This window comes from Scyliorhinus canicula, chromosome 4 (genome assembly GCF_902713615.1).
Source record: "Scyliorhinus canicula chromosome 4, sScyCan1.1, whole genome shotgun sequence".
NCBI classification, from domain to species: domain Eukaryota; kingdom Metazoa; phylum Chordata; class Chondrichthyes; order Carcharhiniformes; family Scyliorhinidae; genus Scyliorhinus; species Scyliorhinus canicula.
Window position 1 is genome coordinate 86,930,572 of NC_052149.1, and position 1,153,433 is coordinate 88,084,004.

Here is a 1,153,433-nt window from a genome sequence, read left to right on the forward strand (position 1 = left end):
TTCCAACTTACTTTCCTGAATAGCTACCCAGAAAATGGTAGACAGAAAAACCCTATTCTAACTCCAGGGTAACTCCTGGGTGACCTTCTAATCACTGAAGGTAATCCCCAGACTCCATTCAACCCCATCTGACTAGTCTCTACCACCTGATTGGCCCCTTCCCTCCATTGTCCCCCAACTCCATCCCAACCCGACTAGCTTCCACCACCCTACCATCTTGAGTGTAAACTCCCCCAACCTGACCAGCCCCCACTACCCGACTCCTCCCTGGCCTGACTAGAGCCCACCACCCAACTACCCACGCCCCCACCTCAACCACCTTACCCATTTACCTTACTGAATCTACCCCATTACCCTGCCCACCATACCCCCTTACCTAACTACCTGTACCTCACCCACTTTGTCCAGTTACCTTACTCAGCCTGCCACTGTACCCAACCCACCCTACCCTATCCCCTGACCCATTTACTTAACTCAACCTACTATCTTTTACTGTACCCACCCTACCCCCTTACCCAGTTATTTTAACCACTCTACCCCATATCCATTTACCTTTCTCAACCTACACCTTTACCCATTTTATTAGAACAGTACAGCACAGAACAGGCCCTCCGGCCCTCGATGTTGTGCCGAGCAATGATCACCCTACTCAAACCCACGTATCCACCCGATATCCGTAACCAAACAATCCCCCCCTTAACCTTACTTTTTAGGACACTACGGGCAATTTAGCATGGCCAATCCACCTAACCCGCACATCTTTGGACTGTGGGAGGAAACCGGAGCACCCGGAGGAAACCCACGCACACACAGGGAGGACGTGCAGACTCCACACAGACAGTGACCCAGCCGGGAATCGAACCTGGGACCCTGGAGCTGTGAAGCATTTATGCTAACCACCATGCTACCGTGCTAGCCACTCTACCCCCCTTACCCATTTAACTTACTCAACCTGCCCCATTACCCATTTACCTTTTTCAACTTACCCCTTAACTTACCCATCCTGTCCCTTACCCATTTACCTTTCCCAACCTACCCCTTATCTTACCCATCCTGTCCCTTACCCATTTACCTTTCCCAACCTACCCCTTAACTTACCCATCCTGTCCCTTACCCATTTACCTTTCCCAACCTACCCCTTATCTTACCCATCCTGTCCCTTACCCATTTACCTTACTCAACCTACCCCTTTGCCTTCTCTCTTAAACTCTTCTTACAGAATACCAGCCGGTGCCAGAAAAAGCGGTGTGGCTTCTGTGTGGATTCCCTTCACTGATGTCTCCAAGGTTTCCTGCGTTGAGTCAGGTTGGAAGGATGCTCCACGTTGCCCAGCAAAATCAGAGGAAGTTTAAAGTGTGTATTTTCTATCTGATCAGGGTGAGAAATAGGGATTCTAACCCTGAAGGGAAGATTTGGGCCTTGCATTCAGATCCCACAATGTTAGCTGGGGAATATAAAATCAATTAACTCTGGAATAAAAAAACTGGTATCAGTACTGGTTACCACAAAGCTACAACGTTGTTAAAAAAAATCCATCTGGTTCACGAAGGTCTTTAGGGAAGGAAACCTGCCAGTTTTACCCAGTCTGGCCTCTATGTGACTCTTTATCCACCCAGAAATGGCTAAGCAAGGCACTTGGTTGTGTTCAGGAATGGCGGGTTACTGCCTCCTTCTAAAGGGAAATAGGAATGCGCAGTCAATGATGCCCACATCGTGTAAATTAATAATTGGTCGATGGGGATGTACCAAACCAGTACAAAGGTAATCTTAGTCAAACTAAAAGGCAAACTGCAAAATGAAAAGGTGGAATGCAGTAGAATTAGAGACAGCAACAGAAAACGGTCATGATCTGACATTGGCGCTGTCATTGTTGAAGATCCTAAGGAGAAGACTTTCTGGGCGGGATTTGCTGATCCTGAGGCTAAGTGTTGACGCCATCATAAACGCCGTCGCGTTTCTCGACAGTGTCAACATGCCCTCAGGAGTAGCGATTCTGACCCCCTACAGGGGGCCAGCACGGCACTGGAGCGACCCACGGCGCTCCAGCTGCCGATCCCGGCATCAGATGAGCGCTGCGGGTCTGCGCATGCGCAGTGGTACCGGCGCCAATGTGCGCATGCGCAATGGGACCGGCGCGGTTGCGTGCATGCGCGGTGGCTCCCTTTTCCGTGCTGGCCCCGACGCAAGATGGTGTAGGGCTACAGGGGCTGGCGCGGAACAAAAGAGGCCCCAGCCCGAGAGACCGGTCCGCCGATCGGTACGCCTCGATCGCGGGCCAGGCCACAGCGGTGACCCCCGGAGTCGGACCCCCCCCCTCCCCTCCCTTCCCACCAGGCTGCCCCCAGATAGATGCATGCCGAGGTCCCGCCAGGTAAGGCCACATGTGAACGGCGCAGGCGGGACTCGGATTTTTTGCACGGCTGCTCGGCCCATCCCGGGCGGAGAATCGCTATGCGCCATGCTGATCGCGCCGGCGCCAATGGTGCTGATTCTCCGCTCTCCGGGAATCGGCGGGGCGGCGTCGCGCTATTCACGCCCATGCTGGCGATTCTCCAGCCCGGCCTGGGCTGACAGAATGCCGCCCACTGTTCATGAATTTAGAACTGGCTTGGTTGGAACATTATAGGAGGAGAACTGATAGAAAAATAAGAATGGAGCATTTGAAGTAGCAAGCAGATGTGAGGAGAACTACGCTAGTAGATAAAAGTAGAAAATTAACAGTGCATTCTGTACTGGTAGCCTTATACAACTATCTTATACAACTGTCATGCACAGGCATCTACAGTCGCAGCTGTTAATTTACTCCAAAGCCATATGGTGAATTGGAAGCCAGACACCAATCTTTTTACTTCATACTATTTATTTACAGAATTTAGCATTACATCTGTCTCTTTCCTAACCAACACCAGTGTTCCAGCAGTCTTTCATAGAATTATCATAGAATTTACAGTGCAGAAGGAGGCCATTCGGCCCATCGAGTCTGCACCGGCTCTTGGAAAGAGCACCCTACCCAAGGTCAACACCTCCACCCTATCCCCATAACCCAGTAACCCCACCCAACATTAAGGGCAATTTATCATGGCCAATCCACCTAACCCGCACATCTTTGGACTGTGGGAGGAAACCGGAGCACCCAGGGGAAACCCACGCACACACGGGGAGGATGTGCAGACTCCGCACAGACAGTGACCCAAGCCGGAATCGAACCTGGGACCCTGGAGCTGTGAAGCGATTGTGCTACCACAATGCTACCGTGCTACCCATTCTAAAATAAAATAATAATCAATAACATATTTAAAAATTACAGGGGTGACAGCCCCAGGTGGGGCAATGTAACTAAAATAGGACGTCAAAAGGAAACATAACTAATTCAAATTAAAATGTCATTCCCCGGAGTGAAGATGCGCCCCAGACCCCACGGTGCCCAGTGGTTGCGGAAGGCCTGAAGCATGCCGGTGGACACCGTGTGTGCCCTCTCCAAGGGCACCCGACCATGGTAAAATGGCAGAGAGTTGGGTCAGATGACCCCCGCTGCCTGGATCAATTAATGGCCAACTTGGCCAGGCCCAGTAGCAGGCTTACAAAACAGGTCCTCCTGCCTTCTCACCCCCTCCGCACTGAGTGAGTCTTTCCTTCTATGTGATTAGGGTATTTAATCAATTAATGCCCTTCACTTGTGTTTTCTTAACCTCTTAAATTAACAAATTCTCCTCTTTAAAATTAAATTTTATCACACAATTTCCAAACAAATCAAAGGAAAAAGAAAAAAAACATTTTCTGTATGTTATATATCACATAAAACTAGATGTCCTTTTTCTAGATCTCCAATAATTTGCAATGAAATCTGACAATGATGACTTGTGTTGACCCATTTTATCTTGGAAACTTCTTTCGAGTATCTCTTACATGCTAGCAAGATCAATCTTTAACCTATTCTCCATCACACTCCTTGTCAAGTGTACTTTATCCCACAGGGAACAGTTATCTACATAGTATTCAATGGGCAAACTATTCTCAGAATGTCCCTTGTACAGGATTTCCATTTAAATATTTAAGATATTTGATACTATCACATGTTTCCACAGCTAACATACTTTTACCCACCCTTCTCATTTTTTTTAGCTTTCCAGGCCAAAGGTCAGCGGGCTTGATTCTCCGCAGCCTCGCGTTCGGCGCAGGGGTGGAGAATGGCCGCTTACGAGGAAATCGGGACCGGCGGTGCTGAAACGATTCTCAGCACCGCTGAGCGATTCACCGGTCCCCTGATATGGCATTGCGGGATGTGGTGTTGCTGGTGAGGCCAGCATTTAGTGCCCATCCCTAGTTGCCATTCAGAAGGTGGTGGTGAGTTGCCTTCTTGAACCGCTGCAGTACTTGAGGTGTAGATTAGGGTTCCAGGATGTTGCCCCAGCAACAGTGAAGGAGCGGCGATATATTTCCAGGTCAAGGTAGTGAGTGACTTGGAGGAAAACCTCCAGGTGGTGGGGTTCCCATGCATCTGCTGCTCTTGTCCTTCTGGATAATACTGTAGTAGTTGTGGGTTTGAAAGGTGCTGTCTAAGGAACTTTGATGAGGTACTGCAGTGCATCTTGCAGATGGTGCACACGGCTAGCACTGTCCATCGGTCGTGGAGGGTTTGAATGTTTGTGGAAGGGGGAGCAATCAAGCGGGCTGCTTTGTCCTGGATGTTAATAATAATAATCTTTATTGTCACAAGTAGGCTTGCATTAACACTGCAATGAAGTTACTGTGAAAAGACCCTAGTCGCCACATTCCGGCGCCTTTTCAGGTACACAGAGGGAGAATTTAGAATGTCCAATTCACCTAACAAGCACGTCTTTCGGGACTTGTGGGAGGAAACTGAACACCTGGAGGAAACCCATCCAGACACAGGGAGAATGTGCAGATTGCGCAAAGACAGTGACCCAAGCCAGGAATCAAAACTGGGACCCTGGAGCTGTGAAGCAACTGTGCGAACCACTGTGATACCATGCTGCCATTAATTGTCAAGCTTCTTGAATGTTGTTGGAGCTGCATTCATTCAGACAAGTGGAGAGTATTCCATTACACTCCTGACTTGTGCCTTGTAGATGGGAACAGCAGGTCTGGCCCATGGGATGGAGAATGATGACAACCCGCTGAACAAATATATACAGATATGTGCCCTATCCCCTAATGCTATACTATGCCCTGCACCTGTGCCAACTTAACTGGTGTCTACTTTTCTGGCCATTCTGGCCATACTGGCCCTAACGCCACATCTCAGGAGTGGAGGTGGCCTGCTGCGATTCCTGCAATGTGACCTGGGTCCCCATTGACGGCCGTCTTCTGGGGCGACTGGTCCTGGATAGGCCTGGCTGCTGCTCGGGTGTTCTAGGTGGCGTGATTCTGCCCACTGCCCATGTGATGCGCCAGGGACAGGAGGGGGAAGCCCGAGGCACTGCAGTGTTTCAGTTCCTCCCCAATGGGGGCCAACAGCACAAGACCCATTGCCTCCTCCTCCCTCAGAGTGTCCGATGGCCTTGGGCTACTCCATGGGATGGGCTTGCGAGCGAGCTAACTCTTGAGGCTGCCCCGCCACCTGGCGCTGCCAGTTCTGGAGGCCTGCTGTAGGCTTGACCAGGGTCTGCATTCTCGCAGGCATGGAGCACAGGGAGTGGACCACTTCTGACTGGGACTGTGCCACATCACGCTGCGACAGTGCCATGAACATTTGGGTCTGTGCCACATCAGCCAGTGACTGCGTCATGTCCCTCTGGGACTGGGCCACCTTCCTCTGTGGCTTTGCAAAGTTGGCCAGTGCCTAGGCATTGCTACCAACACTGTCAGCCATGGCCTGCTGTAACTCTCAGCCATGCTTTGGAGCGCCGCTGCAATGTCCAGGTGGCTCGAGCACATGGCTGCCTGTGATAGGGCAGCCCTGACCTGGGTCTCAGCCACCGCCTGCACAGGTTGTCCCACACCTTGGACATGTTCACCCATGGCCGAAAACTTTGCCCCATTGCCTCCTCCGCGAATGCCACCTGTGGTGGAGAGGTGATGTGTTGATGCGGTGGTGTGGGGTGGGGAGGGATGAGTAGAGGGGTGGGGGTGGGGTGACACATGTGCCATGGGAATCACAACCTAATAATAATAATCTTTTATTAGTGTCAAAAGTAGCTTACATTAACAATGCAATGAAGTTACTGTGAAAAGCCCCCAGTTGCCACAGTGCGGTGCCTGTTCGGGTTCACTGAGGGAGAATTCAGAATGTCCAATTCACCTAACAAGCACATATTTCGGGACTTGTGGGAGGAAACTGGAGCATCCGGAGGAAGCCCACGCAGACACGGAAGAACGTGCAAACTCCGCAGAGATAGTCACCCAAGCTGGGAATTGAATCCGGGTCCCTGGCACTGTGAAGCAACAGTGCCAGCCATTGTGCTACTGTGTCTGGGTCTCACTTCCTCACCCAATGATGACCTTTGCCCCAGCGACTGCCTTTTCCTCGGGCCCTCCTACCACATTCAGTGCCCTCTGTTATGCCGCAGGTCCAGCGGTTCCCCTTCCAGTCTTCTCTCTGCGGCTGTACACGGCCTTCTCCTGGGAGCGGGGGGAACAGAAAACACACAGTGTTAGACACTCCTACGCATGCAGCCCAGGGGATGATTAGCTGATGGCTTCAGTGGCCAGGGCACCCAGCTATGGCAGCCAATATGAGGGCCAGCTTGTGGTGGAGGGTGGGGATTCGGCTGTCCTCTGATTGTGGGGGTGGGGTTATGGGTGTGTGGGACGGGGGCTAGTACCAGGGATATTGTGCTGCCTACTCACCCTGGCCGCCCTGAGGTGATTGTGCAGTTTCTTCGGCACTGCTGCCCGTCCTGGGCTGTGTTTCCTACAGCGCTGTTTCCTCCAGGCACGATGAATGGCAGCAGCTTCCAACTCCAGGGTACAGGGTTGCCTGCCTCTCCTTCACGCCGTTCAGCATGTCTTGCTGCCATCTTGTTGGCTGGGATGGTGTGAGTGGGGAGGGCAGTGTGTATGTGCGGCTGCAGCTTGTCAGCCTCCTGAGTCTCAATCATGAAATCGGCAAATCCGGCACTGCTTCGCATTGAAATCGATTGTGTTCCACGTGGCGCAAGTGTTAGCCTCTTAACGGTCGCTGAGTCGGTCCAGGTGCGGCGCCAATTTTACGATCGTAGAACTCCGCGAATCCTGCCCCAGAGTCAACACTTCGTCTCAGGATTGGAGAATCTGGCTGATGATTTCTATTTTGCCTTCTGTGTCTTTGCCACTGCTGCAGAATCTCTCCCTCCCGTGATCAGTGGCTTCACTGCCAGTGTGTGAACATTTCTGAATGCAAGAGTCACTCCAGATCCACTCTCAGAACTTGCACTGCGTTTTCTTGTTTTCCACTGTTTCACCCATTTTGCCAGTCCAAAGATCTTGGGCAAGAATCCCTTCCAACGCCCAAATCGGGGGCGGTGTCGGTTTGACGCCGGGCAGCCATGCTCTGCCCCCTCCGAAATGGCATCATCGCACGGCACATGCCATTGGAATGCCATTGGAGTGTCATCAGAAGGCCTTCCCCGATGCTCCGCCCCCGATGGGCAGAGTTCCCAATCGCACGGTTGGCATTTGGTCTGAGTGGTCAGGAACCCGATGTGGCGGCCGAGAGGCTAGGGGGACTAGTGGGAGGTGGCCAGGGGGTGGCCAGGGGTTGTTCTGTGAGGCCGTATTTGGTAGGTCGGGTCCCCACACAGCCGGCGCCATGTTGTACTTCGCCATGCGCGGCCACGGACCTGGCCATTCTCCAGCCGTTTTTTGGTGCGGGAGCTGGGAGTTTTGCCCGGCGCCGCTGCTAGCCCCTCACTGGTCCCGGAATCAGTGAGGGTGCACCACCAATTTTGGCATCATAAAAGTTTCCATGCCAGCGTCAGCACTTAGCCGCAGAAACACAGAATCCAGCCCCTTACATCTTGCCATCATCTTGGGCAGCACGGTAGCACAAGTGGCTAGCACTGTGTCTTCACAACGCCAGGGTCTACGGTTTGATTCTCCGCTGTGTCACTGTCTGTGCGGAGTCTGCACGTTCTCCCCGTGTCTGCGTGGGTTTCCTCCGGGTGCTCCAGTTTCCTCCCACAGTCCAAAGACATGCAGGTTAGGTGGATTGGCCATGATAAATTGCCCTTAGTATCCAAAAAGGTTAGGAGGGGTTATTGAGTTACGGTAATAGGGTAGAAGTGAGGGCTTAAATTCAGACTCGATGGGCCGAATGGCCTCCTTCTGCACTGTATGTTCTGTGTTACTGATCTTGGACATTTGGCCAATGTCAGAACTTGCTGGTAACTTTTCTTACTCTCCCTACAGTACTTGCATCCCACCATTCACTGGATCCATCTGGTATGTATGTCTGCCTCGTACCAACTCCAGGCAGTTGTCCATTGAATAATGTAGCCATGTTTTGTATGTTGGTATCATTCTTCTTATTGTCATTGGGTCCCTTATCTACTCCTTATCTGTTCCTCAAAACTGCCAAACATATGAATATGTTAATTACAGGGTGCCTCATCACCCATTAATCTTCAGATTCTGAAAGTTTGTAATCAATTGCAATTAATTGACATGAATGGACCTTAATAGTTTGACTACATGTTGGAGAACCACTGTCTTTTCATCACACCCTATCACCTTACCGGGGCCTTTCTACTCTTTCTGACCCTCTCTTTTATGATATACTAAATACCCAGAATTAAAGTGAATCTTATGCAATGCCGTAGAGTGCTTTGAATTTTTGCCGAGGTTTCTGCCTTGATGAATGCCCATCTCCCTGCATGAAAAGTATTCAACTGCTCAGAAAAAAATTCAACTAACTATTGTCTCTTATAGGGCCGAGGGACTATCACACAGCACAAAAGGTATCTTTGGATTCCTCCTATAGATCAATTTATGACAAATAGCTCCCAAACATTTGAAGAAAATTATTTGCATGGTCTGCCCATGCCAGGGCAATTGTTAGCTTACAGTTTGAATGATTGCTAAGATCTTATGGTGATGCCCGATCGTGATTTTTCCAAAAATAATTGCTTTATCATGTTCCATGTTGTTGCACGTTTTACTTGAGTGTATTACGCGTTTATTGGAGTGTATTAACACGCCTCCGTTTAAAGGCCGTGTGCTTAACACTGCTACAGCTCTGTGTGTGTATTTTCAGCTCGGAGTCGCCAGGTGCCGTATATAGACACCTCACAAGTATTTCAAGGTCAGGTTCAAAATAATAAAACTATACACCGATTAGTAAGTTCCAACGATCAATATTTATTATACAAATATAATAAATACGCATGCACACGCTAAAGACTAATACCTATTTCTACTATTAAACGACTAAATACTTATCTAAGTGGGAACCAGCAAGGTCAGGGGACAAGGCCTTTGTTCCTTTCTGGGCTGCACCTTCTGTTCGTTACTAGTTGATTAATGTATAGGCAAGGCTGGGTTCACGTAGCGAGCGTCGTTTTGGCACTTACTGAACGATGGCTGGTGCTCAACGGCTGGTGATGGAAGACAGGATCAACGGCTGGAGTCGGATTCAGGATACAACAGCGAATCTGGGTCGAAGTCAAACAGCAGTCCAAGCCGGAGCACAAAAACAGACCAAGCCGGAGCACAAACAGACCAAGCCGGAGCACAAAACAGACAGAACCATGTGCGGGGTCTATCTTTATAGGGCCCCCAATGTCCGTGCCTTTTCGGGGCGGGCCTTTACCTGCCATGTATCGATTGGATCATTTCCCAATCGATGTCTTACAAATCCCCCCAATCTGAGGGTCTCTTCTCGATGGGTGGGGCGGTCTCTAGGGTCTTTTGTGATGGATACTTCTGGTGCCGTTTCGTCTGGGCGTCCACTCAAAGTATCCATTCAAAACCAAATGTTGCTATTGTGTGTGCCCAGATCTGGATTGCCTCATTACTATGCAAAGCGTTTTGCTATTTACACCTTTGGTTGAGATCTTCCACCTGGCCATAAACTAGTTTTGCTACGTGCAGAATGCTAATTAGCCTTTGCAGACTGCTTGTCCTGGCTAAACTGTTTTCTCCCTACAGTCTTAGCAGTTCTCCATTTTGTTAGCCCAGTGTCCATCTTAGGTGGCTACAATGTCCAGTTCCATTTGTGCTTTTTTCATGGAAGGTTTGCTCAGAACCAAGTGTATTTCACTATATACCTGCTCCAATAAAGTGGGTTACTCGATTTTGCACAAAATAACTTCACTGTTCAGTACGTTCAATGTGTTGTCATCCCCAAACCTGAAACAAGTAGCACTTTCATACTGCTTGAGCCTATTTTGATCCTTACTACTAAGTGAATCGAAATTACATTTTAATGAATCTGTCAAGGTGCAACCACTATCCAACATGGCACACTTAAATTAATCCACCACTAGCACACTCATTTCTGGACGAAAGCTTCTTGTGACTAGTTTAATTCCCTCAGACTGATCATTATTATTATCTAAATTTTTGTGTCATACGTCATTTTGAAAACCCTGCTGATCTGCTTTGGGCAGTTTACTGCATTATGATATTTTGAGTCATATCTGAAGCACTGTTAAATGTTCCCCATGCATTCCTGGGGTTCATTTGCCTATTATTACTGCTCCAATCTTCTTGTCTGCCAGATCAGCTAAAAATGCTTTCATCCTCATTCCTTTTGTTTCTAACTCTTCTGTTGCACTGGTACCTGCACTCCATATCTGAATGATCTCAAAAGGCCTCAGTCATCGAGTCCCCATCCTTTGTGACACCACAGAATGTCCCATTTGTACCGTCAAAGCTGCTGGAAATAACTGCTTCCTCAGGATTTCATTTTAAATTAGCAGACATTTGATCCAAAAGGGTATTTTTTTCTGAGAACAGAACACCGGTTAAGACCAGGAGCTTATCCACATGTGACACTTCAGCACAATCCAGCAATTTAAATGCAAACACTGAATAAGGAAGCTCCAGATTGAATTTCTTAAATCTTTTAAAGTTCGTGATGTATTCCTCATCTGTCAAAATCTATCAACGTCTGACCATGCCTCATGGGCATTTAATAAATCAGCTTTCTTGTAAATTTCATCCATGAAGCTTAATAGAAGATCCATGCCTTCCTCAACACCCAACTGATGGGCATCCAGCCTACAAAATACATTGCTTCTGTTCTTACTTGTATTGGAAAATGACAATGCCAAGGTCACAGCTTGTTTTCCCTTTGATATGGAGGTAACCCATATGTGTCTTTCATTTTCCACCGGTCATAAGGTGCGGATTCAAAGAACTTCAGTGGGTAATCATACCCTAACTATTTACACTTGCTTTCAACCATTCTTCACAAAAGGAACACATAATCTTCTATCTGAAAAAAAAATTGTTCCAATCTTCACCATGTTAATTCATCCCAAGGCCCTAGGGCACCGAGGACCCGTGTTCAATCCTGGTCCCGGGTCAGTGTCCATGTGGAGTTTGCACATTCTCCCGGTGTCTGCGTGGGTCTTACTTCCACAACCCAAAGATGTGCAGGGAAGGTGAATTGGCCATGCTCAATTGCCCTGTAATTGGAAAGATTAGAAAATAAATCACTCCAAAGCCTGATGGTGATGTAAGAAACCAGACACAAATATTTTTATTAACATTAGATTTATTTACTTAATGCGACGTTACAGATGTCTGCCTTCTCCCTAGTCAACACCCAGTATCTTTACAAACGCTCAAGGTACTTAATCAATAAATGCTCTTCACCTGTGTATCCTTCACCTTAATAATACAATAAATATACCACTAACAACAGCTATGCACCTTATACATTACCTGCCATCCTACTTTTGACACCATATATAAACTGGGCACCAACCTTATGCTTTCCATACACCATTACACAATTTAGTGGAGTGATAACTAGATTCCACGATGATCCTGAATTTCTGCAGTTAATACAGCTCCGGGTATGCTACCACCCCATGAAGTTTAGAATTAAATTCAAATGTTGAAAAATGAATCATTATACATGAATTACACAACTCACCTTTGTTTTAGTACACAAGAATATAATTTTATTTGATTCAAAAAAAAAATCTCGCCTCATGCTTTCTAATAAATCTAAACCCCATCTTTTCTTCCTATCCCTCAGTTTTCTCCAAAAACACATCAATTTGTCCCTCATTGGTGTCACCTTTAGTGGATTTCCTTTTGGCAACATATTGTCAAATCAAATACATTTTTCTATTTTATTCTTTCAGTCTGTAATCACAAGCTGGTGATGTTGAACAGGTGTCAACCGTCCTCTAAATTTCCCCAAGTATAGCTCTAGATAATAATTTTAGTCAGTTTTGGCAATCAAGCCCCATCCTGTTCCTATGTAAAAGTCACATGCTCACACATCAGCAGGAGTCATAGGGGCAGGTAGGAGCCATTTAGTCTATTCAGCCTGGTCCACCATTCAATTAGATCATAGAAACATAGAACATAGGCTTAGAAACAGGAGTAGATCATTTGTCCCTTTGAGCCCGCTCCATCATTCTGGAAGATCACGGCTGGTGTATTAGTGGTCTCAATTCCACTCTCTTGTCTGCCACCCGACCTCCCCTCCACCCCCATCCACCCTACACAACACCTTGATCCCTGGTCTATTAAAAATCGATTCAATTCAGTCTTGAATAAATTCAATGTTCCAGCCTCCACTGCTTTCTGGGGGAGTGGATTCCACAGAATGATGACCCTCCTTAGAGAAAATATTTTTCCTCATCTCCATCTTAAAAGGGAGACGTCTTTTTCTTAAACGGTGTCCCCTAGTTCTAATTTGCCCATCATGCATGATTTGTATCTAAATACCACCTACCTGTCTTTGTTCTGTAACACTAATTAAAATCTTATCAGTGCATTTTTTGCATTTTCAATTGACTTGACCTTTTAAAAATTCTTTCATGGGACATGGGTGTTGCTGTGGAGGACAATATTTGTAGCTCAAACCTAATTGCCATTCGGAAGGTGGTGGTGAGTCATCTTCTTGAACGATTGCACGTGGTGCAGGCACATCCACGGTGCTGCTGGAAAGAGAGTTCCAGGATTTGGAACCTGTGACAGTGGAAAAAACAGCAGTATAGTTCAACGTCAGGATGGTACATGGCTTGGAAGGGAACTTGCAGGTGGTGTTCATAGAATTTACAGTGCAAAAGGAGGCCATTCGGCCCATCGAGTCTGCACCAGCCCTTGGAAAGAGCACCCTACTTAAGTCCACACCTCCACCCTATTCCTGTAACCCAGTAACCCCACCTAACCTTTTGGACACTAAGGGACAATTTAGCATGGCCAATCCACCTAACCTGCACGTCTTTGGACTGTGGGAGGAAACCTGAGCACCCAGAGGAAATCCATGCAGACACTGGAGAAAGTGCAAACTCCATATAGACAGTTAACCGAGGCCGGAATTGAACCCGGGGCCCTGGAGCTGTGAGGCAGCAGTGCTAGCCACTTTGCCGCCCCATACATCTGCAGTCTTTGTCCTTCTCAGTGGTAGAGGTTGTGGCTTTGGAAGGTGCTGTCAGAGGAGCCTTGGTAATTAGCTTTTAATGGGGAAATCTAGAAATCTTTCCCCCAAATAGCTGCTGAGGGAAGGAACAACGGAAGTCAAGGTCTTTATTCATCATTTTGAATTTCAAAAAAATGTAGGTTTTATTATTCCTGTAGCAAAAATACTAACTTGTGGCAATATATTTAAAGTGCCAGCACAAAACATTACAAAATTCTTAATCTAAGGGAAAAACTAATGCTCGATTGGATTGGATTTGTTTATTGTCACATGTACCAAGGTACAGTGAAAAGTATTGTTTGCATACAGTTCAGACAGATCATTCCATACATGAAAAGAAAATACATAGGGAAAACATAAATGCACAATGTAAATACATAGACACAGGCATCAGGTGAAGCATTCTGGAGTATAGTACTACTCAGTAGAAAAGATGTGTGAAGAGATCAGATCAGTCCATAAGTGTGTCATTTAGGAGTCTGGTAACGGGGGAAGAAGTTGTTTTTGAATCTGTTAGTGCGTGTTCTCAGGCTTTTGTACCTCCTGCCTGATGGAAAAAGTTGGAAGAGTGAATAAGCCGGGTGGGAGGGGATTTTGATTATGCTGCCCGCTTTCCCCAGGCAGCAAGTGGGAGGTGTAGACAATCAATGGATGGGAGGATGGTTTGTGTGATGGATTGGACTGTGGTCACGACTCGAGAGCGTCTTACTGTCGTGGGACGAGCAGTTGCCATACCAGGGTGTGATGCAGCCAGATAGGATGCTTTCTATGGTGCATCTGTAAAAGTTGGCAAGAGTCAATGTGAACATGAAGAATTTCCTTAGTTTCCTGGGAAAGCATAGACACTGTTGTGTTTTCTTGGTCGTAGTGTGAATGTGGGTGGACCAGGACAGATTATTAGTGATGTGCACAGCTAGGCATTTGAAGCTGTCAACCATCTCCACCTTGGCCCCGTCGATGCAGATAAGGGTGTGTATGATACTTTGCTTCCTGAAGTCAATGACCAGCTCTTCAGTTTTGCTGATATTGAGGGAGAGATTGTTATTGTTACACCACTCCACTAGTTTCTCTATCTCTCTCTTGTATTCTGACTCATCGTTGTTCAAGATCTGACCCACTACGGTCATCAGCAAACTTGTAGATGGAGTTGGAGCCAGAGCTTGCCAAGCAGTCGTGTGTGTACAGGGAGTACAGTACCGGGCTAAGTACGCCACATTGTGCGGTCCCTGTATTGAGCACTATTGTGGAGGAGGTGTTGATTATATTTATTCCCCAGTTTTAACATCCCTCACCTTCTGGCCAATAAAAAAATTTACAAAAACTTGTTGCAGCAGAATGCACAGATGTCTCCTTAATATGAGCTTTGTACACTAAAATATTATCATGAATCTAAATCAAAGTTGCACTGCTTTCAAATTTAGGGAGCTATCCAATTTAAACTTCGGAATTTCATTTTTCCAATTTGAAATAAAAACTGCATAATTCTGAGCCTAGTAAATCTAAATCCACCAAATCTGACGTGAGCAAAGTGTTACTTTCTATGTCAAACTAGTGATTAGAGATTTACTTCTGCAGAGATGAAACAAATACTTCCAATTGAAATATAAACTATTGACATGGCTGATGCAACCTGGCAAATCGCTGGTGGCGTATATCCTGTGCACATCATCCATCAGTGAATTCTCACTAACTGAGTTTGTACTGTAAGAAGTCTTACAACACCAGGTTAAAGTCCAACAGGTTTGTTTCAAACACAGGGGGCGCGATTCTTCGGACACACAACGCGTCGGAGAATAGCGGGTGGCGCAAATTTTTATGGCCACGCTGGTCCGACGCCCTCCCGCTACTCTCCCCCCCCCCCCCCCCCCCCCCCCCCCCACGGCCGCCCCCCGACACGAATCACTGCTCGCCGTTTTTTTACACCGAGCAGCGATTCTCCCCTGGCCGATGGGCCGATTTCCATGGCCTTTAAGGCCGTTTTTACGAACTAAAAACACACCTGCTCTCACCGTTCGTAAAAACGGCCGTAAAGTGCCGTTCTGGGGAACCATGGCACCGATTGGCATGGCCGCACCATGGCCGTGCCAAGGTGCCATGGGCCCGTGATCGGTGGGCACCGATCGTGGGCAGCGGGTACGTACCCCGCGCACTCTTTCTTACTCCGCCGCCCCGATGGATCCGTCCGCGGGGATTCTGAGGGGCATAACGGCCCGCGCATGCACGGGTTTCACGCATATGCGTGATGACGTCATCCACATATGCGCGGGTTGGAGTCGTCCAATCCGCGCATGCGCGGCTGACGTCATCATACGCGTCAGCCGTCGCTAACTTTGGCGCGCGGGCTTAGCAAAATTCGTTAAGCCCGCGATGCCGGAGTTCACGGCCGCGCGATGCTAGCCCCGACCGGGGAGCAGAATCGGTCCCGGGCGGGGGCTCGGAGGCTGCCGTGAAACACGGCCGTTTCCGTGGCAGCCTTCACGACCCGCTGCCTTTGGGGAGAATCGCGCCCGAGCTTTCGGAGCGCAGCTCCTTCTTCAGGTGAATGGCTCGCCATTGAAACATACCTCGCCATTCACCTGAGGAAGGAGCTGCGCTCCGAAAGCTCGTGTTTGAAACAAACCTGTTGGACTTTAAACTGGTGTTGTAAGACTTCTTACTGTGCTCACCCCAGTCCAACGCCGGCATCTCCACATCATGAATTTGTACTAACCTTGAATAGTAAATACCTGGATCGCCTAAGTAGGGTGGCGGTCGGCGGTCTGCACAATGTTAGGCTAGATTGTGGAACTGGTTTTAAAGTTGGCTCCTTAACATAATAGGCGGCATTGTGTCAAGCAAGGAACTTAAATTACTGCGGTGTTTAAAATGCATGTCAAAGCTACAAAACTGGATTTTTTTTCAGGTGAGTGAAAAGGGATAAAAACCTGACGATAAGAAAGGCTTTGTGAAACAGCGCTTTAAAGAGAACTACTGCTGAATTGTGGAGGCATTTTCACACCGCTGTCTCTTCAAACATTTTAGTGGATGAGGATCTTGGACTGCTCTTAACACAAATAAACGGTTACTTTTCTCAGCTAGTTGCCTATCCTGTCCTTCACATCTTGGACTAGATTGCAGAGGGCTGTGTCCACCACCGGGTCTCTCTGATCTATCCAGGGCAGTTGTCAATCAAGTTGATTCCCTTCGTGTCTGCTGCCCCTGAGTTTTCTTTGTAATACCCGGGGCTGGGGATTAATACACGGCTGTGGAAGAACGATTCAAATGAGCTGAGGGCCAATGGTCCATGGAACTCGCCACTCTGTTGGAATGGGAAAGTTAGGGCAAAGTATTTGCAATCTCTGCTTCACCATGCAAAGGGAGCGGTTTAACCGGCTTTCTGGGCACCTTGGCAGAATACTGCGGATTCTGGAAATGCGAACGATAAACAGCAAATGCTGGAGATTCTCAGCAAGTCTGGCAGCACCTGTGCAGAGGGAAAGAGAGTTAACATTTCAGCTCGATGACCTTTCACAAGAATTGGGAACAGTTTCCAGCTCTAACGAAGCGGTTTCGCTCTCGCCACACATGCTACCGGTCATGTTGAGTATTTTTGTTTCAGATCACCAGTATTTTGCAAGGGCTCTTTCACCTGTCCACCAGAAGATAAACGTCAAGAACTCTCAAGTATCAAATATAATACTCCCTGGACGAAATACATCACTCTGATCCCGATTACTGAGCAACCAGCTGATATAATGCAGACTGCATTTTATATTTGAAGCCAGATTCCACCGGGCCATATGAAATATTAAATAATCTGAACAGAATATTCGTCTTTATTACTGATTTTCACCCAGAGTTCAATATCCAAATTCTGATTGTGACCCGTTGTGGAAACCTTTCAGGAGAACCTGGGTTGTCCCAGAGTCCACAGAAAGATACTAGAACAAAACGACACCCTTTACAGAGGGACTCAACCAATAGACACCACATTTTAATTAATTTGCGGCCATTTATTGTCCATCCCTAGTTGCCCTTGAGAAATCAGAAGAGAAAGAACATCCATCAAATGAAATATTTCCTGTATCGACCAGTATCGGACAGTTACGACTTTTAAAACAATTGATCATTTTTATCAGAATGCTCAAGCCCCAGTCTGTGACCGCTGTGACAAACGGTGAGTAACGATTGTTATTGACAAACGATTGTTATTGACAAACGATTGTTATTAACAAACGATTGTTATTGACATTCGATTATTGTTATTGGCAGCATCTCCAGTATGCTGCCATACTGGGGCTACTGGGTTCCAAATCGACCTATTATTTTGCTCAATTTATTAAAATTAATAAGTTTATTTAGACTATGAAACCAAAGTGGAAAACCCCAAATTCCGCGCGTGAGGCACAACCGAGCGAGGTTGAAGAGAATAATTTACTAGGTTCACTAATCCCGGTCTTTAAAAAACCGGAAGATTGCTGGAGGAGTGGAACGAGGAACTCCAGTTTTCCCATTCTGAGGTGGAATAAGCAGTGTAGGGAACCTTGCTTTGGACAGTGAGGAGGGAGGGAGGGAGGAGGTAAAGGATATAGGAGGACAATGTGAGACCTTGGTAGAAACCAGGGTGCAAAGACTGAATTAAGTGGACAATGAAAGTTGCCAGGAGGATTCGAGGCTTGCAGAGAAGGGATCGCCAGTGAACAAACTCTTCCTCCCGCTTCCCCGTGTAACCAGTGCTTAATTCACTTTGATCAATAATGCTTTCAAACCTCATCCATATGGCCCAAATAGAATGAAATTTCATTTTGTTTAGATTGACTGAAATCACAGGCGATGGCTCGGTTCCCAGAGGAACACTTTCTCACGGGTTTCAGGTGTGCTCTTTCCATGAATGTGAAATCATGCGGCATAAATTCTGCCATTTCGAATCAGCGTTGTTTCCTATGTTTTAACAAATGTTGCAGAAGCTGGGGATTACAATGCAGCGTCCAGCGCATCCACTGCCCAGACAGTATTGATGTACGGTGTCGTGGATAAAACCCTGGACACTGCATACAGTCCTCAGCTCCACCTGAATATGTTGCCTATAAAGTTTTAAACCCAGATTTGCAATATGAAAGTTAAATTACTTCGCGCATAGTAGATTGAATTTACTGTTGGGCGCGCATTCATTCCTCATATCCTTAATGCCAGTTATTAGTTTTATGGATATATGAAAGTTGAAAATAGACAATGAATATAATGTATTTGAAAATTTATCGTGCTTTTAAAATGGGGCACATCCCTCCTATTGAAATTGGGCAGGGGTCTCATTGTGAAAGGGGATCTCTGTATGAAGTGATCCATTAGCTCTATTACCGAGCTTCCAGCTTTCTCCTTTTGCCTTTAATCCCTTTTGAATGGAGTGAGCCCCGCCCTTTCTCTGCACCTATATCTCCTCCTCCAACCACTCCAACTCATTGAGAATTGTTTGATTGTGGAGTTGCTTTCAACTCTTCTCCAAAGAATGAAGGGGGAGAGGTTGGGGGGGGGGGGGGGGGGTGATTTTCGATCCTTTCATACAAATCGTTTCACTTGAGTGACTTGAAATAACTGCTTCTAAACACCGAGGCAGTACAGCTGGGATATACATGAACCGCACACTGGCTCCCAGGTTTGCGTTTGCTCTCGTGTTTTACCAATTGTTTTAATCTCATCTTCCAAAAAAGGAGCTGGGGAAGTATCGAGTCTTGTGCTGCAAAAGCACAAAACTGCCAACGTTAAAGTGATTACCATGAACAGCTATGGTGCTCCGTACCTCTACGTACCCACCGCGTCTGCCCGGGGAGCATCCCAGAGAACTCCCAAGTGCGCTCGCTGCCGGAACCACGGGGTCTTGTCCTGGCTCAAAGGCCACAAACGCTACTGCCGCTTCAAAGACTGTACTTGCGACAAGTGCATCCTTATCCTGGAAAGACAGCGGGTCATGGCCGCGCAGGTGGCTCTCAGGAGGCAACAGAGCAACGAGAATCCGTGCAATCTGGTTCTTCCCGAGGATTACAGAGCCATATATTCAGGGCCGGAGAGAGCCGAGCGCTCAGTGCTCTCGGACAGAGTGCGCTCAGCAAGTGCAGGCAGCAGCAGAGCAGAGGCGGTTACACCTGCAGACTCTCCACTCTGTCAGCAAGCGGGTAAGTACACAGGTCAGAAATGTTCAAGGGGCCTCACAGCTCTGTGTGTTTGAACAGCCTGAGATTACAAAGGGAAAGAAGATCAGGAATATTTACCAGTAACATTTGACATATAAATGACTAAAGCAGGCCCAATATTAAACACTTCACATTTGTGCTTCTCGTTCGGAATTTAAATAGCTGATATTTTCTTCTTGCTTTCGTTGGCAAAGTAACTAAAACATTCTTCCACTGAAGTATTTTCAACTAACATCTCCCTCTTGAAAAGACAGCCTGCTAAACCGCGCGGCATCAGGGTCTCAGCATGTTCCAAAGGTCTCACAGCTAATGAGAAGTATTTGTGAATACAATTATTGTCACGGAGGCAAGCTTGTCAAAAAAGGAAGTACTTGATACAATTGGCATTTATATTCTTCTTGTATCTGTTCCGAGAAAGGCTCCTGCTTGTTGCATCTATTCCAGCAATTGGCAGGTTGCTGCATTCTCGTATCCCGCCACTTGGACGGATTCCAGTTACTAACGTGGGAGACGACAAAATGGGATCATGTTGTTACTGTGCAGAGGCGTTGGAAGGGAGATGCTGCCAAAACCAGGCGGCTTTCCTTTCCACTTTTCACCCACCCAATTGGTGCAAACTTGGCAGATTAACATCATGCAAACTAAACCGCTGTAATGCTGCATGCAGACATGGTGGCTTATTTATCAAATATCCTAATATTGTGTTGCCGCCAAACGTCCAACTTTATAGATGATCAATAATATTCAGAGTTTAGCAGCAACTCGTTCTGTGTCTTCACCCTCGCCAAGTGTAAGGTGATTTGACAGGAAGCTAACTTTGTTCAATGTACGAAGGTTAGTTATCACAAAAACACTTGAAAACGATTTCATGGCTACGTGAGCATGAATTACCTGTGTCCAATAAAGCGCGGCAGGAACATGCATTTTAGTTTAATGAGCGGCCCAATATGCAGCTCCTGCAACAATCTGGATGCTATTTTAACTGGACAATCGCTGGCAAAGCAAGCCACGTTTGTTATCCCCTTCTCTAACACCCAGCGTCTGATTATTCCTACTGCAAATTGGCTTCCTGCTTGTTTTTCCATGTTAATTCTTAACATAACAAATCAAAGAGGCGGCGAGTTCAAAGCCATAAGAGTGTGATTATGATAATTGTGCAGGGGTGAAAAGGGGGATTGATCTGTTTGGATGACCCGCGTTTACCGTTTCAGCCCCAGGGACGTGATTAATCACTACATAGAGCACAGGGATTAAGGGATCAAATTGCCTGGTTACAAGTGAAACAAAGAGGGACCTGCTGCTGGGATCATTTCCAGCTATTCCTTAAAAGAAAAAAAAACCGCACCTTTATGGACTTCTGTTATTCCAATTAAACCGTACATGACTACTTCAGTGACACTTTATCACAACCTGCCATTTACAGAATAAAAATATATAAGATAAATTGATCCCAGTTAGCACCCTGTTGCGATTCCCTAACGGTGACTGCTTAATTTAGTTCAAATGTTTAAAACCCCACATTCAGAACATTACTGTGCGATGTTTGGGAGTTGACTGGCGGTTTTTATTTTCTGATTTAAGAATTGAGCGTTTTGGCGAAGGAGAAGTTGCATTAAAGGTTGTCAAGTGAAGCCCTCGGAATAATTAACTGAGGAAAACGGTGTCCTTTATAATACCCCATCAAGTTGTAACTTGTTTTAGGGAATCAGTGATTGATTTATCTATTTATTCTTTCACTCACTGCTCCGGTCAATACAATTTACATTTGAATGTAACTAATTATGTGCATTTCATAAATGACAAAATATTAAACTTTGAAAACAAGTGTAAACTAATCCTAATTGGGCCGGCCAAGTTATCAGCGGAAAAACACGGTCCTGGCTCCTTCTTGTAAATATCGAATTATTATATCCTGGAGCTTCACGTAAATTAGCGGAGATATTTTGTTAAATTCTGAGCTTCCTCGGTAATTCTTTCAGTGGGATTCAGAGCCAGGTTCAGTTTCAAGTTGAAACTCAAAGTGAGGCCCATGTTAATGTCCTTGTACCTGAAACAGACGTTTCGAAAGCCTCTTATTAGGAGCGTAGATTTTCCTTAAATAAACTTCATCCTCTTTATTTCAAATATGAGACGCTATCTATACTTTAAATCTAACTTTGCATTCCAACTGTAAAAATACTCGTGGCGGACCTGCCTCCCGCAATCTTTAATTTCTTAAAGGTAGACTGTTTTGTTGGATTAGACGGGTAGATGCAATTGAATGCGGAGAAATTGGAGTTGTACAAACGCACTGAGTGAAAAAACTTTGAAAATAATATAGATGCAAAAAAGTGGAATGACAATCCGATCAGGCAGTACAAATGTCTCTGGAATCCTAGGTTTTATACGCTAGGTATCAGAGCTGGTACAGGTGGTCGAGGTCTGAATAACCTCATTGTGTGTTGGACAGTTCTGTTAGCTTGGAAATTATAGTGTGTACTGCAAGAAACGAAACGCGTGAATACTATTCAGGATATATTAGGGAGTTTATGTAGATTGGAAAGTTCAGATGGCTTCGCAAGTATGTTAAAGTAATTTTGTTTCATTAACCAGTATGAATGCGTACAACACATTCCGCATGGTTAGAAGGCACTAATTCACTGGACCTGCCTACCTGCCTCCTCCATTTCATTTGGGGAGGTGTGAATGTGACTGTTTCAGAGTCCAGTTCCCCCAATTGAAAGTTAATCGAGGTCTACACTTGGAGAAAAGTAATTCCCCCCCAAAAGTATTGTGAGAAATACATTCCTGTATGTCACTATGCACAATAATGCACTACAAAGTTCTCATTAAAATATTAAACCTATTTATTATCAGATGAATTTGAAGATGTCGGGAGAAAGGCTGATGAGAAGAACCAAATGAAGATTACCGAAAGTGAGGAAGAAGGGGCCGTGTCATCGACAGATACTCAAAATAGCGACTTACTATCCCCCATCCAAGAGTCGAGGAATGATATAGAGCGGAGGAAAGAAAACAAAGAACAGATTAAAGGTGTCACCAGAGATAATTTCAATGACATCAGGAAGTTCTTGAAGTCCGCCGATGTGGCTCCTTCAGGAAAGTCTAAAACATCCCCCATAGAGGTTCTGACCAAGGTATTCCCGAATCAGAAACAGTCTGTTCTGGAGTTGGTGCTGAAGGGTTGCAACAATGATTTGGTTTCAGCTATTGAAACCTTACTGACCAGTACCACCAGACGATCTGAAGGTTCAAAGAATTCCAGCAAAGCACATACCTCTAAGGACATAGCTGACTACAACTCTGGTCACTATCCTTTATCCTCAACAGCTTGGTCTCTGAGTTCTGCCTTTAGATCCCCATCTGATCCCTTCCAAGCATCCCCAAACAGCCATAGTGTTGTGGCAAGCTTGCCCAATGTCAATCAGACGATTACACAACCCAGTCACTACCCAGTGCCAACCCTTTTCAGACCAACTTTGTCTGGATCCCATCCCTTTGTTTCCAGTGAGTTTGCCCTGTGGAGCACCATGACCTTCCAGCACCCTAGCCTCAGGCAACAGTTTACTTCCCTGGCTCATTCTACTAGTGCCCTCTTGGGCAGCACCACAATGATCCTGCCTGCCCCAAATGATACTTCCCAAAAATCATCTAACTGTGATGGGAATCTGGCAGAAAAATCCTTGAAAGCTCTGGAAGAAAGGCAAGAAGGTAAAGATTAGCTGTATGGATTTCAAACAGATTCTCTGGGCCTGCTCTATTAAACTTGCAGAATGAATATTGGGATTGGTTCAAAAGAGTATCTGGAAGAACACATGCTCACAAAGGAAATCCTGAAATGGACTTTGTATGATTGATGTCAATCCTGAATACCTGTAATCACTTTTCCTTGTAATAGTAAATGTGACAAGTGCTCATTTTATTTAGAATTTTGTCTCATTATAAACAGAACTAGATTGTTAGCTCAGAACTTACTGACCGTAAGACAATTACACTATAATTTGTTTCAGGTTCAATCAAGTAAAAAGGAAATAAATTCCACCTTTTAAAATTAAGTTTGATATAGGCCACATAAATTCCATTCACATATTGGGTTTGAAACATAACATTAAAATATATGAGAATTTAAATGCAAGATTATTGTATAAGTGCCATTGATGCTGAGTGATACTCAAATTATTTTTTGGAGAATTATTGATCACAAGTACAGTTATAGCACGGGACATACTGAGCTGCTAGAGATTTTACTTTTGTGTCCGAGTTTTCAGCCTATTTTCAAGTGGCTCCATTCAACTCCTATCTTTTGCATATTTGGTATGTGGTAAACGTCTTGCATTGTTCTTGCACCCTTATTATATGGTGTTGCTGAATGTTTCACATTGCTTCCATCAACCCTTTTTTTGTCCTAAAATTATTTTGGGTAGTTTCTTCTCAAGTTATATTTCAAAATTAATATAACTTCTTAAATTATCTTTTGGCAACAAACTCTAGTAAAAGCAATGCTATAATTTATATATTTTCAAGTCATTAAAATATACATTGTACATTTTAGTCACATTGTATATTGTGTTGAGCATTCAACCTTCATTGCATTGGCTGCCAGTGACTAAGCAACTTATTTTAGTGGGCCATTTCCTTTGGGCTGCCAACAGATTTTCTCACCAGGCACTTCACTGTAAAAAAAAGTCAGAAAAAAGACATTAAACGTTTGATCTGGTCACTGTTCTGTGTTGCCATCAACTTTAATGTTTTGTCGACACGGACTTCCGGTGGCGGCGATGCGGAGCTAAGCTGCATGTTCAGCAGCTCCCGCTTTTTTCTCTTTTAAGAGCCTGCAACGGCACTTTTTTTGACTTTTCCCTGGGGGGAAACACAGCCAGTGTGCCCAGCGACTGGTGGATGGACTGGACTCGCAGAGGAGCAGTCCAAAAGTAGGCTTTACAGCAGAGGAAGGCGAAAGGCAGAAAAAGCAAGATGGCGGCGAGCGGGGAAGCAGCAGCAGCGTGGCAGCAGTGGGTGCGGGAGCAGCAGGAGCTGCTTCAGCGCTCCTTCAAGGAGCTCAAAGCTGAGATCTTGGAGCCGTTTAAGGCCTCGCTGGACAAGCTGGTGGCGACTCAGATGGCCCAGGCCGTGGAGATTCGGGAGCTGCAGCAAAAGGCTTCGGACAAAGAGGATGAGCTTTTGGGCCTGGCAGTGAAAGTGGAGTCGCACGAGGCGCTGCACAAGAAATGGCTGGCGAGGATGGAGGAGATGGAGAACCGCTCCCGCCGGAAGAATCTGCGGATTTTGGGCCTCTCGAAGGGGCTGGAAGGCTCGGATTTGGGGGCTTATGTGGTCCTAACGTTGAACTCGCTGATGGGCGCGGGGTCGTTTTGTGGTCCCCTGGAGCTGGAGGGCGCCCATCGAGTGCTGCAGCGGAAGCTGAGTCCGAACGAGCCGCCCAGGGCAGTACTGGTCCATTTTTACTGCTTGGTCGACCGGGAGTGCGTGTTGAGATGGGCGAAGAAGGAGAGGAGCAGCAGGTGGGAGAACATGGATGTTAGGATTTATCAGGACTGGAGCGCGAAGGTGGCGAAGAAAAGGGCTGGCTTCAATCGGGCGAAGGGAGTGCTTCATAGGAAGGGGGTGAAGTTTGGCCTTCTACAGCCGGCTCGCCTCTGGGTCACTTACAAGGACCGCCAGCTCTATTTTGACTCTCCGGAGGAGGCCTGGGCTTTTGTTCAGGCAGAGAACTTGGACTCGAACTGAGGACTGGGGGACTGGGGGAAAATGTACTTTGTTTGGAGGCTTTGCCCTCCTGGGTATCCTGTCGTTTATATTGGCTGTGTTTGCTGATTGATGTTGCCTGTTCGTTTTCGCTATTTTGGTTTTTTCGGGGTTGTTTTCTGGGCTGTTGTTTATTTACTGTGGTGTTTTTTGTTTTGTTTTGTCCACTGGTGGGTTGGGGAGTAGTTTGGGGTCCTGGTGGGTCTTGTGTCCGTCTTTTTCCCGCGTGTTGGGTTGAGGGGCGGAGCTCGGGTTGGAAGCTTTCTTCCTGCGCTGGAGGAATTGGGGGCGGGGCCGGCGCTGCTAGGGTCGGATTGGTGGCTGTGTTGCGTCGGGGGGGGGGGGGGGGGGTTGTGGTTATGGCCGGAGTAGCTGGGGTCAGCAGAAGTCAGCTGACTCATGGAAGCACAATGCTCAGCTAGGGGGGGCCTTAGCTTGGGGGGTGTGGGGAGTTTGGGGGGGAGGAAGAAGGGGGGTACCGGGTTATTGCTGCAGGGACTGTGAGGGATTGGATGGTGAAGGGGGGGGGGTTAGGAGGGGGGTCTGCCACCGTGGGGAGCGGGCTTGGGGGGTTCCCTGGTTGCGTGGCGGGTTGAGGAAGAGCTATGGCTGTCGGCGTAGGGGGAGTGGGATGGCCCCCCGGGTTCGGCTGGTCACATGGAACGTGAGGGGGCAGAATGGTCCGGTGAAGCGATCCCGGGTCTTGGCTCACTTGAGGGGGCTGGGAGCGGATGTGGCTATGCTCCAGGAGACGCACCTCAGGGTTACGGATCAGGTGAGGCTAAGAAAAAGTTGGGTGGGACAGGTGTTTCACTCGGGGCTTGATGCGAAGAACCGTGGGGTGGCAATTTTGGTGGGTAAGAGCCTGTCGTTCGTTGTGTCCAAAGTGGTGGCGGACAGTGCAGGTAGATATGTGATGGTGAGTGGGAGACTTCAGAGGGAGCGGGTGGTCTTGGTTAATGTTTATGCCCCCAACTGGGACGATGCGGGCTTCATGTGGCGAATGCTGGGCCTGATCCCGGACCTGGAGACAGGGAGATTGATCCTGGGTGGGGACTTTAACACGGTGCTGGATCCGGCTCTGGATTGCTCGAAGTCTAGGATGGGCAGGAGGCCGGCAGCAGCGGCCTCGGTGCTGAGGGGGTTCATGGATCAGATGGGAGGGGTAGACCCTTTGAGGTTTTTGGAGCCAGGGGGTAGGGAGTTCTCCTTTTTCTCCCATGTTCATAAGGCTTATTCCCGGATTGATTTGTTTGTGCTTAGCAGGTCGCTGATCCCTAGAGTGGTGGGGGAGGAGTATTCGGCGATAGCCATTTCTGATCATGCCCCACATTTAGTGGATCTGAAGCTGGGGGAGGGGAAGGATCAGCGCCCACTGTGGAGACTGGATGTGGGGCTTTTGGCAGAGGAGGAAGTGTGCGGGCGGATCCGTAGGGGCATAGAGGGGTATCTAGAAACCAATGATAACGGGGAGGTGCAAGTTGGGGTGGTTTGGGAAGCGCTGAAGGCAGTGGTTAGAGGGGAGCTGATATCTATTTGGGCGCTCAGGGAGAGGGGGGAGAGGGCCGAGAGGGAGAGGCTGGTGGAGGAAATGGTAAGGGTGGATAGGAGGTATGCAGACACCCCGGAGGAGGGGCTTTTGAGGAAGCGGCGCAATCTCCAAGCGGAATTTGATATTTTAACCACCCGGAAGGCGGAGGTGCAGTGGAGGAGGGCGCAGGGGGCGCCTTAAAATCTGGGGACAGTGGCGGCGGCACAGGGGGGAAGTGAAGGCCTCAGTTTGGGCCCCGATACGGGGTAATCACCGTTTTGCGCTGGGGAGAACGGGTGGGGGATTTGGGAGTTGGCACAGGGCAGGCATCAGACAGTTTGGGGACCTCTTCCTGGATGGGAAGTTCGCGACTCTGGAGGAGCTGGTGGGGAAGTGGAATCTCCCCCCTGGGAACGCTTTTAGGTATATGCAGGTCAGGGCATTTGTTAAGAGGCAGGTGGCGGAGTTTCCGCGGCTGCCGCCAAGGGGGGTGCAAGATAGGGTGCTTTCGGGGACGTGGATCGGTGAGGGGAAGATCTCGGCTATTTACCAGCTGATGCAGGAGGAGGAGGCCTCAGTAGAAGAGCTCAAAGCGAAGTGGGAGGACGAGCTAGGGGAAGAGATTGAAGATGGAACGTGGTCGGACTCCCTGGAGAGGGTGAATTCCTCCTCTTCTTGCGCACGGCTCAGCCTAATTCAGCTGAAGGTGCTGCATAGGGCTCACATGACAGGGGCACTGATGAGCCGGTTCTTCGAAGGGGAAGACAGGTGCGGGAGGTGTTCGGGAGGCCCGGCGAACCACACCCACATGTTCTGGGCTTGTCCGACCTTGCAGAGGTTTTGGAAGGGGGTGGCGGGGACTTTGTCGGAAGTGGTCAGGTCCAGGGTCAAGCCAGGCTGGGGGCTCACGATCTTTGGGGTCGCTTCGGAGCCGGGAGTGCAGGAGGCGAGAGAGGCCGGCCTTCTGGCCTTTGCGTCTCTAGTAGCCCAGCGCAGGATTCTGTTACAGTGGAGGGATACGCGGCCCCCGAGTTTGGAGGCCTGGATCAACGACATGGCCGGGTTCATCAAGTTGGAGAGGATGAAGTTTTCCCTGAGGGGGTCGGTACAGGGGTTCTTTCGGCGGTGGCAGCCCTTTCTCGTCTTCCTGGCGAAGAGGTAGAGAGTGGTCGGTCTCAGCAGCAACTTGGGGGGGGGGGGGGGGTGTGGTGGAGAGGGGGGGGGGGTTTGGGGATGGTTAGGGGGTTTGTTTTTGCGGCGGTGGGTTTGCTATGTTGTTATTTTCTTTCTTGTATTGTTTTGGTTTTTTGTTATTATTTATTTGGGGGGGTGAGTTCTTTTCTTGTGTTGGTGTGGAAACACGCCTTGTTTGTTTTAAATTGTGGGGAGAAAATTTGTTATTGAGAAACTTGAATAAAAATTGTTTTAAAAAAATACTTTAATGTTGTGTCTCTGAAATCAACTTTTTAGAAATTGTTTCCAAACTGGCTATGTTTAGATATGAGAGCCCTAACTACAGGAGAACTGAAAGAAGTTGGGGGCAGATGACCAAGTCAGCTCCTGCACATATGCAGTATGCAATCTTTGGGTAGGACCTCATGGGCTTCAAAATCCAGGAGATGTACACAACAGGCATCTCATCTGTCAGACCAGGTGAATGCACAGCCTGCCGATAGTTCGTCTGACACCACAAGGGTTACACTAAATAGGAGTAAGAGGAAGTGGCTGAGGCACAATAATTGCACAAGGGCTTGACTTGGGTGAGTATAGCAATGTTAATGGCATTTCACTGCTATTAATTTCAATGAATGAAACTGATTTCAATTACTGAACTTTTCATCTCTTCCCATTCTCCCGAGAGTGACTTTCATGTCAATAGAATGGCCAGCTTTTAGGAGGAGGAAAGGCTAAGAATGTGATGGTTATATTGTTGACTATTTGAGTAAATTGTGTTTAGAGTGGGGCACAGAGTATCTGAAAGCACTGTCAGATGCCCTCGCAGATTAAGTAAAGCACACTTCAGTGAGATTGTTGTGGACTTCTCCAACAGCCAGTTTTCTGATTGCAGGCACCATGGCCACAAGCTCCTCCTCCTCAGAGATGCCAATCATTCTGCACTTTCCTCTTCCTGCAACTCTGCTGTGCAGCATGACGTTGGGAAAGGCACAACAGACCACGGCCATTCTGGAGACCCTTGAAGGACGCCTTCAAATCTCTTGAGCCACCTGAAGTGCACCTTGAGCAAATAATGGTTTTATCCTGTTGGATGTCTCCTTTGGTTCACTAGTAGAATTCCTTACAGAAGTCACCCATCAAATCTTCAGAGGATAGACCTAGGGCTGGATTCTCCGATTGCTGACACAAAATTGCATTCGGTGATTGGGCGGAGAATCCATTTTGACGCCGAAATCGGGTCGACGCCTGTTTTCAGATGCTCAGCCCCTCCAAAACAGCATCATTGGTGAGTATGCTGCAGGCCGTTGGGACGGCCTCAGGACGTCACTCGAAGGCCCTCCCTGATGCTCCACCCCCGATGGGCCGACTTCCCGAAGGCGCGGAACCTGTGGTGTGAGGTTTCGTCAGCCTTGTGTGGCGGCAACAGACTGTGTCCAGCGCCTCCACAGTCAGGGGGGGTGAAGCCGTTCCGCTGGCTGGGGGGCTTCGCCGGGAGCCTGGAGGGACTGGTGGGGGGTGGTCCGGGGGTGGCAAGGAGGTTTATAGGAGGGCACTATCTGGCAGGCTGGGTCTGCATGTGGCTGGCGCCAGGTTGTACGGTGTGACCGCTGCAGGTCATCGCCGTGCTCACGCGCGGCCATAGACCCGGCAACTCTCCGTCTGTTGCTGTCAGGAATGCCGGGGGTTTTAAGTGGTGCAGCTGCTAGCCCCCCACCGGGCGGAGCATCGGTCCGGGGGCGCCGCAGACGGTTTAATCGTAAGACTAGACACATGCTCCGGACATGGCCTCAAATCGGACAATCCAACCCCTTATCTCCAAAAGCTAGCTGCTGATGCTGTGTAGAGGGGCAACAGCCTTCAAGCTTAAGGCAATTTATCCTGCTCTGTGGTACCTTTTTTTCCTGTTCTCCCTCATCCTCTAGTCTGAAGAGACTTGTATGAGGCCCAGGTCTGCAAACAGATAGTTTGTGAGGTAATAATAGCAGTGCGAGCCCAGGAAAGTTTGTGTAAGCAGAGTATTCCCAGAGTGACGCAGCGCTTCAAATCATCTTGAGAAGTAATGTAGCAGCTAAACTGAAAAACTAGCAATTAACCTGTAAACACTGAATGTTTGATGGTGAATGGGCATTGCTGCCAACTACAGCCATGTGGTGAATGAACTGCATAGAATGTGTAGGACCCTAATTTACATATATTTTTAAAAGTATCATTGAAAACAATCCTAGGGTGTGTTGAACATGGACTACTGGAAACAAGGTCTTCAGGAACAAACATTTATTATCTAATACAACTATGGGCGGCACGGTGGCACAGTGGTTAGCACTGCTGCCTCATGGCACAAAGGACTCGGGTTTGATCCCGGCCAAGTTAAATTGCTGCTTAATTGGAATTTCTTTTAAAACAACTGTATACAGGGGTAGATAAACTTTCTTTCAGAGTTACAATGACACGCGGTGATGTATATTAACTATTAGCATAATAGGTATTAACCCTTTGTGAAAGATCTTTCTCACCACTTCCCACCCCTTCCAAACTGCTGGGATATTCATCCTATTCATTAAATATTTACACATCTTATGCCTGTTGGAGAATGTCTAGTTTGAGGATCCTGGGAATGACATTATAGACTAACAGGTCGCCCTCAAGACTAAAGTGACAATGCTGTTCAAAGTACTTCTGCAACACAATTGCTACAAACATACAGAGGCCATCCAGTAACAAAGTACTCTTATCTGTGCGCACTAGGCATAAGCTTTCTGGGATAACTTAATTTTTTTCTAGTTTCTGGGTGGCCTCCAGGAGAAACTTAATGGACAAGTAGATGTAGCACTCCACGTCCTCAACAAAGTGTATATTGTCCCGTGCAGGCTTCCCCACAGGAACTCGGCACATCAGTTGTGGCATGGTGTTTATTTTTGGTATATTCTGTCGTGGCATCAAACCCCATGAGCCGTATTTGAAACCTTTGAATTCAGGGTGGCATCTTTGCTTTTTCTTTGGTGTTATGCAGGTGAGTAATGGCTTTTGATCCATAGTAAACTTGAGTTCTAGGATATAATCAGAAAATCTTTTGCAAGCCCATGTGACTACCAGGGCCTCCTTTTCAATGACAGCATACTTCCAGCATACTTCCACTATGTATCTGTCAGTGCTCTGGAGGCATTATATTCCAGTCTATGAGAACTGTCTCACTGAATCTGGAACCATACAACCCCTAGGCTAATGGATGATGCGTCAGTCGTGACTATGGTGGGTAGGTCTGGGTCGTAATGGACCTGTGTTTCCATAAACATCAGTATGTCTTTGATTGTGTCAAAACCTCCCTGTTGGTGTTCATCCAAAACCAGGCCAGGCCCTGCTTCAGGAGTTATCAAAGACCCAGAACAATACAGCTCACGAACAGGCCCTTTGGCCCTCCAATACTGCGCCAATCATTAGTCCTCTCTAGACCAACCGCCTGTATCCTTCTGTATCCCGTCTGTTCACGTGCCTATCCAGATAAGTCTTAAAAATCGCTAACGTACCTGCCTCAACTAGCTCATTTGGCAGTGCATTCCAGGCCGCCACCACCCTCTGAGTAAAAAAATTTTCCCCCACATCTCCACTGAACCCTTCCCCCCTCACCTTGAACTTATGCCTCCTTGTAATTTTCAATTCCGCCTTGGGAAAAGACCTCCAACTGTTCACCCTATCTTTACACCTAATAATTTTATAAACTTCTATCAGGTCGCCACTCAGCCTCCATCTTTCTAGGGAGAACAATCTCAGTTTATTACATCTCTCCTCAGAGCTAATACTCTCCATACCAGGCAACATCTTGGTAAACCTTTTCTGTACTCTCTCCAAAGCCTCCACGTCTTTCTGGTAGTGTGGTGACCAGGATTGGACACAGTATTCCGAATGTTGCTAACTAACCTTCTATATAACTGTAACTGCTGTAGCAGTTCATTGATGTGTGCAAGATTGGCAGGAGCTTACCCACCTGATTAACCATATCCATAAAACATTGAAGCTTTGTAACATTAAGAGGCAGTGGGAAATCCACGATGACTGCAGTTTCCTGGGGATCTGCTCGGATGCCAGATGTGTGAACAATATGGCCTAAGAAGTTGATAGTGGGTTTAGAGAACTTGCATTGATTAAGTGTAAGGCCCACAGCTTTAAGTGTTGTAATATTATTTGCACACTGGTATCATGCTCCAAAGTGGTGGATCCATGACTGAGGATATCATTCATGTATCAGATGACTGCATCCAGCCCTCCCAAAATGTCAGTCATTATATATTGAAAGACTTTGGGTGCTGAGGCAATTCCACATGGCAGGTGACTGAAAGGGTACTGGCCAAAGGGTGTGATGAATGTTGTTTGCAGTCTGGATTCCTCATCTAATGGGAACTATAAGAAACCTCTATTTGTATCCGGTTTAATGAAGATTGAGTTCTTTTCACCGAGCTTTTGTCGACAGGTCCCAAAGGGTGGACCACCCTTTCTGCTGCCTTATTAAACTGTTTGAGGCCCACCCAAATGCATAGTGTGCTGTTGGGCTTGGGTACAGGCACCATGCCTGAGCAACAAGATATGGGTTGTGTTACCAACGATATCACCTCCTGATGTATCATGGACCTAATCTCTTTTCTCATCTTTATCAAGATTTCTCGGGGTAAACAAACCCACTGGCTTGACATTTGGCTTCAAAGTAGTGTGGTGAGCTGTATGAAGCTTTCCCAGGTCTGTGAATAGTTTCATAAATTGTGTCTTGAACTTATCTAGTTTGTCCTGGTTGTTCAGTTCTTCCACCTTGTAAATAAATTGTAAACCTGATGATCACTGGCTCAATAATGAGCACTCATGATTTTGGATATCATAAAGAATTTCTGAAACTTCTCTTCTATTAAAATGAAGTGTGGCAGCCCTTGGATTTTCGGTGGAATGCCTCCTGAACAAATGATAGATGGCTGGAGAAACTCGGGGTTCAGCCACTGTACTTGTATAAAAAAAAAACTGACATTCCTGCTCCGGTGTCTAATTTAAAATTAGTTTTGTGACCATTGACTATGATATCCGATCTCCAAAAGATCTCCTTGGACTTTGCAATTTCACCCAAGAGCACTTTGTGTTCCTTCATATCTTCTAATTCCTGGGTGCTGTTTGATCTGATTGATCTCCCTTTAAAATTTGGAGTTGGAGCCTTTCTATTGCAGAATACCACTGTGAACCAGCCCCCTCTCCTGCAGGACTGACGATCTGCATTAATGGCAGGGCAATCTTCATGCTGATGAGGTTTAATTGCGCCACAACGGGAAGACCAGATAATGGCAATGACCATTTCTCACTCTGGGTCTGCTTTTTACACTGTGCATCTTTTGCTCACAAACTGGACTGAGTCAATGGTGTGACTCCAAAAAGATTCTCCAGCATCCTGGATTAAAACTCAGTCCCACTACTATAGCTCAGCCTGTCTCACTAATTGGACGACTTTGGACAATGTTAGATCTTCCCTGGACTACAGAAAATCAGATAAGGCTTCATCATGTACTTCCACCACATTGTGGACTCAGATGAGTTCATCCTTTAGAGCCCCATACTTGCAACTATCAGCTAAATTACACTGGTCATTAATGAAAAGTCAATTATTTGTCCGGATTCCTGAATGTGCCTGTGAAACCTCGCCCAGCCTATAATGATGTTCCTCCGTAGACTGAAGTGTGAATCAAAAGCCATATTAATCTTTCCAAAGCTTGATTGCTGTGCCCTCATTAACATCCAGGGATAGCACAGTGGTTAGCACAATTGCTTCACAGCTCCAGGATCGAAGGTTCATTCCCGGCTTGGGTCACTGTCTGTGCGGAGTCTGCACGTTCTCCCAGTGCCTGTGTGGGTTTCCTCTGGGTGCTCCGGTTTCCTCCCACAGTCCAAAGATGTGCAGGTTAGGTGGATTGGCCATGCTAAATTGCCCTTAGTCTCCAAAATGTTTGGGTGGGGTTACTGGGTTATGGGGATAGGGTAGATGCGTGGGTTTGAGTAGGGTGCTCTTTCCACGGGCTGGTGCAGACTCGAGGTGCCGAATGGCCTCCTTCTGCACTGTAAATTCTATGACACCCTGTCTTAATAAAATGTTGTCTGTGCTGCTGCCAGTGTAGTAGAGGAGTGTGCTGACCTGTTCTTTATCAGGCTTCTGTGCTAACCGCAAAACAGTCTTATGTTGCAGGACGATATAGATGGTTGGTCAGATGGGCAGATCGGTAACAGATGGAATTTAACCATAAAAAGTGCGAGGTAATGCACTTTGGAAGGAGCAACAAGTCAAGGGAGTACTCAATGCATGGCAGGACACTAGGAAGCTCAGAGGTGCAGGGGGATATTGGGGTGCTGGTCCACAGATCCCTGAAGGCGGCAGGACAGGCTAACAGAGTAGTTAAGAAGGAATATGGAACACTTGCCTTTATTAGTCATGGCATAGGTTTTAAGATGAGGTGGGTTATGTTGGAGCTGTACAGAACTTTAGTTAGGCTAAGGCTGGAGTACTGTGTGCAGTTTTAGTCACCTCACTATTGCACGGTTGTGATCGCATTGGCAAAGATAAGGAAGAAATTCACCAGGATGTTGTCTGGGATAGAGCATTTTAGCAATGAAGAGAGGCTGGATTGGCTTACATTGTTTTCTTTAGGCAGAGAAGGCTGAGGGGCAATAAGAGTATGAGGGATATGGACAGGGTGGATAGGAAACAGCTGTTCCCCTTAGTTGAAGGGTCAATAATGAGGGGGCATAATTTTAAGGTGAGGGGCAGGAAGTTTCGAGGGGATTTGAGGAAAAAGCTTTTCACCCAGAGGGTGGTGGGAGTCTGGCACTGCCTGAGAGGGTAGTAGAGGCGAGAGACCTCACAACCTTTAAAAAATATATGGATGAGCACTTAAAATGTCATGACATTCAGGGCTACTGGCCAAATGCTGGAAAGTCTAGGATTAGTGTTGAATTGGTATACTTCTGTCAGTGCTGTCTCGATAGACTGTATGACAGTTTTTTGAATCTGCAGTGCCAGTTTTGCTGGTGTCCTGCTTGATTGGGGCCTTTGCAATGATCAAAGGATTTGGGAGATGTAAAACGTTTAATCAACAATCTCGGCACTGTGTTGGCACTTTTCATTCTGATTCTTTGCCCCAGTCATTCCCTGGCTACTCTGTATTCTATGGCTTTCACTTTCTCACCACTGTTGGTTTCATGGGGGATCCTTGCTATTCAGTAAATTGATCACAAATTGTCCCAGAGTGTGTTTAACATAGACAACTGGAAACAAGGCCTTCAGGAACCGTCAAACATTTATTAACTATATACAACTATGTACAGCGATAGATAAGCACAAGGCTCTTCCCAGACCCATTTTTCTCAGTTCTAGTGATGCATGATCTCCCATTACTCATGATGTAAATTGGCTATTAGCATAATAACTATTATCCCTCTACACTATTTTATTCATAACTTCAAATGTTCTCAGCATGCATTCCTGCAGCAAACAGTCAGCACACTTCTGGTTAGTAATTTGTGCATACTCACTTCCACTGTACTGAGGGTTCCTCTGGCTCTTCATGTCTCTGCGGTGCTCCCTCCTATGGTTTGTATGGGGTATTCCATCCTTCTGATTATTGGCCGTTGCCAAGTCAAGATTTGCTGCAAAGGAAACGTTGCAATTCAGACTGGATTTTGGAGAAGAAATCCTGGTGCGGTTAACATAGTTCAACATTCGCCCCACTAATTTACCATCAAACTCACAGTTATAACAAAATTCTTAAACTGTATAGAATCTACATATATCATTAAAATCTATGGGGACTGAAGGGAGCTGTCGTTTCATGTCTGGATGACCCTTTGTCAAAGTGATATGCTGAGATTGTCCAGTATTTTCTGTTTTTGTTTTAGATTTCAGTATCCGCAGTAAGTTGCTTTTATCATAAAATCTATGTTTCCCCCCCCTGGGCGACATTATAGCAAGCGAGAATAAATAATAAGGTTAACAACTGTGAATCTGAAATAAAATGTGAACTGCTGGCAGCAAAAGGCAGGACAAAGAGATAAGGTAGGTTTTGGATATAACCCTTTGTCAAAGCTGTAAACTGAAAGCGTTAGTAGGATTGGGGGAAATAGGGAAAGTAACATCAAACATTGCAAACAATAGAAATGCAGGAGGCCTTTGGGTGGCATAAAATCTTATCTGAATGATGCAATAGAACACATTGGAGGAATCATCATATTACATGTGCTGCCTGAAGGCAGGTCCTCGCCTCGTTGTCTGCTGATACTTCATCCTGAGCCATTTCCTTGGTAACTATCAGCGGGTGTTTGCCATTGTCTTCCACCCTCAGAAGAAGGCAGGTCCCAAATCTACCTCAGCCAGAATGGAAATGAGCCTTGGCAGGCGCTGTCATTGTGAACCACATGCTAACCGAGCTAACTAGTTCCAAAGAAAAATTAATAAGAGTAAATAAATAAAAGAGAGACAAGGCTCGCACAAGGAAACAGCAGAAAAAAAGGGATTAAAAAAAACACTGAAGAAATCTGCACATGCATGAGGTGCAAAGTAAAAGCATGAAATGCTGGAAACACACAGAAGGCACACCAGCCCTGAATGATGATAAAAAGACCAACAACCCTAGCCAGACTGTATTCTGCAGCATTTTTCAAAAAATCATTTGAAGAATGTGGGTGTCGCTTGACTGGGCCAACATCCATTGCCCATCCCTAATTGTCCTTGAGAAGATGGTGGTGAGCTGCCACCTTGAACCGCTGCAGTCCATGTGATGTAGGTACACCCACAGTTCTGTTGGGAAGGGAGTTCCAGGAATTTGAGCCAGCGACAGTGTGGGAACGGTGATATAGTTCCTAGTCAGGATGTTGAGTGTCTTGAAGGGAAACTTCCAGGTGATGGTGTTCCATTTATCTTTTGCCCTTGACCTTCCAGGTGGTAGAGGGAGTGAATGTTTGTGGAAGGGGTGCCAATCAAGCAGACTGCGTTGTCCTGGATGGTGTCAAGCTACTTGAGTGTTGCTACAGCTGTACTCATCCAGGGAATGGGGAAATATTCAATTACATTCTTGACTTTGTTATCGGTCAGGACTTAGAAACTCCAAAATGTATTATGAAGTTCACCTGACCTATAACTTTTATGTTGCATTTGGCTAGGATGAGCTCAAGAGCCTTTACTTCAGGTATGGTTCATCAGACTTCCTAGGCGCTTTTATCAAAACAAAGTTTATTGTAAGAATGTAGTTAACATATATAAACAAGAATTTGGTATCAATTACAAAAAGGAAGAAAACACATCAGCTACAGTAATCTATGCATATAACTTTTAATGAATCCTCCTTAGTAACTGTTCCAATTCAATACAAAATCCAATAAACCAAAACACCTTTCAAGATCATTGTCCAGCACACTGTAATCTCATTTGAATGGGACTGGTCCTTTCCCTGAGAGAACAAAGAACAAAGAAAAGTACAGCACAGGAACAGACCATTCGGCCCTCCAAGCCTGTGCCGACCATGCTGCCCATCTAAACTAAAATCTTCTACACTTAAAAGAACAAAGAAAAGTGCATAAAAGAACAAAGTACAAAAGTACAAATGAAAAGTACACTGAGATTCTGATCCAGTTCCAACCAACAGATTCAAAACTCCTTCCGGAAAGCATCTTTATCTCTTAAAATTACCAAGGCAGTTTGCCACACCCAATGTGTTTTCAGTTCTCTGGAACAGATTTAAAATGAAAACATGGAAACACTACTGTTCTTCTGCAGTCCAAAGCAACCAACCGAAACTGAAACCCCAAAACCTAAAAAAACCCTCTCACCTGACACCTGACCAGCTCCACCCACAAGTGACATCACTGAAGTCATGCAACAAGTCATGTGGTAAGACCAAACCTTTCTTAAAGGGGCACTCACATGACAACTTGTGGCTTGTAGGTTGTGGACAGGCTTTGGAGAGTTAGGAGGTGAGTTACTCAAAGCAGGATTCCTAGCCTCTGACCTGCTCTTGTGGCCACATTATTTATATGGCTAACCCAATTGAGTTTCTGGTCACTGATAACCCCCAGGATGTTGATAGTGGGGCATTCACTGATGGTAATGCCATTGAATATCAAGGGGCGGCGGTTAGATTCTTTCTGGTTAGAGATGGCCATTGCCTGGCACTTGAATAGTGGAAAACACCTGGCTATTAACCAGGTCTTGTTGCATTTGGACATGGACTGCTTCAGTATCTGAGGAGCCTCAAATGGTGCAGAACACTATGCAATCATCAGCGAACATCCCCACTTCTGACCTTATGATGGATGGGAGGTTATTAATGAGGCAGTTGAGGATGGCTGAGCCTAGGACACTACCCTGAGGAGCCCCTACAGTGATGTCTTGGAGCTGCGATGACCGACCTCCAACTACCACAGCCCCCTTTCTTCGAACCAGCAGGGAGTTTACCCCCCAATTCCTATTGGCTCCATTTTTGTTTGGGCTTCTTGATGCCACACTCGAGTCAACTGCAACCTTAATATCAATGGCAGTCGTTCTCACCTTTCCTCTGGTGTTCAGCTCTTTTGTCCATGTTCAAACCAAGGCTGTAATGAGGACAGGAGATGAGTGACCCTGCCAGAATCCAAACTGAATATCAGTGAGGAGGTTTTTCATAGAATGTACAGTGCAGTAGGAGGCCATTAGGCCCATCGAGTCTGCACCGGCTCTTGGAAAGAGCACCCTAACCAAGCCCACACTTCCACCCTATCCCCATAGCCCAGTAAACCCACCCAACTCTAAGGGCAATTTTGGACACTAAGGGCAATTTAACATGGCCAATCCACCTAACCTGCACATCTTTGGACTGTGGGAGGAAACCGGAGCACCCGGAGGAAACCCACACACACACAGGGAGAACGTGCAGACTCCGCACAGACAGTGACCCAAGCCGGGAATCAAACCTGGGACCCTGGAGTTGTGAAGCAATTGTGCTAACCACTATGCTACCGTGCTGCCCAAAGTTATTGCTGAGTAACTGTTACTTGATAGCACTTATGATGATGCCTTCCATCACTTTCCTGATGATTGAGAGTAGACTGATAGGGCGGTAATTGGCCAGGTTGGATTTGTCCTCCTTTTTGTACAAGACACACCTGTACAATTTTCCACATTGCCGGGCAGATACCAGTGTTGTAGCTGTACTGGTACAGCTTGGTTAGGGATGCGGCAAGTTATGGAGCACAACTCTTCAGTACTATTGCTGAAATATTATCAGGGCCCATAGCCTTTTCAGTATTCATTTTCACATGGAAAGAATCAAATTGGCTCAAGACTGGCATTTGTGAAGCTGGGGATCTCTCTGGAGAAGGCAGAGATCGATCACCACTTGGCACTCCTGGTTGAAGATTGTTGTGAATGCTTTAGCCTTATCTTTTGCACTGAAGTGCTGGAGTACCCCATCAATGAGGTTGGGGATTTTTGTGGAGCCCCTTTCAGTGAGTTGTATAATTGTCCAACTGGATGTGGCAGGACTGTGGAGCTTAGATCTGATCCATTAGTTCCCTTGGGATCTCTTAGCTGTCTATCACCTGCTGTTTATGTTGTTTGGCGTGCAAGTAGTCCTGTGTTGTAGCTTCACCAGGTTGACACATTATTTTTTGGTATGCCTTATGATGCTGCTGGCATGCCTCCTGCACTCTTTATTGAACCAGGGTTGACCCCTGGCTTGGTGGTAATGGTAGATTGAGGAATATGCGAGGCCATGAGGTTGCAGATTGTGGTTGAATACAAGTCTGCTGCTGTTGATGGCCCACGCGCCTCATGGATGCCCAGTCTTGAGTTACTAGATCTGTTCGAAATCTATCCCATTCAGCACGTTGGTAGTGCCACACAACACGATGGAGGGTATCCTCAATGTGAAGATGGGACATAATCTCCACAAGAACCTTGCGGTGGTCACTACCAATCCTGTCATCGATAGATACATCTGTGGCAGGCAAGTTAGTGCAGATGTGGTGAAGTACTATTTTTCTCTCTGGTTGTCCCTCACCACTTGCCCTGCAGACTCATTATAGCAGCTATGTCCTTCAGGACTTGGCCAGCCCAGTCAGTAGTGATTCTGCCGAGTCATTCCTCCTGATGGACATTGAAGTCCCCTGCCCAGAGTACATTCTATGCCCTCCAAGTGGTGTTCAACATAGAGGAGTAATGATTCATTAGCTGAAGGGCATCATGGTATTGGATTTCCTTGCCCATGACCTGAAACGTCATGGGGTCCAGAGTTGATGTTGACTGTATACCACTGTGCCAGTTGGGTCTGTCCTGCCATGTATGGTGATGGTGGCTTGGGACATTGTCAGGTATGAGTATGTCAGCCTGCTGCTTGACTAGTCTGTGAGACAGCTCTCCAAATTCTAGCACCAGCCCCAGATGTTAGTAAGGGGACTTTATTGGGTCGACAGGACTAAGTTTGCTCTTGTCATTTCCAGTGCCGAGGTGGATACCAGGTGGTCCGTCCAGTTTGATACAACTGAATGGCCGGCTAGACCATTTTAGAGTCATCCACCTTGCAGGCAAGGACGGCAGATTTCTTCCCTGAAGGGCATTAGTGAACCCGATGGAGTTTTTCTGAGAATGGTTTCATGGTCAACATTGGACTTTTAAATCCAGATTTGTTATAGAACATAGAACAGTACAGCACAGAACAGGCCCTTCGGCCCTCGATGTTGTGCAAAGCAATGATCACCCTACTCAAACCCACGTATCCACCCTATACCGGTAACCCAACAATCCCCCCCCCCTTAACCTTACTTGTTAGGACACTAAGGGCAATTTAGCATGGCCAATCCACCTAACCCACACATCTTTGGACTGTGGGAGGAAACCGGAGCACCCGGAGGAAACCCACGCACACACGGGGAGGACGTGCAGACTCCGCACAGACAGTGACCCAGCCGGGAACCGAACCTGGGACCCTGGAGCTGTGAAGCATTTATGCTAACCACCATGCTACCGTGCTGCCCACCATGCTACCGTGCTGCCACAATGCTGACACATTGGGTACGATTCAATAGAACAAATAATCTGGGCAGAATTCCCCGTAGCCCGACACCGAAATCGGGAATGGCGATCCGGCGGAGAATGGCTTCCGATGCTGGAATCGGGGTAGGTGCTGTTTTGATGCCTGTTCCCGATGCTCCGCCCCCTCCAAATCAGCGTGACCAGGATGCGCATGGCGCACAGTTGCAACGCTGTTGGCATGTCATCAGCCGGCCCACCCGTGATGCTCCGCTCCGATGGACCGAGGTCCCGACGGTGGGAGCCACGTATGGTCCCAGCGGTCATGAGCCTGGAGTGCCGGCATGCGGACAGTGTCCAGCGTCGCCACATGGCCGGGATCCGTACCACTGCACACTGTCTTTAGACCATTAACTAAATTCATATCCAAGCTCCCTTTACTGCAGTGTGGCTTGATTTAGTTGAGAAGGGAAGCCTTTTCAAATGTCTTTTAAAACTAATTGGTATGATGCATTATCTAAACATTCGGCAGTAAGTCAACTCAGGACTAAAATGTAAAATATTCACCTACATATAATGATCACATTCATAATTTTGCTGCTTCCAAGATAAGCAGCCGGATTTTCTGTTCCTGAGACTAACGGCAGGATTCTCCGTCAAGTGTTGACGCTGGTGTAGGATTCATAGAGTTCCACGACAGCTCCACTCACATCCCCGTCCCATGGAATAGACTGGGAGCCCATTGCGGTGATTCCTTCAGAGGAGGTGCCGGAACACTGCAGCACCTCGGACACCCCACCCCCACCTCCTGTCCCTGGTGCATCTGGTGGGTAGCGGGTAGAACAGGGTGGCACCACCCCACCTGGGCCACTGAGCAGCAGCCGGGCCCATCAAGTCCAGGTTGCCCCAGAAGACGGCCGCCAACGGGCACCCAGGTCTCAGGGCAGGAATCACAGCAGGCTGCCTCCACTCCTGATGTACCGTCTCGGGATCCACCAAGACATAGTGTTAAGGCCAGAGGTTAGACACCAGATAGGTTGGCATGGGTGCAGGGCACAGTTTAGTTATAGGGGCTTGGGCACAAATCTACATATATGTTGTCACATTCAACACCTGTTCACACTGTTCCAACCTGCCTCGGTGCTGTGCCAGATGGCTCTGAGGGGTGATGAGCTGTTTTGCCCACAGAGGGGGTGTGGGGGGAATGGGTGGACATTGTGGGTGGCCTGGGCTGCCCACCATACTCTCCCCCCCCCCCCCCCCCGACTGTCCCCACCACTGTCACCCCAGGGATTTGCTGACACCGTGTGATGGAATGGCCAGCTTGCATGCAGGGATCACCCAGGTGGACGGTGGAAAGTGGTACCGTGGGCAGGGGTCAGACATTGTAAAATGGTGTGAAGCACCAGAGCTCATCACAGAGCGGTTTGTCATCATCCTCCATCCTGGGGCAGCCTGGTGGCCTAGTGGTTAGCACAGCTGCCTCACGGCACTGAGGTCCCAGGTTCGATCCCGGCTCTGGGTCACTGTCTGTGTGGAGTTTGCACATTCTCCCCGTGAAGCGTGGGTTTCGCCCCCACAACCCAAAGATGTGCAGGTCGGTGGATTGGCCACGTTAAATTGCCCCTTAATTGGAAAAAATGAATTGGATACTCTAAATTTTTTTAAAAATCATCCTCCATCCTATGGGCCAGACCCAATGTCATTGCCAACCCCATAGTGCAACAGGTATGTATCATGGTGGCGGTTTCAGGCAGGGTGGGGATAGGGGCCAGCGGGTGTAGGGAGGGTGGCAGGGGTGGCTGGGAGGAGGGGTGTGGGCGTGGGAAGCGGTGTCCGTGCCCCTGACCATTCCCCCCCCCCCAGTCGGTAAACTTGGGAGATGGTCAGAGCGCCCCGTATGCGTTGGCCCTGGCGTACACGTTGTGTGGCCTCCTGTGCCTGCCTGGGCCCCATGTCCTGCCAACCCTCCCCCCACCCCGCATCCTCCTCATCGGATGAGGCCTGGCGTTCATCCTCCTCCTCCAGCATGTCGCCCCTCTGCTGCGTGATGTTGTGAAGGACGCAGCAGGCCGTCATGATGCGGGCGACCTTCTCAGCACCACACTGGAGGGCCCTTCCAGAGCGGTCCAGGCACCTCACCGGTGCCCACTCAGTGCTCCTCACACCTCTTGATCCTCCGTGGTCGAGTGCTATGTCAAGATGTGTCTCCAGGATGCTCATCAGAGGTGGAGGCCTTCCATACCCTGTGGCCTTTGATGCACTTAGTGGCGGTCCTCTGGTGGGCCTGGAGGGTTCTGGATGACTTTCTGGAAACACAGATGTCGCCGTGCCACCTTGTTGTGCCCGCTGCCTTCGAGGTGCGCTGGTGTCAGGAACGGGAGGACTGGAGACCGCCTGTGTCTTTGGTGAAAGGCCCTGGGATCGGCTCCAGCACTTCCTCCTCCCTAAGGTTGCCCACATGGTCCTGGGTGACTCCCTGGGATGGAGAGGCAGCTGGAGTGAGATCCAGAAGCCGCAGAGTCATCTGGCGCTGCCAGTCCTGGAAGCCCCCCATTGTCAGCACAATCATGACAAAGCCCTCAGTGATGGTCCTCTGTGACCGGGTCATGCTCTAGAATGCCTCGGCAATGCCCACCTCTGTCTCAGACATGCCCCTCAGGTACTGGAACGTGATGTCAGCCATGGTCATCAGAGACTTGTGATTCGGCCACTTGCTCGAGGTTTTCTGCTGTGGACGCTGTGGTGATATGCATATGCATAGTAATGCATATGGTTAGATATACAACCTCCGACCAGCAACTGGAGACAGAGATACTCCATGTGACTCCACAGAACCAGCAGTCTGTAGTAAGTCGTACTGGAGGACAGTCGCATTAGAAGTAGCTCCAGGAGAATTCACTTATTTGGTACCGTTTGTATTGTAGTTTGTTAGTTATCTTTTCACGTGTTCATTTTGTTAATAAACTATCTTACTTGTCAAAGAACTAGATGTTCTGAGTGCATCTTTCCATGGCCACAACACAGAACATAACAGTCACAACCCTAATAGTGTTGGCCTGGGTGTTACGCAGTGTTAGCCTGCTGATTCCCTTGGGTGTTTCTGCCTTCATCTGATGTGCATCAGCAGCTCTGTGGTGCTCAACAGATAGTGGCCCAGAAGCTTGTCTGCTAATCTCGCCCGCTGAGGTGTGTGTTTCTGCGCTGGTGGAAGGTGCAGTCACATCGCCAGTGTTCTCGCAGCTTTCCTCTGATGTGGTCTCTTGGGTGGTGGAGGGGGGTCAGGGGATGACTCCGAATGTCCGGCCTCATCAGATTGTGATCCAGCAAGATAATGGACATGGGTTCAGTGAAAGGGAAGAGTCATTGTGTGGGGTATCAGCAACTCACTTGAGACAGGTCATCGAGATGGTGGTGCAGTGGATCCTCACCTCTCTGGCAGACCCGTTCCCCAAAGGTTGTAAGGATTCAGGTCTCTGAGATTCCTCCCCCCCACCACCGTCTTTGTCCTTTCCCTCTTGTTATGGGCTATCTTCTCCTGCAGGGACAAAGGGAGGACATTGTGAGCCTCTTGCTTGATGGGTCAGAGGGTCTAAGGGGCTGTGATGGTGAGTGCCAGGGGGCTCTGAAGAACAAACTTTGAGGTCATATTTTGGGAGGATGCCAGGTGTCAGCCAGTGAATTGGAGAAGGGGTATTGGGGGGGGGTGAGTGGTTTAGGAATTGAAGGGTGGCAAGCGGGACTGATGCCAGGAGGAGAGGTGGTAACATACACTTGCAGATCGCAGGAGGTCATTCATCTTCTTTCTACATTGGACGGTGGTCCTCCTGGTCATGCTGCCTGCACTCACTGCAGCTGCCACTGCCTCTCAGGCAGCATTTATCACCTTGCTGCTGGTTCTTCTACCTCCTCGGGGGTACAGGGTGCCCCACCTCTCCTCTACAGCATCCAGGAGCCTGGCCAGGTCAGCATCCCCAAAGCGCGGAGCAGATCCCCGTGCTGCCACCCTCCTGGCTTGACTGGGAGTGAGTGCTGAGGGAGTGTTTAAAAGCAGGTCCTTATTGCAGCTGAGACACAAGTCAAGCTCAGGCATGGTGAGTTTCATGTGGGGGCTTGTTTTTTGCACAAAGTACAAGTGAATACCGATCAGTGGGCTGAACAGCTGGTTTGTAATGCAGAGCAATGCCAGCAGCGTGGGTTCAATTCTCGTACCGGCCTCCCCAAACAGGTGCCGGAATGTGGCAACTAGGGGCTTTTCACAGTAACTTCATTGAAGCCTTCATTGTGACAATAAGCGATTATTATTATTATCTCCATCACACTAATACAGCCGGCACCAAAATGACACATAGGGCGCCATTCTCTGGCTGCGTTGCGCTCGAGCGAGAGCACAATGAGGCAGGGGAATCCTGGGAGCTGTCTTCCGCACGCCTCCTGTCAGCCTCCGCACCTCGCGGGATGCACCCAAGTCCCACAATGTGTTGGAATCGTAACTCGCCCAAAAGGGGTGTGACCAAATGGTGCTTGCTGAAGTAGGTCTTCAGCCTACTTCAGGCCTAACTACCCAGGATCAACCGGCCTCCCTCGATTCACCGGCCTCCCCAGGGAGGCTGCAGCCAGGAGCCAATCAGCACTGGTCCACAAGAACGTGGACCAGGTGGGACGGCACCCGGGTGGATGCCCCTTGGTGGTCAGGAATATTGCAGGGGTGGTCCCATTGCCCTCCCCCTGGAACGTGGGTACCTTGGTACTGCCCAGCTGACACCTTGGCCAATTTTCCCAGGTGGCTCTGCCAAGCTAGCTGGAGCACTGACTGGGTGCCAGGGTGGCACAGCCAAGGGTCAAGATCTGAGGGGGGCCATGCCCATGAAAGGAGGGTGGAGGGGTTTTGAGGAATGCGGGTGTGCAGGGCAGGCAAGTAGGTGTCTCCGGATGGGGGGTGGGTGACAAGTGGGGGTCCTAGAAGAGGGGTTGCTGTAAGGGGGCTTGGGGTGGCCTGAAGAGGGAGGACCCCCTTAGCGGGGTGTCCTCACTTGGGGGTATGGGGCAGTGCCCATTTGTGTGGGGGGGTGGCATTCATCATGAGTGGGGTTTGTAGGGGACCCACAAGTTCACTCAGAGATCGGAACACCTTTTCAAAATGGTGGCCCGATCTCTGAATTCAGCTCCCCCATCTTCCTTCACCCCCCCCCCCCCCCCCCCCCCCCCCCCCACACTGTGAACCACAAGTGTGGCTAACGATGCCCTCTCTGTGTCTCCATCAATCTCCGGGAGAGGGCCCAGATTGGTGGTGGTGTGCCGGACATAAGAATCCTCACCACCTTCGAGGAGCATGTCCTGGAGGTTACCGGGGACCGATGGGGAGGACACCCACTTCCGGTGGCCACCTCGGTGACAGTTGCCCTGTCACGGGTTCCTTCCAGGCGCCGAGTGAGGACCTGTCCGGTATCTCACAGACCTTGGTGCACAGGTACATCCACTGCATCACAGAGGCCCTATGTGGCCAGTCGGCACAATACATCCAGTCCAATGATGACCGAACCCAGCAGGATGCCTGGGCAGCGGGGTTCGCCACCATCGACGAGATGCCCCGGGTCCAGGGGGTGATTGACGGGATGCATGTCGCCCTACCAGCACCTGTAGATGACATGCCGCTCTACACAAACCAAAAGGGGTGTGTGACCATCAGATGTGCATCATGCACATCTGCGCCCGATATCCGGGCAGTGTGCACAACACCTTCATCCTGGCACACTCGATGATTCCTGCCCTCTTCGCGGCACACTCCTAGCTGAGGGGTTGGCTCCTGGGCGACAGGAGTTATCTGTTGCGGTCGTGGCTGATGACACCTATCCGGAGGCACAGACCGACGCGGAGACCCGCTACAACAAAACCCATGTGATCGAGTGGTGCTTCAGCCTCCTGAAGAGTGCCTTGACTGCTCTGGAGGGGCTCTCCCGTATTGCACTGGGAGGGTTGCCAGCATCGTGGTGGCCTGCTGCGTCCTACACAACATTGTGTAGCAGAGGGACGACGTGCTGGAGGAGGAGCATAAACGGTAGGTCTCGTCCGACGAGGAGGATGCTGGGGAGGGCGAGGATGGGCAGGGCATGGAGCCCAGGCAGGTACGGGAGGCATTACGTTGTGTGCGCCAAGGCCAACTTGCAGGGGACACTCTGATTGCCTCCAGGTTTACTGACTGGTGCGGTGGGGGTGGGGGGGGGGGGGGGGGGGGGGGTTGGAGGGGGGGCGCGGTGACTGGACAGGTGCATGTACCATTGCATCACCCCCTCCCCCATATGCCAACCCCACACACCCCCTCCCACTGCCCCATTGAAACCACGCCCCCACAACTCCATGCTAGCAACCCTCTCCGTGACACATACCAGCCGCAATGCGAGGTACGCTCCCTGGGTTGGCAGTGACAGCGGGTCTGGTCTATGGGATGGAGGATGATGACAGCCATCTCTGCGATGAGCTCTGGTGCTCCACATCATTTGACAACGTCTGACTCCTGCCCACGGTACCACTTTCCACCGTCCACCTGGGTGATCCCTGCAAGCATGCTGGCCATTCCATTACACAGTCCCTTCAAATCCCTGGGGTGGCAGAGGGGGAGACGGGTGGGGGGGGCGGGGCACCCGAGCTGTGAGCGCTGTCTGAACTGCAGCCAAGCCAAGCCCACCCACATCTGCCAAATCCCCACCCAGTCCGGACTAGCACGACCCTCACATCCTTCTGACAGAGCATCAAAGCAGATTGTCAAATTGTGCACAGGTGTTTAATCATAGAATTTACAGTGCAGGAGGAGGCCATTTGGCCCATCGAGTCTTCACCCTACCCAAGCCCACACCTCCACCCTAACCCAGTAACCCAGGAACCCCACTTAACCTTTTTGGGCACTAAGGGCAATTTAGCATGGCCAATCCACCTAACCCGCACGTCTTTGGACTGTGGGAGGAAACCAGAGCACCCGGAGGAAACCTACGCAGAAACGGGGAGAACGTGCAGACTCCGCACAGACAGTGACCCAAGCCGGGAATTGAATCTGGGGCCTTGGAGCTGTCAAGCAACTGTGCTAACCAGTGTGGAAACATATAGATACAGATATATGCCCTTGCCCCTATCACTAAATATCAGGAGTGGAGGCAGCCTGCTGTGATTCCCGCCAATCGACCTGGGTTCCCTTTGGCGGCCGGGTCTGGTTGGGTCCGACTGCTGCTCAGGTGTCCCAGCTGGCATGGTGACACCCTGTTCTGCCCGCTGCCCACCAGATGCGGCAGAGACGGGACGGGGCGAGTCCGAATAGCTGCAATGTTCCGGCACCTCTCCTGCGGGAGTCACCAACACGGGTCCCATCACCTCCTCCTCCTCCAGGGTGCCCAATGGCCCCTGGGCTCCTCCATGGGCCAGGGTGCGAGCTGAGCTAACCCCTGAAGCTCCCCTGCCATCTGCTGTTACCAGTTCTGTCGGCCCACTCTGGACCCGACCAGAGTCTGCATGCTCGCGGAGCACAGGGAGTGGACCACCTCTGTCTGGGAGTGTGCCACATCACACTGTGACTGCGCCATCTCCCTCTGGGACTGGGCCACCTCCCTCTGTGTCTGCGCCACGTCGGCCAGCACCTGAGCAATGGCGTCGATGCACTCAGCCATGCCCTGCTGTCAGTGGGCCACGCTCAAGAGCGCGACTACAATGTCCAGGTGGTTCTGGCAAATGGCTGCCTGTGAGTCTACAACCCTGTCCTGGGCCTCGGCCACCGCATGTTCGGAATGTCCCAGGCCTCGGACATGGGGATCCATAGACAAAACCCTCGCCCCCAAGGCGGATGGCACCCATGCGGATTTGGTCTGGGTGACATGCATGGTCAGCACCACCTCCTGCTCCTGCATGCGGATGCTCGGCGATAACCCTTCATGTACTCCCTGGCGCTGTGACTGCATCCCCACAATCGATGGGACTGTCCGTTCCAGATCACCGAAACCCATCTGTGTGGCAGCTAGTCCCTGGGGATTGCCCGCCCTCTGACCGTCCGACCTCCACCAGATCAGCTGGGTAGTGACCAGTGTGTGTCCCAGGAGCCTCTTCACTAAAGTGCCCGACAGAGGTGCGTGTCTCTGGGACAGTGGAGGGTGTTGGAGACAGCTGTGACAGGGAGTCAGTGTCCTCATTGGACTCGGGCTTTGGGGTTTCCTGGGTCTTGGGTACATGGCTGCCCTTCGTGACGGTGTCCTCGTCGCTGCTCGGCACCTGGGGCTCTGGCTTTGGCTGTGGCTGCGGGTGGGGACACCAGAACGACCTGTCCCATCACCAACAAGACAAAACGCATGATGAGACCTTTGGGAAGGGGGGGCAATAAGGGTAGTGGGGCAGTGGGGGTGTGTAGAGTGGGGATGGTGTGAGGGTCATGTGGGAGTGAGGGTGGTGTGGGGGTGAGTGTGGTGTTGGGGGAAGAGTGACACACATGTCACAGGAAACCGCAAATCAGCGGGGTCTCACTTCCTCGCCTCATCTTCTCCCCAGTGATTGCACTTTCCTCAGGCCTGCTGACCTCATCCAAGGCCCACTGCTCCGCTGCGGTGAGAGACCGCCGGTCCGGTGGTCCGCCTCCAGCCTTCCCCCGCTCCCTGTGGTTATGAACAGCCTTCACCTGTAACAGAAAGGGCACAGTGTTAGACAATTTGCACGTGCAACCCAGGGGGTGAGCAGCTAGTGGCCTCAGTGGTCAGGGCACTCGGCCATGGCAGCCGGGATGGGAGCTGCAATGTGATACAGGGTGGGGTTTCGGCCAACCTCTGAGTGGGGGCGGGGCGAGGTGGGGGCAGGGTTACGGGTGTGTGGGAGGGGGGTTTGTGCTAGGGGCACAGTGCTGCCTACTCACCCTGGCCACCCTGAGGAGATTGTGCAGTTTTTACGACACTGCTGTCCGGTCCAGATGGTGTTACGCATGGCGCTTACTGCCTCTGCCACCTGTGCCCAGGCACAGCGAATGGCGGTGAAGTGTGTATATGTGGTTGCAGCTTGTCAACCTCCTGAGTGTCAATCGTGAATCTGGTGAATCCGGCACCATTTCCCATTGGGATCAATTGTGTTCCACGTGGCGCCGGTGCTAGCCCCTCCACGGTCGCTAAATAGGTCCAGGTGCGGCGCCAGTTTTGTAGTCGTGGATCCCCACGAATCCTGACCCGATATCAACACTAAGGGCGCGATTCTCCGGAAAAATTTCCAAGTACTTTAATGAACAGGAATTGCTGTGAGTTTCCTGGCGTTCGGCCCAGTGAGGCCGGCAACATTATTCAATGTTAATTGGTCCACTTAATAAGGCCTCACGGGCTTCTCGCCGCAAATGCCGGCTCACCAGCTGATTCGCTGGCACCACACTCGCCAGGCCCCCGCTAACAACGTCGAGCAACACTTAAGCTGCACTTGCTCAGCCAACCCCAGCCAGCTCACAGCAATGGCGCCGAGGAAATCAGCCCCAAGATTCGGGGATGTTGACCTGGGGAGGCTCCTGGACGCGGTGGAGGCCAGGAGGGATGTCCTGTTCCCCCGAGGGTCCCGGAGGGTGAGCCACAGGGCAGCCAGTACTGCCTGGGTGAGGTGGGGGCAGCAGTCAGCTCGGGCAGTGTGACCAGACGGACTGGCCTCCAGTGTCGGAAGAAGGTAAACGATCTACACCGGGCAGCACGAGTGAGTAGAAACCAACGTCCCCCCCCCCCCCCCCCCCCCCCCCCACCACCAAGGGAGCATCCCCCCAGGCGAGCCTGAACCCTCTCTCCCTCCACCCACCCCTTCAACCCTCTCTCCACCCCAACCCTCCCTTCACAACCTCCCCCCCCCCAACACTGAACCACCCGTGTGGCTAAAGATGTCCTCTCTGTGTCTCCTCAGGAAAAGCTCTCCCAGAATCGGCGGGCAAGGGCCCAGGCTGGGGGTGGGGTGCTGGACTTGAGAATCCTCACCTCCTTCGAGGAGCGGGCCCTGGAGGTGTCCGGTGTGGCTGAGGACAGGGCGGTCACCAACGTGGAGGCTGGCGGACGCTGCAGAGGTGAGGAACAACAGGGCTTCACCTGGGGGACCTGTTAAATGTGAGTTGTTATTGCCTTACTGACTGACCCATCACTCCCACTGACCACATGTCCAATCCCCGCAGGTCCTCCAGCCGATGGCGAGGGCCCATCCCGGGCCACCCCTTCTCCTGACTCCGAGGAGAACATAGTCGCGTACCAGCTGTCATCCCCACCCTCCACCAGCGCAGATACACACACCTCGGTGGGAAATGTTAGTGGTCAGGCTTCTGGGGAATAATCTGATGTGCAACACACAGCTGCTGATGCACATCAGATGGAGGCAGGAACTCGCAGGTGAGACAGCAGTCAGAGGGCTGCTGGATCCCAGGACCCAGCTGGGTCCCAGCCTGATGCTGAGCCTGTGGTACAGAGGTACCCGGAGCTGATGGGAACGATAGGGACCAGCCTGAACTTTCAGAGGGAGATGTCAGCGTCACTCCAGCAGATCCATAGCCAATTGGAGGAGTTCCAGAGGCCGGCAATGAGTGGCACTGAGGCCAACACTGCTAGGGTGGCGACCACAGTGGGGAGCCTGGTGCATGACATTGGCACCATGAGTGAAGGTGTCCAAGGCATCGTGCAGTCGGTGATGGCCATGGCTGAGGGTCTTGGCAGTATGTCTGCCTCACTGGGGGAATGTCACCCAGTACCAGGCCGACCTTGATGGGGTTCTGCGGGACATGTCCCGCTCTCAGATGGGAATAGCCGAGGTGCTGCGGAGCTTGACCCAGTCGCAGGTGGGCATGTCTGAGGCGCTGCAGAGCATGTCCCAGTCACTGGGGAGTATCACTGAGGGTGTCGTCACAATGGTGCAGACCTGGGGATCCACCAGGGCTGGCAGAGCCAGATGATGCAGGGTAGTCGGGGCTCAAACCAGCTGCCCCTCCATCTGAAGGTGAACCCAGGGCCCTATGGCACCGACCAGGAGAATGAGGCACTAAGTGCCAATCCAGACCCGTCCCATTGGGTGGCGATGATGGCCACCAGCACTCCCGGGTGCCCTCTGATGAGGCAGCGTCTCGGGGTCAGCACACGGGACAGGGTGGCACGGCTGTGCATGTGCCATTGACAAGTGAGCCCTCCGGCCCGAGAGCCCCCAGAGGGCAGGGGCATCAAAAGGCCACGGGACGAGGTAAGGAGCTGACAGCCTCCACCTCAGATGTGCATCCAGGGCAAACACCAAGACGTAGTGGTAAAGCTGAGAGGTACCTTGGGCACCACCGAGGGCACCGGGGTAGGGGGGAGGGGTTAGGTAGGGGGTGGGGAGGGGATTGGGGGGTTTGGGGGGGGGGGGGTTGGCACCATCGGGAATGGAGTATTGTATAGCACATTAAACAACTCTTTGCACAACCATTATGATGCCTCTGTCACTTTCGTCCGCAATGCGGGCTGACCCCCGGACCCTTTACCTGTCTCTCCAGGAATCCCCCCTCTCCGTGGCCCCAACCCACCCTCCGGCCATGGTCGTGTCCCGGGAGCTGTGTCACATTCCCCTGGTTGTTCGGATACTGGCTGCTGCCTGTGTGTTGTTGACTCCTACACAGTGTCCAGGTATCAAGGTTTGATTGGAATGCTAGACAATGACTCCCACATGCTACATGGCCCGCCTACTCACGGGAATCCACTTGGTATGTGTCAAGTGCTCACTTAACCACGATTGCCAATTCTCTATCAGCGATAGCCTTCAGCCGTGCGGCCAGAGGCCTCAGCAGTCGGTGGGGTTATGGGTGATGGGTTGGGGAAGAGAGGCAGCAACAGGTGTTGCCCCGGAATGGAGTTAGGATCCAAGGGTTGGCATGGTGGTGCCACGAGCGATTGCCCCCCAGTTGCACCCACCAACACCTCCCCCCCCTCCACCTTTCCATAGCGGCCCACCCCTGCAGACAGTGCCCCACCCCCTGCTGCACACTGTGGTGGCAAGCCCAGTGCCGCAGGGCTCTTTGCCTGGAGCAAAGATGGCTACTCACCTCCTCAGCTCCCCACAGACACCCTGCCGTCAGGTTCATGTTATCAAAAGGAGTACTAATCTGCGCCAGCGTGACCACTTGCTGGGAAGGCCGGTGAATAACAGGCCGTTGTAAGACAGGTGGCTCTCGTTAATTGTATGGAAATGGGCCTTCAGTGGTGATAATTGGTTTCTCGCCACGCTACGGTGGGATTCCGATTTTGCCTACGGGAGCGGGCCGGTGACATCACAAACTGTTTGGCGCCTGGCACAGATCCTATTTTTGGCCTCTCCTGCTATTCACTGGCCTCGTTACGCTTGAGCACGACTGTAACGAGGCCGGAAGATCGCGCCCTTAGTCTCAGGAATGGAGAATCCCGCCCACTGAGTTTGAATACTGGTGTGGGTCTCATCCAAAACCCGGAGAGAAACATCCCGCCAAACAGGCCCAAAATGACACTTAGGGCACCCGCTGGCGACTGGAAATTCTCGGCTGAGGTCAATGGACCTTTACATGGTCCGTGTCCCGCCCGTGGTGACCTTGCGAAGGGCAGGGTGGACAAATCCAGTCCTTACAAAATTTTGGGTTGAATTCCGCCCATTAATTATCTTTAAACACTTGGGACAGGATTCCCGGCTAGCCCTGTTTTCTGGCACACGTGCCCCTACTGACAGTGGGATTCTCCGTTCCCACAATCGCCCAATGGGGTTTCCCATTGTGCACCACCCGCACCGTCGGGAAACGCACGGGTGTGGGTACGCTGCCAGTGGAGCAGAGGATGACACTGACGGAGAATCCCGCAATTGGTATTTGTATCATCGTTTGTGAACCGTGGGCAGTTGCGAGTGTTGGTTTTATTCTCACAGCAGATGGCGCCATGTCATTTCTTATCCAGCTTTACTGTTGTCCAGAAGCTGTTTTTATTCAACAATCTTTGTTCATTTACACCTCCTCAGTTTAAATACACAAAAATACTCAGTGAACCCATTATTTAATGACCTTCATTTGGGTCTCAACATGAATTACCTTAATTTTCAAAGGATTCTCTTAATTTCAAAGCAACTCCAAGAGAATCGAAAAAAAATTGAATTTACAAACTATCCAAATGTAACTTCTGCACCTGCAAACGGGCTTATCATTCTTCAGCGCGCAGCCCCGGATTGCTGTCCAGACTGTAAAGAACTGTTACCACTCTGGACAGGCCTGACGTTTCAGCATTGATGCATTTACCTTTGAATCAGTGTCATAAGAACATAAGAAATAGGAGCAGGAGGAGGTCATTTGATCCTTTGAACCCGCTTCTCCATTCAAAAGGTCATGGCTGATCTTCCACCACAGCTACACCTTCCTGCACTATCCTTTATCCCGTCTAGTTGATCTTAGTCCTCAATATACTCATGGACTGAACATTCACAGTTTGCTGGGGTAAGGAATTCCAAAGTTTTACAACTCATTTGAGTGATTTTTTTCCCCCCGTCTCAGTCCGAGTCGGCACGGTAGCACAGCGGTTTGCACTGTTGCTTCACAGCTCCAGGTTCCCAGGTTCAATTCCCGGCTTGGATCACTGTCTATGCGGAGTCTGCACGGTCTCCCTGTGTCTGCGTGGGTTTCCTCCGGGTGCTCCGATTTCCTCCCACAAGTCCTGAAAGACCTGATGTTAGGTAATTGGGACATTCTGAATTCTCCCTCCATGTACCCGAACAGGCGCCGGAATGTGGCGACTAGGGGATTTTCACAGTAACTTCATTGCAGTGTTAATGTAAACCTACTTGTGACAATAAAGATTATTATAATTATTGTAGTTATCCTTAAGCATAATTTGAGATTCCCTAGTCAGGAAAAACATTCTTTGAGCATCTGCCCTGTAAAACATCTTAAAAATGTTCAATACTCAAGAGCTCAATTCTTTTCCTTGTAAACTCGGGAATATGTGCTGAATTTACTCAATCCGTGCTCATAAAAAATCTGCTCAATCCGAGAATCAGTCTAGTAAGCCTATAGTGATCTGGATCCTGAGGATAAATTGGAGTTGTTGCTGCATATGAAAAGCTCCTCCTTATATGCACTTTGTACAGTAAATGCATGAACATGGACCACAGGTTATTTACAGATTGAAAGCTGGGTAGAAACTTCAGATCAGGTTTTAGAAATATTGCATTCCAATAAATACACAACTATCAAAATATTAACAAAATAGGGCAGCACGGTGACGCAGTGGTTAGCACTGCTGCCGTACGCCGCCGAGGTCCCAGGTTCAATCCCGGCCCTGGGTCACTGTCCGTGTGGAGTTTGCACACTCTCCCTGTGTTTGCATGGGTTTTGCCCCCACAACCAATGTGCACGGTAGGTGGATTGGCCACACTAAATTGCCCCTTAATTGGAAAAATGAATTGGGTACTCTAAATTAAAAAAAAATAACAGAACATCACAAAACAAAATGCCACTTGTCCAGTTCTGATATGCAAAAGTAAGTGAAATGGGACTAAATGGTAATAGTCAAAACGTCGACACTGGCACAATGGACTCTGAATGGCCTCCTATGATTCCATTCACCACCCAATCCTGATTCAGATTAAATCAGTCCTGTCTCAAAATCTGGGTTTCCACTAACAAAGAAAATGAATCATCAGTTTCTTTGTTGTACAGTAACAATGGAAAAATGTAATGTAAGGGTTGGTCTTGTAAAAAGAAATGCATCAACTGGAAGTAGTTTTTAATTAAACTCCGAATTTAGATTCATATCTTGCTCATCTCTTCAGCTGATGAGTGAAACACAACTCTGCAAAGGGATTTTAATGAAACTCAAACTGACTTGGTCGAGATATTCCTCCACGAATCATTGGAACTGTGTAATACTTAAAACATTGAAATTAATTCATCTAAAACCAACAATTCATGGTTACAGGTGTGTTAAGTCTCCACCATACATTTTGAATCAGATAAGCTCTTTTTCGACAGATATTTAGCAGGATACATTTTCCACTTCAATTTGTATTCATTGAGCATGTTCTGGTACAATCTGCATCATTTTCCATATTTTTTAAGTCACCACCTGTAACCGTCAATGTGAGTTTACCGGATACTAAATGGTTCAAGATAAAAGGAGACCAGTTAGCTTTTTCTCTCCATGTAAGCCCACCCCCTTCCTTTTCCCCATAACCCTGAGTTTTTTCTCTTCCTCTGCTTATCCAATTCCCTCTTGATAGCCAAAATTGAATCTGTGTCCATGCACTCTCAGGCTGTACAATCAAGATCTTAATGCATAAATAGGTTTGACCACATGTCCCTATTGGTTCTTTTGCCATTCACCTATATTGGCATCTTGGAGTTCTGTCACCCTTTGCCAATGGAAACAGTTTCTCTCTATCTGCTCTATCAAGGCCACTCAAGTGTTGATGCCGGCGAAACACCGGAGTGATGTACGCCAGAGTCAACGGGCCTCCTGGCCCAGCAATTCAGCGGTCTTCAGGGGGCCAGCACGGCGCCGGAGTGCTGCGCGCTGCTCCACCACCGAGCAGGGGGTTAGGAACCTGAATTGTAGCTCCAATATACAGGAGGTTGAGAGTCGTGAGGTCATGAGTAAGGTTTCAAGGTTGCAGGAGTGTACCGGCAGGCAGGAAGGTGGTTTAAAGTGTGTCTACTTCAACGCCAGAAGCATCCGGAATAAGGTGGGTGAACTTGCAGCTTGGGTTGGTACCTGGGACTTCGATGTTGTGGCCATTTCGGAGACATGGATAGAGCAGGGAGAGGAATGGTTGTTGCAGATTCCGGGGTTTAGATATTTCAGTAAGCTCAGGGAAGGTGGTAAAAGAGGGGGAGGGGTGGCATTGTTAGTCAAGGACAGTATTACGGTGGCAGAAAGGACGTTTGATGAGGACTCGTCTACTGAGGTAGTATGGGCTGAGGCTAGAAACAGGAAAGGAGAGGTCACCCTGTTGGGAGTTATCTATAGGCCTCCAAAAAGTTCCAGAGATGTAGAGGAAAGAGCAAAGATGATTCTGGATAGGAGCAAAAGTAACAGGGTAGTTGTTATGGGGGACTTTAACTTTCCAAATATTGACTGGAAACGCTATAGATTGAGTACTTTAGATAGGTCCATTTTTGTCCAATGTGTGCAGGAGGGTTTCCTGACACAGTATGTAGATAGGCCAACAAGAGGCGAGGCCACATTGGATTTGGTACTGGGTAATGAACCAGGACAGGTGCTAGATTTGGAGGTAGCTGAGCACTTTGGTGATAGTGACCACAATTCAGTTACGTTTACTTTAGCGATGGAAAGGGATAGGTATATACCGCAGGGCAAGAGATATAGCTGGGGGAAAGGAAATTATGGTGCGTTGAGGCAAGACATGCCTCATGTCTTGATGGGACATGAGAAGTCTTTGGCAGGTAGGATCAAGGATAAATAATAAAATGATAAATTAGAAAATATTAAAACATGCTGCTGTGCAGAGAGACCTGGATGTGCTAGTGCATGATTCACAAAAAGTTGGTTTACAGGTGCAGCAGGTGATTAAGAAGGCAAATGGAATTTTGTCCTTCATTGCGAGAGGGATGGAGTTTAAGACTAGGGAGGTTATGTTTCAATTGTATAAGGCGTTAGTGAGGCCACACCTGGAGTATTGTGTTCAGTTTTGGTCTCCTTACTTGAGAAAGGACATACTGGCACTGGAGGGTGTGCAGAGGAGATTCACTAGGTTAATCCCAGAGCTGAAGGGGTTGGATTACGAGGAGAGGTTGAGTAGACTGGGACTGTAATCGTTGGACTTTAGAAGGATGAGGGGGGATCTTCTAGAAACATATAAAATTATGAAGGGGATAGGATAGATGCGGGCAGGTTGTTTCCACTGGCGGGTGAAAGCAGAACTAGGGGGCATAGCCTCAAAATAAGGGGAAGTAGATTTAGGACTGAGTTTAGGAGGAACTTCTTCACCCAAAGGGTTGTGAATCTATGGAATTCCTTGCCCAGTGAAGCAGTTGAGGCTCCTTCATTAAATGTTTTTAAGATAGAGATAGATAGTTTTTTGAAGAATAAAGGGATTAAGGGTTATGGTGTTCAGGCCGGAAAGTGGAGCTGAGTCCACAAAAGATCAGCCATGATCTCATTGAACGGCGGAGCAGGCTCGAGGGGCCAGATGGCCTACTCCTGCTCCTAGTTCTTATGTTCTTATAACCCTAAAGCTTTCTATAGGTATGTCAGGAATAAAAGAATGACTAGGGTAAGAGTCGGGCCAGTCAAGGACAGTAGTGAGAAGTTGTGCGTGGAGTCCGAGGTGCTAAATGAATATTTTTTGTCAGTATTCACGCAGGAAAAAGACAATGTTGTCGAGGAGAATACTGAGATACAGGCTACTAGACTAGAAGGGCTTGAGGTTCATAAGGAGGAGGTGTTAGCAATTCTGGAAAGTGTGAAAATAGATAAGTCCCCTGGGCCGGATGGGATTTATCCTATGATTCTCTGGGAAGTTAGGGAGAAGATTGCTGAGCCTTTGGCTTTGATCTTTATGTCGTCATTGTCTACAGGAATAGTGCCAGAAGACTGGAGGATAGCAAATGTTGTCCCCTTGTTCAAGAAGGGGAGTAGAGACAACCCCGGTAACTATAGACCAGTGAGCCTTACTTCTGTTGTGGGCAAAGTCTTGGAAAGATTTATAAGAGATAGGATTTATAATCATCCAGAAAGGAATAATTTGATTAGGGATAGTCAACACGGTTTTGTGAAGGGTAGGTCGTGCCTCACAAACCTTATTGAGTTCTTTGAGAAGGTGACCAAACAAGTGGACAAGGGTAAAGCAGTTGATGTGGTGTATATGGATTTCAGTAAAGCGTTTGATAAGGTTTCCCACGGTAGGCTATTGCAGAAAATACGGAGGCACGGGATTCAGGGTGATTTAGCAGTTTGGATCAGAAATTGGCTAGCTGTAAGAAGACAGAGGGTGATGGTTGATGGGAAATGTTCAGCCTGGAGTTCAGTTACTAGTGTGTACCACAAGGATCTGTTTTGGGGCCACTGCTGTTTGTCATTTTTATGATGTGGAGATTTCCGGTGTTGGACTGGGGTGAGCACAGTAAGAAGTCTTACAACACCAGGTTAAAGTCCAACAGGTTTGTTTCAAACACTATCTTTCGGAGCACTGCTCCTTCCTCAGGTGAATCATTCAGCAATACGAAGCGACACTATCAATCCGATTGTCAAAAACAGAAAATTGAAGCCAAGGTAAGTAGACAAAGCTAGGCAAATAGTTTGTCATGTTACTTTCAAAAATTAGAAGTATTGAACAATACATAAACTGCACATTTATCTGCATCCACAAAAAGTATGGGTGAATTATCTGATGACTTAGACTTGCTGATTTCTGGAGATGCCACATCACCTGAAAATGTTGAACAAGAAGAGGACTCTGACATGGCAATGGAACTACAACATATATCCGATTCTTCTGTTGAAGTGAGGGAAGACATTGCCTTATTGCCAAAATCTATTCCACTGGGTATGATAGAATATTTTGTATGAAATAAATGCAGAAAACATAGGTAATATGGAAAATTTGAGAAAAGAGTTTGAGGTTGGAGGCTGAAAGCAGGTTCGAAGTTTAAATAAGTCTCATTTTCTGAGGGTGAAGAGAAATGGGATGACGGAAATTAGAAATTGTCTTTTCAGAAACCTCCAAGGCAGTCGACTGTTGTGTTTGCAAATTATTCTCTGACCTCAGTACAGGAAAGCAGGAATTTGTTGACAGCAACTCTAACTGGAGAAATATTGGAAGAGATATTGCTGATCATGAAACTTCCAAAGCTCATATTAAAAACATGTGTGTGTTCATTCAAAGGTGTAAATTATCTGGAAGAATTGATTTTGTTATTGGCTCAGTTTTGTCAGGGCCACGAAGAATCTAGCACGAGTTGAAGGATAGAAAGAAATAACATTTATTGACAATAACATATATATACACAACAGCAGCACCAACTTCCCTTGCTGCTCACTCTCCTCTAGCCGGTTCCAAACTGGCCAGCCTTATTTACTCAGGGAATCTGCTAATGATTTCTCCGCCCCCCTCATTGGGGAAGCTCATACTCCCAAAGGATTGTGGGATTGTCATTAGTCCCCAGCCAGTGGTAGGCAGGCAGGTTATAACATCCCTCCCCCCCAAAAGTCCAAGGAATCCACCGAAGACCCTGGCGAAGGAGGGCATCGGACTCGTTTTGCCGCAGGCTGGACACCATTTGCATGAGGCGCTGGATCAGGCGGCATGTAACGAGACGGAGATCGGCGCTTCCGTGATGAACGTCGTAACGGTTGTACATCCACGGCCCGTGGGCCCGAGGATTCCCCCTCTGAGGCGTCCTGTGTCTCCACTCGGAGTCGGAGTCTGCTATCTCATCTCACCGTCCCTATCTCCACGCTGTTCTGCAACAACCTGCGCAGGCTTTGATTGCGGCACCAGAGGAAGATTGTGAGGAATACTTTCCACTGTGTCTCATCTCTGTGGCTGTAGAAATGAGCTCCGGGAGCGGGGAAGCTCTGGAAGGGATGGTTTTCTGGACCAAACGTGGTCTATATGCTTGCGCTGGAGACGACCCTGGACTTGCACCTGGTAAGAGATAAGGCCTGTTTGGCGAAAGATTACGCCAGGGACCCACTGGGTACCACCAGCAAAATTCTGAACGAACACTGGGTCACCGGGCGTAAACTGCCGAATCGGCCGATGCCGAGAAAAACCATGTCCCTGCTGTTCTTGTGTGCGGTGTACCTTTGTGCCAATGTCGGGGAAGATCATGCTAAGGCGGGTGCGAAGTCTCCGGCCCATTAGGAGTTCTGCGGGAGCTACCCCAGTCACCACATGTGGGGTGGTCCTATATGAAAACAAAAAACGAGCTAGTCACGTGTCTATTGACCCGGAAGACTGCTTCTTTAGGCCTCGTTTGAATGTCTGCACTGCGCGCTCCGCCAACCCATTTGAAGCCGGGTGATATGGGGCGGTGCGGATATGGCGTATGCCGTTCATCTTCATGAACCTCGCAAACTCCTCACTTGTGAATGGAGTGCCATTGTCCGTGACCAGCACCTCGGGGAGGCCATGTGTACTGAAAGACAAAAGCCTGCCATCTTATCACCTCTAGCCATTTAGACTGGGTATCGATTAATAGAAGGAACATGGATCCTTGAAAAGGGCCAGCCAAATCCGCATGCAAGCGCGCCCAAGGCCGCCCTGGCCATTCACAGTGATGTTGGGATGCGGCCGGCGGAAGCTTCTGATGCTCCTGGCAAATGGAGCAGTTTTGGGCCACCTTCGCAATGTCAGTGTCGAGGCCTGGCCACCAGACACAACTCCGGGCCAACATTTCCATTTTGGTCACACCGGGATGCCCATTGTGCAAGTCCCTTAGTGTCTGCTCCTGTCCTTTTTCCGGGACAATCACACGCGTCCCCCACAAAAGGATACCGTCTTCCACGCTAAATTCTGACAGTTTGGAGGAAAATGCCCGCAACTCGCCTGGGAGCTGTCTATGCTGCTCACCATACAGGACTATGTGCCGAACCTTTGACAGGACTGGCTCCGTCTGGGTCCACTCACAGATCTGTGATACCATGACAGGCATGGTGCCCATAACGTTTAGGGTTGCAACCACCTCACCGGTCGTGGGGGTCGACATGGGGCCGGTCGATAAAGGCAATCGGCTCAGTGCGTCGTCATTCGCTATCTGGGTTCCTGGTTTGTGCTCCAGAGAATACTCGTAGGCAGCGAACAACAAAGCCCAGCGCTGGATCTGTGCGGAAGCAATGGGCGGTATTGGCTTATCGTCTCGGAAAAGTTCCAGCAGAGGCTTATGATCAGTCACGATAGTGAAGTGGCGGCCATACACATACTGGTGGAAGCGTTTCACCGCAAAGACCACTGCCAGGCACTCCTTCTCGATCTCTGCGTACTTTTTTTCCGTTGCAGTCAATGTGCGGGAGGCGAAAGCTATCGGCCGCTCAGCCCCATTCTCCATCTTGTGGGACAGGACGGCCCCGATATCATATGGGGATGCATCACACCTTTTTTTTAATAAATGTTTTTATTGGGTTTTTTTGAACAAGGTATAATTACCGTTATGTACACAGAATAAGAAACACATATATATATATATACACACATTTAGAGGAGAAGGGCACACCCCAACATAAAAAATAATACAATAACATATGTAATGGAATAACTGGTGGGGTATTGTGCACCAGCTCGACAGCGGCATCTCTGTACATCTGGCAAAATTACCCACATCACATAAGTAGGCGACTGCCTGCGGGGGGTGGGGGGGCGGGGACTGGGGGGGCAAGCACACCTTTGGGTGCCGGGGAGAAAATCACAGTGTGCGATATTTGGCTGTGCTGGGTGTTGCTGTCGCCCGCCCTTCCCGGACGGGTCTCGCTGCCGTCCCACGCTCGCCCCCACTTCTGCCGCTCCTCCCGTCCTCCATCTCCAGTTTCCTCGTTCCCCGCTCCTGGAGATGTCATGCACGTTTTGGCATCCCGTGTCCTCCCTCCGGCTCCCGCTTCCCTGCCCCCCGCCGGCCCTCCTCTCCCGTTCCCCCCCCCTCCACGGTTCACCTCCCTCTCCCCAGGTTGAGCTGTCTTCACCCCTCTCCCCCCCCCCCCCCCCCGTGGTTCGCCCCTCCCTCCTCAGGTTTAGCCGTTCCCCCCCCCCCTCCCTCCCAGTCCATCTCTCCCCTCCATGCCCCGGCTACCTTCCCCAGATTCCCGACCATTTTCCCCTGATTCTTGGCCCCCCGACTATTCTTCCTCTTGTTCATTGGCCACAAACAGGTCCCGGAACAATTGCATGAATGGCTCCCACGTTCTGTGGAAGCCGTCGTCTGACCCTTGGATGGCGAATTTGATTTTCTCCATTTGGAGAGATTCCGAGAGGTCGGACAGTCAGTCGGCAGCTCTGGGTGGTGTTGCTGACCGCCAGCCAAACAGGATTCTACGGTGGCCGATCAGGGAGGCAAAGGCAAGGGCGTCCGCCCTCCCCAGGAATAGATCTGGCTGGTCTGAAACCCCGAAGACCGCCACTATCGGGCATGGCTCCACCCTCACCCCCACCACTTTGGACATAGCCTCGAAGAAGGCTGTCCAGTACTCCACAAGTCTGGGGCAAGACCAGAACATGTGGGCGTGGTTGGCCGGGCCTCTTTGGCACCGTTCACATCTGTCCTCCACCTCCGGGAAGAACCTACTCATACGGGTTCATGTTAAGTGGGCTCTATGTACCACTTTTAGTTGCGTCAGGCTGAGCCTTGCGCACGTGGCGGTGGAGTTGACCCTATGCAGTGCCTCGCTCCAGAGTCCCCACCCTATCTCAATCCCCAGGTCCTCCTCCCATTTCTTTCTTGTTGCGTCCAGTACGGTGTCGGCCCTTTCTACCATTCGGTCATACATGTCGCTCCAGTTCCCTTTATCTAGGGTACTTGCGTCCAGTCGGTCTTCCAGTAGTGTCTGTCGTGGCGGTTGTGGGTACATCCTTGTCTCCTTTCGTAAGAAGTTTTTGAGCTGCAGATACCGTAGCTCGTTCCCCCTGGCTAGCCAATATTTCTCTGTCAGTTCGTCCAGTGTAGCGATCCTGCCGTCCGTGTATAGGTCCCTGACTGTCAGTGTCCCCCCGTCCTGCCTCCACCTTTTGAAGGTGGCGTCAGTCAGTGCTGGTGTGAACCTATTGTTATTGCAGATGGGAGCCTTGTCCGACATTTTGTACAGGCCAAATTGCTGCCGCAGTTGGTTCCAGGATTGGAGGGTGGCTGTCACCACTGGGCTGCTGGAGTGTTTTTTGGGTGGGGATGGGAGTGCTGCCGTGGCGAGAGCCCGGAGGGAGGTCCCCACGCAGGAGGCCTCTTCCGCACGCACCCACTCGGCCTCTGGCTCCTGGATCCATCCCCTTACTCGCTCGGCTGTTGCCGCCCAGTGGTAGAATTGTAGGTTTGGGAGGGCTAGAACCCCCTGGATTTAGTTTTTTGTAGGACCTTCTTTGGGATCCTAGCATTTTTACCCCCACCATACGAACGCCATGATTAGTTTGTCCAGCGCTTTGAAAAAGGCCTTGGGGATGTAGATCGAAATGGATCTAAACAGGAAAAGGAACCTGGGCAGTACGTTCATTTTGATCATCTGGACTCTCCCTGCGAGGGAGAGTGGGAGTGTGTTCCATCTTTGCAGGTCCTTTTTTACTTCCTCTGTCAGGCTGGTGAGGTTCCATTTGTGGATCCCTTTCCAGTCATGGGCTATTTGGATCCCCAGGTAGCGGAATTTCTGTTGGGCTTGTTTGAACGGCAGCCCCTTTAGTGCTCCCCCCCCCCCCCCCTTGTGGGTGTACCGGGAAGATCTCGCTTTTGCTCATGTTGAGTTTGTAGCCCGAGAAGGCTCCAAACTCGGGATGCATCACATCTGATGAGCAAAGGCTTTCCAGGATCATAGTGGGTTAGTAGCCCAGACAACGACAATTGTTGTTTTACCCGCCGGAAAGCGGTTTCTTGCACCTGACCCCAAACCCAGGTGTGATTCTTTTTTAGCAGAATGTGCAACGGGGCCAGCGTAGTTGCCAGATTGGGGAGGAACTTTCCGTAATAGTTTACGAAGCCGAGAAACAAACGAAGATGTGAAGTGTCAGTCGGAGCGAGGGCCTGTTGAATCGCGCGCACCTTCTATGCGACGGGGTGCAAACCTTCGCAGTCCACCCGATAACCCCGGTAGACTACTTCCTTTGCCTGAAAGACGCACTTTGTTCGACGTAAACGGACTCCAGCCTCCGAAAAGCGTCTAAGGACAGCCTCCAAATTTTCCAAATGTTCCTGCTCCAACGTCCCTGTAATCAAAATGTCATCTAAGTAGACAGCGACACACAGTAAACCTCTCAAAATGCCCTCCATGATGCGTTGAAATATAGCACAGGCAGAAGATACTCCAAAGGGCAACTGTGTATATTCATACAGGCTCGATGTGTATTAATCGTTACATATGGCCGGGAGGCAGGGTCCAGCTCCAACTGTAGGTAGGCGTGACTCATATCTAATTTCATGAACGAGAGTCCGTCTGCAAGCTTCGCGTCAGATCCTCTATGCGAGGCATTGGATATCGGTCGAGTCGGGAAGCCGTATTCACTGTAAGTTTATAGTCGCCGCACAAGCGAACTGTGGCATCTGGCTTCATTACAGGTACAATTGGTGCTGCCCAGTCAGCGAAACGGACCCAAAGTCTCCAAACGAGTGAGCTCCCCTTCTACTTTTGAGCAAGGCATAAGGCACCGGGCTCGCCCGCAAATAGCGCGGCGTGGCTCCTGGTTCGACTTGGATACGGGCTACGGCCCCTTTTATTTTCCCCAAACCGGGCTGGAATATATCTGGGTACCGTCCTAGCACCTCAGTCAACCCTCCAGAAACTGTTTGGAGGATGTGCTGCGACTGCAGCCGCAAATGGCGCAACCAGTCCCGACCCAACAGACTGGGCCCATGGCCGCGCACCACGATAAGTGGGAAATGCCCCTCCTGGGGTCCATACACCATAGGGGTCATTGTCGTTCCTGCAATGTCCAATGATTCCCCCGTGTATGTGGCCAACCTGGCCTGTGTGTTGGTTAATGTAAGGGTCTGTATACCCTGTTTGATGCGGTCGAATGTTCTCTGGGCGATCATGGAGACCGCTGCGCCAGTGTCCAACTCCATCTCAAGCGGGTGACCATTGACCCGTACTGTCACCTTAATGGGGGCCACACGGGGAGCTGCCACACAATGCAGCTGCAGGCAGTCGTCCTCTGTCTCCACAGGTTCAGTCGCCGCAGGTTCATCCAAATGGAAGGTACGGCCCCTCAGCTGGCCCCAGTTTCTGTTGGAACGACGGCGCCTCTGGCACCCCCAGGACCGGCTTCTGCGACGGGGTTGACGCCCACAAGTCTGACACCGACATGGCTTCTCATCCATTGGTTCTGGAGAAGGCTCCCTTTGGGGAAGATTGTCCGACGGTCACTGGCGTCGATCCGGACGTCGCCTCGTCCAAGGTACCAGGGGTGCGGGGGGGATGCTTTCGGACGGAAGGGGTTGCGCCACAAGGCATGCACCTACATTCCCTGTAGCTCCTGCACTCCTCGTTCTGCTCTCTCTCGGGACAATATAATTTGAATGGCCTGTTGAAAAGTCAATGTTGGCTCGGCTAACAACTTTTTCTGGGTGGCCGCATTGTTAATACCGCAAACCAGACGGTTGCGTAACATTTCTGACAAGGTCTCACCATAGTCACAGTACTCTGCAATCCTGCATAGCCTGGATAGAAAGTCGGCAAGGGATTCTCCTGGGGTCCTCTCAGCGGTATTAAACCGGTAACGTTGGACTATCGTGGATGGGGTTGGGTTAAAATGTTGCCCCAATAAGTTAACAAGTTCATCAATTGTTTTGGTGTCTGGCGCAGCTGGGTACGTAAGGCTCCTAATCACCCCGCAGGCGGTGAGCAATATGACCACCTGGCACTCGTTTTCAGTGATGTTGTTTGCCCGGAAATAGTAACGCATCCGTTGTGCGTACTGGTTCCAGCTTTCCAGCGCAGCATCAAAAAACATCCAAACGTCCATACAGAGGCATGGTGTAATAGAAAACAACTTCCAACCTGTATCCAACAAAAATCCAGGGAGGTGGCTTCAGCAGTGTGGACAGCTATTCACTTTAACCCTCATCGCCAGTTTTGTGAGGGCCACGAAGGATCCAGCACGAGTTGAAGGATAAAAAGAAAAAACATTTATTTACAATAACATACATACATATATATATATATATATATATACAAAGGCAGCAGCAACTTCTCTTGCTGCTCACTCTCCTCTAGCCGGTTCCAAACTGGCCAGCTTTATTTATGCAGGGAATCTGCTAATGATTTCTCCGCCCCCGTCATTGGGGAAGATCATACTCCCAAAGGATTGTGGGATTGCGATTAGTCCCCAGCCAGTGGTAAGCAGGCAGGTTATAACACTCAGTTTGAAAAGAAATGCTCTTATTGGAGGAAAATACTGTGATGTGTTGTTGCAACAGTCAAACTGTTGTCTTCTTTGGGACAATTTCTATTTTTATTTTTTAAAATAAATTTAGAGTACCCAATTGTTTTTTTCCAATTGAGGGACAATTTGGCGTGGCCAATTCATCTATCTTGCACATCTTTAGGTTGTGGGGGTGAGACCCATGCAGACACGGGGAGAATGTGCAAACTCTACATGGACAGTGACCCAGGGCCAGGATCGATCCTGGGTTCTCGGTGCCGTGAGGCAGCAGTGCTAATCACTGCACCACCATGCCGCACAAGCTCAGTAATATTGACACTGAAAGTACGTCTTTACAAGATTTTACCCATGATGATGCAGCTGATGATTTTGTGTAGAAATTATATGGAAAAGCTATTTAAATTGTCATGCCAACGAGGGAGGCAGCACAAAAATCATAAAAATCTGTCCGTCTTCCATATTTTCTTAAAATTTTGTTTTGTTTTTGGAGGGTGAATTGTGACGAGGATGCAGGAATCCTACAGCATGATCTGGACAGGTTGGGCGAGTGGACAAAACAATGCCAGATGCAGTATAATTTGGATAAGTGTGAGGTTATTCATTTTGGAAGCAAAAACAGGAAGGCAGATTACTACCTGAATGGTTGTAAATTGGGAGCGGGGAGTGTGCAGTGGGACCTGGGTGTCCTTGTGCACCAGTCACTGAAGGTAAGCATGCAGGTGCAGCAGGCGGTAAATAAGGCTAATGGTATGTTGGTCTTCATTGCAAGAGGTTTCGAGCATCGAAGCAGGGATGTGTTGCTGCAATTGTACAGTGCCTTGGTGAAGCCACACTTGAAGTATTGTGTGCAGGTTTGGTCTCCTTCTCTGAGGAAGGATGTTCTTGCTCTCGCGGGAGTGCAGCGAAGATTTACCAGACTGATTCCAGGGATGGCAGGACTGTCATATGAGGACAGATTGACTAGGTTAGGATTGTTCTCGCTGGAGTTCAGAAGAATGAGGGGAGAACTCATAGCGACTTATAAAATTCTAACAGGGCTAGACAGGGTAGATGCAGGGAAGATGTTACCAATGATAGGTGTTCCCAGAACCAGGGGTCACAGCCTGAGGATTCAGGGTAAAACATTTCGGACAGAGATAAGGAGACACTTCTTCACACAAAGAGTGGTGAGCCTGTGGAATTCATTACCACAGGAAGTAATTGATGCTAAAACTTTGAATATATTCAAGAGGCGGCTGGATGTAGCATTTGGGGAGAATGGGATCAAAGGCTATGGGGAGAAAGCAGGATTAGGCTATTGAGTGGGATTATCAGCCATGATCGTGATGAATGGTGGAGCAGGCTCGAAGGGCCAAAAGGCCTCCTCCTGCTCCTACCTTCTATATATCTATGTTTTCAAAATGGGCCATTGCTGGTCTGATATAATGGCTGCAGCTGGTCACATGCTGGTAGTTCTAATCACCATCGCTCTCAAACTGGCCTTCAGAAAGTCTCTAGGACAAAGAACAGAATCCAGCCAGACAGCGCCACTGTTACTGGACTTGGACTCTCTGGGCACTCCATTCACGTGAATTTACGGAAATAATTTATTTGATTTTGTGAGAGGAAGTAATGAAGTTAACTTTTGAACCTGAATGATACTCGAAAATATACTGAATAGCAGCAGGTGCATCTTGCTGATTGGAGTATTTTTTCCTGCACTGGACTGGCCCATTCTGCCCTGCACTGGACTGGCCCATTCTGCCCTGCACTGGATAGGCTCATTCTGTCCTGCACTGGACTGGCCCATTCTGTCCTGCACTGGACTGGCCCATTCTGTCCTGCACTGGTCTGGCCCATTCTGCCCTGCCCTGGACTGGCCCATTCTGCCCTGCACTGGACTGGCTCATTCTGCCCTGCACTGGACTGGCCCATTCTGTCCTGCACTGGACGAGCTCATTATGCCCTTCACTGGACTGGCCCATTCTGTCCTGCACTGGACGAGCTCATTATGCCCTTCACTGGACTGGCCCATTCTGTCCTGCACTGGACAGGCTCATTCTGTCCTACACTGGACTGGCCCATTCTGTCCTGCACTGGACTGGTCCATTCTGACCTGCACTGGCCCATTCTGTCCTGCACTGGACTGGCCCATTCTGTCCTGCACTGGCCCATTCTGTCCTGCACTGGACTGGCTCATTCTGTCCTACACTGGACTGGCCCATTCTGCCCTGCACTGGGCTGGCCCATTCTGTTATACACTGGACAGGCTCATTCTGTCCTGCACTGGACTGGCCCATTCTGTCCTACACTGGACTGGCCAATTCTGTCCTACACTGGACTGGCCCATTCTGCCCTGCACTGGGCTGGCCCATTCTGTTATACACTGGACAGGCCCATTCTGACCTGCACTGGACTAGCTCATTATGCCCTTCACTGGACTGGCCCATTCTGTCCTGCACTGGACTGGTCCATTCTGACCTGCACTGGACTGGCCCATTCTGTCCTACACTGGACTGGCCCATTCTGCCCTGCACTGGACTGGCCCATTCTGTCCTACACTGGACTGGCCCATTCTGCCCTGCACTGGACTGGCCCATTCTGCCCTGCACTGGACTGGCCCATTCTGTCCTACACTGGTCTGGCCCATTCTGTCCTGCACTGGACTGGCTCATTCTGTCCTACACTGGTCTGGCCCATTCTGTTATACACTGGACTGGCCCATTCTGTCCTGCACTGGACTGGCCCATTCTGTTATACACTGGACAGGCTCATTCTGTCCTGCACTGGACTGGCTCATTCTGTCCTACACTGGACAGGCTCATTCTGTCCTGCACTGGACAGGCTCATTCTGTCCTGCACTGGACTGGCTCATTCTGTCCTGCACTGGACTGGCCAATTCTGTCCTGCACTGGACAGGCTCATTCTGCCCTGCACTGGACTGGCTCATTCTGTCCTACACTGCACTGGCCCATTCTGTCCTGCACTGGCCCATTCTGTCCAACACTGCACTGGCCAATTCTGTCCTGCATTGGACGGGCCCATTCTGCCCTGCACTGGACTGGCTCATTCTGCCCTACACTGGACTGGCCCATTCTGTCCTGCACTGGACTGGCTCATTCTGTCCTACACTGGACTGGCCCATTCTGACCTGCACTGGCCCATTCTGTCCTGCACTGGACTGGCTCATTCTGTCCTGCACTGGACTGGCCCATTCTGACCTGCACTGGCCCATTCTGTCCTGCACTGGACTGGCTCATTCTGTCCTGCACTGGACTGGCCCATTCTGTCGTGCACTGGACTGGCTCATTCTGTCCTGCACTGGACTGGCCCATTCTGACCTGCACTGGCCCATTCTGCCCTGCACTGGACTGGCCCATTAGTCCTGCACTGGACCGTGGTAGGTTCTTTACTCAGAGAGTTAGGGTGTGGAATGGACTGCCTGCTGTGATAGTGGAGTCGGACACTTTAGGAACATTCAAACGGTTATTGGATAGGCACACGGAGCACACCAGAATGACAGGGAGTGGGATAGCTTGATCTTGGTTTCGGACAAGACTCGGCACAACATCGAAGGGCGAAGGGCCTGTTCTGTGCTGTACTGTTCTATGTTCTATTCTGCCCTGCACTAGATTGGCCCATTCTGTCCTGCATTGGACAGGCTCATTCTGTCCTACACTGGAGTGGCCTATTCTGTCCTGCACTGGCCTGGCCCATTCTGCCCTACACTGGACTGGTCCATTCTGTCTTGCACTGGACTGGCCCATTCTGTCTTGCACTGGACTGGCCCATTCTGCCCTGCACTGGACCATTCTATCCTGCATTGGATTGGCTCATTCTGTCCTGCACTGGACTGGCTCATTCTGTCCTGCACTGGACTGGCCCATTCTGACCTGCACTGGACTGGCCCATTCTGATCTGCACTGGACTGGCCCATTCTGCCCTGCACTGGACTGGCCCATTCTGACCTGCACTGGCCCATTCTGCCCTGCACTGGACTGGCCCATTAGCCCTGCACTGGACCGTGGTAGGTTCTTTACTCAGAGAGTTAGGGTGTGGAATGGACTGCCTGCTGTGATAGTGGAGTCGGACACTTTAGGAACATTCAAACGGTTATTGGATAGACACACGGAGCACACCAGAATGACAGGGAGTGGGATAGCTTGATCTTGGTTTCGGACAAGGCTCGGCACAACATCGAAGGCCGAAGGGCCTGTTCTGTGCTGTACTGTTCTATGTTCTATTCTGCCCTGCACTAGATTGGCCCATTCTGTCCTGCATTGGACAGGCTCATTCTGTCCTACACTGGACTGGCCTATTCTGTCCTGCACTGGACTGGCCCATTCTGCCCTACACTGGACTGGTCCATTCTGTCTTGCACTGGACTGGCCCATTCTGCCCTGCACTGGACAATTCTATCCTGCACTGGACTGGCTCATTCTGCCCTGCACTGGACTGGCCCATTAGCCCTGCACTGAACAATTCTATCCTGCATTGGATTGGCTCATTCTGCCCTGCGCTGGACTGGCCCATTCTGCCCTACACTGGACTAACTCATGATGCCCTGCACTGCACTGGCCCATTCTGCCCAGCACTGGACCATTCTATCCTGCACTGGACTGGCCCATTCTGCCCTGCACTGGACTGTCCCATTCTGACCTTCACTAGACTGGCCCATTCTGTCCTACACTGGACTAGCTCATTCTGCCCTGCACTGGACTGGCCCATTCTGTCCTGCACTGGGCTGGCCCATTCTGCCCTACAGTGGACAGGCCCATTCTGCCCTGCACTGGACTAGCTCATTCTGTCCTGCACTGGACTGGCCCATTCTGTCTTGCACTGGACTAGCTCATCATGCTCTTCACTGGACTGGCCCATTCTGTCCTTCACTGGACAGGCTCATTCTGACCTTCAATGGACTGGCCCATTCTGCCCTGCACTGGACTGGCCCATTCTGCCCTACACTGGACTGGCCCATTCTGCCCTGCTGTCCTGCATTGGACTGTCCCATTCTGCCCTGCACTGGACTGTCCCATTCTGCCCTGCACTGGACTGCCCCATTCTGCCCTGCACTGGTCTGGCCCATTCTGCCCTGCACTGGACTGTCCCATTCTGACGTTCACTGGACTGGCTCATTCTGCCCTGCACTGGCCTGGCCCATTCTGCCCTACACTGGACTGGCCCATTCTGCCCTGCACTGGACTGGCTCATTCTGCCCTGCACTGGACTGGCCCATTCTGCCCTACACTGGACTGGCCCATTCTGCCCTGCTGTCCTGCATTGGACTGTCCCATTCTGCCCTGCACTGGACTGGCCCATTCTGCCCTGCACTGGACTGCCCCATTCTGCCCTGCACTGGACTGTCCCATTCTGCCCTGCTGTCCTGCATTGGACTGTCCCATTCTGCCCTTCACTGGACTGTCCCATTCTGCCCTGCACTGGACTGGCCCATTTTGCCCTACACTGGACTGTCCCATTCTGACGTTCACTGGACTGGCCCATTCTGCCCTACACTGGACTGGCCCATTTTGCCCTACACTGGACTGTCCCATTCTGCCCTGCACTGGACTGGCCCATTCTGCCCTGCTGTCCTGCATTGGACTGTCCCATTCTGCCCTTCACTGGACTGTCCCATTCTGTCCTGCACTGGACTGGCCCATTCTGCCCTGCACTGGCCTGTGCTGCAGCGATGTCATCGCTGGTTTTCCATCTATAGCGTCATTCTAAGAGATAAACTTGGATTTCAATACATCAATTATTCACACAGGCATGTTTTACAAGGTTAGAAGCACTCAGGCAGTGACCTACGTGTGCATTTTTGTGGCTTCCCCCTGCTTTCTGTGAGGCGTGTGAACGTGTGGGGAGGGGCGTGACGTCATGGGGAGGCCTAGAAATGATGGTGAGGGCGGGGCCTCACAAAGTGTAAATCCTCCTCTGACCTAAACTGTGTAAACTTAATTTGAGAAAGTACTTCAGCAATGTCTCCGTATGCCAATGCTCCACTCTCAGAGCTTTATTCAGTATTTTCAAATGGGGAAGGGGGGCCCAAACAGCCTTAATTCGAGATGATGCTAAGACCTCAGTTGGGAAAATAATAGCTTCTAATATTAGTTTTGTTGCAAACATTAGTTTTAAGAGGCAACGTGAGCTCCAGCAGCCGAAGGGTTAAGTGTGATTATGGCAAGGTTCCTGGTGACGTTGCGAGTGGTGAAGTTGCTGAGGGTGGTAAATGCAAAGGGTCACAGAGCAGCAATAGACATTGGAGATCAGGGTGGGCAGATAGGGATACCTGCGGGCTAGGCAGCTCGCTCAGCTTTCTTCTCGCGCCGCCTTACCTCAGCAATAAAAGGTGGCGGGAGAGAAGTGTGAAGTAGATTCCCCGGCCAGTCACCGCCCCAGCTCAGCCAGCAGAGCCGGCAGTCCTCACCCCGCCGACGCCCACCCGAGAGCAGCTAACCGTGCTCTCCATGATGTCTGCTCAATCTGCCGAGGCGGACTCGCGGCTCCCACACTCTGGCGGGATGAACGAAGAGGAAATCGATGTGGAAAGTTTGGAGAACTGCCTGCCCCAGCACGATGGTCTGGGGTGTGCAGAGGAAGAGGGAGAAGGCGGGGAGGAAGAGGAGAGGGCGATCAATGCGGACAAGAAGGCAAAGAAGCCAGTCCCGGAGCAACGCAGGCTGGCCAGGAGCCCCAAGTGCGCCCGCTGCAGGAACCACGGCGTTGTCTCCTGCCTGAAAGGGCACAAGAGGTTCTGCCGCTGGAGGGACTGCCATTGCACCAACTGTCTTCTGGTGGTGGAGAGACAGAGAGTGATGGCAGCCCAGGTAGCTCTGAGGAGGCAGCAAGCCACAGAGGTAAGACTATAGGGGGAAAAAAAGAGACTGCGCTCTCTCACTCAAATTCTACTCGCATTTTAATTTCGGCCTCGAACAGTATTCAAACCAATAGGAAGATTAACTTTCTGCTCAAGATTAATTATATATTGAGGGAGTTTTGGAAAAACGAATGTATGGATTCCAAAATACCCTGAGTCAAGTAACTATAAAGGCATAAAGTCAGTGTCAGCAAGGTGAGAGTTTGGCTTTATAATAAAGTTACTGAACATTCATTTGCAGGCGAGGTTAGCAACGTTAGACTGGGTGCAATAGAATCGGAATAGGGTGTAGGAACAAACTCAGTTTTGTTGATCACGACCTGTTGATTTTATCTCAGGAAACGTTTTATTGAAATGCGCAAGAATAATTTAAACAGATTTAAATAGGATTGAAAGCTCACGTCACCGCACCGATTTAACCTGACTTTTGGTCCCGGAGCCGGTTCTGTAGAAACCCTCCAACAAGCCGGTTACTTACTAAATTACACCTGTTTTATTTAACCTGTTGTACACGTGGGTATAACCAGGCAGCATCGGCAGAATCATACATCAGACAGTCACAATGCCATTTTAGAGGGCTATTTTATATATAATGAGTATCAGCGACTTCAGGAAATAAGATGAAGTCAAAATGTTTAATGTTCTGTATTTTGGTGATAATAGATTAAAAACGCCTTTTCATTTAGTCAGTGTAAACGTCTGGCACAATTATCTCAGGACACATCGAATTATATTTACAGTATTTAGTCCCAGAAAGAGTATAGGAATCAACTTTTCCAAAACAAACAATCCACCTTGACCTGGATCTGAAGCGCTGACAAATTCAAATGTGTCAGCGCGTTGGGGAAAACAAACGTTTAAGCTTGCAATTCCCAATACAATGCGAACCACCAGATAGCTTTAGCAAACCATGAACGATTCGGTAGACCAACAGTCAGTAAAGAGAACCCTGTAGATGATGAATAGGAAGTTGTTCCTTTATTTCACAATGCAAAGTTTGTTTCAGAGGCCAAATAGATCATTAGGATGTGATTATTGCCAATGTGTTGATTTTCGGACGGTGACGCTTGCACTGTTGTTAACTGTTACATAAAAGTTTGCTAAGATGATTTCAAAGAGAAATTAATTAAATAATTCCTAATCTCAAAAGGTAAAGAAAGATTTGAGTGGCAAGGAATCTTCAGCCTCAGTCCGGAGGACATCTTACCAGCGTTACCCCAGGACTCCCAGCCTCCTGGCCAAAAGCATTCTGGAAGGTAACATTTTAGACTCAGATTCACAATTGGCAATCACCTGGACCTACCCCCCTTTTAACTCTTTCTTTAATCAGATATTTTCATGTTGAATGAATATGTAGCAGAGATATTACAATGACTGCAGCATTAAAACCCCATTAGTATCGGCACGATCGACCACAGCCTTGTGTCTCTCAAGCCAAGCACTCGTCCTTTATTTATTTTGTCTTTTTACCCTATTCTTTTAATCTTACACCATTGCCTCGATCCTCCATCAAGGGATCTCAACAATAAAAGTAATGGTCTGAGTTAATGCCTTGCTCCAAGAACAGTGTAAAATGCATTGTTAACTTTCCGCATTTCATTTTAAACCGCATATCTGCTCATTCTTAATTTCAGTGAAATGCAGAAATATGTTAAATGTGGTTGAGGTCAAAGCATCAGGAACACGGCATTAGACGACAATGATATAAAATAGCAGTCATATCCCAGATTTACACCTCAACAACCAGACATTACAACCAGATGAAGACGATTAGACAGGGTTGACCTGTTTTGCCGCTCTCCTCATTTCTTTATTATAGCTCTCTATATTCCGGTTTATAGTTAACGGAATAATTTGTGTGCTAAAGGCAGCCCGGTCCCAGAACACGGATATACTGGCTAAACATAAAACCAAGTCTGAAATGACTTTGCTTCGGGCCACATTGCTTTCTCTCTCATATAGAAAATACGTTGTGTGTGTATCACATAGAGTTCGTATAATGTTCCAGGGCGAAAGTTATTCCTCATCCGGCATTCAAAATCCTGATTTCCTTTGGTATTATTACATAGAAACTCTCTGACAAACACTGGTGGCTAACCTGACGAGGCTTTTAGCGCTTTTCCAACCGTCTTTTAATTGTTGCCAGTTTGTGGTCACTTAATGTGGAATCGTGTTACATACGGCGTTTATCCACATTTCCCGTGTGTCACACAATTACCTTTTAGAGGCCAGATCCGTGGCATTTAGACCATTGGTCCGAGCCTTTTTTTAAAGGCAACTTTTTAGTTTATCTCAATTGCATCTGTTTTGTAAGTCTGAATGCAGTTTGTGTACCTAGTTATCTATCTGTGTAGATGTTGGTCTGTGTGTGTGTGAGTGTACTTTTGCGTGTCAGAGTTGTGTGCTGTTTCTTTGATTGTATCCCAGGAGCCTGGGTCTGAGACAGCTCCCCGAGGTGATGCTGCTGACTCTGTTTTCGGTCGACTGGTAGTCTCAGTTTTAGTGCGACAGACTCGATCTGCTGTCAAGCAATGGAAGAGGGAATTAGGCAGGACTTACTGACACTTGGCTTCTGAACCAAAAGAACAGTACAGCAGCCCAAATCTAAAGTGCTATCTTATATATGTGTGCCCACGTGTGTTTATGCGCATGTTGGAATGTGTCTTAATATGTGGCAGAACTTTTTTTTTATATCTCTATGTGAAGCGCCATGGAATGCTTTCCTTTCCTGAAAGGTGCACACTGTTCCTGCAATTTAGGTGCAATTCCACTCCAGCCAGCAGCTCCCCGAAGCTGTCGATAGAGGGCGATATGCAGCCGGCAGATCCCAGTTACACTGCAAGCTGCACTTTGCGGCCGAGCTTGGCTAGTGGGCGGGAACAAGCATGCTTTGCTTTTTTGGGATGATCATAGTTAAAAGTCAGCCAGTATTCAAAATTAAAAGCATTTATCTACAACCTTCCCATGACCTAAGGATGTTTTTATACTGCACAATACAATGACTGAAACGCCGCGGCAGGAGTCGAAACCTGAATTTATTCTGACGGGAAGTAGTGTGTCAACCTTTGATGAAGATGTTGTCAAACTACTTGAGGTTGACGCTGCTTTGAATATAACTGCATTCTGTTGCCAAACTTGACTTTAAAAAGCTCAGGGGTGTCTATTAAACCTTTAGCTACTTTTCAAACCTGCCAAAAGTTAACTTAAATGCATAGTGTGAACATTACCATTCACATTCATTAAAATAATTGCGTTTTAACAAACGTGACAGAGGTTTTGGGAATGTGTGCTGACGTGCATCCACAAAGCTGTCTCTTGGGAAGAGTGGACTAAGTGAATTACTGACTACCTAGAGCTAATGTTGCAACTACTTGCTTCAGATTGCTAGCTGCAGAATAAACATCACATAATTCACTCTCCTTGACTCCAGATCTTCACAATAGCAATTCACAGAATCACATATTCACTGATAATTGTTAAGCCTGCAAATGGAGAGTGCTCTGGGAAACTATATCCGAGTTAATGGAGGATGCTTATGCACAGCAATTCCCTTTGCTTCACCCTCTTTTTTTTGATGTGGAGATGCCGGCGTTGGACTGGGGTGAGCACAGTAAGATGTACCTCGCCATTCACCTGAGGAAGGAGCTGCGCTCTGAAAGCTCGTGTTTGAATCAAACCTGTTGGACTTTAACCTGGTGTTGTAAGACTTCTTACTGTGCTCTTTTTTTAAAGTTAACCTCTATCCTTCAAGAGTTAAACAATCCTAAGTGAAATCACTTCACCTAGAATAGACTACTAATCGCTGGTGAATTAATTTCATGCTCTCAGTTTAAATTAATCAAATAATGAGTCTAGGTTAGTAAATATTCTTAATGATTATGGCCTCCCAGGTATTCCCGATGACAAACATAGTTAAATAAAACTCTGAAGTATCCAGGTAAAATTAAAAACTTTGATATAAGTGAACTTGAAGTCCTACACAACCTGGTAAAATGTAGACGTTGCCACAGTCCCAGAGGACCACAGGCTGTTCTCCCATTTGAGAGATGACTGGTGGTGTTCTAACTGGAGGGTCACCACACCTCAGATGATGAGCAAGGTTCTGAAGGCCGGGCCACCATGAATAACCTCAGCCAGTACAGGAATTGTAGGACTTTAAAAAAAATATTCTCAGGGGTAGACTGTATTCATCTTAGAATGTTGAGACTAGCAAGGAGGTTTATGTAGCATTGGCAACCATCATCAGTGAGTTCATGACATTAGGGAGGTGATAGTAGATTGCAAACTGCCTAAGGGGGAAACTACATCTGAAAACTAGTCCCACTTACATTCCATGAAAATATTGTGATTATGAGGATTTAACTAATGTATCATCAACACAGAAAGCAGTAGTCAATATGTACTTATTTCTTGCCTGACCAACCTCCTTGATTTCTTTAATTAAGTGATAACTTCACTCTAGTACTAGAGTGTGCACTTCAAATTTTCAAAGTGTTTCACAAAGCTTCATATAAAAGATTATTAATTAAGCTCAAAAAGTGGAAGTTCAGAGCAAAGCTTGGCACGGTTAATAAATTGGTTGACGACGAGAAAACAAGCTGGTTAGAGATGTAAGGGCAGAAAGGATGAAGTGGCCCAGGACTCAATGTTGGCATCATTACAGCTTCTGAAATTTAATACAAATACAATGGAATTGAAGGAGGCAGCCAGAAACTACAGAATGAGCTAACTAAAACAATGGCAGATGAAACTTAAAGCAGGCAAATATAGAAGAAAAAATGGCAAGTGAAAAATTCATGAATGGAGTAGGAATGGTTTGGGAAAAGTTGAAAGAGACCTCAAATTTCTAATGGGCTCCACACTCAACATGTCCAAACAATGTAGAACAGCAATTAAGAAGGCCAATAGAATGTTGAATGATAAAGCCCAGAATAAAAGTCAGAGGAGACTGAGACCGAACAATGCAATTTTCTGGTTAGATCATATCCACAATATCATGACCTGAGTGACGAGGTAAGCTGTAGAAGGGGATGCCTGACAGATGATCTTCTTCAGAGATACAAGAGGTAAATACATGAAAAATGGTAATCCTGAACCTTACTTTAAATGAAACAGGAAAAGGCAAGGGAACAGTAAATAGTACTTTAGGACTAATATCAAAATGCTCTTCTTCATGCAGAGTGATCAGCACTTGGAAGTGAACCCTGGAATTATTTGAGAAACAAGTAGATGCAGCAGTGGGAGGAGAAGTGGGTTGTTCTGGATGGATGTACTAAAATGAATCAGATTACACTCGTCATCCATGTAATTTGTGATCTTCTCACCTTTTAAATTAAATATGCTGATTTATTGGGCATTTCTAGAATAGTTTTTCCTTAGTTGGAGTGAAGCCCAGCTGTGAATTTGTTTAAGCTGCTCTTGAGGGGCTGTTTAGCACAGGGCTAAATCACTGGCTTTGAAAGCAGACCAAGGCAGGCCAGCAGCATGGGTCAATTCACGTACCAGCCTCCCCAAACAGGTGCTGGAATGTGGCGACTAGGGGCTTTTCACAGTAACTTCATTTGAGGCCTACTTGTGACAATAAGCGATTTTCATTTTATTTCATTATAGAATCATATACTTTACAGTGCAAAACCTCTTACATCTTTTGCTCCTAGTGTGTCCACAAGTCATGCAGAAACCAGACGACAAGTATTATGGCATATGTGTGACTATGTGCATGTCTAACCTCTGGGTGTGTATGAGTGCAACAGTAATTCCTTATCGCAACTATTCGAGATGAACAGGCCTATTTAAAATCCTTGATTGATGGCAGTTCCTGCGTTAATTAATTTCAACCTTTCCTTTAATTTTGAGTATACATCAAAGTATTTGTCATTTGGCACATTAACTCCATAGGTAATATTTTTATCGTCATTTCTGTAGAATAATTTTTCTATTACTTTCTGAATGTAGTTTTGTAACTTGTCACTGTATAGAAGAAGAGTGTCAATGTTCCTGTAGGATATTATTTCAATACCCATATACACGGTTGCATTTTCTCTGCAGGTTATCGACCTCCACAGGATGACAGTTTATCCTGTCCAAACCATTTTGTTCTACCCCCATTGAGTGACAGAATGAGGAAAAGGAGAGCATTTGCAGACAAGGAGCTGGAAAGCGTGATGCTGGAGAGAGAGTACAGAGAGAGAGAGTTACAGGAACTTACTGCAGTTCAAGCATTCGTAAGACCCTGTGTGGAAACTATCCCAGAGTACAATCTACTTAGGCTCAGCTACAACCAGTTCTGTGACCCATCACGATTTAACCCTTCAGCTTCGAGGGAATTATTGAATTTTTACATTCCTCTTGTGCAAACCAACCCTGCTTTCTGGGACTTTGGATCTCAGTGTCACCAAAGAAACATTGAACAAACCAAAGGTTCATATTCAGCAAACATGGCAGGTTGCATTTCCGAAGAAGCATCAAGCCATACTTCACGATGGGAGCAAAGGCCGACTGCAGTCAACAAATCATTCCATCCGAACAGTGTGTACAATCCGAGCAACTTACCTGAACAGTTGGATCCGACATGGACAATTCTATCACATGGAAAGTTAACCTCAAAGGAACTGTGTTCCAGTCACACAGATTACTGCACTCAGGCAAAAGTTGCAAAAAGTTTTGACTCAGTTTATGTAAATACAGCTCTCTGTCCCACTCAGAAGCAAGCTGCACAACACACAGGTCTGTCTGAAGAACTTATTTCATTGAAGAATTATTTACCTCCAGATTCACATGTAGTTCCTGAGCTGAGGAATAAATCTGCTCCAGACAGCTTCATTGCAAGAGAAACTTTAAGACAATTTACAAAGAAAACACAGGAACATTGTTCTCGCAGTCAAGCAAAAATAGCTAAACAGCTGCTACCATTTTCCGTGGAATCTCTTTTGAAAACTTAAATTTAAAGACAAGTTTCATTCGAGTTTAGGAGATTCATTCTGAATTAGATTTTCTGTTTTCCTGGGAGATCGAGTGCAGATATAAAGTGTCTGATACCCTATTCTAATTTAAGATGCAAGTTTGTAGCTTGATTTTTTACCCCTCCCCCTTTCTGTTTAATTGCTGTAAGTAAAGTGGTCTTGAGATTTTTGTCTTTTGATCATCAATTAAAGAGGTATTTTTCTTTTATATTCAACATATTTTCCTACACCTAATTAGAATGTTTTGTTCAACAGATTTAATTATATTTGAAAAAAGTGTTAATCAAAAGTTGTATGCTGGAATTCTGAAATAAAAGCAGCATGTACTGGAATTACTTAGCAGGTCAGGCAGCATATGTATAGAGAGACACAGTTAACATTTCAGCTTGAAGACCTTTCATCAGAATGGCTTATATAAAACCCGTGTATGCCTTCTAATCAAATAACAGCCATTACATGACTAAGGGAGACATTTGGTACAAATTATACCTTGGTGCCAAAGTTTCAAAGACTTCAATGGAGAGAGTAAGGAGTCACTGTCAGAGACAATAATTCTATGAGGAAGTAACTCTCACAGCACTGCTTCTCTTTCATTTTAATTTTAAAACACTTAATCAGAACAAATGGTACTGTTCAAGAAGGAATTCCAACATCCATACACCTTTTAGAAAGCAATTGCCCCACGGCTGAGCACATTGCCACTAACAGGCAGGTCCCTGGTTGAACCTTAAGTCTCTATTCTGTGTCTTGGTTGGGTGACTGTTAGCCTCAGTACCCTTAGGTGGAAAAGGCAGCCAGGATTTCCATTTCTGATGACTATTCAAGAACTCTTGCAGCATGTGCATAAACATTCAGTGCCATAAAAACAAGACTTGGCTGTGATGCTACTATTGTTGAGTAATTTTTTGATGTTTATTTTGAATGCTGAAGTGAAGTAACACACTATTCACATTAACTCATTGCTGAAATATCCAGTAGTAATGATTGTAATTTAGCCAATGATAACCCAGGTAACACTGGGTTCAGTAGAGTAATTCATTCCAAATAGCACTTAAATTATTTGATTTCCTCAACATTGTTTGTCTCAGGCATTCCTTCCAAATGACATTTAGTCATTATAACGACATTTCTACTGATATTAAGCCTTTCATAGTGTCTGCATCAGTAACGCCTCGCAGCTAACATCCTGGCCTGAATCTTGCGGCAGTTGGGTAGACCTGGATGTAGACTCGAAATGCGCTTCTGGCCACAATCAACCCCCAAATGCAATTTCATTCTGGCTGTCCGAAGATCGAGCAGCCAGTATGAAACGTTTGTGCAGAAAGGTCGGTGCTGCCAGGCTGGGGGAGGTGGGTGCACTGAAAAATGAAGGTGTGGGTGTGGGCTTCGAACCAGCTCCCTGAGGGTGGACAGCTGTGTCGGAGCTGCAGATTTAAAAAATATGCAGCAAATTGTGTTGATGCTTCATTCAAGCACCAGAACTCAAAAAACATCAATCCCCAGACATCTCTTTATTATATTTCAAACGGACATTTCATCTCGCTCTGGATTGAGGTCTAAACGAAAAAAAAACATGCCGGTCGCCTGGCTGACAAGCTTCTCCGCCAAATGTATTAAATGGACGAGCCACGTGAACTCACTTAAAGTGATTCCGTAATGGGCTTAATTGTCAGCAGGTAGGCTTCCAACACTGAGCACCGACACGTGAAATATTGCGCAAGTGAGCAATGACGTCAGAATGCTCACTGTGCCAGTTCAGGCGCTGTGGTTAAAATAAAAGCAAATTTCTGCGGATGCTGGAATCTGAAACAAAAACAGAAAATGCTGTACTGAAAATCTCAGCAGGTCTGACAGCATCTGTGGAGAAAAAAGGGAGCTAACGTTTGGAGGATGGATGACTGTCAAAGCTAGAGAGAGCTGGAAAAGGGCTCAGATTTATACTGTAATGAGGGGGGAAGGTATGGAGCAGTGGGACTAGATAGGGGGCCAGAGATAGGTGGAGATTTACAAAGATGTTGAGAACAAAATGACAAAGGAATGTAAATGGGGGTGATGAAGGCTAAGAAGGTGCTGATAGTGGCACATAAAGAGATTAGAATGTGTTAATGGCAGAACAAAGTTGAACAGCGTGTAAAAGGGCAACTAGGAACAGTTGGCCCAAGTGGAGTGGAGTGGAGTCAGGCGCTGAGGGGTCGGCCGTGCACGCACCCGCTCAAAGAAAGTAAAATTCTGGTCCCTGTGTTAATGGTCATATCAAGTACAGTTAATATGGCTCCTTGATGCTGTCAGACTTAATAACTCATTTCATCTGTGTTACTGACTAGGGCACGACCTTTTGGGTCCATTACTCGTTGGCGCAAATCCCATAATGGCCACAAAATATTGCAAGGAGCCAAAAACGGGATTTGCGCTGGTAGGATTGTTCCCAGGCCCTTCCCCTTCCCAGGAAAGGCAAGAACCTGATTTGAATGCAGTTTAATCCATTTGAACATGATTAATGAGCTTAAAGTCAGATGTTCCGGCCTCACCGAATCTTCCAGCACGATGTCACGTGGTTGCAAATTATTACTGTTCTATAAAAATGTGGACCAGGTGCCATGGACTCTGAGAGAGAGGAAGGAGGTTAGTACCATTCTACCATGTACATTGTGCAAAAGGGTGAGGTTACTGCGGGACTGCTGCTGGGGATGGTGGGGGGGGGGGGGGGGGCGTGGGGGTGGTAGTTCAAGGGTGCAGGTATTTGGGGGGTCAGTCTGGGGGTGAAGTAGGCAGGTCGCGGGTCACCTCTGTGTTGGGGGCTGCAGTTGGTTTGTGTATCTAGTAACCCTACTGTGTGTCTCTTTTAAAAAACCTTTTCACTGTCAGTAATGAATCTTCAGCCTGTGTGCTGATGAAGTGAGAATGAATTCACCAATAGCAATGGCTTGGGGATCTGGGCTGTCAGGGGGAGCGTGGCTCATGAAGTGAGGGGGAGGGAGTGATGAGACTGAAGGTCATCAGCCGAAGTGGTTGGCTAGATGGGACCCCGAGAGAGAAGGCAGGACAGTGATGAGCAGGTTGGGGATGGTTGAGGTGGGAGGGTGTTATTCAATCACTCCGAGATATTGCAGTGGCTACCTGGGAGTGTTAAGTGTTAAGTTATGACAATAATTAGAAATGGGAGGACGTAGCCTGAGTATGATCTGTGTCTACCCTGCCTCAGAGAGTAGCTGTGCCCTCTAACAGTCCAGAAAGTCTTGCTCGTCCAATTAATTAGCCATCATCATTTGACCCTCAGCAATGTCAGCTGGCCACAGTCTCACAGTTAAGATTGAAGGTTGGGTACAGGGCATTGGGGGGGGGGGGGGGGGGGATGGTGTCAAGCCTCACAGCTATGATCACCTGAATATCCTGGGGGATCCACGAGCCCTCAAGGTTCACATGAGCAATCATTTGCCCCATGTTGAGCTCACTGCTGCTGAAATTAAGGAAGGGAGCAACCAGATGCGAGCCCATAGGCGATTCTGATGGGGCAAGAACTGTGACCGTGACTGGTAAAGCGATGAAGTGTGATGGACAGCAGAGAAGTAATGTAGCGCTAGCTGTCGGAGATGGTGTAGGATAGTCAGCTTTACAGACCAGGAGGACAAGGGATGTTGGGAGGGATCGAGGGTCACAGGATAGATCACCTACTGACTGTCTTTCTCCCATTCCTTCCAGATTACTGATTTGTCTCAGTATGGAGCCAGTGGAGCTGGCGATAATTCTCACAACAGCACTGGAGCTGGATAGACAATGGCAACTCTGGGAAGCCCAACCCAGGGAGGTCACTGGAGCCCTGAACTTCTTCGCCACCAGTTCATTGCAGAGCTCATGCGAGGATTTCTGTGCGATATCACAATCATCAGCCCCAAGTGTGTCCAAGAGGTCATGGATGCTCTGTATAACCAGGCACCCGAATACATCCACTTTAACCTTGACAGACCCACCAAGACACCTGGGCTGCAGGATTTGCAAAGATGGCTCAGGTTCAGGGGGGCATAGATGGGACACATGTGGCCTTGAGGGCACCGTGGCATCAGGAAGTGCCCTTCATCAATCGTAAGGGATTCCATCCCTGAATGACCAACATGAATACCATGCACCTGTGTGCACCCTTCCCTGGAGGGTACATGACAGGTTCATACTGGGGCATTCGCAGAACCCCGGTGATTTTGAGGACCACCCCGGCTGCCGAGATGTCTCGTGGGACAAGAGCTGTCCATTGAGTTAATGGCTGATGATGCCAGTGCAGAGGCCTGGGACCAAGGTGGAGACCCAATGTAATGAGGCTCACAGTGCCACCCGGTCAGTAATCGAATGGTGCATAGTGCTGCTGAATATGTGTTACCGCTGCCTCGGCTGATCCGGCAGTGTACTACAGTGTAGCCTCCGCAGGTTGTCCAGCATTCTCGTCGCCTGTTGCACCCTCCACAACATGGCGCAGCAACGCAGCGACATGCTGGAAGGGGAGAAGGAATGTGTCCCTTCCTCTGATGAGGAGGAGGACCAGGAGGGAATGAAGGAAGAGCCTGAGGATGACCCTGAGGAAGGAGGCCAGGTGGCGGCCAGGGTGCGGCAGGCCAGAAGGACCAGGGATGCCTTTTTAGCATTCAGATTCACGCATTAGGAGGCTTGGTGACCAGCAGCTTCACAGTGACCCTACCCCCTGCAAACCTTCAAAACCTCCTCCCCAAAACCTTCCCATCTCAAAACCTTCTCCGCATCCCCCCAAAGTCTCACTGACATATCACCAGCATGATGGGCCTGGGTTGGCCATGTAAGTGAATCACTAGTCAAGGCAGGAGGGTGATGACACCTCGATGTGAGGAAAGCTGTGGTGCTTATGTGTGATTGCTGTCTGTCTGCTGACTGCGAGCGAAGGTGAAAGCCACATTCCTTTGTCCCACAGCTCCAAGTGGGGAGGTGGGGCAACGTTAAGGGTTCACTGTGCAATGAGGCAGTCTTTGCTGGATGTCTGTCACTGAGGATCTCATGGGGGTCTAACTGTTGGGATTGTTTGGAGGGCCTGCAGGAGTTTCACAGTTTAGATGGGAAATAAACCACTCCTGTGAGAGGGGATATAAGAGAGAGGCGTTACAGACTTGAGGTGCAGAATTATTAAGTATGGTGATTCGTGACAGTGCAACATTATCAACGGCCTTACTAATGGTGCCTACCTTCACCTGTACCTACAACTTCTTAATCTTATTTGGCTCACTGCCTCATCTTGGTGTTATCCCAGGATGCGCATCCGACGTGGAGGCGACATGCTGTCTTCACCTCCCTGTGACCTGAGGTGCCCTTATCAGGTGTCCTCTGGAGGGCGTGAGCCTGGAGGGACCAAACAGACTTTCAGGTGTCACTGGTGCTGCTGTGTCACCCTGTTCTGCCCATTGCCTCTGAGATGCACCGGTATCAGGAAGGTCTGGGGACTGCCAAAGTCTCCTTGGTCAAAGGTTCCAGAATGGCGCCCAGTGCTTCCTCCTAGCTCGGGGTACTCGTGGGTCCCTCGGCTACTCCATGGGATGGAGGGGCAGCTGTTTCGAGCCCCAGAAGCCTCTGCATCATCCGATGCTACCAGTTTAGGAGGCCCGACATTGTGTGCACCATGGTGTCAAGACTCTTCGCGATGGCGCTCTGTGTCTCTCACCAAGCTCTGGAACCCCTGAGCAATGGCCTTCTGTGATTGGGCTGTAGCCACCTGGGGTTGCCACGTCCTGATTACAAAATGGACACTTGCAGAGAATGAAGGGAAAATTGGACAATGCTAAGAAAACAGGCAAGTGCAGCTCCCAGACAAGACGGATACTGCAAAGCCATTAGCATACTAATGAGCTATCTCCGGGGACAAAAGAGAAACATTTAAGCAAACGATACCAAAGCAGACTCCCCGGCACCAGTGGAGACTAAAACAAAGCAGGCGAACGGTCACCTAGGGCCCGCCCAGCGATCAGGCAGCCACCCCTTTATTGGAGAAAATCAATACCAATGATTAGGATATGGTCCAATTAATTGGGGCCAAGTTCAAGGGCCGCCCAAAAGGGCGCAAAGCCTCTTTGGGTATAAGAGGAAGCCCCCAAGACAGAATCGTTCTTCTTGGCCCTGGCTGTCAGCAGCGAGAGACCTGCTTAGCAGCTGCACCAGACAAGTAAGTCCAAAGTCAACGCACGCTACGAGATAGGCGTTCCTAGCTACTATTCTATACAAGTTCGATGCCAGCAGCCTCAGAACCGGACAAAGGCCATTGTTCCTCTGACTGAATGGGCACCTGAAGCTAAGTATAGGCTTTTAGTAGTAGTGATAGTTTAGTTAGTAGAGTTTGTGCATGAGTATAATTGACGGTGTGTAAATAAATGAGTATTGATTTTGAACTTACTAACTGGTGTATCGAGTCTTTGATCAGTATTCGGTTTTGAACCTTGTGGCGGTATCGAAAAGATACCTGGCGACTCTTGAGCAAACATAATTAGAATTAAGGACGGCGACCATATTAACCGCCATAAACAAAGCCAATTAAGGAGAGAGCATAACGAGCAACAGGGCCTTCCCCAGGCTTTCCACTGCGTTTGCCACTGCAGTGTTGACCTGGCTAACAAGCAATGCCAGCTGCATTTCCTGTGACTGAAGGTTTTGGGACTCCTTCAATCAGGCTTGCAATTGCAGGAATGTTGCTGACATTCCCTCCTGGTTTCCCAGCTCTGCCTTTGCATCTCCAGCAGCTCTGGGAGGAGCCTGCCTAGACGAACGACATATGGCTGGGTGGCAGCTGTGTCCGGGGATGGTGTGGGTGATAGATGTGATGCCTCTAGGTGTCCTCCTCTGAGATCTCCTCTGAGGTGCTATTGAGCACTGCAGGGTGGGCTGTGCCTTTGGATGGCGCAGCATCATCGGATGGTGATCCCGCAAGACAAATGGCATATTTACAGTGAATGGGAAGGATAAGGGTGTGGGCAGTTAATGACTCACTTGAGACAGGTCATCTGGATGGAGGTTCAATGCATCCTCACTTCTGCGGTGCAGGCTAACCTCGCTGTCGGTGATAGCTCACACATGGTTCTAACCTGCGTGCTCCATAGCCTTTTCTTCATAGTGGGTGAGGGTCCTGAGCTCAGGCATCACTCTCCCTCCCTCCCACCCCCCCCTTCCACAATCTTCCCCCTCTCCCCTTTATTATGGACTATCTTCTGCAGGAACACAAAGAGGACATTGTGAACTAGATGGCTGGCGGGTCAGGTCCGTAGCAAGTAGCATCTGTAGGCACTGAGTCTAGACTCCAAGAAGTTGATGAGGAGTTCAATGGGGTCTGGAGGAAGATGCTGGGATGTCGGGTGTTGAGTGGCTGTGAGGTGTCATCAGGGAGATTGAGGCTAACATGCCGGGCGATGACTGATGGGAGTGATGCTAGGGAGACACAGGTGGTCACTTACCATTGCAGCATGTATGAGCATGTTCATCTTCTTCTGGGATTGGACCTATTCGGTTTTTGTCTTCCTGGTTATGCTGCTGGTACTGACTGCAGCTACCATTGCCTCCCAGGTGGAGATGGTAACGTTACTTGAGCATCTCCTTCCATCATGTGGGTAGATGGTGGACTGCCTCTTCTCCACAGTGTCCAACAGCCTTTTCAGGTCACCCTCCAAAAATCATGGAACTGCACTCCTTGCGGCCATCTTCCAGGTTTGCTTGGCAGTGAGTGCCAAGGAACTGTTTAAATTCGGCTCACCTTTGATTGCAGTACTCAGCTGAGTCCTGGGTCGGGCGAATCAGACGCCTGGCAAGTCCGGGGCGGCATGTTTCACTATCAGTGCCAGCTCAAAGCACGTCGATTTTCACACTCAAAATGACACCTATAATTTTTCCGTTAAATTCCGCCCTCAATTTCTATGAATTTTAATCCAGTTCTCTTGAACTCTCAGCATTCCTTAATTCAGATGGTTACCTCGGCTAATGAATGATCCTCTACTGTTTTTAACATAGCTATCTCACAATATCAATTGCCCAACAGCAACTTGCGTTATACTCCAATTATACTGTCCGGGTGCTCCAGTTTCCTCCCACAAGTCCCGAAAGACGTGCTGTTAGGTGAATTGGACATTCTGAATTCTCCTTCTATATACGCAAACAAGCGCCGGAATGTGGCGACTAGGGTCTTTTCACAGTAACATCATTGCAGTGTTAATGTAAGCCCACTTCTGATATTAAAGATTATTATTTTTAAAAATGACCATTTTTCAGAAATGTGAAGTTTGACAGTGAGATCACCAGAATGAGGTGCTCCTACACCATCAGAGGTCTGCAGTCTGCTTTTTAAACTTTACTTACTAAAGGTAGAAAGAATACTTCAGTTGGCTACCAGTAGCAATATTTAATTTCTAATAGTTTTATTATTGGAAATTTCACTGGCAGCCTGAGGCTGACAATGAGGGATTGGCACATGCATTTAAATATCTATTCACAGTTGTACCATCTCCTCAGTGGTGATGCAGATGGTACAAGCACAGAATTTATGGTGATGGAACATTAGCTGGTACAATATAATTAGTGTAATTAATGATTGAATTTCCATGATGTTATCTTTATTCTCTTCATTGTCAGGCTGAGTAATTCTTTATCAGCACTAAGCGTTTAATCCAACGGGAACAAGCAATTTTATCTTTCTCTTATTTATTATCCAGAGTGGTCAGCCACTTTGAATATCCATTCAAGTCAGACTTTACTCACAACCTTTCTCACTGACTAAGAAAAGTGTCTTTGAAAACCTTTATCAGCTGGTACATCGTGGATTTCTCTGAGGTAGCTCTGGACATGGGCTGTGTGTTTGAAGAGGCTGGCGTTAAATGGGGTAACTCCAGTAAAAGTGGGATACTTAAAAAAACATACAAGGTAAGACAAATGATGTGAATAGCAATTGTTTGAGAACTAAAACTACTCCTGAGATTTGAGTAGCAGAATTAGTACAATAATGGACATTTTTCATTGTGTTAGGAATTAAAAACTTTTAAACATCCAGCTGAGAGCGTATATCATACTCCTGATAGCCTATAGCAGATCCAAGGGTGACTGAATTCTCTTGAAGAGGTCACAAGGCATGATTTAGGTACACACATAGTTTCGAGTTTATATTGCCAAATTACCTAATTGCTCCAATCCTTGAGTCAATCCAAAGCAGTCAATAAGTTTTTATATTCTATTTAACTTCATTTTATATTATAGGAAATTATGTCTAATAGGTTTGCATTAAACGGAAAAGAAACATGCAAATAACAGGGGCTATGCATTGAACAGATGAGGACATGTTAAAACCTAGTGACATGCTGCTGGCTATTGAAATGACTAAACTGTCCCAATGTGTCCTGACTGTTCTAAGGGCAGCAGGGTAGCATTGTGGATAGCACAATTGCTTCACAGCTCCAGGGTCCCAGGTTCGATTCCGGCTTGGGTCACTGTCTGTGCAGAGTCTGCACATCCTCCCCGTGCGTGCGTGGGTTTCCTCCGGGTGCTCCGGTTTCCTCCCACAGTCCAAAGATGTGCAGGTTAGGTGGATTGGCCATGATAAATTGTCATTAGTGTCCAAAATTGCCCTTAGTGTTGGGTGGGGTTACTGGGTTATGGGGATAGGGTGGAGGTGTTGACCTTGGGTAGGATGCTCTTTCCAAGAGCCGGTGCAGACATGATGGGCCAAATGGCCTCCTTCTGCACTGTAAATTCTATGATTCTGTAAATTCTTACATTACTTTAAAGTCAGAGGTTATGGATTCAAAGTCCACATGAAGGACTTGAACATAATATCCAGGCTGACGCTCAGAGAAGTATGAATGGAGTGTTACAATGTCAGACATACTAGGAATTTATGGGGCATTGTAATCCCTGCCCCTTTCCTCTGGTTAAAGTATTGTTGGGAGTCTCCACGGGAAGAATGCCTGCCCTGCTGTCACTTTTGGCCATTAATAGGCTAGAGGCAGGATTTCAGGGAGGAAGTCCTGTGTCACAGATGCTAGTCAATCGAATATCCAGTGGCTCTGTAGCCCAGCAATGATCACCACTCTGCCTGGTGCTTCTGGGACTACAAGCAGTCCCCAATAGGGATTGTTACTGGAGCCAGACACCAAGGTAAGTGGAGAGGATAAAGGTAAAGGGGAAAGTGTGATCTTAGTTGGGAGCTGGGGGGTGGTAGTGGGGAGGGTTCTTTCAACAGGCACAGTGGACCTACAAAGGAGGTCTCCCCTTTTCTGACACCAGTCTATGCGGCTAATTCTTCCAGGCTACCATAGAATCCTTAGAATTCCTGTAGTGCAGAAGGAGGCTCTCAACCTAGGCTTACCCTATCCTCACGCATTGTTCATGGCCAATCCACCTAACCTGCACATCTTTGGGAGGAAACCTGAGCACCCGGAGGAAACCCATGCAGACATGGGGAGAACGTGCAAACTCCACACAGGCAGTCACCCAAAGCTAGAATTGAACCCAGGTCCATACCAAAATGGACATGTGCCTCCCTCTGCCATGGGTGGAATAGAGCAGAGTTGGAATGAGGCCCTTAAGTAGCCCTTAATTGGCCACTTAAGGGCCTCAATAGCCCAAGAGAAGGCGACCTGCCCGACGCCTTCACTGTACCCTGCAAAATGTAATCCAGGTCAAGGGTGGGCATGTGGTTAAGTGGCAGGAAGGCTATCAACTGGAAAAATGAAGCCCCTGTATTCATACTCTCTGGCGGTTGAGTGTAAAATCAGCCCAATTTCTAATAAGACATTAAACTTGGATCCCATCTATTTTCTTTGGTCGATGTAAAAGATTCTGTGGCACTATCTGAAGGAAAGCAGGGAAGTTCTCCCTTGTGTTCTGGCCAGTAATTACCCCACAGCTAACATTAAAAATGAACATTACCTGGTCATTAAAATATTGCTGTTTGTAGGACCTTGCTGTGTGAAAATTGACTGCCTGCCACTCGACCTCAAGTTACTTAATGAGCCGCTTTGTGACATTCTGAGATATTGAAAGGTGCTATATAAAATAAATTTTTCTTTTTTAAGAATAATATTATTGAGGGTTTCATAATTAACAAACACAAACTGAACTACAACACAACAACTGCGAACATTGTTCAAACATGGTACAATTGTCACGTTAACAACACACAAAATCAGAAATATAGAAAAATATACAACAAAAGCTACATCAAAACCCCCCTAACCCCATCCGTAAACTCTACATTCCCTCCCCCAACAGCTGATGGTAATTAACTCTTTGAAGTGAGAGTTAAATGGCTGCCAACTCAGGTAGAACCCTTCCACCGATCCCCTGATGGTGTACTTGACCTTTTCCAGGTATAAGAAGTCAATAAGGTCACCCAACCAGACCGAGGCACTAGGCGGAGCAGACGCTCTTGTTCCCAGCAGAACCTGGCTTCGGGCCATCAGTGAGGCGAAGGTGAGCGCATCCGCCTTCACCCTGGTCCGACCCTGAAAATGGCCATCAAGGACAAGGCTCCAGATCAATGTTAAGAACTGCTGACGTGGTGTTAAACTCCCAAAACTTCATCACCTTTGGACAAGACCAGAACATGTCTTGCACGAGAGGCAGGTGCACGAGAATACCTCTCGCACTTGTCTTCCACTTCAGCAAAGAACGCACTCATCCTACCTTTGGTTAGATGAGCTCGATGAACCACTTTGAGTTGGATGAGGCTGAGCCATGTGCAGGATGAGGTGGAATTTACTCTACAAAGGACCTCATTCCACACATCCTCATCTAAGAAGGGTCCCAACTCCTCCTCCCATTTTGCCATCACCTCTCAAACAATGTAGATTCCAAGGAGATGTTCAACTTCTAGATGTTCGCAATCCATCCCCTCAGTCCTCGCCAATCCTAAAATTTCCTCCAACATGGAAGGCTGTGGCACTAAGGGAAACGCAGGGCAAGCACTGCGGACTAAGTTGCGCAATTGAAAATACCTGAATAAATGTGACCCTGATAGTTGGAATTTCGCTGGGAACTCCTCCCAACTGGTGAATCTATAAACAGGTCTCAAAAGCACTCTAGCCCCTTGCCTTCCACAACATGACACTCAGCCTGTAATGCTGTTTGAGCAGTCTCCATATCTTCAAAGTGGAGATCACCACTGCGTTTGAGGTACATCTTGTTGGAAAGAGTGGGAGTGGTGCCATTACTAGGGTCCAGAGGCTCGATCCTTAGCACAAACTTACCTCCATCTTCCCCCACATGGTGTCCAACCCTCTGTACCACCCCAACACCTTCTCCATGTTGACCGTCATGTACGTGAGGAAATTGGGTAGAGCCAGACCCCCAACTGCCGGCCCCTCTGGCGGTACACCCTGCGAATTCTCGGCACCCTACCCGCCCATATAACAGAATTCACTAACTTGTTCACCCGAGCAAAGAACAATTCAGTGAGAAAAATAGAAAGGCATTGGAACAGAACTAGAAACCTCGGCAGAATGTTCATTTTGATGATTTGAACTGTGCCCGCTAGGGACAACGGAAGGCTACTCCATCTCTGCAAATCGAGTTTCATTTCTTATTGTTAAAGTAGATTCTGAGATTTCCTTTATTTTGTCAAACAAGTCAAAATTGAATCTGCTGCCACCACCACCTTCTCAGGCAGTGTACTGCACATTCTAACCATTTACTGCATTAGAAACCTTTTGCTCATGTCACTGTCGTGTATTTTTGCCATAATTCTTTTTGTCTTGATGTAGTTGTGGTGCAATACAAGTCCAAATCCATCCAAAACTTCAATCCTGCTACATTATAACTGAGACTCTGTTAAAACATCTCTTCAGTTCTGCCTAGCTTACAAGAAAAAGCTTGTTGTCTAATTTCCAATCTCTCTCACCTCTACCCTTCAATCTATTTATCACTCTCAGAGTGTTTCATCTCACTGATTCATTGTTGGTGTTATAGCCATTACCACTAAATATTTGTCTTGATCATTTTAAGCTCCAATCTTTCATGTTCTACCTCCTCGCCGAATCTTAACTGTGTTGAAATCGATACTCATCATATCGTTTTCTAGTTTACCTCATTCTTTCTCCGCCCTTATAAACGAAACATTGAAACCAACTCTGAAAACTGTATCCACCTCGGCTCTACATTAAAAAAAATTAAATATCCATTAAAAACACTGTCAAAAGATTTGTTTCATCAGGAGCTAAGAATTATGTTTTAAAATTGAGGTGGAATCTTTCACGCCATTCCTGTCAGCATGCCCCTTATTCTTGACATTGCCTGGCCCCAGTCAGTGTAAATACCAGTATTCTCACATTTTTACCTGACAGGGCAGAAATGTCACGCCATTTCAAGAGTATCAGATGCTGTGGAGTACACTACAGCTAAAGGAGAGCTTATGAAATGAAAAATAATCATCTTTTCAAACTGACTGAATTATTAGAGGCTGAGAATTCTTATTATTTGGGCTGAATTCTCTGTTGGGGGGATTAAGTGTGCCTGCTGGGACTGGATAGCAGTGTGATTTAAGTTTTCGCTGGAGGCGCTATTCGTTCTGCGATTCAGGACATGCAAGCGTGCCCCTGATTTTAGGAGTCTGAAGTGAACCTACTGCTCAATGCCAATGAAGAGAGGAAGGACACCTTCTTCCCCAGGGTGGGCCGTAGACTTAAGCTTGACCTCCTGACCTGCACCTGGGAGAAGGTGGCAGAGGCAATCAATGCTGTCAGCCTCAGGAGAAGACATGATCCTGAGTGGTGGGGGTATTGATGAGGCCTCTGCCGTCAGAGGGCCAGTGTGCCATGGAGGGTTCCAAAGGCCACAGTGCCGGTGTCCTTTTGTTGGGGTGAGCTCTGCTAATCCCCTGCTTCCTCTGCAGTGGGGCTGTGCAGCTGAGGAGTGCCAACACTTGGTGGGCCAGTGATTGAGCATGGCCACACCCATCCCCTTGATGATACTGCTGGGGTATCAGAGTTTCCAGAGGGGCAGCCTGGGTGGGCTCCCAAATAACCAGGGGCTCTCTGAAAATTTACAGGACACACTGATCAGTCAGCACTTTGTGCAGCCAGGAGTCTGTAAATGGCACCAGCGGCTGCACCGTGCAACATGGCGCTGACCTCATGCGGACCCGGCCTGCCAAAAACTGTCCCCCTTTGACCAGGCTTGCCACCCTCGGACCATCCCCCACCAGTGCCCCTAGCCGCCGCCAAAGCCCCCCCCCCCCCCCACCCACGGAACGGCTCACACCCAACTGCAGTGGCTCTGTACTCAGACCAAAGTCGCCACGCGGTTCCCGAAAATAAAAGGGATAAATGTTGCATGCCGTCGGGAACTTGGTCCATCGGGGGAGGAGCATCGGGGGAGGGCCTCAGGTGATGTCCTGTGGCCATCTCGAAGGTGTGCGCCGTCTTCGAAACGGGGTGCAGCATTGGAAAAACGGCACCGCCCCAGATTTTAGCGCAAACGGTGATTCTCTGGCTGATCGCTGAACACGATTTTAGTGTCGGCGACCGGAGAATCCTGCCCACTGTGTCCAACCAGCTGATGAGATTTAAATTCATGCAAATGATGGTTTTGCATGCAGCCGCCGGCAAGGGGCACAAACACCAGTCAGGGACTGGAGCATGGCGTTGGAATCGGTGCTGGGCGCAAACCGCAATTTTTCACTTGAGTGCTATTCTCCGCCTGATCGCAATTGTCACTGCCAGTGGCGGGAAACGGAGACTTCAGCCCGTTATCTCACTATATTTTCAGGACACAGTTCACATTATTTTGCCCTCCTATCCTGACAGTCAAATTTGTGTAATAAACAACAAAGAACAAAGTAAAGTACAGCACAGGAACAGGCCCTTCAGCCCTCCAAGCTTGCGCGACCATGCTGCCCTTCTAAACTAAAGTCTTCTACACTTCCGGGGTCCGTATCCCTCCATTCCCATCCTATTCATGTATTTGTCAAGATGTCCCTTAAACGTCACTATCGTCCCTGCTTCCACCACCTCCTCCGGCAGCGAGTTCCAGGCACCCACTAACCTCTGTGTAAAAAACTTGCCTCCTACATCTCCTCGAAACCATTTCTCTCGCACCTTAAACCTATGCCCCCTAATTGACCCCTCTACTGTGGGAAAAAGACTCTGACTATCCGCCCTGTCTATGCTCCTCATAATTTTGTAGACCTCTATCAGATCGCCCCTCAACCTCCGTCGTTCCAGTGAGAACAAACCAAGTTTATTCAACCTCTCCTCATAGCTAATGCCCTCCATACCAGACAACATCCTGGTAAATCTCTTCTGCGCCCTTCTAAAGCCTCCACATCCTTCTGGTAGTGTGGTGACCAGAATTGAACACTATACTCCAAGTGTGGTCTAACTAAGGTTCTATACAGCTGCAACATGACTTGCCAATTTTTATACTCAGTACCCCGGCCAATGAAGGCAAGCATGCCGTATACCTTCTTGACTACCTTCTCCACCTGTATTACCCCTTTCAGTGACCTGTGGACCTGTACACCTAGATCTCTCTGACTGTCAATATTCTTGAGGGTTCGACCATTCACTGTGTATTCCCTACCTGCATTAGACCTTCCAAAATGCATTACCTCACATTTGTCTGGATTAAACTCCATCTGCCATCTCTCTGCCCAAGTCTCCAGACAATCTAAATCCTGCTGTATCCCCTGACAGTCCTCATCGCTATCCACAATTCCGGCAACCTTTGTGTCATAGAACATAGAACATAAAACATTACAGCGCAGTACGGGCCCTTCGGCCCTCGATGTTGCGCCGACCTGTGAAACCATCTGAAGCCTATCTGACCTACACTATTCCATTTTCATCCATATGTCTATCAAGTGAGCACTTAAATGCCCTTAAAGTTGGCGAGTCTACTACTGTTGCAGGCAGGGCGTTCCACACCCCTACTACTCTCTGAGTCGTCCGCAAACTTACTAATCGGACCAGTTACATGTTCCTCCAAATCATTTTGGAGGCAGCACGGTAGCATGGTGGTTAGCATCAATGCTTCACAGCTCCAGGGTCCCAGGTTCGATTCCCGTGCTGGGGCACTGTCTGTGCGGAGTCTGCACGTCCTCCCCGTGTGTGCGTGGGTTTCCTCCGGGTGCTCCGGTTTCCTCCCACAGTCCAAAGATGTGCGGGTTAGGTGGATTGGCCAGGCTAAATTGCCCTTAGTGTCCTACAAAATAATATTAATGGGGGTTGTTGGGTTACTGGTATAGGGTGGATACGTGGGCTTGAGTAGGGTGATCATTGCTTGGCACAACATTGAGGGCCGAAGGGCCTGTTCTGTGCTGTACTGTTCTAATTCTAATTCTAATTTATATATACTATGAACAGCAAAGGTCCCAGCACTGATCCCTGCGGAACACCACTAGTCACAGCCCTGCAATCAGAAAAGCACCCTTCCATTGCTACTCTCTGCCTTCTATGACCTAGCCAGTTCTGTATCCACCTTGCCAGCTCACCTCTAATCCCGTGTGACTTCACCTTTTGTACCAGTCTCCATGAGGGACCTTGTCAAAGGCCTCACTGAAGTCCATATAGACAACATCCACCACCCTACCTGCATCAATCATTTTTGTGACCTCCTCGAAAAACTCTTATCAAGTTAGTGAGACATGACCTCCCCTTCACAACACCATGCTGCCTCTCGCTAATATGTCGACTTGTGTCCAAATGGGAGTAGATCCTGTCTCGAAGAATTCTCTTCAGTAATTTCCCTGCCACTGACGTAAGGCTCACCGTCCTGTAGTTCCCTGGATTATTCTTGCTACCCTTCTTAAACAAAGGAAAAACATTGGCTATTCTCCAGTCCTCCGGGGCATCACCTGAAGACAGTGAGGATCCAAAGATTTCTGTTAAGGCCTCAGCAATTTCCTCTCTTGCCTCCTTCAGTATCCTGGGGTAGATCCCATCAGGCTCTGGCGACTTATCTACCTTAATATTTTTCAAGACACCCAACACCTCGTCGTTTTGGATCTCAATGTGACCCAGGCTATCTACACAGACTCAACATCCACCAATTCCTTCTCTTTGGTGAATACTGATGCAAAGTATTAATTTAGTACATAGAACATAGAACAGGACAGCACAGTACAGGCCCTTCAGCTCATGATGTTGTGCCGACCATTTATCCTAATCTAAGATCAACGTAACCTACAATCCTTCAATTTACTGCTGTCCATGTGCCTGTCCAAGAGTCGCTTAAATGTCCCTAATGACTCTGACTCCACCACCTCCGCTGGCAGTGCATTCCACACACACACCACTCTCTGTGTAAAGAACCTACCTCTGACATCTTCCCTACACCTTCCTCCAACCACCTTAAAATTATGTCCCCTCGTGACAGCCATTTGCACCCTGGGGAAAAGTCTCTGGCTATCCACTCTATCCATGCCTCTTGTTATGGGCCAGTGTTTAGAGAACCCCAAAGTGTATCATGGAGTTCACTACTTTTACTAGATTGTGGTATGGGGAGCACACGGCCCATTCTACAGGTAGGGTACAGCAGAAATCGATAAGTATTTTTTAGCAAAACAATGTTTATTCTATGAACTCAAGTTAACCTTTTTAAAACATACAGTGAACATCTTAGCAACCATTAATTCAAATACAACCACAAAGAATACAACACTCAGTAATCCTGAAGCTTTCCGTTAACATCCATAAGACTAAATAAAAACCTTTAACAGAAGCACATCAGGTTTAAATTCACTACTGAGAACAGTTATTACTCTGAATTCACCAAATGATCAAGAGATAGTCATGACAGAGAGAACAACATTACACATTCTGTGGCTGACTGCAGCTCCAACACTGAAACAAAACCAAAAAAAACACAGACACACCCAAGCTTTTCTCAAAGTGAAACTAAAAACTGACAGACAGCCCAGCTCCACCCCAACTCTGACATCACTGCAGTAATAAACACCCATTTCTTAAAGGTACACCACTACAGTTAATCTATAAAAAACACCCATTTCCTAAAGGTACTCTCACATGACACCTCCCCCCAAGAAAAAAAAATAAACCATCAACTTCAAGATGGTTTCATTTTTCACCTTTTCACTATCCTTTAAGACATGCATAAAGTAAATATACTTTTTCATTTCAAAAAACAACACACGCAAACAGGTATAATAATATAGTCCATTTTTTTGTTCTTCTTCCTCCGACTGGAATCCCTCTGGATTGACAGTCTCTTTGAACAAGAAGGTCTCTACACGATCCGTCCATTTCTATACACCTCGGTATTTCTCTTTAAAGTCAGATACTTTAGTTCAATCTGATCACAGAGTCCCTTGTAATTCTCCAACACAGAAGCATTGGTTACCACAACTTTCAGTCAGTCAAATGTCTGTTGAAAGTCTGCTGACCACTGAAATCTTCAACATTTCTTCAGCAAGTCCATCAGTGGACCAACCACGCTACAAAAAGGTGGCACAAATTTCCGGTAGAATCCACTCATACCACAAAATCGCATTATTTCCCTTCGACTCGAGGGTATTGGAAACTCCTCAATAACTGTTGTTTTCATATCTCGTGTGACCATTCGACACTGTCCAATTGTATGGCCAAGGAAAGTGACTTGGGCTTTTCCAAATTCACTTTCGGCTACGTTTACCACCAAACCCGCCTCCTGAAGTCAATTGAATAACTCCATCAAATGTTTTAAATGTTCTTCCCATGTCTGGCTGAAAATTACCAGATCGTCGATGTACACCGCACAATTGGGTAATCCTGTAACAACTTTGTTAGTTAACTGTTGAAATGTGGCTGGGGAGTTTTTCATGCCAAATGGCATAACTTTGAATTGGTATATACCATCTGGAGTCACAAAAGTTGAAATCTCCTTCACCCTTTCGGATAAAGGTACCTGCCAGTAACCTTTAAGTAAATTCAGTTTGGAAATAAAAGCTGGTTGTCCCACTTTCTCAATGCAATCCTCCAAACGTGGGATAGGATAAGAGTCCATTCTTGTAACTGCATTAACCTTTCTATAGTCCACACTCAAGCGTTGGGTACCGTCTGGTTTTGGTATCATCACTATGGGTGAGCTGCATTGGCTGCAACCTACTTCAATTATGCCATTTTTAAGCATACTCTCAATCTCTTTGTTAACCTGTGCCAATTTTAAAGGGTTAAGTCTATATGGATGTTGTTTGATTGCAACAGTATTTCCCACATCTACATCATGTATATCCATTTTCGTACTTCCCAATTTATCTCTACAAACATGCCCACGTAATATCAATAACTCTTTCAGGTCAGTCTGTTTTTCCTCTGGAAGGTAACTCAACAATTTATCCCAATTTTTAAGAACATCCTCATTTTCCAATTTAATTTGAGCTGTGTCAAATTCACAGTCATCTGGATATGGTTTGTCACTTTGAGTTCGAATCATTAAAACCTCCTCCTTTTTCTCCCATTCCGTTTCAATGTACTTTTTAAGCATATTCACATGTCACACTCGGTGAGCCTTCCTTCTATCTGGTGTTTTTACCACATAATTCACCTCACTTAATTTATTTTCAATCTGATAAGGTCCACAAAACCTTGCTTTTAAAGGTTCACCTACCACTGGTAACAACACTAAAACTATATCTCCACTGGCAAAACTACGAACTTTGGATTTCTTGTCCGCAACCCGTTTCATCACATTTCGTGCAACTTTTAAATGTTGTCTAGCCAATTCACCTGCTTTACTTAATCATTCCCTAAAATTTGGCATGTAATCCAATAATGTAATTTCCGATTTTTCACTCACCAATCTTTCCTTAATCAACTTAAGTGGTCCTCTTACCTCATGACCAAAAATTAGTTCAAAAGGACTGAATTTGGTTGACTCATTAGGTGCATCCCTCATTGTAAACAGTACGAATGGAATTCCTTTATCCCAATCCTCTGGATAATCGTGACAACAAGCCTTCAATATTGTCTTGAATGTCTGATGCCACCTTTCTAATGCTCCCTGCGATTCTGGATGGTATGCAGTTGATTTAAATTGTTTTATTCCTAAACTATCCATAACTTCTTTGAATAACCTTAAGGTAAAATTTGATCCTTGATCCAATTGTATTTCTGTGGGTTGTCCATATCTAGTAAAGAATTTAGGTAACTCCTACACAATCATTTTAGCTGTAATATTACATACTGGAATGGCCTCTGGAAACCTAGTCAACACATCCATTATCGTAAAAAGACATTGATTCCCACTTTTTGTTTTAGGAAGGGGTCCTACGCAATCAATTAGGACCCTTGTAAAAGGTTCCTCAAATGCTGGAATGGGTATTAAGGACGCTGGTTTTTATCACTGCTTGAGGTTTCCCTGTCACTTGACATGTCTGACATGATTAACAAAATTTAACTACATCTTTATGTAGTCCAGGCCAATGAATATGTTTCTGGATTTTAGCTTGAGTTTTCCTTATTCCCAAATGACCTCCCACTGGTACCTCATGTGCAACTCACAACACCTCCTTTCCATACCCTACTAGCAATACTACTTGATGAACTTCTGCCCACTTTTCATCCGCCTGCATATGTAAAGGTCTCAATTTTCTCATCAAGTCATCACTTTTACAGTAATAACACTCTGGTATACACTCAGATTCCTCTTCCGTATATGCTTTCTGATATAGTCGTTTTATTTCTACATCTTTCTCTTGTAACTCCGCCAATTTTGCTGAACTAAAAATATCCGCCTCATCCTCCACCTGTTCTTGTTCTTTTTCAACCATCTGATAAAAAATTGTTTATGATTTGTTAAAGTGGTAAAGGAAAGCCCAAGTGAAGTGAAGGAAGTTCAAAAGATTGTACAGCCTGATCAAGTGGTGATCGATACTTCAACTTCATCTTCACTCTTTGATTTCTCCTCTTGTCTTCACCTGTGACTTTGCGACCTTGTTACTACACAATCCAGAAAAATCCCAGGATATTCGTCCTTCAACATTTCAGGGGTGAAATTCTCCAAACCCCAGCAGGGTCGGAGAATCGCCTAGGGCCGCCGAAAATCCCGCCCCCGCCGTGGCAGAGATTCTCCGCCACCCGGGAATTGGCGGGGGCGGGAATCACGCCACTCTGATTGGTGAGGCCCCTGCGGCGATTCTCCGGCCCGGATGGGCCGAAGACCCACCGCTGGGAGGCCTCTCACGCCGCCGAGGTTTGAACCACACCCGGTGGCGGCGGGATCGGCGGTGTGACCAGGCCCCTGGGTCCTGGGGAGGGCGCAGGGCAATCAGACCCCGGGGGGTGCCCACACGGTGGCCAGGCCCGCGATCGGGGCCCCCCCCGATCAGGGAACAAGCCAGTGCCCTGGGGGCACTCTTTCTCCTCCGCCGCCATGGCCTCCGCCATGGCGGAAGCGGAAGAGAAACCCACATCGCGCATGCGCCGACAGGCGAAAGCCTTTTGGCCAGCCCCGCTGCCGGGCGGCGGGCCTGAAAGGCCGCTGGCGCCGGTTTGTTGCGCCAGTCTTCTGGTGCCAACCGCACCGGCGGGGGGCTAGCCCCCAAGGGTGCGGAGAATTCCTCACCTTTGAGGAGGCCCGACCCCGGAGTGGTTGGTGCCACTCCCCTACGCCGGGACCCCCCGTCCCGCCGGATAGGGGAGAATCCCGCCCTAGTTGTCTGATTTTCCACTGCTTAATCAACCACAGTAGGCATCACTCCCACCTGCGATCCAGGTATATCATTACCCAAGATAAACTGTATTCCTGGACAAGATAGTTTCTCAATTACTCCGACTACCACTTCACCACTCTTCACTGGACTTTCCAACCTTACCTTATATAATTGAACACTACTCCTCTCACCCTGAATTCCACATGTAACTACCTTTTCTGGCAACATTCTTCCCAGACTACATAACTCCTCGGGTGCGATTCTCCGCAAATGCGGCGAGTCGTAAAGGCTGCCGTGAAACTGGCCGTGTTTCACGGCAGCCTCCACGCCCCCTCCCGGGACCGATTCTCCCCCCCGGGCGGGGCTAGCAGCGGGTCCCCGTGAACCACGGCATCGCGGCCTTAGCGACAGTCGCTAAGTCCGCGCACCAAGCGTCACGCCGGCTGATGCGCACAATGACATCAATCGCGCATGCGCGGATTGGACGGCTCCAACCCGCGCATGCACGGGGCCGTCATCTCCCTCGGCCGCCCCGCGGACTGATCCTGCGGGGCAGCGGAGGGAGAAAGAGTGCGTCCGTTACGGACGCACTGCCCGCGATCGGTGGGCACCGATCGCGGGCCCATGCCCCCCTTGGCACGGCCGTGGTACTGCCGTGCCAATCGGGGCCCTGGATGCCCAGAACGGGCATATTGCGGCCATTTTTACGATGTTTTTACGACGCCATAAAGGCCTGGGAACTTGGCCCATCGGCCTGGGGTGAATCGCTGTTCGCCGTAAAAAACGGCGAGCAGCGATTCGTGTCGTGGGCGGTCGTGGGGGGGGGGGGGGAGGGGGAGAATAGCGGGAGGGCGTGAAAAATGTCGGGGACGCCCTCCCGCTCTTCTCCAACCCGTCGTGGGCAGCGGAGAATCGCGCCCCTCATCTCTTACCATTAAAGATTGACTAGCTCTCGTATCTCTTAAAATTGTGACTTCTTTACCTGCCACCCCTGATACACATGAGTAAACTTTGCCCACACAAGTAAATTCTTTAAAGAGATCTGGCACCTTCTTATCAATCACCACTTGATCAGGCTGTACAATCTTTTGTACCTCCTTCGCTTCACTTGGGCTTTCCTTTCCCACTTTAACAAACCCACTGTCTTATCCTGTTTTACCACATCAGCCTTCCCAGTGCTTTTCTTCAACCATCAACACTGTGACTTTACATGGCCTAGTTTATTACAGTGAAAACATTTGAAACTTTTCATGTCTCTTCCACACTCTTGGATTTCATTTTTAACCTGAGGTACATTCTCCTTATTATCTCCCATCAGATCACTTTTAGCTTTACCACTTGAGTATTTTCTTGTCCCCAGTTTCTATCCCTCACAGGCTGAAACTGATGTCGGAAATCAAGCTTTTATTTATGAACTAATTCATAATCATCTGCCATTTCTGCTGCTAACCTTGCAGTTCTAACCCTCTGCTTTTCCACATGCGTTCTCACTACATCAGGAATTGAATTTTTAAATTCCGCCAATAGCATAATTTCTCTGAGAGCTTCATACGTTTGGTCTATTTTCAAAGCCCTTAATCACCTATCAAAATTACTCTGTTTGAGCCTTTCAAACTCCATGTATGTTTGACCAGGTTCTTTCCTTAAATTTCTAAACCTTTGTCTGTCGGCTTCAGGCACTAGTTGATATACACCTAGTTCACCTCCCCATACATCCCAGAAAGCTCCTCCGGTAGTGATGCAAACATTTCACTAGCCCGACCTACTAGCTTTGTTTGAAATACCCACATGTCCTGTTCCATTTCATTTGTTTAAACGCCTTCTCACATGAAATGAAAAAGGCTTCTACCACCTTCTCATCAAACTTTGGCAATGCTTTGACATATTTAAATAAATCCCCACCAAGCCTTCGACTATGATGCTCTTTCTCACTATCCTCATCACTGTCATCAAACTGTACGTTTCCCTTTACGTCTGCCAGTTTTAACTGACTCATGTTTTATGATCATTTTCTGACGTTCAAACTGTCTCTCTTCATCTTTTTCCCTGATCCGTATCTCCCTTTCTCTTTTTGTTCTGCTAGGGCTATTCTTTCTTTTCTCCTTTCTTCTCTCTCCTTTTCTTTGTCCTCTCAATCTCTTTCTCGCTCACTTTCTTTTTCCTCTCACTCTCTTTTTCCTCTCTCTCGCTTTCTTTTTCCACTCTCTCTCTTTCGTATTCAAGCTGCTTTAATTCTTACTCATGTTCAATTTGTTTAATTTGTGACTAAATTTTTGCCATTTCCAATGAGTCAAACTATCTCAGGTAACTTTAAATGCTTAGCCACTGCCATAATTACCTCATCTTTTCGCATTTTGTCAGATAATGTTAACTGCAGTGTTTTTGCAAAACTAACAGTCTGCTTTTAGTCTCTGTCCATAAGGTACTGTGTGTGACCGTCTGCACCCCCAAAAACATCAGAGCCTCTGAAAGCCATTGTCCACAACACACTCCCAACTTAAACTGAAATACCACACCTGAAAAGCAACTACAATATGCTCACTCCTCACTGTCTTTAAGTTCACTAAGCCAATCCAATAGATATACTTTTATCACCCTCGAGCCCCCAATTTGTTATCGGGCAGGGTTTAGAGAACCCCAAAGTGTATCCATGGAGTTCACCTGACCCACAACTTTTACTAGATTGTGGCATGGGGAGCACACGGCCCACTCTACAGGTGTGGTACAGCAGAAATCGAAAAGTGTTTTTTTAAGCAAAACAATGGTTATTCCATGAACTCAAGTTAACCTTTTAAAATCATACAATGAACATCTTAGCAACCATTAATTCAAATACAACCCCAAAGAATACAACACTCAGTAATCCTGAAGCTTTCCTTTTAACATCCAAAAGACTAAATAAAAACTTTTAACAGAAGCACATCAGGTTTAAATTCACGACTGAGAACAGTTATAACTCTGAATTCACCAAATGATCAAGAGATAGTCTTTACATGGCAGAGAGAACAACATTACACATTCTGTGGCTGACTGCAGTTCCAACACTGAAACAAAACGAAAAAGAACACTGACACACCCAAGCTTTTCTCAAAGTAAAACTAAAAGCTCAGCTCCACCCCACTCTGACATCACTGCAGTAATAAACACCCATTTCTTAAAGGTACACCACTACAGTTATTCAATAAAAAAACACCTATTTCTTAAAGGTACTCTCACATGGCACTCTCATCACCATGTGCACCTCTATCAAGTCACCTCTCTGCCTTCTTCGCTCCAGTGAGAAAAGCCCGAGCTTCCTCAACCTTTCTTCATAAGACATGCCCTTTTGTCCAGGCAGCATCCTGGTAAATCCCCTCTGTACTCTCTCCAAAGCATCCACAGCCTTCCTATAATGAGGCGACCAGAACTGGACACAATATTCCAAGTGTGGTCTAACTAGAGTTTCAGAAAGCTGCAGTAAAACCTCACAGGTCTTAAACTCAATCCCCCTGTTAATGAAAGCCAACACACCATGCACCTTCTTAACAACCCTATCAACCTGGGTGGCAATTTTGAGGGATCTATGCACGTGGACCCCAAGATCCCTCTGTTCCTGCACACTTCCAAGAATCCTGCCTTTAACCCTGTATTCAGCATTCAAATTCAACCTTCCAAAATGAATCACTTCACATTTATCAAGGTTGAACTCCATCTGCCACTTCTCAGCCCATATCTGCATCCTGTCAATGCCCTGCTGTAACCTGCAACAACCCTCAACACTATCTACAACACCAGGAGCCAGAAGCCGAGTGGGTGCGTGCGTGCCTCCTGCATGGGAACCTCCCACCGGGCCCTCGCCACGGCAGCACTCCCATCCCCACCCAAAAAACACTCCACCAGCCCAGTGGTGACAGCCACCCTCCAATCCTGGAACCAACTGCGGCAGCAATTTGGCCTGTACAAAATGTCGGACAAGGCTCCCATCTGCAACAACCATAGGTTCAAACCAGCACTGACCGACGCCACCTTCAAAAGGTGGAGGCAGGACGGGGGGACACTGACAGTCAGGGACCTATACACGGACGACAGGATCGCAACACTGGACAAACTGACAGAGAAATTTCAGCTAGCTGGGGGGAACGAGCTACGGTACCTGCAGCTCAAAAACTTCCTACGAAAGGAGACAAGGACGTACCCACAACCGCCACGACAGACACTATTGGAAGACCTACTGGACGCAAGTATCCTAGAGAAAGGGAACTGTAGTGACATGTATGACCGACTGGTAGATAGGGACGACACCGTACTGGACGCAACAAGAAGGAAATGGGAGGACGACCTGGGGATGGAGATAGGGTGGGGACTCTGGAGCGAAGCACTGCATAGGGTCAACTCCACCTCCACGTGCGCAAGGCTCAGCCTGACGCAACTAAAAGTGGTACATAGAGCCCACTTAACGAGAAACCGTATGAGTAGGTTCTTCCCGGAGGTGGAGGACAAATGTGAGCGGTGCCAGAGGGGCCCGGCCAACCACGCCCACATGTTCTGGTCTTGCCCCAGACTTGTGGAGTACTGGACAGCCTTCTTCGAGGCTATGTCCAAAATGGTGGGGGTGAGGGTGGAGCCATGCCCGATAGTGGCAGTCTTCGGGGTTTCAGACCAGCCAGATCTATTCCTGGGGAGGAGGGCGGACGCCCTTGCCTTTGCCTCCCTGATTGCCCGCCGTAGAATCCTGTTTGGCTGGCGGTCAGCAGCACCACCCAGAGCTGCAGACTGGCTGTCCGACCTCTCGGAATCTCTCCAAATGGAGAAAATCAAATTCGCCATCCGAGGGTCGGACGACGGCTTCCACAGAACGTGGGAGCCATTCATGCAACTGTTCCGGGACCTGTTTGTGGCCAACGTACATGAGGAAGAATAGTCGGGTGGCCAAGAACCAGGAGAAAATGGACGGGAATCGGGGGAAGGTAGCCGGGGGGAGGGGGGGGGGGGGGGCTACGGGCTCGGTATGGGGGTTTGATGGCAAGCCAAGGCCCAAAACCAAACTATAAATAAATGCCTATAAACATGTGCCTCGTCCATATTGGGGAATGTAAAATATGTATGCTGGCTAAAGGGGGCGGCCACAATTATTGTTATGAAGATGCTTACCTGTAAATATTCATGTTAAATTTTTGTGTTTTCCTTTTTTTTTTCTCTCTCTCTAATAACTTGTAATTTGTCATATATAAAATATGAAAACTCAATAAAAAAACATTTATAAGAAGAACACTATCTACAACTCCCCAACCTTCGTGTAATTGGCAAACTTACTAACCCACCCTTCCACTTCCTCATCCAAGTCATTTATAAAAACCACAAAGAGCAGGGGTCCCAGAACAGATCCCTGTGGGACACCACTGATCACCGACCTCCAGGCGGAATACTTTCCATCCACTACCAGTCGCTGTCTTCTTTTGGCCAGCCAATTCTGTATCCAGACAGCCAAATTTCCCTGTATCCGTGCCCCCTAACTTTCTGAATGAGCCTACCTTGGGGAATCTTATCAAATGCCTTACTGAAATCCTATATACACCACACCCACTGCCCGACCTTCATGAATGTGTCTCGTCACATCCTCAAAGAATTCAATGAGGCTTCTGAGGTATGATCTGCCCCTCACAAAGCCATGCTGACTATCTTTAATCAATCTATGTTTTTCTAAATAATCATAAATCCTATCTCTCAGAATCCTTTCCAATATTTTGCACACCACAGGCGCAAGACTCATGGGTCTGAAATTCCCAGCGATTTCCCTATTCCCTTTCTTGAACAGGGGAACAACATTCGCCTCCCTCCAATCATCCGGTACTACTCCAGGAGAGTGAGGATGCAAAGCTCATCGCCAACGGCGCAGCAATCTCCTCCCTCGCTTCCCGTAGTAACCTTGAGTATATCCCATCTGGCCCAGGGGACTTATCTATCCTGATGCTTTTCAAAATTTCCAGCACATCACCCTTCTTAATATCAACCTGTTCGAGTCTATTAACCTGGTTCACACTGTTCTCATGAGCAACTAGGTCCCTCTCTCTAGTGAATACTGAAGCAAATATTCATTTAGGGCCTCCTTCCTGGCTACCTTGTAACCCTCTAGAGCCGAGTCAGATCCTCGCTTCCTAAGCCTTACGTAAGCTTCCTTCTTCCTCTTGACTAGAAACTCCACTTCTCTTGTCATCCAATGCTCCTTCACCTTACCATTCCTTCCTTGTCTCAGTGGGACAAAACTATCCAGCACTCACAGCAAGTGCTCCTTAAACAATCCCCACATTACTGTTGTGCATTTCCCCAAGAACAATTGTTCATGCTGCTCAGCTCCGGTCTAATAGCAGTATAATTTCCCCTCCCCCAATTAAATACCTTCCCATACAGTCTGTTCCTATTCCTCTCCATGACTATGGTAAAGGTCAAGGAGTTGTGGTCACTGTCACCAAAATGCTCTCCCACCGAGACATCTGACACCTAGCCTGGCTCGTTGCCGAGCACCAAGTCCAATATGGCCTCCCCCCTAATCGGCCTGTCTACATATTGAGTCAGGAATCCTTCCTGGACACACCTGACAAAATCTGCTCCATCCAAACCATTTGCACTAAGGAGGTCCCAGTCAATATTAGGGAAGTTGAAGTCACCCATGATAACAACTCTGTTACTTCTACACCTTTCCAAGATCTGCCGACCAATCTGTTCCTCCATCTGTCTGCTGCTATTGGGGGGTCTATAGAAAACTCCCAATAAAGTGACTGCTCCTTTCTTATTTCTGACTTCCACCCCCCAATACTGACTCAGTAGACAAACCCTCCTCAACTACCTCCTTTTCTGCAGCTGTGATGCACTCCCTAATTAACAGCGCCACTCCCCCTCCTCTTTTCTCCATATTCCTCTGAAAACATCTAAACCCCGGAACATCTAACAACCATTCCTGCTCTGTGAAATCCATGTCTCCATGATGGCCCCAACATGGTATTTCCAAGTACTGATCCATGCTCTAAGTTCATCTCCCTTATTCCTGACACTCCTTGCAGTGATACAGACACACTTTTAACCATCCCACTGAGTGCAACTTTGCCCTATCAACTGTCTATCTTTCCTCACAGACTTGCTGCATACTATTTCTGCCTGTTCAACAGCTACCCTATCCTCTGATCCATAGCTCTGGGACGGGTTTCTCAGACCTCCCGCTGGGTCGGAGAATTACCGGGGGACGGCGTGAATCCCGACCCGCCACTCCGACGCCGGCTGCCGGTCCTGAATTCCTTTCAACTGACACTTGAAAGCCTCCCACATGTCAGATATTGATTTACCCTCTAACATCTGCCCCCCAATCAAGGTTCTTCAGTTCCTGCCTAATATTGTTATAATTAGCCTTCCCCCAATTTAGCACATTCACCCTAGGACTACTCTTATCCTTGCCCACTAGCACTTTAAAACTTACTGAATTGTGGTCACTGTTCCCGAAATGCTCCCCTACTGAAACTTCTGCCACCTGGCCGCGCTCATTCCCCAATACCAGGTCCAGTACAGCCCCTTCCCTAGTTGGACTGTCTACATATTGTTTTAAGAAGCCCTCCTGGATGCTCCTTACAAACTCTGCCCCGTCCAAGCCCCTAGCACTAAGTGAGTCCCAGTCAATATTGGAGAAGTTAAAGTCTCCCATCACAACAACCCTGTTGCTTCCTTTCCAAAATCTGCCTACCTATCTGCTCCTCTATCTCCCGCTGGATGTTGGTGGCCTGTAGTAAACCCCCCACATTGTGACTGCACCCTTCTTATTCCTGATCTCTACCCATATAGCCTTGCTGCCCTCTGAGGTGTCCCCCCACAGAACAGCTGTGATATTCTCCCTAACCAGTAGCGCAACTCCGCCACCCCTTTTACATCCCCCTCTATCCCAGCTGAAACATCTGAATCCTGGAACGTTTAAGTGTCAATCCTGTCCTTCCCTCAACCAGGTCTCTGTAATGGCAACAACATCATAGTTCCAAGTACTAATCCAAGTGCATCTGCCTTACTTGTTATACTTCTTGCATTAGGGGCTGGTTTAGCACACTGGGCTAAATTGCTGGCTTTTAAAGCAGACCAAGGCAGGCCAGCAGCATGGTTCAATTCCCGTACCAGCCTCCCCGAACAGGCGGAGGAATGTGGCGACTAGGGGCTTTTCACAGTAACTTAATTGAAGCCTACTCGTGACAATAAGCGATTTTCATTTTTCATTTCAAAACATAGGGGCCTCACGGTAGCATGGTGGTTAGCATCAATGCTTCACAGCTCCAGGGTCCCAGGTTCGATTCCCAGCTGGGTCACTGTCTGTGTGGAGTCTGCACGTCCTCCCCGTGTGTGCGTGGGTTTCCCCCGGGTGCTCCGGTTTCCTCCCACAGTCCAAAGATGTGCGGGTTAGGTGGATTGGCCATGATAAATTGCCCGTAGTGTAAGGTTAATGGGGGGATTGTTGGGTTACGGGTATACGGGTTACGTGGGTTTAATTAGGGTGATCATTGCTCGGCACAACATCGAGGGCCGAAGGGGCTGTTCTGTGCTGTACTGTTCTATGTTCTATGTTCTATATGCACATCAGGCCACCAGTCCCGCTGTTTTCAGCAACATCTCCCTGTCTGCTCTTCTTCAGAGCCATACAGGCCCTATTCCCTCGTTCTCCCTTAATGTTTGCATCTTCTGACCTGTTGCTTCAGTACCCACCCCCCTGCCATACTAGTTTAAACCCTTCCGTGTGACACTGGCAAACCTCGTGGCCAGGATATTTATGCGTCTTCAGTTTGGATGCAACCTGTCCTTCTTATACAGATCACACCTGTCCTAGAAAAGCTCCCAGTGGTCCAGATAATGGAAACCCTCCCTCCTACACCAGCTGTTTAGCCACGTGTTTAGCTGCTCCGTCTTCCTATTTCTAGCCTCACTGGCACGTGACACAGGGAGTAATCCCGAGATTACAACCCTAGAGGTCCTGTCTTTTAACTTTCTGCCTAGCTCCCTGAACTCCTGCTGCAGGACCTGATTCCCCATCCTGCCTATGTCATTAGTACCAATATGTACCACAACCTCTGCCTGTTTCCCTCTCCCTTCAGGATGCCTGCTACCCGTTCTGAGACATCCTGGACCAGGCCACCAGGGAGGCAACAGACCATCCTGGAGTAACTTTCACATCCACAGAAGCGCCTATCTCTGCCCCTGACTATAGAGTCCTCTATGACTATTGCTCTTCTGTGCTTTGACCCTCCCTGCTGAACATCAGAGCCAGCCATGGTGCCACTGCTCTGGCTGCTGCTGTTTTTCCCTGATAGGCTACTCCCCTCAACAGTATCCAAAGGGGTATACCTGTTCGAGAGCGGGACAACCACAGGGGAATCCTGCACTGACTGCCTGCCCCTTCTGGTGGTCACCCATCTCTCTGCCTGCACCTTGGGTGTGACCACACCTCTATAACTCCTATCTATGATGCTTTCCGCCACTTGCATGCTCCGAAGTGCATCCAACTGCTGCTCCAACCGAACCATGGGGTCTGTGAGGAGCTGCCATTGGTTACACCGCTGTGGTGTAAATATGATACAGTTCCACAGAAGCTGAACATTTTACACCTCAGCTATTCTTCATGTATGAGTCAAAACAGAGTGTTTGTCAGGTTATTATTATAATAATATAAAAGTAAAATACTGTAGTTGGTGGAAATCTGAAATAAAAACAGAAAATGCCGGATAAACTCGGCAGGTGTGACAGCACCTGTGGAGAGAGAAACAGTGTTAATGTTTCAAGTTTGTATGACTCTTCTTCAGAGTTAAAGAGAGGGAGAAATATAATTTTATACTGTTAAGTGGGAGTAGAGGAAGTGGAGGAAATTTAAAATTCAGGGTTAGATGTGAGCTAGGAGAGATTGCACAAGGATGTTTAGGGCAGAAGACAACTAAATGTTAATGGCAGTCTTAAAGACTATAGAAGGTGTTAATAGTGGTATAAAAGTAAGATAGCAGAATGTATTAATCAGAGAGTAAAGGTCAGTGCATAGTGAAAGCAAAACTTAAGAACAAGTGACAGATGACCCTGTGGGGTTGCTGGCGGGTTGCGTTGGGGGGAAAAAAGTTTGGGTTTCAAAAAAAAGGATCAAGATGGAGGAGAAAGGTCACAGTCTAAAGTTGTTGAACTCAATGTTGAGACCAGAAGCCTGAATAGTGCCCAATCAGAAGATGCTGGTGTTGATCAAGTGTTGGACAGGCTATTTGATCATGAAGAACATAATGGCAAAGCCTCTTTTTAAATCTCACCAGAGTTAGTACATGTATAATAGCATCAAAGATCAATGGATAGCACTGGGAAGTGGACATTTTTGCTAGCTTTTCATCCTGTTGTTGACTTAGAATGTTGAGACCAACTGTGTAATCCCTAAATGCCAACAAACTCGGCAAAGGTCGGAGATAGAATTTATAGCCGAGTACCACACTTTGCAGAACATTTATGGAAAGGGCTGCTCTAATTTGTTCTCAATCAATGACTTGAGTCTTATGAATACTGCAAGAATCACTATTACTTTTCCCAGAAAAAACTGAGTCACTAATTCTGAGTTATTTTGAAATTATGTTCTTTTTCTTGTTTTTCAAGCGCTCTTTCTGTTTATTCACTGTTCTTAATAACTGTGAACACAACATTCATTGTGAAGAAATGCTATTTTCAGAATGAACTGTTAACACAAATCAGTCTTTGGCCACTTGAATTCTGAATCTTGATCAACTTCTTCACCAAACCCAACAGAATTTCCTGCACAATACCTGCAACATCGGAATGTTCAAAACATTTATCCAGCCAATCCATAAAGCAAATCATTATTGGGGAAAGTAAATAATGCAGAGGCTGCATTTTGTTTGTCTGAATTAAATTAGTCAAATCAATGCATTTGTTTAAAAACAAATTAGCAGTGTTACTAATTCTGTTTGGATGCATGCTTGAAGGCTTGATCATGTGATGCTTTGACCACATGACATCTAAGTGAACCCAGATCACATGGATTTCATAAATTCATCTTAAAAATGCAGATTTTCAATTTCCCAGATCCCTTTTCTTCCTCATCTACCATCCCCGATCACGATCCCACTCTTGAGGACCCAATCCCCAGTTTCCATCTCTGTCTGAGATCTCCATTCCCTAGATTCTCTCTTTCCCCACATTCTCCATAATTTAGTCTCCATGGTAGCACAAGTGGATAGCACTGTGGCTTCACAGCGCCAGGGTCCCAAGTTTGATTCCCTGCTGGGTCACTGTCTGTGCAGAGTCTGCACATTCGCCCCATTTCTGCATGGGTTTGCTCCGGGTGCTCCGGTTTCCTCCCACAGTCCAAAGATGTGCAGGCTAGCTGGATTGGCCATGATAAATTGCCCTTAGTGACCAAAAAGGTTAGGAGGGGTTATTGGGTTACGGGGTTATAGGGATAGGGTGGAAGTGAGGGCTTAAGTGGGTTGGTGCAGACTCGATGGGCTGAATGGGCCTCCTTCTGCACTGTATGTTCTATGTTCTATGTTCTAGTCCTCTTCTCTCCTCATGATCCCACATATCCCTGCCGCCATCCCTTTCTCTGCTCTCCCATTCCCCAGTTGTCCTCTCTTCCTGTGAACCCCTATTTCGCAGTCACCCTATTTCAACCCAAGTTCAATTCCCAGTTTCCAACTCTCTCTCAGAGCCCCTAGTCCCTTAACCACAGTCCAGTCAGCTGATTTCCAAGCCCCCAAAATCCTAAAGCCGTTCCCCCGAATTCCTGAGCGCCTTCCAATTTCAGACACCCAGCCCCACCTCTTGTGGCTCATCTGTATGTACTTCTGAGTCACAAAGTCTGCGTTTAAACCTGAGTCCAAAAATCAAAGCGAACGCTCCAGTGTGGTTTGGCATGTTGCCTTTCATATGTAATGTCTTCTTACTCAATGATGATTTTCTTACTCTGTGAGTGACTTGCAGACAGTCAGTATTTAGGATTTTTAAAACATTGATCTCACAATAGGAGCACGGCTGGATGTTCACTCACTGACTGAAATGTTCTGACCTTTCCCACTGGAGGGATTTCTGGGCCCGCCGATGGTAACTGAGCGTTAAGCAGAGGGTACAACAGCAGGAAAAGCTGTAGACAGTGGCAGGACCAGAAGATCCCACCATCGGCCAATGGAGGGCTACTTCCGCTGCTACAACACACATGGGGTGGGTGGAAAGGCCCGCCCATAGTATTTATGATGCATCTTCCTAAATATATTTGCTGCTCATGACCATGGTCTCAGCATTTGAACACATTGTGCATATGCCTCCATGTGCGATCTTATTATGAGGGTGACTCAAGCCCGTTCTGCGAATGGCTGCTCTTGTTAGCCTCAGATTCATGTGATGTTTAACAGGCTTATGTTATATACTCACCCCTTGTGTAATGTCAGGGTGATCTGTCAAACTCTTTCCTGAAAGTGTCTGCACTTTGAGTATGCAACTGTTATTCCCCACAGGCGCTCCCTCTCGTGCCTTCACTTCACCGTGACCATCCCGGGTGGTAGGGTAGCATACTGGTTAATACTGTTGCTTCACAGCTACAGGGTCCCAGGTTCGATTCCTGGCTTGGGTCATTGTCTGTGCGGAGTCTGCACTTTCTCCCTGTGTCTGCGTGGGTTTCCTCTGGGTGCTCCGGTTTCCTCCCACAGTCCAAAGATATGCAGGTTAGGTGGATTGGCCATGATAAATTGCCCTTAGTGGGGTTAATGGGTTATGGAGATAGGGTGGAGGTGTGGGCTTAATTAGGGTGCTCTTTCCAAGGGCCAGTGCAGACTTGATGGGCCGAACAGCCTCATTCTGCACTGTAAATTCTATGATCTATGATCCTATCTGCAGCCCAGTACCAAGCCAGACATCCCTGTGTATGATACAATGACCATGCCTTGAACACCAAGCTGTCCCTGATCCTCATTGGGCACACAGGTCTTTCCCCTCCCTGGAGCAGGACCATTAATTCCACCCCAACCTTCCCGCGATGAACAGTTCCACAAATAAAGTCATAAACGGCCTCCAACGCACTTCAAAGCCCTCTTCTGATCCCCTTAGAGCGAACGTAATCTTCTCCAGCTGGAGAAAGTCGTCCAAGCCCCCCAGCCGGGCCGCAGCCCCGAGTGGTGAATCTGACCTCCAGTTCAAAAGGATCCTTCGTTGGGAGATCAGAGATGTGAAGGCCACGACATCAACCCCCTTGTCCCCCAGCAGCCCAGGCTCCACCGAGACACTAAGATCGCCATCATTGGGTCCGGCTTATTCTCAGCTCCCACGGTACTGGGTAATGTCCTGAACATCATCTCCCAAAAACTTTCCAGCTTTTCGCAGCCCCAAAACATGTGAGCATTATTCGCCGGTCCCAGCCCGCACATCTCACATCCATCTGTTACTCCCTGGAAGAACCCACTCATCCAAGCCTGAGTCATGTGTACCCTGTGTACTAATTTGAACTGAATAAAGCCCACTCACCGTAACACCTCACACCAGAGTCCCCATCCTATCTTCCTCCCCAACTCCTCCTCCCACTTATGCTTTATCCTTACCACCAGCGCCTTGCCCTGCTCTCCCAATCACCCGTAAATTTCCCCTATCCTGCCCACCCCAAGTCATCAGGGAGCAGCAATTGCTCCAATAACGTGTACTCCTGTAGTTGGGGGAACATCTGCAACTCCTTTCACTGGGAGGTCCCACACCTGTGTAGCCATCTAAGATGGCCACCTGCAAAGGACCATGGGAATTATGGCAAACCCAGGACTCAGATAGATACAGAGCCTATGTGTATCTGAAACACAGGTAACCAGACCTGATCGAAACCCTCGCTCGTTTGCATTTTAATGGCCCATTTTCCCAGGATAATAGAACTCCAATCAAGCAACCGGTACAGTCACAAATTGATCGGTGCCACTCCCCTTACTCAGAAAGCACAACTGCCAAGGTAAATGACCACTAAGAACCCACCCAGCCACCAAGGCACCCACTCCTTTATTGGCTGAAATCGAAGAGCGTGATCAGAGCCCTGTCGAACTATTGGATCCAAGGTTATGGACTGTCCCAAAGAGCGCAAAAATCCAGAGGGATAAAAGAGAGCACAGCCATGTGTTTTGTCTCTTGGATCCGGCCTGTGCCTAACCCAATTGCAGCAGGAACAGCCAGCCAAGTTCAAGACCAACGATCGCTACCTGATGGATGAGCCCAGCAGAGACAGAGCCACTTTCTTTGAACCAGCCAAGTGAAATCCAGATAAAGGCCTTATCCATTTGCACAGTCCCGGCTGCCCTGAAGTTAAATATAGGTTATTGTAGCTGATAGGTGTAGTTTAGCTCGTAGTAGATATTGTGTTTGCATGTCGAGATAACTCTTGTGTATGCAAATAAACCATCCTTTGAACTAACTAACTAGTTGTGTGGTCATTTGATCAATATAAGGGAAGGCTTGTGGTTCACCAACATTATTGGCAACCTTATTGGCGAACTCTGACGGGATTTGATTAGAATTGACTTTGTCACTCCGAGACAACCCTCAAACCTTGAATCCAATTGTGAGAAAGAGAAAGAACCACAAGTGCAAGTCCCATATTGACCAAATAACCAAATTTCGGAAGTGTGTACTAACCCGCATGTGTACCTAACAGGAAGAGTAAGGTAAATCCGTTAGAATTGTGTACAACTATTGAGGGATTGTGAGCCGGAAAATAGCTTCAGCCATACCCATTGTTCAAATCGCCGCCTTAGTCCCCTGTCCCAAATTAAAAGTAGAGAAAGAGATAAGAGAAGTAATGGCCACTAAAGCAATGGAAAGATTGATGAATCCACAGGAACCCGAGGTTGCAGCGACCAACAGAGAAGAGCAACGTCCCGTACGGGAGGAAGAGTTAAGGAAATACTTAAAGGGGAAAGGATGGCCCCTTTGGTCGAAGTTTTGCGCTAATGATAAGTCAGGTCCAGGAAAGATAGGACAGACTTGGTGGGGTCCACAAGAAAAATGTAGGGAAAGTCAGAAAGTCGATGGCAATAGTGTCCTGTTTGGCACAGTTGCGAGGCACAGAGGAGGTCGTGAAGACGATCCGTAGGTAGTTAATTGAGAAGGAAGAAAAGAACGAGGGCAGCAGTAACAAAAGCGAGAAGATAATTGAGCAACTCTGGATACAATTAGCAGCTAAAGATAAGGCAATGGCCGATGTAAAACGTGCACATCAATCTTGTCTAGTTCACCTTAGTAGCTTCCAGTTCCAGTATGATAAACGCCTACCAAGATACACAGCGTGCAGTCCTGGTAAGAGAGGAAACAGAACAACAGGTCACCCAGCTAACTAGAAAATGCGCAGGTTTAAAAGCAGCTTTGAGAGCGATCCACAGCTCTATTAAGGAACAGAGGCAGCACCGTTGACCATGCTAAATGCCGATAGCAGATAGAAAAGTTACAGTCACTACTCTCAGTACAGAATGGCTTCAGGGACAATTTCGGGCAGGATTTAAATGAGGAAGATGCTCCCGATTGGCAAGAGTTAAACAAAAGCGCCCAAAGATATGTAGAGGACACGGGAAATCAAAGCCCCCACGCCCCAAAAAGAAAAGCACGCGCAGCACCGACTGCACAGGCAGCACACCCCCCCACTCACAATTCGACCCACATGAATCCGGTTACCATACAACGCAAGTCATCGGATCAGAGGGAGCCTGATATCGCTTGCACCACCCCACTATCCATAACCCAATTAAGAGAAGCTTGCACGAAAATTAGTCCATTCCAGCTTCTTTGAGGAGGTGCGCCAACAAAACGTTGTGTACGACCAAGATGAGAGGGAGGAAGTAAAGCTAATAGTTATGAGCCTTAGCCAGTCCGTAAGATCAGACTTGCCAGAACCCCAAAATATAGCAGGAGGAACCCTACAGGAAATGAAAACAGCCATATTAGATGCCATTGGGTATAAAAAAGGAGATCCAGTCGAGGGTTTAAATCACTGCCGGCAAAAGGAGGAAGAGCATCCAACCACATTTGCTGGTCGCCTATGGATTCATTTCATGGCAGTCTACGGACAATTGAACCGTGCACACCTAAATGAGGAGGACACCACTAAATGGTCCCGCACCTTAGTGTCGCATGCTACAGATGCAGGTCAAAAGGCTTGTGTAAACTACGATCCCGCAGACCACACACACAATGAAGTTTGGGTATTGAAACGACTCTCTAGAGCAGGGGTTCTCAATCTTTTTTAACCCATGGACCCCTTTTCCTCTTATTTTTTTTTGTGGACCCCCATAGCCATTCCACAGAAAAAAAAGCTTCTGATATGCGTGGTAAACTAATCCTAAATTCCATCTATTTTACCGTGAGGGTTGGAAACAGATTAGCGGTATTTTCGTACGTTGCCAAACTTATTCTGATATGAAAAGTAATGAAAAAAACTTTTTACTGACTAAATTGAATTAAATTACTCTAAAAATAACCAATTCATATCAAATATACAAGTTTCTAGTGATTATTGTGTTAAATCATTCATTAAACTTGTCAAGGAGAAACGTGGCATAGCGTCAGGTCAACCGTGGGTATTTAATAAGCTGCTTCTGTCATTAAAGGTCCTCCGGGCTGTTCCTAGGGGACAATAGCCCGGGCAATCTTCAACAACAACAACTGTCATTAAAGCACAATAAGCCCATTTGTCATCAACCGGTATGGATTTTTTTTTCTCAGAATACAGTACCACAAAAATAAACACAGAAAATGCACCTTTTTGGTTCTGAGCCCCTTCAGCCCTCAAGGTAAATTAGATAGATTATAATCTCTCTTTGACCTTTGTCAGTGCGAGAGAGCGAGAAAGGTGAATATTCATCATGAAAACAAACATTTTCTTCTTCTACTTGATTCTTAGTAATAACAATTGTTCTGAAGTAGAATTGCTCTATGGACCACTAAAATATCACCGTGGACCCCCAATTCGGTATTTTTTTTCTGTGGACCCCCAGTAATGTTACATGGACCCCCAGGGTCCATGTGGACCCCGGTTGAGAACCACTGCTCTAGAGCATGGAAACAAACCCTACACCCACAGACAGATCAGGACGATATAGAAGCAAACATGTACCCAGTTAAGACTAGCCAGGACCCAGCATGGATAAACGAGGGATGACACGAGGGACAGCACCCCAGAGCACAGGCACCACGAGGTTGTTACTATTGTGGCCACATTGGACATTATGCCAGCGAATGCCGACAAAACCCCTTGAACCTACAACGATACCAACTACCAAACCCCCCACCTAGGAACAATGTTAGGCCCATGCATAATGTTAGCACCCGTTCAGACGACTTAGCATTTAACTCCACAGATCGACGGTGTTCGGACTCCCCAACTTGGGTCTGTGACACACGCTGGGACAAGTCAGGCAGATCAGTAGTTACAGGCGCAGTCCAGGGACATACAGTCGATTTTCTTTGGGACACAGGAGGATCCCGCACCACTTTGAACTCCTCCACCATGTTTCAACAGGACAAATGGCCCACCACAGGCATCATCACCCTGAGTGGATTCACAGGCCACACGCAACAAGGATATATCACAGCTCCCATACCCATCCAGATAGGGAACATTAGCACCAAACACCCCGTCGTTTTAGTTGACTTACCCCAAACCTCAGAGCACATCTTAGGCATTGATTTTATGAGTTCCCATAACCTTTCGTTTGACCCAGTAAACAAATGGCGAATGGCCAAAACAGCTCGGGCTCCCGCTACGCTCACAATAGGGGATTATGAAAACAGGATTTGCTCAGTAGGGGACTATTGGTTTAATCCGCAAACAATTAGTGCAGACCACCTGATTAGAGAGGTCCTCATAAAACGCAAAGCTTCATTCGCACAACACAAACACAACTGTGGGAAGATCCCAGGTACAGTCAAGATTTCAGGTCCCGCGACCATGCTCAAACAGGGAGTACAGGCAAAATATTTTACAGTGCTGGACATCAGCAATGGCTTTTGGTCCATCCTGTTAGACAGGGCCTCTCAGTATAAATTCGTATTTACGTTTCAAGGGCAGCAGTACATGTGGACATGCCTCCCACAAGCATTCCATAACTCCGTCTCCATTTCCCACCGACAATTGGCCAATGGACTTTCTAAATTTTCCCGACCCGAATGCCTAATACAATATGTAAATGATCTGCTCTTGCAAACGGACACCAAAGAGGATCACGTAGAGCTCTTATCTAAATTATGGAGCCTACTGCAATCCATCGGATGTAAGGTCAACCCCAAAAAGGTCCAGATTTTAAAGGAAAATGTTCTTTATTTAGGCACCATCATCACCCATGGGAAGACAGAAATTGAGCAAAAACGGATTGAGACCATCATTAAATTGCCCCTGCCCCAAAATGTCACTGCACTCCGATCATTCCTAGGTTTGGTAGGATATTGCAAAAATTATATTGATGGTTTTGCCACCAAAGCAGCCCCACTCTCAGAACTCCTTAAAAAGAATGTCCCATGGGAATGGCTTCCGCAGCACACAGACACCATTGATGATTTAAAATGCCCCATAGGCATTTACAAGTTCCAGACCCAGACTTGCCCTATGCCATCGAAGTAGCAACCACCGACCGAACCCTATCAGCAGTACTCCTGCAAGAACAACATGATCACTTAGGACCCGTAGCCTATGCCTCAAGAGTATTAGACCACATAGAGCAAGGATTCTCAGCTTGCGAACGGCACTTGTTTGCAGTCTTTTGGGCAGTACAGTACTTTGCGTACATCACAGGCCTCAATCCAGTCACAATCTTGACCGAGCACACCCCCACGCAACTATTACAAGAAGGTAGATTAAAGGACGGTTCAGTCAGCTAAATCAGAGCAGCTCGCTGCTATTACAAGGCAGGGACATTACGGTAAAACGCACCAAGACCCACACATTTCTGGCCGATAATCTCCAATATGCAGGGCCACATTAGTGCCAGATCATTGCAGCCCAACACCACAAAGGACCCTTTGTCAAAGCTGAAAGACGAAGAGTCATCCTGACTCGAAACGTTAGCTCCCTTTTCTCTCCACAAATCCTGTCAGACCTGCTGAGATTGTTCAGTGTTTTCTGTTTTTGAGTTCAACTCACTCCCTTCTTTGACTGCATTCTCGACTTCCATTTGGTTTCTAGATTTCCCATCCCTCTGCCTGCCATCCATCCCCAATCCATCCAACCAAGACCACTCTTCCCTGCACCCTTCACAGCCATATCTCTGTTATCGCATCTGTTATCTGCTAATGCATGCAGATGGGGTTCTCGACGAGAGTCAGCATGAAAGCTGGCCCACCACCATCCAACGATGAATACGGCGAGGGGAAAATTCTAACTTATTTTCCTGCCGGCAAAATATGACTTTTGGCCTTTCTCCAAATTTTCTGCTCCCACCAGCCATGAAATCCATCACTGGCGGAATTGGAAAACACTGCACACTGACCTTGATGTCATGCTTACATCATCATTAACATTGTTGTCTGATGAACCTAACCATGAACCCATTACTCTACAAAGTACCTTACTGAGAATTACTGCACGATCAGAGGTGTTAGGCGTAATTTTCCTAAATTTTGGCAAAGTGTCAGGTTTGAATGAAAATTGTTGTGTTTCTCCCGGGCGCGATTCTCCGCTCCCCACGCCGGGTGGGAGAATCGCGGAAGGGCCGGGCGACTCACGACAAGCCCTCCTGGCGCCCCCCACGATTCTCCCACCCCCCCGCTCGGAAGAATCGGCGGTCGCCATGATGGGCCGAGCGGCCTGCCATTCGCGACCGGTTCACGACGGCGGCAACCACACCTGGTCGCTGCCGTCGTGAACATGGCGCCAAAAGCTGGTTTGAAGCTTGTGGGGAGCGAGCACCACAGCCGTGCTCGGGAGGGGACTGGCCTGCGATCGGTGCCCACTGATCATCGGGCCGGCGTCTCAAAGGGACGCACTCTGTCCACCGCGCCGCCCTGCAAGATCAAGCCGCCACGTCTGGCGGGGCAGCGGAGGGGAAGACGGCAACCGCGCATGCGCGGGTTTGAGCTGTCAGCCGTTGTGACGTCAGCCGCGCATGCGCGGGTTGGAGCCGGCCAGCCTGCGCATGAGCGGCTGACGTCACTTAGGTGCACCGGCCGCGTCATTCTCGGCGCGCCGCCTTGACGCAAGCGTCAAGGCCCGGCGGCCGAGAGTTACGGTAGCCGCTCCTTGCCCCCCGGGTGGGGGTGAATAAGGTGAGAGGAGCGGCCTCCGAGGCTGTCGTGAAACTCGGCCTGGTTCACGACGGCCTTCCCGATTTTGTGCGGGAGTAGAGAATTCCGGCCATAGGGTGCGATTTTTAATGGAAATTAAACAGTCCTGTGTCGAACGCGTTTAGCTGGGGCCCAAAAAATAACGGAGTCCCGCTATATAGCGGGGTCGTTAGTACCGGGAAACAACCCGTTAAACCTGCCCACAATGGGACTCTTTTTTTCTCGTTAAATCACGCCCTTAGTCTCCCAAATGGAGAATGTTGCCCAATGTTACTGGGACCCGACATACATATGTTGTAAAGTACTTCACTGTCATTCAATCGATGTACTCACCTTCTGCATAGGAGAGCAGGTTAAAATAAAACCTATTAGTAACTGGCAACTCGAAGACGGGTCCGGTCGCACCTGTCCGGTTTCCAGCTGAGGGGTAGGATTATTTTAACCTTCTGTTCCTTTTGAATTTTCTCTCAGTTTAAGTCAGAGATAAAAACCCAATTATAAAAATGTAATAAGTGTAATCTAATTCCTGGTAGAATGTATGTACCAGCAGTCGACGGATCATTCAGACTGAAAACTACCTTGCAGAAATCAACCAATTTTTTGTTTTCATTTTAGGTTTGTGATTTTAAGTCACACGATGGATTGTTAACAGCAAATCTGTCTCTGTCTGTGTCTTAATATCTCTGTTGAAGTCTCTGTGCTTTTCTTCTTTTATCTTTACATCTTTTGCTCTTTATAACTCAGTGCCTTCCTCTGTGCGACTGTATCTCTCACACTAATGCTTTGTTTTTGAGTGTTCAGAATTACACTTATGATTTTCTGAATTAATCTTTGGTGTTCATACTCGAAAAAAGTGATCATTTAATGAAAATTAGATAGTGTTGATGCAATTTTCTCAAAAAAACACAAGCAATAATCTATTTGGCTAATTATCAAGTGTTTCTTAAAAACCCAAAGTGGTAACAAAAACACATCAACTCAAAGCACTAGAGTCAGGTCACTATTCTTACTCCTGATCATATTAAACGTACGGAGCGAGATTCTCCGTCCTGGAATGCCCAGATCGCGTTCTCCAATGGGATGGAGAATCAGGCGCGGTGCAAGATTGATATCGACACCGGGCCCTGACCTGATCGCGATGCTCCACCACCGGGAACGAAATCCATGTCACACGCCAATGGGACATGCAAGTAAATGCAAATTGATCTTAATGACCAATTTTCATGCATTTAGCGGGCCCACACACAATGCTCCATCCTTCTGTGATTCTCATGGATGCAGATCACTCATGATCTCTATCAAGGGCCACCGCGAGGTCCACCACGCCAAGGTCAAGCTGGTAGAGACCATCCGAGCCCATCTGAGAGCCACTAACCCCTCCACAACAATGCGCTGCCTGCCCACGCCTCCTCCACCAGATCCCTCCCCCTCCAACACAGGGACCCCTGTAATAGGGGGGGGGGCTCTCCAGGGATCCCTGTGATAGTGAGACCCCCCCTCAGGGATCCCTGTAACAAGGAGATCCCCCGGGACCCCTGTATTACTTGACCCCCCCCCCCAACACAGGATCCCCTGCCTCAAGGGACCCCCCCCCCCCAACCCCAGAAAAGAGACCACTGGCTGGATTCTCCGTTTTTGGGTCTATGTCCCCACACCGCCATAAAAACTGTGGCCAGTCACGCCAGAAAAACTGCCGTGAAAAGTCCACATATTCATAGCCCTGCAGGGGTCTAAGAAGGACCCATCAGGAAGCTCGCAGCTTTAGCTGCAGATATAGGCCCCCGCACCTCCGGGTCAGAGGCCACGCATGCGCATGGTGGCGGCCACCAGTGGCCATGCCGTGCTCCATGGTGGACTCAGACTGCGGAGATGGACCTACCAAATAGTGCCCCCAATCGGCCACGCACTCGACCTGGACAGCCCACCCAAAAATACTCCGGGCTCATATGAGGCCCCACTGCCTCCGATCGGCTCTTCCCCAACCACGGACTGAGTCCGCAGCCAGCATGTCAGTATCCCGAACGGGAGGACCATGAGTGGTTCACGCCGTTGGGACTTCAGCCGGTCACTGGTGTGGAATGGCGGAAGTGATCTCCAGCAATGGCCGCAAGTAGGTGATACGCAGTGCGGCGTTTGCTTTTCGGGGCCTGAAGAAGCGTGAAACTGCCGCTGGTCCTGATTCCGTGCGCGGAACTGGAATTTCTGCCCCGGCTCCGGACGCGATTTCGGCATTGGGGTGCGGAGAATCCAGCTCCACTGTCTGCAAGCTAGAGAGCAGTGCAGACAGGGGCAGTGAGAGGAAACACAGCTTTAACACTTACTTTGCAGCTCATTTACTGCAGGCCATTCATAGCTTTCTCGTAGCTTTGATTCATCTCCCTTCACGGTTGAGTGGGCTAAGTGGTGAAACCCCAATATTTGTAAACATTGACCACATCAAAGAGAGGTAAGTGCAGTGAAATCACACGCTTGAGTGGGACAGTGCCAGAGGCTAAGGGCACAGGAGATGTCGCTGGCAATGTGTGATACCGAGGCCAACACTGCTAGGGTGGCGACTGCAGTGGAGAGCCTGGTGCACAATGTCAGCACCATTAGTGGAGGTTTCCAGGCATGGTGCAGTCGATGATGGCATGGCTGAGATCTTGGGCAGAATGTGCGACTCGCTGGGGAATGTGACCCAGTACCAGGCGGACCTTGATGAGGCACAGATGGGAATAGCTGAGGCGCTGTGGAGCTTGTCCCAATTGTAGGTGGGTATTGCTGAGGCACTGCAGAGCATGTCCCACTCACTGAGGAGCATCGGCGAGGGCATCTACACCATGCTGCAGACATTGGGGTGTCACCAGAGCTGGCAAAGCCAGATGTCGCAGGGGCAGCTGCCCTCCATCCCAAGATGAACGCCAGGGCGCTCTGGGCACTGACGAGGAGGAGAGGATGCTGGATGCCAACCCAGACCCATCCCACAGAGTGGCGACGACGGCCACCAGCCTCCCCAGGTTTTTCATCTTTGACAACGGGGTGTCTTCCAGTAGACATCCAGTACAGTGCGGCTCAACAAGACATAATAATAATGATAATCTTTATTGTCACAAGTAGGCTTATATTAACACTGCAATGAAGTTACTGTGAAAAGCCCCGGGTTTCCACATCCGGCGCCTGTTCGGGTACACGGAGGGAGAATTCAGAATGTCCAAATTACCTAATAGCATGTCTTTTGGGACTTGTGGGAGGAAACCGGAGTACCCGGAGGAAACCCACACAGACACGAGGAGAACAGGCAGACTCCACACGGACAGTGACCCAAGCTGGGAATCGAACCTGGGACCCTGGAGCTGTGAAGTAACAGTGCTAATCACTGTGCTACCATGCTGCCCACATGTGCTGTCGGCAAGTGCACTGAGGCCGTCCCGTCCCAGAGCCCCAGAGGTACGCAGCAAGTTGCCTCCACCTCTGATGTCCATCTAGGGGATACACATCGGCCGCTGTATTGTCCACGGTGCAGCGGCCCAGCCCTTGGGTGTTCGGATGTTGGATGCTGCGTCCATGGTGTTGCTTCCTGAAGTGTTCAGACACAGTATCCAGGCATCACAGTCTGATTGGGATACTAGGCCATAACCCCCGCATGCCACATGGTACTTCTACCCAAGGAGAATCCACTTGGGAAATGTGAGTTGCTCACTTAACTACAATTCCCAATTATCTATTAGCAATAGCTTTCAGCCACGGGGCCAGAGATCTCTGTGGTCAGTGGGAGTTATGGGTGGTCAGTGGGGCAGACAGGGGTTACGGTTGCCCCCGAATGAATACACACATTCCAGGGGTTGGTATGGCAGACTCGAGGGAAATTAGACACCCCACCCCCAGCCGCGATCATGAGTGGCCCCCAGGGGGTTCCCTAACCCCCCCATCGAGTGCCGGGCCAGCAACCCAGTGCCCCTGGGCTCTTTGCCTGTGAGCAAAGATGGCTACTCACCTCCTCAGGTCCCCACAGCAGTCAGTTTCACGTTTTTAAAAAGGAGTATAATAGGTGCCCGCGTGACCACTTGCTGGGGAGGTTGTTAGATCACAGGAGGTTGTTAGACAGTAGTCACTCCTGTTAATTTTATGGACATTGGGCTTAAGTGGTGATTATTGGTTTCTTGCAAAGCTAAGGCGAGATCTGGATTTCGCCAAGGGGAGCGGGCTGGTTAGATCACAAACAGATCAATGTCTGGTGCGGGTCTCTCCCACGATCTAATGGCTTAATTGGCGCGCGCTTAAGCAGAACACGGCCATTAAACAGCGCCCTTAATCTTCTGGGAATTGTCAGGTTCAGGAGTCACTAGCAAGCATGTTAGTTGAGCAGCCATCTCTTTGGTTTGATGTGTGAAACACTTTGAAGATTTAGCTGGACAGATCTCTGACATGATCATACCAATCTCCTAAATCAGAGCTATCAATTCTAAAAACTGCTCTCAACAAAAAATGATGAAATAGAATAGGTTAGATTTGTCAGTTTAAAGGTAAAGTTCAGGTTAAAAAAGAAAAAGTGAAACAGGTAGAAAATGGGAAAAAGATATAGAGAAAATACAGACAGAGAATTAGAGTTAACCATTTCATTTTTAAATTAAATTGTGTTTTAAAGGATATTTTTATGTTTGTAAGGTTATCGTTACAGTGTCAATTCTCTACATGAGATTATAGGTGCATATAATGAATCAGCATTTGACATCTTAACAGAAGCATGAATGGAAATAAAGAAGAAATAAAGTATTCCAGGAAGAAATAATGAAATAAATAACTTAATTGAAAAGCAGTGTAGCTACACTGATAATTAAAAAAACATCCAGTTAATAATTTTATAAAATTGTTTTTTTGTACTTGAAAGGCAGACATAAACAAACCTGCTGCCCCAGGGTGATCAGAACATTTTTGGATGTATAAACAGTCTAAGAGGGAAATATATTTTAGGATTTTAAATCGTAAATATTTATAAATCATAAAATGTCCAGTAAATTTGTTCTCTTTAGGCTGATGCAGCAATGCAGAGCAGATTCCTAATGGTTTCTGCTGAATTCGGACCAAATATTTACATTTGATAAAATATAAATTAATGTGAAATTTGTCTTGGATAATGGCATAAAATCAGCAATTGTGCATCCAGTCTGTTTTACATTTAGGTCAGTTTTCTTTTCCATTGACTGCAATTGAAAGGAACATTCAGTAGAGTGTCAAACAGGCTGTGAATGCACAATCACCCTTTTTAACTACTATTCAAAATTCAATTCACCCTGAATAATCAGAAGTGATAGCTTTAGAATATTATTAAAACATAGCTAACGTAGAAAAAAAAAGTCTGTTGCAATGTTTCAGAGTAAGTGGCTCTGATATTTATGAGGGAAGCGGGGAGTATGTATGTGGAGAGAAACCCAAATTGCTGGAAATGTGTAGGTCCGGCCGAATCTAATGGCAGCATCACGTTATAACATTTTACACTCCGTTTCTGTATGGCAGTCAGCCAGATTGAGAGCCTATAGGTAGGAAAGCCAGCAACAGCAGACTATAGCCAGGAACCCCAGCAGTGGGGAAAACATTGTGGGTTGGTGATGGGCATTATAATTGCATTTTGGAGTTGGGGGTGGGTGTCTGGGAAACATTATAGGTGTTGGGAGGTGTTAGCCGTTTGCAGCAGAAGATCTTTGAGTGGCAGGGGAAAACATGTTCACCACCCTTGGCCCACAAATGGTGCTATAAAAAATGACCGTCTTCATCCCGCTGTTGCCACCCCCTCTAACTGCCGGATTTCCTGAACCCTGGAAATCCCATGCAAGAAGTGTTCAATTCAGATCACTTTGGAAAGATCAGGAATGGAGCCATATTTGAATATTTTAATTGTGGCCCCTGCTTTGCCAAATCAGTTTACTCCGATACTTTGGTTCATAGCAGGCTGCGGTTGGGTTTTGTGTATTTGCTGTCTTAACCTTCATTTTCGGGACTCTAGTAAATATGAATACTCTGTTTAGCATTGAAACAAAGATCAAGGGCACAGAAATAGGCTCCAGTACTCACGGTTAGTTCCCAGAAATAAGTGAAACAAAACCAGAGTTAGCTGACTCACTTGTAACATTCTTTTACCCCCTTATTGTCTCCCTTCTTCTCTTAAGGGTTCTGAATTTTGGAGGGTGTGGTTTCGTATGCCAGTGCCTAACTGCCACATTTGTACATTTAGCAGTTGGAGTGAGAGCAGTAATCAGGGCTGATTTTCCCTTTTCTTGGTCCAACGAGACCAATTGTAGGGTTTCTAGAACTTTCCAAACCATGACTGAGCAGAATAGAAATAAAACTGGAGACATGCTGATTTGCATCTCTCAGTTCCACACTGGTCAGTGCATGTAATTCTAATGCACCTCACACGTGCCAGACCACAACCATCTTTAACAAGAGAGAATTTAACAATCCCTCCATGACATTCAATGGTATTTCCATCACTGAATCCCCCACCATCAACATTCTGGAGATTACAATTGACCAGAAATTTAACGGGGCCAGTCATGTAAATAACATCACTGCAAGAACAGGTCAGAGATTGGAATTATCCAGTGGGTAACTCACCTCCTGACTCCCCAAAGCCTATCCACTATCTACAAGACATAAGCTAGGAATTAGGGAATACTCTCCACTTAGCTGGCTGACTGTGGGCCCAGCAGCACTCCAGAAGCTCTTCATTCTTTAGGGCAAAGCAACTTGCTTGAACAGTACCTGATTCAATACCTTAAATATGCAGTTTGTATCATATGCAAGATGCACTGCAACAGCAACTCACCAAGGCTCCTTCAACAGCACCTTCCAAACCTGTGAACTCTAACACCTAGAGAGACAAAGGCAGCAGTCTAATGGGAACACCGGCAAGATCTCCTCCAAGTCACACACCATCTGATCTGGTGCGACATCACCATTCCCTCATTGTCAATGTTTAAAAACCCGGAACTCCATACCTAACAGCACCGTTGAAGTACCTACAGCAGTACAAGAAGGCTGTACCCCGACACCTTCTCAAAAGCAATTAGGGATCGGCAACAAATGCAGGCCTTGTCAGCTACGCTCATATTCCATTAAATAATTAAAACTCTTCTAAGCAAGGCTGAAAAATACAGCTAAACTTTGCAACGCTTTTCAATGGAAAGTAAAATAGATCTGACTGTGAAATGGGCAGGTTGGATTGATATTGGAACAATAGTTCCTATGGTGGAATTTTCTGCTCGAAATGTGGTGGTGGGCCGGAATGTCAATGTGCTTCCTGCCAGCTGGCATGGAGGGTCTCCATGCCAGACCATCTGCTTTTCACCTCAAATTGTATGCATAAACAAGCAGCACATTGTATCTCATGGCAGATCCACCCCATCATTACCTCAGTGACTCATATTTCTAGGCACCATATTTAAATGGCACAAGCACTTAAATTCACTCTCTGCAGGCCAGGCAGGCCCCAAGAAAAGACAAGTGCTATGCCCAAAGTTCACAGACAAGGTACTGGTAGCTCTCCTTCAGGCAGTTGAGGATCATCTGAGTCCCAGGACTTCCTCATGGGGAATATCCTCTGCCCAAACATCTTCAGCTGCTTCATCAATGACCCTTCTTCCATCATAAGGTCAAAAGTGGGCATGTTTGCGGATGACTGCACGATGTCCAGTATCATTTGTAACACTTCAGATAATGAAGCAGTCCATGTCCAAATGCAGCAAGACCTGGGCAATATCCAGGCTTGGGCTGACAAGTGGCAAGTAACATTTGCGCCACTCAAGTGCCAGGCAATGACCATCACCATCAAGAGAGAATCTAACCATCATCAATGGCATTCAATGGCATTCAACATCCTGAGGGTTATCACTGACCACAAACTGAACTGGACTAGCCATATTAATACTGTGGCTACAAGAGCAGGTCAGAGGCTAGGAATCCTGCAGCGAGTAACTCACTCCCTGACTCCCTAAAGCCTGTCCACCATCTACAAGGTACAAATCAGGAGTGTAATGGAATACTCTCCAATTTCCTGGATGAGTGCAGCTCAAGAAACCAAAAACCATCCAGGACAAAGTAGTCCACTTGATTGCTCCCCCTTTCACAGACATTCACTCCCTCCACCACCGACGAACAGTAGCAACAGTGTGTCCCATTTACTAGCTGCACTGCAGGAACTCACCAAAGCTCCTTAGGCAGCACCTTCCAAACCCACAGCCGCTACCATCTGGACGGACAAGAGCAGCAGATACCTGGGAACATCACCACTTGCAAGTTCCACTCCAAGTCAATCACCGTCCTGACTTGGAAATATATCACCGTGCCTTCACTATCGCTGGATCAAAATCCTAGAACTCCCTTCATAACAACACTGTGAGTGTACCTACACCTTAGGGACTGCAGCAGTTCAAGAAGGCAGCTCACCACCACCTTCTCAAGGGTATCTAGGGATGGGTTGTGAATGCTGACCTAGCTAGTGACGTCCATATCATGTAAATGAATAAAACAAATCTGCCATCTACGGCCCCATACAAAGCCACCAACCCCCAAGACCAAGATGTGTGAAGGACTGACCACGCTCTGCACGCTATGCTGTACATGACTGACACAAGATGGACGGACGGGTTGTTCTCCCTGGACTAGGATCAGGATATGCATGCCAGGCACAGCCTTTAAGCATGGTGCGCATTGCCACAGGACTGACTCTGCTTTCTGGCTAGTACTACATGATGTGCACTGCCCCGGGACTGCCTATGCTTTGGCCCGACTATATGGTGCACAGTGCCCCATACTCCCTTACGCTTATCCCCCCTAATATGCTCATTTAACATTGCAAGCCATATGTCTCTGTCCACTCCTTCCCTGCTGTGCTCCATTAACCCCACCCTGGTCATATTTGTCCACCCATTCCTTCCAGTTCTCCTTTCACCCTCCTTTCCATTTGTCTCTGTCCAGCCCTTTCCCTCTTGTGCTTTAGCCACTGGCCCAGTCAAGTGTGCACCTTCCAGCCACTTTCCTTCCCACTGGTCTTGCCTGGGCAGCCCTCACATGAAGTCAGAACAGCCGCAAGCACAGTCCAGTGAAAGATAGGCGACTGCTGCGCCCTCAAACCTTGAAGTCACAAGTGTTCTCCGGGTGCACGAGAGTTATATCTGGTACGGCCATTAGATTTGGAGTGGGGACTTGATTCCAGTCAACTGGGTTTGTATTGAGGTTTCATGAGGTGCAAATGCAGTTCCCAAGACGGCGCGGCAGCAGCCTGACCCACCGTGAAATTCAGGAGTGGAAAATTGAGATACATTTTCATGGCATTGGGAAACTGCTTTTTGTCTGCACTCCACATGCTCGAGTCCCGCCCCCCCATGATGCCTGCCACTGGGGTAGGACTGGACAATTCCATCTTATATCTTACAGTGGAGCACATTTAACACAAGGAGAAAATTGATTTGGGTCACGTCTTGTGATTCCTACATCTTGATTATTAATAAGCCCCTTTGTTTTGAATTTATGGTGCAGAAAATGCTGCATTGCCGGTTACTTTGTGTTTATAAATTCATTTATTGTACCAGCATTCAATTTGGTGTTATCAATAAATGCGAAACAAAAAGAGCTGATCATTGTCAGCGTGATGGAGGTAAAGAGCACGTCTTAACTCAACTAAATAAATAAAAATACGTTGCTGTAGTAACACCTTCCTATCTTTGGTAACACTTTTGCAGCCCCTATAACATATAAGAACAGATTAGATACCTGTCTCAGTTCTTCATCTTTCTTTATAAACTCAGAGATATGTGGACGAGATAAGTTAGAACATCCTCGACAATATGGCGTCGACGTGAATGATAACATTCATCCGATTTCTTTGTTTGGTAATCACTTATCTGACTTCTGAGAATGATATATCATTTCACTGCCCAATTAAGAATTAAAAAAATGCATAATACTTTTACCAGCAACTTCTTTTTCCTGATGGAATCTATATCATATTTTAAGATCCAGCCAGATGAAGAAACAGTTTGCATTTCGAGACATAATTTTTTTGTTTGTTAATTTTAAAAATATATTTGTGACTTAAGTGTATGGAATAGAAATGTTTTACTGATTGACTTCCTTTCAGCAATGCTCCATATGAAACTGGATATGTGATAAATCAAAGCTATTTTGGTTTAATAACTTGCAAATAATTCTCTCCTGTTCTGAACGCATTCAGCACCATAGAGGCAGCTGCTAACATTCAAACAGTAAGGGCTTCGGCACTGAGGATCCTCTGACGGCCAAAGATAAATGTCTGGATGAGCAGAGGGCAGCTGAGCATGGCCTCTCTAATGTTCCTGGCAGAGGTCTATGGTCTGGTGACTCCTGATGTGGCCATGGTCGAGTATGCAGAGCAATGTTTCCAGCATAACTGGTAAATTGATGGCATTTTGAGAGAAAGCAGACAGTCATGGTAAGGGGGGCTTAGGAATTTGAGGGTCCCAGGATGGAAGTCCTAACTCTTTGTCGGCCTCTCTCCTTCTCCAATTCCTTCGTGATGTTTGTTGGTGTGGATCCCGCGGAGGCTGCCCTCACTATGCGTGTGGCAACTGAGGTGAGCAGACACCGTAGAAGGTTGCAACACAGCCAGCGACAGCCTAAGGTGTACAGGTGGCAATGACCATTCCATGAGCTGACAGATAGTATATGCCGCAGAAGACTGCGTCTCAACAGGGATACAGTGCGACACCTGTAGCACGCCCTCGTGGACAATGCACCCCATGGAGGAGGAGGACCGTTGCTCCCGATGGCCGTTAAGGTTAATACAGCCCTAAACGTCTCTGCCACCGGGCCATTCCAGGGCTTGAGCGGGGACCTGTGTGGAATATCGCAGTCATCAGCCCACAGGTGCATCCGGGAGGCAATGGATGCCCTGTATGCCCAGGCATAAGACTAGCTCACCTTCAACCTGGACCAGGCCCACCAAGATGCCCGGGCTGCAGCTTTCACCACCATCGCTGTGAGGCCTTAGGTCCAGGGGGCGATCGATGGCATGCATTTCGCCCTTTGAACACCAGGGCATCAAGGAGTGCCCTATATTAACAGGAAGGGGTTCCACACCCGGAATGTTCAGATCGTGTGCGACCACCGTCTCAGAATCATGCATGTTTGTGCTTGCTACTCTGGGAGCATGCAAGACAGTGACATCTTGGGGCACTCGGAGATCCCTGGTGTTTTTCACTTTAACACTGGGAGGAGTATTAATTGCTACTCTGGGAGCATGCAAGACAGTGACATCTTGGGGCACTCGGAGATCCCTGGTGTTTTTCACTTTAACACTGGGAGGAGTATTAATTGCTTTAAGGTAAGGCTACCACCGCTTTTCCGAGGAGGAAATTCCGCCATTGAGAGCTGCTGTCCAATCAGTGGCTGGTAGATCTGCAGTCCGAGCAGGAGTGTTGACCACAGCTGGGACTGTAGGCAGTACCCAATGCTGCGGAGTCCAGATAAATCTGGGGTCAGATGTCTTGGCAAGAGAGACTTAAAAGGAGCTGAGGAGCTGAGGGGCAAATGGCCAGGGTGGGAGGGTTTAAAGAGGGACAATGATCTGGAGAGTTGCCTTCGGTGCGCCCAGCGTGCCCCTCAAAGGAGGTCTTCCGACCCACACCTTGCCTAACACCAGATATACAGCTAAAACTGTCAGGCCTCTTGCATGACATGGGTCTACAAACAAAGCTGAATTATTCATTTCTGTGTATTCCCTTAGTATCTGACCTGAGAGTGTCTTAGACTGGCCTGGTGCCCCTGTGCAGTGTTATTCCAATGGCAGAGTATGGCTGGTGGAAGGCAGCTGACTTCCACTGTGGGAGATTTCAGATGGCCTTGCACGATGAGCTCATACAGTTCTATGCTTCAAGGGCTGGACTTCGAACTGCAGCCCCTGCAATAGTAGGCTGAGCTGGCCAGTTCACAGGCATCAGCAAGGGTATTGCCAGAGTAGCAGTGGTGAGAGCATGGTGAGCGCATCTCATCATCCTGAGGGAGGACAGGAGGTTCATGCTCCACAGAGCCACTGTCACTCCTTTGGGATGGTGTCTCAGCAATCCCTGTGATCAGCGAGAGCAGAGATTGCTGGACTGCTGTTTGACCTGCCTGCTCCTTTAAGCACTGGTATTTGCAGCCATGATGGTAGCATAAGAACATAGAAACAAGAGTATGACATTCAGCCCCTTGAACATACTCCGCCATTCAATGAAATCATGGCTGATCTGTGGTCTAACGTCATACACCTGCCTGTGGCCTATATCCCGCAATACCTTTGCTTACCAAAAATGCATCTACCTCGCATTTAAGGGCAGCACTGTAACAGATGTAGCTAGCACTGTGGCTTCACAGTGCCACGGTCCCAGGTTCGATTCCATGCCGGGTCACTATCTGTGCGGAATCTGCACGTTCTCCCAATGTCTTTGTGGGTTTCCTCCGGGTGCTCCGGTTTCCTCCCACAGTCCAAAGACATGCAGGTTAGGTGGATTGGTCATGTTTAATTGCCCGTAGTGTCCAAAAGGGTTAGGAGGGGTTATTGGGTTACGAGGATAGGGTGGAAGTGAGGGCATAAATGGGTCGGTGCAGACTCGATGGGCCGAATGGCCTCCTTCTGCACTCTATGTTCGAGGTTCTATTTAAAATGAACAACTGATCTAGCATCAATTGCCATTTGTGGAAGAGAGTTCCAAAACTCTACCGCCCTTTGTATGTTGAAGTGCTTCCCAACATCTCTCCTGAATGGCCTGGCCCTAATTTTCAGACTATGCCCCCCAAGTTCTAGAATTTCCAACCAGCGGAAACAGTTTGGCCGGGAACCTCCCCCAACCGGCGGGTGGGCCGTACCGGTGCCAGAGAGTGACGTGAACCACTCCGGCATCGGGCCGCCCAGAAGTTGCAAAATCCTCCACACTTCTGAGGGCTAGGCTGGTGCTGGAGTGGTTGACGCCGCACCGACCGGCGGCGAAGGGCCTCCGCCGGCTGGCGCGAGTTGGTGCAAGCACGGGAGCGCCAGCGTGTTCTGGTGCATGCGCAGAAATGCTGGCATGATTCCTGCGCAGGTGCAGGGGATTTCTTCTCCACGCCGGCCATGGCGGAGCTTTACAGCGGCCGGCGTAGAGGGAAAGAGTGCCCCCATGGCACAGGCCCGCCCGCAGATCGGTGGCCCCGATGGCGGGCCAGGCCACCGTGGGCCCCCCCTGGTTTGGATCCCTCTGCAGCCACCCCCCCCCCCTCCGCCCCACGAGGACTCTGCAGGCCGCCCTCAGAGCCAGGTCCCGCCGGTATGGACCTTGTGTATTTCACGGCGGCGGCACCGGCCAAAATCGGGCGGCCGCTCGGGCCATCGGGGCCCGGAGGATCGCCAGGGGGGCCTCTGACCGGCGCGACGTGATCCCTGCCCCCGCCAAAAAACCAGCGGCGGAGAATTCGGCAGCCGGCGTCGGAGCAGCGAGGCGGGATTCACGCCGCCCCCCAGGCGATTCTTCGACCTGGCGGGTTGTCTGAGAATCCCACCCTTTATCGTTATCTACCCTGTCATTTCTTGTTATATAGAACAGAACTTACCATAGAACTTACTTACAGAAGGAGGCCATTCAGCCAATCGAGTCTACACCGACCCTCCGAAAGAACACCCTACCTAGGCCCAGTCACCCTGCCTATCTCCATACACCTGCCTAACCTGTACATTTGTGGACACTAAGGGCAATTTAGCACGTTCAGTCTACTTAACTTCCACATCTTTGGGCTGTAGGAGGAAACGAGAACACCTGGAGGAAACACACGCAAACACGGGAGAATGTGCAAACGTCACACATTTACCCAAGGCCAGAATCGAACCGGGGTCACTGGCGGTGAGGCAGCAGTGCAAACCACTGTCACCGCTTCGTCCTTGAAGGCTGCAATCAGATCACCCCTTAACCTTCTAAATTCTAGAGGAAAAAGGCCTGAATTGTATAATCTCTCCTCATAACTTAATCGCCGAAGTCCAGGTATCATTCTTGTAATCCTACGTTGCATTCCCTCAAGGCCAAAACATCCTTCCTAAGATGTGGTGCCCAGATCTGCTCACAGTACTCCAAGTGGGGTCCAACAAAGGGTTTGCAAAGCTACAGCATAACTTCGGCATCCTCATATTCCAGTCCTCTAGACATAAAGTCCAGCATTCCATTAGCTTTCTTGATTACTTTCCGCGCCTGTTCTTGGCATTTTAACGATCTATACACTTGAACCCCTAGGTCTCTTTTAAAAAATATATTTTTATTTGTCTTTTGTAATTTTATACAAACATACAAACAACAGTAAACTAAAAAAATAAATTAATCTAGTAAACAAGCCCCCCCCACACCGCCCCCCCCCCCCCCCCCCCCCCCCCCCCCCCTTAACAGCTAACAGTGACCAATTGTTTAAATTGTGGGCTCGATTCTTCAGCAGGACCCGTTGCAAGATTGCCACGGGCAGGACGGGGACCATGTAAAGATCCGTTGACCTCGGGCGTGAATTTCTGGTCGCCAGGCGGGCACGCTCGAAGAATCCTACCCAATATAAACAATTGGCATCTACGGAACCCTTCAATTGACCCCCGCACGGTGTATTTGACCATCTCGAGGTGCAAAATTCCATTAAGTCACCAACCCACGCTGAGGCACTAGGTGGCATCGCCAGCCTCCAACTGAACAGGACTCACTTCTGGGCAACCAGCGAGGCGAAGACAAGGACATCCGCCCCGTACCCATCCGCAGCCCTGGCATGTCCGAAACTCCCAAGTATAGCCGCTAAAGGACAGGGCTTCAGCTCAATGTCCAGGATCACCGACATGGTGCTGAAAAAAGAGACCCATAAACCCACAAGCTTGGGAAAGGACCAGAACATGTGTGTGTGATTAGCGGACCACCTCAAACAACATCCACACTTATCCTCAACCCACTAAAGAAATGACTCATTCTGGCCTTAGTTTTTAAAAAAAATATTTTTATTAAAGGCACTTTCACATATATGCAAACCAAAGAGAAATGAAATGAAATGAAAATCGCTTATTGTCACAAGGCTTCAAATTACGTTACTGTGAAAAGCCCCTAGTTGCCACATTCCGGCGCCTGTTTAGGGAGGCTGGTAAGGGAATTGAACCGTGCTGCTGGCCTGCCTTGGTCTGCTTTCAAAGCCAGCTCTGTAGCCCTGTGCTAAACCAGCCCCTCTAAACCCCCCCTAAAACAGCAACAGCATCAACGCACCATCTTGCTTTAGTAAAATGTGCCCTAAGCACGAGCTTGAGTTTGATTGTGCTCAGTCTCGCACACAATGACATGGCATTCACCCTGCAGAGGGACTCATTCCACACCTACTCCTCCAATATCGGCCCCAGCTTCTCCTCCCATTTGGCCTTCACCCCCTACACCAAGACAAGGTCCTCTCCTAAAATCATCCATAGAAGCTGGACGTACTACCCACTTCCGACCCCGAACATGAAAGGATCATCTTCAGCAAAGATGATGGTGGTGCCACCGGGAATGTCGAAAACATCCGTCGGACTAAAACTTTGTACCTGGAGGTACGTAAAGGATAACGAACCCGAGAGCCCGAATTTCTCTTTCAATTCCTCCAGGCTGGTAAACTCCCCTCCAGGAATAAATCACTCTCTCTCCAGCCTCATCCCCTTCTACCCCCAAATGTGGTTCACACAAATAGGGGCCAGCATGGACACTGACCCCAGCTTGAATTGCTGAAGGAGCAGCCTCCTTATTTGTAAAGTGAGGACAACAACCAGGTTTGACGAGTACTTTGCTGGAGCAAATGGCAGATGCGCTGTCACCAGTGCCCCCCGAGCTGGACCCTCCACACGGCCCAGACTCCAAACACACCCAGGTAAGCCCTGGGTCCCTTCACCATCCTGACACCTTCGTGTTGGCAGCCCAGTAATAAAATATCAGATTTGGCAACTCAAGACCCCCCAACTGCAGGACACCTCTCTGAATCCCACCCAAATGAAGCCTGATATAAGCCGCTCAACTCCCAGAAAATGACTTGAGTAGAAATATTGGAAGCCACTGAAATAGGAACAAGAATCTCGGCAAGATGTTCATGTTGATCGATTGAACCCTGCCCGCCAAGGATAATGGAAGGCTGTCCCACCTTTGCAGGTCCACCTTGACCCTACTTGCTAGGCTGGTATAATTCGATTCATGGAGCCGCGTCAAATCCCATGTCACCTGTATCTCCAAATACCGAAAGCTAATCCCGGCCAGGTGGAAAGGCAGAACTCCCAAACCAGCTCCCCTCGCCGAAGTGTTGACCAAAAAATATTCACTCTTCCCTAAATTTAACTTGTATCCAGAGAAGGAGCTTATGCTCTTCAATGTACTCCCATAACGGCTACCTCACGTACATCAGAAGATCATCCACATACAATGATACCCTGTGTTGCACACCATCCCTAACTATCCCTCTCTAATTGTTTGAGACCCTCAGAGCAATAGCCAGTGGCTTAATTGCTAATGCGAACAGAGGGAAGACATAGGACACCCCTGCCTCATCCTCCTATGCAGCCGGAAAGACCCCAAACTCGTGGTGTTGGTACGGATGTTGGCAAAAGGAGCCTTGTACAAAAAATGTACCCTTGACACAAACCCAGGGCTAAACCCAAACTTCTCCAAAACCCAAAGAGGTACCTCCACTTGACCCTATCAAATGCTTTTTCTACATCTAATGACACAATTATTTCAGGTTCCAGCCCAGCCGCTGGGGTGAGGATCACTTTCAGCAGTCACCTCACATTCGACGACAACTTTCGACCCTTTACAAATCCCGTCTCGTCCTCCCACACTACCTCAGGGAGACATGGCTCCAATCTCAATGGTTAACTCAAAGGTTAGAACCTTGGCTAATATTTTTGCGTCTACATAAGCAATGAAATCGGGTGGGCGATACGACCCGCATTCGATGGGATCCTTATCCTTTTTCAGCAGAAGAGAGATGGGTTCCTGCCCAAGCGTCTCAAGGGAACCCGTGCCAGAGAATCATTAAACATCCCCATCAATAATGGAGCCAGCTGATCCGCAAACCTCCTGTAGAATTCACCTGGAGCCCATCTGGCCTTGGTGTCTTCCCTGTCCGCATCTGTCCCAACGCTGTTTGAACTTCCTGTAAACCCAGCTGTGCCTCCAGCTCTTCTGGCAATTATTCCCCCACCTTGGGGAACTCCAGACCCACTAAAACTCTGCAATTCCCAGCTCGTTTTCCGGTGGCTCCGCCCTTTAAAGCTTCTCATAAAACACTCAAAATGCCCCATTCACCTTGTTTGTGGCGGAAACCAGCCTACCTTCCGAAACCCTAACCTCAATGATCTCCTGGCAGTCTCTTGGTGCCTCAGCTGGTGGGCCAACAGACGCTGGCCTTCTCCCGGTGTTCATACATCACCCCCTAAAATGCCTCAACTGGGGCACCGCCCTCTCCTTGGACAGCAGGTGAAACTGCATTTGCAGCTTTTTCCTGTATGCCAAGAGTTCCGGAGTAACTCGCATACCCAGGGTCCATTCCCAGGATCTCATCACCTAACGTCTGGCATTCCTTCCTAGCCTCCCCATCCACGTGAGCCTCATACGATATAATCTCCCTGCTAATCATTGCCTTCAATGCTTCCCAAAGTAGAGAGCGAGACCATCCCATTCTCAATAAAATCCACATATTCCCTTATGGCTCTCGAAACCCTCCAGCAGAATCAAATATCCGACAAAAGCTCTACATCCACCTCCATCCCGCCTTTATCACCGCAGGGGATGGGGTGGGGTTGTCCTACCCTTGACAAAGCAATCTATCCTCGAGTGCACCTTGTGCACCGGGGTAAGAAACAAGAACTCTTTACCCCCGGGGTGCAGGCCGCCTCCCTGGGCACCCTCATACCCCAGCTGTATCATCTCCGGGCAGAGGAGTCACCAGTGACCCCCACCTCTCCGGATCACCAGCAGTCTCCCGTTGGTGAGACTGGCAGCACTGACTGCCTCTGCCACCACCTCCCAGGCACTGTTCAGGTGGGCAGACATGAGTCTCCGGTCCACGCTGGGAAAGAGGGTGTCCTTCTGCTCCTCACTGGCATGGAGCTGTGGGTCCAACTCGGAGTCCTGACTTTTGGGGGGTATCTGAGGCATCTTGGTGGCTGCAGTGTGTGTGGTAAGCAGAGCGCTTAAAAACAGCTCCAGCTGCCAGGCTCTTTGGCGCTAACTCCGGCCCCAGTGGTTAGAATGAATTGCTCAGAATTCACGCCGGTAGAGAGCTGGCCAATTTACATGTCCTGATTTGCTCCACAAATAGTGCCCCCAACAGGCACATGAACCTGATGCAAATCAGTCCCGGCGTCTCCCAAATGGAGAATTTTGTCCGGTGTGTGACAAGTTATGGTGCCTCTTCATCAGTGGTGTGATGTTGCTCTGCCCATTCCTCCTGAGGTTGCTGTGGCTAGCCAGGCACAATGACTTGAGTGTCTGAAAGCAGAACACAAGATGGGTAAAGTTGATGTGAAAGAAATGGGGCGGGGGGGGTGGTGGAAAGTGACAGGAAAGTGGAGTTCACACCTCATCAGACCGGCCAAGATGGAAGGGGCCAAATGGCCTACTCCTGCTCTCTGTTCCCATAAGAGCTCCACGACTACAGGATCTGCAGCTGGCATTTGTTTTCTAATAGAAGGATGAAGGTGAGGCCGGAGTTGAGGAGGGGGTAATCAGGAACATACCATTATCCTGAATGTTCTCAGCAATGTTGGAAGCAATGCTAATTCACAGCCACAACAGCACCATCTTCCCCAGAGGGCTCACCTGCATTAGACTGGCGAGTACTCTGCTACTCTCCAGAGTTAGTTGTCACGTTCTCCTGCAAGAGAGGAAAGAAAGTCATTGAATGTGTTACATTGGTTGAAACCTTGCTGAGGCAATGGAACTTTTGCAGGCCGGCGAGTGAACTGGTAGGATATCCACAGTGCCTCTTTATGGAAAGACCTGCCAAACCACAAGGCAATCAGGCAGTGGTGAAGGCACTACTGGACCTTCCCCAGAAATCAAGACGCCGGGCCAATCAGAAATCGCCAGCTCTTACGCTCATCAGTGTCACTGAGGAGACCGTGCAAGGACAACAGCGTGGACCGGAGACTCATGCTGAGTGTGCAGCCATTTACTAGCACTTTTGCACTGGGCTGCAAGCCGCAATGGTGTTGATGAGAAGGCAGCACCAAGTTTGACTGCTGCCCTGCCTCAACATACCTGGGGCGAAATTCTCCAACCCCACGCAGGGTCGGAGAATCGCCCGGGGGCGCCGATAATTCTGCTCCCGCCATGTTCAAAATTCTCCCACCCGCCATAAAAAGGCGTTCTTCAAATCCCGCCGCCCGCCTCGGAGAACGGCTGGCACCGGCGGGATGCCATTGTTTATTGAGGCTTAATTATTCTCCGGCCCGGATGGGCCAAAGTCCCGCCGCTGGGAGGCCTCTCCCGCTGCCGAGGTTTAAACCACCTCTGGAACGGCGGGCTCAGTGGCGCGAGCAGGACCCCGGGGTCCTGGGGGGGCGATCGAACCCCGGGGGGTGCCCCCACGGTGGCCTGGCCCGCGATCGGGGCCCCCCGCTCAGACTCCGGGCCAGTGCCCTGGCTGCACTATTTTCTTCCGCGTCTGCCACGGCCTCCGCCATGGCGGAAGCGGAAGAGAACCCCACATCGGCATGCGCCGGCAGTGACGTCAGCGGCCAGCTGCCGCTGACGTCACTGCTGGCGCATGCGCGGACCGGTGAAAGCCTTTCGGCCAGCCCCGCTGCCGGGGGCGCCGGTTTTTTGCGCCGGTCTTCTGGTTCAAACCGCTCCGGCGCGAGGCTGGCCCCCAAAGGTGGGGAGAATCCCCACCTTTGGGGAGGTGCGACCCCTGAGTGGTTGGCGCCACTCCCCTACGCCGGCACCCTCCGTCACGCCGGGTAGGGGAGAATGTCGCCCCTGGTGTGGGATAGTCGCACATCATGATGATCCCTGAGCCTGATATTGGGCCTAAACAATTTTTTTACGCAAAGTGTTTATTTTGCCTCCTTAACTTATTTATTTTACTTTGTCCATCTTAATTTTTATTAGTAGAAAGAGGGATAATGAGCTTCATGGTTGAATACGGATTGATGCTGTCATAGTAGGACATTCTTATTTGCTGGAATCAGACTGTTATAATCGTAAACGTAGGAAAACTCCAGTAATGAAACAGTATTACTTTAATGCAGCTGAGTTGTTCTTTTTATTGAGAACTAAACAAGGTGATATAGCAGTATCTTTTGGAAAATGATGAGCTGATTCATCAGCTAGAATCCATTGTTGCTGAATTGTAAGTCACAATAGTTTGCATTTTCACATGAAGGGAAACTCATAGAGGGGATAAATATGTAGTTGGCACAAGACACAGTGATACTTTTCTGCTGAATGTGTAGTGATATGCATCACTGTATATACACAAGGGGTTAATGTAAATACACTGCAACTAAGTAACCACTAGAGGGAGCACCAGAGATGTCATGACATGCAGACATACAGCCAATGGGTCATTACAACAGGACACAACCAATGGGTAATCAGGACACCCAGAGGTGGCATTACCACAAGGGGGCACTTCACAACACATATAAAAGGACAGGGCACACAGGCTCTGCCTCTTTCCACAGACAGACATCTAGAGAGTAAATCAGGGTTGATCAACAGCATTACACCCAGCACGTGGCTTAGAGTAGGCTGGTAAAGATAGACTGAGTCACTACAGTTAGATTAGGAGAGTGTCAAACTCATTTAAGAACTGTGTTAATAGTTCAATAAACACGTTAAACGAATTTCATAGTCTGGAGCTTCCTTTGTCAAAGCATGCATCAAGGAAGCAACTTATGCTACATGAAGCAGCATAGCACAACAGAAAGATCTGAGAGAAACTGCAGTTAGTGATCAGGTAGACCAAATGTGTACAAGTTGGAGAGAATGGGCTTGGAGGCTTTCTTCTGATTTCTCCTTTCATTTCCTGTTGTGAAAGCACTTTACTCTCTCTCAGGTATAGATTAACAGAATTTTGTCGCCCTCCAGTACCTCCCCTTCACATCCGTTACTCTTGCACCAGTGAGTGCACAACAGTATTTCATCATGGAGGGCATTATAGCTCAGCTCAGTCCTGTCCCTTCTCAAAATCCATGCATGTATACTTGCCAGCAGGGTCTAGATAGTGACCAAAAAATAGGAATCCTGATTTATTTTTCACTGTTTAGCCTGAAGCCACAAATACCAATTTTAGGGCTTTAAATTCACCTCAGATTTACTCAGCTAACACAACAGATTAGAGTGAACATATACAAAAGCAAAATTCTGTATCAACTGGAAATCTGAAACAAAAAACATGAAGTGAAGATATTAGTCTGACTTGTTACTACACCAGTTAGAAACTTCAGCCAATAAGTCACTTGGGAAATTTTTTTGAAGCTTCTAGTTACAGATGCATCATACAATCTGTACCATTACCTAAATGGACTGTCAGAAAAACATAATTCAGAACTAACTGTAGCCAAGTTTCCACATCGGTTATGAAGAAAATTCTGAGAATATCAGGTCAAATTTAAAATACTTGAGCCGTTCAAGATGCAATCATCAGTGTCAGTCTGATCTGGGTTACAATAACCTGATGTATTTTGCTTTCAAAAAGAGTACAGCCAGCAGACCAGGTGATAATTATGAAAGAGCACAAACAAGCATGCAATGCCTTCATAAAAAAGATTAGCCAGTCTTCCAGAATGGGCATTCTGACTTCGCTGAAACTTGGAACTTTACTGTGCCTGTACATATGAAACAGTGACTGGAATTTTACAGGGCTGCTTGGAACGGGTTCAAAGGTAGTGGTGGGAGTGGAGCAGGGTGAGAGCAGGAGCAGGGGCATAAAATCCAGTCAAAAGATGTGCAATTAGAAGTCCAATGTCTTCCCATCATTTTCATGATTTTCCAACAGTAACCGATATAGAAAGTGGACTTTTCACATCAATCCGGTGGGAGAGCAATTAAGGTACTTAAGGTATTAATTAACTGGAAATTTATAGCGCAATTCGAATTTTACTAATGGCACACTGGAACCACAAGGTTTCAGAGTCACCAGTGACTTTCATCAACAGAAAGTGCATCCACTTACTCAAAATTAAACTAGTTTACGACCACAGAAAGCAGATGCGTCAGGTATGTGCACAATTCCCGGAAAGCAACCACAACAAACGCATGTATACTAGAGCAGTCCCAGGTGCCACAGCTTTTCTGGCCCCTGATTCAACTTCTGGGATGTACACTAGAAGACAAGGGTTACCCACTAAAGACACGGGGAGTGATTCAATGGCCTCGTCACTCCCGACTCAGAGGCAGGTGGCTGACCCCTGGTCCATGCTTCAGCCTGACCCTGACCTGCGTGAGAGAACAGATTGGCCATCACACATGCAGGGGTCACCTGGACGGACAGTGAAATGCCATCATAAAGACAGGAGTCAGACTTTGTCAAATGATGAGGAGCACCAGAACTTATTTCACAGCAAGTCGTCATCATCCTTTGTCCCATGGACAAGAAGCGCTGATACTGCTAACCCAGGATCAACATCTTGTGGAGGGGGGAAGGGAGAGCTCTGTTAGTGGGAAGGAATGGAAGGCCCAGGGGAAGGTGGAGTGAAGGACTGAGGTATAGAGCAGGAGAAAGCGGTTATGGGGAAGGGGGCTCCATTTGGAAGTTGGGGAGAGGACATGGAGAGGTGGGACAGGGCAGCGGAGCTGCCAATGGCCAGGCCGAGTTGGAAAAGGTTGTCCTGTATCTGCTGACCCTGGATGACACGTTGGGCCGCCTGCCCTGTCAGCGCAGGTATCACACCTGGATCATCCTGGACAACCTCCCCATCCTCTTCATCAGATGAGGCCTGCCGTTCTTCCTCCTCCTCTAGCATGTCACCCATCTGCTGAGCGATAGTGTGCAGGAGGCAGCAGGCCAGCACCATGCTTGAGACCATCCTGGAGCTATATTGGAGAGCCCCACCAGAGTGGTCCATTCATCAGAAGCATATCACGAGGACACAGATGCATCACTCAATGATGCTCATTACTGCATGGATGTCATTATAGCAGGCCTCCATGCCCTGTTTTCAGGAATCCAACACCCACAGGCTTATGGGAGAGAGAGACTAATTTGGATATTTTTTGAAGAGTTAGCAGCAGTTTTTGGGAGAGGATTTAGCTTGATCTTTGTCCTCTACTGCCAGAACTAAAATTGAAAGTAAAATGGAACCTCGTGGCCCTGAAAAAACATTCCAGTTGGATAATATCCGATCACCACCTATTACCCAGCAGAGCACAGCCCTTTTGTCCAATTCATTGGGCACCAGCCAAATTAATCAAACCAAGTCCCACCCAATGTCTGTCATTCGTGCCAGTCCACAATTTAAAACCAGCACAAACAAGAAGGACTCTTACACAACCGTCACCTTGACCTCCACCGGAATCAGGTTTCCTGCTCCAAACCCCTCCGATGCCACCTGGCTCAGGTGGCGCATGGTCTCCCTGGTGAGCTGACGTCTTTGGCAGCACAGCTGGTCCGGCAGTTCCTTGAAGGACAGGCACTGACAGTATATATATGCACTGATGTGGTGCCTCCTTCGTATCTCCTCCTCGGCCTGTTGGACAGCTGGCACTTTAGCCTAACCAGAAGCCCCTGCTTTTCTGGGACAGGCTCGCCTTGTGCACAGTCTTCCCTGAGCTTGTTCTTCTCCTCCAGCCTCCATGCATCCATAACTGCAGCAGCGGCCAGGTAGAGAGTGAGAATTACTGCCTGTTCTCCAAAATTAATACGCTGTAGTAGGACAGGGATGGGGAAAAGAAACAGAATTGTTAACAAGATGACTATTTCCTTGTCTATCGAAAACCACTAGGTTACATGGTGCTCCTGAGTTGTGTTGCAGCGCCACCCTCAAGACGTACTCCCCACTCCCACCCCTCACGCGGCTCCCCTCAATATTTTGCCGTCCCCTATCCCCATCGGCGAGTGACACTTGGTTTATGATGTCGCGATTCTCTAACCTCACCACCCATCCCTATCAACAAGGGTACCAGTGGTAGCCGCAACCCATGTCAACGATAGGCTCTGATGCCACTGTTTCATCCAGTGGGGACCACTGTGGGTCTCCTCATGAGTGGGTCTTTGTGTTATCCAGCCAGCAGGGTGGCAACTGGTTGAGAGGTGGTGAAGATCACCATGTGGCACGAATTGTCTCCATGCTTAGAGGCTTGTGTGTGGGCAGGTCCTACAGATGGGGGTGAACGAGGGAAGTATGCACCTTCTGAGAGCTTAGTTGCAGTGTGATGTTGGTCCTGGATTTAACACAAATGTTGCGACAAAGAGCTGACCATGTTTCCTGGTTGGGGGCAGCACGGATTGGAGAAGGCAGAGCTTGGAGGCAGCTTGTCATCCTGAGGGTTGGGCTAGTTGATAGTATCACTAGTGAGGCCTCTTCCCTGAGAGGGGCAGTGTGCCACGGAGAGTGCCAAAGGCCACGGGGCATGTGTCTCTTATTTGGGGTGAACTCTGCTGTTCCTCTGCTTCTCCTACAGTGGGGCTGCGCTTCTGATGGGTGCACTGAGGAGTGGCAGTGCCTGGTGTGTCACTGATTGAGCTTGGCCATGCCTATCGCGTTGATGATGCTGCTGGGGCCTGAGGGTTTCCAAATGGGCAGTTGGTAGGCTCCCCGATGACCAGAAGCTCTCTGAACATTTACAGGACACAGTGAGCAGTCAGCAGTGTGAACAGCCAGGGGCCTGAAAGTGGCACCAAAGGGATGCGTTTAAATCCACGTACTGCAGCAATGGTGGTCTGAGCCAGGTACCCTGATCCCGAGAGGGACACTGGGAATGCACAGACCTGGCACCAGGTTGTTCCCCGCTTCTCTCCCGGCCCAGGCAGCCACCTCCCAGCAACTTGGCACTTCAGCAGAACTTGGGAACACTTCAGCAGTCAAGGGCATTCAGCCTCTGATCTTCAGGTAAGTGTTCCCCAAGGCATCCTTCGGGATGCGCGACAATGCAGAATCGCCGAGCAGAAACTTATATACGTGAGTATGGCCTCAACCGGGACCTTGGACTTATATTGCATTGCATTCACCCCCCACCATCTGGCCTGGGCTTGCGAAATCCTACAAACTGTCCTGGCGTGAGACAATTCACGCCTCTTTAACCTGTGATTATTCCTCTCTCCAGTCGCTCCATCTGGACCTGCAAAGACTTAATTGCCTGCAAAGACTCGCATTCAAAGTATCATCTTGCATCATTGACTTTGTCTATATATGTGTTTCTGGAACCCACCTCTTCATTCACCAGGGGAAGGAGCTGCGCTCTGAAAGCTAGTGATTCAAAACAAACCTGTTGGACTTTAACCCGGTGTTTAACACGGTGCTTACAGTATTAATCCCAACATGGCTAAGAAACAGATGATCTGGTTATTTGTACATTGTTGCTTGTGGGGCCTGGCTGTGTGTACATTAACTATCACGTTTCCTACATTAAACAATAAATATATTTCAAACGTACTTCATTGGGTGTAAAATGTTTCGGGACATCCTGAGGTTATGAAAGGTGCTTTGTAAATGCAAGATTTTTTAAATGGAAAAAAATGATGAGCAGGTCTTGATTGAGGTTTTTAAAACGGTGAAGAGAATTGATATTGAAAATGAAGGCAGGTTAAATTTAATTTGGCTTATGATCACAGGACTGGAGTAAATCTTTCCCCCCCCCCCCAAAATTAATGAATATGTGTGCAATAGTGTACCAGGGACAGCAGTTGAGGCAAATTTACAGTCAAATATTGTACAGCTGGGTCTAATGTTGGTAATGCGGATTTGTGTTTTTGGAAAACAGCAGGCAAACTTTGAATAGCAAGGTGTGAGGATGGTTGAATGTTCTGAAACATTACTTGATTATTTTGGGGAAATACAGAATACGTATGCAGAACATTCCCTCAGCTGAAGCAAGGTCTATGAGGTAGATTGTGTAAGATCTGTGGAAGAAGTTGGCTTGATGGGCCATATTTTAGTATGTTCTGTGCTGACTGAATATTTGGTGTTTCAGTGAATATGTGTTTTAGGGCTGGTAGAATGCATAATACCATCAGCGGTAGTAAATACCCTGACATAGTCATTACTTGGAATTTTCTTTCAGTATGCTTTTGACAAATTTTGATTTAAAACATAAGGGGGTGGGGAATTTGAAGTCAATGAAAAGTAAAATCAAATGAGATTTAAAATGGGCTTCTGCCCCTGATCCACCCCTCTCCTGATTAACAGGTTTGCTAACTGTACTTAGATGCTGTTGTTGAGATAGTGCACAATATACGTCCAGTTTTTTTTCTCTTCTATACATATATTTTTTTATTCCGTGTATATAACTGTAAATATACTTTATTCAAAAACCCAATAAAAACATTTATTTTTAAAAAATATCCACAAAGGTTCCTTTTATATTAGATCTTGTTTTTATATAATAATTAAAATGGAGGGGTTTGGATGATACATTAAGTTACAAATCTTGTAATGGTTAAGACCCAGATTTATGTTCACAAAGATTGATGGGATGAAAACCATCTCTCTGTTGGCTGTCGTCTTCTGTGACATACGTGAGTAATCCAGTTCCGATTGGGAATTACCCTTATTTAGCCATAGGAAAAGGTGGTAAATAGAAGTGCCAAATTGGTATAGTAACCCCTCAGTTTGAAGAACATAAATAATTCATACAAATATTAAATGACAGTCACAGATCATCAGTTCTAGAATTGGCAGCACACCTGTTTGTATTCTCTGAAGATCTCCCAAAGAGATAATGGAGATAATGATCTACAGCCATGAATAGATACGTCATTTATCCAGGATCTCAGAAACTTGTAGAGGGCAACAGAGAACAATCCCACATATTGTATTGAAGCCCCTGTTTAATAATGGTTCAGAAAATTAATGCTCCCACCAGTCTAGACCATCAAAAACATGTCATTCAGCACCAACAGTAACAACGCTTCTGCAATATTTCCTACCTGGAATACATTGAGAACACAAAGGCCAAATTTCTATTGCTTGGACCATTCAAGATGCAATCTTTAGTGTCAGACTGACCTGGTTACATTAACCTAGCAACAACAAATCAGGAAGAACAGAACCAGGCATGAGTATAAAATTACCAAGTTTACAACAATATTTGAAATTTAGAATATAAGTATCATAATGAAGTTACTATGCTGTATTAAAGCACGCTTGATAATTAATCATGGTGCAACAAAATAACCATTAACAACTCTGAATTCAAACATCAAGGCTGCTGTTTTTAATCTTCAGGTGAACTAATGGGGCATTGACAGGTAGACATGCATGTATTACATGATGCAGTATTTGTACATACCTCTGTGTGCAACCTGTCATAATATACATCTATGTATATAATGAAGTGCAGACAGGCAGTGATTGACACACAGGATGACCAGTAAGCACACAGAACAGAGCAGCCAATCACCAGACAGGACACTACCACTATAAAGCCAGAGGGCACTAGGTTTCCCGCTCTTTCGGGACCCAGCCACTGAGACAATCAGAGTTCGTGAGCTAGCAGTGCAAACACCATGTGGTAGCTAGTAAGGCTGGTCAGGCTAGCATCAGGTCTCCAGTCAAGTCAGCATAGTGTCAACCCACAGTTGAACATGTATAATAGTTAAGACGTTAAATAAAATCGTGTTGCATCTTATCAAGTGTTGGAGGTCTGTCTCTCGCTACACTGCATCAAGTGCAGTCCACATCGACCCATCCTGCCTAACACATCATGGTACCAGTGAGTGATGCTGAAATTTGACGGACCTACCTTGAGTGAATCAACGTTGACCAGCAAACAGCCACCCGGTGACATGGAAAATGTCCGCCCTCCTCCGCAGCTCCGCATCGCCGGCAACCTCGGTGCAAATTGGAAGATCTTCAAACAAAAGTTCCAACTCTATCTCGAAGCCACCGACCTCGAGGTCGCATCGGATGCCAGGAAGATCGCACTCTTCCTCTCCACAGCCGGGGACCAACCCACCCACAGCTACAACTCCCTCACATTTGCTGAAGGCGAAGACAAGACGAAATTTAAAACAGTCCTGCTGAAGTTCGACAGCCATTGCGACATTGAGGTGAAGGAGAGCTTTGAACGGTGTGTTTTCCAACAGAGGCTTCAGGGTAAGGATGAACTTTTTCAGTCCTTTTGACCCATCTCCGCATCCTCGTGCAGTCATGCAACTATGACTGGACAACTGATTCCATGATCCGGGATCAGAACGTTTTCGGGGTCCATTCCGATTCCCTTCGCCAGCAGCTCCTGAACGTCAAGCAGCTCACCTTCACCATCGGCATCGAAACGTGCGTTCTCCACGAACATGCTAACAATCAGTACTCCCACATCAGGGCGGCAGAAACAGCAAAGCTAGCCTCCGAAGAGGCGGAACTGGTGCAGGCTATCGCACAAATGCAGGGCCTAAGTATCAACGAAAGTGTCCATTTCACGCGCTTTTCCCGGGCTCCAGCGCACGTGCACCACGACCGAGGGGACAGCAAGACAGACAACCAGACTGCGCACATGCGTACGTCGTTCGACCGCACTGCGCATGCGCGATGGCGCACAGAACGCGCTGACGTTGGCGTCATGACGTGTCTGAATTGTGGCTCCGCCCATTTAAAGCAGCAATGTCCGGCAAAATCACGATGTCTACAGTGTGGCAAGCTTGGCCACTACGCAGCCTTTTGCAGATATGCTCCACTGTGCAACAGCCAGCGAACCCAGCCACGGCGCAGAAGCGTCCGTTCAATACAGCAGGGCATGCCAGATTCAGATCCCGACAGCCCAACAGATCCTGATGCTGAGTGCCTCAAGCCCCCATACTGGGTCGGCATCATAACTTTCTCCAAGATAGTGAAGCACCTCCCGATCCTCAGCGTGGATTCCAACGACGAGTGGTGTGCTCTCCTCACAGTCAACAAGGCTCTCATTTGGTTCAAACTGGACACCGGCGCATTGGCGAACCTCATCTCGAAATCCGATCTCGACACCATCCGCGTCAGACTAAGTATTCTTCCACCGGCCTGCCAGCTCCTTGACTACAATGGCAATGCCATAGCTGCCACTGGATCGTGCCAACTCGGAGTGTCCAAAAAGTCAATTAAAGCGACGCTGCGGTTTGAGATCGTAGGACCTGACAGAGCATCCCTGCTCGGTGCTCGGGCCTGCAAACTCCTGAACCTGGTTCAGCGAGTCCACACCATGTCATCGTCACAGGCGACGGCCTCACCTGATGAAAACTTCCAGGCTGAAATTGATGACATCATCATGCCGTACCACAGCATGTTCGACGGAATGGGCACACTTCCATACCGATACAAAATACTGCACAAACCAAACGCCACCCCTGTAATTCATGCACCACGTCGGGTGCCGGCACCCCTCAAGGATCGCCTCAAGCAGCAATTACAGGACCTCCAGGACCAGGGCATCATATCAAAGGTCACAGAACCCACAGACTGGGTTAGCTCCATGGTCTGCATCAAGAAGCCGTCAGGGGAGCTTCAGATCTGCATCGACCCCAAGGATCTAAACTGCAACATCATGCGGGAGCATTACCCGATACCAAAACGAGAAGAGTTGACCAGCGAGATGGCTCATGCCAAATTCTTTACGAAGCTGGACGCCTCCAAGGGTTTTTGGCAAATACAGCTGGACGCATCCAGTCGCAAGCTGTGCACATTCAATACCCCGTTCGGCCACTACTGCTACAACTGGATGCCTTTTGGCATCATCTCTGCCTCATAGGTATTTCACCGCATCATGGAACAGATGATGGAGGGCATCGAGGTGGTGCGAGTGTATGTTGACGATGTCATAATCTGGTCCACAACTCCCTAAGAACACATCTCTCGCCTCAAGCAGGTATTCCACAGGATCCATGAGCATGGTCTCCAGTTCAACAAGGCCAAGTGCTCGTTCGGTCAATCAGACATCAAATTCCTTGGTGACCGCATCTCGCAGCAAGGTGTGCGGCCAGATGCTGACATGGTTTCGGCGATCAACGCCATGAAGACCCCAGAGGACAAGAAGGCGGTCCTCCGCTTTCTAGGGATGGTCAACCTCCTTGGGAAGTTCATTCCCAACATGGCATCCCACACCACAGCCCTCCGCCATCTCGTCAAAAAGTCGACGGAATTCCAGTGGCTGCCCGCTCATGAAAAAGAATGGCGTGAGCTGAGGGCAAAGCTCACCACAGCCCTGGTTCTGCCGTTTTTCGATCCAACGAAGGAGACCAAGATTTCCAATGACGCGAGCCAGGACGGTATTGGGGCGGTGCTCCTCCAACGGGATGAATCCTCGTCCTGGGCCCCAGTTGCATATGCCTCCAGAGCCATGGCGCTCACTGAGCAACGGTACGCTCAGATTGAGAAGGAATGTCTGGGCCTCCTAACGGGAATCGACAAGTTTCACGACTATGTGTATGGCCTCCCCAAATTCACGGTAGAGATGGACCACAGACCACTAGTCCACATAATCCAGAAGGATTTAAATGACATGACGCCTCGGTTACAGCGAATCCTTCTCAAGCTACGCCGTTATGATTTTGAACTTGTCTGCACGCCAGGTAACGAACTCATTGTTGCAGATTCCCTTTCCAGGTCAATTACCACACTCTGTGAACAAACGGACTTCGTCTGGCAAATCGACGCATAGGTACAATTGTGTGCTTCCAACCTTCCGGCCTCTGATGAGAGGGTCATCCAAATTTGTGAGGAAATGGCCAAGGATCCTCTGCTACAGCGAGTGATGCAGCACTTTACAAATGGCTGGCAGAAGGGAGAGTGTCCCCAGTTCTACAACGTCAAAGACGACCTGACGGTGGTGGACGGCATCCTCATGAAGCTCAACAGAATCATGATTCCTCAGAGCATGCGAGCTATGGTGCTCGGCCAGCTCCATGAGGGTCACCTGGGGGGTCGCAAAATGCCGACACAGAGCTCGGGAGGCAGTCTATTGGCCGGGCATTATCCAGGACGTTGCCAACACGGTTCTCAACTGCACTACATGTCAGAAATTTCAGCCAGCTCAGCCCAAAGAAACTTTGCAGCAACATGAGATAGTGACCTCCCCATGGTCCAAAGTCAGTGTCGACCTTTTCCACGCCAACGGGCATGACTATGTCCTCCTTGTCGACTACTTCTCCAGTTACCCAGAAGTGGTGAAACTGTCCAACCTCACGTCCAAGGCAGTGATTAAAACCTGCAAAGAAATGTTCGCCAGGCATGGGATACCGCTCACGGTGATGAGTGACAATGGTCCCTGTTTTTACAGCCAGGAATGGTCTGATTTTGCACGCTTATACAACTTCCATCACGTGACCTCCAGCCCCCACTACCCGCAGTGAAACGGGAAGGCCGAAAAGGCGGTCCATATTGTTAAGAGATTGCTATGCAGGGCTGCAGACTCAGGCTCCGACTTCAACCTGGCCCTGCTGGCATACAGGGCAACCCCGCTGTCCACTGGGTTGTCTCCAGCGCAGATGCTCATGGATCGCACTCTGCGAATCATGGTTCCAGCCATCCATGTTCCAGACCTTGACCACCTCACGGTCATACAAAAGATGCAGCAGTCTCGGGCCCAACAGAAATCAGCATGCGATGCTCATGCCACGGATCTCCCCGAGCTGGTCCCAACTGATCTTGTTCGTGTACAGTTGCCTGACGGTGGCTGGTCAGCCACAGCTGTGGTGGTCAAGCAAGTGGCCCCAAGATCGTTTCTCATCGACATGGCTGATGGCTCCTTCCTACGACGCAACGGAAGGGCACTGCACAGAGTTCCACGCCCGCCACCTGACCGAGATGCCCCGCCACACACGATGCTTCCTCCGGACGTGCCCTACCATGAGGCCACCGATCTTCCAGCATTCCTGCCGACCCCTGCGACCACCGCATTGGCGGCAGTCCCGCCTATCCAAGTGCAGGCGGCCCCTGATCTACCCTTGAGGCGGTCAACCAGAATTCATCACCCGCCACAAAGACTACATTTATAGACTGAACTTTTGTACATCTTGTAACCTCATCTTTTTAACCTCTGTAAATATCGTTTTACCGTTTCATCTGCCCTATATCTGCACCAGCGACACCTTCCTTTGTGTATAAGTTCATTTTAGCACATTCTGTATATAGTCACACACATATACACATCCCCACGCACACGCACCTTAATATTTATTATCTAAAAAAAAGGGGGAGATGTCATAATATACATCTATGTATATAATGAGGTGCAGATAGGCAGTGATTGACACTTAGGATGACCAGTAAGCACACAGAACACAGCAGCCAATCACCAGACAGGACACTACCACTATAAAGCCAGAGAGCACGAAGTTTCCCGCTCTCTCGGGACCCAGCCACTGAGACAGTCAGAGTTTGTGAGCTAGACTTCCGGTTGCGGCTATGCGGAGCTAAGTCGCACATTCGGCAGCTCCGGCTAGAATTGGACTTTCGGGCTCTTTTTAGGGCCCCCAGCGGGGATTTTGTAGTTGGGTGGATTCCTATGTCTCCTTTGTCTGTCGGGCAGGCTTGTAGGGGGTTGGACAGGTAAAGCCTTTGGGCGTCGGTGGCTGGAATTGGGGATGGGGCCCCGCGGGAGGGGAGGCCCAGAGCCTGAGAAATTGGGAATTGTGCCTGGAAGGGAAACTATGCCAGAGGGGGTGGGGTCGGACGGGTAGAAAGCGCAGGCTTTTTCCCGTGCTAAGGATGGAAAGGGGCGGGGCCGGTGCTGGAAGGGCGGGCTTTCTTCCTGCACTGAGAGTGGAAGAGGTGGGGTTTGGAGCGGGGGGGGGGGGGGGGGGGGGGGGAGTGCCCGCTGATGGACAGGAGGGGGATTCCTACACTGGGGGTGTCGATGGAACGGCGGGAGTAGCCGGGGTCAGCAGGAGCCGCAGACTCACGGGAGTGTAATGGCGGGAGCAATGCAGCTAGGGGGAAACCTGGCTGGCTTGGGGGGTTGGGAACCGGGTTGCTGCTGGAATGACCATGAGGAAGCAGGTGTTTGTAGAGGAGGTTGGGGCGGGGGTCTGCCGCTGGGGGAAATGAGAAGTGCGGGGGGCGCGGACACGTGGCTGGCCAAGGAAGAGTTATGGCTAGTCGGTTGGGGAGGGGGGCTAGTAGCCCCCTGATCCGGCTGATAACCTGGAACGTAAGAGGCCTGAATGGGCTGGTCAAAAAGGCCCGTGTGTTCGCGCAACTGAAGAAGCTAAAGGCAGATGTGGTCACGCTTCAGGAAACGCATTTACGTGTGGCAGATCAGGTAAGGCTAAGAAAGGGGTAGGTAGGGCAGGTGTTCCATTCGGGGCAGGATGCAAAAAATCGGGGGGGTGGCGATTTTGGTGGGGAAGCGGGTGTCGTTTGAGGCGCTGAGCATCGTCGCAGACAACGGAGGTAAGTAAGTGATGGTGAGTGGTAAGCTGCAGGGGGTGTGGGTGGTCTTGGTAAATGTATACACCCCGAATTGGGACGATGCGGGGTTTATGTGATGCATGCTGGGCCGGATCCCGGATTTAGAGACGGGGGCTTGATACTGGGTGGGGACTTTAACACGGTGCTGGATCCGGCATTAGATCGCTCTAGGTCTAAGACGGGCAGCAGGCCGTCTGCGGCCAAGGTGCTGAGGGAGTTTATGGACCAGATTGGGGGGGGGGGGGGGGGGGGGGGTAGATCCGTGGAGGTTTGCGAGGCCGGGGCCAGGGAATTTTCATTCTTCTCCCACGTTCATAAGGCCTACTCTCAGATTGACTTTTTTGTAATGAGCCGGGCGCTGATTCCGAGGATAGAGGACACGGAGTACTCGGCGATAGCCATCTCTGACCATGCCCCACATTGGGTGGACCTCGTGCTGGGGGAGGAGAGGGACCAGCGCCCGCTGTGGCGTTTGGAGGTGGGGCTGTTGGTGGACGAAGAGGTTAGTGGGTGGTTCCGGGGGTGCATAGAGAGGTACTTGGAGACCAACGATAACGAGGAGGTGCAAGTAGAGGTGGTTTGGGAGGCATTGAAGGCGGTGGTCAGGGGAGAGCGCATCTCCATCAGAGCCCATAAAGAAGGGAAGGCAAGGAGAGAGAGGGAGAGGCTGGCGGGGGAGATGGTCAGGATAGATAGGAGGTACTCAGAGGCCCCTGAGGAGGGGCTACTCAGGGAGCGGCGCAGCCTTTAGGCCGAGTTTGACTTGCTGACCACCAGGAAGGCAGAGGTGCAATGGAGGAAGGCGCAAGGTGCGGTGTATGAATATGGCGAGGAGGCCAGCAGGATGTTGGCACACCAGCTTAGGAAGCGGGAGGCAGCGAGGGAGATTAGGGGAGTGAGGGACGGAGGGGGGAGCACGGTGCGAAGTGCGGTGGGTATCAATCGGGTCTTCAGGGATTTCTATGAGGGACTGTATCGGTCTGAGCCCCCATCGGAGGAGGGGGGATGGGTCGCTTTTTGGACCAGCTAAGGTTCCCGAGGGTAGAGGAGGAGTGGGTGGCGGGGCTGTGGGCGCCGGTTGGGTTGGAGGAACTGGTTAAGGGTCTAGGGAGCATGCAGGCGGGGAAGACACCGGGGCCAGATGGGTTCCCGGTGGAATTCTATAGGAAATACGTGGCCCTGTTGGCCCGCTGCTGGTTAGGACTTTCAACGAGGCAAGGGAGGGGGGGGGGGGGGGGGGGTCCTGCCCCGACGATGTCTAGGGCACTGATCTCCCTGATTTTGAAGCGAGACAAGGACCCTTCCACAGTGCGGGTCGTATAGGCCGATTTCACTTCTCAATGTGGATGCAAAACTGCTGACAAAGATACTGGCCATGAGGATTGAGGACTGTGTCCCGGGGGTTATACACGAGGATCAGACGGGTTTTGTGAAAGGGAGGCAGCTGAATACCAATGTACGCAGGCTCCTAAATGTAATTATGATGCCAGCGGTGGAGGGGGAGGCGGAGGTAGGGGTAGCTGTGGATGCGGAGAAGGCCTTCAATAGGGTGGAATGGGGGTACCTGTGGGAGGTGTTGAGGAGGTTTGGGTTTGGGGGGGGGGGGTTCGTCAGCTGGGTGAGGCTGCTGTATGAGGCCCCGGTGGTGTGTGTGGCTACGAACAGGAGGAAGTTGGAATATTTCCAGCTATACCGAGGAACGATAGAGCTGGCGATAGAGCCCCTGACTATGGCCTTGAAGGAGTCTAGGAATTGGAGGGGGTTAGTGTAGGGGGGGAGGAACACCGGGTATCGTTATATGCAGACGACCTGTTATTGTATTTGGCGGACCCGGTGGGGGGGAATGCCGGAGGTGTTGAGGATCCTCAGGGAGTTTGGGGATTTCTCCGGGTATAAGCTTAACATGGGGAAGAGTGAGCTGTTCATGGTGCACCCGGGAGACCAGGAGAGGGGGATTGGTGAGCTTCCGCTAAAAAGGGCAGAGAGGAGTTTTAGATACCTGGGGGTGCAGGCGGCTGGAAGCTGGGGGGCCCTGCATAAGCTTAACTTGACGAGGCTGGTGGAACAAATGGAGGAGGAGTTCGAAGGGTGGGATATGCTGCCACTCTCCCTGGCGGGTAGGGTACAGTCCATTAAAATGACGGTGCTCCCGAGGTTTCTGTTTTTGTTTCAATGCCTACCCATCCTGATCCCTAAGGCCTTTTTTAAACGGGTTAACAGGAGTATCATGGGGTTCATGTGGGCTAAGAAGACCCCGAGGGTGAGAATGGTGTTTCTGGAGCGGAGTAGGGATGGGGGGGGGGGGGGGGGTGCTGGCATTGCCTAACCTCTGCAGGTATTATTGGGCTGCCAATGTGGCGATGGTACGCAAGTGGGTAATGGAGGGGGAGAGGGCGGCTCGGAAGAGGTAGGAGATGGCGTCCTGTGTGGGCACAAGCCTGGGGGCGCTGGCGACGACGACGCTGCTGCTCCTTCCTATGAGGTACACTACGAGCCCGGTGATGGCAGTGATCCTTAAAATTTGGGGGTGACGGAACCATCAATTCACGAGACACGTGTTTTAAGATATGAACAGTGGTTTTAATCTACTTACTACAGAACCAGCCTGTTACCCATTGAACTCTCGATGAACTGTAGGCTGGCCTTGGACACGGTTATTTATACAGCAGTCAAGGGGGAGAAGTCGTGGGCGGAGTCAAGGGTGGAGCCCTGTACAAACTCCTGAGCATTCCCAGAGCTACTCCCCCTAGTGGTCGGATAACACTACTGCGCTTACAATGGTATTGGTAAATACAGTGTGAATTACTACGTTACATTCACCACAGGGGGCAATGGATACGTCAGAGGGGGGAGGTGGGGGCCTCGGTGTGGTCCCCGATATGTGAGAACCATCGGTTTGCTCCGGGGAAAATGGATGGGGGGTTCCGGAGCTGGTACAGGGCGGGTATTCGGAGGGTTGGGGACCTGTTCATTGACGGGAGGTTTGCGAGCCTTAGGGAACTAGAAGAGAAATTTGGGCTCCCCCCCGGAAACACCTTCCGATATGTGCAGGTAAGGGCGTTCGTTAGGTGTCAGGTGGTGGAGTTCCCGCTGCTGCCGGCGCCCAGGGTCCAGGATAGGGTGCTGTCGGGGGTGTGGGTAGGAAGGTAGGATTTCGTCAATTTACCAGTTGATACAGGAGGAGGAGGAGGCCTCGGTGGAGGAGTTAAAAGGTAAGTGGGAGGAGGAACTGGGGGAGGAGATCGATGAGGATACGTGGGCGGCTGCCTTGGGAAGAGTGAATTCTTCCTCCTCTTGCGCCAGGCTTAGCCTGATACAATTTAAGGTGCTGCACAGGGCGCATATGACCGGGGCAAGGCTGAGCCGGTCCTCTGGGAGTGAGGATAGATGTGTGAGGTGTTCAGGGGGTCCATCAAACCTTACCCACATGTTCTGGGCATGCCCAGCGTTAGAGGAGTTCTGGAGAGGTGTAGCGAGGACGCTATCAAAGGTGGTGAACCCCAGGGTTAAGCCAGGCTGGGGGCTTGCAATATTTGGGGTGTCGGAACAGCCGGGAGTGCAGGAGGTGAAAGAGGCCGGTACTCTGGCCTTTGCATCCCTAGTAGCTCGGCGAAGGATTCTGCTTCAGTGGAAGGATGCGCGGCCCCCGGGCGTGGAATCCTGGATTAATGACATGGCGGGGTTTATTAAATTGGAGAAGATGAAATTTGCCTTAAAGGGGATCTGTGCAAGGGTTCTTCAGGTGGTGGCAGCCGTTCCTAGACTTCCTGGCAGAACGTTAGGGGATGGTCGGTAGCAGCAGCAACCGCGGCGGGGGGAGGGGGGGGGGGGGGGGCGGGGGGTTTGTCTATGTTTGGTTGGGGATCTATTATTGGTTATTGTACATTACTTTGTTTAGTTGTTGATTTATTTTCGCTGTTCTCATTGCTCTGTTCAGGGTTGGGGGGGTTGTTTTTTCTTCTGTTTCTATTTTTCTTTTCTGTTATTTATGATGTAAAAATTTTGAATAAAAATATTTACAAAAAAAGAGCTCGTCAGCTAGCCAGTGCAAAAACCATGCGGTAGCTAGTAAGTCTGGTCAGGCTAGTACATATGTCTCCAGTTAAATCAGCATAGTGTCAACCCACAGTTGAACATGTATAATAGTTCAGACGTTAAATAAAATGGTGTTGCATCTTATCAAGTGTTGGAAGTCTGTCTCTCGCTACACTGCATCAAGTGCAGTCCACATCGACCCAGCCTGCCCAACACATCATTTCAGAAGAATCTTCTGCACCAGTCGTGGCCATCTGGTGTAAACAGGCCCGTACAAGCAAGATGCAATGAATCATGCTGAGAAGATACTCCTCGCATTAGACGCTGGGTGCAGCTTCACTGTCATTGTTGAAATTGATACTTAATAAACTGGCCATTTTTCATGTTATGGTTCAGCCAGTGTGTGTCAGCATTCCATTCCATTGTATAACATCCTAGCCAAACCTGGTCCTGTCTTCACCCAAAGGTCATTAAAAGGAGCCAGAACCTTACATGATTGTTGGTCTAGTCCTGACTGTGTTTACATGGTGGAGAGATTTGTAAGTGATATTGTGGAATTTGGAATTGACTAATTGGGATAGAGCGAACTAGTGCAGGACATGCTGAAAAGAAAAGTCAAAGTCTTGGAAGAAGATTCAAAGAGAAAATTGGTGGGTCAGGGAAAAAGCCAGAGCCCCCATGTTGGTGGCTTGGTTGAGAAATGAGGAATAATATAGTAGTTTTAGTAAGAAGGAAGAATTGACATTTGTGAGTCAGGTTTCTTTAAAACATGTACCTCAAAAAAACACACTTACATTAAATGCATTGGGCTGGATTCTCCGTAGCCTGATGCCGAAATCGCGATCGGCGATCGGACGGAAAATGGATTCCGACGACGGAATTGGGGCCAGTGCAGTTTGACGCCAGTCCGCCATGCTCTGCCCCCTCCAAATCGGCGTCATCATGACGTGCACCGCACGCCATTTCAATGCCGTTGCGTGTCTTCGGCTGGTCCACCTAGGATGCTCTGCCTCCGATGGGCCGAATTCCCGACAGCGCGGTCCATGTATGGCCGGGATCCATGGCGCTGGCTGGGGGTGGGGGGGGGGGGGGGGGGGGGGGGCTTTTGCCAGGGATGAGGGGACTGGTGGGGGGTGGCCAGTGGGTGCGCTGTGGGGTCACGGTTGGCAGGTTAAGGTGAGCGCACAACCGCGCCATGTTTTATGGTGCGACTGGTGCAGGTCGTCAGCTCTGTGCATTCGCGGCTCGGAACCCGGCCATTTTCCGCCTGTTTTCGGAGCGATCCGCAGGAGTTTCACACGCCGCCGGTGCTAGCCGGCAGGGGCTTACCGGAAATCCTGTAATACAGGTACTATCATACATCCCCTAATGCAAGCACACGCATATATACAGTGGTAGAGATCACCACAGTTGACAGCCAAGCTGATGTGATGATCAGGGACAGGTGTTGTTTAACTGATGAAGGTTTGGAAATTGTGGTGCAAAGCTGTCATGGAACTAGTGATGTGAAGCTGATAGATAGTTTAGCTGATGATCTGACACTGCAAATCATAGTCTGTGGTTGCCAAGTGATCAAGGTACACAGAATAGTATAGCCCTTCAGGAGACTATCTGATGGTCAGAAGTCTTCAGTGTGTTTGGCATATGGTTGTGTTGGGCTTGCTGTTTGGGTTATTCATGACTGCTGTGATATACATTGCCTTGATCTTGTTAAATTCTCCGCATCCCCAGCCGCGTGTTCCTCTGTGGTGCACCATCACCGGCAGCGGGATTCTCCCTTCCTGCCGCCAGCCAATGGGATTTCCCATTGTGGCCACCCCATGCCACCGAGAACCCCAGGGGTGTGGGTGCGCTGCCGGCAAATAATGCACCCCAATGTGCTCTCTTTTTATGCTGTAGCCGCAGAACTTATTCTTGATGCCATTCAGCCTCAGTTGGTGTCACAGATGTGTGCAATCAGCTTATCTCTTCCCTTCAAGCTTTAACTGCCTTCTGTGGTTGGCGTTTGAATGAATTTGAAAGAATCTAAAAGCAGCCATGCATATCTGAGAGATGTAGTTGGTGCCAAAATGCACCCAGGAGGGAAGAAGTGGGCGACAGAAGCAAGGCAGGGCTATTGATGGAGCAAGAGATTGGACAAAGTTAGCAAGAATTGTGGAGAACAAAGGTGTCTGTGGAACATTGTCAATTTGAAAAAGGTAAAGCGGCAGTGAGGAAACTTCACTGGAAACTTATGCTTTTTTTTGTTCATTCATGGGATGTGGGCATCACAGGCCAGCATTTATTGCCCTTGAACTGAATGACTTGCAAGGCAATTTCAGTGGGCATTTAAGAGTCAACCACATTGCTATGGATCTAGAGTCACATGTAGACCAGACCAGGTAAGGATGGAAGATTTCCTTCCCTGAAGGAAATATGTGAACCAGATATAGGTTTTTACAACAATCGACTATGGTCATCATTCGGCTTTTAATTGTAGACCTTTTTAAATTGGATTTAAATCTCACTATCTGCCATTGTGGGATCCAAACCTGGCCCCCAGAGCAATATCCTGGGTCTCTGGATTACTAGTCCAGTGACAATACCACAACACCATCGCCTGTCCGTTGAATGAGAAATATGGGATTGCTTTTGGATCCCAAACCAATGGGAAATTGATTAGAGTCAAGATTTGCACATGCGTGAGCTCCTAATTGACATGGAGACAGTTTCCCATGGCGGGCGGGCTCTGGAAGTTGGCGGACTAATCAGAAACCATATAGCTTCAGAGAAACACCCAACTGCAAAATCAGGTAAGTAACTGGAAAGTTCTTGAATAAGAAGATACCCTCTCAACTACTTTGAAAAAACTTTAATTATAAAACACAAGAAGCCACTAAAGCACAGCTGTGAGAGGAGGCTACGGGCTGGCCTTTAGCTGTAACCCCACCAAGACAGACAGGGAAGATCTATACATCTGTCAGGATCTTTGGCATCCCATCCTGCCACCAGGTGCCTGCCTCGACACAGTTAATCTGGCCCCAATTGTGTCAGAAACTGGGGGTCAACTGGAAAATCCCAGTTGCTTCATTAATCCCTGTTCAAAGCAGCTCTTAATGAACTAATTTTCCTGCCTACCTCAGAGGGGCTGTTGGCCCCAGATTCAAACCCACATCTGGAGTGGAGTCTGGAAGCTGGTATGGCAGCTGACCATGAAACGCACAGGCTCCATCTACTTCTGATCCAGAAGTTGACCAAGCCTGGTGTGTGGGAAATGGAAATGATGCCATGCTGGCACTGTAATAGGAGCTCTGTCAGGGGCTTAAGCATGGTGTTGGGAGTTTTGCTCTGCATCTGGTTCTGCTCTGTCTGATTTGGGAATGACTCAAGGGTCAATTAGAGTGGTTTCTGTTATAGTTGATTCAAACATTGAAGTGCTTGAATCTTCCAGTGGTTGATTGAACTGGGAAATGCAGCACTAACATCCCTTACTTTGGTGGCTAAAATTATATAATGCAAGAAGTCATCAATTACACATCTGGCAGAAGACCCTTTGACTTTATCTGAAGATCTATATATATAATATCTTTGGCAGTTGGTAACATTAGATGCACCAAGTGTCAGCCCAAAATCCCAGTCCTTCGGGAGATAATGAAATAGTCCAATAGTGCTTTGATAAAAATGGATTTCAGAAGGTAGAAAATCAATGGCCTATGACCAAGTTACCAAAGGTCTTTTACCAAGAATACTTTCATAACGTTCAGATCAAATTTCATGTTTCATCCATCCTGGATGGAATTTATGGTGACAACCTGTTAATCTGCAGATAGGATTATCTGTTTAAAAAAAACAACCAGCCAATTAGGCAAACATTATGAAAGAGGAGAAATAGGCACTATCAAAATAAAGAAAGGAATATTTTTACTGAAGAACAAGAAGTAACATCTCATTAAAAATAATCAAGTTCTTATTTTTACTGCTTTGCTTCCTAAAGTGCTGGCATCAGGAGGATAGCATTCCATAGATGCTCATCATCCTACAATACGGCACAAATGTTTATCTTGAGTTTGGGTCTAGATGGGATTGTTTAGAGTTTGCCAATTTCCTGAGAACGTTACCAGAAACTATTACTGTTGCACAGTGGTTAGTACTGTGGCTTCACAGAGCCAGGGACCCAGGTTCGATTCCCGGACTGGGTCACTGACTGCGCGGAGTCTGCACGTTCTCCCTATGTCTGTGTGGATTTCCTCCAGGTGATCCGGCTTCCTCCCACAAGTCCCGAAAGATGTGCTTGTTCGGTGAATTGGATATTCTGAATTCTCCCTCACGGTACCCGAACAATGGCCGGAATGTGGAGACTAGGGGCTTTTCACAGTAACTTCAATTGAAGTCTATTTGTGACAATAAGCGATTTTCATTTCAGTTTTCTTTGAAGGGATATTAGATGTAATTTTTGTTGTAGTGCTGGGAGTTCTGTTCACAGCCATCTTCCCACCAATAATTCTGATGATGAGAGCCTGTTTTTTTTAGCAATGATGTTCCGTAGTTAAGAAGAACTAATATCTTGTTCATTTTCATCAATTCCGTGATTGTTCAAATTCCTCTTTCAGTTTCTCCATGCGACTCAGGATATTAAGGCAAACTAGTCACAGGCATAAAACCATAGTCCTGACTATCTTTTTGAACTTGAAACAACAAGGCAGCCAAGCCTGAAGTCATTATAATGATGAGGCCTAAGAATTTTATCATAGATTTAGCAAATTCACATTTGTAGTTTAATGTCAAACCTGCTTCTTGTAGAATTTTGAGGACTGCTCTCACTCGATGGCCATGTTGTTCGTCATGTTCTTCCCTCAATGAACATCTATATGACAATGACCCTTCTATGTCTTCAAGGGTCTGAGACAGGGAATATCTCAAGTGCAAAACAATTACGAATGGTAACCTGCCAAAATAATAACTAGCAACTCGGTTAATAAAATAGTTAGCAATCTAAATTCTTTGTCCAGAGGCAACTGCCAAACATTTCTGTTAGATGAGCGTTACTTGCTTCTCATGCTTCTGCCTCTCTCATGGTCACCTGAAGTAATATTCAATGTCGTTTTTGTTGTAGTGCTGGGAGTTCTGTTCACAGCTGTCTTCCCACCAATAATTCTGATGATAAGAGCCTGTTTTTTTAACAATGAGGTTGAAGGGTGTGCTGTTTGCTAATTTGGTGAGAATTTCATCCAAATATGCCATCAGGTGGATTCTGTGCTCTACTGACTTGTGTACTGGAGACAGATCCACACAGATTCTAATTGAACTGTTAGGCTTTGGTACTGTGACCATTTCAGAGCACCACTTTCAGATGACTGCTTGTTGTAACATGTGTTCAATCTCACTCTTGACTTTGCCTAAGGGTGGTGAGGGACCTTCCTTGCCATGAAGAGACATATGGACTTAACGTCAGCCCTTAGGGTGATGTGATACTCTGCCTTCATCTTTCCTAGGCCTGAAAATGGTGCTGGAAATTATTTTCTGAACATATTACTGGACTGTTGATCAGCAATTTAATCAACCTTGCAAATCTGTTCCAACTGCAAGCATATTTTTCTGCTTAATGGTGGTGGCTCCTGGTTCTGTATAGCATACAGGGTCAACAATTTCCTTATTCTTGTAAATTAATCTTGCCAAGTATTTATTTCATTGTAGTCCCTCCTGGACTTTGCAGGGGGATGGCTATAATGTGAAATTGTTTAGCCCGTTTACTTCATCAGATAATACGGAAACATTGGCAACAGTATCCAGCTTCAATTTTGTGGGGTTACCATCAACTTCTAATTTAATGCTACAATATTGTTTTTGTTTCATTAACTTCTCCTGGGGAGTTATTAGATTTTTCTGTGGCTCTTCCAATTCTTGAATTTGATTTGGCCTTGCTACCTTCTCTTTCTTCCTGTGGGCTACGAATATTTTAGATTAGGACATATTTTCAAAGAGTCTTAACTTTCCTCAGTTTTGACACTCTGCTCCCCTTGTAGACTTATTCCCGTTTGTGCAAGGTTTTCCCACCGCACTGAGAGCACCTCAAGATGTCGGACGTTGATGCGACACCAATATGACCATTATCCAATTGCACACTCTGGCGAATACACTAACCTTGCAATAATTAACATGGCATTAAACAGAATGAAAGACCATCCATCAAACCCCACCACAGCCACACCCCCCCCCCCCCCCCCCCCCCCGTCCCATCCCCATCAACAGATCATGTGCAACTTACAGGTAGTAGGCAGAGTTATCACAGTACAGGAGGCCATTCGCCCCATTGAATCCCTGTTAGTTCCCTGTAGAGTAATCTATTCTATCCCACAGTCCTGCATGCTTATTTCCCTCAAGTGCCCATCCAATTTGCTTTTGGAATCATTTATCTCTGCTTTCACTATCTTTGTAGACAGTGAATTGCGGGTCATTACCACATGCTGTGTGAAAAAATCTATTCCTCGGATCCCTCATACTTCTCTTGCTCAAAATCTAAATCTGTGTCCCCTAGTCCTTGTACCATCAGCGAAATGGAACAGCTTTCCTTTGTCCGCCTAATCTAAATTTGCCATACAGTTGTATAAATCTATCAGATTTCCCCTCAATTTCCTTTGTTCCAAGGAGAACATCAACATCATTTCCAACCTAACCTAACAAATAAAAATGTCTTGTCACTCATTATAATTGTGCCGTTTACTTTATTTTGTTTCTCCCTCTCCCTTCTGGCAAAATGCATCAGCTCATACTTTTCTGTCTTGAATTCCATCTGCCATTTGTCTTCTCATTCTGCTAGTCTATCTATCTCCAATTGCAGTCAATTAAGTCAGTCACATCTCCAAATTTGATGTCATTGGCAAATGTGAAGATTTGAAATGAAATGAAATGAAAATCACTTATTGTCACAAGTAGGCTTCAAATGAAGTTACTGTGAAAAGCCCCTAGTCGCCACATTCTGGCGCCTGTTCGGGGAGGCTGGTACGGGAATTGACCCCGCGCTGCTGGCCTGCCTTGGTCTGCTTTCAAAGCTTTCAAAGCCAGCGATTTATTCTAATAGCCAATTGATAAAAAAGTGATTCCAACATTGAACATTGCGAAACATAGACCATTTTTCATTCTGAAAAACAACCATTTATCTACAACTTGTGGTTTCTGTCCTTAAGCCAATTTTTTATCCAACTGTCAGTGATTCTCCTATTGGACGAGCCTTAATTTTGTTAGCCAGCATCTTATGTTGTACTTTGTCAAACATTTTCTTAAAATCCATATAGTGACATCCATTGCTTTCCTTTCATCAACCTTCTTTGTTACTACAGCAAAAAATTAAATTAGATTAATCAAGCATAATCCAATTTTTACAATTCCATGCTGCTCTACTTAATTAACTCAACCCTCTCCAACTGCCTAATGTGGTGATATGATTTGCATATCTGTCTGCCATTGGGGCAGAACACCGGCTTACCATTGGCCCCGGTCGGTCATGTGCCCCTCCCCGCCCCCGGGCCCCCGCGCCTGGCCTTCTCGTCTCTCTCTCTCCTCCGGGGCCGCTCCAGCGCACCGCGCTCCTCCCAGCTCGCCGCCCCCGGGCCCCCGCGCCTGGCCTGCGCGCTTCACCGCCCCCGCTCGCAGCCGCTCCAATCGGCCCGCCGGCACCACTAGCCTGTCATGTGAGAGTACCTTTAATAACTGGGTGTTTATCAAATAGCCGCAGTGGATGTACCTTTAAGAAATGGGTGTTTATCAAATAGTTGCAGTGATGTCAGAGTGTCGGTGAAGCTGGAATGTTCTGTCTTTCAATTTTGCTTTAGAGCAGGCATTTACAGTGGATTTTAGTTTTGTTTTGAGAGCTGGATAGCTGCAGGCAAAGCAAGCAGCTGTATAATAATCTATCTCTACAAGCTACACACTGTCTTCAGCTCAATTGAGGATTTCAAAGCAATACGAGAATTTAAACCTGCTGTCTTTCTTTGAAAAGGGTTTAATATATGGCTGTTGTTAGGAAAGTTATGAAGGGTCACTTATAGAATATTGTATCTGTGGGGATTATTGGTGCTGATAGTTGTTAAGATGTTTACTGTGGGTTTATAAAATGTTAACTGGTTTCATAAATAAACATGGTTCTGTTTTAAAAGTACTTTAGCTCTCTGTTGCATCACACCTGTAGAGTGGGCCCTTGTGTTCCCCATAAGTACAATCTATTAAAGGTTGTGGGTCAGGTGAACTTCATGATACACTTTGGGGTTCTCTAAACCCTGGCCCATAACAATTCTCTAGGAGATGAACTCACTGTCCAAGCCAGCTCCTCATAGATCGGGCACTATTTTGAAAGTGGGCTTGAGGGTCCCCCATACCGATGTCAACCCCGACACACATGGGCACTACCCCCCCACAAGTGATGGCACCCAGCTATGGGGTTACTGAGGGCCCTCCCTTTTTCAGGCCTGCCCACACCTCATTTCAGCCCCCCCCCCCATTCCAGGACTCCCACCCTTCACCCCCTCACCTCTCGGAGACCCTTTCATAGCTGCCCTGGACCCCCTACCCTTCATGCCCTCTGCCACCCTCCTTTCATGGGCATGCCCCCCCCAGACTCTGATACTTGGCCATGTCACCCTGGCATCCTGGCACTGTCACCCTGGAAGTGCTCCTTCCAGCTTGGCAGTATCACCCAGGCACCTTGACAGTGTCAGGGTGGCAGTGTCAAGATGCTAACCTGGCCAAGGTTCCCATATTCCACTGTGAGGGCCAGGGGGCCAACCTTCCCTGTCCCTGAGCACCCAGAAACTTCCAATGTCCTGGGAGGACCCCTAGGTGCCATTCCACCTGGCCCACATTTGTGTGCACCTGTACTGAATCGCGCCCAGCTGGGATCTCCCTGGGGAGGTCAGTAGATGCCAGGAGCCGATAGATCCTGAGTCAGCATGCCTAAGTGGGGTTTAAATCTACTTGGGTGTGCGAGTGTTGTCCCGCCCATTGTGGGCACAATCCTGATCATGATGCCTCGCGAGACTTGGGTAGATCTTGTGAGGCGTACTGGCTGTCGGGAAGCCCGCGGGAGGCCTTCCCTGGGATCTACCGGTCGCGTTGCACTCCGTTTCTGGCGGGAGATGGCTGGTAGATCGTGGCCTCTATGTTAGATTGTTCCTTGCTTTTCGGCAGTTGCTCATTGTGTGTTCTAAACTTTATGATACTGTCAAGCCCAGTAGAGGCATACTCATAACTTTAAACATGGACTTTGTTTATACGGAAGCCTCTGGAACTGTCTTTTATTTATTTAAAATGGACACTGATTTTATGGTTGCCAAGGGAGACAGGTGCCCTGTTTTTACTCAAGACAGACTATCAAGCTTCTGGAAAATTTTAACTGAATCACCCTGGGTGATGCTAGTATTGGTCAAGTGATTGAAATGGGCTTGAGATAACGAGTCTTACCTAAAGGCTCAGAGGGACCAGAACAGTCTACAGAAAAACACTGAACAGACAGCAGAAAGGACAGTGTTATCTTTGACTTTTAAGAACAATTAATAATCAGAGACTGAGAACCAGGGCCGGGATTCTCCCCTACCCGTCGGGGCGATGGGTCCCGGCGTACCGGAGTGGCGAGAACCACTCTGGCGTCAGGCCTCCCCAAAGGTGTGGAATTCTCCGCACCTTTAGGGGCTAGGACCGCGCCAGAGTGGTTGCCGTCCCGCTGACCGACGTGAACGGCCTTTGGCACCCCGCTGACCGGCGCCACGGCTGGCCGAAAGGCCTTCACCGGCCGGCGTGAGTCCACGCATGCACCAGAGCATCAGCGGCCGCTGACGTCATCCCGGCGCATGCGCTGTGGAGGGGGTCTCTTCCGCCTCCGCCATGGTGGAGGCCGTGGCGGCAGCGGAAGAAAAAGAGTGCCCCTACGGCACAGGCCCGCCTGCCGATCGGTGGGCTCTGATTGCGGGCCAGGCCACCATGGGAGCACCCCTCGGAGTCAGATCGCCCACCCCCCCCCCCCCCCCCCCCAGGACCCCGGGGCCCACTCGCGCCGCCTGCTCCCACCGGCATCAGAGGTGGTTTAAACCACGTCGGCGGGGGAGGCCTGACAGCGGCGGGACTTCGGCCCATCGCGGGCCGGAGAATCGCCGTGGGGGGCCCGCCGACCGGCGCAGCGCGATTCTCACCCCCGCCGATTCCCAGGGGGTCGGAGAATTCCGCCCCCGACTCTGAAATGAGCTGCAATTCATCAAATAGCCAAAGTGCATGAGCTGTTCCAGTTTCAAAATTAATCTAGGAATCAACCTCCTCCATATTCTACCAAAGAAACCTCACAAACTGCTTGTGAACCCTTCACCCCACAAGTCCTCTCACTTCAACTTTAAATCATTAGATCCATTCAATGAATCTCAAGTCTGCCACCTGAATGACTGGAAATCGTAAAGCAGAGGCTGAAGTAACTGTAATTAGCAGTGGCTGACTGGGTCTAAAAATATTGGTTGCCAGGAGACAAAGGGGGCCCACCCACAACTACAATGCTATCATTTAATTTTCATAACGAATAAATAAAATTTTCAAAAAATACATATGGAAACAAGGGTACAATTAAAATTTTTGTGGAAAAGAATGTGTATTTCTTAGTAATTACAGTGTACATGTACTGTACATATTACTGGCAGTAGATACCAAATGTAAATACAGAATGTTATCATTGAATTTTTTAATTTTAAAAATTTTTTTAAGTAATTGGTTGATATTTTTAAATAGTTTACTGCACAATTTACACATTAACAGAATAGAGCATTGCATGCAGTCCACTATATTAAGAGCAATCGTTTGTGTTCGCTAGATGATTGTGCGAATCTGTCAATAATTGCTTCTGCATCCAATTCATCTAACAATTCCTTTTCAATGGATAGCAACATGTATGATTCCAAATTCTCCTCAGACAGCAAATTTCTTAACCTTGTCTTTATGATCTTTAGCTTGAAAATGTCCTCTCACATTGGACTTGAGTAACTGATAGTGTGCAGATGACTTTATAAAGTTCATGAAGGTTATCATATGCCTTGTCATGAAGTCTGTTGGATGCCAGAATTTTTAGTACACACGATGGGCAAGTGCTGCAAATTTTACAATTGTTGCAACTGGAGTCCATATTCTCGCCATCATTAAGCAATAGCTTTAATACATCAAATTTTGAAGCAAAAGAAAACAATTCCAATATTACTTGATCTTTGCTGATTTGTGGAAACAGCTTAATAATACCTTCCAATGCTTCATCTTCAAGGCCCTTCTCTGCAATAGTTTTAAACTTTGCTGGGTCCAAGCAGGACAAATCTTTATACAACTGTTTGTGTTGTACAAAGCGTGATTCTAGTGACTGGACAATGCGATCCATTATTAGGTTAAACACATTTACTCGAAAATCAGCTAGAGAATCTGAGGAATTTCTTTCATCATCAATAAGCTCATCTGCCATTCTTTTCTTCTTCCTCTGCCTCTTAACTGGCAATGCTGTTTCCAACGCATCCATTTCCAATGTTTGATTTTCATCCATATTCATCTGTGAAATCCTGTCATTACATTTATTTACAAATTCCAAAGCCTTGCTGTGAATGTTATCAAATGTTCTTGTCTGTTCCTTAAACTTTGTTGTAGTTGAATCTACCAAACTCCATGCAGTAAACATATCTAAACCACTTGTCTGTAGATAACTTGATAATGGGGTTGTAGTTTCAAATATATACAAGTAAATGCTGTCAATATGGTTTCAAACTTTAGAAGACTTTGAAGTAAAACATTTGCTTCATGTTTTGTTTTTGCATCAAACTTTTCTGAATCTTGTATCATTGATAAGCATGTCAATAGATTTACGAAAGTACTGGCAGTGGCATCATCAAAACATCCAAATATAGTTGTTGCTGCATTGGATTTTCCTGACCATCTGGTCTCACCAATTAGCTTTAATCGTTTCATTTTTTCTTGTCCTAGATGTTTTCCAACAACTTCTATCCATACAGTCATTCTCTTGTATGATGCTTTCACAAAGGTTGCTATATTCTGGAGCAAATTGAAAAAAGAAACTGCAGGCACACAACATTTTGTTGTTTCAGTTATCACCACCAAATTCAAGACATGGGCATAGCAACATATATGAACATATTGATCAGCCACATCAGCAATTTTACTTTGTAAACCATTATACTGGCCATGGTAGCTTGCAGCACCATCTGTGCTATCAGATAAACATTTTTGGTGGTCAATTTTAAGATGCTGTAATGTTTCAATCATAGATCAAAAGGTCCCTGTCCTGTACCATCATTACTTGGCACAACTGAAAGTAGTCGCTCACAGATAATACCTTTAAGCACATACCGAATAATAAAGCTAAACTGATCGATGGATGAATTATCTTGTGTTGAATCAACCTGAATAGAATAATATTTTGCTTGAGAAACTTCATGACTAATTCTTTCTTGTATCATATTCTTCATAATTTTGATTAATATGTTTATAGTTGTTTTACTCAGGTATGTAACAAGTCCACCACGTCCTTTACTTTGAGCCTTTCCTTGTTGCTCTAATCGTTTGACTCTTTGTTTAGACTTGTTTTGCACTGCAGAAACATGAGCTGCCATAATGGGGTCATATTTTGCCATCAACTGCACTGTAGATAAAAAAATTGCCGTGATTCAGAACCTCATTATCTAGAGTGTAGGCCGATTCATTTCTGTGACCTCGAAAAGGAAGTGCTTGCTTGCCTAACGTCTTTATGATGTCTATAATCCTCATGACAATACTTCTCTGCTTCAAAACGTCTTCTTTCCTTTCAATTAGTGATGCTGCCAAAAATGTATCTAAGGTGCCATCATTAACCACACTGATATATTGCTGAGCATTTCTGACATGTGTTGTTGTCGATTCATGTAAAGTCAAGCTCTGGCTAATACGCCTGTAGTCACTAAAGCCACGTACAAAGGGTGATGGATTACAAGTGTTGGGAAACTCAAAGGCTAAGCAGTATGAACAACATAAGCATCTATTTTCTTTGTTATATGTTAGCCATTTTCTTGGGACTGAGTCATTCATAATTTTCCTCTCATACAAACGAGCATCAAATGGCAGATCATCAAGTGGCTGAAGTGGATGTTCAGCAAAAAACTGTTTTAGCTTTGCTCGTGATGGATATTGGAAGATTCCAGTAATTGATCTTTCATTTTCTTGCGTAGGTTCATTTACAGGATGTGCTTCAGAAACCAAGTCATTTATGCTTGAAGGAATATCTGATTCCCTGTCAGTAGTTGAAGCTATGTGTTCAGATGTTGCAACTACAGGCAGTACAGATACCGGAACAAGGAAGCCAGAAGAAATATTGGGCCTGGGTTGATTAGTAATGGATGCACTTGTCTCTACATTCAAAGTAGCTCTTCTCTGTTCTTGTAACTCGCATGTCATTGCATCATCACCATGAGCATTGTTTCTTGCTTCTTGATTATTTGTTGCAGAACTGGATATTGATGTGGATTGTGCTTGTGGTATTATAAACTCTGTAATAGGCCTGCATCGCTTGGCTGATTCCTTCCTTTCTGCTTCTTTTTGTTCTTTGCGTTTTAGTGACCCAGATTTATGCTTTTTCTTTTCCATGCTGGTAGGGGTAATATTCCTGAAATAAAAGCTTGATTAAAAATAGCCCACATTGGGAAAAATGAATATTGATGATTGCAAGAATAACTTGAAGGAACGCCAGATAAACCCCTACTTGATAAAAAATATAAAATAACTTACTTACCCTTCAATAGGCTATGTTCATTGGTCAATACTACTGTGGCCTATGCAGCTTCAGAAGAGGAGACAATCCACTGTCCAGTGTTCACACCAGCAAGCAACTGAGAAAACTGTTGAAACTTAGTAGTTTGGTCCGACTATAGTAAGACATTAAGAATGGTCCCACGACCAAAGTTAACATGTCCAGTTTGATACCAGTGTAGTGTTACAAGTCGCAACCCTTTGAGTTTACCGATCATGGCTTATCACTTCAATATCTTTGACCTCATGATGGTCAAAGGTACCGCTTCTCCTTTTCGGTGACCTCACGACCCGATGTACTGCTTGATATCCTTTCAAGTTGCCGACCATCTCAAATCACGAACTGTAACTTTATCTTTAAATTCACACACTCTTGCTGAAAACGTGGATTTCCAACTATGTCCGACCCGGGTGAACCAGCCCCCCCCCCCCCCCCCCACTCCTTTTCACATCCGTTTAACACTGCTTCATTCCTTCATACACTGAGTGATTATTTGTTTGTTTCTTTATTGCATTTTTATTTGGTATTGCTCTTTTTAAAAACAATTATATTTTATTAAGTTAGAATACAAATCTCAGGAAAGAAGTTGGAGATTTATTTATCTAATTAATTATAATTTTTAAGGGCCCTTCAGAGATTCACAGGCCCCTTCTTGGCTCTCCGGGCCCCGGACCGATGTACCGGCTGAACCAAGACTACTGCTTGATATCCTTTGAAGTTGCTGACCATCTCAAATCACGAATTGTAACTTTATCTTTAAATTCACACACTCTTGCTGAAAACATGGAATTTCCTTAATTATGCCCGACCCGGGCCCCCCTATTCCACATCCTTCCACTATCCCCCCTGCTTCGTTCCTTTTCATGCACTGCATATTTGTGTCCTGTTCTCTTTTTTTTCTTATTCCTTTTTATTACTAAAACAGTTGTCTGTGTTTGTTTCTTTATTGCATTTTTATTTGATATAGGGGGCCCACTTCATCAGGGGCCCACTTGCCATCAGGCAAGCTGACACCCTGGCCAGTCCGCCACTGGTAATTAGTAAAAGTTCACTGTCTTTACCTGTATCCAATCTTTGTGTGTGTCTGAAAGAGTGAGATACTAATTGTGTGATGTCGAATTAACTGTGAGAATAAAGAACCTTTTTTATTTTGAATTCACAATGTGCTAAACAGGGGCACCCGTTCAATTCCTGTACCAGCCTCCCCAAACAGGTGCCAGAATGTGGCGACTAGGGTCTTTGCACAGTAACTTCATTTGACGCCTACTTGTGGTAGCAAGTCATTTTCATTTTGCATTTAAATTATTTATGCTGAATTATTTAATTGCAATACACACTCCACGGATAATAAAAGACACATCTCTTTCCACACAAAACATACTGATTATGAGCATTAAAAGAACACATACATATTGTCTGTGACAGATACAACAGTCACTCTTAATTTACTGATGATATGCACAAGCAAAAATGTATATAATGATGTAAACAACCTCCGACCAGCAGGTGGCAGTGTAAATCTACCATGTGACTCTGTACCTCAAGGAGTTGGGAGTTAGTCGTGTTAGTGGATAGTCTTACTTGCAGTAGCTCGAGGATAATTTATCAGTATTAGTAGATGCAATATATTTCTTATAGTTATCTTTACCATGCATTTATTTTATGATAAAATAACTAGTCAAGAACTAGATGTTCTACTGTGCATCATTCCCATCGAGCACCAGAACGTAACACCCCACAGACACTTAGTCCACTTGGCCCATCTCACTTCTCGTGATGACAGTTTGAGAAATGCCTGTATATTCCCTCAACTATGAAATCTCCTATAATTAGTGTATTTCTACTTTTTGCTGTTGAGCCCTGTGCAGTCCCTTGCTCATTGTTTCCATGGTCTGGACTGCATTTTTTAAAGTGTCATCGATTAACGTTTTTGGCTGCTAGTGTAATTGTATGTTTTGGAGATCTCCAACATTTGCCTAATGTTTGCATAATTTTGCTGAAGTGCATTTTTGTTCCTTTAAATGATTGTGTTAAAACTAGCTGTTTCCAGGCATGGAAGACAATGGCTTCCACTGGGAGTTGAACATGGCTGGGAGCAAGAACACTGCCAGCAGAGGGAGGAGGTGAGGAAGAGGGAAATCTGCTGAGACTTTTCAGGGAGCAATTCTCTCACCTCAAATTCAGTGAGGACCAATACTGTAGCTGCCTTCACTTCACTCCAAACGTTTTGACTGAAATCTGTAAAATGCTGGCTCAGTCTAGGTTGCAGCTGGAAAGATAAGCAACATTTCCAATTTTTAGTGGTATAATTGGCATCACTGTAGTTTTCTATGACCAGAAAAACAGGGCTGGGCTTTTAAATCTCGATGGAGGCATGGGTGCATTGAAAACCGTATTCCAGAAGGGGACACTGGATCCCAATAACTCCAAAATGTAACATGATATTGGGGGGAGGGGGGGAAGCAAGCCAGGGGCCCACTGATCTCCAACGAGGTAGTTGTTGAGTTTATTGGAGAGCTCAGTAAAAGGCTTCAAAGGAACATATATAAACTTTCAATTCGGATAAATAGAGAAAATGCGGTGCCCAGCACATGTCCGTTTACAGCCCTCATGAATATAGTGGGTGTAATGATATAGTGGTAAGTCATGATGGCTAATGGATGCACAGGTCAACATATTTAAGAAGCAAAGAGTAATCCTCAACTGCTCAACCAGTGACAGAGTTGTCACTGCTAGAACTGAGATGCTTACATTTGAGAGCTAGGACACCTGAGAGGCACAAGTGGCTGATGCATCAGTGGGTAGCAGAGATTGGCAGAGGAAGCCCTGGTGAACGAATGAGGTCCCCATGAGGGAGTTGAATAGGGAAAGCTAGTCTGACATTGGATAGAGAAGCGTGAACGAACTTCAACAGGTGCATCCTCCTACTTTGGAGGAGGACAGAGAGGCACAGTTGAAGGGTGAAAGGGGAAGAAGGCACTCCAAGCTATCAGGTGTAACGCCCAAGTTAGCCACCAGCAAATGACAGAGGAGCAGTGCCATCGGAGGCTGTATCTACTCAGACAGTTGGTCATGGATTTCTGTGCTCTAGTCAACCATGGACTGAGGCCTTGTGGTCTCCATGACAATCCCCTACCACAGCCATCAAAGTCACTATGATGTTGAATGTTTACATTTTGGGTTGTTCCAGTGATCAGCCCTGGAACTGGGTGACATCTCATAGTTGAAACCTCATTAATCCATCAGACAGGTCACAAATGCCCTATGGTGGAGGGAGGGGAAACCACATCCATTTTGGGCCAGATAGGCCTGGTGCAGGCATAGAGGATATTGGGCTTTGCTGCCATCTATGGACTCCCTTATGTTCAGTGGGTTCATCATTCGTCGAGGCACTAACAGACCAGCTCGCTAGATTCCTGAACAGGAAAGGCTTCAACTCATGAAATGTCGATCTGGTGTGTGGCACCATGAGGCACATCTTTCAGGTGTGTGTTCAGTTCTTGGGTAGTTGTCATGATTCCTTTATCCGTTAAGAATCCCAGGTGTCACACCTTTTCCAAGACAAAAATAGACCTGGTACTCATCGGGAATATGCCACACCAACATTCCATACCAAGGAACACTCTCAACATCAAATGGGCAGACTCTCACACCTGTAAATGCTTTGATTTAATTATCAGCATCAGAAGGACAAATATCTTGGTGTAGGATGTTGCTATACTGCCATCAATCAGCATTGACAGTGTGATGTTGGAGGTTCTTGACAGCTTCACTTCTCTAGGTTCCACAATTACCAAAAAGATGTCACTTGATCCTGAAATCAACACAAGCGGCACAAAAGCTGCAGCTGTTATGTCCAAGCTGAGTAAGACATCATGGAACAAAATCAACTTGACAGAGAATACCAAATTGAAAGTATACCGAGACAACATCCTCAGTGCACTCTATCACAGTGAGACCTGGAAAACAGAGGTTAGGCAGCAGAAAAGGGTGAACTGTTTCCACCTTCCTTGTCTCAGTGTATCCTAGGTATCGCTCGGCATGGAAATGTCACCAATTCAGAGATCCTGCAGTGTGCTAATTTCATCAGCAAATACTCATTAATAAGCCAATGATAATTACACTTTCTCAGTCTCCTGTGCTCTCCAGCATCACAGATACCAGTCTTCAGCCAATTCAATTCATTCAACGTGGCAAATTACTGAAGGCACTAGATAATAATAATCTTTATTAATGTTACAAGTAGGCTTACATTAACGCTGCAATGAGGTTACTGTGAAAATCCCTGAGTTGTCACACTCTGGCGCCTGCTCGAGTACACTGAGGGAGAAATCAGAATGTCCAATTCACCTAACAAGTACGTCTTTCGGGTCATGTGGGAGGAAACCGGAGCACCCGGAGGCAACCCACACAGGCACAGGGACAACATGTAGACTCCGCACAGATAGTGACCCAAGCCGGGAATCGAACCGGGTCCTTGGCCCTGTAAAGCAACAGTGCTTCACAGATTATGGGCTCTGGCAACAACCCAGTTGTAGTATTCAAAACATCTACACCAGAACTAGCCCCGCCTCTAGCCATTTTAGTCCAGTACAGCTACAACACTAGCCATGTGGAAAATTGTCCCAGTATGTCCTGTCCACAAAAATCAGGACAAATACAATCCAGCCAATCATTGCCCCATTAGTCTACTCTTGATCATCAGTGAAGTGATGAATGGTGTTATTGACAGTGCTGTCAAGTGGCACTTAGACAACAATAATCTATTCATCAATGCTCAGTTTGGGTTTTATCAGGGCCACTCAGATCTTGACCTCATTATAGACTTGGTTGAAATATGAACAAAGGAACTGAACTCAGGAGAGGAGGTGAGAGTGATTTCTCTTTACGTGAAGGCAGCATTTAACCAAGTGTTGCAACAAGAAACGTAGCAAAATTGAAGTTAATTGAAATCGGGGGAAACTTTTCACTCATTAGAATCATACCTGGCAAAAAGAAGGCCGGTTGTGGTTGTTGGAGACCAATAATTTCAGCCCCAGGGCATTGCTGCAGGAGTTCCTACAGGTAGTATGCTAGGTCTAATTAACATCAGCTGCTTCATCAATGGCCTTCTCTCCAACATTAGGTCAGAAGTGGGGATGTTGGCAGATCGATGATTGCTTATTGTTCAGTACCATTCATGACTCCTCAGATACTGAAGCTGTGCTTGTCCCTTTGCAGCAAGACCTGGACAACATTCTGACTTGGACTGATAAATGACAAGTAATTTACCTGCCAAACAATGAGATTGATATCTCAGAATCCCCCATCAATATCTTTGGAGTTATCACTGACCAAAAACCTGACTGGACCAGCCTTATAAATACTGTGGCTTCAACAGCATATCGGACGTTGAGGATTCTGTGGTGAGTAATTCATTACCTAACCCCCTGAAGCCTGTTCACCATATACAAGGCACAAGTAAGCTATGTGATGGAATATTCTCCACTTTCCTGGACAAGTACAGCTCTAACAACATTCAAGTAACTCAACACCATCCAGGATAAAGCAATGCTCCTGGTAAACATCCCATCCACCACCTTAAAGATGCATTTCCTCCATCACTGGAGCACAATGTTAGGAGAGTGTGACATCTACAAAATGCACTGCAGCAACGCGCCAAGGCTCTTTTGATAGCACCTTCTAAACCTATGACTACTACCCCCTACAAGAACAAGGGCAGCAGACAAATAGTGGCACCAGCATCAGTGAGTCCCCCCACAAGTCACACACCATCCTGACTTGCAACTATATTGCCGTTCCTTCACTGTTGCTGAATCAAAATCCTGAAACTCTCCCTCAAAGCACTGTACCTACTTCACATAGACAAGAGCAGTTCAAGAAGGTGGCTCACCAGCAGCTTCCCATGGGTAAGTAGGGTTGAATAATAAATACTGGCCTTGCCAGTGATGTTCGCACACAAGAAGACATTTTTAAAAACTGTACAGTTAGCAGAGGTGGAGAAGGAAGAGGAGGATGAGGACGAGAAAGAGAAGCTGTGTGAAGAAGTAATTTCAGTGTGATACCAGTAACTTCAAACCCAATTCCCCATTCACCAATAGTCACACACCTTACTTTCACCTTGATACTGACCAGCACAGCTTGAGTAAGACCACGGAAAACCACTACAAAATAAAATTCCATGCCAAATTTATATTTTAAATGATGCCATATTGCATGCAATTAAACAAATTGTCTTGCGGATCCCTTACTACCCATCATCCAATTATCTTTGCCTGTCTAATGCTTCCATGCAATGTTACCCAACAACTGGAATGTTGCTGACTTTCAATGGAGAAGACTGCAAATGGAGAACCTCGGTTGTCTCTGGGTCTAGAAGGCCCTACTGCATACTGCACAATCCTGACATGGGTGGCAGCAATGTGTGCTTATTGGCTGACAAGCAACATCAAGGGCACTGTGAATTTGCAGGAGTGGAGAATAAATGCTGTCTTACAGAACGAACAATAGGTTTGTGCTCCAGTGAGTTACTACCACTCAGCATCTTAGCAATCCTCATAATCTGTTGGAAGATAGCTTGCTATACTGCTCTGATACTATAAAGTGTCCTTTTCACACTGTAATCCACAGTCGATTGGAGCCTCTATCATCACTATAAGAACATAAGAACATAAGAACTAGGAGCAGGAGTAGGCCATCTGGCCCCTTGAGCCTGCTCCGCCATTCAATGAGATCATGGCTGATCTTTTGTGGACTCAGCTCCACTTTCCGGCCCGAACGCCATAACCCTTTATTCTTCAAAAAACTATTTATCTTTAGCTTAAAAACATTGAATGAAAGTCTTTCAATTGCATCACTGGGTAAGGAATTCCATAGATTCACAACCCTTTGGGTGAAGAAATTCTAAATTTAATTCCCCTTATTTTGAGGCTATGCCCCCTAGTTCTGCTTTCACCCGCCAGTGGAAACAATCTGCCCGCATCTCTCCTATCTATTCCCTTCATCGTTTTATATGTTTCTATAAGATCCCCCCGCATCCTTTTAAATTCCAACGAGTACAGTCCCAGTCTACATAACCTCTCCTCATAATCCAACCCCTTCAGCTCTGGGATTAACCTAGTGAATCTCCTCTGCACACCCTCCAGCGCCAGTACGTCCTTTCTCAGGTAAGGAGACCAAAACTGAATACAATACTCCAGGTGTGGCCTCACTAACACCTTATACAGTTGCAGCATAAACTCCCTAGTCTTAAACTCCATCCCTCTAGCAATGAAGGACAAAATTCCATTTGCCTTCTTAATCACCTGTTACACCTGTAAATCAACCAACCAACCAATCAACCACTATCCATAGCTCTAGGCCACAACATGCATTTAAAAGTGTCTGTACACGGATACCTTGGGCTGGTTGGTTTAGTTGGCTGGACGGCCAATGAGGTTTACATTGATGCCATTAGCACAGGTGCAAAACCTGATCCAGCTGGGCTGGATTCAGGACCTGCCTCCTTGTGGTGGAGATCGTGGTGCTGTGGGTGGACCTGCGATTCGGCAGAGAACGTAAAAAGGAGAAGAAATCCCCAGCCGTAACAGCAGTGTGAGCTACCACTCCAGCAGTGAGGTGTTGCTTGGCTGTTGCTTTTGCTGCAATGAAAGCTATAATGAACTCCAATTGGCTTTATTGGTTGGCCAATTGGAGTATGAGCTCCCTCAATGATAGCTCATTGAAGGGGCCCATATAATCACCTGTGTAGGCTTGTGAGCGAGTCTTAAGTTGACTGGACTGCTAGCAGCACTGTTTGTAGCTGCTCCTGTAATATCGTTATTGTAAATAAATATTGGTGTGGTGACGGAACTCCTGCCTCCTGTGGATTACTACAAAAGCTGTGACATCAGATGCTGTATCATGTTTGAGTTGACAAGTGTGCAATCAGAGTTAGCCCCCACTTACATGCTGGGAGTGGGGTCGTGCTCCAAGCTCAACCCAAAGCCTTGTGCCAAGTTGATGCTGGACTCCTCCATGTTCTTTGATATAGATTGCAGGTTTTCTGACATGTTTCCCATGTTGTTGGGCATATCCTTTAGCATTCATCTGTAGGATGCCTTATCAATGTCCTTATTGCGTCTTCTGCTCTAGAACCCCTGTGTGATCTCCCCCTCCAGTGAATTGGCACCTGCACTATGCTTGCCTTCTACCCTAACTACAGTGTCTCACCATGTGCAGATACCATCTCGACTTTATCCTCTAAGATATATAGAGTATCAAAGTATTTGAGCTGATGGTTATGAGTGCAAAATCAAGTGATGGTGCTGTTTCTTCATCTTAACTTTCTTGTTGGCATTCTTCCACAGTCTGACCAGATTGCATGTCATAGGTATCTGAAAGCAAAAAGGCACATGAGTAAGGTTATGGTGAGCACAGAAGTAGGGAAAGTAAGAGACATTCATACTTATGCCATCTTCAATTTGTAAATCAGAAGGGATAAGGTGGAAGTGGGATGAGAGAAGGAAAATTAAATTTGTGAATACTGTCATCTTTGATAGTTTCTGTCCCACCCGTGAGAGCAGCTGGATTATAGGAAAGAAGGGACTAACTGCAACCAAGAGGGGGAATAAATTGTTGGTCTGAGAGTCAAAATGTGAATGTGAATTAGATATGTGGTTAGCACTGCTGCCTCACAGTGTCAGGGACCCGGGTTCAATTCTAGCCTTGGGTGACTGTGTGGAGTTTTCACTTCCTTCCTGTGTCTGCGTGGAAACCCCCCCACAGTCCAAAGATGTGCAGGTCATGTGAATTGGCCCATGATAAATTGTCCCTTGATGTCCAGGGATATGCAAGTTAGGTTAAAGCGTTATAGGAATAGGGCGGGGAACTGGGCTTAGGTGGAGTGTTCTTTCAGAGGGCCGGTGCAGACTCAACGGGCTGATTGGCTCCTTCTGCACTGTAGGGATTCTATGATTCTATGTAGAGAATTTAGTTTACAGAGACTTGGAAGATGTTGGAAGTTAACATGTCCCTCTTCGTCCTGTTACCTTGTATTGAACATATCAAATACTTTTTTTTCCATACTTTTGGTATCTAAATGTTACAATAAAATTTTACAATATCTAATTAACCAACTGTCGGCCTACAGGTGAAACACCTCACTGGATAAACCTCACCAAACGTTAAAGCATGTCACGAAGTCTCACAAATTTAGAAGTAGTTGTTCTTTAGTCTTTGTGTGGGTTTAGTGAGTAAAGACGCTGCTCTCTCGTTGACCCTGATGATTTTCTAGGTAAAGATTGTGATCCTTGATTAGTGCTGAGTCCCAGATAGAATAACACAAGCAAATTAACTCATCATTCCTTTGTGCTTAAAGCTGTTTCATAAGCCACCATGTACCACAATAGTTTCAAAGAAACCATTACTAAGTTTTAAAAGTGTTTGAAGTTTTTAACATTTTATACAAAATTTCAAAACATACAAACAAATACTTTAATAAACACCAACCCCATACAAATCCCTGCCACAACCTATCAGAAAACAACAAAAACAAAACAGAAAAAGGCTTGATCACCCCCCCAGCTACCCATCCCCCCTCCCACCTCCCAAATCTCAACAGTGATCATACAATAGAATGCTTCAATCAACCCCCTCATGGTCTATTTGACCTTCTCGAGGTGCAAAAACTCCATCAAATTTCCTAACCTGTCTACAACTCCAGCACATCCGATACCCCAAAATTAGCCGTCGGCGGGCAGGGCTCCAGCTCAATATTCAGGGTTGCTGACATTGTATCAGAAAAGGACCTCCAGAAACCCATCAGCTTAGAACAGGATCAGAACATCTCTTGTGGTGGGCGGGCCTTCTGAACAGCGCTCGCACCTATCCTCCACCCCATGAACAAAACAGCTCACCCTTGCCTTAGTGAGGTGCGCTCGAAACACTACCTTTAACTGAATAAGGCTCAATCTCACACATGACAACATAGCATTCACCCTCTGCAGGGCCTCACTCCACACCCCTGCCTCCAGTATTGCCCCAATTCCTCCACCCATATTCGCTTTCACTGAACTCAACTCTTGTCCCGCTAGCCGTACATACATGCCGGACATCCTGCCCTCCTCTGACCCCCAACAGGGGAGAATCCGCTCCAATAACGAAGATGGTTGCACCACTGGGAAAGCCAAAAAACCTCTGAACAAAACTTCTCACCTGGAGGTACTTAAACATGTCCGAGCCTATCAACCCAAATTTCTCCTTCAGCTCCTCCAAGTTGGCAAACCGCCCCTCCAAAAATAAATCCCCTACTTTCTCCAACTCTCTCCCTTCACACGCAAAATGTGCCATCCAGTCTTGCCAATTCAAAGAGGTGGTTAACACAGATGGGAGCCAACCTTGAAGCTGCCTCCAACTTAAAATGCTGGCCGAGATAACTACATATTTTCAAAGTGGCCACCACCACTGGATTTGTTGAGTACTTTGCCGGCACCAATGACAGTGGCACTGTTACCAATGCCCCCACACTTGTCCCTCTACATGACCCCAACTCCATCTGAACCCATAGAGCCCCTTGGTCCCTGCACCGCCCAATAATAATACAGCAAATTTGGCAATGCCCCCTGCCTGTCTCTCCCTCTGAAGCTCCCCCCTCCGAATCCTCGGGGCAGCCTTAACCACCCAAATAAAACTGGAAATACGCTGCTCGATCTTTTGGAAAAACAACTTGGGCAGGAAGACCGGGAGACACTGAAGTAAAAATAGAAATCTTGGCAAGATGTTCAATTTAACTGTTTGGACCTGGCCCGTTCCCAACAACGAGAGACTATCCCACCTCTTCAAGTCTACCTTAACTCTACCTATTAGGCTTGTATAGTTCACCCTCCGAAGCTGCTCCCAATTCCCCACCACCTGGACTCCTAGGTATCGAAGACTAGTCACCGCCAACTGAAACGGCAACCCCTCAATCCAGTTCCCTGCCTTGATGCAGCAGCCACACAATATTTGCTCTTCCCTCTGCTCAGCTTGGAATCGGAGAAGGTCCCAAAGTGATGCAAAATGCTCAAATTATCCCCAATGGACAACCTAGGGTCCCTAACGTACAGCAGCAAATTATCAGCATACAACGACACCCTGTGTTCCACCCCATCTCTAACGATCCCACACAATGTATTTGAGGCCCTCAATGCAATGTCCAATGGCTCGATTGCTAACACAAAAAACAAAGGGGACACCAGGCACCCCAATACAACCAAAAGGAACCAGAGCTCGTGACATTAGTACAAACACTCACGAACGGAGCCGCATACAGCAAACACATCCATGATTCAAACCCAGGAACAAACCAAAAGTTCTCCAACACCGTGAAAAGGTACCCCCACTCCACCCGGTCAAACGCCTTCTCCGCTTGCAATGACACAATCATCTCCAGTACCGGCCTGGCCGCAGGGTATGCACCACATTCAGCAACCGACACACATCCGACGACCCTTCACAGACCCCGTCTGATATTCCCCTACTACCTCCAGGAGGCAAGGCTCCAAACTTAAAGCCAATATCCTGGCCAATACGTAGCATCCACGTTTAGACTATATGGCCCACACTCTGTGGGGTCCTTGACCTTCCTCAGGAGCAGTGAGATGGACGCCTGCCCCAGTGTCCCTGGAAGACTGCCCTGTGCAAAGGAGCCCCTGAACATACCCAACAACGGACCAAATTGGGTTGAAAACTTCTTATAGAATTCCATGGGAACCCATCCGGTCCCGGTGCCTTCTCTGCCTACATGTGCTTCAATGCTGCCTGAATCTTCTCCAGGCACAGTGGCACATCCAGCTCCTCCCACAACCCCTCCCCCACCTTGGGAAACTCCAGACCAACCTGGAGACTCTGCCACCCCTTGTTCATCCTCCTGTGGCTCTGACCTACACAACCTCTCGTACAAGGTCCTAAACACTCCATTCACCTTCTGCGGGGCAGAGTCCATCCTACCCTCCAAATCCCTCACCTGAACAATCTTCCAGCTGCCTCCTACTCCTCAATTGGTGCACCAAGCGATAACTGGTCTTCTCCCTATACTCATGCACTACCCCTTTTTCCCAGCTCAATTGCCGCACTGCCCTATCAGTGAACAGCAAATTAAACTGCATTTCAGTATTTTCCTGCATGCCAAAAGCTCCAGGGTTGGGTCCCTCGCATACCAACAATCCACCTTTAGAATCTCAGCCACCAATTCCTGTCACTCCTTCTTTGCTTCCCCATCCACATGTGCCTTAAACGCTATGATCTCTCCCCTGATCACCACCTTCAACATCTCCCACAAAATCAAGGGTGGAGCCTTCCAATTGTCATTATTTTCTACATACTCCTGTCTGGCCCTCGAAATCCTCATGCAAAACCCCAAGTCCAATAGAAACCCTATGTCTAACCGACAACCCCTACGGCCCCAGCAACAGAGTCTGACTCATAATAAAATAATCAATCCTCGAATACACCCTGTGTACCGAAGGGAAAAAAAAGAAAACTCTTTCCCCCAGGATGCATAAACTGCCACGGATCTGCCTGTCCCAACTCCTCCATAAACGCAGACAATACATACACCATCCCACCTCGGACCAATGATTGCAGCCGAGAGCGATCTACCTTCGGGTCCAATACACAGTTCATTTCACCCGTCAAAATCAAGTGGTGGTGTCCAAATCCGACACTGTAGCCAACAACCGTTTCATAAATGCTACATCGTCCCAATTCGGGACATACGCATTCACTATAACCATCTGCTTCCCTTCTAATGCCCCAGTTCCATCACATATTGACCACCCGGATCCACTTTAACCCTCTCTGTCCGGAATCAAACCATCTTATTAATTAGAATCCCCCCCCCCCCGGCCCTACTATCAAAGCCCGAATATCGAAGCCCAAAGCCTGGTTCACCCAGGCTTTCTGGAGCCTAGTCTGATTCCGTTCCCGCATGTGAGTCTCTTGTAAAAACACCACTTGGCTTCCAGGGTTTTTAAATGAGCACAAACCCTTGTCCTCTTTTCTGGTCACCCACCCATGTTCCAGGTGACTAACCTTTTCAGGTTCCCCCCCCCCCCCCCCCCCCTCCCTCTAATCAGCCATTACCACCGTGATGCATCATATCTTCACCACTGATTCCTAGGTCCCAGGCCCACCTACGATCGCGGGCTCCACCCAATGAGTGAGACAAAAAATAAATCCCTGGTCACTGCTGGCTCCCTGCCGCCACCCCCCCCCCCCCTCCCCTCCCCGCCCCTTCCTTCCCCTCCAAGCTGGCAGACTGCTTGCTGCCTTAGCTATACCTCTCCCCCACAAACAAACCCTCTCAAATCATCAAGACTCACCAAACTGGCCCAAAATATTGCATTCCTTTACCCACACCACTTGTGTTAAGTAGCCTACCACTTAGTACTAGCAAGGTGACCCCCCCCCCCCCCCCCGCCCGAGGTCCCACCCAAAAACAACCGACACCAAAGGCCTGCAACCTCATCCTCCAGGCCCCTGCACCCTATTCCCATGTCCCAATCCCAGCACACCCATCATGTTTATCTTTCCCTCCAATAACCATATCAAAACCCCCCATTCTACCATCCCCCATGACCCTAGTCTCCAGGAAAGGAATCACCCCACCATTCTCCAAGAAAAAAGAAGAGCAAAATCATAACACTCTATATTGCAATATTTACAGTCACCCCACCCCAATGTACAAATTCAGGAAAAACATCCCACCAGCCCTCGTCAAACCAGTTGCATTCCTTTGTCCTTGAAGGCCTCAGCCTGCTCCAGCATGTCGAAATAATGATCCCTCGAATCCAGCGTGACTCTCTGTCTCGCTGGATATACCATCCCGAACCGCACAGCCTTATTATACAGCACCGCCTTCACCTTATTGAAGGCCACCCGGCACTTTGCCAGTTCGGTACCAATATCCTGGCAGATGCGCACCATGTGCCCGCCCCAATTGATGTTCCAACTCTTCTTGGCCCATTCCAGGACCAGCCCCTTCCTCTGGTAACTGTGAAATCAGACGATCGCCGCCCATGGTGGCTCATTTGGCTGTGGCTTGTTGAGTAATGGGTTAAGAGACATTCCAATTAGTTGTCTCATTTATGTTAAGTATCCAATAATTGACACTGATATGTAAAGGGGCTTCAGGTGGCCTTTGTGTCAGGTGATGTGATGTTAGAGTTTTGTGCAGAGTCTGGTGAAGTAAATTAACGGTGTTTGTGGAAAAGGAGCAGAACCTTTGACTCTTTATACAACAGCAGCTAAACATATAACACGGCTTCTGCCACAAGGCTCAATGCGTCCTGTCCAATTCCGGATCTTCATCCCTACCCACCAACTGAGAGAACATTTCTGAAAAATACTCGGTTGGCCTTGGGGCCCTCGGCTCCCTCTGACAAGCCCACCACTCTGAGGTTATTGCGCTTCGACCTGTTCTCCAGATCCGCCACTTTGGCCTTCAGGCCCTTATTCCTATCCGACACGAGCAGCATTTCAGCTTCCAACGAGGCAAGCTGATCCTTGTGCCTTGACACGGCCTCCTCCATGCCCTCCAGTGCCTCCCTTCCTCCTTTACAGCTTTGGTCATCTTGCCAGCTGCTCTTGTGTTGGGCCCAATGCCTCCTTGATGGTAGCTTTAAACAACGCTCCAATCTCCTTCCTTTGTTGCTCGAATTGGCCATCCATCTGCCTGCCAACTAATGATATGCAAATGACGTTTACTGTACATGCAGAGTAGAACGCATTGATGCCGCTGTCGAGGTGCCGGAGTATTGCAATTTGGTATGCACCCAGCGCACGCCACATATTGGCTTCATATCCAATCTCCGTCCAATCGCCTTTCCCGGTAATGGCGGCAATCCTCGGTGAATCCTGCCCAAAATCTAACAGGTACGACAAGAAATACTGTGGATGATGGATATCTGAAATAAAAACAGAAAATGATGGAAATACTCAGCAGGTCTAGCACTATTTGTGCAGAGAGAGACAGAGTTTCAGGTCTGTGATCTCGCATCAGAATTGAGAAAACGAAATGGCAACAACACAGTGATCAATGTACTGAAGAAAGAGTTGACGAAGGGGGCCCGAGCAGGGCTGGAACAAGGAATGTTCCACATATCCCAGAAAAAGGCAGGCATAGCCTAGGTTCCATGTGGGTACCCATAGCAATGCCTCTTATTTGCAGGAAGTGAGTTGAATTAAAGGAGAAGTTGTTCAAAGTTGTTCAAACTAGTTCAGGCAAGCAGAGTTGAGTGGTAGTGCATGGAAAAAGGTTGTGCCTCCGTTTGAGAAAGAAGCAGAGAGCCCTTGGAGTGATGGCCTGATGGAAATGGAGGTAGAATTCTGATGAAAAGTCATAGACTTAAAAGCCAAAACCTTCGATATTCAGAGCAATGAAATCTGGACTTCAGTCTGTGTTGCAGGTTGGGACCCTGCAGAAGTCTTGGCGCAAACCCATATTCCGGAATTGCCTTGGTAGCTTAAAATTCTTATGAGCTGACCTTACTCTTGGAGACTTGGGCTAGATATGTGGGACTTACCCGAATACTTACCCTGTAAATGTTACACAGCTGGTGTAACAGAATAAGAAACCAACGTAACCGGATCAAGCACCACAACTAACTGAATCAAACCCCTGACCTTATTCCCTCCCACCACTCTAAACCGACGACCCCTTCAGACCTGTCCTGACTACCCCTCCGACCCAATCCGATGATCTTCCCAATTCACTATTTCCCGCAACTCTAGCCTAGTACGTCTCCAACTGAACTACCCGAATGAGCCAACCTGATACTCAGCCAACCTGACCCAATTCAACCAACTACCTGACTACCCATTTACCAACTCACCAGCACAACCACTCACGCACACACTCGTTCAATGAAAGACTTGAGACCTTTAAAAACTTATCTGATTATGGCAGCTACAATCGTAAAAAGGAGGCATGTCCTCTCTTCACCTGTCTTCTTTTAATCTCTCTGGACTTGCCGTGGGCAGGCTGCCTTAGCCCATTTCTGCTGTAGCCAGGATGCAATATAGAAAGGGTGCAGACAACCTAGTGAGCAGCAGCGATGCTCCCAACAGTGCCAGACAATAATATCTGGGTCAAAATGTTGGGGGGGGGGGGGGATTTTCCATCCAGCGGCACCGGGATTGCGAATGGTGATCAGGCGGAGATTCGGGTGTCAGTTGAAAGTTGAGGTCGGTGTCGGTTGCCCAACAGAGCACCATGTTCCAGTGTTCCAGTGTTCCAGTGTTCCAGTGTTCCAGTGTTCCAGTGTTCCAGTGTTCCAGTGTTCCAGTGTTCCAGTGTTCCAGTGCTTTGATAGCAGCCTGAAAGCATTCCATGCCCTGCGCTGGCATGGGGCATGCAAAACATACAGTAGCATTTGTTAACATATCATTAATGGGTCCGACCTGGTAGTCTCCAGCCTCCCGCCACGCTTCGCCTCCACCAGGTAGAGGTGACACCAGCACGGCTCACTTAAAGCAGGTGACACCGGCGCGGCTCACTTAAAGCAGGTGACACCGGCACGGCTCACTTAAAGCAGGTGACACCGGCACGGCTCACTTAAAGCAGGTGACACCGGCACGGCTCACTTAAAGCAGGTGACACCGGCACGGCTCACTTAAAGCAGGTGACACCGGCACGGCTCACTTAAAGCAGGTGACACCGGCACGGCTCACTTAAAGCAGGTGACACCGGCACGGCTCACTTAAAGCAGGTGACACCGGCACGGCTCACTTAAAGCAGGTGACACCGGCACGGCTCACTTAAAGCAGGTGACACCGGCACGGCTCACTTAAAGCAGGTGACACCGGCACGGCTCACTTAAAGCAGGTGACACCGGCGCGGCTCACTTAAAGCAGGTGACACCGGCACGGCTCACTTAAAGCAGGTGACACCGGCACGGCTCACTTAAAGCAGGTGACACCGGCGCGGCTCACTTAAAGCAGGTGACACCGGCACGGCTCACTTGTGGTATTTAAAAACAGGGACCGGATGCCGTGGCAGCTGGGGAACGAAAGTAAGAAAAGTTTCCAAAGATACATTCTCGAGCTGGGGCTGCAGTGCAAGCCAGAGCCACCGTGTAGGCCATTGGACCTGGATGGGCACAGGAGTACTCACCATGCTAACATGTCCACCCTTAACCCCCTGCAGACAATGGATTTCGGTCTCCAGCCAGGAATGGTTGACAACTGCATAGCTGCGGCAGCCCTTGCTAATGCAGTGATGCTGCAAGAACAAAAGCTGCTCAGAGAGGATGCTGCAGAACAGGAGACTGCCCCAGAGGAGCAGGGGTCAGCTGACGAGGTAGAGAGCGTGACGTCCAACTGACCAAGGAGGAGATGGGAACGAAGTGTTGCATCAGGCCTCGTGTATACCGGCAGCGCCTGTCACTCGAGGGCCTGCTGGGCTGAACGTGTCGCCGATGACTGCGGCTGAGCAGGGAGACCGTGCAATATCTCTGCTGGATTATGGCGCATCTGGAACCACAGGAGATTGGAGGAGGACACCCGCTCTGGGTGGCCACCTTGGTGGCCATCAAGGTAACGATCACCCTGAACTTTTACACCATGGGATCCTTCCAGGTGGTGAGTGGGGACTTGTCTGAGGTTTCGCAGGCATCCGTGCACAGGTGCATCCATGCTGTCATGGATTCCCATATGCCCTATATGCACCATATAAACTGCAATGTGGACTGAGCCCACCAGGTTGCCCAGGCAGAGGGATTCACCGTCATTGCCGGAATGTCCCAGGTCCAGGGAGTGATCGATGGGACACATGTCCGCCTATGAGCACCAGCTCTTGAGGGGGTGCCACTCATCAACCGGAAGGGCTTCCACTCCATGAAAATGCAGTTGTTGTGTAACCACCAGCTGCACATGTGCACCCAATACCCAGGCAGCCTGCACAATGCATTTGTCCTGGCACACTAGTCAGTGCCTGACACCTTCAAGGCACTCTCTTGGGTGAGGGGTTGGGCTTTTGGGCGACAGGGGTTATCCACTGTCGTTGTAGCTAATGATGCCTGTCCGGAGCCCCCGGATCAATGCAGAAAACCACTATAATGGCACCTATGCTGCAACCAGGAGTGTCATCGAGCGGTGAATCGGCGTCCTGAAGGTACGGTGCAGGTGCCTGCTGCATCATCCACAGCATCGCGTAGCAGAGAGGAGACATGCTGGAGGTAGAGGAGGATGAAGGCCAGCCCTCATCCGTAGAGGAGGATGCGGAGGAGGGACCGGATGAGCAGGGCATAGAGCCCGTGCAGGCACAGGAGACCACATAAAATGTGCACAAGGGGCGCTGTGCACGGGCCAATCTAATCACCTCCAGGTTCGCCAACTAGCCTGGCCACCGGCAGCCCAACCTCCCTATTCACCCCCACATACCTGCCCCCCCCCCCCATAAGCAACCACACGCTCCCCTGTACACCCTACCTACACTCCATCCCCCCACCCCAGCACCTCCAGCTCCCCCTGAGCTTCCCATCAGCTTCACCAAAGCATGTTGACCCTGGGTTGGCAGTATCAGCAGGTTTGGTCCATGGGAAAGAGGATGACGATGGCCCACAGTGTGATGAGCTCTGGGGCTCCACATCATTTGACAGAGTTTGCCTCCTGCCTGGGTGTCACATTCCACTGTCTGCTCGAGTGCTCCCTGCATGCGTGCTTCCCATTCCATCACATGGGCCCACAGACCTTCGGAAGAGGCTGGGGTGGGGATGGGAATGGGGTCCAGGGTGAGGGGATGGTGCGGTCTGGGGTGGTGTTCCTGGGGGTGGTGAGCAGTGATGGGCCACTCATCGGGGTAGGCCCTACCACATGGCACCCCAATATCTCTTGCCCAGACTCCTGCTGCCTAGGAAGGTGGCCCTGGGAGGTACCACCAATTGTCCTGGGGGCCTGTGCCATCCTCCAACACCCACACCCAACATCACCGGCCTCCCACAACGCCCTCCCCCCCCAGCACAACCTCTGCATCCAAGCCAGTCCATCCCATCACTCACACCCTTCGGATAGAGGACTGGGACAGTTAGGAATGTTGGTGAATGGGTATTTATTTGTGGCAGTGCTATGTACAATAAATTTGCCCCGGGGAATAGGATATCCCGCATGTCCTCCACGGCATCCAGCAATATCTTGAGCTCTGGGTCCACGAACCACGGGGCTGCTCTCCGTGGTGCCATCGTCTTGGCTGGAAGGCGTGTGTGTTGGCAGTGGAGTTTATATGTAGCTCCAGTTTGTCGGGCTCTCTCGTGCCAATCCAGACCCGGCGAATCTGACATTGGTGTTGGTTGGAATTGCACGAGTTCCACATGGCGTGATTGCTGGCCCATTAGCATGTCCTGAATGACTCCGGCACTGGCACCCCCATCGAGACCAGGGAACATCCCCCATTCAGTCTCGATGTCAACATGTAGTCTCTCAAACGGAGAATCCCGTCCGTTAACTCTGTGTCTCTCTCCACACACTCTGCCAGACCTGCTTAGTGTTTCCTTTATTTTCTCTTTTTATTTCATCTAACAACCAATTCCTGATTCATCTCATCCTCTTTCCTGGTGATGACCTGTACAACCGGGCTTTTCAATTAACAAATACGTCATCTTAATTCTTCGGCACCTCTCAGCTCTAATCTGCAACGGTTTGGTTGAACTCACCTGACTATAAGGCTCGCCACTGGGAAGTTAGTGGGTGGTGCTGCGTACAATATGGGATAATTATGTAATAGTTCTCTAATATTATAGCACATCTCTCCTCTATGCATTGGTTTGTACTTTGAAATCAGTTCTAGCATTTAGAAATTAAAATTAGGGGCGGGATTCTCCGACCCCCCCCCCCCCCCCCCCCCCCCCCCCCCCCCCCCGGTCAGAGAAAAATATTGCCCCAGCATGAGTCATGCCGCCCGCCTCAGAGAATGGCGGGGTCCGACGCGACTCATTGGGCACCGGGGCTGCCCGAATTCTCCGGCCCACAATGGGCCGAAGTCCCACCCGTTCTTTGCCAGTCCTGCCGGTGTAAATTAGAGTAGGTCCCTTACTGGCGGGACCTGGCGGCGCGGGCGGGCTCCGGGGTTCCTGGTGGGTCGCGGGGGGAATCTGGCCCCGGGAGGTGCCCCCACGGTGGCCTGGCCCACGGTCGGGGCCCACCAATCTGCGGGCGGGACTGTGCCGTGGGGGCACTCTATTGTTCCGCACCAGAGGCCGTGGTCCTCCGCCATTCCCGGTGCAGAAGCAATTCCCTCTGCGCATACGTGGGGATGATGCCAGAACGCGCTGGTGCTTCCACGCATGCGTCAACCCGCGCCGGCCGGTGAAGGCCCTTCGGCGCCAGTTGGCGTGGCGTCAAGCCCCTTTCCCGCCGGCCGGCAGGGCGCCAACCACTCTGGGCGGGCCTAGCACCTGAAGGTGCGGAGGATTCCGCACCTTTGGGGCGGCCCGTCGCCAGAGTGGTTCATGCCACTCCGTCCCGCCGGGTACGGGAGAATCCCGCCCGAGATATTTGTATTATTTTAAAAGAGTGACTTAATGCATTTCTACATGGATAATGAATTCTGTGAATGTTTTAGATGTATAGCAGAAATAGTAATGTATTTTGCTGATGATTGTCACCAATCACTTTCAGGTAAAATTCTGTTGAAAAGTTCCTAATATAAAGTACAACAAAGTTGGCAAATAAAAATACTATGAATCAGCAAAGACAAAGATCAAATTTGTTGAACAAATTTCACATTTTGATTTAACAAAGATTACAATGCCTCAATCATTGAAGCTTCAGTACACCTTGAATCAATCTGATAGAGCATTTTGTTTTCACTGCAAGCACCTCACAGGTGACTTAGAAAGAATGTTTCAAAACTGAAATGAATAGTGGGATTCAAGTCGCCAAGTAAAACATTCACTTTGGCCCACACATTCGCTGATAAATTGTCTTACTGAAAGAAAGGGTTTGAAAAAAGAAATGCAGAGTGGTGCTGATTATGGTAGATTTTAATCAGAAGATTTTGTAAATACCCGATTAAGACGATAGCATGTTGTTCACCTGATGATCCACCAGGTAAAATGCCTGGAGCATTGAGAAATTGAAATGGGAAGGTCACGGGTTTAATACTTGGGTCAATGTTGAGTTAGCTCATTTGAACTAAGGCATCACTAGAAATTTTTAAGTTGATCTCAATGTGCCTTGTTTAGAAACGGTCAAATATTTGGTTGCGTTTGGTGCTGAGTGACCTATTTTTGAATGTGTACTATATGTGTGTTTATGATGTGTGTAGAAATAAAGATTAGGTTCAGCTGCAATGCCCCCTTAACAGTCAAATATCTCCAGGGTCAAAATGATAATTAACTTCTTGAGAGAAACAATGGAAGACTGAGGAATTAATAGAGTTGTAATCGAAGAAGAATCAATGCCTTTGAAAGAGGAGGAATACAAAGAATTATAGATTTAAAACGTTGCAAATTGATAAGCTGAATGTTACCTGTTAAAGTATTAAACCTGCTTTAAAAGCAATTGAATCGGCTTTTTTCATGTCAAGTAACATTCTATTTTTGTCAGTAAATTAAACCATGAGATTTTCTGCAGTACCCTGAGTTAGAAGTGACAAGAGGCAACAGCTGTTTGGCCTGGTTGTAACGTTTCAGAGTAAAGGTCATGAAGCAGGCAGAAGTGCCACCACTAATGTGGGAGGCGAGTCCACTTCAGCTGCCAGTGGCGGGATCCTGGAGCAGCACATTGCCAGCATTGGCTAGGTAAGTGGGTACCACTGGTGATGTTGTCCAATTCAGGGCAGCAGCATGCCCCAAAAACCTGTCAACCCAATCAGGTGCCTGCAACTCAACAGCTTCAGCAGCACCACCATTAGCAGTGGCTAGTGCTGAGGCAGCAGCTGTGAGAAGAGGGCATCATGATGGCTGAGGTGCCCTTGAGGAGGGCTAATTGAGCCTCGTAATTGGTCACTTCAGCATCTCAATTGGGTTCTTGGTAGGTAGCTGACCTGTCACCTTTCCTATCACTGACAAAATAGCATGGCAGTTGGAAGACATTGGGCAGCACCACCCGCCCCCCCTCGACTTCCCCCTCCCCACCAACATCTTTGCATCCCGCCAGACGTCCCGCCTCCCAGCCCTTTACCAAGCGGTTGGTAAATTTAATCCTACTGGGTGTGCATTTATCCCTCATACAGTAGTTGAAAACAGGGCTTCCGGTGAAAGGTTTTAACTGAGGAACATCCTCTGTGCATCAAAGTAGAGTGGTTCAGATTTAAGAATTGAACGATAATGCTGCTGATGGTTGAGAAGTGGCATACTTGCTTGCAATGTGGTCGTGAATGTTATCTTCAAATTTATTAGCAACTTTTTTAAGGAAGGTTTATTGCTATAGAGTGAATTTTTCCAAAAGTAAATGTCTAATTGACCTGATTTCCTTAATTAAGATTGCAGAATGGACGGTATATGAAAGAAAAATCAACTGAAAAGCTGAAAGGGACTTGTTTTGATGCCCAGATCCAATGGAATAATTATTAGTTTTCACAACAATTGGGAAACTTTCACCAGCCAAGAAAAACAACGTAAGAAATACAGCTTGTTCTGGATAAATTATGTTTGCGGCACCCAATGTACAGTAATTATGTCATCTGCAAAGTCAAGAGGTGTTTTTCTGCATCGTTGTGCAGATGAGATACCATTATCTACATTTAAGGTCCATTAAGTTTAAGTTTGCAATGCAGTAAATCTGGGCGCAATTCAACTAAAAGGGAACAAAGTCCCAAAGCGAGCGTGTTAGCCGTGTGTTTGCAGCAGCGCTTGCAGCACCAACAAACACATGGCTATAAAATGCCACCCGTGTTAGATAAGGGGTCTAAGCAGGGAACGTGCGGCCAAGGCCACAAATAGCCCCATTTTGTACACTGAGGAGATCGGCTTGCCGGAACTCCTCAGTGTGGTGAGAGATCGGGACGCCTTTTAAAAATGGCATCCCAATCGGTGAGGCCCTCAACGCAAACCCAACCACCCCCCAAGCCCCAACTCACTGTGGGAGGGTCCCCAGCTCCTCCCAATATGTGCACAGGGAACCTCCAGCCCAATTGCCAGCACACAAAAAGTGCCAGCTTGGCACATTGGCAGCCCCAATCTGGTAATGCCCTGGACAGCTGGCAATACCAGGCTAGCATTCAGGTGGCAGTGCCAGGGTAGCACCAATCGCATGGGAGGCCCTCACGAGTGCATTCTATCTGGTCCCTGTTTGTGTAGACCAAAACTGAACAGCACTCACCCAATGCGCAGGATATTGATGCCACATCTCGGGCAACTCCGGAATCTGCACATTAAAGTGTGGCTAGCTGTCTCGCACTAATATACAAATTTGCTAAAAAGTGTGGGTGGGATCCACATCGCAACATCTCACTAGATCGTGTTAGATCCTGCGAGGCTTTGCGAGCTGGTTAGATCCTGGGAGTGGGGTCTCCCGGCTTTTATTGACCGCGGCAAACTACTTTTCAGGTGCAGAGTGGCCGTTGGACGCGCCCTCCATCTACGTTACACTGAGTAAATGCATCAAAATAAATGCTGCCAAGCCATGAGCTGGATTCTCCATCGGTGGGATCCTCCGGTGCACTGGCAGCACACACACGCCGGGGATTTCACGATGTAGTGGGGGTTATCACAATGGGAAACCCCATTGGCCGGCTGGTAGGAGGAAGGATCCCACTGCCGGCGGGAGTGCGCTGCACCAGGAAACAGGTGTGGCGGGATGAAGAATCCTGCTCCATACATATCAAGAATAGTCCATGTTTGATCCCTGGTACATTTTAGATTTAGCCTGGCAGGTGCAGGGTCACCAGAACTGGCCTCCATGTCCCTACTTACGCTTGCTTTCTTTTCCCAAAGGCAGGTCTGACCCACAGCACTATGACCTCCACCATGCTTAGGGCAAGGAGGCAGATCCCAAACCTATCCTAGCTAGAACATGGCTGGAATCCCATGCCAAATCAGACTGTTCCACACTGACCATCCAGCCAACTGAGCCGGCTGGCTCCCCGAAGGAGTCTGAGGCACGATCTAATGGAAAATTTTCTAAATTAGGCAGCGAGAGGGAAATGCCGGGTGTTTCCCAACAGCCGACCTGGCGAGGCAGTCACTGGTATCTAATATTTTTTTTAATTTTGGAATACCCAATTATTCTCTTTCCAATTAAGGGGCAATTTAGCATGGCCAATCCACCTACCCTGCACATCTTTGGGTTGTGAGGGTGAAACCCACGCAGACACGGGGAAAATGTGCAAACTGCACACGGACAGTAACCCAGCGCCGGGATTCGAACCCGGGTCCTCAGCGCCGCAGTCCCAGTGCTAACCACTGCGCCACATGCCGCCCTTGGTACCTAATGTTAATTAGGGCACTTAATGATGCCCCACGGGCTTCAGACCGGAAATGACTGTCCCGCCGGCTGATTCTCCAGGACCACACCCGGCTGCTCCCCACTAACAATTTGGAGCAGCAATTAAACTGATCCCGCAGAGCAAACCCCAGAAAGCATGCAGCCATGCCACCGTGCAGACCAGTTCCTCGATTCGGGGATGCCGACCTAGCCAGGCTCATAGACGCGGTGGAATCCAGACGGGATACCCTGTTTCACTGCAGGGCTCAGAGGGTCAGCCACAGTGCAGCCAGTGTCGCCTGGGAGGAAGCAGCCGTCAGTGCGAGAATGTGTCACAAGGAGGACCGCCACCCAGTGCCACAAGAAGCTCAACGATCTACACCGGGCCACACGGGTGAGTTGACATTGACCCCGTGGCACGGTCCCGGAGCCTGCCGCCCCCCACCTCCCGCCGATGACCCTGCACCTCGCACTCTCCCAGCACAACATGGTGACGTCTCCAAAACACGCTGGCATCCGCCAGCACACTCCACCCATGTCCCCTGCCATGCCCCACCCCTATGCCGATGCATGAAGCATCTCACTATGCCCCCTCTGTATTCCCACAGGAGATGTTAGCCCACAATAGACGGTAAAGGGCCCAAGCAGGCGACGGGGTGCTGGACACCAGGGTCCTCACCCCCTATGGCCCTGGAGGTCATGGGGTGGCTGAGGCCAGAATGGTCACTGACGTCGACATTGGCCTAATGCAGGTGGACCTTTCTGAGGTGGTGCACAACATGCCGCAGTCTCGGTAGGCCATGCCGAAGCACTGCGGAGCATGTCTTGGTCACTGGGGGTTGTGTCCCAGACTCAGGTGGAATGGGGCAAAATGGGCAGTGTTGGATCAGGTGCCCAGTATTCCTGTACAATATTCATTTCCATTTACTCTGAAAAGGAAAATTGGACGAGGGTGTATAAAGGGTGGGTAATTCGCTACTATCTGTTTGACATACTTGTTGAAGTTGTGTATCTCGGTGCGCAACTATAATACATCCCAGGGTGAACATTCTGATCACAGTTGCCATTTAGGGCCATGTGTTTAGTAAGAGCACTTAGGTAAACTACCGGAGGTCTGTCAGCAGATTTGTATTGTGAAAAGATTAGGCTTGTTCTACAATAGTTTTATTATTGGGGAAATTCTATAGAACTTACAACCACGGGAGCTTTTAGTTTCCCTATGGCAGGCAGAAATGCAGAGAGAAAATCACTGGTGATTCGATCATTATACTGGTCTGTGGCAGGCTGTAATACATTTGCATTCAATGAAACAGTCTTCAATAAAGTCCTACCCTCGGGGTAAAGTTAATTGAGCAAGATAATCTTGTGTCAAGTTCATTATCGTTTAAATGTGGCATGTACCAATTGGCTTTGTGCAATTATGATTAAGCTAAGCGTTGAGAGGTTGGTGTTTGGATGCAGTGAGGTCTGATGGAGGGAAAGGAGATTGGACAGATGTTGATATTCAGGTGCAGGGAATTTCAGTGGAAAGAAGAACTTCTCCGTGGTGTAAGTGGTTGGGAATGGGAGGTTCAAGGCAGGGATTGAAAGATCGATGAAGGACTTAAAGGACGGGGTCGGTGCTATATTGGTGGGTATCCTGAGGGCCAAATTGAGGATTCTGAGCAGCGGAGGCAATAGTCACAGGGGGGAGTTGTATTCGGTACGGGGACAGGTCCAGAATCAGGGTCAGTTATTGGAAGGTCTCATGTGGTTGGCCATGGAGTGAACAAAAGCATTGAGGAAGATAATAGGAGGGCTCAGGGCCAGAGGGGAGGCATTAGGATGGTCATGGGTGTATACATTGGGGAAGAGATACCATGTGCAGGGAAATGGTAATAGGGTCTAAGATAACAGAGGAGGTGAAAGGGCAGCAGTGGGGAGAGGAAAGGATACGTTGGCTGGGTCAAAAGTGATGGAGGCAACCGTTTTGGGGGGACAGTAGAAGGTGCTCATCTGTGCGATGCAGCAGGTTTCCTTGCCTTTGTTTGAAATGATGCCCTGAGACTTCATAGGGTCCAGAATCAATATTGAGTGCTCCCAAAGCACTCATTCTTTTGGGCAGGATTTGCACAGGGATGATGATGCCTTGAACATTCTGTAAGGTATGAATCCATGAGTATAATTGTTGTTTGACTAGAGTGTGGGGCAGTTCTCCCAATTTTGGCACAGCCCCCCCCAGTGAGGCATCCCTGAGTATAATCAAACTCCTGAGTCCACCACGCTGACATTGAGCACACAATATGGCTTCTTAAAATCTGCTTCAACTGCCTTGACTGGTCTGGAGGTGCTCTGCAATATACACCCCGGGGGTGGCATGATTTTTCCACCGTGTTGCTCATCAGCAAATTCCATGTTTGCTCACCTCAAGACACACATCGCATTATTGACCACATTTACCGCCATTGTGACGAGAGGTATGCCAGGATTTCAATTCGGCAATTATTCACCCAGGCTTTTTACAAATTAGTAAGCATTACAGATCAATTTGTGTATTTTTGTGGTTTGTACCTTTGGGTTCTGTGGGACGAGGGTAAGGGTGTCAGCAGGCGCATGACGTCATGGGGGAGGGCCAGAAATGAAGGTGAGCGCGGGGCCCCATAAAGTGTAAATCCGCCTCTGACTGTGCTTTTTTCAACTGAACAAAATGGATGGCAGCCGTTCCCGGGTTCATTCCCCAGGGCAATGCCTTGACTAATCAGAGTCAACCTGTGTGGTTTGAATTTAAACAAAGCTTGGCAGTTAACTGTCAGTTATCAGTCAACTAGTGCATTCCCAATGGCAATGCCTCTACTAATCAGATCCACTTACCACCCAATTAGTACTCTCTTCTCATCCTGTATAAATTGTTGTTTACTGTTTACATTTGGCATTCTTAAGAATTGTCCTGATGAGTGCAAGATTAAAAGCTTCTGACAATCTTATAGCTTTTCTTTACCAGTTTCCCACTTTGCTATTGTCATCATCAATTAATCCAAGAAAGTTATAGTCATGTATAAAGTAAAGCTGTCTATACTCATCTACAACTTGGATGATTTTCCCTTTGCTTACTTGGGAACATTGAAACTAATTGGAGTACCCTGGTTGACACTGGCTATCTGTGGGCCCACCTCATCACAGGGACTACAGCAGTTCCAGGACAGGCTCACCACCATTTCCAGTTAACTATAGATGGATAATGAATACCAACATCACCACAGCCTGCAAACACATTAAGAATAACGTTCAGACCAAGGATGAACTTCAAACATCCAGTTTGCATGATTCAGCATCACAGCAAGTGGCATATTTCGCCACTGGACCATCAGGGAATTTGTTTATTAATTAGTTCTTGCTGTGCATTTTAGAACTTTTGGTGGGCTGTATAAACGCATGCAGCGGTTTTTGAGGGTTTTTTTTGGTAGTTGGTAGAATTCACTAGAGAAGAAAAGAATGCAGCTACTCAGCAATGATAAAATCTAGTGAACAGAAAGCAGACAGACCAAGTTATAAAATCAACAACATAAAGAAACATGAAAAAATGAAAATCAGATTTTTGATAATATCTTATATTTAGAAATGAACAATTGTCCCAAAGTAAATAATTTAATCTCTGAACATGGTACCATGTGAACAATTTTATATATCAGCAAATCACCTTAAAAATTATTGTGGATTGAACTTCTGATTTCTTACAGGGCCCAATAAATGACACTGGTTTATTTTTGCAGAAGTCTAATGTGATAGCTATATACACTTTCCCATTCCCTCCACTTTCAGCATTCTGCAGGGGGCGTTCCCTCCATGACATCCTGGTCCACTCCTCAATCAATCCCAATACCCCCTCCCCATTATGGGGCTGTTTAGCTCACTGGGCTAATCGCTGGCTTTGAATGCAGACCAAGGCAAGCTGGCAGCATGGTTTGATTCCTGTAACAGCCTCCCTGAACAGGCACCGGAATGTGGCGACTAGGGACTTTTCACAGTAACTTCATTTGAAGCCTACTCGTGACAATAAGCGATTTTCATTTCATCCCAAAACACTTTCCCATGCAAACACAGGAGATACAACACCTGCAATTTTACCTTGCCCATCAACTACTCAAGTGGCAACACCGCTTCCAAGTGAAACAATTATTTTCTTGTCTTATTTCAATTTAAAATTCTGCATTCGCTTCTCAAAATGTGGTCTACTCTCCAGTGGGGAGACAATGCAGATTGGATCACTGTGCTGCGGACTATTTCTGTTCAGTCAGCAGGAGTGACTCTGAGCTTCCGACTACTTGTTATTTTAAGTCTGCACCCAATTACTGATCTGGCCTCTCTGTTCCCCCAGGTCCGCGAACAGCCCACATCCAAACTCCACAGTAGCCATCAAGCCGGCCCCCTCTCCAAAATCACATCTACCAGGGGCGAAGCCTGATTGAAAATTACAATCGCAGAGTACTCCGCTTTCCTTACACCCGACAGCAGAGCCCTCCCCATTATAAAATAGTTGATCCGTGAATAGACTTTATGCACCAGTGAGAAGAACGAAAATTCCCCCCGCCCGGATGTAACAATCTCCATTGGTTCTCCCCCCCCCCCCCCCCCCATCTCTGTCATAAATGGTGTCAATACCTTCGCCACCCCCCATGAAGGGGTTAGCAACTTTGGCCTGGAGCGTTCCTGTTTCTGGTTCACGACCGTATTCAGGTCCCCCCCAGAATCAACTGGTATGTCCATGCCCGGGATCACTGCCACCATCCTCTTCATAAAGCCTACATCGTCCCACTTCAGTGTGTAAACCGTCATCAAAACCACCAATTTATCCTCCAGGACTCCCACATACCATCACATGCCTCCTCCCTGATCTTCCAACACCTTCTCCATCTGGAACCGGATTCATTTATTTATCAGAACTGCCACCCCCTGCACCCTACTATCAAAGCCCAAATGGAACATCTGACCTACCCATGCTTTGCGGAGCCTAAGTCCTTCACTCGCAAGTGGGTCTCCTGAAACAGCACCACATTGGCTTTCAAACTCTTCAAGTGCGCGAAAACCCTCGCCTGTTTCACTGGGCACCCTAACCCTCGGACATTCCATATCACCAACAGGATTGGGGGCTCTCACACACCCTCCCTCTCGCACTCAGCCATTAGCCATTATACTTCTGGGAGATGTTTCCACGCCCGTAACAAGATAGCACCTTACTCCACCCACAACTCCAGGTTCCAGGTTAGATTCCCGGCCCGGGCCACTGTCTGTGGAGTCTGTACGTTCTCCCAGTGTCTGCGTCGGTTTCCTCCGGGTGCTCCAGTTTCCTCCCACAAGTCCCGAAAGACGTGCAGTTAGGTAATTTGGACATTCTGAATTTTCCCTCAGTGTACACAAACAGGCGCCGGAATGTGGCGACGAGGGGATTTTCACAGTAACTTCATAGCAGTGTTAATGTAAGCCGACTTGTGACAATAAAGATTAGTATAATGGGTGGTCCAGCCATTCCTGCCCCCGAGCCACTGTCAGCAAACTAACCCATCCCACCTTCCTCTTCCGAGAAACACCCCCACCACTTCCTCATGCAACCTCCTCATTCCCACTCTACTCATCATCCGACCACTCACACTTCCTAAGTTCACCGAAACCTGCCTGAACCAGTTTGGCAGGTCGCAGCCCTCTCCCCACTCCCCTCCTGTTCATTAGCTAACCAAAGCTTCCTGGCCTGGGCGCTCCTCCACCAGAGACCCCCCCCCCCCACCCCCCCCCTCCCCCCCCCACCCCCCCCACACCCCCCCCCCCCACCCCCCCCACCCCAGACAAAGGAATCAAAACCTCTCCACTCCACCCATCAATCCTGCCACCCGAAGAAACCAAAACCCCCACCAAAGGCCCAGCCCATGAACTCTTAACCTCTTCCCCAGCTGCCCTGAAAGACAATATGGGCAATAGAACAGCTAGGCAAACAAAAACCTACACATTTATCAGAACACTAGTCGCCCACCAGCCCCAACCCACCGCCAACACCAATGTCTCTCATCTGCTATGATCAGCCAAGTCCCAGTCCTTCTGCTTGAACAAACACCTCTGCCTCCTCCGCCTTTACGAAATAATGGTCTCTCCTATTGCGCGCATTCCTCAACTTCGCTGGGTAGACCACCCCGAAGCGCACTCCACTCTTATACAGTGCCACCTATGCTTAATAATAATACTCTTTATTAGTGTCACAAGTAGACTTAAATTAACACTGCAATTAAATTACTGTGGAAGTCCCCTACTCACTCCGCCACCTGCTCAGGTACACTGAGGGAGAATTCAGAATGTCCAATTCACCTAACATGGACGTCTTTCGGGACTTGTGGCAGGAAACTGGAGCACCCGTAGGAAACCCACGTAGACACGGGGAGAATGTGCAGACTCTTCACGGACAGTGACCCAGCTGGGAATTGAACCTGGGTCCCTGGCGCTGTGAAGCAACAATGCTGACCACTGTGTTACCGTGCATTGAAGGCAGCTCTCCTTTTTGGCAAATCCACCATGAGATCATGGTGAATTCAAATCACAGTGTCTTTGCACTTTGTCTCCTGCATCTGCTTGACACACCTTAACACCTTCTCCTTAGCCTGGTAGCTATGAATGCACATGATTACCGCCCTCGACGGCTCATTCACCTGCAGCTTCAGCTGCAGCGATCGGTGGACCCTATCCAATTTCACTGGGGAACATTTTCCTACTCCCCCATCAGCTTCCTCAGCATCTCTGCTGTAAACGCCAGCTCCAGACCTACCTGCACTCTGGCTGCCTCACAATCCACAAGTTCTACCACCGAGATCAGTTCTCAAGGTCCTCCACCTTTGCTCTCAGGCCCCTTTTCTGATCTTCCATCTTGGCCATTTCAGCTTCAAACAAGGCAAGTTGATCATTGTGCCTCAAGTGTCACCTCCACCCCTTTCAAAACCTCACCCTGTCCTCTTCCTGTCTCCGACATTTTTCCAAGCGTGTCCCTCATCGGAGCCAGGTAGTCCTCCACCGAATACTTGAGGGACTCCAGCATCACCCTCCATTGCCTCTCAAAGTGTTTATTGAACTACCGTTCAAACTCTGCCATCACCTCTGTCAATGTATCCACTGTTATATAGGCAGCCCCTTCCGGCCCACCCGCCTCCGCCATCTTCCCTGCTCACGCACCCTTCATTGTGCTATAATCTCCTGGCAGACTAGCGTTGAATACTTCCTCCCTTGATTTTTCCACAGGTTCTTGACCATCTTTCACCAACCACTCTCAACGGGGACAACTTTGTCTGCAATTTCCTGCCCAAAAAACGTGTGGAAAAGGCCTAAAACTCTGGATTCTGACAGGAGCAATCCAATGTGCGACCTCCTCTTACATGTTGTCACTGGAGGACCCTTTCCATTTTTAAAAGAAGAACCCATTACCTAGTGCAATATATAAATCAGAAAAAACAAGCAGCAACCGTAATATGAACTCCAACAACAATAATCCAACCCAGAATAATCAACCCCCGACTAACCTCCCCCTCTCTCCTACCCCTTCACTATCAGCTAACAGTGACCAGTTCTTTAAAGTTCAAAATGAACATCCACCATCTACAATAGAACCTGTAAATCGACCCTCTCATCATAAACTTGACTTTCTCGCCGTACAAGAATTCCATTAGATCACTCAGCCATGCAGCGGCACTGGGTGACGTCATTGTTATATAACTTTTTTAAAAAATTTAGAGTACCCAATTAATTTTTTCCAATTAAGGGGCAATTTAGCGTGGCCAATCCACCTACCCTGCACATCTTTGGGTTGTGGGGGCGAAACCCACGCAAACACTGTTATATTACTTGCAGTAATATATGTTACTCATTTGCTTATACCAAGATGCTCTTAAACGTGATGTTGATAAACAGTCATAGTCGTTCAATGAAAGCAAATAATTTATTGAGTAACTGAACAATTAACCTGTGAGTATGATTCTTTAATACTTTTACTAGCTATTAAAGTAAGCAAGATAAAATAAGAATAAACTATTTTTTTTGAAAAGTAATTTTTATTGAAATATTTTGTATTTATAAAACAACAACGAACAGCAATAAAATACCAAAAATAACAATAACAATAACTGTCATAAACATTCGCCCAACTTCAATGAACAACAAAACATATTAACAACAAATCAAATTAACACAATATTAAGTTAAATAACCATAGAATAAATAAAGAACACCCCCCCCCCCCACCCCCAGCCCACCGGGTTGCTGCTGTTATTGACCAAGATACCTATCTTTGAGTCAGAAAGTCCAGAAAAGGCTGCCACCATTTATAGAACCCTTGTACTGATCCTCTCAGAGCAAATTTGACCCTCTCCAATTTTATAAATTCCGCCATGTCACTGATCCAGGTCTCCACACTTGGGGGCCTCGCATCCTTCCACTGTAGCAAGATCCTTCGTCGGGCTACTAGGGACGCAAAGGCCAGAACACCGGCCTCTTTCGCCTCCTGCATTCCCGGCTCTATCGCAACTCCAAAAATCGCGAGTCCCCAACCTGGTTTGACCCTGGATCCAACCACCCTCGACACCGTCCCCGCCACCCCCTTCCAGAATTCTTCTAGTGCCGGGCATGCCCAGAACATATGGGAGTGATTTACTGGACTCCCCGAACATCTGGTGCACCTGTCCTCACCCCCAAAGAACCTACTCATCCGAGTCACAGACATATGGGCCCGATGCAGCACTTTAAATTGGATGAGACTAAGCCTCGCACATGAAGAGGAAGAGTTAACCCTCTCCAAGGCATCCGCCCAAGTCCCATCCTCTATCTACTCCTCTAGTTCCCCCTCCCATTTAGCCATCAGCTCCTCCACTGACGACTCCTCCACCGCCTGCATAACCTTTTAAATGTCAGACACCTTCCCCTCTCTGACCCACACCCCCGAAAGCACTCTGTCCATCGTCCCCCGCGAGGGCAGCAAAGGAAATTCCTCCACCTATCGCCTAGCAAACGCCTTTACCTGCAAGTATCTGAACATGTTCCCGTGGGGAAGGCCAAATTTATCTTCCAGTTCCCCCAGGCCCGCAAACCTCCCGCCAATAAACGGGTCCCTCAATTTACTGATGCTCACCCTTTGCCACCCCCTAAATCCCCCGTCAGTGTTCCCCGGGATGAACCGATGGTTGCCACCCAGTGGAGCCTCCATCGAGCCCCCTGTTTCCCCCCCGATGCCGTCTCCACTGTCCCCAGATTCTTAGGGTCGCCGCCACCACCGGGCTTGTGGTATACCTCTTAGGCGAGAGCGGCAACGGCGCCGTTACCAAGACACCCAGGCTCGTACCTCTACAAGACGCCATCTCCATTCTTTTCCACGCCGCTCCCCCCTCCATCACCCATTTACGCACCATTGACACATTGGCCACCCAATAGTACCCCAAAAGGTTGGGCAGCGCCAGCCCGTCTCTATCCCTCCCTCGCTCCAGGAAAACCCTCTTCACTCTCGGAGTTCCATGCGTCCACACAAAGCTCAAAATACTGCTAGTCACCCTCCTAAAGAAGGCCCTGGGGACGAAGATGGGCAGGCACTGAAAGAGGAACAAGAACCTCGGAAGCACCGTCATTTTGACGGACTGCACCCTCCCCGCCAACGACAGTGGCAACATGCCCCACCTTTTGAACTCCTCCTCCATCTGATTCACAAGCCTGGTGAAATTATGCTTGTGAAGAGTCCCCCAGTCCCTGGCCACCTGCACCCCCAGGTACCTAAAACTCTCCCCTGCCCTCTTAAGCGGGAGCCTACCAATTCCCTCCTCCTGGTCCCCAGGGTGCACCACAAACACCTCACTCTTGCCTAGATTTAGTTCATAGCCTGAAAAGGTCCCAAACTCAGCTAACAGCTCCATCACCCCCGGCATCCCTCCCACTGGGTTCGCCACATACAGTAACAGGTCATCGGCATACAACACCCTATGTTCCTCCCCACCCCGCACCAAACCCCTCCACCTCCCTGAATCCCTCAACGTCATCGGCAACGGTTCGATTGCCAATGCAAACAACAAGGGGGACAGGGGGCAACCCTGCCTGGTCCCTCGGTAAAGCCGGAAATACTCCGACCTCCTCCCGTTCGTGGCCACGCACGCCATCGGGGCTTCATATAGCAGCCTCACCCATCTAATAAACCCTTCACCAAATCCAAACCTCCCCAACACCTCCCATAAGTACCCCCACTCCACTCTATCGAAGGCCTTCTCCGCATCCAGCACAACCGCTATCTCAGCCGGCATCATGATGACATTCAATCGCCGGCATCATGATGACATTCAACAACCTCCGCACATTCGTGTTCAGCTGCCTTCCCTTCACAAACCCTGTCTGGTCCTAGTGTACAACCCCTGGCACACAGTCCTCTATCCTGGTGGCCAGGATCTTTGCCAGCACCTTGGCATCCACATTAAGGAGAGATATGGGCCTGTACAAACCACACTGCTGGGGGTCCTTGTTCCTCTTTAAGATTAAAGAAATCAGCGCCCGCGACATCGTCGGGGGCAAAGTCCCCTCTTCCCACGCCTCATTAAGTGTCCGCACCAACAGGGGGCCCACTAGGTCCACAAACTTTTTATAAAACTCCACCGGGAACCCATCCGGCCCCGGCGCCTTCCCTGACTGCATCTGCCCGATCCCCTTAACTAGCTCCTCCAGCTCAATCGGCGCCCCCAACCCCTCCACCTGCTCCTCCTGCACCTTCGGGAAAGATAGCCAGTCGAGAAAACTCTCCATCCCCCTCCTCTCCACCGTTGGCTCCGACCGGTACAGTTCCCCGTAAAAGTCCTTGAAGACCTCATTCACCTCTACCCCCTTCCGCACCACATTCCCACTCTTGTCTCTCACTCCAGCAATTTCCCTAGCCGCATCCCGCTTGCGGAGCTGATGAGCCAGCATCCTACTCGCCTTTTCACCATGTTCATATATTGCCCCTTGTGCCTTCCTCCACTGTGCCTCCGCCTTTCTAGTGGTCAACAAATCAAATTTAGCCTGTAGGCTGCATCTCTCCCCCAACAATCCCTCCTCTGGTGCCTCCACGTACCTCCTATCTACCTCTAGCATCTTCCCCACCAGTCTATCCCTCTCGCTCCTCTCCCTGTGTGCCCGGATGGATATCAGCTCCCCACGAATCACTGCCTTCAGGGCTTCCCAGACCACCCCCCACCTGAACCTCCCCCGATCGCTGAACCGGTGGAACCTCACCAGCACACATGCGGGGGTTCATTCTCCTTAGGCCTCCTGGCCAGTACTCTGTTGGCTCCCTCCAGCTCCAGGGGCAGACTGAAAGACTCTGCCCCCACCAATGTGTTCAGCATCCTGGCCACGCAGGTTGTCAGATGCAACCCCTCCAGACCCTCCGCAAGGCCCAAGATCCCCAGATTCTTCCACCTCATGCGGAGATCAAGCTCCTTGAAGCGGTCTTGCCACTTCTTATGGAGTGCCTCGTGCCCCTCCACCTTACTCACGAGGACCTCCTCCTCTCATTCAGCGGCCTGCGTCTGCAACGCCTGGATGGCAGCACCCTGGGTCGTCTGGATCTCCAAAAGCTTTTTATTTGTTTCCTGCAGAGAGCTCAGCAGCTCAGCCTTAAAATCTGCAAAACAGCGCAGGAGAGCAGTTTGCCCACAGCCTCCACTCCTCTGGTGCTCCGCCGGCCGCCATTTTGAAATCCTTCCCCTGTTTTTTCTGGGGAGCTGCTGCCGTTTTTTTCCGCGTTCCACTCCGAGTTCGATGCATTAAATGTGGAGAAAGTTGATCACCACACCTTCTCCCACCCGGAGATGTCGAAGAAACTCAATTTTGGGCTCTAAAAAGAGCTGAAAAGTCCGTTTAAATCAGGAGCTCCCAAATGCACGGCTTACTACGTCATCGCCGCCACCGGAAGTTTCAGGATAAGAATAAACTATGATAAACTACACTTGCACTCTGAGCTAACTCAGTACACCTCTGGTCTCTCTGTAGAAGTCAATATTTTTCCTGCTTCTTGGCTGTCGTAGAAAACTTAACAAAGTTCATTATGACAAAATAACTAGTCTTTATTTACAAAAAGACTGCATGCAGTAATGGCTGTAACTTGAGTTTAGAGAGCAGTTGTTATCAACTGCTGATTCCTCCTCAAGTCCGCGCTTACACAGAAAATTAGTTCAGTATTTATACATTATCATTTTCAAGATTGTGTGACTACAGCTTAGCTAGGATTTCGATCAGAGGTAGAAACATAAGCAATGTCATAAAACAGGCGCAACCTGCTGACCTTCTAGGACTCTTTGTCTCATCACTCATACCATTATCTTGTCCTTTGATAGAACATTAAAAGGTCGGTGACTCCTTCATCCCTGACCTTATCTTGTCTTACTCATACAGCCCTGAGTCATGATGAGTTAACCTTATCAGAATTTACAGAGGTCAGGCATTTTGTAATAGCCTGACCTTCTCTGATCTTATTCATTCTTTAAGTTATGCCGAATTAGTCTTATCAGGTCTTACAGGGGTCTGGCATATTGGAATGGCTAAGTCAGCTTTTCTTGCAAAAGGGTCTGGCATATTGGAATGGCTAGAAATCAAAATGAAAATCGCTTATTGTCACAAGTAGGCTTCAAATGAAGATACTGTGAAAAGCCCCTAGTCGCCACTTTACAGCGCCTGTTTGGGGAGGCTGGTACGGGAATTGAACCATGCTGCTGGCCTGCCTTCAAAGCCAGTGATTTAGCCTTGTGCTAAACCAGCCCCTAGGTCAGCTTTTCTTACATTGCACCAAGTAGTTGACCAGTTTTCCCATCATGCCATTATTTAATTCATACAACATCACATCTCGTCACAATACACATGAAGAGAGAGGAGGGAAAGCAGATTGAGTCTGTTTTTATACACCTTGTTAGTGCTGCCCTCTAGTGATAATTTAACTGTAATGACTATACATTAACCCCTTATATATATACAGATACATAGATCACTACAATCATCTGCCAGAGCATCCACCACCGTCCTCAGTTATGATTGATCTGGCATTCCAAAAATAGCAACTAATGGGTTTTAAGTCAATCTTCAGGAGTGCTGATATGTTGCAGAAAAAGACCTCCAATATCTCACCAATTTTGGGCAGGACCAGAACACGTGAGTATGGTGAGTAAGCCCCAATGAGCACGGCTCACATTTACCCTCAACCCTTGGAGAATCTACTCCTCCTGGCCTTTGTGAAGTGTGTCCTAAACCAACCTTAAGTTGTAACAAGCTTAGCCTCATGCAGGGTGATGTAGCATTTACCCTACGGAGGGATTCATTCTATACCTCTTCCTCTAAAATTGGCCCTAGCTCCTCCTCCCGCCTCGTCTATAACCCGCCTATAAATCCAAGACGTGTTGCCCTCTACTGACCCTGCACGTGAGAGGATCCTTTCCAGCAGGATGGATAGTGGTGCCTCCGGAAAAGTCAGAAGCACTCGCTTGACAAAGTCTCGAATCTGAAAATATCTAAACCTATCTGGTCTCCCAAGCTCTGCCTTTTCCATCAGTTCCCTCCCAACTCACAAACCGTCCCTCCAAGGACAAATTCTTCACCCTCTCTAGTCCCTTATCCTTCCAACTCCTGAATGTAGCATCCAATTTCACCGGCTCCAATAAACGATTCCTACAGATTGGGGCCCACTTTGACATGGCTCTCAGCTTGAAATGCTGATGAAATTGCCGCCATATTTTTAACATGGATATTTCCACCAAATTCCCAGAATATTGTCCCGGTGAAAAAGGAAAGGATACTGTTACCAGAGCCTCCAAACCTGTTCCTCTGCCTGACCCAGACTCCACTTGTAGCCAACTAGCTTCCTGATCCCAAAACCACCCTAGTACTTACTTTGGCAGTACCAACGTTCCCACCTATCTCTCCCTCTGTTAGATTTGAGAGTCCTATGTTAAGTAGGTTTTGAGAATTTCAATCCAGTTCATAGTGAGCATAGGCCTATATTCACACCTACTGTTAAATTGGTACTAAATTGGTAATTCTCATTCAGCATGTCTGGTGTGAGAAATGGTAAAATGTCACACTAATGTAATATGAAATCATCTGTTGATGTTTTGGCTGAGACATAAAGGTCCAGAACATAAATTGGAAATTTATATTGTATGACATCTGTGATACACCTTTCTTGGGAGCATTTGAGGCTGAATGCATGAAATTGAAAAGTGTTTCAGAACTTAGTACTGAGAAAAAAAGTTAATAAAGGTAATGAAGATTTGAAAAAATAACACACCTGCTAGCAGGCTGTGTAAGGATCTTTCGTCCAGTTCCGTACGTAGATTCCGACAAAAAAAATTGGTGTTTCCCCAAAGGCAAGTTTATCACAAATCACTCCAGCGAATATTTCAGACTTAACACTGAGGCAATTTAAAGGAAAACATGGCTGAGGAGCATTGAGCCCAGATGTCAATATTTCTTTTCCTTTAAGTGCAAGGAACGAGTTTATTTTCCTAAACACTTTCAGTTTTTTGTCGATCAAATCCTAAAGGCATTCAATTTTCAGGAAGCTGCCCAAAAACAGCCTGATCGCATTTGTTATGTCTGCTGGAAAGATGATAGATTTTCCCCAAAATATTTAGCCAGTAACCAAACCTTGCAAGTCTGTTGTTTTTATTTCAAACCAGAGCAATTAATCACACTAAGTTGACTTCATTGAACCAGTATAACGCAGAGCAAAAAGGACAATCGAATCCTGCTTCACAGTTCAAATAATACAACCCTTCAAATAGGCTTTTAGTAATTTTGTGTGGCCTTCGTAAAATGTGTGATGTTATGGAGATGGGGGATGCATAGTCATTGCTGCCACTGATAAATACATTAAAAATGTTTGAATCATTAGTTTTTTTTAACTTGATATCCTCCTTGTGCTACAGTTTCTCAGGAAAAGTTTAGATTTCAGTACTATGTGATGTGTGAACTGAGAAAGCAAATTTGTTATTCTTCTATAAGGAAGTATCATGTGAAGACCACATTTTCCAGGATAGGCCACTCGACTGTAATGTAAAAATGGAATTGGTAATGTCCTTTTTTTGGGGTGCTAAGAGAGCTCCACAATCGCAACCATGGCACATGTGAAGTGAAATGCCATATGAGTGAGGCCATTGTGCAGTGAATGTTAATCAGTGCACAAAGTATGATTTGATGCCAGCAATGCCATTTTGGAGCTCAACTCTCCAACTAACATTTTCCCTTAATCTTGCACAGCTAAACACATATTCAGCAGCAGGAAGGAGACCTCACCAGACATCTGGCTGGTGCTACAATTCTACAAGTATTTGGTGCTTACTAAAGCCAGGACTTTTGCTACAGAGAGCCTCGCCATATTCCCGAAAGACGTGCTTGTTAGGTGAATTGGACATTTTGAATTCTCCCGCTGTGTACGCGAACAGGCGCCGGAGTGTGGCGACTTGGGGATTTTCACAGTAACTTCATTGCATTGTTAATGTAAGCCTACCGGTGACAATAATAAAGATTATTATTATTATTGTAATGTTGGACGCACCCAGGAATCAGAAGTCAAACCGCCACCATGGCACCGACTAATTTTGTGGGAGTGGAAATGGACCTGGGTCAGGGTTTGTGCAATGTAATAAAAAATCATTCAATTTTGGGATTTGGGTGTCACTAGCTAGACCAGCATTTTTGTCCACCCCGATTTGCCCTTGAGAAGGTGGTAGTGAGCTGCCTTCTTCAACGGCTGCGGTCCATGGGCTGGATTCTCCGCCTCACAATGACGGAATGGTAAATTGAGATCGGCGGAGAATCAGGCGCCTGGCCAAAACTGGCACTGATTCGGGTGCCATGCTCCAGTCCCTCCCTGGTGGCGAAAATTAGGTGGCGAAAATTAGGTTTGTGCCATGCGCCAGCAGGGCATGCAAAACCGGTATTTGCATTCAGTTACATAGTACTTACTGGGTTGGACCCAGCGTTCTCCCCGCGATGCTCTGCCCCTCACAGGCGGAAGTCAGGCTGGCGTGATTTACAGCAGGTATTTACAAATGGGGTATGGGCACCTTGGCTACTGAGGGGGAGAGAAGGTAAGCAAAGCTTTAAAATTGTAGCGCTTGCTGTGGGTGGCTGTCAGGGCCAGGAGGAGTAGCGAGGAGCGACTTGCTGACAGCTCCGTGGTTCCGAGTGGCCCCCTCAGGATCGGGGTGGCCTGGCTCAGGCTAACATTGCTGCAATAATTGTTTTAAACGCACTCTTTGGTCCAAGTTACAGACCCCTGACTGCTCACTCTGCTGACTGCTCACTGCGTCCTGTAAATGGTCAGAGAGCGTCTGGTCATCAGGGAGCCCACCCAGGCCGGCCCACTGGAAACCAGCAGACCCCAGCTGACCCATCAATGGGATGGGCGTGACCAAACTCAATCAGTGGCACACCAGGTGCTGCCACTCCTCAGTGACCTCATCAGAAGTGCAGCCCCACTGCAGGGGAAGCAGAGGAATAGTAGAGCTCATCCCAAACAAAGGACACAGGGACTGTGATCTTCGGCACCCACCCTGGTACACTGCCCCACTCAGGACAGAGGCCTCACCAGTGACAGTTTCAGCTAGCCCAACCCTCAGGATCACCAGCTGTCTCCAAGCTCTGCCCACTACGCCCTTGCTCCCATCCATCCTGCCCCTGGTCAGGTTGTCACAACTTGTGTGTCACATCCAGGCCCACATCACACTGCAGCTAAGCATGCTTCCCTTGCTCACGGCCATCTGTAGAACCTTCCCAAACACAAGCCTCGTGTACACCGTCAGCGCCTGTCCTTCGAGAAGCTGCCAGAAGGCATGTGCTGCTGAAGACCAGAGATACCATGCACCACCTGTGCCATGTGGTGGTGCATCTGGCACCGCAGGGATTATGGAGGAGGATACCCGCTCTAGTTGTCAGTTAAGTTCACAATTGCCCTGACCTTTTATACCTCTTCGTCTTCCCAGGGGTCGAGTGGGGACCTGTCTGGGAACTCTCAGACATTGGCACACATGTGCATCCGTGTTGTATGGATGTCCTATGCGCCCGGGCAGCAGACTATATAAACTTCGGTCTGGACCCAGGCACACCAGGAAGCCTGGGAGGCAAGGTGTGCCACCATCGCTGGCATTCCCCTATCTAGGGGGTGATTGAGAGCACGCATGTCCCCCTACGAGCACCAGCTTATCAATTGGAAGGGCTTCCACTCCCTGAATGTGCAGTTGGTGTATGACCACCAGCTGCACATCATGCACGTCAATGGCCGATACCCAGACAGCGCACACGATGCATACATTCTGGTGAACTCATTGGTCCCGGCACCTTTGAGGAGCTCCCTGGGGTGAGAGGTTGGCTCTTGGATGGCAAGGGTTACCTGCTGAGGTCTTGGCTAATGACTGGAGATCCCACACCGATGTGGAGACCCGTTATAATGATGCTCATGCAGCAACCAGGAGTGTCAGCATCCTCAAGATGTGCTTCTGATGCCTGGACTGCTCCGGTGGGGTGCTCCAGTATAACTCCAGGAGGATCTCTAACATTGTGCCATCCTGCTACATCCTGCACAACATCGCGCAGCAGAGGAGGGATATGCATGAGGAGGAGGAAGAATGGCAGGTCTCATCTGATGAGGAGAGAGGCCAGGAAGAAGTGGGCATGAAGCTCAAGCTGGCATGGCACGCCACCCACATGGGACAACCTCATCACCTCTCGATATGCTAACTAGGAGGCCTGGCCATCCACAGCTCCGCTGCTCTACCCCACTTATCCATACCATCCCTTCCCCGCCCTTTCAAGTGGTGCTCCCTTCCCCATAGCCGCTCACATCCTCCCCGTCCTTCTTCCCTTCACTGCATCACCTCTGTCCCTCCTCCCTTCATGCTCCACTCCTGTCCCTTCTCCTTCACTGCACCTCCCATGTCCCTCCTCCCTTCACTCCATCCCACCACCCCAGCTCCCCCTCCCCCCTCTGAGTGTCCTATCACAGGGTGGTGGCAGGCAGTATCAGCAGGATAATGATGACTCGCTGTGAGATGAGCTCTAGTGCTCCTCATTGTTTGACGAACTCTGACGCCTTCAGGAACACATTCCACTGTCCGCCCGGGTGATCCCTGCATGTACGCTGGCCATTCATCTCATGGGTCCATGTATCCTTTTGGGGGAGTGGGGTGAGGGCGGTGCGGTTACGGATATGCTGAGCAGTGATGGGTCACTCACTGGGTAAGCTGTCCTACAGATGGTGAAATTTGAATTCAATAAAATATCTGGATTAAAAGTTTAATGATGACAACCGTAAAACCATTGTCGATTAACGTAAAAGCCCACTTGGGAAGGAAATTTGCCATCCTTACCTGGTCTGGCCTTCATGTGACTCCAGACCCACAGCAATGTGGATGACTCTTAAGTGACCCCTCAAGGGCAATTAGGGATGGGCAATAAATGCTGGCCCAGCCTGTGATCCCCATTTCCCATGAACAAATTGTTTTTTTTAATTTTTTAATTTTTTTAATTTTTATAAATTTAGATTACCCAATTATTTTTTCCAATTAAGGGGCAATTTAGCGTGGCCAATCCACCTATCTGCACATTTTTTGGGTTGTGGGGGCGAAACCCATGCAGACACGGGGAGAATGTGCAAACTCCACACGGACAGTGACCCAGAGCCGAGATCGAACCTAGGACCTCAGCGCCGTGAGGCAGCTGTGCTAACCACTAGGCCACCGTGCTGCCCTCCCATGAACAAATAAAAAACAATAGAATGTTCAATTGTCCTGCCCCGTGCCATCTCCAAGACCCACACCCGCCAACACCAACCTCCTACACCCCCCAACCAGCACACCCAGCCGAGCCTATCCCTCACATACTTCAGAGGATTGAGGCAGGTCAGAATGTTGGTGAAAAGGTGTTTAACCATGGCTATACACATTGATGTGCCCTGACTCCTACCTCAAACTAACTGGTGTCAAACTTTCTTATCTTATGTGGCCTACCGCTCCTTTGAGGTGTGACCCCAGACAGCACAGCAGACATGGAGGTGGCCTGCTGTGTATCTCGTCCTCTGACCTTAGATGCCTTCAATGGTGTCATAGGTGATGAAGTGCCAGTCTCTTCTGCCCACTGCCCATGAGGTGCGCCAGTGAGAGGCCCTCAACCATGGAGCACCGAGACTGGGCCACATCCCTCAGCGAGTGAGTCATGTCCCTGTGGCACTGTGCAATGTCCCTCTGGGACAGTGCCACATCGTTCTCTGACTGGCCCAGGTGAGTCAGGGTCCAGCCAATGCTCTTAATTCCCTCAGCCATGACCCTTTGTGACTGGGCAACGTTCTGGAGCATTGCAGCAATGTCCATGTGAGCCTGATACATGTCTGTCTGTGACTAGGTCCCCTGTCCTGAGCCTCAGCCATCGACCGCACAATGTGCTCAAGCCTTGGACGTTTTGACCTATAGCTTTGGCGTCTTGTTCCAGGCCTTCCACCCATTCAGGATTGGCTTGGGTATTTTGCATTGTCGGCACAACCTCCTGAGTCTGAAAGCAGTTGAACTCCTCCAGCTGCACTTACAGGCGCTGGATAGTTGCTGGCACCCCCTCCTGTAAATCCTGCCTCTGCGCCTACATTGCCACCAGTGATGGGATCGTACTTTCCAGAAGCGCAGTACCTGTCTGGACTGCAGCTGCTTCCTGGGAACAAGCAGCCCTCCGACTGTCTGTTCCCTCGGGTGTCCCTACATCCTCCTGATGTGTTGCAGCATGTGTGACGTATGTATCAGAAGGTCGTAGTGATCTCTGTATATCAATATACATGATCAATATATGTAATGCTAGTACAGGCAATTGATGTCTCACTGTCAGGACCTACATTAATAACGTTCCTGCTCTTTCTGAAGGAGTGTGTATCAGGAGTGCAGAGAGAATAGACATAGGAAAGCTCGAGAGAGAAGTTATTAGTTATCAAAGCATTGTATTGTATATTTTAATTAGTTATCTCTACAATGTTCTGTGCTGTACTGTTCTATGGTCTAATTGTTTCTTTGTTTTACTAGTTATGTATTGAGTAAAAATAACTCACAATATTTATTTATATTACTTAATAAATTAGTTATCTTTAGATGAAGACTACTGCTCATTTCAACAACTCGCCTGGTTAAAAAGAGTAATATATATATATTACACAAAGTAATATAACAAAGGTGACCCAGGAGCCTCACCATATCCAGACATGTCCTTGTGCAAAATCAGTTGACATAAAGTCCTCCTATCTCATAAGCCAGTCTCTGGTGAGCACCTTCCAAGTAAAGAAACTTTCACATTGACGCCATAATTACTCAGGTGAAAGCCCAACCCCCACAAGGGGGAGAATCAACACTAATGAGTTTAACTCAGTTGTATTAAAATGGCTGAAACACTAACCATATTAACTATAGACCTTAACATATTACAAATACACACACAGAACCTGGCTCCCTCACATAACAGGCAGTCTGTTAATGAGGCGCCAAAGTCTCCACCATGTCCATAATTAATCATGCCCACAATGCTGAGAGGGACTTGACTTAAGACTTTACACTGCATACATATTGATAGAACTGTATGTGCCAGCAAACAAACAGATAAGGCAAATTACACAGTATGAGACTACACTTGTGCAAAACAGCCCTTTAAGAAACTATGTACCATCCTATTCGGCCTGTAGTTCCGTTACTGAGGTGAGTGACGTCTGCTAAATTTCAGGCTTCCATAAACCTCTGCTTCCTTCACAAAGCTCTGTCATCTAGATTTCAAATGTTGCCAAAATAACAGGGACAGCAGGCAAGCAATATTCCCTGGAATGCAGATCATGTTGCATATGGTGCTTATACCTCGGCCAATGCGTGACAGTGCTGTGTAGTGGAGTGCCTTGCACACCACACTCATGCTTGGAATGCACCTGCTGCACAACATTTGCACATTGTGTCTGATCATTGAGTTTCCCATAAAGTCAAGTTTGGATGAACAACGAATGTTGCAAGGAGCATCTCAGTGCTTGAACTTTTGAACAATGGATTCCTATGTGATAGACCAGAGAAGGAAAAACAGTCCCGTGCCTCACATATATGGCCACACCTTTACTCCCAAAGACTTCATTAGGAGATGGACCTCAGCATGCTGCCTTCATTATTGCTGGCAAGAACATCCTTCATAATTATTATTATTCTTTTGGAGTTGTTTGGACCAGGTTCTCTGTGAGTGTATGTAAATATAATCAAAAAGTGCTCACGTGATCTGTATGATTTGAAACATGTAACCATGGTAAACCCATTAATTAGTGCTCTAGGTGAGACATGATCTTGTACTTATACACACTCCTACAAAGTGCCCCGCACTGTGTTGCCTCAGAGGAGGTGGAGTCAGGCTGCTCATTTTTCAATCTATATGGTAGTGAGGAGCATGGTTCCCACCACATCATGCAGGCACCCACTGGGAATATCCTTCAGACTGTGGCCTTTGCATTGCTGCATGGGCAGCCATGGCCACTGGCATATGCACAGCAGACAAGGGATCTGATGGAGAGGCCAGGATTTTGGATGAAGATGGAAGTGCTGAGAAGGTCACGGTATCTTCACCTTCCTCAGTTACTTCCACAGCCCTGTTAAGGCAACACAGCTCCTCATGTATTCCATGGATGTCAGTGCTCATACTCTGCGCAGACTGATACAGGCTACTGAGGGAGTGCTGATGGTCTGCTGCTGCATTCACTGCAGCTGCAATTTGAATCTAAGCCTTCTGAAATGGTTTACACCAGGCAACAGGATACAGGACTGGTCTCCTCTTCTCGACCTCTTCCACCTGGATTTGGTCCTGAAATGCCTGGTTCAACTCGGCCCATCCCTTCCCCCAAGCCTCATCTGTGTGACATTCTATCAATGAAAATGGAAGGCGAAAAGAGTTGTGAGACATTCAGATTGCAATGCTCTCATTCACTTCTGTGTACTTATATGTACTAACCATTTTCACCATATCATCAAGGTGTGGTGGAGAAAGTGGCTCTCCACAAATGCTTGGTGCCATCTATGTTGTGGCTGGGACTCCAAGTAGCGATCACGGAGAGCCCTACTAGGTTACAGCCTCTTGTTAGACTATGTGCAGATGTCACAGAATCACAGGGAGGGATATAAAAACTTAAAATGGTGGAAAAACTCAGCAGGTCTGGCAGCATCTTTGGGGAGAGTCAGAGTTGACATTTCAAGTTTATATGACTTCTGAAGAACCTGGTCAACTGTATGGGTGCATCCTGATAGATGGATGGCAAGAGGTTAGGATAATGACCATGGTACTGTTCATCGTTCATCCTCTGTGTCTTGGCAGCTAACTGCATGACTGCAGAATATCTGCAGCAGGTAGTAATGACAAGCCAATGCCAGCTACATTGTTGTGTCTTGTGAATCCAGCCCATGCTTCCAATGCCTCAGTACTCAATACACTGTGAATAGGCAGCAACAATGACAATCTTTTCCAAGAGAAACCCCATGATAGGCCATCCATTCCAGGCACAGCAAACAGTTGGACAACATTTAAAGAGTTCCCACTCAATTGACAAGTCAATGTCATCTCCTCCGGAGCACTGGAACTTCACCACGGAGGATCAACTTCGCAAGTGGGCCTTTCTGAAAGTCCACTTTTTATCTGCATCCGAGTAGCCCGATCCATGATGGGTCCACCTCCAATCCCTCACTATTTCTGGGGTCATCAGCACCCACGGACTGAAAATCTGAGTTTGGTCAGACATTTTTAGAGGTTAGGTTCGCAAAGCCGGGAATTCTCCTGAGTCTGCTCACCCGACGAGCAGATGAAAATTTAGGCCGAAGTTGCCAAAACCTATAGGGAGTGGTGTGGCATGTGCTGAAGGACTTTGTTTTACTGATTTCAAGGCTGCTGCATCAACCAGTTGCTCCCAGACATGGGTGCAAAAATAGAAAATCCCCTTGGAATACAGCGTGACTGAGCAGGGAGTAAGCAGAGTAGGACAAACTGATGGAAAAAAGAGGGCGAAGAAGTTTTCTCAGCAAGAGACTATATCCATCCAGGCTGGTCAGAGAGCAACTCTCCTACCAAAACCACAGTGAGAAACAATGCATGAAACATCTGAACGTCAGTGAGAATATCTCAACTGACATGTGCCATCCCCTGCAGTCACAGCTACAACCTCAGAACAGCACATGGATTACGTTGCCCATGGCTGTGAAGCTAACTGTTGTACTGAGCTGGTTCCTTCTCGGCTGACTTGGGAATATTTGCAACAGTTTGAATTTGCCATCCACTGTTGTGTAAATGAGGTCACTGATTCTCTCGAGTCAAAGAGATTCATTTGGCAGGGTTCTCTGTTTCAGAAATATAGTGCGGGAGTCTCCGATTGCCGACACCGAAATAACGTTCGCCGATTGGCTGGAAAACCCGTTTTTAATGCCAAAATTGGGGTTGGCGCCGCTTTTTGGACACTCTGCCCCCTCAAAAACAGTGTCATCGCTGAGTACACCGCACGCCATTGGGATGGCCTCAGGATATCACCTGAGGCCCTCCCCCAATTCACCGCCCCTGATGGACTGACTTTTCTCTCACTTTTCGGGGACCTCGCTGTGGACTGTGTCCAGTGCCGCCACTGTCAGCGGGGGGGGGGGGGGGGGAGCCGGTCCACTGGCAGGGGCGCTTTGGCGGGTGCTGGGGGGACTGGTGGGGGATGATCCGGGGGGGGGGGGGCGAGGTGTGTTACAGGGGGGCACAAACTGGCAGGCCGTGTCCACGCCCAGCTGGCGCCATGTTGTGCGGTGTGGCCATGGACCCGACCATTCTCCGTCCGTATCTGCAGGTAAAACCGGAGCTTAATGTGGCGCAGCTGCTAGCCCCCCACCGGGTGGAGCATTGGTGCGGGAATGGCGCCGACTTATTGGTCATAAAACCAGACGCTTCCTCCGGACATAGGAGGAAAATTGGTTCTGTTCCCAGAGCAATTCATAACCGTTAATGGGCTCGCACTGCCGCCATGTGGAGCAAGATCGATTCCAATAAGAAATGGTGTCTGATTCACTGGAGTCGGACACTTGAGAGGCTGACAAGCTGCAGCCGCATGTAAGCACTCCACTCCCCACACACACTCATCCAGCCAACAAGCTGGCAGCAAAAAAAGGGGCACCCTGTTTCACTGCCATGGAGGAGAGGGAGGCCACCCTGTACCCTAGGGTGGGAAGGTGGTTGCCACCCACCCCTCTGCTGCGCGATGTTGTGGAGGGTGCTGCAGGCCACCACAATGTGGGAAACTTTCCTAGCACTATACTGGAGGGCCCCTTCAGAGCGGTCCGGACACCTGAACACCATATATAGGGTCTCTGTGACAACCGTGGATGCACCTGTGCACCGAGGTCTGTGAACTCTGGACAGGTCCCCTTTGGCGTAAAACTTCAGGGTGCCATCACCTTGACGGCAGCTGGGAGCGGATGTCCTCCCCCATACCCACAGTGCCAGATGCTCCATGATCTGGCAGATATGTGACACTGTCTGCCTACTCAACCAGAGTCTTCAACGGCATGCCCGGTCCGGCAGGCCCTCGTATGGCAGCCGCTGCCCATACACACAATGTCTCATGCAGCACCTCCTGCCCACCTCCTCCTCCTCGGCCTGTTGGGCAGCCGACACTCCATCCTCACTGGCTGGCTCCTGTTCCTCTGGGTCAGGCTCCACTACTGCAGGGTTCCCCTCGAGCAGCTCCAGCTCCGACAGCCTCAGTACATCCCCCAGTGGGTGCAGCGACTAGGATGAAGGTCATTATTCCTGTTATTCCTGGTTGAGTTCCAAACTCCATTGTCTGCAGGGGTGACAGTCAGACATGTTAGCGTGGTGCATACCCCCGTGTCCAACGAGGTCTACCAGGCTACATGGTGGCCCCGGTCTGCACTGCAAACCATGCTCCGCATGACCCCCCTCCCCCCTCCCCCATCCCCACCCCCACCCCCGGCCGTTCCACCTAGCACTCTGTCCACCGCTCCCTTGGCCCCATTGTTGCCCAACACTGTGAGGGCCTCTGACCCTGGTGCCCCTGTCTGCTTCCAGGGGTACTGTTGACTGTACGTTCCATGCCCCCCGTCCTGCAGCGGCTATTGTGGACATTGCCCTTGGGTGGGCCATCAGCTGCCTAGCCGGTGGGTGGTGGTCAGTCACGGGGGGGGGGGGGGGAGAGTTGGTGGGGTGGAGGGTGTGGGATGGGGTGATAGAGTGGAGGGTGGGAGCTGTGGGAGGAGGGGTGGTGCACCCATACAGTCGGTGTCAATGCATACCCATGGGTCATGGTTGGCGGTCAATGGGGTGTGCAACAAGATGGCTGCCTTGCAGGCCACAGCAATGGCGATCTGTGTCATGAGACCCCACAGTCCATTCCCTGGTCAGCCCCCATTGCCCCACCTGGGCCTGGCGGGTCCCCCCAACCAGCCCTTCCAGTGGCAGGGCCAGCAGCCCAGAGCCGCGCCTCTGCATGTCCTACCTCCTCTCCCTCCCTCAGCAGCCTGTTTCCCAATTTTTAAAACCACAAGTGGAGCTCATCATTGACAATTCCCCCGGCAAACTTAGAATCATTACTCCTGGGTTCTTTGTCCAAGTCATTAATATAGATTGTAGAGAGCTGAGGCGAGAGTCCTGGTGCTTGTGGCACTCCACTAGTTACTGCCAGCCAACTTGAAAATACCCATTTCACCCCGACACTCTGCTTCCTGCCTGTTAGACAATCCTCATCCATGTTGTTATGGGCCACGGTTTAGAGAACCCCAAAGTGTATCATGGGGTTCACCTGACCCACAACTTTTAATAGATTGTGGTATGGGGAGCACAGGGCCCACTCTACAGGTGTGATACAGCAGAAATGGAAAAGTATTTTTTAAAGCAAAACAATGTTTATTCTATGAAATCAAGTTAACCTTTTTAAAACATACAGTAAACATCTTAGCAACCATCAATTCAATTATAACCCCCAATGAATACAACACTAAGTAATCCTTTAAGCTGTCCGTTTAACATCCATAAGACTTAATAAACAAAACCTTTAACAGAAACACATCAGGTTAAAGTCACTACTGAGAGCAGTTATTAATTTTAAATCACCAAAGGATCGATTTACAGTTTTTAGATTACAGAGAGAGAGACTAATACCCCTTCTGGCTGTGACTGTAGCTATCCAGCTCTGAAAACAAAACTAAAACACACTCTGCCGCAAACAGCCTAAAATGAAACTAAAAAGCTGACAGACAGCCCAGCTCCACCCACACTCTGACATAACTGCGAAACACCCATTTCATGAAGGTACATTTCTTAAACACCCATTTCTTAAAGGTACTCTCACATGACACCTCCCCCCAAGAAGAAAAATAAACCATCAACTTCAAGATGGTTTCATTTTTCACCTTTTCACTTTCCTTTAAGAAATGCACACAGTAAATATATTTTATCGTTCAAAACAGAACACATGCAAACAGGTATAATAATATAGTCCATTTTTCTTTTCTTCTTCCTCCAACTGGAATCCCTCTTGATTGACAGTATCTTTGAACAAGAAGGTCTCTGCACGATTCATCCATTTCTCTACGCCATTGCATTTCTCTTTAAAGTTAGATACTTTAGCTCAATCTGATCATAGAGTCCCTTGTAATTCTCCAACACAGGAGCATTGGTTATCACAGATTCCAGGCTGTCAAATGCCTGTTGAAAGTCCGCTGTCCACTGAAATTTTCGACGTTTCTTCAGCAGGTCCATCAGTGGAGCAATCACGCTACTAAACTTTTGCACAAATGTTTGATCAAATCCACTCATGCTTAGAAATCACATTATTTCCCTTCGTCTTGAGGGTGTCGGAAACTCCTAAATAACTTTTGTTTTCACATCCCGTGTGACCATTCGACCCTGTCTGATTGTATGGCCAAGGAAAGTGACTTGGGCTTTTCCAAATTCACTTTTGGCTCGGTTTATCACCAAACCTCCTGAAGTCGATCAAATAACTCCATCAGATGTTTTAAATGTTCTTTCCATGTCTGGCTGAAAATTACCAGATTGTCGATGTATACCGTACAATTGGGTATTCCTAAAACAACTTTGTTAGCTAACCGCTGAAATGTGACTGGGGCATTTTTCATGCCAAATGGCATAACTTTGAATTGGTATATACCATCTGGAGTCACAAAAGCTGAAATCTCCTTTGCCCTTTCGGATAAAGGTATCTGCCAGTAACCTTTAAGTAAATCCAGTTCGGAAATAAAAGCTGATTGTCCCACTTTCTCAATGCAATCCTCCAAATGTGGGATAGGATAAGAGTCCATTCTTGTAACTGCATTAACCTTTCTATAGTCCACACACAACCGTTGGGTACCATCTGGTTTAGGTACCATCATTATGGGTGAGCTCCATTGGCTGCAACCCACTTTAATTATGCAATTTTTAAGCATACTCTCAATCTCTTTGTTAACCTGTGCCAATTTTAACGGGTTAAGTTCTGTATGGATGTTGTTTAATTGGAACAGCATTTCCCACATCTACATCATGTATAGCCATTTTAGTACTTCCCAATTTATCTCCACAAACTTGCCCATGTGATATCAATAACTCTTTAAGGTCAGTTCGTTTTTCCTCTGGAAGGTAACTCAACAATATATCTCAATTTTTAAGAACATCCTCATTTTCCAATTTAATTTGAGGTATGTCAAATTCACAGTCATCTGCATTTGGTCTGTCACTTTGAGTTAGAATCATTAAAACCTTTTTCTCTCCTTCCCTTTCAAAGTACCTTTTAAGCATATTCACATGACACACTCAGTGAATTTTCTTCTATCTGGTGTTTTTACCACATAATTCACCTCACTTAATTTCCTTTCCATTTGATACGGTCCACAAAACCTTGCTTTTAAAGGCTCACCCACCACTGGTAATAATACTAAAACTTTATCTCCACTGGCAAAACTACGAACTTTGGATTTCGTATCCGTGATCCGTTTCATCACATTTTGTGCAACTTTCAAATGTTGTCCAGCCAATTCACCTGCTCTATTTAATCGTTCCCTAAAATTTGACACGTAATCCAATAGTGTAATTTCCGATTTCTCACTCACTCATTTTTCCTTAATCAATTTAAGTGGTCCTCTTACCTCATGACCAAAAATTAGTTCAAAAGGACCAAATTTGGTTGACACATTAGGTGCATCCCTAATTGCAAACAGTATGAATGGAATTCCTTTATCCCAATCCTCTGGATACTCTTGACAATACACCCTCAACATTGTCTTTAATGTCTGATGCCACCTTTCTAACGTTCCCTGCGATTCTGGATGGTACGCAGTTGATTTAAATTGTGTTATTCCTAAGGTATCCATAACTTCTTTGAATAACCTTGAGGTAAAATTTGATCCTTGATCCGATTGTATTTCTGTGGGTAGTCCATATGTGGGTAGTAAAGAATTTAAGTAACTCCTCCACAATCTTTTTAGCTGTATTATTACGTATTGGAAAGGCCTCTGGAAACCTAGTAGACACATCCATTATCGTCAAAAGATATCGATTCCCATTTTTTGTTTTAGGAAGCGGTCCTATGCAATCAATTAGTACCCATGTAAAAGGTTCCTCAAATGCTGGAATGGGTATTAAGGGTGCTGGTTTTATCACTGCTTGAGGTTTCCCTATCACTTGACATGTGTGACATGATTGACAAAATTTAACTACATCTTTATGTAGTCCAGGCCAATAAAAATGTTTCTGGATTTTAGCTTGAGTTTTCCTTATTCCCAAATTACCTCCCACTGGTATCTCATGTGCAACTCGCAACACCTCCTTTCTATACCCTTCCGGCAATACTACTTGATGAACTTCTGCCCACTTTTCATCCGCCTGCATATGTAAAAGTCTCCATTTTCTCATCACGACATTACTTTTACGGTAATAACACTCTGGTATACACTCAGATTCCTCTTCCGTGTATGTTTTCTGATACATCCGTTTTATTTCTACATCTTTCTGTTGTAACTCCACCAATTTTCCTGAACTAACAATATCTGCCTGATCCTCCACCTGTTCTTGTTATTTTTCAACCATCTGATCAAAAATCGTTTCTGATAATTGCACTTCAACTTCATCTTCACTCTTTGATTTCTCCTCTTGTCTTAACCTGTGACTTTGCGACCTTGTTACTACACAATCCGTTAAAATCCCAGGATATTCGTCCTTCAACACTTCAGTTGTCTGATTTTCCACTGGCTCATCAACCATAGTAGGGATCTCTCCCACCTGCGATCCAGCTATATCATTACCCAAGATAAACTGTATTCCTGGACAAGATAGTTTCTCAATTCAATTCTTTAAAGAGATCTGCCACTTGCTTATCAATCACCTCTTGATCAGGCTGTACAATCTTTTGCTCCTCCTTCGCTTCACTTGGGCTTTTCTTTACCACTTTAACAAAGCCCACTGTCTTATCGTGTTTTACCACATCAGCCTTCCCAGTGTTTTCTTCAACCACCAACACTGTGACTTTACATTGCCTAGTTTATTACAATGAAAACATATGAAACTTTTCATTTCTTTTCCACCCTCCTGGATTCTTTTTTAATCTGAGGTACATTCTCCTTATTATCTCCCATCAGATCTCCCTTCCCTCTACCACTTGAGTATTTCTCTTTTCCCCAGTTTCTAACCCTCACAGGCTGAAACTGATGTCGGAAACCAAACTTTGATTTATGAACTAATTGATAGTCATCTGCCATTCCTGATGCTAATCTCGCAGTTTTAACCCTCTGCTATTCCACATGAGTTCTCACTACATCAGGAATTGAACTTTCAAACTCCAAAAGTATAATTTCTCTGAGAGCTTCATACGTTTGGTCTATTTTCAAAGCCCTTATCCACTTATCAAAATGACTCTGTTTGATCCTTTCAAACTCCATGGGCGCGATTCTCCGATGCCGCGCGGCATCGGGAAAGCCTTCGTGGCCTCGGCCGAGTTTCACTAATGGCGTTGGAGGCCGCTCCTCGCACCCTATTCACCCCCCCCCCTCCAGGGGGGTAGGAGCGGCGTTGTGAGAAACTCGGCCGCCGGGCCTTGACGCTTGAGTCAAAGCGGCGCGCCGAGAATGACGCGACGGCGGCACCTAAGTGACGTCAGCCGCGCATGCGCAGGTTAGCCGGCTCCAACCCGCGTCTGCGCGGTTGCCGTCTTCCCCTCCGCTGCCCCGCAAGACATGGCGGCTTGATCTGGCGGGGCGGTGGAGGGGAAAGAGTGCGTCTCTTAGAGACGCCGGCCCGATGATCGGTGGGCACCGATCGCGGGCCAGTCACCTCCCGAGCACGCCCGTGGTTCTCGTTCTTCTCTCTGCGCCCCACAGGCCCCAAACTTACCTTTTGCGCTATGTTCACGCCGGCAGTGACCAGGTGTGGTTGGAGCTGGCGTGAACAGGTCGGGAACGGCAGGCCACTCGGCCCATCCGGGCCGGAGAATCGCCGGTCGCCGTGAAAAACGGCGAGCGGCGATTCTGCAACATGCCATTTTGGGGGGGGTGGGGGTGGGAGAATCGCGGGGGCTGCCAGGGCAGCGTGTCGTGATTCGCCCGGCCCTCCCATGATTCTCCCACCCGGCGCGGGGAGCGGAGAATCGCGCCCCATGTATGTTTGACCAGGTTATTTCCTTAAGTTTCTAAACCTTTGTCTGTAGGCTTCAGGCACTACTTCATATGCACCTAAGATGGATTTTTTCACATTCTCATACGTCTCAGATACCTCCTCTGGTCATGATGCAAACACTTCACTAGCCCTACCTATCAGCTTTGTTTGAATCAATAATAGACACATGTCCTGTGCCCATTTCATTTGTTTAGCTACCTTCTCAAATGAAATGAAACAGACTTCTACCTCCTTCTCATCAAACCTTGGCAATGCTTGGACATATTTAAATAGATCCCCACCAAGCCTTCGACTATGATGCTCTTTCTCACTATCCTCATCACTATCATCCAACTGTACGTTTCCTTTTACGTCCGCCAATTCTAACTGACTGTCATGTTTCATGGCCATTTTCCGAAGTTCAAACTCTCTCTCTTTATCTTTTTCCCTGATCTGTATCTCCTTCTCTTTCTTTTTCCTCTCTATCTCTTTCGTATTCAAGCTGCTTTAATTCTTTCTCATGCTCCATTTGTTTAATTTGTAACTGAATTTTTGTCATTTTCAATGAGTCAAACTGTATCTCAGGCAACTTTAAATGCTTAGCCACCGCCATAATTACCTCACCTTTTCACATTTTGTCAGGTAATGTTAACTGCAATGTTTTTGCCAAATCTAACTGTCTGCTTTTAGTCTCTGACCGTCTCCGCCCCCAAACCTTCAGAGCCTCTGAAAGAGCCATTGTCCACAACACATTCCCTACTTAAACTAAAATACCACATCTGAAAAGCAACCACAATGTGCTCACCCCTCACTGTCTTTAAGTTCACTAAGCCAATCCAATAGATAGACTTTTATCTACAGGTGTAGTACAGCAGAAATGGAAAAGTATTTTTTAAAGCAAAACAATATTTATTCTATGATCTCAAGTTAACCTTTTTAAAACATACAGTGAACATCTTAGCAACCATTAATTCAAATACAACCCCCAAAGAATACAACACTAAGTAATCTTTAAGCTATCTTTTTATTATCCTGCAGCAAACAGCCTAAAACGAAAGTAAAAAGCTGACAGACAGCTCAGCTACACCCACACTCTGACATCACTGATAAACACCCATTTCTTAAAGGTACATTTCTTAAACACCCATTTCTTAAAGGTACTCCACATGACAATGTGAATATTTTACCTCCAACTCCCTAAGCACTTGCCTTGCTATTTAACCTTTTCCGTATAAGTGCTATGTGACACCACCATCAATGACGACTTCAATCACTTTTCTGATATTTGATTATAGTCTAATGGGAGATAATATGTTGAATTGGATTTGCCCAGTTGTTTGTGGACAGGTAATGCCTGGGCAATATTCCCTACCTCATGGGAGCATTAAATAGATAGAGGTCAAGAGGAGATGAATGCCAGGAACTTAGCTCTGTGGACATGACTGCACTGTCAAACATAAGCTAAATAATCTCATCAGAGATGCCAAGGTAAGAATACTTATCTCATCTTACACTTCCACCTTCAATTTCACTAATTTTGTGATTCTTTCCTCAAACCAACTTGTCAAAGTTTGGTGTAGAACATGGAGAGGATTCTGCCAACACTGATCAAATGACCAGTGCATTGACACAACAGTGATGTGTAATGTCATTGAACCTTTCCTGAAATCTCTCACAGGTACATGGAAGCTCAGACAGTCTTTAGGAGCCACTGTTGATAGGAGCTTCCAGAACATGTTACACCTGGAATCATAGAATGGCTACAGCACAGAAGGAGGCCATCAGCTTTTTGAGTCCGTTCTCTATAAGGGCAGCTTCAACTCCCTAGTCTTTTTCCCATAGACCTGCAAGATTTTTCTCCTCAGATAATTATCCAATTCCCCTTTGGAAGCCATGATTGAATCTGCTCCCTACATACTCTCAGGCAATGCATTCAGATCCTAACCCGCCGCTGCATAAAAGCATTTTCCTCATGTCAATGATGCTTTTTTTGCCAATCACCTTAAATCCTCTGGTTCTCAATCCTTCTGCCAATGGGAATAGTTTCTCACTGTCTACTCTGTCCAGACCCCTCATGACTTTGAACACCTATTTCAACCTTCGTCTCAACCTTCTGTTTTTTAATGGGAACAACTCTGGCATTGCCAATTTATCCTTATAACTAAAGTCTCTCATCCCTGGAACATTCTCATAAATCCTTTCTACACCCTCTCCAATACCGTCAGATCCTTCCTAAAGTATAGTGCCCAGAATTGGAGACAATACTCCAGCTGAAGCTGAACCATTGCTTTTGAAGGTTCTCCATAACTTCCTTGCTTTTGATTTCCATGATGTAATTAATAAAATCCGGGGTCCCTTATCCCTTATTAGTCGCTTTCTCAACCTGCCCTGCCGTCATCAACAAATTGTGCATGTATACTCCCAGGTCCTTCTGCTCTTGCACCGCTATAGAATCTTTACCTTCTTCTTTTCAAAACTTCACACTTCTCCACATTAAATTTCATCTACCACGTGTCCGCTCATTCCAACATCCAGTTCATGTCCGCTTGAAGACCATCACTATCTTCCCCAGAATTCACCATATATCCAAGTTTCGTGACATCTACAAACTGAAATTGAACATTGCACACTAAAATCTAAGTCATTAATTTAGATCATGAAAAGCAATGGTCCTAATACCAATCCCTAGTGAACTCCACTATATACCACCCTCCAGCCTGGTAAATAACTCTTCACCACAATTCTTTGAATGCCGATCTGGCAGCCTTGCTTGGGCATGCCTATGATCACAAGTGAAGTAACTTTGTAATTACTCTCCATAGTCCTCCATGGAGGTTTTCCACCAGTTTCGGGTGTTTCGTGGCCATCGCCCGCTCCTTGGGCACGATTCTCCACTCCCCAGGCCGGGTGGGAGAATCGCGGGAGGGCCACTCTGGCACCCACCGCGATTCTCCCACCCCCCCCCCAAAATGGCGTGTCGTGTTTTGCGGCCCGGATTCTCCGGCCCGGATGGGCTGAGCGGCCTGACGTTCCCGACCTGTTCACGCCGGCGGCAACCACACCTGGTCGCTGCCGGCGTGAACAGTGCGCGACAGGTAAGTGTGGGGCCTGTGGGGGGGGGGCGGAGAGAAGAACGAGCACCACGGACGTGCTCGCGAGGGGACTGGCCCGCGATCGGTGCCCACCAATCGTCAGGCCGGCGTCTCTAAGAGACGCACTCTTTCCTCTCCGCCGCCCCGCAAGATCAAGCCGCCACGTCTTGCGGGGCAGCGGAGGGGAAGACGGCAACCTGCGCATGCGCGGCTGACGTCACTTAGGCGCCGCCGGCCGCGTCATTCCCGGCGCGCCACCTTGACACAAGCGTCAAGGCCCGGCGGCCGAGTTTCCCGCAACGCCGCTCCTAGCCCCCCCGGGGGGGGGGTGGAGAATAGGGGGCGAGGAGTGGCCTCCGACGCCGGCTTGAAACACTCCGGGTTTCATGCTGGCGTTAGCCGTTGCGGAGAATTTTGCCCCTTACCTCTCATGTCTGATTGTTGACTTGGCAACGGTGGGCCCCATGAGCACTGTCCATGGGGAAACCTTTTTGGGTCATCTGATACTGAGGACGCTGTAATCCGTGGAATCCTGGAGTTCCTGAGCCCCTTTCTCAGCATTCCCGCAGGCTTCAATGCCAATTCTATGGCTCTTTTGAGGTCTAGGGTAGGTTCTGCCAGCAGTTTCCTCTGGGTTTGCGACATGATTTATCCCATGTACTAATCGGGAAGGACGGTCCAAAATTCAGAGTGTTCCGTCAGTTTCCCAAGTCTGGTCAGGAATCCCGTTATTGATTCTCCAGGGGTTTTCTTGTTATATTACTTTGGGTAATATATATATTACTCTTTTGAACCAGCCGAGTTGTTGAAATGAGCAGTAGGCTTCTTGTAAAGGTAAACGCATTTATTGAGTAATATAAATAAATATTGTGAGTTCTTTTTACTTCATACTCAACTAGTAAAACAAAGAAACAGTTGTAGAGATAACTAATTAAATTATGCAATGCAATGCTTTGAAACTAATAACTTCTTCTCTCTCTAGCTTTCCTATGTCTGTTCTCTCTGCACTCCTGATACACACTCCTTCAGAAAGAGCGGGGAAACTATTAATATAGATCCTGATCGTGAGACATCTAGTGTTCAATTGCCTGTACTAGCATTACATATATTGATCATGTATATTGATATACAGAGATCACTGCACTTCTGGCTGTATTGAATCTGTAACATTGCAATATCACAGGTGGTTTAGGGTCATGGTGGTTCGCTATTAGGTCTATCAGTTCATTAAAGGATTTGGAACCGGGGCTGCCTAGTAGGTCAGGCTTTTAATGATACCGAATGTTAGAGCTCTGCAAGTGGTCAAGAGAATCAGCCTCTGTTGGTCTTCACCTTCTGTGCTGTTTTCCTGAAAGAAATATTACATTCTTTTGGCATGTTGGGGGCAATCTTCCATGCCCGCATCAAATGGCTCCAATTTGCTAAATTTTTTTATTCATTCATGAGATGGGGGAAATGCTGGCTCGGCTGCCATTTACTGTCCATCCCTAATTGCTCTTGAGAAGGTAGTGGTGAGCTGCCTTCTTCAACCACTGTAGTCCCTGTTGTGTAGGTACACCCACAGTGCTTTCGGAAGGGAGTTCCTGGATTTTGACCCAGTGACTGTGAAAGAGCAGCAATATGTTTGCTAATTTGGATGGTGAGTTGGGCAGCACGGTGGCTCAGTGGTTAGCACTGCTGCCTCACGGTGCTGAGCTCCCAGGTTCGATCCTGGCTCTGGGTCACTGCCCATGTGGAGTTTGCACATTCTCCCCGTGTTTGTGTGGGTTTCACCCCCACAAGCCAAAGATGTGCAGGGTAGGTGGATTGGCCACGCTAAATTGCCCGTTCAATGGAACAAAATGAATTGGGTACTCTAAATTAGGATTTTTCCATTTCGATATCTATTTTGCCAGCAATGGCTCATTCAGAACTTTTGCCAGAGAGGAAAGAACATCTGAGGACACCCGTCCCATTTCCCTTCTTAATAATAAGAGTTTTCACAAAATAATTGAATAGTTACAGTGCAGAAGGAGGTCAACCATGTCTGCACTAGCTCTCTGAAAGAGAGCTTAGTGCCACTCTCCCACCTTCTCCTCATAACTCTGCACATACTTCCTTTTCATACAATGGTCTAATATACTTCTGAATACTTCAATTGAAACAGCCTCCTCCACCCTCAGGCAACGCATTCCAGACCATAACCACTTGCTTGCTTCTTCTGAAAAATACTCAAATTCTTTCACTCTATTTGGTCCCTCCACAGAGGAGGAAAGTCAACTTGTGCAGTTTGAAGCATTGTCGCATCCTCAGCTGCAATCTGCAATAACAAATGGAGGTAGGGCAAATGAAGGGGCCCAGACCAAGGACAGTCCGATGGGTTCAACGATGACTCCTTGCGAGACCTCCTCCAGCTGTGAATGATTGACAGGGGGTCCTCATACCAAACGATAGAAAGAGATGACTTCCCTAGCAGACTGAAGCAGCCTGGATGGAAGTTGCAGATGAGGACAGTAGCCGTCCGGTTGTCAAAAGGACTTGGTTGCAGTGACTAAGAGGTTGAATGACCTCTTACAATTAGCCAAGCTGAATGTGCAACCATTTTGCAGATGGATCTATATGAAAGAGTGTGGTGTCTGTCAAGATTGGGATTGGCAGTATTGGGCCCAAGTGCAGAAGGTGGCAGGAAATTGATATGTCACTCTTCATGGCACCATGGGATTTTTTTGGGGGCAATGGGGGAGACAGTTCTGAAACTCAAGACCTGTTAGTTACTTTTCGATGATCATTGGGAATTGCTGGCCACAGACAATGGACATGTTATGCATGCAGTAGAAGATACATTACAATGTCCCTTTTTCTTTGCAAAAGAGGATACATATTGCCCATGAGAAGGCAAGGAATGGTGAAGGAACATCAAAACCTTGCGATTTGATCTCTTGTGGAGGAGAAAGTGTGGGATCTGGCAGGCAATCATTGCTGTCAGATCACTGGCAATGCAGGAGTTGGAGGATGGCCTGGGATGGTGAGATTACCTGGGCCCGCTGCTCTCTCTTATAAAGAGTGCACTGAAGAGTGGCGAGAGTAAATTGGGGAAGGGAGTGGAGAGGGAGCATTGATGCTTGTCAATTTGGCACCTTTCAGCATTTGGGGAGGAATACGTGTCTTAATATTGAAGGGATTAAGGTTTAAAACCTGGTAACCATTTTCCAATTGTGTGTGTATGTGAGTAGTGTGTTTCTGTGAAGTCAGCTCAAATGATGGTGGCGGCCTTCATAATCCATACTTGGCTCTACCATAAGTAAAATCTCAGCAGTTCGGAATGATCATTATTAACCTCTGAGGAGGAGGAGCAAGCCTCAAATCCTTCTCACAACCTTGCGCAGTGCTTAGCACCAGTGCAGATACATGCACCTCAGTGGGTATGCCAGGAAAGATCCAGTCGCAAAAACAATTTTGGCCACTGTAACCTTCAAAGTGACAGGCCATCAACACAACTGCAACCTATTCAAAATAGATGAAGGGGTTGTGACTAAGAACTGTCTGAATGCTTTCCACATTTTATATTTTGCAATGTTTCATGATGTTACATGACATCAAACCCTGAAAATGCTTTGCGAGATAATTGTGGTTGTTTCTCTAATTGCTGGGATTATTATTTAGTAATTAATCTGTTACAGATTCTGGCATTCCAGTGGTGACTATGAGATTAATTTCTTGTTTGACACTCTTATTCACACTTTAATTCATGTTTGAAGAGATGAAGAACATGGAATTAATTCTCAGCCCACAGAAACAGCAAGTGATGTGTTCCTATTCTGTTTCTTACTGGCAGATTGTTATAACTACTTTTCAAAGCAGGAAGTATACTCAACAAGATATTTTAAAATGCTCAAAGTTTGGCTACAGTTTGATTGTGAGAAGAAACAGCTAACTTTAATCCTCTTCTAATTACTCTTTATTATTCCTGGAGATTAAAAGATTCCTATTTTGGCACTCTGCTTGGGAAAATAACGAAATAAGTAGTTTAGCTTTTCTCTGGTAGCTGAACACCTGAGCACACCTTCTAATGGTGGAAACTGGGGTTTAAAGAAAAAGCAAACAGAAAAAGATTGAAAACTTAAAGGTTTCTGCCACTGGGATAATAAGAGGGCAAACAGAGGATTGTGGTTTTGATTTCAAGCTTGTGCTTTCCTGTAGCTCACTCCATGCTCAGTTACACTGTTTGTTTAAAGAGAACCATCTGATAAACCTCTGAAGACAAACATGCACAACCAACCTCAACTCTGGCCACTTCTGCTTAAATTTGTTATTATTTTAAAACATTCCAAGGAGCCGAGAGAGTGAGTGCCATCAGGCTATTTGTACATGGGGCCATCATAGTCAAACCCAATCTTACTCTTGAGATCTCTAAGCTTGCATGGATACATATATCTACAGAAACAATACTGATACTATCAAATTCTGGATGCACGTGATATTTCTCTGCATAACCTCTCAAAATATTTCTAACTTCGCCCTGCCAAAGTCATTATTATATTGGCGATCTGTGTTTTTCCTCCAATTTCTCTCCTCCATTTGTGAAGGCACTGACTCTGGAGTTTTCTTCAATGGATATGGCTGTTTTTTTTGTACCTGAGAGGTTATTTTCCATTTAGGAGACCTAACAATGGGTGAGATTCTCCGGTCTCGTCTGTTGGGGGACCCGTTGTCAGCGAGAACAGAAAATTTGGCGTTCCAACCAAACTCCATTGGGCAGGATTTTCCGTTGCCCGGCGCTGATATTGTAATCGTCGATTGGGCGGAGAATACCTGTTTACAACTGAATTGGGGGCGGCGCTTGTTTTTGCATGCACTGCCCCCTCCAAAACGGCATCATCCAGGAGCATGCCACCCTCCGTTGCGACGGCGTCAGTGCGTTACTTGGAGGCCCCCAATGTGCCAGGTTCCTGATGGCACAGGGCTCTCAGTTTCCGTGAACCCGGTGTGGCGGCTGCGGACTGTGTCCAGCGCTGCCACAGTCGGTCGGGAGCCGTGCTGCTGGCTGGGGAGGCTTTGTCAAGGAGCGGGGTGACTGGTGGAGGGTGGCCAGGGGGTGGCGAGGGGGTGGCGAGGGGGTGTCCGGGGGGACACTATCTGGGGTCTGCGCATGGCCGGTGACATGTTGTACGGCGCAAGCGCTGCAGGTCGTTGCCTTGGGCATACACGGCCACAGACCCGGCAATTCTCTGGCCGTTTATATCGGGGAGACCGGCCGTTTTACGTGGCGTGGCAGCTAGCCTCTCAGCGGTCGGAGCTTCAGTGCGGGGGTGGGGCCGACTTTTTCATCGTAAAATCAGACACATCCTCCGGACACAGCCGCAAAATCGGAGAATCCAGCCCCATTAACTTTCAGCGGCACCGGAATATCCCAGCCGCGAACGCGGATGGAAAATTTCTTTACCCAGTGAGTGTGAGCAGGTTGTTTGTGCATGGGGTCATCACCGACAAGCTCATCTTACTCTTAATTGAAATCTCTGAGCTTGCATGGATGTGTATAGGTACAAACACACTCAACCATGCACACAATTATTTTCATCAGGGGTCTCCAGACAGCCTGTCTGTTTTTTTTCCCCTCCCTATCCCAAGGATGTAGAGATCAGTTAACTCAGAATAGATTAAGAATTGAAGATGAGATAAAACATAAAAAAATTGAAAATTCTGGAAATCTAAAAGATTATCAAAAAATGCTGCAGCTTTTCAATGTTTTCTACTTCTGTGATTTTCCTGTTCTGTTTGGCTCAGCACCACACCAATCATTACATGTACCTACCAAGGCATGAAAGGAGCTTGGCAAACCTTGCTCCAAACATAAATTAGGACAGGTCCATGTATGAAAAGAATCAAAGTTACTGAGGTTGAGTCCTGGACTTTGTATTGCTATATATAATTTAAGATTGTAGAAAAGTTGCTTAGAATGTTGTTTTATCTATGGGAAATAGGTTGTCCGTATTGTGAAAGACTGGTTGTAAGCTATTTTTATATCTGTTTTGATTTATTTTGTGTAGAAATGTATTTCATTTTTTAAATCATTAATTTTAAATCAGAACGATTCAATTGGGCTTTCCCAATGGCTCATTTAGTAAGTACATTGCATGATATACAGCCAGGAAGATTTAAAAATGAGTCCAAATGAATTAATGTCCCCTACAACGAGTCATGCAATACAATTGTTCTCAGTGGGCGAGAGAGAAGTGAAATCTGCCTGGATTCCTGCCTCTGAGTTCTGTCCAGTGACTCTTGCATAATCATCAGTTCATATCAATACCAAATGAGGAAAGAATTGGGATTCATGCGCAATTCTCCGATGCCGCGCGGCATTGGGAAAGCCGTCGTGAACTCGGCCAAATTCCACGACGGTGCGAAACGGCCCCGTTCACGAGCGATTCTGGCCGCGGAAATAGGCTAGGAGCGGGGCCGCGGGAAACACGGGGGGGCGCGACGCCCGAATGACGCCCGATTGAAGCCCGAATGACGTCGTAAAAGGGCACGAGCGACGACAACAAGGGAGGGGGTGAAAATGACGGAGCCACGGAGGGCCGCCCCGAGGTTCGGTGAGACTGACCTCGAGACCCTCCTCAATGAGGTGGAGCAGCGCATGGGCATCATCTGCCCAAGACGAGGGCATCGCCACCCTTCCAGCGTTGTGCGACGGGCCTGGCATGAGGTGGGCACGGCAATCAGTGCTGTGGGGCACACCCCTCGGTCTGGGGAGCAGTGCCACAAGAAGCTCCACGACCTCACCAGGGCTGTCAGGGTAAGTGCCACGAGGGTGCCCCCGGGACACAACCACCCCCCCCCCCCATGTCCCTCATCACCCACCTCCCCCCCGGGCACGAGGGGGAGGAGGAGGGGGAGGGGGGGCGAGAGTGAGTGTAGGGTGGTTAACAAAGTTGTCACAGACCCACATGAGCGCTGCGACCCCCTGGAGAGATGCCATGGTTTAGCTGCAACTTTCCCCTCAACCTGTGCAATATCTGAACGCCCTGATGATACCTGCCAAATTGTGATGATCTATCTATGCCCCCCCCCCCCCCCCCCCCAACAGGACAAGACTCCTCACAACAGCCGGGAGCGCAACAGGACCGGAGGGGGTTCACCCATCATGCACTCCCTGACAGTGTTCGAGCAGAGGGCACTGGACCTTGCTGGGGGATCTGCCACCCGGGCGGTCGCGCAATGCGAGGTTGGAGGTGCAGAACCAAGTGAGACAACCCTGCATGACAAACCCCCCCCCCCCACAGCCCATCTTCTGTGCTCTCACACTCTACCCACTGGACCATCCAACGCCCGGCCGAGCGTGTCTAACTAACCCTGTATTATTCTGTTCCCCAGGACGTGCTGACGAACATCCAGGGCCGTCTGCTGCCACACACAGGCGCCCATCCACCACGACCACCGCACCCAGGGCCGCACGCCAGAGGGTGGCAGGAGGTCAGCCAGGAGTGCCATCCTCCAAATCCAGGACGCACACAGGACGGCGACACAGTCAACAGACTCACCTGATGGAGAACCAGATTTGGGCCACGTGCAGCCTGCGCTCGAATATGACTGGGACGAGGACACTGCTGGTTTTATGACGGACGAGGACCTAGAGCTTGCGGCACTGCTGTCTCCCACACCATCCGCCATCCCAGAGACACTCACCTCGGTTGGGCAATTAAGTGATGAGGCTCCTGGGTCACGGTCTGGTGTGCACCACACAGCTGAGCCGGTACAGCAGGTGGAGGTCGGAGCAGCCGAGGGGCTGGACGGTCAGAGGGCCGCCCAGGCCCAGCATCCAGCTGGCGGCCAGACGTTTCCCGGGTTCCTGGATTTACTCGACCCACCTGGACAGCCGATGCATTTGGAAACCCAGGGACACAATGACGGGATGAGGACCATCTTCCAGCAGCTGCAGACGCAGTTAGAGGAGTCAAACCGCGTCCAGGAGCAGGGAGTGGTGCCGCTCATGGCAGCCACCCAGGCCGACACCGCACGGGTGGCGTCCGCGGTCGAGGCAATGGGTGAAATGGGTGAAACGGTTTCGGCCATGGGTCAGGTTATGCAAGGCGTTGGGCTTAATGTGCACGCGTCATCCATGGCCCTGGAGAGGGTTGCCCTCTCACAGGCAGCAATGCGCCAGAGCCAACATGACATTGCCGGCGCGCTACGGACCCTGGCCGAGTCTCAGCAGGTCATGGCACAGTCCCAGCAGTCAGTCGCGGAGAGCATCGACCGCCTGACGCACGTGCTGATTGGCGTCGCACACTCACAGGTTGAGGTCGCACAGTCCCTGGTAGGAATGTCTCACTCCCTGGACTTCGTCTCAGCAAACCTTCGGACCCTGGTCAATACCGTTGCAGGCCTCCAGGACTGGCTGCGCCAGATGTCGGTGGGGCGACGGGGCACCTCCTTCCCACAGTGAGGCCCAGGGGCCACCGGGCTCCCCGAGGGAGGAGGAGGTTTCGGGTCTGTCCCATTAACTCCATCACGGGACGTCCCTGAACGCTCAGCCTCCCTCCGTCCCATCCCTGGTGCATCGGGTGGGCAGCGGGCAGAGCAGGGTGGCACCACGTCATCCGAAACGCCCGCGGAGCAGCCTGGCCCATCAAGGCCGGGTCGCCCCAGGAAACGAGTGCCGAAGGGGAGACATGTCGCGGGGTATGATTCTCAGCAGTCTGCCTCCACTCCTGCTGTACCATCTGGGGATTCACTTAGACATAGTGGTAGGGCCCGTAAGGCAATGAAGAGGGACACTTTGTAAGTTGGCATGGGTGAAGGGCACAGTTTAGTTGTAGGGGCTAGGGCATCTGTACTTAATATTCACCATTAAACTCACTGTTGCACCTAACTTGTTGCATCTAACTTGTAAGATTTTTCCGTTGCCACGGGGGGGGTGGGTTGGTGGTGGGAGTTGTGTGCTGTCCATCTGCACGACTGGCGATGCAGATGGTAGTGGTAGTGTTCAGCAATGCCGTCGCACACGACGCATGAATCTTGCAGTCACCAACGCGCCGCGTGCCCGCTGTCCTCGCCGGAGCCGTCGTGCAGCCTCCTGGGTATCACCAGCACCCGGGTCGTGTCTGCGTGCTGCGCTCGCCACTCCGCCAGCGTCCTCCTCCTCCTCCTCCTCCTCCTCCTCCTCCTCCTCCTCCTCCTCCGCCTCCGTGTTGGCACCACTGCCAGTGGCTTCTCCCTCCGACTCCTCCACCAGGGCATCTCCCCTCTGCATCGCGATGTTGTGCAGCGCACAGCAGACTACAACAATGCGAGCGACCCTCTCGGGCTGGTACTGCAGGGCCCCTCCGGAGCGGTCCAGGCACCTGAATCGCATCTTCAGGAGGCCAAGGCAGCGCTCCACCACACCCCTGGTTGCTGCATGGGCCTCATTGTAAAGGGTCTCCCCGTTGGTCCGAGGCCTCCGTATGGGCGTCATCAGCCAAGACCTCAGTGGATAACCCCTGTCACCCAGCAACCAGCCCCTCAGCCGGGGGGGGGGCCGTCCCTCAAACATCGCAGGGATGAATGACTGCGCAAGAATGTAGGCGTCATGCACACTCCCAGGGAACCTTGCGCACACGTGCATGATCTTCATGTGGGGGGCGCATACCACCTGGATATTCATGGAGTATGTCCCCCTCCTGCTTGTGAACATGTCCCTGTCCCCTGCAGGCGGGCACATGGGGACGTGAACACAATCAATCACTCCCTGGACCATCGGTATCCCGGCCACGTTGGCAAATGCACGAGCTCGTGCTTCTTGATTTGCTCTCTCCTCGGGAAAGGTGATGTAGCGGTCGGCAATGGCATACAGGGCGTCGGTCACATCCCGGATGCACCTGTGCACCGATGCCTGGGAGATCCCGGAGAGGTTCCCGCTCGGAGACTGGAAGGAGCCGGTAGCATAAAAGTTAAGTGTTCCGGTTGCCTTGACGGCAACCGGGATCGCATGTCCTCCTCCCGTTCCACGTGGGGCGAGGTGCGCCACGAGGTGACTGATATGTGCGACCGTCTCTCTGCTCAACCGGAGTCTCCTCCTACAGGTGATGTCCGGCAGTGTCTCGAAAGAGATCCGGGCACAGTACACCCTAGGCCTCAATCGTCGCCTCTGGCGCCCTGGCTCCACCCTCAATGTCTCCTCCTCCTCACCCCCATGCTGCTCAACGACGGGCCACTCCGCGGCCATTCCGTCTGCTGCTGCAGCTGCCCCTGCATCCACTGTGGGATGTACTGTGGACACTGCTGGATGTCCAACAGCAGTGCAGCGGCCCCAACCACTGCGCTGAACATAGCCGTTCAGTTCAAATACATTATGGTCACCTACAGAAGGATGGTGGGGGCAGAGAAACGACATGTTAGACGGAGGTATTTTGACACCTCGGCAGCCGCCTGCCACGGGATACCTGTGTGTCCCGGTGGCCTGATCGCGCTGCTAACACGCGGTCAGCCTAACCCCTGGTCACTTTCTGCGTCCAACGGGCAGTTAACAATGCATCCTCCTCACCGGTGCGTCAGTGGCCTGTGCCCATCAGGCACAGGGCAACCAGCGGCCGTGTCCTCGTCACCATCCCGCCACGGCAGGACGGCTGAGATGTTGCGGCCGGGGGTGGACGACCCACTCCACTCACTCACTCTCCCCCCCTCCCACTTGTCCCTCTCCCCCCCACTTCGCCCTCTCCCCCCTGCCACTTCTCCCTCTCCCCCTCCCACTTCTCCCTCTCCCCCCTCCCACTTCTCCCTCTCCCCCTCCCACTTCTCCCTCTCCCCCCTCCCACTTCTCCCTCTCTCCCCCCTCCCACTTCGCCCTCTCTCCCCCCTCCCACTTCGCCCACTCCCCCCTCCCACTTCACCCACTCCCCCTCCCACTTCTCCCTCTCCCCCCTCCCACTTCTCCCTCTCCCCCCCCACTTCTCCCTCTCCCCCCTCCCACTTCTCCCTCTCCCCCCCACTTCTCCCTCTCCCCCCTGCCACTTCTCCCTCTCCCCCTCCCACTTCTCCCTCTCCCCCCTCCCACTTCTCCCTCTCCCCCCTCCCACTTCTCCCTCTCCCCCCTCACCACTTCTCCCTCTCCCCCTCCCACTTCTCCCTCTCCCCCCCACTTCTCCCTCTCCCCTCCACTTCTCCCTCTCCCCCTCCCACTTCTCCCTCTCCCCCCTCCCACTTCTCCCCCTCCCCCCCCTCCCACTTCTCCCTCTCCCCCCCTCCCACTTCTCCCTCTCCCCCCCTCCCACTTCTCCCTCTCCCCCCTCCCACTTCTCCCTCTCCCCCTCCCACTTCTCCCTCTCCCCCCTCCCACTTCTCCCTCTCCCCCCTCCCACTTCTCCCTCTCCCCCCTCCCACTTCTCCCTCTCCCCTCCACTTCTCCCTCTCCCCCCCTCCCACTTCTCCCTCTCCCCCCCCCCCCACTTCTCCCTCTCGCCCCCCCTCCCACTACTCGCTCTCCCCCCCTCCCCCCCCACTGGCCGCTGCGTTCTTGGGGATGCCTTCCCCAGTTTGCGGAGACTCCGGGACGGTCCGCTCACCTCCTCACTGCCCATTAGCCAGCACGACTGGTTGACGACTTTAAAAAACAGGTGTGGACGGCGAATGCGTGACCTGGCGTCACGACGTCGGGACTTCGGCCCATCCGGGCCGGAGAATAGCGGGGGGGGGGGGGGGGGTCCGGAGAATCGCCATTTTGGGTGCATCGGGAGATTCTCCGTGGTTTTGCGCACGAAACACGATGGAACTTATTTGGCCGTTTGGGAGAATAGCGTGAGAGCGTCGGACCGGCGTCGCGTGAAAAACTGGCGCGGCCCGCTATTCTCCCAAACGGCGTGACATCGGAGAATCGCGCCCATGAATTTCCCCCGCCTTTTTAAAGAAATTGCCAGTCATTCCATTGGCTAAAATGGTTGTGAGGGAGGTCCTAGGGGTAGAATTTTGCAGCGAAGGGGTGGGCACGCGCCCGACCCGGAGGTCTGTGAAATGGCGTGGAATGATGTCAGCCGCACATCTCAACGTCATCACGCACTCATTGGCGATATTCCCCTTGGCGGGAGCAGGCATGGATCGGCCACGCACTCACCGACAATAAGGTGTAACTAAGCGGACTAAAACCCCAGCAGATCCCAGGTGATTTTAGGATTGTTGCGCAGGCAACATGGCCAAGCGGACCAACCAGAATTCAAGTGCGGAGTAAAAGGTCCCTGCTGCTAATGCTGGGCTAAGGGTAAAAGGTCCCTGCAGCTAATGCTGGGCTAAGGGTTAAAGGTCCCTGCTGCTAATGCTGGGCTAAGGGTAAAAGGTCCCTGCTGCTAATGCTGGGCTAAGGGTAAAAGGTCCCTGCTGCTAATGCTGGGCTAAGGGTTAAAGGTCCCTGCTGCTAATGCTGGGCTAAGGGTAAAAGGTCCCTGCTGCTAATGCTGGGCTAAGGGTAAAAGGTCCCTGCTGCTAATGCTGGGCTAAGGGTTAAAGGTCCCTGCTGCTAATGCTGGGCTAAGGGTTAAAGGTCCCTGCTGCTAATACTGGGCTAAGGGTAAAAGGTCCCTGCTGCTAATGCTGGGCTAAGGGTAAAAGGTCCCTGCTGCTAATGCTGGGCTAAGGGTAAAAGGTCCCTGCTGCTAATGCTGGGCTAAGGGTAAAAGGTCCCTGCTGCTAATGCTGGGCTAAGGGTTAAAGGTCCCTGCTGCTAATGCTGGGCTAAGGGTAAAAGGTCCCTGCTGCTAATGCTGGGCTAAGGGTAAAAGGTCCCTGCTGCTAATGCTGGGCTAAGGGTAAAAGGTCCCTGCTGCTAATGCTGGGCTAAGGGTTAAAGGTCCCTGCTGCTAATGCTGGGCTAAGGGTAAAAGGTCCCTGCTGCTAATGCTGGGCTAAGGGTTAAAGGTCCCTGCTGCTAATGCTGGGCTAAGGGTAAAAGGTCCCTGCTGCTAATGCTGGGCTAAGGGTTAAAGGTCCCTGCTGCTAATGCTGGGCTAAGGGTTAAAGGTCCCTGCTGCTAATACTGGGCTAAGGGTAAAAGGTCCCTGCTGCTAATGCTGGGCTAAGGGTAAAAGGTCCCTGCTGCTAATGCTGGGCTAAGGGTAAAAGGTCCCTGCTGCTAATGCTGGGCTAAGGGTAAAAGGTCCCTGCTGCTAATGCTGGGCTAAGGGTTAAAGGTCCCTGCTGCTAATGCTGGGCTAAGGGTAAAAGGTCCCTGCTGCTAATGCTGGGCTAAGGGTAAAAGGTCCCTGCTGCTAATACTGGGCTAAGGTGTTCGGCCTTTGTAGGTGTGAGGTGAGCTGGTGTTTTGGAGTGTTGATAGAGTGTTTTATGTTGGGTGTGGAGCTCAAACAAAGATTTTTGTTAGCTGGCACCAGAGGTCTGGGATCCTCTGTCCCCTTTGTGCATGGCTGAGCCCCATTAGCCAACCTGTTGATTAGTATTGTAAGCTCAGCATGGAGCACCTCCTCTGAGGAGGAGAGGGAACAAAAATTGTTGAGGCCTGGTGGTCGCCGGCATCTCCCCTTGGGTCCAGGTACAGGATGATATGGTCCATCAGAGAGGGCAAGGTGACGGCCCCCAGAGAAGATGCCACTGCCCAGCTGTCAGGGAGTGCAGGCAGTGGTCAAAATTACCTTGACATGACCGAGGTCCAGTGCCACAGGGAAGCCATGAATGGTATCTGCCAGATGGCGAGGCCTGAGAAAGCCTGAAATCGTGTGGGAGGAAACCAAATGTCTGTGGCTCTGAAGGTCACAGTGGCACTAAACATTTATATCTCCAGTTCCTTCCAGATTGCTGTCAGATCTCGATGGCACAGTCAGCTGCACACAGTAATGTTTAGCTGGTCACTGATGCATTGTTCAGTCGCGCGAGTACATTAATTCATTTCAAGACAGATCAGGTCTGCCAGCCTGAGCAGGGGAGAGGTTTTGCAGCCATTACAGGGTTCCCCGCATCCAGGGTGCCACTGACTGTATGCATGTGGCCTTCAAGGTACCAGGTGACCTTGCAAAGTGCAGGAAAGCGATAGTTATAGGGGACTCTATAGTACGTGGCACAGATAGGCACTTCTGTGGAAGTGAAATAGACCCCAGGATGGTGTGTTGCCTCCCTGGTGCCAGTGTACAGGATGTCCCTGAACAAACACGGGAGATCCGACAGGGGGAGGGTAAACAGCTGGAGGTCGTAGTACACATAGGTACTAACGACACAGGCAGGAAGAGCGACAAGGTCCAAAGAAGGAGTTCAGGGAGTTAAGCAGTCAGCTAAAAAGCAGGATCTCTGTGGTTGTATTCTCAGGATTACGCCTTGTGCCACGTGCCTGTGAGGCTAGAAATAGAAGGATAGTACAGCTAAACATGTGTTAAACCAGTGGTGTAGGAGAGGGGTTTCAGATTTCTGGACCATTGGGATCTCTTCCGGGACAGGTGGGACCTCTACAGGAAGGATGGTTTGCATCTAAACTGGAGGGGCAACAATATCCTGGCTGGGAAGTTTGTTAGTGTCACTTGGGAGGATTTAAACTAGTATGGCGGGGGGGGGGGGGGGGGGGGGGGGGGACCAGAGAGTTATCTGAGAAGGTGTCATAACTGAAGATGAAACAGACAACCAAAATAAGAGAACAACAACCTGATGAGACCATCAATTCACGCGACACGTGGTTAGAAGCAAACAGTGGTTTTAATTGTCTTACAACAGAGCCTGCCTGTGACAAGATGAACTCTTGATGAACTGGCAGGCCGGCTCACAACAGCAACCTTTATACTTCTGGTTAGGGGGAGGAGCCATGGATGGAGCCATGGGCGGAGCCAAGGGTGGAGCCCAGTACAAGCTCCTCATCTCCCCCTATGGGTAGAGCCGCGCAACTAAACATGATCTGATACAAGTTACAGGCTTAACTCATGTTGTACAATACAGTGTGGATTATTAGTGTTTATAATTCACCACACATCCCCCTCAGGCAGAGCAAAAAAGGTAACAAATGTGAGAAGGGAGGTGGTCAATACAGAACTGAGGGTGTTGTACCTAAACAGTATACGGAACAAGGTAAATGAGCTTCTTGCGCACATTGAAATTGACCGGTATGATGAGGGCATCACAGAGACGTGGCTGCAAGGGGATCAGGGCTGGGATCTAAACATATAAGGATATGTGTCCTATTAAAAGGACAGGAAGGTGGGCAAAGGGGTCGGAGTTGCATTGTTAGTAAGGAATGAAGTTAAATCGATAGCAAGGAGCGATATAGGATCAGAAGGCAGAGAGGGGGCGATTCTCTGATACGGAGCTCAAGTGTCCGCGCATCATGAGCGCCTTCGCGTTTCACGATGGCACGAACCGGGCCCTGGTACGACCGATGCTCGCCGCCGGGGGCCAGCATGGCGCTTCACGCTGCCAGCCTCCATTCGCAGGCGCCAAATGGGCGCCGCGCCAACCTGCACATGCGCAGTTGGGCCCCGCCAACCTGAGCATGCGCGGGGGACTTGTTTAGTGCGCAGGCTCCGACTCAACATGGAGTCGGTGTTCAGGGGCTGGCGCCCAGAAAGTAGGCCCGGGAAGGGGGGGGAGAGGCTGGCCCGCCGATCAGTGGGCCCCAATCACGGGCCAGATCCCATCGAAGGCTCCCCCCCCCCCCGGTGAAGGAGACCCCCTACCCCTCTCCCCCCCCCCCCCCCCCCCCCCCCACAGGCCGCCTCCCGGCCGTTCCCGCAGAGTTCCCGCCGGCAGCGACCAGAGGTGAACTGTGCCGGCGGGACTCTGTTGTATCGGCGTGGCCCCTCAGCCCATCTGGGCCAGAGAATCGGCGATTTCAGCGGCCCGCGGCCCGTGCCACGCCAAACACGCCGGCACAAATGGTGCCGATTCTCTGCACCTCGGAGAATGGCGCGCCGGTGCAAATGGTACCGATTCTCCGCACCTCGGAGAATGGCGCGCCGGCGTCAGGGGGTCGTGGCGTGGTTGCGGCGATTATCCGGCCCGGCGCGGGGCTCAGACAATCGCCCCCAGAATCTCTGTGGGTAGAGTTGAGGAATCGCAAAGGCCCTGATGGGAGTTATGTACAGGCCCCCTCGCAGTAGTCAGGATGTGGGGCAGAAAATAAATCAGGAGATAGAGAAAGCTGTTAAAAAGACAATATTATAATAATCATGGGGGACTTCAATATGCAGGTGGACTGGGAAAATCAGGTTGGTATTGGATCCCAAGAAAAGGAATTTGTGGAATGTTTAAGAGATGGTTTTTTGGAGCAGTTTATGATACAGCCGACTAGCGAACAGGCAATTCTGGATTTGGTGATGTGTAATGAGGCAGACTTGAGTAGGGATCTTAAGGTGAAGGAACCCTTAGGGAGCAGTGACCACAATATGATAGAATTTACCCTGCAGTTTGAGAGGGAGAAGCTGCAATCAGATGTAATGGTATTACAATTAAATAAGGGTAACTACAAACACATGAGGGAGGAGCTGGCCAGAGTTGATTGGAAAGGGAGCCTAGCAGGGAAGACAGTGGAACAGCAATGGCAGGAGTTTTTGGAGGTTATTCGGGAGGAACAGCAGAAATTCATCCCAATGAGGAGGAGACATGCAAATGGGAGGACGAGGCATCCATGGTTGATGAGGGAAGTCAAGTTCAGTATAAAAGCAAAAGAAAAAGCAAACAAAGTGGCGAGGATAAGTGGGAAACCAGGGGATTGGGAAGCCTTTAAAAGCGAGCAGAGGACAACTGAAAAAGCAATAAGGGGGAGAAGATGAAATATGAGTGAAAGCTAGCTAGTAACATATAAGCAGACAAGAAGAGTTTTTTCAATATATAAAAGGTAAGGGAGAGACAAAAATAGACATTGGCCCACTGGAAAGTGTGGCTGGAGAAGTAATAATCGGAAACAAAGAAATGGCAGATGAACTGAATAGTTACTTTGCATCAGTCTTCAGAGTGGACAACATCAGTGGGATGCTGGAGCTCCAGGAGAATCAGGGGGCAGAGGTATGTGTAGTGGCCATCACTAAGGAGAAGGTTCTGGGGAACCTGAAAGGTCTGAAGGTGGATAAGTCACCTGGACCGGGTGGACTACACCCAGAGTTCTAAAAGGGATAGCGGAGGAGATTGTGGAGGCATTGGTGGTGATCTTTCTGGAATCACTGGAGGCAGGAAGAGTCCCAGAGGACTGGAAAGTGGCAAATGTAACACCACTGTTTAAGAAGGGAGGGAGGCAGAAGGCGGGAAATTATAGGCTGGTTAGCCTGACCAGATTGGTAAGATTTTAGAGTCCATTATTAAAATGAGATCGCGGAGTACTTGGAAGTGCATGGTAAAATAGGACTGAGTCAGCACGGCTTTGTCAAGGGGAGGTCATGTCTGACAAACCTGTTAGAGTTCTTTGAGGAGGTAACAAGGAGGTTAGACAATGGAGAACCAGTGTACGTGATTTATTTAGATTTCCAGAAGGCCTTTGACAAGGTGCCGTATAGGAGATTGTTGAATAAGTTAAGAGCCCATGGTGTTAAGGGTAAGATCCTGGCATGGATAGAGGATTGGCTGACTGGCAGAAGGCAGAGAGTGGGGATAAAGGGGTCTTTTTCAGGATGAGTGGTGTGCCTCAAGGGTCTGTGCTGGGACCACAACTTTTTACGATATACATTAATGATCTGGAAGAAGGAACTGAAGGCACTGTTGCTACGTTTGTAGATGATACAAAGATCTGTAGAGGGACAGGTAGCATTGAGGAAGCAAGAGGGCTGTAGAAGGACTTGGACAGGCTAGGAGAGTGGGCAATGAAGTGGCAGATGAAATACAATGTGGAAAAGTGTGAGGTTATGCACTTTGGAAGGAAGATTATTTTCTAAATGGGGAAATGCTTAGAAAATCAGAAACACAAATGGACTTAGGCTTTCTTGTTCATGATTCTCTTAAGGTTAACGTGCAGGTTCAGTCGGTAGCTAGGAAGGCAAATGCAATGTTAGCATTCATGTCAAGAGGGCTAAAATACAAGACCAGGGATGTAGTCCTGAGGCTGTATAAGGCTCTGGTCAGACTCCATTTGGAGTATTGTGAGCAGTTTTGGGCCCCGTAGCTAAGGAAGGATGTGCTGGCCTTGGAAAGGGTCCAGAGGAGGTTCACAAGAATGATTCCTGGAATGAACAGCTTGTTGTATGAGGAACAGTTGAGGAACTCTGGGTCTGTACTTGTTGGAGTTTAGAAGGATGAGGGGGGATCTTATTGAAACTTACAATGTACTGCGAGGCCTGGATAGAGTGGATGTAGACAGGATGTTGCCACTTGTAGGAAAAACTAGAACCAGAGAACACAATCTCAGTCCTTTAAAACAGAGATGAGGAGGAATTTCATCAGCCAGAGGGTGGTGAATCTGTGGAACTCTTTGCCACAGAAGGTTGTGAAGGCCAAATCACTGAGTGTCTTTAAGACAGAGATAGATATGTTCTTGATTAATACTGGGATCAGGGGTTATGGGGAGAAGGCAGGAGAATGGGACGATAAAAATATCAGCCACGATTGAATGGCGGAGTAGACTCGATGGGCTGAGTGGCCTAATTCTGCTTCTATGTCTTATGGTCTTATGAACCTGCCGGGAGCCTTTGTGAATAGCAAGGGGTTTCACTTGATGAACGTTCAGATTGTATGTGACCAGAGAACGCAGATTCCGTAGGTGTGGGAAAGGTAAACGAGCAGCTCCCACGATGCACATATGCTTCAGCATTCACAGGTACCCAGGCTCTTCACCATTCACCTTGTTTAGATTGGTGGCTGATTGGTGACAAGGGTTACCCATTGAAAAGATGGATGATGATGTCTTTCAGGTGACCAAGGACAGATGCAGCGAAAAGCTACAACCATGGCCATGTATCCACAGTGATTGGTGGAGAGGTCCATTGGGTTGCTGAAGATAAGGTTCAGATGTCTCAACCAATGCGGCGGCCCCCTGCAGTAACCACCCATGTGCATGTCACTCATTGTAGTCATCTGCTGCATTCGTCATAATCTCTCTGGGGCAATCCTCTTGAGTAGGACAATGACGAAGCAGCAGCACCTACCTCAGACATGGACACTAGATGCTGATGCCAGGCAGCCAGAGGGCGAGGATGACGAGGATGCAAATGGGACCTTCAGGGGGGCATGGACGCCTGGAACACACTGATTCAGTGATTCTTTAGGATGGCTGGCAAGACCAGCCTTCCCGCATTGTCAGTAGAAACGAGCATTATCACAAACATAACGCTCATCAATTCCATGAGGCCACTCCTTATCAAATAAAGTTTGATACCCTGGACATCTCTGATCAGACAATGATTATACAATGCAGCACACAGAACACATCTGGTTTGGGTGTAGAAAGATATTTAATGTGCTAAATTCAAAAAGGCACAAAAAGGTATATCAACCCTGATTGTAAAGAGAATTTTTTGATCTCAAATAATCAGCAGCACATCAGGAGCTCTGCTTGTGCCCAGTATGTTTTTATCTTACATTTTCAGGTTCTACGTCTAAATGCCTCCCTTTGCAGTGGTACTGGAGGCAGGTTGTTGGTCTTGTCACCCTGTTAGCACAGATGACTTTGGCAGTCATCCTCTGGTCAGCACAGCCTGAGCAGGCATTGCCTGGGAGGGTTCACTCAACAACATTGCTGAACAACCCTCAGTCGCCGTGGACTCCTGAGATGAATCAGAGACTGGCAAAGGGACTGAAGATATGGTGCCCTCATCTGGGTCTCCATGAGAGAAGTCCACACAGATAATGGCCACCTCCTCCACCATTCTGAGGTGAATCCTCATCTCCCTGTTCACCAATGAAAGATGGGTAACCATAGGTGTGACTGGTTGGCACCTCCATTTAAAAAATTTGTTCATGGTACTTTGGCCTCGCTGGCTGCAACAGCATTTATTGCCCATCCCTAATTGCGTTTGATGGGGTAATTAAGAGTCGACCACATTCCCATGGGGGTCTGGGTTCACATGTAGGCCAGACCAGGTAAGGACTGCAAATTGCCTTCCCTAATTGATGTTACTGAACCAGATGGGGTTTTACGACATCGACAATGTTTACATGGTCATTATTAGAATTTTAATTCAATATTTTCAATTCAAATTCACTATCTGCCATTTTGGGATTTGAACCTGAGTCCCCAGGGTTTACGCTGGGTCTCTTGATTACTAGTCCAGTGACAATGCCACTAGGCCACTGCCTCCCACATAAGCATTGATCTCCTGAGGTCTGTGCCTATGAGAGGGTTACAGGTCTAAGTGTAACCACAGTTAAGCATCATTGTGCTCTTGCAGCTACCTCTCCATAAGAGTTGCTAATTTCTCAATGGCTGAGGCTGTGTGTTCAGAGTAACTGCAGTGTTCATGTTGTGCAAGGACTCCTCTATGACAGATAACATGGCAAACAGACCCTCAGGGATCTCCGTGAGATCTCCCCACGCATCCCGCTGAAAACGTTCTACCTTATAGATTACTCTAAAGGCTTGTCCTCTCCCTTGGACTCAGCATGGCCCTTGTCCCGCACAGTCCTCTGATTACTAGTGCACACTCCCCCCTCCGCAATCTGCCTCTGTGACAGTGCCCGCACTGCTATGCCCTAGGAACCCTCCCACCACGGCCACGGCGCCAGTTTGCATGTATCTGTGCTGGTGCTGGGTTCTGAGAAATGGTGTGCTGTGTATGTATCCATTTATATCACAGGTGTTGCGGGGGAGAGAGGGGGGAGGGGGAGGACCTGGTGGGTGTCAGGGAGGGGTTGTTTGCATCTTCACTGGCTCTGACAGATGGCTCATCTGAGGGATGGAAACAAAGGGTAAGAATCATTAGTCATATAACACAGGTTGACGTCTCACAATATGCTTGCTTTCAAAGAACAAAGAAAAGTACAGCACAGGAACAGGCCCTTCGGCCCTCCAAGCCTGCGCCGACCATGCTGCCCATCGATACTAAAATCTTCTCCACTTCCGGGGTCCGTATCCCTCTATTCCCATCCTATTCATGTATTTGTCAAGATTCCCCTCAAATGTCACTATCATCCCTGCTTCCACCACCTCCTCCGGCAGCGAGTTCCAGGCACCTACTATCCTCTGTGTGAAAAACTTGCCTCGTACATCTCCTCTAAACCTTGTCCCTCGCACCTTAAACCTATGCCCCCTAGTAATTGACCCCTCTACCCCTCTTTCGCAATGGTCCTTTGTCGCATTGGGATTTCTCAATGCCTAGCGCTGAGATAAAGTTGTTCTGATGGGACAGATCCTCCATCATCAGCTTCACCCAAAATTTCACACTTTTAGCCCAATGGGCTCCTTCCTCAGAGATGTCAGCCTCTCCGCAGCCTGACAACCTACCCCCTCGCTCGCCCTCAGGCAGCAGGGCTCCCAGCTCATGGTAGTGTGGAGCTCCAATGAATACTGAAACCTTCACTTGAACATTGTAACATGCTGCCACCACCCCACCCTCCCTCAACTCAAAACAGAACCTCCATTATCAGCTTCACCCAAAATTTCACAGGGATGGAGATGAATATCGTAGGACACTTCCCAATTCAGATGATCGGTGTCTCCTAGGCGCAGGTCCTCTGTGACCCTATCCTGGCTCGAACTCTGTCAGTACCAGAGATGGCTACTGCAACCAGGTGTGACATCTCCCCAGAACTACTGGAGGAAGATTCACAGAGGTATGACAATGACCTCAGGTGATTACGGACAGCAGTCCAACAGGTTGCCCGTGATAATAGTACGGGATTCCAGTCTGTGACTGCTGTGCTGTGATTGGCTACATAAGTTCCATTTGGATTGGCAGTGGATTTTCAGGATGAGCACTGGGGATTATACAAAGTCCACGGGAAGTATCCAGAGGTTTTCCAGGAGGGCCTAGGTAAAATCAAAGGTGCCATAGCCAAGATACCCCCTGAGGCCCAACCAAAGTACTTCAGGCCTGCCCAGTTCCCTATGCAGTGGTGGCAAAGATAGAGGATGAATTCAACTGCTTGGAACCCTAGGTATCATCCGGGTGGTACAATTTGCAGATTGGGCACTGCCTGTAGACCCGGTACTCAAACCAGATAAAACCATCTGAAGTACGTGGATTACAAGCCAAAAGTGAACAAGGCCTCTTGTTCGGACAGATATCCAATGCAGTGAATAAAGGGCCTCTGCACAAAGTTGGCTGGAGGACAAACTTTTTGTAAACTCAATATGAGCCATGCACACCTCCAATTGGAGCTAGAAGTAGGTTCCAGAAAAGTTGCAACCTTTAGGTCTGGCAGCATCTGTAGGGAGAGAAAAGAGCTCACGTTTTGAGTCCGATGGCTCTGTTAAAGCTAAAAGACAGAGAAAGTGGGAAATATTTATACTGTGGAGTGAGAGAATGAAAGATGAGTCATAGCCACAGAAATCAAGGAAATAGGGTATTAATAGCCACAGAAACCAAGGGAAAGAGTGCTAATGGCAGTCCCCAGAGAGAACAAAAGGTGTGCAAGGCCAGACAGCATAGAAGCTAACATCAGAGGGTAAACTGTGACAGATGTAGATGTAGGGGGAGGGGAAGCAAAGGGGAGAAAAGTTAAGGAAAGGGGGCTAAGATAGGGGGGGTTAAATATATATAAAGAAAGACAAGAAAGAAAGAAATGGTAAAAGACAGTTAAAAGTAAATGGGATGAAAATAAAGGGGTCGAGGTGGGGGTCGAGCAAATCATCTGAAGTTGTTGAATTTGATGCTGAGACTGGAAGCTAACCGGAAGATGAGATGTTGAGCAACAGGATGTTGGAGGTTTCCTCAAGATGCGCACAACACCGATGCTGGTGGAATCCTGTTGGTCAATGATGGGGACACACCAATGCCTCCTCCGTTAGGTTGCTCTTTCAGACCGGTGCCTCTCGCTGAGATGCAGCCATGCACCTGACATGATGTGCTGCTTCCTGATTCCCTTGTCACTTACTTTCCCCACCAAGCGAACTGATTTGTCACAAGGCAGCCTCAAAGGGAAAAGTGTCACGAAGAACTGCAGAGCAGAGAAGGTCATTTGTGCATTTGTGACATTACACCCACATCTGGAGCAGTGTCCTCATGGCCTCCTCTGCAATCGCCATCCAAGCTTGCTGGATAAGGCGGGCGGGTCTTTTTTTCTCTTCCCCGGTGAAGAAGACTTCCTGCATTCCCTTTCCAGCTTGGAAGAGAACCTGCAAGTCAGCTTCGCTAAACCGCAGGGCAACTGGAGATCTTCCTTCTGCCGCAATCGTTGCAGGCTTCTGTTCAGCTACTTGGGTGAAAGCTGTAGAAACAAGCAAAGGGGTCTTGAGGCCAGTCAGGGAAGCACTCCTTCAAATGAGACAACAGTGAGTGCATAGCCGTCATTGCATGAAATATGGCAGCAAAATCTGTCATGGTGTCAGTGGTGCCTTGTTACTTGCCTCTGATCTTTAATTGGACAGGCCCTGTGCCTCCTCTCAGTTAACTGCCTGGCCACTGCATGGTCATGTTCAGCTGGCCACCTTAGCTTCTAGTGCCACCAGTGGGACCTGTGTTCCTATAATAAAAGTCATCCCATTAATTTTATTTCCTTCTTCACATATGCTTCCTTGTCTCCTGAGTATTCTGGCATTTTCTGTTTTTATTTCAGATTTCCAGTATCTACCACATTTTGCTTTAGTGGAGTGCTGTGTTGGACTTTGGCACCACACCTCAGGAAGGATATCAGCTTTGGAGGGGATATCGCACAGATTCGCCAGAATGATACCAGGATTAAAGGGTTTAAATTAAGTTTCATAGGTATGTATTCCCTGATGACGGGAGTTTAAGAGGTGATCTAATTGTGCGCTTAAGATAATTAAATGATTTGACAGGATAAATAAAGAAAAACTATTTATTCTGATGAAGGAGTCCAGGATGAGGGGGCAAAGCATTAAAATTCGAGACACATGCCTTTACATATAGAACTTGAGTCCAAGTTGTTGAGGCGGGGGCAATTGTCAAAACTGTAATTGCTAGATTTTTTGTTAGGTAAGGTATTAAGGCTCTTGCTTTCTCTGGGTGTGATCTAACAGAAACGTTTCTCAGTGTTATTTGTGGTGGGTTTTGCTGAGAATTTCCCACCAGCTGTCGGTGTGATCCTCACTTTTTGGGGCCCTGGGAAGTTTCCTCCCAGGCAATCCCAAACTTAGAATTATTATCATAATTGGGAAGATGAACTCGTCGGCTAGACCTACTCCTCCGAGGTCGGGCCACCATTTTGAAAGCGTGCCCTGATCTCTAAGAAGGCCTGTGGGTTCGCACTCCCACCCACCCATGGACATTACCCGCCACCCCTCCAAGTGCTGACACCCTGTTATGGGGACGCTGATGGGCCCCCTTTTTAGGTGTTCCCATGCCCCCTTTTGGACCCTCCTCTTCCAGAACCCCCACACTTCACCCCCCCCAACCTTCTCTCGGCCCTTTCAAACCCACCCTGCACACCACCACCCCTCATACAGATTTGCAGTGCCACTGGGCATCTTGATAGTGCCAATAATCTGGGAACCCCCCCCCCGGTGCTGTTCCACCTGGTTCACGCTCGTGTGGACCAGTACTGAACGGCACTCAGCTGGGGACTCCCTTGGGTGCTGTTAGGTGTCAGGAGCCTGGTGGATCCTGGGTGAGCATGCCTAAGCAGGTTTAAAACCTATTTAGGTGGGTGAGGCTTGGTCATGCCCATTGTGGGTGAGATCCTGATCGCGATACCTCACAAGGTCTGGGTAGATCTTGCGAGGCGTACTGGCTGCCAGGACGCCCATGGGAGGCTTCTTTCAGCATCACTTGGCTGCATCATACTTAAATCCAAGAATCATTGTAGTACCTACTCAATCTTTCCTGGGAACTTAAAACTGAAAATCTTTTATTTTCTTCAGTCTTCCCTTCTCACAATTGACAGTCTTATAAGAATTAAACTTGGCATCACCTAATCAATGTTTTTCATTCCCTGCTCCTGTCAGCCTCGGACATATGCTGCACTATGGACCTTAGCCCTCTCACCTGGGTTTCTAAAGACTTATTAAAATATCTTGGAGGTTAACAATAATACATCAAACAATGCGGTGCGCTAAAGTCCTTGCTAATTACATCCGTCAATCTAAGTCTACTGCAGACAAAGTTTTAGTATTTAGCAATGAGGAAGAATGCAAGTAGCTAATCTAATCTTGGTGGCTTTGCATAGTTTCATGTTACTTTCACTTCAACTTTAATTTAGCCCACTAGCTCCTGTGATGATTTCAGTGAAACCTGATATCAGTGAGTTAAACAAACATTGCTCCCCAACTTAGTATACCTAGTGTTGAGTTAGAGATGTACATTATTGATGATGTATTCTATTAATTATTGTTTGCCTGCCACCTTCTATCTAACCTGATTTTTCAGTAGAAGTAAAGGGCCGTCAATGAACATTCACCGTTTTTGAGAAGCATGTTAGAAAGCCATCTTTTGTGGAGTTTGCACATGTGCATTTAAAAGAAGAAAGCAGGAAATTGCTGTCCAAAATGCACAGCTCCTTCAGAAGCTTTGCTACACCGGTATCTCACTGAGAGACTCAGCATTCAACATACATGGAAGCATCTGATGTTGTGGTATTTGCATGATAGAAAACCGCATAAGCGTGCCAGAAAAAGTTAAAGCTCATTCATTCAAGAGTAAATGAATATTTAATACCAGTTCAGTCTTAATTATTACCAAATTCACTTTTAAAAGTGTAGAGTTTTATTCCTTCAGATTTTAATTATTGCTTGAAATTTAGAAGTGATATTTTCCAGAAAGCCAGTTAGCGAAGGATAAAACTGGAGCTATCCTTCACATACTTGTATAAGCACTTATGTAAGGAGTGTAAGGGAGGGATAGCTAGCACCCCTCACAAACAGGTCTGGCATACTGTTTGGAATGTCTCAACGGCTGTTTTGGTCCTTTCCTTCAAACAGCTCTCACCCGTGGCTCCAAGTAACTTTTAGCATGTCGTGGCAACCATACTCCATTAAACCACTTCTACCAGCAAATCAAACCAGGTGAGGGTTGCAGTTGGGTCTTCTACCTTGGAAACACAGATATTTGTCTACCCTGGAATGTGAAGGCTGATTCAGGTAGATTGGCAGATGAGACCAATCCAAGCTCCAACAGTCTTGAAGATGGGTCAGTATCATATTCTGGAATAAGTAGAGCTCCACAGGACAGAGAAGACATCCTGGTCCCCTGCTGCATCTGGATCTATCTCCAGCCATCTAGACACGTCTTACCACTGGACCAAGATAGATCAGGACAAGAGAGTGAGGCTGATTATATGCAACTCGCCCTTGCTATAATCCAATTCAAGTGCAAGTCATGTTCATCATCTTTCTATCAGCTGTCATTCATCATCTATCAGTCACAAGTCCTGTGGCAATGAGTAATCAACGTATTAGAAGGTGTAAATCCACTGGGAGATGTAGCTGCAAACCTGCGCATGGGGCTCAGACCAGAGAGTTGTTTTCCACTGGAAGGAAGCAGAAGTGGAATTCGGCATCCCTTTGAGGAACTGAGCAGCCTTTTTCAGGACCACATTTCTCATCTCCCTATTACAAGGGAGGGGCTAGAAATGATATCCTAAACATTGTCTGATTCACCTCTAGCCAGCAGACCATAGCTGGCAAGAATCCCATCAACTTGAACATAAGTCAATCTCAAAAAATAAAGTAACGGTACACTGGCCACATTAGTGCATGGAACATGTGCACATCATGGTCAACCCAACCCAAGAACCAACAGACCAAGAGAAGGATAGCTCTTGTTGGTGGACAGCTGGCTCAGTACAGCGTCCAGATTGCCAACATGAGTTTGTCAACCTGAGGAGGGTCAACTCAAGGAAATTGATGCAGGTTACACATTCTATGTAGCTGAAAAGCTGAATAGTTTTGCTGTCATGAACCATTTAGTCAAGTTATCCTGCCTTCCCAAGGGAATTACTGACTGAATGATGGTGCTTAACCCCCCCCCCCCCCTCCCCACCTTGCATGGCAACAAGTAAGCACATTTTATCATTGTAAACACCCTTTTCATGAGCAACCTTGAAGAAGTCAAGGATAAATTTGACGATGACCTCCACTTCTTGATTGCTACTGTGCCAACGTAAGATAAGCTAATCTCCTTAGTGACTTCAATACAAGTGCTGTTACAGATCAACAGGCTTGGGAAGGATCGTCGGATCAAAACAGGATTGGCTGTTGTAGCAGTAATAGTCTCCTCTTTCCGAAAGCGTATGCTAAGCAAGAATTCTTAAAGACCAACACAGTTTTCCATGTGCTTAACCACAAAGGGAGAGCGGAGCCAGAGAGTTAAAAGAGCGCGGGAAGGAAGGAGGCCGAGAGTGAAGCCAGGGAGTTAAACAAGCATGAGAAGGAACAAATCTGTCCACATTCTGCCTGCTATAATGACATGTTATACAAACACATCAAAGTCTCCATTGGTAAGGTGATGACTGCCTCGGAGACTGGGTCCAGCGCTTTCTGTTGAATTTGAGCTCAGATATCACATCGTCACTCTAGCCATGGATGCATTTCAGCTGTATCTAGGTGTGAGTTGGATGGGGTACCTTGATCTTTCTCGAGGTGCTGCTTCTCTTCAAGGAGTCGTGAGGGGCAATTGGGAGGAGGGGAGCCAGCACATCTTATCATTGTAAACACCCTCTGCCATTTTACCCAACAACTCTAGCAGGTTGGGTCGAGGAGGTGCACTTGCACCTGGGCAGGAGAAACGTAGGAGGCCGGGGACCTCAAGCACTCAGGCCATCAAAGGATGCCTGGCAAAGTACTCTCAGTCAACATTGCATAGCAGTCAGCAGGCTGCCTCCATCTCAGCTATGGATGTTGGGGCTGCACCTAGATGTAGCCGTAGGTTAGGTTAGAAAGATTAAGAAGTCACGGGGTGGCATGTGTGTTCAATAATTGTATTTTTACTTTTATGTTTTACTTTTATAACGGTAGATACATTGATGGTGGTGATGGCAGTGGAGTTCGAATAGCAATTCAATAAACACTTTGAGAGGCAATTGAGGGAGATGCTGGAGTCCCTCAAGCATTAGGTGGAGGACTCGCTGGCCCCGATAAGGGAGATGCTCGGAAGAACGCGGAGATGGCGAGATATTGAAAGGGGTGGAGCAGGCACTGTTGAGGCACAGTGACCAGCTCACCTTGTTTGAAGCTGAAATGGCCAAGATGGCCGATCGGAATAGGGGCCTGAGAGCAAAGGTGGAGGACCTTGAGAACCGGTTTCGGAGGCCGAACCTGTGGATTATGGGGCTGCCGGAGAGCAGGAGAATCCAGGGCGACAGAGTTTATAGCAGAGATGCTGTAGAAGCTGATGGGAGGGGCTTTGGCCTGTGATGAACCATCAATTGAACGCGAGGCGAGTTGCTGTACAAAAGTTAGGCTCTAATAAGCTAGAAGTTAGCCCTGCGGTCGACTACAGTAAATGGACGACCGCTGGGCGTTCTGGGTATTTATACCTAGCTCTCGAGGCGGGGTTAACTCAGCCTCTCGACCAATCGGAGAGTTGTCACATGACTGGTCTCAACCAATCGGTCGAGAGGCACATGACCGACCAGGGCCAATGGTAAGCCAGTGTTCTGCACCAATGGCAGGCAGCTATGCAAATCATACCACCACATTCTGCCAAACCTGTTCAGTCAGATTTTGGTGAGTTTAGAAGTTGTGAATAGTAGGGGGATAGATAGAGTGGGAATGAGATGGTTTTGGGAGGAAGTGGTAGAGAGGTTTCTGGGTAGGGGAAGAGGGGATGGGTTAGTTTGCTGGCGGTGGCTTGGGGGTGGGGGGGGGGGAGTGGCTGGACTACCCATAAGGTACGGGCCATGGAACGTGGAAGTTGAGGGAGCGCTGGGAACATCTCCCAGAGGGATTGCAGGGGAGTGGGATGGGGGTGGGGGTGGTGGCGGAGGGGGGGGGGGGGGGGGTGAGAGTCCCCGATCCAGCTGCTGACAAGAAATTTCCTGGGATTAGGAGGCCCGGTGAAATGGGTAAGGGTTTTCGCACACTTGAGCAGTTTGAAAGCCAATGTGGTGCTGCTGCAGGAGACCCACATGCGAGTGGAGGACCAGGTAAGTTTCCGCAAAGGGTGGGTAGGTCAGATGTTCCATTCAGGCTTTGCTAGTAGGGTGCAGGGGGTGGCAGTTCTGATAAATAAAAGAATCCGGTTCCAGGTGGAGAAGGTGTTAGAAGATCAGGAGGTGTGCGGTGGTGTTGGGAGTCCTGGAGGATAAATCGGTGGTTTTGGTGAGTGTTTACGCACCGAGTTAGGATGATGTAGGTTTTATGAAGAGGTTGGGGGCGGCGGTACCGGGCATGGACACACACCAGTTGATTCTGGGAGGGCCCTGAATAGGGTCTTGGATTCTAAAGAGGACCACTCCAGGCCAAAGTTGCTTACCCCTTCTAGGGTGGGTGAAGATATTGGTGGTGTTTATGTCAGAGATAGGGGGAGGGCAGGCTCATGGCGATTCTCACATCGGGAGCTGGAGGGAATTTTCCTTCTTCTCACTGGTGCAAAATGGGAAGCTCTGCTGCCGGGGGTAAGGAAAGCGGATTACTCCGCGATTGTACTTTTCAATCATGCTCCGCACATGGTAAATGCAGATTTGGAGAGGGGATTGGCTCGATGGCTGGCATGGAGTTTGGATGAGGTACTGTTAGCGGACCTGGGTGTTTTTTTAATAAAGATAACCAAGGTGTTGGATGATTACATAGAATGTAACAGGATTGGGGAGGTTTTGCTCTCGGTGTATTGGGAAGCCCTGAAGGTGTTTGTGAGTGGGGAGGCGGTTGAATATAAGTCGCAGGTGGATAGGAAGCGAGGGAGGAACACCAGCGGTTGGTGGATGCGGTGGATGGGAAGTATTTGGAGGACCCTACCCCAGTGTTTTGGCTAATAGGAAGCTGTTGCAGGCGCAGTTTAACCTGGTGTCCAAGGAAACGATGGCGCGGCAGTTGAGACAGGCGAGGACAGTAGTCTACGAGTATGGGGAGAAGGCCAGCAGGCTGCTGGCATGACAGCTGAAGCGGCATCCAGGAAATCAGTCAGATACGGGAGAGTGGGGGGTGAGTCAGTTTTGGCCCCGGAGAAGGTGAATGGAGTGTTTGAGGCGTTTTACAACTCGGAGCCTCCGGAAGACAATTTGGACATGGTCGAGTTTTTTGAGTCGTTGGAGTGTTCAAGGGTGGAGGAGGAGGACCGGGAGGGATTGGAGGAGCTACTGTGGGCAGAGGAAATTAGGAAGGCCATTGGGAATATGCAGATGGGGAAGGCACTGGGGCCAGATGGGTTCCCGATGGAGTTTTATGAAATGTTCGCGGACAGGTTCGTCCCGCTGCCGGTGATTCGATTTTTTGATTTGATTTGATTTATCGTCACATGTACCGAAGCACAGTGAAAAGCATTTTTCTGTGGCCGAGGGAACGTACACAGTACGTACATAGTAGACAAAAAGAATAATCAACAGAGTACATTGGCAAATGGTACATTGACAAATAGTGATTGGTTACAGTGTGGAACAAGGGGCCAAACACAGCAAATACATGAGGAAGAGCAACATATGGTGTTGAATAGTGTTCTTACAGGGAACAGATAGTCCAAAGGAGAGTCATTGAGGAGTCTTGGAGTTGTGGGCAAGAAGCTGTTCCTATGTCTGGATGTGGGGGTCTTCAGACTTCTGTATCATCTGCCTGATGGAAGGGTCTGGAAGAAGGCAATGCCTGGGTGGGAGGCGTCTCTGATAATGCTGTCTGCCTTCCTGAGGCAGCGGGAGGTGTGTACAGAATCAGTGGGGGTGGCAAGCTTGTGTGATGCGTTGGGATGAGTTCACCACAGTCAGGAGTTTCTGGCGATCTTAGGCCGAGCAGTTGCCATGCCAAGCTGTGATGCAGCCGGATAGGATGCTCTCTATGGCACATCTGTAGAGGTTTGTGAGAGTCAATGCAGACATGCCGAATTTCTTCAGCTTCCATAGGATGTAGTGACATTGTTGGGCTTTCTTGACTGTTGCATCATTCTGAGTGGACCAGGACAGACTGTTGGTGATAGTGACCCCCAGGAACTTAAAGCTATCGACCATCTCCACTTCGGAGCCATTGATGCAGACGGGGGTGAGTGTCGTGTGACGCTTTCTGAAGTCGACGATCGGTTCCTTGGTCCTTCCAACATTTAGTGAGAGGTTGTTTTCAGGACACCATGTAATCAAATGATTTATATCCATTCTGTAGTCTGATTCGTGGTTGTTTGAGATACGACCCACCACAGTCGTATCATCCGCAAACGTATAGATTGAGTTGGAGTTAAATCTTGCCACACAGTCATGTGTATATAGGGAGTACAGTAGGGGATTGAGCACACATCCTTGCGGGGCCCGGTGTTGAGGGCTATTGTGGATGCTGTTGCCTATCCTGACAGATTGCAGTCTGTTGGTGAAGTCAAGGATCCAGCTGCACTGGGAGGGGTCAAGTCCAAGGTTGCAGAGGTTGGTTATTAGTCTTGTTAGGATAATGGTGTTGAAGGCGGAGCTGTAGTCTATTAACAGCAGTCTTACGTAGGTGTCCTTGTTGTCGAGTGTTCGAGTGTTGATTGTAGAGCCAGGGAAATAGCCGTCTGTGAGGCTGGCGTTGATCCGTCTCATGATTAGTCGCTCGAAGTATTTCATGATAACAGACGTCAGGGCTACTGGTCAGTAGTCGTTGAGGCAGGCTACCTTGTTCTTCATTTGAAGATGCAGTGGCTCAGGGAATGCTCCCAGAAACGATGAGTCAGGCCTGCATTTCACTTCTTTTGAAGAACATGGTGTGGAGATGTCGGCGTTGGACTGGGGTGAGCACAGTAAGAAGTCTTACAACACCAGGTTAAAGTCCAACATATTTGTTTCAAACATTAGCTTTCGGAGCACTGTTCCTTCTTCAGTTGAATGTGTTGTCTCAGGCAGAAGGAAATGAACAGGAAGTGATTGTGGTGCTGGATGCCAGAGAAGGCCTTTGATAAGGTGGAGTGGAGGTATCTTTCGCAGTGCTGGAGCGATTCGGGATAGGGCCTAAGTTTATGTTGAGGGTTAAGTCGGTGTTCCAGGAGCCAAAGGCTAGTGTCCAGACAAATAATATAAGCTCGGGCTACTTCTGACTGTATAGGGAACAGGGCAGGGATGCCCTATGTCCCCTCTCATATTCGCATTGGCAATTGAACCTTTGGCCATCGCCTTGAGGAGCTCAGATAAGTGGAGGATGATAATGAGGGAGGGGGATATGATGTCTCTTTCTGCCGATGACCTGTTACTGTACGTCACAGATCCGGTCCCAACGATGGGGGATAATAATGGGCATACTAAAGTGGTTCAGTGCTTTTTGCAGGTATAAACTGAACTGGGACAAAAGTGAATGTTTTCCAGTCACCCCGACGGGGAAGGGAACTAATTTGGGGATGTTGCCATTCAGTTTGATGAACTCACATTTCAGGTACTTAGGGGTAACAAGGGATTGGGCGCAGCCTCGGAAGCTAAATTTTACGAGCTTGGTGAGCAGTGTGAAGGCAGATATACAGAGATGAGATAGTCTCCCACTGTCATTAACTGGGCGAATGCAATAGGTGAAGGTGAAAATCTTGCTGCAGTTCTTTTTCCTGTTTCAATGTCTGCCTGTGTTTCTACAAAGGAGTTCTTCATAGGGGTGGAAAGCATGATTTTGTCGTTTGTATGGGCAGGGATGGTGGCGAGGATCTGAAGAGTGGTCCTGCAGAGGGATCGGCAGTCAGGGGTGTCGGGTCTTCTTTCCCACTATTGGGCGGCGAATGCGGAGGTGTTGAGGGAATCAGGAGTCGGTTTTGGTAAAGATGGAGGCCAGGTCGTGTGAGGGGACTTGATTGCGGGCGCTGGTGACGACGGCCCGCTCCCGCTCTCCCCACTTTCGGGAACCTAATGGTGACGCTAAAAATACAGAACAAAGAATAAATAACAGTACAGTACAAGCCTGAGTCGATCATGATGCCTGTCTAAACTAAAATCTTCTGCACTTCCAGGATTCGTATCTCTCTTATTCCCATCCTATTCATGTATTTGTCAAGATGCCTCTTAAGTTTGCTATTGTACCTGCTTCCATCAACTCCCCCAGCAGCAAGTTCCAGGCACTCAACACCCTCTGTGTAAAAATATGGAGGGAATTATGGCAACACTTTAAAGCGAGGAGAGGGTAGAGGATGATACAGATCAGGGACAACCGTATGTTTGAGCCGGTTAGGGTGGACGCCAGATTGAGGGGATGGGAGGATAAGGAGGTGGCAGTACTGGGGGATTTGTTCCTGGAGGAGTGATTTGCAAGTTTGCGGGAGTTAGTGTAGAAGTAGGACTTGTGCAGTTGGAGGCGATCACGAAGTCCGAATATTTGCAAGTAAGGTTTATTAACATTTTCTGGATGCGCTGCCGGTGTTGTTGTGGAAGAGGGTACTATTGCTGGCCGGTTTGGAAGAGGGTAAAACTTCAGGTATCTATGGGAGGCTGCTGGCAGAGGACAGGGCCTTGCTGGAGGGGATTAAAGCAAAATGGGAGGAGAGGCTTGGGGTGAAGTGGAGGAGGAGAGCGGTGTGAGTCCTTACAGAGGGTGAATGCCATGTTGTCATGTGCGAGGCTCGGGCTCATACAATTGAAGGTGGTCAATTGGGCACACTTAATGAGGGCAAGGATGAGTCAGTTGTTTGAGGGGGTAGAAGATAAGCCTGAGCGGTGTGGAAGGGACCCAGCAAATCACGTACATATGTTCTGGGCATTTCCTAAACTAGTGAATGTTTGGGGCTGTTTCTTCAGCATCATGTCGGTGATCTTAGGCAGGGAGCTGAAGCCGGGACCTCTCGAGGCCATGTTCGGAGTGCCAGAGCTGCCAAAGTTGCAGGCTTGCTTGGGGGTAGATGTTAGCCTTTGCCTCGCTGATTGCTCGCAGGCAGGTTCTGCTGGGGTGGAGGTCAGCTTCTCCACCCAGTGCCTCAGTGTGGCTGGGGGACCTCCTGGAATCTTTGTATTTGGAGAAAGTTAAATACATGTTGAGGGGATCGATTGGGAGGTTCTATATAAGATGGTAACAATGTGTTATAAGAACATAAGAACATAAGAACTAGGAGCAGGAGTAGGCCATCTGGCCCCTCAAGCCTGCTCCGCCATTCAATTAGATCATGGCTGATCTTTTGTGGACTCAGCTCCACTTTCCAGCCCGAACACCATAACCCTTAATCCCTTTATTCTTCAAAAAACTATCTATCTTTACCTTAAAAACATGTAATGAAGGAGCCTCAACTGCTTCACTGGGCAAGGAATTCCATAGATTCACAACCCTTTGGGTGAAGAAGTTCCTCCTAAACTCAGTCCTAAATCTACTTCCCCTTATTTTGAGGCTATGTCCCCTAGTTCTTCTGTCACCCGCCAGTGGAAACAACCTGCCCGCATCTATCCTATCTATTCCCTTCATAATTTTAAATGTTTCTATAAGATCCCCCCTCATCCTTCTAAATTCCAATGAGTACAGTCCCAGTCTACTCAACCTCTCCTCATAATCCAACCCCTTCAGCTCTGGAATTAACCTAGTGAATCTCCTCTGCACACCCTCCAACGCCAGTACGTCCTTTCTCAAGTAAGGAGACCAAAACTGAACACAATACTCCAGGTGTGACCTCACTAACACCTTATACAATTGCAACATAACCTCCCTAGTCTTAAACTCCATCCCTCTAGCAATGAAGGACAAAATTCCATTTGCCTTCTTAATCACCTGTTGCACTTGTAAACCAACCTTCTGTGACTCATGCACTAGCACACCGAAGTCTCTCTGAACAGCGGCATGCTTTAATATTTTATCGTTTAAATAATAATCCCGTTTGCTGTTATTCCTACCAAAATGGATAACCTCACATTTGTCAACATTGTATTCCATCTGCCAGACCCTAGCCCATTCACTTAACCTATCCAAATCCCTCTGCAGACTTCCAGTATCCTCTGCACTTTTTGCTTTACCACTCATCTTAGTGTCATCTGCAAACTTGGACACATTGCCCTTGGTCCCCAACTCCAAATCATCTATGTAAATTGTGAACAATTGTGGGCCCAACACGGATCCCTGAGGGACACCACTAGCTACTGATTGCCAACCAGAGAAACACCCATTAATCCCAACTCTTTGCTTTCTATTAATTAACCAATCCTCTATCCATGCTACTACTTTACCCTTAATGCCATGCATCTTTATCTTATGCAGCAACCTTTTGTGTGGCACCTTGTCAAAGGCTTTCTGGAAATCCAGACATACCACATCCATCGGCTCCCCGTTATCTACTGCACTGGTAATGTCCTCAAAAAATTCCACTAAATTAGTTAGGCATGACCTGCCCTTTACGAACCCATGCTGCGTCTGCCCAATGGGACAATTTCTATCCAGATGCCTTGCAATTTCTTCCTTGATGATAGATTCCAGCATCTTCCCTACTACCGAAGTTAAGCACACCGACCTATAATTTCTTGCTTTCTGCCTACCTCCTTTTTTAAACAGTGGCGTCACGTTTGCTAATTTCCAATCCACCGGGACCACCCCAGAGTCTAGTGAATTTCGGTAAATTATCACTAGTGCATCTGCAATTTCCCTAGCCATGTCTTTTAGCACTCTGGGATGCATTCCATCAGGGCCAGGAGACTTGTCTACCTTTAGCCCCATTAGCTTGCCCATCACTACCTCCTTAGTGATAACAATCCTCTCAAGGTCCTCACCTGTCATAGCTTCATTTCTATCAGTCGCTAGCATGTTATTTGTGTCTTCCACTGTGAAGACCAACCCAAAAAACCTGTTCAGTTCCTCAGCCATTTCTTCATTTCCCATTATTAAAACTCCCTTCTCATCCTCTAAAGGACCAATATTTACCTTAGCCACTCTTTTTTGTTTTATATATTTGTAAAAACTTTTACTGTCTGTTTTTATATTCTGAGCAAGTTTACTCTCATACTCTACCTTACTCTTCTTTATAGCTTTTTTAGTAGCTTTCTGTTGCCCCCTAAAGATTTCCCAGTCCTCTAATCTCCCAGCAATCTTTGCCACTTTATATGCTTTTTCCTTCAATTTGATACTCTCCCTTATTTCCTTAGATATCCACGGTCGATTTTCCCTCTTTCTACCGTCCTTCCTTTTTGTTGGTATAAACCTTTGCTGAGCACTGTGAAAAATCGCTTGGAAGGTTCTCCACTGTTCATCAACTGTTCCACCATAAAGTCTTAGCTCCCAGTCTACCTTAGCTAGTTCTTCTCTCATCCCCTTGTACTCTCCTTTGTTTAAACACAAAACACTAGTATTTGATTTTACTTTCTCACCCTCCATCTGTATTTTAAATTCCACCATATTGTGATCGCTCCTTCCGAGAGGATCCCTAACTATGAGATCATGAATCAATCCTGTCTCATTACACAGGACAAGATCTAGGACCGCTTGTTCCCTCGTAGGTTCCATTACATACTGTTCTAGGAAACTATCGCGGATACATTCTATAAACTCCTCCTCAAGGCTGCCTTGACCGACCTGGTTAAACCAATCGACATGTAGATTTAAATCCCCATGATAACTGCTGTACCATTTCTACATGCATCAGTTATTTCTTTGTTTATTGCCTGCCCCACCATAATGTTACTATTTGGTGGCCGATAGACTACTCCTATCAGTGACTTTTTCGCCTTACTATTCCTGATTTCCACCCAAATGGATTCAACCTTATCCTCCATAGCACCGATGTCATCCCTTACTATTGCCCGGATGTCATCCTTAAATAACAGAGCAACACCACCTCCCTTACCATCCACTCTGTCCTTCCGAATAGTTTGATACCCTCGGATATTTAACTCCCAGTCGTGACCATCCTTTAACCATGTTTCAGTAATGGCCACTAAATCATAGTCATTTACGATGATTTGTGCCATCAACTCATTTACTTTATTCCGAATACTACGAGCATTCAGGTATAGTACACATATGTTGGTTTTTTTACCTCTGTTTTGAATCTTAACATCTCCAGTTTTATTCCTTTTGTTATTACTGGGCCTATTCACTGAGCTCCCCTCAGTCACTGTACCTTGTACTGTCGCCCTTTTAGATTTTTGACTATGTCTTCTCTGCCTTGCACTTTTCCCCTTACTTCCTTTTGCTTCTGTCCCTGTTTTACTACCTTCCAACTTCCTGCATCGGTTTCCATCCCCCTGCCACATTAGTTTAAACCCTCCCCAACAGCTCTAGAAAACACCCCCCCAGGACATCGGTTCCAGTCCTGCCCAGGTGCAGACCGTCCGGTTTGTACTGGTCCCACCTCCCCCAGAACCGGTCCCAATGCCCCAGGAATTTGAATCCCTCCCTCTTGCACCATCTCTCGAGCCACGCATTCATCCTATCTATCCTGACATTCCTACTCTGACTAGCTCGTGGCACTGGTAGCAATCCTGAGATTACTACCTTTGAGGTCCTACTTTTTAGTTTAACTCCTAACTCCCTGAATTCCGCTTGTAGGACCTCATCCCGTTTTTTACCTATATTGTTGGTGCCTATGTGCACCACGACAGCTGGCTGTTCCCCCCCCCCCCCCCCCCCCACCCCCCCCAGAATGTCCTGCAGCTGCTCCGAGACATCCTTGACGCTTGCACCAGGGAGGCAACATACCATCCTGGAGTCTCGATTGCGTCCACAGAACCGCCTGTCTATTCCCCTTACGATCGAGTCCCCTATCACTATAGCCCTGCCATTTTTCTTCCTGCCCTGCTGTGCAGCAGAGCCAGCCACGGTGCCATGAACCTGGCTGCTGCTGCCTTCCCCTGGTGAGCCATCTCCCTCAACAGTATCCAAAGCGGTATATCTGTTTTGCAGGGAGATGACCGCAGGGGACACCTGCACTGCCTTCCTACTCTTGCTCTTTCCTTTGGTCACCCATTTTCTATCTCCCTCATTAATTTTCACCTGCGGTGTGACCAACTCGCTAAACGTGCTATCCACGACCTCCTCAGAATCGCAGATGCTCCAATGTGAGTCCATCCGCAGCTCCAGAGCCGTCAAGCCGTCTAACAAGAGCTGCAACTGAACACACTTCTTGCACGTGAAGGAGCCAGGGACAGTGGAGGTGTCCCTGAGCTCCCACATCGCACACGAGGAGCATGACACGGGTCTGGGATCTCCTGCCATGTCTTAAACCCTAGGTAAACTTAAACAACTAGAATTTCAAAGTAAAAATAAATAAATTAGACAATGAAAAGAAAAAGAGAAACTACTTACCAGTCACTTACCAGGGTTAAAAAGCACCTCCTCACACTCTGCACCAAATTACCTCACTGCACCAAATTACCAAGTTGCAATCCCCACTCTGGATGAGTCTCACTCCGGGTGTGTCACCTGGAAAAGCGCTAGCTTCACCATGTATTTTAAAGAGCTGGTCACTGTAAGTTGTTGGGGTGAGGGGAGGGGGAAGGGAGTTTGGTCATCTGTTCTTGTTTTTTTATTATGTTTTTGAATTTGTGTATGCATTTTTAAATGTTCAATAAAGATATTTACAAAAAATATCCCTGCATCTAAGTCATTAATATAGATTGTAAATTGTTGGGGCCGAGGACCAAACCCTGTCTCATTACCCAGTAGTTACAGCTTGCCAACCAGAAAAAGGCCCATTTATCCCAACTCTCTGCTTTCTGTTGGTTAGCCAATCCTCTATCCAAACTAATATATTACCCCCAAACCTGTGGGATCGTACCTTGTGTATTAACCTTTTGAGCGGCACCATATCAAATCCCTTCTGGAAGTTGAGGTATGCTACATCTACAAGACCACCATTATTCACTTCACTTGTTACAGCTTTGAAGAACTCAAGCTAATTAGTCAAACGTGATTTACCCTTCATCAAACCATGCTGACTCCGATGGATTGTGTTTTGACTTTCCAAATGTCATGTACTCCTTCCTCAATAATGGATTCCAACAATTTCCCAAAGACAAACGTTAAACTAACTGGTCTGTAGTTTCCTACTTGCTACCTTTCTCCCTTTTTGATCATAGGCGTTACATTAGCCTTTTTCCAATCCACTGGAACTTTTCCAGAATCCAGGGAATTTTGGAATATTAAAGGTGTAAGAGTCGTGAGAGTACCCTGGGTACCCTGCAAAAACATACAGGATCTGCTTCTGTGATCTCAAATTAGCTGGATTTTCAGAGAGCAAAATCATTTTTCATTTGTGAATCTCACTGGCTCCTGCCAAGAAGCTCTCAAGGCCACATGCGTGTTGTGAATGGCACCTTGCCCTTGTGGGAAACCTGAGAGTACTGTGAAACCAACAGCTCTGGCAGCCTGGCTTGCATAATCCATGTGGAACTGGACATAATACTGAGCTTGATTTAAAAGGGCACCTCCCTTATGCATTTGTGTGCACCGATTGTGATATTGCACAAAGGTGGAACCTCGGAAGGATTCAGTAGGGTGGCACGGTGATTAGCACTGCTGCCTCACAATGCCAGGGACCCAGGTTTGATTCAAATATGTGCAGGCTTGGCAGGTTGGCTATTCTAAATTTGCACTTTAATGTCTAAAGATGTGCAGGTTAGGTGGATTGGTCATGATAAATTGCCCTTAGTGTCCAAAAAGGTGGGGTGATGGTTGCTGGGTTAAGGGGATGGGTTGAGGTGTGGCCTTGGCTGTGGGTGTGGTGCTCCTTCCAAGAGCCAGTGCAGACTCGATGGGCCGAATGGCCTCTTTTGCAATGTGGATTCTATGTTTCGATGATTAGTATCCACAACGTCTTCCGATTGCAGCCACTCGAATCTTAAAGGCTCATCACATTGGGTAATGTTTAACAATTGAGTTGGATGATCTGACCTGAAATGGCAGCAGAACTGCTACAATTAGCATGTATCTATGTGGATGTAAATTAAGATCAGGATTGGTTTTGTCCTCACAGCCAAATATTCTGCTGACTTGCCTTTTTAGGTTCACACATGAAAAGTGACACTAGGGTAAGACAGCGGATGGTGCTCAGTACCCATCCCTGAATAAGTCACCACTACAAGAGAGGTAAGATTACAATTAAAAACCTATGGGGGGGGGGGGGGGGGGGGTGGGGGGGGGGTGGGGGGTGGGGGGGATTTACAGTAAACTATAACATCTTTAAACCAATGTTTCTATTTAAACATTCATTCAAGGAACAGTGAAAGTGAAATGAAAAAGTAATGTTTCTTCCATCCATTCTCCCAAAGCATTAATTACGTGAAAGAAGTTCATATTTAATGTGGACAGATGCAGTGGAATGTTATCTCTATCTTATCAAATGTACCTTTTTTTTTATATATTCACAGTAGACAAGGTCACTTGAGCATGACAGTGTAGACACTTATGTTTATCTTTGTTGGATGGTAAGGATGCATAACTACTGACGCCTCAGATTCTAGTGGTTTGAGCAGGGCCGAGATATCATAGCCCAATTCAGTTGAAAATTACAACTGTACAGATGCACCAAACCCTGCAGTTTGATGTTATCTGTGCATCTGGCACATAACTTTCACAAAGACATTCCAGCAAGAGAGTTCAGACTCCAGTGTGTGATCCTTTATGTTTATCTTTCAAGGAAGAAAAAGAAATATTGCCAAAAGCAGGTTGGAGAACCTGTCCAATTGTAGCAGTCATTTCCATTAAATTACTTATGTAGGCAGACCTGAGAACAAGAAGCCACTGAGTCAGCACAATAGGAGCCTTATTCTCAGACTTGCTCATTAGCTTCATTCCCTCCACTGGACAGGAGCTGTACAGGAGAGTAGCAATTAAAATGAAACAAATTACCTCCAGTTTGTACTGTACCAGGGACCTACAGCTGGGAAGAAAGCAGCACAGGATGTGGAGATTGACACATGCATGAAGCTCAGCCAATTCCTGCTGCCAGGTCAAAAAAACACTAACAGAAAACCTAGGTGCCAAAGGTTTTCTGCCCAGAGTGAAAAGGTTTCAGGAATTGTTAAACTTGACCAGGGAATGAATCAATTGCCTACCTCCTGATGTAGTTCAAATCAAAACCAATATAATTATTTTGTTAATTATCTAAACAAGAAAAATAGTTCCCAGAATGATTAAGCTCTTCTTTAAAAACTCCTGCAGACTTCACATATCTCTTTTTTTTAATGTAGCCACAGGAAGAACAGACTGGAAAAACTAAACTGATTGGAAAATGTGATACTGCAATACAGTTTTCAGTATTTCTACTGGCAGCAGAAGTTTTGCAGTTGAAATATTCCAAATATTAAATAATATATTTATTCTGGCAGCACTATTAGTTTCTGTAATTGTATGTCGTCAGACTGCCCATATTGGCTTTTTACCTCTGGAACCTTGATCTTCTAAATCTGATTCTTCCTTAGACATCACAAATTGTATAGCTTAACTGGAGTTTTATACCCTCGTCAACTGAGCTGAATATTGCCTCAATTGCATATAAACCATATAAACAGAAGGTCTCCAGATAAATCTGAGCCTTGCCTGACAATTTTGGACACGACTGTATTATGTTTTGTGATATCTACAGAAATACAGAGGAATGTTCTTTAGATCTAATGGCCACAATTCAGCGGACTCAAGTTAACATCCACTGAATGGTGCATTTAGCCGGGTGTTTCTCGGCGGCTGCAGCACCTGATGAAGGAGCTGCTCTCCGAAAGCTAGTGATTCGAAACAAACATGTTGGACTTTAACCTGGTGTTGTAGGACTTCTTACTGTGCCCACCCCAGTCCAACGCCGGCATCTCCACATCAAATTCTAGTGGCATACGTATGTCACTGTACTGGCACCGTGAGGCAGCAGGGACTTTTGTTGCCATTGTAGTCTTTTAATCTGCAATTGGCTTTTTTAAGTTTTGGAAGCCTGCCTACTTTCTTCAAATCTGTTTCCATTATTAAATTTGCATGTGCGCCTGTATCCAACTTGAATTGCACACCAGACCCATTTACATTTAGCCTGACAGGCCAATCTTCAATTAAATCAGAGAGCTGCCATATTGTTTTATCATCAATGTCCAGTGCATTAACTCTCGTTATCGCTTTTACCATAAAGATATTATATAGAGTAGTCAAAGGAATCATTATTGGAAGTCAATTTTCTTTCTTAATTTCCTTCTTTTTGTATGCTCTGAACCTTTCAAAATCTTTGGAACAACTGTTTTGAGTTATTTGCCAGTATCGCTGAAGTAAAACGGCATTGTGAGGCAAAATGATTAAGATTTTTGCATTGCGAACACTTTTTTCCTTTCGGCGGACAATTTTTTCTATTGTGGGTGTGACCACACCGTGTGCACGCCATGACATTACTGATGTCACACTCAAAATGGCCACCACCTGTGGCCCGCTGTTTTCTGAACTGCACCACAGAGTCAATGGCGTGACCATGTTACTCGAGTTTGCACCTTTTCCTTTTGCTCTGAACTGTGCATACTCATTAGTGACTTGCATATAGCGCTTGTATATCTCATTGACTTGCGGTTTGCAATGATTAGTCCATGACCCGTTCATACTTTTTAAAATCCTCATTGTCTGTGAATTCAAACAAATTAAATAATTCAAATGTTTGCGGACCTGCCAAATTGAGGAGGAGCGCAATTTTCCATTCATCAGGAGCTGATTCTAACGCGGAGGCAGATAAAAAATTCAAATTGCTGTTTGAAATTATTCCAGTTTAAGCTTAATTTACCGGTCGTCCTGAAGTGTTCTGGTTTTTTCAGACCTTCCATCTTACGCTCAGTAACATCTTGCTGGTTCTGAGATCTGTGTAGCGGTGTGATGATTTTTCATTCTTCTTAACATTTGAACTTACTTTCTAAACTCACTGCTTACTAGTGGCATGTGGTGTTCTATGTGATGTTTTTTTTCAGGATGGATGTCGTAGTATTCACAAAAACCACAGAAGCTAAGATCATTAACAAAGCTAACATTTGTTTACACTACTTAAACTAAGCTCGACCACTTACTCCTATAGTAAACAATCTACACTCTACCAACATTAGTCTCTACACTTCAACTCTAACTGTACACTAACTTCTTTAGGTCTGTCCTTGCATTCTACTCCAGCCTTCACTCTCTCTCCCAGAAGTATGAGAGTCAGAGCTTTATATAGTTACTGCATCTAACTCCATCTAGTGGTTAATTGTGACATGACATTAACTCTTTTTATTTGGAACATTCCAAAATGTCACAAGTGGATCACTATCAAGAGCAGGGGGTATGATGAGGGTAATGATAACCCGCAGAGAGCTGAATGCCAATGCTCCTCAATCTATGCCATAGTCTGAGCCCTGTCTGTCTGCTGAGTGCTCTCTCACAACCATCACCTGCACGTGGTGTGCCCAGGGAGAGAGGATGCCTGGGGAAATGAGGCAAGGGTTTAGAGGTCGGCCCGCATTGCAGAAGAAAGTGACAGAAGCATCATACTGCTCATGGCCCTCATACTGCTTGTGGTCAAGGGTTTTTAATGCCCCACTCTCCTGCACATGCCACCCCACTCTCCCCATCACCCCCTCACTTGCATCTGTGCTGGTGGAGGGTGGGGATGACAGCTGTGATGTGTCGATCATGGCACCCATGGACGTCTCCCCTGAGGTGTTCTCATGGGAGGCAGGGGAGGGGGCCACCCCAGATGGGCCGGCGCTGTTGGCTGGAGGGCCTGCGGGAGAATGGGCATGTGGTCAGTGGGAGGGATGGGTCAGTCAGTATGGCAATAATAATTCACGTTTGACAGGCCCTCCAGGTGGGGCCCGGTGGATCCTGTCCTCTGCAGTGTGCGGCAACCTCCGAATTGGTGACCGCTCTGTCCTTGGCCACCCCGTCACCTTGAGGCCGTCAATGCGGATACCCCCATGAAGGGACACAATGGACATGTTCTTCACTACGCAGCAACTACATGCAGGGAACAACACCAAACTTTGTACATGGCCTTCTTTGACCCCACAAAGGCCTTCTGCACTGTCAACTGAAGGATTATAGAACGTCTTCCTCCATTTCGGCTGGCCCCAGAAGTTTGTCGCCATCTTCTGCCTGCTCCATGATGTCATGCAAGCCATGATCCTGACCAATGGATTTACCACAGACCCAATTCAAGTTCAGACTATAGTCAAGCAAGACTGATGTTCTTCTCAATCTTCTTTGCTGCAATGCTCCATCTCACCCTCTGCAAACTCCCTGCTGGAGTGGACCTAAACTACAGAACAAAAGGAAATCTGTTCAACCTCTGCCACCTGCAGGCCACATCCAAGGTTGTCCCATCCTCTATCATTGAACTACAGAATGCAGACAATGCTTCCGTCTGCGCACACTTAGAGGCAAACTCCAAGCCATCGTCAACACCTTCATCAAGGCATACGAGAGCATGCGCCTCACACTAAACAGCTGTAAGACAAAAGTCTTCTCATAAAAGGTTAATTGCCTGCGTACTGAAAGGAATTTGTTTCATAAGTTTCAAATGAGCCAACTTTCCAATCAAGAGAGCATCAGAGAGTAAACATTTGTCCCTATCATGCTGAATTCTAGGTGAACAATAGAAATTTGAGGAATCAATTTCCAGACACAAAGGTTCTGCCTGAGAAGTGTGCCAGTTGACAACTGGCACTTCCAAATACTGGAGGCAACTGCTTAAAACAGTCATTAGTCTCCCTGAATATGCCCATCGAGGGCCTAAGACCTGTTTTAGGACCCAAATATTAAATTTGATTGAAACTGAGTAAAGCATACTTGTGCTGAGTTTGCCAGCTCTGCAGAACCTACCCAGCAGTTGGAAGCTAATGAAGAGTAGGTAAGATTTTGCATTTTTTTTTTTAAATTACCCTAATGTTGAGCCAGGTGCATCAGCACTTCTCCTATGTACCCATCACGTCCCTGTCAGCCCAAGATTGCACTCATAGCTGCTGACATCCACAGTTCGCCAATATTACATGGGTGACAACTAAGGCACAGTTTTGAGTGAGATTTGGCAAATGGCTTATTTTATAGGATATCCACCTTTTGTACAATGTGACATCCCACTCAACCAGAAACAGTCAGAATAGAGTCAAGGCAGTAGGTGGTGGGTCTCATAAACAAGATGAGTTGGGAGAGTGCATGAGGGAAGATAGGAAAGCAACCAGAGAAAGATGTATTCAGGGCCAAGGTTGGGAGGGTTGAGGTGGGGTGGGGGGTGGTGTTTGAGAAAAGTAGAAGGAGTGAGGCAGCAGAGGCAAATGAACGGATGTTCACATTTTATCGCAGCTGCTGGTGGAGAAGGCAAGTTTGTACTGGAAAAGAGAATCTTGCACAACTTGTAAATGAGATTCTGTCCAACCAGCACAGTAGAAATTATTCGCCTATGTAAACGCAATCAAGACCCTGCTTTATTTTATCAACCTCCATCAGACCAACCGTGGCGACACTGCTCTAAAGTATAAAGTTATTTTAGCTGCTCTGTGTAACTAAAGTATTTTAAAGTCAGAATCAATCTCTGTACATTTCTCAAAGTATCCCCCACTAGGAGGATCTTCTATAAGAGGCCTGGTTTTGTACAAGGATATAATAACAAAATGCAGACGCAAACTCCTTGTTTTCAACATGTCTTCACAGCAACAGTGCAAACCTTTTATGAGTGATGCATTGTAACAGTTTGATGCCTTTCTCTTGCCACGACTGTCTGCTGCCTGTACGATATACACAGATATTAGCAATAGACCTGCCCAAGTGCACATTTTTTAAAGTTAAACATCATTTAACAAGCACGTGTCCACCCCCAACACATCAAGATCTGCTTGCAGTAGTTTAGGATAATCACAGTGTTAACACTCCCACTGATTTGCGTCATCTGTAAGCTTTCAAATCACTCCTCCCAACACCTATAGGCCAGTAACAAAGATAATAAAAAGAAAACTCCTCATTTCAATCTTATGGGACACCACAACTGGAATTTTACCAGTCACACGAAATGCAAGTTCAGAGATGGCTGCTGTGGGATTGGTGGGGGGCAGTTGCATAAAATTGGAACGGACTGTGCTTGGCCAGGAGTTTCCAAAAATGCATAAAGATGGCTTGGGATATCCTGGAGCAGAATGCTTTCCTGTAACCCTTTGTGTCCTCTCAGAAAGATTTGAATATAGCCTTACTTGCTGTCATGTGGCACTCCATCACCATCACTCAGAAGTGCTCCTACAAGGTGCCAACACTGTGCTTGCAGCTGAGGTGGAGTCAGGTTACTGATGGTGCTTCCCTGTGGCTTGAGAGTGACCCTGATGGTCATCGGGCCTCCACCATGCTGATAAGCTCCTGCACAATTGCAGGACCATCTTCTGTCATTGTGGCTTTTTGTGGCAGTGGAGTCACTGACAGTGGACCTGAGGAGTCACTGCCTAGACTCGGAGTACCCTAGGAGAAGCCCCAGATGCAGAAGGCAGCCACCCTACCTCTCTTGCAAGGCATACTTGTACCTTCCTGCTGGTTTGAGAGGTTGAAGAGCTGGTGGAGAATCTAGGCACCGCCTTGTCACTGTTGCATTGCAGTCATGGCAAACTCAATAACATATCGGTCTACGCACATCTCTGGCATCCACTGATTGGTCAGCTGGAACTGGCTTTCCATGAGGGTCACCAATCTTTCACTGGAAAAAGACGAACGCACACCTATCACAGACATGGCAGCACTAACAGCCTGGAGAAACTCCTACATTATTCACACGTAGATGTGCATATCTTCTGGAAGCTCCTCCAGATTTTCCATTAACTCCTGCTGCAGCTGCAGCAATCTACTTGTCGCAGCCGACTCCAGACCCTGGAGTCAATATAGTCCTGTCCTACAGAAGTCCTCTGACCTTTTTTTCATTACTCTCCAGTGATGTAACTAGGTTCCTGCCCGGGAAGGTCAGGAACCTCACTTCCATACAATTAAATATAATTAGCGGGCCTCCCTGCTGTATCGTTCCCATCACTTTGGGAATTCCCCCCTCGCAAAATGTGAACCAGGCGAAGGGAACCTGCTGTGGCGCGCAGCTAAGTGTAGCTTTTCTTTGGATGGAGTGCCACACACTGTGCTGAGAAAAGTTGGCTGTGCATGCCGGTTTTCTCGCCTCAGCCAGCACTCTGTGCAAAGAAGGGAAAGTTCCACCCGATGGGTGGGATTCTCAGTTGCCCAATGCCGAAATTGTGTTCGGCCATTGGGCGGAGAATGGACTCAGATGCCGAAATCAGGGCCGGCACTGGTTTGACGCCGGTCAACCATGCTCCACCCTCTCCAAACTGGCGTCATCGTGACACACGCCGCGTACCGTTGCAACAGCATTGGTGCGTCATCTGCTGGCCCACCCCGCGATGCTCTACCCCCGATGAGCCAAGTTTCCGATGCGCGGGACACGGGTGGTCTCAGCCGTGCAGCAACCTACGTGGCAGCTGCGGACTGTGTCCAGCGCCACCACACCCGGCTGGGATAAGTACCGCTGGCTGGAGGCTTCTGAGAGGGCTGGGGGAACTGGTGAGGGGTTGCCAGGGGGTGGGCTGTGGGGTCGCAGGTGGCGGTCTGGGTCCACGCACTGCGGATGCCATGTTGTACGGCCCGACCGCTGCAGGTCATCAGCCATGCGCATGCGCGGCCCGGGACCTGGCCATTCACTGGCCATTTTTGCAATGGGAGGCAGGGGTTTCGTTCGGCTATGGTGAGGGTTTCATGCCGATTTTTTGGTCGTAAAAGACCACACATGGCCCGCTGGCTCCGGCTCTTAGGCGCTGAAACGAAGAATCTAGCCCAATCTGCAGGTCCAGCAGTCCATATTTCAACCTGTATACAGTTATTCTCTACGGACTTTGTGGAAGTAAGAAAACTCAACAGGCGCTGCTCACTGACAGGTAGCCATGCCTTTGACAGGATATGCTGCTGCCTGACCTACTTGCCACTAGTGGGGGGTGGTCACTCCTTTGGCACTAAGCCAATGCTCCTGCATTACCATATGCATTGCTTAAATGTAAGTGAGGTATTGAGTACTCACCTGAACGGAGTGAATGAGGTCCATTGAGACCTGAATTCAGGTCCTGGCATGACTGCAAGCTTGCTGACCTCCTCTGCAATTTCCACCAGGAGATGGTCAGGTGAGATCCTCACCTCCACACGTCCCTTGAAAAGAGGATCTTCTGCTTGCCTATGCAGCCAGGAGCGGAACACGTAGGGAGGAGTTGTTGAATTGTGGGGCCAGTTGAAGTCTTCCTTCTGCCGTGATGTTTATTCTCTTCCAATGAACTCCTTGCTTTCTTTGAGTCTTCAATGTTCTGGTGAGGGCAGTGAGGGGGAGGGGCGAGCAGCTAGATGGTTGACAGTAGCAGTGGCAGAGTGGCGCAGAGCAGCAATGGCTGCACAACCTAAGGCAGCAGAGGCCAAGTGTCTCAAGGCAGTGGGAGCAGGTCAACCCAAAGCAACAGCAACAGGAAGGACTGCTTTGTTCATACAGGAACAAATGGAGGGTTGGCTGCCCTTTTAATTACAGTGTCAGCAAGCTGCCATGGCGTCAGTTGCTGTGAACAATGTGATTCGGTTCTCACCTTGGTCAATAAATTGGATGGCCGCATGCTATGCACCCCTTAATTTTCTGGTTCCCGTGAGATCATGCTGCCAGCGCCTAACTGCTGTTTCCAGTTCTTCCACCATGACTTGTGTCATTGGAGTAAAATCCACCCCCATTAAGAACCAGTCTCCAAGAATATCCAAATCCATTGACAACAGCTTTCTGCCATTTTGCCAATTCTTAACCACTGATATATCACAAACAGCACAGGATTCTAACCTGAGAGTAGCCTCTTGAGAGACACCTATCACAAGTTTTCTGAAAGTCTGTCATCCAAGAATTAGCAACGTTTAACTCAACATTTAAGTTGTCTGATGTGACTGCTCTTCATTTATTAAAATGTTCACTCTTTCACCAGATTTCTAGAAACCTTCAAACTTGGTCTTACCTACAATGATCTTCAACATAGTACGTTGAATTGTTACCTAAGGTCTCAGGTTTATTTTGCAGGCAAGTTCAATTTCATAGTGTTCCTTAATAATTATTGGTCATGGAAATGTGTGGAAAAGGGATTACTACTTTAAAACTAAGACCAGGTGGCATCCTACAGCAGTGAACTCACCTTCAAGAGATAAATGGGAGAATGTTGGTTGAAAAACAGAACGGTACAGAAATCTCAAAAATGTTTAACTGCTTATTAGCTATAGTAAAAAAAATCTATTGTATTTGTATCGGGTTTTGTTTTTTTAAATGAAAGGTTACTTCAGTTTACCATGAGAAGCAAAGTGGGACTGAAAGCAAAAACATGAGCTTCTCCAATCTGTACCATTGTATATTTTACACAGAGTGCTACAATAAACAATCTCAGAATATGTGGAATATGACCCCTGTTTAAAGGACAAAAGAATGAGTCATTTGATTCTTATCTATTACCATGGGCTTAATCACAGCCTCAGTCTCGGTTAACGCTTGTACAAACTTCACCTGAGAGGTCATCCCGTCCTCAACCTACACTTTCATTTATATTTTCTCATTACGACCACTCTTCATTTTTTATCCCTCAATCAGATCCTCTTACTGGTTCAACTAAGCAGCACCATGTCGAGACCTCAAAGACAAATTGTGTAATTTGATCACACCCACACTTTTCTCCTTGGTGGAATCCTATGCATTACAGCAACAGTCAACCTGCACTGCCATAAATGTGATCTTTTTAAAATTAAGATATGCTTTGAATAGTGTTATCATCTTTGACTAATTCCACAATCAGATAATAGGTTAGATGAGAGTAGGGCAGGGAGTAGAATCATGCAATTTGATGAAAGATTACTGGAAAACTTCACAATGGCCAGAATTTTCTAGCTGTTCACGCTGACAGTGCACCCCTACCGCAGGTTTCCCCATTGTCAATGGAGAAATTCTGTTAACAACCACAGGACCAGAAGATCCCACCGTGGGCCAATAGCGGGCTGCTTATGCTGCTGTGAAACACTCAACGGGAGGCACGGAAAATTCTTTCCCGTTTTCACTGATACATAAATAATTAGGAAGAGGACTCCTACCATAAAATTCTGACTTTGGACATCCACTGGGTTACAACTGCTGGGCATCCCTTCCTTTGCTCCACGGACTTCTGCGAGCAAGATATAAAGATTGCAAACATTGTTGACATTGAGAAGTGAGAGACAGTCGCTGACGGCCATGACCTGTGGGAGCTGACTGTTTGGAAGAGCATTGGAAGAGAAGGGCAGAAACAAAAAGCTCAGCTGACTGAGAAGACAACCCACAGTAAACAGAGACTACAGAATCTTGCAGCTTCTCAGCCCATCGTCTCCAGTGCAGCAGATTACAATGCCAGAGCAGGACTCCTGAGTCATACCAGATGATGCTTAGCAGAGTAGACCACCAGGCACAAACCAACATTTTACGTGATTGAAAAATGCCATTGGAAGACAACAATAAATTTAGCATTGCTTTAAGTTGCAAATAATTTTATAGCTCGACTTGATGTCTGCTCTGATGCTCTCAAATTGTGCTTCAGAGCCTAACCTTAATATTTGTACAGCTACTCAGTTTATATAAACATAAATGGACATGATAGTCTGCTCCTTTAGAACTACATCAAACCATATAACTTCGAGCAGGTGAAAATAGAAGCTTTGTGCATAATGGCGCTTTTAAAAAGATGAGATTTGATATTCTTTTATTTTTTGCTCTCTAATTCCAGTTTTCTAGGGCGCGATCCAAGGAAAAATGCCTGTCTGTATGTGGCAGCAAAAATTGCCTGGTGCTTCCCGATGGCTGACCCAGCGGGTCCGCCAATGGTATCTAACGCCATTTGGGGTTGATAATGATGCCCATGGGCTTCACGCCGGAAATGACTGTCCTGCCAGCTGATTCACCTGGACTGCGCCTGGCTGCTCCCCGCTAACAACTGAGACCAGCTTTTAAACTGATCCCGCAGAGCAAAGCCCAGACAGCACACTGCCATACCACTGCACATTCGTACTCCTCCATTTGGAGATCCTGACCTGGCCAGACTGCGAGGCGCAGTGAAGTCCAGATGGGACAACCTGTTCCCACAAGGAAGTCGGAGGGTCAGCCACAGGTCAGCCATTGCTGCCTGGGAGGTAGTGACGGTGGCAGATAGCACGGGGAGAACAATCAGAAGAACTGCCATCCAGTGCCGCAAGAAGCTCAAAGATCTCCAGCAGGCCACACAGGTGAGTTGGCAGTGGTCCCCTGGCACTGGTTCCCCTGTCACCCACTGCATGCCCGCTCTATTCCCCCCCAGCCCCGATGATCCGGTGGTTGACACCCCAATCCCCCCAAGCGCGATACCGCCTGTACCCCAGCACAACTTGGCAATCGCCAGCGCACCCCAGCCATTCCCAGCAGTGGTACCCATGGCTGTCCCCCACCATAGACCCCCCCTCCCACCACCCTACCACAATGCATGGAGTATGCGGCTCACGATGCACTCTCGTTGTCCCACAGGAGAGGTTGGCCCACAACAAACCGGACATTAGTGTCCCTATGAGGAAAAGGCCCTGAAGGTCAAAGGGGTGACCGAGGACAGAGCAGTCACCGACATCGAGCTTGGCCTGCGCCACAGAGGTGAGTATCCATCGGCCCCCACCCAGATGACCTGTCACACACGCAGCGTTTGTGCCAGTCATAATAATCCCTCTCTTTCACTGACCACATGTCCATTCTCTCACAGGATCTCCATCTGATGGTGACGGCCCACTATCCGGGGGGGTGGCATGTTGGACCCATGAGTGCTGAGCCCATGACCCCACATCCCCGACCGGACCTGTCCCCCCCAGGGGCTCCCCCACTCACCCCGACTAATGGGGCAGCAGACCCAGTGCCCCCAAGCTGACTGCCTGGTTTTAAAGACGTCTACTCACCTCCCTTAATCCCCACAGCAGCCATTGCGCAAGCTTCACGTTTTTAAATAGATGTGTTAAAGGGCACTCGCGTGACTGCTCGCTGAGGAGCCGGTTAAATCACAGGAGACCGTTAGATAGGAGGATGTCCTGTTAACAATATGGACATTGGTCTTAATTGGTAATTATTGGTTTCTCGCCACGTCCAGGCGAGATCCGGATCTCGCCAATGGGAGCGGGCTGGTTAGATCGGAAACTGATTGGCACCCAGCGTGATCCCGATTTCGTTCTCTCCCGTGATCTAACCGGCTCGCTCAGAATCGCACTGAGCGCAACACGGCCATTAGATTGCACCCCTAATGTTTTTACAAGAATTTTCAGTGAAACTGTCATGGCAAAATCTGGCTCCAACTCCATCTCCACATTTGCTGACGACATGACCGTAGTGGGTCGAATCGTGAACAATGATGAGTCAGAATGCAGGAAGCAGATAGAGAAAACCTAGTGGAGTGGTGTAACGACAACAATCTCTCCCTCAACGTCACTAAAACTAAAGAGCTGGTGATTGACTTCAGGAAGCAAAGTATCATACACACCCCTGACTGAGTCAACAGGGCCGAGGCGGAGATAGTTGACAGCTTCAAATTCCTAGGTGTGCACATCACCAAAAATCTGTCCTGGTCCACCCTACGCTACGACCAAGAAAGCACAACAGTGCCTATATTTTCTCAGGAAACGAAGGAAATTCAGCATGTCCATATTGACCTTTACCAACCGTTACACCATAGAAAGCATCCTATCTGGCTGCATCACAGCCTGGTATGGCAACTGCTTGGCCCAAGTCTGTAAGAAACTACAGAGAGTTATAAACACCGCCCAGTCCATCACACGAACCTGCCTCCCCATCCATTGACTCTGTCTACGCCTCCCATTACCTTGGGAAAGCGTGTAGCATAATCAAAGACCCTCCCACCCGGCTTACTCACTCTTCCAACTTCTTCCATCAGGCAGAAGATACAGAAGTCTGAGAACACACATTAACAGATTCAAAAGCAGCTTCTTCCCTGCTTTTACCAGACTCCTAAACGACCCTCTAATGGACTGAGCTCATCACTTTATAAACCTCTAGTGTGTAGTATGTTGCATTGGAGGTACCTATATGCTTCACCCGATGCCTGTGTATATGTATCTACATTGTGTGTTTTATGTTTGCCCTATGTAATGTATTTTCATGAATGGAATGATCTGTCTGAGCTGCACGTAGAACAATACTGTGCCTCGGTACACGTGACAATAACTAAATCCAATCCAATTGAAATCAGTGAAGTGTAAGAGGCTAGAATTAGAGGAATGCAAAGAACTCAGAGAATGGGGTGGCACGGTGGCACAGCGGTTAGCACTGCTGCCTCACAACGCCAGGGACGTGGGTTCAATTCCAACCTCGGGTGACTACCTGTGTGGAGTTTGGACATTCTCCCCGTGTCCGCGTGGGTCTCCTCTGGGTGCTCTGGCTTCTTCCCAAAGTCCAAAGATGTGCTGGTTAGATGGATTGGCCATGCTAAATTGCTCCTCAGGGTGGGGTTGCAAAAATAGGATGGGGGATTGGGCCAACTCGAAAGGTTGGTGCAGACTCGATGGGCCGAATGGCCTCCTTCTGCACTATAGGGATTCTAATGATTCTATAAATTGGAGGGCTGCTGTAAATTACAGAAAGGAGAAGAACATGAACGTAGAACGTACAGTGCAGAAGGAGGCCATTCGACCCATTGAGTCTGCACCGACCCACCTAAGCCCTCACTTCCACCCTATCCCCTAAACCCAATAACCCTTCCTAACCATTTTGGACACTGAGGGCAATTTATCATGGCCAATCCACCTAACCTGCACGTCTTTGGACTGTGGGAGGAAACCGGAGCACCGGAGGAAACCCACGTAGACATGGGGAGAAGGTGCAGACCCCTCACAGACAGTGACCCAGCGGGGAATCGAACCTGGGACCCTGGTGCTGTGAAGCCACAGTGCTAGCCACTTGTGCTAATGTGCTGCCCAAGAGCTGGCCAAGGAGGTGAAGCCGAGGAAACAAGGATGAGAATTTCAAAATAGAAAGATTACTTGATGGTTTAATCAGTAACAAACTGTGATTATCAACATATTCCCTACAACCAACGGATCCCCAGCTATTCGGTCCAGGAGGGATTGAACTAAATCCCCAGGGTAAGTTATAGGCAACACTCCAATACAAGGGACTGCAGATATTGGAAACATTGTATGTGCTACAGAAATTTCCTCTTTTAAGTAGAAGAGCTTGCATAGACCTCAAACTTATCAGGAAAGTGGACAAAGTCAATCAGCAAGAATCCAGGTGTGACTTCAGAAAAGAATTCCCAAAATTCTTTACTGGTCTGGGAAGAATTAACACCGAGTATAGCATTACTTTGTGGGAAGATGTTAAAGCTGTGTGTCTTTTCACACACCCACTAATAAAAAAGGTTCACTGTAGCTGGAAGCTATGACCAGGATGGGGGTAATCTCTCCTGTCACTCAGCCTACAGAGTACTGCTCTGCAATGGTTCCTGTTCCCAAACCTAATGGATCCCTTTGCATTTAGGTAGACAACTCAATGAGGCCATAGCGAAGGAAATTCATCCAATATCCTTGGTGGACACAAACTTGTTCAAGTGCAGGTTCAAAAACAACAGCAACTCCTGGCAGATTCTTTGCATGAGAATTCAAAATTACTGAAGACCAAAGAATTATTGTTAGCATTTTACAGGGCATCAAAATGAGAAATATGTCACATGAATGACATCATTGTTCATGATGAATCCACCAAAGAATATGACCTGAGGGTTAAAGCGGGTCTGCAGGAAGAAGGCCTGACACTTAACAAAAATTGTGAATTCTCAAAAAAGTGTATTCATTTCCCAAGGACGCACTGCCAGTAGCAATGGCATAATGACAGATATGCAAAAAACCAGAGCCATTGGTGAATACCCAATCCCTAATTCCAACTGGATCTTCGACGATTCTTTGGTATGGTTAATCAGCTGGCAGAATTGTAATAATAATCTTTATTGTCACAAGTAAGCTTACATTAAGACTGCAATGAAGTTACTGTGAAAAGTCCCTAGTTGCCACATTCCGGCACCTGTTCGAGTACACAGAGGGAGAATTCAGAATGTCCAATCCACCTGACCTGCACATCATTCGTGACTTGTTGGAGGAAACCGGAGCACAGACAGACACAGGGAGAACGTGCAGACTCCACACAGACAGTGACCCAAGTTGGGAATCGAACCTGGGACCCTGGAGCTGTGAATTAGCAATGCTGCCCACTGTGCTAATTCCTGCCTGATCCAGGAGAAGTTACTGAATCCTTAACAAAGCACAAGCATGGTGTTGGGATGCATATCAAGAGCAGGTCTTTCAAAAAATTATGGAATTGCTGCTTTCACTAGACTGCTTTCATTAGACATCTTACCTCGTTATGACCTGTGCCTTTGGACCACAATTGCAGCCAAACCTTGTCTGCAGTGTTCGGGGTAGTCATTTTTCAAGAACAACCAGATGGTTTTCGTAGACTGGTTTACTATATGTCTTGGGCATTGTCTGACACTGAGAGGTGTATGTGGTCAGAAAAAGAGGCTCTCACAGTCACATGGGCTTGCGAGAGGTTTTCAGATTACATCATCAGTTTAAGTCATCCTAGAGACAGATCACAAACCCCTAGTTTGCTTACTTGATGAAAAAGGACTTGTCAGAACGTCCTCCAAGTATCTAGAGAGTCCAGCTGAAGTTAACGTGCTTCAGCCATGAACCGGTATGTGTCCAGGTCATGCTGAAAATGATAACAGACACATTGTCCAGAGCCTCCACTGACAATCCTACACAACAGGAATGCATTCACATTTGCCAAAACTACCGATGGTTGGCCACAGCAGCATCCCAGTGGTACTGTGATGAAAACCTACTTTGAACAAAAACATTTTTCTATGGTGGATGAATTTCTGGGATAGGTCAAGAGGCTGGTGATTCCAGTCTCAAACTGGCCAGAGAACTTTAAAAGAATACACCAGGCCACATGTGTGATGATATGCATAACCAATCATGTAAATATTAGCAGATACTATCTCCAACCATCAGGTGGCAATAAAGAACAACCACGTGACACTATTATCTCAGGAAGTCTGAAGGTAGTCGTCGTAGTAGATAGTCGCATTTGTAGTAGCTCTTAGATAATTTGTAATAGTAAATTAATAGGTAGTAGATTTTAGTAGTTTTCATATTGTTATCTGACTCACGTTATTGTTTAACAATAAACATTCAACTAGTCACAAACTAGACGTTCTCTAGTGCACTAATTCCGACCGGTCAAACTCCAGAATGTAACATGGTACCAGGATTGGTCATGGAGATCTAAAAAGACAAAAGATCTAGGTAACAAAGAAAAGAAGAACATTTTCTACTAACCACAAAGAGCACTGGCAGAATTTAGCTCAATGCACTACTAGTCATTGAAGTTGATGATGGAAGGTTTGAAGACACCATACCAGTTTAGAGTAACTGGTAATGTAGATATGAATTGGCGCACTTTTAAACAGCAATTCACATTGTTCATGGCAGCTCTAGGTGTTCAGGCACAGCCTGAAGAATGGAGAATAGTGTTGCTGCTCACCGTAGCAGGTTCACAAGTGATAGAAATCTTTAATACCTTCATATTTGATAGCGAAGCTGATAAGAATAATTTTGATGAAGTCATAAAAAAATTTGGTCAACACTGTACTCCCAAAAAGAAGGAAACGTTTGAATGGTACGTTTTTCGTACATGCACACAGCAGGCAGATGAATCTTTCAACAGCTTCCTAACAGACTTGAGGTTAAAAGCTCAAACATGTAACTTTGCAACTTTGCAAGTGTCCATGATCTAAAATCAGATTGGGTTCGGTATAAGCAATGACAATGTTTGTGAAAGATTGCTCAGGGAGAATGAACTCCAGCTCGTCAATGCCATTAAAATTTGCCATGTCAGTGAGCTAGCTGCGCAGCAGATTAGCACCCTAAACATAAAGAATTTTGGCGTGAAAATTGGAGATGCAGCCTTCATCAGTAATGTTGTGACAAATCCTAAGGCAAAACGCCATCCCAAACAGCGGTGACCATTTTGAACGAATACCCGATACCTCCAAACGATGCCACAACAAGCATTTGCAAAGGCAATGTCCAGCATTCAGTAAAGTGTGTGCTAAATGCAGAGGCAAAAATCACTTTGCAAAAAATGTTTTTCGAATAAAAAAATCAGAAATACAAAAATCAATAAATGTGGTTGAAGAGATAAATCAGGAAGACACATTTTTTGTTGATGTTATGTCCCGTGAAGATAAGCATTATAATGGGATGCAAGCTGAAAAGTAATAGTAATGCAAATCCAATTGTTCATAGAGATAACTGGACAGTTCCTCTAATGGTTAATAAAACATTAGTCAATGTTGAACTCAACACGCGAGCGAGAGCTAATCTTATAAGTTTAGTGGATATGCAAGAAATGCAAGTTAAACTGCATATCCTGAATAAAACAGTACTTTTGAAGGATTATAATGTAAAAGAATCAACACTCGAAGAGTATGGAACCAGATGCCAGTGTAAAGAATAAGATGCATAAAGTGAAGTTTTCCATCGTGGAAGCTGAACGTGAATCATTACTGGGAGTGGAAGCCTGTGAAGCACTCGAATTGGTAAAAAGAGTATTCAATGCTGATTGTGCTGTAACCACGCAAAGTGCAGTAAGAAGTCTTACAACACCAGGTTAAAGTCCAACAGGTTTGTTTCAAACACTAGCTTTCGGAGTACTGCTCCTTCCTCAGGTGACTGCTCCTTCCTCAGGATTCACCTGAGTAAGAAGCAGTGCTCCGAAAGCAAGTGTTTGAAACAAACCTGTTGGACTTTAACCTGGTGTTGTAAGACTTACTGTGCTCACCACAGTCCAACGCCGGCATCTCCACAACACGCAAAGTACATCAGTGGATTCAATCATTAAAGCTTCTCCAGAAATATTTCAAAGATTTGGGATTTTGCCATTCACTTATTGGATCCAACTGAAAGAGAACGTGCAACCAGTCTTACATGCACCAAGACGAGTACCAGCACCATTAAAAGATTGACTGAAAGATGAACTGGAGAGGATGACAAATCTGAGGGTGATAAAAGGAATTGAAGAACCAACAGATTGGGTGAACTCCATGGTTTGCGTGAAGGAACAAAACAATAACTTGAGAATCGGCATGGATCCCAAAGACCTCAATGTGAATAGAAAGCGAGAACATTATCCAATTTCGAAATGAAAAGAGATTACATGTGAGATGTCAGGAGCGACGTTTTTTAGCAAACTAGATGCATCGCAGGGTTTTTGGCACTTCAAGTTGGATGAGGAAAGCACTAAGTTGTGCATCTTTAACTCTCCATTCGGGTGATACTGTTTTCTCAGAATGCCATTTGGAATTATTTCAGCTTCTGAAATTTTCCATCGGGCAATGGAACATGTTGTAGAAGGAATTACAACAGACAAAAAAGGAGTCTTCAGGATGCTAGTTATGATAATTGTCGTAGGTAAATTCATTCCTAATTCATCAGCAAAAACAATTGCTTGCGGGAAATAATCAAAAAGGATACTATTTTCCAATGGTCCGAAAGACATGAGCAAGATCGGCGAATGCTACAGGAAGCATTGACAACAGCTCCAGTGCTGACATTTTTTGACTCGACAAGGAAGACAAACATTTTGACAGATGCATTGAAAGATGGGTTAGGAGCAGTGTTATTGCAGCAAGACAATGATGAAAATTGGCTTCCAATTGCTTATGCTTCAAGATCAATGACTGACACAGAGCGTAGATACGCTCGGATCAAGGAAGAATGTTTAGGTCTGATCAATGGCTTAGACAAATTTCACAATTATGTTTATGGCCTCCCAAAATTCTTGGTTGAAACAGATCATAGACCGCTAGTAGCAATCGTAAAAAAAAACTTGAATGAGATGTCACTGAGAATACAAAGGATGATGATGAAAAAGTTGGTTTAGATGTGCAACAGGTGATTAAGAAGGCAAATGGAGTTTTGTCCTTCATTGCTAGAGGGATGGAGTTTAAGACTAGGGATGTTATGCTGCAATTGTATAAGGTGTTAGTGAGGCTACACCTGGAGTATTGTGTTCGGTTTTGGTCTCCTTACCTGAGAAAGGACTTACTGGCGCTGGAGGGTGTGCAGAGGAGATTCACTAGGTTAATCCCAGAGTTGGAGGGGTTGGATTACAAGGAGAGGTTGAGTAGACGGGGGCTGTACTCGTTGGAATTTAGAAGGATGTGGGGGGATCTTATAGAAACATATAAAATTATGAAGGGAATAGATAGGATAGATGTGGGCAGGTTGTTTCCACTGGCGGGTGAAAGCAGAACTCAGGGGGCATAGCCTCAAAATAAGGGGAAGTAGATTTAGGACTGAGCGTAGGAGGAACTTCTTCACCCAAAGGGTTATGAATCTATGGAATAGGGCGGCACGGTGGCACAGTGGTTAGCATTACTGCCTACGGCGCTGCGGACCCGGGTTCGAATCCCGGCCCTGGGTCACTGTCTGTGAGGAGTTTGCACATTCTCCCTCTGTCTGCGTGGGTTTCACCCCCACAACCCAAAAGATGTGCAGGTTAGGTGGATTGACCACGTTAAATTGCCCCTTATTGGAAAAAATGAATTGGATATTCTAAATTTATAAACAAAAAAAAAACAAAAAAATGAATCTATGGAATTCCTTGCCCAGTGAAGCATTTGAGGCTCCTTCATTAAATGTTTTTAAGATAAAGATAGATCGTTTTTTGAAGAATAAAGGGATTAAGGGTTATCGTGCTTGGGCCAGAAAGTGGAGCTGAGTCCACAAAAGATCAGCCATGATCTCATTGAATGGCGGAGCAGGCTCGAGGGGCCAGATGGCCTACTCCTGCTCTTAGTTCTTATGTTCTTATGTTACTTAGCCATAGAGCAGCACCATTGATTAACAGCTTATCACCTTCACAATTATTAATGAATCGACAACTCAGAACCACCTCACCATACATTCCACTGGAACCTACCAATAGGAAACTCGTGAAGAAGCTCACATTTCAAAAAAGGAGGCAGAAGAAATATTCCGATAGATCTACAAGATGTCTGCAACTGTCAGCGAAGAATGACACAGTCAGGGTAGACGATCCTAATGGATGTGGATGGTTGAAGTGTGCAAAGGTAATACAACCACCAAACTGCAGTCATGCATCATCGTCAAGGATGAAGGATGATGAGACCATTAATTCACGCGACACGTGGTTAGAAGTGAACAGTGGTTTTAATCGTCTTACAATAGAGCCTCCCTGTGACGGGATGAACTCGAGATGAACTGGCAGCAGGCTCACAGCACTGATCTTTATACTTCCGGCTGGGGGAGGAGCCATGGGCGGAGCCAAGGGTGGAGCCCAGTACAAACTCCTCATCTCCCCCTATGGGCAGGGCCGCGCGATTACACACAATCCGGTACAGAGTACAGGCTCAATACATGTGGTACAATACAGTGTGAATTACTGAGGTTTATAATTCACCACATTCACCCCCTGTGAAAAAAATCAAGTCCGGCGGGGGTGATGGCTTACAAATTGAGTCTGTCCGGTGGCCGAGTTGTCCGTTGTGATAGGCGGAGCACCGGAGTTGCAGCTTCTTCCGGTGGCTGGACGATAACGGTTGGCTGGGGTACGATGGCGGACTCCGGGGGTGATTCTGTCCGAGCTTCGTACCCGTCTGGTTCGACTGGTGACGGGGAGCGCTGGAAGCTTGTGGGCGCGGGTGCGTGGAACATGGGTAGTGAACCAGTAGGTGCGGGGGCATGGGGCGCGGCGAGTTGGGTGGGGTGTAGTGTGAGGGGTACCTCGGCGGTGGTAGTGGTGGGATTCGATCCTGCCGGCGCTAGGTCCCGGAGGGATACAGTGTCCTGACGGCCGTCAAGGTACTCTATGAAGGCGTATTGGGGGTTTGTGTGGAGTAGGAGCACTCTTTCTACGAGTGGGTCAGTTTTGTGTGCCCTGACGTGCTTCCGGAGGAGTACTGGGCCCGGTGTCTTCAACCATGCTGGGAGCGAAGCCCCCGTGGTAGTGCCCCTGGGAAAAACAAAGAGCCGCTCGTGAGGGGTCTGGTTGGTGGCCGTACATAGGAGGGACCTAATAGCGTGGAGCGCGTCGGGGAGGGCCTCCTGCCAATGGTAGGTCGGGAGCTTCCTGGACCGAAGGGTCAGTAGGACGGTCTTCCAGACCGTCGCATTCTCCCTCTCTACCTGCCCGTTCCCCCTGGGGTTATAGCTGGTAGTCCTGCTCGAGGCAATGCCCTTGTCGAGTAGGTACTGACGCAGCTCGTCACTCATGAAGACGAACCCCTGTCGCTGTGTACATAGCTGAGGAAACCGAACAGGGTGAAGATGCTATGCAGGGCCCTAATGACTGTGTGGGAGGTCATATCGGGGCACGGGATAGCAAAGGGGAAGCGAGAGAACTCGTCGATGACATTCAGGAAGTACACATTCCGATTAGTCGAGGGGAGTGGCCCTTTGAAATCAATAGCGAGGCGTTCAAAGGGCCGAGAAGCCTTGACCAGGTTGGCCCTGTCTGGTCTATAGAAGTGCGGTTTGCACTCAGCACAGATCGGTCAATCCCTGGTGATGGCTTTTACCTCCTCAGTGGAGAAAGGCAGATTTCGGGCTTTGATGTAGTGGGCGAACCGGGTGACCCCCGGGTGGCAGAGGTCATTGTGGATAGCTTTCAGGCGGCCATTTTGCGCGCAGTTGCACGTACCGCGGGACAGGGTATCTGGGGGCTCGTTGAGCTTCCCCGGTCGATACATAATATCGTATTTGTAGGTGGAGAGTTCGATTCTCCACCTCAGGATTTTATCATTTTTAATTTTGCCCCTTTGTGAGTTGTCAAACATGAAGGCAACCAATCTTTGGTCGGTGATGAGGGTGAACCTTCTATCTGCGAGGTAGTGCCTCCAGTGTCGTATAGCCTCCACAATGGCTTGTGCTTCCTTTTCGACCGAGGAGTGTCGAAGTTCCTAAGCGGAGAGGGTTCTGGAGAAAAAGGCGACTAGTCTCCCTGCCTGATTCAATGTGGCTGCGAGAGCGACCTCTGAGGCATCGCTCTCCACCTGAAAAGGGACGGATTCATCCACCGCCTGCATGGCCGCTTTGGCGATGTCCTCCTTGATCCGAGTGAAGGCCTGACGAGCCTCATCCGATAGAGGGAAGAGTGTGGCCTTAAATAGTGGGCAGGCTTTGTCCGCATATTGAGGGACCCACTGGGCATAATACGAGAAGAATCTCAGGCACCTTTTGAGGGCCCTGGGACAATGAGGGAGAGGGACCCAGGACTCCGTTTTCCACAACATAGCCGAGGATGGCTAGTCTGGTTGTGCGGAAAACGCATTTCTCCGTGGTATAAGTGAGGTTGAGGTTCTGGGCCGTCTGGAGAAAACGATGGAGGTTGGCATTGTGGTCCTGCTGGTCATAGCCGCAGATGGTAACATTATCAATGTATGGAAACATGGCCCGCAGCCCGTACTGGTCCATCATTCGGTCCATTGCTCGTTGGAACACCGAGACCCCATTCGTGACACCAAAGGGAACCCGGAGGAAATGGAAGAGGCGGCCATCGGCCTCAAATGCCGTGTAGTGGCGGTCCTCCGGGCGGATTGGGAGTTGGTGGTATGCAGACTTCAGATCCACCGTGGAGAAAGTAGGATACTGGGCGATTTGAGTCACCATGTCTGCAATCCTGGGGAGGGGGTACGCATCGAGGAGCGTGAACTGATTAATGGTCTTACTGTAGTCCACTACCATTCGGAAATTTTCCCCGGTCTTGACGACCACCACCTGAGCTCTCCAGGGGCTGTTACTGGCCTCTATGATCCCCTCACGTAGGAGCCTCCGGACCTCGGTTCTGATAAACCGCCTGTCCTGCAGGCTGTATTGCCTGCTGCGAGTGGCTACGGGTTTATAGTCCGGAGTGAGATTGGCAAAGACTGGAGGGGGGGAGATTCTTAGCGTCGCTAGACTGCAGATAGTGAGTGGGGGTAGTGGTCCGCCGAAGCTGAGGGTGAGACTTTTGAGATTACGCTGGAAGTCGAGTCCCAGTAAGAGTGGAGCGCAGAGTTCGGGCAGGACGTATAGCTGATAATTTGAGTAGCTAGCACCTTGGATCGTTAGAGTCACGACGGTGCGCCCTTGGAGGTGAACAGAGTGGGAGCCCGAAACGAGGGAGATAGTTTGCTGTGCAGGAAAAACAGGGAGTGAACAGCGTCTTACCAGATCTGGGTGTACGAAGCTCACGGTGCTCCCGGAGTCGAAGAGGCACGGTGTACTGTACCCATTGATTTCAACGGTCATCATCGAGCTGTGGAGGTGTTTCGGACGCGACTGGTCCAACGTGACCTCGTTGAGTTGCAGGTAGTCGGCGGCTCGATCAGCTGTGCTGGAGTGGCCCTGTGATGAATGCCCGCTGAGGTCGCAGTCTTCGATTTGAGTTTCTGAGTTTGGTGAGGATGGAGCCCAAGATGGCCGCCCCGTGGATCGCACGTGGCGGGCGGCAAGGAAGATGGCGTCCAAGATGGCGGCCCCCATGAGTCGCATGTGGCCGGCTGCGTGGTGGGGGGTTGCCAAGATGGCGGCCCCCATGGGTTGCACGTGGCGGTTGGGGGCGGAGTCGGAGTACAGGCAGCAGCGTTACGGGGCCTGCGGGCCTGCGAGTTCGAGGAGCGAGTGCTCTGGGCTGCGGGAGAGTTTGGAGAGGGGGATTTCTTTGCCAGGCAGATCCGGGCATAGTGTCCTTTGCGACCGCAGCTGCTGCAGGTCGCGTTGTGGGCCGGGCAGTGCTGCCGCGGGTGCTGGTGCTGTCCACAAAAGTGGCACGCTGGTGCAGTATAGTGGCTGGGTGGCCGCGCGGTGCAGGTCTGGGGTAGTCGCTGGTCGGGGGCCCATGACGGGGTCATGGGGTCCGCAGGGAACGAGGTGAGGTTGCGGAACGAGACCTCCATAGTAGTGGCGAGTTCTACAGTGTCTTCTAAGTTTTGGGCCCCCTTCTCAAGCAACAGCTGGTGCACGTAATTGGATCTGAGGCCTGCAACGAATACATCTCGGACAGCGAGTTCCCTATGTTCGGCAGCATTTACAGCTTGGTAATTACAGTCCCGGGATAAGGTTTTTAAATCGTGCAGGAATTCTTCTAGCGATTCTGTGGGGCGCTGGCGGCGAGTCGTAAAAACGTGGCGCGCGTAGACCTCATTGATGGGCCTCACGTACATTCTGTCGAGCAGGGCCAGGGCCTCCGTATAGGAGTTGGTACAATTAAGTTGAGTAGAGATACAATGGCTCATCCTTGCGTGCAGTAGGCTGAGTTTCTGCTCGTCCGTAGTTTCTGTAGTGCTTGGTAGGCCTTGAAACATCTGAGCCAGTGTGAAAATATTTATTTCGCCTCTGCATCCTGTGGGTCGAGTTCCAGTCGATCAGGTTTGAGGGCTGATTCCATAGTCGTTTCTTACTGTTTCTTAAGACGATTAAATTGATGAGACCATCAATTCACGCAACACGTGGTTAGAAGTGAACAGTGATTTTAATCGTCTTACAACAGAGCCTGCCTGTGACAGGATGAACTCGAGATGAACTGGCAGCAGGCTCACAGCACTGATCTTTATACCTCCGGCTGGGGAGGAGCCATGGGCGGAGCCACGGGCAGAGCCAAGGGTGGAGCCCAGTACAAACTCCTCATCTCCCCCTATGGGCAGGGCCACGCGATTACACACAATCCGGTACAGAGTACAGGCTCAATACATGTGGTACAATACAGTGTGAATTACTGAGGTTTATAATTCTCCACAAAGGGCAAGTTTTACGAACAAACAGGAGAGCCTTGTAGAAGGTTCAGCAACCCTCTGTTTCAGAACCACAGGATGATGTAGAAAGCAATCCCAGGACAGTTGAACAAACGCTACCTCAGCACACTGAAACAGAACAAGCTGAAGATGTGCAAAGCACAGAAACACAGCAAGAACCATCTGCAGAAACAGTTGAAAACCAGTCAAACTCACAAGTTCAACCAGTGCTTAGAAGGTTGACAAGGCACAGAAGAAAGGCAGACAGATTGAATTTGTGATGGACATTGAATATGTAAATAGTTGAAGTATTATGCCTATCATATGTATTGTGTATTGAATTTAAACAATGCATGTCAATATTGTTCATTTCTAAAGGAAAGGGAATGTGATGATATGCGTAAGCAGTCATGTAAATATTAACAGATATGACCTCCAACCAGCAGGTGGCAGGAAAGAACAACCACGTGACACTGTTACCTCGAGGAGTCTGGAGATAGTCGTCGTGGTGGATAGTCGCATTTATAGTAGCTCTTAGATAATTTATGATAGTAATTTTAACAGGTGGTAGATTTTAGTAGTTTTCATATTGTTATCTGACCCAGGTTATTGTTTAACAATAAACATTCAACTAGTCACAAACTAGATGTTCCCTAGTGCACTAATTCCAACCGGACAAGCACCAGAACGTAACAACATGGACATTACTAAATTCAGAGCATGGGCTCAGTATTCTGTGTGGTGACCGGGAATATTGAGGTCTATGAAAGGGCTCATTTCTCAGTGCTAGTTCTGCAGATCAAAGGAAACCATTCATCTCAACTCAATTTCCGACACAGACCATGGGAACATCTGGGGGTGAATCTGTTTTGTGTTTAATGGAAAATGTTTCCTTATTGTCTTTGATTAACCCCCCCTGGAGGATTGAAGCCACTGAGACAGTCATTCAGGCATTAAAGGAAATCTTTGCAACAGTTAAAACCGTCTTGCAGAACAACCCCTCAAAAAACCCATAGAACATAGAACATAGAACAGTACAGCACAGAACAGGCCCTTCGGCCCTCGATGTTGTGCCGAGCAATGATCACCCTACTTAAACCCACGTAACCCGTATACCCGTAACCCAACAATCCCCCAATTAACCTTACACTACGGGCAATTTAGCATGGCCAATCCACCTAACCCGCACATCTTTGGACTGTGGGAGGAAACCGGAGCACCCGGAGGAAACCCACGTACACAGGGGGAGGACGTGCAGACTCCACACAGACAGTGACCCAGCCGGGAATCGAACCTGGGACCCTGGAGCTATGAAGCATTGATGCTAACCACCATGCTACCGTGAGGGTGGCATGGTAGAATTGCTGCCTCACAGCATCAGGGACCTGGGTCCAATTCCGGCCTTGACTGTGTGGAGTTTGCATGTTCTCCCCGTGTCTGCATGGGTGCTGTAGGGCAGCACGGTACCACAGTGGATAGCACTGTTGCTTCACAGCTCCAGGGTCCCAGATTCGATTCCTGGTTTGGGTCACTGTCTGTGTGGAGTCTGCACGTTGTCCTCATGTCGGCGTGGATTTCCTCCCAGTGCTTCCTCCCACAAGTCCCGAAAGACGTGCTATTTGGTAATTTGGACATTCTGAATTCTCCCTCGGTGTACCCGAATAGGCGCCGGAATGTGGCGACTAGGGGCTTTTCACAGTAACTTCATTGCAGTGTTAATGTAAACCTACTTGTGACAGTAAAGATTATTATTATTAAAGTCCAAAGATGTGCAGGTTGGTGGATTGGCAATGCTAGAATTGCCACCAAATTCCAGGGATGTGCAGGTTAGATTACGGATTACAGAGATAGGGCGGGTGGAAGGGGGAGTGGATCTGTTTAGAGTGCTCTTTCGGGGGGTCTGTGGAGACTCGATGGGCCGAATGCCCTCCTACTGCACTGTCGGGAATCTATGGTTCCATTGTTCTCAAACACCTCTTTGAAATGAACTTCTACAAAATAAAAAAATCTCTCATGTTTTCAGCAAATGTCTTCACTTTCAATCTGAATCTGCAGGTATACATGCATATTACAAACCAGTGAGAAGTGGTAAACTGACTCCCCTCTTTTCCACCTCTTCAGTTGGTCACAACAAAGGTTAAAGTTTACTTTTCACGAGGATATGTCTTTTCCAAATCAGAATGTCTCTTACTGTGAGCAACAAGGCGGCAATCAAACAAGGTTTTCTTGAGTCAAAGAGAGAGCAAATTTATTTATTTAAAAAAATAGTTTTTCTTTTTTTTACATTTATCCAATGAAAGGGCACCTTAGCGTGGCCAATCCACCTACCCTGCACATCTTTTAGGTTGTGAGGGTGAGGCCCACACAGACACAGGGAGAAGGTACACCACTGAACCACAGTGCACCACCATGCCGCCCAAGAGCAATTTTATTAACCACTAAACCCCGTTTTTTGAAAAATAATAAAAATGTCATATAAAGCATTCAACAACATGCAGTTACAGTCCAACAAAGAAAGATAAACAGGAGGTTCACTTGATATGAGCACAGGTGTGGCTGCGTTTTGTGAGTTGCTGCTCTATTAATTTTAATCCATGTTTTCATCCTCATGTACATTTTGTATTTTTCTTTTCCTGGGTTACATGTGCTGTGTCCCAGAAAAGATTTGGTAGGTTGCTATGACACCCGGGCTAGTGCACGGTCAATTCCAGCTCCACTTGACCGACAGTTGCAACACAGTTGAAATTAACTCTTAATTTTAAACATACCCATAGACCTTGTTCGTTGGCTGCTCACTAACTATAGTCACCAGGTTTGTAAATTTAAACACAATTAACTTTCATTAATAACAATGACTATAATTAAATAGGCTGAAAATACAACTGTTTAACTATTATCTATTTTCTAATCCCGCCTCTTTAACTCACCCCACCCTCTTACACATACACAAGACAGACAAACACGGAGGGGAATGAGGGGTGTAAAAATAATACTAAAAATAAAAGGATAAAAGTTTCTGTTAAAGGTGGACATCTTCCAGTTAGATGTTTCATCAATCTAGAGGCCTCCAATTGTACGATGTCTTTGCTTTCAGTCTGTAATGGTTTTCACTGTGAACTCATCAGGGTCTTGGAATTTTTCTTCAGACTTAGAAGCAGCAGGCAGGAAACATTTGGGAGAAAGAGAGAGAGAGCAATACGCAACCTCTCCTCTCAGCATCAAGCAGCTTTCTGCCAGGCTCTCTGAAAATCCCACCTGGCTGGACTTGATCACTGCCTGTTGCTGGGCAGAAGATGGTCCCTGCCCAATCTACTGACTACTAGCCAATAAATTGAACCAAAGCCCTCCAATCTCTTGGGTGCCATGACATCTGTGTTCCTCTATTCAAAATGTAAATCTTCATAGCACAGTGTTTTATTTTGCAACTTTTAAGTTCCTCACTTCCCCTGCTTGACTTAAAGGTACATCTCCATTTAAGATCCATGGACCAAAAATGATAGTGACAAAGTAAAAGGAATAGAAAATAAGAGAATCAACAGGAAGGGTTTTTTTAAGGTGTCTTTGTGAAAAGGAGGTGAGATAAAATGCCAAAACCGTTTGTTTATGGCAACTGGAGTGGGCTGGGGTGGGGCCCTGTATGCTGTGGCATAGTTGCTGTTAAACGGGTTTTCACCTTGGCCGTGCTGTGCGCACCGGATGATGGCTACAAATAGAGAAGAGATGGCATGGCAGAAGTAATGATGTCTCATGCTTTGATCATCGGAATCCTTGAGAGATCCTGAAGTGTGCTCGTTGATCCTTAGCTTTTGCTTTCTTCATGCAACCGGGAAGATATTTTTATCCTGAGCATCGCCCTGCAGCTTATCTGTTATCTAGAACATTATTCCCTGTTGAACATGTTGTTATCTTGATGCTATCTTTTTCCTTACAAGGGAGTGTCAAATATGGGTGTAATGGCCTATACAGTTGGTTATTCTGATTTAGCAATGGGAAATCTGGGCGTGATTCTCCACACCCCACGCCGAGCGGGTGAATCGTGGGAGGGCCGGGCGAATCACGGCATGCCGCCCTGGCACCCCCCGTGATTCTCCCACCCCACCAAAATGGCGTGTCGCATTTTTCGACAGGCCGCTCGGAGAATCGCCGTTCGCCGTTTCTCACGGCGACCGGCGATTCTCCAGCCCGGATGGGCCGAGCGGCCTGCTGAACCCGACCGGTTCACGCCGGCTCCAACCACACCTGGTCGCTGCTGGCATGAACAGCGCGCGACCTCTGTGTGTGGGGCCTGTGGGGGGCGGAGGGAGGATCGAGAACCACAGGAGTGCTCAGGAGATATCTGGCCCGTGATCGGTGCCCACCGATCGTCGGGCCGGCGTCTCAAAAAGATGCACTCTTTTCCCTCCGCCGCCCCGCAAGATCAAGCCGCCATGTCTTGCGGGGCAGTGGAGGGGAAGACGGCAACCGCGCATGCACGGGTTGGCACCGGCCAACCTGCGCATGCGCGGCTGATGTCACTTAGGCACTGCCGGCCGCGTCATTCCTGGTGCGCCGCTTTGACGCAAGCGTCAAGGCCCGGCGCCCGAGATTCACGTGCCACCGCTCCTAGCCCCCGGGGGGGGGGGGGGGGGGGGGGGGTGGGAGAATAGGGGGCGAGGAGCGGCCTCCGTGCCGGAGTGAAACACTCCGGGTTTCCCTCCGACGTCAGCTGTTTGTCTCCCGATGGGAGAATTCCGCCGAGGGTTCATGCACAGTTTCACTCCTAATTGTAGGAGAGTATTCTTCTTTATCACCCCCTATCTTGTTTAAAAGGAAGACGAGTGAAGCTAAAGTGGAGAGTGTAGCAGAGGTTGGGGTTGGTAGGGTTATTCTGCCTCGCTGTGATTGAGGATAGTCACCTCAGTTTGAGCTCATTTGTTTTGGGTTTCTATTTTTGGGGGATTTGAAGTTAAGCCTGTCTGTTATTAACGTAGGATGAAGTGGGATCGGTATTCATGGCTGAGAATTGAGGATGAGAGTGGCCCTGGATATCTTTTATATGACGGTGGTTCCTGTGAGTCCCTTCCTTGGTGGTTTCTTTTTAATTCACCTGAAGAAGGAGCCGTGCTCCGAAAGCTCGTGTTTGAAACAAACCTGTTGGACTTTAACCTGGTGTTGTAAGACTTCTTACTGTCTTTTTAATTTGGGTGAGCATGGTGCTGCACCTGGTTCTGGTCTGGCTCGTGGAGTGGGTGGGGGTGGTGGCAGGGCGGGGGGGGGGGGGGGGGGGGGGCAGCCATCCCTCCCTGGATGCACTATCGATGGCTGCCTTGACAGTTTTCTTCTCACAGGCTGGGGCCCCTCCTGGCTAGAGTTAGATTGATTATCCGTTCCTCCATGTGGGAGTGGTGCTTTGCCCTGGGCGGGTTTGAATGGGCGTGGATTTTGGGGTTCTGTGGAAGGCCCTCAACACATAATTACCTGCCGTGTCTAGAATCCTGTTGTTCCCGAGGATCAGTGGTGCCCCCTTTTGAGGGGGCCTGGGCGAGGGAGCCCACAGAGGGTCAGTTTGGTCCCCTGGCACATGGAGATTTGGGAAGGGTTGAGCTCTGAACTTAGTAGACATCCTGTTTTCTTTTCCTGGGGTAGTGCGATACCCCCCTTACAGACTGGTGTCTGGCTCGCCTCCTTGTTGGTGTGCCTCGAAAAACTGCCCGAGAAGTTGGGAGGTTGTTGGTGGTTGGTGGTTACTGATTCCTTGCTCTATTTTTTTGTTTTATTTATGGTATTGTTTTGCAGCTTTGCTGTGTCAATTTCCAAAATGTAAAATCCCAATAAATATACTTTAAATAAAGGGGGTGGGGGGGGGGGGGGGGGGGGGGGGGGGGGTGGGGGGTGGGGGGGGGGGGGGGGGGGGGGGGAGGCCTGAGTCTGGGTCTTTTTTTTAGATAAATTTAGAGTACCCAAATCTTTTTTTTCCAATTAAAGGGCTATTTAGTGTGGTCAATTCACCGAGCCTGCATATCTTTGGGTTGTGGGGGTGAGACCCACGCAGACACGGGGAGAATGTGCAAACTCCACACGGGCAGTGACCTGAGGCCAGGATCGAACCCGGGCCCTCAGCACCGTGAGCAGCAGTGCTAACCAGTGTGCCACCGTGCTGCCCTGAGTTTGGGTCTTTATAATAGTTACCCATTAATCAGGAGGTTTTTTCATTCTTTTAACTTTTGTGTCAGAACAATCCAAAATTTGCTGTTTGGATGGTTCCCAGCGCAGGGCATTTGTCCAGAGGAAGTTTTTCCTTATTGACAATTTCCATTGAAACCCTTAGCTGTGAAGTTCTGAAAGGGATTCCTCAGCACATCCCACGCTTGGAACTTTGAAGTTGTGGCCCAATGTCTCTTCCTTAGACAGATATGGGTTTTGAAGCTGGTCGATTTCAGGAAATAGAACATAAGAAAATACAACACAGAACAGGCCCTTTGGCCCACAATGTTGTGCCGAACTTTTGTCCTAGATTAAGAACAAATTAATCTACACCCCATCATTCTACCGTAATCCATGTACCTATCTAATAGCTTCTTGAAGGTCCCTAATGTTTCTGACTCAACTACTTCCACAGGCAGTGCATTCCATGCCCCCACTACTCTCTGGGTAAAGAACCTACCTCTGGCATCCTCTCTATATCTTCCACCATTCACCTTAAATTTATGTCCCCTTGTAATGGTTTGTTCCACTCGGGGAAAAAGTCTCCGACTGTCTACTCTATCTATTCCCCTGATCATCTTATAAACCTCTATCAAGTCGCCCCTCATCCTTCTCCGTTCCAATGAGAAAAGGCCAAGCACCCTCAACCTTTCCTCGTAAGACCTACTCTCCATTTCAGGCAACTTCCTGGTAAATCTCCTTTGCACTGTTTCCAAAGCTTCCACATCCTTCCTAAAAAGTGGCGACCAGAACTGCACACAGTACTCCAAATGTGGCCTTACCAAGGTTTTGTACAGCTGCATCATCACCTCACAGCTCTTAAATTCACTCCCTCTTCTAATAAACGTTAGCACACCACAGGCCTTCTTCACAGCTCTATCCACTTGAGGGGCAACTTTCAACGATCTATGAACATAGACCCCAAGATCTCTCTGCTCCTCCACATTGTCAAGAACCCTACTGTTAACCCTGTATTCCGCATTTATATTTGTCCTTCCAAAATAGACAACCTGACACTTTTCAGGGTTAAACTCCATCTGCCATTTCTCAGCCCAGCTCTGCATCTTATCTATGTCTCTTGGCAGCCGACAACAGCCCTCCTCACTATCCACAACTCCACCAATCTTCGTATCGTCTGCAAATTTACTGACCCACCCTTCAACTCCCTCATCCAAGTCATTAATAAAAATCACAAACAGCAGAGGACCAAGAACTGATCCCTGCAGTACGCCACTGGTAACTGGGCTCCACGTTGAATATTTGGCATCCAACACCACTCTCTGACTTCTATTGGTTAGCCAGTTCGTATCCAACTGACAAAATTTCCCACGATCCCATGCCTCCTTACATTCTGCATAAGCTTACCATGGGGAGCCTTGTCAAATGCCTTACTAAAATCCATGTACACTACATCCATTGCTTTACCTTCATCCACATGCTTGGTCGCCTCCTCAAAGAATTCAATAAGACTTGTGAGGCAAGACCTACCCCTCACAAATCTGTGCTGACTATCCCTAATCAAGCAGTGTCTTTCCAGATGCTCAGAAATCCTGGGCGCGATTCTCCGCTCCCCAGGCCAGGTGGGAGAATCGCGGGAGGGCTGCTCTGGCACCCCCCGCGATTCTCCCACGTGACACGCCGCTCAGAGAATCGGCGGTCGCCCCTTTTGACGGCGACCAGCGATTCTCCGACCCGGATGGGCCGAGCGGCCTGACGTTCCCGACCTGTTCACGCCGGCGGCAACCACACCTGGTCGCTGCAAGCGTGAACAGCGCACGACAGGTAAGTGTGGGGCATGTGGGGGGCGGAGAGGGGATCGAGCACCATGGCCGTGATCGGGAGGGGACTGGTCCGCGATCAGTGCCCACCGATCGTCGGGCCGGCGTCTCTAAGAGACGCACTCTTTCCCCTCCGCCGCCCCGCAAGATCAAGCTGCCATGTCATGCGGGGCAGCGGAGGGGAAGACGGCAACCGCGCATACGCGGGTTGGCGTCAGCCAACCTGCGCATGTGCGGCTGACGTCACTTAGGCGCCGTCGGCCGCGTCATTCTCGGCAAACGTCAAGGCCCGGCGGCCGAGTTTCCCGCAACGCCGCTCCTAGCCCCCCCGGGGGAGAGAATAGGGGGCGAGGAGTGAAACACGCCAGCGTTGGCCGTTGCAGAGAATTTTGCCCCCTATCCCTCAGTACCCTTTCCATTACTTTGCCTACCACCGAAGTAAGACTAACTGGCCTGTAATTCCCAGGGTTATCCCTATTCCCTTTTTTGAACAAGGGCACGACATTTGCCACTCTCCAATCCCCTGGTACCACCCCTGTTGACAGTGAGGATGAAAAGATCATTGCCAACGGCTCTGCAATTTCATCTCTTTTTCCCATAGAATCCTTGGATATATCCCGTCAGGCCCGGGGGACTTGTATATCCTCAGGTTTTTCAAAATTCCCAACACATCTTCATCCCTAACAAGTAACTCCTCGAGCTTACCAGTCTGTTTCACACTGTCCTCTCCAACAATATGGCCCCTCTCATTCATAAATACTGAAGAAAAATACTTGTTCAAGACCTCTCCTATCTCTTCTGACTCAATACACAATCTCCTGCTACTGTCCTTGATCGGACCTACTCTCGCTCTAGTCATTCTCATTTTTCTCACACATGTGTAAAAGGCCTTGGTGTTTTCCTTGATTCTACCTACCCTCTCCTAGCTCTCCTAATCCCTTTCTTCAGTTCCCTCCTGGCTATCTTGTATCTCTCCAGCACCCTGTCTGAACCTTGTTTCCTCAGCCTTACATAAGTATTCTTCTTCCTCTTAACAAGACATTCAACCTCTCTTGTCAACCATGGTTCCCTCACTCGACCATCTCTTCCCTGCCTGACAGGGACATACATATCAAGGACACGTAGTATCTGTTCCTTAAACAAGTTCCACATTTCAATTGTGACCTTCCCTGACAGCCTATGTTCCCAACTTATGTACTTCAGTTCTTGTCTGACAGCATCGTATTTACCCTTCCCCCAATTGTAAACCTTGCCCTGTTGCACGCACCTATCCCTCTCCATTACTAAAGTGAAAGTCACAGAATTGTGGTCACTACCTCCAAAATGCTCCCCCACTAACAAATCTATCACTTGCCCTGGTTCATTACCAAGTACCAAATCAAATATGGCCTCCCCTCTGGTCGGACAATCTACATACTGTGTTAGAAAAGCTTCCTGGACACACTGCATAAACACCACCCCATCCAAACTATTTGATCTAAAGAGTTTCCACTCAATATTTGGGAAGTTGAAGTCACCCATGACTACTACCTTGTGACTTCTGCACCTTTCCAAAATCTGTTTCCCAATCTGTTCCTCCACATCTCTGCAGCTATTGGGGGGCCTATAGAAAACTCCCAACAAGGCTCCTTTCCTATTTCTGACTTCAACCCATACTACCTCAGTAGGCAGATCCTCCTTTTTGCCTTTCTGCAGCTGTTATACTATCTCCAATTAATAATGCACCCCCACATCGTAGTCCCAAGTACCGATCCATGCCTTAAATTCACCCACCTTATTCCTGATGCTTCTTGCATTGAACTGTACACACTTCAACCCATCTCCGTGCCTGCAAATACTCTCCTTTGTCCGTGTTACCTTCCCCACTGCCTCACTACACGCTTTGACGTCCTGAACATCGGCTACCTTAGTTGCTGGACGACAAGTCCGGTTCCCATTCCCCAGCCAAATTAGTTTAAACCCTCCTGAAGAGTACTAGAAATCCTCCCTCCCAGGATATTGGTGCCCCTCTGGTTCGGCTGCAACCTGTCCTGCTTGTACAGGTCCCACCTTCCCCAGAATGCGCTCCAATTATCCAAATACCTGAAGCCCTCCCTCCTACACCATTCCTGCAGCCACGTGTTCAACTGCACTCTCTCCCTATTCCTAGCCTCGCTTTCACGTGGCACCGGCAACAAACCAGAGATGACAACTCTGTCTGTCCTGGCTTTTAACTTCCAGCCTAACTCCCTAAACTTGTTTATTACATCCACACCCCTTTTCCTACCTACGTCATTGGTACCAATGTGCACCACGACTTCTGGCTGCTCCCCCTCCCCCTTAAGGATCCTGAAGACACGATCCGAGACATCCCTGGCCCTGGCACCCGGGAGGCAACATACCTTCCGGGAGTCTCACTCGCGACCACAGAATCTCCTATCTATTTCCCTAACCATTGAGTCTCCTATAACGATTGCTTTTCTATTCTCCCCCCTTCCCTTCTGAGCCCCAGAGCCAGACTCAGTGCCAGAGACCTGGCCGCTAGGGCCTTCCCCTGGTAGGTCATCCCCCCCCAACAGCATCCAAAATGGTATACATGTTTTGAAGGGGAACGGCCACGAGGGATCCCTGCACTGTCTGCCTGTTAGTTTTCTTTCCCCTGACTGTAACCCAGCATTTCTTGTGAGTGTGGCTGCCTCCCTGTAACTCTTCTCTATTCCCCCCTCTGCCTCCCGGATGATCCGAAGTTCATCCAGCTCCAGCTCCAATTCCCTAACACGGTCTCTGAGGAGCTGCAGTCAGGTGCACTTCCCGCAGGTATAGTCAGCGGGGACACCGGTGGTATCCCTCACCACCCACATCCTATAGGAGGAGGATGCAACTGCCCTCCCCTCCATCCCCTCTTACTTTACAGAATACAGCTGCACTGTGGACCAACTGGAACTCCACCCTCCGACTCTGCTCCCAGTCAGCTGTACTCTCGGTAAACTCCCGGCTCCCTTCACGCTCTTTGAGGAAATGTAGGAAATGAAATGAAAAGGAGCCCTTACTCCTTCCTCACCTAACTCCCTCAGTCACCAAACTCTCACTATAGCACTCAAATGCACCCAAATTCAGCACTCCTTCAGTCACCAAACTCTCACTGTAGCACTCAAATGCACCCAAATTCAGCACTCCCTCAGTCACCAAATTCTCACTATAGCACTCAAATGCACCAATTCAGCACTCCCTCAGTCACCAAACTCTCACTATAGCACTCAAATGCACCCGAATTCAGCACTCAGAGCAATTATCCAAATACCTGAAGCCCTCCCTCCTACACCATTCCTGCAGCCACGTGTTCAACTGCACTCTCTCCCTATTCCTCGCCTCGTTGAAGTATCTCTGTCTTCACACTCCCCTGAGGGTGATTTGTTTTTTTCTCAGCTTCACCTTGGTATGGCCTGACATTTTTATTAAGCGGTTTGCTCTACCTCAGTTCAAATTGTGAAATTTCCAGCCAGATGAAAGTCGAAAAATCACCGGCGGGATGAATGCTCCGTCACGCTGGTCAGTCAATGGGGTTTCCCATTGTGGGGCAGCCCCACGCCGTCGGGAAACCCCCCGGGTGCCGGCAAAACGGGGCATAACCACTAATATAACCCCTATAAATATTAAACTATTTTGAAATTATAACAATTCTAACCACCTTCTCCCCTCAAACTATGCAACCCGCAGCCTAGTATAACACCTCTGCAATGCCGTATCTGTGGCAATTCCTAGTCCTTGGCGTTAGGAGGAATATGGGAAGAAAATGCTGTTTAAACGTTCGCATCCAAAAGGTTATAGATGTGGAATACATTGCCAAGCAAAATTACTGGATAGTTTAAATCAGCTCATGGCACAATGGTGTGTATTTCTGAAGAGATGAGACAACAGTCTCATCTGGGGCCTCACGGTAGCATGGTGGTTAGCATCAATGCTTCACAGCTCCAGGGTCCCAGGTTCGATTCCCAGCTGGGTCACTGTCTGTGTGGAGTCTGCACGTCCTCCCCGTGTGTGCGTGGGTTTCCTCCGGGTGCTCCGGTTTCCTCCCACAGTCCAAAGATGTGCGGGTTAGGTGGATTGGCCATAATAAATTGCCCGTAGTGTAAGGTTAATGGGGGGGATTGTTGGGTTACGGGTATACGGGTTACGTGGGTTTGAGTAGGGTGATCATTGCTCGGCACAACATCGAGGGCCGAAGGGCCTGTTCTGTGCTGTACTGTTCTATGTTCTAAGTGATTTAATATAATAAAAAAGGAACAAACTTGATTCTGATTTACTGGTGTTTTCCTGGTCCTAATCATTAGCATAACACATAAGAATGGGCATGACTTAACAAGAGACACTTTGAATGGAAAAAAACTTTTTCAAAGTGTGTCAATCTTACAATGGCACTCTTCCAACGCAGCCCCACAAAACAAACTTCCATACACTTTTTGATAAAGACAATACCATTTAAAAAGTCTCACATTCATAACCCATTGTTATCCAAAATAGTTTGTACATTAAAGGATACAATGCAAATGAGTAATTAATCTCATCTGTGACACCAGATGATTGAATGAGCGCAATTTCCTGAAGTGAAACCACTTGCTTTTTTCTCCGGAGTATCAATGACGAGTGATAAGGCCAAAGCAAACAGGATTGCTTTTCATGAAATGGCACCTTCTCATGTCAGCCGTGGGCCTGAAAGACAGCAGACTGAGTTCCTGAAAGAAGCATTAGTACGGATAAGTGAAAGGTAGGCTTTCTCCATCTTGTCTAGACACATTTAAGACTCCTCATCTAGCTACCCATAGTTGACAGCAATATTAGGATACTTCACTCTGCCAGTGACTCAAGCAGACCTGAATTGTTTCTGAACTGGAATGGAATGTTTCTTCCTTTCACAATTGTTAGATCTCAACGTTATTGTAGTTAGAGAAACACAACAGTGGAATGTTCCTGACCCTGCGGAGGCTGCTTTGGAGTTGGGGGTGGAGGTTGGCGGGACAGGAAATTTAGAAACTTGTGAGCCAGGTTGGCTTTCAATGCGTTCTGACCTGCGTACATTTTTACTGGAGGCAGGCTCACAGTGGAAGCAGCTACCTGCCTAGTTAACAGTAGGGAGTCAATTAGGGTGATTTAAAGAGCAAATTGGCAGTTTGTTCTGAGTGCAATTTGATCTTGTGAATGGTGCATGAACCCCATGCTGTGTCAACACCTCCATAGCTCAGCTGAAGCAACTGCACAATGAGAAGCTATTGTTCTTTGAAATCATCATCCAATCAGCAGAATAAAGAGAAGCCACAGGGATAATTTCTCGCATGGTCACAGCCCTGCCACTGGCGAATCACCCATTTGATATGGCTGGCAGAACATACTGTCGAGGATACTAATTTAAGTGTCTTGCATCAGCATAATCTGCCAACTCAACTGGGCTAATTAGGTCACTACTTTGAAGGGCACAACTGGACTTAAGTCCACTTATTTAGTGGTTGGGTGGACCATGGAAGAGGAACAGCAAGGGTAGTAGCATGTCCAGCCAGTGACAGCAGGGTACTGTAGAGGGGTTGGTCAAAGAGTAGGAGGCAGAAGAATGGTGCAACCCTCAACAGGGGCATTTAGGCAATGTGTCAGTTTCTGACCTATCGAATCTGCAATGGCGCAATAGATGGTTGTGAACATACAAGCACTTTTGAATGAGGACCTCAGAGTTCAAGGAGCAGGTAGACATCCAGTGCCCATAGTGGGGAAGGTCACAGTAACACTGAATTTTCGTCTTCCATCTTCTTCCAATCATTGGCAGCAGACATTTGTAGAATTTCACTATTGCCCACCCATAATTGTGTAACGCAGATGACAGATGACTACATCACATTTACTGTGAATGAGCAAAGTCTGGCATAGATTTGTATGCTTTGTCTCAATGACATGATTCCCTCAGATACATGGGTGCTGGACTACACTTACGTGGCCATTAAGATGCTATTGGACCAGGAGGGGCATTTGTGATCAGGAAGGGTTTCCACTCTTTCAATGTATAGCTCATTTGCAATGATCACAAAAGATTCACGCAAGTCTGTGCAAGGTCCGTTGCCACGACTCTTCCATCCTGAGGCAGTCTCAGGTGGTTTGACTGTTCACGCCAACAAGTAGCCATACGTTGATCGATCCTGGGTGACTAGGAATACCTGCTGAAAGTATGGCCTATCAAGGCCATTATTATTATTGTGGAACCCAATGCCAGAGGCACAGGAATACTACAACCGCTGCCATGGTTCCACCAGGGTAACCCCCAAGTAGGCCGTTGATCTCCTGAAGATGCATTTCCAAGGCCTTGGTCTGGAGGAGATCCCCAACGCACTTCATGGATGGTGATGAGGTGTGTGCTGGATGGCATGATGATGCAGAGAGGAAAGGAACTGGAGCCAGATGATGGCATGAGCACTGTGCATCTTTGGAAGAATCATAGATTCCCTACTGTGCAGAAGGAGGCTATTAAGCCCATCGAGTCTGCACCGACTTTTCGAAAGATCCGTCGACCCAAGTCCACTCCCCCATCCAACCCTATATAAAAGCAAATTACTGCGGATGCTGGAATCTGAAACTAAAGGGAAAATGCAGGAAAATCTCAGCAGGTCCAGTATTTTCTCTTTCGCCCTCATCCACCCCTCCCTATCTTCATAACCCCCATAACCTTATCTACACATCCCTGGACACTGAGGAGCAATTTATTATGGCCAATCTACTTGACCAACACATCTTTGAACTGTGGGAGGAAACTGGAGCACACGGAGAAAACCCACGCAGACACGATGAGAGCGTACAAACTCCACACAGACCCCAAGGCTGGAATTTAACCCGGGTCCCTGTTGCTGTAAGGCCTGATTTATATTACAAGAACACTTGTAGCTAAAGCTATAAATGATTTATTAACATTAACTGTGAATAAACTATATACAAAACAACATATGAATATCAGTATGATCATGCACAAGCAACCACGCTCTCCAGTTCCCTCCAGCCAGTCTGAGGTCCCTTGACTTATATACCCGTGAGGCCCCTAGTGGTCAGTCAGTGAATTACACAACCATGATATCACTACACTGGCTTTCTGAATAATTACACGAGTTCCATTCTCCCGTCTTTTCCCCGTAACCCTGCACAGATAAAAATCTACTTCCCTTTTGAATGTTGAACCTGTCTCCACCACACTCTCAGGCAGTGCATTCCAGACCTTAGCCACTTGCTATCTGAAAAAGCTTTCCTCAGGTTGCTTTTGCTTCTTTTGCCAATTACTTTAAATTTATGCCCTCTCATTCTTCATCCTTTTACGAGTAGGAACAATTTCTCCCCATCGACTCTGTCTTGAGCCTTCATGATTTTGAATACCTCTTTCAAATCTCCTCTGAGCCTCCTCTTCCCCAAGGAAAACAGCTCAGCTTCCCCAATTATCTTCATAATTGAAGTTCCTCATCCATGGAACCATTCTCATGAATCTTTCTGCATTCCCTCCAATGCCTTCACATCTTTCCGAACATTTGATGCCCAAAATTGAACGTAATACTCAAACTGAGACCAAACTAGTGTCTTATACAATTTCAACATGATCGCCTTGTCTTTATAAACCATACCGTTATTAACAAAGCCTAAGGTACTATATGCTTTATGAACTGCTTCCTCAACCTGTCCGACCACCTTTAATGACTTAAGCACAATTACATCCAGGTCCCTCTGCTCCTACACCCCCTTTAGAGTTTATATTGTCTCTCCATCTTCTTCGTATCAAAATTAATCACTTTACATTTCTCCACATTGAACTTCATCTGCCAGTTCCAAAGAAGAGCCATATTGGACTTGAACCATTTATTCTATTTCTCTGTCAGACCTGTTGAATTTTTCTACCACTTTTATGTCTTTATTTCATCTGTCACTTGGCTGTCCATTCCACCAACCTATCTACGGTATGTCCTTTTAAAGTTATACACTACCTTTCCTTATAATTCACGGTCTCCAATGTTTCAAAAGGCAAGCAGAATCTGACATTGGGCACCCACCTGCCTTCAAGACCCTAACATTCCAGCAATTCCAGCAATAGAATTAAAAACTGGTGCTCCAGAACTATCTGCACCCCCAGACAAGCCGTTCCAGTACCGTTACAACACTGGCACCTACCTGCCACTGCAGAAAATCGGCCGCCCAATAATACCCCGAGAGATTGGGTAGCACCAGCCCCCCACCATCACTACCCCGCTCCAAGAAGACCCTCTTCACCCTCGGGGTCCCATGCGCCCAAACAAAGCTCATGATGCTGCTAGTCACCCTCCTAAAAAAGGCCCTAGGGATAAAGATGGGCAAACACTGAAAAAGGAACAAGAACCTCGGGAGCACCGTCATTTTGACGGACTGCACTCTACCCGCCAGCGATAGCGGCACCATGTCCCACCTTTTAAATTCCTCCTCCATCTGCTCCACAAGCCTGGTAAAATTAAGCTTGTGGAGAGTCCCCCAACTCCTGGCCACCTGCACCCCCAGGTACCTAAAATTCTTCACTGCCCTCTTAAACGGGAGCCTCCCAATTCCCTCCTCCTGATCACCCGGGTGCACTACAAATACCTTGCTCTTGCCCAGATTCAGCTTATAGCCCGAGAAGCTCCCAAACTCAGCCAACAGCTCCATCACCCCCGGCATTCCCCCCTCTGGGTCCGCATACAGCGATACCCGATGTTCCTCGCCACCCCGCACCAGACCCCTCCATCCCCCTGACTCCCTCAACGCCAAAGCCAGAGGTTCAATCGCCAGTGCAAAAAGCAAGGGGGACAGGGGGCACCCCTGCCTGGCCCCATGGTAGAGCCTGAAGTACTCTGATCTCCTTCCATTAGTAACTACACTCGCTATCGGGGCCTCATAAAGCAACCTCACCCATTTGATGAACCCCTCCCCAAATCCAAACCGCTCCAGCACCTCCCACAGGTACCCACACTCAACTCTATCAAAGGCCTTCTCTGCATCTAGCGCCACCACTATCTCCGCCTCCCCCTCCACCGCCGGCATCATAATAACATTTAGCAGTCTCCGCACATTCGTGTTAAGCTGTCTTCCCTTGACAAATCCTGTCTGATCCTCGTGTATCACCCCTGGCACACAATCCTCTATCCTGGTGGCCAGGATCTTCGCCAGCAACTTAGCATCCACATTGAGGAGCGAGATTGGCCTGTATGATCCACACTGCAGGGGGTCCTTATCCCGCTTCAGGATCAAAGAAATCAGCGCCCGTAACATCGTCGGGTGCAAAGCCCTCCCCCCCCCCCCCCCCCCCCCCCTCCCCTCCCATGCCTCATTGAAGGCCCGAACCAACAAGGGGCCCACCAAGTCCGCATACTTTTTATAAAATTCCACCGGGAACCCATCCGGCCCCGGCGCCTTTCCTGACTGCATTTGACCAATCCCCCTGACTAGCTCCTCCAACTCAATCGGCGCCCCCAGCCCCTCCACCAGCTCCTCCTGCACCTTTGGGAAATGTAGCCTATTCATGAAGCTCTCCATCTCTCTCCCCCCCCCCCCCCCCCTCCCCCCCCCCCCCCCCCCCCCCCCCCCCCGCGGTGGCTCCGACCGGTACAGTTACTCGTAAAAGTCCCTAAAGACCCCGTTCACCTCTGCCCCCTTCCGCACCACATTCCCACCCTTATCCATCACTCCACCAATTTCCCTAGCCGCATCTCGCCTGCGGAGCTGATGCGCCGGCATCCTGCTCGCCTTCTCCCCATACTCATAAACCGCGCCTTGCGCCTTCCTCCACTGTGTCTCCGCCTTTCTGGTGGTCAGCAAGTCGAACTTGGCCTGCAAGCTACGCCGTTCCCCCAGCAATCCCTCCTCCGGGGCCTCCGCGTACCTCCTATCCACATCCAGGAGTTCCCCCACCAGTCTCTCCCTCTCCCTCCTCTCCCTCCTTTCCCTATGGGCCCGGATGGAAATCAGCTCCCCCCGTATCACTGCCTTCAGAGCCTCCCAAACCATCCCCACCCGGACCTCCCCCGTGTCGTTGGTCTCAAGATACCCCTCAATACTTCCCCGGACCCTCCTACACACCTCCCCATCAGCCAGCAACCCCACGTCCAGACGCCACAGCGGGCGCTGGTCCCGCACCTCCCCCATCTCCAGATCGACCCAGTGCGGAGCAGGGTCTGAAATTGCTATGGCTGAATACTCGGCATCCTGCACCCTCGGGATCAATCCCCTGCTCAGGGCGAAAAAATCTATTCGGGAGTAAACCCTATGCACATGAGAGAGGAGTACTCCCGCGCCCTCGGCCTCCCAAACCTCCAGGGATCTGCCCCTCCCATCTGGTCCATAAACCCCCTCAGCACCTTGGCCGCCGCCGGCCTCCTACCCGTCCTTGAACTGGACCGGTCTACTGGGGGGTCCAGCGCCGTGTTATAGTCTCCCCCCATGATCAGGCCCCCTGCCTCCAGGTCCGGAATGCGGCCGAACACACGCCTCATAAAGCCAGCATCATCCCAATTCGGGGCATACACGTTTACCAGCACCACCTTCTCTCCCTGCAGCCTACCCTTCACCATAACAAATCTGCCCTTCTTGTCCGCCACCACCTCAGACGCCTCGAACGCCACCCTCTTCCCCACCAGAATCGCCACCCCCGGTTCTTCACATCTAATCCTGAGTGGAAAACCTGCCCCACCCACCCCTTCATCAGACGAACCTGGTCCGCCATCTTCAAGTGGGTCTCCTGGAGCATAGCCACGTTCACATTCAGCCCCTTCAAATGAGAAAATACCCGAGCCCGCTTAACCGGCCCATTCAGCCCCCTCACGTTCCAGGTGATCAGCCGGATCAGAGGGCACCCCCCCCCCCCCCCCTCCCCCACCAACTAGCCATAGCTCATCGACTGCTCGCCCCAGGCCAGCACACCCGCCCGACCCGTTCCCCATGACAATACTTTCTCTCCTCTACCCCCCCGGCCCACACCAGCTCCTTCCTGGCCATTCCAGCAGCAACCCGGTATTCACGCTTTCACACTGCCCCACCCCACCTTTCTGATGCAGCTCCCAAACTCCAGCTCCGCCCCATCCCCCAGCCTCGTACAGAAGAAAAAACAAACCCCCAACATTCCCCACATAACACAAAACCATACCCAACAGAACCCCCCGGAAACAGAGCAAGAACCAGCATAAAAAACACAGTCAAAATTACAAATACAGCAACAGCAAAAACAGCAACGACCGTAGTACACCGGACCCCGCAGCCCCCAGACCCTAGTTCGAGTCCAGCTTCGCCGCCTGTACAAAGGCCCACGCCTCCTCCGGGGACTCAAAGTAGTGGTGCCGGTCCTTATATGTCACCCACAGACGCGCAGGCTGCAGCATTCCAAATTTGACCTGCTTGGCATGCAGCACCGCCTTCGTCCGGTTAAACCCGGCCCGCCGCTTTGCCACCTCCGCACCCAGTCCTGGTAGATTCGCACTACCGAATTCTCCCATTTACTGCTCCTCTCCTTCTTGGCCCAGCGCAGCACACACTCCCGGTCACTAAACCGATGGAACCGCACCAGCACCGCCCGCGGGGGTTCATTCGCCTTGGGCCTCCTGGCCAGCACTCTGTGGGCTCCCTCAAGCTCCAGGGGCAGATGGAAGGACCCCGCCCCCATCAACGAATTCAGCATTGTGGCCACATTGGACGGAAGATCCGACCCCTCCAGCCCCTCCGCCAGGCCCAGGATCCTCAAATTCTTCCGCCTCGTGTGAAAGTCCAGCTCCTCCAAGCGGTCTTGCCACTTTTTGTGAAATGCCTCGTGCATCTCCACCTTCCCCACGAGGACCACGGCCTCCTCCTCCCGATCAGCGGCCTGCCGCTGCAACTCCGGAATGGCTGCCCCCTGGGCTGTCTGGGTCCCAAGCAGCTTGTTTGTAGTCGCATTCAGGGAGTCCAGCAACTCAGCCTTCAGCTCCGCAAAACAGCGCAGAAGAGCAGCTTGCTGCTCCTGCGCCCACTGCCTCCAATCCTCGGGTGCTCCTCCGGCTCCCATTTTGTCCTCCTTCCCCCTCTTTTTCTGGGGAGCTGCTGCAGCCTTTTCCTTTGCCCCACTCTGGGTAAGCACCATAAATTTTGGGGAATGTTCCTCCAAACACCTTCCCCCACCGGGAATCGTCGAAACAGCGCCGCTTGGGCCCTAAAACAGGCCCGAAAGTCCTTTGATAGCGGGAGCTGCCGAACGTGCGGCTTAGCTCCGCATCACCGCAACCAGAAGTCCTCTGCTCTCTTTATTGAAGTCCCTCCTCTCTCTCTCTGCGTTCTTTATTGAAGTCCCTCCTCTCTCTGAGCTCTCTTTATTGAAGTCCCGCCTCTCTCTCTCTGCGCTCTTTATTGAAGTCCCTCCTCTCTCTCTCTGCGCTCTCTATTGAAGTCCCGCCTCTCTCTCTCCACGCTCTTTATTGAAGTCCCTCCTCTCTCTCCGCTCTCTTTATTGAAGTCCTGCCTCTCTCTCTGTGCTCTCTATTGAAGTCCCTCCTCTCTCTCTCTGCGCTCTTTATTGAGGTCCCTCCTCTCTCTCTCCTCGCTCTTTATTGAAGTCCCTCCTCTCTCTTTCTGCGCTCTTTATTGAAGTCCCTCCTCTCTCTCCGCGCTCTTTATTAAAGTCCCTCCTCTCTCTCTCCGCGCTCTTTATTGAAGCCCCGCCTCTCTCTCTCTGTGCTCTCTATTGAAGTCCCGCCTCTCTCTCTCTGCGCTCTTTATTGAAGTCCCGCCTCTCTCTCCGTGCTCTTTATTGAAGTCCCTCCTCTCTTTCTCTCCGCGCTCTTTATTGAAGTCCCTCCTCTCTCTCTCCCCGCTCTTTATTGAAGTCCCTTCTCTCTCTCTCCCCGCTCTTTATTGAAATCCCGCCTCTCTCTCTCTCTGCGCTCTTTATTGAGGTCCCTCCTCTCTCTCCTCGCTCTTTATTAAAGTCCCTCCTCTCTCTCTCCCCGCTCTTTATTGAAGTCCCTCCTCTCTCTCTCCGCGCTCTTTATTGAAGTCCCGCCTCTCTCTCTCCGCGCTCTTTATTGAAGTCCCTCCTCTCTCTCTCCGCGCTCTTTATTGAAGTCCCTCCTCTCTCTCTCCCCGCTCTTTATTGAAGTCCCGCCTCTCTCTCTCTCTGCGCTCTTTATTGAGGTCCCTCCTCTCTCTCTCCTCGCTCTTTATTAAAGTCCCTCCTCTCTCTCTCCGCGCTCTTTATTGAAGTCCCTCCTCTCTCTCTCCGCGCTCTTTATTGAAGTCCCTCCTCTCTCTCTCCTCGCTCTTTATTGAAGTCCCTCCTCCCTCTCTCCGTGCTCTTTATTGAAGTCCCGCCTCTCTCTCTGCGCTCTCTATTGAAGTCCCGCCTCTCTCTCTGCGCTCTTTATTGAAGTCCCGCCTCTCCCTCCGTGCTCTTTATTGAAGTCCCGCCTCTCTCTCTGCGCTCTCTATTGAAGTCCCGCCTCTCTCTCTGCGCTCTCTATTGAAGTCCCGCCTCTCTCTCCGTGCTCTTTATTGAAGTCCCGCCTCTCTCTCTGCGCTCTCTATTGAAGTCCCGCCTCTCTCTCCGTGCTCTTTATTGAAGTCCCGCCTCTCTCTCTCTGCGCTCTCTATTGAAGTCCCTCCTCTCTCTCTGCGCTCTCTATTGAAGTCCCGCCTCTCTCTCTCTGCGCTCTCTATTGAAGTCCCGCCTCTCTCTCTCTGCGCTCTCTATTGAAGTCCCTCCTCTCTCTCCGTGCTCTTTATTGAAGTCCCTCCTCTCTCTCCGTGCTCTTTATTGAAGTCCCACCTCTCTCTCTGCGCTCTCTATCGAAGTCCCTCCTCTCTCTCTGCGCTCTCTATTGAAGTCCCGCCTCTCTCTCTCTGCGCTCTCTATTGAAGTCCCGCCTCTCTCTCTGCGCTCTCTATTGAAGTCCCGCCTCTCTCTCTGCGCTCTCTATTGAAGTCCCTCCTCTCTCTCTGCGCTCTCTATTGAAGTCCCGCCTCTCTCTCTGCGCTCTCTATTGAAGTCCCGCCTCTCTCTCTGCGCTCTCTATTGAAGTCCCGCCTCTCTCTCTGCGCTCTCTATTGAAGTCCCGCCTCTCTCTCTGCGCTCTATATTGAAGTCCCGCCTCTCTCTCTGCGCTCTCTATTGAAGTCCCGCCTCTCTCTCTGCGCTCTCTATTGAAGTCCCGCCTCTCTCTCTGCACTCTCTATTGAAGTCCCGCCTCTCTCTCTGCGCTCTCTATTGAAGTCCCGCCTCTCTCTCTGCGCTCTCTATTGAAGTCCCTCCTCTCTCTCTCTGCGCTCTCTATTGAAGTCCCGCCTCTCTCTCTGCGCTCTCTATTGAAGTCCCGCCTCTCTCTCTGCGCTCTCTATTGAAGTCCCGCCTCTCTCTCTGCGCTCTCTATTGAAGTCCCTCCTCTCTGCGCTCTCTATTGTAGTCCCGCCTCTCTCTCTGCGCTCTTTATTGAAGACTATTCTCAATTGTCAGCAAAGTGATGGTCGGCATTGCTAGCAAGTTGCACTTATACAGCAATAACTTACTCACTAAGTTACTCACTTACTCAGTTTGCATTCTGCCAAGGCCACTCAGCTCCTTACATTACTGCCCTGGTTCAAACATGATCTGGGGCACAATTCTCCTGCCTCGTTGCGCTCTCATTCGACGCCGATGAATAGTGGGAGAGGCCGGAAATGAGAACTGCGGCAGGTGCCAAACAGTTTGCGATGCAACCGGCCCGCTCCCCTAGGCAAAATCGGGGTCCCGCCGTAGTGTGGCGAGAAACTGGCCTGTGGCTTACCCTCAGGGACCCTCAGGGGAACAGGACCTCTCTCCTGGCCTCCACTGTGTCTAGGAGCCTCCCCAGGTCCAAATCCTGGTGCCAGTCTCCTCACCACCATTTTTGTGAGCTGACTGGGGTTGGCTGGCCAAGTGCAGCTTAAGTTAGCGGGGGGGGGGGGGGGGGGGGGGGGGGGGGGGGCTGGCGAGCCCGGTGCCGGCGAATTATCTGGAGAATCTTCATTTGTAGCGTGAAGCCTGTGGGGCCTCGTTAAGTGGACCAATTAATGTTGAATTGCGTAGTTAGCCTCACTGGGCCAAATGCTGGGAAGCTCGTGGCAGTTCCCGCTCACTACCACACTTAGAAATCTTTCCAGAGAATCGCGCCCATTATCTCAAGGAGTAATGTGAGAGTGACTGTCTTTGACATCAAGGAGACCTAGCAAAAGTGAAGTCCATGGGAATCAGCGGGGAAACTGGTTGGAGTCATACCTTGCACAAAGGAAGCTAGTTGTGGTTGCTGCTGATCAAGCGTCTCAGGCCCCGGACATCACTGCTGGAGTTCTTCAATATAGTGTCCTAACCCTAGCCATGTTCAGCTGCTTCATCAATAACCTTCATCTATCATAAGGTCAGAAGTGGTTATGTTCATTCACATTTGCACAAAATTCAGCACTATTCACAACTCCCCCGACCCAGTGCAGCAGTCTGTGTCCATATGCATCAAGGCTTGGGCAACATTCAGGCTTAGGCTGATAAATGGCAAGTAATATTTGCGCCACAAAAATACCAGGCATTGACCATCTCTTGGCTTTTAAAGCAGACCAAGCCAGGCCAGCAGCGCGGGTTCAATTCCCGTACCAGCCTCCCCGAACAGGCGCCGGAATGTGGCGACTGGGGACTTTTCACAGTAACTTCATTTGAAGCCTACTTGTGACAATAAGTGATTTTTGTTTCATTTCATCTCCAAGAAAATGGGCAGCACGGTAGCATTGTGGATAGCACAATGGCTTCACAGCTCCTGGGTCCCAGGTTCGATTCCGGCTTGGGTCACTGTCTGTGCGGAGTCTGCACATCCTCCCTGTGTGTGCGTGGGTTTCCTCCGGGTGCTCCGGTTTCCTCCCACAGTCCAAAGATGTGCAAGTTAGGTGGATTGGACATGATAAATTGCCCTTAGTGTTGGGTGGGGTCACTGGGTTATGGGGATAGGGTGGATGTGTTAACCTTGGGTAGGGTGCTCTTTTCAGGAGCCGGTGCAGACTCGATGGGCCGAATGGCCGCCTTCTGCACTGTAAATCCTATGAAAAGGGAAACTATCCATCTACCCTTGACATTTAATGGCATTACCATCATTGATTCCCTCACTATCAACATTCTGGGGATATCAGCAACCAGAAACTGAACTGGGCTAGCCATATAAATACTGTGGCTAAAAGAGCAGGGATTCTGGGAAAGAACTGGGAATTCTCAGAAGAGTACCTTGAACATTCACTCCTACCACCACCAAAACACAGTGTCGGCGGTTTGCGCCATCGATAAGATTCGTTGCAGCAACTCAGCAAGGATCCTTCAACATATCTTCCAAACTTGCAATGTCCACTATCTAGAGGGGCAAGGGTAACAAATGCAAGGAAAGACCACCACCTGCAAGTTCCCCTCCAAATCACACACCATCCTGACTTGGAACTATATAGCTGTTCTCTCACTGTGGATGGGAGAAAATCTTGGAAAACTCTCCATAGCAGCGCTGTGGGTGTACCTACACAACATGGTCTGCAACGATTTAAGAAGGCAGCTCACCACCACCTTCTCAAGGGCAATTAGGGATGGACAATAAATGCTGACCTAGACAGCAATATCCACATCTTGTGAACTACTAACTAGAAACAAATGGGGTGTTGAAGCAGTTAACAATGCAATTGAATTTAATTTTATGTTCCCCATTCCATTTTAAAGGGTGCGCATGGATCAAACTGGGAGGATTGATTTCCAGTAGCTAATGATGGGTGGCACAAAGATATTTGAAAAGACCTGAAAATGGAGAATTCAGAGAGGGTGTACGTAAAAGCTGAGTTTGCTGCTGAAGTTGCATGTGCTTAATGTGGTGATATGCATGTACACATAAATGTATATGGTTGTATATCAGGGCAGATAGCATTGGTAAGACCTCCGACCAGCAGGTGGCAACAAACATCAATCACATGACTGGAGATACCTGCCAGTTAGTAGTAGGATATACGAGAGGATAGTCACACTTCGAGTAGCTCCAGGAGAATTCACTTAATTCATTTAGTAACTTTTGTCTGTATTATAGTGCCTGTGTTGTCTTTCCACATGTTTGTTAATAAATCATCTTTCTAGTTAAACAACTAGATGTTCTGTGTACATCATTGCAATGGCCATATCACAGAACACAACTTGGTACCAGGAGTGCAGAACATTTAAAGTCAAAAAAGGACAAATAACAAAGAACAATACAGCATTGGAACAGGCCCTTTGGCCCTCTAAGCTTGTACCAGTCATGATATCACCTTTGCCAAAACCCTCAGCACTTCCTTGTGCCGTATCTCTCGATACCCATCCTATCCATGTGTTTGTCAAGATGCCTTTTGAACGCGATTAATGTATCTGCTTCCACAACCTCTCCTGGCAATGCGTTCCAGGCACGCAACACCCTCTGCATAAAACCGCTGCCTCACACATTTCCTCTAAACTTTGCCCCACGGACCTTAAACCTATGCCCCCTGGTGACTGACCCCTCCATCCTGTGAATGAATTCCTGCCCATCCACTCTATCCATGCCCTTCATAATCTTGTAGACCTCTATCAGGTCACCCCTCAACCTCTGTATTTCTAATGAAAACAGTCCGAGTCCATTCAGCCTCTCCACATAGCTAACACCCTCCAGACCAGGGTGTCAGAGGAAGACACTGCGTGAGCTGCATCCTCAGACAAGGAGGATGATGAGCATGAGGTGCTTTAACAAGTGTCCTCGGATAAATATGGTGCTGCGGGGGCCCAGCTGACAGGATGGTGAGATGCATAGGACTGAGTTCCATAACTCTCATCAGCAGACGTTTCCCATGAGGACAAATGAAAGGGCCAGCAAATCAAGATGTTTTTCCCATTGGTGGCCTTGCTGACCTTTCATAAGAGGTTTTTAGAATCTCTCTGTACCCGTCAGTATTCTATGCCAGAGTGTTCTGTCAACACAGACCCTCATGAGGCGCTCACTTTTACATATGATCCATCTATTTGAATACATTTAAGGCTGCAAAACAGATGTTTCATCTCTTGGGGAACCAAAGTATATGGGGAATAGGAAGGGAAGTGGTGTTGAAGTTTAAATCAGTCATGATCATATTGAATGTTGGAGCATGCCCGAAAGCCACAAGGTCTCCTCCTGCTCCTATTTCTTGTCTTCCATCACACTGGATTCAAAAAGGTAACAACTGCACAATATATCAAGAATAAGGAGAAGCAGGGTGAGGCCAACCAACCCGATGACAAGGCACTTTTCATTTGCCTGTGGGAGGCCAGTATAAAATTCCGGTAGAGACGACAATGGAAGCTTACGTGCCAGTGGACAGTTCCATGATTCTGGAAGTTGCACAACAAGTGACAAATGGTGCAATCATAGATCTTATCATAGAATTTACAGAGCAGAAGGAGGCCATTCGGCCCATCGAGTCTGCAGCGGCTCTTGGAAAGAGCACCCTATCCAAGGTCAACACATCCCCCTATCCCAATAACCCAGTAACCCCACCCAACACTAAGGGCAATTTTGGACACTAAGGGCAATTTATCATGGCCAATCCACCTAACCTGCACATCTTTGGACTGTGGGAGGAAACCGGAGCACCCGGAGGCAACCCACGCAGACACGGGGAGGATGTGCAGACTCCGCACAGACAGTGACCCAAGCCGGAATCGAACCTGGGACCCTGGAGCTGTGAAGCCATTGTGCTATCCACAATGCTACCGTGCTGTACATTCTTCAACCAAAGAGCTTGAGGAGACCAATGATCTTGAAGTGTCCCATGGATGTCCACCCGCTCACCCACCTGGCATTGCCTGCATTGTTGACATGGTGGGCTATATTTCACATGTCTGAAGACAGCGCATTAAGTAGAAAAAGATTAAGAATTTTTTCTTGAGCTAGCTCCTGATATTTTTCAATGTAAAGCCTTTTTACAAGGTTAGGCCATAGCAAGCTATAAACAAATTGATATTTTACACATTGTTTTATTGTTATTTCATTCGGCATTTGAATCTGTTGTTTTTGGTATAGACCTTGCTTGGAAGCATATTGGGTTATATAGATATTAGCAAATTACTGCAGATGCAGGAATCTGAACAAAAGCAGAAAACATTGGACAATCTCAGCAGGTTTGACAGTATCTTTGTAGAGAGAACGGAGCTGACATTTCAAGTCTGGATGACTCTTTGTTAGAGATACATTCATGTAGGAGCGGGGCCCCTCAACAATCACAAAACTCCACTTAATACACATTTGTGGATGGATTGGACTCATTGGGATTTTACTGTATCATTATTGTGGAGAGTGCATTGGAATAAAGTTATGCTGTGACTGGAGATGGTACTGTATTTTCTAACTTTCCAGTGTAGTAGGAGACCTAAATATCTATTCCTCATCTGCTGCTAGAGACATAATTAAGTGAAAAGCTACTCCTTCAACCAAACCTGGTGCCTATCCTAGGTCAGGAGCATCCTATGGCATTGAAGGCCTATACAGGTTCCACAAGCCAATTTTATTTGAATTTGGACGTTCCCTGACGACGTTTCTTCTGCAGTGTCACTCCTACCTCAAGGTCCATCTATGCTGGTTTCTCTGAGATACTGTGAAATGTGCAGCACCGTGCCATCTCAATTCATCCATCACTGACCATGGGCTTTGAGTGCGTATGAACTCGGCACCACAATATGGTTGTTCAATCCATCACATTTCACAGGTGCCTTTTTTTTCTTTTTCTTTAATTTTTTTATAAATTTAGTATACCCAATTTTTTTTTCTTCCAATCAAGAGGCAATTTAGAGTGACCAATCCACCTAACCTGCACATTTTTGAGGTTGTGGGGGCGAAACCCACCCAGACACGGGGAGAATGTGCAAACTCCACACAGACAGTGACCCGGGCCGGGATTGAACCAGGGTCCTCAGCGCCGTAGGCAGCAATGCTATCCACTGCGCCACCCTGCTGCCCACACAGATGCCTTTTAATGCTGGGCTTTCAGTTTGCAATTTTAAACACTACTCACTTGTTCAGACTGTAGCAGGTCATGGGATTTCTCCTTGCCCTGGATTCCTCACTGCTTACATGACTGCCACCTCCAAGCATTCCACTTTAACAAGGTGTGCTGGCCTCCTCTTCCCATGGGCTGGAAACAGGACATTTCTCCTGACTGCCCGTAGTAGCACCTCCAAGGTGGCATTACTGAATCTTTAAGCATCCCTTTCTGAAGCCATTCCTCCACTATCTCCAAAGTTGCAGACCCCTCTCCTTTTAGACCATGTCTTCAGCTTGCATAACTGCCTCACATATACCTTTCAAGACTGGTGCCTCCAGGTGAGCTGCCAACATTATGCCTCGTCTGCCACCATGAATTGGCCAGCTCCCCTGTCCGATAGCCCTTAAGTGGCTATTCGTGATAAAGTCACATGACAAGTCCCACCACCCACCTGTGCATGCGTACTGCTGACCAACATATCCTGCTGATGTTGGTTTAGCTGCCTGATCGGCAAAATATAGGCTGGTATTCGGTTGGTCGTTTTATCTGTTTATTATCTGCGCCTGTCGCAATAAATTTCCAAACATCTTTTAAAAAAACCATTTCCCCTCTAATTGCCCGTCCTGAAAATGTTGACTTAGAGCGGAGTTTGGTTCCCTCGACAACAGTTGCCCAATTGATATCCGAGTTAATAGCCATTTTACCTCCATGAATCTAAATAATGAATTTCTAGGGTGATTTGATTGAACCTAATTCCTGATACTTATGCATATGTGTAGAATACATTGGATAGTGATTAGGAGTATAATTTTCTAGCCTGATCGCTACAAATGTCTATACCAAGATGATCTTACCCAGCAATCTGGAGAAGTAGCCTGACAGGCTCCGGAATGTGGCGACTAGGGGCTTTTCACAGTAACTTCATTTGAAGCCTACTCGTGACAATAAGCGATTTTCATTTCATTTCATTTCATCACCACTAAACAAGCAATGAATCTATCAACTGGAAATTATTATTGTATGAGAAAAACATTATCATCAATACCTTCATTTTACTATTTTTACCATTCAATTATTTTTTTCAATTGGAGGCAGTTTACTTTCCATAATACCACATGTAAAAAATGAACAAACATTGATGCAAAGCCGACAGGATAATTCCTACACAGACAATTCAAGTCTCTCTGCTACTTCTACAAGACGATAATAAAGAAAAAGTGCAAGGTGATCCAAAAGGCTTTTGATATCCAGCAACTTTCTGTATGATTTAAACCTAGTCATGCAGAAAGCTTCCTTGTGACCCAGCTCACCACGCTTGCTTGCTTCTGCATCTTCATTGTCTCTACATTTTCTCTTTCTCAAGTACCTAGTTTCCTAGACCAAAACCTATTGCATCAATCCTTTCAAGTATCTGCTGGGAATGAAAATAACTGAGACCGTTTCTCCGGCACTAGCCTTTTGTCCATGCCAGCTTCTGCTCCCTTGTGTAACAGTAAACAAATGCTGACACAATAACATTCCCTGTTGGATTTCTAAATTCCACTTTCAAGACAATTTCAAAACAAACTATACTTCATGCAGGAATGCAGCTCATAGAAAAGAAAGTTATTCTTCATGGTCAACATTTTTTTATGTAGAAAAAACAATAAATTCGAAGTGATGAAATGTTAAAGGAAAGGGTGACCTGATTACGAGTTCCCTTTGAACAAGAACGAGAAGTCGTTGTAACCATTGTTACCATCTGAGCCTTTATTATAGTTTATAACCAAAATATAGTTTTTAGTATTAAAAGAGCCAACAGCTTTTAATTTCATAAATTACATCAGACATCTTTCACCCTTCAGTTGTTAATGACTTCTTAAAAATTCTTTCATAGGATGTGGGCAGTGCAGGCAAGAACCACCATTTGTTGCCCATCCCTAATTGTCCTTGAACCTTGTGGCTTGTTAGGCCATTACAGAGGGCAGTTAAGAGTCAACCACATTGCTGTGGGTCTGGAGTCACATGGAGGCCACAACAGATAGGGACAGCAGATTTCCTTCCCGAAAGGAAGGAAACCATCAGTGATAGTTTCTCGGCTACCACTGCTGAGAGTAGCTTTATAATCCAGGTTTATTGATTGATTTTAAATTCCACCAGTTGCAGTGATGGGATATGAACTCATATCCCCAGAGTAGATTACCAGTCTAGTGATATTACCACTAGGTCATCATCTCCCCTAAAAGATACAGTGAAAGTTTAGTACGATTTTAGGAATGAGAAAAGGGCATTAAAAGAAAGAAAAAATAGCAGGCTGAATTCTCCGCAGCCCCGTGCCGAACGCGGAGAATCCAATTTCACACTGAAATCGGGACCGGCGCCGGTCCGGCGACATTGCATGAACCGAGAACCGACGTGATCGTGGAGTACGCCGTGCGGCTGGGGGCCCATTGACAGAGGCCAGCCCATCGATCCTACGCTCCCGACCGGCCGAGGTCCCGGCAGCATGGAACTAACCTGGTATTGCCAGTCAGGCTGCTGGCGTGGGGGGGTGGGGGGATCAGACCGGGGGGGGGGGGGCCTTATAAACGGCCGGGGTTAAGATTCGCGCCGTCAGATCCTCGGGTGTGCGGCCAATCGGGGGGGGGGTCTAATTTTTTAGTCTGCCTCCAGACTCTGTCCAAGTCCGCCATGGTGCTCGCCGCTCCGCGCGGCCGCTGTCGTGCACATGCACGGACTCAAAACCAGAAGTGCGGGGGCCCATATCCACAGCTAAAACTGTGTGAATTACTCTGGGTCCCTGCTAGACCCCTGCAGAGCATTGAATTAGCTGTACTTTTTTGCAGGAGTCTCTAGAGTAGAACTCCAGCATTTTTACCGTGGCCTGGGGACAGAGTCCCATTTTGGCAGAATCCAGCCCAGCATCTTTCATGACAACAGGATAGCCAATATTGCTTTACTGCCAATTTAATACTTTTAAAGTATAGTCACAGTTATAATGTAGGAAAGCGCACAGCCACTTTGCACAAAAACAGCCACTTTGCACAAAAACAGCAGGGGAAATTGTACAATGGAAAAATAATAGAACTTAAAATAGATACATTTTCAGGAGCTGTGGTTTACACCCAAATATATTGAAAGAAGTAGAGATGGAAATTGGAGATTTGTAATAACAATTTTCCAAAGGAATTGTGTTTGTGGATTGGAAAATTGCAAATTTTACTTTAAGAAGGGAGGGAGGAACCACATGCAGAATCTTGTGGATTTGGCAAATCATATTCAGTTTCCTGATGCAGAGATGAATTTTAGAAATTCTGTTCTCGGGACTTTAAAGGCAGGTTAAAGGTGAGTCCAGCTTCCCGACAAACAATCTTTTTTTTCTTTTAATAAATTTAGAGTACCCAATTATTTTTTCCAATTAGGGGGAAATTTAGTGTGGCCAATCCACCTACCCTGCACATCTTTGGGTTGTGGGGGTGAAACCCACTCAGACACAGGGAGAATGTGAAAACTCCACGCGGCTGGGATTCGAACCCGGGTCCTCAGCGTCGTAGGCAGCAATACTAACTGCTTTGCCACCAGTCTGACAAACATTCTTGAGAAGCTCTTGAGCATACATGCTCCTTAGAAGGCCACATCGACAAAATTAAGCTCCCCTGCCAAATTAAGTTTCCTGCCACTGTATATAAATAACATGCACCTAGTGAACTTCACTTCTTCCATATTGCTGAGGGTGGTGGATGTTGCTTTTGCTTTCTTGGGGACCACTCATTACTTGATCGCCCAGGGAGAGAGCCCAGGGAAGAGGATGAGACAATTAGGGAATGTTAAGATGCAGGAACTTTCTTAAGGCTCCTGTGGTTGGCAGGGGGCAGGGTGTTGTATGGGTATTAAGACCCAGGAAGCGGAGCGATAAGGTGAATGCAGATTTATTTACAGTCACAAGATGCCTGCCCAAGGCAGCGAATATATTTATAGAGTACGGTCCGGTTGGGACAACGAACATGCCGGTCCCTGTCCCGGCCGACCGTTGTACTAAGTTCTTATGAGCCCCAGCTGGGCAGGCCTCTGCACCTTAGCAGGGATGCTCATATTCCACGGGCGCGATTCTCCGCACCCCACGCCGGGGGGGAGAATCACGGGAGGGCCAGGAAAATCACACCGCGCCGTCCTGGCACCCCCCGCGATTCTCCCACCACCCCCAAAATGGCGTGTCGCGTTTTGCGACAGGCCGCTCGGAGAATCGGCGCTTGCCGTTTCTCACGGCAACCGGCAATTCTCCGGCCCGGATGGGCTGAGCGACCTGCCAAACCCGACCGGTTCACACCGGCGCCAACCACACCTGGTCGCTGCCGGCGTGAACAGCGCACGACCGGTGAGTGTGGGGCCTGTGGGGGGCGGAGGGAGGATCTAGCACCACGGGTGTGCTCATGAGGTGACTGGCCTGTGATCGGTGCCCACCGATCGTCGGGCCGGTGTCTCTAAGAGACGCACTCTTTTCCCTCCGCTGCCTCGCAAGATCATGCCGCCATGTCTTGCGGGGCGGCGGAGGGGAAGACGGCAACCGCGCATGCACGGGTTGGCGCCGGCCAACCTGCGCATGCGCGGCTGACGTCACTTCGGCGCCGCCGGCCGCGTCATTCCCGGCGCGCCGCCTTGACGCAAGCGTCAAGGCCCAACGCGCGGAATTCACGCGCCGCCGCTCCTAGCCCCCCAGGGGAGGGAGAATAGGGGGCGAGGAGCGGCCTCCGACGCCGGAGTGAACCACTCCGGGTTTCACTCCGGCGTCGGCTGTTTGTCTCCCAATGGGAGAATTCTGCCCCACGAGTCCCATGGAGAGAGCATATCCTAGAGGGTGGGACCAGTACTGTCGACGGTGGGGTCCTACGGGTTGAACTCAGGGTACTGGGGAGAAGGAAACAGTCACTGTTGGAGGAGGGAGTGACATATGGTAGGGTGGTAAGTCCAGGGTGATAGTTTGGTAGGTGAAAGTTTCATTGGTTGTGGAGGGGGAGGGGCTCATGAGGAGGCAGATAACACAGGTGCCTCAGATAATGTAAGAGGTGGAGGTGGGCATGGGTACGGTAATGGGTGCCAGCCCTGAGGGGAGGGTGGTGGGGTGTAATAGGGTCCAGGGAAATGAGGAAAGGTTCAAAGCTACCAGAAGGGAGAGGAATGGTGATCTTGGGGGTCAAGCGTTATGGGAGGGAAGATGGTGGGTGACAGGTATTACAATCCCTTTGCAAACCAGCCTGAGTCACCTCTTCCACACCCAGGAAAATGTTTATGACTAAAGAAGCCATCTTCAGTCACTCCCTATTTAAACTTCAAAACCTGAAAGTAAGCAACCTTTCCACACATACTCACCGTCTTTAAATTCAATACTCCCAAGCCAAACAAGGAATTATATTTTAAGATCGCGGGAAAGAGCCCACAATTTTTCTGCAATTCCGGACCAGGCGACAACAGTGTCTAGGATACTGAACAGAAACCCCAATATTTAATTTAAACTTTGTAAGACTGTGAGGAAAGGATACCTCGCTCTAGGAGTGGTTTCACGCAAAATAGGGATGGTGGGCGGGAGTCTCCGTTACTGAGACTAAGTGTTGACACCAACGCAGAATCCGTGGCCTTTTACTACAGAAAAACCTGGCCAGAATCTTGGCCAACAGTTTGGCGTCTACATTAAGGAGCAAAATCGGCCTGTAAGAGCCACATTGCAACGGGTCCTTATCTCGTTTAAGGATGAGCGAAATCAAGGCCCGCAACATTGTCGGGGGAAGGGTTCCCCTTTCCTTAGCCTCGTTGAAGGTTCTCAACAATAGTGAGCTCAACAGCTCTGAGAATATCCTTTAGAATTCTACAGGATATCCGTCCGGTCCCGGGGCCTTCCCCGACTGCATACCCTCCAAACCTTTAACCAACTCCTCCAACTTAATCGGGGCCCCTAATCCCTCTACTAGCTCCTCCTCCACCTTCGGAAACCTCAGTTGGTCCAAGAATTGCTTCATCCCTTCCCTCCCCTCCGGGGGCTTCTGACTCATACAATTTACCATAGAAATCCTTGAAGATCCCATTGATCCTTTCCGAGCTCAGGACCGTGTTCCCAACAACCCCCCCCCCCCCCTCCCTAATCCCCACAATTTTCCTGGCCGCCTCTCTCTTCCGTAGTTGGTGCGCCAACATCCTACTTGCCTTCTCCCCATACTCGTAAACTGCTCCTTGTAACTTCCTCAACTGAGCCTCTGCTATCCCTGTGGTAAGCAAGTCAAACTCCGCCTGCAGGCTCCGGCGCTCCTTTCGCAGCCCCTCCTCGGGGGACTCCGCATACCTCCTGTCCACCCTGAGTATCTCCCCCACCAACCTCTCCCTCTCCATCCTATCCCTCTCCTCCCTGTGGGCCCTGATAGAAATTAGCTCCCCCCTGATAACTGCCTTCAGCGCCTCCCAGACCATATTCACTGAAACCTCCCCTGTATCATTGGTCGGCACATAGTTTTGGATACTCCTCCTAATCCACCCACAGACCTCCTCATCCGCCAATAGTCCTAGGTCCAGTCTCCATAGAGGGCGTTGGCCTCTCTCCGCCCCCAGCCTCAACTCCACCCAGTGGGGAGCATAGTCCGAGACCGCAATGGCTGAGTACTCTACCCCCTCCACTCTCGGGATTAACGCCCTACTCACCATGAAAAAAATTGATCCGCGAGTACACTTTGTGGACGTGGGAGAAGAAAGAAAACTCATTCGCCCATCTGGTCCATGAACCCTCTCAGGATCTTGGCAGCTGCCAGCCTCTTACCCAATCTAGACCTAGAGCGGTCCAGTGCCGGGTCCAGGACCGTATTAAAGTCCCCCCCTCTTACCAGACTGCATGATTCCAGGTCCGGGAAACGGTTCCCGATAGTGAGGAATGCTCCCCTTCCGAGAGGGCTAGGTCGGCGACGGAGGGGTCCCCGCAGCTCCAGCCGGTGCAGAACGGCCAGCGCGAGTTCACGCATGCGTGATAGGGCCGGCGTGATTCCTCGTATGCGCAGGGGTTCTCGTCTCTGCGCCAGACCCCGGGCAATATGGTGGAGCCCTACAGGGGCCCGGCGCGGAGGAATGTAGGCCCCCACGGAACCAGCCGGCCGGCCGATCGGTAAGCCCCGATCGCGGGCCAGGCCACCGTTGGGGCCGCCCTCCGGGGTCAGATCTCCCCCGCCCCCTTCCAGGAGGGCCTCCGCAGACACAGGTTCCAGGTACCGCCGTGTGGCACCTGAGTAAACCCACGCCGGCGGGACTCGCCCGAACTCAGCGGCCACTCGGCCCGTCGGGGCCCGGAGAATCGGCGGGGGTGGCCGCTTTCAATGGCCCCCGACCGGCGCATCGGGAATCCCGCGGGTGCCCGAGAATCGGCGGGCGATTCTCACGTCCCCCGGGATTCTCCAACCCGCATGGGGTCAGAGAATCACGGCCAGTGTGTTTGACTGCAGTTGCCAGGTTTTTTTTTTAAAAGAATCTTGGGCGGGATTCTCTGATCCTGAGGCTAAGTGTTGGCACCGTCGTAAACCCTGACGGCATCAACATGGATTCAGGAGCAGCAATTCTGGTCCCTACAAGGGGCCATCACGGCACTGGAGTGACCCACACCGCTCCAGCTGCCGATCCCGGCGTCAGGTGGGCGCCACAGGTCTGCGCATGCGCAGTGGGGCCAGCGCCAATACGCGTATGAGCAGTGGGACCGACGCGATTGCCACGCACATGCGCAGCACATACCAACACCCATAGCGCTGCCATGGCTGGTGTGGTGATATGCATCACTGTAAATACACAAGGGGTTAATGTAAGTACACGTAGACTAGATAGACACTAGAGGGAGCACCAGAGACATGACACACAGACATTAAACCAATAGGTCAGTAAGATAGGACACGACCAATGGGCAGTCACGATACACACAGAGGTGACACTACCACAGGGGGGGCATTACACCAACCCATATATAAAGGACACAGCACACATGATCTTCCTCCTTCCAGTGGAGACACTCAGTGTGTACACAGGTCATACCCACCACCTGGATTGTAACAGACTGGTTTGTCAGTCTGAGTAGCTATAGCAGGATTTAACAGGAGAGTCGAATCCAAGTAGGAGAATTGTTAACAGTTAAATAAATGTGTTAAAGCTATCTCCAAGTCTGAACCTTCCTTTTTCAGAGTGCACATCAAGGAAGTAGCTTATGCTACGTCAAGAGCATAACAAAACATGGTACACAGGAGTGACTGTTAAATCCATATAGTTACAACTCAGCAAACAGTGACAACCAGCAACGGCACCCAGGCAAGATGATGTTCTAGATTCCGGTTCCACAGCAGCTCAGGCACCAAGGCAATCTCAGTGAAAACTGGCGTTGGTTCCGGCAGAGATTCGAGATCTACCTGGTAGCGTCCAACCTAGATGGTGTGGTGGATGCAGAGAAAATAAAGCTTCTACTCACCATTTGGGTCCAGAAGCAGCTGAAATCTTCCAGACCTTCAAATACTCAAAGGGGCAAAACAAGAGCGATTTCCAGGCAGTCCTGGACAAATTCCAAGAATTCTGCGAGGAACATACAAGATAAAACGGTAAAGGAGATGCCAAAACTCACCACAAGGTAGGCTTGCAGCAGAAATCTGCAGTTTTGAATTGCAGCCATTTTGGTAAAGGTGCTGCACATGCGCAGTTGAGACAAAGGCCCCAAGTAAAGGAACAGCGATCTGCGCATGCCCAATCGCTTCCTACGACCTACGTTACACGCTTCGTGACGTCAGAGGCCCTGGACCACGTCCACTTAAAGGAGAAATGTCCCAAAACACGGAAAAAAAATGTTAAAGCCGTAAAACCCGATTCTTTCACCTGGAACGACAGCACAATGCCTGAAATTCAACCAGTAGCTGAAAGTAACCTCCACAGAACACTGCAACAAGCAGTTAGCACCGCCAGAGATGATACAGTCCTTGAAGACTGTGACTCAGACCTTGAATCCTTCTTTGGACATCGTGAGCCCAATGCCAGCTCCGACACAAAACGTGATGATATGGTCTTGGAAGACAACGACTCAGACGAAGATTTCACCTTGGGAGATGGCTACCCCATTACCGAATCCGAACTGCAACTAGACGCATTGTACATTAACGACCCCGACGACGAGTTCTTCAGATTGGGGAATCTTCAGCCCAGCATATGTGACACCCCGACTCGTGAGTGCAGGATTATGCTGCAGCCTGACACCAAGAGGCAGAGAATGACACAATCCTCCACAGCGAGCTCGTGGACAGCCTCCATGATAGAAGCAACGCAAGACTCCAGAGCGCAGTGCCTTGCATGAACAAGACCATGAAGGTCTAGCAACCTCCACTGAGCAACCAGCAGCAGACGATGCAAGTCTGCCACGCTCAAGCAAACAACAGAAAGACAATGACAGTCTGCCATGCTCAAGTGCATAGCAAGAAGACTATGACAGTCTACACGCTCCAGTGAACAAGAAGAAGACTCTGACAGTCTACCCAGCTCAAGTGAACGACAAGAAGCTACTGAGGCTCTACCCACTGTATGTGAGACAAGTGACGACGGCATCCCACTTCCCATACCAGATGTGCAATGTGACAGACCTCAGCTAGTGTGTACAGAGGCACTCGACAATCACAGTGAGGCTACTGGTGACTCCGGCGACACCACATTACTTCAAACCTCATCCACTCGAGCCTCTCCACAAGCAAATGCATTCCTGAACGTTTTGACTCCGGACGTGGAGCATCAAGAAACCTCAGAAGATGCAAATGAACCTGCAATGACTCCGGACGGGGAGCGTCAAGGAGCCAAAACTGACTCAGGTGAAACAGACCAAACTCCAGACGGGGAGCATCCACAAGCCAAAGCTGATTCAAGTAAGCCGGATATGACACCAGACCGGGAGCGCCGCAAACTCAGTGACGGCACGCTCAAGGAAACAGCAGATGCCACCAAGCACGCTGACACGAGTAACTGTATGAAGGACTCGTATAATCCACAGAGTGTGGTCCTTGAGCGCAGCAACACGACAACAAAACCAACCAACACAACAGCAACATCAAAGACGATATCAAGAAGCGTACAACGTTGGCAACAACGTTGACAACAAGCACGACAAAAACAACAACTATGGCACAACGACTGGTACGACATGGTACAATTCTGCAAATGCGGGACACTGTTACTGCTCAGCTCAGTACAATGACAGACCATGGCAGGACAACACAGATTGCATACATCGCTACCACAAGCATCGGACGAAAAAAAAGACTCCAAATCAGACAATGAAGTGATTTGACCACTTCTTGGTTCCTTATGCACAGGGACACTGATGACGTTCACAAGGACATGCCACCATCAAAATCACCAACTCACCAACCCAACAAGAAAGACACTCGACCATAATACTTAATTGCAATTTGGCATATGATTTGGACTTATTGTTTAATGATCACTGTTATCATAACTTGTACATATGTTTTTGTTCAATTTTCTTTAACGCTGTACAGAAAATATGTAACATGAAAAAACAGGGATGTGGTGATATGCATCACTGTAAATACACAAGGAGTTAATATAAATACACGTAGACTAGATAGACACTAGAGGGAGCACCAGAGACATGACACACAGACATTCAACCAATAGGCCAGTAAGATAGGACACGACCAATGGGCAGTCACGATACACACAGAGGTGACACTGCCACGAGGGGCATTACACCAACCTATATAAAAGGACACAGCACACATGCTCAGCCTCTTTCCAGTGGAGATACTCAGTGAGTACACAGAGTTGATTTGAAACACGTCATACCCACCACCTGGATTGTAGCAGACTGGTTCGTCAGTCTGAGTAGCTATAGCAGGATTAACAGGAGAGTCGAATCCAAGTAGGAGAATTGTTAACAGTTAAATAAACGTGTTGAAGCTATCTCCAAGTCTGAACCTTCATTTGTCAGAGTGCACATCAAGGAAGCAGCTTATGCTACGTCAAGAGCATAACAAAACAGCTGAGTGCCCTAGTCATGAAAGTCATCAGCTTCCCACCCCCTGAGTTGCCCACGTCTGAGTGTTTCACACTGTGCGTTGTCTTTTTAACCACCCCCCCCTAGGAGAAGGCAGCCACAAACGCCATGAGAGAGAGACAACTGGAGGGGGACCGCAGGACCTGCATCACCTAACCGCCTCGGAGCAGCGGGCACTGGACCTGGTCGGACGGCCCAGAGAGAGGGATGTCGCCGAGGCGGACGTCAACATCGGGCAAACAAGTGAGGCCCCGCTGCATTGCGGTTTTCCATGGCATGCGTGGCAAGATCCCCCAGCCCCCACACCACCTTCACTGCCACACACCAAACTAACTCACGATCCAATCATGCGTCATTTCTTGTGTCTTTCAGGATCACCTGGTCTACGAGGGAGGCCCTTCTAGTTTCCCCTCCTCCGGCCCCAACCCCAAGCAGATTCCAGCAAAGTGGAGGTGACGGACAGCATGGAGACCCCCCTAAACGCCAGCCTGAGACACCCCCCGGAATCAGTCCAGGGACTTCCCATCACAGCTGTCTCCAATGTCCTCCACCATCCCAGAGACACTCACCTCAATTGGGCATGTTAGTGAAGAGGCTCCTGGGGCACTATCTGGTGCAAACCACACTCATGCTGCGGTACATCAGGTGGAGGTAGGAACCCCCGAGGGGGCAGACAGTAGGAGGGCAGCCCGTCCCCAGGGTCTAGCTGCCGTCCAGCTGGGTCTTGGGCTTCTCGGCAGCACGTGGGCAGCACGGTAGCATTGTGGATAGCACAATCGCTTCACAGCTCCAGGGTCGCAGGTTCGATTCCGGCTTGGGTCACTGTCTGTGCGGAGTCTGCACATCCTCCCTGTGTGTGCGTGGGTTTCCTCCGGGTGCTCCAGTTTCCTCCCACAGTCCAAAGATGTGCAGGTTAGGTGGATTGGCCGTGCTAAATTGCCCTTAGTGTCCAAAATTGCCCTTAGTGTTGGGTGGGGTTACTGGGTTATGGGGAAAGGGTGGAGGTGTTGACCTTGGGTAGGATGCTCTTTCCAAGAGCCGGTGCAGACTCGATGGGCTGAATGGCCTCCTTCTGCACTGTAAATTCTATGATTCTGGACAGTGCGGTCCCATTCATCATTGAGATGTAGACACAGAGCCATGGTCTGTGCTCTCACTTAGACAGTCACTAAGTGATGTGGCACAGTCCCAGAGGGAGATGGCCCAGTACTTGTGCTCCATGACCGCGAGCATCGAGACCCATATCGAGACGAGAGCATGCCTCCAGGATTGGTGGTGCCAGGTGGTGGTGGAGTCCCAGGAGTCTGCTTTGATAGCATGCCCGAAGGACAGGCCGTGCCGCTACACACAAAGACTGATGCGGCATCTCTTCCCATCTTTTACTTGGCTTTTTGGGCAGCTTGGTCTCCTTCGAGCAGCTCCTGGTGGTACAGCCTCAGGGCATCCCCCAGGGCTGCAGCGACTAGCAGGAAGGCCACCATTGCTGGTTGTATTCCAATATCCATTGTCTTCAGGGGGAGAAAGGCAGACATGTTAGCATGGTGCGTACCCCCTGTGTCTAAGTCAAAAGGACTGCAGAGTTGCCCCGGCCTGCACTACAGCCCCTGCCCCTGCATGTCCGTCCTCCCCCTTTCCCACTCCCTCCACTGTCCATTCCAGCTGGCATGCCATTCTCTGCACCACACAGCTGGCCACCCCTCCACAGGGACCCCTGTAATAGTGGGAACCCCTCACAGGGACTCATGGAATTTGGGACCCCCCCCTCACAGGGACCCCTGTAATAGGGAAACCCCTCCACAGGGACCTTTGCGGATTCGGAGTGACACTGAATGAGTGTGCGGTGGCGATAGCTATCTCTGGAGAAAGTGCCGAACAAGGTGTCCAGGAACTCCAGGGACTAACTGCCCAGTCTGGGACACAATCACAAGCACCTTGGGTGTATACAAGCATACTTGGCTCGACCTAAGGAGGTTGGCCCCCAATAACTGGGCACCTACCGGCGGTATATGGACTACTGTAATAGAGGCCGGGTCGCCACCTGACATTCTCCCCCGACCAGGAGAAACAGGAATATGACCACCAGCCAGTGTGGGCCACAGAAACTAGAGTTGGGAGGCCCCGTGATGATGATCTATCCGCCCGCTGGCTCGCTAGGCTGCGCTAAGAGTAGTGCCCATCCGGATCTCCCTACGGATTAACGGACACCCATTCTGCATGGAACTCGACATTAGGGCAGCAGTGCCGGTAGTCAGTCGCGGTACGTTCAACTGCATTCGGTCTGGCTTTCTAGCGCTAACCCTACCGGACGCTAACAAGAGCTTGGCCACTTATACAGGGAAACCGCTGGCAATAGCAGACACTTCAATGGTTCTGGTCGAGTATGGTCTACAGTCTGGAAACCTTCCTCTGGCAGTGGTCCATGGTAGCTGTCTGAGCTTGTTGGGGCATGACTGGCTATGCTACTTGTGGTTAGATTGGCAGCGGGTGTGCCGCAGGCACCCACACGGCACTGAAGGAGTTCTATTGAGGTTTCCATCAGTACTCCAGGATGGCTTGGACGTCATAAAAGGAGCCGTGGCCCGAATAAGTGTGGGCCCCATGGCTCGACTACACTACTTCCGTGCCCAACCTGGCCCATACATCTTACGACCCAAGGTGGACGCTGAGTTGGACCAGATAGAGAACCTGGGCATCATCAGCCTGGTACAGTTCTCCAACTGGACGGTGGCTGTCGTCCCGGTCGTAACCGGATGGATCAGTATGGTTGTGTGGCGTCTATAAAATGTGTCTCAACTGGACCATTACCCGGTTCCCCAGATTGAGGACCTTTACGTAAAGCTCAGCGGAGGGCGCATGTTTACGAAATTCGGCATGCGTCACGCTTACCTCTAGTTGGTCCTGGCCCCCAGTAACACCATCTAGCCTTTTGGACACTAAGGGGCAAGTTAGCATGGCCAATCCCCCTAACCTGCACTCTTTTGGACAGTGGGAAGAAACCAGAGCACCCGGAGGAAACCCACGTAGATATGGGGAGAAAGTGCTATTTTGTACCTTTAAAACCTCTGATATTTTCAACCAGTTTACTTACTCAGAGTTTAACCCAGGTACCTTTATTTATGAGATGAACAAAGGACAAAACAGGTTCGCAGTTTAACACAATTTTATTCACAATTCTATTACTCAGGAAAATCTGACACAGACTCACAGCTGAGTTTTGGGTTTTACCCATACTTAGTAAAGGAGGCTGGCAGGCTTCGATCACTCGATGTTGATGTCTTCTCTGAGTTCAAAACCCACGGGGCGCTTTCTTCTTGCGGTGGTTGTGCCTGGCAACTCCCAGCTTCTCTCTCAAGATCTGTTCGATGCTGCTTCCTTATACCGGGAAGCTTGGATAGAGTCATATGTATACGCCCACCATTGTCATTGTCCTAGCCAGACCCCAACCTGTTAACGAGAAATACAGGATACTCCTGTTTATCGATGGTGGTTCAATCAAGACCCACTGTCCTCTGAAACTCCCTAGTCTGACCAGCCATCAGCTCGTTAAGGAGTCTGATGGCTTCTTTTGTCTGTCCTTCGTCCTGCTGCAAAGTTGATCACCTGTGTCTGGACGTTTGTTACATATTCATAGTCTTTGGAGTGGGTTAGCAAAGTCCATATCACAATAACGTGTTTATGCTTTGACTTGAGCACTTTGGCAGCCAGTATAGATTCCAGCCAGGGTTTCATGAGGCAGGTTCTGTTCCTGGTCCATGTGAAATCTCCTCAACCTGCCTTCAGTACCACAGCAAACTCCACACAGTCAGTCACCTGAGGCCAGAATTGAACCTGGGACCCTGGAGCTGTGAGACAGTAGTACTAACCACTGTGCCACCATGCCGATTATGGGGTGAGATTTTATTACGGTTCTGGATCCTGGGTTGGATCGGTTGTGCCCTCGGTCACTGAAGGTTCCGGCTACAGCTGTGGGTTTATGGAACGTATTGGGGGGGGGGGGGGGGGGGGGGGGTGCAGATCTGTGGCAGTTTGAGAGGCTGAGGGCGAAGGAGTTTTTATATTTCTTGCATGTGCACCAGGTGTACTCATGGATTGATTTTGTTTTGTTTTAGACAAGGTATTGTTGGTGGGGATGGTAGGTTTGGAGTTTTCGGCATTGTGGTCTCTGATCATGTGCCACATTGGGTGAAATTGCGGGTGGTGCAGGGGAGGCTCAGAGACCACAGTGGAGGTTAGATATGGAGTTATTGGCAGACAAAGGAGTTCGCAGGAGGGTGAGGGCGGCCATCCGAAATTATGTGGAACTGAACAATACGGGGGAGCTTTCTGCTTCCATGCTGTGGTAGGTGCTGAAGGCGGTAGTAAGGGGGGATTTATATTGATTTGGGCACACTAGGAGAGAGTGGAGCAGGTTTAGGGGCTGAGGTTGGTGGAGGACATTCTGAGGGTGGACCGGCGATATTCGGTGGCGCCTGAGGAAGTGTTATTAAAGGAGAGGCAGAGGCTTCAGATTGAGTTCAGGCTGGTGTCCACGGGAAAGGCAGTGGGGCAATTGCGTAGAGCCAGATGGGTGGTATATGAGTATGGGGAGAAAGCTAGCGGGATGCTTGCACACTAAATGAGCAAGCAGGTGGCGGCAATAGAGACCAGAGAGGTGAGAGATGAGAGGGGCATGGTGGTATCAGAGCTGGAGGGGGTGAACACGGTTTTTGAGGCCTGTTGCTCGTTTTGGTGAGTGTGCTTTACACTCAATTGGCTCTGTTTTATAACCTTGCTCTAGAGTCGCCAGATATCTTTATGATACCACCACAAGGTTCAAGTTCAAGTGCTGATCAATAACTCAATACACCAGTTAGTAAGGTTCAAATCAAAACACATTTATTATATACACAGTCAATCGCTATTCATGCATAAGTACTACAAAACTAGACTACTTCTACCACTAAAGGCCAATACTTATCTTCTGGAAAAGGAACCCACTGGGTCAGGGAACAATGGCCTCTTGTTTAATCCTGAGACTGCAGGCTTCCAGCTGGTATGGACTAAGGGTCAGGAGCGCCTGTCTCGTAGCGTGCGTTGACTGGACACTTACTTGTTGGTGCAGCTGCAAGGCAGGTCTCTGTCAAGGGTTGTTTCGAGCTGCTGGGAGACCCTGCCAAGAAGGACGAGTTGAACTTGGGGCGTCTAATTTATAGGCCCCAGGGGCTTCGTGCCATTTTGGGCGGAGCCCGTACCTGACTCCAATCGATTGGATCACGTACCAATCGATCGGTTTGAATTCCCCAATACTGGGGCTGTTTCCTGATCGCTGGGCGGTCCTTGGGTGCTCATTAGCTTCTTTTGTCTTGGACTCCTGCTGGCGCCGAGGAGTCTGGCTTTACCTTGGTCATCCTTAATTGTATCTATTGTGCCCGGGAATTGCTCATTTAATATGTATGGCTGCTGGTTTCAGTGCTGTCTGCTTTCTGCAGACCGAATACACAGAAGAACTCTGCAAACTGCTTGTTTTCTGATACTGTCCTTTTATCCCTGCGTTCTCAGCGAATCTCCATTTTAAGTCGGGAAGTGGCCAACCCAGGTGGCTACAGGCCTATAGTCGGAGGCTATATAACTCGGTGCCTCCGGTAGGGATGAAGGGATAAGGCAGTTTCTGGATGGGTTCGAGTTCCCAAAGGTTGAGGTGACGAAGGTGCAGGGACTGGAGACCCCGATTGGCCAGAGGGAGGCGATGGATTGCGTGAGGTCGATGCAGGCCGGGAAGGCCCCGGGGCTAATCGAGTTTTATAAGAAGTTTGGGTTGGAGCTGGGGCTCCTGCTAGTTGAGATTATCATAGAATTTACAGTGCAGAAGGAGGCCATTCGGCCCATCGAGTCTGCACCAGCTCTTGGAAAGAGCACCCTACCCAAGGTCAACACCTCCACCCTATCCTCATAACCCAGTAACCCCACCCAACACTAAGGGCAATTTTGGACACTAAGGGCAACTTATCATGGCCAATCCACCTAACCTGCACATCTTTGGACTGTGGGAGGAAACCGGAGCACCTGGAGGAAACCCACGCACACACGGGGAGGATGTGCAGACTCCGCACAGACAGTGACCCAAGCCGGAATCGAACCTGGGACCCTAGAGCTGTGAAGCAATTGTGCTATCCACAATGCTACTGTGCTGCCCTAATGAGTCGACGGTAAGGTGGGAGCTCCCCCCCCCCCCCACACAATGTCTCAGGCCTCGATAGCGCTCATCTTAAAGAAAGACAAAGACCCGGAGCAATGTGGATCTTACCGTCTGATCTCCCTGTTGAATGTAGCTGCAAAGTAGGAAGGTGGGGTTTTGGTATCGGGGGAGGTTGGAGATTTGTGAGTTTTTTGTTCATGTTGATGTTTTGGTCTTCTGATATTTTTGTGTCGATATGTAAGAGTCTTGAATAAAAATATTTCTAAGAAAAAAGGCATATGGGATATTTGCCTTCATTAGCCAAAGCATAAAATATAAGAGGAAAAAGGTTATGATGGAGCTGTACAAAACACTCATTAAGCCGCAGCAAGAGTACTTTGTGAAATTCTGGTCACCACACTATAGGAAGGATTTGAATGCACTAGAAAGGGAGCAGGGGAGATTAACCAGGATGTTGCCTGGGCTGGAGGTTTCAGCTAGGAAGAGAGGTTGATTAGGTTGGGGTTGTTTTCCTTGGAGCAAAGAAGGCAGAGGGAGGGACCTGATCAAGGTCTACAAAATTATGAGGGACATAGATTGGGTAGATAGGAAGAAGCTTTGTCCGTGTGTAGCGGGATCAATAATCAGGGGGCATAAATTTAAGGTAAGGAGCACTTGAAACACCGTAGCATCCAAGACTACAGACCAAGTGCTGGAAATTGGAATTAGAATACTTTGGTATCCAATGCCTAGTGCGGACACGATGGGCCAAAGGGCCTCTTTCTGTGCTGTAAAATTAGATGACTCTATGACACTATGAGTCAGTGGTGGAGGAAATGGTTGTTGAAAGCGGTGGACAGGGTGCCAATAAAGTGGGTCACTTTCTCCTGGATAGTGTTCAGCTTCTTGAGTGTTGTTGGAGCTGCATGCATCCAGGCAAGTGGAAAATATTCCATCACACCCCTGAGTTGTGCCTTGTAGAGTTATCCTCTGCAGAATTCCCAGCCTCTGGCCTGCTGATTTGGCCACAGTATTTATATGGCTTGTCCAGCTCAGTTTATAGTCAACGGTAACCCCACAGATCCTGGATGTTAATAGTGGGGGATTCTGTGATTCTTAGCAGGTGATCTGGTTGGAGGCAAAGATGTTTTTTCAAAGAAACATTTATTTACATACACAATTATGAACAGGATCACAACAGCTGATGAAGGAGCTGTGCTCTGAAAGCAATGCTTCCAAACAAACCTATTGGACTTTAACCTGGTGTTGTAAGACTTCTGTGACATAATTATTATTATTTATTTTATTTTTTTCTAAATTTAGAATACCCAATTATTTTTTTCAATTAAGGGGCAATTTAGTGTGGCCAATCCACCTAATGTGCACATCTTTAGGTTGTGGGGATGAAACCCACGCAGACACAGGGAGAATGTGAAAACTCCACATGGACAGTGACCCAGGGCCGGGATTCGAACCCGGGTCCTCAGCGCCGTAGTCCCAGTGGTAACCACTGCGCCACATGCCTCCATCTGTGACATAATCATGACATAGCTCCTTATGCACATTCTCAGTAGCTATTGTTATGGTAGTGTTAGAGTAACCCTTTACACCCACCACTGCCCTCACCTCCCAGCTGAGAGAACCACCCTACTGGATTTACCTTGCTGTCAATTGCAGTCTCTGTGGTGTCTCTGGACAATCCAATCTCCAAACTCCACTCCCAACCAGCTGTTACTATCCACCAGAAGCAGCTAGCCGACAGTGTTCAAATGAGGCTTAGATGTTAAAATCTGCCAATACTCCAATGATGACTCCAACATGGGATTGCCTTTGGCTCAACTGGGAGTTAAAATTAGCTCTTCAATCTGCCATTGATTCAAATATTTAAATTTATTGCCATAACTGATTACAGAGTAATGTACAGCTGAAATCATGAGCAATAAATTTCAGCTCTTTCCTGTTTTTATTTCAATAAATTTTAAAATGCTGAGAGCCGGTCAGGTTGTAATCTGACTTAACATTGCTTTAAAACAAAAGGCAGAAAATTGAGAATAGATGAAATTTGCACACCAGCTTTGCCCACTCACTTATTGGATAGCAAACTGATAAGTGAGCTGATTGTGGGTCCCAAATATACATGATATTCTCTTGACTTGGAAGCAGTTATTCAACATAAGTACCAAATATGCCATGATCCATGATCTTCTCTTTTGCATTTTCACTGTGATGAAACCCAGGCTCACCTATGATGTCATCTAATCAAGATTTCAAAATGATGAAACTTCCTCATACTTCCTTTCTTCCGAAAGGTTTTGGAAATCAAAACATTGTCATTATTTCCTGACTCAATGCATCTCCCTCCTCTTTTCTACCTTGATTGTGTCTTGCACAGTAGGCCTCGGTCCAGCTGGTTTTATTCCCTTTCAACTTTTCTGTAGTGGCTTGGTACAACAGAGTTGCTTGCTAGGCCATTCCAGAAGGCAGTTAAGAGTCATCCACTTTACTGTGGCCCTGAAGTTACACGTCAGCCAAACCTGTCAGGGACAGTAAATTTCCTTCCCTGTAGGACATTTCTCAACCAGATAAGTTTTTAACAATGATCTAACGGTTCCATGGTCACCATTACTAGGACTAGTTTTATGTTACAGATTTATTAATACAATTGCCATGATGGGATTTGAATTCAGGTCCCCAATGAATTATCCAAGGCCTCTGGTTTACCCATCCACAAACATTACCACATGCCACCATCCTTCAGTGCCCTTTATTGGGCTTCCCTACACTTCTTGGGGCAGCATGACAGCACAAGTGGATAGCACTGTGGCTTCACAGCGCCAGGGTCCCAGGTTCGATTTCCCTCTGGGTCACTGTCTGTGCGGAGTCTGCACATTCTCCCCGTGTCTGCGTGGGTTTCCTCCCACAGTCCAAAGACGTGCAGGTTAGGTGGACTGGCCATGCTAAATTGCCCTTAGTGACCAAAAGATTAGGAGGGGTTATTGGGTTACGGGAATAGGGTGGAAGTGAGGGCTTAAGTGGGTGGGTGCAGACTCGATGGGCGACTGGCCTCCTCCTTCACTGTATGTTTTATATTCTATGTTCTATGACAATGATACCAAATTCCCTTTAAAGAGTTACCTTAGCAATGCAGATGGTTCACTCTGGTCTCCAATGATAACCTCTTACAACCCAGTTTTAACAACCAAGCAGCTGCTTACCGTGGAAGTCCAGGTTGTTTTGGTCAGGGCATTGGCCAGTGGTAGCCAATTTAGACCTGGTCATTACATTTCTCTGCACCACTTGATAATCTATTTGTAAGGTCCCACACAAGGGTAGTAAACAACATTAGAGCACATTGGATTGGAAGGTATTGAATGAGGACTGGTTAATGGATAGAAAACAGAGTCAGAATATATGGATCATTTTCAGGTTAGCAGGCTGCGACCAATGGGGCACCACAAAGATCAGTGCTCGGGCCCCAACTATTCCCAATCTAAATCAATGATTCGGATGTGAGGATAAATTGTATTATTTCCAAGTTTGCAGATGACACAAAGCTAAGTGGAAGTGTGAGTTGAGAGTGTTATGGTACTGAACCAGGCCCCAATTGATGTTAGGAAACCAGAGAGAACCCCAACAATTTTCAATTTGTAAAACTGTGAGGAAAGGATACTTGACTCCAAGAACGATTCCACTGCCAAATAGGGATCTTTTATATCAAACCAAACTTTATTATTAACAAAGGAGTAAACATGAGACTTCCGGTGTCCGCCATGGAGTGAATGGTCACACAGCGTGGCTACTGCCTGAAGGAGGTTGTTTTGGTCCCTTTGACCTGAATTCCAGGGGATTCTGGTGGAACAGTTGTACGGAGAGTGGAGGGGAATCAGTTATCCCTAGATGGGCATGTCTACGGGGTATTAACTCAACAGAAGACAGTGTTAAAGGGTTGGAGATGACTAGTAGCACCACAGCAATTGAAAGAATGGCGGAAGGACAAGGTCATCGTTGATTGGAAAGCTGCCAATGGAGCAGGTGATGAGCTTCATTAAGGATGAATTTCAGCAGCAGCAAAAAGGAATACAGAATGACTAGTCAAAGGTGATTGAGGGGGCAGTGGTAGCTCTCCATGGGACTTCAGAATTGGTGGAGAAGCACTTGGAGTCCGGGTTGGGGGGGGGGGGGGGGGGGTGGCGATGATCCAAGAGGCGGAAAAGGTGGTGTCTGACCAGAGCGACTGGATTGCGTTGCTGGAAGTGGAGATGGCGATTCTGGGGGGCATGTGCAAGATGCTGAGAGCAAAGGTGGAGGACCAGGAGAAACAGATCTCGGTGGTAAAATCTTTGGATTGTGGACCTAATGGTGGGAGTGGAGGGAACGAGTGCAACGGGCTACATTGTGAAGATGCTGTTATTCTCTGTGTTGTGGCTGTGGTAAAAATGCACATTGAACGTCTAGTTCTTTGATTAGTAAGATATTTTATTAACTAAATGGAAAGATAACTAGCGAACTATGATACAAACGGTAATGAATAAGTGAATTCAGTAAATTCTCCTGGAGCTACTTTTACTGCAACTGACCTCTAGTACAACTTACTACCAACTACCGGATCTCTGAAGTCACATGGTGGATCTTTGTCACCACCTGCTGGTCGGAGATCGTATAGATAACTGATGTACCATCAATTGAACGCGAGACGAGTTGCTGTACAAAAGTATGGCTTTAATCAGCTAGATGATAGCCCTGCGGTCGACTACAGTAAATGGACGACCACCTGGAGGCAGGGTTAACTCAGCCTCTCGACCAATCGGGGAGCCATCACATGACTGGTCTCAACCAATCGGTCGAGAGGCACATGACCGACCAGGGCCAATGGTAAGCCAGTGTTCTGCACCAATGGCAGGCAGCTATGATAATCATACAACCACATTCACCCCTTACGGAGAAAGAAGCCGGGGGGGGGGGGTGTCAACGAGAGCTGGGGGGCGGGGGGAGAGAACTGGTAGTATGAGTAGTAGCGAGAGAAGGAAAAAAAAATGTATCCTTGGCTTCCCACTGGCCCAGACATTTAAGAACAGTACATACTGTCCATACAAGGGCCATGGTGTTGTTGAAAGTTAAATAGACTCGATCAGCCTTTTCGTTGCCCGCGACGTCCTGGCAGACTGCCGCAGTGGAGTTGGTGACGCTGGTTCGGCCGATGGTGGTGGTTCCGCTGATGTCCTGGAGTCCGGGAGCGATGGTCCTTGAACTGTCTCCGTAACCCGGGCTGGTGGTGGAGACGCCATGGATGGGGGAGGGGTGGCCTGGGTGGGGCGCTGGGGGAAAAAGAACGGGGGGGGTCTGTGGTGAAGGGGGGGAGGGCCGCACGCCGGCGGGTGCCAGGTCCCGGAGGGAGACCTTGTCCTGCCGACCGTCGGGGTACTCCACGTACGCGTACTGCGGGTTAGTGTGGAGTAACTGGACTTGTTCCACCAACGGGTCGGACTTCTGAACCCGCACATGCTTCCGGAGCAAGATGGGTCCGGGGGCGGCCAGCCACGTCGGGAGAGAGGATCCGGAGGACGACTTCCTGGGGAAAACAAGAAGACGTTCATGAGGTGTCTGATTTGTTGTGGTACAGAGGAGTGAGCGGATAGAATGTAGGGCATCGGGGATAACCTCTTGCCATCGGGAAATAGGGAGATCTCTGGACCGGAGGGCCAGTAGTATGGTCTTCCAGATGGTGCCATTCTCCCGCTCGACCTGTCCGTTACCCCGGGGGTTATAGCTGGTCGTCCTGCTAGAGGCAATGCCCCTGTTGAGCAGGAATTGATGCAGCTCGTCGCTCATAAATGAGGACCCCCGATCGCTATGTATGTATGTGGGGTAGCCGAACAGGGAGAAGATGGAGAGGAGGGCCTTAATGACGGTCGATGTGGTCATGTCGGGGTATTCGTCGATTACCGTCAGGAAGTAAATGTTGCAGTTGCTAGAGGGAAGGGGCCCCTTGAAGTCAATGCTGAGACGTTCGAAGGGGCGGGATGCTTTGATCAGATGCGCGCGCTCGGGGTGGTAGAAGTGCGGTTTGCACTCTGCGCAGATGTGGCAGTCACGGGTTACTGTCCTGACTTCCTCAATGGAGAAGGGCAGGTTGCGGGCCTTTATGAAATGGTAGAAACGGGTCACCCCTGGATGGCAGAGGTCCGCATGGAGGGAGCGGAGGCGGTCTATCTGCGCGCTGGTGCAGGTACCGCGGGACAGGGCATCAGGATGCTCATTGAGCTTCCCAGGACGATACAAGATCTCATAGTTGTACGTGGACAACTCGATCCGCCACCGCAAGATCTTGTCATTCTTAATCTTGCCCCTCTGTGCATTATCGAACATGAAAGCCACTGACCGTTGGTCTGTGAGGAGGGTAAACTTCCTGCCGGCCAAATAGTGCCTCCAATGTCGCACAGCTTCGACTATGGCCTGGGCTTCCTTTTGCACTGAGGAGTGGCGGAGTTCGGAAGCCTGGAGGGTTCTAGAGAAGAAGGCCACGGGTCTGCCCGCTTGGTTCAGGGTGGCCGCCAGAGCTACTTCTGATGCGTCGCTCTCGACCTGGAAGGGGAAGGACTCGTCGATGGCGCGCATCGTGGCCTTTGCGATGTCCGCTTTGATGTGGCTAAAGGCCTGGTAGGCCTCCGCCGACGGCGGGGAGGTCGTGGATTGAATGAGGGGACCGGCCTTGTCGGCGTAATTGGGAACCCATTGGGTGTAGTAAGCGAAGAAACCCAGGCAGCGTTTGAGGGATTTGAGGGTATTGGGGAGAGGGAGTTCCATCAGGGGGCGCATGCATTCAGGGTCGGGGCCTATCACTCCGTTACGCACTACGTAGCCGAGGATGACTAGACGGTGGGTGCTAAACACGCACTTATGCTTATTGTAAGTGAGGTTAAGGAGTTTTGCGGTTTGGAGAAATTTTTGGAGGTTGGTGTCATGGTCCTGCTGGTCGTGGCCGCAGATGGTGACGTTATCGAGATACGGCAAGGTAGCCCGTAATCCGTACTTGTCGACCAATCGGTCCATCTCCCGTTGGAAGACCGAGACCCCATTTGTGACACCGAATGGAACCCTGAGGAAGTGGTAGGGGCGCCCATCAGCCTCGAACGCGGTGTACAGTCGGTCACTCGCGCAGATGGGAAGCTGGTGGTTAGCGGACTTAAGGTCCACAGTGGAGAAGACTTTGTATTTTGCAATCTCGTTTACCATGGCGGAAATACGGGGGAGAGGATACGCGTCCAGTTGCATAAACCGGTTGATGGTCTGGCTGTAGTCGATGACCATCCGGTTTTTCTCCCCAGTCCGGACCACCAGCATTTGGGCTCGCCAGGGACTGTTGCTGGCCTCGATGACCCCTTCCTTCAGCAACCTCTGGACCTCGGACCTGATGAAGGTCCGGTCCTGGGCGCTCTACCGTCTGCTCCGTGTCGCGACGGGTTTGCAATCGGGGGTGAGATTAGCAAACAAGGAGGGGGGGGTCCACTTTGAGGGACGCGAGGCTGCAGACAGTGAGGGGGGGTATAGGGCCGCCGAATTGGAAGGTCAAGCTCTGCAGGTTGCACTGGAAATCCAGTCCTAGGAGTGCCGGTGCGCAAAGGTCAGGGAGGACAAGGAGTTTATCATTTTTAAAAACCTTCCCTTGGACCGTGAGGTCCGCGATGCAGCATCCGGTGATGCGGACGGAGTGCGGACCTGAGGCTAACCCGATTTTGTGTTTTACAGGATGGACAGGGAGCGCGCAGCGTCTTACCGTGGCAGGGTGAACGAAGCTTTCCGTGCTCCCGGTGTCCAGCAGGCAGTCCGTCTCGTGGCCGTTGAGGTGGATCAGTGTCGTTGTTTTGGCGAGCGTGACTGGTCGAGTTGAATGGCCGCGAGCCGTGGAGAAGCTCCATCGTCGTAGTCGTCGTCGGCCGAGTAGATGCTGGCAGGACCTTGTGTGCCAGTCCAGGATGGCGGTGCCCAGGATCCGCACGTAGAGTCGGGGCCCCAAGATGGCGGCGCCCAGGACCCGCACGCGGAGTCGGGGCCCCAAGATGGCGGTGCCCAGGACCCGCACGTGGAGTCGGCGCCCCAAGACGACGGCGCCCAGGACCCGCACGTGGCGTCCGGGGCCCAAGATGGCGGCGCCCGCGGGACCCTCATGGTTGCTGGGGGCGGGGTTAGCTGTGCCGGCAGGCCGATCGAAGCGGCTGAGAGCGGGGGCAGAGAGGCGCGCCGGCCGGGCGCAGGGGCCCGGAGGGGGGATCCCCGGTCGCTGCACTTAACGTTTCAGAGCTTCCTTTGTCTACGAGAAATCCAGTCCCATTCTCTTGCACTAGCTTTTCCAGGCAGATCTGACTACTTTAATTCCCCATTCACTTGGACTTTTCAGTCGGAGCACGGGTTCCACTCACAATTCCTGCGAGTGACTCCAGATCAGAAACACCTTTTATTCCTAATGGTCTCTATGCTTGTTGTTCTAACTGCTGACAGATACACTATTGCTTTTCACAGTCTTCAAGCTGACCAGTTATTTTTGAGGAAAAACATCCAGATGAACCCAAAACAAACGACTGCCTCCTTACAATCCATCTCCACAACAGTATGTCACACATGGGATGTCCCAGTTAGGGACTTAAACTAATGATCTCAGATTTCAAACCTGTCCTTTGATCTGAAAAGTATACATTTTACTATCATCAGCTACTAATGCAGAGGCTACATTACCGAAAAGGAAATTTAATGGCATTTGAAAGGAAGAATATATGAGGAGCCTAGGAAAGAGCTGGGACACGGAATTAGATTAGATTTTTTCTGGGGAAGAAGTGCCAGCACAAGAAATGTAAACCTCTTTCTATCTTGCTTTAATGTCAAAGGCCATCTGCAAAGGACATGCATCCACCTCTGAGTAGGAGGTCATATAATTCTCTTGCGGCCTTCAACAGCACATGAGTGGGTATGTATTCACACTTAGATTGGGGTCACAACCTGGTGAGAGCATTACACATGTGCCTGACCAGCTGTTGGACCCTGGTGACATCTGAGGCCACTGACACTTGGAGAAGTGTGGGGAGCAAGGCTATGCTGTGCTCCAGACTGATGGTATACCTCTGGTGTCGTCAGTAATGTGGCAGATGCTGGAAGTTCATTATCAGGTACTTAAAGATCTGGCAGAGATTCCAGAGTTTATGAGGATCCTGGCTCAGATGGTGGACAAAGGACATAGAACATACAGTGCAGAAGGAGGCCATTCGGCCCATCGAGTCTGCACCGACCCACATACGCCCTCACTTCCACCCTATCCCTGTAACCCAACAACCCCTCCCAACCTTTTTGGTCACTAAGGGCAATTTATCATGGCCAATCCACCTAACCTGCCTGTCTTTGGACTTTGGAGGAGTCTAGCCAGCTCAAAAGCATTACAATTTCCCTCTTGTGTGCATGTATAGTCCTTTCCATCAAGGGATTAGCAACTCTCATGGAGAGCTAGATCCAGTAGACCAGTCAGTCGATGCCGGTGATGCTTGCAGACCTGCATAGCATTGCCTTGTCAATGAGTTCAATAAAGCAGTGGCAAGGTGAGTTGTAAATGAGGATCCTGGAGTATCCAATGGCTCCTCATCCTTTACAGGTTAGCGGGGAGATACAAGTGTACATTACAAGAGAGGAGGAGAAGCCGTCTTCTCCATCTGGCGACTTTTCTCAGGAGCTCCAAGTGCGGACTGCGGCCCTTTAGCCTCTCTGCCTGTGACACCAAGCACTATGAGAAGAGAGAAGGGTCTTTCATCTGTGCAGAAACCCCTCAACTTTCCTGGTGTTTCAACCACTAATGTCAATCAAGGACAAGCAGTAGCAAGGCCAGCAGCATGCTTCCACTGTAGTTGGTAACAAAGTGGGGGCGGGGTACACAGAAGCACTCGACAATTACAAAAACACAGGCAATTCACTGGGACTTCACAGGTGAATCGATTGTTAGAGTTACAGTTTGTGTATGCCAATATTTGTAATGATGTTTCTAGTCATTTTGTCGATATTTGCATCGATTATTGGAGGCCCTCCAGAGGTGAAGGAGTACCATGGCTTTCCCTATGGGCAGTCTGGGAGCGGCCATAGCATTTGTGGCCAACATTTTGACTGTGCAGAAGTACCAAGTTATATTGGGTGCAGGAGCCGGTGCTTGCTACTGAGGTAAACGTGAACAGCGGATGGTGAAGGTGGGTCTTTATTTGACTGGAAGGATGATGTGTGAAGAGTTATTTAAAACATTTATGAATGAACGTCCCCGAGCCTCCCTAATGCCTATGTCACGTTGCCTTCCATGCTGCCCCTCAAATCTTTCAGGATGCGGAGGCTGTTTGTCAGCTTGCTCATTATCCTCTTTGTGTGAGGGTTCCTCACCCTTCACTATACCCTCATTGGCAGGTCCTCCCCCACCCTTTAGCAGTGCTAGGTGGTGTAAAGCATAGCAGACTGCCATGATCAAGGAGACCCTTGCAGGACCATATTGAAGTCTCCCACTGGAATTACCCAGGTGCCTGAATCTAATCTTTAAGAGGCATTGGTCTGTTTGATGGTGGGTCAGACACTGTGTTGTTTATGTTGTATTTCTGCTCTGTTTCCATCCTAAAGTCCCTCAGTAGAATCTTTAGCCATCTCCTTTGTGGGTAGCCTTTGTTACCTGGAATTCTACCTTGAAGACATGTGGAGGGGGGGGGGGGGGTGCAGAGAAAGGCTCAGGCATCTAGCAGTGCTTCAGCATGTAGGAATTGTGACTGCTTTCAAGGTACCATGCACACGCCTGCAGGATATATTAGCAGTGGTTGCAGATTTGTAGATGAGTTGGACATTTAGGGAATGGAATTCTCGCCTGTCAATAAAGGCTGCTGCTGGTCTGTGAGAGCCTTCTTGTCCACATGCATGCAATTCATCACAACCTGAACCTGGACGAATCCAGTGAAGTCCCTAAATGTTTTTTGCTGTCTCAGACCGACTGTCTGAGTACAATTATGGGTGTATTAGCTGGTCTTCATGAAGAATTCATTGGTCATCACCTTGATGCAATGATATGCTGCTGAATGGGAGATGCCACGCATCTCCAATGGGCCCTTGGAATGAACCAGAGGTGTAGAATTTAAGAGCTTTTTCTGTTGTCATGGTGCCTGGTGTCACTGGAAGAGGGGCTAAAGATCCGTTGGCCACATGTGGAGCCCCTGGGAGGAGTTCCCAGATGTGGAAGATAGCTTCTCCTCCTCTCCCCCAATCTACACTTGTATCCCCCTGCACTTTTTACTGGTACTAGCATCAGGTGACTTTAATACCTTTGGGACTCAGCTCATCCCAGGGGCTGGTTTAGCACACTGGGCTAAATAGCTGGCTTTTAAAGCAGACCAAGGCAGGCCAGCAGCACGGTTCAATTCCCCGAACAGGCGCAGGAATGTGGCGACTCGGGGCTTTTCACAGTAATTTCATTGAAACCTACTTGTGACAATAAGCTATTTTCATTTCATTTCATCTGCCATTATGGCACAAAGGTCGTGATCCTCCTTCGGCTGACGCCAGAATCGAGAAATGCGATTGGGTGGAGAATCGGTTCCGGCGCTAAAATTGTGACAGGTGCCAATTTCATGCCAAATAGCAATTCTTTGTCACCTCGACAACGGCATTAATGCATTCCAGAACGCACGTATAGTAAATGCCATTGTCAAATCATTAGTGGGCCCGACCCTGCATTCTCTGGCGCCTCCACAATTCTCCGACTCCAATGGCCTGAATTTCTGACGGCGAGGTTCATTTCTGCTTTTAAAAATCATGAAACAGGCAGCATGGCTACTGAGGGAGAGAGGGGGTATGGAAAGTGTCCAACATCGCCATAGTTTGCTGACAGTTGTGCCGGAGGGGGGGGGCTTCTTCCGGGGCCGGTAGGTGGGCTGCGGGGTCGGGGTGTACAGGTACGGGCACAGGGCACCATTGCCACAGCCGGCAAGGCAGCCATGCAGCTGCACACACCGCTAACAGCCCACTGTGAATTTAGGGCCACGGGTCATATGGGGATCCCACCAGGCCACCCCTCGGTGCCCTCTGGCCTCAGCCGACCCATCAGCCATATGGGTGCACTTGGACATCTCGTGGCCCCTGTACACTTTTCTGAAAATTAGAACTAGTCCTTAAAACAGTAGTCAATTGCCACTTTAATTGCCTTAAATGACTTTCTTTGCAATTCTAGGTGATTCCCACTGGACATCCATTCACCCTGGTAAAATTGGTATCTGGTGTGATCATAGAATCATAGAACGTACAGTGCAGAGGAGGCCATTCGGACCATCAAGTCTGCACCGGCTCTTGGAAAGAGCACCCCACTCAAGCACACGCCTCCACCCTATCCCCGTAACCCAACCTAACCTTTTTGGACACTAAGGGCAATTTATCATGTCCAATCCACCTAACCTGCACATCTTTGGACTGTGGGAGGAGAACGGAACACCGAAGGAAGCCCACGCAGACACAGGGAGAATGTGCAGACTCCGCACAGACATTGACCTTAGCCAGGAATCAAACCTGAACATGGAGCTATGAAGCAACTGTGCTAACCACTTGGGCTACCACGCTGCCTTGTGTTGATGTCAGAGCTATGTTCCGACACCATCCCATGTGATTTTATGTCACCCTTCCTACCTGCCTCAAAGGTCGACTGCATGAACCAAATAATCCTGACCTTTGTATGGTGGTATATCTGACTTTAAGAATCTTTGCTGGTGATTTTGCTATCTAGAATGAAAAGTGTTCCCTCCATTCTCCAGAAGTCTCTATGCCTCACATTGATGTGTACAAACCAAAAAAGTTTACTTCAAGATCCAATGAAAAAATAGCGCACAGGACAAAATGTTATAGGTTTTAAAAATTACAACCTAGGCGGTAATTAAAATACAAGACCAGTTTTTCCATCCAAATTAACTTATCATGTTTTGAGAGTTTTCAGCAAAATGCAAAGCAACAAATCTATTATCAAGGAATAAAAATCAGATTGCAAGGTTTGAAAAGCGTTTGTACAAGAAGTATTCTGGCAAGCTATATTACTAATCCCTCTCCTTTCAAACTCCAATTGCTCCATGCTAGATTTGTCTGTGGTAAATTGTAAAAATTATTAAATCTGCTCATGGAAAACTCAGAGTCTGTAGTCAAGTGACATAAGCTTTTCTTTTATCGTTAAAGAACATGAGTTCTTATAACTTTGTCATGTCAGCTAGTTAAGTATATCTTTTCTATTTACCTACAGTGCATCTGTCATTAGTAAATCCCCCTTGCACTAAAAGGATTACTTTTGGCCCAGGACAACGTATTAACATTACCCCAGCCTTTTAACTCACCTGTATGTACCTGATGATGGATTAACTCTCTCATCGTCTCGTGGTTAAATTTCATCTTGACAAACATACAAAGCAAAAGAAAGCACGAACCAACAAGTATCTCGAAATGTATTCAATTTGTTAAATATTTTACCCAAAATAACTTATTAGTGTTGGTTTGCTTACATAATGATACAAGACTTTTTACGAACAAGAAAAAGCTTTCGAAACAATAAATGAGTTCTTATTAAAAATATTTTTCAGCCCAATCAATCTGGTTCCTCTCGCAAGAAAAAAAGCATTTTTTTTTACCCATTTATACTATCCACTTCAGTAATCTTCCATGATAATTCAATCCACTCTGGACTAGCAATGTAAAGAAATTCAAATCACCATGCAAGTTCCAAAATTTAATTAAATATACCTGTTGTAAAGTTTCAGGTGAGCGACCACACGGAAGCGATGACTGCAAGAAAAACTCAACTTTATTTTACCTATTATTCTACACCTCCTATTCCTTGAAGGGTCTCCAGCGTGTGGGCGAGGGCTTTTATGTCCCAGAGGTGTCTGGCTTAAGGGGATGGCTCCACCACCTCATCTAGTGGGATCGTACTCAGGTGGGGCTGAGGTGCCAGACCCCGTGACTTCCAGTCGGGTTATAACAGCTCTCCATACCCCAAGTCCAATACATCTTTCATCTCGACAGCAGGAGGGGGGAGATACTTTGCCCGCTTTGCTTGGGGCTGTCTCTCGAACACTTGTTCTGGGTCCAGAGGGGTGAACCAAACTGAGGAGTGACATTTGTGGGCTGAAGGCCTGGGTGGTTCCACTACGCTCAGCCTGGCAGTTGCTATGGACCCATTAATACTTCTGTTGGCAAAGTCTCCATATCGGATTTAGGATCGGATGAATTGACCTACTGCATTTCCGAATCAAGGGGCACAACTGGCCCACTGGATATCCCAAGTAGCTGCCCCAGAGGAAGCGACACCACCAGTCATGGGGGCTTTGATTTGTCCTTGAGAACCTGTTTGAATCTTTACCCTGTACTCGTACGGTGTATGAGACCGGTCCTGGTCGCTTTACCACCATACATGGGATCCACAATGCCACAATGCCCCTAAACCAGGGGCTGGTTTAGCTCACAAGGCTAAATCGCTGGCTTTTAAAGCAGACCAAGCAGGCCAGCAGCACGGTTCGATTCCCGTACCAGCCTCCCCGGACAGGCGCCGGAATGTGGCGACTAGGGGCTTTTCACAGTAACTTCATTGAAGCCTACTCGTGACAATAAGCGATTTTCATTTCATTTCATTTCATTGTTGCCGTAATTTTGGACGTAAACTGTGTTGCCTGCCACAAATACCCTGATGGGTCTGGATCGTCGTGTTTCGGCGTGTTCTTGCCAGTCATGGAACTTTTCCCCAACATCTGGCAGGACGAGGCTCAACTTGGTATGCAGCTGATGACCCATTAACAATTCCAAGGGTGAGCGGGTGGAGGCTGTTTCGTGCAGGGGCACCAGCTTGGCAGCCCTGGTCACGGCTCCCCTGCCACTCCCGCCGGCCAGGTACTCCACCAGCCCTATAGTGGTGGCGGCTTTGCGGATTTGGGGCCAATGGAGGAAGCCTGCGGGGGAAGTGGGAGCGTCGGTCTGGTCCCCAATATGTGACAACCACCAACTTGTCCCGGGGAAGATGGATGGCGGGTTTCGAGCGTGGCGGAGGGCGGGGGTGGGAAGGATGGGCGACTTGTTCCTTGAAGGGAGCTTCGCGAACATCGAACATGAGGGCGCTGGAGGAGAAGTTCGGGCTGGCGAGGGGGAATGACTTTCGGTATTTGCAGGTACGGGATTTCGTATGTAGACAGGTCCCGTCCTTTCCACGCCTTCCACCAAGGGGGATCCAGGACAGGGTAATTTCCAGGGGTGAGGTAGGAGAGGGGAGAGTCTCAGATATTTATAAGGAGCTTATGGGAGCGGAGGACACAAGGATCGAGGAACTGAAACTTAAGTGGGAGGAGGAGCTTGGTGGGGAGTTGGAGGGAGGCGTATGGGCAGATGCTCTGAGGAGAGTAAATGCAACCGCAACATGTGCCAGGCTCGGCCTCATTCAGTTCAAGGTGGTTCACTGGGCCCACATGACGGTGGCCCGAATGAGCAAATTCTTTGGGCTGGAGGACAAGTGTGCTAGATGTGGGGGAGGACCAGCGAACCATGTCCACATGTTCTGGGCGTGTCCAAAACTCAGAGGATACTGGTAGGGATTTGCGGACGTCATATCCTGGGTACTGAAAACAAGGGTGGCGATGAGTCCTGAGGTGGCGATTTTTGGGGTGTCGGAAGACCCGGGAGTACAGGAGGGGATGGAGGCCGACGTTGTGGCCTTTGTTTCCCTGATAGCCCGGCGACGAATACTGTTGGCCTGGAGGGACTCGAAGCCCCCAAGGACCGAAGTATGCGACCACCACCTTAAGATCCAGTTTCATAACCATCCATGAAATGCTAGAAATCAGTTGTTGATTTGCAATGGAGTAGCTTGTTGTCCACCTCAGAAAGCATGAAATGCCAATCAGGTGTGTATTGGATTTATGTGCAACATTGATTGGGTAAGAATAGCATACTCGCAATCTGGATAGAGGTCTCCTGAGGCCCAGTCAAGGCGGGCCTGGTCCGGAGGAAGTGGCATCTCCTGCAGCTCCACTTTACCCTGGCCACCAGTGTAAAGTTCCAGGCGAGCGACCACATGGAAGCGATGATTATAAGAAAAACTTTATTTTACCTATTATTCTACACTTCCTACTCCCCGAAGGGTCTCCCCTGCCCAGCCCACACTTGGGCCAGGGTTTTTAGGTCCCGAAACCCTTGGCTTAAGGGGTGACTCTGTCCCCTCATCTAGGGAGTTCATACTCAGGTGAGACCACAGGGACTCTGAGATTCCAGACCCGTGGCCTCCGGTCAGATTATAACACCTGATAATTTGAGGGAAACATCATCTTGCTGTCATTGATGCGACCATCAATTCATCCAGAGAGACGAGTTGAAGTAAACTGTGGCTTTAATCGGCTTACAACTGAGACTGCCTGCGACTATGCTGAACTGAGGGCGGACTCACAGGACCGCAGCACTTATACTTCCTGCTGGGGGCAGAGCTAAGGGCGGAGCTCTGTACATGCTCCTCCTCTCCCCCGTGGGCAGAGCCGCGCAACGGCTCAGAGATGGAGCCCGCAGGGACACAGTAATGTACAGTGTGAATTTATAGTGGTTACACATTTACGACACTCCTCAGTCGAAAAGGAAGCCCAAGCCATTGTGGAAGCCATACGGCACTGGAGGCACTACCTTGCTGGAAGGAGGTTTACCCTCATCACCGACCAGAGATCGGTTGCCAACTCGCTTGTTTGACAACTCGCAGCGGGCCAAAATGAAGAATGACAAAATCTTGCGGTGGAGGATTGAACTCTCCACCTATAATTACGATATAGTATATCGTCCTGGGAAGCTCAATGAGCCCCCAGATACCCTGTCCCGCGGCACATGCGCCAGCGCAAGACGACCGACTACAGGCTATCCACAATGACCTCTGCCATCCGGGGGTCACCTGGCTTGCCCACTATATCAAGGCCCGCAACCTGCCCTTCTCCACCGAGGAGGTTAAAGCCGTCACCAGGAATTGCCCGCTCTGCGCGGAGTGTAAACTGCACTTCTATAGACCAGACAAGGCCCACCTGGTAAAGTCATCCCGGCCCTTTGAACGCCTGAGGAGTGTCGAAGTTCCGAAGCAGAGAGGGTTCGGGAAAAGAACGCAACTGGCCTGCCTGCCTGGTTCAGAGTGGCAGCGAGAGTGACTTCTGAGGCATTTCTCTCCACCTGGAATGGGACGGACTCATCTACCGCCCGCATGGCGTCATTGGTGATGTCCGCCTTAATGCAGTTGAAGGCCTGGCGAGCCTCGGCTGACAGTGGGAAGCGTGTGGCCTTAAATAGTGGGCAGGCTTTGTCCGCATACTGGGGGACCCACTGGGCATAGTATGAAAAAAATCCGAGGCACCTCTTGAGGGCCTTGGGACAGTGAGGGAGAGGGAGTTGTAAGCATACGGTCAGGGTCGGGTCCTGGGACCCCGTTTTCCCCGACGTAGCCGAGGATGGCTAGCCTGGTTGTGCGGAAAACGCATTTCTCCTTATTATATGTGATATTGAGTTTTTGGGCGCTTTGGAGAAACCGGTGGAGGTTGGCGTCGTGGTCCTGCTGGTCATGGCCGCAGATGGTGACGTTATCCAAGTACGGAAACGTTGCCCGCAGCCCGTACTGGTCTACCATTCGGTCCATTGCTCGTTGGAACACCGAAACCCCGTTTGTGATGCCAAAGGGAACCCGGAGGAAATGGAAAAGGCGGCCGTCTGCCTCGAACGCTGTGTAGTGGCGGTCCTCCGGGCGGATTGGGAGCTGGTGGTAAGCAGACTTCAGATCCACCGTGGAGAATATGCGGTACTGGGCGATCTGATTTATCATGTCTGCAATCCGGGGGAGGGGGTACGCATCAAGGTGCGTGAACCAGTTAATGGTCTGGCTGTAATCAACCACCATCCGGAACATTTCCCCGATTTTGACGACCACCACCTGAGCTCTACAGGGGCTATTACTGGCCTCTATGACTCCTTCATGCAAAAGACGCCGGACTTCGGATCTGATAAACACCCTGTCCTGCAGGCTCTACCTCCTGCTGCGAGTGGCCACTGGTTTGCAGTTGGCGGTGAGATTAGCAAAGAGTGAAGGGGGGGTCAATTTTCAGAGTTGCTAGACTACATATAGTGAGTGGGGGAAGGGGTCCGCCAAAGCTGAGTGTGAGGTTCCCGAGGTTGCACTGGAAATCCAGTCCTAGGAGGGGGGGGGGGGGGGGGGCGCAGAGGTCTGGGAGCACAATTGGAAATTGGTGTAGTCGATGCTCTGTATGGTTAGCGTCGCAGTAATGGCCCCTGTATCTGAACTGAGTGCGACCCTGAGGCGAGGGAGATTGTTTGCTGTGTCGGGAATATCGGGAGCGAGCAGCGCCTTACCAGATCTGGGTGAACAAAGCTCTCAGTGCTCCCGGAGTCGAACAGGCACGGTGTCTCGTATCTGTTGATCTGGATGGACATCATGGAGCTCTTGAGGTGCTTTGGCCGGGACGGATCCAAAGTGGCTGCACTGAGCTGCGGGTAGTCGGTGGCGTGGTCAGCGGTGCTGGAGCAGCCCCGTGATGACTGTTCACGGAGGTGGTAATATTCGAGTGGCGTATTGGGTGATGGCCAAGATGGCGGCCCCCGTTGATTGCACGTGGTGGGCGGCGAGGAAGATGGCGCGCAAGATGGCGGCCCCCATGAATCGCACATGTTGTGCGGAGGCAGAGTCAGCAGAAACGCTGCCACATTGCGGGGTCTGCGAGCCTGGGAGTCGGAGGAGCGAGTGTTCGGGTTAGGGTTCGACTTTTTAGCTTTGACCAGGCAGACCTTAGCAAAGTGCCCTTTCCGCCCGCAGCTGCTGCAGGTCGCGTTGTGGGCTGGGCAATGCTGCCGGCGTTGTTGGGGCTGGCCGCAAAAGTGGCATGGTAGCCCTCCGTGGTGGGCGAGTGGCTGCGCGGCGCAGGCCTGGGGCAGTCTCTGGTCGGGGGTCCACGATGGGGTCGTGTGATCGGCTGGGAACGCAGTTAAGCTTTGGAAAGCGACCTTTAACGAGGTCGCTAGTTTTACCATGTCCTCCAGGTCCTAGGCCCGTTTCTCGAGAAGACGCTGCCGTACATAATTGGATCGGACCCCTGCAACATACACATCTCGGACAGCGCGTTCCATGTGCTGGGAGGCTGTCACGGCCTGGAAGTTACATTCGCGTGCTAGGGCTTTAAGGTCGCACAGATAGTCTTCTAGCGACTCCCCAGGGCGCTGGCGTCGAGTTGTAAACATGTGTCGCGCGTAGACTTCATTCATGGGCCGTACGTACAGGCGGTCGAGTATCGCGAGGGCCTCAGTATAAGAGTCAGTTACATCAAGTTGAGTAGAAATACGATGGCTCACCCATGCATGGAGAAAACTGAGTTTCTGTTCTTCTGTAACAGAGGAGGTAGTCAACGCAGCCAGGTAGGCCTTGAAGCACCGAAGCCAATGCAAAAAAATTTATTTTGCTTCTGCGGCCTGTGGATCGAGTTCCAGTCGGTCAGGTTTGAGGGCTGATTCCATAGTAGTTTTTAAGTCGATTAAATTGATGAGACCATCAATTCATCCAGAGACACGAGTTGAAGTAAACTGTGGCTTTAATCGGTTTACAACTGAGCCTGCCTGCGACTATGCTGAACTGAGGGCGGACTCGCTGGACCGCAGCACTTATACTTCCTGCTGGGGGCAGAGCCAAGGGCGGAGCCCTGTACATGCTCCTCATCTCCCTCTGTGGGCAGAGCCGCGCAACGGCTCACAGATGGAGCCCACAGGGGCACAGTAATGTACAGTGTGAATTTATAGTGGTTACACATTCACCACAGTCATATTTTTGTAAAGATGCATTTGGTTCACTCTGGGAAAAGGGAACTTGCTATTCTTACCGAATCAATGTTGCACATAAATCCAATACACATCTGATTGGCATTTCATGCCTTCTGAGGTGGACAACAAGCTACTCCATTGCAAATCAACAACTGATTTCTAGCATTTCATAGATGGTTATGAAACTGGCTAGGTCATAGAAGGCATAGGGTAGCAGTGGAAGAGTGCTTTTTAAATGGAGGGCTGTGACTAGTTGTGTTCTGCAGGGACCAATACACTCTAATGTCTTTAATATAAATTGCAACAAAAATCACTGCAGCCATTACAAATGGAAATGAAACGTACTAGATGCTCATGTAAAACTCTGTGCAAAAGATCAATTCTTGTCCTTTCAAACTCCCTCTTAGCTGCCCATGCTGCTTATAAAAACCATGTTTAGCTTTTATTAAGATTACAAAACCTAAGTTATAGGCTAATAAACTTGCAGTGAGAACTACCAAAGATGAAAAGAGTAGGTGCTAGGGGTTAAGAATTTTGGATTTTAATCAAGAAAATTGTCAAAAATGTAGGTTGAAGGTGGAGGAAGTTTCAATTTCAGTGCTGCATGGGAAAAAGATGAGTTAAGGCAGTTATGGTGCAATGACTCTCAGCTATAAATCTGTGAAGTTATAAAATGAGGCCAAAGGAAGTTTTTATGCAATTTAGGATAATTTAGTGCATAATCAGATAGAGAATAAATGGTTCTTTACTTAATTCAACCATGTGGAAATCAGGTCTAATTAAACCCCTCGAAGAGAAGGCAAAGCCACAAGTAATGGCAGGTCCTTTGTTTTACACTTTATATTGTAAGTAATGTGTACAATCATGTATATCTTTTAATGAAATCAGCATGTTAAAGAGTCTCCTCACAGGAACAACTGGAATAAATTTGAATTCAAATCCTCATTAATATGCATGTATGTGCGTTTTCTTTCCACAACCAAAGAAACTTTCAAATCCATAACCAATGGCTCCCCCTTGTGTCCATTCCTAATATAGAGAAAGAAGAAAAACAGACTGAGCTGCTGGAAAAAGTGGCAAGCTTTTAAAAAAACATTTCTTTTTCCCAAACCAAAGCACAAAGAACTCGAGCTTTTCTTTTGATACTGGTCTCCTTAATTAAAACATAAAAGGCTATTTCTCCACAAGTGGACTCCCAATTTCCAATGTATGCACAGATCACTGGTATTTCTTCGTGTTTTTTCCAATCATGACATTTTATTTTGTTTTGAGGCCTTCTGTGAGCTTGTGTAAATGTAATAATATCTTAAATTGAATGGAAATGAAGCAAATGAAGTTCACCCGTTGTACACTACTAACCCATATACTTCACCCGTTGTACACTACTAACCCATATAATAGTATATGGACACTTAATAGCTCCCATGCTATTTGCAACTGAACTTCTATTTTTAAAGTTGGATCCAATTGTGCCTTTGAAAACTGGATTTTAAAAATAAATTTAGAGTGCCCATTTTATTTTTTCCAATTAAGGGGCAATTTAGCGTGGCCAACCCACCTATCCAGCACATCTTTAGATTGTGGGTGCGAAACCCACGCAAACACGGGAAGAATGTGCAAACTCCACATGGACAGTGACCCAGAGCCGGGATCGAACCTGGGACCTCAGCGCCATGTGGCAGGAGTGCTAACCACTATGCCACCGTGCTGCCCTGAAAACTGGATTATGATACCATGTGTGTTTTGCTTTATTGGATTTCTATTGTTTCTGAATTGCAATGTTTGCATTTTTAGAGAGAGGTTATATTAAGCTAATGTGGTTAATGGGGTGCAGATGGACTTCCAAAAGGTGTTTAATAAAGAGCCACATAACGGGCTTGTCGGCGAAGTTAAGCCCATGGAATAAAAGTAAAGGGCAGCATGGATATGAGGTTGGCTGAGGGACAGGAAACAGACAGCAGTGGCGAATGTTTATTTTTTGAATGGGAGGAGTGTATACAGTGGGTTTCCCAAGGGATCGGTACTAGGATAAACACTTGATCTATATTAATTACCTAGGATGAACCTTCCCCTCCAACTCTAAGTTCCAAGATGGGATCAGAAAGTCAGAGTGATTCCCACCACAGAATGGGGAGAGCTTTTACACACAATAATGCGCTCCCTGCCTCATGGTTTGGACGACACATGTGGCAGGGCGGGCAGAAAGTTGGCCACTCTACCATCATGTCCAAACATCATATTTAAAAGGCACCAGGACAGGCGGGAAAAGGATGAGCAGGAGAAGGCAATAAGCCACAACTCCCCGCTTCAGCAATGCATCCATGGATCACCTCCTGAGGCCTTGCAGGAAAGGCGGAATATTATCTGCCTTTATTAATAACTGACCTCATGACTCCCCAAAATCCAACCACCATGTGCATGGCACAAATTAAGTGTGTAATGGAACTCTCCATTTGCCTGGATGAGCACAACTCCAATGACATTCAGGAAGCTGGAGAACAACCAGGAGATTGCAGGAGGCCCACCCGACTGATCAAACTGGCCTGGTCAGCCGATATCTGAGGGGTACAGAGGACCACACTGCAATGCAGGGAACTAATGAATGATCTCATCCCTACCACTCGTGCAAGTGAATCTTTTACTCTTCCCAACTCACATCACCACTTGTTTTGTGTTTCTGTCATGGGATGTGGGTACCATTGGTCAGGCCAGTATTTCTGTCGACTATTCCTCATGCCCTTGAGGTGGTGGGTTGTTGCCTTATTGGCCTGATGCAGTCCATGTGTTCTGTTGTTCGTGAGGCAACTGCAGGATTTTCACCCAGCCACAGTGAAGGCACAGCCATGGGGTGGAGTACAGGACAACTTGCAGGTATTGCTGTTCCCATGCGTCTGTTGCTCTGTCCTTCTCACTGGTAGGGGACACTGGGTTGCAGAGAGTTGTTCAAGGAGCCTTGCAGATACTGCAGTGTATCTTGTACATTGTATACACTGCTGCAATTCTGTGTCAGAGGTGGAGGAAGTGAATGTTGAAGGTGTTGGATGGGGTATCAATCAAGCAAGTTGCTTTGCCCTGGTTGTTCTCCCGCTTTCTGAATGTTGTTGGAGCTGCGCTCATCCAGGCAAATGGAGAGTATTCCATTACACACTTAATTTGTGCTATGCACACGGTGGTTGGATTTTGGGGAGTCATGAGGTCAGTTATTAACCACAGAATCGGCAACTGGTCTTTCATCGTATTTGCTCACATAGAGTCATAGATGTTTACAGCATGGAAACAGGCCCATCGGCCCAGCTGGTCCATACTGCCTAGTTTCTATCAATAAGCTAGTCCCACTTGTCTGCATTTACATAGAACATAGAACGATACAGCGCAGTACAGGCCCTTCGGCCCTCGATGTTGCACCGACATGGAAAAAAAACTAAAGGCCATCGAACCTACACTATGCCCTTATCACCCATATGCTTATCCAATAAACTTTTAAATGCCCTCAATGTTGGCGAGTTCACTACTGTTGCAGGTAGGGCATTCCACGGCCTCACCACTCTGCGTAAAAAACCTACCTCTAACCTCTGTCCTATATCTATTACCCCTCAATTTAAGGCTATGTCCCCTCGTGCTAGCCACCTCCATCCGCGGGAGAAGGCTCTCGCTGTCCACCCTATCTAACCCTCTGATCATTTTGTATGCCTCTATTAAGTCACCTCTTAACCTTCTTCTCTCTAATGAAAACAACCTCAAGTCCATCAGCCTTTCCTCATAAGATTTTCCCTCCATACCAGTCAACATCCTGGTAAATCTCCTCTGCACCCGTTCCAAAGCTTCCACGTCCTTCCTATAATGAGGCGACCAGAACTGTACGCAATACTCCAAATGCGGCCGTACTAGAGTTTTGTACAACTGCAACATGACCTCATGGCTCCGGAACTCAATCCCTCTACCAATAAAGGCCAACACACCATAGGCCTTCTTCACAACCCTATCAACCTGGGTGGCAACTTTCAGGGATCTATGTACATGGACACCGAGATCCCTCTGCTCATCCACACTACCAAGAATTTTACCATTAGCCAAATATTCCGCATTCCTGTTATTCTTTCCAAAGTGAACCACCTCACACTTCTCCACATTAAACTCCATTTGCCACCTCTCAGCCCAGCTCTGCAGCTTATCTATGTCCCTCTGTAACCTGCAACATCCTTCCGCACTGTTTACAACTCCACCGACTTTAGTGTCGTCTGCAAATTTACTCACCCATCCTTCTGCGCCCTCCTCTAGGTCATTTATAAAAATGACAGACAGCAACGGCCCCAGAACAGATCCTTGTGGTACGCCACTCGTAACTGAACTCCATTCTGAACATTTCCCATCAACTACCACTCTCTGTCTTCTTTCAACTAGCCAATTTCTGATCCACATCTCTAAATCACCCTCAATCCCCAGCCTCCGTATTTTCTGCAATAGCCGACCGTGGGGAACCTTATCAAACGCTTTACTGAAATCCATATACACCACATTAACTGCTCTACCCTCATCTACCTGTTCAGTCACCTTCTCAAAGAACTCGATAAGGTTTGTGAGGCATGACCTACCCTTCACAAAACCATGCTGACGATCCCTAATCATATTATTCCTATCTAGACGATTATAAATCGTATCTTTTATAATCCTCTCCAAGACTTTACCCACCACAGACGTTAGGCTCACCGGCCTATAGTTACCGGGGTTATCTCTACTCCCCTTCTTGAACAAAGGGACCACATTTGCTATCCTCCAGTCCTCTGGCACTATTCCTGTAGCCAATGATGACCTAAAAATCAAAGCCAAAGGCTCAGCAATCTCTTCCCTGGCTTCCCAGAGAATCCTAGGATAAATCCCATCAGGCCCCGGGGACTTATCTATTTTCACCTTGTCCAGAATTGCCAACACTTCTTCCCTACGCACCTCAATGCCATCTATTCTAATAGCCTGGGTCTCAGCATTCTCCTCCACAATATTATCTTTTTCCTGAGTGAATACTGACGAAAAGTATTCATTTAGTATCTCGCTTATCTCCTCAGCCTCCACACACAACTTCCCACCACTGTCCTTGACTGGCCCTACTCTTACCCTAGTCATTCTTTTATTCCTGACATACCTATAGAAAACTTTTGGGTTTTCCTTGATCCTACCTGCCAAAGGCTTCTCATGTCCCCTCCTTGCTCGTCTTAGCTCTCTCTTTAGATCCTTCCTCGCTTCCTTGTAACTATCAAGCGCCCCAACTGAAACTTCACGCTTCATCTTCACATAGGCCTCCTTCTTCCTCTTAACAAGAGATTCCACTTGTTTGGTAAACCACGGTTCCCTCGCTCAACCCCTTCCTCCCTGCCTGACTGGTACGTACTTATCAAGGACATGCAATAGCTGTTCCTTGAACAAGCTCCACATATCCAGTGTGCCCAACCCTTGCAGGCTACTTCTCCAACCTACACATCCTAAGTCATGTCTAATGGCATCATAATTGCCCTTCCCCCAGCTATAACTCTTGCCCTGCGGGGTATACTTATCCCTTTCCATCACTAACGTAAAGGTCACCGAATTGTGGTCACTGTTTCCAAAGTGCTCACCTACCTCCAGATCTAACACCTGGCCTGGTTCATTACCCAAAACCAAATCCAATGTGGCCTCGCCTCTTGTTGGCCTGTCAACATATTGTGTTAGGAAACCCTCCTGCACACATTGTACAAAGAACGACCCATCTAATGTACTCAAACTATATCTTTTCCAGTCAATATTTGGAAAGTTAAAGCCTCCCATAACAACTACCCTGTTACTTTCGCTCTTTTCCAGAATCATCTTCGCCATCCTTTCCTCTACATCCCTAGAACTATTAGGTGGCCTATAGAAAACTCCCAACAGGGTGACCTCTCCTTTCCTGTTTCTAACCTCAGCCCATACTACCTCGGAAGAAGAGTCCCCATCTAGCATCCTTTCCGCCACCGTAATACTGTCCTTGACTAGCAGCGCCACACCTCCCCCTCTTTTGCCCCCTTCTCTGAGCTTACTAAAACACCTAAACCTCGGAACCTGCAACAACCATTCCTGTCCCTGCTCTATCCATGTCTCTGAAATGGCCACAACGTCGAAGTCCCAGGTACCAACCCATGCTGCCAGTTCCCCTACCTTATTTCGTATACTCCTGGCATTGAAGTAGACACACTTCAAACCACCTACCTGAACACTGGCACCCTCCTGCGAAGTCAAATCTGTGCTCCTGACCTCTATACTCTTAATCTCCCGTACCCCAAAACTACAATCCAGGTTCCCATGCCCCTGCTGAATTAGTTTAAACCCCCCCCAAAGAGCACTAACAAATCTCCCCCCCAGGATATTGGTGCCCCTCAGGTTCAGATATAGACCATCCTGTCTATAGAGGTCCCACCTTCCCCAGAAAGAGCCCCAGTTATCCAGAAATCTGAATCCCCTCCGCCTGCACCATCCCTGTAGCCACGTGTTTAATTGCTCTCTCTCCCTATTCCTCATCTCACTATCACGTGGCACGGGCAACAACCCAGAGATAACAACTCTGTTTGTTCTCGCTCTGAGCTTCCATCCTAGCTCCCTAAAGGCCTGCCTGACATCCTTGTCCCCTTTCCTACCTATGTCGTTAGTGCCAATGTGGACTACGACTTGGGGCTGCTCCCCCTCCCCCTTAAGGACCCGGAAAACACGATCTGAGACATCACGTACCCTTGCACCTGGGAGGCAACATACCAAACGTGAGTCTCTCTCGCTCTCCACAAAATCTCCTATCTGTGCCCCTGACTATTGAGTCCCCAATTACTAATGTTCTACTCCTTTGCCCCCTTCCCTTCTGAGCAACAGGGACAGACTCCGTGCCAGAGGCCCGTACCCCATGGCTTACCCCTGGTAAGTCGTCCCCCCCACAAGTATCCAAAACGGTATACTTGTTACTCAGGGGAACGACCGCAGGGGGTCCCTGCACTGACTGCTTCTTCCCAGTCCCTCTTACAGTTACCCATCTATCTCCAGTCTTTGGTGTAACTACTTCCCTGAAGCTCCTATCTATGACCCCCTCTGCCTCCCGAATGATCCGAAGTTCATCCAGCTCAAGCTCCAGGTCCCTAACACGGTTTTTGAGGCGCTGGAGTTGGGTGCACTTCCCACAGATGAAATCAGCAGGGACACTGACGGCGTCCCTCACCTCAAACATTCTGCAGGAGGAGCATTGTACTGCCTTCCCTGACATCACCTCTAGATTTAAAAAAAAACAAGAAAAAGAAAAAGAAAGGAAGAGCTTACCTGATATTCCCTCAAACCCTGCTGCCGCTGAAAGGTAAGCAAATTTAAAGGCACTCATTCACCTTCACGACAGGCCCCTGCTCCCGCTCCCAACAACCGTGGTTTTTTTTTTGGTTAGAGGAGGAGGTAGGGTGGGAAACACTGACAAAGTGTTTCGAGTTTAACTGTCACTTGACAACAGCCCCTCCACAAACCACCTTCAAATTAGGCTGACCGCACTGCACGTATGCAAATTTCCCCAGAACAGCTGATCAGTAGCCCTGCTCTGCTGCCCTCTGCTGGATGCTTGCCTTCACTCAAACTCCTTGGGTCTCCTTCGCAGGTTCACCTTCAAATTAGGCTGACCGCACTGCACGTATGCAAATTTCCCCAGAACAGCTGATCAGTAGCTCTGCTCTGCTGCCCTCTGCCCATATCCCTCTGTACCCACCCTGTCTATGTAACTGTCTAACTGCTTTTTAAAGGACAAAATTGGAGCCGCCTCTACCACACTGTCCGTGTGTCTTAATGCAGCAAAAGACAGCCCCCAACAGGAGAGAGAGAATACAGGATGGAGCGGGGGGGGGGGGGGGGGGGACTCACACAATTTGAACAGCAGGCTGCTGAGCTGATGGGGTCGGGGGGAATTGTGTCTGTACTTGGGTCAACAACGAGGTCGGCCTCCCCCAAGCATCTCGTGAAGAAGCATGCATAATCCAGGGAACCTCAGAAAATCAAGGTGATTGATGAGTGTCACATCTTAGCCAGCTTAGGCAGTCACGCATTTTCTCTTGTCTCTATTCTAGGTGCCAGCAGGAAGATGGTGAGGCCAGCCCCCACACCAGAAGTAAGCCCCAGCCCCGAGAACACATTGGAGGAGGTCGAGGTACAGCCTTCAAAACGTTCTCCCTACACCAACCAAGAGACATATATCTTGGTGGATCATATATCCAGGCTCAGCCTCACACTCTAGTAGTCACCTCACTGACATGTATCCACAGCAGAAGGAAGCAGTAAAAGCCTTTGGCACTCAGAACACTCCTGAAGAAGAGGCCTCTGTTAAGTCAGAGTCAGATGACATGCCATGGAGAGGATGTTGGAGAATCAAAGAGAATCAGGCAGAGGTATCAGTGGCCCTCAACAAAGTGGCATGAGAGGCAGGGAAGTCCGTCCCCGTTCCCTCTGATGTCATGTCTTCAACATGCAACCACATAGAAATCTCCATGAGGTTGGCAGGTACCATGGAAACCCTGGTCCAGCAGAACGTCCGGAGATGCGCTCAGATCTGTACTCGAACCCTCTAGCCATGACTGAGCTTCTGCAATGGCTACATGAGAAGGGGACAGATTACCTTGACCTCACTCTGGGTGCCCTTTCTCCTCAAGGAGTCAGCAAGGAGCTCTACGGCACCCAAAAGAAGGAGACATTCACCCTGGATGTCCAGGAATTCCCCCTTTGCCTGAGGCCTCATCAGCTCCAGCTGCTCATGGCACGAAGGATGCACGTGTCTATAAGCAGGAGAACCAAGCATAGGTCCACCAGGTCTTGGACCTCCAGAGGATTCACGCTGAAATCTTCACAGACAAGATGGTATAGAAGTCAGCAGGCTGTCTCCACCTCTGTTGCGGATGTCGGGGCTGCACCTAGGTGTAGCAATAGGGTGAGGAAAATTAAGAATTTTTGAATTGTACTAATGGCAGAGGTGTGCAATCATTGTATAAAGTTTGGGCACTTCTAAATATATGTTAGCTTGCACTGATTGGAAGTTTCCTGGGTTAATTTTTGTTGCGAGGTGTTTTAATGGTCACATGCACTTCACTCTTTCCGGGTTGGGACCTAGGATGTGATGTGTTGGGTAAGCTGGGTCTATGTAGACTGTGTTTGATGCAGTGTAGAGAGAGACAGGCTTCCAACACTTAATGAGATGCAACACAATTTTATTTAACATCTAACTATTTTACATGCTTGACTGTGGGTTGACACTATGCTGACTTGACTGGAGACCTGAGGCTAGCCTGACCAGACTATCGTACTACCTCATGGTGTTTGCACTGGCTGCTGCTCACGAGCTCTGACTGTCTCAGAGGCTGGATCCCGAGAGAGCGGGAAAACTGGTGCCCTCTGGCTTTATAGTGGTCGTGTCCTGCGTGGTGATTGGCTGCTGTGTTCTGTGTGCTCACTGGTCATCCTGTGTGTCAATCACTGCCTGTCTGTACTCCATCATATACCTGGATGTATATTATGACATCTCCCCCCCCCCTTTTTTTTAAAAGTATGTGTTCAGGTAATAAATATTGAGGTCCATGCACGTGAAGATGTGTATAGGTACTTGACTATATATAGAATATGCTATGTTATATACATGGGAAGGTGTCACTAGTGCAAATATAGGGCAGATAAAGCATTAAGAAATGATATGTACAGATGTCAAAATGGTGAGATAACAAGGTTATGCAACATTCAGTCTATAAATTTAGTATCTGTGGCGGGTGACAAATTCTGGTTGACCGCCTCAAGGGTGGATCAGTGGCCGCCTGCACCTGGACGGGCGGGACTGCCTCCAATGCGGTGGTCGCAGAGGTCGGCCGGATAGCTGGTAGATCGGTGGCCTCGTGGCAGGGCGCGTCCGGAGGAAGCAGTGTGCGAGGTGGGACGTCGCAGTCGGGTGGCGGGCGTGGAAGTCTGCTCAGTGCCCGCCTGTTGCGTCGTAGGAAAGAGCCATCAGGCATGCGGACGAGGAACGATCTCGGGGCCACTTGCTTCACCACCACCAGCCACCGTCAGGCAGCTGTACACGAACTCGATCAGCTGGGACCAGCTCGGCGAGATCTGTGGCATGGGCGTCGTATGATGATTTATATTGGGCCCGAGACTGCTGAGGTGTTGGCTAGTGTAGACTTGAGAGATGAACAGACACTTCCAACACTGATGAAGGTTCAACTCAATTTTATTAACTACTTCTAATTAACTAACACACAATGACTGTGGGTGTAAATGGTGCTAACTTAAACTAGAGACCTAAGCCTTGTCCGAACCAGTTGATTCTCTCGTGTTGTAAGTCTGTGCTGGGCTGGATGAGTTCCTGTTACACTCAGAGGCAGCACCCAGAATGAGCAGGAACCGTAGTGCCCTCTGCCTTATAGTGTGTGTATTCTAACTGGTGATTGGCTGCGGTGTTTGTACACATTAATTGGTCCCTGTGTGTGTCCATCAGTGTGTGTCTGCACCATGATATACTGGTGTATATTATGACAACTGCTGCATCTTCTGTATGACCGGGAAGTTGTCAAGGTCTGGAATGTGGATGGCTGTAACCGTCGTTCGCAGTGTGCGGTTCATGAGAAGCTGAGCTGGAGACAGTGGGGTCGCTCTGTATGCCAACAGCGCCAGGTTGAAATCGGAGCCTGAGTCTGCAGCCTTACATAATAATCTTTTGACGATGTGAACCCCTTTTTCGGCCTTCCCATTTGACTGTGGATAGTGGGGGCTAGATGTGACGTGCCGAAAGTTGCATAGCCGGGCAAAATCTGACCACTCCTGGCTGAAGAAACAGGGGCCGTTGTCACTCATCACCATGAGTGGTATCCCATGTCTGGCAAAGGTTTCCTTGCATGCCTTGATCACCGCCGCCGACATGAGGTCAGACAGTCTGACCACTTCGGGGTAATTGGAAAAGTAGTCTACCAGGAGGACATCATCACGCCCCTTGGCATGGAACAGGCCAACACCGACTTTGGACCATGGGGAGGTCACCATCTCATGTTGCTATAGAGTTTCTTTAGGCTGAGCCGGCTGAAATTTTTGACACGTAGAGCAATTGAGGACCATGTTGGCGACGTCCTGGCTGATACTCGGCCAGTAGACTGCCTCCCGGGCTCGACATCGACATTTCACAACCCCCAGGTGACCTTCATGGATTTGGCCGAGCAACATATCTCGCATGCTCTGCGGGATAACAATTCTATCAAGCTTCATGAGGATGCCGTCAATCACCGTCAGATCGTCCTTGACATTGTAAAACTGGGGACACTGTCCCTTCTGCCAGCCATTCGTGAGGTGCTGCATCACCCGCTGGAGCAGAGGATTCCTGGCCGTTTCCTCACGAATTTGAATGACCCTCTCATCAGAGGCCGGGAGGTTGGAGGCACAGAATTGCACCTGCGTGTCTATTTGACAGACTATCTCAGTCTGCTCACACGGTGTGGTGATAGACCTGGAAAGTGCATCTGCAACAATGAGCTCTTTGCCCGGGGTGTAAATCAGGTCAAAATCGTAGCTGCGTAGCTTGAGAAGGATGCGTTGTAGCCGTGGCATCAGGTCATTGAGGTCTTTTTGGATGATGTGAACCAATGGCCTGTGGTCCGTCTCAACCGTGAATTTAGGGAGGCCAAACACATAGTCGTGGAACTTGTCAATTCCCATAAGGAGGCCCAGGCATTCCTTCTCAATCTGAGCATACCGTTGCTCAGTGGGCATCATGGCTCTACAGGCATATGCAACTGGGGCCCAGGGGGAGGAGTCATCCCGTTGGAGGAGCACTGCCCCAATACCATCCTGGCTCACGTCAATGGATATTTTTGTCTCCTTGGAGGGGTCGAAAAACGCCAGCACCGGGGCCTTTGGTGAGTTTTGCCCTCAGCTCACGCCATTCTTTCTCATGAGTGGGTAGCTACTGGAAATCCGTTGATTTTCTGATGAGATGGCGGAGGGCTGTGGTGTGTGACGCCATATTGGGGATGAACTTCCCAAGGAAGTTGACCATCCCTAGAAAGCGGAGGACCGCCTTCTTGTCCTCTGGGGTCTTCATGGCGTTGATCACCGAAACCTTGTCAGCATCTTGGGGTCTATGTTCATAGATCTTTGAAAGTTGCCACTCAAGTGGATAGAGCTGTGACGAAGGCCTATGGTGTGCTAGCGTTCATTAGCAGAGGGATTGAATTTAAGAGGTGATGATGCAGCTGGACAAAACCTTGGTCAGGCCACATTTGGAGTACTGTGTGCAGTTCTGGTCACCTCATTTTAGGAAGGATGTGGAAGCTTTGGAAAAGGTGCAAAGGAGATTTACCAGGATGTTGCCTGGAATGGAGAGTAGGTCATACGAGGAAAGGTTGAGGGTGCTAGGCCTTTTCTCATTAGAACGGAGAAGGATGAGGGGCGACTTGATAGAGGTTTATAAGATGATTAGGGGAATAGATAGAGTAGACAGTCAGAGACTTTTTCCCCGGGTGGAACACACCATTACAAGGGGACATAAATTTAAGATAAATGGTGGAAGATATAGAGGGAATGTCAGAGGTAGGTTCTTTACCCAGAGAGTAGTGGGGGCATGGAATGCACTGCCTGTGGAAGTAGTTGAGTCGGAAAAGTTAGGGACCTTCAAGCGGCTATTGGATAGGTACATGGATTAGGGTAGAATAATGGAGTGTAGGTTAACTTCTTAAGGGCAGCACGGTAGCATTGTGGATAGCACAATTGCTTCACAGCTCCAGGGTCCCAAGTTCGATTTCGACTTGGGTCGCTGTCTGTGTGGAGTCTGCACATCCTCCCCGTGACTGCGTGGGTTTCCTCCGTGTCCTCCGGTTTCCTCCCACAGTCCAAAGATGTGCAGGTTGGGTGGATTGGCCATGAAAAATTGTCCAAAATTCTATGATTAACCTAGGACAAAAGTTCGGCGCAACATCGTGGGCCGAAGGGCCTGTTCTGTGCTGTATTTCTCTATCTATCTATCCGGCTGCACACTTTGCTGCGAGATGTGGCCGCCATTGAATTTGATTTCTGATTGACCGAATGAGCATTTGGCTCTGTTGAGCCAGAGGCCATGCTCGTGGATCCTGTGGAATACCCGCTTGAGGCGATCGATGTGTCCTTGAGGAGTTGTGGACCAGATTATGACATCGTCGACGTACACTCGCAACCCCTCGATGCCCTCCATCATTTGTTCCATTATGCAATGGAATACTTCTGAGGCAGAGATGGTACCAAAGGGCATTCGGTTGTAACAGTAGCGACCAAACGGGGTATTGAATGTGCACAGCTTGCGACGACGCGTCCAGCTGTATTTGCCAGAACTCCTTGGAGGCGTCCAGCTTCGTGAAGAATTTGGCATGAGCCATCTCGCTGGTTAGCTCTTCTCATTTTGGTATTGGGTAATGTTCCCTCTTGATGTTGCGGTTTAAATCTTTGGGGTCGATACAGATTTGAAGCTCCCCTGACGGCTTCTTGACGCAAACCAGGAGCTAACCCAGTCCGTGGGTTCTGTGACCTTTGATATGACGCCATGGTCCTGGAGGTCTTGCAACTGCTGCTTGAGGCGGTCCTTAAGGGGTGCCGGCACCCAACGTGGTGCGTAGACCAGAGGGGTGGCATTTGGTTTCAACAGGATTTTGTATCGGTATGGGAGTGTGCCCATATCTTCGAACACGCTATGGTATTGCGCTAGGATGTCATCAATTTGAGCCTGGAAGTTTTCATCAGGTAAGGCCGTCGCCTGTGAGGATGACATGGTGTGGACTCGCTGAACCAGGTTCAGGAGTTTGCAGGCCCGAGCACCGAGCAGGGAAGCTCTGTTGGTTCCGACAATTTCAAAATGCAGCGATGCTTTTGATTAACGGTGGGACACCGCAAGCTGGCATGAGCCACTGGCAGCAATGGCATTGCCATTGTAGTTGAGGAGCTGGCAGGCCGGTGGAAGAATGCTTAGTCTGACGCGGATGGTGTCGAGGTCAGAGTTTGAAATGAGGTTCGCTGAAGCGCCGGTGTCCAGTTTGAAACGGATGCGAGCCTTGTTCACTGTAAGGATAGCACAGCACTCGTCGTCCGGATCAACACTCAGGATTGGGAGGTGTTTCACCGTCTTTGAGAGAGGCAGTGCATGCTTAGTAATGATGCCCACCCGGAATGGGGATTTGAGGCACTCGGCGTCAGGATCTGGTGGGCTGTCGGGGTCAGAGTCGTCATGGCCTGCTGTATCGAACGGACGCTTCTGCACCGTGGCTGGGATCGCTGGATTCTGGACAGTGGAGCAGATCTGCAAAGGGCTCCGTAGTGGCCAAGCTTGCCACACTGTAGACACCGTCGTGATTTTGCCGGACATTGCCGCTTTAAATGGGCGGAGCCACAATTCGGACACGTCATGACGCCGACGTCAGTGCATTCCGTACGCTAACGCGCATGCGCAGTGCGGTCGAATGACGTATGTACCTGCGCAGGCTGGTCGTCGGTCTCGCCGTCCCCTCGGTCGTGGCGCGCATGCACTGGAGCCCGGGAAAAGCGCGCAAAATGGCCACTGTCATCAAGACTCAGGCCCTGCATTTGTGTGATGGCCTGCCCCTGTTCTGCCTCATGGGGGTTTAGCTTTGCCGTTACTGCCGCCCTGATGTGGGAGTACCGGTTGTTAGCATGCTCGTGGAGAACGCACGTTTCGATGCCGATGGTGAAGGTGAGCTGCTTGACTTTCAGGAGCTGCTGGTGAAGGGAATCGGAGTGGACCCCGAAAACGATCTGATCCCGGATCATAGAATCAGTTGTAGAGTCATAGTTACATGACTGCGCGAGGATGCGGAGATGGGTCAAAACGGACTGAAAAGGTTCATCCTTATCCTGAAGCCTCTGATGGAAAACGTACCGTTCAAAGCTCTCATTCACCTCAATGTCGCAATGGCTGCCGAACTTCAGCAGGACTGTTTTAAACTTTGTCTTGTCTTCGACTTCAGCGAATGTAAGGGAGTTGTAGATGTGGATGGTGTGGTCCCCGGCTGTAGAAAGGAATAGTGTGATCTTCCTGACATCTGATGCGGCCTCGAGGTCGGTGGCTTCAAGATAGAGTTGGCACTTCTGTTTGAAAATCTTCCAGTTTGCATCGAGGTTGCCGGCGATGCGGAGCTGCGGAGGAGCGCGGACGCTGTCCATGTTACTGGATGGCTGATTGCTGGTCAATGCAAATTACCTCAAGGTGAGTCTGTCAATTCTCAACATCCAGACCTGGTACCATGATGTGTTGGGTAGGCTGGGTCCATGTGGACTGCGTTTGATGCAGTGTAGAGAGAGACAGGCTTCCAACACTTGATGAGATGCAACACAATTTTATTTAACTATATTACATGCTTAACTGTGAGTTGACACTATGCTGACTTGACTGGAGACCTGAGGCTAACCTGCCCAGACTATCTGACTACCACATGGTGTGTGTTCTAGCTGCTGCTCACGAGCTCTGACTGTCTCAGAGACTGGATCCCGAGAGAGCGGGAAAACTGGTGCCCTCTGGCTTTATAGTGTCGTGTCCTGTCTGGTGATTGGCTGCTGTGTTCTATGTGCTCACTGGTCATCCTGTGTGTCAATCACTGCCTATCTGCAGTCCATCATATACATGGATGTATATTATGACAGGATGCATCTTCTTCACTTAATACATGACTGTGCATGGAAACATCGCTCTTTAACCTGTGAGATAGCTCCCATGTGCGAGAGGCCTCCCACTCAGACAACTCCACTTGCTTCCACGACTCTCGAGGTTCTGGAGAGACCTCGTCACAATGGAAAGGCTAACGACATGATCTCTTGTCAGGCAGATCCATTCTCTCAGAAGGATGGAGATTTGCAGTTATGACTTGGCTGCCATCCACCTGTGTGCCCTGAGTGGGCATACTCCATCCTTCTCCCTCCCTCCATTCTTCCGTAACTCTGTTTGGAGCCAAAGGCAAATGGCTCAGTGAATGGCAGCCTATGTTCTACTGGGATCTTGTTGTGGTGAAAACAGTCTGGGACAGATCTGCTGCCAAGTGACCTTCACCAGGCAGTGAGGATTTGCAAAGGAAAAAGCTCTCATGCAGTCTCCACATGATTATCAGGGTTACTTTGCCTTTTGTTATCCAGTTGTGCTGACTTTTAGCTCCACCCACCCAAGAAGACCCTCCCACCTCAATGTTTCACTGCCGGACATTGAGGGGTGCCTTCGCCTTGAGCTGCTTCTGTCTCAGGGTGGTACATGTCATATATCAAATGTCTCCCCAGCCCCCCATCACCCACCAACTTCCCTCCTTCACCATCAACACCCCTAATGTCACCTTTATTCTCCCCTCGGTAACCTTTGAGCCTCCCCATATTACCCTGGACCCTATCACGGTCAACTTGGACATGCCCTTCCCATCCCTCCAAGCTCAAACCAGTCACCATTCCTATGCCCACCCTGATCCTCCCCTCCCCATAATCCATGCCACCCATCCTTGTCCCCTTCCAAGACCTCCCGGATGAAAACTATACCTGCCAATCCCTAAACCTACTGCATCCCACTCCCCCATCTGTTTCAGTCACTGGCCCCTCCTGTCACCAGCACCCTCAGTTCTCCACCCAGGAATTCAATGTTGACTAAACCAACCCCATCCCTACTGAAACACTCTGGCCTTAGCCTCCTTTCCCCTTTATGCCTTCCTCCCGACACCAATCCCTCTCATGTCTTTCATCCACCCCACTCTTAATGTCTTACACCCATGTCCCTCCCTTTCGTCTCCTCTTGACCTCCCTGATTTTGTCTTCGCGTGAACCATACCTGTGGTCAGCTCAGTGGTACAGTCAACTTTGAATGCAAGATAAATGCTCTAACGTTTTCTCCCCCATGTATGTTCAGTCGGGTAATAGAACTATACAAATTCCCTCGGTGGAACGGACGTGCTTGATTCCAGTCTTTTGGGCTTTTAATGAGCTTGCATGAGATACAAAAAGAGTTCCTGCTGAGCTTCAGTGGGAAACCTGACCCACCATGAGGGAAAGATGTTTTGCGTTCCGCCAGATCCTCCACTGCCGCCTGCCATGCATCCCACTGCTTAAAATAAGACAGAGATGAGGAGATTGTTTTCTCTCGGAGGATCGTTCTCTCGGAGTTGGAACACTCTTCCTCAGGAGGTGGTGGAAGCAGTCTTTGAATATTTTTAAGAGAGAGGTAGATCGATATTTTTCTTTATGTACAATTTATTGAAGAAAAAATAAGCAACAAATATCAGGATTGGTCTGACTAGGTGGGATGGTTCCCCTCTGTCGCTGGCAGGTCAGGTACAGGCAATTAAAATGAACGTGTTGCCGCGAGTCAGAGCATTAAAGGATTTGTTTCTAGGGGACCGGTTTGCGGGATTGAAGGAGCTGGGGGCGAAATATGGGTTTAGGCAGGGGGAAATGTTTAGGTATATGCAGGTCCTAGATTTTGCTTAGAAGGAGATACAGAGCTTTCCAGTGACACCGGCCTCCACACTGTTGGAGGAGGTGCTGACGACAGGGAGAATGGAGAAGGGGGTGGTGTCGGCGATTTATGTGGCAATTCTGGAATAGAAGGCATCGCTGGAGGGGATTAAGGCAAAGTGGGAGGAAGAGTTGGAATTGGGCATGGAGGAGTGGTTGTGATGTGAGGTGCTCCGGAGGGTGATTGCCTCAACTTTGTGCGCGAGGTTGAGGCTGATACAGCTGAAGGTGGTGTATAGGGCGCACCTCACAAAGGCGAGGGTGAGCTGACTCTTTGAGGGGTAGAGGATGTTTGTGAATGTTGCGGGGGTGGGGGGACCCGCAAACCACGTTGATATGTTTTGGTCCTGTCCAAAGCTGGAGGGGTATTGGAGGAGGTGTTCAGGATAATCGCGAAGGTGGTACATGTGAGGCTTGAACCTGGCCCTCTGGAGGCCATATGAATGGATTTGTTTATTGTCCACTACCGTTAAGGGGCCAGCACCAGTGCCACGTGGAAACAATCAATTCTAGTGGAAAATGGTGCTGGATTCGCCGGTTTCACGATTGACATCCAAAACGATTGACATCCAAAAGCTGACAAGCTGCAGTTGCATGCAAACAATTCTCCCCCCCCCCCCCCCCCCCCCCCCCCACACACACTATCCCAGGCAACAAGGTGGCAGAGAGGAGAGCAGCTCCGAGATTCACAGATGCCAAGCTGGAGACCCATTGGGCGTAGTGGAGGAGTGGCAGATGACTCTGTATCCTGGCCTGGGAAGGAGGCTGCCAGCTGCCGCCGTTCATCGTGCCTGGGCGCAGGTAGCAGGGCCCCTGTGCGACGGAGGCAACACCATCCGGCCGGATCAGCAGTGCCGGAAAAAACTGAATGACCTCCTCAGGGCGGCCCCCAGCACTAACTCCATCCCAAACAACCGTAACCACACCTCCCTGCAAGGGTGGCCGAACCCCACCCTGGAGAAGGCCATGCAGAACCACCGGGAGCGGAAGAAGACAGGAGGGGGACCGCCGGACCTGCGGCCCCTCACCGTGGCTGAGCAGAGGGCTCTAGACGTGGTTAGCAGCCAGGAGGAAAGGGAGGTCGCCGAGGTGGAGCTCGGCCTCGGGCGAGGAAGTGAGACCCCGCTTTGTTGTGGTTCCCTGTGACATATGTGGGCAGCACGGTAGCATAGTGGTTAGCACAGTTGCTTTGAAGCTCCAGGGCCCCAGGTTCGATTCCCAGCTTGGGTCACTGTCTGTGTGGAGTCTGCACATTCTCCCCGTGTCTGCGTGGGTTTCCTCCGGGTGCTCCGGTTTCCTCCCACAGTCCAAAGATGTGCGGGTTAGGTGGATTGGCCATGCTAAATTGCCCTTAGTGTCCAAAAAGGTAAGGTTGGGTTATGTGGATAAAGGGGATAGGGTGGATGTGTGGGGTTAAGTAGGGGGCAGGCCAGCAGCACAGTTCAATTCCCGTACCAGCCTCCCCGAACAGCTGCCAGAATGTGGCGACTAGGGGCTTTTCACAGTAACTTAATTGAAGCCTACTCGTGACAATAAGCGATTTTCATTTCATTTCATTTCATTCCAAGGGCCATTGCAGACTCGATGGGCTGAATGGCCTCCTTCTGCACTGTAAATTCCTATGATTCTATGAACTCCATCCCCCCAACACCACCCCCAGACCATCCTCAGCCCCACACCACCATCACGTCATCACCATTCTCACCCCCACACCACCCTCACCACCACCCACACCGTCACTCTACACCACCCCCACACCACCACGCACGCCAACCCCCACCCCCCCCCCCTCCCCCCCCCCGGCCAGCTGTCTAATCATGCGTCTTGCCTGTGTCTTGCTGGACCTGCTGGAGATGGGGTGAATCCATCTGGCGCCCCCCTCCCCAGCCAGTGCCACTGCCGGAGCCCCCCCCGTGAGCTGAGGAGTGATGTTAGCAGCTTGGACACCAGCCCTCCGCCCAAGACTTAGGACACCCGAGAGCTCGGGTTGGAGGATGACACTGACTTTCCATCACAGCTGTCTCCAACACCCTCCACCATCTCAGATACCCTCACCGTGGTTGACCATGTTAGTGAAGAGGCTCCTGGGACACTCTCTGGTGCGCAACACATAGTTCACCTGGTACATGAGGTGGACGTAGGAACTCCCGAGGGGACGGACAGTCGGAGGGCAGACCGACCCGAGGAATTGCTGCCGTCCAGAAGGGTCTTGAGCATCTGAAGCAGACAGGTCCATCAATTGTGGAGATGCAGCCGCAGAGCCAGGGACTACATGAGGGATTGTCAGCGAGCATCCAGCACCTGCAGGCGCAGTTGGAGGAGTCCAAACACGTGCAGCAGCAGGAGGTGGTGCCGACAATGCCGCACAGGAGGCGGCCATGGTGGAGTCATTGGAGGCGACGATTTGCGCTATCCAAGGATGTCCAAGGCCTGGGGCATTCTGTGCAGGGGCCAGCCGAGACCCAGGCCACCTGGAAATTTTAGCGATGCTCCTGAGCATGGCCCAGTCACAGCAGGCCATGGCTGGGAAAGCCGGCGCCATTGTCAATGTACTGGCCGATGTGGCGCAGACACAGAGGGGGGTGGCCCAGTCCCGGAGGGAGATGGCGTAGTCACTGGCTGATGTGACACAAACCCATAAGGTGGTGGCACAGTCGTAGCGTGATGTGGCGCAGTCCCAGATGGAGATGGTCCACTCCCTGTGCTCCGCGGTCGCGAGCAGCAGTACCTGGTCAAGACCAGAGCGGGCCTCCAAGACTGGCAGCACCAGGCATTGGGTGAGCCTCACTCCTGTCCCTGGCGCATCTGGTGGGCAGCGGGCCGTACAGGGTTTCACCACACCACTTGGGTTAGGGACTCTCGTGGTAAGACGGGAATCACAGCAGGCCACTTCCACTCCTGCTCCTGCTGTACCGACTGGGGATCCACCCTAACGTAGCGATAGGGCCCATAAGGCCAGAAAAATAGACACGGGTGCAGGGCACAGTTTAGTTATAGGGCACAAACCTGTATATATTTGTTCACAATAAACACCTGTTACCACTGTTGCAACCTGCCTCGGTGCTCTGTCCGATGTGAAGGGTGGGCTGGTCTGGGCTGGCCGGGGGGAGGGAGGGAAATGGGCAAACCCTGTGGGTGGCCCGTGCTCCCTCCCTTCTCCTCCCTGTCCCCCGACCATCTCCACTGCCGCCACCCCAGGTATTCAATGGGAATGTGCGCTGGAATGGTGAGCTCACATGCAGGAGTCAGATGCTGTCGTATGATGCGAAGCACCAGAAGTCATCGCAAAGCGGGTTGTCATCGTCCTCCATCTCATTGATAAATATCTTCGCTGGACCAGGACAAGATGTTTCCCAGGCTTGATTATCCTCCCTGTAGTACGGATTTATTTAATATAGATGTTGGTGGGAGAAATGGGGAAGTTGTAAGGCGTTCAGAGATTGTAGATATATTTGGAACAATTGGGGGACCTTCTACATAAACTGTGAATGTGTGTTTAGTGGTTCAATACATAATTGTCTTCGCATAGTATAGTCCAGTTCTCGATAACAGGGCTGCTTATTCTCACTGGAGTTTCACTTCAATCCAAAAAAAAACTATACACCCCCACAAACCGATATTCTAAGCTGGGATACCCTTGCAATGTGGTTCGTGACAGTGTGACTTGGAGGAGAACTTGTCGATGGTGGTGTTTCCATGCATCTGCTGCACTTGTCCTTCTCGGGGGTAGAGGTCACTGGTTTGGATGGTGCTGTTGAAGGAAGCATGAGGAGTTTGCTAAGTGCATTTGGTTTATGATACATTGCTCCTCAGTGGTGGAGGAAATTAATGTTTACGTTTGTGGATGGGGTGTCAATAAAACGGGTTGCTTTATCCTGGGTGATGTCAAGCTTTTTGAGTGCTATTGGAGCTGTAGTCACCCACACAAGTGGAGGATATTCCATCACATTCCTTATTTATGACTTGTTGAAGGTGAACAGGCTTTGGGGAGTCAGGAGATGAGTTACTCACCACAGAATTCCCAGCCTCCGACCTGCTCTTGTAGCATACAACCGGTCCAATTCAGTTTCTGTTCAATGGTAACTCGCAGGATGTTGGGGTGGAAAAGGCGTTTGAAATCCATTTCATAAATCTCTGAGAACATTACAGGACTTCACAATTTCCTATCTTTCACCCTATCACAGATATTCCTTTTATCTTGTCTCATCCATCCTTTGCTCAAAATCTATTGCATGCCTAATTTTTTCTAAATCTGAAGAAATATCATCCTGAAACAGTAAACGCTGTTTCTCATTTCATAGATGCTCTCTGGCTTACTGAATATTTCCAGCATTTTCTGTTATTATTTCAGATTTTCAGCATCCACAGTATTCTACTTTTTGATCAGAAATCACTTTCCCCAGGATTTAACGTGGAACATATAGGGCATGTTGAAACAGAGCTGACTGGACACAAAGGTAGAGTAAAGCTCTAACGTTGAAATGCACAGAAGTAAATGGCTTCTCCCAGAAGACCTGGAGGCTAATCTACAGCCTTGGAAGAGAGGATGATGAAGAAGAAGAAAAGCTGAAATAGATTAGACCGACGTGCAGTCTAGAAAGTTGATAAGTCAATTATGAATTGATAGAAGTTTCATTCTATTGCCTCAACTGTAGACCTGAATGGAAAATCCTATGGGTCGCAATAACAATAGGTGATTACTAATATGGCCAATTACTAATATACCTTAGATAAAAGCAAATTACTGCATATGCTGGAATCTGAAACGAAAGGGAAAATGCTGGAAAATCTCAGCAGGTCTGGCAGCAGCTGTAGGGAGAGAAAAGAGCTAACGTTTCGAGTCCGATGACTCTTTGTCAAAGCTAACAGACAGAGAAAGTAGGAAATATTTATACTGTGGAGTGAGAATGAAAGATGAGTCATAGCCAAAGAAACCACAGGTCTGTGCGCATTCAGGACCCTGACCTTCCCGTTGCTTGCCATTTTAACAAACGACCCTGCTCCCATGCCCACCTGTCTGCCCCTGGCCTGCTGCAATGTTCCAGTGAAGCTCAACGCAAACTGGAGGAACAACATCTCATCTTCCGTTAGGCACGCTACAGCCTTCCGGTCTCAACATCGAATTCAACAACTTCAGATGATTAGCTCTACCCCACCTCGGCCCATTTGTTTTCATCCCATTTCATTTTAACTGTCTTTTACCATTTCTTTCTTTTTTAATATATATTTAAACCTCCCCCCAACCATCTTATCCACCTTTCCTTAACCTTTCTCCGCTTTGCTTCCCCCACATCTACAGTTCATCCTCTGATGTTAGTTTCTCAACTGTTTGGCCACATCTTTTGTCCTCTCTGGGGACTGCCATTAACACTCTTTCCCCTTGGGTTCTGCGGCCATTAGCACCCGGTTTTCCTGGGTTTCTGTGGCTATGACTCATCTTTCATTCTCACTCCACAGTATAAATATTTCCCACTCTCTCTGTCTGTTAGCTTTGACAAAGAGTCATCCGACTCAAAGCGTTAGCTCTTTTCTCTCCCTACAGATGCTGCCAGACCTGCTGAGATTTTCCAGCATTTTCTCTTTTGTTACTAATATACCTTGCTGTCCTCCCCCATACCAGGATATGGAGGACACCCGCTCCCGGTGACCGTCAAGGTGACGGTCGCCCTGAACTTCAACGCGACGGGGTCCTTCTAGTCGCTAAGTGGGGACCTGTCCGGGATCTCACAGGCCTCAGCGCACAGGTGCATTCATGCCATCATATAGGCCTTATATACCCAGGCGGATCGTTACATCCATTTCCATGTGGACCGAACCCACCAGGATGCCCGGGCAGCGGGGTCTGCTGCCATTGCCAGGATGCCCCAGGTCCAGGGGGCGTTAGACAGGATGCATGTCCGTAAGGGCACCTGTGGATAACAGGCCGCTCTACACTAACTGAAGGGGGTACCACTCAATGAACATCCAGCTGGTCCGATACCCGAATAGTGTGCACGACTCCTTCATCCTGGCACACCTGGTGATTCATGACATGTTCGAAGGGCAACACCATCCCCGGTTGAGGGGTTGGGTCCTGGGCGACAGGAATCAGATTGAATTTGTTTATTGTCACGTGTACCGAGGTACAGTGAAAAGTATTTTTCTGCAAGCAGCTCAACAGATCATTAAGTACATGGGAAGAAAAGGGAATAAAAGAAAACACATAATAGGGCAACACAAAGTATACAATGTAACTACATAAGCACCGGCATCGGATGAAGCGTGCAGGGTGTAGTGTTAATGAGGTCAGTCCATAACAGGGTCATTTAGGAGTCAGGTAACAGCGGGAAAGACGCTGTTTTTAAGTCTGTTTGTCCATGTTCTCAGACTTCTGTATCTGCTGCCCAATGGAAGAAATTAGAAGAGCGAGTAAGCCGGGTGGGGGGGGGTCTTTGATTATGCTGATCACTTTCCCCAGGCAGCGGGAGGTGCAGATGGAGTCAATGGATGGGAGGCGGGTTCGTGTGATGGACTGGGCGGTATTCACGACTCTCTGAAGTTTCTTGCGCTCCTGGGCTGAGCAGTTGCCATACCAGGCTGTGATGCAGCCAGATAGGATGTTTTCTATGGTACATCTGTAAAAGTTGGTAAGGGTTAACGTGGACATGCTGAATTCCCTTAGTTTCCTGAGGAAGTATAGGCGCTGTTATGCTTTCTTGTTGGTAGTGTCGACGTGGGTGGACCAGGACAGATTTTTGGAGATGTGCACCTCTTGGAATTTGAAACTGCTAACCATCTCCCCCTCGGCCCCGTTGATGCTGACAGGGGTGTGTACAGTACTTTGCTTCCTGAAGTTAATGACTAGCTCTTTAGTTTTGCTGGCATTGAGGGAGAGATTGTTGTCGCTGCGCCTCTCCACTGGGTTCTCTATCTCCCTCCTGTATTCTGACTCGTCTTTATTCGAGATCCGGCCGACTATGGTCGTATCGTCAGCAAACTTCTAGATGGAGTTGGTACCAAATTTTGCCACACTGCCGTGTGTGTACAGGGAGTAGAGTAGGGAGCTAAGCACGCAGCCTCACGGGGCCCCGGTATTGAGGACTATTGTGGAGGAGGTGTTGTTTATTCTTACTGATTGTGGTCCATGGGTCAGAAAATCGAGGATCCAGTTGCAGAGTGGGGAGCCACGTCCTAGGTTTTGGAGCTTTGATATGAGCTTTGATACGGGTTACCCGCTGCGGCCTTGGCTGATGACATCTATCCGGAGGCCACAGACCGACACAAGACCCACTCCAATGACACCCATACAGCGACCAGGAGTGTGATCGAGCGGTGCTTTGACATTCTGAAGGTGCGCTTCAGGTGCCTGGACCGCTCTGGAGGGGCCCTCATGTACGAGGATGAGAGGGTTGTCCACATCGTGGTGGCCTGCTGCATCCTCTGCAACGTCGCAGAGGAGTGGGGTGAGGTGCTGGAGGAGGAGGATGAGGAGGAAAGGCAAGCCTCGTCCGACAATGAGAATGTGGGGGAGAAGGACGATGAGCAGGACATGGGGCCTGGGCAGGCAGGGGAGGCCCCACAATATTATCACCAGGGCCAACGCGCATGGGATGCTCTGATTGCCTCCTGGTTCACCGATTAAGATGGAGGGGTGGAGGGGGGGGGGGGGGAACGGACATCACATCCCAGACCCTCTCCTGTCACCTCCCGCACCGCCTGCTTGCAAACCCCTCCGAGATGGAGGATGATGAAAACCCGCTCAGCGATGAGCTCTGGTGCTCCACATTATCTGACAACGTCTGACTCATGCCCACAGTAGTACCTTCCACTAGAGTGATCCCTCCATGCGAGCTGGCCAGTGCATCGCATGGTCCCGGCGAATCCCTGGGGTGGGGGAGCTTGGGACGGTCGTGGCACCGGGGGGAGGGGGGGAGCACAGTCCCCCTCGGAGACTGCACTGGTACCCCACCCCCAAACTCCCCCCCCCCTCCCCCCTGCCCTCGGAACAGCCCAGACCAGCTCATCCCCACACCGATCCCGAGACAGAGCACTGAGGCAGGTTTCAATGGTGTTAATTGCGCAGAAATTTACACCACAGTCTGTGCCCTAGCCCCTATACCTTAACTGTGCCCCGCACCCGTGCCAACTTAACTGGCATCTAACTTTCCAGCCTTACCGGCCCTAACATTACACCTAGGTGGTTTCCCAGATGGTACTGCAGGGGTGGAGGCGGCCTGCCGTGACTCCTGGCCTGCGACAGAAGTCCCCGTTGGCACGCATCCCCTGGGGCGACCCAATCTGGATGGGCCCGGCCACTGCTCGGGTGTCCCGGGTGGCGTGTTGCCTCCATCTTCTGCCCACTGCCCACCAGGGACAGGTGCTGAGGAAATTCCGAGGTCTTTGGTGTTCCACCACCTCCCCTGCGAGAGCACCGGCATGGGCCCCAGAACATCTTCCTCCCGCGGCGTGCCTGATGGCCCCCGGGCTACTCCATTGGACGGGGGTGTGAGCGGAGCCAACCCCTGAGGCCCCCCCCCCGCCACCTGGCATGCCAGTCCTGGAGGCCCACTCTGGTCTTGACCAGGGACTTGACCAGGGACTGCACGCTCATGGCAATGGAGCAAATGGAGTGGATCATCGCCGTCTGGGATTGCACCACTTCACGCTGCGACTGTCCCACATCAGCCAGTGACTGGGCCACCTCCTTCTGGGACTGGGCCACTCCGCACAATGTTTGCGCAATGCTGGCCTGCGCCTGGGCAATGCCGCCAACGTTCCCAGCCATGGCCTGCTGTGACTGGGCTATGCTGAGGGGCGCCGCTGTTATGTCGAGGTGGCTCTGGCACATGGCTGCCTGTGAGAGGGCAGCCCTGCCCTGGGCCTCGGTCAGTACCTGCACAGAATGTCCCAGGCCTTGGACACACTAATCGATAGCCGAAACCATCGCCCCAAATGCCTTCATCGCTGATGCCAGCCGTGCGGTGTCGGTTTGGGTGGCACGCATGATGGCACCTCACCCTACTCCTGCACGCGGATGGTCTCCTCCACCTGCACCCGCTGTCATCCCCTCTTGCAGTCCCTGCGTCTCTGACTGCATCTGCACTGTGGCTGGGACTGAATGTTCCAGATGCCTATGACCCATCTGCATGACCGCTAGTTCCTGGGCCTGGCCTGCCCTCTGACCGTCCGGCCCCTTGGCTGCTCCTACCTCCACCTGCTGTACCGGATGCCATGTGTGGTGCGCACCAGATAGTGTCCCAGGAGCCTCTTCAGTAATGTGCCCAACTGAGGTGATAGTCTCTGGGATGGTGGAGGGTGTCGGAGATAGTTGTGACGGAAACTCACTGTCAACCTCCGACCTGAGCTCCGGGTGTCCTGAGTCTCGGGCGGAGGGCCGGTGTTCGTGCTGCTCTTCCCATCAGTGCTCGGCCATCTGGGGGGCACCGGCTCTGTCACTGGCTGGGACGGGGGCTCCGGATGGACCGGCCTCATCTCCGACAGGTCCTGTAAGACACAGGACGACATGTATGATTAGACAGCGGGCTGGGGGTGGTGTATCCGCACATGTCTCACGGGAATCCGCAACTAAGCAGGGTCTCGCTTCCTCACCCACCGCCGAACTCCACCTCGGTAACATCCTCCCTATCGTCTGGGTCGTTGCCGAGGTCCAGTGCCCTCTGCTCAGGCATGGTGAGGGGCCGCAGTTCTGATGGTCCCCCTCTGGTCTTCTCCTGCACCCAGCTGTTGCGCACGGCCTTCTCCTGGGCAGAGGGGGGAACACTTAGAACAACATTGTTAGACAGTCCGACACATGCAGCCCAGGGGTTGGCTAGATGGTGGCCTCAGTGGCCAGGGCACCCGGTGCTGGCGGCTGGCATGGATGCTGGTATGTGGGACAGGGTGGGGTTCTGCCGTTCCCGGGGGGGGGGGGGGGGGGGGGGGGGGGAGTCCGGGTTGCGGGTGTGGGGGGGGGCGGGGTTAGTGCCAGGGGCACGGAGCAGCCGACTCACCCTGGGAGGAGATCCTTGAGTTTCTTCCGGCACTGCATGCCAGTCCGAACGACGTTGCTCACAGCGCTGACCGCCTCTGCCGCCTCTGCCCAGGCCCCGCCAGGGGTACAGGGTCATCCTTCTCTCCTCCGTGGCATCCATGAGTATGACCAGCTCAGCGTCCCTGAACCCTGAACTACAGATTCCCAAGGGAAAAAAAGTGGGTGGGAAAATAAGATTCAGCGGAAGGAAAAGGGAATAAGAAAAAAAAGAGTACAATACCTTAGGTGCAGAGGCAGACTTAAATTTTTGGGGGTACCTCGCTCTCCCTCTTACTGGGGCCTATGCATCACGCCCTGCCCCTGGTGATGTGGCAGCCTTCCCCAATGGCGTCAAGCCATGCCCCCAACTACATCGATCCCCACACTCAATGATGTCAAGTCCCACCTGAGTGACACCAATGCCCTCCTGACCCCACCCACCCTCAGCTCACACACTGCAAGGCACACAAACCCAAAATCACTGCTTAATTGCTGTAGTGCTCTTTAACTTATGACAACAACAAGCATGTGCTGTGTGGTAGTCTGTGTAGAGGTATTACGGTACCTAGTAATGCTGGAACACCATTGGTCGACAATGTATGCTTTCCATTGGTCGAGCCTGTATGGTAGCTCCGCCCTGCAAGGCGGAGTATAAGAGCCCGTGCCGCCCCAGCAGCTTCCTTTCTGTACCTGAGCTGCTGGGGGAAACATCTAACTTATTAAAGCCTTCAGTTGTACTACAACCTCGCTTTAGTAGTCATTGATTGTGCATCAATTTAATAAGCTAGATTTAAAGAATGGAGCTCCGAATCAAGCCGGAGTGTCTGCAACTCAACACCCACGCAGTAAACTCGGCAGCGACTTTCAAGCACTGGCTAGCGTGCTTCAACGGCTACCTCGGAACAGCAGAAAACACACCCACAAGAGAACAGAAACTGCAGATCCTGCACTCGAGGGTGAGCCCAGAAGTCTACACCCTCATCAAGGACGCGGACGACTTTGATGCCGTGATGGAGTTGCTGAAAGGACATTACATTCGCCCTGTAAATCAGGTCTACACCCGGCATCTACTAGCAACGAGGCGACAAATTCCCGGTAAGTCACTGGAAGAATTCTACCGTGCGCTCCTAGAAACTGCAGCTGCTCGCAAGTTTCAGCAAACGACCACACTGAACTGTTGATTCGGGACGCTTTCGTTGCGGGTATGCTGTCCTCACAAATCCGCCAGCGTTTACTGGAGAAAGAAACTCTAGGCCTCAAGGAGGCACAGGCCCTTGCCGGCTCCCTGGATGTGGCCTCCCGAAACGCCCGCGCCTATGCACCCGACCGCGCGGCAGCCCCATGGGCAGCGTGGAATCCCTCTGCAGCCGACTCCGAGGCAATGCCCCACATTCACCCACAAGCTTGTGCTGCAAAATGGCCCAGCAACCCCGGGGGGCCCCGTGGCTATTTTTGCGGGCAAGCCAAACACCGGCGACAGCGCTGCCCAGCCCGCTCGTCCACCTGTAAAGGGTGTGGCAAAAGGGGCCATTTTGTGGTGGTATGCCAGGCCCAGGCGGTCGCTGCGGTCTCGGGAAGCGAATGCGGACCGCCACTACAACCCTCTCCAAGGGCCCCATGCGGCCAGCGAGCACCGCCATCTTCCTCCTCCAGGGCCACGTGTGGCCTCTGGGCGCCGCCATCTTGTTCCGCTGATGCCGCGTGCGATGGAGGGGCGCCGCCATTTTGTGCACCCACAGCCACGTGCAACCAGTGGGCGCCGCCATCTTGGATGGACTCACAGGACCTCAGTGCAGATGACCACACACTGCCCGACGAGAACACCCAGCTGCTGCCACAATCAGGGCCGGCTCAAGGCACCGGCAACTCGGGCAGTCGCCCGGGGCGCCATGTGCTAGGGGGCGCCAGAGACTCGGGTCCCGCGCATGCGCAGTTGGGCCGGTGCCAACCAGCGCATGCGCGGTGGCCGCACTCCCCCAGGGTGGCTGCACTCCCCAGGGCGGCCCCCCCGCCTCGGGTCCGCCCCCCCCGCCCCCCCCGGGTCCGCCCCCCCCCCCCCCCCGCTCGGTCCGCTCCCCCCCCGCCCCCCCCCCCCGGGTTCCCCCCCCCCCCGGGTCTCCCCCCCCCCGGGTCCGCCCCCCCTCTCGGCCCCGCCACCTCTCGGCCCCGCCCCCCCTCACCCCGCCCCCCTCACCCCCCTCTCGCCCCCCCTCACCCCCCTCTCTCGCCCCCCCTCACCCCCCTCTCTCGCCCCCCCCTCTCGCCCCCGCCTCTCGCCCCCCCCTCTCGCCCCCCCCTCTTGCCCCCCCCTCGGCCCCGCCCCCCCCTCTCGGCCCCGCCCCCCCCCAAGGGCGCCGAAGTTCAGCTTGCCCGGGGCGCCAGCAACCGTAGGGCCGGCGTTGGCCACAATTAGCCTCGGTGACCCTGGACCAGTCTCGGCCTCGAACACTCTCAACTGCTATTACAACGGTGCTAATCAACGGACACAAGACGTCCTGCTTAATCGACTCTGGGAGCACGGAGAGCATCCTACACCCCGACACGGTAAGGCGCTGTTCTCTCCCCGTCCACCCCTTGAATCAAAAAATCTCCCTGGCCTCCGGTTCCCACTCAGTAGGGATAAAGGGGTTCTGTGTAGCAAACCTCACGGTCCAGGGAAGGGAGTTCAAAAATTACCGGCTCTACGTCCTTCCCTACCTCTGTGCAGCCACACACCTAGGGTTAGACTTTCAGTGCAACCTCCAAAATCTAACTTTCAAATTCGGCGGCCCTATACCCTCTCGCACTGTCTATAGATCGAGACCCTCAAGGTCGACCTGCCTTCCCTGTTTGCAAACCTCACCCCGGATTGCAGCAAACCCGTCGCCACCAGGAGCAGACGGTACAGTGTCCAGGACCGGATCTTTATTAGGTTGGAGGTCCAACGGCTACTGAGGGAAGGAGTCATTGAAGCTAGCAACATTCTCTGGAGAGTTCAAGTTCTGGTGGTAAAGACCGGGGAGAGGAATAGGAAGGTCATCGACTACAGTCAGACCATCAACAGGTTTATGCAGCTGGACGCGTACCCTCTCCCCCGCATATCCGACCTAGTAAACAGGATCGCACAATACAAGGTCTTCTCCACGGTGGACCTTACGTCCGCCTACCACCAGCTCCCCATACGCACGAGTGACCGCAAGTACACTGCCTTCAAGGCAGATGGGCAGCTCTACCACTTTTTAAGGGTTCCTTTCAGTGTCACTAACGGGGTCTCGGTCTTCCAGCGAGAGATGGACTGAATGGTCGACCGATACGGTTTACGGGCAACATTCCCGTATCTCGATAATGTCACCATCTGCGGCCATGACCAGCAGGACCTCGACACCAACCTCCGAAAATTCCTCCAGACCGCGAAAATCCTTACCCTTACGTATAACAAGGATAAATGCGTGTTTAGCACCGACTGCCTAGCCATCCTCGGCTACGTAGTGCGAAATTGAGTTATAGGCCCCGACCCTGAACGCATGCTGTGGTGAATCACAGTAGCATAATTCACACTGTTATTACATATGATGTACTATGTCTGTGTAAGCTCGGCACACGAGCAGTTGCGCGGCTCCGCCCCTAGGGGGCGATGTACTGGGAGTGTATGGGAGTTTGTACTGGGCTCCACCCATGGCTCCTCCCACCAACTGGTTGTATAAAGCTTGACAGTCTGAGCCTGCCTGCCAGTTCATCTCGTCGCAGGCAGGCTCCGTTGTGAGATTGTTAAAACCACTGTTCACTTCCAACCATGTGTCTTGTGAATTGATGGTCACATCTCATGCGCCCCCTTATGGAGTTCCCCCTCCCTCACTGCTCCAAGGCCCTGAAGCGCTGCCTCGGTTTTATTTTCTTACTACGGCCAGTTAGTCCCCAACTATGCAGACAAGGTCCGTCCTCTGATCCAATCCACAGTTTTTCCCCTGTCGATAGAGGCCCGCCAGGCCTTCAGCCGCATCAAAGCAGATATCGCAAAGGCCATGATGCACGCCATCGACGAGTCCCTCCCCTTCCAGGTCGAGAGCGACGCGTCCGACGTAGCTCTGGCGGCCACCCTCAACCAAGCGGGCAGACCCGTGGCCTTCTTCTCACATACCCTCCATGCTTCCGAAATCCGCCATTCCTCGGTCGAAAAGGAGGTCCAGGCAATAGCAGAAGCGGTGCGACATTGGAGGCATTACCTGGCCGGCAGGAGATTCACTCTCCTCACTGACCAACGGTCGGTCGCCTTCATGTTCGATAATGCTCAGCGGGGCAAGATAAAGAACGATAAGATCTTGCGGTGGAGGATCGAACTCTCCACCTATAACTACGAGATCTTGTATCATCCCGGGAAGCTAACGAGCCTCCTGATGCCCTGTCCCGCGGCACATGTGCCAACGTACAAGTGGACCGCCTCCGAGCCCTCCACGAGGACCTCTGCCACCCGGGGGTCAGTCGCTTCTTCCATTTTGTCAAGACCCACAGCCTGCCTTACTCCATCGAGGATGTCAGGACAGCCACCAGGAATTGCCAAATCTGCGCGGAGTGCAAGCCGCACTTCTACCGGCCAGAGAAACGCACCTGATAAAGGCTTCCCGTCCCTTTGAACGCCTCAGCATGGACTTCAAAGGTCCCCTCCCCTCCACCGACCGCAACACGTACTTCCTGAACGTGATTGACGAGTACTCCCGATTCCCATCCGCCATCCCCTGCCCCGACATGACCGCAACCACTGTCATCAAAGCCCTCCAGAGCATCTTTACATTGTTCAGGTTCCCCGCTTACATACGTAGTGATAGGGGGTCCTCCTTTATGAGCGACGAACTGCGTCAATTCCTGCTCAGCAAGGGCATTGCCTCAAGCAGGACGACCAGTTACAACCCCCGGGGTAACGGACAGGTAGAGAGGGAGAACAGAACGGTCTGGAAGACTGTCCTACTGGCCCTACGGTCCAGAAATCTCCCAGTCTCCCTCTGGCAGGAGGTCCTCCCGGATGCCCTCCACTCCATCCGGTCCCTGCTCTGCACCACGACCAACCAAACACCTCACAAACATCTCCTTGTTTTCCCCAGGAAGTCCTCCACTGGGACCTCGCTCCCGACCTGGCTGGCAGCCCCCGGACCCATCCTGCTCCGAAAACACGTGCGGGCGCACAAGTCGGACCCGTTGGTCGAGAGGGTCTATCTTCTCCACGCTAACAATTTGTATTCATATTTCGCAGCCTCACCTCATTCCCCGTGGACCCCGCGACCCCGTCATGGGCCCCCGACCAGCGACTCCCCCAGTCCTGCGCCGCGCGGCCGCCAGCCACAATGCTGCCCCAGCCTGCCACTTTTGTGGCCAGCCTCAGCACCCGCGGCAGCACTGCCCGGCCCGCAACGTGACCTGCAGCAGCTGCGGGCGAAAAGGACACTATGCCAGAGTGTGTCTGGCGAAGAAAGCCCCAGCCTCTAACCCTCCCATGGCTCAAAGCACTCGTTCCCCGATTCACAGGCCCGCAGGCCCCGAAATGCTGCAGCCTGTATGCCGACTCCGCCCCCACCCGACATGTGCGACTCATGGGGGCGGCCATCTTGGCAATCCTCCTCCATGCGGCCGGCCATGTGCGACTCATGGGGGCAGCCATCTTGGCAATCCTCTTCCATGCGGCCGGCCATGTGCGACTCATGGGGGCGGCCATCTGGGGATCCATCCCCTTCAAACTCTGAAACTCACCTTGACGACTACGAACTTAGAGGGCAGTCATCACGGGGCCACTCCAGCACAGCTGATCGAGCCGCCAACTACCCACAACTCAGCGCAGTCACACTGGACCAATCGCGCCCAAAGCACCTCCACAACTCGATGGCGACGGTCCAAATCAACGGGTACAGCACGCCGTGCCTTTTTGACTCCGGGAGCACAGAGCTTTGTACACCCAGATCTGGTAAGATGCTGTTGGCTCCCCGTTTTCCCTGCGCGGAAAACTATCTCCCTCGCTTCGGGTTCCCACTCTGTTCAGATCCAAGGGCGCACAGCCGCAACTCTCACAATCCAAGGTGCTAGCTATTCTAACTTCCAACTCTATGACCTGCCCGAACTCTGCGCCCCACTCTTATTGGGACTCGATTTTCAATGTAATCTCAAGAGTCTCACCCTCAGTTTCGGTGGGCCCCTACCCCCACCCACTATCTGCAGCCTAGCCATGTTGCGAATCTCCCCCACTCATCTCTTTGCCAACCTCACCCCGGACTGTAAACCCGTAGCCACTCGCAGCAGGCGATACAGCCTGCAGGATAGGGTGTTCATCCGATCGGAGGTCCGAAGACTCCTCAGTGAGGGGATCATAGAGGCCAGCAACAGCCCCTGGAGAGCTCAAGACCGGGGAAAAATTTCATATGGTCGTAGACTATAGTCAGACCATTAATAGGTTTACGCTCCTCGAAGCGTACCCCCTCCCCAGGATTGCAGACATGATTAACCAGATCGCCCAGTATCGGATATTTTCCACGGTGGATCTGAAGTCTGCATACCACCAGCTCCCAATCCACCCGGAGGACCGCCACTACACGACATTCGAGGCCGATGGCCGCCTCTTCCATTTCCTCCGGGTTCCCTTCGGCGTCACAAATGGGGTTTCGGTGTTCCAACGAGCAATGGACCGAATGGTGGACCAGTACGGGCTGCGGGCCACGTTCCCGTACTTGGATAACGTTACCATCTGCGGCTATGACCAGCAGGACCACGACGCCAACCTCCACCGTTTTCACCAGAAGGCTCAGAAACTAAATCTAACATACAACAAGGAGAAATGCGTTTTCCGCACGACCAGACTAGCCATCCTCGGCTATGTCGTGGAAAACGGAGTCCTGGGCACTGACCCGGACCGTATGTGCCCCCTCTTAGAACTCCCTCTCCCTCATTGTCCCAAGGCCCTCAAACGGTGCTTGGGATTTTTTTCCTATTACGCCCAGTGGGTCCCTCAATATGCGGACAAGGCCCGCCCACTCTTTAAGGCCACACTATTTCCCCTGTCAGCTGAGGCGCGCCAGGCCTTCAACTGCATCAAGGAGGACATTGCCAAAGCGGCCATGCGGGCGGTGGATGAATCCACCCTCTTACAGGTAGAGAGCGATGCCTCAGAGGTCGCTCTTGCAGCCACATTAAATCAGGCAGAGAGACCAGTCGCATTTTTTTCCCGAACCCTCTCTGCTTCGGAACTCCGACACTCGGCAGTCGAAAAGGAAGCACAAGCCATTGTGGAGGCTATTCGTCACTGGAGGCACTACCTCACAGGTAGGAGGTTCACCCTCATCACCGACCAAAGATCAGTTCCCTTCATGTTCGACAACTCGCAAAGGGGCAAAATTAAAAACGATAAAATTCTGTGGTGGAGGATCGAACCCTCCACCTATAGTTACGATATCAAGTATCGACCGGGGAAACTCAACGAGCCCCCAGATGCCCTGTCCCGCGGGACGTGCGCCAACGCACAGAGCGACCACCTAAAAGTCATCCACAATGACGTCTGCCACCCGGGGGTCACCTGGCTCGCCCACTACATTAAAGCCCAAAATCTGCCTTTCTCCACCAAGGAGGTAAAAGCTGTCACCATGGATTGCCCGATCTGTGCGGAGTGCAAACCGCACTTCTATAGACCAGACAGGGCCCACCTGGTCAAGGCTTCTAGGACCTTTGAACGCCTCGCGATCGATTTCAAAGGGCCACTCCCCTCAACTAACAGGAACGTGTTCTTCCTGAACGTAATAGACGAGTTCTTCCGCTTCCCCTTTGCTATCCCATGCCCCGATATGACCTCCCACACAGTCATTAGGGCCCTGCATAGTATCTTCACCCTGTTTGGTTTCCCCAGCTATGTTCACAGCGACAGGGGTTCGTCCTTTATGAGCGACGAGCTGCGTCAGTACCTGCTCGACAAGGGCATCGCCTCGAGCAGGACTACCAGCTACAACCCCAGGGGGAACGGGCAGGTGGAGAGAGAGAATGCGATGGTCTGGAATACCATCCTACTGACCCTCCGGTCCAGGAATCTCCCAATCTCCCATTGGCAGGAAGTCTTCCCAGATGCACTATTAGGTCCCTCTTATGTACCGCGACCAACCAGACCCCTCACGAGAGGCTCTTTATCTTTTCCAGGGGCACTACCACGGGGGTCTCACTCCTGGCATGGCTGAAGACACCGGGCCCCGTACTCCTCAGGAAGCACGTCAAGGCGCACAAAACTGACCCCCTTGTAGAGAAGGTGCGCCTGCACGACTTTAACCCCCAGTACGCTTTCGTAGAGTTCCCTGACGGCCGTCAGGACACCGTATCCATCCGGGACCTAGCACCCACAGGATCCAGCACCCCCACTACCACTGCAGAGGTATCCCTCACTCTACACCCCACCCAACGGCCCCCCTGTGCTCCTACTCCTACTAGGTCGTTAGATTTGTTTTGCGCGCCCATGCCAGCAAGCTCCCAGCACTTCCAGTCCCCAGTCGAACCAGATGGGTACGGAATTCGGACGGAATCACCCTCGGAGTCCGCCATCGTATCCCAACCCACAACACTCATCCAGCCACCACAAGAGGCTGCAACCCCGGTGCTCCGCAGATCGCAGCGGACGACTCGACCACCGGACAGACTCAACCTGTGAACCACCACTCCCGCCGGACTTGATTTTTTTGTAGGGGGTGAATGTGGTGAATGTAATTCACACTGTAATATGTATTATACCATGTCACTGTAAGCTCGACATACGAGCAGTTGCGTTGCCCTACCACTAGGGGGAGGTGCACTGGGAATGTACAGGAGTTTGTACTTGAGCTCCACCCTTGGCTCCACCCACGGCTCCTCCCCCTAGACTGACGTATAAAGGATGATGCCAAAGAGCCAGCCACCAGTTCATCTGGAGTTCATCGTGTTACAGGCTGGCTCTGTTGTAAGTTGATTAAAACCACTGTTCACATCCTAAAGCACGAGTCTCATGAATTCATGGTCTCATCAGCCCGTAAACCGTATCGGTCGACCATTCGGTCCATCTTTCGTTGGAAGACCGAGACCCCGTTTGTGACACCGAAGGGAACCCTTAAAAAGTTGTAGAGGCGCCCGTCCGCTTTGAACGCAGGGTACTTGCGATCGCTCGCGCGGATGGGGAGCTGGTGGTAGACGGACCTGAGGTCCACCGTGGAGAAGACCTTGTACTGTGCGATCCTGTTGACCAGGTCGGATATACAGGGGAGAGGGTACGCGTCCAGCTGCGTAAACCTGTTGATGGTCTCACTGTAGTCTATGACCATCCTATTTCTCTCCCCGGTCTTTACCACCAGAACATGTGCTCGCCAGGGGCTGTTACTAGCCTCGATGATCCCTTCCTTCATAAGCCGTTGGACCTCGGACCTGATGAAGACCCAGTCCTGGGCACTGTACCGTCTGCTCCTGGTGGCGACAGGTTTGCAATCCGGAGTGAGGTTTGCAAACAAGGACGGGGGATCGACCTTGAGGGTCGCGAGGCTGCAGACAGTGAGGGGAGGTATAGGGCCGCCGAATTTAAATGTTAGGCTCTGGAGGTTACACTGGCAGTCTAACCCCAGGAGTGCAGCCGCGCAGAGGTCGGGAGGACGTAGAGTCTGTAATTTTTAAACTCCCTCCCCGGACCGTGAGGTCCGCTATACAATACCCCGTGATCTCCACTGAATGGGAGCCAGAGGCCAGGGCGATTTTTTGCTTGACAGGATAGACAGCGAGAGCGCAGCGTCTTACCGTGGAAGGGTGGACAAAACTCTCCGTGCTCCCGGAATCCAGCAGGCAGGTAGTCTCGTGCCCGTTGAGCAGGACTTTCGTTGTTGCTGTCGAGACGGTGCGGGGTCGAGACTGGTCCAGAGTGACTGAAGCGAGTCGTGGCAGAAGATCGGAGTCGTCATCAGGCGCTGCGTAGTCACCCGCGCCGGGGTCCTCGGAGCCGATCCAAGATGGCGGCGCCCATGGCAGGTGGTGGACAAAATGGCGGCGCCCGTCCCACACACGTGGCGTCGGAAGCACAAGATGGCGGCGCCCGGAGGCCGCACGTGGCGTTGGGGGATGGGGACAGAGAAGTTTGCGGGCCGCACGAGGCCCTTGGAGAGAGGGGGGGGGGGTGTGCCGCGGTCGCTACCCGGGATCGCAGCAACCGCCTTGGCCTGGCAAACGGACAAAAAGTGGCCTTTCTTCCCGCAGCCCTGGCACGTTGCCGATCGGGCTGGGCAACGCTGTCGGGGGTGTTTCGCCTGGCCGCAAAAATAACAGCGAGGCCCAGCGGGTTTTTCAGGGCGTCTTGCGGCGCAGGCCTGGGTGATTCCGAGTCTGTGGGGGAGAGGGAGGCTGAATTCCACGCTCCCCAGGGGGCCGCCGCGCGGTCGGGGGCGTGTGAGCGAGTGTTTCTGTTCGCAACATCTAGAGAGTTTGCGAGGGCCCGTGCCTCCGTGAGGCTCAAGATTTCCCTTTCTAATAGTCTCTGGCGGATCTGTGGGGACTGCATACCCCCAACAATGGCGTCTCGGATGAGGGGTTCAGTGTGCTCATTAGCAGACACTTGTGGGCAGCCGCAGTTCCTCCCCAGTACAAGGAGCGCAGGGTAAAAATCGTCCAGTGACTCACCAGGGATCTGCTGCCTCTTAGCCAGCAAGTGCCGAGTGTAAACTTGATTTACTGGCCGGATGAAGTGTCCTTTAAGCAGTTCCATGGCTGCGTCGTAGTCGGTCGTGTCCTCGATGAGCGTGTAGATGGCGGTGCCGACGCACGAGTAGAGGATGTGTAGCTTCTGCTCCTTCGTCGGTACGCTTTCCACCGTACTGAGGTAGCTGTTAAAACAAGCTAGCCAATGCTTGAATGTAGCTGCTGCGTTAGCTGCATGGGGGCTGAGTCGTAGACACTCCAGCTCGATGCGGAGATCCATCCTTTAAAACTTGTTGATTAAATTGACTACTGAATTAACTACTGAAACGAAGGAGTCGTCCGAATTGAAGGCTTTAATCTACAAGATGTTTCCTCAGCAGCTCGAGTACAGAAAGAAGGCAGGCTGCTGGGAAACACGGGTTCTTATACCCCGCCTCACTGGGCGGAGATACCTTATGTCTTGTCCAATGAGAAAGCAACACTTGGGCCAATGAGCAGCAAGCCTTCTCCACCAATGGTAGCTCACACTCCCAGGTACCATAGTAACTCTAGTCATACTACCACATGAAGGCCAGTACTAAGAATGATGGGAGATCCAACCATCCAAAAGGCATTAAATTCAACATGCATAAACAAATGAAGATGGTCCATTAAAAGATTGAACAGCCAACAGTAAACATGCTGGATCAGGAATGGTATTTCCTGACCAGTTTCAAAAGTTGAGTCCTCCAGCTCCTCTCAGGATAATTAATAATAATAATAATCTTTATTGTCACAAGTAGGTTTACATTAACAGTGCAATGAAGTTACCATGAAAATCCCCCAGTTGCCTCCTTCCGGCTCCTGTTCGGGTACACAGAGGGAGAATTCAGAATGTCCAAATTACCTAACAGCATGGACGGGATTCTCCGACCCCCCCGTCGGGTCGGTGAATCGCCGGAGGCCGGCGTGAATGCCGCCCCTGCCGTCCCCAGTGCCAGAGATTCGGTGGGGGCGGGAATCGCACTGCGCCGGTCGGCAGGCCCCCCCCCCCCCCCCCCGGCGATTCGCCAGCCCGCGATGGGCCGAAGTCCCGCTGCTGTCATGCCAGTCCTGCCGGCGAGAATCAAACCACCTACCTTACCGGCAGGACCAGGCAGCGCGGGCGGGCCCGGGTCCTGGGAGGGTCGTGGGGCGATCTGGCCCTGGGGGGTGCCCCCACGGTGGCCTGGCCCGCGATCAGGGCCCACCGATCGGCGGGCGGGCCTGTGCCGTAGGGGCACTCTTTTCCTTCTGCGTTCACCATAGTCTTCACGATGGCGGACACGGAATTGACCCCCTCCCCTGCGCATGCGTGGGGTTGACGTCTGCAGCTGCTGATGCTCCGGCGCATGCGCGGATTCCTGCCGGCCGGCGAAGTCCCTTCGGCCCCGGCTGGCGTGGCACCTTTCCCGCCGGCCGGCGGGTTGCCAACCACTCCGGCGCGGGCCTAGCCCCTCAAGGTTAGGGCTTGGCCCCTAAAGGTGCGGATTTCTCTGCACCTTTGAGGCGGCCCGACGCCGGAGTGGTTCACGCCACTCCATCCTGCCAGGACCTCCCACCCCACCGGGGAGGGGAGAATCCCGGCCCATGTCTTTCGGCACTTGTAGGAGAAAACCGGAGGAGCAGGAGGAAACCCACACAGACACGGGGAGAATGTGCAAACTCCAAGCAGGAACCCGGGTCCCTGGCGCTGTGAGGCAGCAGTGCTAACCACTGTGCCGCCATGCCTCCTGACTGCTCACAGGTGCTCCTGGCTGACTGACTGGCTGTTGCTGCTGGCTATCTGGCCTGGCCTCTGCTCTCTCACCCTCGCCGCTCAGCCCTCTCACTCTCAGCCCTTCCTCTGGATCTGGTCAAGTCACCCCACTGGCTGCCGCTTCCTGAAAAGCATGATCCCAGCACTTGCCTGTGCTTCGCACCTCCCAACTGCTCACCTCTTATTCGGGTGGAAGGGCTTTGAGCCTCGATGACCACATGTGCTCTTGGCTGGCTGCCTGGCTGCTGCTGGGTCTAGTTCCCAGCTAGCTTTATCTGGTCTAGCCTCTGTCATTTGGTTGGTTGCCCGCATGCCCTCCACATGCCCTCCTCAGCCCTGGCCTAGAGGTCGAGAGTCACTCCATTGTCCCCCTCAATGGGCATTGGCCAGCGCCTCCTCCTCACCTCACTGAAGGCTTCACAGGCTTGCACCCCGAGGTTAGGTCGACCTTTTGCCTCAGGCTGCCCACCAGGCCGAATGTCAGAAACCCGGCTGCTGCTTCACTCAATGAAAGCTCAGAAACCTCATACCAATTCAGGAGATCCATCTGAAGAGCTCGGAGTCTCCACCACCTCTCACATCTGGCAAACTGCTTTCCCACTCCCAAAGGGGAGTCTACCAATCAGAGCCCAATGTTCTGTATTGTCTGCTGATGGCTCAAGAAATTCAAATGAGGTTCAAGAAATTTGAATCAGAGCTATCAGGCGCTGATTTATGCTCCCACACCATAATTGCCTCACTATGGAAACTCCCCACCCCTTGTGTTTCAAAGTAAGTCTGCCTCTGCTTAAGTAAATATTGAAAACTATACTTATGAACAAAAAATGAGAATACAGTAGAAAATACAACAAAATTAATTATAAGATAAACTGTGATCCTTGGGAAGGAAAAAGAAATAAACCTACCAGAAATGTACTGAAATGGGAGCGCAAGATAAGGCACTCTAGACTTTTATTCTGCATGTTCAAAGTATTGATGCTGATATTAAACAATAATAGAATAAATTATCTAGTTCCCAGCACCATACTTTTAATTAGCGACTAAAATGGAACAATTTAAAAAGATACTTACAGCACAATGGTTATAAATTGAACGTTGAATGACAGTCTGACTTTGAGTAATGAAACTGACGAACAGGCAGCTCCATAATTTGTGCGTTCACATTCGGCTCCCTGAACAAAATAAAAGCATTTTGCACAGAGTGCCATTCAGAAACACCTGTTTACTTGGTGACTTCATTTATATTTTCTCCCTCCCTGCAGGTGCTGTCTCACACTGTGAAAGTAACTTATAACAACATGTGGCTGCCAGCAAATTATGAGGCAATAATTCAACCAGGCAGCTCTTGTGATATTATAAACCATAAGAGTGAAACTTGAGTAGCTTGTGCTGAGGAGACTCAAGGAACTGAATCACTGACAATCATTTGCTACTCTTCATAATTTAGAGTGCACACAAATGTAAAGAAACATAGATGTTTACAGCTCAGGAGGCCATCATGCCTGTGACTGCACTTTGCTAGAGCAATCCAATACAAATCTTACTGCCATGCTCTCTCCCCACAGCCCTGTATCTTTCGCTGCTTCAAATATATATCCAGCTTTTCCTTCCAGGATCATAGAATTTACAGTGCAGAAGGAGGCCATTCGGCCCATCGTGTCTGCACCGGCTCTTGGAAAGAGGACCCTACCCACGGTCAACACCTCCATCCCATCCCCATAACCCAGTAACCCCACCCAACACTAAGGGAAATTTATCATGGCCAATTCACCTAACCTGCACATCTTTGGACTGTGGGAAGAAACCGGAGCACCCGGAGGAAACCCACGCACACACGGGGAGGATGTGCAGACTCCGCACAGACAGTGACCCAAGCTGGAATCGAACCTGGGACCCTGGAGCTCTGAAGCATTTGTACTATCCACAATGCTACCGTTCTGCCTCAGATTCTTATGGCGCAGCATTCTGTGCTCCAACAATCTTCTGCATAAGGAAATTTCATGTTACCTCACTTGCCTATGAGTTTTAAATTGATAACCTCTTGCCAGAGACTCCATAACCAAAATAGATAAGTATTTCCTTATCCTTACTAATTAAACATTTACTAATTTAAGAAGTCTATTTAAAAAATCACCTTGGTCTCCGATACAGTGCAAATAGCTCTGGAGATCAATTTTCTCCTCCTAACTATAGTTTCTAATCCCTGGCAAAACCTTGGTGTATCGATGTCATACCCAAAGTTATGCACATTACTCCAACTGTGTTTTAATCAATATTGTGTACAAATGTATTGTCATAATATACACCATACACTAGCCAACACCATGTATTATATACGTCACCTTACACTATATGGCCCTATTTTTTAAAAGTAAATACTATTAGACTCATAATGCTGTTTTTGACTCATTCTTAAGATAGGGGCACCAGTAGAAAAGCCAAGATGTCTTGACCATCTCTAGATGCCCTCAGTGAGTTGCCTTTATGAACTGCTGCAAGACGGTACTCCAAAGCAGCTATTGGGAAGTTCCAGGATTTACATCCAGTAACAATGAAGGATTGGCAATACAGTTCAAGTCGCAATGGTGTGTGATTTGGAGTGAAACTTGTAGGTGATGGCATCTCCAGAGCCAACTGCCCTTAATCTTCTGCATAGTAGAGATCATCAGCGGAATTCTCCATCAGCAGGATCCTCCAGTCTGCCGACACCGCACGCACGCCCACGGGTTTCCCGACGGCATGAGGTTGCCACAATGGGAAACCCCATTGGCCGGCTGCGGGAACGTAGAACACCACTGCTGGCGGGGGCGCGCTGGTCCGGAAAACGCCACTGGCGGACTGGGGAAGTGATGGAAGAAGTCTCAGTGAGTTGTTGCAATGCATCCTTTAAGTAATACACTATGAAACCATGGTGTGCTAGTGATCAGAGAGGTGGATGTTTGAGGTTTTGGGTTGTTGACCAAATGAACTGCTTTGCATTGGATGGTGACGAGCCTTTTAAGTGTTGTTGGAACTGCACCCATCCAGGCATCGAGGAGTATTCCATCACACAACTGCTCTGCGTCTTGTAGCTGATTCAGACCACAGAATATCCAATGCCTGACCTGCACCAGTTGCCGTGGTCCAATTAAGTTTCTGGACAAAATTGAGGCCAGGGATGTTGCTGGTAGAGAACTTGGCAATGGTAATACCTTTGAACATCAAGGGAGATGGTCAGACTCCCTCCTGTTGGTGATGGTTATTGCATGGCACTTGCATGGCTTGAATGTTACTAATCACATCAGGTGTTGTCAAAGTCTTGCTGCATGTGAGTATGGGCTGCTTCATTAACTGAGAACTTGCAAATAGAAATGAACACTGCAATCATCAGCGAACAACAATGGGGTGATGTAATGCTGGGCTGATTCCCTCTCCATCAAAGGTGTTTAAAACTCACTGTTCCCTTGAACATCCAGTCTGACAGCAGCTAAGTCAGCTCAGACTGTGAATGGAACTGAGATCATCCGACTTGCTATGTTCATCATTTAAAATAGAAGCAAATCCTAATCTAGGAAGGTATAGTAGTCACAAGGAGTCCCAAAAGTGTTAGCCCCCAAACTTTAATTTATTGTGCAAAGTAAAACCGCACAGTGGTGGAGAGTACAACTAGACAAGCAGGAACTACCTGAAAATGCCGGTTCCCTTCTGGGCCCCGCTATTAGTCTCTGCCCCTTAGCGGAGGAGCTTGTATTACACAAGCCCCACAAGGAGATCAATCGTGCTGTCCCCATGGGTCTCATGGGGGTTATAACATCCCTCCTCCCCAAAGTCCGGAAGTCCCTCTGTCGTAGAGGGTGGAGGAGGCCTCCTTTCTTCGCTGATCATCTGGGGGTGCCGTCGCCGACCATTTCCTGGCGAGGCTGTCGTCCAAAACTATGGATGCTTGAGTTTCCATGTCGGACCCCGAGTCTTCCACCTTGTGCATCCTTCCACCTGGGCCCCTAAAGGGTGTTATCCCTTGGCCGTTGGGCATCAGGCAAGTGGGATGAAGAGCTAGTTCATCTGGCGGGGCCTGTCCTGATGATGGCTCCCTGCTTCAGAGGTGGTCCACATGCTTTCGCAGCGTCCACTCCCGTGTTTTCACCACGCAAAATACTGGTCCACTTCGTTCCACCACAGTCCCTGGAATCCACCGGGCACTGTGTCTAATGTTCCAGATGTATCCCGTGTCTCCTGGTCGAAAACATCTGTCCTCCATCTGTCTTGTCTCCATTCTACATTCCCGCTAATATCAAGGAATGTCAGGCTAAGGCAGGTCCAGCAGCAGTTCGGCTGGTGCCACTTCCATCATGTGTGGTGTGGTATGGTAGCTGAACAGAAAATGCGGCAATCTTGCCTCCATGGATCCCGTGGCCTGTTTCCTCACGCCCTTCTTGAATGTCTTTACCACCCATTCTGCCAGACTGTTTGAGGGTGGTCTGGATGTGCCTCACCCCATTCAACTTTGTGAAATACGCAAACTCCTCGCTAGTAAAGGGGTACTATTGTCTGTGACTAATAGCTCTGGGATGCCATGGGGACTAAATAAGAGGCGCAGCTTCTTGATGGTAGCCTTTTAGGTGGTGGACGGCATTCGATAGCCATCTAACCATTTGGAATGGCTGTCCACTATCAGTAGAAACATCGAGCCTTGAAAGGGTCCTTCAAAGTCCACATGTAAGCGCACCTAAGGTCAGCCCGGGCATTCCTATGGGTGGAGGGGCGCGACTGGTGGGAGCTTCTGATGTTCCTGACACATGGTGTATTGCTGTGCCAACCGCTTGATGTCACCATCCAAGTCTGGCCATCATACGTAGTTCTTGGCGAGCATTTTCATCTTCGACACACACGGGTGTCCATTGTGTGGATGCTGAAGAATAGACTTCCTGCCCTGACTCCAAATCAGGACACAAGCTCCCCTTAGGAGGATGCCATTCTCCACACAGAGCTCTTGCTGCTTGGCCTTGAAAGCCCACAGCTCCGCACACAGTTTTCCTTGTCAACCTCCGTGCAAGATGATATGCCGCACCTTCACCAACACCGGATGCTTCTGCGTCCAGTTGTGAATTTGTGTGTCTGTGACCAGCAAGGTATCCATAAAACTCCAGGCCAATATGACATTGTCAGTCACTGGCGGAGATGAAGAAGGGGCGTGTCAGCAACGAGAGTTGGCTCAAAGCGTTCTCATGTGTGATCTGCATGCCCAGGCTATACCCAAACACATGTTTGTACACCGCCAACAGGAGGGCCCGATACTGTATCCAGGCAGATGCTGTTGGCTGAATTGACCTGTCCTCTTTGAACAACCTGAGCAATGGCTTGTGGTCAGTTACAATTGTAAAATGTTGCCCATAAACGTATTGGTGGAATTTGTTCCCCGCAAAAATGACGGTCCTTCTTTCTCAATCTGAGCATAATTAGGTTAGGTGGATTGGCCATGCTAAATTGCCCGTAGTGTCCTAATAAAAGTAAGGTTAGGGGGGGGGGGGGGTTGTTGGGTTACGGGTATAGGGTGGATACGTGGGTTTGAGTAGGGTGATCATGGCTCGGCACAACATTGAGGGCCGAAGGGCATGTTCTGTGCTGTACTGTTCTACTGTTCTATGTTCTATAATTCTGCTCTGGATCGGTGAAAGTCCTCGATATGTAGGCTATTGGCCTCTTTGTTTTGTCGTCCATACGGTGGTATAATACCGCCCCAATCCCATATGGGGAGGCATCACAAGTTCCATTGTTACTAGGTCATAATTAACCTGGACGGTGACTTTGATGGGAGCAACCCTTGACGCGGTGATGCAGTTTAACTGCATGCACTTGTCCTCATTGGGCTGCGTCGGGTGGAAAGCCCTGGTTCTAGATGGGCGTAACCCTCAATCAGGGTAACGTGCTTGTTGGCTGATTTGACGTTCTTGGTCCCTGCAGTTCCTCTGATCACAGGTGCAGCACTTCTGAGAGTCCTCCTCCAGGGGAGATGTCTCGTCTGGCTGTAGTTGGCCAACGGGCCTGGCTGCAGTTGGCCAACGGGCCTGGCCATGATGTTACTCGGGCAAGGTCTGGGTCCAGAGGTTTTGTTGTTAGTGAGCACCGTTCGCCTGAATAGGGAGGGGGGGGGGGGGGGGGGGGGGGGGGGGGGGTCCAACGCTATTTACCTCCATCTCTGATCCACCCTGGAGCTCCTGGGCTCCCTTCTTCACGCTCCCACACGAGAGGAAGATCTGTATGGCCCTTTTCAGATACAAAGATGATTCAGCCTGTAATTTCCACTGGGCTGCCACGTTGTTAACTCCACACAGAAAGCAGTCCTTCAGTATTTCCAGTAGTAATGGTCCATAATCGCAGTGCTCAGTCAGTGCATAAGTGTGACAGAAACTCAGTAACGGATTCACCCGGAGTTCTCTCAGCCGTTTTGAACTGGTACCTTTGGACAATTACCGACGGTTTGGGATCATAGTCGTCCGCCACTAGTGCCACCAATTCGTTAAATGTCTTAGGAGTCTGGGGCCACGGGGTAGATTAGACTCTTTATGATGGTAAAAGTGGGGGCTCCACAACCGGACCGGAATCATCTTCTGGCAGGTCTCCCTTAAATGGTGTTTTCCCTGAAACAGTAACGCATTTGTTCTGTGTACTGGCCCTGTCTTTTATACTCACATAAAAAGCATTAAGTCTCCTGAAGAGCAGCATTTTTAAATCAGTGCTAACCTTGCTCTTCCGTAGCGGGATGCAGCCATGGTTTAGATGTCCAGCAGCGCCATTTGTAGTTCCGTCTTGTCTTCATTGGCAATATAGAAGTAACAAAGAGTCCTGAAAAGGTTAGTCCAAGAAGTTTTATTTCTGGCACAAATAAAGCTGCACAGCGGCAGAGAGCACAACTGTTCCCAGCCGGGATCATCCAAAGGTGCCGATTCCCTTCTGGGCCGGCTTTTATCGGGTGAAATTGGCAAACCCTGCTTTTGGATCTTCACCCCTCAGTGGGGGAGCGCACATTCCATGAACCCCATGGGGAGATCAATCAGGTCACCCGTGACAATAATAAAAATTACTGGGGTGGCTCAAGGATCCAAATTCATAGAATCTTTACAGTGCAGAAGGAGGCTATTTGGCCCATCGAGTCTGCACCAACCCCTGGAAAGAGTACCCGACCTAGGCCCACGCCCCAAACCTATCCTCATAACCCAGTAACCCCACTAAAGAGTAGTTTAGCATGGCCAATCCACCTAACCTGCACATCTTTGGACTGTGGGAGGAAACCGGAGCAGCAAGAGGAAACCCACGCTGACCCGGGGAGAAAGTGCAAACACCACACAGTCACCAGAGGCCTGAAATTGAACCCTGGTCCCTGGCGCTGTGCTAGCCACTGTGCCACCGTGGCGCCCTGAATTCCATATGGGGACAAATGGAGGCGGGCTCTTGTCATGGGAACTTGCTGCCTGCTGCGCTTCCTGTTTCCCAGCAAAGTTTACCTTGGGTCCGGTAGTGGTCATTGTCAGCTCCTATTTGTAGGAATCAGCTCTTTGCGCCAGCGGATTTAGACTCAAAGTTCAGGTCATGGGGGAAGGAGGGGCTAGAGAGGTTTGGTGACCTGCATGTAGAGGGTAGGTTTGCCAGTTTTGAGGGTCTGTTGGACAAATTCCAACTCCCGAGGTCTAATTTATTTAGGTATTTCGAGGTTCGCGATTTCTTGCGTTAGGAGATCTCTTCATTTCCTTTGGCACCTTCACCCTCCCTCTTGAATAGGATCTCTGGCTGAGGTGGGTGAGGGAAAGATTTTGGACATTTATGGCTACATCCTGTTTGCGGAGCAGGCTTGGTTGGATGTGGTGAAGAGGAAGTGGGAGAGTGAGTTGGGTCCAGTTTTTGATGGAGGGTGTGCAGTTAGGCTCTTCACAGGGTCAACTCAACCCCCTCTTGTGCTAGGCACAGCTTGATTCAGTTAAAGGTGGTGCGCAAGGTGCATCTGATGAAGACGAGGATGAGTGTTTTTTTCTCGGGAGTAGAGGATAGGTGCAAATGTTGTTGGCGGGGACTGACAAATCATATGCATATGTTCTGGCTGTGTCCTAAACTTGTAAGCTTCTGAGTCTCCTTCTGTAACACCATGTCAGGGATTCTTGATATCGAGCTTGGCCTTGTCCATTGGTGGCCATTTTTGGGGTTTCAGACTCGCCAGGGCTGCAGTCAGGGGTGAAGGCAGATGTTCTCGCCTTTGACTTGTTAATAGCCCAGAAGCAAGTTCTGCTGGGGTGGAAATCTCCTACTCCACCCAGTGCTTTTACCTGGTTGGGTGACCTAGTGGAGTTCCCATGTCTAGAAAAGGTCAAGTACACCATTAGAGGATCGGTATAAGGGTTCTACTTGAGATGGCAGATTTTCATTTCCTTTTTCAGAGAGTTAATCACCGTCAGCTGTTGGGGGGACTAGTCTTGTTTTTTTTAGTTATATGTTGAAGGGTTGGAGTTAGTGGGGTTGTTAATTATTGTTTGTGCTATTCATGCTTTGTACCTTTATGTGTTTGTTGTTTAGTGTGGATTTAGTTTGTTGGGGTTAGTAGGGCTGTTAATTATTGTTTGTGCTACTCATGCATTGTACCTTTATATATTTTTTGTTTAGTGTGGATTTATTTTGTTGCAATGAAAAATTTCTGCAATAAAAAGAGATTTTAAAAAAATAATCCAGGGAATGCAACATAGATTTATCATAGTTCTATCTGAACTACAAGGGTTAAAATGCAAAGAGAGATTTCACAAGCCAGGCGAAAAGCAGGAATACTATTAATGAATCATAGAATTTACAGTGCAGAAGGAGGCCATTCGGCCCATCATAGTCTGCACCGGCCCTTACAAAGAGAACCCTACACAAACCTACATATCTACCCTATGCCAGTAACCCAGTAATCCCCACTTACCGTTTTTGGTCAGTAAGGGCAATTTAGAATGGCCAATCCACCTAAACCGCACATCATTGGACTGTAGGAGAAAACAGGAGCACCCAGAGGAAACCCACACAGACACGGGGAGAACGTGCAGATTCCGCACAGACAGTGACCCAAGCTGGGAATCAAACCTGGGACCCTGGAGCTGTGAAGCAACTGTGCTAATCACTATGCTACCGTGCTGTCCCTAGATCTAAATGCTAGATCTAAAAACACAAAACGCTGCATGCACTACCAGCATCTGTGGAGAGAGAAACAAAGTTAACATTTCAGTTCAAGGACATTACATCAGAACTGAGAAATGTTAGAATTGTAATTGGTTTTTAGCAATGACTGGTTGGGACAAGGAATAAATTGTCTGTGATAGTATGTAAGGCAAGAGAAATTGAATGACAGGAGAGTTACTATTGTTGCTCGTTATGCTCTCTCCTTAATTTGCTCTGTTTTAATTATGCGAGCTCAAGAGTCGGCAGGTATCCTTTCGATACCGCCACAAGGTTCAAAACCGAATACTGATCAAAGACTCAATACACCAGTTAGTAAGTTTGAAATCAATGCACATTTATTTACACACACCGTCAATTATACTCATGCACAAACTCTACTCACTAAACTATCACTACTACTAAAAGCCTACTAAATTATCACTACTACTTAGGACCTTTTACAGTGAGGAAAGAATAGGTAAAAGAATAGTTGCTATATTCCTCACTTGCACTGAAAGATGCCTTTGGAAGGAGACAGGGGGTACTGGGAGATTGAGGAGTGGATCAGGGTGCTGAAGAGCAAGCTGTCCCTTCTGAATGCTGAAAGGGAAGGGGAAGATGTACTTGGTGGTGACATCATGCTGGAGATAGTGGAAATGGCAGAACATGATCTGTTGAATATGGAGACTGTTGGGGTAAAAGATGAGAACAAAAAAACCCTATTATGGTCCTAAGGAAGGGAAAGGGATGAGAGAAGTATAGGGAATGTGACAAACTTGGTCGAGGGCCCTGCAACCACACTAGGGACTGAGGTGGAATCTTTTGTTGAGGAAAAAGGATGACATCTCAGAAAGACTGCATAATTTAAACAGATGCGACGGAGACAGAGGAACTGGGAGAATTTTATGGAATGCTTCTAGGGTGTAAATTGCGAGGAAGTGTAGTTGAGGAAGCTGTGGGAGTCAGTGGGCATATATGAATAATAGTTGAATGCTTATCACCAGAAATTGAGATACAGAAGTCAAGGAAGGAAAAGTATGAGTTGGAGATGGGCCATATGAAACAGAGAAGTGTGGAAATTGGAAGCAAAGTTGAGTGAGTTTTCCAATTCAGGGAAGGAGCAGGACATGTCACCAATAGAGTCATCAGTCTACTGGAAGGAGAACATATCCGATAAAGTGACAGACATAGCTCGGACTAATACAGGTATCCACAGCCACACCTTTCATTTGGAAAAAAATGGGTTTTCATAGTATTTACAGTGCAGAAGGAGGCCATTCGGTCCATCGAGTCTGCACCGGCGCTTGCAAAGAGCACCCTACCCAACCCCACACCTCCAACCTATCCCCATAACCCAGTAACCCCACCGAACCCAACCTTTTTTGTTTGGACACTAAGGGCAATTTAGCATGGCCAATCCACCTAACCTGCACATCTTTGGACTGTGGGAGGAATCTGGAGCACCCGGAGGAAACCCACGCAGACACAGGGAGAAAGTGCAAACTCTACACAGACAGTGACCCAAGCCAGGAATCGAACCTGGGACCCTGGAGCTGTGAAGCTATTGTGCTAACCACTATTCTACCGTGTTGCCCCTTGAGTTAAAAGAAACTAGGATTGTGTTCCCTATTAATTAGAAAGGTAAGAGGTGACTTAATTGAAGTTTTCAAGATACGAAGGGAAACACATAGGTTTGGAGAGGGAGAAACTATATCTGTTGGGTGTTGATTTTAAAAAGGGGGAGTTCAGGAGTGAAATTAGGAAACACTTTTGGCAGAAGTTTGAAACTCTCACCTACAGAAGGTAACTGATACTAATTCAATTGATAATGTTATGAATGTTAACATTACAAGATGGTTATTGTAATAACCTGCATGGAGCACACAGGGCTGGCTTGATTGTTTTCCCCATTTGGCTCGAGGAGTATGAGCTTCCCCACTAACTACGGGGCTATTACCATGTGTATATAAGGTTGGCCATATAGGAACTAACCAACAGAGAGCGGACCCGGTGAAGTCTAACCAGGCCCCTTTGTAAATAGTATGTATTACTATTACATGGGTGGTATGGTAGCACAGTGGTTAGCACTGTCGCTTCACAGCGCCAGGGACCGGGTTCGATTGCACCAGGAATGGGTCGGATATTCTAGAATTTGGTTCATGAAAATTCAGGCCTGTGCAGAGTCTGCACGTTCTCCCTGTAACTGAGTGGGTGTCCTACGGGTGCATTGGTTTCCTTCTACAAGTCCTGAAAGTCATGCTTGTTAGGTGAATTGGACATTCTGAATTCTCCCTCAGTGTACCTGTAGTACGCAGGTGCCGTAATGTAGCGACTGGAGGATTTTCACAGTAACTTCATTGCAGTGTAAATTTTTCAATCAGAGTCATAAGACCATGTTGAGAAACATATGTCTGGTCATCTGTTTTTGATGATACATGTGACCTATGGCTTCATAATGAATGCTTGGCTGAACTCCAAGACTCTCCATAGGTATCAGCAAAAGGCATCTGTTTACATAGGGAAGTGTTTTCCTTGTCTGATTAACATTTCTATGAGGTTACAATTTATATTTTCTATCACCTGTTTTTTCAATATCTGTATGTTTAGTTGGACAGATTTAGGTATGAAGTGAGGTAAAGATTCTGTCATTGATGCAATGAATGGCTCTGTCTGATTGACACTTGAAGCTTTAAAAGGTTTACGAGCCACAGGTCTTTTCAAAGGAGATTTCTGAATGCGTGTTTTCTCATAAGCATTGCAGGAATTTCTACTGTAATTGTAGATTGGAGGGGGAAATCGAGCGGAGATAGGTAAGACTTTTTAAACTTACCTGTCAAACGGTTATCAAAACCACATTTCTCTGAGCTGTCATGAACAAAATGGGCCCAAATCCATGAAAGCAATGGGAGGGTTAAAGTGCCTACCCCTGCAATGGAGTAGGCAAGGTTGGGATTGCTAAGTGTAGACTCACTTTTATTCCGGTACCATAAATGTCCCATGCACCTGGAATGGGTCGGATATTCTAGAATTTGGTTCATGAAAATCCAGGCCTTTGCTTCTGCCTACCAAAACTGAAGCTGTCCTTTTTCTGCAAGATACTGTGGAAAAAAATTTAAAACTGGCACTAGATATTTCGATGGGTTTCAGTTTGAGTTTCTCTCTGCGTGGCAATTGGATCACATGCCATATCTCCGAGCTGAGGTGTTTATCGTGACCTCAATATCCCCCTTTTCAGAACATACCATTTTACCTTAAATTAAAGGAACATTTTTAAACATAACCTCAATAAAAGTAACGAATAACGCAAAGAAGGCCTTTATTCATAATATGTACCATTTACAAAGGGGCCGGGTTAGACTTCTCCGAGTCCTCCCTCTCTGCTTGTCGGTTCCTATCTGGCCGACCTTGTATACATGTGGTAATAGCCCTGTAATTAACGGGACAGCTCATACTCCTTGAGTCAAATGGGGAAAACAATCAAGCCAGCCCCATGTGCTCCATGCATGTTATTACACCCCTCCCCCCTAAAGTCCGAAACCCCCAAAGGGAACGATAAGGGCAATGAAGACGAGAAGCGGATGAAGAAGAAGTTAAAAACATAAAAGACAAGGAAGACTCAGAAATCAGAGGACCCCTACCAGGCAGCGGGTGACACAGGTGCTTTGGCCTTGGTACATTGTTGACTGATGGTGGTACTGGATTAGCCGGAGTATAACGAGCTAGAGAACGACACTTGCGGCTGGACCTCCTAGGCAGAGAACCCTCCAAAGGTGAACGAAAGATGCATCCAACGCCAGAGACCTGAGAGGTTTGTGTCTCCATATCGGAAACAGGCAATCTGGCAATTCTGTATCACGAGAAGAAAATTACATAGTCGGGAGTGCAGACAGTGGGACCAGAGCCCCGGCAGGACTGGTGTGGAGTTCTCCCGAGGAGCCATCCCAAGCAGCAGGTTGGGTTGGGGGCGTTTTCCGGAGTGGAAAATTGCTGAGCACAAAAATGGTTGAGGTGATGTTTCATGAGCTGACCTCGAACATGGATCTGGTATGAAATGGAACTGGTTTGGCGAACAACGACCCCTGAATGCCAACGTGAGATTTCACCAAAGTTACGGGCACTGGCCACCTCGTCAGGCACAAAACGCCAAAGAATACACCTATTTGGGCACTACCTTGAAAATCGTGTGTGCGGTGCACATTTGCACTGATGTTGGATAGTAGCAAACTCAACTGGAGGCGGCAACCCATCAACATTTCGGCTGGGTCCACCCCTGTAACAGCATGAGAAGTCATCAGATACAAGAAAAGGAAGCGTGCCAGCCTTGTATCCATTGAACCTGTAGCTTGTTTCCTCAGGCCCCACTTCACTTTTTGTATGAAATGAAAAAATGAAAATTGCTTATTGTCACAAGTAGGCTTCAAATTAAGTTACTGTGAAAAGCCCCTAGTCGCCACATTCCACCGCCTGTTCGGGGAGGTTGGTATGGCATGTTCCGCCAATCCATTTGACGACGGATGAAAGGGTGCAGTGTGAACATTTTTTTTTCTTTTTTAGCATGACCAATCCACCTACCCTGCACATCCTTTGGAGCACAGTGTGAACATGGTGGATGCCATTTACCTTAGTGAAGGTAAAAACCTCTTTGCTAGTAAATAAGGTCCCATTGTCTGTAACGAGCACCTCTACTACTCTGTGGGCAGAAAAACATGTGCGCAACTGCTCAATAGTTGCACGGGAGATGATGAATGCTATTTTGTGGACTTCAAGGCACTTTGAGTGTGCATCCACCAAAATAAGGAACATGGAGCTCAAAAACGGGCCAATGAAATCCGTGTGACTGCGGGCCCAGGCCACTCCCATGGATGCAAAAGCACCGGTGGGCGGAGAACTCCCAGCTCCTTGGACTCTTTAAAAGCTTTTGCCAGGAGCAAGCCGAGCAACCTGGAAAACCTTTTATAGAACTCAACCGGGTATCCGTCAGGTCCCGGGGCCTTACCCGATTGCATTGCCCCCAACCCGTCTATAAACTCCCCAAGCCCAAGTGCTAACCACTGTGCTACTGTGTTTTTTTTGGCTGAAGTGCTTATCCAATTCCCTTTTGAAAGACATAATTGAATGTGCCTCCACCATACTGTCCGCTGTGCACTTCAAATCTTAACCACAAGCTGCGTGAAAATGTTTTCCTCATGTCAGCATTGTTTCTTTTCCCAATCACTGTATATCAGTGTTCTCTGGTTTCTGACCCTTCCACTAATAGAAACAGTTTCGCTAATATGAATTTTGTCATAACTTCAGAATTCCCACTGCTGATATCGGAAAATGCCAGCAGGTGGTGAGGCACAGGGACGATATTTTGCCAGCAGTAGTCAGTTAACAGGCCATCATTGGCACAGGTGTCCTCTCTTGATTCCCAGACCTACCAGCTCAATCAGAGGACTGGCAGCTCAGCAGCCTCTGCACCATTAACAGTGGCTACTGCTGAGGCTCCAAGTTGAAAGAAAGGACACTGCCATGGCAAGGTTCCCCCAAAGACCAGCTAAGTTTGCTTCAGCGAGTCAGGAATTGGAATCAGACAGACAGCCTCCAGTGATTAAGGAAACAATGGGTCATATTGCACCATCCAGCTGCCATTTTTGTGGGTGTCTGCAGAAATCCGCTGGGAGACTGTCAGGGTTTACATGACAGTCTCCATACATGGCTTCAGGCATTCTCAATGGACTAAAAAATGCTTGTATAGTGTGAAGAGGCCTTTCATTGAACCGTTAAGTGGCTCTATCAAGCCACGCTGGATAGTGCCATGGCGGTGGTAAGACATTGGGTTCCCCTCCCGATGCCTACTCCACCATATTACCAGCGCTCTACCTCCCAGCCCAAAACCTAGGAACTGGAAAATTCAGCTTTCCCTCTTTACTCTGTCCAGATATTTCTTAACTTTGAACAACTCTACAAATCTTTTCTGAACCTTCTCTTTTCTAAGAGAACAACTCTAGCTTCCCCAACCAATTCACATAACTGAAGTTTCCTTATCTCAGGAAACATTTTTGTAAATTTTTTCTGCACCATCTCTAAAGCTTACTTATCTTTCCTAAATTGCGGTGCCCGAAATTATGCGCAATACGTCTGTTGAGGCCAAATTAGTGTTTGAGTTTCCTTGGTTTTGTACCCTATGCTGCAATTTATAAAGCCCTTGATTCTAGGTGTTCACTTACACAATTATGACGAGTGAACAAAGGAACACTATGTATGTAATAGAGACTTTGAAGGTGCATTCATAACACGGCCCAACAGGTTGGTTATCAATCTAGTAAGTCCTAGCAAAACGCTTATGGCAGGTGGTGAGAGTGAGAGGGAGAGTCGAGCACTTTTTCAACCTGCCCTGCCACCTTAATGATTTGTGCACATGTACCCCCAGATCTTGTTTTTTTAGTACCCCTTTACAACAGCATCGTTAATTACATTGCCATCCCCTGATTATCCCCTGCATGCAACCAAAAATGTATCACTTCACAGCTCTCAGGGTTACATTTCACCTGCCACATCTCTGTCCATTCCGTCAGCCTGTCTATGTGCTGAAGACTTGAAGTCAACAACTATCCTCCTCGGTTCACAATACTTCCAAGTTTTAATTCATCTGAAATTTTGAAATTGTGCCTTATACACCCATGTCTCGGTTCATTAGTATATATCAAGAAAGCAGTGGTCCTAGTACTGACCCCTGGGTAACCCTACTGCATACCTTCCTTCAGTATATATTGTATGTGTGTGTATATGTGTGCACGCATGCATGTGGATAAGTAAATAAGTGTTCAGTGTTTCGAGCCTGTATCACACATTTATTTGATTTACAAAATAAGTAAAATAGTGATATCACTATAAAATTAAGCAGTTTATTTTAAACCTGTCTACCAGGAGAGGGCAGAAGAGTATTTTTACTTGGAATTATTGCATCTTTTATTTTATTTTGTAATCTGGACTAATTTTAATGAGTTAATTGAATACTAATCTCTGAAAATGTCAATAAAGACAGTCATAATCTAGCATCTTAAAACTCTATCTTCTTTCCAAACTACATAGGCATTTTATTATTGATAAATTAAATTAAATTGCCTGTGCCTCATCCATTGTTTCTTACTTCGTGAATTTTGACAAGTATATGCAGAATATTTACTTTGCTGTTCAAAAACATTAAATACACATCCTTTGTGTGAAGACCAAACGCATCCTAACAAAATCTTCTTAATCACAGATTATTTCTGCTTAACTCCAGTGTAAAATATACACTCAAAATGAAGGTGGGCTCTTTCCAAATGGCTTATCAAGTGGCTTGTATTCAAAAAGTGGCAGAGCAACACAAATCAGAAAGATGCCAATTTCAGATTTGGTCTATGCTGAGTCAGTTGACATCAACATGCCGTGAAAGCAGCACAGGTAATATAATTGGCCTCAGTTCTCTTAGGATAGAAAGGACAAAATAAAATCAACCAAGTCATTACCCCGAATTGCTCTGCAGGGATTTGAACATGAAATGTCGGCATAAGGGTAGGATTAGAGTCAGTTATGATGCCTGATAAAATCAAGTAGCCTGTTGAAAGTCACCATCAAGGCTGCCACAAGAATAATGGCCACTTGAGTAAGGTACTGGATGTCAACTGGGACCATTATGCATAAAGGAATAAACATCTTCAGGAGTGGAGAATACGAAGGGATGTGAAGTCCTCTCCAAAAATCGTCCAAGCATGAATAATTTTTTTTGCAAAGAGTGCTGCATTGCTGTTGTTGTCAGGACGATGTTTTGCTCACAACCAAAATAGAGGAAGAGAACATTTATGTGTCAGATGAAATGCTAATAAGGCTCAATGATTACAATGTGAAAAGGGGCAAGTAAGCTTTTGTGCAATCTTAGATATTGTACCTTGGCCTAAAAATCAATGAGAAAGGGCTACAGCTGGTTAAATAAAAGATTGTGACTATAGTCAATGCTCTGAAACCAAAAGAAGTGCCTGCGCTTTGGATTGGATTGGATTTGTTTATTGTCACGTGTACCGAGGTACAATGAAAAGTATTTTTCCGTGAGCAGCTCAACAGATAATTAAATACATGGAAAGAAAAGGGAATAAAATACATAATAGGACAACACTAGGTATACAATGTAACTACATAAGCACCGGCATTGGATAAAGCATACAGGGGTGTAGTGTTAATGAGATCAATCCATAAGAGGGTCATTTAGGAGTCTGGTAACAGCGGGGAAGAAGTTGTTTTTGAGTCTGTTTGTGCGTGTTCTCAGGCTTCTGTATCTCCTTCCCGATGGAAGAAGTTGGAAGAGTGAGTAAGCTGGGTGGGAGGGGTCTTTGATTATGTTGCCCGTTTTCTCCAGGCAGCGGGACGTGTAGATGGACTCAATGGATAGGAGGCAGGTTCGTGTGATGGATTGGGCTGTGTTCACGACTCTGAAGTTTCTTGCGGTCCTGGGCCGAGCAGTTGCCATATCAGGCTGTGATGAAGCCAGATAAGATGTTTTTTATGGTGCATCTGTAAAAGTTGGTAAGAGTTAATGTGGACATGCCGCATTTCTTTAGTTTCCTGAGGAAGTATAGGCGCTGTTGTGCTTTCTTGGTGATAGCATCGACGTGGGTGGGCCAGGGCAGAATTTTGGAGATGTGCACCCGTAGGAATTTGAAACTGCTAACCATTTCCACCTTGGCCCCGTTGATGCTGATAGGGGTGTGTACAGTACATTGCTTCCTGAAGTCAATGACCAGCTCTTTAGTTTTGCTGGCATTGAGGGAGAGATTGTTGTCATTACACCACTCCACTAGGTTCTCTATCTCCCTCCTGTATTCTGACTCGTCGTTATTCGAGATCTAGCCCACTATGATCGTATAGTCTGCAAACTTGTAGATGGAGTTGAGGTCCTTTCAAGGAATGGTTCAATATTACTTGTGATTTCTACCTGAACTTGCAATGGTGTTAGTTCCATTACATAAATTGTGGAAGAAAGATGTGAAATGGGAATGGTTTAAAGCATAAAAAGATGCTTATGATGCAAGGTAAACTGAACTTGCTTCCTGTCACCAACTGTCTGTGAGCAGAAGGTGTTTTGAATTATTTTTATAGTATGCTGTGGTGTGTTTTGTAAAACCCTCAGTTTGTGTGATCCAATTTACTAATAATATTCAGCAAACTGTGTTATAATTAACTCAGTAGGTTAGTTTGTTCACATTCACAACTTGGGGAGGAATGTTCACAACGTCCCACTCCACCGCTTGCTCGTACACACACAAACACACACACATTAAGGGGGGACAGAAAAGATTTTATGGATAGTATCAATAAAAGAACCACACAAATGTACAATCATGTAGGAGGCCGAGATCATCTGGCTGAAGATGGGGGTTGGAGAGCTTGACATCTAAGATGAAGTTGGTACACAGAGGCGGAAATCTTCCAGGCCCATCCACCACGGGAAAAGTCACGAGCGGGACGGAGAATTTAATGGACAAGCAAAAGGTTGGTTGCCTCTGGTGGGAATCACTGGGCCAGTTCTGCAGGCAATGGTAGTAAATCTTTCAGCAGAGACAGGCTTTGTGGAGCAGGATGTTGTTCAGCTTGGAGCTCTGCTTCATGGTGGTTCCCTGGTTGGCTGTTAAACAGCAGACTGAGGATTTCTACGTTCTCAAAGGAATATAGAGATTGCAAAATGGTCACTTGAGTCACATGGCCTTCTTTCTCCACAATGATTTCAAAAGGGATGCTTATCCAGTGTCGGGAACTGGCTTTGATTTCAGGGCAGAGAATGTCTCAGCTATTAATGTTTTGAGTCACCATCGATATTGAGGCTCTTGTGTTCGGAAGACATTGTCTAGGCAGACCCTAGGACCCTGCTAGAGGTGTAAGCTTATCAAGATGTAAATTATGTCCATTGTACCCCTCAATTATCCCCTTTTTAAATGGTTCCAAGTCGTCCCAGGTGTGAGATGTGTCTGTTAACAGTTTTACTAGCATAATGAATTTTGAACGGTTGAGTCCCCTAGTTTTGTGATTATGATGGCCTTACAAGTGGGTGTGAGATTCCACAATGATGAGGGGATTCTTTTGCTCTTGTAACTTCTGTTGGGTATGTGACTTGCAGAAGCCGTCTTTTCTGGTTCAGCAGGATGTCCATTATAAAAATAGCAAAAAACAATAAACTTTTGATATAAACGGTTTCAAACTTCTTTTCATGTCTTCTTGACATAACACAATTGTGGCCAGAAATTAGCGTGTGATGCTACAAATTATGGAGTGAAGGCAGTAATCAGTTTTTTTGGAAAATATTTTTATTGCTGTTTCAAGTAACAGTTACAAAAAAGAAAAAGAGCTGGGTCACACGTAAAGTATCATACAATGACAAGGAAGAAAACTGTACATCGGTCGGAACAACTAACCTTGAGCCCCAGGCTGTCACTGAGCCATGCCTGGGGCTCTAATGCTAAATAATTTTTACATTTGTGATTTTTAAAACGGTTTATCGGGTTCCACTGGGGCCCCTGTCGGTTGACGGTAGGGGTTGTCCCCAGTTTTCCCCTTCTGAGCCTTGGTGTGGTTAGGGTTCACCTCCTCGTTCATCGGTACACTTCATTCTGCTGGTGGGGGTGGGATAGTCCCACTCTTTTCCACCACCACATCGGTCTTTAGGTCTGCGAGGGAGGGTGTTTTTTACCCTGGTTTCTCCCATGCAGGGGAGGCCTGTGTTCCTTCCAGTAGGTGGCCCTCCTCCCCATTCTTCTCGTGTTCTCCTCTCTCCGGGTGGCTATCCCTAGCCCCCACATTTCTGTTCCCTCCCCACCCTGAGCTGGCTGCTGGTTGCAAAGAGGTCTGTAAATAGGCTTGTGAATTTGCTCCATGTGGTTTGGAATCTCTGCTCGGACCCTCTTATTTCAAATTCTTTTCTAGCTTCAGAAATTCGGCCAGAACTGAGAGCCATACCGAGGCCCGTGACAGTCCTGCAGACTTCCACCCTAGCAGAGGTCTCTGCCTCGTGAACAGTGAGGTGAAGGCCAGGGCGTTTACCTCTTTTCCCGCCCAGAGCTCTTGGTGTTCTGACATCCTGAAGACTGCCACAGACGTGCACAGCTCTACATCCTTAGGGTGGCTACTACCACTGGACTCCTGGAGTACGAGAATGGGGGGGGGGGGGGGGGGGGGGGGGGGAGTGGCACAGTGGCCAGTGCTTGTCATGAGGTTCCCGTGGTGAAGGATTTGGGGAAGAAGATCGGGAGCAATCTAAATATGAAGAGGAACCTAGGCAGCACATCCATTTTGATCATCTGTACCCTTCCGGTGAGCAAAAGAGAAAGTGAGTCTCATCTTTGCAGGCCCCTCTTCACCTCGTCCACCAGGCTGGAGTGGTTCCACTTGTGGAGCCTCTTCCCAGTGTGGCTAACTTGGAACCCCAGGTACCTGAACTCGGTTTCGGTTACCTTAAACGGTAGTTCCTCCAGCTCCGTTCCTCCTTCTTGGGGGTTTACCGGGAAGACTTTGCTCTTCCCCAGGTTGCATTTGTAACCTGAGAAGGTGCTGAACTCTCTGAGGAGCCCGGTTATCTTTCCCATGCTGGCTAGCGAGTTCGACACATAGAGGAGCAGGTCATCCAGGTAGAGTGAAACTATGCTTTCTGTTCCCCCTTCGGACTCCCCTCCACAAGTCTGTCGCTCTAAGGGTGGTGGCCCGTGCCTCAATTGCAAGCGCGAACAGGAGCGGGGATACCTGTACAGCCAAATGTATTTGGAGCTGATGGCATTCGTCCATAGGAGAGCTGTACAGGAGCTTCACCCACGTCCTGCTAACTAAAATGGTCACCCCTCTCATCCTGGTGCCGAAACATGAGTGAAACGTTTGTTCCACCCAGCCCTTCCTTACCCACTGTCGGTCCCTCTCAGGTATGTTTCCGGTTTTTTTTGAAAAATATTTCATTGAGGTATTTAGATATTTACACATCAAACACACTGACAAAACAAAACAAGCCAACAGGGCTACAAATAACCAAATCAACTAAATACCTAACACCCCAGCTCCCCTACCTCCCTATTTTATCCCCCCCCCCCCCCCCCCCCCCCCACTGCTGACATCTTAACTGTTCTCAAAGAAGTCGATGAACAGCTGCCATCTCCGGGCAAACCCCTCCACGGAGCCTCGCAAGGCGAACTTTATCAGAAAGAAACTCCACCAGATCACACCCACACCTCCGGTTTCGGGCCCCTCCGGTTCCGGACAGGCCGAAATCACATGGACATGGTTCGCGGGCACACCCGCACCACGCCCACACCTATCTTTCACCCCGACAAAAACTTGCTCATCCTGGCCACCGTTATGTGTGCCCTGTGGACCACCTTAAACTGAATGATGCTAAGCCTAGCACACAACAAACATGCATTCACCCTCCTCAGAGCCTCTTCCCGCAGCCCAGCCTCCAACTCGCTAGCCAGCTCTTCCTCCCACTTGTGCGTCACTACCCCTATTGGGGCTCCCTCCCAATCCATCAGCTTCTTGTAAATTTCTGATACTTTACCCTCCCCTACCTCTGTTCTTGACACCACCTTGTCCTGCAGTCTCTGGGGTGGCCGGTGAGAAAAGGACGGTACATGCTTCCGGACAAAATCCCTCACCAGCCTCCCCGGACAGGCGCCGGAATGTGGCGACTAGGGGCTTTTCACAGTAACTTCATTGAAGCCTACTCATGACAATAAGCGATTTTCATTTCACCTGCAAATATCGAAACTCATTCCCAGTGGGCAACTCAAACTCCTCCACCAACCCCTCCAAGCTCGGAAAGCTGCCCTCAATGAACAGATTCCCAAACTGCTCAATCCCTGCCCGTTGAGACCCCCAAAACCCCCCATCCAGCCCCCTCCGGAACAAACCGGTGATTCCCATAGATCAGTTCCCAAACCGAGGCCCCTCCAGTCTCAGGTGCCGCCGCTACTGTCCCCACACCCTCAGGGCCGCTACCACTACCGGGCTTGTGGAGTACCTGGCCGGCTAAAACGCCAAAGGCACCATCAACAATGCCCCCACACTCGTGTCCTTACAAGAGGCTGTCTCCATCCACTCCCATACCGACCCCTCCCCCACTACCTCACCATTCCAATATTCGCCGCCCAGTAGTCGTTCATGAAATTCAGAAGAGCTATTAAATTTGGAAGAGTACTATCCCTTGCCAGTCCCTTGACACTCTCAGTGGCATTGCCAATGGCTCTATAGCCAAGGTAAAGAGCAATGGGGAGAGTGGACCTCCCTGCCTTGTTCCCCGATGCAGTCTGAAATACAGGCACAGTTTCACGCTCCAAAAGCTGCTTTTGCTTAAAATCACTGGTGATCCACAAATCCATCCACCAGAGGAACACACTCTTCTTCTCCCACTCCTGCACCTTTTATCTTCAACAAGTCCGCCCGGACAGACAGGAGCAGAAAAGAGACCTTTTGGCAGGCGTCGAGACAGCGGTGGAAGGAGGGAGGCAATGGAGCGGGAAAAAGATCCAAAAGCACCGCCACAAGTGGGAGCTACCAAATGTGCGCCCACTCACACCATGGCCGCCACCGGAAGTCCCCTCTCAGGTGTGTTTCCTGTAGGAAGGCTACGTCCATCTTAAGATTCTGGATCTCTTCTCCAGCCGGTGAGGTCTCTCACCTTCCATGTAACTGTATGAATGGGAGGCGGGCGGGTAGAGCATGCCAAACTGTACATTGCTCTTGTGGCAGAATTGGTGCTGTTATACTTGGCGCAACCCTTGGCCATGTCTGCCTCAAGCAGATAGAATGTCCTTCCCATTTGCACCTTTTCGCGCTTTTCACCCATCTCAGGATACCTCTTATCTGATATTTGTGGAACTTTGCGATTATCACCCATGGTAGTTCCCCGGCTCTGAGCCGCCGTTTAAGCGACCTGTGGGTGCTGTCCACCTCCAGGAGCTTGGCAAAGCCTTCTTTGCCGACCAGTTTCCCGATCATCTTTGAGACATATTCTGTGCGGTTTCTCCCCTCCCCTTCTGGCAGCCCCATGTTTCTTATGGTCTGATGGTGAGACCTTTTCTCTTGGTTATCAATTTTCTCTTATGCTCATCTAGGTCTTGATCAGGCTCACCACCTCGGTCTCCAATGCTGCAATCTGGTCCCCTATCTCTGTGGCAGCTTTCTCCAGGTCCCTGGTCTTCATTTCTTGGGCCTCCAGCCACCGTTTCATCACCTCCCTCATTCATGGCTTTCCACCGCTTTCTCAACGGCTGCCAAGAGGTCTCTTTTCTGCTCCTGTCTGTGTCTCTGGAGCTCAGTGAAAGCCCATGAACTTCTCCATCAGCGCCTGGGTCTGCGCTGAGAACTCCATGGATTCAGACCTTCCCGTTTCCATGTCACCTCATGCGGCTGCCGGCTCCAAGGTCGAGGATTCCCTCCCCTCGTCCTTGCTGGCTTTCCTAGTGGGAAGCTGGCTCTTTCTATTCTCCTTTCTTTCCCCTCAGATTTTTCTTCAATGTGGTCTGCGAGTGTTAGGAAGGCGGGGGTGGGGGGGGGGCAGGGTGTTGTGGATAATTGTGGTGCCCATTTGATGGGGTTAAGAGGTTGTTTTGCTGTTCTCATATGGGATGCACCTTGCATGTGACCGCTCAGCTCAGGGCCGCCACTGAAAGTCCATCAGTAATCACATTATTCTTCACATTCTTTAAAAATCACAAACTCCAGTAACTTGCGACATATTGAAGAAGAGTAAATCAGTGTGATGTGTGACATCCCATATTAGAAATAAGACTGCGGAAACAATCACAGAATTTTTAGAAAATGTTTTTGAACATTTCCATTTCATTTTTTGTCAGTTTACATTGAGACAAAGTAAAAGGAAACTCTCCTGACGATTGCTGGAAAAATTATTACTTCATGAATTTTTCTCAACTTTTTGCTGAGTCATACCATCCAACCTCATGCAGGGAGGTTAGGTGTTGGAACAGCCATCCCTCTCTGCCAATGAAGCTTCATCACCAACTGACAATGTTTAAGTACAGTTTGGAGTGAATCCTTCTCCCAATGATTTTCTCTGAACAGCCTCTTTACAGTCCTGCAACTCACCACCCAGCCAGGACTGACAGATTAAAGCCTGCATTTTAAACTTGGCATTGCAGTGTATGGGAAACATACCTTACCGTCCAATATACATAATTTAAGTGAACACATCTTCCACTTATTATCAACTGTTGTCATTTTTGACAAAACCAAGTTCTGCTTTCCAGGCTTTAGTACAAGTTTATAATTGTTGTATGGATGAGTACCGCGTGAACAAAGTGGTTTATACAGAAAGCACCTACTGGTGGTTGAATGAAACCAGTCTTGAGGTGGAATTTTATAGCAGTTTTAGATCATAATTAACATAAATTTCTCAACAGTGCCCAATATTCAAATTAGTCACACAAAAATGTTTCAGCAGAGAAAGAGGTCATTCCAAGTCAGCAATTCACCTTCTCTACATAACTCGGCATTCTTCCTTTCAGATACTAATTCAATTCCTTTTGGAATGCCTCGATTGAACCTGCCTCCACCACACCCTCAGGCAGCAGATTCCAGATCTTAACCACTCACTACACGAAGGAGTCCTTCGTGCCTCTAATGCTTCTTTTGCCAGTTGCCTTAAATCCGTGACCTCTCATTCTCCATCCTTCCACCAGTTGAAACTGTTTTTTCTCTGTCTATCCTGCCACGACCTCTCATAATTTTAAATACCTCTATCAAATACCATCTCAATCATCTCTGCTCGAAGGAATACAAACCCAACTTCTCCAATCTATCTATTCCCCTTCCCTGGAACCACTCCTATGAATCTTTTCTGCATTCTCTCTAATGCCTACACGTCTTTCCTAAATTGTGGCATCCAGAACTAAACACAATACTCCAGTTGAGGGAGAACTAGTGTTTTATGCAAGTTTAACATTACCTGCTGGCTCTTGTACATTATGCCCTCATTAGTAAAGCCTAGGATACTGTATGCATGAATAACTGCAATCTCAACCTGTCGTGTCACCTTCAATGACTTACATAAAATAACATAAGAACTAAGAGCATGAGATGGCAATTGAATTCATCAAGCCTGCTCTACCATTCAATACGAATCATGGCTGGTCTTGTCTCCGCCTTATCTCCCACCTTCCTGCCCGCTCCCTACAACCCTTCATCCCGTTATTAATCAAAATCCTATCTATCTCCTCCTTAAATCTGTTTAGTGTTCTAGTATCCACTGCATGCTGGGGTAGTGAATTCCACAGATTCCGACCCTTTGAGTGGAGTAATTCCTCTTCATTTCTGTTTTAAATATGTCATTCCGTAGCCTAAAACAATAGGTGGGATTCTCCGAGCCTCCGCACCGAAATCGCGCTTCGCGCGGGGCGGCGGAAAATGGGGTGTCGACACGGCGCCGATCAGGGGCCATTGAAAGAGGCCCCCGCGGCGATTCTCAGCTGGCAGCCGGCCGAGTTACCGCCGGCGTGGTTCCCTCATGGTTCCACCCGGCGGGCACTCAGAGACTGTCCGCGGCTGCCCTGGTGGGGGGCGGGGGGATCTGACACCGGGGGGAGGGGGGGTGGCATCCAGGACAGCCAGCCAGGGTTCCGATCGCGGGCCACCGATCGGCGGACGCGCACGATTTGGGATGGGAGGGGCCTATATTGTTGCGGCTGGCTTGCTGTGTGGGTCTGCCATGTTGCACGGACCTGTGGCCGGAAATGCAAGGCCCCGTTTTGGCAGCCGGAGATGCGTGGTGTACTCCAGGGACCTGCATGCCCCCTTCAAAATGGAGAATCACTCTGGACTTTCTCCAGGAAAATCCAGAGTGATTCGTGCCCATTTTCTAGCGGGCTTGGGGACAAAACCCCATTTTCAGAGAATTCCGCCCACGGTCTCTAATTTTAGAATGCCCAACAAAGGGAAACATCTGCTCTACGTTACCCTGTTGTTTCCCTTCAGCATCTTATATACTTCAATTAGACCTCCTCTCATTCTTAACTCCAACGAGTATAAGGCTAAACTTGTCTTCAGCCCTGGAATCAATCTAGTGAACCTTCTCTGAACCACCTCTAATGCATGTACATCCTTCCTTAAGTTAGGGGACCAAACTGTGCACAGTACTCCACATGCAGTCTCACCAACGTCCTATACAATTGCAACAGTACTTTCCTACTTTTACACTTTTGTCCATTAGCAATGAAAGCCAAAATTCCATTAATGCTCATGACATCCAAGTCCCTTTGCTCCTGTATCCCTTTTAGAATCATATCCTTTATTTGACATTGGCCCATACCTTCTGAGCTGCTGGTTGTCATAAGACCATAAGATATTGGAGCAGAATTGGGGTGTTGGGGGGTATCCCAAAGATGTGCTGGGGAATTCTCTTCAGAAGTTCACAGATAAGGGGCGGGATTTTCTGTTAGCCGACGGCCAAATCGAGAAAGGCGATTCGGTGGAGAATCGATTCCGACACCAAAATCAGGAGAGATGCCACTTTGACACCAAAACGCAATGCTCCAGCACCTCGACAGTAGCTCAATGCGTTCCGGAACGAATGTACAGTAAACTCCATTTCCATATCAATAGCAGGCCTGACCCAGTATTCTCCGGGGCCTCGGCGATTCTCCACCTCCAATGGTCTGAGTTCTCGATGGCACTTTTCACTTGTGCTTTTAAAAATCGGGAAACCGGCGTGGTGGCTGCTGAGGGAGAGCGAGGGGATACAGAAGATGTCCAACATCGCCATAGTGTGCGGACAGTTGTGCTGCTGGCCGGCGGGCTTCAGTTTGGGCCGGGGGGAGAAGCGGGGTGTGGTCAGGCGATGGGCTGTGGGATCAGGGTGGATGGGCATGGAACGCTATTGCCACAGCCTGAAAGGCAGCCATGCAGTTGCAGACACTGCTAACAGCCCACTTTGAACTTACTGCCATGGGTTGTATGGGTGTCCCCCCAGGGCACCCCCCCGAGGTGCCATATGGCCCCAGCCGACCATCAGCCGTATGGGTGTGCTCCAGCACAACCAGTGCCACCTTGTTCGCTGGGTAAGTGTGTGTGGGGTGTGTAATGTGTTTGTGCAGCTGCGTTTGTCAAACTCCTGGATATCAATCATAGACCCGGCGAATTTTGCACCGTTTTTCATTGGAATCGATTTGTGTTCCACGTGGCCCCGATGCTAGCCCCTGAATAGTAGCGGAATCGGTCCAGGTGTGGTGCCAGTTTTTCTATTGTGAAGGTCCACGAATTCTGCGTGAGTGTAAACACATGGTCTCGGAAACAGAAAATTCTGCCCAAGGTTTGCACAGCAGTTGCTTGGAAGTGCAAACTTTGACTGAATTAAATTGCAAACTTCAGATAATTCCAACTGGGTTGATTCAATAGTTACCCAGAAAGGGTTAGAAGAATTAAAACCACTTCTAACTTCTGAGCAACTACTGCACAGATCCACTCCGACCCCCACCATGGGACACTCCCAAAACGCCGACTACTCCACCTCTTCCCTCCACAGGTCTCCTCCTTCCTCCAGCCCCCAGGGATCTCTCCTTGGCTGGGGTGGGTCCGATAATCTTCCCACATGACTGGCTCACACCCCAGGGTTCTTCCCCCCCCCCCCCCCCACTGGCCCCGACTACTGCCGCACTGGATGCCCCTCCTCCCCCCCCCCCCCCCCCCCCCCAGGGATTACACCGTCAATGAGAATTCCCTAATTCACAGAATTCCTCCCACCCCCACACCCGGACTTCTGCCCTCCCCCCCCCCCCCCCCCCCCCCCCCAAAGTCCCAATCTGGCTTGGCCTATGCCCCCTCTAGCCCTGAGGCCCAACTCATCCACCCTTCCCAACATCTGACTATTTCCCCTCCCCCGAGGTCTAAGTCATCCATGCCTGACCACTCCCCGGCCTCCTCAAGACCTGACACCTCATTCCCCCAAATCCTACCCACTTACCTTCCTCCCGGCCTAAATCATCTAAATCCACAATCATCTAAAACACACACAGCCATATTACAAACAGTTTGCCATTTTTATATCTTTGTAACTAGTGTCATGTGAGAGTACCTGTCAAGGTTTATACCTGCTTTGTGGCATCTAGTGCTGTAGAAAAGGGGACAGTGTTTATTTCCCCATGCTTCTACAGCCCTTCAACACAAAGCCCCAAGGACACACTGCACTGCCCAGATCTTGCCCGGAAGGTTGGGCACGATAGGATCACAAATCATTTTAAGTAAAAATCTAGGAGCATAGTGGCGATTGGTCTCTGATTACCACTCCGAGGAAATTTAAACACATTGTCTCCCTATTCTTCCTACAGAAATGAATCACTTCACATTTCTCTGAACTGAATTCCATCTACTAATTGTCCACCCATTCCATCAATCTGTCTGTGCCCTTTAAACTTCCAAACAATGCTCCTCACAGTTCACAATGCTCCCAAGTTTCATAGCATCAGAAGTCATTCCATATCATTGATAATTTGCAATTAGTTCTGAAGATTGTATTTTCAGTGTGGTGGATGTAGTTGAGCATACAATTCTGTCAACGCAAGGAAAATCCTAGGGTGATATTGACCCAGATTTTGTGGTATCAAAGACAATGAAACTGAGTACATTGTCATTATTCCACTGAAATTGACCAGCACTAGCTGGGGCTGGTTTAGCACAGGGCTAAATCGCTGGCTTTGAAAACAGACCAAGGCAGGCCAGCACCATGTTTCAATTCCCGTACCAGCCTCCCCGAACAAGCGCCGAATGTGGCGACTAGGGACTTTTCACTGAAACTTCATTTGAAGCCTACTTGTGACAATAAGCGATTTTCATTTCATTTCATCTTCTGGTGTTCATAAATGAAGTTAAAGGCAGAAATCCATAAACTGCTCAGTGTTTACACACTTCTCCACAGGGTGAGCTGTTGTAGAACTGCCAAATTGCAATTGATTGGAAATCTATGAACTGACAAGAAATTCCACTCATGTGTCTTTAGTCTCACTTGAAAACTTGTTGAATAAAGTGTAACATGCTTTTTAATGGCAGACCAGACTTATAATTACAGTTAAACAGCCTCACTAACTGACACTGGAAGAGCAATGTTATTAATGTTGAATGTCAAATGTCTCAAATATAATAGGAAATTGAACATATTTTAAGTTTATGGTTTTTTAAGATATATATTTTATTCCAACAATACCTTAAAATTCCACAATCATCTAAAACACACACAGCCATATTACAAACAGTGTGTCATTTTTATATCTTTGTAACTAGTGTCATGTGAGAGTACCTTTAAGAAACAGGTGTTTAATAAATGTACCTTTAAGAAATGGGTGTTTATCAGTGATGTCAGAGTGTGGGTGAAGCTGAACTCTGGCTCTGCTTTTTAGCTTCACTTTGAGAAAAGCTTGGGTGTGGCTGTGTTTTTTTGGTTTCATATTCAGTGTTAGAGTTGAAGCCAGACAAAGCAGGTATACTGTTGATCTCTCTGCCATGAAAACACTATCTCTTGATCATTTGGTGGATTCAGAATTATAAATGTTTTCAGTAGTGAATGTAAACCTGGCTTCTGTTAAAAGGTATTTATTTTGTCTTCTAGATGTTGTTTGGGAAGTTATTAAGGATTACTTAGTGTTGTATTCTTTGGGGGTTGTATCTGATGGTTGCTGTATGTTTTAAAAAGGCTAACTTGAGTTCATAGAATAAATATTGTTTTGCTTTAAAAAATACTTTTCCATTTCTGCTCTACCAGACCTGTAGAGTGGGCCGCATGCTCCCCATACCACAATCTAGAAAAAGTTATGGGTCAGGTGAACTCCATGATACACTTTGGGGTTCTCTAAACCCTGGCCCATAACAAAGTGGGGGCTTGAGGGGGATAAATGTCTATCTATTGGATTGGCTTAGTGAACTTAAAGACAGTGAGGGGTGAGCACATTGTGGTTGCTTTTTAGGTGTGGTATTTTAGTTTCAATAGGGGGTGTGTTGTGGACAATGGCTCTTTTAGAGGCTCAGATGTTTTTGGGGGTGGAGACCGTCACACGCAGTACCTTACGGACAGAGACTAAAAGCAGACTGTTAAATTTGGCAAAAACATTGCAGTTAACGTTACCTGACAAAATGCGAAAAGATGAGGTAATTATGGCGGTGGCTAAGCATTTAAAGTTGCACGAGATACAATTTGACTTATTGCAAATGGCAAAAATTCAGTTACAAATTAAACAAATGGAACACGAGAAAGAATTAAATCAGCTTGAATACAAAAGAGAGAGAGGAAAAAGAAAAGGAGAGAGAAGAAAGGAGAAAAGAAAGAATAGCTTTGGGGTTCTCTTAAACCCTGGCCCATAACACTAGTTATGACCCCGAAGAAAACATCCAGTCGTCCCCCCACCACCTTCCCCCTTTAATTGCTGGTGACAAAGATCTTTAAATTCCAACTCAAATGGAACCCCTCCTCGGACCCCCTAAGGGCATACTTAATTTTTTCAGTTGCAGGAACTCTGACACATCCCCCAACCATGCCAAAGCCATAGGTAGCACTGTCGACCTCCATCCAAGTAGGATTCGTCACCAGGCAATCAGAGAAGCAAAGGCCACAACATCATCCCCCTTCCTCTGTAGCAGCTCTAATAAGCCAAAAATTGCCAGTAAAGGACACGGCTCCAGTCTCACCCCCACGATCACCGCCATAGTCTCAAACACCGAAGTCCAGAACTCGACCAGTACAGGGCAGGACCAAAACAAAAGAGGTTGGGTGGGGTTATGGGGTGTTTTTTCCAAGGGGCGCTGCAGACTCGATGGGCCGAATGGCCTCCTTCTGCACTGTAAATTTTGGGATTCTTTGATTCAACGTGATTCGCTGGTCCCCTTAAGCAACCTGTTCTCCACATCAGAAAAGAACCCACTCATACGCTCTCTAGTCAAGTGAACAACTTTAAATTGAATCAGGCTCATCCTGGCACAAAAGGAGCTTGTGTTCACCCAATACAATATTTCACTCCAGGCCCATCCCTCAAGTGCCATTCCCAGCTCCTCCTCCCACTTCTCCTTTATCGCTGCCAATGCTGCCTTCCCGTCTCCTGCAACCAACCATAAATTTCCAAGATCTCCCCTTCCCCTAGCTTATCCCATGATAATAATCTATCCATCAACATATGACTCGGTACCCGAGGGAACCAAGGGAACTCTTTGCAAACAAAGTCCCGCACCTGCATATACCTAAACTTCCCACAGAACTCCTACAGTGCAGAACGAGGCCATTTGGCCCATCGATTATGCTACGATCCTCTGAAAGAGCACTCTACCAAGGACCACTTCCCCGTAACCCCATCTAACTTGCTTACTAAGGGGCAATTTAGCATAGCCAATCCACCGAATCTGCACTCTTTCAATAGTGAGAGGAAACACGAGCACCTGGAGGAAACCCTCACAGACACAGGGAGAAAGTGCAAACTCTACATAGACAGTCACCCAAGGGTGGAATTGAACCCAGGTTCCTGGAACCGTGAGGCAGAAGTGCTAACCACTGTGCCACCATGCTGCCCACTGCCACCGTGCCACCCACTTATTCCTCCTCGAGAGCTGATATTTCTCCTTCAACTCCTCCAGGCCCGCGAACCTACCCCCCCCCCCCCCCCCCCCCCCCCACAAAATGATCCTTTCGACCCCCTCCCTCTTCCAGATCCTATAAGTTGCGTCTATCCCCGACGGTGCAAATCTATGGTTTCTGCATATTGGCGACAATGCCTACATGCCTTCCAATCCGAAGTGCCGCCTAAACTGATTCCAATTTTAAGGAATGCCATCATTACTTGGCTTGCTGTATACCTGGTCGGGGAAAACGGATCAGTGACCAATTGCTTTATACACCCCCCAACACAGGAAGCCTCCTCCTTTTGGCACCAACCACCCACACCATTGCCGCACCTTCTCTACATTCGTCTTCCAGTAGTAATACAATAGGTTTGGCAGTGCCACGCCGTCCCCTTTGCAGAAAGGCTCTCAGGGTCCTGGGGGTCTTGCCTGTCAAACAATGGCTGAAATTAACTTTTCCACCCTATAAGCTTTGGGGAAGAAGATCGGGAGAGACTGGAACACGAATAGGAACCTTGCGGGTATCATCTGTGCTCTACCCGCCAAGGAAAGCAGGAGAGCATCCCACCTCTTCAGGACTCCGCCACAGAATGGCCAAGTTCAATTTGTGCATCATGGCTGAAGTAAAGAACCTCACCACTATTCTTAGAATTCCCCCATACCAAAAAAGGGTCAATAAGATATTCTAAATGGTGAGCAGGGATTCTCACTCCCTGACTCCTATGCAGGCTTAGGTGGGTGCTATTCGGGTCAAACGAGTGTTTCACGTTATCCCCGGCATAACCCATATCTTCATAGAAGAATTTTATCTACTTACCACTTAGTAGCTTACACACGGGTCCGGCTTGCTGAGTAAAGTAAAACTTTCTAATAATAATAACCATTCTTGCAGATTATCAATTTAAACTTAACTTTATTTTCAAGTTAAAAAGATAAAAAATTACTTTTACAGAAAGGTAAAAATATATTTTCTTGTTTGGACCAGTTGTAAGACTTTCAAGTCTTTCTTGTCAATCGTTTTTCTTTAACTTTTGGTCTTCTGTTCGCTTCTCTGGGTTGCTCGGTCTTCAGATGCTGCTCGTCCCATCACGGAGGAAGATTCTGATTTTCTGCTGTCTTTTCAGAGTTTTTATAGCAATTTGTGCAGCGTGACCTTTACAACTGACTCCCTTCTGCTACTTGAGCCTGACAGTTGAAAGCTAGTTTCTATCGGTTAGAAGCGTGGCACCTTTGTGGCTTCATTCCACCAGCTCGCCATTACTTACTTTGAACTTTTTCACTTTGCTTGACTTGTAATAAATTTGTCTGTGTCTTCGTCAGTACCCTTTCAGATTTATGTCTTTTTTAATGATTCTTTCAGTCTCAACCCGGGTCACCTTTGGGTCAAGCTAATGTCATGTTCAGGTTACCCCCTTTGACTCTATCCTTATGTGGCTTGGCCATTTTCTAAAAGGTTTTAACGTCAAAATGGTGTACGTTATAGTGTAACCTTGTCACCTTATGGGTTTCTTTATTTGTAAATCAGTTGTCTCATTTTATTACTGGTGTCAGCAAGTTTTCACGCTTAACAGTTGTCCCTTAATTTAAACCTTAGATTCTGGGTGCTCTTCTTAATTGTTCAATCCAATAATTCATTGCTTAAAGAATTGTGAAATACTGTTCTCTTTCATATAACTTAAGAAATTAAGTCAATCAAAGAACTTTTTTAACTTGTAAATCAGAATGAATTGTTCCTAGCTGTTTTCCTTCCCGCCTGTGAAGCTGTCTGCATTTCAAACAAGCTGATTCTGTTAACCCCTTGTGGGACTTCTCCCTTTCATTAAAAGTCTCAGGCATTCTCAGTGTTACTTTCATGTTTTAAATGTCATATTTTTCTAATTTTTCATTACATGGCCCACTCATGAGCCACCTGAATACCAATATACCTGAATTTAGTTTTGGTCAGCTTGAATGGCACACCTACCCAGGGAATATACTTCGCTCTTGGACACGTCAAGTTTGTACCCTGAGAAGGCTCCAAACTTCCTTAACAACCTCATTATCTTTCCCATACATGAAAGAGAATCTGAGACGTACGGCAACAAATCGTCCGCATTAAGGGACACCCTGCGCACTCTACCCCCATTTCAATGCCTCTCCATTCCTTCGGTGACGTCAGTGCAATGACCAAGGATTCGACCGCTAATGCAAACACCAATGAGGACAAGGGGCATCCCTGTGCAGCCAGAAATATCCTGAACTCACTGCATTAGTCTGATTACTTGCCATGGAGGTAGTATATACCAATCTCACCCAAGAAATAAACCTTGGCCCAAACCCAAATCGTCCCAGGACCTCAAAAAGATATTGCCATTCTACCCGATCAAAAGCCTTCTCTGTGTCCATAGAGATAATTACTTCTGGCACCCTTCCCCTAGATGGGATCATGACCAGGTTCAAAAACCGCCTAATGTTAGTTGGCAAAGCCAGTCTGATCTTAATAATAATAATCTTTTATAGTGTCACAAGTAGGCTTGCATTAACACTGCAATAAAGTTACTGTAAAAATCCCCTAGTTGCCACACTCCAGCGCCTGTTCGAGTACATTGAGGGAGAATTCAGAATGTCCAATTCATCTAACACTTTCAGGACTTGTGGGAGGAAACCGGAGTGCCTGGAGGAAACCCACGCAGACACAGAGAGACGGTGCAGACTCTATTTGGGAGTATACCCAATGCACGTGGGAAAAGAAGGAAAACTCTCTCTCTCCCAGATGCCTAAATCTCCATTGATTCCTCCCCCCCACTACTCCCCCCCCCCCCCCCCCCCCCATCTGTACCATAAACACTGCCAATTCCTTCGCCATTCCCAAATACTAAAGACTTGGGTTCAATCTGTCCATTTTGGGTCCAAAATGCAGTTAAAATCACCCCCCATGATCAACTGATGAGAGTCTAGGTCCGGGATGGCTACCAATGCCTTCTTAATAAACTCTTTATTATCCTAATTTGGTGCATAAATGTTGACTAAGACTACCAGCTGCCCCCACCAAGACCCCACTCACAATCACATACCGACCCTCCGGGTCCAGCACCAGCACCGGGTCCAGCTACCGTAAAAGCCACCCTCTCATTGAACATGATCGCAACCCCTCTCAAATTTAAATCAAAACCCGAGTGCCTGCCTCACCCATCCCTTGCTTAACATTAACCCTCAAATGCGTTTCCTGCAAGAGGACACCTGCCTTCAATCTCATCAATTTTTTTTTTAAATTTTAGAGTACCCAAATTTTTTTTCAAATTAAGGGGTAATTTAGCATGGCCAATCCACCTGGCCTGCACATCTTTGGGGTGTGGGGGTGAGACCCACGCAGACATGGGGAGAATGTGCAAATTTCACATGGACAGTGACCCGGGGCCAAGATCGAACCGGGGTCCTCGGCGCCATGAGACAGCAGTGCTAGCCACTGCACCACTGTGTCGCCCTATCGAGCTCATCAAATGAGGAAAAACCTGGGATATTTTAAACTGGGCCATTCACATTCCATGTCACCATCCTCACAGGAGGTCTCTGAACCCCCCTTTTATTAAGGTCGGCCATCCCTAAATAGTAAGGAGATCTCGCTTGATCCAGACCACCTTGATTTCGGGCCCAACCAAAATGGCTGACGCCTCCCTCCCCACACACACACACAAAGTAAGACACCTGCATCACCAGCATATTGCTCACCGACCTGCCCCCCAGCCTCCACCCCTGCTCCTCCCCCTGGCTCCCTTCCATCTCTCCTTTTCAAACAACCAACCCAATCAACCACCACCCAAAAACACTCCTTTCCTCCTCCCCACTACCCTATCAAGAAAACCTAACCATCCCAGGCACATTGCATCCCCCTTCCAATGTGACCGCGCCCCACCTGGCTGCCCGCTGCAGCCCCCTCCCCAACACTGCTCCCGTTTACTAACACCCCTGCTAGCATGGCGACCTCGACTTGGAGGACCACACAAAGAACCCCACCCATATAACCCCAACTACCCTTCCCTCCGCTCCCCCACCCAAACTACCAAACTAGTGCAATCCGGAAAGAACAAACCCAAACCCAAATGAAGTCCCATCCCCCAATCCCGCAGCAAGAGAAAAACAGAGGACTCAGAACAAACACGACACCCACCATGGTGAAGAACCAACATTTGAAAACATAACGTCTCCAAACATTCAAATTACGAAAACATCAAAACTGTACATTCTCAACATTAATCCTCCCCAAACCATTCTTCCGGACAGACACTCGCCTCCTCCTGCGTATTGAAGCAATGTTCTTTACTCTTAATGTGATCTACAGTCTTGCAGGATGCAGCATCACAAATTGAACCTTGCTCCTAAAGGTAGCCGCCTTGTCCTTGTTGAAGTCCGCGCGGTGCTTGGCAAGGTCGGCCCCACTATCCTGGTATATATGTACAGGATGACCCTCCCAGCTACAGTCTTGTGTGGGCTTTGCCAACCTCAAAATCTGTTCCTTCTACTGGTATTTATGGAACCGGACGACTACCGCCTGCAGCGGTTCTCCAGTTTACAGTCTCTGACACAGCGACCAGTGGGCCTGATCCACTTCTGGGGCCTTCTCGAAAAGCCCTCTCCCCGACCAACTTCTCAAGCACCTTTGCCACATAATCAGTGACGCTTGTACCTTCAATCCTCTCCGGCAGTCCAACTATCTTAGGGAGCAATTCTACCAAAAACTTTCGAACTTCATTTGTGGCAGGTTTCTCATAAGAGTTTCCTGCCGGTTCTGCTGGCAAATTCCCAACCACTATTCAATTGCACTTCGGTTGGGATTCTATGGCCGTGTTCACTCGGCAACCGGAGAATCCCGCCTGTGTTCATTGGAGTTCTCCATTGTCCGCCTCTCGCCCATGGCATACTTGCGGCAGGCGGGGTGGAAGAATCCAGCCCTTTTTTGGGCCCTGAGGAGTTTCTCACCGGTTCAGCACACACTTGAAGATTTTTTTAGCACTGGGGAGCTGAACTCAAGACATCGGGATGCCATTTTGAAAGGGTGCCCTGATCTCCAAGTGAACTTGTCTCCCCACCAATGGGCAATGACACCCCACACACACACAGGACACTACTCCACACCCCCCCCCCCCCAAGTGAGGACACCTTGCGATGGGATCCTTGGGGTCTCCCCCTCTTCAGGCCCCTCCCCAAACCCCCTTACAGCACCCCCTCCCTTCAAGGACCTCTCTCACAGCCCCCAACCTCACAGAGGCCCCTACTTACCTGCCCTGCAACTCGCCCACCCTTCAAACCTCGCTCCACCCTCATTTCATGGGCATAGGCCCCTCGCCTCCTGATCCCTCGCAGTGCCACCCTGGCACTTGGGCACCCTTGCCCTGCCACTGTGGCAGTGCTCCTGCTGGGTAGCCAGTGCCATCCAGGCACCTTGGCAAGTCCAGGATAGCAGTGCCAAGGTGCCAGCTGAGCAGTGCCAAGGTGCCCACGTTCCAGGAGGATGGCCAGGGTGCCATCCTGCACTTACCTTGACCACCCAGGCATCACCGGTGGCCCAGGAGTCCCCCCCCCCCCGGGTGCTGTTCCATCTGGGCCATGTTTGTGTGGACCAGGACTGATCGGGCCAGGCTGCAGCTTCCCTGGGGAGGCCGAGGAATCGAGGGAAGCCGGTAGATCCCATGCATATATGTCGTAAGTAGGTTATACGACCTGCTTCCGCGAGTGTCATTCGATCCTGCCCATTGGGGCGATGTTCAGACTCCGACGTCTTGTGGGACTCGGGAGAATCCCACGAGGCGCAGAGCCTGTTGGGAGGCTTGCTGAAGGGCTTTACCGAGATTCTCCGGCTGCATTACGCTCGCCCTGAGCGCAGCACAGATGGAGAATCGCGCCCATAGATTTGCTGCCTGGATCGATTTTCATGGTCATCCACTCTGGCCTTCAACACTTTGTGGGCCTCTACCAGCATTGTTACCTCTGTCTCCAGAGACACGATTCGGACACTGTAATCTGAAGACCGCCTTCTCCACCTCTCAAATTGTTGCGCCCTGTGACTCCATTCGCTGCTCCACACTTTCCAAAGTCCTGCGAAGAGGAGCTACTGCTGCCTCAATCGCCCTTTACAGATCCTCCCGCATCTCCTGCCGATGCTTCTTAAATTCCCCAGCAATAAACTGCTCCATCAGCAATGGTGGGAGGGGGGGGGGTGTAGAGAACGACACGGCAAGATCCAACATACCATCCTTCGCTGCACCACGAGGATCCTCCAACTCTTGAGCAGGGGCTTTATTCGATTTAAGCCTGGTATTATAACCTGCCGGCAACCCACACCGGAGGAAAAACTAACAACCTTCAGTAGCTTTGTCCTATTTCCCACCAAAGCATCCGTTGAACGGGTAGAAAGGGCCGAAACCTAAGCCTCCAAACAGGAGCCACCTTGTGTGCAGCCGATCACTGGTCGGTGATGCTATTCTGCACATGTGGTTTGGTATAAAATATGTTTGAAAATGTTATTTTCTGCAATATTTGCAAACGTATGTTGTACTGCTGTGAGGTCTGAAACGGCTCAGGAAGTATTTTAGGAATAGACAACATGGTTTATGATATTTTAACTTCTACTTTAGAAGGTGCATATTCCAATCATTTATTTTGCGACCTATCTGTAAAATTAAAAACAAGCTGAAGTGAAGGGATTCAAAGATTTTAACTTCCTGGTTTGCTGTTGGTTAGAATACTTCAATGCAGTTGGCTGCTCACCCTGCTTGGTGACATAATTACTGCTGCATATGCGGAGGTCCTCTTGACTTGGAGTAGGAGTCAAAGTGAGATTGGAAAAGGGGGAAATCCACACCAGAGGTCTTTGTGAGCAGCTTTCTTTGTTAGTCCACAGCCACTATCGTCTTACTGTTGACATTTTAATTTTGGGGCCGGGGGAACTGCCTTGTTCAAAAATAATATTTAAAACTCATCAGCCCCTGTACAAGACAATTTCGTCATTTTCCCGTGGAGGGAACTCGCCTGCTGCCATCTTCCAGGGAACTTTCTAGCACGCGACAGGGAGCCTGCGTGCTTAACCGCGCGCGCCTGTTTTCGGGCCGTTGGTGACGGTTGCTCATCGCGTGGTGACCGGGCGAGTCCCACCACAGCCGACAGCGGCCCGCGACAAGGCTTCAGGTAACCCGCACCGAACGTCTGCACCCGCGCGCGATTGACCGTACACCGTAAAAGAGAGACAGACATCTGCGCAGCGGTTGACGAATCAGTCATGATTGATGAGAGTTTAGCATTAATCGGAAATAACTGAAGTAGAACACTGTTTTGTGTACATGCGGCTTAGTTTATAATAACAGAGTCGGCAGAATGCATGTGTGGTCCATTGGGCTTGCTGCAAGTGGGATCACTGAAACCTCAACCCACAAATAGTACCGGTGATGTTATTCTGCACATATGGTTTGATATAAAATATGTTTGAAAAATTTATTTTCTGCAGTATTTGCAAACATATGTTGTACTGCTGTGAGGTCTGAAACGGCCCAGAAATTGTTTTCGGCAAAGACAACGACAAATGCAGTTGTGTTAATAACGTGCTTTTAATAATTCCTTCGACAACAATTATATAAAAATGCAAAATGTCATATGAATACTCACACTATGTACATATTGTTGATGCAAACATTTTTGTACAAAAAGTGAATTTGTTAGCTTTAAAGAGACTGGGAACACTTGAATTTTTTTTAAGTAACACATTCTTTACAAACCTATACCCATGATATTTTACATTTAGCAAGAAAAACAAGTGATGAACAAGTTACAAAATAGAGTGCTTTCTTTGCACATCTGGTTGCCTGAAGCATTATTATCAAAAGTGCAATAGCAACAATATATTTCATACTATTGGTTACAAAAACACTGCAAATCTGAAATGAGAAAAAGTCCTAGAAATGCTCAGCAAGCCAGTCCTTCAGGTAACCTTTTCCCATGTTACATAGGGTCACCGCAATGTGAGTTTGTCACCTTCATATAATCATTTTGTTTTGATTAGGCAAGTGGTTTTACAACCAGATGCCCTTCCTGACACCAAACCTCCCTATTTAACCAGGCCGGGAACCAGCATTGATACCTGCAGTAGTGGCTGTTTTCTTTTTGTAGCCAACAAGTCGAGAAGTGGGACTTGGACCCAGAGCCTTCTGGCTCAGAGGCAAACGAGGTACCTACTGAGCCACTCCAGCTGACTTAAGCCAGTGACTGATGAAAAAGATAACAAAAACATTTGGCCTTGTACAGCATCTTTTAAGAAGCAAAAATTCCCAAGGGACTTCACAGAGGCATGAGAAATGGGAAACTAAGCCAAAGCAGATGAGATTATGAGATACAACTAATAACATAGTCAATAAGATGTGTTTTAAATGGCACCGAGTGAGAATGGGGAAAACAGATCAAGTCATGGCTGCACACGTTAAGCATTTAATTAGCTCTGAGATTCTGTTTTACCTGTACGTTTCCAACATTTTCTGATGTTATGTCTTATAACTAACGAGTTGACGAGAAATATTGGTTTAAAAAAACACTGCTCCTATCTGTTGACAAGATTGAAAATTGGTGTTGATCTCAAGCCAAAATTAATCATTGAGATCTGTGGATGGATACATATTTTGAGTTTTCTTCAACTTTCCTTCGTGATTAAATGGGTGGGCTGGAATTCATAGTTGGGTAGATTGTACACATTATTAGACCAAATAACTGTTTTGAATTCTATCTTATTTAGTGTTCTTAACATTGCTAAAGCTTCCCTGATCATTAATTCAAAACATTATAAAATATGCAGCTTTTTTTGCTTTTTAACCATTTCAATTTTGAACATATGAGGATAAAATTGACAATTGAAACATGGGTCTTATACAATGAGTCAAAAATGGTGGGTTGGCTCCAACAACTTGCTGATGAACAGAACGAGTTTTATGCTGTTGATGAGGCTTGAATTCACAATGCCAGCTGTGATAAATTATTTGATATGTACAGTGATAGGCATATGAGCTCTGTACAATAGACCTGTGCAGCAATGTGTTAACACACACCATAACATCTACCTCTTCATTTCTTTTTGGATGTTGATCATTGGAGTTGGTAAATAGTCAATGAATGTTGGAATGTAATAAGATATATTGAATAATTCAATGTAATTGTTTAATATTTGGTCTTTGTACATAACTTAAGCAGAGATGTGCCAGGCAGTTGGTAGTCCAGGAGAGGAAGACACAGCTGAAAGACATTGATTTCAGGTCTCTGTGTAAACAGAGGACATCTGGCCTAGACAACGGTCAATGGTGTTGACCTGGAAGAGTCCATTGTCTTCTAGCTCATTATGAAGTGTTTCTCCGAATGTACCTTGAGATTCCGGAACAATGTCAAAACCTGTGGATAGAATTCCACAAGTATACTATTAAGGGTGTGTAATACACAATAGCAGTAATTTTGCAAACTTTTAATGCCAGGACGGAGCCCCATTAGGTTGGAGCACAGATCTGAGACAGAGATAGGGTTGTAGGGCTGATTTACAACCCAGGCTCTCATCTAGTATTTTGTCTCACAAAGTTACCCCTTAATAAGTTAACTCTAAAAACTGAGACAAAGAGAGAAGTAAACCAAACAAATCTCAACAAAAGACTTAGAACCATTCTTTCTTTCTATGGTTACTTAATGTTCATGCTACAGAAGGTGGAGAATGTGTATACCAAGAAATGAAACAACCCAGTAATTGATTAGATGACAATTAAAATCCACATAGTAAAGCTCAAAGTGTGGGGAAGATTTTCTCTGAGCATTTTGTATGTAACATAATGCAAACCCATTTTTATAAGTACAGCATATAAAGAAAATCTTCCTCCCATTGTGCTTAAACCCCAATCAAAAGAGTGGTGCCTGATTCAGTAATTCATCATTTTATTTCCATACGTACACTATATCATATCTCTGAGTGAAATTGTATTTAGTGTCTTATGAGGTACTAAGGCCACCAAGGACCAGATTGAGACCTGCTAAAACCATTTTACGTAGATCCTTCTAGTCAACAGAGTATTTCATAAATTTGAGCCCGATTTGAACAGAGGTTTAACTGTGAAAGCACAGTTTGCTTTCGCTGAGTTCCCAAATAATTCTTTCTTTAATAATGTTGCATGATGCAGAAATTTTACCATTTTAAATAATAAATATTGGAGTTGGTAAATAGTCTATGGTTGTTGGAATATTGAATAATCCAATATAATTGTTTAATATTCAGTCTTTTTACATAACTCAAGAAGAGATGTGCCACTCACCTTTTAGCCCAATCAGGACTCACAGCTGAAAGACATTCACCTTAATTTTCGCTCCCAGGTTCACAGAATCGGGAAAATTCCTGAACCCAACACACATTAAATTTCACCAGACAGCTGTATTTTCGCTGGGGGGGGGGGGGGGGGGGGGGGGAAGAGAGGAGGGGCTGCACGATAGAGTCGAGTCCGTTGACCCCAGAATCAATAAAGATCTGGAGGTGGGCCCAGAGTGGGTTACGCAACTCGGTCAGGTTTGAAAGGAGAGCCTGTAAGGAGTTCCTGCTGTGAAACAGGGTGTGGATGCAAGTGTTGCTGTGTCTCGGAGGAGGCGTCAATCAACAGTCAGGTAGTACTAACTGTAATAGTTCTCCAACTGGTTGCTGACACTGGAAGAGATGGTCCATTATGGGCTTTCCATAGGAAAATATAGTTATTGTTGCTGCCTGTTCACATTTAATGAAGGAGAACACACTACCAAGTTAAATCTGGAAAACCTTTACAAGATGCAGCCATGGAGATGGCAGCACCTTGGCACCACAGCTGCTTGCAGTATTCTCTACTGACTCAGGTTAGTACAATGTCTCCCCATCCTTATCCCGAAGGCCTTTTTCAGACGGGTTAACGGAAGCATTACGGGGTTTGTGTGGGCACATGGGACCCCGAGGGTGAGGAGGGTGTTCTTGGAGCGGGGCAGGGATGGGGGGGTCTGGCGCTGCCCAACCTCTGTGGGTACTATTGGGCTGCCAATGCAGCGATGGTGCGTAAGTGGGTGATGGAGGGGGAGGGGGCAGCATGGAAGAGGATGGAGATGGCGTCCTGTGTGGGCACGAGCCTGGAGGCGCTGGTGACGGCGCCGCTGCCGTTCCCGCCAACGAGGTATACCATGAGCCCGGTGGTGGTGGCTACCCTCAAAATTTGGGGGCAATGGAGGCAGCACAGGGGGGAGGTGGGGGTCTCGATGGGATCCCCGATACGGGGGACCCACCGGTTTGTTCCGGGGAGAATTGATGGCGGGTTTCTGAGTTGGCACAGGGCAGGTATCAGGAGGTTGGGGGACCTGTTTATAGACGGGAAATTTGCAAGCCTGGGTGAGCTGGAGAGGAAGTTCGGGCTCCCCCCGGGGAACGCCTTTCGGTACATGCAGGTGAGGGCGTTTGTCAGGCGGCAGGTGGCGGGGTTCCCTCTGCTGCCGCTGCGTGGGGTCCAGGACAGGGTGCTCTCGGGGGTGTGGGTTGGGGAGGGGAGGATCTTGGCGGCGTACCAAGTGATGCAGGAGATGGACGAGGCCTCGGTTGAGGAGTTGAAGGGTAAATGGGAGGAGGAGCTGGGTGAGGAGATTGAGGAGGGGACGTGGGCGGACGCCCTGGGGAGGGTAAACTCCTCCTCCTTGTGCGAGGCTTGGCCTCATACAGTTTAAAGTGCTGCACAGGGCTCACATGACCGGGACAAGGATGAACCGGTTCTTTGGGAGTGCAGACAGGTGTATTAGGTGCTCTGGGAGCCCAGCAAATCATGCCCATATGTTCTGGGCATGTCCAGCACTGGGGGAATTTTGGAAGGGCGTGGCAGGGACTTTGTCGAGGGTGGTAGGATCCAGGGTCAATCCGGGCTGGGGGCTCGCAGTATTTGGGGTTGCAGAGGGACCGGGAGTGCAGGAGGCGAAAGAGGACGGTGTTCTGGCCTTTGCGTCCCTGGTAGCCCGATGGAGGATTCATCTTCAGTGGAAGGACGCGAGGCCCCAAGCGTGGAGGCCTGGGTCAACGGCATGGCAGGGTTTCTGAAGCTAGAGAAGGTGAAAAAGGGGGAGGGGGGGAGGAGGAGGGGGGGATGATTTGTTGTTTTGTACTAAAGGGACGGGCATAGTTGTTCTGTGCCAATGTCGGGCATTAATTCATTACCTCTTCTGTGTATACGCGGGGGAGAGGGGGTTTCTGTCCTGTCTATTGAAGGGACGGGCAGATGTTTTGGGGGAATGATGGGTGTTAGTTTATCTCTTCCGCTGTGTATGCGCCGGGGGGGGGGGGGGGGGGGACTGTTCTTTGTAAAAATGTTGATATTATGTAAAAATTTGAATAAAAATTATTTTAAATACAAAAAAAGGTTAGTACAATGTCTATGGGGATGACTGATGCACACCATATTTGTCATGAATCTTTGCCCTTGCATCTTCCTACCTTATTTCCACCCATCTCTTAATGCAGCCATGCATTTGAGCCTTGACCAGGATTCTCGCAGCTGCACTTTGTCATTGCAGTATAATGTGACTGAGAGAGAGCAGGACGGCAAGGGAGTTTGTGGTCTAGTGCACAACACAACACTTGGGAGTGATTGGAGTAAAGGCCAGGCTAACATGCATTCGGCATATGCCGTTCCCCCCCTTTCCCAACATTAGACATTGATGAGAGAGAGAGTGTGATTCATGTATTTAAGCAGAGTTGAAGCCTCACGTGCCATTTTTTCAATTTCTCATGTCAGAATGTGACAAAGAAGGGAAAGTGGGGAAGGTGTGGGAGAGGCTGCACCCTGTTTCAGTAAACAAAATCTTTAGATCCTGGTCAAGGAGGTCCAGAGACAGCACAGAATTATATACTCCGGTGGAACCTGCCCACAGTGACGAAGAGGATATGGCAGGAGATAGCCTCCACCGTGAGTGCAGCAGGAGATCATAGTCAAGCCTGGCTTCAATGTTGGAAGAGGTTCTACGACCTGCTGCATTCCAGCAACGTGAGTTTTTCAGCACAAATACAAGTAGGTCTAAGTGATGGTTCACATCTGAAGCTGCAATTATGGTGCGAAACCTGGAACATACCTCTCCTATAGCATGGAGGCTTACATGCCCAAACTACTCCTGTAGATGTACACAGCAGAGTTGTGTTACAGCTCACTCAGGGAGTCTACGTTTCTATGACGACATGTACTTTTATGTGCGTGTTGTAATCTGGAGCAATGGATAGTGATGGCAGAGGCTCAAACTTTCTTTCCATTACCTGGTTGACTGGAATCTTTTCCATTCTTGTCACCTGCCATTGGCATGTGTTAAAAGGATTTTCAGGTTGATACTCAACCTGTTTGGCCTACATTATGAATGCGCCTTCTTTAGCCATCAAGTCTGGCTTGGGATTACAACCAGGAGCTTCTTTGCCACAATGCACACTCTTCCCTCTTATCTAGCACACTCTCCTTCCTCCCACATGGGTGCCTGAGTTATGACGGTGAGGTGGGTAAGTGGGTAGTCAAGTGGCCTGGAGGTGTAGCTGGGTGAGCGGGGATAGTCGCGAGTAAAGGGGATAGCTGATTGGTCAGGGGGGATTGGCAGTGTGTGAATGGACGGGCAGTTGTGTAGTTAGCCAGATCTTTTAGTCTTGAGTTTTACTCTATCTAACATTTCCAGGGTAAAAATCCAGGTAAGTACCACGGAATTGTCTGTGTCTCTAACTCAGAATCTGAGACATTCGTGGAGGTTCCTGGGGATCAGATAAACTGCCTACTGCAATGAAACCTCCAGGCAATTCGCATGTAGGTCAGCGTGTCAAGACTTCCACAGGGATCCGACGCACATATCAGCGGTGCGTCTGGTCTCTGATGATTTGGAGACCCGAAGTTTTGGGCCATGGTCTTGCAATTATTACTTAGTAAAACACATGATCTAAAGAAACCAAGTTAAGCAAAATAAAACTATAAAACACCCAATGGCTACAAACATGACTTGGTCTGATTCAAACAATGATATAATAAGTTTTAAAAAGGATTACTTCATTAAACTTGGCATGGCATAAATTTACTACACTTAAAAGGTAGAGTAATTAAGTTCACTGGTCTTTTCAATTCAGAGATAATATATCTTGGCAAGGCTAAAGCTGCAAAATTACAATTTCTGTGATTAGAATCAAACTCTAAAGAAACTGCAGAACAATATCTAAATAGATTAGGTTTACTTCAAACCAGACCCAAGAGGAAAAAACAAATAAATCCTTCCATCAAGGAGGGAGAGCTTTTAAATAATAAACACTTTGTGCTATAAAATTAACCTAGCACCCAAACAGATTACACTTTAAAGATAACCAATACATATTAATGCTGTCAAAAACAGGAAAGAACACCAGCCATACAAGTTTGCCTTTGTTCTTTGTTACGATAGGAGGAACACAGCACCATGACTGTTGACAATTTTTCTGACTCGCCACCTGATTATCCCCACAGCCCAAATAGTGAAAAAGATGGAAGCTAATCTCAACTATACTGTACTAGGTTTGGGAAAGTATCCAACAAATCTCACATTGAAGTCAGGCATGATTCCGAATGTAGGACAAATTTAAATCCAAGTGTGGCACAATTACTAGTTGATTTGCATTGAGTCGCTGAGAGAACTGATTACCTGGAGTGTTTTTTAATATTCGTTCGTGAGATGGCTAGACCAGCGTTTACTGCCCATTCCAAATTGCCCAGGAGAATGTGGTGGTGAGCTGCCTTCTTGAACTACTGTAATCCATGTGGTGTAGGTACACCCAACGTACTGTTAGGGAGTGTTTTGACCCAGCAACAGTGGAGGAATGGCAATATATTTCCAAGTCAAGATGGTGAGTGGCTTGGAGAGCAACTTCCAGGTGTTGATGTTCCCTTGCATCTTCTGCCCTTGTCCTAGATGGTAATGGTCGTGGGTTTGGAAGGCACTTCCAAAGAGCCTTGGTGAGTTCCTGCAGTGCATCTTGTGGACAGTACACACTGCTGTTACTGTGCGTTCTTGGTGGAGGGAGTCAATATTTGTGGATGGGGTGTCAATCAAGCAGACTGCTTAGTCCTGGATGGTGTTGTTGGAGCTGCACTCACCCGGACAAGTGTTTGAGCCAAGACTGCCAGGAGGTCAGGAGCCGAGTGCCCTGGCGGAATGCAAACTGAGCGTCAGCGAGCAGGTTATTGCTAATACTGTTGATGACCCTTTCTTTCACTTCACTGATGATCAAGAGTAGACTGATGGGATAGTAATTGACTGGGTTGGATTTGTCCTGCTTTTTGTACAGAGGATATACATGCACAATTTGCAAAGGTCCCGTTTAAAACATATTAAGCACATTTGCTATTTTGTAAGTATTTGCTGATGTTAAGAGGCAGGGTTTCAAGCAATTTCAGCTGAATGAAGCTGCCTAAAATCTCCACTTTCTGACTATTTCCTTTATATATTAACGGTGCAAATAGATGATTGAAGCGGCATGACGTGTCCATTAACTGTTTGCCTTTTGAACAATGACGTGTAAGAGAATGCACCAAATTCCACATGCCCCACCCAATTTTGTCAGTTTCCCAGCAGTTCGAAAGGGAGACTTCATACAGCTTTGGGAATAATTTCATTGCATTATTACCGTTCACCATTGTAGCCAGCCAATCATGTTGGCATGAACAATTGGAATGCAAGAGTAAAATTTACTCTTCCTTTCCTCAGAATGTAGAAAAATAACATTCACACCTGCTGCTATCACTCAAAATAAACTAGACCTGAAACACAGCTCCTGGCCATTGCTCTACAGCTCACTACCATAAGTCTCTGCCTATATCTTCCTCTGGTGGAGTCACCCTGGGCTGATGAACCAAATTAAGATACTTATGAAAAATGAATTCCATTTGGTCCATCTTAATTCTGCACTGGAGTGTTGTATTGGGCTGCACTCGAGTGCTTAAGTTAGAATGCTGACTGAGGGAGTTCGATGAAGAGAGAAGGAGATGATCCTTTCACCTTCTACCTTTCCTCAGCTTCTAGTAGTTGGCTCTTTGCTACAGGAAAAGCCCATAAAGCAGTGGGAGTTTGGAGCGAGAGAGCCCAAAAAGCAGCAGAGTGAGAACCAGGAGTTCAAAAAACCAGAGTCCCGGACATTGATTGGTTCGTAACCTTTCTGGATTCGGCACAGAGGGGAGAGGTGATTGGTATTATACCATGCTGCAGTAAACACTTTGTATAAAGTTTAAGGTATGTCAGTGCAGCTTGCCCCACCTAACCTGCACAACTTTTGACACTAAGGAGCAATTTTAGCTTAGCCAATGCATCGAACCTGCATATGTTTGGACCGAAGAAACTGCTTCTGGGGCAGGAGGGACGTGTACAAGATGGGCAGGTTACACCTTAACAGGACTGGGACTCATATCCTCACGGAGGGGTTTTCAAGAGCTTGTTTGGGGGGGGGGGGGGGGGGCACTGTATACTAGATTGGCAGGGGGGTGGGAACCTGAGGGGAAATTCAGAATGAAGAAGAGAAAAACTGACAGTGGGAAGGACAGAAGTTTTAATGAAGGAGGATATATTAGAGAGTAGTATAACGGTAAATAGGATACTTGGAGAGTTTTATAGAATTAGAGTAGGCAATAGTAAATGGGGTAGAATAAAATGTAAAGTAAGAAAAAGTCTAAATCAAGGTTAATGTGCAGGTATGTGACTGCAGTGCATGGTTAATAAGATTAGCGAACTACAGGCACAGGTTGCCAATTTGAATTATGAAATTGTTGTTGTAACAGAGACCTGACTCAAAGAAGGGCATGACTGGGTGTTAAATATTCCTGGGTACGACACTTCCGGTGGCGGCTATGAGGGAGTAAGTCGCGCATTTGGTGGCTCTCGTCCGGTCAGACTTCAAGACCTTTTCCCCTGACTTTTTTGAACTTTTGAGCACTGGAGTGAAAAACAATAGCACTCTAGATCTGAATCTATACAGAGTTGTATGGACTTAAGGAGCAGAAGGGAGCGAAAACAGGCGAAGAAGGGGCTGAACAAAGGTGGTGTGGAAGCTCAAGTGGGAGGAAAGATGGCCGATGAACGGACCACGGAACGGACAGTCCAGACAGCACTGGACAACATGCTGAAGGTCATGAAAGAGAGCTTCGCAGCGCTGAAGCGGGATAATTTGGAACCGCTCCAGAAAGTGGTGGAGCGACTGGACCAGAGGCTGGACGCTCTGGATGAGAAGGTCCAGGCACTGGAGAAGACAGTGCAAGAGCAGGCGGATTTCCAAACGGTAGTGGACGTGGAAATTAGAAAATTGAAGGAGCAACAATCAAGACTGATGGACAGGCTGGGGGGGTTTGTGGACAAGGAGCGGGTTCTACAGTGGGCCAAGAGCACGAAGAGCTGCTCATGGAACAACAGTGTCCTGCGCATCTACCAGGATCAGAGCCAGGAGGTGGCCAGAAGAAGGGCAGCCTACAGACAAATGAAAGAGATTCTGTTTAAAAAGGTCAAGTTCGGGCTACTTTTCCCAGCGAAGCTTTGGGTCACATACTGGGAATGGCAACATTATTTTGACGACCCGGAGGAAACGATGGACTTTGCTAAGGGGCATGGACTGGTGCTGAACTGAGGACCCATGGACTCAAGTTAGAGTGTATTAAGGGACGTTTGCATTTGTTCGCAGATTGCCCTTCGTGTTAGCGATGTCGTTCGGCATGCTCTTTTACTTAAAATTGGGGGTGTTCTTGTGTTTGTGTTTGCCTGTTTGAAAGTTTTAAAGTTAAAGCCAAAGTTAAAGTTATTGGGTGCTGGGGGGCTGTTCAGGTTCTTTTTGCTATTTTTCTGGGAATGTTGGGAGGGGGGTGGGTGGTAGCGCCCACCTCATTACACAGTTTGAATTGCACTACCGTGGGTGCGAGCTTTGTTCTTTGTTTGTTTTCTCTCTCTTTCGGTCCCAGAGCGATTGCTCGAACAGGGCTGTTCTGGAGAGGTGGTGTGGATGGGCGTGGGGGAGGGGGGTGGGGGGACAATAGGTGGGAGACATGGTGGTGCCGGAGTTGAGAGCCACCAGGCTAGTTGCTTTGAGCTAGTCAACGGGAGCGGGGTGTGTATACAGCCAGTATATGGCAGAGGTTAGGTTACAAAGGGTTGTTGCTGGGGGGGGGGGGGGGGGGGGGGGCAGGGAGCCCTCCAACCAGGCTGATCACCTGGAATATTAGAGGATTAAACGGGTCAGTCAAGAGGGCACGTGTGTTCGCGCACTTACGTGCTCTGAAGGCGGATGTAATGTTGCTGCAGGAGACACATTTGAAAGTGGCGGACCAGATTAGATTACGGAAGGGTTGGGTTAGCCAGGTCTTCCATTCGGGCTTGACCAGAGGGGCCGCGATCATGATTAACAAACGGGTTAAATTTGAGGCGGACAGTTGCGGATGGGGGTGGTAGATTTCCCATGGTCCGGGGCAAGCTTGAGGGGGTGAACGTGGTCCTAGTGAATGTTTATGCTCCAAACTGGGATGATGTAGATTTCATCAAAAGGCTGCTGGGGAAAATCCCCAACTTGGATTTGCACAAGTTGATTATGGGTGGGGAATTTAATACAGTCCTCGATCCCAACCTGGACCGGTCGTGCTCCAGAACGGGCAGGGTCCCGGCAATGGCAAGGGAACTGAGTGGGTTCATGGAACAAATGGGGGGGGTAGACCCCTGGAGAATCAGCCGGCTGACGGAGAAGGAGTTCTCATTCTATTCACATGTTCACAAGGTTTATTCTCGTATTGACTTCTTTATTATGAGTAGGGACTTTTTGGAGTGGGTGAAGGAAACAGAATACTCGGCGATCACTATTTCGGACCATGCTCCACATTGGGTCGACCTGCAGGTCTGCAAAGAACGTTACCAGCGCCCACAATGGAGGTTAGAGGTGGGATTGTTGGCAGATGAGAGGGTGTGTGAGAGAGTGGGGAAATGCATGCAGGACTACCTCAGGTCAACGGGGAAGCGCCTCTGGGAGGCGCTGAAGGCAGTGGTAAGAGGGAAACTGATCTCAATCCGAGCCCAAAGGGACAGAACGGATATGGTGGAGATGGACAGACTGGTGCAGGAGATGATACGGACGGATAGGGAATATGCGGAGTCCCCGAGGGCAGAGCTACTTAGGGAACGACGGTGACTGCAGGCGGAGCTGGGGCGCTATCCACTGGGAAGGCCGTAGAGCAGCTCAGAAAGGCCAGGGGCGCGGTGTATGAGTATGGGGAGAAGGCCAGCAGAATGCTTGCACAGCAACTTAGGAAGAGGGATGCGGCCAAGGAAATGGGGACGGTAGTGGACGGGGCAGGGTATTCAGGGACTTCTACAGCAAGCTGTATACCTCGGAAACCCCCACGGGGCCAGAGGGGATGAGGTGCTTCTTAGATGGGCTGACCTTCCCAATGGTGGGTAGGGGGATGGTAGAGGGGCTGGGGGCCCCAATTAGAGCTGAAGAAGTAAGGGGGTCTGAAGGCCATGCAGTCGGGTAAAGCCCCGGGGCCGGACGGGTATCCAGTGGAGTTCTACAAAAAGTTCTCGGGGATAGTGGGGCCGGTGCTGGTTAGGGTGTTTAACGAGGCGAGGGACAATGGGGTGCTACCCCCGACGATATCGCAAGCCACCATCTCGCTGATATTAAAACGGGATAAGGATCCGGAAGCTTGTGGGTCCTATAGGCCAATCTCCCTTATTAATGTGGACGCTAAACTGCTGGCCAAGTTCCTGGTGTCCAGAATCGAAGACTGCGTACCGGACGTGATTGTGGAGGCCAAACGGGGTTTGTTAAGGGCAGGCAGCTGGTAGCCAATCTAAGAAGGCTACTCAATTTGATTATGATGCCCCTGGAGGGCAGAGAGATGGAGGTAGCGGTGGCAATGGATGCCGAAAAGGCTTTTGAACGGGTGGAGTGGGACTATTTATGGGAGGTGCTGGGACAGTTTGGGTTTGGAGAAGGCTTTGTGGACTGGGTTAGACTGCTATATCACGCCCCGGAGGCTAGTGTAAGGTCGAACAGGACGACATCTGAGTATTTTAGACTACCCCACGGGACAAGACAGGGATGCCCCCTCTCTCCACTCCTGTTTGCGTTGGCCATAGAACCGCTGACAATTGCTCTGAGAGCGGCAAGGGGATGGAAGGGAATGGTCAGGGGCGGATAGAACACAAGGTCTCGCTCTACGTGGATGACCTGCTTTTGTACGTGTCAGATGCAACGACAGGGATGGACGGGATTATGGAAATCCTTGGGGAATTTGGCCGGTTTTCGGGCTACAAGTTGAACATGGCAAAAGGCGAGATGTTTGTGGTGCAGGCGAGGGGTCAGGAGAATAGGCTGAGGGAACTATCGTTTAGGCTGGTTGGGGAAAGTTTTAGGTATTTAGGGATATAAGTAACACGTGACTGGGGCAAGATGCATAAGTTAAACTTGTCTGGGCTGGTGGAGCAAATGAAGAGTGCGTTTCGGAGGTGGGATGCGCTCTCGCTGTCACTAGCGGGGAGAGTACAGGCGGTGCAGGTGACGATCCTCCCGAGATTCCGGTTTATTTTTCAGTGTCTCCCTATTTTCATTCCGCGGTCCTTTTTTAAAAGAATCAATAAAATCATCCTGGGATTTGTTTGGGCGGAGATGTCCCCGCAGGTAAAGAGGGGGAAGCTGGAACGGAACCGTAGCGAGGGAGGACTGGCGTTGCCGAGCCTCAGCAACTGCTACTGGGCGGCTAACATAGCCATGATAAGGAAATGGATGGTGGGTACGGGGTCGGTTTGAGAGCGGGTGGAGGCTGCTTTGTGCAGGGGCACCAGCCTGGCAGCCCTGGTCACGGCTCCTCTGCCGCTCCCGCTGGCCAGGTACTCCACCAGCCCTATAGTGGTGGTGACTCTGCGGATTTGGGGCCAATGGAGGAAGCCTGCGGGGGAAGTGGGAGCGTCAGTCTGGTTCCCAATATGTGACAACCACCGATTTGTTCCGGGGAAGATGGATGGCAGGTTTCGAGCGTCATGGATGGTGGGGATGGGAAGGATGGGCAACTTGTTCCTGGAAGGGACCTTCGCAAACATGAGGGCGCTGGAGGAGAAGTTCGGGCTGGCAAGGGGGAATGACTTTCGGTACTTGCAGGTGCGGGATTTCGTACGTAGACAGGTCCCGTCCTTTCCACGCTTTCCACCAAGGGGGATCCAGGACAGGGTAGTTTCCAGGGATGAGGTAGGAGAGGGGAAAGTCTTGGATATTTATATGGAGCTTATGGGAGCGGAGGACACAGGGACCAATGAACTGAAACTCAAGTGGGAGGAGGAGCTTGGTGGGGAGTTGGAGGGAGGCGTATGGGCAGATGCTCTGAGGAGGGTAAATGCAACCGCAACATGTGCCAGGCTCGGCCTGATTCAGTTCAAGGTAGTTCACCGGGCCCACATGACGGTGGCCCGGATGAACAGATTCTTTGGGCTGGAGGACAAGTGTGTTAGATGTGGGGGAGGACCAGCGAACCATGTCCACATGTTCTGGGCGTGTCCAAAACTCAGGGGATACTGGCAGGGATTTGCGGACGTCATTTCCCGGGTACTAAAAACAAGGGTGGCGATGAGTCCAGAGGTGCCGATATTTGGGGTATCGGAGGACCCGGGAGTCCAAGAGGAGATAGAGGCCGACGTTGTGGCCTTTGCCTCCCTGATAGCTCGGCGACGAATACTGTTGGCCTGGAGGGACTCAAAGCCCCCAAAGACCGAAGTATGGCTGTCAGACATGGCAAGCTTTCTCGGCTTGGAAAAAATCAAGTTCGCCTTACGAGGATCACTATCGGGGTTCGCCCGGAGGTGGCAACCATTCATCGACTTCTTCGCGGGGAACTAATCGTCGGGGGCGGGGGGGGGGGGGGGGGGGGGGGTAGAATAGTGTAGAGTAAGGGGGAAGAATAGGCGGATCGATTTGCGAGAGAGGAACTGTTATTTGCACTATGTTTTTTGCAATTGGTATCTGCACACTAATATATATTGTTACTGTCCACAATGCCAAAAAATACCTCAATAAAATTGTCTGTTAAAAAAAATATATATTCCTGGGTACAAGTTGTTTCGGTGAGACAGGAAAGGGGGGGATGTGGGGTGGTAGTATTGACTAAAGATGGCATTATGGACACAATCATCTCTGACTTTATATGGGTGGGGAAGGTACCGAGGGTGGGGAGGACCCTGCTACAGAGGCGGGGGGGGGGGGGGGGGGGGGGGGCGCGGTTGGCGTTGCCAAACTTGCTTCATTATTATTGGGTGGCGAATGTGGACAAGGTGCAGCGGTGGTGGGTAGGAGAAGTAGAGTGGGTTAGGATGGAGGAGGAATCTTGTAAGGGGTCTAGTTTGAGGGCTATGGTGACGGCAGCATTGCCAATGGCTCAGAGTAGGTAATCAGGGAGCCCAGCGGTGCAGTCCAGGTGAAGATATGGAATCAGCTGAGGAGACATTTTAGGGTGGAAGGGATGTCGCTAATGCTGCTGTGTGAGAATCGTGGGTTTGTAGTGTATACAGGAGGTAGAGGGAAGTGGGGCTGGTCAAGGTAGGGATTTGTATTTGGAGGAAGGGTTCGCCGGTCTGGAGGAGCTAAGGGAGAGGGTAGAGCTGCCGAGGGGTAGTGAGTTCAGGTATCTACAGGTTAGGGACTTTGTACGAAAGGTCTGGAAGGGGTTCCCTAGTTTGCCGGGATACATCCTGCTGGAGCGACTGCAGCCTCCGGAAGTGGAAGGGGAGGGAAGAATTGGGGATATATACAAGTGGCTGGGGGAGCAGGGAGGCGAGCGGGTGGTGAAGATCAAGGAGAAATGGGAAACTGAGTTGGGAATGAAGATCAATTGGGGAGTATGGAGTGAGGTACTGCGAAGGGTAAACGGGACCTCCTCTTGTTAAAAGGATAAGCCTTATATAGTTCAAGTTGGTGCATAGAGTGCATATGAGTCGGGTGAGAATGAGTGGGTTCTTTCAGGGGGTAGCAGATGAGTGTGAGACGTGTGGGCGGAGGCCAGCGAATCACGTGCACATGTTTGGGGTTGTGAAAAATTGGGAAGATTCTGGGCGGGAGTGTTCGCGGTCTTAGCCAGGATACTGGAGGAGGGAGTGGACCCGGACCCTTTGGTGGCAATATTTGAGGTTTCAGAGAAGCTGGAGCTCATGGAGAGGAGGAAGGCCGATGTCATGGCCTTCGCCTCTCTGATTGCACGGTGATAAATTTTGCTGCAGTGGCAGTCGGCATCGCTACCGGGGGTAGCAGCATGGTTGGGTGACCTGTGTGACTTCCTAGATAAAGTATGAGTTAAGGGGCACAGCAGGGGAGTTCGAGAAAAGGTAGAGGATGTTTGTGACCGTGTCTGAGAAGCTGTTCGTCGCGGCTGGGGGTGATGGGGAGGGCAGAGGGTGAACAAGGAGGAAAATCTTATTGTTGGGAAGAATGTTTAATGTTTCCAGGGGTGTTTATTTGCTGTAACCTACTTAGATACAAGTTTGAATAAAATGCGTTTTTAAAAAAAAGATGGCATTATGGTATAAAAAAAGATGGTACTGGAGAGAGAGAATGTTCCAGAGGGGTCAAGAACGGAATCTCTGGCTAGAGGTAAGGAATGAAAAAGGTGCAATAATATTGATCGGTGTAGTAGATAGACCACGAGTTAGTGGAAGGGATTTGGAGAAACAAATTTTTAAATAAATTACAGAGAACTGCAAGAATTATAGAGTAATAATATTGGGAGACTTCTATTATCCAAGTTAGACTGGGATAGGAATAGTGCAAAGGGACAAGTGGGGCATGAGTTCCTGGAATGTGTTCAAGCTACTTTTCTGCAGCAATATGTTTCTGGTCCTACAAGAGGGCAGCACTATTGGAAATGGTTCCGGGGAATGGGTTGGCCCAAGTAGATCAAATATCAGTGGAGGGCATTTCGGGGGCAGTGACCATTGTATCATAGGTTTTAGGTGAGCTGTGGGAAAGTACAAAGAATAATCCAGAGCAAAGAGAATTAATCGGAGTAAAACCAACTTCAATGGGATGAGAATCTAAGTTGGGTGAGTTGGAATCAAATGTGGGCAGAAAAGAGTGAACAAAGGGCACCTTAAAAGAAAAGATATTGCAGGTAACGTCAAGGTATATTGCCTTGAAGGGGAAAGGTAGGACAAATGAATCCAATGTGCCCTGGGAGGTGACAGGGATAGAAGTGAAAGTGAAAAAGAAGTGCATATACAGCAGATATCAAGTAGTAAATACAATAAAGAATCAGGCTGAATATAGAAGGACAAGAGGAGAAGTGAAAAAGTAATAAGAAAAGCAAGGCAAGCATGTGAAAAGAGACTCACAACTAACATTAAAGGAATCCCAAGGTTTTCTATAATATAAACAATAAAATGAGGATAAAAGATAAAGTAGGACAGATTTTGGATTAAAACGGGAACTTGCATGTGGAGGCAGGAAAAATAATGGAGGTATTAAATTAATACTTTGCATATGTCTTTACAAAGGAAGAAGATGCTACTAGGCTGAGGTGAAAGAGGAAATAATTGGTGCATTCGAAGAATTTATAATTGAGAAGGGAGAGATATTTGGCGGCATGGTGGCACAGTGGTTAGCACTGTTTCCTCACAGCGCCGGTGTACCATATTCGATTCCTAGCTTGGGTCACTGTCTGTGCGGAGGCTGCACATTCTCCCTGTGTCTTCGTGGGTTTCCTCCTGGTGCTCCGGTTTCCTCCCACAAGTCCTAAAAGACATGGGGTGAGATTCTCCGCAAATGAGGAGAATCGTAAAGGCTGCCGTGGGACAGGCCGTGACCCATGGCAGTCTTCACGCCCACTTCCGGGGCCGATTCTCCCCCCCGTGCGTCACAGCGGCGCGGCCTTGACGACTGTCGTCAAGGCCGCACGTCAAGCGTCACGCCGGCTGCGCATGCGCAGTTGCCGTCTTTTCCCTCAGCCACCCCGCAAGACGTGGCGGCTTGATCTTGCGGGGTGGCGGAGGGAAAAGAGTGCGTCCGTTACGGACGCACGGCCCGCGATCGGCCTATGCCCCCCTTGGCACGGCCGTGGTACTGCCGTGCCAATCGGGCCCCCAGATGCCCCAAACGAGCATCTGGCACCCGTTTCACGACGGCAGCGAGCAGGTGTGTTTGCTGCTGTGTTGAAACGGGCGTGAAGGCCCGGCCGCTCGGCCTCGGAGAATCGCGAATCGTGGCGTAGGTCGGGGGGGGGTGGAGAGAATAGCGGGAGAGCGTGAAAAATGTCGGGAGGCCCTCCCGCTATTCTCCCACCCGGCGTAGGGGGCGGAGAATCGCGCCCATGCTGTTTGGTAATTTGGACATTCTGAATTCTCCCTTCGTTAACATGCGCCAGAATGTGGTGACTAGGGGTTTTTCACAGTAACTTCATTGCAGTAAGCCTACTTGTGACAATAAAGATAATATAAAAAAAAGAAAGGCTATCGTCACTTAAAATACAAAAGATACCAGGACAGGGTGAGATGCAACCAAGGATACTGAGGGAAGTCAGAGTGGATATTGTAGAGGCACTGGTAATAATTTTCCAATCTTAGACATAGGGAGGAGCCAGAGGACTGGCAAAGTGAATTCTACATCCTTGTTCAAGGGGTGCAAGGGTAAATCCGGCAACGATGGGCCAATCAGTTTGACTTCAGTGGTCGGGGAAATTCTGGAAACTATAGCTTGGGACAAAATCAGTAGTCACTTGGAAAAGTGGAGGTTAGCTAAGGAAAGCCAGCATGGGTTCATTGGGGAAAATCATGTTTAACTTGCTGGAGTTTTCTGAGGAGGTAACAGAGAAGGTTAATAAGGACAACGCTATTCATAGGATCATAGAATTTCCAGTGTGGAAGGAGGGCATTAGGCCCATCGAGTCTATACCGGCTCCCGAAAGAGCACCCCACCTAAGCCCACACCTCCACCCTATCCCCGTAACCCAGCAACCACACCTAGCTTCTGGACACTACAGGGCAATTTAGCGTGGCCAATCCACCTAACTAGCACATCTTTGGACTGCGGGGGAAAACCAGAGCACCCGGAGGAAACCCACGCAGACTCCGCAGTCAGTGATCCAAGCCAGGAATCAAACCAGGGTCTCTGGCGTTGTGAAGCAACAGTGCTAGCTACTGTGCTACCGTGTCATGTTGATGTGGTGCATATGGATTTTCAAAAGGCATTTCGTACAGTGCCACACAATAATTTTTTAAAAATTTAGTGTACCCAATTATTTTTTTTCCCAATTAAGGGGCAATTTAATGTGGCCAATCCACCTACTGCACATCTTTGAGTTGTGGGGGTGAGACCCAGGCAGACACGAGGAGAATGTGCAAACTTCACATGAACAGTGACTCAGGGCAGGGATCGAACCCGGTTCCTCAGCGCTGTAGGCAGCAGTGCTAACCACTGCGCCACCGTGCCGCCCCAGTGCCACACAATTCTGATCAAAAGTCTAGCTCATGGGATAAAAGGGAAAGTAGGCACGTGGATAAGATATTAGCCGAGTGAGTGACAGGAAACAGTTATTTTTTAGATTCGAGGTAGGTTTGTAGTGGAGTTCTACAGGACTCAGTGTTGAGATCTTTGCTCTTCCTATTTTTTCAGGGCATGACTTCAAAATTTGTAGTGATGCAAAGAATTGATACATTGTCAACTGTGAGACGGATAATCTTGAACTTCAAAAGGACATGGGGCTGGATTCTCTGCTGGCGGGATTCTCCATTGCGCTGACAATGCACCCACGCCCGGGGGCTGCCCACAATGGGAAACCCCATTGGCCGGCTGGCGGGATGGTGAATCCTGCTGCTGGGTGTACACCGCACCGGACGTAGAATCCAGCCCTTATACTTGCTGGTGGATTGGGCAGACAGGTGGTAGATGAAGTTCAATACAGAGAAGTGTGAGGTAATTCATTTTTGCAGGAAATCTATGGAGAGACAGAAATAAAGGGTGAAACTCCAAAGGAGATGGAGGATCAGGGAGATCTTGGTGTATATGTATAAAAAAATGAAGATGTCAGAGGCATTTTGAGAGAGCAGTTAATAAGACACATAGTCACTTAGGCTTTATTAATAGAGTGTCAAGTACAAGATCATGTTGAATTTGTACAAGACACTGGTTGGGCATAATCTGGAGTGCTGTGTCCAGTTCTGCGTGCCATACTTGAGTAAGGATGTGAAGGCACTGACGAGAGGACAGAGATTCACAAGAATGATTCCAGGGGTGAGGAACTGTAGCTTTGAGGATAGTTTTGAGGGGTCAAAACTGTTTTCCTTGGAGAAAAGAAGGCTGACATAGACTTTGTAGGGGTATTCAAAACTTTGAGGGGTATGGACAGGATAAAGAGAGAGAAAATGTTCTCGCTCAAGAGAACATCAAGAACTAGAGGGCACAGAGTCAAACTAATTGGCAAAAGGAGTATGTATATATAATGTGAGGAAAAATGTTTCCTCAGATGGTGGTTGAAGTCTGAAACACACTTCCTGAGAGGGTGGTAGAGGCAGGTTTGACCAAGGTATTCAAAAGGGAATTGGTTGCAATCTGAAAATAAAGAATATTAAAGGTTATTGGAATAAGGCAGGGGAGTGGGATTAAGTAGAGCTCTTTCAGAGAGCCAGCGCAGACTTGATGGCCCGAATGGTCTCCGCACTGGAATTCTTTGTGATTCCTCCACCCAAAACAACTCTACACTCCTTACCTTCCAAAATATAATTTATTTTGAAATGATTCCAGGTTTTCACATGCATCACTCTGCCAGAAGCCCATTCCAACGCTGATCACTCACTCCCTGAAGAACAAGCTATTAATACAGTAAGTCCTCGTTTAACATTGCCCTGTTTAATGTTTCACTTTAATATAAGTAAATCAATGGGGTGCCTGTAATTTGTTGAATGTTGCAAGAATTATAAAGGCAGCACGGTGGCACAGTGGGTTAGCAGTCTTACGGCACCAAGGTCCCAGGTTCGATCCCAGCTCTGGGTCACTGTCTGTGTGGAGTTTGCACATTCTCCCTGTGTTTGTGTGGGTTTCGCCCCCCCCCCCCCCCGCAACCCAAAAAGATGTGCAGGCTACGTGGATTGACCATGCTAAATTTCCCCTTAATTGGAAAAAATGAATTGAGTACTCTAAATTTAAAACAAAAAGTTGCAAGATTTATTTCAATGTCATTTCCCATGAAACCCTATTTTTTTTAGAAAGTATTTTATTAAGGTATTTATAATTTTAACATTTTAAACAAGAAGACCCAACAAGCACAACAAACCCACAATAACATAACCATCTCCCCCAAAGCATAAACCCTATCATGGTCCACGTAACTACTCCGTCTCACGGTTCTCCCTTCATCAGTTTTCCTATCCTTATTCGTCACTTACATGCCCGCCCCCCCCCCCCCCCCACAGTCTAATTTTCCTTGAAGAAGTCGATGACCGGCTGCAACTTCCGAGCGAACCCCTGTAACGGACCCCTTAAACGAACTTGATTCTCTCCAACCTAAGGAACTCTGCCATGTCGCTGACCCAAACTCCCGACTTTGGAGGCTCCGAGTCCTTCCATCCCAATAGAATCCGTCTCCAGGCCACCAGGGAGGCAAAGGCCGAAACGCCGGCCACCTCTGGACTCGGAGTCACCCTCCCTTCCAGGACCTCTGACATGACATCCGCAAATCCCTGCCAAAATCCCCTCGTCCTTGGACACGCCCAGAACATATGCACATGATTTGCAGGAGTTCCCCCATACCGCCCACACCTGTCCTCCACCTCCTCAAAAAACCTGCACATCCGGGCCACGGTCATATGAGCCCTGTGGACCACCTTGAATTGGATCAGGCTAAGTCTGGCACACAATGAGGATGCATTGACTCTCCTGAGGGCCTCCTCCCATAACGCGACTTCCAACTCCCCTCCCAACTCTTCCCCCCACTTCCTCTTCACCTCCCCTATTGTAACCCCTGTCATAATATACACACAAGTATATGATGGTGCACAGACAGCTGCTTCCATTGTCCCTGCACCCTCAGGGCTGCCAGTACCATCGGGCTTGTGGAGTACCAAGCCGGCCAAAACGGCAGAGGTGCCGTTAACAAAACCTTCAGACTCTTGCCCCTACTAGATTCCTCCTCTATTTGCTCCCATACCGATCCCTCCCCCACTACCCACTTGCTAACCATCGATACGTTAGGCGCCCAGTAATAGTTGATAAAATTCGGAAGGTGCAGCTCCTCCTCCCTGTGCCCCCGCCCAAGTAGGACGTTTTTCACCCACGGGGCTTTCTCGGCCCAAATAAAACCCGAGATCGCCGCATTTACCTTCCTAAAAAAACGCCTTAGGGATGAAAATTGGGAGACACTGAAAAACGAACAGCAATCTCAGGAGGACGGTCATTTTCACAGTCTGTAAACTCCCCGCCAATGACAGCGGGAGCACGTCCCACCTGTAGAAGTCCCATTTCATCTGCTCTATCAACCTGCCCAAATTTAGATTGTGAAGCTGACCCCAGTCCCGTGCCACTTGAATACCCAGCTACCTAAAACTCCCTCCCACCATCTTGAACGGCATCTCCCTCAATCTCCTCTCCTGCTCCATTGCCTGGATCGCAAAAACCTTGCTCTTGCCAATATTCAATTTATAACCTGAGAACTGTCCAAATTCCTTCAGTACCCCCATAATTCCTGCAAACCCCCCCCCCCCCCACACACACACACACACACACACAACGGGTCTGTTATATAAAGGTGCTAATCGTCCGAATAGAGCGAGGCCCTGTGTTCCACCCCCCTCTCTCACTATCCCCTGCCAAATGTATGATGCTCGCAGTGCAATTGCCAACGGCTCTATGGCCAGGGAAAACAGTAGTGGGGAGAGTGGACACCCCTGTCTCGTCCCCCGAAACAGGCTAAACTATTCCAATCGCATCCGATTCATCCTTGCATATGAAATGAAATGAAATTAAAATCACTTATTGTCACAAGTAGGCTTCAATGAAGTTACTGTGAAAAGCCCCTTGTCGCCACATTCCGGCGCCTGTCCGGGGAGGCTGGTACGGGAATTGAACCGTGCTGCTGGCCTGCTTGGTCTGCTTTAAAAGCCAGTGATTTAGCCCAGTGAGCTAAACCAGCCCCTGCCACCGATGCCTGATATAGCAAGTGGACCCAATCCACAAATCCCGACCCGAACCCAAACCTTCCCAGGACCTCCCTGAGATATTTCCACTCCACTCGATCAAAGGCCTTTTCTGCATCCATGGCCACCACCACCTCGACCTCGTGCCCCTCCACAGGCATAATTATTACGTTAAAGAGCCACCTAATGTTGGACCTTAACAAATCCCGTCTGGCCCTCTCCTATTACCCCCAGAACACAATCCTCTCTACGTGTGACCAAGATCTTTGCCTGCAATTCTGCATCCACATTTAGCAGGGAGATTGGCCTATACAACCCACAGCTTTCCGGATCTTTATCCTGTGTCAAGATAAGGGAAATCGATGCCTGTGATAACGTTGGGGGGAGCACTCCCAACTCCTTTGACTCATTGAAAGCCTTTACCAAAAGCGGCCCTAACTGGCCGGAAAACTTCTTATAGAACTCTACTGTGTAACCGTCTGGTCCCGTGCCCATGAAACCCTATTGACGCCATTTTGGAGCAGCCTGCAACCCAATCCCTGAATGCCAGGTTGAAGCACTCCCCTCCCCAACCTCTAAGTTGCAGCTTTTCCTTTCCCCAACCTTATAGTTGTTGGCTTCCCCCTATCCCACAGGGGAATTTTACAAAACGTGGGATTGTAGCTTTGGCTGCGTGGCAATTCTGCATCATCGGGATTCACACCATCGAAACTCCAGTTTCGGATCCGATCTGGCGAGGGAAATGGAGAGTAAGGCGGGGGAGGTTCAGCCAGAGGATGGGTCAGAGAAGGGAGAGGCCACAGCTAAGATTGGGTAGGGGCAAGGAGAGGCCACAACCCATAGAGTTGGGGAGGAATGGGATATATCGGGAGAGGTTTAGAAAGCAGGATCCATGATGAGCGGTAGATATTGTAAGCAGAAAGTTAAATTTTTCTAAAAGTTACGTCATTTTACAATTTAGGAATTTAGCGATGCAAAATATTTCAACTATAGAGCGCGTAATGTTTGTGACGATGGAAGACTTTAAGAATATTGGGTTCTAAGTATCGGGCAATTTAAAGGTTAAAAGCCTGAGGTTAGAGTTTGTTTGACTGCAATGGTTATGCTTTTTAAAAAATAATTCTGTTTTGCATGGCCTGGGTGTTTTAGCAGCCAGAAGGTGAAATTGGCAAGTGTCATGTGCGAGTCCCTTTAAGAAATGGATGTTTATCAAATAGTTGTAGTGGGTGTACCTTTAAGAAATGGGTGTTTATCAGATAGCTGCAGTGATGTCAGAGTGTGGGTGGAGCTGGGCTGGCTGTCTTTCACTTTCGTTTTTGAGCAGGCAGCTGCACTGTGTTTAATTTTGTTTTGCAAATTTGGAGCTGCATCCAGCAAAACCAGGTGTAATTCTGATTTCTTTCTGCATGAAAGGAATGTCTTCAAATCACTTGCGAGTTTAAAAGTAATAACTGCTCTCAGCAGAGAATTTAAACCTGATGTCTGTGTTGAAGAGGGTATTTCTCTAATGAATGTTGCAAGGAAAGATCAAGGGTTACTTCTCGAATATTGTATCTGTGGGGATTATTGGTGTTGATAGTTGTTAAGATGTTTACTGTGGGTTTATAAAGTGTTAGTTGGTTTCATAAATAACCATTGTTTTAATTTAAAAGTACTTTAGTTCTCTGTTGTGCCACACCTGTAGAGTGGGCCCTTGTGCTCCCCATAACCACAATCTATTAAAAGTTGTGGGTCAGGTGAACTCCATGATACACTTTGGGGTTCTCTAAACCCTGGCCCATAACACAAGGAATATGTTTTTCAGTCTGGGCTAATGTACTGTGGTTTGACTAAGGAAGTCCCTGGGGAGTTCATGTGATTTACAGCATGCAGAGATAATGGGCGCGATTCTCTGGTTATGTTGCGCTCGAGTGAGAACGCAACGCAGCCGGTGAATCCAGTGAGACCCTCTCACGGGCTTCCTGATAGCTCCGCGCCTTGCGGGATTCACCCAAGTCACGTGAGCCGTCGGGATTTGGAGCTCCGCCCAAAAGGGCGGGACCAAACATCACTCCTAGAAGTAGGCCTTAAACCTACTTAAGACCTACTAACCCAGGATTTATCGGTCTACCTCGATTGTCCGGCCTTCTAGGGAGGCTATACCGATCAGTGCTGATCCATAAGAGCGTGGGCAACATGGCACCCGGGGAGGATCCCTGTGTGGTCACGGTCAGTGCAGGGTGGCTCCCTAGCCCTGCCTCTGGAATGTGAGTATTTTGGCACTGCCCAGCTTGCACCTTGACATTGCCACCCTGGGGGCTTCTGGGAGGTTGTGGGGGGGGCGTGACAGGTGGGGGTACTGGAAGGGAGTGGTGCTGTAACAGAGGTTGAGAGGGTTGGGTGTCCTCACTTAGAGGGTGTGGGGTAGTGCCTATGTGTGTGGGGGTGACAGACATTGCCTGTGGATGGGGGGTTTTGGGGACCCACAACCTCACATAGAAACCGCAACACCCTTTCAAAATAGCGGCCTGATCTCGGATTTCAGCTCCCAGTGCTAAAAAAAAATTCAGTGTGGGCTAATCTGGTGAGAAACTCCCATGGCTTCAAAAAAGTGACTAAGGGTGGGATTCTCCATTGCCCGACGACAAAATCATATTCGGCGATCGGGCAGAGAATCCCTTTTGTCGCTGAAATTGGGGGTGGTGCCTGTTTTCAGTTGCTCTGCCCCTGATGGGCCGGCTTCTCAACAGCGAGGGACACGTGTGCTCTGAGTTTTTGACAACCTCGCGTGGTGGCTGCGGACTGTGTCCAGCACCGCCCAGTCACCGCCCAGTCCGGGTTGGCGAGGGGGTCACTATCTGACAGGCCGGGTCCAAACCCCCCCGGTGCCATGTTGTACGGCGCAACCACTGCAGGTCAATGGCGTGTGCATGCGCGGCCACGGACCCGGCAATTCTCCGGCCGTTTCTGTCGGGAACTCTGGGGGTTTTCCGTGGCGTGGCTAGCTCCCCACTGCGTGGAGCATCGGTGCGGGGCGTTGCTGGCATTTTCATCATAAAACATGACACTTCCTCCGGACATAGCCTCAAAATCGGAGAATCCAGCCCAAACCCCTGCCACAAATGGACTTGTTGGGAGAATCGTGGCCAATTTGTTTTCAGCTTAGGGAGATGAAGTCATTGCTGGTGGAGCCAAGAGAGGCAGAGACACATTTTTGAAAAGCAGAGTCAGCTTTTGGAAAAAGCTGTGGGGAGAGGCAGTTTTTGGAGAAAGCCTTCGTGAGAGGAATTGCATTCTGATCTGCCTAATGCTGAGTCCACAATTCTCCCACAGTAAAATAGATTGAGAGCTGTATGTTTCTTTTGATGTTGTTTAGTAGGAAATTGAGTAGTAGTGTTTAAGGTGTAAAATTGTAAGCTAGTCTTTTTGGGTGTGAAGTTAACAAAGTTTAATACTGTAGTCATTAAAAGGTTTTATTTTAAAAATAGCCAAGCCCTATTTATTCATGTAATCATCCCTGGAGCGAATCATTCTTTAAGACCAATCCTTCAAATAATCTAAAAGATTGGGGTTTCAGTCCAGTTTGGGATCATAATGTTTCAATATTTTTTTTTCTGATTCCCAAACTACAGTTTTGACATTGATATCTGTGGGAACCAATGTTTCACTTAAGGTTGTGATTTTGAGGAATGCAACCACAACTTTAAGTGAGGACTTAGTATCAGCTTTAAAGTTACCGTTCTGATGAAAGGTCATCCTAACCTGAAAAGTTACCTCTGTTTCTCTCCACATAAACTACAGCCTGCTTAGAATTTCCAGCATTGTGTTTTTCTTTCAGATTTCCATCATCCACGGTACTTTGCTTTCAATGCTGCTGAAGTTATCTTTCACTGGGTTGAACCTGTGACTCCTTATTTACTTTCACTGCTTATTTTAAAATAGTAATTCAGTATTTCCATACTATTTACCATTTTATAAGCTTCTATTAAGATAATCTCTCAGATACTTCCTTGTCAGATTAATTCTGTCCAGTTTTTCCTTAAAACTCAGAGATCTGACAATGAAATTCAATCCTGTGCTCTGTTCTGTACTGCTTTCATTGCTTGAATGTCTCTTTGTTTTTTGGACCAAAAACATAGGGTGCGGTCGAATGGACTCGTCGTGCCCGACTCAGTGACGTGACGAGGTTGTTAAATCTTGTGAGAGTCCACTTGCAAGATTTGTGATACTCGGAACGCCTTGCAAGATCTCGCGAGATCTCGCAAGATGTAGCAATCGGGATCTTGCCTTCACTGGGCAAGATCCAGATTAACATATTTAAGCCATTAGGTTCATTTAAATATGTCAGCGTCTAATTCTTTCAAGACCCGGGAATGAACTCCCCGCGTGAGAGACCATGTCATGGCGACGTTTAGCACGGATCTACACAAACGTGGACCAGGCATAACAACTCCTTGGGTGCTTTCCCAGGCCACCGGAGGCCCCTGGGAGTCGGCTCTGGGCAATGTGATATTCCGGCACTCCCACTGCTGGCTTGGCACTGGCACCTTCGCACTGTCACCTGGACACTGTTATTGGCACCCTGTCAGTGCCACCCTCTATCACCAATTATTTTAGTCCCTGATCCTCCCAATTGCAGGCTGACCCTCCAGTACCCCAACCTCAGTTGCTGGTCGACCTCCCTCTTGCCAACCATCATGGTCGCTGGCCAACCCTCCCACTCCCCGAACCTCCCAGTTTCTGACCCTGCTGGTCGCTGGCGACATCATTCCCTCTCGGTGACCCTCCCTATCCTTGACTCTCCCTCTCACCGATCCTACTGGTCCCTGGCTCCTCCAGTCTCCAGCCTTTCCGGACAGTGCCCAATCCTCAAGGTTGCCAATTATCCCTCTTTCTGGTTGACTTCCCTTTTGCCGACTCTCCAGGTCCCTAACTCTCCCAATTGTTGACCGACTCTCCCGGCACCCGGTTCTCCCTCTCACCAGCCCATCCTCCCTGATCCCCCTACCCTCCCAGTCACTAGCCAACCTCTCTCAGACCCAGTCGCTAGCCAATACTCCTGGTTCCTAATTCTTCCAGTCTTACACTCCTGTGCGTTAGCCAACCCTCCCTCTCGCGACTTACCTTCATTTATTAAAATAAATTTAGAGTACCCAATTCCTTTTTTCCCAATTAAGGGACAATTTAACGTGGCCAGTCCACCTAGCCTGCACATCTTTGGGATCTGGGGGTGAAAGCCATGCGAACATGGGGGGAATGTGCAAACTCCACACGGACAGTGACCCAGAGCCAGGATTGAACCTGGGACCTCGGCGCCGTGAGACTGCAGGGCTAACCTACTGTGCTGCCGGCGGCTTACCTTCATGACCCTGCAACTCAAAGCTGCTCTCATTCCACAGCTGCTCTTCCTGCTAAGTTGCTCTTTCTGCTTTTCCCTGCTCAATGCCTGAGTTCCGCCACACCCAGGGATCAGGAGGGGGCTGGTGGGTGAACTAACAACCAAGAGAGTCAATCAGCTGATGGGTTAGGCAATGTAGTGAGTGGAGGGTTCAACGAGTATGATCAGCAGGGAATGGGAGGGTCAAGGAGCAGAAGAGGTGAGGAGTGGGGCAGGACGGCGAGGAGAAGAAGGGTTAGCACCTGGGAGGTAAGTAGAAGATTTTCTTTTACATTTATTTTATCTTAAAAATGAATCCAATTAGAAATTCAGGAATTTATCAATAACAGTATTTCAACTTGCTATGTATATTTTTTTTTCTGAGGAATAAGGTCCAATAGAAGCTAACTACCGTTTTTACTTTGGTTGTAATGGGAAAATCTGTTTTGCTTAATGTGGTTTCACTTCAGGTTACACGTCTCAGGAATGCAACTACAATAAGTGGACACAACACTGTACAGTATGATCAATACACTGTACAATTTGCCTGAAACTTTCTCCAACTTATCATCTAATGTTTGTTAACTGTTTCAAATTCCAATTGGCTTTATTGATTGCTGGCATTGTAGCCACTGAATATGTTAAGCATTAATTTTATGAAGACCCTAAGGTTTCTTTCAACCTGATCTTTAGTTATTTACAGACCAAGTGATAGAGTAAACAATTTTCCCATTTTTTCTATGTGCACTTGTCTACATTATATGTAATCTGTTGTTTTTCAGCTCTCTCACTCTAATACAGTTGCCTAATATTGGGCCAGATTTTGCTATCAAAATACAGCTGACTCTAATGGCGCTCACAGTTAATTCTGCATAAATGTACAACAATATTAAACAATTGTGTGTGGCAAATGTGAATATCCAGAAGTTACTCTCTAGTTGCTGAGTCTACCTCACATTGACATGCATTGAATTATGTAAAGCTGCAGTATTGAATGGTAGAAACAAGCAAAACGCCCCACAGAAACTTAGAACTAGTAATTTTAAAAATTGCAAGCTTGAGTACCATTTAAACAATGTGATAAGTGTTTATAACTGCCAGTCAACTTCTCTGCCACTGCACAATAACTATTCCAAGTACAGAGTCTCATTCTTTCGAGATGTGAATTAAGAGATATTAAAAATGCAGTCTTGAAATTTTACATTTTCTTCTCACTTTTTTTCTGCATTCTCACTACTTTTGAATCCAGCCTTTCATTTCATTTCTTTATTTATGCTTCTGTGCTTGATTTGGCAGTCAATATAATTCATCTTCTCAATCCTACCACTGTTGATTCCCCAGTCGTTAAATGTAATTAATTAAGGAGCTACTCTGTTTCTATTGCTGCATTATTATCAGTTTACACTTCAAGCAATTTAGGGGGTCGACATTTTGCAAGCTGACGGTCTAGGGACAAGTTTCTTATGGCAGACCTCATTAAATGTCCTGCCCAGCAAAATCTGGTCAGTAGAGTTCAAAGACATCCTGCCCACCAAGTTGTCATCTTGAAAAGTAGCCAGGTTGAATAGAGGAGATAGCTATCACAAAAGGTTCTGTAAACAAGCAGTTTGCTTCTAGTGATGGGAATGTGCAGAGTGGACGCATGAAAGAAAGGTGACTCTCCTCCTGGAAACTTAAAATTAGGCACTTTCAGGCGAAAAATAGACCGCTAAACCCTGGACTCCCCCTGCCCTCAGCAGCACTACAACGAACTAGGCATGCTAGGCAACAATTTGAAGAGTCTGGAGCGGAAGATTGAGGCGATGGTGAACACGCGGGTGATAAAGATTCGGCCACACCCCAACAGGATGGACTGCCAGGGCATATGCCGTGTTGTCACTTGAGAAATGAATGGAGGGACCTCCTAACACAGGAGCTCCAAGTGCTCAGAGACGCCATCAAACTAGAACTGATGATGACAGGTGAAGGCAGCAGTAGCGGAGGCACTGGTCCCCCTTCAAGCGGTTCTGGAAAAGATGAAGTGGTTACTGAAGACACAGGAGGCGACAATCAGAGAGCTGGAAAAGGCCTCGACTGACCAAAACAACCTGATCACCGCGCTGGAGAAGAGATGGTAATGTTGGTGGCGACACAAGGGACATTAAGGAAGAAGGTCAAAGACCAAGAGAACCGGTCACATCGCCGAAACCTCTGCATTGTGGGCCTACCGGAGGGTACCGAGAGCAGAAACCCTACGGAGTACATGGCCCAGATGCTGGGCAAACTTGTATGAGGGGAGAGCTTCCCCAAACCCCCAGATGTGGTCAGAGCCCTCAGGCCAGTCCAGCCAAAGCCCAAAGCTGGGGAACAGCCAAGGGCCACCAACACAAAACTACACCGGTACCAAGATCGGGAAAATATCCTAACTGGGCATGGCATACAGAATCCTGTAAGTGGGAGGACACTCGATCTGTGTGTACCAGGAAGTTGGAGCAGACCTGGCCAAACGCCAGGCAAAATTTAACACAGCCAGGGTGGTCTTTTAGAAGAATAATGTGTGGCCTGGGATGCTGTACGCTGACAAATTCTGGGTGACTGTCCATACCAGCAGTGAACCCGTCTCATCGGTCTAAAACGAAGAGACTATTTACGCGGGACAGACCTGCCTCTTCGACAAGCTGAATATGAATCTCTGAAAGGAGGTGGTGAGAGCGGTTAGACACAGAAGGGGGTAAGGAGGGGGAAAGGGGGGAAGAAACAACATGTAGGGGAAGGTGAAGATCGTTCTGCGGAGGAGTGGCACCACACTAGGGGTTGAGCTAGCACAGGGAAGTACGAGCGCGGTGGCGGCCACAGCACAACGTCTGATGGGGAGAGAGTGCTTGGAAACGGCGGGGGGGGGGGGGGGAGTTCTAAATGGGGGGTGTGTGAAGAAGCTGGGCAGGGGGTAGTGGGGAGGCCCGCAGGGGCGTGGGGGGAAGGGGTGGACCGACAGGCCCAGCGGGAAAGTCGTTCGGTGGGGGGGGGGGGCATTGGAAGGCTGGCTATGACAGATCGCACGTGGAAACAAGGGCATCACAAACATCCATCTTGGAGGGCCCTGAGAGCAGGGGTGCAGCCACATGATGAGTACGGTGACCACAGCCATAATGGATGGCCCCCAAACCAATCGTGCTACAGGACGAGGGCTTTGGGGGGGGGGGGGGGGGGTGGGGGGTGGCCATACTGCTCAGTAAGCGGACAGCATTTCCAGCGACAAGGATGGGGCAGCAGGGTAGCATGGTGGTTAGCATAAATGCTTCACAGCTCCAAGGTCCCAGGTTCGATTCCCGGCTGGGTCACTGTCTGTGTGGAGTCTGCACGTCCTCCCCCTGTGTGCGTGGGTTTCCTCCGGGTGCTCCGGTTTCCTCCCACAGTCCAAAGATGCGCGGGTTAGGTGGATTGGCCATGCTAAATTGCCCGTAGTGTCCTAATAAAAGTAAGGCTAAGGGGGGGTTGTTGGGTTACGGGTATAGGGTGGATACGTGGGTTTGAGTGGGGTGATCATGGCTCGGCACAACATTGAGGGCCGAAGGGCCTGTTCTGTGCTGTACTGTTCTATTCTATAAGTTCTATTCTATTCTATAAGGATGGTCACCAACCAAGGAGGATGGTACATCATGGTTAGCAGTGTCCTGGAAGGAACACCAGTGGTCCTTGTAAATGTGTGCACTCCCATCTGGGATGATCCGGAATCCATGAAGAAAGCCATGGTGTAAATCTCCAACATAGACACACCGACGTATCATGGCCCACAGACAATCAGATAAAACCCCAACTCGAGGAAAAAGAAAAACATGGCAAAGGAATTGAATGTTTTCTCCCATAGAGGTCAACACACCCAGGGGAAAAGGGTCACTCCTTCTCCCAGGTCCACAGCATATATTCCTGGAATGACTTTTTTGTAGTGTAGGAAGGGGTGCGTCCAGGGGTAGTAAGAGCGGAGTGGTGGGCAATTGTAATCTCCAACCACGCTCAACACTCAACACTGTGTAGATGTGAGGTTGGAGGCGGGCTGGGCACAGCGCCTCTCCATTGAGGCTGGACACAGCCCTCCTGGCTGATAAGGCATTTTGTGAACGGACATCACAGGCCGTAGACAGGTACGTTATCAACAACCAGAATGGGGAGGTCGCATGCTCCACATTCTGTGGGACACTGAAGATGGTGACAAGGGGGGGGAATTAATGCGCACAAGGCGTGTGTTGGAACCAACAATTCTACGGACACGTGCTTGTAGGATTAGAATAGCGGTTTTAATATACTCACAACAGAGCCAGCCTATTAGCCATTGAACTTTCGGTGAACTGGCCGGCTGACCATGTGGCACTGATCTTTATACAGCAGCTCCAGGGGGGAGGAGTCCTGGGCGGAACCAAGGGAGAAGCCCAGTACAATTCTCGAGCATTCCCAGAGCTACTTCCTTGGTGATCAGGTAGTGCAATTGCACTAACAATATAGACACATGTATATACAGATTATAATCCGGTGTGAATCACATTCACCACAGCATGTAAAGATAGGAAGGAGAGGGCGGTTGTGGAGGAAGACGAGTCGGGGATGGAAGCACCATTAGGGAAAGTATTAACTCCACGCAGATGGGGAAGACTCCAGGGCCAGATGGATTCCCGACGGACTTCTACAAAACATTGACCCCATACCTGCAGGAGATATTTGCAAACTCACCAGTAAGTCTGCTACTAACTCTGGCACAAGCCTCAATATCGCTGATACCCCAAAAGGACAAAGACCCGACTAAATGCGGGTCCTCTAGGCCCATCGCACTACTCAACGTAGACGCAAAGATCCTGGCGAAGGCCTCGGCGAGACGGCTGGAGTGCTGCATGCCAGAGGTAGGTGCAGAAGACCAAACGAGCTTTGTCAAGGGCAGGGAGCGAACATCGAACATCAGGCACCTGCTGAACATGATAATGACTCCATCCAGGCAGAGAACATGCAGAAAAGGCCTTTGACAGAGTTGAATGGAAGAACCTCATAGAGATACTGGAATGATTTTGGTTCGGACCACAATTCACCTCCTGGCTGAAACTACTGTCAGTGCTGCCAATGTGAGAATACGGACAAACTCCATCAGCTCTAGAAACGTCCGGCTGCACAGAGGCACGAGACAGGGATGCCTGCTATCTCCGCTGGTGTTGCCCTGGCAATTGAGCCACTGGCAATCGCCCTCAGAATGGCAAAAGGGTGGAGCGATCTATAAAGGAGAGAGCAGAGTTTCACTCTATGTGGCTGACCTGCTCTTCTACATCTTGAAACTCCAGACCAGCATGCAAGGGATAATGAAACTGCGAAAGGAGTGCGGAGTCTTCTCTGATTACAACTTGACCTAAGCATGAATAAGATCTTCCCAGTGAACATGTAGGGGAGGGAGACAGAGCTGGGGGACACCGTTCAAGCAAGCACAGACCAAATTCCACTACTTAGGGATCCATATAGTCCACGACTGAACACAGATCCATAAATGGAACCTGATGAGTCTGGTGAACGAAGTCAAAAGGGACCTGCAGAGGTAGGGCCAACTCCCATTCTCCATTGCAGGGAGAATACAGACGACCAAAGGAACAAACTGCCCAGCTTCCTCTTCCTGTTTAGCTCTCTCACAATTTACATCCCCCAAGGCCTTTTCAACACAATCAACAAATTAATCATGATGTTTGTGTGTGTGTGTGTGTCTGTGTGTGTGTTTGGGTGTGTGTGTGTGTGTGTGTGTGTGTGTAAGAGCCCGAGGATCCAAAAGTAGGTCCTGCAAAGGAAAAGGAACATGGGAGGCCTGGACCCTCCCGAACCAACAATTCTGCCATTGGACGGCCACCACAGAAAGAGTACGGGAATGGATGATGGAACTGGGAGCAGTGGGTGAAGATGGAGGAAAGTTCCTGCATAGGGACGTCACTCCGAGCCTTAGCCACAGCCACTCTCCAATTCTCCCCCTCCTCTGGCCAAATACTCGGAGTCTAGTGGTAGTAGCCATGCTCCAGACATGGTATCAAATGAGGCAACACTTAGGCCTAACTGAAATGTCCACCATGGCCCCCATCTGCAACAACCACAAGTTCACTCCCGCGGGAATGGACGCCACCTTCAAAAGCTGAAGACAGCATGAGGGGATGCTGACGGTTAGGGACATGTACAAGGACAATAGAGTAGTGACCCTGGGGGAAGTCACAGAGGTTCCAGTTACCAAGAGGGAACGACCTGAGATACATTCAAGTGAAAAACTTCCTCCGAAAGAAAACAACGACATACCTCCAGATACCAGCACACTCGTTAGTAGAACACTGGATATTGGCAACCTACGGAAGAGAAACTGTGCAGACTTGTATGAATGACTGTTGGAGGAGGTATGCTCCCTCTTGAACAAGACAAGGAAAAAATGGGAGGAGGAACTTGGCATAGAGATAGGGGGAGGGCTCTGGATCGAAGCACTACACAGGGCAAACCTCGCCGCCACGTGTGCCGAGCCTAACGCAGCTATAGGTGCGTAATGAGTGGGTTCTTTCCGGAGGGGGAGGACAAAGGTGAATGGTGCCAGTGAGGCCCGGTCAACCACAGCCACATGTTCTGGGCTTGCCCCAGACTTGTCGGATAATATACGACCTTCTTATTAATAATGTCCACGGTTGTGGGAGTGAGCGTGGAGCCATGCCCAAAAGTGGCGGTCTTCGGGATTTCAGATCAGCCTCTTCACGGGAAGAGCAACGTCCAAGCCTTTGCCTCCTACATCAACCGCTGGATAATCCTGCTCAGCTGTCGATCGGCAGCGCCACCCAGAGCTGCAGACTGGTTTTCCGACCTGCCAGAATGTTTCAGGCTGGATAAAATAAAATTTGCCATCCAGTGGGCCAGAAGAAGGCTTACACAGGACATGGAAGCTATTCACCAACTTGTTCCAAGACCTGTTGGTAGCCAGCAACCAGTAGGGAGGTGTGGGGGGGGGGGGGAGTCACGAACGAACCACAGGACAAAGAGGAAAAGGAAGAGGGGGTGAGGAACTGAGGGGGGTGCGATGGCACGCAAGGAGAATGAGAGGGACAAGGAACAAAGTCACAGGGGACTGGTCCGAGGGCAAGCTAAAGCCCAACCAAACTATAAATAGACAATTGTCAATACATGCCCTGGCTGTATTGGGGACCGTAACATAATTATGCTGGCTAAAGGGGGTCACAGCCACAACGGGAAGGAAGACAATCGCCTGTAAATATGTGTTGATTTCTGCTTTTTGTTTTTGTGTTTAATTTCGCTTTTTGCATTGTAATGTGTAACTTATGAATTGTTAAATATAGGATGTGAAAATTCAAGAAAAACATTTTTAAAAAAAAGTTTCTGTGAAATAGTCTGTTACATACCAGTCCATAATATGCATGATCATTGCCCTGAAGGAGTCGCAGTAACTAAAATTTAAGGTGCTGCCAATCTGCTAAATAAGTATAGAAGTATTATTTTTATGATTGATAATATGACTAAAACATCCTATCTAGTACGAGTCACAAGTTGAATAAATATGTATTCTGAAAATTCCAAGATTATGTAAATGTATTTGCATTTTAAATTATTTTGTAACTTCCTTTCATTCGTACTTACATAACTGCTTCACAACTCCAATTCGACAATATTACAAATCTTACATTTTAACTGAATTCTAGTTCATTAGACAACTGAAGTAACAACAGAAACATTGGCTGGAATTCCTCATCCGTTCATGCCAGCGGGATTCTCTGCTCCCACTAAAGTGAATGGAGTTTTGGCCAAATTCTCCTTTCTCGTTGGCAGTGGTGACGGGGTGAACGTGGATGGGAGAATACTGGCCTATCTAAGGTAATCTCACAAAGCTTAAAACATTTTCACAATTAATTGAATCCTCTAGCAGTAGAAGGATGTTGTTATTTTATAAAGATATCTGTTTGAAGTAAATAATGCTGAAAACAACATAGCACACCAAAGTTATAACATATGTTTTTGTCAATTTCTTGCCAAGAAAAATAGGGAATTGCAACTCTGTAAAATGCCACAGAATTTCAATATTCACGATTAAAAGTAAGTATAAAAACTTCCTTGGCTGTGGGATCTTTTAAAATATTGTTTTTCCCTAATTTTATTCATATTAGTGACAGTGTAAGACTGGAGGATTGTGAGATTGCCTCCTGTCCAAATCACATTGCTTGTGTTGTTACAATTCATGAAACTTTGTCCCACATTATGACATGCATTTATGCAGAACCAAAATCACTTCATATTGAGATAAACTGTGGCCGAACAGTATTATAACAGCACAATAAATGAAACTGATCTATGTTACAAATGCAACAAAAACAGAAAATACTGGACAATATCAGCAGGTCTAACAGCATCTATGGAGAGAAAACGTTTCGAGTCTGGATGACTCTTTGTCAAAGCAACAAATGCAATGTTTTCTAACCTAGTCCCTTTATTGTCTCTTTAATTTAGGGTAAAATGGAAAAATTAAGGGATCATGTGGCCTATTCTAAATTCTGCTGACATCAAGTGGGCTGAAAGTTGTAAAAGATTAAAGGAAGGCCCAGGTTGTTTCACTGGGAAGGTGAAAAGTGTTCACGCCTGCAAGCAATCGTAAAAGCATTTCTGCTAGGCCTAGATTTCTGTGGAGTCATGCTTCTCCGTGCCTTATCCAAATTGGCATTGGTACCCCATATCTGAAAATTCTGGCCCCATTTCTGACAGATCCAATTTACACCAGTGGGGAAACTGGGGTGGGATGTGACTCACACATGGGGGAAACCCAAGCTCAGCAAAGCCACTTGAACTCAGTGCTGAGTTCAAACAGACCATTTTTCGCTGGAGCGAGGGCTGAATCCTGCAGTGTGCAATTTATGTTTTTTTACAGATGCATATGCTCATAAAAGGCATATACAGTTGTTGGAACTGTAAAGCTGTTTAGTAATTTAAATCCCTGTCCTTTAAAGTTTGAAAAAGCAATCTGTTGACATAACCCTAAGGGTCACCTTTACAGTAATATTACTGCTCGACTGGTTCCCCAGTCTCTCATTATCACAATAGTACGTGTGTGGTGGTGGTGGGGGAGGTGCTATAAATTCAGAGTTTGATTGACATCCAAAAGGTTATTGAGGAATTAGACATCTTTGATGTGGGGTTATGAATGTAGTTGTTTGTTTTTATTAGAGATGAAACACTGTTGGGGACTTAAAAGTATTGAATAGGCTTTCATCAAAGAATGTTTTTTTTCCCAAATAGAAGTGTGTAATAGATACTTAGAATTGTTTTTTTTTTGCATCTCAGCATGGCTCCTGAGATCTTCCCATGGTGGATAGTGGATGAGTTATCATGGAGGTGTAAAGGCAAAGAATGGTGGGTGGGTGGGCAAGTCACATTGGCATGAGTTAGCACTAAATTGGCAAAGGGACTAAAATAGTCAATAGGATGAGTTGGGGGGGGGTGCTTTGTGCAGGCATGCGTTGCATGGTTGGGACAGGGACTATATAGTGCTGTGGGATGAGTGGGGGACATAGGTTGGCATGTAATCTATGACGGGCTGGTGGGGTGCATGAAGGAGTATAGGTTGGCATGGATGATTGTATTTGGGTCTATTGTGGTTCGCCTCAGTGGCATTGGTTGACATGGAGGATATGGGACAATTAGGGGTGGGTGGGCAGATGAGTTGGCATGGATGAGGCATGGTGGGGACTGAAAGGTCTAATATTGAACAACAAAACTTGGACAAAGTCTCAAAGAACCAAGGCAGGCCTTTCAGCCAGACACCTTCAGCACTTTGTAGCCCCTGTGGCTGCTTCTGAACTGTTGATGGGCCCAACTTCAGCACATACCCATTCCCTCTAGAACAAAGTTATTTGAGATACTTTTTCCTGAGGCGGATGTGACTAGTCGGGAAATTATCCAACTTTGCACTCTTGCCGCAGGAGCAACAATCCAGGCCTTAAAGTCTCAGAAAATTATTAGGAATGTCAGAATTTGTAAATGGCTATACTTTAAGCTGTCTATTCAATCTCAAGATGGAATAGAGTTGGGAGTCTAAAAGATTGCTAATTTGCATGTCTACCTGGATACAAGACCTGGGTGATTCATGTTGCCCTGGAGTTGGGCTTTGAGAGGGGGAAGAGTCCATAGGAAGCCATTGTAAGATGGGCTCACAGGGATTTTTCTTTAAAAAAGTACTGAATTTCTCAGTCTCAATGAATCCAGGAGAGAGAAAGGGAGCTGAAAGCTGGGGGCAGTAGGTGCCTATGGTACATCACGCAAGAATGCAGGTAGGAGCTCATGCTTGGATTGAAGAGACCAAATTAATATGGTATTGAATTGGGCTGGAGGATTGTCCTAGCTTTGGCCAGAAGGAAGAAATCTCTAGTATAACCCTTACTGTAATAACTGAGAAGGCCAAGAAAGGAAAAGGGAAGCAAGGCCTCAGGAACCAAGAATCACTTTGCACTGGTTCTGGGAGAATGAAGTATCTACTAAAAGGACAGAGGAGGGAGATTTTGAGTTGTTTTAAATATTAAATGGGGTATCACTTTAGTTGAGAGTATAAGCTACAGACTGAAATCGTTTTTTTTAATGGTGCTTTTAGTGTATGTGTTGCAGGGAAAGTCCTTACACTTGAAATCTTGGGTGATCCTTTTATAGGCATCCACTTGAAGTTTGAATTTCTTTTTAAAAAATTATCAAGGTCTATGGAGATTGTAACAGCTAAAAATACAGGAATCTACTCTATTCTTGACTGTTTACCTGATAAACTGGCATGTGCAATGAATGAATGGTAGCCATTTTGCCGAGCTGGACTGGGGCAGTGAGAATCATCTGCTGAAAGGGAATTGTGATTGACTGTGTGCTCCATCGTTCTAAACGAATCTCCATACTGGAAGGTGTTCTGCATGGTGTGAAAGCTTCCTTGGTAACCTGGAAACAAAGAACAGTTGAACCGGGATCAGACTGCATGCTTAGTTCACAGGTCATAATTTATATCCGTAAGGAATCTAAATTGAAGTTAATGAGTGCATTAGGTTAACACCATCAAAAAAGGCGGACACCGATGAGGAAACAATATGGGCAATATACCAGTACTCCTTAGCTACAGAAGAGAAAAATCTGCTGGCTATTTGCTCTTATTCTATAGTTTCTCTTCCCTTTCCCATATCGTTAGCTCTCGAATTCCCCGTGGATCTAACCTTGGTCTCCTATTATTCCTCAACTACAAGCTGCCTCTCAGTGATATTTTAAAAAAAAATCCAATTCCAGATGCACGTTGATGATGCCCAGCTCTATCACATCAGCACCTCTCTCAGCCACTCCACTGATAAATCGCGCTGCTTGTCCAACATCCAGTATTAGGTGTACAGAAGATATTTCCAATTAAATATTAGGATGTCAATTGTTTTCAGTTTATGCCATGATTTGTTCCTTAGACCAATAGTTCCCAACAAGTGTGTTTCAGTACCCTGATGTGCTGTGAAGGCCTACAATTGTGACGTGAAAGATTATTCAAAATTAATGTAAATAAACTAAAACTAACCTTCGACTTCAGCTCCGTGGTCGATATCACCAAGTCCAGATTATCTCGTCCTCCTGCGCATGTGCCAGACAAGAAAGGGCCGCACATGCCCATGCACATGATCAGCGTGAAAAATCCAAGCGGTGTGCGGCCTGTTCCCAGCTGGCATATGTGCAAGAGGTCAGAGGTTCCTCAGGATGTGGAAATGCCAACCATTGAGCTGAGGGCAAAGGCCCCATGTGCCTGTGCAAAAGGTGAAAACTCAAAATGGGTACAAAGTCCTTGGGAGAAGGGAGGAAGATAGGGAGAGGTCAAAATAACAGGAGAGAAGACAGGAAGAAGTGAAAAAATGAATCTCCCAGCAAGGGAAGATGACAGAGGTATGAAACAGAGCCAATAAACCTAAGAAAAGAAGAAAGCACCAGTTAGAGAAAGGGCTGTGAGGAACACACCTTAAGTGAAGTGGACTTGGGGGAAGCCCTAGTCATCAAACAGATGCCTAAAGGGGACCTGAAGATCTGAGAAGGCAACCGAAGGTTAATAACTCAATGTTGTAAAGTGTTGGTGCAAAGGCACAATTTTGGAGTAATAGTGTTATGCTTAGTATGGCCAAAGAGTTGAAATTGTACTTTGAGTTGACGCTTGAGGGCATTTATTGTGTAGTGTGGCTTGTTTGACCCACAGTATGCCATGGATAAGTTCTTGAAGAGAAGTGAAGAATCCTGTTCTGATTCAGATGTAGCCGAAAGAACAGAACCTCAGGAGAAATAAGCGAGGTTCGTATGGAGACAGTACAATGACAGCTTTGGATTTTCGTGGACTGCTGATGCCTCTTGCCCTATCCCAGAATGCCTAATTTGGAGGGAGAAACTCTCAAATGCTGCAATGCTACCAAATAGGTTGAAGAGCATTTCAATATAAAACACCTTTCACTCTCCAGTAAAGGTACACTATTTCAGGCACCTGAGAGAACAAAGTGTGAAGTAAAATCAAAGATGGAAAGGTTGAAGTATTGAAAAGGAGATGAATTCCTTGGTGGCTGGACTCAGCAGAATTGAAGGACCTGCAGACCATTGCTGAAACCTTAATTCACTGGCATGCAAATGCATTGTGAGAGTAGTATTGGGATCTGATGCTGCCAAAGGAATTAACAAAGTTCCTCTTTCTGATAATACAATTAAACGGCATATTGACAATATCAGTCGATACTGAACAGGTTTATATGAGTGGAAAATTCACATGCGTATTGATGACTCCACAGATAGTTGAGAACTCTACCAGCACTTAGCCAATGTCAGGTATGTTGACAGAAATTCTATCAAAGAGAATTCTTCTTTTGCACATAATTGCCCCGTCATGCAACAGAGAAGGAATCTTTCATATCACAACGGAGGAAAACAATCTTAACTGGACAAAGTGCAATAGCACCTGCACTGACGGAGCAGCTTTCATGATGGGAAAAGTCAACGGATTAGTGAGTAAGGTGAACGAACAGGGACATGAAATCCAGGGCAGCCACTGTATCCTGCAACGTGAAGCCCTTGTTACCAAAAAAAATGTCATCCGAGTTAACTGTCGTATTAGACCAAACAGTGAAAATTGTGAATTATGTGAATCATGTCCTTTGAAATCACACTTGCTTATCTTATGTGAAGAGATGGGAGCCGAGTACCAAGGAGATGTCAGAGGTAGATTCTTTACTCGGAGAGTTGTAAGGGCGTGGGGCAGTGAGGTGGACTGCTGCAACAGTAGTGGACTCGCCAACACTAAACGCATTCAAATGGTCATTGGATAGGCATATGGACGATAAGGGAATAGTGTAGAGGGACTTTAGAAGGGTTTCACAGGACGCTGCAACATCGTGGGCCGAAGGGCCTGTACTGCGCTGTAATGTTCTATGTTCTATGTTTACTCATGCACACAGAAGTGGAATGGCTGTCTCAGGGAAAAGTCCCCTTTCAGATTTATGAGTTCCTTACTACGCTGAAAGAGTTTTCGGCTCAGCATGAATTGCCACACAAAGATTTAATTTTTTTTTAATAAATGTTTTTATTCACCATTTTCACATTTTCCTCCAAAATTTACACCTCACCCACAAACAGTAAACGGTAACAAATACAAAATCAATCCCCTCAACAATAACAATGATCCCATTCTCCCACCACCCCAAACAATGGCCCACCTGTCAAGATATGCATCCAATAAAACAAACACTCCCACGGTGGAAACAAAAAACAAAGGGAAAAAAAAGAAAAAAGGAGTCCGGGACCGCCCATGGTCACCATAGAGCCCACCCCCCCCCCCCCCCCCCCCACAACACTGTCCAACCTCTGAAAGAGTACCATACATAATACCCAAGAGTTGTAAACCGCCCCCCCCATCTCCAACTACTCCCATCCACTGCCTCATGTAAAACACCTCCCCCCAACCTCGGTTCCTTCCCCCCAACTTTCCAACCCGGCTAGACCACTCGGACCCTGTTCTGCCAGGCTCCGATGGCTGCAGCCGCTCCCCCCACCTCACTCCCGTTCACTGGCCGGCTTTAACAGGCCAGCGCGGAGGTCCCTGCCCGGGTCCCTTTCCCCTTGCCCGGCCCCAGGAAAGCCCAGAAATCCCCTTTTAGCACACACACCCCGCATATCCACCTACACCCCAAAGAGCCCTCACTTTGAGTTCAAGTCCCCCCATTTCCCTTGTCCAAATATATACAACATTGGCTCCTTTAGCCCACACACCCGCACGCAGTGAAACAAAAAAGAAGAAAATACAGTCCTGAGGTTACATCAGCACATGGCCATTTCTCAATTCTGCCACAGTCCTTCTGCCTTCGCAAACTCCTCCGCTACTTCCAAAATAAAAGTCCTTGAGCTTATAAGTTACCCTCAGCTTCGCTGGATATACAATGCCGCTCTGCACCTTGCTAATGTACAGTGCCCTCTTCACCCGGTTGAAAGCAGCCCGCCTCCTCACCAGCTCCACCGTAAAGTCCTGGTATACACGTATACCAGCTCCAGCCCACTGCACCACCCGCTTCTGCTTGGCCCAGGACAGGACCTTCTCCTTCACACTGTACCTATGGAAGCACAGAGTCACTACCCTTGGCGGCTCACTTGCCTTTGGTACAGGCCTCCACGACCGATGAGCCCATATCGGGAGGGATCCTCCCCCTCCCCCAATAGTTTCGCCAGCATAGCGGCAAAATACTCAGTCGGCCTCGGCCCTTCAACTCCTTCGGGCAGCCCCACAATCCTCAAATTCTGTCGCCTGGATCTGTTTTCCAGGTCTTCCATTTTCCCTCGCAGCTCCTTGTTAATCTCCATCACCTTCCGCATCTCCTTCCCCATTGAGGCAAGTTGATCACCGTGCTGCAACAACGTCGCCTCCATTTCCTTCAGCGCCTCCCCTTGCGCCCGCACCTCCGCCACTGCACCCGCCACCGCCGTCGTCACCGGGGAAATCGCCTCCTCCACCAGCACACTCAAAACCTCCCTCATCTCCTTCCTCATCGCCTCCAAGTGTTTTGTAAACTGCCTTTCGAATTCTGCAGCCATCACCTTGGTTATTTCTTCAGCCGTAGGCAATGCGGCCTCACCTGGTGCTCCAGCCTCCTTTTTGCTAGGTGACCTCGTGGTGACCTCTCCACTCCCCAACGGACCATCAGCTGCCTTTTTAACGGCCATCTTCTTGCTGATCCTGGACATCCTCTTCTGCTGTACATCCTGTGTGGCTTCTACGTGCCTTCTGCCTGCTTTTTCTGCGTCCATAGAGCCTGGGAGCGGTTTAAAGCCCGAATGGGAGCCCTCCGTTGCGCAGCTGCCTCCCGCCCGCCGTCACCGGAAGTCACACAAAGATTTAATATGTGATGATTCTTGTTGTGCTAAGTTTGCATCTACTCAGCCATCTGAACAAGCAGAATGTTAAAATGCAGGGGAAATACAAGAACATTCTGATTACCATAGATAAACTTCAAGGCCCTTTAGCAGGAACAATTGGCAAGTGGGTCAATTTGAGATGTTCAAGCTGGCATCAGCAAATTCTGCTGGCAGAACCATACTCAATATCATATCCACACATTTTTGATTTGATTTGATTTATTATTGTCACATTAGTATACAGTGAAAAGTATTGTTTCTTCCATGCTATGCAGACAACGCATACCGTACATAGGGAAGGAAGGAGAGACTGCAGAATGTAATGTTACAGTCATAGCTAGGGTGTAGAGAAAAGATCACCTTAATACGAGATAGGTCCAAGAGATGTTTGAATGCTGCAATCCCCTCCACGAGAATGGAAGACGTTTGGGTACATGATCCATTTAGTTCACTTTCTTTTGGATTGTCATTAAAAGAACAAGAGGAATTTACAGAGCTCCAGATGAATCATGCACTGAATCTAAAGTTTGCAAAGATGCCTCTGGACACATTTTAGTTGTTTGCGGAACAAGAATATCCATTTATTTCAGATCGCACTGTGGAAATATTTTTACTGTCTCTCACAATCTACCTTGGGATTGGCATTCTCAACACTGGCTTAGTTACAAAATCAAAAGGAGGGAGTGTCTGTCAGTGGAGCTTGTGAGTTGCCCTAGCATCAGTTCCACCCCGGATCAAGAGACTTTGCTCATAGAAGCAGGTCCCGGTATCACATTAATGCCATCAGTAAGATGCTGCTCACAGTATTTCCTTCATTTATGAACTTTCATATTGAGAAATGCAGACTTGAAAGAAACTGAAAATAATTATAGAAATATAAAATAGAGGAGGTATGCTTCAAATTATTTTATAATTTAAAGTTGTGCCATGACATATAAAAGGTTGGGAACCATTGCCTAAGACACTGACTCACCCTTCTCACTGGCCAAGTTCTGATGCTAAACCAAACCATTCCAACCCCATATACCCTCTCCATCACTAAGACCGCCTTCTTCCACCTCCATTCCATTGGCAAACGTCATTCCTGCCACAGCTCATCTACTGAAACTCTCATTTGTGCCTTTGTGATCTCGAGACTTGACAATGCCACAAGTTAAAATCCTCAGTCTAAATTTCAATTTTGTCCATGAACTCACCCATTACTAACTCTGTAATCTCTAGCAGTCCTACAATCTTTCAAGATAACTGCACTTCTCGAGTTCTGACCTCTTGTGCATCTCCAATTTTCATTCTGCCAGCATTGGTGTTCCTGGCTACCTAGGTCCACAGTTCTGGATGTCTCTCCTTACCCCTCTCCGCTTCTCTTTATTAAGAAGCTCCTTAAAACTTACATCTTCGATTAAGATTTTGATCACCTGTCTTTCTAATAATAATAATAATCGATTATTGTCACAAGTAGGTGTCAATGAAGTTACTGTGAAAAACCCTTAGTCGCCACATTCCGGCACCTGTTCAGGGAGGCCAGTACGGGAATTGAACCTGTGCTGCTGGTGTTGTTCTGCATTGCAAACCAGCTATTTAGCCCACTGCTAAACCAGCCCCAGTATCTCCTTATGTTGCCAATATTCCTGTGAAGTGCCTTGGGATGCTTTACTGTTTGATGTCTGTCAAAATGCAAGTTGTTGAATATTATCCAGCAACCTTCTCTGAAATCTCAGGTGGAAATATGATCAGGTTTTGCTGTAAGTTCTGGGTCACTCATGAAGAATAACCGTTGGGCTGTCATTAACTATGGAACCATACACCTCAGAAAAGGTCAGCATCTCTGAGACGGAAATAGAAGTATGTGTATAAATATGAGACTACACAAAGAACATGTTCCTGAATAATGCAGTTTGTATGAATTAAGTAAACTTATATTTGATAAAAATGCTTGCATAAGGGATAAAGGGAACAACATATGCAGAAACACGGACAACGTGGACCACATAAACATCCAGTATGCGCTAACAGTTGTGACCACAATCATTTGTTGCATATTACTGATAGCTAGATAATGCAATCTTTGAATAGTCACTTGTAATTTAAGATTATCATCCCACATGCCTGCATAGTTTTTGTGCCATAATTTAATCTTTTCCATGCTATTGGATTTTACTTTTAAATTAATTCTTTACACATGAGTAGTCCCATTCGCGAGACTACTGGTAGATAATTACTGGTGCATTAGCTGAAAATTCCTTCAATGTTTCAACAAGCAATGTTTGAATCTTGAATGACAAAACCATGCTTTAATGACATACAAGGAAATACCATCAGTAATTAAACTGAACATAGAAAAGTGAGCACAGAGACTCAGCCTTTCTTTCTCTCTCCCAAACATCAATAAGTCCTGTCCAATAATACCTTCCTTACTGTCTGAGAAACCACTTCTGACTATTGGTTTCCTGCTGGGTAATGGGCAACTTCACTTCCGTTGGTGGTTTATGAACATTCATTTTAATTCTCATTCATCTGACACAGATTGTTTACTAATCCTGAACTTTTAACAGTAAGAATGGGAACCGAAAGCCATTCTCCAATGTTTTACCCATTGTGGTTTGAGTTTACAGTGGAAGAATTTCATGTTAGATGCTTTGAACTGTGTGACCAAGAAAAGGCTTTTAAATTAATACTATTATACAATTAGAAGGTGAAGTAAAGTACCCAGTAATATGTTAAGACATTGTTTTGTTTTGAAGATTCTCTGCTTTCCTAAGATGCTGATTCCTGCTGGGCTTTACTTTTAGCCTCTCGCATATCATTGGTAATTTGTCCGGGTGATGGCTATTCTTCAATATGAGTCTAGATAGTGTCAAGACATTATTCGCCTTTAGGAAAGCCCAATCATGTCTCACCTTATATCTGCAAAGATGCTGTGCCAATCTGGGGCTATTGCTCATGATCAAAACTAGGCACATGCACACATTTCCCTTTCCCATCCCTGGAAACATCAAACCAATTGTGGTAACTTAATTTCAGAATCTGTTTTATTGGCTTGCTCTCATTGTGGCCGAAGTCCCATCTGCTCTTCACCTACCAGACTTTTCTCTCTCTTCTCAAGCAAATATTGGCTCATGCTGTGGTACAATTTCACAGGTACCAGCTACCTGCACATACCTCACTTAATCACCATTGATGTGTGACTGTATAGAGAGTGTTAACAGGCTATTTGATTGAGGGCAGCTTCACAGCAAGGTTATTCTATCCTGATGGGAAATTCCCCACCCAGTACACATTGATCATGAATATGATCTCTGGTTGTTTTTTTCTCTTCTCGAATGAAGTGGCTGAGATCATTTGCTGCACTCGCACTGCCAAATTGGCTGGAATCAATTCAGAAACTTCTTCATCTTTATGACTTAACACCACACCAAACTGTGCTATTCCTGCCTCGACCAACATAAAATCCTGAGAATTTTATTATACCAAAACTATATTCAATTTTTTAATTTAACATCAAATTTCTGCAAAAAATGAGAAATCATTAAAAAAGTTTGTTCTATATGATAATTCTGATTTAGTTTACTGAAGTTACATTTACTTCTCATAGCATCAATATTTAAAACCTTTCTATCAGTGCTTCCATCTTATCTGTGCTTTATATTTCTCCTGTGATCTCCCCAAAAATATTTCAAAGTACCTGCTTGAAAGGGTTGCATCAGCTGACTTTGAAAGACTGGGTAGGACTTGTGGTGCCCTCCGCTGAGTTGATTGTTGGATGGCTGAGGTGAGTGAGGACCATGCCTCTGCAACAGTGCTGGAGCTATCATTTTCCTTGGACTGACCAGAGACGAAAAAGGAAGAACAACTGGTCCAGGCCTGCAAGGAAATAAGTGTATTTTAACAATGTAGCCATACAAGAGCACTTGTTCCATGTTTCTGAAATTATAAATAATAAACTCCAGTATCCTAAGGCTCAACTGGTTATATGCAGCCTCACAGTTGGTCATTTTCCAACATTTGATTTTAGTGGGAGCTGAACAACACTGTTTGACAGACATGCTGAACGACATTTAAATTACATTTAAGGAAAGGAGGTCCTGGGCTCACTGTCACCACATTTTAAGGCTGTGTCTCTCTCACACACGAGCACACATACACATCTTGCCCCTGTAAAGTACATGCATGCCAGGGGTAACAAACATTGCCAGCTTTGGAATATCTCTTAAAGTAAATGTTATTTTCTTAAGATTTTGCCAGTGAGCATTTCTCTAGTTACACATTCAGTGATTTGGAGACTATTAATTCCCCCAACATTTTTGATTTTTTTGTTGAAACCTTTATTTTTTGGGGACTTGTCACAAACCCCTGCCACACAATTTAAAAAATGTAATGATAGAGATAGGTGGAAGGCTAAAGATGAACAAAAGATAGCCTATTCAAAAATTATTTTATTGTATAGTTTACAGAACCACATAGATGAAAATTGGAAAACAAAAGGTCCCAGTCACCAAGGTCCGACATAGCTATGCTTCATTTTCTTGTTCTTTCCACCAGCATTAGGCCTTGTTGGGATTTGGACCTTTTCGGAGGGTGACTCAGACCATATTAATGACCATAACAGTCATGGCACTGAACACAGGATACACAGTTCCTGTCACTGGGACGGAGAAGTGCAGGAAAATTTGACCTCCAAAGTTTGATAATGATGCTTCGATCTTTGGCCACTCACATATCCAACCAGATTAGTAGCATGTGTCCAGAAACTCATTCTGAGGGAGGGTACAACATTTGACGGGCACAGTAACTAGATTTATTACGATTAACCATGATGGCTCGGAATTTGCAAGAGCTAGGACATCTGTAATGTGCCTCACTGGTTGGATCCTTTTCCCCTCACCTCTCGATGTGAAAAATTTACTATATTGTTAAGTACTACTGACTTTCTGCAGCAAGTTTAATTCACATTTACAATGCAAATGCATCAATTTCTTGAAACTCACCCAAGATTGACTGCGATCTCATTTTCACTTTTCACAATTCATTTCAAGACTTACTCATGAGGTATCTTCTGCACCAAAACTTATTAGGCTATTTACATATTAATATCATCATACGCATTATATTTTCATTATTTCCCATTATGTCGAGTCCAGCTGTTATACCTTAGCCCGTGTGCTGAAAATGTGTGCAAATACTTTTTTAATGAATAAACTGACACAGAGCCAAATTGGATAGTACCCGAAAACAGTGACAGGGATCATGATGCACAATTACCCCATACCTGTTGACTGCATTGCAGCAGCATACAAACTTCATGTGTCTGCTCATTTGAACGATGTCTGAACCCAGCTAACACTAACTGCATTCATTGGCTGGATGCATCAGAACGGGACTAATGTAGTGAGTGCTTAGCACCACTTAAAGAAAGTCTGCATTGCTTAAAGATAGACAGCATCTTATCATGTGAGCATCCCTTAAAGAAAGGTTTTGTCTTACCACATGGTTTGTAGCATGGCTTCAGTGATGTCATTTGTAGGTGGAGCTAGACTGTGGCTGTCAGGTGAGAGGAGTTTTAGTGTTTGGGTTTCAGTTTCGGTTTGATGCTTTAGAAGCAGAAGTAAAAAACAGTGTTTCCTGGTTTTCTCAGTTTTATTTTCAAGCTGTTCCAGTGAACTGAAAGCACATTGGCAAACTGCCTCGGTAATGTTGAAGAAAAGTTGCTTTCCGGAAGGCGTTTTGAATCTACTGGTTGGAGGCTGGACCAGAATCTCAGGGAAAGGACCTGTCCCATTCAAGTGAGATTACAGTGTGCTGGACCACGCCCTTGAAAGGGGTTTTGGTTTTATTGGATTTTGTTATTGAATTGGAACAGCTAAGGGGGATTCATGAAGAGTTTTATACATATATTATTGTAGCTGTTGTGTGTTTTTTCATGTTTGTAATTGAGAACAACTTCTTGTTAACTTTTTTATATATGTTAACGGCATTCTTATAATTCACTTTGTTTTGATAAAAGTGTCTAGGAAGTCTGATGAATCACAATTGAAGTGAAGGCTCTTATGCTCATCCTAGCCAAATTCAACATTAAAGTTAACAATTAGGTAAGCTTCATAATACACTTTGGAGTTTCTAAGCCCTGACCCATAACAATCTCTTACAGGGGAGATACTTTGTGGCTCAAGCAGATGCTGGGAGCGACAGTGGAAGATAATCTGATCTGAAAAAGAGTGACGAATGGCACAATATATGAAAGAGTGGGCTACAAAGTTCTTCTTGCTGCACTAGAGATCTTGATAGAGGAGATGGAAAGAAAGAGAGGGAGGTGTAATGGGGAGACCTTCAAGATAAGTGGTCAAAGGTAGTAGATAGCCATGAAAATCAATGCCTGGCATCAAGCCCTAAGTGCCTGGAGGTAGTACTGCCAGAAGTTCAGTGTCTTACACAAATGGTCAGGGTAAGAACTGCACCAGTAGCCTCAGCCTCTGCTCAATTCGCCACACCCATGACTCGCCCAGCAACAATTTCAATCAATCTGGTTTCATACCTAATATTTATATACTTCGGCTCATCATCACACACTTAGCACTACTGCAATCCTCTCACCCGCATCTTACAGGTTACATATACTGCTAGTTATTCAACCACATCAGCTACACCATATACCATGACACTCTAACACAATTCCTTCTCTTTTGTAGAACAAATTGGCACACAACCGGAGGCAGCAGAAACTTACCTCTGGAGGACAGGCTTGCATGTTCTAACCCTTATGCAGGAGAAGGTTCTGGCTGTCAAAACCTGAGGCTGTTGCTAGTGGCAGGACTAAAACTACCAAAAATGACAGTAACCCCATTTTTGATCCCCATTCTCACGTTCTATTGCTAACTCATCCCAAACTCCGTTCTGATCAACAAGCTACAGATGGCACAATCATACATTTCTTATTTTCTCATGACTCACTGCACTACAGTCATACTTTTGCGAATATTTACTTTAAAATATCCAAGAAGTGCAACATGTCCAAGGAATGAAAGAACAGGAAAAGAGTGATGTTTAAAACATAGTACCCCTCACTTAATTTCACACTTACAACCACTAGCTGTGCATATAATACAGTGTATATCCTAAAGGATAGATTAGAGATAGGATCTGCACATGAGGCGGCAAGGATAGGTAAGTTCCAGCTGACTGGAGTGCAAGGTTATACATGGGTTGCACTGATGGCTATGCGCAACAAAATGTTTGGTGCATTGGGAAGCCTGGTAGAAAGCCTGCAGTCAATATCAAGGAACATGAGGAGTTGGTAAGTCGGCTGGACTCCCTGGTTCAAGGCCCTCCAGAAGATGTCCACCAAGGGTATCAAAGACCACTGGGTGCAGAACGCAGCAGGCTGCCTCTACCTCTGATGTGCATCCTAGGGAAAACCTAGACATAGCACTGGACTACGTAAGATCAAGAAGAGAGAGGATCACTTAGTGCAGACTGGGGGGCGTGGGGCAGGGGGGGTGGACCGAGGTCACCATGTGTAGCTCGAGGAAATGGAAATGTTCAATATTCACTATTAAAACATATTACATCTGATACAGATGCAGCCTCTGTCGCATTAATCGTCACAGCGGACCTGCCTGCACTCCTACCCCCTGTCGCCATCTGCTTCTCCCCATCCCCCGGGCACAATGGTCCAAGATCAAACGTCGCAGATACAAACTCCGTTCAGAGGATGGCTGTGAGCGCACTGTCAGCAGAAAGACAGTAGTCAGACTTTAGCATAAATTGAGGAGCACCAGAGCTTACCTCACTGCAAGTTATCATTACTCTCCTGCTTTGTATATTAACCGGCTGACAGTGCTGACACAGGCCCATCACCCTGGAGTGATGTTACACAGACCCTGGGAAGGTGGAACAGAGAGGCCGGGGGTGAGTTGGGGGAGGATGAGCTGACAGACAAAGCCTCGTCCTATGAAAAGCGGGCGCGGATTAGGGCCTCCTTAGTTCTCTGGGCATGCAGACTCTTGTTGCCACCTGTCCTCCATCCTCCAACTCCATCTGCGGATCATCCCCGGGCTCATCAACCATCCCCGCGGTCTACCTCCTCCTCCTCCTCCAGCATGTCGCTCCGCTGCTCTGCCAGATTGTGAAGCATAGCAGACCAAAACAAAGTGGGAAATCCTCTGGGGCTGTACTGCAGTGCACCACCAGAGTGGCAACAGTGCAACAGTGTAATAGTCAACAGAACCGCATTTTGAGCAGTCCGACGCACCGCTCAATGACAGCATGGTTGGCAACATGGGCCTTGTTATATCGGGTCTCCTCCTTGGTATCCGGCCTCCGCACTGGCGTCATCAGCCAGGACTTCAGCCGGTACCCCTTATCCCCCCCAAGAGCCAACCCGTCATCCTGGAATGGTCCTCAAAGACACCTGGGATCTCAAGAGTGTCTCAGCATGTAACTGTCATGCACGCTCCCTGGAAAGCATGCGCACATGTACATGATTCAAAGGCGGTGGTCACACACAAGTTGAACGTTCAGGGAGTGGAACCACTTCCTGTTAATGAAGGGCACTGCCTAATGTCCTGGGCGCGCAAGGTGACATGTGTGCCATCAATTACCACTTGGACCTGGGGCATGCTGGCAATGGCAGAGAATCCTGCTGTCCAGACATCATGGTGGGCATGGTCCTGCTCAAAGTTGATATGGTCTGCTGCCCAGGCTCTATGGTGCTGATGCTTCTAATGGTCAGGCAAACTGCTGAAAAATCTGGGTCATGAAATTATGAAGAAAAAGAAAATACCATTCTGAATCAGGCCAAAGTGCAAAATGAAGGGTTTCCCAGTGACCCCATGAGTAAATCTAGTACCAGAGTAGATTTCCAACATGTTACCAAGAAGAAAGGATGTTAATTGATAATGTTTTTTTTTGATAAACAATTTTAATGAGGTATTTTTGGCATTACAAACAGCAACAGCATAGAAACAATGTGCAAAGAACAATAAACATAGTGCAATCACCGACTCCCATCCTGGCTAGAGTTAACTGATAATGTTATTGGTTCTCTCTTCTCAGGTGCTGCTCCTTCAAATCTACTGTCATCAGCCCATTCGTCAAAAAAAGCCGCCCTTGACCCACTACCCCAGCAAACTACCATCCCATCTTCAACCTACCCTACCTCTCCAAAGTCCTTGAATATGCCGTCACCCAAATCGATGCCCATCTTTCCCAGAACTCCACCTTTGAATTCATCCAATTAGGTTTCACCCATCACAGGACTGAAAGTCATAAATTAAATCCAATATGATTCTGGCAAACAATCCCTCCTTGTCCTTCTCAACCTGCCTGCAGTTTCTAACATGGTTGACCATGCCATTCTTCACCAATATTTTTCCTTCAGCTGGGCGGGCCTGCACTTGCCTGGTTCTATTTTTATATATCCAGTCGTAACTAGAATTATCTGCAATGGCTTTTCTTCCTGCTCAAAAACTATTCCCTCTGGAGACCGCGAAGAAATTATGCTTGACCCCCCTCCCATTTCTTATCTATCTGCTGTCCCTTGGTGAAAACATTCAAAAACATGTCAGGATACACATGTACGCTTATGACACCAATTCCATCTTGCCACGACCTTTCTCGACCGCTCCAATTACTCTAACTTGTTACATTGCTTGGCTGATATGAGTGATATGGATGAGCAGAAATTTCTTCCAACGAAATATTGGAAAGACTGAAGCCATTTCTATTTGCCCCAATCTCTGTTCCCTAGTCACTGGCTCCATTCTTCTCTCTTTGATAACTGTCTGACGCTAAATCAGGCTATTCAAAGCCTGGTGATGTGCTAGCCCGTAGACAAGCTTCCAACCACATACCTGCTCCATCATCAAGACTGCCTTATTGCATTAACATCACCAACTTCGTCTCTGCATCTGCGCACCTGCTATTGAAACCCATATCCCTGTCTTTATTGCCTCTGCACTTTACTATTCCAATGCACTCCTGGCCAGCTACCTATCTTTCACCCTTCATAAACTTGAGCTTTTCCTAATTTTTGCTGCCTGTATCTAACTCGTGCCAAGTACAGTTACCCATCACCCCTGTGCTTACTGGCCGACATTGTCTCCCGGTTGAGGAATATCAATTTTAAGACTGCCATCCTTGTTTTCAAATCGCTTCACGGCCTCATCCTCCTATCTCTGTAATATCCTCAACGCCTCCAAGATACCTATGCTCCTCTACTTTTGACTCTTGCACGTATCTAATTTTAATCACTCTACTATTGACAGCTATGCCTTAATCTGACCACATCCAAACTCTGAAATTGCCTCACTAAGCCTGTTCTTTACCTCTTTGCTTCTCTTTCTACCATTTTTTTTAACTGTATTTTATTCCAAACATATTCAAAAGTACACAAATATAAATAATCCAGGGAACATTCTCCCCAACTCACAATTTTACAGCTTGTATAAGTTTTTCCCCCTTTTCACCCCCCCCCCCCCCCCCCCCCCCCCCCCTCTCCGCGACAGGTTACTGTGAAAATCCCCTAGTAGCCACTCCGGCGTCTGTTCAGGTACACAGAGGGAGAATTCAGAATGTCCAATTCACCAAGCAAGCACGTTTTTCAGGTCTTGTGGGAGGAAACCGGAGCACCCGAAGGAAACCCATGCAGACACAGAGAGAATGTGCAGACTCCACACAGACAGTGACCCGAGTCCCTGAGACAGGCCGCAACCACCAGCGGCGTTGTCGGCTGCCAATCCAGCAAATTCCTTCGCTGGGCAACCTGAGAGTTGAAGGCCACCACATCAGCCTTCCTCCCCTCCATCAGCTCCGGCATTTCCAATACCCCAAAAATCGCCACCATAGGGTCTGGCCCGGCCTCTACCCCCACAATCTTTGCTAGCCTCCCAAACACTGTCGACTAGTACCTACCCAACTTCTCACACCCCCAGAACATATGGTTTGCTGGTCCTTGTCCACGCTTCTCGCATTCATCTGCCACCTCCTGGAAGAACCCACTCATCTTCACCCGAGTCATGTACACCCTGTGTACCACCTTAAACTGTATCAAACTCATCCTCGCACACGAGGAAGCCAAATTCATCCTGCGCCGCGCCACACTCCCCATCCGATCTCCCCTCCCCCCAGCCTCTCCTCCCATTTCTCCTTGATCTTCACCACTTGTGCTCCTCCAGCCACTCATATATGTCCCCAATCCTACCCTCCCCTTCCACGTCCGGAAGCAGCAACCGTTCGAATAAGACATATTTTGTCAGCCTGAGCAACTCTTTCTTGCCTTCCGTGCAAAGTCCCTCACTAGTAAATACGTAAATTTGCTTCCCTTCGGGAGCTCTACCCTTTCTCGCAGATCTTCCAGACTTGCAAACCTCTCTTCCAAATATAAATCCATCACCCTCACCAACCCCACCTCTCTTCACCTCCATGTAATGCCATACATGCCATCCGTCTTCCCCGAACCAAGCCTTAAACAACCTCACCACAGTCTCCTCAGCTGGTTCCACATGCTAATTGTGGACGTACGACCGGGCTCTCAATATACTCTTTGCTGCCAGCGTCAGCGCCGCCATCACCATGGCCCTCAGGCTGGACCCCCTACAAGACTCTTCCTCATCCTAACCATTCAAACGTCTCTCCTTCCCACCACCGCCTCACATTCTCCACATTTGCTGCCCAGTAATAGTGCAGCAGATTCAGTAACGCCAACCCTCCTTTCTGCCTCTGTAGCAGGGCCATCTTTATCCTAGGCACCTTCCCCACCCCTATAAACTCCGGGATCGCTACGTCCAGCTTCTGAAAAAGGCCTTCGGAATGAAGATCGGAAGAGTCTGGAATACGAATAGGAACCTTGCCAGGACATTCATTTTCACCACTTGGTTCCTCCCTGCCAGTGTCAGGTGCAGCATATCTCATCTCCTAAAGTCCTCTTTTATCTCCACTACCAACTTTGTTAAGTTCCATTTGTGCAATGTCGCCTGCCCCCCCGTCACCTGCATCCCCAGATACCTAAACCTATCCCTGGCTACCCTAAATAGCAACACACCTAAATTAGCTCTCTGACCCGCCTCGTTCACCGGAAACACCTTGGTGGGATTCTCCATTACAGCAGCTAAGTGCCAGCAGAAACGGAGAATTGCCGGTCGTTTTATGATGCCAAAATCGGTGTCGAACCCTCATCGATTCCGGGACCATTGAGGGGCTAGCAGCTGCACCGGGTAAAACGCCCGGCTCCGGTGCCAAAAATGGCTGGAGAATGTCCAGGTTCGTGGGTGCGCATGCACACACCGGCGACCTGCAGCGGTCGCACCGTACAACATGGCGATGTCCATGCGCGGATCCGACCTGCCAAATATGGTCCCACTCCCCACCGGTCCCCCCAATCTTCACGGAAGCCCCTCCGGCCAGCAGCACTGCTCCCGGCCGACTGTGGTGGCGCTGGACACAGTCCGCGGCTGCCACACCGGGTTCCAGACCGCTCAGACCACACGTCAACCGCATGGTCGGGAACTCGGCCCATCGGGGAGGGACTTCCTTTGACGCGGCAACACCGCGCGACCTGATTTCAGAGGGGGCGGCGACTCAAAAACTGGCATCAAACCGCCGTCGCCCCTGATTTGGGTGTCGAAGGGATTCTCCGCCCAATTGCTGATTACAATTTTGACATCGGACAACGGCTTCACTTTTTCCCACGTTCAATTTATAACCCGAGAAGGCCCCGAACCTCTAATAAGCCCTTAATTCTTCCCATACTCTCCAAAGGTTTTACACGTACAACAGCAGGTCGTCACTATACAGCTACACCCGGTGCCTCCTACTCCCTTTCATAATCCCTTGCCACTCTGCCGACCCCCTCAGGACCATTGCCAAGGGCTCTATCGCTAGTGCAAACAATAGCAGCGACGGCAGACACCCGCGCCTCATTCCCCTATGTAACCTGAAGCTCTGTGAGCTCGTCTCGTTTATCCGTACACTAGCCACCGGGACCACGTACAGCAGACGCACCCATGCCACAAACCTTGGCCCAAACCCAAACCTTCCCAGAATCTCAAACAGGTACCTCCACTCCACCCGGTTGAAAACCTTCTCTGCGTCCGTATATACCACTACCTCCGGTACCTGTCACCTCAACACGGTCATGATCACATTTAATAACCGGCTAATATTACTCGAGAGTTGCCTACCCTTCACAAAAGTCTATTTGGTCCTCTGTAACCACCCGCAGAATGCATCCTTCCATCCTCCGCACCACTAACCTAGCCAACACTTTCACATCCTTATTCAACTGTGATATGGGCCTGTATGACCCACACTTCAGTGTCCGTGCCTTTCTTTGGAATTCGCGAGATTGTCGTCTGTGTCACTGTCTCCGGCAGCTCTCCCTTCGCCAGCCTCCAATAAATGTGGTGCTAACTCTGTCGCAAACTCCTTATAGAACTCCGCTGGATAGCCATCCAGCCCCGGGGTTTCCCTGACTTCATCTCTTTTATTCTTTCAATCACCTCTGTCAACCCTAAGGGCTGCTCCAGTGCCTGCCTCCTCTCCTCATCCAGCTGCGGGAATTCCAGCCCGTCCTGAAACCGCCTCATATCCCCTTCCTCATTCCCCGGATCGGCCCCATGCAATTTCTAATAATACTCCCTGAATGCCTCATTTATCCTCCCCTGCTCAGATACTACTTCCCCCTTCCCTGTATGTACTCTCAGGATTTCTCTGGACATGACATGGCTCCGTAGCTGACGGGCTAGCATGTGGCTCGCCTTCTCTCCAAATTCATACTGCACCCCCCCCCCCCCCCCCCCCCGTAGCTGCCAACAGCCCTTCCCGTCATCAGCCTGTTGAACTATCCCTGTAACTTTCTCTTTGCCAATCCCTCCACAGTGGGGTCCCTCGAATATCCCCTGTCCACCTTGACTATCTCATCCAATAATCGTCCATACTTCTCCTCCTATCTCCGTGCGCCTTGAACAAGATAATCTCCCCTTGAACCACAGCCTTCAATGTCTCCCAGAATGTGGCCTTCAATGCCTCCCAGAATGTGGCCACTGATATCTCCCCATTTTGGTTCAGCTCCATGTCGACCTTAATCTCCGCCTGCACCTTATCGTAGAATCCCCTGTCCGCTAACAGCCCTGGGTCTAGCATCCATCCCGGCCTCTGTTCCTGGCTCGAGCTAAGTCGAACCTCCGACCAGTGAGGTGCTTGGTCAGAGATCACGATTCTCGCAGACTCAACCCCCACCACCAACGCTCGACTCACCACAAAAATAAATTCTGGAGTAAACTTTGTACACGTGCGAGAAGGTGCACACCCTCTCCACCGGATTCTTAAATCTCCATGAGTCCACCATACCCATCCTTTCCATAAAACCTCCCAGCTCCTTCACCATCACAGCTTTCCCATTGGCTCGGGGCTCGACCTGTCCACCCTTGGCTCCAGCATACAATTAAAGTCCCCTCCCATAATCAACTAGTGCGTGGCCAAGTCTGGAATCGGTCCCAGCAACCGCCTCACAAACTCCACGTTGTTCCAATTCGGTGCATATACATTCACTAACACCACCGGAATACCCTCCAGCACCTGCTCACTATCACGTATCTCCCCCCTGATCCCGCACTTCCTTGGCACTTACAAACACCATCTTCTTACCACACTGGATGACCACCACCCCCCCACGACTTCAGAGTCAAACTTTGAGTGAAACACCTGACCCACCCATCCCTTTCTCAACCTAACTTGATCCCTCACCCAAAGGCGCGTCTCCAGTAGAAAGACCACCCCCACCTTCAAGCTCCTCAAGTGGGGGGGAGGGAGGGGGGGGAGGGGAGGGGAGGGGGGGGGGAGGGGGGGGAGGAGGAGAGGGGAGGAGAGGGGAGGGGAGGGGAGGGGGGGGAGGAGGAGAGGGGAGGGGAGGGGGTAGGAGGAGAGGGGAGGGGAGGGAGGAGAGGGGAGGGGAGGTGGAGGGTGGGAGGAGGAGAGGGGAGGGGAGGGGAGGGGGGAGGAGGAGGAGGGGGGAGAGGGAGGGAGGAGAGGGGGGTGCCCCCTTATAAACCTATTGCCCCCTTATAAACCTATTGCCCCCTTATAAACCTATTGCCCCCTTATAAACCTATTGCCCCCTTATAAACCTATTCCCCCCTTATAAACCTATTGCCCCCTTATAAACCTATTGCCCCCTTATAAACCTATTGCCCCTTAACAAATAATCAGCACAATGAAATCACCCCATTCGAGAAGAAACCCCCCCCACCCTCCAGCTCCCACACATACCCGCATCCTCTGAACTCGGGTTGTTCCAACTCCTCAGTCTCCCATCAAAGTTCAGTTCTCCCCCAATTTATGATCTCTAATAAAGTCATTGGCCTCCCCTGTGGTTTCGAAAAAATACTTCTGGCCTTCAAAAGTCACCCACAGGTTCGCCAGGTACAGAACCCCAAAATTGCTCTGCTGTCGATACAGTGCCCTGTTAAACTCAGCACGCCTTTTCACCAGCTTCGCTCCAATGTCCTGATATATTCGGATCTCATTTCCCTCCCATTCGCAATTCCACTTCTCGCAGGCCTACCGTAGGATTTTCTCCTCCTGCACCAGCCCCGCCAGCATCCTCGAGACGTATCTCACGGCACTCGTGCCTTCCACACCTTCCGGCAGGCCAACGATATGCAGGTTCTGCCTTCGAGATCTGTTCTGCTCCTCTACCTTTGCTCTTAGCGACTTGTAAAGATCCCTCAAGAGCCCCACCGCCACCTCCAATGCCACCACCCGATCACTGTGGTCAGACATCACCCTCTCCATCTCCCAGATCTGTGACCCCTGTGCATCCAAGCACTTCTCGACTCTGTCCATCAAGCCTTTCAAGGATGCATCTGCTCCTTCAATGGCCTTCGATCAGTCTTTCTGCATCTCCTTTTGTTGTTGGCGGAGCTCAATAAACGGCATCAAGTGCTCCATCTGGGATTTTCCAACCTGCGCTGATCCTTCCCCCTCTACCATCTTTCCAATTGTTGCTGTGCCACAGGTCTCTTCCAGTTCCTTGGCCAGGTCTTTTACTTTCTTCTGCCGGGTCTGATACCCAGCAGACATGCCACTCCCGAGGGGAACTTCTCCTCCACGCCTTCAGCTACACTTTCGCATCAAAATTCCCCCATTTTCAGGTAAAAAGAGCACAAACTCACGCCTTCGAGCTGGAGCTTCCCTATGTGTGACCACTCAATGGTTGCCACCGGAAGTCCCCTCTTTCTACCATTATGACAGTATTTAAAACCTACGATTTTGAACAAGATTTTGATCATCTGCCATAATATCTCCTTATGTAGTTTGGTGTCCAATTCAATTTTATCATGCTGTTGTGAATCATGTGGGATGTATATAAATGCAACTTGTTGTTGGCTTCTATAACAGACAGCAATACTCAATGCTGTTATAACTGGGCAGCAATTTGAAAATCCACCATTTCTTGCAGCAGTGAACTGTACAGATCAGAAACTTTTAACCTGCTCTGGTGTTAAGTTAACAATTCAATAGGAACAGAATAGAATTGGTATCAAAACCTCTGAACATGGACCAGTGGAGGAGAGGAGAGAAGTCCACCAAGGTTCTTCATCTGGAAGGTGTTTATTTTATTTTTTTTTAAATCATTTTTATTGAGAAATTTTGATTTTATACAACATTGACGCACCTTAGTAAAATACCGAAAATAACAATAATATTAACAATCATATACATTCGCCCCATCCCCATGAACAACCCAGCATTTTAACAACAACGCATATTAACACACTATAAAGTTACAGAATAAACACTACAATAATGCACCCCCCCCCCCCCCCCCCCCCCCCCGGGTTGCTGCTGCTATTGACCCAGTTACCTATCTCTGAGCCAGGAAGTCCAAAAAAGGCTGCCATCGTTTATAGAACCCTTGTATTGATCCTCTCAGGGCAAATTTGACCTTTTCCAATTTTATAAATCCCGCCATGTCACTGATCCAGGTCTCCACACTTGGGGGCCTTGCATCCTTCCATTGTAACAGAATCCTTCGACGGGCTACTAGGGACGCAAAGGCCAGGACACCGGCCTCTTTCGCCTCCTGCACTCCCGGCTCTACCGCAACTCCAAAAATCGCGAGTCCCCACCCTGGTTTGACCCTGGATCCAACCACCCTCGACACCGTCCCCGCCACCCCCTTCCAGAATTCTTCCAGTGCTGGGCATGCCCAGAACATATGGGCGTGGTTCGCAGGACTCCCCGAACATCTGGTGCACCTGTCCTCACCCCCAAAGAACCTACTCATCCTAGTCCCGGACATGTGGGCCCGGTGCAGCACCTTAAATTGGATGAGACTAAGCCTCGCACATGAGGAGGAAGAGTTGACTCTGTCCAAGGCATCCGCCCAAGTCCCGTCCTCTATCTGCTCCCCGAGTTCCTCCTCCCATTTAGCCTTCAGCTCCTCCACTGACGACTCCTCCACCTCCTGCATTACCTTATAGATGTCAGACACCTTCCCCTCTCCTACCCACACCCCCGAAAGCACTCTGTCCATCGCCCCCTGCGAGGGCAGCAAAGGGAATCCCTCTACCTGTCGCCTAGCAAACGCCTTTACCTGCAGGTATCTGAACATGTTCCCCTGGGGAAGGCCAAATTTATCTTCCAGTTCCCCCAGGCCCGCAAACCTCCCGCCAATAAACAGGTCCCTCAATTTGCTGATGCCCGCCCTTTGCCACCCCCTGAATTCCCCCATCCGTGTTCCCCGGGATGAACCGATGGTTGCCACCCAGTGGAGCCTCCATCGAGGCCCCTGTTTCCCCCCGATGCCGTCTCCATTGTTCCCAGATTCTTAGGGTCGCCGCCACCACCGGGCTCGTGGTAAACCTCTTAGGGGAGAGCGGCAACGGTGCCGTTACCATAGCACCCAGGCTCGTACCTCTACATGACGCCATCTCCATTCTTTTCCACGCCGCCCCTCCCCCCTCCATCACCCATTTACGCACCATTGACACATTGGCTGCCCAACAGTACCCCAGAAGGTTGGGCAGTGCCAGCCCACCTCCATCCCTTCCTCGCTCCAGGAACACCCTCCTCACTCTTGGAGTCCCATGTGCCCACACAAAACTCAGAATACTGCTAGTCACTCTCCTAAAGAAGGCCCTGGGGATAAATATGGGCAGGCACTGAAAAAGGAACAAGAACCTCGGAAGCACTGTCATTTTGACGGACTGCACCCTCCCCGCCAACGACAATGGCAGCATGTCCCACCTCCTGAACTCCTCCTCCATCTGATCTACCAGCCTGGTAAAGTTATGCTTGTGGATAGTCCCCCAGTCCCTGGCCACTTGCACCCCCAGGTACCTAAAGCTCTCCCCTGCCCGCCTAAGCGGGAGCCTACCAATTCCTTCCTCCTGGTCTCCAGGGTGCACCACAAACACCTCGCTCTTGCCTAAGTTTAATTTATAACCTGAGAAGGTCCCAAACTCGGCTAGTAACTCCATCACTCCCGGCATCCCTCCCACCGGGTCCGCCACATACAGTAACAGGTCGTCGGCATACAACGACACCCTATGTTCCTCTCCACCTCGCACCAAGCCTCTCCACCTCTCTGAATCTCTCAATGCCATCGCCAGCGGCTCGATTGCCAGTGCAAACAACAAGGGGGACAAGGGGCAACCCTGCCTGGTCCCTCGGTAAAGCCGGAAGTACTCCGACCTCCTCCTATTCGTAGCCACGCACGCCATCGGGGCCTCATATAACAGCCTTACCCATCTAATGAACCCTTCACCAAATCCAAACCTCCCCAACACCTCCCATAGGTACCCCCACTCCACTCTATCGAAGGCCTTCTCCGCATCCAGTGCCACCACTATCTCTGCCTCCCCCTCAATCGCCGGCATCATAATGACATTCAGCAATCTCCGCACATTCGTGTTCAGCTGCCTTCCCTTCACAAAACCTGTCTGGTCCTCGTGCACAACCCCTGGCACACAGTCCTCTATCCTGGTGGCCAGGATTTTTGCCAGCACCTTAGCGTCCACGTTGAGGTGAGATATGGGCCTGTATGAACCACACTGCTGGGGGTCCTTGTCCTTCTTTAAAATTAACGAGATCAGCGCCCGTGACATCGTCGGGGGCAAAGTCCCCCCCTCCCACGCTTCATTGAGTGTTCGCACCAGCAAGGGGCCCACTAGGTCCACAAACTTTTTATAAAATTCCACCGGGAACCCATCCGGCCCCGGTGCCTTCCCTGACTGCATCTGCCCGATCCCCTTAACTAGCTCCTCCAGCTCAATCTGCGCACCCAACCCCTCCACCTTCTCCTCCTGCACCTTCGGGAAAGAAAGCCCATCAAGGAACCTCTCCATTCCCCTCCTCTCCCCCGTTGGCTCCGACCGGTACAGTTCCCCGTAAAAATCCTTGAAGACCTCATTCACCTCTACCCCCTTCCGCACCACATTCCCCCTCTTATCTCTCACTCCAGCAATCTCCTTAGCCGCATCCCGCTTACGCAGCTGATGAGCCAGCATCCTACTCGCCTTTTCACCATGTTCGTACACTGCCCCTTGTGCCTTCCTCCACTGTGCCTCCGCCTTTCTAGTGGTCAGCAAATCAAATTTAGCCTGCAGGCTGCGCCTCTCCCCCAACAGTCCCTCCTCTGGTGCCTCTGCGTACCTCCTGTCCACCTCCAGCATCTTTCCCACCAGTCTATCCCTCTCACTCCTCTCGCTCCTCTCCCTGTGTGCCCGGATGGATATCAGCTCCCCACGAATTACTGCCTTCAGGGCTTCCCAGACCATTCCCACCTGAACCTCCCCCGTATCATTCACCTCAAGGTACCCCTCAATACTTGCCCGGACCCTCCCACACACCTCCTCCTCCGCCAACAACCCCACATCCAACCGCCACAACGGACGTTGGTCTCGCACCTCTCCCATCTCCAACTCTATCCAATGCGGAGCGTGGTCGGAGATTGCAATGGCCGAATACTCGGCCTCCTCCACTCTCGGAATCAGTCCCCTACTCACCACGAAGAAATCTATCCGAGAGTAGACCCTATGTACGTGGGAGAAGAAAGAGTACTCGCGTGCCCTCGGCCTTACAAACCTCCATGGATCCACCCCACCCATCTGGTCCATAAACCCTCTCAGTACCTTGGCCGCCGCCGGCCTCCTACCCGTCCTAGAGCTGGACCGATCCAGTGAAGGATCCAACACCGTATTAAAGTCCCCCCCCCTATGATCAGACCTCCCGCCTCCAGATCCGGGATCCGTCCCAACATACGCCTCATAAAGCCCGCATCGTCCCAATTTGGGGCATACACACTAGCCAGTACCACCTTCTCTCCTTGTAGCCTGCCCCTAACCATCACATACCTACCCCCCTTATCCGCCACCACCTCCGATGCCTCAAACAACACATTTTTCCCCACCAGAATCACCACTCCCCGGTTCCTCACATCCAACCCCGAGTGGAAAACCTGCCCCACCCATCCCTTCCTCAGGCGGACCTGGTCCGCCACCCTCAGGTGGGTCTCCTGAAGCATTGCCACATCCGCCTTTAGCCCCTTCAGGTGAGCAAGTACCCTCGACCGCTTCACCGGCCCATTCAACCCTCTCACATTCCAGGTGACCAACCGGATCAGAGGGCGTCCCGCCCCCCTCCCCCGTCGGCTAGCCATAGCCCGTTGACTGCCCGCCCCAGGCCAGCACCCCCTGCTCGACCCCGTCCCCATAGCGACAACCCCTCACCTCTGTCCCCCCAGCCCCCACCAGCTCCTTCTTGACCCTACCAGCAGCAACCCGGTATTCCCCTTTCCCCCCCTCCCTTCCCCCCCAGGCTAGGAACCCTCCCAGCCGCGAACCGTCCTCCATTGTACTTCCGTGGGTCAGCTAACTTCTGCTGACCCCGGAAACTCCCGCCAATAGCCCGACCCCTCCCGAAGTGGGATCATCCCCCAATCTATCCCTCCTCCTGGCACCGCTCCAGCGTGGGGAAGAACCAGTTAAGGCCCCGCCTCCCCCGTCACCATCTCCACCCCCCAGCCCCGCAGCACGGGAAACCAGAGGAAAGCCCGCGCTTTTGCACTGCCCCACCACACCCTTCTGACGCAGCTCCCAAATATCAGCCCCACTCCATACCCCCACTCCGGCATAGAATACAACATACCCCCCCGACCCTCCCCTCAAGATACACAGCCCAGACAATGTCCCACAGCACAAAAACAAAAACATAGCAGAACAACCCCTCCGTAAATAACCATATCAAAATTGCAAAAGTACTAAAACAAGAAGAAAACAACAGAAGAAAAAGAGAACACAGCAACAGCAGAATCCAGCACTAATATCTTACAGCCGACCTCGCAACCCCCAACCCCTAGTTCAAGTCCAGTTTCTCCGTCCGCACGAAGGCCCACGCCTCCTCCGGGGAATTGAAATAATAATGCCGGTCCGAATAAGTTACCCACAGGCGCGCGGGCGGCAACATTCCGAACTTTATCTTTTTTCTATAAAGCACGTCTTTCATCCGATTAAATCCGGACCGCCGCTTAGCCACCTCCGCACTCCAGTCCTGGTAGATCCGCACTACCCCATTCTCCCAATTGCTGCTCTTCACCTTCTTGGCCCAGCGCAGCACGCACTCCCGATCACTGAACCGGTGGAACCTCACCAGCACCGCACGCGGGGGTTCATCTTCCTTGGGCCTCCTGGCCAGCACCCTGTGCGCTCCCTCCAGCTCCAAGGGCAGATGGAGAGATCCGGCCCCCACTAGCGAATTCAGCATTACAGCCACATAGGCTGTCAGGTCCGATCCCTCCAGCCCCTCTGCAAGGCCCAAGATCCGCAGGTTTTTCCGCCTCATGCGGTGATCCAGCTCCTCAAAGCGTTCCTGCCACTTCTTGTGGAGTGCTTCGTGCCCCTCCACCTTACTCACGAGGACCACGGCCTCCTCCTCTCGTTCAATGGCCTGCGTCTGCAACTTCTTGATGGCAGCACCCTGGGTGGACTGAATCTCTGACAGCCTTCTGTTCGTTTCCTGCAGAGAGCTCAGTACTTCATCCTTGAATTCTTTAAAGCAGCGCAGGAGATCAGTTTGTTGTTCCTGGGCCCAGAGTCTCCATTCCTCTGGAGCTCTGTCGGTGGCCATCTTGGATCCCTTCCCCCGTTTTTTCTGAGGAGCTGCTGCTGTTTTTTCCCCCTTTCCACTCCGAGTTCGAGTCATGGACTGCAGGGAAAGTCGTTCAGCACACCTTCCCCCACCGGGAGACGTCGAAAAATTTCCGTTTTGGGCTCTCAAAAGAGCCGAAAAATCTCTTTAAAACGGGAGCTCCCAGATGTGTGGCTTACTGATCCATCACAGCCACCGGAAGTCTGGAAGGTGTTTATTAGTGGTTGAGCATGGGATTGATCTTGCCTTGGGTGTAACAAGAATGTATGAAGAAAACTCAAGTTTTTTTTTGTTCATCTACAAGATGTGGGCTTCGTTGGTTAGGCCAGCATCTATTGCCCATCCCTAGTTTCCCTTCAGAAAGTGGTGGTGCGTTGCCTTCTTGAACCGCTGCAGTCCATGATGTGTAGGTGCTGTTAGGAAGGGAGTTCCTGAATTTTGACCCAGCGACAGTGAAGGAACAGCGATATATTTCCAAGTCAGGGTGGTGAGTGACCTGGAGGGGAACCTCCAGGTGGTGAGGTTCCCAGGTATCTGCTGCTCTTGACTTTCTAGATGTTGGGGTTCTGAGTTTGGAAGGTGCTGTCTGAGGAACTTTGGTGAATTTCTGCAGTGCATCTTGTAGGTGGTACACATGGATGCCACTGTCGTGGCAGTGGGAGTGTTTGAATGTTTGTGGAAGGAGAAGCAATCAAATGGGCTACTTTGTCTTTGCTGGTGTTGAGCTTCTTGAGTGTTGTTGTAGCTGCACTCATCCAGGCAAGTGTAGAGTATTCCATCACACTCCTGACTTGTGCCTTGTAGATGGTGGACAGGATTTGAAGGGGGGGGGGTCAGGAGGTGGGTTACTCGCCTTAGGTTTCCTAGCCTTTGATCTGCCCTGGTAGCCACAGTATTAATATGGATAGTCCCGTTCAGTTCCTGATCAATGGCAACCCCCAGGATATTGAATACCATTGAATGTCAAGGTGCAACGATTAGATCCTCTCTTGTAGGAGCTGGTCAATGCTTGGCACCTGTGTGGCGCGAATGTAACTTGTCAGCCCAAGCCTGGATATTGTCCAGGTCTTGCTGTATTTGGACATAGACAGATTCATTATCTGAGGAATCGTGAATGGTGCTGAACATTGTTCAGTCATCTGCAAGCATCCCCACTTCTGACCTTATTATGGAAGGGAGGTCATTGATGAAATGAAATGAAAAGAAAATCGCTTATTGTCACAACTAGGCTTCAAATGAAGTTACTGTGAAAAGCCCCTAGTCGCCACATTCAAGCGCCTGGTCGGGGGGGGGGGAGGGCTGGTACGGGAATTGAACCGTGCTGCTGGCTTGCCTTGGTCTGCTTTAAAAGCAAGCTCTTTAGCCCTGTGCTAAACCAGTCCCTGTAGCTGAAGATGAAGCAGCTGAAGATGGTTGGGCCTAGGACACTATGCTGAGAACTCCTGCAGTGATGTCCTGGAGCTGAGATGATTGACCTCCAACCACCACAACCATTTTCCTTTGTGCCAGGTAGGATTCCAACCAGCAGTGGGTTTTCTCCGATTACCATTGACTCCAGTTTAGCTAGGGCTCCTTGATACCATTTCTCGGTCAAATGCTGCCTTGATGTCAAGCACAGTCATTTTCACCTCACCTCTTTCATTCAGCTCATTCATCCATGTTTGAACCAAGGCTGTAATGAGGTCAGGAGCTGAGAGACCCTGGTGGAACCCAAACTGAGTGTCTGTGAGCAGGTTATTGCTGAGTAAGTGCCATCAGATAGCATTGTTGATGACTCCTTCCATCACTTTGCTGATGATGGAGAGTAGACTGATATGGCGGTAATTGGCTGGGTTGCATTCGTCCTATTTCTTGTGCACAGGACACACCTGAGCAATTTTCCACATTGCCGGGTAGATGCCAGTGTTGTAGCTGTACTGAAACAGCTTGGCTAGGGGTGTGTCAAGTTCTGGAACACAAGTCTGCGGTACTATTGCCAGAGTATTATCAGGGCCCATAGCCTTTTCAGTATCCAGTGAAGTACCCAGAAGCTCCAACACTATACTCATCCCCATTTTGTATGCAATTTCCAAATAATTATTATCATACCACATTGTTGCTTGCAACCCTCCCCAGTAGATACTTAGATGCAAGATAGATGTGTTAGTACCCCAAGTCACATAGTCATAAATCCATAGTCAATCAGCTGCCCTTTTATAAACACATGCCTGACAATCAAGAACTAAAGATTTAGCTGCTTCCCACCATTCCCAGCAAGACAACAGTCATGAATATGATAGTTTAATTCCCATTGCCTTTAATTTGTATTTTGACTGCTGGCATTTCACCTGGGAAATCTACAGCAGGATCAAGAAAATTGTAATACACATATGGAATAACAATATAATGCATTTAAATACGTAAGTACCAAAACATAAAATAATCCAAATGTTACAAAATTAAACAGTTAACAAAATATAGATGTTGTGATGTTTCCAGCAGTTTATTTCGACCTGTCCTTTTTCTAAAAGAACACAGAATTACAACAGTGCAGAAGGAGGAGGCTATTTGGTCCATCGAGTCTGCACCGTCTCTCCAAAAGAACCCCCCCCCCCACTCTACCCCTGTAACCCCACCTGATCTGCACATCGTTGGACTGTGGGAGGAAACACAGGCACCTGGAGGAAACCCACGCAGACACGGGGAGAACGTGCAAACTCCACGCAGTCACCCAAGGCCAGAATTGAACCCGGGTCCCTGGTTTTGTGAGACAGCAGTGCTAGCCACTGTGCCTCCGTGTCGCCCCCAGACACATTCCAGCCTGTGTATTATCTTGCATGTAATATATGCATTCTTGTGTACCATCCTCTGTCTAACATACTTCAACTTCTCCGTTTTCCTCCCAGGGGACGAAAAGGCTGTTAATCTTATTTGGGATGAAATATCAAGTATATCTACAGGATTTCTTTTCATCCTTTGAACAAATCAGTATTAAGGTGATTTGTGCGTTTTCAGAAATGCGCCCTGATTATCTTTGTCACTTCTTGAATCCCATAAAAGCTACAGTTCAGTGTGTTGATGTGGTGTTAATCTGGAGTTTGGACACAGCCCAGTTTTGGGCCCCATGCTGTTTTATGAGGTCCGTCTCCAGGGAACTCACTGTCAGTACAAGCTCAAGAAACAGTTGCGCTGTTCCCTTTCAGAGAACGTTTTGAATTAGGAAGCCAAGCTCTCCTCTATTATAGTTTAAAGTGTATCATAAGCTTAATTATTGCCAGGTGATTCTTTCCTTGTATTGTGGAATGTGCAGAATATTTCAAATACGTTATAAATCTTTGTGTATAACTGAACTAGTCAACACCCCTGCCAGTTCAAAAATATCTTTCCGACAAATAAATGCAGCTAGGTCCCCAGGATGTATCTGTGATTGTTCACAAGGTCTTTGTTTCAACCTATAGGAAAAAAATCAATCAGGAATTATTTTATTCCTTTGTTTCTCTTTTCCCCTGAAGGTGATGACCAGGGTTGGAGTACAGTGTCACAGTCCGGTGGTTATTCTTCACATCAGTCAAAATAGTGACTATGCGAAGTCTATTCCTTCATGGGGACATCAAAACCAGTTGAATCTTGTCCTCAAGATTAGCTACACATGGCCAATTTCTAGCAGTGAAAGCAATCCGGAACAAGGAATCTAGGTGACTTTTACTTTTCTATCTAATAATAATAATCTTTATTGTCACAAGTAGGCTTACATTAACACTGCAATGAAGTTACTGTGAAAAGCCCCTAGTCGCCACATTACGCCGCCTGTTCGGGTAGACAGAGTGAGAATTCAGAATTTCCAAATTTCCTCGCAGCGCGTCTTTCGGGAATTGTGGGAGGAAAACGAAGCAGTCAGAGGAAACCCACGCAGACACGGGGAGAACGAGCAGACTCCTCCCAGACAGTGACCCAAGCCAGGAATCGAACCTGGGACCCTGGCGCTATGAAACAACAGTGATAACCACTGTGCTACCATGCCGCCCAGCTCATCAGGACTGATGCCAATTTATTTCCCAGTAAGAAGTCTTACAACACCAGGTTAAAGTCCAACAGGTTTGTTTCAAACACTAGCTTTCGGAGCATTCCTCCTTCCTCAGGTGAATCATTCACCTGAGGAAGGAGCAGTGCTCCGAAAGCTAGTGTTTGAAACAAACCTTTTTTTTTATAAATTTAGAATACCCAATTCATTTTTCCAATTAAGGGGCAATTTAGTGAGGCCAATCCACCTACTCTGCACATCTTTGGGTTGTGGGGGCGAAACCCACGCAGACACGGGGAGAATGTGCAAACTCCACACAGACAGTGACCCAGAGCCGGGATTCGAACCTGGGACCTCGGCGCCATGAGGCAACAGGGCTAACCCACTGCGCCACCGTGCTGCCCCGAAACAAACCTGTTGGACTTTAACCTGGTGTTGTAAGACTTCTTACTGTGCTCACCCCAGTCCAACGCCGGGCAATTTATTTCCCAACATTGGCCAGGGCTAAGATCAACTAACCTCAAACTGAGCAATGATTAAATCTGAGTTTTGGGCCTTTAAGTCTCAGTGAAACACTGTGCAGTGCATTTACACACTGAAACTCTAAGGAAGTTGCAGTAATTGTTTAGTTTTTGCTTTATAACACCCTATTTATTCACAACATCATGAACCCAGCTGCATTGAATCTAATACCAAGCAAAGTTAACTGATAAAAATCATATGGTTGTATGATTGTAAAACCCACAAGGTTTGTATCAACCCAACTTATTGTGAATGTGGCAGCTCACCTGTACTTAATTCTTTTCATTAACTGGACTGCACTTCTCTAGCCAATGTTTTTTTCTACATGCCTGTGTTTAACATTTAATGATAAAATATGATTGCCTTTTGGCAGTCTTCAGTGGAAATGTATTTTAGCTGTTAACAATATCTGTTTCTTGTTAGAGTTTATACAGCTCTAAAGAGAATGAAATTCCTTACTGATGACAATTTAAGATTTTATACATAATTTTCCTATTGGGTATTCTAATTATTCTACATAAGATTATAATGTACAGGATATACAGAAGCTATGGCAATCCCATCTAATTATTAAAATGTACTCAACATCATTGCTTGCCAGTTGTATAGATCAATAATTGGAATCGTACTGTTTCATTGTCTGACGTAACAGGCAATATTTAATACTCTCCCCCTTGGCCTGTTTGGAGGTGGGAAAAGTATCTTATCAGGCAGGATGGTGCAGATTGGGTATCCACCATCGTTCCACCTCTACCCCAATTAAGTCTGTGCCATTAAGCACCGTTGAAGGCCTGCACACCCACTGCCAATTGAGGCTCTGAAGAAGGCAATTAAGGGCTTCATCCCACCAATGCTGGTATGAAACCAGTAGCATGCAGGCATGTTGCCACGTGGGGCGCTGATGAGCAAACCTGTACTGGTTGCTAGTGGTCTCCGGGGAAGTGGGGTCCTTCATTCAAAGATACTGAGTGCCTGAAAAAGGCGCCCAGCATCAATAAGTGGGTTGGACAGGCCACTGAGAACCACACTCCTGCCATTGCTACACCATCTAAATCCCCACAATCCCCATGTTGCAAAACCCCTCCTACCATTACTCACCTGAGTCCAGGGATGCAACATAAATCCCGGCATTATTTGGGTGTCTTTCATGAATTAAGCAGTGCCTCCCCAATGGTGTTGATAAGCATGTGATTGGCTGAGAATTTTCAGCAGGACTTCCGCCCTTGGAGTCCTTTATCCCAGGAAAAGGTCTGCTAGTGACCTCTCAACTGCCTGATTGGCATGAAATACTGGCAGAGCTTCCCAGGAGGAGGAAAAGCAGTTCGCTCACCGACTCTCCATCCGGCAGCTGAGACCCCAGTCGCATCCATTAAATTGCCCCGAAGAAATCTCTAAATCATCAATAGAAATATTGCCAATGTTTTAATGAATAAGTGAGCTGCCCAATGTGGCACCACAAATACCTGTTAATGTTAAGTTAACCAATCTCTGCTGAGATGATGGTTGGGGTATTGCAATTCACCCCAGTACCACGGTGTTAGGGAGCGGAAAACTCGGGTGGAGTTGCTGCTGGAAAGAATACATCTGTGGGTATCAGATAAAGACTGAGCTGTTTCCAAAGTCAGCTCGCTTGCCAATATTCCCTGACTGGGCTTACATGGCCATGGGGCAGCACGGTAGCATAGTGGTTAGCATAATTGCTTCACAGCTCCAGGGTCCCAGGTTCTTCCACTATCTTCTCTGCTAGTCTCCCTTTCCAATCAACTCTGGCCAGCTCCTCCCTCATGTCTTTATAGTCACCCATATTTAATTGTAATAGCGTTATATCAGATTCTGTCAGAGAGATTAGGTCCTGCTTCCCTCAGTTCCAGCGAGAACCCCAGTATGCAATTTTATGGCACTGAAAACCCAATTGAGGGTAAAGCGTTTTCTAAGTGCCATTGCATGGCAAGTAGAGATCGCTCCCAGTGCCAGCGGCAATCACTCTGGTTTTCGCACTCGTAGGAGCACTTAATTGCCGATCGGGATAATCGTGCTCAATGAAGCAACATTTTCTGACAATTTTAGCCACTTCGCTGGAATATTATTTAGAGTACATTAAAAATATATTATCTAGGGGTGATTCTCCGAGACCAGCGCCGGGCCGCAGAATCGGAGCAACCGCGCCGAGGTGCAGAGAATTGGCGGCATTTGCGCTGGTGCGTTTGGTGCGGCGCTGGCTGCGGCGCCGATTCTCCGGCCCGGATGGGCCGAGCGGCCGCTCCGACACGACAGAGTCCCGCCGAGGCACCGTTCACCCCCGGTTGCTGCCAGCGGGAACTCTACGGAAACGCTCGGGGGCGGCCTGTGGGGTGGGGGTAGGGGGCTCCTTCACGGACGGACTGGGGGGGGGGGGGGGGGCTCGATAGGGTCTGGTCTGGCTCGCGATCGGGGCCCACTGATTGGCGGGCCGGCTTCCCCCCTCCCCCCTGGCCTACTTCCTGGCGCGGCCGGCCTGTGAACACCGACCCCATGTTGGGTCGGGGCCGGCGCGTCTAAGAAGTTCCCCGCGCATGCCCAGGATGGCGTGGCCCAACTGCGCATGCGCGGGTTGGTGCGGCGCCCATTTGGCGCTGCGTAAGGAGGCTGGAGCAGCATGAACCGCTCCAGCGCCACAGGGGGCCAGAATAGGTCATGCCCGGGCCCTGATCGTGCCGTCGTGAGACGCGACGGCGCGAACACTTGGCTTCAATATCGGAGAATCGCCCCCCTAGTCTCCTTCAATGAACAATTGCCTCTCTCAATCACTCTAAAGTAAACATAAGCACTTTAAAGTAGTTTTTTTCTGAATTCAGTTGAAAAAATCTGAAACTCATGCCTCAATTTGTTTTGAAATCATTCGTAAAAAACAATTGAGAATTATTGTCGTAGACTAAGGAAAAACATGGGCTGAAATTCTCCGTTTCAGCGGCTAAGTGCCAGCGCCAGCGGAGCATGCCTTGTCTTTTACAACCAAAAAATAGCTGAAACCTTCACCAATTGCGGGACCGGTGATGGGCTAGCACTGGCGCTGGGTGTAACTCCCGCCTCCCATGCCGGAAATGGCTGGGTCCCGGGCCACGCATGCGCGTGGCTGATGACCTGGAGTGGTCGCGCCATCCAACATGGCCCCGGCCGTTCGCGGACCCAACCCGCCATCCGTGACCCCACAGCCTACCTGAAATGAAAATCGCTTATTGTCACAAGTAGGCTTCAAATGAAGTTACTGTAAAAATCCCCTAGTCGCCACATTCCGGCGCCTGTTCGGGGAGGCTGGTACGGGAATTGAACCGCGCTGTTGGCCTGCCTTGGTCTGCTTTCAAAGCCAGCGATTTAGCCCTGTGCTAAACAGCCCCTAGACTACTGGCCACCCCCTCACCAATCCCCCCAGCTTTTGAAGAAGCCCCTCTGGGCAGCGGCACGGATCCCAGCCGAGTGTGGCGGTGCTGGACACAGTTCGCAGCCGCCACACCGGGTTCCTGCATGGCTGAGACCTTACGTGTCCCGCACTGTCAGGAAGTCAGTCCATTGGGGGCGGAGCATGGTGGGTGGGCCGGCCTGTTACATGCCAATGCCGTTGCAACGGTGCGCGGCACAATGGTGCCATTTCCGAGGGAGCGGAGCATGGCTGACCAGCGTCAAAACGGCACCGACCCCGATTGTGCACGATCGCCAAACACGATTTTGCCGTCGGGCAATGGAGAATCCCACCCCATATATGAGATAATTAAGCAATTTGATTCTCTCTACCATGCATATGCTTAAAATATAGTGTGCTGAAAAGTAGGGGCAGAAAGTCTGGACTTAAATTTTATGATTTTATCCATCTCTGTGCCTGTAATTCGCAGGATGGTGCAACCATGTAAAATGTGCAGAGTTTCCCAGTATAATTTTCTTTCTGGAATTGTGAGGATGAAGAGGAGCCTTTGAGGAGCCCGGTCAGGTCCAGTGTCCCCAGTGAGGTGTAGAGATCTTCCCACCAAGTTTGAGAACTGGCTGCCATGTCTTGGGGGTCTTGATCTGGAGGACGGGCAGCATTGAATTCGATGGAGCCTGTTTAATCCTGGCTCTGAGGGCAGGCAGTGAGTTGGTCTTCCAGCCCATGGTTCTATATTGTGCTGTTCCTGTTGTCAGTTGACAGTGGTTGAGGTTGCCTCAGCCGGCCGGGCCATGCCCCCCCCCCACTCCCGTTGGAGCCTAGATAGTTGACCGCCTTGCTCGGTTGAGTCGGCATGTTGGAACTAATGAGAGTTGTGCTCTGCTCATTGGAATCCTTGAAAGATTCTTAAGAATGCTCTCCATTTCAGATCCTGCTTTATCCCAGATGTCTACTTTGTGCACCAGTGGAGTGGTCTTTATTCTGACGATTGTCTCATTTTTCGGTTATTATACTGGACTTTGCTCCCTGATAATCATGTGGTTGTCTGTTAATATTGTCTATTCATTTGTTTGTAAAGAAGTAAATGTATTGGGCATGATGTCCTGCACCGTAGGTTATCCTGACTTAATAAGGCTTTATCATGTTAGGCTGATTATTCAGTTCGGTGTTTATTAACAGTTTCTTTATCCTAATATATTCTCGGGAGAAGGATGAGCAGACCGGGTTGTGGTGGATGGTAAGGTTAGATTTGTCCTTGCTATGCTCGAGGAATTTCCCCATAGTCAGAGGGTTTTGTTTTATTTTGGCCTGCGCTTTTTTCTTCTTCAGGCCCAGTGGGACCGTGTATTATCCTGTTGAGGGCTGGGGCTTGTTGACTTCCCTTTTAAAGGGGAGTTGGTTGTTTCTTACTGCTGCTAGATAGAGCTCTTGTAAATGAGGCCAATCCGAATGTTCCTTTATCTGGTGGTAGGTAGTGTTTAGTGGGATGGTCCCTCCCAAGCGAGTTTCTTTTTTCTCTTCTCTTAGTCTGTCATTTGTATGTGTATGCGATGGTTTGAGGGGGAGGAGAGATGTTGTGTCCTGTATGGGACTGAATTGGTTTGGCTATGGAGGGATGTAGGGATTGGGTTGTCAAGATAGTCCTTGGAGCCAATTCTTGGATCCTTTTTTCTTTGTGGCGGTGTTGGGCTAGGCCAGACTTGGCATCACGGTTAGTATCCTGTTGCTCCTTGGACCTTGGTTCCTCCCTTGGGGGTGTAGTGGGGGAGTCCGTGTGGGTAGGTTCACATCTGGAGAAGTGAAGGTTAGGAAAGGGTCCCAAGACGGTGTTCAGTAATTATCTTTATTCATTTGGGGAGTTGATTGGGGCCCACTCAGCGGTTGATTGGCCGGCTTTCTCCTTGTAATACTATCTTAGGAGGTGGTTTGTGGATCTAAGGTTAGTACTGACAGTTCTTGTTCTTCTTCGTCTTCACGTTTCCTCTAACTTAGAGAGTTTTTGAGGGCGTTGCTTCTACTTCTCTCTTTGTACTGTGAGGGATGGTCGTAGTGATGTTAAACATTGAGTCTTGATAGCATGGACATTCATTTACAGATTTATGTTTGCCTTTGGGTGGCCTAATCCTTTCTTCTTTTAAGTGATCCTGGTTTTGGGAGGGGGGGGGTCTCGCGGTTCCGGGAGGGGGTGGGGTTTGGCCTTCCCTCCCAGCTGACCCCGGCAGCTCCCGCCAAAACCTATCCCCTCCCGGCATGGGGTCATCCCCCTCTTGCCACACCTCCTTGGCATTGCTGCAGCGCGTGAAAGAAGACCCGTAGAGGCCCCGCCCCCACCGCAAGCTCCACCCCCTGTCCCGCAGGAAACCAGAGGAAAGCCCGCGCTTTCACACTGCCACACCCCACCCTTCTGACGCAGTTTCCCAAAATCCAGTTTCCCCTCAATCCCCAGCCCCGTACAGAAGAGAACATATAGAACACAAACCCCCAACACTCCCCACCTAACCCACAACACTCCCCACCTAACCCACAACCATGCCCAACAAACATACCCACCCGTAAACAGAGCAAACAGAAAACCAGCATACATAACACACATGTCGAAGTTTAAAAAGTTGAAACAGTTGGAACAAAACAGCCACAGCGGAAACAACGCCGGCCAAAGTATGTCCCCAGGCCCTAGTTCGAGTCCAGCTTCTCCGCCTGTACAAAGGCCCACGCCTCCTCCGGGGACTCGAAGTAATAGTGCCGGTCCTTGTATGTCACCCACAGGCGCGCAGGATGCAGCATTCCAAACCTGACCTGCTTAGCATGAAGCACCGCCTTCGTCTGGTTGAACCCGGCCCGCCGCTTAGTCACCTCCGCACTCCAGTCCTGGTAGATCCTCACTACCGAATTCTCCCATTTACTGCTCCTCTCTTTCTTGGCCCAGCGCAGCACACACTCCCGGTCACTGAATCGGTGGAACCGCACCAGCAATGCCCTCGGGGACTCACCTGCCTTGGGCCTCCTGGCCATCACTCTGTGCGCTCCCTCAAGCTCCAGGGGCAAATGGAAGGACCCCGCTCCCATCAACGAGCTCATCATCGTGGTCACATACGCTGGGAGATCCGACCCCTCCAGCCCCTCCGCCAGGCCCAGGATCCTCAGATTCTTTCGCCTCGTGCGAACGTCCAGCTCCTCCAAGTGGTCCTGCCACTTTTTATGAAGTGCCTCGTGCAACTCCACTTTCCCCACGAGGACCACGGTCTCCTCCTCTCTTTCAACGGCCTGCCGCTGCAACTCCCGAGTAGACTCCTCCTGGGCCGCCTGGGTCCCAAGCAACTTGGTCGTAGTTGCATTCATGGAGTCCAGCAGCTCAGCCTTCAGCTCAGCAAAACAACGTAGGAGCGAGGCCTGTTGCTCCTGCGCCCACTTCCACCAGTCCTCGGGTGTTGCGCCGGCCGCCATTTTGTTTTTCTTCCCCCGTTTTTTTGGGGGAGTTACTGCAGCCTTTTTCACCATATAGTGTGGGGCAAGTTCTTCCAGGCACCTTCCCCCACCGGGATGCGTAGAAACAGCGCCGTTTGGGGCCCTCGAAACGGCCCAAAAGTCCCTAAATAGCGGGAGCTGCCGAACGTGCGGCTTAGCTCGGCATAGCCGCAACCGGAAGTCCTCTAAATAGTCCCTATTAGCAGCACGGTAGCATAGCGGTTAGCACTGTGGCTTCACAGCGCAGGATCCCAGGTTTGATTCCCTGCTGGGTCACTGTCTGTGCAGAGTCTGCACGTTCTCCCCGTGTCTGCTCCGGTTTCCTCCCACAGTCGAAAGACGTGCAGGTTAGGTGGATTGGCCATGATATATTGCCCTTTGTGTCCAAAGAGGTTAGGGGGGGTTGTTGGCTTAGGGGGATAGGCTGGAAGTGAGGGCTTAAGTGGGTCGGTGCAGACTCTATGGGCCGAATGGCCTCTTTCTGCACTGTATGTTCTATGCTTTATTTCAGTCTATTTCTGAGCCAGAATGTTTGACACTCTTAGTTACGACCTTAACAATAATTTTGAAGTGAAACTTTGTCTGAAAACACTTTTTAAATTCATTCTCCAGCTTGTTTTGAAATAATTTGCAAAACCAAAAATACCTCGGGTTCTAGCGTCACGTTTTCTATGTTTCTCATCAAAGTGTATATCCTAAGAATTGACGCACTTTGAGATTAGCACTGAGAAAAATAAATAAATCTTTATGTAAGCAATGATTTTTTTCAGAATTTTCATTTTAAATAAAATAAAGCACAGGTGGTCATATCATCAACCGCTAACCTTCTTAACAAGTAAAAACAAGCATTTGAAAATATTTTTTCCCTTAAAACATTACCTCAGAAAAGGTTATAAAATTCATTGTCCAGCTAGCTTTGAAATCATTTGTAAAAACAAACACATAAATGTTGTTACAGATTGTAGAAAATCATCCTTCAAGTTTTTGCGTGAGGCAATCATCCTGTTGTCTGCTGAGAGATTTTCTATGCATAGTCTTTAAATTGGAGGTAGAGATATAGGCTGGCATTTTCCGCTCTCATTAGCATCAGGCGAATTAGGCATCGGAAGCAATAAATATCGCGAGAAGGCCAATATTGTGTTTTATGCCGGCGTGAAATCTTGCCATGATAGTCCCCTCCAGCATCAGTGGCGGGCCATGTTTTCTGCCGTTCAATGTCAGGAACATCATTATAATACATCTCATTATTTGGTCTATATGCCGTACTCATGCCGCTCACAAAAAATTAATCTACGTCGCCGTGATGTCAGAATGGCCTGAATCACAACTGGCTTCAAAAGGCATGCACCTGGTGAGCACCCCTCCGAGGGGAGTTCAGAGGTGAGCGCCACAAGGTGGCTCTGTGTATTAAGTGGGATTCCTCAGGGGCACCGCTCGACTCAGGGTGACCAGTCTTTGACTGGGGAGTGACCTGGGGCGGAATTCTCCGACCCCCGCAGGGCCGGAGAATCGCCCGGCGCCGGCGTAAATCCCGCTCCCGCCGTGGCCCGAATTCTCTGCCACCCGGGAATCGGCGGGGGCAGGAATCGCGCCCCACCGGTCCCCCTGCGCCGGTCTGCGGGGCCCCCGCAGCGATTCTCCGGCCCGCAATGGGCTGAAGTCCCGCCGCTGTCAGGCCTCTCCCGGGGATGTGGTTTAAACCACCTCTGGTGCCGGCAGGAGCAGGCGGCGCAAGCGGGCCCTGGGGTTGGGCGCGGGGCGATCTGACCCCGGGGGTGCCCCCACGGTGGCCTGGCCCGCGATCGGGGCCCACCGATCGGCGGGTGGGCCTGTGCCGTGGGGGCACTCTTTTTCTTCTGTCGCCGCCATGGCCTCCACCATGGCGGAGGCGGAAGAGACCCTCTCCACCGCGCATGCGCCAGGGTGACGTCAGCGGCTGCTGACGCTCTGGCGCATGCGTGGACTCACGCCGACCGGCGAAGACCTTTCGGCCAGCCGGGGCGCCAAAGGCTGTTCGCGTCGGTCGGAGGGGACTATCATGGCAAGATTTCACGCCGGCATAAAACACAATATTGGCCTTCTCGCGATATTTATTGCTTCCGATGCCTAATTCGCCTGATGCTAATGAGAATTCCACACCTTTGGGGAGGCCCGACGCCGGAGTGGTTCTCGCCACTCCGGTACGCCGGGTAGGAGAGAATCCCGGCCCTGGTTCTGAATACAGGTGCCCAGCCTTTGACTTGAGGGAAACCAGGTTAACACTGGTGCAAGACCGGGGTAACACTGGAAGGATACCGGAGGCCTTGTCCAGAGTGACCGAGGTACTGGGTACCTAGTTGGTGAAGACGTAAGTAACACACCAAAGTCTCCTAAGTAACACTGAAAGGGGTGAGTCCAGGGTACTGGGGAGGCTAGAGTTTGACTGCTGAGTACAGGGGCCTAGTTGGGGGAGACGAGAGAGAATGCTCGGGGGAGACTGGTGGGGAAGACTGCCTAGTGTGAATAGCACCATTCCTGTGGTTGTCTTCTGCTCCTGGGCCACAGACGGGAAGGGAAACTTGGGGAAGTTGCTCGATGGGCAGTCATCATGGACTGTTGGTTCTACGCAGGTCTCTGTGGGGGGGCTTCTGGGATGTTGACAAGGACAAAGCTAATGGAAACACATATCAGTGAACATTACCCCATTGTAGCTTAGACCATTCAGCTGTACCTCAACTGACATATTAGGGGTCCAACTAATCACGCAATTATGCCCATTCAAGCACCACTTATGTGTATGAGTGCCACCAGTTTCTGCTCAGCAGTTAATCATTGCAACACTAACTTCCAAAATTGCTGACTGACATGGTGCGCCTATACCATTGGCTGATTGGGAAGCAAATACATTCTCTGAGACAGTTGCCAATGGCACACTGCCCGAGCAGAGTGCTAATAACCCTTTGCTGTGTGCTGAGGTGTATATTTACAAGTGCCCCCCCATATACCATATTGAACTTAAGGCCTTTGCCTTAAGTTTGTGCCTGAGATGAGAGCTCAGGATGCAGTAGAGTGGCCAAAGTTATGGCCATTTGGGCAAGGATGGTGTCAAGTCTTACCCAACCAACATGCAAATGAAGGACTGGGCATCAATGTGGTGGCCAGGACATGAATCAGTAGACTTTGAGAGGCAGTTCAGAGGATGAATGGGCAAAGAGTAGTCCTTGGGAGACAAATGCTAACCATCTCGTCTCTGTCTTTGATACTGCAGTGAGGCGAATGTACGGAACATGGAGCCTGTTTTACATGCTGTCATTCTTCTCAATCATATGCAGGAGAGAAGAAGACATCAACATAGGTGCCTGGCTCGCCAAAGGCTGGAGCAAAACCATGAAGAGGAATATGGCAGGACCTGCTCTGTACGCAGAGGATGAACCCCAGAGAGGTGTCTCAACCTAGGACTTGGCTCTCCACTCTGCAACTGGATCCTTGACTTTCTGACCAACAGACCACAGTCAGTAAGAATGAACACCAACACCTCCTCCACAATAGTCCTCAACACCGGTGCCCCGCAAGGCTGCGTACTTAGCCCCCTACTCTACTCCCTGTACACACACGACTGCATGGCAAAACTTGGTTCCAACTCCATCTACAAGTTTGCTGACGATACGACCATAGTGGGCCGGATCTCGAACAACGACGAGTCTGAATACAGGAGGGAGATAGAGAACTTAGTGGAGTGGTGCAACGACAACAATCTCTCCCTTAATGCCAGCAAAACTAAAGAGCTGGTCATCGACTTCAGGAAGCATAGTACTGTACACACCCCTGTCAGCATCAACGGAGCCGAGGTAGAGATGGTGAGCAGTTTCAAATTCCTAGGGGTGCACATCACCAAAAATCTATCCTGGTCCACTCATGTCGACGCTATCACCAAGAAAGCACAACAGCGCCTTTACTTCCTCAGGAAACTAAGGAAATTTGGCATGTCCACATTAACCCTTACCAACTTTTACAGATGCACTATAGAGAGCATCCTCTCGGGCTGCATCACAGCCTGGTATGGCAACTGCTCGGCCCAGGACCGCAAGGAACTTCAGAGAGTCGTGAATACCGCCCAGTCCATCACACGAACCTGCCTCCCATCCATCACACGAACCTGCCTCCCATCCATTGATTCCATCTATACCTCCCGCTGCCGGGGGAAAGCAGGCAGCATAATCAAGGATCCCTCCCACCCGGCTTACTCACTTTTCCAACTTCTTCCATCGGGCAGGAGATTCAGAAGTCTGAGAACACGGACGAACAGACTCAAAAACAGCTTCTTCCCCACTGTCACCAGACTCCTAAATGACCCTTTTATGGACTGTCCTCATTAACACTACACCCTGTCTGCTTCATCCGATGCCAATGCTTATGTAGTTACATTGTATATATTGTGTAGCCCTATTATGTATTCTCATGTATTTTCTTGAATTCTGTTCAATTCCCTTTTCTTCCCATGTACTGAATGATCTGTTGAGCTGCTTGCAGAAAAATACTTTTCACTGTACCTCGGTACACGTGACAATAAACAAATCCAATCCAATCCAATCAAGGAAGCGTTCTGCTAAATCCAGGGTCTACAGAAAGCACCTAACATACCTGTCGATGTCCAAGAACCAGTGTCGCCGAAGACTACACATGTCCAGGCAACTAATTGCTCACATCTGCCACCTTCTGCAGGATTTGGCATCCACCGCCAGCATCACTTGAAATTATAGCCACACTCAATTGGCACACCAATGGCTCCTTTCAGGGCTCCATAGGTGACCTCTGTGGGATTTCACAACCTCCGGAAAATCCAGGAAGTGACGAACGCAATCTTTGCAAGAGCATACAACTTTGGTCATTTCAACCGTGACAAGGCAATCCAGGATGCAAGAGCGATGGGCTTTGCACTAATCTCAGGTTTTCCATAGGTGCAGCATGCCATTGACTGTACTCATGTGGGACTCAGATCTCCAGGTTATCAAGTAGTGAACTATGTGAATTGCAAGGGTTACCACTTGCTAAATGTTCAGCTGGCCTGCTACTATATCAACCGCATCCTCTAGGTGTGTGCTCAATTCCCAGGGAGAATGCACAAGTCCTACATTCTGACCCATTCTCAGATCCTTGGCAAGTTTCAGGGTCCACAGGGGCTCCTCGGGACAAGGGCTACCCTCCCCACTAAGGAGGTGGCTGATGATGCCTGGGCAGAGGCCACAGACTGCAGCTGAGACATGGTAGGATGAGGTTAATGCTGCAACTCACACTTTGGTGGAGCAGACCATAGAGATGCTGAAGATGAGGTTCCGGTGCCTGAAATGGTCTGATGGAGCCCTGCAATACAATCCACAGAGGGTGTCACGCATTGTGGTCGCTTGCTGAACTTTGCACAGCCTGGTGCTGCAACAGAGGAGGAACTGCCTGAAAGGGAGATGGAGGAGAGGGACATTTCCACTGATGAGGAGGTGGTTGAAGGGCATCAGGCTGAGGAGGTCCTCGAGGGAGAGGATGTTGGCCATAAGGCAATGGCGATATTCCTATGAGGCAGACAAGTTTGGGGCATGCACATTGGCTCTAGACTGATGAACGGTGATGAGGATGTCCAGTGAGGACATCCCATTATCTTCATGTCTTCTGTGAGCATTGCTGTCCCATCTGATTGATGACTCTGTGATAAGGCTCCTGTCATGGGGAGCTGGAACGGAACCATCACAAGAAGAGAGGATTTGGATGGGCAGGACACACAGGTAGAAGACATCATGTTTGGGTGTCTACTGCATCCAGGTGTCTCTACAGGGAGGCGACTGAAAACTTGGGGTAGATTTCCTGGCAGCCATCACTTCCCAGCAGCCATCACTTCCCAGCGATCAATGAAGTGTGGCTTGTGTGCACTTGGGGTGGGGGGGGGGGGGGGGGGGGGGGGGGGTTTAAATGTGGCGCTCTGATGATTGGAGTACTGAGGTGATGGAAGGGCAGGTGAATCAGAGCATACGGCATGAAACCTGCTGAAATTTTAGCCACTAAGTTCCACACTATACAATGGGAAAAACCTTCATTGCCATTGGCGGGCTGAATGCCGCTTTTTCCACCCAGCACTGGCTTTTGCCGGTTTCCGGGAAAATCTTGCCTATAGGTTCTCATTCCCTGGAGTTGGGAAGAATATTAATTCCATGTCTTAAGCTTTTAGAGTAGAAAATATTAATGATGTTTTGCAAAGACACAATAGTCAATTTAATACATTATAAACTTATAGGTTATTTGGGCAGCACGGTAGCACAAGTGGATAGCACTGTGGCTTCACAGCGACAGGGTCCCAGGTTCGATTCCCCACTGGGTCACTGTCTGTGTAGAGTCTGCACGTTCTCTCCGTGTCTGCGTGGGTTTCCTCCGGGTGCCCCGGTTTCCTCCCACAGTCCAAAGACGTGCAGGTTAGGTGGATTGGCCATGATAAATTGCCCTTAGTGACCAAAAAACGTTAGGATGGGTTATTGGGTTACGGGGATAGAGTGGAAGTGAGGGCTTAAGTGGGTCGGTGCAGACTCGATGGGCCAAATGGCTTCCTTCTCCACTGTATGTTCTATGTTATCACCTGAAATTTCAGCAAAACTCACTGGAAGCCAGGGGACACCCCTAGAGAAAAGGTGTAAACATAAAACGATAAGAACATAAGAATTAAAAACAGGAGAAAACCATGTAGCCCATTGAGCCCGTTCTGCCATTTAATATGACCATTGCTGATCTCCACTTTCCCTCCCTTAATTGACTCTGTTATGTTTTTTAAATGAATGCTAGAAGTCGTTCAGCAGTTGAAGGATGGTTTATTGTGCTCCACAATAAATGACTTTGTTAGCTTTTACTTACAGAATGGCACTTGTAAAGATACTGCTTTTCTATGCTCTGCAACTAGGCCTGACCACACTTGCAGCCCTGAGCTCAACTTCCGTCCCTGTCCTGCTCCTCTGTCTCTCCAGCCAAAGTGAGCGAGGGCGGGCCTTCGGCGTCACTCTTATATGTCCCCGTGCTGTCCCCTGGTGGTACTTCCATTTCCCATCAGGCGAGGATCACTACAGACTCAGAGACAAAATAATTGTCTATCTGAGCCTTAAATACATTCAACAATGGCGCATCCTAATTTTCTGGGATAGAGAATTCCAAAGATTGACAACTCTTTGAATGAAGCAACGTCTCCTCATTTTGGTCCTAAATGATCAGGCCCATATCTTGAAACTATGTCCTTTGCTCTCGATTCCCCAGCTAGGGGAAACAATGTCTCAGTATCTACCCTGTCAAGTCCCCTCATCTTGAATGTTTCAATGAAATCACCTCTCATTCTTCTAAACTCCAGAGAATATACACCTAATTTACCCAGCCTCTCATCATAGGACAATCCTCTCATCCCAGGTGTCAATTAGAATCATAGAATCTCTACCCAGTTCAGAAGGAGGCCATTCAGCCCATCGAGTCAGCACCGACCCTCTGAAGGAGCACCCGACTGAGGCCCAATCCTCACCCTATCCCTGGAACCCCACCTAACAAGATTTTTCTGAAAGTCATGTTGACTTGTTCTAATCATACTGTGCTTTCCCTAGTGCATTGTTAAGAATTCCCTAATATTAGATTCCAGCAATTTCCCTATGACTGATGTCAGGCTACCTGGCCTGTTTTCTCTCTTCCTCTTTTGACTAGTGGTAACTATTTGTTAACTTCAAACTGCTGGGACTGTTACAGGATCTAGGGAGCTTTCTAAAATCACACCCATTATTTCTGCAGCTATCTCTTTTAGAACCTCACGTAGACCAGTGTTTTTCAAACTTTTTTGCCTGGGACACGTTTTTATCAACCGGTCATCGTTTGGGACACACAACTGCCAGCCAACCTTCGCGACCCATGCTCACGAACTTTGTGACTGACTTTTTTGCTTACCTTTAATGCGACAGGTGAGCCTACTTGGTCCTCATTATCTCACTGGCTTTGTCATTCAATATTACATTGTTGCTAAGGCCATCAGCTGATTATTTAAGTTCTCTCTTGAATCCTTTGAAGAAAATCAAGAGGTTTATCCTCGAACCTACCGTGCTTCATCTTCAAATGCTTTTGAAGTTGAGGGAATAATCTTTCATTGGCACAATTAATAAAGCCATACCTCAAGAAATCATCTTTATACCGCTTTGTTTCCAATTTCTGCTTCTTAATGGGTTGTTCATCAGAGGCCCTGGAGCTCACACCAGCACTGCTTTGTCCTGCCATGGAGTCTCCTGAGAAGCTCTCTCCAGCAGATTTAGTTGCGAGATCCTGGCCTGTTTGTGTCTCTAGCCGTCTCTTCCTTATTACAAACTGATCCATCTTCAGTTCTTCACACATTCCTGTTGTTTGCTTGCTGGCAGCTACAAAATGGAGGAATCTCTCCTCCAGGATTTTGTGGCTAAAGCACTGATCATGTGATGTCAGTGTGCATGCCAGGTGAATGACCTCTCTCTCACCACATCTGGTGCTAAGACTCTATAATTTTCAAGAGGAAAATTGGATCTGGGACAACACGCTGACGTCAGGAGGAGAGGGTGCTAGGAATGCGCACTGACGTAAGGATGAGATTGTACTGGGGTAGCGCGCTAATGTCAGGATGTGGCAGTCTGCCACGCTGGGCACCGGGCCTGTGCACTGCCGAATCTGACTGAGGAGGCATGCATGAGGACTGCATTCTCTTTTTTAAAAAAACAGCACATGGCGCCCATGAGTTTTATTTACGAAGACTGATACCTTATAATATACCACCAAAGTGACACAATTGTAGAGGTTTCAAACATTCACACAGATTTTACGTGCTGGTGCTTAAATTCCACTTGCCCTGCCCCAGAGGAGAACCACACATAATTTATTTTCTGTGATTGCTGCTGGTGCTTTTTCTTGGATCTCAGTTTGAAGAACAAACGAATTGCTGCAATCCCTGTAAATGTAGCTATCACATACCTTTCCTCCCTGTGATGATGTAGGCATTGAAGTACTTGTGAAAACCAATGAACCCGTGCTAACTGCCAGCATTATGACCGGCTATTCTCACCCCTCACACAAACATCACTCGGCCGCTCTCCGTGTTCTTCACAGGCCCCGAGCTCCAACAGTTCCACTGCTGGAGGTACCACTCCCGCCTTCTCCTGTTAGACTTTGATGTAACATTAGGAAAGCTAATCACCCATTGGATAATCTGGGTGCCAATCGGATGGAACAAGGCAAAATGCTGTGGCTCCTGGCAGACGCGGGCGGCATTCTCAACCTAAAAGCTGCTTGCAACCCTAAGTTTGAAAAAGCCTGATGTAGACCATCAGGTCCTGAGGATTTGTCAGATTTTAGTCCCTCGAGTTCTCCAGTCCTCTTTCTTTGCTGATATTAATTATCTTAATTTCCACATGCCTTTTTTATCCCCTAGGTTACCCGTTATTTCTGTTATGTAACTTTTGTCTTCTACTGTGGTGACAGACACAAAATATTTGTTCAATGTCTCTGACATTTCCTCTTTCCCCATTATAATTTATTTTGTCTCTGCATCTAAGGGACAAAATTTCTTTTATATATTATTTCATTTAGATATTATTTTCTTTTTATAGACTTGCACAGAGTCTTACAATTTGTTTTCATATTTCTGGCTGGTTTACTCTCAGATCTCATCTTTTTTCTTTTTATCAACTTCCAAGTGGCCCTTTGCAGGTTTCAAAACACTCCCAATCCTCGACTTTCCAATATTCTCAGTCAGTGATAAGATAACAGTGTATCTACGATTCTTTGCAACCGTACAAACCTCTTAATTTAATCGAATACTATCCTTTACGTCCTTTGTAAACCACAGGTGGATCTTTCTCACTGAGAAATGTTTCCAATTGAATATATACTTGTTGAACATTTTGAATTAAAAGAAAATGTTCTCTGTTTATTACCGCCATACTTTTCAGTCGACAGTATTTACCCAATCAACCTTATCCAGCTCTCCTCTCATAGCTATGTAAGTTACAATGTTTAAGATTCTTGTATGTGATTGGAGTACGTTATTTTCAAAGGTAATGTGGAACTAATTGTATTATGATCAAACTTTCCCAGTGGAACTTTCACTATGACATTCCTAACTTACCCTGCCTCATTACATAATACTACATCTAAAATAGCCTTATTCATAACTTGCTAAAAATGGCAATTTATGCTGTTCACCATTGATGGAAACAATGTATTGCTGAAATTATTGAAAAAACCATAAGAAAATTCTCCTATAAATTGAATCACATAAATGAATATTGCATATTTTTAAAAAAATACTTTATAAGGGTTATAATCCTTATTTTGAAAGTTCTATTTTAAGGTTTGTGAAAAATAGCAGATAGAAGGTATTTAAAAATCCATTTTGAGTAGTTTTATTTGTTCAATTCTGATTTATCCATCAATATATTTGCTTCATTCTTCAACTCAAGAATATTCTGTGCCATAAGATTCTGGGAGTACAAGCTGATAACAGTATAGTGAGTGCTATGGAGCCCTGTGAAATCCAGGACCTCAGCCAAAGATAGGGGGCTGGATTCCCTGCACTCGGACGACGAAAACGTGGGCGGCTCCGGGGCGGAGAATCAATTTCCCCGCATGGAATCGGGACCGGCGCCGGTTCCCTGATTCTCCGGGCCCCGAAAAGCTACGCCGCGCCACATATCCCCTACCTGCGGCCATTGCTGGAGGACAGCCCCGCCATTTTCCACCCCCGACTGGCCAAAGTCCCGACAGTGCGGATCTAACATGGTCCTGCCAGTCGGGATACTAGCGTGGCAGCTGCAGACTCAGTTCGCGGCCGCCCTGGTCAGGGGCGGGCCGATCGGAGGCGGGGGGGAGGCGGGCTCATACGGGACTGGACAATTTTGGGAAGGGCAGTCCGGGTGCGTGGCCGATCGGGGACACTATGTTTAAGGTCCAGCTCCGCGGTCGGAGTCCGCCATGCCGTGCGCATGCGCGGCCTCTGACCCGGATGTGCGGGGTTCTGTATCTGCAGCAAAAGCTGCTAGTTTACGATGCTTCACTGCTAGCCCCCTGCAGGGCTATGAATATGTGGCCCTTTCATGCCAGTTTTTCTGGGGTGAGAGTCCACAGTTTTTACGACGGCTTGGGGACATAGTCCCAAAAATAGAGAATCAAGCCCAGGATCATCACTTTATTTCCTTAACGAATGATTTAAAAGATTGAGAAAGAAACAATGGAATCATTGAGAAGAAGGATGAAATAAAGTGGGTAAATTCAATGTCACATCAAATACAGAAAGGGAAATAAGGTGAGGGAAATAATTGAAAAGAAAAAAAACAAACTTGTATTTATCCACATTTCCACAAACACCGCAGACATCTCAAATAACTTTACAGCCAATGAAGTACTTTTGAAGTATGGTAAAGGTTGCAATTAGGAAACACAGCAACCAATCTGTACACAACAAACTCCCACAAACAGTAGTAATAATAACAATCTGTTTTTGTGATGTTGTTTGAGGGTAAATATTGACCGTTCAAAATTGTGCCATGCGATCTTTACATCCAACTATAACTTAGAGTCGGGTGTGCTACCAACTGAGCCAAGGTTGTCAATTAATGGATTATGAAGACAAAAAGGTACAGAAAGTGAAAGTAAGAAAAAAATTACTGTTAAAATTCAACATGGTTAAAATCGTTAAAAAGCAATTTACTACTGAAAGATTGAGACGGCATAGTTTAAGTTGTTCAATTTCTGTGACAGAGAGATTGATTGTCATTGTGTTGATCATTATTACGTCTCTAAAATATACCTTTGCTGTTAATTGTGAAACTTAATTTTCTTTGGTGAGTATAATGGGCAGTTAATTTGCAAATCCAACAAGTTCTTAAAAATAAACAAAGTTGCTAATCACAAACAGCCATCTGGACAAACAATGGTGACAAGAATTAACCAGCTAGCTCTGGGAATTCATAACTCACTACAAATCTCTTAATCCCCTGAATTCATAGCTGATTTGCACAGTAATCAGTGCGTGCCATTATTTTTTGCAGGATGATTACCTCTGATCAGAAAGTTAAAAAAACAACCTATTGGATTTTTCAAATTTTACAAAACAAAATCGCAGTAAGCAAACAAACAAAAGCAGAAAGATAGCTATAGGTGTCAGTGAAGTACAGCACAAAACAATAATCATTACATATTTAACAAGAAAATTAAGGTTGGTACAAATTATAAAGTACACATAGAATAACAGGTTCAAGAGATTAGAAGCTTTTGCATCATTCCCCATAGAAATGTGGCACAACATGTAGTCTTGCAGACATTTGGTATATTGGAATTCTAATTTTTCTCACGCAATGGATTTGGTCCTTGAATTACCTGCAGCCGTAGTTCCACTTCAGTGATCACTCAAATAGCACACTCCAGCTAGGCTCACACAATCTTGATACGGATTCCTCAGAGACTCCTTTAGCTGATTTCTTTAATAAACCTCATGAAACGGCCTGGTTGACTTTGCCAAAACTGAAGCATAGCAATGGAATTTTTAATTTCACAATCCCTGCTTTGTCTTCTGCTTTCTTTCCCTTTTAAATGTATTAGGTCCTTTTAAATGTGCCTTCTCTGTTCTTCTACTGTTGCAGCTTTTTTGACTGGGATTCTCCACCCCTGTTTTCAGCAGACACAAAACCAGTGGGGTCAGAGAATCCAAAGGGAGCCCCCAAATTGCTTTTATACTGTGGGATTTCCTGTTCTGATTGTTCCCACCCATACCATGACATAATGGAGTTTGAACCCCATTGCCATATATTTACATCTAACTAGTGGGCTTCCCCACTCTTGTCCCCTACATTAGATGATCTCAACCAGACTTACAACAGACTTATCTTGTAATAACTGAGCGGTGATACGTTTGCCGTTACTATTATAGCAAAGCCCAGCCCATTATAATGCTGTAGCGATACCTCTTTTGTGTCTTTGTAACGCTGCATTCTATTTATTTTTTCAATTATTTCATCACAATACTACTCCAGACATTGCAATTGATGTATCTTATGACTGCTAACATTACATTAAATTCTAACTAATTTCTGATTGACCAGAGTAGATTTGCTACTCATTATTAGACATTTACCAGCAGGTCATTCTGCATCTCCACTGTAATTAAAAAAAGTTTATGAAAACTGAATCTTGCTTATTAAATTCTTTAACATACTGATACAAAAACAGTCATTTTTTTGCCATAAACCTTTTGCTTCTCAGTTTTTGTCATATTTTTTCATCAGTCAAACAAACTAATATGACTATCTAAATACATTTTCTTGAAAATATGTAATCCTTTTCATTTTTAGGTTAGCATAATCTAATTGGCATGCCTGTCTCCTAATTGCTGTATTCATCGTGCATCATGAAGACCATCACTGTAAGCTTCTCCATCCAGCCAGTGTAAACAAATTTGGTAATGCAGTCAGGATCCTGGTGCTGCGTTTCCAAGCAAGCTCAACAATTTTGTAAAAATGTTTAAATTGTCCTTGTTCTAACCATTTGGGAGCAACAAGCCCTACATTCCATATTGACTTTGGCAAAGGTGCCGCACCACAGAACCTTACACTGTTAAATCAAAATTTGGAACCTCTGTCAATTATGTTCTGTACCCAGCTTAGCCCAGGGCTGATCTTTCAATGCTCTTCTATTTCTTTTAAACAGTCTTCTACCCCTTCCCCAAATTACCACTGTTGGCCTTTTTGACTGTAAATGGCAAACAATAAGTGAGTTTGAAACTTTCTTCACCGATATGCATGTTACACCACAGGTCACTGGATAGCAATTGTGAGTGGGAACCTTAATTTATTTATTTTTTCCCCCACACACCCCCCACTTAGCCCAGCAGCTTTCTAAGTGAAACACAGCACACTACTCCAAAGTCCAGAGCAGATACTTAATATCGATCAAGGACTGGACCTGTGACTTTGCTCAGTTTGAAATAGCCATTTATCTCAACAGGATTTAACCAATAATTGAAAAGCACTTTGGAATTTTGTACGGTCCCATCTGTGAAAAAACCTGCAACCACGACTTGATAGAAGTACCATAATAGTATGTATTCAATTATGCAATTATAATAATTCTTTCCTGCATGGAAATGGTTCAGTGGAGGGCCACAACAATGATTCCCTTTAAACCTTTAGCTACCTAAATAGGCTTAAGAAACTGGTCTGTATGTTTGAGAGAAGCATAGACTCAGGAAGGATTTGATTGAGGTTTTTAAAATAATGAAGTAACTAGATTAAATTACAGATTATTTCAATTAGATAAGGTTGGGGAGGATCAAAGGTCAAGCGTATAAATCAGGAAAGGGGAAATATTGGTTAGATGTTAGGCAGCTCTTCTTTACCCAAAGAACAGTTGACCCATGGAACAAAATGCCAGCTTGTAAGGTTGGTGCTGATTCACTGTGTACCTTCAAGAGAAAGATGGATAGGTTCCTGGATAAGGCTGAGATTGCATCATGTGAGAGGTTGATACTGTTAGCAGGAATAAATGGAACTTTTCCAGATTCCCACCCCCTCCCCAAACCAGATCAAGGGCTTCACTTGAATGGCACAGAAAGTTCCTTTTCACTGGTTTGATTAAAAAATAAATACTTAAGGGGTTGGTCTGGTGGGGGGAGGGGGGGGGGGGGGGGGGGGGGGAGGAAAGAGTACAGAGTCTCGCTGTATGTGGATGACCTATTGCTGTATGTCTCAGACCCAATGGAGGGGTGGAAGAAATTATGGGAATTTTCGGGGAAGTTGGCTGGTTTTCGGGGTATAAGCTCAATATGGGGAAAAGCGAGATGTTTCTGCTCCAGGTGAGAGGTCAGGAGAGGCGACTGAGGGAACTGCCCTTCAGAGTGGTCAGGGGACAGTTTCAGGTACCAAGTGGCGAGGGATTGGGACAGGCTACATAAATTGAACTTGGCCCGGTTGGTGGATCAGGCGAAGGAGGATTTCCAGAGATGGAATGCGCTCCCATTGTCTTCAGCGGGCAGAGTGCAGTCGGTAAAAATGACGGTCCTCCCGAGATTCCCATTCGTCTTCCAATGCCTCCCCATCTTCATCCCGCGGCCCCTTTTTAAGCGGATCAATAAGATTATCGTGGACTTTGTGGGGGGGGGGGGGGGGGGGGGGGGGGGGGGGGCAAGTCCCCGCGTGTGAAGACGGCAATGCTCGAGCTGTGTCGGGGGGATGGAGGGCTGGCACTGCCGAATTTCAGCAATTACTACTGGGCGGCGAACATAGCCATGGTGGGAAGATGGCTGGTAGGGTTGAGCCGGCTTGGGTGCGCATGGAGGCGGCTTATTGTAAGGGCACAAGTCCGATATTTACAGATACGGGACCTTTTGCGGAAGCAGGTACGAACCTTCCCACTCCTGCCGCTGAGGGGGATTCAGGATAGGGTGGTTTCTATAGGATGGATAGGAGAGGGGAGCGTCTCGGGCATATATAAAGAGCTTATGGATTCGGAGGAGTCGCAGACCGAGGAGCTGAAACAGAAGTGGGAGGAGGAGCTGGCGGGAGAGATAGAGGAGGGCCTGTGGGCGGGCGCGTTGGGTAGGGTCAACGCGACCGCAACGTGTGCCAGGCTCAGCCTGATCCAATCTAAGGTCATTCACTGGGCTCACATGACAGTGGCCCAGATGAGCAGATTCTTTGGGGTGGAGGATAGGTGTGCGAAGTACGCGGGGGGGGGGGGGGGGGGGGGGGGGGGCAGTGAATCATGTCCACATGTTCTGGGCATGTCCAAAACTGAGGGGATTTTGGCAGGGGTTTGCCAACACTATGTCCACAGTACTAAATACGAGGGTGGCAATGAGCCCAGAGGTGGCGATTTGTGGGGTATCGCAAGATCCGGGAATCTAGGAGGAGAAAGAGGCGGACGTTCTGGCCTTTGCTTCACTGGTAGCCCGGAGGCGGATATTACGAGCATGGAGGGACTCAAAGCCCTCGAAATCGGAGACCTGGCTTTCGGACATAGCTGGCTTCCTCTGCCTGGAGAAAATTAAGTTCGCCATGAGAGGGTCTCTGTTACGGTTCGCCCAGAGGTGGCAACCATTCGTCGACTTCCTTGCAGAGAATTAGTCGTCAGCAGAAGGGGAGGGGGGGGTGGGGGGGGCTTAGGTTAGCGTAGTTTAGGGGGGGTAAACAATGGTAGGACCTGTGGGAGAGGGAGGCGGTATTTGCTCTATGTTTATATTTTTCTTGTTATGTACATTGATGATTTTGTTGCTGTTACAATGCCAAAGAAAGACCTCAATAAAATGTGAATTTTTTTTTTTTTAAATGTTTTATTCCACACAGAGTGCCATACTATTTCACTGAGTTATTCTTGAGTGTCCTGATCAAGGAAGAGATCCATGTTTTATAATTATTGAGAAACCGCAGTGAAGAGCCAAACCCTAAAAAAAAAGCACCAAAGCCAAAAAGGCAAAGAGGAAAACAATACAAACCTACAAATAATGGTTAGAGAAGAACATAAGAAGAGAAGACACAGAGAAGGTGTAATAATGCTAGCACACTCCAGGTAGTTCTTCGCTTGTCCAATGCTTTCGCAGACAAACCTATTCTCTCTCCAATCCAAAACATGTCCTTGTGTGTGAAGTATGTAGGATAGTGAGTTGTAGGGCAAACAATGAACCATTTGACCAAAAAATAATAGGTTATTCCCATAACCTTGTCACGTTGCTGACTGACAAACAAATCACACAGATTATAGTCAGATTATATCTCAGGCTACCAAACTACAAATCAAGTCTATGGAGAGGTGAAAATTAATAGAAGAGGAACAAATCAGGCAGATTTGTGTTATATTACCTCAAATAATTATTTTCTTTGAAAACTATTAGGCCACAAAATGGAGCTCCATAGCAGCAGTACGAGTGCCATTTTGATAAAATGTGGTGTCTGCACCATTCACACTCACTTCCAGCACGACTTGCCAACTTGATGAAGACATTAACACGAATGTTGGAAGCGTGTGACAGAGTAGGCAAATGGTGACTTCAGTCACTGTGTAGTGCAGATTTGAATCCAATGCTGCAATTTTCAACCTTGCCATTCAAGCTAGTCTTCAGATAATCCAGCTGTTTTACCAGCAGCACCACCAGGGAAAGTGGCTCCAGCAGCAGACCCAGAAAGGGGAACAGTGATGGAGCCCCGGACCACAGCTAAGTAGAGCAGCCTCACTGAGGCCAGTCAGACAGACCCTGACAAGAAGTGGGGTGGGGAGAGGTTTGAGAGAAAGGTTTAAAGGATGAGGGTTTATTCCATCAACAGGTCCCCCATTGGGCACAGAATGCCTGAGCAGGAGGGTGTTTTGTTGTGTGGTTTAGATGGGCTGTTGGGGATTATCTAGCCTTCCAAAAGTCTGTAGTCTCTTTAACCATAACTGTTCATTTACAGAAAATATTTACACATTTAGACCTCCACAAGGTTGGAGCTGCTCCCTCTTCCAAATCTCTCTTACCTCTCAGTCAGGTGATTCAACATCATTTATGCTTCTGGTGTTAACCGTTACTATACAGAGAGAATCTCACCGCTCCATTGACCCTGCCAGAGTTTTAAGTGGTGCAACCTCGCAAGAACTGGGTCCCCTGTCGAGGTGCGCAACCACTCAACAGTGCATTCAGCACAAAGCTACAGACTATCATTTATTTTATCAAAATTAGCAAGCAGCAGAACATGTGCGTCCCATCTGCAATATTTCAAACAGGCACAGATTAATCGCATGTCTCCGCACCACGATTTTTAGTCTATAAAATCTAGATGCCTTTATTGGGTTTCTGGTGCACCATAAGTAATTTGCATCCTTACTGAAACATTTGAACATGACATAATAAATTGGGAAAAGGCTCCACTAATTATCTCTCTGCAGGCAAGGCTCTGAACATTGCCCTTGGCTGAAAAAGCTGATGTAACCCCCGATATAATAACAGTTCCAAACAATTAATTATATTTCCTTTTTGATGCACTATCAGTTACGCAAAGACAAGAGTAGGATATAATTGAGGCTTTATTACACAGAGATGTGAGGCCTCCTACAGCAGCTGACGAAATGGCTGCTGTAGGGGGAGCACATAGATTTATACTCTGCCTACTGGGTGGTGCCAGCAGACAGGGATCTACCCCCGTACCTGTGGTACAGGGGCCTTACCGTCAACATCCTCTATATACAATATATACATCAGTGGTGACTATCACATTCACCCCCTGTTAAAAATGAGTCCGGCGGGGGTGGTGGAGAACTATATACAGGAAATTGTGTTTTTAAAAATAATATTATAAATTGAGGTGGTCCGGTGCCTTGATCTTTCGTCGGGAGCGCCGCAGTGCTGGTGGCGATTCCGGCGGCGGTTTGGTCTTCGGTAACTCTGGGAGTGTGTCGAAATCCTCTTCATCCCTGGGTAGGAGCAAGGAGAGGACGGATTGTCCCGGAGCGGGGGCTGTGGTGGGGTGCGCTGGGGGAAGGGAGGGTGGTGCCAGGTCGGAGGGGATGTGTGCGGGGAACCAGCTGGTGCCAGGTCCCTGAGGGAGACTGTGTCTTGGTGGCCATCGGGGTACGCTGCCTAAGCGTACTGCGGGTTGGCGTGAAGTAGCTGTACCCTCTCAACCAATGGGTCCGCCTTGTGGAGACGAACGTGTCTACGGAGAATGAGTCCTGGAGCTGCCAGCCACGTTGGGAGCGAAACCCCGGAGGTGGACTTCCTGGGGAAGGCAAAGAGAAGTTCATGGGGGGTTTCGTTAGTCGCGGTGCACAGGAGCGGCTGAATGGAGTGAAGTGCTTTGGGGAGGACCTCCTGCCAGCGGGAGGCTGGGAGATTTCTGAACCAAAGGGTAAGCTGGACGGCCCTCCAGACCGTCCCATTCTCCCATTCCACATGCCCGTTTCCCCTGGGGTTGTAGCTGGCCGTCCTGCTCGAGGCAATGCCCCTGTTGAGCAGGTACTGGCGCAGCTCATCGCTCATGAATGAGGATCCCCGGTCGCTGTGGACGTAGGCGGGGAAGCCGAACAGAGCGAAGATGGTGTTGAGGGCTTTGATGACGGTGGCAGACATCATTGTCAGGGCATGGGACGGCAAAGGGGAATCGGGAATATTCATCGACCACACTGAGAAAGTACGTGTTGCGGTCGGTGGAGGGGAGGGGCTCTTTGAAGTCCACACTGAGGCGTTCAAAGGGGCGGGAGGCCTTCACCAGGCGTGCACGGTCTGGCCGGTAGAAGTGCGGTTTACACTCCGCGCAGACCTGGCAGTCTCTGGTGATCACCCTGACTTCCTCAATGGAATTGGGCAAGTTACGGACCTTGATGAAATGGTAAAAACATGTGACCCCTGGGTGACAGAGGTTGTCGTGCAGGGTCCGGAGTCGGTCCACTTGTGCACTGGCACATGAACCTCGGGATAGGGCATCGGGGGGCCCATTGAGTTTACCGGGGCAATACAAAATCTCGTAATTGTAGGTGGACAGCTCGATCCTCCGCCTCAAGATTTTATCGTTTTTGATCTTACCCCGCTGTGTGTTGTTAAACATGAAGGCAACTGACCATTGGTCAGTGAGGAGAGTGAATCTCCTGCCGACCAGGTAATGCCTCCAATGCCGCACAGCTTCAACGATGGCTTGGGCCCCTTTTTCAACGGAGGAGTGCCGAATTTCGGAGGTATGGACAGTGCGCGAAAAGAATGCCACGGGCTGCCTGCCTGGTTGAGGGTGGCGGCCAGAGCGACGTCTGATGCATCGATCTCCACTTGGAATGGTAATGTCTCGTTGACCGCGTGCATCGCGGCCTTGGCGATGTTGGCCTTGATGCGGTTGAAGGCCTGGTGAGCCTCGGCCGTCAGTGGGAAAACGGTGGACTGGATGAGTGGGCGGGCCTTGTCCACATAGTTTGGGACCCACTGGGCGTAATACGAAAAAACCCCAGGCATCGTTTGAGGGCCTTGGGGCAGTGGGGGATGGGGAGTTCCATGAGGGGGTGCATGCGATCAGGGTCGGGCCCCAGATCTCCGTTCTGGACCACATAGCTGAGGATGGCGAAGCGATTTGTGCTGAACACGCGCTTCTTGTTATACGTGAGGTTGAGGAGAGTGGCGGCGTGGAGACACTTGGCAAGGTTGGCATCATGGCCCTGTTGACCGTGGCCGCAGATGGTGACATTGTCCAGGTACGGGAAGGTGGCCCACAGTCCGTACTGGTCAACCATTCGGTCCATCTCCCGTTGGAAGACCGAGACCCCGTTGGTGACGCCGAAGGGAACCCGAAGAAAGTGGTAAAGGCGGCCGTCTGCTTCGAACGCAGTGTATGGGCGGTCCGCCTTGCAGATGGGGAGCTGGTGGTAGGCAGATTTCAGGTCCACTGTCGAGAAGAAATATCAGATATGCGTGGGAGGGGGTACGCGTCGAGCTGCGTGTACCGATTGATGGTCTGACTATAGTCAACGACCATCCTGTTTTTCTCCCCAGTTTTGACCACTACTACTTGGGCTTTCCAGGGGCTGTTGCTGGCTTTGATGATGCCTTTCCGAAGCAGCCGCTGGACTTCAGACCTGATGAAGGTCCTGTCCTGGGCGCTGTACCATCTGCTCCTAGTGGCGATGGGTTTGCAATCCGGGGTTAGGTTTGCAAAAAGATAAGGTGGGTCAACCTTAAGGGACGCAAGGCCGCACACAGTAAGGGGTGGTAGGGCCCCGCCGAATTTCAGGGTTAGACTCTGGAGGTTGCACTGGAAGTCCAGGCCGAGTAGCAAGGCAGCGCAGAGGTTGGGGAGGACGTAGAGGCGGAAGCCACTGAACTCCACGCCCTGGACAGTGAGAGTGGAGATGCAGTACCCCCGGATCGCCACGGAGTGGGACCCGGAGGCCAGGGAGATTCTCTGGTTGGCACGACGTACCGCGAAGGAGTAGCGCCTTACCGTATCGGGGTGAATGAAGATCTCAGTGCTCCCGGAGTCCAGCAGGCAGGGGATATGTCCCTTGACCTTCACTTTAGTTGGAGCAGTCGCGAGGTTGTGTGGTCGAGACTGGTCAATCGTGACCGAGGCGAGACGCGGCTGGTCGTCGGCGGTTGCAGGTGATGAGCGGCCTGATGAGGTGCCCGACAGACAGGGGTCCTGAGTCGGGCAAGATGGCGGCGCCCACGAGCCGCACGTGTCGTGTGGGAGGCAAGCTGGCGGCGCCCTGGGGCTGCACGTGTCGTGAGGAAGGCAAGTTGGCAGTGCCCGTTGGTCCTGGGAGGAACAAGATGGCGGCGCCAACAGGCCGCACGTGTTGCGAGTCGAGCAAGATGGTGGCGTCCACTGGCTACACGTGGTCCGAGGAGCGGAAGATGGCGGCGCCCACTGGCCGCACGTGGGGGGTGCCGGGACAATAGCAGCGATCGAGCGGGCCTGGCACACTGCAGCGAAAATATCCCTTCTTGCCACAGGCCTTGCAGAGGGCTCTACGCGCCAGGCAGCGCTGTTGGGGGTGTTTTGACTGCCCACAGAAGTAGCATTTGGGCCCCCGGGATTGGTCGGCTGCCGTGTGGCACAGGCGTGGGGTTGGCTGAGGGCAGTCGCTGATGGGGTCCACGATGGGGCGGCCATCTGCGGAGTCCACGATGCACAGGAGGGATGGGCCCCGTGGTCGGAGGCATAGGCCTGAATGTTGCGTGATGCGACCATAAGTGAGAGCGCTAGTTTTTTGGTCGTCGCGAGGTTGAGTGTAGCCCCTTCTAAGATGCGCTGGTGGATGTAGTCAGACCCTATGCCCGTAACAAATGCGTCACTCATCAGCAAATTCGTGTGTTCTGTGGCGGAAATGGCCTGACAGTCACAGTCTCTAACTAGGGCGAGAAGGGCCAGAAATCTTCCACTGACTCACCGGGAAGTTGGCGCCGCGTTGAGAGGAGATGTCTGGCATAGATTTTGTTAGTCCGCTGAGCGTAGTTTTCCTTCAGTAGCACCATGGCCTCTGCGTAGGTCGGCGCGTCCTGGACGAGTGGAAAGACGTTGGAGCTCAGCCGCGTGTAAAGGATCTGGAGTTTCTGTGCTTCTGCAATTGTGTCTGGTGCAGACCCAATGTATGCTTTAAAACAGGCTAGCCAATGTTCAAAGTCCTTTTTGGCGTTGTCTGCTTGAGGATGCAGCTGCAGGCGATCCTGTTGATGCGGAGGTCCATCTCTGAAAACTCAGTGTAATAAATTGATGCACCATCAATTACACAAAGACGAGAGTAGGATGTAATCGAGGCTTTATTACACTGAGATGTATGGCCTCCTACAGCAGCTGGCAAAATGGTTGCTGTTCGGAGAGCACACACATTTATACTCCGCCTACTGGGCGGAGCCAGCAGGCAGGGATCTACCCCCGTACCTGTAGTACAGGGGCCTTACAGGCTCCCCCCCCCCCCCCCCCCCCCCCCCCGATCAGCCATAACCCTCTTTAATCAGCTCTCCCAGGTCCATGCCTCGCTCACCCTCTGGGCCTCCCCAAGATGTCTGCCACCATCTCCCCTTAACCAACAGCCCCACACCAACTCTGACCACGTCAGCATCTCTCCCTCCCCTCCCATAAATAAACAAGAAACCAACCCACTGCACCACTCCCCCACTGCACTCCCATTAACTCGCCCACCTGCTGGCATTATGGGCTCCACTCGAGGCAACCGCCTATATCCCTTCCCCTCTACCACCCCTCACCTACGATTCCCCAAAAAACATTAAACACTCTTACCCAATCCACACTCACACATGGTAAATACAACAATACGCTCGGCATACACACCCACATTCCCCATACTGGCATCTCCAAAGTTCAATGTCCTCACAAGCCTCCCAGTTCATGGTGTCTCATAAAATTAATCGCCTCTTCTACAGTATTCAAGTAAAATTCCTGATTCTGGTGTGTGACCCACAGATGAGCAGGCACAACACCCCATACTTCACTCTTTTTTTGGTAGAGGTCCGTCTTGACCCTGTTGAACCCAGCTCGAGACTTGGCCAACTCCGCACCCAAGTTCTGATAGAGACATACCATGTTTCCTTCCCAGGTACATTCTCTCGTTTCCTTCACCCACCACAGAATCTTCTCTTTGTTCAGAAAAAGATGCATCTGCACCACATCAGCTTTGGCTGCTCCCCTGCCTTCGGCCTCCTCCTCAATGCCCTGTGCGCTCAATCCACCTCGGGAGAACGGTCAAAGACCCTATCCCCCACCAGCTTCTCAAATAATTCATCACAGAGTTTGTGGCCTGCCGTCCCTCAATCCCTTCAGGCAACCCCACAATCCAAAGATTCAGCCTCCTGGAGCGATTCTCCAGGTTCTCCACCTTCTCCCTCAGCTGCTTCTGGCCCTCCGCCATGAGCACCATCTCCGCCTCCAACAAGGCCAACCAGTCCTCATGATCCACCATTGACTCCTCCACCTTCTGGAATACCAAACTGTGCCTCCAGCCTTTGCTCCACTCTCTCAATAGCCTCCCTGTTTGGCTCCGCCACCTTAGCAATGTCCTCCAAGGCCTGTTGCCTCTGATGCTGGAACTTGGCATTCAAAAAATACACCAATTGCTCGGTTGGCCAACTGGGCAGTCGCCAACGCCCAGAGCCCTCTGCAATCTTTCCCTCTTTTGCACTTCGAAAGTCCTTCCGAACAGACTGCTGCCCCTTGCTCATTACACTCCTCATTCGATAAGCCATAAACCGGACACACCGGAGGAGAAATCTTGGGCTGGATTCTCCGTTCCCGAGGCTAAGTACTGATGCCAACGTACAATTCGTGATGTTTCGCGACGGGAAAGTTGGCACGCAACCCTCACCAATTCTGCTACCGGTGAGGGGCTAGCACCACCGACGGAATGTGCGGAAAACGGTCGGAAAATCGCCAGGTCCTGTGCTGCACAAGCGCACGTCTACATCCCCCCCCCCCCCCCCCACACGCACCAGTTGTGCTGTAAAAAATGGCGCAGCCATACTGGACCGCATACCCGCCCACCCCAACCCCACAGCCTAACTCCTGGCCACCTCAGATGCCAGCGGCACAAATCTTGGCCAAGTGTGGCGGCACTGGACACTCTCCGCATGCCCTCTCTCTCTCTCTCAGCAGCTGGCATGCCAGGCTCCCGATTGCTGGAACCACACATGGCTCACATTGTCGGGAACCAGGCCCATCAGAAGCAGAGCATCACCGGTGGGCCGGCTGACGACATACCAACGGTGTGGCGCATGTCCCAATGGTACCGATTTGTAAGGGGGCAGAGCATCGCGACTCAGCATCAAACCAGCGCCTGCCCCGATTCCGGCGTCGGGAGCCATTCTCCGCCCGATCGCCATTCCTGATTTTGGTGTCGGGCAATGGAGAATCAATCCCGCCCCCTAACTTTCACTGTTCATGCACTTCGTACCAGCAAACACACCCTATTTCGGGTGAAAATGACCAAACAATTCTACCTTCAGTGGAAGCCACCAAATGTGCGACCACTCACACCATGGTTACTTCGGAAGTCCTAATGTAGAGGGACTTCATATGATCAAGAAAGTTCACACCAGCTGTAATGAAAAGGCCAAATGAGGCCTGGAGCTGCATTTGCAAAGAGGTAGAGTACAAATCAAAGAGGTAGGTAGAATTGTTGTGAAAGTGATTGTTCAGATTCCAAATAAAGGAATACAAAGGATGGAATCTTACCATAGTTTTTCAAAGTGTTGGACTCAAGACTGAAAACACGCAGGTAGCTCTCCAGCTGCACAGTCCAGTTTTCCCTCCAGATCTTGAGCCTCTGTGAGTAAACCGAATGAGTGGAAGGGGTTTACGCTGTCACTCTGGCGGGCTTCTCAGTTCACTTACTTCAACATATTCCACAGAGATCAGGGCGCCATCTTTAAAGGATACCGTAATAAGCACTGAAGTGGAACTCCCCTCACGCACATCCCGCCACCACGGAGGTCTCAGGGGCTGCCCACTCTGGACAAACATCAAGTGCTCCCCCTTCACCACTGCAGAATTATCAGGGGTTCTCCCCCCCCCCTCCACCACCACTGCAGAATTATCAGGGGTTCTCTCCCCCCCCCCCCCCCCCCCCCCCCCCCCCACCACCACCGCGGAGATATCGCTGGCGCTCCCCCTCTCAATGCCCGCTACCCCCCATGCCTACAATTTCCCATCCTCACGGCCTGCTCTCTCCCCCCTCCCACCACACAATACCGGAAACACTGCTGCCTTCAATGAGGGTTCTCCCTGGCACTGCCCCGTGGCACAGGTTGGCATTGTGCCAACCTGACAGTGCCAACCTCTGCTGGGACAATGCCATGGGGCACTGCCTGAGCATAGCCCTCTAACCTCAGGGGCTATACATACCTTTGCACCCCCAGAGGGACTCTATCGATTGAATCTCATCTTTCAAAATCTGTTGTAATCCTTGCCGGCGTCATGTCAGTGAAGTTTGAATATTCAGTGAGGGGGAACAGGTAGCGGAGGAGCTGGCTAATGATATTGAAATCTAATAAAATGAGGTTCCCACCCTTGATGGGCATGGACCTCATGATGTCACCGGCAAGGGGCGCGCTTCCTGATTCTCTCCAGATTTTCTGCCTGGGTCCCCATTTTCCTGACCCGGTAAACTACTCAAAGAAATTATTATTTTGTTCCTGAGAAGATTCAGAGCTGAACATTCAAAATTATTCAAGGATCAGACATCTAAGTTATGAGAAAAGGTTGACAGGTTTTTTTGAAAGGAGTGATAGCTAATTTTTACAAAGATCCTGACCAATTGTTGACTGCAGTGAAGTATTTAAATGGCTGGGGACATAGTCACAAATTGCAGTTTTGCCATGAAACAGGACACCACAACTGAACCACCACACACTTGCAAAACACTTCTGACAATTGTCACCAGAAAACCATAAGGAACCTGTAGTGATTCTTACATGGGTATGTACAGAAGGGGCTGATGGGTAATGGAAAGACCACCAGGGAGCAGCACTGGCGTGTATAAAAGTAGGACGCAAACAGCCTTCCCCCTCTTTGGCTGATGTGACTGTGAGGAGAACAGGAACAGAAATTTAGCTCAGGGCTGCTCGTGTGGTCAGGCCTAGTTGCAGAGCATAGAAAAGTTGTAACCTTTTTACTAGTGCAGTTCTTTAAGTAAGAGCTCATGCAGTTATTCAAGTTGTGTTGCTCAATAAACCTTGTATCAAACTTCTGGATGACTTTGAGCCTTCTTCCAGAGCATCTACTGTAACTGAGTTGAGTAGCACAGATTACCATCTCTACAGGTAACAAAACAGAACTTTTACTGATTCTTTTTTGCCTCCTGGTTGTTGTCCCTTGCTGTTCCCAAGCTCATATCAACTAACATTATTGACCAGCGATGAAACCTGGTATCTTGCTTATTTGTATTGTCAGTAATAATAACCTTTATTGTCACAAGTACATTAACACTGCAATGAAGTTACCGTGAAAAGCCCCTATTCCGCCACCTGTTCAGGTTAATGGAGGGAGAATTCAGAATGTCCAAAATACCTCCCAGCACCTTCTTTCGGGGCTTGTGGAAGGAAACCGGAGCACCCGGAGGAAACCCACGCAGACACGGGGAGAAGCTGCAGACTCCACACAGACAGTGAGCCAAGTGGGAATCCATCCTGTGACCCTGGCGCTGCGAAGCCATAGTGCTAACCACCGTGCTACCATGCTGCTCTACACCACGCTGTTTGTGATATTTGTCCACAAGTGAACCCTGTTTATTTGTTTGCACATCAGACAGCTGTGGTTACACTCTAGTTCACTGTACTGCCTTGAAACTAGCAGGCATTTTGTAAACCTTACCCTTGTCTCGGATTCTCCACTGTAGGCAGTTGTGCAAGATGACCATGTGGACTACGCAAATCCCCTTCAATAGAAGGGCAATCGGAGGTTGAACTTCGGGTAAGTTGCAGAGATGACAAAACAGATGTTGCTGGTCCACTATGGCTCGTGGGAGAGCAACTATACATCCCTAAACAAACAAAGAAAAAATATCAGCGCATCGAATCAAAATAAGAAGCAATTCTGGTCGGTATTTTTTCCTTCACAAACAGTAGCACAGTGGGTAGCACTGTTGCTTCACAGCTCCAGGGTCCCAGATCGATTGCCACTTGGGTCACTGTCTGTGTGGAGTCTGCACGTTCTCTCCCTGTGTCTGCATGGGTTTCTTCCGGGTGCTCCGGTTTCCTCCCATAGTCCAAAGATGTGCAGTTTAGGTGGATTGGCCATGCTAAATTGCCCTTTGTGTCCAAAAACGTTAGGTGGGGTTACGGGGATAGGGTAGAGGTGTGGGCTTGAGTAGGGTGCTCCTTCAAAGGGCTGATGCTGACTCGTTGGGTTGAATGGCCTCCTTCTGTACTGTAAATTCTAAGATTCTACATTAGGAGTAATTTTAATTTTAACTTAATTTGCCCATCATAGAAGGTAAAATTAGGGTGTCATCCATTCTGTCGTTTTCCAGACTTTATAAAAGGGTTAAGATTACCCTTAAATGTAAATAGGCCCAATTTCATGCTATGATCTCAAGAAAAAGCCGACAGTGAGAGTATCTTTAGCTTTGATTTGTTTTGAGAGACACAGCTCAGTTGGTAGCACTCTCATCTTCGAGTCACAAGGGTCTAGGTTCAAGTCCTTCTCTAAGGCTGAGCACAAAAATCAAGGCTGATACTCCAGTGAATTTTTGACGGTGTACTGCATTGTCAGAGATTCCATCTTTCAGATAAGACATTAAATAAGGGCCTATCTGCTCTGATCTTGTGACACTATTTTCGAAGAAGAGCGAGTAATTTATCCTCTATGTGCTGGTCAATATTTATCCCTCAATCAACGTCACAAAAGCACATTATCTGGACATTACCGTGCATAAAACAAATAAAAATATAATAAATAAAGTGCTGACAAAAAGTATTTAAAAAGAAAAATAAAGCAATTAGCTTCTACTTGATTTGAAAATTTGCAGAAATTAAGACTTTTGGCTTTAACCTAAACCCAGTTCCTTCTTAAGCATGGGACAAGGCATTCCTCGTTACATGGCATAATGGTACTACCCTTAGAAACAAAATGAGTCTTTGGACTGTCAGCAACATGATAGGGGATTTGCTAGAAAATATGAATATATTTAACATCAAACTTGCACTTTTTTCATGACTGTGACCGGCCACCCCTGTATGTCACTGACAAGGCACTGGGCTTTGCATAGTGATGTTGCATAAATTTGGTGATTTTAATAAGGATCATAATTTAAGAGCTACCTGGAAGCCTTTCTAGAGCCTGGCCCGGAAATATATATACCACCAGAAAAATATACTATATACACAGGCAGCTCTTGTTTTCCTGGAGTGGCCAGTTCCAAGAGCCTCAGGCTTCACTGAAATCACAACCCAGCTGCAAAGGAGTTAGTTTTGTTGGCATCATCAGAGTGGTCATATCAGGGAGATCTCACATGAAGATTAACTTCCCCATTAAGATAATTGGTACTTTTTTTTACAATCAATTATTTATTTTTCAATAGACAATAGTGAGTACTTTGAACAAAAAATATTCTCCCTAGACATTCCTTCATCTTTAACCTTATATGCAGTTAGCTACTTTACTTTGGTAAATACCAGGATAAATTTCTGTTGTCTCATCCGAGGGTAACATATGTTACAAAGTGTTGAAACTCTTAATTTTATTGACTCTGTGTTACACAATCTTAAGAACATTTCTATATGTATTCAACATCATTGTACTGCACTTGGATCATCAATCAAGATTATAACTGGTGCACTGTTTGGCCCCATTTATGAAAGAAAAACTGGCTAACGTTATGCCTGTGATTATCACCATGGTATCTGCCAAGTTTAGAAAACAAGTAAAGTGGGGTCCAAAAAGTGCATCGGAGACATACTGGCACCACTAATGAAGCCACACTAGCTGAACAGAGGGGGGAGATCTGAGTAACCTCTTATAGTAAGCAGTTTGAAATTTTTGAGGTTTGCATTGTGCACTGTGCTGTAATCTACAAGAGATGTAAACACTAGAGTCGTGTGTTCATCTCCATCACAATTTGCTTCTTGCTTTTTCTTCCACAACACAATATTGAGACCTATTCTGATGTTTCTTACAGAATGACATTTTTGTAAACAATATTTACTTTTTTTTTCCTTTCTCTACTAGCTGCATTCCTACAAATCTCCAGGTTATTTTAAACCAATGTATAATGTCAGCTCCCTGACAGCTCAGTTGGTAAAGTGCACTGACGCAGGAGCTCAAACTCCCTATCCCCGTCTGTCTCCTATCTTCCCACAATCTACAGTCTTTAAAAACTCAAGCGTGGTATCATCTAATAAGAACTTACTGATTTATCTTGGGTTAAATTTTTCATGCACAGGACATCTCAAAGGCAAAACACCAGAGGCAGAGAGGTGAGAAATTAGACAATTCCAGAAAGTAGATATATTGTGTTCTCAGGCCACACCTCAGCCAGGTTTCTCAATTCAGACAAAAATATTGTGGTCAACTTAGTTTGCGTGTGAGGCTAATTTGTGAGATTTAGGAAGTTTTATTTTGAAATAATTAAAACACACCTGGATATATCTCATGATTGACTGCCAAAGTTCTTCCAATGCTGTTGTTTATTATATTGCGCGGTGAAGTCACTGGCTGAAGAGACTGAATAGTCAGGCAATCGTTCATCATATCTGGTTCAAGTTCAGCGCCTGAACGCAGCTTCAAATTAAAGGGAAGAAAAAGTAGAAAAGACTTCCATCAACAAATGTCTGGTGCCACTGTATCATATTATCATATAGTCTAAATATTTCCAGGAATTGTCATCAAACAATGTCTTGACTGTGGGAACATACAACTCGATTAGAATTAGTCACTCAGGTTTCCTGAAATGGTTCAGTGGGTCCACTGTATCACAAAGTAAAATAGGCAGATTCCAGTATTGATCTGGTCTTAGCTGGTTGCAATTGAGTCAGCTGGGGAGATGTAAAGTTGTTTACATTCACTATCATTTATGGATCTATCATTTCAAGTAGTAGGGTGTTGTACAGCAACAAATCATCAGAGCACTACTATTGTGTTACCAATGTCAAACATTTCCCTGATGGAGATGGGCACATAAGCGAGCAGGCACGGACATTTATCCCACCGGTTGGCATGCTGGTTCCCCAGCTCTATTCCATCCCCCGAGCCATTTTCAATGAGGCGGGAAAGGGAGAAGCAGGAGGGCAACCAGCCACAAGCAGCGGGTTCAACTAACTGAAAGTCCATTAAGGCCTATTGTCAGGGGCCAATTGGGACTTTCTGGTTGGCCTCAGAGTTCATAAAGCTATTGAGGAACAGTGCAGCGACAGACTGAGCAGCCAGCACTCCAGGCAGTTAAGGGCCCTCCCTGCCTGCCAGGCTTCAGCTGCAGCCAAATGCCACTCCGTGGAGTGACTACCCTGCCCCCACCTTCCACCCTTAGAGAAGGAAATCTGACATCCTTACCTGGTCTGGCCAACATGTGACTCCAGATCCACAGCAATGTGGTTGACTCTTAAAATGCCCTCTGAAATAGCCTAGCAAGCCATTCAGTTCAAGGCCAATTAGGGACGGCCACTAAATGCTGGCCCTGCATACAGTGGTTTGGGTTTAGCAGACAACTTTGCAAAATGAGAATTTCTATCAAGAATTCAGGCATGAATTTCAGTGCATTATAATTAATTATTTTTTTTTAAATTTAGAGTACGCAATTCATTTTTTTCCAATTAAGGGGCAATTTAGCTTGGCCAATCCACCTCGCCTGCACACCTTCTGAGTTGAGGGGGTGAAACCCACGCAAACACAGGGAAGATGTGCAAACTCCACACGGACAGTGACCCAGAGCCAGGATCGAACCTGGGACCTCGGTGGGCAGGAGTGCTAACCACTATGCCTCCGTGCTGCCCTGAAAACTGGATTATGATACCATGTGTGTCTTGCTTTATTGGATTTCTATTGTTTCTGAATTGCAATGTTTGCATTTTTAGAGAGAGGTTATATTAAGCTAATATGGTTAATGGGGTGCAGATGGACTTCCAAAAAGTGTTTAATAAAGAGCCAGAGCCATAATCGAACCTGGGACCTCGGCGCCATGAGGCAGCAGTGCTACTCACTGCTCCACCATGCTGCCAGTGCATTATAATTAAGAACATCTCATGGCATCACATGGCATCAGATCAACATGGACACGGAAACCCTGCCCCCCCCTCCCACACACATACACACACACACCATCAGCCAATGAATTAGTTGAACACCATGAGGAAGCACCAAAGGTAGCAAGTATACTCTGGGTGGGGGACTTCAAAATCCATCACCGAGTGGCTCGGAAGTACCACCACAGACTGAGTTGGAGTTGCTCGAGTCCTAAAGGAAATAGCTGCTAGACTGGTGAACCAAGAAGAGGGAAACAAATGGTGACCTCATCCTCACCAACCTGCCTGCCGCAGATGCATCTGCGCGTGACAGTATTGATAGGAGTGACCACTGCACAGGCCTTGTGGAGACAAAGATCTGTCTTCACACTGAGGATGCCCTTCATTGTGTTATGCGGTACTACCACTGTGTTATATGGGATAGATATTGAACAGATCGAGTAACTCAAGACTGGGCATCCATGAGGCACTGAGGATCAGCAGCAGCAGCAAAATTGTACTCACCTACAGCGTGATGGCATACTCTCCATTTACCTGGGTGAGTGCAGCTTCAACAACATTCAAGAAGCTCAACACCATCCAGGACAAAAGTAGCCCTCTTGAGTGGTATTCCTTGCACAAGCATTGACTTCCTCCACCACCATTGCATCACTGGCAGCAGTGTGTACCATCGAGAGAATGCTCTGCAAGAACTCACAAAGGCTGCTTAGACAGCACCTTCCAAACCCACAACCACTACCATCTAGAAGGACAAAGGCAGCAGATACATGGAAATACCACCACGTGAAATTCCCCTCCAAGCTAGGAGAAGCACCCAGAAGGGATTCATACTCCCTTGCCATGCAAGGCAGGGAGCGCAAGGGATTCTGCCATTTTGAGTAGGTGGCCCGATAGTGAGGTCTGGTGGCTGGCCCCCCTCCTCTGCACAATGCAAATCATGTCCCCATGAAAAGTACTGGAATCCTCCTCCCCCCCCCCCCTCCCCCCATATTATGGGAATTGCTGGGTCGCCATATTCCTCTGCCCACTGCATGCACGCATGATGGTGACCCAACACCCCCACCGGAGCTCCCATTAGTACCCGCAGCAGAAACCCCCATCAGACTCTCCACCAGACCACCATTAGAGCCCACTACCAGAGAAACCCCCATCAGTGATCCCCCCATCAGAGGCCCGCCCATATCAGAGGCTCCCCGTATCAGAGACCATCCCCCCACCTACCCATTAGTCACCCCTGTCTGAAAGCTAAAGAGCAGTCCAGGCAGAGACAGTGACATATCACTGCTTTTTCACTTATTTGTCTCTTACATTGCTGCCTCAGATGTGTAGAAAGAAACAGCTGTTACTTCATAGAAAGGTAAAACCACATCACAAGGCTTTACATCCCTTCAGGTCCTTTGATATGCAAGGCTTCTATTCACTTTCAAAGAGAAAAGCTTTTAGTAGGCTGCAATTGAAGGAGTAATAGCTACCAGACTGCCAGGTATCTGGATTGTATATTTTCATTTTCCTTCATGTCTGAATGCTGTTTCAAGTACCCTGCTATGAACCAAACTTCACTATTTATAAACATCTAGCTATGATTGCCAGCTCCTTACCACATAAAAAGCTGTTCAGTTCTTTCTGCTGAGAAAAAGAGGAAGTGAAAGCACTTAACCCCAAATGGATATGGGGCGGGTCTCTTATATGGGGATATGATGGGAGGTCTCTGGTGGGTGATATGATAGGAGTCTCTGATAGGGGGATCTCTGGTGGTGGGGTGTAATCGGGGACTCTGATGAGGAGATAGGGTGGGCAGATATTTGCATTGTGGGTGCGAGAGAGGCTTTCCGATGGACTTTGGGGCAGCTATATTAAATACATACTTCCTTGGTCCACCATGTGATCCACCGTGTCAGGGCCACACTGGCAAATACTTGAACTAGTCCACACTTGCATGAATCTCAGCCTATAGGGTTGGGGCATCATGGAGGCATGGAGAATCCAGTGTCCAGCCTGTTATAGGATGCAAATCGGTTCAAATGAGCTCTAACTGGCGCGGGGCACAAATCTTATTGCTGCCGCAAGGGGGGGACTGGAGCATCGCAACAGTGGCGATCCCGTTTTTGGTCAACACGAGATTCTCCACCTCACCAGGAACGCCACTAACGGCAGCAGGTAATCTCCTCCCAACTTTCATTTTTTTTCCATAAATTCAGAATAGCCAATTCATTTTTTTCAATTAAGGGGCAATTTAGTGTGGCCAATCCACCTACCCTGCACATCTTTAGGTTGTGGGGGCCAAACCCATGCAAACATGGGGAGAATGTGCAAACTCCACACGGACTGTGACCCAGGGCCGGGATCGAACCAGGGACCTCGGCGCCGTGAGGCAGCAGTGCTAACCACTGTGCCACTGTGCTGCCCCTTCTCCCAACTTTCATGTGTGTTTGGAATCGAAAGCCAAGCCTTAAGCTATTAGTCAATTGGAAAATTGGATACGATTGGAATAGCTTTTTTCTTGCTGTGTCTGACATCATGTTTGCAGATTTATGATATTCATTTTGAGTGGTTGAACACAGTTTCAAATAAAACAAAAGTACACCCCCACCTGTCAGAAGAGGTCGGCCTTCTTATATCGTTCTCAGGTAAATTAAGATGCCCGTGCTATCACGTTGTCTCCCTCCCTCACCAATACCATTCTGTCTCCCTCCCTCACCAATACCATTTCCACCAAGTGGTTAAGTTCAAAGATAAAAAAAAGCATAAGTGTGGATGTTATAAGATATATTCTCAATAACAGGAAAAAGCCGGTCGACCAACTGTGATTCCTCTTTTCAGAAATCAACTCCCATCTATCTAAGTTCTAACTCTGTCCCTTCATCTGTTCCTGTTTAGAAACACATCAGATTGTCTCTTGAGCCCATTTATACAGTGTAGCTCTTCATGTTTTACACCATAAATCCATTATCCTTTGGGTGAAAACATTCCACCTGAATTCCCTTATTTTGCACATCTTAATTTTTAACTTGTGTCTCATGGTGCTTGTCAAAGTTTGCTTGGGTTAATTTTAATAAAAATGTTGATATTCTTTGAAATTTCAATTAGATTATTCTAGAGGGGTCAAGTTTCAACTGCTGACCATTTGATACTTGTCTGAAAAATTAGCAGCCAGCAAAAGAAAATCTGGTGGAGTCTTTGGACAACTGTTTAATTTTCAGGCAGGCTTATGGGTAGCCATCCCCTTTCCGCTCCTCCAAAAAGACAGGCAGGAGGATGTTTAACATAAGCAAATTGGTGTCCTTGTCAGAATGCAGGATTCCAACTGTAATTTTCATGAAGAAATGGATATAGTAGGCGAAGTGCATGCTCATTCCTGTTTTCCAGCCATGGAGTGTCTGCCTTCGCCAGCAGTCCTGAAAAGGACTCCTGGAGGCAACTCAGAAAAGCTGCATTTTTGGTGCCATTTAAAGATTTTTCTGGGCAGGTGGAAGAATTGGGCTGACAAGTGAAAAGGAAAATTCACACCACGAAAGCACTGGCAATGACCATCCCGAACAAGGGAGAATCTAACTGTCTCCCCTTAACATTCAAATACATTACCATTGCTGAATTCCCCGTTATAAATCTACTGGAGGTTTCCATTGACCAGAAACCGAACTGGACCAACCATATAAATACTGTGGCTACAGGAGCAGGTACAGGCTGGGAATTCTGCAGAGAGTATCTCATCTCCTGACTGCGCAAAGCCTGTCCATCATCTACAAGACACAGGTCCAACATATGGAAACTCTCCACTTTCCTGAGTGAGTGCAGCTCCAACAAAACTCAAGAAGCTCAGCACCATCTGAAACAAAGCATCCACTATCTTAAACATTCATTCCCTCCACCACTGATGCACAGTAGCAGCAATGTATACCATGTACAAGATGCATTGCAACAAGTTACCAAGTTTCTTTCAGTAGCACCTTTCAAACTCGCAACCTCAACCACCGAGAAGAGCAAAGGCGGCAGATGCAAATTTCCCTCCAAGCTACTCACCATCCTGACCTTGAACTACATCGCCATTCACTGTCACTGGGCCAAAATCCTGGAACTCCCATCCTAACAGCACTGCGGTACTACCTACTCCAGATGGACTGCAGCAGTTCAAAAAGGCATCTCACTAACACCTTCTCAAGGGCAATTGGGGATGGGCAATTGAAGAATAAAAATAAAACAGATTCTATTAGCCATTTGGTTCTGAGTTGAGAGAGGTCAATCTTCAGCTGCCCCAAATTAGCAAGTTGTAACGAGTGCCCATTTGCTTCTCACAGATTGCTGGTAAAAGAATTCATTGAGGCCTCAACTTAAAAGTGGTTTGGGCATCCTATCTGCATTCTTGGGAAGGTGCCGAAGGCACACCACTGATATTACATCCAATATGTGCTCAACTTCAAGTTCTCCCCCAAAGTGACATCACCTCCATCGAAAAGAGGCCAAATTCCATAAGCTTCTGATACCCAGTTCATCTTCACTGCATTTTCAATGGAAATAACAGCCCCACCTCTACACATTTGCTTAGCCTCACTTCTGTATGAGTCAGGAGTTTGTGGATCATTGACCCACAAGTGAGTGAAAAACCTAATATGGCACTGCAGAGGGAGGACATTGTCAAAGTATTATTATTCAGATTAAAATTTCCACTAAATTCCCACCTGGCCGTTCAAGTGGTTATTAAAGATGCTGTGACACTGAAGAAGAGCACAAAGTTATCTGTGTTCCTGCCAACAAAAACATACATTAACTGGTCATTGATATTAATACTGCTTGTAGGACAGAATGACAATCACATCAACAACAATCACCACCCTCAAAAAATAATTCACTATGTGGAGCATTATGAGGAGATATTTTTATACCAAACATTGTCACGTAAGCGCAAGTATCATACTGATAAAGATGTGGGTCTGACTGAAATGTTATAATGGGGAAGAACTGGAGTATGTCTTGTGCTGTCTCGGGAGGAGGTGGGATGGGGAATTCAGGGAGAATTTTTTCTGATGTCATGAATTTAAGACCTGCGCTATTTAACTTCAGACCCATTTTTTAGATTTGATTAATGGACTGCCCACTCGATTACAGCAAATATAGGGAGCATGTCAACTCTTCTAGCAGGCTTCCACAGCTCCACTTAGCATGTGAATACACTTCTCAAAGGAAGATTGTATTCAGTGCTGCCAGATTGATCTGTGATACTTTTGGAAAGTAGACAACCTTAGCAATTAGCTACAGCATATCCCCCAGGTTCACTGATGCTCCCCTGGAGCTCTGAGCGGAAGAGGTGGCGTGCATTTACTCTGGTGCTAGCCAAGACCATGGATTGAGCTAGGAAATCCTCTGCTTGGCCCCACAGACAGGAGATTCTGCCAGCATCGGCAGGTGGTCACAGGGGATGAACCCAATGTGGGTGTGTTCCATTCTCAAACAGATGAAGTGCCCTCCAGTTACCCATCCAACAGAGTCTGCATGGGACAGCATGATTGAGATTATGATATGAAGTGTTTAAGGCTGACTTTCAAGAACTTTAATAAGAATTTATTTTTATATAAAACCTTTTACATAATAAAATGTCACAAGGCGCTTCACAGAGGTATTATAAAACAAAATCAGACATCTAAGGAGTTATTCAGGCAGATGACCAAGAGCTTAGTCAAACAGGTAGATTTTGAGGAATGGCTTCAAGGACAAAAAAGCGATACAGAGGCACAAATATTTAGATAAGGAATTTCAGAGCTTAAGGCTTAACCAGCTGAAAGCAGGACCACCAGTGGTGGAGCAATTTTATTGGAGATGTTCAAGAGGCTGAAATTAGAGGAGTGGAGGTATCTTGGAGGGCAATAGCCAGGAAATTAATGACTTATCATGTGTGTTTGCAATATAATGACGTCCATGGTTATGATGGGGAGGGTTTCAGCCATATGAAAGTGACTGAATCCAACTTTTTGGCCTAAATTTTCAGGATGGGGGGGGGGGGGCCATCTGAGGAGTCTGTTGGGAGCACATCCCTGGCGACTCCTTGAGGCCCAATGCCATTTCACACTCTAATGAGTGTTGATTGGCAGAAGGCAGGACTTCTGCCCATCACTGGGAAAAGGTTCTGTAGCCACCTAAGATGGACACTGGGCTACAAAATGGAGAACTGCTAAGGCTGCAGGAAAAAACAGTCTTAGCAAGGACAAGCAGTTTGCAGAAGACTAATTAGCATTCTGCACGTACAGAAACCAGTTTTTGGCCAGGTGCAGAGTTTCAGCCAAAGGTGTAAATGGCAACAAGACCTACATAGTAATGAGGTGATCCAGATCCAGACCCCGCACAATAGAAACATTTAAGTATCAATGGATACTTTTGAGTAGACGCCCAGACAGAACAGCACCACAGTATCCAACACAAAGAACCATAGGGACCGCCCCACCCATCGAGGAACGACCCTCAGATTGGGGGGTTTAGAAGATATCGATTGGGAAAGGCCCAATCGATACATGGCAGGTAAAAGGCCCGCCCCGAAGGGGCACGGACTTCTAGGGACTATAAAAGTAGACCCCGCACATGGTTCGGTCTGCTTTGCTCCGGCCCAGATCTGCTTTGCTCTGGCCCAGATCTGCTGTTGCTTCCAGACTCCGGCCCAGACTTGTTACATCGCATCCTGACTCCAGTTTCAGCACCGGCCGTTGAGCATCAGCCATCGAACTGTAAGTGCCAATACAACGATCGCTACATGATCCAGACCTTGCTAGATCCTGACAACTTTAAGTACCTGGGATTTGCAGACCAAGAATGGGACGAAGGCCTTCTCCCCTGACCTTGCCTGTTCCTATCTAGATAAGTATTTTAGTTGTTTAGTATTAGAAGTAAGTTAGTCTCTTTAGCGTATGCATGTGTATTTATTATATTTGTCATAATAAATATCAATCGTTTGGACTTACTAATCGGTGTACAGATTTATTACTTTGAACCTGACCTTGATATACTTGTGAGGTGTCTAAATACGGCACCTGGCGACTCCTGAGCATAATTACATACACAGAGCCATAGTAGTGTTAAGCACAAGGCCTTTAAACGGAGGCGTGTTAATACACTCCAGTAAAACGAGCAACAGTTCTGCCTTGGAGCACTGCCAGATCAGGTTGACAGGCAGCTCTAAAGTCATTCCAGGAACAGCGCTGCATTGGCTGGAAGAGGCACTGTGGTGAATGTGTAACCACTATAAATTCACACTGTACATCACTGTGTCCCTGTGGGCTCCATCTGTGAGCCGTTGCGCGGCTCTGCCCACAGGGGGAGATGAGGAGCATGTACAGGGCTCCGCCCTCAGCAGGAAGTATAAGTCCTGCGAGTCCGCCCTCAGTTCAGCATAGTCGCAGGCAGGCTCAGTTGTAAGCCGATTAAAGCCACAGTTTACTTCAACTCGTGTCTCTGAATGAATTGATGGTCGCATCAATTTAATCGACTTAAAAACTACTATGGAATCAGCCCTCAAACCTGACCGACTGGAACTTGATCCACAGGCCGCAGAAGCAAAGGAAATTTTTTTGCATTGGCTTCAGTGCTTCAAGGCCTACCTGGCTGCGTCGACTACCTCCTCTGTTACAGAAGAACAGAAACTCAGTCTTCTCCACGCACGGGTGAGCCATCGTATTTCTACTCAACTTGATGTAACTGACTCTTATACTGAGGCCCTCGTGATACTCGACCGCCTGTACGTGCAGCCCGTGAATGAAGTCTACGCGCGACACATCTTTACAACTCGCCGCCAGCGCCCTGAGGAGTCGCTAGAAGACTATTTGCGCGACCTTAAAGCCCTAGCACGCGAATGTAACTTCCAGGCCGTGACAGCCTCCCAGCACATGGAACTCTCTGTCCGAGACGTGTATGTTGCAGGGGTCCGATCCAATTATGTGTGGCAGCGTCTTCTCGAGAAAGGGGACCTGGACCTGGAGGGCACGGTAAAACTAAACGCTTTCCAAAGCTTAACTGCCTTCCCGGCCGATCACGCGACCCCATCGTAGACCCCCGACCAGAGACTGCACCAGGCCTGCGCCGCGCGGACACCCGCCCACCATGGAGGGCTATCGTGCCACTTTTGTGGCCAGCCACAACACTCTCGGCAGCATTGCCTGGCCTGCAACGCGACCTGCAGCAGCTGCGGGCGGAAAGGGCACTTTGCTCAGGTCTACCTGGCCAAAGCTAAAAACTCTTAACTCGAACCCTAACCCAAACACTCGCTCCTCTGACTCCCAGGCCCGCAGACCCCGCAATGTGGCAGCGTGTCTGCCGCCTCCGCACAACATGTGCGACTCACGGGGGCCGCCATCTTGGCAATCCTCCCTCACGCAGCCGGCCATGTGCGATTCGTGGGGGCCGCCATCTTGGGCACCATCTTCCTCACCGTTCGCCACGTGTGATCCATGGGGGCGGCCATCTTGGACGCCATCTTCCTCGCCGCCCGCCACGTGTGATCAACGGGGGCCGCCATCTTGGCCATCACCCGCTACGCCACTCGAATATTACCACCTCCGTGAACAGTCATCACGGGGCCGCTCCAGCACCGCCGACCACGCCACCGACTACCTGCAGCTCAGTGCAGTCACTTTGGATCAGTCGCGGCCAAAGCACCTCAAGAGCTCCATGATGTCCGTCCAGATCAACAGATACGAGACACCGTGCCTGTTCGACTCCGGGAGCACTGAGAGCTTTGTTCACCCAGATCTGGTGAGGCGCTGTTCGCTCCCGATATTCCCGACACAGCAAACAATCTCCCTCACCTCAGGGTCGCACTCAGTTCAGACACAGGGGCCATTACTGCGACGCTAACAATACAGGGTGCCGACTACACCAATTTCCAATTGTGCTCCCAGACCTCTGCGCCCCCCCTCCTCCTAGGACTGGATTTCCAGTGCAACCTCAGGAACCTCACACTCAGCTTTGGCGGACCCCTTCCACCACTCACTATATGTAGTCTAGCAAACCTGAAAATTGACCCCCCTCCACTCTTCGCTAATCTCACTGCCAACTGCAAACCAGTGGCCACTCGCAGCAGGAGGTAGAGCCTGCAGGACAGGGTGTTTATCAGATCCGAAGTCCGGCATCTTTTGCGTGAACGAGTCATAGAGGCCAGTAATAGCCCCTGGAGAATTCAGGTGGTGGTCGTCAAAACCGGAGAAAAGTTCCGGATGGTGGTTGATTACAGCCAGACCATTAACTGGTTCACGCACCTTGATGCGTACCCCCTTCCCCGGATTGCAGACATGGTAAATCAGATCGCCCAGTACCGCATATTCTCCACGGTGGATCTGAAGTCTGCATACCACCAGCTCCCAATCTGCCCGGAGGACCGCCACTACACGGCGTTCGAGGCAGACGGCCGCCTTTTCCATTTCCTCCGGGTTCCCTTTGGTGTAACAAACGGGATTTCGGTGTTCCAACGAGTAATGGACCGAATGGTGGACCAGTACGGGCTGCGAGCCACATTTCCACACTTGGATAACGTCACCATCTGCGGCCATGACCAGCAGGACCACGACGCCAACCTCCACCGATTTCTCCAAACTGCCTAAAAACTCAATCTCACATATAATAAGGAGAAATGTGTTTTCCGCACAACCAGGCTAGCCATCCTCGGCTACGTCGTGGAAAACGGGGTCCCAGGACCCGACCCTGACCATATGCGCCCACTCTTACAACTCCCTCTCCCTCACTGTACCAAGGCCCTCAAGAGGTGCCTCGGATTTTTCTCATACTACGCCCAGTGGGTCCCCCAGTATGCGGACAAAGCCCGCCCACTATTTAAGGCCCCACTCTTCCCACTGTCAGCCGAGGCTCGCCAGGCCTTCAACTGCATTAAGACGGACATCGCCAAAGCCGCCATGCGGGCGGTAGATGAGTCCGTCCCATTCCAGGTGGAGAGCGACGCCTCAGAAGTCACTCTCGCTGCCACTCTGAACCAGGCAGGCAGGCCAGTAGCGGTCTTTTCCCGAACCCTCTCCGCTTCGGAACTTCGACACTCCTCAGTCGAAAAGGAAGCCCAAGCCATTGTGGAAGCCATACGGCACTGGAGGCACTACCTCGCTGGTAGGAGGTTTACCCTCATCACCGACCAGAGATCGGTTGCCTTTATGTTTGACAACTCGCAGGTGGGCAAAATGAAGAATGACAAAATCTTGCGTTGGAGGATTCAACTCTCCACCTATAATTACGATATAGTATATCGCCCTGGGAATGTCAATGAGCCCCCAGATGCCCTGTCCTGCGGCACATGCGCCAGCGCGCAAGACGACCGACTACAGGCTATCCACAATGACCTCTGCCAGCCGGGGGTCATCCGGTTCGCCCACTACATCAAGGCCCGCAACCTGCCCTTCTCCACCGAGGAGGTTAAAGCCATCACCAGGAATTGCCCGATCTGCGCGGAGTGTAAACCGCACTTCTATAGACCAGACAAGGCCCACCTGGTAAAGGCATCCCGGCCCTTTGAACGCCTGAGTATTGATTTCAAAGGGCCCCTCCCTTCGAACAACCGTAACATCTACTTTCTTAATATTATAGACGAGTTCTCCCGTTTCCCTTTCGCCATCCCATGCCCCGATATGACCACCCCCACGGTTATCAGAGCCCTGCACAGCATCTTCACCCTGTTCGGTTTCCCCAGCTATGTCCACAGTGACAGGGGTTCGTCCTTCATGAGCGACGAACTGCGTCAGTACCTGCTCGGCAAAGGCATCGCTTCGAACAGGACTACCAGCTATAACCCCAGGGGGAACGGGCAGGTGGAGAGGGAGAATGCGACTGACCTACTGACACTACGGTCCAGGAATCTCCCGACCTCCCACTGGCAGGAGGTGCTCCCCGATGCGCTCCATGCTATTAGGTCCCTCCTTTGTACGTCCACAAACCAGACTCCTCATGATCGCTTATTTGTCTTCCCTAGGGGAACTACCACGGGGGCCTCGCTTCCATCCTGGTTGAGGACACCGGGCCCTGTCCTTCAAAAGCACGTCCGTACACATAAGACAGACCCCCTGGTAGAGAGGGTCCTGCTCCTGCATTCAAGCCCCACTACGCGTTTGTCGAACACTCCGATGGCCGACAGGACACCGTTTCCCTCCGGGACCTGGCACCCGCAGGATCCACTACCACTACCTCCCACACTACACCCCACCCGACCCCCCCATGCCCTGCGCCCCTGCACCTATTCACTTCTCGCGTTCCCTTCCACCCGTCACACCGATCCGCAGGAACGAAGCTCTGGAAGAACTACCCCCGGAGTCCACGCTCGGACTCGCACCAAACATCCTTCCACAGCCATCCGAAACGGCTGCAACACCAGTGCTTCGTCAGTCTCAACGCACGATTCGGGCGCCAGACCGACTGAGCTTGTAGACCCGTCACCCCCGCCGGACTTGATTTTTTAACAGGGGGTGAATGTGTAACCACTATAAATTCACACTGTACATGTGTGTGTCTCTGTGGGCTCCATCTGTGAGCCGTTGCGCGGCTCTGCCCACGGGGAGATGAGGAGCATGTACAGGGCTCCGCCCTTGGCTCCGCCCCCAGCAGGAAGCATAAGTGCTGCGGTCCTGCGAGTCCGCCCTCAGTTCAGCACAGTCGCAGGCAGGCTCAGTTGTAAGCCGATTAAAGCCACAGTTTACTTCAACTCATGTCTCTGGACTTCCGGTAGCGGCAATGAGGAGCTAAGCCACACATTCGGCAGCTCCTGCTGAAAACGGACTTTCGGGCTCCTTTCAGGGCGCCCAACGGAGCTGTGTCGGCAAATCCCGACGTGAGAAGAGGACAGGAGTCGACCCCAACGGTCCTATGGTCCGGACCAGGAGTGGGGTAAGGAGAAAACCGGAGAAAGCACCCCTGAAGAAGCGGGGGAAGGAAGACAAAATGGCGGCCCGCGGCGGCCTTGAGGAGCTGAGGCAGTGGGCTCAGGAGCAGCAGGCGACTCTGCTGCGCTGCTTCCAGGAGCTTAAGTTGGAGCTGCTGGAGTCGCTGAAGGTAACCAACAGAGAGCTGATGGAGACCCAGACAGCCCAGGGGGCTGCGATCCGGGAGCTGCAGCAGCAGGCCTCCGAAAGGGAGGATGAGGTTGTGGCCGTGGCGGGGAAGGTGGAGATGCACGAGGCGCTCCATAAAAGATGGCAGGAGCGGTTCGAGGAGCTGGACAACCGGTCGAGGAGGTTGCTCTCGGGGGTGTGGGTTGGAGGAGGGAGGATTTCGGACATATACCGGGTAATGCAGGAGGTAGACGAGGCCTCGGTGGAGGAACTGAAGGGTAAATGGGAAGAGGAGCTGGGGGAGGAGATTGAGGAGGGGACGTGGGCGGATGCCCTGGAGAGAGTGAATTCCTCCTCTTCCTGTGCGAGGCTTAGCCTCATACAGTTCAAGGTGCTGCATAGGGCCCACATAACTGGGACGAGGAGGAGTAGGTTTTTCGGGGGCGAGGACAGGTGTGCTAGGTGCTCGGGGAGCCCAGCGAACCACACCCATATGTTTTGGGCGTGCCCAGCGCTGGGGGAGTTTTGGAAGGGGGTAGCAAGCACGGTGTCGAGGGTGGTAGGATCCAGGGTCGAGCCAGGCTGAGGACTCGCAATTTTTGGGGTTGCAGTGGAGCCGGGAGTGCAGGAGGCGAAAGAGGCCGGTGTTCTGGCCTTTGCGTCCCTAGTAGCCCGGCGGAGGATCTTGCTCCAATGGAAGGATGCAAGGCCCCCAAGCATGGAGGCCTGGATCAATGAAATGGCGGGGTTCATTAAATTGGAGAAGGTGAAATTTGCCCTGAGGGGATCAGTACAAGTGTTCTTTAGGCGGTGGCAGCCTTTCCTGGACTTCCTGGCGGAACGGTATGGAAATAGGCTGGCAGCAGCAGCAACCGGGGGGGGGGGGGGGGGGGGGGGGTTTGGATCGGTGGAAGGGAGAACTGTGTACATGGGTTTGTGGGATGTGGCGGGTGCTATCTTTCCCTTTTGTTGTTTGGGTGTTCTTTTGTTTTTTCTTTTGTTTGTAGTTGCTTTTGAAGTTGGGTGGGTATTGTTCTTGGGGTGTTACCGCTGTTGTTTTGTTAATAGAGTTGAGATGTTTATATTTTGTAAAAATTTCAATAAAAATTATTTTTTTTAAAAACTCATGTCTCTGAATGAATTGATGGTCGCATCAGGCACTGCAGCTTGCTGCCTAGAACTAAGTGCCGGGAATGGGAGAAAAGGTAAGTAGCAGCCATTAAGGGGGTTTACCACTTTAAGGTCTTAATAGGGGCTAGGGTGGAATTCCTGTCCAAGGCGCTGACCATCCTAGTGTAAAATCCCAACCAGGTCAGGGCAGGCAGGATCCCAAAGCGAATCCCGTCCTTGTAATTTCACACTTTCCGCTCCCTCGCCTCAGATCCCACCAGCGGCACCGGCAGGTTGGGGTGAGGTGTAAAATGTAGGCCATTGATGTTTATTCTCTTCCTTGTGGGAATGGGCAGTCCCTTGAGTAATTGTGGAGTCAGTGTATAAGTTCTTTAGGTGGATGTACCTTACCAGGGACTGGCTGATAGCAATTGTGCAATCTTCCCCGCCTCAAAGGTTGCAGCTCTGTCCATGATGTCATCATCAATTTGTATGTCCATCACCGCCTGCGCAATGTTGTGCAGTATGCAGAGCACCGTGACTATACTTGATACCCTTTCTGTAAGTATTGCAGAAATACACCTGAATGACTGAGGCACCTAAAGGGCATCTTTAAAATGCCAATTGACTGCTAGATGATGGTCTTGGTGAAAACATGGCTGTTCTTGGTAGTTACACTGGGCACGATCCATCGGCCGGGTTGCACTCTCGCTCGAGCGCGGCAGGGCCAGTGACTGTCGGGAGAGCCCTCTCACGGGCTTCCCGGATGTTTTCATGCCTCGCAGGATTCACTCAAGTCCCAAGAGGCGTTGGAATCAGGATCCCACCCACAAGGGGCAGGACCAAACGGCGCACGCCAAGGCTGGTTTTAAACCAGCTTTGCTGAACTTACCTTGTATCCACCAGCATCGCAGGATCCACCGGCCTCCCCAGTGAGGCCACGGCCTGCCATCGTTCAGCACTAATCCACGCAAACGGGGACCAGGCAGAATGGCATCTGGAGGGTCTCCGGGTCATCGGAGACCCCTGGGTGGTCAGGGATTGCGCAAGGTGGGCCCTGACCCTCCCCCTGGAACGTGGTACCTTGGCATTGCCCAGTTGGCACCTTTGCACTGCCACCCTGGCATTGCCAAGGTGCCTGAATGGCACTGCCAAGCTGGCAGGAGCACTGCCTGGGTGGCAGTGCAAGGGTGCCTGTGTGCCAGATGGAACAGTCAAGGGTCAAGGGCCTCAGAGATCAGGATATCATTTAACAATGGTGTCGCGATCTCTCGCAACAATGGGGGTACATGCGGCCTCGGCTGCACGTTCCTCATTCAGGCCCCTTATTCAAAGAAAGCCACATTGAATATCCCTGTGTTTCTGTGAGCGGAGGGAAACACGCAGCTAACGCGCTCGCTCAGGGTCCGTGTTCCCTTTTGGGAAGTGTCATTGAATAGCGGTAGGGAAATCTCCGGCAGAGCAGGTGGGGAATCCCTGAAAAACCAGCCACAAATGAACTCAGAAATGTTTCCGAGGATCCACTTTTTCTGTGGGCTCCTAAAGGGGGGCCATTATCCGAGTTGATTCCGTGAGTATGTGTATGTACTGGACTAGTCTGTAAGACAAGTCTCCCAATTTTGGCACAAGCAGTAAGGGTTGACAGGGCTGAGTTTTTTGTTGTCATTTTCAATGCCTAGGTCGATGCCAGGCGGTCTGTACAGTTTCATTCCTTTCAGACTTTATATTGGTTGGCTGCAACTGAAATGAAATGAAAAATGAAATGAAAATCGCTTATTGTCACGAGTAGGCTTCAATGAAGTTACTGTGAAAAGACCCTAGTCGCCACATTCCGGCGTCTGTCCGGGGAGGCTGGTACGGGAATTGAACCGTGCTGCCGGCCTGCTTGGTCTGCTTTAAAAGCCAGCGATTTAGCTCAGTGAGCTAAACCAGCCCCTTCAGTGAGCTAAACCAGCCCCTGAGTAGCTTAAAAGGCCGTTTCTGAGGGCATTTAAGAATCAACCACATTGTTCGGAGTCTGGAGTCGTAGGCCAGACCAGGTAAGGATGGCAGATTTCCTTCCCTAAAGGAAATTAGTGAACCAGATGAGTTTTTACGACAATCAACTTTACATTCCAGATTTTCTTATTGAATTGAAATTCCACCATGAGCTGTGATGGGATTCAAACCCGAGTGTCCAGAGCATCTCTAGATTACTTGCCTAACAATAATACCAGTACACCACCGCTATCTAGTGTAAAAATACACACTGAGCCATGTACAAGCATAAGCAAATATGTTAAACAACTGCTCATATGTGCAATATACATGAAAAGTGGAACCACAGTGAACCCTTTAGTACTCTAGGCAAGACAATGCCCTTCATTCTTGTACAAATTGCCTCCTGTGTTGCCTCGGAGGAATTGGAGGCAGGCTGCTCACCTATCTGTCTATGCAGCAATGAGGATCATTGTCCGCCTCATCATGTGCACCCTTCTTCAGACTGCAGCCTCTACATGGGCAGCCCTCGTCACTGGCACATAAGCAGCTCTGGTGAAGGGGTTCCAGAATGGAGGAAGGTGACGATGCTGAGGAGTGCTCAGTGCCTTCACCCTCTTCAATGACTTGCTGGGTTGGCCTTCAGATGGAGTTGATGGGGCTGGCTGCTAGTGCACAGCAGTCATTCATTCAAGCAACCGCTGTCCTAACAGGGCAACTGCCTTGTTAAGGGTACACAGTTCCTCATGTATTCCATTTGATGTCAACGCTCATACCCTATGCAGACTGATCCACACTACTGAAAGAGGCTTGCACTCTTTTCTGGCCAAGACACTGCTCTTGTATCGACTCCGGGTGATGCTGTATGTGTCTCCCCATGAGATTGGCTAGTCTCTCATGGTCTGAGCTCATGCAGTTGAGCCCCCAACACAATGTGGAACTCATGACGGTGATGGAATCCTCCATTCACAGTCCAAGAGCCCCCACTGCCTCAGGGAACTGTGCCAGATGCCTACACGTCTGTTAATTACCAATACTGTCCCCCAAAAAGTGAATCCTGAGGTTCCACACTCCTGCCCACTGGAGCATCATCATGACATTCCACCCTCCCACGAGAGGGACTGTCCACAGATGTCTCTGACTTTGATACCTCCTTCTGCACTCTGGTGTGGTGACTTTCATCCTGTGCCACTGACTCCATAAGCATTATATCCCTCCAAATTGCTATTATCTGAGTTGGTAGAGTGTGGGCTATTGTGACGTCATCTGTGAGGCACAAATGGATTATTTAGGTATAGCTTTTCTCATTGTGAAAGCATGCTCTGGTGCACACCATTGCCTTAACAAAGCTTGTGCTTCCCTTTTGATGTAACCCCTGTCATAATATACATCCATGTATATAATGGATTGCAGACAGGCAGTGATTGACACACAGGATGACCAGTAAGCACACAGAACACAGCAGCCAATCACCAGACAGGACATGACCACTATAAAGCCAGAGGGCACCAGTTTTCCCACTCTCTCGGGATCCAGCCTCTGAGACAGTCAGAGCTCATGAGCATAGCCAGTGTAAACACCATGTGGTAGTCAGTAAGTCTGGTCAGGCTAGCCTCAGGTCTCCAGTCAAGTCAGCATAGTGTCAACCCACAGTTGGACATGTAAAATAGTTAGATGTTAAATAAAATCGTGTTGCATCTCATCAAGTGTTGGAAGTCTGTCTCTTGCTACATCATCAAATGCAGTCCACATAGACCCAGCCTGCCCAATACATCAACTCCATACTTGCAGTTACTTGCATGCTAACATCCCTTTGTGTTCAGTGAACTAACATCATGACCTCCACAGTTACCACCATATGTCAAGGCGATTTCAACAATATCAACATATCCTGATAGATGGATGGCAAGTGGATGTGACAAGAGCATTGCACTGATCATCATCCATCCAGCCACTGAGTCTTGGCAGCTAACTACATAACTGCATAATATCTGTACCAGGTAGTGGTGGCAAGATGATGTCATCTCCAATTGAGAATCCACTCCATGGGTAAAATTCTAAGGATGGCGTTTGCCATCCTGAAAATTGGCATGTATTGCACTCATGGTTTTATTGAATGGCGGATCAAGATCCAGAGGCCAAATGACCTTCTTGCATTCCTATTTCATATATCCGTATGTTACACACCTGACAATGTTTCAGTTCTGTCATGTTTATATTATGTTTCAATACCAACAGCCTTTTCCCCTTTGGGCTCAATTCACCCAGGCAGTAAGCTAGATATTTTAATTAATGCAGGAACACCTAGGTTAAATGCTAACAGATGATGCCAGCATGGATTGGAGGCATGTTGTGAGACCCTTCCATTGTTTTTGCCTTGTACATGTCAAAGTGGAAAAGTTTGTTCTCAACTAGCCAGATAAACTGTGTGTGAATAGGAGACACCGACACATAAAGAAATATCCTGCATTAAGACCTTTGAGTTTCCATGTTATTGTCCACCTGAATAGCCTCACGGATACAAAGGTGCTTTAGCTCTCCACAACAAAATATTATACAGTGAGGTGGTGAAGGACAGGAAATGCTGAGATCCAATTTTGAGTAATGGACATTTCCAAGACTTCAGTTTGGAAATAATAAAGCGTGTCGTTGATTAAAGATCAGTGACTTCAGAGTAAGATGGTAATTTGTTTAAATTCTTCCTTTCCCTACTGGTTCCTTCCCTTCTCTGCTGAATTTCATTGGGTCAGTGACCAGAGAGCACTGATTTAAGGTAGTTGGAAAAAGAACCTGAGGGAACCTGATGATGTGGAGATGCCGGCGTTTAATTAGATGCCAGTGGTGGCTATTAATTGGGGATTTTTTTGTGTCCCTCTCCGTGGGTCGGGGTTGCAAATAGACCCAGCACCCGAGGCACCCCCGGGCGCTGCCAGTCCTGGAGGCCCGCCCTGGTATCAATAAGGGTCTGCACGCTTGCAGCCATGGAGTTTAGGGAGTTGGCCATCCGTATCTGTGTCTGAGCGACGCCAGCCAGCACCTGGGCAATGGTGCCAATGCCCTCAGCGGTGGCCTGCTGAGACCGGGATCGCCTCTGCGATCTGCAGCTGGCTCTGGCTCATGGCTGCCTGTGAGAGGGCAGCCATGTCCTGGGCCACGGACGCCGCCTGCACGGAAAGAATAGAATAGAATAGAACAGTACAGCACAGAACAGGCCCTTCGGCCCTCGATGTTGTGCCGAGCAATGATCACCCTACTCAAGTCAACGTATCCACCCTATACCAGTAACCCAACAACCCCCCCCCAATTAACCTTATTTTTTAGGACACTAAGGGCAATTTAGCATAGCCAATCCACCTAACCCGCACATCTTTGGACTGTGGGAGGAAACCCACGCACACACAGGGAGGACGTGCAGACTCCGCACAGACAGTGACCCAGCCGGGGATCGAACCTGGGACCCTGGAGCTGTGAAGCATTTATGCTAACCACCATGCTACCGTGCTGCCGGATAGCAAAGCCCCAGGCGTTGCATACTGCTCCCCATGTCTGACACCGTCGCACCCATTGCCTCCACCGTGGATGCCAACCGTGCGGTGTCGACCTGGGTGGCACGCATGACCGGCACCATTCGCTGCTCCTGCAGGTGGGTGGACTCCTCCACCTGCATCTGCAGCTGCTGCAGGCTGGCCGTCACCCCCTTCGATCATCCCTGGGTCCGTGACTGCATTGGGTCTATGGGTGGGTGTGGTAACTGCAGGAACCCGGGACCTATCTGCCGGGCTGCCCTCCGACCGTGCGGCCCCTCGGCTGCTCCTTCCTTCACCTGCTGTACCGAGACGGCTGTGTTGTGCGTACCAGTTAGTACACATCGCTAAAGTGCCCAACCGAGGTGAGTGTCTGCAATGGTGGAGGGTGTAGGAAATAGCAGTGGCGTAATGTCGAGGTCTTCATAGGACCCAAAGTCCGGGGTACCCTAGGGTGGTGTTTCCTGTCCGTCCATCCCCTGTGTGTGGGTGTCCTGGGTGGGTGGGTGTGTCCTGTATGTGGGTGTCCTGGGTCGACTGGGACGGGGGCCTGTTGGTGTTGCTGCCCTCCCCGTTGCTTTGTGTGGCCCTACGGCATCGCCACACTGGCACTGGGTGGGGGGAGCGCGTATGCCTGACGGTCCGGGTCGGTCCCTGTCATGTGGCGTCTTTGCACATCAGCCAGTATCGGTGAGGTCTTGTGTTACTCTGCTCGGTGTAGCTGATTCTCGTTGGCTTTATCTCTCCATAAAGTTTCTAAAATTTATAACATCAATAAAATTATTAAAAATGATAAATATCTCTCTGTAAAGTTAATAAATACGATAAAATGAATATATTTATAAAATCAAGTTAATAAAATCAATCAGGACAAAATAAATCTGCTGCAACCATGGCGATAGGATATTGTGACATCATTTAATCCCAATACATTTAATTTTACATGCTTCCCCTCTCCCCCTCTCCCCCCCCCCCCCCCCCCCCCCCCCCCCCCCCCCCCCCCCCCCCCCCCCCCCCCCCCCCCCCCCCCCCCCCCCCCCCCCCCCCCCCTCAGAACCCCCCTTGGGGAGTTCTCACCCATGCTTTCAGTGGTTTGGGAGAATACACTTTGATTCGACAGCCAACAGTAACATTTCTTTCCTAGGTAAAGTCTATGAAGGACCATCTGTCCCAGGGTCAGCTAACAGTTGGACAATATTTACAGCTTTGACACTCACCTGACAAGACAATAGTATCTTTACACAGGGACTTCACAATTGACGGCCTACCTCTCAAAGGCACGCTTGTAATCTGGAGTCCGGCCCACGGCAAGTCTGCCTCTGATCACTCACTACTTCTGGGATCACCTGCCGCGACGCCTTTCCTAGCCCATTCCCCAAACCAAAAATTGAACAGTTAGTCAGACATTTCTAAAGGTCAGCTTCACGGAGCCGAGAATTCTCCCATCTCAGTGCACCTTCTGGACCGCTCTTTTGATTAACCACACTGGGCTTGTTGTCCTTCATTCTATTTGAGTTACAGCTTTACTAACATTTCCTCACGTACTTTTCACTTTTCTACTGCAAAAGGTATATTTTCTTATGTTTACTATTTTTATTGAAAAACTAGAATAGTGAAATTATTTCATATGAAATGAATTGTGTAGTGCAGTGAGATTGTAATTTTAAATCAGTTCTGCACCTTCTGAAATGCCTTTTTCACAGCATGCAAATAGTTCTAAGGCACCCTTTCATATTGATGCACTGAATTAATGAGCCAAATATTTCCATCTTTTTTATTTACAGACTTATGTAATCAGGAAGGATTTGAGATTTAAAATAAGTGAAAAACAGGGGATGTAATTGCAACATTAAACTATAATTACTGGTATAAAACCATTTACAATCTATCAGGAATTCAATTTCTGTTTTCATTTTCTGATCCAGCTTGTAAAAATAGTTTTTAAATTGTGTTTTGGCAAAATTGACCACCGATCCAGACCAGAAAGTAAAGACAGGGAAAAAAATCCAAAGAGGTTTTCAACACAATTATGAGGCATTTTTTCTTATGCTCTCACTAATGACTGAGAAAGAAAAAGTTAACATAATACTTAGACTGTATAGTTTTAATCAAGAACTTTTGCTACTGCCAAGAATGCTGGGAGAGCCCCCATTTTCATAGTAATGTCCTGTGTGTGCACTTGTGCTCTCACTCTCCTTCTATACAACTTAAATACACTTTTTGGAATTATCAGCAGATTGCATTTTCATGTTGGAAGTCTTTGGATAGCTTGCAAAAATCTTAACTGAAACGGCAGTATCACTGGATTACCATGTGGGCCTCCTAGCCATTGAGCCAAGAGTGACACATGAGGAGGTACTGCACTGGGCTTTATGAGGCGTATGAAGGAAAAAGGAGAGTTGGAAAACTCGATTACAAATCCTCAAAAATAAATGCATCAATTGGTTAATATGATTTTCCTGCAAAAGGTGTGGGTGTGCTGAATCAGATGGAAGTTACAGATCACTTGTGGTTTCAGACGTATTAATGAACCTGGACAATGCTAAGTTTGTGCAGCAGCTGCCTTCATTTAATTTGAAGTTTCTTGAATCTGTGTAATTCTGTTGGCCAACCTGTCAATGAAGTACTGCTTCTAGCAATTTAAGTTATCTGGCAGCCATGTGGCCCATTTATTAGAATGCTTCAAAACTAAGATCTGCCTAACAAATAACAATAAAGTTCCTCATTTGTACTGTGATCTAAACAGTAGTATTCTTCCATATTGTTCTCTAATTCATCATTTTGAAATACAATTGACTCGAACATAGATGTATTTTCTCTTCAGGAGGACTGTAATAGCACATATTTGGTGGGTTACTGACTTGTTAAAAAAAAAATCCAATACTTCCCAAGAACAATACGTGCATTTTTCTGAAATAAAAACAAAAAATGTTGGAAATAATCAGCAGCTAAGACAGTGGGCGAAATTCTCCCAAAACGGGAAAAATCGTCAAACCGCCGTAAAACCCGGGCGGGTTTTACGGCATCGCGCCCCTTCCCGACGGGGGACCGATTCTGGTCCCCCGTCGGGGCTAGCAGCCCGACGTCGGAGGCCCCGACAAGTCGGGCTTAACGAAAATCGTTAAACCCGCTTGTCGGACTTAGCGCCGGCTGACGCGTCATATGACGTCAGCCGCGCATGCGCAGGTGGGAAGACGCCACCCGCGCATGCGCGGGTGACGTCATCGCGTTTTTGCGCGAAACCCGCGCATGCGCGGTCCGGGTTGCCCCTCAGCCGCCCCGCGTATTGATACTGCGGGGCGGCGGAAGGACAAATAGTGCGCGGGCATCGGGCCCGCTGCCCGCGATCGGTGGGCACCGATCGCGGGCCCATGGCACCCTTGGCACGGCCGTGGTACTGCCGTGCCAATCGGTGCCATGGTTATTTTTTTCCAGGTGGTCACGACGTTTTTACGAACGGCAGGACCAGGTGTGTTTGCCGTTCGTAAAAAGGTCGTAAAGGGCTGGGACTTCGGCCCTTCTAACAGCTGTGAATCGCTGCCGGCCGTAAAAAACGGCGGCAGCGATTCGTGTCGGGATTTCGGCGGGGGGGTGGGAGAATAGCGGGAGGGCGTCAAAAAAGTCGGGAAGGCCCTCCCGCTATTCTCCCACCCGTCGTGGGGGGCGGAGAATTTCGCCCAGTATCTGTGGAGAGAAAGAGGTCATATTTCAGATCTAATGTAAGGTCGTCGACATGAAATGTTTGGATGAGTCTTACGAGGGAAAGGGCTCGCTCCACCACCAGTCGAAAAATTGGTCGGCATTTTGCCAACTTTTAAAAGGGTAGTCCTCGAGCAGTAATATGATGGGGGTAGCTAAAACAAGGTGAGAATGGGACTTCTCTCAGGGACAGGAAGTCTTGCCCTCAAGAACTGCTGGCCAATCTTATCTGAACTCAGTAGCGGCCTCAGATGGGACTAAAGGGGAGTCTGGAGGAGTCCTGGAAGTGGTCCTGGAAGTGTGAGGCCAATGCACGGAACTTATGAGGCACTTCTTTCAGGCCAATGGTATCTTGGAGGAAGACTGGAAAAAAGTGATTCTCCCAACCTTGGTGGATGGAGAATATGCAGTGGTCAGGGCCACCAGGGCAGGCAATGAGGTCACCATAAGCCAGGGCCTTGCATTTGGCTGCACCTGAGAAAGACAATATGATGCAGCTAAACTGCATCAAGATCCCAAAGTAACGCCAATCCGTGTCACATTACAGCTGAATGGACGCATTCTGGCGATGGAGATGACCATGGGAGTCTCCATCGTTGGCCAACAGACCTTTTGCTGACTTCGTACAGGGATCTTACCACTAGCCCTGTGAGACACCAAGGCCAGGTTGGCAATTACACGGTGAACCACTGAGCACTGTGGGGACCACTGTGACCTTAGTGACACCCGGGCAGCAAATGGTCAAGCTACCCTTAGTCTTGGTGCAAGGACCAGGACCCAATCTGCTGGGGCATAACTGGTTACGAGTCCTCCATTTAAATTGGTAGCAGATTTACTCGCCAAAGTTGATGCAGAGCTGCAGTGCTCACCTTGCTACATTCTCACTGAAAGTATAACAATGGGTGGGACCTATTGCCCTTCCCCAAGACAGGTTTGGAGGCTGGGACCCAACCGCCTTCCTTCCTCTGCACTTAATTAGACAAGGCAGAGGCAGGATGCCTTGTGGATATTCTTTGTGCCCCATCACTAACTGAGGGCCCTTCAATGGACAATTAATGTCCACTTACAGCCCTCATCCCACTACCACTGGTATTCAACCAGCAGTATATGGGGCAGTCACCATGTGGGAAGCCCAAAAAGCCAAATGTTCAAAGGCACTCTATAGCTGACTGAGGGACCCGGTATCTGCAAGAGCGGAGACTGCTGAGAAACACCCCTCTGCCTTTGCTGTCAAACCCCTCCCAACCTCTCAAACCCCCACCTCGTACCCTCATTTCACCCTCACTCTCTTATGGCCTGGGTCCCTCAGCAGTGCTACGCCCCTTCCTGGATGCTACCACCACTTCCTTGGTATTGCTGCCTGCAATGGAAGTTGCTTGATAGTGATTGGCTGCCAGTTTTGGGGCACCAGAATTAACCTCTAGGGGGGGTCCTTAATCTGAGGAAGGACTGTGCTGGTCACTGCACTTAATACTGCAGTTTTTCCCAAAGGAAGCAATGCCGGACTCTTGCTGGCTCTCCATCCTGCAGACGAGATCACCATGTGACTAGCCTACATTTATCAGGCCTTATGCTCTATACACTTTAAGTTTTCTTCTTTTATCTTTAGGCTACCACATTCATTCAATCAGATGCCAAGGAAATGATTGAATGTACTTTTTTTATACAGCTGCAGGGAATCAGTGGTCCAGATCCTACAGTGAATGTTTATTAGAACAACCACGGAAATGATTTATTGCAACACAAATATATCATAAAAGAGCAGAGACATACTTGATGTATGAAGTATGATTGTATATGAAATTTAATTGAAAGTAAATGAATGACGTGGCAAAATGGGAGCATTGCAGATTAATGAAGCCTGGATCACAGGTTTTCTTTGCCTCATGTTGATTGCCATTGTGAATCCTGTTTTCAACCTTTTTTCCCGGGACCCATTTTTACTAACCAGCTGACCGTCGGAACTCACGCCAGCCAACCTTCGCGATGCACCATTTTTGCTTACCTTTAATGTGGCAGGTGAGCCTGCTTGGTCCTCGCGATCTCACTTGCATTGTTATTCAATGTTACATTTCTGCTGCAGACTTCAGCTGATGATTTAAGTTCTCAGTGCATCCTTTGAAAAAAATCTAGAGGTTTGTCCTCAAATGCGCAATGCCTTCGAAGTTTTCAGAGTTTTAATCTCTCATTTGCCAGTACTTCCCTGCATATAACACACACGCTGGGATTCTCTGTCGGCGGGATCCTCTGTTTTGCCGGCAGCGCACCAATGCCCGGAGTTTCCCGACGGCGTGGGATGGCCATAATGGGAACCCCAGTGGCCAGTTGCCGGAACAGAGGATCCTGCTACTGGCGGTGGCAAGCCATGCCGGAAAACGGGGCTGATGGGACGGAGAATCCCACACATGGGCTTTGCAACCTGATTTGCATTGGCACAATTAACAAAGCCATACCTCAAGAAATCATATTAATACTGAATTGTTCCTGATTTCAGTTTTTTCTTTGTTGGCTGTACACCAGAGGCCTTGGAGCTGTGTACAGAGCGTACACTAGAACGGCTTTGTCCTGATGTGGACTCTCGTAAGCAGCTATCTCCAGCAGATTCAATTGTGAGATCCTAGTGTATTTGTGTCTCTGGCCCTCTCATAACAAAACAATCCATGTTCAGTTCTTCACAGTCCTGTTGCCTTGTTTGCTCACAGCTACAAAATGGGGGAACCACTCCTCGATGATGTTGCGCCAAAAGTACGGAAGTACAGGGTGCGCAATGTCAGTGTACGTGCGAGCTGTGTGACCTGCTCTCTGCCATCACTTCTGGCCAGAAGACTGCATCGTCCCATTTAAAAGCTGGTCACGGCCGTTGAGATTTCTCCCACGATCGGGAACGCCACGACCGGTCACTCCGTGACCCGATGACACCCGCCGCAACCCACCCACGGATTGCAACCCGCAGTTTGAAAAACCTTATTGTACAGTGGAGTGATCAGACTAGATCCCATAAATGGCTAACGACAATAGTATGTGATATCATTGAAGAGCGTGACATATACTCATGTGATGTGAAACTCTGGGCCAGTAGACCCTGCGAGACCCTGGGAGAGGTCTTTCCCAGGATTCCCGACGGCCATTATGCCTCGTGAGATCTAACCAGATCTCGCGAGACATTGTGATCTGTCTCCCGCCCATCAGTCTCGCAGAGTGAAGTCGGCTTAGATGCTGACTTACGTTTGCCTTCGTCCGATCGAATGGCCATTCGGTATCTACCAGTCTCGCCAATGAGACCCCAGCCGGGTGCTATTCAGTACTGGTGGCCACAAACAGGTTATCGGCCTCTGGCCAGACTGGCACTCTAGCACTGCTGATGCCACCTGGGCGGCACTGCCAGGTTGACAGGTGCACTGCTGGTGTGCCAGACTGGGAGTGACAAGGTGCCAAGCTGGCATTGTGCCCACGCCGGGGGTCGGGCCCTGGGGTGCCCTGCCCTAATGTGCTGGGGTGCTTGGGGCCTAAGAACCCCCCCAACAGGTGAGGTGGGGGGGGGTCCAGGGGTTGCGTCAGGGGGTCGTGAGATTGGGGTGCCATGTAAAAATGGCGTCCCGATCCCTTCCTGCCCTAGGGAGCTCTGCCAATCAGAGCTCCCCAGTGTAGGAAATGCGGCAAAGTGCGGCTTCAGCAGGGCACTAAAACAAGACAGAAAATGGAAAAAAAAATGAAAATCGCTTATTATCACAAGTAGGCTTCAAATTAAGTTACTGTGAAACGTCCCTAGTCGCCACATTCCAGCGCCTGTTCGGGGAGGCTGGTATGGGAATTGAACCGTGCTGCTGGCCTGCCTTGGTCTGCTTTCAAAGCCAGCGATTTAGCCCTGTGCTAAACTAGCCCCTAGTAGTATCATTAGATAGTGGGGTCGTTCCCGGCTTTTAATCCCTGCCAGAACAGTACTTTGTTTTATTTTGGTTAGATCGCACCCTCTGAGTCAGTCTAAAATTAAAGGAAAATGAAAGAAAGCCTGGTCAGCATTTTGTAAAAATGTTCTCCATAATCAGTAGATATGTTAAGGTAAATGTTAGAGTTTTTAGAGCTAGCAGTCTTTGGGAATCATTAAAACTTCTCCAACCCAACAACATAATTCCTCCTGAAGTTCTGGTGACTCCTACTTGTTCAATGGCTACATACCCCAGTATGTTCAAGTGATCTTTCCCAAACGGTCAGTTTTAATTTGTGAACCAACTCTGTCAATGTTGACAGACTATCATAGTCAACACCAATCTTACCCTCACCCAAAAATTCAATGAATAATACAGAGTTAAACCAATAACTGACTACAGGAATCAGTAGCTACTAATCTGTCACATCATCAGCCAGTGGGCCCAAGACATGGTTAGAATAAAGTGGAATGACTGCTATACTAATATTTACTTGTAAAAATACACCACCAAGAAATTAAGAAATGACAAAGAAAGAAATTGGTGAACGAAAGGATGCTTTCTGAACATATATAAGGTTTCAGAATTCAGAACTGATGCACAGTCTGTGTTTTGTTGAAGAAAGGGAAAATTGAGTGAAGTAAAGAGTAGAGTTCATGATAGAGTTGACTGAGCATAATTTATGGAAGGGATAGACTTGATGGACAAATGGCACTTTCTAGTTCCATGTACTCTTATGTTGAAACTTGAATGTGTTTTAATTACTGATTAGGAGGGATAAGGCTCAAAATTTATATTCAGACTATTTTGCTTATTTCCATACAATATTAATAGAAAATGAAAATCAGTACCTCTTAGACAAGTGTTATATGCCTTCTCCCAGAGCACAGATTCAGAGCACAAACCACTACAATCCCTTTTCCTGTTTGTATCATACATTATGTGAATCAGCATTTCTCTACGACACCTCCTCTGGTGAACAAAACAAGTTGATTTGTAAAGGGTCCAACTTAAAATAACTACAACAGCAGATTTGGAGGTTTCATTCTTAACACAATGTTAAATTATTCCATACTTAGTCACCTAGGAGCTATATATGTCATCCACTGAAACACTGATCCAAGATTAGGGGCAGCAGGGTAGCATGGTGGTTAGCATAAATGCTTCACAGCTCCAGGGTCCCAGGTTCGATTCCCGGCTGGGTCACTGTCTGTGTGGAGTCTGCACGTCCTCCCCCTGTGTGCGTGGGTTTCCTCCGGGTGCTCCGGTTTCCTCCCACAGTCCAAAGATGTGCGGATTAGGTGGATTGGCCATGCTAAATTGCCCGTAGTGTCCTAATAAAAGTAAGGTTAAGGAGGGGGTTGTTGGGTTACGGGTATAGGGTGGATACGTGGGTTTGAGTAGGGTGATCATGGCTCGGCACAACATTGAGGGCCGAAGGGCCTGTTCTGTGCTGTACTGTTCTATCTATCTATCTAAGAGTCAAGTTAGCATACTTGATGGACACATATCTATAACATTAAGGCGGCCTGTTAATGTACAGTTTTATTCAATGTATGAAAGGACATATCTCATACGACTAGTGAGATGCAAAAACCTCTGACAATGTACAGAGAGTTTTTCTGTGATCTTGTGAGCTTTATAAAAGCGAAACACAAGAGCTGAATTCTTTTAATTGATGAATCTGGGTTGTTTTAGTAACAGAAAACACTTGCTAGGATTGGAGCAAAGTTAAGCCTGTTCAACTCACTGTAGCAAATCATCTTGACATCTATCTTATAACTAGCAGAATGAATGCTCTTGGCAATACTGTGTGAGATATGTACTTCTTAAAACACAAGTGGAGAGGAAGATTAAAAACAGCAGGAGGAACGAACCTAACAAAGCAGAATTATTCTAATCTTCAATTTCAGATTCAGGAGTTCCTGCCAACACACTGTCACCATGCATAAATCAGCTCACATAACAACATAGTGTAAACACACTGTGCTCTCCAAAATCATTGATAATTCAGAATACATTCCATTACTGCTTTTTAAAATTAGAATTCTGGCAAATCAATTCTGCATTATTTAGTTTGTTACAGGTATATATTATGAACATTTTCACGTAGAATTGCCACCGTGAAGTCACAGAGAAAGCACTTCACTTCAGCCCCTGCTTTCTGGTGACTCCTACTCGTTCAATGGCTACATACTCCAGTATGTTCAAGTGGTCTTTCCCAAACGGTCAGTTTTCATTTGTGAATCAACTCTGTCAATGTCGACAGACTATCGTAGTCAAGCCCAATCTTACCCTCACCACACAGCCAGACTGTCGAGTGGGGGCTCACTTAACCGAGATCATGCAAGCATCGAAATATTAATTCAGCCCCTTCTTACTTGTGCTAAATATGGCTTAATTTAAAAAGTTATGTTTTCCTGCCTTCTTCCAAAACATACCTTTTTTCTGCCTTCTTCTGAAATCTTTCCATATTATTTTTCTCCAAGTAATTATCCAGTATCTTTCGGATGATAGTAAGCACCCATCCCCACTTGTTACAAACCATTTCACAGTAACTATTTGTATGAAATATGTTTTTCTAATTTACTCTTTATATATGTATCTTTTCTCACCTTCACTGCAAAAATCTAACTACATTTACTTTGTATATTCCTTTTAGCATTTCTTTGTTTAAAATAAATTTAGAGTATCCAATTCATTTTTCCAATTAAGGGGCAATTTAGCTTGACCAATCCAGCTACCCTGCACTTCTTTTGGGTTGTGGGGGTGAAACCCACACAAACATGGGGAGAACATGCAAACACCACACGAACAGTGGCCCTGAGCCGGGATTGAACCTGGACCTTGGCACCGTGAGGCTGCAGTGCTACTAACTGCGCCACTGTGCCCCTTTAGCATTTCTAACACCTTTTGCAATTCTTCCAAATTTCCCTTTGCCCTAGCCATACCGTGCAACTTAGATCATCCTGGTAAATCAACGCTGCACTTTTTCCAAGGTTATTATATTCTTTGTTAATTCAATTCCTTTGGATATAAATTGCAAAATTCCATTTGCTTCTCCAAGGCAATTTTTTCTACCTATCCATTCATTTTTCAGGATTTATGTATCTTCACACCTAGATCCCTTTGGTCCCACACCACAATGAGAAATGTAACATTTAAAGTATATTTTCCACTCTTTATTCTTGCTCACAAAATGCATTACCTGATCAACAGCAAACTCCACTTACTGTCTCGAGATACTGTAGCCAATTAGCACCCAGCTGCTGCTCAGCCTTAGAGCAGCTAACAGAAAGCTGAAGAACAAGCCTGAAGAACTTATGGTCTCTATGGCTTAGTACCATATCATGTAGCCATTAGCAATTGACCCACTTGAGCAGCTGGCTAAAATCAATTTGAATCTGCTTGAGTTGACGTAACTAGTGGTTGTATTACAATAAGCCAGTTCAGAATGGAGCGCTACATCCTCAAATTGTGACCATATGTGTAAACAATCTCATGATCTGAAGGATATCCAACTATCCGTTGAACTTGAATGAGGTTACTGTGGTATGAAAGAGTACACTTTTATGAGATGGTATACCTTCATGAAGCAGCATGCTCCATTCTAAACTAAAATCATCATCACTGGGCTTCGGTAGAATTCAAATCAAAAACAATCAATAGCTTTTCCTTTTTTAAATTTCATTTTTAAAGATTGAATATATTATTTAATAAAATAACAGAGTTCAATTAATACTATGGACACTGGAAGGAATTACCAGAAGACAATGCATGCAAACATGCTCTCATAAATCCAGGTTTCAACGCATACCAAGACTGTTAAGGCAAGCAATCGATATTGGAACTCTGCACTTCCAATTGCTGTTATGTTCAACATACCAGTTGACAGTCTATGCCAACCAAACCCACACTGCAGTAAATGACAACCATTATGTCATGTAGCAGGTGATGTCAACTGAATTCACATTCTTTAAGATGGTTTGCTGTCCACAGCAGAGTCTGAATTTACTGCACTGGATGGTAGTCTATGCTAATTAGTCCAGCATTCACTAATCTGACCAGTTTTTAAAAAAAATACTCATGGGATGTGGATGCCACTGCTACGTATTGCCCATCCCTACTTGTTTTTCAGAAAGTGGTCATAAGCCGCCTTCTTGAAAATTGAGTGGCTTACTAAGCCATGTCAGAGGGCATTTAACAGTCAACCACATTGTTTTGGATCTGGAATCACAGATAGACCAGTCCAGATGAGGGCGGCAGTTATTTTCCCTAAAAGATATCAGTGAACTTAATAAGTTTTTTTATGACAATCTGGTAGTTATATGGCCACCATTACCGACATGAGCATTTAATTCTAAATGTATTTAATTAAATGAATTTAAATTCCCCAACTGCAATGGTGGGATTTGAACTTATGTTCCCAGGTCTCTGGATTGCTAGTCCCATAACATAACCACCATGTCACCATTCCTGATAACTGATTATGACACCTGACTATGGCACATTCACTGTGCTGAATGGCAATCTAATCACTTGAGACTGCATTTATTTCTACATTTGTCATTAAATGGGAGCTTTACTAGCAAGAGCTTATCGCTAATTGCCCTTGAGAAGTTAGCAAACTGCCTTTTTGAATCACTGCGATCCATGTGGTGTAGGTACACCCACAGTGCTGTTAGGAAAGGAGTTCCAGGATTTGACTCAGCAACAGAGAAGCAACAGGTTATAGTTCCAAGCCACAATTCCAAGTGTGGCTTGGAATTCCTAACCACTAATCTTTATCATTCTTTTCAACAGTGCCAATGTGCAGTACACTTGGCCATCATCATCAAGCATTCTCAAATGAAATAATAGAGGTTAAAAAAAGCATTTAGTTTTTGTAAAATCAATTAATGTTTGGAAATGTCATCGTTATCCAGTACATGACACATTGACCTATCTGGTTATTTCTTACCTTCTTACGCACCTGTTGTTGTTTGGCAGAGTGTGCTTTGACATGCTTCCTCAGTGAGCTTGGATCAGTGTAGCGCTTTGTGCACCCTGGAATCTGACAAGCATATGGTTTCTGTAAAGGTTTAAGAGAGGGAAAAGTTTTACACTTTGCAATAGCTGCTGAATCACATTAAGACAATTCTGCACTGACTGTATATACATGTGATCCTTCTGCTATGAGATGATGAATTATTATTTCCTGTGCGCAAGCACGTTCAAACCATAATGCAGTTACTAAATGTAGAAATTCCTCTTTTTAGGATACTTCACTCAAAGAGCTCAGTCCTGGCAATTGACTAGTATAACATGGCATCAGATGATAGCCCTGCGCCTGGATTTGATTCAAAATCGGGAAATAGCTTTTGCAACTGTAGCTGTTGATAATTATTACTGGTGGCCAATCGCCTGTCGGAGCTGCAAATATAGAACATTTGACTTCAATAACTTATAAATGGTTACATTTATATCTTCCACTTTTAAGGAGAATATGAATTTTAAATTAATGAATTTAATTTAAAAGTGTTTTTTTTCCAGATAGACCAGTTATATGTATCACGTGATGTGAAGAATCCTTACCATTACATTATTACAAGTTGGGTGGTGTAATTTGCTGAGATGTGTTTAGGTAAGCTCATGAGACCAGTCTAACAAGTAGTCTCACAATGCAGGATGACTAGACCGTTTTCTGGAATGTTTAAAACTTCATTTAACTTTCCGATCTCATTGGTGTAACAGCTACATTGTCTGTGGGCAGAGAGTTATTCAGCTCTACATAGAAACAGACTTAGAAAATAGAAGCAGGAAGAGGCCATTCGGCCTGCTCCACCATTCATCAAGTTCAATACTCTGATCCCGCCTTCCCCCCATATACCTTGATTCCTTTAGCCCCAAGTGCTATGTCTAATTCCTTCTTGAACTTAAACAACCTTTTGGCCTCAACTACTTTCTGTGGTAGTGAATTCCACAGATTCAACACTCTCTGGGGAAGAGATTTCTCCTCACCACAGTCCTGAAGTGGTTTACCCCTTACCCTCAAACTATGACCCCTACTTCTGGACTCCCCCACCATTGGGAACATTCTTTCTAAATCTCCCGTGTCTAACCCTGTTAGAATTTGATAAGTTTCTATGAGACCCATCTCACTCTTCTATCCCAGGAATCAGCCTGGTAAATCTTCACTGCATTCCCTCCACAGCAAGAACATCCTTCCTCAGATAAGGATACCAAAACTGCACATAATATTCCAGATGTCACCTCACCAATGCCCTATACAACTGCAGTAAAATATCCCTATTCCTATACTCGAATCATGTCGCTATGAAGGCCAACATACTATTTGCCTTCTTTACTGCCTGTTGTACCTGCGCGCTTTCAGAGACTGATGCACGAGGACACCCTTGCTGAATATCCACCTCTCTCAATTTACAACCATTCAAATCATAATCTGCCTTCCAATTTTTGCGACCAAAGTGGATAACCTCACATTTATCCACGTTATACTGCATCTGCCATGCATATGTCCACTCACTCAGTTGCCAAATTTCACTGAAGCATCTGCATCCTCCTCGCAGCTCATCCTCCCACCCAACTTTGTATCATCTGCAAATTTGGAGATAATACATTTAGTTCCCTTATCCAAATCATTAATATATAATGTGAACAGTTGGGGTCCCAGCACAGATCCCTGTGGTATCTCAGAAAAAGACCCATTTATTCCAACTTTTTGCTTCCTGCCTGCCAAACAGCTTTCTATCCACCTCAACACACTACCCTAGCTCTGATCTGGTTCCTCATGCCTATCAATATATCCAACAGCATAGTAAGTTTACATTGAGGGCTGGCACATTTAAATACAATGTATTGTCGTAAGGTGAAAAGTTTTTCAGGCACATGTATGAACACTTCAACAGGGTAATTTTTTTGTCTGTCACATTGACAGTAATCTAGGAGAGCACATTATTCCCCATCAGGTTAGGTAGTTGCGCTGTTGATTTCAATGAATGAAAATCGTGTGGACTCTATAATGCGCAAGCAACGTGCATCCCAGATTATTGCCAATGTGAAGACAAAGATTTACCACATTATGTACCAGATTTGGCTCTATTATCATCTACTGAAATCATTGAATGAGTGGTACCTGGGCTCTGAAGACAGAGATTCCTTGGCAAAGGAAGGAAAGCACAAAGAAGAGAAGGAAGAATTAAAAGTTTTACGCTTATGCAGTACAGACATTTACACAGTCCAAACATTAACACTTGAATATTACAACATAAGGTGAAGTAATATCTTCTGTATCCCATGACAAATGTTTGTAAATTCAAACAGGTTCAGCATCTGTTTTACTTTATGTAATTATAATTCCTCCAACAATCCTAAACACATGTTTTATGTATTACCTGGCTCGATTATGTAAACTATCGTACAGTTTTGTTGGCAAACGTTTCCTATCAGTTTTAACTCCAGCTCTTGGTTGAGTGTAAATCAATCTTCTAATGGCCTGAGTAGCCATTCTTGGTATGTGCCTAGCCAAGTGTACATTTGGTACTACAGCAAATCCTTTTTCTGCTATTATTTGATATTTACATTGAGGATCTTTCCAACAGGAATCAATGGACCTGAATTCTATCCATTTCCCTAGACAGGAAAACTAGGGCAATATTGCTGCTTCCATAAGTATTTCTGCCAAGATTAGTGAACTCATGACAGATAAGATATTGGAACAGGGTCTTTGCTGGCATGCGTGCTGCATCCCAGGAGTGAATTTACTGACTTAAATGTTGGGGCCACATTTTACATTCTTAAAACTGATGATGGTAAAGGTGCAGAATACAAATAATGTGAAGTAACAAATAGCAAGTTTTTAAAAATGTTGGGGCAATCTAACCAAACTGGAACAGAGTCCCCTGACAAGGGTATTTAGCGAGGCATTTGCTGGCGCTTGCAGTGCCGAGAAGCACCACGCTATCTATCGGAATTCTGGTTCCATTGGGGGCCTCAGCGGGGAACTCTCCAATGAAGCTGCACTAGTCCCATTTCCAGCACTGAGAGTCCACTCAAACCCTCCTAAAACCTCATAAGGGGGTCCTCTGGGCCCACCGCACATGCACAGGACACCCTATCCCCAGCACGGGAAAATGCAAGTTTGGCACCTTGGAGGTGCCAGGCTGGCACCCAGCTGGCAGTACCAGGATGCCTCACATCTAGAGGGAAAGCACCTGGGAGCTTCCAATCCCCTGGTAGACCCCCATGGGTGCCATTCCATCTGGTCCCCATTCATCTCCAAAGCGAAGGGGCTAGATCTTAATGCTTCAGGTAGATCAGGGGAGAGCATATTAAAGTGAGACTAGCTGTCTCACTCTAATATGCAGATTTGCAAGATAGTGATCACTTCAAATCATGATATTTCACCAGATCACGTTAGATCTCATGAGGCATGGCAAGCCAAATGGATCCTGGAAGAGGGATCTCCCAGCATCTACTGTCTGCGCCGCCTTTTGGGTGCAACACAACCAGTAGATCACACCCACTATTTTATTAAAGACTTCATAGATATCACACACTATTTAATAATCTTTATCGTCATACGTAGACTTTCATTAACAGTGCAATGAAGTTACTGTGAAAAGCCCCTGGTCGCCACATTCTGGCGCCTGTTCGGGTACACAGAGGGAGAATTCAGAATGTCCAAGTTACCTAAAAGCACGTCTTTCGGGAACAGCACCTCTTTCAGGACTTGTGGGAGGATATCGGAGCACCCGGGAGAAACCTACGTAGACACGGGGCGAATGTGCAGACTCCGCACAGACAGTGACCCAAGCCGGGAATCGAATCTGGGACCCTGGTGCGGTGAAGCAACAGTCCTAACCAATGTGCTACCATGCCGCCCACAACACAACGCAGATTCCGATGAGATAGTCCGCTCATAGATATTCGAGATCTTCTCCCCCGCAACCCTCACCAACTGTAAGATTTCCTTCAACTGGGAGGGTTACGGTGATAAGGGAAAAGTAGGGAAAGCCCCACGAACTAACTCGCACAATTGAAAGCATCGGAACAGGTGTTCCCCTGATTGTTGGAATTTTGCCGAAAACTCTTCCATCTTGGTAAACTGCCCCCCATAAACAGGTCTCTAAAATACTCGAGCTCCTTCCCTTCCCATATCTTAAAAGTCAAATCCAAACCTGATGGTGCAAACAAAGTTACCACTTATAGGAAGCTGGTTTAGCATACTGGGCTAAATAGCTGGCTTTTAAAGCAGACCAAGGCAGGCCAGCAGCACGGTTCAGTTCCCGTACCAGCCTCCCCGAACAGGCGCCGGAATGTGGCGACTAGGGGCTTTTCACAGTAACTTAATTTGAAGCCTACTTGTGACAATAAGCGATTTTCATTTCATTTAATTTCATTTCAATAATGACATGACACTCAGCTTGTAATGTTGTCTGAGCTGCCTCCATATCTTCAAAGTAGAAATCACTACTGCCAGGCTGGTGTACTTCTGGAGAGAATGGGAGTGACGCTATCACTCGAACCCAGAGGCAAGATCGCTTACATGAACATGCCTCCATCCTTCCCCATATGGTATCCGATTTCCTAAACCACCCGAAAACCTCCAAATTGGCCACCCAGTAATACATGAGGAAATTGGGTAGTGCCAAGCCAAGCCCCCCCTACTGCTGGCCCCTCTGGAGGTCGCCCTGTGAATTCATGGTGACTTACCCACCCACATGAAGGATCCACTAGCTTGTTCATCTTTGCAAAGAACGATTCAGCACAAAAAATAAGGTGGCATTGAAAGAAGAATAGAAACCTCGGCAGAATATTCACCTTGATCATCTGGACGGGAGGCTACCCCACCTCTTCAAATTGGGTCCCGCCCTACCCAACAGACTTGTAAAGTTTAACCTATGAAGCCTAGACCAATCATGTGGCACTTGGCAAGCCAGATACTGGAAGCTACCTCTGGCCTGGCAGAAGGGTAATATCTCCAGATTTGCTCTCCTCCCTGGGGGATTCACCAGAAAATAATCACTGTTTCCCAGGTTTAACTTAAAACCTGAGAAGGAACCAAAGCTCCTCAGCAGTTTCATAATCTTATCTGTAGAGGAGACCGGATCCCCCCTCCCACAATTTATCCAATGGAAGACCTCAGTGCTATCACCAGGGATTCTATCACCAGGGCAAGAAGGAGTAGCAACAATGTGCACCCCTGTCTTGTACCCCTGTTCAGTGGGAAGTATCCCAAACTTGTCACATTAGTCATCACTAGACATGGAGGCCCTATACACCCAATAAATAAACTTCTGCCCCAATCCAAACCTCCCAAGAACCTCAATGAGGTACTCCCACTCCAATTGTAGAATGTTTTCTCTGTATCCATAGATATAATCACCTCCTGCTCATAGTCATTGGCCCATGTTTGGACCGGTCGAGCAGGTCGGGGAAGGTGTCGGCAGTGGCGAAGGAACTGAAGGGATTCATGGAGCGCATGAAAGGGGTGGACCCATGGAGGTTTGGGAGGCCGAGAGCGAAGGAGTACTTATACTTCCCGCATGTGCAGAGGGTGTAAAAGTGTACTCTCGGATTGATTTTTTCATGGTGGGCAAGATGTTATTGGCGGGTGTGGTCGACTCGGGGTACTCAGCGATCGTGGTTTCAGACCACACGCCACATTAGGTGAACTTACAAGTGGACCTGGTGGCAATGGCCGCAGTGGAGGCTGGACGTAGGGTTGTTAGCAGATGAGGAGGTGTGAGAGTGGGTGAGGGCCGCTATCCGGGGGTACATGGAGCTAAATGATACAGGTGAGGTCTCAGCCGCCACGCTATGGAGGCGCTCAAGGCAGTAGTTACGGGGGAGCTCATATCGATCCGGACGCATAGGGAGAATGAGGAGCGAGCAGAGGTGACAAGGTTGGTGGACGAGATTCTGCAGGAGCACAGGAGGTACATGGTAGCCCCAAGGCAGAATTGCTGAAGGAGACACAGAAGCTCCAAATGGAGTTCGGGCTGGTGATGACAGGGAAGGCAGTAGGGCAGCTGCGGAGGGCTAGAGGGGCAGTGTATGAGTACAGGGAGAAGGCAAGTAGGATGCTGGCCCACCAACTCAGGAAGCAGGAGGCAGCAAGGGAGATTAGAGGGATGAAGGACAGGAGGGGTAGTGGTACTGGACGTGGTGGGGATGAATGGGTATTTGAGGAGTTTCACAGGAGGCTTTATGAATGGGGAGGGAATGCGGCAATTCCTGGATGGTTTGGAGTTCCCCAAGCTGGAGGAGGAGCTGGTGGAATAGCTGGGGGACCCCATTGGACTGGTAGAGTTGGTGGAGGGCATGAAGGTGATGCGTGCAGGAATGGCCCCGGGACCGGATGGGTTTCCTGGGGGCGCCTGGGGCCTCTTCTGGTGAGGGCATACAATGAGGCAAGGGAAAGGGGGAACTCCCTCAACATTATCGCAGATGGTCATATCCTTAATACTGAAGAAGGAGAAAAATCCGGAGCAGTGTGGTTCCTATCGCCCGATATCGCTATTAAATGTGAACGCTAAGTTGATCCTGAACTCACGAATTTAGGACCGTGTGTCGGGGGTGATAGTGGAAGACCAGACGGGGTTTGTAAAGGGGAGGCAATTGTTGGCGAATGTTTGGAGATTACTAAATATGATAATGATGCCCCCGGAGGGACAGGACGTAGAGATAGCAGTGGCAATGGATGGAGAGAATATTTTTGATCGGGTGTAGTGGGAGTACTTGTCGGAAGTGTTGGGACACTTTGGATTCAGGCAGGGGTTTGTGTCTGGGTCCGATTGTTGTATAGGGCGACAGTAGCGAGCGTGCAGATTAATCAGGTGAGCTTGGGGTATTTTGGGCCACACCATGGAACAAGGCAGGGATGCTCACTATCCCCGTTGCTTTTTGCCTTGGCAATAAAGCCATTGGCAATGGCGCTTAGACCTTCGAGAAGCTGGAGAGGGTCTGTGCGGGGGGGGATTGAGCATGGTGTCACTGTACGCCGATGACCTGCTGCTTTATATTTCGGACCCACTGGGACATATTGGGGGAATTATGAGTATTCTGGAGCAGTTTGGATGGTTTTCAGGGTATAAGCTGAACATGGGGAAGAGTGTGGTTTTCTGATCGAGGCTAGGGGGATGGAGAGGATGTTGGGAGAGCTGCCGTTCAGGGTGGTGGGGGCGAGCTTCAGATATTTGGGTAAACAGGTGGCGACGGGGTGGGAGCAACTGCACAAGTTGAATTTGGAGCAAGTGGTGGAACAGATGAGGAGGGATTTTAAGAGGTGGGATGTGTTGCCACTGTCGCTGCGGGGCGATGCAGTGAGAATGATAGTGCTGCTGATGCTCCTATTTGTTTATCAGAACCTCCCTATCTTCGCCCCAAAATCATTCTTTAAAAAAGTTAATATTTTGATCTCGGGGGTTGTTTGGGCGGAAAAAACCCCACCGTTTAAGAAGGTCCTGTGTTATGGGCCAGGGTTTAGAGAATCCCAAAGTGTATCATGGAGTTCACCTGACCCACAACTTTTAATAGATTGTGGTATGGGGAGCACACGGCCCACTCTACAGTAGTGGTACAGCAGAAATGGAAAAATATTTTTTAAAGCAAAACAATGTTTATTTTATGAACTCAAGTTAACCTTTATAAAACATACAGTGAACATCTTAGCAACCATCAATTCAAACACAACCCCCAAAGAATACGAAGTAATCCTTAATAACTTCCCAAACATCCAGAAGACAAAAGAAACACCTTTTAACAGAAGCACATTAGGTTTGCATTCACTACTGAGAACATTTATAATTCTGAATTCACCAAATGATCAAGAGATAGTCTTTTATTTTTATTGGCCACCACTGCTATCTCTGCCTCTTACAATGCAAGCTGCTATCGTGCCTTGTGAGCACCTATCAACACCTTCCAGAATCTCACCATCCCGATGAATTTATCAAGCTCCACCCGGACCGGACCCAACGCTTCTTCAATCGACTTACATAATCTCTCAGAGACCAGCTTCCACTCCCTCTCAAAAATGTATTTTAAATTGTATCTTAAATTCCTTAGCCAGCGTGTCTGAGAGCACATCCATTGTAATGGGGACTGCCAATTAATGCAGTTCCGCCATCACCATCTGTGTTACCGAGGAGTTCCACAAGGCTCCTGAGTCCATCGAAGGAATATCTACTCCGGGTTTCCTGGTTTCTTTCCCCTTATGTTTGGGCATGAATTCAGCACAGGAGGAACCTGTTGTACCGGTCTAGAATGTTTTCCAACGACAAGCACTCAAATAAAAGGGCAAAAATGCCTAAAAACTGCGGATCCCGGCCGGAGCTACAAAAAGTGCAACCTCCCTCTTAATATCGACGCCCAGAAGCCAACAGATAGCAAGTTAATGAAAGCCACTGAACACACCTTGTCCCTGAAAGCAAAGTGAACATGTATTGTGCAGCAAACATTTTTCAAATAACAAGGCAGAATAGAATAACATTGATGCTTACATTCACATTATTACTATTCAACGACATCTGTTCTGTTGTTTATTTTCATATTATAGTTGGTTCTGTAGAATTCTGATACATATACACCTAGGGAAGGATGAAAGTAGGAACAGTAACAGCCCAAGATGGTTTTGTGGCACTTGGAGGAACTTACCAGTTCTCCCTAATTTTTTCCTTTGAGCTTCTCTTCGAATGGGCTGCCAACTGATGCTGAGTGAAAGGGACATGATGCAGTTTCAAAAATGTCATCAAGATCATATTGATAGAAACTTCTAAATGAATGATTTTCCCTCTACAGATGTCTGCCTCATTCAGGCAACCTCAGCAAAAATAGAAACAGCCACAATGATGGCAGCGATGGGATGGTAGGTTCCTCTCCACCATTTATAGGTGCTATTGCCCCCTTTTCACCATTTGGACACCCTGAACATTCAACCCAATGGGTTTGCCATGAAATTGTCTCCTCAGAAGACTATTAACCTAGAATGAGTGCTGCAAAAACAGAATCATCAATGTGAAAACTGTTGCTTCACAACCTCTCAGTGAGCCACTGTAAACTAAATCAGTGAGATAACAACATTGAATTAATGTCCTTTACACAAATGGCATTAGAGTATTAAACTGTGTCTTTGTCTCCCTTAGCCATATCAGACTGACTGTATTTTGAGATCAAGGTTTTTGAAGACTGGATAGCTCTGACCAAGATTTTGTCAGTAAGTGAACTCTATAGGACAGACAAGAATGGAAAACAGGTTTGCCACGCTGTAATTGAATGGATAGAACAGGGGGCGGGATTCTCCAATAATGGGGCTATGTCCCCACGCCAGTGTCAAAATGCAGGGGCGAAATTCTCCGACCCCCACGACGGGTCGGAGAATAGCGGGAGGGCCTTCCCGACATTTTTCCCACCCTCCCGCTATTCTCCCCCACCCCCCGCCCAACTCCCGACCCGAATCGCTGCCGTCGTTTTTTTACGGCCGGCAGCGATTCACAGCTGTTCGATGGGCCGAAGTCCCAGCCCTTTACGCCGTTTTTACGAACGGCAAACACACCTGGTCTGGCCGTTCGTAAAAACGGCGTCACAAACTCGCTTTTCATAACCATGGCACCGATTGGCACGGCAGTACCACGGCCGTGCCAAGGGTGCCATGGGCCCGCGATCGGTGCTCACCGATCGCGGGCAGCGGGCCCGATGCCCGCGCACTCTTTCTCCTTCCGCCGCCCCGCAGTATCCATTCGCGGGGCGGCTGAGGGGCAACCCGGCCCGCGCATGCGCGGGTTTCGCGCAAATACGCGATGACATCATCCGCGCATGCGCGGGTTGGAGTCTTCCAATCCGCGCATGCGCGGCTGACGTCATATGACGCGTCAGCCGGCGCTAACTCCGGCAAGCGGGCTTAACGATATTCGTTAAGCCCGTCATGCCGGAGCCTACGGCGTCGGTCTGCTAGCCCCGACCGGGGACCAGAATCGGTTCCCGGTCGGGAAGGGGCGCGCTGGCGTCAAACCCACCCGGGTTTGATGCCAGCTTTACGATTTCTCCCGTTTTGGGAGAATCGCGCCCCAGGTGTTTCATTCTGGACTTTCCTTAAGAAAGTCCAGTGATTCTCCTACCTTCATGGGGGCCAGCAGAGCCCCGGAGTGCTTCTCGTAGCTCTGGCTGCAGATAGAGAGTCCTGCACTTCTGGTCGGGAGTCCGCGCATGCTCACGGCCGCCACATGCAACATGGCGGACTCACTCCGCGGACCATGATGAACGAAGTAGGTCCCCCCCCCCCCCCCCGAGGTCGGTGCCGCCCGATCGCTTGCCTGGCCGTCTGTGAGGCCCCCCCCCTCCCAGTGAAGGATCCTCCCGTCCTCCACCAGGGCGGCCGTGGACTGGGTCCGCAGCCGCCACTGCCATTCCCGACAGGCAAAATGTGGTTAGAACCACACCGTAGAGAACTCGGGCAGTTTTCCTGGGAGAATCGCCGCGGGGCCTCTGTCAATGGCTCCCTACCTGGTCCGATTCTCCGGGGACCGGAGAACCGTTGGACCGGATTTTGTCGTTGACGCCCATTCTCCGCCCCTGCGTCAATCCCGATTTCGGGGCGGAAGCTCAGAGAATCCAATCCAGGATTCTTGGTTGTGGTTCCACCACCTCTGGCAGTTCAGCACCACTTCCAAGTGTATTTTTTTCAAGCATGTGAACTGATATAGGAAGTAGGTAATATCCTTTCCATCATTTGGCTGGGAAACTGATGGATCAGTCTTCTGTCTGCTTTGTACCACTATTGATGATTTTCAATTGAAACAAAAACTGGGTGAATTCTAGAACAGTTGGCCAAATAGATTAGCATCCAAAGTGAAGGTGAATATTAGTCCATAAATGCTGGTGAGCAATTTAACAGTAGGACCTGCTAGGTTGGGAGCTGCATGGGGAAATTGCAGGCGAACTTGATCCTGTCACCGCAGACACATCATTCCCAGCAGTGGTCACTGAATAGCAAGAAGATTTGCTCGATGTCCTGCCCCTAGTTCAGTGGCACAGTTGGTCTTGTACTGTCTCTAGCTAAACTCCACTGAAATAAGGCAATTTAACAAAATCCAGTGATTGAACCCAATGGGCGCGATTCTCCCGAGTCACGAAAATTCGGGAAGCTGGCGTCAAAAACGGGCGCGTTTGACGCCAGCCTCCCCCCCCCCCCCCCCCCCGCGACCGGGAACCGATTCATCTCCCCGGTCGGGGCTAGCATCGCGCGGCCGTGAACTCACTATTCTCCGAATTTTCGTGAGAGCGGAGAATTGCGCCCAATGTCTTCTGGCCTGCATTGTCCTTGAGTATATAAGCCATTATAGTCACCAGTGAGCCTGCAAAGTGGTGCTACTGTCATTTATGAACTATTTTGCCTAAAGCCAGAATTGGAGCATGAGTGAATTCCATGCTCCCAAAGTGGATTGCACTCACACAAAGTGCATGGTGAGGAATCACAGGCCTTCCACTTTTAGTTCATTAAAACAAATGGATAAACAAATCACAGTCTTTCTGACCCCATTGTAAGTATCACTTTGTGCTGGAAGCATGAACCAGTCACATTGGGTACAGTTCTATGGATCTCATTGTAATAGAAAAGGAACAGTGAAGTTCCAATTTCCATTGGATGTGAAATGTAGTTCAAATAATCGGGAATGCTGAAATTCTACATCGGTTTAGTCAGCAACTGAAAGAGAACGGCCTGTTTTTGTAACGGACCTTTCAGAACTGATTTTTGCAGCAACCTTGGCTCAAACTGTTTGTAGACCAGTTATACTTCAGTTCCAACTTTATTTTTAAAAGATGGTGATCAGTGTAATGTTTTTAAAATGTCAGATTTTCAACCTTACTATTGTTTTTCCTTGTTTGCCTTGATTAACTTTATTAATGAAGAGAAAAAGCAAGGTACTGAGTAACCACCAATTACAACATAATGCAAAACTTTCTGTATAGTTCTTACTGTGTCCAGGTGTGTTCGTTGGTGTTTGGCACGATCACTGGAGTTGCTGAAAGCCTTCTGGCAGCCAGTGTGTTGGCAAAGGTAAGGTTTTTCCCCTGTGTGGCTCCGCAGGTGGATTTTGAGATTTTCTAGTCGGGAAAATGCCTTATTACAGCCTTCGAACTGCAATAAAGTATTAAAAAAATACATATTACCATGAAGAAATAGTTAATAAAGGCAGTTTAGCTACAAAGGCCACAGTGTAAACCAACAGTGCTCATCCAGTAAATCACCACAGCTTAACATCTGTACTAACTCAAGGATGAAAGAAAAAAAAATCAGTACATTAATTTAACCTTTCAACACTGACATGTCCTAGAACAGCACAAGATTGAATTGGTTTCTTTTTTGCTGAATTACGCTTCATCAACTCTTTCAAAAATATACATTACCTAAGTTGATTTAAATCACACACATAGAGGGCATGTTATTCTCAAAGTGATCTCTCTGAATGTCACTAAAGACAAATTAAGAACCTTTTGGGATTTATTTAAATTGGTAGCCACAAAGCTGACAGTTACACTTGTCTAGGTTGATTTAGCCTCTGTGCTGTTCTTACCAATTAATAAGTCATTCTGTCTTCTCCAAGCTGCACTCTGAATTTTGGCATGAAAATATCCAATGGGATCTTTAAGAGAGGCTGATTACTGCAATGGGATAGAGCGTGGGCTGAAATTTGCTGGAGAAGGGCATCTTGTGGTGCGTCTGGTTAGTTATACATTTCCTGTCTTTTGAAGCTCAGATTTGTTGTCCATGTCAGCTGTTGGAAGCATGTAGAGGGCATTTGGAATATTGGTGAACGATGGGTCAGTGTACCTCCATTTTAAGGAGTTCTATGGATTGAGAAATAAACAAAGGAAAGTCTGAGGAGAGTGAAGTAAAGGGATTGAATCTAATGTCAAATCGAGTACAGAAAATAAAAATAGAAAGATTGGATTGAGAGAGAATTCTGAACTCCTTTCTAATCCTTTTGCCAATTGCTTTAAATTTATGCCCCCTGATTATTGACCTCTGCCAAGGGAAATAGATTTTTACAATCCACTCCACCTAGGCCCCTCATAATTCAATGCAGTTCAGTTAAATTTCTCCTCAGCCGCTACTGTTCCAAAGTAACTAAACCCAGCTTATCCAATCTTTCTTTACAGCTAAAGTTTTCCATTCCTGGCAACATCCACATAAATATCCACTATATCCTCTCTAATGCAATCACATTCTTCCAGCAAAGCAGTGAGCAGACCTGTACACAAGATTCAAGCTAAAGTCTAACTAATCTTTTATCCAATTCTAGAATAAACTGCTGCTCGTGTACTCGATGTCTCGATTAACAAAGGACAGTATCCCATAGGCCTTCTTAGCCATCTTATCTACCTGTCCTTCTGCCTTTAAAGACCGATGAACATGCACTCCCAAGGTTCCTCTGTTCCTCGACACTTCTCAATATCCTATCATTTATTGTGTATTCCCAGACCTTGCTTGCTCCAAACCCCAAGTGCATTGCCTGACTTTTCTGGATTGAATTCTATTACCAATTTTCTGCCTATTTGATGAGTCCACTGATATCTTCTTGCTGTCCAATCAAGAAACCAAATACCGAGCCCTGCTGCACCCCATTGGAAACAGCATTCAAGTCTCAAAAACACACATTGGCCATTTGTTTCCTGCCATTGAATTAATTTAGGATCCAACTTGCCACTTGCCCTTGGACCGTTCAGGTTCTTACATTTCTGACCAGTCTGCTGTAAGACCATGCCAAAAGCCTTGCTAAAATACATGTAGACCGCATGAAATGCGGGTCATCGACCCTCCTGGTTAGTTGCTCAAAAAATTCAAGTTAGTAAAATACAATCTTCCCTTAAGTCTGCAAGTTCTCCTCGTGTCAGCGTGGGTTTCCTCCGGGGCTCCAGTTTCGTCCCACAAGTCCCGAAAGACGTACTATTAGGTGAATTGGACATTCCGAATTCACCCTCTGTGTATCCGAACAGGCACCGGAATGTGGCGACTAGAGGATTTTCACAGTAACTTAATTGCAGTGTCACTGTAAGCCTACTTGTGACAATAAATATTATTATTATTAAGTCTATGCTAACTGTGCTTGTTGATCCACGTGGTTCTCAATGGCAATTCAAGCCGTCCCTCAAAATCTTTTCCTATAATTTGCCCATACCAAGGTTAGGCTGACCTGTGTAGTTACTCAATCTATCCCTTCCTCCTTTTGAAAACAATGGAACAACATTACAAGTCCTCCAGCATCACTCCTATAACCAGAGATGATTGAAAAATAAAGGTCAGAGCCTCTGGTATTTCCTCCTTTTCTTCTCTTAGAAGTATGGGATACATTTCACCTTGTTTAGGTTGATTTTTCTACTTCCAAAGAAGCTAAACCTCTTAATATTCTTTTTGTTTTATAAATTTAGAGTACCCAATTATTTTTTTTCAATTAAGGGGCAATTTATCATGGCCAGTCCACCTAACCTGCACATCCTTTGGGTTGTGGGGGTGAAACCCACGCAGACATGGGGAGAATGTGCAAACTCCACATGGACAGTGACCCAGGGCCGGGATTCGAACCCGGGACCTCAGCGCCATGGTCCCAGTACTATAACCACTGCGCCATGTGCCGCCCATCTCTTAATATTCTTAATTGTTGGTTGATTATGTTGCTAACATACACAGATGATGGGCATTGTTTGATTAAGGACTGAGAGCACATATGAAGAGTGGAACCTGGTTAGCTCAGTCAGTGGGCCAAAGACATTTAAGCTGAGGGCCCGTCAAGACTTCCTTAGGCCTCATGAAAGTCTTTGTTGTGGTCATCCCGTTTCTGTTCATGGTCACTCAGATCAGCAAGAGCTATGCCTCGCTACTGAAGGAGCACAACATCGTTGTCCCAATCAATGGCGATGATGATGATTAACTGTCAGTTTGGGTGCTGCTTTTTTTAAAAAAAATCCATTCTCATGAAACCAGAAAATATGAACAATTTGCTCTGAATTCTCCTGCTCCCTGAGCAGAAGTGAATGAGTTGTTTCTTCATTTTATTCCAGGTGTGATGGTGGTGTAGAGGATGTCAGTGGACTGCTAGTCCAGAGGTCCATGGGAAACACTGGTTCCAATCACATTTTTGGGTTAGAAGAGGCAAGGTTGTGGTATTGTTGCTGGACTGACAATCCAGAGACCCCCATTTGAATTCAATAAAAATCTAGAATTAAAAGCCTCGAGATGACCATGAAACCAAATGTGGGTTTTTTTCTGTTCCCTGGTGGTGTAGAGCTAAGGATTTGGTGATTTCACTTTTGCAGCCTGGGTTCAATTCCCAGTCAGGAAAGTACATTTAACAAGCAAGTATAAAGAGAGTCATCTAGAAAACTGGGTTGATAGTTAGGAGGCAGAAATCTGTAATGTTGCATCCTGTGATGACAACCTTGCCAAATTTCTCCACACCTCCTATAATGGGAAAGAACTTAGTTGATGAGATTTGCTGACCATGTGAAATGCAGGTAATGCATGAATTACAATAAAGCAATAGAAGAATGTGTACCTTCAGAACAAAATACATTATTTAGTTTTTAAAATCTGAATTGTTTAACTTACTGACAATTAATTTCAAGGCTTTAAAAATCATAAATTATCTTTACTTCCAAAAATATGATACCATGCTCCCATTTATCAATGTGCCGAGAGATTATCCAAGATAAAAGCATATTCTTGAACTGAACCTAATCTGCTTCCAATTCCATATTTTGACTGGATGATGTATGACAAGAACCAGATTTGCTTTCTCTAAAAGAAGAGTGGCTAGTCAAGACTAGTTTTGAATTGTTTTCCCCTCAGATAAATTAGGAAACTTCATCAAATTGGCAATCGGCAATGGTATAATTAGGACGCAAATCATAGATCATTTTGGAATTATCCTACATCAGCCTCCAACTCAAATAATCTCTTTCTGGGGAAGTGTAAAATTCAGCACATTTTTAACATTAATGTATCGTTTTAAAAAAAGAAAGTAAGACTGGGAAAACCGAGGCTGCCTTGATGAATATCAATTGTAGCCCTGTGTAACATTTCTGGGGAAATGAGCTGTGATGGAATAAGTGAAACTTTTTTTTACCATTACGGAGCTAAATAGCAGCAGTGTGCTGCTCAGCAACTGTTCTAATATCCATGGCAGTGGCTGTCAGGTCAGATAAACAAAATGGCCTTTATACAACAGTAAGGAAAGAGCAGGTCATAGACTACTGACTTTGGAGACAGACAACACATGGAAAATCTTAAGATTTTCAATCCAAACCATTTTTTTTTGTTTTGTACTGAAAACTCTACAGCTAGGGAGAAGGTTTTGATTAGTGATTTACATAGAACTTAATATTATTTTAATAATTTTAGTAAAGCACATTTTTTTCCTTTGACAGCACCTGGTCAGAGAAAGTGGTCAAAAGAAAGTTTGTTTCATGTTATACAAGCTTTGGAAAGTCAAAGCATAGAATGTTCTCCAGTGCGATGTTTGAGCAGTTGTTATTGCTGACTGACACTATCATTGCTTTGATCTGATAGGAAATCCTTTTCACACGCCTAATCCCTAAAACACACTCTCTCTATTGCAGCTTTCCTCGTTTCTCTTTACAGATCCTATGATCATTGCTTATCTGACCTTGTTTCTCCTGGACTCCAAGTATATTGTCATAAATGTTTACCTCCTGTATGAATTCAAGACTCATTTGACCAGTTCATAGAAGAAACTCATTCTTTCCAAGAATTTTAAAGAATGGAGCTCCTTCATGACCTCAGCCATTATTTTCTTCCTGCAACATTCAGGTGTGCCTTAATTTCACTTTGGGGCCACCTACTACTTCCTGATTTGCCTAGTCTTTTCCTGTTTCAATCTTGTTAGTCCCCTGCACCAGAGGCCTTGGACTTTCACCTTGCTGTCTTGATGTAACACAGCATACAACATACATGCCCAAAGTGATGTATAATGCATTGTCTCTGCTGTTGTTAATTGAACTATTATTATTATTCTTGACCTCTAACTTGAAGTCACTGTTCAGAGCAACTCATAGTTACGTGCAAGTTGTCCTTCGTCCTAATAAGGAACATTTTTCATCATTCCACCAGGCACTGATATTTTTAAAAATGTTGTCACTCACAATTACAATGAACAAATAGATTTGATGTTCAATGCTGTGGTAGAATGAGCATTTATTCCAATAACTTTGAACCTTTTTAAAACCACATGCGTGGCTACAATCTCCAGTAATGGCTTTAAAGCAGTACTCCAAATATACAAGCAATTATTGTTTTCTTATATAAATCTATTTTTCCCCTCAAGAAAAAATAATGCTGTAGAAATTTGAGTACATCAAAACGACAACTCTGGACAGTGTTTGTGCCGGGTTTCGGAAATTGTTTTTTGGGAAAAAAGATGGAACCTCTTAACTCAGCAAATAGGGGGCACCATATGATTTGGGTGGGGTCAGGCACTCAGAGCGTGGAAAATAAGTGTCTGGTTTTCAGACACCACCGCTTTTAAGGTACTCTTTCTCTAATAGTTATCTCACTAAATAAGAGATGTTGGGGGGAGTCCTCTGGCCTCCTCAGTGTCTTTCCTGTGGCGGGAAGGCAGCACACCTTTTACAGGCAGCAGGATCCTCTGTCCTGCCGCTGTCAGTGCGATTTCCCATTGATTACACCCCACGCCACCGGGAATCCCACACATATGCTGTTGGCGAGACCAGAGAATTCCACCGACATGAACATCTGGAGAATTCCAGCCATTGTTTACTCCTACAATTATCTCCCTTTATTTCCTGAATTCAGGCTGCCACCATCCAGTACATCTTTTGAGTATACTATCTATAGCAATAATAATAATAATCTTTATTATCATAAGTAGGCTTACATTGACACAGCAATGAAGTTACTGTGAAAAGCCCCTAGTCGCCACATTCTGGCGCCTGTTCGGGTACACGGAGGGAGAATTCAGAATGTCCAAATGACCTAACAGCACCTCTTTTGGGACTTGTGGGAGGAAACAGGAGCACCCAAAGGAAACCCACGCAGACATAAGGAGGGGACAGTTTAAAAAAGGGGATTAGTATATGTTCCCTTTTCTCTTAGTGGGGAGAGAGGTTTGTTGATTTTGTTGGGATTTGGACATGTTTGTTCAGGGAAGGGATATATTGGCTGTTTGAGGAGATATGGTAAGGGACTCTGTTCGGGAGCTAGCGATAGGGAAAGGGGAGGCTAGATAACATGAGTGGGGGGGGGGGGGGAGAGGCTGCGGCCTCTTGAGCCATGTAAGAAGGGCATGGTATCACATTGGCTAGCACTGTTGTTTCACAGCGCCAGGGACCTGGGTTCGATTCCTGGCTTGGGTCACTGACTGCACGGAGTCTGCCCGTTCTGCCCGTATCTGCTTGGTGCTCCAGTTTCCTCCCGCAAGTTCCGAAAGATGCACTTGTTAGGTGAATTGGACATTCTGAATTCTCCTCCGGTGTCCCCGAACAGGCGCCGGAGTGTGGCGACGAAGAGATTTTGACAATAATTTAATTGCAGTGTTAATGTAAGAGTAATGTGACACTAATAAAGATTATTATTAGATCATTATTAATAAGTCTAGCTGCAGGTTTATGTTTGTGTGGTAGGGGACGGGGGAGGATATGGTGCCTGGCAGTCTGTGGGCCTGGAAGGTGCGGAGGGGGGTGAATTAACACTGACCAGAGCTTTTCTTTGTCTCAACTTGGGGGCGGAGCTGGTGGCCACCTTAGATGGGGCTGGGACCCAGGAATTTGGGAAGGGATATTGCACTACGGTGCACTTGCAGAGTTGAGGGGGAGGGGAGGAGTGAGAGACCCCCAACCGGGTTGATCACCTGGAACGTGCAGGTTTTTGGGGGTGGGCCTTGAAGGGAGCAAGGGTTTTTTTCCAATCTAAAAAGGCTGGGGGCCTTGTAGTGTTCCAACTAGAGACTCACCTGCAGGTGCAGGACCAGATTAGATTGAGGAAAGCTTGAGTAAGTCAAGTTCTTCACTCAGGGTTTGACAGCAGGATGTGGGATGGGGTGGTGATTCTGGTTAGCAGGAGGGCTTGTTTTCAGGTGGGTACAGTGGTGGCTGATCCTGGGGGGGTCAGTATGTGATAGTCACCGGTGCACTGGAGGGAAGGGCTGTGGCATTTGGTGAACTTATATGTCCCGAATTGGGACAGTGCGAAGCTCATGTGGCAGTTGTTGGCTGCTGTCCCAGAACTGGATACACGGCAGCTGATTTTAGGGAGCATTTCAATTCTGGATCCAAAGTTGGACCGCTCCAGGCCCAGATCGCTGGTCCCTTCAGGGATGGCAAAGATGTTAACTTCATTTATGGACGAGACAGAAGGGATGTAATCGTGGAGGTTTATGTACCGGTGAGTAAGGGGTTTTTTTTGCCGATATACAAGGTGTATTCACGTATCGATGTTTTTCGTTATGGGTAAGACTTTGCTACCTGGGGTAAAGAATGCAGGGTACTCTGCATTGGTTAATTCCGCCCATGCACCGTATCTGGTGGATTTAAAGTTGGAGGGGGGCCGGGCACAGCGCGCAGGTTGGAACCTGGATGTGGAACTGTTATCGGAGCTGGGGTTCTGTGCAAAGGTTTCAGGGGCCATAAAGAACCATGTTGAATGAAATGAAAACGGAATGGTCTCTCCGTCTACGGTGTGGGAGGCATTAAAGGTGGTGATTATAGGGGAGATCATCTCGTACAAGTCATATTTGGATAGCGAGAACAGGCGGGAGCGTCAGGAGGTAGTGTGGATAGGGAGTATGCGAGTGACTGAACACCGGAGCTCTTGGCAGGCAGGAAGAAGTTGCAAATGCAGTTTGACCTACTGTACATAGGCCAGGCAGTGCAACAACTACAGCGTTTAATGGGGATGATATATGAGAATGGGGAGAAGGCTAGCCATCTGTTTGCTCATCTATTAAAGTGGCAAGAGACTGCCAGGGAGATTGTGCAGATGTGGGAGCCAGGGGGTGAATTGGTCTCTACCTCAGGGAAAGTTAATGAGATGGTTTGTTTCTACTATGAGAGTCTTTATAGGTCAGAACTGCCAAAGGATGAGCGGTGGATGGTTTAGTTCTTGGAGGGCTTGGCGTTTCCTCAGGTGGGGGATGAATTGCGTGAGGCATTGGCGGCGTCGATCGGGTTGGAGGAGGTCCATAGGGTTCTGGGTAAGATGCAGAGGGGGAAGGTGCCGGGTCCTGGTGGGTTTCTGATAGAATTTTACAAGAAGCTTGTGGACCAACTGGCTCATTGGTGCTGGGGATGTTTAACGACTCATTGGCGCGGGGGTTCCTCCCAGAGACATTGAAGCTGGCGTCCATCTCCCTCCTGAAGAAGGACAAGGAACCAATAGAGTATGGGTCGTATCGCCCAATTTCTCTGCTTAATGTGGACGCAAAACATTTGGCTAAAACGCTAGCGTTGAATCTGGAAACCTGCCTCCCAGAGGTAGTGGGAAAAGACTGTTGTCCAATGTGAGGTGGTTACTTAATGTAGTTCTTACACCGACAGTGAGGCCAGAATGGAGATTATTGTGTCTCTAGACGTCAAATAGGCATTTGATAGGGTCAAATGGAGCTATTTGTTCGCGCTTCTAGAGACAGTTGGGATTGGTCCTGGGATTGCATCGTGGGTTCGGCTATTATAAGAAGTGCTCGCTCTAGTGTTACAACAAACAGTTGTTCAGACTCCAGGGATTCCCTAGCTCTCCTCTGATGTTCGCGTTGGCAATCAAACCAATGGCAATTGTTTTGAGGGTCATGGGCGAATGGAGAGAAATTGTGAGGGGTGGAGTAGTGCATAAGGTGCCCCTAGGCGCAGACAACCTTTTGCTGCACACAAGGGATCCATGGCCAGTTATGGGGGAAATATTGGGGATATTGAATAGGTTCCATTTTTCAGGATATAAACTGAATGCTGGGAAGGGCAAATATTTTGTCCTCAAGAGGAGCTGGGTTGGGAGGGAGGGGGTTGGGGAGCTGCCATTCTATCTGGTGGGAACTAGTTTTCACTATTTGGGGGTTCAAGTGGCCCGGGACTGGATGCAACTTCGGAAACTGAATTTTAGAAGGTTGGCGAGCAGAGTTAGAGCAGACTTGCAGAGGTGGGACAATCTTCCACTGTCACTGGTTGGCCAAGGTCAATCTATTAAGGTGATAGTTTAGCCCTTATTTGTGTTCTTATTTCAATTCCTTCCAGTTTTTTTGCCAAAGTCGCTTTAGTGGTTGATGACACAGCTCATAACGGGCTTCATATGGGCGGAAGGAACTCCTCATATTCAGAGAGGGGTCCTCCAGAGGGAAAGGCAGGTTGGCGGGGGGGGGGGTTGGTGCTCCCAAATTTGATGTATTACTATTGAGCAGCCAATGAGAAGAAGGTGTTGGGGCGGTTAGGAGTCCAGGAAGTTAGTTGGGTGCGGATGGAGTCGGGGGCATGTAAAGGGACAGGCCTGGAGGCACTTGTGACAGCATCTTTGCCGTTTACTCCAGCAAAGTATTCTGTGAATCCAGTGGTAGTCTCCACGTTAAAAATATGATGGCAACTCAGTCAGCTTTTAAGCTGAGGGTTTGGTTTGGTTTATTGTCATGTGTACCGAGGGACAGTGATAAGTATTTTTCTGTGAGCAGCTCAACAAATCATTAAGTACATGAAAATAAAATAAAAAGAAAATACATAATAGGTAAACACTAGGTACACAATGTAACTACATAAACACCGTGTACCTTGTGTTGCCCTATTATGTATTTTCTTTTTATTTCATTTTCATGTGGTGTCAAGGTGGGCTCTAATCTGTAAAAACCATTTGTTCAAGCTGTCCAAATTGGATGTTACATACATTCAGCGGGTGGAAAGGGGCTGGAGAGGGTGGGGGGATCTGTTTTTGAAAGGGCGGTTTGCGAGGAGTTGAAGGAGAAAGGAGGGCTTGGGGGGCTGTTCAGATATTTCCAGGTGTGGGACTTTGTACAGTGAGCATTCCTGTCATTTCCACAGGCACCACCATCTACCGTGTTGGCAAGGATACTCTCATGTGTGGGGTTGGAGGAGGATGGCATGTCTGAGATATAAGGGTGGCTCATGGGGGAAGAGCAGGTTCAGTGAATGAGGTGAAGGCCAGGCGGGAGGAAGAGCTGGGACCCATTTTGGAGGAGGAGGTGTGGAGCGAGTCCCTCCGTAGGGTGAATGCTACGTCATCCTGCGTGAGGTTGAGCTTGATATAGCTAACGGTGGTGTTTATAATTATAATCTTTATTATTGTCACAAGCAGACTTACATTAACACTGTAATGAAATTACTGTGAAAATACCTTAATCGCCACACTCTGCCGCCTGTTCTGGTACATTGAGAGAAAATTCAGAATGTCCAAATCACCTAACAGCACGTCTTTCAGGTCTTGTGGGAGAAAACCGGGAGCATCCGGAGGAAACCCACACAGACACGGGAAGAACGTGCAGACTCCTCACAGACAGTGACCCAAGCCGGGAAACAAACCTAGGTTCCTGGAGGGCTCACCTCACCAGGGCCGGAATAAGGCGGTTTTCTGAGGTGGTCGAGTATAAGTGTGAGTGGTGCTCAAGAGGGCCTGCTCATCATACATACATGTTCTGGTCCTGCCCCAAGCTGGTCAGTTTTTGTGGTCCTTTTTCAGCACCACATCGGCAAATCCTGAATACTGACTCAACCCCTTTCCGTTAGTTGCCGCATTTAGAGTGTCGGACCAACCAGAGCATGGGGGCAGGAGTGGATGCTTTGGCATTTGCATCGCAGTTGGCCCGGTGACGTATATTGTAGAGCTGGAAACATGCAACGCCACACTGTGCATCAGCATGGCGGGTGATTTGTTGGAATTCTTGTACCTCGAGAAGGTCAGGTTCACGATGAGGGGCTGATCAATGGGTTCTATCATAGAAGGCAGCCGTTTACCTTGCACTTTAAAAATCTGGTCACTGTTAGCTATTAGTGGGGGAGGCAACGTGGAGGCGGGGGGGGGGAATTGTTTGGCTTGCATTTCTGTTATTGGGGTTCCTGTTGCTTGTAATTTTTGATACACGTGTTGGTGTTAGTGCAGTTTTGTTTTGTAATTTTTTTGTATAAATGTTAAAAGTTTTAATAAAAATATATTTTAAAAAACATTTACACTGTTTGAGAAAGGAGGTAGCAAAAGTCACTAGATAGTGATCAGTAATAGAAAATCTTGTTTATGTTTTAAACCACTCATAAGCGAGAGGGTGTTTGAGCCACTTTTGCAGCACTCCTAATTCCATGTTGGTTGAAATCTGATAATTGTGTGCAGGCCAATGGGTGAACCGGAAACCTTTGGGCGGGATACTCCGATAATGGGGCTAAGTGTTGATGCTGTCGTAACGCCGGAGCGTTTTACGACGGCATCATCTGGCCGCTAGGAGCAGCGATCCTGCGCCGCTGGGGGGCCAGCACGGCATTGGAGCACTTCATGCAGCTGCAGCTGCCGATACGGGCGCCAGCACGGCCGGTGCAGGACCACGCATGCACGTGGGTTGCCGTCTATGCGCTGGCCCCCAGGCAACATGGCAGAGCCCTACAGGGGCCCGGCGCGGAGGAACATAGGCCCCCCCCCCCGGAATTAGCCCACCCGCTGATCGGTAGCCTGGCCACTGTGGGGGCCCCCACTCCCCCGGAGTCGGACCCCCCTCCCCCAGTAGGATGGCCCCTGCAGCCAGAACGTCGAGGTCCCATTGGTTATGACCACACGCGAACGACACCGGTCGGCCTAGGCCAAACACGGCGGGCATTCGGCCCGTCGAGTGCGAAGAATCGCCGGGAGGCCGCTTTGAGCGGCCCCCAGGCGACCGCGCCGGCGACAATTGTGCCAATTCTCCAGCGACCGGAGAATTGGTGGCCCAGCGTCGGAGTGGTGGCATGGGATTTGCGCCCTCCCGCCCCGCCGCCGATTCTCCGACCCGGCGTGGGATCGGAGAATCCCGCTCCTTTATTTTTCATGATGCAGTAAATACTATTTAACCACTGAACATCTGATTTACTTAAGTGTCTCCTTTTGTTTAAGATCCAGGATCTGGACACAAGTTATAGCCTGACAGATGTTACATCCCGGTTCCAACCCGCGCATGCGCGGATAATATCAGTGCGCAGACAGCACAAACCCACGCATGCGGGTGCCGTCTTTCTCCTACGCCGCCCGGCAAGACGTGGCGGCTTGATCTTGCCGGGCGGAGGAGGGGAAAGAGTGCGTCCGTTTTGGATGCTGGCCCAACGATCGGTGGGCACCGATCGCGGTCCTGTCCCCTCCCGAGCACAGTCGCGGTGCTCCCGTCCAAATCGGGCCCCTAGATGCCCCAAACGGGCATCTACCGCCCGTTTCACGATGGCAGCGACCAGGTGTGGTTGCTGCCGTGGTGAAACGGGCGTGAAGGGCCGGCCACTCGGGCTTGGAGAATCGTCGTTCGCCGTGAACGATTTTTCCGAGCGCGGGGGGTGGGGGGGGGGGGGGGGGGGGGGGGGGGGGGGGGGGGGGGGACTGGGGGCGCAAAAAATGTCGGGAGGCCCTCCCACGATTCTCCCACACCACGTGGGGAGCAGAGAATTCCGCCCTAAGAGTATTAAAGCAAGGAAGCTATGATGAACTTATTAAAACACTGGTTTGTCCATAGTTGGAGTATTCTGGCCAATTCTGGACATTTCACTTCAGGAAGGATGTGAAGGGATTGGAGAGGGTGCTAAAAAGATTTCTGAGAATGGTTACAGGAATGAAGGACTTCAGTTATCTGAATAAATTGGAAACATTAAAGCTATTCTTCTGGAAAAGGTTGAATACAGAGCAGAAGAGATATAATTTTCCAATTAAAAAAAAATAATTCATGGGATGTGGGCTTTGTTGGCTAGGCCAGCATTTATCGCCCATTTCTAATTGCCCTTTAGAAGGTGGTGGTGCCTCTTCAACCGCTGTGGTGTAGATACACCAGGCTTGTCGGGGAAGGAGTTCCAGATTTTGGCCCAGCAACAGTGAAGGAACAGCGATATGTCCCAAGTCAGGATGGTGAGTGGCGTGGAGAACAACTTCCAGGTGGTGATGTTTCCAGGTTCCTGTTGCCCTTATCTTTCTAGGTGGTAGTAGTTCTGGGTTTGTAAGGTGCTGTCTAAGCAATCGTGGTGAGTTCCTGCATCTTGTAGATGCTACATACTGCTGCCACTGTGTGTCAGTGGTGGTGGAATGAATGTTTCTGGATGAGTTGCCAATCAATCAGGCTGTTTTGTCCTGAATGGTGTCATGAATCTTGAAGGTTGTTGGAGCTGCACTCATCCAGATAAGTGGAGAGTACTCCATTACACTCCTGATTTGTACCTTGTAGATGGTGGATAGGCTTTGTGGAGTCAGATGGTGTGTTTCTTGCTGCAGGATTCTTAGCCTCCAGCCTGCTCTTGTAGCCACAGTATTTATATGGCTCATCCAGTTCAGTATTTGGTCCATGGTAACCCCCAGATGTTGATAGTGAGGGATTCAGCAATGGCAATGCCTTTGAATGTCATTGACTTATGCCACTTGTAACCAATACATTGACAGGTTTATTGCAATTTACATCTACAATTTTGAATGAACAACACCTGAATTTGCAGGGCATGGAACAGACCCATAACAAGCATATTATTGTTGTCAGCGCCAACTCACCTCTCTGCCTTCTCACTATCTCCCCAATTGCTTCTTGCTCCAGAAGTGGTAGCTTGATCTATAATTTAATTATTTATTTTTGAAAATGTTTCACTTCGTAATTAATAGTGTTTGTATAAGGTGAGAGTCATCAATGTAGGCACAAGTGCTTCACACAGTGAACTGTGCAGCTGAAGGGTCCAGTATGTGATTCAAAGTTTAAAATCTGACAGATTAGATTTCTAAGTACATTTTTCACGTAATAAAGTGAACCTTGCACTCAGACCCAACAAAGCACTTGGATCGTTCAGCTTGATCCTAAAATTACATCTCATTCTGCAACCAGAGCCAACTAGGAAATTTCAGAGAAAATTCAAATTAGAACCTAGTGGGAAGTCAAAATATAAGTCTAGAATTCTACTTAATAGTTTAAAGATTGACTGTTGGCAATACCGGTAGGTTCTTTTAGCTATTTATTTTGGCCTTTACGCAGACAATATCCCCAAATAATAGAATGATTACTATTAATCTACAAGTGTGAAATCCTATAATTTACAAAGAATCACACATCGGTCATTCCTATCCTTAGATCCAAGAAGCACCTGCTGTTTTATACCAAAAGTTTATTTTTCCCTCAATATCTTTTGACGTTCTATAACTTTCAAGTGCATCCAATGCTTCCAACTTCCATATCCAAGGTTCCTCTATCACCTTATTTGTGCATTGTATTGTTTTTTTTAAATCCTATTGTCTGACAAGTAATCTTCCTCTGACCTTTAAACTTTGTCTGTTGCAAGTTGTAGGGGTGTGTCTACTTTATCAGTACTGGTAATAGTCATTTCTTACTCTGAGCTCTTGCTTCCCCTTAGATACAAATACGCTTCACCTTCTCCCTACATCCTCCTTGTGTTAAAGCTGAGACCCATGTTGCTGTCTCCTAACCCAGTTCTTTCTTTTCCATTATCTCCACTCCCTTTTGTTTTTTCTACACTTTGCAAATCTTGAACACCTAAGCTTGGAGTCACCAAGCTACCACTTTTTGATCTACATTGTGATCTCACCTTAGTCCTTGAATTAGATTTTTTTTTAAACACAATGACAAAATAATAGTCTGAATTTGTTTGATACCCTTTTCTTTAATAGCACAATGTTCCTACTTCACTTGCATGTTAGTGGGTGGCACGGCAGCACAGTGGTTAGCACTGTTGCTTCACAGCACCGGGACCCGGGTTCGATTCCAGCTTGGTCACTGTCTGTGCGGAGTCTGCATGTTCCCGTGTCTGCGTGGGTTTCCTCTGGGCGGTCTGGTTACTTCCCACAAGTCCCAAAAGACCTGCTTGTTAGGTGAATTGAGCATTCTGAATTAGATATAGATATAGAGAAATACAGCACAGAACAGGCCCTTCGGCCCACGATGTTGTGCCGAACTTTTGTCCTCGGTTAATCATAGTGTCCAAAATTCTATGATAATCTAAGGGCAATTTATCATGGCCTATCCACCCAACCTGCACATCTTTGGACTGTGGGAGGAAACCAGAGCACCCGGAGGAAACCCACGCACACACGGGGAGGATGTGCAGACTCCACACAGACAGTGACCCAAGCCGGAATCGAACCTGGGACCCTGGAGCTGTGAAGCAATTGTGCTATCCACAATGCTACCATGCTGCCCTTAAGAACAAATTAATCTACACCCCATTATTCTACCATAATCCATGTACCTATCCAATAACCGCTTGAAGGTCCCTAATGTTTCTGACTCAACTACTTCCACAGGCAGTGCATTCCATGCCCCCACTACTCTCTGGGTAAAGAACCTACCTCTGACATTCCCCCTATATCTTTCATCATTCACCTTAAATTTATGTCACCTTGTAATGGTTTGTTCCACCCGGGGAAAAAGTCTCTGACTGTCTACTCTATCTATTCCCCGATCATCTTATAAACCTCTATCAAGTCGCCCCTCATCTTTCTCCGTTCTAATGCAAAAAGGCCTAGAACCCTCAACCTTTCCTCGTAAGACCTACTCTCTATTCCAGGCAACATCCTGGTAAATCTCCTTTGCACCTTTTCCAAAGCTTCCACATCCTTCCTAAAATGAGGTGACCAGAACTACACACAGTACTCCAAATGTGGCCTTACCAAGGTTTTGTACAGCTGTATCATCACCTCACGACTCTTAAACTCAATCCCTCTGCTAATGAACGCTAGCACACCATAGGCCTTCTTCACAGCTCTATCCACTTGAGTGGCAACTTTCAAAGATCTATGAACATAGACCCCAAGATCTCTCTGCTCCTCTACATTGCCAAGAACCCTACCGTTAGCCCTGTATTCCACATTCATATTTGTCCTTCCAAAATGGACAATCTCACTCTTGTCAGGGTTAAACTCCATCTGCCACTTCTCAGCCCAGCTCTGCATCCTATCTATGTCGCTTTGCAGCCAACAACAGCCCTCCTCACTATCCACAACTCCACCAATCTTCGTATCATCTGCAAATTTACTGATCCACCCTTCAACTCCCTCATCCAAGTCGTTAATGAAAATCACAAACAGCAGAGGACCCAGAACTGATCCCTGTGGTACGCCACTGGTAACTGGGCTCCAGCCTGAATATTTGCCATCCACCACCACTCTCTGACTTCTATTGGTTTGCCAGTTCGTTATCCAACTGCCCTAATTTCCCACTATCCCATGCCTCCTTATTTTCTGCATAAGCCTACCATGGGGAACTTTATCAAATGCCTTACTAAAATCCATGTACACTACATCCACTGCTTTACCTTCATCCACATGCTTGGTCACCTCCTCAAAGAAGTCAATAAGACTGTAAGGCAAGACGTACCCCTCACAAATCCGTGCTGACTATCCCTAATCAAGCAGTGTCTTTCCAGATGCTCAGAAATCCTATCCCTCAGTACCCTTTCCATTACTTTGCCTACTACCGAAGTAAGACTAACTGGCCTGTAATTCCCAGGGTTATCCCTATTCCCTTTTTTGAACAGGGGCACGACATTCGCCACTCTCCAATCCCCTGGAACCACCCCTGTTGACAGTGAGGACGTAAAGATCATTGCCAACGGCTCTGAAATTTCATTTGTTGCTTCCCATAGAATCCTTGGATATATCCCGTCAGGCCCGGGGACTTGTCTATCCTAAAACGCCCAACACATCTTCCACCCTAACAAGTATCTCCTCGAGCTTACCAGTCTGTTTCTCCCGCAGTATACCCGAACAGGAGCCAGAGTATGGTGACCAGGGGATTTTCACAGTAACTGCATTGCAGTGTTAATGTAAGCCTACTTGTGACACTAATAAAGATTATTCTTTATTTATTTTTATTGTGATTGCCCAATGGTACATTTTATTGGACCATATAAGGTATTGCCAGCCAAACCCATGGATTAGGTAATAAATGTCCCATGACCATTGATAAGCTCCAACAGTGAAGTGGAACGTTTCTACTTTAAGATATAAAAATATCTGACAATTACATTTATAAAACATATGTCTGGTAAGCATCTTATAAATTTAAAGTTCAGTCCATGATTTAGCTCCAGGGTGATGTAACAGTTTTTAACATTGTCCATTGGTATGCTTCAATGCGCATTATAATTTTGTCACACGGCTACAATTGCTTGAACAGCGACAGACCTTAAAGCATATGACATATTACGTAAGCAGTCATAACATTGCTACCAATATATCAATTGAAATTACTTGGTGGGTAAATGTATTGCCGGATGAAGTACTGAACCGTACAAACTACAAGAGTCTCAGGTTTCATCAACTATGCATCAGCTTTCACCAGTGATGGTGTTTGAGCCTGCTGAAGCAGTATTTCCACTTAAATTAAGATCTGCTGTTGAAACCCTTATTCTGCCTTTGTCATCTCCAGGTTCAACAACTCCTGGACAACCCATAATCCTTCACCCTCCAGGAAATTCAGCTCACCTAAAATGTATCCTACGTATCCTATCTCACACCAGATCCTTCTCATCCATCACCTCTCTGCTCGCTGACCCTCATGGCTCCTGAATGACCAACACCTGGGGCGGAATTCTCCAACCCCCCAGGGGATCGGAGAATCACCCGGGGCCGGCTTGAATCCTGCCCCCACCGTGGCCTGAATTCTCCACCACCCGGGAATCGGCGGGGGGCGGGAATCATGCCGCGCCGGTCGGTGGGCCCCCCGCGCCGATTCTCCGGCACGTGATGGGCCGAAGTTTCGCCGCTGACAGGCCTCTCCCACCGGGGGGAATCAAAACACCTCTGGTGCTGGCGGGATTGGCGGCGCGGGCGTACTCCGGCGGGGGGGGGGGGGGGGGGGGGGGGGGGCGCGGCGCAATCTGACCCTGTGGGGTGCCCCCACGGTGGCCTGGCCCGCGATCGGGGCCCACCGATTGGCAGGTGAGCCTGTGCCGTGGGGGCACTCTTTTTCTTCCACCCCGCCATGGAGGGGGCGGAAGAGATCCCCTCCCCTGCGCATGCACTGGTATGACGTCAGCAGCCGCTGATGCACCGGCGCATGTGCGGCTTTCTGCCGGCTGGCGAAGGCCTTTCAGCCCCAGCTGGTGGGGCGCCAAAGGCCATTCGCCGGTCGGCGGAGCAGCAATCACTCCGGCGCGGGCCTATCCCCTCAATGTGAGGGCTTGGCCCCTAAAGGTGCGGACAATTGGGGAGGCCCGACGCCGGAGTGGTTGACGCCACTCCAATACACTGGGACACCCCACCCCCGGCCCTGGATTTTGAAGTTCTTGTTCTCATGTTGAAAACCTGTCATGATCTTTTACCCACCTTCCGATCTATCCCTCTCCCCCTCTCCATCATTTTGAGGCCTTTATTTCCACCTCCTAAGTCCAATGCTTTGCAATTCACTCTTTAAGTCACTCTGGCTTTCCATCTCCCTTTCCTCCTTAAAACCAATTTTCTTGGCCAAACTTGCAGTTATTCCATTAATATTTACTTCACTGGATCATTGTTCACTTTTGTATGATTACATTTCTACTTAAAAGGTGTTATTATAAAGGTATGTTGTTGCTGTTGTTGGAATCAATTCCCAGCAACCGAAACATCCTTTTCTGCTTTGAACCTGCTCTTAGCTGACCTCTATCATCTTGCACATGTATGAATCATCACCCAAATAACAAATAATATTTTCCCAGCAGTTTGTGCTTTAACACTTTTGTTACATGCCACTATAAAATATATTAATGGGGATTGTTATATTACCTTGTGTAATATAATATATTACTCTTTTGAACCAGCGAGTTGATGAAATGAACAATAGTCTTCTTGTAAAGGTGAACTAATTTATTGAGTAATGTTAATAATATTCGAGTCCTTTTTACTTATTACTCAACCAGTAAAAGAAATAAAATAGAGTAAAGAAAACTAACTATACAATGTAATAATGAAATAACTTCTAACTTTTCTCTCTCTGGCTATTCTATGTCTTGTCTGTTCACTCTCCTGAAGCACACTCTCTCAGAAAGAACGAGAAAATACTTCTTATATCACCTGATAGTGAGGCATCTAGTGTTGAATTGACTGTACTAGTTTTACATACATTGATCATGTATATTGATATACAGACATCACTACAGGGATCTGACAATATGTCAACTAGAGGTATGAAGAAGTTGGCAGTGAGTTACATAGGGCTATCTGTGATGATAAATAGGAAATAATAAAGTACCAGAAATCTAAGAGGGAAATATGTAAATGTATGAATTATTCAGGAGAGAATACAAAGCTGACAAGAAAATCTCCCTTTGTGGGTCTAGGAATTATATGAAGCATAATTGACAGCTGAGAGTAGTTATATTGTATAATAGATAAAGTGACCTACAACATTAAAGAGAACCATCAGTGATTAAGTGCAAGAAAATACAGAATTGTTAGTGAATAACTTTGAGAATACAAGAGGAATGGTAGTGAATTACAGTAAGCGTAACAGTAACAAACCTCTAATAATCAAATGCACTATTGAGTGTTGTCCGTGAGCTGCATAAACAGATGGTAGAGAGATACATAGGGGGAAACAAAAAGGAATATGGGGGGTGGAGAGAGGGAAGTGTCGGGGTATGGGGAGTGTGGGATGGGGGTGGTGCCAGGGCTGGTGGCTCACCCGGGCTGGCCTGAGAAGGTCATGTCTCATTTTCCAGCATTGCTGTCCAGTCCTCGCAGTGGGGTCCACGGTGCTCACGGCCTCTGCCACGTGCACCCAGGCCTGGTTGATGTTGGTGGGTGGCAGCCTCATTCCCACCCCGAGGAGCAGTGTGTTCCGCCTCTCCTCCACAGCATCGAGCATTATCTTGAGCTCTGCATCCCTGAATTCCAGGGCCTCTCTTTGGGGTTGCATTTTCTTGGTTGGAATGAGAGTGGATGGGAAATGAAGTGCTTATATGCATCTCCAGCTCGTGTCGCTCTCCAATGCCAATCCTGACTGCAATAAATCCGACGCTGGCGTCTGTTGGAATTGCACTAATAACACGTGGCACAAATACAGGCCCATTAACATGTGCTGAATTTCTCCAGGACCGGTGCCGCCATGGGGACCGTGGAACACCCGCCATCAGTCCCGGCGTCGGTTCTTAGTCTCTCAAACGGAGAATCCCGCCCTATGTGTCTGAATGTTGGGTCACAATCAGATCAGGCTCATGCGTAAAGAATAGCCACATTAACCCATATACATACATTTATTTTATTTATTAAGAGATAATTTAGTGTGGCTAATCCATCTACCCTGCACATCTTCGAGTTGTGGGGGTAAGTACCACGCAGACACCGGAAGAATGTGCAAACTCCACACGGACAGTGACCTGGAGCCGAGATTGAACCCGAGTCCTCAGCGCTTAACGCAGATGGATATATACCGGAACGAGTCAGCACTTTGATAGAATATCTGAGAGAGTTCAAGGTGAAGCAAAGTGTTCTACTTTTCTTACTGTTAGGTAGCAATCAGGCTGAGGGTGGCAGAAAAGTGGCAAGTGAATCTCCGGAAAATTTTCGAAGTGTTGTAGGGAGCGGGAGTTGCCGCAAATCTCCTGCCGCTCGGCCCAGCGAGGCCTGCAACGCATTCAATGTTAATTGGTTCACTTAACGAGGTCTCACAGGCTTCTCATAGCAAATGAAGGCCCACCAGCTGATTCGCCGGGACCGCGTTCACTAGCCGCCCTCCCTGCTAACAAGGTCGAGCAGCACTTAAGCTACATTTGCTCAGCCAACCTTAGTAAGCTCACAGTAATGGCGCCGAGGAGACCGGCCCCAAGATTCGGGGATTCTGACCTGGGGATGGTCCTATTCGCAGTGGAGGCCAGGAGGAATGTCTTGTTCCCCCGCGGGTCCCAGAGAGTCAGCCACAAGGCAGCCAGTGCTATCTGGGATGAGGTGGCAGCAGCTGTCAGCTGAGGAGTGACCAGGAGAACTGCCCGTCAGTGCCATGAGAAGGTAAACGACCTACACAGGGCAGCGCGAGTGAGTAGACACCAATGCCCCTCCCACCTCCACCACCGCACCTTCCAAGGAAGCATCCACCCCAATTCCCCATACCACCCCAATACTTCCTCCACTCCCTTCCCCTTCAACCCCCCCAACCCCTTCTTCACACCCCCACCACGACCACCACTGTGAACCACACATGTAGCTAACAATGCCCTCAGGAAAAGCTCTTCCATAACCGGCAGGAGAGGGCCCAAATTGGCGCAGGTGTGCCGGACTCAAGAATCCTCGCCTCGTTTGAGGAGTGTGTCGTGGAGGTGACTGGGGTGTCCGAGGACAGATCAATCACCCACACGGAGGCTGGCGGTGCCACCCGGAGGACCTGCCAAATGTCAGCAGCTATTGCCTTACTTATTGACCCATCCCTCCCACTGACCACATATCCATTCTCCTGCAGGTCCTCCAGCCGACAGCACCTGCCCATTCCTGGGCGCCCCCCCCCCCCCCCCCCCCCCCCCCCCCCCCCCCCCCCCCTCTCCTGACTCCGAGGAGAACACCTTGGAGGAGAGCTCCGAGGATGCAACTGTTATTATCGTGGCACAACTGTCATCCCCACCCTCCACCAGCGTAGATACACACACCTCTGTGGTAAATGTTAGTGGACAAGTTTTTGGGGCACAATCTACTGAGCACCACTCTGCTGATGATGCACATAAGGTGACGGCAGGAATACCCAGTCGAGACAGCAGTCGGAGGGCTGCTAGATCTCAGGACCCAGTTGGGTCCAGCCTGATGCTGAGCCTGTGGTACAGAGGTACTCGGAGCTGATGGGGATGATAGGAAGTGGCCGGGACATTCAGACGGGGATGTCAGCGTCACTCCAGCAGATCCATACCCGATTGGAGTCCCAGAGGCTCGGAGTGCAGGAGATGGCGCCGGCAATGTGTAGCACCGAGGCCAACCCTGCTAGGGTGGCGACCGCAGTGGAGAGCCTGGTGCATGATGTTGGCACCATTAGTGAATGTGTCCAAGGTGTCGTGCAGTCGGTGGCAGCCATGGCTGAGGGTCTCAATTAAATGTTCAACTCGCTGGGGGATGTCGCCCAGTATCAGGCCGACCTTGATGAGGTTATGCGGGCCATGTCCCGCTCTCAGATGGGAATGGAGGTGCTGAGTGCCAACCCAAACTCGTCCCATGGAGTAGCGACGGTGGCCACCAGCTCCCCAGAGTCCCACTCCTCTGATGAGGCTGCGTCTTGAGGTCAGCACACAGGATAGGGCGGTACGGCTGTGCATGTGCCACTGACAAATGAGCCAGGGCCCTCCAGCCCCAGAGACCCAGAGGACACCCGCCAGGGGCATCCAAGGCTACGGGACGAGAAAGGCAGCCTCCACTTCAGATGCACAACCTGGGGAAATACCTAAACGTAGTGGTGGAGCTAGGATGGCCAAGCATATTGAGGATCACTGAGGGCACTGGGAAAAGGGGTGGAGGTTAGGTAGGGGGTGGGAGGGGAGGTGGAGGTTTGGGGGGGGGGGGGGGGGAGTATCTTCGGGAGTGAGATATTGTATGACACATTAAACACCTTTTTGCACAGCCATTATGATGCCTCTTTCACTTTCTTCCGCAATGCAGGCTGACCTCCGGACCCTTAGCCCATCGCTCCCGGCTTCCCCCCCCCCATGGCATCCACCCACCCTCTGGCTGTGGACATGTCCCCGGAGCTGTGTCCCATACCTGTGTTTAGATGTTGCATGCGTGGTGTTACCCCCCACAATGTTCAGGCACAGTGTCCAGGCATCAGGGTGTGATTGGGATACTAGGCAATGACTCCCACATGCTACATGGCCCACCCACCCATGGTAATCCCTTGGCATGTGTGAAGTGCTCACTTAACCACAATCGGCAGTTCCATATTGGCTAATCGCCTTGAGCCGCACAGCCAGAGGCCTTAGCAATAGGTGAGGGTTATTGGTGGTCGTTGAGGCACAAGGGTTGCCCCAGAATGGGTAAACGATCCAGGGTTTGGCATGGTGGTGTCGTGAGTGGTTGCCCCCCGGATGCCCCCCCCCCCCCCCCCCCCCCGATACCCACCCATGGCAGCCCACCCCTGCTAAGGGTCCCCCACCCCCGGCCAAGGGTCCCTCAACCCCCACCGAGCATTGGGGTGGCAATCCCAGCCCCCCTGGGCTCGTTTCCTGTGAGCAAAGATGACTACTCACCTCCTCGGCTCCCCACAGAAGCCCGTTCACATTTTTCAAAAGGAGTACTAATTGGCACCCGCATGAGCGGAGGCCGCTGAATGACGTGGGGCCGTTGGATACGGGGTGACTCATTAATTGTATGGAAAGAGGGCTTAAGTGGTATAAATGGTTTCTCACCACGCTACGGCGAGAACCCAATTTCGCCTACGAGAGCAGGCCGGTTGCATCGCAAACTGTTTGCCGCCTAGCGCGGATCTCGTTTTTGGCCTCTCCCGCGATTTATCGGCTTTGTTTGGCTTGAGCGAGGGCGTAACGAGGCTGGAGAATCTCTCCCGTGGGAAAGCTCTACCTGGTGTTGCGTTTCCGTGTGTATGATAAGATAACGGAGATACGGCAGTGTCGTAGCTTGGGATTATTCCAGCAGAGTATTGTCAGGAAGTAAACCATTCAGCAACTGCACTGCCAGGTAACAAAAGTATAAATTTTATTTGAAAAATAGGGAAAGTACAAAAAAGATTATGTTGGCTCTTCACAGTTGTGTGATTTCACTTCATGATTGCCTCCTTCCTAAATATTTTATTATTTTTCTGAAACAATAAAGAATGCCCCCAGAAGTTTTGATGCTGACAGAAATCTTTACAAATGTAATTTTTATTTCACCAGTAACAGCAATATTACCACTTTCTATTATGATGTGTATTGCATTTATTTAAAAAATGTAAATGTTTCTTAGGATTTTCTTCAATGTTAATGAAGAAAGAAATGTGACAGCAGCCGGGCACGACCTGCTGTTTCCTAAAATTACATCATTTCTTGTTTTCCCTTTATCTAAAGTCAAATGTACATTCTGACAATGTTAAATGAAACTTAGATGAGGGCTCCTGCTTTCATCATTCAGACATGACGGAGAAAGTTAATTTTCTGTCTTTGAAATTTAAACCTGAATCTAATTCAAAAAAGGGGAAAACATTAAACCCTTTAAACTAACCAAGAGGATGGGCCAGGTGTGTTAAATTAATTCATCACAAACATTTGTAGTAACCAAAGAATTCTCCGTCAATTTCAAAATCCATCCAAATGATTGAAGAACATATATTACTGTAGTTTTCAAAACACTATTGTGTACGGATTTTAATACATCTCAAGCTTTGCGAGGGGCATGGCCCATAGTATGGGTTGCTACCAAGTTTTTAAAAAGGTCAGACGATTATTCAAATAAAGAAGCATTTGTTAGGCAGTGTCAAACTTGGGTTTAAATAGCCTGTAGACCCAGGGCCGGATTTTCGTGAAGTCTTCTCGAGGGACCTTTAATATTGGTGGGCTGGATCCAGATATGGAGGTCCACCCCAGTTTCCAGCAGATATAATGTTTGTCATGAGGGGAATAGGGTGGGGCATGAATCAGACATGTGCAAAAACATAAACCTGTTGGATGATGAGTTTAAACCAATCCTGTTTTCACTGTTTCATTTGCCTTGCATAGCTTGAAGTGTGGGAATCATGAATTTATGGAGCAAATACAAGCACTCTTGAAGGATGTATACTGTCTGTTTAAGTGTCATGATCTGGAGTTATTTAAATCCTCAGTCCTTTAATACCAAAAAAAACTAGGCTAAGGCTGTGAGTTAGAGTAGAAGAAACACACTGCTGGAGTACATCGATTGATAGGCTGTCTGGTATAGCTTAGAAAAAACTACCACCATATGCACTAGCAGTTTCAATAGACTTCATTATTAATATTGCTCAAGGGCTGTTATTACAACTGAGCCCATTATGAAAGCTTGGTTGAGATTCAAAAGGTCAAAAGCTACTTATCTCAGTGGGCATGGGGTTGGCACTGAGGTCACATTTTGATTGACAATTTTAATAGGCTATTAAAGGATCCACTGTCTTTATGTGGTTTCTGAATGGAAGTTTCTTTTTATAACAAACTGACCATTTGAGGGTATTTAAAATCTTTGAATGGGTTTCATGAATGAGAGTTTTATTCTGTTTCAAGTGTGAATGAGTAAGACCGATTTGATTATTAAGAGGGCTTTTTTCATCTTCCCATTATAGATAGCTTGAGTGGCTATGAAGGTGATATAGGGTTACGAGGTGTCATGGAGATATGAGGTACCATAGAGGTGTCATGGGGATGTGAGGTGGCATGAAGAAGGAATGGGGGTGGGTGGGGGAATGACGGGTGAGGACTAGAAGGTCCAAAAGCCCTTTATAAAACTAGGTCCATGTCTCAGGGAACTGACGCGCACTTTCTAACCAGCCTGTCTTGACACTTGCTCACCTCCGTGGCCATTTCTGAACTTCCTCTGCAGGCAACAGACTCAACTTGATCATATCCTTACCAGAGCAAAAGCACGCGTGATGGGGCCCTTTAATTGAGGCGGATCTGCCAAGTTAACAAATTTCCCAACTCAAGCTAGTCGATTCGATCGTAAAAAACCAGCCCACAGAGACAGTTTCGGTAGTAATCAACTGGACTAGAAGAGGTGAAATATGAACTAATTTCAGCAAGGATCCTCCATGATATAGGACCAGTTTTGGATAGAGTTAAAGGTTAGAGAAAAATATATTTGGCATGAAAGAGGAAACCAATCTTCTTGGGTGCAGCTTTAACAATGGAGGCAATGTGGGAGTTTCATTTGAGATTAGAGGAGACAGTGAGACCAATATTGAGGCCAACAACTTTGTACGGCATTCCACAATGTGAAAAAAAATCAGAAATAGAAGTAAATACGAGGTTGGAATCATAATATGATTACTCTGTGATCTCTCCTAAATCAATCACTGTTATTTTATTTAGCATACAGAGCACTTATTGAAAGCTTAAAGGGCATTTATATAATTTGAACGATGTTCTTTTGCAGCACTGAACACCCAATGGTAAATTTTCCTTGTATCTTTCAACTCTGAGCCCTTCAACTATGAATTTATTTGCTTCTTTTTCTTATTTATTTCATTTATTTTTTTTCTTCCCCATCATACAGATGATTATTTTGTCCATTTTCGTTTGCTCACGTTTTCCTTCAGATGTCACCTTTGACCTGAATTGAAAGGTTGCAGATTCAAATCCCATTCCAGAGACTTGAATCTAGGTTGACAGTTCAGTACAGCAATGTTGTTAATTCTGTCCTTCAGAAAACATGTTAAATCCCAACCTTTGGTGGGCATAAACAATACCATAGGGCTATTCAAAGAATGGCAATGGAGTAGTCCAGGTTTTCTGATCAACATTTGTCCTTTAGCCAACATCACTAAATTAGATCATCTGGTCCTTGATTATATTGCTGTTTCTGACCTTTGCTATGTGTAAATTGGCTGCTCTTTTTCCCTACATTACAACAGGAGCAACATTTCAAAAGTACTTAATAAGCTGTGAAGTGCTTTGGGATACCCTGTGACTATTGGGATATCCTGAGGGCAGTACAGTAGCACAGTGGATAGCAGTGTTACTTCACAGCGCCAGGAACCAGGGTTCGATTCCCGGCTAGGATCACTGTGCAGAGTCTGCACGTTCTCCCCGTGTCTGCGTGGATTTCCTCATGGTGCTTCGGTTTCCTCCCACAAGTCCCGAAAGACGTGCATGTTAGGTAATTTGGCCATTCTGAATTCTCCCTCAATGTACCTGAACAGGTGGCATAGTGTGGCGACTAGGGGCTTTTCACAGTAACTTAATTGCAGTGTTAATGTAAGCCTACTTGTGACAATAAAGATTATTATATTATTATTATAATGTAAGCCTACTTTGTGACACTAATAAAGATTATGATTATTATTATTATTGGTGCAAGTTGTTTCCTTTCTTGTACATTCCATCCCTAGGTGCAGATTTTCAGATTTATGTATTGTCTTCACCATTCTGGATCCTGACCACTGGCCTCAGAGATGGATTTACAGTTTCAGGGGCCTTGTGCACTCCCCATTTGCAGGGGTCCCCTGTCACCGCCTTATCCCCTGGTGACATGGCAGCCTGCCCCCAATGATGTCGAGCCCCACCCCAATTACCTCGAATCCCCCTCCAATGATGTTGAGCACCACCCCCAATTACATTGAGTCCCATCTCAATGACATCAGGCCCCACCCACAATTATGTCAAGCCCCACCCCAAATGACATCAATGCTTTCCTGATCCCATCCACCTTCAGCTCACACAATGTAAGGCACAGAAACCCAAAATCTCGCTGTCCAGTCCACTTGCTGCCCTGTCAGACAAGGCATTGCTGGCAGGGGTGGTCGACACTGAGTATTTGGCGATTGTGATTTCTGACCACGCACCTCACTGGGTAGATTTGCGCGTGGTCCGAGGAGCCCAACGCCCGCAGTGGAGACTGGATGTGGGGTTGTTGGCGGAAGTGGAGGTGTGCTAGCGAGTGAGGGCTGCCATTTGGGTACATGGAGTGAAACGATACAGGGTCGGTCTCGGCCGCCACCCTGTGAGACAGGTTCAAGGCGGTGGTCAGGGGGAGTTTATCTCAATTCGGGCGCACAGGTAGAAAACAGAGTGGGAGACATTGGCAAGGCTGTAAGGCGAGATTTTGAAGATAGGCAGGAGGTATTCGGAGACCCCGGAGGCAGGACTGTTGAAGGAGAGGCTCCAGGTGGAGTTTGGGCTAGTGTCTATAGGGAAGGCGGTGGGGTAGTTACGGAGGGGAATATACGAATACAGGGATAAGACGAGCAGGATGGTGGCTCATCAGTTGAGGAAGCAAGAGGTGGCGAAGGAGACTGGCAGAGCGAGGGATAAGGGCAAGGCAGGGATGGAGGAGGAGCTGGTTCAGGAACTGGGGGAACCTAATTGGGTTGAGGGAGGTGATGGACAGTATGGGGGCGATGCAGGCAGGGAAGGCCCCAGGGACGGACGGGTTCCCAGTGGAGTTTTATAAAAAGCTTGGAGCGGACTTGGGGCCACTGCTGGTGAGGGCATATAATGAAGCAAGGGTGAGGAGAGGGCGCACCCCCCTCCATTGTCGCAGACTTCCATCTCCCTGATATTAAAAAAGGATAAGAACCCGGAACAGTGCAGGACGTGGCGCCCGATAGCGTTATTGAATGTAGACTCCAAGCTGTTGGCGAAGGTGTTGACCCTTGTGAATTGAGGACTGCATCCCAAGCATAATAGGCAAGGACCAAACGGGTTTTGTGAAGGGGAGGCAGTTGACGGCGCATATGAGGAGGCTGCTTAATGCAATAATGATGCCCTCGGAGGAGAAGGAGTGGTGGTGATGGACGCAGTGAAGGCGTTTGACCGGGTGGAGTGGGAGTACCTGCTGGAGGTGTTTGGGTGGTTCGGGTTCGGACAGGGGTTTCTGGACTGGGTCTGTTTGCTGTACAAGACGTCAGTCGCAAGTGTCTGGATAAACCGAGTGAGTTTGGGGTATTTTGGTCTGCATCGGGGAATGAGGCAGGGGTGTCCGCTCTCCCCATTGCTTTTCACCTTGGCATAGAGCCGCTGGCAATGTCGCTTAGGGCTGGAGAAAGGCAGGAGAGAGATTGAGCAGGGTGGGGGGGCATTGAGCACAGGGTCTCACTGTATGCAGACGACCTTTTGCTATATATTTAAAACACGCTGGGCAAAACATCATATTGCAGACATCATGGGGATTTTAAAGGAATTCAGCCGGTTTTCAAGGTACAAGTTGAGTATGAGAAAGGTGTTTCCGATTGAGACTACTGGGCAGGATAGACGGAATTGCTGTTCAGGCTGGTGGGGGTGAATTTTAGATATTTGGGTACCCAGGTGACTTGGGGCTGGACGCAACTGCACAAGCTAAACCTGGCTCGGCTGGTGAAGCAGATGAAGCGGGGAAGGGGGGGGGGGGGGGGGGGTGCAGACAGTAAAAATGTCAGTGCAGCCAAGGTTTCTGTCTGTGTTTCAAAACCTCGCAATTTTCGTCCCCAAGTCGTTTTTTTAAGAAGGTTAATATGCTGATCTCCGGGTTTGCGTGGGCGGTGAAGGTGGGCAGGTTAGGAGGGTCTTTCTGGAGTGGGGGCAATGGGGGGGTGCTGGCGTTACCGAACATAATGACCTACTACTGCTACTGGGTGGCGAATATTGCTATGGTTAGGAAATGGGCTGTGGGGGACGGGTCGGCGTGGGGTCAGATAGAGGCGGCATTTTATAGGGGAACACGTTTGAGGGCTTTGTTGTCAGCGCCTCTGTCATTCTCACCGGCCAGGTACTCCGTGAGCCCAGCGGTGGTGTCGGCCCCAAGGGTGTGGGGGCAGTGGAGGCAGAATTTGGGACAGGGGATGCCTTGGTGTTGGCGCTGATCTGCAACAACCATAGGTTTGAGCCGGGGGGTAGATTTCAGGTTTCAGGGTGGCGGCAAGCAGGGATCGAGCGATTTGGGGACGTGTTCATAACGGGCAAATTTGCAAGCTTGGAGGCCATGGAGAAAGAGTATGAGCTGCCAAGGGGAACAGTTTTAGGTACGTGCATCTCTGGGATTTCATAAGGAGAGAGGTGCCGTCCTGTCCTTGGCTGCCGCCCCTGGGGTTGCGAGACAAGGTGCTGTCGAGGGGTGAGATAGGGGAGTGGAAGGTGTCCGATGTCTACAAGGAGTTAATGAATTAAGAGGGGGCCCTGGTGGGGGGCGTAAAGCGCAAGTGGGAGAAGCTGGGAGGGGAGGTGGGGGCCGAGACTTGGGCAGAAGCCCTGCGGAGGGTGAATGCGCCCTCGTCATGTGCCATGTTAAGCCTCATCCATTTTAAAGTAATACATAGGGCACATATGATGGTAACAAGGATGAGTAGGTTCTTTGAGAGAATAGAGGATAGGTGTGGGGGCCTGCGAATCACGGCCACATATTCTGGACGTTTCTAAGGTTGAAGTGGTTCGCAGACATAATGTCCAAATTGCTGGGGGTGGAGGTAGTTCCGAGTCCAGAGGTGACGATATTTGGGGTGTCAGAAGACACGAGAGTCCAGAGGGTGAGAGAGGCCAATGTTCTGGCCTTTGCCTCCCTGATAGCCCAGAGATGGAATTTGCTTGGACAGCAGGACTCTGAGCCACCGAAAGCAGGGGTGTGGTTGAGCGACCTGGCGGAATTCCTGAGGCTGGAGATGGTCAAGTTCATCTTGAGGGGGTCAGTGTATGGGTTCACTCGGAGGTGGAAGCCATTTATTGATTTCTTTAAGGAGGTTTGAGGGGTTGGGGGATTGATGGAACCAACAATTCTACGGACACGTGCTTGTAGGATTAGAATAGCGGTTTTAATATACTTACAACAGAGCCAGCCTGTTAGCCGTTGAAATTTCGGTGAACTGGCTGGCTGACTCTGTGGCACGGATCTTTAGACAGCAGCTCCAGGGGGAGGAGTTCTGGGCGGAGCCAAGGGGGGGCCCAGGACAAACTCTCGAGTACTCCCAGTGCTACTCCCCCTGGTGGTCAGGTAGTGCAACTGCACTTACAATATTGATACATGTATATACTCGGAACAGAGTGACATTGGTAACTATAATGCCGTGTGAATCTCATTCACCACATTCACCCCTGTGAAAAAAATCAAGTCCGGCGGGGGTGGTGGCTCACAGAGTTAGTCTGTCCGGTGGACGAATTGTTCATTTCGATCTGCGGAGCACCGGGGTTGCAGCCTCTTGCGGTGGCTGGGTGGGTGTTGAGAGCTGGGGTACGATGGCAGACTCCGGGGCGGGTCTCGTCCAAACTACATACACCTCTGGCTCGTCCGGAGACTGGGGGCGCTGGGGGCGGGCTGGTGCTGGCACGTGGAACAGGTGGGGCGAGCTTGCGGAATCGGGGGCGCGAGAGGGCGGCAGCATAGGGAACGGGGTAAGGAGTTCCTCAGTGGGGGTGGGGAGGGTGCTGGATCCAGCGGGTGCCAGGTCCCGAAGGGATACTGTGTCCTGGCGACCGTCCAGGAACTCCACAAATGCGTACTGGGGGTTGGAATGGAGGAGGCGCACCTTTTCGACAAGGGGGTCAGTTTTATGCCCCCTGACGTGCTTCCTCAGGAGGACCGGGCCTGGTGTCCTCAGCCACGCCGGAAGTGAGACCCCCGTGGTAGTACCCCTAGAAAAAATAAAGAGCCGCTCGTGAGGGGTTTGATTTGTCGCTGTACAGAGGAGGGATCTAATTGCGTGGAGCGCGTCTGGGAGGACTTCTTGCCATTGGGAGACTTGGAGTTTTCTAGACCGGAGGGTCAGTAGGACGGTCTTCCAGACCGTCGCATTCTCCCTCTCCACCTGCCCGTTCCCCCTGAGGTTGTAGCTGGCAGTCCTGCTCGAGGCGATGCTGTTGTCGAGCAGGTACCGACGCAGCTCGTCGCTCATAAAGGACGAACCCCGGTCGCTGTGCACGTAGCTGGGGAAACCGAACAGGGTGAAGACACTATGCAGGGCCCTAATGACTGTGTGGGAGGTCATGTCGGGGCACGGAATGGCAAAAGGGAATCGGGAGAACTCATCGATGATGAGAACGCAAGGCGTTCAAAGGGCCTAGAAGCCTTGACCAGATGGGCCCTGTCTGGTCTATAGAAGTGCGGTTTGCACTCCGCACAGATCGGGCAGTCCCTGGTGACCGCTTTTACCTCCTCGTTGGAGAAAGGCAGGTTTCGGGCTCTGATGTAGTGGGCGAGCAGGGTGACCCCTGGATGGCAGAGGTCAACGTGAATGGCTTTCAGACGGCTGATCTGCGCTCTGGCACATGTCCTGTGGATTAGGGCATCTGAGGGCTCATTGAGCTATCCCGGTCGATATTTAATGTCGTAACTATAAGTGGAGAGTTCGATCCTCCACCGAAGGAATTTATCATTTTTTATTTTGCCCCTTTGCGAGTTGTCAAACATAAAGGCAACCGATCGTTGGTCAGTTATGAGGGTGAACCTCCTACCTGCGAGGTAGTGCCTCCAATGACGAACAGCCTCCACGATGGCTTGTGCTTCCTTCTTGACAGAGGAGTGTCGGAGTTCTGAAGCGGATAGGGTACGCGAGAAAAATGCAACGGGTCTCCCTGCCTGATTTAAAGTGGCTGCTAGAGCTACCTCTGAGGCGTCGCTCTCAACCTGAAAGGGAGTGGATTCATCCACCGCCCGCATGGCTGCTTTGGCAATGTCCTCCTTGATGCAGCTGAAGGCCTGGCGTGCCTCAGCAGACAGGGGAAATCGTGTGGCCTTGAAGAGTGGGCGGGCTTTGTCCGCATATTGAGGGACCCACTGGACGTAGTATGAAAAGAACCCAAAGCACCGTTTGAGGGCCTTGGGGCAATGAGGGAGGGGGAGTTCTAAGAGAGGGCGCATGCGGTCCAGGTCTGGGCCCAGGACTCCGTTCTCCACGGCGTAGCCGAGGATGGCCAGTCTGTTTGTGCGGAAAACGCATTTCTCCTTGTTATAAGTGAGGTTTAATTTCTGTGCCGTCTGGAGAAAACGGTGGAGGTTGACGTCGTGGTCCTGCTGGTCATAGCCGCAGATGGTAACATTGTCCAGATACGGAAACGTGGCCCGCAGCCCGTACTGGTCTACCATTCGGTCCATTGCTCGTTGGAACACCGAAATCCCGTTAGTGACGCCGAAGGGAACCCGGAGGAAATGGAAGAGGCGGCCATCGGCCTTGAACGTCGTGTAGTGGCGGTCCTCTGGGTGGATTGGGAGCTGGTGGTATGCAGACTTCAGTTCCACCGTGGAAAATAGCCGATACTGGGCGATCTGGTTAACCATGTCTGCAATTCTGGGGAGGGGATACGCGTCTAGGAGCATAAAGCGATTTATGGTCTGGCTATAGTCGACGACCATGCAAAATTATTCCCCGGTCTTGACGACCACCACCTGAGCTCTCCAGGGACTATTACTGGCCTCTATGATCCCCTCACTGAGCAGCCGTCGGACCTCCGATCGGATAAAGACCCTATCCTGTAGGCTGTATCGCCTGCTGCGAGTAGCTACTGGTTTGCAATCTGGAGTGAGATTGGCGAAGAGAGGAGGGGGGGGCGATGCGCAGCGTGGCGAGGCTGCAGATAGTGAGTGGGGGCAGGGGCCCGCCGAAGCTGAGGGTGAGGCTCTTGAGGTTGCACTGAAAATCCAGGCCTAATAAGAGTGGCGCGCAGAGGTCAGGCAGGACGTAAAGTTTAAATTTTGAATAACTAGCGCCTCGAATTGTGAGCGTAGCGACGGTGCGTCCTTGGATTTGGACTGAGTGCGAGCCCGAAGCGAGGGTGATAGTTTGGCTCACAGGAAAAATAGGAAGCGAACAGCGTCTTACCAGCTCTAGGTGTATAAAGCTCTCGGTGCTCCCGGAGTCAAAGAGGCATGGCGTGCTGTACCCGTTGATCTGGACCTCCGCCATCGAACTTCGTAGGTGCTTGGGGCGGGATTGATCTAGGGTGACCGCGTTGAGTTGCGGGCCGCGTGATGAGTGCCCGGGAAGGTCGTAGTCTTCCGAGTGGCCGTCCGGTCAAGTAGATGCCGGTACGTTCTGGCGAGCTTGATGCAGGATCGCTGCGCTGAGTTGCGGGCCGCGTGATGAGTGCCCGGGGAAGTCGTAGTCTTCAGATGGGCTTTCTGAGCATGCCGATGCAGATGGGGCCCGTGGATCGCACGTGGTGAGCGGCGAGGAAGATGGCGGCCCCCATGAGTCGCATGTGGCCGGCCGCATGGTGGGGGTTTGCCAAGATGGTGGCCCCCATGGATCGCACGTGGCGGGAAGGGGCGGAGTCGGGGCGTAGGCCGCAGCGTTTCGGGCCTCGCGGGCCCGCTGGTGTTGGGAGCGATTTGTTCTCTCTACTGGGGAGTTAAAAACTGGAGCCCTTTTCGCGAGGCACACTCTGGCATAGTGGCCTTTCTTCCCGCAGCTGCTGCAGGTCGCGGATCGGGCTGGGCAGTGCTGCCGCGGGTGCTGGCTTTGGCCACAGAAATGGCAGGCTGGGGCAGCTGAGTAGCTGGCTGGAGCAGCTGAGTAGCTGGCTGGGGCAGCAGAGTAACTGGCTTTGGCAGCGCGGTAGATGGGGGGCCGTGCGGCACAGGCTTGGGGGGATTGTTGGTCGGGGGTCCACGATGAGGTCGCGGGGTCCGCGGGGAACTACGTGAGGCTGCGGAAGGAGACTTCCATAGTGGTAGCAGCCTCCACAGTAGTATCCAAGTCCTGGGCCCCCTTTTCTAGCAGTCTTTGGCGCACATAGTTAGATCTAAGGGCCGCTACGAAAACATCCCGCACAGCAAGCTCCCTATGTTCAGCCGCGGTAACGGCTTGATAATTACAGTCATTAGAAAGATTGTTCAGTTCAAACTCGGATTAAAATAGGGAAGTTAAGATGTGAGAAGGGGTGCTTTTCTGGGAGCAGAGGGGAATTGGGTGTTGGTTGTTTATAATGTTGTTTGGTTGCTCTGATGCTTTTCTTTGTTTATATGATAAGCCTTGGATAAAATATTTTTAAAAAGAAATTGCCTGTCCATCTGCCTCAGTTTTCACCCCTGTGGGACTCTGGGTGGAATTGGTCCACGTTGTGCCACTGTTCAAATGTAAAAATGTTGATATTAAGAAGGAGGATGTTCTGGAAATTTTGGAAAGCATCAGGATAGACAATCCCCTGGGCCTGACGGGATATACCCAAAGTTACTACGGGAAGCGAGGGAGGAGGTTGCTGCGCCGTTGGCAATGATCTTTGCATCCTCACTCTGCACTGGAGTAGTACCGGATGATTGGAGGGAGGCGAACGTTGTTCCCTATTCAAGAAAGGGAATAGGGAAATCCCTGGGAATTACAGACCCATCAGTCTTATGTCTGTGGTGAGCAAAATATTGGAAAGGATTCTGAGAGATAGGATTTATGATTATTTAGAAAAACATGGTTTGATTAAAGATAGTCAGCATGGCTTTGTGAAGGGCAGGTCATGCCTCACAAGCCTCATTGAATTCTTTGAGGATGTGACGAGACACATTGATGAAGGTCGGGCAGTGGATGTGGTGTATATGGATTTCAGTAAGGCATTTGATAAGGTTCCCCATGGTAGGCTCATTCAGAAAGTTAGGGGGCACGGATACAGGGAAATGTGGCTGTCAGAATTGGCTGGCCGAAAGAAGACAGCGAGTGGTAGTGGATGGAAAGTATTCCGCCTGGAGGTCAGTGACCAGTGGTGTCCCGCAAGGATCTGTTCTGGGACCTCTGCTCTTTGTGGTTTTTATAAATGACTTGGATGAGGAAGTGGAAGGGTAGTGTTAGTAAGTTTGCCGATGACACGACGGTTGGGGGAGTTGTAGATAGTGTTGAGGGTTATTGCAGGTTACAGCAGGACATTGACAGGATGCAGATATGGGCTGAGAAGTGGCAGATGGAGTTCAACCTTGATAAATGTGAAGTGATTCATTTTGGAAGGTCGAATATGAATGCTGAATACAGGGTTAAAGACAGGATTCTTGGAAGTGTGGAGGAACAGAGGGATCTTGGGGTCCACGTACATAGATCCCTCAAAGTTGCCACCCAGGTTGACAGGGTTGTTAAGAAGGCGTATGGTGTGTTGGCTTTCATTAACAGGGGGATTGAATTTTGAGAGCCACAAGGTTTTGCTGCAGCTCTATAAAACCCTAGTTAAATCACACTTGGAATATTGTGTCCAGTTCTGGTCACCTCATTATAGGAAGGATGTGGATGCTTTGGAGAGGGTACAGAGGAGATTTACCAGGATGCTGCCTGGACTGGAGGGCATGTCTTATGAAGAAAGGTTGAGGGAGCTAGGGCTTTTCTCACTGGAACAAAGAAGGCAGAGAGGTGACTTGATAGAGGTGTACAAGGTGAGGAGAGGCATGGATAGAGTGGATAGCCAGAGACTTTTCCCCAGGGTGGAAATGGCTGTCACGAGGGGACATAATTTTAAGATGATGGGAGGAATGATAGGGGAGATGTTAGAGGTAGGTTCTTTACACAGAGAGTGGAGGGTGTGTGGAATGCACTGCCAGCAGAGGTGGTGGAGTCAGAGTCATTTGGGACATTTAAGCGACTCTTAGGCAGGCACATGGACAGCAGTAAATTGAAGGGGTGTAGGTTAGGTTGATCTTAGATTAGGATAAATGGTTGGCACAACATCATGGGCTGAAGGGCCTGGACTCTGCTGTACTGTTCTATGTTCTATGTAAAATGTGCACAAAGCATTCTACTTTGGAGTGGTTATAATAAGGCACAATCTGTACTTGCATTGGTCCCACTGCTATATTCATAGAGCCATTTTTTTGGCATTTCACAACTGTTAAATAAATGAGTGGCCTAGTACCTGTTAAAATGCTCCTTGCTGAGATGAGTACTGGACGAAGTCGGGCCTCAGGCGCACCTGACTCAACAATCCTCAGAATCTGCCAATGAAATGTAAACTGATTTTTTTTAAAAACTATTCTGGTGGCGAAAGAACAAACAGGAAGATACTCCCAATCCACAGGAATCGTGATCGTCATCAACCTCCCACCTTTGTGTCTCATTCTAAAGCCTTCTTCCGCAACTCACCCGAGGATTGCCACCACCTGACATTGATCATTATTTGGAAGAGCTGTCTTTAGAGGCATGACTGTTCGTGCCATGTATAAGGCTGGTGAGGATGGGAGATCAAATTTCCATTGATCCTTGGACATCTCAGTTCATAATGTGCACTGGTCACAAAACTGGGCCTGCACAAAAATCTATCTCCCTTTAAATTATAAGACCTGGGCTTTCTCCAAAGTTACTTAGCAACCAGGAAAACCACTAACTGACTTTGGTGTTTTACAAGAACATGTATTAGTCCTTTTAATACTGAGAGGGAAAGTAAATCATTTTTTCTTGTTTCATTACATTATTTATGTATATTGATAGGACATTGAAATATTGATTTAATCTAACTCCAGTACATTCCAGAAATTCCACCCCTTTCCAGCAGACTGTCCTGATAAAAGACACTTTGTTGTCTGAAAGGTTTTTAAATTTGAGTGAACTGTGGGTTCCAAAGGTTTCTCTGCAAGATATCCCTGCAAGACAAACACGAGTCTACACATTTCACAATTGTGATTTACTAATGCAGTCATAAGTGTTTAAAGTTTAATTATTCTACCTTTTACAGTGTGGTGGGAACAGCAGCTCGCCCTGTCTGCTGGATCAACAGTTTTCACAAGTGAACTGTGACCACAAAATGTAAGAAGCAGTGAAATTAAGATTATTTGACAAGTTAACTAGGTGTGAGCAGATGTAACCACATCGGCAAAGAAAACACTTGAAAGCATAAAGCAAAGAGCTCCCCTGACAGCTCCATTGGTGAGTGCACTAGCCATCAGCCACGCAGATCAGGAATGAATGGCATGTTACCAAAGTACCTTGGGCGAGTGAAGGGCAAATTTAGTCAGATTTCCAGTTCTGGGCCATTACCCAGTGACTGTTATATTCATGGGGATACGGAGTGACGGAAGGATTAAGGTCAACTGGCGATGCCTTTTAAGGTTGAACATCCTGTTGACACATTCAAGGCTCACCAGATCTATTCTATAATGAGTGCTACTGGAACCTATGGGTCAAGGAAATAGGAGAAAATTGGGGGGGGGGGGAAACCATCAATGGGATAACACTCGGATCTCTCATGCCATTCACATTAATTTTAGTATAGGACAAACCAGTGCGGAGTTTTTGCAAACTTCATTCTGCATTGACATAACTAATAAATCAACGGTGAGCCCACTAAAAATCCTTGAGCTTCGTGCTAAGATGTTCCAACCAAAAGCACAGAGTTAGCGTTCAGAAACCTGCCAGGGAAATGGTGTCAATGGATTTGGACTATTTGTTTGTTCCACACTGGTTCACCGCTGTAAGTAGAAGTTGCCAAAACTTCCACTGCCGTAGAAAAAAACTATTTTTAAAAAAAGGTATGAACTATAGAGCTTTATTAAATGGAAAAAGATTGTTAAAAAATTTGCCTTGATACCATTTGAACTTCAGGCTCATCGACTAGAAATTCATTTGCCCTGATTTCCGGCTACTGAGGATCACAATTTACGACCTGTCCGTGCCGCTTGTAAATTATGTTGGCAGCATGTAAAATTCATTTAACCTACTTTTCGCTGGACCTATCTAATTTCCCCGATTGTCACATCGCCACGAGCAGCTCTGGTCTCCATTCCACTGCTGGAGGCCTCTGTGCATTGCTGTGGACAAAGTCACATTCTGAAAAAACTACGTTCTCCAAGCAGCCTTCTCTTTTTAAAAGGCAGAGTTCTCATAAAAAGAGAGGTTGCAGCAATCAACTGCAGACTACAGGATTATCACACTGGGGCACTGGAAGGAGGATGGCACACTACACCAGGGAAACCGCCCTTTCGTGACACCTTTCAAGAGACATTGGTCAGGCAGGTGGAGGCTGGGAAGGGGGGGCCATGTTTCCACCAGTGGGGAGGAAAATGACAAATCATCACATCTCAGATTCGTCACACCACCCACCTCTTACCCTGCTCAATTCACTACACACCATTTCTCATACCAATGTCCCTGGCACTCAGAACTCTGCACTAACATTGTTATACTACACCTCACGCAAACACCTTCCAATCATGCCAGTCACACGCTCATCTCTACAAGCCTCTGCAATCCTACAGCTATTCAGTTATGGCAGGCATATTATCCAACCATATTGACACTGGGATAACACGGAGTGTTATTGAAGTAAATTAATTTACTTTTTGCCCTCTCTTGCGGGAGAAGGTGGCAGACAACAGGATGACTGGCAGAGGACCAACACATGCACGCCTTCAGTGCATTGGTGGAGAATTATTGGGGGTGAGATTCTCTGCCGTCCCTGTGGCATGTTTCTCACCGGCAAGAGGCTGTCACTGGGACTTCCCACCGAATCCACCCCACGCCGTTGGGAAATCCATGGTGGGGTGCACCATCTGCAGGACCGGAAGATCCTGTCGATGTGAACAACTGGAAGATCTCGCCCTCGGTCTGACGAGTCAATGGCATCGGCACTGTCAAGGCCATCTAAGAAAACATTGAGTCACTAATTTATGCATCTTCTTCATTACCCCTCATCCTGGAAGATGCTATGAAATGGAAACTGTAGCTGCGAGTGACTGTGTGCCAGTGTGGTGGCTAAAGACAGAATTCTGGGTTAAAACAGGTGTTAAATGGGGATTTAAATATTTAAATTATTTATAGAGAGCCTCATGTAGTCTCCTGCATGCTTGCAAATCTACTCAGGTCAAACCAGAGGTAAGCAGAATCATGTTGGGTATCTGCGCTGATACCACTTTAATGCCTGCCAAACCAACACCACCCCTTCCCCTGCACCAGAAGATGCGCTATCTGTGGGAAGGTCCTGTATTCCACACACAACTCACCCCACTGACACAGGGGGGAAGACACAGCTGAGATCAGTGAGGAGCCATGAAGGGTGACCATGACAGGGTTGGTATGGCACCTAACACTCTGTGCCTCCAAGCCAGTCAATTATAGTAACAAAACAGTACACAGGTTTGCAGCAACAGGAACATGTGTAGAGAATGCGCTTCTGTGTTCACTATGAACAGCAAACAGTGGAACTCTTGCCCCAGATGTTCTGAAGTGAAATGTACATTTTTATTTCCTGTAACAAATTTTTTTGGCACGTCTGTTGAGTTTCAATGTTTGGAATTTAAAATGAAATGACGCAATTCCCAGGGCATTGTGTTCAAATCCAGTTGTATCTTCAGTTATGTAAAAACTTTGGAGAAATTGAAAATGTTCTCCTTGGAGAAAAGAAGGTTGAGAGGGGATTTGATAGAGGTGTTCAAATTCATGTTGCATCTGGACAAAGTGGATAGGGAGAAACTATGCCCATTGTGGAGGGATCAAGGTAATTGACAAAAGGTGCAACGCATGCCTGAGGAAAAACACTTCCACACAGCAAGTGGTTAGGATCTGGAATGCACTGCCTGAGAGAGTGTGGTGGCGGCAGCATCAACTGAGGCTTTCAAAAGGGAATTGGATCTGTATCAGAAAAGGAAAAAGTTGCAGAGCTTTTTGTTTACAGCGTGAAAACAGGCCCTTCAGCCCAACTTGTCCATGCTGCCCAGTTTCTATCACTAAGCTAGTCCCACTTGCCCGCATTTGGCCCATATCCCTCTATATCCACCCTGCCCATGTAACTGTCTAACTGTTTCTTAAAGGAAAAAAATCATACCCGCCTCTACCATGGCCTCTGGCAGCTCGTTCCAGATGCTCACCACTCTCTGTGTGAAACAATTTCCCCTCTGGTTCCTTTTGTATCTCGCCCCTCTCACCTTAAACCTATGCCCTCTAGTTCTGGACTCCTCTACCTTTGGGAAATTATGTTTATCTATGCTCCTGATTATTTTATAGACCTCTATAAGATCACCCCTAGGCCCCCTATGGTCCAGGGAAAATAGTCCCAGTCTCCTCTCCTTATAACTCAGACTATCAAGTCCTGGTAGCATCCTCCTACATCTCTGCTGCACTCTTACTAGTTTAACAATATCCTTCCTATAATAGGGTGACCAGAACTGAATACGGTATTCCATGTGTGGTCTTACCAATGTCTTGTACAACAAGATGTCCCAAATCCTGTATTCCATATTCTGACCAATAAAACCTAGCATGCTGAATGCCTTCTTCACCACCCTGTCCACTGCGACTCCACCTTCAAGGAGCTATGAACCTGTACCCCTAGATCTCTTTGTTCTGTAACTTTCCCAACTCTCTACCATTAACTGAGTAGGTCCTGCCCTGATTCGATAGACCAAAATGGCTCCAAGGAAAAGGCACAGAAGTGACACTAGATGACTTGCTCCTTTAAAGGGCCAGCACAGATATGATGGGCCAAGTGGCCTCCTTCTGTGCTGTAACCATTCTATGATCTTCCCCACTTGCTGTACCTTATGCAGCATTTTGTGTGATCCCATTGTGCTGTTCCCAGTTGCCTAACTTACCAACTTCCACCACTTATGTTTCTCACACTCCCTGCAGATCTCACTGATACTGTTTCAGCTTTGTTGTCTCCATTGCCGACACCGCACCATACCTACGTTAACAGTGTCTGTGTCATGCTCCAACAGGCTGAAGACAGATTACAAGACTTCATCAGGGAGGAGCTGCAATGGGGTACAATGATGGGACAGGAACTTATGCATCCAGGCAAATGCACCTTTGCAAGAGAAAGCCAGCTGCCTTAACAGTGTAAACCAAACCTGCCCATATTGCTTGTTTCTACCATACTCATTACAGGAGCATGTCTATCAAACATAAGATAAATCACATGGTTACTTGAAATTTGCCGAAAAGCAGCAATTGCATATAGATGAGATATAGAATACTGGCTGATGAAATTGCTGGAAAGCAGTACCAGGATAATAAGGTGAATATTAGTCAGTAAGAGGACCCGGGTTCAATCCCAGCATCAGTCACTGTCCGTGTAGAGTGTCCACATTCTTCCTGTGTCTGCATGGGTTTCACCCCCATAACCCAAAGATGTACAGGGTAGGTGGATTGGCCATGCTGAATTGCCCCATTTAAAAAATATATATCAATCTGCAAGAAGGCCAGAAAAAAATTACTGATTGATATTGAACCTATGGGTATGGCAGTGCAGTGGTTATAACTGTAGTAGGAACCTCGGCCAACTTGAATATTGGCAAAGAAGAAACGGTGCTGGGTGGGAACTGATCAACTTCAGGCTAATAAATTGATTCATCCTATATTTCAGAGATCAATTGAGTGGGTACGGCTGTTTCGACTACACCCAAATGTCAGGAAGGGTACAACTGGGAATGCGCACTGCACCCTCAGAAACCAAGGTCATTGGAGATGAGCAACTATAGTGCCCAGGACAGAGAGCACCAGACATCACAAAAGTGGTGGAGACGCTACCCTGAGCACAGGATCTACAGGCACAGGGGAAGCTATCTGGACCTGATTAAGAAGCAGTGTAAAAAGAGACTGTGACTCTCTAAGCTGAAAGTCACAAACCTCTGTGCCCTCTTCAGTGTGCAGCTTCTCACAAGCAGCTGTACGCCACTGAATCACCCAGGTGATAGATACCTTCTTCACTCATGCTGGCCAACACATCTGGATCACAACTAATGGGGCAATGCGGGCCCAGAAGGAACTGGGTTCAGTGCCTGAACTGGCCAGGTATGGCCCTGCAATAAGCCCCTGCAAGGGAATTCATTGTTGTTGTGGTCTGCTGTGCTCTCCATAACATGGCCTTCCAGAAGGATATGGACCTGGAGGATGGTGAGACCACTGATGGGGACAGCTCACTGAGGAAGAAGCAGGCAGTGAGACAAGAGGCATTGAAGGTAGTCGGGGATGGTACTGAGCACACTATACAGGACATTACTAGAGAGGGTTACAGAGTATGGAATTAGAAATGGAGCATAGAAATTGGATTAAATATTCATTTGTGAGAAGAAATCAGGAAGTATGAGTTAAGTGCAATCTTTCAGAGTGATTAAAAATGGTATGGTGTCCCTAGACATTCGGTTCTGGGGCCACACCTGTTCAGTTATTTGGACATAGGCCAAGAGGAAGTGGTGCCAAAACCTACAGATTATGTCAAAACGGAGAGGTTGTTAATTCCTTAGGTGACCAAAGGAAGCTGCAATTACATATTGATAAGATGGAGGCCATTTAGTTGAGTCTTGTCCAGAGGAAGGTAATGGATAGTAATCAGTAGCAGGAAACCTGGCTGATATTTTCCTCCCTAGCAAAAGCTACTAAAGCAACTGAAGCAGTCCAACTCCCATCCCAGATTGACCAACTACAGGGAGCTGGGTTGGTATCCTGTGAACTTCATGGGTTGGGTGAAACGCTGAGGGCAGAGTGCCCATCCCCCAGCATAAATGGCAGAGGCTCATTTGGCTCACCCCATTTTAATCTTTCAGGTGACGACCATTTGATTAGTATGAAACAGTACTTTTGTCTCTGCAAACTGGCCATGTATTTGCAGGTAGGCCAAAGAGGTGGTGTTCAGTAATAGCATTTGGCATGCAGGGGTCTCATGGGGCCAAGCTGAGAGGCTCCGATGAAAAGAAATGAGGGGCATGTTGGACTGGGGACACCGGGGGCGTGAAGGGGTGCAGGTGTGGATGGACAGGAGGAAGCAAAACTGTGGGGGAAAATCTTCGATTGGCACGATAAGCCCTTCAAGAGACACCCCCCTCCCCTTTAACTGACCAGCAGCCTGCAGAATTAAACCTATTGGGTTGGTGGTGGAAGAGGGGCACATGATCAATGGGCTACCATACCGTGACCACCCCCCATCGCCGGGGGGGGGGGGGGGGGGGGGGGGGGGGGGTCAGAGCATAATAAAGCTCTAAAACCTAGGACTTGACTCCTCACTCTGCAACTGGATCCTCTACTTTCTAACCCACAGACCCAAATCAGTAAGAATAAACAACAACACCTCCTCCACAGTAGTACTCAATACCGGGGCCCCATAAGCCTGTATACTTAGCCCCCTACTATACTCCCTGTATACACACAACAGCGTGGCAAAATTTGGTTCCAACTCCATCTCCAAGTTTGCTGACGATACGGCCATAGTGGGCCGGATCTCGAATAACGATGAGTTCGAATACAGGAGGGAAATTGAGAACCTAGTGGAGTGGTGCAGCGACAACAATGTATCCCTCAATGCCAGCAAAACTAAAGAGCTGGTCATTGACTTCAGAAAGCAAAGTACTGTACACACCCCTGTCAGCATCGTGGTGATGGTTAGCAGTTTCAAATTCCTAAGGGTACACATCTCCAAAAATCTGTCCTGGTCCACCCACGTCGACACTACCACAAAGAAAGCACAACAGTGCCTACACTTCCTCAGGAAACTAAGGAAATTCAGCATGTCCACATGAACTCTTCCCAACTTTTACAGATGTATTATAGAAAGCATCCTATCGGGCTGCACCACAGCCTGGTATGGCAACTGCTCAGCCCAAGACCGCAAGAAACTTCATAGAGTTGTGAACACAGCCCAGTCCATCACACAAACCTGCCTCCCATCCACTGACTCCATCTACATCTCCCGCTGCCTGGGGAAAGCGGGCAGCATAATCAAAGACCCCTCCCACCCGGCCTACTCACTCTTCCAGCTTCTCCCTTTGGGCAGGAGATACAAAAGTCTGAGAACACGCACGAACAGACTCAAAAACAGCTTCATCCCCGCTGTTACTAGACTCCTAAATGACTCTCTTAAGGACTGACCTGATTAACACTACACCCCTGTGTGCTTCACCCGATGCTGGTGTTATCTAGTTACATTGTGTACCTTGTGTTGCCCTATTATGTATTTTCTTTTATTTTATTTTCATGTACTTAATGATCTGTTTAGCTGCTTGCAGAAAAATACTTTTCACTGTACCTTGGTACACGGGACAATAAACAAATCCAATCCAAAGAGATTTATACTCTGATGCTGACAGAAGCTATTGCTCTTCTGTAATGTTAATAATTTAGGGCTAGGAAGCAGTTACATGACATGCAAAGAATCTTGATAAGGACATACCATTGGTAACTCCAGGCAAAGTTACAACTGTACTAAATGGGTGCACATTACACAATTAGTCGTTCTTTGAGAAAGTTCAAAATAGAGCAAGAAAGTTCAAAATAGAGCAGAACTAACTGTTGTGACATTATCAGAAATTTAAAGAACTGTAAGGGTTAATGTAATGTCTAAATCAACCACTAGAGGGAGCTAGATGTAGAACTAAATTTTAAGGCATCAATGCTAAGCCTTGTGAGTGAGAGGTTGTGGAGAAAGCTACAGGACAGACTGAAGGAAAGAATGTGAGTGAGAGCAGATCATAGTTAATGTAATAGTGCAGAGATTTGTTGTAGATAAGTGTAGATTATATGTTTAGTATCAACTGTGTATTGTATAGGAGTAAGTGTTGAGTCCAATTAAGTGTTAATAAATGTATAGCGATTCGACTTCCGGGCGGCGAGCAAGGAGGTCGCAGGGAGAGGGGCTCCCGCAAGCGCCAGACAAGGAACCCCCCCGACAGGCCGGACGGCGGAGGAGAAGGAGCGAGCGGAGGAGAAGCGGCGGCAGCGGAGGAGAAGGAGCGAGCGGAGGAGAAGCGGCAGCGGAGGAGAAGCGGCAGCGGAGGAGAAGGAGCGAGCCGAGGAGAAGCGGCAGCGGAGGAGAAGGAGCGAGCGGAGGAGAAGCGAGCGGAGGCGGAGAGGCGACGCAGAGGAGCGGCGGCGACACCCCAGCCCAACAGCGGCAGGTCCAACCCCTCTCCCTCCCCCCCCACGCGGGCCAGGAGCGGTGCGGCAGCGGCGGACCCTCTTCTCCCTCCCCCCCCCCCCCCCCCCCCCCCAGACGCGGGCCGGGAGCAGTGCGGCAGCGGCGGGCCCTCTTCTCTCCCCCCCCCCCCCCCCCCCCAGACGCGGGCCGGGAGCAGTGCGGCAGCGGCGGGCCCTCTTCTCTCCCCCCCCCCCCCCAGACGCGGGCCGGGAGCAGTGCGGCAGCGGCGGGCCCTCTTTTCTCCCCCCCCCCAACCAGCAGCGGGGACCCCCCCCCCAACCAGCAGCGGGGACCCTCCCCCCCAACCAGCAGCGGGGACCCCCCCCCAACCAGCAGCGGGGACCCCCCCCCCCAACCAGCAGCGGGGACCCCCCCCCCCCAACCAGCAGCGGGGACCCCCTCCCCCAACCAGCAGCGGGGACACCCCCCCCCCAACCAGCAGCGGGGACACCCCCCCCCCAACCAGCAGCGGGGACACCCCCCCCCCCCAACCAGCAGCGGGGACACCCCCCTCCCCCTTACCGGCAGCGACCACCGGCCCACTCGCCCCTCCCCCCCAACTGCAGTGACCACCACGTGGCAAGGACAAAGGGACTCTCTCTCTCTCTCTCCTGGGCGAGTGGAGAGAGAAAACAAAAGAAAAAAAAGAGACTTATATTTCTGTTTTTAAAAAAAAAAAACCCCAAAAGAAAACTGGTAAAGAGAAAAGGGGTAAAATAAAGGGGTAAAGGAAAGAAGGGGGGAAATAAATTTTTATTAAAAAAAAATAAAATAATAATATATATATATATATATAATAATAATAAATAAAATAAAAATAGGGTGCGGAAAAGGGGGAAAAGAAGAACAAGGAGAGAAGAAAAGATGAAGGGGAAGGGGGAGAAAAAAATGCCAGAAGGGAGCCAAGAGAAAGGGGGCACCGGAAGTAGACGGGGCAAAGGGCAAACCAGCTTGGGCGAACGAGTCAACACGCGAAGCAGCGGGAAGGATGTATCGCCGCATCCAAAAGAGCTGGACGGGCGGGCAACCTCTCCCCTGGGGTTAGAGGGGGGCGTGAATTGGAAGGAAGCCATTGCCGAGGTGGTAAGGGAGCAGCTGCAGGCAATCAAGGCAGAGTTTAAAGCAGACGCAGAGGCCGCAGCACAGGCAGCAGTGACCAGGGCCATGTCAGGGGTGCAGCAGACTCTGACCAGATTGGAGGAGAAAGTGGATGCCCAAGGGAAGATACTGGAAGCCCAGGGGGCAACCATTAAAGAGCTGGAGAAGGCAGCGACTGACGTGAGCGACCGGGTCATGTCCCTGGAGAGGGAAATGGCGCAACTGAGTGCAACACAGGGGAGCCTGAAGGGCAGGGTAGACGACCAGGAGATCAGCTCGAGAAGGCAAAATATTAAGATAGTGGGCCTGCCAGAGGGGATAGAGGGTAGAAATCCCACAACATTCGTGGCTGCGATGCTGGGCTCCTTAGTGGGGCGGGAAACTTTTCCCACCCCACCGGAAATGGACAGAGCTCATCGGTCACTGCGCCCGAAGCCCAAGGAAGGGGAAAAACCGAGAGCAGTTATAGCCAGACTGCACCGGTACCGGGATAGGGAGACAATCCTGCGCTGGGCCAAGGAGAATAGAGCCTGCAATTGGGACGGGCACGCCATCCGAATCTACGAGGATTTTGGAGCGGACATAGCTAAGAGACGGGCGGAGTTCAACAGAGCGAAAGCAGCTCTCTATAAGAACAAAGTACGTTTTGGTATGCTGTACCCAGCAAAACTCTGGGTCACATACCAACACAAGGAATATTTCTTTACAGCCCCTGCCGAGGCGAATAGATTCGTCGAGGAGCACGGGCTGGAAAAACGCCATGGGAAGTAGGGACGAGGGGCCCATGGCAAGGAGATACATCATGCCGACGGGGGGGTGGGGAGGGGCGAGGCAAAGCCAGCCCCCTCCCCCCTGGCAGGAACACCCAGAACGAAAAACAACCCAATACCCAAGGGCCCGCTCCAGGTGGGAGGCCAGGCCCCGGCACGAGGGAACGGGAGTACTGGAGAGGGGAGAGGGGAAGCGGGACAGCAACCTCCGAGAGGGGAGCCACCGTGCTAGCAGGAAAGCTAGCGAAGGGGGCGCGCAACAGAGCAGGGCCGCAGCGCACCCCCAACAGGGGGGAAGGCGCCAGGCAGGGGAGGGGGGGGATCACCCATCAAAGGTGGGAGAGCAAATGGGGACAGGAATGGGGGAGAGAGGGGCAATGGAGGGGTATACAGGGGTATCCCAGAAAGGGATAGAGCGGGGGGGGGGGGGGGGGGGGGGGGCAGGGGGGGGGCGAGAGACCAGGGAGGGGAAATGCAGGGACGAAGGGACAAAAGAGGCCAGAAAGGGAATAGGGCCACAAAGTGCCACAGACAAGGGCTCGAAACAGGGAACTGCTGCAAGCACCCACCCAGTACGGTGTGTGGGTGAAGGGGCCCCCCGGAGTGCAGGGGACTACCCGCGTGGCGGACACACAGTGGACGGCCATGGCGGGTGTCCCCGGGACAAGGGGGAACCCCGGAGCGCAGGGACCCGACCGCATGGGGAGAGCAGTGATAGTGGACATCCTGGACGGCCCCCTAACAAAGGGAAACCCCAGAGGACAGGGGCGTGTCCACCGGACAAATATGGTTAACCCCACAGGAGCAAGGGGGCAGAAGCCCCCCACCAGAATAGTCACCTGGAACGTAAGGGGACTTAACGGCCCAGTGAAGAGATCTAGAGTCCTCACCCACCTTAGAAACATGAGGGCCGACATAGTCTTCCTCCAAGAGACGCACTTGAGGGAGCAGGACCAACTGCGGGTAAGAAAGGGCTGGGTGGGACAAACCTATCATTCCTGTTATGGGGCAAGGGCCAGGGGGGTGGCGATCCTGATTGGCAAGAGGACAATGTTTAGGGCGACAAAGACGGTTACGGACCCAGGGGGACGGTATGTCATGGTCAGCGGGGCCCTGGATGGGGCGCCGGTAGTTCTAGTTAACGTGTATGCGCCCAACTGGGACGACACGAGCTTCATCCAAAAGACCATGGCAGAAATCCCGGACATAGCGACGCACCGACTAATCATGGGGGGGGACTTCAACTGTGTACAGGACCCAACGACGGACAGATCAAACCCCAGAACGGGGAAAACCTCAAACATGGCAAGGGAACTCAGTCACTATATGGAGCAGATGGGAGCAGTAGACCCCTGGAGATTCGCCCACCCGGGGGAGAAAGAATTCTCTTTCTTCTCCCCAGTACACAACGTGTACACCAGAATTGACTTCTTTGTGGTGGGGAAAACGGTGCTTCCAGAGATAGACAAGGTGGAATACTCTGCAATTGTGATATCAGACCACGCTCCACACTACATGGATGTGCGGCTAGAGACGGGAAGGGCCCAGCGCCCCAAATGGAGGTTGGACGGTGCCTTACTAGCTGACAAGGCCTTCAGCGAAAGGATAGCGCAGGCCATAGCGGAGTACACTGGGATCAACCAAAACGGGGAGGTCTCACCCTCCACGTTCTGGGAAGCGCTTAAGGCCGTACTAAGAGGGGAAATCATAGCCTACAAAGCGCAAAGAGATAGGGAGGAAAGGGTGGCTAGGCAGAAGCTGGTCGACTCCATACTGGAGGTAGACCATAAATACTCCGAGGCCCCGACTGTAGAACTCCTGGCGGAGAGAAAAGAATTACAAAGGAACTTTGACCTGCTCTCCACCAGGAAAGCAGTACACCAACTCCGCCAGGCACGCGGGGCCCTATACGAACACGGAGACAAAGCCAGCCACCTGTTGGCCCACCAGCTGAGAAAGCAGGCAGCCAGCAGAGAAATTGCGCAAATCAGAGATACCAGAGGCACGTTGGAAACAGAACCAGAGAGGATTAACAAAACCTTCAAGGCCTTCTACCAAGAGCTGTACACCTCAGAGCCCCCAACGGGGAAGGCTGGGATGAACCGGTTTCTTGACGGACTGGACATACCAGTTGTGGGAGAGGGCAGAAAACGGGATCTGGAAGCACCACTAGCACTGGGAGAGATCATGGAGAGCATTAGCTCCATGCAGGCGGGGAAGGCGCCGGGACCGGACGGATTCCCGGCGGACTTCTACAAAAAATTTGCGACAGCGCTGGCCCCGCACCTGCGGGAGATGTTCACAGACTCGCTAGCTAGGGGCATGTTGCCACCCACGTTAGCACAGGCCTCAATCTCGCTGATACCTAAGAAAGACAAAGACCCAACGGAATGTGGGTCATACAGACCCATATCTCTGCTGAATGCAGACGCCAAAATACTGGCCAAAATCCTAGCCAAGAGGCTAGAAGACTGTGTACCTGAGGTGGTCACAGAGGACCAGACGGGCTTTGTCAAAGGTAGACAGCTTACCGCGAACATCAGGCGCCTACTGAACGTGATAATGACCCCCTCCGGGGAGAGAACACAAGAGGTGATCGTCTCCCTGGACGCAGAAAAGGCCTTCGACAGAGTCGAGTGGAAATACCTCATAGAGGTACTGGAGCGGTTCGGGCTTGGAACAGGGTTCACCGCTTGGGTAAAGCTCCTGTACAACGCTCCCATGGCGAGTGTACAGACCAACAATACCAACTCCCAATACTTCCAGCTGCACAGGGGCACCAGACAAGGATGCCCACTGTCCCCGCTGCTGTTCGCACTAGCAATTGAACCGCTAGCAATCGCGCTCAGGGCAGCAAAAAATTGGAGGGGGATCCGAAGGGGAGGTAGAGAGCACAGAGTCTCACTCTATGCGGATGATCTGCTCCTCTATATCTCGGACCCACAAAGCAGCATGGATGGAATCATCGCGCTCCTGAAAGAGTTTGGAGCCTTCTCGGGCTACAAACTCAACATGAGCAAAAGTGAGATCTTCCCAGTACACCCGCAAGGGGGGGAGGGAGCAGCACTAAAGGGGCTGCCGTTCAAACAAGCCCGACATAAATTCCGCTACCTGGGGATCCAAATAGCCCATGACTGGAAAGGGATCCACAAATGGAACCTCACCAGCCTGACGGAGGAAGTTAAAAAGGACCTGCAAAGATGGAACACACTCCCGCTCTCCCTCGCGGGGAGAGTTCAGACGATCAAAATGAACGTACTGCCCAGGTTCCTCTTCCTGTTTAGATCCATTCCGATCTACATCCCCAAGGCCTTTTTCAAAGCGCTGGACAAACTCATCATGGCGTTCGTATGGGGGGGTAAAAATGCTAGGATCCCAAAGAAGGTCTTACAAAAAACAAAAACCAGGGGAGGGCTAGCCCTCCCGAATCTACAATTCTACCACTGGGCAGCAACAGCCGAGCGAGTAAGGGGATGGATCCAGGAGCCAGAAGCTGTGTGGGTGCGTGCGGAGGAGGCCTCCTGCATGGGAACCTCCCTCCGGGCCCTCGCCACGGCAGCACTCCCATCCCCACCCAAAAAACACTCCAGCAGCCCAGTGGTGACAGCCACCCTCCAATCCTGGAACCAACTGCGGCAGCAACTTGGCCTGACCAAAATGTCGAACAGGGCTCCCATCTGCAACAACCATAGGTTCACACCAGCACTGACTGACGCCACCTTCAAAAGGTGGAGGCAGGACGGGGGGACACTGACAGTCAAGGACCTATACACGGACGACAGGATCGCAACACTGGACGAACTGACAGAGAAATTTCAGCTAGCTGGGGGGAACGAGTTACGGTACCTGCAGCTCAAAAACTTCCTACGAAAGGAGACAAGGACATACCCACAACCGCCACGACGGACACTACTGGAAGACCTACTGGACGCAAGTATCCTACAGAAAGGGAACTGTAGTGACATGTATGACCGACTGGTAGATAGGGACGACACCGTACTGGACGCAACAAGAAGGAAATGGGAGGACGACCTGGGGATGGAGATAGGGTAGGGACTCTGGAGCGAAGCACTGCATAGGGTCAACTCCACCTCCACGTGCGCAAGGCTCAGCCTGACGCAACTAAAAGTGGTACATAGAGCCCACTTAACGAGAAACCGTATGAGTAGGTTCTTCCCGGAGGTGGAGGACAAATGTGAGCGGTGCCAGAGAGGCCCGGCCAACCACGCCCACATGTTCTGGTCTTGCCCCAGACTTGTGGAGTACTGGACAGCCTTCTTCGAGGCTATGTCCAAAGTGGTGGGAGTGAGGGTGGAGCCATGCCCGATAGTGGCGGTCTTCGGGGTTTCAGAACAGCCAGATCTATTCCTGGGGAGGAGGGCGGACGCCCTTGCCTTTGCCTCCCTGATCGCCCGCCGTAGAATCCTGTTTGGCTGGCGGTCAGCAGCACCGCCCAGAGCTGCGGACTGGCTGTCCGACCTCTCGGAATCTCTCCAAATGGAGAAAATCAAATTTGCCATCCGAGGGTCGGACGACGGCTTCCACAGAACGTGGGAGCCATTCATGCAACTGTTCCGGGACCTATTTGTGGCCAATGTACAAGAGGAAGAATAGTCGGGGGAAGGTAGCGGGAGGGGGGGGGGGCTACAGGTTCGGTACGGGGGTTCGATGGCTAGCTAAGGCCCAAAACCAAACTAAATAAACATGTTGGGGGGGGGGGGGGGGCGCGCAGTTACTACTACGAAGATGCTTACCTGTAAATATGTATGTTAATTTTTGCGTGTTTTTTTTTTCTCTCCTAACAATTTGTAATTTGTTCAATATAAAATATGAAAACTGAATAAAAACATTTATAAAAAAAAAAAAATGTATAGCTTTATTCTAGTTAAAAGCTCTTTGTGGTCTTTGTGAACACTACGCCAACCATCCTTAAAATTAGCAACACAAAGAACACCACAACTGTAAAGTGCAAATATAAATAAGAATTACAAATTCAAAGAAATTCAAACTAATGAATGCATGGGATTATATTTTTCCCCAAAGTGTTTCTACTGGAATGATATGTTGTAGCCTTCTAAACTTGGCACCCATTACAAATGTTGGTGCAAATCTGAATAGACAACAGGGCAACTCCAGAATTCTGCTTCCATAGTTAGTACAGAGACTACGGTGACTCAGTGTTTAAATAAATATGTTTTTTTGCTGCAATATATGAAAATGTCAGTTATTCCCAAAGGCAACATTTTACAATATTGCAGAAACTGTTATTTAAGAATGAAAACAATGACTAATCTACCAAGAAAGCAACTGCTATTGAGATATCAAATGGCCGCAGTCATGTGCAATAGTAAAGGTGTTTCTTATTAATTATCAGAACAATTAACCTTATTTAGTTTAGCATTGCCTCACCCTCAATCTGACCAACCAAGACTGAAAGCTGAATGTAGTGTGAGTTTACCTTGTTTCTTTTTGAATCAAGAATCGTGGGATGCAGCTTCCGGTTTTGAAAATCTGTTAACAGGATATTAGAACTATTTGAACTCCGATTGTTCTTCACTCTCCCTCATTGTTTCCCTGGAAATGTCCTTATGGTTCAGATCACACCCAAGACATTATTTCATCTTTCTCTATCAGATGCTGAGCTGTCTGAAACGAAGTGTGATTCAACAAACCCGACTATCTATAACTGGAGGAAATTTCTGCCTCTTTCCTACCAACAGAATGCTTGCAAGGCCACAACTTTAACTGACTGAACAGAGTTGAAAGGTGTCCCTTCGGTTCAATTCCCGTACCAGCCTTGCTGAACAGGCGCCGGAATGTGGCGACTGGGGGCTTTTCACAGTAACTTCATTTGAAGCCTACTTGTGACAATAAGTGATTTTTATTTCATTTAAGTTAATTTGAGTGAGAGTCTTTAAGTAAACTGATTAAAGCAATAGCAACTACTCAGCACATTGCTGTGTGAACCAGAGTGATATCTGTGAGCCAAGGGTAACAAAAGAGATACACAACATCTAATCAAATGAAGACTGTATGGTCAGAGATGATCACACGTTTCTCTTACTCTAATTAATTTCAACTCAGGATCCTGAAACTCTGCAACTTCTTATTTCATTGAGTCTATCTTTTCTACATTTTTACAGGTTTTTAAGACTAAGCTTTCTGTCACTAAGCCATCCCCTGCCAGGACTGTTGCGTGCTCGGCCAGCATATTTAATTGATCAGCTCCCCTTTAGTTCTCTACCTCCACATCTCCCTTATTCAATCCTAGCCCCATCTCCTTGAGTCTTTAATCTATTCTGAGAACCACTCAATCACCCTCCAGCAACTTTTTAAAGTTTCTAAAACATTGCAGCATCAGCTGAATTTCCTGTTAGTCTCTCTAATAGCCAAATGCCTCTGAATTTGTTGCAAACAGTAATTAATGAAACCAGAGCATTCAGCAGAATTGCATCAGATGCTTCTCATTGTAAAGTTATTCCATTATGTGACTTTATTTCTGGTCTGATAGGTGGTGTTTTGCTGAAATAAATCAGTAATCCCCCTTCTTTAGAATATAACCGTGATAAAGCTTGTGACATGGCAACAGCTTCAAAAATTACAGTAGATCTATCCAAGTTATTAAGTGCCTGCACTTGACATCTATAAATTCCATTCGTGCCAAGACAACCAGTGACTTGGGTACTGAAATGGAAACTCCTTTATCATTTTGCACATCTGACCTGTACGCACACCTGCACCTTAGAACAATAGATCTTCGATTGCTGCTTCTGTGAATGTGGCAATGACTCAGTGGCAGATATCAGAGAAACCATTCCCAATCTTACTGCTACTGGAGAGCCAGGAAACAGTAATGTTATTCACAAACTTGATCCCCAGTAGCATTGAACAAACAAAACCGCATAGATTTCTGCAATTATACATTGCAAAACATTCCATGGTGTAAGGACATTTTTTGAAGAAAAACAACCAAAATAAACACTACATTTAGGAAAATTCAAGTCAGTTAAAAATATAGCAACAAAGTTATCACAAAGCAGTGTTTTATAAATTCTGTGAAAATGTCCATATTAATTAGTCCCCTCCAGGGAGTCAGTGCATTTGCCTGACTGCTTTTTGTGATTGGATACATATTAAGGTTTTGTGCTTTATGATGCTGAAAGCACGTCCTCCAAGGCTGAAGAAGGGTTGATTACGTTCTGTGTAAATATAAATCATTTGAATTGAAAGCGCCCAAAGTTGTTATTTTCAGACCACAAATCTTGGTGTCTTGGTGATTCAGTTGATATACATACTGCCCAGTCTGGCGCTAATCCATGCACAGAACACAATGTTCCCAAGTAAGGCCATTTCTATACTGTAGGACACCACCAACATTTGAAAAGTAGGGGAGAAGGGAAGGTGAATCAAGTGGGAGTGGTCAGGTGGTGCCACTTTTGATTTCAAAGCCTAGGAAATAAATGAGTTGGAATGGAGGAAGCAATTGTGCATTTAATCTTTGTTTTAAAAACAACTGTGCAGAAAGCAAGAGAATTACATATTTGGAAAGAACACGGAGCTTAAGAGGGGAAAAGATCAGGGAAACCATAACCATGTTAATATTGATAAACTTAGCCAGCGGCGCTGAAGACCCGGGTTTGATTCCCGGCTCTGGGTCACTATCCGTGTGGAGTTTGCACATTCTCCCCGTGTCTGCGTGGGTTTCACCCCCACAACACAAAGATATGCAGGTTAGATGGATTGGCCACCCTAAATTGCCCCTTAATTGGAAAAAAAATAATTGAGTACTTCAAATTTATTTTTTTAAATATTGATAACAGTCAGCCTTACAATTGGACCCCTTGAGATAAGAAGGGTCTGCCTAAGTCTGAACTTCTGATCCACTGACTCCCGCTGAAAAATGTATAGACGAGGATTGGGTGGGGTTTAGTCTTGTTGCTGATGCTAATCTACTTAAACATCTTATAATGTCACATATAGAGACCAGGAACCCTGGGAATCACGCACCAGAGTATCGCCAGCGGCTGTGAAATTATATTCAACAAGAGGAAAGGAGAGAAAATTAACACACACAAAAAAAATTTTTTTTAATGAATTCCTGGTCATGTGTATATGGGTTAAATATATATTATATATTTGTAATATCTAGAAATTGCTTGTTTGTGTCTGTGATTTCAAAGATCGGAAACACAATAGGAAATAATCTGATTTTAGCAGGAAATGTCAGGTCCATGGTGGAATATTCTGTTTTCACTGGTGGACATTTAATTAGGCAAAATGATAGCATACCTGAATCCTGTCACCTTTCCACCTCTCCAGAATTAATTTCTGAGTGGGAAGGTCCATGATCAACCTTCTCGCCCCGCTGCCAATTGAAGCCCGTAAATGGCCAATTAAAGACACTTAAGGGTCTCATGCCCCCCCACCACTGGTATTAATCCAGCTTTAGGCCTGTCACCATGCAGTCTACAGGCAGCTTCAACTACAGCTAGCCTGTCGCCTTCTGTGGGAGGGGTCCCTCACTCAAAGGCACTCAATGGCTGGAATTCTCCATTCAACTCCACTCCAATCGGGATTCCTGATCGGGCGAATAATGGAGCGTCGAGAGAAAAACAGGTTTGGCGCCCGGGCGCTACCCACCCCGCACAGGCAGGAGGATGTGAAGCAAATATTTAAGTAAATGTTAATTGTTATATTACTTTGTGTAATATATATATTACTCTGTTTAACCAGCCGAGTTGCTGAAATGAGCAGTAGTCGTCTTGTAAAGATAAACTAATTTATTGAGTAAAATAAATAAATATTGAGAGTTCTTTTTACTTAATACTCAACTAGTAAAATAAAGAAACAATTGTAGAGATAATTAATTAAATTATACAATACAATGCTTTGATAACTAATAACTTCTCTCTCTAGCTTTCCTAGGTCTGTTCTCGCGACACTCCTGATACACACTCCTCTTAGAAAGAGCGGGGAAACTATTAATATAGATCCTGATCGTGAGACCTCTAGTGTTCAAGTGCTTGTACTGACATTATGTATATTGATATACAGAGATCACTACATTAATATCATTAAAAGGCTCGAAGCCCAAATCTCCATCCACTCCCACCTTATGCTTCGGTCCCCACAGAAGGATATCCACAGGGCAGATTTTGATGCAAGCTTGCCCAATCAGGACACTAATGCAATGGACCCCAAGAGTACAACTGAAATGCCCCCCAAAGTCCATCAGAAGGCCCCCGTGCCTCCACAATGCAAATCCCCCCTTCTCCCCTACTGACAAGTAGGGGCATCCTTACCTACCCAGAGCATGCACGCGGGTGACGTGACCTCCCCCACCATCAGAACCCCCATCAGAGACCCCCAAAAGTTACCTCTGTCTGAAAGCTGAAGTTCAAGCAGTACAGTGAAAGATCACTGAATTTTCACTTATCCTTCCCCAACATTGGCTGCCTCAGACTAAAAAGTGTTTAAAGCAGCAGTTATTACAAGTGTCAGAGGCTTCCTCAAAAGCCAAGTACACGTCAAAGAGCATCAAATCCCCTTTGAAATGCAAATCTTCCATGCTGTGGAGGGGGTGACCCGTTGTTCCTACTTGTCAGCAAGGGGAGGAGGGCTGGATTTGCTTTGGGGAGGGGGGGGTGGGCAAAATGTCGAGCTCTCCGCCATGCATAAATTGGCATGGTAAAGGAGAGAGATTCACATACCAGGCCCCAACCCTAGCTCCTGCAGACGCCAGTAGTGATTCTCCGCTGGCAGGAGCGCTTAGGCTCCAGAACACAGAAACCCGGCCAATGTCTCAGCTTCCCCAGTGGAACTGCTGAGCACAAGAGCTGCCAGCCTCAGATTGGCCAGCAGCTCTCAGTAAGTGATACTTCTGTCCTCGGCATCTTGATTCCAGGCTAAAGTCCACGGATTGCCTTGCCATTGCCTGATCATCAGATAAAGGAGGCACAGATCTCTCGCCAGCTGGCAGGTGAGACCCCCAAAGCCTCAACAAGATTCCACCTGGTGACATTCCAGCCCACTGCAGGTGAAGAAGCTTTCTTCCACCTGGAAAATCATTGGTCAGTTGTCAAATGTTCACCAGCTATGGTGAGGCCTTCTGTTTAATTGTATTTACCAGCCATGAGAAAGCATTGCACAGAAGCTGTCTCCATCTGTCCATCTCTTTTCCTCTTCCCTTTAAAATGGCATATGTCAGCAAGGTTTGCAACTGCTTTTTTAAAACGTGAAGGAATCGAGGGGAACCCACCGGACAGGTAAAGGTAACTATAGCTCCTGGGGAGAAGGACATGCTCCCTGGCCCTACCACCCTGGCGGGCCATTCAGTAGCTCCATTGGGGGGTGTCCCGTTATGTGTGGGGAGAGTTGCCCCTGTGCTTGGGGAGGGGGATTCCCCATATCTGTAAGGGAGGTTGCCCTGGTGCATGTGGGGAGGGGTGGTCCCTGTATCCGTAGGAGCAGGGGCAGATTTACTTTTCAAGCATAGTTTAGAAGGGTGCCCGGTCACCATGGAACCGACATCAGGCCTCACTCGGCCACCATGACAGTGAAGACCTTGGCTGCAGATTTGTTGTGCACCGAGTGCTGGAATATCCGGAGAGAAAACTTAGCTGTGCAGCAGGATGTCGATTTTCCTGCCTCAGCCAGCAAGCACTCTGTGCACAGAGTGGAAAATTCTGCCCATTGTTTTAACTATATATTGTCAGCTTGGTTTCCATTCATAAAAAATGTGCACATGCTCGATACTGGGACTTGTGGTGATATGCCTGTGAATCGTCTTGTACATAGTTAGTAATGCGACCTCCAACCAGCTGGTGGCGTCAGACATCGGTCACATGATGGGAGACACTCGCCAGTGGTAGTAAGGCATTTAACAGGACAGTCGCACCTAGGGTAGCTCCAGGAGAGTTCACCAAACTCATTTAGTAACTTTGTATAGTAATCTGTTTATTATCTTTCCACGTGTTAATAAATAAATCATCGTTCTTGTTAAAAACTAGATGTTCTGTGAACATCATTGCAATGGCAAACACGACATGACTTATTTTCAGTGCTGGCTGCCAATAGGAAACCTGGCCCACTGCCGATGCATACCAGGACAGTGTAGTAATTGCCAAATTATACAGCCGGCAGGTAAGGGTCTCACTACCTCAACACACTCAGAAATTTGTCCTACTGTATGTCTGGTAGTCAAGATGATAGATGCCCACACTTTATCTATTAAAGTAGCACAAGTTAAGCCTTTTAGTAAAGATAGAAAGACTAAACATTATTTTAGAAATATCTAAATAGTGCTAGATTGCTAAATGGCATTGCAGATGTAAAGGAGCCCATCATATTATTTACAGAAAAATAGAGCACCGCTCCCCATTTGTCTGGGCAGTGCTCCCTCAACCAACATTATTTCAAACAGATCATCGAGTTAATTATTCTCATTTTTTAAAATGGGATTTTGTTCTGCATAAATTGGCCACCACACTGTCCTATATTAGAAGAGTGAATCTGCATTAAAGGTACTTTATTGATCTTCATTGCTTTATGACCTCCTGAGGTCACAAAATATATTTACATGAACTTAACTTCTTTCCAATAATAATCACACTATCGCCTACTCGAAGTCATTCTTTCCTATGTTATCTCATCCAGACTTTGCTTCTTGCAATGTACAGGTTTTTAAAAGCCTATGTCGGTACTTCATCCTTTACCTTGTCTTGTCTGACAGTTTCAATCTAGGTGGCATCCTGGACCACCTGCATCTAATATTTCACCTGTGATTCTAAAAAATATTTATTGTTCGTAATGTAAATGGCCGCAGGTTCCAGGGCTGCCGGTTGCTTGAACAGTATCCAAACTTCTCTGTTCAGCCAAAAATAACAGAACAACAAAAAACAGAACTTCTTTGTTTCAAAGTGGCTCACAACCACAACAGTTCCAAAAGGACAATTTGTGGAAAAAGAACAAATTCTGTCAAAGCCCTATGGAGTCGTAAGTCCTTTTAAAATCAGTTTCTTAATCTCTAAAAGCCTTTGTTGCAAAACGTTTTCTGGATATAAACATTCAATTATTCTTGTCTAACAAAAACGGACTTATGCATCGTGAATTTCATTTAGCTTTTGTATTGCTTGGCATTTACCTTTTAATCTCAGTTGGTCATCTTGATAGAGGTTTTTAAAGTAAATTGTAAAAGAGACCATGAAGTGTAATAGCAAAAATGACTCATGGTTATCCATGGCTTGTGTCATGATACTGGTTTTAAAATGTTGTTATTCCTTTTTTTCTCCCAATTTACTCCCCATCCCATCTCTTTCCTTAAAGTGGAGATGCCGGCATTGGACTGGGGTGGGCATAGTAAGAAGTCTTCCAGAAACATATATCCTGAAGAGGTGGAACCCACCTCTTCATTCACCTGAGGAAGGAGCAGTGCTCCGAAAGCTAGTGATGCGAAACAAACCTGTTGGACTTTAACCTGGTGTTGTAAGACTTCTTACTGTGCTCTTTCCTTAAAGGCACTGATTCATATTACGGTATGATTTTATGGTCTATACCAACTCTCCAGTACCTCATCTAAGTGGCCATACTTCATGTGTGACCCAAGGTGATAGTGTCACAGTCTCTTGTATTTTGAGAGGGTCACACAACTGAAACTGATCCTATTCTCATACATGCATGTTTTTCAGTAATAGTCACTGGATAGTAAACAAAATAAATAAACCTAAATGAATTTCCTTCCATTGTAACATTTCCTAGGCCAGGAATTACTGCATTATTTGTAGCATTCTCAAAGTTGTGATTCTCTCAACAGTTTGAAGGCCATACAGTACAGAAAGAGTAGAGGAAAGTGGAAGAACATAATAAATATGAGCAGGCATAAACCATATCACCTGCGAACATGCTCCATCGTTCAATAAAATCATAAAAACATAGAAAATAGGAACAGGAGTAGGCCATTCAGCCCCTCGAGCCTGCTCCTCCAATTAATATGATCATGGCTGATCCTCTACCTCAACATCACACTCCCGTGCTCTCCCCATATCTCATGACACCTTTAGTGACGAGAAATCTATTTCCTTCTTAAGTGTATTTAATGACTTGGCCTCCACAATCTTCTGTGCTAGAGAATTCCACAGGTTCACCACCCTCAAGAGTGAAGAAATTTCTCCTCATCTCAGTCCTCAATGGCTTACCCCGTATACTGAGACGCCTTGTTCTGGGCTCCCCAGCCAGAGGAAACATCACCCCTGCATCCAGACTGTCCAGCCCTGTCAGAATGTTATACGTTTCCATTAGAGTCCCTTTCATTCTTCTAAATTTGAGTGAATACAGGCCCAGTCAACCTAATCTTACCTCACACTACAATTAGGGATGGGCAGCAAATGCTCGCGTAGCCAGCGAAGCCCACATCCCGTTAAGATTATTATTTTTTTAATCCTGCCATCCCGGGAATGAGTCTGCTGAAACTTCACTGACTCCCTCTATGACAAGTACATCCTTTCTTAGATAAGGAGACCAAAACGGCACACAATACTCCAGGGGTGGTCTCACCAAGGTCATATACAGCTGCAGTAAGATATCCTTGCTCCTCTTGCAATGAAGGCTAATGTATCATTTGAGTGATCTTCAGTTTCAACTCGACTTTCCTGCTGCTCCACATATCCCTCGATTCCCTGAGACACCAAACATCTGTCCATCTCAGCCTTAAATATATTTAATGATGGAACATCCACAACCTTCTGGGGTAGAACATTTCTAAGATTCGCAATCCCTTGAGTGAACAAATTTCCCTAATCTCAGACCTAAAGTATTGTCCCTTTATCCTGAGACTGCAATTCCATGTTCTAAAATTCCATGCCAGGGCAAACAACCCTGTTAAGCCCCTTCCGAATCTTGTCATGTTTCAATGAGATCACCTCTTACTCTTCTAAGCTCCAGAAAATATCATTCCAATTTACAATGCCATCCCAGAGCCCAATTGGGAAGAAAAATGATAAATGCACAAAGTTGAATGTCCTATTGGATATCACTGCAGCAGCAAGCCCTCAAAAGTTGTGCACACTGAAGCATGCCGAATTTTGGGATCCTTACATTTACTGTGTTTAGTTAGCTAGCCAAGGGAACAACATGATTACTCAAAGGGATGTTAAAAATTGTTTGCATGCACCCACCACACTTTTGACCCTCACCTCTCTCTCTCTCTCCTCCTAATAGCTCTCAATCTGTTGCACAACTTTCACAAACATTTCCACCATTCTGGAATCTCTCCGCAAACACATTCAACATTGTTATCTATCCCACTCTCAGGAGTCTCCAATCTTCAACCATTGCTTTTGGCTACTTCCCCTTACTTAAGCTTGTTCAAAAGCATTACTCACACCTATATTTTCTTGCATAATTTCCTTAACTGCTAAAGTCCAGATTTTAAAAATGCCTTTGATTTGGTGCAAGTTGACACAGCTGTCTAAGATACAAAGTCACTAGCTTGCCATTTGATATCAAAATAGACAACAAATAAACTTTCCAAAAACTGCTGAAGCCAAATAAAACAATTCATTTCAGAACCCACACACATTTGAAACAATAGGTTTAAACACAAGGATTCGGTAACTTTATTTTATTTTTTTGCTTTTATTCTTTTCCCACTTCTCCCCACCTAAATTAGATTACTTTGCCCTAGAGAATTGGTTTATTGCATTTACTGCCAATTACTTTAAAGCAACGTAACTTACTAACTTGTTGCCAAAGGCTAAAATCCCAAGCATAATCTTGCTGGAGGGCCACCTTGGGAATGCACCATAGAGCAATGGCACATAGCGTCTGTCCCTGCGATTCTCCCACACAGCGAGCTCTTGATTACCATCTCCAGCATTGCCAAATGATGGCTGGTCTCGTCCCAATAGAAAGAGGAAAAATAACTGCAGGTCCAACAGTTCTAGTTTGATGAAGTCCTTTCACTTGACATCTTTTACTAGGTAGCAAGAAGACAAGAGAGAGAACCACGCCAAATGCCAATATCCAACAATCTTTCAATATCCCACAGGCTATGAATGGAAATCTAGAGGCATATAACATAATCAGCCTGCTGATGGCAAAAGATGGAACATAGGGTTCAAAAGTCGAAGATGTACAACTGAATTGATTTATGTCTTCAGAAACTAAAATATATTTTCTATTGTGTATGCTACCATATTCCCTATTCAATACATGGCATTGGGGCACAGGCTCATCGTTGGATAGAGGCCTAAGACTGTTACTCTGCAACTAACCTATGCTATTCCCGAGTGTTTAACGTTGACGCCAAGAGATGGTTGAAATGGGAATGTTTCATTCTTCAGCCCAGGATCATACAGCTTGAAAAATGCCTGCCCCTTCTGGTCAGAGCAAGAAAGAAATGAAGTAATTGCATTGAGATGCTCACAGAGCAAGGCACCCAATGCATAATTATTTTTACCTATTCATATTTCGTTCAGGTTAGGAAGCAGCCAGGAAAGTGTGGGTCTCTAATGTCAGTAAGGCTGTTTATAGTGGTATTACATAGAATTGTAGAAACATTACAGCACAGAAGGAGGGCATTCGGCCCATCTGGTCCATGCCAGCCCAAGGGCACCCTTTTCCAGTCCCACCTTCCCTTCAGCTTAGAGTCACTTAAATATCAACTATTTCCACTTTCATTCTGGAGGAAAGAAAATCACAACCTTTTCTTTTCCATAAAATAATGTCTAACAGTGGTTAGCACTGTTGCTTCACAGCGCCGAAGACCTGGATTCGATTCCCGGCTTTGGTCATTGTCTGTGCGGAGTCTGCACGTTCTGCCCGTGTCTGCGTGAGTTTCCTCCGGCTGCTCCGGTTTCCTCCCACAGTCCAAAGATGTGCAGGTTAGGTGGATTGGACATGCTAAATTGCCTTTAGTGTCCAAAAAGGTTATGGTGGGGTTACGGGGATAGGGTGGAGGTGTGGGCTTCAGAAGGGTGCTCTTTCCAAAGGCCGTGCAGACTCGATGGGCTAATGGCCACCTTCTGCACTGTAAATTCTATGATTCTAACATTAGTCCAGCATGTTTTGGGTGGGAAATCATTCTGGAAAATATTAAATAAGGCATAAGAATTAAAATGGCCCAGCTCCACACACCGAGATCCCATGATAGGTTCTTTCCCAACATCACCCTTAGTTTTCCATAACATGATCCGAATAAAAGTTAAGGCCAATGTCTTTAGGAGAGGAGTAATGGGGGAGGAATGGGGCAAAGAAACAAAAATTAATTCTACTAATACATTTTATGTACTAATCTGGTCAGTCAGTACCGAGGTGAATTTCCAGTCTGTGGTGTTGGATGGTGACACAGCCCATATTCTCTGACGCACGCTGACAGAAAGTGCTTGCCCTGCAGCAAACATGCCTCATGTGAACTGAACTCGGGACAGCAACTGGACAGATGCCCACTACTCAAAGGTCTGCCTGCCAGGTCACACATGGGATGGGGAGGGGGGAGAGGAAGCAACTATGAAACAGGAAAGGGGGTTGGCTTCAATGAAAGAAGAGAACATCTCTTCTAAGCTTCTCCATTTTAAGACGACTTTGGGGGCAATTTTAAAAACTTAATCCTCAAGATAATGGCAAGGTTAGCAGTTATTATAATGTTACAATTATTATTACATCCTGATTATAATTATTATATATAAAGTAGAATAGACGGTCACAGAATCCCTAAACTGCAGAAGGAGACCATCTGCCCATCGACTCTGCACTGATCCTCCGAAAGGGCACCCCACCTAGCCCCAATCCCGCACACTATCCCCGTAACCCCACCTAATCTACACATCGTTGGACACTGAGAGGCAATTTAGTGTGGCCAATCCACCTAACCTGCACATTTTAGGACTGTGGGAGGAAACCGGAGGACCCTACACAACCATGGGAAGAAAGTGCAAACTCCACACAGTCACCCAAGGCCGGATTTGAACTTGGGTTCCTGGTACTGCAAGGCAGCAGTGCTAACCACTGTGCCACCCTTTAAATGTGAATAATTAAATTTGAAATTGTCCATTTTGTCAGGAAGAATTTTTAAAATCCTAATTGCATGAATCATAAAAGACTAGTATGCAGGTACAGAAAGTAATTAGGAAAGCTAATAGAATATTATTATTTATTTCAAGGAGAATTGAATACAACATTGGTGAGATGACATCTAGAGCACTGTGTGCAGTATTGGTCTCCTTATTTAAGGAAGGATGCAAGTGTGTTGGAAGCAGATCAGAGAAGGTTTACCAGACTAATACCTGGAATGGCCGGGTTGTATTATGAGGAAAGGTTGGACAGGATCAGCTGGAGTTTACAAGGGTAAGAGGCAACTTAATTGAAACATACAAGATCCTCAGGGGTCTTGACAGAGTGGATGTGGAGAAGATATTTCCTCCTTTGGGAGAATCAAGAAGCAGGCGTCACTATTTAAAAATAAGTCATCACCCACTGAAGACAGACATGAGGAGAACTCTCTTCCAAACGAGGCAGTGAGAGCAGAATCTTTGGCCTGAATTCTCTGTTGATTCTGCTTTGGCCTGGATTGCTCCTGCCAGTGGAGAATCATTACTGGTCTCTGCTGGCACAAGGAGCAGGGCCTCGTATTCGAGCCTCTCCCTTAAGCATGCTAATTTATGCATGGATGAGAGCTTGCTGGATTCAAAAAAAGTAAACTTCACTGTACAAAATGGAGCCTGAGTTTGGCAGAACATTCCGAAACACCAGCACCAATCATCATCGAGAGCCAATCAAGTCCCGGGAAATCAAAATAGCTGATTGGCTGCCAGCCAAGTCCATTAAAATATGATCACTGGGCCACACCAAATATCACATGTATTGGGGGGGGGGGGGGGGGGGGGGGGTGACCTGAGGACAGACCACATAGCATACCTGCCGGAGCATTTCAGCAATCATCCAGATACAGAAGTTATAACAGCCAAGATAACAAAAAAAATAAAGGCATACACAAGGGAAATCAGGTTTAAATAGGAGGATCCTTACAATATGTAGCTTCAACTTCTACTCCTGCCTTCAGCTTTGTTTGTATTTCTCCAGAAAGAGATAATACAACAGCGCCTTGGAGCATGAACTTGCAGTCCCCTCTCAGTATAAGAGCATTCATCCTCCCACATCTTGCTCTTGCTGATGTTTCTCAGTCAACCAGCCCAGGCTGCTGCCACTTATGCTTAGATTACGCAATTCACAAACTGGGCTTCTAGGCACAGAGCTTCTTAAAGACACCTTGCAAGGCTATCTGCAGGCTCTTCCACCGAAGAATCAGCAACTTTCCACCAGCCTTGCTGGTGCTACGGGGGTGACACTGCATAGGAGGATTAGTACAGCACATGGAATAAAGGCGCTGAGGGAATACACACGGGTGATTAGTTGACTTTTGTGTGGAATATTGAGTCTATGCGTGTGCTCTGCTCTAAAGGTAAAGGCCAGAATTCTCTGGTCATTGAGATTCTCTTTTCCCGCTGGTAGCACACTCCCGTCCATGGATTTCCTGGCAGCATAGGTTGTTGTCAATGGGAAATCCCATTGACAAGTGGCGAGATGAGAGAATCCTGCCACCAACGAAAGGCGCACATGGCTGGGGAATTGGAGGATCCCACCCAAAATTTAACTAAAACCGGATTACGTGACACACTTCCCTTCCAGTGCTGTTCTGCCAATATCCTTGAAAGGTATATTACAAGTATTAGCCTGTCAGATGTGTGAAAGCAAGTAATTAAATTTAAAGTACAACGGACACTGAATTTCTACAACTTTAGCAACTAGGAATAACCAGCACTCATTTAATCAGAAATAGAGCGGAAAAATGCACAATAGTTTAATGGTATTCTCCGCTCCCGATAAAAATCGGGATGGCCGTCGTGAAATCGGCCGAGCTTCACGACGGCCTTGGGGCCTGCTCCCCGCACCTAATTCACCCCCATCCGGGGGGCTAGGAGCGGGCCCCCGTCGTTCCCGGCTGCGACCTTGTCGTGCCGGAAATGACGCGAAAACGGCACTTTTCTGATGTCATCCGCGCATGCATGGGTTGCTGGTTCCAACCCGTGCATGCGCGGATGAAATCAGCGCGCAGACGGCACGACTCCGCACATGCGCGGTGCCGTCTTTCTCCACCGCCGCCCGGCAAGACGTGGCGGCTTCATCTTGCCGGGCGGCGGAGGGGAAAGAGTGCGTCCGATTTGGACGCTGGCCCGACGATCGGTGGGCACCGAACGCAGGCCTGTCCCCTCCCGAGTACAGTCGCGGTGCACCCGTCCAAATCGGGCCCCGAGATGCCCCAAACGGACATCTGGCATCCATTTCACGAATGCAGCAACCAGATGTGGTTGCTGCCGTGGTGAAACGGGCGTGAAGGGCCGGCCGCTCGGCCCATCGGGCTTGGAGAATAGCCGTTCGCCATGAAAAACGGCGAGCGGCACTTTTTCCGAGCCCGGGGGGGGGGAGGGAAGAGAATCGCTGGGGTCGCCAGGGGGGCGTAAAAAATGTCGGGAGGCCCTCCCACGATTCTCTCACGCCACGTGTGGAGCGGAGAATTCCGCCCGAGATCTTTTTCTATAGAACTCCAGGGCATATCCTGTAGGAATTCTGATTGTTTTTAACAGGTTATTTGTTGAATTTTCCCATAATTTGGGATCTACCTCGAACATGGGCATTGGACCTTTTCATCTAAAATTGGAAGGACTTTGCTCAACTTTGTTGAAAAATGCTGTTAGGTTTCCATAAATAGACAATTTTTCTGTCTCATTTGCTACAGAGGGAGAAGAAGCTTTCATTCATTTACATTTTTCTTAATTCTGTAATAGAAAGTATGGGTATCAGACCAAGTCTTACTGACTGTGGGCCCATTCCAGTCAGTGGCATAGGCAGAAAATTCAAACTAATGCCTGCACAGTCCCTGCAAATGCTCACTCTGAGCACCATCAACCAGCAACCCATACTCCCAGCATTTCTCCAGTCAACTGTGTTATGTCACTAGGTTCAATAATATGTATTGTTAGTAGTTGCTGTATATCCAGAAGGTCTGATAGTGTGATCCTGAAGAAACCACGAGTCTTCAACTTAAAGAAAACTAATTTATTAAATAACAATCAATTATAATTGAGTTTGACACCCTCCAGAACTATCCCCCGTAATCAAGTAATTAAATATTAATCAAATAATTAAGTAATTAAATATTAATGTATTCCATCATGGTATTGGATTCATCTACCGTGAGTATTGAGCTTTTCAACCATGTTGCTGATGGTATGATCATCATATCGGAATAACTCAGCCATGTCGGAGTAGTATTCTTCAATAAACAAATCGTCATCTTCAGTTTTGGATTTGTTATTGTGCTCTTCAGTTTTAATGCTTCAAACTGCTTGTTCCGTGGTGCTGCGAACATTATGTTCAACTGCTGGTTGAAATTCAGGCATTGTTCTGCCTTTCGAGGTAAAGAATTTGGGTTTGGTAACTTTAAAACTGTAATTTAGAATTTTTGAGCTGTTTCCCTTTAAGTGGGCGTGGTCTGAGTCTTCTGACGTCATGACGGCCGTGACGTCATGCATAATCATCGATTGCGCATGCGCAAATCAATCTTCTTCCAGAGTGCGCTCTTTTTTTCAACTGTTCATGCGCAGCTTCTCGCACATGCACAGAACTGTATTTTGACGGTTTGCGTCTTTTCTGGATGTGTGCATGTGTGTACTCACTTGAATATTCTCGCTCAAGATGGATGCCATCCAAAACGTGCTTCTCCATCGAGTGCGATACTGCCTCTACCTCGTGGTAAATTTTCGCACCATTTTCACAGATCTTATATTCTAGGTAATGATTCTTTGATTGCTACTGAGCAAGGTATTTTTCAATAGCGATTTCTAAAGTTAAATCCGTTTGTCTCAGTAATTTTTCTCTGAGGTGCTCATCATTGATAGATGACAAAAACACAATTTGGTCCCAAATCTTAGAATCATGCAGCGTTAGAAAATTACAGGATATTGCTAGCAGCCTGAAGTCTATTACAAGGCTGTTAAGGGATTCAACTTTTTTCTGTAATCTCTTCGTAAATATGTAGCGCTCAAACGTTTCATTAGTTTGAATTTTACAGTGGCTACCAAATTTTTCAAGAATTACATTAAACTTTGTTATGTCTTGACCTGCTGTGTACTGAAATGAATTGTAGATCTCTATTGCGTGTGGACCAGCCATAGTTAATAACAGACCAATTTTATGAGCATCTGTGGCATTAGTTAAGTCTGAAGCTTCTAAGTAAAGCTGAAATTGTTGTTTGAACAAACGCCAGTTTACATTTAGGTTACTGGTGATCCTTAGCTGTCGAGGAGTTTGTGTTCTGTCCATCGAGCTGGGAATCATCAAAGTTTGGCCAGAAGATGATGCTTCGGTTGCCGAATACCTGCTAAGTTTTTTTACTTTTTTCTAATCTTAATATACTATTCTAGGTAGTTTATGTAGCCAATCCTGGTACCAGTTATATTACTGGGTTCAGTAATATGTATCATTACTTGTTGCTGTATATCCAGAAGGTCTGATAGTGTGATCCTGAAGAAACCACGAGTCTTCAACTTAACGCAAACTAATTTATTAAGTAACAATCAATTATAATTTAGTTCGACACTCTGCAGAACTATCCCGAGTAATCAAGTAATTAAATGCTAATCAAATAATTAAGTAATTAAATATTAATGTATTAACTGATTCAAAACTACATGTGCTAACTATGCTGTGATTTGCCTATCATACACTACTGCTGTCTAGTCACTCCTGGGTTGAAAGAGACCAAGATCCTCTGGGAGCTGATACTAACTTACTTTGAAGTAATTGTTCATATTCCCTTTCTCTGTAATGTTAACTATCTTGTCTACTTTTACAAGATTACTTATTCAACATCTTTCAGTTTTATTCAGTATTTCAATAAAGCCCCGACCCCTGACTTTGGGGATGAGTCTTATGATGCTTCTCTGCACCTCCTTTAGCACTTGATTGTCTTCCTCATATCAGGTGCCCAGGTGCCAGGGTGGCCCTGCCTAGCGCCAGGACCTGAGAGGAGCCACGCCCCTGAAAGGGGCAAGGGGGCATGAAGTGTGGGGGGAGTGAAGGATGGGTATGAAGGGGCCTCCAAAAGGTTGGGGGGGTAAATGAAGTGTGGGGGTCCTGAAAACTGGGGGGGGGGGGCCTCAGCAACCCCATAGTAGAGTGTCCTCCCTTGGGGGGCGGGGGAGGGTTTGGGGTAATTTGCATGACTGGAGGGTAACATTGCCCGTGGGTGGGGGGTGTAGGGGACCCCCAAGCTCACTAAGAGACCGGGGCACCTTTTCAAAATGAAGGCCCAATCTTGGAGGAGCCGATCTGACCAGCAGGTTCAGCTCCCCATTGCTGAAAAAAATCCTAAACGTGGACTAGACCGGCGAGAAACTCCTTAAGCCCCCCAAAAATGACTAAGTATGGGTAAATACCGGTGTGGATTTCATCAAGAAAGCCAATGGGAAACACCCCACCAAACTCGCTCAAAATGACACTTCGAAATGTTTCCATTAAATCGGGTCCTAAATGTCTGTGGTGTTGTACCTTGGTTTTCATTTAATTTGTACATGTTGCTCCATTGGATTCTATAAAAATGTGAATTTACCATATGTAGTCATTTTGTGTACTGATAATCTTTACTTCATTTCTTGGATTATGTGGTTTTAGTTTTAGAGTAGACTGTCAGTTCTGTAGCTGAGCCAGTGGCTGCGACCATACTTGTTTCTTTTAGGATATTGTTTTACTTAAACTTATTACACGCATGAACAGAAACCTCACTTGTTTTTGCTCCTCTTGCCAAACCCAGTGAAATATGGTCACACAGGATGAAATCTGTTTATTAAGTTGAAGTGTGTTTATTCTTCCACTAGTTTTCATAAATCTTTCAGGATCTTACTATGATATTGGCGGAATGCAACTATTGCTTCTGCTGGTGGTCTTGATAATAATTGCCCCAGCAGAAAGATACGTCACATTAAGATTGTTTGCCCTAGACATTCCACAGCCTGAACTCAAATGGGAGATCCAATGAGTAAGCAATTTTGGGCTCATGATCTCATTATCATGTAGAAGGTGTTGTGGTAGACGCCTGTGATTGGGGAAGATCATGGGTATTTGGAGGAGGAATGGCTGAGCCTCAAAGTGCGAATGGGTTGGGGGGGGCTGGCGTAGAGGTCAGGAATGAACATTGCGGCGATATGCAGTATTGTTGTAGGGCCTCAAAAGTGCAATCAGTGGCGGGGGTGCGAGGAGATCCGGGTCAGGAATCTTGGGACCAAGAATGATGGAGGTTAAAGTGAATACTAACCTTTTTTTCCCTTTGTTACTGCTTAGCATTGGTTTTCCTGGAGGCATGCAGCACTGGCACTGGCTGCCTCAGGTGCAAACCAATGTTGCAAGAAGAGAAGTGTTAGGTCCCATACTTGTGTAAGCTCATGGCGTAACATCTATTTCCAGGGCTGCGGGTTCAAGTTCAGGTTTTCATGGAACTGATTTCTTACTCTGCAATCTTTTCTGAAAACGCCAATTATATTGAAACTGCATTTCAAGATGAGTGTTGATATACATAGTCAAAGAAAATATGCCAACATTCTTTTAGGGTGATGTAAATAATACTTCAGTGAAGTTAAGGAAGTTATCTGATAGTTCACCGTATAAAATCTGCACTGGTATTTCTGCTTTCATATCAGCTTACTTCAGGATATAAGTATATTCTGAGCTGCAATCATTTCAATTTACACAGAGTATTTGGACTTTAACCTGGTGTTGCAAGACTTCTTGCAGTGTATTTGAAATAGCTTGTCTTTAATGATTTGATGCAGAGTGTGATCCTGTCATCTCTGCCACACTCAGCTGAAGGTCTCCGCCATGGCAGAGAGTTGTAGTCCGACAAATTGTCAAAAGAATATCATGAAAAATGTGGTTAGCATTCTGGAAGGTTCACATGACTGATACATTATTTTGCATGGGATGTGGGCATCACGGGCAAAGCCAACATTTGTTGCCCATCCTCAATTGCTGTTGAACCTCGTGGCTTGCTAGGCCATTCAAGAATAGTGAGCCAGCTGTGGGTCTGGAGTCCTTTGCAGGCCAGACTAAGTAAGGATTGCAATTTCTTTCCCTAAAGTGCATTTTGTTACTTACAAAAATATATCAGCAAACCAGATGGATTTTTACGACAATCAATGATAGTTACTAACTCACGATTACAGAGCCTAGTTTGCAATTCTAGATTTTATTAATTGAATTTAAATTCCAACCGATTGCTGTGGTGGCATGTCCCCGCAGCATTAGTCTTTGGATTGTTATGGAGGGATTGAGTTTGATGACTGGGATTTTATATTTGTTGGGCAAGACCCTGAACTGCCAGCCACCCATTTCTCAGCTGAAAAACGAGAAACCATCAACTACAAATATGGCAGAGACCTGTCGAACCTACCTTTTACCTAATCAGCTTTCAGGCAAACCGACAATTGATGCCGAGCTTTCCTGCTTACAAAGCATGAAAATGAAAGCTTTTGCATGTTTTAGGACTCCAACTGAAACTTCTCCCACCTTCGCTTAACTACTCCTATCGGGGCACCCTCACAGTCCATCAATTCCTTATATATCTCTGACACCCTGCCCTCTCCAACCCCTGTTCGTGACAGCACCGTGTCCTGCAACCTCAGTGGCGGCAGATCAGGAAGGGACGGCGCGTAGTTCCGCCCCTGTCAGTATTTCCCATTTCCACTGGGCAACTCATAATCATCCACCAGTCCTCCTAAACTTGGGAAGCTGCCCTTCACGAACAAATCTCCAAACCGTTCAATCCCCGCTGACCGCCAACCCTGAAACCCCCCCCCATCCAATTCCCCCGGAGCGAACCTATGATTCGCACAGATCGGGACCCAAACTGAGACCCCCTCAAGCCTCAAGTGCTGTCACCACTGTCCCCACACCCTCAGGACCGCCACTACTATCGGACTTGTGGAGTACCTGGCCAGCGAGAATGGCAGAGGCGCCATCAGCAACGCTCCCAAACTAGTACCCTTACAAGAGGCTGCCTCCATCCACTCCCAAACCGACCCTACCCCTGCTACCCACTTCCTTACCATGGCTATATTTACCGCCCAATAATAATTCATAAAATTTGGCAAGGCCAACCCGTCCCCTCCAACCCCCCACCCCATCCTTACCCCTGCTCCAACAGTGCCTTCTTTGCCTGAGGGGCCTTCCCCGCCCACACAAATCCCAATATCAATGAGTTAATATTCTTGTAAAAGGCATTGGGGATAAAATTCGGGAGGTTCTGGAATGCAAACAAACACCTTGGATGCACAGTTATCTTTACCGAGGTTGCACGGTAGCACAGTGGTTAGCACAACTGCTTCACAGTTCCAGGGTTCCAGGATCGATTCCCAGCTTGGGTCACTGTCTGTGCGGAGTCTGCACGTTCTCCCCGTGTGTGCGTGGGTGTCCTCCGGGTGCTCCGGTTTCCTCCCACAGTCCAAAGATGTGCAGGTTAGGTGGATTGGCCATGCTAAATTGTCCTCCGTGTCCAAAAGTGTTGGGTGGAGTTACTGGATAGGGTGACGGTGTGGGCTTGGGTAGGGTGCTCTGAGAGCCGGTGCAGACTCGATGGGCCAAATGGCCTCCTTCTGCAATATAAATTCTATGATTCTATGATTTACGGACTGCACCCATCCCGCCAATGACAACGGAAGCACATCCCACCTTTTAAATTTGCCCTTAATTTGCTCCACCAACCAAGCCAGATTCAACTTGTGTAATTGCTCCCACCCCCGTGCCACCTGGATACCTAGATACCTAAAACTCGCCCCACTACCTTAAACGGCAATTTGCCCAGCCTCCTCTCTTGCCCCCTGACCTGAATTGAAAAGACCTCACTCTTTCCCATGTTTAATTTGTACCCTGAAAACCGACCAACTTTCACCAAAATGTCTATGATGCTCCCTATGCTTTCCAGTGGGTCCAATAGAAACAGCAGGTCGCCCGCTTACAGGGGCACCCTATGTTCCACCTCCCCCTCCTCCCCCCAACCCCAGCACAATCCCTTTCCACCCCTAGACGTTCTAAGCACCATCACTAGTGGCTCTATCGCCAAGGCAAAAAGCAACAGGGTGAGCGGGCATCCCTACCCCATCCCCCTGTACAACCCAAGGTATCCCAAACTCACCTGATTCATTCTTACACTCGCCACCAGCACCCAGTACAGCAAATCGAATACAACCTACAAACCCCTTCCCAAACCCGAACCACCCAATACCTCCCACAAATACTCCCACTCTACCCAATCAAAGACCTTCTACGCGTCCATCGCGACTGCCACCTCCACATTTCGTCCCTCTGGGGGAATCGTTATGGCATTTAGCAGGCACCTGATATTGGCCGACATGTGCCTCCCTTTTATGAATCCCGCCTGGTTCCCCCATCACCTCTGGCACACAATGCTCAATCCGTGAGGCCAGAATCTTAGCCAGCAACTTGTCATCCACATTCAACAGCGATATTAGATGATAGGACCCACACTACTCCGGGTCCTTGTCTTTCTTTAGGATCAGCGATAGAGGCCTGCGCAAACACGGGGGGGGGGGGGGGGGGAGGACCTCACCCTTCTCCCTCATGTCATTAAATACCCTCACCAGCAGGGGCCCCAGGTCACCCAAATACTTTTTATAAAATGTTACTGGGAAACAGTCTGGACCCAGGGCCTTCCCTGCCTGCATTGTCCCCTTACTCTCCAGCATCTGTACCAATGCAATGGGTGCTCCCAGCCACTCTACCAGACCTCCTCGACCTGGGGAATTCCAACCCGTCCAAAAAATCCCGCATTCCCTCCTCCTCAAGCAGGGGCTTCCGATTTTTAAAGCCTCCTATAGAACTCCTCAAACACCCCATTCACCCCCATCAGATCCAGTATCACTCCACCCTTGCCATCCTTCACCCTGCCAATCTCCCTCGCCGCCTCCTGCTTCCTGAGCTGGTGGCCAGCGCCCTGCTAGCCTTCTCCCTGTACTCGTACACTGCCCCGCTGGCCTTCTGCAGCTGCCCTTTTTGTGGTATTTGTAGAGGGTAGGCTTGCAGGCCATGAAGGTAGAAACAAATATGAGCTTTATTGGAAAGGTGTTTAGTTTCTTTGTGGTATTTTTAAAGGATAGGCTTGCAGACCACAAAGATACAAACAAACAAGAACTGGCTGTAAAGATAGACTGCCTGTTTGCCTGCGCAAACAGCCAATGATGTAATCGATGTGATCAGACTCTTATAGTGAACTTATTCCAACTAAGAATAAACATGAATACACAACACTTTCCTCCCTTTTACATCAGAGGTTCCTGCAATGAAAGAGAAGATAACATTAACAATCAAAATGTATTTATTTATTGATAATTTACAATATATACAATTAATAACACAACAGTCAAGAAGTTAGACATTTTCGGAGGACTTTAATTTCTGTGTGATTTTCAGCAAACCTCAGGCGGCTGTATTTTCATGTTGACTACAACCTCTGGTGTTTTTGGTTTAGTTTGGATGTCGTCTGTAGTTGTTTCAATCAGATTCAACATTATGTTCGCAGGCTAACTTGGTGTTGAAGTGTCCTCAACTTGGGTACTGTCTTCCACAGTTGTTTCTGGTATTGTCACATTTTCAGGAATGTCCAGGTCTTCACTTGGTATAGTTTGTTGCAGACTGTTGGTTGACTCGTCTCTGGCAAACTAGTTCGAGTTGCCAAAGGTTGATCAGCGTGTCTTCTCCACACTGCATCATCCCGAGTTTGAACCATGTAGGAGACCGGACCTCTCTGTGCACAGACAATGGATAGCAGGTATCCATTTCCTCACTGGTGGTACAGTTCCTTGACAATACCTTCTGAAAAACACGGCGTTAGCCCTGTCCTCATGTCGCAAAACTGACTTTGCTGTTTCCTTTCAATAATTTCTGTTGTCTTAGGCGTCTTCAGCAGATCAAATGCTGTGTGAAACTGACGTTTTACCATGAGTAATGCCGGAGAACATTGGATTGTCAAATGTGTTGTTGTGCTGTATGGCATCAGGAATTGGCTTAGTCATTTTGATGATGATCCTTGCTCTTGAGTTACCTTCAATGAATGCTTCACTGTCTGAATAAACCTTTCAGGCAGCCCATTGGTGGCAGGATGATAAGAAATGGATCAGATCTGTTGGATTCCGTTCTCCTTTCGATAAATTATGAATTATTGCAAAATGAACTGCAGCCCACTGTCGCTAACAACTTGTTCAGGTTAACCGAATCTGACAAAAATCTCGCCCAATCTTTCTATTGTTCTCTGAGGACGTGGTTTTCAAAATGACGATGTCAAGCCTTTCGAGTGCGCATCTACCACGATGAAAAACATTCATCCTTCAAATAAACTTGCCATGGCCCTTCTTGCCATTCTCATGGATATAATGGCACTTGTGATGGCAGGTTTCAAACTTTTGCACAAGCTGAACACATACCTGCCTTCTCCTCGATTTCACGATTGAGCCATGGCCACCACAAATAGCTTCTGGCTATCTTCTTCATCCTTCCTATCCCACAATGATCTTCATGGAGTTGATTTAAGACACATTCCCTTAACAATGGTGGAATTATAACCCTCATTCTCCAGAGGAGATGACCAGATGATGTGGATAGCTCAAGTCTTCTGGGAACATATGGCTTCAACTCCAGTTCTGCTTGCCATGGAATACCAGGTCCATAACTTCTGATGGTAGTGGACTATTTCTGGTATACTTCTCAACTTGTCCTGCAGTTACAAGAGTGTTATCGACTTTTCGAAATAGAAAATATGACCACTCAAACTATTAATTGATGTTAGGTAAAGGTAATCTAGAGAGTCCATTTGTGTTCCCATGGAGTTTTAGAAATAAATATTTTTAATCAAGGCATTTTCACATATGTAAAAATAAACAGAAGAACAGAACAATTCAATAAACAATAAACAACCACGCACCCCACCTGCTTCATGGGGAATTCCCACTGAAGCTACCCCACGCCGCCGGGAAAGCAGTGGGCTGAGGCGCGCTCCTGGCGGTACCAGAGATTCCCACCACGAGTGAGCGGCCTGTGAATTCTGGCCTTGGTTCTTGCTTTTTGTAGTTCTTGTTTGGAACTTGTTTATTTTCCCAATACGCACGTTTTACTGTGGAAAGGGCTTGTGCGCAAGCACAATGTGCCACCAATGTTTTTAGCACTACCTCACTTCTTTTTTCAAACTTGGTACCCCTGAGCTCAGCCTGTTTCCTCCTGAGTTTTGGAACACCCCCAGCTCTAAACAATTGTTGCAGGGTACTTGCTACTCACAATGCTCCCTGTACTGTTTACCACAATTCCTGTATTTTGCATTTTTGCACCAGCGATGTATTGCTGCGTGACCAGTTTTGCACATCAGTGGTCCTGGGGATTTATCACTCGAGTACCATTAATTTCCTGGTTGTTGATGTTGTACTTGCCTTAATTGCATTAAGTCCCTGTCCACTACCGACTATTATTCATTTTCAGGACTTCCAGCAAGTTATCCTCGTTTTCAACTGTAAATACTGAGGCAAAGTAACTGTTCAATATGTCTGCCATTTCCCCATTATCAATGACAAAAACTCCATTTACAGCTTTTAGTGGACCTACATTGCTCTTGACCAGCCGCTTTCCCTTTATATAACTATAAAGTTTCTTATTATTGAGTTTAAAATAACGACACAAAGTGTCTCAATCTTACAAACTAAGAAACCCTTTGCACTCTATTATAAGAATTTGAGTGTTCTCTGGAGATATTCCCTCACTCCAGGTCATTTGCTTCAGGAAAGGTGAGGTGTGAGAGAGAAGAGAACATTTGCTCTTTGGCCATAATGTGGCATAGGCCATCTGACTGCACAGTCTGAAATTATTTGCCTCTTGGGTATATCTTAGAATTGCCACTTTTAAAAATAATTCATTTGCAGGATGTCGGCATCACTGGCTGGGCCAGCATTCATTGCCCATCCCGAATGAGGGTACACCCACAGTGCTATTATGGAGGGAATTCCAGGATTGCGTCCCAGCGGCAGTGAAGGAACAGTGATATATTTCCAAGTCATGAAGATGAGTGACTGGATTGTGGTGTCTCCAGGATCGCTGCTCTTGTCCTTCTAGATGGTAGTGGTTGTGGGTTTGGAGGAGCTGGCTAAGGAACCGTGGTGAGTTACTGTAGTGCATCTTGTAGATGGTACACATGGCTGCCACTGTTCGTCAGTAGTGCAAGGATTGAATGTTCGTGGAAGGGGTTGCAATCAAGTGGACTGCTTTGTCCTGGATGGTGTCAAGCTTCTTAAGTGTTGTTGAAGCTGCACTCATCTAGGCAGGTGAAGAGTATGCCATCACACTCCTGACTTGCACCTTATAGATGGTGGACAGGCTACATGATGTCAGGAGGTGAGTTACTCCCTACAGGATTCCTAGTCTTTGACCTGCCCTAGTTGCTGCGACATTTATATGGCTCGTCCAGTTCAGTTTCTGTTCAATGGTAACCTCCAGGATGTTGATAGTGGGGAATTCAGCGATGGTAATGCCATTGAATGTCAAGGGGTGATAGTTAGATCCACTCTTGTTGGAGACAGTTACTGCCTGGCACTTGTGTGGTGTGAATGTTACTTGCCACTTGTCTGCTCAAAGCCTGAATGCTGTCCAGGTCTTAACTGCATTTGGACATGGACTGCTTCAGCATCTGAAAAGCCGCGCACGGTGAACATTGTTCACAAATGACTGCACATCGCCCTATGCTGCTCTTCAATCACTATTTGTTGATATACCATTTGTCAATGTACTCTGTTGATTATTCTTTTGTCTACTATGTACGCACTGTGTACGTTCCCTTGGCCGCAGAAGAATACTTTTCACTGCACTTCGGTAGATGTGACAATAAATATCACTCAATCAATCAATCAAATCTGATCTTCTAATAGAATGAAGGTCACTGATGAAGCAGCTGGAGATGGTTGGACCTAGGACACTACCCTGAGAAACTTCTGCATGATGTCCTGGAATCAATCTTCGTGCAAACCATCGGGCATACTATTAGGGAAAATTCAACAGCCTTGCTCCTACAATCCAGATTCAATCCTTTCCCTGCAATCTGGTTTTGAAAAGTTACATACGCTACAATTAACAAATAGCCTGCCTCCATAATTTTTGCAATAATTGGAACATATTCTACTGCTGTGTTGCAGAATGCCAGATTGGCAGATATAAAACAGGTAAGATGTTATAGGTTAAAGCAATACAAATGCCCAAGAAATGTACAATGGAATGAATATCTGCCAAATTATCTAGATAAAAAGAACTCTTGTGATTTACATTGATGTAGCAATTAACAATTTAAATCAGCAATCTTAACTAGGCTCAAATTACTCAATTTAATGTGAACAGCTAAGAAGCAACATCTGAATTTTAATTATGTTACAATCCCCACGAGGAAACCATAGACCAAAATAACCAAATTTACTGAATGATCCCCCAAATGATGAAATTATTTCTGTTTTTGTAACTTGCACTTTAACATGAATCAGAATCAAGGTAAATAAACAGGCGAATCACGATCATTACAAACTATAAATTATACATGGGACAACAGAACTATCTCACTGGGTTAATCGGCAGTCCACAGCCCTTGTAGATCCCTATTTCAGCATAATTCTAGTCCCTTTCCTTCCAGGAGATAGCCGATTGTCTACAGACATGTAAACCTGTGTAATCTTCCCTGTATGGCTGACGTCTTCTGGAACCTTCTCAATTCCTCTCTAGCTCTTCTCCTCTCTTTCTGTTTGCATCTGTGTACTGATTACCTATTACCTCCAACTCTCCTTTGTGTCTGGCCACACAATTTCTGTCTCTTAACTGCCTTCCTGTTGGTACTGCTTCCAGGTCAAGGATCGCCAGGTCACATGGACCAGTATTTTTTTTTACTACGCAAAGAAAATGCCATTGAGTCCTTTACAATTGATATAAACTCATAAAAGCCCCTTGTCAAACATTTTTCAAACAATTGCAGATTCCCCAAACATATAAAAGTCATGGCAATTTTATTTTACTGTTACTGGTTCTGGTGAAAGGCCGTCGCAATTAAAATTTAAAAAGTAATCTTGACATATCTTTCAGAGGCACTGAGATTGATTACGACACAACTGTCACAAGGACGAAGATTAGTTAACTCAGCATGGATTACATATTGAACCTGGGGTCTGCTGGGCTATATGGTCTATTGCATATGGTCCACTGACCCATTGAAACCTTATTGGATCACATTCCTGCTGTTTTCAACCTTGCCCCATGACCTTGCATACTTAATTACTTCTCTGGCAAATCTCTCAGTAACTAAAAGTAATTTATGCTGTAAACAGTCATTCATCAATTGAGTAATATTTGTTATGGTGCAGTAAGCAGCCTCTGGCAGTTTAAATGAGGCCTGTATGCTTCATGAGTTAATGATACAATATATATTATTAATTGTTGATATTAACAATATTGCAGGTAAACCTGTGGTGTCAAATAATAAATGTTTAAAAATGCCATTCTTTGTTGCTAAGGAAATGATAAGTGGCATTGAAACGTTGTTACGGAAATAGGTCTTATAATCAACCACGAAATGTCACCAAGGCAACTTCACGTCTGACTTGTACTAAAGCCCCCAGAACAAAAGTGAAATGTGTTTACAATGTCTAGGATTGAATACTAAATCACAGCTATCTCAAATAGAAACCTAGGGCAGAATCTTTTTGAGATGTCAGGAGTCTTGCATGCTGGTTAGAGAGCCGGCAAAACCACAAGCCAGTTGGGCAGTGGTGAGGCCACCGATGAGCCTTTCCCTGGAATCAAGACCTGAGGGGTGGAGGTCTTGCCTACCGAGAAGACCAGCACTCGTGGACTTAACAATGTCACCAGGTGAGGTGGCGACTGCTGCAGAAAAGCACCTACCAAAGACCCACAATTATGGAGCGACCCATGCCACAGGTTAAGTAATGTGGGGGTGGCGGGGAGGTTCTGCAGGGTGGCCTTCGTGGGGAGAGGGGTGTAGGATGGTTATCAGCAAGTGCAGAGGCTAGGTCTCAGCACCCTCCCCCACCCCCATCTCCTGATGTCTAATCCCTCAATGAGGCACTGAAGGGACCCAACACCCTCCAGAGGTATCAAGTTGGATGCAGTTTTAGTTGTCATGCATGTTGCATGGCTACAGGCCCGCCTACTGCTGGGTTAATGCCAGGGGCGGGATGAGGCCTGCCTTTAAGTGGTTTTTTTTTTAATAAACATTTTATTGAGGTATTTTCGGTATAGTAACAACAACAAAATAAACAATATACATGAAACCATAAACATAGTGCAAAAGCCATTTACCTCGTACAGGTCCCACTCTTATTGACCCCCTACACTCCCCCCCACCCCACCCACCACCGTCTGCTGCCGATTAATTTCCCACCAAGAAGGCGACGAACGGTGGCCACCTCCGGGTGAACCCGAACTGTGACCCTCTCAAGGCGAACTTGACTTTCTCCAAACAGAGAAAGCTAGCCATGTCTGATAGCCAGGTCTCTGACTTCGGGGGCTTTGAGTCCCTCCAAGCTAATACTATCCATCTCCGGGCTACCAGGGAAGCAAAGGCCAGAACGTCTGCCTCATTCTCTGCCTGGATTCCCGGGTCTTCGGACACTCCGAAAATCGCCACCTCTGGACCCAGCGCCACCCTTGTTTTTAATACCGTGGACATGACGTCCACAAACCCCTGCCAAAATCCCCGAAGCTTTAGACATGTCCAAAACATGTGGACATGGTTCGCTGGTCCTCCCGCACATTTTGCGCACCTGTCCTCCACCCCGAAGAATCTGCTCATCCGGGCCACTGTCATGTGAGCCTGGTGAACAACATTATCCGGCTGAGACTGGCACATGTTGCGGACGTGTTGACTCTACTCAACGCATCCGCCCATAGACCATCCTCTATCTCTCCTCCCAGCTCCTCCTCCCACTTGCACTTCAGCTCCTCGGTCTGCATCTCCTAAGACCCCATAACGCTCCCTTCTCCTACCCACCTTTAAGTGGTTATTAATTGCCCTCATTGGCGGCACGATGGGAAAGTTGACCATGGACGTTCCTGCCTAGGACTTAATTCAGGCAGAGGTGGGCAGCCGGTGGGATCCAGTACAGCACCAGCCTGCCTAATTACATGCTCTTCTTGACTCCATGCTCGTCACCAGCGTGAGCATAATTAAGATTCCTCCCCTAACATTTTGATCTAACATCACAGATTTATGTTGATTCAGAAACACACTGTGGTTCCTTTTCCTGCTGCGATAAACAGATGAAGAAGCAAGTCAGTTATAGACCCCGGTAATTATGTTTTCCACACCAGGTACTTTGAAAAACAGTTGGAAGATGAATTGCTAAAAGATCAGATTTACAATCGAAAGGACATACAATAGCAACGCTCATGACTGAGAAAGGAGCAATAGTTGCAGCATTATAATTGACCAAGTCTGTGGAGATGATATTCAGCAACCCCAGCAGCTACTGTGCATCTTTAAGAAACTGTTTATAAACCGTTCCTTTGATTTGAAACAACTAATCAGATAAAGAGCATTTTTCATTGGGGTCAAATAAATATAGCAGCTACAGTAGCTATTACCAAAGCATGAGGCAGGAGGGCGGGCACTCTCGCCTTTGCCTCCCTGATCGCCAGCCGTAGCATCCTGCTTGTCAGGCGGTCAGCAGCACCACCCAAAGCTGCAGACTGGCTTCCGACCTATCGGAATTTCTCCAAATGAAGAAAATCAAATTCGCCATCCGGGGGTGGGAAGATGGCTTCCTCAGAACATGGGAGCCATTTACCCAACTGTTCTGGGGCCTGTTTTGTGGCCAACGAACAAACAAATAGATAATCAAGTAGCCAGAGCTGCTGAGAGGGAGGGGAGAGGGGGTAAAGGAAGGCAGGGAAGGAGGGGGCAGGGAAGGAAGGAGAACAAGGGAACAGGAATAATAGAGGGGAGCCAGAGGGGAGGAAAGAGGAGTGAACACAAACTGGAAGGCGAGCACAGGAAACGACAACGACCACAACAAACACAGCAGGGCAAAAGAGAGTAAGAAAGTACAGGAGGAAGGAACGACAAACAGCTGATGTAGAGGCAAACGCACAACGTTCCGAGAGGAACAAGTACCATCAGGGGCACCACTCAGGCGCTCCTTCCACCCAGTTTTGTTTTGCCTATTCTGTATGTATTTTTTTTTTTAAAACAGAAAGGGGGGGGGGGGGGGGAGGAGAAAGCCAACCCCCATGGCATGTATAGTGAAATTTTCTCTTCATGCTTCTCTGTATATACGCTGCCCTTGTTTTAATTTCCACCCCTTGATTTTTTAGTTATGTAGCGTTTTTGTTATCTCATTTTGGTTTCTCTGTGTGTACATCTGTAAATATGCCATGTATAAAACCCAATAAAAACATTCTTAGAAAAAAAAGGAAAGCACGCGGCCCCTTTGAGAACCAGCACTCTGGAAGTCCCTCCCTAATCGCCTTAAAATCTGAGTCGCAGTTATGCCTGCCTTTTTGTGGGATATGTGGAACATTTAAACTCCAGTCCTACTTGGGGCCCCTCCCTCATCCCTGTTACCGCCACATTGAATATTGTATTGGAGCACACCTGCTCTCACCATGAACTGGAAACTTCGGACTTTGGGCAGAATTCTCCCAACCTGCCTGCCGTGTGTTTGGTGGAGGGTGGGTATGGGGAATCAGGTGGGAGCCAAAAAGTCAGAAACATGCACACGCCTGCATAAAATTGATGAGGCTCCAAGCGCAGAATCTATCATGGGTCGCACCATTCTGGTCAGCAGGATAGGTGCCACTGGTGCTGCCTGACACAGCACTTCATCTCCAAATGGGGGAATTCACCCTATATTTCCAATTTCCACCTTTCTCTCACCTTTACCTGTTCCATCTGACTCTTCATCTCCCCTCCTCGACTTCTCTGCCTCCATTTCTGGAGATAGGCTGTCAATTAATATTCACTACAAACCCATTGACACCCAGAGCATACTTGGCCACACTTTCACACACCCGGCTTCCTGTATGGACTCCAGTCTCCCAGTTTCTCTGTCTCTATCACGTCTGCTCTGATGATGCAACATTCCACAACAGTGGTTCTGATGTGTCTCCCTTTTCTGCAAACCAAGGGTTCCAATCGAGCAAGATATGACAGGGCCTTCCACTATCCAATTTATTTCACGGACTTCAGGTCTCCCCTCTTACCTTTGCTCCCAGAACCATGATACAGATCCCCTGGCTCCTCACCTTTCATCCCATCAGCCTTTGTAATCATTTTTCCCGGCTCCAGCGTGAAACCACCTCATCCATTGACCTTCCCTTTTAGCATTTTGAGGGGACTGTTTCCTCCACAACACTCGTGTCACCCTTAACATCTAGTCCCTTCCCTACAGCACCTTTCCAAGCAAGCACAGGAGATGCAACACCTGTGCTTTCACCTCCTCCTTTCTCACCATCCAAGACATCAAATCCTCCTTTCCAATTAAACAGTGATTTACTTGTACTTCTTTCAATTTAGTACACCAGATTCACTGTTAACAATGTAGTCTCCTTTACACTGGGGAGAGCAAATTTTGTCTGGATGACCACTCTGCAGAACACCTCCATTCAGTCCGCATGCGTGACCCCAGGTTCCAATCGCTTGTAATTTTAATTCTCCATATTTCTCCCGCTCTGACCTTTATGTTCTTGTCCTCCTATAGTGCTCCAATGAAACTTAATGCAAGCTCAAGGATCAACAGCTCAACTTTCACTTCAACATTCTGCACCATCATGTACTCAATATTGGGCTCAGCAACTTCAGATGATAACCTCTGCCTCCAATTTGTTCCATAAGTTTCGTTAGGTTTTTATTTTTGCTGGCTTCATTCTTTCTTTATCTTTTCCTGTTGCATTCATACCCCATCTGGATCGCTGTTTCTTTACTAAAACTATGATCCCTCTCTCTGGTTTTGCATCATGAAATCTTTTGTTGGTTAATCTCTCCTGCCCTCCATCCTATCAATGGCCTTTCCTTTTGGTCTTCATGCTTCTAACACTTTCTGCTGACTTAAAAACTCCCACATTCCTATCTTTCTTCAATTCTAATGAAAGGTCATTGACCTACATTGTTAACTTTGGCCCAGGTTCTCATCCCCGAGTCAGGAAATTTTCCAGCTCAGCAAACCTGACCTTTAAAAAAGTCCCCCACAGGCCAGATTTCTGGTTGAGCGGGGTGGGCGAAAACAGGAGTTGGGACAGGTGATCCCGGATGAATCCATAGGTTGCCAGGTGTGGAGACTGATTGTGCACAAGGCTCATCTCTGTGCCCTGGCACTGTGCTTAAATAAATAATAATAAAACAAAAACCATCACCCCAGATCTCACCCCTCATCCCCTTCACCTCCCACACATTCGCTGTGCCCAACCTGTGCCAACACATGCCCCCATCCACCCCCATACCTGCCAATTTAGTTACACTCTACCCATCCCTGATGGCCCCCCTCACACCCTTATGCCAAATTAATGCCCCTATACCCACCCTATTGTGTCATACCCCCATGCTAACTTAGTTTCAAATCATGTCAACCCACGCCCTCATACCGCCTTTTGCCCTTACCCCCTCCATGCCAACTCACCCAGTATCCTTCAACAGTTCCTCAATAGCTTTGACTCTTCCTGGATAGCTTTGACTCTTCCTGGAAAGCTGGACACCTCTTTTACAGCTTGACAGTTCCAATGAGTTTTTGGTGTAAAAACTGCATCATCAGGCGGGTACGGAGGCAGATGTTCTAGCCTTCGCCTCGCTGATTGCCCAAAGGTAGGTCCTGTATTGTTGGGGTGGAGGTCAACTTCTCTGCCCTGTGTCTCAGCATGGTCTCTGCCCTGTGTCTCAGCATGGCAGAGGAGCCTGCTGGAATTTTTGATGCTTGAGAAGGTGATGTTTGAGTTGAGGGGGAGAATGGAAGGGTTATACAATTCATTTTTTTTTTTTAATTTTCTTTCAATTTAGAGTACCCAATTATTTTTTTCCAATTAAGGGACAATTTAGCAGGTCCAATCCACCTAACCTGCACATCTTTGCGTTGTGGGGGTGAGACCCACACAGACATGGGAAGAATATACAAACTCCACACAGACAGTGCCCCAGGGCCGGGATCGAACCCGGATCCTCAGCGCCGTGAGGCAGCAGTGCTAGCCACTGTGCCACCCTCGGATTCTACAATGAATGGGCATCATTTATCCTGCACTTTAAAGAACTGAATGCCATCGAACATTAGGGGGGCTGGTTGAGTATTTTGTTTATTGTTTACCTTATTAGAGATGACCGTGGATTCTCTTTTGGTCTTTCTTGATTTGTTTTGGGATGTAGGGTTGATGTTTAGGTTTGTTTTTTTTAAAATAATTTTTATTAAGATTTTCACAAAATATAAACAACAAAACAATATTAACCAAACACCATAGTAAAAACCAAAGAACAAAAACGAACCCCCCCCCCCCCCTCCCAGCAACCACAAAAACAAACAAAAGAAAACAACAAAAAGGAGAGAGATAACACCCACCACATCCAACAAACCCCTGTACACAATTCTCCCTCCCACCGAACCAACCCCCCCGGGTTGCTGCTGCTGCCGGCCTATTTCCCTACCGTTCCGCCAGGAAGTCCAGGAAAGGCTGCCACCGCCTAAAGAACCCTTGCACCGACCCTCTCAGGGCGAATTTCACCCTCTCCAACTTAATGAACCCCGCCATGTCATTGATCCAGGCCTCCACGCTTGGGGGCCTCGCATCCTTCCACTGAAGCAAAATCCTATCCCGGGGATGTTTGGGTTTGTATGTTGAAAGGAATGCTGGTTGGGGGATTGCTATTGTATTTGTTATTGTTGGTTATCTTGTGTTGGTTGTATATTTGGTGAAAAAGTTGAAATTGAGGCGAATAAAAATACATATTTTAAAAACTGCATTATCATGTTCACTTTAACAATCCCAGAGGGTGCCTTATCTCTCCCAAATGTGTCCTGGAATGCTATCCAAAGGGATACCTTACTTCTCCAACTGGGCATGCTGGCTATCCAAACGAATCCATCAAGTTCAAACCTTCTCTTGATCTAATCTGCAGGCTCCGCGTTCCACACTCCTGTTCCTCCAAAATCCCACCTTCAGTAGAGGCAGCTGGTGATTTGAATGGCCACCTGTCTCTGCAAATTGGCACCCTGGCCCGACTCCAGTCCTGCCCCTATGGAAATCAGAAACGCCAGGTTTGGAGGGCAGGTCTCAGAAATTTCAGCCACTTCCAGACTTTTTGCCAGCCAAGCCCGACAGCCTCACAGTGATGGTGAAAATTGAGCCACCGTTTCTCTCCACAGATGCTGCCTGACCTGTGTATTTTGAGCACTTTTTATTTTAATTCCTTAAAACCTGCCTTTTGATCAAGTTTTTGGTCACCTGTCCGAACATCTCCTTATGCAGTAAAGCAACAAATAGGGTGGAAAGAGACTCTTGCAGGGTATAAAACTGGCATAGACTAGCCAAGTGGCCTTTTTCTATGTGGTGCACTCAATGTAACGGGATGATATAGTTCATAATAGAATTTCAACAAATTAGTATAACACCACATGGTATGATTTTACTTCATACAACAATGAAAGGACAAGAAACTAAGATTACACATGTATAAATCTATGAACTACTTTGATCTGTGAGAACGTCAAGTGCTCAAAGGGTCTGTTGGCTAAATGGCCCTTTCTTGTCCTTACATTTTTACATTCTTATGTCTATAACTGGCTATGTTTCTGGTTCAGACTCCAGTGTTGGGTAGTTGGAAAGTCTGCACAACACTGAAAGGAAAATATTTTAGAAGTTTTTTTTCTCTCTCTCTGTAAAAACAAAAAGGTTTTAAACTGAAAACCTGTTCTATTTCTGAAACAGTTCCAAGTAGCCACTCTCAGCTCGAAGGTTCTGCAGAGTTGTCCCCATTGACACAACGCACAAAACACTGCTTTTTATAATTTTGGCATTTGTAGAACATTAAAATAAAGTTTAATTTTTATATTCTACGCTGGTCCATGATAAGATGTGAATTTGACACATTTGAATAACATTCATTTTTTTAAATCCACTTGTGAGGTGAAAATAGCAAAGTGAGTTATTAATCTGAAAGTGATCGTTACTGTACAACTTTGAAATAACTGTGAAAATTAATGGAAAAATGTCAAGGTTTATTCAAGAATTGAAATGTTTAAATCTAAGTAACCAGATAAATTATCTGAGCTCCTTCTAATGTCTCTATTGGTAAGTGCGCTGATTAGTGTGCAAATTGGTCACACAAATCTAGAAGGTCTGTGCAGCTAGCTGAGGTCAAGCAGGGCAGTAAATGAACTAGCAATTAGCGCCACTATGCTAGGGAGGTAAAAAAAAATCACCTAGGGCTCCAACTCCCAATTACTATCCAGGACATCCTGCTTCATGGTGAGAACTACAACCGAAAGAAAATAAACTCTTGTGATTACAAAGAAGAATACAGCACAGGAACATGGCCTTCAGCCCTCCAAGCCTGTACCGGCCATGATACTACCCTTGGCAAAACTCTCAGCACTTCCTTGTGCCATATCTCTCTGTACCCATCCTATCCATGTGTTTGTCAAGATGCCTTTTGAACGCCGTTAATGTATCTGCGTCCACAACTTCCCCTGGCAGCGCATTCCAGGCACTCGCCACCTTCTGTGTAAAAAGACCTGCCTCGCACATCTCCATAAACTTTGCCCCACGGGCCTTAAACCTATGCCCTCTAGTGACTGACCCCTCCACCCTGGGAAAGTGTGCCTGCCCATCCACTCAGTCTTGTAGACCTCTATCAGGTCACCCCTCAACCTCATTGTTCTAATGAAAACAGCCCCAAGTCTCTTCAGCCTCTCTGCTTAGCTAACACCCTCCAGATCAGGCAACATCCTGGTAAACTTCCTCTGCACCCTCTCCAAAGCCCCCACATCCTTCTGGCAGTGTAGAGACCAGAATTGTGCGCAATATTCCAAGTGCGGCCTTACCAACGTTCTATACAACTGTAGCATGACTTGCCAGTTTTTATACTCGATATCCCATCTAATGAAGGCAAGCATTCCATATGCTTTCTTGACTACCTTATCCACTTGTGTTGCCACTTTCAAAGATCTTTGGACCTGTACGCTCAAATCTCTCTGACTTTCTATATTCCTAAGAGTTTTGCCATTTACTGTATATTTCTCCTCTATGTTAGACCGACCAAAATGCATTCCCTCACATTTGTCCAGATTAAACTCCATTTGCTATTTCCCTGTCCATGTCTCCAACCTATCTATGTCCTGCTGTATCCTCTGACTATCCTCAACACTACACCAGTCTTGGTGTCATCAGCGAACTTACTAATCAGACCAGCTACATTTTCGTCCAAATCATTATGTATACTACAAACAACATAAGCCCCAGCATCAATCTCTGTGGAACACCACTAGTCACAACCTTCCATTCAGAAAAAAACCCTTCCACTGCTACCCTCTGCTTTCGGTGACTGAGCCAATTCTGTGTCCATCTTGCCACTTCACCTCTGATCTCGTGTGACTTCACCTTTTGTACCAGTCTGCCATGAGGCACCTTGTCAAAGACTTTACTGAAGTACATGTAAACATCCATCACCCTCCCCTCATCAATCATCTTTGTCATCTCCTCAAAAAAGTCAATCAAGTTAGTGAGGCACAACCTCCCCTTCACAAAACTATGCTATCTATCGCTAATCAGTCCATTTGTTTCCAAATAGGTATAAATCCTGTCCCTGAGAATATTCTCCAATAATTTACCTACTACCGACATGAGGCTCACCGACCTATAGTTTCCTGGATTATCCCTGCTATCTTTCTTAAACAGCGGTACCACATTAGCTATTCTCCAGTACTCTGGAATATCACCTGTAGCCAATGAGGATACAAAGATGTCCGTAAAGGCCCCAGCAATTTCCTCCCCTGCTTCCATCAGTATTCTGGGGTAAATCCAACCCGGCCCAGGAGACATATCTACCTTAATGTCTTTTAAAACACCCAACACCGCCTCCTTTTTGATGTTAATATGACCCAGGCTATCCACACACCCTAACCAAGAATCATCTTTCACAAAGTCCTTTTCTTTGGTGAACACTGATGCAAAGTACTCATTTAGTACCTCACCCATTTCCTCTGGCTCAACACATAGATTTCCCCCCACTGTCCTTAAATGGTCCAATCCTTTCCCTGGCCACCCTCTTGCTTTTTACATATGAATAAAAAGCTTACATGGCACCTTTTATGACATCATGCCATCGCAAAGTGTTTGACAGCCAATGATGTACTGTTGAAGTGTAGTCACTCTGGTAACGTAGGAAATGTGGCAGCTAATTTGCACATTGCAAGTCTCGACAAACCAGCAATTACAGACAATTTTCCAGACAACACCATATGGATGTCCTGTCCTGCACCAACAGGGCAGACCCACCAGAGATGGAAGAATAGTGGTATACAGTTGGGAGGGAGTTGCCCAGGGAGTCCTGAACATTTACGCTGCACCCCACAAAGTCTCATGACATCAGGTCAAATATGGGCAAATATAGTAACTCCTTCTGGTTACTACCTACCACCCTCATTCAGCTGATAAATCAGTATTCCTCCATGTTGAACACTACCTTCACTGAGGGTGGCAAGGGCACAGATTGTACTTGGGGGATGGGGGACTTCAATGTTCATCACCGAGTGGCTTGGTAGCACCACTGTAGCACTTACCTTCACCACTGTCGCAATAACATGCTCACCGCGCTCAGTTTAGGTTCTGCCAGGGCCACTCAGCCAATGACCTCATTACAGCATTGGTCCAAACATGCAAAAAAGAGCTGAACTCCAGAGGTGAGGTGTGACTGACTGCCCTTGACATCAAGGAAACATTAGACCGAGGTGTGGTATCAAGGAGACTGATCAAAATTGGAGTCAAAGACAATCATGAAGAAACTCTCTGCTGCTTTGAATCGCACCTAACACAAATAAAGATGGTTGTGGTTGTTGAAGGTCAATCATCGTAGTCCAAGGACATCTCTACAGGACTTCTCAGGATATGAACTTGCATATGAAAATGTGAAATAGGAACAGAAGTAAGCCATTCGGCCCCTTGGCCTGCTCCACCATTCAATAAGACTGTGGTTAATCTACTTGTGTTTCAAGTTCCATATTCCCATCTACCCAATAACCTTTGATTCCCTTGCCGAACAATAATCTATCTACCTCTGCAGTAAAAATATTCAATGACCCCGCTTCCATCATCTGCTGAGGCAGAGATTTCCAAATTCGCACAATTCTCAGAGAAAAAAAATCCCCATCTCTGTCCTATAACGGTGACCCCTCATTTTCAAATAAGGTCCTGTAGTATTGGGAATTTTGCAAAGAGTAACCCGTGCCTAAATATTCATTAACCTCGCTTCCATCATCTGCTGAGGCAGAGATTTCCAAAGCCGCACAACTCTCTGGGAGAAAAAAAATCCTCATCTCTGTCCTATGATGGCGACCCCTCATTTTAAAATAAAGCCCCCTAGTTCTGGATTCAGCGACAAGAGGAAACATCCTTTCCACATAGTGTCCTTGGCCCAACCATATTCAGCTGCTTTAATGAACTTCCCCCTCCTCCCCACCCACCCCCCTTCCCCTCCAACCATGAGGTCAGAAGTGGGGATGTTTGCAGATGATTGCACAATGTTTAGCACCATTCCTGACTCCTCAGATCGTGAAGCAGTCTGTGCCCAATTACAGCAAGACCCGGACAACCTTCAGGCTTGGGTTAATAAGTGGCAAGTAACAATCACTGAATCCCCCAACATCTACATCCTGGATGTTACCACTGACCAGCTTAATCATATACATGCTGTGGCTATAATAGCAGGTCAGAGATTGTGAATTTTGCAAAGAGTAACCATTGCCTAAATATTTAATGACCTCGCTTCCATCATCTGCTGAGGCAGAGATTTCCAAAGCCGCACAACTCTCTGGGAGAAAAATAATCCTCATCTCTGTCCTATAATGGCGACCCCTCATTTTAAAATAAAGCCCCCTAGTTCTGGATTCACCGACAAGAGGAAACATCCTTTCCACATAGTGTCCTTGGCCCAACCATATTTAGCTGCTTTAATGACCTGAACGACCACCCCCCCCCGCCCAAAATCATGAGGTCAGAAGTGTGGATGTTTCTCTGATCGTTGGCTCTGATGGGTGGTCTGAGTCCTCTTCAAGTGTTTTGGGATTACATACCAACTGAACAATATTAATCTTTATTGTCACAAGTAGGCTTACATTAACACTGCAATGAAGTTACTGTGAAAATCACCTAGTCGCCACATTCCGGCGCCTGTCTGGTACACTGAGGGAGAATTCAGAATGTCCAATTCACCTAACAGCATGTCTTTCGGGACTTGTGGGAAGAAACCGAACACCCGGAGGAAACCCACGCAGACACAGGAAGAACATGCAGACGCCGCACAGACAGTGACCCAAGCCAGGAATCAAACCTGGGACCCTGGCGCTGTGAAGCAACAGTGCTAATCAATGTGCTGCCGTGTATCCCTGGGCAGCACGGTGGCGCAGTGGATAGCACTGCTGCCTCACGGTGCCGAGGTCCCAGGTTCGATCCTGGCTCTGGGTCACTGTCCGTGTGGAGTTTGCACATTCGCCCTGTGTTTGCGCGGGTTTCGCCTCCACAACCCAAAGATGTGCAGGGTAGGTGGATTGGCCACGCTAAATTGCCCCTTAATTGGAATTGGGTATTCTAAATTTATTTTTAAATAACAATTGTATCCCTACACTTGCACTTCTCAATGCCCAGGTGCCCTTCTTGGAGCTTCTTGAGAATGAGCAGCCTCAAGGAATGCGGTATCACAATCCTGCGCTGTCACAATAGAAATCCATTTGTCTCATTCAACTCTGCCCTCACAGTGTAGTAACCCAAGCAGGAACCCTTAGGCATCTCTTGTTGAGATGTTTTATTACTTTTTGTAGCACTGTTTCTTCCTCTATTAGACGCAACTTCTCATCAGAGACTGGAAGAGACGCAGTGACGAGATTAACATGGACTTGCATGTCCTCATCAACCAGGTGTACCTCTTTAATGCCCGCGGCTCGATAAAGTGTCAGTGACAATGAGATGCTTGCTTGGTGTGTAGATTAGGTCAAAATCATAGCGCTGGAGCTGCATCATCATGCGCTGGACCCTCGGGGACATTTTGCACAAATTCTTCTGTACAATTGAGACAAGTGGCCTGTGGTAAGTCTCCACAAGAATCTTCGGAAGACCATACATGCAATCATGAACTTGTCCAATCCATTGACGAACCCGAGGCATTCCTTTTCAATTTGCGCATACGCTAGAACTGGCGCTATAGTCAACAAGATAGGCAATGCTTGCCACTCCTGCTCATGTCTGGGAGCCCATTGGAACACTGTCCTTTTTAAAAAAAAATTTAATTCTCCTTTTTCACATTTTCTCCCAAATGTACACCCACCAACAATAAACAATAATCGGTAACAAATGTCAATCCCCATATCAATAACAACGATCCCATCCTCCCACCAAACCCCAAACATTAGCCCGCATGTTCACACAAACAAATGACAAAAAGGAATTGGGGATCACCCATAGTCACCATTAACACACACACAGCACCCCCCCCCCCCAGCCCTCCCACCACACACCCGAACTAATGTTCGATGTTATCCAGTTCTTGAAAGTGCATTATGAATAATGCCCATGAATTGTAGAACCCCTCCATCCTGTGGTAATATTCATCACTATAGATACACAAGGGGTTAATGTAAGTACACGTAGACTAGCTAGACACAAGAGGGAGCACCAGAGACATGACACACAGACACTCAACCAATAGTCAGTAAGATAGGACACGACCAATGGGCATTCACAATACACACAGAGGTGACACTACCACAGGGGGGCATTACACCAACCCATATATAAAGGACACAGCGCACATGATCTTCTTCTTTCCAGTGGAGACACTCAGTGAGTACAGACACAGGGTTGATTCAACATCACAACCACCACGTGGATTGTAGCAGACTGGTTTGTCAGTCTGAGTAGCTATATAAGGATTAACAGTAGAGGCGAATCCGAGTAGGAGAATTGAAAATAGTTTAATAAACGTGTTGAAGTTATCTCCACATCTGAACCTTTCTTTGTCAGAGTGAACTTCAAGGAAGCAGCTTATGCTACGCCAAGAGCATAACAAGACACATCCTTCCCCTCAGTTCAAACTTAACCTTCTCAAGAGTCAAGAATTCCAACAGGTGCCCCTGCCATGCCAGGGCACAGGGTGGAGAGGTTGCTCTCCAACCTATCAGGATCCGCCTTCGGGCGATCAACGAGGCGAAGGCTACAACATCTGCCTCCGCACCCATTTTCAACTCTGGCTGGTGCAACACCCCAAATATGGCCTCCCGGGGGCCCAGGTCCAGTTTCATGTGCACCACTTTAGAAATTACCCTAAAAACCTCCTTCCAGCAATCCTCTAGCTCTGGACAGGACCAAAACATATGAGCGTGATTAGCCCCCCCCCCCCCCCCCCCCCCCCCCCCCCCCCGCCCCCCGCAACGGTGACACATATCTTCTACTCCTTTAAAGAATCGGCTCATCCTCGCCCTCGTGAGGTGTGCTCTGTATACCACCTTCAGCTGTATCAGCCCCAACCTCGGGCACGAGGTGGCGGCATTTACTCTCCGGAGCACCTCACACCAGATCCCCTCCGCCATATCCTCTCCCAACTCTTCCTCCAACTTAACTTTGATCCCTTCCAGTGGTGCCTTCTCCTCTTCCAAAATGGCTCCATAAACTGCTGACACTACCCTCTTCTCCAGTCCCCCTGTCATCAGCACCTTTTTTAGCGGATCTTGAAGGTGAGAGGTTTTAGATGCCAGATTGGGAACAAATTTGCTAACTAAGTTGATCGTCCTTAGTATCTATAGGATGCCTTTTTCAATCTGTGGGATGTGGCATCGTCAAAATAGAATTTATCTTCTCATTATCCAGCTTCACATCTTGTACAGAGAGCCTATCCCCCAAGGTGATGCTGTCAACCCCAATTTGATATTTTGCTTAATTAAGCTTCAGGCCATTTTTCTTTACTCTTTGTAAGACCCTGAGAAGCCTTCTGTCATGCTCGTCGTGCGTAGACCCCCAGATTATTATGTCATCCACATAGACTCGGACGCCTGATAACCTGTGCTCCATGGCACGATGGAAGATTTCTGACGCATAAATTATGCCAAATGGCACCTTCAGGAAACAATAGCGTCCAAAGGGCATGTTAAACGTGCACAGCTTTGTGCTCGCTTTGTCCAGCTTGAGCTGCCAGAAGCCTTGTGACGCGTCCAACATGCTGAAACATGTCGCTCCAGCCATCTCGCAGGTTATTTCCTCCCTCTTCGGAATCGGGTAGTGCACTCTCTTGATGTTAAGGTTCAGGTCTTTCTGGTCCATACATATCCGTAGGTCATTATTCCGCTTTTTCACGCACATCATAGAGTTAACCCAGTCTGTAGGTTCCTCTATGCGTCTGATGACTCCTAGAGCCGTCATTCTGTCTAACCCGGCCTTCAATTTATCCTTCAGTGAAGCAGGTACACATCTTGCCGCATTTACGACTGGCTTCGCATTCTCCTTCAATTGGATGCGGTACGTGAAAAGCAGAATGCCAAAGCCTTGAAATATCTCCGGAAAGTCCTTTATGATGGATTCTACGGATGCATGTTGGTGGGTGCCATGCTCTCTGCACCGTAAACCCGCTTGACAAGCCCAAGTACCTCTCACGCTTCCACTCCTATGAGCGAGTTGTGCTCTGTCTCTACTGTGGAAAATGTAATCATGCAACTCCTGTCTTTGACTGCGAGCTCACATGCTCCTAACGTTGTGATATGGTGACCATTATAGTCCTTCAGTAGTACTGATTGACAAACTATTTTCGGTTTAATTTTTAGCCTTTCTAACACTGACTAAGTGATAAGGTTGGCCCTCGCTCGCGTGTCGAGTTTGCATTTGCCATTAATCATCAATGGAATTGTCCATCTATCTTCTATGGTATTCACATCCACATCACGATGGCTGCAAATGGTGAGGAAAAATTTGCCGTTTCAGCTGTTCGGACTACTCATGTCCTGTCAAAATCATGTCCACAGTAGCCAAGTCATCAATGTATATCTTATTAACTAAGCTAACTTGTCCTGTTTGGTCAACTGACGGACGCAAGAGACATCGTTTAGCAAAGTGATTTGTTTTTCCACACTTTTAACACACCTTTCCAAGTGCAGGACATCCCCATGGCACATGTTGATTGCCGCATTGCTGGCACCAAATGGTGGTTCAGTTGGCCGCTCAAAATGGCTGCACTGGGGTGATGCTTGAAATGGAAGGGCGACAGAGGAGAAGGGGGGCTGGCGTTGCCGAACTTCAGCAACTATTACTGGGCGACCAACATAGCGATGATAAAGAAATGGATGGTGGGTGCAGGCTCGGTTTGTGAGCGGATGGAGGCTGCTTTGTGCAGGGGCACTAGCTTAGCAGCCCTGGTCACGGCGCCTCTGCCGCTTTCGCCGGCACGGTACTCCACCAGCCTGATAGTGGTGGCGGCTCTTCGGATCTGGGGCCAGTGGAGGAGGCTAATAGGGGAGGTAAGCGCATCGATGTGGACCCCAATCTGTGGCAAGCACCGATTTGCCCCGGGGAACATGGACGGGGGATATCGACTGGAGGAGGGCGGGGATTGTGAGGATGGGGGATCTGTTTGTGGAAGGGAGCTTTCCGAGCATTTTGGAGGAGTTTGGGCTGACGAGAGGGAACGAATTTAGATACTTGCAGGTGAGGGATTTTGTACGCAGACTGGTGCTGTCCTTCCCACGTCTCCGCCGAAGGGGAGGTAGGACAGGGTAGTTTCTAGGGGAGAGGTGGGAGAGGGTAGAGTTTCAGACGTCTACAAGGAGCTAATGAGAGCTGAGGATACACAGACCGAGGACCTGAAGCTTAAGTGGGAGGAAGAGCTCCGGGGGGGGGGAGCTGGAGGATGGTATTTGGGCAGAAGCCCTGAGCAGAGTAAACACGACCGCAACATGCAGCAGGCTCAGCCTGATCCAGTTTAAGGTTGTGCACCGGGCCCACATGACGGTGGCCCAGATGAGGAAATTCTTCGGGCTGGAGGACAAGTGTGCTAGATGCGCCGGAGGGCCGGCTAACCATGTACACATGTTCTGGTCGTGCCCTAAACTCGGGGGGTATTGGCAAGGATTCGCAGATGTCATGTCCCGGGTGTTGAAAACTGGGGTGATAATGAGCCCGGAGGTGGCAATCTTTGGGGTTTCGGAGGACCCGGGAGTCCAGGAAGAGAGGGAGGCCGATGTTCTGGCCTTTGCTTCTCTGGTAGCCCGGCAACGAATACTGTTACATGGAGGGACTCAAAGCTGCCGAGGGCTGAAGTATGGCTTTCGGACATGCGAGCTTTCTTGGCCTAGACGAAGTCAAGTTCACCTTGAGAGGTTCGCTACTAGGGTTCGCCTGAAGGTGGCAGCCATTTATTGACTTCTTCGCAGAGGAGTAAGCGTCAGCAGGGGGAGGGCGGGGGAGCTAGGGTAGAGTAGAGTAGGGGGGTATTGAGGCAGGTCCGTGCGTGAACAGAGCCGTGGTTTGCATTATGTTTAATGTGGAATTTGTGCCTTGACTTCCTTTTTTGTTTGTACTGTACAATGTCATTTTTTCTATATGCCTAAAATACCTCAATAAAATTGTTTGTAAAAAAAAATGGCTGCACTGAGACCACGTTTCTTCTTTGATTGCATCACAGTGCTTATGGCACTGCCGTCTTGTACCACATTGGTGCTAAAATGTTTCACATTCAGCATGCTAATTGCTTTGCAGCTGACTCACAGGCATGACAAATATTGACAGCATTTTCCAGTTGAAGCACATAATTCCCTTAATAGCCTCTTACGTACCTTGTCATTGGATATCCCGAACACTATCTGATCACGGATCATCGACGACTTTAAAATATTTAAATTGCACAACTGCACCTTCAACTGCAAGTCAGTTGGAAAACTATCGAAAGATTCACCCACCGTGCGAAAGATATAACACTCGAATGTTTCATTTTCCTTTTGGGAGAAATAGCAATCAAAGTACTTCATCAAAGCTCTTGCTTTCCACTTCGCTGTCGAACGCAAAGGTATTATAAATGTCTATTGCTTGAGCAGCAACGCAATACGCTTCTCGTCAGGCTGTGCCTGCAGGCCATGGGCAGCAACATAAAGTCTGAATTGCTGCTTAAAAACACGCCAATTCTCATCTACATTATTGGTGACTTGAAGATGGTGGGGTGCCTTCCAACCTTCCATCTCTAACTTCACAGCCTTTCGATGCGTTGAGTTCCAGTTGGTCATAGTTTGCCAAGTAGGTAGAAGAATTTTCTTTTTTCTTTCTTCAGCTTGTTTCGTCCCCTCTTCTTCATCGTTATCTTCAATTGTTCGACACTCTTGGTATCATGTTATGTTCTATGTTGTGGCCGTAGTATAGATGCACACATAACATCTAGTTCTTTGACGAGCAGGATAGTTTTATTAACAAGATAACTAACGGACTATGATGCCAACTGTAACAAAATAAAGAATTCAGTGAATACTCCTGAAGCTACTTCTAATGTGACTATCCTCGAGCACGACTTACTGCCGAATCTCTCCAGTCACATGATGTATCTCTACTGCCACCTGCTAGTCAGAGGTCGTACTGATAACAATATACATTAATAGATAACTATATACATTGATGAGCGCATGCATATCACCACACCGTCGACCTACATCCAGTATGGAGTTGACCAATTGCTGCCTGGCCGCCCTCTCCTTTCTGTCCCTAAGTGCCCTATATGTGATTATTTCTCCCCTTATCACTGCCTTCAATGCCTCCCAGAATGTGGAGGGTGAGACCTCCTGATTCATATTGAAGGTTACATATCTCTCGATGGCCTGTGACAATTCCTCACAGAATGCCTTGTCGGCAAGGAGGGCTATGTCTAGCCTCCATGGATGTGCGTTGTGCCCGGCCCATTTCCAAACTCACATCCACTTAATGCGAAGCGTGGTCGGAGATTACAATTGTGGAATATTCCGCCCTTACTACCCCTGGAAACACTGATTTCCCTACTACAAAGAAGACGATGAAGGAGTTTATCTTGTGGACTTGGGAGAAGAAGTGGAACTCCTTCGCCCTCGGGTGTGTGAAGTTCCATGGGTCCACCCCCTGGGTTCAGCTCTCTTGCCATGGCCGACTGCTTTGTTGAGTTGGGGCTGGATTTGTCCATCCATAGGTCCTGAATGCAGGTAAAGTCCCCCACATGATGAATCAGTGGGAGTCTAGGTCGGGGATTTCTGCTGTGGTCTTTTTATAAAGTCTGCATCCCCTCAGTTGGGGGCGGACCATTCAGAAGCACCACTGGTGCCCCTTCCAGATCACTGCTACTCATGACATACCGTCCCCCCCCCCCCCCCCCCGTCCCCCCCCCCCCCCCGTCCCCCCCCCCGTCCCCCCCCCCGTCCCCCCCCGGGGTCTACCACCGACTTCATTGCTGTTAAGTTCATTGAACGGTATGGCCACCCCCCCTAGCCTTCATCCCATAACACACCTGGTATATCTGTCCTACCCATCCCTTTCTTACCCTCAGTCGGTCCTTCTCCCTCAGGTGTGTTTCTTGGACGACTATGTTGGCCTTCAGGCTTTTCACATGGGCAAAGATTCTGCATCTTTTCACTGGGCCGTTAAGTCCCCTGACGTTCCAGGTGACTATCCTGATGGGGGGCTTCTGTTTTCTCCCCATCCCGTGGGGTCAGCCATACTCACCATGTGGATGTGTCCCTCCACTCAGGGTTTCCCTTTGTCTGGGGATCATCCAAGATGGCCGCTGTCGGCTTCTTTTTTCTGGTCATCCCCACTTGCGACCTGTTGTAACCAATGTTCCACTCTTCGCCCCCCCCCCCTCCCCAATTCCCTCCATCCCCAACTCCTCCTACCCTCATCTACTCCCTTCCTCATGCCCATGTGGGTTTCCCATTCCCTGCTCTCCCCCAATTGCTCTCTACCCCCTTTCTCCCAGCACTGCTATTTTACCCCTCCTCTTCTGCCAGGTGCCCCCTCTCTCTCGGGAGCTGAGTCGCGGCCCTCCCTCTCCTCTTATCTTCGTGTGCTTGCATACTTGCTCACCCAGTAGCTCCCCACCTGGGAGCGTTTCCTCCCTTCTTTGACCCATTTTTTCCGCTCCCCCTCTCCTCCCTGCTTCAGTGTCTCTTTATCCCCCCCCCCCCCCCCCCCCCCCCCCCGCCCCGTCCTCTGGGGCGTGTGAGTGGTCATTCCAGTGGACATACATGTGGGGATAAAGACATGAAAAAAACAAATAAAATCTTTTGTGATCTCTTTGTGTCCATTACTGCTATCTTCTCAGCCCACTTTTCTGATGAAGTCCTTCGCCTCACCCAGAGTGTTGAAGTAGAACTACTTGTTGTTATAGGTTACCCACAGTTTAGCCAGGTAAAGCATTCTGAACCGTACTTTGTTATTAAATAGGTCCACCTTGGCTCCGAAGAACTCAGCCCGACCAGGTGGGTCCCAATGTCCAGGTATATATGGATTGCATAGCCCTCCCATTTACAGGATCCCATGCTCCTCATCCAGTTTAGGAACTTCGCCTTGTCCTGGTATCTGTGGAGCTTTGCAGTGATCGCTCTTGCTGGTTCCGCTGGGGCATTTGGGCCATTGCCTGAGCAATCTGTGGGCTCTGTCCACTTCTGGGGGTTTGGGGAAGCTTTCTCCCGCATCCAATTTCTCCAGCATCCGTGCTACATAGTCCATTGGGTTCCTGCCCTCCATACACTCAGGCAGTCCAACAATCCTCAGATTTTGGCAGCAGGATCTGTTCTCATGGTCCTCAACCTTTGAGCACTCCCTGGACCGCCACTAACCTTGCCACCTCCATCTCTAGCGCAGTCTCTAGACCGGTCACCCTGGTCGTTTTCAGCTCTCTCCAGTTCTCTCACCGTTTCTTCCTGGGTTTCCAATCACCTCTCCTTCTTTTGCAGGGCCTCTTTGAATGGGGCCAAAGCAATTGCTATGACCACCTTCACGGTCTCCATGAGGTCCTCTTTGATGGAGTCCCTCAGCTTTACGTGCTCCAGTGCCAGGCGTTACTTAAGAACATAAGAACTAGGGGAGCAGGAGTAGGCCAACGGGCCCCTCGAGCCTGCTCCGCCATTCAATGAGATCATGGCTGATCTTTTGTGGGCTCAGCTCCACTTTCCGGTCCGAACACCATATCCCTTAAAAAGAACATATGGGCGTTCTGCCCATTGCCCCGTCGGTGGCTGGGTGGGTGCCGGTGTCGCATCAGCGATCCCTCCCAGTCCGTCGCGCTCTGCTCGGCTTCACTCCTCGTGTCCATCGTCTGTGTCCTTCTCTCCTGGCTCTTACGACTCCTGCTGTCTTTTCTGTTCCTTGACGGATTTGAAGACGTTTTTCTTTTGGGTGGCTGTTTGTTTTGTTTTGGCTGAGGGTATGTTTTTTAAAAATCAGTTTAGTGGTCAATTTCTAGGTTTGAAGGGTCAAAGTTAAAGTTTCCTGAGGAGAGCCACCTTTTGTGCGACTGCTTAGCACATCGCCACCACTGGAAGCCCTAACTAAGAAATATATCGCTATTCCTTCTCTGTTGCTGAATCAAAATCCTGGAACTCCCTCCCAAACAGCACTATGGGTGTAACTACTCCACATGGACTGCAGCAGTTCTAGAAAGCAGCTCACCATCACCTTCGCAAGGGCAATTAGGGAGGGGCAATAAATGCTGGAATAGCCAGCGATGCACACATCCTGTGCAAGAATTTAAAAAAGACAATGAGATAAATGACCCGGACGATTTTTTTTTAATGACTTAGGTTGGGGAATAAATATTGATCGGGTTATATGCCCACCATTTATATTTAACACCCTTTCTTTTATATACAACACACCTTATACAACAACACCCAATGCAGCATCCCGCAGTTATATGCAGCATGGATTCATTTATTCACAACACTTCTTACTTGTTTAGTGCTCCCTCATTTATATATTATTTTAGTGACTCATCATTCATAAACAGCATCCTTTCATTTCTATAACCATGCCTCGTCATTTATATACAGTAATACTCTTATTTATATAAAGTAACATCTCACTTCTGTTACTACACTGTCGCTTGGGTACTAATTGGGTACTAAAAGTGGATTATGCACAGGATACTTACAAGAGACCACTCCGTATTCATGATCAGAGTTGAGGTACATTAAAGAGCGGGAGAGAAATAAAGAGAACAAAGTTGCTGTGAAATAAGTACATTGTGATTCATGTTCGACAATGCCGTGGGCAGCACAGCGCCAGGGTCCCATGTTCGATTCTGGCTTGGGTCACTGTCTGTGCGGAGTCTGCACATCCTCCCCGTGTGTGAGTGGGTTTCCTCCGGGTGCTCCGGTTTCCTCCCACAGTCCAAAGATGTGCAGGTTAGGTGGATTGGCCATGATAAATTGCCCCTAGTGTCCAAAATTTCCCTTAGTGTTGGGTGGGGTTACTGGGTTATGGGGATAGGGTGAAGGTGTTAACCTTGGGTAGGGTGCTCTTTCCGGGAGCCGGTGCAGACTCGATGGGCCGAATAGCCTCCTTCTGCACTGTAAATTCTATGTAAATTCTACATAGACATTCTCCAATAGGAAAATATATATGGAAAAAGTAATGAAAGAAAAAAAAACCCTAAGATAGAACATGGTATGATTCATCAATATAATAAAAATTTTGTGAAAAGGTGTTTAGAAGTCCTAATCCAAGGGCAGCACGGTGGCGCAGTGGGTTAGCCCTGCTGCCTCATGGCACCAAGGTCCCAGGTTCGATCCCAGTTCTGGGTCACTGTCCGTGTGGAGTTTGCACATTCTCCCCATGTCTGCGTGGGTTTCCACCCACAACCCAAAAGATGTGCAGGATAGGTAAATTGGCCACGCTAAATTGCCCCTTAATTAAAAATAAATAAATAAATTGGGTACCCTAAATTTAAAAAAAGAAGTCCTAACCCATAATTGTTACTCCACTAAAGTAGAGCACTCCCAGTTCCAAATGACATCGAAAGTATGATGAATCATTCAGATACATTTTACGTTATATAAAATATCTGCAACAATATTAAGAAATTTACACATCATTGCAAATTGGCTTTCCGATCAACATGCAGCTTTTGAATATTTTCCATTTTGAGCTGGGACTTAAAACAAGCTTGTAAAATATCATCGAAGCACTCCAACATTTTCAACTTGCTGTGTTCGCCAAAGATAGCAATTCTAGGACAATTTACAATGGCAATCATTCACAGATTTGGTAAGTGTTTTTATGCTGTCAAAATTGTGTGATTTACTGCTTGTTCAATGAAACCATGTGGAGCTATACAAATCCAGTCTGGAAAGAGAAGGCAGCACCAACAAAGAATCCTCCATTTCTACATTTTACTGATTTCATGAATGCAAGTTCGGCACTTATAAAACAAAAGTTCTAAGTCAATGTTTTAAGGCTCCATTTTCTGCTACAGTTTCCTGGTGGAAACCTAGCCAACAGCACAGCAAATTACAGCTCACAATTTATTTGTGATCAACTCACAATAGATAGCCACCTTATGCATTATTGGCCTTCTGCAGGATGGCAGCCTAAATGCAAATAATCCAACCAGAACATGTAAAATAATACATGCACGTAAAGCTAAGTGGCTGCAAATGAGAAAAAAATATTGTTCCAGCCTTTAAAGAACATCAGAATGATTTTTACATATTAGTTAGTCTGTGCCAAGGGATAATTAGTCTTAATAGTTTGATGGTTGGCAAAATAGATGTGTGCGATTTAATGAAATGAATGTGTGAAGGATGCCTTATTTGGCATGGACATTGCCCTCTGGAGTCTCCTGACAATAGTCTCCTGGTGATCAGGTTTCTGAGAAGAGATGCATAAAAGGATTTTAAAGCAAGATAGCCCAACAAAACCATGTATTGGCTGAACATAGAATCATAGAATCCCTATACTGCAGAAGGAGGCCATTCGGTCCATCGAGCCAAAGAGCACTCCACCCAGCCCACTTCCCTGCCCTATCCCAATATCCCCTTAACCTAACCTACACATCGCTGGACACTAAGGGACAATTTATCATGGCCAAACCACCTAACCTGCACATCTTTGGACTGGGGGAGGAAACCGGAGCACCCCGAGGAAACCCATGCAGACACAAGGAGAATGTGCAAACCCCACACACAGAGTCACCCAAGTCCAGAATTAAACCTGGGTCCCTGGTGCTGTGGGGCAGCAGTGTTAACCACTATGCCACCGTGCCGCTAACATCTCAAAATTCCAAACAAAATTGTCTTTCCTAACTGCCTATTCCATATTTACTGCCTGTCTATGCCAAACCCGTACATTCCAGCTCCCCACTGAGCAAAAAAAATGGAATTTACCTCTCAATATATTTGATCCTGTCAGTATTAAGCAGCAGAAAGTTCTGTTTCGTTGATAACTGGACATTGAACAAGGAGCTAGGTGAACAGCATAGCAATAGTCAAAGTGGTGGCGGAGAGAGAAAATTTAAGGAACAGAAACTGGAGTGATGGGAGGGAATGAGAGGAGAGTTGAATAACAGAGTGTACAAGAACTTAGGAAATGATCATGAACATACAAGCTTCTTCATTATTACATACATGGTTCATGTTGAAACCATTTTCCAATTTCAAAAAGAAAAGGAAGAATTTCCAGGGGGATTCCCGGAGCTCAGTCAATATGGCCATGAATACATTTCCCTGAGGAAACCTTCTGCCAAAGTTCTAACAGTTGGTCAAAAAAACACCCCCACCCCTATCCCATCCCCACCCACTAACACCAATAGAAAATTCCAGCTTAATTTCTTGAAAACAACACAAATTAATTAAGTTGTACAAAGTTGTAAAATCTTAAATGTTGTTAGTACCTTATGCCTTCCCTCAACATTACTGGCCTTCAATATGCCATGGAGTATTTTGCATCCACTTAAAGGGCAGACTGTGCCTCAATCTAATATTGTATCTAAACAATGCATGCAATCCCTCAGTCTTCATTGGAGTGTTAGCCTTAATAAGTAGTCCTTAACTATTGGATACTTGAATGGTGACCAAGAGCAAGAACTTTGGGATACAGAAGCCAGCTGTTATGTTCAACTGGTACACATCATAAGTCAGCATATGAGGAAATAGACCTGATAATGTTTGGGTTGAAATGAAATAGTATCTCACCACACATGGTTTCTAATCAGCCACCAGTGAGCTCACTTCATCGGTAACCTGAATGTGGCAAAATCTCCCTTTCAAGGTAAACAGAAATAGAATATTATAAAGTACGGAGAGAGAGGGAATGAGAAGTAAAGTAAAAACAGGCATCTGAGAATGTGCGATGCAGAGAGAAGAGTGAAAGAGGAGAAACAGAAAGATCACAAAGAGAGTCAGAAATAAAGACAACCAAGAACACAGGGATAGAAAGCAGAGAAAGAGGAAGAATAATAGAGGGAAACAAAGATAATATGGCAGCTTTCTGGCCCATTGCGCCCAATGCAAATCCCGCTTTGCCAGGAAAATACAGGGAGAGCCCTGAAAAGGGATTTGCACTGGGCACCAAATAGTTTGCGATGTTCCCAGGTCCTCCCAGAAGACATGATCAGGTTCATGCCCAGCAAGGAACCTGATTACCATTCATTTAAATGGATTTAAATATGCAAAGCCAGCTCAACGCTGAACTTTCTGGATACATGCAATGTTCTCACCCACCAGCGTAACATGGTGCTGCAGGGAAGAGTTCTTAGTTTTAACTGGAAGCCAGAGCAGTAGGAGGCAGGAGCTCTCAACTCTGCTCGGAGAAGCTAGACAGGTCAAGAGAGTTGCAAAATTGAAAGCATCCTAAGGAGCAAGATACAATATGGATAATCAGGGAATTGGGCACTAAGCACAAGAGGCCGGAGAGTGAACAAACCTGGTTGGGAGCAGCTGATCAGAGGATATCCTAAAGGGGGAGGGTGATAAGTCAAAGGTCACGGTCATGTTGGCACCAACGATAGTAGAATGAAGGATCATGTCTTGCATCAAGAACACAGGGAGCTAGGAAGCAGATTAAAAAGAAGAATCTCAAAAGGTTGTAATCACTGGATTACTCCCAGTGCCAGCGAGTACAGAAATAGGAGGATAGGGCAGATTAATGTGTGGCTCAAGAGTTTGTGCAAGAGGGAGGGTTTTAGATTCTTGAATCACTGGGGCCGTTTCTGGGGAAGGTGGGGCATGTACAAGTGGGATGGTCTGCAGCTGAACCAGAATTGGACAAACATCATTGCAGGTGGGTTTGCTAGTGCTGTTGGGAGGAGTTCAAACCAGTTCGGCAGGGGGCGGGAACACAGAGCGTTAGTACAATAGGGACACAGCACACTAGAGTAAAGGAACCAAGTCAGGGGGAGTTCAGCCATGTTGAGCTGCAAGAGAGTAATTCAGGGCTGAATAACCTCTACTTTAATGCATGATAGGCAAGAGTTAAGGGCCTGGATTGTCTCATGGAATTGTGATATTGTTGCCATTACAGAGATGTGGTTGAGGGAGGGGAAGACTGGCGATTCTAGCTTCTGGGGTATAGGATCATCAGGTGAGACAGGGAAGGGTGTAAAAGAGGAGGTGGTGTCGCATTATTAATTAAGGAGTCAGCTATTGCAGTAAGGAGGGACGATATCTTGGAAAGGTCTTCAAATTTATAGGTCGAGCTTCGGAATAACAAGGAAGCAGTGACATTGCTCGAAGTGTATTGTAGGCCCCCAAACAGTCAGCAGGTAATAGAGGAGCAATTCAGTGAGGTGTGAACAATAATAATAGGGTAATTATATCAGCTTCCCCGACGATGGTCTGCAAAACGTTTTTGTTCTGGAGGATGGCAGATTTTACCAAAGTAAGGCAGGATCATGTCAAAGTAGACTGGGAGCAGATTCATGTGGCAAAATCTACAGCAGGGCAGTAGTTGGGGGGGGGGGGGGGGGGGGGGGGGGTGCATTCAAAAAGGAAATGGGGACAGTACAGGCCCAACATGTTCCCTTTCGGGTGAAATGTAGGAGCAACAAGCCCAGAAAACCCAGAATGTCTAGGGATATTCACGACTGGATGAGAAATACGTCCGGTTGCGGCGATGCAGTGCTAAGCCGCACGTTCGGTGGCTCCCGCTATTTTTGGACTTTCGGGCTCTTTTAAGGGCCCGTAACGGCGCTGTTTTGACTTTTCCCCGGGTGGGAACGCAGCCTCTGTGCTTGGCGGCTGGTGGATGGGCTGGACTAGAAGTGGAGCGACCAGAAAATCAACTTTGCAGCAGAAGAAGGTGCGAGGCAGAAAGGACAAGATGGCGGCGGGTGGGGAACCGGCAGCATGGCAGCAATGGGCGAGGGAGCAGCAGGAGCTGCTGCTGCGCTCCTTCCAGGAACTAAAGGCTGAGATCCTGGAACCGTTGAGGGCATCGCTGGACAGGTTCGGGGCTCAGGCTGCGGAGATTCGGGAGCTGCAGCAGAAGGCTTCGGAGAACAAACTCCTGGGCCTGGCGGTGAAGGTGGAGTCGCACGAGGCGCTTCACAAGAAATGGTTGGCAAGGATGGAGGAGATGGAGAATCGCTCCCGCCGGAGGAATCTGCGGATTTTGGGCCTCCCGGAGGGGCTGGAAGGTTCGGATTTGGGGGCCTACGTGGTCCTGATGCTGAACTCGCTGATGGGCGTGGGGTCGTTCCGGGGACCCCTGGAGCTGGAGGGTGCCCATCGGGTGATGCTGCGGAAGACCAGGCCGAACGAGCCGCCCAGGGCGGTGCTGGTCCGCTTTCAACGCTTGGTCGACCGTGTGTGCTTCGTTGGGCGAAGAGGGAGAGGAGTAGCAAGTGGGAGAATACGGAGATCAGGATCTACCAGGACTGGAGTGCGGAGGTGGCAAAGAGAAGGGCTGAGTTTAACCAGGCGAAAGCAGTGCTCCACAAGAAGGGGGTCAAGTTTGGCCTGTTGCAGCCGGCACGCCTGTGGGTCACCTATAAAGAACGCCAACTTTATTTTGACTCCCCGGAGGAGGCCTGGACTTTTGTCCAGGCAGAGAATCTGGACTTGAACTGAAGACTGGGGGCTGGGGAACATTGTATACAGCCCGGAGGCTTTGTCCTCCTTGATATCCTTTCGCTTTTTTCTTTTTGGTTCTATTGGACGATGTTTTTTTGCTGTTCTGTTTTTTTTGTCTGCTTTTTGGGACTGTTATCTGTTTACTTGGGTGTTTTTTCATATCATATTGGGATTTTTATTATTTCACTGGTTGCGGGTTTGGGTAGGGTTCGCGGCCCTGTTGGGTCATGTGCCTGTCTTCCTGCGTTTTGGGTCGGGGGGCGGGGCTTGGAATGGGGGCGCGGGCTTTTCTCCCGCGCTGGAGAAGTAGGGATCGGCATTCGGGGAATGGGTGTGTGTCACTGGGGAGAATAATTGGGGTGGCGGGAGCAGCGGGAGTGATGGCTAGTCGATGGGGGAGGGGGGCAGGTAGCCTTCCAGTCCGGCTGATCACTTGGAATATGAGGGGACTGAATGGGCTAGTTAAACGGTCCCACGTGTTCGCGCACCTGAAAGGGCTGAAGGCGGACGTGGCCATGCTTCAGGAGACGCACCTGAAGGTGGCGGATCAGGTTAGGTTGAGGAAGGGGTCGGTGGGCCAAGTGTTTCATTCGGGGCTGGATGCAAAAAACCGGGGGGTTGCGATCCCTGTGGGGAAGAGGATGTCGTTTGAGGCGTCGAGTGTGGTGGCAGACAGCGGCGGGAGGTACGTGATGGTGAGCGGCAAGCTACAAGGGGAGCGGGTGGTGCTGGTCAATGTATACGCCCCGAGTTGGGATGATGCAGGTTTCATGCGGCGCATGTTGGGCCGGATTCCAGATTTGGAGGCAGGGGGCCTGATAATGGGGGGGGGATTTCAACACGGTACTGGATCCGCCACTGGATCGATCCAGTTCCAGGACGGGTAGGAGGCCTGCGGAGGCTAAGGTGCTGAGGGGGTCGTGGTGGTATGAATGGGAGCACTGGTTTCCCATTGGCTCTGGCTGGTCATGTGCCTCTCGGCTGATTGGCTGGGACTAGTCATGTGACTACTCACCAATTGGTCGAGAGGCAAGTAGACCTCCGAGGCGGGGTATAAGTACCCAGAGTTCCCGGCGGTCGGCCTTTCTCTGTAGTCGACCACCGGGCTAACATCTAGCTGATTAAAGCCTAAGTTTGGACCTTCATCGTGTCTCGCGTCTAACTGATGGTACATCAGGGGTTTATGGACCAGATGGGAGGGGTGGATCCATGGAGGTTTGCGAGGCCGAGGGCCAGGGAATTTTCATACTTCTCCCATGTGCATAAGGCCTACTCCCGGATCGATTTTTTCGTTTTGAGTAGGCCGCTGATTGCGAGGGTAGTAGACGCTGAGTACTCGGTGATTGCCATTTCAGACCATGCCCCACATTGGGTGGACCTCGAGCTGGGGGAGGAGAGAGACCAGCACCCGCTGTGGCGCTTGGAGGTGGGGCTGCTGGCGGACGAGGCGGTGATGGGGCGGGTTCGAGGATGTATCGAGAGGTATCTAGAGGCCAACGATAATGGGGAGGTCCGAGTGGGGACAGTCTGGGAGTCGTTGAAGGCGGTGGTTCGTGGAGAGTTGATCTCCATTCGGGCCCACAGGGAGAGATGGGAGCAGAGAGAAAGGGAGAGATTGGTGGGGGAGATGGTAAGGGTGGACAGGAGGTACGCAGAGGCCCCGGAGGAGGAATTGCTGAGGGAGCAGCGCAGCCTTCGGGCTGTTCGACTTGTTGACCACCAGAAAGGCGGAGGCTCAATGGAGAAAGGCTCAGGGTGCGGTGTACGAGTATGGGGAGAAGGCGAGCAGGATGCTGGCACACCAGCTCCGTAAGCAGGATGCGGCCAGGGAGATTGGTAGTGTTAAAGATCAGGGAGGAAATGTTGTGCGGAGGGGGGTAGACATTAATGGCGTCTTCAGGGACTTTTATGAGAGACTATATCGGTCCGAACCTCCGGCGGAGGAGGGGGGGATGGGGCGCTTTTTAGACCGGCTGAGATTTCCGAGGGTGGAGGAGGGACGGGTGGAGGGTCTGGGGGCGCCAGTTGAGCTTGAGGAGCTGGTCAAAGGGATAGGGAACATGCAGTCGGGGAAGGCGCCGGGGCCGGATGGGTTCCCGGTTGAGTTTTACAAGATGTATGCAGACCTGCTGGGCCCCCTGTTGGTTAGGACCTTTAACGAGGCAAGGGAGGGGGGAGCTATATCCCCGACGATGTCTCGGGTGCTGATCTGCTTGATTCTTAAGCGAGACAAGGATCCCCTGCAGTGTGGGTCATACAGGCCGATCTTACTCTTGAATGTGGACGCCAAGTTGTTGGCAAAGATCTTAGCCACGAGGATTGAGGACTGTGTGCCGCAGGTTATTCACGAGGATCAAACGGGGTTTGTGAAGGGGAGGCAGCTGAACACTAATATACGGAGGCTCTTGAACGTTATAATGATGCCAGCGGTGTAAGGGGAGACGGAGATAGTGGTGGCGCTAGATGCAGAGAAGGCCTTTGATAGGGTCGAGTGGGGGTACTTGTGGGAGGTGCTGGAAAGGTTCGGGTTTGGGGAGGGGTTTGTTAGTTGGGCGAGGCTGTTGTATGAGGCCCTGATGACGAGTGTGGCCACGAATAAGAGAAGGTCGGAGTATTTTCGATTGTATCGAGGGACGAGGCAGGGGTGTCCCCTGTCCCCCCTACTTTTTGCGCTGGCAATTGAACCCCTGGCTATGGCGCTGAGGGAGTCGGAGGATTGGAGGGGGCTGGTCCGGGGTGGGGAGGAGCACTGAGTGTCGCTCTACGTGGACGACCTTTTGTTGTATGTGGCGGACCCGGTGGAGGGAATGCCGGTGGTGATGGGGATTCTCCGGGAATTTCTCAGGGTATAAGCTTAACTTTGGGAAAAGCGAGCTGTTTGTGGTACACCCGGGGGACCAGGATGGGGGGATTGGGAGGCTCCTGCTGAAAAGGGCAGAGAGGAGCTACAGGTACTTGGGGGTTCAGGTGGCTAGGAGCTGGGGGGCCTTGCATAAGCTAAACCTCACAAGGCTGGTGAAGCAAATGGAGAAGTTTAAGAGGTGGGACATGCTGCTGCTGGCTCTGGCGGGTAGGGTGCAGTCAGTCAAGATGACGGTGCTCCCCAGGTTTCTGTTCCTGTTCCAGTGCCTCCCCATCCTTATCCCGAAGGCCTTTTTCAGGCGGGTTAACAGGAGCATTACGGGATTTGTGTGGGCGCACGGGACCCCGAGATTGAGAAGGGTGTTTCTGGAGCGGGGCAGGGATAGGGGGGGGCTGGCACTGCCCAACCTCTGTGGGTATTATTGGGCTGCCAACGCAGCGATGGTGCGTAAGTGGGTAATGGACAGGTAGGGGGCAGCATGGAAGAGGATGGAGATGGCATCCTGTGTGGGCATGGTAGCGCTGGTAACGGCGCCGCTGCCGCTCCCTCCAAAGAGGTAAACCACGAGCACGGTGGTGGCGGCTACCCTCAAGACTTGGGGGCAATGGAGGCGGCACCGGGGAGAGGTGGGAGCCTCGATGGGGTCCCCGATACGGGGGAACCACCGGTTTGTTCCGGGGAGAATTGATGGCGGGTTCCTGAGTTGGCACAGGGCAGGTGTCAGGAGCTGTTCATGGGAAGTTCACGAGCCTGGGTGAGCTGGAAGGGAAGTTCGGGCTCCCCCCGGGGAACACCTTTAGGTACATGCAAGTAAGGGCGTTTGTCAGGCGGCAGGTGGCGGGGTTCCCTCTGCTGCCGCCGCGTGGGGTTCAGGACAGGGTGCTCTCGGGGTGTGGATTGGAGAGGGGAGGATCTCGGAAGTGTACCAGGTGATGCAGGAGGTAGACGAGGCCTCGGTGGAGGAGCTGAAAGGTAAATGGGAGGAGGAGCTGGGTGAGGAGATTGAGGAGGGGACGTGGGCGGATGCCCTGAAAAGGGTGAACTCCTCCTCTTCTTGTGCGAGGCTTAGCCTCATACAGTTTAAGGTGCTGCATAGGGCTCATATGACCGGGACAAGGGTGAGCAGGTTTTTTGGGAGCGAGGACAGGTAGGTGTTTTAGGTGCTCTGGGGGCCCAGCAAACCATATCCATATGTTCTGGGCATGCCCAGCGCTGGGGGAATTTTGGAAGGGTGTAGCAAGGGCGGTATCGAGGGTGGTAGGATCCAGGGTCAATCCAGGCTGGGGACTCGCAATATTTGGGGTTGCAGTGGAGCCAGGAGTGCAGGAGGCCTTTGCGTCCCTAGTAGCCAGGCGGAGGATTCTTCTTCAGGTGGATTGACCTGGTGTGCCTGGCTGATGCTCCTCCCCCCTGTGTGCCCAAGAGACCCGCCCTGACTTCTTGAGGAGAAGGGGTTCCTGAAGGGAGATTAAGGTGCCTCATCCTCCTTTCGCCTAGCTACTGATGGATCCCACTTGTGGCCGCAGCGAAGATGTGCGGATCCAAGTGCATATCCAGCAAAAAAAACTGCTGGAAGGCGGCCTCCAAGGTGGTTGCACCCTTCCAACAGTGACCTTGATGCAATCACACACCAGAACCACAACATGAGACAGAATATGGATAGACTCCTCCGTCCTCATTTCTAACCTGCTGACGGTCTCTGACAACCCTGCCTGGAGCTGTCTCTGGCACTCCAACATTTTTCTGAAGGCTGATTCCAGAGGCTCGTCAGCAGACTTGGACTCAGCAGCAGCCTGGCCTTCATCAGTGCTCCGAGTGTCGTTGACCTTAGCTATAACTGCCTAGACCTACTGTGGACCTAAATCAATGCTGTGTTCACGAGATGCCTCAGAACTAAGTTCCACTGAGATTTATGTCTCTGCAGGTGGAGGGTGCAGGGTGGAGGGTGCAGGTGAACACAGGGACAGGTCTTCCTCAGGCGCTTCTTCAGGATCCTCATTCATGCTGCTCTGAGGGAGGAACTGGTGGGCTGGCTGATGTCCCTCTACCTTTTATTTACTGGTAGCTATAATAGACATGATTGATTACTCAGTCACCTACATTAAATACCATTCACAGTCATTGTATGTGGGTGGCTGATGACTACAGCATGGGCCCTCGCTGGCTTGTTGGGAGATGCCACCCCACCCCCAAAGCCTGGGATCTATCCCAAATGCTGTGGGCCATCTTGTCCTGCAAAAGACAGACGGATAGACTGTGAGCACCACGGATGCAAGAGCAGATCATAAGTATACCTGTGTGTGCTGGGTGGTCCCCAGTAAGAGCTAAAGGCGCGATGTTACAGAAGATAATGTTATAGTGTCTGTGAGGCAATCAGTGGTGATATCCCTTCTACTGGTAACGTGTGAGATCCCTGTGGACTATAACCCCTTGAATGCCTGATGGCCTTGCCTTATGAGAGTTTGAATTGGGACTGAGGAGTAGCTTGATTTACCTTGTGGAGCAGATAAGATAGTTCATTTTTATTTTTGCACTGCAGCGGGTCCTCTTCGGAGGTCCGCAGGCACTATTTAAAGGAATCGTCGATCATTTTCAATTTAGTTGCTGGTTCATTTCATTTGGCTGTTGCTCAGCTTCTATAATTTCTTGGTGCTTTGTACAGTTGTTTAATGGTGCAAGGGAATGATGTGGCAAGTGTTGAAGAAGCTTTTTCTGACTTCAAGGCTTCTGCGCAAACCAGTTCCTCCTTGACATGGGTGCATTCCTCTTGAAATACAGAACAAGTGAAGACCAAAGGACACATGCAAGAGAAGCTGTTGGAAGTGAAATCCAACAATGATCTGTCTTCATCATCACTGCCTTGTTGTTGTTCCTCTACTGCTTGGCCAGACTACACACAAGTAAACCTGAGATGTGGGGAAGGAGGGTAGTGCATGAAGATACTGACATCTTTAAACCTGTTCCTGGCCTCAGTTTCAGGAATGGCCAACCCAATGGCGATCAGTATCATCCTCTGCATGGGGATAAGGATATACAAGCCTTGCCAGTTAGTTGCTTCTGCCTCCAGTTGAGCATCACCATCAAAGGGAAGTGGTTAGATTCTCTCTTGGGGGGCAGCATGGTAGCACATGGTTAGCAATGTTGCTTCTGAGCATCAGGGTCCCAGGTTCGATTCATGGCTTGGGTCACTGTCTGTGAATAGTCTGCACATTCTCCCTGTGTCTGTGTGGGTTTCCTCCAGCTGCTCCGGTTTCCTCCCACAAGTCCCGATAGACGTGCTGTTCGATAATTTGGACATTCTAAATTCTCCCTCCGTGTATCTGAACAGGCGTCAGAATGTGGCGTCTAGGGGGCTTTTCACAGTAACTTCATTGCAGTGTTAATGTAAGCCTACTTGTGGCAATAAAGATTATTATATTATTATTATAGATAGTGATTGCCTGGCACTTTTGTGATGTAAATATTACTTGCCACTTGTCAGCTCAAGCCTGAATGTTGTCCAGTCTTCGACACCCTGAGGTTCTCCTGTTGATACAATAAGGTATTTGAAGATTCCCGTACCAGCCTCCCCGGACAGGCGCTGGAATGTGGCGACTAGGGGCTTTTCACAGTAACTTCATTGAAGCCTACTCGTGACAATAAGCAATTTTCATTTTTTTTCATTTTCAAGATGCATTTACTGACTTTGAACACTTTTGTGAGGGAAACAAATTCCTTGCAGTACTGGTCCTCAGGTCTTGACTCCTGGTATTGACTGCCATGAGTTTTTGTTCCCACTGCTTCTGAGCATGTGTCTGGAGGACTTCCTGGCCCACTGCAGAAACAAGACATCGCTCCTTCTTTCCACCTTCTCCAACAAGGTGTCCAATGTAGCATCTGAAAAACTTTTAAGAGTCCACTCTCTTTCAGCTATGCCATTCTCCAATATTTCTCAGGTGAGAGTCACTTTCTGCATGACTACCAGCACTGTTCCAGTCACAATGCAATTCTTCATTAAGATGTGCAGGCTAGCTTTAGGCAGTACTAGTGATTCATGATATTGGTCTTGTAGTTGGACACCAAAGTCATTGAGAAGAGAAGGCAGCATGAAGATGGGGTGCTGTCTGCATTGTAATCAACGGGTACAAGTTTATCGTGCATTGCGATCTTTGTGCCCACATTTGCATGTTGTAGAATTTAACCCCTGTCAAGCCCAAGGCCAAGTTTCAGGCAGAAGCTGAGGCCATCAAACACATTTCTTAATGAAAACATTAAAATACACAAATTCAAATTAGATGATAAATGTATTATAAGCAATTATTATAAATTTCATTTTGATTTATACCAATTTGTGTGCCTTAACAGTTTCAATTACCTTACAAAAAAGGCAATGAATTATTTTTAAAGGATTCGGAGTGATTCAAATAGTCCATCAACAATGTGTAAAAATAAAATGTTTACTTTGTGATTCCATTATAATTTTCTACTAAAGATGTTGACAAAACACTACACAAAAAATGTAATAATAGTCAGTATGCCCATACATAAAACCTTTAATAATACATGCAGATCAATAAATATTTGTGTGTGCTTTTGCCTTTAAATGAAGTATGTGATGTAGTCTGAGCTTTGATCGTCTCTATAGCAATAGTGAATCCCAATCCACAAGTAGCTAACAGGCACTTGTATGAGGGGAATATGTCCTAATCGTTTTCTCTCCCTGTTGAGATGAAACAGTCTAGCTTTTGTTTAAAGTTGTACTTAGGGACAGACCAGGAATAAATAAATACTTTCCCAATGGAAGTGAAAATGCAACTCAAGTCAAGGCTGTGATTTGAACTCCAGACCCCAACGATTGTGATATTTAATCCCTGTAAGGTTTCTGGCTGCTGCTCACATCTTGGGTTTTAGAGCTGAACAAAACTAAACCTTGTCATTTGTGTATATTTTCAAAAGGAAAAGAAAACACTTTTGGTGCTTCTACATTTGGATCCATCTGGGATGAAAGCATACTGGAACACATCATTAATCCCTTGTGTAGTCACATTTCTGGTGTTAACTATTGGCATACTCCAAATTCACATTGACAAATTGCTCATTTTTACTCATTTTTAAATTGCTGTGATAGTATTTGTGGTGAATGTATAATGCTTAATTCACACTATGTATCATTGTGTCCCTGTGGGCTCCGTCTGTGAGCCGTTGTGCGGCTCTGCCCACAGGGGGAGATGAGGAGCTTGCACAGGGCTCCACCCTTGGCTCTGCCCATGGCCCCTCCCACTTCCGGAAGTATAAAGTGCTGCGGTCTTGTGAGTCTACCCTCAGTTCTTCTAGTCGCAGGCAGGCTCAGTTGTAAGTCTACTAAAGCCACAGTTTACTTCCTCTCGTGTCTCGAGTGAATTGATGGTCACATCAGTATTGAATTATTAATAAACCCTAGTCACGAGATTTTCAGTGCATTGATTCAGGTTTTAAACTATATTCAGTTCAGCGCCACAATTATGTAGTATTGTGCACGTACGTGCCACATAGATCTTTCTTAGTCTTGTCAACCAATAGTTGTGAATACAAGACCTCGCTGTCCCTGTTTTATGCCCGCAAAAGACAACTGAAAAGCAGCCCACCCAATATCAGGTTGGACCATTTTTCAGGCACTCCTGCATCTCTGTTTTAGACTGCTTCTGCTAAAATGGACATCATAAACTAGAGTACAAGTTGGTGAATGACCTCCACGTCTTATGGAAGCCCCCAGATGGCAAATTTGATTTTCTCCAGTTGGAGAAATTCCGACAGCTCGGACAGTCAATCTGCAGCAAAAACCTGCATCGGCGACGGCATGGGTGAATTTTACTCCATTCACGGCTCCTTGGCCTAAGTAAGGCCACTGATCGCTGGCATACAACAGAAAGTAAGGATTTTAACAAGATAATTTTAAAAAAGTAACTGTGGCTCAAGGAGGGACAGCAGTGCTCGTATGAACCAGTCTCCTGACTTCACCAACATTCTGATTGTGTATTTCCACATACCCACACTGGTCATTTTCCTCCCCACTGTCCCATTCCCTCCACTCCATCACCTTTGCCAAGACTGTTTGGGTTTTGAAATCTAACCAGACTGATTTTACACCTCGAGCTTCTGCAGTCATGTGGCCATACCATGAAGTTGCCTCTGGATCTTAAGATCAGTTCAATAAAGTCTCTCACAGAAACAGACACTGAAGAAAACTGCTGTCCTTCTAGTTGAAATAGAGACAGTGGCAAGGCAAAACGGCCCAGGCAACAACCACTGGCAGATCTTTCAATTAATATTGACGAGACTCTATTTTGTACCGGCATCAAGCCCCCAAGCAACATGGGATTCAACACTTTGAACTTGTTCTGCTATTCAACAAGGTTGTGGCTGATCTGTGATCTAACTCCATATATTCACTTTTGCCTCATGTCCCGTAATTCCTTTGGATAACAAAAACTACCAATCTCATATTTGAAATTTATAATTGATCTGGCATCTGTTCCAAACTTCTATCACCCTTCCTGTACAGTAGTATTTCCTAATTTTACTCCCAAAAGGTCTGATTATATTTTTTAGACTACTCCCCAAGCAGCAGTTGCCTTTTACCTGTCCAACCAATTTGTTCCCTTAATATTTGAAATTTTCAATCAAATCACCCGTAACCTTCGAGGTTCCAGGGGACACTACCTTAATTTATACAAATTCTTCTCTTGATTTAAATCTTCACGGTTTAGAGAGGTGTGGCAGGAGGGGAGGAGAGGGAGATGAAGAAATAGGAGGGGAGGAGAGGCAAAGAGAGGAGAAAGGAGGAGTGGCAAGGGTAAAGAGAAGAGTGGAGCGAGAGGGGAAACAGGCTGGGAGCGGAATGGGAGAAGAGAGAGGGGGACAAAGGGTAAGATAAGAAAGGAGAGGGGAGATAAGAAGCGTAGAGAGACAGAAAGAGAACGGAGACAAGAGAGAGCAAAGGGTGAGGCAGTGGGGGCAGATGTGGAAAAGACATTCACACTTTGTCAGCCCTGGTACCTGCTAGTTACCAGCCACAGGGAGCATTAGTGCCAGCGAAGCTGCAGAGTGGGTACTTACGACAAACCCGTGGCAGATAAAAACAAAGGACAATGCCATATGACCAAAAAGTGTGAAGAGGATGGTCGTATGGTGACAGATATAAGACATTACAATAATCCAACCCTGATCTACCAAACATGGTTTCCATCTGGGGGGGTGGAGGTCTTGAAACAAGTTGGTGAATGGCCTCCACGTCTTATGGAAGCCCCCAGATGGCAAATTTGATTTTCTCCAGTTGGAGAAATTCCGACAGCTCGGACAGTCAATCTGCAGCTTTAAGCGGTGCTGTTGATCGTCAGTCAAGCAGGATTCTTCGGCGGGAAATTAGGGAGTCAGAGTCTAGGACATCGACCCCCCTCCCCATGAAGAGTTTTGCTGTTCTGAGAGCTGGAAGACTGCTACTTTTAGGCACGGTAACACCCTCACCTCCACAACCTTGGACATTGCCTCAAAGAAGGCTGTCTAGAACCCGACAACAAGCCCAGAACATGTGGGTGTGGTTGGCCGGGCCTCCCTGGTACTGTTCACATTTGTCCTCTACTTCTGGGAAGAACCTGCTTATTCGGGTTCTGGTTTGGTGCACTCTGTGCTGCCTTTCGCTGTATTAGGCTTAGCCTTGTGCATGTGGAAGTGGAGTTTGCCCTATTCAGTGCTTCGCACAAGAGTCCCCACCTGACTTCTATCCCTAGTTCTTCCTCCCATTTTCCCCTCATCTCACCCAGCATGGAACGTGCCTCCTCCAACCGTCGCCCATGCAGGTCCCCACAGATCCCTCTCCCTGTCCCTGCGATCGACAGTTCATCTACCATTGTGTCCCAGCATCCATGGGTACATCATCGTTTCCCTACGGAGGAAGTATTTGATCTGCATGTTCTGTAGCTCATTCCCTTTGGGCATATGAAACTTCTCCATCAGTTCATCTAGCGTCGCTAGTCTATCTCCATGTAAAAGTCACCAACTGTCCCCGCCCTATCAACACCTTTTAAAGGTGGCATCCATTGTGGCTGGGGCGAACCTATGATTGATGCAGATGGGGGTCTATGGTGGATATTTTGATCAGGCCGAAGCATTGCAGTAGCTGGTTCCATGCCTGGAGCGTTACTATTATTGCTGGGCTTGTTGACTGCTTGGCTGGTGGTGGTGAAAGTGCTGTTGTGGCAAGGACCCGGAGGGATATCCATTTGCAGGAGCTCTCCTCCATCCTTTTTTTAAAAAATAATTTTTATTAAAGTTTTCACAAAATATCAACAACAAAATATAAAAGGAACCCAATAGAATTAAATACAAAACAGAAAACAACTCAATGCCCCCCTCCCCCCTATACACAAATGATAAATTAACACCCATCGAAACACACAGCAAATATATACACCCCCTCAGATCCCCCCATATATGGAAAAGCAAAAAATAAAATAGAACCCCCCCCCCACCCGGGTTGCTGCTGCTACTGACCGTTGTCTACCCTTCTGCCAGGAAGTCTAGGAACGGTTGCCACCGCCTGAAAAACCCTTGCACCAACCCCCTCAAAGCAAATTTCACCCTTTCCAATTTAATAAATCCCGCCATGTCATTGATCCAGGCCTCCACGCTTGGGGGCCTCGCATCCTTCCACTGAAGAAGAATCCTCCGCCGGGCTACCAGGGACGCAAAGGCCAGAATACCGGCCTCTTTCGCCTCCTGCACTCCCGGCTCCTCTGCAACCCCAAATATTGCAAGCCTCCAGCCTGGTTTGACCCTGGATCCTACCACCCTTGACACTGTCCTCGCTACGCCCTTCCAAAATTCCTCCAGTGCTGGGCATGCCCAGAACATATGGGTGTGGTTTGCTGGGCTCCCTGAGCACCTAACACACCTGTCCTCACCCCCAAAAAACCGGCTCATCCTTGTCCCGGTCATATGTGCCCTGTGCAGTACCTTAAACTGTATGAGGCTGAGCCTCGCGCACGAAGAGGAAGAGTTCACCCTCTCTAGGGCATCTGCCCACATCCCCTCCTTGATCTCCTCCCCCAACTCCTCCTCCCACTTATCTTTCACAGTGGCCTCATCCTCCTCCTGCATCACCTGGTATGTTGCCGAAATCTTCCAACCCACACCCCCGAGAGCACCCTGTCCTGTACCGTGCCTGGCGGCAGCAGCGGGAATTCCACCATTTGTCGCCTGGCAAACGCCCTTACCTGTAGATACCTAAATGTGTTTCCTGGGGTGAGCTCGTACTTCTCCTCCAGCTCACCCAGGCTCGCGAACTTCCCATCCACAAACAGGTCCCCCAGCCTTCTTATCCCGGCCCTGTGCCACCCCGCAAATCCTCCATCTATTCTCCCCGGGACAAACCGGTGGTTCCCCCGTTTCGGGGTCCACACCGAAGCCCCCACTTCCCCCCTGTGCCGCCTCCATTGCCCCCAGATTTTGAGGGTAGCCGCCACCACCGGGCTCGTGGTATACCTCGTTGGAGGGAGCGGCAGCGGCGCCATTGCCAGTGCCTCCAGACTCGTACCCTCACAAGACGCCGTCTCCAGCCTCTTCCATGCCGCCCCCTCCCTCGCCATCACCCACTTGCGCACCATCGCCGCATTAGCGGCCCAGTAGTACCCACAAAGGTTGGGCAGTGCCTGCCCCCCCCCCCCCCCCCCCCCCCCCCCCCCCCCCCACCCCCCATCCCTACTCCGCTCCAGGAACACCCTTCTCACCCTCGGAGTCCCTCGCGCCCACACAAACCCTGTTATGCTCCTGTTGACCCGCCTAAGCTCTCCGCCATCCTTAACCATTCTACTTCCGGTTCCCTCATCCGCACCCATCCCCTCACTCTGCTGTGGCTGCCCAGTGGTAGAATTGTAGGTTTTGGGGGTCCCCATACCCCCACCCACACACGCACATACAAACATGCCATGATCATTTTATATACTGTGTTAATAAAGGACTTGGGGATGTAGATCGGCATGGATCTGAACACGAAGAGGAACCTGGGCAGGTTGTTCATCTTGATCATCTGTACTCGCCCCGCCAGGGAGAGTGGGAGTGTGTCCCACCTTGCAGGTCCTTCTTTATTTCCTCCACCAGACTTGTCAGGTTCCATTTGTGGATCAGTGTCCAGCTGTGGGCAATTTGGATCCCCAGATAGCGGAATTTGTTTTGGGCTTGTTTGAACAGCAGTCCCTCCAGCTCTGCCCCTCTCCCTTCCTCAGGTTGAGTTTGCAGTCTGAGAAGGCTCCGAACTCTTTGAAGAGCCTCATGATCCCCTCCGTGTTGCTTCCGAGACATAAAAGCAGGTCATCCGCGTAGAGTGAGACTCTGCTCTCTGCTCCCTCTCTGGATCCCCAGGATGAATAAAAGCAGGGGCAGTGGGCATTGTACCCCTGTGCAGCAGGAAGTACTTATGGTGGTGGTCGTCCTCATGTTCGCCATGGGAGCGCTGTACAGATGTTTCACCCATTCGGTGAATCCTGCTCCAAGTCCAAACTGCTCCAGTACATACACTCGACTCTGTCGAAGGACTTTTCTACATCCAGGGAGATGATCACCTCTGGTGTTCTCGCCCCAGATGGGGTCATTATCCCGTTCAGCAGGTGCCTGAATGTTTGATGTTAGCTGCCTACCCTTAACAAAGCCTGTCTGGTTCTCTGCGGCCACCTCTGGTACGCAGTTTTCCAGTTGCCTCGCCAGAATCCTGGGCAGTATTTCCGTGTCTACACTGAGCTCTGAGATGGGTCTGTATCATAGAATCCCCACAGGAGGCAGCTATTTGACCCATTGGGCCTACACCGGCCCTTGGAAAGAGCACCCTATCTCACCCCACACCCCCATCCTATCCCCATAACCCAGTAACCCCATCTAATCTTTTGGACACTAGGGGGCAATTTAGCATGGCCAATCCACCCAACCTTCACATCTTTGGACTGTGGGAGGAAACCGGAGCACCCAGAGGAAACCCACGCAGTCACTAGGAGAATGTGCAAACTCCACACATTCATTACCCAAGGCAGAAATTGAACCCGGATCCCTGGTGCTGTGAGGCAGCATTGCTAACCGCTGTGCCATCATGCGGCCCATAGGTCCATGTAGGACATGCACTCGGTCACGTTTTTGTCTTTCTTTGGTATCAGTGAAAATGTGACTTGTGCTAGCATTGGAGGCAGAGTGCCCCTTGCTAGCAAATCTGTGAACATCTCCCCAAGTGTGGGGCCAGTGCTGCCACAATTTTTTGAGAAGTCCGGCGGGAATCCATTTGATCCTGGCCCCTTCCTGCCTGCATGGAGTTAATGATTCCTCACAGTTCTAATGCTGCATCCAGTCCCCATTTCCTGTCCTCCCCCACGACTAGCCTGTCTAGTCCATCAAGGAACTGCTTTAACCTCGAGTCCCCTTCAGGGGACACGGAGGTGTACAGTCCTCAGTAGAAGGCCTCGAATGCTTCATTGACCTTTTCCGGCTCAGCTACCAGTCTGCCTTCGCTGAACCCATTCTGTGCTATTTTTTTCATGGCTGCCTGCTTTCTCAGCTGGTGAGCCAGCAGGTGGCTGGCTTTGTCTCCATGTTCATAAATGTTCCCCCATGTCTAGCGGAGTTGATGCACTGCTTTCCGAGTGGAGAGCAGGTCAAAGTCCATTTGTAGCTTTTTCCTCTCCGCCACAAGACCAAGTTTCACCAGCCCACCTCCAGTATGGAGTCGACCAGTTGTTGCCAAGCCACCCTCTCCTGCCTGACTCTGCACTTTTTAAGTGATAATCTCATGCCTGACCACAGCCTTCAGTAGCTCCCAGAACGTGGAGAGTGAGATCTCCCCATTCTGGTTATTGGTAATATACCTGTCTATGGCCAGTGATATTTTCTTGCAAAAAGCCTCGTCAACAAGAAAGGCCAGTCCACAGGGGGTGTGTTGGGCACGGCCCATCTCCAACCTCATGCCCGTGTTGCGTGAGCATGGTCGGAGATTACGATCACTGAGTATTCTGCTGTTGCTATCCCAGGAAGCACCACTTTCCCCACCACAAAGAAGTCAATATGTGTGTTACCTTGCATATCTGGGAGAAGGGGAATTCCTTCTCCCCTGGGTGTATGAGCCTCCACTGACCCCAGCCGCTTCATAAACGCACCGAGTTATTTTGCCATATTTGAAGTCTTCCCCGATGTGGGGTTTGATCTATCTGTCCGCAGGTCCTGTACACAGTTAAAGTAGCCATCCCCCCCCCCCCCCCCCCCCTCCATGATTAGTCAGTGCGTGTCTATGTCAGGGATTTCCGCCATGAACCTATTTAATAACTCCGTGTCATCCAGTTGGGAGCACGTACGTTGCCCAGGTCGAACTAGTGACCCTTCCAGGGCACCGTCCACCTGGGTCCGTAACCGTCTTCGTCGTGGTAAATGCTGCCCTCTTATTGAGCAGTATGGCTACACCCAAGCTCTCCTCCCGTAACAAGAATGGTACGTATGTCCCACCCAGCCCTTTCTTACCCACAGTCGGTCCTTCTCCCTCAGATGTGTGCCTTGGAGGAAGACTGTATCGGCTTTCATACTTTTCAGGAGGGCAAAGACACTGGATCTTTTCACTGGGCCAATATGTCCCCTGACGTTCCAGGTGACTATTCTAATGGGGGGTTCCTGTTCCTGTTCTCTCCGTCCGCCTACCCCCACCCTCTCCTGTGGGATCAACCATACTTACTTTGTGGACGTGTCCCTGCACTCCGGGGTTTCCCTTCATTTGAGGAACCTCAAGTGGCTGCCTGCGGTACCATTTTGTTTCTTATTTCCATGTGCGGCCTGTTGGAGCCAGCCTAGAACCCTCCCCTTGTCTCTTTGTTCCCCCACCCTCCTCCCTCTCCTCCTCCCTTCCCCGCTAACTCTCATCCCGTAGCAAGAATGGTACTTTTCTAGGGCATCTGCATGGCAGCCAGTGCTTCCATGACCACCACCCTGACCACTGCCGTTATGTCGACCATGATGTCCTCTTTGAGCTCCCTGGTGAGGAACTTCTTCCATCCACCTCAGGTGAGGAGGAGCTCCGTGTGCGGCTTGTTGGTCCCTCTCTTTCAGGTGTGGCCGGAGCTTCTTCACCTCATGGGTTCGTTGTCCCGTTCGCATGCTTCTCCTGGCTTCTGTTGCTTTTGCCTCTTTTCAGCCTCTGGAGCTGCTTTTGTTCGACATCGCTCTTTTTAATTTGATTGCAGAGGGCGAGGGGTCTCTTTTTCCCAGTTCTGGCGGGCTATTTTTGACTAAAAGTGCCCAATTTCAAATTCGTAGAAGGAGAGCCACCTTTCATGCATCCACTCAGCACATCCCCGTCTCTGGAAGGTCTCAGTAAAGTACGCAGTTAACTGTTAGCTGAATAAGCTTGTAACCAGTTGATGCAATCAGAGATTCCTAAAATATTACACAATATGTTTGGAGTCAGTCAGTGCTCTCTGACTGCACTTGGCTCCAGAGGTTCTTTTGTCCTTTTCCCAGAAAATGTTCAAAGACTCCTGATTACTGACAAAGGAACTTTGAATATCAGCAAATTTATTTTAGTGTCGACTCATTGATGTTCTATGACCAAAACACATTATTGCAGATGACATAAATATGACAAGATGACCACAAAACAAATAAAATACATGTACAGAAGAGTGAGGGGGACACTGGGGTAATTTCCAGCACATACATACGTTAACATTCTAAAAATATGGCAGAAGCATTAAACAGTTCTACAGAGCATATTGTCTTTAACCTTTGTGCAACTGCATTATGAAAATTTTTAGCACTAATTAATATTAAAATTGGCCTTTTGTTAAAATACAAAGATACATTCATTCCTTTTTAGTCACTCCTTTTTTTGAAGCGATTTTGTTTCCTCCAAGTGTCAGTACTGTGCAATTGAATACATTCCTATTTCTGGTACCCAGTGCAGGATCAAGAATTCCAAACCAGATTATAGTAAGATACCTCCCACCCCCCATCAAGCACGGACAGCCCAAATACAGATGGTGAGTATGTGTTTAATTCTCAAATTATGTTCATCCTGGTCAGGTGACCAGGTTGGCTGGCAGCTCCAGATGTCCCGGCAGCTCCAGAATCAGTAGTGGGCGCTGCTGGGACAGCAAACAGGCTCAGGAAGAAGACAGCATGGATCCCCGAGGCAGGTGAGTGGGGACATTTTGGGCGGGGAGAGATCCTGCACTTGAGGGAGGAGGGCAAGGTGGATATATATGTTGGTGAAAAGCAGACTCCTCACCTGCCCACGCCAACCACATTATAGTGTGGAGCGTGTACTATTTGTGTAAATCGGCTTGTTAACAAGATTGCTGGTGAGCTGCTGACCATCTTTTGGGAAACCAGCGTGTTTGCAGCCCGACAACACCACACTGGATTTTACGCCTGTGCAGTAGTTAGCCCTGATTAGCAGAAGTAAAGTCCCGGCTGTAAGTATATACCATAGATGTCCATGTACAAATTGACCTCTGAAGCCTTGGAAAATCTCTCCAAAAAAACAGGGGTTGACTTTAATGCCGAGTATGGATGTGGGTGGTCGACATTTTGAAATGTCATCTGTATCCGATGTAAAGAATGGACTTGTCTTAAGGTCATGCGAATATTCGCAACACAGCCTGTATGGTCTGCTTGATCCCTTCCACCCACCTATACAGTACTGGTAAGTAAACCTACATTTATGATGTGAAAAGATTGAGGCTGACTACTGTTGTAAGTATAGCATGTCATGGCTGAAAGGATTTTTGGGGATGGGAAAATGCCAGTCGACTTATTCGCCATGATTTATGGGTAGTTACATTTAAGTTGTTATTGCTCTTTAAAAGTGCCTCCACTATCAACTTGTCCTCCATAGTGCAATGTTGCTTCTGGACCTTTTTTCTCGCTTGAAACATATTTTGAAGGACCCACTCGTCTTTCAGCAGCTTGTCATAAAATGCGCTACAGTTCAGGCAAAATTTGCACGCACAAAATGAAATAGTCTTCATGAGACCTGATTTTTCAGGTGACGAAACTGTGTTCATTATTGCCTTATTGACCATCTCTAGAAAAATGTTCTGCCACTTTTCAGAAATGGGTGCTTTACTATTCCAGTCAGACGTGGAAGAGAAGATAATTGGTTTCACAATTGCACTTTCATCAAAAAAACACTCTCGTCTATCAAACCTAGGATGGGAGTTATTGTGTGGCATGTGGCAATGTTGTTTTGTATATTATCCCTGGCATGTTTCTCAACAGATTACCACTCAAGCTTTTCTGTGCTCTGAAAGGCAGGTTTTCAGTGCTTCAAGTAATTCAAATGTGTTGAGAAGAAACTCTCAACTGCATTGAAATATTACCCCGTTTAATTTCCCCAATCTCAACCAAAGACTGCAACAGGATCTTTGTGTGTGGTCTGTCAAATCTTCCTCTGAGAGTCTCTGCTAAATTATCCTGAAGTGTACTAATGTGCAGTGCAAATTCTATCATCGACAAATCGTTTTTCTCAATTGTCTCCACTGTCTTCTGAAAGATAAGCGATTTGCTTATAGCAACAGAAGCCAGTTTCATAGGCCGGAATTTTCCAGCCTTCACCCCCTCCAACGGTAGGCTTTCCCACGGCAGCCGCGGCTCACTGTTGGCTGCCAGCGGGATCTTCCAATCCCACCAAAGCTAATGCCAATTTGAATGCCTCACCATCCTGCCACCAGGGAACCCAAGGCGGGATCGCCTTCGGCAGGAACGGAAGGGCTGGAAAATCCTTTCCGTTGGGTCATGGAAGACTTTCTTCAGTAGTATTGGGAATTTATTTTGAGAGAAAATATAACCGGAGCCTATCAAAAGTCACAGAATTCTGTCCGGTACTGGCCAAGAATAAGGAATTGTTTGCCGGAATATTTTCATTTTTCAACAGTGAAAATGTGGAAGTATTTATAAACTTTTATGGCAAAGGGCTCCAAGTCAATCAGAAGATATCAGCTACTGTTGCCATCAGTTGTGAATGATGCAGCCAATACCAAATTTCTCTTTCCCTAGTTTGATGTGCAATTTTCATCAAATCTGACCTCCGCAGGTATGATATTAATTTGGACCCTAACTCAAATGACTATCTTCCGCAGAACATCATTCTTGTTTCTACCTATGTTGTAGGTTCCTACGTGAACTTTGGCAATTGAAGCCTCTCCTTCACACTTCCAAGTTCATCTCCAGACATGAGGAGATGTCCTTAACCATGGCACTAGGTACGCAATGCATCCTTCAGAGCCACCTGGTCTGAGTTGCATCAATCCCCTCTGACAATACAGATTCCCACATGTTGCAGTCACGACACAACACCATCCCTGATGTAAAGCTAGGTGAGCACAAGCTCAACGCTGAATTGAAAATCTCACTGAAAATATCAAAGTTTCACTTTTCCATGAAGATGGAATATGCACCATGGTGCAGTGGCTACACTTTCTAGAGAAGGGAGAGAGCACAATGTGCTTCTAACCCATATCTGATTTGCAAATACTTGATGCTGACACTGAGTACCCAAAATGGGAATATCGTTCACCATGATATGCATAAAACAGAAGGTTTGAATCACAGCATTCATCATGGCTTTGAAACTAAGATGCAAAAAATATTAATGAAATAAAAACAGAAAATGCTGGAAAGGTTAGGCGGCACCTGTGGAGAAAGGAAAAAGGTTAATGACTCAGCTTTTTGACAGAGGCTGAAGAAGCTATTGATGTTACAGGAAGTTTATAAGGAAAGTAGAGCAAGGGGAAAAGGACGTGGCTCAAAAGAATGTCATGTTCACAAGAAAAGGAAGAACATGATTCGTAGTGATTGATGAAGAACAGGAAATAATTAGATAACAAATGATAATGGTGTAAAACAAAAGGAGGCACGATGTGAGAAACTGAAGAAATAAAATTTGCATCCAAGATCCAGAAAATTTATCAATGGTCGCAGCAGAATAGCAGAGGAGCAGCAGAAGATGGAACATAAGGGTGGATTTCATAAGTTCCTGTTGCCCAGGGAGACACTTCCCCATCAGCCATGTGGAGATCGCCAGAATTTACAACTTCCCCAATCCCTGGAAACACTGGTGGGTTTCCATCACCAGCACCTACCCTCTGGGACTAACCGGAAATGGTGGTTTTGGTCTGAAGTCATTAAAATCAATGTTAAGGTCAGAAATTTACAATTTTTATTTAATAAATTCAGTTTATCTGGCATTGCTATTTTCACACTATTAAAGTACCCAAAAGTTTGACATCACCATCAATAAAATACTCTTCTTTCATCCTGATACTTACTCATTTAAACACTTTTAACAAAAACAAATTGACCTTCTGGGCGTTGATCTAATTTTAAAAAAATTTATTTTATTCCAAACACAATCACAAACCCCCACTGCCATTGCTATTTGCGTACTATTAAAGCACAAACAAATCCTTCCTCTGATCTAAAAGCGAACTTAATTTTCTTCACTATCCCCCAATCACGCCAACACCTTTGGTGGCACCGCTGACCTTCACCCCAATAGGATTCGCAGCCGGGTGTTCAGATGGCCCTCCCTCCCCTCCGGCAACTCAAAAACTCCAAAGATCGCCACCCATCCTCACGATCTCCAACAGTGTCTGGAAGATCGAGACCCAGAATCCCCCTAGTTTCGGGCAAGATCAAAACAGGATTCGTAGGCCCCCTGGCACACCTTCCACATTTGGCCTCTACCTCAGGGAAGAACGCACTCATCCGAGCCCGCGTCATATTGGGCACCACCTTAAACTTTATCAAGCTCATCCTGGCACAGGATGATGTTGAATTCACATGCTGCACAATTTCTTTCCCCACCACCATCGCACCTTTTCCACATTTGCCACCCAATAATAATATAGCACGTTTGGGAGCACCAGCCCAGTCTGTGCTGTTAGGGAAGAAGTTCCAGGATGTTGTCCCAACGACAGTGAAAGAGCGGCGATACATTGGACAGGAACCTCCAGGTGGTGAGGTTCCCAGGCAGCTGCTGTTCTTCTCCTTCTAGATGGTAGTGGTCGTGGGTTTGTAAGGTGCTGTCTAAGGAACCTTGGTGAGTTATTGCAGTGCATCTTATAGATGGTACACACAACTACCACTGTTCGTCAGTGGTGGAGGGTTTTGTTTGAATGTTTGGGAAGGTGGCGCAATCAAGCGGGCTGCTTTGTCTTGAATGGTGTTGAACTTCTGGAGTGCTGTTGGAGCTGCACTCATCCAGACAAGTGGAGTGTATTCTATTACACTCCTGACTTGTGCCTTGTAGATAGTGGACAGGCTTTGGGGGGTTCAGGAGGCGAGTTACTTGCCATAGGATTCCTAGCCTTTTGATCTGCCCTGGTAGCCACATTATTAGGGCAGCACGGTAGCATGGTGGTTAGCGTCAATGCTTCACAGCTTCAGGGTCCCAGATTCAGTGATTCAGTTCCTGGCTGGGTCACTGTCTGTGCGGAGTCTGCACATCCTCCCCGTGTGTGCGTGGGTTTCCTCCGGGTGCTCCGGTTTCCTCCCACAGTCCAAAGATGTGCGGGTTAGGTGGATTGGTCATGGTAAATTGCCCGTAGTGTCCTAAAAAGTAAGGTTAAGGGGGGGTTGTTGGGTTACGGGTATAGGGTGGATACGTGGGTTTGAGTAGGGTGATCATTGCTCAGCACAACATCGAGGGCCGAAGGGCCTGTTCTGTGCTGTACTGTTCTATGTTCTATTAATATGGCTAGTCTAATGCAGTTTCTGATCAATGGTAACCCCCCCCCCCCCCCCCCCGGGATGTTGATTATGGGGATTCAGCGATGGTAATACCATTGAATGTCAAGGAGCGATGGTTAGATCATCTCTTGTAGGAGATGGTCATTGCCTAGCACTTGTGTGGCGCAAATGTAACTTGCCACTTGTCAACCCAAGCCTGGATATTGTCCAGTTCCAGCTCCATTTGGACATGGACTATTTCATTATCTGAGGAGTCACAAACGGTGCTGAACATTGTGCAGTCATCCGCAAACATACCCACTTCTGACCTTATGATGGAAGGGAGTCATTAATGAAGCAGCTGAAGATGTTTGAGCCTAGGACATTACCCTAAGGAACTCCTGCAGTGATGTCCTGGAGCTGAGATGAGCGACCTCCAACCACCATAACCATCTTTGTGTCAGGTATGACTCCAACCAATGGAGAGTTTTCCCCTGATTCCCATTGACTCCAATTTAGCTAGGGCTCCTTGATGCCATACTCCGTCAAATGCTGCCTTGATGTCAAGGGCAGTCACTCTCACCTCAGGCATTCAGCTCTTTTGTCCATGTTTGAATCAAGGCTGTGATGAGATCAGGATCTGAATGACCCTTGTGCATCGTAGCCCAGTTACCGGAACCTTGTTTAAGCCAGCTTGAATGGCAGGACTCCCAAATTAGCACACCACCCCACGGCATTGAGCGGGAGTATCTCACTCTTTGCTACAATCACTTTATAACCAGAAAAGGTGACAAACTTCCCTAATATGTCCATTATTTTCTCCATGCACTCCAGTGGATTCGAAACATATAACAGTAGATCGTCCGCATACAATGACACCCTATGTTTCCTACCTCCCCTTACAATGCCCTTCCACTAGCTTAACACCCGGAGCGCAATAGCCAAAGGCTCAACAGCCAGCGCAAACAGCAGTGGGGATAGTGGGCATCCCTGCTTTATACCCTTATGTAGCCGAACATATCCCAAGCTCATCATGTTCATCCTCGCACCTGCTGTGGGGGTGGTATACAGCAATTGCAGCCAGGAGATGAATGTTGGCCCAAACCCAAACCACCCCAGGATCTCAAACAAGTACCTCCATTCTACCCAGTCAAAAGCCTTCTTCACGTACATTGAAATAATAACTTCCAGCCCCTTTCCACTAGACAGAGTCATCACATTCCATAGTCGGCGAATGTTGCTCGACAACTGCCACCCCTTAACAAAACATGACTGATCCTCAGAGACCACCTCTGGCACCCACCCCTCCAGCCGACTTGCCAGCACCTTCACATTGGTGTTTAACAGGGAGATGGGTCTGTAAATCCCACACTCCATAGGGTCCTTATCCTTCTTTGGGATCAAAGAGATTAATACCGGATCCAGCGTGGCCGACAACTTCCCATGCGCCAATGAATCTTATACATCCCCAGGAGATTGCGTGCCAACACTGTCAAAATTATTTATAAAATTCAACCGGGAAGCCATTCAGCCCTCGTGCCTTCCCCGACTGCATCAGCTCAATGGATTCCATTATCTCCTGCAATTAATCCCTGTTCCTTCCCACTCTCCACCTCTGGGAACACTAGCCCGTCTATAAAGTGCCCCATCTCAGAGTCCTCCACTGGGGGCCCAGGGCTATACAGCCCCCGGTAAAAGGCATCAAATGCCTTGTTAATTTTTTCCAGCGTTGTCACCAACCCTCCTCCCCCATCTCCGCTATCTCGCCCGTGGCCGCCTGTCCCCTCAACTGATGGTCTTCTCCCAGACTCATAAAGCACTCCCACTGCCATACCTATCGTCAATGGATCAAACTCCCCTTATAGCTTCTTCCTCTCTGCTAACAACTACGTAACAGGAGCCAGTGAGTACTGGGCAGCGCGGTAGCATGGTGGTTAGCATAAATGCTTCACAGCTCCAGGGTCCCAGGTTCGATTCCCGGCTGGGTCACTGTCTGTGCGGAGTCTGCACGTCCTCCCCGTGTGTGCGTGGGTTTCCTCCGGGTGCTCCGGTTTCCTCCCACAGTCCAAAGATGTGCGGGTTAGGTGGATTGGCCATGCTAAATTGCCCGTAGTGTCCTAAAAAGTAAGGTTAAGGGTTAAAGGTTGTTGGGTTACAGGTATAGGGTGGATACGTGGGTTTGAGTAGGGTGATCATTGCTCGGCACAACATCGAGGGCCGAAGGGCCTGTTCTTTGCTGTACTGTTCTATGTTCTATGTTCTACAGTCACTTCCACGATGGCATCCACCAACCTCTGTCTCACCACTCTCTCAGCCTTGTCCCTGTGGGTCTGAAAGGACATTACCTCCCGCTGGACGACTGCTTTCAATGCCTCCCAAAATGTAGAGGGTGAGACCTCCGCATTATGGTTGAACTCCACATGGCCTCTATCACTGAGCCCATCTTCTCACACAACCACTTGTTCGCCAGGAGCACCAAATCAAACCTCCATGGGGGTCTCTGGGCCCAGTCCGTTTCAAACCTTACGATCATATAATGTGGCACATTGTTGGAAGTCACAATCGCTGCATGTTCCACCTCTACAATCCCCGTACTAATAAGTACTAATTTCCCCACCATGAAAAAGTCTATCGGGAGTATACCCGGTGAATATGGGAGAAGAAGGAAAATGCCCTCTCTCCTGGATGCCTAAACCTCCACGGGTCCACCTCCACCATCTGATCCATGAATACGCCCAGCTCCTTTGCCATTCTCGACTTGGCCAATGACTTGGGCTCGACCTATTCATCCTGGGATCTAAGACACAGTTGAAGTCGTCCCCCATTATTAATTGATGTGAATCCAGGTATTTCTGAACAAACTTGTTGGCCAACTCTGGGGAGTCGAAGTAGTACTCCCTGCCCCGGTAGGTGACCCATAGTTTGGCAGGGTATAGCATGCCAAACTGCACCTTGCTCTTTAGCAGTGAGAATTTGGCCCTATTAAATTCTGCCCAGCGTTTAGCCAGGTCTACTCCAATGTGCTGATACAAGTGGATGGAATGTCCTTTCCACTGGCATGCCTTTGTGTTTTTCGCACTTCTCAAGATCCGCTCTTTTTCTTGGTACCTGTGGAGCCTTACAATCATCGCCCACGGTGGTTCCCTCACCTTAGCCTGCAGTTGGAGCGACCTGTGTGCGCGGTCTATCTCCGGGAGCTTGGCAAAGTCCTCCTCATCAACCAGCTTCCTGAGCATTACTGCTGTGTACTCAGTGAGGTTCCTTCCCTCCGTGCCCTCCAGCAACCTCACTGTCCGCAGGTTTTGCTGATGCAATCTATTCTCCTGGTCGTTAACTTTTTTCTCAGCCCTTTCTGAGTCCTGCCCAGCCTCATCACCTCGGCTTCAAGTGCCAAAATCCAGTCCGCCCTGGTCCAGAGAGGCTTTTTTGAGGTCTCGTATCGTTACCTTTTGGGCCTCAAGCCTCAGCTCCATTTTGTCCATAGCCTCCTTCATGGGGGCAGTCACGGCCTCAACTGATGCCCCCATGGCTGCCATGAGGTGCTCCTTCATTGCCTCCCTGTGTTTCTGGAGCTCAGAGGTGATGAAACCCATCATTTTCTCCATCAGTGCCGAGTCTGCGCTGGAAGTTCTATGAGGTCGGTCATCGCCGGTTCTGTGCCACCAACAGCTTTCCTGTTCCGATGCCGAGATTTGCCTCTCCTCACTTTTGCTGCTTTTATGGCTGTGTTGCTGGTTCCTGAACATTCTGGCTGTCACTGTGGTTGATGGGGGGTTGGTTCCGGGTATTTTCTGTCTTTTTGGTGCCAGTTTGCAGGGGTTAAAGGTCCTTAACCAAAGTTCTTAGACGAGAGCCACCTTTAGTGCGACCGCTCAGCTCATGGCCACCATCGGAAGTCCCTTGGCATCATGAAATAATGCTCTTTGCCATTGAAAGTCACCACTTTGGCTGAGTACAACATCCCAAACTGGATGTTGCTCCAAAAGAGCACCACCTTGGCCCTGTTAAAACCCGCCCACCACTTGGCCAGGTCAGTCCCAATGTCCTGGTAGATCCAAATCCACTGACACTCACAACTACAGTCTCACATCGACTACCCACTTTTTAAAAAAAAACCTATGCATCCAAACAATCACCTCCCGTGGCGGCTCCCCAGCTCTTGCCCTCTGTTGCAGCGACCAGTGGGACCGATCCACCTCCCAGGGCGTCTCAATGATCCCCTCCTCGACCAGCTCCGGGAACATACTCGACAAGTAGTCCCTCCACCAGTCCCATGACTGCCGTCCGGACCGATTATCCTGATCATCCACCTTTGTCTTCAACATCTTACAGGGCTCTCCCAACAATGCCACCATCCGGTCGCTGTGGTCAGACACCACCCTTTCCACCTCTCAGATCATCACACCTTGAGACTCCAACCATTTCTCTACTCAGATCCAAAGTCCCAGGAGGAGGGGCTACTGCTCCCTCAATCACCATGGACCAGTCCTCTTAACATCTATAGCCAATGGTGCCTGAACTCCCTCTTAATAAATTCCATCAACTGCTCCACGGGAAGTGGGGTAGGCAATGACGACACTCCAAACTCTGCCATGCTCTCAGTTACTGCGCCACATGGATTCTCCACCTCCTGAGACAGTACTTGACTTCTCTGGGTGTTGTCACCCACCGACATTCCAATTTGGAGGAGAAACTGACTCCCTCCAAGTATTTTGCATTTTTTGCAGACAAAGCGCCAATTAACTGGGTAGGAAGGACCAAACCCAAAGCCTCCAAGCAGGAGCTACCTCATGGCCGCTGTTCATCTAATTTGACCTCACTTGATACTCCCACATATCCATGAGCGCTAGAACCAAGGCAACCGTCCCTTTTGTGACAAATATTTTCTCCACTTGCTTTCAACATTAACCTGCTACCCATGTCTCTACCACAATTTGGCAGCACCTTCTCCCAGTGTTTGCGTGGGTTTCCTCCGGGTGCTCCGGTTTCCTCCCACAGTCCAAAGCTGTGCAGATTAGATGGTTTGGCTATTCTAAATTGCCCTTAGTGTCCAAAAATGGTTAGGTGGGGTTACGGGGATAAGGTGGAGGTGTAGGGATAGGGTGGAGGTATGGGCTTAGGTAGGGTGCTCTTTCCAAGGGCCGGTGCCAACCCGATGGGCCGAATGGCCTCCTTCTGCACTGTAAATTCTATGATTCTAATTTGTCTTCTGTCTTTTCTCAATACAAGAAGTAAATTCTCCTCTAAACCTGTTTTCCCCCCTCTAGCCCTCCACATATGGAGCTGGATTCTTCGTAGCCCGACGCTGTAATCGCGGCCGGTGCCGGGGCGGAGAATCCAGTTTCACAATATAATCGGGTCAGTCTGGCAATTCTCCGGGCACAGACAATCAGTGTCACTACAGAGTATGCCGCGTGGCCCATTGTCAGAGGCTCGCCCAGCAATCCTCCGATCCCGACCGGCCGAGTTCCCGACGGCGTGGAACTAACCACCTATTGCCGGTTGGGATACTGGCGTGGCGGCTGCGGACTCAGTCCGCGGCCACTCTGGTCGGGGGCAGGCAAATTGGAGACCAGTGGGGGGCCTTGTGGCGGCCGGCGATTAAATGTGCGGGGTTAGATGCTCGGGCCGCAGCCAATCGGGGGGGGGGGGGGGGGGGGGGGGGGGGGGTTTATTGTTTTTGTCTGGCTCTGTGGTCTGAGTCCGCCATGGAGCACGGCGCGTCCACTGGAGGTCGCCACCGTGTGCATGTGAGGCCTCTGACCCCAAAAGTGTGGTATCTGCAGCAAAAGCTGCAAGATTCACTCCGAGTCCCTGCTAGCTCCCTGCAGGGCTTAGAATTTGTTTAATTTTTTTTCTAGGAATTTTGGGAGTAAAACTCCACCGTTTTTGCACCAGCGTGGGTACATAGTCTCATTTTGGGAGAATCCAGCCCATGGTGTCCTAAACTCAATTTATCTTCCCTGAATCATCATTGAGTTTAATCGGGACTCAGTCTCCTACACTAAATCATCTCTTCCCAAAACTTCTAAATTGTGCAACCTCCCTTAATCGCCTCCAGGAGCCTAGAAATTAAGCTGTGTAATACCAATATTGTTATCAAATTATTTTGTTTATTATTTTAATCAAGACAAGCAATCCATTTAAAATAATGAATTTTATTTTACATATTTTATTTGATTTTGTTAATCAAAATAAGCTTTATTCTAAGAACTTAGTTAACATTTATATAAACACACATAGCAAAAAATGTTATCAATTACAAACATAAAGACCCCACATGGCTACAGTAATCTATGTATAACCCTTAATGAATTCCCCCTTAACTGATCCAATTCAAAAAAAAATCCCGTAAACCAAAAATCCCTTTTCAAGGGCGTGGCCCAGTACTCTGCATTCTCACTTGAATGAGACTGGCTTTCCCTGAGATTCTGACCCCCATCTCACCAGCAGGTTTAAACCCTTCCGGCAAGCAAACTATATCTCAAAAGCCTCCACCAAGGTGATTTTGTACTGGCACAGATATTTAAAATGAAAATAGAGACAGACAGGCCAAAACACTTCTTTCTCCTGTCCAAGTCCACAGCAGTCAAAATCTTTATTTTACATATTAAATAATGTTAAATATTATTACGATCATATAACATAAATTCCAGAAGCCAATCTTCGGTCAGTGGTAGCATCAAGACCCATTGAACACAGCTGGGGCTGATAAAAACAAATTACTGCGGATGCTGGAGTCCGAAACAAAAACAGAAAATACTTGACAATCTCTGCAGATCTGTGTGCATTTGTGGAGAGAGAAGGGAGCTAATTTACGGGCAGCACAGTGGCTAGCACTGCTGCCTCACAGCATCAGGGTCCCGGGTTCAATTCTGGCCTCGGGAGACTGTGTGGAGTTTTCATTTCCTTTCCGAGTCTGCGTGGGTTTTCTCCAGGTGCTCTGGTGTCCTGCCACAGTCCAAAGATGTGCAGGTTAGGTGGATTGGCCATTCTAAATTGTCCTTAGTGTCCAAAAGGTTAGGTGGGCACCTGGGTTACAGGGCTAAGCTCAGGCCATGGGCCTATATAGGGTACTCTTTTCAAGGGTCAGTGCAGGTTCGATGGGCCGAATGGCCTCCTTCTGCGCTGTAGAGATTATATGAATCTAATTTTTGAAGTCTGGATGACTCTTTGTCAAACCTGAGTCAGATACTGGAGTGAAAAACTGAGGGAGTGCTACATTGTCAGTGGTACCATCTTTCAGAGTGGATATTAAACTGGCTCCCGTCTGCCCATGATGCTATTAAAAGATACCATGGCACTATTTGAAGAAGAGCAAGGGAGTTCTCTAGGTGTTCTGTCCAATATTCATCCTTCAACTAACGTCATCAGTGCAGTTTAATCTATTGTGTATCTCATTGCTGTTTGTGCACAATTGGCCACTCTTGTTACCCTATAACAGTGACTTGATCAACTTCATTGGCTAGAATGTACTTTGGACACGTTTGACATTCAGTCCTACTCCATGGGGCAGGGGTTTCTTCACCCCTCGCGGCGTATTTTGCGGCGGTGGAAATGGCCCGCCATTGGCTGGCAGCAGGTTCTTCCAATCCCACCGCTGTCAATGGGGTTTCCCGTTGTCCGCACCCTCCACCACTGGGAAAACCGCAGCGAAACAGCAGGACCAAAGGAGCCCGGCAGGACTGGCTGGAAAATCCCACATGTCATTTTTAAAAATTCACGTTCCAAAGGCCTCGGATGTTTGTGATGCCATTATCACCCCGTCATTTCATCAAGGTCAAACAAAGAACAAAGAACAATGCAGCACAGGAACATGAACAGGCCCTTCGGCCCTCCAAGCCTGTGTTGATCACATGTTCTATCTCAACCAACCGCCTGTATCCTTCGATACCCCGTCTGTTCATGTGCCTATGCAGATGAGTCTTAAAGTTTACTAACGTATCTGCCTCAACCACCTCACTTGGCAGTGCATTCCAGGCCACCACCACCCTCTGTGTAAAAAACCCCCCGCACATCTCCACTGAACCTTTCCCCCTCACCTTGAGCTTGTGCCCCCTTGTAACAATCCAAGTTTATTCAATCTCTCCTCACAGCTAATACCCTCCATACCAGGCAACATCCTGGTCAACCTTTTCTGTACTCTCTCCAAAACTTCCACGTCCTTCTGGTAGTGCGGTGACCAGAACTGGACACAGTATTCCAAATGTGGCCGAACTAACGTTCTATATTTCTGACCAGCATCATTTTTGAGCTTTTATACTCAATATCTCATCCTATGAAGGCAAGCATGCCACATGCTTTCTTTACCACCATTTCCACCTCTGCTGCCACTTTTAAGGATCTGTGGACCTACACACCCAGATCTCTCTGTCTCTATGCTCCTGCTGGCTGTGTCATTTATTTTATAGCTTCCAACTGAATTGAATCTACCAAAATGCATCACCTCACATTTGTCCAGGTTAAATTCCATCTGCCATTTCTCTGCCCAATTTTGCAGCCTATCTATATCCTGTTTTATTCTCTGAAAATCTTCATCACTATCTGCAACTCCTGCAATCTTAGTATCATCCGCATACTTGCTAATCAGACCCACCACGGTTTCTTCCAAGCCATTTATATATATTACAAAGAGCAGAGGTCCCAGAACTGATCCATGCAGAACACGACTAGTTACAGACCATCCATTCGGAAAAACATCCTTCCACTGCTACTGTCTGTCTTCTATGGCCAAGCCAGTTCTGGATCCTCATAATTACTTTTCAGTCTCTTTAACAGAGCAGAAATTGATTCCTGCAGCAACCTTTATTACAGTGAAAATCAGAGGCCAGTTCAAAATAACAGCTTTGCTTCATGGACTCAGTGATATTTCTGAATATCACAGAATTCACAGAATTTACAGTGCAGAAGGAGGCCATTCAGCCCATCGAGTCTGCACCGGCTCTTGGAAAGAACACCCCACCCAAGGTCAACACCTCCACCCTATCCCCATAACCCAGTAACCCCACCCAACACTAAGGGCAATTTTGGACACTCAGGGCAATTTATCATGGCCAATCCACCTAACCTGCACATCTTTGGACTGTGGGAGGAAACCTGGAGCACCCGGAGGAAACCCACGCACACACGGGGAGGATGTGCAGACTCCGCACAGACAGTGACCCAAGCCGGAATCGAACCTGGGACCCTGGAGCTGTGAAGCAATTGTGCTATCCACAATGCTACTGTGCTGACCAGTACTTTATTCAAAGCATCCAAAACTATTCTCTCAGGAGTTGAAGAAAATGAAGGCCCTTTGTGCAGATCAAAGGAGGTGAGATGGTGGGAAATTCTTATAAATGCATACGCAATACAGTTTTCTACGTACAGCTATTTTCTCAATTTCAGCTCTAAGTCTTGTAGCCTCTATCGTTCAGCAATGCTCACAATATTGGAAAAATAACAAACTTATGTTGGACTGTTATCACACAGTTATCTTGCTACTTGTAGTAAGGTGGATGAATCAATATGGCCTTTGTCATTTACAGGTAATTTGAAGAATAAATTAGCTTAAAAATGGCTCAGTGGGTGAGTGCAATGCCAGCTGAAGAACCCTGGCTATACCGACTATGAAGGTCCCAATTTTAATCCCCAGTTAGTGTTGAGTAAGCGTAATTCAATCAGAACACTAGCAAAGACATTATAACTGGCCACAGTATCACTGGGCTTAAAGCATCCCCAATAATAATAATGATATCCCTGTGAGTGCCACTGGAAAGTGCATTGATGTGGACAGAGATTCAGGGGAACATCAGGTTAAACAGCAATGGTTTGCCAACACTTACAGTCTGGACTCGCATATAAAGGATGGCCACTTTGGCAAGTTGGAAATGGCTGCGAGGATCTGCGGAACCGTACCTTAGCAACCAAGCTATTGCCTTCAGGAGAGGGTGGAGAAAATTAGAATTGCAAAGTGCAACAAATTTTTCCAGAGAATAAGATCCGTTACCATGGATGTGTTTGTTACCTAGCCGAACTTGAATGTTAACCTGGAATCCAAACTATTTGTTCACAGGAAACTAATGAGACACTGGAGTTAAACTCCAATGTCTTTTAGAAACCTATTTAATCCCTTTATTATCCATCCAGCAACAGTTTCCATAAAATAACCAGGAGTTAAATCCTCTCCCAGTTCAAGTGGAATTCTCTCATTTAAACAGCTGCTTCATATTTAGCCAGCATCTGATATTGGGAACAGGCCCTTGGCCAAAGTAACAATCAGCTCCTTACACACTATTAGTTTCTTTATAGATTACCTATGTATTTTTTCAGCTTCTGAAAACAGGATCACAAGAAATTAGGCCGATTTTCAGTCAAACGACATTAAATTTGCTGCTTTTTTCCCTCCTAATTGGCTTGAGGCACTGAAAATGTTTGAAAGGAAACCACATAATTTATCCTATTTCATGTAATATCCTGTCATGTTTTATACTTAATCTGAATGTTATTGTAATTTTATTTAATTCTGGTTTCGTGTACAATATCATTAAATCAAACGTCCAAGAAAAACATTGGCTTCAGCCAACTCTGACTTTGAAACCTTTGAGGTAATTGTTATGTAGTTTGATATTATTTGATAGACAAATTAAAGAATTGGAATGTTAGCTGTGAGCTAAACATTCCCTTTGCTTTGATAGTGACGGCCCTTTGGTGCTTTGTGGTGAAGAAGCAATGTACCCGAGCTCTCCCGACTGCTCTTAAATCTACATTAAATATATCTATGGAGACATCTAACTGGCACAGGCTTTAAACCAGCCAAGACATGAACTGCTGCAAACCAAGGAACTAATGTTACTTTATCAATTACAATAAAGTTACTTCCCTAAATTTTTAGTTCCTCCTCTAAGCACTGTCCTTTGTTTAAGCCAACAATGATTGTTGGCAGCTTGGCAATTCAAACTTGAGAGCATCACTTTCTAGTCTAATTCTACCATTACAATGAGAGCATGTACACTTACATTTGTACACACTCAGATATATGCCAGCAATAGTGAACAAATGCTGGAACCTGGCCTAGTTTTACAAACACAAAATAGGATATTAAGGCCAGTTCTAACATCTCTACGCTCCTCCAACAAGACATCTATTAATGGTTGTGAAATCTGGGAATCTGTTGGTACATGGGGATCAGCTATGCCATTCGTGATTGTGGAATTATTGGTGGTGGTGAGGGGTTATTGGAGATGGGGGCTGCTCTATTTCTTTATCTGTCTAATGACAAACATGGTGAAACATTCTGAAACATTGACTGGAACCTTGTTTTAAAAAAAAGCGTTCCTAGGAGTTTATGGGATTTATGATTGACATATTAATTACAGATAAAACTGCATTACGCAGGCCAATCCATTCTTCCTCTGACAGCTGAAAGGTTATCAAGGTAATGTAGCATTGTATTAATACAAAATAGTTGCAGTTATGAAATGTGGACTGACACCATACAATGGTTATGTCTCTGTCTGGGAGACTATGTTCTCCCACTGAGCTGAGCCGTCTCTGGTTTGCGCTCACGCTGGAATTGGCGGCCAGAGGTGATTCACTGTCCCTTGCCGTGCAAATTTATACATGGCGGGGATAACAAAGGAATCCATCGTGAATCCCGATATCGGCCCCCCATTTTTAGCGGGCAGCCCAATCCGGCGGCTGGACCCCCCCCCCCCCCCCGGAAGGTTTGCCTCTCCCACCACAGAAATTGCTGCATCACCACCCCGCCCCCCTCCATAGAATGCACACATGAGAGTGACCCGACCCTCCATCAGAGACCCCACCAGACCCCTATACCAGAGACTCCTCCATAACAGAGACACCCACCTCCCTACAATGTTTATAAACATTTAGCTATGATTGACATGCTGAGAAAAAGAGAAAGTGAAAGCACTTAACATATATATTTATAAACATTGCGGTCAGGATCAAAGCAGGGTACTTGAGATACATTCAAGCATGAAGCAAAATGAAATGAAACAATCCTGATATCTGGCTGGAAGCTTACAGCCTAGTAAAAGACGAGAAGTGAATAGAAGCCTTGCAGATGAAAGGCTCTGAGGGGGTTTAAACCCTGGTGATGTGGATTTCGCTTTCTATGAAGTTACAGCTGATGCTTTCTCGGCCTGAGGCAGCAGCTGTAAGGACAGGTGAGTTTTAAAGCAGGGATTATGTCACTGTTTCTCTCTGGACAGATCTTTCGCTTCCAGGCAGGGGTGACAAATGTTGGGGAGGGGGGGGGTGGGGGTGATTTCTGTGTCATGGGGGGGGGGGGGTCTCCCTGTCATGGGGGGGGGGGGGTCTCCCTGTCATCGGGGGGGGGTTCTCCCTATCATCTCCCTATCATGGGGGTGGGGTGGTCGGTCTCCCTGTCATGGGGGAGGACCGGTCTCTGTCACGGGAGCCGGTCTCTGTCACGGGGAGTTTGGTGGGGGTAGGTTGAGCAGGATTTGTATTGTGGGAGGGAGAGGGCCCTCCGATGGATTTCAGGGGCACCGATCTTAAATACTTACCCCCTTGGCCCACTGTGAACTCCACCGCATCGGGGTCACGGGTCTCAGCGGTGCCTTCAATCATTGGGGCGGCATGGTAGTATAGTGGTTAGCACTGTTGCTTCATAGTGCCAGGGCGCAAACTTCATTTTAATACATTTTAATGTACTTACATATAATTAGCAAGCACCCCAGCCACATGGTCACCCCCCTCGCTAAATATTTAAATCCTGCTGACGTGACATCATGTCGCCAAGGTTTACAACAGGTTTTGAAAAATGAGATTCGGTCGAGGGTTTCCCCAGGGCGTAATGGTAAGTATAGTTCCCAGGGGAGAGGTACATGCACAGAAACAGGTTGGCACTGCCAACCTGTGCTAGCTTAGTGTCAGGTACTCTGGGGAGCTCCAAAGTGAGCAAGGTTCCCATGTTGTTCGCTTGGGCGGGGGAGGGGCGGGTCCCGATGCTGATGTTTGTGGTAGTTGGGCAGGGGGTGCGGTGAAGAAGAGAGACAGCCTCGATGCTTATGGGGGGGTGGTCCTCAGCATCCATGGGGGGAGGGGTCTTTCTGTGCCAGTCAAGGGTGCCCTTTAAAGATGGCACCAAGATCTCTGTAGAGCCAGCCTCGCCAGCTCTATCAGGCCCAGTCCCACCACAGTGAAAGAGGTAAACCACGACCACTGATTTTTTTTCCCAGTAACTCAAAATCTGACTAACAATTTGGCTGTGCCGTTGGAGAGCTACATGCTGAATTCAGTAAAATCCTGCCATTCGTGTCTATCTGGCAGCATGGTAGTACAGTGGTTAGCACTGTTGCTTCACAGCGCCAGAGACCCGGGTTCGATTCCCGGCTTGGGTCACTGTCTGTGCGGATTCTGCACGTTCTCCCAGTGTGTGGGTTTCCTCCGGGTGCTCCGGTTTCCTCCCACAAGTCCCGAAAGACGTGCTGTTAGGTAATTTGACCATTCTGAATTCTCCCTCTGTGTACCCGCACAGGCGTCGGAATGTGGCAACTAGGGGATTTTCACAGTAACTTCATTGCAGTGTTAATGTAAGCCTACTTATGATAATAAAGATGATCAATTTGCACAAGTAGTGTGATGTCACTATGTTTATTTAGAGCAGGAAAAACACTTAAAGCCGGCAGACTCTAATGATGAGAGATATGCTTCTTAATTCATCCTCTCAATTTTCCACATAGCCTCCATTAGTTGTCGTCTTGCAATTCCAATTGTTTACCCTAGTCTCTCATGCACTTCAAAGTGGTCTCTGCAGTCATTATGTAAATTTGGAAGTGTAAAATCTATTGCTATCCTGCTGAGTATTTTCTGAATTTGAAGTTTAAGGAACATTGTAGGGCCTATTCCCAGTACCAATGAGCAGCCTCAGGAAATTATCCAGTGCAAAGATTTTCACATTTCCGCTGTTATACTTTGCTGGAATTGTAGCAACAGCAATGTAACTAGACTTACCATGCATTTATTAGGCTTCTCTCCGGAATGAACTCTCATGTGTATCAGGAGCTTGTAGCGAGCATTAAAGGGTCTGTATCGCCTCACACATCCAGTCCAGAAACATGTAAAGTCTTCGCCTTTACGTTGATCAATGTGCACTTTCTCGATGTGTCTCACCAGGTCCTCTTGAAGATCATAGGCAGCGTTACAGTCTATCCACCGACAGATCTGCTTACCATTGTTCTTAGACAGTTCACCTCCATCATCAAGCTGAATGTGTCCATTAGATGGCAGCCCATGTAAGTGAGGCATGGTCCCATGAGGCTGACCAAAGTGCTGCTGGGAATGGTATGGGGGAGGTGGCCCATTGTGCTGAAACAGTTTTGTATCATGTGAATATTCATCAATAGGCTCGTGCTTGAAAAAATTAATTTTATGGCAACCATCTGCCACTCCATGTTGAACAACCATGTTGCCTATCACCAGACCTAGGTCCATGTTTTCCTCCGGATGCTGCAAAGGGACAGGTTCACGTTCAGTACCCTCTCGCTCGGAACTGCGTATTGGGAAAGATGAGTGTGATGATGCAGGGGAAGGCAAGTTACACTGGCTGTCTAACACAGAGAAGGACTGTGAGCTGCAGTTCTTTCGAGCTCCCAAATGACCAATTCCTCCAGAGAGCGGGAACAGGCCATTAGTACTGCTCCGCATTCCGTTGACGCACGCAATAAGCGATGTTGGAGAGGTGCGAATGATTGCCGTGATGTCCAGCCCTTCAGCTGATAGGGGTGATATTGAAACTGATCGTTTCTTTGCATTGGCTGGTTGTAGCTTGGCTGCGTGACGAGGGCTGCCACTGGACACAAAGCCCAACGAGGAACTGGTGTCATTACTGAAGAAATATGAAGAATAAGAACTAGAGAAGTTGCTATTCAGTGGCTCAGCTTCTGCGGGCAGACTGCTGGCATCCCTGATCTCAGAATGATTGGGAACCCCTTCGTTCTCAGAAAGGAGATGTGACCATTCCTGTTTGATATGTAGGTTTGGGAGATTTTCATGTAAGCGCAGTGTACTGGGAGCTAATGAAGTTTGAGAAACGAGAGACCTGAAACAAAAACAGCCACAAACTTGTTGAGACTCCAATCCAATATAGATGAGTACAAATATAACTTTTTCCCCATTCCTCTGCTTTTTGACAGTTTCATTTTGTGTTTTACAAGTTCCTTAACTATGGGAACATTCCCAAAAATAAACAGAAAGACAATATGCGTTTCTCAATTTTCTATCTACGAAAGGTCTCTAATATCGTGTTACTGTTGACCAAAACTGTCAAAAAGATTTAAACCAAAGGTTTATTTATTTGCAAACTTTATCAATTTGTTCCACATCAAAACAATTATAATAATAACATAATGCTCCCTGATCCATTTATAGAATAGCTATTGGCACTCTTTGTCATTCTCAGATTCATTTGAAATAAGGTAGTGCTCTGAGCCTTTTTGAGGAACATCTTTTTGTCACAGAAAGTGGAAGATTTCCCCAAAGGACGTGATACTAAGCCATCCACAGATGCCCCAGGTACAACTCCTGACCTGCCTGAGTTAGGCCTGAGTTGTAGGGAGAGGGGGTGGTTAAAATTGGTCTCAGGACTCTATCTCCAGAGCTCTATTTGATGGCCGCTGTGGGCAAGGGCATGCGTCTGTATGAAGGTGATGACAGGATTGGGTCTCACTATGATGTCCTTTGTGATCAAATAGGGCTCGCTATCTAGACTCACACATGAAGACTAGGTGAGGTGCCAGAGAGTTATTTGCATGTTGTTAATTGCACACCAAATGGCCCCTGCTGGGAGAAATTGCATTGTAGCAATATATGCCAATGTTTTCTCTTGCATCACATTGTTATTCCTTGACAGAATATTCTAGAGGGTTTGAAAATAAATGCAGTTCGTTTATACCAGACCATTTCATGTGGTTATTTGGATATAACGTGGAGAGTTGATGATGCTTAACATAAGACGGATTACATTTTGCTTTTGTAGGAACAGGAGTGGTCTATTGAGCCTATTGCATCATTCAGTTAGATCATGCCGGATCTTACCTTAACTCTATTTAACCACCTTTGTTTATATCCCTTGACAACCTTTCCCCCCAAAAATCTATCAGTTTCGACCTTTGAACAGTTTCAGGAGAGTAGCATATAAAATTGAAGTGAATGATGAACATGAAATGTGCTCCAAATTTCAGCTCGGCTAAGTAAGTATATTCTATCACAGCCGCCAACAGTTCTATAAAGTCAGAAAAGACAAGTGCAGAGCTCAGCTTGGGATCTTCCATCTGCATATAGATTTTTGACACCGACATAATATATTAGAGCAGCATAAATAACCTGGTATCAGAGTGGGGCGCAGTCAGCTCGGTACTGCCGTGAGATGAACTCGGACCGGTGCTGATGTGATTTCCTGAATGAATCACTGGCTCCAATCTAGCTGTTGCTATTGGCTCATTCCTCATGGCATGGTTCATTTCATCCCTCTTGCTGGCTAGAGCATAACACGGGCTGTATTCACCGTTTGCTGTAATAAAAATGAAAGGCGACGAGTGTGAGATTTCTTCCTCCACACAAATCCAGAAATAAGCACACTGCATTCCTAATCTACACAGCTACTCCTTGGATTTTTTTCAAAGAATTTACTTGCCCCTCCTTCAGAGTAACCCGGGGAAGCTGCTAACTTTCACTCAATTTGTGGGGTAAGAACACAAGCAACCCAATGGTTCACTGTGGCGAATATGGATCTTGAAGTGCCCGGATTCCACAATATCACCCAGGGCAGTGGGAGGGGTGCTACGATTTTCCTCAATAAACTGGGTGACAGCACAGGGAAAGATCACCCAGAATGCCTGCTCCTATCTAATAACTCCCACTGCAAAGTACAAGCGTGTGGATGCTTGGCGAGAAAGAATTGGACTCAACTGTGTTAAATAGTTTTCTGCCACTGTTACTAAAGAATCTAAAACCAGGGAACTGGCTTTGGGATCTTGAATAGGCAGCACCCTAAAATTGTCCCCTACTGTATGTCAGTGTCATCAGGAAAGGAGAAAAGTCAAGCTGAGGGACACTAAAATGAACGCACACCACAGCGTGCCTCATAACAATGTGCACATGAGCAACACACTATTCATTATATAATCCATGCAGTCAGGGTGAGATAGCATTAATCTGTCCACAATATTTTTACAAAATCTTTTACTTAATCACATTGTAATTAAATGCACAAACAAACATTCAATCCTTCCTCTTTAAGCTCATATTATACAATAAGATGGAGGAACAGATGTAGGCCACTCAACCCATTATGACTGCTCCACCATTCAATGAGATCAAGGTAGATTTGATATAATCCTCAACTCCAATTTCCCGCCTTATCCCGATAATCCTCGATTCTTGATTAAAAGTCTGTCTCTCTCATCCTTGAACATACTTAATGACTTAATGACCCAGCCTATAGAGCTTTTTGCGGTAAAGAATTCCAAATATTCACTACCCTCCACAGATTCACTATCCTCAGAGAAGAAATTCCTCCTCATCTCTGTTTTACCCTTTCTCTGGTCCTAGACTCTCCCAGAAGAGGAAACATCCTCTCAGCATCTACCATGTCAAGCCTCCTGAATCCTATATGTCGCAATAAGGTCACCTCTCATTCTTCTAAACTCCAATGAGTACAGGCCCAATCTGCTCAATCTTCCCTCATAAGAAAATCCCTCCATACTCGGGATCAAACTCTTGAACCTTCTCTGGACTGCCTCTAATGCTAGTATATCTTTCCTTATTCCAAGTCTGGTCTAACTAGCGCCTTTTATAGTTTTAGCAGGACTTCCCTATTTTTACTCCATTCCTTTTGAAATAAAGGCCAACATTCCATTTGCCTTCCCAATTATCTGCTAAACTTGCATGCTAGCTTTTGTGATTTATGCATGAGGCGCCCCAAATCTCTCTGTGCTTTCGTTTTCTGCTGTCTTTCTCCATTTAAATAATATTCAGCTCCTTTATTTTTCCTACCAAGTGCAGAACTTAACATTTTCCTACACTATATTCCATCTGCCAAGTCTGTGCCCACTCACCTAACCTGTCTATATCTATCTATAGACTCTTTGTATTATCCTCACCGTTTGCCTTCCACCTATTTTTGTGTCACCCGCAAACATGGCAATAGTGCATTCACTTCCCTTGTCCAAGTCATTAATATATATATTGAATAATTGTGGCCCCGGCACTCCACCAGTTCCAGGTTGCTAACCTGAAAATGCCCCACTATCCCAGCTCTCTGTCTGCTATCAAAGAACAAAACAGCACAGGAACAGGCCTTTCGGCCTTAAAGCCTGCACCGATCACATGTCCTATCTATTCCAACCGCCTGCATCCTTCTATACCTCATCTGTTCATGTGCCTATCCAGATGAATCTTAAAGGTCGCTAACGTATCTGCCTCAACCACCTCACTTGGCAGTGCATTCCAGGCCAACCACCGCCCTCTTGTCTAAAAAACCCCCGCACATCTCCACTGAACCTTTCCCCCCTCACCTTGAACTTGTGCCCCCTTGTAATTAATTGTCATTTCCACCCTGGGAAACAGCCTCCAACTGTTCACCCTATCTATACCCCTAATAATTTTATAAACTTCTATCAGGTCGCCCCTCAGCCTCCGTCTCTCTCGGGAACACAATCACAGTTTATTTAATCTCTCCCCATAGCTAAGACCCTCCATACCAGGCAACATCCTGGTAAACCTTTTCTGTACTCTCTCCAAAGCCTCCATGTCTTTCTGGTTGTGTGGGGACCAGAATTCGATACAGTATTCCAAATGTGGCCTAACCAACGCTCTACCATAACTGTCACATAATTTTCGAGCTTTTATACTAGATACCTCGTCCTATGAAGGCAAGCATGCCACATGCTTTCTTTACCACCATTTCCACCTGTGCTGCCAGTTTTAAGGATTTGTGGACCTGCACGCCCAGGTCTCTCTGTGTCTCTGTGCTCCTGATGGTTCTGGTTATTTTATAGCTCCCACCTGAATTGGATCTACCAAAATGCATCACCTCGCATTTGTCTGGGTTAAATTCAATCTGTCATTTCTCTGCCCAGTTTTGCAGCCTATCTATATCCTGTTGTATTCTCTGACAACGTTCATTACTATCCACAACTCCTGGAATCTTGGTATCATCCGCAAACTTGCTAATCAGACCCACCACGGTTTCTTCCAAGTCATTTATATACATTCCAGACAGCAGAGGTCCCAGTACTGATCTCTGCGGAATACCACTAGTTACAGACCTCCATTCGGAAAAGCACCTTTCCATTGCTATGATCTGTCTTCTATGGCCAAGCCAGTTCTGAATCAATCCAGCCAGTTTACCCCTGACCCCATGTGATCTAATCTTTTGCACCAACCTGCCATGAGGGACCTTATCAAATGTTTTACAAAAGTCCATGTAGACAACATCCACAAACCTTCCCTCGTCAATCATTTTTGTCACCTCCTCAAAACACTCAATTAAATTAGTGAGACATGGCCTCCCTCATACAAAACCATGCTGTCTGTCGCTAATAAGACCAATCACTTCCAAATGTGCATATATCCTGAGCTGGATTCTCCTCCCCGCCGCACCACATTTCTGCCTCGACCCACCGTCGGGATTCTCCGTTACATCGTCCGGTCAATGGAGTTTTCCATTGTGGGTCAGCCGCACGCCATCGGGAAACCCCCGGGCTCCGGCTAAACAGAGAATCCCGCCGGCGGAGAATCCTGCCCCCTATCACTGACAATTTCACTATCACTGACGCCAAGCTCACTGGCTTACAATTACCCGGGTTATCCTTGCAACCCTTCTTAAATAATGGTACAACATTGGCTATCCTCCAATCCTCTGGGATCTCACCTGTGGTCAACGAGGACACAAAGATTTCTGTTAGAGGCCCAGCGATTTCATCTCTTGTCTCCCTCAGGAATCTGGGATAGATGCCATCTGGCCCTGTGTATATGTCTACCTTAATGCTTTTTAACACACCTAACCCTCCCTCGTAATAACGACCTGTTCTAAAGTGTTTACACAACCCTCTGAGACACCACCAATCAACGTGCCCCTCTCCTTTATGAATATCGATGCAAAATACTCATTAAGGACCTCACCTACTTCCTTTGGTTCTACACATAATTTCCCTCCTTTGTCCTCAGTTAGCCAATCCTCTATCCATGCTAATATATTACCTCCTTCACCATGGGCTGTTATCTTATTAAGTAGCCTTTTGTGTGGTACCTTATCAAACGCTTTTTGGAAATCCAAGTATATTACATCTACTAGTACCCCTTCAACTACCCTGCTTGTTACCAGCACAAAGAATTCTAATAAATTTGTCAGGCATGATTTCCCCTTCATGAAGCCATGCTGACATTGCTTTATTATATTGTGACTTTCTATTTGCATTAGTAATGATGCATTTCTAAATATTCTGCTACTACAGCCTTTATGCATTTATAAATTCTCTAACATTTTCCTAATGACGGAAGTTAAACTAACTGGCCTATTGTTACTTGTTTTTTGTCTACCATCTTTTTTGAATAAATTGGCAGTTTTCCAATCCTCTGGGACTTTTCCAGAATTTAAGGGTTCTCGGAAGATTACTACCAGTGCATCCACTATCCCTGTAGCTACTTCCATTAATATCCTGGGATCCAACCAATCAAGTCCAGGGGACTTATCAGCTTTTAGCCCCATTAGTTTCCCTGGTACTTTTACCCTAGTGATTGTTACTGCATTTACTTCATCGCACCTTCTTTCTGCCCCTTGATTATTTATTTTTGGAATGTTATTAGTATCTCTCATTGTGAAGACTGACACGAAGTATTCATTTAACTCCTCTGCCATTTCCTCGATGCCCATTATTATTTCCCCAGTCTCATTGTCTAAGGGGCCTATGTAGATAAAACAAATGTATTTGGGCTTGATCTACGAACAGAGAGTTGAAGGACATGCATTTAAAACTAGCATCAGTTGAAAGTACCCTGGGCTGGATTCTCTGTTCCTGGGACTAAGCATTGACACCAGGGCAGGATTTGTGGGCTTCTGCGACAGCAAAACTGGCGCTGCACCTGGACCGATTCAGAGACCATGGAGGGGCTAGCACCGGCGCCACGTGGAACACAATCAATTCCAATGAGAAACAATGCAGGATTTGCAGATCCTTGATTGATACTTGTGATTGATAAGCTGCAGCTGCATATACACATTACATTCCCCACACACACTCCCCAGCCAACAAGGTGGCACTGGCTATGCTGGAGTGCACCCATCCCGCTGATGGGTCAGCTGGGGCCAGAGGGCACCTAGGGGGGTGTCCTGGTGGGGACAACCATACGACCTGTGACCCTAAGCCACAGCAATGGTGCTCCGTATCCATCCACCCCAACCCCTCAGCCCACCGCCCGCTACTCCCTCCGGCCCTGGCAGAAGCCCCCCAGCCTGTGGAAAAACTGTCAGCAAACTGTGATGATGTTGGACACTTTCCGTACCCCGTCTCTCTCCCTCAGCAGCTACGGTGGCTGTTTCACAATTTTTAAAAGCACAAGTGAACCTTGCAGTCAGGAATTTGGCCCATTGGAAGTGGAGAATCGCGGAGGTTAGGCCCGCTAATGATATGCCAACAATGTTTACTGTCAATGCGTTCTGGAACGCATTGACGTCGCTGTTGAGGCATCGGCGAATTGTGATTTGGCATGAAACCGGTGCCTGTCAAGATTTCGGCGTCAAAACTGATTCTCCGCCCAAACACATTTCCCGATTCTGGGGTCAGCCGACAGAATATCCTACCCTCTTTTTTTTCCACAGATGGGACACTATATAAATTCTAATTCATCTACAGCTGTCCCTGTGTCCTGTGCCATACTATGTCCAGCTAACATTTCACTTTTCTCACTGCTGAACTTTGTTGCTTCCCATCCCTTAGTGCCTTAACTCCAAAATCTTGAGGGCAGCACGGTAACATTGTGTATAGCACAATTGCTTCACAGCTCCAGGGTCCCAGGTTCGATTCCGGCTTGGGTCACTGTCTGTGCGGAGTCTGCACATCCTCCCCGTGTGTGCGTGGGTCTCCTCCGGGTGCTCCGGTTTCCTCCCACAGTCCAAAGATGTGCAGGTTAGGTGGATTGGCCATGATAAATTGCCCTTAGTGACCAAAATTGCCCTTAGTGTTGGGTGGGGTTACTAGGTTATGGGGATAGGGTGGAGGTGTTGACCTTGGGTAGGGTGCTCTTTCCAAGAGCCAGTGCAGACTCGATGGGCCGAATGGCCTCCTTCTGCATAAATTCTATGATAAATCGCTTCTCTGAAACCTATGTCTTGTTTGCGTTCATTGTTGTTCCAACTCTAGAAAGTTGCATATCCCACCTCCCCACTTTTCACTCATTTCCCCCCAATTGTCCTCCCAATCCTGCAGGAGTCCAATCCTAAACTCTGAAGTATTTAGGATATTTTGCCAAACTTAAGCTGCTATATAAATGTAGGTTGATGTGTTTGTAGTGCATATGTAGCTGAAATTGAGATAATTACCTCCTTCAGAAATGAACTGAATAAATATCTGTTTAGGAAAGAAATTATTAACTGCAAGAATTGATATCAATTTTACTGATTAAATATTTCACAAAACATGACACTCCTGGGGAAATAGGACATGTCTGTAGAGAGCAGCTGTTGATTGGTGGATCTTGACGATGGATGAGTATTCTGCTTTTGTCGATTACCTCATGACAAAAGCAAGTATTGAAGCAGAATTTCTTTCAGGAGATTTAAAATTTGGGATACAGTCCATGACAGGACAGACTGTAGGCTTGGAAGGCCGAATTGCTCTTTCTCATTCCATTCTTTCTTATGAAAATAAATGTAATTTTTAATACCGTCAAGGGTTTTAAAAACTTCACTGATCGTCATGGTTAGAAGGTATATTAATAGCCATACACAAATAGAGGGAGCTTTTCAGAAAAAATATTTAGCGTAATTTTTTAAACAACATTATTTTGGGAAAATTATTCTGACTTGAGACATGCGATTAGGCTTGGCACAGGGCATAAAGCAGCCACATTGTAATACAGGAATAGTATTTTCTGTTCATTAACAGCCCGGGCTGCTGACTTCTCAAAACAAAAATCAATCTAGCTGTAACAGAGCACTGAGTGTGCAGGGGCTCCGCGCTCCAATAGTTCAGAGGAATTGGCAGGTCACAGTAATTTCATCATGGCACCACACTAGTACATCAAGGTATATAGTGCCTGTCAATGAAAAGAGACTTGTGTCTGCAACCATACTTGGGGTGCTGGGATACAGCTAGCATTCCATTTGTTTACCTGGAATGTTTAAAGTTACTTTGGAAATACACTAAAACAATGAACACATTTAGCAATTAATAAATGTAAAGATAGACATATTAACAATCCAATAAAGTAACTACAGGCTGATACATTTTTCACTTTTTGTGGTCTTGTGATGTGAGCATTGTTGGTGTGGTCAACATTTATTGCCCTTCTTTAAGTGCCCTTGAGAAGGTGGTGGAGGCCACCTTCATGAACCACTTCAGTCCATGTGGTGTCGCACATTCACAGCCCTTCCTGTAGTGATTTGATCAGTCGCTTGCTGGGACATATCAAAGGGCAGCTAAGAGTCAGTCATGTTGCTGTGGATCTGGAACAACATGAAGGCCAGGCATCAACTCCAAGTCGCACACCTTCCTGACTTTTAAATGTGGAGCCATTCCTTCAAAATTGCTGGGTCAAAGTCCTGGCGTCCCCTGCCCAACACCATTGTGAAAGTCCGATCACTAACAAGGGTTGCACATTCACCAAGAGGGTCCACCATCAGCTTTTCAAAATAACGAGGATTAAATGTGGCCTTGTCACATCCAAGTCTCACCTTAACTGTTGGTCCATGATGGCCCTTTCCAACTTGGCATATGTTCATCTTAAAAACCCTGACATAATGAAGTTGAATCACCCTACTATTTAGCGGGTTTATACTCTAAAAAGTGCATATTATGATAGCAAAGAACATCTGAAAACAACACAGCAGCTGAAGAACTCCCCAATGCTTTGTGACATCATAATGTCTGATACACTATGGATTCTTCCACATGTAGAGAAAAATCACACATTAGAAGTCACTTTTGTCATTACTCTGACTTGAAGATCACAACCAACCGGCCCCCCACCACCCGCATGTGTTGACTATACTTGCAATTCCTCAAAGTTGTCTCAGCAGAGGCATATTAAAACTATTGGACTTTAAGCAGAGGAAAGAAAAATGTCAGAGCATGAACTAAGAGTCCTTGTGTAAAGGTGAGGCTAAAGCTCATCAATGAAAGAGTGAATAGCGTACTACTCCTCTTCAGCCTGTAATGCCCTAGCAGTGGTTGCTACTGCCAAATTTGCAAAAACTGTTCCATTCCAAGTATGACGTCCTTCAGCTTACAAACACAAAGACTGGCCACCTAAAAGAAAATCATGACCAAAAAAAAAGGAAACTTTGAGCACTGTCTTTCTATGTCTGGAACCTGAGTTTGAATCCAGCCAACATAGACACTGATGCCTCCATTCTTTCCTAACAGCTATTGCTGTCCTAGGTGTAATAATTCAGCTCTTATTAAAAATGATTCAGCAGCACATTGATGTAATTTCAACAATCTTACTCAGGAGACATACAAGATTGTACGAGAAATGGAAAAGAAAAATCTCACCAGTACGGTTCTCGGTTTAGGGTATGAATCAACCACAGATCTGCTTCAATGCTCCGTACTGTCACAGAGCATAAAAAGGAACAAATGATTTGAGTCCCACATATCATTCCTCACTTCAGTTCTTTATTTCCAGGATTCCATCAATATATAAAAATCAAACACTGTTTACTCAGAGAAAGAAATTACTACTCAGAACCACATGATCACTTATTATGGCATTAAGTGCTCTTTTTCTGCGTTTTTGTTTTGTACGGATGGTTCTTTAGAAAATAAACCCTTGGTTTTGTAAGTCCCATGCTCTGCGTATTTACCATTTCCATGTTTTTTTTCCTGTCCATCTTATATTCCTAGTAAATTTCCCAAAAATGCTTTTCTTTCATAATTTTGAACAGCTAATGTGGTTCATAATAAAATGTAACAATATTAATTGTGTATGGATCCAGCTTCATTTGGTTTCAATCCTGCTCATTCATCTGTTAATCAGAATTGTTCTGGCCAAACCAATTTTGATATTTTCAAAGTCTTCCAGTTAAAAAAGATTCAGTCTCAAAATCCCCCACTGACTCAAGTCAGTATCCTTGTCTATATATTTTTTTTAATGGTCTTTGTAACACAGCTGTTTGTAGGACCTTGCTATGCTTAGATTAGCTGTTATGTTTCCTACATTAACTACATTATAAAAATCTTCAATTGGCTGTAGAGCTTCTGGAAATGTCCTGAAGTTATTCTGATAGTCACTGTATAAAAGCACACAAGGCAGTGCTGAGTGCACAGGCACAGTCTGCACTAAGTTAGCTGATATTGGTTGAGATATCTGGCACTGCCAGATTGGCATTGGAGGCCTCTCGCTACACTGGTGAGTTCCCTTTTGGGAGAATCGCACCGTGCACTCTATGTTCAAAGCAACAGTATAACCGGAATGCAATGCATCAAGGTCAATAACTGGAATGCAATGCAGCAAGGTCTATGTTCAGGGACGCAACACACGCACACACACACTGAAACGCAGAAGACAAAGACTATGATGTTGGGGTAAGAGTTTGCACTATGCAAGAGCTACTGAATATTTATTTATAAAGGAATTCGACATTTATCATTTATTCCTGAGCTCCACAGTTAGAAGTCAACCTTGCATTTTGTCTTTTGAACCTATAACTAAGTTTCGCAATAAATCATGCCATGGTGGAGTCAGTTTTTAAAGTTTGACCTATTTCCCTTTACCTTTATAATTGAAAGGGACAGGTAATATGATCCACTATAATAACAAAGAGAATAAATCACAAACTATTTAATTCTTCCACATCAGTTTCTTTTGAAGCACACACTTCCTACACAAATAATTATTCAGCTACAAATTGAGCTGCAGTGGAATATCCCACGAACAAAATAAAAATATTCTATTGCTGCTTGTTTGCCACACTTGCAGATTTTTTTGTATCAATTTTTCTCTCTTTTTCAATGGCGTCTCTCACAGATTCTGTTGCCTGTCTCTCCCGCTCTGACCCTTGTCTTCTTCTTTCTTCCTCCCAATCTTTTAAGAAAATTCATCTTTAGTTAAAGCTAAATTTAGTTAGAGTTGTGACTATTATTGCAAAGATCTTTCAGAAAATTTGCATATATATCTTAATTTTTAAAAAATAATATATTTTATGCCAAACATTATCAAATTCTTACATACAAGGGCTTAGCTATATCATACAAATAATTGGTCATTTTTATTTTAACAAAGCAAGAGCAACAGCCCTAAATCCCCGAAACCCCCCCCCCCCCCCCTCAGTCTCACTATCCTCACTTCCTTATTCCCTCCCCTCCTAACCCTCCCATCCCAGCCCCCTAATTGTTGGCCAAGAACAGGTCCTTAAAGAAAGTGATGAACGGCATCCACTGAGAATAGAACCTTTCTTCCGACCCTTTCAGGATATATTTAATCTTTTCCAATCGCAGGAATTCTGCCAGGTCATTCAACCATGCCAAGGCCCTGGGTGGCAGTGCTGACCTCCACCCAAGCAGGACCCACCTCCGAGCCACCAAGGAGGCAAAGGCTAAGACGTCAGCCTTCCCCCCCCCCCCCTCTCAAGAAGCCCCGGGTAGTCCGACATCCTGAAGATCGCCACCAACGGACATGGCTCTAGTTTGACCCCAACTGTCTCCAACAATGATCTTAAATAATGACACCCAGAACCCAACTAACTTGGGGCAAGACCAGAACGTGTGTGTGATTCGCAGGGCCCCTCTGAACAATACTCACACCTGTCCTCCACCCACTCATGCGCATCTTAGTTAAGTACACTCTATGTACCAATTTAAATTGATCAGGCTCAACCTAGCACTGGAGGAGGTAAAATTCACGCCAAGCAGGATCTCACTCCACATCCCTCCCTCTATCCCTAGGCCCAGATCAATTCCCCCTCACCTCTGCTAGTCCTGGTTTCCCCGTCTCTAGCAAACACTCATATATATTCCCTTGCCCCATCACATCTCACTTGATAGTATCCTATCTATCAGTGTGGGTCTGGGCAACTGGGGGAACGAGGACAACTCTTTACGAATAAAGTTCCTCACCTGCAAATACCTGAATTCACTCACCCTCCATCTCCTCTAGATTCACAAACCTACCTTCCACAAATAAATCCCAGAACCTCTCAATCCCCCTTCTCCTCCATATCATGTTCATTGCATCCAGCCTTGACAGTGCAAACCTATGATTATCACAGATTAGTGACAGTAAAGACATGTCCTCCAATCCAAAATGTTGTCAAAACTGGTTCAAAATTCTTAAATGTGCCACTACGACCAGGCCCATCGCAAGTTTGGCCAGGGAGAACGCAAGAGGGGCCAAAACCAATATCCTTAGACACAACCCACGCAAGAGGCTTCTTCCATCCGACCCCACCCCACACCAGGCTCCTCAAACCATCTTTGCACTTTCCCACTGTTTGCAGCCCAGTAATAAAGCATTTGGTAGCATCAACCCACCTGATTGTCGCCCTCTCTGCAGGAAAGCTCTTCTAATTCGAGGAGTCTTTCTCGTCGAAACAAAGGCAGAGATTAATCTATTAACCCTGGCAAAAAACGATTTAGCGAGGAAGATCGGGAGACTTTGGAACACAAATAGAAACCTTGGTAAAACGTTCATTTTGACCTTGTGTCCACTACCAGCCAAGGTTAGTGGGAAGGCATCCCACCTCCTCAGGTCCCCCTTCATCTCTTCCACCAGACTGGTCAAATAAAACTTATGCAACAGTGTCCAATCATGTGCATCTGAATCACTAAATATCTAAACTTCATCTTGGCCAGTTGAAAAGGGAGCCTCCAATTTAAATTGGACCTGTCTTCTTCCCCAGGGAATTTACCGGGAGCATCTCGCTTTTGCTCATATTCAATCTATACCTTAAAAAGGATTCAAATTTTTTCAACAATTCCACAATTCCATTATATAGCAGTTTCACCCAGGAAATAAAAGTAAGACCAAACCCAAATCGCCGAAGATTTGCTCCACTCCACACGGTCAAAGCCCTGGTCCGCATCCATGGAGATGATTACCTCCGACACCTGCTCCACAGAGGGCGACATGACATTCAAAAGCATCTTGATGTTGGACGACAACTGTTGGCCCCTGACAAATCCTGTCTAATCCTCAGAGATCACTTCTGGTAAGCACCCCTTCAAACCAGAACCGTAGCTAGTATTTCCGCATCAGTGTTTAATAGAGAACTAGGCCTAGAAGATCCACACTCAAGGGGACCTTTGTCCTTTTTCGAGATTAGAGAAATCGAGGCCTGCTCCTGCGTGGCAGGCAGCACCCCTCTCAGCAGAGAGTCGTTGAACATTCCCAGTAAATGCGGCGCCAACAAGGCTGCAAACTGTTTGTAAAATTTGGCTGGAAAACTATCCGGCCCCAGGGGTTGCCCCGATTGCATGGGACCAATACAGTCTATAACTTCCTCCAACCCCAACGGTGCCTCCAGCCCAACACTCTTCACCCTTTCTACCACTGGGAAGTCCAATCTGCCCAAAAATCGCTCCATCTCCAAGCCATCCTCTGGCGGTTCAGACTTGTATAGCCCTCAATAAAAAAAAACCTCAAAAGCGCCATTGATCTTATCTGGGGCAGTAACTAGCTCTCCCCGTTCATCTTTAAGCTGAGCTAATTCCCACATTGCTGCCTGCCGTCTCAACTGGTGAGCCAGTAATCGAGTGGCTTTATCCCCATACTCATATAATGTCACTCACAGACGGCGAAGCTGGCTCACCGCATTCCCTGTCGATACAAGCTCAAACATCATTGTAGCCTCTTTCCCTCCACCAACAACTCTGCCGTAGGGGGCGTGGAGTGCTGCCGATACAACTCCCAAGATACCAATCTCTGCCATTCAGCCCTGCCAGCCTTAGCCTTGTTACGATATTATTTCTCCTCTGATCACCACCTTCAACTCTTCCCAGAACGTGGAAAGCGAGACCTCCCAATTCTGGTTGGAATCTACGTAATTCCCTATGCTCAAAGCCACCCTTTCACAAAACCCCTCATCAGCCAGGAGTGATGTGTCCAATCTCTATGGTGGGCGCTGAACTCGGCCCTTCTCTATTCGCATAGCCACATGGTGTGGAGCATGCTCCGATATTACTATTGCCAAGTACCCAGCTCCCACCATCCCCGGGAGTAACTCATTTCCCACAATGAAAAAATCTATTCTGGAGTATACCCGGTGCACATGCGAGAAGGAAAACCCCCTCTCTCCTGGGTGACTAAATCTCCTTGGAGCCACCCCTCCCCCCAATCTGTTCCATGAATACAGCCTTCTTGCCGTCCCAGAAGTAAGCAGAGACCTGGGACTCAACCTGTCCATTCTCGGGTCTAATTGAAATCTCCTCCCACAACTGATAAGAGTCCAGATCAGGGATGGTTGCCAACACCCTTTTGATAAAATCTGCATCGTCCCAATTTATTGCATAAATATTCACTGATATCACTGGTGCACCGGCCAGCCCCCCACTCAGCATAACATATCACCCCCCAGGGTCTTTCAAAATTCTAGTTGCTGTAAATACCATCCTTTTATTGATCATGATCGTAAGTCTTCTCGACCTTGAATCAAAATTTGTGTGGAACACCTGCCCCACCCACCCTTTCCTCAGTCTCGTCTGATCCCTGATTCACAAATGTGTCTTCGGCAAGAAGACTACCTCTGCGCTCAAAGTCCTCAAATGAGTAAACACCGAGACCCATTAAATCCCCTAACGTTCCATGTCATCAACCTAGTGGGGGGGCTCCGGACTTTCCCTCTAGTGAAGTCAGCCCTCTCCCCCTCCAACAAAAAACCGAACCAACCTAAAACAGAAACCACTCCCACCCCAAGTATCTAACCACAGCCCCCACCCCCAATTTGCTTCCGTTAACTCACAAAACTGCTAGCCAGACAGCCCCTGTCCAGCAAATCCTTAAGAGAAGAAAGCTGTACATTATTTTACCTGATCTCATTCTTGGGTTGTCTTCCTGGGAGTTGTTATGTAATCTGAATGACCAGAGTAATTGCTGGCAAATGCTGCTGGACATTCATTCTACAAAATGGCCAGCTGCTTGGGCTCAAGCACTGCAGCAATAATAGATTGTGGTAGTGTCTCAAGACCCTTGGGCCTAGGTAGTAAAGTGAAGGTGGACCTTACTAAGGGAGAAGAGTGGTCTGCAACCTGATGATTAGAGCAGAACCAACTAAGGTCTTGTGGAGTGAAGGTCTGGAACTGGACGGCAGAACAAACATGCAAATCCGATATTTACAAAGAGAGGGCCTTCGGCTGGGGGTGGCGGAACCCCCCCCGCAGGGGTGGGCTGCCATGGGAGGGTGGGGGTGGGGGGAGGCGCTGGGGGGGGGGGGGGGGGGGGGCAACCACTCATGGCGCCACCATGCCAGCCCCTGGATCGTGTACCCATTCCGGGGTGAACCCTTGTCCCTGCCCGTCTGCCCCTACGACAACCCATAATCCCCATCAACCGCTAAGGCCTCTGGCTGCGCGGCTGAAGGCTATTGTGAATAGGGAATTGGCAATCGTGTTTGAGTGAACCCTTCAAACATGCCAAGTGGATTCCCATGGGTGGGCGGGCCATGGAGCATATAGGGGTCATTGCCTGGCATCCCAGTCACACCCTGATGCATGGACACTGTGTTTGAACACTGCAGGAGACAACACCACACAAGCAACATCCGAATACCCAGGCGATGGGGCACAGCTCTGGAAACATGCCCACGGCTGGAGGGTGGGTGAGCACCACGGGGGGGGGCTGAACAGATGGGCAAAGGGTTCGGACGGAAGTGACAGAGGCATCCTAATGGTTGTGCAAAAAGGTGTTTGATGTGTTGTACGTACAATATCCCATTCCCGTTGGTGTCACACCCCCACCCACCACCATCCCCCTTCCCACCCCCTACATACTCCCACCTCCTCTCCCCTCCCCCAGTGCCCTCAGTGATCCTCAATGTGCTTGACCCTTCTAGCTCCACGACTACGTCTACGGGTTTCTCCAGGATGCACATCTGAGGTGAAGGCTGCCAGCTGACTACCTCGTTCCGTGGCCTTCGATACCCCAGGCGGACATCCTCTGGGGTCAAAGGGGCCTGGCTCACTTATCGGCGGCACATGCATAGCCGTGCCGCCTGCCCTGTGTGCTGACCTCAAGACGGAGACTCATCAGAGGGGTGGAACTTGGGAGTGCTGGTGGCAAGATTCCACCCTCTCTTTCCTCCCCAACATGGTCAATAATTTGTCTTCAATTCCATGAATTTCAATTTTAGCTGTGAGAGAAGTTCATATGGAAGTCCATATAAGAAACAGACATAGGCACCCTGTCCCATCACTTCAGTCACCTCTTCAAACAAATCATCACATTCATCAAGCAGGACCAATTCTTTACAAATCATTGGGTTCTTTTAGACCAGTTAAATATTGTCAAACTATCGTTACTGTTGGACTCTAGGCTAACTGGTCTCTAATCCCCTCGATTCTTTCTCTCATCTTTCTTAATAGCAGAGTGACATCCAATCTGAAGAAATGGTTCCCAAATCAAGAGACCTTTGGAAGATTAGAGTTAGGGAATCTCCAATGTTCTCAGCTACTTCCTTTCAATCGCTCCCTCCACCACTGCCACCTTGTGGCTATAGTGTGCACCATCTAAAAACTGCCCTGCAGCAACTCGCCTCGGCTTCTTAAATAGCACTGCTCAAATCCGCGACCATCCAGAAGGACCAAGCCAACAAGCACATGGAAACACCACTACCTCCAAGTGCCCTCCAAGAAATGCACCATCCTGATTCAGAAATATCGTCACTAGGTCAAAGTCCTGGAACATCATGCCTAACAGCTCATTGGTGGGTGTACCTTCATCACATGAACTGCAGTTATTTACAAGGTAGCTCACAACGACCACCTTCTCAAGGGCAACTAGGCTGAGCAATAAATGCTGGCCTCGCCACGACATTACATTCCGTGAATGCATAAAAATGGTTGGGCAATTTAATTTTTTGTGTGCATTCCATTTCGCCCATTACGTCTCCACCAGTACTTTTCTCCATGAGTCACCCAGTCTAATCCAACATCCCTCCCTTTAATATTCCCCTTTTTCAGCAACTATTTAATTATTTTTGGAAGTACTTGTGCATTCTGCTTCAACAACAATCCAAGACAAAAAAAATCCCACATTCTAATCAGCCTCTATGTAACGTTAAAATATTTTTGCGGTTCTCTTTCATTCCCCTAGTTCCCAGCTCATTAACCAATGTAAGCAATATATAACTACTTATCTTATAATTGATCAAAACCTTGAGGATTCCTATTGACCATCCGAACACCAAGAGAAAAAAAAATCTAACTTCTCAAGTTATTTTGTAACAGAGCCAATGCTGCACCTTTTCTATTGCTTTTGTTAAAATAGGGTGCCCAAAAATCTGCACAATAATCCAACTGGGATATAACAAAGATCTTGTATGAACATTATCCTGTGCTTTGGTTTCCAATGCATCTTGATTCCGGAATGCCTTTTTATGGCTTTCCATCTTTGATGAGCTGTGTATCTGCACATTAAAATTCTTGTGCACCTTGATTCCATTTAAAATCTTATCACTTAAGGAGTTCCTCCTATCCCATTTTAATTTCCACATTAGTGAACATTTACCGATGTTAAACTGCATTTGTTAGCTATGTGTTCATCCTGTTGATCTATCCACGTCCTCCTGTATATGGTGAAATCCTCCGGCCACGCTGCACCGGAAAAGCATCTCACCATGGCAAAGCGTAGCTGGTGAAATCTGTGAGAGCCCACTCCCGGGATCTACCTGGCTCGCAACGCCTCACAAGATTCAACACAATTTTTAGCAAATCTGCATATTAGAGCGAGGCAGTAAGCCTTACTCTAATGTGCAGATTCCCAAGGTACCTGAGGCTTTGGGATTCAATCCTGTTGCCTCGGGGACATCGAGCAAGCACCGTTTGGTACTGGGCAAGCGGGGACCAGTACCAATCAGGAGCCAGACAGAATGGCACTTGTGGGGGCCTCCAAGGAGTTTGGAGGCCCCCAGCTGCATGCCCTTTGGGCAGAGTGTTGTCCTGGCACTGCTGGTGCCATCTTGGTACCCTGGCAGTGCCACCTGGGTGCCAGCCTGGCACTGCCAAGGTGCCTGGGTGGCACGGCAGATGGCAGGGGCACTGCCAGCATTCCAGGTTAGCACTGCCAAGATGCCAATCTGGCATTTCCTGCATGCCTGCGATTGGGCGGGGGTTGCCTGCCGTGGGGGGTGGGGGGGGTCAGGTGTGGGTTCTTTTCGGGGCATCAGAGATCTAAAAATGGCACCCTGATATCTCTCTAAAATGGGGTGTTTCGACGAGTTGAACTCCCCATTGTAAAAAACGGGGCTAATTGCGGCCTCGGATTCCCCGTTCAGGCCTCTTATTCAAAGCGAGTCAAGTTGAATAGCCACTATTGCTCAGGGACTTGGTTGCCTTTTGGAAAGATCGCCCCCATAGTCTTTTACAGTCCTTGCCATAATTTGCGCTATCCCTTTGACTATTTGTTTCTATAATTATTAGGTGAGACTCCAAAGCATCCTCCTGTGGAACACCATTGATTGTACTGTTTCAATTGAAGAAGCTTCTCTGTCCCAAGAAGAAATTTCCTTCCAATCCCCTCCCACCCCAGATCACCAGTGGCTGCTTCCTCATGTAAAGCAGAAGGGGAGGGGCCTGGATCCTTGCCATTTTTTCCTCGCCACTTATTGCTGCGCCCTGACGTCAGCCGATGGAATATTGAAATGAGCCTCAGGAAGCAATGGTAAAGGCCCAGAGAACCCTCAATTGGCTGGAGAGAGCCTCCTTACCCTGCAATCAGCCCCATGGATTTTCCTGTTGAAGGGAGCTCAGTCTCTGCTGAAGCCAGCAATTGGTCTTCATTTCAAACCTTTGGTGCACAATCCTTGCCAAGTACCATTGCAGGACTGTCAAGTGAGAGGCTACCTCCGCAGTTTGAAATTTCCACCAGTATGAAATGGGCCCTGTGCTGAAATACGAGTCTGGGCTGCGTGGGACAGGAACTCAAGTGAAATTCATGCCCCCACAGAGCTCCATCTCAAAAAGTAGCATCCGTCCTTGTATATCTGGTTATGGAGGACAATGGAGCAAATTGTGTCCTCACCTGACTTCCATGTGTTCACAACTCCCAGCAGTGGTAACTGAACAGCAACCAGGAGCAAAAATCCGATTGATTTTCCCCCTTCACAGCCAAGAAATGGTCAGGCCAATTGTAGTTCCTATAATGTTTCCCCAATTGAGATCAGTATATCCATTACACACTGAAACTGAATTTGCACTTTGGCTCCATCTTCACGCTGCAAAACCTTTTTTTATTTCAAGGGAATTCCACATTTAAACTCATTATTTGGTGTGTTTCCATTTTGGTTTATAAACGAGGTTAGATTACAAGCGTACGACAAGCCATGCAGCCAAAATTGTAAGTAGATTTTCTGTTTCCCACAAATTTAACACGTTTAAGGGAAAAGCCCTACTGGTTTTCTACTGGCTATCAAACATTCGACTGAAACAGCAAATAGGATTGGTTGGCTCGTCATCAAAAATAAAGCAGCAGCTTTTGTCCCTTGAAGTCAAAAGGTTATGGAAATGCCAGCTGATTTCAGAAAACAAAATCCCCAAAGATGGTGAAATTCCACACACACTTCCCAGATTCATTCAGCTCAAGCATTCAGCTCCGCAGCTTCAATTTAAATGATCTTCCCTTTCCTTGTCCTCACCTAATTGGATTCAGGCTCCATCGCATGCCTACCACTCTGCTTGTTCTTTCTCAGCACCTCAGAACTATGACACTCCTTTACCCTCTCAGTATTGCCATTTCCCCACAATCATCAGGCTTTTAAAATCTAATATCAAGAAAAACAGTCATTGTAGTGATGTAGGGAAAAGCAGAATTCATTCTGCACGCATCAAGCTTCCATAAACAGCAATACAATATTTGACAAAAAATTCCCTTTTTTTGGTGGCGTTGGACAATGGATAAATATGGGCCAAGTCACCATGAGAATTTCTCTTTTACAACTATATCTGAGGGCTGACCTCTTGGATTAGCATCGCATCTGAAAGACAGCTCCTCAGACAGTTCAGCACGGGTGCATTGTGGATAGCACAATTGCTTCACAGCTTCAGGGTCCCAGGTTCGATTCCGGCTTGGGTCACTGTCTGTGCGGAGTCTGCACATCCTCCCCGTGTGTGCGTGAGTTTCCTCCGGGTGCTCCGGTTTCCTCCCACAGTCCAAAGATGTGCAGATTAGGTGGATTGGCCATCATAAATTGTCCTTAGTGTCCAAAATTGCCCTTAGTGTTGGGTGGGGTTACTGGGTTATGGGGATAGGGTGGAGGTATTGACCTTGGGTAGGATGCTCTTTCCAAGAGCCGGTGCAGACTCGATGGGCCGAATGGCCTCCTGCACGGTAAATTCTATGAAATCTATGAAGCACTCCCTCAGTACTGCCTTGAATGTAATACCTCTAAAAATCCACACTCTCTGTATTGCCTAGATTATGTGTTCAAATCTCTAGAGCAGGATTTGACCTCTGACGTGCTGACTCAGAAGCAAGGGTCACGGAGTCAAGGCCGATATCTAGGGCGCGATCTACTGGCCACGTCACGCTGGAATTGGGTTGTGACGCAACCAGTAGATCCCAGGAGAGGCCTTTTCCAGGATTCCCGATATTCCCACATTGGGCGGGACCCAGACTTGCAGAGTTATACCGATACCAGATTGAACCAGCGCCTGGGATCTACCGGCCTCGCCGAGACCAACCCAGCAGGTGTCAAACAGCACTGGTCACCACAAATGGGCACCAGGCAGAATGGGACTTAGGTGGTGGGGAGGGGGGGGGTCTACTAGGTAATCGGAGGCCCCCAACTAGCTGGTATCTAGGCAGGGTAGCACCCTGGCATCTTGGCAGAGCCAGGTTGACACCCTGGTAGTGCCAGCTGGGCACCGAGTGCCACCTGGGTTGGATCGGTCAGGGAGCATCCTGCCCATATGCAATGGGGTGTAGGGAGGGGGGCTTGAGGACCACCCAACAGGTGAGTTTGGGCATTCGGGAGGTCCAGGGGTCGCGCCCTGATCTCTTCCCACACAGAGCTCCTCAATGCAGGAAATGCGGCTAAGTGCAGCCTTGGCGGGGTGTTCCCCGTTGAGGCCTGGGGGAATAAAAAGAGTAACACCAGAAACAACCCCTCGATTCCCACCCAGAATTGACTTTTTTGCGGGTTCGCTCGCACCCCATAACTCATAACTTGTACTGATAACGCTCAATTATATACAGCATTTGAGCTAATTAGCATTTCCGAGCAAACAATCGCCATTTGGGCATTACATCACATGTCTGTCAAAGCTACCGACAGGCTGCCACTAGGGGAGGGTAATATAGTGGAGGCAATAACAAAATTCCTCAACATAAACTGAGCAGCTACTCCAACTATCCTAAAGGTTAATTTGATTGCTCCATATAAATGTACCCCTACAATATAATGCTGAAACACTGCCGGAGATCCTATCAAGAGAGAATAAGAGCTCATTTGTCATTCCTAATCAAACACAGATATTAAGGCATAAAGTACAACCACTGGTATCTATGAAAATATGTAGAAATATAAAGGCATTCGACACAAGGGATTTTGTACTTACATGCAAGATAATGATCCCAAACACAGCATCTGCATCAAGTGTACAATTAATGCTGCCTTTTCAAAGTTTCTTTCTAATTTAGTAAATATCACCTTTAGACTGTGTTCCAGACTGTGCTCGTGTCTGGCACTGCAACTAAATGAGACGCGAAGCAGATTTTCCATTAGCAGTAGTTAACAATTAAACAATCGAAACTCTTAAGTGTACATGAAGTAAACAGACTGAATTAAAGCTGGGATTGACAAAGGGACTGCAGAACAGACTCTCACTAAATAGAACTCTAAATTGTGACAATTGAAATGCTTCTTTCCTCAACCAAATTATTTTCCTGACTGAGGTTATGAAAGTGAAATTGGCATTAACCTGTTCAAAATGTTGGTCTGATTAAAAGTGGCCTACAGAAACTGCTCCAAAGGAGGATGAATTGCAAGCTGTGGAAAGGAAGAGGGTATGAGCCCAGTGTTCAGTAAATACTTCTTCTGTATGAAACTGTAGACTAGCAGCTGAGTAAGGCACAGGAGCAAAGATTGAACACCCCTGAAATATGCTGTGGAAAGAGAGTGCTGGGTATTGTTTTGTTACCTGTGTGGTGGGTAACATGTGCTACTCAATCCTTGGTTAATGATGAGGTCTTCTGAATCTCGATGAAGACTCAAACTCGTCCAGTAGCAAAAAAAGGTTTATTGAGTAATTATAACAATAATTGCATGAGGTCTTTACTTTAACTTTGATAGTAGTGATAAGGTTAACAAGATCTAACTACAGTAACTATACGTAACTCCACTAGCCATCTGAACTAATCGGATACTGCCTGGTCACGGTGCACCCAAGAAAGAGGGAGAGACACAATGTGGTTGCTTTTTATACCCCTGTTGGTCCGGCCCTCTAGTGATCATGTGGTGCTACTGATTACACATTAACCCCTTATGTACATGCACATACAGAGATCACTACATCCCCCTTTTTTTCTTGTGTTACATATTTTCTGTATGTGGTAAAGAAAATTGAACAAACACAATGGATGCAGTTTGCAACTGCATTAAGTAAAATCAATGAGTTAATCAGTCAAATGTGAGTACATTTAGTCTCTTAGGTTTTTCTTCTTGTTTGCTTGAAACTGGTAGACAAATTATGTTATGTACAAGTTGTGATGATATTGATGATTATACAAAGCCAATTAATATTTATGAGTCCAATCTTAATAAAAAAAAATTTGTGAGTCCAAACTTAATGAATTTGTTCGATGGGTTGCTTTCTTCTTCTGTTGTTGAAGTGGTGATGTTGATGTCGCCATTTCTTTGTGAGCATTGCCAGTGTTCTTGCGTTTGAGTGACCATCAAGTCATCATGAGGTGTTTGAATGGTCGAATCACTTTGTTGTCTGATTTAAACTTTCTTTTTTTTCTCTGTGCTTGTGGTAGTGATTCTGTGTTACACCTGGACTTTTTCCTGTGCTTGCAGTATTGATTCTGTCTGTCATCTTTGTTGTCTGATCTGGACTTTTTCCTGTGCTTGCGGTATTGATCTAGTGTGTCATCTCCCTTGAAAGCTGGTGTGCTTGCTTGTTCTGGAGCAGATGTGAATTCGTGAGATTTTTTTGTCATGCCATGGCATGTTTGTAGTCTTGTCATTGTTTTGCAGTGTGTTGTAGCATTGTCCTTCATGTGCAGAGTTGTACCATGTTGTACAGGTTGTTGTTTCATTGTTGTTGTTTCTGTCATTTCTGTCTTTGTTGTTTTTGTTGTCATTCTTGTTGTTGTCATTCTTGTTTTTGTCGTGCTTGTTGTTTCTGTTTTTGTTATTTTCGCTGTTGTTCTTGTTGTTTTTCATGTCGTGCTTGTTGTTTCTGTTTTTGTTGTTTCGTCGCTGTTCTTGTAGTTTTTCTTGTTGTGCTTGTTGTTTCTGTCATGCTTCTTGTTGTCTTGGTTGTCCTTGTTGCGCTGCATGTTGTTTTTGTTGTTGCTGTTCTTGTTTCTGCTGTGTGTCTTGCAGTGTATGTTGTTCTTGTGCTCAATGAGTGTTCCGTGTGGATGATTTGAATCATTGTCACAGTTATTGGTGTCAGTGTCCATTGTGGTATCTGTTACATTGAGCATTTCGTCTTGAGAATTGTGAGAATGTCTGATGTTGCATTGATGTTGGTGACATCAGTCATTTATGGTGGATTTGATTCCTCATCCTTGCTTCCTTGGCACACCTCTTCTCGAGTCATTTCTGGTTTACTTGAATCATCATTGATTTTGTGGTGCTTCTCTTTTGGAGTCATTTCAGGTTCACTTGAATCACCTGTGGTTTCTTGATGCGCCTCTTCTGGAGTCAAAATCTTCATGATTTCATTGATGTGGTCTCTCTGGACTCACGAGTAGCCCTCCTCTGATTGTTGAGTGCTTCTGTACAGACGAGCTGAGATCTGTCAATCTCGCTGTGAACCTGCACGCCCTGTATGTCGATTGTGATCACATTGTCACTACTCTCACATACAGTGGGTAGACATCCACTGTCTTATTGTTGGTTAAACAAGCTGGGTAGACTTTCATAGTCTTTTTGTTGCTCACGTGAACTGGGTAGACTTTCATAGTCTGCTGCTGGTTGCTCAGATAAGGTGGATAGACCTTCATAGTCTTGTTCATGCATGGCGTACGCTATGGAGTGTTTGCTTCATTCCATTTTGGAGTCTGTCAACGAGCTGTCTGTGGAGGCTTGCGTCACTCTCTCTGTGGAGTCATGCGGTGTTCTCGTTCTGTGCTCTCTCAACGGAGTCGTTCTGTGCTCTCTCTGTGGCGTTGTCTTCTTCTTGGGTATTTGACAGGTTGCTGTCATCCAATGTATCGACGATCTGCCATGGCATCATGGTATTGGATTCATCTACCATGAGTAGAGTCGTGTTGTGCTTTGCAACCGTGTTGCCGATGCTGTGATCAGCAGATCCGAATAACTCAGCCATGTCTGAGTAGTATTGTGTGTATTGTTCGATAGACAAATCATTTCGGAGTTGTCTTTGTGCTCTTCACTTTGGGTGATGCAGACTGCTTGTTCCAGGGTGTTGTGAAAGTTATTTTCAACTGCTGGTGTAAGTTCAGGCATTGTTCTGTCTTTTGACGTAAGAAAATTTGGTTTTGCAGCTTTAAATTTATTTTTTTCAATTTTCGTGCATTTCCTGTTTAAGGCTCTCACTCAAGATGGCTGCCAATCAAAAAGTACTGTTGCATCGAATGAGATTCTGCCTCTGCCTCGTGGTGAGTATTCGCGCCATTTTTACGGATTTTGTTTTCTCGATAATGATTCTGTCTTTGTAAAGACTCAAAGTATTGATTTTGTTTTTGTTCATAAGCAAGGCATTTTTGTATCGCGATTTCTAATGTTAAATACTTTTTTTCTGAAAGTTCTTCCCTCAAATCTTTTTCAGATAGTCCATAAATTCATTAATCCAATATCATAGCATCTCTGAAAGCAGCATAATTACAACCTTGTGCTAGTACCTGGAGGTCTGTAATAAAATCAGTGATGGGCTCACTGCTTCTCTGGCATCTATGCCAAAAGATAAATCTTTCCAGCATCTCACCAGACTGACTTTTACAGTGTTTTTCAAATTTTGCGATAATCACTTTAAATTTAGTTTTGTCTTCACCTTCCAAGAAAGTAAAGGAGTTATAGATCTCTATAGCTTCATGTCCTGCTCTTCCGAGTAGTATTTCTATTTTCCTTTCTTCAGACACCGTGTTTAAATTATTAGCTGCCATATATACTTGGAACTTTTGTATAAACATTTTCCAGTTATTACTTAAGTTACCGTCAGTTTTCAGTTCCATTGATACTTGAACGTGGTCCATCGAATCGTTTAGTTGTCGAGCATCCATCTGCTGCGAAGTCTTCCACAGTCGAATATCCGGTCTGAATTTTCTTCTCTTTTTGTCTAACCTAATCTAATTAGTTCTGTTAAAGCCAGCACACCTGGTGCCATGTTTTGTTACCCGCGTGGTAGGTAACATGTGCTACTCAATCCTTGATTAATGATTAGGTCTTCTGAATCTCGATGAAGAAAACTCAAACTCATCCAGCAGTAACAAAAGGTTTATTGAGTAACTATAACAATAATTGCATGACTTCTTTACTTTAACTTTGATAGTAGCGATAAGGTTAACAAGATCTAACTACAGTAACTATACGTAATTCCACTAGCCATCTGAACTAATCTGATACTGCCCTGGTCACAGTGCACCCAAGAGAGAGGGAGAGACACAATGTGGCTGATTTTTATACCCTTGTTGGTCCGGCCCTCAAGTTATCATGTGTTGCTACTGATTACACATTAACCCCTTATGTACATGCACATACAGAGATCACTACAGGTATCACCTGTACAGATAATATGACCAACACTGAAGTAATAAGAACATGGTGTGGGTAACAGCTAAAGATGTTGTGAAGGCTCAAGCATATGTGCTGCATGGTCGAAGATCAGTACCCTCAAAGATTGAGGGAAAGAATTGCATGTGGAACTGGACTTGTGAAACTGCAAATAGGAAGATGTGATGGAACAAAAACAGAAAATACTGGACAATTGCAGCAGGTCTGAGAGCATCTGTGCAGAGAGATGGGAGCTAACGTTTCGAGTCTGGATGGCTCTTCGTCAAAGCTAAAGATGTGATGGAAGATTGACAATAGGCAGACAGCAGGCATTGCGAACCTGACAACCACCTCAGAATAAAAATAGAATATTTGGAAAAATGTAATTTTCATCAGCAGACAGAGGAAACAGATCAAACGACTCGAGAGAGAAAGGACGTGAACAGCTACTGAAACTGAAGGGTTCACACCTATAGCTGAGTTTCAGCACAGTGGATGGGATAAGTTGAAGCATTTTGCATAATTAGGTAGGGAGGGTATCGTATTTTCCAAATGTATTTATTTTGGAGAGAGGGTGTTGAATATAAAATATATATTATGAGATCCATGTAAAAATGTCAAGGCCTGAGCCCCAAACGTTTAGTTTGGGGTTTTGCCAGGCTAAGGTGACTCAATTCAGTTTGCATTTAATTGACAAAGTACAGGAACACAGCAAAACGTTATATCATAGGCTATTGAGAGCACATGGAAAATGAGCTCAAATTCCTGAATTTTAATTTTAATGTGTTTTCACTCTTCAATGAGATGCATTCACCATTTTGATTTGCCAAATAAAGTAACAAACAAGCCAGAAAATAGACGCTTGATGCAGAATGTGAACAGTTGAATTTTAGGTAAGTTTGCATTTGATGATGGGATGGCGCAATGGGTTAGATAGTAGCCTTCTATCTCTGGGACCACGTTCAAATTTAATTTGGACTGGTAAAATGAGTATCTGCTGGCTGCAACGCACTTATGGGAAATACATTTGAACAATTTTGACAGTTTAATCCGTGCATTACTCAGGATAGGTGGTGAAACAAATTAAAATATATCATCTGAAGTTGCGTTAGAGTAGATTTAGATTCACTGTGCATTTAACTGCTATATCGAACCCAGAGCGTTTGGTGCTGATATTGGTGCCCAAAATTGGTAACTATTCCTGCCTTAATCACAACTCTATCTTGTACCATGCACGGTGCGATCAGCTTTTTCAGACATGCAACAGCCTCACGGACGGCACGATGGCACAGTGGTTAGCACTGCTAACTCACAGCTCCAGGGATCCGTGTTCATTTCCGGCCTTGGGTGACTGTCTGTGTGGAGTTTGTACTTTCTCCCCGTGTCTGCGTGGGTTTCCTGTGGGTGCTCCGGTTTCCTCCCACAGTCTAAAGATGTCCAGGTTAGGTGGACTGGCAATGCTAAATTGCCCCTTAGTGTCCTAAATTGTAGGTGGAGTTCCTGCGTTACAGGGATCAGGTGGAGCCATGGGCTTAAGTAGGGTGCTCTTTCCAAGGGCCGGTGCAGACTCGATGGGCTGAATGGCCTCCTTCTGCACTGTAAATTCTCTGATTCTATGAAATAGATGGCTTGAATGTAGGAGGTAGGGGGAATGTAGGAGGTAGGGGGATGCTGAACCAAAACAGTAAATTGACTTTATGAATAGTAGTGTTTCTTCTGGGTCAAACAAACTGCATGCCATTGCCATCCACTGCTCCTTCCATCCAGATCTCCCAACTTGTACATCCCACCCCACTCTCCCGGATTCACAGCCCCGCCCTGGCTAATATTTGACTTCTTCATGCTCAATGCACTGCCTCTTAGGGTGCAACTGGCATCCATAGCACCTTGGGTAAGTTCTGATAACAAAAGAGGAATAATTTTGCATGTTCCTACTCATCAGCAGCGAGGTGGTTCCAATTTGTCACCAGCTGTGTGCCTGACATCTTTGCCTGAACCAAATTCCAGGTCACTATGTAAATGTGGTGAGAATTTAGAAACTTGTACTACAACCTCAAGGGAGAGGATGACATCTAGAAATAATTACATTTTCTGTCGCAGTTTACAATTTGTAAATTTTGTACAAATTGGCGTTCCACTAATCCCTCCCACCACCATCTTTTATCCCACTTCTGGGGTGGGGCAGGGGGTCATTAAATTTCATTCATTATTCAAGGTCCCACTATTTTAACACAAATGTTGCCTTAGCCACAAACCGGTTAAACATCACTATAGCACCAGTCATCCTTAAGGCCTATCTGAGTAATGTAGGAAATAAGAGATCCACCATTTAACACGATCATGGCTGATCTTGTGTTCAATTCCACTTTCCTGCCACTCCCATATTCCTTAAGCCCAAGAGACCAAAAGTCTTTTGATCTGTACTTTTAATGTATTCAATGATGAAGTAATTTCCAAGTGAAGTAATTTCCCCCTCATTTCATCCTAAAATGTTTTTTAAACTTTATTCCTTTCTCTACTAAGCCAATGTGCAGACTGGACTGGGCAAGTCCTTAATCCATCTCCTTGCTTGCTCTAAAAACCAATTCAAATTTAATCCAATTCTGGTCCCTACAAGAGAAACATACTAGATCCAAGCTGACAAAAAAAGGTATTCTACCTGATCTCAAACTTGATCTAATGCTTGATCTTAGCCAAAAGGCTGAGAGGCCATCATCCTAACTATTTCCTGTGTCGCTGTGTTTTACACTCCCTAACTGGCAGAAACAACCTCTCAGTGTCTACCCTATCAAACCTCCTCAGAATGTTATAGGTTTCAATGACATTGCCTTACATTCTTCTAAACTACAAAGAGAACAGATCTAATTTGCACAGGCTCTTATCAGTGGAAATGCCCCTCTTCTATGGACCAATTTAGTGAGACTGACAATTATCTCCAATTCCCTTGAGCTGTGAATCTGGCAATTGGATTGAGACTAGCTGAAGCTCACTATAGATGAAGTGCCTTTACACCATCAGTCAGGGTTAGATTCAGGTTTCGGTTGCACAGGTCTAACCTAATACAACATACAGTCTCATCATGTGACCCTAATGGCAAAGTTAGTCAGTAAGTCAGTTGGGCCCATAGCTGGAACACAACACAAATGGTGCACGGCATGACAGAGTTTCAAATCATGCATCTAAAGCAGCTGACCTTTGTGGAAAAATGAGGTATCTGAATTAACAAACCTTGCTGCTCCCCCCACCCCCCGGCCCAACAACCCCAAAAATCAAGTTATATTTAAAACAGATGGACGGCTGAATGTTGAAAATAAATTAAAGCTTCTATCTTCACACATATGATTGATCTTCCCCCTCAGATACTTTTTCTCCCATTTGGGAAACTATTCCTGATCAGCAGATGGCCAGCAACCACATCTCTAACTCATGATAATTACAAGTGATTCAATTTTTTTTTTGTTTAATTTTAGCAACACCTAATTTTCTCTTGCAACCCATTAAGGTACTTTAAGTAAAAATTCAACTGCAATGGAAAACCCTCCATCTACCATCCCCCCCCCCCCACTAAAATCAACTGTTAATGCTTTCAGATTTTGAGATGCGTGATATTAAAAGCAGATGTGATGGTAGATTTTGCTGTATATTTAAGTTATTTAAAATGGAATTTCAGCAAGCTACAAGGCAAGCAGCTGAGTTCTTAGTTATAAAAGGCTGCAAAGACGGATGGTATGGGCAATAGCTTGTGGCAAATTAGCCACAAAGACACTGGAGTCATAAATCACATGACCAAGATTGAGCTGGTTAATAATTTATATAAAACTGGGTTTTATTTCACACTAATTCCTGGTTAATGATGGCTGCAAATAATTTGGATGTGACGCAAAGAGAATGTTTGTCATCTTCTATTCACCATTCAAAAATGCATATGTTGTGTCTTAGGCTATCTGTAACTATCTGTTTTTTATTTGGTGATGGTGCACTTTGTGTCTGACTGTATTCCAAAATGCAAAGATTCCCAAGTTGATGAAATCCTGATTTTTGAACTTTTAAGAAAACAATAGCCAGGAAATCGCTGTGGCAGATATTAGTGTAAAGGATGCATTGCCTCAACCTCCCCTTTGCACCTTCAGTGGAGGAGGCTCACTGCTTATCTTAAAATAGTGGCTTCCTTAGTAAAACAACATTGCTGACAGTATTTTCCAAGCTGAATACGTCAGTTCTCCCATGAATTAGTGGGTAAAGGCATCACCTGGTGTACAAATGTGTCATCCAGACCAATCCCTGGCCTGTGCTGAGTTAGCTGCCTCAGTCAGCTGGCTTTTAGCACTTCTCGGCTGGCAAGGGAAAAGTCTGCGAGAATGGTTACTCCAAACTTGCATGGACTTTGGTTAAGGATAGGATTATGGTTGGTCATAATGTACTACAAGGTGAAACAATTTACCTAATTTAAGTCAAGCTCATACTTGAAAAGTGACATCCTGGGGAAGGTACGAGAGCACCTATGCCACTGGACTCGATCTCAAGTCAAATCCTAACTATCCCTGACAAATTAAGGCAATAAGGCAATTGTAACCTATATCCCAGGTACGCTGGTAACTTCAAGCCTTATTCCAAACACATAACCAGCCTGGTAAATTTCAGTTATAGCTCAATAATTTCCAGCTAATTCTATTCATACTTCAGTGTTACTTAAATCATGCTCTTATTTACTCCTAACCGTAGCACAGCAACAAAATCCTGCCAAATTCCAACTATAGCGAAGAGTTTTCCCAGGGAAGGTCAGGCAGGTTTGTTTGCATGATGTCAGGTCAAAATCCAAACATCATCCCACAATATTCCAGGTTTCACCCGGGACAGATTTGAAGGCCAGTGCAGAAATCTCCTTGGATCTGTCAGGTAAGTAATTAAGTTATTAAAAAGCCAATTAAATACTGCTTTAATCCTGAATTCTAGGGACCTGGTTCCTGACTTGGCAGCAACTTGTGGGGGTTATTATGGCAATTGCAGAGCAGGAAGAGTGAAACTGCCATGCTGAGAAAGCTTTTATTAGTTACATTGAAGAGCTCCAACCATGTCAGGTGATAGGCTGATGTTCAAAGTACTTCTCTCAGAAAATGGCTTTCACTGCTTCACAGATGATTGCCAACATCTTGGGAAGGCACTTCGCTTGTCTAGCACTAGTTTACCTTCAATTGCACATTCCAGACGTCAGGCTTCATAAAGGCATAGGAGATGCACCTCTACCTTCCACTTCTGCTGAAGGACAAGAGGAGAGGCCACACCAACAGCACCTGCAGCAGCTGAAGCAACATCACATCAGCACTAGCTGCCTTCTCTTCAGCCACATATTCCTCCAAAAGGCAAAATAGTCGGACACCATTGTGGCCGAAAGCAGGTAAGACCCCTAAGGCAGGATCTATAGGCGGATCAGCACTCAATATGTCTAAGCACCAGTGCCCAAAGAAACTGAGGCTCTCACAGCAACTCATTGCTGACATCTGTAGCCTTCTGGAAAAAGACCTCCCTCCCAGTGTTTGATAAGGTGCCTATTCCTGGAAGGCCAACTTCTCCCACCATGAGTTTCTGCCCCCTATCAAGTTGGGCACTCCCTTCTCCTGCAAGAAGAGAAAACAGAGAGGTGTGAATGTTTGGAATGGCCTGTGTGGAAAACATGCAAGGTTTGCACACCATTTGTGTGCAAACCATTTGTGGAGGGTGTTTGTGATCATGGGTGCAAGAAGGTAATAGGTTGAGGGCGAGTGAGTGTTGTCTGTTCAGATGGGGATGTGAAGTACCTGCAGAGAGAGGAATGATTGGAGCTACTAGCTATGTTGACCTGAGGAGATCTATGAGAATGCTGGTACCTGAAAATATCTATGCCACTCACCCATCCTGCCCTTTTCAGGCCCTGGATCCTCTTGGTGCCCTCTCGAGAGGTTGGAGAGACTACACCTTGGTTGCTGACTTGCACAGTCACATCCATCCATGTCTATTTTGTTGGAGAGGTGGTCCTCTTCCCCACTCATTGGGAAAGATCACAGAAGGGCCACGAGGTGAGGGATAAGAGACCCGTGGGCAGCCTTCCCTGTTCTCTGTTCTATTCCTGTGGTTGCTACAGCTGGGTTACCCTTTCAAGCGACTGAACATGCACTGAAATCAGAAAATGGATCTTCCCCTGATTTCCACCCCCTCTTCCCTGGGGTACTGTGAACAATTCTGACACTCATATTGCCATCCTGGCTTCGGTGAGTACAATGTGAACCTGGGTCAAATAATGGCGATGGCAATACATTTACAAGCTGAGGTACTGGGTAGGTATCTGCCAGGTTATTGATCGACAGGAGTCCTCTGTGAATTCACCATTTAAAACTATGGCCAGGATTTTATGGCCCCGTCACAGTGCATCTCTCACCAGTGGCTGCAGCGGCCATTTAAATTCCCATTTACTTCGGCGGGAATGTAATATCCTGTCAGGTGGGATGGGCCATAAAATCCTGGCCCATGACTTTGGGTGTCTTGGGTGCATTGTTTTTAAACCAGATATACAAACAAATCACAGAGATGTGTAAGAACTAATGCGTGGCAATGCTGGCGGACTTTACTTACCTAAAGGGGGGGAGGAGGAGCGATCATCATATCATAAGGTTAAATTAGTCATGGAGAAGAGCAAAGAAACAATCTAATATAGAACTTCTAATGTGGAACAAGACCAATTTCAATGTGACAAGAAAGGATCTGGTCTGAGATCGGGTCTGGTAAAATGGAATCAAAGACTGACAGGAAAAAAATTGTAACTGAACAAATAGGTTATCTTTAAAGAAGGAATGCTTTGGGTGCAAGCTAGGTTCATTCTGACAAGAGCGAAGAGTACGGGAGACAAAAATAAGGCTCTTTTGATGATGAGGGAGATAGAGATTATGATCGAACAAAAAAGGAGGGTATATGATACACGTCAGACGAGTTCTTCAAGTGAAAACCAAATCAAATGCAATAGGTTAAGAGGGGAAGTTTGAGACTGGCATAAAGTGGCACGAGAATAGATTGGCAGTCAACAAAAAAGGAATCCTAATATCTTCTAATAATAATAATCTTTATTAGTGTCACAAGGAGGCTTACATTATTACTGCCACAAGGAGGCTTACATTATTACTGCAATGGAGTTCCTGCGAAAATCCCCTAGTCGCCATACTGCGTCACCTGTTTCGGTATATTGATGGAGAATTCAAAATGTCCAATTCACCTAATAAGCACATATTTCAGCACCAGAGGAAACTAACGCAGACATGTGGAGAACGTGCAGATTCCGCACAGACAGAGACCCAAGCCAGGAATCGAACGCGGGTCCCTGGCACTGTGAAGCAACAGTGCCAACCACTGTGCTACTACCAACATGTAAGCAGTAAGTGGGTACTAAGAGGCGAAGTACTATTAGGGGCAAAGAGGATGATACATACTTTGATGTGATGGGCAAGGTTAGGATACTTAATGAGGTCTTTATATCTGTGTTTACAAAGGAAGAGGAATCTGACAAAATACATGTAAAAGCGGAGATAGTGGAGGTAATGGACAGTTTGAAAATTGAAAAAGGTGGTGGTACTGGAAAGATTGGTTCTTCTTGGGTAGATAAGTCACCTGATCTGGAAGGGTTGCATCCAAGTGGCTAAAGGAAATAGGAGTGAAGATTGCTGAAGGGCTTGTCTTAACATTTCAAAGCTTCCATAGATATAGAGAAGGTGCCAGAGGTTTGTAGTAAGGTAAATCTAACACCTTCATTCAAGTAAAGAGAATCTTAGCAACCTTAATCTGGGAAAAAAAAATCACCAGGCACTTGGAGAGGTTTGAGTTAAATAAGGCAATCCTGCACAGATCTGTAAAAGGTTGTTTCATTTGTTCATGCGATGTGGAAGTTGCTGGCTAAAGCAGCATTTTTTGTCCCGCCCTAAATGCCTGTGATAAAGTGGTAATGGGCTGCCTTCTTGAACTGCTGCAGGTCTTGTGGTATTGATACACCCACAGTGTTGTTAGGAAAAGAGTTCCAGAATTTTGACCTAGCAAAAAGTGAAGAATCAATGATATAGTTTCAAGTCAGGATGGTTTGTGACTTGGAGAGGAACTTGCAGGTGGTGATGTTCCCATATCTGCTGCTCTTGTCCTTCTAGCTGGTAAAGGTCATGGGTTTTGGAGGTCAATCGTCTTTGACTAAGGCTTGAGGTAGGGTGGGGACGGAAGTGTCAACCAGGAGAGGAGGGGCTCCATCCACTACTGTAAAAATGGTGTGAGATATGTATGGTGTCTTGGGGACAAATTCCCCATTTTAACATTTTTAAACCATTCCCTTACCCATCATCGGGAGTTAATGCCGAGGTCACAGATTTTGTATTTCCAAACTTGAATTTGAAGTGAGAACTTTGATCAATATAACATGGGGGTGAAGTACTTACGGTTTCATATTTAGCCCTGGTGATGGATGCTTTGGGGTTCCCCAATGCCTAAAATTTTAAATTCTCATCTTTGTGTTTAACTTCCTTCGTAGCCTTGCCCTCTCCTATCTCCATAACCTTCTTCAGTCCTACGATTCCCATCCTATCCAAGCTTTCTATTTCTCCAATATGGCGGCTTGAGCCAGGCCTCCACCCTTTGCCCCAACATTAGTGTCTGTGCTTCCAGCTGTCCAGGCTCTATCCTCTGTAGTTGTCTCCCTAAACCCTTTTTCCCTCTCCACAGCTCGCTCCTCCTCTGAGTGCCTCTTTAAAACTAATTTTGTGAACTAAGCTTTTAGTCACCCCTCTTTCTTTGGCTTACCTATTTCAATGTGGTAAAACGACACCAATATGTTTTAACTGCTAGGTTTCCAACAGTATATAAGGCCATGTCCTCTGGACAGAGCAGAGCTTGGAAGTCACTTTTTTTCAGATGTGGTGTATTGCTGATCCCTGAAAAGGAAGGCCTGAAGTGCCAAACAGGTAACCCTACTTCTGACTCAATCTTAAGGAGTTATTTATCTATTTTGCCCTGATCAAATAGGGGCTTGGTTACATTGTAACGTTCCCACATGATCCAGATGGAGGTTTCATTTGTTTCATTTTTGCCTGGCTACTGTTCCCCTCCTTCCCACTCAATCTTCCCTGTGCTGCCTCCACTACCAAGTCACCCATTAATTCCCACAATCTTGGCAAAGGCTGAACGGCTGAATGGTACTTAGAAGCCACTTTGAAGCTTTATACAGGCTGAAACAATATATTCCCCATATGTAACCACTCACCTTTAAATGCACACATCCCTTTAAATCTGAGCGATCAGATTGGTTCAGCACAGGCCTCACCAGCTAAGCTGCCAATGTTATACTGGGAACTTAGACCAATGATTTACATGAACAGACCCAACTAGATTGAGTACAAGCACAAAATATTCTGAGACTGTAAAGCTGGGGCTTCATTGTCAAGACCCACATGTCAATAATGAATGCTTTGGTAATGTATCCATTTGCTGAGTGGGTTTTCAGGTGGAGTCCGTAAAATGTCATGGATGCCTTTCAAGCACCTACCCACCCACCCCTCCCCTGGTGGGAGGGGCATCGGGCAGCCCACCTATCCTTGGGCCAATTGAGCCACTTAAGTGGCAATTAATGGCTTCCTGTTCATGCTCGAGGCCACCAGGGATTGGGAACTCAATAAGTGACATTTCTTGGGCTTCAGACAGGAAAGGGAGGGTGCCTTCTTTGTAGAATCAGAACCTACACCCCAAGCTCCACATACCTCCGGGTTTTACCTTACCCCCGCCCTGTCCATCTTGGCTCCTGACCTCCTTGGGGGGCCTTGGCAATACCTCTTCCGTACCTCCCTTGCATCCACTGTTGGGGACCGGGTGCAATCCCAGCAGTGGCCACTGCTCCCAGTGGCACACTGGGACTAAAGACCTGCCGGCTATCCAATTGGCTGGCAGTTCTTGGAGGTGGGGCTTCCTGCCCAGATGGGGGCAGACGTCTCATCTCAAGGTAAACAGGGATTAAATCATTACGGAGCGACAGGACTGATTAGTGTCTCGTTATGCTCTTGGCGTAGCATATGCTGCTTCCTTGATGTTCGCTCTGACAAAGGAAGGTTCAGACGTGGAGATAACTTCAATACGTTTATTAAACTAATAACAATTCTCCTACTCTGATTTGCCTCTACTGTTAATCCTTCTATAGCTACTCAGACTGACGAACCAGTCTGCTACAATCCACGTGGTGGGTGTGATGTTCAATCAATCCTGTGTCTGTACTCACTGAGTGTCTCCACTGGAAAGAGGAAGATCATGTGTGTTGTGTCCTTTATATATGGGTTGGTGTAATGCCCCCGTGGTAGTGTCACCTCTGTGTGTATCGTGAATGCCCATTTGTCGTGTCCTATCTTACTGACCTATTGGTTGAGTGTCCGTGTATCATGTCTCTGGTGCTCCCTCTAGTGTCTAGCTAGTCTACGTGTACTTACATTAACCCATTGTTTATCTACAGTGATGCATATCACCACAATTAGTAGCAGAAGGTATACCTGTTTCTACACACCCTTTACTGGAAGTAAAGTCCAGCCCCAGAATCACTATTTATTGACCCCAGCTGAAAATGCACATATGTGTACAATGGATAACAGCAGTTATAACTTAACTGTAATGTCTCACTCAATCCCCTGTCATCACCCTTTCTTCCTAAAGTAGTAGGCAACTGGGCATAGTCTTGTAAAGTCTAGGTTCACGCACAAATAATCACTTGAGCCAGTTGTCAGGAGGTTGTCCATGCAACTATATACCGTGCATTCAGAAAGGGAGGGAAATTGAACTAAAAGAAAATGCAGTCTCTTCTAGAAAAAAAGTTTAACTTATCAGCTCTCCTCTGGGAGTTAGTTTAAGGCACTTTATTTCCTCTCCCTCATTATAAGACACTTATGTTCACCCTTAGTCACTTGGGTAATTCATTTCAGACAGTTTATGTGCAAGTCTTGTTTGAAGTGGTTTGTGGAAATTAAAACTTTGGATAGGATCCTGACAACTGGTTGTGACTGGATAAACTATCAGTCTCACTTTACATCGTCAATAGAGAGCACCAGCACAGAGCCAAAACATCTATGGGGAGTACAGCAACAACTGTACAGTAAGATCCTTGTACGCTCACAGCTGCACGATATAAATTAATACAATTACAACATAAAAAATTACGTGCTTTGTTTGAGTGAAGTTCCTTTTTGTCGGGGCAGTATGTGAGGTACCACACACACAAAAAATAAATAAAATCTGTTTTATCCAATTGGCACAATACCAAATATAAGCCACAGTTTCCTGAATATCATATTGTTCTTCTTAGTGAAAGCTAGTTTTCAATGATGTGAAGAATTTCTCCCTTCATAAATCAACTGGTTTGAATAAAATTAATAGTGGAACTTGAAAAGCATTTTTTGTAACTATATATCGAAGTATGTTTGAGACATTTAGGGGCCAGTTATGTTACATATTCTGAACGCATAACTGGTGCATGTATAGAATGACTGGGAGCACTGGCTGACTCAGTTAACACTGCTGAAGCCTGAGAATTTATGCTGACGTAAATACACAGATCTTCACTTACCAGCACCTAAAAGTCAAATGTTTGTTAACCTTGTGATCACTATTGTGATCCAATGCACTCGCTACCTGGTAACTAGTTGGTAACACTTTCACCAGTCAGAAAGTTTGAGTGCAAAAATTCAAGGTTGATACTTCACTGTTGAACTGAGGGAGTGCTGCATTGCCGGAGATGCCACTTTTCAGAATAGCAGTTAAACCAAGGCCTCTGTCTTCTCAGGTGGTTAGAAAAGACCTTTGCCATTATTTCGAAGAAGAGCGGGGGAGTTATTTCTGGTGTCCTCGCCAATAATTATCCCTCAATCAACATGACAAAAATTGATTATTTCATCATTCTTACATTGCTGTTGCAGGTGTTTGTTGGCTACCACCTTTCCTAACATTGCAATTGTGACTATAGTTCAAGAATACCTTATTAAAGCACTTTGGGAGGTCCTGTAGTCTTGAAAGGTGCTACATAAATGTGAGCTTTCCTTTCTTTAATGATTGTGGTTCCACTTCATTGTGAAACTGAAGTGATGGAGGATGTCTCTGAAAGATTGTCTCACTACTCTTGCCAGGGGCGTATTTTGTGTGACTTCACAGTCCAATTACAACTGTACTATAACAAGGTTTCCGTCAACTGAAACTCCAGCATTACTGACTTGCATTTGTAATTAGCTAGAGGGGGCACAGTGGCGCACTGGTTAGCGCTGCTGCCTCATGCCGCCAAGGACCGGATTCGTTCCCGGCCCTGGGTCACTGTCTGTGTGGAGATTGCACGTTTTCTCTCTGCGTGGGTCTCACCCACACAACCCAAATGTGTGCAGGATAGGTGAATTAGCCACATAAATTGCGCCTTAATTGGAAAAAAAAAGAATTGGGTACTCTATTTCTTTTTAATTATTAGCAGCTAAAATAATTATTTTGATTCTCATTAAAATAGTCGTAAGTAACCTGAATGTTGGAAAAACATTCTCAAGGAGAAACTCCAAAAGATTCAAATTACTGACCAATTCTCAATCTAAATCATATATAAACATGACTCTGCAAGCCCAAGCTGTCGAGGTAAAATTAGCACAGTTCATTTTCTGTAAATTTCCTTATCATTTGTGAATTATAAGTTAGATTCAATTCATGATTAGGGAGATTTAAGGCAAGGAAAATGTGAAATTGCTACTGCATTCATGAAATGATAATTAAATTATATTGTATTAATTGACAAAAGTGAAACAGTGGTTGCTTCTCTTCATCCTATTGTTTAAAAGGTATATTCCACTTAATTGGATCATCAACCCCAATCTATTTCAACAGCTTTAAAACTACCTGATATTTACTTTCATGAGAGTGTAATCACATTTTTCTATTTTAAATCCAGCCATCTCCTTATTAGAAGCATCTGAACTCCAGCCTTATTGATAGATTTTATTTTCTCGTCATCTTTCACCATTTTTCTTGTGACAGTGCTGACTCTCACACCAGACACCAGCAGCTCTCTAGTGCCTCACCCACTTAGCCATGCTTCATGTATGACCTCACATATGAACACCGACAGGCTGTTTCACTAAGGAGGGCATCACAGATAAATTTGGTTTTCCCTCAGCTAAATGGGCAGATGTTTTTAATCCAGCCACAGTAAATAGGAGCAGGATGCCAGCGAATTTGGCCTCTTCCCCAGTATAAACATAATGGGCGAGATTCTCCAATAAGAGGGCTATGTCCCTGAAGAAAGTCCTGAGTGATTCCCTACCTGCAGGGGGCTAGCAGGGCCCTGGAGTGCTTCTCGCAGCTTTTGCTGCGGATACGGGGCCCCGCACTTCCAGTCGGGCGTCCGCGGCGGTGGCCTGCAGCGACCGCCCCATGGGGCATGGCGGACTCAGCCCGCGGAGCGGCACCAGAAATGTAGGCACCCCCCCGCCCTCCGAGATGGCGCGCGCCCGCAGGTCCGTGACGCCCGATTGCTTCCCTGGCCGTCCACGAGGTCCCCACCCGGTGATCGATCCCCCCCGCCAGGGCGGCCGCAGACCTACCGGCCGTTCCCGACAGCCGATAGGCGGTTAGAACCACGCCGTCGGGAACTCGACCAGTTTTCCTCGGAGAATCGTGGGGGGCCTCTGTCAAAGGCCCCTTACCCATGCCGCATAGTTCCCGTGTGCAATTCGCAAGCGGTTCACCGGGGACCGGAGAATCGCGGAAGCTGCATCGAACACGATTTTGGCGTAAACACCCATTCTCCGCCCAACGCCGATCGCGATTTTGGCACGGAGGCTTGGGGAATCCAACCCAATGAGGCCAATTGTTGACCAGCTCTCAGAATTTCCTTTCACCTCCTATAATCTTCAGGCTTTTAAAACACAAGTTTTCAGGGAGAAGGAGCATGTAGGAGTCTGTCCTTCGGTGTTGGGAGAAAGAGGCGACATTCAGGTAAATAATGAGACATCAATAAAGATGCCAAGAGATGAGGGATGAATCAGTCAGAAATTTTAGTTGTAAAAAGATTAAAAACCATTGACAGATTTGGATACTTCTTCTCTGGGTTTCCATCGACTAAGACATTGAAAGTGTCACAACAAACTAAAATAAATTCCTCTCCATCTATTATTTTCTTCTAATTGTTGCTGATACATCAATCAATCCACTGACTACAGATGGTAATTAACAGATTAGAACAATGAAATTCAACGAACATGGAAAAGAAAACTCCTGAGATTAAATAATGAGGTGAATTCAAATGGAGCCAAGTTATGCTCTGTGATAGATTCTGCTACAGTCTTAACTGGAGGCAAAAGGAGATACCTCACTTTAAGCCCACACAACATGTGGTGCAAGGAGTCTTATGATGGACTGACTGCAGATAATTAAACATGTTAAATTCTACCCCAAAGGGAAAGATCAAATGTAAAGCAAAGACAGACAGTGTCTTGCTTGAATTAGTTTCATATTGTACCACACTGGGTACAATATGAGTGAGTCACTCTGGTCAGTAAATGCTCCCATCCATTGGTTTAGAAAAGCTGATTCAAACAACACCCCCAGCTCACACTGAACTTGTTTCTCCCACATTGAGCAGTACTGGGGGTTACAATTGTTACCTGCACCCCCTCGGTTTAAAGCAGAGAAAGCACATATTCACTCTCCTGGTCGCTGTTGGAAAATAAATTAAATGGAAAATTAACGTCCATGCATCAGGTGAGAACAGGCTTGGCTCTGATTTCCCTTTCCCCAGTAACAATCTGAAAGCCTGCTGGTGATCAGGACGCAGGTATGAAGAACCGCCTCCAGGTGGAGGTGGTGGATGGAATAGGCACATGTCTGACGTTTGAACTAAGCTGTAATTGTTCGACAATGAAAATCAATTTTTTACTGTGTACTTGACCTGGACATTTCGATGGAACAATGTATTGCCTTGCATCCATCTTCTGATTTTTGGAGCAAGAGGATGGCATTCAGGTGAGCGGGTGACGATGGCGGTGCCAGTGGCCACTGATGTCACTAACTTCCAGGAAGGAAGATCCCTCCAGGCAGCCAACTCTGTGAACACATCCCAGTTTACCGGTCCATTGCTGTATCCAGATGGTGATGAAGAGGCGCGTTAATCAGTTTCTCTCAAAGCAGAGAGAAGCAGCATGAGCAGGTACCTTTGCAAGGATACTGGAATTCTCAATGGTACAGGGAGCATTTGGCTCTGTGGGCTCCACGTCAAGAGGAAAATGTACTAGAACCATCAAGAATCCCACTCCATTAACATGCAGCTGACATGTGACCATACTATCAAGTTGATGAATGCTCACTTTCCAGGCAGCAACCTGCCAGAGCCAGTTTGACATCTTCAACCTGAGGCAGTCTGCCATTCCCAGTGTCTATGAGTCACCATGAAGAATCAAAGGGTGGCTGCTTGGAGACAATGGTACAAACAGCTAATGGTTTCCTTTTGCCAATTGACCGCACAAAGACAACGGGCCGACAATAAGAACCGTATTCCACCAGGGGCAACATGGAGCAAAACAGCAATGTTCTCAAGCAATAGTTCCACTGCCTGTACCATTCTGGGCTTTCCCAATAATACTTGCTCTGGATGTTATCTCCAACTCATGGCGGCCAGCTTCATCCTCCACAGTCATTGTCACCAGGTATGAGGAGGCAACCTCGGGAGGAGCAGGAAGGAGGAGGAGGAGGAATGGAAGGAGGCAGGAGACAACCCACCAGGGTTGTTCAACCTTCCACTCCAATGGGCTGTCTGTTAACATATACTGAGACTCTGGTTCCCTTGGGACACAAATCAGCAACCCTAATATCAAGAAGAGGCACTTATAAAATTCAGTCAAAAATGTAACATTCTAGGAGGTATAATGCTATTACTCAAATGATAATAATAAATGAAAACAAAAGCAAGAGAAATGTTTCAACAATATTTTAAAGGTTGTTAGAAAAATGTTGTTAATTGAATGATACTTTCTCACAAGTACTATGCTGATAAAATGTTACAAAAAACTAAAATAGACCAGATAATTACCATCAAAATTTGATTGATCATGGTCAGAAACTACATACGAGTTCTCAATGAACCACGTGTTTGCAGGTCCCTACCTGAGAACATCATCCCCTACCACCATTGCACCATACTTCCTCACCTGACTCCATTCAGTGTATTCTTGTAACCAAAATCCTGCAATAAAAGGCATGAAGAAAAACCTTTCCACAACTTTACCTAATACATCCAATAACAAAAACAAAATTAACCATTCACCCCTATGCACTTCCTCAGTGTCTGTTTTCCAAATGTCTATGCCTGCCCTCGTGCAAAGTGCCCCAACAGCTGCTGCATGGCCATTGGATGACTACTGATTCATATTGGGGGAAGACTAGATAGCCTTTGCAGGAGGCCCTCAGCTCTGGACCTTGAAGACCCAGATTTAGATTACACCATCTTAGTAAGGGTGACAGCATTGTGGACCATCTGGCTGACAGGAAATAGTAGGGGCACTGGCGGAGTGACAGTGGCGAGAGCACAAATGCTGTCACCTTGAGAGAGGACTTAAAATTTGTGTTCCATGGAGCTACTGGCTCTCTCATGGAGCAATACCTCAGTAATTCTCGCAATCTGATGAAGAACAGATTGCTGGGCTGCTGTGAGTGCCTGAATGCCCCCCTTAAGCACCTAATTCCTTAGTCATGACAGTAGCAGTAAGAGCCTGTTTAGCAGCAGTCATGGATCTCATAACCTCCCTCTCATCTAGCACTGCAGCACTGCATAGGTTCTGCCTGCATTGGAATCGGAGACTGTGACCACCAGATGCTGCATCCAGGTTGGATTTGCCATTGAGTAATGTGGTGATATAACCACTGTAGTGATGTGTACTTGCACTAGGGGGATGTATGCCTGTACCTGTAATACAGGTTCCTCCGGTAAGCCCCTGCCGGCTAGCTCCGCCCACAGGGAGCTTGTGTATAAATATGCGTGTGAGTCACTCAGACCCTAGTCTACAGTTGCAGTTGGAGGAATAGCATCGCACAGCAATAAAGCCTCTATTGTACTTGTCTCTCGTCTTTGAGTATAATTGTTAGCGCCACAAGTAAGCCACTAGACAAATAGTGAAAAGGATGAGTTCCAACATCTTCACGACGTCCGGTATCACATGTCACATTTCTCAACGATGGCAGAAGGCCGTCTGGCAGGCCTGACAATACATCAAGTATCTTGATATGCACCGTCTTCAGTGTTCTCCTGTAGGCCGTCCCATCAAATTCTTCATGTGGAGGGCAGCACGGTGGCGCAATGGGTCAGCCCTGTTGCCTCACGGCGCCGAGGTCCCAGGTTCGATCCTGGCTCTGGGTCACTGCCCGTGTGGAGTTTGCACATTCTCCCTGTGTTTGCATGGGTTTCGCCCCCACAACCCAAAGATGTGCCGGCTAGGTGGACTGGCCATGCTAAATTGCCCCTTAATTGGAAAAAACAAATTGGGTACTCTAAAAAAAATTTTTTTTAATTCATGTGGCTCTCCTGTAGCAGAATTCATCTGTAACCTTGCCCTCCAGTGAGCTGGCACATGAACTGTCCTTTCCCCTTGTCCTGTCTGCAACCCACTCATGTCTAGTGATTCACCACATGCTGATCGACTCTATATGCCGCTCTCATGTATGTACAGCAACAGTAATTGAACTGGTGGCTGCAAGTGTGGTTCGGCTCCAGCCCTTCCTCCTGACACTGCAGTGACTGGGCAGGGAGTAGCCGCTGGGTATTTGAAAGTGAGAAAATTAGGAGATGATCCAGGTGAGGGAAGGGGCTGCGTGTTTGAAAGCAGGAGATCCACGGTCATGCTATCAGCACGTTGCACTTCATGCCAGATTGCAACAAGAGGGCGAGATGGAATTTGAGGTGGTCCATAAGGCAAAAACATACCACCATCGTAAATGGTCTGGGTAGCATCAATGAAACAGCTTCTGCCACAGTAGACTCCATAATGTGGAACAGTGTCTCCTCCAGTGGCCTTAAGTGATGAAGGTGTGTTTGCCAACCACCAATTTCGTTCTGATCCCTGCGGTTACAGGCCATCTTGTCCTGCAAAAGAGGGGAGGAAATATAATTGAATTTGTTGCATCCAGCTTAGTCACAGCTGAATAGCTGGAGATAAGTTGAGGCAACATTGGTGCAAGTGTGAGGGCGAAGTATCTGAATGTGAGACCTGAGTTTTTAATGCGAGGGGTTGTTGCTGGGTGAATAATAGGAATGTAATGCATTGAGCAGTCTGGCAGGCTGATGTTGTGGTGAAAATGATATGTCATGTGTGGTAAGGCCCATCCCCCCTTTAAAGGAGGGGGGGGAGAACGAGAGAGACGGGCTCCACAGATCACATAACCATCTCCGGGTCAATCGCTTGCGAGCATGTGAACTCCGGGAATGGAGAGTTTACCCGGGGCTTTGGGAGCAGGAACCCGGGCAGTGTGGGTCAGGGAGTTGAAGTGTGAAGATCTGTTGTGTTGTATTCCGTGCCTGGAAGCCTCCAAATTTTGTCTCAAGCCATCACATTGGCGACAAGGTAGTTTTCGATCGCACCCAAAAGTCATCGTAAATTGAGGGGGGAAGGAAGAAACAGTTGAGAAGCTCCAGCAAGAGTCAAAATCATTTAAACCGTGAATGGAAATGCCATCATTGGGAAACCAAGGAGTTGATGATTGAAGTCAGTACATCGAAAAGCTCCACTTTTTTCTTTATCGTTAAAAGGATCACCAGGCGAGGACAAGCAGACGGTGGGTGATACGTCTGAAGCTTACGGGCCCCAGACCTACAATTTAGGAATGATTAGGAACCTCACGTCTCCAGAGGCACCCGACTCAAAGACCTTTGAACAGATAGTGAAATTGGTTAAGGACATTACAACCCAAGGCCCTCATTATAAATTCAAGCCTGCAGTGAGGGACCATGAAGAGTCTGTCTCAGTCTTCATAGCCAGGCTTCGCTAGTTTGCTGAGCACTGAGGTTTGGGACCGCGCTCAGCTACGCATTGCCCGACCGGCTTGTTTGTGGGATCCATGATCTCAATATCCAGAAGAAGCTTCTGGCGGAGACCACAATTACATTGGAAAAAGCAATTGAGATAGCTCAAGTGACAATGTGCGCCAAAAAAGGAGCAACTAAATTTCACAGCATGGCTGATGGGGACGTTAAGCAGGCACGGGACAGTGCGGCTGTATAGGAAACTACAAAGTTATGAGCAGCAAGTTGGCTGTGGTGGATTATGAAACTACAAAAGATATGATGGTAGACAGGCAATGGCTAATATTTTTTTAATTAATACATCGTTTATAACAAATGTACATTCCTTGGAGGCACAAAAGCTAAAAGGAAAAGTCATCCAACCATGGCTAACAAGATAAGTTAAAGATTGTTTTAAATGAAAGGAAGAGGCTTAAAAAGTTGTCAAAAAAGTGGGAAGCTTCAGGATTGGGAGATTTTCAGAATTCAGCAAAGGCAAATCAAGAAACTGATTAAAAAAAAAAGAGAAAATAGAAAAGTAATGGTAAATATAAAAATGGGCTGTAGAAGCTTCGATAGGTATGTAAAAAGAAAAAGATCGGTAATTAAAAATGTGAGCCCATTATAAACAGAGATCGGAGAATTTACCATGGAGAATAAGGAAATGGCAGAGGAACACAGAAGAAGATACAAAACATCTCTCAGAAATACCAGAGAACCAAGGGAACTGAAATAAATTAGTGTTAGTAAATAAAATAGTAGTAGTGGAGAAATTAATGGGTCGGAAAGTTGATAAATCCCCTGGACCTGATGGAATACATCAAAGTGTTGATAGAGGTGCCTGTAGAATGCATGTGTTGGTGGTCACCTTCCAAAATTTTACATTGCAAAACTAGAATGTTACCTGCAGATTGGAAGGTAGCAATGTAACTCCACCATTTAAAAAAGAGGGGGAGAAAACGGAAACTACCAATCTATTAGCCTGACGTCAACTGTAGCGAAAATGCTACAATAAAGGATGTGATAATTGGGACACTTAAAAAAAGTACTGGTAGGATTGAGTAGTCAACATGGATTTATGGTAGGGAAATCAGGTTTGATAGATCTGTTGGGAGTTTTGTGGATATAACCATGGGATTGGGATAATATACTGGCATGGATTGAGAACTGGTTAGTGGACAAAAACAGTAGGCATAAACATTCTCAGATCAACAGGCTCTGACTAGTGGGTTACTACAAGGATCAGGGCTTAGACCCCAGATATTCACAGTCAATGTCAATAATTTGGATGTGGGTGCCAAGTGTGATATTTCCAAGTTCACTGATAACATAAAACTAGGTAGGAATGTAAGTTGTGAAGATACAAAGAGGTTTCAAGAGTATTTAGGCAGGCCAAATGAGTGGGCAAGAACAAAGCAGCTGAATTATGTCAAAAAATGTGAAGTTATGTACTTCTATAGGAAAAAACAGAAAAACAGATTTTTTTTTTTTTAAATGTGGAGCAATTGGGAAATTTTGATGTCCAAAGAGACTTGGGTGCCCTTGTTCATGAGGCACTGAAAGCTAGTACGCAGGTGCAGCAAGCAATTAGGAATGGTGTGTTGGCTGCTATTGCAAGAGGATTTGAGCACAGAAGCAGAGATGTCTTACTGCAATTGTATGGAGACTTGGTGAGACCGCACCTAAAGATTTTTTTTTAAACAACAGTTTTGGTGTCCTTACCTAAGGAAGTATATACTGAGAATGCAACAAAGGTTCGCCAGACCTATTCCTGGGATGGTGGGTTGTCCAATGAGGAGAGATTGAGGAGACTTATTCTCTAGAGCAGAAATCTTCAAACTCAGGGTCGCGACCCGTGGGTGGGTGGCGGGAGGGGGAAGGGCCATCAATCACGGCATTCCCAATCGTGGGAAGAAGTGTCCAACAGCCACGATCAGCTTTCAGAATGCTGGCCATCCCGCGCATGCATGCCCCTCAGCAGTGCGCAGGCCTGGAACCCAGCAAGGCAGACCGCCTCCTCATGACACCAGTGCGCTGACCCAGGAGCAGATTCTTTTTCAAAATCGATGGTGACATCACTTACTCTGGGCGGGAGAGAGATTCCTCCACATTCTAGCAGCCAGCAGCGCTGGTGTGAGCTCCAGGTCCTCTGGTCAACAACCCATTAAGAAGCTGAAATCTGGAACAAAGGGGAGGCGGTGGCATAGTGGTATTGTTGCTGGACTAGTAATCCAGAGAACCAGGATAATGATCTGGGGACCCAGGTTCAAATCCCACCACAACAAGGGATGGAATTTAAACTCAATAAAATCTCTAGAATTAAAAGTCTAATGGTGACCATGAAACCATTGTCGATTGTGGTTCACTAATGTGCTTTAGGGAAGGAAATCTGCCATCCTTACCTTGTCTGGCCTACATGTGACTTCAGACCCACGGCAATGTGGTTGACTCTTAAATAACCCTCTGAAATGGCCAAGGAAGCCACTCAGTTGTATTCAACCGCTACGAAAACACAAAATACCGGACGGACTATCTGGCATCGAACCAGGCACCGGAGAGGACAACGGCAAACCCAGCCCTGCCAACCCTACAAAGATCTCCTTACTAACATGGGACGTTTGGGCTTGTGCCAAAGTTGGGAGAGATGTCTCACCGACTAGTTAAGCAACAGCCTAATATAGTCATACTCACAGAATCATACCTTACAGACAATGTCCCAGACAGCACTATCACCATTCCAGCAGAGGTGGTGGCACAGTGGTATCCAGTCGGGAGGGAGTTGCCTGGGAGTTGTCAACATCGACTCTGTACTCCATGAAGTCTCATGGCTTCAGGTTAAACATGCACAAGGACACCTCCTGTTGATTACCACGTACCGGCCACCATCAGCTGATGAATCAGTATTCCTCCATGTTGAACACCTCTTGGAGAAAGCATGAAGGGTGGCAAGGGCGCAGAATATGCTCTGGTTGTGGTCTTCAATGTCCATCACCAAGAGTGGCTCTGTCATACCACCACAGACCGAGCTGGCTGGGTACTAAAGACATAGCTGCTAGACTGGGACTGCAGCAGGTGGTGAAGGAACCAACAAGAGAAAAACATACCTGACCTCATCCATACCAATCTGCCTGCTGCATATGCATCTGCCCATGACAGTATCCGTAGAAGTGACCACCGCACAGTCCTTGTAGAGTCCTTCTTCAAATTGAGGATACCCTCCATCGTGTTGTGTGGCACTACCAACGTGCTAAATGGGATAGACTTCGAACAGATCTAGCAACTCAAGACTGGGCATCCATGAGGTGCTGTGGGCCATCAGCAGAATTGTATGCAACCACAATCTGCAACCTCATGGCCTTGCATATTCCCCAATCTACCATTACAACCAAACCATGCGTTCAACCCTGGTTCAATGAAGTGTGCATGAGAGCATGCCAGGAACAAGATCAGGCATATCGAAAAATGTGGTGTCCATCTAGTGAAGCTACAATACAGAACTATTCATGTGCCAAACAACATAGGTAGCAAGTAATAGAAGAGCTAAGGAATTCCACAACAAACGCATCAGATCTAAGCTCTGTAGTCCTGCCACATCTAGCCATGAATGGTGGTGAACAGTTAAACAATTCACTGGAGGAGGAGGCTCCACAAATATCAACATCTTCAAAGATGAGGCTGAGGCATTCACAACAATCTTCAGCCAGAAGTGCCGAGTGGATGATCCATCTCGGTCTCCTCCAGAGGTTCCCAGCATCACAGATGTCAGTCTTTAGCCAATATGATTCACTCCACATGATATCAAGAAATGACTGAAAGCACTGGATACTGCAACGGCTATGGGCCCTGACAATATCCCGGCAATAGTACTGAAGACTTGTGCTCCAGAACTTGCCGCACCCTGAGCCAAGCTGTTTCAGTACAGCTACAACACTGGCATCGACCCGGTAATATGGAAAATTGCCCAGGTGTCCCCTGTACACGAGAAACAGGACAAATCCAACCAAGCCAATTACTGCCCTGTCAGTCTACTCTCCATCAACAAAGTGATGGAAGGAGTCATCAACAGTGCTATCAAGCGGCACTTACTCAGCAATAACCTGCTCACGCCCAGTTTGGGTTCTGAAGGGTCACTCAGCTCCTGACCTCATTATAGCCTTGGTTCAAACATGGACAAAAGAGCTGAATGTCACAGGTGAGGTGAGAGTGACTGCCCTTGACATCAAAGCAGCATTTGACTGAGTATGGCATCAAGGAGCCCTAGCTAAACTGGAGTAAATGGGAATCAGGGGGGAAACTCTCAACTTGTTAGAGTGATACATGGCAGAAAGGAAGATGGTTGAGGTGGGTGGAGGTCAATCATGTCAACTCCAGGACATCACTACAGGAGTTCCTCAGGGTAGTGTCCTAGGCTCAATCATCTTCAGCTGCTTCATCAGTGACCACCCTTCCATCATAAGGTCAGAAGTGGGGATGTTTGCGGATGACTGCACCATATTCAGCACCATTCACGACTCCTCAGATAACGAAGCAGTCCATTTTAAATGCAGCAAAACCTGGACAAGTGGCAAGTTACATTTGCGCTACACAAGTGCCAGGCAATGATCATCTCCTACAAGAGAAGATCTAACCACCGCCACTTGACATTCAATAGCATTACCATTGCTGAATCCCCCACAATCAACATCCTGGGGGTTACCATTGATCAGAAACTGAACTGGACTATCCACATAAATCATGTGTCTACCAGCGCAGGTCAAATGCTAGGAATCCTACGGTGAGTAACCCACCTCCTGACCCCCCCCAGAGCCTGTCCAACATCTACAAGACACAAGTTATTAGTGTGATGGAATACTCTCCATTTGCCTGGATTAGTGCAGCTCCAGCAACACTCAAGAAGCTTGACACCATCCAGGACAAATGAGCTTGCTTGATTGCTACCCCTTCCACAAATATTCAAACCCTCCACCACCGACGAACAGTGGCACCCATGTGCACCATCTACAAGATGCATTGCAGTAACTCACCAAGGTTCCTTAGACAATACCTTCCAAACCCATGACCACTACCATCTAGAACAGGGGTGGGCAAACTACGGCCCGCGGGCCGCATGCGGCCCGCCAAAGGTCTTTATGCGGCCCACCAAGTCATTAAAAAAAAACTTTTTTTTTAAATATTTTTTTAATAAATTTTTTTTTTAAGGTTAATGGGGGGGCTGTTGGGTTACTTACTGATATAGGGTGGATACGTTGACTTGAGTAGGGTGATCATTGCTCGGCACAACGTCGAGGGCCGAAGGGCCTGTTCTGTGCTGTACTGTTCTATGTTCTATATGAGGCGCCCAGAATCATAACCGGGTGAAGTAATTATTTTACTTAATATACTATGCGGCCCTTTAAAATTGTGAATTTCTGAATGTGGCCCTTGCACGGAAAAGTTTGCCCACCCCTGATCTAGAAGGACACACGCAGCAAATACCTGGAAACCCCACAACCTGGAGGTTCCCCTCCAAGTCACTCACCACCCTGACTTGGAAATATATTGCCGCTCCTTCACTGTCGCTGGGGCAAAATCCTGGAACTCCCTCCCTAACAGCACAGGGGGTGTACCTACACCTCAAGGACTGCAGCGGTTCAAGAAGGCTACTCACCGCCAACTTTTGAAGGGCAACTAAGAATAAGCAATAAATTCTGGCCTAACCAGCAACGCCCACATCCCGTAAAGGAATTCTTCAAAAATGTTTTAAATAAAGATGATTTCTTGAGGTACGGGTTTATTAATTATGCCATTGTAAATCAGAATGCAAAGCTCATGTGTTATATGCAGGAAAGTACCGGCCAATGAAAGATTAAACCTCTCAAAACTGCTAAAGCATTTGAAGACTAAGCATGGTGAGTTCAAGGACAAACCACTTGATTTTTTTTGAAAGGATGCAGTGAGAACTTAAATCATCAGCTGTAGTCTTTAGCAGAAATGCAACATTGAATGACAAAGCAAGTGAGATCATTAGGACCAAGCAGGCTCTCCTGTCACATTAAAGGTAAGCGAAAATGGTGGGTTGTGAAGGTCGCTGGCACGGGTCCCAAAGGTCGGCCGGCGCGGGTCCCGAAGGATGGCTGGTTGCTAAAAATGGGTCCTGGGCAAAACAGGTCGAAAAACACTGGTGTAGAAGAATAAATGGCAATCTCATTGAAACATTTAGTTTACAACCAATTCTGGCAGAGACTGTCAGCAGCAGCTTCCTTACAATCAGTGAGGCTCTCCTTCAAAAGGGGCAGACTGCCTTAAGAGGTGGTGCTGGAATGGGTGCTATCCATGTACATTGCTGGGACCCCTGTAGTGCATTCAGGCAGCCAGCAGTAAATGTCATGCTCAGCTGAACACCACCACAATCACAGAAGTGAGGAGGTGGCACAAAGTATTATACTGTCTGCCTTAACAATTGTGGGCACAGGCTGATCGCAAATCCCATCCCCTGCACCCGAAAATGGGAGCAGGCCAATTTTTAGCCCTGGCTGTCGAAACTAGGAAATATGCTCCCTTCCTCAACACCAACATCCCTCACCTTGGTGAGCATAAAATTTGACCAACGGAACAATGCTATTTTTTTCGTGGGGCAATATAACCACATAATTAAGTAACATGTCTGTCAAGAAACTCTCAAAACCTTGCATCTAGTTGTCTCATTCGGCACTATTGCCATTAAAACAGTAAACCCAACTAATTAGCAAGGAATGCATATTTCACAGAGGGTATTGCAATCTGAAAATTGTGGTAAACGTATTGGATAAAGTTGAAACCAAATGTTAAAAGATTCCTAACCATGTGGACTATTTTCCTCTAATTATAGATCTTCAATTAGCCATTTTTGCTGAAAATTTCATCACAGCTCTGATAAGACAGACTATTGCAGACCAAGTGCACACTGTAACTCTAAACATCAGTAGCAGTAAGGTATCCAGAAAGGCAATCCAGTGCAGGGAAAAGGTTGCTCCTTGATGGACCTAGTTAGTACAGAGTGAAATCAGTTCAGATAATCTTGGCCCATTTGCTCATACCCACACCTTTATAATATTCATGCTTGTGACATTCTCATTTTCATATTTTTAAACCTGATGTTTAAGAAGTTGAGGGATGTTAATGTTCAGGGATGCCAACCTTCCTATCAGCATGAGTATCAACATCTAGCACTTCAGGGCTAACTTGATTAAATAGCAATTGAATTTCCCTGCACAATACTCCAACAGCCTCCCAGGCACTCCCACAGTGCGTCTGTGACATTTTCCCAATTTGCATTCCTGACATCTTGTCTCCCTTCTGACTGAGATTCCAATTTAATGCCAAATTAGGGTCACATGCCTCTTAGAAACATGGCTAATCCTGCCAAAATCACTTCACATAGAACCTTTAAAGTTAGCAGACAAATAAGATATTCACCGTGGCAGCCTTGGCTGCATTCAAACCCAGGTATCAGACATACCTACTGCACCATTTGGTCCCCATAATCCTTGATTAGGTGATCAATATACCATGGTGTGAAGTCTGGCACTATGGCATACTATTGCTTGTAATAAATTGTTTAATAAATACATTACAATTAGTCATTAATGTGGATTTCGCTGTGCATCACCTTTGCGGAGAGCATTATTTGCGGATAGCACTTCAATGTGGCATGCTGCTTGATGCACTATCAATTACGACGAGACGAGAGTAGAGTGCAATTGAGGCTTTATTACGCAGAGATATGTAGCCTCCCGCAGCTGCTGCTGAAATGGCTGCAGCTGGGAGAGCCCACACATTTATACTACGCCTACTGGGCGGAGCCAGCAGGCAGGGATCTACCCCCGTACCTGTAGTACAGCCTTACCGTAATACACCTCATATGTGATATATATATATATATATATATATATATATACACAACAGTGGTGACTACCACACTGCTCTGTCACTAACCAAAATAAATCTACCTGCAAAGATACAATGGCTTGCGTATAGATATTCACACATTCTGGGGAGATATATAAAACTTGAAGAAAAGATCATTGATGCACGGATGCAGGTATTTAAGATAACAGCTTCTCATGAAACAGGATGATATCCAAAGCCATTGATGATCAGATTGATTTCACAATTGGGGGTTTTCAGTGAGGAGCTAGGAATAACAGGCAAGAAATCATATTTTTGAACCCATCATTGGAAAAAGCCCATAATCTCCCAACCAGTGCTCTCTGTGATTGCAACGCATGGGAAAAAGTAGTAGCACTGGAACATATAGCCCTCGGTTCTTTCGCTCAATACGATGATGGCTGAACTTTTGCCTGCACTCCACTTTCCACCTGCTGCTCAGATCCCTTGATTCTTTGACAGATCGAAAATATATCCATCTCAGCCTTAAATATACTTAACAATGGAACATTGAATACCCTGCAAGCTATTCCAATGATGCACAATGCTCTGAGTGAAGACATTTCTCCTTATCTCAGTCCTAAATAATCAATTCCTTATCCTGAAACTGTGCCTCCATGTTCTAGATTCCTCGGCCAGGTGAAACAACATCTCAGCATCCATCCTGTCAAACCCCATCAGAAGATTACCGTTTTCAATGAGATCATCCCCTATTCTTCTAAATTCCATTATCATTTCTCATAGGTCAACCGTCTCATCACAACAACCAATTTAGGCACCCTTTGCTTTACTACCTCCAATGCACGCATATCCTTCCTGGTATATGGAGACCAAAAACATGCACAGTAATCCAGGTGCTAGACCTACATTTATTGCAAGATTTATTTATTCTTATACCCCAATTCACTTGCAATAAAGGCCAACATGCCATTTGCTTTCCTGATTGCTGTTATACCTGCATGTTAACAATGTGTTCCTTTTACATGTATACCCTAGTCGCTCTGAATATCAACATCTATAAGTTTAAAGCCTTTTTTTAAATATTCTGCTTTTCTATTCTTACTGTCAGCATCACGTTATCACACATTATACTCAATTTGCCTCCTTTTTGCTCTCTTTGCACCCTGTATGTGTCCTTCTCACAGCTTACATTCCCACAAGTTTGTGGGCAAACCTGGTTGCATTCCTCTTGGTATCTTTGTCTAAGTATTAATGTAGATTATAAATAGCTACGGCCCCAGCATTGATCGTGCATTCCACCAGTACAGCCAAAAAACTTGAAAATGGCCCATTTTTACTTCTATCTACTTTCTACTTAGTGCCTGCTTGGGGCTCAATTGCCAGCACTCTCACTTTTGAGTTGCAAAGTTCCAGACTCAAGTCTCACTCCAGGGCTTAAATGCAAACATCAAGGCTGATACTCTAGTATTGAAGGGGTACTGCACTGTTAGGGAGCCAGTCTTTTCATTGAGATGTTATCATAGAATCATAGAATTTACAGTGCAGGAGGAGGCCATTCGGCCAATCGAGTCTGCACCAGCCCTTGGAAAGAGCACCCCACTTAAGGCCAAACCCCACCCCATCCCCAGGACCCAGTAACCCCGCCTAACCTTTTTTGGACACTAAGGGCAATTTTGTATTGCCTATCCACCTAACCTGCACATCTTTGGACCGTAGGAGGAAACTGGAGCACCCGGAGAAAACCGACGCAGTCACGGAGTACATGCAAGCTCTGCACAGGCAGGGATTCGAACCTGGGACGCTGGAGTTGTGAAGCAACAGTGCTAACCACTGTGCTACCGTGCCGCTCTTAAAGCGAGGTCCCATCTGCCTGCTCAGGTGAACATAAACACATCGCCTGGCACTATTTTGAAGATGAGCAGGAGAGTTATACCAGGTATCCTGGCCAATATTCATTCCTCAATCAACATAACCTCTCTTGACTCCTCCACTGTTGCTAAATTATCAGACTGTTTATCCTACATTCAGAACTTGATGAGCAGAAATTTCCTCCAATTAAATATTGAGAAGACTGAAGTCATTGTTTTCGGTCCCTGTTCCAAACTCTGCTTCTTATCTACTGATTCCATCCCTCTTTCTAGTTTCAATCTTCACAACCGTGGCATCATATTTGACGGCAAGATGGTTTACTGGTCTTACATTTGTAACATCACTAAGACCCACTATTTTCATCTCTCTAACATTGTCCAATGGAGGTCTTGTAGCTCAATAGGTAGCGTCCCTGCCTCTGAGCCAGAAGCAACTCACCCAGGACGTGATGGCCAAGGAAGGTCAAACAGCTTGAGTGTATCAACCTGCAAATCCTTCCAAACAAGCCAATGGCTAGTGATAAGAGTGGGAGGGACTCGTGGTCAGCTATGCTTGATGTGGACTGGCACCCCTCAAGCTATAAGCCCCCAGTGACAGACTGGCAACTTGTTCTGGCAAGTACTAGCCCTTTAGGTGGGAAGAGAATTAGAATTGGAACATTGCCCACTTCACCCGTGCCTTAATTCTCATCCACTGAAACCCCCATTTATGTCTTCTTTATCTCTAGATTTGACTATTCCAAAGCCCATTTGGCACTGCGTAAGGAAGCTGGAGCGGGCACTTAGTCCCGGGAGCGGAGAATACCGCCCACTATGTTTTGTTTCTCTTAGTCCATGGTAAAACATTCTTCATGGCGCAGTGGTTAGCACTGCTGCCTCACAGTGCCAGGGACCCGGGTTCAATTATGGTCTTGGTTACTGTCCGTTTCGAGTTTGCATTTTCTCCCCATGTCTGCTTGAGTTTCCTCCGGTTTCCTCCAACAGTCCAAAGATTTAGGTCGATTGGCCATGCTAAATTGTCCCTTAGTGTCCAAAGATATGTAGGTTAGGTGGGGTTGTGGAGTTGGAGCAGGGGAGTGGGCCTAGGTAGAGTTCTCTCTGTGAGGGTTGTTGCACATCTATGGGCCAAATGGCCTCCTTCTGCACTGTAGGAGTCCTATGGTTCTATAATAGATTCCAGCATTTTCCTGTTAACCGATGGCTGATTTGCATGCAGTTCCTTGCTTTTTCTCTCTCTTTCACTGGGAGTGCAACAGTCAGGAAATCAGCCTCCAAAATAAAGGAGGGTAACCTGCTTTGGGTATTTGCTAATCTCAGCATAAATTGCCTGCGTTCTTCAAATAGCTCACTCTCAGGTATCAGTTATTCGATACACAATTTCTCACCTTTCAATTAAATCCCAGCCTATTACTGGCAGCCACGCATCAACTGTTTTATGTCATCTGACTCTTTGATTAGATTTGTAATTTTCTGAATAATACGGGTAAATTGCAAAGAGGAAATGAGCAATGAGATTCTTGCATATTCTTTATTTTATATCATGAAATTTGTTTTGCTGCCATTGTTAAAGAAAGCGTGCCTATATGATCACATTTATTTTGCACATTTATAATATTTCATTACAATAATGTGCAAGTTGATAACACCACACATGGAATAGGAACTGTATTTCTTTGTTTTGTAACTTGATCATTGTTCAGAACATTAAATAAATTATCGAGGGCGGAATCTTACCAAAAAATGGCAAAGTTTCAGTTCCGGCCCGAAAACTGGAGTGAATCTCATGGAATCTTACACTACTGTAAGAAAGATTTTTCTCCCCACGAGGATCATGCCATGGTCTTGGACGCTCCTGCTAATTTGCTCATCCCGAACAATCAGTACAATCACTGGGGAGCTCCATATAAACGCTCCCGCAGCACTTGTCCAGATACATTCGAGGGTGGTGGTAGCATGGAAGCTAGCTTTGTGTTTCACTGAGGGATCCATGACCAAACTCCTGGATGGTGTGCAGCAGAGGTGGGTGTAGTCTACCCATAATCCTGAGGCGGCCCACCAGCTGGGTCATCACCCCGCCTGGGAGGCAATATCTGTTTTGGTGAGTGCCGGCACTCTCCAGAAGAAGATGGGCAGCAGTGCAGGGAGAAGATTGTTAGACGTATTAGATGCTGTGGCATGAAGAGGCAAAAAGTTCTGCTCCTTTTTCATCAAACCACTTTTATTTGTTCCAACTGACTCTGCACAGAACTCTGCACATCACCAGATCCAGAGGCCACTTGAAGCCCCTTTACATATCAGTGTCAATCATTGAACACTTAACATAATGAGATAATCACTGAACACTTAACCTAAATGAGACAACTAATTGCAATGTCTCTTAACCCATTACTTAACAGTCTCACCTTCCTTGGAGAAAAAAAACAATTAGGTGAAAACTAAATTTCAAGAAACTAAAATTTCAAGAAACTAAAACACACACGTGATTCCCCCCTTCTTTTTTTTTGAGTAGAAGAAAAACAACATTCACAGAAACAGGCGCCACTTCATTCACAATATCCAAAAGTTTCTGTGAACTAGCCCCTCTTTTCGTAAAACAGTCTGATAGTTGATAGCTACTGTCAACCCATTTAATTTTTGTTATTTCCCCTCTGTCCAACATCTGCTTCAAACTTGCGATGTCTATCCGTAAACTCTTTTCATTGACACTTTTTGGTAGAGTGCACATTTTCCCACAGGGATTTGTCAATGTGACAGTCAATAGGTATATTACCCAAATCCCCTAATCCCAAAATTTCTGTCAATATCTGACTTATATAAAAGGCCATATCCACCGCTTCCACTAAGCTTAACGTCTCAGCAGCCAAAGTGCTTTTGACCACTCTCCTTATTTTCTTTGTTTCCCACACAAGAGGGCAACATTTACCATTGTTCCCCAAAAGGAAAATTATAAAACCTCCTGCGCTTGAAACTCCATCACATTAATTTGCATAGGACGCATCACTATAAACTATGAGTTTCAAATGCCTAAGATCACTTAAAACCAGGAACTTCAAAACACACTCCTGCATTTTTAGTTTGGCCAACACTTTATTTGCTCTTATATGTCTTCCACTTTGGGATCATTCATTTTTGTACTCAACTCTAAGACATCAAAACTCACGTCCGGTCTAGTCTGTCTACCTAACCAGTTCAGTTGCCCAATTAAACGTCGCAGTTGCTCTTTTTCTATCTTCGAAACCATTGCGTCTTTTTGTGAAACCCGGCCACGACTAATTGCTATTCGGCTGATGCTTTCCAAATAAGATTACTGACGTAAAGTTACCCCTAACTTAGTCTGTCCGATTTCCAGTCCAATATATTTAAATGCACCGGAAGCCTGACTTCCAACCCTGAATTCTTTTCTCAAACCAGAGATTACAATAGCTTCAAAATCACTAGTCCCACCCCACAAAAAATCATCGACATGCATCATAAAGATGCCATCAAGATTTCCTTTATAGTGCCAGTAAAACATTGCAGGATCTGCTTTCAACTGGCAACAGCCTAACTTTAACAAGACTGACCTTACCGAAAAGTACCACACTCTAGATGCATCATGTAATCCATATACACATTTGTTCAACTTCCAGAGTACCCCTTCTGTGTTAGCTGCTTCTTTAGGAGGACGGAGAAAAATGTCTCTCTGGAGCCGATGCCCCTGCAAAAAGGCAGCTTTTATATCTATAGATTTGCATTCCCATGCTTTTGTGGCTAATAGAGCCAAGAAGATCTTTAAAATAACCTTTCCTGCTGTAGGTGAATCTACCCTTAAGTCCTGATCTTCTAAGTTTTCTTCAAATCCCCTTGCCACAAGCCTGGCCTTTTACTTATAAGTTCCATCTGGAAGAACCTTTTCTGTACAAATCCATCTGTGGGATAGAGCTTTATGTCCCCTATCCGGTACTTCCGTGTATACCCCAGAATCACTCCAACTATGCAATTCTTGCTGTTTAGCATCTCTGATAACTTTTTCATCTAATTTATTTGAAGCCACCAAAATCTCACATGCATGTGGACTTCTACTTCTATTAGTATTCGTAGTCTTACTCCTGTTCCGAGATCTTGATAAACTACGTCCCCTCTCCTGCCTGGTATCTCGTTGTGTACTGCTACTGCTTGATCTTTTTCTTCTGTAGCGGGATGTCCTTTCAATAGTTCTCGAACTTTTCCTGCGACCCTGTTCACTATCTGATGTACTATCTGAACTGGCACTGCGTTTCTGTGCCCTCCATTTTTGAACTTCGTTTTCCCAGTCCATTGTCTTAACTTCCTCCCCTGAATGCTGTACATTCAACCAATGTTTATACTTTCCAGTGGCCTTCCCTGCTCTACTAATAACAGTTGCATCCTTCCATTGACTAGACCCTTCAGGCAAGTATGTCACTTTTGTACCAACCTTTGGCAGTTGCCCTTTCGGAAAAATGGCCTGATCTAATTTATCAGAAGTGTTGTGTTCCTCTACAGAAATCCTGTCTATATCGGTTAACTGGTCCTCATAGTTCTGTAACACATGCGTACCAGATGACTCTGGTTCCTCGTCATGTCTGTCTGCTCTCTCTAAATTTGAAAATTTGTAATCGGTATCCATTATCCTAGATATATGTACCCTTACAGTTTGATTACCATGTTGCAAAATAAATGTTTTGCCATCTATGCCTATGATCTTCCCTGGGCCTTTCCATTCATTAAAATTGTCTCTCTTATAGTATACCATTTCTCCTTGCTGAAAAACGGCATCTGATGGTCGTACATTATGTCTTAAAGCTCTGTGAATTCTTTCAGAGACCTCTGCTTCCAAAAAAGCTTTTCTACTGCTATGTAACGCATTTAAATGTTCAGCAAAACCTGAGCTAATTGTAGTCCCTTCCCAAGCTGGAGGCTGGTCATCCAAAATGGAGGGAATTTTAGGATTTCTACCAAACACTAATTGATAAGGACGATAGCTCCCAACCATCTGCAATGAATTATTTGCATGTACCGCCCATGCTAAAGCTGAATTTAGCATACAGTTTGGTCGATCTCCCAAAATTTTCCAAAGCATGTCATCGATAACAGCATGATTTCTTTTGCAGACGCCATTACTAAATGGGCTTTCTGCAGCCGTGTTCATAACTCTGATATTCATGTTTTCACACATATCCCTAAACTCATCATTAGCAAATTCTCCCCCATTGTCCGTAAAGAATTTTGCTGGTGGACCCATTCCTGTCCCGAATCCATTTTTCCACAATTTGATCCAAAATTACTCTCTTTTCTTTACTTCGTACAATCGTTGATTGACTAAATCTGGTTGCTAAATAAATATATTATTTGCTTTATCCCAGATCTTAAGGTCCATGGCCACAATGTCATTAAAATCCCTGGCCAAAGGTAGGGTTACTATCGGTCGTGCTGGTTTCCTTCTGTACTTCCTGCAAACTTCACAGCGATCACTAGCCTGTTCTATCAGTTTAGTATAGTCGTCATCCCTTACCCCTGCATCCTTTAATAAATTTTTCAGCCTCCGAGGAGACAGATGTGCAAATTGCCTATGCAGTTTTACTACAACAAGCTTTTTATCAGCTAAAGTCGCATTATCAACTGCCATTAACACATCCTTAACCACTCTACTTGAAATATTATTTGTCAATAATGGAATACAATAGTGTCCCGACTGTGTAAATTGTAAGTCCACCGTCTTTCCAAAAACTGTTGCCTTATCCTGTTCCATATCCAGCTTCATGTGTGCTTTCTTCATCGACAGTCTGCTCAGAAGCAAAGGTATCTCACTTGATACAACATCCGTGCTAATAAAATGATTCACTCCAGCAATACTGCAAGGGATCACCACTCTTTTCAGCGACTTCAGAGTATTATCATCTCCAAACCTAAACTTGTGGAGCTTTTAAATTCCTTAACCTTGTTACGATTTTCAGCATCCAAGGAGTCCAGATAACATTTTAACCAGTCAATCCCACACAGAGTAGATGTGCAGCTACTGTCCAATACAGCACAGTTGAAGGATTCTGCAACCAACACCCTCATTACCGGCATAAAACAGCTTGTTAATAGGACAATGCCTTCTTTCTGGTCACTATCTTTTTCCTCTTCTAACTCTTCCGTTTAATGTGTCGCTTCAAATACTCTATCATAACGAGTTGGACAGTTGAAAGCATAATGGTATTGAGAGTCACATCGAAAACATCGATTTATCATGCCCCGTGCATTTCTGGGGTACATCCTCCTATTGTAGGTTCTAACTGGGTTTCTGTCTTCATAATTTCCTTGTCTCGGTCTCCTTTTATAGTCTTGAGGCCTGTTCGTAGCCATACGATTTCGCTGTCCTGTTAGTAGTGTATCTTCCATATTCTGCCTTATTGCAGGCTGACCTATTTGGGTCACCAAAGCCATTGGAATCGAATGTTTCCCCAGAAATGTTTTTTAAGCTGTTGTCATCTGTTCAAATAAGGTATCGTTCTCCGTAAACTAAACTCCTGTCAAAACCAGGAGCCTATCCATGTTGCTCACAGTAGCACAGTCAAGTAATTTAAAGGCTAACACAGACTGTGGAAATTCCAGCCTGTGTTTCTGCAGCCTTTTATATAGTCTGCCAAATTCCATTATATAGTCTTCCATAGATAAATCCTCCATTTTCCGGAACTTATCAAAATCCGACCGTGCTTCATACACATTTAACAAGTAATCTTTCTTATAAATCTTATCCATATAAAGTAATAAAGTCGCCAGACCTTCTTCTGAATCTAACTCTTCCAACTCCAGCTCAGAAAGCACTTTGTTTCGGATTTTACTGCCATATGGTAAAGAAAGAGCTAATGCCATACCTTGCTTTCTCTTTCCTAAAGCAGTCACCTTAGTCCACATAACGACCGCACTTCTCCATTGGTCGTATGATTCCCTTTCAGAAAATAAGGGAGGATAGTCATATCCAGCCATCTTTGTCCTGGGTTCAGCCATATATCCCCTTTTCTTTTTTCACTCCTTGGTTTGATCTGGAAAAATTGTATCTTTCAACCCTTCACATTTACACAGCAACCATCCTCTGCTACCAATTGTTAGACGTATTAGATTCTGTGGTATGAAGAGGCCAAAGTTCTGCTCCTTTTTCATCAAACCACTTTTATTTGTTCCAACTGACTCTGCACAGAACTCTGCACATCACCTGATCCAGAGGCCACCTGAAGCCCCTTTACATATCAGTGTCAATCATTGAACACTTAACATAAATAAGACAGTCACTAAACACTTAACCTAAATGAGACAACTAATTGCAATGTCTCTTAACCCATTACTTAACAAAGATGAATGACGTTCTTCGCACGGCCAGGGTAGGTCTGCCACCTCCAGTCTCTCACTGCACCCCTCACACCTCCAATTTGATCTCTAACACATTGAGCTCACGTGTAGCCCACCTGTCCTGAAGTCCTCTTCCCCTCCACCACCCCTCCCAACCACACTACCCCCAATATGCCCCCCCAACTGAATGGAGCCGACCCACACCCTTGGTGCCCACCCCCACCAAATCCCTGCTCCCACTACAGTCCCACACATGCCATTCCCCAACCATTTGAACTGGCAGGTATGCTACCTACAATCTTCCCATCTGTGTCTGTGCAGGAGAAACTGGAGCACACCCGGTGTGAGATGGCTCAGCCACCTGGAGTCATGCAGGAGCTTAGAAACCTGACCCAGGATGAAAGCGCTTAAACTGGCCGGGAAGAGCCTGACCATGCATGGGCTGATGGCAAAGTGGGGGAAATGAGGAAAAATGAAAATCTCAGGACACAATCATGCCCAATACCTCATGTGAGTAAAGATCTTGCACCATTAACCCCCGTGACGTACTAATGCCATCTCCTTTCCCTTGCAGCGAAAACATTCGACCATCCTCGTGCCCCCAGGAAAATCCAGAGCAGACCTGCTCAGAGGGAGACTTCTCCGATCTCACCCTTGAAGAGGCATCAAGGCTGTCACCCGCACCCTCCACCTGCACAGATACTCACACCTCGATGGGAATAACTAGCAGGCAGACTTCTAGTTCACTTACTGGTGAGCACCTCACAGATGATGATCCACAACAGGTGGTGTCAGGAAGGTCCCAGGGATCCAGCACCCAGAATGATGCCGCCGACCAGCACTTTGCTGATGAAATGCAGAGTCACGAGAATGAGGAAGGGACGGCAGCACCCTTCTGAGACTGCAAGGGCGGCAGGAGGAGTTGAATCTCCTTCTAACCGTGGAGATGATGACATCACTCGGACACACAAGGCCAATACTGCGAGGGTGGCATCCACAGTGGAGACCTTGGTGCCGGTCGTGAACTCCATGGAGAGGATGTCCGCTCAATGACCTCATAGCTGAGGGCTTCAACCACAGTGCAAGCACCGGTGGGAATCTGCAAGTGTCAGCGCCTGAGGCCAGCAGAGCTTCTGGCTCTCATTCCAGCTGCCCATCTATCCTATGGAGGAGCACAGAGGCCTCAGTACCTGAAGGGAAGAGGATAAGCAGGAGCTCAGGTGGGGGCCTCCAACCCAGGGGACCCTGGGGGTGCCCAGTCTATCTGACTCCCCCCTCCCTGTGAGCAACACACCTCCAGCCCTGTACACCGAGGAGGGCAACACTGAAACACCTGTGGGGCTCGAAGGCACACCCGGACCCTCAAGGTCCAGGCCTCAGAAGGGACACCCACCTAAGCCATTTCAGGAAACAGGGCGTGGAGGGCAGCGGACCACCTCAACCTCAGCTGTGGATCCTGGGTATACACCTAGGGGTAGTGCAAGAGCGATGAAGAATTGCAAACTGTGGAACCTAGAGGCATGGGTGATCACAGGCACCAGTTAAGATAAGGAACCACTGTAATATAGCACCTGTAATAAATTTCACTTTGTTCACCACCAGATCCTCTACCCTGTCTCTCCCCACATCGGGCCTCTCATTGCAACCACTTTTTTTAGTGACGAGGATGTCACAGGCTGACAAAGTACTGAGAGGCTGCCCATCCCGGAGGCTCGTTGGAGAAACACACCAAGACCCCTGACATCGAAGGGGGCTGAAGCAGATGAGAACCTCTCCTGATCTCTGAATTCCATTCCTTGGCAGGAAGAGTTTAGCTCAATATCAGGCAGGAGTCCGACATATCTCTGAGAATGAGAGGAGCATCGCTCTGACCTCAATGCAAGTAATCATCATTGCAGAGTCCGGCCAATCGCTTAGTGCCCTGCCCATGGAATCGGGCTCCACAGTAAAGCTGCAATGGCAGTCCCCTCATTTGGAGGTTTCCTGACCCCCTATTCCTGCTTGTCCACAAACTGAAAGGTTATGTGGGTGTCCCGAGCCCAATTTCCAAGCAGGCCCTGACCATGGCCCGAAGTCATTCCTCCTCCTCCACAGGTGCCCCTTACTGCCCCCCTTCAACCTCCTCCCCATCTGAGGAGATGTGGCGCACCTCCATCTGGATCCAGGTGGTCTCCCATCTGCAGCACCAAGTTATGGAGAGACTTCTATAATGTGGGAAAGCCTGTGAGGGCTGTACTGGATGACCCCACCCCCCATGGATCCAGGTACCGGAACCGCACCTTCAACTAGGCATAGAAAGCTACGAGGATGCCAGTGTAAACCGCATGCTCCCTCTCCAGAGACGCCCGGCCACCAATATAGTCATGGTAGAGGGGCAGATAGTCGCATCAGAATGGTTGGGACTGAACTATTTTGAGTTTAACCACCTCCGATATTCCCTCTGAGGGGAAGCCACCGGTTCGCATTTAGTAGAGCCATTGTAAATGATGACAGCGTGATGCCATTGCGGCACCAGTGAATATTCCATGAGGGGGTGAAAGTCTGAAGAGAGTCCTCACTAATGACATGCTAATATTTTTAAAAGATGTTCCCAGGCTCACGCAGCGCAATTCGCATTACTCCACTGGCAAAGGGCGTAATCCAAAAACTAATCACGCCGGAGAGAATCACATTTTCCGCTTCTCTCCGGATTTTGACCCCACACCGACTTTCTCAGAAAGAGAGGGCTCAGAATTGCCCCCCATGTGTTTAGTAGGGGTTACAATTTAAATCAAAATGGCTTTTCATTTTTCTGTTAAATGGGTACCATCTCTGGGACTTGTTCACCACTGCACCAAATCCCAGGATGATAAATAAATGTTTGTGTTAATAACAATTCCCCAAAACATCAAACAGACATCTTTAACCAAATGCAGCACTTGTTTACATTTTCAGTTACGCCTCGATCCATTCTTCCTGATACTTTGGACTTTCTCCATTGCTACTCCAGTGGTGAATTTTAACAATGTCATGCACTCATTAAGTTGTGAAAACTTCTATCTGGGATTTTTTTTTTAATAGTTGTGTGAAACTTCTTTGGATCAAATGGATTTTGCCAAAATGCTGTTAACAGTTTGACTAAAATGGCTGTCACTGAAGATGAACAAAGCATCTACTGCCAGAACGCAATATTTACCAGCAAGCACAAATCTGTGAGAAAATTCTATTGAATACAGATGGCAGGAAATTCCTCTGAAATGATAGCAGCCAAACTCAAACCACAAGACATGAAAATAACCCAACATACTAGACATGAAGAACATATCTTAGAGATTTGTTCCTCATGTGATTCACAATCTGTGATTGATTACCAAGAGACAGACTGCTGATATATTGGGCTTTTGTAAAACAAATATTCCATCGGAAAATAGAAAAAACAAAATCAAATATTTCCAGCAATAACTGTGTTTTATGTTGCTTATTTGGAGAATTGTGCAGTTAATATTAACGAGTCCACAAAGTTTCAAGTATGTTTTCCTTTATTTTCTCACTCCTTTCCTGAAGCAGTGGATCTTACTGGGATACGTTGCAAAGAATCTTGATAGCCCTCCATTACATCACCCAAGTGGCCATTCTTCATGTGGTCACCTATAATGATTTAATAAGGTATTCTGTGTACAGTATAACATCTGAGTCCACTCCTCATCCGACACATGCTTGCATGCATTCTGCTACAGAGTGGCCGCGTACCAATCAGAAACAGAGAACATAGCTGCTATTTCCTCTCCTTAGCCTATGAGTGATGGACCAATTGCTAGTGCCCCCAAAACTGCCCCAGATGAAGGCATATTTGTATTTTTGGTTTTATTTTTGCAGTGTTGAACTTCGGTTTATTCTCAAGTGACCGAGGTTGCATTATCCTCCCTATGTGCAAGATTTTCTTTAAAATACAGTCCATCATAGAACATAGAACATAGAACAGTACAGCACAGAACAGGCCCTTCGGCCCTCAATGTTGTGCCGAGCCATGATCACCCTACTCAAACCCACGTATCCAACCTATACCCGTAACCCAACAACCCCCCCCCTTAACCTTACTTTTATTAGGACACTACGGGCAATTTAGCATGGCCAATCCACCTAACCCGCACATCTTTGGACTGTGGGAGGAAACCGGAGCACCCGGAGGAAACCCACGCACACAGGGGGAGGACGTGCAGACTCCACACAGACAGTGACCCAGCCGGGAATCGAACCTGGGACCCTGGAGCTGTGAAGCATTTATGCTAACCACCATGCTACCCTGCTGCCCCTATTTTAAACTGAGATTTTAAACTGAGCTCATTACTAATGGTGCTAATCTGTAAGTCACATAGTGCAATAAAATGAAAATGACAGATTAGCCTGTGCTTCAGTATCCTTCAAATTACATTCAGTCCCTTACTGGTTCTGCATGCAGGTCCAAAAATTAGCATATTCTAGATGTGGGGGAATATGTCCATCTTTGAGACTAATTAAAAGGATTGAAGGCCGGGACAAGAACACTCCAGTAGCTGAAAAAAAATTCCCTAAAGAGGGTTGGGATAAGGGTCAGAGTTTCTTAAATCTACATTTAATGGTTTGGGATAATGCCACAATGTTGCTTTTAAAACCAACTCTTCTCTTGTAATCCTAAATTGGCTTTTTCAAACTGCACGGTTAACAAACCAAGTTTATTTGCTTTAGAGTCCACTTGGTAATAAGAACACAAAACCTCTAACTTAAATATAATTTATTTAAGTATAACTATGTTATTTTTGTACCACTCACATTAGTGGCTCAGGTTACATTGAGATTTTTGCAAAGCAGCCTGCCATTTAAAGAGGCACTCATTACTGTTGTGTTTCTTTCCCAATTTCTTCCAGGTGCCAAGCCATGCACTCAGCTGCAGTGTCCTTGGTGCTACCTTCCCTGTGGGATCTCACTCATGTCACTACTCTTTGTGGGTAATTCCAGAAAAAAACAATGTTAGCAGGTTATTTAACTTTGAAGGTGCACCAGAGTTGAGTGCAATCCTGTCGCTGAACAGGGTCAGAGCAGATTCCTTGATTGAATTGCTCACTACCTCAGATGCTGGGGCTAAGCACAATGCTCCACTGTCACCAGAGTGCAGGTGTCAAACCTGTGGTCTTTGTGGGCTGCATGGTTTACAACTACAGTAGGCAATGTTAGCTACTTCAATACAGAGGAAAGAACTTGAATTTATATTGTATCGTTTTAAGGTAGTTTGGAAAATAAATTCTGAAACAAATAAAAGGAAAGACGGGGAAATAATTGTCAGAAACTGCTTTACGCGCAACAGGTAAAGGGAAAATTCTATCAGAAGAGAAAATTAAGTGTGAGAGAAACAGCATAGAACATAGGGACAAGTTAAGATATGTGTCCAAATAAATGGAATGTACAAACAATAAATTGAATAAACAAGTACAAATTCAACTCAAAGGATATAATATGATAACTATAACTGAAACATGGTGCACGATGGTCAGGACTGGTAAATGAATTGTGTACAGTTGACAGGAACGGTAGGGATAAAATTACTGTGGATACTGGAGATCTGAAATAAAAAGAGTGAGACTTTATAGGTAAAATTAAGAAACAGAAGCGGATTTAAGACTATCGTCAGAGTTGTGCATATCCCCTCTGGAGGCAGCTGTGAAGTGGTAGAATGTATAAATGCAAATATGAGACAAGTATGTAGCAACGGCAGATTAGCTTTAATGAAGGTGTTTTCATTTTGGTTAAGGGGACTAGCTCATGTCGATAAAATATTAAAGCATGCCGCTGTTCAGAGAGACTTGGGTGTGCTAGTGCATGAGTCACAGAAGGTTGGTTTACAAGTGCAACAGGTGATTAAGAAGGCAAATGGAATTTTGTCCTTCATTGCTAGAGGGATGGAGTTTAAGACTAGGGAGGTTATGTTGCAATTGTATAAGGTGTTAGTGCGGCCACACCAGGAGTATTGTGTTCAGTTTTGGTCTCCTTACTTGAGAAAGGACGTACTGGCGCTGGAGGGTGTGCAGAGGAGATTCACTAGGTTAATCCCAGAGCTGAAGGGGTTGGATTATGAGGAGAGGTTGAGTAGACTGGGACTGTACTCGTTGGAATTTAGAAGGATGAGGGGGGATCTTATAGAAACATTTAAAATTATGAAGGGAATAGATAGGATAGATGCGGGCAGGTTGTTTCCACTGGCGGGTGACAGCAGAACTAGGGGGCATAGCCTCAAAATAAGGGGAAGTAGATTTAGAACTGAGTTTAGGAGGAACTTCTTCACCCAAAGGGTTGTGAATCTATGGAATTCCTTGCCCAGTGAAGCAGTTGAGGCTCCTTCATTACATGTTTTTAAGGTAAAGATAGATAGTTTTTTGAAGAATAAAGGGATTAAGGGTTATGGTGTTCGGGCCGGAAAGTGGAGCCGAGTCCACAAAAGATCAGCCATGATCTAATTGAATGGTGGAGCAGGCTCGAGGGGCCAGATGGCCTACTCCTGCTCCTAGTTCTTATGTTCTTATGTCAGAATGACAGAGAATTTCTTGTGAGAATAATGCAGATGCCCCGACCAATCTTCCAAAGAGCTTTTGATTCAGGGATTGTTCCTTTAGATAGGAAAACTGTGCATGTAACTACTCCCTTTGTTTAAAAAAATGACAGAGGGAAACTGGGAATTATTGACCAGTTAGCCCGACATCTGAAGTCAGGGAAATTACCAGGATTTATAATTCAGGATGGTGTGACTGAACATAATGAAAATTTTCAGCTGATCAGAGAGAGCCAGCATGGATTTATAGCAGGTAGGTCGTCCTGGATGAACCTGATTGAATTTTTGTAAGGGTACAGAATTAGTTAAAATGGGAATGTCTGTGGGATTCTATTTTTACGGACTTTCACTGAAGTTTCAAAGTTGAAGTTCAAGATTTGAAGGCAAAATATGGACCTGGTTAGGAAACTGGCTCATTGACAGGAAACAGAAAGTGTGGTTAATGAACTGGTACCCTAATTGGCAGGATATGACTAATAGTGTCCTGGAGGGATCTTTATTGGGGCCTCAACTATTCAACACTTTAATGATGGGATAGGGAGCTACATATTTAAGTTTGACCATGGCACAAAGATAGGTGGCATTGTAAACAATGCAAATGTAAGACTAAAATTACAGAGATATTATTAAGTGAATCGGTAAAACTGCGGCAAATGGATTTCTATGTAGACAAGTGTGAGGTCATCCACTTTGGACATAAAAATAGATCAGAGTACATTCTAAATGTACTACCTGCCAACTAGTAGTTTAGACGGGCAGCATGGTCGGCACAGGCTTGGAGGGCCGAAGGGCCTGTTCCTGTGCTGTACTTTTCTTTGTTCTTTAGTGTCACTGAGCTGTCCAGGGACACCTTGCGGGAATTCTCAGTTCACCTGGCTAATTTAACTGAAGTCCAAGGTTCAATATCAGATGTGCCTCGGACCTAACTGTTCTGATGCAGGGATTGAGCTGTTCACAGTGACGTATTATCCAATATCTCCCCTGAAACCTCTTCAAATATTTGCTCTGTATTTACTCTGTATTTAGAGTAACTGTGAGTTTAGAATTAATCCAACATTCAAGTATACTTTCTATCAAATTAACTGTTTCACTGATTCCATTCAGCGCAAAGATGGTAGCACAATGGTTAGCTTTGTTGCTTCACAGCGCCAGGGACCTGGGTTCTATTATATCGCGGGAGAGGCTCAAAGCTGACTTTGTGCCGAGCCGATCGAGAGTCACCCAATGCGCTAAGCCCGGCATGATCTGGATCACGTGTTCGCTGGGCATGATCCAGATAATCACATTCAAATAAGCCATTAGGGTCATCTAAATGTGGGCAGCCTGTTTGAGGCCACATTTTTCCAGCTCCCAGGAGTCACGGGCCGAACTGGCGAGCCCTCACTCGGGCCGGAATTAGTATTGGTTTCCATAAACAAAGACCAGGTGTGGTGGCTATGTCAGGGGGATCATAAGCTATTGGAGCCCCCGGGTGGTCGGGAACAGGGCTGTGCCCTGGCACTCGGGTAGTGTCAACCTTGCACCTTAGTGGTGCCCTGGAAAATCAACATCGTCTGTGAAGTGCTCCTCAAAGCAATGCTCCACAAACAAATTTCTTCCCCAAGTGTGACTGGGGACACTTAAATACGAGAGGTAATTTCCATAAAGAGTGGCCACAGATATGGGAGATCACGTACACAAAGAGTGACTGTAGACAAGAGACACCATGGGCTTGATTTCACCAGATCAGGATGGCTTGGAAATCCTTTAAAACAGTGGGTGAGTCCCGGTCCTGGGATTCCAGACCCCCCCTGGAGTTTCAAATTTTGAGGACAGCTTTTTAAAGGTGAAGGCTGGTTCGAATCAAAAGCCTCCACCTTGCACTCTCAAACTGGCTGGCTGCATTGCAGGGATCGGCATGTCCTAGTCCTCTGCAATTTCCATGCAGTTGGGCCATTATTTCAAAGAGTTGTGGTTCATGACACCTCAAACATAGCATGAACCATAGCCCACATGTGGAAATCTTTTAAAAGTTAAGTTTAAATGGTCCTCCTCATACCCCCTATGCCAAGATATAACCACAAAATAACCATTATTGCCCTTAATGACCCCCATACCCAGCTATGGTACCGTGTAGAAGAAATGAACCCTATAGTGACAGTGACACACGTAAAAAAGCTTTTCAAAAAGCTATTCATTTGTATAAATGGCTTTTACTAAAGCCCAATAAGTGTCAATCATCCAGACTATTTAAAATATCAATGGCAAAAACTGCAAGCATCTGAACTCTCTTTGTCGCGTGTAAATAAATATTGTGGAATTAACATAGAGGACCAAAGAGACGGAGCTATCAACCAAGCAATGTTTCTCCTGAGGTTCAGGTGTTTCAACAGGCTGCAGAATTTCTGACAAGCTCTATTATGTATTATTCTGAATGACTTTTTAAAAAAGTCTTTCTTATGCATTCTACTGTTACTGTAGGGTTTGTTGCTTCTATAGAGCGAGCAGTGGGTGAATGGGCATGGAAGTGTCATTGCTTGGAATAGGCAACATGAGACATTTTAGAGATTGTTTTGGGGGCATAACCTGGTGTGGGAAACATGAGGAGCCACAATGAGCGAGTGGTCAGCATGGATGAGATATTTGGAGTATGTGGGGAGTGAGTGCAGGAAGGCCTTTTTCTATTATAACTAGAATGAAGCCACACAACACACAGGTGGGCCTTTTATACAGTCTACTCCACACCCAGAAGCCCCTGTGGCTGCTTCCAAACTGTTTCCTGGGTCGGCTGGCCCAACTGCAACCGACACCCACAATGAAAATCCCGCCTTGTGGGAAATTTCCCCCGAGCCGGTTGGACAAGCCAGGAATTTTCCCAACTCCGCTACCTGCCTAGAGGATAAAATGCCATGCCCAAATACCCAAAGAGTGACTGTAGACTGTGACACGAGAGATCATATACAGGAAGTCACTTAATAGTACAGAACTTAAAGTATTGCTGAAAAAGGGCAGCACGGTGGCCTAGTGGTTAGCACAACCGCCTCACGGCGCTGAGGTCCCAGGTTCGATCCCGGCTCTGGGTCACTGTCCGTGTGGAGTTTGCACATTCTCCCCGTGTCTGCGTGGGTTTCGCCCCCACAACCCAAAAATGTGCAGAGTAGGTGGATTGGCCACGCTAAATTGCCCCTTAATAGAAAAAATAATTGGGTAATCTAAATTTATAAAAAAAAAAGTATTGCTGAAAAAAGATACATGCTGTGGCTCCCAGCATCATAAGTCAGCCACACTGCAAGCCTGACTGATAACCTTATTGATTGTTAGTGTAATTCCTCGCACAATCAGGATTGTTTAGAAAGTGTTATACAATTCTGGAATCACATTTGGAATCATAGTGTTAAACACTATGTTTTGAGTTTTGCAAGCACAGGCTGGTTCAATACAGTCAGTACTATGCCTGTTGTGAAGGCACGTGCCGCTTGATATGGTCTAACAGTCATCAGGACGTTAGGCCTCCATACCTACATATACCATATGACTCACTTGTTAAATAAGACTAACATCTTTTTGGCTTGACAACAGCATTAGTGGAGGATACCACTTGTGTGGACACTGCTGAGGAGCAGTGTGAAACGGTTAGCTTCATCTGTTGCTCAAATGTTTGTCCTCTTGCAGTATAAATTGTACCATTTGTTATGGTTCAGGGTTTAGAGAACCCCAAAGTGTAACATGGAGTTAACCTGACCCACAACTTTAAATAGATTTGGGTTATGGGGAACAAGGGCCCACTTTACAGGTGTGATGCAACAGAGAGCTAACAGTATTTTTAAACAAAGACAATTTTTATTCTAAGAACCCAGTTAACATTTTATAAACAGTGAACATCTTAGCACCCATCAATTCAAATCCACCATCCCAAAGAATACAGTACTCTATAAGTAACCCTTAAATCTTTCCTTTTAACATCCATAAATCATAAACCCTTTTTACAGAAGGACAGCAGGTTTAAATTCTCTACTGAGAGCAGTTACCTCATTGAAATCACCAAATGAACATTCTTTAGCTTGTAGAGATTCATACATATCTTGCTGTGACTGCAGCTTCTCCAAATCCAAAACAAAACTAAACAGAGCCAGAAAGCAGCTTTTCAGCTCAAAATGAAAGTGAAAGACAGAAACAGCCCAGCTCCACCCATACTCTGACATCACTGCTGCCAATTGTGAAACACACATTTCTTAAAGGGACTCTTACATGACACCCTTTAGATTTGATATTGCGATTCTGTTCTAGGAGGTGAAAAGCTTCAACAGCGTGTCTCTTTTTCCAACAATATACAGAAAGACCGTTCTTAGACACCATAGATAGAGAACATCAGCAAAAACTTCCGATCTCGCTCGCTGCTGGGATTGTCCTGTGGATTTTTGGCTGGAACACCAAATTTTCCGTTCTCACTTGCAGCAGGGTGGCAACGGACGAGAACGGAGAATCCCGTCCCATATATCCAAAGAGTGACTATAAACATGAAAGGTCACCTCCACACAGAGTGACTGTCAACATAAGAGATCATATACACAATCAGTGAGGTTAGATAAACCTGAGAGCACCTGGACAGGCTGAGTACACGTTTTGGAATCAAAAAATGTTTCTCAATCCTGATCAAGAATGGTTTGAACTGTGCTACATCTTAGTTAAGTGATACCATGTTCCTCCCAGTAGCTGGTTTGAAATAGCCACGTCACTGTGATTGCAGACCGAGAAAACACACAATGTTCAGTGTAACAGCTTGTTGATATTGAAATAAATCCACAACAGAGATCCAGCAAAGACTTCCATTATGAATAATATTTATGGAGCCTTCCTAGAATGAGCCACCCATAGGTTATGAGAAATGGAAGCAAATCTGAAATCTAGGGCTAGATGGGTCAGTGGGTTAGCACACTTAGAGCTCCAGAGAAGTAAAAACAAAACGTGGATCGACTCTCAAGGAGAGTGTGCCATATCTGATGGAAAAGGAAGTAGGCTGAGGGTAAAATAAGGTTAGCCAAACTGTCTGAATATTAGAATCATGGAGACATTTGGTTCTCAAGAGAAAGAGAAAAACTGAAGTACCTCAATTCTAATGAAATACCCTGGTGTATAAAATGGCCTTTCCCTGGGTTATTTTCAATACTTTATTTTTAATCTCTAGTCCATTTGTTCAAATACATCCCAGGTGAATGGAAGTCACTCAATGGGTATAACCTTTGACTATGGGTGATGGAGTAAATTGGATTATACCAAGTGAAATGAATGAAAACGAAAGCTAACAGAGATGTACAGCAGTTCACTCGAACAATATTGTCAGTGTTACACTATCACCCAAATTAAAATTGCGCCCAGATAATTTGTATTGGTGCAAGGTAAGATGATTTGGGGACAGTCTCAACTTAGCTTAGAGATCCAAAGTATCAAACTAAGCGTAAATTCAACAATCTTACTCATGTCACAAAACTGTCCAAAATTTGAAGCTAAATTACAATACTCACTCAAAGTGCTTACAAGGATGGATAGTGTGGGAAATTAAGCATTCACAATGGTGCAGCTGGGAGCACTCTTCTGCAATTGAGAATGAAGTAAACATGTACTTGCATATCACAAAAGATCATTTAGAAGCTTTAAGCTGCACTTACATTATGTTCTACTGAGTGCTTGATGTGGACACATCAAAGCAATTTCAGAAATTGTCATTAAAACAGATTATTAGACCATAATTTGATATAATCACTTTTAGGAAAAGACTTGCATCAAATACTAATTAAAACTGGAAATTATTTTGCAATATGGTATATTTTATAGCATTCTCATATTCAGCAAGTTGCTGTTGTTAACATATAATGCAGACTAACTGTGAAATGTTGTAGATAACATCCTCAAATATGTCGCTGAGCTCCACTTCACATAACTCCATTTGCTTACACTGTGACCAATCTTATTAACTCATCAATTTAGACTGAGTTATTTTAAGCATCTGTCACTCAGGCTTACAAATGCTTCAACTCTACAGAGGAAGGAAGACTCACCAAATGGAAATTGGTTCAAGAGAAGAACCTGCATTTATTAGTCTTTCACATCCTCAAGTCCCAAAGTACTTAACAGCCAATTAATCATTGCTGTATATGAAATGTACATTTAGATGTACAAGTGGGAGAGAAACAGAAAACGGTGATGAAAATAGGCCACTTGCCTCTTCAAGTCCTTCTAAACCTGTATGCAATTTACTCGTTCATGGTTCTTGCCGCATATTTTTAATCGGTTAAACAAAGATTTTGCATTATACCACTCCCTGATCCGAAAAGATCTTAAATGCAAAGCTAGTTTATAGCCAGGTATCGTGTTAGCAAACTACAAGGCCTAATATTTTCTAAACATTTAACATGAAGAATGGTAGTATTAGATTGGTACCATGGATTTTTGGTTTGATTACGTTCAGGAGTCAGCAATAAATTTCATCAAGTTTTGTTTTCGTTGGGATTTCTGCCTCTCCTCTGCTGGATGGTGGTACAGTGGCTAGCACTGCTGCTTCACAGTGCCAGCCACGTGGGTTCAATTCTGGCCTTGGGTCACTGTCTGTGTGGAGTTTATACGTTCTCCCAGTGTTTGCGGGGGTTTTCGCCAGGTGCTCCGGTTTCCTCATACAGTCCAAAGATGTGCAGGTTAGATGGATTGGCCATGATAAATTGCTCCTTAGTGTCCAGGGATGTGAGGGTTAGCTTATGGGGGCTAAGGCTGGGTGGATGGATGGGTGAGTGGACATGGGTAGAGTTCTCATTCAAAGGCTCAGTGCAGACTTGATGGGCCGAATGGCCTCCTTCTGCACTGTAGGGATTCCATATCTATATCCATAGTCTCTGCAGTCTGCACATTCACAAGGATATATCACATCTGTGCATAAAAAGGAATACAAACTTGGGAAAACTTTTGGAGAAAACTCCACAAACATAACCATGACTCTTCAACAGCCTGTGTGTTTTGTTCAAAAGAAAATCTGTAACACGCGCATTACGTTACAAATCTTATATTTTATTCGCTGTTGAGAGTTCCTGTTATATATTTTGAAAGGTGACAACAATGTTCTACTGAAACTAAACAGAAATGCAAAGGTGCATAAATGTTCAGCTAATTTAGAAATAGTGTTGATGCAAGCATCCTATATGTATTTCTTTCTCTGGAGTTCATGTTTGCTTGTGGTGTTTATTATCCTCTGATGTGTGGACATGTGGGCCCCGCATGTGTGATTCCAAGAGAACAGAATTTGGGAAAGGCCTGAAAAGGCACGACAAAGAATGAATTCTAAAATATTCATGAACTTCAACAGATGTTGTATATATTCATATATTGCATGTGTGGACAGTGAAACTCATGACCAGGGCAACTGACAATCTTCCAGTTGCGGGGCAGATAAGAACATTGATATGGAAAAGAAAGAGGCCGTTCAGCTCACTGAGCTTATTGCTTTTATAAACTAGGTACAATGGCACATTCATGAACTCCCCCTCAACTTCCAAAAGGAGGTTATAACTGATAGAAATTGCCATTCTACAGCAGTACGCTTTGTAACTGAGGAGTAACACAGGAGGGTGGAGCACGGCCCAGCAGTCAGAGAGAACACACAAACCGAAGGGGAAATGCCATAATATGACATCATTTAGAAGAGCAGCTTTGCTTTAAAGTTATATAATCGGATTTATAATTTCAAAAACAAGAAACTTTTACATTGTTCTGGGGAAATTGAGCATTCAAACGGTATTGAGCCTCTCAAAGACAAAAAACCATTCCACTCAGGCATGTAGTTGCTAATCACCAGCAGAAATCACTCATTTCATTAGTAAATAAACACAAATCAATGCAGGAAAACCCTAGATTAGAGATTGGATTATAAAAGATCATAATCAAGAGTTAATTGAGGCTAAGATCATGAAATACTCCCTAAAGCAGGAAGCTTACTGTCTTTTCGGATGATGGAAATGCTAGATTGATATTCTGGGAGTTTTTATTCAAATTACTTCACAGGATTCGCTTGTGTTTCAATGTTTGAGGATTCCTCTCAATAAATTAAATAATTTATAAAAGGTACATATTGCAGTCTTATGCTGGACGCTCTTTTTCTCATCTTATTTATTCTGAGGTGGCATTTCAAATTAATCCTGTTGTGCAGAGAAAAGGCAGCAAAGAGACTGGAAGTTTTACCAGATATGTTCTCCCATTGGTTCCAAATGCTTTTCTGACATAATACTGAGCCGTAAAGATCAGGAAAGCTTCTGCTTCAGTGGCTGATCTGTATTCAATTAGCTAATCTATGCTCAAAAGGAGGGAGGTTCATTAGTTTGTGTTTTCCCATTGGCTTTAGTGTCCCTGGAGCTAGAGAGAGAGGAAAAAAGTCTCTCAGAGTTCCTGCTTGTGATCACTATCCAGCGACCTCTGCTGGAAAGAATATATGTGTGTACGGGATTGGTCTCTGTAATGATTTCCTCACACTCCACAAACACATCAATAGACATGTGATTACATTTCCGGGGTCTGCTATCTAATGCCTAAAAGAACCTACAAGACAAGAAAGCATGTGGGGATGGGGCTGGCTGTAGGATACGCTGTTTGGGGAAAGAAGCTGAAAACATGTTGCATCTACTCTGAAAGAGCAAAAGCTGAAGCACAATGAGATGGTGGAGATCTCTCATTGGCCAGTCTATGGCTAAATTAAATTTGAATTTAAAAATGACAGACAGGACTAAAAGGCAGAAAAAAGTTCAAAAGGCCAGTGAGTCATTTCCATCGCAAACAAAACCAGCATAAACAAGCACTTGTCCCTTAGGTTATCACCTTTCAAATTTAGGAACTACCAGGCTAATTAAACAGAAAACATAAGACAGGATTATGACCATGTGCTGCTTTTCATACTGTTTTTGGACCTTAAAAATGACCCCAGTTGAAGATCTCAATACTGTTGCAATTCATAAATCCAAATGTTTACCAAACGGCTCAATCTCTCTCACTTGAGGAATACTAAATTTCAAATAATTTTTGATTTGACATTTTTACTGTAATAGTGTAATAAATACAGCTTCATTTAGTTTATTCAAATATCATCAGATTGTCCCTTGATGGCCCAGTTGATAAATTCACTGTTTGCATGTTAACTAATTGTTGTGAGAATACCATCACTATAACAACCAGTTTTAATTGAGAGTTCCACCTCCCTCCCCATTGACTTGCATGTTAACACTCAATAGCCGTGTTCATACATGAAGAAGACCTACTTGGGTGCAGTGCCACAGGGGAGGCAGTGGTGTAGTGGTATTGTCACTGGACTAGTGAACCAGAGACTCAGAGTAATGCTCTGGGGAACCAGGTTCGAATCCCACCACTGCAGATGGTGAAAAGAATTCAATAAAAATCTGGAATTAAAAGTCTAGTGATGACCACGAACCATTGCCGATTGTGCTAAAAACTCATCTGGTTCACTAATGGCCTTTAGGGAAGGAAATCTGCCATCTTTACCTGGTCCAGCCTACATGTGACTCCAGACCCACAGCAATGTGGTTGACTCTTAACTGCCCCCTCAAGGGCAATTAGGGATGGGCAGTAAATGCTGGCACAGCCTGCGACGCTCACGTCCCATGAACAAATTTAAAAATGGAAGTCCTGGCAAGTCCATTCGACCGCAAGAGTTTCATTTTGCAGCAGCTAGCAAGAAGATTGTAGATTAAAGGCAGCCAGGACAGGAATTAAAAAGGAAACACAGAGCAGACAAAAGGTTTACAACAGTATCCTAACAGCCCCAAATGCTGCTCTTCTCTAAATCCTCTTCAATGCATGGATGTATTTTTCTCCCCAAGGTAAGACATCCTAAACTGAAGACAACGGCACAGAAACTTTTTTCTCTCCACATCTATTAAGCATGTATACAACAGTGAATTGTTGAGCACATAATCTAAGCTGATATTGATGAAGGTCTGAATTGTGCAAAATCTGCCTTTTGGAGATTTTGGCTGTTTCTAATGGACATAAAAGAACCCAGTCCGAATTTCTGAAAGACAGCATTGGGTACCCCAAGCAAATAAAATGCGACAATTCCAGAAACTATTTATTAATATTCAACAGAAATAATGCATGTCTCAACAAGTACAGAAATCTGAGGATCTCACAGACCCCCTGGAATTCGAAAACTACATTGTGTGTGGTTAGCCGGGATCACACTATATACTGTCAGCATTCACACTAAAATTATTTTCCACAAAAGCGAGTGGACTTCCAGCAGCGTGAAAATAAATGTTCCCCATTCTAATGTGCTTTAAATTGCATTTATCAGTGTTAAAACATTCTACTTGTCCTGAGCCTGTTCATTTAATAGATTCAAACCAGCTGAATATGATCAAACTATGTTTTTGATTATGATCAGTCTTCATGTGTATTACCGGATGGATAACACTCAAGTGATTACTCATATATGCTGAATAGATTGAGATTTGTTGGATAGTTTGATATCAGTCTAAGTAACATTGCACTTTGCGTAACAATAGAAACGTCCTTTTCTCAAAAATCAGCAAAATGTTATTCTTTTACGATCATGGGCTAGATTCACAGGTCGCCTAGTCATGTGTTATTCGGCAGCATGTTGTTCACCGACATCGGGATTCCCTCTTCGCTGCTTGGTAATGGAATTTCCCATTGAAGCCACCCAATGCCACCAGAATACCTGCGGGCAGGGGTGCACTGCCAGCAGGAAGAGAGAATCCCAACTGTCAGAGAATTCCGGTCCATTTATGACATCCCAACTGTGATGACACCCTGGGCGAGTGCGTGGTCAATTCCAGCCCAATAGGCCCTGGAGCCCCAATTTAACTGAATTAATTAATAATGCGAATATAGTTTCTGAGATCATTGACCCTTGACTACTCCATTGATTTCACAAGCACCATATTTGTACTTATAACAGAAAAACTGTTCATCTATAATATGTATTTATAAGACAGAGAGAAAGGCCTTTTCTTCAGGCCATTAGAGAGAGATCAGAGCTGTGGCCTTCTAGTTGCTTGATCAAAATAAAAACCGAAAGCAAGCACACAATCTCACAAAGTAAAGAACATTCCAGAATGATCAGCCCCAATCAGCATCGAGTGTCAGTTGAGACCCTGGGATATCAAGTAGTCCATTGGTTGACAGCCAAGTCCATCAAGATGAGTCATCACTGATGCCAGCACAACTGCACAGCCTGCTGGGAGATTATTATTTTTTTCTTATTAAAGGAGAGGTCCATCTTAAAGGCATGGGCTCCAGTAATTGTCCAGGTACAAAAATTATAAAAGCCACAAAGAACAGAATTAAATAGGAAAACAAGGGACAAGGATTTACACAAGAATCCTTACACAATTAATTCAGGTTTGGCTTTGAAATCTAAGAGTCCAGAGAATATAGTGTTCCAATCTCCATTTGATTGGAGACTGGATGGAGCCCCAGAAGATACACAATGGGACCCCTCAGAATGCCCCTGAGAATCCAGAGATTCTGGTTGAAATTAATTCGCTTCCCCAATGAAACAGTATATGTCCAGAGAAAGCTGTAAATAACAGTGAGCACATATGACTGACCATCCTATACAACAAGATATCAACCTCATTAATGAGATTGAGTCATATTCTCAGTTTGTTGAATGTAATTGCTGACGAGCTCATAAATTGTTGCAACAAATTTGTCAAGCACGCCTGCAAGATGAGGAACGCATCCACATTCGCTAATACTGCATGCAAAGTGGCCACAGTGGTACAGTGATGAAAACCTCCTTTGAGCAAGGAAGTACTTTATTATGGTGGATGATTGTTAATGTCTGACGAGAGGCTAGCGATTCCGGTCTCACTCTTGCTAGAGATCTTGGAATGAATACACCAGGGCCACATGGGCATCACAAAGTACAGAGCATGAGCCCAGGTTTCTGTGTGATGGCCAGGAATATAGAGATCTAGAGAAAATAATATTTCTCACTGCCAGGTGAGCCCAGTGCGCAGACCAGACTAGACCAAAAGAAACTCATTATCTCCACTCAATTTCCATCCAGACTGTGGGAATGTCTGGGGATGGAGCTGTTTATGATTAATGGGACGTCCTTCTTTATACTTCTCAATTACTTCTCCAGGCGGATTGAGGTTAAAAGTCTGTACACTGCAATCATTGAGATTGTCATTCAGGCTTTCACAGAAATCTTTGCACCACTCGGACCAAGTCGTTTCTGACAATGGCCCACAATTTGCCACAACTATTGCACCAATTCAGAGATAACTATGGGTTTTCTGCATCTCACAAGTTTCCTGACATATCCTCAATCCATTGGTGGGCATGCACACCATCTAAGTATTGTTAAAGAAGGACAAGGATTTTCAAACTGCATTCCTAATGGAAATTCTACTGCAGTGTGGATTGGCGCCATCTGAACTGTTGATGGGCAGAAACCTCGGAACGCAACTTGCCCTCACACCCAAAAGATTGCTTCCAAGGCTTCAATTCCAGGATTATCAAAGAATTCAAAAACAAGAGCGAACCTATCGAAAACAACAGCTTCCAACCATAACCAGAGATGCCGCACAAGTGTGTCCTTTACACAAGAAACAGGACAAATCCAACCCAGCCAACTACCACCCTATCAGTCTACTCGCCATCATCAGCAAAGTGATGGAAGGAGTCATCAACAATGCTATCAAGCGGCACCTACTCAGCAATAACCCGCTCACGGGCGCTCAGTTTGGGTTCCGCCAGGGTCACTCAGCTCCTGACCTCATTACCACCTTGGTTCAAACATGGGCAAAAGAGCTAAATGCAAAAGGAGAGGTGAGAGTGATTGCCCTTGACATCAAGGCAGCATTGGATCGAGTATGGCATCAAGGAGTCCTAGCTAAACCGGAGTAAATGGGAATCAGGAGGGAAACTCTCCACTGGTTGGAATCATACCTGGCACAAAGGAAGATGGTTGTGATGGTTGGAGTACAATCCAATCATCTCAGCTCCAGGACATCACTGCAAGAGTTCCTCAGCGTAGTGTTCTCGGCCCAACCATCATCAGCTGCTTCATCGATGACCTGCCTTCCATCATAAGGTCAGAAGTGGGGGTGTTTGCGGATGACTGCACAATGTTCAGCACCATTTGCGACTCCTCCGATGATGATGCAGTCCATGTCCAAATGCAGCAAGACGTGGACAATTTCCAGGCTTGGGCTGACAAGTACTAAGTTACATTCATGCCACACAAGTGCCAGACAATAACCATCTCCCATAAGAGGGGATATAACCATAGCCCTTGACATTCAATGGCATTACCATTGCAGAATCCCCCACAATCAACATCTTGGCGGTTACCTTTGATCAGAAACTGAATTGAATTAGTCACGTTAATACTGAGGCTACCAGGGCAGGTCAAAGGCTAGAAATCCTATTGCGGGTTCCTCACCTCCTGACCCCTCCCCACACAAAGCCTGTCAACCATCTACAAGGCACAAAAAGGTACAAAGTCAGAGTGTAATGGAATACTCTCCACATGCCTGGATGAGTGCAGCTCCAACAACACTCAAAAAGATCGATACATCCAGGTCAAAGCAGCCCGCTTGATTGCTCCTCCTTCCACAAACATTCAAACCCTCCACCACCGACAAACAGTGGCAGCTTTGTGTACCATCTCTAAGGTGCAGTGCAGTAACTCACCAAAGTTCCTCACACTGCACCTTCCAAACCCACGCCTACCACCATCTAGAAGGACAAGAGCAGTAGATACCTGGGAACCCCACCACATGGAGGACACCCCCCCCCCCCCCAAGTCACTGACCACCCTGACTTGGAAATATATCACCTTTCCTTCACTCACTGGGACAAAATCCTGGAACTCCCTCCCTAACAGGACTGTGGGTGTACCTACACCTGAAAGACTACTGTGGTTCAAGAAGACAACTCACTGCCACCTTCAGAAGGGAAACTAGGGATGGGCAATAAATGTTGGCCTAATCAGCAACACCCGTATTCCATAACTGGATTGTTTTTTAAAAGGAGCCTATCCAGATTGATGGAAAGAGACAAGGGCCGCAATTTACCCAAGAAAATAGCGATGGATGCAATTCTCCCAAAAAATGACTATGGGCAGTATTCTTTAGCCACACCCACCCACGAACGGAAATTCCCACCCGAGGTCAACAGACCTTTACACGGTCCCCGTCCCGTCCGTGGCGATCTTGGGCGGGTGTGGCCGAAGAATCCAGCCCTAAGTGTGATTTTGGGAAACTTTGGTGTGGTGTTTCCCATCGGCCTTTTGGTTGAGATCCTGACCTGGATTCCCCATACTTAGTCATTTTTTGGAGTCTCGGGGAGTTTGTTGACAGTCTAGCCCACACTTAAGAAATTGCTTCAGCAGTAGGGAGCTGAACTCGCTGGCGAGACCGGCTCCTCAAGGATCAGGGGATCATTTTGAAAAGTCGTCCGGATCGTTAAATGAGCTTGAGGGCCCCCCATATCCCCAGCCATTGACAATATCACCCACCGCAGAGTTGGTTGGGGGGGGGGGGGGGATGCCCAAGTAAGGACACCCCGCTATTGGATCGCTGAAGGCCCCCCATTTCAGGACACCCCCTTCAGCACCCCATCTTTATGACACCCCTTCACCCCCCTCCTTTCATGGGCATGTTCCTCCTCATGCTCCGACCCTTGGCAGTGCCAACCTGCCACCCTAGCAGTGCTCCAGGCACCCTGGAAGTGCCAGCCTGATGATCTGGCAAGGGCACCAGGTTGGCACTGCCAGGGTGCCCAGGTGCCTGGGGAGCACCAGGGAACTGCCCTGCCCTGTCCCTGACACACAGGGGCCTCCGAGATCCTGGAGTGGCCATCATGCTTGGTCTCCAGTTGTGGAGATCAATACTAATCGGCATCCAGTTACGACCTTACCAGTGTGGTCGGTGACTCCCGGGCACCAAGAGAATTCAGCCTCAAACAGGTTTACCGGCTGATTTAAATATGATTATATGGATAACACTCAACGAGGGCTTGATCCACATCGCTGGTCGGGGGACACGTGCGCCGTTTGTGCCTGACCTGAACCCTGATGTGGGCCTCCTCCACGATGCTCCCGGCGCAACGAGATCAGTGCCAGGCGCAACGTGGAGAGAGAATCGAGCCTCAAGTGTCATTTTGTGCAGGTTTGGCAGGGTGTTTCCTGCCGGCTTTTTGGGTGAGATCCAGACCTGTAGTCCCCCACACTTACTCACTCCTATGGTGCTTGGGGAGTTTCTCACCAATCAATCCTACATTTAGAGGGCATGATTCAGCAAACCCAAGTTAAAGTCCGGTTTTGGGCGCTTTTGACAGGGTTTTTGTGACGGCCACCTGAGCGAGAACATGGTCCATATTCAATGGCATATAGTGCCACAAATGAGTTCCATGTGATTCTCAACAGTACTGGCTATCTTGCCGTCTGATTCAACCGATTCATGCCTCAGCTGCTCACTGCTAACAAAGGGGAGCTGCTTTTAAACGCTCCCTCACCACTCACTCCCAGGCAACACACAAGCATGGCAGCACGCAGATCTGTTCCTCGCTTTGGGCATACTGACCTAAAAAGGCTTCTCGACGCTGTGGATGAGGCAGAGCACTCTGTACCCCTAGGTAGTCGGAGAACTAACAGTAGGGTCAGCTGCGCCACCTGGAAGGCAGTGGAAGTGGCTGTTAGTGCGGGCAGCATAAAAAGGAGGACTGCTGTCCAATGTTGGAAGAGCACCAAAGATCGCCAATGAGCTGCAAGGGTAAGTTACCATTTCTCTCCTGGCATCAGTTCCACAGCCATCCCTCAAATTCCCAAAAAAACCTTTTCCACCCCACCCCCCAATCCGCTGGCTGACACTCCGCACCCTTCCCACACCCGATCTTCATGTTTGATCCTCAGGTCCCGAGGCACCCACCATCACAACCCCTTCATGCCCAGGTGTGGTGCCCACACATGCCACCTTCCGATCCATCAAGTGTGTGGCTCACAATGCCCTCTCTTTGTCCCTGCAGGAGAAGATACCCCATAATAAACAGGAAAGGGACGGGGGGAGGAATCCCAGAAATTAGAGTCCTCACCGCCGATGAGGCACGGGCTCTGGAGATTAGGGGGTTGACCGAGGAGAGAGCAGTCACCGACAGAGAGGTTGGCATGAGCCACAGAGGTGAGGATCCACTGCCCCTTCACCCAGATGACTTGTCTCAAGTGAGTTCTTCAAGTCAGAAAGAATCATCCTTCCCTCTCACTGACCACGGGCGAAATTCTCCAACCCCACGCAGGGTCGGAGAATCGCCCGGGGGCGCCGATATTCCCGCTCCCGCCATGTTCAAAATTCTCCCACCCGCCATAAAACGGCGTTCTTCAAATCCCGCCGCCCGTCTCAGAAAATGGCTGGCGCCGGCGGGATGCCATTGTTTTTTTAGGCTTAATTATTCTCTGGCCCGGATGGGCCGAAGTCCCGCCAACGTGGCCATGGGTCACGTCGGCGAAAATCAAAGTTGGTTTATAACGGCATCAACCATTGATGATGGTTGACGCCGTTCAGTTACCTACATCGAGTGCCCGGGGGGGTTGTGAAGAGAGAGTGAAATCACTTACATCGTGTGCCGGGGGGTAGGGGTAGGGGGGGTAGGGGTAGGGGGTGGGGTAGGGGGGTAGGGGTAAGGGTAGGGGTAGGGGGGTAGGGGTAGGGGGTAGGAGTAGGGGGGTAGGGGGGTAGGGGTGGGGTAGATGGGGAGGGGTAGGGGGGAGGGGTAGGGGGGTGGGGGGTGTAGGGGTTGGGGGGGTAGGGGTGGTGGGGGGGTTGTTGGGGGTGGGGGGGTGTTGGGAAGAGAGAGAGATAAATCACTTACCTCGAGTGCCGGTGGGTTGGGGGGAGGGTTTGTGAAGAGAGAGAGTGAAATCACTTACATCGCGTGCCGGGGGGTCGGGGTAGGGGTGGGTGGTCGGGTTAGGGGTGGGTGGTCGGGGTCGGGGTGGGTGGTCGGGGTAGGGGTAGGGGTGGGTGGTCGGGGTCGGGGTAGGGGTGGTTGGGGTGGGGGGTAGGGGTGGTGGGGGGAGAACTCAAGGTTCTGCAAGATTCTCCGCCCCCCCCCCCCCCCCCCCCCCCACCAACGCCGGGCGGCGTTTATGATGTCGCCCGACGTCAACCGACGCGCCACTTCCGCAGTGGGTGAAACTGACGCGTACAGCGTCACTCCGCTGCTGGCCCTTTCGGGACGGGAGATTTCGGGCTGATAAGCGGGCCCTGACGCCTAAGTCACCAGCGCCGTTTTTGCCCGCCGGTCACGGGCGTCACGATGGACTTCGGTGAATTTCGCCCCACATGTCCATTGTCTCACAAGATCACCATCTGATGAAACCGGGCCATCCAGAGTCGTTGATCAGCCATGACCTCACCAGGTATCCCTCATCCACCACGAGCCAGCCCATCTTCCTGGTGTGGTCCTCGAAGACACCAGGGATCTCCGATGTAGCTGTCATGCAAGCACCCAGGGTAAAGTGCACACACGTCATGATTCAGAGGCATTGGCGCACATGATTTGAATATTCAGGGAGTGGAACACAAAGAGCATCCGTCATCCCCCGGCTGCACATGTGGATGAATGACTGTGATATGCCACACAGGTCGCCGTTTGGGCCCTGGAATGACCCCGTGGCATGGCAGTTGAAGTCTCCATGGGATCAACTGCAGCAAATATTGTTTTATCTGGAAAGAATTGGAGAAGGAGAGACTGACCGACATGAATTAGGGCTTCCATCCCGGACCCTCAACTCCCCCAAGCCTCCACCACCATGACTGTCCCGCTGTCTCTCAGAGTGCCATCCAGCGAGCCAGTTGTACTGGCAAACCTTGCTCTGCACACTCACCCCAGTCACATCAGGGGTCCCTAGACCCCAGACCTCTGCTGGGAACATGAGGACGTATGTGCTCAGCTGCTCTCCACTCATCCACACACTAACCCTTTGGTCATGAGAGAATCCTCAGTGCTGATGTCCTGATATTCAATTGTTGGCAGCTGCCTGTTATGGTGCTGAAGCTCCTAGAGTCCAGGCATCAAAGTTTTCTGGACATGAAGTGCATTAATCATCCTCTGAGACATGGCATCTGTGCCTTCGGAGAGGCACATGAGAGTTGAGAATATTTTGTTTACGAAATGGTCAACAGTAACGAAGATTTAAAAGTAAACTACGTAACATTCTACATAATCACACTAACCATTATACATTAAGGAAACATCACTGTTCCATATTGGTACTAAAACAAAGCTATATCAGTTCATTTTCATAAAAAACCCAAACATACGGTATCACCCCTCGCAGGTTCCTCAACAGAACGGAAGATAAGCTTGAGAATGCTTTATCCTGTTCAGAACTTTGTTGTAAAAATTATCTGTCCCATCAATGTGTTACTTATTCCACATATCAGTGCCATTCCCCGTCCAGGGGCCGCAGCTGAGCAGGCCCTCCCACATGGGTCACTCTCACCAGAACCAAATTCTGGAATAAACATATTGCACTGGCGCTCAAGGTGCAATTGAACATCCTCTAATTCCAGCATGTTTAACCTGCGGTGACGTGCCAGTTATACGCAGCATGCACCACACCAACAACAAAGGCATCAGAAATCTGCAAAAGCATTTCTTCAACTGTGTCATCAGGTGGCCCATTTGGATTAATGTCACACACCAGGGGCGAGAGTCGCCCGGGGCCGGCGTCAATCCCGCCCCCCCATGTCCCGAATTCTCCCCCCCCCCCCCCCCCGAGATTCAGCGGGGGCAGGAATCCCGCCGCGCCGGTCGGCGGGCCCCCTGCGGCGATTCTCTGGCCCACGATGGGCCGAAGTCCCGCCGCTGACAGGCCTCTCCCGCCGGCGTGCATTAAACCACCTACCTGACCGGCGGGATTGGCAGCGTGGGGGGGCTCCGGGGTCCTGGGGGGGGAGAGAGAAAGGGGCGGGGCAATCTGACCCCGGGGGTGCCACCACGGTGGTCTGGCCCGCGATCGGAGCCCACCGATCGGCGGGCGGGCCTGTGCCATGGGGAACTCTTTTTCTTCCGCCTTCGCCATGGTCTTCACCATGGCGGAGGCGGAAGAGACCCCCTCCCCTGCGCATGCGCCGGTGTGACGTCAGCAGCCGCTGACGCTCCGGCGCATGCGTGGACTTCAGCCGGCCGGCGAAGTCCTTTCGGCCCCGGCTAGCGTGGCGCCAAAGGCTGTTCACCACTGTGGGAACCACTCCAGCGCGGGCCTAGCCCCTTAATGTGAGGGCTTGGCCCCTAAAGGTGCGGAGAGTTCCGCACCTTTGGGGCGGCCCGAAGCCGGAGCGGTTCACGCCACTCCAACACGCCGGGACCTCCCGCCCCGCCGGTAGGTCTCTGCAACATCTTCTGGTGATTGCCTTTTAGACTCATACGTCCCCCTGTGTCAGGTGTTCCAGGACCTAGGTATCTTAGAAAAAAATTACCTTCTTTCTGTCTACAGAAAAGGAAGGAAACAGCAACAGCAGCCTCCAGGCATTTGCAGCCACGTAAAAAGAACATAAATGAAACATACGTGACTATTTTCTATTGAGCAGCTGCCAGTGACATTCTGCTACACCGTGTTAATTAAGTTAAAAATATATTAGAGAATTTTACAACAACATCTTATATTTATATAGCGCTTTTAACATAATGAAACATTCCAAGGTGCTTCACAGAAATATTTTGAAACAAAGTACAACACTGAGCCACACAAGGAGGTATCGGGTCAGGCGATCAAAAGTTTAGTCAAAGAAATAGGTTTTAGAAAGGTGTCCTAAAAGAGCAAAGCGAGGTAGAGAGGTGTAATAAGCAAATTCCAGAGCTTAGAGTCTAAGCAACTGCAGTCACAGCCACCAATGGTGAAGCAATTGTAACTGGAAATGTATAAGAGGTTAGAATTAGAGGATTACATATATCTGAAGATTGTGTGTGTGTGGGGAGTGGTGGGGGGCGTTGGAGGGGTTTACAGAGGGGCAAGGCCATGGAAGGATTTGAAAACAAGGGTGTGAATTTTAAAATCAAGACATCGCTTGACTGGAAGTCAGTGGAGGTCAGCGAGCTCAAGGATGATAGGGCAATGGGACTGCGCATTAGGGCATGAGTAATAGGGTTTCGGATGACCTCAAGGTTTGGGGGATAGAACATGCACAGAGTCAGGCCATTCAGCCGAGCAGGTCTATGCAAGTGTCTATGCTGCAAATGAGCTTTCTCTCACCGTCCATCACCTTAGGCTATTAACACATTCTCCTCTGGTTTCCTCCCTCACTTGTCCCTCTGGTATATTATTGGCTTCAATCATTCCATGTGGCAGCAATTCCACATTGTCACCCCCCCCACCCCGGGTAAAGATGATTCTCCTAAATTCCTTATAGGATTTATTAATCATATCTTATATTTATATTTCCTAGATTTGGACTCCGCCTCCACATCAGGCTGATCCATTCAGAATGCAACATTTATTTACTTGTGTCTGATCCAAGATCACTGCAAAAAATAAATTCCTTTCAGTTAATAAATGTTCTGTCCATCTTCAGCATACTGAATAGAATTTATATGCAACAAATAATATTGCAGGAGTGAAATTAAAAACAAAATCAGAAACTTCAAAAAGATGCCACTCCTATTCTTATTAGTGGACAGCAACACAAGACATGAGCTACGTTGTATCTTAAAGCACTTCTGCAATCATAATGCATCAAAGTTTTCAAGTTACATTTTTCTAAAGCACAGCGAGGTAAATTATATGAGTTAATATTCTGGCAGGGTGCCTCTTTCAATAGGACTGTTGGTCAGACAATCAACTATAGACTTCATTGTGCCTGGTTGATAGTCGTTATAACAAAGGCATGTGAAACAGAAATCACAAAAAGAAAACACTGACTTGCCAATACATATGACTCAAGCAACATTCCCACTTCTTCCACAGACAGCCAAATAGCCTCCATCAAGCCCATGGACACCCTAGGTTCCAGGTACACCATGCTTGCATGTATGGCCTGTCAACTATCCACATCTGGAAACTTGATCCAATAAATCAAAGGAGGCATTGCTGGGCACAGAAGCAACAGCTGTTTTCTTGTCTTAATGGGCTTACATTGTATAATAGTAACTCACAAATCAGCAATGCCATGGGGATCCACTCATATTTTACCTCATGTGAAAGCGATAATACATGATAATAAATCTTCAACCCATATTATGACCTATTTACTGACCATGCGATTGAAAGTAGCACAACTACAGATATTAAGCTCAAATTATATATTTCTTGGAGGCGACTACTTTCTCGCCCACCAGATGGAGAGCCTACGAGAGATCAGCATCATCTCCTTTTGGAAATCCTGTCACATTCAGTGCCAATCAGCAACAGTGGGCATTTGAATGATCAAAGACCCAGGGCGGAAATCACGTACATCTCCCCACCCCCCTCCAACCATCCCCAAGAGCTACTGCCCAGTCACGGGGTGGCAGCTTGCTTGGCAGCTCCAACCGGGGTGGGGGGAGGGGATCACTGCTGCCAGTAATGCACCCACCCAGGTCACCATTGAATGATGGTGAAATGGGGGTCGCTGTGTGGGGATCACAGTCACAGAGAGGGGCCGGGATGTTGGCAGGAAACGCAAGGGGTGGCTGTTAGCGGGTCCAGCCACTCCCCCACCCCTCTGCCCACGGCACTCCACCCCCGGGTTTGCTTTTTGGGCTTACTGCATGGCAAGTCCCCCACTCACTGCTGGGTTAATAACAGTGCCAGCAGGATATAGCCCTTAAGCGGACATCAATTGCCTGCTTAAGGGCTTCAATTGGTGGTGATGCGGGAAAGTCACCCATGAGCCCTCCTGCAGGACAGAAGCAAAATGTGGAGAGGACCCCGCCCCCTATCCTGCCACCCAATTAAATGCCCCCTTATGACCAAACTCGCCCTCTGGGAGGGTATTAAATTCCACAGCAGCACAGTGGTTAGCACTGCTGCCTCACTGCACCAGGGACCCGGTTAGATTCCGATCTTGGACAACTGTCTGCATAGAATTTGCACATTCTCTCAATGTCTGCATGGGTTTCCTCTGGGTGTTCTGGTTTCCTCCCACAGTCCAAAAGATGTGTGGTTTAGGTGGATTTGCCACACTAAATTGCCCCTTTATTGGAAAAAATGAATTGGGTTAACTCTAAATTTATTTTTAAAATATTACCAGACCATGTTACCGTTTCTGGCTGTCTGAAATGGGGAGGGAGCAATCCTAACTGGTACACACCCCACATCCTTAAGTCTGGAAAACACAGCTCAACTAGCCCGTGCTTGGGAGTCCCTAAATTTGCAGAGGATACTGTTAATAAGCTTTAAAAAAATGCACGAAAGGACACCGGTAGATTTCCCACTGCTAAATGCAGCTAGATCTAATTTTTTACCTTGGCCATTAATTTGCAGGGATACTTCGAGATGAATGGGACGAATCCCAACCTCCAATGACAGATCTAGCCCTCCAGGTTCCATTAGAGATGGGCTAGATAGTCAGTCATCAACAGTGATCAATAGTGTCACAGATTGCCTGGTTTAGGTATCAGATTACCATCTCTGCAGCAAATGGTTGACTTGATCCTGAGTTCCATTGGCAGGCATGTCAACTTGGCATCATCTCAACCCCAAAGAGAACATTTAGTCAAACAATGTATTTATAATTTATATCTATACATACACACAATCAGTATACATGTTTTATAAAATGTGACCTGCATAAACCCCATTTATAAACTATAATATAAACCAACTGTATTCCTCATGATATCATAAGTATTTACAATACAATAAAATAGTCAGTGTAGGGGCAGCACGGTGGCACAGTGGTTAGCATTGTTGCCTACGGCGCTGAGGACCCGGGTTTGAATCCCGGCCCTGGGTCACTGTCCGTGTGGAGTTTGCACATTCTCCCCGTGTCTGCGTGGGTTTCGCCCCCACATTCCAAAAGATGTGCAGGATAGGTGGATTGGTCACGCTAAATTGCCCCCTTAATTGGAAAAAATAATTGGGTACTCTAAATTTATAAAAAAATAAAAAATAAATAAATAAAAAATAAAAAATAATTTAAAAAAAAAAAAATAGTCAGTGTATGTTATATGTTATAACAGTAATTGTTTTGTGAAAGGAACCAGGGAGTTGAATTTCCATGGGCTTCTCTTGATCATTCACCTCGACTTTGAAGGAAGATCCACACAAATGCAGTGAAGAGGTATAAATGATATTTCCATTGTTTCTCCTGAACTTCTGTGGACCTTCTTTTGAAGTTATGCCAGGAAATTGCTTGCAGAAATCAAATCCCCAGGTTGTTTAGCTAAGTGTAATCCATTGATTAATCATCTTCACATCTGACACAGGGTACATATTTGAATTGCAAACAGTTTTTCAACAATTGATAATTAGCATAAAAACAGTTACTCAATCTAATCATATCTCCTGTGCATTCAGCTGCCCGAGGTTCACATCCTGGAATTCCCTCCCTAAACCCCGACTCCACTCCACATCCCTTTCCTCTTTCAAGACCATACTCATTTATCATCCCTCTTAAAATCTATGGGCCTGGCATCCACATTTCCTCATCTCTTGAGACATTTTTCATTTTAAAGGTGCAACTTAATTGCAAGTTGCTCCTTTGCATCATCCGATTGCCCAATAGTTTCTGCATGACATAGGAGAAACAACCATCACGAGAGCCGAGGTATATTTATATAAAACCTTCCCTCAAGGGGTGATCTAATAAAGGGTTTTCAAATTATGAAGGGGCATGATATGGTAGACTTCGAAAGATGTTTGCACTTGTTGGGAAGAACAAAACCAGGAGCACAAATATAAGATAGACACTAATAAATTCAATAGGAAACTCAGAAGAATCTCCTTTACCCAGAGAGTGGTGAGAATCAGAGAATCCACAGTGCAGAAGGAGGCCATTCGGCCCATCGAGTCTGCACCGGCTCTTGGAAAGAGCACCCCGCCCAAGCCCACACCTCCACCCTATCCCACACCCCAGCAACCCCACCTAACCTAAGGGCAATTTAGCATGGCCAATCCTCCTAACCTGCACATCTTTGGACTGTGGGAGGAAACCAGAGCACCCGGAGGAAACCCACGCACACACTGGGAGGGCGTGCAGACTCCGCACAGACAGTGACCCAAGCCGGGAATTGAACTTGGGACCATGGAGCTGTGAAGCAACTGTGCTAACCACCGTGCTCCCATGCCACCCACGGTATCACCCATATTATTCAGAGAATTACAAAGAGTCAGATGACATGTATAAAACATATATAAAGGTGGAAACCTCTAACACAGGCAGTTTTATATTCCTTGCCTTTTCCTCCAAGATAGCCAGGTATGTAGTGTTGACAAAGAATATAAAAATAAGTTTGAATCAAAACAAATTTAATTTTACACTACTAACTTTGATTAGGTTCGCACACTTTACTGAGTAACAGATACTAAATTAGTAATACTGAATCTGTAGTACAGTAATCAATATTCTATCTAACCATTAAACTACACTATGACTTGACCTTGCGCTATGTCTCTACAATCAATTCTCACTCTGCTCTCATCATGTTCTCTTCAGTTTCTCCCATAATTCCCAGAGATGCTGATTTATATACAATGAATTAGTAACACCATCTGGTGTTTAATTTACGCATAGTTTCACCCTTTACTACACTGGAACTATACATATTATTACAGGGAGATGAGATGACTAGTACAGGTGGCATATCAAATGGTCTTACTCATAAGAGGTGTTGGTGTTAAGTCCTCCACAATGCCAGAGTTTCTTGCCTGTTCCTTCCCAGCGTTCCCGTTTCCCACCCCCCAACAAACATATTCTATTTCTGCTCCCCACCTCTGCACACCATTAAATATCAGCGCCTGTGCAATTCTCCGTAGTCCCATGTAAGCGTTTGCCTGCTTTTAGCACAAACAGTATTTAGGTTTAAATGGGTTGAGTAGATTCCTTGACTGCGTAGTTAATACAATAATCTAAAGCAGCGGACTCAATGTGTGAAATTACCTATCCCTGTTCTACGTTTTCTTATGTTCCAAGGCATGATTGGATGCATTACCCAGACTCTTCAAATGTGAGATGCGTAAACTTCAGAGACCAGGACTGCCTATCTGTTGCAGAAAATCTAAATCTAAAAGCATTCCTCTGTAACACAAACTGAACTGCCCTCAGCAAAAAGCAACTGCGTTCTGGTTTTCAAATAATAATTTCAAACAGACCTGAGTTTTTGGATATTGTAACTTAAATCAGTGGTGTGCAGCCTCAGTCCTCTGAAACATCCAAATTCATTCTAAAGGAGGGCTGTGTGATATTGTGCGATCACAGTCAAGATCTCCTCACTTATAGCTGACTTTTCAGTGTTCAACTAAAAAGAAAATCAGGTGCCTTTTGTGAAGTCTTTTCCCTGACTTTATCAATACATAATACATTGTTGTTAAGGGAGAGATTTCATCTCAAGGGTCTGAAGTCAGTACTTCAGCCAATACTTTGATCTCACATTCTCACAGATTTAACAAGTTCACATATTCCAATCACGTGGTGTTAATCCCTAGTCATTTTCTGTCTTAATGTTTGAATTCATGTCTATTCCAGAGAAAACTTGGCAGCTCTATGGTGTAAATAGGGAGACTGAAGCATTCACATGAAATGACAGTGGTCATTCTGTAAACTGCTGTCTGCAAGTAACAGACTAATATTGTGAGCAAGAGATGTATTTGTTCATCGAGAAACCCAGGTGAAAAAAATGAAATGAAAATCGCTTATTGTCATGAGTAGGCTTTAATGAAGTTACTGTGAAAAGCCCCTAGTCGCCACATTCCGGCGCCTGTCCGGGGAGGCTGGTACGGGAAGGGGCAAGCTGTTATTTAGGTCTTCTGATTTCAGAACCCTAAAAGGTTAATATCAAAATTTGGGTTATACTCTAAGCTTGTGCCACGTTGGCGAAGGTCAGCACAGGTGGCGATCAGGACACCACAACCCACCGGCACTAAATTTTCATGGTATGAAGTCTGAGGACAGATGGATTTAGAGGAGTAAAATGCGTGCTAGGTTTTGATAACTCAGGCAAAAGGAGAAGCACATAGATCAGGTATTGTCAAACTCGGGGGCGCGACCCACGGGTGTCGGGAGGGTCGGGGAGCCATCCGTCGCGTCGCTTCCGATCACGCAAATCTGCGTGCAACAGCCGGCTGTTAACGCTGGCTGAAAGCGGCCTTCAAAACGGCCGAGAACATGTAAAACAAATGCGGCCGCACTCCGCATGCGTACCAGATCATTGGACACGCATGCGCAGTGCGACCGCTTTTTAAAAAAACGGTCGCAGCTTTTTGTTTTACAAGTTTGGGGGGTTTTATTCATTTATTGTATTCTTTTTTTTTTGCAAGTTCGGGGGGGGGGGGGGGGGGGGGGGGTTTATTTGATAAATGTTTACAGGAAAAAAATGCAGAACATTGGATAGATGGAGAATCCATACTTTCCGACACCGAAAGGCTTCACCTTCATCCAACAGGTTCCATTGGAGGAGCGTGTACGAGGGCCAAAGGGACCCAAAACCATTTCCTCCATTTTTGTCAGCGGCAAACAAGGTAAGAGAAAATGGTAGGTCACGCAGGTCAGCCGGCGTGGGTCGCGAAGGTCGGCCGGCGTGGGTCGCGAAGGTCGGCCGGCGTGGGTCGCGAAGGTCGGCCGGCGTGGGTCGCGAAGGTCGGCCGGCGTGGGTCGCGAAGGTCGGCCGGCGTGGGTCGCGAAGGTCGGCCGGCGTGGGTCGCGAAGGTCGGCCGGCGTGGGTCGCGAAGGTCGGCCGGCGTGGGTCGCGAAGGTCGGCCGCCGTGGGTCGCGAAGGTCGGCCGCCGTGGGTCACTAAGGTCGGCAGACGTGGGTCACGAAGGTCGGCCGGTGTGGGTCGCGAAGGTCGGCCAGCGTGGGTCGCGAAGGTTGGCTGGGTTAGGTCCCGAAGTTTGGCCAGTTGGTAAAATGGGTCCCTAGAAAAAAAGTTTGAAGAACACTGACGTAGATAGTGCATGCTTAGGAAGAATGAGAGAGAAAGATTTTGAGCAACAACCTTAGTAAAATAAGGAATTTAGTAATACTAGTAAATTGAGGAAAATTAGATTGGTTGAGAGAAGTTGTTGTGTGCTCTGTAAGACTCATCCACATGGGTGTCAGATGTGGTTCACTTGAGAACATTCTCATCTCAGAGTCAGATGGTGATGAGTTCAAGTCATACTCCAGAGACTTGAGCACAAAAATCAAAGTTGACAGTCCAATACTGAGGAAATGCTGCATTATTGGAAGATGGTTATCTTTCAGATAAGACTTTTGTTTCAAGAAATATTTTTATTTAATTTTTTTAAAAGTTATACATAAAACACAAGCAATAACAGTAACAATAACAAATTATTTCCGATAACAATAATAAAACCCCCGCCCCTTTTCCTTCTCCCCATTTCTGAAACAGCTAATGGTGATCAAATCTTTAAAGTATAAACCGGTCGCATCTCTGGTAAAACCCATCAATTGAATCCTTCATGGATATTTAACTTTTCAAGATATAAAAATTCCATAAGATCTCTAAGCCATATTGAGTCACTGGTGGAGAAGATTATTGCCACCTTATTAGCTTCAGGCTACAAGCAATTAATGAAGCAAAGGCAAGAGAACATCAGCCCCAGTCCCTGGCGGGTGGGCCTTTGCCGTGGGGGCACTCTTTTCCTTCCGAGTTGGCCATAGCCTTCACGATGGCAGACGCGGAATTGAACCCCTCCCCTGCGCAGGCATGACGTCAGCAACTGCTGCCGCTGCGGCGCATGCGCGGACTTCCGCCGGCCGGCAAAGTCCCTTCGGCCACGGCTGGCATGGCGCCAAAGGCCTTTCCCGCCTGCTGGAGGGGCGCCAACCACTCCATCGTGGGCCTAGCCGCTTATAGTTAACGCCACTCCATCCCGCCGGGACCCCCCGCCCCGCCGGGTAGGGAGAAGCCCGGCCATATTTTTAATGTGGAGGTTACTACCGAATTTCTAGAATATTTCCAGGAGAAAAGGGTACGGCAGCTGTTACAAACGCTTAAAGTTCTGACCCCCTACATGAGCCTGATTCCATCTGTACCCATCTCTCGTCCGAATCTCTATACTATCCCAGTATCTTCTCAGTTATCGTTGCCCAACAATAGTGTAAAAGATTCAGCGGTGCCAGGCCTACTCACTGCTGGGACGGAATTCTCCTCCCCCCCCCCCCCCGGCAGGGTCGGGGAATCGCCCGTGGCTGGCGTAAATCATGCCCCCGCCGTGGCCGGAATTCTCCGCCACCCGAGAATCGACGGGGGCGGGAATCACACCCCGCCGATCAGCGTGCCACCCGCGATGATTCTCCGGCCCGCAATGGGCTGAAGTCCCGCCGCTGTCAGGCCTCTACCGCCGACGTGGTTTAAACCACCTCTGTGCCGGCGGGAGCAGGCGGCGTGAGCGGGCCCCGGGGTCCTGGGGGGGGCGCGGGGCGATCGGACCCCGGGGGTGCCCCCACGGTGGCCTGGCCCGCGATCGGGGCCCACCAATCGGCGGGAGGGCCTGTGCCATATGGGCACTCTTTTTTTTCCACCGTCGCCACGGGCTCCACCATGGCGGAGGCGGAAGAGACCCCCTCCACCGCACATGCGCCGGTGTGACGTCAGCGGCCGCTGATGCTCCGGCGCATGCGCGGACTCACGCCGACCGGCGAAAGTCTTTCGGCCAGCTGCGACACCGATCGGCGTGGCGCCAAAAGCCGTTCGCGCCGGCTGGTGGAGCGGGAACCTCTCCGCCGCCGGCCTAGCCCCTAAAGGTGTGGAGAATTCCACACCATTGGGGAGGCCCGACACCGGAGTGATTGGCGCCACTCCACTACGCCGGGACCCCCCACCCCATCGGGTAGGGGAGAATTTCACCCCTGATCTTTCTGGAGAATCCATTTTCAGATTCTGGCTATTTTCCCCTCCCAAATGAAAGTTGAAATTAATTTCTTGACTTCCAGAAAAAATAGTAAAAATGGCAGTAAGTATTGAAACAGAAATAGAAAATGGGGAAGGATATTAATTTTTACCGACTGGATTCTGCCAGACAAGGATAGAGGGCGATTATTCCATCTCTGTAAATCTGTTTTAGTTCTGTTTACCACTCATGTAAAATTAAAATTTCGAAGTTGATTCCAATCCCAGGTTATTTGCATTCCTAAGTATTGGAAATGGGAACCCATCAGACGAGATGGCAATGTTTCTAAGTTGACTCCTAACACCGGTTGGGTAACCGGGAAATACTTGTTTTTCTCCCAATTTAGTTTACATCCTGAAGAAGCTCTAAACCATGATATTATCCATTGTGAGTATGAGGTTTGTTATATATGAAAGAAGATCAGCAGCATACAAGGGACATCTATGTTTGCTCTTCCTTTTATTATTTCTTTCCATTTAATCGATCATCTCAAATCTGGTTCAATTGCCAGTGCAAGGAAGAGGGTGGGGGTGGGGGTGGTGGACGGGACGGGACGGGACGGGGGGGGGGGGGGGGACGGGGAGAGACACGGACATAGGGCACCCCTCTCTTGTTCCCTTTTGTAGCTGAAAATATTTCAATGTCATATTATTTGTGCAAATACAAACTTCAGATGAGATCTTAATCGAGATCTGTCTGCCCTCTCAATTGTTTATAAAAGATCCTGCAGCACTATGTCTTATCTCTGGAGTCCGACCAATATTTATCAACATCACAAAAGCAGATGATCCGGTCATTAGCACATTGCTGTTTATCAGAGCTTGCTGTGTGTAAATTGGCTGCTGTTATTCTGCGTTACAACATTGATTACACTTCAAAAGTACTTCAATCTTTGGCTGTAAAAAGCTTTGAGATGTCCGGACTGGAAGCCATGGAAGGTGCTAAATAATTACAAGTCTTTTGTGTGCTGACCTTTATTAATTGTCTCACATCATGTTTACTAGTTTTCACTTCATAATTTTGAAAACAAATTATTGAACTCCATAAGAAACATAAAGAGGTCAGTGACAGGGGCTTGTTTAGCACAGAGGGCTAAACAGCTGGCTTGTAATGCAGAACAATGCCATCAGCGCGGGTTCAATTCCCGTACCACCCTCCCCGAACAGGCGCCAGAATGTGGCAACTAGGGCCTTTTCACAGTAACTTCATTGAAGCCTACTTGCGACAATAAGTGATTATTATTATTATTTTAATCCCATGAGTACGTTTCTAACCCCAAAGACCAGTGAGCTTCAAATTGCTAAATATGCATACCTTGATATACAAATAACCAAAATTTCTATTCAAATAATAACTAATTATTAATTTTGATTAGGATTAAATCCCAACAACAAACACAAAGACTCTGCAGCAGATGGAGATAGTCAGCATATGCACCCAGGCTAATTCCCACTGACCAGTTTGAATCAGGTGCCTTATTTCAACCAGTTCTCTGTCTCCTGCTGAAACTGAAGGCAATCTGGCCTCCGATGGTAAGAACAGACTCTGTGTGTTTTTTGAAAACAAAATAATTAACGTCCTCAACTGTGGGCAAAATGCACACAGCTGGGATCCTGGCTTCACTGAGAGCAGGAGCCAGCTTCTTCTGAGTCAGGATTTGAAAAAAAGTTGGTTGTGTTCAGAGTGGTTTTAAAGGTTGATTTGAATTGGTCTCGATGTCATTTCAAGTAAGAAACTCATGCCTGGGTGGTCTGTGGCTACAGGGACATTAGCATTGGTCTGAAAACTGGCCTTGTACCCATCCCCTTAACTACAGCCCACCAGGCAAGTTGCACAGGCAAAAATTACAAACACAAAAAAAACTCTCTCAAAATCCCCATTAAAAGAGTCTTAAGAAAACATTAAGTAGAAATTGAAATTCAGAGTTGCATACCGCTGTGGGTGTTAATAGGTAACATGGTACCCCATCTTCCCAAAGACATACTGCACAATCTTTTGGAAGATACCGGGCTGGATTCTCCATTTCACCGGCTAAGTGTTGGCTTGAACGGAGAATTTGTGGGAGGTTTACGACCAAAGAATCGGCACTGATTCCGGGACCGGTGAGGGGCTAGCAGCGGCGACGGGTGAAACTCCCGCCCCCCCCCCCCCCCCAACCAGTCCCCTTCCAATGTCACCACATCCTTCCTCAAATATGGAGGCCAAAACTGGACACAATACTCCAGATGTGGGCTCACCAACACCCGATACAATTGCAATAATGTCTCTACTTTTATACTCCAGTCCTTTTGCAATAAATGCTAACATCCCATTTGCCTTTCTTATTACATTTTGTACCGCATACAGACTTCTGCGATTCATGAGCAAAGACACCCAGATCCCTCTGCCCTGGCATCTGCTTTCCATTTAGATAATAATTTGCCTTACTGTTTTTTTGGCAAAATGGATAACCTCACACTTATCCATGTTAAACTCCATCTGCCAAATTTCAGGAGGGGTGAAGGAAATAAAGAGCAATAGGTTGCGAGGATGATGAGAAGGATAGATGGGTAACAGGAGAAGAGAAGTCACGGGGTGAGGGCGATGGGGCTTTACACTGGTCAGCAGAACTAAACTGATGTCTCTGTAAAGAAAGCTAGTCATTTTTAACCTGACTGTCGCAGCACTGGCCTGTGTCTGATTCAGCAGGCCTGACTCCAGATAGTCTCATGGAAATTCCTGACTCTCTAATTCCTGCCTCCATGATGAAAATCCTGCTCAAAGAATCAACAGAAAAACACAACAAGCCAAGGAAAATTCAGTTGTAACATATTAAAAGCGGTACATCAGCACAGTGAAATCAAGATCACTTGACAAATTCAAAATCATCTTGACCACAACAAATCAGAAGTGAGAAGGGACAGAAAAATCAGAAAATACGGAAACTGAATCAGTCAAATCTTTCAAAAGGTTGATCAAAAATTGTTGTATGACTATTTTTTTCTCAAATTGTCTTTGGTGTCTTTATGAGTATCTCATTAATGTTTTTTAATTCAAGACCTGAGCCTCTCTCAAAAGGGGACACATGAATTTGGTATTTTTCCCAGAAACTGCCTGCAATTTCCAAAATTCTGCAAGCTGAATGCATGCAGAATTTCTCAGCATGTATCAGTGTGACTGAGTCTCTGTCAGACTTAAAGTAGGTTTCCTCAATTTGTAACAAGATTCCTAATACTGGAGAATAAATTACAAAAGTTTTTTCATGCTAAGTTTATCAAATGATGGCTTACATAGAAAGACAAAGAAGTTGCAACATGGTGACAGGCCATTTAGTGTTTCCCCTCTACATGAGCAAATAATTCTGATCACATTGATTCACCCTATTCCCATATACACCTATCCAAACTCATCTTAAGTGGTGACATGTGGGTCATTTTACCCTAACTTACCCATCAGATATTTAACACGATCAGATCAGCTTTACACCACAATTTTATTTTGCATTGAAAAGAATGAAAAGGAAAATACAGCAGGGTATGGTAGTCAATCTGATTCCATTGGTTTCCTGCTGGGCAGGTTAGGTGAATTACCATAATAGTTTTTGCCACAATCAGAAACCCTGGAAGTGAATTCCACATCGTCTCTACTCTACATGTAAATAGGTTTCTCCTGTCCCCATTCTTGACTTGTCAACTACTAGAAACAATCTGCTTCTATTTATCTTTCTAAACCATTTCATAATTGTAAACATATATATCACAAACTGTCCTACAAAGCAAGATTCAATTGTTTTTTTGGATATATATTTCCTCATAACTGACACAATCCTAGTGGATTTTCATTTAATTCTCTTTGAAACTCAATATACTTTTAAAGTGTAGAGTCCAATATGTCACACAATACTCGGAGGTCTTGTATCAGCTCATGATTACCTCTTAGCTTTTATATTCCAGAACAAGGAACAAAGAACAGTACAGCACAGGAACAGGCCCTTCGGCCCTCCAAGCCTGCATCGATCGTGATGCATGTCGAAACAAAAATCTTCTGCACTTCCTGGGTCTGTATCCCTCCAGCCTATGGGCAGCAAGGTAGCACAGTGGTTAGCACTGTTGATTCACAGCTCCAGGGTCCCAGATTCGATTCCCGGCTTGGGTCATATCTGTACAGAGTCTACATGTTCTCTCTGTGTCTGCGTGGGTTTCCTTGGGTGCTCCAGTTTCCTCCCACAAGTCTTGAAAGATGTGCGTCAGGTGAATTGGACATTCTGAATTCTCGCTCTGTGTATCTAGGTGACATGGGGCTTTTCACAGTAACTTCATTGCAGTGTCAATGTAAGCCTACTTGTGACAATAAAGATTATTATATATTCCCATCCTATTCATGTATTTGTCAAGATGCCTCTTAAAAGTCGCTATTGTACCTGCTTCCCCCGGCAGCGAGCTCCAGTCATTCACCATCCTGTGTAAAAAGCTTGCCTCACTCATCTCTAAACTTTGCCACTCGCACCTTAAACCTATGTCCCCTAGTAATTGACTTTTTCACCCTGGGAAAAAGCTTCTGACTATCCACTCTGTTCATGTCACCCATAATTTTGTAAACCTCTATCAGGTTGCCCCGCAACCTGTCACTCCAGTGAAAACAATCCGAGTTTATCCAACCACTCCTCATATCCAACGCCTTCCAGACCAGGCAACATCCTGGTTAACCTCTTCTGTACTCTCTCCAAAGCCTCCACAACCATCTGGTAGTGTGGCGACCAGAATTTTACACAATATTCCAAATGTGCCCTAACTAAGGTTCTTTACAGCTGCAGCATGACGTGCCAATTTTTATACTCAATGCCCCAACTGATGAAGGCAAGCATGCCTTATGCCTTCTTGACTACCTTATCCACATGCATTGCCACTTTCAGTGATCTGTGAACCTGTATGCCCAGATCCCTCTGCTTGTCAATACTTCTAAGGGTTCTGCCATTTACTGTATCCTTCCCACCTGTATTAGACTTTCCAAAATGCATTACCTCATATTAGGGGCTGTTTAGCAAAGGGCTAAATCTCTGGCTTTGAAAGCAGACCAAGGCAGGCCAGCAGCACGGTTCAATTCCCATACCAGCCTCCCGAACAGGCGCCGGAATGTGGCGACTAGGGGCTTTTCACAGTAACTTCATTCGAAGCCTACTTGTAACAATAAGCGATTTTCATTTTCATTTCATTTCATTTGCCCGGTTTAAACTCCATCTGCCATTTCTCCACCCGATTCTCCAGCTGATTTATAACCTGCCTAATCCTCATCACTATTTGCAACCCCATCAACCTCTGTTACATTTTCCTCCAAATTATTTATATATTCTACAAACAGCAAAGGTCCCTGCAGAACACCACTGATCACAGCCCTCCATTCAGAAAAACACCCTTCCAATGCTACCCTCTGTCTTCTATGACTGAGCCAGTTCTGTTTCCAACTGGAGGTCATTTGGAGGTGCTGCCTTCAATGCCCCTAGCCCCTTTTGCTCTCTCACAGCACAATGCTACTTCCTTCATTACCTCTGTTTTTACAACAAAATGCATTAATTAATACTTGGATGTTTTGTTTTTTTTAATTTCATGGGGTATGGGTACCTCTGGCTAGGCCAGAATTTATTGTCCATCCCAAATTGCCCTTGAAATGAGTGGCTTGAAAGACCATTTCAGCGAGCATTTAAAAGTCAACCACATTGCTATGGGTCTGGAATTACAAGTAGATCAGACCAGGTAAGGATGAGAGATTGCCTTTCCTAAAGGATATTAGTGATGGATTAGACTTCCAGATGTTTATGGAATTCAAATTTCATGATTTACCATGGTGGAATTGAACCCAGATTCCCAGATCATTGCCCCAGGTCTCTGGATTACTCGTCCAGTGACAATGCCACGACCTCCTTCGCCTGGAATATTATGCTACTTATTGGCTTCTGAGAAATTTACTAAATCCATTACTCTGGTATCATAGAATCCCTCCAGTGCAGAGAGAGACCAATTGGCGCATTGAGTCTTCACCGACTCTTTGATAGAGCACCCAACCAAGGCCCACTCCCCCAAAACTCCATGTATCCTTTGGACACTAAGGGGAAATTTAGCATTGCCAATCCATCTAACCTGCACCTCTTTGGACTGTGGGAGGAAATCGGAGCACCCAGAAGAAACCCACACAGACACAGGGAGAATGTGCAAACTCCACACAGTCACCCAAGCCGGGAATCAAACCTGATCCCTGGCACTGTGAGACAGCAGTGCTAACCACTGTGCCGCCAGCCATCGGCAAATGTTGCCACCATTCCCTCTAGTTCTGTATCCAAATAGCTGATATACATATTATCTTTAAGTGGTCCCAAAACGCAACACAGTGGGACAGCACAGCCAACTTCCAGCCACTCAAAAACTCCCCTCAACTCCAGCTCTCGGAGGGGGGGGGGCCTCTGCGAACCGGGGGGTGGGGTGGGTCAGTCCAGTGCCAAGGAGTGGCATGAACCACTCCGGCGTCGGGCCGCCCCGAAGGTGCAGAATCCCCCGCACCTTCAGGGGCTAGGCCGGCGGTGGAGTGTTTGGCGCCATGCCAGCTGGCGCGGAAAGACTTGGCGCCACGCCAACCGGCATTAAAGGGCCTCTGCTGGCTGGCGCGAGTTTGCGTATACACGGGAGCGCCAGCACATCCCAGCGCATGCGCAGGGGGGTTCTTCTCTGCACTGGCCATGGCGGAGGTTGACAGTGGCTGGTGCGGAGGGAATGCGTGCCCCCACAGCACAGGCCTACCCGTGGATCGGTGGGCCCTGATCGCGGGCAAGGCCACCTTGGGGGCACCCCCCCGGGGACAGATCCCCATGCCCCCTCCCCCCCCGAGAACTCTGCAGGCCGCCCGTGGAGCCAGGTCCCGCCGGTAAGGACTTGTTGTGATTTACGCCAGCGGGATCCGCCGAAAATGGGCGGCCACTTGGCCTATCACGGGCTGGAGAATCGCCGGGGGGGGGCGCACTGCCAGCAGCCGCTGACCGGCGCGCCGTGATTCCCGCCCCCGCCAAAACCCCAGCAGGAGAGAATTCGACAGCCGGAGGGGGCGGGATTCACGCCCCCCCCCCCCCCCCCCCCCCCCCAACCGATTCTCCAAACCGGCAGGGGGTCAGAGAATCCCGTCCTTGGTTTCTCCCTTTCAACAATTTTTAAATTTAATTAAATTTGCTAAACTCCCTTTAATTCCATCCCCTTTAATTTCCTGTGTGTTTCCTTAACAAAGGCTTTCCTAAAGTCCATGTTTGCAACATGTACCATGTTTTTCAATTCCTCAAAGAATTCATCAAGCACAAACATCTCTTTTGAAACATTTGCTGGGAACTGCTAACAATTTCTCTTTATCTAGCCACATGGTCATTTCATACTTAATTAAAGACTCCATTTTATTTCCAACCACAGATATTAAGCTAACTTACTTGTAATTACTATTTTTACTGAAAATGCAAAGCAACCGCAGTTTACACAAACTACTTTATTGTTCAAATATTGAACTTGGGGCGAATCGGCAAGTTCCGATTTCGGGCAGGTAAAGTGGACTGTGACCCACAGATGCCAAAGGTGCCTTTTCCTGCCATATTGTGCTGCACTTTAATGAAAAAATACAGAGGCAAGGATTTCACATTGGATCACTGGCAGGGCGGCAGCTGATTGCCCTCCCCATTGTGACATCAAGACTTCAGCAATCCGTGTGCCAGATTTAATTGGCCCCCCTTGCTTGGAGCTTTCACTCTGAAAGTGATAGGAAGCTGCTGGAGAGTCCTGGCCACTAAATGGATGCCCAGTGTCCAGCTCGACTGGTGGGGCATGATGAAAACCCCACCCACATCAACCCCACACCACATGACAGAGTGGTGGTAGCTTCAGCCACTTAACTGTATCTTATGCTTTCAGCACGAGCGCATTCATTTATTTGCCGGACCAGCACCACCCCTCCCACCCCCCCCCCCCCGCCCCACACGGCTGCTCTTGCCCAGGGTTCCCTCCCATCCAGCACCGTTGTCCTTGTACCCGCACCACAGGACAGCCATGAAGAAGCCACTGTGGAAACCTGCCTCTGCACCTCAACCCCCACCACTGAAACTGGGGAGCTACTTCCTTGCATTGGGATCCTTGCGAGTGCCACACTAAGTTGTATGCACTCATCTCCATGTTCTCCTCAAAGTTCAGGTCGCCAGGTACATGCCTTTTAAAACCAGTTGTAAATCATGCCATTCTGAAATCATGTTGACATGGGATTTAAATTTGATGTAAGGGAATGATTCTGGCATTTGACCACGATAACAAGATGCAAATTTATTAAAATTAAGTTCCCGCCGTTGGACGGTGAAAAACGTAGCCTGCCATTGCTGGGAGGAGGGATGATCGTGTCCTGGACTTTTGCCACTGGGAAAAGCTCCATGGGCCTTTACCAAACATGGCCACCATTATCGGGCATGGAAAGTCCCAGCTGTAGTCTTTCATCAGCCTTTCACATGATTTCAATATTTCTTCATTCTTCCAAACGAGCTGTCAGAATAATTTCTACGTCAAATGTTTTTCACTAAACCTATTATTGACTGTTTTTTGCCAAAGAGAAAATCCATTAAAGAAGGCAACAAAGACAGATTTTCAACAAGTATGCTTTAATTTGTTTGTACTTTGAAATACTATATCTATGAAAAGATTCATGCAGCATACTAGCTACAGTCGTCGTGCATTGTTACCGAAACATAACAATTCTCGTCTGAATTGTATTATTTTGGTTTTTAAACCATGAGCCTCAAATTAAATTAATCAGCCTGAAACTGATTCCAGCATAACAGCAATTTAAATTTACAACTTAAGAGTAAAGCCATCATAAATGCAGGTCCTCCTGAGCAGCAGAATAATGCATACTCTTAATCGTATATCCTCCAGTTTATCACAAACCAGGTCACAGGAGATCAGTTAGTCAAAAAAAATGCAAACGCTGGAAACGGCTTTTACATTTCAATTCAAGTCCTTTGTCACATCTCCACTTGGAAAACTAAACTCTCTTCGTAACCAGATATTGACAAACCTATTACACAGTTGCAGCATTTCTTCCCCCCCAACTCTTACAATAAGAACCATCTACTGATCTCAGGCACCTGGCTGGCATTGGTATGTGGTTTACCCCTTTTCAAATGATGTACTGCTCTTCGTAAGTTAAGTTGCTCACAATTAAAGGAGAAATTGGGGCATTGCTGTCAAAGCAAATGAGAAGTAGTAATGAGCATGCCTTTAAACCAAACATCCTCATGAAATCCCATCTAATCGACTATCACCTTTCCCCTAACTAAGGCACTGAACATCAGAACAATCTGCAAAGGTCCTCCATAGATCACAGATATTGTTCATTCGTGCCAAACTCTCATTGCATAATATAAGTTGACAAAATGGAACATTGGGTAAAAACAATGTATTACTCTATCTAACCACATACTGAACCGATAACTCAGCAGATAAAAAAAACTGGACACAAACTGGGGGAAGGGCAGAGCAGATGCTTTGAATTCTTAAAGAATTTTACATAGCCATGTTATGTAAAAAAAATCCTTTCAACTGTAACCTCGAAAGATACTTTATAGCGTGAAGTAAGTAAAGGATATTGTTAAAGATAGATGGCCCTTTTCATTCAGCAGCTATCCCAACTTTTATCGTGAACGTGAAAGTTTTATCTTTCCTCCTTTTCCTTGTTAAACATCCTCATCTAAAAGGTGGTAACAGAAAGACATGGGCAGATTTCAAATAAATTGCTACTCTCCAGGTATGAACCTGGACATTGAGCACCACTCCTCATCAGCATATCAACTTTCACGAGGAGGCAATGGGTGGGACTTTCCATCCATCCCTCCCCCCATTCCACGGCATATTTTCTGGCAGCGGAGGTGGCTCCCTATTGGCCACTGGCACGAACTTCCAGTCTAGCCAATGTCTATGGCATTTTGCGTGACTTGCCTTTCCTTCCGGGGGGGTGTTGCCTTCGGCGGGATCGGAAGACCCCGCTGGTAGGAATGGCGGGAATATTCTGCTCAATGAACAAGCACCAGGCTGATTGGTTTCCCTTTTCCCACACGGCAGATATTGAGGTTTGTTATAACACATATCAATTGAGATCAGCTAACCCATGTATCTAGGGATGAAACCATAGACATTCCTGATCTGTACAGGTTTGATTCCCGGCTTGGATCACTGTCTGTGCAGAGTCTGCACGTTCTCCTCGTGTCTGCGTGGGTTTCCTCCGGGTGCTCCGGTTTCCTCCCACAGTTCAAAGATGTGCAGGTTAGGTGGATTGGCCATGATAAATGTCCTTAGTGTCCAAAAAAAAGGATATGTGGGGTTACTGGGTTACAGTGATAGGGTGGCGGCGTGGGCCCGAGTACGGTGCTCTTTCCAAGAGCCGGTGCAGACTCAATGGGCCGAAATGGCCTCCTTCTGCACTGTAAATTCTATGTTCTATGTACAGCTTAGAACCGTATTGGATGGATGATTTCCTACCAAGGCTGCAAGCAGCAGAATTAAAAATCAAATCTAACAATTATATGTGTACTGGAAAATCAATTGCTGTAAGATAGAATTATTATTTTAAATGTATTTTATTACAAACATGTATCAAAACAGGTTACAGCGAACAAACACCCCGGGAAACATGTTTCCCAACAATCAACTATACAGTCTGCAGTCTGTATAGATTTTTCCCCTTTTTCACCCCCCTCCCCTGCGACGAACAGCCCCTCAAACATGGTCACAAACATCCCCCATCTTTCCTCAAACCTCCCTGCTGAGCCCCTTAACTCATACTTTATCTTCTCTAACCGCAGGAAGTTGTACAGGTCACCCAACCATGCTGCTACCCCTGGTGGCGATGCTGACCTCCGCTCCAGCAAAATTCACCGCCGTGCAATCAGAGAGGCGAAGGCCAAGACATCAGCCTTCCTCCTCCATGAGCTCCAGCTTCTCTGAGACCCTAAATATCGCCACCAAAGGGTCCGCCTCCTCCACTATCCTGGCTAAAACTGCAAACACTCCCGCCCAGAATCTTCCCAATTTTTCACAACCCCAAAATATGTACGCGTGATTCGCTGGCATCCGCCCACACCTCTCACACTCGTCTGCTACCCCCTGAAAGAACCCACTCATTCTCGCCAGAGTCATATGCACCCTGTGCACCACCTTAAACTGTACCAGGCTCAACCTTGCACATGAGGAGGTTGCTGTAAGGTAGAATTCTAACAGGCTTGTAATATTTACAAATTGAAATAAATATGGAACAAGCATTGGACAATTGATGCAAAACATTTGACAAAGAATTCCGACAAATTAGACCCTAACCTAGAGAAAATTGCCAATGTGTGGCAGAGTCCGCCAGAACCGTGAGTTTTGCTAGTTTTAATTGCTAAATATAAAAATAACATAATTTGCAGTTCGAAGCATCTGACTGCAATAATATTCGGACTCAAGAGAACTATAAAGTTTTCATCCAAGTTATGGGGCAATTAACTCCAAACACCTTCAGTCACGAAATCCAAGTGCAGCCAAATCCTTTCTCACAGATAGGTGACTGCCTCTGTGCATGAAAGCTTTAGCTGCAATCATTTAGCTTGCATGTGAAATTTTGCCATGCTGAATTTCCTCTTGCAGGGCTTAATGGTTGACCTAGGTGGCATTGGTGTGCAGTTTACCCCTTTCTAAACCAATGTACTAAATTTAAATTAAGGCTTTTCATTCCGACTTTCAGATTAAAAAGATTCTCGGGGCCAGATTTTCATCTGGGTGAGGAGGCTAATGTTGTTGCATGAGTTGCCACACTGGTTTTTTTGGAGGAAATCTAATTTCCTTCGGCATTCCTGATGCCATGTTATGTTCGGCTGACCTTTTTGCGGGTCATGAATACTTAGTGTGACCCGAGGTCAGGTTCCCCATTATAAATGGGGACAAAATTTGGATTTCCGACCAATTACCATTTTCATCTGGTGGTATGGAATTTTGGCGGCCCTTCGAAAGCACCCAGGTTTAAGAGTTCATGAAGAAAATGGAAAGCCTACTGAAGAGTCCAAAACATGCCTTCAATTGTCACTATTAGGCGCTATATTGTGATGTAGGTGTGTTTTTAAATGCAGTGATTCATCACAGCGATCTCTCCTTCAAAGGTAAGTCAACCCTTCCACTCACAAGCCCCATGTATTTCTTCACATGTGTTATAGTACTTTTCCAATAGAGAAAGCATCATAATGCAGTGAAAAATTAAAAATGTAACAAAGTGTCCTGTCAAGCCTGTGCTGTCATCTTTTCTGTGATTTAAGTAGCTCTAAAACGAATTTTTGCACCTGAAAGAAAATCTACACTTAAAAAAACTAACCACCTGTTCCCTCACATTAATTAACAGACATTCTGCTTTGAAAGTGAAATGAGCACCTGCTGTTCTTTCCTTCCCAGAGAGGTGTCTACTGTGTAGGCAGCTGTGATCATTATAAATGCCTGGCTAATTTTCAAGTGCTCATGGGTTTCAGCATAGTATGTGTTCCATTCATCAGAGAATGAATGACAGTTTCAAGAAATTGTAATAAGAGACTGCCTCTTGGATGTGGTTTCTGATATGTTGACACAAGCTAAATAGAAGTATTACAGTATTGCAACCTTTTTTCACAAGGTAGAATGCATTTCTTTCTCAGAATTAATGATATGGAACTTTTATTAGATGCTGAGAGATTTATCTTTTTCTCCCAAGGAACACAAAATACTTTCCATTGTAATTGAATGGACTCTGAGGACTATACATGGTTCTTACTGAATGAGTGGCTATGCAGGATACATGGGAGCATAGGGGTGACATGGGTAATCTGAACTGAGGGGTATGGGTTGGCACAGGGGGTGCATGGGGTTGAAAAAGATGAGGGATTGAAGTCCATTAACCCCTGTTGGGAGCTGGAGAGTGTGTTGGAAAGTCTAGGCTGGCTTTCTAACTGGGCTACGGTGGCACCCATGCTCCTCAAGCACTCCAGTGCAGCTTGCAAGCTACACTGCCATCGCAGTGCTGATGTGAAACGACAAAATTACACATGAAATCACACATGGTGAGGTGCGCAGTTTGTGAGCCATGAAAATGCGCAGATTGGGCCTTTGTAAGCCCTGAGGAACATTTAGGCCAAAGAATATCATTACAAAGCAACTGGAAGGAGGTAGACAGTATTTCTTTATGAAAACATTCCTCATAGCTTTGTTAACCATACCAATGTTTACCTGGAAAGGCAGCTGAGGGGTTTCTAAATAGTCCCTCACCATTGTCCAAAGATTTCTCTTGATGGCCACGACATTGGTAACTAAACCACAGAGAACAGGATGGGCCGAGGTTAGCATTTAAAAAACAATACCCAAATTCACACTTCTGATCGCTATTCAGTAAGTTCTGTTGGAAAGTGCATGTCTGCAGGATGTTATGTGGGGACAGGATCAAGCTCCGTTGTAACATCCACTGGGAGTAAGACTGCTGGTTGCTCAGTAATAATAATAATAATAATAACCGCTTATATGTCACAAGTAGGCTTCAATGAAGGTACTGTGGAAAGCCCCTAGTCGCCACATTCCGGCATTTGGGGAGGCCAGTATGGGAATTGAGTCCGTGCTGCTGGTCTTGTTCTGCATTACAAGCCAGCTGAGTATTATGACTCTCCCATGAACAATGGCTGCTTGGAGGAGACCGCAGGCAAGACATAACCGTACTGCAATAATAGCTAACACCTTTAGGAAATAGGGGGAGAAATATAGGGCCTGTAGCTGATCGGCATGCAAAATGAGCTCAATCAGAGTCTGATCAATAAACATGGGAACTATCAGAGAACCTTGAATGGCACCATCCAGATTAATTTACAGTTTGATAATTATGCAGCAAATGATCTTTATGAGGTAATTATTAAGGGATTTTTATATTCTAATTTTCTCCCTTCCCCTCCTGAGTTTTCCACAGGTCCAGCTGTACTCCAGTAATTGGCCCAATGAGTGGCAGCTAGATTATACAAGACATCGCAGTCTTGTCCAATTGTATCCTCACTCAACAAACACCCAATGTGCTTTACAATAATGGTCCCCAAATAGTAATTAGGAACTCAAACTTTGGCTGTGTTTCCCCCATCCCCTTGAGCATGGTCACCCCTCCACACCCCTGCCCCCCACCAACATTGATCAGGGGCCTATAATTCGGCCAGAATAAAGTTTTAGAAATGGAAATATGGGGGTCTGGCAAAGCGATCCAACCTCCCACTATCTAACTAAAGATCTTCTAAATGAAAAATGCATTGATGTTAATCCAACTCCCTTATACTCTCAGTATCACCAAGTTCCCTCTAAAGTAATTTCCATAAATATGCAGTATTTTAATAACATTTAAAACTCAACTGAAACAAAGAGATGAAAGCCAAAAGGATATTAATGTTAATCTTAACAAACAGCAACTGATTTTGAAAAGTCCAACAGGCCAGACTCTAAGGTGGAAAGTTGGGTGTACCACATTCCTTTACGGGTTTAAAATGGGTGCAAATCATACCAATTTGGCAGTGGGAAAGCCTGTACCCAGTTGGTGGGGTCTGAGTTCTTATGCCGCCCCAAAAGAAGCCAACAAATGTTTTTAAGAATTCCTTTCTTTAGGAAAATATTCCTTCAGAACCGGGAACATACTCCAACTTCACAGGCATTATAATCATTCCCACATCCACCCCCCCCCCCCCCCCCCCCCCCACACACCCCCAAACAAACACACACACACCTATTCCTGGGATTTAATGGACAGCCATAACTGGCGGGGCAGGGTATCTGAAATTGATTTGTACACCAGGCGAACTCCCTGTGAAGACACAACAACAGTTGATCCCCAGTGTGTGGTAGAGTCCAACGACCAATTCCTAGCAATTCTCAGGCCTTCAAATCTGTGCGGGTCTCTTCAAACTGAGATCCCATTCTGGTGGGCATACAAACCCATCAACTAACACAACCAAAGAACAGTTGACCAATAATTTATCTCACTGCTATTGCAGAACTTCTGTTGTGCACAAATAAGTTATCAATCTTCGCCTACAAAGCAATGGTAACTGCACTTCAAAAGCAATTAATTATCTGTGAAGATCATTGCAATGTCCTGAGGGTATGCCAGTAATAGAAGCTATTTCCTGATACAAATCATTTGCGCACATATCATATCATATTTATAACAGGATCAGGCTTTGATAGTCAGTAAAACACATTGCTGTATTATTAACCTTGCCTGATATTATAGATGCATTAAGTACTGTGCTTGCACTGGCAGGTAGGTTGGAGGAGTGCCTCCCGAAGGTGATAGCTGAAGCTCAGACAGGGTTCATGAGAGAGGGGCAGCTCTTTTCAAACGTTAGAAAGGTATTGAATGTGGTTATGGCACCGGCGGATGGGAAGGGAACAGGTGGTTGTGGCATTGGACGCCGAGAAGGCATCTGACCGGGTAGAATGAGGGTACTTGATGGCAGTTCTGGAGCGGTTAGGGATTGGAATAAGATTTGTGGACTGGGTACAGCTATTATATAAGGAGCCGAGGGCGAGTGTCCGCACAAATAACGTCAGCTCGAGATACTTTTCTCTCTACCGTGGGACTAGGCAGGGATGTCCTATGCCCCCCTGCTGTTTGCACTCGCGATTGAGCCGTTAGCCATCGCATTCAGAAGTCCGGGGTTATGGAAAGGGACAGTGCGGGGGAGGATAAAGCATAGAGTGTTCTTATATGCCAATGACTTGTTGTTATATGTGTCGGAACCGAGTGTGTCAATAGGGGGAATATTGGAGCTGCTTCAGATATTTGGGTCTTTCTCGGGGTACAAATTAAATCTAGACAAGAGTGAGTATTTTGTGGTGTCTCGGCTGGGGGTGGTGGCAGGGGTGTTAGGGGCTGCTATTCCAAGGAAGAGGAGAAGGCACCACTGGAAGGGATCAAAGCAAAGTGGGAAGAGGGTATGGAGAAGGGGTTCTGGCGTGAGGTGTTCCGGAGAGTGAATGCCTCCACCTCGTGTGCGAGGTTGGGGCTGATGGAGCTGAAGGTGTTATACAGAGCACAGCTCAGGAGTGCGAGGATGAGCCGGCTCTTTAAGGGGAGAGAAGATGTGTGTGAACGCTGTGGGGGGGGGGGGAGGGGACCATGCAAATCACGTTCATATGTTTTGGTCTTGTCCAAAGGTGGAGGATTACTGGAAGGAGATTTTTAGGTAAATCTCTAAAGTGGTGCACGTGAAACTAGACCTGGGCTTGGGCTCGCGGGAGGCCATATTCGGGGTGTCGGATCAGCCAGGGTGGAAAACTGGTGCGGAGGCAGATGTTGTAGCCTTCGCCTCGTTGATCGCCCGAAGGCAAATCCTGATGGGATGGAGAGCAACCTCCCCACCCTGTTCCCTGGCGGGGGGAGCCTGTTGGAATTCTTGACTCTTGAGAAGGTTAAGTTTGAACTGAGGGGAAGGGTGGAGGGGTTTTACAATTAATTGGGCATTATTCATTATGCACTTTCAAGAACTGGATAACATCGAACATTAGTGGGGGGGGGAGGGGAGACTGTATGTGTTAAGATGATTCCCGATTCTTTTTTGTTATTTGTTTATGTTAACTTGCGGGCTAATGTCTGGGGGTTTGGTGGGAGGATGGGATCATTGTTATTGATATGGAGATTGACATTACATTAGTTACTGATCATTCTTTATTGTTGGTGGGTGCAAATTTGGGAGAAAATGTGAAAAAGAAGAATAAAAATATTTTCAAAAAATAAGTACTGTGCTTGCTACTGAAAGACAATATTCTGGGTGCTTCATGCCGGATCTTGATGCTAAGACCAAGAACAACTTTCTCTACCCGCAATAATATTGAGTTGCTGATGTTAATAACAACTTCTGCACAGAAAGGATTTTATAATGTGTAGTAGACATTCACAACCTTCTATGAATTGTTCCACATCAAGAGCTAAGAGTTTGTGCAGCCAAACACTTCACAATAACAGTTAACAATGTTCAGGGAACTAGCCGACTGTAGTCACTGACTTCAAGAGATGGGCAGAAAGAGGAAGGCTGTAAAGTGGAAGAAACATGCAAAAAAAAAAAAAGCTGGACAGACACCGTCCAAATTTGATTAATCTAATAAACCAAGCCAACTCAAGGAGACTTTCAATACATCAGTGAATAGAGACAGACCTGACCCCTCACTCCACACTGGATTTAAATCCAGGTCCCAGATGCCCAAAAGGCAGTACCTAAAACACTTCACTGCCCAGAGCCACATTTCCATAATTTTGTAACAAGAATGCCATTGTTTTGCTTCAACTAATATTATAAGATTGTATTTTGTTGTGACAACTTACTAACTCCCAACTAGATATTTTGACATTTGCAGCATTCCAATTTTTCTATCTCCCGTTCCCTTTGTCCTAAAGACTGTGAATTATGCTGGATTGAATTTTCATATTTGTATCTACCATTCTCCATCCTGTCCCAAGGAGCCATCCTTCATGTGTCAATCGCTACCACCTCAACAAGGGAAATTAGCGATGGGTAATAAAGGTTGGCATTGCCAGGAACATCTCAAGAGTCAATTAACAAAATATTCTGCCCTTTTAAAATTATATAACTCAGGAAAAACTGAATGTGGATCCTAGTATGTAAGGATCACTACCTCCCTGCTGATCTATTGACCAACCGGGGAACTCAATTATCAGTTCTATTCACTGTGCGAATTTTAAATAGCTTTGCTTCCTTTTTCTTGCAACGTCCCTTGGCAATTCAGATATTAAGAGTGCACAAATCACAGGCATAAGATGCATTATTTATCAGCAGTTTCATACGGAAAATTATAGAAGGATAAACAAAAACTTTGCCATAAATCCTACTCTGAGCACAGTGTATTTGAGAAACAATGAAACAAAAGACATATGTGCTCTCTGACCTGGTTATTTTACAAAAATTCACTATTCTAAGTATCATCTTATTTTGTGTTTTCTGTTTAAATGCTCATCTGGCATGTTCAGAATCATCTGTATGCATCTGAGCCTGTTTAATTTCAATTTACAACTGACCTTTTCAATCTAATTAGATGTATACAAAACTTTTCCATTACACAATATCGAAAGTTGAGCATTACAAGATTACGTTAGCTAATCATTTCTTAACTGCGGACCAATTCAGAGCAGATACAAGGAAAATTACAAACAGACATTTGAATTCCCATTTCTAGTTTGTACATAAAAGGTTATTTTAAAGTTATTAGTCAAACCCAGCTCAGTGGTAGAATAAGGATTCTTAAAATACAAAAGTGCTCAATTAGAGATCATATAATCATTTTACCTAAATTAGTGTCCTCTCTCATGATTTTCTGCTGTTTGTATTTTTGTTAGTCTGTAATTTCTTTTAGTGATTGATGGTTTAGAATAACAATTTTAACATTATTTTAATCCTTACTGTAGACTGAATTCCATTGCAACATTAGCCATTCTATTCACTTTTGTTAACACCACCACCAGAGCAGTTTTTCCTCGCTAATCCAAAGCGATGTCGTGCATGAAGGCCATTGACAAGAACCTAAACCCATTGCAGCACAGAATGATGGGTTGCCGGTCCCCGTGAACCCCTAAGTGGATAGTAGCTGTGAAGAGCCTGTGGTATTTTACATACCAGTGAAAGTCGCCATGGTTCCAGAGGACCATAGATTGTTCTTCCTTTTTCAGCGAGAGCTGACTGGTGGTGATTTAACCCAAGGGTCAGCACACCTTAGGAGATGGGCAAGGGTGAGAAGGCGGGGCCCTTTATGGATAACCTCAGCCAGTACGGGAATTGAACCTACGCTGTTGGCTTCGCTCCACATAACGAACCAGCCGTCCAGCCAATTTAGCAACTGACCAGTGAGGCGATATCTGAGTCACAGCAAACCTTCTTCGAATACACTATTTTGGGTGACTGCTTTTCATTCCTGTGTGTTGGAGTCTCACATAAATTATGTCATGATTTTCTCAAACTCTATTTATAACAATACATCTCATCAGTGGAGCTACAGGCTTACCATTAATATTCATTGACCTGAAATGTGGATGGAGAGGGCTAAAAAAGAGAGAGTACTAAAGAGGGAATGAAAAGAGAAACAGAGAGAAAGTTCTAATTGTCACTGGTGCAATCTGACCATATTTTTTCCAAAGTGTCAGGCTCAGACTGAAATCTGGCATGCAGCTCTCTAGTTGCACAGACCAGCGGCAGGATTTTTCATTTGGAAGACTATGGGCTGGATTCTCCGATTTTGAGACTAAGTGCTGACACCGGCGTGGGAACAGTAGTGTTTTATGCCCGAAAAAACGGCGCAAAACCTCCACCGATCCTCCGTCTGGTGTGGGACTAGCAGACACGCAGCATGGAGCACCAGGCTTTAGCTGCAGATAGGCCGGGGTATTGCCGGGTCCGTGGCCGCGCATGCGCATGGCGGCGGACTGCAGCGGCCATGCCGTGCAACATGCCCCACTTTGGCCAGGTTGACCACCCATCCCAGTGCCCCCAGCCCCCGACAAAAACCCCCCGGGCATGGATCAGCCTCCCCCACCGACTGTGGTGACGCCGGACTCAGGCCGCGTTCCCGAAAGAAAATTGTATGAGTGACCCACGCCCTCAGGAACCTGGTCCATTGGGGGTGGAGCATCGGGGAAGGGCCTCAGGTGGCGTCCTGATGCCGTCCATGCAGTGTGGATAGAGGATTGGTTAATTAATAGAAAGCAAAGAGTTGGGATAAATGGGTGTTTCTCTGGTTGGCAATCAGTAGCTAGTGGTGTCCCTCAGGGATCCGTGTTGGGCCCACAATTGTTCACAATTTACATAGATGATTTGGAGTTGGGGACCAAGGGCAATGTGTCCAAGTTTGCAGATGACACTAAGATGAGTGGTAAAGCAAAAAGTGCAGAGGATACTGGAAGTCTGCAGAGGGATTTGGATAGGTTAAGTGAATGGGCTAGGGTCTGGCAGATGGAATACAATGTTGACAAATGTGAGGTTATCCATTTTGGTAGGAATAACAGCAAACGGGATTATTATTTAAACGATAAAATATTAAAGCATGCCGCTGTTCAGAGAGACTTGGGTGTACTAGTGCATGAGTCACAGAAGGTTGGTTTACAAGTGCAACAGGTGATTAAGAAGGCAAATGGAATTTTGTCCTTCATTGCTAGAGGGATGGAGTTTAAGACTAGGGAGGTTATGTTGCAATTGTATAAGGTGTTAGTGCGGCCACACCTGGAGTATTGTGTTCAGTTTTGGTCTCCTTACTTGAGAAAGGACGTACTGGCGCTGGAGGGTGTGCAGAGGAGATTCACTAGGTTAATCCCAGAGCTGAAGGGGTTGGATTATGAGGAGAGGTTGAGTAGACTGGGACTGTACTCGTTGGAATTTAGAAGGATGAGGGGGGATCTTATAGAAACATTTAAAATTATGAAGGGAATAGATAGGATAGATGCGGGCAGGTTGTTTCCACTGGCGGGTGACAGCAGAACTAGGGGGCATAGCCTCAAAATAAGGGGAAGTAGATTTAGAACTGAGTTTAGGAGGAACTTCTTCACCCAAAGGGTTGTGAATCTATGGAATTCCTTGCCCAGTGAAGCAGTTGAGGCTCCTTCATTACATGTTTTTAAGGTAAAGATAAATAGTTTTTTGAAGAATAAAGGGATTAAGGGTTATGGTGTTCGGGCCGGAAAGTGGAGCTGAGTCCACAAAAGATCAGCCATGATCTCATTGAATGGCGGAGCAGGCTCGAGGGGCCAGATGGCCTACTCCTGCTCCTAGTTCTTATGTTCTTATGTTCTTATGTGTGCGTGTATTCTGAGAGTACGCCATTTTGGAGGGGACGCAGCATTGCAGAAGTGGTGGAGCCCCCGATTTCGGTGCCAACGGGGATTCTCCGGCCAATCGCGATTTCGGCATCGGAGACCAGAGAATCCCGCCCTGTGTTCTCCCACCGGAGCTGAATTGCTCCTAATTTGCACTCACGCTGGGGTCGCAAATAAGGTAACGATTCCCAATCCTTAGCAATATACGTTTTTGCATGGCACTGTCGGGCCACCAGTTTGAGCAGCCGGGCCGATAGCGAGGTCCCGTGGCTGGTGCCCCCTACCAGCACCCCCCACAATGCAATTCTCTTTACTTAGGGGGTGTCCCTTTATTTAGGAGGTCTCTGTAGTGGGGTCTTTTTATTTATCGGGTCTGAGGGGGAGCCTCTTTATATGGGGGTCTGAAGGGGGGGGTCTCTTCAATTAGGGGGCGCGACGATTAGAACATTTTAGGGATATTGGCTTCTAAATATTGGGACAGTTTTAGGGATAAAAGCCTGAGGTTAGAGTGTGCCACGGTCATGAGTTCTGTTCTACCGGGCATGGGCAATTTTAGCAGCCTGCATGTGAAATTGACCACGGAATGTGTTTTCAGTCTGGACTAATGTACAGTGTTGGCTGGGGAAGCCCCTGGGGATTTAATGTGCTTGCAGTCCCTGGGAAAGTTAATCTGTTTTTTCATCTTGGGAAGATGAGGTCATTGCTGGATGGAGCTTAGATAGGCAGTGAGTTGGAGAACGTTGAGAGAGAGAGAGAGAGAGAGAGAGGATTGGAATTCTGATCTGCCGGACTCTGAATCCACAAGTCCTTCCAAGTTAAGACAGTTTAAAAACAAGAGTAATAATATTTTAAAAACAGAGCAGTCTTGTCTGAAGACAAGGAAGAGGCCGAAACAACCCAGTGGAAGCAGCTATTTAAGGACATTCAGCCAGAGTCTGAAGCAGTTCTAACAAGAGTCAGAATCTGTTCGATATCGCTAGTATTACTCTATGTCCTGCTAATTTTAAGATAGATTAAAAGCTGCATGTTTCTTTTCTTGGTGTTTAATGGAAAATTGTGTAGTCTTGTTAAGGAGTAATTGTTAGCTGTTCTTTTTCAGGTGTGTGAAGTTAAAAAGTTTAACATTGTATTTATAATAAAGTTTTGTTTTAGAAATATCAACGCTGTATTTTTTTCATACGAACAGATCCGGAGCAAATCATTCTTTCCGCACAGTGGCACAAGAGAGACAGGGGGGTTAACACTGCTGCCTCACAGCTCCAGGGACCCGAGTTCAATTCCAGCCTCGGGTGACTGTCTGTGTGGAGTTTGCACTTTATTTCCTTGTCTGCCTGGATTTCCTCCGGGTGGTCCGTTTCCTCCTACAGTCCAACGATGTGCAGGTTAGGTGATTGGCCATGATCAGATGAGGAGATGCACCTGGGAAGGTAACAAGCTCCAGGTATATCAGGACCTGGGTGCAGAACTGGCAAAGAGAGCTGGATTCAACCAGGTCACGGCTGTCCTCTTTAAGAAGGGGGTGAAGTTTGGGATGTTGTACTCAGCCTGCCTTTGGGTGACCCACAACGGCTGCGAATACTACTTTGGATCACCGGATGAGGCAATGGAGTTCTTGAGAGACCATGAACTGGCAGGAGAGGGAGGACATTGAACTTTGGAGGAAATGAGAGGTGGTGTTGCTTCTCCCTGCCCCTCTTTATGTTATATTGCTTTGTGTTCTTATTTGCGTGATGGTCAGGGGAGAACTCTTCTCTTCGGGGCTGTTTACGTTTTTTCTGGGGTTCTTTGGTGGGAGGCCTGAGGATGGTGGAGGGTGACTGCACCTTTTTTTCTTCCTTTCATTGTTATTGTTGTTTGCACTGTGGCAGTGTGCAAGCGGAGGTGGGGGTTAGAGCTTTAGAGGGGGGTGGGGCTTGTTGTGTTGTTTAGGGGAGGGGGGGACTACTAATGGGGGTGAGACTGTTGATGTTTCAATAAGGAGGGAGATGGTGACAGTGAACATCTGAGGGCAGGCCTGGCGGGACGTGAGCCGGGGGCTGGCCCAAGAAGGGTTATGGTTGATCGGCAGGGCATTGGGTGTCTCTCCCCCCCCCCCCCCCGACCCCCGACCATTTGGAATGTGAGAGGCCTGAATGGGCCAATCAAACGGTCGCTTGTGTTCGCACACCTGAGGAGCTTAAAGGCAGATGTGGCGTTTCTACAGAACTTTTAATACGGCTATTGAGCAAGGTTGGATTGGTCAAGTCCTCGATCGGGGAGGGCGTCGGCGGTGACCAGTGCCCGCATGGGAGATTAGACATGGGGTTGTTAGCAGACGGGATGGGAGAGTGCTGCCATTCAGGGGTATGTAGAGCTGAATGACACGGGAGAGGTTTCGCCTGCCACGCTATGGGAGGGCGCTTAAGACAGTGGTCAGGGGGGAGTTTATATCGATCCGGGCGCATAGGGATAGGATGGAGTGGGCAGAGATGACTAAGCTGGTGGAGGAGATCCTGCGGATGGATAGGAGGTACTCAGAGACCCCATATGTAGGCCTGTTGAAGGAGCGGCAGAAGCTCCAGATGAAATTCAGGTTGGCGTCCACAGGGAAGGCAGTAGGACAGTTGCGGAGGGCCAGGGAGGGCAGTGTATGAATACGAGGAGAAGGTGTGCAGGATGCTCGGCTTGTCCGAAGCTGGAGGGATTCTGGCAGGGGTTTGCTGACGTTATGTCTGAGGTGCTGACGGTGAAAGTTGCCCAGAGTCCAGAAGTGGAGATTTTCAGGAGTGTTGGAAGACCCGGTAGTCCGGGAGGCGAGGGAGGCGGACTTTGCCTCCCTGCTGTGCGCTGCTCCGGTGCCGAAAGCCAGCCCACCATGGCCGGCGTGGGTCCGCTCATGCGCGCGGGTTCCCATCTCCGCGCCGGACTGCGGGAAACATGGCGGAGCCCTACAGGGGCCCGGCGTGGAGGAACTTAAGCCCCCCCCCCGGAATGAGCCCGCCCACCGATCGGTTGCCCCCGATCGCAGGCCTGGCCCTCCCAGGTGTCGGCTCCCCCTGTCCCCCCACCAGGATGGCCCCATAGCCGGAATGCCGAGGTCCGCCGGGTAGGACCATACGTAAACAACGGCGGCGTGTCTCGGCCCGTTGAGTGCAGAGAATTGTCAGTGGGGCGCTTTCAACGGCCCCCGACCGGCGCCGCAGCGACCTCGCCGGCGCGATTGCCGCCAATTCTCCGGTCAGTGGAGAATTGGCGGCCCCGCATCAGAGCGACGTAGAGGGATTCCAGAGTCCACCCCCCTCACCCCGGCGATTCTCCGTCCCAGCACGGGATTGGAGAATCCTGGCCATAATCTCTGCAATCAGTGGGGCTCTCCTTTTAGACGCCTCCTCAGTACTTGTTTCAAGACAAGATGGGGGGATGGCAGCCAGGAAGATTGCACCACATTTTGCAGAGGGAGCCCTCACCAAACATCTTGATGGGGGTCGAACAACGGCAGGAAACCCTCTACCCACGACTAGGCAGACGTTCAGCCAGTGAAGTGACCAACCCCTCCTGGGAGGCAGTGGCCGTCACTGTGTGCGCCAGCCAGAGTACAGGGCTGCAGAGTGATAAGAAGATGAATGTCCTTCTTCATGCAGCCAGGGTAAGTCTGCCTCCTCATGTCTCCCTCAGCATCCCTTAGCACAGCCCTCACTCCCACCCACCTCGCGGGGTCACAGCACTCGTCATTAACCGCCCACCTCCCATGATCCCCCAGTACCTCCAGTGCCCCTCACATGCCCGTTCCCACTTATTTCCCACGCATGTCAGATTTCATCCCTATCTGCGTCACTGCTGGATAAACTCGAGCCCAACAGGCGTGAGCAGGCACAACTGGCCAGAATGATGCCAGAGCTCAATACCAAACCCCATTTAAGGAACAAGCCCTTGAGCCTGTCGGCCTATCCTCTGCAGAGAGCGAGGTAGGGGCAAATGACACAAGTGAGAACTTCCAGCCATAGCGCAAGCCTCACTCCGATCAGTGTTCCCCTGGCCTGCACTAATGCCCTTCCATTGCAGGTCAATCGACAGACCAGCTTGGACCATCCTCATGGCCCCTGGACACCCGTGCAGCTCCAAGGCAGACATCTTGGACATCACCATCGAAAAAGCGTCACACCTGCCACACACTCGTCATCAGTGCAGATGCATCCCACCTCGGTGGGATAAGTAGTGGGCAGGATTCTGGGTCAGACACTGGTAAGCACCTCACACCTGGTGATCCACAGCAGGTGGAGGCAGGTGCTGGATGTCCCAGGGAACCGACACCCAGAGGAATACCAAAGCCCAGGACTTTGATGAACCCCAAGCCAATGGTGTGCCCATGGGTATGGTCATCCCAGAGATACTGGCACTGCAAAGGCAGAGTGACAAACATAAGGGCAGGTTGGTAGCAACTCTCCTCAGATTGCAAGGCCATCTGGAGGAGTTCCCTCGCCCTCTGTCCAAGGAGACTGTGCCGTCGGTCTGACGCAATGAGGCCAATACTGCAAGAGTGGCATTTGCAGTGGAGACCTTGGCGCAGGATGTGCACTCAATGGCAGGAGATGCCCGCTCCATGGTTCAGCTCATGACCTCCATGGCCGAGGGCATGAGCTCATAGAACCATAGAATCCCACCTGTGCAGATGGGAGACCATTCGGCACATCAACTGCACCAACCCTCTGAAAGAGTACCTTACCTAGGCCCATGCCACCAACCGATCCAGTAATCCAGTAACCCCATCTAACCTTTGGACACTAAAGGGCAATTTAGCATGGTCAATGCACCTAACCTGCATATCTTTGGACTGTAGGAGGAACCCGGAGTACACCCACGCAGACACAGGGAGAAAGTTCAAATTCCACACAGACAGTCACCCAAGGTTGGAATTGAACCCAGGTCCCTGGTGCAGTAACCCCACTGTGCCACCGTGCCACTCCCATGGTACAGGGCTTCAACCTCATGTTGCAGGTACTAGTGAGAATCCATGAATGTCAGTGCCAGAGGATGGCGGGACTTCTGGATCTGACCCCAGTTGCCCCTCTATTCCATGGAGGAACCCAGAAGCTCCCAGGAACCAGAAGAGGATCAGCAGGAGCTCTGCCCGGGGCTTCCAACCAGGAGACCCTGACCGTCGCCAGCCCATTGACACCCCCTCCCTTCAAGTGATACATTTTCAACCCTGCACACCGAAGAGGGAGCATTGCAACACCTGTGCTGCCCGAAAGCAGGATGGGACCGCCAAGGTGTAAACCACCCCCTGTGGTCGCCTGCCAAGGTAATCTCAGGTATACGGGTGTGGAAGTCAGCGGGCCACCTCAACCTCAGCAGTGAATCCTGTGAATATACCTAGACAAAGCGGGAGGGTGAGGAAGACTAAGAAATGATAGACCCCTAGTGAGCACAGGTGAATCTAGGCATTATTAGAGAAAAGGCACCATTGTAATAACTGGTTAGCATTTAATCACCCGTAAAGAGCCTCCATGCTGTCATGTCATGGTGCCATGCTCTGTAAACCCCCCACGCAAAGTTGACGCTCCATCGCTGTGTAGTGTGATAATGGCAGCGCTATGTCCCTCCCACCTCCAACACGGACGTTGCAGTAATTCTGTGTCACTCCTGGTGCAGGACCCACAGCCATAAACCCCATCTATGGAAAGTCATCGTCTCCACCCCCCACCCCACATACACACACACGCACACACGCACACACCAATGCTCAGGTTTCTCACGTGTACCAGCACTCCCTAGTTACGAGGATGCCATCGGCTGAAAACATGAGAGTCTGTCCACCTCGCTAAGACACACCGAGATCCCTGACCTAAGAGGAGGCAGTAGTAGCTGAGATGTGTCATTCTGCCTCTGAGTTCCAGGATCGCCCCATTCAGTGACAGGCCGCATTCAGCTCTCTGTCAGGCAGGAGTCAGACATTTTGCAGAGGTTCAGATGAACATCGCTCTCTCTTTACTGCAAGTCAACATGTTTCCCCTGCAACGTCCAGTCAGTCGCTTACTCTGCCCATGAATGCAGCAACCATTATGATGCCCTCCCGTAGGCCCCACAGTAGAGCAAATAAGCGAGACCTCATATTGGGAGGGGTCTTCACACCCTTGTACTGATCATGACCAAACCCAGTCAATGATGGGCCCTGGCCATCACCAGAGGTCCTTCCTCCACCTCCATGGGTTTCCCGTCACCACCCTACTCGACATGCCATCATTGGAGCAGATGTGGCACTCCTCCCTCTATTCCAGGCCCAGCTGCTCTCCCCATTGCAGTACCAGGTTGTGTCCAGTGTAGCAGACCACAGTAATGCGGGATACCCTCTTGGAGTTGTATTGCAGGGCACCCCCCAACCTGTCCAGACAACGCAACTGCATCTTGAGCAGTCCAATCGCCTGCTCATCTGGAGCACATGTTTACGCATGAGCCTTGTTGTAGCAAGTCTCAGCGGGTGTCTGTGGCCTCTGCACTGGTGTCATCAGCCACTTGCTGAGTGGGTACCCTTTGTCCCAAGGATCCATCCCTCCAGCCGCTCCTCTCTCTCAAAAATGCCCAGAATTTGCAAAGACCCAAGATGTGACTGTCGTGGACACTCCCAAGGAAATGGGCACATACCTGCATGATGTGCATCATGTGGTCACAGATGAGCTGGGCACTGAGGGAGTGGTATCCCTTGCGGTTCAAAAATGATGCTCATGCTGCCATGGGGAATGCAGAGTCACATGGGTGCAGTTGATGACACCCTGCTGCTGGGGCATGCCCCTGATCCCTGTCCACGTTGATGTATATGTGGACCTTTGGAAATAATGCATGTGTGACCTCCCTTATGCACCTGTACGCTGCTGACTGATATGCCACATGTGCTGCCCTGACACGAATGCAGAAGTTCAGAGCTGCAGTAAATTTCAGGGCCACAGGCGATGGTTGACCACCCAGTCCATGCAGTGCCACCTCTTGGATCATCTGGCACAGGTGGTCCATTGTCCTCCCAGAACAGATGCAGTCTTCTCCAGCACTGGACCTCTGACATCTGGAGGTAGAAAGTGCTACGTTACTGTGGCCAGTAGTGCCTCCCCCCGCCTCTGCAGGGTGCTGGTCCTGGCTACGTGCAGCGGCTGCTGGCTGATCGCAATCAAAAGAATTCCCAGCTCGACTGCCTCCATAATTTTCCAGAACCAAAAACTGAAAGGAAGAAAAAACTGAAAGGAAGAAATCAAAGTGAATGATGAGGTGTCCCAACAATGTCCTGACCCTCAGCCCTCTCTGTATCGAAGACGTCCATCCATGTGCATCCCCCATATGTGCGCCTTTCCCATGAGCCTCACTCTCTTCCCTGTCACACAATAACGACTGTCCTACAGTTGCCCTTTCAATTCCACCTGAAAGAAGCACATCGACCCTTGAGAGCCTCAGGGGGCCACGTGTTCCCCTCCCCCTCCACACACAAATTTGTGAGGAGTGAGGGAAGTTGATTGTATTCAATGGGCCTACGTTCTAACCTCAAGGGAACAAGATGCTGCCCCCTTACTCAGAAATACTCCAAACTCTTCTGATGTAAATCTATGGACCATTATCTAACACCAATACTCCTGGCAACCATAAATTGCAAAACAACTTCTCAAAATCTCAGTTGCTTTGGCACTTCTCGTATCAGGAACTGACTCAACATTTACGCACTTGCTATGGCTGTAGAACAAAACAAAGTACCCTTTCCCTTCCATTTCAAAGAACACAACATGTACTAATTTCTCTGGTTATATGTTTGACCATGGAATGAAAGGAACCTTGGTTGTATCACTTCTCATTCTGAGACACACTTCACAACTTGTCACCAGCTCTTCAATATTTCCATTTACTTTTGGATTGTTCTCGCTAGAGCTTTCATACGGACAATTCCCGTGTGCTCTTGTTGAAATTCCTCCAACAATCTCTCTCTAAACCTTGGCAGAATAATGATTCCTAAACCCCACTGGAGACAGCATTGATCTACGCACAGTTCACTTTTTCTCATCATCACACTCTTTAGGCCAGTGATCATGACATAACTGAGCACTTCACTGAGTATCACTTCTTTGCAAGTTTGTATTTTGACATTAATATGCCGTTTGTGAATGCAACATCATTCACAGGTAATTCACTGGCTAAAATGAATCAGTCTTTGCAGGAAATCTCTAAACAACACCTGCATTTGCATGGTCTGCTGATTTACGATCTTTAATTTCGTACTGATGGACCATCAAAGTTGCCGGCCATTCCTGAATCAGTGCTGCCACTAGGGATGGTACTCTCTTTGAACCATTGATGGCTCGTTAACAAAATGAACTTCCTGCCATACAAGTACTTGTGGAACTTAGTAACATCACATATGATCATGAAAGCTCAACTTTTGGGTAATTTTGTTCTGACTTCATTAAAATACCTGAAGCATATGCCACAGGTTTCTCCCCATTATCTTCCTTATGTGACTTAACACCACACCTTGTCCCTGTGGGGAGGCATCGCACACCAAAGCCAATTGCTGATTGTGATCATGGTGGGTCAAAGCAGTATCATTAGTTATTCAAATACTTTGACACTTCACAGACCACTCCCAATCTATTCCACCTTTGTACAGGAGTGAATGTGTCAGTGAAGTCTGGGATGAACCTGGAATAATAGAGCATTCACAGGAACTGTTGTGCAAGTTCTTCCTTGTTCTCTAGTCTCTTTGCTTTTAAAATGCCCTCACCCTTCTCCTGCATTGGGTGGATAACTTCACCATCGATTTGGTAACCCAAGTTTGTTACATTTGACACCATGAAGCAACACATGGTTTTTAGTTTTGATGCCATATCTTAAAGTCTGTCTAGGATTTTGTTCAACATTAAAATGTGCTCTTTCCCGGTCTTATCACTAATTAGAATATCATCTAAGTAGCAGCACCCTCCTTCTATCCTATTTAATATCTAATCCATGATGCTCTGAAGCTGCAGTAGGCACCCCAAATAGTAACATGTTTTATTTACACAATCCTTTATTTATATGAATGGTAAGCACCTCCTTTCTCTTGTCAGTTAATTTTAATTTCAGATTTTTATTTGAAAAATCTATCTTACTGAACACCTTTCCACTGGCTAAATTTGCTTATTTTCAATTACTTTATTTACCGTTTACTTATAATGTCCAGAAATCCAAATGGACCCAATGGTTTATTGAATAGGTGCAGTCCATTCACTGCTCTTTGCCTTCTAAATTGCCCCTGTTCTTTCTAATCTATCCAGTCTTTACTTATTATTTTTAACTGCGCATAAGGCACTGGCCTAGCCTTGCAAAATGTCATCTGCACATTGTCCTCTATCTCCACTTTGGCCTTGGTGATGCCTAATTTTATCACTTGGCCCTCCTTGCTGAAAAAACACTTGGTGTTCCCTTCGTATATCTCAATGCCAGACACACTCTTATTGATCCCTACGTAAACAACTTGGTCCAGTTTAATTTTCTCTTCATTTAGCAAATTCCTTCCCATCAGGGGGATTTTGTTTCTACAACTAATACCAGTGGCAAGTAATAGTATGGATCACCATATTCCACCCTAACACTAACCTGACTGAACATTAGAATAACTAATCAATTTCACACACGTTTTGAGGAAGGGAGTGAGATTTTGGGATTCTTATACTATCCTTCTGAGATACCCTACACTGCTGCAGCTATATCAATGATGTGAGTAGGTTGTGAATTTCTAACTTTAATTTCCACTGTGGGCACTGGAATAATATCTTGAGCTCTATTACTCATCTTCCATTTGCTGTTTTTTTGCTCTCCGACGGAGTACAACTCTTGACCTTCCCTCTCAATAATATCAACTTCTGTTTCCATAACTATCATATGTGCATTTGGGGACTTCCAGACTTCTGGATTGCCTTTAGATCTGCCACAAGCTTGACCTGATGCATTGCTGCAACCTGGTGTTTTACTGGGTGATTGTTTTTCAGAACATGTTCACTCCGTTCACAAACATGGCCCCAACCTTCCGGTCTCTTGCTATTTCAACTCAGCATCTTGCTCTCATACCCACCTTTCCCTCCTCAGCCTGCTGCAGTGCTCCATTGAAGCCCAGTGCAAACTGGTAGCACCATGGGCTAAACAGCTGGCTTGTAATGCAGAACAAGACCAGCAGCGCGGGTTCAATTCCCGTACCGGCCTCCCTGAACAGGTGCCAGAATGTGGTGACTGGGGGCTTTTCACAGTAACTTCATTGAAGCCTACTTGTGACAATAAGCAATTATTATTATTATATTATTAACAGCTCATCTACCGATTAGGCCCGATACAGCCTTTTGGACATAACAATGAGTCCAACAACTTTAGACTGTGACTTCCCCCTCAATATATATATGCAATATACTGCAGTCATAATCACTTCACATGCTGCTCACATTGGTTTTTTTTTTAAAACATTTTTACTCACCTCCTTTTTCACTTTTCTCCCACATTTACACCCAACAATAAACAATAATCAGTAACAAATGCAATATCAATCCCCATATCATTAACAACAATACCATCCTCCCACAGCCGGCCCTAGGGTTGCTGGCGCCCCGGGCAAGCTGAACTTCAGTGCCCTTCGGGGGGGGGGGGGCCGAGGCAGGGGGGGTGGTGTCGAGGCGGGGGGGCCGAGGCGGGGGGGCGAGGCGGGGGGGGGGGCGAGGCGGGGGGGGGGGGCGAGGCTGGGGGGGCCGAGGCGGGGGGGGCGGGGGCCCGAGGCGGGGGGGGGGCCGAGGCGGGGGGGCCGAGGCTGGGGGGGGCGGGGCCGAGGTGGGGGGGCGAGGGCGAGGGGGGGGTGAGAGGGGGGGCGAGGGCGAGGGGGGGGGCGAGGGCGAGGGGGGGCGAGGGCGAGGGGGGGGCAAGGCAGGGGGGGCGGGGGCGAGGTGGGGGGGGCGAGGCAGGGGGGCCGAGGCAGGGGGGCGGGGCCGAGGCGGGGGGGCCCCGAGGTGGGAGGGGGGCGGGGCCGAGGCGGGGGGGGGCGGGTGGCGAGGGCGAGGGGGGGGGCGAGGGCGAGGGGGGGGCGAGGGGGAGGGAGGGGCGAGGGGGAGGGGGGGCGAGGGCGAGGGGGGGGCGAAGGTGAGGGGGCGAGGGCGAGGGGGGCGAGGGCGAGGGGGGTGAGGGGGGGGCGAGGGCGAGGGTGGGGGCGAGGGTGAGGGCGAGCGAGGGGGGGCGGGGGCGGGGCCGAGGGGGGCGGACGGAGGGGGGGCGGACGGAGGGGAGGACGGAGGGGGGGCGGAGGGGGCCGCCCTGGGGGAGGGCGGCCACCGCGCATCCGCTGGTTGGCACCGGCCCAACTGCGCATGCGCGGGACCCGAGTCTCTGGCGCCCCCTAGCACATGGCGCCCCGGGCGACTGCCCGAGTTGCCGGTACCTTGGGCCGGCCCTGCATCCTCCCATCAAACCCCCAAACATTAGCCCACATGTTAACATATACAAATGACAAAAAGGAATCAGGAATCACCCATAGTCACCATCAACACAGAGAGTCCCCCTCCCCCCAACCTTCCCCCACCCCCCAACTAATATTCGATGTAATCCAATTATCGAAAGTGCATAATGAATAACGTCCATGCTTCCCCTCAGTTCTGCTGACATTTTGTTATTGCGCTTTTCATTTTGCAAAAAAAAAAATTCCCAGGTGTTCATGATGATGCTAAATTAATATTTGGAGCTGAAATTCTGGGATCCTTACTCTCCTGGATTGGATTTTGTTTATTGTCACGTGTACCGAGGTACAGTGAAAAGTATTTTTCTGCGAGCAGCTAAACAGATCATTTAGTACATGAAAAGAAAATAAAATAAAAAGAAAATACAACATAGGGTATCACAAGATACACAATGTAAATACCTAGACCAGGGGTGGGCAAACTTTTCCGTGCAAGGGCCACATTCAGAAATTCACAATTTTAAAGGGCCGCATAGTATATTAATTAATAGTCCCGGTTGTAACCAATTAGCGTGCGGCATATACCTCAGCGCTTCCCCCGGCGGCATCCTGCCTTTAGCCCTCTTTTTCTCTACTTTTCAAAAATGGCGCTTCACCCGGTTATGATTCTGGGCGCCTCATATAGAACATAGAACAGTACAGCACAGAACAGGCCCTTCGGCCCACGATGTTGTGCCGAGCAATGATCACCCTACTCAAGTCAACGTATCCACCCTATACCAGTAACCCAACAGCCCCCCCCCCCCCCCCCCCCCCATTAACCTTATAAAAAAATATATTAAAACTTTTTTTTTAAACATTTTTTTTTATGACTTGATCTTGGTGGGCCGCATAAAGACCTTTGGCGGGCTGCATGCGGCCCGCGGGCCGTAGTTTGCCCACCCCTGACCTAGACACTTGCATCGGGTGAAGCATACATGAGTGTAGTGTTAATGAGGTTAGTCCATAAGAGGGTCCTTTAGGAGTCTGATAACAGCGGGGACGAAGCTGTTTTTGAATCTGTTTGTGCGTGTTCTCAGACTTTTGTATCCCCTGCCCGATGGAAGAAGTTGGAAGAGTGAGTAAGCTGGGTGGGAGGGATCTTTGATTATGCTGCCCGCTTTCCCCAAGCAGCGGGAGGTGTAGATAGAACTCCTGCCAACAGTGCAATGGAACTTCCCCTTTCCAGAGCATATCACCCTCATCTTGCGAATCAGTTCAGCGATGTAAGCTGCCAGTGGTGAATCCTGAGGTTGATTACCATTCCTCTCTGAAATCGGAGGCCTTTTTTCAAGTACACAATCTACAACGTCCCTAAACAAGGATGCCTTGTATTAGGCCTAACGATTGGGTGCGGACCCAAATTCACAGGATAGCCCATGCATGCCCCAAAAGCTAGATGTGGACACAGGTGAAGTGTATGAAAGCATTGCTGCTCACCCCCAATCCAAATTTGGGTTGCAGCATGAACAAGGCAGAAATTTAGACATTCTGGGATAACCTTTTAAAATTCCCTGAGCCTTATTCAGTGCAACGGAGGTTGAGTACTTTCAAAGTTAGACGGGAGGAGGTGGTGGGATAGGGGTGGCAACAGCAGATTCTGCCACTTTGGTGGAAAACTGATGTAAATTTAAAGCAAGAACTTCACATTTGTCTGACCTCCCTTCCACCCACCCAATAGCTTTTCCCAGCTTCAAAGTGAAAGGGGGAAGATAATGGTTGATGCTGGCCTCGGGTGTCTGCAGCTGTGGAGGAATATACTGTGGGCAGCCAAAAGTAAGGGTCAGGTTTAAAAAAACAGACTGAAGAAAGAAATCACAAGGTGTAGGGAGCCAATCAAGTTGGCTGCTTGATTGCAGTTATTGAGGAAATCTTTTATATGCTAAAATGCCTCCTGCCCACAATAGGTAGTGGGCAGAATGGGATTGTGTTGCTATGTCAATAATGAGGAGTAATATTATACATGATGTAACGTTTTGTCATGTGGTATCACATGGCCCTGCTCATGGCAATAAAAATATTTAATATCCACGATTCCTCCTGGAAGAAAAATCCTGGAAGTGGTGCTGATCAGCAGGGAGTTGATGGAATTGCTCACAAACCAATTGATCATTCCAGAGCCAAGAGAAAGCAAAGAGAAAAGATAGCTAAAAATTCCCCATAGGATGCCCCAAACTATAAGCCATTTCCCGCGATCACAAATTAACAATGTTTGGCGTACAGCACAAGGTCTACAAAATTATAATTCACAAATAAGGAAAATTTAAAATCATATAGATTAAAAAACCATAAACCTTAAATATAGTGCCTGGTAGCACTGGATTCCCAAAGCTACACCCACTGTATTCCTCTAATTCACAGGGTGCCAGTGTTTGGGTGGGAATTGGTGTGGAGTGGGTACATCAGGATGGAAACAACAGGGGCTAAAACCGAGCAGGGCAGTCACAATCCCATAGGAGCACACTGGCTGTTGGCTGATTAGAATCATAGAATTTACAGTGCAGAAGGAGGCCATTCGGCCCATTGAGTCTGTACCGGCTCTTGGAAAGAGCACCTCACTTAATTCGCCCACATCCACCCTATCCAGTAACCCCACCCAACACTAAGGGCAATTTTGGACACTAAGGGCAATTTAGCATGGCCAATCCACCTAACCTGTACATCTTTGGACTGTGGGAGAAAACCGGAGCACCCGGAGGAAACCCACGCACACACGGGGAGAACATGCAGGCTCCGCAAAGACAGTGATCCAAGCTGGGAATCGAACCTGGGATCCTGGAAGCAATTGTGCTAACCGCTATGCTATCGTGCTGCCCCATTATAGCCATAATGGTGGGAAACAGGCCCCAGTTTGCCCTGGTTGAGGACAAAACCAAAAGACAGGACATGGTAAGAAAAAAAATTAAAACATATAAAAGCAATTCCAGTTTCCTCCTCCTGATCGAATGTATCAACATGTGGATGTAATTTCAGTTTGATGCCGTGTGCTTCCATAAAGTGCATTTTCTCACTATTAAACTTCGTGGGAAACACAAAGGCTTTGAATTGCTTTTTGATCATTGGGGTATAGGAACATCAATGACTCACAAAATGTTAAGCGCATTTACTCAGCAAGACCCAGTTTGTTTCCAGACTATTCCCAATTGTCCTGTGTTCTGTTACAGCAAAAGAGGGGGAAATACTTATAAAATTCTATTTACATTTTAAGGTAAGCAGTTCCTGATTAATATTTGGAAATAGCTGTATAAAGTATTTAATTTATTCAGGCTGGTGGGGTGGGCAATACATTGTTTTATAGATTGATGTATAACCTCTGTATAATATATCCAGATGTATTTTAATGTACATTAACCTCAATTTTGATTTTCCAACCATATCTAGAACTTTGTTTTTTATTATTAATTTTCAATAATCTCCTTTCGCTCCCCCTTCCTCCCTTCAGTGCCAAGGTTATACTAATGTTCAGCTCCACTGGACAATCTCTGACACCTCATCTAAATCATTATTCTTCATACTGATGTTCGTCAGTATTACGATCCCAGATCAGACCCCAACAGTGGTTAAGATATTGGACCGAAACCCCACTATTTTAGATTATTTTGTAAGACTGCAAAAGGAATTTGCTCCAGGAGTGATTGCATGAAAAAAAAATAGAGATTTGGTATTTTAAAACAAAACTTTCTTACGAATATAGTAACTCTTTAACTTCACACCGGAAAAGAAACGGCTTCACCTGATGAAGGAGCGGCGCTCCGAAAGCTATTGATTCCAAACAAACCTGTTGGACTTTAACCTGGTGTTGTAAGACTTCTTACTGTGCTCACCCCAGTCCAACGCCAGCATCTCCACATCATAATTACCCCGTAGGTAAGATACGGTAAAGTCGCCATAGTCTCAGAAGACCATAGGCTGCTTTGTCCTTTGACGGGGGGAGCTAACTGGTGGTGGTTTAACCTGAGAATCACCACACCTCAGGCGAGGGGCAAGGTTGAGAATGGCGGGCCTTCATGAATAACCTCAGCTGGTAGGGGAGTTGAACCAGCTCTGCATTATTGACCAGCTGTCTAGCCAACTGAGCTAAACCAGCCCCCTTAACACTACCACTCAATTCCCCATTAAACAACAAGAAAGGAAACATACAGCTCGTGTTCCAGTTTTAAATCAGCTGGGCATAGATTAATACTTATTTGCAGACCAGATTTGGGCCCTGGTTAGAACCCCTGAAGACACTGACTGAATATTTTCAAATATCTGCTTCAACTGAGCTGTTTCCGCCCCTTCGTTGTCTTCAGACAAGACCGCTCTGCTTTTAAAAATATTACACTCTTTTTAAAACAATCCGATTGGGAAAGAAAACTGCCTTTATGTATGGACTCTATGGCCGTCAGATCAAGCCTCTTTGAAAGTTCTCTCAAAAATCTCTCCCTGAATCTCCTAGCTCAACGAGGCACTAACATCATCTCTCCAAGCTGAAAATGAATTATGCCCTGGAAAGTTATCAACCCCACAGGGATTTTCCCTCGTCAAACCAAAGTACATTAGCCCAGACTTAAAAATACATTCCTCTTGGTCAACTTCACCTTTTGGCTCATAAAAGCAAACAGGCCCTGCAAAACCGAATTCTGTTTTTTCAAAAACATGAGCACTGCAGTCAAACATACCATATCGGCTTTGAGCCCTTAAATTGCCCAATACGTGGAATCCGTACGTCAAATTCAGTGAATACGGAGAGGCTATTTAACATTGAACGGTATGAGGTTTGGGGAATGAGGGAGGGTGAGGTTTGGAAACCATGGACAGTAATTAGGACAGGATTCCCAGTTGATTCCCAAGCCTTCCTCCTGCCACTGCCACCTCCAAGGCTAGAGATGCCACGGTCAATTTCTGCAATCCAACTGCTGCACCATCTGAGATTAGCTTGCACAGCACAATGGAGGCCATTGTATGTATGGTACAATCTATACCAGATAACTATTTACCCATTGTGAGTCAAGCCCAAAATCCCTAAATGCCACAGTTATACTGCAGTATGGAGGGCATTCAAACCCTGGAAAAGTCAAAATCCTAACTTTGAGCTACAACAAGACAGGGTTAATTAAATCCAGTCAGAATCAGTGCCAGTGAAAGAGGGCCCAATTCAATGTTTAATTTCATACCGACACGGACTTAGACAAACTCAACGTAATTCTACACCAGATTTAGGCTGAATTACTTGTTCCTCTTGCTTTCCCCTTGCTCTTCACACCAGCTATTTCGATTCAACAATAACAAAATTAAAATATCTATTCCTGTACAACCGAGACTGATGGTTTCTGAGCTCCCAGATTGCCATGGGATAGGATGGCGTCTTCTACAAATGCTTGAGATAGAAAGAAAAACTTTAAGCCCACGTGCTGTACGTTCCCTAGCCAAGTACCTAATTCAATTCTGAGACCAATCTGAATGACACTGAAACACAATAAGCAGGGATTACAGCCATTCCAAGCATGATCATTCAAATGCTCCCCAACCCAAGCTCCATGGCATTGTCAATGCCAGAAAGAGACCATTTGTCCTGGTTGTGCCTCCTTCAGGGATGGTATACCAAACCAGCTGGCCAACATCTACTGAAATCTCAGTGAGTTTCCAAACATCCGTAAGTAGTGCTGATGTTTCACATGTTGGGAGTTCTGGTGTTATATTTATTCTTCCAGCCAATGATAGACAGATAATTGAGCTTTGTATTTGTTGGCTGAACGACACTTTCTTGTTACTATCTACCTTGGTGGGATGACCATACGTTTGCATTTAAGTACCACCACCCACATATTGAGACTGTGTGTCTATCTGATTCCGATCTTTGTGTTTAACTGGCAAGTACAACTATCCCCTTACATGTCGTTTAACAGGAACTTGTGTATTAAACGTATCTCTTACCATAACTTGCACTGGTTTTCATCTTTCATCTCATGAGGATATATGCCAAATTAAGTTGCATCAAGATCATATTGGCTTACTTCCTCATGGACCAACATTTTACAACATGTTTATATGCAATTTGTGTATTGCAAGACAAAGAAATACAAGGCGGTGTGATGTTTCCTTTTTAGTATGACAGTCATTTATTTTAAACCTTCAATCAATTCATTGACATATATTTCTCACTTAAAATGAAGGACACATGGCACAAGGCCAAACTCAGCAAGGCTGCACTCTGAGTAGACAACAATAAAAGTTGGAGATTGAGCTATGACAGTCTGGCTCTGATACCCTCGCTCCGCACTTGTTCGATGAGGCAGCACAGTTTTGCTGACTTTGCTCTCTTGCAGCACTGAAGATCTCACCAGGCTCAGTGTTCCAAAAATACAAAAGCAAAATACCTCCGGTGCTGGAAATCTGAAATAAAACAGAAATTCTGAAAATGCTCAACAGCATCTGCAGAGAAACACAGTAAACCTTTCAGGTCGATGACCTACTGCCAGAACTATTCTCGCAAAAGTTCACTGACCTAAAACGTTTAGCTCGGTTTCTGTCCCCACAGATAATGCCTAACCTACTGAGTGTTTCCAGCACTTTTTTTATTCCAATGCTACGTAAACTGGTCTGGAACAAAAATACCCTCTTGGGGTGGCACAGTAGCACAGTGGTTAACATGGTTGCTTCACAGCTCCAGGGTCGCAGGTTCGATTCCTGGTTTGGGTCACTGTCTGTGCGGAGTGTGCACATTCTCCCAGTGTCTGCATGGGTTTCCTCCAGGTGCTCTGGTTTCCTCCCACAGTCCAAAGATGTGTGGGTTAGGTGGATTGGTCACGTAAATTTCCCCATAGTGTCCAAACATGAGGTGGGGTTGCTGGGTTACAGGGACAGGGTAGAGGTGTGGGCTTAGGTAGGGTACTCTTTCCGGGGGCCGGTGTAGACTTGATGGGCCGAAAGGCTTCCTTCTGCACTGTAAATTCTATGATTCTATGACTCGCTAAATATCGCAGCAAGTGCATTGCCTGGTGTGGTGAGGAGTTACACTGAGCACATAGGTACCTGGTCAGTCCTGAGGTACAGTGATCTCAGGTGCAACATCAGTGGGGAAGGTTTGGTAGGTGGAGGTGACGGTGACAATAACCATAATTGGCCTCAGCATCTCCGTATTTAAAAATCAGAAAATAATTCCGGTTTGCTGATCCTGTCCCCAAGCAGTGAACCCCATCACTGGAAAGCAGATGTGTGGGAACATCAGGTGAGGATCGTCTCAAATGCCACGGAGATACTTTCAGCCATTTGAATGCTGGCCACCGGCACTCAATTCCTGGGTTCATGCATGAAGGTTGTCCACCTGGGTGAAGTAACAGGAGTCTGCTGATACCCAGAGAACCTGACCGCAGGATCAGCAAACACCTTCCAGAAAATTAAATAGAGGTAAAAAGACATTTAAAAACAATTAGATTCAGCTTTGTGGCATTATCATGACCAAGTTCCATTTGACAAGAAGCTGCCTCCTCTCCACCTCAACTCAAAATAATAGTTTTAATACAAAATGCAGCATGGACTAAATCACAGTTGAAATCCAGCTGGATCGCTATTGACGCTGTTTGAATTGCAAAAGTATTATAAAATGGGTAACGTTCGTCGTTAAGAACTCGTAGCTATGAATCTGTAGCATCGCTGTACTGGTACTAGACCTAAGAGGCTGTCTAGGCTGCACGTCAGTCAATGAACCAGTTTATGTCATGCCTCAAGAATGAAACGTCAATCCAGACAGTGCCCGACTGGAGCTCCTGTTTTCTTTAAAAGCTGCTATAATTCAAAGTGAGCCCGAGGTGCTGACTGCTGTAATTAATTTAACAAGGCGCGGGACTGAAAAGATTTAGTTAGCTGCCATTGAGAGATTTTTCCTGAGCTTCCTTTTTAGACACTTTACATACATCTCCGTAGTTGCAAACCAAAAAGCTTGGTGCAGTAGAAAAATACAGCAGGCGCTGATTCAGGAGAGTGATCAATATGTTTAAATCAAATACGCATTGATTAACACCTCTGCACAAAATATGCTTCACTCTTAACAGATTCTCACTGCTCTCTCGGAGAGGCACTATTCACTGTTTCCCATTCCTATACATATGCCATCTGTTGTACATTTAGAAAAAAACTATTTTAAAAATTAATAGATTATAACTTGTTAATGTCACTTTGGGATTTTTATCTTTACCACCTGGGTGGAGCAGAGAGTAAAATCTGACAGGGAGTTTGAGCAACCCCAAACAGAGCCTACCCAATTCTCCTACTGTTGAATGATTGGAAGGAAAATCCGATCAGTTTTGTTGAGGACCAATCTTTCCTGCCAGGTTTCCCTTTCTCCACTCAGTCCAGGCAATGCTTAGAGCCCAAGCAGTAAAGTCAAAAAAAAAATCAGTCCCTTCCACTGGGCAGCTATTTCCAATTGTGAATTGTGGTTTAATTTATTTACATTAGCACAGTTTTTTCCAATACTCTATATTTGCCTTCTATTTTTGTCCTACAGTACTTCATATTTTCAAGATAATTATGTAACACTTAATCATCCCGTAAGTTTATAGAAATGTTCCTAAAATATCAGAGTTCAGGCTGTTAACGAAGTTTCTTGCTTTCCAACCCAAGTTAGCAAGACAAAAGCCTCTGATGATGAAATTATCAGACAGGCAATTGACATATTCAGATGGCATCTAAATGGAAGACATTAACCTAAAGAAACGCTAATGTGTGTAAATGAAAGATAATCAACAAATACATATAAAACTTTACATTTATATATTATTTAACTTCTAACCTACATTTGCCAGACTTCAAAGTGATTAGAGGTTATTTTCTGTGTTTTTTCTTCATAATCTGGTTTCACTCCAGGGCTAGGAGGTGGGAATTTACAAGGAACTGCCAATCTACAGAACCAACCCTTGACAATTAGACACTAATTCAGGAGCCTCTAATCCATATACTTCAACACCCTGGTAACTCAGTCCAATTTACACTGTATTAGTAATTCACCGGTTTGCCTGGTTCGGATTTTGGGCATATTCTTTTCAAAAGGCTGCAAACAGAATGTCATAATCACCTAGATTAGTATCCGGTGCTTCAGATATATTCATGCTAACAGGAACATTGACCGATATGTTCCATTTCGACTCCAGTGCTCCATGATACACAACTATGTAGCAAAAAAAAAGAGACATTGCTGTTCTAGCAGAGCATTTCTCTGGAGGTAGATTCTAAACAATGGCCTCAAAGGCGCCATCTTAAACACCACCTTGCTCTAAGCAACTGAACATCGTAACTCTAATGTTACCCATCAATAGTCGCAAGACAGATTAGCTGGTATATTTAATCTCTTCTTGTGATGAAATATGGCTTGTACCCAGCACGTGCTGCTTCAAATCACGAGGATTTTGGCTCCACAAATAAAAGCTTTCCTTTTACAGGAAATCAAAGTGTTTTTATGCTAACCATCATCACTATGGGTGTTTGAAACCACTTATTTCTGCACTGAACTTGCAGTGGTTAACATCGACTTCAGCACACGTCGGATTCTCTCTCATTTGTTCCTAACACAGGAATGAACAGAGGAAGCAGGAATTCAAGAATCACGTGTAGTTGAACCAATATTAAGCACTTCCAATAGTTAATTAACTAAATGCAGGACACCAGGCTTGTTTTGTATGCAATAAGGATACAGTGAATCATACCTGGGGCAGCTTGAAGAGTCCAGGCTTATTTGAGTTAGGAAAGGGTTCAATCTTTTAATCATAATCCTGTGATCTCCTATTAGAAAATGCATAGGGCTGGTTTAGCATAGTGGGCTAAATAGTTGGCTTGTAATGCAGAACAATGCCAGCAGCGCGAGTTCAATTCCTGTACCGGCCTCCCCGAACAGGCGCCAGAATGTGGCGACTAGGGGCTTTTCATAGGAACTCCATTGAAGCCAACTTGTGACAATAAATGATTATTATTATTAGATGTGGATATTGATGAGGAGGAGATGGAGACAGGATAGAGCCACTGGCACTCAATTGTTCAAAACTTATCCATGAAATACAACCACAGCTATTTTGTAAAGCACCACACAGACTTCAAATCTGCAAAACTGTCATTATCTTAGGAGAGGAGAGAAACAGACGGGTGGGGGGACTGTGAGGTGTACAGAAATTGGTATCAAGAACAAAATCATAAAGTCTGCCAGTTTCAAATGATGTTGTTTTACTGGCTCGCTTGTCTACACTACTGGTGCCATTTGAGCAGCCACAGCTGTTTCACACGTACACATGCACTGGACTGCGCACTTCACACTGTGTCTCACATTGAATGTCTCTATACAACTGGGTCCTTATTTTTCTTTTTACAATACAGTAAACAAGGAAACCAGCCATCAATTATTAGTGCAGAGTATATCTAAATTTCAGAGCCATGAAAAGATTTTTGTTAAATGAAGCAGATTGCTTTATGCCAACAATAACAGACGGCGTTGTTAAATATAAATCAAGTGGTACAGACATTTCATGCTTGACTCATTTGGTGCGTTAGACAAATGCAGACCAGCCTGGCAGAACTTGGAGCGTCTCAGAATGTGTGACTAATATAACTTCATAAGATATTATTTCTGATTTATCATCTCAGTCTCACCACATGAAGAAAAACAGAAAACCAAGAATTCCTTGATGATCTCTGCATACGACCTAGTCCACTACATTTCACTCAACAGAAAGCTGTACAAGTGAAAAAAATCTTCTTTTAGCATTCTTCCTCTTGTTTCTTTGCTTTGATTATTCAAGTAATACATCCAGCTAAACTACCTCCACTTTTTAAGACACTGGCTTCTATTAACATACATTTCAATGGGTGCCGTGTGCCATCTGGTTCAATGCCCACTGACCATCTTTAATATGGTTTACAGTGTGGACTGTCAGTGAAGGTTATTTCAATGCCATTCTTTACCTGTTGAATGTTATAGCCAATCAGAAAATCTAGATCCGAATGTCAGCAGCTAATTTCATGTGACACATCATAGCCAATTCACGTTTGCCCTTATCAGAAATGATCACAGCAATAAACATCCAGCAAGGATCACAAGCAAGCAATCAGGAGCTGATTTTCTTTTCTTTCTTGGTTCAGGGGCACTGATACCAATTGTAACAAACCTACCTACTAATGTCCCAGGATAGAAATGGATCAAACTTCACCAGTCACTAATTGCTTAATCGCAAGTCCTCAGGCTTCAACATAGCCACTGCTCAACATAGCCCATTGCTCAAGATGGTGACTTGAGGGTATTGGAATGAGACATGAACCTACGACAAATCACCTTTAAAAAGCGTTGGCACACTCTATGAGGTTGTTACGTACAATTCAACCACCTGACGGTGGTAAGTCTCTCCTACATCCTTACACAAATCTTTGTGCAGGTATTCACTGTTGGATACAGTTTGGTACATCTAAAGAAGTCTTCATAGTCAGACATGGGTTAACTGCAAGTCTTTCTTGTAAAAGGGACAAGCAAGGAGCTGTCTCCATGCTTGCTGGTACACACAATGCTCTGTCCAATACTAAACTCACCCTGGGTTTGGGTCATGTACTCTCTTACTCTGTCCCATATTTACAATATATGTGCCATTCCCTTATACTACAGTTCTCCCCAAGCCTTTATCCAATGTATTTTAAATGGTTATGATTCTTACATGTCTCGTTCACACTACTCTTGGAGGAGTGGTGAACTCGGTCGCTGCTGGTTCTTCCTGTTGTTTTGGAGATTGTTCTGGGTATCCTTTCATCTTTTTCTTCCATTCATTCATTTTGAATGACATTTGGTTAGTTCAGCTGTATTGCTGCAGGTGGTTGCCACCCTAACCCGTTTCTTGTGGAGTGCTTAACGCCTCATTGTTTCGTTTGCTTTTTCTGTTATCGTGTCGGTTGTGGCGATGTCCTCTCTGCAGAGGATGAGTATTCCTGTGACTAGAATGAGGTTTAGTGGTACGCTACCCTCTGCATTTCGCTGTCAGTAATGGACAGCTGCTACTGGTTTCCAGCATCTTTGCTGGCTTTGGCGTGCTGGTTAGGAGCTGCAGCGTATGTCCAGTCTTGACCTGCTGCACTGCTGTCAGAACAGGAGGTTGAGACTCATCAGACTGCTGTGGTCCCCCTTCACATCCTCCACTGAAGATATTCTGTTTACCTCCTGGGTGATTGGCTAGTCTGACCAATTAACCCTTTCCAGCACCTGTAATAAGAATGGACAAACCTGCTCTGCAAAGAGAGATGGCATTTCAGAACTGAAGTCCCAGTCAGGAAACTCTTGTCTTTTTAAGTACTTTGGAATTTGCAGTTCTGTATGATTAACAACAGTGGTTGTATTGACATATTTTTCCATTTTGAGGAAATCCATGGTTACACCGACTTCTCTGCTCAAGAGAGAAAAAGGCTGGTTAAGAATGACATTTTTCAACTCAAAGATTTCCATACTTTAGTAGTTCCAGAACCATGTCTGTCACTGGGGGTCGGAGTCCTGCAGGCCCAAAGACTAGTGTGTCTTTTGTTCAAAGCCAAAAGTGTTATAGCCGTGGTTCTTTACCTGACAGGACTATTACGCTGGCTCCTGTGTCTAATTTAAAATTTGTTAAATGCCCATTGATTGCAATGTCCTCATTCCAAAATGAGAAATCAAAATATTTGACTCATCCAAGAAGCACACCCATGTGTTTTCCAGTCTTGAAGTCTTGACCTCATGGGTATTCTTTGGGCCTCGATTTTCTGAGCTTTTTCCCTACACAGTTTTCCACAGTATCCAATCCTGTTGCACTGAGAATTGGACTGAAATTGCAGGACACTGATCTCATCCGTGGAGACTCTTTTCTCCTCAGCAGGGACATGGTCACTGTACAAGCTGGTCCAAGTATTTATTTTGCTTGCCTGGAGTCTCCTTGTAACTTTGTTGCTTAACTAGCTGAACTTTGGGTCCGCCTCTGCACCACGGTTTATTTGCTCCCCTTAAAAAGGTTCTGCGCTGATCATGGAATCTGACTGCCTAACTATCTGGATTGGTTTCTCGAGGGTTAGATCTTTCTTTGTTTGCATGAGATCGTGGGCGGCATGGTAGCACAGTGGGCAGCACTGTTGCTTCACAGCTCTAGAGTCCCAGGTTCGATTCCCGGCTTGGGTCACTGTCTGTGTGGAGTCTGCACGTTCTCCCTGTGTCTGCGTGGGTTTCCTATGGGTGCTCCGGTTTCCTCCCACAAGTCACGAAAGACGTTCTGTTAGGTGAATTGGACATTCTGAATTCTCCCTCTGTGTACCCGAACAGGCGCTAGAATGTGGTGACTAGGGGATTTTCACAGTAACTTCATTGTAGTGTTAATGTAAGCCTACTTGTGACAATAAATATTATTATTATTATAGAAAGTGTATCCTCCACTACACCGACCACTATTCTATCTCTGATGAGTTCAAACTTTAATTCTCCGCATTCACAGCCTTCTGCTATTATGTGTGGGTTAATGAATCAACAGAGTCTCCTGGCTGCTGGGCTCACTTGTTAAAATTAACTCTTGCATGTATATTATTGCTTCTCGTATTAAAATAAACATCAAATGATTTTAGTACTGCTTCAAATTTAGCATATAATTTAATGATTTACTGTCTTGCAAAAATGTAATTGGCAATTGGACCTACCGAGTATAGTCTTAACCTGCTCAACTTCTGACATTTTCTCCAAACCTGAAGCAATGCTGTATTTAGCTAGCCACATCAGCTACTCCTTATTGTAACGAGTTCTACATTCTAACCATTCTCGGGTAAAGACAGTTCTTTTGAATTCTTTGCTGGTTTCTCAGTGAAACCTGATAGTTATTGCCCCTAATTCTGCTCCCCCACGCCATTGAAAATATCTTCTTTATGTCTACCCTATCAAATCCTTTTCATAATCTTTCAAGTCACCTCTCAGTATTTTCTTTTCGAAAATAAAGAACATTCATTTGTACAGTCTTTTCTGATTGATGAAGGGCTGGATTCTCCGACTTCCCAGCCACGTGTTTCTCGGCAGCGGAGGCGGCACCCTGTTCCATTGTCAATGTGAATTCCCATTGAAACCATCCCACACGGCCAGGAATCCCACAGGTGGGGGCGCGTTGCTGGTGGGACCAGAGAATCCTGTCGCCAGTGAACGGCTGGAGAATTCCAGCTGTGGGGCGAAATTCTCTGCAGACCGTCGTAACGCCGATTTCCGGCGAGAAAAATCGGTGTACATGACTCCGGCGTCGGGGCCTTCTTTTAGGCCGCTATTCTCCGTTCTCGGAGGGGCCAGCAGCGGACTGACACGATACGCGTCAGTTTCACCAGCTGCGGAAGTGGTGAGACCCGGCGTTTTGGGGGGGGGGGACGAGGAGGAGAGAGACAGCCCGGCGTTTGGGGGGGGGGAGGAGAGGGACAGACCAACATTTTGGGGGGGGGGGAGGAGGAGAGAGACAGCCTGGCGGTTGGTGGGGGGGGGGGAGGGGGGGAGGGGAGGAGGAGGGAGACATTTTGGGGGGGGGGGGGGGGAGGAGAAACAGACCCGGCATTTGGGGGGGGGGAGGAGGAGGAGGAGGAGAGAGACAGCCCGGCATTTTGGGGGGGGGGGGGAGGAGGAGAGACAGACCCGGCATTTGGGGGGGGGGGGGTGAGGAGGAGGAGAGAGACAGACCGGCATTTTGGGGGGGGGGGGAGGGGAGGAGGAGAGAGACAGACCGGCCTTTGGGGGGGGGGGGGGAGGAGGAGAGACAGACCCGGCATTTGGGGGGGGGGGGGGGGAGGAGGAGAGAGACAGACCGGCATTTGGGGGGGGGGGGGGGGGGAGGGGAGGAGGAGAGAGACAGACCCGGCGTTGGGGGGTTTGCGGCGTTGAGTTGAGACGAGGGGGGGTTTGCGGCGTTGAGTTGAGGGGGGAGGTTTGCGGCGTTGAGTTGAGGGGGGGTTTGCGGCGTTGAGTTGAGGGGGGGTTGCGGTGTTGAGCTGAGAGAGGGGGGCGGCGTTGGAGGGGGGGCGGCGTTGGAGGGGGGTAGGGGTGGTGAAGTGGGTAGGGGTGGTGAAGGGGGTAGGGGTGGTGAGGGGGGGTTGGGGTAGGGGCAGCGGCGTGCAGAGGAGGGGGGCGACGGTGCATTGGCCCCGGGCATCCATCGCCCCCCCTCTCTGCACGCCGCTGCCCCCAAACCCCCCCCGATGCCGCAACCCACCCCCCTGATGCCGCAACCCCCCCCGATGCCGCCACCCCCCCCCCGATGCCGCAACCCCCCCCCCGATGCCCCCCCCCGATGCCGCAACCCCCCCGATGCCGCAATCCCCCCCGATGCCGCAACCCCCCCGATGCCCCCCCGATGCCGCAACCCCCCCGATGCCGCAACCCCCCCGATGCCGCAACCCCCCCCGATGCCGCAACCCCCCCCGATGCCGCAACCCCCCCCGATGCCGCAACCCCCCCCCGATGCCGCAACCCACCCCCCCCGATGCCGCAACCCAACCCCCACCCCCCCCCCCGATGCCGCAACCCACCCCCCGACACTGAACGGCGTCAACCATCATCAATGGTTGACGCCGTTTTAAAGCAACTGTGATTTTCGCCGACGTGACCCGTGGGGTCGGAGAATTTCGCCCCAGATCTCTCAAATCCGGTATCATTCTGGGAAACCATTTTTGTACCTTTTCAAGTGCCTTTGTATCTTCATTATATTGTACAGATCGCAACTGTTCATATTATTTCAAACGTGGTCCAATCAAGGTTCCATACAAGTTGAACATAATATCTTTGTTTTTCTATTCTATTCCTCTCAAAATGAGTCCCAATATTTTGTTTAATATGGCATTATTAATCTGCATCACTACTTTTATAATCTGTGTATTCTCGTGCGCCCCCCCCCCCCCCCCCCCCTCCTCCCCCCCTCCCCCTCTTTCATGGTTTCTAATTGTACCCTGCAAATAATCTTATTAACGCTCTCAAGCTGCTGGACATAGCTCCAAATCACTCAATACCTCAGTCAACTAACACAAAGTGCACCACTGAGAGCTTCTGCTGGAGACTTAGGGTGGGATTCTCCAATAATGGGGATATGGCCCCACCCCCGCGGAACAACACATGTAAATCACACTGGATTTACCTGGAGTTAGCCCAGGGTGATTCTGCAATTTTCAAGGGGCTAGGAGGGCCCCGGAGTGCTCCAGCTGCCGATACGGGGCCCTGCACTTCTGGTCGGGGGTCCGTGCATGTGCACGGTGGAAGTCTGTGTCGGCCGCCCCGCGCGACATGGCCGACCAACACCTCGGACCGACAACAAGAAGATGTGCCCCGCCCCAGATCACGCGGCCACGGATCGGTGGCCCCCGATCGGAACCCTGGCCGTCCTGGAGGCCCCCCCGATGAATGATCCCCCCGCCCCCCACCAGGGCGGCCGCATACTGAGTCCGCTCTGCCACGCCGAGTACTCGCTGGGTGGATCCATGAGAGAACCAATCCGGCGGGAACTCGGCAAGCTGCACTTGGAGACTCTCCGCAGGGACCTCTTTCAATGGCCCCCAACCGGCGCAGGGGACCGGAGACTCGAGGGAGCGGCGACGGAACGGATCTCAGGTCGGACGTCCATTCTCCGTCCGTGCGCCGAGCGCGATTTTGGCACGGAGGCTCGGAGAATCCCGCCATGGCCTTTGCTCACCCTATCTTTGTGGGAGGCACTGAAATAGGAACAAAAAGCAATGGAAATTATTTTAAATAGTTTTATTTTGAACATAATTAAAAAAACAAATTGACACAGATGATATTTGATTAAATATGGATGGGCCCAAAGTCATGCCTAAATAAATTTATCAACCAATTTTGAATTATTAGGCTGGGAATTTTGCTGCAATGGAGAGACTTTGTTGTTGCGAGAATGGCAGAAGTGTTCAAAAATGGAGAACCCCCATCCCCTGAACTGGGTACTTCATTTTTGCAGGGGCGGGAATGGGCCAGGGTCGGGATTTGCATTTGCCGATTTCCTTTCCGCAGGAGTGGGAAACAGGACATGTGCGGTTTAGACCTGTTCCGGGCAGGTCTAAACTTTGCGGTGGTGATGTATTCTTCTGGAGAGGTAGCGGACCACTTTGTATATGGTCCCAGGCACTTTTGGGAGAGGTAAGCTGCCCTTTGGAATTGTTAAATGTGGGTATAAATTGGTATAGAAAATGCACAAACTCACTGGAATATCAAGCAAGTTGTCAAGAAAAATGGTCAAAACTGTCAAGGGCATCAAAAGGAACTGTCAAGAGGAATTGTCAAGCTGTTAAGGTATTTAAAATCCATGCACTTTAAACCTTTGAAAAAATGTGTGGAGTCTTAAAAACATTTCCTGCTATCTCACTCTCTGTTGATATAAGCCTAAGAGCTTTCATTGCTAGATTTGTGCTGTGTGACTGATTTCACAACCTTCCTTATCACAGGTTATAGACTCTGAAGTGGGACAATGAATTTCAATGCTCGTTTTTATAAGAGATTAAGCACTTGAATGAAATGTTAATTCTTATAATGGATCATTTAGTCAAAGGAATGTTGAAGTGGTGAATGGACATTTTTGAATGAGTGTTTTTTTTTAAATGAAGTCTACATAAGTCACTCAGAATTGTATTTTATTTTATTTCAGCATGGCTTCTGAGGTCTGCCCATGGTGGATACTGGGTGAGTTGGCATTGTCGGTGTAAGGGGAAAAAGTGGTGGGTGAGGGACTATGAGTTCACACAAAGGTGGCATAGGGGCTATAAAGGATCCTGGGGTGGGTAAAGGGTCAGAGATTTGCATGGAAGGCACATGGCAGCAGCAGAGGGCATGAACTGGCATAGGATGGCATGAATGAGTCATGACGAGTGTGTGGGGGCTGAGGGGATGAGAGGCGTGAAGGCTGGAGGGCAGTTTATGATTTAAAGTATTTTTTTATCTTTGACAAAATGCCAATGCACTGAGGCAGACCTTCCACCCAGCCTGGCTCTGCACTCATTATTGGGTCACCTGGCCCCACTCCCAGGAAACCCGGTCACCCCAGGTCAAAAATCCCAACCTCTCCATCACTTTCTCCTGGGTCAGGTTTGCAGTGCTGGGAATGATCCAAATTTGTGCTCCCGACCCAGGAGTGAAAACCTAGGCCTTAATATTTTAAAGAGAAGACCAGATAAAAACTTAGTGATAATCTTCAACAAAGCACAATCTATCCTTTTATTCCATTTTTGAGCGAATATTCACTCTTCTTTAGAAAACATTGAAATTCGGTTGAGATACAATTCTACGGGCACCAGATAATCTCATATATTTCATCCATTTCATCATTCTTCATTAGTTGAGCTTGGAGGTGAGTATTTTCTGGCTGCTGAACTGTGGGGAGTTTCTCAAATGTATCCAATGCTCGCTCAATAGCCCTGCACACAGACACTGTGGCCTATCCATTCTGGTCCTGCCCACCGGGGGAATCATCGCGAGCAGAGAGGTAAATATGACGGACAAGTCAAAGGTCCACAGACCCTCGGGCAGGAATTTCTTATATCCACAAGAGCTGGGCTCAGCTGATTGGGCACAAACTGAAAATCGTGGTGCGGGATATTCTGCATGTTTTGCAGCAGTGGAGGCAGCCTGCCATTGGTTGGCGGGACGACTGTCTGCTCCCACTGGTGTCATTGGGGTTTCCCGTAGTATTAATTCCCTGCCAGCGGGAAACCTGCAGCGAGGGTTCGCCATCGGTGGGAACAGAAGATCCTGCTGGCGGAGGGGTTTACGGTTCAACTACCTGATACCTCAATCGGTTAAGGTCATTAGAATCCAGTTCCGATCAGCTTTGTATTGGGGAGACTAAATGTCTTCACCCAGTCTGCAAGCTTGATCCCAACCTTCCTGTTACTGGGCATTTCAACTCACCACCTTGCTCTCCTGCCCTTATGTCTGTCTTTGGCCTACTGCAATGTTCCAGTGAAGCCCAATGCAAATCGGAGGAACAACACCTCATTTTCCGATTAGACACTTCATAACCCTCTGGATAGAACATCGAGTTCAACAACTTCAGACCACAAAATCTCTCCTCCATCTTGGCCCCCTTTTTTAATCCCATTTTTCTTGTCCCAATTCCCCCGCCGCACAGGGCCATCTGTCACTTGTTATTAAGTTTTGCATTCACAGAGCGCTGACCTTTGTTCTTTTATTAACACATTCTGCTATCTTACATTTATGAAACTATCACCTTCTCCTTTTTTAGTCTTTAACACCATCATTAACACTCCTTTTTTTGTGCCCAAAACACCTTCGTCAGATCTCTCTTAGTTCCCACCTATTCCTGACCTTCTACTCTGCTCCAGTTGCTCCACTCCTCTTAATCACTACAAAATCCATCACATTTCTCCCTCTCTTTAGATCTTAAGAAGTCATATGGACTCAAAAGTTAACTCTGTTTCTCTATCCACATAGTTCTTTCAGCATTTTCTGTTGTATCTTGGTATTCTGTCCTGATGAGTGCAAGCTGAAAAGCTTCAACAAAATGTATTTTTTCGGCAGCACAGTGGCACAGTGGTTAGCACTGCTGCCTCATAGCGAGGGATAGGTTTAGGTACTTGGGGATTCAGGTAGCAAGGGAATGGACAGAGCTCCATAAGTGGAACTTAACGAAGCTGGTGGAGGAGGCCAGGAAGGATCTTAAGAGGTGGGATACACTGCACTTAATGTTGGCGGGGAGGGTCCAAGTGGTGAAATGAATATTCTGCCGAGGTTCCTGTTTATCTTTCAGGCTCTCCCGATCTTTATACCAAAGGCCTTTTTTCGGAAAGTGCACACAATCATCTCTTGACTTTGTATGGGTGGGGAAGCTGTCGAGGATGGAGAGGACCCTGCTACAGAAGCAAAGGCAGCAGGGGGATTTGGTGTTGCCAAACTTGCTTCATTATTATTGGGTGACGAATGTGGACAAGGTGCGGCGGTGGTGGGAAGGAGGAGGGGTAGAGTGGGTTAGAGTGGAGGAGGAATCTTGTAAGGGGTCTAGTTTGAGGGCTATGGTGACGGCAGCATTGCCAATGGCTCCGAGTAGGTATTCAGGGAGCCCAGTGGTGCAGTCCACAGTGAAGATATGGAATCAGCTAAGGAGGAATTTTAGAGTGGAAGGGATGGCGGTGCTAACGCCGCTGTGCGAGAATCATGGGTTTGAGCCTGGGGAGGGGGGAGAGGGGGTGGATAGTGTATACAGGAGATGGAGGGAAGTGGGGCTGGTCAAGGTGAGGGATTTGTATTTGGAGGAAGGGTTTGCCAGTCTGGAGGAGCTAAGGGAGAGGGTAGAGCTGCCTCGGGGTAGTGAGTTCAGGTATCTACAGGTTAGGGACTTTGCACGAAAGGTCTGGAAAGGGTTCCCTAGATTGCCAGGATACACCCTGCTGGAGTGACTGCAGCTTCCGGATGTGGAAGGGGAAGGAAGAATTGGGGATATATATAAGTGGCTGGGGGAGCAGGGAGGCGAGTGGGTGGTGAAGATCAAGGAGAAATGGGAAGCGGAGTTGGGAATGGAGATCAATTGGGGAGTATGGAGTGAGGCACTGTGAAGAGTAAACGGGACCTCATCTTGTGCAAGGATGAGCCTGTTACTGTTCAAGGTGGTGCACAGGGTGCATATGACTCGGGCGAGAATGAGTGGGTTCTTTCAGGGGGTAGCAGATGAGTGTGAGAGGTGTGGGTGGGGGCCAGCGAATCATGCGCACATGTTTTGGGGTTGTAAAAAATTGGGAAGATTCTGGGCGGGAGTGTTCGCGGTCTTAGCCAGGATAGTGGAGGAGGGAGTGGACCCGGACCCTTTGGTGCCGATATATGGCGTTTCAGTGAAGCCGGAGCTCATGGAGAGGAGGTTATTTGCTGTAACCTACTTTGATACAAGTTTGAATCAAATGTATTAACAAAAAAAAAGCAATGCTGCCTCACGGCGCTGAGGTCCCAGGTTCGGTCCCGGCTCTGGGTCACTGTCCGTGTGGATTTGCACATTCTCCCCGTGTTTCTGTGGGTTTCGCCCCCACAACCCAAAGATGTGCAGGATAGGTGGATTGGCCACGCTAAATTGCTCCTTAATTGGAAAAAATGAATTGGGTACTCTAAATTTATTTTTTAAATGTATTTTTTCAGCAATACTCAAAAACAGTTTAACTGGTTATTCATGTAATTGCTGTTTGTGGAATCCTGCTGCATGCAGAATGGCTGCCACATTTTCTTAGCAACTCTCATGTCGTTTGAGGTAATTTAGATGTTTCTGATAGATGTGAATAGATGCTAAATGAATGCATTGTTTTTTCATCTGACTGATACGAAAATAAAAAGTGGTTAAAGTTACTTAACAGTGCAGAGTTACACATCATGGTGTAGAATTAAACGTATTGATGAAGGGTTTATAAATCCCAATATAACATTTACTTCATGATGTAGAGTTACATGTCACAGTGTAAAGTCAAATGGCATGCCATGAAGTTATACGTGAGAGTGTAGCTACACTCCCAAGTCCTAACTCTGAGAACAGCTCTCAAATATTTCTGGCATGGCTTCCCAATCATTTTTTCCACTGTTCTTCTATTGAAGTGTTTCAATTTCACAATACTCACTGAGGGCATTGTTTAAATCCCATTGCCTTTTCATCATTAATAAAGCAAGTCTGTTTAGCCTTCATCAGGAAAATGTTCAAGATCGGAACACAGAAAGTTAATAAACAACAGCTTCCACAATGGGGTTTCAGGAGAAAATGATCAGCATTAACAACGGAATACATAATTGCAGTGAAAAAATGATCACAGATGTGAATCAGGTCTCTTGCCCCCGGGAAAAATAACATTGCCCTGGAATCACCTGGTCCATTTACGTTTTGTGGGTTGTGGAAACCAACCAGCCGGATTTTCAATGACCCTTTCACTCTTCCCTTTTAAGTTCTTGCTGCTGTGAATTTGTAATTCTTTCCCACTCCTCTGATTTTCATCCCATGCAACCTCATAATCATACCATGTTCTTCGCTCTGGGGGCAGACATAGTTCCCATCCACGCCAGGAACTGGAGGTGGAGCATTTTTAAAAGTGCTCAAAGATCTCGTATGAGCCCCAGCACAAAGAACAAAGAATAATACAGCACAGGAACAGGCCCTTCGGTCCTCCAAGCCTGCTCTGATCGCGTATCGTATCTAGACCAACCGCCTGTATTCTTCTACACCCCGTCTGTTCATGTGCCTATCCAGATGTCTTAAAGGTCGCTTATGTATCTGCCTCAACCACCTCAATTGGCAGTGCATTCCAGGCCACCACCACCCTCGGTGTAAAAAGCTTCCCCGCACATCTCCACTGAACCTTTCCCCCCTCACCTTGAACCTGTGCCCCCTTGTGATTGTCATTTCCGCCCTGGGAAAAAGCCTCCAACTGTTCACCCTATCAATACCCCTAATTATATTATAAACTTTTATCAGGTCGCCCCTCAGCCTCCGTCTCTCTAGGAACAATCCCAGTTTATTTAATCTCTCCTCATAACTAATACCCTCCATACCAGGCAACATCCTGGTAAACCTTTTCCTGGCACCCACAGTATGGAGCAATAATTTAATTGGAGTAAGGGGGGGGGTCATGATAAAGTGCGGGCAGTAAGGGGGGGGGGTTCATGATAAAGTGCGGGCGTAGAGGTTAGGTGATATCAAGCTTGGTTTTTAAAAGCCTGCAGTCTACAACAGGAAGGAAAGTTTGTGGGAGGTAAGGAGTTGCATGGCTGTCGAATGCAGGAGTCTGGGTTTCCTTCACCTAGGTTTTTGGCTTGTGGTAAATATGGGTCAACAGGACACAAATTAGTAATCTATTGTGAAACCATGAGGACAGCTAACGTAAGAACCAAAAATGCCGCACCATTGGGTGCAGCACGGTGGCACAGTGGTTAGCACTGCTGTCTCACAGCACCAGGAACCCGGGTTCAATTCCGGCCTTGGGTCACTGCTGTGTGGAGTTTGCACATTCTCCCTGTGTCTGTGTGGGCTTCCCCGGGTGCTCCGGTTTCCTCCCACAGTCCAAAGATGTGCAGGTTCGGACGGGTGGATTGGCCATACTAAAATTGCCCCTTAGTGTCCAAAGATGTTCAGGTCAGGTGGAGTTAAGGAGACAGGCGGGGGAGTGGGCTAGGTAGGGTGCTCTTTCAGAGGGTTAATGCAAACTCGATGGGCTGAATGGCCTCCTGCTGCACCGTAGCAATTCTATGGTTCTATGACAGCAACGTTGTTTTTCTCCAAAAAGGGTGAGCACATTGTTAGAGAAGATTAGTAGCATTTAATCTGGGCTATATTTCGCCTGGCAATAAATGGTAGTGATATTCAATATCAAAAATGGAAAATCCCTCTAGCTACATAGTAACATCCCTCAACTTGAACAGAAGAAAATCACAAAGTCTTAAATTTAATTTTGTTTAGCACACAGTTTGAGAGCATTACTGTGTCAGGTTGTGAAGTTCATGTTATCCACAATGAATAGCCTCTTGAGATCTAGATCTTCCCCCATCCACTGAGGATGGTTAGAAATGGGGCTTTTTCCATCCACCCAGACAAGCCCTAGTCTGCTTCTTGGGTCTCATTAAATATGCATGCTAGACACCTTACAGAATTCCTGCCACCCAGAGAGAGCTTGCTGGAGCTGAGGAATAAACTGGGGCAGAGCTGTTGCACCAGAGGAGGAGGAAGCTATGATTAATAGGTAGAAGTGCTCAGAAGACATAATTGATGAAGGCTTTAGATTGGACTGAACGTTCCAAAAGATTTGTTCTTAACACCAATATTGAGGGAAAGGAGGGGGACGATACATTGTGGGTGGATGCTATGGTATTATATTAAAATGTCTTCAAATTCATGAAAATCAGATTTACATCCTTTCTAGGCACGAAGCAGATCACGTTACTGGTGGAGGGGCAGGTAAGGTCACAAACCAAAATCTCGCCAGCACAAAACTAATTTTGCTCTCTCGTGAGATTTAGCGGCGATAACAGATTTGTGCCTGCGGTGAACGGGGCCCCTAGATTGCGCTGATGGTTTTTCTATACAGCAGATTTGATGGTTGCGCTGATGGTTTTTCTATATTGCAGATTTGGGAGATGCTATTGATGAAGCCACAGCAAATTGCTGCTGTGCATAATGTAGGTGGTGCACAATGTAGCTATGGTGGAGGAAGTGAATGTTTGAGATGATGGTTTGGGTCTAATCGGACGGACTGCTTTCTCCTGGATAGTGTCTGGTCTCTTGACAATTGTTGGAGCTTCAAGTCTAAGTTGTTGTTGTCTCACTCACCCAGGCTAGTGTTGAAAATTCCATCTCACTTCTGACCTATGTTTTGTAGATGGTGGAAAGGTTTTAGGGAGTCAAAAGGTGAGACACTAGTCACAGAATATCCAACTTCTGATCTCCTCTTGTGGCAACAGGCTGGCTGTTCCAGCTAAGTTTCTGGTCAATGGTAAACACTAGGATGGTGGGGGATTCAGCAATGAAAGGAAAATGGTTAAACTCAGGCAACCCCTTGCTCTGAGATTATGCCCTCTGGTTTTAGACTCCCCACTAGGGGAAACAACCTCTCAGCATTTGTCCTTTCAAGCCCCTGAGAATCCAATATGTCTCAATAAGGTGGCCTTGCATTCTTCTAAACCCCAATGAGTACAGGCTCAACCTACTCAACCTCTCCTCACAAGAAAATCTCTCCATATCTGGGATCAACCTACTGAACTTTATCTGGACAACCTCCAACACCAGTATATCTTTCCTTAGATAAAGGGACCAAAACTGTCCATATGTTCCTGATAAGATAAATAGAAAGAAAAAATTTCCATTTTGGGGGTAATTCAGAACAAGACGCAAAGTAGATACAAGCTAGTTAGAATTAAAATCTAGTGTCTCTTTTTTCACAAAGGACAAAGGAATTTTGGAACTCTCTTCCAAACAGCTGTGGGTGCGAGGTTGATTCAAATTTTTAAGACTAAGATTGATACATTTTGGTTAGGTTTGGGTAGAGTGTGACCTGGAACAAAGATACAAGTGAGGTGCAGACCAGTCATGATCTAATTGAACACATGATCTAATTGAACAACCTGGAGGGGTTGAATGGACCACTCCTGTTCTTATTTTCTTTGGCAATGAAGAAGAAACTAAAGATGTTGAAATGGATGGGAGAGGGAGAAAGGGTAAATGGATGGGAGAGAGAAGTGGGAAATGTATGAAGATGAAGTGAAGAAGCGAAGAAATACACGGCAATAAAAAGAGAGAAGGAAATGGAAACAAAGAAGACGGAAAAGGCAGAACTTGCTTTCAGGGCAGGAAGAAATAATTGTGTCAATATTAAGCAAAAGAGGAAAGGTTCAGCCTGAGGGGAAGAGCACCTGGGAGAACATCTTCAGAAGAACTTCAACAGAAGTACTGGGCAAAAGGGTGCCAGTTTAATGGGGGTGAAGGAACAGAAAGAGTGCTAGTTTGAAATGGTTTCTAGAAGACTACTTGATTAAATGATGTGGGCAGAGAGAAAGGCTGCTGGTAGGAACTAGGATGATTGTAGGCAAACTTTCTGCATGAAAGGGCAGAGAGTTGGTTGAATTTGTGCCTTTGTGAATTGGGGGTGAGACCGATTCTTGAGTAATCATTTTGGGAAGTGATTGACCGGCCTGTAGAAAATAGACAAGCTGGTCAGATGGGCAGAACATTGGCAAATGACATTTAACCCTGAAAAGTGAGAGGTGATGCATTTTGGGAGGGCTAACCAGGCAAGGGAATACACAATGAACAGTAGGATGTTAGGAAATACAGAGGACTAGAGGGATCTTTTGGTATACGTCCAAAGATTCCTGAAAGCAGCAGGACAGACAGATAAAGTGGTTAAGAAGGCATTATGGAACTCTTGCTTTTATTAGCCGAGGCATAGAATATAAGACCAGGGAGGTTATGATGGAGCTGTACAAACGCTTGTTGGGCCACAGGTAGAGTACTGTGCGTAGTTTTGTTTGCCACACAATAGGAAGGATGTGATGGCAACAGAAAGGGTGCAGAGGGGATTCACCAGGATGTTGCCTGGGCTAGAGTGTTTTAGCTATGAAGAGAGGCAGGTTAGGCTGCGGTTGTTTTCCTTACAGCAGAGAAGGCTGACGGGGGACCCGATTGAGGGACATAGATTGGGTAGATAGTAAGATAGTTTTCCCCTCAGTAGTGGAATCAATAAACAGGGGGCATAGATTTCAGATAAGGGGCAGGAGATTTAGAGAGTATTTGAGGAAAAGCTTTTTCACCAAGTGAGTGGTGGGAATCTGGAAATCACGACCTGAAAGTGTGGTAAAGGCGGGACTTAAGAGGCATTTAGATGAGCACTTGAAATGCCATAGGATAATACAAGGCTATGGCCAAGTGCAGGAAAATGGGATTAGAACAGATAGGTGTTTGATGACCAGCACCGACACAATGGACCCAAGGGCCTCTTTCTGTGCTGTGAGACTCTATGACTCGAGATAGGCATTGTCTGACACAAGTGCAATGCAAATGTTATTTATCAACCTATGCTGGAATAAATATATTCTCAATCTTGTTGCATGCTAGTTGCACCGCTTTATTATCTGAGGAGTTGTGAAAGGAACTGTGAAACTATCAGCAAACATCCCGATCTCTGACCATATGGTGCAAAGAAAGGAGAAAGAAAGGGAGAGTTTAAACTAGATTGGCGGGGGGGTGGGAACCTGAGAAAGAGTTCAGATTTGAGGGAAGCAAAACTAATAAAAGGGAGTAGAAAAGTAGAAAGCAAAAAATAAAAGACAGACAAAGCATAGGTAAGTATCAAATCAAATAAGAATAGAGAATAATGTTTTAAAAGCCGAATTAAAGGCACTCCATCTGAATGCACAAAGCAAATCTCAGAAAGGTTGATGATTTGAATGCAGAAATTAAGGTAAATAGGTATGATTTAACTGACATTATGGTGACGTGGCTTCAGGGCAACCAAAATTAGGAGCTGCATAGACACGGAGGTCGAGCGGGGTGCAGTGTGAATATGGAGAGAAGGTGAGCCGCATGCTAGCCCACGAGCTACGGAGGCAGGTCACGTCCAGGGAAATTCTGAGGGTATGGACTGGGAAGGGGGGAGGTAGTGTCAGAGCCAGGAAAGATAAATGAGGAGTTCAGGGAGTATTCATCCATATTTAACAACATGCTGCCTGTCATGATCGGAATTTTGTACTTTCGGCAAAACATCCTTACTCCTATATTCTAATCCTCGTGCGATGAAGGCCAACATAACATTTGCCTTCCCAATTTGTTTGCGTAACTAACTTTTGGTGACTCATGAACAAGGACATCCAGGTCCCTTTGCATACCCGCGTATCCCATCCTTGCACCAATTTAAGAAATATTCTGCCTTTTTGTTTTTCCTACCAAAATTTAAAACTTGACACTTATTCACATTATAACCCCATTTGCCATATTCTTTCCCATTTACCTAGCCTGTCAAAATCCTCTTGAAGCCTCTTTGCATCCTCCTCACAACTTACATTCCCACCTAGTTTCGTGTCATTAGCAAATTTGGAAATATTACAATTGGCCCCCAGATCCAAATCATTTATATTGATTGTGAACAGCTGTGCACCGAACATTGATCCTTGTGTAGACCACGAGTAACAGCCTGCCATCCTGAGAATGATTCGTTTATTCCTCCTCTCTGCTTTCTGTCTGTCAACCAATTCTCAATCCATACTCATATTTCCTCCAATCGCATGTGCTCTAAGTTGATGTACTAAACATCTGTGTGGGATCTTATCAAAAGCTTTCTGAAAGTCCAAATACACCACATTCACTGCTTCTCCCAATTCCCAAGTTACAAGTAATATACTCAGAAAAGCCAAAAAGTTTGTCAAACATGATTTCCCTTTAATAAATCTATGTTGACTCTGCCCCATTTTACTATTCTTTTCTAAATGTCCAATTATCATATCTTTTACACTAATTCTAACACACCACAATAATCCCTACCACTGATGTCAAAGTATCAGGTTTGTTTTCCATTCGCCCTCTTCCTCCCTTCTTAAATAATGGGGTTACATTTTCTACTTTCCAGTCCACGGAACATTTCCAGAATCGATAAAATTTTAAAAGATAACCATCAATGCTTCCAATATTTCTCCAGCCATCTCTTTCAATACTCTGTGATGAAGCTCATCTGGTCCAGGAGATTTATCAATCTTCAATCCAGTTAACCTTTCAAGCTGCACATTTTACTAATGCTATTTTTTTTTTTTTAATTCTTCAGTTTCACAAGTCCCTTGGTCACCTAGTATTTCTGGGAGATTTTCTGTATCTTCTTCTGTGAAGACAGACGCAAAGTAACTGTTTAGTTTTTCTCCTGTTATGGGCCCACATTTGTCCTAGCTAACCTTTTCCCTTTCACATGCCTAAAGAAGCTTTCACAGTCCACCTTTACATTCCACACTAGCTTGCATTCATATTCTCTTTCTTTCTTTAATAATTTTCTTGGTTCTCCTTCGCTGGGTTCTAAATTGCTCCCAATCCTCAGTATTCCCACTCTTTCTTGCATCCTTAGATGCCGAGAGAGTTACGAACAGACTTGCATTACGCCTGGGACTGTTCAGGCCAATTTAAAAGGTAGATATAAGAATGTTATTTGCATTTAATAAGCCAACCTTGTGGTGGAGTTAGTTGGCCTGCGGAGACTGTGGTTCCCAAATGCATGACCCTCAACATAGATGGCACCTCCTTCAACAACTACTAGCTGAGACATTATCAGTCCTGAAACCAAAGCCAATTCCAGACATAGGATTAACCTTTTGAAGTCATTGTGGAGAAGGTCACATGACCGAAGCCTTCAGCCTTTTGGACAGTTTAATATTACATCTTTGGTCTTTGCAACCAGGCAGCTGTTTAAAATCAGCTGGACAGGACTCCAGCTGCCAGGCTGGGTAAACAGTTTCAACTCCACAAAGCCTGCTTGATTCTAGAAGTTTCTGATCAATGCCTGCCAAATGGTCTAAACACAGAAAAACCCCCATCGTGCAGCAGCATCATTAATTTCAAGGATTTTCATATTGTTTAACCAGTCAGAAACAAATCAGAACAGAACCCCAACATGAAAGAAACACCCTTTGGACCGTGAAGTCTGGAACTTATGTGAAATAATATTCATTTTTCTGTGGTCTTCATGGTGTAAAGTTTCTTTCCTCTATCCCCTTTTACTGTGTGAATGTGTTGTTTGAGAAATTATGAACATTCCTATTCTCTGGTTTTAAATCTGTGAAATAAACTAACCTTCTGAGTTGATCCTAACTCGAGTTTGCTGTGGATTATTAGTGCAATTGGATCACAAAAACTGAGGGATTGGGAAAACACACCTTTGCTTATTTTTTTTTAAATCTAAGTTGAAACACCTTCTGCTTACAGACAGGTTATAAAAGGAAATAAGTGCAGTTTGAAGTGTCCCTCCTTTGTCTGCAACAGTCATTGATAAAGAGTTTGAAAGTGGTTGTACCGTGGACACTGACTAGTTTCTCTCTCATCTCTCATGTCCTCTCCGATCTCAATTTATCCACGTGACCTACTTTCTCAACCCTATTCCCACGACACTGCTGACTACTGAACTTATGTTCCTTGTCCCCACGTTAACCAATATTGTTAACAGTTCTCTCTCTTCAGGTGTTGTCCCTCTCTCATTAAAATATGCCATAATCACCCCCTCCTCAAAAGCCAATACTTAACCCCAACGACCTGCAAGCTACCCCATGTCCAATTTCCTTTTCCTCTTCAAAGCCTTTAAACATGTCGTCACCTGCAAAGTCCACCTTTCCTGAAAAGCCATGTTTGAATCCCTCCAATTAGATTGCTGTCCATGCCACAACACCGAAATGGCTCTCATTTGAGTCACAAGTCATATCCTAAGTGACCTCACCACCATCCTCCAATGCCTCTCCACAGCTTTGTGGGGCTGCTCTTACCTGGTTCCATTCTTTTCTGTCTAATCAAAGCGAGTATCACTTGCAATGGCTTCTCTTCCAACTTCCACACTTTTACTTCTGGTGTCCCTTAAGAGTCTATCCTCGATCTTCTTCTAGTTCTCATCTATATGCTGCCCCTCGGTGACACCATCCAAACCCAGTGTTAGTTTTCACATGTGCACTGATGACACCCAGCTCAACCTCACCACAAAGTCCCTCATCTCTTCCACTGTTAAATTATCAGACTGCTTATCTGACATCCAGTACTGGATGAGCAGGCATGTCCTCCAATTAAATATTAGGGAGACAGAAATCACTGTTTTCAGTCCCTGTTTCAAACTCCATTCCCCAACTACCAACTCTATCCCTCTCCTTGACAACAGTCTGAGATTAAACCACGTTGGTCATAACCCTGGATTCATACTGGGGAGCAGGCAGTGGTGTATTGGTATTATTACTGGACTAGCAATCCACAGATGAGGAGTAACCCTCAGGGGACCCGGGATCGAATCCCAAAATAACAAATGGTGAAACTCTATAAATTCTGGAATGAAAAGTCTAATTGTCAATTATCGTAAAAACCCATCTGGTTCACTAATATTCTTTCAGGAAGGAAATCTGCCATCCTTACCTGGTCTGGACTCTTCAATGCCCTCCGAAATTGCCTAGCAAGCTACTTGGTTCATGAACAAATTAGGAATTGGCAATAAATCAGAGATGTCCATATCCCATGAATTATTTTTTTTAACTGACCACGAGATGAACTTCCCCGATACTTTTTTTGGAAACTATTTTTATTCAAGTTTTCAACATTTTAGCATTTGTAAAACACAACCCCCCCCCCTCTTAACAGCAACCAGATCCCTCAATTGTAAGACAGTCAAGCCCATCTCTGGTGGAACCCCTCATCTTTCCCTCTCAGAGCAAATTTCACCATCTCCAAATACAGGAACTCCATTGGAGCCCCAGCCATGCAAGGCACAGGGAGAAGAAGTTGATACCCCAACAGAACCCACCTTTGAGCAATCAATGAGGTGAAGGCTAAAACATCAGCTCCCGCTCCCGTCTGCAACTCTAGAAGGTCTGATGCCTAGAATATGGCCTCCAGGGGAACAGGCACCAAATCAACATGCAGGACCTCAGACATGGTGCTAGGAAATGGCCCCCAATATCTCTCCAACTTCTGGCAGGACCAGGACATATGGACATGGTTGGCTAGGCCCCTCCTACACCGTCCACAGCTGTCCTCCACCCCCTCAAACAATCGGTTCATCCTCGCCTTTGTTAAGTGCGCCCTGTTCACTATTTTTAATTGAATCAACTCCAGCCTCGCGCACAAGGTCGAGGCATTAAGCCTTCGCAGCACCTCGCACCATAGTCCTTCCTCCAATACCATCCACAACTCTTCCTCCTACTTGACCTAATCCTTGTCCTCCATAATCCTGCAGTGGATCGACAAAACGACCCCACTCTCCAGCCCCCTGACCGACAGCACCTCCTCCAAAAGGGCAGCATGGTAGCACAGTGGTTAGCACTTTTGCTTAACAGAGCCAGGGTCCCAGGTTCGATTCCCGGCTTGGGCCACTGTCTGTGTGGAGTCTGCACGTTCTCCCCCTGTCTGCGCAGGTTTCTTCCGGGTGCTCCGGTTTCCTCCCACAAGTCGCGAAAGACTTCTTAGGTGATTTGGGCATTCTGAATTCTCCCTCTGTTTACCTGAACAGGTGCAGAATGTGACGACTAAGGGCTTTTCACAGTAACTTCATTACAGTGTTAATGTAAGCCTGCTTGTAACAATAAAGATGATTTTTTTTAAAAAGAAAGTTCGGGGGAAACTTTCTTGCAAAATTTTGCACCTGCATATACCTGAACAGAAAATAAAGCACAGGAAGTGACAGCAAAGATCCCAAACTGGTCACTGAATGCAAAAAGAGAGCCTTCTTATAGCCACATACCCTTTTAGTTGGTTCCAGAGAGTTACCTGAAGGCCTTGGTCTTGGCCAATGGGAGATTCTTTTCTGCTCTTCAGAGCACTTCTGCCCCTTATAAGAACATAAGAACATAAGAACTAGGAGCAGGAGTAGGCCATCTGGCCCCTCGAGCCTGCTCCGCCATTCAATTAGATCATGGCTGATCTTTTGTGGACTCAGCTCCACTTTCCGGCCCGAACACCATAACCCTTAATCCCTTTATTCTTCAAAAAACTATCTATCTTTACCTTAAAAACATGTAATGAAGGAGCCTCAACTGCTTCACTGGGCAAGGAATTCCATAAATTCACAACCCTTTGGGTGAAGAAGTTCCTCCTAAACTCAGTCCTAAATCTACTTCCCCTTATTTTGAGGCTATGCCCCCTAGTTCTGCTGTCACCCGCCAGTGGAAACAACCTGCCCGCATCTATCCTATCTATTCCCTTCATAATTTTAAATGTTTCTACAAGATCCCCCCTCATCCTTCTAAATTCCAACGAGTACAGTCCCAGTCTACTCAACCTCTCCTCATAATCCAACCCCTTCAGCTCTGGGATTAACCTAGTGAATCTCCTCTGCACACCCTCCAGCGCCAGTACGTCCTTTCTCAAGTAAGGAGACCAAAACTGAACACAATACTCCAGGTGTGGCCGCACTAACACCTTATACAATTGCAACATAACCTCCCTAGTCTTAAACTCCATCCCTCTAGCAATGAAGGACAAAATTCCATTTGCCTTCTTAATCACCTGTTGCACTTGTAAACCAACCTTCTGTGACTCATGCACTAGCACACCCAAGTCTCTCTGAACAGCGGCATGCTTTAATATTTTATCGTTTAAATAATAATCCCGTTTGCTGTTATTCCTACCAAAATGGATAACCTCACATTTGTCAACATTGTATTCCATCTGCCAGACCCGAGCCCATTCACTTAACCTATCCAAATCCTTCTGCAGACTTCCAGTATCCTCTGCACTTTTCGCTTTACCACTCATCTTAGTGTCATCTGCAAACTTGGACACATTGCCCTTGGTCCCCAACTCCAAATCATCAATGTAAATTGTGAACAATTGTGGGCCCAACACGGATCCCTGAGGGACACCACTAGCTACTGATTGCCAACCAGAGAAACACCCATTTATCCCAACTCTTTGCTTTCTATTAATTAACCAATCCTCTATCCATGCTACTACTTTACCCTTAATGCCATGCATCTTTATCTTATGCAGCAACCTTTTGTGTGGCACCTTGTCAAAGGCTTTCTGGAAATCCAGATATACCACATCCATCGGCTCCCCGTTATCTACTGCACTGGTAATGTCCTCAAAAAATTCCACTAAATTAGTTAGCCATGACCTGCCTTTAACGAACCCATGCTGCGTCTGCCCAATGGGACAATTTCTATCCAGATGCCTCGCAATTTCTTCCTTGATGATAGATTCCAGCATCTTCCCTATTACCGAAGTTAAACTCACTGGCCTATAATTTCCTGCTTTCTGCCTACCTCCTTTTTTAAACAGTGGCGTCACGTTTGCTAATTTCCAATCCACCGGGACCACCCCAGAGTCTAGTGAATTTCGGTAAATTATCACTAGTGCATCTGCAATTTCCCTAGCCATCTCTTTTAGCACTCTGGGATGCATTCCATCAGGGCCAGGAGACTTGTCTACCTTTAGCCCCATTAGCTTGCCCATCACTCCCTCCTTAGTGATAACAATCCTCTCAAGGTCCTCACCTGTCATAGCCTCATTTCTATCAGTCGCTGGCATGTTATTTGTGTCTTCCACTGTGAAGACCGACCCAAAAAACCTGTTCAGTTCCTCAGCCATTTCCTCATTTCCCATTATTAAAACTCCCTTCTCATCCTCTAAAGGACCAATATTTAACTTAGCCACTTTTTTTTGTCTTATATATTTGTAAAAACTTTTACTGTCTGTTTTTATATTCTGAGCAAGTTTACTCTCATACTCTATCTTACTCTTCTTTATAGCTTTTTTAGTAGCTTTCTGTTGCCCCCTAAAGATTTCCCAGTCCTCTAATCTCCCAGCAATCTTTGCCACTTTATATGCTTTTTCCTTCAATTTGATACTCTCCCTTATTTCCTTAGATATCCACGGTCGATTTTCCCTCTTTCTACCGTCCTTCCTTTTTGTTGGTATAAACCTTTGCTGAGCACTGTGAAAAATCGCTTGGAAGGTTCTCCACTGTTCCTCAACTGTTCCACCATAAAGTCTTAGCTCCCAGTCTACCTTAGCTAGTTCTTCTCTCATCCCCTTGTAATCTCCTTTGTTTAAACACAAAACACTAGTATTTGATTTTACTTTCTCACCCTCCATCTGTATTTTAAATTCCACCATATTGTGATCGCTCCTTCCGAGAGGATCCCTAACTATAAGATCATGAATCAATCCTGTCTCATTACACAGGACAAGATCTAGGACCGCTTGTTCCCTCGTAGGTTCCATTACATACTGTTCTAGGAAACTATCGCGGATACATTCTATAAACTCCTCCTCACGGTTGCCTTGACCGACCTGGTTAAACCAATCGACATGTAGATTAAAATCCCCCATGATAACTGCTGTACCATTTCTACATGCATCAGTTATTTCTTTGTTTATTGCCTGCCCCACCATCTCGTTACTATTTGGTGGCCGATAGACTACTCCTATCAGTGACTTTTTCGCCTTACTATTCCTGATTTCCACCCAAATGGATTCAACCTTATCCTCCATAGCACCGATGTCATCCCTTACTATTGCCCGGATGTCATCCTTAAATAACAGAGCAACACCACCTCCCTTACCATCCACTCTGTCCTTCCGAATAGTTTGATACCCTCGGATATTTAACTCCCAGTCGTGACCATCCTTTAACCATGTTTCAGTAATGGCCACTAAATCATAGTCATTTACGATGATTTGTGCCACCAACTCATTTACTTTATTCCGAATACTACGAGCATTCAGGTAAAGTACTTATGTTGGTTTTTTTACCTCTGTTTTGAATCTTAACATCTCCAGTTTTATTCCTTTTGTTATTACTGGGCCTATTCACTGTGCTCCCCTCAGTCACTGTACCTTGTACTGTCGCCCTTATGGATTTCTGACTATGTCTTCTCTGCCTTGCACTTTTCCCCTTACTTCCTTTTGTTTCTGTCCCTGTTTTACTACCTTCCAACTTCCAGCATTGGTTCCCATCCCGCTGCCACATTAGTTTAAACCCTCCCCAACAGCTCTAGAAAACACCCCCCCTAGGACATCGGTTCCAGTCCTGCCCAAGTGCAGACCGTCCGGTTCGTACTGGTCCCACCTCCCCCAGAACCGGTCCCAATGCCCCAGGAATTTGAATCCCTCCCTCTTGCACCATCTCTCGAGCCACGTATTCATCCTTTCTATCCTGACATTCCTACTCTGACTAGCTCGTGGCACTGGTAGCAATCCTGAGATTACTACCTTTGAGGTCCTACTTTTTAGTTTAACTCCTAACTCCCTGAATTCCGCTTGTAGGACCTCATCCTGTTTTTTACCTATATCGTTGGTGCCTATGTGCACCACGACAGCTGGCTGTTCACCCTCCCCCCCCCCCAGAATGTCCTGCAGCCGCTCCGAGACATCCTTGACCCTTGCACCAGGGAGGCAACATACCATCCTGGAGTCTCGATTGCGTCCACAGAACCGCCTGTCTATTCCCCTTACGATCGAGTCCCCTATCACTATAGCCCTGCCATTTTTCTTCCTGCCCTGCTGTACAGCAGAGCCAGCCACGGTGCCATGAACCTGACTGCTGCTGCCTTCCCCTGGTGAGCCATCTCCCTCAACAGTATCCAAAGCGGTATATCTGTTTTGCAGGGAGATGACCGCAGGGGACACCTGCACTGCCTTCCTACTCTTGCTCTTTCTTTTGGTCACCCATTTTCTATCTCCCTCAGTAACCTTCACCTGCGGTGTGACCAACTCGCTAAACATGCTATCCACGACCTCCTCAGCATCGCGGATGCTCCAAAGTGAGTCCATCCGCAGCTCCAGAGCCGTCAAGCGGTCTAACAAGAGCTGCAACTGAACACACTTCTTGCACGTGAAGGAGCCAGGGACAGTGGACGTGTCCCTGAGCTCCCACATCGCACACGAGGAGCATGACACGGGTCTGGGATCTCCTGCCATGTCTTAAACCCTTGGTAAACTTAAACAACTAGAATTTCAAAATAAAAATAAATAAATTAGACAATGAAAAGAAAAAGAGAGACTACTTACCAGTCACTTACCAGGGTTAAAAAGCACCTCCTCACACTCTGCACCGAATTACCTCACTGCACCAAATTACCAAGTTTAAATCTCCCACTCTGTATGAGTGTCACTCCGGATGTTATCAACCCTTGCCATCAGTTTTCAGGCTGCAATGATATATATAATAAACTCTAACCATGGAAAATGTATCTGAAGGGATCAAATGGTCCCACACTGTCCTAAAATGGAAGAGGGCCACAAGGGTGACCAATCTCCAACCCCCTGGAAATCCGGCCTACAAAGCTATGACAGTGTAGTCCCTTATGCCATTATTCTCATTTACCTATTAGAATGTGCCATTCCCCCACCATTGGGAACCATTGCAAATTTGGGGAAAGTAGTTTTAAATGCAGTTGCCTCATTATTGAATAAATCCTACATAAGAGAAAAAAGATCTGTTGGTATCAGTATTCTGAAATATGTGCAAATTAATGAGTATTTGGAAATTTAAACTTTAAACGTGGCCACGAAGCCCATTGAACATAGAACGTAGAATATACAGTGCAGAAGGAGGCCATTCGGCCCATCGAATATGCACAAACCCACTTAAGCCCTCACTTCCACCCTATCCCCAACCCAATAACCCCTCCGAAATGGTGCAACCAAATGTTCCATAACTAACCTGGATGTGCTTCATGGCACAGGGTAAATAGATTTGTATCCAGCATCTAACCCATTCTGCATCTGACTGGAAGCGGTTCAGGGAGAGTGCAGAGTAGCCATTATATTGCATCTATAGGTGCTTTAATTGCCTTGGGAATGCTTGGCATTGAGATTGCTGCATGCCAGACTGCTGTGGTGCACCTCAAATAAGCTGTACGCACATGGAGCCCCCAGATATCATTGCCCAAACCATTACCATGGCTTGGGAGCCCTCCACACACAAATCCAACTCCTGCATGTAGCTGCGTATTATGTGCTGAGTGGCTCACCTTCAAACTTCCCACCTCGAAGACACAAGACAAGGGTGTGATGGATTATTCTCCAGTTGTCTGAATGGGTCCAAAACTACAACAATGCTCAAGGGGCTTGATTCGTAACCAAAGGCTGTCTGCCTTATCAACATTTCGCTCACTGACCTACACATCCACTCCCTCGACCAGCTCAAAGTGACTGTAGCATGTACTATCTACAGCAAATCAAGGTCTCGCTGACGGCACTAATCAAAGGAAGGAAATTAGTATTAGTAGAGAAATGGTTTGGGGAAAAATAATGGGCTTAATTGCAGATAAATCTCTGGGGCAGCATGGTAGCACAGTGGTTAGCACAGTTGCTTCACAGCTCGAGAGTCCCAGGTTCGATTCCTGGCTTGGGTCACTGTCTGTGCGGAGTCTGCACATTCTCTCCATGTCTGCATGGGTTTCCTCCCGGTAATCCAGTTTCCTCCCACAGTCCAAAGATGTACGGGTTAGGTGGATTGGCCATGCTAAATTGCCCTTAGTGTCCAAAAAAGTTAAGTGGGGTTACTGGGTTACGGGGATAGGGTGGAGGAGTGGGCTTGAGTAGGGTTCTCTTTCCAAGGGCCCATGCAGACTCGATGGGCCAAATGGCCTCCTTCTGCACTGTAAATTCTGTGATTCTATGAATCTTCAGCCCAGAGTATTGTAGAATCATACTTAAGGAAGTGCCCCTAGAAACTGTGGTCATTTTCCAAAATTGTATGGACTCTGGAATGGTTCCTACAGATTGGAGGGTAGCTAATATAACCCCGTGGGAAAGTTGCTAAAGTTCATTATCAAGGATTTCACAGCACAACATTTGAAAAGCAGTGGTATAATCAGACAAAGTCAGCATGGTTTTACGAAAAGGAAATGCTCGTCAAATCTACTCGAATTCTTTGATGATGTAACTAGTAAAGGTTGATCAGAGAGAACCGGTGGATGTGGTTTATTTAGATTTTCAGAAGGCCTTCAGCTCGGTCTCACGTAACAGAACTCTATGTAAAGTTAAAGCATATGGGATTGCGAGTAGTGTCTGGAGATAAATAGAAAGCTGGTTAGCAAATAGGAAGCAAAAGGTTGGAATAAACGGGTTTTTTTCCGATTGGCAGGCAGTGACTAATGGCGTACCTTAGGAATCCGTGCTGGGGCTCAATTGTTCACATTATATAGTAATGATTTTGACGAGGGAACTAAATGTATTATCTCCAAATTTGCAGATGATACAAAGTTGGATGGGAGGGTGAGCTGTGAGGAGGATGCAGAGATGCTTCAGCGGGATTTGGACAGGCTGAATGAGTGGGCATATGCATGGCAGATGTAGTATAATGTGGATAAATGTGAGGTAATCCGCTTTTGTAGCAAAAATAGGAAGGCAAATTATTATTTGAATGCATTTAAATTGAGAGGAGGAGGATACTCAGCGAGACCTTGATGTCCTTGTGCATCAGTCACTGAACGTAAGCACGCAAGTACAACCGGCAGTAAAGAAGGCAAATGGTATGCTGGCCTTCAAAGCGAGAGGATTTGATTAAAGAAATTAAGGATGTTTTACAGCAATTGTCCAGGACATTGGTCAGGCCACACCTGGAGTATTGTACTTAGTTTGGTGTCCTTATCTGAGACACCAGGATGTTGGATGTTCTTGCTATGGAGGGTGGGCAGCGAAGGCTTACCAGGCTTCTTGGGATGGCAGGACTTTCACATGAGGAGGGAGTAAATCAGTTCGGATTATATTAATTGAAGTTTAGAAGAGTGAGGGGAATCTCATAGAAACTTATAAAATTCTAACAGGATTAGACAGGGTAGATTCAGAAAGGAGGTTCCCAATGGTGAGGGAGTCCAGAACTAGGGGTCATAGTTTGAGGATAAGGGGTAAATCTTTCAGGACTGAGGTGAGGAAAAATTTCTTCACCCAGTGAGTGGAGAATCTGTGGGATTCACTACCACAGAAAGTCGTTCAGGCCAAAACATTGTATAATTTCAAGAAGGTATTAGATCTAGCTCTTGGGCCAAAGGGATCAAGGGATCTGGGGGAAAGGCAGGATCAGGGTATTGAACATGATAATCAGCCATGATCATAATGAATGGCAGAGCAGGCTCGAAGGGCCGAATGGCCTCCTCCTGCTTCTATTTTTTCCATATGTTTATAGGTAAACCTGACACCTCTATCTCCCAGTAGGACAAGGGTAGCAAGTCCGTTAGAATGCCACTTCCTCCAAGTTACCGTCAAGGTCACACATCATTCTGACTCGGACATATATCACTGTTCTTGAGTCAAAGACCCGAACTCTCTCCTTAACAGCACTGTGGTTGCACCTGCACCACATGGACTGCAGTAGTTCAAGAAGGCAATTGGCCACTATCTTCTCAGAGGCAATTAGGGATCAGCAATAAATGTTGTTCTTTTCAGAGAAGGACACATTCTGATAATGGACGAGAAAAAAGGATCTTGCACAAAAAACAGGGCATCAGTAAAATGGAAACATAAGTACAGTGTGTGAGGAAAGTAATGTATTTATCAGATCTGTTCTCAATCCTGTCCAAGGCCCAAAGATCCTACTAAAGAGGAATAGCAAGCACCTATCTGCAGCCAGTTACCGGCTGCAAGGTGATCTGCAACTCTCCTGAGAACCTACATTTCAAAGACAGTCCTGGTGCAGACACCATTGTCAGCCTTCTGAGGTAAGCGTGAAGAAAGTGAGGAAAAGGGCTGCCTATGTACTTCCACATCTCCTTTCAATATTAACACCTGGCTTGCGCCTATGGCAGGTGTAGACCCACGTGCAACCAGTGGGCCAGACAGCTGGTTTGTGATGCAGAAGGCCAGCAGCGTGGGTTCAATTCCCGTCCAGCTTTTCCAAACAGGCGACAGAATGTGGGGACTAGGGGCTTTTTACGCAGTAACTTCATACTTGTGACAATAAAAGGTTAATATTATTATTATTATTATTATTAATACTCAAGAGCTGCACAAAGATATGGAGATCTGAAATAACAAATCTCCAGCCTTTTCCTGCTTTGCTACAGCTGGAAATTGAGGTAATCTTCCCTACAAACACTTACTCACCTTGATGAAGAGCACCAACATTTTAAAAGCGATGAACACCACCAAAATGGTAAATTATTTGGCACAGCAGCAGTGTCAAGTTGTGGAAAATATCACACAAGCTGGATGAAATATAGTTCCCGTGTTGACTTTGAACGTTTTTGTGAAAACCTTTAACTTTCCAAGGTGGAAATCGATTATTGAATATAATGTGATATTATGGGCTGGTTTAGCTCAGTGGGCCAGACAGCTGGTTTGTGATGCAGAAGAAGGCCAGCAGCGTGGGTTCAATTCCCGTCCAGCTTATCCAAACAGGCGATGGAATGTGGGGACTAGGGGCTTTTTACGCAGTAACTTCATACTTGTGACAATAAAAGGTTAATATTATTATTATTATTATTAATACCGCATAATCATCTCATGCACCGACCAAAATACAAACCTTAGATCAAAATTCTTTCTTAATGTCTTTCTACCTCCCACACACACAATTCAATCATCAAAATGTAATACTCTAAAGCCAAAAATCTTTTTCATACCATAATTTAATTAGCGTAAAGTTAACATTTTTACTGTACCTTACAAGTTTATGACACAATAGTTTCCTCTGTTCCTTTCTGCAATAATTTTGGGTGAATCAGCTCGTTTGGTTTCATTGTCTGCGTTTAGCTAGGTTGTGGTTACAGTAGAAATGTCAATTATCCAAAGTAATTGATACCAGAGATGTCGAGATAATTTCTTTGCTTGGATAATGAAACACCAATCAAGAAAAACGTTGCACTGTGCTTTTTCTTTCATTGCATAAAGTAATAATATGCTGGGTACTTAGATCTTCAATTCATTATACTCTGAACAACTGTGCTAACATCTGTTAAGTAATTAACTGCACTCTCTCTTCCCACAAATTTGTAATACAAAAAACTATACCCAGACACCTGTAACGCAATAAACCTACAGCTGTACTGTAACAAATTACATCCATGTATTTATCACATAATAAACTACATTCCTGCATCAATGCTACTGCAATAAACTGCATTAATGCAGCTGTATCTCAGTAAATATTTTTCCCATTAACACAGGAGTTCTAAATGGTTTATCATCTCTTCCATTCCTGTCCTTCATTATTTTCAATTATCTAAGTCGCTCATACATCCAACATATCCACTCCTTTGTTTAGCAGTGCATTTTACTGTTCAATATTTCAACCACTACAAATTCATCTGCAAACTCTTCAGTGGGGTAATGAAAATCTTGTTTCTTTCAATTTGTCAAAAACTTTGAGATTCTTCATTCATCCAGCAAGTCGACACAACTGCCAGAAATTACCTTTGATGGTTCCACATATATTTCTTCTTCAATGATCGATGTTTACAGACAGCCTCAACATCTTTCCTCATGTCAAATTAAACTCTCATATATTTTGTATAGCATTCAAGGAGCTAAGTTTCTCCTTTCAAGTCAAACACTGCTGTGCCCAGAACAACTGTTTTAAATTATGCAATGCCATGCTTCCAGTGGGGACCTGTGCTCACAGACATTGTGGGCATGATTTAATGGCAGTGTTGCCCCGGCGAGGATCTGTGTGGGCCGGTTAGATCGGAGGAAAGGCCCAAATCGGGAAAGATGCCGAGCGTTTTGCGATCTAACTGGCCCGCTCCCGTTGCCACGATCCGGATCCCACCTCGACACTGCACGAAGCTAATTGAGGCCAATTAAGGGCAATCTCCATCTCACTCGCAAGGTGGGAGCTTGATCTATTGGTCTCCTGTTATCTAACCAGCTCCCCAGTGAGAGGTTGCGTGGGGGTCGATTAGTAATGATCCACACAAATGTGGACCAGGCGTCACAACACCTGGGGACCCAGGTGACACTGCCAAGGACAGGAACCTGAAGGGGGCCATGTTCATGAAAGGAGAGATGATGGGGGATATGATGGGCAAGGGGTGAAGGGCGGATATGAAGGGCCTCCGTAAGGTTGGGGGGGGGTTGAAAGGTGGGAGTCCTGAACAGGTGGACCCAAAAGGGGGTGTAGGAAGGCCTGTAAGGGGCTCTCACTTTGAGAGGTGTGGGGTAGTGCCCATGTGTGTGAGGAGGTGGTATTGCCCGTGGGGGGGGGGGGGGGGGGGGGGGGGGGGAGACCCTCAAGCTCACTTAGAAATCAGGGCACTCTTTCAAAATGGTGGCCCGATCTCTGAGGAGCTGGTCAACGGGTTCAGCTCTCCAGTGATGAAAAAACTGTGGGCTAGCCCGGAGAGAAACTCCCCAGGGCCCGGAAAGGTGAATACGTATGGTCAGATTGCGGTGAGAATGCAGAAATCAAGGAACCTTCCACTCAGTGGGCAGCACGGTAGCACAAGTTGATAGCACTGTGGCTTCACAGCGCCAGGGTCCCAGGTTCGATTCCCCCCGGGTCAGTGTCTGCGCGGAGTCTGTACGATCTCCCCGTGTCTGCGTGGGTTTCCTCCGGGTGCTCCGGTTTTCTCCCACAGTCCGAAGACGTGCAGATTAGGTGGATTGGCCATGATAAATTGCCCTATGTGACCAAAAAGGATGGAGGGGTTATTGGGTTACGGGAGTAGGGTGAAAGTGAGGGCTTAAGTGGGTCGGTGCAGACTCAATAGGCCGAATGGCCATGTTCTTTGCTCTATGTTCAGTCTACAAATCTCAAGTCTGTCCAAAATGTGAACACTGCTCCCGTTTCTGGCTTTTAGTACATTTCCTGCACTCTTGGACAGGGTATAAGCAATAGCTCTTCTTCCAAAACTCAGGACTGAATTTTACAGGGACAGCAGGAGTCCTGCTGTTGGTGGCGCCAGGATTAGGAGGCGAAGGAAGACAATGGGTCACAGGGAAGCATGTCCCAGGGTAGCCCATTAAGTTATCACTGCCAAGGATACTATTCCAATCAAGAACAGCGGACTGTCCCAAAGAACTGCCGATCCAATCGAGTGGGGGGTCCTTCATTGGCCACTTAAATAGCTCAATTGGTTTCTTGCTGCATAGCCAATCAGATTGCTTTCCTGCCACTGTCAATGGGAAGGCATACAGCACAGCCTCTCCAAACCCTCTCATTGCCATATTGGGGCAAGTTTAGCCCCAATAAACTTGGCAGGCCAGCAACGCGGGTTCAATTCCCGTACCAGCCTCCCCGAACAGGCGCCGGAATGCGACGACAAGGGGCTTTTCACAGTAACTTCATTTGAAGCCTACTTGTGACAATAAGCGATTTTCATTTCATTTCATATTACCTGCATATTCATATTACCTGAATATTTCATATTCCCATCGCTCAGTCCATCATCAAAGAGCTGGTAAAATTCCAGTCAATCTTTGACTCACCTCTAGATTTCAATCTTTCTCTCCACGCCAGCTTTTCTTGCGTTTCTCTATTTTGACAATTATTGAACAATACTCTTCCGATCTTTCCTCTCTTATTCCTGCTCTACTATCTTGTACACTGTTACTTCACCTTACTGCCTCATTGCCCAGATTCTTGTTCTGCCCAGATTCTTGTTCCACCTCATCTTTCCCTCAATCTTTTCCTCCTCCTTCAATCTATAGGCTTTTGATAACCATTACCTCCTCTTTACCCTGTCTTCTCTTTTATTCTTTTCAATGTTGTTATTCTTCTACATTGTGGCCCTTCAACCAGAATTCAAAATAAACAAGAATTTACCCAATTAAATTGCAATATAGTAACTTAATTAAACAGGCATCTGTTTCATTGTCCATATGGAGTTTACACATTCTCTTCGTGTCTCCGTGGGTTTCACCCCCACAAGCAAGTTAGGTGGATTGGCCAGGCAAAATTGCCCCTTAATTTGAAAAAATAAATAAATAATTGGGTACTCTAAATTTATTTTAAAAACAGGCATCTGTTTTTCAAACTTTGGAACCATTGTGAAGGGCTCAGGCCACAAATTCAAAACATTGCTATGCCTGAAAAGGAGAGAGAGAAAAAGGTCAATAAAGAAGTGGTTAGCCAAAACAAACCTTGGGTTTTAACTATATATTATGTCACCTTTAGCTCACTGGTTCCGCTTTTACCTCCAAGTTACAATGTTGCAAGCTTTAACCCTACTCTACGCACATGAGTACATAATCTAGGCTGACATTCCAGTGTTGTTCTGTTAATTTGCCTTCCTATTTTTGCTACCAACGCGTATAATCCCACATTTATCCACATCTGCCATCTTAGAGTGAAGGGTAAGGCTCATAAGAAGGAGGGAACCCTGGATGAGTCGGGATATTGAGGCCATGGTGAAAAGGAAGGAGGAGGCATATGACATGCATAGGCAGCTGGGATCAAGTGGATCCCTTGAAGAGTTTAGGGCTTGTCGGAGTAGAGAAATCAGGAGGGCAAAAAAGGGAACATGAAGTTGTCTTAGCAGATAAGGCAAAGGAAAATCCAAAGAGCTTTTACAGATACATAAAGGGTAAAAGGGTGACCAGGGAGAGAGTAGAGCCTCTTAAGTATGAACAAGGTCATCTGTGTGCAGATCCACAAGGGATGGGAGAGATCCTAAATGAATATTTCTCGTCAGTATTTACTGTTGAGAAAGTCACAAATGTTAGGGAAATTAAAAGTGATGTCTTCAGGAGTGTATATATTACAGAGAAGGAGGTGCTGGAGGTATCAAGATAGATGAATCCCCGGGGCCTGATGAAATGTATCCCAGGGCATTGTGGGAGGTGAGGGAGGAAATTGCCGGCCCCCTAGCTAAGATGTTTGAACCATCGACAGCCACAAGAGAGGTGCCTGAAGATTGGAGGGTAGCAAATGTTGTGCCCTTGTTTAAGAAGGTCTGTAGGGATAAGCCTGGGAACTACAGACCAGTTAGCCTTACTTCTGTAGTGGGTAAATTGTTAGAAGATATTCTGAGGGACAGAATCTACAGGCATTTAGACAGGCAAAGGGGCAAGTCATGTCTCATGAATTTGATTAAGTTTTTTGAAGGGATAACCAAGAATGTAGAGGAGGACAGTGCAGTCGACGTTGTCCACATGGACTTTAGCAAGGCCTTTGACAAGGTACCGCATGGTTCGTTGTTGAAAAAGATTAAATCTCACAGAATCCACGATGAAGGAGCCAATTGGATACAAAATTGGCTTGACGACCAAAGCCAAAGGGTGGTTGTAGAGGGTGGCTTTTCAAACTGGAGACCTGTGACCAGCGGTGTGCCTCAGGGATCGGTGCTGGGTCCACTGTTATTTGTTATATATTAATGATTTGGATGAGGATGGAGGAGGCATGGTTAGTAAGTTTGGAGATGACACCAAGATTGGTGGCACAGTGGATAGTGAAGAAGGTTCTTTAAGATTGCAACAGGATCTTGACCAAATGGGCCAGTTGGCCGATGAATGGCAGATGGAGTTTAATTTGGATAAACGTGAGGTGATGCATTTTTTGTAGATCAAATCAGGGCAAGACCTACTCAGTTAATGGTAGGGAGTTGGGGAGAGTTACAGAACAAAGAGATCTAGGGATACAGGTTCATAGTTCCTGGAAGGTGGAGTCGCTGGTGGACAGGGTGGTGAAGAAGGCATTCGAGATGCTAGGTTTTATTGGTCAGAATATTGAATTCAGGAGTTGGGATGTCTTGTTGAAGTTATACAAGACATTGGTAAGACCACACATGGAATACAGTGTTCAGTTCTGGTCACCCTATTATAGGAAGGATATTGTTAAACTAGAAAGAGTGCAGCAGAGATGTACGAGGATGCTACCAGGACTTGATGGTCTGAGCTATAAGGAGGGGCTGGAAAGGTTGGGACTTTTTCCCTGCAGTGTAGGAGGCTTAGGGGTGATCTTATAATGGTCTATAAAATAATGAGGGGCATAGATAAGGTAGATAGTCAAGATCTTTTCCCAAAGATAGAGGAATCTAGAACTAGAGGGCATAAGGTGAGAGGGGAGAGATACAAAAGAGACCAGATGGGAAATTTCTTCACGCAGAGGATGGTGAGCATCTGGAACGAGCTGTTAGAGGCAGTGGTGGGGCAGGTACAATTTTTTCCTTTAAAAAAAGTTATATGGGCAGGTTGGGTAGAGAGGGATAAGGCCCAAATGCGGGCAAGTGGACTTGCTTAGTGATAGAAACTGGGCGGCATGGACAAGCTGGGCCAAAGGGCCTGTTTCCATGCTGTAAACATCTATGATTCTATGACTCTATATGCCTACTCACTCAGCCTGTCCAAATCCCGTTGGAACATCTCTGAATCTTCCCAACAGCTCACCTTCCCACCCAATTTTGAATCACCTGCAAATTTTGAGATAATACATTTGGTTCCCTTATCCAAATTATTAATATATAATGTGAACAGTTGGGGTCCCAGCACAGATCCCTGTGGCACCCCACTAGTCACTGCCTGTCAATCAGAAAAATACTCAATTATTCTAACTTCTTGCTGCCTGTCTGACTTTGTCTGATTATACCACTGCTTTCCAATGCTGTGCTATTGATAATCTAGCAACTTCCCAAACTGATGTTAGGCTCACTGGTCTATAGTTGCCTGTTTTTCCTCTACCTCCCTTTTTGAATTGTGGGGTTATATTAGCTACACTCCAATCTGTAGGAATCATTCCAGAGTCCAAAGAATTTTGGAAAATGACCACCAATGGATCTATTATTTCTAGGGCCACTTCCTATTACGTACTCTGGGATTAAGATTATCAAGTCCTGGAGATTTATCTGCCTTCAATCCCATTAATTTCCCCAAAGCCATGTCTTTACTAATACTAATTTCCTTCAACTCCTCTCTGAAACTTGTGTTTCTCAGAACTTCCGGTACAATATTCATGTCTTTGTGAAGACGTGAGAATTTAGTTCCTCAGCCATTTCTTTGTTTCCCGTTATTTAGAAGATTTAGAACAGTTCCCCATTTCTGATTGTAAGGGGCCTACATTTGTTTTTAACAATCTTTCTCTCTTTTCAAACCTATAGAAAATTTTAGTCAGTCTTTATGTTCCCCGCTAGTTTACTTCCATATTGTATTTTCCACTTCTTAATCAATCCCTTGGTCCACCTTTGCTGAATTTTAAACTGTTCCCAATCCTCAGGTCTATTGCTTTTTCTTGCTAATTTTTATGCCTCTTCTTTGAATCTAATACTATCTCCAATTTCCCTTGGAAGCCATGGTTTGGCGACAATTCCCTTTCTACTCTTGCACCAAATAGGAATAAACTACTTTTAGAGTTCAACTATTCGTTCCTCGAATGCCTGCCATTCCATCCTTTCAGTAATGTTTCCCAGCCCATCATAGCCAGCTCATGCCTTCATAGTTACCTTTATTGAGGTTCAGGATCTTGGGGCAGGATTTACCAGTGGTTCATGCTGGCGGGAAATTCCGGTCCCACTCCGGCAAAGGGATGTTGTCAATGGGAAACCCAGATGACAACGGCGGGACGACCCATTGGCAGCCGCCTCCGTCACCAAAATACATGCAGTCGGGTGGTTGGTAAATCCCGCCCCTAGTCTATCTCACTGTCTGCCTTGATAAAGAATTCTATCATATTATGGCCACTCATCCCCAAGGGTTCTCTCACAACTAGATTGCCAATTAATCCTTCCACATTGCAAAACATGCAGTCCAAAATGGCTTGTTCCCTTGTTCGTTCCTCAATGTATTGGTCCAGAAAACCATCCCATACACACTCCAGAATTTCCTCCTCTATTGTACTGTGATGAATTTGACTCACCCAATCTATATGCAGATTAAAGTCACCCATAATCACAGATGTTCCTTTATCACATGCAGCTCTGATATCCTGTCTAATGCTATTCCCAACATTACCACTGCAGGTGGTCTGTATACCACCCCTAGGAATGTTTTCTGCCCCATAGTGTTTCTTAACTCAACCCATACAGATTCCACATCGTTGATGCTAATATCTTTCCTCAATATTGTATCAATATATTCTTTATTCAACAATGTAACTCCACCACCTTTTCCTTTCTGTCTGTCCTTCCTAAAAACTGAATAATCCTCAATGTTTCACCATGTCTCCATAGCAGAGAATTATATCATACCCCTTTACATCTATCTGCCCAACTAATTCATCCATTTTATTTTGAATGCTCTGTGCATTCAGGTACAAAACCTTAAGGCTAGTTCTTTTAAAGTTCCTTGTCCGCCCTATATTTTTTACAGTGACATTATCTGACACAGGCCCTTGATTTCTCTGCACATCACTTTTCTTATTCTCTTTGCTTTTTTTCCTCCCTTTTGTTCTTGATTCCTCCAGCTCTGAATCCTTACACAAGTCCCCATCCCCTTGCCATATTAGTTCAAACCCTCCCCAACCGCTCTAAGAAGTACTCCCCACTGAAGGACATCAGACCTGGTCCTGCCCAGATGTAACCCATCCAGTTTGTACAGGTCTCACCACCCTCAGACTGGTCCTAATGCCCCAGAAATCTGGAACCCTCCCCCTCACACTACCTCTTCAGCCGTGTGTGGTGATCCACTGTGTAATTGTGTGTGTGCCTATATTAGGGGATGTACAGTAGTACCTATACTACAGGTTCGCCGGTAGCCCCTACCGGCTAGCTCCACCCACAAAGAGCCGTATAAATATGCATGACATCTTCTGAGCAGTCAATCTACCAGCTGCACTCGCACTCACCAAACGCCAGAAAGGACTTTAATCACTGGCTGGCTTGCTTTGAGGCCTATACCGACTCAGCGACTCCCGAGCCGACGGAAGCTCAGAAAATCCAGGTTCTCTACTCAAGGTTGAGCTCTAGCGTGTTCTCGCTGATACAGGATGCGCCGAATTACGCAGGCGCTATGGACCTCCTTAAAGAAAACTACGTCCAGAAGACGAACGCTCTATTTGCAAAGCATGTACTCGCCACTCACGTACAACTACCTGGTGAGTCGATTGAAGACTTCTGGCAGGCCCTTATCCCTCTCGTACGGGACCGCGGCTGCCAGGCTGTCACGGCCACGAAACATTCCAATCTCCTCATGTGTGATGCATTCGTGACGGGGATTGCATCGGACCCCATCCGGCAACGACTGCTGGAAGGGGTCACGCTCGACCTAACGGAGACGAAAGCTTTAGCGCTCTCCATGACGTTCGCTTCACCATGGGCACCACCATCTTCTCACCCCAGGTGCACGTGCGGCCAGTGGGCGCCGCCATCTTGCCCCGCGCACGCAACGTGCGCTGCATGGGCGCCGCCATCTTGCCCCGCGCCTGCAACGTGCGCTGCATGGGCGCCGTCATCTTCTTCCCCACAGGTCCTTCGGACGCCGCCATCACCGGCATTTTGTCTCCCCCTTGGGACTGGACCGCTGGACCCGGGTCGCTGCCGCTCCTCATCGGACTCCTCGGACGACCACCCGCTGCTTGCCTCCATGCGCTGGACCAGTCCCGTCCTCACAACCTGGCCACAACTTCGAAGACGGTGCTAATCAACGGCCATGCGACCTCCTGCCTACTAGACTCCGGGAGCACCGATAGCTTCATCCACCCGGACACGGTAAGGCGCTGCTCCCTCGCGGTCCATCCCGCCAACCAGCAGATCTCCCTGGCCTCCGGATCCCACACTGTCCCGATCCGAGGTTTCTGTGTGGTCAACCTCACCGTGCAAGGCGTTGAATTCAGCGGTTTCCGCCTGTACGTTCTCCCCAATCTCTGTGCTACACTATTACTGGGCCTGGATTTTCAATGTAACCTCCAGAGTCTCACCCTCAAATTCGATGTGCCCCTACCCCTACTCACCGTTTGCGGCCTCACGACCCTCAAGGTTGACCCTCCCTCCCTCTTTGCCAATCTGACTGTGGATTGCAAGCCCGTCGCCACCAGGAGCAGACGGTACAGCGCCCAGGACAAGGCCTTCATCAGGTCCGAGGTCCAGCAGCTGCTTCGGGAGGGTATTATCGAGGCCAGCAATAGCCCCTGGAGAGCCCAAGTGGTAGTGGTTAAAACTGGGGAGAAACACAGGCTGGTTGTGGACTACAGCCAGACCATCAATCGGTAGACGCAGCTCGACGCGTACCCCCTCCCTCGCATATCTGATATGGTCAATCAGATTGCACAGTACCAGGTCTTCTCAACGATTGACCTTAAATCCACATTCCACCAGCTCCCCATCCGCAAATCGGACCGTCCATACACTGCCTTCGAGGCGGACGGTCGCCTCTATCAATTTCGTAGGGTTCCCTTCGGCGTCACTAACGGGGTCTCGGTATTCCAAAGGGAAATGGACCGAATGGTTGACCGGTACGGACTGCGGGCCACGTTTCCGTACTTAGATAATGTCACCATCTGCGGCCATGACCAGCAGGACCACAACGCCAACCTTGCCAAAATTCTCCACACTGCATCTCTCCTCAACCTCACTTACAACAAGGAGAAGTGCGTGTTCAGCACTAACCGCTTGGCCATCCTCGGCTACGTAGTCCAAAACGGACTCCTCGGCCCAATCCCGACCGCATGCGCCCCCTCATGGAGCTCTCCCTTCCCCACTGCCCCAAGGCCCTCAAACGCTGCCTGGGGTTCTTCCCCTACTACGCCCAGTGGGTCCCACAATACGCGGACAAGGTCTGCCCACTGATACAGTCCACTCAATTTCCCCTCACGGCCGAGGCACAACATGCCTTCGCCCGGATCAGAGCAGACATAGCCAAGGCCGGGATACACGCAGTAGACGAGACACTGCCCTTTCAAGTAGAGAGCGATGCTTCAGATGTCGCCCTTGCCGCCACTCTAAACCAGGCAGGCAGACCCGTGGCATTCTTTTCCCGCACCCTCCATGCCTCCGAAATTCGACATTCGTCTGTTGAATAGGAGGCCCAGGCAATCGTTGAAGCGGTGCGGCACTGGAGGCATTACCTGGCCGGCAGGAGATTCACTCTCCTCACTGACCAACGGTCGGTAGCCTTCATGTTCAACACACAGCGGGGCAAGATCAAAAATGATAAAATCTTGAAGTAGAGAATCGAGCTCTCCACCTATAATTATGAGATCTTGTATCGCCCTGGCAAGCTCAACGAACCCCGAGACGCCCTCTCCCGAGGTACTTGTGCCAGCGCATAAGTAGACCAGCTCCGGGCCCAGCACGACAGCCTTTGTCACCCGGGGGCACTCGACTGTACCACCTCGTCAAAGCTCGCAATCTGCCCTACTCCGTCGAGGAAGTACGGACAGTCACCAGGGACTGCCAGGTCTGTGCGGAGTGCAAACCGCACTTCTACCGGCCAGACCGCCCTCGCCTGGTGAAAGCGTCCCGCCCCTTTGAACGCCTCAGTGTAGATTTCAAAAGGCCCCTCCCCTCCACCGACCGTAACACATATATCCTTAGTGTGGTCGATGAATTCTCCAGGTTCCCATTCGCCATCCCATGCCCGGATATGACGTCTGCCACCATATTCAAGGCCCTCGACTCCATATTCGCTCTCTTCGGTTTCCCCGACTACGTCCACAGCGACAGGGGATACTCATTCATGAGCGATGAGCTGCGTCAGTTCCTGCTCAGCAGGGATATCGCCTCCAGCAGGACGACCAGCTACAACCCCCGGGGAAACGGGCAGGTAGAGAGGGAGAACGGGACGGTATGGAGGACCGTCCAGCTGACCCTATGGTCCAGGAACCTCCCAGCCGCTCACTGGCAGCAGGTCCTCCCAGATGCACTCCATCCGGTCGCTACTGTGCACTGCCATGAATAGCACACCGCATGAACGTGTCTTTACCTTCGCTAGGAAGTCCACATCCGGAGTGTCGCTCCCGACTTGGCTCGCAGCTCCAGGGCCGGTCCTACTGCGTTGGCATGTCCGGCTCCACAAGGCGGACCCTTTGGTGGACAGGGTACCCCTGCTCCACGCAAACCCCCAGTATGCCTACGTGGAGTTCCCCTACAGCCGCCAGGATACGGTCTCGCTCAGGGACCGCTGCCACTCCCACACACCTCCCCCACCCACGCGCCACCCGCACTCCCAGCATCAGCCCCACCAGGTCCATCCCTCCTTCCCCTGCCCATGCTAGAGGACAAGGAAGATTTTGGCACGCTCCCGGAGTCATCCAGCTACTGGCCAGCACCAACACCGCCAGCACCGACACCGTCGATGCCGCCACCGCCTGTACAGATATCGCCACCACTGTTACGTCGCTCCCAGCGAACCGTCAGACCACCGGACAGACTTAACATCTGATGGGCACCGGGTCACAAGATGGACACATATTTTTTTCCCTCCCCTCTGTAAATAATTCACAATTCTGTATATAGTTCCACGCCACCCCCGCCGGACTCATTTTTAACAGGGGGTGAATGTGGTGATCCACTGTGTAATTATGTGTGTGCCTATATTAGGGGATGTACAGTAGTACCTATACTACAGGTTCGTCGGTAGCCCCTACCGGCTACTTCCGCCCACAAGGAGCGGTATAAATATGCATGACTTCTCCTGAGCAGCCATTCTACCAGCTGCAGTCGGAGGATAAACATCTAACTGTAATAAAGCCTCTATTGTACCCATTCGAGTCTTTAGTACGATTGATAGTGCATCACCGTGTATTCATCCAATATATCTTTTTTTTACTCTGACTAGCAGGTGGCACTGGTAGTAATCCTGAGATCACTACCTTTTGAGTTCTGACTTCTCAACTTCTTCCTAACTCTCTATATTCTGCTATTCGGACCTCATCACTTTTTTTTAACCTATGTCGTTGGTACCAATGTGCACCATGACCACTGGCTATTCACCCCCCCCCCCCCCCCCCCCAACCCCCAACAGAATATCCTGCAACCGCTCTGAGACATCTTTAACCCTAGCACCAGGGACACAACATACCATCCTGGAGTCTCGTTGTGGCCACAGAAATGTCTATCTATTCCCCTTACAATTGAATCCCCTGTAACTATTGGATTCCGATGAACGTACTGTCCAGGTTCCTCTTCAGATCAATCCCGATTCACATCCCCAGGGCCTTATTCAAACTGATCTTGGCATGTGTGTATGTGTGAGTGTGTGCGTGTGTTGGGGGGAGGGGGGAGAAGATAACGCAAGGACCCCAAAATGAGCACTGCAGAGAGTGAGAACCATGGAGGGCCTAGCCCTCCCAAGCCTGTAATATTCCCACTGAGCAGCAACCGTGGACAGGGTAAAGATATGCATAAAAGAGACAGAAGCCGTGTGGGTGCTTATGGAGGAGGGCTCCTGCAGAGGGACCTCCCTCCGGGCCCTAGCCACGGTGGCACTTCCAGCCCCACCGAATAAATATTCAATGAGCACAGTGGTGATAGCAACACTCCGGTCGTGGAACCAGCTGCGACAGCATTTCAGGCTAAAACAAGTGTCCGACCTATCGGTATTTCTCCATCCGCCTTGTTCACACCCGCGACAATGGACAGCACCTTCAAAAGGTGGAGACAGGACGGGGGGACTTCTACACTGACAACAAACTGACTACGCTCAAGGAAGTAACAGAGAAGTTACAGCTGACGGGGGGGGTGGAACCTCTTACACAGGGAAGCGAGGACACCCACGACCTTCATAACAATCAGGCTAGAGGATCTACTGGACGCTGACATCTGAGGGAAGGATTGCCCCTTAGGGTGGGTTTGCAGGAATAGGACAGAGGATTTGGTCTCAGTAATGTGCTTGTCGGTGCAGACTCGATTGGCCGAATGGCCTCCTTCTGCACTGCAGAGATTTTATGAATCTATGTTGGGTTTTGGACAGTCTTCTTTGAGGCAATGTCCAAGGTGGTGAGGATGAGGGTGGACCTTGCCCAAAAGTGGCAGTCTTTGGGGTATCCGAAAAGCCAGATCTCTTCGTGGGGAGGAGGGAAGATGCCCTTGCTTTTGCCTCCCTAATGGCCCACTGGAGAATCCTGCTCAGCTGGCGGTCAGCAGCACAAACCAAAACTGCAGACTGGCTGTCCGACCTATCGGAATTTCTCCAAATAGTGAAAACTAAATTAGTCATCCGGGGGTCGGTAGAGGGCTTTCACAAAACATGGGAATCATTCACCCAGTTGTTTCAAGGCCTGTTTGTAGCCAACAGCCAATAAGCCAAAGGAAGGGAGAGGGTAGCCACAGTATCACAAGGAGGATGGGGTGGGGGAATAAGGAGGCATGGAGCCCAACCATGCCGAGCAAATAGCAAAATACACGGCATCACGCCAACCCAACTGGAGTAGGATACAAGAGCAGACAAGGGAAGAAGGCACGCCAGGTGACCAGGGGGGGGGGGAGCAGGAAGCCAACCAGAACCAAACGCCTGCTGGAAAATGAAAAACAAGCTGTAACCGTTGTAAATAACGTAAGACAACGATGTGTATATATATATTTCTCTTTATTTTTCTTTTGTTAACAAATTTATGTCCACACTTCACTTTGTTCCATATATTACAAAAAAACATCAATGAAGACATGAAAAAAAATATTGGATTCCCACGCTTTTTACTCCTTCCCTCTGCAGCAGAACCAATTCTGGTGCAATGTATTTGGCTGTTGCTGTTTTCCCCCCGAGAGATCATTCCCCTCAAAAGTATCCAAAGCTGTATCTCTATTTTGCAGGGAAATGGCCACAACGGTTTCTGCACTGTCTGCCTAACTCTCTTGCTCTGTCTGGTGGTCACCCATTCACTTCCCACCTGTGGAGCTCTATACATGCTTATCCATGACACTTTCCACCTCGCGGAAGCTCCACAGTGTCCCCAGACGCTGCTCCAGCTCCGAAGCCTGAGGTTCCAGGAGCTGTAGCTGGAGACACCTCCAGCACACGTAGAACATAGAACATACAGTGCAGAAGGAGGCCTTTCGGACCATCGAGTCTGCACCGACCAACTTAAACCCTCACTTCCACCCTTTTCCCATAACCCAATAGCTCCTCCTAATCTTTTTGAACACTAAGGGCAATTTAGCATAGCCAATCCACCTAACCTGCACGTCTTTGGACTGTGGGAGGAAACCAGAGCACCCGGAGGAAAACCACGCAGACACGGGGAGTACGTGCTGACTCCGCACAGACTGTGACCCAGAGGAGAATCGAACTTGGGACCCTGGCGCTGTGAAACCACAGTGCTAACCACTATGCTACCATGCTGTCCATGCAGGGTGGCACAGTGGTTAGCACTGCTGCCTCAGCCCAAGGTCCTGGGTTCAATTTCAGCCTCAGGTGACTATGTGGTGTTTACACTTTCTCCCCATGTTTGCGTGGATTTCCTCTGGGTCTGCCCGTTTTCTCCCACAGTTCAAAGATGTACAGATTAGATTAATTAGCTATGCTAAATTACCCCTTAGTGTCCAAAAACGATAGGTGGGGTTACTGTGTTACAGGGATAGGATGGAAGCGTGGTCTTAATTAGGGTGTTCTGGGCGGCATGTGGCGCAGTGGTTAGCACTGGGACTGTGGCGCTGAGGACCCGGGTTTGAATCCCAGCCCTGGGTCACTGTCCGTGTGGAGTTTGCACATTCTCCCCATGTCTGTGTGGGTTTCACCCCCACAACAAAATAATTGGGTACTATAAAAAAAAAAATTTTAAAGTAGGGTGTTCTCTCCAATGGCCGGTGCAGACTCAATGGGCTGAATGGCCTCCTTCTGCACTGTACATTCTCTGATTCTCTGGTCCTGGGCACTGGAAATGTGCCCGGCTTCCGATATAGAGCAAAAGGAGCAAACCAAGGCTTTCAGCTCTCCTGCCATGACATACCCCTTTAACTTAAAGCTTTGAAAGATGCTTAATATTAGATTATATACAATTCTCCAGGACCCTTCTTTCCTTGTACTTGTTACTACCATTTACAGCCCTTACTGATTATAAACCACCAGAAGTATTTTCAAACTATGTGCTAAAAGTTGTAAAAACTGACCTTACCCACTATTTACCAATCAGCTCTCTCCCTTGTAGCATCAGCAAGGCAAGACCACTCATGGTGGAAAATCCTCCCCCGCATTGTCTTTTGGCAGAGATATTAAATTGAGGTCCTATGTGCCCTCTCAGGTGTATATGAGTGAAGATGAGCAAAGAAGCTCTGATGCCTTGCTCAATATGTATTCATTAACCAACAATACTAAATACTACTTTCCTGGTCATGTATCGTGTTATTATTTGTGGCACTTTGCTGTGTGAAATTGGATAATGCATTGCAACGGTGACCCTTCATACCCGCCTTCCACTCCCCTCCACCCTTCATAGCGCCCCCCCCACCCTCCTTTCAGGGGTATGGCACCCCCAGGCCCTGACCCTTGGCACCTTGGCAGTGGCAGTGTCAAGGTGACAGCCTGTCACAACAAGGTGCCCACGTTCCAAAGGGAGGGCCGGGGGCCACCCTGCACTGTCCCTGACCACCCTTGGGCCCCAGATGGCCTGGGAGACTCCACGGGTGCCATTCCGCCAGGTCCATGTTTGTGTGCACCAGCACTGGTGCCGCCTGGCTGGGGGCTCCCTGAGGAGGCTGTTACATGCTGGGAGCCCGGTAGATCCTGTTACATTCTGGTGCTTGGCCGGTAGGATTGATGCACAGTAGAACGTCGCGTTCTTGACTAGTTAAAGTATTTTATTATAAAATAAATGCGTTGTAAAGATAACTATGAAAAATATTACAAACTAATACTGATAAATTATCCGAGAGCTACTCAAGTATGACTATCCACTAACACGACTAACTCCCAACTCCTCCAGGTAAAGAGTCACATGGTAGATTTACACTGACACCTGCTGGTCTGAGGTAGTTCACATCATTATATACATGATTGCTTATACATATCACCACATCCCCTTTCCTTTGGAAATGTAACTACTGACATTCATGACTTTGTTTTACAACACAATATGACATGCATAATTCTTTAGAATATTTAAGTATTTACAATTCATCACAAATTCAGTCACTCAGGTTTACGATTTGTCTTGTCGATCTCCTGAGCAGTGTTCGAACTTGTGACCGTGTTTTATCTCCATTTGTTGTTGTAGTTGTTGTTCTTCTTGAATTTGTGCATTCGTACTTTGCTCGGGATCTGTTTGCTGAAATGTATCTTTTTCAACTGTCTTAGGATTGCTCACAATGTCCTCTTGTGGTTTCACAACAAAAGGCTGATGAACCATCCATTCCCATTTGGATCTTCCAGCCTGACTGTGTCATCTGTTTGTAATGGTTGAAGCCTTCTTGTAGATTAAATCGCCTATGCTTCCTTTTTTGAAAGATCAGTTTCCTCTCTAATCTTGAGAGTAACTGGTTCTTCCGACAGCATGAACTGAAGCTTCTTGCACAATGTGCAGTTTTTTAACTTCCTACACTGTGCTTGGCCAATAGGAATGATGCACAGTAGAAAGTCCAGTTCTTGACTATTATAGTATTTTATTATAAAATAAATGCATGGTAAAGATAACTATAAGAAATATATTATAAACTACTAATACTGTACTGATAAATTATCCTAAAGCTACTGCGAGTATGACTATTCACTAACAGAAAGAACTCCCAACTCCTCCGGGTACAGAGTCACATGGTAGATTTACGCTGCCATCTGCTGATCGGAGGTCGTTTACATCATTATATACATGATTGCTTATGCATATCACCACAGATCCTGGGTGAGCATGCCTAATGGGTTTAAAACCGACTTAGGCGCGCAAGGCTTGGTCACGCCCATCCTAATCGCTACGCCTCGCAAGATCTGGGTAGATCTTGCAAGGCATTTTGGCTGCCGGGAAGCCCACGGGAGGCTTCCCCCGGCTGCACATACTCCTGTTCGGGCGCAACCAGCAGGCAGTAGATCGCAACCAATGTGGCTTGGTGCCATACTTTCTATGCTCCTGTGAAGCACCTTAGGGTATTTTATTGCATTAGAGTTGGCTATATAAATATATGTTCTTGTTATTAGACTGTTGGTCACAGATGCCCTTTTGCCCTCATCTCTATCAGCTTGCATTCCCAACAACTTGGAGAGCAAAAATGTTTCTAGCTTGAGAGGAAAAGTTAAACTAACAAGACGCTACTCCATCAAAATCCAGGCCATTGTTTTCTTTGCTAGCAATATACCTATAAAAGGTTGATGGAATTACACTTCCTTTCTCCTGCCAAACAAGGTGCCCTCCTAAACACTTCAGAAGATCAGTTCCAAGGGCAGCACGGTGGCGCAGTGGGTTAGTCCTGCTGCCTCACGGCGCTGAGGTCCCAGGTTTGATCCCGGCTCTGGGTCACTGTCCGTGTGGAGTTTGCACATTCTCCCCATGTTTGTGTGGGTTTCGCCCTCACAACCCAAAGATGTGCAGGCTTGGTAGATTGGCCACGCTAAATTGCCACTTAATTGGAAAAAATGAATAGGGTACTCTAAATTTATTTTTTTAAAAGAGCAGTTCCTGCGACACCAGTGGGGCATTTCCATTTTCCCACTCAATTGTCCTGTGACTTCCATGACTGAGACTAATTCTACAATATGTGCTTCCTGATGTTTGTTTTGTGTTTTGGTTAACGGAATTGAGATTGCTACAGACTCATTACACTTGAATGTTTGCAACCAATTAAGAAAGAAGACTTTTATTTCATCATTGTGGTGGGTATTCAAACAAAGGCACAGAGATTAAAAGGATAGTAACCCACTGCACTAATCAACACAAGTTGTAATTGCTTCCTTCAGCTATGGATTATTTCCTCTTCCTCATAATCAAAGGCATGTAGTTCCCTTTACATTGCACGGCAGTCATCTTCTCATTGTATTAATGATTCAGTTCTACATCGTAAACTTTCTATTCACAGGGTTTCTGTAAGTGAGATTAAATCCAGTGAATTCAAATTGTGAGTACAGTTTGGTATGATGGGAAGTATATTTCCAATGTAAACCACCAACAAAACTACAGAAAACAATATTACAAAACGAGAAAAAAAGATTGGAAGCACATATGTTATTGTACAGCATAAGCTTTTAAAAGCCATTGCAAAGGTCTGTTTTATGATGATGATTTGTGTCAGTGCAATCCTCAATCTGGCACAGCACTCAATCAATAGTTTAATCTGGTAAACAGTTTTCAGACAAAATACTCAGTGGCTCAGTGAGTGAATACATCACCCATTATGTTACTGGGCCAAACATACCAGGAAGGCTCCGCTAAATCCTGGTCAGTGTTGTACCGGCTGTTCGCAGCCAAAGTGAAAATGGATGTGCTATAATTGGTCTTAGCATACACCACCAGGCAAAATTCTATCTCCAAATTACTAGCCAGTAACCCCTTACGCAAAGAGAACGTGCACATACAAAATCATGCTGGAGACAGGTGCAGGCTTTGTCTAATGTCTCCCACATTTGGCCTGCTGGGAATCACTACCTGCATTCACGCAAGAAAAATATCTCTTGGGAGAAAATACCAAAGAGCTGTTGCCGTCCATGGAACGTAACCCTGGCAGAATAACTGCATTATGGAGTGAGATTGTGAGGAGTGGAAAGGAGGGAAGAAGGAAAGAGGAGTAAGGGAGATCGGAGAGAAAAGGAGATGAACAGAGTGGAAAGGGAAGGAGGAGGAGAGATGTGGAGAGTCGAGATGAGGAGAGAGCAGTGGAGAGAGAAGCGGAGAGAATCTAAGCTGTGAATAAAGATCTTTCCAGACCACATAAACAAGTTACTGTTATCTTATGTTTTTAAATATTGTTCGTGAGAAAGAAGCACTAAAATCTCACACTGTAAAGTTCTTTGGCACCCCCGTATGACATGATGCAGTCTGGTGTGTCATTTTATTTTCCCTACAATCGCACTTGTCTATTTTTCTCTAATTAGAAGATGCGCTGCATGTTACAGGTGGGATAAATATCTGTTTCATTGTACTTCTTAAGGTGCATATTACATCAGTAGTTAGTAAATTTGCTGTTTTCTCATCCAAAAGAACATACATTACTTCCAAACTTTAAATGTCAAACTGCCTAACTGAAAGGAAAATCTCATATTGCAATCCAAGGATTAAAATGGAAGTTGAGCTAATCAGTTCCTGCCGGAGCTGGTCTTCAGCTACATGTGTATTTCAATGGAGCATAATCTCGATAAACATGTTTACCCTCTGATAATTTCAGTTTTATTGCGTGGTTTGCAGCAATTTCCAACAAATTGACCATGGCTGCTGCAGACATATATTTTTACTTTGCATTTAGATGTTACTGGAGAGAATGTACACTGCCAAATGGTTGTCAAGGTGTCATTGTGCTATCCCTTACCTTTATTGTTGTGATTCTTGAGGAGGAAGCACTGCTTAGAAGGTTTAGGGCTATGCGTCTTATGTGGAATTTGGAACTCCTCCAATACATCTTGTCCCTTGGGACTGGCACACAGTAAATGAATGGCATCTCCCGTCAGCGTCCTCTGAGGTACAGCAGCAGCGTGGTTGTTGCTGCAAGGCCTTTTATTCCCATTGGGAGAAGAATTTTCTAAAAGCATGCTAAAAGCTTTACTGCTCGCTGAAGAAGTCATTCTCGAGTAATCCGTCAATGCAGGCATTCGGTATCCATTGATCATCCCAAAGGCTTGGGATGCAGTACTCCCACTGTGCATATTTTATTCCTTTTAAACCTTCACAGCATAACTCCTATCAAAAATATATTTGAGAAAAATGTTTAAATAAAGTATCTTTCAAAAAACAAACTTTAGCAAACTCAACATGTTTGAACCTAATGAATCTTAAACCTTTCCGTTTTCCCCCAATTCTTTGCCCCGACTCCCCAAGTGAGCTGATTTCTGCTGGGGTACGATTCTAAATATACCTCTCCACAAGTGACTTATCTTCATGTGTTGGTACAGGTGATGTGGGTCTTTCAATTACTTCACTATGTATAGTGTCAGAGCGAAGCCTGTCCCCAGCCCAACATCCACAGATCACATTTTCTAAATAGGTTAACTGGACTGCGATCAGAGGAACAGAGACTCCAGCAGACTGTTTCCCCACAGTATTTTCCCATGTTATGGGTATATGTGTAGTGTCCCAACTCCATCTGAGATAAAGTAATGCAGGGACAGACCAGAAATCAAACGTGCAATGTTCCTGGTCTCAGTGCCATACACAGTACATTTACCCACTGAGACAAGATTTATTTCAACAGACTCTTTTTATGAATGTGATTTTAGATTATAATATCTTTAGGTCTTTTTAAAACTACTTTATATTTACTGTTATTCATGTAAATCATAACTAAACAGAGGGGCAACCCTTCAAATATTAGCTTGTATACTAGATCTTTGCAATGTTAAAAAATGTTAAATAACTAGAATATCAAAAAACTCTGCCGCGCTGTCACTTCCACATTAAAATAATGTCTGTCTTTCTGAATTTCATTACTCCTCAGTCATAAAATTGAATAGTTTCAGAAGTTAACATTTAGGCCTCCATGCTTAGCATCTTAGCTTCTTGTCTAATCTCAGACAACAGCAAACATTTACATATTATCCTCACATAAACTAAAGGATTATATAACTAACCCCCACTAAACTATGCAGTATTCATTGTTGAACTGACAGTTTGGGACATGAAGGTGAATGTTTAAAAGTGATTTATGAGATGGATTATTTCCCCCCCCCCCACCCACAAGATAATGCCCAAACTGGAAGGCAGTGATTAGGGGGGAGCTGATTTCCATCCGAGCCTATAGGGAGAGGGGGGAGAGGGAGAGACTGGTGGGGGAGCTGCTGAGTGTAGATAGGAGGTATGCGGAGCCACCGGAGGAGGGATTGTTGGGGGAGCGGCGTAGCCTGCAGGCTAAGTTTGATTTACTGACCACCAGAAAGGCGGAGATACAGTGGAGGAAGGCGCAGAGAGCGGTCTACGAGTATGGGGAGAAGGCGAGCAGGATGCTGGCGCATCAGCTCCGCAAGCGGGACGCGGCTAGGGAGATTGGTGGAGTGAAGGATAGGGGTGGGAATGTGGTGCGGAAGGGGGTAGAGGTTAATGGGGTCTTCAGGGACTTCTACAGTGAACTGTACCGGTCGGAGCCGCCGGTGGTGGGGGGGGAATGGAGAGCTTTTTGAACAGGCTGCGATTTCCAAGGGTGCAGGAGGAGCAGGTGGAGGGACTGGGGGCGCCGATCGAGTTGGAGGAGTTGGTTAGAGGGATTGGCCACATGCAGTCGGGGAAGGCGCCGGGACCGGATGGGTTCCCGGTTGAATTTTATAAAAAATATGCGGACCTGTTGGGCCCCCTGTTGGTTCGGACCTTTAACAAGGCATGGGAGGGGGGAGTTTTGCCCCCGACGATGTAACGGGCGCTGATTTCCCTGATCCTGAAGCGAGATAAGGACCCGCTGCAGTGTGGATCATATAGGCCAATTTCACTGCTGAATGTAGACGCCAAGTTGCTGGCAAAGATCTTGGCCACTAGAGTAGAGGACTGTGTGCCGGGGGTGATACATGAAGATCAGACGGGATTTGTGAAGGGGAGGCAGCTGAACACTAACGTGCGAAGGCTGCTAAATGTGATAATGATGCCAGCGGCAGAAGGAGAGGCGGAGATTGTGGTGGCATTAGATGCGGAGAAGGCCTTTGATAGGGTTGAGTGGGGATACTTGTGGGAGGTGTTAGAGAGGTTCAGGTTTGGGGAGGGGTTTATTAAATGGGTGAGGTTGCTGTACGAGGCCCCGATGGCGAGTGTAGCGACAAATGGGAGGAGGTCCGAGTACTTCAGGCTCTACCATGGGACAAGGCAGGGGTGCCCCCTGTCCCCCTTGCTTTTTGCGTTGGCAATTGAGCCTCTGGCCATGGCGTTAAGGGAGTCGGGGAGGTGGGGGGGGTCTGGTGCGGGGTGGGGAGGAGCACCGAATGTCACTTTTTGCAGATGACTTGTTGCTGTATGTAGCTGACCCGGTGGGGGGAATGCCGGAGGTGATGGAGATTCTTGCTGAGTTTGGGAGTTTCTCAGGCTACAAGTTGAACCTGGGAAAGAGCAAGCTGTTTGTTGTACACCCGGGTGATCAGGAGGAGGGGATTGGTAGGCTCCCGCTAAAAAGGGCAGTGAGGAGTTTTAGGTACCTGGGGGGTTCAGGTGGCTAGGAGTTGGGGGACTTTGCATAAGCTTAATTTTACTAGGTTGGTGGAGCAGATGGAGGAGGAGTTCAAACGGTGGGACATGCTGCCGCTGTCGTTGGCGGGTAGAGTACAGTCCGTTAAAATGACGGTGCTCCCGAGGTTTTTGTTTTTGTTCCAGTGCCTCCCCATCCTTATTCCGAGGGCCATTTTTAGGAGGGTGAACAGCAGCATCACGGGATTTGTTTGAGCGCATGGGACTCCGAGGGTGAGGAGGGTCTTTTTGGAGCGGGGCAGGGATGGATGGGGGCTGGCGCTGCCCAATCTCTCTGGGTACTATTGGGCGGCTAATGTCTCGATGGTACGCAAGTGGGTAATGGATGGGGAGGGGGCAGCATGGAAAAGGATGGAGATGGCGTCCTGCGGAGGCACGAGCCTGAAGGCACTGGCAACGGCGCCATTGCCGCTCCCTCCAACGAGGTACACCACGAGCCCGGTGGTGGCGGCTACCCTCAAGATTTGGGGGCAGTGGAGGCGACACAGGGGGGAAGTGGGGGACTCGGTGGAGGCCCCGCTGCGGGGAACCACCGGTTTGTCCCAGGAACATTGATGGCGGGTTCCTGGGGTGGCACAGGGTGGGCATAAGGACGCTGGGAGACCTGTTCATTGACGGGAGGTTTGCGAGCCTGGGTGAGCTGGAGGAGAAGTTTGAGCTCCCCCCGGGGAATATGTTCAGGTACCTTCAGGTCAAGGTGTTTGCTAGGCGGCAGGTGGAGGGGTTCCCTTTGCTGCCCCCGCGGGGGGTAAGGGATAGGGTGCTTTTGGGGTTGTGGGTCGGGGATGGGAAGGTGTCTGACATCTACCAGGTGATGCAGGAGGTGGAGGAGGTGTCGGTAGAGGAGCTGAAGGCTAAGTGGGAAGTGGAGCTGGGGGAGCAGATTGAGGAGGGGACATGGATGAGCAGGTTTTTTGGGGGTGAGGACAGGTGCATTAGGTGATCGGGGAGCCCAGCGAACCATGCCCATATGTTTTGGCATGCCCGGCACTGGGGAATTCTGGCAGGGGGTGGCGAGGACGGTGTCGAGGGTGGTAGGGTCCAGGGTCAAGCCAAGCTGGGGACTCGCGATATTTGGGGTTGCGGCGGAGCCGGGAGTGCAAGAGGCGGAAGAGGCCGATGTTTTGGCCTTTGCGTCCCTAGTAGCCCGGCGGAGGATCTAGTTGCAATTCAAAGATGCGAGACCCCCAAGCGTGGACACCTGGATCAACGACATGACAGGATTCATTAAGCTGGAGAAGGTCAAATTCGCCCTGAGGGGGTCGGTACAATGGTTCTTTAGGCGGTGGCAGCCTTTCCTCGACTTTCTGGCTCAACGATAGGGAACTAGGTCAGCAGCAGCGGCAACCCGGGGGGGGGGGGGTTCGGGGGGTATTGTTTATGTTAATTTAATTTATTTTTAATTTATTTTGTCGTTCATCGGGTTTGGGGGGTGGGGGGGCTCGTTATATGCGTTGTTACGGGGGGTATTTATTATTGTTATTATTATTGTTTTGTTGTTATACATTTTTCAAAATTTCAATAAAAATAATTTATTAAAAAAAAGATAATGCCCAAACTGGCATAGTACTAATCTAATGGAAACCTAACCCAGACAAAGCTGATGCATTTGCAACAGTCTTCTTCCAGAAGTGTCGAGTGGGTGATCCATCTCACACTCCTCCTGAGGTCCTTACCATCACAGATGTCAGTCCTTAGCCAAAATGCATCTACTCCACATGAAATCAAGAATTGGCTGAAGGCACTGGATACAGCAAAGACAATGGGCCCCAACAATATCCTGCCTGTAGTGCTGAAAACTTTTGCTCCAGAGTCAGCTGCATCCTAGCCAAGCTGCTGCAGTACAGATAGAATATTGGCATTTACCCAACAAAGTGGAAAATTGCCTTGATATGGCCTGTTCACAAAAAAACAGGATCAAGCCAATCCGGGCAATGATCACTCAATTTTCTACTCTGAATCATTAGCAAGGTGATGGAAGATGTCATCAATGGAGCTGTCGCGCTCGGTTTACGGGCTGCCAGGACCACTCAGCTCCAGACCTCATGTACAAAAAAGCTGAATTCTAGAGGTGTGGTGAGAATGACAGCCCTTGGCATCAAGCAGGGAGGTTATGATGGAGCTGTATAAAACACTTGTTAGGCAACAGCTAGAGTACTGCAAGTAGTTCTAGTCGCCACCCTATAGGAAGGATGTGATTGCACTAGAGAGGGTGCAGAGAACATTCATCACAGGATGTTGCCTGGTGCTGAAGGGTTACAGCTCTGAAGAAATGCTAGTTAGGCTGAGTTTCTTTCCCCTTGGAGCAGAGAAGGATGAGGGGGACCTCATTGAGGTGTATAAAATTATGCGAGACATATATAGGGCAGATAGGAAGAAACTTTTCCCCTTAGTAGAGGGGTTAATAACCAGGGGATGTAGACGTCGCTGGCTGGGCAACACTTACTGCCGATTCCCAATGGGCTTGAGGGAGGCATTTAAGAATCAACCAACTTGCTGTGGATCTGGAGTCACATGTAGGCCAGATCAGGTAAGGGCGGCAGATTTCCTTCCCTAAAGGACATTAGTGAACCATTACAACAATCAACAATTGTTTCATGGTCATCATTAGATTTTAATACAGATTTGTTTTATTCAATTCAAATTTCACCATCTGCCGTGGTGGGCTTTGGACATGGAGTCCCGAGAACGTTACCGTGCACCTCTTGATTACTAGTCCACTGATAATACCACTACACCACCATCTCTCCTAGATTTAATGCAAGGAGAAGGAGATTTAAAGGGGGAACCTTTTCACCAGAGAGTGGGGGAAACTGGAACTCACTGCCTGGAAGCATGGTAGAGGTGGGTACCTCAACATTTGAGAAGCATTTAGATGAACACTTGGAACACCATAGCATAGAAGGCCAAGTGCTGGGAAATGGGATTAGAGTAGATAGGTGATTGATAGCAAGCACAGACACAATGGGCCAAAGGGCCTCTTTATGTGCTGTAAAAGAGTCTCTGTGACTCTAAGCAGCTTTTGACCAGGTGTGATATCAAGGCGTGCTGGCAAAACGTAAGTCAATGGGAATCATATGGAAAACTCCGGAGTCATAGCTAGTACAAAGGATGGTGGTTGTTGAAAATTAGGGCCAATCACCTCAGCCACAGCACAAATCTCTAGGCATTCCTCAGGATAGTGCCCTAGGCTCAACTATCTTCATTCTCTTTGTCAATGAGTCGTCGCCCCGCCAATCATAAGATCCGAACTGGGGGTTTTCATTGATGGTTTCACAGTGTTCAGTTCCATTCGCAATTCCTGAGATAATAAAGTGATCCATGCACACCTGCAGCAAGACCTGAACAACCTGGTTCGGGCTGATAGATGGCAGGTAACACAACACACAAGCGTCAGACAATGACCATCTCCAACAAGAAAGAGTCTAATCATCTCTCCTTTACATACAATAGCATTTCCCTTGCTAAAGCCCAATCATCAACATCCAGTGGGCACATCATTGACTAGAAACTTAACTGGGCCAGCCATGTATATACTATGGCAACAATAGGATGTGAGAGTCTAGGTATTATGCAGCAAATAACTCACTGACTCAATCAAGCCTCTCCACCAACGAAAAGACACAACTCAAGAGTGAATGGAATGCTCTCCTGAACGAATGCAGCTCAACAATACTCAAGAAGCTCAACACCATTCAGGATAAACCAGCTCCTTTGATTGGTGCCCCATGTCCTCCACTCCTTTCCTCTACCTCAGCACACTATGGCTGCAGTGTATACCATCTACAAGATGCACTGCAGCAATTGGACAGTGCTTCTTTGACAGCACCTTCCAAACCTGCAACCTTTACCACCTAGAAGATCGAGAGCAGCAGGCATAGGGGAGCACCACCCCTCCAAGTCATCCACGATCAGGAGTTGAAAATATATCGCTGTTCCTTCATCATCCCTATCAAAATTCTGGAACGCCCTGTTGAACAGTAGTTTGGGAGTACCGACATCAATGGACTAAAATAGTCCAAGAAGGCAGTTCCCTGCTGCCTTTCCAAGAGCAATGAAGGATAGGTAACAAATGCTGCCTTTGACAGCGATACTCATATCCCACAAACAAATTTTTGAAAGTTCTCATTGGACACTCATTGTTTCGCCACTACTTCCGAGGAACAATCAGCCGGAATTCCCACTCCTGGTCATAATCCAGTAGCTTCTGCTCAAAAAGGCACGTCTGCTCTGGGTGAGGAAAGGATCAGACTTATCCTTCCCATGGGCAAATAGTTTGCTGATATTCTGCCAATTAAGGGTTGTAAAGAAGTTATTGGAGTGAGGTACCAGAAGGCTAGCCACAAGTGCGAACCTGTACTAAGGCAAGAGTCAGAGATTTTGGTGGAGGGCGAGGCAAAACCATGGGAGGGAATCTAGCTGCACCTGGTTGTCACCCATTAACCACATGTGACAGCCAACAGATGTCAAACAGTTGACCTCGATCAGTTAAAGAATAAAACTGTTCTCATACTTAGTTGACACTATACACTTTTCACATAGAGGGGAACAAATATAACCAATCGGAACAATTGTAGGGAAGGCAGTGGCTTAGTGGTACTGTCACTGGACCAGAAACCCAGGGGTGCCCTGAGAACCTGGATTCGAATCCCACCAGGGTAGTTGGTGGAATTTGAATTCAATCAAAATCTGGAATTAAAAGTCTAATGACCATTGTCAATTGTCTGGTTCACCAATGTCCTTTAGGGAAGGAAACCTGCCTCCCTTACCTGGTCTGGCCTATATGTGACTCCAGACCATAAGCAATGTGGTTGACTCTGAAGGGATGGGCAATAAATGCTGGCTCAGCCAGAGACATCCACATCTTTTAAAAAAACATTAAAATATTTACCTTTGGTGGCCTTTGGTCACTGTGACACATATATATTGGGACACTGCAAATTTTCACAGAAGATCTACAAAGGTGTAGCTTTTGGTGGTGTTTTTCTTATTTGGTGGAAGTTTAAAAACCTCACTGAATATTTTTTTGTAGCACACAGCAATTTCTAAAACCCACTGTTTGTTCTCTTGTGAAGTTGTCTTTTATTTCTTTGGTTGCAATTTTGTGCCAATCATGGAACCTGAATTCAAGGCGCAAAGAGTATGTCCATGGTGTCAGGCATTAAATGGCACACTTCCAAAAGAAGAAAACCCAAGCATTTTCATAATGGATGGGAACTAGGTTTTAAGAAAACTGTAATCAATCTGAATTAATATGTATTGTTAAATACATATTGTGATGTTTTTAGAGAGCGACATGCAGCTTGGAACTACATCTTTTGGATTAAGAAGCATAAAGTTTCTATCCAGCTTTCACAAACATGTTTTTTTTTAAACAGTGCAATGCCTCATACCCTGTGGTTACAGATCGGCCCCAATTATTTCATTCATCCATTTCAGAGTCTGTGCATACCATGTATGTATTACTTTCAAGTGATGACTAATGGGGGTTTAAATACACAATATTACCATTGCATTATATTATAATTACTTCATCAAAGCAAGGTGCATTATCATGTGTTATTCCCAAAAAGATTTATTTTCGATTCAATTTTCTTCTCCTGTCAAATAGCTGCTTGCACTGGGATACTGATCCATGACATGCCCTCTGCCACATCAATCAAGATACAAACAATTTTTATCCAAGGTCACAATCCCAAACATGTACATGTCCTGAGTTTGCAATATGCATGTAAGTTTACTTATCCAATTTTGGTACAAATCAGCCCTTTGATGCCAACCTTGTTTACAATAGAAGCACAGCCCACACTAATATCATGAAATAAGCCCTCATATGAAGGGATAGGTTGGAGTTAACAAATTATAATCTAATTTTCTAAACTAAACAGTCAAAACATTTGTGCACAAGCCTTTTTGGTCACCCCTACATCTGACATGCATGGAAGTTCATTCCCAAGTTCAAAACCCCTTCAGCCAAGCTATTGACAAATTCACAGAGGTAGAATCTTTTTTGCCCAGCGAGTTTTAGGCACACAAGTTAAAGATAAATGTTTGCACCTGAGCTGAGGGGATTTATAAGACACATGTCCCCATGAAAACACCCCAGCACACCCCAGACAAGATTTATGTCAATACACGTCTTTGTACAAATTCCTAGCATTGCTTAAAGTAGCCCACTACAAGCTGCAACTTATGACTGAATTAACAAAAGTTGATGTAAAACAGCAACGGTTTTCAAAAACGTACTCTGCGCAGAATGGTGTAATGCAGATCTGTATGACTTGGTGTTCATTTTCTTTTGACACTTAAAAGATCAGTTGATATAAATGTACAAGAAGAAGTACCTGAATGGAAGCATCGCGTGAAACAAGATGCGGAGTGCATTGCAGGATCCCCAAGTGTGGCGAGCTGTTCCTGGCTGCCGGTCCCACAAGCAGTGAAGAGCGTCGGTGAGGGCGGGAACAGTCCGGGCCGGCTGACGGAGGGGGTAGCCAATCGGGTGGCCGAGCTGAGCGCGCGGGGACTGGGACAGGGGGGACCCTCGCGCGGATGAGCCTGCAGAGCCGGGCGGGGGCGGGCAGGCGACAGGCACCTTTAACAAGGCTTCAAACTCTTGTAACACCGAGGGCACTAGCAGATCCTGCAAAGTGGGGGAATGTAGGGGCGGCCGCAGTGTCTTCTGTGCGGGATGTAGAATTAACTGCATTTAAATTCATCCCGTCGCTCTTCGTGAATTTCACTGATTCCCCAGCAATTTCGGCTCCGAGCTAAATTCCCTAAACTCTGCCAGAACTAAAGCAAATATTACTTCGCTATTGCAATCAGCAAGCATTATCTCTGTACGGCCATTTCCCAGCGTTAGTCAGCACATAGTGTATCTGCACACATTGTTCCCGGCATTTTAAACGCTCTGTAACTAATATTGTCAAATTTCCTAATCCAGCATTTCAACCATCTCTTCATAAGTATGGATTACTCAACAAGCACTATGTTCTATATTCTATTTTCAACGTGGGATGAATGAGTAGATGCAGAGGCAACGCACCGAAAAGTGAGGAGACAGTTGACGTTTCGGGTGTAAAACCTGCCCTGCAGCAGTTCTATTGAAAACCTCTCCGTCACACTTCTATGTCAAACCTCTCCTCGCATCAGTTCTGTTCGAGATGTTTTCTCGCAAGAATTCAATACAAAATTATTTCCTCAGAAGATCTGGGAAAAGGTTCTGTACCTGAAAATTAAGTGTCTTGTGGTTTCTCAATACATACTGCCTGACCATTTCCAGCAGTGCATACTTTTGGTTTTGATTTCCAGCATCTTTTGCTTTTTGTTTAGAACTCTCAGAAACTCTGAGAGGGCAAAGGGGCAAAGCAACTTTCAGGAGATAGGGAACTCAAAGATTTGCATCCTGTTTTGTGTTATCCAGTTCCATCCGCTGCAAAGATAGCTGCAATTGGCCTTAGCAGCCTGTAACTGAGTGAAGGGGGATCAGCTTGGGTTCTCTAGTTTGATTACTATTCAAAAATTCCTGATAGAAAGTGAGCGTGTATGGTATGGCCATCTGGAAAATTAGATAATTTTTTAACTGGTTGCAAAAATGACCAATACGCTTTGCTTTATACAATCACACAGACAAACGGTCACTTGGATGAAAGTACAACAAGAATTCATGGAAACGTGCGCCCACTTCTTAAAGGAAGGGGGCAGGGCTGGCAAAAAGATAATTGAAATATACTCGGGAGTTCTGTTGAATATTGAAATTGCACCTAAAACAGAAAATTGTGAATGATTCGGGTTCTGGTGATGGATTGCTACCTGAAATGTTAATTTGTCTTTTGTTGAAGGTTGTACTTTCCATTTTTACAGTCATTCTTCATTTGCGCCCTTTAACAACGAGTGTCGGTAATTGATAGTCAATGGGTAGAAAATCATGCCTATGATTTCCCAAAGTCCATCGGGCGAATTTCTGTGCTGGTAGCGTAAAAGCAGAGTCTCCTCCTAAATTTAAAATAGAAACACACTGGAGGACCATGTTTCTATAGTCAATGCTATATCTCCTGATGTGAGTAAACTAAGATGGAATAAATATTTGCATGGAGATGTTTTTCTGTGTATTTTCCATTCCTGCCTCTCATTTATTACATTTACTCTTACTACCAAAATGAAGAGATCCTGAGGATCATGAGCCCTCCCTGTCCTCCTCTAATCTCTCTCGAAGGTCAAGCAATTCTATGCCCTCACAAGTAGATTGGACCTGCCAGATTCCCTTCTTCCCTTCCAAGAAAAATGCACTCCACCAAACAACCCAGTTAACTGCCAAAATGTCAATGAAGGAAATAAATTCAAATGTCAGTCAAGACTTAGAGGGTCAAAAGTATTACCATCTGGGTTAGGAATTCTATGTTGTAATGCTCGTTCACCAATTTTTAAAATATTTTGATATTAGTAAACCACCTCACACAATCTTCCTGAGTTGTTTTGGTCAAATGCCCCTGTTTTAGGTTGTGGGATATGCACTTGTCATGATTTCTTCAGGATGGGTTATCCTCTGCTGGGAAGTTTTCCAGCTTTTCCCAGATTGTTCAAACCAGCCCTCTAGTGGAGGTTCAAGAGATTAAATTTCCTCTGTGTTACTTTTAGTAAACTGATTAACGCATTTACCGTACATTACATTGCTGTCAGCACTATGCTAATGTGATTGTTAACCTATTTATTTGTGGATTAATGACTAAATTAAAATAGGGAGCTACGTCCAGCAAATTAACTGATGTGTTAAAAATAACCTGTAGAGAAATACAGTTGAACCCCAAATGTTGATCAAGTTTAAACTGGTAGCTCTAAAACAACAGACTTCCATCTATCCCCTCCCCCCCCACCAGCCACCCTACTGATGGTGAGAATGTTGTTCCAGAATCATGGTTAAATACCTTGCTCCCATTGTATATGCTGTAGTCGAGGTAGCTGTGGGAGCCAGTGGGCTTGTAATTTCCATCCCTCTATCACCTTCCATCTCCAACACTTCCCTTCCTTTACCTCTCTATCTCAATTTCCAGAGATAGACTGTCCACTAATATCCATTACAAGCCCACCAACTCCCACAGCTACCTCGACTACAGCTATTCACACCCCACATCGTGTAAGGACTCTATCCCATTCTCCCAGTTCCTTTGCCTCCGCCTCATCTGTTCCAATGATGCCACTTCTCAAAATGGTACTGCTGACATGTCTTCATTCTTTCTCAATCATGGTTTCTCACCCATGGTCAACAGGGCTCGACAGGGTATCCGACCCATCTCCCGCACCTCTGCTCTCACCCCTTCTCCTCCCTCCCAGAACCAGTAGAAGGTCCCCTTTGTCCTCACATTACACTCCACCAGCCTCCGCATTCAAAGATTCCTCATTCACCAGTTCTGCCAACTCCAGCATGATGCCACCACATCTTCCCTTCACTCCCCCTGTTAGCATTTTGCAGGGACTATTCCCTCCAGAATACCCTGGTCCACTCCTCCATCACGCCAAACACCTCATACGGCACCTTCCCATGCAATCGCAGAAGGTCTAACACCTGCCCTTTTACCTCCTCCCTACTCATCATTCCAGGGCCTAAACACTCTTTTCAGGTGAGGCAGTGCTTCATGTGCACCTGCTTCAATCTGGTCTATTGCATTTACTGCTCCCAATGCGGTCTATTCTACATTGGAGCGACTAAACGCAGACTGGGTGACCGCTTTGCAGAACACCTTTGGTTCATCCGCAAGCAGGACCCAGACCTTCCTGTTGCTTGTCATTTCAAATCACTGTCCTGCTCTCATGTCCACGTGTCCATCCTTGGCTGCTGCAATATTCCAGTGAAGCCCAACACAAGCTGGAGGAACAGCACCTCATCTTCCGATTAGGCATGGTACAGCCTTCTGGAATTAACATTGAGTTCAACAATTTCAGACTGTGAAGACTTCCAGTGGCGGCGATGTGGTGAGCAGTCACACATGCGATAGCTCCCGCCAGGGTACTTGGGTTTTCGTCCCTCTCTGCCCAGTTTATGGGTGCTTTTCTGGAGGAAATTGATGTAATTTGATTAAATAAGATCCTCTCATTCAAGCTTGTGTGTGACCACCACATGAAGATCATGCACATGTGTGGATGCTTGCCAGGGAGTGCGCACGACAGCTACATCCTGGGGCAGTCGGTCATCCCCAGCTTCTTCGAGGATCACCCCAGGATGGCCAGTTGGCTCTTGAGGATAAAGGGTACCCGCTGAGGACCTGGCTAATAATGACAGTATGGAGGTTGGAGACTGAAGCGGAGACCCGATACAACGAGGCCCCTGTGGCCACCCGGGCTGTCAGTGCTCAGATACAGCGTCCAGGCATCATGGTCTTAGAGGGATGCTAGGTGGACTCCCACATGCTACATGGCACACCCACCCACAGGAATCCACTTGGGTTGTGTGAAGTGCTCACTTAACTACGATTGCCAATTCCCTATTAGCAATAGCCTTCAGCCGCACGGCCAGAGGCCTCAGCATTCGGTGAGGGATATAGGTGGTCAGTGGAGCAGACAGGCAGGGGCTAAGGTTGCCCCTGGAACAGGTACACACTATCCAGGGGTTGGCATGGTGGAGCTGCGTGTGGTTGGCTTCACCCCGCCCCCCCCCCAGCACCCCTCCTTTCCCATGGCATACCCCACCCCCCCCCCCCCCCCCCCACCAGCTGAGGATGCCCCACCCTCCGCTGAGCACTGAGACGGCAAGCGCAGTGCCCCCGGTCTCTTTGCCTGTGAACAAAGAGGCTACTCACCTTTTCGGCTCCCAACAGAGACCTTCCGCCAGGTTCGTGTTCTTAAAAAAGAGTACTAATCGGCGCCACATTGACCTCTGTGGTAGTCACCACTGTTGTATTATACTGTATATATGAGTATTACGGTAAGGCCCCTGTACTACAGTTACGGGGGTAGATCCCTGCCTGCTGGCTCCGCCCAGTAGGAGGAGTATAAATGTGTGTACTCTCCGAACAGCAGCCATTTCATCAGCTGCTGTAGGAGGCCACACATCTCTGTGTAATAAAGCCTCGATTACATTCTACTCTCATCTCGTCATAATTGATAGTGCATCAACCTCTTGCAGGGGAGGCCATTGAATCATGGGAGGCCGTTGGATATAGGTGGCTCCCGTTAATTGTATAGAAGTAAGGATTAAATGGTGATAACTGGTTTCTTGCCACGCTATGGCGGGACCCCAGTTTTCTCGGCAGGAGCGGGACGGTGGCATCGCAAACTGTTTGGTGTCTGGTGCGGTTCTCGTTTTCGGCCTCTTCCGCTATTCACCGACCTCGTTTCGCTTGACCAAGAATTGCACCCGATTATTGTGATGCGTCAGAGGATGCCACTGAGGTTTGTCTGGAAGCATGGACTGGGGTGAACTAAAGTGCTTGAGAACTATGGACTTTGTTGTTTCTTCATTGCTAAATTCATCTGTATTTGTATCTTGTGGAGGATTATTGTAATGTGGGGGAGGGCTTGGGGGTTGTGCTTGGGCTTGTTGTTGGGTTTTCGTTCTAGCCGAAGTTGGGGTTTGTAAATTGTCCTGTTGACTTTCAGTTGCGGGGGAGGGGGACTAGGTGTTATTTTTCCTCTAGGGTTCCGTATTAAAGTGTGGTTTGGGCAGGGGGGTTGATCGCTGATAAATTGTTGTGTTGACGTTGATTTTTACCATGTGTGGGGGTCACTCTGCTAGCAGTATAATGGGGGGGGGGGGGGGTGGTTGCAGGAGGGAAAAACTGCTGATGGTGCCGTTTCCTTTCTTTTGGGACTGACGTTATGGGGGGTTGTGGCAGCCATCTTGAGTGGGCCTGGAGCTGGCGCAGGTGGAGGCACTGCTATATTGCCCCACAGGGCCAATTTGGGTTGGGAGGGGGTGAGGCCCCGGGTCCGGTTGACAACTTGGAATGTGAGGGGGCTAAATGGCCAGTAAAAAGGTCCTGGGTGTTTGTGCACTTGAGCAGTTTGAAGGCGGGTGTGCTTTTTTTAACAGGAGACCCATTTAAGAATTAAGGATCAAATAAGTTTGTGAAAGGGATGGGTGGGGAAGGTACACCACTCGGGGTTTGATTGTAGGCTGCGGGGGGCTGCGGTGCTGATTAATAAGAGGGTGACTATTAATAATAGTCAGCGGGTCATAGGCGGGTACGCTGATGTTGCATCAGCAAGGTGCTGGCATCCATTTTGATTCTAATCAGCTAATCTCCACAGATGCTGTCAGGCCTGCTGAAATTGTCCAGTATTTTCTGTTTTTGTTTCAGATTCCAGCATCAGCAGCAATTTGCTTTTATCTTAGCTAAAAATTGTCCCATGGGAGCCAATAGTTGTAAAACTATAACCCGGATTTTACGGTGGTTATGATGATGGTAATGTCATCCTTGCCATCATTCTCCTCTGAAACTGGAAGCAACTTTAGTTGTTCACACATGCTCAATTAAATGCAAAAGGCCTGAAGTTGCTATCAGAAGTTGTACACTACCCACAGGGTCTACTGGTGAATCCCCCAGCCTGCAATCAAATAGAAACCGCTGAACTGATAAAACATTTCTCTTTTACGCTATTCGTTTCACTCTAAAGATCCTTGAAAATGTTACACCTTGTTAAATAAGGTGCATATGGGGGTTATTAATGGTTTGCTAAATTCATAATCACTGCTGAACAGCCTGACTGAAAGTTAATTTTATAATTGTTGAATGTCAGATTTCTCCACTCTAATAAAATAAATGATATATTTTTTAAATGATAAGACTTATCAAAAATAATGATTTGAGTGCTGCCACTTTGCCACTGATTGTAAAATCCAGGCCATTGTAATAATAATAATCTTTATTGTCACAAGCTGACTCACATTAACACTGCAATGAAGTTACCGTGCAAAGTCCTAGAAGTGTAGGTGCAATATTCAAAATACATGGTGTTCAATTCTGAATCTTTGTTTCTTCTTCAACTCTTCAATCCTGCATCTAAAATTCAAATAGAGAGTGATCAGAATTTCTCTCAGTTGTGCTGCCAGGGGTACAACAGAAACTATACCTCAAAAAGGTGCTTCACTGGTTGTACAGTATTTTGGGATGTCTTGAGATCATAAACGGCGTTATATAAAACCATTTCTTTCTTTTATAAATCCTGGTTGAAGTCAAGGAAACAACTTCCAGTTTACATGTGTTACATCCTGAACAGGTCCCTGAGAGGCTTCTGAATGATCGTAAATGGCAACCTTGTTAAGAAAGACGAAGCGTGCAGAGTGAAAATGGGTCAATAGTCAGATTATTATCACACTTCAGAATTTGTAGACATGTTTGGAGCATTACTGCCTGTAGGCAATGCTCAGTCTCTGGGGTTTTTTTTAATTTAACTTTGAACATAGGCAAAGTGCATTTTTCCTTATCCTTTTAATGATGTAGAATTAAAATAATACTGGAGCCTACATAATTCTTTACAAGAAAGAACAGAGGTTTGAATTGCTTAGCACTCACCTTCCTGTGATGTAGGATGCAGAAACTGTAAGAAACACATGACTGAAGTGAACCTATTCCTGTGTCCTGTAATGTTAATTTTAAAAAACAATTATTCCTATTCATAAGTTGATGTGAAGGTCAAAGGCTAAGGGTGGGAATGGACATGAGAAACCATGGGGCAGCACGGTAGCATGGTGGTTAGCATAAATGCTTCACAGCTCCAGGGTCCCAGGTTTGATTCCGGCTTGGGTCACTGTCTGTGCGGAGTCTGCACGTCCTCCCCGTGTGTGTGTGGGTTTCCTCCGGGTGCTCCGGTTTCCTCCCACAGTCCAAAGATGTGCGGGTTAGGTGGATTGGCCATGCTAAATTGCCCTTAGTGTCCTAAAAAAAATAAGGTTAATGGGGGGGTTGTTGGGTTACTGGAATAGGATGGATACGTTGGCTTGTAGGGTGATCATTGCTCGGCACAACATCTAGGGCCGAAGGGCCTGTTCTGTGCTGTACTGTTCTATGTTCTATGTTCTATGTTCTAAACCGTGTTCTATCTGTCAGTTCTATGATGGGATTTCACACCATATTGTCCGCTTTCCTATTCATTAATTATGCAGACAAGGGAAACACGGCAACTCACTGGCAGGTTGCCTCTGATTTGCCTGCCCTACCTTGAGTTCATCTCACTCCAGGTACCATGGGCGGGATTCCCCATCAGCAGGATCCTCCGCTTCGCTGGCAGCGCACTCACGCCTGCAGATTTCCCGTCACCATGGGGGTGGCCACAATGGGAAACCCCACTGACCGGCTGTCGGGGTGGAGGATCCTGCTGCCGGCGGAGGCACGTCACACCAGAAAATGGGTCTGTAGTGTGGTATTCACCACTGGTGTATATACTGTATATATATATATATATATATATATATATGTGTGTGTGTGTGTGTTTTACGGTAAGACCCCGTGCTACAGGTACGGGGGTAGATCCCTGCCTGCTGGCTCCACCCAGTAGGCGGAGTATAAATATGAGTGCTCCCCGTACAGCAGCCATTTCATCAGCTGCTGTAGGAGGCCACACATCTCAGTGTAATAAAGCCTCGATTACATCCTACTCTCGTCTTCTCGTGATTGATAGTGCATCAATTTATTACACTGAGATGTGTGGCCTCCGACAGCCCTTTGCCGTCCCATGCCCCGACATGACGTCTGCCACCGTCACCAAAGCCCTCAACGCCATCTTCGCTCTGTTCGACTTCCCCGCCTACGTCCACAGTGACCGGGGATCCTCATTCATGAGTGATGAGCTGTGACAGTTCCTGCTCAGCATGGGCATTGCCTCGAGCAGGACGACCAGCTACAGCCCCAGGGGAAACGGGCAGGTGAAGCAACAGAATGGGACGGTCTGGAGGGCCGTCCAGCTGGCCCTAAGATCCAGAAATGTCCTGGCCTCCCGCTGGCAGGAGGTCCTCCCCGATGCACTTCACTTCATTCGGTCACTCCTGTGCACCGCGACTAATGAAACCCCCCATGAACGTCTCTTTGCCTTTCCCAGAAAGTCCACTTCCGGGGTTTCGCTCCCAACATGGCTGGCAGCTCCAGGACCCATTCTCCTCCGTAGACACGTGCGACTCCACAAGGCGGACCCGTTGGTTGAGAGGGTACAGCTACTCCACGCCAACCCGCAGTACGCTTACGTAGCGTACCCCGACGGCCACTATGACACAGTCTCCCTCAGGGACCTGGCACCAGCTGGTTCCACACACACACTCCCCTGCCCCGGCACCACCCTCCCTTCCCCCGGCGCACCCCACCGCAGCCACCCCTCCGGGACAATCCGTCCTCCCCTTGCTTCCACCCGGGGATGAAGAGGATTTTGACACGCTCCCGGAGTCACTGAAGACCAAGCCGCTGCCTGAGTCGCCACCAGCACTGCGGTGCTCTCGATGGCAGATCAAGGCACCAGACCGCCCGTATTTGTAAAATTCCCTGTGATTTTAAACACAACTTTCTGCATATAGTTCTCCACCACCCCCGCTGGACTCATTTTTAACAGGGGGTGAATGTGCTAGTCACCACTGATATACATACTGTTTATGTATGTGGTTGTACGGTAAGGCCCCTGTACTACAGGTACGGGGGTAGATCCCTGCCTGCTGGCTCCACCTAGTAGGCGGAGTATAAATATGTGTGCTCCCCGTACAGTAGCCATTTCGTCAGCTGCTGTAGGAGGCCACACACAGTGTAATAAAGCCTTGATTACATTCTACTCTCGTCTTCTCGTAATTGATAGTGCATCATGTAGCGACGGAGAATCCCGCCCCATATTTAAACTGCAGCTGTGCACAACCTTATCAATGTCGGCAGGCCAGGACTGCACCATTAAAGAAACGTCCAGCAGGCATTTAGTGATGCCTGCTGGACACAGCTAAGGCCCGCCACAATATCCTTTACTCCCACTCTGGCCGCAGGAGCTCTAGCAAGATGACCAATCCGGCTTGGGAGGCAGTGGTAGTGGTGGTCAAGTGCCAACATGGTACAGAAGAGGTCAGGTATTCAGTGCAGGAAGAGGAAGAATGGCCTCTTCCATTCTGCCAGGGTAAGTCAACCATCTCATCACTCTCAACTCAAACATTCACAATCCATGGCACATTCACTGACATCTCACATGCTGTCAGCTTGAGCGACATCATCATTCACTCGCTCACACACACCTTCTCATTTCAATCTGGTGTCATATCCTCTGCAATTTGCATCCTCATCTCATCCATGGCTCCCCTCATCGCTCACACATGTACCTTGTCATCTGCCCTGGCTTTCATCGTGCTCACCCTCTCTCCGTCTGTCTCTGTGCAGGTGAAAATTATGTCTAATCGCAGGGAGAGGTGCCAGGGCAGGGGTGGAGTGCCAGGACTCAAAGTCCTCTCTCAGTTTGAAAACCAAGCCTTAGTGCTGGCCAGAGAGGACAAGGATCCCGCAGCAGCCCATCCCTCAGACAAGTATACTGTAAATTCACAGTCCTGTTTTACAGACCCTGCCATGCACTAATTATCTCCACTTTCTTTCATAGGAAACTCAGCCAGTGCCTGATGCCCTCAACCAGCCAGTCTCTTAGTTCGAACCTCAAGAGCACCACAGCAGAAGATCTGTCACAGTGCTCACCCACACCCAAACCAGCTCAGAGACATATAACTCAGTGGGACCTAGTTCTAGAGCAGGCTTGTAGTCACATTCTGGGGAGGACAGCACACAATCTGGTCCACAGCAAGCAGAGACAGGGACATCTGAAACTGCCAGCACTCGGAGGACTGCTGGAGGCCAGGAGTCTGCTGAGTCCAAATCAGATGATGAACCTCCGGACATGGTCCTAAGTCAGTTCGTGGAGCTGCAGCGACAATGATGGGAACATCAGGAATGGATATCAGTTACACTTCTCAGATTGCAACGGACAATGGTCTAAGGTGATAGCGGCAGCGTGCCAATGCACCAAGGTCAACAGTGGCAGGATAGCGGCCAACATGGAGACCGTCATGTACTACGGGGACAAGGGTCTCATCACAAAGTAGGGATCCAAAACTGTGCGTCCCTTCACCTGCGTACTCACTGAGGTCATTGATGTTAATTCCAAATGATGATTTCTGGCGGTCAATAGAGGCTCTGAGCATGGCTGAAATGAGAGGAATAACAAAACTGGTGTTAATGTTGGCCCATGATGGAGGTACTTGTCCAAGAAGGTACGCACTGCAACTGGCCAGCCCCCTGGTGGAATCTGATGGCAATGAAGGCCTCACATACCTCATCTGGCCTGTTCTTTGACCTCTTCCCTTGCGTCCTTGGCATCCTCAAACTCATCACCTTCATCCCCTTCGAGGCCCTCCTCGTTGGTAGAGATGTATAGCTCCTTCATTTCATCATCTGACAAGTCCTCCCACTTTGCAGCACCATGTTCTGCAGCACTATACAAGCCACAATGACCCATGAAACCCTCTGGGGGCTTGACTGGAGTGCTTTGTCAGATTAGTCCAAGCATTGGAATTGTATCTTTAGGATGCCTCCACCAATGCTTGCATAGCATTGGTGTACCTTCTGTCTGCAGGAGTGTTAAACAACCGCATGGGCGTCATCCGCCACATCTTTTGCAGGTGCCCTTTGTCACTGAGGAGACAGCCCTGGATCCTGTCTGATCCCTTGAAGATGTCCAGGATCTGCAAGGTAAGTGTAGTAGTTAGCTCCTTTAAGGATGTCGGTGGGACATTGGAAGGATCGTGTGATCCAATCGACTGATCGGGAACGAGCGCGGGGATCTCGGTGTAGGCTTTTGCAGTCAGTTGTTATCCTAGTGCTGAGAATGAAGACGTTGGGCAGGATTCTCTGGCCACTTCCATCCGATGACTGAAGAATCCCGCCCGAGGGTCAATGGGATTCTCCATTCCACGTGGCTCGCCCGCAGCGTTCCTGCGGCGAGCGGGGCGGGAGAATCTAGCCCATTGTTTATAGTACTCTGGATATAGGTTGGAATTCTTAATAAACCCGTCGTTGTTCGTGGTCGCCAATTATTGCATTTACTACAGTCGGCAAACTAATCTCAAAATGAGCAGCGAAGTGCAGGCCGCCAGGTTCATGTTGCATATGTATGGTTGTGAAACATATCGTCCAAATTCCACACCAACGTGTCCTGATGATCCAGCATGAGAAAATGATTCTGGCAAGGAAACCTTATACAGTAGTCCCCCGTTATAACGCGGGTGTTCGGGTCCAAGACAGCCACCCGCGTTGTAACCGAGCCGCGGATATCCAAGATGGCGGATATCGAAATGAATGAACGAGAGGAAACATCGCTGACTATGCTGAACATTGCTGAATGGAAGGGCGTTTTAAATAAGAAACAGCAAAGTTCGTTCAAGTCTTAAATCAAGTTTTAAATGTATTAAAATATATACAATAATATACAGTATACATACAATAATATACTTAAAATTGTACTTACACGCATATTTTTAAAATCATTTAAAAAAGTCTGTGAGTTTCCTCTGGCACATCCCCTTCCTCATCTTGACTTGTGCTTGTCTCTGGAGGTTCTTCAGGTGCAGGATGTATATCGGGTCGAAGTCTTGCTGCTCTGTGTATGCTATGAGCCACTTCAGGTGCGTGATGGCATCCGAGTGGCTCTTTGCCACTGTGGGCTGGGGTTCTTCTTCTTCTTCTGCCTCCTCTTGGGTGACCTGGTCGATGATCTCCTCCTCTGTGAATGTTTCTGCGGGTGCCATGTCGTCCTCTGCTGCTGACCACCTGTCCACCCAATCCTGGAGTGTTAGGTTCTCATCCAGTTGGTCCTCTAGCCTCTCCTCAGCTGCCCTGATCTCTGCTTCAGTAAAGCCTACGAAATCCTCTTCATCCGGGTAATGTTGGGGTCGTGGGAGTGCTGCTCCTAGGGCCTTGTTCCAGCAGTTGGCGATGGTCTTCTCTGTCACAGCTCCCCAGGCCTTCCCTGCCAGATAACAGGCATCCTTGATGGTGATGGCTTTCAGGTAATCTGGGACAGTGAGAGGAGAGTCTATCATTTCCAGGATCAGTTCCTTTTTGTACACAGACTTGAAGGTCTGAATGATGCCAGCATCACATGGCTGGATCTTGCTGGTGGTGTTCTTTGGGAGATAGAGCACTTGGATCTGCCCATCCCTGGTCTTGAGAACATCTCCCTGAGGGTGGGCTGAGCAGTTGTCCAGTAGGAGTGTGGCCTTCTGCGGTAAGTTGCGGGCTCTAAGGTGGTCCCTGACACTGGGTACGAAGAACTTGAAGAACCACTCCTCAAATAAGGAAGCTGTCATCCAGGCTTTGCCAGAGTTCCGGTAGGTAATGGGTAGGTTCTCCATGTTGATGTGGTGAAAGCATCTAGGAGACTTGAATTTGCCCACAATCAATGGCTTCAGCTTGTGTGTTCCCGTGGCATTGCTGGCAAACAGGATGGTGAGCCTGTTCTTGGCTTGCTTGTACCCCAGAGTCTTGTGGGCATCATCCTTGACAGCTAGGGTCTTGTCAGGCAGCATCTTCCAGTAAAGCCCTGACTCATCTGCATTGTAGAGTTGCTCTGGGGTCAGCTCCTCTTGCACCATGTAGTTCTTGAGGATGTCGGGAAAGGCTGCTGCGGCTCCTGAGTCGGCGGATCTCTGTTCACCACTGATGGTAACTGCACCTATCCCATGTCTTTTCTGGAACCGATGGAGCCAACCCTTGCTGGCTACGAAATTGCTGTCCTCTGGGTGGAGCTGGTGATGGAACTTCTCAGCCTGAGTCCTGATGATAGGTCCAGATAGGGGGGTGCCACCAGACTGTTCCTGGACAAACCAGGTGAACACAGCCTTCTCTAAGTTACTGTCACTAGCGTTCCTTGCCCTTTTTCCTGCTAAGCCCTTCACTCTGAGAAACTGTCCCAACATATGCTCTTAAATTGGGCTCATCTTTCACCCACCCACGGAGGGTTGACTCTGGTACACCAGTCTCTCTGGATAATTTTGCCTTCGTTTCCCCGTTTCGAAGCCGGTCTATCAAATGTATCTTTTGACTCACTGAGTAAGACTTGCGCTTAAACATTTTGAACGACAGCAACTGAACTCGAAGATACCTGCACTGGAAAAGGTATCCCTTTTATGGCTGTGTAACTGGGCTAATCGGTCGCGGCTACTCATCGCGGCTAATCGTTCTACAGTACAGTGATCATCGCTGCTAATCGGTCTAATCATCGCGGCTCAAAAAGGTGCTGTTTCAAAAAGAGTTTAAAATGAGTCAAGTAAGTTGGGGTCCATAAACCCCCCCCCCCCCCCCCCCCCCCCCCGCCGTATATCGCGAACCGCGGTATTGCGGGGCGCGTTATAACGGGGGACTACTGTAATGCTATACAAAAATATTGAAATTACATTCTTGACATGCCGGAGTGGGAAACGCAGCCCGCTATTGACAGCTAGAGTGCACAATCGCAACCTGCTTTTAAGACGATTTTGAGCCTTTTTGTGGTATCTTCCGCTCCTACTCCCCATAACACCCATCATGAATGGGAGGTGAATGTCGCAGCCGAAGGACGGAATTTTCTGCTCCCACCCATCAGCAGGAACTTACGGTCCCACCGACATCAATGGGCTTTTGGCTAGTTCACCATATGTGTTGCAGCAGGACCAAGTGTAATTAAGTCAGCACCAAGAAAGAAAAGAATAGGAGAGAAGAACAGGAGGAATCAGGAAACAGCAACTAGGTTATTTCAAGCTTGGCTTTGAAACTTTTGATGATTATATGAAGAAGACTGGGAGGGGTTGGGAGAAAACAGTTAAAGGAGTCCTGGGAAAGAATGAGTCAGAGCGGGGAACAGTTCCTTCTCAATTTTAACACAGAGAATTTGCTACTCAAGTATGTCAAATTTTAACTCAGTTCAACTCTCTGTACAAAGCTTATGTTGATATTAACCAGGCTGCAAAGGGAAATGCTCGCACTTAAATAATATTGTAGTCGATATTCATATGACCATAGGGGAGGGAGGTGGAGCAAGCCCACATCCCTCTGATGGAATTAATCTGATGGATTAATTTTCATGGTCAAGTATCTCACCTTGGGTGAGATGCTCGTACATTCAGAGAAACTGGATGATCAGAGATGATCAAAGGTTCAGCTGTTAAGACTGTGGAGACCAGTTTTGCCAGGTTTCCTTCTCCCAGAGGAGGACCACAGAGGATCAGCCATCCATCACAGGGGTTTGTGGAGCTATCTCTTCTACACAGCAAAATAACTTCTAAACCTACTTCACCTCCATAAGTCCCAATTAATTTCTTCTCCATAACCAGGAGACCATATGGTCTCCTCCATAAAGTCCATTCAGCAGTTAATTTTACATTTATTCTTTTTTTTTTTAAATTCCAATTAAGGGTCAATTTAGCGTGGCCAATCCATCTACCCTGCACATCTTTGAGTTGTAGGGGGTGAGACCCACACAGACACAGGGAGAATGTGCAAACTCCACACGGACTATGACCCGGGCTTGTGCTAACCACTATGCTACCGTGCCACCCCATTCAGCCATTAATACCATTGGGCAGAACATGTGCCATGAAAGCCCCAACTAGTACCTAAGGATGAATTTGGTGTTCTCTAGGCATGATTGAACCCCACTTTTATGGGTTAATGAGACGGCTGCTTGATTCCAGCAGGCTTCAATGCCACCCAGTTCAAAGCTCGGACAACGATGTCAGCAAGAACTGAGGCTGTTATTTCAACATTGTCCCTGTCCAGCAAAGGAGGTGGAAACCAGTCCCACTCTGTGACAGTTTCAGGTTGTACATGACTGACAAATCAAGGAAGTATTTTCTCGGATATAACAATTTAAAAAGGACTAATTGAGTTGAAACATTAATTGGGTTGAAACACACAAGGGAGGAAAAAAATAACATTCCAGGAAAAAGTGCAATTTAGTTAATTTCTCAAATGGAAAGAAATTCAAAGGAACATAAAATTGTTTCAAATGCATTTTGGAAGTATTTTTTATTGATGTGAGGCGTGAGATGAAAAGATGCCTACTGTACGATGTTGCTTGTGTATGTTCATCGTTTATTAAATTAACGGAATAACTTTAACCTAAATAATGCAATGTGACTTAGCTGCTTTCAATATTAGAACGAGTACTTATGGAACGATGAAATAAGTTAACAAGCAATTTCTGAACACCATTTGTTATTTTCTTTCCCAGATATCTTGCTAATAGTTTGCATAGGTTTTAGACTGAAGATAGATGTGTTTGAAAGAAATGAATTGGGACTTACCCATGCAGGTTATGTGAAGGAAAAGGCCAAAACAGTCTGGGATAAGATCAGAGGACTGAGCCTTTGTCTGAGTCACTGCATTCTCACTTCTAAGTCAGAAGGTGAAGGATTTAAGCTGTACTCCAAACAACCCCAGCAAGTTGAGGCTAGGATATGGTGTGTAACACACGGTTGACTGTGATACTTGTGTTCTGAGGAAGTAACTACTAGCTCACCAGTGGTATTCCCACATCAGAGTCAAAAGGATTGGTCTCAGGCCCCACCAAAGGTAGCCCCAGTGAAGAGAGACCAGAGCAACAGCTCAGAATATTGGAGTGAAGTCCAGCGAGGTCAAGAGTAGGGAAGTTCTTGTATTCAGTCGATGCAGGTACCCCCATTGTGAAGGTAATTGAGGCACTTTGGCCTTGGTTACAGCCCATCCGAGGAGAAAAGGATGAAAGTTCAACAGCCTTTCTCTCCACAGATGCTGCCTGGACCTGCTGAGTTTAACTACGCAGGCAAAACCTGAATGGATAGCTACCGTTTACAGGGCAAATTTTTGACTTGAATCCATTTAGCAGGAACAGTGCAATCAGGTGAAGTGATGGTTTTACGTTCCATTCGATTTTATTCCCCATTGAAGTCAAGGCAGTAATATCAGACAGGGTTTGAAACTCAGAATTCCACCCCACCTTGTGGGATCTATGACAGCTGGGTTCATTTAAAAGTGCCCCTTTTTTCCTCCAGTCATTGGAATCCATTTAAACTTGTGGGAAGTGTTGGAAAGGTTTGGGTTTGGGGAGGGGTTTGTCCGTTGGGTGAGGCTGCTTTATGAGGCCCGTATGGCGAGTGTAGCCATGAATAGGAGGAGGTCGGAGTACTTTCGGCTGTACCGGGGGATGAGACAGGGGTGTCCCCTGTCCCCCTTGCTCTTTGCGTTGGCAATTGAGCCCCTGGCCATGGCGTTGAGGGAGTCAGGGAACTGGAGGGGCCTGGTGTGGGGTGGGGAGGAGCATCGAGTGTCGCTTTATGCGGACGACCTGTTGCTGTATGTGGCGGACCCAGTGGGGGGGGGGGGGGGGGGGGGGGATGCCGGAGGTGATGAGGATTCTCAGCGAATTTGGGGGCTTCTCTGGGTATAAGATCAACCTGGGCAAGAGCGAGTTGTTCGTGGTGCGCCCGTGGGATCAGGAGGAGGGGATTGGTCGGCTCCCACTGAAGCAGGCAGGGAAGAGCTTCAGGTAACTAGGAGTCCAGGTGGCTGGGGGGCCCTGCACAAGCTCAACCTCACAAGGTTGGTGGAGCAGATGGAGGAGGAGTTTAAGAGGTGGGATATGTCACCGCTGTCACTGGCGGGTAGGGTGCAGTCCGTCAAGATGACGGTGCTCCCAAGGTTTTTGTTCCTGTTCCAGTGCCTTCCAATCCTTATCCCGAAGGCCTTTTTTAGGAGAGTTAACAGGCGTATTACGGGATTTGTGTGGGCGCATGGGACTCCGAGGGTCAGAAGGGTGTTCTTGGAACGGGGCAGGGATAGGGGGGTGCTGGCGCTGCCCAACCTCTGTGGGTACTATTGGGCTGCCAATGCAGCGATGGTGTGTAAGTGGGTAATGGATGGGGAAGGGGCAGCATGGAAGACGGTGGAGATGGCGTCCTGTGTGGACACGAGCCTGGAGGCGCTGGTAACGGCGGCGCTGCCGCTCCCTCCAATGAGGTATACCATGAGCCCGGTGGTGGCGGCTACCCTCAAAATTTGGGGGCAATGGAGATGGCATAGAGGGGAGGTTGGGGACTCGATGGAGTCCCCGATACGGGGGAACCACCGGTTTGTTCCAGGGAGCATCGATTGCGGATTTCTGGGCTGGCACAGGGTAGGTATTAGGAGGTTGAGGGACCTGTTTGTGGATGGGAGGTTCGCGAGCCTGGGGGAGTTAGAGGGGAGGTTTGGGCTTCGGGGAACATGTTCAGGTACATGCATGTTAGGGCGTTTGCCAGGCGGCAGGTGGAGGGGTTCCCCTTGCTGCCCCCACGTGGGGTACGGGACAGGGTGCTCTCGGGGGTGTGGGTTGGAGGAGGGAGGATTTCGGACATATAACCGCGTAATGCAGGAGGTAGACGAGGCCTCGGTGGAGGAGCTGAAGGGTAAATGGGAAGAGGAGATGGGTGAGGAGATTGAGGAGGGGACGTGGGCGGATGCCCTGGAAAGGGTGAATTCCTCCTCTTCCTGTGCGAGGCTTAGCCTCATACAGTTCAAGGTGCTGCATAGGGCCCACATGACTGGGACGAGGATGAGTAGGTTTTTTGGGGGCGAAGACAGATGTGCTAGGTGCTCGGGGAGCCCAGTGAACCACGCACATATGTTTTGGGCATGCCCAGCGCTGGGGGAGTTTTGGAAGGGGGTAGCAAGGACGGTGTCGAGGGTGGTGGGATCCAGGGTCAAGCCAGGCTGGGGACTCGCAATTTTTGGGGTTGCAGCGGAGCCGGGAGTGCAGGAGGCGAAAGAGGCCGGTGTTCTGGCCTTTGCGTCCCTATAGCCCGGCGGAGGATCTTGCTTCAATGGAAGGATGCGAGGCCCCCAAGCGTGGAGGCCTGGATCAATGATATGGCGGGGTTCATCAAATTGGAGAAGGTGAAATTTGCCCTGAGGGGCTCAGTACAGGGGTTCTTTAGGCGGTGGCAGCCTTTCCTGGACTTCCTGGCTGAACGGTAGGGAAATAGGCCGGCAGCAGCAGCAACCTGGGGGGGGGGTTTGTACCATGGTTATTCTGTTAATATTGTTTTGTTGTTTATATTTTGCGAAAACATTAATAAAAATTATTTTTAAAAAAATAATCCATTTAAACTGGTGCTGGCCCTGCCCTGCAACTTGCTCAGGTAATCTGAGTTTTATTACCTTACTTGATTTGTGTATGTTTTTGAAACTGCTTTCCAATTGTTCAAAATCCAGATTGGCAGACATCACACAAAAATCAAGGCTTTTAGTTGACATTCAAGTTGTTTTATTGTACAATAAAGTGTAAGCTGAGCGAACAGGACCTAGCCAGCTTTGTGTGGTAATCCCCATGATCGATTTGTGATTTAATCACACAGCACTAACTTCAGGCCTTAGTACCCAACGTTAACTTTCCTGCAACAAAACATTTACCTGATATGTAACCTGCCTGAATTTTAATTCTGCATTGTTTGTAATGCATTCAGCTAAATGTTGCTAAATCTAATTGTATAAATGATATGGTCAATGCTACTAATGAAGTAACTATTGCATTTCACATTCAATGTATTTATTGGACATTTTCCCAAAAACCTACATAAATCTTCTAACTTTTAATTGATGTTTATTGTTACACATGTGCACAGGCCAAGCTGGATTAAATAATGTTAGCACACTGAACGAATATAATTACATTGGAGTTCAGCCAACATTTCTTCATGGTGACATCTTGAGTTGCCGTCACCAATTTTTTCCCTTGGAAATGTAATCCCAAAACCAGGGCACCCTCTAAAGGTCTGAGTGCAGCATTACACTGAATGTGCAGAAACATTTCACCTCTTCATGATTCCTGTCAGATTTCTGGTACCAAACCTTCAGGTCAGTTACAGAGCACACTTTGAGTTGGTGCAAAGCCATTCTCATGCTGGACAAATGCCTTCCAGTTGGCCTTCACTTCACGCTGCAAATCGTTGCCATTTGGGAATGAAGTCAGCTTCGGGGGCAGCATGGGACAGTAAGGTCTTTTACACTGCTAACTCAGGGGAAATCACAATGCCACATGAGCGGGCACTGAGATCTACCTACCTGAATCTTAATCTGCAGGAGAAATTTTCCCATTGGCTCTTTGTGACGTTAAAAGCAGATCTAACTAAAATAGTTTGGGGAAAGTGCACATTTCACCAGTTCCTGCAGCCCGTGTGAAGTCCAAACAATGTCAGGCTACTTGCTGACGGTGATCTCATATCTGATGCCAAAGCTCATGCTCATGTGGATGATGCAAAATATGCACTATAGGATGTGGAGGAGATCATCAATAAGGCCTTGCACCACTGTCAGAAGATGAAATGAAATGAAATGAAAATCACTTATTGTCACAAGTAGGCTTCAAATGAAGTTACTGTGAAAAGCCCCCAGTCGCCACATTCCGGCGCCTGTTGGGGGAGGCTGGTACGGGAATCGAACCATGCTGCTGGCCTGCTTTCAAAGCCAGCAATTTAGCCCTGTGCTAAACCAGCCCAGGTTGGCGGATACCTAATATTGCAGCAATATTTAAGAAAATAGATCATATCCAGGTAACTAATGACCAGTCAGCTGAACATCCATAGTAGGAGAAATATTGGAATCTTGACGAAAGGAGAAAATAGGAAAATATCTAAAAACCAAAAATATGACTTGAATAGGTAACATGGATTTCAAAAGAGGAAATCTTACTTGAGCAACCTTGTCCAGTTCCATGAAGAGGTAGCAGAGAGCGAAAAATAGGATGCTGCAATACATAATAAACAATTTTCCAAATTGCCTTCAAAAGCGTAATGAATAAGCTCAGAGCTTATATGGAACTGGATTTTCATCTTTGGGGAAGGTAGTGAGAGTTACGGGATGTTTTTGTTCAGTCCACCCACCTTGAGAGATAATGCTAACAAATACGCTATATGCAGAATGGATTGGTGCGGATGCTATGAGGAGTTTGGCCCAACGGCTTTTTAAATGGCCTGTCTTGGGGCTCTGGAACTTTGTTCCAGTTATAATAAAATCATAAAGGCCCTCAAAACCTCACCCCTCCTACTTCCTCACCCCCACACAGTCCCCATGCTCCTTCCATGCCTCCTCATGTTCCTCACCCACCCCCATTGCCCCCATCTCTCCATGCTAAGCTATGGCACTCCATGCCCATTCACCCACTATACAATCCGTTTAGAACCAGTGAACCCCCTAGTGACAAAAGGCTGTGTTAGAAAGCTTTAAAAAAGTTATTCAGAACTTTTCACTTTCTGAAAAGAAACTCCTTTCACTACAGCCAATAAAAATATCAAAAGCAGAAACTACAAGCTCCTTAAACTTCTTTATCTATGGAAGTAAATACTGTGCACTTGGCAGAATAGATCAGAGAGTCAGGTTTCTCAAACAAGCAATGTTTTCACTAGGGCACTGTTTTTTTTGCAGTTTTGAGTTGTTCAATTGCTGCGCCACAATGTAAGATGTTGGGCACAGTCTGGTAGGTCATATTAAAGTATTCATAGTCTAATGTTGTTCAACAATGAGTATTTATCAACTACTAGAAACTATAAACAGGGATACAGTAAAGGTCCAAGCAAGGATTTGCCCCATTGTTGCTTCTACACACAGCTCTGTACAACACTACACTAACTTCTGGGTCACGTGCTCTCTTAAATCACTGTTTGGGTGGTACTGTACTCAGCCCCACCTTAACCATTTTTGTGGCAGATCCTTATGCTACATACACTATCAAAATTAAAGTTGCAATTTGAACTTTTAGTTTACTCTGATCAGTGGAAATAGTCTCCCTCATAATTATAGTTTCTGATCATCATTCTGATGATAGTTTCCCGCATCATTTTAGTGAATCTATGTTGTACAGTCTTCATGGTTTTAATATCATTTTTATAAAGCTTTGCAAAAATTCAGCATATTTGGAATGTAACCAGGATACTTGTAACAAAGAAATGACATGCCTCTCACTTTATCACCTTACCAGAAACATTAATATGTTTATGCAATAGTCTTTCCAATTCTTAGTGTAACATTTCTTGTCTTGTCAGTATCAATGGGCAGGGAAGTACGCTACTCAATGAGGCTAAAACTTTTCAAACTTTCCTTCCTGACAGGACACTTTCTTGCCAATTTTTTCCACTGTGGCTGATTTTAGGATTTGGAGTGTAAATAAAATTTGCTTACGACATTCCTTCAAGTCACAAATCCAGAATGAATAGTTACAGTAAGAACAATGATTTTTCTGTTCAGTTAATCACGTGATTTAAATTTTTTGCTTATACTTTTATCACAGATTTATGTACATTTTATCTTTTCTCTGCTGTTCCCTTTTTTCTTCCTTTCTCTTTTCATTTGATTTATGAGTCCCAGATTGTGCATTTCCTGTACATTACACATTTCTTGTCTGGGTTTATTGGCTGCTCTCTCTGTATATTTTCATGTTTAAGTTACAAGTGCGAACACACTAACATAAAAAGATGGAAACAATTAAGAGATAAAAAGAACAACCACCAATGTTGGAAATCAGAAAGAAAAACAGAAAATGCTGGAAATACACAGCATGCTCGGCTGAACCTGGAACCAGGAGACAGGTTAACCTCAGGTGGAGACCCTTCATCAGAACGGAAGTTGTTCATCAAAACTGACATGTTTTATAGGGGAGATCAAAATAAAGAAGGGGTGGGAAAGAACAAACAATGTCAGTTTGTCATAGAAATACTGTTACAAAGAAATAGATGCTTTAATAGTTAATAAACCTTTTTTAAACCAGTAAGAGATGAAGTGAGTTAAATGCCATATAATGTCATTCGGGCTGTGAAAATTTAATGCTGATCTATTACTTTTCCTGTTGTTTTGTTATTCATATTTATATATTTTAAAATATGTAAATATGCTACTTAATTATTTTCCATATATGTGATTTATAATTTTGTTTCTCCTGTAGTCTCTGCTTCTGCGTTTTGTTCTCGTTGCTGTGTTTGTTTGTTGCTTCTGTGTTTCTCTGGTGTATGCTTGTTCCTCAATAGCCAAATCATCTGTCCCTGACAGGTTGTAAGTACACTAAGGTTAGAAAACAGCATTCCATCCAAATACAAACTAACCAGGTATGAAAGGTCATCTCTCGCCACAGGTGTAGCCTGATCTGAGCGTTTCCAGCAGTTTTTAGTTTTTATTTTATGTAAGATGTATATTTTTTATTCATTAATTTGTAAGGCCACCGAGAGTCCACACTGAGCTTTGCAGAAACGAAAACTTACTTTATTTTACAACTACCATTATACACAGGTCCAGTAGATCCCTACTAGGTCTTCCTTAGTTGGTGCCTTACTTGCTGATTCTATTTGTGCAAAGCCAAACATTGTTAGAGGTTCCATCCTCCCCCTGTCTTATTGGGGGAGCTTGCATTCTGCAAGGTCCACAGACTAGTTAATCATTCCCACCCCATAAGACCCCTACGAGTTAAAACATCCCCCTCCCCCCCCACCGCAAAGTCTGAAGAATCCTCCGAAGACGTGATGAAGGAGGGCATCAAACTCTCTTGGCGGCGTCTGGCTGGACGCTATACACCAAGGGGCTGGGTTGAGTGGTGTGCATCTAGAAGGTGAATGCCGCTGTCAACACAAACGTTCCTGTGGCTATAATTCCTGAGGCTGCGGTTCTGAAGACCCCGCTTTGGAGGCGACCTGCATTTACATCTCTCAGTCAGAGTCAACAACCTCAGCCATGTCGGCACCTTGGCTCCCTTGGGGCTCCGCCGTGGCCTGATCAGGTAGCAGATGCGGTTCGAGAAGACATTTCCAAGGACGAGGCAGGGTCTGAAGAATTGGTCACCTATACCGAAAGTAATCAAGGTGCTTTTGCATGATCCGACCTTGGGCTTGCAGCTGGGGAAGAAAGGTAGCATAGTGGTTAGCACAGTTGCTTCACAGCTCCAGGGTCCCAGGTTCGATTCCCGGCTGGGTCACTGACTGTGCGGAGTCTGCACATTCTCCCCGTGTTTGCGTGGGTTTCCTCCGGGTGCTCCGGTTTCCTCCCACAGTCCAAAGATGTGTGGGTTAGGTGGATTGGCCATGCTAAATTGCCCTTAGTGTCCACAAAGGTTAATTAGGGGTTACTGGGTTACGGGGATAGGGTAGATACGTGAGTAGGGTGCTCTTTCCGAGAGCTGGTGCAGACTCGATGGGCCGAATGGCCTCCTTCTGCACTGTAAATTCTATGATCTAAACAGGCCCTGTTTGGTGGAGGACAACACCGGAGACCCACTGGACGCCATCAGCAAATACCGAGTCACCTAGTACAATGTGCCTGGGCGGTCAATGGGGAATGGGGCAACGCCCTTGCTGCTCCTGGTTGTGGCGCACTTTCGCACTTATGTATGGAAAAATAGAAAAACCATACTAAGGCGGATATGAAGTCTCTGGCCCAACAGCATTTCTGCGAGGCCACTCCAGTTACTGCGTGCGGCGTCCTGTAGCAAAACAAGAAACAAGCCACCCTAGTGTTCATCGATCCAGAAGGCCTCGCTCAAACATTTCCACCGCATACTCCTCGAGGCCATTAGATGCCGGGTGGTATGGGGCGTTACGAATATGCCGCACCCTATTCGCTTTCAGGAACCTGCCAAACTCCTTACTCGTAAGCAGAGTGCCATTATCTGTGGCAAGCACTTCTGGGAGGCCATGCATGCAAAACTATGGATGCAGTTTCTCAATGGTTGCCCGGGTTGTGATCGCCGCCATCCTGTGCACCTCTAGCCACATCAAGTAGGCGTTAATCAACAAGAGGAACATGGATTCCTAAAATGGACTGGCAAAGTCAGCAGGCAATAATGCCCAAGGCCCTCCTGGCCGTTCCCAATTATGTAGGGGCTGGGCCGGTGGGAGTTTTTGATGTTCTTGGCAAAGAAAGCATCATTGAGCAATTTTCCCAATGTCCGCTTCCAGACCTGGCCACCATACATAACTTCAGACCAGCATTTTCATCTGAGACACGCCTGGATGCCCATTGTGGAGGTCCTGCAAGATCAACTCCTGACCTCTGTCCGGGACGATGACGCACATACCAGACATCAGGATACCATCCTCCAAGCTGAACTTGGACAGCTTGGATGAAAATGTCCATAACTCGCCTGGAAGCTGCCGATGCTGCTCTTCGTAGAGCACCATGTGCCAAACTTTCAATAGGATCAGATCTGCCTGGGTACATTCCCGGATCCGGGATGCCGTGACAGGCCAGAAGTCCATGAAATTCAAAGTAACGACTACCTCGACTGTCCTGGGGGTTGATAAGGGGCCAGTTGGTAAAGGAAAATGGCTTAGTGCATCGCGTTTGCGATTTGAGTCCCTGGCCTATGTTCAAAAGAATACTCATAGGGGCATAAACAGGACCCAAAGCTGGATCCGCATGGAGGCAATGGGTGGAATCGCTTTATCATCTGTGAAAAGTCTAAGCAAAGGTTTATGGTCTGTAATAATAGTGAAGTGGCAGTCGTAGATGTTTGGTTAAATCCAAGATTTTGACCCAAATGACAGTGAAAGAATGGTGTATCTATAACAATTTTCATTGAAAGAAAGGATAGATAACTTGCAAAGCTTTCCAAGTTGTCTCACAGAAATCTTAATGAGACAAACTTGGGATCGAGCCCAGAGGTAGGAGGGGTGACTAAAAGCTCGCTGAAAAGAGTTTAGTTTGTGAATTTCATTTTAATTAATATTTTCTTTGCAAATTGTATTATCTAACTATTCCTGCTGACCTATTGACAAAGTTGAAACTTGTGATTAGTTGTTTAAAAAGTATGCTGGGATATAAGCCCCAAATCTATTTTTGACCTTCAGAAAAACATGTTGATGAGCACATGAAATTGATCGGCCAGCCTGATGAACCAGATATGTCCTGAAGGGGGCGCCGGCGGTTGCCAGTACGAAATATGGCGTCTCATCGACCAAATGGTCACAGCGGGTTGCGTCACTGCCGACGTAGAAAGCGTGCGCCGGCACCGAGACAGGAGGCTCCGAAAGGTGTTTGAATTGGAAAGCGCGGGAGCGGCCTGGGCCGGAGGGTCCGGGACACTCAGAGGGAGGAGAGAGAATGCGGGGGCTGGGGGAAGACATGGAGCAGCCCGCAGGCTCCTGGTTCATCCGCAAGGTGAGAGAGCAGGCGGTAGATTTCATTCGGGCTGCGCTGGGCCATGAGGTCTAGTTGCAGTTCCTGTGCCACCTGTCAAGGCCAAGCCTCGGCTCTGCTGACTCTCCCCGCACACTGGAACATGGATATTTCAAACAAACTAGCAGGGCAAGGCCGGCCGCCTGAGTGGCGCTTTGACTGGGATGCCCCTCATGGCCTAATAGTATTTGACACTGTCTCCAGCTCCACATGAGGAATGGTTTCCTTGTGTGAGGCATTCGATGCTGGTTGGTATCTGGGGAACTAAATCTCAGCTGGTATCTCCGGCTGTTTTATTGGGGGGCGGGGGGTTGCTTGTACTATTGAAAGTTGTCAACTTTACAAATCGACTTCTACACCAGCGCTGAAGCTGATCGTTTCAATATTGGGGTCAGCTCAACACAATCTGTCAATAGCACTACATTTACGTTAAGCAATCTTTGTCATCCTTTGAAAAGAGGAAGATTACATTTTGAAAGAAAGGTGAGTCTTTCTTGATCAATGGCTGCAACTGCTTTGGGACACTGAAGTACTTCAGTCGAGCCTGACCATTTGCCCTTGTGTTCTGTGGACTGCCCGCAATGAGGTACTGTGTCCCATAACCTGGGCAGAAAATTTCCAGAGACCCCTCTTAGCTGGGGTAGTGTGTGGCAGTGTTGTCTGTGTGAGCTGGGTCATGGGAATGTGTTAATGGAAGTATTTGAAAGAAAAGAAGAAATCTTTATTGTCACAAGTCGGCTTACATTAACATTGCAATGAAGTTACTGTGAAAATCCCCTGCCTCTCTAACTCGGTAGATAGGGCTCAGTCTCGCTGTGTTTGAAAACAGTGCAAGTCAAATGTTAAATTTGGATCTGTGTCTACGTTTATAGATGCTGTGCTCCCTGGCCTGTGTGTTCCTGGATTTAGTTTAGAAAATATGGTCACTCTAGACCATTCTCCTCCAGGATTCTCTGTAAAACCTACCTTTTTGACCAAGCTTACCCGCCCGATTATGATGCTTGATTTCAAAATGTATTTGGTAATGTTGCTGTGAAGGGCCTTGAAGCATTTTACTGCACTAAAGGTACTTTATCTGTACATTGTTACTGCAACCCTAATAATCTCACTGAAAATAATTTACAAGATTTGGTTTCATTCTGAACAGTGTAAACAATAATCAGATTATCATAGAATTTACAGTGCACAGGGAGGCCATTCGGCCCATCGAGTCTGCACCGGCTCTTGAAAAGAGCACCCTACCCGAGGTCAACACCTCCACCCTATCCCCATAACCCAGTAACCCCACCCAACACTAAGGCCAATTTTGGACACTAAGGGCAATTTATCATGGCCAATCCACCTAACCTGCACATCTTTGGACTGTGGGAGGAAACCGGAGCACCCGGAGGAAACCCACGCACACACGGGGAGGATGTGCAGACTCCGCACAGTCAGTGACCCAAGCCGGAATCGAACCTGGGACCCTGGAGCTGTGAAGCAATTGTGCTATCCACAATGCTACTGTGCTGCCCTAAATAACTTGAATTGTATGTTCGTTTTTAATTTGTATGAAATGGTCCACAGTATTATTCCTGTTTTGTCCCCTTGCTTTCCAGGTGTTCAGCTGGCGAGCAGCAGCTGCAGTTGCTTGGTCTGTCCTGCTGTTGCCTATTTCCACAACTGTGTTTATACTGCTGAGTAGAGTGAATGTGTTCCGTCCTATCCAGTGGATTACAGGTATTGTGCTCATGGTCACAACGTAAAACAAAACAATCCCCTTTGAATGAATTGGTTGGTCAGACCTCCATGTCTTTTCTCCTTTTTTTTTTCAAGATTCGTGGAATCATCTGAATAATTCCTATATAATTTTTGCAGTTCTGGTGCTATGTGGAGTCATAGTGATTATTGGGATCTTCAATATGGAATTTTACACAGGTATTAGAATTTTATTCCTTGTACATGTCTGGTGCTGAAAACTGTGGTCTGATCATGTCTTCCTCTTGGTTCTATTTTTACACAACTCTCACTTTTGTATGTGATGCAGTACTAAATATTCTAAGTATTCAAATTGTGTGATTTACCTTTGTGGCCCTTGCATCATGAGTAAAGATGTTAAATTGGTGTTTTTCATAAACATTTCATTTTAAAATGGGAAGTCTGTTCCATTGTGAGAAAAGGCAGGGATTTGCATTCGTCATTGCTTTGCCTTTCTCTTTCAGACATTGGGTATCTGTGCATTTCCATTATTTCCTGGTTATGAATGATTGCAAGCTTTCCTCCATTCTTGCAAAATTTAAACATTGTATGTAACATTCTTATAAAGGCTGATTGGCTAGTACAGATTTGTAGTTTATGGAACAACAAGTTGTTTTTGCTTTGTGCTGTGACATAAATAACCAAGGTACACCAGCGATGTATGCAGAGGAAAATAGCTGACAAGTTAGGAAGGGTGACTGAAAACCTGGTTGAAGGGAGAATTTTGAGTTGGTATTTGCAGAAGGAGAGGCAAGTGGAGATGATTTGGAGGGGATTCCAAATATAGGGCCCAGCAAATTGAACAAACAATGCCAGGAGAGGATGGTCCCTTGTGGGGATCATAGAATCATAGAATTTACAGTGCAGAAGGAGGGCATTCAGCCCATCGAGTCTGCACTGGCTCTTGGAAAGAGAACCCTACTTAATCCCGCGCCTCCACCCTTTCCTAGTAACCCCAGCTAACCTTTTTGGACACTACGGGGCAATTTATCATGGCCAATCCACCTAACCTGCACATCTTTGGACTGTGGGGGAAAACTGGATCACCCGGAGGAAATCCATACAGATACGGGGAGAATGTGCAGACTCCGCACAGACGGTGACCCAAGCTGGGAATCAAACGTGGGACCCTGGAGCTGTGAAGCTGTGCTAACCACTGTGCTACCGCGCTGCCCTATTGTGCTACTGCGTTGCCCTTGCGGGTGTTTGTTGGGTTTAGTTGGTGATGGCGGGAAGAAAATTAGCAAAAGTCAGAGTAAGAAAGTGAGTGGGCACATGCATGGCAGATGAAATGAAACAAAATGAAAATTGCTTATTACAATTGTATAGGGCATTGGTGAGGACACACCTGGAGGATTGTGTGCAGTTTTGGTGTCCTTATCTGAGGAAGGATGTTCTTGCTATGGAGGGAGTGCAGCAACTGTTCACCGGGCTGATTCCTGGGATGATGGGACTGCCATATCAGGAGAGACCAAGTTGGTTAGGATTGTATTCATTCGAGTTTAGGCGAGTGAGAGGGGATCTCATAGAAACTTATAAAATTCTAACTGGATTAGACAGGGTTTTCATAAAGAATGTTCCCGATGATGGGGAGTCCATAAATAGGGGTCATAGTTTGAGGGTAAGGACTGAGATGAGGAGAAATTTCTTCACCCAGAGAGTGGTAAATCTATGGAATTTGCTACCACAGAAAGTAGTTGAGGCCAAAACGTTGTGTTTTGAAGGAATTAGATATGGCTCTTGGGGCTAAAGCGATATTTTGGGGGGGGGAGGCAGGATCACGGTATGGAACTTGATGATCATCCATGACAAAATGAATGGCGGAGCAGGGTCAAAGGGCCGAATGGCCTCCACCTACTTCTATTTTCAATGCTGTGGGCAAAATATAGAGTTGGAGAAGAATGAGGAAGTTTGGGAGGGAAGCCACAGTAATCGAAAAACAAGGATTTTCATTTAACTCACTGGGAGCCATTGATATCCTTTTGGAACTGGGGTTCTTAAATTTTATCTAGTTTTTTTTATTCGTTCAGTTTTTGTGGGGTGAAAGAATCCGCGATTAGATCCTGTAGGTGTACAGACGAGTCTGATATCGAAGAGGAGGATGTTACAGCGTGTTATTCATGCCTCTGGGGGTGAGGGGGATATTTTCTGGTGTGTGCCTGAGCAAGTTGCGAAGACCTTACCCTGAATTCCCAATTTTGTTACGAGTAAATTGCCGTGTGGGAAGGTGTGCACCATTTTTCCATGTTTCCAGGATCTTGTCGTGTTGCACCTTGCTCTTTGGTAATGCATACGCCAAGTTGAATCTAATGATTGTACAGAGCCAATTGTTTCATAGAATTTACAGTGCAGAAGGAGGCCATTCGTCCCATCAAGTCTGCACTGGCTCTTGGCAAGAGCACCCTACCCAAGGCAACACCTGCACCCTATCCCCATAACCCAGTAACCCCACCCAGCACTAAGGGCAATTTTGGACACTAAGGGCAATTTATCATGGCCAATCCACCTAACCTGCACATCTTTGGACTGTGGGAGGAAACTGGAGCACCCGGAGGAAACCCACGCACACACGGGGAGGATGTGCAGACTCCGCACAGACAGTGACCCAAGCTGGAATCGAACCTGGGACCCTGGAGCTGTGAAGCCATTGTGCTATCCACAATGCTACTGTGCTGCCCTTTTGTATTACTGTTCTTCTCTCCCCCTTTATATCTTTGAATGTTGAGACATTCTTGCTGTGCTGCACTATTCCTGTGGTTTTGTTGCGCTATTTGTTAAAATTAAAAACTTCAATAATTTCTTTTTTACAAAGGGAGTTTTCATACTTTGAGTTGCAGTTTACAGGGAAAATTGTTCAAGCCTGATGAAGGCATGTCCAAGGATATCAGTGCTGAAGAGTGGAGGTGGACAATTTTGCCCAGGTGGAACTAGATGTTTTGGTCAGATAAAACTTTAGAAATGTGATCTGTTATCCATATAGTTACCCCCTTCGCCCTACCTCCCTGTCGGTAAGTTAATGGCATCTACCAAGCTCACGCACCTGCTGTTACACGCAAACAAATTATTTGTCCTTTTCCTCTGCAGTGGAGCCTTCTATCCCATGCAGTCGGATCGCACTCATAGGAAACGTGTTCCACCCTCATCGGTTTCTCCATTCAGTGGTGCATGCGGTGGTGGGGATGCTGATGGCATGGTGTGCAGCAGTAATTGCTGGGGGACGTTATCAATTGATCAGCGTACCGTGCTCATCCCAGGACAGGTGAGCATGGAACTTTAAGCAGTCAAACAATTTGTAGAATATTCCTGAATGGCGTTTGTGTGTAACCCCCTCCACCCTCCCCCAGTCTTTATTTGTTGTCAACAAACCCATCTACTTTGTCTGTTCTTGTTGTTGCAGCTCAGCATCCAGCAGCCATGTGTGCCTGAATGAGTTTCACGTTTTCTTACTGATGGAAGGAGCCTTTATAGGATATAGTTATAGTCTTCTATATTTTGTGAACAACTTCAATTATTTGTCTTTCCCAGTTCTGCAGGTAAAGGTTTCTTATTTTTACTTTCTGCTTTTAGATTAAACGTAGATTGAACTTTCTTTTTAAAGTATCTTGCATTGGCTCCACACAGAGACTGTGAGCTGAAAACCATGACCTACTTTGTTCTACTGCCTTTTAAAACCTAAGCTTGTTGCCATCTTGATTTATCTGGTCTTTGACTCTACTCTCTCTACCTTGAAGGTCTCCTTAACTTTGTCCTTCGGCTTATAGTTTTAAAGTCATTTCAACCCCCAAAATTCTTCTGGAATCTTGCAATTCCCTGATCAGATATACAAACAAGCCACTTGCTCCCAAGCCTCTACTTTATCTCCAACCTCCTGCTCTGATTGTTTCTATTTCATCCTTTATGGACCTTGGTCAGTGAGGCATTTACCCAGCTGGAAATGGTTCTTGAGTTCAGCGAGATGCAGGTCCAAGCTCGATGCTTTGCTTCTTGGTGTGAAAGGCAAGGGAGGTTATCGTGGTGTGCTCCTCCTGCTCTATGTGGGTAGCCGGGCACACTTCAGTCCCCGGGACCAGCATGTGTGCAGGAAGTGTCTCCAGCTGCAGCTCCTGGAAGCTCGGGGTTCAGAGCTGGAACGGCGGCTGGGGACACAGCATCTGTGAGTCTGAGAACATCGTGGATAGCATGTTTAGAGAAGCCATAGCGCAGCTGAAGGGACTTGAGGAAGGAAAGGAATTGGTGACCACAGGCAGTCCAAGAGAAATAGGCAGGTAGTTCAGGAGTCCCACTCGCAAATCCGTATTCCATTTTGGAGTCTGATGAGGCTGGTTCCTCTAGGGAGTGCAGACAGAGACAAGCTTTTGGCACTACAAGCAGCGTTTCTACTGGGGGGGGGGGGAAGAGAGAGGAAGAGCAATAGTAATGGGGGGGTTCTATAGTCAGCGGGGCAGATCGGCACGACTGGCCATCAACGTGACTCCAGGATGGTGTGTTGTCTCCCTGGTGCCAGGGTGTGGGATGTCACCAAATGGCTACAGGGCTTCCTGAAGGGCTGGGTGATATGGTAGAAATCATGGTACATGTTGGTACCAATGAAGTGGGTAGAAAGAGGGATGAGGTCTTGAATCAAGAATTCGGGGAGCTTGGCAGTAGACTAAAAAGCAGGATCTCTTGGGTTGTAACCTCTGGATTACGCCCAGTTCCACAGGCTAGCGAGTACAGAAATAGGAGAATAGTGCAAATGAATGTGTGGCTTAAGAGTTGGCGCAGGGAAACTGGGAGGGTTTTAGATTCCTGGATCACTGGGGAAAGTGGGACCTGTACAAGCAGGATGGTCTACATCTGAACCAGAGCGGGACTAACATCCTTGCTGGAGAGTTTGCTAGCGCAGTTGGGAGGAGTTTAAACTAATTTAGCAGGGAGGGGGGTCACAGACTGTTAGCAGAATAGGGACACGTCATAATACAGAAAAGCAATCCTGTCCGAGGGATTACAGCGGTTTTTAGGTTTCAAGGGCGTGTGTCATGCTGTCTCACTCCACAGTATAAATATTTCCCACTCTCTCTGTCTGTTAGCTTTGACAAAGAGTCATCGGACTCGAAACGTTAGCTCTTTTCTCTCCCTATAGGTGCTGCCAGACCTGCTGAGATTTTCCAGCATTTTCCTTTTCGTTTCAGATTCCAGCATCCGCAGTAATTAGCTTTTATTAGGTTTCAAGGGAGTACACCAAGGCTGGATGGTCTACTTTAATGCCAGGAGTATTACAAGGGAGTCTTACAGGTAAAACAGATGAGTTAAGGGTGAGGATTGGCCTGTGGAATTATGATATAGTAGCCCTCACGGAGAAGTGATTGAGAGAGGGGCAGGATTGGCAGCTCAACAATCTTCAGGTGAGACAGAGGAAGGGGTAAAAGAGGAGGCATTGCATTATTAGTTAACGAGTCAGTTAATGCAGTAAGGACAGCTGCTATCTTGGAGAGGGCATCGAATTAAACTTTGTGGGTAGAGTTTCGGAATTAAAAAGGGACAGGGACAAGGTGTTTGATACACCACCAGATAGTCAGCGGGAAATTGAGGGGCAAATATGTGCGCAATTTACAGAGGAGTGTAAAAATAACAATAGGGTAATTATATTAGGTAATTTCAACTTTCCCAAGATTAATTGGGATAGTCCTAGTGTTAAGGGCTTAGATACAGTGGAGTTCTTAAAATGTATACAGAACGTTTTAGGTCAATACGTTGAGGGTCCAAAAAGTGAAGGCGCAGTGCTGGACCTAGTTCTGGAGAATGAAGCCAGACTGGTGGTTGACGTGTTGGTGGGGGAGCATTTTAATGATAGCGACCACAACATGGTGCAGGTCCAACATTTTCCCTCTAGGGTGATAGGAAGGAGTAACAGTCCCAGAGAACCATGGATGACCAGAGATATTCAGGATACGATGAGAAGGTAAAGAGAGGCTTTTAGCAAGTACAAGGGGAGCAAATCAGTGGAGGCATTAGTGGAGAATGGAGCTTAAGAAAGCAACTAGGAGAGCAGAGAGGGGATATGAGAAAGCTCCGGCTGATAAAAGTAGCGAAAATCCCAAGATATTTATCAATTGGAGAGGGTAACCAGGGAAAGAGTAGGGACCATTACTCTTGGTGGAGTTGCAGATAGCGAGGAGGACTGTCAGAGAATACAACAAAATATAGATAGATTGGAGAGTTGGGCAGAGAAATGGCAGATGGAGTTCAATCCAGGCAAATGTGAGGTGATGCATTTTGGAAGATCAAATTCAAGAGTGGACTATATGGTCAATGGAAGGGTCCTGGGGAAAATTGATGTACAGAGAGATCTGGGAGTTCAGGTCCATTGTACCCTGAAGGTGGCAACGCAGGTTGATAGAGTGGTCAAAAAGGCATACACCATACTTGCCTTCATCGGATGGGGTATTGAGTACAAGAGTAGGCAGGTCATGTTACAGTTGTATAGGACTTTGGTTAGGCCAAATTTGGAGTACTGCGTGCAGTTCTGGTCGCCACATTAGCAGAAGAATGTGGATGCTTTAGAGAGGGTGCAGAGGAGGTTCACCAGGATGTTGCCTGGTATGGAGGGTGCTAGCTATGAAGAAAGGTTGAGTAGATTAGGATTGTTTTCGTTGGAAAGACGGAGGTTGAGGGGGGACCTGATTGAGGTATACAAAATGATGAGAGGTATGGACAGGGTGGATAGCAACGAGCTTTTTCCAAGAGTGGGGGTGTCAGTTACAAGGGGTCACGATTTCAAGGTGAGAGGGGGAAAGTTTAAGGGAGATGTGCGTGGAAAGTTTTTTTACGCAGAGGATGGTGGGTGCCGGAACGCTTTACCAGCGGAGGTGGTAGAGGCGGGCACGATAGCATCATTTAAGAGGCATCTAGACAGGTATATGAACGGGCGGCAACAGAGGGAAGTAGACCTTGGAAAATAGGAGACAGGTTTAGATAAAGGATCTGGATCGGGATCGGCGCAGGCTGGGAGGGCCGAAGGGCCTGTTCCTGTGCTGTAATTTTCTTTGTTCATTAGGGGCCAGAGGACATTGGTCGAGTGTTGAATGAATATATCACATGTCTTCACCCAGGAGAATGAGGAGATAGGAATGGAACTCGGGAGAGAGACTGTGAGGTTCTTGAGCAAATTGACATAGGGTTGGCAGGTTTAAAAGTGGACAAATATCCAGGTCCAGATGAATTGCGGCCCTGGCTTCTGTGGGAGGCAAGGGAGGAGATTGCAGGGGCTCTGACCCAAATTTTTAATTCCTCTCTGGTCACGGGGGAGGTGCCAGAGGACTGAAGAACAGCTAGTGTGGTTCCACTATTTAAGAAAGTTTGTAGCGATAAGCCAGGGAACTATAGACCAGTGAGTCTCAGTGGTGGGGGAACTATTGGAGAAAATTCTGACGGAGAGAATCTATCTCCACTTGGAGAGGCAAGGTTTGATCAGAGATAGTCAGCATGGCTTTGTCAGAGGGAAGTCATACCTAACAAATTTGGTTGAATTTTTTGAGGAGGTGACCAGATGTATAGATGAGGGTAGTGCAGTTGATGTAGATAACATGGATTTCAGTGAAGTCTTTGACAATGTCCCACATGGGAGACTTATAAAGAAGGCAAGTGCATATGGGATACCGGGTAATTTGATACGGTGGATTCAAAATTGGCATAGTTTTAAGAGACAGAGGATAATGACAGACGGCTGCTTTAGTGACTGGGAGCCAGTGCCCAGTGGCGTACTACAAGGATCTGTGCTGGGTCCCCTATTCGTCATTTATATATACAACATAGATGACCATAAGGGGGGGTAGAATCAGTAAGTTCGCAGATGACACTAAGATTGGCCAGGTGGTTAACAGTGAGGCTGAAAAAGGGGAAAAATTGAACAAATTGTATGTGCCATGTTTATTTTTGTACAATGCAGCTATGTTGGAGTGTGCTTGGAATAAACTATATATTTTTAAAAATATATAGTTGAGTATTTTGGGTAGATAAGTGGGAGATGGAATTTAACCCTGAAAAGTGTGAGATGATACACTTTGGAAGGAGCAATTTGACAAGAAAGTATTCAGTGAACACCATGACACGCGGAAGTTCCAAGGAACAAAGGAACCTTGGCATGTTTGTCCATAGATCTCTGAAGGCGGGAGGGCAGGTTAATGGGGTGGTGCAAAAGGATTATAGGACAATTGCCTTTATCAATCGAGGCATCGATTGCAAAAGCAAGGAGGTCATGTTGGAGTTGTATAGAACTTTGGTGAAGCCTCAGCTGAAGTACTGTGTGCAGTTCTGGTCGCTACATTATAGGAAGGATGTGATTGCATTGGAGGAGGTGCAGAGGATATTCGCCAGGATGTTGCCTGGGATATGAAGAGAGTTAGATAAGCTTGGGTTATTTTCATCGGAGTAGAAAAGACTGAGGGGGTGACCTGATCGCGGTGTGCAAGATTATGAGGGACATGGGCATGGTGGATAGGGAGTGGCTGTTCCCCTTAGTTGAAGGGTCAGTCACGGAGGGGACACGTTCAAGGTGAGGGCCAGGAGGTTTAGGGGGGAATGTGAGAACAGAGGGTGGTGACGGTCTGGAATGCACTGCCTGGGAGTGTACTGGAGGAAACTCATGCAGACACTGGGAAATGTGCAAATTCTACACACACGGTCACCCAAGGTTGGAATCGTTCCTTGCGCTGTGAGGCAACAGCACGTGCCACCCTACTCGTGGAAATAAGGCATAGAAATGGTATTTGTCTCCAGCCTGTGCTGTGTTAGCTTGTGTCAGCTGGGTTCGAGATAGCAAAAATCTGTCTGAGTTCTTGCTGCTGTGAAGGGTATGAATGTGTGCATTGGGGGAGGGCAGAATTAAATGGGATGGTAGTGCCCCCGACACCATGCCCCAGTTACTATATTTAAATATCCTGCTGAAGTTTACAAGGCTGACACTTGGATCCCATTTGAGAAGCTGTCCTGCATCTTGTGCCTAAATAAAAGTCAACACACTTGGAAGAGGAGAGTAGGAAACTGAGGAAAGATGGAAAATAATAATTATGTTTCTTTTCCAGCAATTCAAGTACCCACGCTTCAAAGGAAACCTGTCTTTGGTCATCAAGTACAGTGCAGTGCAGTCTCTGTATTTTCTCAGGAACTACTGCATTCTTTACTACTTTCTAGGTAATGGTTTATATTTGTCATCAAACTAGGTGCCATCTTGTGAGTTGCTGGCTGGGTAAAATTAAAAAAGAATTATCTCCCTTTCGCTATAATTGGCTCTGCTTGTTCTCTTATTTCTCTTCCTCTGTGTTTGTCTCCCCCAATGATTTTGTTGCTCTTTCAGTGTGCCTCACATGCACCATAGCTGTTTTTATTGATGCCCCATTTCCCTCAAGAAATCAGTCAGTGGAAAACCCTAGGCGTCGGTGGTTGCTGGTCTCCCATACCTGCCGCTGCTGTGGCCCACATTCTGCTTTTTTGGGGGGAAATGTCATTCCTGGCAGTTTGATCTTCCATCAGACACGGACAGGATCCTTTACAGAAGAGTCTGGGCTGGGAGTAGATCTGAACTTAGACTGCGCACATTAGCAGAGGTGAGGAAAAGCAGAAATAAAAACAAAATGCTGGGAAAACTCAGCAGTTCTGGCAGCATCTGTGGAGAGAAACCCGAGCTAACGTTTCGAGTCCAACATAACTCTTCTCTGGAACCAGGAAAAGCAGACGTCAGAGAGGCTGGTTCATAAAGTTGCAGCTGAGAGGAGGGATTCGGTGAGGTGAAATTGGGAGTGAGTTGAGCAAAAGTCCGTGAACTTAGCAAAATGAGCTGGTGGGCCAGGTTTCTGCTACTTTGTAATTTTCAGTGGGTGGCTGGACAAATTATTATCCTGTACTGGCGCTGAGCACTGACACTGGAATGAATGGAAAGAAGATGAATGAAGCTACTGGTAGCAAACCAAACTGGATGAACGATCATTATTACTGGTTTTAAGCAAAAAAGCAATGAGTTTTCACCCTCTTAAGATTATAGGAATTATATTGCTAAAATAGAATGCAACTTGAATCAGTTTTTTAATACATATGATTGTGTTGGCTGATGCTAATTTGACATCACTTCATATGGTATCTATATAATCAGGAGACGGGAATCTGTGATTCTGTGAAATAGAAATTCAACTGAAAGACAGGAATTTGAGAGAACTGGTTTATGGGGAAATGGCGATGTAGTCATAATATTGCTGAGTTTACAATCCTGAGGTCCAGACTAATGCCCTGGAGACATGGATTCAAATCTCACCGTAGCAGCAGATAGAATGTTAGTCTAATTCAATGAATTAATTAAAGTAATCTGGAATTAAAACTTTTTTCAGTAATCGCGTCCATAAAACCATTATTAATTTTATCACAAAAACCTAACTGGTTCACTGATGCCCTTTAGAGAAGGAAATCTGCCATTCTTATCGCGTCTGATCTACATGTGACTCCAGACCCACAGTAAAGCCACTTAACTGCCCTCAAATGGCATTAGGTATGGGCAATAACTCCAGCATTCCCAGCGTCGTTCTCTTCCTCTGAAATATATATATTTTTTGAAACTGCTGTTTGATAAGAAGGCAAAGATGATACCACAAGGGAAAAGATATTGCATGAAGCTCAAAAGTGTCCCAATATATCCAAACCTTCACGAGCAGGTTTTGACAACTGTCTCCTTGTTTTAACCTATCCCAAAACTCAATTGTAGCAAAATTCATAGTAAAACTGGGGCGGGATTCACCCCTACCCGGCGTGGCGGGGGGGTCCCGGCGTAGCGGAGTGGCGCCAACCACTCCGGCGTCAGGCCTCCCCAAAGGTGTGGAATTCTCCACACCTTTAGGGGCCAAGCCCTCACATTGAGGGGCTAGGCCCGTGCCGGAGCAGTTGGCACCACACCGACTGGCACCCAAACCGGTTCCAGCGGCCTTTGACGCCCGGGGCTGGCCGAAAGGCCTTCGTCGGTTCGCACATGCGCCGATGTGTCAGCTGCTGCTGACGTCACCACCGGCGCATGTGCGCTGGGGGATTCTCTTCCGCCTCCGCCATGGCGGCGGCGGCGGAAGAAAAAGAGTGCCCCCACGGCACTGGCCCGCCCGCCGATCGCGGGCCTGGCCACCGTGGGGGCACCACCGTGGGGGCACCCCCCTGGGGTCCGATCGCCCAGCCCCCCCCCCCCCCCCCCCCGGAGGCCTGCTCGCGCCGCCGGTCCTGCCGGCACAGATGTGGTTCAAACCACGGCGGCGGGAGAGGCCTCCCAGCGACGGGACTTCGGCCCATTGTAGGCCGGGGAATTGCCGCAGGGGGCTTGCCGATCGGCGGGTGGTGTTTTCCGCCCCCACCAATTCCCGGGTGGCGGGGAATTTCTGCCACGGCGGGGGTGGGATTTTCGGCGGCCCCGGGCGATTCTCCGACCCTGCGGGGGGGGGGGGGGGGTCGGAGAATTTTGCCCCTGGTGTTTGTGTTTTGACGTTCTAAAAATATTTTTTGTTATAACTATTCCGAGACCAGATCCCAACAATGGCTTGGATACTGGACCAAAACCCCAATATTTTAGTTTATTTTAAGACTCTGCGGAAAGAATGATTCGCTCCAGGGGTGATTAAGTCTAGGGCTTTGGTATTTCTAAAAAAAAACTTTATTATAAATACTATATTAAACTTTTAATTTCACACTCGAAAAGAATCACTTAACACAACTATACAATTTCCCATTAAAGAACAAGAAAAGAAACATACAGCTCTCAATCCAGCTTAAATTTTAGCCGGGCATATAATAAAATTAGCAATACAGAACAGATTATGCCTCTGGTTAGAACCCGTTCAGACTCTGGCTGAATGCCTTCAAATAGCTGCTTCAACTGGGGTTGTTTCTGCCTCTTGTCTTCAGTCAAGACTACTCTGTTTTTAAAATATTATTACTCTTCTTTGTTAAACTACCTCCTGGGAAAGAATTGTGGACTCAATCAGGAAGACCAGAACTCAGCTCCTCTCTCAAAGCTTCTCCAAACTTACTGCCTTTCTGAGCTCCACTCAGCAATGACCTCGTCTCCCTAAGCTGATAAAAACACATCTGCAGGCTGCAACATCACATCAACTCCCAGGGGTCTCCCCAGTTGATCCACAGTGCATTAACCCAAACTGATAAGCACATCCCTTCATCAATTTCATCTTCTGGCTGCTAAAAACACCAAGGCTCTGCAAGCAGAATTCGTTTTTTAAAAACATGACCACTGCAGTTAAGCGCATGCTAACCCCAGACTTTTAACCCTTAAATTGCCCACTGCATTTAAAATCCCAATTTTCCTAAAATCTTGCAATCATCATAATTAACCAATGTTCTGATATTGCTGTATGAAAATTTCAACTGGTATTCTATTCTGTTTTTATTGAAAGTTAGATGCCTTTAAAAATATTTCAGTTTGCATATTACCACAGTGCATCCAGTTTCTGTATGTGTTTACTTTTTCTCAAAGGGAAATAATAGATTGCAGTTTGAGCAGAATGAGCTCATTTATAGGTGCTGCCTATTGCACTGCAGCAGTGCTTTACAAAAAATTGGTTAAATGCAGCACCACTTCTGTGGTGGAAGCTCCAGTATGTAAAATGCCTCAAGAGTACTTAATTCATAGGTTTTATTTTCTCAAATATTTTCCTCATGGTACCTTTTTGTTTTTTCACTCCCTAGGTTATGTACCAAGGGCCTGGATAAGTGCCTCAACAACCCTTCAAAGAGACAGGTCGGTGAATGGCCGTAAAATATTCATTCATTGATGTATGATACTGTGTTGGAGGTTTGGGTGTTTTTTTGGTTCTTTCCCTCCCTCTTCTGAAGCCACTGACAACCCACTGTCTCACCTAAATCACCATTCTAGATGTGTGAGCTGGGTCTTTGATTATTGGCAACAATTGGACCACAGTGGGAATCATAACCAAATCCTATCCTGTCCTCATGCACTGCTTCCTGAACTTTTTCCCCACGTGACTCATTTTAATGAGTCAGACTTCATGTGACCCAGAGTGACAATTTGGCCAGGATGAGAGTTGTTGAGCAAAAGAGGGGAGTGTGCAAAATTAAACAACAGCAGGATTGTACCCTTCAATATTTAATTGTTAAAGTTCACACTTAACTTAATCTATGTTGTTAAATTTAAACTATTTTGTGAAAATATTATCTTACTCACGAGGCCTAATGAGACTCATGGACATGCTGGAAGTAAGTTTTATCGTAAAATGCTAACGGTGCAGAAGGAGGCCATTTTGTCCATCGAGTCTGCACCGGCCCTTTGAAAGAGCGCCCTACCTAGCTCCACACCCTCACCCTATCCCCGTAACCCTATAATCCCAACAAACCTTTTTGGACACGAAGGGGCAATTTATCATGGCCAATCCACCTAACCTACACATTATTGGCTGTGGGAGGGAAACCGAAGCACCCGGAGGAAACCCACGCAGACACGGGGAGAAAGTGAAAACTCCACACAGTCACCCAAGGCCGGAATTGAATCTGGGTCCCTGGCACTGTGAGGCAGCAGTACTAACCACTCTGCCACTGTGTTGCCCTAAACCATTCAACCAATAATCAATTCTGGAGACAGCAAAGGGAAGGAACAGTGAGCAATTCTGACTTTTAAACATTCGTGAATGACTATGATTTAGTGGCCATTACTGAAACACGGTTAAACGATGGTCACAACTGGGAGTTAAATATCCATGGGTATCAAACTATTTGGAAGGACAGAGTGGATGGTAAGGGTGGTGTTGTAGCTCTGTTATTTAAGGATGATATCCGGCCAGTAGTGAGGGATGATATTGGTGCTATGGAGGATACGGTTGAATCCATTTGGGTGGAAATCAGGAATAGGAAGGCGAAAAATTCACTGATATGAGTAATCTATAGGCCATCAAATAGTAACATTATGGTGGAGCAGGCAATAAACCAAGAAATAACTGGTGCATGTAGAAATTGTACAGCAGTTATCATGGGGGAATTTTAATCTACATGTCGATTGGCTTAACCAGGTCGCTCAAGGCAACCTTGAGGAGGAGTTTATAGAATGTATCCGTGATAGTGGCCTAGAACAGTATGTAATGGAACCTACGAGGGAACAAGCAATCCTAGATCTGGTCCTGTGTAATGAGACAGGATTAATTAATAATCTAATAGTTAGGGATCCATCTCGGAAGGAGCGATCACAATACAGTGGAGTTTAAAACACGGATAGCAGGTGAGAAAGGAAAATCAAATACTAGTGTTTTGTGCTGACACAAAGGAGATTACAATGGGATGAGAGAAAAACTGGCTAAGTTGACTGATAGCAAAGAGTTTATGATGGAACAGCGGAGAACCTTCCAAGCGATTTTTTTTTTCATAGTGCTCAGCAAAAGTTTATACCAACAAAAAGGAAGGACGGTAGAAAGAGGCAAAATCGACCGTGGAAGTCCTAAGTGGGAGGGTAGAGTATCAAATTGAAGCAAAAAGCATACAAAGTGGCAAAGATTGGTGGGAGACTAGAAGATTGGGAAATCTTTAGGGAGCAACAGAAAGCTACTAAAAAAGCTATAAAGAAGAGTAAGATAGATTATGAGAGTAAAAGAGTAAACTTGCTCAGAATATAAAAACAGATGGTAAAAGTTTCTACAAATATATAAAACAAAACAAAAAAAGAGTGTTTAAGCTAAATATTGGTCCTTTAGAGGATGAGAAAGGTTTTTAATAATGGGAGATGAGGAAATGGCTGAGGAACTGAACAGGTTTTTTGGGATGGTCTTCACTGTGGAAGACACAAATAACATGCCAGTGACTGATAGAAATGAGGCTATGACAAGTGAGGACCTTGAGATGATTGTCATCACTAAGGAGGTAGTGATGGGCAAACTAATGGCTAGGGAAATTGCAAATGCACTCGTGATAATTTACCAAAATTCATTAGATTTTAGAGTGGTTCCGGCGGATTGGAAATTAGCAAACATGACATCGCTGTTTATAAAAGGAGGTAGGCAGAAAACGGGTAATTATAGGCCAGTTGGCTTAACTTTGGTAGTAGGAAAGATGCTGGAATCTATCATCAAGGAAGATATAGCGAGGCATCTGGGTGGAAATTGTCCCATTGGACCGAAGCAGCATGGATTTATAAAGGGCAGGTCGTGCCTAACTAATTTAGTGGAATTTTTTGAGGACATTACCAGTGTGGTAGGTAATGGGGAGCCAATGGATGTGGAATATCTGGATTTCCAGAAAGCTTTTGACAAGGTGCAACACAAAAGGTTGCTGCATAAGATAAAGATGCATGGCATTAAGGGTAAAGTAGTAGCATGGATAGAGGATTGGTTAATTAATAGAAAGCCAAGAGTGGGGATTAATGGGTGTTTCTCCGGTTGGCAATCAGTAGCTAGTGGTGTCCCTCAGGGATCCGTGTTGGGCCCACAATTGTTCACAATTTACAAAGATGATTTGGAGTTGGGGACCAAGGGCAATGTGTCCAAGTTTGCTGACGACACTAAGATGAGTGGTAAAGCAAAAAGTGCAGAGGATACTGGAAGTCTGCAGAGGGATTTGGATAGTTTAAGTGAATGGGCTAGGGTCTGACAGATGGAATACAATGTTGACAAATGTGAGGTTATCCATTTTGGTAGGAATAACAGCAAAAGGGATTAATATTTAAATGATAATATTAAAACATGCTGCTGTGCAGAGGGACCTGGGTGTCCTGGTGCATGAGTCGCAAAAAGTTGGTTTACAGGTGCAATAGGTGATTAAGAAGGTAAATGGAATTTTGTCCTTCATCGCAAGAGGGATGGAGTTTAAGACTAGGGAGGTTATGCTGCAACTGTATGAGGTGTTAATGAGTCCACACCTGGAGTATTGTGTTCAGTTTTGGTGTCCTTACCTGAGAAAGGACGTACTGGCGCTGGAGGGTGTCGGGAGGAGATTCACTCGGTTAATCCCAGAGTTGAGGGGTTGGATTACGAGGAGAGGTTGATTTAGACTGGGACTGTACTCGTTGGAATTTATAAGGATGTGGGGGAATCTTATAAAAACATATAAAATTATGAAGGGAATAGATAGAATAGATGCGGGCAGGTTGATTCCACTGGCGGGTGAAAGCAGAACGAGGGGGCACAGCCTCAAATAAGGGGAAGTAGATTTAGGACTGAGCTTAGGAGCAACTTCTTCACCCAAAGGGTTGTGAATCTATGGAATTCACTGCCCAGTGAAGCAGTTGAGGTTCCTGCATTAGATGTTTTCAAGATAAAGATAGATAGATAGTTTTTTGAAGAATAAAGGAATATAGTGTTCGGGCGGGAAAGTGGAGTTGAGTCCACAAAAGATCAGTCATGGTCTCGTTGAATGGCAGAGCAGGCGCAAAGGACCAGATGGTCTACTCCTGGTGCTTACGTCTGTTCAGGCAATTTTCATCAGGCCAAAGCAGAAAGTTCTGTTCTCTCTCTCTCTCTCTCTCTCTCTCTCTCTCTCTCTCTCTCTCTCTCTCTCTCTCTCTCTCTCTCTCTCTTCTCCCCCCCCCCCCCCCCCCCCCCAATCAGTTTCCCCATAGATAGATAGATAGAACAGTACAGCACAGAACAGGCCCTTCGGCCCTCGATGTTGTGCCGAGCAATGATCACCCTACTCAAACCCACGTATCCACCCTATACCCGTAACCCAACAACCCCCCCTTAACCTTACATTTTTAGGACACTACGGGCAATTTAGCATGGCCAATCCACCTAACCCGCACATCTTTGGACTGTGGGAGGAAACCGGAGCACCCGGAGGAAACCCACGCACACACGGGGAGGACGTGCAGACTCCGCACAGACATTGACCCAGCCGGGAATCGAACCTGTGAAGCATTTATGCTAACCACCATGCTACCGTGCTGCCGTGATGTTCACTTAAACTGAGCGTTTTTGTTTATTTTCACCCAAGACTTAATTCCACGGTAATGTACAAATTCGTTCTGTGTCTGGATTTCCAAAATATTTGGCATAGAACCCACTTAAATAAGTGTACTTGATTAAATTGCTGCAGGAGGTTTGTGGCACTGTTATATGTCATCAATATGGAGTTGTATTTCAATTAACTGTGTAGCCTATTCTTGTGCTTTGCCCATGGAAACTTTTAGCTGCTCTGATTCTGCACACTCGTGTCTGAACAGTAGGTTTTGCTTGCGGGGAGGTGTTTGGGATGGGAGGACAGTGATGAGATTGTGGTCATTGCTTAATCTCCACGTTTCTTTTTAGAATCTGTCAGATGACTACACAATGTGGGGCAATATTTCAAAATTAGTGCCAATGTGTGAGTGAGCATTTGAAAACTCATCTGTCTACATCTTTTTCTGAAGCACACTGTATTCCCTGGATACCCTGACTGGACTGCTTGACTTGCCGCTGCTCTACACAACCTGGTTAAGTGGTACATTTCTCCTGGTCACCTGGTACATTACATGGTTGCTGTTTAAAATCTTTGTCACTGAGGTGAGTAAGGAATGGGGCGACGCACAATTTATAAAGGGTGGCACAATTTATCCAAGAGCTTCTGAATTTTGTTACCCATGATTCCACATTTCAAGACCTTCAAATCTGTGTGACTCTATTCCAGACACCTTTAAATGATACTAATAATATAATTCATTAATGGAATTTATGCATACATTTTCATTTTTAAACTGCTACTTCAAATAAAATAGAACCTGCCTCCATGTTTAACATGTTGGTCTAAGTTGAGTTTCCAAAGTGTTCAGTAATGAACAGTGGTTGTGCTTTCTAAAATAGATAAATAAAAAATAAATGTTTATTTGTGTCACAAGTAGGCTTACATTAACACTACAATGAACTTTCTGTGAAAATCCCCTTATCGCCACATTCCGGCGCCTGTTCGGGTACACCGAGGGAGAATTCAGAATGTCAAATTCACCTAACAAGCACGTCTTTCGTGACTTGTGGGAGGAAACTGGAGGAAACCCACGCAGACACAGGGAGAACGTGCAGACTCCGCACAGACAGTGACCAAGCCGGGAATCGAACTTGGGACCCTAGTGCTGTGACGCAACAGTGCTAGCCACTGTGCTACCGTGCCACCATTGCACAAGGACGAGTTTCAAAAGTTTTTATTTTTGATGTTCCAAACCCGGTTTAAACCCTGAGGTTGTACTATGCAAATAGCGACATTTCCAGATAATCAAAATATCAAAATGTTGGGATTTGTCCATTTTGAACTGCAGCCCAAATTACAATGCTGTTGTTGCCTTATCTTACTGTCTTTCTTCCCATCTTCGTTTCATCTCTCTTTAACCACTTGTTGGATTGAGAATATCAAAGTCCTGTCATTCTCGTCACTTAATTATTATTTTTTTATTTTTTCCAATTAAGGGCATTTTTACATAGCCAATCCACCTACCCTGCACATGGGTTGTGGGAGTGAGACCCACGCAGACACTGGGAGAATGTGCAAATTCCACATGGACAATGACCCGGTGTTGGGATCGAACTCGGTGCCTTGAGGCGGCAGTTCTAACCACTGTGGCACTGGTCCCACCCCAAATTGTTGTCTCTTTCCTAAGGAGAGATTCTAACTTTTTTTGAAAAGTTCAGAATTCTGTTTTGACTCTACTTTTTATATTTAATTCAGAACTTTCTCTATCATGATTTGTATTCTTTTAAACTTTTCCCATTGATGCAGGCATTCCAGTTTCCTGTGCATTCCTCATTTGGAGAGGAGGCTGATCAATGTCTCCCTAAAGTCCTAACCAGCAAAGTTTCCCCTTGTGTAAAGGTAAGCCAAATAGATGCTGTCTATAACACATACAAACTATCTTAATGTTTAATGAGTCTGTCTTGCATGCAGCAGATTGGATTTAGTTAGCCAAGGTGCTAACTAAGTGTGCATTTCTCTTTCAGTATTTAGCATTGCAAGACTTGGCTTTACTTTCCCGGTATTCAGCTTCTCGAAGACAGGAGGTGTTCAGCCTTAGCCAGCCAGGTATGGACAACCACTCTGTTGGACATTGGATAGAAACAACATTACTCTTTAAATATTTAGCAGATCCTCAGGCTGTTGTTGACTTTAGAAGTGATGAAAAGCACTGCCATGTGTAGTAATAATCCTGGTGGACTGTGGGGCACCAGAAGAATCAGAGGGCAGTTCTGGAGTAGGACTGGGGATGGAGATTTAGTGTTCATTCTTGCATTGGTACGTATGGGGTAGTGGCTAACACCTTCATTCTTGAGGTAATAATTACATTGGTTTAAATTTGTTTTCAAGACGGACTGTTAATTGCAAGTGGCTCTCATGGAAGTATTAGTTGTGGCTTTAATTACGCTACCACGTGCTGATGGTCCTCCAAATCGGCATCAAATCACCATACCCAGGATAATCACTGCTCTCATTTTGTTTGACTTTTGCTTTTCGTCGCCCTAACCTCTTGTTTCTCCAAAAATGTTCTCATAAGTTAGTAACAAATCTATTGTTACAGATTTCCCCAGTCCCAGTGAGCTGCCTGCAGTCACTTCCTAAAGGAGACTGAGTACAGGTTCCTCTCCATTATTTAATTTCTGCACCCCTTTTACAGTGTATAGGCTTCTCCATGCCGACACATTCCCAGTGAGAAATAGTCACCTTTATCTTTCACATTCTACTCCTTTTGGCGGGTGCGCTATTCACCTCCAGTTATGGAATGCGTTCTCAAACCATTAATGTAAAAGTTACTATTTATAAATCTAAGCTGAGCTAATCATTTTTCTATTTTGTTTTTTTTAAGGTGGTCATCCTCATAATTGGATAGCCATATCAGGCGAATGCTTGGCTTTGCTAAATTACCTAACACAAAAGCTGATGGAGTATCAGGAAACTGTTGCTGCTAATGGTCGAACGAAGCCTCATCCGATTCCTAGGGAAAGACATCACTCAAGCACTTCAGGTCAGGCTTCAATCTCCGTTCTGTTTAAACAGTGCTTTAGAACTTTTATTTTGGCACAATTGGTTAATAGAGCAGGTGGGGGGGGAGATAATTGAAATGATCAAAAGTTGGTTGGGTGACCATCGGATGTGGAGAGAAGAAATTGTTACATGTAAGACAGGTAGGTGGAGTAGAAATTAATCAGAATTGTTCAACCTGTTGCCTTTGCATCCATTTCAGAGTTGGGTTAACTGAATGGCAACAGGAACATTTGCAGAACACTAATTTGCTTCTGAAAGAATTGCCTGTAATTGTATTTATTTTCTGATCATTTCAGCAATCTAACGTTGCTTTAAACTTTTAAATATTGGTTACTGTATTTTACTATATAAATCAAGTATTTTAACAGGAGAATTATCTTGTTGGAAAGTTAATTTGAATAGACACAGCACAGATGTCGGTGTGCTTTTCTTGTAATCTTTCTTCCTCTTACTGCAGGAACCTCGTGCCTTGAAGAGCCTGCCAGCTACCAGCCTTCCTTACGGACGCCACTCTATAGCCGTCAAACCCAGGGCTCTCTGTCATCGTCATTGATCAAGCCTTCAAGCAATTCGTTCAGGAACCTACTTGCTTTTCCTCTTTCACCAGATTCCTGTAGTCCTTTGAGCTCTCCAGCTGTAAACCGCATGAACAGCATGTTAGACTTGGCCTCTCCCAACTACGGCTCCAAGCGGAGTCCTCACGAAATGAGGAAAGGGCCGAAGCTTTGGACTTCAGCTTCCACTTCCTCGGGTAGGTCTGTGCTGCGGTTGGTCTGTAGGAGTTAAGATGCTATTGCATTGAAAGACCTGATTACAAACTTAATTGTGGAAAGTAAGTTGTAAAAATTGATGCAGCAGTTTTAGAAATTGAAATGCATTATTAGATAGCCAAACTGTAAGAGTCCTGTTTCTGAATTGGTGAATGCAGCAATATAGAAGAGAGGTTGGTTAATAACAATTGGTTTGGCATCTGTTTCTTCCCATGTTATTGGTTTTGACTATTGGTCAGTGAAACTGAACACTCCTCATGCTACATTCTGTCTCTTGTCAGTCAGGCTTGCTTTGGAATAAAATTGCAAGCATTCATTTACAAAGCAAGTGGGGGGGGTTTAATCTTTTCGTGCAGAAGGAAATATTAAGCACATTGAGAATGTAGGTTGATGTTTTTCTGAATTCCAGGCATTATTGGGGGTTAACAGTGCCCATGTATTTTCAGAATACCCGACATGCACAAGTGAATGTTTTGGTCAAGCTGCCCATGTCAGCAACAGAACTCCTGAAGTGACTAAACACAGTGCCGTTTCAGAATGGATGCTTCAGAGACAAGATCAGGTAAAGGTGGCCTGTTTGTTTGAATTAACTAATTGTCTGATTCCTGGGTGAATCAGTAGGTAAAAGAAAAGATGATTCTTGGCCACAGCAATTTGCTAAATCAGGGACCCAGGATAATGCTGTGGGGACCTGGGTTCAAATCCCACCACGGTAGATGGTGAAATTTGAAATCAATAAAAATCTGTAATTAAAAGTCTAATGACAATGAAACTATCGTTGATTGTCATAAACACCCAACTGGTGCACTCTTTCCAAGAGCCGGTGCAGACTCGATGGGCCGAATGGCCTCCTTCTGCACTGTAAATTCAACGATTCTAACATCCTTTCGAGAAAGAAATCTGCCTGACCTCCATGTGACTCCAGAACCACGGCAATTTGGTTGACTCATAAATGCCTACAGGGATGGGTATTAAATGCTGGCCCAGCCAGCAATGTACATAATCCCACAAACAAAACAAAAAATCTCACACTCATGTTCCCTCTCTCTTATGCGCACTTGCTCGTCCGCCAAGGCAGGCTGCTCGCCTGCACACTCACTCGGGCGCTGGCCCATGCCCGCGTGCATCTACTCGCCCGCACTCAACTACACATTCCTGCGCTCTCACGTGTGCCCTTTCCCTCATGTGCTCACTCATGCCTGCCCCCCCCCCCCCCCAATTCCCCCTGCCCACGGATGGGCCAACACCATCAGATATAGATCCTGCAGGAGAATGGACATGTGGTCAGTCAGAGAGAAGAAGCATTATGTCTGGCATGAATAACTCATGTATGACGGGTCAATCTCTCACTGCCCTCGATCACTCCCTTGACCCCCTGCCCATTCCTTGTCAGGGTTGAGGACTCTGACGTCCGGTACCCCAGTGCCAGTCTGGGCCCTTTCCCGTCTCTTATGGGCCAACTTCTCCTGTGGGGACAGAGAGAGGAGAGCAAGCTTCATGCATCACGGTGGAATATGGGGGGGGGGGGGTGTATGGCAGGTGACAAACCTGGGCGCCACTGCTGGGCATGGGGGGGGGGGGGGGGGGGTGCTTGGGCACAGGTGCAGTATTGTGCTGGGGGAGAGGGGGGGTGGTGCCAACCGCCAGGGGGCCGATGCTGCCTGGTGAAGGTCATTGAGCTGCTTACGCCACTGGGTGGCGGTTCTCTTGTTTCCACTCCCTGCGCTGACGTCCGCTGCCACTGCCTCCCAGGGGGTACTGGCTGACCTGTGGCTGACCCTCTGAGCCCCTCGGGGGAACAGGGCGTTCCGCCATAACTCCACCGTGTCAAGTCGGTATCTCCAAATCATGGGGCTGCTCTGATTGCATGGCAATGGCTTGGCATGGTGGCATGGCTGTGTGCTGTCTGAGGTTAGATCGGAGGGATCAGTTTAATAGCTGCTCCTCCTCCTCAGCAGGGAGCTGCCTGGCGCGGTACAGGTGAATCAGCTGGTGGGCAGTCATTCCCAACATGAAGGTCATGGGGGATCGATATCAGTCGCGGACTCACCAGGTCGGCCGTTGGGAAACATCCGGCAATTCTTGATGGCTAGCGCTTTGTGCGTCTCCTGTTACATCGCGCCCACTCTGCCTGAACATCAAATGGCAGAAGGATTGGAGTTGTTTGTAATGGTGAAAGTTTGCTTTTTAGCATTCTGTGTAAATCGTTACTCGGTTGAGGTGCGGTACTAGCAGGGAAGACACATTTGGAAAGATAATGACCCAGCAGTGGGTGTTTCCTCCATTATTGTTACAAAGCACACTTTGTGCAGTTGTTTGGTTGTCTTATTTATTATGATTTTTTGTCAGATACTCAGATTTCCATTTGCTTACCTTTATTTTGTACGTTGACACATGCTGACTTTACATGTGAGGGCATCACAGACAGAGAGCAAGTTCTTGAGGAGAATACATTTCATAATGACATTACTGGGACCATCTTGCAATCTGTGCATGAGTTTGTGTCTATTTTAAATAAGTCAAATGTTTGGTTTTAATTACGTGGTAAATATGTGACAATATTGGACAATTAAACAGCTGTAGTGAATGATTCAGGTCTCACTTATGGCGCAGAATATTGCTCCGTTCTGGATTGGTTGTTTAATGAAATGTAACCTGCAGCCTCCATGCAACACCTTAAAACAAAATGCATTAACCTGGCTTTGAAATCTATTTTGTTTGTTTAGGTTAAGATTTTCTTTTCGAAACGGGGGCTGGTAATGTATTTATTTAAAAAGGTACAGTCATGACTCATGTATTGCATCAGATCAACAGCATGCCAGATTATACATTTCCTGCATGTTGCATGCTGCATCGCTTGTTGTCCCTTTGCTTGCACAGTAGTTTTGTTCAGCATCCTCGCATTAATGATTCTGCCGTGCTCAACAATTCATTTGTACTGTTCTCTGGGGCTTTCCTTGGGATTGACTTGCTAACAAATGGCTCTTTCAGTTTAGCATTGGAAGTTCTGTCCAGTTGTGTTTCATTGAGTGAAAGTTGTGTGCAGTTAATTTCATGGAGGTAAAATTAGTTTAGGAATGTGAACACAAGTCTGTTTCTCGCAGTGCTATTCACTTTGCCAATTCAAAGGTAGAGTGAGCATTTCCATTTTGGAATGGTGGGGATGAACACCAGATATCTTGCAAATATTCCATTCGCTTCACAAGCTGTAAATACTAAAAAATAAAAAGTATGAACGCATACTCATAATGCAAAAATAAATAATGGGCCAGTTGTCCTCCACGAAAGGCTTCTCTTGCATTTCAAACTTTATAAATAATGAAACTTTTGGTAATGATATGATGAATACTGTCATCTCTTTTTTTCCTGTTTCCATTTTCTTTTGAAGCATTGCCTCCTCAAGCAGGGAGTGAATGATGAGCTTCTCATTCTGACCAGGTCACAGATTTCAAAAGATTGTGTTGTTTCCATCTTTTAATCCCTTCAGGTCTTAAGATCAACAATTCTGTTAACTGTTTAAATTCGTAGGGGGAAAGAAAGCTGTAATACCTTGTTTGTGTGTGTATGCTTGCATGTATTTTCTAACAGGGAATGTTTTTGATTAAATTTACAAGCAGTTACTCTGTAACCTGAACAGCACATAAATAACTAGTGTTGCCTGCAGTTAATTAGCATTCCAGCCAGATTAGCAACTATATATCACAACTGTGATTCAGACCCATTAAGATCAATCAGCAACAGCACTGGTAGTATCTACTCTTAGAAAGAGGTGACATGAATGTTTTGTAAGCATCAAACATATCTTCATATTTCAGCTAAAGTAATTTTCACTTCACTGAAAAGGCAGCATTTTTCTCTTAGTAGGGCAGGATGGAGATTGATGCTTCTGTCATACCTCCAGTGAAAATGTACCCCTTTCTCTTTTAGAGAATGTCAAATAATCTCATCCCAATTGATCAAGAGGCTCTGGAATCTTGCCCTCCATCAGTTTCTGATTTGGCAGATGTTGTGGAAATTGTTTCCATCGGTCAGTATTAGTCTTAGTGACCACACAGGACCAAGCCATCACTTAGTTCTACGAATGAGAGGAAGGAGGGAAATTGGGAGGAAAGCACAAAGGTGAAGAGAAATGGGTGGGGATTATCTCAGAACATGGGAATTAAGAGCAGAAGTAGGCAATTCAGCCCCTTGAGCCTGCTCCGCCATTCAATTAGATCATGACTGATCTCTTCCTGGTCTCAAATCCCCCTCCCTACCAGTTCCCCAAATTCCTTAGCCCCTTTTTATCAGAAATATATCTATCTCCTTGAAATCGTTTAACGACTCAGACTCCACCGCACTATAGGGCAGCGAGTTCCACAAATTCTCTATCCTCTGTGAGAAGTTGTTCCTCCTCATCTCAGTTCTAAATCTACCACCTCTCAACCTATAACTGTGGCCACTCGTTCTAGATTGCCCCACAAGGGGAAAATTTGGTTGATATTTACTTTATCAATCCCTTTTAGTATTTTATATCCCTCGATCAGATCCTCTCTCATTCTTCTAGCGAGTATAAGCCCAAAGAAGAGGAGGGGATAGGGAGCGAGCATAGAAATTGGTGCTCAATCAGGATGGCATCGGAGAAACTTAACAATTTTTTTGCTTCTTACCCCTTGTTGCACTCGATTTTTCTGATTTAAAAAAAAAAAATAAAAAATGTTGCACTAAGGGGCAATTTAGCGTGGTCAATCCACCTACCTTACACATCTTTGGATTGTGGGGGTGAGACCCACCCAGGAATGGGGGAATGTGCAAACTCCACATGGACAGTGACCCGGGTCCTCAGCGCAATGAGGCAGCAGTGCTAGCCACCGTGCCATCCCTGATTTTTCTGACTTTTGAATATTTAAGAATTTTCATAGGTTAGTCCAAACGCCCTGTGCTTTCTGGTTTTTAAAAATTCTTTTGTGGGATGTGGTGTCGCTAGCTGGCCAGCATTTCTTTCCCATTCCTGAGGGCATTCAAGAGTCAACCAGAGAGAAAAAGACTGCTGAAGACAAATGTAGGTCCCTTACAGGTAGAGTCAGGTGAATTCATAATGGGCAACAAAGAGATGGCAGACCAGTTGAACAAATACTTTGGATCTGCCTTCACTAAGGAGGAGATAAATAACCTTCCGGAAATACTAGGGGACAGAGGATCTAGCATGAAGGAGGAACTGAAGGAAATCCATTAGTCAGGAAATTTTATTGGGGAAATTAATGGGATTAAAACCCCATAGGTCTCCTGGACTGATGCTCTGCATCGCAGGGTACTTAAGGCAGTGGCCCTAGAAATAATGGATGCGTTTGTGATCATCTTCCAGCATTCTATAGACCCTGGAAGAGTTACAATGGATTGGAGGGTAGCTAATGTAACCCCTTTTTAAAAAAAGGAAGGAGAGCAAAAACGAGAAATTGTAGACCGATTAGCCTGACATTGGTGGTGGGGAAAATGCTGGAGGCAATTATTACGGATGAAATAACTGAGCATTTGGAAAGCAGCGACAGGATCAGTCCAAGTCAACATGGATTCACGAAAGGTAAATCATGCTTGACAAATCTTCTGGAAATTTTTGAGGATGTGACCAGTGGAGTGGACAACGATGAACCAGGGACCGTTGTGTATCTGGACTTTCAAAAGGCTTTTAACAAGGTCCCACACAAAAGATTAGTGAGTCAAATTTAAAGTTTATGGAGGGGCAGCACGATGACGCAGTGGTTAGCACTGCTGCCTACGGCGCTGATATGGAACCCGGGGTCACTGTCTGTGTGGAGTTTTGCACGTTCTCCCCGTGTCGGCATGGGTTTCACCTCCACAAACCAAAGATGTGCAGGGTCGGTGAATTGGCCACACTAAGTTGCCCCTTAATTGGAAAAAAATAATTGGGTACTCTAAATTTAAAATAAAGAAAAAAAATTTAATTAAAGCTCATGGTATGGGGGTAATGTATTGACGCGGATAAAGAACTGGTTGGCAGACAGTAAGCAGAGAGTGGGAATAAAAGGTTCTTTTCAGAATAGCAGGCAATAACTAATTGGGTGCAGCAGGATTCAGTGCTGCAACCTCAGCTGTTCGCAATATACATCAATGATTTGGATGAAGGAACTGTAGGCAATATCTCCAAATTTGCAGAAGACACTAAGCTGGATGGCAATGTGTGCTGCGAGAAGGATTGCAAAGAGGCTGCAGGATGACTTGGACAGGCTGACTGAGTGAGTGGGCAAATACTTGGCAAGTGCAATATAATGTGGGTAAATGTGAGGTTATCCACTTTGGTGGTAAAAACAGGAAGGCAGATTATTATCTGAAAGGTGGCAGTTTAGGGAAAGGGAAAGTGCAACGAGACCTGGGTGTCTTGGGACAGTCGCTGAAGGTTGGCATGCAGGTACAGCAGGCGGTGAGGAAAGTTAACGGCATCATGATCTTCATAGCGACAGGATTTGAGTATAGGAGTAGGGAAGTCTTGCTGCAGTTATACAGGGCCATTGTGAGGCCACACCTTGAGTATTGTGTGCAGTTTTGGTCTCCTAGTTTGAGGAACAACACTCTTGCTATTCAGGGTGTCCAGTGAAGATTCACCAGACTAATTCCCGGGATGGTAGGACTGACATATGAAGAAAGACTGGATCAACTGGGCTTGTACTCACTGGAGTTTAGAAGAATGAGAGGGGATCTCATAGAAACACATGAAATCCTGATGGACTGGAAAGACTAGATGTGGGAAAATTGCTCCCGATGTTGGGGACGTCCAGAACTAAGGGTCACAGCCTAAGAATAAGGGGTAAGCCATTCAGGACTGAGATGACGAAGAACCTCTTCTCGCAGGGAGTTGTGAACTTGTGGAATTCTCTACCACAGAAAACTGTTGGGGCCGGGTCATTGGATATATTCAAGAGGGAGCTGGACGTGTCCCTTGCGGCTAAAGGGATCAAGAGGTATGGAGAGGAAGCGGGAGTGGGATACTGAACTTGCATGATCTGCCATGATATTGAATGGTGGTGCAGGTTCGAAGGGCTGAATGAGCTATTCCTGCACCTATTTTTGATGTTTCTAACCACATTGCTGTGGATCTGGAGTCACATGTAGTCCAGACCAGGTAAGGGTGATAGATGGATTTTTACTACAATGGTTTAATGGTCATCATTAGACTTTTAATTTTAGATTTTTATTGAATTCAAATTTCACCATCTGCCATGGTTGGGATTTGAAGCCGGGTATCCAGAGCATTACTTTGGGTCTCTAGGTTACTAGTCCAGCGACTACGCCACTGTCTTACTTAAGTGTCTTAAATATCCTTGGATAATCTCTCCACAGTATACACAAAATAACTAACGGCTACTAGGATTATCCTTTGTTTTCTGTGAAATTGCATTCTATCACTGATGAACAAGAAAGCACCACATATTCAGATCTAATTTTAGGTTTAAATTATTAAGAAAATGTATTTTGCAACAGGTGAAAACAAATGCGTGATATTATGTATAATTAGAAAGTAGTGCTCATGTCTATGGTGGTGAAAGTAATAAATTAGGATCCAGTGCCAATTACTTTGTCATCTATTTTTAAATAAATGGAGAGCTTTTATATATTTCTTAGACTATTCTATTCAGAGCTCTAAGCAGCTGTATTTAAAATACAGAATTTTTTGCTATGGCCAGTGAGTCAGGTAGCATCTGTGGAGAGAAATCTGCCGAGTTAATGTTTCAGGTCTGTGACCTTGCTTCAGAGCCACTCTTCCAGTTCGAACCACTGCAAACTATTAGTTGTCCGCACAGTGACTAGGGCTTCCTGACGTAACAGCCCATAATATTCAGAAATAATTGGTTAAAATGCATTCAACATAACTTTTTTTGAAAGTAGCTTCACTCCTCAGGCATCCCAGTTAAACTTGCAATATTGGTGTTGACGTATGGTTCTGCGGCTTCTTTTGCAGTTTACTGCTTGTAGTTAATTTGTTGATCTAAGGGAACGGCCATCAAGCCGATAGTCTGGTACACCGGGAATATTACAATGCACCTGCACTTGAGGAACAGAAGAATGTGAGAAAAAGACATTTTTTTAAATCACACCTCATTGAAGTAATTAAGAGAGCTTCTAAGCTCTCTAGTTTCAGTTATGAATGTCTGATTTTTTTATTTAAGAAATGAAATACACCTTGCACAATTTTGCCAATCAATAAGTTGCTTTGAACATACTCCACTGGATATGTTTGATGTTTGTGATGACTGACATGCCATGGATATTTCAAAATTTCAGCTGTGCTGTCTTGCCAATCTTACTTATGATACGTGTCTTTTTTATTTCTTATAACAAAGTGAGATTAGTTTTAATTGCATTTTCTTTTCAGCTTCCAGAAGCTTCAAGTCAGGCTCTGTTTGCCAACAGTCAAGCACATATATGGGCTCTTGAAGGTAAACGCCTGTGTGAAATATGGTATTTACAGAATGAAACCATAACTGTTAAGGAATTCTTTCGAACCAATAAATTTTATTCCATTTAATTTGAAACATACTTCCAGTTAGCCCAACCCAAGTGTTACATGGAGATTTTCATTAACTCTTGGTGGTTTATTTAGAATTGTTTTGCCCCACCCATTGAAGTTATAGCTCTTTTTAAGGCACTAGTGATACCATCATTAAGGAATTGTTCTTTAGCAGCAATCTATTCGTTTTCATTTTGCTTCAACTTAAGCACTTTAAAGATAAGCTTGCCCATAAACATTTTCAGTGATTTTTATATATCTTTACCACCGTGGAATGCTGTTGTCTGATGCTAAATATATGATGGGGAATATCTTGGCTGTTTGGAGGCCTGTCATTAGAATTGCTGAACTGGGGATGTCCAGGTCCAATATAGGCTTTTTTAAAAAATGAATTGCTTTGTTATGCATCGCACCTCCACCCCAGGATGAATGAATGTGGCCCGTGACCTCGGCAATTCCCTTTCCCTATATATGTTCAGCACCCAATACCAACACAGGAAAATATGACCTGTAACCTTAACAATTCCCTCCCAATTACACCGTGTTACACACATCAGCTCCTGCAAGGGAAATCTAGAAATGAGAGAGAGAGGGGGGAGTAGCAATAGGAAGGCAACAGAAATGTTAAAACTTTATCTAATGATTTACTTCCTGTAATACTATTCTGTCATGCTATTGGCGTCACACTATTTCAATGTCTGTTCAATCTGAATCCTTTTCGCTGAACGTGAGTGTTCTTGCCTAGCCTCTGATTTCAGCTGGAACTGACTGTCGTCTGATTCTTTCAGGTGCATTGTGACCTTGACCAATGTTTTATCGTTCCACTGGCCTGCCTCCAACCCAACCTGTTTAAATTTGGGCCTCTCAGCCCACCATTCCATATTCCTTCCAGCCATCCTCCCCTGCATAGAGTCAGCTAAGATGTGAAAGAATGGGGCTGTAGGGTTATCAATGCAGGCATGAGGTATTGGAATAGACACAGAAGATTAACCAGTGTGTGTACATATTCATGCTGAAAATCTCGAATATTCCTTGACGACAAAAACATGCTATATGCAGCTGCTTACGGAAATGTTTTGAAAGTGGGAATAAAATTTGATGTTTAACTCCTATTGCTTGCAGAACTTCAGAAATTGTGGCAAACTAGCAGGAGAATTAAGGACTTGTCAGACAATGAAGGGCTTATCAGACAATGTCAGCACACCCGACCTGTTTCTCATAACTCTCCTGAACAATGATGAAACGTCGTTGAATCATAGAATCCCTGCAGTGCAGAAGGAGGCCATTCGGCCTGTTGAGTCTGCACCAATCCTTTGAATGAGCACCCTACCCATGCCAACCATATCCTATTCCCATAACTCCACAACCTAACCTGCTCATCCCTGTACACACACGGCAACTTATCATGGCCAATCCACCTAACCTGCACATCTTTGGACTGTGGGAGGAAACTGTAGCACACAGAGGAAACCCTCATAGACACGGGGAGAACATAGAAACTCCGCACAGACAGTGGCCCAAGGTCCCTGGCGCTATGAGGCAGCAATTCTTTCTGTCTCCACAAATGCTGCCAGACTTGCTGAATATTTCCAACATTTTCTGTTTTTCTTTTAAATTCACCCCATAGGATACAATTTGTTTTTAAACTTTTCTTTTAAACAACTGAGCATTGGTATTTTCTTCATCTGGTTGCATCGTTGGATTGACCAGATCAAAGAATATTGGACAGCAGTTAAAGTCACAGTAGACTGGCATTTCCAAACTGTTGACTATTGCCACACCAAACTGCTGATCTGCAAGAATAAGTTATTGGCTTGCTCAAGGGCTTAGAATGGAACTAAACAACAGAATTGTTCTGGACACCATCTGGCATAGCTTCAGTGAACAAATTACATGTAATAAACCTAAAACTTATATTGCAGAATAAATCCAGAGCAACTTTACTTTATCCAGGTTTGCTGCTCAGTTGTTAGTTAATCATTAGTCTACAGCTCGGTAAACTTTAAACGCTAAGTAAGTCTCTGTAGGTTGAGGAAATGAAATGAAATGAAAATCGCTTATTGTCACGAGTAGGCTTCAAATGATGTTACTGTGAAAAGCCCCTAGTCGCCACATTCCGGCGCCTGTTCGGGGAGGCTGTTACGGGAATCGAACCGTGCTGCTGGCCTGCTTGGTCTGCTTTCAAAGCCAGCGATTTAGCCCAGGAGCTTCCCATCTGACGGTGTGTGTAGCTGTACTCCTTCCATGCCAAGGCTCCCAAGGTTCGATTCCCGACTTGGGTCACTGTCTGTGTGGAGTCTGCACGTTCTCCCCGTGTCTGTGTGGGTTTCCTCCGGATGCTCCGGTTTCCTCCCACAGTCCAAAGATGTGCAGGTTAGGTGGATTGGCCATGCTAAATTTCCTTAGTATCCAAAAGGTTGGGTGGGGTTACTGGGTTTCGGGAATAGGGTGGAGGTGTGGGCTTGGGTGGGGTGCTCTTTCCAAGGGCCGGTACAGACTCTATGGGCCGAATAGCCTGCTTCTGCACTGTAAATTCTATGACCTCATTCTCGATTTCAAATGTCTCGGAAGTTGACCTGTCAAACTGAATGGGCAGCACGGTAGCATGGTGGTTAGCATAAATGCTTCACAGCTCCAGGGTCCCAGGTTCGATTCCCAGCTGGGTCACTGTCTGTGTGGAGTCTGCACGTCCTCCCTGTGTGTGCGTGGGTTTCCTCCGGGTGCTCCGGTTTCCTCCCACAGTCCAAAGATGTGCGGGTTAGGTGGACTGGCCACGCTAAATTGCCCGTAGTGTCCTAAAAGTAAGGTTAAGGGTTATGGGTATAGGGTGGATAGGGTATAGGGTTTGAGTAGGGTGATCATTGCTCGGCACAACATCGAGGGCCGAAGGGCCTGTTCTGTGCTGTACTGTTCTATGTTCTATGTTATGGAAAGGACCGTAATAAACTGCAAAGAATCAGGATTGTTCGAGTCCGGAGTAGTGAGGTTTTATTCAATTTTGCTGGTGTTTGGGTTTAGTTGCTGTATATCATTTTTTTGTTTATTTTGCAGGCCTCTCTCACCTTGTAGCAGCCTCGTATACAGAGGACAGATATGGTGTAGTACAGACAACGTTGTCATCCATTTTGTGTGCCATGCTCTCTCTCCAGGAGGTAAGGTTCATTTATAAGGTGTGCTGGGAACTTCACACATTTGAAGTTCTGCTTTTTCTCGTGGATTATATTATTGAATAAATGGTCTGTAATTAGAAATGTATTGTGTACATCAGTCTTCACTTTATTTTTATTCTACTCCCCTCTCTCCACACCAGCTAAATCCCACTAACCAGGAGTCCTGAGGCTAACCTGTACACTGTTCAAAGCTTCTCCTTGGGCAGTGTAATAATGTCAAGCAGAACCTCTGATTATGAAACTGGTTGAATTGCAGTTTCATGAGGGTTTCCCCCCCCCCCCCCCCCCCCCCCCAAATTGGCGAGCAACTGGATACCAAATTGTTGATCACAAGACCTGTAAAAGCTTAGGTCATAGCCTCTCAATTTGTTCAGTTAATTACACTCCTTGACAAGTCAAATACAATGTATCCTGAAATCGCAAACCGGCAATGCAATTCACTCCTTGAATTGCTTATGTGGAAGATTACTCTTTTTTTTTATATATTATGCAGGGGATTCGGGGACAAATGGGTACGAGAGACTCTAATGCGAGTCATATCTTGCCTTTGGTGCCATAGGTTTTTTTTTTAATTCGCAAATAATTATGTGCAATTATTCACTTAACTATGGCCGGGGATGATGTATTTTCACACTTTGAATATAATGTAGACTCCCATTCCAGATAAACATCTCAGTTACAAGGAGAAGCTTTGAACAGTGTACTTTTGCCTCAAATAATGATGACCGCAACTTCCTATTATTCGGATATTCGCATTTCCCACATACCTGCCGACACTGGGAGCTATGTTAAAATTGTCTCAGGCCATTTCATATGAAATATTGGAGCCATCAAAGAGAAAGGGTTTCCATCCCATCACTCAAACTCGATTTTGAGTACAGGTCCTGGGGTGAAAGTGCAGCAGGCTAATTCACCGTGCCATTCAGTTTCTCAATCCAGTACAAGTTGTACACGGTAGGAAAGAAGTCCACTTCTAGAAGGGAAAGACCTAATCAAACTATTTCTTTAAATAAAATGTCCTTATATTTCGGACCATATAAATCTTATCTGTCCATTTATTTCAGATTTTTTTTTTTAAGTTCCTTTCAAACCTCTGTGATTTCCTTCTAGTTTTACTGTGATTGCATTATTTCCTTTTAAACAGGCTGTAGACAAGCATTTTAAACTACCTCATGCCTCCAGCAAACCAGCTAGGTCTACTGGCACTCTGATAGATTCTTCTTACAAGACACTGAGATTTGCCCTCCGTGCCTCCTTGAAAACTGCAATTTACAGAATAACCACCACCTTCGGAGAACATTTGAAGTAAGTTTGTCTTTTATGCATGCTGTAATGTTCTAAATGTTGCTATAAGATACAGTTTCAGATCCCTGACTTATACGTTTGCATAAGAGAATTGTGATAAAATGAACTTTAGATTAAACTGGCCTCTTTCTCTCAGCTCTTGTGAAAAGTTTGAATGACCATCTTCAATAACTTACGAATCTAAAATGCTCTGACCAGAAACTGGTTCATATTGGTTTTCTTTTGTCTTAATTTCAGAGCTGTCCAGCTTTCACCAGAACACAGAAAAAGACTGCAACAGTTTCTGGAGTATAAAGAATGAAGTGATTGAAGTTTTGCATCCTCTCAGACCTGATGCCCCTCAGTGCAGAGACTTTATAATCCTCTTCCAACCTTAGCCTTTCTTTCCCCTAAAATTCATTTTTTTTTTTTGTATCCTGCCCCAGTGTGAGAATATTTTCTGTTTGGAACCTTTTAGCGGAATGAACCTGAGATTTCTGTTTTCATCGGGGACACATTTTGGGTTTTTTTTTTTTAAAAGGGTTTTTTCCATCTATTTTTGTACGTCTTTATATAGAGAGAGTCTGTGTGTCTGTAAAGACCCAGTATGTTTCTGTTGAAATGCTATTTTAAGTTACACAAGATCAAACCAAAACTTAAATCAAATATTTTTTACAGCTGTACCAATTCAGAAGTCTAAATAAATCTATGAAATTGGCTTTACTGCATTTCTGGATGGTGGATACAATTTTAATTGGCTTAAGTTAAAATGGGCTGCATCTGCACAAGCCAGATTTTGAAAGGATTTTTATGTATACAATCTTTTAACATTTTTAGCTCTGGGTGTTTCCTTGACTGGGCCAGGTTGATGTGTGAATCTTTTCTCTTAAATGTAAAGGCAAAGTTTAAGATTGTGATTATTTGGTTCCGCAATTGAAGGCGAGGCACTTGCCAAACTGAGTATAACTTGGCAATGGTTGTCAATCTGATGCTGTCCTGAATGCCAAAGCATTAAGACCGGCACAAAAATAGTTCGCTCGCAAATAACCTGTTGCTTACCTGAAGGAATGAAAAGAAAAACCAACTAGGGATAACTTTTCACCTTTTCACTTCTGGTAGGGAGGCTTGCCCGACGGCCAAGCATGTTGGAAGTTTACCATGTTGTGTGTGCACAGTTAGAACACTATTCCTGCTCTTTCCTTTGGGATATGCACTTGGGTTCTCCGTTTGCAAATCAAGTTTTGGTTCGAATCAAGTCTTCTATTAGACATAGGAGCAGAATTAGGCCACTCGGTCCATTGAGTCTGCTCCGCCATTCAATCATGGCTGATACTTTTCTCATCCCCATTCTCCTGCCTTCTCCCCATAACCCCTGATCCCCTTAGTAATCAAGAACCTATCTATCTCCATTTTAAAGACACTCAGTGATTTGGCCTCCACATGCGGCAAAAAGTTCACAGATTCACCACCCTCTGGCTGAAGAAATTCCTCTTCATCTCTGTTTTAAAGGATAGTCCTTTAGTCTGAGATTGTGTCCTCTGGTTCTAGTTTCTCCTACAAGTGAAAATATCCTCGCCATGTGCACTTTAACCATGCCTTGCAATATCCTGTAAGTTTCGATAAGATCCCCCCCCTCATTCTAAACTCAAAGAATCATGGAATTTACAGTGCAGAAGGAGCCATTCAGCCCATCAAGTCTGCACCGGCTTTTTGAAGGAGCTCCCTACCCAAGCCCACACCTCCACCCTATCACCTCAACCCAACCCCACCTTATTGTGGACACTAAGGGCAATTTAGCAAGGCCAATCCACCTAACCTGCACATCTTTGGACTATGGGAGGAAACCGGAGCACCCGAGGAAACCCACGCAGACATGGGGAGAACGTACAGACTCCGCACTGACAGTGACCAAGACGGGAATCGAACCTGGGACCCTGGAGCTGTTGAGCAACTGTGCTAACCACTGTGCTACCATGTTGCCCGAGTACAGACCCAGAATCCTCAACCGTTCCTCATACGCCAAGCTCTTCATGACGGGGATCATTCTTGTGAACCTCCTCTGCACCACCCTTTCCAAGGACAGCACATCCTTCCTTAGGTACGGGGCCCAAAACTGCTCATAGTACTCCAAATAGGGTTTGACCAGAACCTTATACAGCCTCAGAAGTACATCCCTGCTCTTGTATTCTCGCTCTCTCGGTATGAATGCTAACATTGCATTTGCCTTCCTAACTGCCGACTGAACTTGCATGTTAACCTTTAGAGAATCGTGAACAAGGACTCCCAAGTCCCTTTGTGCTTCTGATTTCCTGAGCATTTTCCCATTTAGAAAAAGTCTGTGCCTCCATTCCTCCTTTCAAAGTGCATAACCTCTCACTTTTCCACATTGTATTCCATCTGCCACTTCTTTGCCCACTCTCCTAGCCTGTCCAAATCCTTCTGCAGACCCCCTGCTTCCTCAATACCACCTATCCCTCTATAGTTCTTTGTATCATCTGCAAATTTAGCAACAGTGCCTTCTGTCCCTTCTTCCAGCTCATTAATGTATATTGTGAAAAGTTGTGGTCCCAGCACAGACCCCTGAGGCACACCACTAGTCACTGGCTGCCATCCAGAAAAAGGCCCCTTTATCCCCACTCTCTGCCTTCTGCCAGTCAGCCAATCCTCTATCCATGCCAAGATCTTACCCTTAACACCATGGGCTCTTAATTTATTTAACAGTCTCCTATGCGGCACCTTGTCAAAGGCCTTCTGGAAATCTAAATAAATCATGTCTACTGATTCTCCTTTAACTTCCTTGTTACCTCCTCAAAGAACTCAAACAGATTTGTCAGACATGATCTCCCTTTGACGAAGCCATGCTGACTTAGTCCTATTTTATCGTGAACTTCCAAGTACTCTGCAATCTCAACTTTAATAATTGACTCTAAAATCTTACAGTTAGGCTAACTGGCCTATAATTTCCCGTCTTCTGACTCCCTCCCTACTTAAACAGCGGTGTTACATTAGCCACTTTCCAGTCCTCTGGGACCCTTCCTGCCTCCAGTGATTCCTGAAAGATCACCACCAATGCCTCCACAATCTCCTCAGCTATCTCTTTTAGAACCCTTGGTGTAGTCTATTCGGTCTGGGTGATTTATCCACCTTCAGACCTTTCAGTTTCCCCAGAACCTTCTCCTTAGTAATGGCCACTGCACTCACCTCTGCCCCCTGATTCTCCTGGAGCTCTGGCATCCTACTAGTGTCTTCCACTGTGAAGACTGATGTAAAGTAACTATTGAGTTCCTCTGCCATTTCTTTGTTTCCTATTATTACTTCTCCAGCCACGTTTTCCAGTGGCCCAATGTCTATTTTTGCCTCTCTCTTACCTTTTTATATATTGAAAAAAACTCTTCCCATCTTCTTTTATATTACTGGCTAGCTTGCACTCGTATTTCATCTTCTCGCCCTTATTGCTTTTTTTAGTTCATTTTCTGCCCCACACCCTGACAACTGCTAAGGAGGCTGTACATAACTCCAGGGTCTTTTGACCTTTGCGATTCCTCAATTCTACCCACAGACATTCTATGCCTTCTGATCCTATATTGCTCCTTGCTGTCGATTTAACTTCATTCCTTACTAACAATGCAACCCCGCCCCCTTTACCCCATCTGCCTGTCCTTTCCATGGGACACATATCCTTGTATATTTAGAACCCAGCCCTGGTCCCCTTGCAGCCTCGTCCCTGTGAAGTCCTCAACATCGTACTGGCTAATTTTGATGTGCTCAACAAGCTCATTTACCTTGTTCCGTATACTGCGCGCATTTAGGTACAACACATCTCAGTCCTACATTGACCACCTCCCTTTTCACACCTGCCACCTTTTTTGCTCTGCCTGAGGGGGATGTTGTTCTCTTATTTTTCTTCTCTATTTCCTCTTCAATTATTACATTTTCTAAGCTAAGGCTCTGGTTCCCACCCCCCTGCCATACTAGTTTAAATCCTCCCGAGTGACTCTAGCAAACCTCCCAGCCAGGATATTGGTGCCTCTCCAGTTTAGATGCAATCCATCCTTCTTGTTCAGGTCACACCTACCTCGGAAGAGATCCCAATGGTCCAGAAATCTGAAACCCTCCCTCCTACACCACCAGTTTCGCCACGTGTTTAGCTGCACTATCCCCCTATTTCTAGCCTCACTGGCATGTGGCACAGGGAGTAATCCTGAGATTAATTCTGCTCATTTTGTCCTCCGCTGAGTGCCCAAGAGCATTTGAAATGTTTTGATGCAAATGATAAAATTGTGGTATCGAGGCAGCAGGTAAATTGGGTGAGGTCGGAGAGCCCAGGATTTTTTTTTTAATGCATAGCTTCACACATCCACGTTTCCCCTTTGGGGAATTGTTGGGAAGTGGCAGAAGGATTCCCAAGCCGATTATCTGTCGATTGAACCGTGTTATGAATGCTCCTGTGACTCAAATCCTGGTGTTGGACTTCAACCCAGAGCTTTTGGTCCAGAGGTAGAGATGCTACATGACCTCCTACCCCAGGAATGTGAGAATATAATGAAATACCAAGGAATATATATGGGAGCAGAGTGCTGGGAGCATTCTCCAGTGCCTTCTCCGATCTCCAGAAATAGAATACTCGTAATGCTATAGAAAGGGTTGGCACAAAATTACTTGGCTCCTTGTTTGGGATTCAGAGGTTGAGCTCAGGAAAAGGAAAAAAATGATCTGTTGAATAGTGTGACGATAAGCTATTGTTGTTGGTGGAATTAGATGATGAAATGAAGGAAAAGAAGTAGAAGAGAAGAAAACTTTGGAGAAAAATGACCAGTATGATCTGCAGAGAAATTCACAAGCATTTATTCGACACTCATTATTTCAAAACTTTACTTTAAATAGTCTACTTACTCCCAAAACTGTTTGAATGTAGTGCATAGGGCAGTAGACCGCTAAAACATAGAAAAATACCACCACATTGTGACAAAGGAATGAGCTATGACTGCCTCTATTAACAAGGTTCAAAGCCGCTTTGGAGAGGAAATCAAATTATCACGCTGCCAACTTGAAAATCAATCAAATTATAACAGCCTGCCCCAGTCCATTACAAAAATAATCCTGTTTCCAGTGGTACGATAAGTCAAAAAATATAGTAGTTTTTACTCTTTCACATACAAACTGCTGGCAGTACTCAGCCAGTCTAACAACGTCTTTGGTTAACATTTAGGGTCAATGACCTTTAATCAGAAAAAGTTAACTCTGGCTGGAGTTTTGCCAAATATAGATAGAATGGCGCTGTGGGCGGCAAAAGCGGTGAGGAAGCTGCCATCTCCAAAGGCAGCTTTCTCTGCTGTATCACTCAGTCAAAATAAATGAAGGGACGTGTCCCATGATGTTACAATGGCAGGGCAGACTCTGATAGAAGCCAGCAACTTTGGTTTTAAAAGATCTTTCAAAGGCCGCCGCGATACAAGAAATTAAAAATATATCGTCTGCACCCCCTGTTCAACTAGGGCTGGCAACTATATGGATGCACTTTTGTTTACAATGGCAAGATAAAGATAATCAGACTTACGGTGGTGGCGATGAGTGAGTGAGCTGCACATTCGGTGGCTCTCACTCCGGTGGGATTTGAGGACCTGGTTCCCCGGTTTTGCGGGACTGTGGAGCGCTGAAAGGATGGCCACGGAGGTGCTGAGGAGCGGGCAGAGCTGTTTGGAACTGCGGGAGAGCAGAAAGCAGCAAATACGGGAGAGGAAGGGACAAAGGCAAGGTGCAGGGGATGCTGACCTGGAAGCAAATATGGCGCACCTCGGACCCGGTGATCTAGCAAGCGCTGGAAAACATGCTGCAGGCGATAAAAAGCAGTTTTGAGTCGTTGAAGTGGGATAACTTGGACCCACTTCAGAAGGCAGTGGATCAGTTGAACCAGAGACTGGATGCCCAGGACGAAAAAGTTAAGGAGCTGGGGGAGGCGGTGGAGGAGCAGGCGGACGCGCAGACGATTGCTGCGCTAGAAGCCGATGGGTTGAAGGAGAGACAGCGAAGACTGCTGGACAGAGTAGAGGAGCTGGAAAATAGAGCCCGCAGACAAGATCTGAGGAGCAGCCTCGCGGTGCTGTTTGATGTTTCCATCTTGTTTGATCTTTCTCACCTTAATGAGACTGCTCCAGTGGGTCGGAGTGGGGGATGGTGTGCTGAGGAGTGGGGAGATGAGGTCGGGGAAACAATGGGAGTGGGACAAGTAAATGGGCGCCGGAGGGATGAGTCACCGGGCTAGCAGATTGGCGAGTCGGGGGGGGGGGGGGGGTACAGCTAGTGAATGGCAGGGGGGGGGTTATCAGGGGATGTTGCTGGGGGGGGGGGGGTTATCAGGGGATGTTGCTGGGGGGGGGGGGGAGGAAGGGGGAGAGTTATCCTGCTGACGTGGGGGGGGGGGGGAATCTGAAGTAGGCAATGGAGAGGAGGTCGGGGGTGGAGGTGGCCAAGAGGCGAGCCAAGAATGGTGCGGCGCCGGGGGCGGGCTCAAGAAGGTTATGGCTGACCCGGGGGGGGGGGTGATCACCTGGATTGTCAGGGGGCTAAATGGGACAGTTAAAAGGGCATGTGTGTTCACGCATTTGCCGGCTTTAAAGGCGGATGTAATTATGCTGCAGGAGACACATTTGAAAGTGTCTGACCAGACTAAGCTAAGGAAGAGCTGGATCAGCCAGGTCTTCCACTCAGGCTTGGATTCTAAGTCCAGGGGGGTAGCAATTATGATCAATAAGCGGGTTCAATTTGAGGCAGAGGATGTGGTCGCAGCCGGCGGGGGCAGGTTCCTTCTGGTAAGGGGCAAACTGGAGGGGAGAAGAGTGGTGCTGGTGAGTATATATGCTCCGAACTGGGAGGATGTTGACTTTATCAAAAGAGTGCTGGGGAAGATCTCGGACCTAGATTCATGTAAGTTGACAATGGGGGGGGGGGGGGGGGACTTTAATATGGTCCTTGACCCGGGGCTAGACCGGTCATGTCCCAAAACGGGTAGACTCCCAGCAATGGCAAGTAAGCTGAAAGGGTTCATGGAGTAAATGGGGGCAATGGACCCATGGAAAGCCAGACAGACGACGGGAAGGGGCTATTCGTTCTACTCGCATGTTCATAAAATATAATCTAGGATTGATTTTCTTTATCTTGAGCAGGGGCCGTGTAGGGGAGGTAAAGAATACGGAATACTCGGCAATCACTATCTTGGACCATGCCCCGCATTAAGTGGACCTGCAGGTCGGGGGGGGGGGCGAATTACCAACGCCCGCGATGGAGGTTAGACGTAGGATTGTTGTCGGAGGTGGGGATATGTGAAAGACTGCGGAAGTGTATGCAAAATTACTTGCAGGTAGCAAGTAGCAAGTGGGCCTCACGGTAGCATGGTGGTTAGCATCAATGCTTCACAGCTCCAGGGTCCCAGGTTCGATTCCCGGCTGGGTCACTGTCTGTGTGGAGTCTGCACGTCCTCCCCGTGTGCGCGTGGGTTTCCTCCGGGTGCTCCGGTTTCCTCCCACAGTCCAAAGATGTGCGGGTTAGGTGGATTGGAGATGCTAAATTGCCCGTAGTGTAAGGTTAATGGGGGGATTGTTGGGTCACGGGTATACGGGTTACGTGGGTTTAAGTGGGGTGATCATTGTTCGGCACAACATCGAGGGCCGAAGGGCCTGTTCTGTGCTGTACTGTTCTATGTTCTATGTTCTAGGTGAACGATACGGGGGGGGGGGGGGAGGTTTCAGCAGCGATCCAGTGGGAGGCGCTGAAGGCAGTAGTGAGGGGGGAGCTGATCTCAATTCGGGCAAATCTCACAGGGTCAGGGCGGATAGACCAGAAATGGACAGATTGGTTAGAGAGATTTACCGGATAGACGAGGAGCATGGGGGTTCCCCGGGGGAAGGACCTACTCAGGGAGACGGAGATTGCAGGCGAAACTGGGGGTGCTATCCACGAGTAGGGCCATGGAACAACTTAGGAAGGCGAGGGGAGCGGTGTCTAAGCATGGGGAGAAGGCTAGCAGATTGCTGGCGCAGCAACTCAGGAGGAGGGAGGCGGCCAGGGAAATAAGTAGAGTGGTTGATGGGGAGGGGAGCAGAGTGGAGGACCTGGCAGGACTGAATAAGGTATTTTGGGACTTCTATAGTAAGCTGTACACTTCAGAACCCCCGGAGGAGATGGAAAGGTTCCTGGACGGACTAACCTTCCCAAAAGTAGGCGGGGGACTAGTGGACGGGCTGGGGGCCCTGATTATAGCGGAGGTATTGGGGTGCCTAAAGGCCATGCAGTCGGGGAAAGCACCGGGGCCGGATGGATACCCAGTAGAATTTTACAAGAAGTCCTCGGAGATAGTGGGACCAGTCCTGACTAGGGTTTTTAATGAGGCGAGGGACAGAGGGACCCTGCCGCCAATGATGTCGCAAGCCACCATCTCGCTGATATTGAAGCGGGACAAGGACCCGGAATCCTGCGGGTCATACAGGCCAATCTCCCTGATCAATGTGGATGCCAAGGTCCTGGCAATTAGAATTGAGGACGATCAGACAGGGTTTGTGAAAGGCAGGCAGCTGACAGCTAACTTGAGAAGATTGCTTAATGTGATCATGATGCCCCTGACGGGCAAGGAGGTGGAGGTAGTGATGGCAATGGACGCTGAGAAGGCCTTTGACTGGGTGGAGTGGAGCTATTTGTGGGAGGTACTCGGACGGTTTGGGTCTGGGGAGGGACTGGTTAATTGGGTCAGACTATTGTACCAGGCCCCAAAAACTAGCGTTAGGACGAACAGGATAATGTCAGATTATTTCAGACTACTTCAGTTATTTCAGATGTCAGATTATTTCAGTTAAGAGGAAGAAGGAGAGTTATGTACGGCTGAGGAAACAAGGTTCAGACAGGGCGCTGGAGGGATACAAGACAGCCAGGAGGGAACTGAGGAAAGGGAATAGGAGAGCTAAGAGAGGGCATGAAAAATATTTGGTGGGTAGGATCAAGGAAAACCCCAAGGCCTTTTACACATTTGTGAGAAATATGAGAATGACTAGAGCGAGGGTAGGTCTGATCAAGGACCGTAGCGGGAGATTGTGTATCGAGTCTGAAGAGATAGGAGAGGTCTTGAATGAGTACTTTTCTTCAGTATTTACAAACAAGAGGGGCCATATTGTTGGAGAGGACAATGTGAAACAGACTGGTAAGCTTGAGGAGATACTTGTTAGGAAGGAAGATGTGTTGGGCGTTTTGAAAAACTTGAGGATAGACAAGTCACCCGGGCCTGGCGGGATATATCCAAGGATTCTATGGGAAGCAAGAAATGAAATTGCAGAGCCGTTGGCAATGATCTTTTCGTCTTCACTGTCAACAGGGGTGGTACCAGGGGATTGGAGAGTGGCGAATGTCGTGCCCCTGTTCAAAAAAGGGAATAGGGATAACCCTGGGAATTACAGGCCAGTTAGTCTTACTTCGGTGGTAGGTAAAGTAATGGAAAGGGTACTGAGGGATAGGATTTCTGAGCATCTGGAAAGACACTGCTTGATTAGGGATAGTCAGCATGGATTTGTGAGGGGTAGGTCTTGCCGTACAAGTCTGACTTCTTTGAGGAGGTGACCAAGCATGTGGATGAAGGTAAAGCAGTGGATGTAGTGTACATGGATTTTAGTAAGGCATTTGATAAGTTTCCCCATGGTAGGCTTATGCAGAAAGTAAGGAGGCATGGGATAGTGGGAAATTTGGCCAGTTGGATAACGAACTGGCTAACCAATAGAAGTCAGAGAGTGGTGGTGGATGGCAAATATTCAGCCTGGAGCCCAGTTACCAGTGGCGTACCGCAGGGATCAGTTCTGGGTCCTCTGCTGTTTGTGATTTTAATTAATGACTTGGATGAGGGAGTTGAAGGGTGGGTCAGTAAATTTGCAGATGATACGAAGATTGGTGGAGTTGTGGATAATGAGGAGGGGTGTTGTCGGCTGCAAAGAGACATAGATAGGATACAGAGCTGGGCTGAGAAGTGGCAGATGGAGTTTAACCCTGACAAGTGTGAGGTTGTCCATTTTGGAAGGACAAATATGAATGCGGAATACAGGGTTAAAGGTAGGGTTCTTGTCAATGTAGAGGAGCAGAGAGATCTTGGGGTCTATGTTCATAGATCTTTGAAAGTTGCCACTCAAGTGGATAGAGCTGTGAAGAAGGCCTATGGTGTGCTAGCGTTCATTAGCAGAGGGATTGAATTTAAGAGCCGTGAGGTGATGATGTAGCTGTACAAAACCTTGGTAAGGCCACATTTGGAGTACTGTGTGCAGTTCTGGTCACCTCATTTTAGGAAGGATGTGGAAGCTTTGGAAAAGGTGCAAAGGAGATTTACCAGGATGTTGCCTGGAATGGTGAGTAGGTCTTATGAGGAAAGGTTAAGGGTGCTAGGCCTTTTCTCATTAGAACGGAGAAGGATGAGGGGCGACTGGATAGAGGTTTATAAGATGATCAGGGGAATAGATAGAGGTCTAACACAAGGTCTCTCTCTATGCGGACGACCTGCTCCTATATGTGTCGGACCCACTGGCCGGGATGGAAAATATATTGGAAACATTGAGGAAGTTCGGCCGGTTTTCAGGGTACAAATAAAAATGGCCAAGAGTGAGATGTTTGTGGTGTAGGCAAGGGGCCAGGAGAATAGACTGAAGGAGCTGCCATTTAGGCTGGTTTGGGAAAGTTTCCAGTACTTGGGGATACAGGTGACACGAGACTGGGGCAGGTTGCATAAGTTAAATTTGACTAGAGTGGTGGAACAAATGAAGCACTCCCGCTGTCACTGGCGGGGAGGGCGCAGACTGTAAAGATGACAATCCTCCCTAGATTCCTGTTCCAGTGCCTCCCGATCTTTATCCCATGGTCCTTCTTCAAAAGGACTGGCAAAATCATCATGAGCTTTGTCTGGGCAGGAAAACCCTGCGGGTGAAGGCGATGCTTGAAAGGAGCCGCAGCGAGGGAGGACTCGCATTGCCGAGTCTGATCAACTACTACTGGGTGGCTAACATAGCCATGATAAGGAAGTGGATGGTGGGTACGGGGTCTATCTGGGAGCGAGTGGAGGCGGCTTCGTGCAGGGGCACCAGTTTGGCAGTCCTGGTCACGGCTCCCCTAACGCGTTCGTCGGCCAGGCACTCCACCAGCCCGGTAGTGGGGGTGGCCCTGCGGATATGGGGCCAGTGGAGGAAACATGTAGGGGAGGTGGGTGCGTCTGTCTGGGCTCCAATATGTGATAACCATCGATTTGCCCCCGGGAACATGGATGGAGGGTTTCGAACATGGTGGCGGGAGGGGGTGAGGAGGGTGGCCGATATGTTCCTGGAGGGGAGCTTTGTGAGTCTGAGGGGTTTGGAGGAGAAATTTGGGCTGGTATGGGGAAATTACTTTAGGTACTTACAGATGCGGGACTTTGTACGCAGACAGGTCCCATCCTTCCCACGCCTCCCGCCAATAGGGATCCAGGACCGAATAGTCTCTAGAGGAGAAGGAGGAGAGGGTAGAGTCTTGGATATTTACAAGGTGCTCATGAAGGGGGAAGTGTCCCAAATGGAGGAACTGAAACTCAAATGGGAGGAGGAGCTTGTCGGGGAGATGGAGGACGGGGTGTGGGCGGAAGCCCTGAGTAGGGTAAACTCAACCGCAACATGTGCCAGGCTCGGCCTGATTCAGTTTAAGGTCGTTCACCAGGCCCACATGATGGTAGCTCGTATGAGCAAATTCTTTGGGGTAGAGGACAAGTGCGCTAGATGCGTGGGAGGACCAGCGAACCACGTTCACATGTTTTGGGCATGCCCTAAGCTCAGGGGGTACTGGGAGGGATTTGCGGGGGTCATGTCCCGGGTGCTGAAAACAAGGGTGGTGATGAGTCCAGGGGTGGCAATTTTCGTGGTTTCAGAAGACCCGGGAGTCCAGGGGGAGAAAGAGGCCGATGTTCTGGCCTTTGCTTCCCCGATACCTCGTTGGTGAATACTGCTGGCATGGAGGGATTCGAAACCCCCGAAGACCGAACTATGGCTTTCAGACATGTCACGTTTTCTGGGTATGGAAAAAATCAAGTTCGCCTTGAGGGGATCTGTACTGGGGTTCACCCGAAGGTGGCAACCATTCATCGACTTCTTCGCGGGAGAGTGAACGTCAGCAGGGAGGGGTGGGAAGAGGGGGAGAGATTAGAGTAGAGTAGGAGGGATAAATAGGCGGGTATGTTCGGTAGGTGAGGAGCGGGTATGTGCATTCTGGTCTGGTTGAAATGTTGGTTTTTAGTTTTTTGGTTGATGTTTGCATATTTCTGTTATCTGTAACTGTTCACAATGCCAAACAATACCTCAATAAAATTGTTTGTTTAAAAATAAAGATAACCAGGCTTAAAATAGAATTAATTCTTTGAAGTGAGAAATTACACTCTGTAAGACTCAGTAATAGAAAAGTTGATGGTGATTAAGTGTCTATCCTTTGTTCAATTACCAGGGATCCTATTTCTTGCTGGTAACACTGTGCGTCAGTTTTGGGTGGCTGCCAGGCAGGCAAGCAAATTGTGGTTGACATCCTTAGGAATGAGTCCTTCAAATGGCAGTGATAAACCAGATGGTCAAACTTAAGAGTTTTGTGCGTTTAATACACCTATTTATTCTCCCAATTTAATAATTAAACTAGTCTGTAATTCTTTCAATTACAAAACAGCTGTATTGCTGTCCAAATGTTGCTCACAATATTTCTGAGTACAATATAATAGTAATTTGCAGAACAGAAGCAGGCTATTTGGCCAAACAGGTCAATTCTGGTGTTTATACTCCACCCAATCCTCCCACTCATCTTATCCCATTAACAATTCCCTCTATTCCTTTCTCGCGCTTGTCCTTCTCTAGATTCCCATTAATTGCTTCTACGCTAGATGCCTTAACTATTCCTTGTGATGGCGAATTCCACATTCTAACCACTTGCCCGATAAAGACATTTTTCCTGAATTCCCTATTGGATCTATATTTTATTCATGTCTCCTGTCCTCCTTTGCAATTGGAAATATCTCCTCCATGTTTTCCCTATCAAACCCTTTCACAATCTCAAAGACCATTATCAGATTAGCTCTGTCTTTTTTTTGTTGAAATAAATACTGGGCAAGTTTAATTTCCCTAATAGTTATAACCCCTCAGTTCTGATAATGTTTTAGTGGATCTTCCATGCATCTTCTCTGGGGTCTGTATATCTTTTGTACAATAGGGAGAGCAAAACTGTTTGCAGTACTAAGTGTGGTCTAACCAAGGTTCTATAGACGTTTAACGTATTGTTTTTGCTTTTCAATTTAGAAACGAATATGAATGCTTTGTTTGCTTTATTAACCTTTGTCAACAGATTCAGTCCCTAATATAAGGATTGGAAACCTCCAACCAGGAGCTTGAATCTCTATTACTTGGTGCATCCTAGTTAACAATAGTATTTATTCATTCAAGGGACGTAGAAGCATAGAAATAGGGGTAGGCGATTCAGCCTTTTGAGCCTGCTCCACCTTTCAATATAATTGTGGCTGATCCTCTATCTCAGGGGTGGGCAAACTTTTCCGTGCAAGGGCCACATTCAGAAATTCACAATTTTAAAGGGCCGCATAGTATATTAAGTAAAATAATTACTTCACCCGGTTATGATTCTGGGCGCCTCATATAGAACATAGAACAGTACAGCACAGAACAGGCCCTTCGGCCCTCGACATTGTGCCGAGCAATGATCACCCTACTCAAGTCAACGTATCCACCCTATACCAGTAAGTAACCCAACAGTCCCCCCATTAACCTTTAAAAAAAATAATTAAAAAAGTTTTTTTTTTTAATTTGTTTTTTAAATTTTTTTTTAATGACTTGGTGGGCCGCATAAAGACCTTTGGCAGGCCGCATGCGGCCCGCGGGCCGTAGTTTACCCACCCCTGCTCTATCTTAACACCATACTCTTGCACGCTCCCCATACCCCTTGACACTTGCAGGCTTCACTGCTAGGCCAGTATTTATTGCCTATTCCTAATTGTCTTTGAGAAGATGGTGGTGAGCTACCTTCTTGAATCACTGCAGTCCATGTAGGTACACCCACGGTGCACATAGGGACAGAGTTCCAGGACTTTGACCCTGCGACGTTGAAGGGATGGTGGTGTAGTTCCAAGCTCAGATGGTGAGGAAGGGGACATCCATGTGTCTGCTGACCTTGTCCTAGATGGTAGAGGCCGTGGGTTTGGAAGATGCTGCCGACCGAGTCTTGGTGAGTTCCTGCAGTGCATCCTGTAAATGGTACACGCTGCTGCTACTGTGTGTAAGTGGTAAAGGGAGTGAACATTTGTGAATACTGTGCCAAGCAAATGGACTGCTTTGTCCTGATGCTGTCTAGCTTCTTGAATGTTGTTGGAGCTGCACTCACCTGGCAAGTGGGGAGTTTTCCAACACATTCCTCACTGGTGCCTTGTAGATGGTGGACAGGGTCTGGGGAGTCGCTGTAGGCTTCTTAGCCTTTGACCTGCTCTTGTAGCTACAGCATTTATATGGCTAGTCCAGTTCATTATCTGGTCAATGGTAAACCCCCCCCCCCAGGATGTTGATAATGGGGGATTCAGTGATGCTAATGCCATTGAATGTCAGAGTTGTTTTCTGGTTAAAGGAAGGGTGAGGCATTGACCATTTAGTGCCGTTGGGTGTTATGTCTTGTGATTGCCAGAAGTTTGAAATAATCACACTATTAAACAGATGCTGGAGCTGACATCAAATGTATTTCTCAGACCTTGGCATGTCCTGTGGATTGCTGCATTTTTACTTTGTCACGCTGACTGTAGAGCTATAGTGACTAATGTGGCATTCTGGACCGACATCTAGATGTGCACATAACAATACAGTTCCTAACTTTTTGCAAATAATATAACACTTAGGAATTAAGATCTGCGACTGAAGAGTTTGGAGAGAAATTCTGAGCCCACGCTTTTTGTATCCAGTTCCATTTTGCGGATTGGAATGTAGTTGTGCAAATCTGCCCTGCCGGAGGTTTTTTTAAAATTTGTTATTCATTCATGGGACATCGCAGGCTAGGCCAGCATTTATTGCCCATCACTAATTGCCCTTGAGGGGGCAGTTAAGAGAGTCCACCATGTTACTGTGGATCTGGAGACACATATAGGCATACCAGGTACGGATGGCTTCCGAAAGGCCATTAGTGAACCAGATGGGTTTTGTACGACAATGATTTCATTAGATATTTTAATTCCAGATTTTTATTGAATCCAAATGTCACCATCTGCCATGGCAGGATTTGAACCTGGATCCCCATAGCATTCCTTTGGTTTACCAGTCCAGTGACAATACCACAACGCCACCACCTCCCCCAATCAAAGTGAATCTGAGTCCCTTTGTGGCCCATGTAGTGGATTCCCTGCATTTCCTTAAGCTCTTTCTCAAATGTTTTACAAAAACCTAGCATGCTGTGGAGAGACAAATCACGAGTGGGAGGATAGAGAAACTACAGCTGTTCAGTTCTTATCCTCACAGCAGTCGCAAACAGCAGTCTGGGACTCATCTGGTCACAACTGGCAAACCTTTCACACTTCTGTTATGAGTTAAGCATTGTCAAGACATAATGTTTAATGGTGAAAAGCGGCAAATGGACAAAGAATGTTACTTGTACCGAATGGAATAAGTCAGTGGTTTAAATGTTATCATAGAATGCCTACAGTGCAGAAAGGGGATTTGGGCCCATCGTGTCTGCACCAACCCTCTGAAAGAGCACCCTACCTAGGCCCACACACACACACCCTATCCCCGGAACCCCACCTAACTTTTGGACACTAAGGGGCAATTTATCATGGCCAATCTACCTAACCTGCACCTACCTATTTGGACCGCGGGAGGAAACCAGAGCTCCTGGAGGAAAACCACAAAGACACGAGGAGAATGTGCAAACTCCACACAGTTACCCAAGGTCAGAATCAAACCTGGGTCCCTGGCACTGAGGCAGCAGTGCTAACCACTGTGCCGCCCATATTTTGATAATGTTACAGAAAAATCATTATTAAACTTAATGATTTTTAATTTTAGTGGGTAGGTGTTATGAACGTTATAAGCTGGTTATATTTAAACTGTCAGTTAAAATTAAGGTAGAATGCCCTGGAATTGGGAATGGTAATCATGCTGATATCGGCCCAGAGTCAAGCCCATGTGATTTTGCTGCCATGGGGAAGGAGGGCCAGGTTGAAACTCATAGAAATGCAAGTGCAAACAATAAGTAAATAATCTTTATTAGTGTCCAATTTGCCTAACAAGCACGTCTTTTGGGACTTGTGGGAGGAAATCAGAGCACCCAGAGGGAAAAGAAGGGCAGCTGGGCTTGTTGCACCCAAATGCACCGTCTCAGTCCATCAGACACCTGGAGGCAAAGATCGAAAACAGCCACTGCTGTGTCAAGCAGAGGGAGATTGTTTTTGTGTTAACCACTAAGCAGAATGCTGGTGAGAACAGATTCCAAGCTTAAAGAGATGGAACCTGTGGAAATTAAGGCCCAGGATTTTCCGGAAGGTATGGTGCTTTCCAAAGTCAGTTTGAGAAGCCAGGATATTGAGTGGACTTTTACAAGGACACTGGAAGACACTTACTGGTGGGACAGGGAGAAGAGAGCCTGTTAAATATCAGGGAGGAATTTGGAACTCTCCGAAGGCTAAATATCTGCTGAGAGTATGGCATAAAGATATGTCATATCTTTTTATGGTGGTGAATTATGTTATCCGTCTCTTTGTGGATCATAACACAGCACATATATAGATCCTTGCCGGGGTGGGTGGGTGGGTGGGGGGGGGGGGGGGGGGCATCACTTTCTGCTTTCTGCCACTCCAAGAAACTTCCATCGAGCCCTGGCCCCTGTTTTTCTGTTTTGTAGCTATCTTTCAATTTTGATTTTAGTTCTCACGGCGCTGAGGTCCCAGGTTCGATCCGGGCTCTGGGTCACTGTCCGTGTGGAGTTTGCACGTTCTCCCCGTGTCTGCGTGGGTTTCGCCCCCACAACCCAAAAATGTGCAGAGTAGGTGGATTGGCCACGCTAAATTGCCCCTTAATTGGAAAAAATAATTGGCTAATCTAAATTTTAAAAAAAAAAAAAATTTTGATTTTAGTTAAGCAGTTAGGAATTTGCTGCAGCCTCCATTTATAAGATGGATAAAACCCACCTGTTTCTGGTGGAACAGGAGACTTTTAAAAATTCATTTACAGGATGTGGCCGTGGCTGGATAGGGCAGCATTTATTGCTCATCCCTGGTTGTCCTTCAGAAGGTGGTGGTGAGTTGCCTCCTTGAACTGCTGCAGTCCTTGAGATGTAGGTACACCCATTGTGCTGTTAGGGAAGGAGTTCCAGGATTTTGCCCCAGCCACAGTGAAGGAGAGGAATATATTTCCAAATCAGGGGGTGATTTGATAAAATGTCTAAGGCGGTAAGACCTAGCAGGTAAGCAGACTATACTCATTCATTGAGGACACTGAGATAAAATCGAGTTAAAGACGTGTAACCCAACAAAGAGGAGAAACATTCCAGAGACTTGAGCACAAAATCTCTCAAAAGTTGCCCCTGCCAACGCAGTACTGAGAGAGATTTGCACGGTCCGAGGCGTCATCTTTCGTCTGTCCTCCATGATGGATTGAAAAGACTTCATGGCATTATTGCTAGAGCAAGAAAGTTCTCCCAGTATCCCGCCAATGTTAATCCCACAATCGGCATCACTAAAACAATCGATCATTCTGGCGTTGCCGTGTGTGGGGTTGTTCTTTGATTGCGAGTACACCTCAGAAAGTACGAATGAAGCTGCCAAACACGCAGTGGGCTGTGAAAGGCGCTATACAAATGCAAGTTGTTTTCCTTTAAAAAGGATTGATTGCCATTTATTCGCAGTTGACATTGAGTGCCATACTTCAGATACATTGATGACACGAGTTAGTTTAATAGAAAACGATTTTAATCAGAAAGACAAGTATCTGGTATCCAGGTCCTGTGTCAGTATATCGACACTAACAAGGTGATCCAGGTCCCTCAGTTTGGGGAAATTCTGAAGATGCTTGGCGATGATTTTGCCGAATTGCTGCCGCGGTTTTCTTGAGGAATCACTGACACCCGATTCACAAAGTTTTGCTTCATTTTCGTCGTCTGCTGGGGCAGCTCGCGCTGTTTCCCAAAGCCCGCGGTGTTCCTCCTCTGGAATCTCCTGGAAATGGGGATGGAGGCGATGGTCTGAATGCACTTATCCGAAGTCAGGCAAGATTTCTGTTTATTAAACAGGGACTGCCCGAAGAAGCGGTTAATCCGCAGAGCCTTCTCCCTCTGAATCTGGCCTTCTTCCCACAGTTTTAACACCCGCTCATTTTCACGAGTCAGACTCTTTACCTGACACTGAGCTGCTTGCAGACTGTCTTCCAAAAGCTTCCTCGCGCCTCCCGCCTGAGCCAAATCCGCCAGCAGTTGGTCTATTTGTTGATTTAACCTGGTATTTTCCTGCAGCAGCATCTTGCCTTGCTCCGCCCTCTCTTTCAGCTCCCTCACCACTTCCCTGGTCAGTTTGCTGTGGAGTCTGGTGCTGCTGTCTAACTGCAGCTCAGGTTGGAGTTTTTTGATGGTTCTGTTCAGACTTTTGTTTTCCGAGTTCAGGGTGTTGACCTTCTCTTTCAGTTCTCGGATCTGAGCCCTGGTCGCCGCCTCGATCGCGTGTAATTTATCCCGGCTGACCTCCCCTCTCCTGATCGCCTCGTCTCGCTCCCTCTTGTATTTTTGTAAGAGCCTCTTGATCTCGGACTTGGTCAGCGAGTTTGTGTGTGGAACTGAGAGCCGGGGCTCCCCCTTTGAGCCGGACATTTTCAAATCTGTGGCTGGGATAAACATGGGTAAATGGATTTGACGCAAGCAATGTACATCCCTCTTAACTTTGGTCCTATCTGAAAACCGCACGGTTGGGTTACCCACTCTTCCAGGTTCAGGAGAGCCGGGGGCTATTTGCCATGAAACGCTCAATATTGCCACTAATATTGCTGTCCTCGGAGCCAGTCACCTAGAGCTGCCCATTCACATTTATTTGAAAATAATACTGATTTGATTACTACTAGCTAAACTTTCCGCTGACAGGAAGGTCCACAACCAGCGGACATAGAAAATAAGATGGGGAGAAATTGGAGGAATTTTATTTAGGCAGTTACCATGACCCGCTGTGCGCTGCCAGCAATGATGGTGGAAGCTGCCACTTTCAAAATGCAATTGGATAGATACTTGGGAACATGGGACTTAGAGAGGAGAGTAAGGACTGTATAGAACCAGGGCGTTTGGACCAAATGATTTATGTCATTACATAATGGGCAGCAGGGTAGCATAGTGGTTGGCGTCAATGCTTCGCGGATCCGGGGTCCCAGGTTCGGTTCCCGGCTGGGTCACTGTCTGTGCGGAGTCTGCACGTCCTCCCCGTGTGTGCGTGGGTTTCCTCCGGGTGCTCCGGTTTCCTCCCACAGTTCAAAGATGTGCGGGTTAGGTGGATTGGCCATGCTAAATTGCCCGTAGTGTCCTAAAAAAAGTAAGGTTAAGGGGGAGTTGTTGGGTTACTGGTATAGGGTGGATATGTGAGTTTGAGTAGGGTGATCATTGCTCGGCACAACATCGAGGGCCGAAGGGCCTGTTCTGTGCTGTACTGTTCTAAATCTAAAAAATGTTCCAAATTGGATATTGCTCGTGCAATATCCTGCCACTCTCTCCCTAACAGCTACACAAAAGGGAATGCAGCGGTTCGAGAACCCCCCCCCCCCCCCCCCCCCTACCTTCTCGAATGCAATGAAGAGAGTGAAAATTGCTGGCCTAACCAGCACCTCCCCCCCCCCCCCCGCCCCCATGAAGGAATGGCATCATTAATTAAGGACATACCTACCTGCTGGTCGACGGGTTTCAAATTGTTTCTTTGTTGTTGCTGTGACCCCAGATCTCGAGCATGGCGCTGTTTTAACGGTTCACCTGTTGACCAGTTAGTTATTCCTTTAGGAGGTCTGAGTTCACTAGAAATAAATGTTCAATAACTTGTCTACATCAAAGTAGCAACAACAACAAAATCTAATCCCCTATTCAACCAAAACGCGCAACAAGATTTATTCATTGAAATATGCAGAAGTTATAGAATATTATAGAGACTGACCCAGCCGATCTCTCTCGGCTCTTACCCACATCCCCTGACCTTTACTACACTTTTTTTTATTTTTTCCTCTTTTTTTCCCCAAATATTTATTCAATCACATAAAGGAAAGAGTTACTGTTTCTCCGCTGTTCCCGCTCGGACGTTTCATATCCTCGCAGGTAATAAAAGCAAATCTAACCTTGTTCTTGTGCTAATCGGAAATTTGTGTTGACTGGTCAGTCAATGGAAATACCCTCCTTCTAAATATTCAAAATAAACCCCGATCACTTCGAACATCTCCATCAGATCTCTCAACCTCCTCTGCTGTAGTGAAGAGAGCTCCAGTTTGTGTCGTCTTTCCTGGTGACCCAAACCTCTCCATTTCTGACATTGTGGGCAGTCTCTTCACCAACCTCCCTGGCTTTGACATTTATTCTGAAGAGTCTATCCGTTACAGCTTCATGTCAGGGTTCACTGAACCCTATTATCCGGGAGCTCAGCATTTCTTTTCCACCGCTGCCAAACTCCTCAGTCTCCCTGGGCTTAGATAGGGTGCTCTTTCAGAGGGTGGGTGTGGACCGAATGGCCCCTTCTGCACTCCAGGGATTCTATGATTCTATGGTTCTGTTCTTTGTGCGTTTACAGATTTGTGCAACGCAACGTTGACCTCACCCATCGCATTCCTGCATTTACCCCCTTTACCCCAAGGGCTTGCTCCTGTACGCTGGGGGACAGGAAGCTGCCCACAGACGCAGCAATGATTATTTTATCTATTCGCATATTTAATCGTTTACTGAGAACTGAGACTTCTGTTGGAAAATAAGACAGCGTTAGATATTTATGTTAGAAAATGGTTCAGGGTAAAAAAGAAACATGCCCTTCATCTATTTTACCCGTGTGCGCGGCCTTTATACAGACTGTAAAGGGGAAGCTTACTCACCATTTATTCAGAACTTTAATTACAAACATTTTGAACTTCCCGTTCAGATTTATGCACCTCATTTCGTGTCGTCTTTCGTTTCACGATTCTTAATTTAGGCCGCTTGAAATGTGAATGAGCCAACATACCCCAGGGCGGCTTAAAATTATTCAATTTGAATGGTGTATAATCAGTTTTAGGTAGGTGAGGTTGCTCTGAAGCTGCGCTCATGTTATTCCATACTGACGGCGCCCGTGTGGGCTAGAAATCCGATCTTTGTAATGACAGCAAAGCAATGCTGAAACTCTGCACACACGTTCCTTACTTTTCAATGAGTGATGACAGTACACCAGGTCACGGACCTTGATTTGTGCGCATACGGTTATTAAACAACAGTAAAAGGCAAAAAAAAATCCTTGTCTTTCCCTCACATCAGACTATGAACTGTCTCTTCGTTCAACGTTCAAAAGTTAATGAAAATAAACAGCACTTCACCGCGACCATCCAAAAGTAGGTTTAAGACGATAAACATTTCTGATCAATGGGGTTGCTCTGACCAGGAATGACCATGAGTTGAAATTGAGCTGTTCCGTTGGATGATTTCCAGAGGAGGGGGTCTAGATATTCCTGTAATGTGAGGCGCTCAATTATTTGATGTTTTTGGAAAAAAAAGTCGCCTCCTGTCCAAAATGGGATAAATATAGTCATCTTTATTATTGCCACAAGTTGGTTTACATTAACACTGCAATGAAGTTACTGTGAAAATCCCCTAGTCGCCACACTCTGGCGCCTGTTCGGGTACACTGAGGGAGAATTCAGAATGTCCAATTCACCTAACAGCCGTCTTTCGGGATTTGTGGGAGGAAACCGGAGCACCGGGAGGAAACCGGAGCAGACACAGGGTGAACGTGCAGACTGCGCGCAGACAGTGACCCAAGCCGGGAATTGAACCTGGCACTCTGGTGCTGTGAAGCAACAGTGCTAACCACTATGCTACTACCATCCTGCCTAATCTGGCTTGATAAACCAGTAACAGGATGATTTACTGCTGATTTTTAAAACTGTGTTGCTTAAATTAGAGAATATGCAATTGCTATTTCCTATCATTTTTAGAAGTTTTGTTTTTCTGTATCTCCAGTTCTCTCGCCCCTCCAAAGCAGCGATTACTGCTGGGTGGGTCCACAGTTACTGGCCAATCTCTATCAGCGGCTGTTGTATTGTCACATTGAGTACACAACACAGAAACAGCCCATTTGGCCCAAATGGTCTGTGAGGGGTCTCCATACAACCTAATTCATTTATTCTGCTTTTTCCCTGTGTGCTTATCTCGCTCCCCCTTAAATAAATTAACATTTGCCTCAACTACTACTGCATCCTTACCACTCTTTGGGTTAAGAAATTTCTCTTGAATTCTCTAATGGATTTACTAATGACTTATCTTATGATAGTCTCTCCATAAGTGGGTTTCCCCAACAAATGAAAACACCTGAACAAACTCATTATCTTCTACATGAAAGAGACCCAGTTTCTTCAGCTTTTCTGAAGAAGTATATCTTTCCAGATCTGGTGTCATTCTTGTGAACCTTTTTTTTGCAACTTCTTCAATCACCTCGACATCTTTATTTTTTATAATATGAATATCAGAACTGTAGAATCTTAGCATTCCTACCATGCAGAAGGAGGCCATTCAGCCCATCGAGTCTGCACCGACTCTCTGAAAGAGTATCCTATCTAGGCCCACCCCCTCACCCTATCCCTGTACGGAGCACCTGGAGGAAACCCACGCACGGAGAGAAAGTGCAAACTCCACAGTCACCCAAGACAGGAATTGAACCCAGGTCCCTGGCGCTGTGAAGCAGCAGTGCTAATCACAGTGCCACCCATGCCGACTCCTAGCCGAGTCTATCTAAGGATCCATACATGTTTAACATCTCTACTTTTCAGTTCTATTCCCTTAGGGTTGGCATGATAGCTAAGTCCAATCCTCTCCTTAACATTTATATGGCTGCACTTCCTACCAGAAAATTCTGGCAGCTTTTTACCCAGCTCTGACCCAATCACCACCCTAGTTAAATAGTGGATGTTAAATATTATAAAACTACAATTATCGATGTTCTAGTATTACCTGATTAGCAATATCATGCAATTCTTTCACATTTAATTGTGAAAAATGCTCCCTAAACCCACGCTTCTTTCCCAATATTTTAACTAGTATTTTTGCTAGAATCCTCAATTTTGTAATTTACTGCATCGTCGGCAATGTGAGGCTGTATTCATTAACAAAGTGAAAGATTTAAGCATCTTCATACCTGACTCCTCTTTTTGTTTCATCCAAGATGTAAAAAAGGTCTCTCTTTGGAGAGAGAGGCACTTTGTTTGTGTGGACAGGACCAGTCAGCTATTTCCTGATTGATTGGTTTTCAGTTCATTGTCAGTGGAAGATCTGACGTTTGCAGGAATTGAACCCTGTCTAATTGTACTCAAGATGACACAAAGCTCACTTTTCCCTCAGCCACTAACATGGCCAGCTCAAATTGCAGTGATTAATTGTCAAGTAGGTAGAGTACACCTCAGATATAAATACCAGAGTGTAACAGTAGATTGTGGTGCTGCCAGAGCTTTGTGCCAACTGCAAGTTATAAAGTCAAATATGGCATAACCTACTTCACTTTTTGCAATAGCTGAATGATTCTCCCACCACACACCCCCTTTCAATTTTCTCCCCAAGTGAGGAGTTTTTTTCATTGTTATTGGCTGGGTAGTGGGAGGGTCCACAATTCAAATCCTCAACCAGGTTGCTACTGGGTAGTGTAATGCTTACAATGCTGAGCACGTCAGGAGTTCAAATTCAGGTTTGAGGAGTTGTGAATTTAATAAATGTTGTCATTTGTGGGCTGACGTGAGAAAAATGACTTAGAATTCTGCTGTTTTTCAATAAATGTACAACAGGTTTGCTACTGACTGGCAAGGAAGGGATTCTGTCATCTCCTCCTCCCCAGTTTGGTTAACATATCATTCCATGGACAGCACGGTGGTGCAGTGGTAGGACTGCAGTTTCACGAATCAGTCCCAGGTTCGATCCCGACTCTGGGTCATTGTCCGTGTGGAGTTTACACATTCTCCCCTTGTTTGCATGGGTTTCGCCCCCACAACTCAAAGATGTGCAGGCTAGGTGGATTGAACACGCTAAATTGCCCCTTAATTGGAAAAAATGAATTAGGTACACTAAATTTTAAAAAACATTATCATTCCAGTTCCACTCAATTTTCGATCATTGCTGATATGCTCCTCATACCACACCAAGCACTGGAACTACCACCCGAAGCGGAAACAAAGGAATGAAGATTTGCATTTATTTATTTATTTTTCCAATTAAGGGGCAATTTAGCATGGCCAATCCACCTACCCTGCACATCTCAAACCCGGGTCCTCGGCACCATGAGGCAACAGTGTTAACCACTGCGCCACCGTGGCCTCCCAAGACTTGCATTTATATAGCATCTTTCCTGATCTCAGGATATCCCAAAACACCTTACAGGCAATCAAGTAATTTTGAAGTTAAGTGACTCTTGTCATGTAGGGCACATGGCAGCAAATTTGCAGGCAGCAAAATCCCACAAGCAGCAATATAATTATCAGGTAATAAGTTTAGTGAAGTTGGTTAAAAGATATATAACAGGGAACCTGGGAGAATTTCACTGCTGCTGTCTTTTTAACATCCACCCGAAATACCTTAACACCTCATCTGCAAGACAGCACCCCAACACTGCAGCACTCGCTTTGTACTAGGTTGGATTGTCAGTCTAAGGTCTGTGCTCTGAGGTGAGCCCGAAACCTTATGACTTAAAGACATGAGTGCTTTTACTGTGTCATGGTTATCAGTTCATATCAATTTCAAGCCAGCTTTATTTTTTTTCAAATGTCACAGACTACCAAACAAATATTTAAGATGAAAACATTTCTAAAATTGAAAGCATAGACCCCCCCCCCCCCCGATGAAAATATGGCAATCGCAAGAAAAGGTGCAACTTTTTCAGACATTGCCAACCAAAGGTTTTGAGTCTCAATTCTACTTAAACATTCAAGAAGGGTGTGGATTAGATTCTTAGATTCCTTCTCGGGGAGTGTAGATATACAAAACTAGATCTGAGCCAAATTGGAATAAATTCAAGTTCATTCTAAGTTTGAAAAGAAAGATAAGCTTTTCTCAAAGATGGGCAATCTGCTCTTCCATCTGTTCATAAACATGTCTTCTCACGCCTACACTCCTTCCATTTTTTTACCCTTTGTTTTTGTTTTGCTTGTTTGCTGTAACTGATTCTAAGGTATCTTTCTTCTTGGAGTTGTCCAGTGATGAGCATATTTGCTGTGTACAGGAATAAAAGTCCATCCTTACTGTAGTTTTGTATTCAAGAAGCATTCTCTCGTACTACTTGGCACATGTTGGTTTTCTATTTATAGGCCACTGGGATGTTTGAAGTTAGAGAAAGTGGGACTGTTATCTCTGGAAACCAGCGTTGGTTCTGGAGATGCAAGAACGGGTGGACACCATGAATGAATAAAGACACGAGGAACAGTTGAGGGTTATGAAAGAGGAATACATTAAGTACAAAAACAGCAGAGGAGTGCATCATATGAGAGAATACTAAGAGGTTAGGAGAGGTCAATAATCAATTTGGAAGGCAAAAATTAACCAGAAGATTAAATTATCAAGATATTCAAAACAAAATAGTAAAATATTTTACAGGCACGTCGATAAAAAAGGAAGTCTGATAGGAACAGGACCCAATTAAAGGATAGACAGGATAACACCACAGGTAATGATAGATGACAGAAATGTCAAATCATTATTTTGGTTCAGGGAGTTAGAACAGGTAGACATCATATTGAATGATGAGATGAGCAGTTAGCTAATTGCTTTTAAAATAAAAGAGATGTACGGAATAAACTAAACAAACTAAAAGAGGATAATGTCCCTAATCCAGATGGATTGCAACCACATATTTTAAAAATAATCTAGGGAAGAGATACCAGAGACAATGCTACACATATTTCATAATTTGTTAGAAAAAGTTGCAGTGCGAGGGGACTGGTGGATAGCTAATTTAATTATTATATTTAAGATTGGGGCAGAACTTGTCTAGGGAATTATAGACCAATCAATTTAACATCAGTGGAAGGAAAAATAATGGAATTCCTACTAAAGGCAAGCTGTGGTGTAGTGGTATTGTCACTGGCCTAGTAACCCAGAGACCCAGCGTAATGCTCTGGGGACCTACGTTTGAATCACATCACAGCAGATCGTGGAATTTAAATTCCAAACATTTTTAAATTAGAAGTCTAATGATGACCAGGAAACCATTGTTGAAAAACCCATCTGGTTCACTAATGTCCTTTAGGAATGGAAATCTGCACAGCAATGTGGTTACCCGTACCTGCTCCCTCAAGGGCAATAAATGCTGGCCCAGCCAGCGATGCCCACATCCCATGAAAAAAATAAAAATAAATAAAGGAGAGAATAGAAGAGCATGTAGAGACAGAGGAGGATCAATTAACCATTTCTTGATTCTTCCTTTCATCCAGATACAGGCAATGCTTCAGAAGACGTGGTTTAGTCACTGTAGGGTGATATTTATTTGCCCAGGATGTACTTACATGTACTGAATTTAGTTCTTGTAATTCACCTGTGTGAAATTCAATACAAAATCATGAAACATAACAATTTAATTTACTATTGTACATTTGTGAAGTTCAGCTTTTCAAAAGAAATGTAGTAATTTACTAATATATATATTTAGCGCAACTAAGTAAATCTCTACATTAATATTCAATAACAGAATATTTGATTTCTTTGTCAAGAAAGACAATGATCAAACAAGATTTTACCAAACTAATTTGTGTAGTATCGGAGAAAAACATTTACAGTATGTAACAAATACATCTCTCTTAAGACCATGGAAAAGTAGAACAGAGAATCAAAGCAGCCACAATGTGAAAATAATCCCAAAGGTTTAGTCGGTTTGGAGCTCTGCAACAGTCAAGTGTTCTGGTGTTCTGTTGAACATACTTCTTTGAAGTTTTTCTTTAATGATGTAACCCAAATCACATTGATTGGGAAGTCTCCTCAGACTAAACATTTACCAAGACATCAGTGAAAGAATCTGTAAGCAAAGCACAGGAACCTTTTCACAAAGAATGCATTTTCACATTTTGCAGATTATGAATGAATTGATGAAGCATTGACGCAGACACAGTTTAATCATGGTGAAAGGGAGGTCAGTTAATCATTTTCAAAGTTAGGAGCAAGAAGCAAGGTGGAAGTTGAGTAGTCAGAGATTCTTTTATTTTTTAATTAAAGATAGACATGTAGAATAAGTTAGCAGAAGCGGTAATTGAAACTGACTGCATAAAAGGTTCAGAGACGGATATATTTCTGCAAAGAATGCAATTGAAGGAAGTGGTGAGGAATTGGGAAATGGGGTGCTATCAATTAAAATGGTTGGGCTTATTTGGACAATAGGCCTTCTCTGTTTCTGAAAATTCTGATATCTCACTATAATAAATAAATTTAAATACCAATGTTTTCTCATTATTAAAATATCCAGTTTAAAATTTGACAAAATGAGGAGATGCCGCCGTTGGACTGGGGTGAGCACAGTAAGAAGTCTTACAACACCAGGTTAAAGTCCAACAGGTTTGTTTTGAATCACTAGCTTTTGAAGCACTGCTCCTTAGGTGAATGAAGAGGTAGGTTCCAGAAACATATATATAGACAAAGTCAAAGATGCAAGACGATGCTTTGAATGCGAGTCTCTCGACTTCCTCCGCCTGGAAAAGATTAAGTTTGAATTGAGGGGTTCAGTGGAGGGCTTTGAGACACAGTGGGGACTGTTCATGACCATGTTTCAGGAATTGTTCATTGCTGGAGGGATGGGGGTGGGGTAAAAACTTGCACAAACTGTGAACTGTGGAGAATGCTCTTTGATTTATTTATGTCTTTGTACCTTTGAATATGTTTGGAATAAAATACATTTAATACAAGTAGAAAGCAATTGTCCACGAGGTGGCTCCTTCCAGAGTACTTTGATTTTGGCCCTTTTCGTCTGGTTTTCAGGGGATTTGGGAAGGAACTTTATTAGTTTGATGCGATAGGAGTCCAACATAAAAAGAATGCACATTAAGTACAAAACGAGGCAGCAGAAAAATAAAGATTCAACGTCAGACTCGGGAGTTTCATGAGCTAAGCTGAGAAAATGGCGGAGGCTTCTGCATCACCTTCGGGCACTCCATTATCTGCTGAAATGCTGACAGGCATCTTGCCGGGGAACATAAGAAATTGCGGCAGGCTGTCTCTGAAGACCTCGACAGACCAATTGATGTGCCCTGTCCTCTATTTGTGTGGCCTTGAAAAAACTGCCCAGATGGCAAAGGCGCAAAGTGGTACTAAAGGATGTGGACGCGGCCCTGTCAAGACAGAGTGACCAGATTACCTCCCTGGAAGTCTTTATGGAATAGATGGGGGGAGTAGACCCATGGCAATTCTTACATCCAAATGAGAAGGACTTTCTTTTTTTCTCTTGCTTACATCAGGTCTACTCTTGGACTGACTTTTTTGTGGTGGGTAGGTCTCTCCTTTCTGAGGTGGTGTGATGGGGTATTCGTCAATTGTTATTTTGGAACATCTCCACATTTTGTGGATTTGGTGCTGGGGCCGAGAGAATGCCAGTCGTCCATTAGCGCACCATAGTACAGGTGAAGGACTCATGTGGCAGGCAGGTTACCGCAGACTTTATAAGTCGGAGCCCGTGGAGGATAGGTTGCCCATGATGGAATTTTTGGATGGCTTTTCTATCCCAGTTGTAGAGTGAGAGGGAAGAGACTTGTCCTGAGACCACATTGAGCCCGGAGATCATGAAATGCATGAGTTCAATGCAGACGGGTAAGGCTCCAGGCCTGGATGGATTCTCGATTAAATTTTACAAGAAATTTGCGGGTCAGTTGATCCCATTGTTGTTAGATTTCATAGAATTTACAGTGCAGAAGGAGGCCATTCGGCCCATCGAGTCTGCACCGGCTCCTGGAAAGAGCACCCCACCCAAGGTTAACACCTCCACCCCATCCCCATAACCCAGTAACCCCACCCAACACTAAGGGCAATTTTGGACACTAAGGGCAATTTAGCATCTCCAATCCACCTAACATGCACGTCTTTGGACTGTGGGAGGAAACCGGAGCACCCGGAGGAAACCCACGCACACACGGGGAGGATGTGCAGACTCCGTACAGACAGTGACCCAAACCGGAATCGAACCTGGGACCCTGGAGCTGTGAAGCGATTGTGCTATCCACAATGCTACCGTGTTTAATGATTCCTTATCCCGCGGGGTCATATTGCTGGTTACATTGGCGCAGGCATCGATCTCTTTGATTTTGAAGAAGGATAAGGATCCGACAGAGTGTGGGTTGTATCACCCTATTTTGTTATTGAATCCAGACACTAAGCTGTTGGTGAAAGGTTTGGCAATGCGCTTGGAGGTCTGCCTTCCAGGACTGACAGCGGAGGACAGACTGGGTTTGTTGAGGGCAGGCAGCTTTCGATCAACATAGGGCTACTATTAATATTATTTTGTTCCCCTCTCAAATCCCTGAGCCAAAGGTGGTTATTTCAATGGGCGCTGAAAAGACATTTGATAGGGTGGAATGGGGGTACCTGTTCGGGATCTTTGGAAGGTTCGGGTTTGGGCCTAGATTTATATCTTGGATCTGCCTTTTATACAGAGCTCACACTGCGAGTGTTCATATAAATGCCCTGAACTCAGAATAGATCCTGTTAAATAGAGGTTTGAGGCAAGGTTGTCCATTGTCTCTTCCCTCCCGCTATGGTTTGCCTTGGCAATTGAGCCTCTGGTCATAGCATTGAGGTCATCAATGGGAGCATAAGGTGTCCTTGTATACAGATGATCTGTCTTTGCATATAATGGATCCTCTCTCCAATGTAGAGGAGATAATGAAGCTACTTAGGAGTTCAGACTCTTTCTCAGGGTATAAGTTGAATCTTGACAGGCAGCATGGTGGTGCAGTGATTAGCACTGCTGCTTCAAGGCGCTGAGGACCTGGGTTCGATCCTGGCCCCGGTCACTGTCCGTGTGGAGTTTGCACATTCTCCCCGAGTCTGTGTGGGTCTCACCCCCACAACCCAAAAAGATGTGCACGCTAAGTGGATTGGCCACGCTAAATTGCCCTTAATTGGAAAAAAAATAATTGGGTACTTTAAATTAGAGGTTGAATCTTTTTTTTATGAAGGTGAATAAATTATTCCTTCCTTTATTTGGGCGGTCAAGACCCATGGATTTGTAGAACATTTCTGCAGAGGGAGAGGCAGTTGGCTGGCCTAGTGCTACCTAATTTGTTATTTTACAATTGGGCGGCAAACATTGAGAAAATATGAGGGTGGCCTAAGGATCCTTATTCCATATGGGGGCGTATGGAAGGGTACTAGTTTGAGGGCTTGGTTACGGCTCCACTTCAGTTATTCCCACAAAATGTACTTCAAGCTCGGTGGTGGTGGCCACTCTGAGGATATGGAGACAGTTCAGGCAACATTTTCAGCTGGGTGCCATGTCAAAGTTAGTTCCAATCTTCAGAAATCATTGCTTAGTTCTGGCGGTTTTGGACTCGTCGTCCAGGTCATGAGGAAGGGAGAGATTGGAGCGGTTTGGAGACATGTTTATAGAGGGTAAGTTCACTGGTTTTGAAGATTGGTTGGGTAAATTCCAACTTTCGAAGTCGAATCTACTAAGGTTTTTTCAGGTGCAAGACATTTTATGCAAGGAGATTCCTTCCTCCCTCTTGGCACCCTCACCCTCCCCTCGCTGTTGGACAAAGTCATTTCACTGGCTGAGTTGAGGAAGAAGAAAGATATCAGCTATTTATGGTCAGATTTTGTCAGTGGAGCAAGCTTCAATGGATTAGGTAAGGAGGGTTGGGGGGTGAGTATGGCCCTTCACAGGGTCAACTTGACCTCCTTATGTGCTAGGCTCAGCTTGATTCAGTGCAAGGTGGCACAGAGGAGACATCTAACCAGGGTGCGGAAGAGTGGATTTTTTCCGGGAGTGGAGGATAAGTATGAGTGTTGTTCTCGGTGGTTGGCCAATCATACACATATGTTCTGGTCATGTCCTAAACTTGTAAGCTTTTCTGTCTCCTTATTCAACACTATTTAAGGGATTCTTGGGATTGAACTGGAGCCTTGCCTGCTGGTGGCCATTTTTGGGGTCTTGGATTTGTCATTGCAGACAGGGGGTGAAAGCGGATGTTCCCGCCTTGGCATCATTAATAGCTCGGAGGCGAGTTCTGCTTCAGTGGAGCACTCCGGTTCGCCCAGTGTTTCGTCCTGGTTGAGTGACCTTGTTTTTTTTTCCTAATGAAGGGGTAATTTTGAAGGGGTAATTTAGTGCGGCCAATCCACCGCCCCTGCACACCTTTGGGTTATGGGGGTGAGACCCACGCAGACACGGGGAGAATGTGCAAACTCCACACGGACAGTGACCTGCGGCAGCAATGCTATCCACTGTGCCGCCTCTGGTTGAGTGACCTTATAGAGATTTTGTACTTATGGAAGATCACGTACTTCATGAGAAGTTTGGCAGAAGGGTTCTACTTCATTTCATATTTCAGGGAGTTAGTCACCGTCAATTGTTAGGGATGGGGGGGGGGGGGGGGATCTTCTGGTTACAATTTGTTTTCTTTTTTGTGGGTGGGGCAGAAAGGGAGGATAAGTTTAGAATTGTATTTGTTCTGTGCTTTGGTTTTACTGTATTATAATGAAAAATTCCCTCAATAAAAATATTTTAAAAGAATAAAAAGCATATATATATAAATATAAAAACTTCTAAATTTGAAATGACTCGGACATGCTGCCGGGTCAGGAGGGGCACCACTGCTAGTCATGATGGGCAGGGGGGGTGCGGTGGTCAGTCAGTGCCGGTAGGAACATGACAAGACACTGTGCGGCCCAGTGAAGATCGCTGTTCTTTTTAGGGCACTGGTGCCGGTCTTCCTGGTGACGCTCCCCGAGCTGAAGGCTGCTGCCCCCCCCCCCCCCCCCCCCCCAACAGGTGACACTGGCTGCACTGTGGCTGACCCTCCAAGCCCCTCGGGGGAGCAGGGTGTCCGGTCTGGACTCACCCATGTCCGAAATTCTGCCCAGGTTGGCATGCCCGAATCGTGGGGCGGATCTCCTCAATGGCATGGCTGCATGTTGTGTGGATTGTACTCTGCAGGATCTGTTTAATTGCTGCTCCCCCTTGTTAGCAGGGAACCGACAGGCATGGTCCCGGCCTCGGTGAATCAGTCGACAGGTCAATCATTTGCTGCGTGAAGCCTGTGGGGCCATGTTAAGTGGACCAATTAACGTTTGATACCAGTGACAACCTCGCCGGGTCGACGGTCTGAAAGCTCACGACAGTTCCTGCTCGCTACCAAACGTAGAAAGTTTTCCGTTAAATCGTGCCCTATATGTCTGAAAAGCTTCCCACCAAACTCTTTAAATTAGTCTCGAGAGTCCTGAAGTTCACCTGAAACTGTGTATGCAATTCTAAAGCTGATATGACAGTTTAATTTAACAATCTCAAAAATTAAAGTTCACTTTTGAGAGTGATTAATTTTTAAAATTGGAAACACTGGTCAATCTTAGTAAACATGTTGTATGTGTAGAGAGCTCATGTGAATGAGGTTTAAACAATATCACATTTTAATTTCAAGATTTCTCCCCTCCTGTGGTAGGGTTCTGTGGAGAGTTCATGTCAGCAGTTATTTTAGGGTGCATCGAAGGCAAGCCTGATCAGCCATTCACAGGTACACACTTTCCGCCGGGTATTACTACAAAGTTATATGATGGACAGAGATTGATTTTTTTTCACTTTCTTGTCCAGAAATATTGCAGCCAATTAAATAGCCCCTACTATTGTCCTATCTTAGATCAGTTAAATCAGCATGGACTTGGGGTCTTCCTCTTTTGCATGGTTCAGTAGCACATTGTCTGGTACAGTTAATCATTGAGCCATTGGACAGCCTACGTCATTAAACATTTTAAATTAGAAACCATCAACCAGTTTCTATACTGTATCTAAGGCAGGAACCCAAGGCAATTGAAGTTAAAACAATCACAATCAAATTGAAATGTTAGTATTATGTTTCTTGGCCTGTCAATTACTCTTTCCCAGGGTATGAGGCTATGGAAACACTCACCTGGCAAGTTATGTTTTATGGGAAGCCAAAGTAGTCCCATTAATGGTGGCAGTAGTGGTTGTGGGAACAGATGCAGATTTGACTTTTTCTGGAGGATCAAAGAAATAGGCCTGGGGAATAGCAACAGAACCATTTTAATAGTAATGTAGAACTGAACATTCTAGCAAATATATACAGTACTGAGTTCAGATGACCAACTAGATTTTATTATGCTTTAGTTGCAGTTGGAAAATGAAATGGATTCACCAAAACCTATATCACATTAGAAAAGAAAGAAAAAAGAAAAACTTGTATTTATATAGGTCCTTTGATGACCACTGGATATTTCAACATGCTTTCCAGCAAACGTTTGGCTTTTTGAAGTGTGGTCACAGTAGTAATCACAGGAAACACAGCAGTCAACTTGCACACCGCAAACTCTCACAAAAAGTGAAATGATAATGACCACATAATAATATGCTTTTGTGAGTTGACTGAGTGATAAATATTGACCAGGACATGGGATAAAGCCCCTGCAAGATAGTGCCATGGGATCTTTTACATTACCTAACAGGGCAAAGGCACCTCAACAGTGCTGCACTCACATCAGTACTACAGTGGAGTGTTAGTCTTGATTTTTGTGCTCTAGTCCTGTACTAGAAACCAGAAGCATCTAAATTCAGAGGCAAGAATGCTAGTACAATTCCAACATACCATATTTTGTGCACAACTTTACAAGCCCTGTGTATTGATTTCAAACAACCACTACAAAATATGAATAATGCTACACTTGAAGAATACTGATCATGTGAAATTGAAGTTTAACAAACAAATTCAATGCTGTATGTGGCGGACCCGGTGGGGGGAATGCCGGAGGTGATGAGGATTCTTAGGGAATTCGGGGGTTTCTCGGGGTATAAGCTGAACCTGGGCAAAAGTGAGGTGTTTGTGGTGCATCCGGGGGAGCAAGAGGAGGGGATTGGTAGGCTCCCATTGAAGCAGGCAGGGAAGAGTTTCAGGTACCTAGGGGTCCAGGTGGCGGGGAGCTGGGGGGCCCTGCACAGGCTCAACCTCACAAGATTGGTGGAGCAGATGGAGGAGGAGTTTAAGAGATGGGTTATGTTACCGCTGTCACTGGCGGGGAGGGTGCAGTCCGTCAAGATGACGGTGCTCCCGAGGTTTTTGTTCCTGTTCCAGTGCCTCCCCATCCTTATCCCGAAGGCCTTTTTCAGGAGGGTCAACAGCAGTATCACGGGATTTGTGTGGGCGCATGGGACTCCGAGGGTTCGAAGAGTGTTCCTGGAGCGAGGCAGGGATGGGGGGGGGGCTGGCGTTGCCCAACCTCTGTGGGTACTACTGGGCGGCCAACGCAGCGATGGTGTGTAAGTGGGTAACGGACGAGGAGTGGGCAGCGTGGAAGAGGATGGAGGTGGTGTCTTGTGTGGGCACGAGCCTGGAAGCGCTAGTAACGGCGCCGTTGCCGCTCCCTCCAACGAGGTATACCACGAGCCCAGTGGTGGCGGCTACCCTCAAAATTTTGGGGCAATGGAGAAGGCACAGGGGAGAAATGGGGGGCTCGATGGAGGCCCCGATTCGGGGGAACCATCGGTTCGTCCCAGGGAGCATTGATGGCGGATTTCTGAGCTGGCACAGGGCAGAGGTTAGGAGGGTGAGGGACCTGTTTGTGGAGGGGAGGTTCGCGAGCTTGGGGGAGTTGGAGGGGAAGTTTGGGCTCCCCCCGGGGAGCATGTTTAGGTACATCCAGGTGAGGGCGTTTGCCAGGCAGCAGGTGGAGGGGTTCCCCTTGCTGCCCCCACGAGGGGTGCGGGATAGGGTGCTCTCAGGGGTGTGGGTCGGAGGAGGGAGGATCTCGGACATATACAGGGTAACGCAGGAGGTAGACGAGGCCTCGGTGGAGGAACTGAAGGGGAAGTGGGAAGAGGAGCTGGGGGAGGAGATTGAGGAGGGGACGTGGGCGGATGCCCTGGAGAGAGTGAATTCCTCCTCTTCCTGTGCGAGGCTTAGCCTCATACAGTTCAAGGTGCTGCACAGGGCCCACATGACTGGGTCGAGCATGAGCAGGTTTTTCGGGGGAGAGGACAGGTGTGCTAGGTGCTCGGGGAGCCCAGAGAACCACGCCCATATGTTTTGGGTGTGCCCAGCGTTGGGGGAGTTTTGGGAGGGGGTAGCAAAGACGGTGTCGAGGGTGGTGGGATCCAGGGTCGAGCCAGGCTGGGGACTCGCAATTTTTGGGGTTGCAGTGGAGCCGGGAGTGCAGGAGGCGATAGAGGCCGGGGTTCTGGCCTTTGCGTCCCTAGTAGCCCGGCGGAGGATCTTGCTCCAGTGGAAGGATGCGAGGCCCCCAAGCGTGGAGGCCTGGATCTCGGATATGGCGGGGTTCATTAAATTGGAGAGGGTGAAATTTGCCCTGAGGGGATCAGTACAAGGGTTTTTCAGGCGGTGGCAGCCTTTTCTGGACTTCTTGGCGGAACGGTAGGGAAATAGGCCGACAGCAGCAGCAATCCAGGAGGGGGGGGGGGGGTAAGGATTGGGGGGAGGGAGAACTGCGCACATGGGTTTGTGGAGGGTGCTATCTCTCTCTCTTTTTTTTTCTCTTTTGTTTTTCTCTTCTTTCTTTTTCTTTGTTTTTGTTCTTTCCTGTTGTTTGAAGTTGCTCTTGAAGCTGGGGGGGGGGGGGGGGGGGGGGGGTACTGTTCATGGGGGGTTACCGCGGTTGTATGTTAACAAAGTTAAGATGTTTATTTTTTGTATTTTGTAAAAATTTCAATAAAAATTATTTATAAAAAAAAACAAAAAACAAACAAATTCAAAAGTTTGAAGAAACACAGCTCCTCTCAGAAGATGGGAAGAGACTTTGTAAATTCTTCCAAACTACTCAGTTTATTTTCGGTGCTGACTGTTTAATGTTGGAACCAGCTTGCGTCACACGGGCTCCGTTAACGCACTGGGAAAATATCACTGTTGGCAAGTGGAACATAGCGTTCAATGAGGTCAATGGAAAAACCTACTGGATTTGTAGAAGTCTAAATAAATGAATATAGCCTATGAAATAATCCTAATTTTCGATTTTACTATGTTAATGTGAAATATACACCCCAAAAAAAGCATTTTGCAAGAGTGGATTTCAGTTTTAGCGTAACGTTTTTTCATTTTGAAACGTCAATGTTTATCTTTCAATAGAGAAACTTAGTACCTTACAGCCAACTGCAAGCAGGGCATGAAGGATCAGAATGACTGCAATAGTTGCTACGGCAATTCTTTGATTATCGTCACGGACAGCTGGCCAAAAGGTCATCAACAGTACGGTGCCTGAAAGGCACATGGCTAGCACTATCGTGATCCAACGTACTATCTCATTCGGAATAATCCACAGTACCTGTAATACACAGAGAGACGTTATTTGCTCACACCTAAGCTATCCCGAATCTACAATGCAAATTTAACCCTTTCTCCTTGTTGTAGACGGAGGCAAAGACTTTACGAGAGGCCAGGCTTCTCCCCATAACTCCTGATCCCCTTATTGATCAAAAACCTACATATCTCTGTCTTAATGACACTCAGTGATTTGGCCACCACAGCCTTCTGCGGCAAAGAGTTTCACAGATTAACCACCCTCTGGCTGAAGAAATTCCTCCTCATCTCTGTTTTAAAGGATCGTCCCTTTAGTCTGAGATTGTGTCCTCTGATTCTAGATTTTCCTACATATGGAAACATCCTCTCCACGTCCACTCTATCCAGGCCACGCAGTATCCTGTAGGTTTCAATAAGATCCCCCCTCATCCTTCTAAACTCCAATGAGTGCAGATCCAGAGTCCTCAACCGTTCCGCATACGACAAGCTCTTCATTCCAGGGATCATTCTTGTGAACTTCCTCTGGGCCCTTTCCAAGGCAAGCACATCCTTTCTCATATATGGGGCCCAAAACTGCTCACAATACTCCAAATGGGGTGTGACCAGGGCCTTATATAATCTCAGAAGTACATCCCTGCTCTTGTATTCTAACCCTCTCGACATCAATGCTAACATTGCATTTGCCTTCCTAACTGCCGACTGAACCTGCACATTAACCTTAAGAGAATCGTGAACAAGGACTCCCAAGTCCCTTTGTGCTTCTGATTTCCTAAGCATCTTCCTATTTAGAAAATAGTCTATGCCTCCATTCCTCCTTCCAAAGTGCTTAACCTCACACTTTTCCACATTCTATTCCATCTGCCACTTCTTTGCCCACTCTCCCAGCCTGTCCAAGTTCTTCCACAGGCCGCCTGCTTCCTCAATACTACCTGTCCCTCTACAGATCTTTGTATCATCTGCAAACTTAGCAACAGTGCCTTCAGTTCCTTCCTCCAGATCATTAATGTATATTGTGAAAAGTTGTGGTCCCAGCACCGACCCCTGAGGTACACCACTAGTCACCGGCTGCCATCCTGAAAAAGACCCCTTTATACCCACTCTCTGCTTTCTGCCAGTCAGCCAATCCTCTATCCATGCCAGGATCTTACCCTGAACACCATGGGCTCTTAACTTATTTAACAGTCTCCTATTCAGCACCTTGTCAAAGGCCTTCTGGAAATCTAAATAAATCACGTCCACTGGTCCTCCTTTGTCTAACGTCATTGTTACTTCCTCAAAAAACTCTAACAGATTGGTCAGACACAACCTCCCTTTGGCAAAGCCGTGCTGACTCAGTCCTATTTTATCATGCACTGCCAAGTACTCCGCGATCTCATCTTTAATAATGGACTCTAAAATCTTACCAATGACCATAGTCAGGCCAACCGGCCTATAATTTCCCGCCTTTTGCCTACCTCTCTTCTTAAACAGTGGTGTTACATTAGCCACTTTCCAGTCTTCTGGGACCCTTCCTGCCTCCAGTAATTCCTGAAAGATCATCACCAATGCCTCCACAATCTCCTCAGTTATCTATTTTAGAATCCTGGGGTGTAGTCCATCCGGCCAGGTGATTTATCCACCTTCAGACCTTCAGTTTCCCCAGAACATTCTCCTTAGTTTTTTTTTTTTAAGTTTAGATTACCCAATTATTTTTTCTATTAAGGGGCAATTTAGCGTGGCCAATCCACCTACTCTGCACATTTTTTGGGTTGTGGGGGCGAAACCCACACAGACACGGGGAGAATGTGCAAACTCCACAGGGATAGTGACCCAGAGCCGGGATCGAACCTGGGACCTCAGCGCCGTGAAGCGGTTGTGCTAACCACTAGGCCACCGTGCTGCACTTACCTTCTCCTTAGTGATGTCCACTGCACTCACCTCTGCCCACTGATTCTCTGGGAGCTCTGGCATCTCACTGGTGCCTTCCACCTTGAAGACTGATGTAAAGTAACTATTGAGTTCCTCTGCCATTTCTTTGTTTCCTATTATTACTTCTCCAGCCACGTTTCCAGTGGCCCAATGTCTATTTTTGCCTCTCTCTTACCTTTTATGTATTGAAAAAAAACTCTTCCTATCTTCCTTTATATTACTAGTTAGCTTGCAGTCATACTTCATCTTCTCCCCCCTTTTGTTTTTTTAGTTGTCCTCTGCTCGCTTTCAAAGGCTTCCCAATCCTCTGGCTTCCCACTAATCCTCACCACTTTGTCTGCTTTTTCTTCAGCTTTTATGCTGTCCTTGACGTCCCTCATCAGCCATGGATGCATTGTCCTCCCCTTAGCATGTTTCTTCCTCCTTGGGATGTTGTGCCTCCCGAATAACCCACAAAAACTCCTGCCATTGATGTTCCACTGTCTTGCCTGCTAGGCTCCCTATCCAATCAACTCTGGCCAGCTCCTCCCTCATGTTTTTGTAGTTTCCCTTATTTAATTGTAGTACCGTAACATCTGATTGCAGCTTCTCTCTCTCAAACTGCAGGGTAAATTCTATCATTTTGTGGTCACTGCTCCCGAAGGGTTCCTTCACCTCAAGATCCATAATCAAGTCTGCCTCATTACACATCACTACATGCAGAATTGCCTGTTCCCTAGTAGGCTCTGTCACATGCTGCTCCAAAAAAACATCTCTTAGACATTCCACAAATTCATTTTCATGGGATCCACTACCAACCTGATTTTCCCAGTCCACCTGCATATTGAAGTCTCCCACGATTATTGTAATATTGCCCTGATCCCCATGCACCCATGTCTCTGTGATGCCCACAACATCGTACCGGCCATTTTCAATGTGTGCAACAAACTAATTTGCCTTGTTCTGTATACTGCGTAAATTTAGGTACAACACCCTAAATCCTGCATTGACCACCTCCCTTTTCACACTTGTCACCTTTTTTGCTCTGCCTGAGGGTGATGCTTTTCTTTTATTTTGGTTCTCTATTTCTCCTTCAGTTGTTACACCTTCCAAGCTCACACTCTGGTTCCCACCCCCCTGCCATACTCGTTTAAATCCTAAGTGAATTTAGCAAACCTCCCAGCCACGATATCAGTGCTCCTCCAGTTTAGCTGTCACCCGTCCTTCCTGTACAGGTGCCACCTGCCCCGGAACAGATCCCAATGGTTCAAAAATCTGAAACCCTCCCTCCTACACCACCAGTTTAGCCACGTGTTTAGCTGCACTATCCAAGGGTCAAGCAGGAGGGACAATAGCCTCACTGGCATGTTGCACAGGGTGTAATTCTGAGACTACAACCCTAGAGGTCCTGCTTCTTAGCTTACTAACTCCCTGAACTCCTTCTGAGGACCTCATCACTCTGCCTGCCTATGTCGTTAGTACCTATGTGTACTACGACCTCTGGCTGTTCACCCTCCCCAGTCAGGCTGTCCTGTGTTCGTTCAGAGACATCCTTGACCCTGACACCAGGGAGGCAACATACCATCCTGGAGTATCTTTCACATCCACAGAAGTGTTTATCTGGGCCCCTTACTATAGAGTCGCCTATAACTATTGCTCTCCTGCACTTTTCCCTCCCCTGCTGAGCAACAGCCAGTTGTGGTGTCACTGTTCTGGCTGCTGTTTTCCCCTTATAGGCTATCCTCCCCAACAACATCTAACATACCTGTTAGAGAGGGGGACAACCACAGCGGATTCCTACGCTGACTGCCTGCCCTTTCTAGCGGTGACCCATCTGTTTGCCTGCACCTTGGGTGTGACCACATCTCTATAACTCCTATCTATGACACTTTCCGCCACCTGCATGCTCCTAAGTGCATCCAACTGCTGCTCCAACCGAACCACGCTGTCTGTGAGGAGCTGCCATTGGTTACACTTGCTGTAGATGTAGTTGACAGGAACACTGGAAGCATCACAGATCTGCCACATCTCACAGTTGGAGCACTGCACCCCGCTGAGTGACATTTAACGACTAGTTAGTTAATTTAAAATACTTAAATTGTTAGATTGAGTTACAATGAACTATATGGCCCCGACACTAGATTTTTACTGTAAAATTAAATGCTAAATATTAATCTCTGCCCTCAGGTTTAGTTACTTCTCTACCTAGTTTATTGATAAGTTTTAATTAGGTTTTTTTTCAATGTTATTTTTTTTTCAAATTTAACAGATCTATCCCTGCAGAGAGTTGTTTGGTTGTTCTTCTGCTTGTTTATTTGTAAATGTCTTGAATAAAGCATTTAAAAAAAAACACACAAGGGTCAAGCAGGAGGGACAACAGCTGCAGAAAAATAGCTCGCAGACAAGCTAAAGCCCGAACCAAACTGTACTTAAGTGTCTGTAAATAAGTATTTTGGCCATGTTGATGAATATCAAATGTGTAAGATAAGTACGCCTGTTAAAGGGGGAGAATCACAGCCACAACTGTTGTTGGGATGCTTTTCTGTTGTGAATATATGTGTTGGTATCGCGTTGTTTTGTAAACTGTTGGAAACAAATTGTGAAAACGCAATAAAAAAAATTTCAAAAAACAAATTTCAGCTCACTTTTCGCTCACACTGTTAACGCGGCCAAATATCCATTTTTGTCTTTCTGTTCTTTATTGATATTATGAGGAGTGCTCCTTTGAGCATTTCTTTCCTTTTCTTCCTAAGTTCTAATTGTGTCCTTGCAAGCTTTTCCTATTCTGGTGGTGCCAAGACTCGTCACACCATTCCCCAACTGAACTCATTCTTTCCCAGGTTATAAAAACAAGGCCATACTTACTGCAGTGGGAATGTAAATAAACAGCGAGTATCCATAAACGCACACTATCTCCAGGAAGGAATATGACACAATGTTCATCACTTTGTTGTTTCTCCACATCAGAAAGCCCCAGAGAGCGAGAGGAATGAGCCAGGCATAGGTATAGATTGCTGTAGCTGCTATAGAAACTACAAAGAGATGTATTGTTACACTACAATATTTATCACTAATGTGTTAATACTGTTAGTGACTACACAATCTCCAGTTCTCGATTCATGCATTTTCCATGTTGTGAATTTGGTCTGAAACGGACTACATATTTCACCGAAAGAAATTGCAATTCTGTGGCTGTGTCCAGTGACTGACCTGGAATTAATGCCTTCTTTAAAAAAAACATAAAAAATAATTTATTGTATAATAGAGATTAGTTATTTTTTGACTGGGGAACCTAGTTTCCATTAATTCATGAAACATATTTCATAATACATATTAGTTAAACAAAGAAAAAATAGTGTTCAGGTTTTCACTATTTTTAGATAATAATCCCATCATAATAAACAGACCAATTAAATTTTGTTTCATAATCAAATTTAGGCTTACTGGAAGTGGAGGTTTAGAATGTCAGTACAACTTTAATAAATTACGAGCACTTTATCTCATATTACTGTGGAAAGAAAATAGATTTCAGAGTTTGCACCACAGAAAAGGGCCAATAAATGAACTGAGTTTGGCCTGCCTTTTGGAAAGTTTATCCACAAAACCATTCCCCAATCCTTACACCATACACTTTCACACTTCTTTCTTTCAGATATCAATCCATGTCCCTGTTAAAAGGATTTTACCTCCTCGATTCAAGCATTCCATGTCCTAACAGCACTCTACATAATGCTTATTTTTAATTTCTGCTCTCCAGTTATCGTCACTTATCACTGTAATTTGTATTTACCCATTTACTTTATCTAATCCCTGCATACAGACGGCTACCATCATCAGTGCCAGTAATCCCTTTCACTGTATTAGTACCTTAATGGCCCCACATTACATCAGTAACTACACTTCAAGAAGAATTTAATAAAGAAGGGGCATTAGCCCCAGTGTATTGGCAAAAATGCATCTCAATCAACATAACAAAAACAGATTATGTAGTCATTATTAACAATGCTGGGAGCTTGCTCATAAAAATTGGCTGCTGCATTTTCTACATTACAATAGTGACTGTACTTCATTGACTGCAAAGTGCTTTGAGATACCCAGGGGTCATGATAGGCACTATATAAATGCAAATATTTATTTACAATCAGCTGCAACATGCTCTGGGACGTCCTGGATTTAGGCAGGTGTTATGGCCAAAGTCTACAGTATTGGAAAACAGTGCAAAAGATTAGAAAGTCATGAAACAGTGGGTGGACTTAAAAAGCATTACAGGAGGGTTGAAAGTGGTATTTTGTGAACTGCGGGATTTCTTTTTTAAAAAACGCAATGAGGTGATCCGGAGTTTGCACATTCTCCCTGTGTCTGCGTGGGTCTCACCCCCACAACCCAAAAAGATATGAAGGGTAGATGAATTAGCCTTGCCAAATTGTCCCTTAATTGAAAAAGAAAGAATTGGGTACACTATATAAAAAACAGAATGAGGATGCTGGAAGGGGGACAAGCATGTAGAACAGAACATAAGGCCTTTACGAGGAACAAGCGAGGAAAGTTCAGAGAAGAAATCCTTGCGGAAGTGATAAAATTGATTGCAACGCTCTTCATCTCATTATACACATCAAGTTTCATCTCCTATTGACAGTGTAAGCAGACAACAGCTCCTCAGCCTCTACCAATTCTTTTTTTTTTATTTAGAGTACCCAATTATTTTTTCCAATTAAGGGGCAATTTAGAGTGGCCAATCTACCTATCCTGCACATCTTTGGGTTGTGGGGGTGAAACCCATGCAGACACGGGGAGAATGTGCAAACTCCACACAGACAGTGACCCAGGGCCGGGATTCGAACCCGGGTCCTCAGTGTCGTAGGCAGCAATGCTAACCACTGTGCCACCGTGCTGCCCCAGCCTCTACCAATTCTAATTCAAAATCAACATCAGGAAAAGTGCACTAATTGGTTGGGTGAGGTCGCTCCCTTGCTGGAAATAAAAAGTGTTTAGTCCCCATTCAGCTCCTCCCCAAGATGGAATGGCCCAGGTTGGTAATTTGGGGAGTTGGAAGTACACAGAACGTCTCATTATTCAGTACCATGTGTTAATGTTACACACATTGTGCCTTTTAAAGAATTTAAATTAAATCATATTTATAAATCAAAGAAGTCCAGGTATTTTTCCCTTACCTTTATGGAATTCAGGTACATAGCGATATCCTCGCTGGCCACGGTGAGTAAAGAAATTGGCAAGGTTGCCACTTATTGCTATTGCAAACACAAGTGTGGCACATATCCAGAAGGGACCTAATTAAGATAAATTTAAAAAAGAAAGCTCTTATTTTCTATCCAACAGGATTTGAACATGTTAAATATATTTTCCATAATTTTAAATATTACAGAATAATAGTTCTTTTTAAAATTAGAAACTTTCACAAACTGAGTAGTCATGGACCTTCCTCCTCCTGTTATTTAACACTGTACATACATAGAAATTGATTCCACAATCATGGACGCTAATTCTGGACAATACTTTAATACATTATCAATATTAACATTTCCTGTTGGGAAGCTTGAGTAAAAGGTAAGACATAACCTGGAAAAATAAGCTGTAATTGAACTTATTTATTTGTCTATGATTTTCTCCTTTCCTGAGTTCATTCTTGTCTTTTACCATCCCTACTTCCCCATCCACACAATCCTCTGGTATTTTGAGCATCTTCAATTTCCTTCACTCCTGCAGTGGCAGTCATATTTTCAAACATCTGGGCCTCAAGTTCTGTAATTCCTTCCCCAAACCTTTCCACCTTTAATGATCTGCTTAAAATCAACACCGTTCACTAAGCTTTTGGCACATGTCCCAACTTCTTATTTGGCTCTGTATCAACCTTTGTTTGGTTATACTCCTGTGAAATATCTTGATGTTAAAAAGCTATATAGTTACAAGTTGTTGTTATCCAACATAGGGCAATAAAGACAATTCTAGGGCCTCTACTGCTGCCCAACTGAGATTAGCAAATTTAGCAATGACCGGACTCAATCTAGAAGCTTCCTGTTCTGCATTGTTTGGTTCTGCACATTTGACTGAAGACTGTCGACTGAAGCCTACTCAAACATTGGGGGCTTTTAAATAAATTTTTAACTCAATGAGTGCAGTAACATTTTTGCATCCAGATTTCCAGAAGATACACCAAATTGAGATTTATTGGGCCCAAATACTCTCTATGTTTTTACTTTGTTAGCAGAATTTTCTAATGCAATGTATAAAATATGATGTGGGGCAGCACAGTGGCACTGCTACCTCACAGCTCCAGGCACCCGGGTTCAATTCCGGCCTCTGTCTGTGTGGAGTTTGCACATTCTCCCCGTGTCTGCGTGGGTTTCTTCCAGGTGCTCTGGTTTCCTCCCACAGTCCAAAGATGCGCAGGGTAGATGGATTGGCCATACTAAATTGTCACTTAATGTTCAGGAATGTGCAGGTTAGGTTCTGGGTTACGGGGATATGGCAGGGTGGACGGGGAAGTGTAAATGCGTAGAATGCGCATTCGAAGGGACAGTGCAGACTCGATAGGCCGAATGGTCTCCTTCAGACTGTAGGGATTTTATGATAAGAGAGATAGGATAGGTTTATTTTGAAAGTAAGAATAGGGCATTCAGTAGTCATGTGGTTTACTTTTAAAACTTAAAACAAACAACAATTCTTCTCTGACCATTATAAATCACACACTTACCATAAAGATCTGGATTACTGCGGATATACAACCTCACAAAATTTTTGCCAGGCAGTGGTAAAAGGGAACCTTTTATTCTGTCCAATACCTATTATGCAGAAAATAAGATGACAAAGTTTTCTAATTCAAATATTATTGGTGTGACAATGATTCAACCTCACTAATTCTGTTATTCATGAAAGGTTTAAAAAAAAATGTAATCTGACCACTTGTAATCTGCTGCCACTCACTGCCAAGAATGACACATGAGGACAGTTGTTTTGATAATGCTAGCACAATAGAACCAATCCACAATACAAACCAGAGCGTATGCATGTGGAGGATGGGAGAAAAGCAGAGAACGGAAATAAAATCACATCAATTAAAATGTTCCTTTTTTAAAATTAAAGATGACATAATGCCTGATAGAGAAGCTAAACTCACTGTATACCTGGTAGGTGTCCACGTCAAAAAATGTTTGATAATAATCAAATGTCCAAAAGGGAGCACTCTTCTTTTGTCCGGCAAGCAACTGCAAAGAAAAAAATTGCAAATTTGGTCACAAAGATACTAATAAATTATGATCAGCTATTCATTACAAAAACAACAGACAATTAAATTCTGGGAAATGCCACCGTTTCAAAGTTTTTAAAAATTTGTTCATGGAATGTGGGCATCACAGGCTATGCCAGCATTTACTGCCAATCCCTAATTAATGTAGGGAGGGGCAATTAAGAGTCAACCACGTTGCTGTGGACCTGGAGTCACATATAGGCCAGACCAGGTAAGGAGGGGAGATTTCCTTTCCTAGAGGACATTAAGGAATCAGATGGGTTTTTAATGACAATCATAGTCATTAGATTTTTTAATTCCCAATTTTTATTGAATTCAAATTTCGCCATCTGCAGTGGCGGGATTTGAACTCCCAGAGCATTACTCTGGTTCTCTGGTTTAGTCCAGTGACAATACCAATTTGCCACCGCCTCCCCATATACAGAGAAGCGAGAGAGAAACACAACTCAAACTAAATTTACTAATAATAGCAATCAACAATATAATGGAACTTCTTCCTAAATAACTAAAATGAAAATGAATCATGGTTCATTTCAAATGCAACATTACAAATAAGGGAATCAAACAACCAACAAACAACTTTTCCTGTTTCTAAAATCCAAATTATTTTATTCATCACACTCACCTGATGAAGGAGCTGTGCTCCGAAAGCTAGTGATTCGAAACAAACCTGTTGGACTTTAACCTGGTGTTGTAAAACTTCTTACTGTGCCCACCCCAGCCGGCATCTCCACAACATTATAAAGTTACTCACCTCTGCTTTATCAGAGTCTTCATTGCCCAGCAAATCTTCGTCCTCATCTCTTCCCACCTCACCTGGTGGGCCTCTCTGATTTTTAGGTTTATCATTGGTGTCTGTGATGCTTATTGTGGTGGCATCAGGATTTGCTGCCAGCAAGTTTGTGGCATCATCAAACTCTATATACAATACACAAATAAGCAAAAGAATAACAACATATTATTATAAACCATTAGAAAATTAGACTATTCTAAAAACACTACATATGATAATGTTATAAATCAATGAAGCAGGTTCTGTTAAATGTGGAATTAATAGCACAGTGGGTTTCCAAAAAAAAAAAACTAAATGTAGGGAGTCATCGTGAATTAAGTCTTGTCTTTGCTGTCACTGTAACCTCTTTTAGAACCTTTAAATAACTTTCACACATTTCACCAGCAGTTTTCAAAGCACTAGGCATTTATCAACAATAAGGCGAAGTTAAGAAACTAAAATTTCCAATATTTGAATTAAAAATAGGGTTTAATTTATCATATCTATATACAATACAGTATAAAGAACTTATGTACTTGTAAATAATAACAGTTCCTCAAAAGTTAGATGGGGATCGCTTCTCGGCCATTTGGCCAAGATCAAGTGTAGTATCTGCTCAGCCTTTTGGCTTAGATCTGGTATGCCTCTCTTGTGGGGACCATGAATTGGATTCAATTTGAATTTGAATTGGTTTTTGGAGCAGGCAAGGAGCTGGATTAGGGGTTTACCCCTGTCCTCACTCTGAGCCCTGGCTTTGTAACTCAGAAAAAGTAATTTAAAAAAAAGTTAAATGGGGGAGAAAACAGTGGATTGGGAATTGATAAGATTATGATCTGAAATCTGGTATCAAAAATAAGGTGAGCAAATACCCAATAAAATGGGGAATGGAGTTCCAGTTGCCCCGGTTATGTGTGCAACCCAAAAACCATGTCCTAAATACTCAATATACCAGAGGGAAGAAAATTAAGAATAGGTAAAGAAAATAAAAATGGCAGATGGATCTGAATGACTCGCCATCAGTGATGGGAATGCCTGCAACTTTTCCAGAATAAAAAAGGTTTACCTTGCTTTTCCTATTTGAAATATTTATATACCAATTTACATTATAAATGTTGACATCAAAAACTTTACTGAAGAATTTTGATAAGGAAGTGAATTTTGTAATGGAACATTTGGAATTGTTCTTTGTATAGCATTTCAGCATGCTTCATTAATTCAGAATCCTTCAATTAATTCAGAAGCCTTCAAAAACAATGAAGGTTGATAATTTTGATGCAGGCAATCTTTTTAACTTGGTGAAGGTTTCAAAAGTAAGGTGATTTATTTAAAAATTAGGAGTTAAAAAGAGGGAATGTAGAACGGTGTCCTATGAAGGATAACATACAAAGGAAAGCCACTGAAGCAAATTATATAAATAGCTTCAGAAGATCATTAAATATGATTTCTGTGCAAGAGGGGTTATACAGTTAATGTAAATGGTTAAGAAAACTAAAGCAAATATCACTGCATTCAAAAACCAATCATGAAATTCAATTACCTTGAAACTGTAAATCATCTGCTGCTGCCATTTACTTGATTGTTAGAACTATCAAATGATCAACAAAAAGATTTTTTGTCTGCAAAATATAAATACCGTCATAGTGTTTCAGTTCAGTAAGAGATGACATTACATTCAGACCACTATAAAACTTTTCAACACAAACCATGGGAATATTTTTGTTAGAAAATATCCAACATGATATGTATAAAAAAAAAAACAAAAGCATCACAAACTTTTACACAAAAAATATCCATTAAATAAAATCCCAGATGGGTTTATTTTTTAACATATTGTTCCCATGCTGTGCACAAGTTTTTTTTAAAGCTGTTCGGGAGGTCTTTATATATGGATTACATTGCTGATATCCTGGTATCATTTTAAATTAAGTACTCTCGTACCATAGTTACAATGCAACACAATACGTGAGGATAATTTTCAGTATTGGCTCCCCAATGATGATTAAGGTTCAACTATATACTGTACTGACTAAAAAAGTCATGGTTCTAACCCTGGGTGGTGTTGAGTTAACCAATCTCAGTTGGGGAGCAGAGGATAGCTATAATTGACTTCAACACTGCCAGTTTTGGGAAAGGTTTCCCTCCTTTGATCCTTAAACCAGTGACCCTTGCTAGAAGTGCTGTGTGAGATACAAGATGAGGACAAGATACAACTCGCTGTGATGCCTTCACTGTCCAATAGCCTGCCAACAGACAAGATACAACTCGCTGTGATGCCTTCACTGTCCAATAGCCTGCCAACAGACAAGATACAACTCGCTGTGATGCCTTCACTGTCCAATAGTCTGCCAACAGCTCCTGTCCAGGATCACACAAGGAGCAGCCACTTGGATAAATAATAAGTGCAAGTTGAAACAGTGGAATGGTACTTTGGCAAAGGAGTAAATGCCCTCATGAGTGCAAAGAAAATTGACAAAAATATTAAACTGAAGAAGCCGCAGGATCTGTCTAATCTTGGCTGAATAATTCTCCTGGACTCTTTGGAAGCCTTCGCCCTGGCTTGTGCTACAGCAATGGCAGAATGATTTTTGAATCTCAAAGCATGGACTAGATTTTTATGAGCAAAAAAATGTTAGGAAATAAAACTGAGTCTTGTAAAGCACAGTAACATAGTGGTTAGCACTATAGCTTCGTAGCGCCAGGGTCTCAGGTTCGATTCCTGGCTTGGGTCACTGTCTGTGCGGAGTCTGCACGTTCTCCCCGTGTCAACATGGGTTTCCTCCGGGTGTTCCGGTTTCCTCCCACAAGTCCCAAAAGACGTGCTATTAGGTATTTTGGACATTCTGAATTCTCCCTCGGTGTACCCAAGCAGGTGCCGGAATGTGGCGTCCAGGGGCTTTTCACAGTAACTTCATTGCAGTGTTAATGTAAGCCTACTTGTGACAATAAAGATTATTATAAAACCAGTTAACTTCACGTGGTCTAGATTGTTCATAGGAAATTCGTGTGGCTGAAAACCGCCTGTGTTACGTTGCTTACAGTACAGGACATATCCTTTAACGATGTGCAATTATGAATGCCAAGAAGGCTTGATTTGAAGGTTAGGATTTTAACCCATTTGTTGAACTACTGGAGGCGTTACCACAGTCAGCAGTGATGATGAAGCAACTTTACTAGTCTAAGCAATAGAAAATGGCCTTTTTGCACAACTGCGGGATCCCAACCCTCCTCGTTGCCGGGTTCAGTTGTTTCACATTATCTCTGGGACAGACTGACCCCTGGGGAATTATTCATCGCCAATCTGTACACCAGGATGGTGTAGTGGGACAGCTGCTGAGGGTACCGGGTTTGGGGGGGGGGGGGGGGGGGTTTACCATGGTGATTATTAACCCCACCCGCTTTATTACCATGGGAAGGGTCAGTTGCGCTCCGTTGGCATGGAGACAGGCCTAGGCTAGGCCTCCCTGCCCCTCTGGTTGAAGGCCCGCACCTCCGGGTAGCAGCCTGTGTTTACATCGCCACGTTAGATCCGGGTTGGGGGCTAGATCCGGGTTGGGGGCTAGGGCCGGATTGGGAGCCACAGCGTACGACCCTTCTTAAAGGGATTGTCACACCCCCGTAGACTTTTAATATGCCGACAGATAAAATGTCGGACCTTGCCCGGGACCGGCCGCACCGACTGGGATCCCACAACTTACTGATCCGGTTAATTTCTTACTTTGACCAACGGCAGCGTTAAAGCTGACAACGCAACTGTCTCTCCCCCCAGTCTCGTTTACTCACAGGTTATATTTGGAACTGCAGTCGAAACATTTCCGTTCTCTGCATCCAATGAATTCCAGTGTTCACCTCTTTAATATTTGGGATCCCACCCAACTCTCCCGCCCACTACGCTGCCACGGAAATGATGTTGGTTCTGTTTGGGTTTATTGCACACAGAGCAGAGCGAGAAGGAGTCCTCTGCTGACATGGCGAAATTAGCTGCGTATGTGAAGGCCCTGATCATAATCGTCTTTGTTTGTGTGCAAACAGTAATAGGCAAAATTATGCTCCTCCTCTTTCCTGAAATTGTGAAGTTAGTGCTAAAATCTGGGTTGAAAACCACCCTGACACAAAATCCAAAGTTCAAATATGAAGACTGGGGACTAACATTCTTCAGTTTGCGCTTTGTGAAGGCGGTGGCTCGGAACCTAATCATGAATTGTGCAGATGAAGCGTTTAAGGGCTCGCCTGCTCCAACACACGATTTGTTGATTTGGAGAATAAAGAACATAAAGTACTTGATTTTGTGAAAGGTATGTACGAATTAACGAAGATACGTGATAACAGTGGGAACTCTTCTGACAACCTGCTTAAAATTAAGGAAAGCAAATCCAGTTTTGTGTGTGTGACATAAATACTTTTTTAAAATTTAGAGTACCCAATTCATTTTTCGAATTAAGGGACAATTTAGTGTCCGCTGCACCACCGTGCTGCCCCCAACATAAACACTTTATGTGGCACCGTAGCATAGTGCTAGCACTGGTACTTGACTACGCCAGGGTCCAAGGTTCAATTCCTGGCTTGGGTCACTGACTGCGGAGTCTGCACGTTCTCCCTGTATCTGCGTGGGTTTCCTCCCGCTGCTCCGGTTTCCTCCCACAAGTCCCAAAAGACGTGCTGTTAGGTAATTTGGACATTCTGAATTCTCCGTTTTATCCAAACAGGTGCTGGAATGTAGCATCTAGGGGCTTTTCATAGTAACTTCATTGCAGTGTTAATGTAAGCCTACATGTGACAATAAAAGATTATAATAGATTATTATGTAAGTGTGCCTCTCCCTAACTTCTGTATGTTATGTAACAAAGTGCACTTGCTCTTGAAGAATGTTGGGCGTGATTTACTGGCCTCGTGAGACTCGCAAAGCTTCAGATGTCTCAAGAAAGTCAACCAAACCTCGTGAAAAGCCGCGATCTGGATCTCGCCCTCTCATATTTAATGGCTCTATTAAATATATCTGTGCCCGATTCTCCTGGCCCCTGGGACTTAACGGCCATGCCTGGGAGACCTCGCCAGGGTACGATTTAGCACTGGTTTCCACAAAGGTGGATCAGGCGTAACAACACCTGGGAGTGGTCTCCCGGGCTATTGGAGGCCACAGGGTGGTTGGGCTCTGGACAGAGTGGTACCCTGGCACTCCTGGCACACAGCTTGCCACTGCCATCTGGGCACCCTGGAAGTACCACTCTGGCTGCTTTGGGTGGCACCAGCAGTGCCAAGGTTGCCTTTGCCAGGGGTCAGCCCATGATACCTTGCCCGTAAAAGTGGGGTGAGTGGAGGAGGCTCGAGGACCCCAGAAGAGATAAGATGGCACCCTAATCCATGAGTTATCTTCATAGAATCATAGAATTTACAGTGCAGATGAAGGCCATTTGGCCCAGCGAGTCTGCACCGGCCCTTGAAGCACCCCACTTAAGCCCACGCCTCCACCCTATCCCCGGTAACCCAACTTAACCTTTTTGGACACTAAGGGCAATTTAGCATGGCCAATTCTTCTGCACTGATGAGCTCAGCTCACCAATGCAGGAAATTATGTAAGTGCGACCTCCATAGGGTGTTCCTCATCGCGACCAAATAAAATGGCGAAGTGTCGTTGAATAATAGGGTCTTTCTCGCCGCTGTTTTCTTCTGGTTGAAGTGCACCCATTATCTCCAATCACTGTAATGTAATCTGGGCAATTACGCCCACCATCAGGGAGTAACACTTAGCTCAATGCCAGAAAAATGCAGGCTATCAAACATGCAATACTAGATGAGGGTGGTATCATACCTAACATTGCGCATATTCTGATGGCCAATTTTGTGTAAGGCTGCATTAAGCCGTGCGTGGACCTGGGTGCATAAACAAAGTGTCACTACATGCTGAAGTTTTACCTTTCCCTGATTTTGCAACGGATGGGTCTGGCTTCATTGCTGCAGAACGTTCCATTCAGTTTGTCTCTGTTGACCTACCTGTACTCATGGAAAGGTTTATGCAGAAAAACACATTTCATAGAATCATAGCGCAGTGCAGGAAGCCATTCGGCCCATCGAGTCAGCATCGAGTTATTGGAAATAGCACCCTACTTAAACCCACCCCTCCACCTTATCCCGTAATCTAGTAACCCCACCTAACATTTTGGACACTAAGGGGCAATTTAGCTTGGCCAATCCACCTAATCTGCACATCTTTGGATTGTGGGAGGAATGCGGAGCACCCGGAGGAAACCCACACAGACACGGAGAAAGTGCAAACTCCACAAGTCATCCAAGGCCGGAGTTGAACCCAGGTCCCTGGAGCTGTGAGGTAGCAGTGCTAGCCACCATGCCACACATTTAACCATAAACATTGTTCTGCATGTAATGCCTTTGAGGCCCTGCAGGAAAAGGAGACGGTGGATCCTGTCAGATGGTTCCCTAAGCAGATTGCCAAAGTCAGTTGGTAAAATGCCTCATTGCCAAAACTTTCAAACAGGTGCCAAGGCATAGTTTGGTTAATAAGAGGAGCCCTCCCCAGTCAAGTCCTTCCTACACACCTGGAGTCTCATCTGCACATTGTCCTTGAGGCAGCTGCAATGGGGAAGAAACCATTAACCACTTCCTGGAATATTCCTTGTAAAGCAGGTCTGGAAAAAATATGCAACAGATTTTGTTGAGGTTCATCCCAAGTAGCTCTGTAATACACGGCTCTGCGCTGTATGTGCTATTCCGAGAGACACACACCAAGCTAAACATCAACTGCGGCTGGAGGACCAACAACTTGGTGAAAGACGCTGTTTGGTCTGCCTGAAACCTGATGGTTTTCCAGTACAAAGAGCTGTCAATGACAGAGAGTTGCAGACTCGCACATTCCAAGGTCCAGGACTACATCCTGAGAAACACTAAAGCTTGGGATAGTGTTATAACCTGCCTGCTTACCACTGGCTGGGGATTTATGGCAATCCCACAATCCTTTGGTAGTATGATCTTCCCAATGAGGGGGGCGGAGAAATCATTAGCAGATTAACGCTTGCCAGTTTGGAACCAGCTAGAGAAGAGTGAGCAGCAAGGGAGTTGTTGCTGCTGTTGTGTATATGTATATATATATGTTATTGTAAATAAATGTTATTTCTTTCTATCCTTCAACTTGTGCTGGATTCTTCATGGCCCTTACAAAACTGGCGATGAGGGTTAAAGTGGATAGCTGTCTACGCTGCTGAAGCCACCTCCCTGGATTTTTGTTGGACAAAGGTTGTAAGTTGTTTTTCTGTTACGCCATGTCTCTCTATGGACGTTTGGATGCTGCGCTGGAAAGTTGGAACCAGTACACACAATGGTTGCGTTACTATTTCTGGGCAAACAACATCACCGAAAACGAGCGCCAGGTGGTCATTTTGCTCACCGCCTGCGGCCCCCATACGTTTGAGGTGATTAGGAGCCTTACGTACCCAGCTGCACTGGACACCAAGGCGTTTGATGAACTTGTGAACTTATTGGGGCAACATTTTAACCCAACCCTGTCCACGATAGTCCAGCGTTACCGGTTTAATACTGCTGAGAGGACCCCAGGAGAATCCCTTGCAGAGTTTCTATCCAGGCTACGCAAGATTGCGGAGTACTGTGAGACCTTGTCAGAAATGTTACACGACCGTTTGGTTTGCAGTATTAACAATGCGGCCACCCAGAGAAAGATGTTAGCCGAGCCAACATTGACTTTTCAACAGGCCATTCAAATAGTTGTCCCGAGAGAGTGCAGAACGGGGAATGCAGGAGCTACAGGGAATGGAGGTGCATGCCTTGGGGCGCAACCCCTTCCGTCCGAAAGCGTCCCCCTGCACCCCTGCGATACATTGGGCGAAGCGACGTCCGGGTCGACGCCAGTGGCCGTTGGACATTCCTCCCCGAAGGGAGCCCTCTCCAGAACTAATGGATGAGGAGCCATGTCCACGTCGGACGTGTGGGCACCGACCCCGTCACGGATGCCGGTCCTGGGGGCGCCAGAGGCGCCGTCGTTACAACAGAAACTGGAGCCAGCCCAGGGGCCGTACCTTCCATTTGGATGAACCTGCGGCGAATACTCGCGAGGACGTGGAGACAGAGGACGACTGCCTGCAGCTGCATTGTGTGGCAGCTCCCCGTGTGGCCCCCATTAAGGTGACACTATGGGTCAATGGTCACCTGCTTGAGATGGAGTTGGACACTGGCGCAGCGGTCTCCGTGATCGCCCAGAGGACATTCGACCGCATCAAGCAGGGTATACAGACCCTTACATTAACCGACACACAGGCCAAGTTGGCCAACAACACGGGGGGAACCATTGGACATTGCAGGAACTACGATGACCCCTGTTGTTTATGGATGCCAGGAGGGGTGATTCCCATTTATCGTGGTGCGCGGTCACGGGCCCAGCCTATTGGGTCGGGACTGGTTGCGCCATTTGTAGCTGCAGTGGCAGCACATCCTCCAAACAGGTTCTGGAGGGTTGAATGAGGTGCTAGGACGGTACCTAGATGTATTCCAGCCCGGTTTGGGGAAAATAAAAGGGGCTGTAGCACGTATCCAAGTTGAACCAGGAGCCACGGCGCGCTATTTCTGGGCACGCTCGGTACCTTACGCCTTGCTCGAGAAGGAGACATTGGGTATGATATGGCCCGTCCGTTTCGCTGACTGGGCAGCACCAATTGTACCTGTAATGAAGCCAGATGCCACAGTTTGCTTGTGCGGCGACTAAATTTACAGTCAGTACAGCTTCCCGGCTCGACCGATATCCATGCCTTGCATAGAGGATCTCTACGCGAAGCTTGCAGGCGGACTCATGTTCACGAAATTAGATATGAGTCACGCCTACCTACAGTTGGAGCTGGACCCTGCCTCCCGGCCATATGTAACTATTAATACAAACCGGGGCCTGTATGAATATACACGGTTGCCCTTTGGGGTATCCTCGCCTGAGCTATTTTTCAATGCGTCATGGAGGGCATCTTGAGAGGTTTACCGTGTGTCGCTGTCTACTTAGACAAATTTTTGATTACAGGGACGTGAGAGCCCCGACTGACACTTCGCATCTTTGTTCTTTTCTCGGCCTCATAAACTATTACGGGAAGTTCCTCCCCAATCTGGTAACTACACTGGCCCTGCTGCACCTTCTGCTAAAGAAGAATCACATCTGGGATTGGGGTCAGCCGCAAGAAACCGCTTTCCGGCGGGTAAAACAACAATTGTTGTTGTCTGGGTTACTAACCCACTATGATCCTGGCAAGCCTTTGCTCATCAGGTGTGATGCATCCCATATGGTATTGGGACCGTCCTGTCCCACAAGGTGGAGAACGGGGCCGAGCAGCCGATAGATTTCGCCTCCCGCACATTGACTGCAGCGGAAAAGAAGTACGCGCAGATAGAGAAGGAAGACCTGGCCGTGGTCTTTGCGGTGAAACGCTTCCACCAGTATGTATATGGCCGCCACTTCACTACTGTGACTGATCATAAGCCTCTGCTGGGACTTTTCCGAGAGGATAAGCCAATACCGCCCATTGCTTCCCCACGGATCCAGCGCTGGGCTTTGGTGTTCGCTGCCTACGAGTATTCTCTGGAGCACAAACCAGGAACCCAGATAGCGAATGTCGACGCAATGAGCCGATTGCCTTTATCGACCGGCCCCACCCCACGACTGCTGAGGTGGTTGCAATCCTAAATTTTATGAACTCCTTGCCTGTCACAGCATCACAGATCCGTGAGTGGACCCAGACGGAGCCTTTCCTGTCAAAGGTTCGGCACATAGTCCTGTATGGTGAGCAGCAAAGACAGCTCCCAGGCGAGTTGCGGGCATTTTCCTCCACGCTGTCAGAATTTAGCGTGGAAGACGGTATCCTCTTGTGGGGGACGCGTGTGGTTGTCCCGGAAAAAGGACAGGAGCAGATACTAAGGGACTTGCACAATGGGCATCCCGGTGTGACCAAAATGGAAATGTTGGCCCGGAGTTGTGTCTGGTGGCCAGGCCTCGACACCGACATTGAGAAGGTGGCCCAAAACTGCTCCATTTGCCAGGAGCATCAGAAGCTTCCGCCGGCTGTGCCCCTACATCACTGAATGGCCAGGGCGGCCTTGGGCGCGCTTGCATGCGGATTTTGCCAGCCCTTTTCAAGGATCCATGTTCCTTCTATTAATCGATGACCAGTCTAAATGTTTAGAGGTGCATAAGATGGGAGGCACAACGTCCTGCGCAACAATCGTGAAGATGCATTTGTCTTTCAGTACGCATGGCCTCCCCAAGGTGCTGGTCACAGACAATGGCACTCCGTGCACAAGTGAGGAGTTTGCGAGGTTCATGAAGATGAACGGCATACGCCATATCTGCACTGCTCCATACCACCCGGCTTCCAATGGGTTGGCGGAGCGCGCAGTGCAGACATTCAAACAAGGCCAAAAGAAGCAGTCTTCTGGGTCTATGGTCATGATACTGGCTTGTTTTTTTATTTCATATAGGATCACTCCACATGCGGTGACTGGGGTAGCTCCCGCGGAACTCCTATTGGGCCGGAGACTTTGTACCCGCCTTAGCATGGTTTTCTCGGATATTGGCATAAAAGTACGCTGCACTCAAGAACGGCAGGGACATGGTTTTTCTCGGCATCGGCCAATTCGGCAGTTTGCGCCCGTTGACCCAGTGTTCGTTCGAAATTTTGCTGGTGGTGCCCAGTGGGTCCCTGGCGTAATCTTTCGCCAAACGGGCCCTATCTCTTACCAGGTGCAAGTCCAGGGTCATCTCCAGCGCAAGCATATAGACCACGTTCGGTCCAGGAGACCATCTCTTCCAAAGCTTCCCTGCCCCCGGAGCTCATTTCTACAGCCACAGAGACAAGACACAGTGGAAAGTATTCCTCACAATCTTCCGCTGGTGCCGCACTCAAAGCCTGCGCAGGTCGTTGCAGAACCGTGTGGAGATAGAGACGCTGAGATGACAGAGGCAGCCGACTCCGAGATGGAGACACAGGACGCCTCAGAGGGGGAGTCCTCAGGCCCACCGGCCGTGGATGTACAACCGTTACGCTGTTCATCATGGAAGCGCCGTTCTCCATCTCGTTACACGCCGCCAGAGCCAGCGCCTTGTGCAAATGGTGTCTGGCCTGGGGCAAAATGAGTCTGACGCCCTCCTTCGCCAGGGTCTTTGGTGGATTCCTTGGACTTTGTGGGGGGGGGGGAGGGATGTTATAACCTGCCTGCATACCACTGGCTGCGGACTAATGGCAATCCCACAATCCTTTGGGAATATGAGCTTCCCCAAATGAGGGGGGCGGAGAAATCATTAGCAGATTCCCTGCATAATTAAAGCTGGCCAGTTTGAAACCAGCTAGAGAGGAGTGAGCAGCAAGGGAGTTGCTGCTGTGTGTGAGAGTGATATAATATAATGTTATTTCTTTCTATCCTTCAACTCGTGCTGGATTCTTCGTGGCCCTCACAAAAGATAGCTGCTACAAAAGCGCAATGGGAAAATGCCACTTTAAGGTCCCCCCCCCCCCCCCCCCCCCCCCCCCCCGGGGGATGGGACAATTGGGCGCGGCCGTTTGGACGCAGCCGTTTGGGCGCCATGGGACAATTGGGCGCAGCCAATTTGGCGCGGCCGTTTGGGCGCAGACGACAGAAATTCTTTTAGTTTTTGTGGCTAGTAACTTGTTGCAAATTGTTGCAAGTAAATTTAAAAACCTTAAATTAGTTCATTTAGTTTAGTTCATTTGGTGATTATGAGCAAGGCTCCTCAAGTACTCAAATTTTCAAATTTAAGAACACTTTCATGTATTCTTTTATCTTTATTGTAAATTAAAAACCTTAAATTAGTTCATTTAGTTAAAAACCTTAAATTAGTTCATTTAGTTAAAAACTAAAGTTAAAAAACCTTTAGTTTAGTTCATTTGGTAATTATGAGCAAGACTCCTCAAGTACTCGATAGCATCCATGTTTTCAAATTTTTTTTTTTTTTTTATAAATTTAGAATACCCAATTCATTTTTTTCAATTAAGGGGCAATTTAGCGTGGCCAATCCACCTACCCTGCACATCTTTTGGGTTGTGGGGGCAAAACCCACGCAGACACGGGGAGAATGTGCAAACTCCACACGGACAGTGACCCAGAGCCGGGATCGAACCTGGGACCTCGGCGCCGTGAGGCAGCAGGGCTAACCCACTGCGCCACCGTGCTGCCCTCATGTTTTCAAATTTAAGAACAGTTTCATGTATTCTTTTATCTGCATCTCTATACTTTTTTAGTTTTTGTGGCGGTTCATGGCCGGCTAGTAACCTTTCATAATATGCATCTCTACCTTTCTGTACTTTACGCAGGCCATCAATTAGTTTCCATATGGTGGGATGATGCATGCCAAGTTCATATTTCAATCGACGGTGGGCTGCCTCCGCATTATTGTTTGTGCGGTCTTCCCCGTTTAATGTTCTCTGATAAAGGTTCCAAATCTCAGGGCGAAATAAAGGTGTTCGTCTACCATTTCCTCGTCTGTTCAGACGACCAACATATGTATCTTCAAACCAGTTGAGTAAATCTTGAAGTTCTTGCGGCAGTTGGGTCGCAAAAGCATCCAGATATTCATCGATTTTGTTCAAAGGTTTTAGCTTTTATCGCGAAATCTGGATCAGTGTTATACAAACTACGGAACCCCATACTAGCTAGATGTTTTTGCATATTTTGAGCTAAATGAAAAAAACATCCTTTTATTTGAACATCAGGGAATATGTCTTTCATAGCACTGTGCGCAGCTTGTTCATAATCACAGACGATTGAACTGGGTTTCAAGTTGGGTTCGATTTCTTTCAATAATGCGAACATTCTCGTATATGTGGTGCATTGCTTGTTGGGCAAAAGAGCATAAACCGTAGGAGTAACTCCTCCGTGTTTTTTTACCATAATTACATATATCTGAGAAAAAAGAGGCTGGGAGCAATACTGAATGTGCCATCTGCAAACCACATATCAGATGTCAATAAGTGCTGTAGCCAGCTCTGTCTTCCGAAGATTAATATCCGGTCGTGACCTGGTCCGCTATCACAAAGTAAAAAATTTTCTTCCACTCCTGGTTGAGGGACATATATCCTGTAGCATTCTGGCACAATCAATTGTTGTAAATCACTTGGATTGGTGGGGGCGTTCAATACATAATTACGCTTTCTGCTTATCATTCTCCTCAAAGCAGATATATTAGGAATGGCTGGTAGACTAGCTTGGGATATGTCTGTCAAACATTCATTAACAACTACAGTCGGTGCCTCAAGGGTTTCCTGTGCTCTCTTTTTTATTTTAGTTTTCACGAGTGCAACCTCTACTTGTGCAGCAGAAGCATCATGCGAATGGCTGTTCAGCTGCCTCACCACGTTTGCAGCTTTAGTATGGAGACGTGCTTTGCACCGGTTTTTTTTGCTCACAACGCCAAAATTTCACTTCGCTGTCACCTTTGCTTGTTTTGTCAAAGATGTAAAGGAATCTGTTATGAACAAATTTTTCTTTACCACGTTTTGTTGATACTGCCTCAGCCATCATATGGGTATGCGAATTGGTTTAGTTACAAAATATATAAAAAGATGGTGATAGAATGCACCAGCACCCAACTCAACGCACCCGCACCAGCAGCCAACTCACCTGAGGCTAATTCACAAATAAAGAAATGTTATTTTGGCGCCAAAACAGCCGGCGCCAAAACGGTTGGCGCCAAAACGGCCGTGCCAAAACGGCCGCGCCCAAATGGCTGCGCCACAACGTACCTAACCCCCCTTCCGATAGCATAATGAGGAGCCAGAATCTGTGGGAAACCCCTCTGATTATACACACAAACAAAATAAGGCAGATGCTGGAAATCTGAAATAAAAACAAAAAATGTTGTAAATGCCCAGCAGATCAAGCAGCATCTGTGAAGAGAAATAGAGTTAATCTTTCAGATCAATTACATTTATTGTGTGCTCTAATGAAATGCTATTTATCAGAATTGTTTAACAGCTTGGTGCAGCTGCATACAAAGGTGGCCATCAGGTTACTGGTGACTGGGTACTTTTTCTCCCCTTTAGAGATTGGTGCACTGCGTTCCTACAGACATGGTCCATTTTCAATCTTCAGATAAAGTTTAAGATGACCTACACCGACATCAGGAGCACCACGCACCTAATGAGCAGGTTCTTACCAGTAAAGGCTCAGTAGGACAATTAATATATAACAGAAAGCTCCCCTAATAGGTAGATGCATTGTGGTATAAAGCCTTACCTAACAGAATATTCTGGATTTGTGTGTCAGGCACTTGTTCGTCAAGATAACATCATAAAGCTACCTATTTCATTCAGCCATTTCATTATGGAGAAGTTATTGTTTTAGTTTTTTTGACTGTTTTGGATATATATGCTTTTGTTTTAATAGAATCATACAGCATTGAAGGAGGGCATTTTACTTTTTGAAAGAGCTATCTAATTAATTGTACGCCCCTGCTCATTCCCTATACAGTTTTAAATATATATAAATTGCCTTTGAAAAATTACTAATGGATCTACCCTTTCAGGCAATGCATTCCCAAGCAAGATAATTTGTACAAAAAAAATCTCATCTTCCCTTATGGTTTCTTTGCAAAATATTGTCATTTAAGTTGACAAAATTCCATGAAGAGAAAGCTCCTTTTTATTATTCTTCAGTTCGTGTCTTATCATGCATTATTTCCATCACATCTTACGGGATTTGGTATGGTAAGTAATGTATATGTAAGAGTTGCATGTAGACTGCACTAACTCTTATTGTTATACAGCAGTTTTCGAAAGTCTGTTGGTGGTTACAAACTCTTCTTATTCTACAATTATTTGTAGTAGATTAAAATATAAATTTAGAGTACCAAATTATTTTCTAATTAAGGGTCAATTTAGCGTGGCCAATCCATCTAACCTGCACATCTTTGGGTTGTGAGGGTGAAACCCACGCAGACAGAAGGAGAACATAGGGGCCTCACGGTAGCATGGTGGTTAGCATCAATGCTTCACAGCTCCAGGGTCCCAGGTTCGATTCCCGGCTGGGTCACTGTCTGTGTGGAGTCTGCACGTCCTCCCCGTGTGTGCGTGGGTTTCCTCCGGGTGCTCCGGTTTCCTCCCACAGTCCAAAGATGTGCGGGTTAGGTGGATTGGCCATGCTAAATTGCCCGTAGTGTAAGGTTAATGGGGGGATTGTTGGGTTACAGGTATATGGGTTTAAGTAGGGTGATCATTGCTCGGCACAACATTGAGGGCTGAAGGGCCTGTTCTGTGCTGTACTGTTCTATGTTCTATGAGAATGTCCACATTGACAGTGACCCAGGGCCGGGATTCAAATCCGGGTCCTCAGCGCCATAGGCAGCAGTGCTAACTGCCGTGTCACCCTTGTAATAGTATTTTATGTTGAGGTAAAGAATAATGGTATTATACAAGCAGAGCTGTTGGAGCATAATTTAACAAAAAAGAAAATGCTTATACTTATCCATTATTTTCCCTCTTAAACTTAATTTTGTTCCCTCTCTGGATTAGTCATTTCACTGCAGATTGCCTTATATGGTAATCTATTGCTTAATTCTGTTAACTTCAGTACATTGTTATCCAAACTAATATTTGCTCTCTGTTTAGCACACCTCAGCAACTTTTCTGTTGCTACAGCCATGACCACTCAAGCTGACAGCTTTATTTTCATCTTGTTGCTGGGCTGACCCTTAACTCTCTCTCTTCTGTATCAACATCCATAGAATGACATGTTTTCTTTTCAGATAATAGACCACTGGTGTTGAGTTTTGGAAGCTGTTCCTGACCCCCATTTCTTTTCAAGTTTGCTGAGTTCAAGCAGCTTGTCGAAGTTTGCCTCTAGCTGATTTCCTCATTGTCTACATTCAGGAGGCTCATGCCACAGGTACGAAAAGATTACCGGAAGAAAATTACTTTTTGAGTTTGTTTCTTCATTGAACTGTTACTGTATCTTCCTTGTTTACTGAAGGCTGGGTGATAAGATGCTTTGCTCAATATTCTGAGTTTATGTATTCCAGAAAGGTCCCAGGTTTCATCCCCAGACTGCTGGTTAACTGATCCCAGCTGAAGCTGGTAGCACTAGTCAGTTAGCTTACAAGAGAAATTGTCCAGAATTGCCCTATTGATCACTAGCTGATGAACCAAGTTAGAAATTGCAAATATGTATTGATGTTAGATGAGTATAAGATTAGCTGTGATTGCTGTCATGGTCAAATACCTCATGAACACTTGATGCTTAGGCAGTCACGAGGGAATGTTACAGGGGCACAATGCCAGAAGGCTGCTGCCAACTAAGAAAGCATGAGTATTTGTCTTGAGGATGGGAAAAACTAGGGGGTGTAACAGGGAAGAGATTTCATTCTTTATGTCTACACTATTGCTTCAGTGAAGTTCTTCCTTCTTTGTATTGAAATCAAAACTTTTTGTATTGCCCCCTACTTTTAATTGTACTAAGCTTTTAAAATGAGTTAGTGGGTCTAGCTGATCTCAGCTGGAATAATAGTATGGGGACTGTAGTTGCTGTCTTCTCTTGATTAGTTTGCAGTGATCCCTTTACTGAAGTGCCTGTGCTTGAAAACAACTGAAGACAAAATTAGGTTCTGCTGTAATATCCTCCACAATCAGCCAGCCTGTCAGCATATCCTGTTGTGGCTCACAAACAAATAATGAATGGGATGTTTCAAGTGCTATTATTGAAGAAACTGTATCCTAGTGAGAGTTATGCCCTTTATGAGGGGAAGAAATTTAAAACAAAGCTTGGTGCCCGCCCTCCCTCCATCATTGCTGCCTCGTATACTTTATCCTCTCTTCTGCATCTACCAATCCTGGTGGTGTCCAGTAAAATGTATTTAGACCCTTTACCTAGGTTTCCTATCAGATTAAATTTCACCTGTTATGCTTTCTTCTTTACATAAATAAAGTTAGGAGTGTTTTGAGTCTATGTCAAAGTTTGACTAGTTCTACTCACTACCAAGTTTTAAAAATCCCATCTCATCTACAGCAAAATGACATGTGTGGTGCAATCTTTTCAATATTTGCAAAATGTTGCTATTCATTCCAGATGGCTGGGCTTTCACAAACAAAGTGGATATCAAGCAACACAAAACATTAAGTGATCGTTTTGATGCAGCAAAGCTATTGCTAAGTGAGGAACCACCCTGCCCATTGGTAGTGGATACTATGGATAATGTAACTAGTGCCAAATATGCAGCTATGCCAGAGAGACTCTACGTGGTGCTCAATAACAGAGTCATTTACAAGGTAACATAGTATTTTGACACTTATGATGTGGCTATTGTCTATTCACTTAGTGATTTCACCACTAGATTTTGAGTTGATATTGTCTTTCTGCCCAAGTCAAGGAGCGCAGAATAATGCGTTTGATTTCTGGCTCCCTACTTTTCTTGAGGAAGTCAACTCATGCTGGGTTACAATTCCATATGAAACATAGAATCCCTACAGTGCAGAAGGAGGCCATTCGGCCCATTGAGTATGCACCAACCCTCCGAAAGCGCACCTTGCCTAGACCACAACCCCGCCCTATCCCCAAAACCCTGTAACCCACCTAACCTTTGGACACTAAGGGGCAATTTAGCATGTCCAATCCACCTAATATCTTTGGACTATGGGAAAAAACCGGAACACTCCGAGGAAACCCATGCAGACACGGGGAGAATCACAGTCACCCAAGGTCGGAATCAAACCCGGATTTTGGCGCTGTAAGACAGTCGTACTAACCATTGTGCCACTCCGTCAATGTCAGTGACCCTCTAAAACTTCTATAATTTAATTGCCGTACAATTGTACTTCTGACCTGCTTGTTGTCTTGCTACGCTCCATGCTGTTAAAAAGAGTAAAAGCAGCAGTATGCTCACATTATTTTTTTTATTTACAAAACTCCCACGACAAAGAGTTGGGGAATGGCCATTCTTCACACTTATTGCTTAAATCGAGCATTAGCTTTCAGACAAACCCAGGTTAGATTACTGTAACCAATTAGGGGAAGATGTACAGAGCATCAATGATGGTCATGAGGCCTGTTGGGGTGTTGAGCCATGCAAAATAGTTGAAATAATTAGAAGAGGTGATAGGTAAATTTGTGGATCTAATTTTATGAATTATTGAAGATTTTAAAGATTTATTGTTATTTTTGGAGGGATATATTTGGAGTTGGGTAGAATTTTTTTTGTGTTTGGCGAGAAAATTGAAATGTGGGGTAGATTTCTGTATTTGGTGAATATAGGAAGTAGGAAAGAAGGAAATATGACACTCATCCAGAGGAAATCAGCTCAACAATAACAGCATAGATGACAGATTTGGTACAGAAGTTTTATTATAACACTTTTTGCATAAATGTTGGTGTTTGATCTTCAATCCAAGTGTAGCAGTACAATCAGCCGAATTAACTGAAAGTTTAAATAAAGCAGTAGACTTGGATGATTAAAGAATGTTGGTTGTTAAAGCCTTTTTAAGCTAGCTTATCAGCAGTATGTTGTCGTGGTCTGTGGCATTCCTAAAATTAGATGTGTAGAGTCAAAGTAAAATGTTCTGTATTCGGACTGATAATGTCATGTCATGTGTGCTGATGCTTCATCCTGAGCCATTTATTGGCAGTTTTTGTTAGTGGTGGTTTGCCATTGCCTTCCACCGTCACGGGCAGGACAAGGAGACAGGTCGACCTGAGATGGAACAGGAATTAAATCCGTGCCATTAACATTATTGTGAAATGCATGCCAGCCATCTGGTTATAGGAGCTAACCAGCCTCCATCATTAGGACTGACCTCAACTATTTGAGTATAGTGGTCATGTATAATTAGTGTTTATACCAATTTTATTTAGAATTTTATCGTGAAAGAAAACATGTAAACTTATAGAAACAGAAAACAGGGAGTATTTTATTTAGTGTTTTAAACTGGGCATTTGTGGCTGTGAAAGAATAATCGACATTAGCCCAATTTCATGGATAAGAAGATTAAAATAAGGTAGGTATTTATTTTGGAGGAGAAGAATATGGTTCCTTAAATCTGCTGGGTTACAAACAAGGCAAGTCAATGAATCATTATCTATGGCAAAGAGAGGGCGGCACAGTGGGTTAGCCCTGCTGCCTCACGGCGCCGAGGTCCCAGGTTCGATCCCGGCTCTGGGTCACTGTCCGTGTGGAGTTTGCACATTCTCCCCGTGTTTGCGTAGGTTTCACCCCACAACCCAAAGATGTGCAGGCTAGGTGGATTGGCCACGCTAAATTACCCCTTAATTGGAAAAAATGAATTGGGTACTCTTTTAAAAAAAAAAAAAAAAAAATTTTTTTAAACTATGGCAAAGAGATTTTTAAAAAATTGTGTTTAATTCATCCATACAACTAATTTTTGTTTTTCAGGGTGAAATGAGACCTTGGGGATATAAACCAGAAGAAGTACGATTAGTTTTACAAAAACTAAGTTAAACCACTAGATGGCGGAATCACTACCACCAGGAAACACTGTTGTAATTTTGAGAGAGAACTTTCCAACACTTTCAAATACAAGGAAATGGTAGAATATATATAACCAAATCAAGAATATAACCAAATCAACAAAGGTTTATTTTCTAAATTGCCAATGATTTTCTCAGTTTTAAATTGGTGACTAGGGCGGTATGGTGGTTACCACTGCTGTCTCACAGCGCCAGAGTTCAAATCTGGCCTTGGGTCACTGTCTGTGAGGAGTTTGTATGTTCTCCACGTGTCTGCATGGGTTTCCTCTGGGTGCTCCAGTTTCCTTCCACAGTCCAAAGACGTGCAGGTTAGGTGGATTGGCCATGCTAAATTGCCCCTTTAGTGTCCAGGGCTGTGCAGGTTATGTTATGGGGATAGGGTGGAGTGGATGGGGGAGTGGACATGGGTTGAGTGCTCTTTCAGAGGGTTGGTGCAGACTCGATGGGCAAAATGGCCTCCTTCTGCACTGTAGTGATTCTATGACTGGGATTTGATCATTTAAATACAGAAAAAGAACAATTTGTGTCTTGGTTAATGATTATTTTATGATTTCACACATAGAAAAATTGTAATAACTCATTAAAGCCTGTGAAAGATAAGATAGTAAATTCCATCTTGGCAGGGTGCTGCAGGGTGCATAAGGAAAAAATCATGGTACATGAACAGTTTACTGTTTAACACTGACAATACTAATAAAACCTGAGGGAAAAAACAGGCACATTATTCCAAAATGAACACGGTTTATATCTGCCTGAAAGTTCCAGTCCTAAAGTACAAGCCTCGATCAATAATTAAAGTGGGCCCGGAAGATTTGAAGTGGTATTCTGGCCCTCCCAATCCAGGATATCATCTGTCACCCTTTGCCTCTATTCCAATTCTCCCTAGTCAGGCTAATCAAAATTATTGAGAAGATTTTTTTTGTAGAAGTGCACAAAGCTAACATATAAATCACCTGAAAATACTGAAATTATTCCATAAATTTACAGTAAATCAGAGATTTGAAAATGGAGAAATGTTTCTCAAACTCTAGTTCTTTCCACTTCCATTGTCTACAGAATCATGTAATATATCCAAAAGGGATATGTGTATATCACATTCCACATTCAGGAAAATATTTTCCTATGGAAATTAATAATCTTACTCTATGATTTCTATACAGCATTGCTTATAAAAATTACCAGAAGTAAAACAAACATTTGTAAGAGTTCTGCTATTTTATAAGAAATCCTGTGCAACAAAGTAAATTACTTCTAGTTAGAAAGTGTCAATATTTCAGATCCTACTTTTCAACTTTCCAGCAATAAGAACTGATGATTATGTCAAATGTAATATTCATTTTCTGCTTTATTTGCCAAAAGCTACAGGATACAAACTAAGGTCAATCACTGCAAGTACAAAGATTTTAGGTATATTGTTTATGAAGCTTACAGCCCAAACCAGAGAAAGCTGTGGCCTGATGTTCTGAAATGTAGCTAAGAGCATGTAAATAAGTGAGATGAAGTTTTATATTCTGTACTTCTGTATATTAAACAATTACTACTCAACCAATGTTTTGAATGTTTTCATTGTATTAAGTGGAAAAGATAATTTATCCGAAAGGGAATGGAGTATTTATGTTACATTTAGTACCCCAAATTGTTTTAAATATAAAACCAATTCATAGTTGTAAGCAAAATTGACATGAATGTCTTCAATTCAGAAGCTTAAGTATTGGTTGAAAGTTTAGTGTGGTGACCAATAAACAAAGTCTGTGGACTGGCAGAATGAGGTGAAGCAGTGGAAAGTAAGAAAGTACAGTACAAGTACTGTTGGTGGGTCTGGAATTACTCTTGTGTCAGAAAAAATAATCATGTACCAGAGAAAGACCTTCCGAGTAGTGCAAGTTGAAGATGTTGCAGTAGTTGTGATGGACTATTCAGATGTTGATAAAAGATACTTTCAGGAGTTACTAAAGACGACTATGACAGTGTAGCAAAACAAGAAGAATTTATTCATATGGATCAATAATTATGCATTGTAACAAATATTGACAACATATTTGTACTAGGAGGTGGATTGACGACGCTAAATTGCCCCTCAATTGGTAAAGAATAATTGGGTACTCTAAAAAAATTTTAAAATATTTGTACTAGTAATATTGTGCAGCTTCAGTGTTTGAAAATCTTGTTCTTCAACAGTTGTGCTGCATAGACTCAAGCACTTTCCTCTGTACCTTCCACTGTAACCTTGTGTATTGACACAAAGTGATCAAAACCAGATTTTATGAGAAACCGAAGGTGTGTGGCGCTGGTTCCATCCTGCTGCATAAGAAATATACTTTGTTACTTCACATTACCTTTTAAAAAAAATACTGCTATTCATTAGCTTAGTTGTAGAAATGCTGGTGAATGCATTACAGAGTTACATAGTCCAAAAGGTTCCAGGTTTGATTCCTGCTCTGTGCTCAGTTAGATTATTACAACTAATGGAACAAAGGGGCGCTAAATTGCTTTGATGTTTGAGTTAAGAAAAAAACTGTCTGTTCCTGTTCAGTGAAAACTACTGGAAAACACAATCAAGGGATAGGAACAGCTCTCAGCTTTTACACTGGTCAATCCTTATGTATGAATAGTGTCTAATCAGGCTAGGTGCTGGAGGCTAATGTTGTCAAGAAAGATAAAGCCTATATAGAGAGATGAGGATAAAAATCAAACTTGATTTTGTTGAATTAATAAAATGGCATTATTTCTCATGTATATAATGCACAAGTCACAACATACTCATAGGTAAATTGCATTTATCAATATTTAAGATGGATGTTTTTACACAGAATTGCATCAAATATATGGCAAATAAACAGGCCATTCAGCCCAACTAGTCCATGATGCTTCACAAGAGCCTCTCCATTTCTTTCTCATCTAAATCCTTTATATATTCGCTCCACTTATGTGCAGTGCATCTTGTGCTCCCAACATAATGAATATTATTTTGAACTAACTATCAAAGATGATAAAATGCACGTTGTACAACACTGAATTTCCCCCACTTTTCACCATTGGAAGGTAATGGGCTTTCTGCTGCAACAGTGCTGTAGAAATCAAGAACTTCAGTGGCATGCAAGAAATCAAGCTGCTCACTAGTCGCCTGGTGAGTTACCTACCTATAATCATTTTGTACAGAGTACTATATTATCGAATGGAAGATGTATGTACTTACTGTAAATTCCTCCATTTGAAGCTGTTCCTCAGAGCGCTCAAGTTCTGGTAAAAAAGACAGCACACGAGGAAAATCACCAAATTACCTAGAACAAAACAATTATTTTCCACAGTCATCTTGAAGATTTCATTAAAATGTTTGCTGAATGCACTTACCACTATTTGTTAAAGGTTCAAAATCTATTGGATCTCTTGCAACGCTTTTCTCAATACTCAGGCTGTGCACTGGAACAGTGATTCAAATAGGTGTTACTATTAAAATATATTGTAATTATTTTGAGTCTTGTTGTCTTTCTGCATTCTAATCAACAGTAACAAGATGGTTACATGTTTATTCGTGAACTTACACTGAAATATACACTCCTCAAAACTCAATATTTATTCACTATACCTGAATTTCAGTAGCATAGATAATAAATAATTAACAACTTTTGTTCATTGCATCCTATTTTATACACCTACAAAACCAGGTAAAACTGCATTTGTTACAATAAATTCTTAATATTATTTAATAGTTATTAATAAAGAGCAAAAATCTTACCATTATAACAGTGAATTTTCACAGAGCTAATTTTTATAAGATTAGCAAAACTTAGGATAAATTCTTGAGGGAACATTCCTGTCGTGATCCAAAATGTTTCAGTATTACTGTAAGCAGAATTATGAGAGATCATAGATACTTCTATGACTTGGCATTTTTAAAAAATAATTTTCATCCCTCTTTTCTGATCCATGTTTGATTAGTTTCACAGTAGATGCCACCTGTTGATCCTTGAAGAGATAGCCATTCTTCATATGAGCCTAGACAGAAACAACTTGCATTTATATAGCACCTTGTACATGATCAGCATCCCAAGGGGGTAGATAGTTAGGAAGAGGAGAGGAAATCAGCCAAAGTTTATGCTCCAGCATCTGAGCTATGATTTGTAATTCTTTACATTCTAATGAGAAATAAAAATATCCAAGGGGTTGACCCACCATCTTGTGGTTAACTAAAAAAATTAAAAATAATATCAAACTTCAAGAAAAAGTGTATAATTTCTCAAAAATCGGTGGCATGACAGAAGATTGGACAGAATATAAGAAACAGCAAAGAATGACTATAAGATTAATGATGGCAAAATTAGAGCATGACAGAAAGCTTGCTAGAAATAAAAAGACATCGTAAGCATTTCTGTAGATAATTTAAAAATGGAGAGTTAACAAAGTGGGCTTTGGTCTTATAGAAAGTGAGTCTCGGGAATTAATTATGTAAATAAGGAGGTAGCCGATGAATTGAAGAGGTATTTTGCATCGATCCTCACTCAAGCATACAAGTAACATACCAGAAATAGTTGCAATCAGGAAATAGAAGAGAGGGAGGAACTCAAGAAAATTACAATTACCTAGGAAAAGGTACTGAACAGATTGTTGGAATTGTGAACTGACAAGGCCACAGGTCCAGATGGACTTCATCCTAGGTACTTAAAAGATGTGTAATATAGTTGATGCATTAATTTTAATTTTCCAAAAATTCCCTAGAATCTGTGATGGTTCCATTAGTTTGGAGAATAGCAAATGTAACACCTTTAGTCAAAAAGGGGGACAGAAAGCAGGAAACTAGAGGCCAGTTAACTTAACATCATAAGGTAAATATTCAAAACTATTCTTAAAGACTTCATAGCAGGGTACTCAGAAAGATTCAATGTAATCAGACAGAGTCAACATGGTTTTGTGAGTGGGAAATTATGCGCGAGATTCAGAGCATTTTACGACTGCAGCATCTGGCCCCTAGGATCAGCGATCCTGCGCCGCACAGGGAGCCAGCACTTCACTGGAGCACAGCTCTAGCTGCCGATATGGGCACGAGCACAGACGGCGTGAGTTCCCGCATGCGCGCGGCTTGCCGTCTCTGCACCGGCCCTGACGCAACATGGCAGAGACCTGCAACATGGCGGAGACCTACAGGGGCCCGGAGCAGAGGAACATAGGCCCCCTCCCCACCAGGCCGTCCCCTGCAGCCAGAACGCCGAGGTCCCACCAGGTAGGACCACACGAGAACGATGCCGGCGGGACACGGCCCATCGCGCGGGGAGAATCACCGGGGCCATGTTGAGCAGAGAATCCCGCCCCATGTTTAACCAATTTATTGGAGAGTTTTGAAGAAGTAACATATGCTGTTGAAAGAGAGGACTGATGGATGTGTACTTAGATTTCCAGAAGGCATTTAATAAGGTGTCACATCAGTGGTTATTGCAGAAAATAAAAGTTCATGCTTTAGCGAGGAACATTGGTATTGATAGAAGATTGCCAATTAACAGGAAACAGTGAATAGGCACAAATAGGTCATTTTCTGGTTGGCAGGATGGAATGAATGGCATGCCACAAGGATCAGTTCTGAGGCCTCAGCTTTTTACAATTCACATAAATGACTTGGATGAAGGGACTCAAAGTTATGATTGCTAAATCTGATATTGACACAAAGATAGGTGGGCAAGTAAGATGTGAAGAAGCCACAAGGAGGCTACAAAGGGATGTCAACAGATTAAGTGAGTGGGCAAAGATCTGGCAAAAGGAGTTTCATGTGGGAAAATGTGAAATTGTCCGTAAGACACAGGAGCAGAATTAGGCCATTTGGCCGATCGAGTCTGCTCCACCATTCAATGAGATCATGACTGATTTGATATAGTCCTCAACTCCATTTGCCCACCTTATCCCCATAACTCTTGATTCCCATACTGATTAAAAATCTGTCTATCTCAAAATAAAAAAGCATATAATCTAATTGCAGAGCTCTGAGATGCAATAGGATCTGGTTGGTCTGGTGCATGAATTTCAAAAGGTTAGCATGCAGGTACAGCAAATAATTAGGAAATATGATAGAACACTACTGTTTATTGCGAGGGGTTGAATACAAAAGTAGGCAGGTTATGCTTCAGTTATACAGGGCATTGGTGAGACCATATCTGGAGTACTGTGTACAGTAATGGTCTCCTTCTTTAAGGAAGGATGTAAATGCATTGGAAGCAGCTCAGAGATTTACTAGACTAATACCTGAAATAGATGGTTGACTTACAAAGAAAGGTTGGACAGGTTATGTTCTACCCGCTAAAATTTAGACGGTAACTTGGTTAAAACATAAGATCCTGAGGGACCTTTACAGGGTGGACGTGGAGAGGATGTTTCCTCTTTCGAGAGAATATAGAACTAGGTATCAGTGTTTAAAAATAAAGGGTCGTCCATTCAAGACAGAATTTTTTCTCTCAGAATTGTGATCTTTTGGAACTCTTCTTCAAAAGGCGGTTAAGCAGTATCGCTGAATATTTTTACGGCACAGATAGATAGATTTGTGATAAGCAAGGGGTTGAAAGGTTATTGTGGGTAGGTGCGAATGTGGAGCTGATGTTACAATCAGAAGAGCAATGATCTTATTCAATGGCGGAACAGATTTGAGAGGCCAAGTGGCTTACTCATGCTCTTAATTCATATGTTCTTGGGTAAAGTTGATCATATGTTTCATTTATAATAATAATCTTTAGTAGTGTCACAAGTAGGCTTATATTAACACTGCAATAAAGTTACTGTGAAAATCCCCTAGTGACCACACTCCGGCGCCTGTTAAGGTACACTGAAGGAGAATTCAGAATGTCCAATTCATCTAACGAGCATGTTTTTCAGGACATGTGGGAGGAAACCGGAGCACCCTGAGGAAACCCACAGGGACACTGGGAGAATGTGCAGACTCTGCACAGACAGTGACCCAAGCCAGGAATCGAACCCAGGTCCCTTGTGCTGTGAAGCAACAGTGCAAACCACTGTGCCACCTTGCTCATTTCGGGTAATCTCTTTATTTACCCAAGGTAGTCAAGAGGATACGTGCCCCATGACATTCAATGGCATTACCAATGCTGAATCCCCCACAATCAACATCCTGGGGGTTACCATTGATCAGAACAAGAACTGGACTTGCCACAATAATCCCATGGCTACCAGAGCAGGTCAAAGGCTAGGAATCCCATGGTGAGTAACCTACCTCATGACCCCCCCCAAGCCTGCCCACCATCTATAAGGCACATGTCAGGAGTGTAATGGAACACTCTCTACTTGGCTGGATGAGTACAACACTCAAGAGGCTCAACACCATACAGGACAAAGCAGCCCGCTTGATTACTCCCCCTTCCACAAACATTAAACCCTCCACCATCGATGAACAGTGGCAGGCATGTGTACCATCCACAAGATGCACTGCAGTAACTCACCAAGGTTCCTTAGGCAGCACCTTCCAAACCCACGATCGCTACCATCTAGGACAAGAGCAGCAGATACCTGGAAGCCCCACCACCTGGAGGTTCGCCTTCAAGTCACTCACCACCTTGACATGGAAATATATCACTGCTCCGCTCCTTCACTGTCGCTTGGTCAAAATCCTGGAACTCCCTCCCTAAATGTACATTGGATATATCTACACCCGGACTGCAGTGCTTCAAGAAGGCAATTCACCACCATCTTCTGAAGGCAACTAAGGTGATAAATGCTGTCCCAACTGCGACGTCCACATCCCGTAAATGAATTTTTAAAAACCTGAATCATTCAGGAACACTCACTGGAGAACAATGATTCTATCTTTCTTTCTCTGCTGCTCTGCAGGCCAAGCTTCTGATCTCAGCCGATCTGGTGAGGAAATAAGAACTAGCGAAATTGGGGGTGTCACGTGTAAGTTGTCTGCTGCAACCAGCATCGAAAATATGGGAAGGGGAGGTTGGTAGGACTGATGAGATATGGAATTGGGGCTGGAGGGAGCTTGCATATCTATAACGGCTCTCAGTTCACACCATTGTTACTGTACGTGTCAACCTTGGTTAGGTGGCATTCACGCCTCTTGATTCACAAGGTTCTGGATTCAAGTCCAGTTCAGGATTTGAGCACCAAAGTCAAGTCTAACACTCCAGTGCTGCACTGCCGGAGGTGCCATCTTTTAGACGAGATGTTAAGCCAAGGTCCTGTCTGCCCTTTCAGATGTACATAAAGACACCATGCCCAATATTAATCCCTCAGTGAACATAAATTACAGATTTGTCATCTCACTGCAGTGTGTGTGAGCTTGTTTTGCATAAAGTTGCCTGCTGTGTCTCCTACATTACAACAGTGATTACACTTCAAAAGCACTTCATTGGCTGTAAAACACTTTAAGTGATCTGGAGGGATTGAAGGAGCTGGAAGCGAAGTATGGGCTGGAGTAGGGAGAAATGTTTAGATACATGCAGGTTTGGGATTTTGCCAGAAAGGAGATACAGAGCTTCCCGAAGGAACCGGCCTCCACATTGCTGGAGGAGGTGCTGACGACAAGGGGACTGGAAAAGGGGGTAGTGTCAGCGGTTTACGGAGCTATTTTGGAAGAGGATAAGGCACCACTGGAAGGGATCAAAGCAAAGTGGGAGGAAGAGTTGGGAGAGGTTATAGAGGAGGAGGTCTGGTGTGAGGTGCTCCGGAGAGTAAATGCCTCCACCTCATGTGCGAGGTTGGGGCTGATACAGCAGAAGGTGGTACACAGAGCACACCTCATGAGGGCGAGGATGAGCCAATTCTTTGAAGGAGTAGATGTGTGTGAGTGTTGCGGGAGCCTGCTAATCACGTTCATAAATTTTGGGCCTGTCCAAAGCTAGAGGATTACTGGAAGGAGGTTTTTATGGTAATTTCTAAAGTGGTGCCCGTGAAACTGGAATTTCTAAAGTGGTGCCCCCGGGAGGCCATATTCGGGGTGTCAGACCAGCCAGGGTTGGAAATGGGTGCGGAGGCAGATATCGTAGCCTTCACCTCGTTGATCGTCCAAAGGCAAATCCTGATGGGATGGAGGGCAGCCTCTCCACCCTGTGCCCTGGCGTGGCGGGTTGTGAAGGTTAAGTTTGAACTGAGGGGAAGGACGGAGGGGTTCTACAATTCATGGGCATTATTCATTATGCACTTTCAAGAACTGGATAACATCGAACATTAGTTGGGGGGATGTGTGGGAGGGTTGGGGGCAGGGGGGCTGTTTGTATTAAGGGTGACTATGGGTGATCCCTGGTTCCTTTTTGTCATTTGTTTGTGTAAACATGCAGGCTAATGTTTGGGGTTTGGTGGGAAGATGGGATCGTTGTTATTGATAAGTGATCTGGAGGGTGTGAAAGATGCTATATAAATACAAGCCGTTTTTATCATTGGCCTGTATTTTGCGATCAGTCGCAAAGCAAGAGTGCCCACCGCTGACGAAGTACGTCTTGCTGAAAGATGTAGCATTTCTCTGTGAGAATTTCATCTCTATCACTGTACAGTGGAACCGCAACTGATTGCAGCATTCTTTACTGGACATTTCAAACATGGAGCTGGAGTTATCGCATCAGGCTATCCAATCAGCCAATCACATTAAAGGTTTTTCACAGGCACCCGACCAAGAAACAAAAAGCAGTGGAATGAATTCAGTTTTTAAAAAATAACAAATCGCATCTCTGTTAAAAACCCAGTTACACCAGAGTGATATCAATGATTGTTAGCTCTGGGTGAGTAGAGGCCACAGCACAGCCTGTGATGGTGGTGCCCTGAATGACAGACCATGACTTCAGACTTGCATTACGTTCTGACGTTGCAGTCAGTTTCAGATGGGCAATGACAAAGAATGGCAATGGCAGTTCATAGCAAAAATATGGGTAATGATTCCCATGATCCCACCCCTCCTCCAGCACCACAGCCCTCCCAGAAACTGTGTTTAGCTAATTCCAGCCTCTTGACTGCAGCCAATTTTAACCGCTCTGCCGATGATGGTCGAGCCACCAGCTGTCAAAGGCCCTGATCCCTGGAATTCGCTCCCTAATTCTCTTCCTTCTTTAATAAACTCTATAAAATCTACCTGTTTGACAGATGACAGAGATTATGGTCATCTGCTATAATTTAATCGTGTGGTTAGGTGTCAAATTTTGTTTGATAACGCTTCTGGGGAGCACCTTGCTCTGTTTTACTTTGCTAAAGGCACTACCTGAATACCAGTTGTGGTTGTTATCTGAAGAGAAGAGAAGAGACTGATACCCTGGACACTCCTTGCAGCCTGTCCCCCCCCCCCCCCCCGCCGAGGCCGCCTCGGAGTGACGCCCAGGTCCTCACCCATCGATGATGTTCTCCGGTGGATGTTTCTCATCTCCAGAGGCCGCCAACACGACCTGCGTCCCCGCTACCATCAAACCAAAATCCTGCTTCATGTCGGCCTCCCCGTTGCCACAACAACCGGCCACTTCCGGTCCTCTCCGTAATCCCTCCCCAATGTTCAATATAGACTTCCGGTCCTTCCCCGTCTTCCCCACCCTCAAGTGTTCAGTTTATAGTTCCGAGCCCATGAGCTGCCAGGAAGCGGGAGTGTCACTAAATTGCGGAGTTTTACAGCTAAGCGGGGAGTCCCGGTGACTGTCGGTAAGGGTGGTAGCAGCTGGCCATCTAGGATAAGTGTTGGTCTCGAGTGGGGAGAGATTTAAGAGAAGAGGATGGATTCTCATTCAAGCACTTGCTCCCTCCGCAGCCCTGGGCGGGGTCTTATTGTCAGGAGGTGACATTTGGTGCCACGAGTGAGAGCTGGAAGAGTTAGTGTAGAATGGAGGAGTTTTAACTCTGCATCTGGCCAGTGAGTCGCTGGACTAATTGTTTTTGGACCCCTACCAAAATTTTGTTCCTTGGCATTGATTCTATCCTTCCCCTGATTCCGCCCTCAGACTGAGTATTTGGTGAGATTTTAGTAGTTAAAGTTTAATCTTTAAAATTGATCTTGCATGAATGTCAGAATAATTGACATTAATATTGTTTTATCATTTGATGTAATATATCTGATAAATATAATAGTGTCCACATCAAATTAATATTCTCTTTGTGGTGATTCAGTTCCACTCAGATGGACAACAGTATTTAGCATTTAAAAATGAACTCCACTGCAATTAATAATAATTCATTAGGCTCTTAACAAACAATCTGATAGGAAAGCAAAGCAATCAGAGTGTAGCCAATAACCCTGACAAAAGGATGCGCCACAAAGGACTGGCAAGATGCAAGACTAGCAAAGTTATGTCATGGCTGGTGTCCTGAAGCTGGATCACCCAACCTTTGCAAGTGGCAGGGACACCATTTCTACTTTTTTCTCATTCATGAGGCATATGAGCAGGTTTTGGAATGATAAAGTTTGGCTCATCTTTAAAATGAATTTCCAAAAAAATGTTGAGGTATGAAGAAAAGGAACAACTTGTCGAGCAAAAATAAAGCAATGTCAATGTGTTAAATGGCTTAAAACTTTTTTTAAAATGATTTGACAATAAGAGTGTTGTTAGAGGGTGAAAGTGCATGTGTCCGGCTCAGGGTGCTCACTTATTCATTCACTCACCCTCGCCTGCTGTGTGAGTATGTGTTGGTTTGTGAGGGTAAGTGAAAATCCTGAGGCTGGAAGTGAGCCAGACAAACTCATTTTCTCTCTCACACATACACACACCCTCTTGCCCCTCTCTCTCTCTTGCACGCACACTCTCTTCGCACACGGACACTCTCCTCTTTCTCAATCACAAAATGGGCTTCAATCTCTGTCGCCTATATGTCAATATTTTCACCCTCATCCTTGTCTATTTCCATAATTGCTGAAATTCTAATCAAAACTCAATCTTCAATCTTTCTTTATCTGCCACCTGACTTCCACCCTCCATAAACCCTATTTTGTTGCATTCTATTTATTTAAAGTTCCAATTTCCCAATATACCTGCCCTAGATAGTCTCGGCTGGCTGCTTTAGCCGGCTGGTAACAGATTGCCATTGAGGGTATGTGTTGCACTTGGGATCAAGTGGGGAGCAAATAAGGAGAAGAGGATGGACTCTCATTCAACTGCCACGCTTAGTCCCCAGGGCTGGGTGTCCCATTTAATGATGTGACCCCTAGAACAACTGGTGAAGGCTGTAAGAGTCTGGAGTGGAGATGTCTTAACTCTGGATCTGCATTGCTCAACTAATTGTCTTTGTGCCCCTGCCAAACCTCTGTTGCTTTGGCACTGCCTCCATCTTGTCCCTGGTACATGAGTTGAAAATCCTTATCCTCCTGTACAAATAACTTTACGGATCCACCTCTACCTCTGCAGCAGACTTGTATCCCTTTCTAAGTCCAGCCTTTTGTAAACCCTATAAATATTCACTCGCTGCACAATAGCCATCATCTGTACTTCCCTTCCTAAACCTCCTGACAATCGTTTTCCACTTTCAAAAGTCACAGGAAACCTATTTTTCTTTGTCCAAGGTTCCATATGCACCTTTTCTAATTGTGGGTTCTAGTCTATGAAGTTCAATATTGGCAGGTCTTTTAAAGAAATATGAGGAGCCAAGAAGAAAGTGAAAAAGAACTTGTGACTAGAATTCTCATGATTGTGCATGTGTAAAGCAAAACTGACAGAGCAAAATGTGACAACTGACTGTGTAGATAGATAAAAGTGTGGGTGGGAAGTGTCCATGTTCATGCAGCATTGGGATCAGTTTTGAAACCAGCAATAGATCCTACAAAAAATGAACTGTTGCCATTGTCTTGTCACCAAGAATAGATAAAGCAGTGGATGTGAGTTTAAACCATTCACTAGAGAAATATAATTTTCAGAAATGTGCCCTGAATTATAAGAATCAGATTTTTGGATTTTGTTGCTTGAAGTTCTAAAAGTTTAGATATATCAGAATTTAAACAAAAAATGTTTATTTTTTTCAGATTTTTTCCAATGTCTTCACACACTAGTACAAGTCCTGCATTTGAATTTGGGCCTATCTATGTACGTGAAAAGGGACAACTGCACCTGTTGAATGGTACTTCAAACTTGAGAAGCACTGGAAAATCCAAGTCACTGCGACTGTTTCAAAAGGGCTTCACTGTTAAACTGTGTATAGAAGATGGAGACAAGCCAAGCACTTGCAGGACTGATCACATTGTCTTCACATACACTAAGGAAGGGAGTCTTCGCTATTCTCCCAAGTCGCTTTTTGATGTAGTGCTTGGCTTTATAGCTGACAACATACAGCATGTTGACTCACTAATTGGCTTCCCTGAGCAGATTGCTGAAAAACTTTTCATTGCAGTAGAAGCAAGGAAGAAATTTGTTGATCCTGACACGAGTACAGAGGCGCTACTTAAATTCAGTGAGGCTTACGGAAGTCTTGTGCTCCGGTCCCTGTGTTTACGAGACAGGTACAATCTTTTTTATCTGATCCAGTATGGTAATATTGAAAATTCCTGCCCTAATTCTCCGCACCATTCAGAAAAATTTCTGCATCTGAAACATTTCTTCTCTGTTCTCTTTACAAATGTTGACTGACTCTGCTGCAATTCCAAATTTTTTAGCTGGTGGGACTAGAGTTGACATTGGTGCTCCTACGTTAGGGTAGGGGGAGAATGGGTATGAAGCCCAGTTGCTATCTGGTGATTGCTTTTGGAAGGTGCACAGAAGTGCACACCAGTTGAGAATAGTTGGGCTTGGTATAATGCGCTTCCTCCAACCCCATCAAATAGTCTGATGTCACTCAGTGTCTCTCTCACACACAGAATGACTACTTGGAAAAGGTACTTGAGTGCTCTCAATATTCTCCTGTTTGAAACTGCACCTTCAGGTGGTGCTAACATTGGTTGGGGCAAGGATGCAAGTTGTTTTGTTGTTCCACAGTACAATACAACTGTTTCATTAGATACTGGCAGTGTCCAATGATTATTATGTAATGATTTGTATTTAATAATTTAATGATCTTTAATAATATTTTGAAAACTTTTCTTTTTCACTTGCCCATTTCACATAATCTAGGGACCTACCATAGCTAGGAAAGCAGACAGACGATCTGCCTCCAAGACTCTGCTAGTTGCTGCTGTTGGGACATGTGTGCACATGTCTAGGTGGCTACTCCCTCTGATCTTGCTGCTTGGATGCCTTGCAGGCTAAGCACCACCCTGCCATGGCACAACTAAGATCAAGAAGTGAAGTGAAGGAATAAAAGCAATATCTCTCTGCACTGTAGCATCACTCCAGTTTGGTTATTAATGAGATGTAAGTCACATTACACTCTTCTCTGACCAAAATTGTTACCTTTTGAGAACTGTGTTCTGTGGTGTTAGACACTGGTATTTCAATCCTTGGCCAAGGTCTGAAACTAGCTAAGACTAAATTGATGAACTGTCTTTACTGTAAGAGCGCTGCATGAAATCAACTTGGCCTTAGGCAATCTCAATTAATTTGTTTTTGGAGAGAGGCCTATAACACAAAATTGCTCCTAATTTGGTTCAAATTTACTGTTGCTCAGAGACCAAGATGGGGAATCAAAAAGGTTTTTGCTGAAACACATTACTGAGGCCGAGTAGAAAGACTTCACTCTGTACCTCAACTAGTGACTTGACCGAAGAGCACTGGATGCTCAAGGTGGCAAGTTCCAGTTTTCAGTACTAACAACCACAGAACTAACAAAATTAATAGCCTTCTTTTTAAAATAGCTAGTGCCAGAACCATTACAATCAGTTGTTTGGGTTTAATTTGGGAAAAAATAATTGATGAAATAGCTTTTTGGCTCATCAATAAAAATATTAGCTGCAACAGCGGCAAAGAACACTTGGCAATTTAAAGTATTTATATTTCATGGGGTGTGGGTGCCACTGGCAGTGCCATTATTCATTGTCAATCCACAATTGCCCTTGAATGTAGTGACTTACTAGACATCTTGGAGGGTGGTTTACAAATTAGTTGAGAGTCAACCAGATTGCTGTAGATCTGGAGTCACGTGTAGGTCGGATCAGGTAAGGACAGCAAATCTTTCACCCTAATGGACATTTGTAACCAAGATAGATTTTTACAATAATCGACGATAGTTTCATGGTCATCATTACTGAAACTAAAGTGAGAGTGACTGCCCTTGACATCAAGGCAACATTTGACTGTGTGTGGCAAAATGAGTTAATGGCAATTAGAGAAAAAAAGGCTCCAATGGTTGGAGTCATACCCGGAACACTGGAAGATGGTTGTGTTTGTTGGAGCTTAATAATCTCCGTTCCAGGGCATCACTCCAGGGGGTTCCTCAGGGTAGTGTCCTAGGCCTAACCAATCTCAGCTGTTTCATCAATAACCTTTCTTTCCATAATTGGTCAGAAGTGTGGATGTTGACGGCATGGTGGCACAGTGGTTAGCACTGCTGCCTATGGCGCTGAGGACCTGGGTTTGAACTGTGTGGAGTTTGCACATTCTCCCTGTGTCTGTGGGTTTCACCCCCACAACCCAAAGATGGGCATGGTAAGTGTATTGGCCATGCTAAATTGCCCCTTACTTGGAAATAAAAAATTGGATACTTTTTTTTAAAAGTGTGAATGTTGGCAGATGATTGCCCAATGTTCAATACCATTTGTGACGACTCGTACTGAAGCAGTCCATATACAAATGCAGCAAAACCTGGCCAATATCCAGGCTTGGGCTGACAAGTGGCAAATAACATTTGCACCGCAAAAGTGCCAGGCAGTCACTGTCTGCAATAATAGAGAATGTAACCGTCTCCCCTTAACATTCAATGTCTTGATTGGCACCCCATCCTCAAACATTCACTAGCTCCACCACCAACGCACAGTGGCAGCAGTGTATACCATCTACAATACAGTGGAAGCAGTGTATACCATCTATAAGATACAGTGCAGGAGCTCAACAAGCCTCCTTAAACAGCATCTTCCACAACGGCTACTATCTAGAAGGACAAGAGGAGCAAACACATAGGGCCACCACCAACTGGACGTTCCTCTCCAAGCCACTCTCCATCCTGACTTGGAAATGTATCAGCATTCCTTCACTGTGGCTGGTTCAAAATCCTGGAACTCCCTCCATAACAATGTCGTGGGTGTGCCTACACCACATGGACTGCAGCAATTCAGGCAGCTCACCACCATCTTCTCAAGGGCAATTAGGGAGAGGCAGTAAATGCTGGCCTAGCCAGCAACACCCACACCCATGAATTAAGTTTTTAAAACTGGCAATTTAGCGTGGCCAATCCACCTAACCTGCACATCTTTGGGTTGTGGGGGTGAAACTCGCGCAGACATGGGGAGAATATGCAAACTCCACATGGACAGTGACCCAGGGCCGGGGTTCGAACCCAGGTCCTCAGCACCGCAGTCCCAGTGCTAACCACTGCGCCACGTGCCGCCCCGTGACTCTGGATTATGAGTCCAGTGACATGGGGCGGCATGGTAGCACAGTGTTTAGCATTGTTGCTTCACAGCGCCAGGGACCCGGGTTCGATTCCCGAGTTGGGTCACTTTCTGTGCGGAGTCTGCACGTTCTCCCTGTGTCTGCGTGGGTTTCCTCCGGGAGCTCCGGTTTCCTCCCACAAGTCTCGAAAGACGTGCTTGTTAGGTAAATTGGACATTCTAAATTCTCCCTCAGTGTACCCGAACAGGCGCCAGAGTGTGGCAACTAAAGGATTTTCACAGTAACATCATTGCAGTGTTAATGTAAGCCTACTTGTGACACTACTAATTTTTTTAAAATAAATTTAGATTACCCAATTATTTTTTCCAATTTGGGGGCAATTTAGCGTGGCCAATCCACCTACTCTGCACATTTTTGGGTTGTGGGGGCGAAACCCACGCAGACACGGGGAGAATGTGCAAACTCTACATGGACAGTGACCCAGAGCCGGAATCGAACCTGGGACCTCAGTGCCGTGAGGCAGTTGTGCTAACCACTAGGCCACCGTGCTGCCCGTGACACTACTAATAAAGATTATTATTATTGCGTTGCTTATGTCTCCCCTATCTATATCCCTGGTTCAAATACCAAGGTGGCCTACGTAGGGAAAGCCTGGTGTTTACCAAACCTTTTTCGTAATTGGCCTGGGAGTGGAGGCATGGATATATCTCGTGTCCATGGAAATCAGATTCACTCCAGCATTTAAAAGCAGTGCTTTATCAGATGGAGGAGGAGTTCAAGAGGTGGGACATGCTGCCATTGTCGTTGGCGGGGAGGGTGCAGTCCATCAAAATGACGGTGCTTCCGAGGTTATTGTTCCTCTTTCAGTGCCTGCCCATCTTTATCCCCAGGGCCTTCTTTAGGAGAGTGACTAGCAGTACCTTGAGCTTTGTGTGGGCACATGGGACTCCGAGAGTGAAGAGGGTGTTCCTGGAGCGAGGGAGGGATAGAGGCGGGCTGGCGCTGCCCAACCTTCTGGGGTACTATTGGGCGGCCAATGTGTCAATGGTGCGTAAATGGGTGATGGAGGGGGGAGGGGCGGCATGGAAAAGAATGGAGATGGCGTCATGTAGAGGTACGAGCCTGGGTGCCATGGTAACGGCGCCGTTGCCGCTCTCCCCTAAGAGGTTTACCACGAGCCCGGTGGTGGCGGCGACCCTAAGAATCTGGGGACAGTGGAGACGGCATAGGGGGGAAACAGGGGGCTCGATGGAGGCTCCATTGGGTGGCAATCATCGGTTCATCCCAGGGAACTGGGATGGGGGATTTAGGGGGTGGCAAAGTGTGGGCATCAGTAAATTGAGGGACCTGTTTATTAGCGGGAGGTTTGCGGGCCTGGGGGAACTGAAAGATAAATTTGGGCTTCCCCAGGGAACATGTTCAGATACTTGCAGGTAAAGGCGTTTGCTAGGCGACAGGTAGAGGGATTCCCTTTGCTGCCCTCGCGGGGGACGATGGACAGAGTGCTTTCGGGGGTGTGGGTCGGAGAGGGGAAGGTGTCTGACATCTATAAGGTAATGCAGGAGGTGGAGGAGTCGTCAGTGGAGGAGCTGAAGGCTAAATGGGAGGAGGAACTCTGGGAGCAGATAGAGGACGGAACTTGGGCGGATGCCTTGGAGAGAGTCAACTCTTCCTCCTCATGTGCGAGGCTTAGTCTCGTCCAATTTAAGGTGCTGCACCGGGCCCACATGTCCGGGACTAGGCTGAGTAGGTTCTTTGGGGGTGAGGACAGGTGCACCAGATGTTCGGGGAGTCCAGCGAACCACGCCCATATGTTCTGGGCATTGTTGCACGTTTTACTTGAGTGTAATTCGCGTTTATTGGAGTGTATTAACACGCCTCCGTTTAAAGGCCGTGTGCTTAACACTGCTAGGCTCTATATGTGTATTTTCAGCTCGGGAGTCGCCAGGTGCCGTATAAACACCTCACAAATATTCCACGGTCAGGTTCAAAGTAATAAAACGATACACCGATTAGTAAGTTCCAAACGATTAGTATTTATTATGACAAATATAATAAATACGTATGCACACGCTAAGGGACTAAGCTACAACTAAACTAAGCGATCAGAATACTTAACTAAACAGGAACAGGCAAGGTCAGGGAGCGAGGCCTTCGTTTCGATCTTGGTCTGTAACCTTCAGAGAGTGTGCTGGTCGCTGGGGGTCTAGTGGGGCTGGTTCGCGTAGCGAGCGTCGTATTGTCACTTACGGTTCGGCGGCTGGTGCTCAACGGCTGGAGTCAGGATACAAGTCGAAGTTCTGGGTCGAAGTCAAAGCCGGAGCACAAAAACAACAGACAGGACCATGTGTGGGGGTCTATCTTTATAGGGCCCCAATGTCCGTGCCTTTTTTGGGGCGGGCTTTCACCTTCAGGTATCGATTGGATCAGATCCCAATCGATATCTTTTGAATTCCCCCAATGTGAGGGTCTCTCCTCGATGGAGGGGGCGGTCTCTATGGTGGATACTTCTGGTGCCGCTCTGTCTGGACATCCACTTAAAGTATCTATTCAAAACCCAAATGTTGCCATTGTGTGTGCCCAGATCTGGATTGCCTCATTAATATGCAAAGCGTTTTGCTATTAACACCTTTGGTTTGAGATCTTCCACCTGGCCAGAAACTAGTTTTGCTGCTTGCAAAATGCTAATCAGTCTTTGCAGACTGCTTGTCTTGGCTAAACTGCTTTTTCCCTGCAGTCTTAGCAGTTCTCCATCTTGTTAGCCCAGTGTCCATCTTAGGTGGCTACAGCATGCCCAGCACTGGAAGAATTCTGGAAGGGGGTGGCGGGGACGGTGTCGAGGGTGGTTGGATCCAGGGTCAAACCAGGGTGGGGACTCACGATTTTTGGAGTTGCGATAGAGCCGGGAATGCAGGAGGCGAAAGCGGCCGGTATCCTGGCCTTTGCGTCCCTAGTAGCCTGACGAAGGAAGGATGCGAGGCCCCCAAGTGTGGAGACCTGGATCAGTGACATGGCGGGATTTATAAAATTGGAAAGGGTCAAATTTGCCCTGAGAGGATCAATACAAGGGTTCTATAAACGATGGCAGCCTTTTCTGGACTTCCTGGCTCAAAGATAGGTGTCTTGGTCAATAGCAGCAGCAACCCCGGTGGGGGAGGGGGGGGTGTGTAAGGGTGTTCCTTATTGTAGTTTCTATTATGTAACTTAATATTGTGTTAATTTGCGTTGTTGTTAAAATGCTGTGTTGTTCATGGAGGTGGGGGCGAATGTTTATGATTGCTAATATTGTTATTTTTGGTATTTTATTATGGTTCGATGTTGTTGTATAAATTCAAAATTTTTCAATAAAAATTATTTCAAAAAAAAAAGCAGTGCTTTATATAATTTCAGATGTTTAATGGTGTCGGAAAAATTGGAAGAAATCCAGTCTTTTCGAGGTTTGATGTGCCTGGATCTGTCCAGCTGTAAGCTGGGGGATGAACACGAGCTCCTAACGCACTTGACATCTGAAACCTTAGTGAGGTACGGTATGCGTTGTGGATACAACAAAAACATTATGAGAAATGTTTACCAGTTCCATGCAAAATAAATCTTCATGGCATTGTCTCATGCCCTGAGCAGACTTAACACATTAGCAGCATACTTGACTGGTACTTGAGTCCTTAAATGACTTGGCAGCTCCAGAGCAAAAGCAGTTCACAACATGCACTCAGTTATTTTCCTGACCATAATTAGGGCCAGTAATTTAGCAGTAATTTAGCAGAATTGTTCAGTGCTGTTGATTATTTCTCAATACCACCACTGCCCTGCTCCAATGGTCCATCTTCATAAAGTAGTACTTTAAATGTCTTTCCTTGTAAAGTTTAACTGTCTATTGACGTAAAAGCCTGCCTGATTCACTAATGCCCTTGTCTGGTCTGGCCTACATGTGACTCCAGATCTATAGCAATATGGCTGACTGTTATCTGCCCTCTGAAATGGCCCAGCAAACCACACAGTAGTAGAAAATTGCTACGAAGTCTGAACGGATGGAAACCAGTGTTGCAATCCCGGTTGAGGTGGTAACTAATTCCACAGGCCGGCCGCTCTGAATAAAGAAATTTATCTTCATCTCTGTCCTGAATGGTCTACCCCGTATCTTCAGATTGTGACCCCTGCTTCTGAACACCCCCACCATCCGAAACATCCTGCATCTACCCTGTCTTGTCCTGTTAGAATTTTCTAGGTTTCTATGAGATTCCTCCCTCATTCTTCTGAACTCCAGTGAATACAATCCTATCCAATTCAATCTCTCCTCCTACATCAGTCCCTGCCATCCCAGCAATCAGTCTGGTAAACCTTTGCTGCACTCCCTCTAGAGCAGGAACATGTTTCCTCAGATAAGGAGAACAAAACTGCACACAATACTCCCGGTGTGGCCTCGCCAAGGCCCTGTACAATTGCAGCGAGACAGCCCTGTTCCTGTGTTTGAACCCTCTCGCTATGAAGGCCAACATACCATTTGCCTTCTTTATGGTCGGCTGTACCTGCATTCTTGCCTTCAGTGACTGGTGTACGGGGATGCTCCGGTCTCTTTGCACGTTCCCCTATCTATCTCAATGCACTACCCCTAAACTCATGCACTTTAATTTTACACTCAAATCTCTTATGCGGGACTCTATCAAAAGCCTTTTAAAAGTCCAAATACAACACATCCATTGCCCCCCCCCCCCCCCCTCTGTCAACTCTACTAGTTACACCCTCGAAGAATTCCTGTAGATTTGCCAAGCATGATCTCCCCTTTGTAAATCCATGCTGACTCTGTCCAATCCTGTCACTATTTTCTCATTGCTCTGCTATAAAATCTTTGATAATGGATTCTAGAATTCTCCCCACTAGTGACATCAGGCTTACTGGTCTATAATTCACTGTTTTCTCTCTACCTCCCTTTTTCAAATAGTGGAGTTACATTAGCTACCCTCCAATCTACAGAGACTGTTCCAGAGTCTGTCGAATGCTGGAAGATGACCATCAATGCATCCGCTGTTTCTAGGACCACTTCTTTAAATACTCTGGGCTGTAGATTATCATGCCCTGGGGATTTATCAGCTTTGAATCCCAACAATTTCCCCAACAGCATCTCTCTACTAATATTGATCATCTTTACTTCCTCCCTCTCACTAAACCCTGCATTCCTCAACATTTCTGGTATCTGATTTATGTCCTCAATGTGAAGACAGAATCGAAGTGTGTATTTAATTGCTCAACCATTTCTTTGTCCCCTATTCTCCATTCCCCTCTTTCTGACTGTAAGGGACCTTCACTTATCTTCACCAAACCTTTTTCTCTTTACATGCCTATAGAAGCTTTTACAGTCAGTTTTTATGTTCCCTGCAAGCTTACTTTAGTACTCTATTTTCCCCTTCTTAATCAATCCCTTGGTCCTTCTTTGCTGAATTCTAAACTGCTCCCAATCATCAGACCTGTTGTTTTTCTTGGCCATTTTGTAAGCTTCTTCTTTGGATCGAGTATTATCTTTAATTTCCCTTGTAAGCCATGGATTGGCTGCCTCTCCTGTTTTACTTTTGTGCCAGATAGAAATAAACATTGTTGCAATTCGCACATGAGCTCCTTGAATCTTTGCCATTGTCTATCTACTGTCGTCCCTTTAAGTAACATTTCCTAATCTATCATAATCAACCTGCACCTCATACCATCGTAGTTTCCTTTATTAAGATTCAGGACCCTAGTCTCAGAATCAAATTCTTCACACTCCATCTTGATGAAAAATTCTATCATGTTATGGTCACTCATCCCCAAGGATCTCGCACAAGATTGCCAATGATTCCGATCTCATCTCACATTACCAGTCTAGGATGGCTCGCTGCTGATAGTTGGTTCCTCAACGTATTGGTCCAGAAAACCATCCCGTATACACTCAGGAATTCCGCCTCTACGGTATTGTGGCTTATTTGATTTGATTTGATTTGCACAATCTATATGTAGATTAAAATCACCCATAATTACAAATATTCCTTTATCGCATGCGTCTCGAATTTCCTGTTTAATGCTATTCCCAGTGCAGTTTGGGGGTCTATATATTATTCCCACTAATATTTTTGCCCCTTGGTGTTTCTCCACTCTACCCACACAGATTCCACATTATCAGAGCTAATATCCTGCCTCATTATTGCACTAATTTCCTCTTTAACTAGCATTGCCACTCCACCGCTTTTTTTTTGTCTATCCTTCCTAAATACTGAATATCCCTTAGTTCGGTGGCGCAGTGGTTAGCACTACCGCCTTAAGGCGCCGAGGACCCTGGTTTGATCCTGGCCTCGGGTCACTATCTGTGTGGAGTTTGCACATTCTCCCCGTATCTGTGTGGGTCTCTCTTCCCACAACCCAATGATGTGCAAGGTAGGTCGATTAGCCATGCTAAATTGCCCCTTAATTGGGGGGAAAAAAAAGAATTGAGTATTCTAAATTTATTTTTGAAATAGTTCATCCACCATATTGCGAGTGCTCCGCATGTTAAGGCACAAAACTTTAAGCTTGTCTTTTTAACATTACTTCTCTCGCTCCCAATATTTTTCACTGTGACCCTGTTTGAATCTGGCCCTCGGTTTCTCTGCCTATCACTTTTTTCTTATTCCCCATTCTGTCTTTTGTTTTTGTCCTTGTTTCCTCCTCCTCTAACTCCTTGCATAGGCTCACATCCCACTGTCATTTTAGTTTAAATCCTCCCCAACCACTTTAGCAAATCTGGAGTCTGGAGAAGGATGTGTAGATAGCCTGGGTCACATTGAGATCTAAAAAGACGAGGTGTTGGGCGTCTTGAAAAATATTAAGGTAGATAAGTCCCCAGGGCCGGATGGGATCTACCCCAGAATACTGAAGGAGGCTATAGATGAAATTGCTGAGGCCTTGGCAGAAATCTTTGGATCTTCACTGTCTTCAGGTGATGTCCCAGAGGACTGGAGAATAGCCAATGTTGTTCCTTTGTTTAAGAAGGGTAGCAAGGATAATCCAGGGAACTATAGGCCGGTAAGCCTCATGTCAGTGGTAGGGAAATTGCTGGAGAGAATTCTTCGAGACAGGATCTACTCTCATTTGGAAGCAAATGGACATATTAGTGAGAGGCAGCATGGTTTTGTGAAGGGGAGGTCGTGTTTCACTAACTTGATAGAGTTTTTCGAAGAGGTCACAAAGATGATTGATTCAGGTAGGGCAGTGAATGTTGTCTATATGGACTTCATTAAGGCCTTTGACAAGGTCCGTCATGGTAGACTGGTACAAAAGATGAAGTCACACGGGATCAGGGGTGAGCTGGCAAGGTGGATACAGAACTGGCTAGGTCATAGAAGGCAGAGAGTAGCAATGGAAGGGTGCTTTTCTAATTGGAGGGCTGTGACTAGTAGTGTTCCGCAGGGATCAGTGCTGGGACCTTTGCTGTTCGTAGTATATATAGATGATTTGGAGGAAAATGTAACGGTCTGATTAGTAAGTTTGCAGACGACACAAAGGTTGGTGGAATTGCGGACAGCGATGAGGACTGTCAGAGGATACAGCAGGATTTAGATCATTTGGAGACTTGGGTGGAGAGATGGCAGATGGAGTTTAATCCCGACAAATGTGAGGTAATGCATTTTGGAAGGTCTAATGCAGGTAGGAAATATACAGTGAATGGTAGAACCCTCAAGAGTATTGAAAGTCAGAGAGATCTATCTGTACAGGTCCACAGGTCACTGAAAGGGGCAACACAGGTGGAGAAGGTAGTCAAGAAGGCATATGGCATGCTTGCCTTCATTGGCCGGGGCATTGAGTATAAGAATTGGCAAGTCATGTTGCAGTTGTATAGAACCTTAGTTAGGCCACACTTGCAGTACAGTGTTCAATTCTGGTCGCCACACTACCAGAAGGATGTGGAGGCTTTAGAGAGGGTGCAGAAGAGATTTACCAGGATGTTGCCTGGTATGGAGGGCATTGGCTATGAGGAGCGGTGGAATAAACCCGGTTTGTTCTCACTGGAACGACGGAGGTTGAGGGGCGACCTGATAGAAGTCTACAAAATTATGAGGGGCATAGACAGAGTGGATAGTCAGAGGCTTTTCCCCAGGGTACAGGGGTCAATTACTCGGGGGCATAGGTTTAAGGTGCGAGGGGCAAGGTTTAGAGGAGATGTACGAGGCAAGTTTTTTTACACAGAGGGTAGTGGGTGCCTGGAACTCGCTGCCGGAGGAGATGGTGGAAGCAGGGACAATAGTGACATTTAAGGGGCATTTTCACAAATACATGAATAGGATGGGAATAGAGGGATACGGACCCAGGAAGTGTAGAAGATTTTAGTTTAGACGGGCAGCATGGTCGGCGCAGGCTTGGAGGCCTGTAGAGTCTGTTCTTGTGCTGTACTTTTCTTTGTTCTTTGTTCAAATATTCCCCCTCGGACAACAGTCCTGGTCCTGCCCAAGTACAGCCCACCCGGTTTGTACTGGTCCTACCCCCACCCCCCCAGAACTGGTCCCAATGCCCCAGAAATCTGAAACCCTCCCTCTCGCACCATCTCTTCAGCCACGTATTCATCCAATATATCCTGCTATTTCCACTTTAACTAGCACGTGGCACTAGTAGTAATCCTGAGATCCCTAGCTTTGAGCTCCGACTTCTCAACTTTCTTCCTAACTCCCTATATTCTTCTTTTAGGGCCTCATCCCTTTTTTTAACCTATGTTGTTGACACCAACGTGTACCATGACCACCGGCTGTTCACCCTCCCCATCCAGAATGGCCTGTACCCGCTCCGAGACATCCTTGATCCCAGCACCCTCTTCAGGCGAACTTTATTTTCTCGAGATTGAGAAACCTAGCCATGTCAGTAACCCAAGTCTCTACACTCGGAGGCTTCGAGTCCCTGCACATTAATAAGATCCGTCGCCAGGCTACCAGGGAGGCAAAGGCCAAGACGTCGGCCTCTTTCGCCCCTTGCACTCCCAGTTCTTCTGACACTCCAAAGATCGCCACCTCCGAACTCGGCACCACCCGTGTTTTGAGTACTTTGCCTTAGCGAAACCCTGCCCAAACCCTCTAACCTTCGGCATGCCCCAAACATGTGAACATGATTTGCCGGGCTTCCTGTGCACCTCGCACACTTGTCCTCAACCCGAAAAGCTTGCTCATCCAGGCCACCGTCATGTGTGCCTGGTGGACTACCTTGAATTGTATCAGGCTAAGCCTGGCACATGATGAGGATGTATTAACCCTGCTTAGTGCATCCACCCATAGACCCGCCTCTATCTCTCCTCCTTGCTCGTCCTCCCACTTGCCCTTAAGCTCCTCCGCATCCAAAAGTTCCTGGTAAATATCTGATACCTTCCCCTCTCCCACCCAGGTACTGGAGACCGCTCTGTCCTGTATCCCCCGTGGCGGCAGCAGCAGGAAGCCCGGAACCTGCCCTCTCAAGAAGTCTTGCACCTGCAGATACCTAAACCCATTCCCTGCTGGCACTTCAAATTTATCCCCCACAGCTTTCAAGCTGGGGAAGCTCCCGTCTATAAATAGATCTCCTATCCTCCTAATTCCTGCCCTTTGCCATCTCTGGAACCCACAAACCAATGGTTATTATCTTCACTCGTGGGGTTTTACCCGCCCACACAAAGCCTGAAATAACCTCATTCACCCGCTTGAAAAATGCCCTTGGGATGAAGATGGGGGGGCACTGAAAGACAAACAGAAATCTGGGGAGGACAGTCATTTTCACAGTCTGTACCCTCCCCACCAGTGATAGCGGGAGCATGTCCCATCTCTTAAAGCCCCCTTCCACCCTTCCATTTGTTCTACCAACTGGGACAGGTTTAACTTGTGCAGTGCCTCCCATTCCCGGGCCACCTGGATTCCCAGATATCGAAAGCTCTTCCCTACCATTCTAACCGGCAGATCTCCCAGTCTCTTCTCCTGTCCTCTTGCCTGGATCGCGAACATCTCGCTTTTCCCCATGTTCAATTTATATCCTGAAAAATTACCAAATTCCCTGAGGATCTGCATAACTTCCCCTATCCCCTCCAACGGGACTGAATTATACAAGAGCAGGTCATCTGCATAAAGTGAGACCCAGTGCTCCACCTCGAACCAGCCCTTTCCACTTCCTAGAGGCTCTTAACGCCATGGCCAATGGCTCTATGGTCAGAGCAAACAGTAACGGGGAGAGGGGGCACCCATGGCTCGTCCCTCGATGTAGTTTCAAATACCCCGACCTCAGCCGGTTCGTACGCACACTCGCTACTGGTGCCTGATTAGAGCAACTGTACCCAATCGATGAAGCCCTCACCAAACCCAAACCTTCCCAGCACCTCTCACAAGTAACCCACTCCACCCGATCAAAAGCCTTCTGTGCATCCATCGCTACTACCATCTCCATCTCCCATCTTTCTGAGGGCATCATAATAACATTTAAAAGCCTTTGAACATTGGCCTTGAGGTGCCTGCCCTTTACAAATCCCATCTGGTCTTCCCCTATCACCCCCGGGACACAATCCTCTATCCTTGTGGCCAGTATCTTAGCCAGCAGTTTGGCATCCACATTCAGTAGAGAAATCGGCCTGTATGACCCGCATTGCTCTGGATCCTTCTCCCGTTTCAGGATCAATAAAATCGAGGCTTGCCACATTGTTGGGGGAAGGACTCCCTTCTCTCTTGCTTCATTAAATGTCCTCACCAGCAGTGGGCTCAATATTTCTGAAAACTTCTTATAGAATTTCACTGGGTAGCCGTCCAGCCCCGGGGCCTTGCCCGACTGCAAGCCCTCCAGCCGCTCAATTATTTCCTCGATTTCAATTGGGGCTCCCAGCCCTTCCACCAGATCCTCATCCACCCTCTGGAACCCCCCCCCCCCCATAACCCAAAGATGTGCAGGGTAGGTGGATTGGCCACACTAAATTGCCCCTTGGAAAAACTGAATTGGGTACGCTAAATTTAAGAAGAAGAAAAAAACTGACCCAAAAACTGCCTCATCCCCTCTACCCCCGCCGGGGGGTTCCGACTCATATAATTTGCTTAAAAAGTCCTTAAACATCTCATTCACCCCCACTGGGTCCAGGACTGTATTCCCACCTCTACTCTTTACAATCCCTATCTCCCTGGCCGCCTCCTTTTTCTGAGCTGGTGCGCTAACATTCTGCTCGCCTTTTCCCCATACTCATAAATCCCCCCCCCCCCCTTGCCTTCCTCAGCTATTCCACCGCTTTCCCTGTAGTCAACAGCCCACCTCCACTGGTAACCTCCGCCGCTCCCTCAGTAGCCCCAGTCCAGGGCCTCCAAGTATCTCCTGCCCACCTGGAGTATCTCCTCAACTAACCTATCCCCCCCCCCCCCCCCCCCCCCCCCCCCCCTCCTCCTTTGCCGTGACTAGTATCCTCCCTGTCCTGGATTTTGACCGGTCCAATTCCGGATCAATGATTGTAGCCCTCTCTAAGCACAACAGAAACACGTTTGGAACTTAACCAACCAACCCCACAAATACAAACACCTTTGTCCAGCAGGAATATAACTATAGGTTTTACCCTTCCAGGCACAGAAATATTAAATTAAACAAACTTAAAATTGTACTGTATTTCTAATGTTTACCAATGCAAATATCAATCCCTTCAAAACTACCTAATGGCGGCTCAACACCACCTTCTCATGGGTAATTAGGGATGGGCGATAAATGGTGGTCCAGCCAGTGATACCCACATCCCTTACGAATAATTATAAAAACAATGATCTCTGATGGGGTCACTTTAGTGTTGGATGATAATAAAATGGTTATGACAAAGTCCCGTTTCCCCACACACTCACACACCACAGTGACCTTCGATGTTGCCTTTTCTTCTTGCAGTCTCATCTGCTTATACCTTGGGGATAACGGGCTTTCAGATTCTGGTCTGCGGAAAATGACTGCACCCATCCGAGTGAAAAAGAAAGGTTTGGGGAATCTGGAAGTGCTGGATCTGTCTGGTAAGTTTATAGGTATTCCAAGTAACTCTGGGTAATTCTTTTTCAATAACAAGTTTTTAAAAAGGTTATCAGTGCAAAACTAAGGTAACAAATGTTGTGGAGGAAGAATCTTGTAGGGGTCCAGCCTGAGGGCTATGGTGACGGCAGCATTGCCACTGGCACCAAGGAGATACATGGAGAGCCCAGTGGTGTACAGGACCAGAAGGAGAGTGTAGAGCTGCCGAGAGGAAACAAGTTTAGATATTTACAGGTAAGGGACTTTGCACGAAAGGCTTGGAAAGAGTCCCTCAAGCTGCCGAAGTATGCCCTCCTGGAGCGGTTGCTGCTCCCGGATGTGGAATGGGAGGGCAGGAACGGAGACATATATGGATAGCTGGGAGAACAGGGGGGTGAGAAGTTGATGAAGAATAAGGAGAAGTGGGGGGGGAGAGATAAATTGGGGAGTGTGGCGTGAGGCATTACGCAGGGTAAAAGCGACCGCCTCATGTGCAAGGATGAGCCTGTACAATTCAAGGTGGTACACGGTGCATATGCCTCAGGCGAGAATGAGTGGTATCTTCCAGTGAGTGACAGACGAGTGCGATAAGTGTGACGGGGGCCAGCAAACCACATACATATGTTCTGGGGCTGTGAGAAGTTGGGGAAATACTGGGTGGGAATGTTTGCGACACTAAGAAAGATTGTGGGGAGGTCGGGCCGGACCCTGTGGTAGCTACATTCGGGACATCAGATAAGCCGGAGCTGATGGAGAGGAGGAAGGTCTATGTCATGGCCCCGGCGAAATCTTATTGAAATTGCGGTCAGCTTTAGGCTTTGGACCGCCGACAAGGTACACCACGAGTCCGGTGGTGGCGGTGACTCTGAGGATCTGGGGGCAGTGGAGGCGACACAGGGGTGAGGTGGGAGCCTTGATTTGGTCCCCGATTCGAGAGAACTATTTGTTTGTTCCGGGAAGGATGGATGGGGGGTTTCTGAGTTGGCATCGAGCAGGAATCAAAAGAATGGGGGACCTGTTTATTGACGGGGCGTTTGCGAGCCTAGGGGCGCTGGAGGTAAAATTTGGGCTACCCCGGGAAACGCTTTCAGGTATATGCAGGTGAGGGCGTTTGTGAGACGACAGGTGAGGGAATTCCCCCTGCTTCCAGCACGCAGTATTCAAGACAGGGTGATCTCGGGGGTGTGGGTTGGAGAGGGCAAGGTCTCGGCGATTTACCAGGAGCTGCAAGAGGAGGAAGAGGCCTCAGTGGAGGAGCTGAAGGGCAAGTGGGAGGAGGAGCTTGGGGAGGAGATCGATGTGGGTCTGTGGGCTGATGCCTTAAGTAGGGTTAATTCTTCCTCCTCTTGTGCCAGGCTCAGCCTGATACAGTTGAAATTTGTTCACAGAGCGCAGGGGTGGAGGACAGATGTGTGAGGTGCTCAGGGAGCCCAGCAAATCACGCTCATATGTTCTGGACGTGCCTGATGCTGGAGGGGTTCTGGAGGGGCTTTGCGACGACTATGTCCAAAGGGGTTGAACACCCGGGTCAAGCCAAGCTGGGGCATAGCATTATTCGGGGTATCAGGCTTTTTTTAAAAAGCCGCCCTCAATTATTTTAAAGTGTTGTTACTGCTGCTATTATGGAGCCAGTTAGTTTAATATCTCATCCAAAAGACAGCACCTCGGTTCTCCTCTGAAGTGTCAGCCTAAACTATGTGCTCAAGTTCCGGGGCAGGGCTTCAGTCCACAGCTTTTGACTCGGATCTTTTACATACAGATCGAGCTGGCAGTTGGGGCTGCGATTTAACATCCAAAAGACAACACCTTCAACAGTACAGGATTTCCTCAGTACTGCACTGGAGTGTCAGTCTTGAATTTTGTGCTCAAGCCCTAGAGTGGGAATTGAACCTCAAACTATGATTCAGAAACAAGTGTGCTCTCAAGTGAGTAGAAGTGAACCAAGGTTAACTCTGCAGTGCAGGTGTAATTAAGTGCATTACAAAGAAAGGAAATCAATATGGAGTGATTTTACCATTATGATGCAATGGCAGGACTTTGCAGATGAGTCAGTGGTTAAGAGCATAGCCCATGGGAGTAGTTGGAGCATGCGCAGTATGTGCTGGCGCCTGGGAAAGAGACGCTTCTTTGTTTCACGGGCAGCGGGGTATTCGAAGAGGAAATTTTGCAAGTGGAAACTCAAACAAAACGTTGCAGAGATATAACAGAATCACTCGCGACATCAGAATCTGAATAACATCGGCCTTTGAATGTGGAAAAAAAAGAGCATAGCCCACATTAATAATACAAACCAGGAGACTCCAGGTTTCAGTCCCGATCTGTGCTGAAATTGTTATCTTCAGGAATGCTTCTCATGTATAATAATTCAGGAAACGTGATGATGTTGAGGGACTGAACCTTTAGCATGTTGTAAACTGTCTTGGGTATTCGCTCTGCCTCAGTTGGTAGCCCTCTCACCTTTGAATCAGAAAGTTATACGTTCAAAGTGGTGGGCAACAAGGTGGCATGGTGGTTAGCACTGCTGCCTCAAAGCGTCAGACACCAGGTGCAATTGCGGCCTTGAGTGACTGTCAATGTGGAGTTTGCACATTCTCCCTGTGTCTGCGTCAGTTTCCTCGGGATGCTCTGGTTCCCGCCCACAATCCAACAATGTGCAAGTTAGGTGTATTGACCATGCAAAATTGCCCCTTAGTGTCCAATGGTTAGGTGGGGTTATGGATAAAGGGTGGGGGAATGGGTCTAGGTAGGGTGCTTGTTCAGAGGGTCATTGCAGACCTGATGGGCTGAATGGCCTCCCTCTGCACTGTAGGGATTCTATGCAATCTCATCCCAGGACCCGAGCATAAAAATCACTGACACTGCAGTGTAGTACTGAAAAATTGCTGCTCTATCACATGTACTGTCTTTCAGATAAAATGCTAAGCCACATCTGCCCTCTCAGATCGATTTAATAGATCCCATGGCGCTATTTTGAAGATGTCCTGGGCAAATATTTATCCCTCAGTCAATATCACAAAAACAAGTTTCATTGTCATTATCACATTACTATTTATGGAGCCTTGCTGTGTGAAGATTGGCTGCTGTATTTCCTACATTACAGCAGTGACTCTATTAAATTGTCTATAAAGCACTTTGGAGCATCTGTGGTTGTGAAAGTCACTATATAAATGCTAGCTGTTTTAAAATCTGGAGGACACTTCTGTGTGCAATCTCTGTACAAACTACACTGAAAGATTATGGCATTACATTAAATTAGATCCGGCAGTGTAGTGGTTACAGGCCAGCAATCCAATGATCAGAATTGCAATCCCAACATGGCAAGGTATGAAATTGAATTCAATAAATTGAGTAACTTGTGAGCTGGCACACAAAAACATTGCAATAAAACTTCTGTACTGTTTGAAAAAACCCAACTGGTTCAGAGTGCCACATTGTGTGGTTGACGTTTAACTCACTTTTTAAGGCCCACCACCACCTTGAAGGAATTATGGATGGGTAATAAATGCCAGTCCTCCATATCCCAAGGACAAATATGAAGAAGATGTACAGCTTTGTCTTGCAGAAATTACAGAATAAAGTAAAATCAACATTCTGGGATGTTGTCAGTTCACTTCAAAAATTAAAACATCTTAGTTTCAACAGTAGGTTCGTTCAGAGTTCTCACAGTAGGTTCCTTAAACGGAAACCAATTATTACCTCCACTGTTGTTTTTTTTTTCTACACCAGATAATCCCAGAATCAGTGAGCATGGAATACGATATTTGTGCTGCTTTTCAAAGCTGAGGGCTCTGGCTATCTCAGGAACTGGTGTTGCGGTGAGGATATATAAGTTTCCCATTTAAAAGCCGTTATCTCTGTGGTATCCAGGGGGCAGCACGGTGGTGCAGTGGATAGCACTGCTGCCTCACGGCACCAAGGTCCCAGGTTCGATCCCAGCTCTGGGTCACTGTTCGTGTGGAGTTTGCACATTCTCCCCGTGTTTGTGTGGGTTTCGCCCCCACAATCCAAAGTTGTGCAGGCTAGGCGGATTGGCCACACTAAATTGACCCTTAATTGGAAAAAATGAATTGGGTACTCTAAATTTATGAAGGAAAAAAAAATCCCTATAGTCTCCAAACTGAAGCTGATTCCCTTTTATTACTATATATTTGATGAGACAATTCTTTGATATCAGCTACAGATGGGTGGCACGTTGGCGCAGTAGTTAGCATTACTGCCTACGGCGCTGAGGACCCGGGTTCAATCCCGGCCTTGGGTCACTGTCCCTATGGAGTTTGCACATTCCCCCCGTGCCTGCGTGGATTTCACCCCACAACCCAAAGATGTGCAGGTTAGGTGGATTGGCCATGCCAGATTGCCCCTTAATTGGAAAACACAATAATAATTGGGCACTCTGGATTTAAAAAAAAAAAAGGATTTCAACTGCAAATTTAATTAAATCTAACTTGTTAACACCATCATATATCTGGAATATGTAACATTTGGGAAGTTGGCAACAAAACTTTTCAAAAGAATCGCAGCCTTGATGTCTGTGATTAATCTCTGACCACATTTCTACTCCATCACCAAGACTGCCTATTTTCACCACTTATTATTGCATAACTGTGTCCTTGCTTCAACTCATCTGCTAAAACAGACATCCAGGCATTTGTTACCTCTTTTTTTTTTGAAAATGAAAATCGTTTATTGTCACGAGTAGGCTTCAATGAAGTGACTGTGAAAAGCCCCTATTCGCCACATTCCAGCGCCTGTCCGGGGAGGCTGGTACGGGAATTGAACAGTGCTGCTGGCCTGCCTTGGTCTGCTTTAAAAGCCAGCGATTTAGCCCAGTGTGCTAAACCAGCCTCTAAATGTGAAGTTGTGTTTTTTTTAAAATAATTTTTATTGGAATTTTTTACAGAAAATATAAAAATATAACAAGTATAGCAACAAGCAGTAATATGCAACTAACAGCCCCATAACACCCACAATTCCCCCCATACCGTAACATCACATGTATCACACTCCCCCCACCCCCCCCCAACAAGACAACTTAACCATAAATTAAAATTAAATAAATCAAATTTAAATAAAATAAGCAAACATAATCAACGTCTCCCCCCCCCCCCCTCCCACTCCCCCGGGTTGCTGCTGCTACTGTCCCAGTACCCTATCGTTGAGCCAGAAAGTCGAGGAAAGGTTGCCACCGTTTAAAGAACCCTTGCACAGATCCTCTCAGGGCGAATTTAACCTTCTCAAGCTTAATGAAGCCCGCCATGTCATTGATCCAGGTCTCCACGCTTGGGGGCCTCGCGTCCTTCCATTGTAGCAAAATCCTTCGCCGGGCTACTAGGGACGCAAAGGCCAGCACACCGGCCTCTTTCGCCTCCTGCACTCCCGGCTCTACCCCAACCCCAAAGATCGCGAGTCCCCATCCTGGCTTGACCCTGGATCCCACCACCCTTGACACCGTCCTCGCCACCCCCTTCCAGAACTCCTCCAATGCTGGGCATGCCCAGAACATATGGGCATGGTTCGCTGGACTCCCCGAGCACCTGACACACCTATCTTCACCCCCAAAGAACCTACTCATCCTCGTCCCAGTCATGTGGGCCCTATGCAGCACCTTGAATTGTATGAGGCTAAGCCGCGCACACGAGGAGGAAGAATTTACCCTCTCCAGGGCATCAGCCCATGTCCCGTCTTCGATCTGTTCCCCCAGTTCCCCCTCCCACTTCGTTTTCAGCTCCTCTACTGACGCCTCTTCCACCTCCTGCATAAGCTTGTAGATATCGGATATCTTCCCCTCTCCGACCCAGACCCCCGAGAGCACCCTGTCACTCACCCCCCTCGCGGGGAGCGCAGGGAATCCCTCCACCTGCCGTCTAGCAAATGTCTTTACCTGCAGATATCTAAACATGTTTCCCGGCGGGAGCCCAAATTTCTCCTCCAACTCCCCCAGGCTCGCAAACCTTCCGTCGATAAACAGGTCCCTCAGCTGTCTAATGCCCGCTCTATACCATCCCCGAAATCCCCCATCCATGTTCCCCGGGACGAACCTATGGTTCCCCCTTAACGGAGCCTCCATCGAGCCCCCCACTTCTCCCCAAGTCGCCTCCACTGCCCCCAAATCTTGAGGGTAGCCGCCACCACCGGACTCGTGGTATACCTCGTGGGAGGGAGCGGCCACGGCGACGTTACCAGGGCCCCCAGGCTTGTATCCCCACAGGACGCTCTCTCCATCCATTTCCATGCTGCCCCCTCCCCCTCCATCACCCACTTACGCACCATCGACACGTTGGCCGCCCAGTAGTACCCTGAGAGGTTGGGCAACGCCAGCCCCCCCCCATCTCTACTCCGCTCCAAGAAGACCCTCTTCACTCTCGGGCTGCCATGCGCCCAAACAAATCCCATGATGCTGCTGGTCACCCTTTTAAAAAAGGCGCATTTGTTACCTCTTTACTTGACTACTCCAATGTTCTTCTGGCACGTTTCCCATTGTCCGCCTTACATGAGCTCTTCCAAAACTACTGCCCTTACCATAAATTTCACCAAGTTACATTTGCCCACCACCCTCCTGATTACTGGCCACAACATAGTACTGGCACAGAAACGTACATTGGCTCCTGGTCGAGCAATGCCTCCAATGTAAAACTGCTCTTCTTTCCCAAAGCTGTGCAGGTTAGGTGGATTGGCCATGCTAAATTGCCCACGGTGTCCAAAGATGTGTAGGTTAACTGAGGTTACAGGGATCGGGTGGGTGAATGGCATGGAAGGATGTTCTTTCGGAGGGCCAGTGCAGATAGGCTAAATGGCCTCCTTCTGCATTGTAGGGATTCTATGGATTCCTATCTTTGTAACCTCCTCTGGCCCTATGTTCCTCTGTGATCTCTGCACCCCTCCAATTCTTCCCTTTTGCGTGTCCCAACTTGAACCACTCCACTGTTATCGGCAGTGCCTTCAGCTGCCTAGGGTCTCAGCACTGGAATTTCTTCCCCTCACTATTTCTCTTTTAAGATGCTCCTTTAAACCAAACTTTTGGCCATCTGCTCTAATATTTCCTCATGTAGTTTGTTGTACAATTTTGATTACATTCCTGTGAAGCAACTTGGGATATTTTACTACATTGAGGATACCACATAAGGGGTGGCACGATGGCGCAGTGGTTCGCACTGCTGCCTCACACCGACGAGGACCCAGGTTCGATTCCAGCCCTGAGTCATTGTCCGTATGGAGTTCGCACATTCACCCCGTCTGCGTAGGTTTCATCCCCACAACCCAAAGATGGGCAGTGTAGATCAATTGACCACGTTAAATTGCCCTTTACAAAAAAAGAATTGGGTACTTTAAATTTATATTTTTTTAAAAAGGGTACTACACAAGCACAAGTTGTGCTCCAGCTTGTAATTTATCTCTTTGTTTGAGTGACAGTTAAACTGCTCAAGCTTTTCTCTTGGTGTTCCTGATTTGACTCCCTCTGTCCGATTATTACCCGGTAATTGTTTCTATGTAATACATGATCCTCTGCCTTGACCTTTTTGTTTCATTTTTATTCACTCTCTCTTCTGAAGGCACTAAATCTTACAGTACAGTTCCACACGCACCAACTGTCAAGTCCAAATGTCTGTTCTGTTTACCTACGTCCCTTGAATATTGGTAGTCCAGTGTACTCATTGGTAGAAAAGAGCACCTGCCAAACCTGATTCGGCCCTTGTGCAATATCTGGACACACAATGTCCACTGCGGCTTGTTGGACATTGGTCAGGAGCAGTAGGTTTGATTTTTTTTTCTCTTCCCTTTTACTTGTCCATCGGTGCTGAGACCAATTGTAATACTTCAGCCGCTGTCCTGGTAGAGATCAGCAAACTCAGTACAACCAGGGTGACCAGCCATCCCTTATTTTTTTTTAATTCATTTTTTCCAATTAAGGGGCAATTTAGCGTGGCCAATCCACCTACCCTGCACCTCTTTGGGTTGTGGGGGCGAAACCCACGCAAACACACGGAGAATATGCAAACTCCACATGGACAGTGACCCAGAGCCGGGATCGAACCTGAGACCTCGGCACCATGAGGTAGCAGTGCTAACCACTGCACCACCGTGCTGCCCAGCCATCCCTTATTTTATGGGACAATCCCACCATTGAGCCCATTGCTCCATGACCTGGGCTACATACATCCATAATGCTGCTTTTCCCAAATGGCGTTCAGATAGAGAATCAGCCATGACCATATTGAATGGTGGAGCAGGCTTGAGGGGCCGAATCACCTGCTCCTATTTTCAATGCTTAATTTAAATCACGTGCTAGTGCTGTTATTGCTCCTATTTGCATATATTAAACAGTTCTCGCACCCCAGTCTCCTTCCCACAGCTCTGGCAGCACCTATATCCTCCTCCTCCCCCCCCCCCCCCCCCCCCCAACACCACTCTAATGGGAGAAAGTCCCTTACTTTTCTTCATGAGAGTTGATTACCCTGAGTACAACTTAGGGAGGAAACCTAATAAATGTAATGTTGGGTGGCGTATTGAGAAATCGAGTCATCGGGGGAACAGGTCACTGTAATGTTGTAATCTTTCGTACAGTTTTCTGCCAATAATCTGTTGCTGTAAGATCTCATCAATATATCCAAACAGCTGAGATCTACTTTTCCCAATTGTCGAAAGTAAATGATGTAAAAAAAAACGTTTCTCACCATGTTTAACTTTTCTTTGTAATAGCCCGACTGTTCATCAGTCCAAACAATTCAGAGTAAGTTGTCGCTCTTTCCTGCTGGTGAACCCCTGGAGGAGTTTAAGCATTCGTGCTGCAAGACAGAAGGCTGGGCCGAGCAGGTACTGAATGTGGTAGAAGTGTTCCAGTTTCCCAGTGTGATTTTGACAATACAAGCTGCGTTTAAAGTTTTCAGATGTGGGTGTTTTAGTAGTTCAGTTCTGAGACCTGAGACCCATCCCCTCCTGATTAATAGGTTGAAAGATTCCTTTTAATCTGCTTGTGAAAGTCCCAGGTGAAAATAAGTCTTTCTATCTTTTGGCTTAAAGCATAATTCTACTGCCAAAGTAACACAAATTTGACAAGCTCAGCAAAGTCATACAGCTCTATGCGCTCTCTGAAGTTCATTTTAAGACACATTGTTTGGGAGCTTTACCCAGCATCTGGCGATTACGGAACTAGATCATGGAGCTTATTGTGCTTTTTTCCCCCTGTTCATTCATGGGGTGTGGGCGTCCTTGGCTGGGCCAGCATTTATTGCCCATCCCTAAATGCCTTTGAACTGAGTGACTCGCGAGGTCATTTCAGAGGACATTTAAGAGTCAGCTACATTGTTATGGTCTGGAGTCCCATGTAGGCTAGACTGGTAAGGATGCTAGACTTACTTCCCGAAAGGACGTTAGCCCTGATGCCAAGAACCTGAAATTGAAAGCTCTTCATGCTCCAGTGACATAATTGTTCTAATTATTGGCAGTGTTTCTGGGGCTTCATCAAGAATGCAAGGGGTCACTGCGTTGAATCACTCACTTGGGATGAGTTTTGGGCATTTGCAGAATGAAACTTTGATAGCGGTAGATGTTTTGTCAAATTGCATTGGAAAAGGAGGGAACTTGAGACAGTTTCACTCTGCAGAGTAGCATTTCCTGTCAACCCATTATGTGCATGAACGTTTGATAAAAGTTGCCCCTTTTAACTGTATGTCAATAAAATATATATTCCTGCTTTGATGTGTTCACCTCCTCAATGTAAATGAAAATACTTCCTCATTTACTCTGTATTGCCTCACAAGCAAAACTCATCTTCCTGTAAAGAATATAGTAGTGCAGTGGTAATGGTACTGGATGTGCAACTCGGAGTTCATATGTTAATATCCTTCTATGTTAAGTTGTGAGATGGGACTTTAAACCTATAGCAGAATGTTACATCCCCCCCCCCCACCCCCCGTGATTTGCAGCTGGAGGGAGTTTTGGGGTACCCGTATAATTCCTCAGATGGCATTCCCACTGGACTCCCACCCACCCCTCACCTATCTGCAATTTTACAGTGAGGCAGTCGAGGGTGAGGCTGATTTTCCCACCCTTGCTTGGATTTTGCCCTTATGTGGCCAATTAATGACCATTTAAAGGTCATTTCCCACCCAGTCTCCATTATCTGGTTGGAAGGAGTAGTTCAGGGGCAGGAGAAAAAGCCCCGAAGGTGCCCCTGCTCCGGCCTGGGATGAGCAGGGCAGTGGTGGGGGGAACCTCCTTTCAACATTAGATAACCCCCCCCCCCCACCCCAAAAAGGTACAATCCCTGGCGGTACTGTTTCCTCCCCCATTCACCCTCAGTGGCCTCTCCACCCAACACCCCCACTGTCCTGATCCTAATCCCCCACCTCCTAGATATCACCTCCTCTCCATTAGGCTCCCTGCAACCCTGACAACATAAAACTCCTGGCCCTGGTAATTTGTGGACTGGCAGTAGCAAGATGACCATGAAAGTTGCTGGATTGTTGTAAAATCTCAACTGATTTATTAACACCACGGGAATGTGCCATCCCTTCTCAGTATGGCCTACATTTGATTCCATCACGCTACATAATCGAGTCCTCGTGTCTTTTGAAGTTACCCAGAAAGCCACACTATTGCTGGGAGATAAAATACATTTTCATATCTTTAGTGATATTTCTGTTCACCCAGAAAACAATTACATTTTGTTCGCTTACTTGTCGAATTTTTGTTTAATTTTTTTTGTTCTTCAGGTGGTTTATCAGTGGGGACGTGTGTCTGTCAGACGACGCGAGAATATTGGAGGCAGAACAGTGGCACAACAGTTCTGTAAGTATCCTGAACGGAGTGTCCAACTTGATCGTTGAGAAGCCTTGTGAAACCCTGATGTTCACCTAAATCCAATAAATTGGAACCTGGTCAGATTGTGAGCTTTGTGTCCTCTTCCCAACGTATGTTCTCACCTATCTTTGTGTTATCAGCAAATTTTAGCAACCATACATTCGGTTCCTTTATCCAAGTCATTCACATAAATTTAAGTAGTTGAGACCCCAGCACTGATTCCTGTAGCACTCTATTCATCACATTTGCCAAACTGAATATGAAACATTTATACCTACTGTTTCCTGCTAGCTAACTGATCCTCTATCCATGCTAATATGTTACCTCCTAGACCACAAGCTCTTGTTTTGCATCATACCCTTTGTTGCGGCCCCTTGTCAAATACCTTCTGAAAATCTAAGTATAGCCCATCCACATGTTCCCCTTTATCCGTGTTACTTCCTCAAAGAACTCCAATAGTTTAGTCGAACATGATTTCCCTCTTACATAACCATGTTGACTTCGCCTGGTTGCATTGAGATTTTCTAAGTGTCCTACTATAACCTCCTTAATAATAGATTCCAGCATTTCCCTATGACAGACGTTAAGCTAATTGAAATGAAAAAATGAAAATAGCTTATTGTCACGAGTAGGCTTCAATGAAGTTACTGTGAAAAGCCCCTAGTCGCTACATTCCGGCGCCTGTCCGGGGAGGCTGGTACGGGAAGTTTCCTACTTTCTGTCTCCTTTTCTTGAATAAAGGAGTCGCATTCAATGATTTGCAGTCTGACAGGACATTTCCAGAATGTAAGGAATCTTGGAAAATTAAAATCAATGCATCTACTAAGTCAGTAACCACTTCTTTCAAGACCCTAGATGAAGTCCATTAGGACCTGGAGATTTGTCAATAGCCTTTCCTGGTGATTGTAATTGTTTTAAGTTCCTCCCTCCCTTTTCACCTCTTTATGCACACTTATTTCTGGGATATTATTTGTACCCTCCACAGTGAAAACAGATGCATTTCCTCACTTTATTTTTTCATTTTTAAATCCTCTGAAAACTCTTATCTGTTTTTGTATTTCTAGTGAGCTTTCTCTTGTACTCTTAATTTCTCCCCTTCTTAATTTTTTAGTCATATTTTGCTGTTCTTTATATTCTGTCCAATCTTATGACCTGCCACACATCTTTGTGAAATTATACACCTTTTTTTTCAATTTGATACTATCTTTAACTTTTTTAATTAGCCGCTGATGTTGCATCCTTCCCTTGGAGTCTTTGTTTCTCGCTGGAATATATCTTTTGAGTATTCTGTATCTCCTATCACACAAAGCTCTCTGTTGGGTGCCATTATTTAATAAATCAACCTCTATGTTTCACATCCATATATGTTGTAAGCCACATTCAGCGTGTCCGCCTATCAACTTCAATAACGTATGTTTGTTAATTTGCCTGCTTTCACTCCTGAAGATGCGGGTTCTTGCGAAGAAACACTTTGACATATACTTTCTACTGCAGAATTTCTCCCTATTTCCATTTTTGACATATAACCTAGGCAATGAGATGGATTGACTGAGAGTGGCAATTCTACCCAGATACACCTCCCATCCAAATATAATCTCTGTGCGGCAATCGGCAATCAAGTGCGGAAATTGTGGGGCAGCACGGTGACGCAGTGGGTTAGCCCTGCAGCCTCACGACGCTGAGGTCCCAGGTTCGATCCCGGCTCTGGGTCACTGTCCGTGTGGAGTTTGCGCATTCTCCTCATGTTTGCATGAGTTTCGCCCCCACAACCCAAAGATGTTTTGGCTAGGTGGATTGGCCACGCTAAATTGCCCCTTAATTGGAAATAATGAATTGGTAACACTAAATTAATTTTTTTTAAAGTGTGGAAATTGTGGCTGATCAGCGTTCATTTCTATCTCCTATGCATTGCTGCCATGACATTTTTTTATGAAAGGAAGTATTCGACTAATCCATATTCAGCTCCTATTACAATGCCACACCATTCAATTAATTTGTAAAGAAAAAACCTTAAATCCTCATTATGCAAATATTAGAAACCATAAATGTAATCAATTTCACTTATTTCGCAGATGGAATAAACAAATTGACCAATATAGGAATTGATGGACTTTCAAATGGTGTCCAAATCATGGAGCCTATCAGGATGCAGTTTTACAGAAAAGCCAATAAGGATCTCTGTGCACAATCCACTGTGACTTCTACATTTGGGGCCAGAAAGAGAAATGGTGGCCAAGTTGAAGTAACTGGTTGTTCTTCCCCTCTTACGAAGCGCAAGCGTGCTGAGCTGACCGTGGATGATTGGGACGTGCTGAATTGTTATTGAGGAGAGACCTATCGTCCTAAAAGAGTTACTCTGCATGCAAGCTATGTGAAAAGGATTTCAGATGATTCACTAGTTAACAAGGCCCGGATGGTTGAATTGCATCATAATTAAAGATTTCAACATTCATCCTTTGCCTGGCTAAGATGAAAGTATTGCTGGTCAGTTTACAATGTTTCTGATTACACATATTTCTCATCTTGGTTTCTGGAGTTAAATTGCTTTTTGAGTTGTATGATAAACGGAAATTGAGAAATAAATTTTTTAAAGTTGTGCAAGATGAATCCCGCTGACAGTCCCTCAATTGCCAATTTTCCTTTATTCTGTGAGTGTCAGCCTCCTTTTCTCTTTATTTTCATGAGCTTCCTTTTCTCTTTATTTTCATGTCGCATAAATGAAAATAGCTTGCCGATAAGTCCACAGCAGCCCATGGATGTTCACTCCTCTTGCTGGCCCTCTGTGTAGTGTTTCTCTGTGGTGACTAAAATCAGAGATTGGATGGGGAGGAGGGAATTAAACCTCATCTCAGTACAACAGTGGCAATAAATGTTGATGTCTTTTCAGCATTTAGTCATTTCTAAGGGTTACCATGCACATTTATTTTGTGATACTTTCCTTTCTGAACAAGCGGAAGTAACTCTTGTACATGATGTTCAGAAAATTGATCCTGCTTGGAGAAGGATCCAGGATCGGATTCAGCCACAGACAACTAATGATCTGAAACCATTTACTTAACTTGAAAACCATTAGTAAGAAACCCACTGAGCCTATTTCCATCCTGCCTTGTCAGTGCTCACTAAAAGCAATACAAGCAAAACCAGTGGAATAAAGATATTTGCAAATAAACCCTGAGGTGGCAGCACTTGGACGTTGCCGATTGAATCTGGGTAGATGTGAAATAAAGAAATAGGTGATCTGAGGTTTTTGAAAGTCGTTCAAAAGTTTGATGCCCTGGAGGATGGTTTCATTTCATATAAACTTCTGTTGTTTCTGAATAAATGTGAATTAAACCGCATGGCAAAAAAATTGTTGTAAACATTTTGGGAATGGTAGCCTGCTATTACATTATCAGGGGACAGGTTTGTGCAGTGAGTTAGCACGTTGTACTTTCACCTGAGATAGAGGTTAAAATCGGAGTTGGACTGATGAGATAAAAGTCCCTTCTCTTTGCCAGCTGTGTGTGTCATCCATTAAATTAAGTTGAGTAGTTTAGAAATTGCCGATTAGTTTTAATTTCAGAAGGTTTATGTGTGAAATAGAAAGACTTGTCCTGGTACAAAATTCTCCTTTGGACAGAGAAGATTTAGAAGAAATTTGATGTGTTCAAAATCATGAAGGATTTTGATAAGTAAATAAGGAGAAACTGCTTCCAGTGCCAGAAAAGTCAGTAATCAGAGGTTACTGTTGTCTACAACTTTGACCAGTTTATACTAAAATTTGTTTACCCAGGTGCTCTTGCCCATAAGACCATAAGACATAGGAGCAGAATTAGGCCACTCGGCCCATCGAGTCTGCTCCATCATTCAATCATGCCTGATGTTTTTCTCAGCCCCATTCTCCTGCCTTCTCCCGATAACCCCTGATCCCCATATGAATCAAGAACCTATTTATCTCTGTCTTAAAGACACACAGTGATTTGGCCTCCACGGCCGGCAGCTTTCCACAATAATTCCATTGTCACGAACCACACATGGTATCAGTGAGGATATCCCAACTTGGAACATCGGTTCATGGGCATGTATACTTAAGTGAAGCCCCAGTGAGATTAACATGCCCAGTCGTTGTGTAACAATTATTGATGATTATTCATTAAATTAGAGACAAATATACACAAACAGGTCAACCGTATTCTAGGACAACTAAGTATACGAATCACTAAACACACAGTTTATGTAGAACGTACCTCTTGTTCCAAACTATATCTAGATTCCTGAACTCCTTAAGACTTCCCCTTTCTTAAACAGCATCCAAATTTAAGTCAATCTAGAAGTCAGATCCAGTTTATAATTGCCACACAATACAGTGCGGATAGTCAAGTCTGGGAAACGTCTTTTCCTGGTCCAGCAAAGATAGTTAAATTGCCTTTACGAAAGGTTTCTGCACGACCTTCGCTCTAAGACTTAGGTGCTAGCCTAATTTCCTGGCTGTTAGATTTCAAACTCGCCTCTCCGTCTGTTAGTGTATACTGCCTCTCTGCTTCTAGGGTGCTGGCAACTATTTATCATTTGTCTAGCCACCTACATCTTGTTACTTTTAGAATTGCATCTCACTGTGCCTCTTGAATACTAGCTACTGTTATCACTAGGCAGATTTCTACCTGTTGCTGGGCAGACCCATGCTACCTGTTGCTGGGCAGATCGCATTCTATCATGCCTTGTTACATTTGCGTTAGTGCTGTTACTAGACAGGTTTCTACCTGTTGCTGGATAGATTCATGATGCCACCAATCACACACATCTAGCTGTACAAATTCTACTCACATTTTTAAAAGCTTCATTAAATGCTGTTTTATTTTCTAATCTGCTTATCTAATATTTTTACTATCATTTACCATCAAAAGATACAAATCCATTACATGAAATGTCTTATTTCAAATAAACTTTACAATACAAAAAAACATGTAATTGTGACATAGCTGAAACTTAGTAATAGTAAACAAGGAGAAAACATTTGCACAAATCAATGGAGCTTGATCAACATTGGATTCTGTTGAGTATTGATAACCTTTTAATGTACAATATTGAACAACCTGATCACAAAGCAGCATTAGGGAGATTGGCAAACGTGTAATTCTGGAGCTGTTAGGTTAACAGCTGAAAGACATTGGACTGTATTCTCCGGTCCCCCAGTCGTGTGTTTCTTGGCAGCACGCTGTTCGCTGGCAGCTGGATTCTCTCTTCCCGCCACTTGTCACTGGAACTTCCCATTGAAGCCATCCCATGCCACAGGGAAACCTACAGGCGGGGTTGCACTGCTGGTGGAAACAGAGAATCTCAACGGCCAGAGAATTCCAGCCGTTGTGTGTGTATGCAATGCAATGCTGCTTTTTCCAAAGCCATCTGCAGATCAAAGATTAATTTCTCAGGTAAATGAACCATAAAATGATAAGTATGTTGTCCTGGTTTAGTAATATGGTGTTCTTGTTAGTCAGGCTGTCATTTCCCTTTGTGACGTTTTTTGGAACCCACTTCTGATATTAGTTTGCAGCACAGGTGTACTCGTCTGACCAATCCACACAGTGCTGAACATTATCCCTGCACAGTTGTCTGGGAATGCAGTTACAGTATTGAGAGACAACAGATTCGCAATTCCAGTACTGTGGCCCACATGGAGGACAGTCAGACACTGAAAAAAAATATAAAGAGCAAAAAATAGTCAAGATTGTATGACACTGAAAATATTAAAATCAAATAGGTGTTTTGGTAGTAGAGAACTTGTGTTGCTGAAAAAAGGCATACAGTCAAAGCTTTTCATTTTGCAGTCATCAGGATAGATTCACAAGAATACTAACTAAAAGGAACTACAATTTATGTTACGTGAGATGTGTGCTGATTGGTTGGCAAATGGACCCTGATTGGTAGAGATGTTGCCAGAGTGCACCAGGGAACAGTTAACTTTCAAGGTTTTGTTTAAATTCAAAAGAGGCAAGGTGATTCTGATAGGTCAAGGCATTGTCCTGAGGAATGAACCAGGGACTGACCGACTCCCAAGCTTTTGATTAATTGAAAAATACAGTGTGGCTTAATTATGAGTGCGAGGAGCTAAATATATTCACAGAGGGCTCTGCCCTTTGTAGACAGAAAGAAAATGTCCACACATTGCACCTTTTTCAACTAAATAAAATATAGGGGACAGCCATTCCCTGGTTCATTAACCTGCTTGGTTTGAACTGAACAAAAGGTTGGCAGTTAACTACCCTGATGCATCCTCTATGGCGATGCCTCTACCAATCAGTGTCCACTTGTAAATCAGCACTCCCTTCTAATGAAATATGAATTGTTCTTCCTTTTATAATTGGTATTCCTGCAAATCTGTCCTGATGAGTGCAAGACAAAAACTTTGACAGCATGTCTTTTTTCAGCAAATTTAAATCAGTACATATTAGGGACATATAAATATGGGAAATTTACTGCATAATAGGATTAGATACACTGTAAAGTTCCCTTTGCTCTACCCTGGAATAGGAGGCAGTCACAACCTCCAGTGCCCACTGCCCTGGTCTCTTATTTCTCTGTTTCCTCCACCAGCCCTACATAGTCTGATGGATCTTGCTGGTGAGTGAGATTGCCATTTCCTTTTTTATTAAATCCCCCCCCCCCCCCCCCCCCCGAAGTATTGCTACCTTTCTGCACCTACTACAGTATTAGTTTTGAAGTAACTGCTGCCTCCAGAGGTTTCAGACCCACTGAAGCAATTAACAGCTCCAGATGTAGCTCCAAAAATAAAGGTAATTACAGGCGCATGAGGGAGGAACTGACGAAAATTGACTGGAAGCAGAGCCTAGTGGGAAAGACAGTAGAACAGCAATGGCAGGAGTTTCTGGGAGTAATTGAGGACACAGTGCAGAGGTTCATCCCAAAGAAAAGAAAGGTTATCAGAGGGAGGATTAGGCAGCCATGGCTGACAAAGGAAGTCAGGGAATGCATCAAGGCAAAAGAGAGAGCCTATAATGTGGCAAAGAGTAGTGGGAAGTCAGAAGATTGGGAAGGCTACAAAAACAAACAGAGGATAACAAAGAGAGAAATAAGGAAGGAGAGGATCAAATATGAAGGTAGGCTAGCCAGTAACATTAGGAATGATAGTAAAAGTTTCTTTAAATACATTAAAAACAAACGGGAGGCAAAAGTAGACATTGGGCCGCTCCAAAATGACGCTGGTAATCTAGTGATGGGAGACAAGGAAATAGCTGAGGAACTTAATAAGTACTTTGCGTCAGTCTTCACAGTAGAAGACATGAGTAATATCCCAACAATTCAGGAAAGTCAGGGGGCAGAGTTGAATATGGTTGCCATCACAAAGGAGAAGGTGCTAGAGAAACTAAAAGGTCTGAAAATTGATAAATCTCCGGGCCCAGATGGGCTACATCCTAGAGTTCTAAAGGAGATAGCTGAAGAAATAGTGGAGGCGTTAGTTATGATCTTTCAAAAGTCACTGGAATCAGGGAAAGTCCCAGAGGATTGGAAAATCGCTGTTCAAGAAGGGAACAAGAAAAAAGATGGAAAATTATAGGCCAATTAGCCTAACCTCGGTTGTTGGCAAAATTCTAGAATCCATCGTTAAGGATGAGATTTCTAAATTCTTGGAAGTGCAGGGTCGGATTAGGACAAGTCAGCATGGATTTAGTAAGGGGAGGTCGTGCCTGACAAACCTGTTAGAGTTCTTTGAAGAGATAACAAATAGGTTAGACCAAGGAGAGCCAATGGATGTTATCTATCTTGACTTCCAAAAGGCCTTTGACAAGGTGCCTCACGGGAGACTGCTGAGTAAAATAAGGGCCCATGGTATTCGAGGCAAGGTACTAACATGGATTGACGATTGGCTGTCAGACAGAAGGCAGAGAGTTGGGATAAAAAGTTCTTTTTCGGAATGGCAACCGGTGACAAGTGGTGTCCCGCAGGGTTCAGTGTTGGGGCCACAGCTGTTCTCTTTATATATTAACGATCTAGATGACGGGACTGGGGGCATTCTGGCCAAGTTTGCCGATGATACAAAGATAAGTGGAGGGGCAGGTAGTATTGAGGAGGTGGGGAGGCTGCAGAAAGATTTAGACAGTTTAGGAGAATGGTCCAAGAAGTGGCTGATGAAATTCAACGTGGGCAAGTGCGAGGTCTTGCACTTTGGAAAAAAGAATAGAGGCATGGACTATTTTCTAAACGGTGACAAAATTCATAATGCTAAAGTGCAAAGGGACTTGGGAGTCCTAGTCCAGGATTCTCTAAAGGTAAACTTGCAGGTTGAGTCCGTAATTAAGAAAGCAAATGTAATGTTGTCATTTATCTCAAGAGGCTTGGAATATAAAAGCAGGGATGTACTTCTGAGGCTTTATAAAGCACTAGTTAGGCCCCATTTAGAATACTGTGAGCAATCTTGGGCCCCATACCTCAGGAAGGACATACTGGCACTGGAGCGGGTCCAGCGGAGATTCACACGGATGATCCCAGGAATGGTAGGCCTAACATACGATGAACGTCTGAGGATCGTGGGATTATATTCATTGGAGTTCAGGAGGTTGAGGGGAGATCTAATAGAAACATACAAGATAATGAATGGCTTGGATAGGATGGACGTAGGGAAGTTGTTTCCATTAGCAGGGGAGACTAGGACGCGGGGGCACAGCCTTAGAATAAAAGGGAGTCACTTTAGAACAGAGATGAGGAGAAATTTCTTCAGCCAGAGAGTGGTAGGTCTGTGGAATTCATTGCCACAGAGGGCGGTGGAGGCCGGGACATTGAGTGTCTTTAAGACAGAAATTGATAAATTCTTGATTTCTCGAGAAATTAAGGGCTATGGGGAGAGAGCAGGTAAATGGAGTTGAAATCAACCATGATTGAATGGTGGAGTGGACTCGATGGGCCGAATGGCCTTACTTCCACTCCTATGTCTTATGGTCTTATGCAGCACCGCCCCCCAAGGGCAACTTAAGCAGAGGCAAATATGTTTCCTGACTGCTGGTGGGTTGGCCAATTAAGCCTATCTAAAGGATCTTATTGTCATTGGCCCACATGTACTTTCCCCATCCAAGGTATAACTGACCCGAAACCGTGGACTGTTACATAAACAATTGTAAATCCACAAATGTTCGCCCCTTCCAGCTGCTGTTGAACGTGCAATGTAAAGGATAGTTTCAAATTCACGAAAAATCTGAAACAATATTTGTACTGCTTTCTTAAAACAACTTTGCACCATAAACACAAAATCTAACAAACTCTAAGGCAGAGGAAAGTCTAATACTATTGATTTACTAGACGCTGGTACGAATTTATGCTCACAGGGCCCAGATTCATCCGAGCAATCTCCACAGTTGTTGAACCCATTGCACACTTGATCCGTGTAAACCCACGAGCTAGGATTGCCACATCTGAACACAAGATAGCTCGGCAGATTGTGCGGCAAGTCACCTGGCAGGACAGAGCAGGGCATCAGCTGAAGTCACTTAAAAACTAAATTTAAATACAAACTGAAAACTACAATAGATACCTACTGCACATTGCAGGTTCCTTATTCGCAGCATCCAAGCAATCTTTGATCTGGTGACAAACTTGAGAAGGTTGCAAACAGGTGATGCTGTTGTCACACAGGAATCCGGAGTGATTATTTGCAGTTAAGCAAAATCTGCTCTCTGGAAAATATATATTTTGAATTTTAACATTGTTTACTCTTCCAACCTCTTCCTGCAACTCGAAAAAGGTGGAATTTCCTCTTGAAGCATTTTACACTTTGCGCCAAAGGAAGTACCAACAAAGAAGTATGGCAAAACAAAAGATAACTCTGGAGCTAAATTACAAAATCCAAAGATCATCCCTGTAGTTTGATGTCTTGACATCAATCAGCGCAGACAGATGAGGCAACAGTTACGGTCAACAGGTCAAGAACACGAATGAAAAAAAAACTGAAACACATATTTTGTCCTGGTCACTATCCTTTCACTGTTGCTGGATGTGCACATGGAGACTGAGTGATAGCAGGATTGTTCTAGTTTTTGATACAGCCCATGATAGTACAGACACTCAATAATGTATTGAAAGGCTGCCCTTTGAACGAAGCTCTTGATAGCTAAGAGAGTGAATACCACAAGTGAAAAACATCTTATTTTAAGCGCATTGCAAGATGGTGACAGCAATTAGGTCGAGGGACGTGAGACCAAGGGCTTGCGCAGTGAAGCGCAACACAAACTGGAGGAACAACATCTCATCTTCCGGTTAGGCACGCTACAGCCTTCCGGCCTGAACATCAAATTCAACAACTTCAGATGATCAGCCCCACCTCGACCCATTTGTTTTCATTTCATTTTAACTGTCTTTTACCATTTCTTTCTTTCCTGCACCTTTCTCCTCTTTGCTTCCCCCTTCCCCTCCACCTACAGTTCATCCTCTGATGTTAGTTTCCCTGCTGTTTGACCTTTCACATCTTTTGTCCTCTCTGGGGACTGCCATTAGCACTCTTCCCCCTTGGTTTCTGGCTGGGTTTCTGTGGCTATGACTCATCTTTCATTCTCACTCCACAGTATAAATATTTCCCACTCTCTCTGTCTGTTAGCTTTGACAAAGAGTCATCGGACTCAAAACGTTAGCTCTTTTCTCTCCCTACAGATGCTGCCAGACTTGCTGAGATTTTCCAGCATTGTCCCTTTCGTTTCAGATTCCAGCATCCGCAGTAATTTTCTTTTATCAAGGGCTTGCGCCCTGTGAGTGGGATGACTATGTGTTCACAAGCACTGTGGCTTGGAGTTTCTGCTAGGAATACAATCAGCACAATGTACCCATCACTGCACCAGTTATGCAAAGCAAAGTTACATTCGGGTTTCCACACAAATTAACGTGGCCTGAAAATAAAATCTCTCATGGCTCAGTTCAATTAAGCAGTGTGATCAATCATTGTCAATTTGAGACTGAAACACGGCATTCTCCAGCATCACAAAGAGGGAGTGGAATTGCCAGGAAATGAGTCATTCCCTTAAACTGACTGATTTAATACTCTTGACCTTAGTTTTCAATTGGCTGTGATTAATTAACTGCTTTGATCAATGCTTTGTGCACAATTCCTGTGACCAGCAGTCAACTGAAGTCACAAAAGTGTGCCCTGCTCTGCTGCCATTTATTCAGTTCATGCTGTTAGGATATTGCGGACCAAACCCCGGTTTTTGTTAGGATACCAGACGAGAATCTTGGGTAGGGTGTGCGGACAGTCTGGGTCATCTTGACATCGAAAAGGAGGAGGCATTGGGTCTTCTAAATGACGTTAATGGTAGATAAATCTCCTGGGCCAGGTGGGATTTACCCCAGAATACTGAGGGAAGCAAGGGAGGAAATTGCTGGGGCCTTGACTGACATCCTTGTATCCTACAGGTTGAGTTGGCTACAGTTGAGATCCCAGAGGACTGGAGAATAGCTAATGTGGTACCGCTGTTTAAAAAAGGTAGCAGGGTTAATCCAGGAAACTATAGGCCAGTGAGCCTCATGTCGGTAGTAGTTAAATTATTGGAAAGAATTCTCAGGGATAGGATTTATACCCATTTGGAAACAAATGGATTCACTAACGATAGCATGGTTTTGTGAAGGGGTCGTGCCTCACTAACTTGATCAAATTTTTTGAGGAGGTGACAAAGGTAATTGATATAGGGAGGGTGGTGGATGTTGTTTACATGGACTTCAGTAAAGCCTTTGATTCATGGCAACCTCGTACAAAAGGTGATGTCACATGGGCTCAGAGGTGAGGTGGTAAGATGGATACTGAACTGGTTCGGTCACAGAAAGCAAAGAGTAGCAGTAGCAGGGTGTTTTTCTGAATGGAAGGTTCTGACTAGTGGTGTTCCACAGGGATCTGTGCTGGGGCCTCTGTTGTTTGTAGTATACCCAAAGGATTTGGAGGAAAATGTAGCTGGTCTGATTAGTAAGTTCACAGATAGTGTTCAGGATTGTCAGAGGATACAGCAGGACATAGATAGATTGGAGACTTGGGCAGAGAAATGGAAAATAGAGGTTAATCCAGACAAATGTGAGGTAATACATTTTGGTAGGTCTAAAATAGAGGGGAAATATACTGTAAATGGCAAAACCCTTGGGAATATAGAAAGTCAGAGGAATTGGGCGCTCACCACAGATCTTTTAAAGTGACAACACAAGTGTGCAAGGTAGTCAAGAAAGCATACAGAATGCTTGCCTTCATTGGACATATATCGAGTATGAAAAACTGGCAAGTCATGCTACAGTGGTATGGCATCATGGTACGGCTGCACTTGGAATATTGCGCACAATTCTGGTCGCCACACTACCAGAACGATGTGGAGGCTTTGGAGAGGGTGCAGAGGAGGTTTACCAGGATGTCGCCTGTTTTGGAAGCTGTTAGCTATGCAGAGAGGCTGAATAGACTTGGACTGTTTTCATTAGAAAGACGGAGGTTGAGAGTGACCTGATAGGCATCTACAAGATTATGAGGAGCATGGATAGAGTGGATGGGCAGGCATTCTTTCCCAGGGTGGAGGAGTCAGTCACCAGGGGGCATAGGTTTAAGGTCCGTGGGGCAAAGTTTAGAGGAGTGACTGCCTAGAATGTATTGCCAGGGAAGGTTTAGAAGCAGATACATTCATGGCGTTCAAAAGGCATCTCAACAAATACATGGATAGAGGGCAGCACAGTGGCTAGCACTGCTGCCTCGTGGCGGCGAGGTCCCAGGTTCGATCCCGGCGCTGGGTCTGGGTGGAGTTTGCATTCTCCCTGTGTTGGTGTGGGTTTCGCCCCCACACCCAAAGATGTGCAGGGTAGGTGGTTTGGCCACGCTAAATTGCCCCTTAATTGGAAAAAAATTAATCGGGGAACCTAAATTTTCTTTTTTTAAATACACGGATAGGATGTGTATAGAGGGATATGGCACAAGGAAGTGCTGAAGGTTTTGGCCAAGGGTGTTATCATGACTGGTACAGGCTTGGAGGACCAAAGGGCTTGTTCCTGTGCTGTATTGTTCTTTGTTTGTTCTTTGTTTGTTTGAGAAACTCCAAACAATTTGCAATTTGTAAAACTGAGGAAAGGATACTTCACCCCAGGAGTGATGACTCTGACCTATAGCATCTTTTATGTTAAAACAGACTTTAATTGGGCAGCATGGTGGCACAGTGGTTAGCATTGCTGCCTACGGCGCTGAGGACCCGTGTTCGAATCCCGGCCCTGGGTCACTGTCCGTGTGGAGTTTGCACATTCTCCCCGTGTCTGCATGGGTTTCGCCCTCACAACCCAAAGATGTACAGGATAGGTGGATTGCCCGCGCTAAATTGCCCCTTAATTAAAAGAAAAAAAAAACAGACTTTAATTAAATCACAGAATTAGCCACATTAGTTGAGCACAGTGGGCTAAAGAGCTGGCTTGTAATGCAGAACAAGGCTAGCGGCGCGGGTTCAATTCCCGTACCGGCCTCCCTGAACAGGCACCGGAATGTGGCGACTTGGGTTTTTTCAAAGTAACTTAATTGAAGCCTACTTCTGACAATAAGCTACTATTATTATTACTAACATCGAAGACATAGCTTTACAATTAACAGTTAAACAGTTTAAATAAAAGGAAAAAATTTCAACTATCTCCACCTGCCACTATATATTTTCCAACTAAGGAAACTAATACAGTTCAAAATGCACTCATAAATAAAGTTAACAAATCAGGGTTACTTGTTGTTCTCTCTGCAGACCTTTGGAGAAAGAACCTTTCTAGAACAAGCTGAAAATCCTTCTGTCTTGTCAGACTCAAATCCTATAGAAAACTGCCAAAAACGACATTAATTAAATTATTTACATCCACCAAAATGTTCCATGACCTGCTTTCCTGGGACTAAACACAATCCCTCAAATTAACTACACTCCAGGGAACCTCCAGCAATCAAAACAATGTTCCAATAGCCATCTCTCTGTAAACAAGTAAATGGTTAAAATCAATGGTTATCTCAACTTTTACTATCCCTTAATCACAGCTTTAACATACAGCATTCCCTATATGTATTTGAATCCATGGGTTATTAATAACATTACAACAACTAAATATGAAACATAATACATAACAATTTCCTTCATTCATCACAAGGCTAATTTAAAGTGACTACAGCATCACTAGAGTCAGAATTCAAGTGTCTGTTGGTCACTACAGATACAGATGGTTAACTTCCACAAAATGAGCACAATGTGAATGCCAGGGTGCAATCAGTGGAAAATCACCAGGCCAAACTCGGAACATGGCCAGTAATGAGAAGGGACTAATTTGGACAAACCAGCGTAAAAGATCACATGGATACTCAGGTGTATTATGGTTACGGATACAACTCACTTAAGTTAAAAATTCAACTAGCTTTGTTACTTGATTCCCAGATTCCCCTGTTATCTGGGCACAAATACGAAAGCTCTGGCCGGTGTATCTAACCTGGAGTGTTTTTACGGATGCCAAAGACCACGGCACATGTCACGGCAGCAACAATAATTCCCAGTATCAGCATCACAACGACAGAGATCCAGCAACACTGCCTGGAGCAGCAGCAAGGAGAACCACGCTGGCTACAGTCCCAATAATCTGAACAAACACAAACATAAATAAGTTCCCATTCTTCTACAAAATCAAACCTTCAATGAAATGCATGGTGAATCTGAAACAAAAGCAGCCCAAATTTCCTGCTCCCCACATTTACCTTTCTTGCTTTTGTTGGATGTCATGGATATCGTTGAACCAAAAGGAGAGACATCAAAACTTGGCTAAAAGTTGAAGGAAAGGAAAACAGAAGTAGGAAATGTTAGTAAAATGTGCACAATCTTGCATTGAACACTATAATACTATTACTCTAGGCTATCAGTCCTCTTTGATACCGTGCTGATATTTTCTGGGAAAGTCTTATTAAATTTCATTGTCTTCGGTTCCTGCTGCATGACCAGAGTTTTATTCCTGGGGAGACTGTGGTTCGCAGCAGCAATCCAGCAATTTCTTTCAATACCAGTCTGTCACTTAGTAACTAAATGAAACATAAATAAAGAAAACAGATGGAGTTTCTGTTTGTGCCAGGACTTTACCAACGTAAATATTGTTCGATATTGCAGCACATAAATCATGGACTTCCAGATCTGTCAAAAACAGCCCACAGTATTATACAAATAGAATCGCCTGGATATAACCACCGTGAGAGAGGAACTCAAAAAGACTGAATTCAAGGGGTTACTGGGCAAGTTTTTGAAGTTAAAATTCCTGCACCTTATATTTTTGTCTATTTGCTGTTGGTGTAAATTTGTTTCAACAAGATAAAGAGCATCATAGTAGTACAGTGGTTAGCACAGTTGCTTCACAGCTCCAGGGTCCCAGGTTCCAGAGTCTTCACATTCTCCCCATGTCTGCATGGGTTTCCACCAGGTGCTCCGGTTTCCTCCCACAGTCCAAAGATGTGCAGATTAGGCGGATTTGCCATGATAAATTGCCCTTAGTGTCCAAAAAGGTTGGGTGGGATTAATGGGTTACGGGGATAGGTGGAGGTGTGTGCTTAAGTGGGGTGCTCTTTCCAAGGGCCGGCGCAGACTCGATTGGCCGAATGGCCTCCTTCTGCACTGTAAATACTATGATTTCATGTGCCAGATCAGCAAGAACTTTATTTGCAATTTTCCATTGATTGCAGCGAATCTTAAGATTTCCTTGAATCTACTAAGAAATTGAACACATTTCTTAGAAGGATTATACCAGACGTTGTATGTTGAATGATGTGATCTAAACGTTTTGAATTGATTTCATGACGTCTGTCATATTTCATACCAACACAACTAGCCAAGCTAAACCTACAGTCACAATCATTACTTAGGCAGTCACTATTGAACATTGCCAGGTTACCCAATTACTTGGGAAGAATGTGGCCAGTGCCACTCATTTGGGAGGTTCTAAATGAAGGGGGCAGTTCATGATTTATTACTGAATTATACCTAGGGTTTTATTGTACCAACAAATGGCTTGCTGTATTAAAATTCTTTCTCCCAGTCCATTGCAAATTGCTGCAGATCCATAAGCAGTTTGTGGTTGGTTGAGACATTCACCTGTTGAATCGAATGGTTATAGGTTCAACCCTTTCCAGAGTCTTGAATATGCCCAAGACTTCAATGCAATGCTCAGAGATACCATTTCTCAGCATGGTGTACAACCTGATGAAGAGAAAACTGCAGTTATTCAGAACATGAAGATATCAGAAGACAAAAAGGCTATACTCAGATTTTTAGGCTTTGTCGACTTTCGAGGCAAGTTCATCTCCAACTTGTCAGCAAGAACAACAGCTTTAAGAAACCTAATAAAGAAGTCTACAGAGGACCATCAGAAAGAGTGGCAAGATTTGAAACTCCAATTCACGTCCGCATCAATACTAGCTCTCTTTGATCCTAAAAGAGCAACCAAAATATCCACTGATGCAAGTCAGAATGGGATAGGCACAGTTCTCTTACAAAGAGATGAAAATTCATATTGGGTCCCTGTAGCATATGCTTCAAGAGCAATAGATCATAGAACAGTACAGCACAGTACAGGCCCTTCAGCCCACAATGTTGTGCCGACCATTTATCCTAATCTAAGATCAACCTAACCTACACCCCTTCAATTTACTGTCGTCCATGTGCCTAAGAGTCGCTTAAATGTCCCTAATGACTCTGACTCCACCACCTCTGCTGGCAGTACATTCCACACACCAACCACTCTCTGTGTAAAACATCTACCTCTGACATCTCCCCTACCTTCCTCCAATCAACTTAAAATTATGTCCCCTCGTGACAGCCATTTCCACCCTGAGGAAAAGTCTCTGGCTATCCAATGACAGCAATGACAGCGACGGAATGCAGATACGCCCAAATTGAGAAGGAATGTCTAGGTCTATTGGCAGAAATACTCAAATTCCATGATTATGTCTATGGGCTTCCCACCTTCACAGTTGAGATTGATCACAGGCCGTTAGTCCACATTATCGACAAGGATCTCAATGACATGACGGCAAGACTTCAGAGGAAGTTTTAACCTAATCTACACGAAAGATTTAATTATTGCAGATACTCTATCACACTCCATCACGTCTGTCAGACAACCATTTGAATTCATACGTGATGTCGAAGCTCAGGTGAAACTCTGTACAGAAAACCTACCTGCATCAGATCAGAAGTTAAATTTAATCAGAACTGAACCAAGAAGGACGTTACCTACAAAGGGTCATTCACCACCTTCAACATGGGGGGCTGAAAGGGCAGTGTCCTCAGTACAGAAACATTCAGTCAGATTTAACCATTGTAGATGGTCTACTCTTGAGATTCGACCGAATTGTAAGTCCACAATGACTTTGTTCCATGATACTTGATCAGATTCATGAGGGACACTTCGGGATCGAAAAGTGTAAATGACGAGCACGATAGGCAGTCTACTGGCAGGGAATAAACAGAGACATTACTTTTGTTTTTTTCTTTTTCTATTTACTTTTTAAAAATAAATTTAGAGTACCCAATTATTTTTTCCAATTAAGGGGCAATTTAGCATGGCCAATCCACCTATCCTACACATCTTTTGGGTTGTGGGGGTGAAACCCACAACAGAGACATTACTGACAAGGTTATCGCCTGTGAAACTTGTCAAAAACATAAACCTGCGCAATGCAAGGAGACTCTGCAACAACAAAAATTAGTTATTTCTCCTTGGGCCAAAGTAGGAATTGACCCATTTCATTCGACTGGTCGAGATTATGTTTCAATTATTGATTACTACTCTAATTTTCCAGAAGTAGCAAAACTTCCGGATTTGACTTCAAAATCAATTATTAAAGCATGCAAGGAAACGTTTTCAAAGCATAGAATACCTGACACCGTCATGTCGGACAACAGTCCATGCTTTGACAGTTTTGAATGGGCCGAGTTCTCAAAGAAGTATAACTTCACGCATGTGACATCCAGTCCTCACTACCCTCAGTCCAACGGTAAGGTAGAGAAGGGTGTTCACATAGTCAAGCAGTTAATCAGCAAAGCAATTGATTCGGTGTCGGATATCCATCTTGCGTTGTTATTCTATAGAGCTACACCGCTATCTTCTGGACTCTCACTGGCTCAAATATTGTTTAATCGATATCTCAGAACTACTTTACCAGCCATTCAACTGCAGAATCCAGATCACTTGCCAGTGCTAAAGAAGATAGAAAATCTACGTTCACATCAGCGGTCATATGACAACAGAAATGCATCTCAACTGGAACCACTCACTCCAGATGACCTTGTAAGAAGAGGTCTGAAGACAAACCATGAACTGAAAGCAGAGCTTGTTGTGAAATAAGGTGCCTCTGTGAGTCATATAACTCTATCTAGAAAGCTGCTAAAAGTTTTGAGTACTGCATTCTTGAAACTGAAGAAAACCTGATTGAATTAATCTATAGGAAAGTCATCACGAACTGTCGACAAAGACAGGGAACTATTTTTTTTCCCAAAGAGACTATGTGTTTATTTCTTTTTTTTAAAATAATTTTTATTGAAAATTTTTTACAAAATATATAACAACAAACAGTAACAAGCAACAATAAAACAACATAATAATAAGCATAACACCCCCAAGACCGTAGCCACGCATATATCGAGCCCCCCCACCCCCCAAAACCCAGTAAACAACAAGAGAACTGGAAAATAAATTAAAATAAAATAAAATAAACATAGTCAACGCTCTCCCCCCCCTTTTTTCCCCCCCTCCCCCCTCGGGTTGCTGCTGCTGCTGACCTAGTTCCCTATCGCTGAGCCAGAAAGTCGAGGAAAGGCTGCCACTGCCTAAAGAACCCTTGTACCGATCCTCTCAGGGCGAAATTGACCTTCTCCAGCTTAATAAAACCCGCCATGTCATTGATCCAGGTCTCCACGCTTGGGGGTCTCGTATCCTTCCACTGTAGCAAGATCCTCCGCCGGGCTACTAGGGACTCAAAGACCAAAACACCGGCCTCTCTCGCCTCCTGCACTCCCGGCTCCACCCCAACCCCAAAAATCGCGAGTCCCCAGCCTGGCTTGACCCTGGATCCTACCACCCTCGACACCGTCCTCGCCACCCCCTTCCAGAACTCCTCAAGTGCCAGTCATGCCCAGAACATATGGGCATGGTTCGCTGGACTCCCTGAACACCTGACACACCTGTCTTCGCACCCAAAGAACCTACTCATCCTAGTCCCGGACATATGGGCCCGGTGCAGCACCTTGAATTGGATGAGGCTAAGCCGCGCACATGAGGAGGAAGAGTTAACCCTCTCCAGGGCATCCGCCCATGTCCCATCCTCGATTTGCTCCCCCAGTTCCCCCTCCCACTTAGCCTTTAGCTCCTCTTCTGACGCCTCCTCCACCTCTTGCATTACCTTGTAGATATCAGATATCTTCCCATCCCCGACCCAGACCTCCGAAAGCACCCTGTCCCTCACCCCCCTCGCGGGAAGCAAAGGGAATCCCTCCACCTGCTGCCTAGCAAATGCCTTTACCTGCAGGTACCTGAACATGTTCCCCAAGGGGAGCTCAAATTTCTCCTCCAACTCTCCCAGGCTCGCAAACCTCCCATCAATGAACAGGTCCCTAAACTTTCTGATGCCCGCTCTGTGCCAACCCTGGAACCCCCCATCAATGTTCCCCGGGACGAACCGAGGGTTCCCCCTTAGCGGGGCCTCCATCGAGCCCCCCACTTCCCCCCTATGTCGCCTCCACTGCCCTCAGATCTTGAGGGTAGCTGCCACCACCGGACTCGTGGTATACCACGTAGGAGGGAGCAGCAACGGCGCCGTTACCAGGGCCCCCAGGCTTGTACCTCCACAGGACGCCATCTCCAACCTTTTCCATGCTGCCCCCTCCCCCTCCATCACCCACTTGCGCACCATCGACACATTGGCCGCCCAATAATACCCCGAGAGGCTGGGTAATGCCAGCCCCCCACCATCTCTGCCCCGCTCCAAGAAGACCCTCTTCACCCTCGGGGTCCCATGCGCCCAAACAAAGCTCATGATGCTGCTAGTCACCCTCCTAAAAAAGGCCCTAGGGATAAAGATGGGCAAACACTGAAAAAGGAACAAGAACCTCGGGACCTCGTCATTTTGACGGACTGCACTCTACCCACCAGCGATAGCGGCACCATGTCCCACCTTTTAAATTCCTCCTCCATCTACTCCACAAGCCTGGTAAAATTAAGCTTGTGGAGAGTCCCCCAACTCCTGGCCACCTAACCCTAACCCTAAAACTCTTCACTGCCCTCTTAAACGGGCCTCCCTCCTCCTGATCACCCGGGTGCACTACAAATACCTCGCTCTTGCCCAGATTCAGCTTATAGCCCGAGAAGCCCCCAAACTCAGCCAACAGCTCCATCACCCCCGGCATTCCCCCCACTGGGTCCGCCACATACAGCAGCAGGTCGTCCGCATACAGCGATACCCGATGTTCCTCCCCACCCCGCACCAGACCCCTCCACCTCCCCGACTCCCTCAACGCCATAGCCAGAGGTTCAATCGCCAGTGCAAAAAGCAAGGGGGACAGGGGGCACCCCTGCCTGGTCCCACGGTAGAGCCTGAAGTACTCTGACCTCCTTCCATTAGTAACTACACTCGCCATCGGGGCCTCATAAAGCAACCTCACCCATTTGATGAACTCCTCCCCAAATCCAAACCTCTCCAGCACCTCCCACAGGTACCCCCACTCAACTCTATCAAAGGCCTTCTCTGCATCTAGCGCCACCACTATCTCCGCCTCCCCCTCCACCGCCGGCATCATAATAACATTTAACAATCTCCGCACATTCGTGTTAAGCTGTCTTGCCTTGACAAATCCTGTCTGATCCTCGTGTATCACCCCTGGCACACAGTCCTCTATCCTGGTGGCCAGGATCTTCGCCAGCAACTTAGCATCCACATTGAGGAGCGAGATTGGCCTGTGTGATCCACACTGCAGGGGGTCCTTATCCCGCTTCAGGATCAAAGAAATCAGCGTCCGTGACATCATCGGGGGAAAAGCCCCCCCCCCTCCCATGCCTCATTGAAGGCCCACACCAACAGGCGGCCCACCAGGTCCGCATCCTTTTTATAAAATTCCACCGGGAACCCATCCGGCCCCGGCGCTTTCCCTGACTGTATTTGACCAATCCCCCTGACTAGCTCCTCCAACTCAATTGGCGCCCCCAGCCCCTCCACCAGCTCCTCCTGCACCTTTGGGAAATGTAGCCTGTTCATAAAGCTCTCCATCCCCCCCCCCCCAACCGGTGGCTCCGACCGGTACAGTTCCTCGTAAAAGTCCCTAAAGACCCCGTTCACCTCTGCCCCCTTCAGCACCACATTCCCACCCTTATCCATCACTCCACCAATTTCCCTAGCCGCATCTCGCCTACGGACCTGATGCGCCAGCATCCTGCTCGCCTTCTCCCCATACTCATAAACCGTGCCTTGCGCCTTCCTCCACTCTGTCGCCACATACAGCAGCATGGTAGCATTGTGGATAGCACAATCGCTTCACAGCTCCAGGGTCCCAGGTTCGATTCCGGCTTGGGTCACTGTCTGTGTGGAGTCTGCACATCCTCCCCGTGTGTGCGTGGGTTTCCTCCGGGTGCTCCGGTTTCCTCCCACAGTCCAAAGATGTGCAGGTTAGGTGGTTTGGCCACGCTAAATTGCCCGTAGTGTTGGGTGGGGTTACTGGGTTATGGGGATAGGGTGGAGGTGTTAACCTTGGGTAGGGTGCTCTTTCCAGGAGCTGGTGCAGACTCGATGGGCCGAATGGCCTCCTTCTGCACTGTAAATTCTATGTAATTCTATGTGTCTCCGCCTTTCTGGTGGTCAGCAAGTCGAACTTGGCCTGCAAGCTACGCCGTTCCCCCAACAATCCCTCTTCCGGGGCTTCTGCGTACCTCCTATCCACATCTAGGAGCTCCCCCACCAGTCTTGCCCTCTCCCTCCTTTCCCTATGGGCCCGGATGGAAATCAGCTCCTCCCGGATCACTGCCTTCAGAGCCTCCCAAACCATCCCCACCCGACCTCCCCCGTATCGTTGGCCTCAAGGTACCCCTCAATACTTCCCCGGACCCGCCTACACACCTCCTCATCGGCCAGCAACCCCACGTCCAGACGCCACAGAAGGCGCTGGTCCCGCACCTCCCCCATCTCCAGATCGACCCAGTGCGGAGCATGGTCTGAAATTGCTATGGCCGAATACTCGGCATCCTCCACCCTCGGGATCAATCCCCTGCTCAGGACAAAAAAATCTATTCGGGAGTAAACCCTATGGACATGGGAGAAAAAGGAATACTCCCACGCCCTCGGCCTCCCAAACCTCCAGGGATCCACCCCTCCCATCTGGTCCATAAACTCCCTCAGCACCTTGGCCGCCGCCGGCCTCTTACCCGTCCTTGAACTGGACCGGTCTAGTCGGGGATCCGGCACCGTGTTAAAGTCTCCCCCCATGATCAGGCCCCCTGCCTCCAGGTCCGGAATGCGGCCCAACATACGCCTCATAAAGCCAGCATCATCCCAATTCGGGGCATATACGTTTACCAGCACCACCTTCTCTCCCTGCAGCCTACCCTTCACCATAACAAACCTGCCCTCCTTGTCCGCCACCACCTCAGACGCCTCGAACGCCACCCTCTTCCCCACCAGAATCGCCACCCCTGGTTCTTCGCATCTAATCCTGAGTGGAAAACCTGCCCCACCCATCCCTTCCTCAGACGAACCTGGTCCGCCACCTTCAAGTGGGTCTCCTGGAGCATAGCCACGTCCGCCTTCAGCCCCTTCAAATGAGAAAATACCCTAGCCCGCTTAACCGGCCCATTCAGCCCCCTCACGTTCCAGGTGACCAGCCGGATCAGAGGGCACCCCGCCCCCCTCCCCCGCTGACTAGCCATAGCTCATCGACTGCTCACCCCAGGCCAGCACACCCCGCCCGACCCGTTCCCCATGACAATAGCGCCTCTCCCCTACCCCCCCTGGCCCACACCAGCTCCTTCTTGGCCTGTCCAGCAGCAACCTGGTATCCCCCCCACCCTCCTCCCCCACCCCACCCCCCTCTCCCACCCCACCCCAGGCTAGGACCCCTCCTTGCCGCGACGCACCCTCCATGGTACTTCCGTGAGTCAGCTGACTTCTGCTGACCCCAGCAACTCCCGCCAAAACCCGGCCCCTCCCGACATGGGGTCTGATGGAACCATCAATTCAGCGAACACGTGTAGTTGGATCTGAACAGAGGCTTTAATACACTTACAATAGAGCCAGCCTATTCGTCGTTGAACTTCAGGTGAAATGGCAGGCTGGCTCTAAGGCACTGATCTTTATATATCGGTCCCAGAGGGAGGAGTCCTGGGTGGAGCCAAGGGAGGAGCCCAGTACAAACTCTTGCGTACTACCAGAGCGACTCCCCCTGATGGTCGGATAGTGCAACTGCACTTACAATGGTGGATAGTGAACATATATACACGGAGTTATATTGGCAACTATATACAGCATTGATCTTACAACGGGTAGATAACGAACATATATACATGGAGTGATATTGGCAACTATATATAGTGTGAATCACATTCACCACATTCACCTCACCCCTTGTTAAAAAATCAAGTCCGGCGGGGGTAATGGCTCAAAGAGTCAGTCTGTCCGGTGGACGAATTGTCCGTTTTAATCTGCGGAGCACCAGGGTTGCAGCCTCTTGCGGTGGCTGGGCGGTCGTCGAGGTCTGGGGTACGGTTGTCGGCTCCGGGGCGAGTCTTGTCCGAGCTTCATACACCTCCTGGTCAAATGGAGACTGGGGGCGCGGGGGGGAGGGCTGGTGCTGGCGCTCGGGACTGATGGAGTGAGCTCGCAGAATCGGGGGCGCAAGGGTGCGGCCGCATAGGGAACGGGGAAAGGAGTTCCTCGGTGGGGGTAGATGGGGGCTGGATCCAGCGGGTGCCAGATCCCGGAGGGATACTGTGTCCTGGCGACCGTCCAGGAACTCAACAAATGCGTACTGTGGGTTGGAATGAACAATGGGGTCGGTCTTGTGCGCCCTGACGTACTTCCTTAGGAGAACCGGGCCTGGCGTCCTCAGCCATGCCGGAAGTCAGACCCCTGTGGTAGTGCCCCTGGAAAAAATGAAGAGCCGCTCGTGGGGGGTTTGCTTGGTAGCTGTACACAGGAGGGATCTAATTGCGTGGAGCACGTCAGGGAGGACTTCCTGCCATTGGGAAACTTGGAGCTTCCTGAACCTGAGGGTCAGTAGGACGGTCTTCCAGACCGTCGCGTTCTCCCTCTCCACCTGTCTGTTCCCCCTGGGGTTGTAACTGGTAGTCCTGCTCGAGGCGATGCCCTTGTCGAGCAGGTACTGACGCAGCTCGTCACTCATAAAGGACGAACCCCGGTCGCTGTGCACATAGCTGGGGATACCGAACAGGGTGAAGACACTATGCAGGGCCCTAATGACTGTGTGGGAGGTCATATCGGGGCATGGGATGGCGAAGGGGAATCGGGTGAACTCATCAATAATGTTAAGGAAGTAAATGTTTTTGTTAGTGCAGGGGAGTGGCCCTTTGAAATCGATCGCAAGGCGTTCAAAGGGCCTATAAGCCTTGACCAGGTGGGCCCTGTCTGGTCTATAGAAGTGCGGTTTGCACTCCGCACAGATCGGGCAATCCCTGGTGACCGCTTTTACCTCTTCGTTGGAGAAAGGCAGGTTCGGGCTCTGATGTAGTGGGCGAGCCGGGTGACCCCTGGGTGGTAGAGGTCATCGTGGATGGCTTTTAGGCGGCTGATTTGCGCGCTGGCGCATGTCCCGCGGGATAGGGCATCCGAGGGCTCATTGAGCTTCCCCGGTCGATATTTGATATCGTAATTGTAGGTGGAGAGTTCAATCCTCCACCGAAGAATTTTGTCATTTTAATTTTGCCCCTTTGCGAGTTGTCGCACATGAAGGCGACCGACCGTTGGTCGGAAATGAGGGTGAACCTCCTACCTGCGAGGTAGTGCCTCCAGTGACGAACAGCCTCCACGATGGCTCGTGCTTCCTTCTCGACTGAGGAGTGTCGGAGTTCTGAAGCGGATAGAGTACGGGAGAAAAATGCAACGGGCCGCCCTGCTTGGTTTAAAGTGGCTGCTAGCGCTACCTCTGAGGCGTCGCTCTCAACCTGAAAGGGAGTGGATTCATCCACCGCCCGCATGGCTGCTTTGGCGATGTCGTCCCTGATGCAGCTGAAGGCTTGGCGTGCCTTAGCAGACAGGGGAAATTGTGTGGCCTTGAAGAGTGGGCGGGCTTTGTCCGCATATTGGGGGACCCACTGTGCGTTGTACGAAAAGAGCCCCAAGCACCGTTTGAGGGCCTTGGGGCCATGGGGGAGGGGGAGTTCTAAGCATGCGGTCTGGGTCTGGGCCCAGGACTCCGTTCTCCACGACGTAGCCGAGGATGGCTAGTCTATTTGTGCGGAACACGCATTTCTCCTTGTTATATGTAAGGTTTAATTTTTGGGCAGTCTGGAGAAAACGGTGGAGGTTGGCGTCGTGGTCCTGCTGGTCATGGCCGCAGGTGGTAACATTATCCAGATACGTAAACGTGGCCCTCAGCCCGTGTGGTGATCACAAGTTAACTAGATGCAATACAACTGAGCAAACACTAGAGGGAGCACGGGAGAGCCATACAAATACACCGGGACAGGAAGTGAGGACATACTTCACGGAAGGCAGAACTGGTAGCAGGACAGACACACCAGCTAGTAGCATTTGAGGTAGCCGTAGATTAAGCTCTGAAGAGAGAACGAATTCACAATAAAGCATCTTCTCCACATTTGAGACTACGAGCTTTATTAAGACACGAGGAACAACACATGGTACCCAGGAGTGGCTTCAGACGCTTACTACAGGACAACTCAGTGGCAGACACAGAAAGAACAAAATGGCATGGAAATCTCCTACTGGACATTCGACTTGGGAAGACATCGCTGATGGGAGGATGTGCCTTGGATTCACACTTCAGCTGGACACGACTGGAAATGTAAGAAGTGTCTGGAAAAGGTTTAAACAATGGTTCGATTTCGGTATCATTGCAAATGATGCAGCAGCAGCCTCAGACAAAATTAAAATAGCAGTGCTCATCGAAGGACATGAAGCTAGGAAAGTTTATAATGGATTTAAATACTCAAAAGGTGAAGACAGAAACAGCTTACAAACAATACTAAACAAATTTGAAGAGTACTGTAAGGAATTTGAACAGCAAGGCATGCTCAGAGGCCAAACTGCACAGAGACTGAGTGATGCAAAACTTAAAAAATCACGAAAAGAACAAGAAATCGCGAATGAAAAGTACAGATCAAAAAGAAGAAATAACATGAATTTTTCACAAAGCCAAAACGCTGAAATCCAGTCCAGATCGGAAAGAAAAGGTAACTTACAACTTTTAGAAAGAAAAAACGCTGAAATCCGCGATAAAATGGCGTCGAAGCACATTTTGCAGTCTCAGGCAAGCAAAAAACTACAAATTGCGTCTGCGCATGCGCCGGAACCGGAAGCCGCGCATGCGCAGTTTAAAAAAGGTTGCGGTGCCGATCGTTATGCGCATGCGCAAGCCGCGCATGCGCAGTCTCAAAAAATTTTGGTCGCGGATCGTTATGCGCATGCGCAAGCCACGCATGCGCAATGGACACAAAACCGCACAGTGAAGGAGGAAGGCCGATTTGCGCATGCGCAATTCATTCCTACGCATGACGTCATGACGTCTGAGCATCCCGACCACGCCTACTTAAAAGGGAAATGCCCGAAAATTGAAAACAAGACACTTAAAGTGGTAAAAGCACGGGCAGCACGGTGGCCTAGTGGTTAGCACAACCGCCTCACGGCGCTGAGGTCCCAGGTTCGATCCCGGCTCTGGGTCACTGTCCGTGTGGAGTTTGCACATTCTCCCCGTGTCTGCGTGGGTTTCGCCCCCACAACCCAAAAATGTGCAGAGTAGGTGTATTGGCCATGCTAAATTGTCCCTTAATTGGAAAAAATAATTGGGTAATCTAAATTTATAAAAAAAAAAAAAAGTGGTAAAAGCAAATTTTCTTGCCTCAGAACACAGAAAAACGCCTGAACTTAAACCAGCAGTTAAAAATAACTCGCACAATACCCTGGAAAAAGCAGTCTGCACCACCCAAAGTGAAGAGAACAAAAAGAATTCCGAAACAACAAAAGATGATTTGTTTTTCGAAGATTACCTCTCAGACATGGCTGAGTCAGTCGGATATGCTTATCACAGCATCAGCAACACGGTCGCAAAGTACAACACGAACCAACTCGTGGTAGATGAATCCAACCAAGATGATTTGGTTTTCAAAGAATACTACTCAGACATGGCTGAGTCAGTCGGATATGCTTATCACAGCATCAGCGACACGGTCGCAAAGTACAACACGAACCAACTCGTGGTAGATGAATCCAACCAAGATGATTTGGTTTTCGAAGAATACTACTCAGACATAGCTGAGTCAGTCAGATATGCTAATCACAGCATCAGCGACACGGTCGCAAAGTTCAACACGAATCAACTCGTGGTAGAAGAATCCAACCAAGATGATTTGGTTTTCAAAGAATACTACTCAGAGATGGCTGAGTTATTTGGATATGCTGATCACAGCATCAGCGACATGGTTGCAAAGCTCAACACGAATCTACTCGTGGTAGATGAATCCAACACCATGATGCCATGGCAGCTCGTCGATACATTGGATGACAGCAATACCCAAGACGAAGACGACGCCACACAGAGAGCACAGAAAGACTCCACAGAGCGAGCGATGACAGGCTCCACAGTGCGAGTGATGAAAGACTCCAAAAGGGATGCAAGCAAACACTCCCTGGCGAACACCATGCATGAACAAGACCATGAAGGTAAACCCGCTGTATCTGAGCAACCGCAAGCAGACTATGAAAGTCTACCAAGCTCACATGAACAAGAAGAAGACAACGTACATCTAACCACTGACACCATGCATGAACAAGACCATGAAGGTCAACCCGCCGTATCTGAGCAACCACAAGCAGACTATGAAAGTCTAACAAGCTCACATGAACAAGAAGAAGACAATGTACATCTACCCACTGCATGCGAAGACAGTGACAAGGTGATCACACTCGACGTACAGGATCACAGCGAGACTGACAGTTCTCAGCTTGTCTGTACAGAAGCACAGAGTCGGGCCACCCAACAGTCCAGAGAGACAACGCCGAAAGAAAACATGCAGATTTTGACTCCAGAAGAGGAGCACCTGGAGTCCAGAGAGACCACGCCAACAGAAACCATGCAGATTTTGACTCCAGAAGAGGAGCACCAAGAAAGCAAAGATGAGGAATCAAATCCTCCACAAATGATTGATGTCACCAGCACCGATGCAACATCAGATCATTCGCACCACTCTCGAGACGAAATGCTCAATGACTCAAATTATCCACACGGGACACTCATAGAGTATATATAAGACAAACAACAAAGTCAGGCACAAAGATAGCGACAACGACAGAGACAGAAACAACAAGAACGGCAACGAAAACAACAAAGTCAGGAACAAAGATAGCGACAACACCAAAGACAGAAACGACAAGAACAGCAACAAGAACGGCAACGAAAACAACAAAGTCAGGAACAACGACGGCGACAACACCAAAGACAGAAACGACAAAAACAGCAACAAGTACGGCAACGAAAACAACAAAGACAGGAACGACAGAAACAACAACAATGAAACAACGACTTGTACACAATGGTACTACTCGGCACATGAAGGACAATGCCACAGCACACTGCAAAACGATGACAAGACTACAAACATGTCATGGGATGACAACGAATCGCACAAACTCACGTCTGCTCCAGAACAAGCAAGCACACCAGCATCCAAGGCGGATGAGATAATAAATCAATACCACAAGCACAGAAAAAAGTCCATGCCAGTCAACATCAGTGATGTGACCATGCAAACACCTCGGGATGACGCATTGGGTACTTAAAATAACAAGGAACACCAACAACATTCACAACGGAGTTGCAATATCAATATCACCACGTCATCAACAACAAAAAGAAAAACAAAAATGAACAAATTCATCAAGTTTGGACTCATAAATGTTTTATTATGATTGGACTCATAAATACATTGGCTTTGTAAAAATATGCAATAGCACCATCACTTATATAGATACGCATATCATAAGTAACTGTTTTGTATAATTTTCTTTAACGATGTACAGAAAATATGTAAAGAGAAAAAGGGGGATGTGGTGATCGTAGATTGACTAGATACAATACAATTGAGCAAACACTAGAGGGAGAGCTATAAATACACCGGGACAGGATGTACAATTTTCTTTAACGATGTACAGAAAATATGTAAAGAGAAAAAGGGGGATGTGGTGATCACAAGTTAACTAGATGCAATACAACTGAGCAAACACTAGAGGGAGCACGGGAGAGCCATACAAATACACCGGGACAGGAAGTGAGGACACACTTCACGGAAGGCAGAACTGGTAGCAGGACAGACACACCAGCTAGTAGCATTTGAGGTAGCCGTAGGTTAAGCTCTGAAGAGAGAACGAATTCACAATAAAGCATCTTCTCCACATTTGAGACTACGAGCTTTATTAAGACACGAGGAACAACACAGCCCATACTGGTCTACCATTCAGTCCATTGCTCGTTGGAACACCGAAACCCCGTTAGTGATGCCAAAGGGAACCCAGAGGAAATGGAAGAGATGGCCATCGGCCTCGAACGCCGTGTAGTGGCGGTCCTCCGGGCGGATTGGGAGCTGGTGGTATGCAGACTTCAGATCCACCGTGGAAAATACCCGATATTGGGCGATCTGGTTTACCATGTCTGCAATTCTGGGGAGGGGATAAGCGTCTAGGAGTGTAAAGCGATTGATGGTCTGGCTATAATCGACGACATTGCGGAATTTTTCCCCGGTCTTGACGACCACCACCTGAGCTCTCCAGGGACTGTTACTGGCCTCTATGATCCCCTCACTGAGCAGCCTTCGGACCTCCGTTCTGATAAATACCCTATCCTGCAGGCTGTACCGCCTGCTGCGGGTGGCTACCGGTTTGCAATCCGGGGTGAGGTTGGCGAAGAGAGGAGGGGGGGCGATGCGCAGCGTGGCGAGGCTGCAGATAGTGAGTGGGGGCAGGGGCCCGCCGAAGCTGAGGGTGAGACTCTTGAGATTACATTGGAAATCCAAGCCTAAGAGGAGTGGCGCGCAGAGGTCGGGCAAAACATACAGTTTAAATTTGGAATAGCTAGCGCCTCGAATCGTTAGCGTTGCTGTAGTGCGGCCTTGGATTTGGATGGAATGGGAGCCCGAAGCGAGGGCGATAGTTTGGTTGACGGGATAAATAGGGAGGGAACAGCGTCTTACCAGCTCTGGGTGTATGAAGCTCTCTGTGCTCCCGGATTCGAAGAGGCACGACGTGTTGTACCTGTTGATCTGGACCTCCGTCATCGAATTTCTCAGATGCTTGGGGCGAGATTGGTCGAGGATGACCGTGTTGAGTTGCGGGCCGCGTGGTGGGTGCCCGGGGGAGTCAAATTCTTCCAATCGGGCGTCCTGTCGAGTAGATGCCGTTGCGTTCTGGCGAGCTTGATGCAGGAACACTGCGCTGAGTTGCGGGCCATGTGGTGACTGCCCGGGGAGGTCGTACTCCTCCGATGAGCTGTTTGAGTCTGGGGATGCAGCTAGGGCCCGTGGATCGCACGTGGAGGGTTGTGATGAAGATGGCGTCCAAGATGGCGGCCCCCATGAATCGCACGTGGCCGGCCGCATGGTGGAGGTTTGCCAAGATGGCGGCCCCCATGGATCGCACGTGGCAGGAGGGGACGGAGCCTGAGCGTAGGCCGCAGCGTTTCGGGCCCCGCAGGCCTGCTGGTGCTGGGGGCGATGTTTTTGGACTGTTGGGGTGTTGAGGGCTGGGGTCCTTCTGCCGAGGCACACTTTAGCATAGTGGCCTTTCTTCCCGCAGCTGCTGCAGGTCGCGGATCGGGCTGAGCAGTGCTGCCGCGGGTGCTGGCTTTGTCCACAGAAGTGGCAGGCTGGAGCAGTTGAATAACTGGTTTGGTGAGCTGAGTAGTGGCTGACTGGAGCAGTTGAATAACTGGTTTGGCGAGCTGAGTAGCTGGCTGGGGGAGCTCAGTAATTAGCTGGAGCAGCTGGATAGTTAGGTACAGTAGGACCGGCTGTGGCAGCGCGATAGCTGGGGGGCCTTGCGGCACAGGCTTGGGGGGTCCTCAGGTCGGGGGCCCATGCGGGGTTAGCGGGGTCCGCGGGAAATTAGTTGAGGCTGCGGAAGGAAACTTCCATCGTGATAGCAGCCTCTACAGTAGTCTCTAAGCCCTGGGCCCCATTTTCTAATAGTCTCTGGCGTACATAGTTAGATCGAAGGCCCGCTACAAAAACATCCCGCACAGCAAGCTCCCTATGTTCGGCCGCGGTTACAGCCTGGTAATTGCAGTCATTTGAGAGATTGTTCAACTCGCGTGCAAATTCAGCTAAATTTTCAGTAGCCCGTTGTCGGCGAGTTGTGAGCATATGGCGGGCAAAGACCTCGTTCATGGGCCTAATATACATTTTGTCCAAAATCGCCAGCGCAGTGGTGTAGGAACCGGCTGGATTTAATTGTGTAGAAATTCTGTGGCTTACCCTCGCGTGCAGTAGGCTAAGCTTTTGTTCCTCCGTAGTTTCAGCGGTGTTGATTTTGGCCAGGTAGGCCTTAAAACATTTCAGCCAGTGGCAGAAGGTTTCTTTCGCCTCTGCATCCTGCGGATCGAGTTCTAGACGTCCTGGTTTTAGAGCGGATTCCATGCTTTACTTCGGCAGCTTCTTAAGTGTATTAAATTGATGGAACAATCAATTCAGCTAACACGTGTAGTTGGATCTGAACAGAGGCTTTAATACACTTACAATAGAGCCAGCCTATTCGTCGTTGAACTTCAGGTGAAATGGCAGGCTGGCTCGAAGGCACTGATCTTTATACATCGGTCCCAGGGGGAGGAGTCCTGGGCGGAGCCAAGGGAGGAGCCCAGTACAAACTCTCGCGTACTCCCAGAGCGACTCCCCCTGGTGGTCGGATAGTGCAACTGCACTTACAATGGTGGATAGTGAACATATATACACGGAGTTATATTGGCAACTATATGCAGCATTGATCTTACAACAGGTAGATAACGAACATATATACATGGAGTGATATTGGCAACTATATATAGTGTGAATCACATTCACCACAGGGTCATCCCCCCCTCCTGCCACTCCTCCTTGGCACTGCTTCAGTGCGGGAAAAAAACAGTAGAGGCCATGCCCCCACCGCCAGCTCCACCCCTCCTGCCCCGCAGCGCGGGAAACCAGAGGAAAGCCCGCGCTTTCACACTGCCCCACCCCACCTTTCTGACGCAGCTCCCAAATTCCAGCTTCCCCCGCTTTTTCTGGGGAGCTGCTGCAGCCTTTTTCGTTGCCCCACTCCGGGTGCGCACCATAAATTTCGGGGAATGTTTCTCCAATCACCTTCCCCCACTGGGAATCATCGAAACAGCGCCGTTTGGGGCCCTAAAACAGGCCCAAAATTCCTTTGACAGCGGGAGCTGCCGAACGTGCGGCTTAGCTCCGCATCACCGCAACCGGAAGTCCTATGTGTTTATTTCTGAAACCACAAATGGGTGAATTAATCCACAATTAAAGCCTTGAACTAAAGGCCAGGATTGAAGCAAAGCTGCAAAAACACCATCTGAAGCAAAGACTCTTATCTTTTGACTTTTATCCTTATTATTTTTCATCCCTCTTCCAGCCCCCGTATTTGTCTGTATTGTGTGTAGAGGGTGAGGGCAGTTAAAGTGGGAGTCAGGAGTTAAATGATAGTTAATATGATGTAATCACTGCATATTTCATGATAGTTCTTGTTATAAACAGTAATTGTGTTTACATTTACAAACCTTGTGACTGATTATTGGAAGCCAAGGGCCAAAGACCTCAGGTATTTTTAAAAGAATTATTGGTTAATTCAAGCAGGTCAAAAGATGTGCAGGTTAGTTGGATTGGCCTTGCTAAATTGCCCCTTAAAAGGTTAGGTGGAATTACTGGGTTATGGGTGGGGTGCTCAATTGGAGGGTCGCTGCAGACTTGATGGGCCGAATGTCCTCCTTCTGAATTGTAGGGATTCCATGATTCTATAATTCTAATTCACTTGTGTTGTGACTCCAGGGAACATGGGCCTGGAATTGACTGGGCATTACCCCAGGGTGTCGTAACAGTGTCCTGTTCATGGTATCCAATGAGATGCTAAACCTAGCGTACTTCATTTGCCCATTAGCCTGTCTTGCCTCTCAGATGGACAAGAAAGTTCCCAACTCACCATTTTGAAGAGTAGCAAAGATATTCTCCTCAATGTCCTCGGCAATAATTATTCCTCCGCGAACATCACCAAAAGAAATATCTGGTCATCATCACATTGTTGTTCATCAGGCCTTGCTCTCCATAATTTGGTTGACGTGTCTACAGTTTACTTGCACATTGTGTAGTTATTTTAACAGTGACTACACTTCGAAAATGCTTAATTAGCTGCAAAGCCGTTTGGGTGTTTGTGAAAGGAGTTATATTAATGCACAGATTTAATTCCTTTTCTTTCAACTCTTACAGCAAACCCAATAAGGTTGTACCCGATTATACCAGAGGACAGTCAACCAGCAATGAGTTCTATCATGTAATCTATGGAGAATAGTTATCTTGAGCTATTTAAATCTGCTTCAATTTAAAGGAAACTCTCATCTCTGCAAAAAGGAAAAGTAATGCCTTAAATTTAGCTAATCACATCCCCACCAGCAGGTTGAACTTAGAAGCTCACTTACCCATCTGGCTGAGATAAAAGTTGAGAAGCACAAGTGTGGCTGGCTTGAATAGGACTGTAACGTTAGAAAGCGGGTGAATGACCCTTTAAAGACCCTTTAAAGAAAGGATTTGTGAGAGTTAGATATAAATGGCTTCAAAGTAGTGTATTTACGCAAGTTTCAAAACAGCATTCATTGAGAGGAAGACAAAAATGCTCATCTACTATGCACTGAAATAGTTTCCTCAAAGGCTCAAGATAATAAGCATTTAATTAACCTGTCCCAGTAATCGGTAAATACTTCAAATACTTTCTGTTCAGAAGTCATCGGTTGCCCACAGAAATGATCAGACATAGGTCTTTGTCTAGTTATAAAGTGTACATAAAAGTAACAGAAAATGTTGGGTTACTTTTCTTAGTTCAAACACATGCTGTGAAGATAAAACTGTAATTGGTGTGTGTATAGACCCCCTGATAGCATCTCAGAAGTGCTAGATTGTATAAATGCAGAAATTAGGCGAGTGTATCACAAAGGCAAAGTAGTGTTCATGAGGATTTTAACTTTAACACAGATTGGGAGAGGCAGTCAAGTACCTGTCAGAAATTATGGTGAGATGCCAGCGTTGGACTGGGGTGAGCACAGTAAGAAGTCTTACAACACCAGATTAAAGTCCAACAGGTTTGTTTCGAATCACTAGCTTTTGGAGCACAGATCCTTCATCAGGTGAGTGAAGAGGTGAGTTCCACTGTCAGAAAGGTGAATTCCTGGAACCTGTCAGGGATTTCCCTCAGCAAAATGTCCTGAACGCAACAAGGGGTCAAGCAATATTGGATTAAGTAATGAGTATTGAGCCAGATATAATTTGTGAACATTTATCAAATAGTGATAACATGATAGAGTTCAATGTAATGTAACATTTGAAAATGAAATGCACAATTTCCGGTGGAAACCATGGACTGATGGTCGCATATTTGGTAGCTCCCGCTCATGGTGGTCTTTTTGTGGCCTTTACCCCAGTTTATAGCAGGAATTTTGGAGGAAAAGGTATAGAAGTGAGAGCAGAAGAGTGACCCCTAGTTTATGGAGCGGCAGACTAGAAGTGCCCGGAAAAAAGCAAACCAGTTGGCTGAGTTGGGTGAGGAGCTGGCAACGCATGAGGAGATGGCGGATGAGCAGGGGCACGGTCCGGCCCTGCTGGCCCACTGGTTGATGGAGCAGTTGGTGAGTTTGTTGAATGAGAAGTTCACCCAGCAGCAGAAGGAAAGTCTGGCCCGGGCGGTGGACTCGATCAAGGAAGTGGTTGACCGCGTAGAGACAAGACTGGCAGCCCAAGGACAGGCGATCCAGAGGTTGGAGGAGCAGGTGGGGGAGCATGAGGAACAGTCCACCTCAATGGCAGCGGAGATGGGATTGATGTGAGACCAGCAGAAGCAACTGCTGGAGAAAGTGGAGGACTTGTAGAACCGTTCTCGTAGGCTGAACATCCGGAACGTGGGCCTGCCGGAGGGGAGTGAAGGAACGGATGCGGGTGCGTATGTTGAGAAGATGCTGGACAAGCTGCTTGGGGAAGGTGCATTTGATCGGCCATTGGAGGTGGATCGAACCTCCAGGGCGCTGATGCACAAGCCCCAGGGGGGCAAGTGGCCGAGGGCGATGGTGGTATGATTGCATCGGTTCCTGGATAAGGAATGTATCAAGAGGTGGGCCAGGCAGACGAGGCGATACACCTGGGAAGGCATCGGGATTTGTGTGTATCAGGACCTGGGGGCAAAGCTGGCGAAGAGGAGGGCGAGCTTTAATAGGGTTAAGCCAGCCCTGGACAAGAAGGGAGTTAAGTTTGGTCTACTGTGTCCGGCTCGCCTATAAGTGACCTATGGGGGCTGGGAGCTGTACTTTGGTTCGGCGGAGGAGACAGTGGACTTTATGAAAGAGAATGGACTGACAGGTGAAGGAGGACCTTGAATTTTGATGGAGGAGAAGTGGAGCGCATGTACTGTACTGTGAAAACCTTTGGGTTTTTGGTGTTCGGGTTTCTTTTGTTTTTTCGTTTTTCTGTTTCTTTTGGGGTTAGGCTGGTTTACAGTTCTTTGTTAAGGGATGAGGGATGGGCCTGTGTGTTCAGACCTTGGGAGGGATTGTTTGTTTGTTTTTACTTCTTGTCTTTAGACCATAAGACATATGAGCAGAATTAGGCCACACGGCCCATCGAGTCTGCTCCGCCATTCAATCATGGCTGATATTTTTCTCATCCCCATTCTCCCCATGACCCCGATCCCCTTATTAATCAAAAACCTATCCATCTCTGTCTTAAAGACACTCAGTGATTTGGCCTCCATAGCCTTCTGCGGCAAAGAGTTCCACAGATTCATCACCCTCTGGCTGAAGAAATTCCTCCTCAACTCAGTTTTAAAGGATCGTCCCTTTAGTCTGAGATTGTGTCCTCTGCTTCTAGTTTTTCCTACAAGTGGAAGCATCCTCTCCACGTCCACTCTATCCAGGCTATGCAGTATCCTGTAAGTTTCAATAAGATCCCCCCTCATCCTTCTAAACTCCAACGTGTACAGACCCAGAGTCCTCAACTGTTCCTCATACGACAAGCTCTTCATTCCAGGAATCATTCTTGTGAACCTCCTCTGGACCCTTTCCAAGGCCAGCGCATCCTTCCTTAGATATGGGGCCCAAAACTGCTCACAATACTCCAAATGGGGTCTGACCAGAGCCTTATGTAGCCTCAGAACTACATCCCTGGTCTTGCATTCTAGCCTTCTCGACATGAATGCTAACATTGCACTTGCCTTCCTAACGGCCGACTGAATCTGCACGTTAACCTTAAGAGAATCATGAACAAGGACTTCCCAAGTCCCTTTGTGCTTCTGATTTCCTAAGCATCTTGCCATTTGGAAAATAGTCTATGCCTCTATTTCTCCTTCCAAAGTGCAGACCCTCTCACTTTTCCACACTGTATTCCATCTGCCACTTCATTGCCCACTCTCCTAGACTGTCCAAGTCCTTCTGCAGCCCCGCTGCTTCCTCAATACTACCTGTCCCTCTACAGATCTTTGTATCATCGGCAAACTTAGCAACAGTGCCTTCAGTTCCTTCCTCCAGATCATTAATGTATATTGTGAAAAGTTGTGGTCCCAGCACCGAGGTACACCACTAGTCACCGGCTGCCATCCTGAGAAAGACCCCTTTATACCCACTCTCTACCTTCTGCCAGTCAGCCAATCCTCTATCCATGTCAGGTTCTTACCCTCAGCACCATGGGCTCTTAACTTATTTAACAGTCTCCTATGTAGCACCTTGTCAAATGCCTTCTGGAAATCTAAATAAATTATGTCCACTGGTTCTCCTTTGTCTAACTTCCTTGTTACTTCCTTGTTACTCTCACAGATTTGTCAGACATGGCCTCCCCTTGTCGAAGGCGTGCTGACTCAGTCCTATTTTATCATGCACTTCCAAGATCATTTTTAACTGTTTGCACTAAGAGGGGGGAGGGGAACCAGTGGGGGGGTAGCATGCTAGGCGCCATGGGTGGGAATGCCAGGCTAGCTGGGCAGGCTAGTTCACAGAAGCAAAGTGGGGGGATGAGCTGAAGATCAATATGGGGGGAGAGAATTATACTGCTGACGGAGAGGGGACTTTCAAAGTGGAGGAAGAGGAGGAAGGTTGATGGTGGTTGCCTGAGGGCAGGCCAGGGGAGGTGCATGATATGGGCCGAAGATAGGCCTAGGAGAGGTTAAAGTTGATCGGCAGGGGAGGGGGGCAGGGTGCCATCCAACAAGGCTGGTCACGTGGAATGTTCAGGCATTGAATGGACCAGTCAAAAGGGCCCATGTGTGAGGGCAGCACGATAGCGCAGTGAGTTCCCAAGTTCGATCCCAGCTCTTGGACACTGTCCATGTGGAGTTTGCACATTCTCCCTGTGTTTTCATGGGTTTCGCCCCCACAACCCAAAGATGTGCAGGCTAGGTGGATTGGCCACGCTAAATTGCCCCTTAACTAGAATTTTTAAAAATATAAATTTAGAGTACCCAATTCATTTTTTCCAATTAAGGAGAAATTTGCGTGGCCAATCCACCTAGCCTGCACATCTTGGGGTTGTGGGGGAAAAACCCATGCAAACATGGGGAGAATGTGCAAACTCCACACGGACAGTGACCCAGAGCCAGGATCGAACCTGGGACCTCGTCACTGTGAGGCAGCAGGGCTAACCCACTGCGACACCGTGCTGCCCTCTTAATTGGAAAAAATGAATTGGGTACTCTAAATTTATATGAAAAAAAATGGCCTGTGTATTCGCGCACTTGAGGCAACTGAGGGCAGATGTGGCCATGTTGCAAGAGACACAACTGAGGGTGGGGGACCATATTAGGTTAAGGAAGGGGTGGGTTGGACAAGGGTTCCATTCAGGGTTGGACTTTAAAATGAGTGGGTTGTCGATCTTGGTGAATAAGCGGGTGGCATTCGAGGTGGGGAATGTAGAAGTGGACCTGGGGGGTAGATATATTATGGTTAGTGGAAAGCTGGAGGGAATGGCCATGGTGTTGGTATATATATAAGCCCCGAACTGGGATGACATTGAGTTTTTGAGACGGGTAATGGGGGGAGATTTCAATACGGTCCCTGATCCAAGGTTGGACCGATTGGGTTCTGGGTCTGGGAAGGTATCAGCTATGGCGATGGTAACTCCGTTGGTTTATGGAGCGCATGGAGGGGGTGGGGGGGGGGTTGTCTCAATGAGGGGAGATTTGGGAGGCCAAGGTATAAGGAGTATTCATTCTACGCTGCTGCTGAGGTGGTAGATGCAGATGCTGAATATTCAGCAATAGCTGTGTCAGACCATGCCCCGCACTGGGTGGACTTGCAAGTTTGCAAAGGAAAGACCCAGCGCCCGCAATGGAGGTTGTTTGTGGGGCTGCTATGAGGAGGAGGCGTATGAGCGGGTGAGGGAGGCCATTCGGGGATACATAAAGATCAATGATATGGGTGAGGTGTCGGTGGGGGTGATTTGGGAGGCACTGAAGGCGGTTATCAAGGGGGAATTCATCTCAATTCAGGCCCATAAGGAGAAGGCTGAGCGGGTGGAGTTGGACAGACTGGTAGGCAGGAGGTATGCAGAGTCTCCGGATGACGGGCTTTTGAAAGAGCGTCAGAGACTGCAGCTGGACTTTGGGCTCCTTTCCACAGGTAAGGCGGTGGGACAGCTGAGGAGGGTAAAGGGGGCGGTTTATGAACATGGGGAAAAAACTAGCAGGAGGCGGCGATAGAGATAGGGAAAATGAGGAATACTGAGTTGGTTTTGGATCCGGCGGGGGTGAATGACGTGTTTCAGGAGTTCTACAGTAAATTATATAAATTGGGATCCCCAACCGGGGAGGAGGGGATGAAGCGATTACTGGGATGGCTGGAGTTCCCGAGGATAGATGAGGATCTGGGAGCCCCAATCGGGCTTGGGGAGGTTATAGAAGAGTTGGGGGTGATGCAATCGGGCAAAGCCCCGGGACCAGACGGATACCCGATTGTGTTCTATAACATGGTTTCCAGGCTGTTGCAGCCGTTTCTGGTAAATGAGTCAAAGGAGCTGGGTTTAAAGATTCCAAAGAAAAAGGTGGATATGTCAGACGGTACTGCAGAGGACCAAAAAATAGCGACACCATTGGCTGTGCGAAGTAAACCTCAAGGTTGCAAAAGAAAGAAAATGTAAAACATTTTATAATATTTACAATGTGCCCAACATTATCGCAAGCATTGATTTCCCTTATTTTCAAATGGGATAAAGATCCGGAGAGCTGTGGGTTGTATAGGCCAATCTCCCTGCTAAATGTGGATGCAAAATTGCTGGCAAAGATCTTGGCCACATCTATAGAGGACTATGTTCGGGGGGGTAATAAGGGAGGACCAGACGGGATTATTAAGGGATGATACCTGCCATCCAACATTCGGCGACTCCTTAACGTAATAATGATGCCTGCGGAGGGACACGAGGGCGAGGTGGTGGTGGCCATGGATACAGAAAAGGCCTTTCATCGGGGGGAGTGGAAATATTCGTGGGAAGTCCTAGGAAGGTTTGGGTTCGGGCAGGGATTTGTGGATTGGGTCCAGTTGCTATATCAGACACCGGTGGCAAATGTAAGGACAGAACGAAATATTTTAGCCTGTGTCGGGGGACGAGACAGGGATATCCACTCTCCCTATTGCTGTTTGCCCTGGCCATAGAGCCTTTGGCAATGGCGCTGAGAGCATCGAACATTTTGCAGGGGATAGTGAGGAGGGGGGTGGAACATAGGGTCTCACTCCATTCAGACGATTTGCTCCTTTACATAACAGACCCGTTAGGGGGAACTGTAGGAATCAGTGGCGGACTGGCCAGGGTGTCAGCTTGCCCGATGGCAAGTGGGCCCCTGATGAAGTGGGCCCCCTATATCAAATAAAAATGCAATAAAGAAACAAACACAGACAACTATTTTAGTAATAAAAAGGAATAAGAAAAAAAAGAGAACAGGACACAAATAAGCAGTGCATGAAAAGGAACGAAGCAGGGGAGGTAGTGGACGGATGTGGAATAGGGGGGTCCGGGTCGGGCATAATTAAGGAAATTCCATGTTTTCAGCAAGAGTGTGTGAGTTTAAAGATAAAGTTACAATTCGTGATTTGAGATGGTCGGCAACTTCAAAGGATATCAAGCAGTAGTCTTGGTTCAGCCGGTACATCGGTCCGGGGCCCGGAGAGCCATGAAGGGGCCCGTGAATCTCTGAAGGGCCCTTATAAATTATAATTAATTAGATAAATAAATCTCCAACTTCTTTCCTGAGATTTGTATTCTAACTTAATAAAATATAATTGTTTTTACAAAGAGCAATACCAAATAAAAATGCAATAAAGAAACAAACAAATAATCACTCAGTGTATGAAGGAACGAAGCAGTGTTAAACGGATGTGAAAAGGAGTGGAGGGGGGGGGGGGGCTGGTTCACCTGGGTCGGACATAGTTGGAAATCCATGTTTTCAGCAAGAGTGTGTGAATTTAAAGATAAAGTTACAGTTCGTGATTTGAGATGGTCGGCAACTTGAAAGGATATCAAGCAGTACATAGGGTCGTGAGGTCACCGAAAAGGAGAAGCGGTACCTTTGACCGTGAATCATGAGGTCAAAGATATTGAAGTGATAAGCCATGATCGGTAAACTCAAATGGTTGCGACTTGTAACACTACACTGGTATCAAACTGGACATGTTAACTTTGGTCGTGGGACCATTCTTAATGTCTTACTATAGTCGGACCAAACTTCTAAGTTTCAACAGTTGTCTCAGTTGCTTGCTGGTGTGAACACTGGACAGTGGATTGTCTCCTCTTCTGAAGCTGCATAGATCACAGTAGTATTGACTAATGAACATAGCCTACTGAAGTGTAAGTAAGTTATTTTATATTTTTTTATCAAGTAGGGGTTTATCTGGCGTTCTTTCAAGTTATTCTTGCAATCATCAATATTCATTTTTCCCAATGTGGGCTATTTTTAATTAAGTTTTTATTTCAGGAATATTACCCCTACCAGCATGGAAAAGAAGAAGCATAAATCTGGGTCACTAAAACGCAAAGAACAAAAAGAAGCAGAAAGGAAGGAATCAGCCAAGCGATGCAGGCCTATTACAGAGTTTATAATACCACAAGCACAATCCACATCAATATCCAGTTCTGCAACAAATAATCAAGAAGCAAGAAAAAATGCTCATGGTGATGATGCAATGACATGCGAGTTACAAGAACAGAGAAGAGCTACTTTGAATGTAGAGACAAATACAAGTGCATCCATTACTAATCAACCCAGGCCCAATATTTCTTCTGGCTTCCTTGTTCCGGTATCTGTACTGCCTGTAGTTGCAACATCTGAACACATAGCTTCAACTAGTGACAGGGAATCAGATATTCCTTCAAGCATAAATGACTTGGTTACTGAAGCACATCCTGTAAATGAACCTACGCAAGAAAATGAAAGATCAATTACTGGAATCTTCCAATATCCATCACGAGCAAAGCTAAAACAGTTTTTTGCTGAACATCCACTTCAGCCACTTGATGATCTGCCATTTGATGCTCGTTTGTATGAGAGAAAATTTATGAATGACTCAGTCCCAAGAAAATGGCTAACATATAACAAAGAAAATAGATGCTTATATTGTTCATACTGCTTAGCCTTTGAGTTTCCCAACACTTGTAATCCATCACCCTTTGTATGTGGCTTTAGTGACTACATGCGTATTAGCCAGAGCTTGACTTTACATGAATCGACAACACACATGTCAGAAATGCTCAGCAATATATCAGTGTGGTTAATGATGGCACCTTAGATGAATTTTTTGCAGCATCACTAATTAAAAGGAAAGAAGAAGTATTGAAGCAGAGAAGTATTGTCATGAGGATTATAGACATCATAAAGATGTTAGGCAAGCAAGCACTTCCTTTTCGAGGTCACAGAAATGAATCGGCCTACACTATAGATAATGAGGTTCTGAATCATGACAATCTTTTAGCTACAGTGCAGTTGATGGCAAAATATGACCCCATTGTGGCAGCTCACGTTTCTGCAGTGCAAAACACGTCTAAACAAAGAATCAAACGATTAGAGCAACAAGGAAAGGCTCAAAGTGAAGGCTGTGGTGGACTTGTTACATACCTGAGTGAAACAACTATAAACATGTTAATCAAAATTATGAAGAATATGATACAAGAATTAGTCATGAAGTTTCTCAAGAAAAATATCATTCTATTCAGGTTGATTCAACACAAGATAATTCATCCATCGATCAGTTTAGCATTATTATTCGGTATGTGCTTAAAGGAATTATCTGTGAGCGACTACTTTCAGTTGTGCCAAGTAATGATGGTACAGGACAGGGACTTTTTGATCTATTGATTGAAACATTACAGCATATTAAAATTGACCCCCAAAAATGTTTATCTGATAGCACAGATGGCGCTGCAAGCTACCATGGCCAGTATAATGGTTTACAAAGTAAAATTGCTGATGTGGCTGATCAACATGTTCATATATGGTGCTATGCCCATGTCTTGAATTTGGTGATAACTGAAACAACAAAATGTTGTGTGCCTGCAGTTTCTTTTTTCAATTTGCTCCAGAATATAGCAACTTTTGTGAAGCATCATACAAGAGAATGGCTGTATGGATAGATGTTGTTGGAAAACATCTAGGACAAGAAAAAAATGAAACGATTAAAGCTAATTGGTGAGACCAGATGGTCAGGAAAATCCAATGCAGCAACAACTATATTTGGACGTTTTGATGATGCCGCTGCCAGTACTTTCGTAAATCTATTGACATGCTTATCAATGATACAAGATTCAGAAAAGTTTGATGCAAAAACAAAACATGAAGCAAATGTTTTACTTCAAAGTCTCCTAAAGTTTGAAACCATATTGACAGCATTTACTTATTTGTATATATTTGAAACTACAACCCCGTTATCAAGTTATCTACAGACAAGTGGTTTAGATATGTTTACTGCATGGAGTTTGGTAGATTCAGCTGCAACAAAGTTGAAGGAACAGACAAGAACATTTAGAAAGAGGGAAAATCGACCGTGGATATCTAAGGAAATAAGGGAGAGTATCAAATTGAAGGAAAAAGCATATAAAGTGGCAAAGATTGGTGGGAGACTAGAGGACTGGGAAATCTTTAGGGGGCAACAGAAAGCTACTAAAAAAGCTATAAAGAAGAGTAAGATAGAGTATGAGAGTAAACTTGCTCAGAATATAAAAACAGACAGTAAAAGTTTTTACAAATATATAAAACAAAAAAGAGTGGCTAAGGTAAATATTGGTCCTTTAGAGGATGAGAAGGGAGTTTTAATAATGGGAGATGAGGAAATGGCTGAGGAACTGAACAGGTTTTTTGGGTCGGTCTTCACAGTGGAAGACACAAATAACATACCAGCGACTGATAGAAATGAGGCTATGACAGGTGAGGACCTTGAGAGGATTGTTATCACTAAGGAGGTAGTGATGGGCAAGCTAATGGGGCTAAAGGTAGACAAGTCTCCTGGCCCTGATGGAATGCATCCCAGAGTGCTAAAAGAGATGGCTAGGGAAATTGCAGATGCACTAATGATGATTTACCAAAATTCACTAGACTCTGGGGTGGTCCCGGTGGATTGGAAATTAGCAAACGTGCCACCACTGTTTAAAAAAGGAGGTAGGCAGAGAGCGGGAAATTATAGGCCAGTGAGCTTAACTTCGGTAGTAAGGAAGATGCTGGAATCTATCATCAAGGAAGAAATAGCGAGGCATCTGGATAGAAATTGTCCCATTGGGCAGACGCAGCATGGGTTCATAAAGGGCAGGTCGTGAATAACTAATTTAGTGGAATTCTTTGAGGACATTACCAGTACAGTAGATAACGGGGAGCCAATGGATGTGGTATATCTGGATTTCCAGAAAGCCTTTGACAAGGTGCCACACAAAAGGTTGCTGCATAAGATAAAGATGCATGGCATTAAGGGTAAAATAGTAGCATGGATAGAGGATTGGTTAATTAATAGAAAGCAAACAGTGGGGATTAATGGGTGTTTCTCTGATTGGCAATCAGTAGCTAGTGGTGTCCCTCAGGGATCCGTGTTGGGCCCACAATTGTTCACAATTTACATAGATGATTTGGAGTTCGGGACCAAGGGCAATGTGTCCAAGTTTGCAGATGACACTAAGATGAGTGGTAAAACGAAAAGTGCAGAGGATACTGGAAGTCTGCAGAGGGATTTGGATAGGTTAAGTGAATGGGCTAGGGTCTGGCAGATGGAATACAATGTTGACAAATGTGAGGTTATCCATTTTGGTAGGAATAACAGCAAACGGGATTATTATTTAAACGATAAAATATTAAAGCATGCCGCTGTGCAGAGAGACCTGGGCGTGCTAGTGCATGAGTCACAGAAAGTTGGTTTACAGGTGCAACAGGTGATTAAGAAGGCAAATGGAATTTTGTCTTTCATTGCTAGAGGGATGGAGTTTAAGACTAGGGAGGTTATGTTGCAATTGTATAAGGTGTTAGTGAGGCCACACCTGGAGTATTGTGTTCAGTTTTGGTCTCCTTACTTGAGAAAGGACGTACTGGCACTGGAGGGTGTGCAGAGGAGATTCACTAGGTTAATCCCAGAGCTGAAGGGGTGGATTATGAGGAGAGGTTGAGTAGACTGGGACTGTACTCGTTGGAATTTAGAAGGATGAGGGGGGATCTCATAGAAACATTTAAAATTATGAAGGGAATAGATAGGATAGATGCGGGCAGGTTGTTTCCACTGCCGTGTAAAAGCAGAACTAGGGGCCATAGCCTCAAAATAAGGGGAAGTAGATTTAGGGCTGAGTTTAGGAGGAACTTCTTCACCCAAAGGGTTGTGAATCTATGGAATTCCTTGCCCAGTGAAGCAGTTGAGGCTCCTTCATTACATGTTTTTAAGGTAAAGATAGATAGTTTTTTGAAGAATAAAGGGATTAAGGGTTATAGTGTTCGGGCCAGAAAGTGGAGCTGAGTCCACAAAAGATCAGCCATGATCTCATTGAATGGCGGAGCAGGCTCGAGGGGCCAGATGGCCTACTCCTGTTCCTAGTTCTTATGTTCTTATGACGTGCACAGCAAGGCTTTGGAATTTGTAAATAAATGTAATGACAGGATTTCACAGATGAATATGGATGAAAATGAAATATTAGAAATTGATGCGTAAGAAACAGCATTGCCAGTTAAGAGGCAGAGGAAGAAGAAAAGAATGGCAGATGAGCTTATTGATGATGAAAGAAATTCCTCAGATTCTCTAGCTGATTTTCGAGTAAATGTGTTTAACCTAATAATGGATCGCATTGTCCAGTCACTAGAATCACGCTTTGTACAACACAAACAGTTGTATAAAGATTTGTCCTGCTTGGACCCAGCAAAGTTTAAAACGGTTGCAGAGAAGGGCCTTGAAGATGAAGCATTGGAAGGTATTATTAAGCTGTTTCCACAAATCAGCAAAGATCAAGTAATATTGGAATTGTTTTCTTTTGGTTCAAACTTTGATGTATTAAAGCTATTGCTTAATGATGGTGAGAATATGGACTCCAGTTGCAACAATTGTAAAATTTGCAGCACTTGCCCATCGTGTGTACTAAAAATTCTGGCATCCAACAGACTTCATGACAAGGCATATGATAACCTTTATGAACTTTATAAAGTCATCTGCACACTATCAGTTACTCAAGTCCAATGTGAGAGGACATTTTCAAAGCTAAAGATCATAAAGACAAGGTTAAGAAAATCGCTGTCTGAGGAGAATTTGGAATCATACATGTTGCTATCCATTGAAAAGGAATTGTTAGATGAATTGGATGCAGAAGCAATTATTGGCAGATTCGCACAATCATCTAGCGAACACAAACGATTGCTCTTAATATAGTGGACTGCATGCAATGCTCTATTGTGCTTTTGAACTATCTGTTAATGTGTAAATTGTGCAGTAAACTATTAAAAAATATCAACCAATTAAAATTTTTAAAAATAAATAAAAAATTCAATTATAACATTCTGTATTTACATTTGGTATCTACTGCCAGTAACATGTACAGTACATGTACACTGTAATTACTAAGAAATACACATTTTTTCCACAAAAATTTTAATTGTACCCTTTTTTCCATATGTATTTTTTGAAAATTTTATTTATTCGTTATGAAAATTAAATTATAGCATTGTAGTTGTGGGTGGGCCCCCTTTGTCTCCTGGCAACTAATATTTTTAGACCCAGTCCGCCACTGGTAGGAATTATGGGGATATTGGAGGAATTTGGCCGGTTCTCAGGTTACAAACTGAATATGGGCAAGAGTGAGGTATTTGCGATCCAGGCACGGTGGCAGGAGAGGAGACTGATGGAGATGCTGTTCAAGGTGGTGGGAGGGAGTTTTAGATACCTGGGGATTCAAGTGGCAAGGGACTGGGGTCAACCTCATAAATTAAATTTGGGCAGGTTGATAGAGCAGATGAAAGGGGACTTCCGAAGGTGGGACGTGTTTCCGCTGTCTTTGGCGGGAAGGGTACAGACTGAAAATGACAGTCCTCCCAAGGTTACTGTTCGTGTTTCAGTGTCTTCCAATTTTCATCCCCAAGGCACTTTTTCGGAAGATGAAGATGGTGGTCACGGGTTTTACATGGGCTGGGAAAGCCCCGCGGGTGAAGAAGGTCCTTCTTGAGGGGGTGCGCGGGTAGGGGGATTTGGCCCTTCTGAACTTTATTAACTGTTACTGGGCGGATAATATATCAATGGTTAGGAAGTGGGTAGTGGGGTAGGGGTAGAGGAGGAATCTTATAAGGGCACAAATCTGAAGGCTTTGTTAACGGCACCTCTGCCGTTCTCGCCGGCTCGGTACCCCACAAGCCCAGTGGTAGTGGCAGCTCTGAGAGTGTGAGGGCAATGAAATTAAATGAAAATGAAAATGGAGGCAGCACATGGGACTGGAGGAGACATCGAGGTGGTCACCGATCTGTGACAACCCCCAGTTCGGGGGGGCTTGAGGAGGTGGCAGCGGGCAGGGATTGAGAGTTTTGGGAATCTCTTCATTGAGGAGGGGCTCCCAAGCTTGGAGGAGCAAGAGGAGGAGTTTGAGTTACCGGGTGAGAACGGATTCCGGTACCTGCAGGTACGGGATTTTGTCCAGAGGCAGGTCCCGGGCTTCCTTCACCTCCCACTAAGGGGGATACAGGACAAGGTGATGTCAAAAACAGGGGTCGGGGAGGGTAGAGATAAATATATAAGGAGCTGATGGGGTTGCTAAGGGGTTACAATAGGGAAGGTGAAGAGGAAGTGGGAGGCAGAGTTGGGAGGGGAGTTGGATGTCGGGTTATGGGAGGAGGTCCTGAGGAGAGTCAATGCATCCTCGTTGTGTGCCAGTCTTAGCCTGATCCAACTTAAGGTGGTCCACGGGGCTCATTTGACTGGCCCAGATGAGCAGGTTTTTGAGGTGGAGGACAGGTGTGGGTGGTGTGGGGGTAGTCCTGCGAATAATGTACATATGTTCTGGGCGTGTCCGAGGCTGAGGGGACTCTGGCAGGGATTCTCAGATGTCATGTCAGAGGTCCTGGAAGGGAGGGTGACTCCGAGTCCAGAGGTGGCAATATTTGGCGTGTCGGAAGAGAGGAGATAAGGGGAGGCATGGAAGTGACGAAAAAGGGTAGGAAATCTAATGAATGGGTAGTTAGGGTTTATGCTTCGGGGGGGAGGTTGGGTATGTTTTTATGTGTTGAATCTCTTTGTTTAAAATGTTAAAATTATAAATGCCTCCATAAAATATTTTCTGGAAAAAAAAGTGCACAAATCAGATACCACACACACACACACACACACACACACACTGGAGGAAAAGCTCCATTTCACAGACACAAAACAGCTACGGACAAAAGAGATACAAGGAACAGCATAAAACTAAAAGGGCTTACAAAAATGAAAACAGCGCAGATCCTAGCGAGTGGGAAAGATACAAAGACCAGCAAAGGGCCACAAAGCAGCTTATGAGAGCTACTAAAAGGGATTATAAAAGGAAAATCAAAAACAATACAAGAGGGAAAGCGGGTGGGCAGGAGCAATATTGGCCCACTAAAGACTGAAAGTGGGGATAACAGTGACTGTGGGGAAATGGCAGACATGTTGAACTTTGCCTCAGTATAATAATAATAATAATAATCGCTTATTGTCACAATGAAGGCTTCAATGAAGTTACTGTGAAAAGCCCCTAGTCGCCACATTCCGGCGCCTGTTCGGGAAGGCCGGTACGAGAATTGAACCCACGCTGCTAACATTGTTCTGAATTACAAGCCAGCTGTTTGGCCCACTGTAGGAAATAAGTAAGCTTGCTGGAAGTGCAGTAGACATTAATCTTATTTAGACCTTGTCTCCGATCCATTAAAAAAATAAAATTATTTAGAGTACCCAATTCATTTTTTCCAATTAAGGGGCAATTTAGCATGGCCAATCCACCTACCTTGCACACCTTTGGGTTGTGGGGGTTGTAATTGAAAATATGGAAAGATGTATCATTTGAAACATGGAAGTCTGGCAATATCTGGTCTGAGAGAAACATGAGAGGATGCAGGGAAAGATCCCATGAAGGGTTAACAGCAGCTGCAAAGAGCAGGATTATAAAATGCAGATTCCTTCTTCCAAACAGGCTTAGCAAACAAACAGGATTTTTGTATGAAGCGAAAAAGAATGGCTCACACCTTCATTGAAATTAACCATCTTAGTAAGCATCTGGAAAAGCATGGATGAGGGTTTCAGTTGAGTTAGGTGATAAATGTAAACCTTTCAAGTTATAACCAAGTGGATTTTTAGCATTACGCTGAAAGCAATGATTCACACCTTCATTGAAGTAAAATCAGCAGATAGAAAAGAATGTCTAATGGGACAAATATAGATGTGAAGCTCTGCTGACATCAGGTAAATTAAAAGAAAATTGGAGACTATCAGTCTACGAGAAACATAATTTAAAGCCACAATCAAAGTCAAAATTATGAGCTGACGACACAATTTGAAAATAAAACTCTAGAAATGACAGGGATCAAAATTCACACATCGATTGAAATCAAAGCATTTTTGAACATCACACAGGACACAATATAAACAGACCTGAGAGGTGAGGTCAACTCAAAATGAATACTTAGTTGTATTAGAATGTTTAGATCAAAGATACTTTTTATAATCCAAGTGAAATAAAGATTACTTTATGATAAAGCCATAAAAACCTAATAACTGATAGAAAGAGAATATAAACCCAGAGACCAGAGCAAGAACTACCCCAGAACTCAGAGAGAACTCAGAGAGAGCGAGAACCTTACTCGGTGATGGGAAAGCAACATCGGAAGACCGAGCAACCCAGAGAAAAGAGCAGAAGATCCAATTAAAGAAAACTGATTGTCAAGAAAGACTTGAAAGTCTGCAACTGGTCCCAACAAGACAAGATCTTTTTTACCTTTCTAAAAAAGTAATTTAATCTTTTTTAACTTGAAAATAAGTTCAAATTGATAACCTGAAAGAGTGGTT

General features: G+C 47.1%; 10 protein-coding genes and 1 non-coding gene across 22 annotated transcripts; 6 read left to right on the top strand and 5 right to left on the bottom strand.

Moving 5' to 3' along the window:
* Positions 1-19,219: 19,219 nt before the first annotated feature.
* LOC119964752 (doublesex and mab-3 related transcription factor 3, truncated-like) lies at positions 19,220-23,676 on the top strand. Its single transcript, XM_038794694.1, has 2 exons — positions 19,220-19,695; positions 22,570-23,676. Exons 1-2 carry the CDS (start codon positions 19,299-19,301, stop codon positions 23,433-23,435), a joined length of 1,263 nt encoding a protein of 420 aa, XP_038650622.1. The 5' UTR covers positions 19,220-19,298; the 3' UTR covers positions 23,436-23,676.
* Positions 23,677-73,269: 49,593 nt separating this feature from the next.
* LOC119964751 (doublesex- and mab-3-related transcription factor 2-like) lies at positions 73,270-81,382 on the top strand. The gene is made up of 3 exons (XM_038794693.1): positions 73,270-74,068; positions 75,239-75,344; positions 80,137-81,382. The coding sequence occupies exons 1-3, from the start codon at positions 73,679-73,681 to the stop codon at positions 81,027-81,029; spliced, it is 1,389 nt and encodes a 462-aa protein (XP_038650621.1). The 5' UTR covers positions 73,270-73,678; the 3' UTR covers positions 81,030-81,382.
* A 361,755-nt stretch (positions 81,383-443,137) lies between these two features.
* Positions 443,138-937,184, bottom strand: LOC119964755 (zinc finger protein GLIS1-like). 4 transcript variants are annotated; one of them, XM_038794697.1, is made up of 12 exons: positions 937,079-937,184; positions 927,889-928,256; positions 738,545-738,731; positions 736,175-737,261; positions 592,807-592,968; positions 580,789-580,899; positions 547,977-548,118; positions 545,212-545,380; positions 488,548-488,726; positions 480,231-480,401; positions 476,843-476,913; positions 443,280-443,347 (listed from the first exon to the last, which is right to left on the bottom strand). In XM_038794697.1, exons 2-11 carry the CDS (start codon positions 928,220-928,222, stop codon positions 476,888-476,890), a joined length of 2,568 nt encoding a protein of 855 aa, XP_038650625.1. In that variant the 5' UTR covers positions 928,223-928,256; positions 937,079-937,184; the 3' UTR covers positions 443,280-443,347; positions 476,843-476,887. The 4 variants fall into 4 exon arrangements, with proteins under 4 accessions (XP_038650624.1, XP_038650626.1, XP_038650627.1 ...); XM_038794696.1 differs by lacking the exon at positions 476,843-476,913 and having other exon boundaries at positions 443,138-443,347; XM_038794698.1 differs by lacking the exons at positions 476,843-476,913; positions 927,889-928,256 and having other exon boundaries at positions 443,138-443,347; positions 937,079-937,141.
* A 25,502-nt stretch (positions 937,185-962,686) lies between these two features.
* On the top strand, positions 962,687-999,020 carry ndc1 (NDC1 transmembrane nucleoporin). 2 transcript variants are annotated; one of them, XM_038794701.1, is made up of 18 exons: positions 962,687-962,854; positions 964,471-964,591; positions 964,688-964,789; positions 967,694-967,868; positions 968,007-968,142; positions 973,672-973,780; positions 977,315-977,366; positions 981,972-982,104; positions 983,309-983,401; positions 983,527-983,608; positions 984,387-984,545; positions 985,023-985,316; positions 985,782-985,897; positions 988,062-988,112; positions 993,704-993,767; positions 996,890-996,990; positions 998,153-998,313; positions 998,551-999,020. In XM_038794701.1, exons 1-18 carry the CDS (start codon positions 962,798-962,800, stop codon positions 998,612-998,614), a joined length of 2,070 nt encoding a protein of 689 aa, XP_038650629.1. In that variant the 5' UTR covers positions 962,687-962,797; the 3' UTR covers positions 998,615-999,020. The 2 variants fall into 2 exon arrangements, with proteins under 2 accessions (XP_038650629.1, XP_038650630.1); XM_038794702.1 differs by lacking the exon at positions 988,062-988,112.
* A 17,138-nt stretch (positions 999,021-1,016,158) lies between these two features.
* Positions 1,016,159-1,019,045, bottom strand: zgc:113691 (uncharacterized protein LOC503529 homolog). The gene is made up of 3 exons (XM_038793441.1): positions 1,018,647-1,019,045; positions 1,018,208-1,018,331; positions 1,016,159-1,017,167 (listed from the first exon to the last, which is right to left on the bottom strand). Exon 3 carries the CDS (start codon positions 1,017,151-1,017,153, stop codon positions 1,016,338-1,016,340), a length of 816 nt encoding a protein of 271 aa, XP_038649369.1. The 5' UTR covers positions 1,017,154-1,017,167; positions 1,018,208-1,018,331; positions 1,018,647-1,019,045; the 3' UTR covers positions 1,016,159-1,016,337.
* Positions 1,019,046-1,024,971: 5,926 nt separating this feature from the next.
* Positions 1,024,972-1,048,864, bottom strand: yipf1 (Yip1 domain family, member 1). 4 transcript variants are annotated; one of them, XM_038794708.1, is made up of 10 exons: positions 1,048,670-1,048,864; positions 1,046,427-1,046,505; positions 1,044,872-1,045,035; positions 1,043,996-1,044,076; positions 1,043,566-1,043,653; positions 1,042,025-1,042,141; positions 1,039,719-1,039,885; positions 1,034,809-1,034,991; positions 1,031,616-1,031,725; positions 1,024,972-1,025,527 (listed from the first exon to the last, which is right to left on the bottom strand). In XM_038794708.1, the coding sequence occupies exons 2-9, from the start codon at positions 1,046,455-1,046,457 to the stop codon at positions 1,031,624-1,031,626; spliced, it is 933 nt and encodes a 310-aa protein (XP_038650636.1). In that variant the 5' UTR covers positions 1,046,458-1,046,505; positions 1,048,670-1,048,864; the 3' UTR covers positions 1,024,972-1,025,527; positions 1,031,616-1,031,623. The 4 variants fall into 4 exon arrangements, with proteins under 4 accessions (XP_038650636.1, XP_038650634.1, XP_038650635.1 ...); XM_038794706.1 differs by having other exon boundaries at positions 1,048,605-1,048,686; XM_038794707.1 differs by having other exon boundaries at positions 1,048,585-1,048,684.
* On the top strand, positions 1,045,463-1,045,662 carry LOC119965515. Its single transcript, XR_005460535.1, has one exon. It is a non-coding gene; the product is annotated as a U2 spliceosomal RNA (small nuclear RNA).
* dio1 (iodothyronine deiodinase 1) lies at positions 1,048,812-1,065,916 on the top strand. The gene is given in 6 exon segments (XM_038794711.1): positions 1,048,812-1,049,122; positions 1,049,125-1,049,181; positions 1,060,644-1,060,727; positions 1,060,730-1,060,783; positions 1,061,960-1,062,159; positions 1,064,277-1,065,916. Coding segments are annotated over 6 exon segments (729 nt in total). The 5' UTR covers positions 1,048,812-1,048,854; the 3' UTR covers positions 1,064,343-1,065,916.
* A 425-nt stretch (positions 1,065,917-1,066,341) lies between these two features.
* On the bottom strand, positions 1,066,342-1,074,857 carry hspb11 (heat shock protein family B (small) member 11). 3 transcript variants are annotated; one of them, XM_038794714.1, is made up of 5 exons: positions 1,074,680-1,074,857; positions 1,068,108-1,068,214; positions 1,067,723-1,067,791; positions 1,067,568-1,067,611; positions 1,066,342-1,066,669 (listed from the first exon to the last, which is right to left on the bottom strand). In XM_038794714.1, exons 1-5 carry the CDS (start codon positions 1,074,772-1,074,774, stop codon positions 1,066,565-1,066,567), a joined length of 420 nt encoding a protein of 139 aa, XP_038650642.1. In that variant the 5' UTR covers positions 1,074,775-1,074,857; the 3' UTR covers positions 1,066,342-1,066,564. The 3 variants fall into 3 exon arrangements, with proteins under 3 accessions (XP_038650642.1, XP_038650641.1, XP_038650643.1); XM_038794713.1 differs by having other exon boundaries at positions 1,066,342-1,066,672; positions 1,074,680-1,074,856; XM_038794715.1 differs by having other exon boundaries at positions 1,066,342-1,066,672; positions 1,068,108-1,068,366; positions 1,074,680-1,074,789.
* On the top strand, positions 1,074,831-1,106,112 carry lrrc42 (leucine rich repeat containing 42). Of its 3 annotated transcripts, none has more exons than XM_038794704.1 (8): positions 1,074,831-1,074,982; positions 1,077,288-1,077,761; positions 1,084,132-1,084,263; positions 1,092,592-1,092,710; positions 1,096,432-1,096,520; positions 1,101,403-1,101,516; positions 1,103,418-1,103,493; positions 1,105,578-1,106,112. In XM_038794704.1, the coding sequence occupies exons 2-8, from the start codon at positions 1,077,298-1,077,300 to the stop codon at positions 1,105,829-1,105,831; spliced, it is 1,248 nt and encodes a 415-aa protein (XP_038650632.1). In that variant the 5' UTR covers positions 1,074,831-1,074,982; positions 1,077,288-1,077,297; the 3' UTR covers positions 1,105,832-1,106,112. The 3 variants fall into 3 exon arrangements, with proteins under 3 accessions (XP_038650632.1, XP_038650633.1, XP_038650631.1); XM_038794705.1 differs by lacking the exon at positions 1,074,831-1,074,982 and adding an exon at positions 1,075,036-1,075,290; XM_038794703.1 differs by lacking the exon at positions 1,074,831-1,074,982 and adding an exon at positions 1,075,761-1,075,779.
* A 2,420-nt stretch (positions 1,106,113-1,108,532) lies between these two features.
* On the bottom strand, positions 1,108,533-1,118,853 carry LOC119964761 (low-density lipoprotein receptor class A domain-containing protein 1-like). The gene is made up of 6 exons (XM_038794712.1): positions 1,118,382-1,118,853; positions 1,118,207-1,118,270; positions 1,117,945-1,118,091; positions 1,113,030-1,113,167; positions 1,112,818-1,112,946; positions 1,108,533-1,109,173 (listed from the first exon to the last, which is right to left on the bottom strand). The coding sequence occupies exons 1-6, from the start codon at positions 1,118,439-1,118,441 to the stop codon at positions 1,109,025-1,109,027; spliced, it is 687 nt and encodes a 228-aa protein (XP_038650640.1). The 5' UTR covers positions 1,118,442-1,118,853; the 3' UTR covers positions 1,108,533-1,109,024.
* Between the last annotated feature and the right edge of the window lie 34,580 nt (positions 1,118,854-1,153,433).

Bases quoted from the DNA above. Each gene is read 5' to 3' on its own strand.
- LOC119964752 (XM_038794694.1), top strand. From the start codon at position 19,299: ATGAACAGCTATGGTGCTCCGTACCTCTACGTACCCACCGCGTCTGCC. The intron at 19,696-22,569 runs GTAAGTACACAG...ATTTATTATCAG, and splicing joins TCCACTCTGTCAGCAAGCGG to ATGAATTTGAAGATGTCGGG.
- LOC119964751 (XM_038794693.1), top strand. From the start codon at position 73,679: ATGATGTCTGCTCAATCTGCCGAGGCGGACTCGCGGCTCCCACACTCT. The intron at 74,069-75,238 runs GTAAGACTATAG...TAATCTCAAAAG, and splicing joins GGAGGCAGCAAGCCACAGAG to GTAAAGAAAGATTTGAGTGG. The intron at 75,345-80,136 runs GTAACATTTTAG...TTTTCTCTGCAG, and splicing joins GGCCAAAAGCATTCTGGAAG to GTTATCGACCTCCACAGGAT.
- LOC119964755 (XM_038794696.1), bottom strand. From the start codon at position 928,222: ATGCACAGTGGGAGTACTGCATCCCAAGCCTTTGGGATGATCAATGGA. The intron at 737,262-738,544 runs GTTATTTATGCT...TTTTTGTTTCAG, and splicing joins GCGCCCCACTCTGATACCAG to GTCTCTCGTTTCTCAAACTT. The intron at 580,900-592,806 runs GTAAGAACTATA...AAACCTTTACAG, and splicing joins AACGAACACACCTGGACACA to AAACCATATGCTTGTCAGAT.
- ndc1 (XM_038794701.1), top strand. From the start codon at position 962,798: ATGCGGGGGCTGGGGGAAGACATGGAGCAGCCCGCAGGCTCCTGGTTC. The intron at 967,869-968,006 runs GTGAGCATGGAA...TTGTTGTTGCAG, and splicing joins CCGTGCTCATCCCAGGACAG to CTCAGCATCCAGCAGCCATG. The intron at 993,768-996,889 runs GTAAACGCCTGT...TTTATTTTGCAG, and splicing joins ACATATATGGGCTCTTGAAG to GCCTCTCTCACCTTGTAGCA.
- zgc:113691 (XM_038793441.1), bottom strand. From the start codon at position 1,017,153: ATGTCCGGCTCAAAGGGGGAGCCCCGGCTCTCAGTTCCACACACAAAC.
- yipf1 (XM_038794708.1), bottom strand. From the start codon at position 1,046,457: ATGGCAGCAGCAGATGATTTACAGTTTCAAG. The intron at 1,045,036-1,046,426 runs GTAATTGAATTT...TATTGTATATAG, and splicing joins AGATGATTTACAGTTTCAAG to AGTTTGATGATGCCACAAAC. The intron at 1,044,077-1,044,871 runs GTGAGTAACTTT...TTTTCTTTGCAG, and splicing joins AAGACTCTGATAAAGCAGAG to TTGCTTGCCGGACAAAAGAA.
- hspb11 (XM_038794713.1), bottom strand. From the start codon at position 1,074,774: ATGAAGCAGGATTTTGGTTTGATGGTAGCGGGGACGCAGGTCGTGTTG. The intron at 1,068,215-1,074,679 runs GTGAGGACCTGG...TTCTGCTTACAG, and splicing joins CCGGAGAACATCATCGATGG to TAATACTGAAACATTTTGGA. The intron at 1,066,673-1,067,567 runs GTAAGTACATAC...TTTCTTATGCAG, and splicing joins TTCAAATGGAGGAATTTACA to CAGGATGGAACCAGCGCCAC.
- lrrc42 (XM_038794703.1), top strand. The intron at 1,096,521-1,101,402 runs GTGAGGATATAT...TCTTTGTAATAG, and splicing joins TCTCAGGAACTGGTGTTGCG to CCCGACTGTTCATCAGTCCA. The intron at 1,103,494-1,105,577 runs GTAAGTATCCTG...CTTATTTCGCAG, and splicing joins AACAGTGGCACAACAGTTCT to ATGGAATAAACAAATTGACC.
- LOC119964761 (XM_038794712.1), bottom strand. From the start codon at position 1,118,441: ATGCAGCAGGAACCGAAGACAATGAAATTTAATAAGACTTTCCCAGAA. The intron at 1,118,092-1,118,206 runs GTAAATGTGGGG...GTGTTTGTTCAG, and splicing joins ATCCAACAAAAGCAAGAAAG to ATTATTGGGACTGTAGCCAG. The intron at 1,113,168-1,117,944 runs GTTAGATACACC...TATATTTTCCAG, and splicing joins CATCCGTAAAAACACTCCAG to AGAGCAGATTTTGCTTAACT.